Consider the following 952,500-nt stretch of genomic DNA (forward strand, 5'->3'; position numbering starts at 1 on the left):
CTTATAGGGACTTTAAAGAGGAAATAAATAAACCCCTTAGAGAAATACAGAAAAATACAAACAGGTGGTTGATATGGATAAACTATCCAAGACTCCGAAAATGGAAATAAAAACCAATAAAGAAAATACAACCAAGGCAGTCCTAGAGATGGAAACTTAGGAAAGAGAACAAGAGCTATAGACATAAGCATCACCAACAGAATACAAGAAATGAAGAGAAAATCTCAGGAATACAAGATATGATAGAAGAAAATGCTACATAAGTCAAAGTAAATGCAAATCTCAAAAATATAAAATTGTGTCCAGGAAATTTGGGACACTACTAAAATGACCAAACTAAAAAAATAGGATGAGGGAGAAGATTCAGCTCAAAGGCCTGAAAAAGATCCCCAACAAAAAAAACATGGAAGAAAAAATTTCCAACCTAAAAGAGATGCTATAAGGTACAAGAAGCTTACAGAACAAATGTAAAAGATTAGACAGAAAGAAAAATCCCACTACCTCATAATAATCAAAACACTAAATGAACACAACAAAAAGATTATTAAAAGCTGAAGAGAAAAAAAGGTCAAGAAATATATAAAGAAAAGCCTATCAGGATTACACACCGGGTCTTCTCAACAGAGACTTCTAAAAGCTAGAAGTGTCTGAGCAGATGTCTTGCAATTTCCAAGAGACCAGATGTCACTCCAGCTACTCTACCAAAAACTTTCAATTACCAATAGATGGAGAAACCAAAATATTCCAAAAACAAAACCCAACTTTAAACAATAAGCTTTCACTAACTCCAGCCCTAGAGAATACTAGAAAAAATAAAAACTCCAACCCAATGAGGCTAAATTATACTCAAGAAAAACCTAAGAAATAAATAATTTCACAGGATTAAAACCAATAGAATAGAAACATAGAGAGACACAAATATAATACAAATACCAGCAACCTCAAAATAAAAGAATTAATGATCATTGGTCATTAATATCTCTTAATATCAAATGGACTCATTACCCAGTAAAAAAGACACAGGAAGGAAAGAGATTATGGTCAAATGGACCTAATAGGTATCTATAGGACAATTCAACCCAAAACATAAAAGAATATATATATTCTTATCAGCCGCACCTTAAAGACCCCTTTCTTCAAAATTGACAATATAATCACAAAGCAAGCCTCAACAGATTCAAGAAGACTGAAATAACCCTTGCATCTTATCAGACCCTAATGGATTAAAAAGCTGGACTTCAACAACAACAGAAACAATAGAAAGTAGACATATTCATGGAAACCAAACAACTCCTATTCAATGACCACTGGGTCAGGGAAGAAATAAAGAAATTAAAGGCTTTCTAGAACTCAATGAAAATGAGGGCACAACATATCCGAACTTATGAAAGCAGTGCTAACAGGAAGATTCATGGCACTAAGTTCCCTCATGAAGAAACTGGAGAGTTCTCATACTAATCTCATTCTTTTAGAGAGAGAGATTTCTTCTGTTCATGGGCAAGAGTTTGTTTGCATGCATTCATGTACAGCACATCTATGCAGTGCTCACAGCGGCCAGAAGAGGGCATTGGATCACCCAGAACTAAAGGCAGTTTTGAGCTACCATGTGGGTGCAGGAAAACAGAGTAGGGGCAGCCAGTGGTTGGGAACAGCTCCATATCTGCAGGAAACACCCAGTGCTCTAACAGCAGATCTCACACGTGCCTTTTTTTTTTTTTTTTTTTTTTTAATGTAGGTAAAATTTATTTTCACAAATCTCTTTGCCCATTCTTCTCCCTTCACATTATTTCTTGCAAACAATTTTGGTTGGTTTCTCTAGACACATAAACTTATTGAGACTTCACAAGACATTTTGTGAGCAAGACTCTTAGCTATGATGCATAAAGCCAAAGGTACCGGTATCGAAGCACAGCATGGCAAAGGACGTGAAGTTGCTCATGAAAGAGCCCCTGCCACATGAAGAAGCCTGAAGCAATGTTTACAGAAACCAACTTTGTGCAGAAGCATCTGAAGAGAAGCTGGGAACAGCTAAGGGACTACGCCCCCATTTGCTCCTTATTAAAAACAAATACTGTTTTTCTATCCAGAAATTCTTTTGAAGACAAAAGAACCTATAAATGGGATAACAAGTGTGTAAGCTATGTGTAATTATGTACTGATAGGAGCCTTTCCTATAAGGTTGCTGACGATTGAGGGTCTGATATGTGGTTTGTTTCTAACGACAGTTAACGTTTCCTTCTTGAAGACATTCTAGTAACATGTCTATGCTGCTATTTTAGATCCTTGACAAATCATATATTCTGTGCTAATTCAGAAATGTTTTTCATTAAATAGCTCTTATCAAATAAATGTTGCTCAAGGAAGATACAAATCATCCTGAGATCCCAGGGATTGGCCCTTCAAACAGAAAGGATTGAGTCCATTTGAATAGTTAACCCCTATAGTGAGAAACACAGGAAATGCTGATCTTAAGGACTAATCAGAAGGAACATATAACATTTGAGATAGACCCACACCCCCCAAAATGGCTCCCTAATTCATTTATCTAGTCTTGAATTTCCTTAAACAAAAAGATGGTTTTGCAGATGTGTTCGTTCCTGCCTGTAATCCAGTACCGATGTGTAAGAGGCTGAGGTAAGAGAATGGGGAGTTGAGGCCAACTGGAGCTACATTCTTAAGAACAAATAATAAACTCAAATACAACCTTATTCTAAACTACTATTGAAATATAAATAGCCCTGGACATGCCCACATGCTTCCATGTTCACCAGAGTAAAAATAAGATCAGCTGTTTCCTGAGGTAAGTTATGTTATACATGAGCCTGGAGGAGTACATCAGAAAGAGGAAGGAGGAAAAATGGAAAACAATATTCTTCTATACCTGATGTTAGGACAAAAATGGATGCTGGGCTTAGGTTTGGCAGAGTTTTTCCCTAGTTTCCCATTCTATGTCAATTACCTACATTTTGGTAAGAAAGAATTTAATTCTATTACATACACAGAAGAGAGAACATATATGTTCAGATCTTCATGGAAACCATGGTTTGCTTTAAGGGGTGAGCGTTTAAAGAAGATACAGTGAAGTTTAAAGTCCAATTAATGACACAAACTAATTATCCTTTTGCCACATGGGAAAAAGAAAACCAGGCCCTCTCAGATGGGCTATTAATTCCACCCACACAGGCTGGTCTGCCAAGCTGTTAAGTAACTAAAATACTAGATGAATGAATGGGTAGGTGAAAGAAAGCAGAAGACAGGAAGCCTGGGGTGAGCCCCTGATGCTAATGACATCATTCTCCACAGATCACTCCCACTATACATGACCCGCAGCTCTGCCTTTGTATGGGAGCCCTTGCCATGGTGTAAGGGGTGAACAGTGACAAACAGGTTTTCATGTTTGATTCTGTGTCATCTAGTGGGCCTGGGAGTTCATGCAACTTCAGGAGGGGAATCTGCCCCCTGGATTCTCTGCTTCTCCCCTCTCTGCTTTCTAAATGTCCAGGAATGAATTGTTTGTTCAGCCCCTCACTCCTCCCACCATAATGGACCTATTCCCCCAAACTGTAAACTGAAATAACTTTTGATCAGGTTGTTTCTGTCAGATATTTAGTTTTACAGAGACCCAAAAGCCTGAAGGGTACACCCTTTGTCATATCATGAAATCAGAATACTAGGTCAGATAGTAACAGCTATGGTGAGTGATGTGTTACCCCCAGCCTGCCTGCATGGTGCCCACAGTGTCACACCCCCATTCTGCCTACACAATTCGAACAGTGTCATGCCCCAGCCTACACTGCAAGGAACTTACATGTTACCCCTGGCCTACCTGCAGGCTTACTACAGTGTCCTGTCACTGCCCTGAGGCTTCTCAGCCTTGCTACTGACACTGTGCTATATCAAACAGAAAAAAAACACACACACGCACACATCAATGGAAGATACAGATTACAGCACCAAGCAAAATAGAATTTTAAGGGTGCTAATTTACTTGAAGAACCTTTTTATGCTGTTCCTCTGAAGACTTTCATGTGGTTGAAAATCAATCCCTCACACTCTTTCATACAATTTTGTTGATTTTTTTTTTACATCCCACATATGCAAAAAAAAAATCATTTACCAAAGTGCTTGAGAGGTGGAAAATTAGAGTTTCATGCTCTGTGGACTGAAATTTATATAGATTTTACAGCTTTGCTTTCAAAGAAAAAGACTAGATTGCTTTTCCAGTTAAGAAATCACTCCAACAGATGAGTCTATCTCTTCCACTGCTTGTTTCAAGGTGGCTTATGGGTAAATTACCCTGGGCATGGTTATAAATTTGAGATTTTAGGAACTGCTGAGGGAAGCTTTTTTCTTTTTCCTCCCTCTTTTGGCTGTAAATACAATGAGGACACAGCTGTAGTAGCTAGAAATTGAGGGGATTCTAAAACCGTAAAAATAGTAGCCTTTTTCCTTTTCTGAGATGTGCTAGAAACAACAAATCAAGTTTATCTAGTCTCCTATTATTTATAATGATTAATCTGAGGCCACGTTCCCAGGAGGGTAATTAGCTACAATTACTGGTCCGTAATCCAGCATTCTGATTAAGTATAGCTTTTGGAGTTATAAGTACCCAAACATCCAATAAAGCATAGAATGGGGGCTTTAAAAAACTGGGTTTCATTGATCGGGAAGAAATATGGCAAGAACAGTAGGCCCATCCAGCTCCAATGAAATTTAGAGACAAGAGGAATCTTAGGTAACAGGAGCCAACAGTGAAATTCCATCTCTGTTGTGGCAAGTTTCTGTAAGTTCTTGCTTGCTACACAATCAACCTATAGCCATCCTCCCTGCACATAGCAAGTTTTAAATGACGAACTCATTCCTGTCTGACAGCTAAGGTGTGTGAGGACTATTTACCAGTCCCCCATCCCCCTATTGTCTCAAATACATTGCTACAAAGAGCAGAAATTCTGAATAGCCAACGCAACTAAAATTCCTCAAGAATTAACTCCTCTGGAAACACAGGGTCAAGCCAAATCTCCCAGTGTTGCCTAAGAGGCTGTTCTTGTAAGTACTGGCACCAATGGTTATTCTTGTCATTATTGTTTGTTTGTTTATGCTGCTGTTGTTGCTAGATCTCTCACTGGCCAGGTGATCTCCAATAAACCTAAGCTGGCTGGCTAGGGAGCCCCGGAAATCTTCCTGTCTACCTCCCCAGCACTAGGATTACCACCAAGCCCAGCTTTTTCTGGGAGTTCTCAGCATGGAACCTGGGCCCTCATGCTTGCAAGGCAAGCAAGTGCTTTACTGGGTAGGTTATCTCCTCAGCTGAAAAGTATATATCATAAATGTTTAAAAGGCTTTGTTGTTTACAACATACACAAAGGAAAATGTCCACTTTCTTTTTAAACCTGATACCCACTGTTTGTTTTAATTTATTCTACAATATAAAAGTACCTTACTGTCAAATTTAATATAGCATGCTCATTTTGAAAGGTAAATGAAATGTTTAAATACAAAATTGGCATAGTTAAAGCGTAAAATGATTTTTTTTAAAGTAAGCAAGCAAGAGAGGAAGAAAGTTAGAAGAAGGAAGGAAAGATTTGAAGGAAGAAATCACCAGAACCTGATCGCCTTTACTTGTCCACACTTCCACCATACTCTTTCAGAAAGCCACCAATAGGCAGACTTTTACACACATTATGTTCTCTTTCTAAACATAGTAGGAGAGTGACTGTGTCCTGAGTTCAACCATCAGAATATTCTTGTCTCATCATCTCTGTGTATCTTACCATCTGTCCTTAGAGTTAGCATAGCCCTTCAAATCCAGAGCCATGCATACTGGTGAAAGTGTTCTCCCCAATCCCTACAGCCTGCTTTGAACAGAGCCCTGGTGCCTCAACATACCCCTTGGCTCAAGTCTCCAATGATGCCCCTCAAGAAGTTGTTGCAAGGCTGTGTCATGAGGTACCACTCAACTCATGATCTTTGACACCAGTTTACAGGTGGCCTCTTCTTACCAGCCTTCTTTACTTTGTCCACTGGGTAATTTTCTCAGCAACCTTAATCATGGCCTTCATGGGTCTACATGTTGTCTAACGGTTCATAACTCCTTCAAAAAGACGGGAGTCTCCCCGCCAACCTTTACCTTGGGTAACCACGGTGTCCTTCACTGTGAGTGTGATAAGCTAAGGACTGCTGCATAATCTTCAGTATCCCAATCAAAGGTAAGTATCTGTGGCTACTCACCTCTAACACCTGAATTTTAGGGGACAAGTTCTAACCATAGCAGACACAAAATTGTAGCTATGTTCTTATATACTTCATCACTGCAGGCTGATGTGGGAGATACTGGAGGTAGAAAGATGGTTTACTTAAGAATGTTTTCAGAATTGGCAAGGGGGGGCTAGAGGGAAAAAATCATTTGCTGCTAAGCCTGATGACCTGACCTGAAGTCATGGATCTACAGAATTCACAGTGAAAGCCAAGAGGCATCTCAGTAACAACCCACAATAACAATAAAAGAAAAAAGAAAATGTTTTTAGCAACGGTGCTGATTTTTTCATTTTATTGCTGTCAGTGCCAGCTTTTGACTATAGTCTCTTCTACTCTAGCAGATAAAGAAGGGTGTGTACATAAAGCATCGTGTCAGCTGCTGGGGCACTTGAGCACTTGTTCGTGTTGCAATTTTACTGGACCATTTTTCTCAGGAAACACCTTTTTTTTATATACTTAAAATAATATCTGATAGACAAGCTATCATTGTTCATGTTGTGTCTCTGGGAGATACATTGTTGAAAAAAAAAGAACAGAACTATCTTGTCACTTCAAAGAAAGGAAGCCATAGAAATTTTACTAATATTAAAATTCAAGATTTCAAGGGAAAATGAGAAGATTCGTATCTGCCATTGTGGGATTTGACAGCTTTTTAATACTTAAAAACTTTTTGATAAGGTTGGTGATATCAGTGAACACAGTTTTTATCTTGTACAATAAAATGTGTCAACATTTAGAAAATCTGCAAAAGTCAGCATACCGATATATTCTGAATGACAACTTCATGATCTTACGAAACTAGTCATCGATAAAATGCGTTCACAGTACAATACAGACAAATTTAACATTGTACAAGAAGTTAGCTGACATAGTTTCAGACTCTGTCTCTCTGAATCATTGTAACAGCTAATTGGTTCCCCATATTCTTAGCATTGTTTCTGAACAATCTTTCTAAGCCTGATTTCATGGTGACTCTTTTTCACATAAACCAGTTATGTTGTCAAACCCTAATAAAAAGATTTCAAAGGTCTCTTTCAACGTCATTTAGAGAAAATGTGTATATTTAAGTGGCCCACTAACATAAGCTCTGGTCTTCAGCCATCTTTCCCTCCTCTGTTCTGGAGTCAGAGCCTTATGCTCTTCTCTCACTGCTCTTCATTCCTAGTGGAATTACTTCCCACAGGTTTGTATGTGTGTCTGTGCACTGGTCTCTACAGCAGGTATAGAAATTGTCGTGTATCTATGCTGAAATTTGCATTTTTACTACTGAGGTCTTTGGTGGCCACTGAAGTTTTTACATCTGCTTAAAACCATTCCTCATGCTCTTCTCCTGTTTGGGATTTTTTTCCTATAACATTTATTACAAACTCATATAATATATGATATATCATCTATCTCTAGATATGTTTGTTAAATGAATGGAGAAATGAGAATATGAATGAAAGAAAGGAAAATATCCTCAGAAGTTCTGAGGAAGTCTGGGTTTATTAAGAGATTCTTTACTCCTCTCTGTAAGATCAGCAAGGAGAAGCGTCAGGAAAGGGGAGGAATAACCCAACACCAGCACAGGTTTTATGGGAGAGGACCTGTAAGAGCCATCTAGTGTAAGAACCAGAGTCTGTTTTCCATTTACAGGCCAGGCAATGAAAGAAGGATGAAAGTGAGTGTGAAGTAACCTCTTTTTGGGTCTGCATTCAGTCTTTGGCATAGCTTAGAAGATGGGGTGTATGGTGAGCTAAAAACTGTCAGACGAACCATAAACAAGTCTGTGGTCAGCCATTACTTGAAACAACAGGGCAAGAGGCAAAGATCCAAAGAAAACAAAAAACAAACAAACAAACAAACAGAAAACCAAGTTGAAACCAAGTTACTTTCATTTTGAAGACTGTTGCATTTTAACCAAAATTAGAGAATTTTTTTTTCAGAAACGTGTAACCATGACTAAGAGTCATGAAGAAGAATGTAATTGTTTCCAGTTCTGTCTTGAATCAGGTCTAGATAAAACAACATAGGCAGCACTATAGGCATGTGTCATCTCAAACTTTGGGTCTGAAGAGCAATCCATATTCCAGGTACTTCTGGATAACTACTCTATGACTTTCGGTCAAGGTGAAGGCCCACTTATACCACACTATTGCTCTCCTAAGCTACCTCTGCTTGATGGTACAGGCCTTGGATCAATTTAATTGGCCAACAATCCTTAGCTCTCACCTTTCCTCTCATTATGGAATGTCCCCTGGTTTATAATCCTCTAATATTTTGGTCTCCTTAGGTCAATTCCAAACACAACAGTGCTGTCCAAAAGAACATTTTACAAATATCTACAATGACAACAGTGGTCTGTCTCCATACTGTCCTTTATAATAGCTACTGGCCAAAGGTGTCTACTAAATATTAGAACCATTCCTAGTATAACTGAGTTGATATTTTTTGTTTTTGTTGTTGTTGCTATTATTGTTGTGTTTTGTTTTGTTTTGTTGTTGCTGTTGTTGTTGCTGCTGCTGTTGTTGTAGTCATTTGAATTTGAATAGACACATGTAGCTAGTGGTCACTATATAAGGCAGTATAACATTACAATTAGAGATTAGCCCAATCCTTCAGATCCTTCAGACCACAGAAGACTTTTTCTCCTGAAGCATTAACTCAAAGGGCCTTCTGTTTTTTAATCTGAGCTATTGCACAACATCACTGATTCATGGTCTTAGAAATATAGACCAAATGAACATGGCCTGTTTCCAAACACACCGGTACAAGAATTGTCCATATGAACTTCATCAGATATTGAACTAAATCCAGGGACAAATATTAGCCAAAAATTTCAGTCATAGCAAAAAAAAAAAAAAAAAAAAAAAGAAAAAAAATGATAAAGAAGAAAAAACATGAGCATAAGCCATTGTTGTTCTGTTCAGGAAATTCTCCTCTGTACCTATGTGTTAGAGGCTCTTTCCCACTTTATCTTCTATTAGTTTGAGTGTATCTGGTTTGATGTGAAGGTCCTAGATCCACTTGGACTTAAGCTTTGTACAGGATGATAAGAATGGATCGATTTGCATTCTTCTACATGCTGACTGCCAGTTGAACCAGCACCATTTCTTGAAATTGCTATCTTTTTTCCATTTGATGGTTTTAGCTCCTTTGTCAAAGATCAAGTGACCAAAGGTGTGTGGGTTCCTTTCTAGGTTTTCAATTCTATTCCACTGATCTACCTGCCTGCCTCTGTACCAATACCATGCAGTTTTTTATCATTATTGTTCTGTAATACTGCTTGAGGTCAGAGATGGTGATTTTTTTATTTTTGGTTTTTTTTGGAGAGTTTTAATGAATGTTTATATTCCTTTAGGAGTTATGGGACTGTTTAGATGGTTTATCTGATCCTGATTTAAGTTTGGTACCTGGTATCTGTCTAGAAAATTGTCCCTTTCATCCAGATTTTCCAGTTGTGTTGAATATAGACTTTTGTAGTAGGATCTGATGATGTCTTGAATTTCCTCAGATTCTGTTCTTATGTCTCCCTTTTCATTTCTGGTTTTGTTAATTTGGATACTCTCTCTGTGCTCTCTGGTTAGTCTGGCTAAGGGTTTATCTATCTTGTTGATTTTCTCAAAGAACCACCTTCTGGTTTGGTTGATTCTTTGTATTTTGGTTGTCCTTTTTGTTTCTACTTAATTGATGTCAGCCCTGAGTTTGATTATTTCCTCCCATCTACTTTTCTTGGGTGTATTTGCTTCCTTTTGTTCTAGTGCTTTCAGATGTGCTGTCAAGTTACTAGTGTATGCTTTCTTGTTTTGGAGATACTCAGAGCTATGAATTTTTCTCTTAGCATGTTTTCATTGTGTCCCATAAGTTTGGGTATGTTGTGCCTTCATTTTCATTAAATTCTAAAAATTCTTTAATTTCTTTCTTTATTATGCTTTAAGATCAAGAATTGACAATGGACCTCATCAAATTGCACAGCTTCTGTAAGGCAAAGAACACTGTCAATAGGACAAAACAGCAATCAACAGATAAGGGAAAAGAGCTTTACCAATCCTACATTCAATACAGGGATAATAATCCAATATATATAAAGAACTCAAGAAGTTAGACTCCAGAGAATCAAATAATCCTATCAAAATGGGGTACAGGGCTAAACAAAGTATTTTTAACTGAGAAAAACAGAATGTCTGAGAAGCACCAAAAGAAATGCTCAACATTCTTAGTCATCAGGAAAATGCAAATCAAAACAACCCTGCGATTCCACCTCACACCAGTCAGAATGGCTAAGATAAAAACTCAGGTGACAGCAGATGCTGATGAGGATGTGGAGAAAGAGGAACACTCCTCCATTGTTAGTGGGATTGCAAGCTCGTAAAACCACTCTGGAAATCAATCTGGTTGTTCCTCAGAAAATTGGACATAGTACTACCTGAGGAACCTGCTATACCACTAGGCGTATACCCAAAATTTGCTCCAACATTTAACAATGACCCATGCTCCACTATTCTCATAGCAGCCTTATTTATAATATCCAGGAGCTGGAAAGAACCCAGGTTCCATCAGTGGAGGAATGGATATAGAAAACGTGGTGCATTTACACAATAGAGTACTACACAGCTATTAAATGCAATTGCTTCATGAAATTCATAGGCAAATGGATGGAACCAGAAAATATCATCCTGAGTGAGGTAACCCAATCACAAAAGAATACACATGTTGTATACTCACTGATAAGTGCATATTAGTCCAAAAGATTGGAATACCCAAGATACAATTCACAGACCACATGAAGCTCAAGAAGAAGGAAAACCAACAAAATACTCAAGGAAGGAAATTTGGAGACAAAGTATGGAGCGAAGACTTGAGGAAAGGCCATCCAGAGACTGCCCCACCTGGGGATCCATCCCACATACAGACAGCAAACCCAGACACTATTGCAGATGCCAAGAAGTGCTTGCGGACAGGAGCCTGATATAGTTGTTTCCTGAAAGACTCTACCAGAACCTGACAAATAGAGAGGCAGATGCTCATGGCCAACCATTGGACTGAGAATGGGGTCTCCAATTTGGAAGTTAGAGAAAAGACTTGAGGAGCTGAAGGGGTTTGCAATCCATAGGAAGAACAATAATATCACCCAATCAGACACCTCCCCTCACCCACAGAGCTCCCAGGGACTGAACCACCAACCAAAGAGTACACTCGGAGGGACCCATGGCTCCACCTGCATATGTAGCAGATGATGCCTTTTTTGAGTTAACGAGATGAGAGACCCTTGGTCCTGGGAATGCTTGATGCTTCAGTGTAGGGAAATGCCATGGTGGGGAGGCTGGAGTGGGTGCGTGGATGGGTGCAAGAGTACCCTAGTAGAAGCAGGAGAGGGAGGATAGAATAGGGGTTTCCTGAGGGTAAATCAGGAAAGGGGATAATATTTGAAATGTCAATAAATAAAATATCCAATAAAAAAAGAAACATTGGACCAAAGGATCTCTTTTAATTGAGCTAAGGCTCCCTAAAGCTTTGCTGTCAAGCAAGAGCTATCCCCAAAGACTTATATCAAAGATGTATGAAGAAAGAATTCTCTTGAGGATGGCAACCAGGTACATCGTATTCCCTTCTACTGACGTATTAGCTTCATTACTATTAATAAACACATAAGGAAAGAGCTTCTTCTATATAATCTTTCATTATGTCAACAACTATCCAGTAGGTAAAAATAGCTATTCCTTTTCTCAGAATTGTCTGGACTATAAGAAGCATGTCTAAAGTTTTCAAGTTGGTAAAGGTTGGGGCCATTTCACAGAATGACCTAGGTGACCTGGAAATTTTTTTCTTTTCTCTGGATCATATCATCACACAGGTGAGAGGCATGAAGGTCACCAAGCTTCACGTGAATATTAGACTTCATTGCCTCCTGTTTCATAGCTACCCTGAGTGTGGAGAAGCAACATCTGTGTTAATTCCGAGGCAGCAACACCCAGGAGAGCTTTGAACAAAAGTTTAATTTTGCAGACAAATACTACAAGATCCCTTACAATAAAGATAGCCCTAAAAGGAATCTCTCTTAAAGTGAACACGGCAGCAAATTATATTCATATTTAAGGAAAGGGGTCTTGTAAAGACACCCTAAAATACGCCACTGCATTTCTTTGGAATGTGTTCAGGAGGTGAAAATAACTGAAGAAATTGGCTGCCTCTTCTTATCACACAGTATTCCCAGCCATCTGCTGTGTGTGCTTATGAAGATGCTGTGCAGTGCTTAAAAATTCTCATCCAAGAAAATGTGAATAACCAATTTACAACCTGTGAGGGGAAAGGAAGGGATTCATCCTCCCCATCCCCACAGTTCAGATTTATAGTGAGCATGTGTAGTTGTGGGTGGTTATGCTAGTTGCTTTAAAGATTAAATTGTACATAATGCCAAATAACAAAACAAGAGGGGGAAATGTGTGTGGGAGATGGGAGTGAGATGCTGGAATAATTTAAGTACTGTCAGGTGGTTTTCAAGCTGTACTGGGGTGAGGGGAGCCTTGAATAGAATCGATTACCCAAAAACCAAATTAGCCTATATCTCTGTACTCATTTTTATTGCATGATACCAAATGGTTTTTGAAAACATAAAAAAAATAAAGGTTGTGATGCTACATGAAATAAAGAGAGTGGAGACCTCAGGGCAAGACCCTACCCTGCTAAGCTTCCAACCTGTGAAGAAGAATTAAAGAAGAGCTTAAGCAGTGAAGAAAACCAGCAATGACAGAAAGTTGATCTAAATTTGATAGAAGGAGGGGGCCAAGTTCCAGCCCCAGCAAGCAGCAGAACTTGGCAACTTCAGCCAAATGGTTCTGGCTTTATAGTCAAGAATAGAAGAAAGAGGTTGTGGAATCTTCCTGGATGACTAAGGAAAGTTGCTGAGGCCAGGCATATGACAGGAGTGTCCCTGCATGGAGAGCCAGAGACAACATCTTGTGAAGCTATGGGGTGAAGTCTGCATAGTGCTGGTGACCCCAAATGTTTGAGATGCCAGAGTATTGGGTTACCTGCTAGGGAAAACTGCAGACTAAGTGTGGAACCAGTCCAAGAGAGAAAATTATGTTGTAGTCAACAAAGCCAAAAGGAATTGAAGTTCTGAAAAGTGCTTTGACATCAGACATGGAGATAAAGAATTTGGAATTTGCCCTGCTGGATTTTAGTCTTTCTTTGGTCCAGTATTTCCTCATTCTGTTCCCTTTCATCCCTTGGAATAATGACATGTTCTGTGCCATCATGTGTTAGAAGTTGTCTTAGTCATGTTTTTCCAGAGTCACAGAACTTATGGAATGAATACACACATACACACACACACACACACACACACACACACACACACACAGAGAGACACACACACATACACACACACACATACGCATGCACACACATATCTACTAGGAACCCCCAAGGGAATAGTTTGCACTCTGTAATGTAACTACTAGCTGTGTTTTTCACAGTGCTGACCATGGAAACACCATCTTGTCTCTACAACATCAAATCCCAGGGTTTAGATAGACACTAGAAACTTATCACCTACCTGTGTGGGACCCCAAGATTTTGAAAGAGGGTACACACTTTGCTGCAGATCTATGTTTTAGAGCTAAAATTTCACCCAAAGACCATGTAGTAAAAGCTTGATTGTCAACTTGTGGAATGCTGCAACTTTCAAGGTTCTGTCTAGTGGGAGGAAGTTAGATCTCTCATGGGGAAGGGGGCATGAAGTCTGTCTGTCTGTCTCTGTCTCTCTACCCCTTTCACTCCCCTTCTCCCTCTTTCTGTTTCCTGGCTATCATGGGGTGAACAGAATTTTCTGCCCCACACTCCCAACTGTGATGACCCCAAGCAAGACCATTTACTAAACCATGAACATAAATAAACCATTCCTAAGTTTTTGAATGATTGCCTCATTTGTTTTATCACAGTATCTGAAACCTTAGTAACATAAGGGGTGATAAGAAATGTATAAACAGGCTTATCAATAAACATCTCACTACAAACTCAGACCAATGGGCTGTAGCCTACTTTACTGACATAAACGTTTGATGATGGTGCTAAAATATACCATGGAGATAACAATGTATCAGGCTTAATCTATGTCTTCCCCTGAAGAGACACAGCAGGTGACATAGTAACCAAACAGGATACCTCATGAGGACTAGCATCTGTAAGATCTCTGAAGTCAGAAGAACAGGAGAGGTGCTGTGTGTATGTGAGAAAGGCACACGTGGCCTTGAGTTCCCTCATGACCATATGCACATTCTCATGAGGGGTTGAGGCTGGGATCAGTGTGAACATGTCAAGTCTGTGGCAATGGCACACACTACAGCAGCAGAGTGCTCAGTACTCTCATCTTAGAACAGTAAGAACCTGTTGCAGGGAAATTAAGTGCCATATTAGTAACTTGGGCCATTCATCAGCCTTAGCAAAAGGTAAGCGGCATATTTTCTGGGATGACAGTATTATAGAATAGCCACTCTAAATCTCGATATGCTGACAAGATGGACCACCCTGACCTTCTCATATCCCTTCCCATAAATCCACTCTCCAGGTTAGCCTGTACACTGGGAAGCAGCTAAAAAAAATTAGGCAAATAAATAAATAAATAAATAAATCTTCTTGAGATGCAATCAATATATATTTTGACTTTGGCTACCAACATGGTCACAAATGTTGGAAATAGCCATTAGAATATTGAAATGGCATCATATAACTAGTTAAAAGCAATATCAAAGCTCGTACATATTTGAACAAGTTAAAGATTACAACTGTCATCTAAACAGGACTAAGTTAATTATACACTAATGGATGTCTCTATAGAACACCATGGCTGCTAAAACCCAAATGGGATTGCTTGTGAACCACTAGACTCCAGCTCAGAGGTCAAAGTTCTTCTTTTATCTCTTGTCTTGGACACAAACAGGAAAGTGCTTGCTACTATAGCATGCCTAGTGCTGGTCAGGGAGGGGAGCTTGGGTTGAGCTAGTGCCTTGGTTACAAATACATCCTCAGCTACACCGTGAAACAAAATTAGTAATAATTGCCACTGCCCTTCATGCTGAGAATGATGTAACATATTTGACAGAGCCAACCAGTGATGGAGGATGGGCCAGCAGGGTGGGTTAGGTCTCTTCCAAACCCCTTCACTGGTTCATGTGGCTTTAGTCAACCAGGTTTTGTGACTTCCCAGGTCTTAGCTCCTCTCTTTCATCTTCTCAAACATAGATAACAACATTAGGAACTCTTCACCAATGCTTGGTGCTGTAGTCCTTGAGTTACACTTTGCTAAACTGTTCCTCTTCAGGAAAATAATGATAATTGAGACCTCTTACTAGGTGTTTGAAGTCTTTTTGGCTGTCCAGGGTCAATGTGAGGCAGACAGTTGAGGATGACCAGGCTGTGGGCATTCCAGCTCATGAACTCATGCCTCCTGCCTAACTGGCCCATTTCAGTAACAAGCTGTCTTGCCAGCACAAAGAGAAAAGCAGTCTTGGAGGAGTCTTAGAAGTCTAAGAAACATTAGTTATTTCTGGTTCCTGGCTTTTGAAAGGTTACTTTAGCTTCACCAGAAAAATGGTCCTAAAAGAAATGGAACCACTAGGCGTTTGGGTTTTGTAGGGTGGGAATTCCCTTTATCCTGGTAGAAAACAAACACCACAGACAATGGTACAGAGAAAGTGCTGTTCCGAGAGAGCCTGCTTCTGCCCTCTGTTGATCTGTAAAATTACATTTTCTGGATTCCAAGGAAAGAAAACCAGGGCTGGAGAGATGGCTCAGTGGTTAAGAGCACACCCTGTCCTTTCAGAGGACCTGGGTTCCGATCATGACTCTCAACCAGCTTTAATTTTAGTTCCAGGAGATCCAACACCCTTTTCTGACCTCAGTCACTGAATTCTTGTGTGATATATATATATATATATATATATATATATATATATATATATTCAGAAAATAAAAACAAATATTTTTTCCAAATAAAGAATATCTATCTTAATATTAGAAAACTCTTAATAACCATGTTGAAAGAAATAAGCCCTAGAATAAGAAATCAGGTCTGGGACCCTCACTACCTGAGTAACTTAGGCACCTTATTTAATTTCCCTGAGCCTCACCAAGCATAACTATTCCCATCTCCCAGCCTTTCTGTAAGATCCATACAAAGACAGGATCTGCAAAGCGCATATTCTGCAAGCCAGTTGAAAAAGTGTCTCAGAGAGCCACTGTGACACATCAGTCACAAATTCCCAATAGTATGATACCTAGAGTAATCAGTGCACATCAAAAGGCAATCATACCAACTGTTGAGGACAATTCTGGTGCCACCAATATTAAAACAACTTATAATGCCCAGAAGTTATGGGGATTGGCATTTCCACACCTGACACACTTGGCTTGTATGGTCCTGGTTTCGCTCAGAGATTCACAAGTCTGACAATTAATACATTTTTAACGAATAAAAGGCCTTATTAAAAACTAATTAGGACCATAGGTACTGGTCAGGACCATACTTGAGACACACACTCAAAAAATGGGGCTGAATTATATCAGTCAGGGACTAATAAATGCAAATTTTAAAAGGCTTCATACTTCCTACCTTCATCCAATCAGAGGCAAACATACATCCTGATGTACTTCCTGCCTACCTGTGATCAAGCACACTTCCTGCCTACCTGCGATCCTGTATACCTGCGGTAACCAAGCTTGTTTACAGAAGGGAAAACATGTGGGCTTGTTATCTTATAGGAACAACAGCCCCCGGCATTCTTGAGCAAGTGGAGCTTACAGGTTAGAAACATTTCTGTTTTATAGACCTCTTAAAGCACAGATTTTACACTTACAACATAAAGTTAGCCATTACAGGTTAATTTTTCTTCTTTACACATTAAAACTACTATCACATAAGTAGGATGAGTTTTTTAATTCAGACCTAAAAGTGTAATGATAAAGTTTCACGGTAATGTTAACATGAAAATATTTCCACTAAATGAAAACGGCAGAGATGTGGAGAGCTTGAAAGTCTGCCTTTTCTGCATATCCGTGGGTCTTTTCAGTAAAATAAGCATTTGCATGCATCACCTGGCTCCTCTCCTCATTAACAAACAACATCTGTGCATGTTTTGATGCCTTTCTGTTTAGAATAACTGTGCATTATAAGGAGGAAGAGGCGCCTGATCTCCACACATTTCTTGGATTTCTAGTTAACCTGTCACCTTAACAGTTGGACAGCTGGTGGAGGTTTTCAAGAATGACAATTTTCTTCTAGCTGTCCTTGAGTCTCTCTTTGGCATTTGTGTCCTCCCAGCAAACAGGCTGCTCTCCTAACCTCACAGGAAACAAAAGGTGTTCTTTTCAGTTTTCTGCCTGGCTGCGTTCAGGACCACAGGGAGTGAGGATTTCAGGTGGGCAACAATTTTTTTGCTTTACTAGAGAGAAGGTAAGTTCTCCACCTCTCTGCTATATGATCAAAAACAGACTGAACCCAGGAAGTTGGGGGTTGGGGTGAGGTTTGAGTCCAGATGGCTTTACCCTCTGAGCTGTCTGTCTCCATGGAGACAGAAGTATGCACTACAGAAGACACCCAGCAGGTAGAGACAATGCAGCAGGGAGGTAGTGGAAAACAGTGGAGAATCTGGGTTGTAGCTGGAGAGAATTTCTTTTCTAGCTTTCTGAGAGAAATGAGGGGGCTCGGGGGAGGAAGGGAAAAAGGGAAGAGGAGGTGAGTAAAAACCTCAAGCTTTAGCTGTTAATTTAATTACAGTTTCCTCTGGGTCAGAGTGTCCTGTATTCACGTGAGTGCTTATAATTGTGGATCTGCTTGGTTTCATCCTGGAGAAGTGGCAAAAATAGTTGATCATGAAAACTACTGCCCTCACTCAATAAATAAATCACTTGACCTGGTTTAAAGCCCCCATGAAGACCTGCAGATGATACAATCTGTTTGACTCCATTTTCCAGCATCTCATTAATTTCAGAGGCGATTTCTAATGATTGAATCTCAGAAATTGTCAGGAATGGGTTTTTTTCTCCTTTCATGGCTTGTTGGCAAGCAAGAACAATCTTGTAATGACACCACTCACTTCAACATGTCTTTTCATAATGAGTCTTTAGGGGGATATGCAACTTATGAAAATTAAGAAAACAGCCTGCTACTTCCCATAACATCAAAACCATAGAAACACAGTTCTGCATGCATAATATACCATATGGTAATATCGTCTGCAAAACATCGGGCTGTACCCTGCATGGACTGTGAGCTGTTCACCGATTCAAGCAAGTACAGTATTGCATTTGCAAATATGCACATTTTAAAATAATTAATATCATTTGTTAGCATTTCTAAGAACTGGAGAATAGAAGATAAATGAAAATCATCAAAGCACACAGGATCAGCCTAGACTCTGAACAATTCTACTAATTCTGCACACATCACAAAAGCAAATGTCGTAAAAAGCAGGAACAGATATATTTTGTTACATTTCACCACCATGGGGATTAAATCTAGTCATTGGCATTGTTTTCTAAATAAAATAGAGAATAATAATCAAGAGAGAAACTAGGCTTTTCAATGGCAAGTGCTTAGCCAAAGCTCTCTGTCTTCAGAGACTATGAATGGCTTTCAACCTGGGACTGGCAGAGCAGAGCTGACAGTCACTGTCACAGTAACCAGAGGAGAAAGGCACAGATGGTCTTGAAATCCTGGGAGATACCTTTTGAAGAAGTAGCCTTTGAATTTATTCTGGGGAAACACCTTTTTTACGATATTGCAATGTGAATCTGTCACATTGTTAAAAGATGTTGAATGCAGCTTAAACCTAGAATGCTTCAAAATATTTTAGAAGGCCTAGTAATTCATCTTGTTAAGCACTCCAAAAACCAAAACTTGAGAATACTCTAATTTTCCCTGCTCAGTATCATGGTTTAGTTTAATTCATGTGATCAAAGTTGCCCCTGCCTGTTTGAGCCAACAGAAAATATCTGTATACCCAAAATAAACCCTTAGCTCTATCCGAAGTCATATTCTTTGAGTTCACAAAAATCTAACTGTTGGAGGATATCTTGGTTGCCAGCAATTTGACAAACTCAACAAAGCCACTGGAAAGATTTTTGTTCAGGTTTTGAGATGGACATGAATTGAAGATTCATTTGAGTAAATACCAAAAAGAATGATTGATGAATCCTATGTAAGAGTGTTTTCAGTTTTGTAATAAACCTCCACAATTGTTTTATTATGATGTAAAATCTAAGACTGGCCAGTTCTCAATGAAAACCAGGACAAGCCTGCTCAGTAGTTGGGGCTCCTCTTATCACTTCTCAGGAGGCTCTTACCCTAAACCTCTCCAGCCCAGGGGCTGGCCTTCACTTCCCTTTCGTTAGGCTTCTCCCTTTCCTATAATATACCCCAGCCATTTTGGCCACACACAAGCCCTGGCTGGCTTGCTCTTGGCCTTTTTGTGTACCCCCTCCCCACCATCTCTCTCTCTCTCTCTCTCTCTCTCTCTCTCTCTCTCTCTCTCTCTCTCTCCTTCCCTCCCTTGCTCTTCTCTGCCTCTCTCTTCTTATGGCCTGGTTCAGTCTGGACCTTTCTAGTTGCCTCTGACGAGCTCTCCCTCATATCTATGATAAAACCCTTTTCCACAACCATATCTAGGAGTAGTTATGTCCTTATTTTCATTCAAAATCAGACAGAAACAAAACTTGTATAGTTGCAGTATGAGTCATCTCCTCAGCTGATTTTGAGGGATTGTGAGAGCTTTGGAAGGTAGAACCTGCTTGGAGGGAGCAGGTCACAGGGTAAGTAAGGGAGTGGGGAGCAGGGTGAGCACAGAAGTACATTGCCCAGGCTACTTCTTCTCACCCCTTTTATTCTCTGTCCATCTACAAGTACAAAAGAATCAACCTGCAATGATACTCTTCTAGCTCATTGGATCAAAAAATCATACATCGTTTTTTAAAACATGAGCCAAAATACATCCTCTCTCTTTTAACTTCTTTCTGATAGGCACTTTGATCACAGCAATGAAAAGCTATCTGATATAACAAGGTCCCCTAGAAAAGGAACTATTAGGAACCCTTAATATTTCAACTTTAGATCACATAGCCAAAAATAAAGAAAGCAAACTGGAAAGAATTTTAAGCATGCAGAATTGTAATGTGGAATTTCCCTTCAGTAGAGATATTGGTCACTGAGGAACAAATGTTCTTAAAGAGGTAAGAGCTTAGACAGTTTGTTCCCCACGTCATTTTCTTGTGGAAATTACTTTAAATGAACTCAGTGTGCCTATAGCATAAAGCAGTGATTCTCAACCTTCCTAATACTGCAACCCTTTAGATAGATAGATAGATAGATAGATAGATAGATAGATAGATAGAGATAGAGATATAGACATAGTACCTTATACTGTGTCAATCCCCAACCATAAAATTATTTTGTTGCTACTTCATAATTGTAACTTTGCTACTGTTATGAATCCAATGTAAATATCTGATATGTAGGATATCTAATGTTGGATCCATGTCAAAGGGGTCACAACCTACAGGTTGAGAAGCACTGGTATTGAGTGAACTAAGGATAAAAACATGGAGAAATTCCTGTACAAGGAGATTGGTGCCTGGCATCAATGTAGGTCTAAGTTCCTTATGAATTGATGCAAGCAGACAAAGGAGGCAGCTGCTTGATCTCTGACTACATTTTGTGACATGAGTCACTTTGCAAATTCTGCAAAGGCAAAGCCTACTTCACATCCCTTTCCACATCCTTCAAGTCTCCAGACAGAACACAGTTACTAAATGCTGCGTCATTGGAATCAATCCTATGCCTCTCCTTGAGCCGCTGCCAGACTATGACACATGCTCTTTTGCATTGCCATGCCTCTGTATATGCAGCTTGAGCTCATGAATCTTTTCCTACTTTCTCTTCTCTGAGAACCTAGGCTTCTAGGACCCACTACTGTCTTTTTTATAGGCATTTAGGCGGGATTTGCAACCGGTCTTCTTGCAAACAAATTATTTTCTTTGTAGGCTGTGCTTTTGACTTTCTCAATTTTTAGTGACATGCTATTCCACTCATAGTAAACATTTGTTAAATAGTTGTTAAACAAGTAAAGTCTCTAAAAAATATATTAGTGGACATTTTGAGACAGATATAAGGACAGGTAAGCAGTTGTTTACCTACTTAGGTAAACACAGGCCAACTAATAGCTGATTTGAATGCAGCAAACAGAAATTAAATGTCATGTACCAACACAGGGACTTCTGATGACGGCCAGCTGTTCTCAAGTTTACATCGGGCTTAAGGTGGTCTCAATGTGGGAAACCATTTTTCCCCTCTGTGTCTCTAAGTTACCTGGATTTTAGTTTATTCTAAGAAGTATAGCTCAAGATTTAACTACACCATACTGAATTTTTTTTTGTCTTTTTGCTGTAGCCATGACAATTTGCTGCTGTTAAACTCTTTCTTCAAGATTAGAAGATGAAAGGAGAAATTTTTCCAGCATCTTTTAAACTTCATCTAATTACTAGTCACATCAAGAAAGTGTTTCTCATCAAAATCTCCTTTGGTCTATTGTACTAGATTCATTTTCTCTGTCATGTGAAAGTGCCATAAATTTTGATAGAGGACCCAATTACAGTTTTCATGAGAAAATTTAGTCAATCTTTAAAGATATCTTTTAAGAAAAAGAGCTGGTATTTTTTTAGTCATAGACAGTTGTGAGGTGTGTTTGTCTTGTAAATGGTTCATCTTGAATTTATTCTTGTTGATTTCTTTTCCCCCTTGAAAAGAAAATCTTGTTGATTTTCTTTCTCTTGAAAGTCTGAGACAATCTGAGCTCACCTAACTACTGCAGAGGATTCTCATGTACGTCCCTGATGAGGAACTGTTCATACACAAAGAGGACTGGAACACATACCTTTTGTCTAAAAAGAATACACAGAATTTGAGTTAAACAAAAGTATGAGAATTAACATGACCCAGCAGACTAAAAATAATTCAGGGTTAATGTCAGAAATTAATCTTGGAGGTATTATAAAGTGATGACGAGTCTGGAGCTTTTGAAAAAGAATCTGATGGAGACGAGAAAAGCCAAGGAGATCATCACTCTTTGTGCCCTAACCAAAATGAGGGTGCCCTAGAAAGCAGACTCCAAATTCTATTTTTGACAATGTCAAATCCATTTTGTGAAATTGAAAGTTCTACAAGCAGCTGAACATTAGAACATAAAGGGATCGCTCAGGATATCATTTCTTAAGGTGACATGTGCTGGTTCCCAAGTACAAACAAAAGAAACAGAAGTCCTGCGATTACCTTAATCATAATGATTTTTGCATAATTATTGCAAGTCTTATTACTCTTGGCACATACTGATCTGATCTTAGCAAACTGAACATTTGAGAACAAGACCAGGAGTCTGGGAGAAAAGCTTCACTCCTGATGTTTTCTTCCTGTGATCCTGTGGATAACTCATTTCTTTATTTGAGGTTCAAATTTATCTGTTCATAAAATGAAGAACCTGTGTAAAATCATCCCAATGCATGTCTTGTGACTAAAGGGTAAATTAATTATCTTTAAAACTTGGACATACTGTATGACCTGGGAACTTGAACAAACTACAGATCTGACAAAACTGAAGAAACAAGAATTAACTTAGAAGACAAAAAGAAATGCTGGAGATAAGCTCTGCAGTTAAAAGTGTGCATTGCCCTTACAGAGAGCCTGAGTATGGGTCTCCACACCCATATCAGGTGGCTCACAACTACCTTTAACTCCAGCATCAAAGAATATAGATAGATAGATAGATAGATAGATAGATAGATAGATAGATAGATAGATAGATAGAATGTTTCGTCATGTGGACTTCTGTAAATATGATCAAAGTACAAAAGAGAAAAAAGAAGATTAAGTCTAAAAAATCCAATGCTAACTCCTCTTAGGTTGGTAGAGGCTACATCTAGAACACAGCTTTTTAAGCTGTGGGTCTTGACTTCAAATGGTGTCTCATTATTGAATGTGGGGGACACAAAAAGTTGGCAGGTTTCAGTAACAGGTTTCTTCATGATCAGAAGTAAAAATAATAATAATAATAATAATTTAAAATCCAACACATAATGAATCTAGGATATTTCTGTCAGGGTTGGCCAGCGTGGCATCATACTGGACTGCAGCCTTGGTTCTGAGCACACAACACAGGTGCTTTACACTGAGCATGCTCTCTGGCCGTAGAATACAAATATGCAGTGCCTGAACCATCATGAATCAAATTCATACTATAGTGTGAATTACAGAGACGTGCGGGCCGTATCAAAACCTCTGCTCTTCTGGAAACACAATGGTTCAGTTGCACTGATGTTGACTGTTGTGCTGACCTCCCGCCATCCCTCACATACAGTCAACGGTGTTTTCTTTAGTTGTAGCATGTTAGGTTATGTGGTTCTTAACACTGCTGCTGAGCTCCTGATGAGTTCCATTGAATGAATTTTGACTTCAGGTTAGAACACAACTTCTAACAATTTCTGAACACACTTCTACTATTTTGTCCTACATATTTATGCGAAGTGGTATTCTCAGCACTGGCAATTGATCAACTGAAAAACATGGTGATTACCTACATCCTACAGTATTAAATATTCAACCATGATTTAATCCAATTTTCTGTACCTGAGTATGTATATATGAATATATGATATGCTTATATGAGCCCATGATAGAGGTCAGAGAGTGACTTTGTGAGGTCCTCTCTTACCTATTCCTTTATGTAAATTTCAGAGAGAATTCTAGTCCTTGGTCTTATACAGCAAAGCCCTTATCCACTTTGCTGAACACAAGATCTAATTCTTTATTTAAAAAACCAACAAGAGTAAACATTTTATTCATATATAAATCAGCTTTCAACTTTAATAAATGATAGATCTGTATACAAAAGAATGTTCCAAAGTAAATTTATTTATTATTTATTATCAGAAAATATTTTCTTTGAATACTTATTTATGTACCCATATAACCAGGTCATATACAAATTTTTCAAGCAAAAATGGTTCCCAAGTAGCTAAAATTTAAGAAGTCAGTATATAGAGGAATCAAAAGCCCAGACTCCGCTTGATGGGAAATAATTCTGCATTGTGTTAATAATCTTTTCAGTAGATTCAGGGGAGGGGGAAAACATGAGAAATAATTGCCACTTAAAGTCTCAAAAGTATCCTAAGTATATTTAGTACACATTTGTCATTCTTTTCTAACATATCTAAAGTCCTTAGCTCCATCCCCAAACAGCACAGCATATAATTTGTTACATAAATTATAATGAAACAGAACTCTATAACCTGTTTAAACTCTTCTCAACACTCATTGCTCCATAAATACAAGATGAAGGCTGAAAACTAGTTGAAGAAGAGATCTCCCAATTCACCTTTTCTACAACAGTAGAAGCCCCAAGTTCATTTAGGCATGCCCAACTGGAGTAAATACTCATACCACACAATATTTTGGTCAATAATGGGCACGTACGACAGTGGTCTCATAAGACAACAGTTTAACTTGGGGAATAGGCTCTCCCATGCAGATTTGCATGGGTGTGCTCTGTGATATTCGTGCAACAATAAAATCACCCATTTCTCAGAAAGCAGAATACCAAGCATATTCCAGAATGTCAGCTATATATGACTGTGCTATATCTGAGTTTCTTTTGCCAATAGATGGGGCTATGTGACTAAGTGCTGACCAATGAGGTGTGTGCAAAAATGATATGAGATGCTTCTACATTACCGCAGAAAAGGAAGAGCTAGTTCTTCTTAGTTCTGAGGTAGATTGGCCAGTGGTGAGCCATGAAGGATGTGAAGACGAGGCAACACCTTGGAGTCCCCTAAACTGCTTACACAAGAAGTCACTGCTAACAGATGTCACCTTCTGATATCCTGAGCCATTATTAATTTGGGGTTCTGTGAGACCCTGCCATTTCTAATAAAATGTACCTTGGAGTAATGGAAATAGGCATAAACTCTCAATACCTTCTTTAGAAAATGTGATGTGACTGATGGATCAGTCTCTAATGAATACACATTTTCCAGAAGTAACAGCAGGTGAAGGAAGTAGAAAGCCATTGAACCAACCTTTGTATCAGGGTCGGAAACTTCTTTCCAGGGCCAACAGCATATATTTATGAACAGAAAACGCCACTACACTCGCTCACGCATTTATTGTTTGTATCGCCTTATCAAGTCCCAGTAGCAAAGTTAAGTTGCTTTGACAGAGACTATGTCCCACTTTGATGGTTACTCTTGACTGTCAACTTGACTGAGTTGAGAAATGCCTAAGAGAGTGGTAAAGCACACCTCTGTATGTGTCACTGAGGGTGCCTCTAGAAATGATTAGATCACAGGGACTCTGAGCTAATGAATGGTTTAATATATTAGTGGCTTCAAATCTTGAATAGGCTGTTGGAAGGTGATAGCACCACGGAAGTAGGAGCCTGGTGAAGGAAGGAGGTCATGGGGGCATGAGGGAGATATTAGGGTGTGGCTAGTTCTATGTTATGCTAGTCACTTCATATCACTGTTCTTTCTGTGCACTATGGACCGGGTAGCCTCTGTTACATACTCCATCTTGCTCTAAACCGACAATCAATACAGCCAAGGACTAAGGGTGGAAATCTATGAGATCATGAATCAAAACCTTTCCTCCTTTAAGATACTTTTATCAGATATGTTGTCTCAAGGACAGAAAAGTAACAAATACAAATCCTAAAAGGTTTAGACTAGTTAGCTATTTTAGTTAGGGTTTCTATTGCTGTGAAAAGACACCATGATTATGACAACTCCTCTAAAGGAAAATATTTAATTAGGGCTGGCTTACAGTTCAGATGTTTAGTTCATTAACGTCATGGTGGGAAACATGGCAGCGTGCAGGCAGACATAGTGTTAGAGGAGCTGAGAGATCTACATTTTGATACGAAGTCAGTGAACTGACTTGACTTCTGAGACCTGAAGGTCCAAGCACCTAGTCACATACCTCCTCCGACAAAGTCACATCTACTCCAAGACCACACACACCTCCTAATAGTACCACCACACTAGCACTTTGCAGGGAAAGACATTCTTGGCCTTAGTCTTAAAAGATAGAAGCCACTCAACTGTGTGGACTCTGGTCACTAAAGTGATTCCAGAGATCAACTTTTCTCTGAGTCTGCCTTGCAGCTTGTTCAGATCCATTATTAACACAGCCAGCATCCTTTCAGATTTTACACTTTCTTTTACCTTCCCTCCTCACTTCTCGCTGTGCAGGGATTTCACTGTTCCCCAGAGACATCATTTTTTAATGAAAAGTTGTCACATTCCCACAAGAATCAGTGAATTTCAAAGGAAATCAAATGTAGAAATCAGTGGTCTGAGGTTCCATGTTTGATTACTGACACTGACGCTTCTCATTCACCATTTAATGACTAAGTCCCAAGTTCTCTCTCAAGTGTGGAAATCGTATTTCACTTCCCAACCTTCCAGTGACGTTGTGCCATTGTTATGGAAAATGAGATCTAGGCCAATATGATCTACATACCAAGTTCCAGGTCAGCCAGGGCTATGTTGTAAGACCCAGTTTTTAAAAAGGAAAGAAAGAAAGAAAATGAAAGAAAGAAAAAAATGTAAATAGAATTTTAGCTGACAACTCTGAGCAAGAAGCTGTAAAGAATGTGCTACCTGTATCAGAATACTCATAATCAAAGGTGGAAGGATAACAGATGGTCATGCTCTGAGGAATAAGTTCTAAATCACAGCTATCAGAAAAGCGCACATCTTTCTACAGAGAAAAGAACAATACTGGGCTTAAATGTGTCAAGCTCTGAGATTCCTTCAGTATATGAAGAAAATTCAGGAAACCACTTGGGTCCTTAAGAAGTAATGGACACTTTACATAAACAAAATCTTTGGTTAAGGAGGAGGAGGAGGAGGAGGAGGAAGAGGAGGAAGAGGAGGAAGAGGAGGAAGAGGAGAATGTAAGTTGATTTATGAAAAACAGTCAACACACGAGAAGTACATTGTCCCTATATTTTAATGGATTTTAAACTTAGATTCATTTTAAATACCCATAACCTATAACATGATTTTGTTACTACTTGTAAGAATCCAAAATCTATCTATATAATTATATATGTGTGTGTATAGAAAATTTAACTTTGTCAGAATTATGCTATATGCATTAAAGACATTATAATCATATTGTTCATGTTATCTCATAAAACCAGACTTCCTATTAACACTGAAAATGTGACCCATGCTCATCTGACAAACACTGTGAATATTAACGATTTAGATGAAAACAAAATATTACAAATGTTTTATAGTTTGATTACATGTTGAAATGTATTGGACTAGATGATATAGCATTGAAGTCAGTGGTTTAGCTTTCTAGCTATGACTACTGGAAGAGCTTAAATTATACACAAGGCCTGTATTGAATTTCTACTGGGCAGTGCAGCTCTGAAGGATAAAAGATTCTTCCTCAGAGGCAACTGCCAGCTTTCAGAATGTGAGAAACAAGCCATGACAACAACACTAGCAGTTAGAAAACTGGAATTGTATTTCATTACTTCACTGAGATAAAAAGCTATCTTGTATAATCCCTAAGAACCTAACCAGGCATGTAAGAATATAATGCCTAAAGTCTATTATTCTCTTTATTTTTCCCCCCATTTTAATATTATTGATTCCAAAGAGGAAATTTTAGATATACTTAGTACAGGATAAGGTATTTCTTATAAGCAGTGTTTCTCAACCTTCCCAATGCTACAACCCTTTAATATAGTACCTCATATTGTGGTGACCCCCCCCAACCAGTATGAACTGTAGTGTAAATATTTTTGGACATAGAAGTTTGCCAAAAGGGTTGCAATCTACAGGTTGATAACCACTGGCTATAAGAGAAACACTAGATAGCTGTCTTAGTTAGGGTTTTACTGCTGTAAACAGACACCATGACCAAGGCAACTCTGATAAGGACAACATTTAATTGGGGCTGGCTTACAGGTTCAGAAGTTCAATCCATTATCATCAAGGTGGGAGCATGGCAGCATCTAGGCAGCCAGGGTGCAAGAGGAGTTGAGAGTTCTACATCTTCATCTCAAGGTTGCTAGTAGAATACTGACTTCCAGGCAACTAGGATGAGGGTCCTACAGCCCACACTCGCAGTGACACACCTACTTCAACAAGGCCACACACCTACTCCAACAAGGCCACACCTACTCCAACAAGGCCATACTTTGTAATAGGGCCAACTCCCTCCCACCAACCATATACAAACCATAACAATGGCCAAATGCAGCTGAATCACAGGAACAAGGCGTCCAAGCAAGTCAAGATAGTGATACCCAGACCCAACTTGACCAAAAGAATCAGTTTAAGAACAAGGCTTCAGTGTCTTACCCATCTCTGTAAAGGAAAACTGTTTTCACTGTTGCCCTTTCTTAATCAGAGAAAAGTGCTAACTTAGCAGGTCAGAGGAGGACAAATCTTCAACAGAAAAACTACGTCTACCTCTCAAAATTTTCCCATGCTTGGATTGACCCTCTACAGATGATTGATCCAATCTCACTCAGCTATGAAGCTTAAAACAGCAACTTGAGAGTGCCTTTCCTTGCTGAAGGAGTTCAAAAATTCTAACAAGCTTTCTAAACTACTAGGTTTGCCTTTCTTGTAGTGTGTCACAAAATAGAGTGGCAAGTGACAGCTCCCAGCCTACCCTGATAATTGTAACTGAGCTGTTTCTATTGTTTTCAGAGGCTCATACAGGACATAGACACATGACCCAAAGAAAGGCCACCCTTTGAACTTCCACATAAGACCCTAACACTGGTCTTTTAAGTGTCAAGTACTACCAAGAATGGAAGTTCTATGCTATTCCACTGGTTTTTTACCTTTCTCCCCAAGCCAATGAAAAATCCTTGGTCTCTTTTCTCACCGACAGCTCACAGTTCAATTCCTAGGAATAGGAATGCCTAAGAGACCATTTGTACTTTCTTTTTTTTTTAATTTATTTATTTAATGTATGTGAGTACACTGTAGCTGTCTTCAGACATACCAGAAGAGAGCATCAGATCTCATTACAGATGGTTGTGAGCCACCATGTGGTTGCTGGGATTTGAACTCAGGACCTCTGGAAGAGCGGTCAGTGCTCTTAACCGCTGAGCCATCTCTCCAGCCCTGTACTTTCTTTTTTTAATTGATCATATATTTTATACACATTTTTATACATTGTATAGTTTTGTTAGACATTTAAAGGTATCTTCACTTTGATACAGTTGGGAACATATCATGAAGCTAGGAATGCCACTTCTAAGTTTTGGGAGCCCTAAGCCAAAAAAATAAGCAATGTCCTTCCAAACTTAAAACTTAAAGACATTAAGGAACATGAAATGCCACTTCTTTCGCTTCTGTGGAAATGTTATAGCTGGTGAGTGTACACTAGTAACAGAGTGAGAAAGACGCCATTGCTCCCCTGTTGTTGTAAAAGGAGGATAGGTGGCCCAATCTGGATTTACTTTCTACATGGGAGTGCTTAATATGGGGGGTTGCTTTATTTATAATAAAATAAATTGTAATAATATAAACCAAAAATTAACACATTAGAATTGGACAAAATAAACAAACAGAAGGAAAAGAGCCAAGAGAGGGCAAAAGAGTCAGAGACCCACTCATTCACACACTCAGAAATCCCATAAAAACACTAAACCGGAAACCATAACATGTATGTAGAGGACCTGGTTCATGTCTGTGCATGCTGCCTCAGTCTCTTAGTTCATATGATCTTTGATTATGTTGATTCAGAGGACCTTCTTCTCTTGGTGTCCTCCATAGATTCTGGCTCTTATATTTTTTTTCTGCCTCCTCTTCCTTGGGGTTCCTTGAGCCCTGAGAAGATGAATTTAATTGAGATCCTCTGTTTAGGGCAGAGTGTTATAAGGTCTTTTACTCTCTACATAATGTCTGACTGCGTGTCTTTACATTTGTTCCCATGTGCTGTAGGTAGACACATTTCTGATGATGGCTGAGCAAGGTGCTGATCTATGAGTATAGCAGAATGTCATTAGGAGTCATTGTTGCTGTGGCTTATTGTTTTGTTTTGGTTGGTTGGTTTTGTTTTATTTTTCAGAACAGTAGCATTTGCTTTTCCCTTAGGCCCCTGGGATCTTGTCTCATGTTCTTAGTCACCCAACCTGTATTGGATGTGAGTTCCATCTTGTGGAATGGGCTTTAAGTCAAATCAGACATTGGTTGGTCACTTCCACAAGCTTTGTGACACCATTGCACTAGCATAGCTTGCAGGCAGGACACAATCATAGTTCAAAGGATTTTTGGCTAGGTTGGTGTTTTATGTTATGCAGCATGCAGAGTACCTTCCTAGAACACAGAAGTGAAGGCTCTGTGTAGTCGCTAGCTGGACTTGTCCATGACCAATGATTTGTCTAGGTGTTGTCTTAAGCAATAAGTCCTTGTTGTCAGTTTGAGGAGAGCAACCCATATTCTGAGCAACCATCTGGGTTGTTTGAGGATGCCCATGGGACCCTTTTGGCCAAAACCTCAATTAAATGGTTTCATTTAAATTGCTGTCATATGTGTATGTGTTGTGTGTTTGTTGTAGGAAACTTCTACTGTATTAGGTTCCCATATTTTGTAGTTTGAATAGGTTTGGCCCTCATAGACTCATGTGTTTGAATGCTTGGCCCATAGGGATAGGCACTGTTAGGAGGTGTAGTCTTGTTGGAAGAAGTATGCTTCTGTCAGGGTGGAGTTTGGAGGTTTCCTCTTATGCTTACGCTCCACCCAGTGGGGAAGGGAGTCTCAGCTCCTCCACCACCATGTTTGTCTGTAGGCTACCGTGCTTCCCACTGTGACGATAATGGACTGAACCTCTGAAACTATAAGCCATCCCCAATTAACTGTTATCCTTTATAAGATGTGCATTGGTCATGGTGTTATTTTCTTTGCATATGAGGAGTCAAATAAAGTACTTCTTCACTTGTGAGTTAGATATGGAATTGAGGTCTTGTCTTCCTGTTGGTCTTTCCTTATTTAAAAAAAAAGAAAGAAAGAAAAGAAAAGAAAAGCTCAATCAAGACAAGACAGAGAAGTGTAGTGGGTTGATCTGTTGTTGCTATATATTCAACTGCTAAATTCTGTATCCTAAGGTCTGACTGTTCTGAGACATGGCTCATGAATACTAGTTTTTGTTGTGTAAGTCTTGCCCCTAAGTTATCCCTGATTGATGAATAAAGATGCCTACAGTCTGGGCTGGGTAGAAAATATGGAGAGAAGCAAAGTTCTCAGACTTGGGGTCTCAGGCATAGACCACAAAGGAAGAAGATAAAGTCACTATGGTGTAGGTGGATCACAACCATATGCCCATGAGGGCCAGCCTGTTGGAGTAGCCTGGGGTCCAGGTGGAACATAGCAAGTGATGTTTTGGGTATATTGACAGGAAAGTAGACAAAATAGCATAGAGAGCTGATATCTGCCTGGCTCTAATGCTTTAAGGCTTATTATAAATATAAACACTTTTGTGTATCTTATTAGGGAACTAAATGAGCTAAGCTGGGTTGAAACCTCCCAAATATTTATCACAACAAGAGACAAAAGGCAAAAGTGATACTGCTAATAAATAAGGGTTCTGGGCATAGGAATAACAGCCTCACTTCCAGCTTTTCCAACCTGCAACAAGATCACCCAGGTCTCATATGCTCAACCTAGAACTGCTAATGAGATCCACATGCAGACTTCTAGGATTAGATTTACAGAAGCAAGAATAACATGTGCAAGGGCAATGTGAGAGAAGAAATGAGAGGAGAGAGAGAGAGAGAGAGAGAGAGGGAGAGAGAGAGAGAGAGAGAGAGAGAGAGAGAATGATAACAGACAAGATGGAAGCTATTACCAAATAATTTCTAAGACTTTCCCTAGTCTAGTGTTTCCCAGAATCAGATGACAAAATCTTCATTATGCTGAGATACGATCCTTTTTTTCTAGTTTTTTTCCAGGATGTCTATCAAAAAGGTATCACAAAGGTCTGGAGACATGGCTCAATGATTAAGAGCCTCGGCTGCTTTTCAAGAGAACCCAGTTGTTTAAAATAAACGAAAAGAAAGACATCATGAAATTTGCAACCAACTAGCTGTAACTAGAAATAAATTAACCTTCATAAGAAATTCCAGACCTAGAAAGATAAATACTGTATATATTTGCTTATATGTGACTATTATATTTGGATATTAGCTCTTAAGTCAATGATAACCAAGTTAAAATGCATAGAACCATAGAGGGTAGGTAAAGTGTAGGTGGCTAGAGGGAACAGATAGTTCTCCTTAGGGATCAGAGAGAGAATAGATATAGACGGGAGGGAAGGTTGGCATGGGAGGATCAAGTGGAGAGGAGGAGGAGGAGAGAAAGGGTTGTAGGATATATTATGAGGAGGAGCAGTTATAATTAAGGACATTTGTGGGATAATATGGAAGCCTAATAAAGTAGAAACTTCCTAAAATATGTATGTATATGAAAGCAATCTTAATGGAAAATAATGGAGGAGTCAGTTTCCCAACTCTCTATCTCTTAATGACAAATAAATCTTCCAGTCTCAAGATTGGGCTATATCTAATTGAATTCTTGGCCAAAGGGGCCCCATGTGGACCCCTATAGAACCCAGGCTGTTGCCAGGTCTAGAGTTGTTCTCCACAAACTAAAACAGGATCTGATTGGTGAAGACAACACCTAGAGTGAACATGGAGATGTCAGTTGGTGCCTATATAAAGACTTTATCCCTACATTCTGGGGTCTTTGGTACAGGAAAGTACTCTGTATTGAAAGAGTAACATAAACACCAAGCCAGCCACAAATGCTTGGATCAAACATTGTATCTTGCCTGCAAGCTATGTTAGGGCAATTATGGCACAAAGCTTGTGGGAGTGACCAACCAATGTCTGATTTGACTGTCACCCTCTCCTGAGATGGAACCCATACCTAACACTGCTTGGGTGGCCAAGGACCTGAGACTAGATAGCCAAGGACAGGAAAACCAAATAATACTGGTCCAAAAATGAGAGGAAAAAGGTAGTGATAAAGTGACTCCTAATGATATTCTGCTATATTCATAGATCCATGCTTTGTTTCGCTACCAGCAGAGAAGCTTCCTCCTGCAAAAGATGGGAATAAATCTAGAGACCCATGGTCAGACATTACAGAGAGAGTAAGAGACCTTGGGACATTTGGTCCTCAAAGGAATGTTTCTATCAAAACCCTCCTCTCAGAGGTTAGCAAGCCCTAGGGAAGAATATGCAGAAAGAGTGTAATAGCCAGAAAAGACGGAACACACTAAGAAAACAAGGCTTCTAAATCAACATGAGCAAAGCTCAGATGAATTCATACAGCTCAATTAGCATGCACAGAGCCTGTACGGATCTGCACCAGGTCTTTTGCATAAATATTATGGCTTCCAGTTTAGTGGTTTTGTAGGATTCCTGAGTGAATGAACAACAGAGTCTCTGATTCTTGAGTTTTTCCTTCTGTTGATTTGTTTTGGTCAACTCCAAAAAAAAAAAAATGAATGAATGGAAAAATGAATAAATTGGTGGATGAATAAATGAATGAATGATAAACCTAGCCGGTAGGGTAAAGATTAACAACTGGCCTGTCACTTTTACTTGTTAGGAGCAAGAGAATCAATAGAGTGGCACTGGGTACATCAACCACTCCAGGCCATGCTTCATGTTCAGAAGCAGTTTACCAACATATAATGGACTCCACAGACTCCATGGTGTGTGTGTGTGTGTGTGTGTGTGTGTGTGTGTGTGTGTGTGTGTGTGTGTGTCTGTGTGTGTGTGTCGTGTGTGTGTGTCTGTGTGTCTGTGTGTGTGTGTGTGGCACCTGGTGTTTTTTTTTTTGGGGGGGTCATGGGTTTATTTTCTTGGTTTTGTGTGGGGTTCTAGTTTTGTATTGTGTTTTTTAGAAAGAACTTAAAAGTTAGAGATGCAGCGATGCATCTTAAAAGTTGCAGAGATGAAGGGCGTCGTTTCCCTAATTTCTTTCTCGGCTTGTTTCTCTTTTGTGTAGAGGAAGGGGGGGGTTCAGAGCTAAACAAAGAATTCACAGCTGAGGAATGTCGAATGGCTGAGAAACACCTAAAGAAATGTTCAACATCTTTAGTTATCAGGGAAATGCAAATCAAAACAACCCTGAGATTTCACCTCACACCAGTGAGAATGGCTAAGATCAAAAACTCAGGTGACAGCAAATGCTGGCGAGGATGCAGAGAAAGAGGAACACTCCTCCATTGTTGGTGGGGTTGCAGACTGGTACAACCATTCTGGAAATCAGTCTGGAGGTTCCTCAGAAAATTGGACATTGAACTGCCTGAGGATCCAGCTATACCTCTTTTGGGCATATACCCAAAAAATGCCCCAACATATAAAAAAGACACGTGCTCCACTATGTTCATAGTAGCCTTATTTATAATAGCCAGAAGCTGGAAAGAACCCAGATGCCCTTCAACAGAGGAATGGATACAGAAAATGTGGTACATCTACACAATGGAATATTACTCAGCTATCAAAAACAATGACTTTATGAAATTCATAGGCAAATGGAGGGAACTGGAAAATATCCTGAGTGAGGTAACCCAATCACAGAAAAAGACACATGGTATGCACTCATTGATAAGTGGCTATTAGCCCAAATGCTTGAATTACACAGAACACATGAAACTCAAGAAGGATGACCAAAATGCAAATGCTTCACTCCTTCTTTAAAAGGGGAACAAGAATACCCTTGGCAGGGAATAGGGGAGGCAAAGTTTAGAACAGAGGCAGAAGGAACACCCATTCAGAGCCTGCCCCACATGTGGCCCATACATATACAGCCACCAAACCAGATAAGATGGATGAAGCAAAGAAGTGCAGGCTAACAGGAACCAGATGTAGATCTCTCCTGAGAGACACAGCCAGAATACAGCAAATACATAGGCAAATGCCAGCAGCAATCCACTGAACTGAGAACGGGACCCCCGTTGAAGGAATCAGAGAAAGGACTGGAAGAGCTTGAACTGGCTTGAAACCCCATATGAACAACAATGCCAACCAACCAGAGCTTCCAGGGACTAAGCCACTACCCAAAGACTATACATGGACTGACCCTGGGCTCCAACCTCATAGGTAGCAATGAATAACCTAGTAAGAGCACCAGCGGAAGGGGAAGCCCTTGGTCCTGCCAAGACTGAACCCCCAGTGAACGGTGATTGTTGGGAGGAGGGGTGGTAATGGGAGAGGATAGGGAGGGGAAGGGGAGGGGGAGGGGTTAGGGGGATGTTGCCGGGAACCCGGGAAAGGGAATAACAATCGAAATTTAAATAAGAAATACTCAAGTTAATAAAGATAAAAAAAAAGTTGCAGAGATGATCAAACAGGAAGGGGTCTGGGCCAACAGTGTATGTTTAAGAAACCTGGGAGACTCTGAGGACAGAAAGAACCCAGCAGATCCTAGTTCATTCTCAGAGCCTGGGGAGGCCAAATGACTCAGGTCATGGGAAATATTTCTATCAGAAAATAAAGGTCACAATTAATCTCAGGTATGACATTAATGCAAAATATTTAGAAAAATATTCACAGAAAATAAGAAGTCTTTACATTTTAGATTAGAATGTTTCAGCTCAGTGGATATTTCAATATTATTACTTGCTAGATGTGAGATGTGGTATTCATGAATGTAATAGTGATTGGGGGAGGCAGGGGATGAATCATTTTAAATTTCTCTAGGAAAGGTCATGTTGAAAGGAAAGTGTAAAGAAAGAAAGGAAAGGAAAAGAAAAAAAAACAAAAAGAAAAAAATCCCTGATTAAAACATTCCCAATTAAATACACCTATAATAATGCTGGATTTCCTCACATGGAATAGAATTTATATTAAAATAACTATATTGCTGCTGAGATTTAATAGTGATGTGTTTCTGATTTGTACCAGTGGTTCAACAAGAACAGGATGTCATGATGTGTACTTCCCACAATACTTGAGAATAATCGTTTCTGCTATAGAAGATGAGAGAAGTAACAGGAGGATCTGAGCTCATAAAAAAGAACTTCACAAAAGACAAAAGAAATAAGCAGTACTTAGAAATCATGTCAAGTATAAATAAGAGTAAACAAGTAACTTGTAAGACACAGGAAGAATTCATGTGCTGTGCTAAATATAGGCAGTAATGATACCAACAGTCAGTTCGTGGGATAAATTTAAAACATGCTGGAGCAAAGAGTCTTTTTTGAAGATAGAAAATGATGGAAAAACAAAATCATGTCTTTTCTAGAATAACAGCTTAGGTCAATCCAAACTTAGCACCTGTTGATAATACCAAGCACAATTTCAAACAGATTCATGTCAGCCCAGATAGAGGGATTATGTACAATTAGCACAGGATTTTTGGATCTTAATTCTGGTCATCATAAGTACAGCATCCTCAAGGACATATGGCATTATTTATCTTCTCTCATTTCCTCAGAAGCAAACTATTTGAAGATTAGGATGGACAAATCTCAGATACTGTGTTAAATCCCGTTACTTGTACTCTAAACTTACCAATATCCTTACTCTGGCTTCTCCCTGGGTGCTGATTCCATAAACCATGAGACTCTAGTGTTTCTGTTTAATTTGCAGCTTTTGTGTACCTTGACCTCAAACCTAGTGATCTCATCATATGCTTAGACACTTTCCTTGGTCTAAAGGAATTCCCTGTGTGATGGGTCTGTGAAGGAATTCTGATCATTTAGTTGAGAATCATATAATCCAACTAGCCTCCAGTCACCTTGGTTTAACAGTAAATTCAATTCATTTGGTTTCAATAAATATGAACTCAAGCCTTCACCTTTGAAGAAATGTCTCACATCTGTTTCTGGAATTTTTCTAAGAGCCATCAAAGGCAAAATTTGTATTTATCTATTGTGGTGAATTGAATAAGAATGAACCCTTGGGCTCATATATTTGAATGCTTAGTCACCAGGGAATGTAACTCTTGAAAGAATAAGAATTAGGAGGTTTATCTTTGTTGAAGGAAGTATGTCATTAAAGGTAGGATTTAAGATTTTTGAAGGCCCATGCCAAGCTTAGTATCCTTCTCTCTGACTGCAGGTCAGAATATAGCTCTCAACTTCTCTATGCCTACCATGCCTGCTGCCATGTGTGATAATGGACCAAGACTCTGAAACTGTAAGCAAGCTCCCAATTAAATGCTTTCTCTTAAAGTGTTGCCATGGACATCTATATATCTACACACTAACCATCATCAGTAACAGCATGAATACTCATTGTGCTCCTATTGAATTAAACAGTGTTGGTAAAATTTCATAATGTGGTCATTTCCATACTGATATTGTTGACTGTGACAAAGCTCATTAGGAAGTGCCTTTGTTGAAAATTATAGCTATTAAGTCATTCATCCAGGCAATGACTATGACGGGAACTGCTGAGGTCTGCTTGGAGTAGCTGGACAGATGACTTCAGAGGATCAGTAAACCTAAAGTCAGTTTTCAGCAGATTATAAAGAATACCCCAAATCCACCATTCATTGTCCAAGTGTGTTGACAAATAAATGACAGATGTGGAATGACAAGCCAATGCTATCAGGCTCTGTTTGGCCAGGCACAATAGAGCAGAGTTAATGTGAACACTGAAACAAAGTCCAGCTTTGGCCCACGAAACAAAGTGAGGCATGAACAAGAAGCAAAATGGAAGTCTTCTGGGTTGCAGATTTTCTCAGATATCTGTTCATTAAGGACACATAGATGGATCATAGTTTGGTCATACGAGAGAATATCTAATATCTAAAGCAGTTTAAGAAGGTGGTAAATGGCTTGTGAAATTAAGCAATGTACTAGGTCCACTACAAATAGAAGCTCCGGGTGAGGAGAGCTTGTGTGTGGTGTGTCCTATGTTTACAAATACACAAATGTTTACAAATGTACACAAATGCCTGCACATGGCCACAGCGCTGGAGAGGACACGTAGTTCTCTGGTTATGTTGTTTATACTGGGAACAAGAACCAAGTACCATAAGGTATATATTGCAAAGATAGCCAATGTTTCAGTTTTGTATAGTTTTAAATTTTTTATACTTTTTATTTATTATGCTTTGATTCAAAAAGTAGAAGAATAAAATAATTTGTTAAAATTCAAAGTTGATTTTTTTTTCTAAAATGTTCCTTAGCACAGTGAAGTTCAACCTAGGAAGCAAATGTATTCCTCACTATACATATGTACAGCACCCTGGGAAGCACAGCGGGGGAGTTTTTATTTCTTATCTGATAAAGCTCCCAGAGTCAGGCCAAGTGTGGTGGCTCATGACTGTAACCTTTGTACTAGGCAAGCAGAGGTAGGAGGGTCTATCTGAGGCCACCCTGAGCTATAGAACAAGACCTTGTCTCAAGAAATAAAAGAGAATATCTCCTCCAATTATGTTAACTGACTTTGACTGTTTAAGTATTTGGAGCATTTTACTTATATTTTAATGACTTTGTCACAAAGAACATTGGTGTACCATCTCTACTCAGCTTAGAGTTTTAAATTTGACAAAATTTAAAAATTATAGAAAATATTTCTGAAAAATAAGACTAAGTGTGCTCTTTAAAGTCTTCATAAAGTCCCAGTCTGGACTTGATTCTTCACAAACACTGGAGAAAAAAATGAAAGATACAAAAATTTGTTTTCTCATCCATATAATGAGACTAATGAGAGCGCCTAGCTTGGTAAAACAGTAAAATCCCAAATAAATGGTTGCTGTAAATAATACAGCTTAGCTGTCAAGGAAAGATAGGCTCCTTCTGAATAAATATTTATGCTCGGAAAATATAAGCTTATTGTCTTATTTAAATACAACTGGACATGCTTGGTAATGCTTGGCCGTGGCCATTGCCTGCCCACAATAGATTGTTAAATATCTCTCCCAAATATTTTTGATTACTGGTTTCAATCAGAAAGGCTCATCTCCCAGTGTATTAACAATTATCTGCTTTAGATGCTGTTGCAAAGCCAAATAACCAAGTCATTGTTCAAATTTCTGCATTCAAATTTCTTGTGAAAATCCTCTAACATGGTTTCTAACAACACAGGAGGTGAAAAGAAGCACATCACATCTTGGCTGGTGAGTGAGGAAAAGCTCGATTTACAATCACAAAAATCACAAGTACTCACGTTTAAAAAGCGATAATTAAATTTATCTTTTTAAAGACTGATACAAAGATGAGTTTGGAAACGGTTCATTCTGATTTGGTTAAATTGGTCAGGTAATGGAACCACAGTCTATTTTCATTGCCTTGATAAACACTAACACAGCATCATTCATTTGAAACTTCAGCTTAAAAAAGTCATGTTGGTGTCTAAAACCATCTAAAGAGGCCTCTGTGTAAATGATTAGTCCCTGAGAACAGAGATAAACCAGACTCAATAACCTGTGGGTATACAGGCTGCCAACCAGCGATTATCAGATCAATCTTTTGATTATGCCTGAAACACAAACTAATTACTTTAAAAATGATCCACCATGGCTGTTTTATGAACATCCTAATCTATTATCTTACAAGGGAAAAAGAAACAACATACAGACCCAAGAAAGGATTGAAGACACGTAATTAGGGACGAAGATATTGAGCAGTTCCAGCCAAGGCCGCGGAAGTGTCCAAGACTAAGGATTCAGGACTCTGAGCTCTGACCTCTCCCAGACTCCACTGATAGTGCCCTCAGCCAGGTTCACTGCCCAGAAAAGAGAAGCCCAGAAGCTGCTTCTAAGGACAACTCATTACCTGTCGGTGACACTAATAGTGAGCAGCAGTCCCTCCTCAGCTGGCCTCAAGTTCTCTTGTAGTCAGCCATGAGTCATCATCCAAAAAAAAAAACTAATTAGATGGCAAATTTCAGAAGTGAAAAGCTTCGATCGATGTAGGTTGATGTCATTATGCAAGTGAAGGCAGGTACAGGATAGAACGAGGCCTGCCATTGGACGAGAAGGAAGGATGGGCAGGAAAAAAAGTTTTAGAAAGGGAGAAGGAGCCAGAGGGAAGGAGGAGAGAGAACATGGAGGCCGATGATTCTTCTCTGTACAGATACAGGTGGCTATGACTATTTTTTTTCTTTTTCTTTTTTATTGGACTTTAAGGGATAGATGTGTACAGGATTTTGTGCTGTCTAGATAGGCAAATTATATCTTATTAATTGGATCAGAGGTTATTGTGTGATGTGTTCTTTCATTGAGTGACATATTTGAGTCCACAGTAAGAGAGCCTCGAAATAGGCCGTCTCTGTATGAAACTGGCGTTATAGTGACCCGCCTGGGTCAGAAAGTACTTGGAAGCAGCGTGGAGCCACTGAGATAAATTAATGCTAGTCCCAATGGCCCCCTGGAGACAGAACTAGCAAGAGAGCACCTCCCAGGGAACACACGGGAACTATTCCACCCTTTTTTTTAATCTTTACTGCAACACTGCTATACTTGTTCTATTATTGATGAGCCCTGTTAATCTCTTAATGAGTCTGATTTATAAATTATACTTTATCATAGGTATGTATAGGAAATCAGAGTATGTATAGGATTGAATGCACCCATAGCTCCAGACATTCTTTTGTCATTTTAGAATTTAACCTTGGTGGATAAGAGAGACCACATGAATGTGTGAGACGGAAGCAGAGATAGACAACTGAGAAAGAGGCAAAGAGACCGAGATAGAGGTAAGGTGAGAATCCTTATAGATGTCTTGATGGGAGGGTCTGTGCATAACCAGGGAATCGCAAGGAAAAGAGGGAGGATGAGAAGACCTTTATTAAATAATTTAAGTAGGGTGAAGCAGGATGATTTTCAGAAATAATTTTTTTCTGCAACCTAGTTCTTTCCATTCTACAGAAATGGGGTATCACAAACACATAGATAGGAAGGAAGGAAGGAAGGAAGGAAGGAAGGAGGGAGGGAGGGAAGGAGGGAAGGAGGGGAGAGAGGGGGGGAGGGAGGGAGGGAGGAGGACAGAAGAGGAAACAAGAGGAAGCAAGCCTAGCAACCTCACCCAGTGCTACAGAGCCTGAGAAGCAGAGAGGCCATGTTCACCTGGAAGGAGAGAATCCACAGGCATGCCCATGACTACCCTACCTGCAGTAGACACTGTGTAGAGCACCTCATAGTCTACCTGTGCTGAGATACTCTCCCCTTACCATGTGAGGAGTTGGAAACTATGATATTAAGGACATGGGGGGGATGTCTCTGAAAACCAGTCATTCTGATGTCCATTGACTTTGAATTTGCCCAGACCCTAACCACCTGAAGCCCCAAAGGCTGCATATTGGAGCTATTTCCAGCAAAGAGGAAAATATTTCATTTTTTAAGCCTCTGGAAAGTGGTCTTAGGACAGCAAAGGTCATCTGACATTAACAAAAACACCCCTTGAACCATAACATTTGTGGTGAAAACCATTCCAATCACCATTACAATTGAATTATGAAATGAAAATGAGAAGATATTTAACCTCTTGACCTCAGCTCAGACACACTGAAAGCCATAGGTTATCAGAAAATCGATAGAATAAGCCAAGTTTTCTCCCAGGCAGAAAGAGCCTGACATTTCCTCTGATGTTTTCATCTAATCTCCCAGATATGACTGTAATGCGAGGCCTTTCTGTATAACTCATAATCAGGAGAAGAGGGGGTGCTTAGAAGGGGAAAGAACAGTCTAACCCTGTTATTGGTATACAGAGCTGCAAGCATAGGTAGGTATAAATCTTTCAAGGGCTGTCGAGTCTGGAAAGGGGAGAGTTGGTTATATAATAGAATTCGCAAGAGGAGGGCTGAGGTCCTCATGCAGATGCAAGCTGATTAAAATTAGCACTTCATGAAATTGCTTTTTTTTAAAAATGAAAAGTGATTGTAAGTGGGACATAGCTATAAAAGTAAAAAGCCCTCATTTCTCAGTCTTTGCCAAAGGTTCTTTCCATGTGTGACCTTATTTGGTATTTCAGTGGAAGGCTGCAAGAACTTTTAAGACAAACACACACACACACACACACACACACACACACACACACACCCTTTTTTTTCATTTTTCTTGTATTGTTTGTCATGAAAAAAAATCATGATTCTGTGGAGGCAGAGTTAAGGATGCTTCTTGAAAGAGAGCTGACAGTGGACAACTGCCTGATTTTCTAGTGGGAGATGCTCCTTCTGTGTCCTTCCTAGGTGTTGTTGAGAGAAGGTAGGCGAACACATAAAGAACACCTTTCCAAGGGCCTGACACAGCCCATGTGGCACTGAAGACAGCACTGCATCACCAGTGAATGAAGATGGCATAAGGGGTAGTGGCATTTCTGTTGCTGTCTAGGGAAGAAAATTGCTCTTCCCCTGACCTCTCACATTGACCTCTGTCTATCAGATTAGTGATGTTGTACTGGACTATCCTCCCAGTCAAACAGCCCCCATCCTCATGAGTTCAGCTGTGTTTGCTCACAAAAGATTACCACAGATTTTTTTTTATTGATGCAATCTCCCAAAGGGATGGGATGAGGAGGGTCCCTGGACCCTCACCCAAGTATCAACCACTCTTCTAAACCATTTGTGTGCATTCTACTCTGATTGCAAGCGGCCTCAGAGACTCAGGGAACGGCTAGAGTATACAGGCTAGGAAGGACAAAAGGAGGGTTCATCTATGATCCCTTGGGAAAGTCATCACATTATGCATGCAGAACCTTCCTGTACAGTAACCCTTCCTGTACAGCACCTGTGAGATCATTCAGGACCTTGTCTACTAACTCTCATCCACACCATGTAAATAAGATCAATAAACTCATAGTTTCACCAGGGTGAATTTTGGGTTGTCATTGGGGTTATGGAAGGAGGGAAGGCATTGCCTAGTCCCTCTGGAGCAAAATTCTCATGATGCATGGATTAAAAAGGCAAGTTAACCAGAGAAGAACAAAGAGAAGTTTATTAGCATAAGTATCCCATATACTCATGGGGGCACTCGGTGATATCTACTTCAAAGTGTGGCTAGAATTGGGGCCCCTAGAGCCTCTCTTTGTGGTGAATGGCAGTGAAAGCAGAGACTCTGGGATCTTCAGGGTCTTAGAATCAGTGACAATTGAGCAATCAGCCCTAAAAGGACATTTTAACCATCCCCGGTAAGGCTCAGAGGACATCCCGGAAGATATAGTAGATAGAGCATTAAAGCCAAATGACAGGGAGAACATCTGTGAAAGACCATATTCAGTGTATGACTCAGCCATTGCAAGCAACATCTTACTACAGCTGTGGCTGTCTACACTGAGTCTGCAGAAGAATGGGCCTGAATCACGGATCAGGAAGAGGCTAATGAGGCCATACCCTGTTCTCCCTGCAGAATTCTTGGCTACTAATGGATTCTGTGTGAGAGACAATAACTGTCTTCAATTGTGTGTCTGATGTGAGCCCATTAGGGTCCAGTAGATAGTTTCCAACCCATTGGCATACACATGAAGGCCCAGTTTAAAGTCCGTAGGTGACAAAACAAAGAGGTCATAAGGGGAAGGAGGGGGATAAAAGGAGTGTGATTGAGAAACGGTATACTACATACATGCATGAGATTATCAAAGAACAAATTTAATAAAAACAACAACAAAACAAAAACAGCCATGGAAATTAAATCTTAGATATAAATCATTGAAACAAACGGAAGGTGAGAGCAGATTTGATTTGTAGATCCCTCTGGCCTTGTTTCTGGGCACATAGGTTCATAACCCCATGCCTTTGTATTCCTAGTTAAAAAAATAAGAAGAAACAGAAATTGATGAAAAGCAATAAATTGATTTACAGTTTGACCAAACTGGAGGAAAAAAAATACTCTATTTCCTCCACTTGTCCTGTAGCCATGTTAAAACTTTATAGAAAATAAGAAACACCAATTTGCCAGAACTGTGTGAAGTCTCTCCCTACTTGGCAAGATTGAGCAGCTGCCCTGCCTCTGGGATTTTTAGACTCTCTGTGTCCAGCAAGGGATTATTAGGGACACTTTAACTCTTTCGGGTCTATCATTTTGAGTTCTTGCTGTTGTTGGGTTCTGATTGCTGAAGGGCAGGGCACAAGTATTCCTAGAATGTTTCCTCTATACAAAGGCTTCTATGTAAGACACAGGTGGCTTTGTCTATGGGCTGGTGAATTTGTGCCTCTGGTGACTAATTTCTGCCTACTTGGGACAGAGGCAAAGTCTGTGTGAATGTATGCCCCACTCCAAGGCATACCGAGGAGAAACAGTCTTTGCTTTCCCTTCACTTTCACCTCTAAATTATCCTGTGGCCCATTGTGGAATGATTACTTTGTCACTCTGAGTAACTCAAACTCTGCAAACTTGACTGCCCACCTCTGCTGTATCAGGTACCACCCAGTTCCCTGCAAGAAACTCCTAATCTCACAAGTACACAAACTTGAGTCCATTTGATCTGAAAAGAGAGAAGAAGTTAAGAGCAAGCAGAAATTTTAATTAAAATTGAAATTCCCCCAGACTGCTGACTCAAGCTGATGGCTGCCTACAATAGTGACACCCACCGCAGTCTACAATCCAGGGCTTCTAACACTTCACAGAGAGAGACTGAAAGGTTTGCCTTAAGCCTGCCTTGCTCCATTAGCATTTCTGAAACAGAATTTCCTTCTCAGCTGGCCTCCTCATGTGGTCAAGCTAATTGGTGCACACCCTATGAACCTCAATTACTTCCAAGGGTCTTCTATCACATACTTGGGCCCTGTCTGTTCCAGCCTGCTCAGTTCTGCTGACTCGTCACCATCAAAGATGTGCATTCCAACCCTGGCACTTCTCAGAGACATATCAATTGGACCGAAGTGCTGACAATTAATATTTCCACTCTTCCTGGCATGACACATGAAATATTATAAGTGAAACTTCACTTGTGTGGAAATGAAAGGAAATTGCAGAAAGATGGACTTAAGAAAGACCAAAATCAGTGACAGGTGCGATTTACTTCCATTTGTGCTTATAGAGAATAAAGACAGTTGTCATAAGGGTACCATGTCAGAAAAGAGAGACATAGTTACATCTTTATACAGTATAAGAATGCATTGTTACTAAACATCCTTGCCTTCAATTTGCCAAGTAGTCTCCATTCCCCTTCCTATCAACTGGGAAAAGACAGGTCCTTCCAGTCTGGTCTTAACTACTAGTATTAACTCTCAGATTACACACTATATACCACAGACTACAGCTTCCTCTATGCATATATGTGTCAGTTATAGGATGGCTACAAATTGGTCAAAGAAGCCCTGGCAGAGTGTTAGAGTAAGAGGCCTTATAGAAAGAACAGGTTGAAAGTTAATAGTGATTAGGGAGGGGCTCTGGGAAGGTTAGACAAGAAACCCTGTTGGAGAGAGCCTAAAAACCAAGCCATTTGGTTATAGGTTGGATCCATGCCCCTGGTTTAAAAGGAACTGGAGAAGTAAAGTTCAGGATTATGGAGGAAAAAGACAACATTCAAGAAAACACACCAACAGAAACTTAGAGTCTAAAACCACAGCACGACTCTGCAATTATTGTGCACAATAGACAGCACCACGTGCTTGCAGTGATAAAAACATATTCCTAGACAAAGCCAAATGCCGCTTACAACATCGAGTCTCCCAGGGCAAGGTACAGCCTGGAAAACCACTGTTTTCCATAAGATGGGGTAAGTTACATCAGGACACAACCTGTCTTCAGCATATTGTAGACAGAGGCACATTGTTTTTTATCACTTGTTTTCAAAAACAACTTAAGCAAGACACAAAATTGCATCTCTGCGGGGGATGGGATGGGGGTTGTGGAGGGGATAACATCTGAAATACAAGTAATAAAGAAATTGCATCCCTGTCATTGCATCAGTTTATAATCCCTTAAAGAATCTGACAGGTTGTTTCTCATTTAAATGCTTGAATTATAAAGCATGTGGCATAGATGTGAACCCCCTCCCCCCTCACCTCCTACGGATTACAGCCGCACCCAAACCACACCCAAACCAAACCTTATCAGACTTCTTTAGAGTCACTAATGATGGTGTTAACAAGCCCCAAGTTCTGCCTCTAGTAGCACTCAGGCTCCTGGCTGGCTGTGAGATACTTTTCCTCCACATCCCTCCCTGGGAGGGTTCTGGAAGACAATTATGACTCCTTCCTCACCTTCTCCAGATCCTTACTAAAATGTCACTGTTGTGAACAGTTTCTAGGTCACCTATCTTAAAAAGCTAACACCCCACAGTTCCCTCCCCTGCTTGGTTCTTTTTACTGCTTCCCAACTTTAACATACTTGACATATTTATAGACCTTACCTTTAATATCAAATCATGCTGCTTTTGTCCCCCTCCCTTCATGAACTATATGGCCCATTAGAGATTTTTGCCTTTCTTTTTGGTCATTGCTACATCTCCAGGGCTCCATGATACATAAGAGTAAATAATGTTTGTTGAATGCATGAAAAGAGACCTTTGCCTTCCGCACTTTGGAGTCTACAGTTCCCTGAAAGCTTTTTAAAATCTGCCTTCTGAAGTATTTTATGTTGATAAACTAAAAAAACCTTGAGATTAGGTCTGCCTACCTACCTACACTCTTGGATCTGTGATTAAGCTGATGACTGAATATTACCTAGTGTGGACAAAATTACATCAGCTAACCCACTGTAGGAACAGTACCGACTGTCCTTGTGACTGAACGTCATGCAGCGTCCTGTTGTGCCAGGAACAGCTAAGCAGAAGGAACACCAAGCCCCCGTGCCAGTGCTCACTCAGAACAGGTGAGTGAGAAACTGAAGGCAGGAACCCACTTCCAGAGGCACATGCAGATATCAAACCAGAGCAGGATCTAAGGACGAGACCTACAGCAAAAACAACACTTACATCCAGAGCTAGAGCTAAAGTCAGAGCCAGACACAGACCCCTGTGTTTCAGAATCACAGGACATAGGGCTGGCAAGAGAGTGAGTTTCTCTCATTAAATGCACACAACCATTTTTCCCCAGAACCATTTATCAAAGAATGTCTTTTTTTTTCCACTAGGAGAAAAAAAATGTAAATTATTAGTGATTTCTGGATAATAGCTGGTCTGTTTTTATTTTATATTGATTTTTATATTATATCATGCATATATCTGTCTTTCATTCTTGCAAACTCCCCCCAAAATAACACACACACACAAACACACACACACACACACACACACACACACACAAAGAAAGAAACAAACCATAGAAAAACATTTCATTATGAATATACAGTGTGTCCCACGTCCCTCTGTCCACACATCTTTACTTGCAAATGTTCATAGTAATAAGTCATTGGTCTGGTTCAAGGTTTCTGTGACACCATCAATATTGGATCTTCAGTGGGACTCCTTCCAGTTGTCCTTTAGTTGCCCTGTGTCATGGAGATCCTACAGCAAGACTGATCCCAACTGTTTGTAGATAACATAGACTTCAGGCCACTCCGAGCCCTTGATCTGGACCTGGGGTGGTAGCTGAGTTGGTCAGTGCCGGCTCCCCCTTATCTGCATTCCTGGAGTGAGCTCTCCAGCACTACTCAAGTCAGGCTGCCATCAAGCAGGAGGCAGGGTCAATTCCTGTTTTCATACACTTAGGGCCGGTTCACCTACACGTATACACTCAGAGCCAGCTCCACTGTGCTGCCCACTCGAAGTGTAGGGGCTGGACCAGCTCTCCCTACTCTTATACCCTCAGTGCTGTCTCACCATGCCTCTGCCATCAGGGTCAGCTCCACTGTGTTGCCCTGGTGAAATGCAGTGGCCACTTTCCTGAATGCTACAACCACTGAGGGGCACAACCAGCTCACCCTCACTTATGATCCTAGAGTCAGCTCTCCCACTCTCATGTCCTTGGGGCCAGCTCACCTACACCACTGCCACCAGGACCTGGGTGAGGCAGGACCTGTTCAAAGCTTTTTTTTTTTTTTTAATGAGTATCTTTTGGCATTTTGGTGGTTATCTAGATCTTCCATTGCATTCACTGACCAACATCCACACCCACTAGGGAATTGCAAATAATCAATCTCACCCACATCAGAATGGCTATCATCAAGACAACAAATGATAACAAAGCTGTCAAGGGTGTGGAGAAAGAAAAAAAGTGTTATTCACTATTGTTGAGATTATAAACTGGTGCCACTACTAAGAAAATTATATGATCATCTCTCTCTCTCTCTCTCTCTCTCTCTCTATATATATATATATATATATATATATATATATATATTCACATCCATATTTATTGCTGCTCTGTTCACAATATACACAATGGAATTTTATTCAACCATAAATAAAATCAAACTATGATATTTTCAGGAAAATTGATGGATCTAGAAATTATGAAGTAGAGTAACCCTGATTGAAAAAGACAAATACTGTATGGTTTCTCATTTGCTGTCATGGTTAGGCTTCTGTTGCTGTAATAAAACTGACCAAAACTAACTGGGGGAAGAAAGTGTTTATCTGGTTTATATTTCATCATCATGGGAAACCAGAGCAGGAACTCAAGACAGGGACCTGGAGGCAGGAAGTAAAGCAAAGACCATGGAGAGTTCCACTTACAATGCTTGTTGTCCATAGCTTGCTCAGGAACTTCTTTACACAGCCCAGGATCACCTCCCCAGAACTAGCACCAGCCACCATGTGCTAGGGTGCTAGACACTCCTCCAGCAATTAGCAATCCAAAATATTGCCTCTAGACATACCCACAGGCCAACTTGATGATGTAACTTCTCAATCAAGATCCCCCTTTCCTGGACATACCAAATTGACAACCAAAAATAGATTTCATAAGTCTACCCCCTTGTCAACTTGACACACAAACACATTACTTTAAGCCTTATCTTTTTCTTTCCTTTTGTCCCCATAATCTCACATTACATTAATATTATAATATATTTATAATATATATATAGTGATGGTTTGTATGTGCTTGGGCCAAGGAGTGGCACTTCAATTAGGAGGTGTGGCCTTGTTGGAGTATGTATGTTACTGTGGGTGTGAGCTTTAATACCCTAGCCCTCCTGGCCTGGAAGGGATTATTTTGCTAGCAAATGTAGAACTCTCAACTCCTCCTGCACCATGTCTACCTAGATGCTGCCCTGTTCCCGCCTTGATGATAATTACTGAACCTCTGAACCTGTAAGCTAGCAGCCAGCCCAAATTAAATGTTGTCAAATGTTGTCCTTATCAGAGTTGCCTTGGTTGTGGTGTCTGTTCACAGCAGTAAAACCCTAAAATATATAATGTGTGTCTGTATTCATATAAATGTATATTTATATTCATATATATTTATATCTTATTATATAAATATCATATAAAATATAATAGTACCAGTCTTTAAATTTTCTACTGATTTAGAAGTTCAGTATCTACTTTAAATATCAAAAGTCTGTTAACTATGGGCAATAATAAAAAGACATAAAGTAAAATAAAATAAAATAACAAGTTAAATACTTTCTTATTCTAAGAAGCAAGAATCAGGAGCTTGAAAAATGGTTCACTGGTTAAGACCACTTGCTGTTCTGGAAGAGGACCCAGGTTTGGTTCCCAGTATTCTCATGGTGGCTCAAAACTGTATTAACTCCAGGTCTGGAGGACATAACGCCCTCTTAAGGCTTCTGGGGTACTGCACACATGTTGTGTACAAACATACATGAGGGCAAATATCAATACACATAAAAATAAAAACAAATAAATTTTTTTTTAAAAAAAAGAGGCAAAAAGCAGAGGAACAAAACCATCCAAGTTAAATAAAAGCAAAAGACCAGCCACGTGGCTCAATGTCTATAATCCGGGATGCAACGATTGTTTGGGTTGTATAGGCATTAGCCAGTCCTGCATCTTCAGTTTCACCATTGCACCACACTAAGTCTATTTGGTAGGGTCAGGATGGCTCCACCCTATATGGACTACTGTTCCTACTAGACATCCCATAACCCTGGACTCTCTGAGATCTTGGAGTCTTCACTGCATCTTTACCATTGGCCTTTCCTGACATCACACTGTGCCAAACTTCAGTAGTTCTCCATGACCCATTCAATCTTACACTTTTCATGCCACCAAACCCAATGCCACAGGGGATAATTTCAGGCATTATCAGGCTCAGCTCTCAGCTTGAGATGCAGTCTTGGCAACCTCTGGACCATAGCTCCTTTGTTCTGGCACTGAGAAAATGTTTTCTAGACATTATCACCACAGTGATGCTGTTCTCTTCTTAATAGCAGCTGATTCCTCAGCCCCAGATTATCACTATCAATTATCTCAGTAACCCTTCCACAGATGTCATACGAATAATCCTGATAGGGTCATTGCTGTCCTCTGAAATTCACAAGCCAGGCTTCCCTCTTCTACATCTCTCAAAATTATCTCTTATGCCCAGATCACTCAATAGCGTTTCCAGCTCCGACTTCCAAAATCCCCCAGTCCTCCCAAATGGACAGGTCCATCACAGCAATTTCCTGCTTTCTAGGACTAGTTTCTGTTCTAGTTTGCTTTTATGTTGCTGTGATAGAATAATGACCAAAGGTATCTGGAGGAGGCAAGGGGCTATTTGGCTTACAGGTTACAATCCATCCTCAAGGGAAGTCAACTCAGTTACTATTCTCTGACTGTGAAGAGACAGCACGACCAAGGCAACTCTTATAAGAAAAAACATTTAACTTGTGGCTTGCTTACAGTTTTAGAAGTTTAGTTCATGATCATCAAGGCAGGGAGCAGACAGGCTTGGCACTGGGAGAGTAGCTGAGAGCTTTACATCCTGATCTAAATCAGTGGGCAGGGGCAAGTGGGTCTGGGCCTGAAGTGGACTTTCGTAGACTTTTAAGCCCATTCCCAGTGACACACCTCCTCTAAGGTCACAAACTTCCCGTAACAAGGCTGTAACACCCAATCTTGCCTATATAGTTCAACTAACTAGTGACTAATCATTCAGATATATAAAAGCCAAGGCAGGAACTGAAGCAGACACTGTGCATGAATGCTGTCTATGGGATTACTTCTTGCTCCTGCTTACTCAGGACCACCAGCCTAAAGGTGACACTACCTACACAGGCGAGGCCCTGTTCCATCTGTCTATTGGTCATCTAGAAAATGCACCATAGACATACAACAGGCCAGACTAATGGAGGCATTTCTTTTCCAACTAATGTTTCCTTTCCCATATGTATCAAGTTGACAGTCAAAACAAGCCATCACATACATAGATCCGTGTGTGTGTGTGTGTGTGTGTGTGTCTGTGTGTCTGTGTGTGTGTGTGTCTGTGTCTGTGTGTCTGTCTGTGTGTCTGTGTGTGTCTGTGTGTGTCTGTGTGTGTCTGTACATGTGGGGCTGAGGGAGACCAGGATTCCATTTCTCTACAGAGACATAAGCCACCCTTTGGTGGTGGAGAGATGGTTCAGCAGTTAAGAGTACATATTTTTCTTCCACTGGACCAATGTTTATTAAGGTTCACAACTACCTAAAACTCCAGCTCCAGGAGACTTCGATGCTGTCTTTCTACAGGCACCATCATTTACGTGCACATATGCATATAATTTTGAAAATAAAAAAGATTTTATAAAGAAATCTTTTTTAAAAATAAAGACCTTAAATAATTCTTAAGATATAATTTCTGATCATCCTTGAAAACTCTACTGCCTGTCAAAGGGGTTAAGTTAAATTCTTAGTTTTTGTACAAGCACAAAGTAGAAACATAGCAAAGACTTCTTTATGTGTCAATCAATGAAAGAGCCAACAATATATCCTAGGAGTGTGGTAATAAACTCTGAAGAGCAGTGCATATGTAGATTAGCAGAATGCTGAAGAGAACTTACAAGCAGATGCACTTTGGCATCTGTGGGGGCAAGAGGGAAAAATCAATAATTTCTCTACTAGACAGGCAGATCTTCTGTGTATGTTCATGAATAAAGCTGTACTTGTAGCTGGCTAGCTATAACTAATGGGGTTAGAGCAAACTCAATGAATGTAGAGACAGCTTGAAGCATACAGAATATTTGGTCTTACACTGTTTCTAAGTCTTTCTCATTCTCCCCATACTCACATACCCAATTCTAGCCCCTCTCCTTTTCCTACCCAGTGAAATTTGGACTGACAGCCCCTTTACCATAAAAACACTTCTTAGTCGACAGTAGCACTAAGAAATCAGAATAGGGGCACTCCTTTTCTGTTAGTTTCTTTACAACTCTGTATGATTCCCTAAGGATTGTGCATGTAGCCTTTTACACTCTCTAGCTTAGAGACTCCCCAAGACCCTGAACTTGAAAAGAAAATATGGATGTTAAGTAACCAGTCTAGTCATTAATCAGATATAAAAAAAAAAAGAGCCAAAGTCAATAATACTTTATTAGGTCTAGCCAAGGCTTTATTCAATTAGACAAGATGCTGGGTGTTGAGCAGTTGGTACCTTGTTTCAAACATGGATGGATGGTGTTCCAGGTTTCCAGGACTCTGGGCTCCTCTCCAGGATCTGACCAGTAGGAAAATCCTTAATCTTGTGTACCCTTTTCACTCTCTATATGTTACTTTATACACTACATTCTGCTTCCATGTTGATGAGCCCTGAAGACAAGATCTGCAATTAGCTGGAGTCATTCATTAAGTATTTCATAGAGACATATGCAAATGAGGCAACCACAGAGTATTTAAAATAAAATCTAATAGCCTTAAATAGACACCTAGAAGAGGTAATTAAGTCTATTGTTTACAACCACTTCTTTTGCTAGCTGACTTTTTTTCTCAAGAGACTAGTCTTTCTTAGCGCCACTGACAAAAAGACAAAAACAAAATGCATTTGCTATTTGCTTCATTGTTATCTATAACAACATAGCAAAGAAATTTTATTAAGAGAAAAAATAATTCAGTAATAAGACAACAGTTATAAGGCCATTCACAATCTAGCTGTTGTCTCCCTTCCTCCATAATCCCTTCCCACAATCCTTAGCAACTTCTACACTGCCTTTGTTCAGATCACATAATCCTGTCTTCTTAGCCTATTGCCCTGCTCAAGATGTCATTGTTGTAGAGATAAGGGGACACATTAAGATGATACTGTGGTGGTAACTGAAAGGAGACAGAGATTAAAAAGCTGAAGCAGGGTAGAAAGATTGGGGAAAGTTATGGGGACACAGAAAGAGAAAGGAGCCCTTCACTGTGGGGTGTGGTTGAAGTCTCTCACCACCTGAGGAGCTAGAATGCTAGCTAGTACATGATGCCTGCTGTGAAGTCTACTAACAGGGTTACTATTCCTGTCATGTGTAATATCTGGATATATATGATCTTGATGGACCTCATTCTTAACCCCATCCCCACTCCCTACTCCAATCCTCCACATTTTCTGGAAATATCAAACAAGACTATTAGCTTTGTTTACAATGAAGCTATCTTAACTCCCTTCCCCCCTCATTCTTGTGATCTAGAGCTTAACCTGCCAATTGAAATCCCACGAGATAACTTCCTGTAACCTCAGTAAGGTTTCTTAACCATCCTTTATGGAAGTCCACTCCCAGCCCATGATCTGTCTGAGACATTCTTTGTTCTCATGCTTAAAATCTATAAATAAATAAATAAATATATATATATATATAAATTATATATATAATGTACACACTGATTATGTGGAATGCATTCGTGCATACAATTATGTTTATCCATGTGTATTTATGGAAGTCAATATCAGATGTCAACATCTCTTTTCACCTTATTTTTTGACACAGGGTCTCTCAGAGATCTCCAAGCTCACAATTTCAGCTAGATGTGGCCAAGCTAGATTTGGCTGGTCAGCAAGGCCTAGATTCCAATTCTTTCCTCGCTGGTCTTAGGGTTTCTATTGCTGCAACAAAACACCATAACCCAAAAATAAGGCGGGGAAGAAAGGGTACATTCTGCTTATACTACTTCCATATTGCTGTTCATCACCAAGGGAAGTCAGGACAGGAACTCAAACGGGGCAGGAACTTAAAAGCTAGAGCTGATGCAGAGGCCATGGAGGAGTGCTACTTACTGGCTTGCTTCTCCTGGCTTTCTCAACCTGCTCACTTGCTTTCTTCCTTTCGTCCGTCCGTCCTTCCTTCCTTCCTTCATTCCTTCCTTCCTTTCTTTTATTTAATTTTTTTTCTTATTCACTTTACATCCTGCTCACTGTTCCCCTCCTGGTCACCCTCTCCCACAATCTTTCCCCCACTCTCACTTCTCCTCTGAGCTGGCAGATGCACCCCTGGAATCCCCCACCCTGGTATTTCAAGTCTGTTCGAGTCGAGGCGCTTCTTCTCCCACTGAGGCCAGACAAGACAATCCAGCTAGAAAAACATACTCCATGTGCAGGCAACAGCTTTTGGCACAGCCTCTGTTCCAGTTGTTTGGAACCCACATGAAGACCAAGCTGCACATCTGTTACATATGTGCGGGGAGGCCTGGATTCCAGCCTGATTCTTTATTGAACCCAAGGCCACAGGCCAGAGATGGCAGCATCCACAATTGCCTGGGCCCTCCCTCATCAATCACTAATTAAGAAAATTTATGACATGCTTTTTTTTTTTTACAGCCCCATCTTATATGAGCATTTTCTTAATTGAGGTTCCTTCTCTCATATGACCTTATCCTGTATCAAGTGATATAAAGATATCCAGCATACTGCCATATTTGGCTTTTATGTGAATGCCAGGGAGTCTCCAACAAGCCATTTCCCCATCCTAAATATTTTAATAAAACGGTAATCTGGTTCAAACTGGCTGGTCCCAAAATTCTTTTCTGTGTTAAAGCCGGGAATTCTGGGTAGATGTCTCTAAAGGGTTAAGGGAACTCCTCCCATTGATGAGTGTGACAATGCTCTTCTGCTATGCCTGCCACCTTGGCAAAGCAGCCTATGGAGGACGCGCTTTGGAAGTGAGCTGTTTTATTTTTTATATTCTCTACTGTGTGTGACTCACATGCCTGGGACTGTATCAAGTGCTTTTGGAGATTGCAGATTCCTAAGCTAGGAACTTTTGGTTGAGGAAGATGTTGGCTTGTGTTGTTTTTCTACTGTGATATTTAAAGCCTTCTCAAATTCTAGCAAGAATTATGTCATAGGCCCACTCATTTTGTAATAATAATGGAGTGATTGACTAGCAAAGATTCTTTGCTTCATAAAATGGTAGTCATGCTCCTAAGCCTCTTCTAAATTCATCTGTACATTTCCTTGCAATGTGCAATTTATCAGGTTGGCAAGAAGTACACCCCCCCGGTATACTCTCTGATATCACCTTCCTTGTACAATCAGATTGATGTCTAATCACCTTGCCCTCCTTCATGGCCATTTTATTAAGTCATTTGTGCTAGAATCTTCTTTTTCATGCTACTTCCTCTTAATAATTGTCTACCTATGCCCTGACCCTACCCCTTGGCTATTATTCCCCTTGCCCATGCTCTATTGGCAATTAAACCCAGCTCTATGCTAATGCCTTTTCCTATTCTTGCAATAATATTGATTGTTTTTTCCCTCTCCAACTTAACTTCTGTGATGTCCTAGCACTTCTTTGATTTTACCCAAGTCCCATGGCTATTTGGTGGCAGAGCTGGAACATGATTTCTAATTCCAGTTCTATTGCTGCATACTTTCCATGATAGCATTCTGCCTATCGGTCTCTCAGCCTTGCATTTGCTCGTAAATATTTAAATAGCTCTCTGCTGAGCTACAGAACAACAGAGAAGGCACGCTTTAAACAACCTAGTCTTATCCCCAAAGGTACATTAGAGTCCAAACCATAAAATTAATAGTTACTTACTTACCCGGGATCAATACATTCCTTGACTGACATTGTTTTTCAACACAGCATATAATAGATGGAGAAGAGTGAACAAGCTGTGCAATGCTAACAGATAGAAAGGAAAGAAAGTAGGGGGACCTACAAAAGCAAGAGGCAGACCCCAGCTTCATTCATGCCAACCCTTCAAACCTGTGCTTCCATATGTCCCATGGCCCAGGGATGGATAGAGATGGGCAATGAGGAACTGAGTCCCTGAGACTTGTTACTCTGGGATCAGAAAATTTTAGGAAACCTAATCTTAGGTCTAGGCCCCCATATTTCATTCTGATATTGGAGTCAGCATCTTCATCAAGGAATTTTAATTGATCAGTCTCTGTGAATGTTCCCAAGCATGTAGTGGAAAACTACCAGAGATCTAATATTCTAAAACCTACCAGCAAAAGAAAAGAGAGTTGGGTATTGTGAACTATAAGCTCAACACTTGGGAAGCCATGGCAGAGAACCTCAAGTTCAAATTTAACATGGACTACATAGTTTAATCCTGTCTCAAATACACACACATGTGCATATGTACATGAAATTGTCTACACATACATTGTAGTTTATGGAAAAACACACATATAGGCTGTAAAAAGTCCTAAAATAGGGCCAGGTGGTGGTAGCACTTGGGGGCCAGAAGCAGCTGGATTCATATGAGTTCTAGGCCAGCCTGCTCTACAAAGTGAATTCCAGGAGAGCCAAGCTATTTACAGATAAATGCTATCTCAGGGAAAAAGATGAGAGAGAGAGAGAGAGAGAGAGAGAGAGAGAGAGAGAGAGAGAGAGAGAGAGAGAGAAAGTTCTAAAATAGGACAGCCACAAATTATTTTTCACAAAGTGAGGAACATCTTAAAAATCACCATATGATGATTCTAATGAACAATGCCCTACTCTTCTTGAGCCAGTTTCTCATTTGACTATTTCAAGAATAAACATCAACTGAATACATCTTTTTAGAAGCTGAAATAGTATGTAAGTACACCATTTCCATGGTAACTATTTTCTTACTAAATGGAAGTAGCATAATCAACATTTCAGAGTGTCTATTGTCTGAGATTTGCATCTTTTATAAGCATTTATTATGTGCAGTACATGAGTTACCCATAGCAGTGTCTTCTTTTTTCTTCTTTTAATTAAAAAATTAAACTTGATGAATGTACAATAAAAATGATGTTCTATTTTTGCTGCTTTATTGCTTATGAAATGTATTCCTTGAATATTTTAATATTTTAACTATTGTTGAGTAACCATTGTTTTTCATAGGGTTGAGAATCCAGGACTTTCCAAAAGATGATTTAGTTGTCCTAGATATGTTTGGTAAACTCTGCAAGTAAATGTTTTCTCTGTATTTATTCTGTTTGGTTCAGAGAATCATCTCCAACGACCATACTTTTGGTTTTAAGTGAATGACTTAAGTAAGCCAGAGTAAAAGAAAACATAGCAAGAGGTAAATTATAGATAGATGGATGATGAAGATGATGAAAATGAATAGATGATGATGATGTAGACAGAGATAGATAGATAGATGGATAGATAGATAGATAGATAGATAGATAGATAGATAGATAGATAGATAGATAGATAGTAGCAAACTATCATCAAATTGGGTACTCAGATTATAGCAGAAAAATACTCAGGAAGCAGCAGAGGTTTCCAGTCTGACTGTCCTCATGGGTCAGGTTTCCAAGTGAACCACACATAGCAACATATAGAGATTACATTATCAAATGAGGTATTCTTAACACTTTGCCAAAAGCAGGTGGGGAAGCTGAGGCATCAGATGGAGTCCAGGCTGAGCTTCCTCTCCATAGCTGAGATCTCTATAGCTCCTTCCGGCTCCTCTTTCTCAGTGCGTGCATTTCTACATCATCAGCTAACGTGGGAAACGGTTTGCTTTCTATCTGTTTTTAAGGACATGATGTTTTCATTTGGGGTGTTTTTCTGTCCACTTTCCACATTGTTCCATAGTTGGGGGTAACCCATGTTTCAGGACAAGAAGTCTTGAGACAAACGCAGCTCTGAAATGAAGGCAGCAAGGGTGTGGGGGCAACCTTGCTTCTACAGACAGCTTTCAGTGAGCTCGAACTGTAAGAAAATTTGCCAATATGATTTAATTACAAGTTTTTTAAAAGATATTTTCAGAAAAAAGTAAAGTCCTATTTCTCAAACAAATGTGAAAATTATTGTACATGGATTTTTTTTTAAACATTATTTTTTTATTGGCAGGCTAAGTAACAAAGACTTCCTCCTTGACCAAATTGAGACTCCTCTGAACTCTTTTGTAGACTAGGCCTCTTCTGCAATTTAATCCCATGGCCAAAGGCAATTTAAGGAAGAATTTATTTCAGTTTACAGTTCCAGAGGGCTGTTGTCCATTCCGGTGGGGAAGGGATGAAGGCAGAAACAGGAAGTTAAGAGATCATATCTCAACCACACACAGGAAGCAGAGAGAAAACTGGAAGCCTGGCAAGGCTATACACTTTCAAAGCCAGGCCACAGTGACATACATCCTCTATAAAGGCTTCCATCTCAAAAGTCCCATAGCTTTCCCAAACAGCACCACTGACAGAGACCTAAGACTGAAATACATCAGCCTATGGGGAACAATTCTCATTTAAATCACCACAGTGTTCTACAAAGGTTGAGTCACCCTGTAAACATCAGTGTGGCAGCCACAATTTCTTAAGAACCCAAATGTTTTCTCATGACTTGACTATCTGTGATCCAGTAGGAAATTAAAGGTTGATATTTGAGCCTTGTGGGTCCTCAAAGAAGCATATTCTATACAATTTGACAAGAACTGTCTAGTCCACAGATGATCTTTACTTAGAAGGACAAGTTAGTAAAAGCTATGAAGATCACCTAATAAGAATAATATATAAACTGGAGTATTTGGGGGGAGGGAAGACATTTTGGGGGAGCCAAATTGAAGAAAGAAAATCCTGGAAAGGTTAACTGAAGCAATTCTTAATACCACTTCACTCAAACAGTTGTATCTCTCTCTCTTTTTTTTTTTTTTTTGGTTCTTTTTTTCGGAGCTGGGGACCGAATCCAGGGCCTTGCGCTTCCTAGGCAAGCGCTCTACCACTGAGCTAAATCCCCAACCAACAGTTGTATCTCTTAATGCACTGATTTTATACTCATTTCTATATGCTTTATACGATATTTTTTTCCTCTCAGTTCAGAGCAGCATCTCTTCAAACATCACCAATTCCATTGAACCTATTACCTCTCATATAATCCACATGGACTGAGTGGTTGAAGATTAATGTAAGAAGAAAGGCATTGGCTGAGGTTTTGTATCTGTTCCCCACAGATGCATATCGGAATGCAGTGCCACTGTAGCAGTGTTAGGAGCTGGGAAGTTTTTATGGTGGTCAGCATCCAGGGCTCTGTAGGATTGTTCCTGGTATAAAAGGGCCAGATAGTTTCTCCTTTTTGTCTTCCTACCCATCTGCCATATTATGCTTTTGGGGTGTTACAATGGAACAGGGAGATCCTTGCAGATATGAGCATCTTGATAATGGCTTCTGGAGCACCAAGCCAGTAAATTTCTGTTCATTATAAATTACTCAGTTTAGCTAGCCATAATGGCACCTGCCTGTGATCCCAGTACCCAAGAGGCTGAGGAAGAAGAGTGCATGCTTAAGGACAGCCAGAGCTACATTGCAAGACCTCATCTCTAAATAAATAAATAAATAAATAAATAAATAAATAAATAAATATCATATAATCAAATTTCTATTGTGCTACTCGACCTCAGGTATTCTGTAGCATACAATGAACTAAGACAGTTTTCCCATAGTGTAAGTGAAGTGCCAATTTCCACATAGCTTTCTCTTTACCAAGAAATTTAATTTAAAAATCATTTATAGATAACATTACCAACTAATGTTTATTGAGTGGGCTCTGTGCTGGGCATTTCATTAACTTTCTCTTTTAATCTCTGCACCAATCCCTTGAGGCTCTCCACATTTTATCAGAGATGGAATGGGAGAAAGTTTCACTTTGGTTCAACCCTACCTAGATACTGTATGTGTATTTTGTGTCTGTCCCATGGCCTTCCTTCTGGGATTAAGCCCTATCACCCTCCAGCAGTTTTAATCCCACTATCTTGAGCCACTGTAGAAAGGAGTGCCCACATGGGGAAGTTTAAGTTAGGATCTACAAGTATCTAAAGTCTCAGTCAGCCTATCCCAGTCACCTCAAGAAAGATAGACTCAGTGAACAGAGAGTGCGTGCCACCAAAGCCCTCCCCTCAGACATCCTACAGGATTCAGCCCAGTTGCAGATGGTTTGCTTGTTTTCATGAGACAAGGTTGTGCTATGTGTATGCCCTCAGACCTCTTTCAAGCACAAATGGCCCACCCTGTCCTAACACAATCTTGCATTCTAATTTCCCTAGGAGTGAAGTTGAGTCAGTCTTCTTTTCTACTAGAAAGCCATTGTGGGACACATTCTCTCTTGAATGTTAAGAAGCTTTCCCCTTTCCTCTCTAAGCTCTTACAAATGAAAAGTCTTAATGTTCTAAACTGGGGTGTTTTTCATGTGGGATTCAGGGCTTATTCTAGCTTTCAAAAACTGAAAACCCTTCCTGATGGTGATTTTGTAAAATAAGAATCCAAATTCTCCAGAGACCATCTGAAGGATTCAGAGTAACACAGGCAAGCAATACTTTGGGTAAAAGGCCAAATTGTAGTTTAGGATTCATGGACTATAGACAGTTTGATTAGGAGCCTTTTTAAAGTCGTAGGAAGCATTCTTAGCTCCAGCATGTTCTATGGTCAGAGGATTCATTTTGCTGACTCATGAGTTAAAGGAAGAGAAAAGTACAGGGTATTCCTATGCCTATTTGTCTATACTGAGCTCAAATTGATCCAGAAGTGTACACCCAATGGAAAGTAGGCCTCAGAATGATAAATGTCTGTATTAGGTCTGATTTATGACAAAAATTTGTAAAATTCAGGCTACAAAGGCTCTTTTCCAAACATCTAAATACACGTCTATGTCTTCTCTGTATGCCTGTATGTATATATGTACTATGTATGTATGTGTTTCAGAAAGGTCCTAAAATATTGTGCAAATACTATCTTATCTAATAAATTAGCTTATAAAATATCTTGAATTAAAAGACCTCTATTATGATTGACTTCCAGAGACAAGTGTTTATAAAATTATATATTCTTCAAACTCCCAAGTATGAAGGAAGTTGGACTTCCTCTAATATCAATGTACTAAAAAGGAATTCTTAATGCAACTAATTTATATTTTAGGAATTTAAGCTTACAATAACTCAGCAAGTCCTTTGCAAATGAGACTAATTTATTATTGTTGGTTTAATAAAAACAAATTCTGTCTTCTCTGAGTTATCAGCATTAATTAACATAGAAGACTACATTTTTATTCTATGTCAGTGCACACTTCATAAGCTTCTGCAGGTTTATTGATAGAATAAGCTAACGTTACGTCTACTAAATATTTAAGATTATAAAAAATGCAAATATGTGTTTAACTAAATTAAATCATCATTCCAACAAAATTTGCTCCAATTGCATTTGCATTTTGTAACATGCTGGATGGGTGATTTTCAAGACCTTTAACTCAGGAACTGGGCTGATAGTTACTAACCTGAGTGAACTAACTGATGGATATTCCCAGACTACTTGGATCATTTCTAAGTAAGATGGAAAGGAGAAGCAGTAATTACTAGACATCACTTAGTGTTTTGTTTTTCAACTTCTTATTTGTGTACAGTAAAGAGATGTTACATTTAACTACAGAAATACAGGTGTTCATTTTGCCACTTTAAAAACTTGTATTAATGCATTCAGAAATTTATAGAGATCAGACTTAGCTATTGTTTGATGGATTTGTGTATATGATTTTCAAAAGAAATCCCTAATATCAAATATTATATTGGGGAAAAATTTTAGATTTATCTTTTAAAATGACAAAGTTTTCTTGGATTACTATTTGCATCATATGGGCAGTTCTAACATATAATCTTCCAAGGTGACAAACTTCTACACCTTATGTTTTTATTATTTAATTGTATTTATTGGGAACAAACTAAGATTCTTTGCAATAACAGTAGCTCCTATATTCCTTGGAACTTTCCAGAAAACAGAGGTAGAAAATACATAAAAAACTTATCATGTAGGATCAGCTCTCAAGATTATGGACAATGTCTCAGAAACAGGAAGAAGAATAAGCTTAGTTCCTGTTTGAGCTAGACCTTCCATCTATCCATTTACCTTATCCAGAGACACCATGGCTTGTCATTTTCTGCTCTAGAGATTCAAGTAGAATAGGACTTACTTCACAGGCTCGCCTGGCTCTGGGATCTTTGAGTCAAGACTATAATCACACCACCAGCCTTACTGGACCATCTCCCTGGGAAAATGCCAAAACCTTCTGCAAAGATTCTCACAAATATATTTAGAAATAATGTTTTACCAGCTATCTGAGTATCTAGTCATGATGCTTAAAATTATTCATCATATTCCTTGGGTACATAGGTATATAATGATCCTAAATGATCAAATACAGTCTAGATACCATCGGTAGTATCCTTTGACATAATTCTAATCAAACATTCACATGTCCCAATAGATTTTGACACTTGTCTTTCCAAACTCAAAACCTAGATCGTATACCTTGCACCTTGAAAGCATATCTGAGATACCACTAAAGTTTTTCCTAGGGAATCACAAGGAATTTGTTCGTTTGTAAGTGAAAACATAAAGAAGCACTACAGATAATTATGCTTATTTGATTATTACTTTAAGTTTCATAGGATGATATGTCAAATTAGAAAAGAAATTCTGACTTTCCAATTGTAAACATGTGAGTCAATGCTTATGCATGGAAATAGTTCAGTCACTATATGCTGTTATAAGAGCTTCCTAAAGAATTTCCTATATCCTGAACACTGATAACATCTATCTATTGATTAGTATCTTTGTGATGGTTTCTTTATTGACAGCTTATCAATAATAATTTTATCTAATTTAAAATGTTAAGTGGGTAACAAAGTCTTCAATTTGAATGAAGCATCTTTGAGTCCAGTGATTTTCTTTGAAGTTTTACATCGCTTATATAGGATGTTTTATTAACACAGAGAGGCTAAAGAGCCTAACCAGACTCACGAAACACTTTACTTGATGCTTTGTGTGTCCTTTTATATTCCTGGAGTATATTTTAATGATTTATTATGATTTTATATGTTTGAGTGTTTTTCATATATATGTCTTCACTGGTTCTGATCGCTCCCACTGACTCATGCCAATTTGTAGGAGGCCTGGCTGTTTCTGCTGGATCATGTTGCTGCTACATATACATGAAGACATATATATATATATATATATATATATATATATATATATATATGTCTAACGCATGTGTGCAGAGCCTGTGGAGGTCTTAAAAAGGCCCAGGCTGTCCTGGAACTAGAGTTACAGATAGTCCTGAGTGGGATTAGGAATTGAACCCAAGTCCTCTGCATGGGCTAAACCATCTAGCAAACCCCTGAAAGAAAGTTTGATTGTTATAGATATTTTATCAGAAACTAGTTTAAATGGAACATATTATTGTGTTTTACCAGCTATAAAAGCAACAAAATCTTCTCCTCAGTCCCATTATTCCTGGAATGAAGTCACATCAGAAGTTATACTTTTGAAATGTCTCACTCAGTAAACTGAGTGTAGCAATTTAAGCCTTGTCTCAGTTTCAACTTTATGCTAAAGTTCTACTGAAAGCGTAAACAGATGCAGACCAATTCTGCTCTTGGAAATAGAAGTATCATCTCAGCTTTTACCCAGCAGTGCAGGCTTAGATATTTTAAAACCTACTTTTAATAAGGGTTCTCAAACATTTCAACCCCCCTTCTAGCCCACTATCCAAAGGTAGGAGAGAAAAGATAGCAAATAGGACAAGGGGATGTGGACCTGTTTAGAAGTCGTTCCTTGGGGGCAATTCCAATCTCTGTTTGTCAGGATACCGGAAGTCTAGTTCACTAGTGTCAGGATACCAAACACGAATCGGCAGCAGTGACACAATCCAGCAGAAACAGGCAGGCCTCCTACAGATTGGCATGAGTCAGCAGGAGTGACCAGAACAAGCAAAGACTCAAGACCAGAGAAGCTGTGAAAGGATAGTGCGCAAGCAGCCTATCACTGTCCGCTGACTCCTATTTATACTCTCTCCAAACATCACGTGTCCTCTCATGGGTCTGTCACAGCAAAACACCATGAGAGATCTCAGCAAGACACCACTTTATGTCACATGATGCAACCAGAAACTTCCACTTCATAGCAGGGCGGCTTCAACCTCATAACAGCCCTGCGTCAGCCTTTTGAGCCATGTGGGTGAACGCATCAGGCACCGCACTGGTTCTGTGAACTTCCTAACTGCCAAATGTTAAATAGCATCTCTAGTCAGCAGATCCCCCTTATTGTCTTTTAGGTTCATTCTCTTTCTATTATCCCACTGTCATTTAGTAGATATTCAAGAAAACAAAAAAAAAATCTATATTCAATCACTACGCTGGTATAAATCTCATTGATTAATTGATGCTCGAATCTTTTGAAAGCCTTGGTCTATTTTTCTACCTTCTTTCTACCTCTCCTTTCCTATTCCAAAGAAAACGTCAAACTACTGTTACATATAAAAGTTACAATGATGTTCTGGTTTTCTTATGATGGATATATTTTTAACATCAAAAGTTGTCAACTTTAGATACACATCAAGAAAAGATGTCTGTAACTCCAAAAGCCCTCTCAGTGCAGAGATCACAGCTCCCAGATCTACAATCCTCTGCAAGACATTACCAGTTAGAAGGCAAGGTAGAGTTGCCAGAAGCCCAGTGCTTTCCTCCTTCACGTGGTTCGGAAGGCATGTCATGTGTATGATTAAACCTTATTGTGTTGAAGACAGCTTCTCCATACATAATGAGCTCGGATTAAGCACAAACTATTGGAAAAGGCACAATGTAAATATACACGAGAGACCCCTGCAAATAAGCACAGTGGAGATGGCCATTTCCTCACAGATGAATGAAACAAGCCCCTGAAATCTTTTCTAAAGTTTTCTAAAAACACGAGTGAAATGTGGGAACAGGAGTAATCTTTCACTGTTTCTCATTTTTAATGGTCAGCTTGGTTGTGATCATTAATGATGATCATTGGCAAGGAGCAAACTTCATGGAATTTGAAATGCCCTAGAGTTATGTATGTGCTGTGGAAATCTGATGCGAGTAAAACAAAGGGAAGATTAGAATGGTTTTCCAAGAAAACCCGAAAAGCTTTGTTGACTCTGGGAACCCACCTACAGAAGAAAGAAGCAGTAAGAGGACTGTCGGGAAGATGGGGAGCAGGCCCACATTCTAGGGTCATGATTGTGAAAGTTCCCAATGTACTTCCTGCACTGAGATCTAGCTAACAAGTAATAGAATTCTGAGTAGGAAGACCAAGGGATTGACATGCAAATAAGCTCTCCAGGCAACCTACATGCCTTAAATTCTGCTCAGGGAGGAATATTTGGGGTGCTCATTTGCATTGCATTGGTTGGTTAGCAAATAGTACATTGGGTTCACAGCCACTTTAAAACACTCCTTGTCAGATCCTGAGAACAAATGGAAATGTCTGCACAAAGGAGACTGAGCAGTGAACTCTCCACCATAAGTCAGAGAAAGACAATGCTCCTGCTGGGAAGATAAATATTCTCTTTACATGGGCATCACATAAACTGAGGCCACAGACGACTGTGACCACCTCTTGTTAAAACAAAGCTCTTGGACCCATTAGCTCCTTTTCAGGTTTAATCTCTGGTCCCCCACTCCATGGTGCTTCCAAATGAATTCCTCTTGGAGTCATAGCGCATACTAATGTTACTGCATCTGCTTCCAATTTATAAAAGTGCACTTTAGGAAATGCTTTTTTTCTTTAATCCATAACAGTATTTATTGCTGCAGGAGAATCCTAGGCCTGTCCTTTGGCAAGCTCTCAGCTCTCAATTTAACCAGGCAAAGCAGTGCACTTCTTTCCTTCCTTAAATGGGGACTTTATCTCTGCAGAGTTTGGCTACTTTATTGTCAATTAAAAGAGGAGGAGGAGGAGGAGGAGGAGGAGGAGGAGGAGGAGGAGGAGGAGGAGGAGGAGGAGGAGGAGGAGGAGGACATTAAATGAACATCTTAAAGTCAGGATAATTCCAAGAGGTTCTTGTATAGGGCATTGTATAGAAAAATGTATGGAACATTTTTGAGATGGGGTTTCACAATATAGTTCAAGCTTGTCTTAGAATCACAGTCTCCTGCCTCAATCTCCCACATGTTAGAGATACAGGTCTGAACCACAGTACACAGCTCCTATTCTCTTCTCAGCAGCTATGGTGCCTGAACTGTCCCAGCTGCTGTTCAGAGCACCTACCTTTCTGCTGTCTCACTTCTAACACTTCCTGGAAAAATAAAATAAAGTAGGCCCATTCAGTAATATACATGAAACGCTTTCTCAATACCCTAAGTGGACACAGTCTTCTCTATAAGATTGTCAGAAAGGTGTATGTAAAGGAATACAATTATTTCAAACATGTTGTGTAACCGACTATATCAGTTCCATGAACAAAGCTCCTGTCCCTGTGGCTCTATTATCAACTATCTTTTGAGAATCTCCTGGAGTTAAGTCCTACCTGTTTCAACTAGCAACACTCAAGAGGTAGCGATGATCTAGTTCTCCAACATTGCAAGGTCAAGGCAGATAAAACACACAAGAGTAGCCCAATAGATCACTTGATCACTCATGCACAATAAGTGCAATAGCCACCCTTTAAAGGATGTTTACCTGTGTTCCTGTTTCCTGTTATATCATCTCATCCTTTTGGGCTAAGTGTTCCACTCCATGTGGCACAGTGCAAACATTTTTTATAACAAGCAAATAACAGCATATCATATCTTCTAACTTTATAGCCCCGTGCAAATATTTAACTTTTATCCTGGTTTCTTATTTTCTATGTTAGAGAAGTAGTGTTTAGTTTTGCTCAGCATACTAAAGAATAGATGAAAGATTCAAAAATGAAAATAGCATTAAATACAAATAAGATCTAGGGCATAGCTGAAATCTTGAATAAGGCAAGTACAGTGATAATAGCTCTTAACCAGCAAAAGCCACAGAGGGAGTGCTGCCAGTGGGAAATGTGTAGCCGGCAATGTTTTATTGGTTAGAAATTGAAAACATTTTCCCCCTAAAATCACTTGTTCCCATATCCTTACCAAATGGTATGGAATTAATACAATTAATGTCATAATTATCCTCAGTTTTTACATTTTGAAAAGAACCAGGTGACCAGATTTAAAATTCTGTCCTGTTTATGAGTGTCATTGAATGTTTGTGGAGTCTTAGTCTGTCGTGTCCCCTTTAACAGGATTTTTAGAAGTGAGTTATTTAGAAAGAATAGAAATGTGTTTCTCACCATCTGGAGGTTGGGAAACTCAAGCCAGAGTGTCATCATCTATCTGGTGGCAGTCTTCTTGGTGAGATGTCACATGGCATGACAGAAGAGCAGTGGAGAACCACTCCAACAAACCCACATCCATTCCTGCAGGCGCAAACACACAACACTGATGAACTCACAGAGAGATGCATCCAATGCCTGAGCCTCAGGTTCCAGCCGTGTAGACTCCACGGGACATACTTAGACCACAACAGCGTCTAAGCATCATTGTCTTAAATGCTAAAGCAAAAGAGCCAGACTTTTAAGCCAGAACAACAAAACTACTAAAATATTTAAATGCTTTTCAACCTTGATAGTCAAAAGAGAGAAAAAAAATTGATCAAGAGAGAAAAAAATTCATAAAGCTAATATTTATAACAGCATTAATAACGATCAACATACCATGTTTTTTTGAAATCATACTTCTTAGGCTCTAAGTATTTGCTCGACAGAAAGTCCTTTTCTACTGACCATTTAATCTGGATACGAACTTTTAGAGAAGTTAATTCCTTCTCTAAAAGCAAGTTTTATTCACAAGAACCATGGTTTCATAAGCCAGAGAAATAGTAATTCCTATAGAAAGCTGAACTGCTTAACAATCATATTTTTCAGGGAAATCTTTAGTTTTATTTATTGGCCAGAAAATAATAAATTTCCAAAGGTTCTGACATGGTTAACTAGAAGCAAAAAGAGACAAAAAGATGTATCTGACTGTAATACACACACACACATAATATATATATATATATATATATATATATATATATACTTTTATCTTTCCTAATCAAACACCTGTGAACACATTTTAGTTCAGCTTTGATTAAAACAAAATCATTTGCCCGGTTTTCATCTTGGTTCTCCATCATGGCTGCTATCTCCAGCTGTGATACAAAGCAGAACTTCAGGGGTGAATTACAGAAAAGGAAGAGAAATAAAACATCTTCATGTCCCAGAGAAATGAATCAAGGCTTGAATGCCACAAAGAGATCAGTTTTGGGAGAAATAGAGAAGTAATCTCCGCCCAGGCACTTTTACAGAATCCACAGCAATGTGGCTACCCATAATGGCTCTCACAGGCTCCAAGGAGTGAGAACAGAAGAACAGGCCCACAGAGGTCAGTCCTAGAAAGGAAGGCTGATTTCATGCCCCTTATCAATCATGTAACTTCACTCTTTCAGCTTCTCTGCTATGGCTCTAGATTATCTAGTTTTCTTTTCTAAAAGTTCTAGAGTTGCTCATGGTGGCATGCTGAAGCAGGAGAATCAAGAGTTTGAGGTGGGCTACATAGCAAACCTTGTCTCAAAAAACAAAACAAGAAAAGAATTCTTTATTTCTTCCCTGAATCCTTAATAAGTAGCCTCTCACTCCAGATCTGCATGAGGAAGGTTTTTCAAAGGCCAATGCCAGCTCATCCTGACTGGCCCAGCCTGGGTTATGCATGCAGCCTACTGTGGCTTGGATACAAGTATACCAAAGATCCTGTGTTAAAGGCTTAATCCGCCCATGGCGGGACCGAGAGGTGCTGTGATTCTTGAGGAGAACATGTAGAATCAACTGGAAAGTTCTCAAGTCATGTGACTTCAAAGGGAATTATGTACCAACCTTTATTCCCTTTTCTCTTGTTTTGCTTCTCTGACACAAGGTGACAAGTTTTCCTTTGCCACATACTCCCCTAATTATACACTGCCTCACCAGACCCAGAGCAAGTGGAACTAACTAATCATACACTCCAAAGTTATAAACTACATCAACCCTCTCTCTCAGTATAAGATGATTGTCTTGGGCATTTTGTTACAGTGGTTGAAAGCTAGCTGCTAATCCACCCCTTGCTGGCTGATACACAGTTCTTTGAAATTAGCTCCACTAAAATTACAAATCGTACATTAATGATGTAATTCCCTCTGAACCCTTGGTGAGCCAGGACGTATGGGACAGTACTAAAAGAGCCAGCTTCTATTTGCTTCATGGTTGCATAAACCCCTGGGGAATTCCATAGAAATCCCTATTTGTTTATCAAATTTAATAATTATATTGAAAGTTTAAACTTAAGACCAACGGTGAAGGATGAAAAGGATGAGGCCAATGCTAAAAGGTCACAATTTAAATGAATTATGATAAATACAAATAGAAGCTTTTAGAGAGCAGGCTCAGTCACACACATACCAAACCTCGTGTGTCATTTTTGCTTAGGAGAGAATTTTAGCCATTACTGTTACTTATGGGAGAAGAATGGAAAGTTGTGTTTAGAAAATCATCTCAGAAAAAAAGAAAATCATCTCAGTGTATTGAATGAAAGAGATTAATGTTTATAAAATCCTCTAAATAAAAGAATAATGCCACTTATAACATTAACTATTAAGTATGAGACGAATGTATTATAGCATACATTCAAGGATCACAAGGCAAAGTGGTCAAGGACAAAACCAGAACTGCACAGGAAATCTGCAACCTCCTCTGGGTTACTGAGTTAGTGAAGTTAGTGAGTTTAGTGAGTTAATGAAAATAAATCAACCTTTAATATGTGCTTCTGCAGAATTCCTAAACATCAAAAGAAATAAGCTTTTGCTAAATAGTGAAGTCAGAAAGCATTCATGGTTTAAGATACCTTTCTTTAATGAATCAACTACAGATTTATCTCTTGTTTTTCTTAGAATTATACATAAAATGTGCTTAATAATTATGTGCCAAACATTTTTAATAGTTTTTAATGTGGTAAACCGTAATAAGGAATTAAGTTAAGATTGGCATATTAATGAAAGATATTACTGAAAGGGTTTTTTTGTTAGAACTTTTCCTAAGTCTATGCCTTTAAGACTTCTTTAACCTTTGACATTTGACCTTCAGTCAAAGAACACTCCATGCAGTAACACAGTTGTCACTTCTGGACTATATGTGACTCACGATGACTAAAACAGGCTCATGAGAACCATTGGTAAAAATAAGTCTGTATATAAACCTCTGTGATGCATATTCTATTCATAGGATATATATAACATTGCATTCATGCATATGTGTATATAATATATACCCATTAATATAGTAACAAGTTTATAAAAGCTATTCTCTATCTAATATCCTCATATGTTTTCACTTCTTTTCCTATTCTAGTCCTTCTTTAAAAAAAATAAACACTCATCTCAACCCTGTAAATTGATTCCACAGCCACTAATGACTTGCAATCTATAGTTTGAGAAGCACTGCTCCAGACCAATTAAATATCGTACTTTGCTCTGAGAGCCTTCAATTAATTGGGCACACCTGGAGGCAGATGCTGCCATTTCGAAATGATCGCCAAGGCCAAATTATGGCCATAAATGTTCTTCCTAGCAACCCATGAAGCCTTTCTCTGCAAATTAGTAAGGCTGGCGTCACTGTAAATCTTGAAAGCGTTTCCTTTATCTGAAGAAAGTATCTGCTTTCAAATGGTGAAGAGAATCCCCACTGAAAAACAAGCCAGACCACATAGTAAATCCAACAGAAAGTGATTAATGGGATGGGTTGTCAGAAGAGCCCAGCTTTCTCCCCTTAAGAAGTGTAAATAGGACCTCAAATTCATCTTCTTTACTGATTCCACTTAGGATAGTGGTCCAGAAATACATTTAGTAGTTAATTATTAATCAGATAACCACCAGTGGCCTAGAAGAGAGAATGAAGGGTAGGACTTTCCCTACATAGAGACAACTTTTCAGCAACAGCACCATAGCAGGATGTCTTAAAGATACAGAAATCTGGGTAATGTCGCAGATTTTAAAGATATGAACAAGTGTTCCCACTAACCCAGCAATGCTCACTAATACACGGCACCAGCCTTCCTAGTCACGTACTTGCTAAACCTTTTCTATGCACAGAGCTCAGACAGAGTTTGTCCATCAGAGTGTTTTTTGACTCAGCAATGAATCATTCTTTCATGGATTCTTCGGGATCTTCTATTCAGCTTAAGGAAGCTTATTTAATCCACTCTAGAGAGGACCCCATCCAGTGCCCTGAACAAAAGTAATGCTTGGTCCATATTTGTTAGTCTGGAGAGATGCTCCTAGGTACAAAGCACTTCATAAGCCTCATCAGCAAACTTTGATAACCAGATACCGTGGTAAGACAGAAAGACTGTTGGGGGAAGAGGACAGGAAACTGCAGTTACAAGCAGTGTTGCATTTCTAGAGGATCTATGTTCAATTCCTAGCATCCACATGGTGGCTTGCAACCCTCTCCCCTTTTCTGGCCTCTTGAGGCACCAGGTGTGAACATGGTACATAAAATAAAATAATATTTTAAAGTTATTCTCTAGCTTCTAACACATACTGTGACACACACATATACACATATGCATGCACATACAAACACCGATAATAAATAATGCTTTAAATATTAAAAATAAATATTTGTTGAATGTTTGAGTGAGTTGGTGGGTGAAAATGAATATACTGACAACTAGATTACCAAATGCTTTGTGCTCACAAACAGAAGAAAGAACAAGCACCTTGGCACATGGTCCATCCACTGACTTTCCTTTTATTTAGTGAGCCAAGCACACTCTGGTTATGATCAAACACACACACACACACACACACACATACACACACACACACACACACACACACACACACACACACATACACACACACCCACACACACACACACACACACACACACACACACACACACACACACACACACACACACACACACGGTTCTTTCTATATCCCATTCAACTAGTCTTTATTGTGTTCCCACTACCGGCCAGCAACTGAAGTCCTGTTTCATCCTTTCCTCTTCATCTCTTAATCCACATCTTCATTACTTCTCTTAGGTAATTTTAGTGGCCTCTGAAATCTTCTCTGCATTCTGCTTTGAGTGGTACCCAAGCGGCTGCCCAAGTAATCTTTCAGAATATATATATTCTGCTAAAAAATGTCTCAAATCTAAACACCCAGGTATACAGTACAAGGTTCCCCTGTTTCCTTGGTTCATCCCCCTTATACCAGTTCTACACCTCACTTAAATAGCAAAACCTTTGCACTTTGATGAAGGATCAATGTTATTTTATCATGCTATAATCTGAGCACTCTACTTTTTTCTAATTTTATATTCCTCCCACTTTCTGCACTTGAAATATCTTTATTCTGTTTTAACAATCCAGGGCTGGGTATGGTGGAACATGCCTCTAATCCTAGCATTTAAGAGGCAGAGACAGGTGGACCTGTGTGAGTTTGAGGCAAGCCGGGGCAGTGAGACCTTGTCTCTAATGAAGAAGAGCCCAAGGAATTCCACTATTCCTATTGGGGTTCTGCTTCATGAAGCCCTATTTGACTATTGAAATACACTGTTCTTCATTTCCATGGCTGTTATTGCCCTGCTCTATATGGATGCAGTTATTCAGGATTAAATCATAGCCAGCAAGAATCAAACATGAAACAAATCCAGTTTTCTGTGCAGAGTACCAACCATAGTTATTGGCCATAATAATTATGGCCGCCGTTTCTAACAATACCCAATGTGGCTATTTAAGAAGGAAATTATTTAAAGGTTCTGATGGCTACAAAATTCAGGGGGAGCCATGCTATATACGTTAGATGCTCCTCGACTAACCGGTGGTTGCAGTGGATAGAACACTCAGTTGTTTTAATGGACAGTTGTAGCTGAAATCTCAATTCCATTGCCTCAGTTGGCGATGTTATCACCTGCAGTTTCTTCATCAGTTACCCATGAAAAGTCAAACACTTTACCATCAAATTGGCCAAATAATTCTGAATCATCCATATTTCTTCCTTCCAAATGTTACCCCCAAATTCAGTCCATGCGTTAGCACCACCTGTAAGGCTGTTACATGCTCCCACGTAGATTTCTCATTACAATGTGTTCTGGGAAATGTATTTTGTATAGCTCCCCTATGGGAGCTATGCTAGAAGCAAACTAAACTGGATAAATTAGAAAGACACTTTGAAATTCCTCTCATATAAATGTTTATTAAATGATGAGCTAGAAAGATGAAGTAGGGGCTGGGGAGATGGTTCATCACCTACCAGCACTGGCTACTCTTGGAGAAGACAAAGACTTGGTTCCCAGCACCCACACGATGGCTCATTATCTCCTGTGCTTCCAGTTCCCGGGGATCTGATGCTTCTTCTGACCTCTGTAGGGCATACACATTGCACATACAGAGATGTGAATGAACACACATACACATTAAATATAGTTTTAAAAAATAGATGAACTATAGAGGTCATAGTTACCATTTTAACTCAGTATGTTGTGTTATTTAAAATAATTTTAATAAGTAATTTGAATTTAACCTTAAATTTAAAAGATAGGCCATTTCCTTTTTCAAAGTATTGCTTGGCAATATATCAAAACAATTCTATTCCCCTGGCCTTTAATGTATCCACTGCTTCTAATGTTTTCTAATTCTCTTCTTATGTGTTTCTTCTATTTCAACTTACAAGTTAAAACATACTGCATTGTTTGTTTATATAAAGACACGAGCCCTTCAATTATAACACATATTGATTCTGATAATAAAAGACTGCTTCAAATACAAGGTCATAGCACTTATTTCTGTAAGAACAGATGAAATAACATTTTAAATTTCTCCCTTTGCACTTGGGACCTATATGCAGTACATTAATAACAATTAATTTACCTATTTTAGACATTCCAAGTATAATATTAATCTATTTTAGATTTAGGAAGTATAGAACTCTTTTGTAAAATCCCCAAAAGCCCAAATAATTTCCTTTCCACTCACATTTTCATAACTTCATTTTCCTCATGGCTTAAGCCTCCCAAGCCACAATCTTCTTTCACAGTTAAAACATATGTCAATTTGAAGACCCACATCAAGTTTCCAAAGATAGGACAATCCACAGTACTAGGACTCAATTCCAATGAAGACACTGTGCTAGTCACTTCATGTTGATAATGCCACTATCTGCTGCCAGCTGGAGCAATAGCAGGCCCTGTGGATGCTCAGCCACAGTGGCCTCTGCATGCCTAGGCCACTGCACACTAAAGTGGATCCTAGTGAACAGATTTCCTGTGAGCCTATATAAGCAGGTGCTTTGCAGGCACTCACTTCCCAAGGGAGTCTCTCAGATGGATTTATTATTTTATATCCTGTGACTAAGGTGGGTAATCTCCATCCAGTTTTGAGATATCTTGTTGCTATTACATGGAGTTTTGATAACTCTGATCTTTTCAGAAAACATACCTTTTTTTGGCTCCAACTCTATATTGGCTATTTTTGGCCAAACCACAAGATTTTCAGATTTTCTCTGATTTTAACTCTCAAGTCTTTTTTTATTTAAATTTTATATGTATGAAATTTGTTGTCTGTATCTATGTCTGTGTACCATGTGCATGCCTGGTGCTGTGGAGGCTAGAAGAGGGCATCAGCTCCCCTGGAACCTGAGTTAAAGATGATTGTGAGTCACCATGTGGGTGCTGGAAATTGAACCAGCATCTTCTGGAAAAGCTGTCAGTGCTCATAACCACTGAGCCATCTCTCCAGCCCCTTGCCCTCTGTTCTGATATGAATCAGGCTGAAAGCAACCAGCAAAAACCCAGACACAGTATGAATTCTGTTCTACCTTGAATTTTCTGCACCCAGTTCATTAGTCCTTCATTTTCAAACTCAGACTCTCGCTAAGTCTTGGGTTAGGGACAAGTTCTTGGCTGGAATGTAACACTATGACCTCTTGTCCTGTTCCTCCAGGAGTCCTTGTTCCTTCTGAGATCTCCTGAGTCTTTACTGTTTGTATTTAGATTGACATTCTAGCCTGCTGCACCCCAGCAGACACACTAAGCTTTGTTCACAGCAACCTTTGGCTCCTCAACTCCACATCTCTAAAGTCTTCTGAATCCTACCAGATGCCAAAGGCTTAAGAACTACATGATTAGGTTTAGTCACAGAAACAACCCACTTCTGTTAGGTCAATATTCCTATTCCGTGTGGTTTGGTTTGGTTTTGTCACTGTAACAAACATATCTGACACAAACAATTTAAGTGAGGAAGGATTTATTTGGATTCTGGAGGGTGTGAATAAAGCCCTGAGTGAGTGAAGTCCTAAGAGGATGTGAGCTGTTGATACAGACATTGCCTTTTCAAAGACCCCAGATTCTCAGACCCACGGAGAAATGACAAAGCCTTCCCTACCCCCACATATGACTCATGGGGAAATGACAAGGAATTCTTCTAGTCCACGTGTGGACTTTGTGTATGCAGAAAATGTCCACCATTGCATTCCAAGATGTTTGTAGCATGAATACAGCTCCCACCAAGATTAACAAAGCCTGCATCCTTTTTCAGCAGTACTCTACAGAGGGCCATGTGAAAGAGATCCTCAGGGATTCATTCACTCACCTATGTCTTTATGATAAAATACACACAATGTAAAATAATACTATTTTGACCATCTTTTAAATTTTTTTTATTATTTATTTACTTATACTCCAGATTTTATTCCCCTTCCAGTCCACACCCCCACCCCCTACTGTTCCACATCCCATACCTCCTCCCTGACCCCTTGTGTCCCTGAGGATGTCCCCATCTCCTGCCCCTCCCCACCAGACCTCTAAACTCCTGGGGCCTTCCAGACTCTTGAGGGTTAGGATTTTCTCTTACTAAACACAGACCTGGGAATTCTCTGCTGTATATGTTTTAGGGGCCTCATATCAGATGGTGTACGCTGCCTGGTTGATGATCCAGTGTCTAAGAGATCTCCAAGGTCCAGGTTACTTGAGACTGCTGATCCTCCTACAGGTCACCCTCCTCCTCAGCTTCCCCCAGCTTTTCCCTAATTCAACTAGAGGGGTCAGCAGTTTCTGTTCATTGATTGGGTAAAAATATCTGCATCTGACTCTTTCAGCTGCTTGGGTCTTTTGGAGGGCAGTCATGGTAGGTGCCTTTTTGTGAGTGCTCCATAGCCTCTGTAATAGTGTCAGGCCTTGGGGCCTCTCCTTGAGCTGGACCCCACTTTGGGCCTGTCGCTGGACCTTCTTTTCCTCAGTTTTTTTTCCATTTCCATCCCTGAAATTCTTTCAGACAGGAACAATTATGGGTCAGAGTTTTGACTGTGCGATACCAACCCCATCCTACAGTTGATGCCCTGTCTTTCTGTTGGAGATGGACTCTACAAGTTCCCTCTCCCCAACTATAGGGCATTTCATCTAGGGTCTCTTTACAGCTTCCCACACAGGACAACAGTTTGACTGTTCCTCTGAAGATCCAACAGTCTAAAGGCCTCCCAAAAGATCTACTACAGCCAGGGCAACAGATAAGAAGTTTCTCTGCCCTTCTGAAGACCCTCCAGTTGGAAAACCCCACAGGAGGTCTGCTACAGCAAGGGCCACAGGCCTACCAGGAGACCTGAAGCAACCCAGGGTCAAAAGAGGCAGATTCCAGACAGTCACCCAGACCAGCAAACACCAGGGATAACCAGATGGTGAGAGGCAAGTACAAGACCATGAGCAACAGAAGCCAATATATGGGGCATCATCAAAATCCAGTTCTCCCACCACAGCAAACCCTGAATACAGCAACACACCTGAAAATCAGGAAGCTAACCTAAAATCCTATCTTGTGAAGATAATAGAGTCCTTTAATAAATAACTCACTGAAAGAAATACAGGAAAACACAAGTAAACAGGTAGAAGCCCTTAAAGAAGAAACAAATAAATCCCACACAATCAAACAGGTGAAAGAATTTCATAAAGCAGTTCAAGACCTAAAACTGGAAGTAGAAACAATAAAGAAAGCACAAATGGAAGCAAACTGATTAATGGAACACCTAGGAAAGTGATCAGAAATTACAGATGTAAGTATCACCAACAGAATACAAGAGCTAGAAGATAGAATCTCAGGTGTAGAAGATACTGTAGAAGAGATTGACACAACTGTCAAAGAAAATTCAAAACACAAAAAACTCCTAACCAAAACATCCAGGAAATTCAGGACACAATGAAAAGACCAAATCTAAAAATAATTGGAATAGAGGAGAATGAAGATTCCCAGCTCAAAGGACCTGAAAATGTCTTCAACAAAATCATAGAAGAAAACTTCCCCAACCTAAACAAAGAGATACAAGAAGTCTGTAGAACACCAAACAAATAGGGCCAGAAAAGAAAATCCTCTTGTCAAATAACAGTCAAAACACTAAACACACATAACAAAGAAAGACTATTAAAATCTGCAAGGGAAAAGGGCCAAGTAACATACAAAGGTAGACCTATCAGAATTACACCAGACTTCTCAACAGAGACTATGAAAGCCAGAAGAGCCTGGTTAGAGGTCATGCAGACTCTAAAAGAACACGAACACCAGTCCAGGCTACTAGACCCAGCAAAACTTTCAATCAACATAGATGGAGAAACTGAAATATTTCAAGACAAAACCAAATTCAAACAGTATCTATCTACCAATACAGTCCTACAGAGGACTCTAGAAGGAAAACTCCAACACAAGGAAGGTACCTACACCAATGAAAAGACAAGATATTAAGCATCAACACAAACCAAAGCTTACACAAAGCCAAAAGGAGAGAAACACAAGCACATAAAGCCACCTACAAAAACATACATAACAGGAACCAACAGTCATCTATCTCAATTAATATATCTCAATATAACAGACTGGATACACAAACAAGATCCAGCATTTTGCTGTGTGCAAGAAACACACCTCATTAACAAAGACAGCACACAATCTTAGAGTAAAAGGATGGAAAAATGTCTTCCAAGCAAATAGTCTCAAGAAACAAGCTGGAGTTGCCATCCTAATATCCAATAAAATAGACTTTCAACCAAAAGTTATCAAGCATTTTGACCATCTCTAAGTGTTTAGATTTGTAGCATTAATATATTCAAATCTGTCACAATCATCTGTCTACAAACCTTCCATCTTCCCACTAAATTCTGTACCCAATAAACACTAACTTCCAAGTCTACCCTCTCAGAATATGGCAGACACCATCCAACTTTCTGTTTCTTTGAACTGGACTTCTCTGAGAACCTCATACAGTGTGATGATTTAATCATTGTCTTTTTGTGTCTGATTTATTTTATGTAGAAAATGGTTTAAAATTTCATATATATATTACATATATGACAAATACTTCTTTTAAGGCTAAAAATAATTAAATTCTAACATGCTTTTATCCACTGCTCATCCATTAGCAGACAATGCATGTTTACTACTTGGAATAAGACTGTTCTGACCATGTATATGATGGAATCCCAGATTCCAGTATTTTGAAGAACATACCCAGAAACCATTTCCTGGCATTATGCCATTGCATCATACATGGTAGATGATACCCATGATGATTCAACAAATTCTATAGAACAGACTAGAAACTTGCATCACTGTTATTTGTAGATAGTCTTCATTGAATTAAAATGTTGCACTCAGATACATGTTTTTGGATAGAGTAATGTATGCCCAACCTTTTAGACATCGGACTTCTTCCAGAATCGTCTGTATGAATGGCAAGAGGATTCTTTAAGCTTCAACTAACCACACCTCTTTTATATCCAGCTTAATGACAGTGTTTTTGTTTGCTTGTTTAAAGAGATTTTTCTGCAGGCTCAAGATAAAATGGTGTCTATGTTTAAAAAAAAATTACCTACCTCATGATAGCCTAGCTTTAAGATAGAAAAGTTCTACCCTGATCAAAACAAAACAGGAATCTTATATAACTTGAGTATACAGTATCTGACAGAACATGTTCTGTCAAACAATAAGAACACTGTTGCCTCTGACCTAAGACCATGTGACGCTTAGGTAAATAGTGTTTGAAAACTATTGGCAATGATACATTTCCACTGCTAAATTCTTCCTGTTCAAATAGCACAAGCTCTGATTTTTTTTAAACAAGAAGATGCCCTTTTCCCACTAGGTGAGTGGACACATCCTCCCATGTAGGACTAAGAGTTTGACACTATTCATGTGTAAAGATCTATCAAAGGTTTTCAATGAAAGAATGTGTGTGCGACAAGATCTGTCATGATTCAGCTTAAAATGCAAACTTATTGGTTGCATGAGCAACATAAATGATGTCATAAAGTTTATATTAGAAGGAATAATAAGATTCTTTTCTGTTTTGTTAAATTTTCATTTGATCTTTTATGATACTGTAAGTGACTATTGAAGTAAATAGTGGATCAATATTCTTAACCTTTAAAGTATTTATTAAAAAGTGACCAGTTTTCCTTAGTGCATTTACTCCATCAACAAACAGTGGTTGAACACCTACCTACATGAAAAGCACACTAGAAACTATTAAAACTGTAATGTAACAATGTTAAAATGTTAAGCATTTGCCTATGTACATTAGCGAGTTGCTTTAGAATAAGTTTTAAAATACCATGTGTGGAAATATTTAGCATGTTTTAGGAAAGCATTAACTTCTTAAAGATCACATAGCTGTAACCAGAGCAGCTCTTACATTTATCATCCAGCACTGACCCCCTCCCCAAACAAAACTTCACAACTATAGTCTTAATAAAAGATTATAGAAAGAAAAAAATGTACTCTGACTGCTTTGCACCTCAAAGAGGACACTTCTGCCTCTCTTGTAACTCCCCTGCCCTCTTTGTAGTTAGTCAACAGTCAGCACATTATTACTGATTGCTAAACACTATTCTTGACATTGAGGATACAAAGAAGAAGGATGAAGTTGATTCTCTGTCATATTTACAATCTGTTTGGAGAGATATATTTTTAAAAAGCAAAAGGCATGAATTTCTCAGACACCCAGCAAGAAGGTGGAGATTATCCATGAGCCCTGTAATGGGAGAATCAAATTCTAGTGTCCAGCATGATGTAATAGTTGGGAAAGACGCATTCAGCTCCTCCCTCAAAATTTTTAAAGTCTCATCATGAGGAGGGGAAGAGTCAGATTTTGTGCCTAGGGTTTGTACATAATTCTATATAACTTTATAAAGCATACTGCTGAACACCACACAGGCTGCTACTTTCAACTGGTTCACTCCTGGTCTTGATTCTCCAAGTCTGTTGCTTGAGGAATTTGAGACAGGTGAAGGCAGGTGGCAAGAAGGCTGTAAGGTTGTTTTCTAACTCTCCATATTTTCTTTGCTTGACTTTAGCAGTGAATTCCAACTTTTATTGAGAACGGTACAGTCTTCTTTTTATTAGTTAATTATTTTATTTACATCCCAAATGCTGCTCCCTCTCCCAGTCCCTCCCTCACCAAGCAGGCCTCCTAGGAGGCATGTAGAGCTGTGGGGTGGAAATATGGGTATTGAGGAAAGGAGGGATCGGTGTCTCACTGTGTTTTGGATTTCTTGGAAGGCAGGTACAGCTTTGGATTGGGATACTCAATAAGCTGCTTTGTGACTGCTACTGATGCAGGCTAGACTGGAAGTAGGACAGTCTTCTTATACCAATCTGTTTATCCAGTTCCCTGATCCACTACCTGGATCTGGCAAAATTGTTGGATTCTCTCTATTCTTTCCAAACAGCTAAGGCAGTGGTGATTCTCCACTTTCCTAATGTTGCAACCCTTTAAATACATTTCTTCATGCTGTGGTGACTCCCAGCCATAAAATTACTTAGACGTTACTTTATAAGTGTAATTTTGTTACTGCTATTAATTGTACTGTATCCAATGATTTGTGTATATCTGATATGCTAGATATCTGATATGTGACCCCCAATGACGTCAGGATCCATAGGTTGAGAACCACTGATCTGAGGCTCTCTGTTCCTGATAGTCTTTGCTGGGAGATAGATGACAGATAAACTCAGCCTTCATCCTTAGACTTAATGCACACTCAAACTGAATCCATAGAAAACAAAACACCATTTTATGGGGAAGCTAGTCAAATCACTTTATCACATCTATTGGTGATTCAGCAGATAATTGGACATTGACCTTCCTATAGGGTCATGTGCATTCCTTATGGTCACAAAGTTGCAAAACAAACAAATCATTTGAGCTTCTTTAAGGAAAGGAAAAGACACATGCACATTGAAAAGAAATGACCTCCTGACCAAAAAATCTGCCTGAAAAGAGCTGGTCTCCCAGGAGCCCTCTCACTCCAAAGCCCACAGGTGAACCCCCACTTTCACTCCACTGATTATCCAAAGAGGGACCCACCAAGAGCTCACAGGGCACAGGAGCAGCCTGGGACAGGATTCTTCCAGTCTTCATCTGGGCCCAATACTAAGGCTGTGTCTTACAGCCCTCCAGAACCAAAGTTTGCCCAGAGAGAGCTAGTCTCCCAGGAGTGGTCTCACTCCAAGGATGAAAGACTCACAGGCCCACAAGAGGGACAAGCTCCAAACAGAAAACAAGATAAACTATAATCAGACTTAACCTGATGGCTAGAGGCAAGCATAAAAACCTAAGCAACAAAAACCAAGACTACGTAACATCATCAGAGCCCAGTTCTCCCACAAAAGCAGATACTGAATATCCCAACATACCTGAAAAGCAAGATTTGGATTTAAAATCACAACTCATGCTAGTGACAGAGGAGTTTAAGAAGGACATAAAGAACTCCCTTAAAGAAATACAGGAGAACACAGGTAAACAAGTAGAAACACTTAAAGAGTTACAGAAAAACACCAACAAACTGGTGAAAGAATTAAGGGAAACCCACCAGTATCTAAAAATGGAAATAGACACAATAAAGAAATCACAAAGAGTGGCAACCCTGGAGATAGAAAACCTAGGAAAGGGATCAGTAGTCACAGGCAAGCATCACCAATAGAAAAAAGGGGATTGAAGAGAATCTCAGGGGAAGAACATAGCATAGAAAATGTTGATACAATGTGAAAAGCAAAAAGCTCTTAACCGAAAACATCCAAAAAATCGAGGATATAAAGAGAAGATCAAACCTAAAAATAATAGGTAAAGAAGAGAGCAAAGATTCCGAACTTAAAGGGCCAGTAAATATCTTCAACAAAATTATAGAAAACTTCCCTAACCTAAAGAAAGAGATAGAATAAACATACAAGAAACCTAGAGAACTCCAAACAGATTGGACCAGAAAAAAAATTCCTCCCATCACGTAATAGTCAAAACACCAAATGTACAAAACAAAGAAAGAATATTGAAAGCAGTAAGGGAAAAAAGTCAAGTAACATATAAAGGCAACCTATCATAATTAAACCAAATTTCTCAACAGAGACTATGAAAGCCAGAAGATCCTGGGCAGATGTCATACAGACCATAAGAGAACACAAATGCCAGCCCAGGCTACTATATCCAGCAAAACTCTCAATTACCATAGAGGGAGAAACCATATCTTGGAGAAATCATATATTTCATGACAAAACCAAATTTACACAATATCTTTCCACAAATCCAGCCCTACAAAGAATAATAGATGGAAAAACTCCAACACAAGGAGGGAAACTACACCCTAGAAAAAGCAAGAAAGTAATCTTCTTGCAGCAAACCAAAAGAAGATAGCCCCACAAAAATAATTCTACCCTAACAACAAAAATAACAGGAAACAACAATCACTATTCACTAATCACTTTTCTCTTAACATCAATGGACTCAATTCCCCAATTTAAAAAAAAAAAAAAACATAGACTATCAGACTGGATATATAAACAGGACACAGCATTTTGCTGCATACAGGACGCACCTCAGTGGCAGGACAGACACTACCTCAGAGTAAAAGGCTGGAAAAATTTTTCCAAGCAAATGGTCTCAAAAAACAAGCTGAAGTAGCCATTTTAATATCAAATAAAATCAACTTTCAACCAAAAGTTATCAAAAAAGATAAAGGACACTTCATACTCATCAAAGGAAAAATTCTACCAAGATGAACTCTCATTCTGAATATCTATGCTCCAAATGCAAGATGCAAGGGCACCCACATTTATAAAAGAAACTTTGCTGAAGCTCAAAAAAAAAGCATACATTACACCACACACAATAATAGTGGGAGACTTCCACAATCAACTTTCATCAACAGAAACTAAACACACAGTGAAACTAACAGAAGTTATGAACCAAATGGATTTAACAGATATCTATAGAATATTTTATCCTAAAACAAAAGAATATACCATTTTCTCAGAACCTCATGGTACATTCTCCAAAATTGACCATACACTCAGTCACAAAACAGGCCTCAACAGATACAAGAAGATTGAAATAATCCAATGCATCCAATCAGATCACTATGGACCAAGGCTGGTCTTCAATAACAACAAAAACAACAGAAAGCCCACATATAAATGGAAGCTGAACAACACTCTACTCAATGACAACTTGGTCAAGGAAGAAAGAAAGAAAGAAATTAAAGACATTTTAGAATTATTGAAAATGAAGGCACAACATACCAAAACTTATGGGATACAATGAAAGAACTACTAAGAGGAAAATTCATAACTCTAAGTGCCTCCAAAAGAAACTAGAGAGAGCATACACTAACAGCCTGACAGCATATCTGAACACTCTAGAACAAAAAGAAGCAGATATCCCCAGAAGTAGTACTCAGCAGGAAATGATCAAACTCAGAGCTGAAATCAACCAAGTAGAAACAAAAAGAAATATACAAAGAATCAACCAAATGAGAAGCTGGTTATTTGAGAAAATCAACAAGATGGATAACCAGATTAGTAACCCAGACTAAACAGAGGACTCAGAGACAGAATTCAAATTAACAAAATCAGCAATGAAAAGGAAAATCTAAGAACAGAAACTGAGGAAACTAAAAAAATTACCAGATCCTACTACAAAAGCCTATACTCAACAAAACTGGAAAATCTGGATGAAATGGATAATTTTCTAGACAGATACCAGGGTACCAAAGTTAAATCAGGATCAATAAACTATCTAAACAGTCCCATAACCCCTAAAGAAACAGAAGTAGTCATTAAACGTTTTCCAACCAAAAAGGGCTCAGGACCAGATGGGCTTAGTGCAGAATTCTATCAGACCTTCAAAGAAGACATAATACCAACACTCTTCAAACTATTCAACAAAATAGAAACACAAGGAACACTACCCAATTCATTCTTTGATTCCTCAATTATGCTTATACCTAAATCATACAAGGACCCTACAAAGAAAGAGAAATTCACAACAATTTCCCTCATGAATATTAATGCAAAATACTCAATAAAAGTCTTAAAAACAGAATCCAAGAACTTATCAAAACAATCATTCACCATAATCAAGAAGGCTTCATCCCAGGGATGCAGGGATGGTTCAATATACAGAAATCCATCAATGTAATCCACTACATAAACAAACTCAAAGAAAAAAGCCACATGATCATCTCATTAGATGCTGAAAAGTATTTGACAAAATTCAACACCCTTTCATGATAAAAGTCTTGGAAAGACCAGGAATTCAAGGTCCATACCTAAACACAGTAAAAGCCATATACAGCAAACAAGTAGCTAGTATCAAACTAAATGGAGAGAAACTGGAAGCAATCCCACTACAATCAGGGACTAGGCAAGGCTGCCCACTCTTTCCCTACCTATTCAATATAGTATTTGCAGTCCTAGCCAGAGAACTTAGACAACAAAAGGAGGGCAAAGGGATACAAATTGTAAAGGAAGAAGTCAAAATATCACTATTTGCAGATAATATGATAGTATACTTAAGTGACCCCAAAAATTCCACCAGAGAACTCCCACAGCTGATAAACAGCTTCAGCAAAGTGGCTGAAAAAAAATGAACTCAAACAAATCAGTAGCCTTCCTCTACTCAAAAATAAACAGGCTGAGAAATAAATTAGAGAAATGACACCCTTCACATTAGTCACAAATAGTAAAAAATGCCTTGGTGTGACTCAAACCAAGGAAGTGAAAGATCTGCACAAGAACTTTAAGTCTCTGAAGAAGGAAATCAAAGATCTCAGAAGATGGAAAGATGCTCATAGATTGGCAGGATTAATATACAAAAAATGACCACCTCATCAAAAGCAATCTACAGATTCAATGAAATCCCCATCAAAATTTCAACTCAATTCTTCATGTAAATAGAAGAGCAATGGCAAATTCATTTAGAATAGTTCATAGAACTAAAAGAAAACCTAAGGCAACTGCAAAGGTTTGGTTTGCATGTTCGTTTTTTAAAATCTAGACACAAAAGGTGTTTTAGGAATGAAGGCAGAGGAAGAATGGGACAGTTGTTTTAAAAGGACATACGTACGATGAACCACTGTGAACACAGTCCCCAGGTTTGCACATCATTTCCAGCAAGAAGGATGTCAGATGGATTCCTGCTCATTAGTGAGAGGAGTACTGTGGAAAACTGTCAGTGGAAGGGAGAATACACCCACTGCTGCAAAGGCTAAATGCCCACCATTACAACCAGTCTTACTTCTGAATCTCCTCTGAGTTCTGGTTCACAAGTCTCCTTGCTCCTCTGTGTATTTACCTAAATCATGGAGTTTGGCCATACCTTCAAAAGAGGTCTATCAGTGTTTCAAAGTCACCAAGGTCTAAATACTGATTCTCCAGTAAAAAATACAAAGTGCAAAATTTGGAAGGAAGACTATTTTAGGAAAAACTTTAGGACTAGCCACACATAATCTCATTGATAAATATTCTTGTTATGAAATTTTTCTATGTTCTTTTTATCTGGAACAAATCAATAAAGGGGAAGTTCATGGCAAGTGTTCATCCCAATCTTCAACAGCGAGTCAGACTGTTCACTGATAATCCTTCTTTTTTCAAAACAGAAATCTTTTAAAACTATTTCCTGTTTGCATTTTTAGGAGCTTTCTGAATAAATTGTCACTGGGTCATAACATTTCCTCTGGACTCTATTAATTTCCATGTACTTACATAGACATACCATGTGTGGTATCTATTCATTTTTTATTTCCTGCTTCCTGAACCAATTTTTTGAATGGGTAGAGAATACTAGAATCTGTTTTGGTTTTTTTTTTATTTTACATTAATTCCTGAATGTTGCTCTTATGGACAAGTTACAGTGTGCTTTTGTTGTTGCTGTTGTTTTTGCTTTGTTGTTTCTGTTATTGTTCTTGATGGTGTCATTGGTTAATACCTGAATATACAAAACCTTATACTGACACTGTGGCAAAGCTCAGTACAGAAAATCCTAATGAAGAAGATGATGCCTATGATGTCAATAGTCAAGAGCTATAAAACCTACTACAAAAGTACTGACCAAAGCATTTTGTGTGCATTATGTTTCTAAGCCAGTGGAAGTGACCTAGTAACAGAGATATGGGGAATAGAAACAGGAGAAGGGACCACCACTGGAATTAAATCTAAGCAGATGCAAATGATGAGACTATTGAATCCAGAGTTTTCTTATTTAATAGTTCAACACTTTGCATATTATCTGTTAAGAAATGAACAGGTGGAATGCAGAAGTATCTCAGTGGTTAAGATCACTGGCTGCTCTTGTAAAGGGTCTTAATTTGGTTCCCACCACCTATAATGCAACCACCTGTAACTACAGTCTCAGGAGATCTGATGCTCTTCTTCTGGCCTCTGAGGCTACCTATATGCGTGAACAGATACACATAAAATAATGAAAATATTTTCTTTTCAAAAGAAATGAACAAATGATACACTTATGAATAAATATTCATTCTCTTAATAAAGTAACACAGCTGACTTCATTGGATTCCAAACCCTGCTCTGTGCTACTGGTGAGTAGGAAATCTCAATGTTTGTCCTGCTTTTGTAATGTAGTAGTAAGTATTCTTCCCAAAGAAGAAGTGAGATATTACAACTGTTCTATTCCAATTTATTCCCAGTAAACAAAAGAAAACAAAAATCAAAAACCAACTCAAGCTCATGGGGGAATCTCAGTGTCTAGTATCGACTAATTCTTTCCAGCACAGAGAAGAGAAAATATATCCACTGCTCCTCCAAAGCCTCAATTTTCCTACATCTAGTTCCTCCCTGATAGCTTTAAAGGATTTCCTTCTGCATATGAGTATGTGTATTTGTGAGTGTGTGTGTGTGTGTGTGTGTGTGTGTGTGTGTGTGTGTGTGTTTACATTAAGTCTGAAATGCTTTTAACTAAGTCCCTGGGAAAGCGGGTGGGGCAAAGGTGTACAAGCCCTGGAAACTGTGTCTCACACTGCATTTCAGTGACCCTTACAGAGAATCTTCTTTGTTAAATGCCAGAATTGCACTAAGCATTGTTTAGTCTTAATCTGTGAGATAATCAAAATGATCCATTTCCCTATTTAGTTCAGATATGAATCAAATTTAATATTCTTCCCAGAGAAGGAAAACAGAAGAAGGATAGATTATATATTAGTGAATAAAGGTCTGCTGCTCCATACAACTGGATCCCCAGGGCAGGCAGCAAAGTAACTTATCACAGCTCCCTGCTATGATGCCTCTGGAGGTTCTGGTCACAAAGCACAGGTAAATCATAACATCATTGTCAGATTATTTGACCAAGAAGGCTACTTGTCTTTTCTTATGCTTCCTTCCAATGTTTTGTTTGACAGTGCCTAGCAGAAGGAAAATCTTTCAACTGTACACACCAGGAGAAAAGGAGGAAGCCTCTTAAATAATTCATAGAGAGGAATTAATAATAGTAAACATTTTAACTGCCATAATCAAAACAATCCATGCTGTTATGTCAGTGGTTCTCAACTTTCCTAATGCTGCAATCCTTTAATAAATTTCTTCATGTAATGGTGATACCCAACCATAAAATTACATTTGTTCATTATTCATAACTATAATTTTGCTACTGTTATGAATAGTAATGCAAATATCTGATATGCAGATGGTCTTAGATGACCCCTGTGAAAGGGTTGCTTGACCCCCCCCTCAAAGGAGTCGCAACCCACAGCTTGAGAACTAGTGCTTTATGTGTCGATGAAATGTTCTGTTCCTTTCCAAAGGAACATGGAGGTAACAGGCTTGTCCTGAGCCATTCTGTAGGATCCAGACTTTTTCCTAGGCCCTTCCACTGTATTCATCAGAATTTTCACATAGCACTTGCATAGTTTTATTTTCTTTTCTTTAAAAGAGGCTGAATAGTGAAAACATCTAGCCCCATATTGCATTAAAATATCAACAAATGCCTCTTTGAATTTTTACCATTGCTGCTAGTGTATGTGAGTCATATATTCATGTGTCATGGTAAACGAGAGATCATGTAAAGAGAGAATGGAAGATCTCAGGTAAAGGAACCGTAAGTACAGGGGCATAACTTTGCTATGTTTGAAGGACACTAACAAGCCAGGGTTATCTGAAGCAATGCAATGGTAGAGATCAAAGGGAAAATGTCCCCAAGTAACAGATTAGGTGAAACCTTGTTTGTAGAGGCAAGATGCTGGGTTATGTTCCAAAGATGAGGCCAATTTCTCAGAAAGTTTTGAACAAACAGATGACCTAGTTATTTTCTTCTTGTTAAAAAGTATCAGTAAAGAGTTGGAGACACAGCTTGGTGGTTAAGAGTATACTGGTGGAGGAGGACCTGAGTTCAGTTCCAGTACCTGTACCAGGCAGCTCACAATTACCTTTAATTCCAGCTCAAGGGTATCTAATGTCCTCTTCTGGTCTCCACAGTTACCTTCACCCGCATACCTATACACAGACAGATACACATAAATAAAAAATAAATCTCTTAAAAGTGTCCAATTGCTATGTAGAAAATAGATTGTAATAATACAATCTATTAGCAAGGAAATTAGCAGCAGGAAGGCCATTGGATAACTGCCATTCAGAAGAAGGTTGGGGCAAGAGAGGGGTGATGTGTGTAACGCACTGCTGAGACCAAGCCACCATAGCTTGAAAGTAAAGTGATGTTGGACATTGGAGAACAAGCCTTAGTGATCCCAGGATTTACCAGAGCCACAGATACACAATAGTATGAGTCTCCAAAACAGAAAACACCCAGGAAAGGTCTGGTCATGAGAATACAAGGAAAAGCCTGTGGTTTGTTTTGTTCAAGATGACCAATAGACATCCAAGGGAAGATGTTAACTCTTAGAGAAAAGAAAATAGAACTTTTCAGGTGTGATACCACACATTATCAATCCCAGCACTTGTGAGGCAGAAGCAGGTGGATTTCTGGGAGTTTCGGTCCAGCCTGATTTATATCATGACTTTGACTACATGAAAGCTTTTAACTTTATGATAAGCAAAGTAAAAAGACACATCACATCCTGAACAACATGCTTACAATGAGCATAACTGACAGGGTGCTCTCCAGAATATGTAAGAAAAGCAACCTCATAGGCAGATGGGTGAAAGGTTGAAATAATCTTGTAATGAAAGGAACGATGGAACCAAGACAGAATTAGAATGTAAGAAATTTGTCAGTCAAAGTCTCAGCATAAAGGAGGGAAAGAGGTCACAAATCCCACCTCTAGCTAAGAAGCTGCACATAATTGGTAACTGCTAGGAGAGAGAAAATCAGTTTTCTTCAATGGACTGACACTGGATATTATCAACCACACTCCAGAGTAGACCCCATGCTCAAGAGTAGCTGGCCACTCAGGAAGAGCTGTCCAACACTACCTGGACTTCATGCTTTTTTGGTTTTTGTTCTGGTTTTGGGTGTTGGTGTTTTGATTTCTTTTAAGAGAAAGAAAGAACATGAAGTAGAATAGTCAGAATGTGGAAGAAGATATGGGTGGAGTTGGGGGAGGGGAAAAGCTATGATCAAAATATATTGTATGTAACTCTTAAGGAATAAATAACATTAAGAAGAAATTGTCAGCAACAATGTCTGTGAAGGACAGAGAAAAGAAGGAGCGGGGAACTGGCAGAGTGATTTACCATAAAGCTAAAAGGGGTTTTTTGTTTGTAGTCAAAGTCACTATGTAAATCAGATGGGCCTGGAATTCACAGAAATCTACCAGCTTGTGCCTCCCAAGAAAGGGAAGAAACAAGAATGAGTGGCAGGCGCTGACTGTGGCAACCTGTGAGGAAGTTGTGGTTGAGCCAGTGAGGAGCTCTTCAGTCAGCCACAGCTGTGGTTTCACTGTATCCCCCAAATTTACATACAGAGATCCGAACTGGTACTGAGTAGACCTGTTATGAGGCAGAGTCAGGTGCATTAGAATCTCAGGGACAGAGCCTTCAAGAAAGAATAAAAGTCTCCCAGGAAGAAATGTGCGAACCGTTTCAGGAATCCAGACCCTCCTCTTACTTCTGTATCCGTTCACTCGCATCTACCTCAAGCTGAAACACCACAAGACCCACCAGAAGCCAAGCAGGATCCAGATTCATCCTCTTATGTATCCCAACTTCTAGAGTCATGGAATAACCTCTTATCTTAATACACTGCCCAGGCATCCTGTTATAGCCACAGCAAAGTTTAAGGGCATCAGGATATGGAAGTGATACAGGAGAAAGAAAATTAACTTCTAAATCAATTTGTGGTATTTTTTTTTTATTTTCTTCTGAAGCTGGATAGGGGAGACAAAATATTACCATATTCTCTAATTGGTTGGTTGGCTGGTTGATTGATTCATTAAATTACAATAGGAGTTTAAGAATTCAAAACAAGGCTTTTATAGAACCCAGAAAGAGGACAAAGGGTGAAGAGCTACCTACCAACTATGACCTTCAGTTGCCGGTCTACTTTCTTGAGCAATATTGACATATAGGAAAGAAAGTCTCAATACTAAAGCTTTCAGTGTACTTAGAGGATGCATCCCAGTACTCAAAGGGGAGGGGAAATAAGAGCAGACAAGATTATCCTCAAGAGGAAAGAGAGAAAAGAGCGGACTCACAGTGAAAGACAAGCAAGTCTTCTAATGATGGTGATTTTCTCAGTAAATTGAGAGGCAAACTGTTTGGCTAAGAGCAATGAGGGAAGTGGTTTTGGAGGTTGGAAGAGAGTAGACTTGTTAGGCACTCCCCAGGGCTCACTTGAGGTTTGCGGTTACAGATTTAAAATACCAGTTGGCAGGGATGGCTGCTCCCTCAGCCACAGTGAGCCAGGGACGAGATTTGTATAATTCAGGTGAGGCTTTTCCAAGCAAGTAATACAAAGGGAAGAAGACTTGAGTGACGGGAAAGGCAGTGTCCGGAGAATTGAGAATACATGAATAGCAACTGTGGGAAGAGGAAAGTCAACCAGGGACTGGGCATCTCTGGCACTGGGTCGAGGAAGAGGAGAAAGTGACACAACTACAATATAGTGGTCAAGTATGTGCTGCTGAAAACTGTAAAACTAGAGGTGGTGGCACTCAAAGGAAGCTGGCATTTGGGTGGACAGAGAGAACCGATTGTTACAAGTCAAAGAAGCCCAGAAGCCAGTGCCCTGGTCATTTGTTTGATTGGCTATCACAGTCACTTCATCTCATGACAGTTGCAAGGATGAGGAGAATGCTGAGTCACGCTCTAACATATTCAGTAAATGGGTTAGGGATTTAGCTCAGTGATAAAGCGCTTGCCTAGCAAGCACAAGGCACTGGGTTCGGTCCAAAAAAAAAAAAAAAAATCGGGATACATATTCAGTAAATGAGTGAAAGTGATTAAAAGAGCTAGAAACGAGAACCGGAAACCTTGAATCGAAAGGTGCAGGTACAGAACACATGAAACTCAAGACGGATGGTCAAAATGCGAATGCTTCACTCCTTCTTTAAAAGGGGAACAAGAATACCCTTGGCAGGGAATAGGGAGGCAAAAATTAAAAGAGAGGCAGAAGGAACACCCATTCAGAGCCTGCCCCACATGTGTTCCATACATATACAGCCACCCAATTAGATAAGATGGATGAAGCAAAGAAGTGCAGGCCGACAGGAACCGGATGTAGATCTCTCCTGAGAGACACAGCCAGAATACAGCAAATACATAGGCAAATGCCAGCAGCAAACCACTGAACTGAGAACGGGACTCCCGTTGAAGGAATCAGAGAAAGGACTGGAAGAGCTTGAAGGGGCTTGAGACCCCATATGAACAACAATGCCAAGCAACCAGAGCTTCCAGCGACTAAGCCACTACCCAAAGACTATACATGGACTGACCCTGGGCTCCAAGAGCACCAGTGGAATGGGAAGCCCTTGGTCCTGCCAAGACTGAACCCCCAGTGAACGTGATTGTTGGGGGGAGGGCAGTAATGGGGGGAGGATGGGGATGGGAACACCCATATGCAATGGTGTTAGGGGTTAGAGAGCAGGGTTAGGGGGATGTTGGTCAGGAAGCCGGGAAAGTTAATAACGATTGAAATGTAAGTAAGAAATATTCAATTTAATAAAGAAAAAAAAAGAAAGGTGCAGGTATAGGATTTATTGGCAAGGATAAAATGTTTTTCTTTGAGAATATGCTTGTTGCTTTTGTGTTTTGTTTTCTTTACTATCTTGTGTTAGAATGCCTGTGAAGTATTCCTTGAATATCTTTAAATTTTGTGCTACTTTAAATTGTGGTATGTCATGAGCTCAGCACCTGCTAAGACCAGTGTTAGCTCCCCCGGAACTGGAGTCACAGGTGGTTATGTGCTGCTCAGCTCCTAAAAGTTTACTTCTGCCCTCAACTTGTGCACACACACACACACACACACACACACACACACCTCTTCATAGATGTGAACATACATACCCAGTAACTAAAACAAACCATAACACATTTTTAAGACCCAGGAAGTAAATAACTATGTCTCAGGAAGGTCTGAAACTCAGAACATTCACCAGGCCTCTCTCCAAGTTTACATGAGCCATAACTTCTGGTAAGGAAGACTCTATGACTGAGAGAGCTGCCTACAGGAAGCTCTAGGGATGCATCTTGTATGAGGTGGTACCCATGCTGGGCTGGGCTCCTTAGTAATACATCTCCCAAGCTCCTCTGAGTTATCCCTTCACTACTGTGCCTATACATAAGCCCAAGAAATTCACTGGTTCACTGAGCTAGACTAGGGGTGACTTGGATTGCCGTGGGTGCCCTGTCGGGTATGAGTAGACATCTGATCTCATTTCCTTAGAGATTCTGTTTTAATATTCAAATCTCTCTAATCATTCCAAAGTATCTTGAACAACGTATTTGTTCTACATGAGTTGGGATTGAGAATTATAATAGCATTCATCTGCTCTGTCCCTTAAGCATCTTCATAAAGAATGATAATTTCTCCTCTCAATACATGAAGACCTTTTTATGACATTGAATTGTTACATGTAAATTTTCCTTGTGTATCTTATTGTTCTTCACGGTAGCATTTAAGTCTTTTTTCCCCTCCCGTGATATTTTCTGACAGCCAGAAGTCAGAAGTAAAAGCTGGATTTGTTTAGTTAAGCATTTCTGACCGGAATAACTGGTAGGGGTGCTGTGGGTCTGTTACTGCCGCACATCAGGACCACAGAAGCTCGTCTCCCTGATCTTGACTCTAAGGTTTATGCTAATGAACTCAATAAGCAAGCAGGGTAACACACTGCAAAGGTCCTGCTCTGAAAATGTGAGCCTCTAATTTTGTTCAAAGCACAAGGAAATAAGTTCTAGGAAGCAAAAGGATGGAACAAACACCAAAGACTCAAGAAAAAGGTACAGTAGATTTTTGACATTGAAGAATCCACTTGCCAGAGGCAAATTTATAGTCATGGTTAGTTCAACAGTGAGCCCTCCACAGGAGAAAATTATGAGGACCAAGAGAATATCATCTGTTATTCTAGGCCCCTCCATTATTACTCTAAGCCTGTAGCTAAGTGCCAGCGGAAATACAGATCCTTCATGAGAAAGAGAAAAAAATTTCAAATCCATGAGTCAGGCTAAGTATGATACTAAAACACTATACACTGCCTCAATAACTAGTCCTTGAGTTGTGTCTTTATAAATAAGATCAAGAATTTATAGATTCCTTCTGTGATTTTGGTTTATGTGTTTGTAAGAAGTCTGGGAGAGCAAAGACCAAAAAGAAAGCAACTAAAATACATTTTCCATGGCTTGTGATTGGCTCCGGGAATGCAGAAAACTATTTCAACCTTCACCTGGCTAGCACAGACTGCAAAATTAACGTGCAACATGCATTTCCAATTCTTCAATTACTTTATTAAGGAGAACTCAAATGTGAACTTAGATCATAGAGGCTGTCAACCTGCCAACAGCAATTACCTTCTGGATGGTGGCTGCCTGTTTTAGAGACAGAGGAAACCTTTCTAACCTCAGGTGTGGTAGGAGAGCAATGATCCGGACAGCCTTGGTACCATCCTTAACTGAAAAGATGGAGACATGCTTGGGATCCCACCTGAAACAGGGCTCCAGGGACATCACTGTGTATCTTCTGCTGAAAGGTGAGTTGTAAGATAGTCAGGATTCTGGTGTGATGCAGACAGCTTCGTTCTGGTCTATCCTCCCTGTATCTATTCAGATACACTCACACAATGCAGCTGAGCTGAGAGGAATTGCTTCTCAGGTCAGCCTCGGCTGTAAGTTACCAGGGAGAAGATGAAAATGACAACTTCTCAGCCTTTATCCTGCTGTGATGGTCTGTGGAGAAGGCTGAGATTTCTCCAAGTGGAATCCTCTACCAAAGCAGCACCCTTGCCAGAACAGGCTGCCCTAACTTTCCATTGTTTACCCACCTGAAACACCCATAGCAACCTTCTCTGGTTATACTAACTTCTAAGGACTGCTCCATACTGAGATACCTTCTCTCCAAGTACAAATCGTATAGATAAAACTTTAGTGGGAATACTGTAATACACAAATGGACAATCCATGTGGAGCTAAAGGGGCAAGAAAAAAATCACACCCTACAAGACAATGAGTTTATATATGATGCTCATTGTTGTGACTTTGGATTTGATTAATTCTTTTTAAAAAAATAAGAAACAGATTTATCTTGCCATCCAAGTGTTGATCTATACAATTTAGTGGGTAAATCTCCAGCATTATCTTGATAAATGACATCCTTCTCATGTTCATCACCTGTGACTTCTTTGTTTTTTTCATCTACTCTTGGTTGTGGTTGTCAAAGTCAGTTTTTGTTATTTCTTCTCTTCTTCCTACAGACATTAATTTAGAATTTTCTCTCTGCTTTCAAATACACTGGTGGCTATAACCTTAATAATGACTTCTTCAATCAGGTGCTCTCACTGCCAACCTTCCCTCACTGCTTGGTGTAGAAGTTGAGCATGTGCTTATTCCTAATTCAATCTCCTCATTTCACTACTACCCTTAACTTCTGTCTGTATTTTGCAAAGATAGTTTGGAACTTCAGTTTAAATAGCTCATTGGGTTTAAATTACATAGATCAAAATGTTCTTGCTACTTGTATTAGTATTTTCCATTGATTGCTAATATACATTGAGGTATACAACATACAGTAGATTAAATAGATAAATGACAGATGATAGATAGATAGATAGATAGATAGATAGATAGATAGATAGACAGACAGATAGATAGATTATAGGTAGCTATATGAGAGATACTGATAGGTAGATAATAAATGCTGGATAAATGATAGACAAATGTTAGGAAGAAAAAGGATAGGCAGACAGACAGACAGATGAACAAAGAAATGATAGCTTTTTTTCTTCCTGAGTAGAAAACTATTTACCTTCATCAAATCACAAATATTTTTAAGTTAATGACTTCATTTTTATTTTCAGTGATTTTCTTTCTCAAAAAGAAAATTAAAGTTTTCTTCAACTAAGTAGAGTATATCTGCAAGCCCAGTGGCATAGCACTTAAGAAGAATCAAGTTCGGGGTTGGGGATTTAGCTCAGTGGTAGAGAGCTTGCCTAGCAAGCGCAAGGCCCTGCGTTCAGTCCCCAGCTCCGAAAAATAGAAAAGAAAAAAAAAAAAGAAGAATCAAGTTCAGGGTTCAAAACCAATCTAAAACGCCTAAAAACATTTTTTCTTCAGAAAATGTGTATAAGTGTATATAAAATAAATATATGTCTTCTATAGGTATGCATCTGTGGAAAAATATGTAATTATAGATAAAGATCTATTTTAACTTTTCTGGGAGAGTGGTACATGTGCCATGGGCACAGGTATGGCAGTCAAAGGACAACTTGCTGACGTAAGTTCCTTCCTTCCATCTTGTGGGTCCTGGGGATCAAGTTCAGGTCATCAGCTTGGAAGCAAACATTTTTACATACTAAGCCATGCAATCTGTCCTGAAAAACATCTCGACCAACCAGATAAGTTTCTCATTAATCACAGTCCATTTCAGATTAATTCCAGTTGACCAAATGGGAATCTGATGCAGTTTCTTCCCCTCCTTAGGGATTTGTCATTGTTTATTGGTGGCTTATTTTTCTTTATAATAATTACTTTATTCCAACTTTTTCTTTGAATCTTAAATTCTGAAAGATATTTAAAAATGGTTCCTGAAGTTTAGAAATGTCACTAGCATATGCCCAGGCACATGACTTTCGGAGTTATTATCAATATCAACCTGCATCTGGGCTTTATACATGTTTTCATTATGACATCTCAAGTTTTTTTTTTTACCTTTTTTTAAATGGATTTTTATTTACATTTCAAATGTTATTCCCTTTCCGAGTTTCCTGTTCATAACCCCCCTATTCTATCCCCCCTCCCGCTTCATCTATGAGGATGTTCCCCTTCCCCAACAACTCACCCCTTCCCACCTCCCCACCCTGACATTCCCCTACACTGGGGAGTCCAGCCTTGGCAGGACCAATGGCTTCTACTCCCACTGGTGCCCAACAAGGCCATCCTCTGCTACATATGCAGCTCAAGCCATGGGTCTGCCCATGTGTAGTCTTTGGGTAGTGGTTTAGTCCCTGGGAGCAATGGTTGGTTGTTACTCTTGTTCTTATGGGGTTGTAAACCCCTTCAGCTCCTTCAAACCTTTCTCTAACTCCTTCAATGGGAACCCCATTCTCAGTTCAGTGGTTTGCTGCTAGCATTCACCTCTGTATTTGTCATGATCCGGCAGAAACTCTGAGGAGACAGCTCCTCTCAGCATGCACTTCTTGGCATCAGCAATATTGTCTGGGTTTGGTGGCTGTATGTATATGGGCTGGATGCCCAGGTGGGGCAGGCTATGAAGGGCTATTCCTTCAGTCTCTGTTCCAAAAATTGTCTCTATATCCCCTCCTATGAATATTTTTGTTCCCCCTTTTAAGAAGGAGTGAAGAATCAACACTTTGACCATCCTTCTTCTTGAGCTTCATGTGGTCTATGGATTGTATCTCAGGTAATTTGAGCTTTTGGGCTACTATCCACTTACCAGTGAGTGTACACCATGTGTGTTTTTCTGTGATTGGGTTACCTCCCCCCAGGATGATATTTTCTATTTCCATCCATTTGCCTAGGAATTTCATAAAGTCATTGTTTTTGATAGCTGAGTAGTACTCCATTGTGTAGATGTACCACATTTTCTGTATCCATTCCTGTGTTGAAGGGCATCTGGTTTATTTCCGGCTTCTGGCTATTATTAAATAAGGCTGCTATGAATATAGTGGAACATGTGTCCTTATTATATGTTGGAGCATCTTTTGGGTATATGCCCAAGAGAGGTATAGCTGGGGCCTCAATTTTCTGAGGAACCTCCAGACTGATTTCCAGAGTGGTTGTAGCACCTTACAATCCCAACAATTGGAGGAGTGTTCCTCTTTCTCCACATCTTCACAAGCATCTCTTGTAACCTGAGTTTTTGATCTTAGCCATTCTGACTGGTGTGAGGTGGAATCTCAGGGTTGTTTTGATTTGCGTTTCCCTGTTGACTAAGGATATTGACTAGAGGAAGATTACTTATTTGTTTGAGTTAATTTTATACACAGCTACTTTGCTGAAGCTGTTTATCAGTCTTAGTAGTTCTCTGGTGGAACTTTTGGGGTCACTTAAGTATACTATCATATCTTTGGCAAATAGTGATATTTTGACTTCTTTCTTTCCAATTTGTATCCATTTGACCTCCTTTTGTTGTCCGATTGCTCTAAGGAGGACTTCAAGTACTATACTGAATAAGTAGGGAGAGAGTGGGCAGCCTCATCTAGTCTCTGATTTTAGTGGGATTGCTTCAAGCTTCTCTCCATTTAGTTTGATGTTGGCTACTGGTTTGCTGTATATTGCTTTTGCTATATTTAGATATGGACCTTGAATTCCTGATCTTTCCAAGACTTTAAGCATGAAGGGATGTTGAATTTTGTCAAATGCTTTCTCAGCATCTAATGAGATGATCATGTTTTTTTTCCTTTAAGTTTGTTTATATAGTGGATTGTGTTGATGGATTTGTGTATATTTTTTTTTTTGGTTCTTTTTTTTCGGAGCTGAGGACCGAACCCAGGGCCTTGTGCTTCCTAGGTAAGCGCTCTACCGCTGAGCTAAATCCCCAGCCCCGGATTTGTGTATATTAAACCATTCCTGCATCCCTGGGATGAAACCTACTTGAGTATGATAAATGATCATTTTGATATGTTTTTGGATTCCATTTGCCAGAATTTTATTGAATATTTTTGTGTCAATATTCATAAGGGAAATTAGTCTGAAGTTCTCTTATTTGTTGGGTCTTTGTGTGGTTTATGTATAAACATAGTTGTAGCGTCATAGAATGAACTGTGTAGTGTTCCTTCTGTTTCTGTTTTGTGCAATAGTTTGGAGAGTATTGCTATTACATTTTCTATGAAGGTCTGATAGAATGATAGAATTCTGCACTAAACTCATCTGGCCCTGGGTTTTTTTTTTTTTTTTTTTTTGGATGGGAGACTTTTAATAATTGCTTCTATTTCTTTAGAAGTTATGGGGTTGTTTTAATGGTTTATCTGTTCCTGATTTAACTGTGGTACTTGGTATCTGTCTAGAAAATTGTCCATTTCCTCCAGATTTTCCAGCTTTGTTGAATATAGGCTTTTGTAATATTATCTGATGATTTTTTAAATTTCCTCAGATTCTCTTGTTATGTCTCCCTTTTCATTTCTGATTTTGTTAATTTGGATACACTTTCTGTGTCCTCTAGTTAGTCTGGCTAAGGGTTATCTATCTTGTTGATTTTCTCAAACAACCAGCTCCTGGTTATGTTGATTCTTTATATAGTTCTTTATGTTTCTACTTGGTTGATTTCAGCTCTGAGTTTGATTATTTCCTGCCTTCTAGTCCTCTTGGATGTATTTGATTCTTTTTGATCTAGAGCTTTCAGATTAGCTGTTAAGCTGTTAGAGTATGCTCTCCCCAGTTTCTTTATGGAAGCACTGAGAGCTATGAATTTTCCTCTTAGCACAGCTTTCGTGGTTTCCCATCAGTTTGCTCATGTTGTGTCTTCACTTTTATTAAATTCTAAAAAGTCTTTAATTTCTTTATTTCTTCCTTGACCAAGTTATCATTGAGTAAAGCATTGTTCATTTTCCATGTGTATGTGGGCTTATTGTCATTTTTGTTGTTATTAAAGACCAGCCTTAGTTTGTGGTGATCTGATAGGATGCATAGCATTATTTCAATCTGCTTGTATCTGTTGAGGCCTGTTTTGTGATTAATTAGAATGTCAATTTTGGAGAAGGTACCATGAGTTCCTGAGAAAAAGGTATATTCTTTTGTTTTAGGATAAAATGTTCTATAAATATCTGTTAAATCCATTTGATACATAACTTCTGTTAATTTTTCTATGTCTCTGTTTAGTTTCTGTTTCCATGACCCTTGATGAGAGTGGGATATTGAAGTCTTACACTATTATTGTGTGAAGTGCAATTTGTGATTTGAGCTTTATTAAGGTTTCTTTTATGAGTGAAGGTGCCCTTGTATTTGGAACATAGATATTCAGGATTGAGAGTTCATCTTGGTGGATTTTTTCTTTAATGAGTAAGTGTCCTTCCTTGTCTTTTTGATAACTTTTAGTTGAATGTCAATTTTATTCAATATTAGAATGACTACTCCAGTTTATTTCTTGGGACAATTTGCTTGGAAAATTGTTTTCCAGCCTTTTACTCTGAGGTAGTGTCTGTTTTTGTCACTGAAGTATGTTTCTTGCATGCAACAAAATGCTGGGTTCTCTTTCTGTATCCAGTCTGTTAGTCTTTGTCTTTTTGTTAGGGAATTGTGTCCATTGATGTTAAGAGCTATTAAGGAATAGTGATTGTTGTTTCCTGTTATTTTTGTTGTTAAAAGTGGAATTATGTTTGTGTGGATCTCTTCTTTTGGGTTTGTTGCAAGAAAATTATATTCTTGCTTTTTCTAGGGTGTACTTTCCCTTATATTGGAGTTTTTCCTCTTTTATCCCTTGTAGGAATGGATTTGTGGAAAGATAGTGTGTAAATTTGGTTTTGTCATGGAATATCTGTTTCTCCATCTTGTTATTTGAGAGTTTTGCTGGCTATAGTATTCTGGTCTGGCATTTGTGTTCTCCTAGGGTCTGTATGACATCTGCCCAGGATATTCGGGTTTTCGTAGTCTCTGATGAGAAGTCTGGTGTAATTCTGATAGGTCTGCCTTTATATGTTACTTGACCTTTTTTCCCTTATTGCTTTTAATATTCTTTCATTGTTTTGTGCATTTGGTGTTTTGACTATTATGTGACAGGAAGAATTTCTTTTCTGGTCCAATCTATTTGGAGTTCTGTAGGCTTCTCTCTGTTTATGGGCTTCTCTTTCTTTTTTCAATTTAACAATTAGATTTTTATGTTAAATTCTCAATCCATAACACCTCCACACAATAAATTCACTGGCAATTAATAAAGATATAAACCACCCACCTAGACAAGAGTAAATTGACCGAGTCCACCCGAGTCTGGTTCATACTGCTCTGTTGTCGCCATCTTGATTTTCTCCCTTCTCTCCCTCCTCCCTCCTTCCTAGACTTTTCCTCGCCTACCCTTCCTTCTCATCCAATGGTAGACTATGCCTTACCTTAGACCCACCTTGCTGCATAATGACATCACACTACACATTATCCTTTCTGTTTAATTTTTAAAAAGAAAAAAACCTTTTTGATCAACTATAAGCTGTGCACAACTATTACCATTAGAAAATCATCTAGACAACTATGCTTTCTCAAAGTTAATTAGCTTGGGTAGGCTATGAGACTAATTGGTCTTCAACTCTGTCAGAAATCTGAGAATGAACAAATATCTATAAACATAGGAGGCCCATTATGGTTTCCAGAACTGAGACAGGTTGTAGAGACAAATTTCCCCTAGCATAGTCCCATTAGCAACATGTGAAAGCAAGTCTTCAGCCTTCTGGCCAAGGATCCTCTGACAGACCTTTGAAATACAGAATTATTTCAAAATAATAATTTTGAAAATTATCAGTCAACTTATTCTGTAATGTATCCTTTTCTGTTCCATATTTAATCTATAGATGAATAGAGGCAATTCTTGCCTAGTGGCTGTCTTGCCACAAAGTATTACCTCACCTGGAGGTAGGGATGTTCAATTTCTTCATTAAGTCCACCAAAGGGGAAGTGTTAGGAACAGATAAGTCTCAACAAAAGATATGACTTTAAATGTCATATTTTGTGGGTTTCTGTTTTTGAAAACCATCTATCTATATAAGGTAATCTGGACTGTTGTCTCTTACCTATCTTAATATATTATCTTGAAAGCACTCTAACAATAAACTTAGAGCCATGAATTTGCTATTCTTCCCTTAACTCACATGTTTAATCACCTCAGAAGTTTGTAATGGCATCAATAGAAGGACTGGGTCTAAACCTACTTTTAAAATTTTTATAATAAGTTCTATACCAATGTAAAGATAAGACTTTAGCTTAGTTACCAAATGAGATTATGGCTGTACAAATCAGTCTAGCTAATTCCTCCCTGTTAAATTATGACCATTTCTAAATTTCTCATAAAAGCAACCTTAGGATGACCACCTTCAGCCCCCCAAAGTCCAGGGAATCGGGGCGACAACTCTTCCATGGCTTCTTCGAGCTCTATGTGGACATTGAGATATCCTTGTGGGGTAGGGAGTAGGGAAAATAAAACAAATGTTGTAGACTGATGAGTCTATCTTGAGTGGACCCACCTGAAAGTCCTTGAGAGCAGGAATTCAAGCAGGTACATTCTGCAATATACAATTCTCAAGACAAAAGTTTAGAATCAAGATAACTTTTTGTGTGATTCTCTTGAATTTAGTTCTTCAGGAACTCTCCCTTTATCAAATCTAATCAGTATAAGTCTGAAAGATGTCCAAAGCCTAATCATCCTTTTTAAAAACATTAAGACAAAGCCATTCTCTGAAAAATACCATAACCAGAAAAGCTTGTATCTTGCACTCTCTCCCAGAGGAATAATATAACCACAAGACTCAAGATCACACCCATTATAAAAATTAAAACAATTTTTAAAAAGGAAGTAAACTAAACAATAATGTATGAGCCTGTTTGGGCCTTTCTTTTTTTTTTTTTTTTAATTAACTTGAGTATTTCTTATATACATTTCGAGTGTTTTTCCCTTTCCCGGTTTCCGGGCAAACATCCCCCTCTCCCCTCCCCTTCCTTATGGGGTGTTCCCTCCCCACCCCCCCCATTGCCGCCCTCCCCCAACAGTCTAGTTCACTGGGGTTCAGTCTTAGCAGGACCCAGGGCTTCCCCTTCCACTGGTGCTCTTACTAGGATATTCATTGCTACCTATGGGGTCAGAGTCCAGGGTCAGTCCATGTATAGTCTTTAGGTAGTGGCTTAGTCCCTGGAAGCTCTCGTTGCTTGGCATTGTTGTTCATATGGGGTCTCGAGCCCCTTCAAGCAGTTCTTTCTCTGATTTGTTTAGGCCTTTCTAATCTGTCATATCAGGAAATTAACCCAAAATTCCTGTGCAACCCACATTAAAAGAACATGAGCTTCCTGTTGTCATAAACATCAAAAATAACCACAAACCCTCACTAGCCAGCATCGTTGAGGCATATGGCCTTAATGGGGTAGTTCATAAAACAATTTCATCACCTTTTTATTAATATCAATAATAATAAGTAAGCAACTTGTCAGACTAAGATTTTAGCCTAAAGTAACATCTGATAAGTTCTCCACCTAGAGCATCACCACTCTGCTTACAGTCAGTGACTAGTTTTCCCTATCTAAGTTCCAAATGATGGGTGAACATCTCCACGTGATATGGATAAACAGTGTTCTCTCTTTTAACTATAAAATCAAATTTAATCACTTTTCTATAAATACCTGGTACTAAGAAGCAGATAACTTGTCAAACCAGGATTTTAACCCAAAATTCTCTTGGTGCCCACGTTAGAAAGAATATGAGTATCCTATAAGACTTATTAGAGCATTATATCTTTATATCATCTACCTGAAGAATCAGACTTTATTTATTAATTCTATAAGATATATCTGTATTTACTCTGCCTGGTGTTAGAATTTTTAATAACCGTATTAACTTGTAAATATCATCACTCTCTACTTGGAGTCAATGACTAATTTTCCCTTAGTTCTAAGCCATGGGTGAAAATCCCCATGTAATTCAGGTAAACTCTGTACTCTCTTCTTCTAACTATAAAAACAAACGTAATCACAACTCGATTAATACCTGTCAGTAAGAAGCAGGCAGCTTGTCTAACTAGGATTTTAACCCAAAATTCCCATGGAGCCCACGTACAAAGAATATGGCTATCCTGAAAGACTTACTAGAGCATTAATTCTTTCTACTATCTTTAAACAATTAAACCAAACTTAAATTAAATCATTTTCCAAACAACTTTTGTTTAAGAAGCAAGCAGCTTCTAATCTAACTCTCTGAGCTGCCAGTACTTATCACAGCAGGGAACCTACAGCCTGCAAGCCTAGGCTGCTTCTGTGTTTCTTCTGCTTAAGGTTTCGGTGCTTGAGACATCACATGACTCAACATGGCACTGGCCTCCTCTTACTTAGAAAATAAAATTTTCTAACTCTTAGGCTGATCATCTTAACTTTCTAATGGATTCTTGCCTAACATGTTGTTTCGACACCTGTTGCAGTAAAAATTAGGAAAGGTACATTTTCTATCAGTTCCCAGGCCAGATTCACTCACTCTGGCTGCTACTCTACCTCGAGGTTTGGAAGCTGCCCTTTCCTGGCTGTCTCCTTTTTAGCTACCTTTTCCACATGGTCCTCTAGGTGGTAGTTACCACGCATCTCACACACACACACACACACACACACACACACACACACACACACACACACACACACACACACACACACACATCTCATTCTGCGGGCCCTTGTACGTTTTCACTCCTCATTGGCAGCAGAACCAGATGTGCACACTCCAACTGCCTCTCAACCATTTCTTTCACACACTGTCCTCTTTAGCCCGGTAATCAAAGTTCCAGAAACTTATAATTTAGAAATTAGATTTACATGTTAAATTCTCAATCCACAATACATCCACACAACCAATTCACTGCCAATTAGTAAGATTTAAACCACCCACCTAGACAAGACAAGGTCGACCCAGTCCACCCGGATCTAGATCATCCCACTCTGTTGTCTCCGTCTTGATTTCCTTCCAGGCATTTCTTTCTTTAGGTTAGAGAAGTTTTCTTCTATAATTTTGTTGAAGATATTTACTGGCCCTTTAAGTTGAGAATCTTCGCTCTCTTCTATACCTATTATTATTAGGTTTGATCTTCTCCTTGTGTCCTGGATTTCCTGGTTGTTTTGGGGTTAGGAGCTTTTTGCATTTTACATTTTCTTTGACTGTTGTGTCAATGTTTTCTATGGTATCTTCTGCCCTGAGAGTCTCTCTTCTATTCTGTTGGTGATGCATCTATGACACCTGATCTCTTTCCTAGGTTTTCTATCTCCAGGGTTGTCTCTCTTTGTGCTTTCTTTATTGTTTCTATTTCCATTTTTAGATCCTGAATGGATTTGTTCCATTCCTTCACCTGTTTGGTTGTGTTTTCCTGTAATTCTTTAAGGGATTTTCGTGTTTCCTCTTTAAGGGCTTCTACTTGTTTACCTGTGTATTTCTTTAAGGGAGTTCTTTACGTCCTTCTTAAAGTCCTCTATCATCATCATGAGATGTCATTTTAAATCCAAATCTTGCTTTTCCAGTGTGTTGGAATACTCAGTATTTGCTTTGGTGGGAGAACTGGGTTCTGATGATGCCAAGTAGTCTGGGTTTCTGTTGCTTAGGTTCCTGCATTTGCTTCTCACCATCAGGTAGTCTCTGGTGTTAGCAGTGGCTTGACCCTCCTGTAAGCCTATGTGTCAATACTCCTGTAAACTTGTTTTCTCCCAGTGGGATTTGAGTACAGTGAACTGTGGGACTGGGTCAACTCTGGGCACAGGCAGAAACTGGAAGGGTCCTGTCCCAGACTCCTCCTGGGTTTGTGTGTTCTGAGGGCTCCAGGTGGGTTTCTAGGAGCAGAAGAGTTGGTCTTACCTCTGCTCTCAGGTGTGTCAGCGCTCCCGGCACCTGGCTTTCAGCTCTGGGCATAGGCAGAAACTAGAAGGATTCTTTTCCTGCCTGCTCCTAGGTCCCTGTGTCCAGAGGGCTCTAAGCGGGTTCCTTTTGAGCCGGGAGTATGAGCAGAAGTCTAACTTTTGCTTCTCCCTTCTAACTTTTTCTTTAAGCTTGAGGAAATTTCCATCTTATTTCATTCTCACTTCTCTGTCAGCCTCTATCTTAATATTTTTCTCTCCATTTCTGCCTCAGTCTCTGTTGCCATTTCCCTCTCCCCTCCCCTCCCCCCCTCTGTCTCTCTCTGTCTCTGTCTCTCTCCCTCTCTCTCCTGCTCTCACTCTTGTTCTTGCTTTCATTCTCCCTCTGCCTCCCAGGTTTGGAAACACGAGTTAATCTCTCTAAACATACCTTTCTGGTCAAAATTAGTCTAGTAAGATGTCTTTCCTTTACATAAGATGTCTTTACATAGAGTGTTAACTCTAAGGCATTTTCTCCATTAATCTTGCAGAATTCTCAGCAGTGGGTAGTCTCTATTCAAGTTCACCTGTAGAGTTTCAGTTTGGAAAACTGCAAGTGTCTTTCTTTATATCCAGAAAGCCATCCACAGATCTTGTATATCCTTGAGGGTCATTATATTCTTTCTGGTTCTGACCTTCCATTAACTGCTCATCCCTGGAGTCACCTGCTCCAGTTACTCAACCCTGACCTCCTCCCTCATGTCCCCATGACTTCTTTCATCTTTACCACACTACCTAAAGAGCAGGCTTTATGCTTATTATATGTGCATTATCTGATTCTCTGCCTGAAATATAAGTTAATGAGATAGGGGGCTTTTTTTTCTGATGCTCCAAGTGATAGAATATATTGATTGTTTACCACACATTTTTATTTATTTATTTTTTTATTAACTTGAGTATTTCTTATTTACATTTCGAATGTTATTCCCTTTCCTGGTTTCAGGGCCAACATCCCCCTCCCCTTCTCTATGGGTGTTCCCCTCCCCATCCTTCCCCCATTGCCGCCCTCCTCCCAACAATCATGTTCACTGAGGTTCAGTCTTGGCAGGACCAAGGGCGTCCCCTTCCACTGGTGCTCTTACTAGGCTGTTCATTGCTACCTATGAGGTTGGAGCCCAGGGTCTTTACCACACATTTTAAAGATGAATACTGAACAAGTGACTTGTCGTCAGATGTTGGGGCTCACACCTTAATTCCAGCACTCAGAGGCTAGGTAAAATGGCCAATAAGAGTTATAGACCAGTCTTTTCTACACAGTTAGTTTGAAGCCGTCCTAGGTATATACACCAAGAAACTGCCTCACACAAAGATTTTTTTAAAAAAGATTATTCTTTATGCTGTATATGCCAATTCTGTGGTAACCATTTATATTTGTGAACGAAGGCAGCTGGGGTAGATTTTCTCTGTAAGTACAGATTGTCTGTTCCCTTTTGAGGGTGGGCAAGCTTTTATCTGTGCACTCAGAGATGGGACAACATAGACAATGGGCAGCATCCAAATGACACGACAGCCTGTATAGTCCAGCTCCTTAGACCAACGTGGTAAGGACCAGATCCTGATATGACTGCATTAATGCCCCATCTCCAGAGAGCAAATCATTTCTCAGAATGCAGTTCTGAGTTTTGTATGAAAGTTGAACACACGAGGTCAGGGACTCTTTGTTTTGTTAACAGAAGGATAAACAACAGTAAGATGGACGAAAAAAGACCAGGACATCTCTTTCTAGAATTTTCCTTTAAATGATAGATTCTGGTAAGTACCTCCTTGCAACTCTTCTTGTTTCTATAGGCGATCTTGTCCTCTGAGTGAAAAGCATTCTCAAAAAGAGACAGTTCTCCACTTCAGATGTCTGTACATGTTGGAGATAAAGTGCCTACCACTCTAGTGTATTCCTCTGTATTCTCTTGCTTTCACTCTTCCAGAACTTGTCTGACAAATGCCTGGTTGCTGCCGCTGCTGCTTTCCACATTCTGTCTTCTGCTTATGATGAGTTGCCCCCCATTCTGTGGTTTAACAAGTACACCATGAAATGCAACAAGCAGAATGAATAAAGAATGCTTGTTCTCATCTTGTCTCCAGAAGATTCTCTGAGGACATAGTGGCACTATTATTTACAAAGACAATACTTTACCTGAAGTAATAAAACTGTGAAAACTGAAGTGATATTCTTTATAATACAATGAATTTAACTTAATAGGTTTGGCGTGGTTTGAGGCAACTTTTCACATAGTCAGGACTGGCCTCAAACTCATGATGTAGCTAGGAATGACCTTGAATTCCTGTTCATCCTGCTTTCACCCTCAAATGCTAGGATTACAAGTGAGAGCCAGTACTAATTTTACAGTGCTAAACATCCAAGAAGACAGTGCTATGTAAACACCTAAAGACATAGTCACAGTGATCCCTAAGCCACTCTTGCTCCATAGATCATAGTCACCATCCCGATCACCCTGAGAACAGTGTAGAAGAATGGGTGAGATATGATTCAGCAACAGAATGACTCTGCCATCCACTTACAAAGCTCTGTAGATACACACTTGACATGCATGTCATACAAAAAAAATCACCTATCTGGCTTACTGTAGAATTCTTTATAAAGATTACATAAATCCTCTAGTTTTATACTATCTTTGTATTCACAATACCCAAAAGTCAATAGCAAAATTGATTTTATAACAAACTCCCATCGTTTTAAAATATGATGTATTTTATCCCCAGCAATAACCACAAAACGTTAAGCTGGCAGTTTTTAAATGTATGTCAAATTCCCTTTGTGATCACAGAATTGGAAAATATTTCTAAATGCACTCCCCAGTGATAACTGACAGTGCCTCTGGTATTCTAAAGTCTTTGATTCAAATATGTCAGAATACTAAAGAAATGCACTGCAGAATAAACTTCTGGAAAATGAAAATTTCCTTATAGATTTAATTCATTCCAGTACTGTGACTGCTCCTTATTTTCCCCAAGTTAATTGTAAAATAGAGTAACTATGAGCTGGATTGCATTACAGTAAAAGTGTTATGGGGGAGCTTATGGTTTTCCACATGAACACTTTATAGCAGGTATCGTCTCCCTAAGACACATGTAGGTTTCTCCAATGAGCTAGAGTCTGCTCTTGATAGAACTATAAAGCTCTCTGCATGGTGACATACAAAATGTTGCTTCAGGCACTGATTTAAAGTCTTACCTCAAAACCAAGGAAACAGTAATGTCCATTAACAAAGCAGGTGACTGTCTGCATGGCTTGATTTGAAGGTGCCTCCAAGCCCTTCCTGTGCATGCAGCGTTATTACTTAGAATCCACAAGTTGGGAGCCATCTTCTGGGGCCTTCAGGAGGTCCCTATACTGAAAATGTCTTATCAAAAAAGTAGAACTCAGTACAGGAAGAAGCTTAACAATCAAGCATGCCTGAGTTTACCCCCAGCTGTGAGAGAGACAATGCCATCAAAACATGCATACCTTTTCTATTTCATTCAAAGCTACTGTAAAATAATTTAAAACCTTAACTGTTTTAGAGAAAGAATTTGTTTTCAATTCAGTATATTATTATTGGAAACAAAGGAAGAAAAATCTGGGTCAAAGGATGGAAAGAGTCAAGACAAACATGAGGGAGAGTTACCTTCTCTCCATCTCTCTACATGTTCATGCTTCTGGGCACATTGGTCAATCAGCTTCTCTGCTTACCCATCTTAAGTACAATTGTCCATGGCAATCTTCTTATTGGGCCCTCAAATTTTTAATTAAAGCTATCTCTTACTGCTGTATTTTCACCCCTGCAATTTACATAGTTCACAAATAAAGATCGCCAAAGTATAGCATGCGATGATTTGACCTACATAAGTATTTTGTAATGATGACCTCAATCAAATTAATTAGCACACAGATCGCTACCCCAGGCTATATGTTGGGGCCTTAGAACTTGTGCTTTTTTGACTAACATCTTCCTATATTTTTCTCCCCCAGGCCGGTGTAATCATTATTCTGTTCTGTTCCTCTGATTATGACTTTTGAAGGTTCCAAAAAAAGTGAGATCATACAGGATTTTCTGGGCCTGGCTTATTTCATGAAGCATAATATCCTTTGGGCTCATTTATATTGTCACAAATTACAAGATTTTGCTATTTTTTGTGGCTGAATAATATCTAAACTGTATAGATGGAGATAGGAATCAACATGTAGACACATATCCAGTCATCTGCCAGCCAACATGTAGGGTTATTTACTGTCTTATGTGTTGTGAATGACATAACAATGAAGGAAGGGGTAGACATTACACGATTCTCTGTATCAGGTCCAGAAGGTGAAAAATAAGATTGTGTTTGCTTGTATTTTGAGATTACAGCATTCACTCAAGTCTTGGATTGATCACTAGCAAGCAGTACATGTACCAGTCCTGAGCCCATTGGTCTACATTGGCCATGGCCTAACACCTACAGCCCTAGGGAGCACTATGGCCACACAGAAAGTATGTCCTGCTGAAGGAATCAAACAGTGAGCAGGAGTAAAGTGGAAACTTAAGGGTTCTTTGGAGAGTCAGTTGAATGCTGTTTTGCTGGGACAAACACATGAAGGAGTGTTTTCCTGTAGTGGACACAAGTGAAAGGGCTAGGCAAGACTAAACTAAGGATGTTTCACTGGGAACACTAGACACAGGAAAAAATGGATGTTCTTCCACAGCCATTCTCTCACTGGTGAAAGTAGACACAGGAGAAAAGATTTTTAATAGGACTCCCTAGAGAAACAGCAAACAAAGACTTGTGGTGTGCCCCCAATCTTTTTTTTTTTTTTTTTTTTTTTTTTTTTTTTTTATTTAGAGCATAAGCCATTTTTTACATTCAGGACATCCCCCTTTGATGTAGGTCCTTTCCTTGGATGAAGGATAGTTCTTTCAGTCTTAACCAGGGACTGGTGCTCTGTACATTGCAATACGCAGGTCAGAGTCCAAGTCCATGTATTAGTCCTCCTTACATTGTGTAGTTGAGCTGCATTTGTTAGGACTCTCTATAGAGAAACAGCAAACAAAGACTTGTGGTGTGCCTCAGCTTCTTGCCGCTCCCATGGACTTGGACTGATTGACAGAGTGATGTCAGCTGAGACAGCCACACGTGCTGAGTCAAGACAACGTGGAGGACATATGATGTTTGGAGAGAGTATAAATAGAATTCTACAGACAGTGAAGGAGGCTGAGCTAGGCTTACTTATAGAGCTAGTGTGCAAGTCTTGTTGGTCTCATGTCTTCCCTGAGAGAGGCACAGCCAAGAACTTCTGTAGCATTCCTGTTGGCCCTAGTCCCTCCTGCTGATTTGTACCTCCGATGAGGCCTGCCTGTCTCTGCTAGGTAGTGCCACCACTGCTTATTTGTGTTTGCTCTCCTGACTCTACCAAACCGGATTTAACCCGACCTAGGGTCTGCCTCCTAGCTGTCTAATTGTTGGTGTCATATTTTGGATTAGGCTTATCTGTTGTGGAAGTGTTTCCCAATCTGTTGGATCAAGCTGCAGTGCTGACCTGTGAACTTTTTCTATGGTCCCATTTGTCGAACTGGGTGTTTTGTTCAGGAAATTTTTCCAGGCAACACAGGTATCTGGAGTTGCTCAAAAGGACCTTTCCAAACAGGTCAACTCCACAACCACCCAAACCTCCACCACCCTCTTATCCTTTCTTTTCCACTACCTCTGGTGGGTGGTGGGCTACAAGGGAGGTTAAATCATTTAAGAACCATCATTAAAATAGGATTTCAAAAAAACTAAAGTTATACAGGAGGACCCGAGTCTCTAATATACTTTCTTAGTATCACTCTCTCATCTCTAAAATATAAACAAATAATCTTTTCCACATATTTTCTTTAGGATCAAGGTATTTTGTTGATTTTCTATTTTAACTTAGAATGGAATATTATTCTTCAGTGCTTTTTCAGTGAATGCTACTGACTTAATTCATTTAATATAATGGATATCACAATGTTGATTGCCTTCACATTTATTAGACATTTTCAATATTAGCATGTGTAGACATGGATCCGAAGCACAGAGATCTCATCTGACTTCCTGAGCCTTATTGAGATCAGTTACTTTAATAACTCTTTTTATAAAGCATTATAGCACTTCTTTCTTTGTTTGTTTTGGTTTTGGTATAAAGAGTTCTTCATGTCTTTCTTGATCCAGAAGGAAAATAGGAATAGTTTGGATTGACATCACCATTTCTTTGGGCTCTTTTTGCCTTATAATGACTTCTTCTATTTCCTTTCCAGGAGTTATGGGGTTGTTTCTGGTTTATTGTTTTCTTTTAACATCATCCATTGTCCTGCAGACAATCTTGATGGCATGGTAAGCTCCATTTTGATTTTTGAATTTCCTCTGAATCTTAGTTATGTCTCCCTTTTCAAGGCCTCTGTGTTTTTTTATTTCTGCTGAACCAACTTTTGGTTCTGTTGATTCAGTTTTTGTTTCCTGAGGCCAGAGCTCTCTGTTCAGCTGGGCCCTGGGTGTGCTGGTGAGTTGTCTTCAAGACAGGAAGCTGCCGGATGTGTGACTCATGATTTCATTTTTAAAATGATAAAAATAACACCACAGACAATTGCAAATATTGGCTCTCCAATAAGAAAAAAAATTATCCCATGGTGCGACTTCGTAAGGCAGACTCCAATCAGGATCATCATGGCATGACTGGTCTAGGGATGGGATTCTAGAACATAGAGAATGGATCAAAGCTGACCCCCGATTGAGAAAGTGGAATTTACAAGAATCAGGAACAGTGGTTAGAAGACATAGGGTAAAAGAGTATGAGAGAATACCCGAGGAGGAAATCAGGCTCCTCAGGTGTTGTTGGATGGTGGAAGATGGGTCACATGTCAAGGGTGACTGTTGGTCACTGATAGGTCATTCCTGTCAGACTGATTCTGCAGGACTCTGGCCAAAATCAGATCTTAAAAGCAAGTACACAGATGGGAGTAGGGAGAGGTTCTAGACAAGCAAAGACTCTGCCATCACTAAAGAAAAACGCAGAAGACAGAGATGCTCACTAAGTCAGGGGTACATAGATGCAGTGACCTAGTGCTGCATGTAAATCATGGAAATGGGAGATTGTAGAGATGGCTCAGAAGGCGAGAACACACAGTGCTCTGACATGACTAGAATTCTGTTCCCAGCACACACCAACCCAACTACACAACTGCCTGTAGCTCAGTTCCAGAGTGCCTGATGCCCTCTCTGGCCTTCTCAGAGACTGTATTCATGTGCACATATACACATACATATATGCATAAGTAAACATAAATCTTTCTGGAAGAGGAAACTAAAAGAATCAGCATAGTTCAGAAAATGCTCTTACTTTTGTTTGCGTTTCATAGTCTGTTTTGTTTTTTTTAAATGGGGTGGGACTATTCTCGTTTACTCCAAACCTCTTAATATTTCTGGCTTTGGTTTGAATAAAATGGTTAATAATTTTTTTATTTATATCACCTCAGAGGCTTAATAAACAGCCTTTAGGGTTAAGAATAAGGTGCCTGCTGTCCAGATGTAGCAGCATACACCTTTAATTTCAGCAGAGAATCTTTGAGTTCAAGGCCAGCCGGATGTTTATAGCAGTTTCAGGCCAGCCAAGGTTACTTAGTGAGATCCAAAATGAAATACCAGTGCTCTGCTGAAGAAATAGGAATGTAGCAATAAAATGCCTCCTAATGACATTCTGCCAGACTCAGTTCAGTGCTTTGCTCAGCCATTGTCAGAGATGCCTCTTCCTGCAGTAGACAGGAACACACAGCTGAACAGTGTGTAGCGAGCAAGAGACCTTGGAACACACAGCCCTCACCCGGATGTGTCCATCAAATCCTCCCCTTGGGGTTCAGGGTAAGAGATGGATTGAGGACAACAAGGACACACAGCATGGCTAATGCATATATGAACCCTCAGAGCCTGTGGTAGCATGCAGAGAAACTGAATGGGTCTGCAACAGACAGGTTCCTAGAGCTGAGAGAAGTGGGCACACACCTTCACCCATAACCCAGAAGCTATCTCTAACTGATACCTACTGGAAAATAAAAATTTAGTTTTCTCCAGGGTAATCTCACTGGGGAAACAAATCACACTTAAGGTAGGCCCTGGCCCAGCAGTAGATGAGCAACACAAAATGAACAGCATCTTTGGAGGCTCTTTGCCTCATCAAGCTGTGTCAGGTCATTCTTTTTTTACCTTAAAGATCATATACATATGGTGTGTGTGTGTGTGTGTGTGTGTGTGTGTGTGTGTATTATGGCTTCCAGTTTTTTGTTTCTGTGGGAATCCTGTGTTTGCAAGCATGTGTGACTCTGAATCTGAATGTGTTTCTCGTGCTTTTCTTTGGCTCTTTTCCTTCTGTCTGTATGTTTCATTCTATTCTCTTCTGTTTGTTTTTGTTTTATCTTATTCTTAGAAGCCTGTTTGTTTTCTAAGGAGAGACTGGAAGGAGGTGGATCTTGAAGGAAGAGTAGGTAGAGAGAAACTGGGAGGAATAGAGGGAGGGAAAACTAAAATCAGGATGCATCATATAAAGAATCTATTTTCAATAAAAGAAAAAATAATTAAAAAACAAACAAACAAAAAGAATCAGGTGCCTGCAAAATTTAGCACTTTAAAGACTCTCTCTCTCTCTCTCTCTCTCTCTCTCTCTTCCCTCTATGGGATTCAGCATGACATGAATTTTAGGGATCGAGTATAAAATAATCTAATGGCAATTTGAACTGGAAGTGTTTCTTACCGGCTGAAAACTCTCCAAACTCATCAATTATTAACAGATTTTGAAGCAAAAGCTAGGTCTCCAGTGTTGGAAACATTTATTTCAAACTACAGTAAGAACAGAGACAGGACAGAAAAGACAAAACAAGTCAACACAACCATGGTGTTCTGGGAGGAATGTATGTTCTGGGGCAGATACAGAAAGGTAATCAGAATCTTGCCTAGCCGTGTCCTTTATTCTTCAGACCCCCAGACGATTCCTGTCCCTGTGAGAATCAAGTTACTGCTTATGCCTACTGATCTGTTGGGAATGATGGGGATGTGCACTGTCTTGACTCTTTGTACGACTAGTGCTGGCTCTTCATGTCCCTTCCTTCCTTCCTTCCTTCCTTCCTTCCTTCCTTCCTTCCTTCCTTCCTTCCTTCCTTCTTTCCTTTCCTTTCTCTGCTCCCTCCCTCTCCCTCCCTCCCTCCCTCCCTCTCTTCTTCATATCTTTATAATAGTGTGAAGCAAAGAGAGAAAATGAGAGGGGGGAGGGGGGATTTATTCAGTATGTCCACACTGGGAAAAGGGACGAAGAGATCACCCAAACCCAGCAACTCTCAATTCAGGATCCTGATATGAGATGGAAATTTAACCAAACAGCCAAGGATATGCACATCTAAAAAGACCCAGCACAGGAGTGGTCCCACCCACTACTGACCCATCCTTGTCTGGGCTTCACACTCAGCCTACAAGGTGGCCTGACAAGTTGTTAGAACTGTCTGGACTTTTTCCAGCAGACAAATCCTGCCTCTGGTGGGAGGCTTTTACTTCTCTTCACATGAGATCTCTGGGAAAAAAAAAAACATTTATTTGGGACCATTGTTTCAATAGTCTGATAATTACATTGAGGGATACAAATGTCTCTAGAATATCTTCATTTGTGCCAAGCTAGTCATATTTCCTTACTTACTCTTTAAAAACCTCCACCATGAGGCAGAATATGTCCATGTCTGAAACAAATATAATAAACAGAATTCAAATGAGATCAAGGTCAGAACACATTTAGCCATTTAAGTACCATTTTTCATACCTCTTAGCTTTTAGTTACTTTTGGGATGGATGGAAAAATGTCTCCTCTTATTGCTTTTAACAGGGTATCTTCATGAAGCCTAGACTAGCTTCAAATTTTCGATCCTCCTGTTTTAGTTTCCAAGGTACTAGGATTACAGGCAAGCCCTATGGTGTCCACTGTGTTATTTAATCTCTGTGTGAACACTTAAGTGACCTCTGATAATACCTGATCAATACATTATTGAAGATATTGAGTAAGATCATGCATGAGAAACTACACTAGAAAACTAAGAACTACACCGCAAAAGCTGAAAATAAATGTGGATTTCTCTCAGAGGCCAACAAATTAAGCTTTGGGTTAGTTTTGTTTGTGAGTTTGCCTCTTTATCATTTGGGTTCTGGAGGGTCTGATATGATTTTCTTTTTATTTATTACATTGTTTTCTCCTAGTCTACATGCTAAGTAATTTTCATTTCTCATCTACAGGCAGCAAGGCCAAGCATACTTACTGTGGTTTAGTCTCTCCTCTACCCTTCCACCCTTCCATTGCTTCTGTTACACTTTTTCTTAATGCACTCCAGGATTTTCTCAAGGTCTTTTCAACTTCTGGCTGTGGCCCAGTTCTACAGGGAAGGCCATCCTTCGATTTTATTATGAAAATGCTCACTTCTTTTGTAATCATCTATATCTGCTTTATTGAACCAAGTTTCGGTGGCTTCAAAAAACAACAAACACTAAGTCTGTCCACAAATGAGTAAGTCAGTGATTGGTGTTTCCTAGTTTTTTGTTTGTTTGGTTTTTTAATATCTGTAGAATTAATGAAACATATGTCAAGTGTTTAGTAACTGTGCATTGAAGTCTTCTCTGACCCATTTCCTGGGTAAACAGGGCATCTGTGACTTTTGAAGTTTTGAAATACCACTCCCCTTTCTCTGTTGCATGCCTTGGTTGGCCAGGATTAGGAAACTACAAGTGGACAGTCTCAGTTCTTAATGTTTGTGTAGTAGAGTAGCAAGGAACAGAATTCAAAATTGAAATGTGCCGGCCAGTGTCAGAGTTTATCTATGACCAACTTAACCTGATGAGCTTCCAAAGTATTCTTAATCATGCTAGCCATCTGGGGGAAAAACATTACAATTCTTTTTTAAAAAAATACTTTTTTCAATATAAATATGATGAACAAAAGGCAGATCACCAAATTCTAATCTAATTGTAAGCCTTGATCCTTGACGTAGACTGGTAAATTCAGCATTACTACAGCTAATGTTGCACCACAGAATGTTTTTAAATGCTCAATACAATTCCAAATGAGCAAACTAACAAACTAAATGCCAGGAACTGAGAGACTAGGAATATAGTTGTCATGTATTGGAAATAAGTACTAACATAAAATGCCAGCAGAAGGAAGCATTCTTCCCTGTATTGTCATTCAAAGAACACAGACAGTAAAGCATTGGTAAGGACACCAGACTTGCACAGAATGATTGAGAACAACGCCATCCAAATCCAAATTGTCTACTTACCAGTTTTCTGATGTTACAAATTTCACCTAAAGTTTTCGAACACCTTTTTTTAAACCAACCAGATCCCCCAGAGCTCCTACGGACTAAACCACCAACCAAAGAGTACACATGGAGGGACCCATGGCTCCAGTCAAATTTGTCACAGAGGATGGCCTTGTCTGGCATCAATGGGAGAAGAGGCCCTTGTTCCTGTGAAGGCTAGATGCCCCAGTGTAGGGGAATGCCAGACAGGGAGGTAGGAGTGGGGGGTTGGATAGGTAAGGTGCACCCTCATAGAAGCAAGGGAGAGGGGATGGGATAGGAGGTTTGTGGAGGGGAAACCAGGAAGAGTGATAACATTTGAAATGTAAATAAATAAAATAACCAATAAATTTTTTAAAGTATATGAAAGAATATAGTCTAAACACATAGAAGAAATGTTGGACCCTTATAAACTAATTTTGAGTGAAATAAAGCATCTGTAAGAAAAAATAAAAAGAAAATTTCAAACACCAATTTGTGTATAAGAGTAGGAATAATAGTACCATATAGCATAATTTGCTGGGCTAATGTGAGCATAAAATCAAATGAGATAATTCATCAAATAGAGCCATCCAAACCTAAAACACCACAAACAGTATCACCAACATACTACTATGACTTTACCCTCCACACACTGAACAGATTTTTTTTTTTGGAAAAAAACAAAACAAAACAAAATACCCAAAGGCATTCATCTGTAATGCTGTCGCTAAGAGTCCTTCTCAAGGAGAGACATAATCAGTGTTGACCCTGTCTTGTAAGGTTCCAATGGCAAACTCACACTCCATTCAACCAGAGTTCACTCCAGAGAACCAGTAAGTTTACTGTGCTTCCTCACAGAGTACATGTAAGGGGTTATCTACAAGGTTGTGGGTACTCTCCCCAAAAACTTGCTGTACCTGGGTGGTCTTTACGGAGCAGAGATAAAGACTTCTCAGAGCTGCATAAATGGAAACCTATACACACTTCCCCAGTGTTCCCCAAGCTCTATATTCTAGTGCTCCCAAGGCCACATGTAGTTAAGGCAGAGTTGCATACAAAGGGTGGTAGTGAGCAATAGGATACTCAGCTGAGGGTCTCTTGACCCTCCCACCATCTCTGTAAGGAGCATACATAGACAATAGATTCAACTAGTACGATCCTTTTGTAAGGGTGCACAGATGAATTCCCCAAGATGGTGTTACTTGACTTACAAGACAGTCATACACAACATATGTTATAGGAAATTTCAGACATCGTATGAATATTAGCACATCCCAATGGTGCCCTATTTTATAAGAAGAATAATTCACCACAAGTCAGTTATAACAGATAATTTTGCACTTAATGCAGTGAATGATTAGGAATTGTGTAGGTTTGCTTCAGAAATATTCATCCAGGACTCATAAACAACTAATGTGACAGTAGCAAGAGAAAAGTGGTAAGACTGTGACCTTAGAAGCAGTGAGGGGACCCACTGGAAAAATTCCTAGGTTATAGAATGAATTCATAAACATGTTTAAAGTAACAGATAAAGTGTCTAAAATGTAAAGCAGCTTTGGGAGGACCAACCTAAATCATTTTGAAAAGAAATTAAATATGTCACCACATTCATTACAAAACATTTACAACAGCATAAAGCCTAAGCCACACATGTAGGCAATAATTGGCTATTTAAGTTTTCACAGTATAATGCTAAGCTATGATGCGCTGTTCCCTAGTAACAGCAGTAATGCTCGGTACATAAAATAGAGTTTAGCCTCTAGCATCAGCGCCCATTCAGATCCCTGAATTTGAAGTTATGTGAATGGTTGCTTTTGTTTTTGTTTTGTGTGTATGTGTGTGTGTTTCTTAATTTTTATTACAAAATGCAAAATAAAGTTAAGTTGACTTTCTAAATATTAAATTATTCTTTTAAAATTTAGAGAAGACATTGATATATGGCCTCATTGATATATGATGACCCTTCTCTTTTATTATTTTATTTTATGTGAATGGTGTTTTGCCTACATGTGTATCTGTGTACCATGTTTGTGCCCGGTGCCTATGGAAGCCAGAAGAGGACATTGGCCCCTCTAGAACTGGAGTTACAGATGGCTGTGAGCACCCATGTGGGTGGTACTGGTAACTGAACCTTGGTCCTCTGAAAGAGTAGTCATTGCTCTTAACCTAGAAGTTAGAAGTCCAGGGGGAACCTTCTTACCAGCATGAAATAATCCTCACCATTTTTACCTGAAGAATGAACAAGAAGGACCCCACATGGTATGAATTGTGAAGGAACAAAGGTCAGTGTTACTTCAGTACATTGATTCTGAAAGTTTACACTTGCCAAGGGTCTTTGTGGATGGTTGTCTAGAGTTGTGATGGTTTTAATGTCCACTTGACAGGAACTGGAATGACTAGGAGGCAACCCCCCAGGCATACCTGTGAGTGAGTCCTTCAGATGAATTGTTGCAGGCAGACCCATCTTAACTGTGGGGGCCACTATTCCTGGGTGGGATTCCTAAACTGCACAAAATAGAGAAGGGGAGCTGAGCTCTGGATCTCATTGCTCGTTTCTTGCTGATTGTGGACATGGCGTGACCAGCAGCTCCTTGCTCCTAATGCCTTGACTTTTGTGACATGGTGGGCTATGCTCCTGATCTACAGAGCAAATAAGGTCTTGCTCCATTGCCTTGTGTTGTTTGGTGTATTTTATTTCAGCAATAGAAAAAGAAACTCAGACAAAAGGTTTGGTTGGTTCTTAATGTTTAACAAAAAACTTTTAACACAAATATTCTATTTTACAATCTGCTACCCTAAGAATAAATCCTTCAATCCCATTGAATTCTGGCCAGCTATAAGAATTACACTATAAAAATCAAAACCCAAGAAACTGTTAAAAGATAATCAAGTAACAGAAGTAACATCTACTACAGTAGAGCCAGCCATGACTAGTCTATGCCAGTCATGGTGATTCCTTGCTAGTTATCTATTTACAGATGGGTGTGAGGTACAGTGCAGATCAGTGAGCCAAAAGATGGCATCCTCTGGAGAACCTTATTCACTGACTTAAAACAAAAAGAGACACAGAAACAAACAAACCACTCTTCTAGTAGACAGTATTTTCTGATGCCTGGAATATTTACAGCAGCTATCTTGTGGCCATGAGCACAGCTGCCCTAAGGATGAACCGGTGTATCAATTATGACAAAGGATAAAATGAAAAGAATTCAGATCATTGCTGTTAGTTAACTAATTTCATCCTAATGCAACCCTACCCATGGACCTCTTATTATATAAGACAATAATCATGTTACAGCATGGCCCATCTAAGTTGGAATGTCTCAATAATTTGAAGCAGAACTCTATTCAGACCATATTGATCAGAGGAATGTACTTGAAAGTATCTCACATTCCTTCAGATTTGATGGAGAAATGTGGATTGACAGATAATTTAACTTGAATGGGCCATAGAGGATTCCATACTTGAGACAAGTCTTTATAAAGTTTGTCTCTGAAGTAGCTTTGTCCTTAGCTTTTCATAGACCATGTTGTCATCAATAGCTAATAGAGATATATGGACAACACAGAGCTTGTAAATAAAGGACTGGAGAGATGGCACGGGCTGCTTTTCCAAAACTCCTGAGTTTGGTTCCCAGTGCCCATATGGAGGCTCACAATCAGCTGTAACTTAAGTTACAGTAAATCTGACTCCCTTTCCTGGACTCTGGGACATGGTACTCACATGGTTTCCATACAGATCTCTCTCTCTCTCTCTCTCTCTCTCTCTCTCTCTCTCTCTCTCTCTCTCAATCGAAATCTATAAAAAACACAAAAATAACTTAGCAAGGAGGGATAAATAATGTACTATGTAGTGAAAGAACTGAGTTAGCCAGAGTCTGGCTGACTCCTGACAGGCTGCAAACTGGCAGTTTGGGAGACTAGGCCTAAGTTTCTGTTTCTCAGAACTGGAGTAGTCTAAAACACGTCAATTCCAGGAAAAACTACCCCTCACTGGCACTGTCTGGAATTGCCCCACCACCTAGCCTGAGTCAAGTATAGTTAATCAACAAAAGTCCCCAAATCCCCCAGAGCCTTGACCAATTACAGAGGCACCCATACCCCATGGAAATAGAGCCAATGTCTATCTACACAGGCTTTAAATTGACCCTGCAAAGCACACAAAATACACTGCACAAATTTCTCAAAGAATTAATAGAATTATTATTTAAAATAAAAATTGCAAAAAAAGTAGAAAAGTAAAGACCAGGAAAACTGTGAGTTCATATCCAATAAATAGAAGATTAAAAGTATCTCAGCTATTAATCTTCTGATTCAATGTGTGTTGAGTAACCTGTGATATGCTTTAAGTACCATTATTATGCATGTCTCTTCTATGAAATCACCTGGTATCCTGGACAGAGTAACTTGGGCCTTCAGAGTTTCGCAAAGACCTGTTCCATGTGGTAGCTCTGTAGAATACCTGGTAATGAAATATAACCCCTGTGTCCACTTCTCTTATTTCAGGAAACAGTTTAAAATAGTTCACTTCCCAATATCTTTTACTGCTCCTTGACGGGACCATGTGAAAAACTTCAAATGGAGGGGGGCGCTTGGGTAGGCTATGTTAACCCTGTATAATCAAATTCAACTGTATGTTTCTGAAAATTTAAACATTATAATAATATTTTATGTATTAAGAATTAAAGAACTCAAACAAGCTAATTTCAGAGGAAGATACAGAAGTATTGTTTTCTGAGAATGGAATCACAGAAATGAGTGCTTTGTTTCAACTCAAAGACTCATTCATTAGAGATCAAGGCAGACTACTAAGTCTGTTTGCTGAATAACAAAAGCCCTAACATTTTATTTCATTATGAGCATGATATTCTAGGCTAACTTCTATACATGGGATGAGCTTTTGGGTCATGATCATATTTAGAACTAGCTCATGTAGAGCATGTTAAATATTAAGCCAAGAACTAGTATGAGTTTAACTGGCTGAACATTCATCATTCATACATATACCCAAGAAAAGACAAATTTACTTAGAACCAGAAAAGGTGACTATAAATCATTTTCTATCCAAATTAAACTGATCCAGCCATGAAGTCACCAGTCTCTATTCTTCCACACTGCAGTAGTCACTGAGTGGGAATTATTTCCAAGAAATGTAGTATTTAGAGGTATCTGAGACAATAGGTTTTCTATGCTGCAGTTTCTGTGACTCACAGGAGTCTTGTGATTTGGGAAAGTGTGCTCAATGCAGTAGAGGGAAGAATTAACATTGCAAAAACACTACACACAGCTATGTAATGGGCTATAATGGAAGTCTCAAATATTAAATTTTAAAACTTTATTTAATAAGGACTCGCTGAGATAACGCTGTATTCTTACATATTATATAACACATATTGATTTTTTTAAAAGCTGTATTTGTCAAGCATGCACACAATAATCTGATAAGATCCTCTTAAGAGAAGCATAATTGAATAGTTAAGAGAAATAGTTCTCAACTTATTTTCTACCACAAAATGCTCAATATCACATCACATTCCTGTGAACCATGGGCCTGAGCTGTAGCCAAATGCTGTGCTGAGATTTTTGGGGATCCTGGAAGTGGAGTCTGCAGATGAGAGTCTGGTCCCAGCTTCAAAAAATAGCTCTAACTTATTTGACATGGCCCCTGTGCAGTGTAGCCCTTATTGTCCGTTCTCTGAATGTGGGTGGCTTTGGACAGCTTAAGTCCATTAGGTGACATCACAGCAATGGTAGGGGATGTGATTCCATGTCAAACACAGCCATATATTTCTTCCCACAATCTGGTTCTCTGAATGCCTCTTTTGAAGAAACTCCCTCTGGAACTCCAGTGCATGTAAGAAGCCAATGGCACACTGTCCTGGTTGGTTTTGTTTGTTTGCCAACTTAACACAAGCTACAGCTATCTGAGAAGAGGGTACCTCCATTGAGAAAATGCCTTTACCAGATTGGCCTGTGGGGGAATTTTAATGATCAATGTTGATGTCATAGGGCCTACCCCATAGTGGATGGTACCATCCTTGCTTGGGTTTCTGTCTTGACTTTCTTCAATGATGGACTAGACTATTACCTGTATATGTAAGGTGAAGCAAGCCCATTCCTCCCCAAGTTACTTTTGACCATGGTGTTTTATCACAGCAGTAGAAACCCTAATGAAAGCACACATGAAGAAGGCCTATATAGATGGTATGGTTGGCACTGTCTTCTTCTTCCTGGCCATTGCACCTGTGTGGTTTGAATATGCTTGGCCCAGGGAGTGGCACTATTAGGAAGTGTGACCTCTTGGAATAGGTGTGGTCATTTTGGAGAAAGTGCATCACTGTCAGGGTAAGCTTTGAGATCCTCCTCCTCCTCCTAGACTCGTGGGAGCCAGTAAGCCCCTGGCTTCCTTTGGATGAAAATGTAGAACTCGCAGCTCCTCCAATGCCATGCCTGCCTATACACTGCCGTACTCCAGCCTTGATAGTAATGGTCTGACCCTCTGAACCTCTAAGCCAGACCCCAGCTAAATGTCGTCCTATAATTGTAATAATTGCCTTGGTCGTGGTGTCTCTTCACAGCAGTAAAACCCTAACTAAGACAATCTGGAACATATAGACATGAGAGAAGTGTTTGGATCAGTGACTCTCAAATTTTAACACACGGGTTGGAGAGATGGCTCAGCAGTTAAAAGAGCAATATCTGCGCTCTTCCGGAGGTCCTGAGTTCAATTCCCAGCAACCACATGGTGGCTAACAACCATCTATAATGGGATCTGATTCCCTATTCTGGTGTGTCTGAAGACAGCTACAGTGTACTCATATAATTAAATAAAGAATATTTTAAAGCAATTTAATACACATCAAAGTTCAATGCAGGATTTGTGACAAAGTAGATAACTGAGCCACAACGCTAAAGTTTCTGACTCAGCTTTGCTGAGATGGACCCAGATAATTAGCATTTGTAATTTTCCAAGGAGTCTAGGGGCCACACTTGGAGAAACAATGTTCTATAGGAATTAAGCAGTGAGATTCCAGCATCTTAATACAGAGCTGAAACCTCTCTGCTCTGTCTGCACTGGTCCACAATACTCATCTTCTATTCAGCAAGGGTCATTACTATGAAAATGAGTGAGAGGCATCATAGTAAGTATCAAATTCATTGTATTGATTCTAAAAGTATAAGAATCACAAACTTTTCTGCTTTCATGATGGGACTCAGAACATACTGCAGGGACCACCAGATGCTGATTCATTAAACCCCAGAGGGCATGCCCACTGCAGTTTCAGAACAGGGGCTCTAAGATCAGAGCTGGGTTTGAATTTTACCTGTACCATCAAAAGTCAACAGACCAATCAGTGAGGTTACAGATGGGTCTTAGAATTTATGTTATAGGGGTTAAAACTCCAGTTCTACCACCTTCTAGCTGGGTCAAACCTAAAGCATGATACTTAAACTTTTTAAGCCTCAATTTCTCCCTACAGTATCCTGAGAAAACTTGTTGTGTGGTAAACAATGCCTTCAAGACAGCATCTGCCAGTGGGAGTTCAGTGAACATCACGAAACTGTGTGTGTCCTTATTTAGTTGTGATCTATTTTGTTTTGATGTTGTTGTTGTTTTCTGTTTTGTTGTTGTTTTTGTTTTCTTTTTGAGCTTTAAAACATACCTGAAAAAGCAAGAAAACAAATGTACTTTGTGGTTCAACAGTAAGAATTAAATAAAAGATATTCCACAAATGGTGGTTGTCATAATTGTTGCTATGAAATAGGAACATTTCTTGATACAAGAATGTCAACAACTTTTGCTCTAGTAAAATAGAGCTGTACTTGGAAGTTGGGAGCAGGATTATAGCAGGACTTTCAGGGACTTGCCAATGCTTAAATAATGACACAGAGACTTATTAATATTTATAAAAGCTTAGACCTTTAACTTGGGCTCCCTGCTGGCTATTCTAAACCAACTAATTCTGGCTCTATGTCTTGCCACATGGACAGCTCTACTTCTTTGCTGGTGTTCATAGCCTACGGCATCCAGTTCCCACTGGCGAATCCCCTCACTCTGATTCTTCTCCCAGAGACCCTCTCTCAGCCCAGAAGTTCTACCTTCCCTTTCCTGCCTCTCTATTGGCCATCATATTTTTATTAAGCCAATCAACAGGTGAGGGTGGAAGTGTTATGAAATACCAAGGCAGACGATGCATAAGAAAAACAATACCCAAATCGAGCCAGCATTCAGCTGTCTGCTTAGCAATCAACAATATACAGAGACAAACTTCACACAGTACACCCAACACAAGATGACCCAGCACACAGAGTACTTAGCCAAACAATGAGGGCTTAGGTAATAAAACAAAACAAAACAACAACAACAACAAAAACCAGCAAACAGTTTCATGGAAGGATCTAAAGAATGCCTGCAATTCTGCTCACACTTAGGATGGAAACAGATGTGAGTTTTCACAGGTCACATAACAGTCCTGGCAGTGTCAGGTAGAAGTAGCCGCCAGTGAAACAGCACATACAGTTGCTGCTTACTGCTCTCAGAATCTGCTGCTCTTTCTTCTCTTTTCTCTCAAGGTACAGGTTCCAAGTGGCATTCCTACAAGACAACGTGATGAATGATTGGCAGGTGCATATCAAACCTCTTGTGCTATTATTAATGATTACTGTATTATTTACTTCTATTGCTTGGTTACAGAATTCCAGACAAACACAATGTAAGGGAAGGATGGTTTATTTGGATTGACATTTGGGAACACGGTTCATCATGACCCAAAAGACATGGAGGCAGGAGCATGAAATAGCTTTTCACATTACAGTCACAATCTCAAAGGAGAGAGAGTTGAATTTTGGTTGTCCACTATTTCTCCTTTTTATTCAATCCTAGATCTCAGCCCAAGAAATAACTGTAACAAGTGGGTTAGCTAATGACAAGGTTCTGTAGTGAACAGGACTTTCACAAGGTAAAGAACCTGGAGGGATTCCTCTGTGGTTAGAGCACTGGCTACTCCGGCAGAGGACTCCAAATCCATTCTCAGCACCCATGTGGTGGCCTGAAACCATCTGTAACTGCAGTTCCCAGGAATACGATGCCTTCTTCTGGTCTCAGAGGGCACTAGGTATCCACATGTTACACATAGATGTATGCAAGCAAACCACTCAGACATATAAAATATAAATAAACAAATCTAAATGGAAAGAAAAGAACCTCCAGGGCTCTAAGAAAATGGATCTGCAGTGACATAATGGTGGGTGAAGAGACTGGCAATCTGAAAGCAAAGTATTTTTCACCACTGTGTAGCTGTGTCTAACCTAAAGCAACCTTTCTATGCCTCCATCTCTTCATTTCTAAAATGGCCTATGAGAAATGCTTGTGGAGAGTCTAGGAAATAATGCCCTTAAGACAGCATCTAGCAGTGAGATGTCAGTAAATGTTATACACTCTTTTTGCCCTTTTTCTGTTTTTATTTATTTTTTATCTGTTTGAGCATTAGAACATATCTACTCTCTTCTTTCTCTGATCAGTTAGAAGTTATTCCAGACACACACACTTTAACATTTTTTCTCATGATGTTTTATTCTTCTTGTAGTTGAAGAATGTTAAAGTAAAAGTTTTATACATACACAAACACACACACACACACACACACACGTGTCTGAATGGGCAAAACTCTCTAAATACAAAATATAAGAGAAACTACAAAGTAAAAGACAAACATATTTCATTTTACAAAAATGAAACCTTCCCTGTGTTAGGAAGAACCAAATTAGTTAAATTAAAAGTGAGAAATAACATAATCTACAAAACCCTTCTAGCCATTATGTAAATAATTCATACAAATCATTAATGAAACTCTAGCTTTCTGATAGAAGTAGGGACTAAAATATAAACAGATAATTTACCGTATTAATCTAGTCAGAGAAATCATTGCAAATTTAAATTACATACTTTTTATGTCCTAGCAAATTAGCAAACAGCTACTTTATATTGGTAAAATTTCATTAAGACCCAGATTTATCTTCCTTCATGAAATTGGTCTAATTTCCCAGAAAGTAAGATGGTTGCATAAATTAGTGGTTATAAAAATATTTTCAATCCTCATCCATAAACCTTCATCTAAGGAAACTTAGTTACATAAATAACCACATTCCTAACAATCAAGGTAAATTGTCACTTGTATGTGTATGTATGTGAGTATTCCATAGTTTTATTATTTCAAATTTTTAAAATGAGCTGAGAAAACAAACCTGCAAAAAACAAACAAAACCAACAGGGGTGGGGGTGGGGACTGTGTCAAGACACAAACAAGGATAACTTCTGAGTGTGTCAGTAGTCAGGATGTGGAGGGCTGCACGGAATGTTTTCTGCAGCACTGTTTTGGATCAGGAAGAAAGGCTGTGGTCACTAAGTGCCTGAGACATGAAGAGGGAAATCGCAGCACACATTCACTTTCTGTGGGTTCCTACGGTAATTTGCATACATGTATAAGCAAATTCACTACACTGTAATCCTAGATTGTGGGATTAGGTTAATTTAGTTTCCTTTTTCTCTAGCTTTTAAATTTTCCTCAGTGCTTCTGGGATGAAATTTGGGGCATAGTAACCTGTAACATGGTTCCTTGGCAACTGTCTTATTTAAGATGAAGGAATTAGAGAAAGCATGTATCTGGACAAGACTCTTGGTCTGGTCCTCTGATGCAGGTCCATGAGACACACAAGTGAGAGGTGCCTCTCTTTGGGGAATGAGGTAGTTCCCTGACTGAGCTCTGAGCTAAGAGACACAGAGACTCCTGAACCGGCCTGATCCCATTTACCTCACTCAGCTCAAACACCACTGAGGCCTGTTCTAGTCCTGTGGAATTACTGCTCTTCACCAAACTCACAATGAAAGCTCGGGTTTCACTTCTGCTCTTACAGTGTTTCCTGTATCACAGAAACCTTAGGATTTTTGAAAGTTCAGTGTCTTGAGACTGTGAGAGACTGTGGAGCCCCAGGAGGGTTCAGGGACCTAGAGCTCTGCAAAATCAAAAGTAACCAAAGCCAGCACAGACCAGTGACCTCCAGGTTCTTGCCTGTTGAATTCAAAGAATGAAATTCATCACACAGAAAGATGGGTTTCAGATGGCAATTTTAGGATTGTGAATGGGAATTTAAATGAGAGAAGGCAGGAACAGGTCCCCAGAAATGCTATACCACTGAGCTATTAGTCCGGAGAATATTTATAAGCCTTATGGCAGAAATTGGGATGAAGCAAGGGGAGGAATAACCTGGTTTGTCTAATTGCTCCATCGACAATGTCTAGGTGCCTCTTAGTTTTGATCTCATCTTCAAGTGTTTCTCAATCTGTAGGTGGTGACCCCTTTCACAGAGGTCACCTAAGATCGTCGGAAAACAGATATTTACATTATAATTCATAACAGTACCAAAATTACAGCGATAAAGCATCATGAATAATTTTGTGGTTTGGGGTCACCATAACGTGAGGAACCAAATTAAATGGTCTTAGCATCAGGAAGGTTGAGAACCACTGATACAGTCTCCAGTCAAGGACACACACTTAAGGCAAAAGTTAATAACAATGACACCTCCCCTAGCATTGCTGGCCTTTGGCAAGGACAGAATGGCAGAATTGCTGACAGGACTGTGCTAGTTAGATTTGTTGTTGTTGTTGTTGTCGTCCTTGTCTTCCTCCTCGTCAGTCTGACAGAAGACACAGCCATCTGAGAGAAGGGAATCCTAACTGAAGGGTTGCTTCCATCAGATTGCCCCAGGGCGTCTGTTGGGTGTTTGCCGTGACTGATGTAGTAGGGCCCAGCCCACTATGGGAAGTACAACCCCAGGGCAGGTAGTCTTAGGTATTATAAGAAAGCAGGCTGAAGCTGGGCATTGGTGGTGCTCGCCTTTAATTCCAGCACTTGGGGTGGGGGCGCAGAAGCAAGAGGATATCTGAGTTCAAGGCCAGCCTAGCCTACCGAGTGAGTTCCAGGACAGCCAGGGGTACTTAGAGAAACCCTGTCTCAAAAAGACAGGGAGGGAGGGAGGAAGCAGTGTCCCTCCATGATTCCAGCCTCTGTTTTTGCCCTTACTTCTCTCAGTGGCCATCTGTGAGGGGATATGTAAGCCAAGTAAACCCTGTTCTCCACAAGGCACTTGTGGTGATGGTGTTTATCACAGCAATAGAAAGAAAACTAGGATAAGGGCCAAGGATGAGGTCAGCTTCCAGCCAGTGACAAACTGCTGGTTCTTGGAGTCCTTCTCCTCAGATCACCAGTTTCTACTTCCTGTGCCCATCACTTATGTTTACTACACGTATGCTTCTCTCTTATTGATCTGACTTTTGTTACAAAGGTTTCGGCCAAATAAACGCAGTTAAAATGGGAAAAAGAAGAAAACACAGCCCCCTCTCTGCTGCTTCCTCAGTTTTGATTTTAATCTCCAAATTGTCCAAGTGATGTTTTAACCAGGATGTCGCACTCGGCAAGCTGCAAAGCTCGGGGAAGAAGAGGCGACTGCAAGTGAACTTCAGAGACATTCTGTGCATGCTTTTCTTTCTTCTCCCAGAATAAATTATTATTAGCATTAGAAATGTCTTTCCCTGCACAGGTTAGCTCTAAATCTCTTCAAATTTGGTTATGAATATGAATGTGACCTTTTGTCTCCTATAGTTATCCAAGCACTTAAAAGAAGATTTCTGTGAATGAGCTAAAAAGGGATTGCCTTTTTTTTTTTTTTTTTCGTCAGCATAAATAGCCAAAGAGCCTTAAACGAATGAAGTCTACATTGGAAAGCACTGGTCTTATTATGAGAAGTAAAAGTTTAAAGTGATGAATGACATTTTCAGGTTCTCTTACCGATTTGTAAACTGCTGTGTCATCCCCTCCCTGGAAGCTAATTTTGATATTTTCTGAGTTGAGATTTCTGTGCAGAGAGCAACAACCAGAAGAAGCAGCAGGCAAGCCTGCCTTCTGCTTGTGAGACAGCCTCAGACTGGAAGCCACCAGCTTTGGGGAATGAGGGTCATTAAAGCTCGAGTGTAGCTTCTCCTTAATTAGCTCTGTGACCTGAGACAAGCCAACTTCTCTGGCTTTGTGCAGATTTTCCATATCTGTAATATGAGAATGTACTGCTACTTGCCTCCAGAGCGCTCTGTATGAGCATGGACTAAGGAAGAGATATGACAGGCAGAAGCCAGCAGGCAGTCAACTTCCCTGTGGGCCTGATTCCCAGACTACACACAAATCCCTTCTAAGGTGCTAGCTGATAATTAGGATGTTAACCATCACCCAAGCAGTTTGGGAGAGATTTGTGCTTCTAAAGTAGAATTAAGTGCCATTACCCAAAATATCAGAATCGGGCAGTATAACCAAGGTGTCCACTGTGAACCCTGGGAGCTCAGTGGGGGAGGTTAGCTACAGCTTCTCAGTCTTGTGAAAGGAAAAAGTCCAAGGGGGTGATTATGCACGGCCCTATGAATTCATATTGGCCAGAGCTGAGTCTTACTTTGGTCTCCCTGGGTATGTGTCTTCTGCTGTTCCTGTAGCCTGGTCCTAGAAACACCCCAGTAAGTGTTAAGACTAACCACAGTTTAAAATCTAGGTACTGAATAAGACCTGCACCTCTCCCTCCCCCTCTCCTCTCCCTCCCTCTCCCTCTCCCCCCCTCTCCCTCTCCCTCTCCCTCCCCCTCTCCCTCCCCCTCTCCCTCCCCCTCTCCCTGTCCTTCTTCTCCCTCTCCCTCTCCCTCCCTCTCCCTCTCCCTCTCCCTCTCCCTCATATCTCATCCTTCTCCCCCTCTCTCCCCCTCTCTCTTTGCTTCTTTTTTTCTTTTTTTTATAAAAACAAAATTTGACAAAATGTCCAAAAATCATGTGGAAAAAACTGACAAACGTGGACTATGGAAACTAAAGATGTCCTCCACCCACCCCTATACACAACCTTACTATAAACAAAGGCAGAACAAGAACTCAATTGAAAGCAGTTAACAACTAACAATGAGTTTCTTTTAGCACATCCTAAACTAATCATTTAATGTGTTGGGTGTGTTTCCTGAGAAGCCATGTTGCATAGCCCTTTGTCCTGCTTACCTCAGGCACCTAGGCTCCTATCAGACTTTACAGCTGCTCCATCTTCTCTATATGTGCCATGGTTGGTCTAGGCTTTACGCCATAGTTATCTGGCAACAGTCTGGTATGCCTGACTCATTATAAAAGAGGCTACTTTCCCTCCTGTTCTTGCTCCCCTTCCTTACCCTCTCTCCCCACCCCACCCTCTACATGATCATGGCGGCCTCTCCTCTCTCTGTGTCTGTGTCTGTGTCTGTGTCTGTGTGTGTCTGTGTCTGTGTCTGTGTCTGTGTCTGTCTCTCTCTCTCTCTCTCTCTCTCTCTCTCTCTCTCTCTCTCTCTCTCTCTGCATAGGCCTGCAGAAGCACCCCTTTCCCCCACACCATACCTTAGCTCTACCAAACATATTTCTGGTCTCTTTTTATAAAACTCAACAGCCACAAGATAAGTTACAGACACATGTGGAGACAAAGGGCAACACTTTATGTTTATTTTTGGATATTTTTTATTTATTTACATTTCAAATGTTATCCCCTTTCCTGGTTTCCTGTCTATAACCCCCCTATCCTATCCCCCTCCGCCTTCTTCTATGAAAGTGTTCCCCCACCCATCCACGCATTCCTTCTCGCCTCCCTGACCTGACATTTCCCTACACTGGGGGGGCGGTGGGGGGACAGCAGGATTAAGGGCTTCTCTTCCCATTGGTGCCCAACAAGGCCATCCTCTGCTACATATGCATCTGGAGCCATGGGTCTGTCCATGTGTACTCTTTGGATGGTGGTTTAGTCACTGGGAGCTCTGGTTGGTTGGTATTGTTGTTCATATGGGGTCATGAACCTCTTCATCTCCTTCAATCCTTTCTCTGACTACCATCTTTCTTATAGACTGTCTTACTTTTCTCTTGACATAGCTTTTATTTCTACATTGCAGACTTTGATTTTTTTTAGTTATCTAAATCCAAACCACCCAAAGCATGAAGGGTCTTGCTTTTGACTTAAGGAAATTTTAATAAAATTTGCTAGGTGATTTTAGCTTTTCCATTAAAAAATTTAATTATATGAAAACTGTGTTCCAAGCCAGGTATAGTGACAAAGGCCTATAGTCTCAGCACTTGGAAGGCTGAGGCAAGAAACTACAGAATACAAGCTCAAGATTAAAACACTAAATACAAAGTCAAAGAAGTTTCTACTTCTCCTTCTTAGATAGAAAGGCAGTACAATCTTTGGAATATAAAGACCAACCAAAAAGGCCAGAGAGTTAGTTTAGAGGTAAAGACCACTAGCATTGACTGTTCTCCTAGAAGATCCAGGTTCAGTTCCTAGCAACCACATAGTAACTCACAAACATCTGTAACATCTATAACTCCAGTTCCAGGGACTCTAACAACCACTTCTGATCTCAATAGGAGCCAGGCATGCATGTAATACACACATGTAGATTCAGGCAAACCTCTGAAATACAAATAAAATAAAATAAGAATCTAAAGTTTTAAGTTAAAAGACATCAGAATGAATACGTGGTAATAGAGCATGTGATAATGTTAATGGAAAACTAAGAGGGGGCTGGAAAGATGGGATATTGAATAAGAACATTGCTATAAAAGCATAACTCTCTGAGTTCAAAACTCAAGCACCCACATGAATAGTCGAGGCCTAGTGATATAAACCTATAGCCCAGCACTGGGAGACACAAACAGACTGGGAGGTCATTGGCCAGACAGCCTTGCCAGAAAGATGAGTTCTTGCATTAGTGAGAGACACCGTGTCAGGCAGGAAGGCAGAGTGATACACACATGCACAGTCACAATGTGTACCACTCTCACACATGCAAATTAAAGACACTGTTGAAACTTCATTCTGTTCCATAGGCAACTACCTATTTACAATTCAAGTTTAATATTAGCATGAAATGTCAAAAGAACAAAAACTCATCCCAAGTAAAAAGCTTCTCAGAGATTTTAAGTTATCTTCTGTGTGAATACCTTTTTTAAACAATATTTTTTATTTTTTGAGACAGTCTCATCATGTATCATTTTCTGGTCTAGAACTCACTACGTAGACCAGGCCGACCTCAAACTCAAAGAGCTCTGCTTGCCTCTGCTTCCCTGAGTGCTGGGATTAAAGTCATGCACCACCCCTCCTGGCTGTGTATATGTCTTTTAAAGAGTGGTTATTTCCCATAAAAGTGACTAGAGAAAAGGTATTTGTCCTATGCTTAACAGAACCGATACTTTCACAACCATTCGGTCTTGTACCCATTTTCTAAGAAATAGTAAAGCCTGAATTTCTCCAGTTCTTGCTGTCTCTCTTCCTTGTTAATATCGTACTCTTGTACTAGGGAAAAACAAGAATAGCAAGCATAACAACAACAACAACAACAACAACAACAACAATCCAAATCTGGAAGAGACCAAGTAACTTGGGAATTGTTTTGCGTGTTCTGCCACACTGTATTTATTCCTGGGATGTGACCGTACACTTACAAGTTCCATGATCCTGAATCAGGTCAGCCAAGCCATGAGGTAAACCCCACCCCAGGCTGCCATAAAATTGCTGCCAAGGAGGAGCCAGTTAGACTCCTGCAACAGCAGGGGCTCCTTTAAGCCAGGTGAATAACTGTAATTGGCCATTCTAAAGAACAAACTAATAGCAGGGACGTAAATGGAGTGTGTCACAAGAGGAAAGTTCAAACATGGGCAAGCTGCCTTTGGGCTTTGCTGTGTATGTATGTGTCCTATTTAAGAACGGTTTGGTGTGGTGTGAAAATTCAGCTCACCTTGAACAGTTTCTCAGGTCAAATGCAACACCCTGATATTGGGTGTAAAGCTATTCAGAAGACTTTCTTTTTGTCCTTGGGCAATGTCCACTCTTTATGAAAGGCTTCCTTTGTAGTAGACTTGAGACACCAGAAAGACAGGTTTAAGGTAATTTCCTGGACAACTCAAAGGCAAATGCTCTCACTTGTTGGTATGTTCCCTTTCCTCTCTATTCTGTTTCTACACTCATCAGAGTGAATACAAAGACTGCTTGCATTAAGCATTATTGGAAATACCATTCTAAATTTAAGGCTAACAAATTTGACAGATGTATTCATGACTTTTTGTTTGCTGTGCTAAAACCCCAGAAGCAACTTAAGAAACAGTTTATTTTAGACTTATGACTCCAGAGGGTAAATCCCTCAGATAGCTGAAGCAAATAGGAAACAGAGAAACAGAAGTAGGGTGAGGCTATATAGAAGTAGGGTGAGCTATGAACTCTCAAAGTTGCCCCAATGATGTCCTTTGTCCAACAAGACTGTGCCTACTCCACAAACAGCACAAACTACCAGGGACCAAGTGTTCAACTATCTGGACCTATGGAGGACATTTTTTTATCCAAATCACCAGGACTAATCGAACCTTGTAGAATGCTACAGGGATCTGTCATACATTAATCTCCCATTTATCATCACAATGTAAAAACAAAGAACAAGGGAGCATTGAAAAGTATTCCATGGGAATGGGGAGATGGATCAGTAGATAACACACTTGTCACACTTTATCTACATCCTTGGAACCAAGGTAAATTATAAGAGGGCATAGTGGTCTACCTGTAATTTGAACACTAGGAAGATTAAGACAGAGAAATCCATAGAGAAAGAGAATCCCTAGAGCTCTGCATTCAACCGAGCGATCTGCCATCAATGAAAAATGTAGAGAACAATAAAGACTCCCACAGGGTTAATATTCAATATATACAAAGAACTCAAGAAGTTAGACACCAGAGAACCAAATAACCCGATTAAAAGTGGGGTACAGAACTAAACAAAGAATTGTCGACTGAGGAATACCAAATGGCTAAGAAGCACCTAAAGAAATGTTCAACATCCTTAGTCATCAGGGAAATGCAAATCAAAACAACCCTGAGATTCCACCTCACACTAGTCAGAATGGCTAAGATCAAAAACTCAGGTGACAGCAGATTCTGGCAATGATGTGGAGAAAGAGGAACACTCCTCCATTGTTGGTGGGATTGCAAACTCGTAAAACCGCTTTGGAAATCAGCCTGGAAGCTCCTCAGAGAATTTGACGTAGTACTACTTGAGGACCCAGCTATACTACTCTTGGGCATATACCCAAAAGATACCCAACATATAAAAAAGACACATCCTCCACTATGTTCATCGCAGCCTTATTTATAATAGCCAGAAACTGGAAAGAACCCAGATGTTCTTCAACAGAGGAATGGATACAGAAAATGTGGCACATTTATACAATGGAGTACTACTCAGCTATTAAAACAATGACTTCATGAAGTTCTTAGGCAAATTGAATGAACTAGGAAATATCCTGAGTGAGATAACCCAATCACAAAAGAACACACACAGTATGCACTCACTGATAAGTGGATATTAGTCAAAAACCTCAGATTAACCAAGATACAATTTACAGACTACATGAAGCTCAAGAAGGAAGATCAAAGTGTGGATGCTTCAGTCCTTCTTAGAAGGGAAAACAAAATATCCACAGGAGGAAATACAGAGACAACATGTGGAGAAGAAACTGAAGGAGAGGTCATCCAGAGACTGCTCCACCTGGGGATCCATCCCATATACAGTCACCAAAGCCAGACACTATTGCAGATGCCAAGAAGTACATGCTGACAGGAGCCTGATGTGGCTGTCTCCTGAGAGGCTCTGTGGTCATGGTGTATACAAAAACTGTATACACATACATATGCAAAAAGAAAGAAAAACATATCATATACATTCCCTTCTAAACAAGCATTTATTCCTCATCAATAGTACAGTGAGTCCTAGCAAAACATGAAAGTGATTTGGTTGAGAAGAAAAAGTAAACATGACAGCAAAACTTCAATCTCAAAGTGAGGAAGGCCTTGGAGATGATAGCAAGACAGCACCAAGCACACCAGAATATCAACAGTCAGAATTAGCCCAGAGCTTTGAGGAGGTTTCTTGTGCCTTTCTTTGACATGAGTCCTTTGGTTGAGTAAGATGCTCCTCTGCAGACGAGAGTAGAGAGAACACTGGGCATCAAAGTGTCCAATTCAAAAGAGCAGACAGATCAACAAAGCAAGTATTGCATTTATCCTCCTCATAGCTCAAGATGGATTCCACATGCAGTGTGATGAAAGAGGAAATGGAAGACCATGTCGGCCACTCAAACCTTCAGACTTCTCCTGGTTCCCAGGATAAGGGTGAAATGATTTCAATAAGGATCCAATTAACAGGTAAAAATTAATGTTGTGGAGGCAAAGAGGTGGGTTGGAAGGGTTACACTGAGGATAGAGGCTTGGTTAAGTTGGTGATTGTTTAAACTGCTTCAGGAGATGTTGGAATCCTTAGATGATTTTAGACTATTTTCAAAGACCGGTTTTGATGGGAAAATTATTGGAACACTAAGGGAATGTATATGATATATTTTTCTTTCTTTTTGCATATGTATGTGTATATAGTTTTTGTATATACCATGACTACATAACCAAACCTGAGAGCTATATGCTGTTCAGAAAGAGAGAGACATGAAATAGAGGCTTGGAATACTTTTGTCATAGAGAGATGAGAGCAGATGGTGGATACAGAAAGATATTTACTGCACTGAACCTGACTGGAAATAATGTCCTTTACTTGGAACTTGGTTCCAGCCTGTTCCCATGAATATACTATGTAGTATTACACACAAGTGTTAAAGAGAAGGAGAGAGATAATAAAAACCTCTTTATATAAACTAACCCATAACTGGAGCCCAGATTCTGCTGCCCAGGTCTCCTTAAGCTACCTCAGAAGCAAGAAAGACTCTAGGAATCAGAACAAAAACTTGATCCACTTTAGAAACACTAATGAGTTCTAATCTATCCTTCCCTTCAATAATCTACTTATAACTCCCAGCAATGATCTTTGCTTTGGTCTCCATATTCTATTCTTTCCACTTGACCCAAGCCTTCATGTCCAGAATGGAAAGAAAGCAAGCAATGGTGTAAATTCTCTGCTTAGACCCAGAAGAACCAGCCCAACTCTCTCCCCCCTGTTTGCTAGCCCTCTCTCCAATCTGTAGGTCAGGAAGTTCATTCTGGATGCTAAACAGGAAATGAACTGGAAAGAAACAAAAGCAATAATCGAGCAGTCTTCACTAAATTAGATAATGGCTACAGTGATGGAGACAAATGAGATGTGTGCATAGAATTTGAGCTCAGGAAGACAAAGCATCAAGGAAAACTTTGAGACTTTCAACTCAAGCAACTGGTCCCAAGTTGATTCCATTCAGAGTCAGGAGACTTAGCACACACAAAGTTTCCATCTAGACTTTTTGAAGTTACATTACCTATGTGACCTATAAGGAGAGAAACTCTGAAGGTTGTATAAGTGTCTAGAAGTCAGTGAGTAATCTGGATTGGAAAAACTGACCCCTTATTATTTTTCATGGACCAGCAGCAGAGTGGATAGAATATGAATAACCAAACTCTGGAGAAATGCTGTCTTAGCCAGTGTTCTATAACTGTGAGGAGACACCATGACCACAGTAACTCTTATAAAGGAAAGCATTTAATTGGGGCATGATTACAGTTTCAGAGGTTTAGCCCTCTATCGTCACAGCGGGAAGCATGTACATAGACATGTGTGATGTTTTGTATATGATTGGCCCAGGGAGTGGCACTATTAGAAGGTGTGGCCTTGTTAGAGTAGGTGTGTCACTATCGGCATGGACTTTAGGAAACCTTGTCCTAGCTGACTGGAAGTCAGTCTTTTCCTAGTAGCCTTCAGATGAAGATGTAGAAATTTCAGCTCCTCCTGTACCATGCCTGCTTGGATGCTCCCATGCTCCTACCTTGATGATACTGAACTGAACCTCTGAACCTATAAGCCAGCCCTAATTAAATGTTGTCCTTGTAAGAATTGCCTTCATCATTGTGTCTCTTCACAGCAGAAAAACCCTAACTAAGAGAATGTGGCACTGTTAATTGAGAGTTATGCGTCTAGAACCACAGGCAGCAGAAAGAGAGGGACAGAGCTTGGATTGAGCCTTTGAAACCCCACCAGTGACACACTTCCTCCATCAAAGCCTTATCAATCTAACAAGGCCACATCTCTAAACCTTCTCAAGTAGTGCCAATCCCTAATGACCAAGCATTCAAATATCTGAGCCTATGGGTGCCACTCCTATTAAAACACACACACACACACACACACACACAGAGAGAGAGAGAGAGAGAGAGAGAGAGATGCCAATAACACAAAAAAAAATTGAAAAAGAAACGAAATCCTTGCAGAAGTCTAGAAAACTCTGCTGGGTATTAGGAGACAAAGCAAGAAAGCGAAGTTCACAGAAATGTACAAGAACATTGTTAACACTGTAAAATGCTGCTGAGGAATCAAGATAATTATGGAGATTGTTCATTAGCTTTAGGGACACAGAGGCCACTGGTGGCTTTGCAAAGATCGGTTTTAATTAAGTAATAAGAACAGAAAACAAATTAGAGTGCCTTGTGGAGAAAGAACTTGAAATACAGACACCAAGTATGCACAATTGATTCGCTAAGTATGTTTTTGGAGGAGAGGAGGAAAAGAGAGTAGACGAACAATACACATAATGGGCATGGCATGTGACCAAGGGGACAGAACATCAATAGTAAAACAGCAGTGCTGAGCTAACAAGCACACGGATGTGAACCAGACCAATCACAACGGGTAAAGAGGGAGCGTCGGAGCATTTGACTGTCTATAGTCAGATACAAAGAAGTTGGCATAGTTGAGTTCAAAGTCTTTACCGTTTTTCATTTATGCACAGGAGTGTTTTGCCTGCAGGTATGCCTGTGTACCATGTGCATGGCTGGTGCTGGGGAGGCTAGAATACAGCATCAGATCCCCTAGAACTAGAGTTACAGATGGTTCTGAGCTGCCATGTAGGTGATAGGTGAGCTGCCAGATAAGATAAGCAGCCAGTGTTCTTATCTGCTGAGATATCTTTGCAGTTCCAAGTTCAAATTCTTATTCTGGCATTTATTAGTTTCCTTCGACTTTGAAATAGGGAAAATCTTTTAATTCTATCCAGATATCCATTTTTAAAAATACACCTTTTTAATCCAATTAAACATGTATAACACATACCCAAAAAATATAATATATAAGCATACGTTTTCTTTCTGTATGCCAAAACAAGTAATCAAGAAGAATTTAATACAATAACATAGATATGTAAAATGCATCTTCATATATGAATTCTAACATTGTCAGAGTTGGTTGGTTTGGGTATTTTTGGTTTGTTGTTTTCTTTTCTTAGATAGGTCTCACTATATTGCCCTGGCTGTCCTGGAACTGTTCTATGCACAATGATCCTGACCAATGCTGAAAGAGATCCTGACCTGCATATTATAAAATGCAAAGGGTCCTTTTGCTATATAGAACATGGTGGCCTCAAATTCACAGAGATCTGCCTCTGCCTCTGCCTCTGCCTCTGCCTCTGCCTCTGCCTCTGCCTCTGCCTCTGCCTCTGCCTCTGCCTCTGCCTCTGCCTCTGCCTCTGCCTCTGCCTCTGCCTCTGCCTCTGCCTCTGCCTCTGCCTCTGCCTCTGCCTCTGCCTCTGCCTCTGCCTCTGCCTCTGCCTCTGCCTCTGCCTCTGGTGTTCCCACCACATGTGCCACCTTGTTCTGTTGAAATGTGCTTTGTGGTGTGATATTGTTATGCTATGATGTTTATTTTATACCACTTTAAAACTCAGTCTTTTACTGCAATTTTATCTCTACAGAGCTCTGAGAAGCAAGTAGGGCAGGTGTTATTGTTCCTTGTTACAGATAAAGAAACTGGGGCGAGCTGAGGTGATGGAGTCAAGCCTCAAGAGTCCAGCCTCAGCTGCTCAGTGATGGCTGGCCAGGTCCAGCCTCTGGAGCCAGTGCTCTCTTTGCATTTTGTAATACTCAGGTCAGGACCCCTTTCAGCATTGGCACTGCACAAAACAGTGGTGTGTGGGAAATGCATTACTTCTTGAACTTGAATTTTTCAGAAGGAAATACAGCACATCAATTCAAGTTTCTTTCAACCACAGTTTACCCAATTATTCCCCAGAGTGACTACTTCTCTGGCATTGCATCCTTCTTACCCTGAGTACTTGCCTTTCCACTGTAAAGTTTGACACTAAGGAAACCCAGGGAAAAAAGATTGACTCCTGAGTCCCAGTGAGTAGACAAGGAAACCATGAATCTACCTAAAAGTGTCCAGGAGAGAGTGTATTTAAGCATCTCAAGGACATTGGTGACATCACTTTATAGATGACTTGCTCCACTCCTAAAGAGTGTTCTGGAATCTACCAGATCTTATTTATTGAATGAATTTATACACAGATAACAGTAAGTATTATAATCATGATACAATAGTTGACATAAATAAGATTTAAGGGGTTGGGGATTTAGCTCAGTGGTAGAGTGCTTGCCTAGGAAGCGCAAGGCCCTGGGTTCGGTTCCCAGCTCCGGAAAAAAAGAACCAAAAAAAAAAAAATAAGATTTAAGAAGCAGGGTGGTAGAAGGCATTTAAGAGGAAGGGAGCAATGAATGATGCCTTTAGGGATTAAGACATATCTTACTGGTCTAAGTCTGGCTTGAGGCAGAATTACTGTCAGTTTTCCTTTGTCAACAATTTGACTATTATGGAATAGATATACACATAGAAGTCTTACTAAATGAGTAGTTTCTGCAGGCCTACATACCTTGTAGTGATGTGCCTACTACCTCATCTGCAGTTACTTATGTAAACTATGGGCACATGGCCCAAAATCTCTACCTTTTTCCTCTCTATCAAAATGGAAAACTGAGAGGCTCTAAGGTTATATAATATACAAGGCTGGGACCAGATCTACACAAACCAAGGTAGCATCACCGAGGAGAGGAAAGGCACTTATGCATAGCAATGAGAAGCAGATAAATGGAAATGCCAGCAGGGAAGACTGATTACCAGTGCCAAGAGTCATGAGGAGAGCAACCTCACTTATCTGCCCATCCATTTGTCCATTCATATATTCAGTGCATTTTCCAGCAACCCTACTATACTACTACCAGTTCTGAGGATTTATGAATGAATAGAATAATCCAAGTCCATGCTATCACAGGCTTGAAGCACTATGAAAGCTACTATGACAGAGTCATAAGTATTAGGACAAAAGTTCAAGATTCTAGGGGAGCATAAAACATGAACACTAAACTTCGTGTAGCTTCTGGGCAGGCTTCTCAGTTTCTACACCGTATAGCTTTATTGTGTTATATTTTCTGTCTTTTAGCACCTGTGACATTCCACATTGCTTCCAACACAAGTTTTTTTTCTTCCTGTGAATTAGTGTAACAGATATCTGATTTCATCTGATCAGCATCTTTTTCATGCCGTCATATCAGGAACTGGTTGTCTCTGCATGGTGGGGTTGTTGATCACAAGAGACCATTTCTCTTGCCCTTTCAACTAGCTAATCAAACTCTCCGTATTCTGACTGAAGTGGCTGGCTCAGACTACTGTGGATGACTCAGCACTTTTTGTGAGGACTCATGGGAAAAATGAGAGACCTGTCTGCCCTTCTGAAATTGCAAGCGTAAGGTCTTTCTGAGTTCAGAGCTATTGAGACCCTTATTGCTTCCATTAAAGAGCACTCTCCTGTGTATGAGGACAACAGAGCTGAGAGATAGTGACAACTCTTTAGACATCTCTTAAACGTTTTAGTTCTTTGAGCCAATCAGTTCCCTTTCCCACAACATATTTGAATTGCTTTTGCTTATAACTGTAAGTATTCTCAGTAATATACCTGTCTTAAATATATTTCTATTCTGTGCCCAAATAATGTGTAACCAGGATGGTGTAATGGGGCTGAACGCAGCAAGAGCAAAATTGACTTACTCTCTCTTTCTTTTACTCTTTCTCAGATTGTAAAAGCTCACTGTATAACACTTAACAGTTCTTCAAACAATTTTCCATGTCAACATTGATGAGATGGTGCCATGGCTATCCCTACCCACCCTGTAGTACTTTTTTAAAGTTAATTAGCTACAAAGTGGCTGGTTGGGTATCTTCAATTGTTCTGGCACCAAAGTCTGCCACATTCCTAGTTACTGCTCTGCCTGAGTCTTACCCCTCTATGCCAAGTCTAGTGTATTTAGTCTTCTGCTTCAGCTCTGCTCCCTTGGTGTGCAAACTAAAACATGCCAACTAGAACATTATGAATCTATTTAATTATCCTTCTGAAAAATTAAAATCATAACATAAATTTTATTACCCAGCTAGAGTCTAATTTTTATATGCAAATTTTAATACATTAATAGTATAATCAGATTTCCAAGGCACTTAAATCCTGCCAGTTTATATTTTAATGCAAGGGACAAATGCATTTTTCAAAGCTTGGTAAAAATAATATGGAAATAGTTACAGCAAGAATCAGACACAGGTATCCATCACATGAAAGAAAAATCACATTTGTCCAGATTCCTTCCTCTCTTTAATAAACAGCAGTTCTAGGCTAAAAATAGAGAAAACTGCAATTTGTTTTCTTTCTTTCTTTCTTTCTTTCTTTCTTCCTTTCTTTCTTCTTTCCTTCCTTCTTTCCTTTCTTTCTTTCTTCTTTTCTTTCTTTCTCTTTATCTTTCTTTTAATTTCCCTGTACTGCTATGAGATCTATCCTTAAAACAGCAAGAATAGGGAAACATGAAAAGGATCTAATCTAGGACTTAGACATATTCCAAAGAAATGTTGTCTGTGTTGGAACATTCTAAAATTTTATCGATAAATGAAGTACCACACTTTCAAGTCTAGACAAAATAACAAAACTAAAATCTGCTGTAATTTTAGGAGTTTAGAATTCCATTCGGATATTATGTCTGTCCTAGTTTTTGCCAACTCAACACAACCTACACACCCTGGGAAGAGGGACTCACAGTTGAGGAACTGCCTCCATCAGAGTGGCCTGTGGGCATGTCTGTGAGGAGGATTGTTGATTGCTGACTGGTATGTGAATGAATGTCCATGCTACTGCAGCCAGTGCCATTCCTGGGCAGTCAGTTCTGAGTTGTATAAGATAGGTAACTGAGTAAGCCAGTAAGCAGTGTCCCTCCATGGTCTCTGCTTCAATTCCTGGCTTGAGGTTCCTGCCTCGTTCCTGCTTTGGCTTCCCTCAATGGTAGACAGTGGCCTGTAAGCCAAACAAACCCTTTCCTCTCCAAGTTGCTTTTGGTCAATGTGTTCTTTCACAGCAACTGAGAGGCAGACTAGGACAATATTGTTATTTTTTGCTAGTACTTGAAGAATGACATAGACAGATACACTCTAGCAATCATACCAATGCATTGGAGGCAAACCCTATTCTCTCTCTCTCTCTCTCTCTCTCTCTCTCTCTCTCTCTCTCTCTGTGTGTGTGTGTGTGTGTGTGTGTGTGTGTGTGTGTGTAAAACAAGGGAAGGAAAGGGAGAGAGTGCATTTGAACATCTCAGAGCACTTGTATGGAGGTCAGAGGACAACTTGTAGGTGTCTACTCTCTCCTTTCACTATGGTGGTTGCAAAGATCAAATGCAGGTAAGGCTAATTAGCAAGTACATTTACTTACTAAATCATCTTGCTGGTCCCTAAAGCCTTGTTTTAAAATATAAACATTGCTATATTTATACACAAACATGGAGAACATTCATATTTGTGTTTGTAAGTTATAGTTTCTTTGTTAAAATGTGTCTTATTTTGTGTTTTATTGCTGTGAAGAGACCCTATGAACACAGCAATTCTTATAAAAGAAACATTTAATTGGGACTAGCTTACCTTTTCAGTGTTTTGTCATTATGGGAAGCACGGCAATGTGTAGGCAGAAATAGTGCTGGCGATTCTGGGAGTTCTATATCTTGATTCTCAGACAACAGAATTATACACTTGGCATAGCCTGAAGATAGAAGACCTCAAAGGTCACCCCTACAGCGACACACTTGCTCCAATAAGGTCACACCTCCTAATAATGCCACTCCCTACAAGACAAGCATTCATACACATGAATGTATGTACTCTGTCTCTTCACTGCAAGAAAACCCAAACTAAGACAAAACATTATTTTATATATGAAATAAAAGGGAACGATGAATCATTTTTCCCCAAGCCCATTAAGCAGCCCTCTCCTGAAATAGGAGACAGATCAGTTATTAAAGGTTAGGCTCACAACCAAAACATTCTCTTAGCCTTTTAAAGATCAATATATTTAAGAATTTATCTGAATTTATCTCCATTTTATCTACATGAAGATTACAGATGAGACAGCACACAAACCAAGCAGACACAATGCTGTGGGTAAATTACATAGGCACTATGTTTCTGGGTAATCTCCATCTCTCAACACTGATAACACTTAATGCTGTCAGGGATAGAGACCTTGGTACCTCCTTGCATTATTGTGGTCAACCACAAACATCTGACCACAGCTGAACAATTCATCATTCCTTTAAGTGTGATATGTTAAAGGACCAGAGCAGAACGTGGAGGAGATATAGACTAGTAGAGTAGAAGGGAAACAGGAAAGAAAGCTTCAGAATGATTTGGAAAATCTCTGAAAAGCCAGGGAGCATCAGAGAGGTCCTGGACCATCAGGCTCCAGAAAAATAGATAAGGTGCCCAATGAAAGGGAAAGAATTTTAAGGGACTAACACCATCATTTTTACATTTTAGATAAAATGAATTTACTATATTTTATAACATTTTCTAATGTTCTATTGGGGTCATAGCATTGACAGCAGACTTTGAAATTAAGAGACATTTTTCTCACGAGTTAATTAATTAATTAATTTCTCCTTAATTAATTATCAAAGATAGTTGGCTGACTCTGGCAGTGAAATTTCTTTTTTTTTCCTCCATTTTCCCCTATGCACGCTCTGCTACAGCTTACTGAACAAGCTGAGACTCCAATAAATAAATGCATTCCTTAATGATTTAGTGGAATGCAAAAGGAAAGACAAGTTGCCACAGCCACACCGCAGGTCCCCCACTTTGCCAAAAATGATTACAGTGGTGTCAGGGCTGATTATGTGAAACGAGGAGGCCAGGATGCTGGGGAAGCTGCTGCTTTTGCAGATGCTGCTCTCAGAGACCTGCTGAAGGAGCGGTTGCATCTGCACACATGTGATGACAAAGCCGAGGTTTGACCATGTCCATATCATGGTTTCTTCCTTCGTCCCCTTCATACTCAGTGAAGATGTTCCACTGAAATCCAAGACATCAGCTTAGAATATGTTAATGTTCATAAATTAAATTGCTCACAGAAGGTGATCAATTTTTAATGTTTACACTCAAGATGTTCTTTTTAATTAACACTTAGCTACATTTGTTCTCTGTTTGATGCAGAAAATGTCTGAACTTGCAGAGAACTGCAATAAGTTGTTAGACATTAAACTGCAGTAATTTTCAGACCTGTGCCTTTCCACTAAAGAAAGAGGGCATAGCTTCAAATAGCTGACAGCAAAAAGACATCTGAGTTACTCTCAGAAGTAGCAGGAAGTTACTCAGTATGCAGATATTTTTGGAAAGTTACTTGAATTCCCTCTAAGAAGGCTGATGTGCTCAAATACAGGGGTGTGAAAATTGGAAAAGATTTCTCTATTCATCCAAAGTTGATTAATTTAGAATCCATAAACACTACTAGTTAACTGTAGAGAACTAGATTTTAAAAAGATGGATTGTTCACTAGCATGATCATGAGAAATGGACCGAACTCCTTAAAGAAAACATGGTCTGGCTGAAAACATGTTCATGGGTCAAAGTGAGCAGAGTGTCTTCCCTGGTACTTTTGTCAAATGCCTTAGCTTGGGTTCTATTGCAGTAATAAACAACCAAAAACAACTTAGAGAAGAGTTTATTTGGCTCACTTAGGAACTCAGACAGGAACTCAAGGCAAGAATCTGGAGGCAGGAATCAAAGTACAGGCCATAGAGTACTGCTTCACTCATCATGGTTTTCCCAGTTTACTTTCTTATAAAACCCAAGGGTGACACCACTCATAGTGGGCTAGTCCCTTTTACGTCCCCCATTAATCAGTAGAATCCTCCCACAGCAGTTCTCAATTAAAATCCCTTCTTCCTAAATGCCCTTGGTTTATGTCAGTTCAACAAAACAAAATAAAAGCAACAACAACAAAACCATAAGGTCAGAATAATCATTTGTGGGCCAATGAGATGGCTCAGTGAGTAAAGACACCATTGCCAAGGCTAATGCCTGGAGTTCCTTCCCCAGGCCCTGCATGGTGAAAGAAGAGAACTGACTTTTATAAGTTGTCTTCCTATTCCACATGCACACCACAGCATACCACACCCCTCCACACACAAAAGAAATAATATGTAATGTCAAGGCTTAGTTGCTAATACAGAACACTTGAGGCATATACTATGGTGGTAATTGGCACTAGCGTAAGTGTCGGAATCAAGACAGACTTCTAATGACTCACACAAGCCTTGCTTACAGTTATCTATGCAAAATGTTAGTATGTGACCTGTTAAAATTATTATTTGAATCCATAAAAAGGCAGGCTATATGAGAAAGACAAAGTGAGCATATTCTTTTGTGATCCTGAAAAATCAGTATTGGGAACTTCCTGGCCCATGTTTCTGAGATATTCATCATAATTATCATACATGGAACTAGAAAATTAAAATAACTAATTTTAGCTTATCCAAATTACTTCTATTTTCCAAATATTTTATCAGTATTAGGATATGAACAAGTTTTTTTGTCATTGTTATTTGTTGTTTGGTTTTGTTTGTTTGTTTTCTGAGAGAAGGTTTCCCTGTATAGCCTTGGCTGTCTTAAAACTCACTCTGTAGACCATGCTGACCCCAAACTCAGAGATCCACCTGCCACTACCTCCCAAGTTCTGGAATTAAAGACATGCCACCATGCCCAACTGTGTGAACAAGTTTTTTTAATAGCAAAGTACAGTTTCAGGGAGTTTCCTATTTTCTGAAGTGGAACTCTCAATAGACTGAGGAATTTGAACACATTGTCTCTAGTTGTTTGCATGTATAGCACTGCCAGAGAAAGTATATCACTAAAGATGAGCTTTGAGAGTCAAAGTCTCAACACATTTCCAATTCGCTTCCTCTGCTTCCTGATTTATGTTTGAGTTTTGAGTATTTCCCTTCTTCCTTCTTCTGCCATGCCTGCCTGGGCTGTCTCTGCCATGATGGGTCTCACTCTCTGGAATGAGAGAAAATAAAGCCTTCCATAGTTGTCTGAGATCGTGGTGTTATACCACAGAAACAGGAAAGAAACAGACAGAGAGTCGGAGACAGACAGACAGAGAGTCGGAGACAGACAGAGACTGAGAGAGAGAGATAGCAAGAGACAGAGCCATCAACTGGCAAAAAAAGAACTTTATTATTAACTGGACAGTTTGTTTTAAATCTAGATATTTGATGAAGAATATATTTTATAAATAAAACTGTTTAATTCCTGTCAGTGATAACTCTATTGGCTTAAGACTTTAACCCATTTGAGTGAACACACCATCATTCCTTGGAGCATGTTGCTTGGTTAAGCTTCGCATATTGATCTGATGTGTGATAGTTGAGTCACTGTGCAGTTCTGCCACCAAACATCTAGAAGAGCACACAAATCAAGTACAAAATAATGATCTCGCTCAATGCTTGCCAAGCCTCATACACACTAGATTTGGGTTTTAGTTTTCAAAACCATACAGTATACGTAGGTGTACACATGCAAACATGCACGCACACACACACACACACACACACACACACACACACACACGCACGCACACACACGCACATCACACATCACACATTCATACATTCTATTAGTTTTGTTACTTTAGAGAACACTGAGTAATATAGACCATATCAAACACAGCTCTCTGACTATGGTAAATAAACAAAATGTTGGATTGTTAATCATTTAAATATGTCAAAGTCTAGCAGAGTTTTGAGTCTATAACACATCATAAAATGGATATAGCACACATCGCAGGCCTTTGGTCTTCATTGCTAGTATTCCACTCTGCTCTGGTCTGCTGGTCTTTGGTACAAATACTCGTTCACATCATTATGGAAAAGGAGGAGGAGGAGGAAGAAGAAAAGAAAAAGAAGCAGCAGCTACAAAGAGTAGAAGTCTAAAATACCTGGCTGCATTCTAACAATACACTGACTTACACAAACAGGCAGCCTGTTGACAGCCCCTGTAGAGCACCGCCTCTCAGCTGGCCCCAACCCCCACAACCTTTCGCTGTTGCAGTTTTACCATGATAGCTTTGTTTTTAGAGCTTCAAATATTACTTATTTCAGAAAAACACTGCAATATATTAACCAAGAAGCTGTGGTACATGATTATTAAAGAAATTACATAAATAACAATGACCAAAATATTAACCTCTGTGCTCTTGATGAGATTATCATTTCTAAAGGTTGGTAATTAGTGAATTTCATTACATTATATGTAAGCTAGCTAATATAACTTTATAAATTATACCTAGCAAGTACAAAGTGATTAAATAAAAATTCCCTAATGCTCAATGCTAGAATACAGAACTGTTTAATTGTTTTGTAGAAAATGCCACCGTTATCAATAGGGTATGCTGGACATACAGGGAACCTTCATCAGTATTCTGTTGCTGTGAAGAGACATCGTGACTATGGCAACTCATATAGAGGGAACATTTGATTTAGGCTTGCTGACAGTGTTAGAGATTTAGTCCATTGTAATGGCGGCAGGGAGCACAGCAGCATGCAGACAGACACGATGCTGGAGAAGGAGCTGAGAGTTCTACATCTAGATCCACAGACAGCAGGAAGAGAGGGACACTGGGCCTGGACTGAGTTGTAGAAACCCCAAAGCCCACACCCTCAGTGACACACTTCCTTCACAAAGCCACACCTAGTCTAAAAACAAACAAACAAACAAACATCAAACAAACAAAAAACCTTTTAATCCCTCTCAAGTAGTACTACTTCCTAACGATCAAGCATTTAAATATGTGAGCCTGTGTGTGTGAGGGGGCATTCTTATTCAAATCACTACGCTGGATATATTAAGGTCCTCTACTGTGTGTGTGTGTGTATACATATATATATATATATATATATGTGTGTGTGTGTGTGTGTGTGTGTGTGTTTACATATATATGTAGAGGGGGCAGTTACAGGCCCTGGGCCAGCAATGCAACAATGGCTGCCTGTAAGCAGAAGGGCCAAGAATCCAGTAGTTGTTCTGTCCACAAGACTGGATGTCTCAGATGGTCTTCAGTATATGCTGGAATACTGAAGACGTAGATCCTCTAATCAATAGATATCTATTGATATATATAGATATCAATAGATATCTAATCAATAGATAGCAACTTTCTAGCTAAAAACTGTGCTTTGAACTTATCCAAAAAAAATACTCAGAATTTTTCTACACTATCTAAAATAAACCCTGAAGCAGAGATTTTAAGGTGGCTACTCAGGGACTAAGCTCTGAAGAGTTGCTAGTGGGGACTAAAATACTGGCTCAAATGCCAGTAAAGAAACTGACTCGTTAACTAAGGTAAGAGCAAGCAGACAAAAAGTAAGACTTCCTCCTTGCAGGTCTTTTATATGGGCTTCCAGCAGAAGGTGTGGCCCATATTTAAGGTGTGACTTCCCATCTGAGAGATCCAGATTGGAAGTGGATCATCCCATTTCAAATGATTTAATTAAGCAAAAATTTCTCACAGGGATGCAAAAATTTCTCACAGGAGTAGTCAATAACCAAAATACAAAGTATCTACCTCACTGGGTGATATATACGGAGCCTCTTTTCTCTGTAGAAAATGCACTACTAATAACTTTGCTCAAATATATCTCACAACATTTCTTAATATGGCTCCAGGTAGCAGACACACACACACACACACACACACACACACACACACACACAGAGAGAGAGACAGAGAGAGAGACAGACAGACAGACACAGAGAGAAAGAGAGACAGAGAGACAGAGAGAGACAGAGACAGACAGACAGACTCACACGCACACGCACACACACACACACACACAGCAGAAAGAGTGAAACCTAGGTACTCTGGTATAATAAAGAACACATTTTCAGCTCAAAAGCATGCAGGGAGTCGCTCCACTCTCCATGGGTCTGGGTGTGGCTGCATCACCACACTGAAGGGTCTGCTGGTCTCCTGCAGAGGTAACAGGAGCTGCATCCTCACATTAGAGGTTCAGAGGATGGAGGCTAAGCCACGTCTTTTCCAAAACAGGCAGGCAGGATTTTGTACAGTGCCTCTGGAAGAAAGATTCTCCAGTAAACTTTCTAGCTAAAAACTGTGCTTTGAGCTTATTCGAAAAGAAATACTCAGAAATTTTCTATAATATCTAAAATAAACCCTGAATCAGAGATTTTAAGGGCCTAATACATGAAGCACACAAAATATATTAATCTAAATTGCACCAATTCTGTGGTGGTTTAAATGAAATGCTCCCTCATAGTCTTGGACATTTGAACGCTTGGACCCCAGTTGATGTTGCTGTGTGGGGAGATGTAAGAGGTGTGACTCAATGAGAGAAATACGTCTCTGGAAGCAGCCGTTGACAATTTAAAGACTTATGCTATTTCCCGTTGCCTCTTTCTGCCTCACATTTATGGTTCAAGATGTGAACTCTCAGCTTTCTGCCTCTGATGCTGTGCCTGCCACTTGTCCTGGATCCCTCCCATGATGGATTCTTACCCCTGTGAAACCATACAGCCAAATAAACTCTTCTGTAAGTCACCTTGCCTGTGGTATTTTATCTCAGAAACATAAAAGTAACTAATTCAAGAGCTTTCTCTTGGGCCAAACTCTCTTGACTGATAGCTGATACTGGCAACCTCTGTCTCCATCACTTGATGTCTCAACCTGTTATGTACTAGACAATCTTCCTTGGTAAGGTGGTCTGGGTACATTCTGAGACACTAAAGCTCAAGCCAAAGCTTTGGATTCTAGAAGTTACACATCACACAAAACATTTCAGGTACATTCTGTGGGTGAAAGCAAGACTTGGGAAGTAAAAAAAAAAAAAAAAAAGAGAGAGAGAGAGAGACTCCACCTCTTGGAGGCAGATTCTACAATGTGATGGTATTGTGTTTTACAGTGGGAGGCTTTAGTCTTCACTAACATATTCCCACTTTTGAGTTGTTAAATCCCAAATTAAGATCTTCCAAATTGTAGATGCTTGTTAGCAGGACTAGGTGAAGCTTCTCCAAAACCATCTTAAGAGCCTGCTTTTCTGAGTGGGGTGTGCATGAGTGGGTGGTCTAATAAGAGTTTTTAAGAATGAAGTGTTCTTCTCTCTTCGACTGTTCCTGTTTTATTTCATAGACTTTAAAGAAAGGACCTTATATAGCATCCAAGTCAGTGATAAGACTGTCAGTTCAGTGGTGTGTATAATTTCTACTTCTTTAAAATAATAGATAGAATTCCATGGGGGAGGGTTCTAACCTTCTACAAACAGACAAGCTTTGTTAATAAAGAATGCATATGTATGTTTTCCAGGCATCATAGGTCTAACATCTGGCTATAATTAATTTAGACAGACAAGCAACAAGATGAAAGTTTTCTTCTACTGTATGAGAAACAGAGATAGGAAGTTAAGGGTTTGGTTCAAGGACATAGACCTACCTAATAGGAAAACTGATGTGTTGATAGAAAACCCCACATCACCAGTATTTATGCCATTTCAGGCTTACTGTCTGAGTGAGGGTTAGCAGATCTTTTCCTGTAAAGAGCAATATAATGCTTCAGACTTTGCAGGTCACATGGGCTCTTGCAGGTCTATGCAATGAAGCTTTGCCACTGTCACAAAAAAAGCAGACATGGACAAATTCCAGAGAGAAAGAACATCTGGAACCTCATCTGTACTTTTCTGATTTCTTCCCAGTGAGCCTTTTGTCCTTGGTGATTTTAATAAGAGCACTTTTGTTGGAATGAGCTACAATTGTCAGCGTAAGAGTTTTTCTGAATTTTGTGACAAGTCATTGAAACTGAAGTTATGAGGACCATAAAACAGGATTTTTATCAAACATACATTAATGGAAAAGTTAACAGTGTAATTAATGACTTCACTCTTGAATACACGCGTGATGATTGTACCCTGCTCCAGTGTCAATCTGTTGTTAGTATAGGAACAGCACCCATGTGAATACCTCCCCAGCTCATGTGTAGTGTGCAAACACTGGGACAGGTGAGAGCCAGAGATGGTTTAACTGGGAAATTGGGTCCTTTAAACAAAATTTCCAGGAAACCCTTCGATGGCAGGAAAAATGGGTTGAGCTCCAGTTGCTCTGGTGCCTCAGAAGCTTCCCCAAGAAGAAACTGCCTCCTGGGAAACACTATCTCATAACTCTGATGCCTTGTCACACTATTGAAGCTGTGGACACCTAGGTTTCGGCTTTTATTTTGGGTTTTTTACAAACTGTAACATAGGATACAGGAAAAGCAGAGGACCTTCCCTGTTCTGAACCAAATTGTAAATATACCTATTTCCTCTACCAGTTCCTGCCTCCCCAGCAGAAGGAAGTAGTGAGAAACAAGCTGAGATTCTAGTAACTTTAGGTCCCTGTGCTATGGTAAGAGGATCATCAAAACTGTGGTTGTTTCATCTGACCTTCAGAGGACAACGATTTCTCCTTGACCTATTATGTAGAGAACTTATCTTCTAGGTCCTTCCTAAAGTAGGATTCACATTTTCAACTGAGCCATTTATCCTCTATGAATCATTGAACAAAATTCACAAACTCTTTGGATTCATTTCCTTTCTTGCAGATAGGAAAAACAGCAACTGCTAAAAAAAATTAGTATGAAAGTTAGCAGAGATTGTGTGTTTGTGTGTGTGTGTGTGTGTGTGTGTGCGTGTGCCCGCGCGCACGTGAATGAGTAAAAATGGACGACAGATGGAGTTCATATAACCATTCACCTCCTTTCCAAAAGGATATCATCTTTCTGGCTCATCTTCCTCTGCTCTCCACTTTCTGGGGAGATCCTGTTTTCCATGCTTCTTGTAAAAATCCAACTTAAAAAATCTACTGATTCAAATAAATACAGCTTTTTTGTTTTAGAATTTAAAATTTCTTTGTGTAAGAACTTAATTCAAAATTAGGTTGTTTTCAATTTAAAAGCACTAAGTAACTGAACTTTGCCCACCCTCCGCCCAAGAAGAAACTGAATATGGTTAAGGATTTAGCATACAGGTTTTGCCAGTGGGCCGTGAAATGATTTACAACCGAACAACCTAGACCAGTGGTTCTCAACCTTCCTAATGCTGCAACTGCCAACCATAAAATGATTTTCAATGTTACTTTGTAACTGTAATTTTGTTACTGTTATGAATCATAATGTAAATATTTTTAGTGATAAAGGTTTGCCAAAGGGGTCATGACCCACAGGCTGAGAACCACTGATCTAGATGGTTATATAAAGTACTATGGCATGCAGACTACCCAGAGCTTATCAGTGATTCTAGATTAACCAAAGACCTTAATTTAAAGAGGAAAAAAAGTCACTTGAACTTAAAGATGCAGAACCCATTTGCGATGGTTTGTATATGCTTGGCCCAGGGAGTGACACTATTAGGAGGTGTGGTCTTGTTGAAATAGGTATGACTGTAGGCATGGGATTAAGACTTTCACTCTAGGAAACTCCACCTGGAACAGACCTGAGTTGCTGGCTCCACACCCACTCCTACAACACCTAGAGGGAGTCCAAAACCAGGTGATCTGAAACACGTAGGATCACAGGTGCTCTGACATGGCCAGGATCACAGGATCACAGAGGAAGTTCAACTCCCAGGAGATCAGACACACCCAGGATCACTAAAGCTCTGACACACCCACGATCACAGTTGAGGCCACAACATCTTTTCCAACACCAGCATAACTGGGACCCCCACAGAAACCAAAGAAACATGAATCCCCAACCAACCAGAGGCACAGGTTTCTTCTAGCTTGTATTTGTCTCCGGTGCAGACTCACCCAGGACTCTGGCTCCCCAACCCCTCCTGCAATACTCAGAAGCAGCATGACTCCCAGGAGCTCTGACACATCCAACATCTAAGGATCACAGGATCCCAGAATCAAAGAATCACAGGGTCAGATGGACACCAAGGAGTTCTGACTCAGTGAGGATCACAGGAAGGACAGGCTCCATTCAGAGACAGCAAGGGCAGTTAGCACTAGAGATAGCCAGATGGTGAGAGACAAGCAAAGAACATAAGCAACAGAAACCATTGCTGCTTAACAACATCAGAACCCAGTTCTCCCACCACACCAAACCTTGAATAACCTAACACACCGAAAAAGCAAGATTCAGACCTAAAATCCCATCTCATGAATACGAGACAGGAATTTAAGAAGTATATAAATAACTCACTTAAAGAAATACTGGAGAACACAGGCAAATAGGCAAAGGAATTGAGAAAAAAATGTCCAGGATCTAAAAATGAAAATAGAAACATTAAAGAAAACACAAAGAGAGACAACTCTAGAAATTGAAAACCTAGGAAAGAGATCAGTCACAAATGCAAGCATCGCCAAAGAATACTAGAGAAAATCTCACACATAGAAGATACCCTAGAAGACACTGACACAATGGTCAAAGGAAATACAAAAAGCAAAAAGCTCTTAACTCAAAATATTCAAGAAATCCAGGACACAATTAAAAGACTGTACCTAAGAATAATAGATATAGAAGAGATTGAAGATTCCTAACTCAAAGGGTCAGCTAGCATCTTCAACAAAATTATAGAAGAAACTTCCCTAACCTAAAGAAAGATATGCCCATACACATACAAAAAGCCTACAAAACACCAAACAGATATTTATACAGACTCCAAGTGAACAAAAAATACCAGCCTAGGCTACTATATCCAGCAAAACTCTCAATTACCATAGAGGGAGAAACCAAGATATTCCATAATAAAACCAAGTTTAAACAATATCTTTCCACCCATCACCTACAAAGGATATAGAAGGAAAACTCCAACACAAGAAGGGAAACAACATCCAAGAAAAAGCAAGAATAATCTTCTCAAAACAAACCCAAAAGAAGAGAACCACACAAGCATAACTCCACATCTAACAACAAAATAACAGGAAGCAGCAATCATTGGTCCTTAATATCTCTCAACATCAATAGACTCAATTTCCCCCAAAAAAAAGATATAGACTAGCAAGCTGGATAAGACAGCAGGACCCAGAATTTTGCTGCATACGGGAAACACATCTCCATGACAGAGACAAACATTACCTCAAAGTAAAAGGCTGGAAAAAATTTTCCAGGCAAATGGTCCCAAGAAACAAGCTGGAGTAACAATTCTAGTATCGAATAAAATAGACTTCCAATCAAAAGTTATCAAAAAAGATGGGAAGGGCACTACATACTCATCAAAGGCAAAATCCACCAAGAGAAATTCTCAATTCTGAACATCTATGCCCCAAATGCAAGGGTACTCACATATGTAAAAGAAACATTACTGAAGTTCTGGCACACATTGAATCTCACACAATAATAGTAGGAGACTTTAACACCCCACTCTCACCAATGGACAGATCATGGAAACAGAAACTAAATAGAGACACAGCAAAACTAACAGAAGTTATGAACCAAATGGATTTAACAGATATCTATAGAATATATCATCCTAAAACAAAATAACATACCTTCTTCTCAGCACTTCATAATACCTTCTCCAAAATTGATCATCTAATCAGACACAAAATAATTCTCAAGAGATACGAGAAAATTGAAATAATCCCATGCATCCTATCAGATCACCATGGGCTAAAACTGGTCTACAACAACAATAAAAACAACAGGAAGCCCACATACACATGGAAGCTAAAAAAAATTGCTCTGCTCAATGATAATTTGGTCAGAAAAGAAATTAAAGACTTTTTAGAATTTATTGACAACAAAGACACAACATACCCAAACTTATGGGACACAATGAAAGCAGTCCTAAAAGGAAAACTCAGAGCTCTGAGTGCTTGCATAAAAAAATTGGAAACAGCATACTCTAGCAGCTTAAGAGCACATCTGAAAGCTCTAGAACAAAAAGAAACAAATACACCCAAGAGGAGTAGATGGCAGGAAATAATCAAACTCAGGACTGAAATCAACCAAGTAGAAACAAAAAGAACTAAACAAAGAATCAATAAAACCAGGAGCTGGTTATTTGAGAAAATCAACAAGATGGATAAACCCTTAGCCAGACTAACCAGAGGGCACCGAGGTGTATCCAAATTAACCAAATCAGAAATGAAAGGAAGACATAACAATACAATCTGAGGAAATTAAAAAAATCATCGGATCCTACTATAAAAGCCTATATTCAACAAAACTGGAAAATCTAGATGAAATGGGTGATTTTCCTCAATGCATCCCAAGTACCAAAGTTAAATCAGAATCAGATTAACTATCTAAATAGTCCCATAACCCCTAAGGAAATAGAAGCAGTCATTAAAAGTCTCCCAACCAAAAAGTCCCCAGGATTAGATGGTTTTAGCGCAAAATTCAATCAGACCTTCAAAGAAGACCTAATAACAATTCTTTTCAAACTATTCCACAAACAGAAGGTAGAAACAGAAGGAACACTGCCTAATACATTCTATTAAGCCACAAATAACACTAATACCTAAGCTACACAAAGACCCAACAAAGAAAGAGAACTTCAGACCAATTTCCCTCGTGAATATGGATGCAAAAATTCTCAATAAAATTTCTCGAAACAGAATCTAAGAACACATCAGAATAGTCATTTACCATGATCAAGTAAGTCCCATCCCAGGGACGCAGAGATGGTTTAATATATGGAAATCCATCAATGTAATCCACTATATACATAAACCCAAAAAGAAAAAAATCCCACATGATCATCTCATTAGATGCTGAAAAAGCCTTTGACAAAATAGAACACCCTTTCATGCTAAAAGTATTGGAGAGAATAAGAATAGGGATTCAAGGTCCATACCTAAATATAATAAAAGCAATATACATCAAGCCAATAGCCAACATTAAACTAAATGAAGAGAAACTTGAAGCAATCCCACTAAAATCAGGGACAAGACAAGGCTGCCCATTCTCCCCCTATCTATTCAATATAGTACTTGAAGTTCTAGCCAGAGCAATTAGGCAAACAAAACGGGATCAAAGGGATAAAAATTGGAAAAGAGGAAATCAAGATATCACTATTTGCAGATGATATGATAGTATACGTTAATGACAAAAAAAGAAAAAAAAAAAACTACCAGAGTGCTCCTACATCTGATAAACAAGTTTAGCAAAGTGGCTAGATAAAAATTTAACTCAAACAAATCAGTAGCCTTCCTCTATTCAAAGGATGGACAGCCTGAGAAAGAAATTATGGAAATGATACCCTTCACAATAGCCACAAATAATATAAAATACCTTGGTGTGACTCTAACCAAACAAGTGAAAGATCTTTATGACAAGAACTTCAAGTCTCTGAAAAAAGAAATTGAAGAAGACCTCAGAAGATGGAAAGATCTCCAATACTCATGAATTGGCAGGATTAATATAGTAAAAATGGCCATTTTACCTAAAGCAATCTACAGATTCAATGCAATCGCCATCAAAACTTCAACTCAATTCTTCAGAGATAGAAAGAGCAATTCTCAAATTTATCTGGAATACCAAAAAACCCAGGATACCAAAAACCATTCTCAGTAATAAAAGAACTTCTAGGGGAATCACCATCCCTGACCTTGAGCTGTACTATAGAGCAATAGTGATAAAACCCACAGGGTATTGGTACAGAGACAGACAGGTAGATCAATGGAATAGAATTGAAACCCAGAAATGAACCCATACACCTATGGTCACTTGATATTTGACAAAGGAGTCAAAACTATCCAGTGGGGAAAAGTCAGTATTTTCTCTTTTTTTCTTTCTTTCTCTTTTTTCTTTTTCTTTCTTTCTTTCTTTCTTCCTTTCTTTCTTTCTTTTGACATTTTTTTCTTTTACTGAACATTTTTTATTTACATTTCAAATGTTATCCTCTTTCCTGGTTTCCCCCAGAGAAACTGGCTATCACTCCCTGCTTCTATGAGGGTGCTCCCCCACCCACCTACACACTCCTTCCCACCTCCCCTCCCTGGCATCCCCCTACACTGGGGCATCAAGACTTCACAGGACCAAGGGCCTCTCCTCCCATTGATTCTCGACAAAGCCATCCTCTGCTGTCCATGTGACTGGACCCATAGGTCCATCACTCTGTACTCTTGGGATGGTGGTTTAGTCCCTGGGAGCTGGGGTGGGGGTGCATTGGTTGTTTGATATTGTTGTTATTCTTAGAGGGTTGCATACCCCTTCAGCTCCTTCAGTCTTTTCTCTAACTGCCCCACCTGGGGATCCATCCCACATTCAGTCACAAAAACCAGACATTATTGCTGATGCCAAGAAGTGCATGTTGACAGGAGCCTGATATGGATGTCTCCTGAGAGCCTCTGCTAAAGCCTGACAAATACAGAGGCAGGTAATCACAGCCAACCATCGAACTGAGAATGGAGTCCCCAATGGAGAAGTTAGAGAAGGGAATGAAGAAGCTGAAGGGGTTTGCAGCCCCATAGGAAGAACAATATCAATTAACCACACACCCAAGAGCTCCCAGGGACTAAACTAAAGGGTATACATGGAGTAACCCATGACTCCAGTCCCAAAGCAGAGGATGGCTTTGTCGACATCAATGGGAGGAGAAGTCCTTTGTCCTGTGAAGACTTGATGCCCAATGTAGGGGAATGCCAGGGCTGGGAGGTGGGTGGGTGGGGGAGCACCCTGATAGAAGCAGGGGCAGGGGAGATGTGATAGGGGGCTTCCGGAGGGGAAACTGACTAAGGATAACATTTGAAATATAATTAAAGAAAATATCCAATAAAAGAAAAAAGAACAGTGGGCCTAACACAAATATCAAAATAAGTAAATAAACAAATAAATAAATAAAAATTTTAGAAAAGAGTACACCGAGAGTACCCATGACTTTGGTTGGATATGTAGCATAGGATTGCCTTATCTGTCATCACTGGGAGAGGAGCCCCTTGGTCCTGTGGAGGCTTGATTACCCAGGATAGGGGAATGCTAAACTGCTGAGGTGGGAGTAGATGGGGTGGGGGAGCACCTTCACAGAGGCAGGGGGTGGGAGGAGGGGAAAGGGGACTTGTGGAGAAAAAACTTGGAAGGGGATAATATTTGGAATGTAAATAAATAAAATAACCAATAACAACAACAACAACAACAACAACAAAGACTTTCATCCTAGATGCCTGAAAGTCAATCTTCCATTAGTCACCTTCAGATGAAGATGTTGAGCTCTCAGCTCTGCCTGCACCATGCCTGCATGGATGCTACCCTGCTTTCACCTTGATGATAATGGACTTAACCTCTGAACCTGCAAGCTATCCCCAAATATATGTTGTCCTTTTTAAGAATTGCCTTGGTCATGGTGTCTGTTCACAGCAGTAAATCCTAAGACACCATTACAATAAACACCCCCTCTCTCTTAGAGGGAGGGGATAGCCTGGGGATAAAATTGGCTTCGTTAACAAAAACCCTGCATGTCTATCCACTTCAGTTTCTCTGAGCTGAGGCTTTCCAGGCCCCCTATTCAGTCAGAAAAGCAAGGCATATGCTGCTTCAAAGGATATGAAGCTTTCTTCTATAAAAACAAAGACCCAACAGACAACTCTTCATGCTCTCCCTGTGACAGTTAGTTTTGTTGTCGACTTGGCACAATGTAAAATCACTTGAGAAAAGAATCTCAGTGAGGCATTTACCTAGTTAAATTGGCCTGACTGTTGGGGGATTATCTTGACTGCGCTAATTGAACTGAAATAACAGATCTGTCCATTGTGGGGGAGAACATTCCCTAGGCAAGGAATTCTGGGTTGTACAGAGTGGAGAAAGCAGGCTGAATACTAGTAAGCATGACTATGTTAATTCATTACCCTCTGCTCCTGACTTTAAATGAAACTTGACTAACTGCTTCAAGTTCCTGCCATTTAGTAGTCCTCAGAGCATGGACTGTTTGGGAAACAAACAGACCCTTTCTCCCTTCAGTTGCATTTTCCAGGATATTTAATCATAGCCACAGGAAAGATTAAGACAACTTCACAATTCACATTTCCATTTTCCCCTCCTGTCTAAATTATTCAACTTGAATGTTTTCTAGTTTTGAAATTCCTTCATAGCTTGAATATTCTATAAAATTCCCAAAGCAACTTTATTGAGTATGTGTTAACAGTAAAGACAAAATGTCATTTTAAGACATGCAACTACATGTTTTTATAAATTTCCTTGGTGTTTTTTTTTAATATGTCTCAAGATTTTCTTTGAAAACTCTTTGCACCAGTATTTTTACATTTTCCAGAAAAAAATCTAGTTATTTCTTTTAGATTCAAAAATGGATTTTACAATTATACATCTCTTCCTCAACATGGCAAGTAGACTCTGCTGTTCTTTGTCAGCCTGCTTCCCCATGTCAGCATCTCCCATCCCAGACTGTCTTCTGCAAGTCTTCTTCTGTGTCCTTGTTTTCACTCCATGCACCATTTACCTAACAACCTCAGCCAAGCATAAGGAAAGTTGCAGAGCAGGACCAAGGGCATATAAGAGTATTGCAGCTACAATTTAAGAACCATGACTAGAGGAATAGGTGACACATACCTGTCATGTCAGCACTTGGAAGATAGAAACTGTAGGATCAGGAGTTCAAAGCCAGCTTCAGCTACATAACAAGTTCAGCCTGAGCTTAAGATAGTAATAAATAAGTAAGAATCATTATTAATCAGCACTTTGTTTAATTAGACATGTGTACTATTTGCTCATCTGTGTGTCCTGAAACAGTGCCTAATGTATCAGAGGCTGCATCTAACCCACTGTACAGCAGAGAAAGACTTTTGATTGGTCCTCCTCTCTCATGATATTAATTTTTGCTATTTGTCCTTGGTTTTGCTCTGTTTAAAAAAATAACGGAATTAATATAACCAAAGATAATAAATATTTCTTGCCATGAAGGGTTAATAGAAATAGTTCATTTTGTCAATAAATTTGTGGAAGACATTTTGCAGGGATTAAGCCCTCAAACTACTCAAATTGTCAGTGAGCTAAGATCTGTAAACTTCCAGCAGATTCAATCGGAGCTGTGAGGAGTAGCAACACAAAATAGCTTTCACTCCTCCCATTTCTTAAGTCCTTATTATAAGATTTAATATGAAAAGCTATTTGATTCTATTTTGTTTTTCAATTCTCCTCTCCTCAGATTTGTCACCATTTAGTTTTCAATAGAATCTGCAATTTAGATTATCACTTTCAACTTTAAGAGCTTTTTAATCTGTTATTATTTCTAGTGTCCCTTTGTCCTTAGGGTTGGTTTCAAGGGTGGGTATTTTCAACTCTCTCAGAAATTCTTCCCAGAGCATCCTGGGACATGTGCCTCAAGAGGGCAGTTCTGAAGTCCAGCCTGCAGTGCACAGCCCAAACAACCCCGGGCTATGTCAGAGCTCTTGATATTCTCTTCCTTTGTCATTGGCCACCTGGTCTACAGCATCTGTCAGTATTAAAATCATCCTCATTTATTCACTCCATGAACACATGAATTAAAGGACTCTGTGTTACTTTAGTTTTGTGTTACATTATACTTATTATTATAGTTCTGTACATACACCTTTAAAATTATAAATCCTATTTATTCTTAGCATGTTGATTATGCCTTAAAACAATCTGCATAATAATGTAAGTAATAATATTGCACGGTAATAAGTATATACTTTTGATAACCACTGCCTACTTTTGTTTATGTTAAAACCAGATTCCCTTCATCCCTCTTTCTTTCTTTCTTTCTTTCTTTCTTTCTTTCTTTCTTTCCTTCCTTTCTTTCTTATTTATACCACATATCCTCTCCTCACTCCTTCTCTTCCTTTCTTTTCCCTGACCCTCCCTTGTTTCCCTCCTTCCTAACTTCCTTTCTTCCTCTTAATTTCATATCACTAAACAACCCAATATGGAGCCAATGAGATTGATAGACAGCTAAAGGCTCCTATTACCAACCTTAATGACCTCAAACCCCACATGGTAGTAGGACATGTGTGCCAGCCCCAGCCCCTGTCACACACAACAGATAAACATTTTTAAAAATTAATGAAGAACCTAATTCTTTAAAGGTTTTTGTCATTGCATACAAATTTTCAAACTGGGGGGAAATTGTTTCCTATTTTTCTTTTTTTTCCTTCCATTTTACCTTTCTGCTTATGTTATACAAGAAATAAAACTAGAGTCAGTAAATAACATCAAATTGTGAAATTGAACACCCTACCAGTAAAATGAGACAGTTGTTACAAATACAAAGGCCGTTTAGGGATGTGTTCAGTTTTGTCTCTTGGCACCCTTTCTGCTTAAAACAAACAAACAAACCACCTTGAAGAATTCCTTTTGTTTTGTTTGTGTGTTCTACCAAGGTAATTTTTTCCCTTATGTAGGTTTTTGGCCGTTTCTCGTTTGGAATCTGGGTATTCACAACATCACGAACAATTAGCAAATAGTTATTTCTAAATAAATAAGCTCAGTCAACTATCATAAAACATAGTTTGTCATGAGGCACAGTCTCAGATGCTGGTGCCCCTCTGCTGTTTATTCTATCTCAGCAAACACCAGCAGACACATCTCCATCGTCTTTGACATCATTTTTAATAAATTGAGATTCACTTGATGAGAAGTCCTTCCATTCTTCAAATGAGACTTTCTACAAAACTGAAATATTAAAATCTTACCTTTTATGCTTGGTGTTGAATAAATCTCTCCCAAAACTGCCTTAGCTATCGAGTGCTAAGGGAGTTAACTGTGTTAATGGTTTTCACATGACCAAGTACTGTGGTCAGCTCAACTGTGTTTCAGATGCCAAGTTGCTCTTCCTCACCTTGTCTTCACTCATCTGCAGTATTAACAGGTTAGAGCTCCCACCACCCCATCTATCCGAATACCTGTTTTCCTCTTTCTTGTTGCAATATCCTTCCGCCAAACCCAGTGAGAGTGCTTAACTTAGTGGGTTTGGTTGCTGTCGTTTTGTCACCTTTTACAGGATGTAGAAATGTGGACAGCCTAATGCGATTGTGTTCCTTCCTCTGTCATGTCTCTCCAGAGTAAGACGAGTGCCACCAGAGCAGTCATTACTCTGTACAGTCATGCTTGGTTTTATTCTTGATAACTTATGTGATGATCACTGCACAGTGCATTAAAATAGATGAGCGTATCATTTTTAACTTATTTTTTTTCAGCCCTCTACAGAATTTGTCTGCTGCTTAAGGCTTAAAATCTAAGTGGTAATGACCTATACAATAAAATAATTCATGTTCATGGTTCTCTCCAAGTGAAATTTCTTAGTACATTAGAGACCCTTTTTTTCCCTTTTAGAGTTCAAGAGAGTGAATGTACCTCACCTGAAGGCTGGAGGTTGCAGAAAAGAAAACACATTCCCAAACAAGTTAGGGGTCAGCTCTTAACCTTAATAGTGGAGCCACTATAACTCTCACCTGCCCATCTTGTAAGGCAGAAAACAAGAAACCTCATTTCATTACTGGCTCCCCTCCGTTCAATGACTACAGACAATAGTTGGTGTAGCAACATGTCGAGCCCGTTCACAAGGTTACAGCGGGCCATTCCCATGTTCTAGTTTATTTGTAAAATGAAACAGGAGGTCATTTTTACTTTTTCAAGGTTTATTTTTTATAAAGGACAATGAAATGTTACAAATAAGTTAGAACATAGGACCTCCTGTTTCATTTTTCTTCAAGTATCAAAGAGTGGCCCCTGCGCCTGGGACCACTGTGCCCTTTCACGGTATCCTCTCTAGAACTGACCTGAAGCTCTGTTTTCAAGTGACTCTTCATTGTTTTGTATAACTTACATGCGTTCATCTGCATGATGAAGAAAGCATTTTCCAGAAGGTAGACTGGGGTTTCTACTTTCCATTGACAACCGTTTTCTGCAGTTATTAATTGGTGAAGATGGAGAGAGGGACTTTCTCTGCCCTCCCTACTTCAGGGGTTTCCCCTTGGTGAGGTGGGTTCTGTGAAAGACCTGGTCTCAGGTATTGACTGTATTCAAGGAGTTTCAACACAAGTCCCATCTGGGACTCAAAGAAGCAGAGGGAAATTTCCTTCTCCAGCTATTAGAAAGGTCCCTCGAGATGAACACTCGGTGAGGTTAAATGTGCACGAGATAGCTATCAGAGCCATTAAGAAAAAGAAGAATCAAAAAATCATTCTGAAATGACCGAGCTATTCTCCAAAGGGAGGGTCACAGGTATGACACACCTTCTAAAGAAGGTGCCTCAATAGAAGTATTGGCTTTGTCAGATCAGCTTGTGGGCATGTGCAGGGAGAGCCTTCTTGACTGCTGAATGGTTTAAGGAGGTCCATTCCGCTCTAGATGGTGCTACTACTAAACAGGTGGCTGGACCTGGGCTGTCTAAGAAAGATGCCTGACTCAGATGGAGCAGCCCAGTAAGCAGCCCTCCCCTGTGCTTTCTGCTTCAGTTCCTGCCTTGAGTTTTGCCCTGGATCCCCTGGAAGACGGACTATGATCTGAAAGCTAAAATAAACCCTTGCCTTGCTCATGGAAAGGTAACTAGAACAACAGACAAATGTGAACAGCAGGTACAGGTTGCAGCTAGAGTGTGCCCAAATCTTAGAAGGAGGCCAAGGTCAGAAACTGAAACTATGGCACATAGGTCTTTTGTGACTGGCAGGTCCTTGAAATCCATGAGGAAACAAGATCTAAGGCTGAATAAAAGATTATTCATTTTCTTCAAGCTTTCTTGACCCTTCCTGTACTTGAACTGTCTCTGAACTGTCCAGGGGACGGTTTAGCACGCACCTGGCATTGGACCCTTTCTCCACAATCCCTAAAGCTTGAGGCAGTTGATTCTAACAGCAGCTACTACATATCTGTCTCTTCTAAGTGTGCTGCCCCTGACGAAACACGGTGGGCATCTATTTTGGTTTTCCTTACTCCTGGCTGTGTTCTTAATTGCTTAACGGCGGCATCTCATTGACAGCTGCAAGCTGCTGAGATCACACCAGTCTCACTAAAATGAAACATGCTGGCATCTGAGGGGATCATTCCTGCCCTTCTGGACTCTTCGTTTCCCAGTCTATGCTCATCTGTGCCCTACTTTCATGACCTAACTCCACGGGAAGACACTGAATTACAGGAATTGCTATCGGATATTTCTCATCCGATGATGCCTTAGGACCACAAAGTGGGGATACAAATTCAGCCCCCAAGGCAGGGCCTCACAAGAAGGTAGAGAAGTGGAGGTGATGGTGTGCCAGTGCCTGCATAGGCTTTGTCCATCAACTAAAGCAAGGAAGAAAGTGGGAGCCATAGTAAATTCCAGAAGTTTTAGGGGAGTCCATTCTCAGATCTATTACTGCAATGTGTGAATGTGTGTGGGGGTGGGGATGGGGGTGAGGGATTATTATTTTCCACTTTTATTTTGGAAGAAGACAAAAGTGGTCCAGTAAGAGTGATGAGATGTAAAGGGAAGGGATGTTTATACTACATTGGTGGGAATATAAATTAATATAGCTGTATAGAAAGCAATATAAATGAAGATTCCTTGAAATATTAAAAGTAGAAATACCAGTGATCCAGTGATATCACTTCTGGATACATATCTAAAAGAAAAAAATCACTGTGTCAAAGAGATATGGACCCCCCCCCAACAACTGGAGCAGGGGCTGTCCCTGCCCTATTGTCTGCCTGTGGATCTACTAACTGGGCTGCTTCATTTAGCTTCAGTGGAGAGGATGTGTCTAGTCCTGCAGTGACCTGGGCAGGTCAGTACTCATGGGAGGCCTCCCCTTCTCAGGAGAGAAGGGGAGGGGAGAGTGGGGGAGGGACTATATGAGAACAGTACTGGCAGGTTGTGTGTGATTTGAATATAAAGTGAATGAATGAATGGATGAGGAGGCATCGGCAACATTATCTGGGTTTGGTGGCCTATGTGGGATTTTAAAAGGTAAATTATTACCAGAGGCTGAAGAGCACGTCTGAGGGGAAGGATGGGGGAGTGATCATTTAATGATAGATGATGATGCGAGTGCAGAGTCAGAGGACAACTTGCAGGAGTCATGTGAGTCCCATGCCTTCAAGTCCCCAGGATATTATTGCTACAAACCACAGCTCTGTTGCTAAATCCAACCGTTATAGACCCCTGTGCGATGTTCTCCTCCTCTGAGTTACTCATGTTGTCACTAATTCTGTCCAGTGCCGAAGGTTATATTCCTGGACATCTTCAAAACTCAAAAGAAGGAATTACTTCTTCATCAAATACCTGGCCACCACAGTAGAACTGGTACTGCAATTTCAGTGACCCGGCTGGTGTATAGGGGGCGGAAGGAGGTAGGTTTCTTTATTCCATTTGGCTGCTGTCTGGAATCCTAACCTAGTTTGACCCTACCTCTGGGTTTAATCCCTGCCAGCTCTTCAGAGTGTTGCATTCAATAGCCCAGGAAGGCCTTGCAAAGCCTCTTGGATTGAGTAATCACATGATGAGCAGTGTAAAATCTACGCAGGCTTAGTGTTCCTCTTGGAAGGTCACTTATTTGAGATAGTTGACAAGTCAGCCAGAACCTCAGTTATCTCTCCCTCTAATGCAGTGGTTCTCAACCTGTGTGTCACAACTGTTTTGGAGTGTGTGTGAGTGTGTGTGTGTGTGTGTGTGTGTGTGTGTGTGTGTGTGTGTGTGTAATAATCCTTTTGCAGGGTCACCTGGGAACATCAGAAATCACAGATATTTACATTGCCATTCATAACAGTAGCAAAACTACAGTCATGAAGTAGCAACAAAAGTAATTTTATGGTTGGAGGTCTATTAGGTACACATTAGAGGTTCACAGCCATAGGAAGGTTGAGGCCCACTGCCCTAGTGGGCTCTGCATCTGTAGGGAACCTCCCAATTTCCCAGGCTCAGCTTGACTGAAGGTGGGAGTGATCTTGGTCCTCTGCTCACTTTACCCGCTCATCAAGGTCTTTCATGTCCCAAAGGCAGTCAAGGACTTTGCAGATTCTGTTGCTCAGCAAACTAGAAATGGTATGTTAGATCCTTACTCAATTGCCTACAGCTGCAGAACTAAAATGATGGTTTACAATGTTTCTCCCTTGTGGACCTGCGGTCAGAGTAAATCTACTCATGCAGATGGCCTCTTTTCCCTCTGTGTGCCCTCTCTTGAAGTCCTCCTTTGGCAGCAAAGCAGAGCATTGCTCAGTTCTGGCTCCTTTGTCTCCCCCAATATATGTGTGCCTTTCTCTCTTAGTCTCTAACAGTCTAAATAACAGATTTGGTTCTCTTCTTCTCTTGCATAGCAACCTTTGTGGTTTAGATGCCTATTTGGCTGTTCTCTCAGCCTCTACTGGAATGACATTTGTAAAAGGGTCAGGCATTTTCTTGTTGATAATCTTTAAGGTCTCTTTCCCTTTCAGGAAGAAAATTCTTCTACTTAGCTCACAGGGCCCATCAAAGTCCACTATCTAATTACAGAACTAGAGACAAGCTGCTAAGCCATCCTGTGCCTTAGTTCCCATCTCTTGTAATAGATATACAAATAGCACATCGCTATATGACTGTTGTAACCATTGGATAACATTAGGAATAGAAAAGACGTAAGCAGTGCCTAGCATGGGAAGTGAGCTGTTTCTGTTATACTGTCTGGGACATAAGTAACACTAAGCTACCATAACCATAACCAACATCCTTTTCATCTCACGGCCCTTCCTGCCTCCTGTCTTTGGCCATACTGTCTTCTTGATATTCCAGAATACAGCCTCTGATGTAATTTTTCGGGGCTTACTTGTGGTATTTTAGTGCCTTGTCTCTTTCCTTCTACTGACTAACACTTTGTTCAAAGACTCTCTCCATACAGCATCTTCTAGGAAACCCACCTGAAGCTTTCTGCTCCAACCTCCTTTACTTGCCCAGTGCCTTCATAGCTTCTATTGATAGCTCACTTGCCCTGAATGAAGGTTTTGCCATAAGTCTGCTTCCTGTACAAGGATGGGTGCTTTACTGACAGGAGACAGCCACAGACCCTTCTTTCCCTCAGAAAGAGCTGATGTTGTTGAAGTAGGGGTCTAATAAATAAACCCTGAATGAAGGTTTTGCCATAAGTCTGCTTCCTGTACAAGGATGGGTGCTTTACTGACAGGAGACAGCCACAGACCCTTCTTTCCCTCAGAAAGAGCTGATGTTGTTGAAGTAGGGGTCTAATAAATGATTGTTGGAGACATGGCTCAGCAGTCTCAAGCTCTTCCCGCCACCAAGAAAACCAAGATTCGGTTCCCACCAACTACATCTGGCAGCTCACAATGGCCTTAACTCCAAGGTGTTTCATTATTGGTTTATTATCAGTGTTAATCTAACCTGGCCAATTGAAAATTAATTATAGATGAATATTGCTTTTAAAGGATTTCATGATTTTTTAAATCAAAGCACTTATTTCAACAGTATGAAGTTTACTGATGGTTGCTTTTATGTGGCTGTGTTAAAACACCATGAGAAAGAGAACGTGAAAGAGTTTATTTGGGTTTACAGTTCTAGAGGGATACGAGCCCACAGTGGCAGAGGAGAGGCCTGGTAGCTGGAGCAGGAAGTGGAGAGCTCAGATCTTCAACTGTAAGTGGTACAAACAGAAGCATGGTCAGGCCTATCACAGCAACACTCCAGTCCCTGGTACCAACTTCTGTCTTAGGGTTTTACGGCTGTGAACAGACACCATGACCAGTCCAAGTTTTATAAAGGACAACATTTAATTGGGGCTGGCTTACAAGTTCAGAGGTTTAGTCCATCATCATCAAGGTGGGAACATGGGAGCGTCCTAGCAGGCATGGTGCAGGCATAGCTGAGAGTTCTACACCTTCATCTGAAGGCTGCTAGCAGAATACTGACTCCCAGGCAGCAAGGACAAGGGTATTTAAGACCACACCCATAAGGCCACATCTACCCCAACAAGGCCACACCTTCTAAAAGTGACATTCCCTGGGCCAAGCATATACAAACACAATTATGTACACTCATTTATTAAATCAGCTAACATGGAAATAGTAACAACATCTGTCTCATACGAGGCTGAAAATATGGGAGTTGTCCGGTCCTTGAGCCTGGGTTCCTCAGCAGTCCCAATCTGTCATCAAAAGACTGGGAAGTGTCCTGGAGAACTATGGGTCCTTAGTCAACTATAGAGGCCTGGAAACACTGTTTCTGATATTAGTGAAGAAATCATCATCACCATGATCATTATCATTACCACCACAATCATCATCATCGCCACCAGCAGCAAGAGAAATCAACTCAGCATCAGAAGGGAAGACAAACCAATCAAAGGTGATTCATCTTCTTCCTGATACGCACTTCCTTATCTGAGCAACTTGTAGAATTCCCCCACACACACTTGAGGTTCATCTTCCAGCATCAATTAACAATTCTGCAGTTGAGAATCTCTACCCAGATGACTCTAATTTGTGTCAATTTGACATTAAAACCAAGCATCACAGCAGATGTCAAGTTTCATACCTCTGGACCTATTTTTATTGCATGAGGTATTTCAACTGAGAAAGCATCTAGAATCGTTTCATAATTAAGCTGGAACATTGGAGTAAAATCAATAACAAAAAGGCAGCATAGCTATAAAAAGAAATAAAATGTTGATGCATGCTTCATGTCAAATGATAGATGACAGACAAAAAGCCATATATTATATTAATTCACTTTTATGGAATTTCTACTATAGACAAATACATCCAGACAGAATGTATACTGGGGCTATGGAAATGGAGAGGGATTTCCGATGAGTTTCTTTGGAGGCTGATAAAAATGTGCTAGAACTAGAGGGTGTTGCGGGTGTACAACCTTGTGAATATATTAACATCACTGCCCTGTACATCTTATATGGGTCATATTTATTGGATAGTGAATTATGTCACAATAAAAATATGTAAAAAAAGTGATACACCAAAATTAATTATCAAGAATAGGGGAAAACCCAACACATGTCATTTATCATTGCTACTAAAGGACCCACAAATACAATTACATTTTCAAAGTATGAAGGATTATATCGCCAGCCCCTTAATGGCATCTATAAAGCATTTTTGTATTCCTTTTCCTCCAGTTTCCCAGAAGTCATCCGCTACACTGTTTCTCTCATTCACGGGCTCCAATGACTACAACTGTCAGTTGATGTTTTGCTTTTGTTTTAAGCTCCCAGATTTTTAAAAATAATTTCTTTTGGTTTTATTATGGTCCAATTTAGTTCATTCAATAAGACATTAAAACCTATGTTAGTTTTAGCTAAATTTAAATGTTCCTTTGACCATTAATTTTGCTTTTAAGATAGGCATTTATAACTATTTATGCTGATGCTACAAATATGATATAGTTAACAACATTTTATGTTTATTTGTATTTGCCATTCTCATATAACTTCCAAGTACTGATCATTATAAATGTCAGCTGGAAAGAGGGATAAACTGAGACATCCTGTAGATAAGAGAAAAATATAGTGGTGTTTTCCTTTCAATCTCTTTCTCAAAGATAACCAAAGCTCAGAGGTCATGTGTAGGCTACGCTCTCAACTTTCTGTGCTTCAGAGTGTGTTTTGAAATGCAGCTAATCTAAGCCACAGAGTCAAAGAGCTTTAATACATAGGGCAGCAATAATTATACTTTAGTCCAACAATCTAACGTCTCACAGTGTTGGTACAAGTTTCCATTGTCCAGTCGGTTGCACTCTTGCACAGAAGCCTTGGAAAAGGGACTCAGGATTTCTTTGGCTGTTCTCTTTTGCATATTTAAAGACAAGGGCTATACTGTGCTAGAGTAAACTCATAATCCAGATGTCTCCTAAACTTTCTAAAGTGTTTCTTTCATGTTTCTGTTAGTGTCCATCACAGTTCTTCTGCAACCCCGAGATGACATCACCAACCTCCTCCATTGCTACTTCTTTAATTTCCAGGAGGTACATATTCTCCTCATTGCTTCAGACAATAGACTTGACTCATTATATATGGTTTCTCTACTTGTTTTCAAAAACCAGAAACCAACTCAGGACTGTGTTTCAGCCAACCTGAACTGCCATACCAGAATAGCACAGATTGCATGACTTAAACAAGAGACCTTCACTTTCTGACAGTTTTGGGGTCCAGCCAGACTCAAAGTGGCAAAAACTTCCTGGCTTTTACTATAGTGCTTTTGTCTATGACCTCCCATAGCAGAAAAAGCTCTGTGTCTCTACTTTTTTTTTATAAGGCCATCAACCCTATTAAATCAAGGCCTTACCTTTGTGACATTATTTAACCTTCATCACCTCGTCATGCAGGTACCCCAAGAGTAAGGCTTCCAACATTTTGAAATCTGAGCAGAAGGCACAGTTTAATCTATAGCATTTTATTCTTGGACCTCCAAATTCATTTCCTACTCACTTGCATAGTATGTTGATTTCAGCCCCAAAGCTCCAAAGAACTTAACTCATACCAGCATCATCTCATAAGTTTATAGCCCATAGTATGTAAGTCAGACATGAGTGAGACTAGAGGTACAGTTTAGCCTAAAGCAAAATTCCTTTCTAGGTTTGAGCCCATGAAACCAAACAAGGCAGCATCTACAAAAATACAACTGTGGACAAAGTAAGATCGGCACTCACATTCTCAATGGCAGAAACTGTACGAAAGGAGAGGATGCCAGATTGCAAGTGCATTAGTCATTTTTCTCATGATTGTGACAAAAGACACAAACAGCTGAAAGGAAAGGTCTATTTGGGCTCATGGTTTTCACGGGTAAGGTCTATCATGGCAAGGGAAGCAAGATTGTCAGGAGGCTCCAACTCTAACAGCTATTTATTGCATTCAAAAGACTGTCCCTAATGACTCGCCTCTCTTAGCCAGGCCCAACCTCTTTGAGGCTCCACAATCTCCAAAAACAGTAATACCAGCTGAAGATCAGGTAGAGGCTCGAGGGTGGAGGGAACACAGTGGATTCTGAGCATAAATCAAGTCCTAAAGCTAGCAAGGAAAGTGAAATTAGACCTTAAGGCTTGAGAATAGTTCTCCTTGATTAAATATTCTATCTATCAGGCCTGTGAAGATGGCTCATTCCTGAGGCACTAGATGGAGGCACACTTACCCAAGGCAACAAAATTAAAAAAAAAAAAAAAAAAAGAGGGTTCAGTCTTGTCTTACAGGGTTGTAGTGGGAACGACCTTTGGTTGACCTTCAGGATTCTTTCTCCAGAAGAATAAAGTAGGTTCACAAGCAAATGGGTTTTCTCATCTGACCCATAAGATACTAAATGTATGACAGTCCTCTTTAATATTTCCTCAGTGCCTGTCTTGGCTAAGAGTTTTATTGCTATGATGAGACACCATAACCAAGGTAATTCTTATAAAGGAAAACATTTCATTTGTTATTGGCTTATAGTCCATTAGTCCATTATCATCATGGTGGGAAACATGGCATTGTGCAGACAGACTTGGTGCTGGAGGAGCCAAGAGTTCTATATCCTGATCCAACGCAACAGGAGGAGACTGTCTTCCACAGACAGACAGACAGTCAGGAGGAGGCTCTGGATCTCGCTGGCTAGACTTGAGCATATATATAAGACCTCAAAGCCCCACCTCCACAGCGACACACTTCCTCCCACAAGGCTACACCTCCTCCAATAAGGCCGCACCTCTATTAGGTGCCACTTTTCATGGGCCAACCATATTCAAACCATCGTAGTACCCAACTGATAGCCCTGACTCTCCCTTGTCATTCTCTTTTAAATAGTCTTTCACTTCATGCAGAATGGACATGATGAGAATTTCTTGTGGCTTTAAGGTCTGGTTCATCACAACCTCATCTTCGTCCTACATTTCTCTACAGTTAACAGGAGTCAGGCTATGTCTTCAGCATTTTGATGAGGAAACGCCTCAGGTAAACAAGTATCCAATTTCAGGACTTTCCACTTCTACCCCCAGCAGTGGATTAGAATACAATACAGCCCAGTTCTTTGTCCCATTATATTAGGGATCACCATTATTCCAATTTCCTCAGGCAGGCCTTTTGTTCTCCTCTGGCCCCTATTCAGGTAAGTTCTTGTTCTCACCTGCCCTTTGATAGCTACATTTTACCAACATGCTGCTCAGAGGGAAGCAGGTTCCTTAAGGTTTACCCACTGTCCAAACAGCTTCCGTTGATAGCAGTACCCCACTTTTTGGTAGCAAATCTGTAATAATGAACATTTTCCAAAAATAATAGAACCTACTTCATTTTTTATTTACATATACGTTCATGTATATATTGCAAGTTTTACATTTGCATGTATTTGTATAATTACATGAAGAAATTTATAACAAATCGGTTCACATGGTTACAAGAAATCTCAGCTCTGTAGTCAGTGACTCCAGAGATCCACGAGGTCTGACAGTGGGGTTACATTTATAGAAGAACCTATGGTGAAAGTTCTCATCTGAAAGCTGGTTCAAGACCCAAGAAGTACTGATACTCAGCTCAGATAGAAAGCTGGCATTCCGGCTGACAGGAAGGAAAAATTCTCACTGTTCTTTAGTCTCCTTGTTCTGTTCGGGCTTTCAGCTGGTTGGATGAGGGCCATTAACATCAGAGAAGGCTGCTGCTGTATTCAGGCTACAAGTTCAAACATTTATGCTACCAAAACACATTCTTACACTCACATAGTGACACCTAACTAAATATGTGTGCATCGTGTGACCTAGTCATGTTGACACATAAAATTTACCATCATAGTCTCAGGGAACGTAATATAACAGGTGGGTCGCAAAATGCTGACAGGCCTGATAGAAGACAAAGGGGACAGATATACAAAGGAGACATGGATTTAGACACCTATGACCTTGGTCCTGAGGCTTCTAGTAACCAGAAGCACTTGTGACAGTGCTATCTCCCTAGGCTAACATTCTTTTCAAAGTCAAACACCACCATGCCACATGTGAATCTTGCCATTGTGGTAAATGATAGATATAACTGTGGTCTTAAATTGTCGGGTTTTGTTTTGTTTTGTTTTGTTTTTTTCTCACAGGTGTTCTTAAGATCCTTCTTTGATGCAACTTTTTGAGATTGTCAAGTAGAAAATGACGACTTGCTCTATACTGCATAGGACCATGCATGCAATTTTGTTTCAGCTGCAGACATCGTAGTGGCAAGGTGAATCCTTCACTGTGTGACAGGATACAGCTATGTATCATTGGAACATGGAACATGGAACTCACTGAGAACCCTGAGAAGCAGATCGTTGTAAGGATGGTAATAAGTACAGTGAAGAAGGTATCGGCACTTCATTTCAAGGAATTCATGTCCGGAGAATGAGTCTTACATGTAAAAACCACAAAGTCAAATGAAGTCCTTCAAGATCCACAAGAGTGGACACCACACATATTGGGAAGGGGTTTTGTAGGAGCTGACCTCTAGAGGATGGTTTGGAACAGGCAATGAGAGGTACAAAAAGAGAGGCATGGGGGTGGAGCATAAGAGGTGGTGACAGAGAAGATTATGGCTGCAAGTTGAGTAGTTATATCAGAAAGGGTTGAGATGTTTTAAAAAAAAACTGAATGGCTTTTTTATTCCTGCCTTTATATAATTTTAATAGAATCCACAATGTGGCCTCAGTGATAAAAATGAATCAGAACTAGAGATGCCTGGCTTTGTTCTTGCCCACAAGCTTCAGATATATGGGATGGAGTACAAAACCACAAGCTTAGAGGGGGTGGAGTTTACACCTGCAAAATGTCTGCGGAAGCCCTGTGGGAGGAGTGGGGTGCCAAAGCAGACAGGGTAACTAGAAACAGCCTAGAGGTGTTTCAGACGCTTCGCTATGTCTGTCTGTTGGCTAGTTTTGTTTTGTTTTGTTTCCCCTTGAGACAGGTCTCACTGTGTAACTTTAGCTGTCCTGGAACTCACTTCGTTGATAAGGCTGACCTCAAATTCACAGAGATTTGGCTCCTCTGCTTTCTGAGTGCTAGGATTAAAGTCTTTTCCAGTTCCCATCACTGACTTCTGGTCCTCCTAAAATTGGTTAACTGGACTCTGCTTCCTTTTTTGTATTTGATAATTTGGTTTCTTTCATATCTTAATATCCATGTTTCCAAAGTAGCTAAAAAGCCTCAAGTAGGTTATGAATTCCACCTTCTTTCAGCAGATCTCAGTCACAAGACAGTCCCAATGTACAAGGCGTTAGCACACAGGAAGGGGGTGCTTGCTTTGGTTACCATAGTGATCAAATGATGCAACCAGTGTTTAGTCTTGCTGGGAGGACATAAATGCTGGAAGTCCTACAATTCTTGGGATATTCTGGCAAAAGACTGTCACATCAAAAATAATAGCAATATTCTCTTTTGATATCTTTATGGCTTAATAAACAAACTCAAACATTTCAGTAGAATGAACCAAAAATCATTTCTTTCCACAGTATCACATGGTGTTTTGCACTTATAGTTTTGGATTAGGATCCAAGAGGATTTTGCTGATAAAACAACCAATTTGTGGTCTAATGTTTTAGGCTGCTTTCTGCTACTATGAAGAATAATTGTGTCTAAGTAATCTTTGAAGAACACAGATTTATTTCTCAGAGTTCTAGATGCCAAGGGAAGGGGGCATCACAAAGCAAGACAGAGCAAGGATGCTAGCTCAGGATTCTTTCATTTTTTTGTTTTTTTGTTTTTTTTTTCTTATAAAGTTATCGATGTGCCTTCCTGGAGACACCATCCTTCTGACCTCACTCAGCCCTAATTACCCCTTCCAAATACCACCAACATATGAACTTGGATTTAGTTTACAAAACAGAAGCTTCCAGGGGACACACCAAATCATGACCTAGATCCCCAGGTTAATCAACAGCCTACTCTGCATACTCACAAGGGCTTCACAAGCATTCTGCAAACCACTGTTCTCTGTCATCAGCCTCTGACCCTGTTTCCCTTCCCATAAGGTTGCAAAAAAAAGAGTTCTACACAGAAAAAATTATAGCAAAATGAGAGCAAAAATATCACTCCGTGAATGGCTGGAAAGATGCCTGATAAAGCAAGGACAGCCTTTTTAAGAAGTCTGGATTGGAGACAGGTTTATATTAGGCAGCCTAGTCTGAGTGTCCCATCTGACTCAGTCTACACCCTTACCTCCTATATATGTCTTCATCCCTCATGAATATGGCTTCCTGAGTGTCTAGAATGGGGAGAGGGGATAGAGACAGAGACAGGCAGAGAAAGAGAGGGACAGGGAGGGGGAGGCAGACAGACAGACAGACAGAGACAGAGACAGAGGCAGAGAGAGACAGACACAGAGTAAACATTAAGTAGTCAGTGTGGTACAGAGACACACACCAGAGAGACAGAGAGAGGCAGAAAAGAATAAGTAGAAGATGTGGTAGTTATTATCAAAGTGATCCTGCTATCTTATCAAGGTGAGCCTGCTATCAGCCAGTATACAATTCTAGAAGGAAACAGAGTAGAGAAAGAGAAAAACCTGACTGAGATTACAGAAAATACAGATCCTAAACCATCAACATTCTGTGACGGTAGGCTTGAGTGCTTCATAAGGTTGTATGTGCCTGTTGAATGTCTGTTTTCACGTCTTTCAATCCCTGTCGAAAGATATTACTAACATGGAAATGTAATGTAGTCATAATGTTTAGATGTGTGATTTGGGGGATGATTAGGTCTTTATGGTGGAGCCCCAACACTGAATCCTGGAAGCTCTTCAAGAACAAGAGAACAAACAGCTATGTGCACCCCTTTGACACATTATGCCAGGTGTCACCTTGTGAGTCTGTAAGGAAAAAACACCATCTTTATAACGTTAACCTGCCTCAGGTATTTCATTGAAGTGATGAAAAAAATAATACAAACTTGATGACAAGGAAGAGAGCATTACCATAATCTACAAGTGTGGAGGAGGATTGGGAACTGGGTATACTGGCAGAGGTTGGGTGATTTTAGAGGATCAGTTAGAAAAGGCCTAAAATGTTGAAATGGGAACACTGTAAATCATTCCAGTGAAGGCTCAGAGGATGAGGAATCTATGCCAGAGCTGGGACACGCTCTTCCCCAGCTCTTGAAAATGTCATGCTAACACATTCTCAGATGCAGCTGTTAGAAACTGGAGTAAAAACCACCCTTGTCACAATATCACAATAAAATGCTCTGCCTGAACCCTACCCATGCCCTAGAACTTTAAGTAAGGCTGACTCTGTTATGATGCCGTAGTAGGTCTGACGGAGCAAACAGGTAAATAAAAGCATCCAGGCAGCTGCTTGGCTCTAGGGAACAATGTCAGGACTAAGGGGGAGAATGTATAATTAAAACAAAGTGGAATGGAAAGATTTGGAAAAGTCACAGCCTGGCCCAGGAAGGATGAAGGAAAAGCGAGGGACGCCACAGAGAAGCGGCTTGCTAAAGAGATTAGCAAAAGAGCCAATGCTTTGCATCACAACAAGGAAAAAGGCCTTGAGGACATCTCCACACTCGCTAAGGCTACACCTCCCTTCACCAGCACAAAGCACAACGCATCTGGAGAATTTTCCTGTGAAATCGCAAGCACTCAGAAGGGATTTTAAAATAGTTAATTCGTAGTTATGTGTCTCTGTGTGTAAGTACCACAGAAGCTAGACTAGATGTCAGATGCCCTAGGGCTAGGGTTACAGGGGGTTGTGGGTGCTAAGAACCAAACCGGGCAAGAACAGCAAGGGCTCTTAACTACTAAGTCTTCTTTCCAGCCCCAAGAAAGGTCTCCAGCAGGAGACCTACCTTACCAAGGATTCTGACAAAGCACCACGAGACTTCTGTAGGCTTGGCTTATGTGGGCCCAGACGTGGTTTCACTTTGTGGTAAACTTTTATGGAATTCACATAAGAAACAATGTAAGTTCTGGCATTGCAGATGTCATAGGAATCTGGCAGAAGCTGCTACAGTTGGAGCCTCTGCAGGAGAAACTTGATGGAGCTTTGCCTGTAAATACAGACTCTAGGAAGGTAGCCATATTAACGAAATGAAAAGCCAGCCCTGGAAACCCAGAAAATAGCAGTGTGCAGCTCCATAGAACAGCCATGGGTACTGGGATCAGACCCATGCCAGGAGTAGGTAACGCCAAGCTCTGGAGCCCAGCCTGTGCTGCACTGTACACAAGATGCTGTCTTAGAGCTTTGGGATTTAACATCTGTCTTGCTGGATGTTAGTCTTGTTTTAGAGCTACTATTCCTTTCCATCTGCCTATTTCTCAATAATTCACCGAGTCGTCACTGGCTTTGCTTACTTGTTTGTTATGAGTTTGGTCCCTGTCTCCTACCCTGTGGGGTCTCTAGTATTTAGAACAAGTGCAGGTCATCCCCAAGGAGAAGAGAAGGTGTTGCTCTGAACATCTGTAAGGAAATCTCAGCACTTATTCTAAATGGCAGAAACATAGACTAATATGATGACTTGGCTCGTGCTCCTGATCTTTCTCTCCAGTGAGTCCTGGGGCAAACATCACAGACACTGCTGCCTTTTATTTTTACAGATGAGTTGTTGTGATTCTAACTTTAGGAATGAATCCTTCTAACACCTATCTATACTCTCTCTCTCTCTCTCTCTCTCTCTATATATATATATATATATATATATATATATATATATATTCTCTGTATATATATTCACCTTCCTTTTCCTTTTCCTGGGATCTCTTTGTTGGACATTTTATTAGGTGCTGCCCCTGAGAATTTAGAACAAAAGACAAGTACCTTATCATTTTAGATTTAAGAATCCCTTAAACAATTGTAGGAAATGTTTACAACATCTGAAGAACCCATATGTGGCACAATTGTTGCTGCCTCAAGAAAGATGTGGCCCGGACTCCCAAACACCCTGGCTGCACAGTTTGTAAACTGCCTGGTTAAGCCTAGTCTCAAAGTGTGCTACCCACTTGTAACCTGTGGTAGATTTCTTAGTACTTTCTGGAGTGGATAGGCTGAGCCCATTAACTGTGACTAAAGGATTACCTTTAAATTGATGCTTTATTATAAGTAATTATTTTCCTTTAATGAATCTAAGAAAAGAGGTCTATAGTTTATTACCTGTGGGTAAGATTAAATAAGACTCTGAAGTGTGTGGAACTCCATGACCACAAATAAAAATCAACTTTTAGTATCTGTTGGGGATTCACTGTAGGTTTTTCAAAAATAAAATACATGGATATATGAGTCCTTCTATAGGACAGAACAGAATTGAATATAAATTATATACATCTTACTGTACTCCTTAAACCATCCCGCCATTGTTCAGACCTAAAGCAATGGAAATGGTATGTAGATAGCATCTATACTGCACCAGTCAGGAAGAGAAAGATGCTAGGCCTATTCCTTTCAGATATCAGTACAGAATGTTTGATCCAAAGTTGGTTAAATCCACAGGTATAGACCCTGTGGACACAGAGGACCAGCTACAGCAGTATATTTTGGCACATGGTAGGCATTGGAAATTGTGTAAATTAAATTTGCACTATCCTGGAAAAATCAACCTAGGATTATTGGTATATATTCAAAAACAGATTATATGACCTTATGTTGAAAAAATTGAAAATATTTTCTCCTGATAGACCTAATTGTAACTAGTTAATTTCTTTAATAATAATACATTTGAAATTAGTGTTCATCAAAATTTTGACAAGCATAGCAATAGTTCTTAAAGAATGATGTTTTAAAAATTATTAGATCAGAGAAAGAACTGGAAGAGCTTGAAGGGGCTCGAGACCCCATATGAACAACAATGCCAAGCAACCAGAGCTTCCAGGGACTAAGCCACTACCCAAAGACTATACATGGACTGACCCTGGACTCTAACCTCATAGGTAGCAATGAATAGCCTAATAAGATCACCAGTGGAAGGGGAAGACCTTGGTCCTGCTAAGACTGAATCCCCAGTGAACGTGATTGTTGGGGGGGAGGGTGGTAATGGGGGAGAATGGGGAGGGGAACACCTATATAGAAGGGGAGGAGTTAGGGGGACGTTGGCCCGGAAACCGGGAAAGGGAATAACATTCGAAATGTAAATAAGAAATACTCAAGTTAATAAAAAAATTATTAGTAAAGGTGCTGATCCATGGTGGCACATGCCCTTAATCCCAGCATTATGGACGCAGAGGCAGGCAGATCTTATCTCCAACTTCAAGGCCAGCCTTGTCTACAGAGGGGTTCCAGAACAGCCAGGACTACACAGAGAAACCATGTCTCAAAAATCCATTATTAAATATTTTATATATAATAAAAATTTTTAAATAATTTAAAAATTAATAGTAAAGGAAAAGACTTCTTCAAATTGTATTCATTAATTCATTTGAGAGTTATGTCCTTAAATATTTTTCAGTTTTTCAGGACAGTGCTAATTTCCTTTATATAATATTCCAGTTCTATATTCCTCTGGAAGTTGAGATCCATGCCAAAATTCTCTAAGTTGGTCTCCATCTTTTATGTTGTATTCTTCAAAGATCTCTTGGGATTTGGGTCATCTACGTGCCATTTAATTTTGCTGTAGTCTTTTAGAAGTGGTCTAAACCCCTAGAGGCCCATCTCACTTCACATGTCTGTCTCCAGAAATTGGCATTGGATTTCTCATTGGTTTTAGAGCTCCCTTGACAGGTGTGCTTCTTGAAGGCAGCACTTGATTCTAATGGGAAAAGGCACAGCTAAGTGGTATGGGAAAGGTGTTTCTGAACTGTGGGGCTAACTCAAAAAACTGACAATAAGTTCTCTTTGATTTTACTAACAAAGAGAATTTAGTTTCTTCCTTAGGATAACATCAAAGGCAGTTTACCTATTATTTATATCCAAGCTTCTACATTCTACCAAATACATTTCAGAAAATGGGAATACTAACAGTGAACTTACCATATACTCTGGAGGGAAAAAAAAGAAAAAACTAGAATTTTCGTGGAGTTGGGTCTAATACTTCTTTGGAGGACCTTTAGTTACATCCCCTTAAGGTCAATGAGATAAACCATGCACAACTCACTCCAAAGTAATTTTATTTTGTTTGCATGAGACTCATGAGGGTCATTTATCCTATCTATACTCCTCTGGGCTTTGTTAACCAGATTTCTTTCCCTCAGAAATATTTACCACTGAAACTTCTGGAAACTTCATTTTAGGACATATGTTCCCTTCATTTGCTTTAATCAATCCTTTTCTATGGCATTTGGCTTCCCTTAAAAAGCATTCAGTTGGTCCTTTCCCAAAACTGGAATGTCATATGATGTAGACGTGTGTTAGTCTATCTTTAGCTCAGTCTTACCTATTTCTATCCAGTGCTCTTCTTCTGTAGAAGCTCCCTCTCTCTGTAAGGATCTGGCTACAGTCATGCCAGAATATCCTCTCTAGCCAAGGCCTAGCATTCTTATTTGGTTCCTCTGAAGCCTCAACTTCATGGGGTTCTTGATTTATTCATCTGTGAGAGGTGCACTTTTTCTTAGATTTGATCTTTTTGTTTATATTTTATGGCCTCAGTGCTCCATATCATAAATCATAAGCTCATACCCACTATGCTTGGGTTGATCCTCAAGTTGTATCATTCCTTATCTCCACTCTACTTGTTCTCTGATCTCAGAGTGCTCTATTCCTCATATCAATTTCTCAACTCACCTACTCCTGCCTTAAACTTATTTCTTTAGATTAAATCACGTGCTATTTTGTATGATATATAACAATTACTACATGCAAGTCATGTCTTTAACACCTTTTATCATGATGATGCGAATTCTCAGAAAATTCCTAACAACGGGTCAACTGTTGTCAGGTTCTCTGTTTTCACGGATGTTGCAGGAAAACGCGGTGAGCAAGCAAATGTGGTTCTGCGGCTTTACAATCTCTCTTCAGACGACTCCACCTTTCATGTGGTTTATGATGCAAGATTTGCTCTCCTAGTCTCTGTCACTGGTTCACATTTGACAGCACTAACCCCTACTCTACCACAAGTTTCTTTATTCTTATCAGACTGAATTCTCTGCCATGAGATTAATGTTGAAAATCTTGCATGGGGTGGGGGTGGGGTCGGGGGAGATGGCACAGACTGAGTAAATCATTTTTAGCTTCTTGTTTCCATCGATTATTTTGTTTCCATTATTTCTGACCATTGTTTAGAAACTAGTAATTTTTACTTAAAACTACGTGTGGGAGTGTGGTAGGGGTACATATGTTTGCATCTTGGGTGAATGTGCATGCACACGATTGTGGATGCCTTGGGCGTTGATATTTAAGGGTCATTTACTTTGTTTTTAAGACAAGGTCTTTCACTAGATGTTAGTTTGCATGAAAATGGCCCCCATAAGCTCATATATTCCGATCCCGGTCCCCAGTTGAAAGAGGTTTGTCACTGTGGGTGATGTCTGATCAGATACAAGCTCTCAGCTGTTTCTCCTGTGTCTTGCGCACCTGCCTGCTGCTGCGGTCCCGGCCCTGATTGACATGGACCCTAACTTTCTAGAAGCCTAAGCATAAAATGAAATGCTTTCTTTTATAAGTTGTACTGATTGTGGTGTTTTGTCATGGCAACAGAAAAGTAAGATACTTGGACTCACTGACTTGGGTTTGGCTGGCCAATGAGCCCTAGGGACCTTTCTATTTCTGCTTTTCCTGGGTTGGGGTTACAATGTGCAGCGCCATGCTCAGCTTTTCACGTGGGTTCTGGGGCCACGTGGTATTCAGTTCCATATGTTTGTGTGTCAAGTATTTTATCAAATTATCCTCGTGTCTGAGAAAGTAATATATTACACGAGAACTTTAAATAGAATTACGGTAAGAAATTAAGAAAAGCCTGAAATCTTTTGAAGCATTCTGATCTTTCTCATATTAAACAAGCCTATTTTCTACAAACCCTGGGGCCATTCTTAGGAAAACAGTACAGAAATAGAGGGCAGAAAAACTACAGGTTGTTTCTGTATATTGGGCTCTTCATTGTTCGACTTATGTGAGGTTAGGACTGAAATGTTATCAAGTTCAGTAAATTTCCTTGTGGGAAGCCATGTACAATATTATAACCACATACATACTCCTTTGAAAGCAGTTGTAAGTTTAAATGGAAGTGAATGATGGTGTTTTCAGTTTCCTAGGTTTTATCCTCACTGCAACAAAAGGGAGACAGTCTGACAATAGGCCTTTTCACAGTAGTCTTTCCAGCGATTTCTCCCACTTCTAATAGAATGTTTAACTGAGCCAGTTAAACATGTTAAGATGTAGCTTTGGCTGATATGTTAACTGTCTAAACTAACAGAAAGTTCCTAAGGTGGAAATCTGCTTCTTTCTCACTTTGCTGCCATGCTAGATGGCATTTGTGGTTCTGTCCAGCAGTCACCCAACAGCTAGGCTTCCTGTATTTGCTTTGACTAGGGTGGTGCTGTAACTTGGGTGGCATCAAGTGGCGTGCTAGCACTGTCACTGAACAATGGGAAGGGGAGTAGGCTGCTGTGACTCCTCAGGTGATGGAGGCCTTGCTTTACTGGTTGTACTCTGGCCACAGTCATTTTGAGAAGGGTAGCTAGTGTAACTGATATTCTAAATAGTTACATGGCCACCTGTTGGTTACTATACCCACCTCAACAAAAAAGAGCAGAAAGGGACTGAGAGACTCTTTGTTTCCTTTCTCATTGCCTTTTCAAAAGCCCCAACACTTACACCTATCCTTTTTTCCATGCATGGGATATATTTGTGCCTTTCAGAGTAAGCCTATGAAGTCCAGAAATGGCACTTTAAAAATTAAAGGCCAAGTTATTAACTTTCTCTGTATTATATCATAAAATAAGAACAGGATATCTGCCATAAAGATTCTGTTTGGAAGAAGAAAAACTAAGAAGCACACAGATTCCTTTAGCTTTTATTAGTTATAAAATCCTCCCTATTATCAAATCCTCAGACCTCCTGTCCTGGAAATGAAATCCCTTGATTGGTCTCATGAAAAAGAAATTATATATGAAACTGGCATAATGCTAGCACATAAACACTTAGAAGTGAGATTTGCATTTTCGTTCCAGTAGACAATGTGCACTTCCTTCAGTTTAATGACTCCTTGTGTTCTTCGAGAGTCTCTTGAGTGCACATTTTCCTGTCTTCAGTTTTTGTCAGTTACGTCTGAGAAAGGAGACTAGGACTCTGCTATCAAGAGACGCAGACACTATCAGGTTCAACACTGCATAATCTGCCTTGGCCCCAGATGTCAGAGAAGTGAAGCTGGGCCTCTCTTATCATTGCGGCTTCCATGACTAGAGAGCCACAGGGAATATGCAATAAGGAGAGCCACAAGACCTAGGCACAGGGGCGCATGCCTATCAGCCCAGCATTTGGGAAGTAGGAGCAGAAGGAGCAGCAGTTGAAGGCCAGCATCAGGTACACAGCAAGTCTGAGGTCAGCTGGATTTTATCTTTCTTTTTTTTTTTTTTTCCCTAAAACTAAAAGGAAAACAACCAAGAGGGAAGAGGGGAGAAAACCAAGGCTGACTTTTAAACATTATAACAGGAAAATAACATATATTTCAAGACTCTTGTTGCAGAAATCCTGGCAGTGTTTTTCTGTTTCAGAATCCATATTGTTTATTATATATTAATATGTATAGTTATTCTATGAATCCGCTACTCATTTTTAAAATAACTCACCTATTAATGTGCTTAATTTATATAACATAATTTTGGGAGTGGTAGCATCTGAGCTTGACATATGACTGTGTGTGGATGTGTAGTTTTTAATCCTTGTGAAAAAACAATCACAATCAAGTTGTTTTGACCCTGACTGTCACCTCCAATTTTGTGGATCTCTAGCTTGACCCATTTAGAATGACCTCTGCTATCTTTCTAACTATGGTCCCTTCTAGTGCTAGGTGAGTGGGTTTTCCGTTTCCGTTGATAGTGGATAGTGATGTTTGAAGTGTAAAGCAGAGGTGAAAAGAGCAAGGTCTGAGTTTACACAAGAAGCAATAACACACAATACATTCAAATACCTCACCTAACTGGCCTCCTCTTCCTAGTCTCATACCTCATAGAATTCAATATCCTGGTCGGGCACGGGTGGCACACGATTTTAACCTCAGCTCTTTAGAGGCAGAGGCATCACTGAGGGTTTGAGACCAACCTGGTATACAAAGTGAGTTCTGGGACAGCCCTCGCTACACAGAAAAACCTTGTTTCAAAAAGCCAACCAACCAACCAGCCAAACAAACAAACAAACAAACAAACAAAAAACAAAAACAAAGTAAGCCCCCCCAGAAAAAAAATCAATCAAACAAACAAACCAAAATATCCTGGAGAGCTAGCTGTCTCTAGTGTGTTTTTTCAAGCTTTATGTACCCAGAACCAGCACAAAAAGTCAAAGGTCAAACAATATTTTGAAAAAAAAAAGAACATCAGAACAGCCTCTAAAAATTTGCTTAGCATATTAGATATATTTGTATGTAGATAGATACTACAAGAACATAAATCAATATTTAAAAAAATACATCATTTTTAATGTACGCCACTCTGTAGTTACCTGCTTTTTACCTAACTTTGAGATGTTCAAATAGATAATTTAGATATAATGTTCATATCATAGATAAAAGTTTTAGGCATTATGTAAAAATATTAAAATATCAGAGTTTCTTTCTTCTTTTTTGGCCAAAGTTGTTTCTTGGTGTGTGTGTGTGTGTGTGTGTGTGTGTGTGTGTGTGTGTGTGTGTGTGTGTGTGTGTACGCGTTCAGAAGAGAGGGACATATTCCCTAGAGCCAGGGTTATGGGTGATCATGAGTCGAACAGCATGGGTGCTGGGAATTGAACTTTGATCCTTTGGGACAGCAGCAAGTGCTTTTAACCATTGAGCTAACCCTCTGGCCTCCAACTGATATTTTTTATTTTTTGTGAATATAAAACAGACAGAAAGATAGTTTCAGCTGTGCCCTTAGGTGTTAAGCATTCAGTGACTCACTCACTCACTTCACAGGTGAGTGAGTTGGCACTGCCAGGGCCAACATGAGCATTGAGAGTAGGCGTCTCAAGTATCCAGGGCTGCAATGGAAGCAGGTGGGGAGAGGGGTCACAATTTCTTGTTATGTCCTAGATAACCAGGCAGATGAAATGAACTCATTCCATTGTGATAACAACTCATTGAAAGAGGTGCTACTATTAATCTCAGGAGAAACCAACATTGAGAGCGATTGATTTTCTTCAAATCACAAACCGATATGCAATAGAGCCAGGAAGACAGAGCAGGCTTGGCCTGCACTATAGTCACTGTCTCTGGACTTTACCAAGAACCCCGAGCTTTGTGTTCCTCAGACACTAGGCTAACCTGACCAGGGTTCTCAAAAAGCCTTCACAAAGAAGGGGCGAATGAAATCAGTCCCTCAGAAATGAGTAAGAATTCCAGAGGTAGAGGTGGTGGTGAAAAGGCTTGAGAGAGCAGCTAAAAGACATTATGAGAAATACCATGTATGTGTGCTTTACATAGTTAATTTTATTCATTTAAAAATATCTTTCTGATGTCAGCGTGAAGAACAGATGAGAGGTGAGACCTGAGTGAAGAGACAGGTTGTCTGACTATGGCAACGGTCCAGAGAAGGTCCCGCAAGGATCTGAAGTAACTGACAGAGTTGCCGTGGAGGTCTGACAATGCCTCTAGACTTAGGAAGTAGTATCTGCGGGACTTCATGGATGACCGAGAGCACGTACAGGCCAAGGAACTGTTGGTGCCAATTCTTGAGCAAGCAGATATGGGAAGAGAAGCAGGTTCTGAAAACATTGTTTAGATAGCAAAATCAGGTCCTGTTACAAAAGTACATGAAATAAATAGATTCCGTCACAAAACATAGGTTCAATTCTACTTGAAAGAGCTCCCACAGGATCTGGAAACTCTACGTTTAAAGTTAAATATAAATTTCTTAACAAGTAATTTTTTTTTACAGAAGAAAACAGCTAATGTTTTCTTGGATAAAACTAGTAATAGTTTATATACAATAGAGGTAGCTTTAAAAATATTATTGCTAATTTGTTGCTAGAAACAGGACCCGGGGCCTTACATATGAGAGCAAGTACTGTAGCATTAAGTACACTCTAGCCCTACAGGAAGCTTCTTTATAATATGCACTTTCAGGTAAGTCGCAAGCCTATGAAAGGAGAGAGCACACGCGCAAAGGTTAGACTAGATTTCTGAATCTATTAGTCAAGAATACAACTCAAGCTAGAATAAATGCTGCACATCTTAGCGCAAAATCCTTGGATTTTAAAGTCCCCAGATGGGAAGAGGAATAGAGACACTGTAGGAATACGGTAGGGTCTTACCCGGTCTAGGATGTTCTGTTATGGTTATGAATATGTACAAGGATGGCATCTGGCATATAGCACCAGTGGCCACTGTTTACTGTATTCATCTACCCCAGGAGAACCTGTAGCAACTACTTCACACCCTTCTGTTTACGGGGACAGAGAAAAGCATAGCCGTTCCCTGGCTATGACCCCAATTCTGGACCAACAAAACCATCCGCCGGGAAGAACAATTTCATCATATTCTAAGTCATTATAACTACTTGTAATCAAGAGTGCTTCAATGCAACTAAAATAAGATTGCAGGTATTTACATTTAAAACAAATCCCTTAATTCTCACTCCTACATAAATACTGATGAACATGAACAGAGTCAACTATTTGGCTGGTGGTAATATGTTTTCAGACATCTTGAACATTTAAACATCTCTTGGTATCCAGTATACTAATTTGTTTTAAACTGCTATGTCTTATAAAAAATTTCCAACAAAAATGTTATAATAATAAAAACAAGCACAATATTTAATTGTGGCCTTACATTAATATACTAACATATGTAATTTATTACTTTATTTTAAAACATTTTTTCTATTTTTTCTTAAATTTTGTTACATTTAAAAATTTATATTTGTGTGTGTGTGTGTGTGTGTGTATGTGTGTGTGTGTGTGTGTGTACTGGTGTATGTGTGTGTGTGTGGGTGCATTAACCACATGCCTGGTGAACTGATAGGACAATTCGTGAGAGATATTTCTCTCTTCCTATAATTTAGGTCCTGGGGACTGAACTCAGGCTGCTAGGCTTAGCAGCAGGCACTTTTGGCTGTTGAGCCATCTTGCCAGCTCTTAATACTTTACTTGAGGTATGAACATTTATCCAATGAGTAGTTTCAATGGCAGGTTACATCTTACAGAAACTGATTCATTTTTTCAATTTCCATTTTCAGCACCAGGGAAAGTAATATTGCTGGCTAACAACGAATATCACAATATACACGAGTAAGTGGTAAGTGTCTAACTTTAAATTAATTGCTAGGTTCATATGAATGAGTACAACATTATTAAGAAGGGCACAGTCACACGAGAAATATTATGCTCTTCCTGTTATATGGAAAGATGATGTAATAAAAAGATATGTAAATTCACCACAGATACCCAATATATGTGGAATATTAATAATCAGCTAAATATATCTAGGCTTTACATACTAAGCTTAAATATAACATAAGATTGGACCAGCATTTTTCAATATTAGAAGAGTGCAAAACATATAAAAAAAAATCTTAAGGAGTCTGGGAATGTGGCATGTGTGAAGCCCTATGTTCAGTCCTTGCGATGAAGAAAAGTATGCTTTGAAGTTCTTCAAAATTCAGAAGTACTTACAAACATAAAAATAGCACTTTAAAGAATAATGACTTGTCTTCCTGAACATAGCTGTAGGATTCCTGTGAATTAAAACTCTTCACGTGATTTTTTTCAGTTAGACTTTTTATATGCCTTAAAGAATAAAACCGTGGGGCTGGAGAGATGGCTCAGCCGTTAAAGGCTAGGCTCAGAACTAAAAATTTAAGACTAAAACAGTGGTCTGTTAACTAATTATATTACACGTTATACATGTTTCTAAATGGGGCAGAGACTAAGACCTTTGGAGAGTTAAGCTTGTAGGATTATTAGCACAAAGAAATTGCCAAATGGGATTACTTGGTTAGTTGTCTAACCTAAGAACGACTGAAAATCTATGCAGTGGAATTTCCTCATCTTAACCTTTCAAGTGTAATTATTTTGATACAGTTGGCCATGTGAAAAAAAAACCCTAACATTTAAATAAACATGTATTAATTAATACCTATTCTTCATCAGTAACAAATCTTGATACAGCACAATTAATAGTGAATTTGTTCATTTACTTATTAGTATGCCAATAACAAATCCAAAACATTTTGAAGCACCCAATCCCTGTGACATTTTTAATGGCAGTATCTTTATATCAACACGACTTAGTTATTATGCCAATTTAAATTTAACAGATGTCTAAATGCAATGAAAACTTGGAAAGCTAACATTTGTAAACCCAATTACCAGAAATGCTCTGTCAAATGGCCAAAATTTCGGAAATATGCAGGCACATATTCCCAATGGTCCATTAGCATAATGGCCTGTAACGCTTCTCATGAACGGAGGGCAGCAAAGTTCTTTGGAAAAGAAGTACAAAATGCAGGAAACCAAAACCAAAACCCCAGACCAATGTGATACCGAGCTTACCAGCATGCCACTTCTCCATCAAGGCGGCTTAGACTGAGATTCACTGGTGATCCCTCAAACAACTGGCCTGCACATCTGGTAGTCAGTCTCAAATTTAGAAATAGAAATCAAACAGCTACCTAATGGGAGTAATTTGTTCCCATCCAAAGGAGTGTTTTGCCAAGCAAAAAAACATTTACACATACATTTCTTCAGTTTATCTGTCAACTAACTTGAGGGGGTAAGTTAGTAAATTTAGGTCATAAGACACAAGAGCAGAGAAAATGTTTTCATTCCCATCTGAAATCATACATATGGAGTATCTAATGAGTGCATAAACACCTGATTTAGGCTCTTTACTTTCAAAACAGTTTGCTGAAGCATGAAAACACAGCATTAAACCTAAGGGACATTTGTCTACAGATCAGACAACACTTTGTCTTGCTGTCCAGTATTGCCAGGACTTTCCTAGGAGAACCTGGTTGACTATACAGATTTTCTTTCTGCAAACGCATGCTCCAGGGTGTCTTTCCTTCCGAGATTCAGGCTTGGATTCCCAAAGAGCAATATGAGAACACTGGAAGCGAGGTGCAAAATTCCCAGATAGCCTTCAGAAGCTGTCGAACTTGACCTCTTGTTTATCTTTCGTTTTGTTTAGTATGTTCCCAGATGTTTGCCCAGCCTGGGTCTGCCTTTCTGCTCTGCTCTGGGGATTCCTGTTTGCCTCAACTATTTCTTTTTGGCCGAGGAAGGGGGGATGGGGTGGGGGTGAAGGGAGGAGGGCTCTTAAACTTTTCCTCTCAGTTTCGATTGTTGTCCTTTGCTTTCCAACCACTGGGTCTGAGCACTGAACTTGCCGTTTTCCCTTTTCTTAGCCCTGACGTCATGTAGCCATGTTTCATCAAAACGGATTTCTGTTTGGAGTTCAAAGTCGTGCATTTTTCACCCCGCCTTCAGTTCTAGGCGATTGGGGTCACCGCTTCACTTTGGGAGTGCCAGAGTTAGTCACTGCTCTCCGTGACACTTTGTACTTTACACAGTGTGATCGCATCTAAGTTTATTATACTCCATTCTTACCTCATGAATAAAAAAACTGAGATCCAAAGATACCACACAATGAGGATTACTCTGCCAACTTTGAGGATTTCAATCCTTCTTAATATGCACATGTAAAGGAACGGAATGTTTTTATTCTTGTACTAGAACTGTTTTTTTTTTTAATAGTTAATCTCACCTGTAGTGCAAGGAATTTATACCAAATTGTTGAGATTTTTGAGTTGTTAACATTTCTATTGTTTAACTTCTTTCTCCTTTTTTTTCTCAATATGGCTGTTTTTCTCTTTCGAAGATTCGGGCTTGTATGTTAGAGTCACTGAGCTCAAGATATTGTTAAAAACATTACTTGTCAGAAAGGTGTAGCCAACCAAGTGTAAAATGTCTAACAAGTGACTACACCACCACTGTCAGTTTATATCCGCGAGTGCACACAAAGTTATCATCCTCTGAAATAGTATTCATATAGATTTTATCAGTTCACTGTCTGCATGGTGCTGAACTGCACATACTCCTGACTCCCAGGAAGGATGGGGACTCGGTGCATTCGCCATTTTATCTCCTTTACTTTAGAACTGTCCGTGGTTGGCAGAATACCCGGGAAGATTTGAATGTGTAATGTCCCCACAGGGTTAAGCATTTGATTACTTGGTCCTTAGATGCTGGTGTTCTTTGGAGAGGTTATGGGGATCACAGGAGGTGGAGCCTTGGAGGAGGAAGTGCATTGCTGAGGTTGGGCCTTCGGGCTTCCTAGCCTTGCCACACTTCCAGTTCTGTCTCCGTGTCCTGTGTATGGGTAAAGATGTAGGCCAGCATGGCTTCCCTGCCGTCATGTGTGTTTGCTCTGGAACAAAGCAAACTCTTTTGTTCATGGTATTTTACCACAACATCAGAGGAGTAACTAACAATACGCAATAGATCTGCGCGGCACTGAATGACTTGTTTTTATATTTTAGTCATTTGTAGTTCTTTTTACAATAAATATATTTCACCAGTAATTTTGGTTCTTTTTAAATGAACATTTAAAAAGCTTTTTCCCTCAGCCTTATCAAGTAGGTCATATGGTTTATATTATTCAAATAGTATATGATGTTTTAAATACTGTATATGTAGTTAGGTACATATATTTATTTTGTTTTGCTTTGGAGGCAGGGTCTCTGTCCACCCTGTCTATCATAAAGCTTGCTATGTAGACTAGGGGTCTGCCCTAGAACTCACAGAGATGTCTGGCTCTGTCCCCGGAAGTACTGGGATTAAAAGTGTGTGTCACCAGGCCTGGCTAGACAATGCTTCTTTGAAGTTCTTCTATTCACAGGTAACAATTTTTAGGAAGTTCTCAAATGAACCTGTATTGGATGGTGTATAGTTGATACTATGTAAAATGTTAATATCAGTACTTTAATTTCAGGTGAATGCTTGTTGAGTGGCTTGCTAGTTCAACTGTAGTGACTGTCTTATGTTTACACAGTTGCTGCATTCTAAGCTCCACGCAGCCTATCATATAGCTCCGTTCTCTGTGTTTTTGTTGTTGTATATCCTCTGGCATTTTTCTTACTTAAGGCTGATAAATTATATTGTACAATTCCACAGATGTGATCACGTCTGCACAGCTATCTTTTAAAGTACTTAACACTATCACTTATGAGTATAAGTTCATATATAGCTCATGGTGATTTAATACAAGCTATTTTAAGTTTAGGAATTAGTAGAGGGGCTGAGACAACCAAAGACCCTGGTAGTAAAACTACAGAGGGTTTTAATAGAATAAGAAAGCACGGATATAGAAATATTGTAAACTCACATTTTAAAAACTGGAAACTATGGCTAGGAAGGATATGGAATACCACTTAATAGTAATTCCACAAAATCCACACTTACCTTTAGAAAGGAAACCAAGGACGGTCCTCTATTCAGGCATGAGCTTCAAATGCTGAGTCTGTTTACACAGAAGGCGGAAACTAGAGATTTTAATGAAAGTGAATAGTAGATAAACAATTTACAGAATAATAGATTGGTTTAAACTACTGCAGACAAGTTTGGCAAATGGTACCTCACAAAGAAATATTTTGTTATTATTATTTGACTTTTGTTTTACTATAGAAAAGCACTTAATTCATAATGCCCTTTCCCCTACCTAGCAGAACCCAAAGTTACCTTGTTAATTTGGTTTAATACACTTAATAGAGATGAAACATTTATACATACATACATACATATTTTATGTATATATATAATTTGCTTATTTTTAGTAATCTTAATTATTTCCATTTCATATATATATATGTATGTATATATACAAAAGTATGCTAAGATGCATATATGTGCATATATATACATTAAAAAATGAAGATGTATGTTCTATTTGGGTTTTAAAACAGGAAGTCAATGAATAAAGAGAAAGTAATTGGAAATTATAAGACTTGAAAGCTCAACGCACTCTTAAGTATTTCTGTCAATTTATGATCACAGTTTTTACCATCTATGGAAAACTTAATGAACTTTTATATGCTTTATCCCTTTAAATTTGTCAAGTAATATGCATAAGGTAGTTGCATAGGATTGGATCAGAGGTATAGGGTCAAGGATAATTTAGCAGAAAATTGACTCAGTCTATATTTCCTCATTTTGAACCCCTTTTTTCAGTCATTATGCAATCCTTTACAGATCTTTTTAAGGTCAGGAAAAGTATGGTAAAAAGAAAAAATATACCTAGGGAAAATGTTGGACTTTATGACATAACCATGTGATTTGTTTGTGATGTTTATGAATGAAAAGTTCTAAAGATAAACCATTTCTTTACTAGACTTTGATAATGGCAAGTATCTGGAAACATGCTAGTTTTGTGTTGTTCCTGCAAATAGAATTTGGTGAAGCTTGTTTGAATGTAAACAGAGAAGTTGGTGATATAACTGTGGCCAACATATGATATTCCATTTATCTCCTATGAGATTAGATCAAACAAAATAAAGGCTTTTATATACACCACTTTGTATACATAACAGAAAACTAATCAGCACATATAATTAAGCACTTTGTTCCTGGAGAACTCCTTTAGTTGTATGATGGTGGGGGCTGGGATTGGGGCTCTGGGTGTCTGGTTGACATCAAGTCCAGAGCAGCTCTGTGTAACAGAAGTCTCACATCTCTTAACTGGTCAGGTGGAAAGGACAGCCCAGAGCCTTTCCTTTATCCTCTACTCTAAACGCTTTCAAGTGTGTCACAATACACTGCTTGTATGTCAGTTGGTAAGTTGTCTCATGTCATTAATCCAGTATTTGGCTATGATTGATTCTGTGCACTGCCCATCCACTGTGCTGGAGTTCTAGAAGTTTCAAATAGTATGACCACCATTTCAAAAGATTCCTGGCTATCTCCTCGGAGCATTTCTTTTCTTCCCTCTACTCAGGGTACACATTTGTTTTTCTCTTGTTTTGTTTTGTTCTTGAGAGTAAGTCTGGGTGTATGGTCTTAGCTGGCCTGACTCTCACTATGTCAGTCAGGCTCATTACAAACTTGTAGAGATTTGCTTGCCTTTGCCTCCTGAATACTAGAATTAAAGGTGGGTGTCCCTATGAGCCCATGGGTGGGCATATAGATCATAATTATAGAGAAATATATCAGTAATACTTTTCAACAAGGACTAGGAACTCAAAATGGTAAGTCAAATTTTAACAGAATCTTTGCACATATAAGGAGTGGTATACTGATGTGGCTATAAAAGAAAATTGATTAATCTTAATATAATTAAAAGCAATTTATTTATCCCATATGGCTTTTGTCAAACTAAAATGACTCCAAGTTCTGGAGATGGAACCCAGGATCTTTTGCATATTGAGCAAGCACTCTGTCATTGTTTATACATCTAGCCTTTTATTGTGAACTTTTATCACAGAGACCAAACACACAAACACATAAAAAAGCATGTTTTTCTTTTATAAGGAATCTTTCCCTTCTCTCACTAGTCTGTTATGTGGTAAAACTAGTAGAAATTAAATAGTGGCTTTCGTGTTAGTTATGCTGTGAGATGTGTAGGAGACTGAGCTCTCAGCCTAGCCATAACAAGATTATATCCTAAACTGATAACTTCCTCAAGTATGACTCACACAACTGACTGGACCTTATTTTATATTAGCTTTGTCATTTGAAATATGGGAGAATACTATTTTACTCAAAGTGCTGTAATGAGTTAGAAACAACACTTCTAAAAGTACATGGCAGGTAAGAGAGGACTGGTGTCTGACAGGTGTAATTGTTAACAGTGATCAGTCAGTAACATCTTTATATGTGTACTTTCCTTATATACTTTTCTTTCTCTAGTACATGTATACCAAACCCAATGGGAGAGTATATCTGGTATCACTGTGAAGTATAAGTCTATTCAACATTTGTTAGTGTAAAGTTATTATATATAATAGAGATACACACTTAAACAATACATATGGTAGGGATTTTTTTTTTTTTGCATTTCAGTGAAGGGATTATATATGTGACTACATGTGATTTTCTTACTCCTAGCAAATAAGACAGAGAAAATAGAAGAGTTTGTTTTATTTAAGTGAGATTTTGTCAACCTAGGTTACTGGGAAAGCCAGAAACATTTCTCTTAAAGCTGAAAATGGGTATAGAATTCCCCATTTACCCAGATGGGATCATGAAGATGGCATCGTAGTCACACAGTTTGGTGGGATTAATGAGGATAATGGGCAGAAAGAAGATTGAATAAGGGGTTGGGGATTTAGCTCAGTGGTAGAGCACTTGCCTAGCAAGCGTAAGGCCCTGGGTTCGGTCCCCAACTCAAAAAAAAAAAAAAAAAAAAAAAAAAAGACTGAATAAAGTGCCCAGGTAAGAGAACATAATGCAGTCATAGGGCAGAAAGGAATTCGGGTTGGTAAAGGTTTTCTTTTTTAATCTTGGGACCTCAGAGCTATTCAAAGTGATTTATAGATTCTTATCTACATTAGTCATTATTTACAGAGGTAACAAAATCACATTTGTGTGTGTGTGTGTGTGTGTGTGTGTGTGTGTGTGTGTTGGTTTTTCAGAGCTGCTGTGACAAAGTATAAGCTAGTGTTAGAATGAGAGTAGGAGTGGCTTTAAAGAGCAAAGATTCTTTTGCAGGTCTGGAGACCAGAAGTCCAATAAAGGTGCTCCTCTGGCCATCTCTCTTTGAAGGTTTTACAGGAGAGTTTTTCCTTGCTTCTGGTGGCTGTCAGCAGCCCTGTCTTCCTTGGCCTCCTATGGCAAAACTCCAAGGTCTATCTGGGTATTCACACAGTGTCCTCTGTTTCTGCCTCACTTCCTCTTCTCTGTGCTTATTTGTCTCTTTCCTTCTTAGATGGATTCTAATCCTATTAAGTCCTACTTCATCCGGTGTACTTGTATCTGAACTTACATTGACAGCCATCTTTTCCTAAATAAGATACACACAGCAAGTACTTGCAATTAGGACTCGGACATTCTTTTTTACCTGAGGATATAATAATACAACTCACAACATGCACGTGCTCACTTTTACGTGGGTAAAAGTGCTAGCCCAGGAAGACTGACCACCTGAGTTTACTCACTAGACGCCACAATGGAAGGAAAGAAAAGTTGTCCTCTAACCCTCACACTTGTGTGCTGTGAGCGAAGCATGTACACAAACACAAATGCACACACATACACACATGCACACAATAAAAATGAAAAGAAAGAGTAAAGGTTATTTAATTAAAAATTTTATTAGATTAAAACCTGAAAGCAGCTCACTATTTTTTTTCAATCTACGGAAATTAAAAGCATAAATCTCCAGGTTAAGAATCTAGGAGTTGGCTAAACATTTTTAAGTAATGAGAAAAGTGGTGCATACTTCAAAACATTGGGAGTCATAGATAAAAAGTTTCCTGTCAGAAATAGAATGAGGTAAAGCTTGAGAAAAAGCCAAAGCACGGACGGCCTCTGGCTCTCAGATGAACATTCTAATCATGCTGTTCTAAACAGATGATTGGATGTATGCAGAATTTAGAGTGATTAATACAGTATGCATTCTAGACCACTATCTGCCCATCAAAAGCAGATTTAAGATTGTTATGGGATACTGGGTTAGAAATGAGTAAGGGTAGAGTCCAGGAACCTAGGTACAAAGTTTCTAGTGAGATGACAGCAGAGATAATGGCGTATCAGCTAGACTGTACCTCTGGAAAGGATGGGCAGGCTACTACTGCTGGCTCAATGGTTCAAAGGTGTGTGTGTGTGTGTGCATTTGGTGTGTTTTCTGTGTGCATTAAGGCACCTGTAATATTCTTCAATTTTATGCATTCCAGAATGCATGTTTTTATACCATTGACTTATTTTGTATATACATTGGCTTTTAGATTTTAACGTTTAAAATAATATTTCTTTAAATAGAAAATATGAGAGCCATCTATTTCAGCTAGTAATTTGCAAATTTATAATCGACATGCAAATGTCTTTGGCTGGTAATGATTAGCCTGTGTCAAATGAGGTCCAAATGCTGAATTTCTGTGTTGTGTTTGTGTTCTGTGCTTAAGAGTAAAATTAGTGGTTAAAAAAAATGGGGTGGAAGGGTCCAATGCTGGAGAAAACTAAAGTTTAAATTTGATGAATGCATATAAACAGGTTGTAATTGGTCTTTCATGTGTGTGTATACAGGTCACTCTACACACATAGTTCCTGTATGAGGGATACAGAGATGTATTTTACTATATACTAGTTGCTGCTGAACTAACATCATTTCATTGGTTTCTTTCCTGCAGGATAGGTCTGATCATGTCTGTTTAAGGAATGAGGATACTGAAGTTCACATAGCCTGAGTGGTTTGCACGGATAGTTAAAGGATGATTCAGAACCCTGCCCATTTCTTTTTTATAGAGGGCAAGAAGCTGACAATCTACAGGATACCTTAATTAACAAGCTTAAAAATATTTTTACAATAAAGTATGCAAAGTGAGCTTTTCCTACTTTGAGCAGTGATTATATTTTCTTTACCTATTCATCTCCAGTAAATGAAAATGAACAAGGAAAACAAAACTGAAATGAACACACCTATTGCATGAGACACAAACCAGAAAATTAAGAGCAGGGTGTTAAGCTTCTCACTAGGAAAGGAAAAAGGGAAGATCAGGTTGTCAATGTCTCTCAAAGCTCCCATTCAGGATGTTTAGAATAGAGCTAGAAGTACAACTTACCGTTCGTTCTATCTATCTATCTATCCATCCATCATATATATATATATATATATATATATATATATATATATATATATGCAGATTGAGATAATCTTTCAGCTTGGATTTTATAATTTAAAAGAGATATGGCATTTTAAATTTGCAATTGAAGTAGTTCTTATAGAACTAGATGATGCTTACCTGAGCCAGGCACAGACACTGTAGGTAGTTATAAAAGTCACAGTTGTTTTATTGTTTTTGTTTTACAATACAGGGTTCCTCTGTGTAGCCCTAGATTTCCTGGAACTAACTCTGTGGCCAGGGCTGTCCTGTCCCCAGTGCTGGAGTTAAAGGCTTGTTCCACAACCATCCAGTATCACTATAATTCATAATTGCCAAACTATGTCTTAAGGCTTTGTAAATTCCTCAAGCAATCCTAATGATGTAAGCATTTTATAATTCCATTACTATTTCATTTAATTAGACAAACCAATTTACCACATTTCCAGTTATTTTTGTGCAACTACTTTAATAAATTCAACAATTCAATGGGAGTTTGGACTAATAATAAACATATAACCAAGAACTAATTGTAAGCACAGGTATTAAGAAAGTTTGCCCTATGTTACTTTAGAAATGTTTACAAGATCCTGTTTAGTCAAAAAAGATTAATGAAAATAAATTATGCATTTGAAGCATTCACATACTGAACTTTTTGTTTGAGATGACAATTTAAATGATTTGAATACACCTTAGGATTTCTAATGTTTCTGGTGACTGGCAATATGTCTTTATTGAAAAGGGCAGAACACTTGAAATATTAAAGAAACTATATCCTTGATGCCAGGGAAGAAACCACCAGCCATACTTATGTGGTTTTAACTCACTGCCATCCGAGATATTACCATGTGCGTGTTATAATGTTTTCAATTAAAATTTTCTCACGGACTAAGGCTGGTCGTGACTGCCTCCAATGTTATTTTGTTAATTAAAACAAACCTTGTGAGCCGCATATGCCTAAGGAAAAGAGAGATAACGTCAACTGGCATCATACCTGAGGATCTTTGGGAATTTCTAGCATGGGATTTGCTGCTCCTACCTAACCACCTCATGGAGTAGTCTGGGAGGCGAGTTCAAGAACTAGCTTGGCTGTGAGGCTCCCAGTTTGACAGCATCTATTTTAAGCCGCGCCCGTACGTGCAGGTGTCAGCCTCTCCCGGGGCAGTGGAAAGAGCCTGGCGACATTGCGCCTTTCTCCAGACCCCCGCAGCGAGGTGGGGCCGCGGGTCCAAGGAGAGTGAGGTGGGGAAAGGCGGCCCGGAGCAGGTGGCCCTCCACTCCCCGCACGTGGCCCGCTCGGCGAGGCCGAGGAGGATGCGGAGAGGACCCGCAAGCTGTGTCCTTCCTCTCACGACTCCTCCCCGCGCACCTGCTCACCTGTCGGTCCGATCCCAGGGCGTGGGGGAGGGACGAGGGGTGAGGGATGCGGAGGAGGAGCGCCGGGAGAAAGAGGGGGTGCAGCGAGGACTCCGCCCCCCCCCGATGCTGCGCGCAGGCGCAGTGGCCGCTACCGCAGGCAGGGGGCGGCAACATGGCGGAGTGAGCGGCGGCGTCGGGGCTTCACAACAACAGCGGCGCCGGTGGCAGCGGCCCGAGCTTTGGCCCCCGGCGAAGGGCGGAGGGCTGTGCGAGACGAGGCAGCATCCTCGCGGGGGCCGGGCCGGTGGTAGCGAGCCGCGGAGAACCGTGCGAAGAGCTCCGAAGCGATCTGCGAGGAGATCCGTGAGGCAAGCGCTGAGGCGGACCGTGAGAGCGGTGGGGAGACAGCTGCGGCAGTCTGTGAGGAGACCAGTGAGGAGACCTCTGAAGCGACCCTTGAGGCTATCCCCGGAGGCGATCGGCGAGTCGCCCCGCACGGCCGCCGGGCCCGGCTGAGGCGCGGACCGGAGCGGGCCCCCAGCGCCGCGGCGCTGGTGGATGCTGGGGCTGCGAGGCGCCGGCCGGGGGGCGGGGGCCGCGGCGGGGATAACGGAACCGGCGGAGGCGGCGCGGCGGCGCTGCACAGCTCCTCAGCAGCGGGGCGGATGGCGAGCGACAAGCCGGGCCCGGGGCTCGAGCCTCAGCCCGTCGCGCTCCTGGCCGTCGGGGCCAGCGGCAGTGGAAGCGGCGGAGGCGCCATGGGGGAGCCTCGGGGGGCGGCCGGCTCTGGCTCCGGCTCCGTGGTGCTGCCCGCGGGGATGATCAACCCTTCGGTGCCGATCCGCAACATCCGTATGAAATTCGCCGTTCTGATCGGACTCATACAGGTCGGCGAGGTCAGCAACAGGGACATCGTGGAGACCGTGCTCAACCTGGTAAGGGCCCCCCGGGTATCCGCGCCCTGCCTCCCTGTGTCCCTCAGCCTACAGCCCACCCCGCCCGCCTGCCGGCCCGCCCGCGCGCAGCCACGGCCGCGCCACCTCCCTTCTGTCACCCGCGCGGTGCCCAACTCAACCCGGCACTTCCGACGCCGAGTGATCGGTCATTAGGGCCTGGGCCGTGAGTGGAGGGGTGAGGCGGCCCTCAGGTCCTCTGGGAGCTTTTCCTCCCTATCTCTTAGTTGTCCATGCTGTGGCTTTGAGAGGGTGACAGCCCGGCCCCTAGAGCCCGAGCCTCCCCAGCCCCCCAGCCCCCACCCCCGTGCTCCTGAAATGTGAGAAGCGCACCGGTTCCAACTTGAGCAGCTGGGGTGCTGGGTTTTCCAGGGAGGAGGACCGATGATGCAGATTTTGCATCTATCTTTAAATACATTCCGCGGCAGTGATGGAGAGTGTTGTGCCTGTACTCACCCCTACCCCCATCTCTAGGCAACCCTCACCTCTTTGTAGTATCGCTCCAGTTATGCTGGTCTCTTACCTTTGGGGGTGTGGGGCGCAGAAGGTGTTAAAATGTAAGGGACACCGGATCATACAGGTTGGTTTCTATGGTTGCGTGGCTTGTGGATAAAGACCAGAAGAAAGATTTCAAAGGCAGCCTAAGGTTTTGGCTCCTTTGGTGGTAAGAGAGTTACTGCAGAAGTGTGTATGACTTCATGTTTTGCGCTATCTACAGAAAGCCTAAGCAGTGTTGAGGATGACTTGGTCCAACATAAAGAGAGGAAGAGCCGAAATAGAGCAGAATTGAGACCAGGTCATGGCTTTTGCGCTTTGTAAATGCATTTCTTTTGTTTTTGTTTTTGCTTTTCTACAGCAAAGCTTTTATAAACGGTTTCCTCTGCAATATCTAGCCTTTGACATTCAGTAAGGTTGGGTTTTGGAAGGTGTGAGTCAGGAGCAGTCAGTTGACCATTGTATTCGGTGTGAAGTCGCAGGGATAGAAAGAAAAATGCTTGCTGGGGATTTCTGTAACACCCGTGAAGTCTGAATTTTCAGTGAAGCAATTATTTTTGTTTGCTACATAGGAAAATTGAAAGGAAAGTGCTGCTATGGCAGTGGGACCCTGAGATGTGGATTGGATAATGTCTGTTGTTCTGAACCTTTGAAATTCAGGGAAAAGTTGAAGTACTTTTTGTTTTCTTTTTGCTAGTGTGTCAACTCAAAGACAGGTCATCTGTCTTCTCTCTATGTATTGCTGCTTGAATGCAAAACACCTTGTTTTACTTTTGTGTACCCTTCAAATAAATCTCCACAAAAGTCAGTGTAAGTTTATGAGATTGTCATCCCATAGGTGTAACCAGTTCTTTTTAAAACACTAATAGGTTTTTTTGAGGGGTGGGGGTGGGGGCTGCTGGGTAGTTTTACCTTGCTTCTAAAAGGTAATTACTTTTATTGCTCCTTTTTCTTCTTAGAAGAAAAGCTAGATAATCTCAAGAAACAATATTAATATATTAGCTGCTACTCAATTTATGTATATTTAAAGAACACAGACATTTTAAGTTTTTCCATTTTTCTGAGGCCAATAGGATTTGTTAGTTTAGATGATATGATAATGGTATTTGTATGCTTACTTGTATGCGTCGTGTAGCCTGATAAGAGGCAGTAGGACTCTCACAAGCTGGAGACTGATTTGAATGTGGAACTAGTGTAGACTCTGCAAGCAACAGCCATGCCTGCTGGATCAGTGCTTAACAGATGGGGTTCTTTAGATACACAGTAGACTAAAAAAGGAAGTGAAGCAGTTTTTCTTGTGCTAAAAAGAAATTTAACTCTTCAGTGCAATGAAATATGCCATGAAAGATGCAAAGATTTTTCTTTTTCTTTTTAGGTATTTACTCTTAGCTTATAGACATTAGAAATAGTGTGATACCAAATCTCACACACCTTAACTCCCCAGATTGATTTTTGGAATAGAAATATTAGGTGTAAATTCTCCTTGCATGGATTTAAGGGCTACAATTTATTTTAAGATGGGAACTTTTGGGATAAAGAGTAGATGGCAAAATGTGTTGCTGGCTGTATTGTAGTTCCTGATTTAGCCCTATGAGGAGTAGGTTTTGAATTATAGGTTTAAACTTTATTGCTCAAAGATAGTCAAAATTGAAATTATGGAATTTCAAGTTGATTCTGAAACGTATATTTGGCATTACAATAATTATCAAGGTTTCACTTTTATTTAAGAAGTACACATAGCCAGTATAATTCATTTAGAGTACTGAGTGACTTGTTAGAGGTTGGAAGCCATTAATATTTCCAAAATGAATCTCTTCTATTTTCAGTTTTAATTTAAAACGTGAAAGAATAATTAGGTGGAAACACTGAAGTATCTCTTACATTGCCCTGTGACAGAAAAAAGGAGGGGCACTAAGGAAACTTTAAGTTTTGACAATACTTTTGGCATAGTCACCTTTGACAAAATATTTGTTTTTCCTGTTCATTCTTTCTGTATAATGAGAAAATATGAAAATACTAATATTTGGTTCTCAGATGCTGTCTCATATTTGCCTTATATGAGAAAAATTGCCCAGTTAAAGTTTAAGTGTGTAATAAGATGTAGAAGCTCATCATAGCTCTGCTTAGAGTTTTTCTGCTCTTTATTAAGGCAGAGGGCCGCTCTCCTGGTCAGGTGAGTTGTTGTGAAGAATCACAATGGACTAGATAAAGTGAATGATGTCGTTGTAGGTGCTTACATTGTTTCTCGTGGCATGGAGGTGACGGAAAACATTCAAAGATGAGGCTGAGCTATCAGCAGACGATCCAGTTAGTTTGAAAATAAGGTTACAAGGAGAGTATGTGGTCTAGATTTTTCCTGTGGATCTACCAGTGATAGGAACCAGTTGTCAAAGAGCTTTGGCTTCAGGAGGAGTATGTAAATGTGGCTTCCTAAGAGAGTTTATGTTGAAGAGTTTTATGGTTAGTTTTCTCTTGTAAAGCAGGCCTACTTGGTCTATTGTTTCCTTTGTAGACATACATGACACTTATTTATAGAAAGTCTCTACTTCCTTCAGATGAATGCTGTGTACACATTATGTCTTATCTTTGTTTAGAACACGGAAGTTTGTTTTTAACAAATGGTTTTAGAAAAGATAAATGGAGAATTAATATTTTATGAAATAATTTCAGTAGTGCTTTTACATTTGCTTTAGGTAGTATAATTTTTAATTATAATTATAGAATTCAACCATAGTCTTGTAGATTTGTTTCATGCATTATTTAATTCAATTTTTGTCATGAGTTTATAAATTATTTTAATTAATTACTATGAGATGTATCATTTTTGTCTTTAGTTGTAAGAGTAATATTTCTACTTTATAAAAAATATAAGTGATAAAACTGTTTAGTATATTAAAAGATGCAACTAAATGTATGAGGGCATTTACACTATTAAATTTCTTTTGGTTTGGAGATCATGGTAGTTTTGTGAGAAGGGGAAATTTTGTTATTTTTTGTTCTAAACAGTGATTATAATTTTTCTTCCTTAAGACTGTATTCATTTGCAAGTTGATAATCAGAATAATTTATATTTTACTGATATAGTTTTATAAACCAAATATATATAAATTGAATTTATTAACAATATACAATTGTTACTGGAAAAAAGTCATGAATTTGAACGGGAGCAGGCAGGAATATATGGGATGGCTTGGAAGGAGAAAAGGGGAGGGAGAAACATTGAAGTTAAATTACTATCGCAAAAATAAATGACAAAAATAAATCACAATACTGTCTTAGATAAATTCATGAAAATATTTAATTGTAATGAAATCATATTTATTTATATTAAAAGGATCTCTTGCATGTTACTATATTGACATATGAGCTTATCTAAAGTAGCTTATGTATTTATTACTGCTATTTAGTATGGAAAGCTAAATATATGAATAGTATAAGTTTTGTTATCTTAAGGAGCTTGAGGATATATGTATCATATAATAATACTAAAAATAGTCATTTAATGACACTAAAGCAACAAATATCATGTAGTTTTGTAATTTTAAGTGAATACTTAGTTTATACATGTTTTTGGTACATGTTTAGGCCATTGATTGAAAATGTCACAAGGCTCTTTCTTGACTCTTGCTAACATAGTAGATTTCACAGTCCAGCTCCATTTTGTTTCTCAGGGTATTGGTATCACATTGATTAGTATGAACATTTTTGTTTATTTAGAATGTTGTGAATCCAGTGCAACTTTTCCCCATATTACGCCTATACTATGCTTCATATAGTCTGTACAGTTGACCCACTCTTGTGTACCACATACCAATCACTCTTGGTATCACAATTATTTATTTGTGTTGCACCTTCTAGCTCTGAATTTCATAAGAACAGGATATAATCTTTTGCATATTTATTTTTGTGTTCCGTGCCCTTTAGTAGTTAAATGCATTTTGAATATGCAGGATACTATTAGAGGGCAGTAGTAATTAGGACTAGCTCTGAAAGAACATACTGAGTTAGTGTCCCATGTAGTCTAAATGTAACCTTGTAAAATGCAAAACAAAAAAAATCTAGTGTAATCTAGATAATCCAAAAGATATATGAATCGGATATTTTCCTATACAAGTATGTTGAATATGTATATGTTAGCTGTTAGGCATTATTGCATGCATAAATGTTATTTTTAAATCTAAGGATTTCTTTTAGAGGGTCTCACAGTGTATACCTGGTGTGCTTAGACCAGGGTAGCCTATAGTTCAGAGGGATTGACTAAATGTGAGTTCAAGAGAACTAAATGTCTTCTTGATTTGATATCCATGCTTCTGTACCTGTCATGATGATTTCCTTAGTTAGCTTTACTTGTCAGCTTGACACAGCCTGGAGTTCTCTTGAAAGGAAAGCCTTGAGAGAGGAATTACCTAGATCAGCTTGGCTTGTGGGCATAATTCTGCGGGAGTGTAAAGTGATGGAAGGGGGCATCCACTGATGGCGGCACCATTCCTTGGATAGAATGTCCTGGGCTAGCTATCCATAGGCTTTGAAAGCAAGCCAGTAAGTAACATCCCATCACCGTTGATGCATGGTGGCGGTGTATTCCTTTAATCCCAGCACTCAGTAGGCAGAGACTTATGGTCTCTGTGAGTTCAAGGCCAGCCTGGTCTACAAAGTAAATTCCAGGACAGCCAGAGTCACACAGTGAAATCTTATCTGGAAATGGCATGCATGCACACACTCAAAACCTATCAAACAAACAAACAAACAAACAAACAAACAAACAAACAATTCCCTCATGGTCTTTGCTTCAAGATTCTGCTTCAGTTCCTGCTCTGACTTCCCTCAAGGATGAACTGTGATCTGTAAAATGAAATAAACCTTTCCTCCCCTAAGTTGTTTTGGTCTTGGTGTTTAGCAGCAACAGAATGTAACTAGAACACTGTTAAGGCTCTGTTAACATCTATTAGCATTGTTACTAGTTTGAATCCATTGGAGTCCCGGTTGGAGTGCAGTTTTGTCAGTTGGGAATGGAAAGACTTCCTCTGCTAGCACAGAATTATTATTTGAATTTAGACCTTGTAAGATACAGAGTTTACAAAATGAACTGGAGTGTGAGGCAACGAAGGCACTGCCTTCCTTTGCAAATTCTTTTATTGATTGTAAAGTAGTTGTCACTTTGTCACCCAGTTACCTTGACAATGCAGCTATTTAGGCTGGAACTGAGGGATAGTGGAGTCTTTTTGGATACCTTGGGACACCTTACAGTGTTTTTTTTTTAAATAGAACAACTTGCTGTGGTCTAAACTTGATGCTTGAGAGCAAAGAAGAAAAGAAAATATAGTCTCTTCTGCAGTAGCTGCCTCCTAAGATAGAAGAACATCAAAATATCAAGAGCTTTGTAGGTTAAAAAGCCATTAATTTTACATTATGCTAAGTTGAAAAGAAGAAAGGCAGACATTTAAATGAAAAACTTTCCATTTTAAGTTTCATCCAAGTACTTCATGCAGTGTACTCTAGCTTCCAGATACAGGTCACAGTGAATCCAGTTTAAGGGACGTTTAGTGAGGATGCGCCAAAGTGGCAGAGCAACTGTGCTCCTCAGCCTTAGCACTTGGTTACCGTGGGGCAGGGGAGGTACTGAGATGAGGGCTAAGGCAAGGCCTCATTCTGTAAAACTGAAACTGAAAAGCTGAACTTCAATTAGTATTGTCTATCTCAGTAAGACCTATTGTTTTGGATACTAATTCAGGGTCTCAACTGAAGTGCACAACTGAAAATTCAGTAAGATTTTAGGGAAGCTGTACTTCCAGAAAATTCTCAGCCTGATCAAAAAGCCCATGTTCTTCTTCTTTCTTTTTTTTCTTCTTTCTTTTTTCTTTTTGCCAGTCAGCTCTTTATTATTCATGTTTCTGTTAGAACACATCTGCACATAAAAGCACACTTTAATGTCATAGTAGTAGTAGCTGAAATTTTATCTGATGAAACAGTGGAAATCAGTCTGGGATGACTGATGGAGCAGAGATAATTGGCCATTCATACAGGAAAGAGCAATTGAAGAAAATATTCTCTCTTCAATTCTTTTAATTTAGATACAATATCCAGAAGCTGAATGGGTTATATTCTAATGATTACACTTTTATTGAAAACAGACTGTTTGCTCACATAATATATCCTGATTATGCTTTCCCTCCCTTTATTCCTCTCAGTTCCTTCCCTTATCCCCTCCCATCTGGATCCACTCCCTTTCTATCTCTCATTAGAAAACAGACTTCTAAGGGATAATAATAAAATAAAATATAGGATAAAACAAAACTAACACTTTGGAATTGGATGAAACAAACAAAAGGAGATGATCCCAAGAGACGGCATAAGAAACAGTCCCACTCATTCCTACAGTCAAGAATCCTACACAACAAAAAAAGAAAAGAAAACAAAACAAAACACCACTAAAGTGGAAGCCATAAAACATACTCAAAGAACCTGCTGTAGATCTATACAGGCCTTATGCATGCTGCCTCAGTCTGTGAGAGTTCATATGTTCCTTAGTCATGTTGATTTGGAGGGCCTGGCTTTCTAGGTGTCCTCCATCCCTTCTGATTCTCACACCCTTTCTCTTCTTCAGGGTTCCTTGAACCCCAAGAGGAAGAATTTAATTGAGATATTCCTTTTAGGGCTGAGTGTTCCAAGGTCTCTTAGTTTCTGCATTATGTCTATCTGTGGGTCTTGGTATTTGTTCTCATCTACTTCAGGAGGAAACCTCTTTGATGATGGCTCAGCCTGGCACTGATCTATGAGTGTAGCAGAATGTCATTAGGAGCCCTTCCTCCCCTCCCTTCCCTCCCCTCCCTCCCTCCCTCCCTCCTTCCCTCCTTCCCTCCCTCCCTCCCTCCCTCCCTCCTTTCCTTCTTTCCAGAACATTAGTATTTAGTTTTCTCCTAGGTCCCTGGATTAGCTAGTCTTAGGTTCTTGGTCACCCAAGCAGTGTTGAATATAAGTTCCATCTCATGGAGTGGCCCTTAGTCAAATCAGATATTGGTTGGTGACTCTCACAAGCTTTGGCCCCAGCATATCTTGAAGGTTTTGTCAATCTTCAGGTTTGTGGCTGGGTTGGTGTTTATGTTTCTCTTTTGGTAGCATGCAGAGTACCTTCCTGTAGCAAAGATACTAGCACGTAAGGTGAGAATGGAAACAACTCTATGAAGCCCTATGTAGGCTCTTGCACCATTTCTCCATGTTCAGTGACTGTATAGGTGTGGTCTTCAGCAATGGGGCCTTGGTGTCTGTTTGTGAAGAACAACCTTTAGTCTTGCTGACAGCATTTTTTAGGGATTTTCATTGGACCCCTTTGACCAACAGCTCAATTAGATACAACCCAATTTTTATACTGGAAGATTCATTTGGTGACATGAGATGGCCAGTTGGGACTCTGTCACAGTTCTATCAGTTCTATTGCATATAATGTAAATTAGAAGCTTCTACTGTATTTGGTTTCTGTTTTACTCTTCAAATGGCCTTTATTTTTAGCTGTTTCTTCCCAAATTCCCTCTCTTCTCTTTCTCCCTTCCCCTCCCCACTTCATCCTCTTATTCTAGACCCCCATCTAGATGAAAATATCTTTATTTTCATCTCCTATTGAGGTTTCTTTATTCACCCTAGTTCCTTATTTTCTATATTACATAATACATTGTGTAAATGTATTATTTTTTATTCATTCTTCTGTTGAGGGATATTTAGGTTGTTTCCAATTTCTGGTGAATTAGATCAGCAGTGAACATGATTGAACAAGTGTCTTTGGTGGGATGAAGTGTTCTTTGGCTATATGCACAAGAATGGTATAGCTGAATCTTGAGGTAGATTGATTCCCATTTTCCCAAGAAACCATTACACTGATTTCCATAGTGGCCTTATGAGTTTGCATTCCTACAAGCAGTGGATAAATGTTCCTCTTATTCCTTGACAGTATGAACTCTCACTTGTTTTATTGATCTTAGCCATTCTGACAGGTATAAGATGAAATCTCAAAGTAGTTTTGATTTGCATTTCTCTGATGGCTAAAGATGTTGAACATAGTGTTTCTCAGTCATTGGAGTTTCTGTATTGAGAATTCTCTGTTTAGATCTGTATCCATTTTAAAATTGGGTTATTTGTTTTCTTGATATCTAGTTTTCGAGTTCTTTCTATATTTTGGATATTAGCCCTCTACTGCATGTGGAGTTGGTAAAAATCTCCCATTCTGTAGACTGCAGCTTTGTCTGAATGATGATGTCCTTTTGCAGTGCAGAAGCTTTTCAGTTTATTGAGGTCCCATTTATTAATTGTTAATGAAGAGAAAGTATTTTTCTGTGCCAAATAGTTTAAGGCTATTCCCCACTTTCTCTTCTGTCAGGCTCAGTATATCTGGCTTTATGATGAGGTCTTTGATTCATTTGAAGTTGTTTTGTGAAGCGTGTTAAGTATGGATCTATTTGGATTCTTCTATGTACAACTGTACAGTTTGATGTGAATCATTTGTTGAAGATGTTCTCTTTTTTCCCAGTGTATATGTCTGGTCTCTTTATAAAAATCAGGTGTCCTTCGGTGTGTGGATTTATGTCTGGGTCTTCAGTTCTGTTCCATTGATCAGTGTGCCTAGTTTGTACCAATATCATGCATTTTTATTACTGTAACTCCATAGTACATCCTGAAGTTGAATGTGGTGATACCTTTTTCTGATCTTTCATCATTCAGGATTATTTAACTATCCAGAAGTTTCTTTAGGCAGTTCTCATTCTAGGCCTTGAGACATCTCAGAAGAAATAGGCTGCTTAAGTAGTAGACCTCCTAGATGGAAAATCTTTGAGGGAAGAAAATGGAAAAGTGAAGTTTTCTGAGGGAGTGAGTAGAAGCTGCCAAAATTAGTTGGCTAAAGAATCCCATTTGCCCAAGATGTGGGATTATGGCTCTTATGATCATGGATATGCCTAGAATTAGGGACTGATTTACAGTCTCTTTGGTTAAGTGACAATAGTCACATTTTTTGTCTGTTTGTGTACCAGGTCATTATGTATATGTTTGTGTATTTTTAAACTATGGCATATTAATTATATGGGGGAATGTTTGAATTTTAAATTTCTTATGTAATAATATTGTTAGCTTATGAAGTTATGACCAAGAAGGATATATGTTTTGAGGGGGCCAAGAATAATGCTTGTAATTTTAAAATTAGACTGTAGTAACTTGGCATTATCCTTTTTAAAAATTAATTTCCACTTTATGGTGAAAAGGTGGTGAGCACATTGTCTGTTTCAGATAAAGACAGTAAAAATATTGCTATCAAAAAAGTTCTGTCTGGGGGTTGGGGATTTAGCTCAGTGGTAGAGCGCTTAGCGCAAGGCCCTGGGTTCGGTCCCCAGCTCCGAAAAAAGAAAAAAGGAAAAAAAAGTTATGTCTGTCTGTCTGCCTGTATGTCTGTCTGTATGTATGTGAATAATGTGATCTAAGTGTTTCCAATTGTTTCAGGCTTTGGCTGTGCAGCATCTGGTCTCTTTTGTGGTTTACAGTTTAAGATTTCCTGATACACATTTTAGGAACCATTTTCTCATTTTTGTACTTTGGGGTTTCCTTGGACCATATACAAAAACGGGCAAATGATTCTTCAGCAACAGAAACTGTTTACAAAATGCAGCTGTACTTTTTAAACAGTTTGATAACTTATTTTTATTCAGATGCAGAAATTTTCAGTGGTGCTGTTAAAAATGTTAAAATGTAAATGTGGAGTTGACCCAGTCGGCCATGTAAAAGGTGACATTTGCTTGATAATGGAGGTGGCACAAAGACACTTGAACCAAGAGGGTGATTGCAGTGGGCATCTTTGGAACACGGAGTCAGTGGGTTATATGTTCAGATAGATGTTTCACTGAATTAAACTAATCCATTTCCTATTTTGCCTGTGCTTTTTTGAGTCCTGTTTCCAATGATTTCATGTCAAAAGAGTCTTAATACTTAAAATTATAAATTGAAAATAATCCTTTAGGGCATTAAGTATTACAGGACAAACAATAGAAGTATGGATTTGTCACAAAGGTCTTGGTGTATTTCAAAAAGGACAAATAAACATTGTTTATTGCTATCAGCATTCACTTTAACTAAACAAGAACATGAGGTAGCAGCAAGAACAAAATGATTATTGTTTGTTAGGGAATGAAACAAAACAATCTCGAGTATTGTTGAACCTGAAAATGTTATAATTCCTTTTAGTAATATTTATCAATAATTTGAGATTCCTGTGTTTAATTCTTAGTTTTTATTTTTTTTTTTTGACATAAGCTGACCTAGAGTTTACTATTTAGAAGGATGACCTTGGATTTCTAACCTGCCTGCTTACACCTTCTTTTGTGTTGGGATTACAGGGGTACTTCACACCCTGAGTATATGGTGCTGAGAACTGAAACAAGGGTTTTATCCATTCTAAGCAAACATTGTACCAATTGAAATCCTTAGCTTAGGAAATTTACCCTTGGACAAGTTAGAGAGTAAATGCAGTTCCATGCTATAAAATAATTAACAGCAATCTAATGATTCAGTAGTAGGAAAAACCTTAATTTTATAGCTATGTTTTAATTATTATACAGTTTACAGTCATAAATTTTCTGCTCTTCTTTTTTATGTTATGCTTCTTTAAAATGGTTATCTGCTTGATTTATGTGCACATAAAATTACATTATTACATGCAAAAAGCGCAGGGCATAGATAATTGTATTTACTTACTTACTGTTGTCCATATTCTTAGTCTGAAAAAAGAGTAACAATTAAAACAGATTAAAAGTATCTGAGTCTGTGAACCTATCAGAAAGGTCTCAGGTACCCACTTCTTATGGCCTTCTGAATCCTGTAATCATTTCAAGTGCAGCCCATGGCACTCTCCCCTCTGCCTCTTCCTCCTTCCTTTACCTCCTTTCCTCTTTCCCTTTCTTTTCTAATATTCTACCTTGAGGAGAGTAGAAACATGGGAACGGGATAAGCATGAAGCGGCACAGTGTTTTGCTATGGACCCTGCTGCATCTGTTCTTGCCTTACTGGTGTACTTACTTGGAGACACAATAGGCATGGCTGATAATCCCAGGCAAATAATACCTCCTTCTGGGAGTTAGAAGATTACTTGAGTAACAAGCCTAAAGGGCAAGTTACAGGATTAAATGCCATTTTATGATCACTTAGTTTTAGAAAATAATTTCAGTGAATATCTTGACTGACATTTACAGTGCAGTTGTTAAAGCAAACTGCATAGTCTAACCCATAGAACACTGTTTCTTTTGTAGATACTGTCCTTTACAGGCAGGTTCAGAGGGTAAGACATCGAAAATGGGAAGCAGTTAGACAAGATTATTTAGAAACTAAATAGCTTTTCTAGACCTAAATCCTTAGATTCTAAAATAAAGGTTCTTCCTCATTATTAAATAAAATATGCTACCTAGAGATTATCCCCCAAACACCATTGTGTAAGGAGATGATATTGAATAGGACTGCTTCCCATTGGTGATTCAAGACAAGTGGAAAAGAAATAAAAATGCATGCAGGATTATTGGATGGATTTACATATAGAATTTACTTAGCAAAATCTATATTGTAAGATATTTTTGAGTTTGAAAATTAATGTTTTATACAGTATATAAGTGTCTTTAATTTTTTTTTTATCTTTTTACTAGGCAAACTGGATCATTTGGATAGTATTGGAACCAGAATTAATGGTACAGATTAATGCAGAGAAATACAGAGAAAAAGTCGCTTGGTGTCTTTCTCGTTGAATATTAGAGGTAGTTTAAGAACTATCAGATGTGCTTGAATATGCATTGAACCACCATACTTACTTGAATGAAAGAAACAATGTAACTTCTCCCCCCCCCCCCGGAGCTGGGGATCGAACCCAGGGCCTTGCGCTTCCTAGGCAAGCGCTCTACCACTGAGCTAAATCCCCAACCCCACAATGTAACTTCTAATTATTATTGTTTCTCTCAGTTTGCTATATATAGGACAATCATTGACACAAAATTTTAATGGGACTATAAATGTTCAGATGTGTCTCCTTTTAACAAGGTCTTTCCTTTGTTTAGGGAATAACTTGTACTTAGAGTTGATGTATAAGCATTTCTACTCTATTGCTTAGCTTTTCAAATTTAGGAGAGGAACTGGCATTTATAAGTTGGGCTTGCTTTCACACTGTTGTTCTTAATGGCCTTTTCCAGCTCTTGGAGTAAGTGGGGATTTATTGTCACACACAGTCTGGCTGAGGTTAAGAGGTTGTCTAAGGTCACAGAACTGCTTAGCTTCAGGGATGATCTTCAAAACTAGATCTTCCATTTCTTAGTCTGCTGTTGCTTAAAATATATAATTTCTTGGATAGTGGTGATGGTATTGCTGTGTGCTAGAAGCATTTATTAAATCTTTGTATATCTATTGAATCATCTTCTTTTGAGATATATAGGCATCAAAAAATATCTTTGTCTTTCCAAGTAAAACTAATTTTTCTGTGTTTATAGAGAATGAATTCTGTTACTGCGAAATAGTTTTTTCATAGTTCAAGAATTTGTTAGTTATTTCTTAAGCAACATGAATTAATGTATGAATAACTATTTATAAGAGTTTACTGTGTTGCATATGACCTGTGACATTATCACTATTGTTCAGCTCTCATATTCCTTCTTTTATGTTTGCCTAAAAAATTTCCGCTTGTGTTTTTAAGACTCAGCTAAAAATTATTAGCTGTTTAAGCAAAATCTTCCCTGGTATCCCCCTAAAACCTTTCCCTCCCATTCAGCCTTCTCCTTTGTTTTGTTTATACTTCAGATTCTTTTTTAAAAATTTTTTTATTTATTTTTACACTTCAGATTTTATTGTCTGCCCCCTTCCCTCCAACTGTGCCACATTCCATACCCTACCCCTCTTCACGAGGATGTTCCCACACTCACCCTACCAGGCCTCTAAACTCCCTGTGGCCTCCAGTCTCTTGAGGCTTAGGTGCATCTTCTCTGACTGAACCCAGACCCAGGAGTCCTCCGCTGTATATGTGTTGGAGGCCTCATTTCAGCTGGTGTATGCTGCCTGGTTAGTGACCCAGTATCTGAGAGATCTCAGGGGATCAAGTTAATTGATACTGCTGGTCCTCCTACAGGTTGCCCTCCTCCTCAGCTTCCTCCAGCTTTTCCCTAACTCAATCACAGGGGTCAGCAGCTTCTGTCCATTGGTTGAGTGTAAATATCTGCATCTGACTCTTTCAGCTGCTTGTAGGGTCTTTCTGAGGACAGTCATGATAGGTCCCTTTTTTATGAGCACTCCTTAGCCTCTGTAATAGTGTCAGGTCTTGGGGCCTCCCCTTGAGCTGGATCCCATTTTGGGCCTGTCACTGGACCTTCTTTTCTCAGACTCTTCTCCTTTTCCATCCCTTCATTTCTTCCAAACAGGAAGAATTATGGGTCAGAGCTTTGGCTATGAGATAGCAACACCCACTCCTCACTTGATGCCCTGTCTTTCTGCTGGAGGTGGACTTAACAAGTTCCCTCTCCCCACTTTAGGGCACTTCATCTAAGACCCCCCCCACTCCTTTGAGTCCTTATAGTCTCTCATTTCCCAGGTCTCACTTGCACATTCTAATTGTTTGTTTACTAGTTGAACTACCTAGAGAATTAGAATTCCTCTCAGGAGGATCAAAGTATTATCTTTCTCACCTTGCTATTTTGAGCACTTAATGCAGAACCTGACATTTTGTGTCTGATGACCCCTCCCCTTTTTGTTCCTGAGTATTTTGTCACCTTTGTTGTAATGCAATAGGTTGGCCTGTTTTGGTCATGTTCTACTTGGGAATGAATATTTTCTTTGTTGTACTTGCTGATTCTTTTGATATCTTTATTGGCCATTTGCTTTAGCATTTCTTTCCTGATTTTTACAAGTAGAAGGATGCTAGTGAATTTAGGTTTATATAAGTGTGGTTCTTGTTTAAAAGAAAGTATTCTGAAAATTTAAGATCCGTAAGGAGCCATGATGTCTCCAGATGTGGTGAATAGTCTGACTACTCTGTTACTTGATTAGATGACAATGTTGGTCAATACACTGACTTTCACAGACTAAGAATTAACCAGTTTTTTTTTACTTTACCCAGTCCAGCATTCTTTTTCTTTGTCTTAATGATTATGGTTCCCTGTGCTTTAGTTTATTTGTGGCTCTGGTTTATAACTTTCAGGTAAAAGCAAATTTGATCAAATACTATAAAATGATTGTTAATTAACTTACTCAGTAATCAAGCTAGTATTGTAGTGGCAGAGTTAAGACATTCATTGGCCATATAAGAACAGTTTTGTGATCTCTGCCTTCAAATAACTCAAAGCTCAGCAGAGGTAATAGAGGGACAAAAAGAAAAAATGGAACAATAAAAAGTAAAATTGCAGAAGTGTAAGTGAGACGCTGTGGGGATTTGTTTTATTTGGAGAGCTCTTCACTCGGTGGGCGATTTGTCAGTTTTTGTCTTGAGCCAGTAACTGTTCCTCAGAAATAAAGTCAAGACTAGAACAGCTAGCTCTCCAAACTTGGAAGTTTGTACAGGGGGCCCTAATCCTAAGTACAGTGTGTTTTTTCTTGAAGAAATAATATTTCTTTATCCTAGTATTAGGTTTTTGGTCTTGCCAAGCTTGCTCACAGGAGGTGGCACTATTTCTTAGGGCCCAGTTTACTACATTATTCAGGAGCTCTGTTTTTGTAGACTGTCTCTGACATGCAGACTCAAGCCAGTAGGAGATTTTATGTATGTTAACTAAGAGATTTTCTGCAAAAAAATCAGTTCATATAGTTACAGAGATGAAGTCCTAGTACATATTTGGTGAAGTTGATATCAGAACAGCTGATGATGTACTTGTTTAAATCTAAAGACTTGAGAACCAGCTAAACTGACAGTGTTAGTTCTATACAGTGACCAAAGAAGACTCGTAGGACCCCATAACCTAGCTCAGATACTTGGGAGTCAACTAGTGAATGGGCCAGGCTTTTTGTTATATTTAGTCTTTTAACTCAGCCATTAGTTAACTATGTTGGGGAGAATAAGTTGCTTTGCTCATTCTTTTGATTCTTATGTTAATCTCGTCTGGAAGCATAGTAGCAGACATGTATCTGAGCATCCCAGGGTTCAGTCTAGTTGACAGATAGATGCGTCCTCACAGGGGATGCATCCTTTCCCTAGCCACCCTTTCCTCCTCCACCTCCTCTTTTGTCAAAAGATATATTTTGTTATAATCATTCAGAGTAATTACATATTCTTGTACTTAATAAGCATTCAATAAATACTGGATAAATGATGTATACAATAAAGGTATGATGCTATTGAAAATAATAACTATAATTTTGAGTATGTCATAATCCTGAGATTAAAATGAATAGATAAAAATTGACACATTTTATGCCCTCCAATTTCCTGGCAACTGCATTCTACTTTCTCTCAAAGTGAATTTGACTATTTTATATTAAGAGGAAAGACTTAATGGTTGTTATTTTGTGTCTGCCTTATTTCCTTTATCATAATGTCTCCAATGAGTCAGACAGAGGTTGTGATCCCAACAGTGTCTATTAGCAGTACAGATGAGATACTGTGTCTATATTTGTGTGTGTTGTGTCTGAGAGGCATGATCTACTCAGTGTTCTAAAAGAGACAGAAATGGGCTGTCAGAGAAAGTAATTTCTATAGATTCTTTGTTTTGTAAATATTATGTGTAATAGGTATATGGACCATAGTCATCTTTCTTTAAAATTATTTTTCTTCATTTTTCTCCCACATATAGATGTTTTTGATTGTATTATTTTGGAACTTCTCCATATAACCCAAACCAGCCCTAACCTTTGTATTCATAGTATTTCTTTGTCTTTCTATCTTACAAAGCTTAAAATAATTACAGTGACAAGGTAGTCCCAAAGGGATGGGGGAAGTGAAAACTGAACAAGAAAGCCATGATTCTCCTGAGTAGGCACAGAGGGGAGAAAGACCAGCAACTTTTTCATATTAATTACTTTTATCTTGTTACCTAAAACACTAAGGGTTACAGCAGTCAGTTTCTCATAGGTTGTTACACATAGTAATTTCAGTTCCTTATTGAATATTCAACTCATCATTCTTCTGAACTAAACGCCCTGCAATCCACTGTGTGAGTTAGAAACTGATAGTGTACTTATATTCAATAGTCTACTTTAAAACTAAACAATAAGAAAAATTATTTAAAAAAAATTAAGTTTATTTTACAAGCTACTAGAAAGCACGGTCTATACACATTTGAACTTATTTTTATATAACACAATTTTTGAAGATGGATCATTCTTTTAAAAAGTACATTTTAAAATTTGTCTGTGTGTGTGTGGAGGAGGCGGAGTTATATGTATGCGAGTCTTGACAGATTTCAGAAGCCTGTGTTTTCTCTCCTTCCCCTGTTGGTCTGCAGCCAATTCCATTGGTAGGCTTTATATCTGGAAGCTTGGAAAGACAAATCTATCTTACGTGTCATAGATCACAACTGTCACAGAGTCACCCTTTACCTTTGGAGTAGAAAAGTTTTCCTATCAAAATCAATTAAAGGCTGCTCATCAGTGGCAGACTGAGTATCTCACGTTCTGATTGGAGGAAGTAATACGATCTTGCTGAGCCTTGTACTGATTATAGGCATGGTACATGGTAAGCACTTGCTAACCGTTAGCCAGCTTATAGAATAGTAGATCAGGTTTGAAGAGATAGCTTCATAGCCATGATGAAGCTATATTTACTCATGAGTACAGTTTTGGTTGAAATACATAGGATTGGAGTTAAGGTTTTGGTTTTGTTAGTACTGCTCCTTCACTGATTGTGAAAGTAGGAGCTAGAACCTTGAACATTTGTGAACAAAGAAAAGAGGGAATGAACTGAGAACTTAAAAGATATTTTGATTTCTGAAAAACAGTAATATAAGTTTAATTTTTTTCTTAGCTGGTTTGGTGAGATTACTATTTTGTCAACTACTTTTTTTTCTATAAGAAAACCTTATCCCCTCATCCTCTCTTCAAGGACAGATTTTTTTCTTCAAATTGCAATCACTCAGTTATTTGTCTGTCATCACTGTTGTTGTTTTCTGTTACCAGACTGGCTTTGTACTCACAGAGTTCTTCCTGCCATGGCATCTTGAGCGCTGAGATTAAAGCTGTGCCCCACCATACCTGCCTCTGTTTGTTCTTGTTTGTGAGTGTTGGTGTTTCTCAGGATGAGTACAGATTCTTTTCTTGATGAGAGAACTGATAAATACAAGCATAGAGGGTGTGTTGAACAAATTTTAGTCAGGTTTGCTGAGTTTTTTCATTAAAAGAGAACATGTATGTATGCTGGAAATTATGCCTACCCTGATTACTGATGTTCACTCTGAGAGATAAATTAATGTGTTTAAGTTACTGCATGACAGATTTTCATTCAGAATGACAACTGAGCACAATACATTGAAAATTATGCTACTGAACTCTGAAATAAATTGAAAATGATTTACTTAGGAAATATGGAATATAGACATCTACAGTAGAGGTTTTGACTTTAGAGTAAAAATTAATGGGGCCTGAATCTATACAATAATGAATTACATACTTCACAGTGTTAACCTAATATCTATATAAGTAGAAGGATAAAAGTTTATGGGAATAAAGTGTATTAAGGCTTGTGAGATGGTATTAGTTGTTAAAGAGAGACTCCATAAGTATATCCTGTTTTGAAAAAAGGCCAGAATTCTTATAAAAGCTCTTCTTTATTATAAGTACACAGGTGGATATTATACTAGTAAGTTATTATTCAGTTACATAATTTTCCTGTTGGGTTTAGTTATTTGGGATGGATTACTGTATAGATTATCTAGTTCTTATGTTCCTACTTACTTTGCTGTAGCCCTCATCTCTCCTTCAGTTTAATAGCAGTCTGTTGGGTGTGAGTATGTGTATTCATTTTCAGTAAGACCTTGGGTTTATATATATTCACATAAATGTACAAACATGTGCACAGTTATATGCAATGAATGTGCACATATTTACAAAATGTATACATTATTATTATCATTATTATTACACAGATACTTATTGAGTACTTACTGTGTGGATTGGTAGAAATTGTAAATATGTGATTACATTAGAATTTCTGCCTTGGAGTCTAAATGCTGTAGGATTGACAGATATAGGCAATGAAATATGTAAATTATTTGACAAAGATTAACCCAGATAGGCATGTCCAACCTTTTTACGTTGTGATATGACATTGTCATCTACAAAGTTCATGCTCAAGAATTCTGCAATCAAAGTTAAAAAAATTACCCCCCAAATCTCATATAATGTTTTAAGAAAGCTTCTGATTTTGTGTTGGGCCACATTAATAGCTGTCCTGGGTACATATGACCCCTGGGCTGCAGGTGTAGATGAGAGAGCACCTCATAATGAAGAAACCTTTGATTGTGAGGAATTTAAAGACTAGATACAAAAAATGAGATTATTTCAGTAATTTCACGTTGAAATGATATTTTGGGAATTTAGATTTTTAAAATAAATGTTTAACTTTACTTGTTTTCTTTTATTTATTTTCTTTCAACAAGCTTGATAGACAATTTAAATAGCTATGAGTTGCATTTGGGACATGTTATATTTTTATTGGATACCATTTGGTTGGGGAGGAAATTACTGAAAATTTTAAGATTTTAAAAATAAATGAAATATTATAAATAGAAACATATTCTAGAGTGTTGTATTTCTATATATGCCTACAGACATGACTGTACATGTGTATGCAATGTTTTCATGTTGTTCAAGCCATTTATATTTTGGGTTTTCCTGTTATGGGTCTGTAAACCTCATCCTAACTAATGGCATTGACTTAATAGCACAATTTGAAACCCACATGTCACAAGGGAAAAGCTTGTTCTCCTTGCTCTGGTAAAAATTGCCTAAATAATTCATGGAAATCAATATGGCAACAAATTAAAATGCATTTTATTGTCAGCAGATACTGTGGTGGGCAAACTGTAAATGTTGATGAAAAGCAATTGATAGAATTAAGTGTAGGAAGGCTTTTGTTCAGTGAGATGACAGTTCTTTTCCAACATATATTCTTTCTGCTGTCAGAATGAAATAGTGAAAAAAAAAAACTCTCTGCTTTTTTTCAGCTACTGTAAAAAGCTTTATATGACTTTTCATAGATGTCTGTATATTTGCTGTTATCAAAACCCAGAAGACAAGAAAAAAAATTCTAAGTTTACCTGGGAAACAGAATATTTTTCTGAAATAAATCTGGAAGATTTATTTTGCTGTCAAAAAATAACCTACTTTGCATTAGATTATCTTATATCTATATTGCTATAGTAACTGTCATTTAAAAATGTCTCAGCCTGAATTCTCCATCCTTTTCTATTCTTCTGTTCAGTCCTCTTTTCTTCCTCACATCTTTGTTCTTGTGTGCATTTATCTATGCACTCAAAGGCGTCATCCACTGGTGGTAACCTTGAGTATAGTTTTCAATGTTTTAGTGCTTCAGCGTCATTCTGTCTTCTTAAATAACTGCGTAATATCCCAGAAATGGAGACTTCTTTTCTTTTGTGATAGCAATACTCTTGTTACTACTATGACTAGGACTACTATGACTATTGCAACTGCTACTAAATCTCTGTTAAGCTCAGATTAAGAGCCACTGTGCTAAATTGTCTACAGGTTAGCCTTGAAGTTTGATAGTGTTTTATAGGTAAGAAAACTAAGGATAAAAGAACTAATCCCCTCTGCCTTTTTAGATTTTATACAGAGGGCGACATTCAGTATGTTTGCTGCTTGATATATGTATATATTATATATACTATATATAATATAGTTCATATAGTAAGTATATGTTATAGAGTTAGAGATAGGATGGATATATATATATATATATATATATATATATATATATGATGTGTAATACCAATTCCCTTCAGAGTAGAGTTACAGAAGATTGTGATCTTCTTTGTGGGTACTGGGAGTTGAATGTGGGTCCGCTACAAGCATGACAAGCACTCTTAACTCTAATCCAACTCTCCAGTTCCATACTGCTTTTAAATTAAAAAAAGAACTTTAGAATTTGATTTGTTGATATTTCAAATTCTAGGTGTGGTACTAAAGCAATGATCAATATACTTAGCTATGGAATTTTGATTTTTTGATTTTTTTTCTTAAGCCCTTAAGAATTGTATACTCTGGTGCAAAATCATTCAATGTCTACTTTTAGTGTACAAGCACCAAGGTCAATAACATGATATATATGACATGTATGATATGCCTCCTCTGTCTCTAGTGACAATTGTTTCTCTTAGGTTCTGCATAAATTCTTACTTCCTAGGGTTGAGTATGTTTGTATCTCCTAGGGTACACATGTTCTTTGGTTCTGTTCACACCCCCCCACATGCTCCCCCCACTTTGGTCCTAGCAAAGGTGGTGTCTACTTTGTTTCTGCACATTTGAGAGTGCTTTTCATCCCCTAAAGAAAATCACAAGTACAAAATTGGAGTTATTTCTAGGCAGGTGTGGGTTGCTTTGACGAGAATTTGCAAATCCTTATTTGTATTGAGCCAACTCTATTTTGGATGAGGTGAAGCAGAACGAAGCAAGGTTGTGAAGGAAGAAATTGAGAGCATTTAGATTACTGGGCTTATTTATAGGCAAATTCTTGATTCCAGAATGATCAAGCTGGAACTAAAGAGGAGTTAAGCCCAGGCTAAACACTGTGATGTGCAGCATCACAGTGCTTCCTAGCAATGCTAAGCAGGGCTGGTTGTCCTTACCCATCTGACGTAGGATACTATCAGTGTAATTTGGGTCACTGTCTCCTCCTGCCCCCTTGAACTGGTTATTCATGCTTTAGTCTTCCATTAACATTGTAGAGTATGCCAGCAATTTCTTAGGTGTCCCTGTCCCCCTATTCCTCTCCAAATCATTCTCTGCATAGGCTTGGCTGTCCTGAATCTTACTCTGTAGACCAGACTGGCCTTGAATTCTAGTGAAACTAACATATACATTAAAAAACAAAAAAACAAAAAACAAACAAAAAAAACTAAATCATGTTAGTGCTTTTTGATAACTAATCCAAAGTCAGAATTCAGCTCCTGGTTCTGCCTTTTCTCTTTGCTTGTGACCTTGATTGGAGGTATGCATTAGGTGCTGCAACATCATCATAGAGCGCTATATTTGGAGGAGTGAGGACAGATTTGAAGATGGAGGAGCTCCTTGAAGTTGGCTTGGGAGGAATAATTGAGCTTTGCTGAGTAGACTAAGTGGAGTAAAGGCATTCTAAAGAAGGAAATTTGCATTCACATGGTGCTTTCAACTACAGGTTGAACATCTTTAATCTGAAAATTTGAAAGAAATGTGTCACTATTTAAAATGCCTTAAGAGCATACATAGTTCTTCAATTAAGGATGTTCAACTCCTAAGTCTTTGTAAATATTACAAAATAACAATAACAAACAACAAAACAAACAAACAAACAAACTAAAAACTATTCAATGAAAAATTTTCCAAAACCCGACTCATTTCTGGGTTCAGGTTTTTCACATAAAGATTACTTGTACCATCTTTTTGTAAGTGTTTTGTCTCTCAGCAAATCCCAATCTATCCTTTAGATCTGACTTTAAACTTTTCACTCTGCTATAGATTTTTTCCTACAGGAGATATTTTTGTGTTGACTTCTCTGTAATTAAACAGATGCCTTTTATGGCTTGATCTTGCATTTGCTGCTATTAGCTCCTTTAAAACCAGCAACTGATGTACCTGGCTCTCTGTATTTACATTTATAAATCACTATGTAAATATGTTTTGAGTCAAAGTATTTTTGTATCCTGGTTTTCTATAAATAGTTTGGCCTTCCTGGTTTGACTAATTTGAATTCAAATCCTGGCTCTGTCTTTACTTTGCATTATGCCCTTGAGCCAAATAATACACCTCTCTAAGCCTTTATTTCTCTCACTCTTTGTAGATCTACTATGTAAATATAAATGTGTGTCTATCCATTCAGTCTTCCATATGTGCATATTTTTCATTCATTTGAAAACAGTAAAAGAAGGATCTTTCCTTCTTTCCTCTCTCAACTGTGTATGAGAGATACAGATTACCTCTAACAGTCTCGGTAGAGAATGCACATATAGTGCAGTGCTATTCAAAATGTGGTCCTCCTACGGTTTAAATATTCATGAGGTGTTTGTTTCCCTAAGGGAGATAGGAAGATTGGGTCAGAATTCAAGTCATCAGTGTGATTAAGCATGCTGTGTTTCAATGGGGTACCCAACTCCACCTCTCAAGACTTTTGTGATATAGGAGGTAGTATGGTGACTTTATAGCAGCCTTCTCATTGCATGACACTCAAAGGAGCATACATTTAGAGTATTCTTTGGATGGCATTTAAAAAGATCCTTAGTTTTATTTGTATTTCCTTTTGATTAGTAGTATTTGAAAAGTTTGCTGTTCTCAGTAATATGATAGATTTGGATCTGTATTCTAATCTGTTGCTAGTTCATTGGGTTATCATTGCATTCTAGACTTTATTTTATTTTGCCTGACTGGAAATGAAGTTGGGTTAGGTGACAGTTGTGGTCTTTGCAGACTTTAATACGCTAATTGTTCTGTTTTGACTTTTCATTGGTTTTATGTACCCCACATCATGTATCGCAGTTCCACTTCTCTTCTCCTCTACTTGTATCTGCCCTCCACCCTTGCAACCTCCCTCCACCAACAGTGAAACATTGTTGTGGAAACTGCAGTATGTCACAGTGTGTCCCATTTTTGTTCACACTTCTTTGCTTGCAAATATTCATTGCAGTGAGTCATTGGTCTGGTACAGGACTCTGGATTCTGGTACTGTGTCAATACTGGGACTTCACTGAGACTCCTCTGAATATCCTGTTGTAGTCTTGTGTCATGGAGATCCTGTAGTTTTGGATCTGTGGAATTGGCCCCTTTATACACACTAGCAATTCATTGATGGGGTAGATGTTGGGGTGGGCCAATTCAAAGCCCTGGAGCTGAGCCTGAGAGGCATCTGAGCAGTTCAACTCACTGGCTCTCCCTCTTTCATACCCTCTGGGTTGGCTCAACAGCAGCCCCTGCAACCAGGGCCAGCTCTACTCTGCTGCCCAGGTGAGGTACAGAGCCCACTTTCTCGAGTGCTGTAGCAGGTGAAGGGCAGGCCCTGGGCCAGCTTTCCCACCTGCCATAGGTAGCAAGGTGTGTGGATGGAGAGGGCTTCTCTTCCTCAAGCAGTCTGCTGCATGATAGACAAGTTGTTGGGCCAGCTCTCCCATGCTCACATCCTCAGGACTTCCTCTCTCCACCAGGGGCAGCTCTACTGTACTGCCCAAACTAGGTGCAGGGCTTGCTCTCCTATGTGCTGCAGTTGGAGAAGTAAGAGCCGACTCCCCTGCTCTTATGACCCTGTTAGAGCCTGCTCTCCTGCTTGCTGCAGGTGGTGAGGGCAAACAGAAGGGAAGGGGATTTATCCCTTACTGATGCCACTGCACAGCAGACAAATAGCAGGGTGTGCTCTCCACAGTCAGGTTCTCAGGGTTAGCTTACTGGCAAGCCTCAAACCAATGGCTGGCTCTACTGTGCTGCCCGGATGAGGGGCAGGAACATCTCTCCCTTGCTGATGGATGACCAGCTCTCATGCCTGCCATAAGTGGAAAGGGGTGAGGGAGTGGTGCAGACAAAGGTAGGACCAGCTTTCCCACACTCATGCCCTTAGAGTTGCTCATCTGCAAGCCCCACATCTATGGCTAGCTCTACTATTCTGCCCAAGCAAGGTGTACAGAGCATGTTCTTTGGAGTATTATAGTTGATGAGGGACAGGTACCTTTTCTCCTCCTCTCATGACCCTGGGACCATGTCTCCTGCCTGCTGCATGTGGTGTGGAGTGATTGGGGAGGAGGCTATCTCTTCCTCATCTACACCACCACATGTTATATGAATGGTAGAGCCAACTCTCCCATGCCCGTATCCTCAGGACTGACTCGCCTGCACCTCCTGCAGTGTGTGGCGCCTGATCTCCAGGGTCCTGCAGTGGGCTAGACGTGGGGTCAGCTCTTCTGATCTCATTCCCCCAGAGCCAGCTCTCCCAGATGCTCAGATGTGGGGTGGGGCTGCTTCTGCACAATTTTCAGTCATCCACATGTCTCCAAGTGGCAGCCCAGACCAGGGACATCTGCCTGATTTTTGTAGTAAGAGACCCTTGCTATTGCAAGGTCAGGGACCCAGACATGACCCATGGTGGCAGCACAGGCCAGGCCACCACCTTGGTTCCAGGTGGCATCACTGGCTACTCACATCAGGCTGTTCCTCACTACCCTTGAGTCTCCAGTTCTGCCTCTCTTTATTGTGCCCACGTACTTCTGCTTCTCTTTCTCTTCCAGTTCTCCACCACTTACTTGCTTCTCTTAGTGGTGCCTGAGGTCTCTGAGTGTCTGCAGTCTTTTTAGCACTCTTAAGAGTGCTGTGCTCTCCTTATGCCTTAGGGTGCCATCAGGGGTCATCTTAGGCATAGTCTGTGTTAGAGTCCAGAAGTCACTCCGCAAACCACATGAACACTGATCTCAGCCAGACAGGGATGGTTTATTGAACACACACCTAAAGACTAATTGACCAGGGCAACAGCTCAGGCCCAGAGCTCAAAGCTGTGTGCTGGACATTTCTCAGGGCCAGCTTATAAAGGCCAAAACAAAAAAAAAAAAAAAAAAAAAAAAAAAAAGGAGGAGGAGGAGGAAGAAGAGGAGGAAAGAAGAGGAGGAGGAGCTCATATGCAGGTACTGGAATTGTGGCCCAGTGTTCGGCCCTAACTCAAGCCATGTGAGACATAACAGTTCATATTGACCTTTATTTTGAAGGGCCCTACGTGAAGAATATAGTTGTGGGATTTCTGAAGATTAAGAAACCTCATAACATAGTCAGCATGACCCTGTTCTGAGTTTTGTGTCAATGACTTGCAGGCATATTACAGTAACAATATGAAACAGCTGATAGAAATTTAAGGCTGTTTTGTTAGACTATTGTTTGACTATATTGTACATAAGCCATTTGTTGAAAATTATTTCTATTGTGCATAGAGTGTTAATGTTAGAGAAAAGGACAATTCTTAAACAGAAAGAGAGATATGAAGTGGAAACTTAAGGGTTCTTTGGAAAGTCGGCTGGATGGTGTTTTGCAGGCAGACACGTGAAGAAATGTTTCATTAAAGTGGACACAGGTGTGAAAGGCTAAGGCCAACTTGTGAAGTAATGAAGGATTTGCCGAAGCAGACACAGGAGAGAGGATGTTCTGCTAAAGCAAGCACGTCAAAGAATATGTGATCTAAGATTCTTTGCTAACAACACTCTTATATTGGTCTGCCTTACATTCTGTAGTTAAGCTGCATTTGGGATGCCATAGAGAGAAATGCACCAAAAATCTTCTGGTGGTGTGCTGCAGTTTGTAGCCGCTTCCTAGGACATGGGCTGATTGGATGCACGTGCTGAGGCAAGAGCCAAGCTGAGGCAGGGCACGTGGATGGCACGTGGTGTTTGGAGGATATAAATAGGGCTCTGTGGCGTGCCAGAGATACAGCTAGCTGTAATGCTTGTGCGTCTCTCATTTTCACTGATCTTCATTTCCTTGATCTTTGCTCCCCTGAGAGAGGCACAACTAAAAACTCCCAATGTTCCTGTTGTTTTCTCTGCTGACTCAAGCCGAGGCTGAGGCTGGCTGTCTCTGCTAGGTTATGACACCACTGCTGTTAACCTTACTTTACTGAACTGGACTGCTGGTGTATCCATGAAGTGTTTGCAAGTGGATCTAGCTGCCACTGCCTGATAACCTGTGATCTGAACTTCCAATTTCCAGACAACACAGAGTTGCTACAAAGAACCTTTCTAAACAGGTCCCTAAACTTTTCCTCTCCCCATCTTTTCTTTCCCACTACTTCTGGTGAGTGGTGGGTTACAAGGAAGGTTAAATCATCATTAAAAATGGGATTTGAAAAAATTAAAGTTACACCAAACAGAACAATTCAGTCAGAGGTTGAGAGAGAAGCCAGATTGAATCAGTTTGGAGAGGAGTTTGAATTAGAAGAGCTGACTTGAACCATCCAGCCAAGCTCAGAAACCATCCGGGATTAAGTCTCAGAGGCTGAAAACATTCCAAGCATAGGTAAGATTGTTCAGAGGCTAGAAGCTTCTAAGTCTAGACCTAGGTTGGCAGGCAGAAGCAGTAAGCCTCCAGATGACAATTACTACTAAAGAATAAAAGTTACTTTATACATGGTGCCAGTTTGGTGGTTGTCTTGGGCTCATTCCTCGATCTGCCTGTCTGGCCCCTTATGAGGGTCATCTGTCTCAGTTTCATTTCTGCCCTGGGGCCCGCAGTCCCAGGTGGGGTTCTTCAACTGTCTAGATTGCTCCCTGTCCTGGGAGCCCATGCAGGCCTGCTTGGTGCTGGACTGGTGGTTTTCTCAGGCTCGCTTTCTTTTGGGAATGCTAGGCTACTAATCATTCAGTTATTCACAGTCAGAATATTGAGCTTAGCTATTGCCTCTCTGCTCTGCCACCTGTTGACTCACAAATGACTTAGCACCCATCCCTGTGATGCCACCGAGAGCAGGGTTGAGTAGCATTTTTTAAACCATAGCCTAGGTCTTGTAAAATAGTCAGTGAAAAGGTAAAAAGCACTGGAATAGAAACGTGGTTTAAGAAACACCTTGTTTGGATTATTAAACTTCTGTCAGCTCTGTGTTGGTAAGTTGGTGTTAAACATATAATTTATTATATAGCTTGTGATCTTAAGTAGTGACTTGAGTCTAGTTTTGATGTTGTTGCTATAACAAAATAGTTGAGGTTGGGTGGTTATTTTACAAATTAGAAGTGTATTTTGGTTTATAGTTAGTTGTAGGGGCTGGAAACTTCAAGATTGGGTGACTTCTGGTGAGGGTCTCATGCTTTTTCTACTTGTGCAAAGTAGAGAAGCAGGAGGGTGTATGTAAAAGATAATAAAAAAAAAAAACTGCTTACAACAATGATCATAGATGCATTCCATGAGAGATAAATTCACTTGAACAGAGAAAGGCACTGTTTAACACATTCCAGAGGGCTCCATTTTTGTGAATCAAAACCTTCCCAAGGGGCCTCACCTCTCTAGCACTGCTGCATGGAGGAGTTAAGATTGAGCTGTGGGCAGGAGGAAGTCTGTGCACTGAAATCTAGTAGACAACGTATACTAGGGGAAGTAGGCAAATGCTTCTGTATCAAATGCAAATATGTAAATATACTAGGCAGCTGGCTAGACATGTAGGACAAAAGTATACAGAATAGGAGAAAGACTTTAGATCTGTAAGCAGCAAACTCTCTGTAAAGAAACAGACTTTATAGACCTGTGCGCTACTTGGCATTTGTTGCAACTACTCAGCACTGTGATGATAATACACAGGCAGTCTTACAAACGAGACCTTATTTAAAGTGCTAATTGTTTGACATCAAGTAGGTATCCTAGAATTCATTGTGGGACTGATACTCAAGTTAGTGTAGAACATTGAAAGGTAAGGGTAAAATCTTCCAATTTGAGCTTAATTACTTAGAATCAGTATAAATAGTATAAGTTAAAGGACTCACACTTAAAGACTGTACTTCTGACCTGATGACTATATGTTCAGAGGTACTTTTGAACTTAATAATTGATAGATTTTCCAAATACCATACTTAGAATTACATTGGAAAAAAAGAAAAAAAGAAAACCTTTTTCTGTACCCCCAAGCATCTACCAAAAGATTAGCTGGGAGTGGTCAGACTCTCTGAACCCTCTCCCTGTTCCAGAATTGGGTATTGGCAGGATTAGTCTTGTTTATGAAAATCACGGTGTCTGTGAGCCTTGGGGTGGGGGGTGATGGGTGATGTAGATGTCCCATTGATGGCTGAAGCTCCAACATTCATTTATTTTAGTTCTTTGAAACCAGTTATGAGTCTAGTTATCACGGACAATTAGAAAATAAGGCTTCTTTGATGAAAATTGACAGCTGCACTAATCTGTGGGCACAAACATAGCCATTTCAAAAGCAATTTGATGTTCTATCATGTCCCTTTAGCAAAACAATAGCAGTGGCTGCCGTAGGACCTTCAACCGCTGTGGGCATTTGACTAGGTTTACAGTATTACACGGGAATTGCCTTCTGTAGGTGTCAAATCCAATCAGAAAATGATTGGCTACTTCCCTAACACTTGCCACTCTTGCATGAGTAGGCTTCATTTTACCTGGCTGTTCCATGCCGTTGTACACAGAGTCCACAGCTGAATGTTAAAAACGATATCTCAACCTTGATGATATATTTTAGAGAAAATTGTTTTGGTTCATTCGCATTGCCTTAGACATTTCCTTTAAAGATGCTTAGTGAGTGGTTACAGAAAATTACCAACACCTATGCCCCAGCTAGTAATGTGTTTTAGCATCAGCTGAGACAAACTTTGTTCTTTTTCATTAACTCTTCTTTGTTTCTCTAATTCATAAACCTTGAAGATTTCATTCTAAAGTATAACTGATAAGTTCTGTTATTTGAGTAGTGATCCAGATTTCCATCACTTTCTTTTATTTGTGATTTTGGCTAAAATATTGTTGTTAGAATGCTGTTTGTCTTTGTTGAGTCTACTCCTGTTTTCAGAGAGAATTAGAACTTTGGATCAGGGGTTGATTCCTGTGACTTAAACGGGCTTGTGATTAGTGAAGTTTTAAATGCAGATAACTGGTAGGGAACAGAAATTTGATAAAGTAGGTTACCCTTCCCCATTAATGGAAGTTAAAGCATTTGAAGTTTTTTGGGGCTGTCTTTCTTCTCTTCCTCCTTTGTGTTCTTTTTGGATAAAGTAATACTGATTGTCTATTCTTGCCTAGAGTTTTCACAATGGAATGAATAATCCTGATTTACCAATTTCTCTTTTTAATGTTTCTATCTTTGTATTCAAGAGATTTTCAATAGTTACAGAGACAACCATCTAGATGGCCCCTAATCAAGTGAAACATTGGAGTGGGCCAGAATGAATTATTTTAACTGGGATAGGGCAGGGTTAGGTTTAACTGCTATTCACTTTCCCACAACCAAAGAATAAGATGTAAAGAGAATTTCTTAGGAGGATACGCAGAAATGAATGTGAAATTAAAATATTGAGAAACTTAATATTTTTAGTGTTGGAACAAAGGAAAACAAAATTTTGTTTATTCTTTCTGCTAGTGGCCACAGTGAGTTAATAGTATTATTTTTAATCATAAAAGAAATGTATTTCAGCATAAACTGCAAGTATTGAAATAGCTCTTTACTTTTATCAGTGGAAGTATATTTGTAAAATATTGGATACAGGTCAACTGGTTTTGGTACTGTTTGGTTCATTAGGGAAAAAAGAACATAGTCCCATCAGGGTTTTACCTCTAGTTTATTCATCAAGCCAAGCCCTACCCTTATGATAAACTCTTGAAGTCAAATCCTGTAATTCCAGTTCACTCGTAGTTTACAAGTGAAGAAGCAGCAAGTCACTTACTTGCCTAGGCTAAACTTCTACTAGGAGTTGCTTCTGACTTAGGCCTATTAGTGATTTTCTATGTGTTGTTAAGAGAAATAGAAACAACTAGGGCCTTTTTGAGGAGAGATGGATTCATCTTGTTTGAGGAGTAGATTTTCAGGGAAAGCAGAAGGAATGTGGGGATGAAGCAGGCTTCTAAGGAGAATGAATTAGCTCCATTATAGTATTATTAAAGTCATAAATGTGCTGATTTTCCATTGTGGTCTGAAGCAAACCATTTCAGGCTCGTGCTTGCCCACACTCCTGTTCTTTGATGTCAGAACAAATGGGCACGGACTGTGTGTGCATAAATGTCTTAAATACAGTGCATGCTGACCCTAACAGTACACAGAAGCTACTTCTCTAAAATGTGGTGTCCTATACTCCTTTCTGGACTAAGTGTTCTGTGTTAAGGGTTTGTCTCTTGTTTCTTATGCATACACACTATACACTCACTGATAGAAGGTGGGAAAAGATGAATGCAACTTTAAAAGTTAGATTTATTCATGTCACTTTACGTGTATATGTTTGCGTATATTCAATGCCCAAGAGAACATCAGATACCCTGGAACTGGAGATGACTGAGCTGCTTTGTGAGCACTGGCATCCAGATTCTGGGTATTTTGAAAAGGAAGCCAGTACTTTTAACTGCTGCATCGCGTCTTCATCTCCTAAAAATTGCTTAATTTTTTTTAACTCTTTAAATAGGCGTGTGGTTTGAATGTAAAAGTGTCTCTCATAGGCTTATGTGCTTGAACACTTTGTTCCTTGCTGGTAGCACTATTTGTGAAGGTTGTTGGAGTTTGAGGAAGTAGAACTTTACAAGAAGTTGGCTACTCAGAGCAGGCCTTGAGGTTTCGTAGCCTAACTGCATTTCATGTCCACAGTCTTACTTCCTGACTGTGTATGCAGTAGGGCTGGATCCACCTATTTGTCCTTAAATTGCAACTTTTTAGGTATTTTGTATTAGAAACATGGCAAGTAACCAATACAGTGGACATATTCTAAGCAAAGCTGATTTCTGAAAGACTTAAGTTGGCCACATTTGTTAGTGGCACAATTTAGTACTGACTTCTAAGCCTTTAATAATATTTATTGAGAGAACATAGAAATTTTATTTTATTCTTTAATCTTTTTTTTTTTAACAGTCCGGTGCTATTCCCCTCCTGGTCTACCTCATCTCATTCCTCCTCTCCCATCTCTAAGAGGATGTCCCTGCCCCACACCCACCCCATCAGACCTCCTCCCTATTCCCTGGGGCCTCAAGTCTCTCCAGGATTAGGTACATGTTATCTCATGGAGGCCAGATCTGACAGTATGTGTTGGGGGCCTCATATCAGCTGGTGTATGCTGCCTGGTTGGTGGCTCAGTGTCTGAGAGATCTTGGGGGGGGGGTCCAGATTAGTTGAGACTGCCAGTCTTCTTATAGGGTCACCCTCCTCTTCAGCTTCTTCTAGCCTTTCCCTAATTCAACCACAGGGGTCCCCGGCTTCTGTCCATTGGTTGGGTATCTGCATCTGACTCTTTCAGCTGCTTGTTGGGCCTCTCAGAGGACAGCCATGCTGGGCTCCTGTCTATAAGCACACCACAGCATCAGTAGTAGTGTCAGGCCTTGGAGCCCCACCTTGAGATGGATCCCGATTTGGGCCTGTCAGTGGACCTCCTTTTACTTAGTCTCTTCTCCAGTTTTGCTCCTACAGTAGACAGGGACAGTTATGGGTCAGATTTTTTGACTGTGGGATGGCAACACCATCCCTCCACTTAATGTCCTGTCTTTCTACTACTGGAGGTGGACTCTACAAGTTCCCTCTCCCTGTTGTTGGGCTTTCCATCTAAGGTGCCTCACTTCGAGTCCTGAGAGTCTCTCACCTCTCAGGTCTCTGGTACATTCTAGAGGGTTCCCTCAACATCCCAAGGTTGCCAATTTCCATTCTTTCTGCTGCCCCTCAAGGCTTCACTCCTGTTTCTTTGCCCCAATACCTGATCCTGTTCCCCTTTCCCCCCTCCCTGTACCCTCTCCCACCCAGATTCCTCCCTCCATCTGCCCCCCTGTGAATTATATTTTAATTGTATATCCATAAGTACTGGTGATTGAACACAGAGGCTTGTGTATACTAGATAAACATTCTATCACTGAGATATATCATAAACTTTCTAATTGTAAAAAGATAAGTCATGAGTATAAAATCTACTGTCTTCACAAATGCATATGTATGTGTCAGTTAAACCCCTGATAAAATTGGGTAGTGTTCCTTTTGTTGCTATTTTGTGGAATAGTTTGAAGAATATTGGTAATATGTCTTCTTTGAAGATCTGATAGAATTCTGCATTAAACCCAGCTAGCCCTGGGCCTGTTTTGGTTGGGAAACTTTTAGTGACTGGTTCTATTTCTTTAGGGGTTATGAAACTGTTTAGATGGTTTATCTAATCCTGATTTAACTTTGGTACCTGGTATGTGTCTAGAAAATTGTCCATTTCCTCTAGATTTCCCAGTTCTTTTGTAGTAGGATCTGATAATTGTTTGAATTTCTTCAGTTTCTATTGTTATGTATCCCTTTCCATTTCTGATTTTGTTAATTTTTTTATACAGAACATTTAAATATTTATAGTTTTTTTTTATTAACTTGAGTATTTCTTATATACATTTCTAGTGTTATTCCCTTTCCCGGTTTCCGGGCAAACATCCCCCCCCCCCCCCCCCCCCCCCCCTTCTTTTTATGGGTGTTCCTCCCATCCTCCCCCCATTGCCACCTCCCCCAACAATCTAGTTCACTGGGGTTCAGTCTTAGCAGGACCCAGGGCTTCCCCTTCCACTGGTGCTCTTACTAGGATATTCATTGCTACCTATGAGGTCAGAGTCCAGGGTCAGTCCATGTATAGTCTTTTAGGTAGTGGCTTAGTCCCTGGAAGCTCTGGTTGCTTGGCATTGTTGTACATATGGGGTCTCGAGCCCTTCAAGCTCTTTCCAGTTCTTTCTCTGATTCCTTCAACGGGGGTCCTGTTCTCAATTCAGTGGTTTGCTGCTGGCATACGCCTCTGTGTTTGCTGTATTCTGGCTGTGTCTCTCGGGATCGATCTACATCCGGCTCCTGTCGGCCTGCACTTCTTTGCTTCATCCATCTTGTCTAATTGGATGGCTGTATATGCATGGGCCACATGTGGGGCAGGCTCTGAATGGGTGTTCCTTCTGTGTCTGTTTTAATCTTTGCCTCTCTATTCCCTGCCAAGGGTATTCTTGTTCCCCTGTTAAAGAAGGAGTGAAGCATTCCCATTTTGATCATCCGTCTTGAGTTTCATTTGTTCTAGGCATCTGGGGTAATTCAAGCATTTGGGCTAATAGCCACTTATCAATGAGTGCATACCATGTGTTTTTTCTGTGATTGGGTTAGCTCACCAGGATGATATTTTCCAGTTCCAACCATTTGCCTCAAATTTCATAAAGTCATTGTTTTTGATAGCTGAGTAATATTCCATTGTGTAGATGTACCACATTTTCTGTATCCATTCCTCTGTTGAAGGGCATCTGGGTTCTTTCCAGCGTCTGGCTATTATAAATAAGGCTGCGATGAACATAGTGGAGCACGTGTCTTTTTTATATGTTGGGGCATCTTTTGGGTATATGCCCAAGAGAGGTATAGCTGGATCCTCAGGCAGTTCAATGTCCAATTTTCTGAGGATCCTCCAGACTGATTTCCAGAATGGTTGTACCAGTCTGCAATCCCACCAACAATGGAGGAGTGTTCCTCTTTCTCCGCATCCTCGCCAGCATCTGCTGTCACCTGAGTTTTTGATCTTAGCCATTCTCACTGGTGTGAGGTGAAATCTCAGGGTTGTTTTGATTTGCATTTCCTTATGACTAAAGATGTTGAACATTTCTTTAGGTGTTTCTCAGCCATTCGGCATTCCTCAGCTGTGAATTCTTTGTTTAGCTCTGAACCCCATTTTTTAATAGGGTTATTTGTCTCCCCTCGGTCTAACTTCTTGAGTTCTTTCTATATTTTGGATATAAGGCCTCTATCTGTTGTAGGATTGGTAAAGATCTTTTCCCAATCTGTTGGTTGCCATTTTGTCCTAACCACTGTGTCCTTTGCCTTACAGAAGCTTTGCAGTTTTATGAGATCCCATTTGTCGATTCTTGATCTTAGAGCATAAGCCATTGGTGTTTTGTTCAGGAAATTTTCTCCAGTGCCCATGTGTTCAAGATGCTGCCCTAGTTTTTCTTCTATTAGTTTGAGTGTATCTGGTTTGATGTGGAGGTCCTTGATCCACTTGGACTTAAGCTTTCTACAGGGTGATAAGCATGGATCGATCTGCATTCTTCTACATGTTGACCTCCAGTTGAACCAGCACCATTTGCTGAAAATGCTATCTTTTTTCCATTGGATAGTTTTGGCTCCTTTGTCGAAAATCAAGTGACCATAGGTGTGTGGGTTCATTTCTGGGTCTTCAATTCTATTCCATTGGTCTATCTGTCTGTCTCTGTACCAATACCATGCAGTTTTTATCACTATTGCTCTGTAATACTGCTTGAGTTCAGGGATAGCGATTCCCCCTGAAGTCCTTTTATTGTTGAGGATAGTTTTAGCTATCCTGGGTTTTTTGTTATTCCAGATGAATTTGCAAATTGTTCTGTCTAACTCTTTGAAGAATTGGATTGGTATTTTGATGGGGATTGCATTGAATCTGTAGATCGCTTTTGGTAAAATGGACATTTTTACTATATTAATCCTGCCAATCCATGAGCATGAGAGATCTTTCCATCTTCTGATGTCTTCTTCAATTTCTTTCTTCAGTGTCTTGAAGTTCTTATTGTACAGATCTTTTACTTGCTTTGTTAAAGTCAGACCGAGGTACTTTATATTATTTGGGACTATTATGAAGGGTGTCGATTCCCTAATTTCTTTCTCGGCTTGTTTTCTCTTTTGTGTAGAGGAAGGCTACTGATTTATTTGAGTTAATTTTATACCCAGCCACTTTGCTGAAGTTGTTTATCAGCTTTAGTAGTTCTCTGGTGGAACTTTTGGGATCACATAATATACTATCATATCATCTTCAAATAGTGATATTTTGACTTCTTCTTTTCCGATCTGTATCCCTTGACCTCCTTTTTTTTGTTGTCTGATTGCTCTGGCTAGAACTTCAAGAACTATATTGAATAAGTAGGGAGAGAGTGGGCAGCCTTGTCTAGTCCCTGATTTTAGTGGGATTGCTTCAAGTTTCTCTCCATTTAGTTTAATGTTAGCAACTGGTTTGCTGTATATGGCTTTTACTATGTTTAGGTATGGGCCTTGGATTCCTATTCTTTCCAGGACTTTTATCATGAAGGGGTGTTGAATTTTGTCAAATGCTTTCTCAGCATCTAATGAAATGATCATGGGGTTTTGTTCTTTCAGTTTGTTTATTTAATGGATCACGTTGATGGTTTTCCGTATATTAAACCATCCCTGCATGCCTGGGATGAAGCCTACTTGATCATGGTGGATGATTGTTTTGATGTGCTCTTGGATTCGGTTTGCCAGAATTTTATTGAGTATTTTGGCGTCGATATTCATAAGGGAAATTGGTCTGAAGTTCTCTTTCTTTGTTGGGTCTTTGTGTGGTTTAGGTATAAGAGTAATTGTGGCTTCATAGAAGGAATTCGGTAGTGCTCCATCTGTTTCAATTTTGTGGAATAGTTTGGATAATATTGGTACGAGGTCTTCTATGAAGGTCTGATATAATTCTGCACTAAACCTGTCTGGACCTGGGCTCTTTTTGGTTGGGAGACCTTTAATGACTGCTTCTATTTCCTTAGGAGTTATGGGGTTGTTTAACTGGTTTATCTGTTCCTGATTTAACTTCAGTACCTGGTATCTGTCTAGGAAATTGTCCATTTCCTGTAGATTTTCAAGTTTTGTTGAATATAGGCTTTTATAGTAAGATCTGATGAGTTTTTGAATTTCCTCTGAATCTGTAGTTATGTCTCCCTTTTCATTTCTGATTTTGTTAATTTGGACACACTCTCTGTGTCCTCTCGTTAGATTTTGTTAATTTTGGTACTGTCTTTCTGCCCTCTGATTTGTCTGGCTAAGGGTTTATCTATCTTGTTGATTTTCTCAAAGAACCAGCTCCTGGTTTTGTTTTGTTTGGTTATTTTTTCTTTGTATAGTTCTTTTTTTTTCTACCTGGTTGATTTCAGCCCTGAGTTTTATTATTTTCTGCCTTCTGCTCCTATTTGCTTCTTTTTGTTCTAGAGCTTTTAGGTGTGCTGTCAAGCTGCTAATGTATGGTCTCTCCAGTTTCTTTTTGGAGGCACTCAGAGCTATGGGTTTTCCTCTTAGTACTGCCTTCATTGTGTCCCATAAGTTTGGGTATGTTGTGCCTTCATTTTCATTAAATTCCAAAACGTCTTTAATTTCTTTCTTATTTCTTCCTTGACTAAGTTATTATTGAGTAGAGCGTTGTTCAGCCTCCATGTGTAAGTAGGCTTTCTGTTGTTTTTGTTGGTATTGAAGACCAGCCTTAATCCATGGTGATCTGATAGAATGAGTGGGATTATTTCAATCTTCTTATATCTGTTGAGGACTGTTTTGTGACCGATTATGTGACCTTGCATTTGGAGCATAGATACTCAGAATTGAGAGTTTATCTTGGTGGATTTTTTTTTTTTGATGAGTCTGAAGTGTCCTTCCTTATCTTTTTTGATAACTTTTGGTTGAAAGTCAATTTTATTTGATATTAGAATGACTACTCCAGCTTGTTTCTTGGGACCATTTGCTTTGACATTTTCCCCCCAGCCTTTTAGTCTTAGATATTGTCTGTGTTTGTCACTGAGATGTGTTTCCTGTATGCAGCAAAATGCTGGGTCCTCTAAGTATCCAGTCTGTTATTAGTCTATGTCTTTTTATTGGGGAATTGAGTTCATTGACATTAAGAGATATTAAGGAATAGTCATTGTTTCCTCTTATTTTTGTTGTTAGAGGTTGAATTATGTTTGTGTGGCTATCTTCTTTTGGTTTTGTTGCAGGAAGATTACTTTCTTGCTTTTTCTGGGGTATATTTTCCCTCCTTGTGGGAGTTTTCCATCTATTACCCTTTGTAGGGCTGGATTTGTATAGAGATATTGTGTAAATTTGACCTTGTCATGGAATATCTTGGTTTCTCCATCTATGTTAATTGAGAGTTTGGCTGGATATAGTAGCCTGGGCTGGCATTTATGTTCTCTTAGGGTCTGTATGACATCTGTCCAGGATCTTCTCACTTTCATAGTCTCTGGTGAGAAGTCTGGTGTAATTCTGATAGGTCTGTCTTTATTTGTTACTTGACCTTTTTCCCTTACTGCTTTTAATATTCTTTCTTTGTTTTGTGCATTTGGTGTTTTGACTATTATTTGACAGGAGGAATTTCTTTTCTGGTTCAATCTATTTGGAGTTCTGTGGGCTTCTTGATGTGTATGGGCATCTCTTTCTTTAGGTTAGGGAAGTTTTTTTCTATTATTCATTGAAGCTATTTACTTGTCCTTTAAGTTGGGATTCTTTACTCTCTTCTATACATATTATCCTTAGGTTTGATCTTCTCATTTTGTCCTGAATTTCCAGGATGTTTTGGGTTAGGAGCTTTTTGCATTTTATGTTATCTTTGATGGTTGTGTCGATGTTTTCTGTGGTATCTTCTTCCCCTGAGATTCTCTCTTCTATCTCTTGTATTCTGTTGGTGATGCTTAAGTATATTGCTCCTGTTCTGTTTCCTAGGTTTTTCTATCTCCAGGGTTGTGTCTCTTTGTGATTTCTTTATTGTTTCTATTTCCACTTTTAGATCCTGGATAGTTTTATCAATTCTGTCACGTTGTTCCGTGTTTTCCTGTAATTCTTTAAGAGATTTTTGTGTTTCTTCTGTAGGGGCTTCTACTTGTATACCTGTGTTGTCCTGTGTTTTTTTTAAGGGATTTATTTACGTTCTTCTTAGAGTCCTCCATCATCAGCATATGATGTGTTGGGATATCCAGTATTTGCTGTGGTGGGAGAACTGGGTTAGTTTGTGTTGCTTAGGTTCTTGCCCTTGCCTCTACCCATCTAGTTATCTTTGATGCTACTTGGTCTTACTTTCTGTGACTGGAGCTTGTCATCCTGTGGGCCTGTGACCCTGTGGCCAGTGATTTTTGGAGCGAATGCACTTTTGGCATACCAGCTCTTTGCAGGCAGGTTTTGTGTCAGAGGGCTCTGGGACAGCCCCAGCTCTGGGAGCTGATGGAACCAGAAGGGTCCTGTTCCAGGCTGCCCTGTGGCTTGCAAGCCCTGTGCAATCCAGGTGGTTCTCTCTTTGGACAGTCAATTGAGAGGATGTGGGGTCCTCTCTGTGGGCTGTGGGCCTAGGAGGGAGAGTGCTCCTGGCAGACCAGCTCCCTACATTCAGGTTTTTGTCAGAGGGCTGTGGAACAGACCCAGCTCTGGGCTCACATAGAGCCATAATTTGCCTCTTAAGTAAGGTTTCTTTCACTTAATGAGTAATTTTCCTCATTTTTTATCAGTTCTGCTTGAATATGATTGTGTGCTATGCTTGTATGTATGAAAGTTTGCATGTATGTGACCACACATGTGTGTATATACATGCACAGAGGTCTGATACTGATCCTGGATGTCCTTTTGAGTGATCTTACCTTATGTACTGAGGTACTGCTTCCAGTTGAACACGGATTTATGTTTTTGGGGTCTGGCTAGCCAGCATGCTTAGGGAATTCCTATACCTGTCCTGCTCACATCAGGTTTCCTGGAGGGGTCCTGTTCTCACTTGGCTTTTTTGTATGTTCTAGGGGTCCTGGCTATGCTCCTTGTGCGTGACTTTACCTTGTGAACCAACTCCTGAGTTGTTCAACATTTTCCCTCTTTCTCTTAAGGTTTTCATTTTTATTTATGTGTTATATGTATATGAGTATACATGTATGCATACATGTATGCAGCAAGTGAATTCAAAAGTTAGAAAGTCAAAAGGTCAGAAGAGGGCATCATATCTCTGGAGCTGGAGTTGTAGGTGGTTGTGAGCAGCTCAGTGTGGGTGCTTGTTAGTAAACCATGGTCTTTTGGAAAAACAACAACAACAACAACAACAACAACAACAACAACAACAACAGCAACAACAAAGAACCCTTCAAGCAGCCTTAACCTCTACACCATTTCTGCAGCCCCAGAAGGTGCTGCTGCTTGTTTTGCTCACTCCCTTCTTCCTTTCTCTCTTCTCTTCTCTTCTCTTCTCTTCTCTTCTCTTCTCTTCTCTTCTCTTCTCTTCTCTTCTCTCCTCTCTCTCTCCCTCTCCTCTCCTCTCCTCTCCTCCCCACTCTCTCTCTCTCTCTCTCTCTCTCTCTCTTGATAAGCTTCAGACTGCAGAATGAATAACAACACAGTTAACTTACTCTTTCTCCTGTTGATGGAACTCTGGGGGTGGTTCCAGGATTTGGCTACGATGAATGAAAATTCTTTGTATGTTTATATATAAATCATTTTAGGATTTAAAAAAATATTTCAAGTAGTACCAACAAAGGTAATTATTTGGTCATAGAAATTGTCATACTTTCTTCCAAAGTGATTTAGACATTTTGTGCTTCTAATAGTGTGTGAGAGACTCCAGTTTGTTCAGAATTTCATATGCTTCCCCATTCTGATGTATGTATAGTTGTGTTTTATTACGCAGTTTGAAGATATAAAATCTACTTATAAAAGCAAGTAGTTTTTTAATATACCAATAACAAACTTGCTGTAAAAAGGGAAACAATGTCCCTTAATTAATTCCCTTAATTAATTTCACAGCCTTAAAAACAAACACCACAAACCGAACCAAATCAAAGTAAAAAGCCTATCCATGAACTTTAAGCTATTAAAGCCCTTCATAGTGAATACTATAGTGTAGAAAAGAAAGAACTTATGGAAGACATTACAGGAAAAGACTAATGTTCATGGATTAGCAACATTAATACTGTTGACATGACATTACAGAAGTGGTCTATAGATTGAATACAGTCTCAGTATAATCCCAGTGACATTCTTCATAGTAATATGGAAAAAACAGTCTTGATAATCATATGGAAACATAAAAAAAAAAGCCCAAAGAGCCAAGTACGATTGAGCTTCTGATATTTCGGTTCAGTGCTGGAAGTGTTACAAAACTTGACTTCACAATATACTTTGGACCTTAGTAATCAAAGCACTTTGGTAGCAGCCCCAAAACACTGAAGAACTGTGATATAATCCTCATGCAGCTACAGTCATCAGATTCTTGATAGAGATACCAGAAACTGAAGCCTGCCTCTATCTTAGGCTTAGACATCATATAGTAAAGTATAGTATGTTCAGTCCTGTTTATGATTAAATCTGTTTCTCAAATATTGGGTATGCAACTCCCCTGTGACCTTAACTACAAATGGTTCCGTACAGCCTGTTCCAGAAATGGCAGTCATGTCTTTTGTTTCAAAAGTTGCTTATAACTATCTTGAAACCCTCGCTTTGTTTCAAAAGGTTATATGACTGACCATTTATGACTACTTTGTTATGATTCCCTTTTGGTGTGGCTACCTGTTGTAGTCTCCATTGTGCAACCATGTCTTTGTTCTAGGAGGCATTATGACTAAAGTTCGTCATGCTTGTGTGCCACTTCTATAACCCTGCCTGTTTAGCCAGCTAAACCCCCATTTGGAAACTCCCCACTCCTGATCTGTAAAAGTCTTGTTTTCCTCACATCCAAGGCTGACCTCTTGAATCCATCTTAGGGGGAGGCAGCCCATGTACATGAATGAAAAAAGCTTGCTTTAATTAATTGCTTGCTTTAATTAATTTGGTCATGATAATTTGGGTTGGTGGTCTCTTTTCTCCCAACTATAAGATTAACCAAACATATACTGAGAAAAAACATTTTCTTTTAACAGGTAGTATCAGGACAACTGGATATTCACATGTAGGAGACTGAAACCTGATCCCTGTTGCCCATCTTGCACAGAAACTAGCTCAAAATAGATGAAAGATCTTAATGTAACACACCTGAAAGTTTTCTAGACATATACAGTGACTTTTTAAATGGTACTCTAGTAATCCAGGAAATAATAGCAAAACCTAAAAAATGAGATTGCATTAAATAAAAATGCATATGTATGGAAAAGCAACTATATAACAAATGTGGAAACATAAAACAGAAGGACTGAAAATGTTTATCAGCTATTCATCTAACAGGTGATTAATATACACAATATATAAAGAACTAAAAAAAAATCATAAGAATTTTGACCAAAGGTTTTTTTTCAAGAACAAATTATCCAGTAAAAAATGGTGTAAAAAAGATGGATGAAGCAAAGAAGGGCAGGCAGACAGGGCCGGATGTAGATCGCTCCCAGAGACACAGCCAAGTACAGCAAATACAGAGGCGAATGCCAGCAGCAAACCACTGAACTGAGAATAGGACCCCCGTTGAAGGAATCAGAGAAAGAACTGGAAGAGCTTGAAGGGGGCTCGAGACCCCATATGTACAACAATGCCAAGCAAACCAGAGCTTCCAGGGACTAAGCCACTACCCAAAGACTATACATGGACTGACCCTGGACTCTGACCTCATAGGTAGCAATGAATATCCTAGTAAGAGCACCATTGGAAGGGGAAGCCCTGGGTCCTGCTAAGACTGAACCCCCAGTGAACTAGATTGTTGGGGGGAGAGCGGCAAGGGGGGAGGATGGGGAGGGAACACCCATAAAAGAAGGGGAGGGGAGGATTAGGGGATGTTTGCCCGGGAAACCGGGAAAGGGAATAACACTAAATGTAAATAAGAAATATTCAAGTTAATAAAAAAAAATGGTGTAAAAACCCAAATACTTTTCTATTGAAATATAAATGTCCAAAAATACTAGAAGAAAATAAGACTGTGTTTAGCCAAATGAGTAAGTGTAAATAGCCAATAAATTTTTGAAAAGCCTTCTTAATCATAAGAAAACTGCAAATAAGAATCACTGAAATTGATCTAGCCCCAGGTACAATAGCTTCTATTAAGGAAATAAAACATAACAAGTATCAGAAATGTGGATGAAAAAAGAACCTTTATTTTCTGTTAGTAGAAAATGTAAATTAACTTACCAACTGTGGAATGCGTATGAAGATTCCTCAGTAAGCTAACAATAGAAATACCCATATACTATTTCTGGGTATATATATCCTGAACATTAAAGCCCTCTCACTTATAGATATGCCTGTTCATCACTATACTATGCACAGCAGTTACAGAATCATCTAGATGCTCATCAGTGGATGAGTGGATGATTAGACAGTGCATGATATATGTGCAGTACTGTTTTATTCAGCCATAAAGAAGAATGAAAAAAAAAAGTCCTGGAGGCCATCCTGTTAAATGAAATATGCCAGTCTCATAAAGACAGGTATTGCATATTTTTCTCATGTGTGAACTGCAGTTGGAACATGGAAGTAGAAAAGAGGCTAATAGTGGTCGCAGTGGGGGTGACTGTGTCTGGGAATGTCATAATAAAACCAATTACTTTGTACAATTTAGTGTATGCTAAGGAAGAATGAATCGAGAAAATTTAGGGTCTATGTGGAAAAAGTGAAAAATAAGGTTGTTGACTTATGTGATGTAATTCAAAAAGGAGTGCGCACATTAAATTCTAGTCATAGGAAGAGATTTACAGTAACTAGTAATCACTTGAGCAAAGGACTGAGCAAAGACAAGTGCACCATCCAGTTGGAGATGCTTACTTGAGATGCTTTTCATAAGCATTGGTTGTAGGGTGTGGAGTAGATGCTTGCAGAGACTGTGAATGCTGACAGGGTTGGCTCCTTCCAAGTGTTCTGTACATTTCATAAACAAAAGACCTATACAGATACTTTGCAGACCACTTTTGTTTTAACATTGCCTTTGAATAGTGTTTTTTGTTTTCATTTATTTATTTATTTATTTATTTATTTATTTATTTAATATCATGTGGTGGTTTGAATATGCTTGGCCCTTGGGAAGTGGCGCTCTTAGGAAGTGTGGCCTTGATAGAGGAAGTGTGGCACTGTGGAGGTGGCTTTGAGGCTCCTATGCTTGGGTTCCACCTAGTTTGGAAAGAGAGTCCCCTTCTGCTGCCTGTGCATCAAGATGTAGAGCTCTCTGCTCCTCTAGTACCATGTTTGCCTGCATGCTGCTATGCTTCCCCACCATTATGATTTTGGATTGAGCCTTTGAAACTGTAAGCTAGCCTCAATTAAGTGTTTTCCTTTATAAGAGTTACCTTGGTCATGGTGCCTCTTGACAGCAATGAAAACCCTAACTAAGACAGAAGTTGGTACAAGGGACTGGGGTATTGTTTTGATAGACTTGACAATGTTTTTGTTTGGAGGAATGTGGATTTTGGGACTTTGGATTTGGAGAACAGTGTAAAGCTTTGAGTGGAGTTTAATGGGCCATCCTCGTAGTAGTGTGGAAGAATATTGAGTGCTATTTGAACTCTGGGGGCCTGGCTCAAGACATTTCAGAAGAGAAGAATGTTAGTGTTTGGTCTAGACACTGTTTTTCTAATATTTTAGTGGAGAATATGGCTGCTTTTTGCCTTTGTTTGAAGAGTCTGCCTAAGGCTAAAGTTAAATTTAGATCAATTGCATTAGCAAAAGAAATCTCAAAAGATCCTAGCATAAATTCTGTTGTGTGGTCACCGATGTTCATTCTTATGAAGTGCAATTTGGTAAAAAGGGTCAAACTGAACAAGGAAAATTACAAAAGATTAAAATACAAAGATTAAAGGGGCACCAGGAAGTGGAATGGAGCCAAATCCTGTGTTTCAGGCTATTAAATGGAATTAAGGAAGTGGTTGCTCATGGGGCACAATCCCACCCAGCTAAACTTATTGTTTATGCATTTGCAGTTGAAGAAGGCATAGTTCTATCATGTTAGTTGTTGTCATGATGTGGGTAGTGTTTTCATTTGTTTATAAGGAGATATAATTGTATGTAAAATTGATAAGGGATGGATTGTGATGACTATTCCTGATTGTCAACTTCACTATATCTGGAATGAACTACAATCCAGAAATGGAGGGCACACTGGTGATCTATATCTTGAAGCGTGGTGACCATGCTTATAATGATCTTTGGAAAGGAATTAAAGAAAACCTTAGGTCCAGGCATGGTGGAATGCACCTTTAAGAGACAGATGCAGGCATATCTTTGAGTTAAAGGCCAGCATGGTACAGAACAAGTTCCAGGCAAAGAAAAGGTTAGGTCTAGTGTTGGTAGTACATGCCTGTAAACTCAGCACTCAGGAGAAAGAGGGATGAAGATTTCTGAGTTCAAAGAAATTTTACAGAGCAAATTTCAGAACATCCCAGATAAGGAAGCAGTTGGAAAACAGAAGCTAGTGAAGATGCAATAGAACAAGAGGACCATGTTTCAGCCACAGCAAGCAGCAGAACTCGGCAGCTTTGGCCATGTGGCTCTGGCTTTAGAGTCAAGAATCGAAGGGGTTACTGAGACAATTGATGGTGGTTGCCTGGAACTAAGAAATTAGTGGTGATTAAGAAGAGATTGTCACTGAGGTGAAATCTTCTGAGAAGTATTTTCTGAGAGCACAAAGAAATCGTTTTCCAGAGATACCCAAGGTCATATCCCCTGCTGCGGGTGGACTTGATAATGTATAAAATCACACAGGTGGTATTGGTTTTGAAGGCATGAGGAGGTCATAGAGAACAGCTGAGGCTTGGCACTGTGAGAAGCCAGGAAAGGTCATTTGTGAAGGTGCAGCAGCCTCAGTAGCAGTTGAAGTTGAGGCTTAGCACCATGAGGAAAGCCAATGAGAGGCTATTGGTGAAAGTGCAGCCTAGTTGCAGTGGAAGAGCCCAGCTTGTTGGTGATACCAGTACCATGGGATGGCCACCAAGAACAAAAGCAGCAATGGAGTAGAGTCAGCCAGAGCCTACATCACTTCAGAGGGCAGATCTGGAGAAGTGACTCAAGCCCTTTGGAGGAGCCCAGAAGATCATGTATGGATCCCAATAATTGGAACAAGCCCTTTGAAGTTGAAGTTGCCTTTGATATCCCCTAAGCTGTTAGAGATGCCAGAACGGTGGGGTACCTGCTGAGGAAAGCTGATAAGCTGAGTGGAAATAGCTCCAAAGAAAGACATTGCTGCAGTCAACAGAGATGAAAGGAGGTGGAGATCTGAAGTGCATTTTGACACTAGACATGGAGATGTAAAGTTTGGAGTTTGCCTAGCTGGTTCTTGGTCTTGCTTTGGTCCAGTATTTTCTAACTGTGCTCCCTTCCCTATGATTTGGAATGGGAATGAATGTCCTGTGACTGGATATGTTGGAAGTATGTGGTCTGCTTTTTTTAATTTTAATTTTATAGGAAATTACAATTAAGCGATTGCATGAATTTCAGAATAGTGTTTGAACTTTGGACTTTTAAACATTGTTGAACCTGTGATAGACTATAGGGACTTTTGAAGTTGGACTGAATGTATTTTGCATTATGTTATGGCATGTATGGATTCATATGTTTGAACAATCCTCATCTATCCAGTGAGGATATCCCTCCATTCGCCTCTGATGTCGATTTTATTTCCTCTTCTGAGTGAGATTTGAGCATTCTCCCATGGGCCCTCCTTATTACTTAGTGTCTTTGAGTATGCATTGTAGCATGGTTATCCTATACTTTATGGCTACTGTCTACTTACAAGTGAGTACATATCACACATGTCTTTCTGGGTGTGGCTTACCTCACATCTTCTAGTTCCATGTATTTGCCTGCAAGTTTCACGATATCTTTGTTTTTAATAGCTGAATAGTATCCCATTGTACAGATGCACCATATATTTTTATCCATTCATCAGTTGAGGGACATTCAGGTTCCACTTTCTGGCTACTACAAATAAAGCTGCTATGATCATATTTGAGCAAGTGTCCTTGTGGTATAGTGGGCATCTTTTGGGTATATGCCCAGGAGTGGTATAGCTGGATCTTGAGGTAGAATTATTCTCAAATTTCTGAGAAAACACCAAGTTGACTTCCAGAGTGGTTGTACACGTTTGCACTCCCACCAGCAATTGGGGGGTTTTCACCTTGCTCTACATCTTTGCCAGCATGTGCTTTCCCTTGAGTTTTTGACCTAAGCTATTCTTATAGGTGTAAGGTGGGACCTCAGAGTGGTTTTAATCTGCATTTCCTTGATGACTAAGGGTGTTGATCATTATTTAAATGCTTCTTGACTGTTAAGAGTTTCTACTATTGAGAATTCTCTTTTTAGCTCTGGACCCATTTTTTTAACTGAGTTTTTTGGTTTGTTGTGGTTTAATTTCTTGAGTTCTTTATATATTTTGGATATTAGTTCTGTGAGATGAGAAATTGGTGAAGATCTTCTCACATTCTGTATGCTGCCATTTTGTCTGATTGATGGTGTTCTTTGCCTTACAAGAGCTTTTCAGTACCATGAAGTCCCATTTATTAATTGTTGGGTTTAAGGCCTTAACTATTGGTTTTCTGTTCAGGAATTTGTCTCCTCTGCCAATGTGTTCAAGGGAGTTCCCCACTTTCTATTAAATTTAGTGTGTACAGTTCTGTGTTGAGGTCTTTGATCCACTTGGACTTGAGTTTTGTGCAGGATGATAGATATGGGTGTGTTTGCATTCCTTTACATGCAGGCATCCAGTTAGACAAGCACCATTTGTTGAAGATGCTTTCTTTTTTCCACTGTGTGGTTTTGGCTCCTTTGTTAAAATTCGTGTCCACAGGTGTGTGGATTTATTTCTGGGTCTTCAATTCTATTTATTGATCCACCTGTCTTTTCTATGCCAATACCATGCAGTTTTTTTTATTACTATTGCTCTGTAGTACAGCTTGGAATCACCGATGGTGATGCCTCCAGAGTTCTTTTATTGTACTTGATTGCTTTAGCTATTCTGGGTTTTTCCATATGAAGCTCAGAATTGCTCTTTCAAGGTCTGTAAATAAATGTGTTGGAACTTTGATCAGAATTGAATCTGAATCTGTAGATTGCTTTTGATTTATGACCATTTTTACTATGTTAATCCTGCTGGTATATGAGCTTGGGAGTGCTTTCTATCTCATATATACCTCAGTCTCTATAGGTCTTTCATTTGCTTGGTTAGAGTTACACTAAGATTTTTTTATATTATTTTTGGCTGTTGTAAAGGGTGGTTTTCCCCTAATTTCTTGCTCAGCCTGTTTGTTTGTATCAAGGAGGGCTACTGATGTTTTTTTGAGTTAATTTTGTATCTAGCCACCTTCTTGAAGATGTTTACCAGCTGTAGGTGTTCTCAGGTCAAATTTTTGGGATCACTTATATATGCTATCATATCATCTGCAAATAGCAATATTTTGATATCTTCCTTTCCAATTTTATACTCTTGATATCCTTTAGCTGCTTTATTGCTCTAGCTAGAACTTTACATACTATGTTGAATAGATATGGAGAGTAGACAGCCTTGCCTTGTCCCTAATTTGAATGGAATTGCTTTGTTTCTCTTCATTTAATTTAATGTTTAGTTCGATTTCTTTAAGAAGGCACTTAATACTCTCCTCTTAGCATTGCTTTCATTGTGTCCCATTAGTTTCGATATGTTGTGCCTTCTTTTTCATTAAATTGTAGAAAGCCTTTAATTTTTTCCCTTTATTCAGTGGCCAGTGAGTAGAGAGGTCTTTGGTTTCCATTAGTTTGTTTCTGTTGTTGAAGTCCAGCTTTAATACATGATGGTGTGATAGGATACAAGGAGTTATTTTAATTTTGTAGTTGTTCAGGCTAATTTGTGACAGATTATATGGTCAATTTGGAGAAGGTTCTATGAAGGGCTGAGAAGGGATATTCTTTTGTGTTTGCGTGTAATGCTCTGTAGATATGTTACTTCCATTTGAGTCCAGAGCAGGTGACAGTCCTCTGCTGTATACGTGTTGGGGGCCTCATCTCAGCTGGTGTATGCTGCCCAGTTGGTGGTCCAGTGTCTGAGAGATCTCGGGGTCCAAGTTTGTTGAGACTGCTGGTCCTCCTACAGATGACCAATGATTACTAATTCATATTATTTTGATGGTGGTGGTGGTGGTGGTGGTGGTGGTGGTGGTGGTGGTGGTGGTGGTGTGTGTGTGTGTGTGTGTGTGTGTGTGTGTTTCCTTTGGTGTAGTATTATTTCCTGTGTTTTCTTGAGTGTAGTTAACTTACTGAGTTGGGAGTTTTTCTTCTAGAATCTTCTGTAAGGTTTGAGTTTTTTGGATAAATATTAAGTTTGGTTTTGTAATGGAATATCTTGTTTTCTCCATCTATAGTGATTTAAAGTTTTTCTGGGTGTAGAAGTCTATGCTGACATCTATGGTCTTTTAGAGAGTGCAAGATAACTAACTGCCCAGGCCCTGCTGGCTTTTAGTCTTTGTTGAGAAGTAGGGTGTAATTTTATAGATCTATCTTTATATATTATTTAGCCTTTGCCCCTTGCAGCTTTTAATATTCTCCTTTGTTCTTTACATTTAGTGCTTTAGTTATTATGTAGTGGGAGGATTCTCTTTTTCTGGTCCCATCTACTTGGTATTCTGTAAGCCTCTCCTATCTATAGCGGCCTATCTTTCTTTAGGTTGAAAAGTATTTCTTCTATGATTTTGTTGAAAATACTTTGTGATCCTTGGAGCTGGGACTTTTTACCTTCTTATTCCCATTATTCTTAGGTTTGGTCTTTTTACAATATCCCAAATTTCCTGGATGTTTTGTGTTAGGAAAGTTTTAGATCTGACATTTTCTTTGACAGACATATCAATTTCTTCTATTGCATCTTCTATGCCTGAGAGTCTTCCATCTCTTGGATTCTGTTGGTGATGCCTGTTCTGTTGTTCCTGTTCTTTTCTTAGGTCTTCCATCTCTAGGTTTCTCTCAGTGTTTTCTTTATTGCTTCTATTTCCATTGTCAAGTCTTAAGCAGCTTTATTCATTTCCTTCATCTGTTAAATTGTATTTATATTTGTAATGGGTTCATTAGCTTCCTTTTTAAAGGCCTCTGCCTACTTTTTTTTGTTGTTGTTGTTTGTTTTTTAGTTTTTAGTTTTTTAAATTTTCCTGTATTTTTTGAGGGATTGTCCACTTTATCTTTAAAGGTGTCTGTCATCTTTATAAGGTTGGCTTTAAGGTCATGTTCTTGTGCTTCGGCTGTTAGGATATCCAGGGCTTGCTGTTGTGGGGTTTTCCTCTGTAGTTACCATGTTGCACAGGCTCTTGCTCTTAAGTTGTCCTCTAGTCATCTGGTTATCCCTGGATGTTCCTGATGTAGCAGGTCTCCCAGAAGGTGATGCAATCCTGGATGCTTTCGATTCAGCAGACTTTTCTGGTGGGCAGTTTTGGGTTGAACAATGACACTTAGCAGGTAGTGCATGTCTCAGTGCAGCTGGGAGTACCCTGGGGGACTTGGCATGCAGGGAATGGAGGCGGGGTGTCTAACATGGATGTTCCTGGTGCAGTAGGCTGGTGGAGGCAAGTGGAGCAGTGGTGGTTGGACTTTGGAGCTCAGGGATGAGGGGTGTGAAGTTGTTGCAACAGCATCTCAGGGTAGCTGGGTATAGCCAAGGGGATTCAGCTGGCAGGGAACTGGGAATGAGAAAGGTCTATCCGATGTTCTGGTGCAGCAGGCTGGTGGAGTGGTGGTCTGACAGTGGAGCTGGGGGTGGGGGCAGCGAGCAGTTAAGATGAACAGTGGTTTTTGTTTTTGTTTGTTGTTGTTGCTGTTTTTTTTTCACTTCCAGATTTGTTGTGTATGTAATTTGTTGTGCTTGCCAGCTGCTGTTCTATTGCTTTTGTCCTTTATCCTTTGGGATCCCTTTTATAGCTTTTGAGGGTTGGTGTACAGTTTTCTTTCTTATGAGCATTTTGGATAAACTTATCTTGGAGATAAATATTCTCTCCTGTACAAGGTTTATCGGGTTTTCTTTAGCCCAACAATTTGTATTTTCATGCCATTATAGCACTCAGAATATACATTGTATTATAAATTCACCAGATTATTTTTATCATGTATGATATAATTACCTGGATCTCATATAATTATGATTGATCTTGATTGATTTATTATCTCCAATATTATATAGATTATTAGTTTCAATAACTTGCAGTGTTTTTTAAAATTTATATAAATAGCAGTTTAATGTGGACCAATGGGAAAATTAAAAGCAGACATAATTGAAAGTACATTTATAATTCTTTCAAAATTGCTTCTCACAGTATGTATTTTTTTGTTTGGGTTTAATAAAATATTTTAAAATACATTTTAAGCAAAAAAGTTAAGGGTAGGAAAGAGGTCTTAGTGAAGAAGCAAGAAAGACATCTGAGAACATGAATTTGGGTTTTGTGAGAATCTTATTACTTCATTGTTTTTATAATAGTCACATGTCATATTTTTATTAAAAAAGAAGTATAATTAAGTATGCGTATGTGTGAAAAATACTGGAGCTAATAGACATTATAAACCTAGCAGTCCTGACATATCTACAGACCATCTTACCCAAACACAAAATAATAGATCTTCATGTATTAGTTCTCATGGAACTGTCTCGAAAGTTGACCACATATATCACAACATAAATCTCAACAGATTAAAAAAAACCTGAAATCATCTCTTGCATCCTATTAGACCACCGCAGATTAAAATTGTGTTTCAACAACAACAGAACAGTGGAAGCCTACACAAACTGAACAACTCTTGAAGGACTGCTGGGTCAAGGCAGAAATGAAGAAGAAATTAAAGATTTCCTAGAATTCAGTGACAATGAATGCACAACATACCCAAACTTATGGGATCCTGTGAAAGGAGCACTCAGAGGAAAGTTCACAGCACTGAGTGCCCTCATACTTAGTGTAGAAATCTCATACTAGCAAATTAACAGCGCACCTAAAAGCTTTAGAACAAAAGGAAGCACCTAAACGCGTTTGCACATGTACTTTTATCTGATTCTGTGTATTCATATGCATGGGTGGAGATCAGCAGACTTCTCTCAGGAATTGTGGCTCTCTTCTTCTGTTATGTTGGTTCTGGAGATCAAAGTCAGGTTGTCAGCCTTGCAACAAGTACACTTTACCCTCTGAGCCTTCTTGCCAATATGATTTTGAATGTGTTATCTTCTAACCATTGTTAAAAAACGTAAATGAAATTCCAAGGCTCTTGTTGGGTACTTGACAGGTTCATAATAGATAAGGTCATTGGAATTCAGAAAGGTAAGGTATTTTTACTGTAAACAAAGTTAATGATCTTGAGATTCCTAGAAAATATCTGAGGAAAGGCATGATGCCTTAACTTATGGTATTACATAATATATCCAGGTCTTAAGCCTGCTTTATTTGTATTTTAAAATAAAAATCTCTCTATGGAAGGAATACTATGTATATATTGTCAGCATTCACAGAAAATGTTAATTGTGTTGGAATGTTATGTTTTAAGCTGGTATGAAGCTCCTTCTCTTTTCAAGTCTCAACACTTTCCCTTGTCTTTTTTTTTTTTTTCCGGAGCTGGGGACCGAACCCAGGGCCTTGCGCTCACTAGGCAAGCGCTCTACCGCTGAGCTAAATCCCCAACCCTCCCTTGTCTTTTTAACCTGCCTCGATTTCTTCCTCTGAGAGTTTGATTCTTTAATCTTAAGAATGACTGAGGTCCTAAGTTCTGTTTTCCACTTTTTTTCTACCTTGAATAGGGATATAGGACCTACCTAAACAGGAATCTCGGTCAGCTTTGCCTAATATGGCTGGCATGGGAAAGTTGGAGTTTGAGTATTAGAAGTTCATTCTTTGAAGAAAAGCTGGAAGAGAGGATATTACTTAAGACATCAAAGCATGTAGAAGCAATAAAGCATATTGTAGATTATTATGGGTAATATTAGTACCAAAAGTACTTATTAGCAGGGTCTTTTAATCATGAGATGCCTGATAACTATGTTAGTAGATAAGTGAAACTAAAGGCAGAGGCTAACAGATTTAATTTGGCTATATGTAAATCTTAGAGCATACTGCTCCAGTTGTCAGAAAGACACAAAGAACTCTAGTACTGGTAGAGGCTTACTTTATGGTATTAATAGAAGTCTTTAAAATACCCTTCCTCTATTAGATAATATTTTAACCTAGGCAATCTGTCTCAATGCCCAAATTCTTAACTCTTACAGAATCCACTTTTATAGTAATTAAGGTAATGTAAACCAAACTGGTGCCACATGTGACTCTGTATGTACTTACCTTTCTATCTATATCTATACCTATGTCTACATCTATTTCTATATCTACATGTACATCTATATCTATATCTACATGTACATCTATATCTATATCTACATGTACATGTACATCTATATCTATATCTACATGTACATGTACATGTACATCTATATCTATATCTACATGTACATGTACATGTACATCTATATCTATATCTACATGTACATGTACATGTACATCTATATCTATATCTACATGTACATCTATATCTTTAGCTATATTTATATCTACATGTACATCTATATCTATATCTACATGTACATGTACATCTATATCTATATCTACATGTACATGTACATGTACATCTATATCTATATCTACATGTACATCTATATCTTTAGCTATATTTATATCTACATGTACATCTATATCTACATCTATATATCTACATCTACATCTACATCTATATCTACATGTACATCTATGTCTATATATCTCTATCTCTATCTCTATATCTATCTATGTTAGGAAATAAATCTGAATCTAGTATATACTTTGAAACAAATTAATGTTTTAGAGCACAATATAAATCTTGGCCATTTGAGGCACACAGGAACTCAGAAAGTATCCTGGCCAGAGATCACTGTTGAATAAATTACTAACAAATATACTCTAGCAGGAAGGGCAGTGAACCAAGGTAAAATAGTGGGCTACACCTTGTAATAATGTACAAAGAAAGGAATAAAACGTGCTGTTAAGTTTAAGTAAAATTGATAATTTCTTTTTAAACTTGGGGAGAAAGGAGAACAAAAGTAAGCTTAGGCTATATTCTTGGTTGGAGGAAATTACAGCTGCTAGGGAAAATGAACAAGTATAACCTGCTAAAGCACTACTCACAACCTAGTGTTTATTGCATGCTAGAACGTTGTAAGACAAAGTTAAAGAAATATGTAGTTGATGCATTTTTTAGGGAATGCAAGAGGAAGGATTGAAATGAGGAAGTGTGAAAATCAAGGGGGAATTTGAGCTTTATCTTTATAGATGCTTTTGAATAATCATAATTTCCTATATTACTTAAGTGCATTTTTGGCTATAAGAAATTTCACAGAAAATATATCTGTGTTATTTTGTTATGGCAAAATACCTGAAATGAAAACATTAAGTCAAGAAAGGTTTATTTTGGCTCATGATATCAGAGGGTCCAGTTCCAATTTGTTCTTTGTATGGTGACGTGGCAGAAAGTCATATCAGAGGAAAGGTATGATTTCATTCGTAGCAGCCATAAAGGGGAGAGAGGAGTTAAGAGAAAGGGAGAGGAACACTAAGAAAGAGGAGAAAGGCTCTAATAAGAAACAGTCCCAGCAATTTACCTTTAGCTAGGAACACCATTCCGAGTTTGCCCCATCTCTCAATGGTGCATTGAATTGAGCTCTCATGATGCAGTCACTTCCCAAAAGGCTTGCCTTTGAAAATTGATTCAGCATTTAATTGGGATCTAAGACTTCAGTCTTGAACCTTTTGGAGGATACTTCATATCCAAACTATACCAGAACATCAATAATAATGAAATCATCGAATAGTATATAATGATTAAATTTTGGAAACACATGGTACAGGGATGGGGGTAATCAGAAAAACATATAGCCCTTGATTTTTGTTGTTGCTGTTGTTAAGGAATCTTTTACATGTTTCCAATAAAATAAAAACAAAAACCAAAGACTTGGTAAACTACACCTTAGAAACTAATGGCTAACATTGAACATACTAAACTGAAATCTAAGATTAGCTTTGAGATAACAATATATGTTTTAACAAATGGAAAGTATAGAGAAGATGTATAAACTCAATTATTATATTAAAGTGATATTTGAGACTGAATGATGTCTTAACAGTGTTTTGGGAAGGTAGAGGACAGGAATTGGAGCTACAACCTAATGGAACAATGTCCACAGTTACATCTTTAAGGAATATTGAGGTAGAGGACAGTACTGGAATAAAGGGGTTTGCCTCAACAAAAATATACATCGTTTTGCGTTCCACAAGAACAAAACAAAAAAAAAATACAGGTAATAAATGAACTGAAGATTGGTATTCTTGTGGAAGTGACTTTTAACAGAGAGGGAATATCAGAGGAAAGGTATGATTACTCATACCAGTGAAAACAAACTAATTTTATCCGTTAAAACTTTCAAGTTGGTAAATAGGATAGATTGCAAATCTTCATACTGTGTGGCAAATGTGTATACTGGATATGCAATGACTTAGGCTCAAAATACAAACATAGTCACAGGAAATGTGAATAAAGTGACAGGTAAAGTGACAAGAGGAACAGGATTTGTTATCGAACAAGATAGGCTTTACATTATAAACATTACAAGAAAATAAGGTATGATGGTTTGTATGTGCTCTGCTGAGGGAGTGACACTATTCAAAGGTGTGTCCCTGTTGGAGTAGGTGTGTCACTGTGAGGGTGGCCTTTGAGACCCTCATCCCAGCTGCCTGGAAGCCATTATTGTGCTAGCAGACTTCAGATGAAGATGTAGAGCTCTCATCTTAGCCCCTTCTGCACCATGCCTGACTGGATGCTGCCATGCTCTGCTCCCAGGTTGATGATAATGGACTGAACCTCTGAACCTGTATGTCAGCCCTGATTAAATGTTGCCTTGATCATGGTATCTATTCAGAGCAATAAAACCCTAACTAAGACAGTTGGCAATAATCCACTCCAAAAATATGAGAATTATTCTTGTACCTTGTATATTAAATCAGCTCTCAAAAAGGAGAAACTGCAAAATATGAAAGAATAAGTCAACATTGGTAATTTGGAGCCTTAAACGTTCTTTATTCCGGACTTTTCAGAATCATAAAACATGTAGAAATGTTGACTTTACTTACATTAAACTATAAACTCTTACTTTGGGGGCAACAATGTTATTTTAATGTGCTTTTTGACATTAATGAACATTGAATGTACCATAGGTTAACAACATTCTTGTATATTCTGAAGACTAAGAATACAAATATTTTGCCACTTATCATGAACCATCATACATTGAAAATGTCTTAAGTTAAAAGCTCATTTAATTCACCTGCCACACATATTAGTATGATAGCATGCTGTAGAGTGCTACTCATTTGTTTTTATACTTGTGATCACATGGCTGACTGGAAGCTTTGACTGCCCAGCATTAGGAGAATATCTTATCACATATGTCTTGGGGACAAGAGCAGAATTCCAAATTATGTATATGATTTATACTGAAGACCTATTTTTTTCATATCACTAAAAGGTGAAAAAATCATAAATGAATTTATAAGTCAGGGAACAGATGCAATGAAAACAGCCTTCTTTGATATGGTTAAGTAGGAATGAACAAACTCAATCCAAAACCAACAATTGAGGAGAAAAACTAGGCATAGAGAAACAAATAAATAAAAACAACAAAGGTGCTAAAAGTTTTTAACTTACATTAGTTAAAAAAATAAATGCTGTTGGCATGTATTTAACTATCTAACATTAAATGACTGAGATTGTATTGTGGGAATGAAAAAGCTAAGGTGTATGTAGTATGCAGTATGTATGTAGTAAATAAACAAAAAATAAAATAAGAGCTAGGAAACAGCAATCCAGTCCTTCCCCTATAAACAGCTAAGAACTTTATTTGAAAAAATTACAGAAAGTTTTCTCAATGCTTAAAGAATAAAGAGATCAGTAAATTAAAGTTACATTGAAGGTCATCCATATGGTGATAATTTAAGTGGATTGAATTTTTGTTAGCTTTGTAATTGTCTTTACTTCCTTGTAAGGGTTTGTTACATACTGACATTTTCAGCTACTCATTTTCTTTCATATATTGAATTTGGGTCTGGCTTAGAATTTTAAGATGCTTGATTTTTTTTAATATAGATCATGTAGGTTACATTCAAGTCTTTTCACATTGCAAAATGTTTGACATAGGTTTCTGTAGGCTTCAATTTTTCAAAACCTACTTTTAATATGGGTTCTTAAATGCTTTAACCTCCTCCCTTCTATCCGACCACCCACCAGAGTGAGTGGAAAAGCAAGGTTAAGAGGAATTGGACCTGTTTCGGAATTGTTCTTTGGAGCAAATCCAATTTGTGTTGTTAGGAAATCAGTTCAGTTCACAAGAATCAGCAGCAGTCGCTCAACCCAGTAGTAAACGCTTCATGAATATACCAGCAGTCCAGTTCCTTAGTGTGAGGATAGCAAACACAAATTAGCATTGATGGCAGGACCTAGCAGAAACAGCCAGACCTCAGCTGAAATAGCATGAGTCAGCAGGATTAAGACCTGGAGTGATTAAGACCAGCAGGGACTCCTGGAGTTCTTCACTACAGCCTTTCTCAGTGAAGTGTAGATCAGCACAGAGGAAGACAAGAGACCAAGAAGCTTTGTAACTCTGGCTATGCAAGCCCTCCTTCACTGTCCACTGAGTCCGGTTTATACACCTGTAAACATCACCTGTCCTCTCACTGGTCTTGCCTCATATGAGAGTCTGTTTTAGCAAAACTTCATGTGAGTCTGTATCAGTTGACATCACTCTGTCAATCAGCCCAAGTCCCAGGAAGTGGCAAGAAGCCACCAGAAGGTTTTTGGTGTTCTACTTTGTAGTCACAACAAACAGAGCTCAGCAACTCAATGTAAGGTGAATCAATATATGCATGTTGTTAGTGAGGAATCCTTCCCATGGTCCTTTCTCATGCTTGCTTTATTAAATCATCCTTTCACCTTGTCTGCCTCAACAAAGTGTTCCTCACTTATGTGCTTTAGCAAACTATACCTTCATCTGTGTCTGCTTCAGTGAAACATTCTTTGATATAACTGACTTTCCAAAGAAACCAGAAGTTTCCACTTTAGGTTTCTGTAATTAAAAGGAAATTAAAGGGAAAATAGCTCTGGGCAACTGGATTGGTATACCATTTACCCCTAACAAGCATTATTGTTTCTTGATGAATTTGATTTGTGCTTGATGAATTTGAATTTAGTGCTATCAGAGGCTCTATGATATTTGGGAAGCAAGTCTTATAGGTGTTAAGAAATGGTATGTTACATGCTGTTCCATCATGTTCAAGATATGTCTTCTTCATTGCTTATATGTATAAGATTTATTACTTGATAACATATTACTATATATTGCATATAGAATTTTTAAATTTCTATACTGTGGTGGTTTGAATAGGAATGGCCTCCAAAGACTCATGTGTGCTAATGTTTGGCCCATAGGGAGTGGTACCGTTAGGAGGTGTGGCCTTGTTGATGAGTGTCATTGTGAAGGTGGGTTTTGAGATCTTACATGCTTAAGCTCTGCCCACTTGACACTGTCTCCTTCTGCTGCCTTCAGGTCAAAACTAGAACTCTCAGCTCCTTCTTCACTACCATGACTACCTGAGTGCTACAATGCTTCCCACTATGAAGATAATGAATCTTTGAAGTTGTAAGCCAGTGTCAAGTAAATGTTTTTCTGTATAAGAATTGCTGTGGTCATGGTGTCTCTTCACAGCAATAGAATTATAACTAAGACATACATAGTTAATGTGCACATACACATAGACATACAAACACTCCCTACACATTTGTGTGTGTGTGTATGTGTGTGTGTGTGTGTGTGTGTATGTATATATATACACACACACACACATACATACACACACTTTGTGTATATGCAGGACTAGAATTATACCCATTGTCTCATTTATACCTGGAATTGAGCTGCTTCATCAGCCCTAAATATGCCATATTGTCATTAGTATTCTGTGTGAAAAATTTTTTTGCAAATTATTCTTATTTTTGGATAGATATTACAGAGTCAGGTGCTACTATCTTTATTCACCATGAAAAGAAGGTAACTGCTGTTTTTTCAGTTCTAAAACAATGCTACTTTTTTAGTAGATAATGTACTTCCAAAGACCAGCCTCAGCTTGAAGAGGGGTTTTGAGTAAAGGCGTTTGAAGAATGGTGGAACAAATAAATGAAGTTAAATCACAGGTCCAAGCTGATGGCCTGTGTTCTGCTTGAGGCAGCTTTCTGAGGCAGTTTTTCAGACTGTTCTATGTTCTGCTTTCTCTAGAGATTTCCAGACAGCTCTCTGCTTGAGATAGCTTTTTGCAATTCTAAAAACTCTCTAGATCATCTCTTGCAGTCCAGTCTTTTATTTACATATCAATTCCATCATTACCCCAGGTTCTCTTTTGATTGCCTTATGAGTTAGCATTCCATGACCCTAGCCCCTCATTCTTAGAAAGAGACAGAAAGTATAAGCACAGACAATAAGATTGCTGAGAGGGACCTGCCCTGAAATTACCTTTACTACTCTGCCTGGGCCAGGACCTAAACTCCCTCTGTCCCAGGATGACTTTGAACTCAGGAATCTGCTTCCCATTGCAAACATAAACAAAAACCTTAGCTGGGTGGGATCTTGCCCTGTGATCACCACTTCCTTAGTATTTCCTTAGTATTATAAAAAATAATCTTTTTATTTCCTTCCTTAGTATCCTTCTGATAAGCTGTCTCATAGTGCAGCTGCTTCTGTTCTGTTAGATCTGTGAAGCTCCTTATATATACTGTTCATATTTCGTCCTTGTATTTTACATAGCTGAGAAATTATATTTTTGAACTCATGTTTTCACAGCCTCAAGGGCTGTTCTGAAGATGAAGGCATTGTTTCTACCTTTCTGCTGAGACATTAGACATCCTCATCTCTGGACTCCTGCTGTCTCTGATCACCATGGAGTCATTAACTTTGGCCGAGGGGACATTTCTCGAATGAGGAATGTGAAAATATATATTATTATACAAACAAGCATTATACCCACAGTAACCATCAGCAGTCGCAGAGGCCCACACCCTGCTTACTCTGTCCTAAGGGCGGGAACCATGTCATTCCATCCATTGCATGGCCAAGCAGGACTCAGCAATCTATTTTTAATATGAAAGGTATCCCCACCAAATGATTTCTCCCTGTAGCAATGGCTGTCCTAGAGCTTACTCTGTAATAAGTCTGGCCTTGAACCCACAGAGATAGGCTTGCCTCTGCCTTCCAAGTGCTGGGATTAAAGGAATTGATCCCCATAACCTGTGAAATTGAATCTAGTCATTTTTCCACCCTAGGGATAGTTTTTATCTGTTGTCTGGACAGGGTTTGTACTTGATAGCCTCCTGTTTCAGCCCCTCAAATGCTCAGATTGAAGTGATGTGTTGCCATGCCTGGCTTTTATTCTCTTTTAACCATATGTGTAGTTGTGATTTTCTTTGTATTTATGAAATGAATGATAAGAAGCTATCTATAGCTGTCTTAGTTAAGGTTCTATTGCTGTAAAGAGACACCATTATCATGGAAACTCTTATAAAAGAAAACATTTAATTGAGGCTGGCTTACAGTTTCAGAGGTTTAGTCCATTATCATCATGACAGGACGCATGTTGACACATAGGCAGACACGGTTAGAGAAGGGTGTGAAAGTTCTATCTCTTGATCTGCAGGGAGCAGAAGGAGACTGTGTCAAATAGTGGGTGTAGCTTGAGCATATCCCATCAAGCCCATAGCCACAGTGGCACACTTTCTCCAATAAGGCCAGAACTACTCTAACTCTTAATATTACCTATAATCCTAGTCTCTGGTCCCCCATAGGCTTATAGCTACATCAATAATATAAAATGTATTTAGTCCAACATTAAAAGTCTCCATAGTCTATGATAGTCTTAAACTTGTTTTAAAAATCCAAAGTTCAAAATATCTTTTGGATTCATGTGTTCTCTTAACTGTTCTCCTTTGTAAGATCAAATTCAAAAGGCAGATCATACACTTTTAACATACAATGGCACAGGATATACATTAACATTCCAAAATACAGGGGAGGAACATAGTAAAGAAATTCTGAACCAAAGAAAGACCAAAAAACATCTAGGCAAACTTCAAACTCTTCAATTCCATGTCTGATGTCAAAATGCTCTTTCTCCTGTGCTGGTTTCATTCCCTATTAGCAGTTCTCTTGGTAGATATCCCATGGCTTTGTAATCTCAACAATCTTGGGCTTCCAAGTCAATCTAGGCTTCACCTTCAGTTTCACTCAGTGACCTCTCTAGGCTTTCATGCAGGGGCACCTTTGGCACACAACTACCCTCAGTGACTTAGTTGTGGAGGAGATTCCACACCCTCTTTCTTCTATTCTTGACTCTACAGCAGCAGAACCACATTGCCAAAGCTGCCAAGTTCTCCTGCTTGGTGAGGCTGGAACATGACCTCCTCCTTCAGTTTCATCTTCACCAGCTTTCAGTTTTCAGTGGTTTCCTTCACTGCCTAAGCTTTGCTCTCCTGATCTGTAGATCAGGCTGACTTTAAAACTAGATCTGGGGGTTGGGGATTTAGCTCAGTGGTAGAGCACTTGCCTAGCAAGCTCAACGCCCTGGCTTCAGTCCAGCTCCGAAAAAAAAAGGGGAGGAGGAGGAGGAGGAGGGGGAGGAGGAGGAGGAGGAGGGGGAGGAAGGGGGGGGGGAAGAGGAGGGGAAGGAGGAGGAAGAGGAGGAGGAGGAGGAGGGGGAGGAAGAAGAAGAAGAAGAAGAAGAAGAAGAAGAAGAAGAAGAAGAAGAAGAAGAAGAAGAAGAAGAAGAAGAAGAAGAAGAAGAAGAAGAAGAAGAAGAAGAAGAAAAAAACAACTAGATCTGCCTGCCTCTGCCTTTGGAATGCTCAGATTATACACATGTGCCACTACACCTGGCTCTAAGCTTTGCTTTAAATTTCTTTTCAGAGGTTGGATGTTTAACCATGTGGAGTCTTGCCCTGAGGTCACCATCTCCCTTATTCCCTTTAATATTAGGCATTTCTTTAATCTGTTTATTTTCTTGAATAAAGGATTTGGTTGTATTCCATTTCCTGGTTCTCTGTTTCTTTACAAATTTTATATTTTCTATTTTTCCTTGTTTAGTTTGAGCCTTTTCATTATAGATCTGCCTAAGAGTGAATACTAATAACTATACAATAGAGTCAATTGTAGGCTATTTCGAGATTTCTTCTGCCAACAGAATTAATTCAAAACTCTTCATTTTAGCTTCAGGCAAATTTTTTTGACTAAAGGGCAAAACCCACCCACATTCTTTGCCAAAAAGAAAGGAAGAAAGAAAGAAAGAAAGAAAGAAAGAAAGAAAGAGGGAAAAAAATGAAAAAAAAAAGCAAAAAAAAAAAAATTCCTAAGGACAATGTCTAGTCCACATACTAAAATTCTTCTCTGAAACCTCTTGAGGTAGGTTGGCACAAGTTCAAATCACCATCAACACCACTGTCTTCCATGTTCATACTAGTATCATCTATTAATTCTTGCCTAAAGCATTCCACTGCTTTCCAAATAAAGTCCCAAAATACACATTCCTCCAAACAAAAGCATGGTCAGGCCTATCACAGCAATAATTCAGTCCCTGGTACCAACTTCTGTCTTAGTTAAGGTTTTGTTTCTGTGAAAAGACACCGTCACCATGGCGATGCTTAAAAAAGAAAATATTCAATTGGGGCTGGCTTACAGTAAGTTACATTCCTATATTGGGTTATATCCTGAGTCAATTCTTTGAGTCTGTGATGGGTGCTTTTTATATCAGAATCTAATAACCATCAAACTAATTGTACCCAGATAGGAATTATGATCTAGTTAAGGAGTCAGTGATAAAAAAGCCAAGAGTAATTAACAGAGTCAAAGGGCGCTGTGCTGGCTGACATCAGAGGACCCACTGGTAATGGATGGAGTATCAAGTCTTTAATTTCTTCTCAGGTCATACTTCTGTAATCTTTCTTTGAGTATATCTAGATGGTAATCCTAAATGGTTTGAATTGACATAATAATTTTCTTTTCAAGTCATTTAATTATTCTTTGTTCAGCATAAAAGAGGCCCAGTATCCTGTCATATTGTGGAACAATTTCAGTTAATGAATCTACCTGTTGATATATCTGGGTCCACTTTCCTATTATACCAATTGGCATTATAGGTAACTATTTTGTCCCCTATACTAGGGAGTTTTTCTTTTGACTTAGCATTTATGCCTGATGGGAGTTAAGTGACAGTGTGTTGTCTTCTTTAACTATTTCTAGCTGAAATTGGGGTGTCATAGTCAGGGCTTTAGGAAGGCTCAAAGGTTGGAAAATAGGATATTTATCAGAAACACCTGGTTAGCTGACCCAGCTGAAGGGACAAGAAGCAATCATATTGACTGGACTAATTTATAACAGCTTTCAGCAAGTTCAGAGATCATCAGTTTGCAGTCCACAGCTGATTCCTGCGTGGCGTCTGTTGGACAAGTGAAAATCTGCTGAGACAAATATAGGGACAGAACTTAAAGTCTAGGAGCTTGAAGGTAAAATCTAATCTTTGGAACTTGTATGCCCATAGTATTAGTAATAGTGGGATCAGAGGAGTCCCAAGACTAGGAGAGAGATCCCCTCCTCAGGAATACGTAGCTGTGGAAACTTAGGCTGTTCTTATCTGGAGTCCATTTGACCCGTGACAAGTCAAGATCCATGTCTTATTTCTTTGACACCTTGAAGCTTTCATGAATTTTTAGTTTACAGAAGGAGATAAAAGTTGTAGATATATTAGCTTTAACCTCTATGGAAATGACCATTGCAAAATAACTGGAGTAGACTTAAGCTTTTGAATCCTAGCAGAAACTGTAGCTTTGGGTTAAAAGCATGCACACCTTTTCTCTGTTTAGAGAACGGGCGTCTTAGGGTTTCATTGTTGTAGAAGGACAACATGAACAAAGCAACACTTATAAAGGAAAACATTTAACTGGGGCTCGCTTACTGTTTGAGAGCTTCAGTCTATTACTATTGTGACAGGAAGCATTGGCAGCATGTAGGCAGATATGGTGCCAGAGGAGCTGAGAGTTCTAGATCCTGATCCAAGGGCAGCCAGGAGGAGACTGGAATTTTCAGTGGGAAGAGCTTGAGCGTAGGAAACCTCAAAGCCCGCCTCTGCAATGACCCACTTCCCCAACAGAGGCACACCTACTTCTATAAAGTCACATCTAATAGTGCCACTCCTTATGGCCAAGCATAGATAGAATCACATTAAACTTTGAGGGCCAAACCTATTGAAATGACCACACTCCACTCGTTGGCCTCCATAAGCTTGTTAGCCACAACATAATGCAAAATTTAATTCAACCTTAAATTTCCCCATGGTCTATCATAGTACAAATAATGTTTAAAAGTCCAACGTTCGACGTCTCTTCTGAGATTCATGCAGTCTATGAACTGTAATCACCTATAAAATAAAAATGTAAAAGCATGCTGATCACATACTTTCAACATCACAGGATATATATTACCTTTTTAAAACATTATAGTGAGGAAATGCTGGAATAAAGCCAGACCAAAACCATGTGGGCAAACTTCAAACTTCATTGACACGTCTGATGTCCAACTCCTTTGAGCTTTGTTTACTGCAACACAGTTAATGTCTCCTGGGCTGGTTCTACTTCCTGTTAGCAGCTTTCCTTGGCAGATATCCTGTGACTCTGGCATCTCTAACATTAAGGCCTCCAAGGCAACTTCAGTTTCATAGCTTCCTGCTCCAATGTCTGGGATCCACATATGATCTTCTGGGCTCCTCCAAAAGGCTTGGGTCACTTCTCCAGCTCTTACCTCTGTAGCACTCAATACTCTGACCCCACTTCACTGCTGCTGCTGTTTTTGGGTGGTCATCCCATATCATCTCCGATATGTTGGGGTTTTCTGCTGTAAGTAGACTGCACTTTCACCAATAGTCAGTCATAGGTACTCTTCATAGTGCCAAGTCTCAATTTCTTTACATTTTTTTCTTCAGTCCTGGGCTTTCAACTCCACTGAGGCTTCACCAATAGCCTTTCCTGGATTCTTAAAGTGCCATGTCTCAGCTGCTCTATATGACACCTCCATGCCTTCAAAACCAGTAATTCTTACATATTACCAGTCCAGCTGAAACACAAGGTACAACCTTGGCTATCTCTGAACACAGCTTCTTTGTACTCTTAGAAAACATTTCCCAGAAGATTTAACCTCAGGGATGCTGGTCTCTTTTTAATCACAACTAATTTCTTAGCCCCAGGTAACTAGCATCAATTGTCCCAGTAACTGCTTCTATTCTTGACTCTAAAACCAGAGCCACATGGCTGAAGCTGCTGAGTTCTGCTGCTTGCTGGGGCTGGAACATCGCCCCCCCTTGTTCCATTACATCTTCACCACCTTTGTGTTTTCAGTGGTTTCATTAACTGCCTTAGTTTGGCTGTCCTGGAACTTGTTCTATAGACTGACCTTGAACTCAGGGATCTGCATACCTCTGTCTTCTCCTGAGTGCTACGATTACAGATGTGTACCATTATGCTTGGACCTAAGCTTTTCTTTAATTCCTTTTCACAAGATCTTTATAAGGTCTGACTGGTAGTTCTTTCCAGATAAAGTCAAGCTGACAACTTAAAATTGCTATTACAATCCATCCTTTGTCAATTTGATATCCAATTTATACTCCTTATATCCAAATGAAAACGATACCCAGGTCACAATAATACCTAACATGATATAACTATTCCTTGTACAACTGAAAACACATCAACAATATGCTTAGTAGGCTGGGATCTTGCCCCAACTTTACCACTTCCTTAATTCTGTTTAATATCCATTCCACTTCCTGATGCCCCTTTCAGTTTTTGAGCCATATATTTTGTATTTTTCTTATTAATTTTGTTATGCTTGATCAAAATACTCTTCATAAGAGCAGACCACACAATACAGTCTAGGCTTTTTTTGAGATTTCCTTTGTCAATGAAATTAATCTAAATCTATTCAGTTTTGCTTCAGGCAGACTCTTCGGAGAAAGGTTAAAAAAAAAAAGTTACATTCTTTAGCAAAATATCTCAACAACAGTCCAGGCTACATACTAAAATAATTCTCTGAAATCTCTTGAGCTAAGCCCTCACTGTTCAGATCACCCTCAGTACTTCAGTCTAACATACTTCTCCTCATGGCACATTAAGCCCCACTTAAAGCATTCCACTGCTATCCAAAGTCCTATAATCCACATTCCTTCAAACAAAAGCATGGTTGCAGCAATATCCTAGGCCCTAGTGCCAGCTTCTGCCATAGTTTCATTGCTTGACAAAACAAATGACCATGGCAACTCTTACCACAAAAGACATTTAATTGGGCCTCATTTACCTTTTCAGAGGTTTACTCCATTATCATTGTGGGAAATATGGCCGTCGGCAGGCAGGCAGACATGGTGCTGGAGTCTGCCTGAAGCAAAACTGAAGAGATTTAGATTAATTTCATTGACAAAGGAAATCTCAAAAAAAGCCTAGACTGTACTGTGTGGTCTGCTCTTATAAAGAGTATTTTGATCAAGCATAACAAAATTAATAAGAGAAATACAAAATATATGGCTCAAAAACTGAAAGGGGCATCTTAATCCCCAAGCAGCAGAGGGGAGAAAATTCTGATTTCACTCTGGGAAGTTGAGTATGGGATTCCTCAAATCCCCCCTACCCAGTGAGGCCTCATCTTCTAATAGTGCTATTCTATCCCTATGGGCAAACATTAAAACACATGAATCGACAGGGGTGAAACCTATTTAAGCCACTACAACTGGATACATGTTTTTATGCTAGTGAGGAGTGTCTGTAAGTCTATATTTAGAAGATAAAGAAATCTTGAGCTTATGACGGAATAGAGCAATAGTCATTGTTCCACTGGTTTATCAGAATTCCATCAATGTTAAAACTCTGAACCTTTGACATCTTAGTATAATAAGAGCAAAGAAGGGGAAGAAGAATTCTTAAACATATCCCATTTTTATATATCTTAAATCATTCTATACCATCAGAACTTACTTAATTTTTCATATCTTCAGACCTTATATATCTTAGAACATTTTCTTTCCATCTGATCATTTATTAGAGACATGAATAGTTATTTTTGAAAACAGTCATTGTAAGCTATTTCCTTTAGTGAAAAGTTACAGCTAAAACTTATTTATCCTTTAACAAGAAGCCTGTTAGCAAGGTAATCCTGTCTGCCTTTTCTTAACCACAGACCTAATAACTCTAGATAGACTAACAAGGTGGCCGCAGCCTTGAGGGAAGGAGCTGGTTTCTTGCTGCTACCAAGTTGACAGAGCTGCAGTTATCCTGGCTGTGAATACTTTTAGAGGTCTGAGACGAATAAATTATAGCAGGAAGTATAATTCTAGGACTCTGTCTATGTATTAATTAAAATAAAAGACCAGTTCATTATCTAGATGGTTATCTTAGGTTCCTCTAGTCTGCATAGCTTTGTTCTAGGGGACAAAGGTACCAGGGTAGCTTTTAGCTGCTAGGCCCAGAAGATGTGAAGCTTTTCTGTCTAGAGTGAATATAGGTGATTGTCCTTACTTTGTCTAGGCTTGTCAGTAATTTGGTTCCAGAGGCAGGGCAGACATTGGAGAAATCTTGCTAAGTGGTTAGTGTTATCACAGTCCAGGTAGAGTTTTCATTGTGACCCATTATCATCTTGGAGACTTTGGGAGTCATCACTGATAGGAGCTGATATCTTTCTCTGTCATAATAAGATTTTCCATTAAACATAACACCTTAAATGCTCCGTGCAGCAGAAGTCTGATAAGTTGGAGGACCATTATCTATTAAGTATGTCTAGCTAAATAACTCTTACTTTCCTTTTGGTTACTTGCTTTAGGCTATACCTTAAAAACACATACAAGATCATAAATAAAGTTTTTCCTATAATTCATTACACAATTATAGTCTGAGTATATTAAACCTTAATCATCTTTAACAGTTTATAATGAAAGTAACAGTTTCTGAATTGAAGCTCTTTTCATGAATATAGTTCAACCTCCTTTTCTTGGTCCTTACATGGTTCACTATTATAGAATATAACAGCTTATTGCATTACTTAGTTTATCAAAATAGCCACAGCTTAAAAATGTTAGCAGAATGTTATCCTGAATAAACCTTAGGTAAGGAGAGACCCTTTGCCAGAGTACTTAGGTCATTGTCTTGCTGTATCATAAAATAGGAATACCTCAATCTCAGACATTTAATATGAAATATTTTATAAGTATTAAATGTCACATAGCATATAAATTCAAATATTTTTAAATGCTATTTTTAAAAATATTCAGTTTTTATTTAAATTTTCTATAAACCTGCATAATTTTCTTTTTAAGAAATTTAAAATCTGTCAATTGTGTATTACTTCAATATCAAAATAAAGCTTTTTTTTTAAAATTTAAGAGTGAAGACACAGGGTATAACCACAGTACAAGGCAAAAATCAAACTTCAACAATGCAGACAGTTTAATGTCTTTAAAACCATTACTACTTGGGTGACTCTTTTGTTGCAGAGTTTGGCTGCCAGCAAGGTGACTTCTTGTGTATGAACATATGGAGGTTGGAGTTTTATTAACTCATTAAATAAGCATTGTTTGAAAATCCTGCCTTTTATAAACCTTGTTTTTAATATGGGACAGAAATTATCATAGAAAAAAACAATCTTAATTCAAAAGTATCTTTGGACACCTGTTGTCTTGTCTCATTGGTTGACCCATACCTTATGGTTGCCTTTCATCAAAATGGCCATGAAGCCAGGTGATATTTTTCAAAGCCAGCAGACATCTTAGCAAAGATGGCTGCTATCCATGTAACTGATTAAGGATGGCAATAAGCCACATGTTGCTTAGATCCCAAAATGGAATCCTGCCACATGATTCCTTTATGATTATGTATGTATAGATCTTTAACTATTAACTCCATGCTGTAAGTTTTCTTAACTTTTTGTTACAACAATATAGATTTTTTTAACCATAGAAAGTTCATATAATAGATTTAGGCAATTAAATGCAATCAATTATGCCTTTACTTGCTCTGATTTGCTCTTTTCTCCCTGTGTCAGCTTTTGACCGTGGACAGAGAGACTTTTAAAGCATGCTTGAATCTGAGAAAGGGAGAGCCTTAACTGCATTCGTGAGCCAAGTTTTAATAAAGTAGAACAGTATAAAACAACTTTAAAATTCTCCATACCCAAATGACATTTGAATTCCTATTACTTTTGATCCAGTGGCCAAAAAGCTTAGAGATAAATTCTGAGCCTGGGTGGCTGGCAACAGGAGACACAGCACGGTGAGCTCACACTGTTAAGGCCAGTCAGAACGTGGAGGCTCCCATACATTCATACTTTACAAAACAGTCAGACAAAACTTCCCCTACTTCTTTCAGTGTTGCAAGCAAGGGAAGTACCTTGGTAGCTGCTGCTGCTAAATCCAATTCCTTGCAGTTGCAGTGGTGCTGTAGCAGGGCTGGATACCCTTCTCTGTTTGGGGACCTCAAGCTTTTTGAAGATGCCCATGAGCCCAAGTTGGAACATATAATAAAAGGTACAGACATAAGAGAAGACACAGCCAAAATGACAACAGAAAACACTGTGCCCAAAAGACACTTAACAGTTGGAGTCCTCTGCTTTAGAGGTATATCATTCTGATCGAAAGAAATTTTCTTATAGCCTTCTTGTATAACCCAGGTGCTATGAACTCATCAGAGGCCAGGCCTCTCCATGCCCTCTTCAGTGGTGGCTACACATTGGGCACTCCCAGACCCTCAGCTTGGGATGTAATGTAGAATTTTCCCATATGGTTAGCCTGGGCATTGAAACCTCAGGGCTCCAAGGCAGGTCAGGAGGGAGAATGATGGCTCTGAATGAACTCCTCTATTAACCAAATTGGGATTCCTGGTACCAACTTCTGTCTTAGTTAGGGCTTTACTGCTGTGAGCAGACACCATGACCAATGCAAGTCTTTAAAGGACTTTTAATTTAGTTGAGGCTGGCTTACAGGTTTAGAGGTTCAGTCCATTATCATCAAGGTGGGAGCATGGCGCAGGCAGAGCTGAGAGTTCTGTGTCTTCATCTGAAGGCTGCTAGCAGAATACTGGCTTCCAGGCAGCTAGAAGTAGAGTCTTAAAACCCATACTCACAGTGACACACCTACTTCAACAAGGCCACACCTCCTAATAGTGCCACTCCCTGGGCTGAGCATATATAAACCATCACACTCTCCATTCTCAGATTTTAAAAATAGCAACTTGTGGGATTGGAGAAATGTCTCAGCAGTTATTAGCATTTGCTGCTCAAACAGAAGACCCTGGTTTCAGTTCCCAGCACTCACATGATGTCTTACAACCACTGTAGCTTCTGTTCCAGGATATTCAATGCATTATTCTGGAATTTGCTTGCACCAGGCACATGGTTGGTGCTTATACATACATGCAGGGAAACACTAATATAATAAAAAGAAATCTTAAAAGAATTCCATATTGTTTAACTCTGGTTAAGAACCTACCTGGGAGGACTTTCCTAGGCTGTGTAGGGTGAAATATTGAATCAACATTTGAACTCCTCTCTCTCTCTCTCTCTCTCTCTCTCTCTCTCTCTCTCTCTCTCTCTCTCTCTCTCCCTCCTCCCTCCTCCCTCCCTCCCCCCCTCTCCCTCCTTCTCCTCTCTTCCCTTCTTTTCTGTCTCTGTCTTCTCTCCTCCCCCTCCTCTCTCTCTCTGCATGGCATTTGAAATATGAATCAGGTACAAATATATAAACTGGAATATCTATTGGAAAGCAATTAACACCCTGACCTTTCAGAACTTAGGGTCTTCTTATGGGAAACAATATGTGTCTAAATTAAGTACAGATTATATGTATTATGACAAATGAATTAATACTTCTATGCTGTAGTATTAGGTAAGTGCTGCCCTCTGAACTATGTTACCAACCCTGAAATAATATCTTTTGATATACAGAAAACCTATTGTGTAGGCTGACCTAGGAGCATGTGAACAAATATTTGTTCTGCCCAGATAGTGTACTCACAACAAACTAAAGAAACAGGTTTATTGAAGTGTTAACTCATTGAAACACTAGTTTATTAAAGTTAATTACTGGAACATGAGTAACTTTGAACATCTGCTTGCCCAAGAATGGATGACAGCTCATGTACTCTGAATCCTTGTTACTTGCTGCCCAATATTTGCAGGCAGCTTCACTGAAAAGTCATTAGTGCTTTCTAAGCTCCAGAGGAATCCTGCTGATTCATAGCTTTGTGAGCTTCCTGACTTTTGCAAGTTGCTGAGCTTCTTTAACCTTTTGAGTCACATCAGCTTCTTGGGGCCTCCAGCCTTCCTCCTTCTGCCAAGAAGTATGTTAATTTGAGGAAAATAATTGCACAACATCAACAAATCCATTATTGAATAGACAACAGTAATAACAGAATAAGGCACTCAGTCATACCAAAAACCAAGTGAAAAACATGGCAGGCACACAGAAAAGTGCATGGACCTGGAGGCAGAACAGAGGTTTAGTGAACTTTTTTGAAAGTGACCTATTTTGGAAATGACCCAAATATGTGTAAAGGGAACGTACTGAGCAAAGAGGAGAGAAACACGAGCTTGTAAATTGGTAAGAATATAAATAGCACCAATTAGGTATAAATTACTCCGATTTAGTAGACTGTGAGGATAAGTTTGTTTTCAGCAACAAGGACTTTGGAAAACCATTGGAGTGTTTAGGCTAGAAGAAGGACATGGTTCCTTACAATCTGAAAAGGTCTTGTTGTGAGACCTAGGTTCCTTGCCTAGATGTGTGTGTGCACGGAGATTTAAAGGACTAGTAGAGTTAGGTGTATGTGTTCTGAGGTGTGGTTTCTCTGGTACTAATCTTTCAATGTAGTTGGAACCATCTCTAACCTCCGGTCTTTCCACTCACACCTGAAGATTCACAAAATAAAGACTCTGAGACTTCTTATATATGAACAAATACCTAGGCTAATAGCCTTGACTCATTTCTACTAGCTTATAACTTACTTGTCCCATTTAAAGTAGGTTGCTGGTTACCTAGTCCTCAGTTTCATGTGACCTTCTTTCTCTATGTCTGGGTAAATCTCCCTGCACCCCACTCAATCCCAGAATTCATTTCTATCAGATGTTCCATCTCCTAATCCTGCCTCAACTCATTGGCCAGTCAGCTTTATATTGACAGGTGAATGCTTTTGCACAGTGCACAAGAGATTGCAGAGAATGTATGCTTTAAATTCTGATTTGATGCCAGCATCAGATCGTGAACAGGTTATTTCACTTATGCTAGCATTATCGAGGTTCACTTCACTCAGACATTTTAGAGTTAGAAGATACTGCATTCATAACACTTAACGTACAGTCAGTTCAGAAAATGATACTTTTAAATTATCTTGCTTCTGTTGTATTTTTATATCTCTCTGAAATTTATGTAGTTATGCTTCCCAAATATCCTTTATCAGAAGTTAATAATGGAAGAGTTTTGTATTTTGTATTGTCCATGCTTCTCAGGGTGACTTGAATTGGCTTGCAGTATAAGATATCTAAAGAGTAAAAGGGTAGAAAATCATTAAGAAAAACTGCAGTTACCTAATTTTGTTCAGTAAATTATTCTTTTACTTCCTGGTATTTAAGGGGAAACAAGATAACCCTAGAAAGATAAAATGATGGTTTGCAATATTCTGACTGCTTAATATGAGAAAAAGTCTAATTTCTGCATGTTCTTCACATTCTCTCCAAATTCTGTAAGTCCTGATTTCTATAGACGTTTTTTCAGTGTAATAGTGAAAGCCACCCAAAATTTAGATGTTGAAGGATGCGCATTATTTTTTGATCTTTTACCTAGAATCAAGCATAAAATATAGAAAGTATACTACTTTTTTATACCTCATTATTAAGTTGCTTGTATTTTAAAGTTTTATATATTTTTCTTTTTATATCTCAAATCATTAAATCCCACATATAGTAGAGTTATTAGAGGTTTTGTCAAAGTGCCAGAGGATCAGAGAATGCAATACTTTTGATTTTGAAAAGAAATATTCCAGAAAACCTTTTTAGAAAGTGAGACTTAGGTTGTTTCTTCAAAGATGACTTAAAATAGGAAAAAGTATGTGGGTTTTATTCCATGCATTATGTTCACAGGTTTTATGCCTTTCTGTGGTTTAGTTGAATTTTACTATTGGCTTTTAAATGTGCTGTACAAAGTGTAGATATGTCTTCTTTGCTAAATATGTACTTTGCAAATCTTTTCCCTTAGTATGTAGGTTTATTACATTTGTGTATCTGGATAAGGCACATAGTAGTATTCCTGCCTTGGAATCCTCTTCTGTATTCTCTTTACATCTGACTCCTCTCTGTCTGTATACTCCATAATCATCCTTTTAGTTTTGTATCCCTTTTCTCCCTGTCCGTTACCTGAAAGTCCACATTCCAGAACACTTATTTTATGAGAAAACCTTGTTTCACTTAACATAATAATCTTTCAGTTCCATTCAAATCCTGAAAATAACTTAATCCTACTTTTTTAGACAAATGAGTGAGTGTGTAGGCGTGTGTGTGTGTGTGTGTGTGTGTGTGTGTGTGTGTGTGTGTGTTCATGCATGCACATTTGATTGCAGGTATACTTGTGCTTTTGGAGAACATGAGTTGTTATTGAGGAAGACTTTACTGCTCTCTATTTTAATTACTGAGGCAGGATTTCTTGCTGAACCCAGAGCTCATTGATTTCTCCTAGTTTAAGTACACAGCTTGCCTAAGGGTCTGTGTCTACTTCTTAAGTGCTGCGTAGGTGGACCCTTGCTTGCCTGGGTTTTTTTTATGGGATACTATGGCTTTATCTACTGAGCCATCACCACGTTCCATCGTATTCTTTCTCAGTGCCTGGATATAATTTCATCATGTGCAGACCTCACATTTTCATTCTCCTAAACCATTCCTGGCTACCTTGACTGCTTCAGTGAGTTTTGCTATTGTGAACAGCTAGGATGAACATAGATGATAGCTACATGATCGCTTTATAGTAATCTCACTTTGATACTTTTGGAGATACATATGTGAATGAATGATCATATAGTTGTTTTGGTTTTAAATTTTTTGTAGCAACCATATTCCTAGGTGGGTAGTCTAATTTACATTGCTATGAACAGTGTTTAAATATTCCCTTTCCCTGACATCCTTGCCAACAGTTGAACCTGTAGTTGATGATAGGCAAATGAATTTTTATTTATATAATATCTAAAGATCTTGACCATCATTTCTTGTAATTATTGGCTATTTGTACTCCTTTATTTGCAAAAAGACAGTTAAACAAAGATCGTTAAATAAAAAGAAACTTGTGCACTCCTGGTATGGATGCAAACCAGATAGATACTGGTCAGTAGGGAAGTTCCTAAAAAATCTGAAAATAGAATTCTCTTCATACACCCAAGAAATTTAAGTGAATGTACAGCTTTTATGTTTTTATTGCTGGACGATTCACAATAATCAAAATTTGGAGCGATCTTAGATACCCTAAGGGAATGAAGTCATGACTAGAAGTATAATTATTTCAGTGGAATACACTAAACCTAGAGAGACAAATAACACGTTTTATTGTATGTTGAAAAGAAGAAGCTGGCTTCTGTACACATTCCCTTAAACTCTGCCTATGTGTATAAAGAGTTCTTGAGAAACCACTGAGAAAGCTTGTTTTGTGACATTGTATGTTGAAAGTCTGTAAGTTATGTTTGATATACTATTAGCAGTCTAGAGATTGCTCTGAGTTTCAGATGAAATGTGGAATTTGAAGTTTTAAACTCTTAGAAATGTTCCAATGTGAAGACTTTTGATGTTGGATTGTGGTTTTCATTATGAGGTGAACATGAGACATTGGGAACAGGAGGGGAAATTTTATTATTTAAAGTGACATGCTAGGTGTCATGTTGACAAGAGAGAATGTCTTAGCACATGCCTTGGGGAGATTTCCTTGAGTGCTTCAGTTTAAGTGAGAGAAGATATACCCAGTCACTGTAAGGGACACATTCCCTGGACTGAGTTTGTAGGCTGTATACAAAGGAGAGCTGTTTGAGCCAAAACATTAATGCTCACTATTTCTTGATTATGGATGCAATGTGAACAGCTGGTCTAAGTTCCTGTTACTTGTCTTTCTTGCCATAATGGGCAATGCCCTTTAACTGTGAACCAAAATAAATCCCTTTCCCTTAAGTTGCTTTTGCCAGGGTGGCTTATTTTAGCTATTGAGATAAATCTCAATTAAAAACCTTAGTACCACTGTTTCTAAACCTAGGTTGCAGGGCACAAATAATGTATACAAGTGTCTTCTGCAGGTTAACATTGGGACTTCTGTCTAGTCATTTTGTTACTTGAGTTAGCTTTCCCCTATGGTAGGCAGGATCATAAACCAAGTGAAGGCAACTTACCAGGAAGACTCACATACAATGAAACAAATAAAGAAAATGGTGAGAAAAGACAAAAACGAAAATTGATCCTTAATGGATCAGATGTATAAAGCACTAAAACAAAAGTACAAAAAGTAAGTGAGGAAGCCACTATGATATAACCTGCTGAGAGCTGAAACAAACTGCAATTCTGTTATGTTATCTGATAGACTTCAAAGCACAAATAGTCAGGAAAGAGAGAAGAATGCTATAGTTCATTATGAAGAAAAAAATGCTATAAAGATGTATACTTTGGACATTGGGATACCCAAGTCTCCCAGACACCAAAAAAGCATAAAATGTCATGTAGTTTTTTATATATGATAATATCAGACCCCAGCAGTACCTGATTCTCAGTGTTCTGTATGTCTTCCAAATTAATCATGAAGTCAGGCATTTCTATGCTAGGATATAAAATCCTTTGAGGAGTATAGCTGGATCCTATTGTAAGTGTTTCTGTTTTCAGTGAGTTTTAGAAGCCATGCAGATTTCCATAGTTAATGTACCAGTTTACATTCCCATCATCAATAAATAGAGCTAATATCATTATACCCTATTACCAAAATCAGATAAATCAGCTCAAAATCATAGCTTGAGCAATAAGAAAAGAAAAGTAAATGGGATCAAATAGGAAAGGAAAATGTGTATTTATAGCTACTATGAGCCTTACTTAAAAAGACACTAAAGACTCTAACCAGAAAATGCTTAAAACTGAAACTTCCCACAGAGTAACAGGCTACAAAGTCAATTTTTAAAAATCAGCCTTTTTCTGAATAGTATTGAACTTGTTCAGAATTAGCAAAAACATATTTCACAGTAGCTTACAAACAAACAACAAAACCAGGATTCTACCTAACCAGAGAGGTAATATTCCTATACATTAAAATCTCTAAGATACTAAATAATTTGAATAAGTCACTAAAGATGGAATGACTTTTTGGGCTTATGGATTGGCAAAGTTAATGTTGTGAAAATGGTCATATTATTAAAAGGTGTCTTCAGATTTTATACAATCTCCTTCAAGATTCCTTTGATGTTTTTCAAAGAATTAGAAAAACAATGCTAAAATTCACATGGAAGTACTAAGACCCACTCCAAACAGACAGACAGACAGACAAACAAACAAATCACCACGTGGTTAGGCAGAAAGAACAATGAAGATTATCACAGTACCTGGAATCATATTATAGAACTCTAAGTGATAACTCTAAGTGATCAAACAGCATGGTATTGACAGAAAAGGATGTATAGACCAATGGAATATAATAGAGGACTCAGAAATAAAACTATTCAACTGTAGTCATTTAATTATTTTACAAAGGTATAACATGCATAATACATCTAGAAAAGAACAGCCTCTTTAACAAATGGTTAACTGATAAACTGGATATCCACACAGAAGATTGATTTCTCCTGTTTCTCCTCCAACATTGCAATCAGTTCAAAGTGGTTAAAAGACTTGGATATAACTGATAGGGAAATGTGCAGATATAGGTATTTCTAGCTGTTATGTAAAGGACTGGAGTATCACAGATAATAACACTAAGACTTTGTAAATGGGATTGCAAGTAAGATTGTAGGAAATGAGCAAAAGAAATAGTTCCCAGAATTAAGAGGCAGCTGGCAGAGAGAATCTTCACCAACTACACATAAAGAAGGTGTTAATTTTTAAACTTCATCAAGTAACTGCAAAACTTAACAAAAAACAAAACAAAAAAAAAGTACCACAAAACAAACTATCCAAATCTTCCAATCAGTAGTAAATGGGCAAATTGACTGAAAAATTTTCCAAAAGAAGAAAATTGAATGGCTAGTCCATATTTTAAAAAAGAGTTCACGATCCTTATTAACAGTAGGGAAATAAATATAAATTATAACCACACTGAGAATCCATCTCCACTCCAGTAGCAATGGCTAATATCAAGAAAACAAAGGACAACAAATGTGGAGAAAATGGATTCTTATTTATTGATGATAGTAATGTAAACTGGTACAGTAACTATGGAAATCAGTATAGCCTCTAAAAATAACTGAAAATAGAACTGCTTACTCTAGGATCCAGCTGTATTCCCCAAAGAATTTTGTATCCTACCATAGAAATGTTTGCATATTCACATTTATAGCTGTACTATGCAGAATATCTAAGAAATGGAATCAACCTAGATATCCATAAATAGATTAAAGGAAAGAAAAGAAAGAAATCATTGTTCTTGCAATGAAATTTTATTGAGCCATAGACAAAAATATATTCATAACACTTGTAAAAAAAAAATGGAACTAGAGACCATGATGCTGAACTGGAGATCCTGATGTTAAGTAATGTAAGTCATTAAAACCGATACCATGTTTTATCTCATGTAGATTTAGGATTTTAATTTTAGGTGTGTGTGTGTGTGTGTGTGTGTGTGTGTGTGTGTGTGTGTGTGTGTGTGTTGTGTGTTGTAGTATGCACACATGTGTATATGCTGTTATGGAACTAGATATGGTCAATCAGAGGGGAAGGGAGACCTTTTACATAGTACTAAAAGATTGCAGTAGAGCAGTAGACAAGAGACTCCTTGTAGGAAGAGAATTATCTTTAGTGGGGGAGTCTGATGGGACAGGCAAGTGAAAAGGAGGTTTTATCGTATGCTTTATCACACAAGGTTCAGGGATATGATGAAAGATGGCTGGAAATTTTGTAAGAGACAAGAGGACAATTTGGAGTATTGTCTTTTGGACATGACAGCACAGTTATGCTCATGAACTCGAAGCAGTGGTGTTTTCCTGCATAAAATCAGTGCAGTCAATACTCCAAGCACAGAGTATTTGGAAATTGATAGCTGCTGAGGTAGGGAGATAGTTTACTTCAGTGACCTGTCCTGTGGTAGATTGCTAAGCTCCCAGTGATGCTCCTACATCGATGATTATGCGTTGTCACTGATTGTTCTCAGTGAGATATTAAAAAAATAAGACACCAAGTTGATGTAGGATGTAGTTGTGGGAGTTCTGGGAGGAGCTGAAGGCAGGCAAAGGAGTGAGTATGATCTAAATATACTATATTTATGTATGAAATTAAAATCTAAAAGTATGTACTTTTAAGAGATCCCCACAAAAGGACAAGGTATATATGAAAATAACACAATTAAACTTACTACTCTTAGGGTTTTATGCTGTGAAGAAACACCACAACCATGGCAACTCTTATAAAGAAAAACATTTCTCTGGGGCTGACTTACAGTTTCAGAGGTTCAGTCCATTATCATCATCGCAGGAAGCACGGCAGTGTGCAGGTAGACATGGTGCTGAAGAGCTGAGAGTTCTACATCATGATCTGCAGGTGGCAGAAGACTATATGCCACACTGGGCATAGCTTGACCATATATGACCTCAAAAGCCTACCTCCACAATGTCATTTCTTACCACAAGGTCACACCTACTCCCATAAGGTCAGATCTCCTAATAGTGCCATACAAACACCTGACTCTGACCCATTCTTATTTAAGCCATCACACTCAGCTAATTTTCAAGAAAAAAGAATGATGTGAATTTTTAACAAATCAAGTAGCATAATACAGACCTTTAAAAATATACTTGAGGGGAGCACACTCAGAAAACACCTGTGTACCTTATGTTTTAAAAGCACATATTTATAGTTTCACTTTGAGAAAATTAATTGAAAGTAAAAGGACGCTATCTGTGTTACTTTGGGTTTTATTGCTGTGAAGAGACCGTGACCAAGGCAACTCTCCCTAAGTGCCAAGCATTTAAAAACAATCGTTTATGGGGACCAAACCTATTCAGATCACCACATTATCAAAATGTAAGTTCTTGTTGTCTGTCTGTTTAGACCTACTGGTTAATTTGCATTTCAATGCTGTTCAGTACCTAAACTTCTAATTTTGTCCTTTTAAATAGTATATCTTCATTGATCTCTATTTGTGAAAAAGTGTTTATCAGACTAGAAAAAAGTTCCATAGGTTTTTCATGGGCTCTAAATGATGTGCAGCCAATAAATCCACACAGTTTTAAAAGAAGCTGGGAAGTTTTGCAGTTTAGTTGCTACTGTAATGGGTCTGGATAAAGACCTATTTTCTGGCTTATACTTGGCAAATTAAGGAGAATTTCTCCTCCTCACTGTTATCTGTCTCTCATAAGTCATTATCAAAGAGGTACAAAAATGGGGTTTTTCTGGTGTCTCTTCTTTCTACATAAACATGCTAATATCACATTCCATTGCCTCTCGTCCATCTGCCTCTCAGCCCTGCTCAGTTATTTTAATCTCCTCTCCAACTTGCTTTTTTGGTTGGGTTTTACAGTAGAAATCTCAAGTCAGGAATTCCCTTCAATTTTTTATAAGACCTTAGTCACCCTAGAGTTATTAAGACCTGTATCGTTCAGTGGATGTTGAAAGAACGAACAAACCTTAGGAGGCTTGAGAGCTGACCAGCACAGTCCTTTTCTAATCTTCCATTCTTCCCAATTCTTAAATAACTTATATGTGCTTGGCTGTGTGGTTGTGGTATAATATATAGTTGATAATAAAATAGAAAAGGTCCTTATTCTTTAAAAAAAAGTTTTGAATGAGATGTAAAACAATTCCGAAATATAATCAATCAGACTAGAAAAAAAGTTCTGGGAAAAAATGATTTTCCCACACAGGGATTCTAGCTACTGTATTGGTATTGATAAATATTTGGGTATTTTTGTTGGATACTTAGAGACATAATGAAATTTAGAATATTGACAAGAGAACCATTCCATTTATGGGAAGTAAATGTAAACAGAGTTTTAGATGAAAAGTGACTCTATACTTTTTTAAATGTCTTCATCTAGAATAGGAAGGTGACTGAATGTAAGTAGTAAATTGAGACTTAATGAATGATGTTATAATTTTAGAATTTGTTATAGTTAATTAATTGCAAAACCTCTAACTGGCTTATCCTTTTGACCCAAGTAATACTGATTTATTTTGTATTTTGATTCTAAAAAATCAATAGTTTGTGATTCTAAAAATCTTATAAGATGCTTAAAGTATTAGTAATTACAATTGATTCTTACATAAGACTGTATTTTCTTGTCATTTTTATATTCTAGATGCTTTATCAATAAATTTCCTTATGTAAATAAGGTTTTGTCATTAAGAAAGCTCAGCTCTGATGTTTATTTTTGAGGGGGGTAAGGCCTGTAGAGAAAGAACAGAGTTTCCTGTGACAACAGAGTGCTAAAGCAGTACATTGAGAATCCAAAGTCTCAGGTACCTGTCAGTTTCATTATATGGTACAGGCATTGCTGTACTTTTTTGTTTTTGTTTATTTACCAATGCTGGGGACATGAAAAGAGCTTAGACTTTTTTGTGTCACATCTTTTGCCTTTCAGAATATTTATTTTATTTTATTGTTTTAAGAGCTGTGGATTCTCCTGTAATTGAATGTTTGAAATCTACTTTCGAGGTGGGTGTGGTGGCTCATGCCTGTAATTCCAGCACTGTTAGCCTGGACTAGGAGGGATTGAATTCTGGGCCACTCTAGACTACTAAGTCTAAACAAACTGCCAGAAACTACCAAATAATTTCTACTTAACCAGTGATTTTATTTTTGTGGTTTGCTTTTCTAGAAATATCATTTCTCACAGCAATTTAACTTTCCTCATAGTGACTGTAATCGTTCCATTTCTGTTGTTGTTGTTGTTTTGTAAATCTACTGTTAATCCTACCAGATGAGAATGAGACAGCTACCACAATTTTCACTTTTTTGAGCCAAATATAAAGCAGGCTTTATTAAATACTGGCCAGGAGGATGGACACTGGCCATCCCAGGGATGGTGTTAGTTATTTTAGTCTGTGCTTATAACAACCAGACCCCAAAGACTACTTCCTTCCCATCTTTGACCAATCAGGAACAAGCATGCATTCTGACTCATTTCCTGCCTATGTACCTCCCAGTGATGAAGCACATTCTGTGCAGTTGGCAACCACTCTTGTTTATAGACATTAAAACACAATGTGTGGCTTGTTACCTTATACGAACCACAGCCCCCAGCACTCCAGGAAGCTATCTGCCCTTTGGCACGTGGGGCCTGCGGGTTAGAGGCATTGTTGTTCTATAGACCTCTTAAACAAAGTAATTTAAACTTCAAATATAAGTTTTATATTTTAAAACTTAAGCCCTTGTATCTACCCCTCTGACTTTATAGTGAAGGACACTTTCTATCTAAATAAGAAACCTGAACCTGCCACTTCTGTCTGACCTAAGTTATATTTAATTCATTTGTCCTCACTTTTCGTCCATAAAGACATTTACACTTTTTCTTTACAGAATTGATAAATTATTTTTGAGTAGAGTTTTATTTAAGAAAAAGTCATTGCTTTTGTTTATATGGTTTAACTATTAGCCCATTTGTTAAGTAGAGGCATTTTGCTAGTTTGGGAAGATAGTTTCCTGCAACATAACTTTGTCTCTTTAACATAACTGTGTTAAAAACCACCATACAAGTTAGAAAGCTAGCCTTCTCTAGACGAAACAGACACAATCTGCATTATCTTTGAGGCTGGTTTTTGGTATTTGGATCACAAAATTATGGAACCTTGACTGTAGTTTTTGTAATTAAATGATGCATAGAGGGATGCTATGTTATCTACTATGAAAGATGGAAAGTTAGACTTCATGTAGCAGAGCCTAATTGCTAGAATTGTGGGCATCTGTTCTGTATAAAGCACACCCTTCTTTTATCTGAGACCTTCTCATATTTAATTACTTCATGTACTTTCATACTTGGAAATTATACCTGGCTCTGCTGTCATATCTGAAACTTGTTTAACAGATTAGTCTAAAAACGTTAAGTGATGTCCTTTTCACTTTTTGTTCTTATAACTGGATACTTCTACAGATTTAGACACAGGGTCACAGGGACAGCTTCATACCTGTTCATAGTAAGTCTTTATGGTGGTGAGATCGAAAACCTCTTCTGGGTTGCTAAGGTCTCAAGAATAGCTTAATAAAGTTATGACTCGGGTTAATTAGACAATAATGAATAGATATTTGTTCTTTACTAGTATGGAATGATGAAATAATAGTTGAGTTTGATAGATTCTCAAGAAAATAGAGAGTATCATGGCACAGGACACTGTTTTGGTTGGAAACGTAAGAAGATAATGTCATGCCATAGTATACATTGCATTGTCTGAAATCTAGCTGGCTCAGTTTTGTGGGTCTTTAGCTATATTGAGTCAGAATAGTCCATGTTTTATATGGAAAATTAGGATTATTCCTGCTTTCCTAATAATGCTGACTGTGCCTGCCATTGTGCTACTGTACTTCTTTATGTGGATGAGTGTGTGAATGTGAACATAATCATGTTTGTACACTTGTGAGTAGATGCTGAGGCCAGATGTTAATGCTGGCTATCTGTATCTATACTTCTTTGTTTTTAAATGGGCCTTGTTTTGTACCCCCTTCTGGCCTTGAACTCATCGTGTATTTCTGTGTCTAAAAGGTTGCCCCAAGACTCACAAAAATCTACTATTACATCAGAGTCAATGTGATTTCATATGCAAAAGCAAAACTGGAGAATAGTTCAATCACAGGTCAAGTTTTAGGCTAGTTACTTGAAATTAAACTTTGCATTATAAGTTAAAAATGTTCTTTGAACATAAAATTTTAAAATTTGAAAAGTGTTTAATTTTATATTACTTAGATATTCCCGAAATGATATTTTATTTTTTATATAAACTCTCATATACGTGGTCTTCTTGGATCTTGGAGCCCCAATCCCATGACAGTCTTCAAGTTTTTAACTTTGTACCTCAGATTCTTTTTCACTGAAGTAAATATGATGATAGACTTTTAGAAGACATAAAGCAGTTAAGTAGTACTGATGCCATGCTAGGTGAGGCAGTGGTGCTAAGATCATTTGCCTTGTTAATACTGTGTGTTTAGATTGGGAATGCTCCAGTTGTAGGAAGTGTGTTTCTCTAGTGTTACTTCCTATCTGTTCCCAATTTGATTCCCTTGGCTTTCACTTTACAGTTACCCTTATTTTAAACCAGCCTTTATGCTTTATATATTTTTATGCATATATATATATATATATTAGTGTTTAGTGTTTTATGGGCTTACTGGTTTGAATAAGATATACTGTATACATGTACACACCTCTTCCTGGAATTTACCCTTGTTAGTTTGTGAACTTTTTCTTGTCCACCAATATAATAGTTCTAAAAATAGGTATCACAAAAAGTGCTTATTGAATGAACAAATGAATGAATATTTTCAAATATACCAAGTATATATCAAATATATCACTAACCGAAGTAGTTATTTTTTATAAATCTTTCATTCTGTAAACTAAAAGGATATTTATTTTTTTACTGTACAGTAAGAATAATGTTTCTAGCTGAATGTAATTGTCTTAGTGTTTTATTGCTGTGAAAAGACATCATGACCACAGTAATTCTTATAATGTAAATCTTTAGTTGGGGCTGGCTTACAGTTTGAGAAGTTTAGTCCATTGTTGTCATGGCAAGGAGTGTGACAGCATGGAGGCAGACATGGAGCTAGAGAAGGAACTTGAAAGTTCTACATCCGGACCACAGGCAGCAGGAGGACAGAACCACTGGTCCTGGCTTGGGCTTTTTTTTTTTTTTCTCCAATTAATTGATTAATTAATTAATTAATTAATTCACTTTCCATCCCAATCACAGCCCCCTTCCTCTTCTTCCAGTCACACCCTCCAGCCCCCTTCCCCTACTTCTCAAGAGGAGACTTCCCCTGGGTACCAATCCACCTTGGCTTATCAAGTCTCATCAGGACTAAGTATATTCTTTCCAACTGAGACCAGACAAGGCCACGTCTCCTAATCCTTTCAAATAGTACTACTGCCCAAGCACGCAAATATATGAGCCTATGGGGGCTATTCTTAATCAAACATCATGCTAATTATTCATGTGATTTGATCAACAGAGAATAAGTACGCCATAATATTTTATTCTCTTTGTGGTCATCTGTTGCTATGCATTTAGTGGGGCTGGTAATGGTTTTCATAGTAGCTTGTTGATTGAAACAGTAGTAAATTTTGAATTATTTCCCGCAAGTCATAATGTTGACAGTAAATCTACTTCTCCCCTTTTTAATTTTATGGTTTAGAAGATTATAAGGCCTTACATATTTCTCTGTACAAATCATTCTTTTAATGTTTTAACACTTATTGTAAGTTGTTCTTGCATCAGTTTCATATTTCTTCATTTTCCATGTGGAAATTGAACCAAACTGTCTCTTTTTCCTCTACAAGTTCAGTAAGATAAAAATGAAAGTGGATTTTGTCCTAATATTTATCCTTAGACTACTGTATCTCTTCTGAGATTTTTAAAATGCAATTTGTCCTGATTGCCCTCCCCACCCCCATTATTATCTCCTATAGTGTGTTTCTCTAGACTGTTTTCCTTCCACCTTTGTAAAAACTAGACCTCTTTCATTTCTTTTATCTGTAACACTTAAATTTGACCAAAATTTGCTTTATGAAAATGACTTAGAAAATGATTAGAGTCCATGCTTTCTTGATACTCGACTGTATGATATTCTGTGTTGGTGTTGGAAATGGCCTCCCATGTCAATTCTGCTTACTTTTTTTTTCCTGTTTACTTTCAGCTGGTTGGTGGGGAATTTGATTTGGAGATGAACTTTATTATCCAGGATGCTGAGAGCATAACATGCATGACAGAGCTTTTGGAGCACTGTGATGTAACATGCCAAGCAGAAATATGGAGCATGTTCACAGCCATCCTACGGAAGAGTGTGCGGAATTTACAGACCAGCACGGAAGTGGGGCTGATTGAGCAGGTGTTGCTGAAAATGAGTGCGGTAGATGACATGATAGCAGGTACGCATGGCCTGGTGAACGAGGGCGTTAGACGGCTAGGGAGGTTTGCGCACGTCTTCATACTCTACATGAAAACACATTTGTGGAAATTGCCTTGATTTAAATAAATCAATAGGAATATATGACAAATATTCTTTTATGTTAATGTAAATGTGTAGATGAGAAGAGAAAAAAATTGTGTTGTACAAACACAATTACTGGATTACCACCCACCCACTCCCAGTTTTAGAAAATCCTTAGTACTATGGAGTAAGTACAGTAGAACATTATCAGAAGCAAACGTTATCTTTTATGTTACCTATAACTGAACTACAGCACATTTGAAATATTACAATATGTAGTTCAGAGCCATTTGCCACGTCCGTCTAGCTCCAAGCCTCCCCACGCTGCACTTGAGTCCTAAAGAATCAGCAGGGCATACCTTTTCAAAGTACCTATTTTTACCTTCATAATTTTTGGCCTTCATATTCTCAGAGCTTGTATTGTTGTGATAAGACACTGCAACTGAGGCCGATTATGCAAAAAAAAAGTGTTTAATTGGACTTACAGTTACAGAAGGTTAGAGTCCATGCTGGGAGAGCACAAGGATACAGCAGGAACAATGGGAGCTGTCATCTTTATTTTCAAGTAAGAGGCAGAGAGAGGCACACTCCTGGCCCCTTCCCTTTGAAATCTCAAAGTTCTCCCCAACTGACACACCTTCTCCTGCAAGGCCATGCCTCCTAATCCATTTCACCAACTAAAGACCAAATGTTCAAATATGTGAGCCTAAGAGGGCCAGTCTCATTCAAACCAATATAACATACATTGTGGAATAGAATGTAAAATGTATATAAAGTGTTAGTTTTTGGCTCATTGAGAATTCTTTGAAATAATAATCTTGAAATCTTGGATTTGTTAGTACCAACTTTTATCTACTGGCAGGGTTAGAGAGGTGGTTAGAGATGTTTCAGTAGAAGTGTTTTGGCTAATGCTCCCAGAATAGCAGTTATTTCTAGAAAATAAGTGCAGTTTAAAAATTGTCTTTTCTTCTTGACAAATAGATGTGTAGTCTAAATTTATTCTGTCATAAAAATATTTCCATAATTATCGAAGTGCTAATTTGACTGTACAATATTATATCTACTGTTTATAAATAGTCAGAACTTAGAGAATTCTTTAATGATTTTATGCAAAGACTTTAATTTTAAAAATTTCAGAGTAAAATATCAACAAAGAAGGAAATGAACAGTGGGGTTAACAAGAATAGATTTTAAATTTACATTAAATTTTTAAAATTTTATTTCTTTACTACTTTGTGATCATGTCTGGTTGCTTCCAAAGTGGCTTGTCTTTGTAGTGAGCATGGTTTTGGATGAATGATAATTAACATGATTACAAATGAGATTAAACTTGCATTAATTTCAATGTTTAGAGTTATTTTATAGGAGCTTATATAAGTGTATGAATATTTGTATGTGTGTACCATTAGTATGGGAGTACATATTGTATAGGATATCATATGATCTTTGAATCCTTTTTGTTGGAAAAGACATGCTTTTTGTTTGTTGCTTGTTTTTCTTAAATAAACTACCTACTGCTTTACAAAATAGTTTTAGAGGAGTGCCCAGAATATGCATAGTGGTTTATAGTAAGTAGTTCCTGAGAGAAGGCAGCAGTGATGGCGGGCTAAGTTTTTCTGTCATTTGTGAAGTTCTTTAATTTTCTCATCTTTTCTTCTCAGTAGCACTTCTTTCCCAAAGGACTTTGTAGCTGAGGGTATGAGAAAAGGGAATGAATGTTCTGAAAAGAAAGGCTGCTTAGCTACTTATAATAGAGAGGTTGCATACTTAACTGAAAGTGTGAATGAGTACCAGCATACTGTGAAATTCCATCTTTGAGTGCTCTAATATGTTAAATACATAGAGGTATTCTAAAGGTAATAATTTTATCACTAAAATGTGGTTAAATATTTATAATAAATTGCTAACATTTTTATGACATTGGTAATTTTTTTCTCTTTAAAAATTCTGTTGGAAGAATTATCTGCAATAATAAAATTAAATTGAACTGCTTATGGGTCATCTGCAAATTATAATTCAGTCTTTATATACTTGAAAATTTAAGAGTAACTTGATACAAATTTTGTACCAATTACCAAGATCATTGTAAATACAAAGTTGATTCTTTTTACAAAATATTATTATGTAACTATTTAAGAAACCTTCAGTGATAGCTATTTGAACTATAAGATTCTGGCTTTTAATCAACATTTTTGATTTTTATATAGAGTTGTCTCTTAAGAAGCAGCTTAACTTTAGGTATTAAGAGTTTTATTTTAATAATGAAACATTTTGTTTCATTTAAAGATCTCTCAAAAATGTATTACACACTTGTCAAAATCTTTACCATTGAGGTTGCTTACTCATTGGGCTAATAAGTAAAATATAATGAATTAGTTATTGTTTGTGGTAACCATACTGAATTTTAGAATACATAAACATTTTAATTTTTCACATTCTAGTCAATAATCTCTGGTTAACAGTATCAATCTGACAACAAAAATTAACCATTTCTGTCCTCCCATTCTACACTCATATTAATTGGTGGTCAGGTGATAGTTAATCATTTCTGTCTACTCTAACCTATCCTCTTACACTAAGTGGTGATTAGTTTTAATATATAGATGTGTATAAATATATATATTTGTAAGAATGTGTAGGTATTTATATTAACTTGCATATGATATAAGTACTTTAGAATCTGAAAAGATATATAAATATTTAGTTGTTTAATTTGTTACAAAGAATATTGAGAGGAATATTAATCATGTGTAGAAAAGTTATTAGACAAGGTTATTTTTTCTTCTTGGTGAATTATATGCAGTACACATTCATAAACACATTCACATTAGCATAATGAATATCAGTAGCTATGTTTAATACTTAAATGTTTAAATGTTTAAATGTTTAAATTTGACCCATTTTTAGATTAGTTATTGGCAGTGAGAGTTCTGGAACCATTCATGCTGCACGGGTTTGAATACTGACTCTACTCTTTGCTGTGGTTGTATTTTTGGGAAGTGACTAAGTTATTTGGTCCACAGTTTATCCTACTTTAAAAGGAGATGATGATAGTATTTAAAAACTCAGGCTGATTTTGAGGTTTTCTGATAGTAGTACATACATAGCACTTGGAATAGTATCCCATTGTGGATGCAATAAATGTACAAAATCGTAAATCACCCAAGAACTAAATGTTTCACTGTCAAATTTCATTGGTCAACTGCGGGGTTTCATTTGAAATTAACCAGTGTGCAATGCTGTCTTGGTACCTGAATATTTTTTCCCTTTTTCTACATGTAATGAACTCTGTTTGCATTATGAATCAGTATAGGCATTAAGGAAGACACTGAGTATATTATATTTGTAAGTAGAAGTAGCATGTAGTGACTTCACACACCTTTAAAAATATAATGCTTGACAGGCGAGTTCATGCCTAGAGTAGAGCGTGACTGTCCTCTCCTCTGTAGATCTTCTAGTGGATATGCTGGGAGTCCTCGCAAGCTACAGCATCACTGTCAAGGAGCTGAAGCTTTTATTCAGCATGCTTCGAGGAGAAAGTGGAATCTGGGTAAGCTGGGTTAGAGGGAATAGTCCTCAATACCAGCCCATTAATACTTAATGTTCAACACATTGTCACTGGATAACCATATATTTGAATTGCTAATGATAACTATTTCCTTCTTAAGCCATTTAGTAAATCATTTAAATGTAATTTTTTTTACTAGTTATCAAACAGTACATTGATTAAAAGTGGCATATTTGCTATTATTGCTAACTTTGTATAATAACTATCTTTTTTTCAGCCAAGGCATGCAGTAAAATTATTGTCAGTTCTTAATCAGATGCCACAAAGACATGGTCCTGATACATTTTTCAATTTCCCTGGGTGTAGTGCTGCGGTAAGCTTTAACTATATGTATTTATATTTACTTATCTCTCTTTTATCTGAGTTTACTTGGTATTCCAGTAGGTTGTCTTCTCTAGATTGCCTTAGGAATCAAACACTAAAACCATATGCTATGATCTTTGATTCTTTTGCTGCTGCTGTTGGTGGAGAGGGGTTTGGAGACAATCGTGCTATGTAGCCCTGGCTGACCTGTACCTCACCGTTCTCCTACCTCAGCTTTCCTGATGCTGGCTGTGCATCACTATGTCCTGTTTATTCATTATGTTTGGCCTCGCAGTGATGTATACCTTTTTGTCTGACTCCAGTAATACTTTCCAGGACAGGTTTTCTTAGCTATAACTATTCAAGCTCTATCAAGAAAATGAAGTCTTACTAAAAACTCGCGTAAGACATTAGAATGGGACAGTTCTGCGGCATGTTTATCATTCCCGTGTGTCTGTGTTGTGGGAATTAGAAGGGAGGGCTGGTGAACAATCTGGAGCGTGATGAGCAAGGTAGACATGGTGCTTGGCCCATTATATGTTTCAAAAACAGCCTGTAGAAATTCTTGAAATGCAGTAAGAGTTTCTTTCTGTAGTTGGTTTTTAGGGGGAGGGAAATTTGACCATAGTGATTTTGTATTTCATGTAACTGGTAATTTACCGTTTGTATTGTCTTGTAGGCAATTGCGTTGCCTCCTATTGCAAAGTGGCCTTATCAGAATGGTTTCACCCTCAACACTTGGTTTCGTATGGATCCATTAAATAACATTAATGTTGATAAGGACAAACCTTATCTGTATTGGTAAGTAATATGCTAAAGTATAGTTCTTTGGTGTTTATGTATTTGAAGTTTAAAAGTATACACTGTACTCTAAAGTTCATATAGCTAATATTTATTTATTTAATGATTCGAGGGTAGTATATTCATGTTTTTATTTTTACTTCTACTTATAACATAAGAAGGAAAGATAAGTCTGTTAGAGGGAAAATAAGGTTGCTCATTCTAATGTAGGAGATAAGACAGCAATTTCCTCTAGAGTTTGTCTACTTTGCTTTTATTTTTATAAGTATAATTCACACAGGGGTAAAATAACAATAGCCATGTAAGAAATTGTAACCATATAAGGCTGTTTAATAGTCATGTTCATATACATATATATATATACATGTATATATACATATATACACATATAACATATATATGATAGATAAATAGATGGATATGATCAATCGCACTATTATAAAAATCAGCTCTTTTTGGTAAGATCTTTTTGATAAGTATGGTAAACTTGGAAACCAAGTTGTTATTGATAACATGAACTATGTTGAAATGAATTTTGAATGGGCAAAGTGGAGATGGTCCTTCATATGCAGTCTGACCAGGAGACATTTTGATCATTAATTTGTTTAATGTCTGTTGTATTTTACATTTAAATATAAAGAGTTTTCATAGCCTACTATGTCTTACTTAAGTTTAATTCCTTACTTTTTTTATTGTAAACATTATGTTTTAGCTTGTATTTGGCCAATGTGTTACCTATGACTATACAGAGAATTAAGCTTATATAAGGTTTTAGTAGGTGTTAATATATTTCTTTTAACCAGAGTTTTTATATTCTTTTATTAATACAGTTTTCGTACTAGCAAAGGAGTTGGCTACTCTGCTCATTTTGTTGGCAACTGTTTGATAGTCACATCTCTGAAGTCCAAAGGAAAAGGTTTCCAGCACTGTGTAAAGTATGATTTCCAGCCTCGCAAGGTAGGGCAGAGTAGCTGCTTCCCTTGGAAATCATGTTAGTCACCATTCACCATTTCCCAGCACTGTGCAGCATGACTTCTGCAATATTCTTTCACCTTCTCCTGACTTTCAGTGCCTTTCTCTAAATTCTTATCTTCACGTCTGACTTCTGTGCCATGACTTTTGACCGCTTGTGTTGTTTTGTCACACTTGTTGATTCTCTCAGTCTGACATAATTTGTGCCATTCTTCCTGGAAGTACATGGAGGAGGCCTGTAGGAACTAGGAATGTGACAGATGAGGGACAGAACGGGAAACTTCTCACTTTTTTGCCACTTAATCTTACTGGGGATTTTTATTCAGTTTCATAATTTCTTCTACTCTTACTTGTCAGTGTTCTGTTCCTTGGCTTTTCCCCAACTGTGAGATGTTCACACTCCCAAGTCTCAGAATCTGAAATCCTGAGCTTTGTCTCTCCAGGTCCACATCCACACGTGTGCTGAAGACCTCTGGTTTAGAGACCTGCCATCTCTTAATCATTTGGGCATGCTCTCCAGCTGCTTCTGCTTAATTTTCTAGTCCTAAGAATTAGATCTGTGAAATACATCAGTTTTCTTCTAACATTTCATTATTTGCCGTTCAACTTCATATTGTTTTCTCTTCATCTTGAATGTTTTGTTTCTTTTCTAAACTATTTTATACACTAATGCTAGACTTATCTTTTTGAATATATACATTTGCTTAAGCTAATAGTTTGCTTTTTAGTAACTACAAAATAAATTGAAAATATATCTATGTGCCTTCTGATCTGAATGGATTACTTCATCTAAGTCTTCAGAGCACATCCTGTCAGACTGTTTCTGCAACATCTCTGTGTTGTTCCCTCCCTATCCTCCCCCATTCCCAACTTTGCTTTCTTCCTCCGTCACGGGAGTCCAACCAAAGAGACCCATGTGTGGTGGGCAAGTAGTGCATCAAGGAGTTGTGCTACCCATCCTCCCGGATGCATGGTGTTTTCAGATGTAATTAATGCCTCTTTGTAATTACTTTATTCACATCATTATTATTCATGGATATGCCCGTTTAGTGATTTTTTTGAGGCTAAAATCTGTGATGGATTTAATTTTTTATTTTCTCAGATGCCTGACACAGTATTGAATTCAGTAGACTGCCAATATTTTGAGTAGCTATATAAAAATATTACTTAAACAGGCTGGGGAGAGATGGCTCAGAGATTAAGAATACTGGATATTCTTCCAGAGGACCTGGGCTTAGTTCCCAGTACTTATGTGGCTACTCAAAACTGTCTTTAACTCCAGTTCCAGGGGATCTGACACCTTCACACTGACACATATGCAGGCAAAACAACCACAACAAAAAATATAACTTTAATGGATAAAGTCTTTTGCTTTCTTAAGGTACAAGTTTCATCAATCTAGATCAGTGGTTCTTAACCTATGGTCACATAAAGCTAAGTTTAATGTGTTTGTTCTCATTTTATTTACTTTTTCCTATTTGCTTACAAAAAATGCATTCCTGTGTTTTTAACACTTTAAATATGGTAATTACAGAGAGTCTTGTAAGAGTAGGGCCCAGGGAATGAAACAGGTTAAAAACATTTTTCTGAAAAGATTTTAATAAACCTTGAAAATGAAAATTATGATTATTTGTCTTTACTGCTCTTTATTGTTATAGAAAAATATAATTTTAAATCCTTTCTTTCTTTAATTTTCCAGGACATGTGGTAGTTAACTTGCTATTATGCTTCAATTAGGGGAAAGTTTACCTCGGTAAATAGGTTACTGGTCTTTCCTAAAAAGATATGCAGCACTAAAGCCTTTGTTTGTCTAGCTGAACTGCTTACTTAAGAGGTGCACCACTGACCTCGTCAGAGTGAGTGTAACCATTCGCATTTTACCTCACTTATAGCACCTGGTGACATTTGTGTAAATATTACCTTGTGTTTTCTTATTTCTCGTTGATTCTCTTTAATACCTCAGGAATATTTAGTATCAGTATATGTATTTTTCTTATTTTTGTTGTACAGTTTTATTATACATAAATTTCTTCGATCTCAAACTGAATGTAGGGCACAGTATATATATCAGTGTCTTTATGCATGTGCACCCTCCAGATCCGTTACTGCCTTTAACTGAAAGTATCAGGTCCCCATTGGAGTCCTGTGAAGTGGTGGAAGCTCACTTACATCTATTACATTTTGATGGTTCCATGAGACAGAGAAATAAATTTAGCTAATCCTGTAACTTATCCAGTAAATCTAAAAAGTATATATGAATACCTGAGTATAAAAAATTGCATTGAAACATTCTTTCTTGTTCACTCAGTATTTCCTATTAGTTCTGAATGTTTGATATGCAGTTTATTCACTCATAGTGATTTTTCTGTGATTGTCTTCAAATGTTGTGTTCATAAGCAGGCACTGTTACTTCTCTATACCAGTGTTGGGGTGTGGGTACTCCGTGGGCTGTTTTTCCACCAGGGACATAAGAAATGGGAGGAAGGGACATGATGTGTAAAGTGCCGAGACATCTCGTAGGAAGTGCAAGGGCTTGCACTGCATTCTAGACAGTAGTGACTGCGCATGACCCTTGACATCTCAGTTGTTGTATTGCAGTGGTACATGATCAGCATTGTCCACATCTACAATCGATGGAGGAACAGTGAGATCCGTTGCTATGTTAATGGTCAGCTGGTTTCCTATGGTGACATGGCTTGGCATGTTAACACAAATGATGTAAGTTTAAATTTTTAAATACATTTTATAATATGGTTTCTCACTGTAATATAAATAATGGCTATTTGGTAGAAACATCCAAAATTTTGTTTGAGTTTTTATTAGTTTGCATTATAATTCTTAAGTTAACTTATATTTATATAACTTATATTTAATTATTATAGTATACAGACTGTTTCAGACATATGATTTGATATGTGTAAAGTTAAAATAGAATGTGGTTATGTGATATACTGGGGTCAAGTCATGTAAGTGCCTCATATGCAAACATAGATCTGGACTTGCCGTGTGACCCAGGACAAAAAGTCTCCCAAGATTATTGTAAAAATCTCAATCTGTCTGTGTGTGGTGGTGCACACTTTTAATCTTAGCAATCAGGGAGGCAGAAGCAGGTGGATATCTGAGTTCAATACCTGCCTGGTCTACAAAGTGAGATTCAGGACAGTCAGAGCTACACAAAGAAACCATGTCTCAAAAATCAAAACAAAAACAAAAAGCTGTCAATTTGGCTGCAGTGCTGAAAATTCCATAACATCAGAGGGTTCTGAAAGCAGAAGGCAGATCACATACAGGATGCTCTGTCATTGTAAACGAGATACTCTTTTCACTTTGTGTGTCTGTGTTAGAGCGGGTGACACTGGATTCGAGATAGAGAAGATATATAGTTGAAATTTAAAGAATGGTTGCTTGCATTTTTATAGTTTGGCTTTTCCCTTTCCTTCCTCCTGGCATTTTAGGGCCAAAGCAAAATGTAGTTTATAGTGCCTAAAGTATCTCTAAGGCCAGTGATATAGTATCCTTCCAGCATACCTGCTTATAATAATGATGACCACCTTAAGAAAAGCAAACAACTAAGTCTACTTATACTTATCTGCATCTTCTTTAATTTTAATTTCTTTCATGGCAGAGATTATAACATAGTCTCTTTTTCTGTTTTCTTTGAAACGAATAGGACTTTTTACACTGTCTCCACTCTGTTTGTAGAACTGTAGGTGACAAGCTCTCCTGTCCCAGCCAAGGCGACAGTATGTTGTTTGTAGAACTGTAGGTGACAAGCTCTCCTGTCCCAGCCAAGGTGGCAGTATGTTGTTTTTATATGATCTGGAAGCTAAGAGTCTTGGATTTTTATTATGAATATTTTTTTCAAAAGACAGAACAACAACAGACAAATCAAATACAAATGTGCACAGAAGCTGCATGGGGCACCCAGAACTCTAGAAAGTTCCTGTCTGTGCCTTCGTGGACAAGCTTGCTTTACAGCCCAGCAGATTCATAGGCAATGAGAGCACAGAAATGAAATTATGCTTCTTGTCTCTTCTCTGATATTGCGGGAGGATGCAGTCTACTACTAATGTAAAAAGGAAGACCCCATAGTTTTGTTGACTGACATTAGCTGAAAAGACAGTATTTAAAAAGATAAAAGAGGAAAAATTTAAAATTCTCTGTGATGGTATTTAATGTCTCTAGCTTCGATGGCTGGTGTTGAAAGGATGTGGGAGATCTTGTAGGTGAATGATATTCTCGGGATATTGAATCATTCTTGCTTCTTTATAATTCCTACTCAGAACAAAACGGCTTTCTTCATCATTGCTCATTTAGTTCAGAAACAGAGGGTGGCATATTCATCCATGTTGAGAAATGAAGTCGAGTTTAAAAATTTACTCCTGAGGATTTATAGTTAAGATTTGGCAAAGTCATTCTTTTGAGTTACTTTAACCTCATGAAATTTGATCAATTGTGAATTATTAGCAATTTAAAATTAGCTTTGCTTTAGTAAACAAATTATAATTTGTTTCCGAATTACAAAATTCAAGTATAAACAGTTAAAAAATCCTTGTCCTTAGTACTACAAGGACTAAGTGGTCAAGTCTGAGGGAATGATGGATGGTCGTGTACTTCACTTCTATTTTAACTGATTTTGTTTCTCTAAAACTTGTTTATTTACTTTTATTATTGACACATTTGAAAAATACCTTAAATAGCATTTTTCACTATTGTTTGTGTCTTAAATATTTCTGTTAATGAAGCAATACATTTTTAAATATGTCATTACAAATAATAACTTATTTTTTGTGACTTTTAAAAATAGAGCTATGACAAGTGCTTTCTTGGATCTTCAGAAACTGCTGATGCCAATAGGGTATTCTGTGGCCAGCTTGGGGCTGTGTATGTGTTCAGTGAAGCTCTTAACCCAGCACAGATATTTGCAGTTCATCAATTAGGACCTGGTTATAAGGTAGGAATGACCACATTATTGTAAGTTCTCTGCAAAGATCTTGTATAATCTGCTTACACACTATGGTATTTAGTGAGAATCTTTGTTCAGTGTGGGTAATTGTCATCCCAACTTTTTGAAACTTACTATGATGCTCCTTTTCATCTGCTCTTCCGTTTTTAATTATTATTTTCCAATGAACTTCTTATTTTTTGGATGGTGTTCTAATATTTAAGACACCCCTTTAGTTACCAATTCTGAAAAAAATTTTCTGAGTACATTGCTTATTAAAGTGGCATTTGGAATCTCAGATTTTGAAATATGTACATTGTATTATGATCATTTAAAATGACTTGTCCAGGGTTCAGCTGTTAAGAGCACTGACTGTTCTTCCAAAGGTCCTGTGCTCAATTCTCAGCAGATAGTGTCTTGCAGTCATCTCTACTCGTATCTGATGCCCTCTTCTGGTATGCAGGTGTACATGCAGGAGAGTACTCATACACAAATGCACAGATAGATAAATCTTCCATAAAATGACGTATAGGAAGGAATGCTATGTTTTAGAGATTTAGAAAAAGAAGCAGTGTTAAAAGCTGTCTCCAACTGAGGTAACTCCTTTTATGCATTTGCATTTAATTGTCCCTTGCAGTGGGTAAAGAATGGGGCAATAAGGGTGCTCATGTCACAAAACCACTGATGCTGACTTACATTACTCTGATTTCTATTTTGCTTTGAAATAGATACATTTTAGGCAAGATACAGCATTGCCTCCTGTGAATTAGTTTTTAATGAGCACACTTGGTAAGTATGGGTAGATTATTTAAATCGCTTTTGGAGTTGTACAATTCCAGAGTATTTGGAGGTGAGACGATATTGTACAGTATAAATCAAAGTTGAGCCGGGCATTGTTGGCCCACACCTTTTTCCCCAGAGCTTGGGATGCAGGTGGATCTCGGAGGTCTAGGCAAGAATGGTCTACAGAGTGAGCTCTAGTACAGCCTGGGCTACACAGAGAAACCGCCGTGTCTCCAAAGACAACAAAGGAACAATCAAACAAATCAAAGTTAATAATGCTTGAGAAGCACATGCTGCAATTTAAAGTATTGCTGCCCTCTTTTTAAGTTTAATGTTTAAATTAATAGAAGTTTGTTATGGAATAATAACACCAAATATTAAAATAATCTTTAAAAACCTTTTGGTATTCATATTTCTGTTTTATTATTTTTAATTTAGATATGGAAATAACAAAATTGCTCTTTTAAAAGATCTTTGTGTTCCCAGTGATTTTAATAACCAATATATTTACAGCACTCTTTCTGTTTTGTGTCATAGTGTCATTACATGTTGCTGTCTTATATCCATTTAGTTTTATTTGTTTCACTAGGTCTAGATATGAACTGGTTTTAGTATAACCACTTTCCCTCTTACACCAAATCCTCCTTCACCTCACTTTTATTGAAAATAAATTCCTTTTTCACGTAATGTATCCTGAATACTGTTTCCTGTTCTTCTATTCTTCTCAGTTCCTCCCCACCTCCCCTCCCTTCCAGATCCACTCCCTTTCTCACATTAGAAAACAAACAGGCTTCTAAGAGATACAAAGAAAATAATATTAGACAAAGCAAAAGTTAACATCAGATTTGGAGAAGACAAACAAACAAGGAAAAGAGCCCAAGAGAAGGCATAAGTTCCAGAAAACTACTTGCTTCCACACTCAGGAATCCCAGAAAACCACTAAATTGGAAGCCATAAAAAAGCACAAAGAATCTGGTGGTTAGGCACTATTCATGCTGCCTCAGTTTTTTTGAGTTCATAGGAGATTTGATTGTGTTGATTGAGAGGCTCTTGTTTTCTTGGTGTCCTAATCCCCTCTGGGTCTTGTAATCTTTCCCCTTCCTCTTCTGCAGGGTTCCCTGAGCTCTGAGAGGAGGGATTTGGTGGAGATGTTCTATTCAGGACTAAGTGTTCTAAGGTTTCTCACACTGTGCATAATGTCTGGCTATCTCTACAGTTCTTTACATCCTCTGTAGAAGGAAATTTCTCTGATGGTGGCTGAGCAAGGCCCTCCTCTATGAGTATAGCAGAATGTCATTGCTACTTTTTTTGAACAAGATTAGTATTTGGTTTTCCCCTAGGACTCTGTTCTATTTAGTGTCAGGTTCTCAGTCCCCAAGCAGTGTTAGGCATGATTGATTATGTAGGAGAGAGCAGGCTTTAAGTCAAATCAGACATTGGTTGGTTACACCCACAGGCTTTGTGCCACCATTATGCCCCAGCATAGCTTTCAGGCAGGACACCACTGTTGATCTGTGGTTTTGTAGTTGTGCTGGCATTTACCTTTATCTTTTGGTAGTATACCAAGTGCCTTCTTTCACCAGTGGTGGTAGAACACAGAGCTGAAAGCTCTATGTCGGCAGCAGTTCCCCTTCACATTCAATGAGTTGTGTGGTAAGCATTGGCTTCAGTAATGGGCCTTGATATTAGTTTGTAGAAGAGCAACCTAAAGTTTTGGCAACAGCCTGTGTTGTTTGGGAATAAATAAAGGCGTTCCATTGTGTGTCTGTGTCACATTTTCTTATCCATTATCCTTTTGTAGGATTCCTGCTTAGGTATTGTGGCGAGATCCACAGTGAACACTGATAATCTTAATATGTCTCTGCTCTGCTGACTTGGAGTTCTCTGGGAAAATACCCAGGAGTGGTATAGCTGGGTCATAGGATAAATCTATTTTTCATTGGCTAAGTAGCATTCACATGGCTTTCCATAGTAGTTGGACTATCAGATTTTGGACAGAATCATGTTACTTTTCTTACTGTGACTCTGTGTTAAAACTTACTATAGGTATGAACATTATTCTTTTTCTCTAAGTTTGCTTTGGTTATCCAGGATCTACTGTGTGTTGGAATACCTAACATGTTAACCATAAGTGAAATGGACAGAAAGGTATATCTGAAGTAGTTTTGTAAAAATATTTTGAGTGTTATAGATCGAAGACCTCAGTAACTCCTCTTAAAATAAATTTAAAGAGGGTTGAGCCCTTGGACCAGTTTCAGGAGGAGATCGGACAGCTGCCTAGGGGCACTGCACATCCACGGCTCCCAAGTGCCAACTCCAACTGACGGAGTGTGAGGAGTGCGATGGATGAGCAGGGAAGAGGTGCACGCAGAGTTCATCCCCTTGGCGCTGTGCATATGCTTCTAGTGCTCTTGTGCTTAAGAACATGGTAAGAAGGGCTTCCGTAGTTTGTGTGAAGTGGGCTGTGGCAAGCCTGAGAAGGAAGAAGGGAACAGAAGCACAAGACCTTTGTGGAGAAGTGGGAAAGACAGGTTTGTCGTTTCCTCATACTTCACCATGGGACATCAACCAGAGGTACTTGGACAGTGTCCACCAGGTGTATGAGGAAATGGACAACTTGTTCTTCGTCCTGGAAGCGGAGTAGAAATACTCCTTCATCAAGTGGCCTACCAGCACATATTGATGAGTTCATCTGGGAGTTGGCCAAGAGCCTGGAGTCACGCCAAACTGCTTATCCATGAGAACAAGAGGGGGGAAAGGAGGAGCACAAGAAGTAGCTGGGGTGCTGTGGAAGTGTACCAGTCCCTCCCAGAACTCCAGAAGAACTTCGAGGGAGGATCTATGAATGCTGCAGGAGCCATCATTAGGATTTACCCTATTAGCACCAAATACCACGTCCAGTGCTGCATCCACTCTGGCTTCTGAATACTCTTCTGCTAAATTATTGTGTTGCATTAAGTCTGATCATCAGGAATGTAATTTTCCCATAATGTTCCTTACAAGAAAACAATCCCGTTTGTTACATTTATATTATACAGTAGTATCCTTAGCCTGCTGATTGAACAGTTTCTTGGATTTTCATACAATACCTATATGAATATTCTCAAAACACATGCTGGCATACTCTTTTAAGCCTTTTTCTATTCCTCACAAATACTTCTTAACTTCTTTCGCCCACTCTACATTGGTCCAGCCTCTTAGGCAGATATCTTCTCTTATTCATCTGACCCCAAGGTTGCCTAGATTTGCTGGACAGTCTTGTTACCCGATTTTTTTGGTTATCTGACATGTACTCTAGCTGTCCCCTTAGGCAAATATGGTCCCTATCTTGGTCATCCTTTGCTTGGCTATGCCTCTATCTTTTTCACCGTCCTCCGGCTCTAGTCATCCATGTCTGGCAGCTCTCCTGCCAACAAGTAGCAGTCAATTTTGATGTGTGTTTGAGAGAGACAGACAGAGACAGATAGACAGAGACAGAGACAAACAGAGAGAGAGAGAGAGAGAGAGAGAGAGAGAGAGAGAGAGAGAGAGAGAGAGAGAGAGTGAGTGTGTATGCATATTTTGCCAAGTTACATGTGTCCATACAAGAGGACAACTTGCAGGAGTTAGTCTCTTCATTTTACTGTGTGGGTTCTGGGGATTGAACTTAGATCTTCAGAGTTGGTGGCGATAACCTTTACCCACTGAACCATCTTACTTGCTGTGCAAGTTGTACTCTGAATTCATGTTTTCCAAGCCGTAGTCTAGATCAGTTCCCTCCTTCCTGTTCAGAGTAGCTGCTCTTCTGATCCTCACCATTCTCTGCCTACTGACATGGGAAAGTCAGCCTGTATGGGCAGCCTTTATACCATTCGTATACTTGGCTAGTTCACCAGACTCCCACATACTTTCTCATGCTTGACCTTGTGAATTGATGCTTATCATTTATAATGCTGATAGCCAGAACTGAGAGGATTCTGTAGGGATATCAGGTGCCTTCCCTCCTTGCTTTCATACTGTGGTGCATTGCCTTTTCTCTGTCTTTCTGTCTGTGTTGGTGTGGGTCTAGTCAGCATCCTAGTTGAACTTGGTTACTAGTCTAGGACCTCTCATTTCTGGATAACTGTGTCTTAACTCAGTCCTCAGATCATCAGGATGCTGCTGCCTCTCCTGCAGAGTGCTGCACTTATTTATTTACCTGTAGTGCGATTGCTGCTCCATAGGATAATCTTGTTTTAATCCTTTGATCTTTTTTTGTTATTGGGGTGAGGTGGTACTGTCTTGTGGTTTTAATGTGCATTTCCTTTGAGATTAGCAATCTCAATGCACATGCCTTCTTGGGAGAAATGCTTATTTGGGTCTATTGCATAATTTGAATTAGGCTATTTTAATTGTATTTTGTTGTTAACTTTGGTGTTTTTTATATATTATGTATGTAACTCTCAATCAGCGTTGTAGTTTCCAGTATGTTCTCTCATTCTGTAGGATGGTTCTTAATTCTGTTTCTATGCAGAGGAAAGCCATTTAGTTATTTTTTTGGATTTAAAATGTGACTCCTACTGAGAGTGTTTTATAGGGTCTTGGTTTATTTTCCTCTTGACAACTTCTGAATGCTGATTTATTTACTCCATTTACCTTGAATGTTATTATTGATACATCATACTGCCCCTCATCTATGTTTTTGACTTTTCTGGCTTCAGTTACCTGCAGTCAGGGCCTGGTCTGAAGATATTAATGGAAATTATGTAGATGAAGTTAACTAAAATCACTGAGTACAGACCTTTGTCATACATCTTGATTGTGTATTATGTATGAAATGAAACTTACGTATAATTATATAGCATAGAATCAGTTTATTATACATATGTCATAAAGATTCTGAAAGTCCAGTATATTTAGTAAAGTTCAAGGGTTGGAATACCTGACCTTCTAGGGTGGACAGAATTCAAGACAACCAACCAACACAGCTGGGACTTGTCAAACAGGGAGCTGTGGGAGAGCTGCCTGCTGAGCCAGGAGTGGCTCTTTTGATGATCTTTTGTGGAGATAAGCAGGTCTAACTCCATGTGTCCTAAGAAGAAGCAGTGTTATCACTGGTAGACTAGAGATACCAGGAGATGTGCTGTTTGTTGGGGCTTTTGGAGTTTTGATCCAGCGAGAGTAGATTTATGTTCACAACCTCTGACATTCTCTGTTTACTGCAAAAAATGAATGAGAGTACTTGGGAAAGAAATTGTAGAGCTTTCATCTGGATGTGTGTACATTGAAAAAATACGCACACATACATGTATGTATATAATGTACACATTCTGAATTTATATGTGTGTATGTGTGTATATATATACATATATATACATATATACATACACACATATATATATATATTATATATATATATATCTCATTTACACATATAAACCTACATTTCTTTCTGTTCCAGGCATTTCTGTAAGTTATGTCTCTTACCTTCTTATAATACTGAATGATTCTTCAGTCTGATTTTTTAAAGTTCCAGTCTACTGAAATACCCATCTTCCTAGGGCACTATAAGCAGATAATAAAAGAATCCGTCTCAGAAATTTCTTGATATTTATTGGCAAATGAAATATTTGAAAAGTTGTTTTGTAGTGACAGTGTCTCTGTGTTAAATGCCATGTCTACTGGACATTATATCAGTGATGGCCTCTTTTTTAATAATCAATAATTTTTAATAATTAATAAATAATTAATAATTTTAATAATTAATAAAATGTTATAGTGGTTATCTGACCAGCACTTGGCATAATAGGTAAATTGATATATGTCATTATCTTTGCATTTTACTGGTTTAGTCATTTTCTGCTATGTTAAAGTAGTGACTTCATTATATGCATGGAAACTGTTTTACCAATTTTGACATGTTTGTCAAGTTTGTGACTACAGTCCTTACTCTTTCCAATAATTTTGTATGATTCAGGGTGATAATGCTCATTGTAGGGCATTCAATTGAAAAGTTAATATATTGAAAATTTTAAGGAAGTATTCTAAGCTTTGAGAATTTAAATGATTAAGTTTATACTTTTATTAGACTATAATTAGATCTCTAATCATTTATAATTAAAGGTTGTTATGTATATTAGAAAGGCAAATAATACAAATACGATCTAGGATGACTAATTTCAGCCTAGAGAATTTAGAAAATCTTGCAAAGGAGGAAGAGTTTAAGTCAGTTTCAGAAGCATTTGAGTCAGAGGGCATGGATTTGCAAGATGGAGACAAAGGTGTGCAGGATATATATGGATAGACTCATAATTAGGCATGATTTCATGGTAGAACACTTAGGTATAAGGTCTGTTTCATAATGAACCTTTGGGATGCTTTCAGTAAGCTTAAATTTGGATCATATTTTTTGCTAAAGTAGAACTATCAAAACTTATAGCAAGGAAATGAACTGATCATCTTATATATTTCAAAATAGGGTTAGAGATGTAGCTTCTAAGTTCTAAAAAAATAACAATTTTTTTAATATCTCAGGATAGATTATATATTATGCTGTAGGTGGGAAAATTTAAAATACAGAGCTAACCTCAGGACATACTTATTGAGTATTGCACAATCATTTATCTAAATGCGGCAGCCCAGGCCTGGTGGCTGCATGGTGGCTCACAACTCCAGACACAGTGCTCAGGTGAATTGCTGCATGCTTGAGGCCAGTATGTCTCCAAAGCAGGCAAACTATCTAAATGTCTATATTCTTGACATTCATTAATGCCACTAATGCTTTCTGGAGGTTAGTATCACAAAATGCCATGCCTCTCCTTTTGTTCCAGTTAGGCTTAGCATTTCCAGTGAAGAGCTTTTTTAGTAGATTTTCTTATATTTGTATTATGTAAGTGATCTGATTTAGGTGTTTATGGTTCTACTAAATAAGCTACTACCTAATGCACAGCTATCTTACAGATAATCTGAATATATGTGATACTTGTATGTTTTATTGTTATGTCCCCTTGTATATACATTGTATATACATCTGTCCTCAAAATTGTGTGTCTCAGTCTGTTTAAGTACTTGGATTTTAGGCAATTACCCCAACAACTCAACTACTTAATGTAGTATCATTTTATATTTGCAAGGTTTTAGATATTAGTTCTTAATACTTCTCTTTAGTAAAAAGATCCATTGTATATATAAATTGATATTAAAAATTCTGTGTGATCTCAAGGTTTTATAAGTAAAAAAAATTGTGGATTGGTTCATTTGTAGTTATTAGTTCCTAACTGATGAATGAATGTATTACCAACAATTATTAAACATAAAGGCTAGTTTAAAAAAATAATTATTTTCTTTCAAAGATTTGTTTCTGTGTCAAGAATTTATGCTAGTATATAAGGAGAAGCCATGAGTAAAATTGTCATCCTGAGTTACTGATCTGTACTGGTGGGTTAGAGTACACTGGGTAGTTGTAAGCTGCTCTCAGAACTCTACTGGTTTTGCCCATAGTGTGCCGTGGGCAGCTCAAAAGAATGCACTCGCTTTGATCATTCATGTTTCAAAGTCCATTAAAAGTCAGATAGATACTTTCGATATTTCATATTAAAACAATGCTTTCTGGGTTTGTTATGGGATTCGATACTGACATGATTTTAAAGTCATGTGTTATTTGATCATTGATAACTAAAGCTGAAGATTCTGTGGGTCATTCAGAGGGTATAACTGGCTAGATGTCTTCTATGCTTTCCCAGAAAGTCATTTACTGAGGAACTATTTTCAACATGTCACAGTCAATCAATCAGGTAAGGGTAGCTGCCCATATTATTTATGGAAAGGTTATATAATTTAAAGTTAAGATGGATGATGTATGTTCCACGATGAATAATGTGTTTATATAATGCACATATCTTTTATGCATGAACATATGAAAAAATATAAAATGTTTTTGTAGAGAAATCTTTGTGTTTACTCATCCTTTCTGTAGGATGTGATTTATTTTCTCAGATATTGTTTCTGCAAGTTTTACATTATGTAATGTGCTGTGTCAGAGTGTGTCTGCAGGGCCTTCCTTTTGAAGAATTATTTACCAGAACATAGCAGCAGTGTACCTAGTTTAGCATGTAAAGTGAATATGCAAACATTTAAAGTGCTCCCACAGTTTGGCCTTTATGAACTGGACCAAGAAAGCTGCTGAACTGAAGGCACCAATCAAATCTAGTTTCCCCTGACGTGAGTTCAGGTTCTCAGAGAAATCTTAGATGCATCTAAGTTGTTGAAAAAGAAATCAAATTTGAATTTAGAATGTTAGGAATATATGTGATCTTACACTGTTTACCTATTTCTTTTGGTTTGTTTGTACCCTCTATTAACTTCTTATAGTCTCCAGTCATGTTTCTGTTATTTTGCATAAAACCAGTATACATGACATTATTGGAATGGGAAGCCACTGATGTATTTCAGGTCTTCTCATTGTGGCATGTTAATAGACAATGTGAAGTTTCGTGGGAATGACAATGCATAGCAGCAACACATATTGTATGTTGTCTGTGCAGAAATTTTCTGTAATACATTTACTTATATTTTGATATATATTTGTATTTTTCCAGGAAATTTGAGACTAAAATTAAGGTCTAACTTTATAAAATTCCTACCCATTGATTATTTAGAAAAATTCTTAAAATACAAACCTATTATGTTAATTCTGCCAATCCATGAGCTTGGGAAATCTCTCATTTTCTGAGATCTTTGATTTCTTTTTTGAGATACTTGAAGTTATTGTCCTACAGATCTTTCACTTGTTTGGTGAGAGTTACCTCAAGATATTTTATATTACTTCTGGCTATTGTGAAGGGAGTTGTTTTCCTAACTTCTTTTTCAGTCTGTTTATAATTTGTACAAAGAAAGACTACTGATGTGAGTTAATTTTCTATTTAGCTACTTTGCTGAAGCTGTTTATCAGCTGTAGAAGTTCTCTGGTAGAATTTTTGGAGTCGCTTATATATACTAACATATCATCTGCAAATAGTGATACCTTTACCACTTCTTTGCCAATTTTTATCCTCTTGATCTCTTTTTGTTGTCTTATTGTTGTAGCTAGAACTTCTAGTACTGTATTGCATATATAGGAGGAAAGTGGGCATCCTTGTCTTGTCCCTGATTTTAGTGGGATTGCTTCAAGTATCTCTCCATTTAATTTGATATTGGCTGTTTGTTTGCAATAAATTGCTTTTATTATGTTTATGTATGGACCTTGAATTCCTGATCTCTCCAATACTTTTAACATGAAGGAGTGTTGTATTTTGACAAATGCTTTTTCTGCATTTAAGGAGATGATCATGTGATTTTTTTCTTTGAGTTTGTTTATATTGTGGATTATGTAAATGAATTTTCATATATTGAGCCAACCTTGCATCCCTGGGATGAAACTTACTTGATCATGGTGAATGATGATTTTGATGTGTTCTTGAATTCGGTTTGTAAGAATTTTATTGAGTATTTTTGTATCGATATTCATTCTCTTTTTTTTGTTGTGCTTTTATGTAGTTTAGGTATCAGAGTAACAGTGGCTTCATAGGCTTCATAGTGAAATAGGTAGTGTTCCTTCTGTTTCTGTTTTGTGTAATAATTTCAGGAATATTAGTATTAGGTCTTCTTTGAAGGTCTCAAGCTATACCAAAGAGCAATAATGATAAAAATTGCATGGTATCAGTACAGAGACAGACTCTTAGAGGAAGAGCCCTATAGTGGGGATTAGGGATCTTGTAGATTCCACCTCCAATAGAAAGATAGAGCATCACATGAGGGACACGGTTGCCATCCCATAGTCAAAAACTCTGACTCATAATTGTTCCTGTCTGAAAGAACTGCAGGAACAAAAGTGGAGAAGAGCCTAAGGAAAAGAAGGTCCAGTGACAAGTCCAAAGTGGCATTCAGTTCAAGGGGAGGCCCCAAGGCTTGACACTATTACAGGGGCTATGGAGTGCTCACACAAAGGGACCTATCATGATTGTCCTCAGAAAGACCCAGCCAACAGCTGAAAGAGTCAGATGCAGATATTTACACCCAACCAATGGACAGGAGCTGCTGACCGTTTTGGTTGAACTAGGGAAAAGCTGGTAGAAGCTGAGGAGGAGGGCGACTCCGAGGGAAGACCAGCAGTCTTAAATAACCTGGACCTTGGAGATCTCTCAGACACTGCACCACCAACCAGGCAGCATACACTAGCTAGATGAGGGCCCCAACACACACACACACACACACACACAGAGAGAGAGAGAGAGAGAGAGAGAGAATGCTGCTGGGTCTGGGTTCAGTCAGAAAAAATGCACTTAACCCTCAAGAGACTGGAGGCACCAGGGAGTGGGTAGGTCTGGGGCTGGGCAGGTAGAGGTTAAAGAGAGAAATTAAAAAATGGTTAACATTTTGAATAGGAACACATTTATACCAAACAAAACTCCATTATAATAGAATCAGAGATGTGTTTATTTAAATACTATTTATGATATTCTAACTATAAATTATAAATTACAAGAATTACAGAGAAAAATTATCTATAAAACAAGAAAAAGCCAAAAATAGGTGTCATAGAAGAGGACATGAAAGTTAGACTGCTTAGGAAACCAAAAATTGGTGAAAAACGTAAGCGAAAGGAAATGAGCTGCACAAACCCTAAGGATACAAGCCAATGCCCCAGTCTCAGGCTTCCCCAACACACATGCAGACATGCACATGCATGTACACACACACATGCATGTACACACACATGCACACACACGCATGTATACACACATGCACACACACATATACATGCACACACATGCATGTACACACATACACACACATGCACATGTACACATGCACACAAGCACACAGGACAAATCAAGGCAACTGTTGCCCCTGGAGTGGACAGGGAGCATGGGTAGGTAGAAGTACATGTAGGAGGATGGGATAACAGATAATTCATATTGTTTTTAATTTTAACTTTTTAAAAGATTTGTTTTATTGTATGAAGTTTTGGCCTGCATGTCTGTCTGTGCAGCACTGTGTGTGTCTGATGTCCATTGAATCAGAAGAGGGCATCAGATTCCCGTAGACTGGAGTGACAGGCAGTTGTAAGCTGCCATGTTGGTGCAGGGATTCAAACTCTCTGCTCCACCTACTTTCCTGTCTCCCCACTCATTTTCAGCCACTGTGCCTGTAACCATCAAAGGCTGGTAGTATGAAAGGTCGTGTGTCATTTTTTATTAAATAAAACAGCTCAAGAACAGTTACTATCATTCAATTCCTGTTTTCCCACTTAAAAGTAACCATAAAATCATTCCTTGACTGCTGTCATTTTCAAAAAAATAAACAAAAAGCAAAAAACAAAAAAACAAATCTATTTTGAAAGTTCTTGAGAAAGAAATTTTAATTTTTCCTTTTATTTTTATTAAAAACATTCTTTTCTTATGCAATATATCCTGTTTTATCTTATAAGTTAGATAAAACAGAAACCATTACATAGAATTTGGACACGGCATACCAACAGAAGGCAAAGGGACCTAAGAATAAGGGACTCACTCATTTACACACTCAGGAGTTCCATACAAATACTAAACTAAAAGCTATATGCGCAGAGGGCCTGGTGCACACCCAAGACTGTGCTTACTTGATGCTTTAGTCCTTGTGTGACTTGCTCAGTTAATTGAGAGAGTCTTGTTCTCCACGTGTTCTCCATCCCCTTTGGCTCCTAAATTCTTTTCTGCCTCTTCTTCTGTGGGGTTTTCTGAGCTCTGAGAGACATCTCATTTAGAGTTATGTGCTCTAAGGGCTGTCATTTTCTGCATAATATCTGGTTGTGGGTCTTTGGGTTTGTTCCCATCTGCTACAGGAGGATGCTTCTCTGATGGCAGCTGAGCAAAGCACTGAGGTATTAGTTTAATATCTCTGCTTCTTGGTCACCCAAACAGTGTTGGGTATCAGTTCCGTCTTGTGGAGTGGGCCTTCAGCTCAAGTCAGATATTAGTTCCTCCTACAAACTTTGTGCTGCCATTGCCCTAGCATATTTTGAAGTCAGTGTAGATTGCAGATCACAAGATTTGTGGTTGGGTTCGTGTTTCTGTTTCTATTTTGTTAGCCTGTGGGGTACATTCCCATACCAAAGACAGTAAGTGGAGGAGCAGAGGTTCTGTGTAGGCACCAGCTTGACCTCTCCATGTTCAGTGAGTTGTGTAGATGTTTTCTTTAACAATGGGAATTTATTCTCAGTTTGTGTAGTGCAACCTATTTATCTTGGCAACAGCCATAGGTGATAACAATTAGATATAACCCAGTTCAGTACTGGAAGCTTTGTTTGTTGATAAGTGAAGGCCAGTTGGGACTCTGTCTCCCTCATTATTTGGATTGTCTTCATATATTTTAAGAAATTTCCAATCGTCTAGGTTTTTATACCACCCCCAAAGCTCCTGAGTTCTACCTTTCTCTCTATTCCCTTCCTCAACCCCATTTCCTCTTCTTCTTCTTCTTACCTTATTTTAACTCTATGAACTATAAACTCTTTAAATACATAAACTTCCCCCTTCTAGGAAGTCCATGCTCCCCTAGTGTACCTGTCCTCCCTGGGTCTACCCTTGTTATCATTTATTTAACTGCTGTATCCACACATGAGTGAATACAGTCAATTCCCACGATATTTATCTTTCTGAGTGTGGCTTATCTCATTCAGTATGATTGTTTTTTCTCAATTCTTCAATTTGTATGCAAGGTTCTTTGTCTTTTTTTTCTAAATAGCTAAGTAACCCTGTTGTATCATTGTTCTGTTGAAAGACTTCTAGGTTGTTTCCAGTTTCTGGATATTATGAATAGACTAATGGTGAACATGGTTGAGCAGCTGCCCTTGTGGCAGAATAAAGCATCTTTTGGCTGTATACCCAAGAGAAGTATAGCTAGATGTTAAGATAGCTTCATTCCCGTCTTCCTGAGGAACCACCACATTGATTTCCATAGTCACTCTATTTATTTTCCCACCCACCAACAATGGATAAGTGTTACTTGTATTTCACATCCTACTCAGCATAAGGCTGTCACTTGCTTATTTTGTCTTACCCATTCTGGTGGTTGTGATAGAGTCTCAGAGTAGTTTTGATTTGCATTTCCCTGATGGCTAAAGATGTTGAACAATTTGTAAAGTGTTTCTCAGCCATTTGAGTTTCCTCTATTGAGAATTCTCTTTAGGTTGGTATTCTATTTTTTTAATCGAATTATTTTGATTAAATATCTAGTTGAGATGTTATTCTTCTATCAGATGTGGAGTTAGAATTTTTTCCCATTCTGTAGACTGCTGCTTTGATTTGGTAGTATCACTAATTGCCTAAATTATAATATTGCTATTTTTCATTAATTCTGGTTGCAAGTTTATTTTGTAGTATATCATAGGGATGAAAATAAAATTTTAATTTTAAAATGGCATATTTTGAAACTGTTACTTTTATCTTGAGAAGTGAGAAGCAGTGAGCTTTAAAAAAGTAATTAAAATTGGAAACCTTGAGGTGAGAAGTAATGTTCTTTATTCACTTAAGTAGAGTGAAATATCTGATCCAAAATAGGGCAGCATTGGTTATTTTTAATATTGAGATAACTAAACGTTTTAATGTAAAAGTACCATCCCTAACTTTGGATACATGTGGTTAATTACTCATTTTACTTTTGTTTTGATTTACTTCTGGTAATTAAAGGATTGAATCCAGATTGGAGTTAAAAAGACTACAGAGAGTTGTCAGGCCAGACGTAGGAAACTGTTTGAATCTGGCCAGTTAGTTATACTTGGTCTGCAGTGTTTTTAAGTATTTGAGTTAATCTAAAAATTAAGTTAGTTTAAAAAATATTTCCTGCTCATAGATCAAACAGCTCTCAGATCTGAAGTGAGAGTAGCAAGATAAGCAACAGTGTACACAGGGCCAGGTACTTGGAGGGACATAGTAAATCATTCCTGTGCTTGTTTCTCTGCTTTGAAGAGGTAGAGGTTAAACGGAGTATTAATGGCACTTTGTTTTCACAGAGTACCTTCAAGTTCAAGTCTGAGAGTGACATTCACTTGGCAGAGCATCACAAGCAGGTTCTGTATGACGGGAAGCTTGCGAGTAGCATTGCCTTTTCCTACAATGCCAAGGCCACCGATGCTCAGCTTTGCCTGGAGTCCTCACCGAAGGAAAATGCATCCATATTTGTGCATTCGCCTCACGCATTGATGCTCCAGGTGGGTGGGTATGGCTCTGTACCCATGCTGCCAGCACCTACACTGTGCTCCTTTTCCAAAGCAAGCAGTGCTCCCCGCAAATAATACCACTGCTTTTGCTTCTGAGTTTGCAAACCAAGTTTCTGTCTTCAACTTTTAGACCTACTCGGAAACCTTTCCCATCTCTTATCATTTGTTTCTTTGTCCTTTGAAATAAAATCTGTTGACTTCCTGAACATGAAGTTGCTAGGTATAAAAAATATTCTGATTTGAGAAGGTCTTATTTGCCAACTTGAAAATTACTTGAATGTCTTTAAACTCAATAATACTTTCTTCTAGAATAACTTAACTTTGGCTTCATAGATTGGGAAAATGGCTAAGCTTATTGGAGATTTAAAAGTGACCAGTGAAAGATACTTCATTTTTACCGTACACATGTATGTCTATCAATAATTACATGCTTGAGAACTCTTACAATAACAGAATGCACTACCATATAATGATATCTAGAATAAGAAACAGTGATGAAAATCTTGTCACGGAGGTTTAACAGATAGTTTTGCTTTTGTCGTAGGATGTGAAAGCTATAGTAACACATTCAATTCATAGTGCAATCCATTCAATTGGAGGGATTCAAGTACTTTTCCCACTTTTTGCCCAGCTGGACAATCGGCAGCTTAATGACAGTCAAGTAGAAACAACTGTCTGGTAAGTTTGCTTTGCTGTACCATAGTCTACTGTTTGCACTCTTCAGTTCTTCATGGCATATTCCGTGCCATGTAAGATATTACAGTTATTGGTCTTTTCTGAAGTGCTAAAAAGAATGTTTTTAGAACTGAGACAGACATGTCTATATATGCGCGTAATATAAAAACAAGTATAAAAATATTTTCTATAAAGTGAGAGAAATATAGTTAATGTAATGAAGTATGATATACAGCTAAGGAAAAGACTCACCTTCAAACTTAGCCATAGAAAATGTTCATACTCTTATCGGATTATATTAAACAACTAAGGTGAGGTATATTCGGTAAGTTATCTAGCGTGTAGCTTAAAGAGTTACTCATTTTATAATGCAACACCATGATCTCAGATTAGAACAGTGTTAAGTAACATAAGCTTTTCTTTAAATATACTTCATTTTTAAATGAAATGTTTTCAATGAGGTTGAATTCATATTTACTTCTCATTACTTCCCTTTTTAATGAAAAAATACATTATATATCAAGCTCTGTTTTATTTACTCTCTAAGGTATTGAGTATAAATTTTAGCATTGTATCGCCTCTTTGCTTTGGATTTTAAGCTTGAGTTAGATAGACAAACATTATTTTTCAGTCCAAAATGATAAAGAAAGGTTTCATGAATATATACATATACGTTATTAGCTTTTTAATGGGTTGTTGCATTTTAAATTAATGGAAAAATAGTGAATGAGGTCGTGGGAAAAGTTTAACACCTAATAAAATGTAAGGCATGATTTTTTTTCCTTTTTTCTTTTTTTTTCAGAGCTGGGGACCGAACCCAGGGCCTTGCGCTTGCTAGGCAAGCGCTCTACCACTGAGCTAAATCCCCAACCCCGAGGGCATGATTTTCTTAAATTAGTTGAGTTGAATTTGAAGACTTCTGTGTTAGTATTGGTAGTGTTATTGTTTCTATATTGGAACTCATTTCATAACATATATAAATATAAATCTAATGCTTATTTATGACATTTCGTGCCCATCTATAGGTTATCTTTCATTTTATTTCAATTTAATATAAAGGTTGGAGATTTGAAAGTCTAGAGCTTTGGGTGAAATGACACCTGAGGTTGTGTCCTTTGGGCTGTTACTTTGCACTGAAAGCTGCTGATTTTAATCCAGTAAATCAAAATAGTTCAGTTTAGCGAAGACAGACAAACAAAAATGAAGTACGCTTTATGGTCCTGAATTTAAATAGAAATTTTTTGTTATTTATCACCTAAGGGGGGTATACTACATTATGACCTATAGTTTAAGGTTAATGCTCTGAAGAAAAACCAGAGAAAATGCCTTGCTATTTAAACAGTCCTTAAGAATTAGTTGTAATTTATAATTTTATTACCTAGAAGAGATTGTATTTTTCAATGGAGGTTTAAAAAGATGATAGTTTGAAGTGTTATAAATAAAATTATTACAATAATATATTGCTTTATGAATGGCTCTTATAAAATCTTAGTGCTGATACCACATATAATGGCCGGGCATTTTAAACAATATTTATAGAATCTTTTTCTTCTTGAGATCAGAACTCATTGTGTATATTTATTTTAGTTCTTTTTTTTTTTTTTTTTTTCGAGCTGGGGATCGAACCCAGGGCCTTTGCGCTTCCTAGGCAAGCGCTCTACCACTGAGCTAAATCCAGCCCGTGTGTATATTTATTTTAATATTTAAGTTTTATCTCATCAAGGAGATGAAAGTAGAAAGTTCAGTATTCTGGTTTTAGATTTTATACTTTTTTTTATCATCCTTCTCAGTTTTCTCCAACTTATAAAGATGGAGAAACATTTTGTTCTTTGTTTATAACTGATAGAAAAAAGTCAAAGAAAAAATATTGTAGTCCTTTTAATAACAATGCAATCCGTGTCTAAGTCACTGTGGAATTCCATTGTGTGCTCCCTTGGATTCTTACCCGTTTTTATTTTGTTAAGTATTTTGAAGTCCTTGATATCTGAGGCATGCTGTTTATAAACATCTGCTGTCAGCTTTCCAGGCTCTTAAAGTTCACTCTTCCCAGGGACCAGGATGTGCCCAGTGTGTCAGCATGAGAGCCGTTTATTCATGAGGTGGTGAAAGCAGCTCACTATGCAGGGTTTCCTCCTCACTCGAGGATACAGATATTTAGCTATTTAAGGGAGTATAAATTACACATTTTATAGCTATTGTCCATAAAGGTGACTGGGATCTTAAGGTAGGGGGTATTATCTTATTTTAGCCAGCATTAACTTGTTTCAAATAAGAATCACCCCAAACTAAAACTTTTTAATTTTCTAATGAAAATTCAGTATACTTTTGAAAAAGTTTGTTTAGCAAATATATGGCAAAGTTAGAATAATTTGTTATTTTCAGTGGCTTTTAAGAGAAACTGAGCTAAGCTGTAGTAAAGTTTTGCTTTAGTTTCTATGTTTTCATTCTGAAGTATTTTATTTTCCATGTACAAAACAGTGCCTTGTAATAAAACTTTTTACTGTTCTGTAACCTGAGTTTGTGTTCAGTGTAGGCAGAGGGAAAGTTAAACTCACTCACTGAGGATAAAGTTGATTTCTGGTGTGTAGGCGGGTAACTTATTTGTACAGGATGAATTTTTTGTTCTTATTTTACCCTGAATGTTACATTATTATGTCATTACTCACTTCCTGGAATATCATGTCACTCAGTCTAGAATTCAGATCCTGAGTTCGAAAGTGTTGATTGGTGCAGTTTACAGTATGTTATTAGCACTTTCACACCAGAATTTGTACCACTGCAACCTGGAATAAAAGGGGCTTAGAGTTACTCAAGATAAGTACAAAACATATGTACCTAGCTCACTTGTGCCCTCAGGGTTTGTTATTAGGGTGAATGAACTAAGTGATTCTACAAGGTTCTTTTCACATACTTTGATTTTGTGTATCAAAGTATATATCATCCTTCTTTTTAAGATAAAGTACCAAAGGCTCAAGGTCTTACATGTGATCTTTATTTCTACAAATGATGTTATTTGTTACATAACTACTCAATTATTGAAATAGGACTTGAACTTTGAGTTTCTGCTGTTATTATGATAGTGTGAACCAGATTCAGAAACCTAACCATTTTAAGATTAGTTTTCTTATTGGCCATCGGTCTTGCCTTTTACTGAATTACTTAAGTCTCCAGAAATACTTGTCTTGAATGCCTTTAAAGAAAACATAATAGGTGGAACCTTCATGAGCTTGCATAGCTGTTCAGTAATAGATTAGTGTATGAATAATACTGAGCAGAGTCAAATAGCTTGTTACAGCAGCTGTGGTAAATGTTCAGAAACCTGTTTTCAGTAAATTAGATCACTGTATTATATTGCTAGGACTTTCTATCTTTTACAGTTATTAATTGCCTTGAGTAGTAATTATTCCCATGAAAAACAAATCACACAAATATTTTTGAACCCATCTTGGTTCAGATAAAATCAGACAGTTTGAAATAGTAATGAGCAGTTTAAAATGTTAGGTAACACAATTAAAACATTCTTGATTTACTGTGACTTAGTTTAAACATTTTTTAAACCAATGTTTTAAGCTGATTTTTTTTTCTTATGAAGCAAAAGTACATTGGAAGTTCTCATCAGAAATCATATAGTGCAAAGGTAAATGTTCTTTTGGTTTCAACTCTCTTCTATACTCTTTGATTGCAGATCAAAGGGTTGGTCATGAGTTGATAATGCGTTGTATGTGACATTCATTGAGTACTTATTCTTGTGTCTTGTCTAGTCCACCTGAAAGACACTTCCATTGTCACTTCACTGAAGACTTTTCAAGGGCAAATAACCAAATATGCCAGCAATATACTCTTTCTGTACAACATAAAGAAAATAAACTACTATCCTTGTAAACTATAACCTAATTAAATATTTTCAGTATTATACACGTGTTATGTGACCTAACAGTAATCTGATGATGAGGAAGAGTGAGAGTGAGCATTCATAGGGCCATCTGAGTTTAGTGAGCAGACGTAACGTTCTCATTACAAAGCTGAGTTCAGAGCCATATGGAGAATCCTATGAATGCTTCAAGAATCCCATTTTAGCTGTATCTGAAACTACAATATTTTATAAGTTAAAAATTAATTTCAGGTAACAATTTAGTATGGGTTCATTTTTCCTAGATAAGGTGATCTTTTAGCTTTAATTTTAACTGTAGGTTGTTTCATAAAATGATGAAATGTAAGATATCATCACACATAGAGAATTTCGCAGAGCATTGCATCAGTAAGCATGTTTCGAAAGGCTTATTACAAGGGGAAAATTGGGACTTGCTAGTTTGTTTAGTAAAGTTAAATAATTCTCTTCTTTCTGTCCTAAACCATTCTGTCTTGACTTAACAATGTTATTACTGTAATTAAGTTGGTTTTAGCAATAATTTGTCTCAGTTAGCTCTTTTGTCATATATAAAGCAACAAAGTTAACTTTAAACTTAGATGTTTCATTGTGTAACTACCTTAATCTTACTTTACTTTATTCTTAAATGTAACAAATTTTTGATGTATTTTAATTCTGGAAAATATACTACAATACATAAATTGTTAGAATCATATCATGGGCTTTTAATCCAACTAGCAAAAATGTAGCTTTGAATGTGTGTGCTAGGGCAAAGAAGTACAAGTATCTATATAAGATGGTTTCTTCTCGTGGAGGTTGTTGTTGTAAATATACAATATAATTTGCCATTTTATTTTGAATTTTATTTAAATATTTTGTTAAATATTGAAAAAATAATTTATTCAATTTTATTTCCTTGATTTTTTATATATTTATGGAAGAACATATTGCTACAGTTAATAGTCACATTTGCTTGTTTGCCTTTATTTTAAAAAATTACTGAATTGGTGAGGAAACCTTATCTTTGAAATGAAACTACTTAGGCACAGTACATGGAAATAATAGGAGGCCGGTAATCTATTTTATTCTATTTATTTAGCCTGTGTCATTATTTACCTGCTTCAAAATGTTCCCTAAAATCCTTCATAGATTTGAGGGCTCCATAAATTATTTCATTTCTCATTTAATACTTGATTGCTTCTCTGTTTTTCTTCAGGCGGATTAAGAACCTGAATGTCACTGGAGTCTTAGTTTGTGGTCATCAAGGGCACATACCCTTTCCTAACCTTAGGTTCTCAGTATGTGCAGGCAAACTCATCATCTGGTGATAGGCCCTTCTTTTTGTATGGTGTAGTTTTCAGAGCAACAACATGCTTTTCTATTGATTCCCTAATCTAGAGAAGCCAATTTCAACTAATGTTTTTGAGAGTCTACCTAAGGTTAAAAATATATGGGTTATTTTCAAATTCAAACGTGTTGTTTCTTTTCCTTTGTGGTTCATCTGTCATACGTGTAATTTCAGGAAACATCATTGAGAATCACTCCCTTGATGACCTAACATTTAGAAACATGGAAGGCCTTTGAAGGATTGTTTTGCTACTACTTTTTTGGTTATCATTTAGGGGCTTGTATGGTGTGTGTGTGTGTGTGTGTGTGTGTGTGTGTGTGTGTGTGTGTGTGTGTGTGTGTCATACTTACCTGCTGGCAGAGACACTAATTTCTTTCTGGACAAGTAATTAGCAGCATCTCTGCCTTTCTGTCTTATCTCTTACTGTGTATGCTAACTCAGCCTGAGGTTGAAAGGTAACTAAGGTGAAGGCGGCAGAGAGTCTTGCTGGAGTGGTTTGGAGGTGCTGTCTTCTTTGAGGTTACAGTTTGCTCAAAGCAGTTGCAGATGTGACATGGGCCTTTTCTAATGCTGAAGGCCAGGTTTACCACTTAGTTACTAGTGCAGGCAAGGTTCAATTAAATGTGAGGAATTTTAGGGGACTAGGTAGTGATCAGGAACCCAAGGATAAAAAGTCTGCACTGAGTAGATCCTGTGAAAGGAATGTTGTGCACAAGGGTCAAGTGCAGATATTTATGGTGCTGGTATTGTCTGATTATTCTACCTGCCTTCTTGTGTGATTGTGAATAGGACACATATGACCCTCAAGTCACAGTAGACCTTTGATGAGGATCCACTGCCAGAGTGTTTATCCTGCCACACTGGTAATCTGAATTTATAAAGGAATCCTTGTAAAAGGACCATTGTGACACCATTAATCTATGGCTTAAAGCAAATGAGACAAACCAAAACAAAAACCAGGCTTGCAGATGGATTACTGCCAAGGACACAGAAAAAAGTATCTGCTTATCCCTCAATAGTTCATTGACTAATAACTGAAGTTTATTTTTGTCACAATTTTCTGTCCCACAGATGTTTAGGTTATCTGTCCATTTAGTTTCTGAAGAAATCCCTGACATTTTACATACTATGTTTGTCTCACTTTAGATGCTTCCTCTGCAATTCACCTTCATTAATGGACAAGACTCCTGTGAGTCTGAGCCTTGATGGTTTTTATCTGCAGCTTTTGTGGATGGAGAGACTCAAAGCATCCTTTAAAAAGCTGTGTTTTTGAGCAGTTCTTCATGGAGAGAAATTGTGAATGTTCATTAATTTCCAAGGAAATAAATGGCATGATTTTTTTGTTTGTTTGTTTTTAACATGCTTCAGTTGCGTATCTGGTAAATACAACAGGAATGACAGACATGCCTGAGGGATTCAAGAGAAGTTCTGGAGTATACCAATGTTCTCTGTGTGTCAACCCATGTATAAAATAAAGGGAGTCTGAAAACTGTTAGTAGCAGTTGGTGGAGTGCTAGAGGTAAACCTTGTTTATAGGAGCATCCAAACATAAATATTGGTTAAAAATATTTCTACTAAAATTGGTACCTGGTTTCACATAAGGAAAGTTTAGAACTTAAAACTAGGAAAGAGTAGTGAAAACAGAATCAGTAGGTACTGAGTTAAACTCGTGGGAGTGAGAGACTCTGATGTGCTATTGGATGGTATTATGACTGTAGACAGGACAGTTAAGAGAGTAGGTTGTGAATGTCCTCACCATAAGTGTAAGTGATACGTGAGGATGTAGATAACTTAAACTAATTTAAACATTACTCAGTTATATGCAACAGAAAGATAACATGTTACAACATTAATATGTTCAGTTACACTTTTTTAGAAAGCAATTTGGAACCAAGGAGCTATTAATACCTGGAAGAAAATATTTTGCAGCGAATGTCTTTGTGGCTATTACTCTACAGTAAATACCCTTAACAATTGGAGGAGGGAGAAGTGGCTAGTTATGTAGAATAATTAATCAGAGTAACATGCAGTGAGATTTTTATTTCAGTAAAAGTGAAAATTCTTGTTAATTTCGTAAAATTGTGAATGACATTGGAGCCCCCAAAGGAGTCATGACATCCATTAGTACTAGAGCCAAAAATCTAGAAATTTATGTGAAGTAAAGAAATATGAATGTGTTGACAGCCTCAACTCCACAACTTGGACAGATTTCTCAAAATTAAACGTTTGATTGTTTCATGCAAGAACATATGACCCATGTAAGAACCACTGGCTTTTGTTTATTCCTCAACATTTGTATGTTTTTCTGTCAGTGTTCACATAGATATCGTCCACATTATAAGCAACAGGCTTAATGTCAAGTTTCTATAATTTTACATATCGAATGTTTAATATGTATAGAATGTGATAGTTTTCTTTCGTGGAGATTGTGTGAATTATAAACTATGCACCACAGGCAGTATACTTGCACATAAAGGACAAAAACCAATGATCTTTTTATTGTGGTCCCTTTTCAATTGACAGAAATCCAATAGCTTATGGAAATAACATTTTTGTGTTTTTCCTTGTTTTTTGTTGATATTTAGTGCTTTAATTTCACACAAGTTTTCTACTGTCAAAAAAGTGTGTACCTTTGATTTTTATTTAGATTATTACCTCTAAGTCACCATGAGAACATTTCTGATGGATGTGCTACTTACCCTTTACTCCTTTACAAAATATTCTGGTTTAAGTTTGGTAACACATAGTCTGTTGATGACAGTGTTCACATTAGTACAGAAAACCAAGAACGTAAAGACTAAAAAGAAAAAAAAAATAGAACTACTTGTCCAGTGAGTCTTACAGACTTTAATATTTACATAAAGATGCATGAAAGGTTTAAAAATGGGATGATTGTGTTGCCTTTTCTGTTTTGATCAAGTGGTCAGATTTTGATTTTTTTTTTTTAATTTGATTTTTGTCAATAGCTGGAGTAACTTGAGTAAGGATGATGTACTCCACAGAAGAAAATCAGTTCATATTGGCTGGGCATTAGAAGGAGTTTTAGGATTTGTATTTAAGTTGCACTTCCTAATTTTTATCTACCTACTGAGAGAAGTTATAGAAGGGAATAAAAAGCTGTTTTGAAGTTGTGTGCGAAAACAATTAGGATTGAACATTGTTCTCATGAGTCAGCATTAATAGTGTACACCTTAATACAATCTAGTTTTCTGTCCTCCACAAATCAGTGTGTATGTTTGTTAAGTGGTATCAAGTATTATGAGTAACTTCTACAAAGTGTTGTAAGAACTAAGACAAGTTTGGTGTTGCTGTGGTTTTCTGAGCCAAGTATACTGGAACATATAATATGCAGATAAAGAAGAACTAGAATTAAGGAGAGACTAGTGGGACAAAAATTTTGAAGTATATATTGATATTTAGTGTTTGATTTTTCTAAGGCTTGATTATGTTAGGATAGGAAATGCAGTGTCTAATTACACATGAAATTCGGTGGCTTTCTTTAAGAAAGGTATATTGTTAATATGGAAAAATAGAGTTCACTGAGGGATTTAGAGTTTTAGGTCTCACTCTTAAATTTTAGAGGAGCCAGTATTCACTTTACTAGGAGAGGAAAGTGATTGGAGGATTATACAGAGACTGTTTACCTTTATATCCCACTAGAGACTTCTGCTTTGACTTTGTTGATGACACGTGTAAGAACGTGGAAATACAGTGTGCATAGATAAGATGAAGGAAGTTAGCATTAGAATTGGTAATAACTAGTGTTGTAATGTATCACAGTTTCATTGCCCATTCACTAGTTGGTGGAAAGACTCTAGGTGACTATCAACCGGCCTTCAGAAGAACACTAAAACACTTTTCTTTCTGCATCTGGTTTTCTTCACTCAATATCTTGTTTTCCAGATCCATCTACTTATCTGAAAATGACATACTATTATTTTTTGTAACTGGCTGAATAATATCCCAGTATAAATGCACAACACTTTCATTATCCACTCCTTAGTTGATAGACTCCTAGAGTATTTCCATTTCCTAGCTATGGTGATTGAGCAACAAAAAATGTAGATAAACTAGTATCTCTGTGGTTGTATATGTGCCTTTTGGGTATATGCCCAAGGTGTCTTAGAGATGTATTGCTGTGAAGAAATGCCATGACAATAAAAGAAAGCATTTAATTAAGGCTGGCTTAAAGTTTCAGAAAGTTAGTTCATTCTCTTCGTGACAGGGAGCATGGCAGGACACAGGTAGACATGGTGCTGAAGAAGTAGCTGAGGGTTCTACATCCTCATCCACAGGCAGCAGGAAGAGAGGGACACTGTGCTTGGCTCCAGCATTTGGAAACCTACCCTCAGTGATACAGGTTATCCAACAAAGCCATGCTTTCAAACACTGCCACTCCCTCATGTCTAGGCATTCAACTTATGAACCGATGGGGCCAGTCTTTGGTGATAGATGGATAATGTGCTGGGTCTACCACTAGTTTTTGAGGAGTCGCCTTGTTTATTTCCATAGTGACTGTCCCATAGTAGGGATCAAGGCCTCTTTTAGACATGGTAACTATCCAGTAAAACCCTAATGCAAGGAAAGAGCTACTGGTTTTGGAGTTGTTGGTCAGTGGGTTCTCATAACCCTGCAAACAATGTAGGCCATTGGCGTTGCCCTTGGTTACCTTCTAAAACTTGTTGCTAAGACGGTTGCTGAAGATGCCATATGTTTGGGACGTAGTACATGAACAAATTAAGCTAGTACTTGTTCAGAAGTTTTATCCTACTTGCTATTTCTTATAAAGCTAAAATGTGTTTTCTATTGGAGGAGAAGAGTAATAATCAGTTTTACCCAGCTGTAAACCCTGCAACCTCCCAGATTTGCCTGACCAGGCAAGATATGTCATTGCTTCAGGAGTGGCACAGTTGTGAATAACCAACCACTTCCTGATTTGATCTACTCCAAAAGATTGAGCTCATGCTTGGCAGGGTTTATGGGGACAAGAACTGTAGCTAAGTAGGTCATCACCTGCAGAGATTGAAAAAAGATAATAGCCAGTTTCTTTTTTTTCCATCTTTATTAAATTGGGTATTTCTTATTTACATTTCAAATGTTATTCCCTTTCCCGGTTTCCAGGCCAACATCCCCCTAACCCCTCCTACTCCCCTTCTTTATGGGTGTTCCCCTCCCCATCCTTCCTCCATTACTGCCCTCCCCTCAAGAATCCCATTCATTGGGGTTCCAGCCTTGGCAAGACCAAGGGCTTCCCCTTCCACTGGTGCTCTTACTAGGCTATTCATTGCTACCTATGCAGTTGGAGCCCAGGGTCAGTCCATGTATAGTCTTTGGCTAGTGGCTTAGTCCCTAGAAGCTCTGGTTGGTTGGCATTGTTGTTGATATGGGGTCTCAAGGCCCATTCAGGCTCTTTCAGTCCTTTCTAAGATTCCTTCAACAGGGGTCCCGTTCTCCGTTTAGTGGATTAATAATGGCATTCACCTATGTATTTCCTGTATTCTCGCTGTATCTTTCAGGAGAGATCTACATCTGGTTCCTGTCGGCCTGCACTTCTTTGCTTCATCCATCTTATCTAATTTGGTGTCTGTATGTGTATGGGCCACATGTGGGGCAGGCTCTGAATGGGCATTCTTCAACTTCTGTTCTTAACTTTCCCCCACTATTCCCTCCAAAGGGTATTCCTGTTCTGCTTTAAAAGAAGGAGTGAAACATCTGCATTTTGGTCATCCTTCTTGAGTTTCATGTGTTCTGTGCATCTAGGATAATTTGAGCATTTGGGCTAATATCCACTTATCAATGAGTGCATACCATGTGTATTTTTCTCTGATTGGGTTACCTCACTCAGGATGATATTTTCCGGTTCTATCCGTTTGCCTGTGAATTACATAAAGGCATTGTTTTTGATAGCTGAATAGTATTCCATTGTGTAGATGTACCATATTTTCTGTATCCATTCCTCTGTTGAAGGGCATCTGGGTTCTTTCCAACTTCTGGTTATTATAAATAAGGCTGCTATGAACATAGTGGAGCATGTGTTTTTGTTATATGTTGGAGCATCATTTGGGTATATAACCAAGAGAGGTATAGGTGGGTCCTCAGGTAGATCAATGTCCAATTTTCTGAGGAACCTCCAGACTGATTTCCAGAATGGTTTTACCAGTCTGCAATCCCATCAACAATGGAGGAGTGTTCCTCTTTCTCCACATCCTCACCAGCATTTGCTGTCACCTGAGTTTCTGATCTTAGCCATTCTCACTGGTGTGAGGTGAAATCTCAGGGTTGTTTTGATTTGCATTTCCGTTATGACTAAAGATGTTGAACATTCCTTCAGCTGCTTCTCAGCCATTCAGCATTTCTCAGCTGTGAATTCGTTGTTTAGCTCTTAATCCCATTTTTTAATAGGGTTATTTGTCTCCCTGGAGTATAACTTTGTGAGTTCTTTGTATATTTTGGATATAAGCCCTCTATCAGTTGTAGGATTGGTAAAGATCTTTTCCTAATCTGTTGGTTGTTGTTTTGTTCTAATGACAGTGTCCTTTGCCTTACAGAAGCTCTGTAGTTTTATGAGATCCCATTTGTCGATTCTTGATCTTGGAGCATAAGCCATTGGTGTTTTGTTCAGGAAATTTTCTCCAGTGCCCATGCGTTCCAGATTCTTCCCCACTTTTTCTTTTATTAGTTTGAGTGTATCTGGTATGATGTGGAGGTCCTTGATCCACTTGGACTTAAGCTTTGTACGGGGTTTATTAGAATGGATTGATCTGCATTCTTATACATGCTGACCTCCAGTTAAACCATCACAATTTGCTGAAAATGCTATCTTTTTTCCATTGGACAGTTTTGGCTCCTTTGTCAAAAATCAAGTGACCATAGGTGTGTAAGTTCATTTCTGGGTCTTCAATTCTATTCCACTGGTCTATCTGCCTGTCCTTGTACCAATACCATGCAGTTTTTATCACTATTGCTCTGTAATACTGCTTGAGTTCAGGGATATTGATTTCCCCGGAAGTCTTTTTATTGTTGAGGATAGTTTTAGCTATCCTGGGTTTTTTGTTATTCCAGATGAATTTGCAAATTGTTCTGTCCAACTCCATGAAGAATTGAATTGGAATTTTGATCGGGAATACATTGATTCTATAGGTTGCTTTTGGTAAAATGGCCATTTTTACGATATTAATCCTGCTTATCCATGAACATGGGAGATCTTTCCATCTTCTGAGATCTTCTTCAGTTTCTATCTTCAGAGGTTTGAAGTTCTTATCATACAGATCTTTTACTTGCTTGGTTAAAGTCACACCGAGGTATTTTATATTATCTGTTACTATTATGAAGGGTGTTGTTTCCCTAATTTCTTTCTCGACTTGTTTCTCTTTTGTGTAGAGGAAGGTTACTGGTTTATTTGAGTTAATTTTATACCCAGCCACTTTGCTGAAGGTGTTTATCAGGTTTAGTAGTTCTGTGGTGGAACTTTTAGGATCACTTAAGTATACTATCATACCATCTGCAAATAGTGATATTTTGACTTCTTCCGTTTCCATCTGTATCCCTTTGATCTCCTTTTGTTGTCTGATTGCTCTGGCTAGGACTTCGAGAACTATATTGAATAAGTAGGGAGAGGGTGGGCAGCCTTGTCTAGTCCCTAATTTTAGTGGGATTGCTTCAAGTTTCTCTCCATTTAGTTTAATGTTAGGTACTGGTTTGCTGTATATGGCTTTTACTATGTTTAGGTATGGGCCTTGAATTCCTGTTCTTTCCAGGACTTTTATCATTAAAGGGTGTTGAATTTTGTCAAATGCTTTCTCAGCATCTAATGAAATGGTCATGTGGTTTTTATCTTTCAGTTTGTTTATATAGTGGATTACATTAATGGTTTTCCATATATTAAACCATCCCTGCATACCTGGGATGAAGCCTACTTGATCATGATGGATGATTGTTTTGATGTGTTCTTGGATTCAGTTTGCAAGATTTTTATTGAGTATTTTTGTGTCGATATTCATACGGGTCTAATGGTCTCTTTCTTTGTTGGGTCTTTGTGTTGTTTAGGTATAAGAATAATTGTGGCTTCATAGAAGGAATTGGGTAGTGCTCTGTCTGTTAATTTTTTGGAATAGTTTGGACAGTATTGGTATGAGGTCTTCTATGAAGGTCTGATAGAATTCTGCACTGAACCCATCTGGACTTGGGCTCTTTTTGGTTGGGAGACCTTTAGTGACTGCTTCTATTTCTTTAGGAGTTATGGGGTTGTTTAAATGGTTTATCTGTTCCTGATTTAACTTTGGTACCTGGTATCTGTCTAGGATATTGTCCATTTCCTCCAGATTTTCAAGTTTTTTGAATATAGGCTTTTGTAGTAGGATCTGATGATATTTTTGAATTTCCTCTGATTCTGTAGTTATGTCTCCCTTTTCATTTCTGATTTTGTTAATTTGTATACACTGTGTCCTCTGGTTAGTTTGGCTAAGGGTTTATCTATCTTGTTGATTTTTCTCAAAGAACCAGCTTTTGGTTCTGTTGATTCTTTGTATAGTCCTTTTTGTTTCTCCTTGGTTGATTTCAGCTGTGAGTTTGATTATTTCCTGCCTTCTTCTCCTCCTGGGTGTATTTAAGGGCACCTACATACGTAAAAGAAACCTTACTAAAGCTCGAAGAACACATTGCACTTCACACAATAATAGTAGGAGATTTCAACACCCCACTCTCATCAATGGAGAGATCATGGAAACAGAAATTAAACAGAGACATAGACAGACTAAGAGAAGTGATGAACCAAATGGACTTAGCAGATATTAATAGAACATACTATCCTAAAACAAAAGGACCTTCTTCTCACCAGCTCATGGTACTTTCTCCAAAATTGACCATATAATCAGGTACAAAACAGGCTTCAACAGATTTAGAAAGATAGAAATAATCCCATGCGTCCTATCAGACCACCACGGGCTAAAGCTGGTCTTCAACAACAATTAGGAAAGAACGTACACATATACATGGAAGTTGAACAATGCTCTACTCAATGATAATCTGGTCAAGGAAGAAATAAAGAAAGAAATTAAATACTTCTTAGAATTTAATGAAAATGAAGGTACAACATACCCAAATTCATGGGACACAATGAAAGCTGTGCTAAGAGGAAACTCATAGCTCTGAGTGGCTGCAGAACGAAACAGGAGACAGCATATATCAGCAGCTTGACAGCACACTTAAAAGCTCTAGAACAAAAAGAAGCAAATAGCCAATTTTTTATTTGAAGAAGGGTTTATTTCAACTGTAAACCAAGCATCCCCAAACCTCAAATATAAAAACATTGCAATAAAGATGTGTTCTTAGACACATTAGTAACATTCATGTCAGAGTAGTTCAACATTTTCGATATGACTAATTGGTAGTGGCTATCATTATTAGATAGCATTTTGCACTTGGTAGAATGATAGAGTTTTGTTTTTGTTTTGTTGTTTGTAAATGCTTATGCTGCTGATGATGGTAAAGATGTGCCATGTAATTGCAACCCTGCATTAGTGCGATTACCAAATGTATTTTAATATATAGTTTTACAGTTCTGTATAAAGTCAGCCATATACTTGTATAATTGAGCTTCTTAGTACTTGGTTTCATTTATGAGAAAAGAGTGCAAACTGCTCATGAACAAACATTACTGTATAGTCGTTTTATTGACAGGGCCATACTAGAAACTTAGTACTCCCTTGAGATGAGTGGATGTCCAAAGTTAGTCTTCAGTTTCTACCGTGAAATATTTATCAATTGAAAATAATCAGAATATATGTATTTACTGGGATGAATCTCAAATTTGAGTAATATATGGAAGTCTGGAAGAGAACCTTGGAAGATCTCATACATTCTTCATTTACATGACTTTCTTAAAAAGTCAGAGCTGTAGTGACAGAGAAGCATTCTTGCTACATTACAGATGTTGAGGTGCTGTGAGTCCAAAGCAGAAGGGTGAGCACAAGAGCATTTTAATTTGTGGGTGCCCATGGAGGCCAGAAGAGAGTGCCAGATCCCCTGGACTGGAGATACAAATAAGCCACCATATCGGTGCTGGGAACCAATCCCTGGTCTTCTGACAGAGCAGCCAGTGCTCTTCACTGATGAGCCATCTCTCCAGGCAATGTATACGTTTAACATTTTTGTCTATTTCATTGATACATCTAAATAGTAAAATTTTAGACTTTGAAGCTTTTTTTTGCATTTCAAATATAGGATGTTAAATATAAAGTCAGTCTATAACAAAGTAAGATATAATTGCTTAGTGACTTGACTGTTAGAAAGCCTCTGCAAAATCTCTTAAGTATGTGTAACAGTGGTAGCAGTTGCATGTTTAAATCATGTGAAAACATTGAAATACTGCAGAGACTGGCAAAAGATACCCTGTGGTTTCACCCACATCTGTCTATCCTTCCTTTTGCCAGTGTTTCATTTGCTTGTTCCTTTAAGTAGTTTCCTTTGGTGTGAAGCTTTTGTGCACACTGAGTAAGGTAGCATCGTGTGCACTAAAGAAATTGTCCCTGTTCCTCACATACCAAGTAGCCTTTGAAATGATGTCTTTTGAAACATCATGTTCAAAAACTGCTAACTGTTCTTGCCCTTAGAAACTTTTGGTGTAGACCTTTTTCATTTTGAACTATGTAAGGGGTTTAATTCTTCTGATACATTGTTTCTTTTACTAAAAGTCATTTTTTAGGTGCTGGGAACTAGAACCATGGCCTCATGTATGCTAGGCATGCATTTCTCCATTTACTTATATCCCTGGAACCCAACCTCCTTTTACAACTGTGACAGTGTCTCACAAAGTTAATTGGGTCATCACTGAACTTTGTTTACCCCCCCATTCTCCCTCCCCCATCCCACACACAATGATCCATTTGGCCTGGCTTCCCAAGTAGTGGATGGAGTACAATTCTATATATACTAAGTGACAGGCATAACATGGGATCTATGTTGTAGTAGGTATTTTATGTAATTTTAATAGTTTTAGAAAGATTTTAGTATATTTTCATATTAGGCTGGTTAAAGAGATCAAAACAGAATTTCAAAAGATTTTATACCTAAGGATAAATCTAAAATCTTACTTAGGACTCAACCTACTTCTGACTTTATTTTGACACTTATTTTGCCTGTAGGGGTTTAAAATAAAAGTATCTTAAAGGGGAAAGAAGAGGTGTTGCATCTGAGCAAAAAATCTTTAAACTTTGCATAGGTTAGTTACATTCTTAATAAAAAGATGTTTATTTTGAAAGCTAGGCAAGATATGATATCTTTTTGTTTTAATGTAAAAATTAAATATTTAGGATTTATTTTATATGAGATTGCTTTAGAAATTTTCATAGATTATTCATTCCTCCTAACTTCATTTATAAGGAGTCAGATCTTTGCAATTTCTCTTGTATTTGAATACTAAACCTACCCAAAGATAATAAAACTTTCTTAGTTCTACCAAGTAATAGTATATATGACTTATTTTCTAACATTAATTGGAAAAGACAGTGAAATTAAGTCAATCTGTATTCATATACATCTTAGTGGAATGAAAATGTAGTTTATTTTCATTCAAGTTTATCATTTATAGTAACTAAATATTCTCCTCGATCAGGATGGTCGATTGTTCCTACTGAGATGGGGAGCAGGCCCTGAGCTGCTATTGGTGTCATTCTCCCTCTCCTGCCCCTTGACTGTAGCCCTTATAATAATGATAAGTGAATATTATTTACTATCCCAATTAAAAAGCTTACTAAAATTGAAAGGTGCTAATTAAATTTTCAAGGGAAAGTTTCTCAAAATAGTTTATCAATGTCATGTTTCTTCAAAGGAGACAGGATTTAAAATCGTCTATACTTCCTAAAGTAGAATTTTTACTTACAAAAACTTTATTACTTTTAATTGGAAGGGTTAAGAATTTTATATCATTTCATAATAATTAATACCGTCTCGTCTGCCAAAGACCCCTGTGGCATTCTGTCTCTGGCTGAGGCTGCACTTTACACAGGTGTGTTCTATGTTGTTTCAGTTTTGGCTGATAGAGCTGCTCCTTTTGGCTTAGCCTGTATGTTTAGACCCTCTACACATGAACTGATATGTTCTAGACAGGAAGTGGAATGCAGGAGATATAGGAATGGGCTGAAGTATCCTTTATATTTGCCTTTGTATCTAGGGGAGTTGGAAATAGGCAAGAATGGAGAGAAATTTTGTATGGCAGTACAAAGAATTTTGCAAGTTTATTGTGAGCCCTGCAGAAATCCGATGCATTTTAGTTACTGGTAAGTTTGTTAAATTATGTTTGAAATTTGTACCTCTTCGAAGATGGCCATCTATTTACTATTAAGTCCACCATGTCAAAAATACCTTATTTTTAAGATTTTTTGAAAAGATTTGGAATTGTTTTTGCATTTGGTCATAGGTATAAATTAAAAACACTTTGGTGAGTAAATGCATTTGAGTTTTCTGTTGTCACCGGTAATACCAGAGTGGATTAATGTTTCATGGACAGCATGGTGTTGCATTCAGATTTTGGAATTATACCAAATGTATCCTGCTTTTGCACTGGAGTGCCACTGTATTTAGAGGTCTCAGTTCATACATGACATGCCTGCAAATGGATAGTCTTGTGATATAATGATTTATAAAGTCCACGGTATCCTTGTAATTTTATGTGGTTCTGCCTATGTGCATTATTTTTCTCCGAGAATACTTCCTGCTTTTTCTTAATGCATCATAGGGACAGTTGTGAGGCAAACTTGATTCTTCCCTTTTGACAGTTCTGATGCTTACAAACCCACTCCCCTAATTCATGTGTAGGTGAAATCCCATGGTTAGGTTTGGAAATTGTGGAATATCTATGCAGCAGCTCACTTTATTTTCAAACATTTAAACATAGTGCCATATGTAGTAGAGGATATAAGCAGATATTTGTGAAGTGGACTTGACTGTTGACTCATTTCATTTAAAATATACTAGATTGCTTAATAGCTTCTTCTCAGAATCCCAAGGGATTCCTTGCTAGTTGTGTTTTCCTTAAAAATACCTAAGTTTGATCAAGGACAAAATAAAGAGTATTGCTGATTGCTAAGGTTAATTTTTATTTTACTGTGTGTGGTTTACTTATGTAGGCACTAGCTAATGTGATCGAGTTTTAATTTTCCTGTGATGAAGTAACTTATTTCTGAGTAGAATGTTTTTTAGAATATCTTGTTCAGCCATCATTTTTTATAATAATGGTAATGATCATTTAGCTGTTGGTTCTTGTCATAAGAAAATGTTTGATTTTTAGTAAAATAAATAAATACACAAACAAGTAAATATTCCAAATTATTGGTGAAGTCTGTTATAAATCATCTTGAAACCAGGAGAGCTAAAGTAAGTCAAAATTCAGTTAGCTAGGTTCCTTTAAGAATTTTTGAGCTTTCCTCATCAAATTTCTAAAATACTTTCAATTATGATTACTGCTCTGTCTATTATAAATAAGTGATTTAAGGTCCATTATAAAGCATTGTAGATAGATATTTTGTCAGTTCATGATAAAGTCTAGTATGAGGCAGTTTATTGTAGTTGCATTCAGTACACACAACGAAGGGTGTATTATTTTCATTCTGTGTCACTGTGCTGGTTGAAAATATATGACTTGTGAAGAAATACATTATCAAAGACTGACTCATTGCAGACAGTTTCCTTCTGTTTCCTCATTTATTCATTAGTGTACATACCAAGTGCTTAACTTTGTCTGGTACCTACTGTTATCTGATTTTATGTGTTGTATACACTATGTAATTAATTTTAACAACTTCTCATTTCTATAATACATGAGTCATTTCTTTACTTTGCTCTCATAAACTTTCCTAAGGGTATGTGTGGACATATGTGGTATGTGACATTTCTTTAGTTGATTTTTATAAACCATATGAATAGCTAAAACCCAGCTATTTTCTTCACAAACAATGTCCTGTATATATTTAAAAATGTTTGATAGCGTGTTTTAAATACAATGTTATGACACTCTATATATTATAGAATAGTGGTATGTTTCTTATGTCAGGTTGATTAATGAGGGATATATTTTTATATATGTATAGATACATTTTATGTTTAACTGAAATATAAATTATACAGTTATTTCAACTTGAAAGATAAAACTAATTGTATCTTCCTTTGGTTGTGGGAAGATTCATGCTTGTATAATAAAAGCCAGGTAGCATTTTTAAATAAAATAGAGATTAATTTGTTTATAGTTATTGTTTAGCAAATTACTGATATGGAATACTATGTTTATAATAAATACTTAATGACTACAAAATGAAATTATCTGTACTTTACACACAGTGCTACTCTTTTGGCATTCCTCGTTGAACTACTTAAAAGTTCAGTAGCCATGCAAGAACAGATGCTGGGTGGAAAAGGCTTTTTAGTCATTGGCTACTTACTTGAAAAGGTAAGTGATACATATTGGTTGCTTGTGTGCAGCTTTTGTCACTGGATAGTTAGCAGTCACTAATCTTCTTTCTTAAGTTATCTTTAGTTCCTAATAAACTGATGATGGTTCACTGGTAATATTGTTTGATAATTAAAGAACATTTTATATTATGCTGTGAATGTAAGCATTGGCATAGCATGAAGAAATTGTGAAGTAGAAATTTTAGAAGAATTCTCTTGCAAGCCTAGGGAAGATGAGGCAGGAGAGGTACAAGTTTGAGAGTATTCTGGGCTACACTCTATAAGATTCTGTCTCAAGAAAACTCAATTTAAAATGCCATTCCCTGTGCTGGTGCTGTATTGACATGACATGAGCTACAACCTGCAGTGAGCAGGACTTATTAGGGAAAAGGGGGATGTGGCCTGTCCTAAGCTAAGGTTCCAGTATATTGGGTACCCAACCTCTTTGTCTACAGTAGAGTTACTGGAATATAATCCTGTTGTTGAGTGCATTCCTTTGTGTGTAGCTAATCCATGTGATTGAAAAGATGGTTTCTGCTGTACTGGAATCTCATCTTTGTTGCTAAACTTGGACCTTATATCAGTAAGATTTTGTTTTCTGTTTTCAGGGACTACAAGACTTTTGTATTGTGCCTTGGTACAACTTGATAGTGGATAATGCAATCATCTGTCATACATAAGATTACCCTCTTCTCTTCACTTTATTCCAATGCATTCACTCATCAGTTTTCACCACAAAACAGTTTCACTTTGTTACACTGACATTCTCATTATGTCCTTCAGTTTAGATGTTTCGCCTTTTTAATTATTTAGGATGTCTTCTTTTTTTTCTTTCTTTTTTTAATGGATTTATTTATTTTTTTATCAAACATGTTATTTCATGTTTTAAGAGTTTTGGGGGATTTTTGTTTTTAGGTTTTGGCTCATCAGTTACATAGAAATAGAATTATTGATGATTGGTGTAAACTTTTTTATTCTTGTTGCTACTCATTTATTTTTTATTAGATATATGTCTTTATTTACATTTCAAATGGTATTCCCTTTCCGTTTCCTGTCCATAGCCCCATCCTCCCTCCCCCATGCCGGTATTCCCCATCGACTCACCTTACCCCCCCACCCCCAGCCCCAACAATCCCCTGCACTGGTGGTCTTACCCTGGCAGGATCAAGGGCTTCCTCTTCCACTGGTGCCCCAACAAGGCTCTTCTGTGCTACATGTGCAGTTGGAGCCTGGGTCAGTCCGTGTATAGTTTCAGTAGTGGTTTAGTCCCTGGAGGCTCTGGTTGTTGGCACTGTTGTTCTTATGGGGTTGCCTTCACCTCTTTTGATCCTTCCTCTCATTCCCCCAAGGGGGTCCTGTTCTCAGTTCTTGCTCTACTCAGATATCTGGTGCAGTGTAGAGGAACAGTTGAATAATAGATACCTCTTATTACTAATCTCATGACAATGCATTTAATAATTGCAATCTAAAATACAATCTATTCAAATAGATTGTTTTACAGCATTTTCCAAAACAATTTATTTCAAAAATTTTTCTTAAAAATTTTCTCATTTTTAAAATTTTCTTTGTCATAATCATCGATTTTTACATTTTTGTTTATTTGATCATGAGAAGTTCTAATTTTCTTCTCTTTGTGAGCCATATTCATTAATTTTCAAATTTAAAACATCTGTTTACTCATAAATATGCTCTTGGTACAGTAAGGCTTTCTGACAATCACCATACTTGCATGCATATTGCTGCAACCTTTGCTCCTCTGACCTTGCTTGCTGCTTTCCTATTTGGATTTTCTTCCCTCTGACAGCAGGCGTGGCATTGAATTTCAGTGGTTTCCTTCTACACCACCCCCAAGTCAGTTTCTTTAGTTCCTATTCTTGCCTTCTTTTATTTCTTCCTGTATTTCTGAAGACTGCCTTCTACCGGCTGGTCTTGAAAATTTTCTTCTCCTATAATTCATTTAATGAGATTTTGGTTCCTTTCATTATCCTATAAATACTAATTATCTTCATAAACCCTTCATTTCAGTTCTACTAGGATGTCCAGTGACTTTTATTAATCAAATTATTGTTTCCGAGTCTTCTCTCAGATATTTTATTTCCCTTTTTATCTTAGTCATTGTCATTACCATTTAGCTAAACTTAAGACATTAATCTCTGTATTTTTTCACACTGACTCTAAATACTTGATAATTGTGTGTTAGCCATCAGCTTATATCCAAAATCAGGGATTGGAGAGATGGGTTAATGTTTAAGAAATCTTTTTGCTCTTGCAGAAAACCCAAGTTCAGTTTCTAGCACCCACATTGTAGTCTGACCATTCATAGTTGCCGTTCTAGGGGACCTAAAAGCTCTCTCTGATTTTATTGAACACTGTGCATGCTCATGGTTTGTGTGTGTATGTGTGTGTGTGTGTGTGTGTGTGTGTGTGTTAGCAATACACTCAGACACAGAAATACACTAAATATTTAAAATTAAGAATATGTGTAGAACCAATTGCTAGTCTTACTCTTTATTTTCCTCACCGCATCCATGGATACCATCATAGTTCCAATATCATTCTTTTTCCAAAATAATTACTTTTCTAATTTGATATCTATCTGTTGCTGTGATAAAATCATGACAAAAAGCAAGTTGGGAAAAGAAGGGGTTATTTTAACATATGGGTTGATGACTATGAACCTAGCTAACGAATCAGGGCGGGAACTCAGACTTTAAGCAGAACCCCAGGAGGAATACATGTCAGGTGGCTAGATGGGTAGCTCAGACTCCACATGCTAAGCTAGCTTTCTTTTATAGCCCTGGACTACTAGCCCAGGGAATGATGCTACACATATTAGGCTGGGCTCTCTCATGTCAGTTAAGAATCAACATATCCCCCCATGGTCATGTCGACAGCAAAGGCTAACATGGGCAGTCCATCAATCGACACTCCTTTCTCAGTCACTCTATGCTGTTTCAGGTGATGGCTATTTACATGTTCCATCCTTTAAAAGGGTCTTACTCTTTATTTGACTATATTTTTAATATCATACCCCGACATTATATTCTACCACTCTCCTTGTTTTCACTGAATTACCCCTCTTTCCCTTTCTTTTAGCAACAGGGATGCACATACATATGTTGGCCTCTTGCACTACCTTGCTCAACTTGTCTATTGTTTTTTTTTTTCTGTATGAACCTGAATCCTTTGCATTTTCCTAGGGCATGTCTGTAATGATCACTTCTTCTAGTTTGATTCTGCTTCTTGAACTTTCTATCACCTTTTATAATAGTGTTCCCAGCTAGGGACAAAGCTTTCAGTATACCAGTCTGGACAATACTTCACATCCAAACGATAACAATAGCTTATCAGTCTTCACCTTGTCAGGAAGCTGACAGCATACTCAACTTGAGTTATTAACAGTAATTTAAGTTGTTGCTATTTAAAAAGTAAGTTGCAAGCATTATTAAGGGAATTTGACTAGACCTAGAGAGTGATGAGAATGGTTATTTAGTGTAAGTCAAAGAGAAGAATGTCGTACTTGAATGGATTCATGTCTTCCATAAAGTAATAGTGTATTGATTTGTACAACAATGTCCACACCTCATTTTCTTTTGTCCATTAACTACCTGCTGATGGATCAAACTAGTCAAACTTTTAATTGAAAACCAACAGGCAAGACAATTTCGCCAACAGAATGATAGTTAGTTACACAGCAATGTAAGCAGTATTTCCAGAGTTAGAATTGTGTTTCTCTTGTTCTGCCTGTGGGGTCAGTTTATTCTACACTCTTCTAATGTGTGTACAAGCCTTTTGCTCTATCCTCTCACATGTGCACCCTCACATCCAGCTACAGAGACTAATCTTTTTTGTATTTATACACAGTTCTCTCTTATTTGGTCAGTTGGCCTAGGTCTTGCCTTTCTGTTCATATATATTTGTTGGAATGTTATAGTTTGATGCTGGCTCCCTGAAATTAATCTTGTCACTGTTCCTCCAACATTCAGATAGTTAATATAATTTAATTAGGTTGATGGATCTTATTTTTGGTATCTGGGGATGAAGAGTGAAGTTGATACTAAGGTTCAGTCATTTCATGATACATATTTACCAATTTAAATATTTTCCACAGTTATATACTATATAATTATGCTTGTTTTTATGTATTGAATGGTTTTTGCAATAAAGTAAACATTTCTGCTAAGCCATTACATTTGTAATTATTGGGCACATATTTCTTAATTCAATGTTAGATTTTCATTATAGCATCCAGTGCTACTATTTGCTGTTTAGTTACTTTAAGTGGACACTGTAATTATTCTTCTAATATTTCATATTCTGTTTTCAGTTAACTTTATACAATTAATGTGTCACACAGTGTTCCACTCTCCTTCCTTTCTCTTTCCTTACTCCTTTCTTTTTAAAAGACTCATTCATTTGTTCATTCCTTCATTATGTATATGAATCTTTCTGTGCGTGCGTGCGTGCATGTACATACCAGTTGTGTTCCTGGTGCCTGCAGAGGCAAGAAGAGATTCCCTGGAATCTCAGCTGAGATTATATATGTGCATAGTAGTTGACTTCAAATAATTCTTCATAAGTATGTATTCATGAGTAGATAGGCCATATCTTATCCAGAAGACAGTTTCACAACCGTCTTACATGATCTTATATAAGATGGAGAGGAATGAGACATGGTGATAGGGGTGACAAGGACTAAAACTCATTGTAAAACATGAAATTGTCAAAAATAAAATTAGTAAATCAAGACATTTTACTGTCATGTGGCTCAGATCCCAGAGTTTACATTTCTGTGATGTGACATTCTAAAGATTGTGTCTAAGATTTATTATGATTGTGTCTAAGATTTTTTCCGTTTAATTGTCCAAGTATGTCCCTTTTGTGTGTTTTCCTGAAAGTTCTCCACATGCAGTGGGAGCACTCTATCACTGAGCTGTATCTCTATCTCTGAATCTCATTTAAAGGATGATTTCACCTGTTAAAGTGAAAGCAAATTGCAAAATAGAACAAATTTAATGCAGTTAATCGTAGGAAACACTTTAAGAACAATCGGAATTTTTTTTATCCTTTCTAATCTCCCAGTTTATCTTTACTGTTCTTGTTCCCCTTGTAAATTCAATGTGAGTGTAGTTAAACATTTACCAAGGAATTAAAGAGGGACTGAAAAAGATCAACAACATAGTGTGCCTTCTTTCCCAAGGAAAGAAAAGTACATGGGTTATACAGATGATCTGATAAGTGCTAAGTACCATTCACAGGTAAAACTGAATGCTGTTGTAGAGAAAGTTTATTATACATATAGTAAAACTTGAAGTAGACAACAAAATGCAGTTTATTTTTAAAAAGTGTTTCTAAAGATCAATTATAGATCTAAAACTGTCTAGTAGGATAAAAGATGAGTCTGTCTCCCTCTCTCTGTCTCTCTCTGTGTTTCTGTCCGCCTGTCTGTCTCTGCCTGTCTGTCTCTGTCTCTGTCTCTGTCTCCCCCCCCCCCACCTCTCTGTACTATAGAGGTCCCACGAGATGCATTTGAGGATGTCTTTCCTGGCATTCAGCAATTTGAAAGTGCATTTGTAAACTATGAACTACTTTCCGATTAATGTAACTGGAATGCGAGCTGCCATTGGCAAGCTTTCAGCATTTGAGTTTAGATTATCAGCTTTTCTGAAGAACCATATTTTTATCTGAAATTATAAAGTAGCTTTGCCCAAATTAAAATACAACTTAAGAATCAAATGCAAATTAAAATGTTTAGTGAAAAGCTACTGGTGATATTAATGAATTTTATTTAACCTGGCATATCCAAAACATCATTATAGTATTTGATTACTTATCTTTTTAAAAGACCACTTTTTAGAGCATCATCTCTTACATCTCACTTTGCACAGGTTATATTTTGAATGCTTAACAGTTACAAATAGGATAATGTTTACTTTACAAACAATGTTGAAGAATTTTAGAAGGTGATAAGTCACCTGTTGTTGTTAATAGTTGAGCATTTGTGATGAGAATACGGTATATCAAAACAATGTTATGTGAAGTTCAGAGTGTTAACATTTATAGTGAAAAGGGGGCAAAGAAAGTCCTATCTGAGCAGAAGTCTCTGGAGTAGTTTGAGGATTGGGAAAGCCAGATGAGAACATTGTGACCAGAAGAGTCAGGTCTGTTTACCATGGCCCAGCCAGGCCAGGCAGGTTGAACTGAGGCAAGGGAGCTGCATTTGCTGGTGTTGAAGTGGCCTAAGGGAATGAACCCGAAGGCTCTGCTGTGCTTGCTGTGGGACAGTTTGGAATAAAAGCGCTTCTTGTTATCTTTAATTTTTGAATTATAATTATTTAACTCTAAGTTCTGTAATTTATTTTAAGATTCTTACTCATAAATTGTTTTACTTCTTCATATTGAAAATAGTTTCTTACTCTAATTAGACTGGACTTTAACAACCTTCCACTCAAAGGAATATAAAATTTCATATACCTACATTTTTTACTAACAGATAATATATGCTTTTAATAAAAACTTTTAGGGACAATTTGAGTTATTCCTATTAACATTGTATAATTTGATATCACAGGCATTTCTAGATAGAATTTCTGTTTCTGTTTTTAGTCATCAAGAGTTCACATAACTAGAGCTGTCTTGGAGCAGTTTTTATCATTTGCAAAATACCTCGATGGCTTATCTCATGGAGCACCGTTGCTGAAGCAGCTTTGTGACCACATTTTATTCAATCCTGCCATCTGGATACACACACCTGCAAAGGTCTGTATTTCAGGTTCATTCATTTAACTTTAGGTTAATGTTATAAAATAAAGTTATTGATATAGTGTATAGTTACTGAATTTAATGTATCCAGTAGAAAACATTCAGTATTTTTTTGCTTCTAGTCAATATAAGGCAGAAATAACATTTGAATAAATAAATAAAACTATAATTAAACATTAAACCTGGTGAAGAGTTAAGTTTTAATGTTATTAGGTATGGTTCATACCTTGTCAACAAAGAGAATCTGGTATATTATTGAAAGACTGAAAAGACAACAGAACACTGTCATCATTTAGACTGGGAAGTTATTATCGTTTGAACTTAGATGTTTTATCATGACAAATATTTTTTAATAAACCAATACTTAAGCCACAATATTTTTCTAGAAATTTATATAATGCCATACATCAGATGATTGTTTTATTCCTAACTTATTCTAACATAAATCTATATAGGGTTATATTGATTTGGGGTTGTCTTTTACAGCTTTTAAATCTTTTATACAACTGAGTGAGTAGTGTTTCTGATTTTTATGTAGCTCATCTCACTATCTATGGCACTAAATCCATGGCTACTGAATGTGCTTGTCATACTCACATGGTCAGAATCTAAATGGTAACTCTGTGTGGTGGCAATATGTGAAGAAAGTGAAGGGACACATTGCCGTGTGTTGTGCAGATTGTCTCTGATAGCTGCAGCTATTCCTCTGGAGAAGCGTGTGCTCAAGGAACTACTGTCAGATCCTTTCTAGAGAAACGTTCCCAGACACCAGCCACTGCCACATCATTTTATTTCACATAAGATTAGCCTCAATTAACTTAAAAAGAACTTTTTATAATTGACAATGGCTTTTATTCTTAGATATAGAACCTTCTTTCCTAATTGGGTCATGCGTGTTACCTTTATTGAAATCAGTTTTATTGGGATGTTTGTGTTTCGATTGTTACTTTTCAAAATATAAATGATTATTTTATTAAGAATTGTTATTTTAAACCACACAATAAATTATAATAAATAGTTTGTCCTTTGAGGATTTGCATTTGAATTGAAATACAATTTATATTTAATATGCACTTTAAATTTGCTTTATTTATGTATTAGGTTCAACTTTCCCTATATACTTACTTGTCTGCTGAGTTTATTGGAACTGCTACCATCTATACCACCATACGCAGAGTTGGGACAGTATTGCAGCTAATGCACACATTAAAATATTACTACTGGGTTATTAACCCTGCTGACAGCAGTGGCATTACACCTAAAGGATTAGGTAAGCACCTCTGTGACCTCATTTCCATTTTTTCTGTGTTTAGATCCTGGGTTCCTAGATATATAGTTCTAGATCCTGGATACTGGATCTGTAGTTCTAGATCCTGGTACTAGTACAGTGCACACATGTGCATGACTACATGCACATTTTGGCTCTTTGAAGAGTTAAAATATTATTTTAGAAGTTGCATATGTTTTTTTTTAATGCTGTGGTCAGTGAGACAGCTCAGTGGCCACAGGTAGTTGCCTTAAAACCCGATGGAATGAATTAGATCTTCAGGCGCTATGATGATGGGAGGAAAGAACTGACTCCTCCATGTTGGCCACTGACCTATCTTTATACAAGTAATTTACAAGTAAATTAACTGTATTAAGAATGTTATTTTTTTAACCTTTTCCCCCCTCCCAGTCCACCCCTGACAGTTTCACACACACCCCATGTCTCAACAAGGATAAAAGTATGTCCCCACCTCACCCACCCCACCAGACCTCTAAACTCCCTGTGGCCTCCAGTCTCTTGAGGCTTAGGTGCATCTTCTCTGACTGAACCCAGACCCAGGAGTCCTCTGTTGTATATGTGTTGGAGGCCTCATCTCAGCTGCTGTATGCTGCCCGGTTGGTGATCCAGGGTCTGAGAGATCTCAGGGGTTGAGGTTAATTGAGACTTCTGGTCCTCCTACAGGGTCACCCTCCTCCTCAGCTTCCTCCAGCTTTTCCCTAATCTGACCAGAGGGGTCAGCAGCTTCTGTTCATGGTTGAGTGCACATATCTGCATCTGACTCTTTCAGCTGCTTGTTGGGTCTTTTAGAGGGCAATTGTGATAGGTCCCTTTTTGTGAGCACACCATAGCCTCAGTAATGGTGTCAGGTCTTGGAGCCTCCCCTTGAGCTGGATCCCACTTTGGGCCTGTCACTGGACCTTCTTTTTCTCAGGCTTTTCTCCATTTTTATTTCCCTGCATTTCTTCCAGACAGGGAGGAAGAATTATGGGTCAGGGTTTTGACTGTGGGATAGCAACTCCATTCCTCACTTGATACTCTGCCTTTCTGTTGGAGGTGGGTTCAATAAGTTCCCTCTCTCCACTGTAGGGCATTTCATCCAGGGTCCCTCCTTTTGAGTCCTGAGAGTCTCTCACTTTCCAGATCTCTAGTACATTCTAGAAGGTCTTCCCAACTTCCTTCCTCCTGAGGTTGCCTGTTTCCATTCTTTCTAAGAATGTTATAGTGTTAAAATACTTTGGAATAAAAACTTTTTGATGCATTGATTTTCATTGAGATGCTTTTTTATGGGGAACTATGGAAGATACATTTGTATATTAAAATGGGGAAATACGATTGGTTCCCACCAGTGTCTTCTAGTACTTTGAACCTCAGAATGCTTTGAACTTTCACATATGTATTGGAGTGAGGTAGTTTAATTTTCATATTCTTGCATTTGTGTTTTAAGATTATAGCTATGCTTTCTAATTATACAAAAGTACACTACTACAAGCACTCTAAATGCAAAGTAATCTCATAAGAAAACCATTCCTGGTCCACTGCACAGGAAGGAGCACCGTGGAAGCTGCAGTTTTAGCTTTTGTTGGTAAATTGCTACCTGAACTTGGTTAAGCTTTCTAGAGTCCAACTTCCCCACTTTTCAACATCCTTCCTGTAACATGTTTTAAATTTTATTCCTTAAAAAGCAGTTCCTTTGTTATATAACTGGTTGTCTCTGATTTATTTAGAATTGACAAGAAAGGTCTAATTAAAGATATTTTAGGGACTACAAAAGTGGCTCAGCAGTTAAGATACTGACTGCTCTTCCAGAGGTCCTGAGTTCAATTCCCAGCAACCACATAGTGGCTGACAACCATCTGTAATGGGATCTGATGCCTTCTTCTCGTATATCTGAAGACAGCTACAGTGTACTCATATACATAAAATAAACAAATAAATAATACTTTAAATTTTTTTCCAGAATTGTCCTATCAGTATAGTTTCACCAGCAGTGTGTGATGGGGATTTTCTCAGAATTTTCACAGTACTATTCACTAGTATAGCTATATTTAGGTAGTCATACTGTTTGTTTTATGTTGGGAGTCAATAATTGTCACTGACTGTCATATCTGATCTGTCTTCTTAGAGATTATCTCATGTCTTTTGAATTGATTTTGCTCAGAGTCGGTTCCTGTTGAGTACTCTTTGCTAATGTATTTAACGATGTACAGTATAATTAGAATATATAACATGTATATAACATGTGCAGATACATAACATGGTAGATCTTGTTAATACCATCCATCTTTTGTCTGGTAAAGCATCGAAAGTGCACATCAACAGCTCTGACGTTTAAATCACAGCTGTGTGACGCAGAGCCCGAAAGAACGTGGAGCTCTGTGAATTGAAGAACCTCTGCTTTACAATGTTCCTTTATATCACATAAAGACTTACTAAGAGTCATATGAGAACGCCGAAGTCTACTTACATATTTAATATGTTTACATATCTTTTTATTCTGCCTTATTAAACGAGTCTGCCCCTCAGTAGGCAGCCTCATGCCTGATTGCTGACTCAGAAACTTTGTCGTTCTCCTTATCTCTTCATGTGACACACTCAAGTTATGAATATTATTCTTTATATCAGTTGAAAATAAAGTGTAGAAAACATGTTTTCTTTCCCCAAGTGCTTCTCTGTATATTTCCCCAAAGGTAAAACTTAACTGTTAAATCACAGTGGAAAACAGGCTGATTTTGGAGACCCCTCAGTGAGGATTTGTATGCACGTGGGTGTTTTGTTTGCTTTGTTTTGTTTTAGACAGGAATAGCCCAGTAATCGTGTTTCTGTCTCAGTCTATCCAAATACACAGTGCTCAGCCTCCTGTGTCTGATGGTGTGATTGTGAGTGATTGTCTAGGCTCTCATCTCCTTGATCACATGTGTCCACGTCCCATTCTGTAGCATAGCTTCACCTGCTTACTTCAAGGTGAATCTGGATGGGATTTCCTTCCTATGTCAGGTGCCAAGAATGATACTTCCTTAACATGATAGTTTGCACCCTGCTCTCAGAGAGAATGTGGGCCTTTTCTGTGTGTATTTATTCTTCAGTATTTAAAAAAATTTTATTAGATATATTTCTTTATGTACATTTCAAATGTTATTCCCCTTCCCAGTTTCCTGTGCATAGCCTCTATCCCTTCCTTTCCCCCTCCCCAATATGGATATTCCCCTCATATATCCCCCATTACCGCCCTCCCTCCAACAATCACGTTCACTGGGGGTTCAGTCTTGGCAGGACCAAGGGCTTCCCCTCCCACTGGTGCCCTTACTTGGCTATTCATTGCTATGTATGCAGATGGAGCCCAGGGTCAGTCCATGTACAGTCTTTGGGTAGTGGTTTAGTCCTGGAAGCTCTGGTTGGTTGGCACTGTTGTTCAGATGGGGTCTCGAGTCCCTTCAAGCTCTTCCAGTCCTTTCTCTGATTCCTTCAACGAGGGTCCCATTCTCAGTTCAGTGGTTTGCTGCTGGCATTCACATATGTATTTGCCATATTCTGGCTGTGTCTCTCAGGCGAGATCTACATCCGGTTCCTGTCAGCCTGCAAGTCTTTGTTTCATCCATCTTATCTAGTTTGGTGTCTGTATATGTATGGGCCACATGTGGGGCAGGCTCTGAATGGGTGTTCCTTCTGCCTCTGTTCTAAACTTTGCCTCCCTATACCCTCCCAAGGGTATTCTTGTTGCCCTTTTAAAGAAGCAGTGAAGCATTCTCATTTTGGTCATCCTTCTTGAGTTTCATGTGTTCTGTGCATCTAGGGTAATTCGAACATTTGGGCTAATATCCACTTATCAATGAGTGCATACCATGTGTATTTTTCTGTGATTGGGAACCCAGATGCCCTTCAACAGAGGAATGGATACAGAAAATGTGGTACGTGTACACAATGGAATATTACTCAGCTATGAAAAACAATGACTTTATGAAATTCATAGGCAAATGGATGGATCTGGAAAATATCATCCTGAGTGAGGTAACCCAATCACAGAAGAACACACATGGTATGCACTCATTGATAAGTGGCTATTAGCCCAAATGCTTGAATTGCCCTAGATGCACAGAACACATGAAACTCAAGACGAATGATCAAAATGCGAATGCTTCACTCCTTTTTTAGAAGGGGAACAAGAATACCCTTGGCAGGGAATAGGGAGGCAAAGATTAAAACAGAGGCAGAAGGAACACCCATTCAGGACCTGTCCCACATGTGGCCCATACATATACAGCCACCCAATTAGACAAGATGGATGAAACAAAGAAGTGCAGGCAGACAGGAACCAGATGTAGATCTCTCCTGAGAGACACAGCAAGAATACAGCAAATACATAGGTGAATGCCAGCAGCAAACCACTGAACTGAGAACAGGACCCCCGTTGAAGGAATCAGAGAAAGGACTGGAAGAGCTTGAAGGGGCTCGAGACCCCATATGAACAACAATGCCAAGCAACCAGAGCTTCCAGGAACTAAGCCACTACCCAAAGACTTTACATGGACTGACCCTGGGCTCCAACCTCATAGGTAGCAAAGAATGGCCTAGTAAGAGCACCAGTGGAAGGGGTAGCCCTTGGTCCTGCCAAGACTGAACCCCGAGTGAACGTAATTGTTGGGGGGAGGGCGGTAATGGGGGAGGATAGGGAGGGGAACACCTATATAGAAGGGGAGGGGGGAGGGGTTAGGTGGGATGTTGGCCCGGAAACCGGGAAAGGGAATAACATTCAAAATGTAAATAAAAAATACTCAAGTTAATAAAAAAAAAAAAAACTTCCTGAAATTTAATTTTATTCTTACATGTTTGAAAGTGTAAAATATCAGCAGCAATGAATGTATTATGATTTTAAAAACACTTAATTTGTAGAGTTTAAATATAATTGCATTAAACTTACCTGATGATGTGGCTTATTTTCTTTGTAGATGGTCCCCGGCCATCCCAAAAAGAGATCATATCACTTCGGGCTTTTATGCTGCTTTTTCTGAAACAGCTTATATTAAAGGTAAAATAGCTTTATTTTACAGTTGGAATATATTGGGTGAAAAAGGTCCTGTTGCCAGAGTTTAAAAAGCATTGTCATTTCATCACTAAGAATGGCTTTTCATAGATAGAAATAATCCTATAAGTGCTATCAGACCACCACGGCCTAAAGCTGGTCTTCAATAACAATAAGGGAAGAATGCCCACATATACTTGAAAATTGAACAATGCTCTACTCAATGATAACCTGGTCAAGGAAGAAATAAAGAAAGAAATTAAAAACTTTTTAGAATTTAATGAAAATGAAGGTACAACATACCCAAACTTATGGGACACAATGAAAGCTGTGCTAAGAGGAAAACTCATAGCGCTGTGTGCCTGCAGAAAGAAACAGGAAAGAGCATATGTCAGCAGCTTGACAGCACACCTAAAAGCTCTAGAACAAAAAGAAGCAAATACACCCAGGAGGAGTAGAAGGCAGGAAATAATCAAACTCAGAGCTGAAATCAACCAAGTAGAAACAAAAGGACCATAGAAAGAATCAACAGAACCAGAAGTTGGTTCTTTGAGAAAATCAACAAGATAGATAAACCTTTAGCCAGACTAACGAGAGGACACAGAAAGTGTGTCCAAATTAACAAAATCAGAAATGAAAAGGGAGACATAACTACAGATTCAGAGGAAATTCAAAAATCATCAGATCTTACTATAAAGCCTATACTCAACAAAAACTTGAAAATCTGCAGGAAATGGACAATTTCCTGACAGATACCAGGTACCGAAGTTAAATCAGGAACAGATAAACCAGTTAAACAACCCCATAACTCCTAAGGAAATAGAAGCAGTCATTAAAGGCCTCCCCAACCCAAAAGAGCCCAGGTCCAGACGGGTTTAGTGCAGAATTCTATCAGACCTTCATAGAAGACCTCATACCAATATTATCCAAACTATTCCACAAAATTGAAACAGATGGAGCACTACGAATTCCTTCTATGAAGCCACAATTACTCTTATACCTAAACCACACAAAGACCCAACAAAGAAAGAGAACTTCAGACCAATTTCCTTATGAATATCGACGCAAAAAATACTCAACAAAATTCTGGCAAACCGAATCCAAGAGCACATCAAAACAATCATCCACCATGATCAAGTAGGCTTCATCCCAGGCATGCAGGGATGGTTTAATATACGGAAAACCATCAACGTGATCCATTATATAAACAAACTGAAAGAACAAAACCACATGATCATTTCATTAGATGCTGAGAAAGCATTTGACAAAATTCAACACCCCTTCATGATAAAAGTCCTGGAAAGAATAGGAATTCAAGGCCCATACCTAAACATAGTAAAAGCCATATACAGCAAACCAGTGGCTAACATTAAACTAAATGGAGAGAAACTTGAAGCAATCCCACTAAAATCAGGGACTAGACAAGGCTGCCCACTCTCTCCCTACTTATTCAATATAGTTCTTGAAGTTCTAGCCAGAGCAATCAGACAACAAAAGGAGGTCAAGGGGATACAGATCGGAAAAGAAGAAATCAAAATATCACTATTTGCAGATGATATGATAGTATATTTAAGTGATCCCAAAAGTTCCACCAGAGAACTACTAAAGCTGATAAACAACTTCAGCAAAGTGGCTGGGTATAAAATTAACTCAAATAAATCAGTAGCCTTCCTCTACACAAAAGAGAAACAAGCCGAGAAAGAAATTAGGGAAATGACACCCTTCATAATAGACCCAAATAATATAAAGTACCTCGGTGTGACTTTAACCAAGCAAGTAAAAGATCTGTACAATAAGAACTTCAAGACACTGAAGAAAGAAATTGAAGAAGACCTCAGAAGATGGAAAGATCTCCCATGCTCATGGATTGGCAGGATTAATATAGTAAAAAATGGCCATTCTACCAAAAAGCATCTACAGATTCAATGCAATCCCCATCAAAATACCAATCCAATTCTTCAAAGAGTTAGACAGAACAATTTGCAAATTCATCTGGAATAACAAAAACCCAGGATAGCTAAAACTATCCTCAACAATAAAAGGACTTCAGGGGAATCACTATCCCTGAACTCAAGCAGTATTACAGAGCAATAGTGATAAAAAACTGCATGGTATTGGTACAGAGACAGACAGATAGACCAATGGAACAGAATTGAAGACCCAGAAATGAACCCATACACCTATGGTCACTTGATTTTTGACAAAGGAGCCAAATCTATCCAATGGAAAAAAGATAGCATTTTCAGCAAATTGTGCTGGTTCAACTGGAGGTCAGCATGTAGAAGAATGCAGATCGACCCATGCTTATCACCCTGTACAAAGCTTAAGTCCAAGTGGATCAAGGACCTCCACATCAAACCAGACACACTCAAACTAATAGAAGAAAAACTAGGGAAGCATCTGGAACACATGGGCACTGGAAAAAAATTTCCTGAACAAAACACCAATGGCTTATGCTCTAAGATCAAGAATCACAAATGGGATCTCATAAAACTACAAAGCTTCTGTAAGGCAAAGGACAAAAGCGGCAACCAACAGATTGGGAAAAGATCTTTACCAATCCTACAACAGATAGAGGCCTTATATCCAAAATATACAAAGAACTCAAGAAGTTAGACGCAGGGGAAACAAATAACCCTATTAAAAAATGGGGTTCAGAGCTAAACAAAGAATTCACAGCTGAGGAATGCCGAATGGCTGAGAAACACCTAAAGAAATGTTCAACATCTTTAGTCATAAGGGAAATGCAAATCAAAAGAACCCTGAGATTTCACCTCACACCAGTGAGAATGGCTAAGATCAAAAACTCAGGTGACAGCAGATGCTGGCGAGGATGTGGAGAAAGAGGAACACTCCTCCATTGTTGGTGGGATTGCAGACTGGTACAACCATTCTGGAAATCAGTCTGGAGGTTCCTCAGAAAATTGGACATTGAACTGCCTGAGGATCCAGCTATACCTCTCTTGGGCATATACCCAAAAGATGCCCCAACATATAAAAAAGACACGTGCTCCACTATGTTCTTCGCAGCCTTATTTATAATAGCCAGAAGCTGGAAAGAACCCAGATGCCCTTCAACAGAGGAATGGATACAGAAAATGTGGTACATCTACACAATGGAATATTACTCAGCTATCAAAAACAACGACTTCATGAAATTCATAGGCAAATGGTTGGACCTGGAAAATATCATCCTGAGTGAGCTAACCCAATCACAGAAAGACATGCATGGTATGCACTCATTGATAAGTGGCTATTAGCCCAAATGCCTGAATTACCCTAGATGCCTAGAACAAATGAAACTCAAGACGGATGATCAAAATGTGAATGCTTCACTCCTTCTTTAAAAGGGGAACAAGAATACCCTTGGCAGGGAAGAGAGAGGCAAAGATTAAAACAGAGACTGAAGGGACACCCATTCAGAGCCTGCCCCACATGTGGCCCATATATATACAGCCACCCAATTAGACAAGATGGATGAAGCAAAGAAGTGCAGAAGTGTAGATCGCTCCTGAGAGACACAGCCAGAATACAGCAAATACAGGGGCGAATGCCAGCAGCAAACCACTGAACTGAGAACAGGACCCCCGTTGAAGGAATCAGAGAATGAACTGGAAGAGCTTGAAGGGCTTGAGACCCCATATGTACAACAATGCCAAGCAACCAGAGCTTCCAGGGACTAAGCCACTACCTAAAGACTATACATGGACTGACCCTGGACTCTGACCTCATAGGTAGCAATGAATATCCTAGTAAGAGCACCATTTCGAGGGGAAGCCCTGGGTCCTGCTAAGACTGAACCCCTAGTGAACTAGACTGTTGGGGGGAGGCGGCAATAGGGGAGGGTGGGGAGGCAACACCATAAGGAAGGGGAGGGGAGGGATGTTTGCCCGAAACCGGAAAGGGAATAACAGTTGAAATGTATATAAGAAATATTAAAGTTAATAAAAAAAAATAAATAAAAATAAAAATTAAAAAAAAAGAAATATTCAAGTTAATAATAAAAAAAAAGAATGGCTTTTCATGTTTCTCTACAAACTATAAAAGTACTACTTTTTGCACTTAGCTTTTTGGTAAAATTAAGATGGCCCATGTTAAGAGGTACGAATGTGCTAGAAGAGATGTGCCAGCTGAGACAGGGTGTGTGGGAAATAGCTTGGCAGAAAGACCATGTGGACTGGCATGTGTTCCATTTAGCTAGGATTGCTGTGCTCTGTCATGGAGGGCTTTTAAAAAGTAAAGTAGTTTAAAGGGAATACACAAGTAAAGCACAATACTACACAAAAGTGATCCACAACTCCTTGAGTTCCCAATATTTTAGGAAAGCAATAGATAACAAAAACATAGTAACATGAAATCGTCATAAAATACTAACTTCTTTTGTTGGGACAAAGTCTTATGTTATTCTAGCTGGCCTTGAACGAGCAGAGGTCTACCTACCTTTGCTTCCTGAGATCTGAATCTAAAGGCTGTGCTAGCACTCTTAACCTTAAGTTTTATCAGTTAGAATGTCTAAATAGTTACTTGTTAAACACAAAATAACATAGTATTTAAATTATGTACCATTGGGGGAATTTATTGCATTTCTATATCTGTTTACTTTTATGTCATTTATTTTGATGCCTTTCTTCAATGTCTCAATTTCTGACTTTAATTAACTAATGAAATATTTTTCATAGGATCGAGGCGTGAAAGAAGATGAACTTCAGAGTATATTAAATTATTTACTTACAATGCATGAGGTATAACATATTTTGTTCTTTCATTTTAATTATTTTATTCAAAGATTTTTGCAAATTTTTAACTAAATAGTTGTATTTCTTTTTTAAGTAAAATATGTTAAAATTCTATTTAATTTTTTTTATATTGAGGTTGTATCATTTCTCCATTTCATTTCTTTCCTTCAAAGCCTCTAATAGTTGTATTTCTTATTATGCAGGATGAAAACATTCATGATGTCTTACAATTGTTAGTGGCCCTAATGTCAGAACACCCAGCCTCCATGATACCAGCATTTGATCAAAGAAATGGAATAAGGTATGACCATAAGTGCAATGGTGTTAGTTATAAATTCTAGACCATTCCATATATGTGAAAATGGAGACAAGGGCAAAGCTGCCAGTTCTCCTGATCTTGAGGAGCTAGAGAACTGTGTTGACATGCTCTGAAGTATGAAACTAAATGATTTTAATTACTATAGTGCAGGCCTTGCATAGAAGGAAAAGCAGATTTATTTATTTTCTTCTTGGATATTTATGTTTTTACATTTCAAATGCTACCCCCTTTCCTAATTCCCCCTCTCCCATACTCCTTTCCCCTGCTTCTGTGAGGGTGCTCTCTCTCCCACCCACCAACTTCCACCTCAACACTCTGGCGTTCCTCTACACTGGAGAAACAAGTTTTCCCAGGACCAAGGGCTTCTCCTCCTATTGATGCCAGACAAGGCCGTCCTATGTTATATACGCAGCTGGAGCCATGGGTCCCCCCATTGTTTTTTTTTATGCAAGAGGACAATAAAGAACTTGGTGCATTTCACAAAATGAAGGTGTCAGAGAATTATGAAGAGAGAGAGCAACAGAGAAACAGAGAGACGGAGACACTCATAGACCAACCAGATTCAGTGATGCATATCTTGGTTATTATATAAAAGGAAAAAAACGAAGGTAGTAAGATCATCAGAAATGATCTTATTAGCTGCTGTTAGATATGATGCACTGAGGCAGGGGTGGTGCTGTTGCTATGAGAATTACATTTTTGAAAGGTAGTTTAGAACCAAAGACCAACATTAAAATAATTTGAAAAGTGACACTAGTTGTGGCAATTGTGAATTAATTATCAGTAGAGGAAGCATAGTTTCTTGATTAGAATGCTTATGAACTTAGAGCTATAATTTAGCTCTTAGAGATTTCTTTCAATTTTTTTTTGCACTCTCAGCAGAATGAACAAAACATAAAAAGAATAAATTCATTTAATTCTTGTTATTTTGTTTTACTTGTGGCACTGGGGCTCAAACCCACGGCATTACATGTGGGAGACAAAGCTTACCACTGAGGTCCATCTCCACACCCAATTTTATTGTTCTATTAACTGCACAGAAGAAGCCCTGGTATAATGCACCCCTGAACTGTGCATCTAATAATACGACATATTTGTATCTGTAAGGCCCGAAACTGTATTGTGATTAATACAGTGAACTTGAAGAGGTAAGTTAGGATCGTTAATACTTACATCCCATAGTAGCTTCCATCAATGGGTTTATATGTGATTTTTTCTCCTGCTGTAGTATTTCTGTGTTGTGACCCTGTCTTTCTCTAATATTAGCAATAATCTGACAGAGAAATAACAAGGTAGGTGTCTGCCTGTGCTTCACTTAGCAGTCAGAAATGGGATAAAGTCAACATGTTCATGTGTTAAAGGTCCTAAGAGAAGTGGAACTATGGTCTAAGTATGTATCCAGGAATTTCGTTCAATGCACTGGAAAGTAAGACTTGTATTTTGTAAAGTACTTTTTCATTTGTAATATTAGTTAGGTGCTTATAAGTTCATTTGTTTTTTAGGGTGATCTACAAATTATTGGCTTCTAAAAGTGAAAGTATCTGGGTCCAAGCGCTGAAAGTTCTGGGATATTTTTTGAAGCATTTAGGTCATAAGTAAGTTGATGTTTTCATAATGAATTACAGACATGACTATTGAAATTTTATAAGACTTATATTTCATTTTTAGCATATGAAAATTTAATAGTGTGCTATGGAAAATATAGAAATGATAAATGTCTTTCTAAAGTAATAGTTTACTAATAATAGATTATAGAACAAGACCACAATTCAATTAATATAGTTAATTTCTTGATTCTAGTGTAGATCCTTTTTGTATTTTAAGAATAAAATGAAATAGATTTATTAAAATGAAGTACACATCTGTATGAGTTAAATGAAAGAGGGAACAGTGAGTTAGTTCTCAGTAAATGTCGCCTGCACACTGACATGATAGTTTAAAGTGTTTCTTATCTAAAAGTGATCCCCATTGATAGTTTGTGATTGTATATCTTACAATAACACATTCCCCCAAATAAGTAGCATGGCTGACCATGTTGTCCAGAACATACTTATTCTTTTGTAAGCCTGCGTCTCAAGTGTTGCTGCCTGGTCCTTCCCCAAACCTTAGTAGAGAAGTGACCCTGGCCATATGTTGTCTAAAATGCACCTGTAGACTAAAAGCAAAAAGGATGCTGCCACAACATTTGTGAGCCTGCACGAAATTGTTTATGTGAACCATTCTTGGGAAAATTAATGAGAACAGAGTTCAGCCAAATCAGAATAAGTGGAAAATGCTAATTACTACTGGAAAACACTTAACAGAAAGAAATAAGAGGAAAAGTATAAGATAGTAGAAAGACCAAATTTTTCATCTTTTTATTGACCTAATAATGCAGAAATGATATAAGTAGGTAACTTGAGGAAGACTGAGACAAACAGGAGCAAGTCCAGAAATTAAAAGGATTTTCATAGAAGCCAGAATATGAAGTATTAGAAATATGCCCCAAAAATTGGATATTGAAAGAGAGAAGTCAAACTTAAGACTGTGAAATGCTGATTAAAAACGGAGTCTTATTTGCCATTTAGAAAGGTAAATAGTTTTACAAAAGTACAAAGTTTTCAAAATATTGAGTATTTGCATGGATAAAACCAAGAAGAATATATGTATAGTAGAACTCTTAAAAGTGAAATGTAACTTAAAACGAGGTCTGTATAACAATAGATATCACCTGTAAAAATAAATATTAAACATTTTAAATTCACCATTCTAAGATAAAAGTTACTGTTAATTGCAGAAGTAAAACTTGGTTCTGTTTATAAGTATAATTCTCAGATGACTGAGACAAATAGAGATTCAAAGAATGCACATAAATGCAAGGCAAAAAATAGTAAGAATTGTGACCTTTATATTTGACCTACTAGTATGCAAGCCAACCCCCCCCCAAAAAAAAACAACCCAAAAAACCAATAGTTGTGGATGAAGTATATTTTATAATGTTGAAGATTATGGAATCAATAATAAAATAAAATTTAGAACCACTCTTAATTTAAAGCTCTAAGACAGACTGATCATGTGTTTCAGTCTGCAAAAGTCAAAAGGAAATGTGTCTGAATAAGATGAGCATGACATACCTTCACAGACACAGGAAACATTGTTAGTGGTTTAGTAGATATCAATGAAAAGTTCTAAAATATTGAAACAAACTGACATTTTTCTTATGGGCTTGAAGTAACTTGAAGCTAGAACACAATCTACAAATTAATAGTAATGATCTCTAAATATTTAAAAGCAATGGCTCAGCAGTTAAGGTCCCAGCCTCTCTCCTGAGGACCCAGTTCCTTTCTAGCACTCACACATTGGTTTACCACCATATGTAACTGCAGTTCCAGAGGTTCCAGTGCTCGCCTTGAGCACTATTTGCGCATGACTCTCAAACATGCATGCAGCTAAAACACCTATGCACATAAAATAAATGCTTAGAGTCTATCTATCTATCTATCTATCTATCTATCTATCTATCTATCTATCTATCTATCTATCTATCATCTGTCTATCTATCTATCCATCTATCCATCCATCTATCCATCCATCCATCCATCTAATCTATCTATCTACCTAGAAAAGGAAGTAAGGAAAGAATGGTGATACAGAATATTTTAGAACAAAACAGTCTCACAAATGAACTGCATGAATGCAGAGAAAGGGAAGTAGTAATTAATGATCCCAAAACATCAGAGATTTTGAATGCTGATTTTTAAGTAAAAAAATTACAAATTATAATCTAAATTTCTAGAAAATAAAATAATGTAAATATATTATATGTGAAAATAATTTCCTTCCAATATCTAATACTTCCGGGAAACACCATTTTGTTCTTTATGCCTGGAATCCTATAGGCTGGTATCCTGGTATCTGTAACACTGTTGAACACAGCAGAATGATTTATAGCACTGTGCATCATGCTTTAGGGTATGTCGTGTATTGGACTGTAGAACTGTAAAGGTGTTAAGAAACTCTTGGACTAAACAAACCATGCCTCAGACAAAAACAGACTTAAATTAGATTAATGAGCAACAGAAACTGAGCTTGAGAAACTTGCAAGAAACTTGAAGGATGAATCTTATAAATAGCCTCTGGCCTAAAAGCATATCACAAAGCATATCTGAAGATAATCGAACCACATGAAAATAAAACCAGAACATAAGATGGCAGTTGAATTCTTACAGATTCCTATTGGAAGGGAGAGTCTCCAACCATGTTCTAAGTTTTTGTAGTTCTTAAGAAGAAGAAAAGTAACCTAGCCTTTAGCCTGGTATTCTCATACTTCGATGTGGACTTCGGCAGAGGAGGACCATGTTTCTACTTGGCACTGTGTTGGGGCTTCCTAATAACATTAATTACGGTTAAGTAACGGAAGCAATCCAAAGTCCATCAGCTGGAGGTTCAATGAATGTGAGCTCTCTCTCTCTCTCTCTGTCTCACACGCACATGCACACGCGCACACACACACACGCGCGCGTGCACACACACACACACACACACACACACACACACAAGCTACTCCGTGGTGTGATAGAATGGGCCTTCTAAATACAATCCTCAGAAGAATCCATGTGCACACAGCTGTGCATTGTAGGGTTCATCTTTGGGGATGTCTGCAGTGAAGCTTTATGGTTACTTGGGACTAGTATTGAGTATCAACGGAACCAGAGGAACTCTGAGAACAATGAACATGAAAGCATAAGACACCGTGGAGCTGCTTAGAGCACTCACTCCATTATATATGTGCAAAGCAGATTGGATAGTGTATGTATTGTGACAGCAGAGGTAGTAAAAATATTCGAAAAGAAAGTTTTAAAACTCTTAGAAATTGTTCTTAATTTTCAAATCTAAAGCACACAGCCAAGTAAATAAAATTGGTGATTGAGATAAAGGTGCTTTATAAGATACCGTTTTTAAAAAAGAAGACTCAGAATGAAAGATAAAATTTTGATTTTAAACATATATTTTATAAATGTAAGTTATAAGTTTATAAATGTAAATTTATGATTGTGCAATTGTGAAGACAAGTATATAAGGAAAAGTCATTGCAGAGGTTATCAGACTTGTTAATAAACTGGAGGAATGTAAAATTTCCTTTAATTCTCATTAATCTGACCATCTTAAAAACTTTTGATTTAATAGATGTTGGCAAGAATGTACATCATTGGAAATTTTACAATTATTGAGGAAATAATATATCGGTATACTGATGTTGGGAAACAGTTTTTTAAAAAGTCTTATGCTGTATGACTCTGTTCTTTTTAATGAAGGAGACTATTACTTAGGTATACAGATGTCCATACAGCGTTACTGCTAATAGATACCAGAGCCAACCTGAAAGAATATAAGCAGGAGAAAAGATAATATAAATAAATATATTCATACACTGACATGAAATTCAACCACTCATTTTTAGGAATATAATTTAATGACTTTAAATTACCTTTGAAATCTTAATACAATCCATAAAGTTGTGAAAGGAGACAGTGTACAGAATCATTTACTTAAATTTCAGAAAAATTCAGAAATAGAGTTACAAATTTAGAAATGTATGCCCCTCTAATAGAATTGTGAACACAGCCATGGAAATCAGAAACAAAGGTTATGTCATCAGTTACTCCTGAACACAAGGAAACTGGATCACTGATAGACACACCATTTTGTGACTTCCTTCTGTTACACAATTTCTTCTTTTTAAAAAATAGTTCTTACACTGGGGAGGCGGCTCAGTCAGTAACGCGCCTGTCCCACAAACGTGAGGATGTGTGTGACTGCAGTGTTGTAGGGCTGGGACAGAGGTAGCTCTGTCGCCTTGTAGACCAGTGACGTCAGGCAAGGACCAAGTGCTTGCATAGAAGAGCCTACAGGGGCCATGTTCCATTCACACCAGAACATGAGGGAAACACTGAGGTTCGTGGAAGAAAATAGAGCAGAGCTGCCCTGACCTGAGGGCACTTGCAGACCTAGCACTGCTGGGATGGAGGACTCTTCTCTATGACTCCAGTATTGAGTGCACATGGGCACTTTACCATCTTTTTGATTGTTTTTAAGTTAAGATTTGTTACAGACCATATTACAGACTTGGAATTATGTGTTCCATGTGTTAGGGTTGTAAATCTAAAAACCTTTTAGGTAATTATTAGAATCTAGAAGTAATAACTCCCAATTATCACATATGGTTATATAACTTGAATATGTCTCATATTTTAATTGTATGGAGAAATTTCTTGAGAACTTTTTAAACAAAGTTGGATATTAGCAGATAGCTGTGTTATAAACTTTTGCTTCTTTTTGTAAAGATTGATAAAACAATTAATTGTATGATTCTGTATCTGTGTGGTTTTTTTTTTTTTTTAGTGCAATCATGTGATCATAGACTCCACTGTATGTTATAGTGTTTATCTCCATTCTCTCCAGGCGAAAAGTTGAAATTATGCATACGCATAGTCTCTTTACTCTTCTTGGAGAAAGGCTGATGCTGCATACAAACACTGTGACTGTCACTACATACAACACACTTTATGAGGTAAAGTAGAAAAAAAACCAACCTGATGAAAATTCTTAGTGTATATGTAAAACTCCTTTTCTATGTGATGGGCATCACTTCTTACACCAGTTAACATCCTAGCCACTACAGATAAGGATGGACAGGGTGCTGGTTGGCTTTTGTCAACTTGTCACAAACCTACACATATCTGGAGAAATGGAATCTTTTTGAGCAAAGGCCTAAGATTGTGCTGTGGGAACACTCTTGATTAATGATTGGTATGTAAGTTCCTAGGAAGTTTCTAGGCCACTGTGATCAGTGTCACCCCTGGGCAGGTAGTTCTGTGTACTGACAATTTGGGAATTTTAGTTTCTTTAAAAATACACATAAATATTATAAGACTATGTTCTCGTTTTAATCTCGGGTGTAGGAATGGGGCTATTTCAGATTGTTCACAGCAGTTTGCCTGTTGCAGAAGCAAGATATTGGCAAGAGCAGATAGTTTATGTGACTGTGGAATGTTTGGAATTCTGGAGAGTTTTCCGAGGGTATGTAAATGCTAGGTTCCTGAGAGGCATGGTAGGCTATTGGTTGGTCAGTTGTTGATTGGTTGCTGCTGGTTGTTACTGGTCAAGGTTTGTTAAGTGGTAATGCACAAAGAAGACAAAAGAAGAAATTAGATATCCTGACAGCAAAGCTGAAACTTAACCCAAGGAATTTGACACCCTAATCAGCAGTAAGTAGTCTAACAATAGCATTGCTCTCTTTCCTTTCTATCCTTTTTTCTTTCTATTTAGAGCTAAAAGGTTCAAAGGGTGGAAGAAAAGGGGTGGGAAAGGGTGGAAGAAAGAAGAACCCACAAAGTAGCCAAAGTCTGGCTACAGCCCTGGGCTGTGTAAAACGTAAGCAGGCTGAGCATACAGTGGAGCACCCAGTAAGCAGCCTTCCTCCATGTCCCTCCCTTCAGTCCCTGCCTTGAATTCCTCCTGGCTTCCCTCAGAGATGGAGAGTCACCTAACAATTATAAGATGAAATATACCCTTTCTTCCCCAAGTTGCTTTTGGTCATGATTTTTGTTACAACAAAAGAAACCCTAAGACAAACACATAGCTTATATTTTCCTTCTTTTGAAAACACTGCCACATGTAATTGTTTTGTAGTGTCCTGTGCTGGTTTAAGGACTTTTCTTTGAGTCTAGGCTTTCTTGTTTGTTTCATAGTCTTTCCACATAGACACATTCACACATACTGTGAATATTAGCTTTACCCCCACATCCTGTTCTCTTTCTCCCTTCTACTGTACGATAGTTATCTACCTTAAGATAGAGTTGACACTGAAAGTGTAAACAAGAACCATTCGTAAAACTGATGTCTTGAATTGTGTTAAAATCTCATCATTTAAATAGAAGCCATTCTCAGCCCTTCTAAGAAAGTGTCTTAATCAGTATTCTATTGGGAAGAGACACCATGACCAAGGCAACTCTTTTTAAAGAAAGGATTTAATGGGAGACTTGCCTAGAGTTTCAGAGAGCTTCTCCATTGTCATCATGGTAAGGAGCACGACTGCATGCCAAAGCAGTAGCTGAGAGTATTGCAGGCAGAGAGGGTTGACACCGCCTGGTGGCTTTTGAACTTTCAGTGTCCTACCCTTGTGACACACCTTATCTGACAAGGACACACGTATCCCAACAAGGCCATACCTCCCAACCTTCCCAAACAATTTACCAGCTGGGCAAAGCAAATATATTAGCTTATGGGAACCATTCTCATTCAGATTGCCACGCAAAGTACTCTGCATGTATACGCCTTACAAAAGCAATAATAAAAGCATTTTTAAAAAATATTTAAAGTAGTATTTTATTTGTACAAATTTAGTTTGATTCATGCTTACAGAAAACAAAATTGTTCAGATGTTTTCTTCTTAGCCTTTTTTTATTGGATTTTTTAAATTTACATTTCAAATGTTATTCCTTTTCCCAGACATAAGCCCTTTATCTCATCCCCCTTTCCTTTTTCTATAAAGATGTTCCCCTCCCTATCCACTCCCCCTTCCAACCCTCCCCCAACATTCCCCTACACGGGGGAAGGGAGGCAACCTTGGTAGGACCAAGGCTTCTCCTCCTACTGATGTCCAACAAGGCCATCCTCTGCTACATATGCAGCTAGAGCCATGGGTCAGTCCATGTATAGTATTTGGATAGTGGTTTTGTCCCTGGGAGCTCTGGTTGTTTGGCATTGTTGTTCTTACGGGGTTGCAAGCCCCTTCAGATCTTTCAATCCTTTCTCTAATCCCTCCAACGGGGGTCCCATTCTCAATTCAGTGGTTTGCTGCTAGCATTCACCTCTGTATTTGACATGCTTTGGCTATGTCTCTCAGGAGAGATCTATATCTGGTTCCTGTCAGCATGCCCTTCTTAGCTTCATCAATCTTATCTAGTCTTGGTGGCTGTATATATATATGGGGCACATGTGGGGCAGGCTCTGAATGGCCGTTCCTTCAGTCTATCATCCAAACTCTGCCTCCATATCCCCTCCTATGATTATTTTTGTTCCCCCTTTTAAGAAGGAGTGGGAGCATCCATATTTTGGTCATCCTTCTTCTTGAGCTTCATGTGGTCTGTGTATTGTATCTTGGGTGATTCGAGTTTTGGGGCTAATGTCCACTTATCAGTGAGTGCATACCATGTATGTCTTTCTGTGACTGGATTATCTCACTCAGGATGATATTCTATAGTTAATCCATTTGCCTATGAATTTCATAAAGTCATTGTTTTTGATTCCTGAGTAGTATTCCATTGTGTAGATGAAAAACATTTTCTGTATCGATTCCTCTGTTGAAGGACTTCTGGGTTCTTTCCAGCTTCTGGCTATTATAAATAAGGCTGCTATGAACATAGTGAAGCATGTGTCCTTGTAGTATGTTGTATGTATCTTTTGGGTATATGCCCAGGAGAGGTATAGCTGTGTTCTCAGGCAGTTCAATGCCCAATTTCCTGAGCAACCTCCAGACTGATTTCCAGAGTGGTTGTACCAGTCTGCAATCCCACCAACAATGGAGGAATGTTCCTCTTTTTCTACATCCTCACCAGCATCTATTGTCACATGAGTTTTTGATCTTAGCTATTCTGACTAGTGTGAGGTGAAATCTCAGGGTTGTTTTGATTTGCATTTTCCTTATGACTAAGGATGTATGTATTGAAGATAGTCAAAAGCAAACTAATATATGAAATGTAAAATTTAGATGAGATGTAAATTTCAGCGTTCATGTGTAGTTTTCCTGGCTGGATGCTGATAGGTTTTGACACTCCCTGCAGCAGACTTTGCACTATTGCCTGGTATACCATACTGCAGTAACTTAATAGTGATTCACATGACACTTGACTAATAAGTCTTACTTTAATTTTATTTTTTTTAAATAATAGTGTGTTTCTGTCATTTCCAAATAGAAAAACATTATTTTTAAACTCACAATTTTAAGAGACAATGGATTGTGGATTCTTCGTTATTGATTTAACCAGGAAGACTTTGTGTCTCTTACATGCAGGCTGTCTGTAGGTATGCCAAAATGTTCATCAAATTATTAAGCTGAGAAAAGCATCTTTTGAGAAATAGAAAAGACATATATTGTCACTGCAGATATTTTTGTAGATTTCAAAATAATAGCAGGCAAGTTATAATTCTCTTTTTCATGTAAACTATGGGCCATATTTCGTTCCATTTCAGATTTTTGACAGTTCTCAAATGGAATAGTTTGAATGTGTTCAGTGTCCTTAAGTAGAATTGCCTGGGAATCTAAATGTATGCAAATATAGTCTTGAATGACTTTGCAGTCTTATGACCCTAGCCAGTAGGTATTATGAGAACATCGCCCATATCATTCTAGTTTTGCTGACCTTGCACTACTGTAAGAGAAAAATGTAACTCCTCTCTGCTGTTATCAAACAGCATTGGTTTACTCATTGTGATTTATGAAGAAAGCTCACATGCATTCATTATAAACACATGAAATAAAATATACCCCTATGCCGCTATTACTACTCAAAAGTATAAGATTCTCTTTCACAAGGCAACTTTTATAGAGTGTCATATACACAGCCCTCAGGCCTTTTAATGTTTAATAATATATATTGCTGATATATCTTTTCATTACAATATATTGATTTATAGGTAGCAAAGGTATTCATTTCTGGTAATGAGACAGTGAAAGTATGTAGGGTGCATGGGTTATATGATTTTCAGAAGCAACAGTGGGTAGCTATCTCAAATGGACTGTATCCTAGTAACACTGCACACAGTGACATCCTGATTGCTGCTTTATGCCATCTTTTCCCACCTGACCTCATGGGCAGATGGAGAAGTGGGTAAGATCTTGATCTGTCTGTTTTACTGTTTCTGAATTTAACATGTTACCTTTTGTCAGTTATACCACAAATTGCTTGATTGCCAGGCTCTATCAACTACCAGTTTCCATGTATGGAGGTTTCTGTTTCTAAGATGTACATACAGAGGTGAATAAAAACCCATTGAGTGAAATGCACTGTGCAGTGTGCTGCAGTACCTTTGTATTCTCATTTGTGTTTTCAGATACTATCTGATGCTGCATTTCATCAGAATAGTACCTTTCATTGGGTACTTCTTAGAATATGATCCCTCGCAAATGCTGTGTTTGTTACGTCAGGTCTTAAAACCAGCATATGGTTACTGATACTTTTATTGCCTCTTAAAACAGACATACTGAGACTCACAGATTAAAAAATTTGCTCCAGGAAATAGCACTAACGTATGCTCGTGAAATAGGTAGATAACAAGCACCTAAGAGGAAAAAATTAGCAAATTTGCCTTCCATCTGTAACATGAAAGTTCTCCTTTGAATCAGATCCTTGCTCAGTGTCGAATCTGATGTCTGATATTGATGGATTTTGTTTGTGTCTTCATCTTCTCACCTATTTATTGCTTTGACTTATGATGCTTCTCTGGGTTTTTTTTTATTTAACCTTTCGTGTATTTATTTAGCACTTACCTGTGTTCTGTTGTTCATTGTCCAAATGGGTCTCATTTTTTTTTTTTATGAATAGCCTATGCTACCTCACTTTTTTCTTTCATTTTTTTCTTTTTATATTTTTTATTAGATATATTTCTTTACTTACATTTCAAACTTTATTCCCCTTCCCGGTTTCCTGTCCATAAGCCCTATTCCCTCCCTTACTCCTCCCCCATATGGGTACACTCCCTATACACCCCCCTTATTGCTCCCCCCACATTCCCCTGCACTGGGGGTCCAACCTTGGCAGGACCAAGGGCGTCCCCTTCCCCTGGTGCCCCAACAAGGCTATTCTCTGCTACATATGCAGTTGGAGCCCTCAGTCAGTCCATGTATAGTCTTTGAGTAGTGGTTTAGTCTCTGGAAGCTCTGGTTGGTTGGCATTGTTGTTCTTAGAGGGTTGCAAGCCCCTTCAGCTCTTTCAATCCTTCCTCTAATTTCCCCTAAGGGGGTCCTATTCTCAGTTCAGTGGTTTGATGCTAGCATTGACCTCTGTATTGGACATGCTCTGGATGTGTCTCTCAGTAGAGATCTATATCTGGTCCCTTTCAGCATGCATTTTTTAGCTTCATCAATCTTATCTAGTTTTGGTGGCTGTATATATATGGGCCACATGTGGGGCAGGCTCTGAATGGCTGTTCCTTGAGTTGCTTCTCTAAACTTTGCTTCCATATCCTCGCCTACGGATATTTTTTCCCCTTTTAGGAAGGAGTGGGTGCCAAGCAACCAGAGCTTCCAGGGACTAAGCCACTACCTAAAGACTATACATGGACTGACCCTGGACTCTGACCTCATAGGCAGCAATGAATATCCTAGTAAGAGCACCAGTGGAAGGGGAAGCCACGGTCCTGCTAAGACTGAACCCCAGTGAACTAGACTGTTGGGGAGGGGGCAATGGGGGAGGGGGTGGTGAGGGAACACCCATAAGGAAGGGAGGGGGGGGGATGTTTGCCGAAACCGGGAAAGGGAATAACACTCGAAATGTATATAAGAAATACTCAAGTTAATAAAAAAAAAAAAAAAAAAAAAAGAAGAAGAAGGAGTGGGAGTATCCGCATTTTGGTTATCCTTCTTCTTGAGCTTCCTGTGGTCTATGGATTGGATCTTGGGTAATTCAAGCTTTTTGGCTAATATCCACTTATCAGTGAGTGCATACCAAGTGTGTTTTTCTGTGATTATGTAACCTCACTCAGGATGATATTTTCTACTTCATTCCATTTGCCTATGAATTTCATGAAGTCATCGTTTTTAATAGCTGAGTAATACTCCATTGTGTAGATGTACCACATATTCTGTATGCATTCCTCTGTTGAAGGGCATCTGGGTTCTTTCCAGCTTCTGGCTATTATAAATAAGGCTGCTATGAACATAGTGGAGCATGTGTCTTTGCTGTATGGTGGAGCATCTTTTGGGTATATGCCAAAGAGAGGTATAGCTGGGTCCTCAGGTAGTTAAATGTCCAATTTACTGAGGAACCTCCAGACTGATTTCCAGAGTGGTTGTACCAGTCTGCAATCCCACCAACAATGGAGGAGTGTTTCTCTTTCTCTACATCCTCACCAACATCTGCTGTCACCTGAGCTTTTTACCTTAGCCATTCTTACTAATGTGAGGTGGAATCTCAGGGTTGTTTTAATTTGCATTTCCCTTATGACTAAGGATATTGAACATTTCTTTTGGTGCTTTTTGGCCATTCGATAATCCTCAGCTGAAAATGTTTTGTTTAGCTCTGTACCCCATTTCTTAATAGGGTTATTTGGCTCTCTGGAGTCTAACTTCTTGAGTTCTTTGTATATTTTGGATATTAGCCCTCTATCAGTTGTAGGATTGGTAAAGATCTTTTCCCAATCTTTTGGTTGCTGTTTTGTCCTAATGACAGTGTGTTTTGCTTTACAAAAGCTTTGCAATTTTATGAGGTCCCGTTTGTCGATTCTCGATTTTAGAGCATGAGCCGTTGGTGTTTTGTTCAAGAAATTTTCCCCAGTGTCCTTGTGTTCGAGACTATTCCCCACTTTTTCTTCTATTAATTTGAGTGTATCTGGTTTGATGTGGAGGTCCTTGATCCACTTGGACTTAAACTTTGTACATGGTGATAAGCATGGATTGATCTGCATTCTTCTACATGCTGACCTCCAGTTGAACCAGCACCATTTGTTGAAAATGCTCTCTTTCTTCCATTGGATGGTTTTAGCTCCTTTGTCAAAGATCAAGTGTCTACAGGTGTGTGGGTTCATTTCTGAGTCTTCAATTCTTTCCACTGATCTATCTGTCTGTCTCTGTACCAATACCGTACAGTTTTTATGACTATTGTTCTATAATACTGCTTGAAGTCAGGGATGGTGATTCCCCCGGGAGTTCTTTTATTGTTGAGAACAGTTTTTGCTATCCTGTTTTTTTTGTTATTCCAAATGCATTTGCAAATTGCTCTTTCTATCTCTATAAAGAATTGAGTAGGAATTTCGATGGGGATTGCATTGAATTTGTAGATTGCTTTTGGCAAAATGATTATCTTTACTATATTAATCCTGCCAATCCATGAGCATGGAAGATCTTTCCATCTTCTGAGATCATCCTCAATTTCTTTCGTCAGAGACTTTAAGTTCTTGCCATAGAGATCTTTCACTTGCTTGGTTAAAGTCACACCGAGGTATTTTATATTATTTGGGACTATTGTGAAGGGTGTCATTTCCTTAATTTCTTTCTGAGCCTGTTTATCCTTTGAGTAGAGGAAAGCTACTGATTTTTTTTTTGAGTTAATTTTATACCCTGACACTTCTCTGAAGTTGTTTATCAGGTTAAGCAGTTCTCTGGTAGAACTTTTGAGGTCGCTTAAGTACAGCATCATATCATCTGCAAATAGTGATATTTTGATTTTTTTTCCCTTCCAATTTGTATCTCTTTGACCTCCTTTCACTGTCTGATTGCTCCCTTGAGTAAGTAGGGAAAGAGTGGGCAGCCTTGTCTAGTCCCCGATTTTCGTGAGATTGCTTCAAGTTTCTCTCCAGTTAGTTTGATGTTAGCTACTGGTTTGCTGTATATGGCTTTTACTATGTTTAGATATGGACCTTGAATTCCTGATCTTTCCAGGACTTTTATCATGAAGGGGTATTGAATATTTTCAAATGCTTTCTCAGCATCTATGTGGTTCTTATCTTTGAGTTTGTTTATATAGTGGATTACATTGATGGATTTTTCATATATTAAACCATCCCTGCATCCCTGGGATGAAGCCTACTTGATCATGATGGATGATCGTTTTGATGTATTCTTGGATTTGGTTTGCATGAATTTTATTGAGTATTTTTGCATCAATATTCATAAGGGAAATTGGTCTGAAGTTCTCTTTCTTTGTTGGGTCTTTGTGTGGTTTTGGTATAAGAGTAATTGTGGCTTCATAGAAGGAATTTGGTAGTGCTCTGTCCGTTTAAATTTTGTGGAATAGTTTGGACTGTATTGGTATGAAGTCTTCTTTGAAGTTCTGATAGAATTCTGCGCTGAACCCATCTGGTCCTGGGCACTTTTTGGTTGGGAGACTTTTAATAACTGCTTCTATTTCTTTAGGAGTTATGGGGTTATTTAAATGATTTATTTGTTCCCGAATTAACATTGGTACCTGGTATCTGTCTAGAAAATTGTCCATTTCCTCTAGATTTTCCAATTTTGTTGAATATAGGCTTTGGTAGGATCTGATGATTTTTTGAATTTCCTCCGATTCTGTTATGTCTTCCTTTTCATTTCTGATTTTGTTAATTTGGACATACTTTCTGTGGCCTCTGGTTAGTCTGGCTAACGGTTAATCTATCTTGTTGATTTTCTCAACGAACCAGCTCCTGGTTTTGTTGATTCTTTGTATAGTCCTTTGCGTTTCTACTTGGTTGATTTCAGCTCTGAGTTTGATTATTTCCTGCCTTCTACTCCTCTTGGCTTCATTTATTTCTTTTTGTTCTAAAGCTTTTAGGTGTGCTGTCACGCTGCTGACATATGCTCTCTCCTGTTTCTTTTTGCAGGCACCCAGAGCTATGACCTTTCCTCTTAGTACCACTTTCATTGTGTCCTATCAGTTTGGGAATATATTTTCATTTTCATTAAATTCTAAAAAGTCTTTAATTTCTTTCTTTATTTCTTCCTTGACCAAGTTGTCACTGAGTAGAACATTGTTCAACTTCCATGTATATGTGGGCTTTCTGTCATTATTGTTGTTATTGAAGACCAGTCTTAGTGTATGGTCATCTGATAGGATGCTTGGGATTATTTCTATCTTCCTATATCTGTTGAGGTCTGTTTTCTGACCGATTATATGGTGAATTTTGGACAAGGTTCCATGAGGTGCTGAGAAGAAGTTATATCCTTTTGTTTTAGGATGAAATGTTCTATAAATATCTGTTAAATCCATTTGGGTCATAACTTCTGTTAGTTTCTCTATGTCTCTGTTTAATTTCTGTTTCCATGATCTGTCCAGTGATGAGAGTGGGGTGTTGAAATCTCCTACTGTTATCGTGTGTGGTACAATATGTGCTTTGAGCTTTAGTAACGTTTCTTTTATGTACGTAGGTGCCCTTGCATTTGGAGCATAAATATTTAGGATTGATAGTTCATCTTTGTGGATTTTTCCTTTGAAGAATATGATGTGTCCTTCCTTGTCTTTTTTAATGACTTTTAGTTGAAAATTGATTTTATTTGATATTAGAATGGCTACTCAAGCTTGCTTCTTCCGACCATTTGCTTGGAAAGTTGTTTTCCAGCCTTTCTCTCTGAGGTAGTGTCTGTCTTTGTCTCTGAGGTGTGTTTCCTTTATGCAGCAAAATGCTGGTTCCTCTTTACATATCCAGTCTGTTAATACATGTCTTTTTATTGGGTAATCGAGTCCGTTGATGTCAATAGATATTAAGGAATAGTGATTGTCCCTTCCTGTGATTTTCGTTGTTAAAGGTAGAATTATGTATGGTTTTCTCTCTTGTGGTTTCATTGCAAGGAAATTATATTCTTGCTTTCTGTAAGGTGTAGTTTCTCTCCTTGTGTGGGAGGTTTCCATTTATTATCCTTTGTACGGCTGTATTTGTAGAAAGATATTGTGTAAATTTGGTTTTGTCATGGAATATCTTGGTGTGCTCTCTTCTCCATGGCATTGGGTCTTATCTGTGCTTTTCAACATTTACTTTATGTGTCTTTCTGTCCCTCTTCTTGTTTTCAGTTATTATTGACAATAGAATCAAAGATCAGTATATTTAGTGAATTCTTACAAGGAAATAATGGTGCAATGTAACATAATATTTAAATTTGGAAATGGATGGCTCTGGTCCTAAAACTAGAACATACCATGTTCATGTGCACACTTGCATTTCTTTCAGACTTCCATAGAGTGGCCCACTGGTAAATACAGCAACCAAACATCTGTCTAGGTTTTTCTCCTTGAATTCAGGTTTGAGTCTGTATTTAAGTTCTTACTAAACAAATTCAAGCTGTTCCTGACTATTAGAATCTGAAGTGGGAATGAAAACATCTGCTCTCTCTAATCAGTTAGTCACTATGTATGGTTTCCAGTATACTGAATGAATAGAATAACTTTTGAAGGACTCCGAGTTATTAATAAGTCATTTATAAAGGTGGAGTTAATGTGAGTGCACTGAAAGTGAGTAAGAATGTCTGCTGGTTTGCCCTCCTGATCCTACTCTGCAGTACAAGTCTGTTCGCCTAGGATTTACTCAGCACTGCCCACAGGCAAGTTGAAGTGTGCAGCTGTGTTTGAATGAGCTGCTGTTTCTAGGTCATCACAGTTTAAAGATTGCATCATTTGGGGCTTCTGTCATGTGTTTCAAACAAGCTAAACTCATGATGGAATTTTATCAGTTATACTAATCATGATATTTAAGTCAATATTCTAAAAGTTCTATTGGAATAAAAATTATTTCATGTGACTTTAAAACTTTTATATTTGAGATGATTTGTATATGAAACAGTGACTATTGAACTATAAAATCAGGCTTTTTTACCAAGTTTCTTTTCATTACTTTAGCTCTTTCAATTTTCATACATGTTTATAATGCATTCTGGTTTACCCCTTCCCCCTATTTCTTCTCACCCTTCCTTTTCAATGTCTTTACTTACCTGTTCTTTTCCCAGGATAGTGATCTTTGCTTTTATTTTGTGGCCCATTTAGCTTTATGAGGGCCATCTTTGTTACCTCAGTATTAGGATTTGCTTTTGGAGCCTGATGGAGTCACAGTCGTAGGGCATAACTGATGGCAGTGACACACACACACACACACACACACACACACACACACACACACACACACACCCTCTGAATCTGTCAGTAGGTATCTTAGTTAATTTTGTTTCTGTTTTCTGCTTCTGTTCCATGACTGAGGCAACTTATAGAAGAAAGTTTATTGAGGGCTTACAGTTTCAGATAGTGAGTCCATGGTCATCATGGTGTCCCATGACATCAGGCAGGAAGGTGGGCATAGCGCTGGACCAGTAGCCAAGAACTAGCATACTTATCCACATGTAGAAGGTAAACAGCTAACTGGGAATGGCATGAGTTTTTGAAACTTCAAAGCCCACTTCCAGTAACACACCAACTTTAACAGAACCACACCTAATTCTTCCCACACTGTTTCACCAACTACTGACCAAGTGTTCAAACATATGAGCTTGTGGGAGCCACTCTTATTTAAACCATCACAGAAGGAAATAGTTCCTTAGGGAGCGTCCCCTTGAGTACTTGCCTGGCTGTTGATGCATCTGTTTGCAGCCCAAGTACAGCCATTCATAGTTGTTGGAAGCTCATGATTTCTCTAAGGGTAGAGTTTCTCACCCTTTCCCCCATCTTCAGGCTTGGGAGGAGGCTGTCGGTGTCTTGTTTAGGTTTGACCACTTGTCTCTCTCCTATTCTTAGCACTTGAGTATATGGGAGTCTCTGCATTTACCATCACTCTTCGGAAAGAACTTCTCTACTTAAAGCTGAGAGTGTTAATTGCCTATGGATACAAACATAATTTAATGGGCAATTGGATGCAGTGTCAATTTAGTTAATCAGCAAAATTAAATAACCTCCTCAGGCCCATGAACTCCTTTGCCATGGGGTTTTGAACAGGTTCACAAAACCACCTATAGATTTTCTCTTATGGCCAGTGTGCTTAATTGTCCTCATGACAATCCTGACACTGCTGTACAAGTGCTCTAGTCAACATCAGATAAGTTATGAGGCAATGAAAATGTCTTATATCTGTTAAAATCAAACAACAAGAACAAAAATGACAAAGATGTTCTATCTCCAGTGAGCAATGGGAGTCAATAAATCACAAAGGAACATTAGACTAAAATCTTTCAATAAAACAAGAAATACAAAATAATTATGAAATAAAATAAAGTTTAATGTTTAACACTGCACTTTTATGTATATCTTTTCAACACTAGATTTATAAAATTACCTCTGTGCATAGAGTTCAGTCTTTACCTACTCTTTCCAACACAACTGCCACCTGTTACATGTGGCTTCACTGAAAATGTTGAACGCATATAGAATTCATGGGGCTCCTCCATCCACTTCTGTACATGCCTCATATAAAGTCAGTAAGCAGATTCAGGGACCCCTGAATCCTAACTGCCATGAAAAGGTTTATACCTATATCCATTTCTCCCTCTTTATGCACACTATTTCCTTCCCTCTTAAAATCTCACATAGGTTCTTAATGACAGTTTACTATGTTTTATTGCTTCATAGAGGCATGCATTTATGCCTGTCTGCAGAACATTAATTAAGTAAATTGATGCTAGAAATGTAGCTGCACTTAACAACTGTTCCCACCTCCAAACATGAAGCAGTGTGTGGGCACACAACTGCTTCTTAACAAATGCTGAAGTCACTTCCTAAATATATTGTATAAACCTTTCATCTGTGAGTACATTACAGTCGTGAAAGTGCTTCCCACAGGAACCCTGCAGTCTTCATAGCAGGTTTATGGATATGCCCCACCATTACAATACAGTGTCACATGAACAGAGCAGAGCTTTTAGATAGGACAGAAAAATCAGCAAATTCTGTTTCCTGTAAAATGCAACTTGTTCTCTGTGCTTGAGAAAGGTTTGAAAACTCTCATCATAGGGGAACATGGCCTGGTGTTTTCCTCGCAAGTATCATCATATTTATAACAACGATGATCTAGAATCTTATATTTTGGGCTTTTGGGGAAAATTGGTATAGAAACCCTTTTTAGGAATGAACCAGTCACTGTTTTTTGGTATATGTTATCCTAAGAGATTTTTTTATTTCACATGGCAGCTCATGTAGCCATTTGTGTTTAGAATCCACTGTTAGGAAAGCATTCTGACACTGTTTATGTTACCACTGTTCATTGTTAAGGAATGGGTGCAGGTGGTTCTACCCAGTATTTATCACTGAAGTAATAATAGACCAGTGTCCGATTTCAATTCTATAATTTTTGGTATCTATATCTCATCTATGTAAATTTTCTGCCCTCTGTTGAGTCCAAGAAAAAAGCAAAAGAAGTCTCTTTTCCTCAGAAGTCATCATCCCTGTATCTGCACTTAATTCTCTCCAGTGTGCTTTACCTTACTGCTCTGCATAGCCAGTCTCAAAACTAACACTGATTCTTTTTTGCCTCTCTTACGGTATTGATTTTGTGTTGAACTGTTTTTTAAAAGAGTATTGAGAGTTTAATGTTAGCTGTAAGTGGAGTTCATCTCGTTTTGTGCATATAGAGAGACAGGTAGCTAGATGTAACAATGAGACAAGTATGGTTAAACCTAGACTACGTGAGCAGCCACACACATTCACTATCTGTACGTGACTGAGTTATCCATTCTGTCACACAATGACTCCTGATGCGTGTTAGCTCCTGGTGCTAAGCATGGACAATAACCAAAATGTCTGGTTTTTCTTGAGGGTTTTAAGCCTATATTTTAGTCAAAATTAGAAACATAAATTTTAGATTTCTTTTCTGTATGAGGCGTAAGTTTGTTAACAGTTACTGATTTTTTTAAGTTAACATAAAACATCAAATATTTATAATTCATAACAAGGGTGTCTTAAAAGTGCATAGTGAAAGCATATTTCAAACCGAGCAAATTTAATATTAGCTAATTATTCTTTCCTTCTATAGATAAGGTATCTGGCCTTTGTCTTTATAAGTAAATTTTGAGGTAAATAGACTTTAGAGTTTAAGTACATAAGTAACTTTAGAAAGTTCTTTTGTGAGAGTATTTCCTTTGATTTAAAGTTATTGAAAATCTTTGACAGATTCTTTACTAAAGCTATATTGTGTGGATGATTTTTTTTCTCTAAACAAAGTTCAAATTCTTCATCTTTCAGATCCTGACGGAGCAAGTCTGTACTCAAGTTGTGCATAAACCACACCCAGAGCCAGACTCTACAGTGAAAATTCAGAACCCAAGTAAGCAGATGCCACTCTTCACTGCTATGTGGTAGTTATTTGGTGCCGTGTGGGACTAAATCAGACCTTTCCTTAACTGTATTCCTTCTGGGGTCCCCATCTTAGGACAGTTACAACTCTACTGTCAGAGCTAAGCATTGAGTTGAAAATTAGTGAATGTGGTGTGTCTTAGTTATATTTTTAAGTTTTAATTCAGATTTTGTTTGTGTATAGTGATTCTTAAGGTGGTGGCAACCTTGTTAAAGAACTCAACACCAAGTGCAGAACTGATGGAAGTCCGTCGGTTGTTCTTATCTGACATGATTAAACTTTTCAGTAATAGCCGTGAAAATAGAAGGTAAGCAGCCTGGTTTTTATCCTAGCTGAATATTTTTTATGTTCTTTATTTTTCATTCACTTTTGAATATAAAATTCAAATATGTAGTTATGGTCTCTTAAATCATTTTAAGAAGGAATGTGATTCTTAGATTTAATTTATTTCATCATATTTTTATCAGTTGTGTATGCTTTTATTTAGTTGTCCTAATATGTGTGTATGTATATATATATGTATATATATATGAATATACAGATAAACACTTTTGTACTTAGCATGTAGTCACTATCCCTCATACCTATCTGTCAGCAACAGTGTCATTAATCCTCAGTGTGTTGGGTTTGTTCACATTCAGCGGTGTTTTCCTGCCGTGCATTTAAGTTTCCTCAGCTCAGACATGATGTATAGTCTGAGTCCATGGATTTGTGTCTGTGGTCATTTCCTAAGTTTCTAACAAATTTTATGTATTGTGTGTGAAGCACTGTGGTGCCTATAGAGCAAATTGAGTGCATTTTGAAGATTAGTAGTGCATTAGTGCTGAGAAAATTCAGAAACAAAAACTGTATCTGGCCAGGAGAGTTGGAAGTGATTTTGATTTATAATTCAATTTTTCTAATAAAGCAAGAAATTGATAGAGGTTATAGAATATAGAATGCAGAGAATAATAGTGTAGTCAGGTTATATTTTCATAATTTTATTTAAGTTTTAAAGTAGTAAATTATAATTATGGTATTTTTAATGAGCTCTCTTTTCTTCTTAGATGTTTATTGCAGTGTTCAGTGTGGCAGGATTGGATGTTTTCTCTTGGGTATATCAATCCAAAAAGTTCTGAGGAACAGAAGATTACTGAGATGGTCTACAACATTTTCCGGATTCTTTTGTATCATGCAATAAAATATGAGTGGGGAGGCTGGAGAGTCTGGGTGGATACACTCTCAATAGCCCATTCTAAGGTAACAGGGACCTATCATGTTCTGTCATTGAAGTTTCAGCAAGGGAGTAAATGGCTATAAACTGTCATCTGGTGCCACCTGGTGGACATTCTCAGTCATGGCTCATTCCTCTATCCTGATTTTGACTTGGTACTTTTTCTGCCCTTTGGTGAAACTATAGAGCCTGAAGGTGGTTTAAGATCAGTTAACTAATGAAGTTTGTAAATTAGGAATTTTGTTTTAATAACAAAAATTAAAGTGTCTGTGTGAGGGGTGGGATGGGGGTGGTGTGTGTGTGTGTGTGTGTGTGTGTGTGTGTGTGTGTGTGTGTGTGTGTGTACACATATGTATATGCTGAGTCTGTGGAAGCCAGAAGATGATTTCTGGGAGTTGGTTCTCTCCTTACACTTATAGGTTACAGGGATTGAACTCAGGTCTTTAGACTTGGTGGCAAACACCTTCCCTAATGAGCCATCTCATGTTCTCTTAATTTGGAATTTTACTATATATGTTTATAGCAGGCATGAGGGCCAGTTGTTTTTTTTAACTAAACCATACTTAATTCTTAGAAGTATGTTTTATGAAATAGTAGCTGAATTGTACTTTTTTTTTTTTCGGAGCCGAGCACCGAACCCAGGGCCTTGAGCTTGCTAGACAAGCTCTCTACCACTGAGCTAAATCCCCAACCCTTGAGTTGTACTTTTAAAGATGTTTTTGAAGTAACCTTATTCCTTTTTTTCTAAAATGAATAATAAATTCATTCAAAAGGGGCGTGGCTGAGCAGATAAAGTGCTTTTCATAAAAACATAAGGACTTGAATTTGGAGCCCCGTCATGGCTACACACACTTCACCCTCTGTGCTGGAGAGCAGGATGGGTAGATCTCAAGAGCTCTCAGGCCAGCCAGTCACTCTAGCCAGAACCACGTATCCCAAGTCAGTAAGAAATGCTGTCTCAAAAAATGAGGCGCCCAAGGTAACTGAGGAAGGCATCTTAGTGTCAGTGACAGTGACAGATAGATAATTTGTTTTAATTCAGTGTCTATTTGGCTCTGGGTGGCCTGGAACTTGCTATGTACACTAACATTTGAGACTGGTCTCAATTCACACAGGCCACTCTGCTTCTGTCTTCCTAGTATTGGGATTAAAGGTGTGCACCTTTAATAATATTTTTAACTGTGTTGTGGTAGTTAGTGTTCTGTTGCTATGAAGATACATCATGACCAAGGTAACACTTACAAAAGAAAGCATTTAATTTGAGGCTTGCTTACAGTTTCAGAGTTGAGTTCATTATCATTGAGGGGAGCATGGTGGCAAGCAGGCAGGCAGGCAAGGTGCTGGAGAAGGAGCTGAGGGAGAGCTACATCCTGATCCATAGGCAGTAAGCAATGGACCAGCCGGCTGTGGGCTTTTAAAACCTCAAAGCCTTCTCACAGTGACACACTTCCTTCAATAAGGCCACATCTACACCATCAAGGTCACACCTCTTGATCCTTTCTATCTTACTCAAGTACTCCTGGGCGACTGACCATTCAAATATATGTGTTTACAGGGACCATTCTTATTCAATCCACTGCATATAGCATGTTTTAACATTTAATTCTAAGTTCTCTCTCTCCATGTTAAATAGAATTTATCTTTGGCAAGGAAAGTAGTGCATGTATGTGCATGCTATGTTCTGTAATTCAAAGCTGTGATTCTTCAACCTGTAGCATCACAGAAGAAACATGAACATACAAAATTGGGTTGTTTGGTTATGTTGCAGTTAGGTTTTGTGGTTTAGAAAGTTCATTGTTTTAGTTAGGGTTTTACTGCTACAAACAGACACCATGACCAAGACAACTCTTAAAAGGACAGCATTTAATTAGGGCTGGCTTACAGGTTCACAGGTTCAGTCCATTATCATCAAGGCGGGATCATGGCAACGTCCAGGCAGGCATGGTGCAGGCGGAGCTGAGAATTCTTCATCTTCATCTGAAGGCTGCTAGCAGAAGACTGACTTCCAGGCAGCTAGAGTGAGGGTCTTAGAGCCCAGGCCACAGTGCCACACCTCCTGATAGTGCCACTCCCTGGGCCAAGCATATACAAACCATCACACCCATGAAGTTATTTTTTAACAGGAATTAGAAAAATGATTTTAAAGACCAAATAATACATGTTTTAGGTTTTCTGGTCTGCCTCTGATAAAGCTACTCAACTCATTTGTGTAGTGTGAAAGCAGAGAGGGAAAGTATTTCAGTTAACAGAGTTGTATTACAAAAAATGTTTACTTATCAAAATAGATGGCAAGCAGATTATGACCCATGGGCAAGAGGTTGCCAACCCCCATGATTGGAGAGACTTTTCTGTAGGAAACAGATTTCATATAATGTCACTCTTTTTTTTTTTTTTGGTTCTTTTTTTTTTTTTTGAGTTGGGGGCCGAACCCAGGGCCTTGCGCTTCCTAGGCAAGCGCTCTACCCCTGAGCTAAATCCCCAACCCTAATGTCACTCTTTAAAGAAAGGTCAACCAAAACACCTTGTTAATAGTCAGGTCAATACAAATTAATTTTTTGTGTCTATAAGGGAAGATTTTTTTTAATACTAAAAATATTTACAAGAATTTATGCTTGTTGTAGTCTTACATTTTGCATCATACACACCTTGCATTTTCATTGCTTTAATAAGTTTTAATATAACAAAAAGACATTGCAAATTTTTGCACAGAACACATTCTGATGTTTCTAATTCAGACATCTGTCTATGTTTAAAACTGATACAGTGCCTTATAAATGTCTTATGTTTGCAAGTCCATCTGAGGGACTTTCAGCAGTGGTTGGAATGGGTCAAAATACTGCAGTAGCTGTCACAGTAATAGTAGTTTTAATGTTGAATATTATCATCTGACTAGTCCTAAGCCTAAACAGTGTTTACAGATCATAGAAAGTTGGTTAAGGCTGGATACTTAACCTATACAAAGGGGCCCTTGTATTACAGTTACCCATGTGGTTAGAGACAAGTCAAGGAGCAAGGTATTACTGTATTTCATTATTGTTTCCAATTACATAACAAAACTGTCTTTTATTAAATTATTTAATAAAACTGCATCTTAAAATTCCTCATACCATTTTTGCTTATATTATTGTAATTTTATTGCTTTTATTTTTTGCCTTTCTCTTTGCTTATACATGATACTTCAATGTTCTCTTATTTCGTAGGTTACTTATGAAGCACACAAAGAATACCTAGCCAAAATGTATGAGGAGTATCAACGACAAGAGGAGGAGAACATTAAAAAGGGAAAGAAGGGGAATGTGAGCACCATCTCTGGTCTTTCATCACAGACAGCAGGAGCGAAAGGAGGGATGGAAATCCGGGAGATAGAAGACCTTTCCCAAAGCCAGAGCCCAGAGAGTGAGACAGACTACCCAGTCAGTACAGATACACGAGACTTGCTCATGTCCACCAAAGTATCGGATGATATTCTTGGAGGTTCTGATAGGCCTGGCAGTGGAGTGCATGTCGAAGTGCATGATCTTCTAGTTGACATAAAAGCAGAGAAAGTGGAGGCCACTGAAGTAAAGCTTGATGATATGGATTTGTCACCAGAGACACTGGTGGGCGGGGAGAATGGAGCCCTTGTGGAGGTAGAGTCCTTGTTGGATAATGTTTATAGTGCTGCTGTTGAGAAACTCCAGAACAATGTGCATGGAAGTGTGGGTATCATTAAAAAAAATGAAGAGAAAGACAACGGCCCATTGATCACACTAGCAGATGAAAAGGAGGAACTTCCAAACAGTAGCACATCCTTTCTCTTCGATAAACTACCCAAACAAGAAGAGAAATTACTTCCAGAACTTTCTAGCAATCACATCATCCCAAATATTCAAGACACCCAAGTGCATCTTGGTGTCACTGATGATCTTGGGTTGCTTGCTCACATGACTGCGAGTGTAGAGTTAACTTGCACATCAAGCATAATGGAAGAGAAAGACTTCAGAATTCATACGACGTCAGATGGAGTGAGCAGTGTCTCTGAACGAGAGTTAGCATCATCAACTAAAGGGTTAGACTATGCTGAAATGACTGCCACAACTTTGGAAACAGAGTCTTCCAATAGCAAAACTGTACCAAATATCGATGCAGGAAGTATAATTTCAGACACCGAGCGATCTGATGATGGCAAAGAATCAGGGAAAGAAATCCGAAAAATCCAGACAACTGCTACAACACAAGTAAGCTATCCTCTGGGAGTTCTAGAAGTAAACTAAGAAACATGAGATAGGCATTGAGCTGTTAGCTGCAAAACAGACCTTCGAGTGACTAAACCTAAGTCCGTGTGATGTAGAAATATATATATATTACATTCAAGTGTCTGAATTATATTCCCAATTCTGCCACTTTCTCTAATTTTACTCTACCTCTGGCCTCAGACCCTCCTGTCATACTAGACATGGTAGTAAATTAAAATATGACCGCTGAGGTCTTGCCCATGCCTACAGTGTATAACTGACTACATTTACACCTCTGTACTTGAGATATTTATTCTAACCTTGTGCTCTAGGCCAGTGTTGTTCCTGGGATAACAGAAGAGATCCAGCCCGAACAGATGAGTGAATGATAGGAAAGAGATTGTTGTCAATCAACGACCACTGTGCTCTCAGCACTGTGGTAGATTTTCAGATTCACAATACACAATACACTCTGAGGCAGGTAACGTAGCTGAGAAAATTTGGAATTACTACCAGTGAGCTTTCTTACAAACAAATACAGGGATAGAATTAATTTTTAAAAAGGAAGCTGCTTAGGCCTGTTAACATTTGCCTGTCGCTTAGACAAATGTTATTGCTGTGGTTTTGGCTGCTGTAGCAAAGCTGTAAACACTGTCTTCTAGGACAGTTTGAGTTATGACTACTTAATTTTAGACTGAAGTGATACTTTGTGATTATGAGTTAATGTGATGTTGACAGTTGAGGATTTGAGTTTTGTTAGCCCTATGGACTCTGTCCCTGCCTTTTTAATCCTATTGAAGGTAAGTTTATGTTCCCATTCCTCCTACACTGGAAAGACTAAGCCAGGAAGAACTCACTATTGTCTTTGTACTCCAGGAAGAATACTGGGTGATGTATTCTGTCTGTGGGAATGGTGCATTTATTTTGTTTGTTAACTGTCAGTTTCCATTTTGGTGGCTGTTACACTACAGTGATAATTGGCATGGAGAAGGAGTATTGAATAAGGTACAGATTTCAAATAAAGGAAAACAGATCATCACTTACTGGACACAGTAATCACTAGGCTTGCCTGTTTTTCGTTGAGGATGTGCAGGCATTTTCCCAGCTCCTTTTCTTACGTTGTACAGTGTATTTATTTTGTATTGAAATACTGTGAATGAAATGCTCTTTGGAGTTAATTTGACTCCCCTTCAGTAATCTTTCTTCCCACCATGTGTTTTGAGTTATAGTTCACTGATGACATGTATCTATTGTCTTATTGCATCCGTACTTTCTTGCACAGAGGGCATCTTTTGCTAGCATGAAGATCCGGTGATTAGGAACAGAAGATCTGGTTTTTAGTAAGAACTTTAGTGTTATCCTTTGATGTCCTTGCCTAGATTGTGCAGTGTCAAACCAGAAGTCCAACTTGTGATGAGCCTTCAGATGGGCAGGGTTTCTGTGCAGGGCTTTGAAAGGCCTCACATGTACGCTCCTTCTCACTCTGTCATGCACACTGTTGTTTGACTCTAACAGTTCTTTGGTGCTCCACTTCCCTTTATTTAGGCTGTACAGGGCCGGTCTTCCACCCAGCAAGACCGAGATCTCAGAGTTGATTTAGGATTTCGAGGAATGCCAATGACTGAGGAGCAGCGGCGCCAGTTCAGTCCCGGCCCCCGGACTACCATGTTTCGGATTCCTGAGTTTAAGTGGTCTCCAATGCACCAGCGGCTTCTCACTGACCTGCTGTTTGCGTTAGAGACAGATGTGCATGTGTGGAGAAGGTACAACTCGTGTTTTGTTTTTTGTTGTGTTTTTTTTTTTGTTTTGTTTTTCTACATTTCGATGACCTTTAGTTAAGAAAATGAATATATGTTAATGTTTATTTTACATGTGTGGGTGTTTTGCTTTGTAAGTCTGTGTACCATGTGCATGGCCTGGTACCTGCTGGGGTCAGAGGAGAGAGTTGGATCTCTTGGAACTGGGACTTACAGATAGTTGTGAGCCACCATATGTGTGTTGGGAATTAAAATTGAATCCAGATCTTTTGAAAGAACAAAAAGTGCTCTTTACCACTGAACCAATTCTATTCTAAGAAAATGAATGTTTTTATTTACTGTATCAACTAACTAATTTATGTCATCAAATAAAATTTACAAATTAAATTTGTTTACAAAATTAAATATTTAAATTTTGATAGACAAATATTTATATAAAATATACTTTTATGAGTCTGATTAATTCCACTTAAGAGAATTAAGGCAGAATTTTAAAATCTGGCATTGTTTACACTACACAAAAAAAGAAAGATCAGTAGTGGTTTATACTTCTGTAATTGCATCTTTCGTTAAAGTCAATACTATGAGCTATATTATTGTTCGGTAACAATATGATAACAGTACCAAGATAAAATGTTAAAGTAGCCTATAACATGTCTGTCCTTGGGACCTATATGTATAAATAAGTAGTGGATGTTGATTTATATCAGCCCTCAGACTGGAGCTGTCTTCCCTGCTTCTCCTACTTCTCCTTATTTTCCTTGAGGATTGAAGGTTGTTACTTGAGGTTGTCCATATTAAACGGCAGACCGACTCCTGTTCTCCCTCCATCCTCTCCCTCTTTCTCTTCTCCCTGCCTTATTTTTTCTTTTCACCAACATCTTTTTCTCTTGAATGAAGGCCCTTAAGAAATTTTTCCCATACTGTTCATCAGTTTGTACTTTCATATGTAAAACACCCTCCAAAGAGAAATTTCTAATGACTAGGCTATGTGGACCACTTCTGATTAATAACTCAGTAACTGGTGAGGCCCACTCGTGCATGAGACAGAACCCGGGGAGTGGCTGCGGGAGATGGCATGCTGCTGTGGAAGCCGCTAGCATGTCTGTCAAGGTGGTTCTGCGTTTGCCTTGAGCACTTCGTTCGTAAGCTAGCACAGACTCACTGCTGGTGTTTGCTGCTCATGCTCTGTACCTGAGATGGCTAAGGAACGTCAACAGCATGAAAGGCACCGTGGCTGCTGATGGGAATGTTGATGTGGGGGATACAAAGGGGGTTTGCCCAATTTTCTTTGTGTCTCTGCTCTCTTTATTGATGTTCATGAGGGTTTCCAAACATAAGCACATACAAATTTTTTAAAAAAAGATTAGTTTGAGTATAGAGTAAAACATCTGTCCACAATAAAGCAGCGTATGTCTTTGGCACTTTCGGTGTGTGTTTTATATGAAAAATCCTGCCCCTGACCCACCCTGTGGTCTTCCCTTTCATTCTCAGTAATTCTTGAGCTTCTGCCAGAAATACTTCACACCTCATATTTCCTCCTGGTGGTAAAAGGTGTGCTTAGAACCACAACTGGAACCTCCTCTTCCCAGGCTCCCAGCTAGCTGGTCTGCCTCCTAACGCAGAAGAAACAAAATGCAGCCAAACTAGTTTTACTTAAATGCACAGAGCCACGATTAATAATCAGAAATGTGAAATGGAGGAGTACTATCCTGGGCTACATGCATACTGAGTTCTAGGCCAACCTTGGCGTATAGTGATTATTCTAAAAACCAAGAAAGAACACGAATATTGTATTTGTTTAATATACATGGACACACACACACACACACACACACACACACACACACACCTTGCAGACATATTTTTTGATAAAATGAGTGAATTTTGAGTTGTATTTTTCTAATAATTGCATTTTAAATTTGTCTAGCACTTCTATATTTTGTAATTGTCTTCACTTTACAATTTTTATGTTGAATAAGATATGTAAGCTTCTTACAGTTACACAAAGGAAATAAACGTGTTTTTCTGTTTCAGCCATTCTACAAAGTCTGTAATGGATTTTGTCAACAGCAATGAGAACATTATTTTTGTACATAACACAATTCACCTCATTTCCCAAATGGTAGACAACATCATCATTGCCTGTGGAGGAATTTTACCTTTGCTCTCAGCAGCTACATCACCAACTGTAAGTTCTTTACCTCCACCTAGTGGTTATATTTTGTAATGACAAGAGTTGAGCATTCCAGCCCTTTCAGATACAAGGAACAGACAGATTTTCAAGTTTCTCCTACAGGTACTTTAAAGCCATTTGTTAGATTTATATTCCAGTCTCTTTTATTTACCAGTATTTGGATCTTCCTATGTATTTTTATTAGAGTATTTCTCAGGTATTTCTGGTGAAATCTTTTAAGAAGAACTACAACTATTTTTTTTTTTTTACTTTTTATATGCTGTTCATATCTTTAAATCTTATATAATAGTAAGCTGTTAAATTTATCCGTAATAGTATGATATTATTTACCAATTTGCCATTAAAATATCTATTTCTCTTTCTCTATAAAACATTGAAAAAAATACTAATATTGTCAATTTGGAAAGCATTTAATATTGAAATTGGATGTCCTTTAAAAATGCAATAGACCAGTGTTAAGCTGTATGCAGTTTGTATCTAATAGCTATCTTTAGTTCAGGGTTTGGGGTGTCAATAGCTGAGGAGCAGTACTCCTGACTAGCACTTGTGGATCTGTCTTAGGTAAAAGCAAGTCTATTTGGGTGTAACTTGAATGATGGGAAGGAATGGAGGTCTCTGTTTGTCAGAAGAGCTTACGTTGCTCCTTCTCATAAGAAACTGTTTGGAAGCCCCGGAGCACACCTTTGCCATATGTCTGTGCTTTGTTAACACTTCTATTAGTAAAGGCATGCTCTGAACTGGTTCAAGACTTTACCTCATCAGTAGCATGAGTTTCCTATGTGGATCTTCTTCTCACTCCATCCATTGGAACAGCATTGAAGTTTAAAATATTAGCTACAACACACTGTCACTATTCACTTCCCCCAGGCATAACTACCCGTGTTCTTGATGAATTCATGCAGCAAGTTACAGGCAAGCAGGCTCATTTGGGAACAGTGCAAAAGGACAGCTCAGCATTGGGGTCTTGTAGCACTACTTAGTAACCAAACCAAGGACAGAGCCTGGGAATAGCAACCCAAAGAGTCCATGATCTGTGAAGAAGGCCTAGTACTTGTCTGCCAGTCTCCTGTAGCAATGTACACTAAACTCTAGTAAACTGCAGTCTTATTTTAAGACAGGGAGGGAGGGTGCTTCTGTACATGAAAGACTAAGTACAATGCTTTCTGTGTAGCATAATATAAATTGTCATTTGTTGTCAGGAAATGTAGGAAACTATATTTACTTTAATATAATGATTGAATTCTTTACATTTTTGTATAGAACAAAAATGATCATTCTGCACAGTAGCATAGCAATAAATTATTAAAATTCGCAGAGGTTTGAAATATCCACATTACTAAATATTTTTCAAATTTTAGTGTCAAATATTTCTATTAATAAAATGTTAAATAAATTTAGTAACTCACAAACGTGTTATGTATGTACTATTATAACTCTCAATTTAGCTTATTTTAAATTAATTTCACGCCGTGAAAATACTGACGTTTTAAAGTATGACTGCCAAGAATATTTACATACACTGTTTTGAGCACGATAGTTGGGGATTTTAAATTGCCTATTAGTGTTCTTAACAGAGTTGGAAGTTAATTTTGTTGTAGAAATTTTGTTGGTTTTGTTTCTCTATTTCTGTTAATTGGTCCATTAAATGATAGTACATATATTTTCTTTTGCAACACACTTGATTTTTCTATTTATTTATTTATTTATGCTACACTGTTTCTTTCAAAAGACTTGTTCCCATGCTTTACATGTAATAGGGAAGTGTGAAGGTTGTTACGTGCTGTTTGGAGCTGGTGGATTGTTTCCGTGTTCTATTCAGGCTTAGTGGGGAAGAGGAGAGGGGAGCCTGAATAAGGAACAACACCCGTGTTGGAAGTAGGAGCTTTTCAGGTGAAAACTTTCAAGTATAAACTGTAAGAACTCTGGAGCAGGCGAGGGTGAGGAGACACTAGGGATGCTCGGGTTCGCCAGTGGGGCGTGCTACTTTGTAAGAACATCAGATGCATGAAGCAGAAGCACTTGACACCCAATTTGAGTGTCCTAGGGATTTTAATGATAGGTTTTTTTTTTCAGATTTTCATGTCTTGAAGCCTGCCTTTTTAAAAAATATCTGGTATAATTTTCAATATTTGGTTATATTTCATTCAGTTCTACTCTTCTAATATTTACTATGCTATACTTCTGAATGTAAATATTTTACCACAAATATTTCAACATAAGAAAAATAATCTTCCCCAGAGCTCACTAATTTTGTAAAACGTTTTCAAATACAAATTCCATTGTGCCACCTAGTAGAACCTCCAGGTGAGGTTAATACCGCGATACCACACAGCTGTATTCTGTGTATTTAGTCAGTGTTGCGATACATCTGAAAGTAACATACACACATTACGATTGTGCCACATGAGAGGAATTTCTGAAGCAACAGCTCCAGAGATGACCATTTGGTGAAGGACAGTTAAAACTTACCGAGTTTGACATAGACAGAAAATAAAATTATGACAAAAATCATGGTCTTATTATAAAATGGAAGAATTATGGACAGCTCCTTATTAGATTGGAGCCTCATTAAGAACTGATGAGCTTGGGAGAATTGGAGATGTGTTGCAACAGAACGCAGCTGTGTGGTATTGGGATATTTAACCTCACTTGGCGGTTCTGTTAGGTGGCACAATGGAATTGTGAACTTAAAGAAACCATTGGTAACTGGGACGATTTCACACACCTTTACTTCTAGCACTGGAGAAGGAGGCTGAGGCAGAGGCAGGAGGGACTTCTCCATACAGGCAAATTCTTCACAGGGCCATCCTGCAAATCCCTACATTATGTTTAGCTGTTATCCCACTTTAGGTTATCTTATTTTAGAAGGTTCTGTCAACTTAAGCCAACAGTTTATTGTAGTTAAATTTATCATTATATAAGCCATCATTGTATATTGTACATGTAATTCCTATTTGCTATAAATTTCCTTTAAGAAACTTTTAACGTATTTTTAAATGCATTTATGTTTGTAACATTATTATGACACAGGATCATTGTGGGAGTGTACAAGAAAAACTATGAAAATTAAAACTTAATTAAGATCATAATGAAGATATTATATTTCAACATTCTTAGAATCACAGTTTTATTCCAAAAATTAACATTTCTTTAATATAATTTAAAATTACATTGTAGAGTGCTTATAACATCATGCTAAATGAAACATCTAGGGAATTCTTAGCTTCTTCAAATAAAGACAATTATCAGTTCTGTAAAGATCACAGTTTACATGTCTGGAAATGCCTGTGAAGCCAGTTGCTACATATTTTACATCCCATGTATATCATGGGTCACCTTTTATTAAATGTGTGAGAGGTGCTTGTGCCGCTTGTTGTGTTGTTTTGTTATTTAACAGAAGAGCCAAAATGAAAAGTAATGGTTGACATCAATTCTCTGGAAAAAGACCTTTTCTAACAGATGTGTACTAGTTTACTTACCTTTATATAACTCATGGTCTTGCTCTAATAGGCTTTTTTTTTTCAAGACCAAATTCAGCACAGAATTTTCTGACCTTCATTTCGGGTCATGCATTCCTGGGAGTGACGAAGACTTTGTCAGTCGTAGTGAGCAGCCTTTTTCTGTGTGGAGCTAGATAGTAAAGCCTTTAGGCCGTGCCGCTGTCTGCGGTTTGTCTCCGCTGCTTGGCTGCACTGCTGTGAGAATGGGCGTGGAGAAGGTGGTAAGAGCTGTATGGTACCAGGTGTGACGTTAGGTGTGTTGTGTATAAAGTGAGAATGGCACAAAGAAGTCTTACTACTATAGAACAGTCATAGGTAAAGTCACTCTTTTTCATGATATAACTTGAAATTGACTCATTGACTACTACATATCACAATTTTTCGCACAGTTATCACTTAGATACATATCTTTTTTTTTTTTTACTATTTTTGTCATTAAACATTTTAATGTACGACTATATTAAACTTTAAAAAGATAAGTAAAATGTGAGGTTTTTTGTTTGTTTCTTGTGGGGCTTTTTTTTTTGTCTCCTATTTTAAAAATAAGAACCTACAGCTTAACCCAGACGTAAGGCTTTGTCATTTCTCAAGGCAAGTGCTGCTGACTAGCTCTGGTGATTAGCTGCTGCTCAAACTGATTTCTTAGTGAGACTCGGGTCCAATGCACTGTGAAGTTTGGATTCAGTGGAGATGGTGGGAACCTCAGTGTGAGATGGATCTGTATTTTAGTCTGGGCTCTTCCTTTGCTGGGCGTGGCCTCTGTATTTGTTCCGTTGGCTAAGAGATAGTCATGATGCTGACCCATCAGAAAGGGCATGAGAAAGGTCAAGTGTGGTAATAGATGTCCCGTGTACTAGATAGGCAAACCATTTGTTCTCATTGAACTTCGGTAACTCTGTCCTTAAAAAATCTTTTGTTTATAACACTCTATAGACTATTCTAGGCAATTTAGTTATTATAGATAATCCATTTTGATAGCAAGGTATGTGTTTGCTATTTCTAGGGAATTGACTATTTGAAGTGGTCTGTTTTCTTCCTGAAACCATAAATGAACACAGAAGTCTGTGTGTTACAGGAATAACATTTCTGAATGTGCTCTTGTAGCAACTTTGGTCTGGAAGAAAGTTTTGAGTTCCTTAGGTTACTCTTACCTATAAGGAAGTGGTGTAAGGTGGGCTTTCCAAAGACTGGAGATGTATATTGCATAGATTACAGTGAGCATCTAAAAGAGCTGTATTGTATTGTGCTCACTTTTGGATACCTGTATTATTTATTTGAAATTGTATGTCATGTTAAATGAATCACAAAACTTTTAAGTAAAAATAAATGAATAGTTTTAACTTTACTATTCAGGATAAAATTAAAACACCTGGCCTGGCGTAGTGATGGCCGCTTCAGTCCCAGCACTGGGGAGGTAAATGTAGATGTCATTAGAATTCTTTGTGAGTTTGAGGCCACCCTGATCTACAGGGTGAATTCAGACTACCAGGGCTACATGGTGATACTCTATCCATCTGAATACATGGCTACATGGAGATACTCAAGGACTATGAATGAATGAATGAGTGAGTGAGTGAGTGAGTGAGTGAGTGAGTGAATGAGTGAATGAGTTTGGGTCACTTCCTAGGCAGTTTGATCAATGTCTGCTTTATGAAAGGAATATTATTTTGTTGAATTTTTGAGGTAAGTTTTCCAGAACTTCTTAGTTGAATTATTTCATCTATTTACTGCCCCACTCCTGTTTGAGTAAAGGCAGAGAATTGGAAGGGAACACTGAGAAGAACAGAGAATACTGAATCATACATTCCTTAAATCATACACTCAAGATTTTAAGTTGACCATTTTTGTGAACCATCTAGAACACTGTGTCAAATGTGGTTTAATTTTTTCTGTCCCAGGGGGAAAAAAAAAACAGAGACTGGCATTTCTGGTTCTTCAAATAGTTGTTGCATCATCAGAAAGCAGGAAAGGAACTTTTTCTTTTGTGCTGAGCATAATGGCAGTGTTGTTTGTTAACAGGATGTAGGGTTGGAACATAGGAGACCTGTGATTTACGTTGTTTCTCTCACAACAGTGATCTTAATGGTAGTCTCAGGATATTTTTATATATTATCCCAGTGAATAGCCATAAAATAACATATTTTGAAATTTATATTCACATTTATTTATTGTAAGAACTCAGATATTGGAATTTTGTAATTATTGTGAAAGGTATCTATGTTTTTATTATAAGTACATGATTCTTAATGCTCTGAACTCTTAGCTGGTATGCAGTTACTTGTCCTTATATTGTAGGTCACATATAGTTGTATCAGTGAGTTATTTTCTGATACAGAAAGTGAATTTTAAGTTGTGATAACAAATATTTTACACTTGTATAACAAGGGTTCTGAATATGTGAGGAAACAAATAATAATATTATTTCCTGATAGAAAAGGTCTAGATAGTATGTAAGTAATAACTTCCCTCAGTTGCTCAAGTCAGTACTAAGTTAGTGATTGAACAGGGGCAGTCTGTGTTCACTTTTTAAAATGTCTCACTAATCATCCAGTAGGAAAGACACTTGTTTCATAAAATAGAGTTTGCGTTCTTTCTTCTATATTTGTAGTACTTACATATATATTTGGGAGTAGTTACTCAAACAAAATAAATTTAAATGTTTCATATTTAATCTTAATCATAATTATGTACTTTATAAAATGAATATTCTGAGAATTTTGTTTTTAATAAAATAAATATAATTTCAAATATTATTTTGTGTTTCAATTTTACATGTATTTTCATTTAATTTTAATAATTTCCTTTTTCTTGTACTTTTTTGGTCTGTTGTCTGTTTTGTCTAATGCATGTCCAGGGTTCTAAGGTTAGTATTACTTTTGCAGTAATTTTTAGGCTTTTATTTTTAAATTTTATTTTTACTTACAAAAGTTTTCACTTGGTTATATTTTGAGTTTTCATATCATCTTTTAATCAGGTATATTTTTTGTGTATTTTAAAAATTCATTCAGAATAATATTTACCCAATATATTGATGAATTTGTTTTATCATAGCAATAAATATCCTAGTACAATGAAAAAATAGAGTACTGTGTACAATCAGATTTGACTTCAAATTACAGGAATTGAATGAGATATATTAAGATTTAGTGAGGATCATATTAAGTAAACTTTATGATCAGATGCTTACATATTTGTAAAATATATTAATAGAGTGGAGTAAGAATTCTTTTGTAGGTTATTGTTCATGTTAAGAATTCCTTTTCCTTTCAATTTTGATATTTTAACAGAAAAACTTTGTCAAATTATACATACAATTTAATAATTCTGTATTTAATATTTGTTTCTAATTCATTATTGTAAAATTAGAGCATGTTTCACTGGTTGGATTTGTAGTTTAACTACAAAATAAAGCAATGACTGATAGTGCTCTCATAATTTCAACAATTTGAATGAAGAATTTAAGAACATGATTGCAGATGTACTAAATAAATAAATTCTAATTTATTAAGAGTCATTAAGAATGTTTGATTGAGCTAAGCAATGACCAGTGTTTCATCTTAAAACAATTGAAAATAGAATTATAATTCATTTTTTCTTATAACTGTTAAGCCATGGTCACAGCTGTTTAAGTCTGATGCTGTGTCAGAAACAAAGCCCCAGTATTTAAGCAGCCTGCATTTCCAAGGGCAGTGGAAGTCAGTGGGGACAGGAATCGGTTTCCTGCACCCACCATGTGGGTGAAGGTAAGATCAGAAAGTTTGGATAGTGTGCCCATTTTTAGACTCTTTGAACAGCATTTTTATTTACACAGCCTCTCTTTTCTTTGCTCTTTCTGGCACTAAGAAAGTTAATTCTAGTTAGAAATTATTGGAATCGTCATGGTGTTAGTACAGGGTGGAAAATGAAGAAATGTTGCGTTGTCCGTACCTTACAGACTTACACATTCTACGAGACAGACCGTACCTTACAGACTTACACATCCTAAGAGACAGAGGACATTTTAATGTTCCCTCTGAAGTAGGAAGTGATGTTTTATCACAGGATATTTTAGAGAACATTTAACTTTGAGCCTACCAATGCTGCTTTCTCCAACAGCTATTGACTCATAGCTTACTGGTTATGGATCTGAAGGAGTGATCCTTCTGATCCTTTTGACCTTATGACCTTCGTATTTAGTTTATTATTCTAAAATAGATAAGTCACGAGTATGCATTCTAGCTTGACAGTTATCTCATTTGATAGAAAAAATGGCTGTGTATCATTCCCATTATTGATTATATTTGTAAGAAAGAAAAAATGTTTGTTAATGGAAATGAAATTTTAGAAGAGAAAGGTCAATTTTATAACTTTTTTTAGTGACACTAGAATAAGAAGTTATGTATTTTTGTCTCTAAGTGTCTTTCTAAAATTATAGGAAATCTTTAATTCAACTGGTAGAGTATTTTAAACATACTAATTTTAAAATAGGCATTTTAGTTAAGACTAGTATGTAGGGAAACAAAATTTTGCAAGGTCCTTTGATATGTAGTAATAACTTATTCTTTATATTCTTACCTATGCTTTCTAAATGTTTGTTGTCCTGTAGTATGTGTTATGCACCATATTTTCCAGTTTTAAACAAGACTAATTCTCCTTTTTTGAAGACGGAATTGGAAAACATTGAAGTGACACAAGGCATGTCAGCAGAGACGGCAGTGACGTTCCTCAGCCGACTCATGGCAATGGTGGATGTCCTTGTGTTCGCCAGCTCTCTAAACTTTAGTGAGATTGAAGCTGAAAAGAACATGTCCTCTGGAGGGCTAATGAGACAGTGCCTACGGCTAGGTAAGTGCACCAAGGCAGCGATACTCGCTGTAATTATGACGACTTGTGAGCCCTGGTGTAGAAAGCATGATTCAGACTGGCGCTGTGCAGCTTAATGACTGGCTTGTAATCCTTGGGATTGCTCAGTTTTAAAAACTTGTGTCTTCACATTGGAGATTATATGGAATTATTTAAAATATCGTCAAACATATTTAGAATTATTTAAAAATCAGTGAGACCGATACATGTCATTGAAATGATTTCAGTGCAGATCCCTTTGTGAACCTTGTTTGTATGCTTGGTAGGCAAACAACTAAGGATATGGCAGAGCCTTACCTAGAAGAGAAGAGGCCCAAGTTTAATGGCCAGCATTACCAGGGAAGTGAGAGAAACACTGTCCCAAAATCTGTATGGTTCTAAAATAATGATTAAATGCTAGTGGCAAGGAGTGTAAACTGCTTTGCTGTGAAGATAGCTATTGTAACCCTTAGAATGAAGGATGCCTGAAAGGGGAAGGCGTGCTCTGTAGGGTCAGTGAGAAAGGTGAAGCAAGGGCACAGCCTTGTTATTGACCTTGTAAGTCTAGGAGGAATTTGTGTGTGTTTGTACAATTGCATATATGTATAGCTTTTGTGTGTGTGTGTGTGTGTGTGTGTGTGTGTGTGTGTGTGTGTGTGTTTGTATATATGTGTGGGTATGCCTGCCAATGCATGCACATGTGGAAGTCAGAAGATGATGTCTAATATCCTTTCTATCATCCTCTACTTTCTTCCTTTGAAAGAGTCTCACTAAACCTGGAGCTAGGCTGTCCTCTCTTATTATAGATGAGTATGGATGCAGGAGACTTGACTTTAGGTTCCCATGCCTAGACAGAAAAGTCTTTTTCCTACTGAACCATCTCCTTCTCCCATAGACATTTTATGCTGTGCTAAAGGTTTTATTGGTACAAGACATTTATGTAATAGTGACTGTTGGATTGTAGAATAAGGAAGACTTATTTTGGGAGTTTAATGTCCCTGATCTGTTTCTTCCGACTCAGAGTACATGAGTATTTTATTTAATATATATTATATATATATATATATATATACATATATATGTATATATATGTTGAACCTTCATTGTTGAATTTCAAAATATAAAATGTATCTAATAAATAGTAAAAATAATAATAATCTATGACAGAAGGGGAAACACAAAGAAAAAGAAATAAATTTAAAACATTTTCCTTTTAGAGCCATGCCAACAATTTATGTTAATATCTTTCTGATTTCTTAGTTTGTTGTGTAGCTGTGAGAAATTGTTTAGAATGCCGACAGCGACAGAGAGACAGGGGAAACAAATCTTCCCATGGAAGCAGTAAACCTCAGGAAGCTCCCCAAAGTGTGACTGCCACAGCAGCATCCAAGGTAATCACCCATTTCCTCTGTAACATGCAGTCCGCTCCTATAGTGAGAACAGTGTTTGTGGCCTGTAAAATGACAGACAGAGGCCTGGCGCTCTAGTGCTGGCTTCTCTGCTCCTTAGTTGTCTCTGAAAGGTTAGCTAACCTCTTAAATTTTCACTTGTATGTTAATGAAGAAGATACTAGTAATTTCTTCTGATAGGGTTTTTAAAAATTACATTGGCACATAGGCCTGGATATTTCTGGAATTTCTACTTTATACAGTTACATCTATTTTTAAAGGTCAGCCTGTAAACAAAGCACATTTTAAAATGGATGAACTTTGTGAAAAAGACTAGTTATTGGCTACCCATCAAATGAATTTTATATAATAGTTTGGAATATGCTTGCAGTTTTCATTGCAGATGAGTTGTCCTCTTGTGTTTGACTGACACAAGAGGACAACTGGATATTACGTGCAGCGTCATGACTGAAGATTTGCATGACTGCTCTGCGCTTAGCCTCTGCAGCTGTCCCTTGTGTATATACCTTTTCTTGATTGTGACCTTTCACATACACAGTAGACCTCTTTTAGCTCAAAAAAAGGTTTTAACTTTTTAAACTTTGATATAAAATTTTCCTATCTTGAAGTACTTTCCCTTATATTTTATCTGTCTTCAATACATTCAATGTCAGTCATCTCAGGTGCTGCTTCCCCAGACTGTAACTTGACACCGTTACCATTCCCTAGTGTAGGGTCAGATCTTGTGATGGTTTCATGTCTCTTTACCCCTCACTGCATTCGTAATTAAATGTTCAGCATTGGCACAGTAATTTTTACTCAACAACTGAACATAGACTTAGTTCCCTTGCTCTGCATTGCTGGTATGTGCAGAAAGTCTGTTGGCTTTTCAGTGCTGCAGCCTCCTTTCTTGTTCACTGCCGTCAGGGACACAGTCTTGAGATGATATGACCCACACAGTTTACTGCTGACCAGACTCCAGAGCGACCTGCATTGCTTGGGCAGTGAAGTATTGATGTGTCAGCCGTCAGGCCCGCACTCACTCCTAGACACATTAGAGGGTTGGTCACTGCAGGGTTTTGACAACAAATTGTACATGTCTGGGCCTTCAGAGCACTTGGGATACTTAAGTTGTAAAGAAATGTTTCTGAGTTATATTCTGGCCTCTGCCAATTAGCATAGAGAATCCTGAGACAGATTTCTTGGTCTCCCACATCTCAGATCTCCAGTATTTAAAAGTGAATGAGACTCTTAAATGATGTTGTTTAATTTAAATGCAAACTAATGCATTGAAGCATAGTGGTTCCTGGCGTGAGGCGCCTCTCCCTTCTCTTATTTATTACTCAGTAGCAGTGTGGCTATGCCACTGCTTGGGGGGCTTATGTCTTGACTATGCCTGTAAGTTTTACTAGAGAAGCATCAGTGGGTGACAGGAAGTCTTTCAGAACCCCTAAAGCAAGCGTGCTTCTCCTCGTAGAATACTGCAGCATACCCAGTGAGGCAGTCAGTGCTATGTTGAGTTAGTGTGTCTCTGCTAAAAGGGTTCGCAGTGAGAAGCAGGTCAGTGGGGACACTCGGGTATTTGGAAAAGATTTCACTTGTTAGTAAAGCACATCCAATGTGGAGAATAAAGGTGAGTGGTAGAATTTTGTTCATGCATTTCAAAGGTGGCGCTTTAGGCAGTAAGCCATAGCTGGTTTCTAATCCAGCAGAAGAGCTTTCTGTGTGAATATGGACATGAGCGGTGAGTCTTCCTGGAGCCTCATTTTCATACTGCAGCAGTAACTTAAACATGTCTTTACACAATCTCTACAAGGTCAAATGGGGTAAGAGAAGCTTTGTAAACTATAAGCTGGTATACATATTAAAATATGTCAAGCTTTTCCATATGCACTGTAGATTTATCTATTCTATAAATTATACACAACTTACCATAGTTATCCTTGGCTAAAAGTATTAGGCTATTGTTAAATGATCTAGTTAAACTTTGGAGCAGTTACAGTTTCACATAAGCTTAGTAAACTTTTAATGGAAACCATTTGCAAAAATAATGTATTAACGTACATAGTGGAACTGGCGCGAGATGATCTTTTTTCTACCCCGTGTCCCACAGGAGCTTCCCAACCTCCTTTGGGAGTAAAACACCACAATGTATCTGTAGGGAAGTAGGAGTCAGACAACAAGCACACCTGTGATATGCAAAACTTACATTTCATATGCATACATTGTGAGAATTAATCCAAAGCCTTGATAGCACATCAAGTAACTGAAAAAGTGCTAGATTGAGCCAAAGTAACTTGGTGCACTTGGTAATTTATGGTATGAATATATGTTATGAATCTATTATCCAAAATCCTTAGATTTTTTGTTTTTTCAACTATAGAAAATCATTTCAATAGTATATTCTGTAATGTCTGCCAACTATAGTGACTATGACTAAATTTTAGAGCTTATCTTTTAAAAATGGATCATGAAGTAACTACATATATAATTGAATGATGTTAGCTAGTAATATTTTAATCTCATATATATGATAGATTAATTAAGAGAATTAAATATCTTTACGAACTGGAAATGTTAGAAGCAAACATTAATCCAGATAAGAGAGATGTGCACTCAGTTCTTCTAAAAGGCAAGATCATTTTTTTTTTGTCTTATACAGCCTAGCTGCCTTCATGAGACCACAGAGGCTCCTATAGAGATAGCAAATCAACATAGAGACGAGAAAGCAACACAAGCAAGGGAACCAAAAATAAGCCGTGTGCAGTTTTGCTGTCAGTAATTTCTAGTTGAGTGAGGAAGCAGGAAATGGTTTGGGAAGCTCAGCTTGAGGTAGAAATACTGTAAGTGATGCTCCTAAATACTTCTCTAGACTATACTATTTCTTAATCATTCTCCTTTGTTTTCAAGACTCCTTTAGAGAATGTTCCAGGTAACCTTTCTCCTATCAAGGATCCCGATCGTCTTCTTCAGGACGTTGACATCAATCGCCTTCGAGCCGTTGTCTTTCGAGATGTGGTAAGTTACATATCAGCTTGACTTCCTTGAAGAAGCAAATGAAAGTCAAACAGCAGCAGCAACAATGATAAAACTGTCACCACCATTTGTGTTAAACTTTAAAGTATGTAAAGAATTGCTATCATTACCAAATGTCCTGTTACTTGTATATATTGCATACCAGAATACAGTTGATGGCAAAATGGTTGAGCCAAAGGCTTATTGATAGTTTACTTTTGAAAAATAATATGTATGTGTACACGGCTGGGGAAAGGCTCAGTGGGTAAAGTGCCTGCTGTAAGAGCATGAGGACCTGAATTCAGATCCCTAGCGCCTACGCAGAAGTCCGGCATAGTGCTGCACGTGTGTAATTCCAAAGCTGGTGGTACAGAGGAAGCTTCTCAGTCTCAGTGAGAACGCTGGCTAAACACTACAGAGTGGATAAACACATGCACACTCTCAGGTAAGCAGACACATGTGCACACACATTGCTCACACAATGATAAGACATTCTGAAATTAATTCAGTTTGTGTTCCAAGATTAGACATAGCCTTAAATAATGAGTTGGCTTTATCTTAGGGTAACTGGTCCTGCCTTTCACATTCTTTACTATGTTCCACATCATGAATTTCTTTTATTCTCAAAGTTTCTTATTAGGCATAAAAAGTTACCTGATCAGGTAGTAATGGAAGTTACCTTTGGGTTTGGGAAAATCTTTCTTTTAAAAATATTAATTATTTATTGTATATATGTGTGCTCGTGATGCATGTGTGGGGAGTACTTGACACCATAGAATACATGGAGAGGTCAGAGAATAACTTTTTGTAACCTGTTCTCACTTTCCACCTTAATGAGGGTTCCAGGGATTGGACTTGGATCCAGGCTCAAGCAGGAAAAACCTTTACCCACTGAACCATCTCACCGGCCCCTACTTTCACAAATTATGGTTTCTGCAGGAATCTGAATTAGAAAGGTAGCTTAATAACAGTCAAAGAAAAGGATCATTAAGGAGGATTTAATGGAACTTTTCAATCCCTGAATGCTTACTAAGGCAATTAAAACTAAGACTGATCTTCTTTATGAATTCTGTAGGAGTAGTGTTTCATAGCAGATTAAGCAATACTAGCAGTTGTTAATACTGGCATTATAAACCATCCAGATTATATTGTGTTCTTTTAATTATAGCAGATTCAAGTACTATTTAAAGAAGTGTATGTTTCAAATGTATATATAACCATCAGTTAATGGAGTGCTTTGTAGTTGCAATAAGAGTAAGAATGTGGTATGACGATTCATGCTGTGAATATATGACTGAAAAATTATTAAGTCTTATAAATAACTTGGAAAAGTAACATCCAAAGAGTGAAATAGGAAAACATAACATATTTAAGCAATAAATATAAAATATGTAATATTAAAAGTACCAGTAAATAACAATGAAAATTAAAAGGAAGTATCTTCAGTATTAAATGAACTAAAAACTTAAATGATAATGCTTAGCTTTGCAGAAATGGAGGAATTAGGCTCTTTGATGTAATCATTGTTCCATAAGATAAATTTAACAACCTGTTTTATAGTTCTTCACTAATATTTTAGAAAAAAACCTCTTTCTAATACCAAATCCCAGCAAATGTGCTTGAAGTGTCCTAACAGTGTGCTTGAGTGATGAGCCCCAGGCAGAGCTCTCACTGTGCTTGTAGATTCCGAGTGCACATGTCATATTGAATAATCTGGGGCCTTCGAAGTGTTTTACAGTTTTTAGTACATTAGTTAGTTGTATTTATCAATGGTAAGAACTGTACTTTTTTTTCAAAATTTTTATAAAACAACAGTCACATTTATTTAATTTTAGAAATCTATCAGGCCTCAGATTAGGGTTTAGGAAATATACATATATATATATTATCTTTGTGTGGTTGTGCGTGCATGGGTGCATGCATGCTTGTCCTCAGAGAACAGATAATGGAATATTTGGCAGCAGTTTTAGGCAGGGAACTTGAGTGCTTCCTCCTTGAAAGTTCCTCAGTTGTTTTCTTTTTCAGGCACACAAAATTAATTTTAAGGATATAACAAACATTAATTTTGTTCACCTAAATGTTTATATGGAAGTCATATGTAAAAATAGTAAGAGAAGGGGTGATATTTTATAGTACATTCAACAAAATCTTACTATGGTACCTTTTAAAATTATTTAAACGTATAGCTCAGATGAAACATTTTAGGCATTTTTTGTAGTAACAATTTAGTTACAGCCATTAATTTTCTTAGAAATTGAATTTATTTAGTGTGTGTGTGTGTCTGTGTGTGTGTGTGTCTGTGTGTGAGTATCTGTGTGTGTGTGTGTGTGTGTGTGTGTCTGTGTGTAGTATGCCTTTACATATGCTCACGTGCTAGAGTGCATGGGTAAGGTCAGATGACATGTATGGATGCCTTCTGCCATGCGTGGTGATGCCTAGGATCAAACACAGTAGGCTTTACTCCCTAAACCATCTGGGCTGGGTCCTAAGGTTTATTTTATTTTGATTTATGGTATAAATGTGTATGTATTGTGCCCAAAGAGGTCAGAGGAGGATGTCACATCACCGGTGGATGTGGTTTTAGATTATTATGAATTACCTAAAGTAGGTCCTAGGACCCAAACTCTGATTGTCTGTAAGAGCAGCAGGTATTCTAAATACTGGGCTATCTCCCTACCCCTCTTCCCAGCAACTTTTAAATCAAAGTTTGATGTCTAATAAAACAAGAATAGTTTCTTATACCTTGTGAATCTATATCATAAACACTCTGACTCTCCACGTACCTTTTCATTTGCCACAGGATGATAGCAAGCAGGCACAGTTTTTAGCTCTGGCTGTGGTTTACTTCATCTCTGTTCTGATGGTATCTAAGTATCGGGACATATTAGAACCCCAGAGAGAGACTGCGAGAACTGGGAGCCAACCAGGTAGAAATATCAGACAAGAAATAAATTCACCAACCAGTACAGGTATTTAATGTTTGCTTTCCGTTATTTGGTATTTCACCAGTATCTATCTTTTTTCCTGCCAACACTTTTGCAGACAGGTTTGAACTGTACTTACTCATAGATTTGACAGAGATAATGACTCAGTACACTGTAGTTCCACACAAATTTACGGGGTATGTTTGTATACATTTACTATATTACTCTCATGTGTCAGTGAAGTTTTGGGGTTACTGTCTCCCATTTCTGAATGCAAATCATTTGGCTATGCTATGATTTAATATGTAAGGAATTCATGTCTTTCAACAAATTTCTCATGAAAGTTTTATGAGCATGAAAAATAGGATGATCTTGTATAGTTGTTCAAAATAAGAATAAGGTAAAATACCAATCTTTACTGCCTAACTTTAAACTTACCTCCTTCCCTTCTTTGCTCTCTCCTTGCCTACTTGCTATTAAGTGAACACTTAATTTAACATCTAAATATTATGTAAATTATATAACATGTGAGCAGACATTTAAAATTTTGTGCATGTTGTGAAGGGTTTATACGAAGCAGTTTTCCCTAAGAGTTAGGAAGAAGTCAGCTCAGACAGTAGTGCGCCACCCTGAGCTCCTTTGGCCTCATCTGCAACACTCTAATGTTGCACAAGCCTTTGCATTGTTGACTGTCACCCATCCAGAGACAGTGAGGCCTGGGAGAATGAGGCCAGTAAATGAGACGGACTCAGCCTCATGCAGTAGCCTACTTTATCCATAGCTTCAGACAATTTATCTTCTAAGGGTTAAGGAAAGGTCACAGGAGTAGAATTCTACATGTGTTCAAGCTGTATACAATCACAAGGAAAACCACACAGGTCAAAACATGCTTTTCCATAGAGGTGTTTAAAGAATAGTTCAAACATGTAACTGAATATGAGTAGCCAGCAATAATGAACGACCAGAGTAAAAGCACGCCTACCCACCATAACCGAGAGCGTCACAAAAGCACGCCTACCCACCATAACCGAGAGTGTCACAACAGCACATTCCAAGAAGGAAAATGAGGTCACAAGACTCTTGTCTTGTGTTTTTGGAGTGTTCTTTCAGGCACTCTGAATTCTCCTCCCACAAATCCATTTTGGACTATGTTCTGACAATTGGTCTTTCCTGTGTGCCTGAACATGATTTGGGGCAACTAATCATTTGCATTTCCTACCAACTGTTTGTATGAAGATGATTTTCCAGTTGTTTACACTGTAACTTTGATAACTCAATGACTATTTCTTGTACTATTAGATTAATTATAGGTGAAATTCTTTACTAAGTAAACACATAGCTGTATAGATGGATGTTTTAAAGTCCATAGAGATTTGTACTCAAACCACTGCATCCCATTACGTGTAACACCTCATTCTCTTTGTACTGCTGTTGTGAAGCAGAAGATCACATTTTAGCCTTACGACTTTATCATTGCTGGACATACTATTTCATTATAACATTATTATTTTAATTTTATCTTGACATTTAAACATCAGCTTGATATCCATGTTGATGTCCTTTTAAAGCTTATGTATGTCATATATGTATAAAATGAGCACTATTATGGTAAACCTATTAGATCTAGTTTTCTAGTTTGCTTGTGTGTTTTCATGTATGTTGCTACAAGTACTCTACTTGGTGAATGAATATACTGCCTATTTCCTTTCCCTTAAATCTCATTCCCTCCCTAGATATGTATTCTTTAGTATTGTTTGCCTGATGGCAGTAGGATAGAAATAGCATGAGTCTTTCATGTGAACTACATTCAGACTCACTTTTTTTTTTCTCAATTTTGGCTCTGATTCTCTACAGTCGTGGTCATTCCATCTATCCCACATCCAAGTCTGAACCATGGACTCCTTGCCAAGCTGATGCCTGAGCAGAGCTTTGCCCACTCATTTTACAAAGGTAATGCTGACATTATCAAAGTGACCTGCTTGGTATTCTTGTTTCAATAATCATTTTAACATAAATAATCACTTATAAAGAGGGTAAGTTGTATTTCTACACTGTGACTACCAAGAACCAGGTATAGCTTTTGTCCTTGCATTCCATTTCTTAGGTTAACATCTTCAAATTATGGGGACCTGAGGTATTGTATTACTATTCACTATGCTGTCATATACTAGTTCTTTAACACTCATGCTACAATAGTGCAATCAAATTAGTCTAAAATGCAGCATACTATAGATTAATTAGGAAAAACGATTGAACATAATTGGGGACAAACTGACCTATTTGTTATTTGATGTCTAGTCAGAACATACTAATACTATTAAAAGAAACTCAAAATAAGTCTTTCATGAAAAAAGATACAAAATTAAATGTTAGGAAACTAAACATACTTGGAAGTCATGAGCATGGGGAGAAAAAGTCATTGAAAAGAAATAGATTCATAAACAACAATAAATGGTACAAATAAAGACATTGTAACAACTGTCATTAAAAGTATAGTCGAGAAGTATTTCAAGTGATGGAAAACTGAACACAGTGAGGAGAGCATGAGCGGACATAAAGAAAAATCACTGTACTGTTAGAAATGAAAAACACAGCAGCTGAAGTGAGGTATCTTTGCTTCCTATTAAAAAATAGGTTGGTGGTGTACAACTCATGGGATGTTGAACATAAACTGTCTGGGTTTACTCCTGTGATTGGGTACACCATTTATATATAACAGTCACATTTATATATAACAGTGGATGTGTGGGTTGCAAAAGAGAGATTAAGAGGCACATTGTGAATTGTGAGCAAGCACCTGACAGCACCTTATGTGATCTCTAAAAGCATTGCTCAGCCAAACACCAGCAAGACACTGGCAAATTGAGGCCTCAATAGAGAAGGAAGTGATTTCTGAGAATGATTGGAATGAGTATTGAAGAGGACCCTGGACCCCAGATGAAACCGTAGTTTGATACATTCCATAATAATTAATGTCCAAGGACAACCTTATAACAACTAATGTTAGCAAAGTATTTTTTATTACATCTGATCAGCTTTTCTATTTTAGGGTTTGGCAGTGGGGAGGGAAGTAACAGGCTTTTGAAAAGTGGTAAAAGGAAAATTTCTTTGTGTAAATTAGTAACATAACTTATGTTACTAATTTGGTTATATATGGTGTTTGTTTTTTGATACAAATTAAAACATACTATTAAAGCCATGAAGTCGACATTTAACTTCTAGAGGATGAGTGTAATTCATTTATTACCAACCATCAATATACTTCATTTGTAATTATTTTTAGATTGTATATCAAAGAAATTAAATATCTATTTTATGGCTATGTCTCTTGCACTGAGAATATATTTCTAGTTTGGATATAAGTTTAATATATGCATCCCCAACTCAGAGTTGTCATTCCAGCGATATACTTCTGTGATACTTTTATATAAATAGAACATACTAATACGTTACATTCTAAGGAGTTGAATCATTGTTAGTGTAACTTGGATTAGCTTATTAAACGTTTAAAAACGCCATTGTCATGTCATAAGCTTTAAATGCTGATATTTCTAATATTTGCATAAAGTATTTAGATTAGTGGAGTTGGAGAGAAAGGTCAGCAATTAAAAGTACTTTCTGTTCTGTCAAAGGGCCTGAGTTGTGTTTTCAGGCCTAGTTTGGTTTCTAGCACCCACATGAGGCAGGTCACTACCTGTAACTTCAGCTCTAGGGAGTCTGATACTTTCTCTGCTCTGTAAGTACCTACGTGGCAAAATGTGGTGCACCATTTTGCTCAGTAACACACACTAATGAAACAGTGAATATGTAAATCTTTTTTAAAATAACCATATCTGCATGTCTTTTACTGAATTGTTCATTTCAACCATTTGCTTTGGCGTTGATGTAATAAAGGGAAGTACAGATATAATTGCAGCAATCTGTGCCCACTACCATCCCTTCTTGAGTGTAGCATGTGCTGACTTCCTTTCTTCTGCCTCTGCTGTATTAGGATATGTACTTGCAGAGGGTGGTAATGAATGTGTAGTTTATTTGATTTCTAACTAGATGATGGAAAGTGTGATGTTTTAAGACTTAAATGTGATGTGGAATGATTGCCTCAGTCATATTAACATGCCACTCACTTGATTTGTGTGTCATATTTTTATGATAGACATTAAAACTAGTGGATATTTTAAATTTTTTCATGACAGTAGTATCTCACTATTAACTATAGTTACCATATGCAGGAAATAGTTCTCCAATAAATTAATAAGCTAGTGAAAAATGAATATTTTGTAGAGGTGAATATTGGTATTTGTTGTGAATAGGTTTATGCTACCACCTTTTGCTTCAAGACCAGCGTTGATACCAGCCCCTACTCAGTTTCCCTTGAATCCACAGACAAAACACACATGGTTTGTTCCTTTATAACTTGCCTCTTTTTTCTAGTCATAAAATCTTTTTATTGAATAGTTTATGTATTTACATTTCAAATGTTATCCCCATTCCTGGTTTCCCGCTCCCATCACCCTCATCCTGCTTTTATGAGGCTATTCCCCATCCCACCCACCTAATCCTACCTCAACACCCTGGGCATTCACCTACACTAGGGAAATGAGCCTTCACAGGACCAAAGCTTTCTCCTCCTATTGATGCCAGACAATACCATCCCCTGCTACATATGCAGCTGGAGCCATTGGCTTTTCCATGTGTTCTCTTTGGTTGGTGGATTAGTCCCCAGGAACTCTGTGGGGGGCCGGGGTCTGTCTGGTTGGTTGATATTGTTGTTCTTTCCATGGTGCTGCAAACCCCTTAGGCTGCTTCAGTCTTTTCTCTAACTCCTCCATTGGGGTCCCTGTGCTCAGTACAATGGTTAGCTGCAAGGATCCTCATCTGTATCAGTAAAGCTCTGGCAGAGCCTCTCAGGAGACATCCATGTCAGGCTCCTATCAGCAAGCACTTCTTGATATCAGCAATAGTGACTGGGTTTGGTGGCTGCATATGGGATAGATCCCCAGTTGGGACAGTCTCTCGATGACCTTTCCTTCTGTCCCTCCTCCACTCTATGTCCCTGTATTTTCTCCTGTATTTTGTTCCCCCTTCTGAGAACAACTAAAGCATCCATATTTTGATCTTTTTTCTTCTTGAGCTACATATGGTCTGTGAATTGTTTCTGTGTATTTAAAGCTTTTGGGCTAATAGCCACTTAACAGTGAGTGCATACAATATGTGTTTTTTTGTGACTAGGTTACCTCAGTCAGGATGATATTTTTTAGTTCCATCATTTGCCTAAGAATTTCATGTAGTCATTGTTTTTAATAGCTGAGTACTAACTCCATTGTGTAAATATACCATATTTTCTGTATCTATTCCTTTGTTGAAGGGTATCTGTGTTTTTTCCAGCTTCTGGCTGTTATAAAAAAGACTGCTGTGAACATAATGAAGCACTTGTCCTTGTTATATGTGGGAGCATCTTTTGGGTATATGCTCAGGAGTGTATGGCTAGGTCCTAATCAGTACTATGTCCAATTTTCTGAGGAACCTCCAGATTGATTTCCAGAGTGGTTGTCCCAGCTTGCGATCCCACCAACAATGGAGGAGTGTTCCTTTTTATCCATATCCTCCCCAGCATCTGTTGTCACCCAAGTTTTGATCTTAACTATTCTGACTGGTATGAGGTGAAATCTTAGGGTTGTTTTGATTTGAATTTCCCTGATGACTACGGATGATGAACATTTCATTTTTTATTGGATATTTTCTTTACTTATATTTAAAATGTTATCCTCTTTCCTGATTTCCCCTCTCAAGTCTCCCTATCCCTTACCCCATCCCCCTGCCTCTACAAGAGTGTTCCCCTGCCCACCTAGCCACTCCCTCCCATATTCCCTCTCTGGCTTTCCTCTACAACTGGTCATTGAGCCTTCACAGGGCCAAGGGCCTCTCTTCTCAGTGATGCCCAATAAGGCCATCCTCTATTACATATGTGTCTGGAGCCATAGGTCCCTCCATGTGTACTCTTGGCTGGTTTAGTCTCTGGGAACCTCTGGTTGGTTGATATTGTTGTTCTTCCTATAGGGTTGCAAATCCCTTCAGCTCCTTCAGTTTTTTCTGTAACTCCGCCAGTGGGGACCCCATTCTCAGGTCAATGGTTGGCTGCAAGCAGCTGCCTCTGTATTTGTCAGGCTCTGGCAGAGCCTTTCAGGAGACAGCTAAATCAGGCTCCTATCAGCATGCACTTTTTGGCATCTAAAATATTGTTTGGGTTGTTGATAGTACATGGGATGGATCTCCTGGTGGGGCCATCTCCGTTTCTCCTTTCCCTCAGTCTCTGACTGGAGCTGAACTAGTACTATAGCTCTCTGTACCCAAATCCCATAGGGGAGAGATCTAGACTCACAGAAGTGCAGATAATCCCAAGATCTCAGGGGAATGTTCACTTCTGCTCACATTCCTGGCCCAAGAGAAACCTGCCTATTGCCTTGTGGGCACAGGAAGCTAGGAGCAGTCAGGGGCAGGACCGTTCTGCCTGCACCCAGAGCTGAAAACCAGTTGTCAGAAGTGCTGACACACCTGAGATCAGAGGTAAGGCCAACTCTTCTGCTCCTAGCAACCTGCCTGGACACCTCAGGGCACAGAAACCCAGAAGCAGATGGGACAGGACCCATCCAGTTACTGCCTATACCTGGAGCTGAAGTGCTCTTCCAGCTCTCTGTACCCAGACCTGGCTGCAGGAAAACAGGGACTACAGGAGTGCTGACACACAGGCTTATAGGAGGGTCAAGCCACTGTCAGAGACAGCAAGACAAGCAAACACTAGAGACAAACTGATGGCAAGAGGCAAGATCAGGAACCTAAGGAACAGAAACCAAGACTACTTGGCATCATGAAAATACTGAATATCCCAACACAAGGGAAAGGCAAGATTTGGATTTAAAGTCACATCTCATAATGATGATAGAGGACTTTAAGAAGGAAATAAATAACTCTCTTAAATAAATACAGGACAACACAGGTAAACAAGTAAAAACCCTTAAAGTAGAAACACAAAAATCCCTTAAAGAGTTAGAGGAAAACACAACCAACCAGGTGAAGGAATTGAACAAAACCATACAGGATTTAAAAATGGAAATAGAAACAATAAAGAAATCACAAAGGGAGACAACCCTGCAGATAGAAAACCTAGAAAAGAGATCAGGAGTCATAGATCCAAGCATCACCAACAAAGTACAAGAGATTGAAGAGAGAATCTCAGAGGCAGAAGATAACATAGAAAACATTGACACAACAGTCAAAGAAAATGCAAAACGCAAAAAGCTCCTATCCCAAAGCATCCAGGAAATCCAGGACACAATGAGAAGATCAAACCTAAGGATAATAGGTATAGAAGAGAGTGAAATCTTCCAACCTTAAAGGGCCAGTAAATATGTTCAACAAAATTATAGAAGAAAACTTCCCTAACCTAAAGAAAGAGATGTCCATAAACATAAAGGACTCCAGAAAGGCCTACAGAACTCCAAATACAGAAAAGAAATTACTCCTGTCACATAATAGTCAAAACACCAAATGCACAAAACAAAGAAAGAATATTAAAAGCCGTAAGTAAAAAAAGTTCAAGTAACATATAAAGGCATTCTTATCAGAATTACGCCAGACTTCTCAACAGAGACTATGAAAGTCAGAAGATCCTGGGCAGATGTCAGACAGACCCTAAGAAAACACAAATGCCAGTCCAGGCTACTATATCCAGTAAAACTCTCAATTAACATAGATGTAGAAACGAAGATGTTCCATGACAAAACCAAATTTACACAGTATCTTTCCATAAATCCAGCCCTACAAAGGATAATAGATGGAAAACTCCAACACAAGGGGCAAAACTACACCCTAGAAAAAGCAAAAAACTAATCTTGCTATGAACCCAAAAGAAGAGAGACACACAAACATAATTCTACCTCAAACAACAAAAATAACAGGAACCAACAATCACTATTCCTTAACACCTCTTAACATAAATGGACTCCATTCCCCAAGAAAAAGACATAGACTAACAGACTGAATACGTAAAGAGGACCCAGCATTTTACTGAATACAGGAAACACACTCAGTAGACACTACCTCAGAGTAAAAGGCTGGAAAACAATTTTCCAAGCAAATGGTCAGAAGAAACAAGTTGGAGTAGCCATTCTAATATTGAATAAATAGACTTTCATCCAAAATTCATCAAAAAAGATAAGGAAGGATACTTCATATTCCTCAAAGGAAAAATCTACCAAGATGAATTCTCAATTCTGAACTACTATGCTCTAAATGCAAGGGCAATCACATTCATAAAAGAAACCTTATGAAAGCTCAAAGCATACACTGCACGTCACACGATAATAGTGACATTTCAAGACCCCACTCTAATCAATGGACAAATCATGGTAACAAAACTGAAGAGAGACATAGATAAACTAACAGAAGTTATGAATCAAATGGATTTAATAGATACTTACAGGACATTTCATCCTAAAACAAAAGAATATACCTTCTTCTCAGCACCTCATGGTACCATCTCCAAAAATGAACATATAATGGATACAAAACAGGCCTCAACAAATGCAAGAAGATGGAAATAATCCCATTTATCCTATCAGATCACCACAGACTAAGGCTGGTCTTCAGTAACAACAAAAAGACAAAAATCCCACATACACATGGAAATTGAACAGTGCTCTACTCAGTGATAACTTGGTCAAGGAAGAAATAAAGAAATTATTTTTGAAGACTTTTTAGAATTTAATGAAAATGAAGGTACAATATACCCAAACTTAGGAGTCACAATGTAGACAATGTTAAGAGGAAAACTCATAGGTCTGAGTGCCTGCAAAAAGAAACTGGAGAGCGCATATATTAGCAGCTTGAGAGCACACCTAAAAGCTCTAGAAAAAAAGTAGATAGCAGGAAATAATCAGACTCTAGCCAGACTAACCGGAGGGTGTATCCAAATTAACAAAATCAGAAATGAAATGGGAGACAGAACAACAGAATCAGAGGATTCAAAAAATAATCAGATCCTACTACAAAAGCCTATATTCTACAAAACTGGAAAATCTGGATGAAATGGACAATTGTCTAGACTAATACCAGGTACCAAAGTTAAATCAGGATCAGATAAACCATCTAAACATTCCCATAATTCCTAGAAAAATAACATCAATTACTAAAAGTCTCCCAACAACAACAACAACAACAAAAAAAAAAGCCCAGGACCAGATGGGTTTAATGCAGAATTCTATCAGACCTTCATAGAAGATCTAATGCCAATACTGTCCAAACTTTTCCAAAAAGTAGAAACAGAAGGAATACTACCCAGTTCCTTCTATGAAGGCACAATTATGCTTATACCTAAACCACACAAAGACCCTACAACTAAAGAGAACTTCACACCAATTTCCCCTATGAATATTGATGCAAAAATACTCAATAAAATTCTCACAAACCTAATTGAGAACACATCAAAATGATCATCCCAATCATGATGAAGTAACCTTCACATTCCAGTGATGCAGGGATGGTTCCATATACAGAAATCCATCAACATAATCCACTATGTAAGCAAACTCAAAGGAAAAAAGAAACCACATGATCATTTCATTAATTGCTGAGACAGCATTTGACAAAATTCAACACCCTTTCAAGATGTAACTCCTGAAAAGATTAGGAATTCAAGACCCCTACCTAAACACAGTAAAAGCAATATACAGTGAACCAGTAAGCAACATCAAACTAAATGGAACAAAACTTTAAGCAATCCCACTAAAATCAGGGACTAGACAAGGCTGCCCACTCTCTCTCTATTCAATATAGTACTCAAAGTCCTAAGCAGAGCAATCAGACAACCAAAGGAGGTCACAGGGATACAAATTGGAAAGGAAGATGTCAAAATATCACCATTTGCAGATGATCATATACTTAAGCGACCCCAAAAGTTCAACCAGAGAACTTCTAAGCATGATAAACAACTTTAGCAAAGTGGCTCGATGTAAAATTAACTCAAACAAATTAGTAGCCTTCCTCTACTCAAAGGATAAACAGGCTGAGAAAGAAATTAGGGAAATGACACCCTTTACAATAGTCACAAATAATGTAAAATACCTTGGTGTGACTCTAACCAAGCAAGTGAAAAATTTGTAAGATAAGAACTTCAAGTCTCTGAAGAAAGAAATTGAAGAAGACCTCAGAAGATGGAAAGATCTTCCATGCTCATGGACTGGCAGGATTAATAAAAATGGCCATTTTTCCAGAAGCAATCTACAGATTCAATGCAATTCACATCAATATTCCAACTCACTTCTTCATAGAGTTAGAAGGAGCAATTTGCAATTTCATCTAGAATAATTAAAAGAAAAAAACCCAGGATAGTGAAACCTATCCTCAAAGATAAAAGAACTTCTGGGGAAATCACCATCCCTGACCTCAAGCTGTATTACAGAGCAATATTGTTAACATCTGGGATTGGTATAGAGACAAGAAGGTAGATCAATGGAATGGAATTGAAGATCCGGAAATGAACCCACACACCTGTGGTCACTTGTTTTTTGACAGAGTAGCTAAAACATCCAATGGAAAAACGACAGAATTTTCAACAAATGGTGCTGGTTCAACTGGCTGTCAGAAAGTAGAAAATGGAAATTGATCCATTTTTATCACCTTGTATGAAACTCAAGTCCAAGTGTATCAAGGACCTCCACATCAAACCATATACACTCAAGTTAATTGAAGAAAATGTGGGGAAGATTCTGGAACACATGGGCACTGGGGAAAATTTCCTGAAGAGAACACTATTGGTTTATGTTCTAATTTCAAGAATCGACAAATGGGACTTAATAAAATTGCAAAGCTTTTGTAAGGCAAAAGACATTGTCAAAATGACAAAACACCAACCAACTGATTGCGAAAAGATCTTTACCAATCCTACATCTGATAGAGAACTAATATCCAATATGTATAAGGAACTCAAGAAGTTAGAATCCAGAGAATCAAATAACCCTATTAAAAAAATTGGGGGTAGAGCTAAACAAAGAATTCTCTACTGAAGAATATTGAATGACTGAGAAGCACCTAAACCAATGTTAACAGTTTTAGTGATCAGGGAAATGCAAATCAAGACAACCCTGAGATTCCACCTCACAGGATCAAAAACTCAGGTGTCAACATATACTGACAAGTATGTGGAGGAAGAGGAACACTCCTTCATTGTTGATGGGATTGAAAGCTGTTACAACCACTCTGGAAAGCAGTCTTGCAGTTCATCAGAAAATTGGATATGGTACTACCTCAGGACTGAGCTATACTACTCCTCGGCATATAAAAAGATTCTCCATAATATAGCAAGAACACAGGCTCCACTGTTTATAGCAGCCTTTTTAATAATAATCAGAAGCTGGAAAGAGGCCAGATGTCCTTCAGCAGAGGAATGGATACAGAAAATATACATTTACACAATGGAGTACTATTCAGGTATTAAAAACAATGACTTCATTAATTTTGTTGGCAAATGAATGTAAGTAGAAAATATCATCATCCTTAATCACAATAATCTAATCACAATAGAACACACATGGTATGCACTCACTGTTAAGTGGATACTATCCCAAAAGCTCAGAATACTCAATATTACAGTCCACAGACCACATGAAGTTCAAGGTGTAGGACCTAAGAGTGGGTGCATCAGTTTCTTCTTAGAAAGGACAACAAAATATTTACAGAAGTAACTACAGAGACAACTTGACTTCTTGGTACAATTGCTGGGCGGTGATATCTCCCGCTTGGAAAAGTGTGCCCTTACCAATTTTATCATCTCCATCTCCCCAGCTGCCCTAAACTTCAGTGGCTAGTCCCACCTACCCCCTGTCAAACATCCCTGGCCACTGCCTGTAGTAATGGCCACAGGCCCCAGATCCCTCCCAACTCCCAAGACCACACATGATTGCTGTGTTCTTCTCTCACTAAAGCGTGGGAGAAGCTTGCAATCCCATCAACAATGGAGGAATGTTCCTCTCTCTCCTCTTCCTTGCGTATCCTTTTCCTCATGGGACCCAGAAGTCCCACCTGTATCTTTTGCCCAGACACTGCCACCCATCTTTGGCTTTCTTTATTGACAAATTGGGGAACAGGACCTTAGCATCAGAACCACCCCCTTTAGATGTTAGCCTGGAAACATAATAAGCCTTTCAAAACAAGAATCTTACTGATAAGTTATCCTGTAATAAAGCTATATGTTACCATTATGAACAAGGCAAATAGCTCGCTGATCCCAGCCCACAGCTCCCTGCTCCCAAACCCCATGGGAAAGAAAGCAGATCGCCCAGAAGTGTGGGCATTCCTGAGACTGCAGGGCAGGAGACACCGCAACTTCTGCCCACCTTTGCCCACATCCTTGGCCTAAGAAGAAAGTGTATAATGCCTCTGGGCACGGGAAGATTGCAGCAGTCAAGCTGCAGGAACCCTATGGTCCAGACTGGGCCTGGATCTAAAAGGACCCGGTCAAACAGCTCCCTACACCGAAAACCCGTGGGAGGGAGGCAGACACGCCTGGGAAACCAGAGGAGACTACTCTCTGCCCTCATTTCTGACTCTAGAGGAAAAGACCTAGCACCATCTGGGCCCCCTGCACACAGGGACCTAGGAAAAGTAGGGCAGGCCCTTCTGGTTCCCACACACAGGGACAGCTGAAAGCCAGTGGAAGGAATGACTACATTTCTGAAAGCAGAACACTCTGTTCCCATAACTGGCTGAAAGAAAACAGGAAAATAGGACTACAGCACTCCTGACACACAGGACTATAGGAAGGTCAAGCCACTGTCAGAAATAGCAAAACAAGTAAAACCAGAGACAGCCCGATGGTGAGAGGCAAGCTCAGGGACCCAAGCAACAAAAACCAAGACTACATGGCATCATCAGAGCCCAATTCTCCAACCAAAGCAAACACTGAATATCCAAATACACAAGAAAATCAAAATCTAGATTCAAACCACATTTGATCATGATGATGGAGGACTTTAAGAAAGACATAAAGAACTCCCTTAGAGAAATGCAGGAAAAGACAAGTAAACAAGTAGAAGCCCTTAGAGAGGAAACACAAAAATCCCTGAAGGAATTCCAGGAAAACACAATCAAACAGGTGAAGGAATTGAAAATGGAAATAGAAGCAATAAAGAAAGCACAAACAGAGACAACCCTGGATATAGAAAACCAAAGGAAGAGACAAGGAGTCATAGATACAAACATCACCAACAGAATACAAGAGACAGAAGAGAGAGAATCTCAGGAGCAGAAGATTCCATAGAAATCATCGACACAACTGTTAAAGATAATATAAAATGGAAAAGGTTACTGGCCCAAAACATACAGGAAATCCAGGACACAATGAGATCAAACCTAAGGATAATAAGTATAGAAGAGCGTGAAGATTCCCAACTCAAAGGACCAGTAAATACCTTCAACAAAATCTTAGAAGAGAACTTCTCTAACCTAAAGAAAGAGATGCCCATTAACATACCAGAAGCCTACAGAACTCCAAATAGATTCGACCAGAAAAGAAATTCCTCCCATCACATAATAGTCAAAACACCAAATGCACAAAACAAAGAAAGAACATTAAAAGCAGTAAAGGGAAAAGGTCAAGTAACATATAAATGCAGACCTATCAGAATCATACCAGAGACTATGAATGCCAGAAGATCCTAGACAGATGTCATACAGACCCTAAGAGAACACAAATGCCAGCCCAGGTTACTGTATCCAGCAAAACTCTCAATTAACATAGATGGAGAAACCAAAATATTCCATGACAAAACCAAATTTACACAATATCTTTCTACAAATCGAGCCCTACAAAGGATAATAAGTGGTAAAGCCCAACACAAGGAGACAAGCTACACCCTAGGAAAAGGAAGAAACTAATCGTTTTGCAACAAAACAAAGAGAAGACAAGAACACAAACATAATCTCACATCCAAATACGAAGATAACAGGAAACAACAATCACTATTCCTTAATATCTCCCAACAACAATGGAATCGATTCCCCAATAAAAACACAAAGATTACCAAACAGGACACGTAATGAGGACCCAGCATTTTGCTGCCTACAGGAAACACACCTCGGAGACAAAGACAGACACTACCTCAGAGTAAAAGGCTGGAAAACAACTTTCCAAGCAAATTGTTTGGAGAAGCCAGCTGGAGTAGCCATTCTAATATCGAATAAAATCGATTTTCAATCAAAAGTCATCAAAAAAGAGAAGGAAGGACACTTCACATTCATCAAAGGAAAAATCCACCAAGATGAACTCTCAATCCTAAATATCTATGCTTCAAATACAAGGGCACCTACATACATAAAAGAAACCTTATTAAACTCAAAGCACACATTGTACCTCACACAATAATAGTAGGAGATTTCCCCACCCCACTCTCATCAATGGACAGATCATGGAAACAAAAATTAAACTGAGACATAGACAGACTAAAAGAAGTCATGAATGAAATGAACATAACAGATATTTATAGAACATTCCTAAAACAAAATGATATACCTTCTTCTCACCACCTCATGGTACTTTCTCCAAAATTGACCATATAATCGGGCACAAAACAGGCCTCAACAGACACAGAAAGATAGACATAATCCCATGCGTCCTATCAGACCACCACGGGCTAAAGCTGGTCTTCTATAACAATAAGGAAAGAGTGCTCACATATACATGGAAGTTGAACAGTGCTCTACTCAATGATAACTTGGTCAAGGATGAAAGAAAGAAATTAAAGACTTCTTAGAATTTAATGAAAATAAAGGTACAACATTCCCAAACTTATGGGACACAATGAAAGCTGTGCTAAGAGGAAAACTCATAGCTCTGAGTGCCTGCAGAAAGAAACAGGAGGGAGCATATATCAGCTTGACAGCACACCTAAAAGCTCTAGAACAAAAAGAAGCAAATACACTCAGGAGGAGTAGAAGGTAGGAAATAATCAAACTCAGAGCTGAAATCAACCAAGTAGAAACAAAAAGGACTATACAAAGAATCAACAGAACCAAAAGCTGTTTCTTTGAGAAAATCAACAAGATAGATAAACCCCTAGCCAGACTAACGAGAGGACACAGAGAGTGTGTCCAAATTAACAAAATCAGAAATGAAAAGGGAGACATAACTACAGATTCAGAGGAAATTCAAAAAATCATGAGATCCTACTACAAAGTCCTATATTCATCAAAACTTGAAAATCTGGAAGAAATGGACAGTATCCTAGACAGATACCAGGTACCGAAGTTAAATCAGGAACAGATAAACCATTTAAACAACCCCATAACTCCTAAAGAAATAGAAGACATTAAAAGTATCCCAACCAAAAAGAGCCCAGGTCCAGATGGGTTCTGTTCAGAATTCTATCAGACCTTCATAGAAGACCTCATACCAATACTATCCAAGCTATTCCACAAAATTGAAACAGATGGAGCGCTACCAAATTCCTTCTATGTAGCCTCAATTACTCGTATACCTAAACCACACAAAGACCCAACAAAGAAAGAGAAGTTCAGACCAATTTCCCTTATGAATATCGACGCAAAAATACTCAATATTTTCTGGCAAAGTGAATCCAAGTGCACATCAAAACAATCATCCACCATGATCAAGTAGGCTTCATCCCAAGCATGCAGGGATGGTTTAATATACGGAAAACCATCAACGTAATCCATTATATAAACAAACTGAAAGATAAAAAACCACATGATCATTTCATTAGATGCTGAGAAAGCATTTGACAAAATTTAACACCCCTTCATGATAAAAGTCCTGGAAAGAATAGGAATTCAAGGCCCATACCTAAACATAGTAAAAGCCATATACAGCGAACCAGTTGCTAACATTAAACTAAATGGAGAAAAACTTGAAGCAATCCCACTAAAATCAGGGACTAAACAAGGTTGCCCACTCTCTACCTACTTATTCAATATAGTTCTTGTAGTTCCCGCCAGGGCAATCAGACAACAAAAGTAGATCAAAGGTATACAGATTGGAAAAGAAGAAGTCAAAATATCACTATTTGCAGATGATATGATGGTATATTTATGTGATCCCTAAAGTTCCAGCAGAAAATTACTAAACCTGATAAACATCTTCCGCAAAGTGGCTGGGTATAAAATTAACTCAAATAAATCAGTAGCCTTCCTCTGCACAAAAGAGAAACAAGCCGAGAAAGAAATTAGGGAAACAACACCCTTCATAATAGTCCCAAATAATACAAAATACCTCAGTGTTACTTAACCAAGCAAGTAAAAGATTTGTACAATAAGAACTTCAAGACTCTGAAGAAAGAAATTGAAGAAGACCTCAGAAGATGGAAAGATCTCCCATGCTCATGGATTGGCAGGATTAATATAGTAAAAATGGCCATTTACATTTTTACCAAAAGCGATCTATAGATTCAATGCAATCCCCATCAAAATAGCAATCCAATTCTTCAAAGAGTTCGGTAGAACAATTTGCAAATTCATCTAGAATAACAAAAAACCCAGGATAGCTAAAACTATCCTCAACAATAAAAGGACTTCTGGGGGAATCACTATCCCTTAACTCAAGCAGTATTACAGAGCAATAACGATAAAAACTGCATGGTATTGGTACAGAGACAGACAGATAGACCAGTGGAATAGAATTGAAGACCCAGAAATGAACCCACACACCTATGGTCACTTGATTTTTGACAAAGGAGCCAAAACCATCTACTGGAAAAAAGATAGCATTTTCAGCAAATGGTTCTGGTTCAACTGGAGGTCAACATGTAGAAGAATGCAGATCGATCCATGTATAAAATCTTCAGTGCACTCTAAATAGAAAAAAAATTATTATAACACATACCTAGGCAGGGCAGTGTGGTCACAGCACTGACAGGTTTCTTAATTTGTGATTGCATCATCTCATGTTGTCTCTTATGGCTCTATTGCTCATTAATAAATTGGATTCCCAAAGCTGTATTCTTTTGATGTCTTTACTATAGGAAACAATTGTGGGTATTTATTTCACAGTCGCACTGTATTGAGACTGAAAGTAGAGAGTTTGGAAACTCTCCTCATGTAGGGAGTTTGGAAAATAGCAAGTTCAGTTCTTTAATGCCACACATATTGCAACCATTTTGAAATGGTAATTTTGAGCGAAGGCTGTAATGAATAACGTAAGCTTGTAAATCCCATGTCGTTTGATGAAAAAAAAAATATATATATATTCAGTATACTTTAGGTGAATTCATTTCATTCAATGAAAAATTATTAAGAGGCATCTGGCATCCAACTGTCTGTTTCAGACAAGCTCACTCAGTCTAGTAACATTTCTGCTTTGTGTGTTGGTTGCCCTATTGACTATAAAATCTAATGAGAGCTATTGAAAACTCGCATATGCCCCTAACTTTCTATTAAAGTCATTGTGTTACATCCTTAGAGTGTATAAAAAACTGGAAGCTGCACTATGGTGCCAACTGAAAACCTGTTATTTAAGGGGTTTTAAGGTACAATGAGAGATTAATTTGTGTGGCAATCTTGTTCTCCATTAATCATTACTCTTATAGTGTTTCTATAAAGCATTTGTTTTCCTTCTATGTAACATGGTCAAGTATGCTCTAAAATACTTCTGTAGAATTTCTATTAAAATTTAAAAGTCACTACACTTTTAAAAATCATTCAGACTTGTAAATAAAGCTATAATTTTTTATTGATATGTAAGCATTTTATGAGCTTTTAAAAATATTTTAGTATTGAAGGTTGATGGGGTTTTAATGGAAAATTCATAAAATTTCACCTTAACTTGGAACTCATCACTTATATTGAGTTCTAAGTATCTTATAAGTTATAGACTTTTAATGCTTATTGAATGTCAGCTAGCAGAGCAGATGAGAGAGAAACAGTTGATGTAAACAACATGTAGCTGTGGAACCAGAGTGATGGACAGCTCAGGAAGTACTTTCTGCAGTCTGTGAGGAACAGATTTCAAACTCCAGCACCCACAAGCAAGACCATCCAGAAAGGTCTGTAACCCCAGCTATGAGGAATCTGACTTCCTCTCTGGCCACCTTAGCATATACAGGCCACATCAAATAAACCCTTTCCCTCTAAGTTGCTTTTGGCTGAATTGTTTGACCACAGTAATGTTAAACTTGATTAAAACATAATATCCCTTTTCTAATAGGTCTAAATCAAAATTTTATATGCACCACAAACATGAGTAAATTAATTAGTAAATAAATCTTTGAAAACTTTTGCGGGTGGTAATTTAGGAACCACAAAGTGAAGATGTGGTTTTGTGGGTATTTTTACTGGAGAAATACTTATCTGTTGGTCTGATATAAATTATTAGTTTAAAATTTATATGTAGTTTTTAAAGCAAAACATACCATAATATGGTTGACTATAATATTAGTGTAAGGCCAAAACTCTGAACCACATCTGTAAGTCTGTAAATTCAGGCCAAAAACCAGAGTATACTCTCTTAATTTTTAATAATTTTTTGATGGTTAAACTGTGAGGTAAAATTGGCCATGTAAGTAACTTTCCCTGGCATTGTAGTGTTGTTGTGGTTGATTTTGGAAGTTCCTTCATTCACTTTTAATGTCTGTTCTTTGTATGGAAATGACATAACTGCTTTTCAGTGCTCTCTTGGTATTTTGCTGCAGTTGAATGGCTTCAGCCACCTTCTCTCCTAACTCTATATCCCTAAGTTACATATCCACTTCCAAAATCTACTATCAAGATGGTGTGGATGTTACCAGAATCTATGGCTTTTTTCATGGTTTCTAGACATAAGTATTCAGAAATTCTGTAGACTCAAATGATCAAAAATAAAATTGTATCTTCTGAACCATAGTCCTATTCTCAGGGTTTTCTCAGAGGTTTGTTATCATGCTTTATTCTTCTTATAATCTATATTCCAAAAATATCTTGATTTATATCTTCCTTACTTCTAATGCTGCAATTTTTAATTTTAGTCTTTTTCTTACAGGGTTTTATTTTTGTTAAAGGTTTAGCTATGGTTTTCCCTGGTGTTTCTCCTGATACTGTTGCATTCTCAACACTAATACAATTCTTTTAATTTTTAATCTTTGAATAATATGAGTATATTTTATTTTGCTTCTTTTGTGTTTGAATGAATATTCTTTCCCTAATTTTCAGATTAATATTTTTTAATTCTTTAAAACTTGGCAAATAAATAGGCAAAACTAAACCTACTTAATAAATATAATGACCATATTGTAACTTTACATTATATCTATAAATAGAGAGAGAGCCTATTTAAATGTTAAATGAATAAAAATGTTAAGTTTTTCTGATTTAGAACATAGCCTTCAGTATAAGTCAAATCAAAATAAAAGAGGATAATAGTTTCTTAACCTCTTGAAGTATGGCAAAATGACTCTGAAATTAATGTGGAAAAGTTAATAAAATCACGTTTGTGCCTTAGTGCTCTTCTGCATTCACAAGATTAGCAACTATTTAACCACATATCCAAGAGCTGAGCCTGTCACTACAAACCTTTGCATGATTGTTCACCTTCATGTGTGGAAAAGCTCGCTACAGTTGAAGAAGCATTCCTCTGTGTTTGTTTGCTGGTCTCATGGGAGGTGTCCTGAGCTGGGTGCTCATATCTGGGTTGTAGTTCTCTGTTTAATTTCTTACCAACATAACCCTTTAAAATACATAAACAAACAATAATACCTACCTTTACTGTAAATAATCATGTATATCCTCATAACACCTTATTTTTCATCTTCAAAATGATTGTAAGTTGTGCCAGGATGTGGTGGTACACATGTTTAATTGCAGCACCCAGGAGGCAGAGGCAGGTGGATTTCTGCATTCAAGGTTATCCTGATCTACAGAGTGAGTTCCAGGACAGCCAGGAGTACCAAAAAACAAAAACAACAACAACAACAACAACAGAAAAGACTAAAGACTGTTATGTGTCTGCTGTGTGTGTGTGTGTGTGTGTGTGTGTGTGTGTGTGTAACTAAGATCAAGTACATTTTCCAATACTGTTTAGAATTTGATAACATATTCTAAGGAAGACTTTATTTTAACTTTTGTGTAATTGGAATTGAACCTTTAAACAGTATTCATTTATATCCCACTCACTGAGTGTGTGTGATTTCTGCTTCTGCACCTGTAGTACACTCTCATGCTTGACATACTGTAGGTGTAGAGGTAAGAGGACAGCTTCCAGGAGTTGCTTATCTCTGTCTATTATATGAGTTTCAGGGATCAAACTTAGGTTATCAGACTTGTTGTCAAACACTTTTATTTATTGAATCATCATTCGGGACCAGATTTGACAGTTTAAAGATATTTTTCTTTTCATCCATTTTGATTAGAAGTATATACACAGTTCCTGTACAAAAATAAACATTTAGTTCTTACAAGTGGAAATTAATATTTAATGCATAAAAAATTAGCAAGAATTTCTAAAATAATTTAAAATAAAGGTAAAGGTAGGCTAATTTCTTATGGCACACTATGGTATAATTAAGGAATATATCCTTTTGAAATAAACACTTCACAAATTTTGCATTTAAAAATTCACAATTTTATGTGTGATTTGAGAAATATGTCTTGAGGTAATTTAAGTATTTTGGAAATTTCTTTATTAAAATACCAAAAAAGGTATTTAAAATTACTTTGTTTTTTTTTAAAGTACAATGATAATTTTTAAGGAAAGAACAGGATTCTTTTTCTTGCGTGTTGCTTGAGAGCAGCAAATGGGCAGTGGTAAAGGTGATGAGATGTTGTTGATTGCTTTTATGTTCTTAAAGACATGGTTTAGGATAACCTCAGAGCGTTTTGTAAAGAGAGGGGATTGTGTTGTGTCCTGAACAAAATGGTTGGGCTGTACATGTTCAGTTATAACCATGCAAGTTTCATTTGCTTCTTCTGTGCACACAAAACCTTTTAATCAGATCAATATCTTTCATTACAGAAACACCCGCTACATTTCCTGACACTGTAAAGGAGAAGGAAACACCAACCCCTGGTGAAGATATTCAGCTAGAAAGTTCAGTTCCCCACACAGATTCCGGAATGGGAGAGGAGCAAGTGGCTAGCATCCTGGATGGGGCAGAGCTAGAAACTGCTGCAGGTCCTGATGCAATGAGTGAACTTTTATCCACTCTGTCATCTGAAGTAAAGAAATCACAGGAAAGCTTAACTGAACATCCCAGTGAAATGCTGAAACCTGCACCATCCATATCTAGCATTAGTCAAACCAAAGGCATTAATGTCAAGGAGATACTAAAGAGTCTTGTGGCTGCCCCAGTTGAGATTGCTGAATGTGGTCCAGAGCCTATTCCATACCCAGACCCAGCACTGAAGAGAGAAGCACATGCTATTCTTCCTATGCAGTTCCATTCCTTTGACAGGTATGTACTGACCTTCTAATCCTCAGGGTCATATGCATAGTAAGCTCTGTAAATTTACAAGACAGTAGGAGGGAGGGTCTCAAGAACACTGCATTTATGAATGTTGATGCTTACAAGGTGTCAAAGCGCTAGTCTGCAGGATCAAGTCTGGGATGAGGCATGATGTGGGAAGTAGCACATCACACTGGACATAGTGACACAGATTAGAATCATAGAGCATCAGATTAGAATCTACCACTGCAAAGTGATCACACACTGAAGAATCTCTTCTTCTCTTCTGCTTTACTTTTCTCCACATGAAATGGATAGGATAACTCTCTTCAAAATGAATTCTGATCTTCAAATTCTATTATACTATTATAAGATATTGTAATAATTATTAAACATTAAGTCACTTCCTTTAAGTAGCCACAATTAATTTTAATTCTAAAGTGATCGTTATTGAAAAATACAAAAAAAGGTTTGTATTTTTGGTTGTTAAAAAAAAGATTGAAATTCTGTCATCAGTATAAAAGGTTTAGATATTTGAAAATAAGTTTTCCTGAAAGTCATTTCTGACTTAACTTAGAACCTGGCCAATGTATCTATATTTATATGTAAAATCATTCAAAAAATTTGAAAGCAGCTGATTTCTTTTTTAATCCATTTTATATGCAATTAAAGTAGCTCAAAGAATCAAAATAAAATGATAGACATATAAAGAATTAATTGCATTTTAATATATCTTACAATTTAAATCAAGTGTAGCCTCAGAAAAATACTACAGGCATTCACTAATTACCAACAAGATTGCTCGAGTATTGGTTTTGCTAAATAGTTTAAATTATGTTTGTATGTTGATATGTAAACCTAAGAAGGTATAGGTTTACATATGGACTATTTGTTATTGATATTTAAAACATACCTTCGGGGCTGGGGATTTAGCTTAGTGGTAGAGCGCTTGCCTGGCAAGCACAAGATCCTGGGTTCAGTCCTCACCTCTGAGGAAAAAACAAAAACCAAAAAAAAACAAAACAAAACAAAACAAAACAAAACAAAAACATATCTTCATATCAAAAATTTGTGTGTGAGAGATATTATTGATAAGCAAGTACTGTCAACTTTAGTGATATTTAATTTAACTTAGTGTTCTTAAGCTAAAATATTAAGATTGATATATTGGCAAAGAAAAAGTATTATTAAGGTATTACTGAATAGTTAAGTAATGTAATTTTCACAAATAGTCATATAAAATGAGTATTAAAAGTTTCTAAGAAGAAATTAGGCACATTATAAGACTATGAAATGTAGAAAATGCTTTTATGTTCTGAGAAGTCTTGATTAAATAGTTTTTAATTGTGTTTTCTCATTTTTATTCAAATGGTGATTGTTCCTTCTGGATTTCATCTTATATCTCTATTTCACATGTCCAATTTATGTCTACAGGATATGAGTGTGTTTATGCCTGTGACTTTGTATCAACCTATGCCTTTCTCTGTGTGCACATAAGATTATTAGTGTCTATATATAAAATAACACAAATTAATAAGCTAATTGAAGTTGTCTAATTTAATTTTAAATTATATCTTTACACTTTTGTCAAAATACAAACGAATGAATTCAAGTAATTATGGAGATTTGCAGAAGAGGTTTCAGGATAATTAAGCAAAAATATTTTTATGTTGATTTGGATTTTTATTCAGATTTTTTTATTAAAACTTACAGATGTCACCTTAATGACCAGTATTCTTAGCTACATGGCATTTATACTTTTCAGAATGTTATTTTGAAACACTAGGACTTTTCCTGTGTTCTGGTAGCATTTGTGCAAAGTGCAGTAGGAGCGAAATCATTATTCTAGATTGTTAACTAGTTAGAACGCAATGGAAAAGCACAAAGCATGTTTTTCATGTTTTTATTCTTTTGAGGAAGAGTCTCGGTGTAGTTAATATATGCAGTAGATCAAGTCCTAGCAAATGTAAATGATGAGGTGATATTGATGAAAGGAGGGGATTGAGGTCTCAGGGGCACTGATGACGGATTGAACAGAAGCGGCCTTGCGCTGCGCGTAACTCAAGTCTGTCGTCTTCACTACTCAAAGCCATAATGGGAGGTGGCAGTCTGAAATGAGTTGCCACGGCGAGGAGTATTATTTTTGAAATGCTTTCACACAAATCACTAGGCCCTGCATACAACTTAGTTTCATGCTTTAATGTCATCAGGAGGCACAAATTGGTGTGTCTAATTGTTTGCCACCTGCCAGCAAAATGAGCTGCCAGCCAGCCAGACGGGTTTGATTGTCTGTCAGCCACTCAATAGATTGAGAGTGACAACATCAAAAATTTAACTTCAAACTCTGAAGCTTTGAGCAGCTTTGCAGAGACATCATCCCCACAAGAACTCCTGGACTGCTACATTTTCAGTTCTATTTCCAGGATAGTGCTAACATTTACCTTGTCTGTCCTAAGGTAGCTAGCTATAATTGCATAATGAGGTATATAAACATATTTCTGAAACACTAAAGTCTGAAGTACAAGTTATGACAAATCTTTTAACAATAGATTGTATTCCTTGAAAAATGGGATCCAAGATGACAGCCGAAAGTTCAGAAAGCTCCCAGTGGCAAACAGAATTACCCAAGGCTTCTTCTATACATAAACTATTTGGGTTTACTTTTAGTCAATGTAACTGTAAACTGGGTTGCTCAGCTCTTTAACCACTACTATGTAATTGTACTGGAAATCACAACCAAGTGCTTAGAGGTCTGTTGCAGTCGGTGCAGCAATGCATTTCTTATGCTTACTTTAGACTGTAAGTTTGAAAATGACTTGCATAAACAGTTGTAGAGACTGACGTTTTCTTCGCTCATCTACACTTGTCTCTTCCCACTTAGGATGGAATGGTGGAGAATTTTGTTCTTTTAAAGTTTATAATTTTTAATATGTAAATAGCAACATCAAATTTTAGAAATGTGTAGGTCTAATAAAACAAACTTATTTTTGGAATTTGATATTTCCTTAAATTGTTTATGGTATTCCTTATATGGATGTTTTCATATACTTGTACAGTAAGTGCTGGTTCCTTTTATTTTCTCGTTGTATCAGTGAAGATTTAAAAACTTGTCTTTGATTGCACTCAATTACCAAAAGGTATATTTCCCAAACCACCTTTCACTAGGCACAGTGTGTATAGAGATTGCACAAGATTTTTACTATTGAATGAAAATGTTATGATGATTTTGTTTCTAACAGCCATCTGGAAATCAGAATAGCAAGTTACTAAATTCTCAAGCAAACAACACTGCATCTTTGGTAGAGTTACTGGTAGGCCATGGTTTGTTAATAGTTCTCAGTACTGCTCCACTGTCAGCTGTTATCCAAATCCGCAGTAAGGCTTTGGCCCCACCTACCTTCTTTAGTAGCTGAAATTAAACTCTGCATTATACACATTTAGCTTGGGAGGATAATAAATGAAAAAACTTTGGTTGTTGATACATTTTTATTGCTACTCTTCTTTTAGAAATTGTTATAAATTTAGGCTATTATAGAAAGCTTGCAATTGTATGGCTTCCTTGACTAACAGAAGCCAATTCAGTTGATAATATATATATATCTTGTTTTACAAAAATGTTTAGTGTTCAAATCAATGTAGTCAAGCAAACCAATAATATATTTTTCCTCACTTTTTAATATTTTTGCCTCCAACTTGTTTTCTTTTCTAAAGACATAAACATCCCTGAAATAAATCTGTGGCTAAAATAAGTAAGGCCAAATAAACACTTTATTTAAAATTTTCTATTTTGAACAGAGTATAAGCTTAGTGATGCACTGTATTCTCACTTCGTTAGGTTTGTAACATTGGCTTTAATGCTCAAAAGAAAAATACAAACCATATATCTAATAAAGAAATGTTCACAAGTAGATCTTCCTTCTTTAAGCACAGAACTAAGATTGTTTTTAAAAAGTATAATTATTGTGCTGGTGTTGTGTTTCTGCTTCTTTGTTTGTTGCAGGGTCTATTTTGATTACATCATTTTAAAGACAAAAATAAATATTTTGAAAACGAATTCTAAACCTGCCAGCTTTTACTAGTCAAATATTCCATTGTAATTTCTCATTTGATCCTGCCTGGAGTGGACTGGGTGTGATGGATTTGACTGTGTGGACTCTGTGTTCCCTTTGTCTTTCCTGGTGTCTACAGAGAGTTTAAGTGAATTAAATGATGAATCTCTTTTCAATGGTGCATTGACAAACTACAACATGTACATTTTACTGGTATTCTCCAGTACTTTATCAAGTATATAAGCATAGTAGATAAAGTATTCCATCAATAGCATAGTGCTATCTTATGAAATTCAGTAAAGAGTTACAATTCCTGAACCATTTAGCACATTTTTTTACATGTAGTTTCTGTTTTTCACACAAACCTTTTTGGACAAAGTGTGATTGTCTGGGAATGAATAATCCTGGCTACTACATGACCTCCATACAATCTGTTCTTCCTGTTCCTTCCCACTGTCCTCTCCATGTCCTGGGTCTCCACTATAGTCAAATCTCTGCATATTTATGCCAGAGACGTTTTCCCATTTTATTAATTTTCTTTGACAGTTTCATAGATTTGTTGAATCCATTCTGATTATTCTCACAGCCTGCCCTCCTTCCCCTCCCATCCCTGTCAACCACTCTCTCTTTACCAGTCCCTCTTCCAGATCCATGACTTTGGATTTTGTTTTATGACCTATTTAATTCAAGCAGACCATCTGTGAGGGCCCTGGAACTATCTGCTGGAGCCTGGTAGGCTCCCAGTGTATAGACACCCAAAGGCTGTGATTCCCCTGCTCCTTGAGTCTGACCATGACACATAATCACGCAGTGCAGAGTAGCCCTCTGGCCCCAGCCTCCGCCGGTGCACTGTTCATGATCCCATTTCATGCACTCATTATTCTTGCTGAGAATTTGTGATTGCAATGGCTTTATCACAGCCTTTCCACCCATCTCCTGCATCTGTGTTTGTCTCTACCCCATCGTCTCCATTTCCCCTGAACCTTGAAGTGGGAGGTGTCCATGTATTGTTTAGAGCTCAGTGCTCCTCTGTCATTTATTCTTAGCACCCTGTACATCCATGAATCTCTGTTTCTTCTCAGTCACTGGAAAGTCTTCTCTGCTTAAAGCTGAGAGGAGTATTTGGTTGCATACAAACCTAAATATTTAAATGGCACTTGGACATTGTTCCAACTTAGCTAAACGGCTGCATTCCATTCTCTTCTAGGGCCTGTTACTTCCTATGGTCTTTAATAGGTTTTATAGTACCAGGAATAGATCCCCTTGTGTGGAGAGGACATCAGATTTACTTAGATAGAAATTATTTATCCTTATAGCAGCAATGCTATTATTTCACTAGTGAGCACATCTTGCCTGGCTGGCTCACCTCATGGTTTGTAGAGTTAACAAGCAGGCGAGACCATGAATATGTTTTCTCACCCAGCAATTTGGATAGCACTTAACCAGTACTGTAAAAGGTAGCCAGCAAAGAGGAAACTTCTAGTTCAGTTCCAGCTTGATTTTTCTCCACCATGCAGCCAGTGTAGGTGATATATTATGTGATGAGGGTCTTATAACCCAGTTCTTATAAGCACCTGTGAGGAATGGCAAGAGCCTATATGGGTTTCTAAATCTTATCTTACAGAGCAGCCCACTGAGTTCTCAACACTCACCGGCTTTTCTACTTAAAGGTCTAGTATGTACCACAATCTTTCCCAAAACACTGTCAGGTCTATGCCAGTAATACCCCACAATCCTGGTACCAGCTTTTATCTTTATGTTCTATTGCTGTGAAGAGACATAATCACTACAGCAACTCTTATCTCCCAACAAACAGCATGGTCAGGACTGTCCTATCAAACTCCTGGTATCACCTTGTCTTAGGGTTTCTATTGCTACCATGACAAAAAAAAAATGCATTTTAGAGAGGAAAGTGTTTAATGGGGTTTCACTTCCATATCACAGTTCATCATCGAAGAAAGTCAAGACAGGATAGTCAAGCAGAGTAGGAACCTGGGTGCAAGAGCTGATGCAGAGGCCATGGACGGGTTCTGCTTACTACTCATGGATTAATCATCCTGCTTTCTTATAGAACCCAGCTCCATCTGCCCAACGGTTGGCCCTCCTACAGTGGACCAACCCACCCACATCAATCACTAATTAAGAAAATGCCCCACAGGCTTGCCCATTGATAGCCATATCTTAGGGAGGCATCTTCTCAATTGAGGCTTCCTCTCTGATGATTTCTGCTTGTGTCAAGTTGGCACAAAACTAGCTAGGACGCTCCCATTCAGTCAGATGCCTTTTCATTTGATTGACTGTTTCATTCGTTGTACAGTAGGTTTTTAGTTTCATTGGGTTTCATTTATTGAGTCATTTTTACACCAATAGTTCTACCAATCCATAAACAGAAGGGATCTTTCTTCTAGTGTCTTCCTCAATTTCTTTCTTCAGAGATTTAAAGTTATTATTGGAGAAAACCTTCAAGTCCTTACATAGTCTTACTCTTAGGTGGTGGTGTTGGCTATTGTGAAATGGAATTGTTTCCCCTGATTTTTTTCTCAGCATCTTTACTATTGGTATACAGAATGAACATTGATTTCTGTGTGTTAATTTTGTTTCCTCATACTTGTTGAAAATGTTATTTAGTTCTAAGAGTGGTCTGGATAAACTATATGGTCTCATATATAGAATTATATCAACAGCAAGCAAGATTTCTCTTAATCCTTCTCCTATTTGTATCTCTTCTCTTGTTTTCTCCTGTTTTACTGCTCTAACCAAGACTTTGTTATTTTGAAGCTGAGTCAGGTCTTTGCATAAGCTGGTCACTTTCTGCAGAGCGAGATATAACTGAGATTGTTAAGAGGTTCTGGTAAAGGCAGGGGGTGGGTCTTGGGTTTCCGATGGGGAAAATAAAGGAAGAAGGCCCTAACTAGAAGTTAAGTTCATCATGGTGTACAATATTAAAAAACAAGAACAAAAAGCAAAACAGAGACCTACTGTGGCCTAGAGAGGAGAAATGATATATGTTCCTAGAGAAAGAAAGCAGGTGGGTATTAGGCAGTCTCCAAAGAAGTGAGAAAGGTATTGCTGAGGGCAAGGTTGACAGCATCCTAGGAAAAGTGGGAATGATATTAGGAAAGCTCCCTATCCAGCTTTGGGGTTGGAACAGGACTATGGTGATCTTAGTCATAAGAATTTTCAGCTTTGTGATCCTAGGCAAACAATTTGATCATATTATCTAAAACAATTGTCTTCAAATATTTGTAAAGTTATTGATGAATTCAAATATCTGTAAAATCAGTCAAACTTGCCTTTTTGTTTAAAAAAGTTGAACCCTTGCCACATTGTCATCCAAGCCATTTGAGCATACCTCCCATTGCAAGCTAGTTGCTAAGTACTGCATAGCTTTCTTGGGGCTGCTCGTCCTAACGTGATGTTTTCACATACATGGACACTATATTATTACACATCTTTAGATGTTTTAAAAGTTACTGCATCTTCTATATATATCTTTGTCTTTTCAAGTTTCATAAGACCGTTTTCTTTTTCTTCTATTGTAAGTGTTCCTTTAACGTATATTCTTTTTGTTACTGCTGAAATGCAAAGCCTCAAACTCCTTGTAGGTTTTTCACTTGTGTGGACAAGGGCAGAATGTCACAGGATAATAGCTTCCTTTAGGTTACATCAGACCCGGACTGCATCAGCACTTTCAAAGGCTGCACAGTTGTATCAGTAGCCTAAAGTGCAGTGATGATCTGTAATATGCAGTGTTGTCCCAGGCACTTTGACAGGAGTTTTATGCAGTGCAAACGTCTGGAAATGTCATTGTAGTGGTGAAAAGAAATGAGTTGATAGAGACATGCCCTATCCCACACAGCTAGCAGTTGTCAGGTGTAGACCTCTAATCCAGGTTGGGATACTAGAGGATGTGCTCTCAGCTCTGTGTTTACCTAACCCAGTGGGATACTGGCTGGCTTCAAAATGCTGCAGTTGTTTGAGATTTTTGCATGTTGTTCATAAACTTTTATCACAGAATTGTCATACTTAATTTTTATAATATTTCTTGTAGGTTCTGCACAGAATAAGATATTATGGATAAATGCTCCTAGATGCTATATAGAGTTTTTTACATGAAAGTTTGCCCATAATTAATAATGACAGAGTGTTAGTCAAAAATCTGTGATGCTATTTCTCCTGCCATTTACAGCATTGCCAACCAACTCTCTCTGTGTGTGTGTGTGTGTGTGTGTGTGTGTGTGTGTGTGTGTGTGTGTGTGTGTGTGTTTTAGATGTTGATGTCAGTTATCTTCCTCAGTTGTTCTAGACTGGAATTTCTAAGACAAGGTTTGTCACTGGTCTTGAGCTCACTGATTTGCTTAAACTGGCTGTCTAGCAAACCCCAGGAATCCTCCTACCTCTACCTCCCCAGTGCCCAGTGTTGGGTTTACTGCCTTGTTGAGTCAGGCATTGTACACAGCTGCAGTGGACCCCAGCTCACATCTTCCTGCTAGCACAGCAAATGCTTAATCAACTAAACCCAAGTTTCTTTATCATCAAAAAAAGTTTAAAGAAGCAGAAGAACATGAAATAATTTTACTAATTATTTTCAATTTAAGAATTGATAGGGGGCTGGAGAGATTGCTCAATGTTAGGACCCCCGACTGCTCTTCCAGAGGTCCTGAGTTCAATTCCCAGCAACTACATGGTGGCTCACAACCATCTGTAAAGAGATCTGATGCCCTCTTCTGTTGTATCTGAAGACCGCTACAGTGTACTTATATATAATAAATGAATAAATCTTAAAAAAAAAGAAAGAATTGATAGAATGCCAATAAAATAGCATGCTTTATATTATTCTTAGTTCTAGAGAAAATTTTTGATGTAAACCAAATGTATTAGTATTTTCTCTCTTTTTCTTACCTTTATATTTTGAGAACTAGATATTTTAGATCTACTAGGTAGGAAGTTTCTTGTTAGAGAGTGATAATAGTTATTGATGAAGGAACTAAGAATACAAGCTCTTCATTCCCTTGGTGTATCTTGCTATCTCACTTCATTTTTCAGCATCATATTTTTTACTTTGGCTGTTAATATTTATTTGTGGATAGATAGATAGATAGATAGATAGATAGATAGATAGATAGATAGATGGATAGATAGATAGATAGATAATAATTTTATGACAAATTTTAGCTTGCACCCACTTCCTGGAGATCTGAGGACTTTGGGGAGTCAGTTCTTTCCTTTCACCTCCTGGAGAGAGGGTCTTGTTTATGTTGCATAGCACATGACCTTCTGGGTGATTCTTCTGTCTTGACCTGCCATCTTGTCTCACAAGAGCTCAAAGTATAGATGCTTGCCACCACCATCTGGCTTCTTTACTTGGGTTCCAGGGCTCATGTTCTCCAGCATATGAGGCAGACACGTTAGCCTAATAAACCATTGGTAGTCCAATTTTATGGCCTTTCTACATTATGACAGCCTTTGTTTCTCTGATATGTGCTTATTTTTCATTTGCCATCTTAAAAGATTTACAAATCCCAGATTCTACACTAGTGTTTACCAAATAAATTTTCACATCAGACACTTCCTAGTCTTTGTTGAAATTCTGCATGTCTTTGATCAGTGAAGTTGGGTTTGCAAGTTAACAGTGTGGAGGGTCAGAGAAGGAAAGCAAAGACTGAGGGAGCTGAGCTGAGCTCCATGTTGCCTTTGCGTATCTGGTGTTCCACCATGGGGACAGGCTGAACCTCAAGTTTTCGTATTGTTTTCTCCCTTTCTTGGCAGGAGTGTGGTGGTGCCTGTAAAGAAGCCACCTCCAGGTAGTCTAGCTGTCACCACTGTGGGAGCCACTGCTGCGGGAAGTGGGCTGCCAACAGGCAGTACCTCAAGTATATTTGCTGCCCCTGGAGCTACACCAAAAAGTATGATTAACACGACAGGTATCGTCCTTATAGACTTTTGTGAAGCTTCATCCTTTTTTCTCTGTTTGCTGTATCTTCATTTTCCCATTTGATTTTAACAACCAAAAAGCCCAGATCATTTATGGTTAGTTTAGTCTTTCGTGTGCTGTACCCTGTATGACAAGTTCTAAGAATTTGTCGCTGGCTCTAGGAAACAGCCATAGTGGTTGTCTCAAGAGCAGTACTGGTTTTTGTTTTGAGCTGTCTCAAAACACCATACTCCACTTTCAGGGTAAATCAAATGATTGGAATACATTTGGGGAGCAAAAGGTGATATAGATACTGGAGAGTGACAGTGAACATGTGCTAGAATACTGATTTTTCTGACTGAACCCTAAGACGTAGCCATTGCTAAGTCCTTCAAGGAAAAGCAAAATTCCCTAAGCACCTTGATGATTGCAAGAACCTCAAGTTTATTAAAAGAGCATATAAATGACTATTACCTCACACTGAATTAATTTGATAATTATAACCTAAGAATATAAATTAATTCATTGTCCAGCTATTTTCTGATTCTAGAAGCCACAAATTTCAAATCACTATAAAAATTTAAAGCCTGACTAAAATCTATCTGTCTTGTCTGTCTCTGTCGCTCTGTCTCCTCGTTCTCTCTTTCTCTCACTGTCTCTGTCTCTATCTCCTCTGTCTCCTCTCTCTGTCTCTCTCTCTGTCTCTGTCTCTCTGTCTCCGTCTTCTCTGCCTGTCTCTGTCTCTCTTTGTCCCTCTCATTTACAGAAATGTTCCTGTTGATTATTAGCTAAATAAATCCTTACCCAGATCTTTGTGATTCCATTTTAGGTCTTTATACAACGCAAGATGACCCTGACTTTTCTTCCCTGACTATAGTAGTCTTCTGTTCTCCAAACTGTATAGCCTTGAACGTCTCCACTTACTGTCATTATTAGACTCTTCCCATTTCTATTGATTTTTATAGCTCGTTTTTGTGCTTTCTGTATCTATCTTGTTTATCATGCCACCTGAGTCTGACATATGAACCACACATTTATGGGGTGTAGTAAGTAGAACACTCTCTTAAGCATGTGTACTTGTCTCAGTCAATGGGCAGCATTATGGCATTGTAAACTTTGTACAGTTTTTTTCAGTTTTAAAAACAATAAAGTATAGTAGAATCTATACTTAGTGATATCTAGTAAATAAAGTCCTCATTTTTCTTATGACTGCAGTGAAATGAAAAGATTAAATTACTTTTTGTCTTTGTATAAGGCATTATACTTAAGCTTCTATTTTTAAAATTAGCATTTGGTGTGTAATGGTATAAGCTTTTTGATAGTACAGACTATATACTACTTAAAAATAAAACTTTCTCTTTGATACTTGATCATATATAAATAGACGTGTGAGCTGTGGTTACTGTTTAGATGTTGGCACATGGCTCTGTATAGCTGTCACAATAGACATCTAATGAGCAGCTCGCTCACTTTGTTGGAGATAGCACAAGGTCTAATACTTAGGAACACTGGCTGTCCCTCAGCTCCACAGCTCTCCGATGTACTCACATGTTACAGAGAAATCATTTTCACATCATTGGGGAGAACTCATTGTTTTAAAATCAAGTATGGTTGAACTCATGATAAGCCTTCTGAAGCAATCATTTCATCAAAGTCAGAATTTAATGCTGCAAAATGATAAAATTATGCTCCCAGTGCTCTGTAAATTATGCCTTAGATCATGAGGTCTAAGAATATTACAGCAAAGCAATAAAGGGGGTAAATTTTTCACATTTAAATTTACATTGTTTTATCAGCCTCACTAATGTAGAATTTTTTCATGTGTTGATTTCTTTTATTTATATCCATTTGCACTATGTATTTTTGATAGATTAATATAAGTAAGTCAACTGGATTTTAATGTAATATACATGGAATTTATTAGTATGCTAATGATCAAATAATTTTAATTGTCAAGTTCTTGTTAGAAATTTTGATATGTTTTTTAAAAATCAAATAGAAATGAAATAATTATATCGCTAAATAAATTTATATTTAAAACTAAAATTATTATCTTGGGTACAGGTGCTGTGGATTCAGGGTCCTCCTCCTCTTCCTCCTCTTCTAGTTTTGTTAATGGTGCTACCAGCAAAAATCTTCCAGCTGTACAAACCGTAGCCCCAATGCCAGAAGACTCAGCTGAGAACATGAGGTATGAATAGTTATTTGTTTTCTTTCCCAATTTTATTGTCTCTCTTTAAAACATGGTGAAATATTCGGTGGTAGGGTCACATGAGATAAATATTCTTGGAAATATCAGTTAGCTACATGATCTTAATATATTCATAACTCTGCCTAACAATGGCTCTTGGGGAAGTTACTAAAAGCCAATGTTCTATCTACAAATGCAAATTGGGGGGTCTCAATTAATACTGCTTACAGAGCTTTGAATTCTTTGTTGTCCAGTACATACTAACACTCCAGCTATTGTTCAGATGTGCAAAGACAGCATGGTAGGAATCAATCATCTCTGATTAAAACTGTTTAAACTAGGAACTTTGAAAATAAACCTGTGTAATTTTATGTGATCTGTACTATTGGACCTTGAATACTGAAGACTACTTTGTTTATTGTTGTGAGTGGTGACTGGCGGAATGGACTGCCTGCCCCTCATTAGAAAGTTTATAGATTAGAATTTTCCAGTTTTTATCCATTCCGAATAATGCTGTTGTGTAAGTGATATCATGGGCATCTATTATTGTCTGGGTGCATAATGTGTACTGTGCATATCTGTAAACGATTGCTGCCCAGCCTTTGCTTCTACTGTGAAAATACACTATGCCAAGTTATATGAGTTTACTGACTTGGCGGCTGAAAATAGAATTCCATTTCATTCTAACTTGGGCCATTTTTGCAACTTTTTGTAACAGTATTATTATCAATATGGCCTGTCTTCACCAATAGACGATATGTATTTGGAAATTTTCACTTTATCAGTTTTTTCTTTCTTTTTCTTTTTTCTTTTTCTATTTTTTTTGGGGGGGTGTTGTTTTGTTTTATTTTGGGCTTGATTGCCTTTTGTGTTGTAAAAGTCCTTTTTCCAGATCTTTCTTTCTTCTCTTAAAAACGTTTTTTTAAAGTTTTTAAAGTTAATATGTTATTATTGGCTCTGTCATTAAGCATGAACCTTTTGATTGAATGTTGTATATTTTTTAAATACTTTATATACTGATGCAGAACCATGGGTCTGTCCATGTCTATTGAGGTGCATAATTGACTAGAATGGCTTTTGTGACAAGTGTATAAGAAGAACAGGGGTAGGAAGACAGCCAGCCCTCATTTGAAAACCTCTTTACACCATAATCTTCCACATCTGTCATAATCCACATCCCTATACTCTTGACTTGAGGTTCACAATCAGTTCTGCTCTGTCCGTACACCTACTAACATGACAACATGAGCTTCAGGTCTAATAATGACTGTAAGGGCTTGAGGAAGTTCTTTGCCCGTTTCTCATGAGAGAGGTAGAATTGTTCTCAGTGTATCATTCTTTTAGAACTTTTGAATCATGGGTCAGAAATCCCTGTTAAAAGCAAATTTTGTATTACACAGAAAAGAGTCTTCGTCAGAAACTGTTTCTGCAGCAGCTTGGGCCTGTGCTTCTCTTTCTCTGTTTTTATTTCCAAACCGTGAACATCATACAATCCTCTTAGAATTTAGTGTTTCTTAACTAATAGTTCTTAGCAGTGAGACTCATTTGTATAATATATAATTCTTAATATGTTTCTGATTGTATTCATTTTTTTCTTAGATTTTTTATCTGTCCAGTAATTGCCCTCCTCCTGGTCCGCCCTTCCACAGTTCCTCATCTCACTCCTCCTCCCCCTGTCTCCAAGAGGATGTCCTCTCCCCTCCCTTCTGCCAGGCTTCCCACTCCCTGGGGCCTCAAGACTCTAGAGGGTTAAGCACTTCTCCCACTGAGGCCAGACCTGGCAGTCCTCTGCTGTATTGTGTTGGGGACCTCATACCAGCTAGTGTATGCTGCCTGGTTGGTGGCTCATTATCTGAGAGGTCTCAGAGACTGCTGGTCTTCCAATGGGGTTGCCCTCCTCCTCAGCTTCTTCCAGCCTTTCCTTAATTCAACCACTGGAGTCCCTGATTTCAGTCCATTGGTTGGATGTAAGTATGTGCCTCTGTCTCAGTCAGCTGCTTGTTGGGCCTCAGAGGGTAGTCATGCTAGGCTTCTGTCTGTAAGCACAACACAGCATCAGTAATAGTGGCAGGCCTTGGAGCCCCCCCCCCCGAGATGGATCCTAAGTTAATCACTGGACCTCCTTTCCCTCAGTCTTTTCTCCATTTTTGTCCCTACAATTCTTTCTCAAGTTAGCTTTCATTTCAACTTTATTGAGATTACTCGTTTATATTGCTGAAACTCAATATAAGTGACTAGAATGTACATTTTAATGAGTTTTTCTAGTATATATTTTGGTAAAACCACATTGCAATTTAAGAAGATAGAACATGTATTTGTTACTTCAGAAATTTTCAAATTTCTGTGCATAATTTACCCATCACTGCCAGCAGCATGTGCTTTTCAGCTTTTTCTTTGAGATTTTACATTCAAGTGTAAAAGGATGGGATCATACAATGTGTACTGATTTTTGTTCTGCCTTCTTTTTTCACTTGGCTTATTGATTTGTTGATTATCTCTTTCTTTATTACTGTTCTATTCTTACTTATCATCAAGTATTATTCCATTTTGTGACTCACAAGTGTTATCTGTTTGCTCCTTTAAAGACATTGGAGTTATTCCAATTGGTATATTATAAATAAAGATTTAGGAATGACTAAGTCTTAGGCTTCCCAACACATTCTTTTCTGTTCAATAAACAACTAAGAATAAAATTGCTGGATGGATATTAAGTGTTTAAGGTCATGAGAAAATTCTAAGCCACTTTGCAAAGTGGCTGTCATTGCACTCTGGGGCAATGCATAGAGCGGCCTATGCTTGGCGTTTGTCAGTGCTTGCTGTTGTCACACGAGTATTTATAATAGTGGGATAACGCTGTTGTCACACGAGTATTTATAACTATATCTCATTTGTTTCCAGTGCTCCTTAGTGGCTTTGTCTGTGTTTATGGGTCATGGAACTCCTGTCTTAAAGAGGTTTTCTTATACTGTGTAGGTGTTTTCAGTCCACTCTGGTACTTGTCTTTGGTTAGCTACATTCTTACCGTGGTCTCACTCTCTAGACTGATAAGAGCAAGAACTTCCTCATATCCATGATTTCATTGTCTCACATAATCATCTCTCACGGTTTATGATTTCTATAATAGCTAAATTATCTTTATTAATCACTAAAATCTCGTATTCTTCATTTTTTTCCTGTAATTTCCCAGTTGGTGGCTAGGTCCCGATCTGTTCCAGGCAGTTTTAGGTAAACAGCTGGGTAGATATTGAGGATTGCTCTTAAGTATATTAGTTCAATTTTTTTGTTTCTGTAAACAAACAAAATTGGTGATATATTTCATTGTGGCTATATTGATCCTTTAGGTTTGTGGACCACTAGTATTTACTACTGACTATTTCTGTTCATCATCAGTGCTGTTTGTCAGATGCTCCGATCTTACAGCTTTTATTAACATCTTGTACTTTTATGCGCCTTTAAAATATCTTCCATGTCTTTGGTGGTGTTCTGAGGTAGGATTTGTCTTTGATACTCCTTTCAGAATTTGTGAATTACAAGGCAAACAGACAGTGCCCAGCTAGGCTGAACCGCTTGACGGAATTCCATTATATAGAGTTACAGCAAATGAAAGTAAATTATACAAGTAGAGGGCAAAGCAGCGACTCCTTTGCCAGTCATGGTAGGTGCAACTAAAATAGAAAGGACATTTGCTTTTGCATTTGTCACATGTACATAAGCAATTGAGTTTTGTCTATTGATTGTATAATAATTTATTTAAAATAATTTAATTTTTATTAATTATAATAAATTATTTAGAATTTTAAAATATTACCTAGTTGATCTATACTTTCTCTAGATTTCTTGTTGTTTTTCAGGATTACACCATTGGCAGTTTTAGTGCTAGTAAAATGTGAAGGAGCCATAGTAAATGGCTAACGGTATAGGGTAATATCAAAGGACCAAATGATATTTATCTTTCCAGAAAAGCAATTCAGGTTTGTTTTTTGTTTGTTTGTTTGTTTTGTTTTGTTTTGTTTTTGACAACCAATGGAGATACACCTAATAGTGAGTGACCTTGGTCAGTAAAGATTGCAGCTCTCTTTATGGCCCAGTGCTACTGTACAGTTAATTACTCTCTTCAAACCTCTGAACATTAGTAAAAAACTTTTGCTCAATGTCTCAGTCACTCAGATAACTCTTCAGAACATGTCTTTGAAAGAGGAGTGGTAGAGTGCACATCCACTTTCTTAGGATTTTTTTGTCATTCAGAGTCAGGGTCCAGTGCTTGCTTTTTACTTTAGATTTTACATTCATGGATTTTAAAAGGATGGGATCAAACAATGTGTACTAGTTTTTGTTAGCCTTTTTTCACTTGAATTATTTATATATTGATTCACCCAGCTCTTTCCTTATGACTGTTCTATTTTTGTTTAGTGCCAAATCATATTTCATTTGTGCCATTACCAAGCATGATTTGGTTAGGTTTTGTCCAGTTCTTTTACTTTTTTTCTCAAAACTGTCGTTTCACAAAGGACAAGGATCTAAGTTAGTTTTTTCTAACTAGTTGGTCATCCCACATTTGAAAGAGAGTTGTCAAAAATCACTTAGTTTTGAAAAACCAAACAACAACCAAAACCTACTGATTTCAGTTGAATTCTATCCATTCATTCGATCTTTTACCATGAAAGATATATGAATATAATTCTCCAGGTATAACAAATTAGCATAGTTTGAACTCTACTAGCTCACCATTTGAAGCCAGTGCAGCTCCTCCCTTGGTTTTGTTTTTCTTTTTTAAAACTTTTATTATTTTTTAATTTTAATTTTATTTTTATTTTAAATTAATCATCCCATTTGTTTGTTTCTCAAATGATCTCCCATTTCCCAGTTGCCCCTCCACAAACCCCCATCCCACATCCACTCTTTCTTCCCTTCCCCTTTGCCTCTGTGAAGGTATTACCCAACCCAGCAACCCTCTCTGGCCCCACTGCTCTAGCATCCCCCTGTGGTGAGGCATCAAACCTCCACAGGACCAAGGGCCTCCCCTCCCATTGATGACAAAGTCATCCTCTGCAGCATAGGTATCGGGAGCCTTGGATCCCTCCCTGTACACATCTTGGTTGGTGGTCTAGTCCCTGGGAACACTGGGTGGTCTGACCAGCTGACATTGTTCTTCCTATTGGGTTGCAACCCCTCTCAGCTCCTCTAGTCCTTCTGCCAGCTCCACAGCCATGGTCCCTGAGCTCAATCTGATGGGCAGCGCCAAGCATCCCTGTATGCATTGGTTGGTTGTTGGCTGAACCTCCGAGGGACCAGCCACAGCAGGTTCCTGTCAGCAAGCACCTCTTGGCAGTAGAAATAGTGTTGAGGTTTGGTGTCTGCAGAGAGGATGGATCCCCAGGTGTGGGGGGTCCCCAGATGGCCCTTCCTTCAGTCTCTGGTCCATTTTTTGTCACTGTCTTTCCTTTGGACAGGAACATTTCTAGGTTAAAAACTTTGAGATGGGTGGGTGGTCCCATCCCTGGACTGGGGACCTTCCCTTTCTACTGGAAGTAGTCTCTACAGGTTCTTCTCCCCTTTTTTGGGCATTTCAGCTAAAATCATCCCCATTGGGTCTTGGGAACCTCTTGCTTCCCTGACTTCTGGGACCCTCAAGTGGCTCCCCCCAATTCCTCATCCCCCACTGCTACATATTTTTATTCAATTTCCTGATCCTATGTACTTCTCTCCCATCCTCTCCAGTACCTGATACCCCCACCCTTATTTCCTCCTGCTCCTCTCTGCATCCCAGAGAGGATCCACTCCCTTCCATGATAATCCTCCTCCCCCGTTAATGCAGGACTGAAACATCCACACCTTGGTCTACCTTCCTCCTAAGCTCCATATGGTCTAAGTAGGTGGTAACTTATACATTGTGAGCTTTGGGACTAATATCCATTTATCAATGAGTACATACTATGTGTGTTCTTTTGTCATTGGCTTACCTCACTCAGGATGATACCTTCTAGTTCCATCCATTTGCCTGTCAATTTCATGAAATCATTGTTTTTAATCATTGCATAGTACTCCATTGTGTATATGTACCACATTTTCTGTATCCAGCTTCTAGCTATTATAAATAAGTCTCCTATGAACATAGTGGAGTGTGCTTTTTTGTTATATGTTGGACCATCTTTGGGTGTATGCCCAGTAGTGGTGTATCTTGGTCTTCAGATAGAAATATTTCCAATTTTCTCAGTAATGGCCAGATTGATTTCCAAAGTGGCTTTGCCAGCTTACATTCCCACTAGCAATGGAGGAGTGTTCCTCTTTCTCCACATCTTGGCCAGCATCTGCTGTCACCTGAGTTTTTTATCTTAGCCATTCTGACTGGTGTGAGGTGGAATCTCAGGGTTGTTTTGATTTCCATTTCCCTGATGTCTAAGGATGTTGAACATTTCTCTAACTGCTTCTCAGCCATTCAAGTTTCCTCAGTTGAGAATTCTGTTTAGCTCTGTACCCCATTTTTATAGTTATTTGGTTCTCTGCAGTCTTAACTTCTTGAGTTCTTTGTATATTTTGGATATCGACCCTCTATCAGATATAGGGTTGTGAAAGATCTTTTTCCAATCTGTAGGTCACCATTTTGTCGTATTGATAGTGTCCTATGCCTTACATAAACTTTGCAATTTTATAAGGTCCCATTTGTTGATTGTTTATCTCAGAGAATAAGCCATTGGTGTTCTATTCAGGAAAATTTCCCCTGTGCCCATGTATTTGAGGAGGCTCTTCCCTACATTCTTTTCTGTTAGACTGACCATATCTGGTTTTATGTGGAGGTCCTTGATACACTTGGACTTGAGCTTTGAACAATTTGCAATCTTCTACATGCTGACCACCAGTTGAACCAGCATTCAAATCCCCCCCACCCAAGCCTCTCACCGGATGGTTTTAGCTTCTTCATCAGGTTCAAGTGACCACAGGTGTGTGGGGTCCTTTCTGGGTCATTGATCTACTTCCCTGTCTCTGTACCAATACCATGCAGTATTTTTTGCTGTTTTATTTTGTGTTTTTAATCACTATTGCTCTAAAGTACCTCTTGAGGTCAGCGATGCTGATTTCCTCAGAGGTTCTTTTATTGTTGAGAATAGTATTCCCTATCCTGCTTTTGTTTGTTTGTTTTTTGTTTGTTTTTTTTTTTTGTTATTCGAAATGAGTTTGAGAATTGTTCTTTATAACTCTATAGAGAACTTAGTTGAAATTTGATGGATTGTATTGAATCTGCAGATTGTTTTCAGTAAGATGGACATTTTTTATTATATTAATCCTGCCAATCCATGAGCATGGGAGAACTTTCCATGAAGTTTTTGTCATACAGATCGTTCACTTGCTTGGTTAGAATCACACCAAGATATTTTATAGTATTTATGACTATTGTGAATGGTGTTGTTTCCCTAATTTCAATCTCAGCCCATTCACCCTTTGAGTAGGGGAAAGCTACTGATTTGATAGAGTTAATTTTATTTAACTTTGCTGAAATTGTGTATCAGCTGTATGAGCTGTTCTGTAGAATTTTGGGGGTCTTTTATGTATGTATACTCTCATGTCATCTGCAAATAGTGACATCTTGACTTCTTCCTTCCCAATTTGTATCTCTTTGATCTCCTTTTGTTGTCTACTTGCTCTGGCTAGAACTTCAAGTACTATATTGATTAGATAGGGGGGAAAGTGGGCAGCCTTGTCTTGTCCCTGATTTTAATGGGATGTTTTGAGTTTCTCTACATTTCCTTTGATGCTGGCTTTGGTTTGCTGTATATTGCTTGTATTATGTTTAGGTATGGACCTTGACTTCCTAATCTAATACTTTGAGAATGGGTGTCGTATTTTGTCAAAGGCCTTTTCAGCATCTAATGAGATGATCATGTGGCTTTTTTTTTCTTTCTAGATTGTTTATATAGTGGATTACATTGATGGATTTCTGTGTATTGAACCATCCCTGCATTACTGGGATGAAGCCTACTTGATCATGGTGAATGATGGTTTTCATGTGTTCTTAGATTTGGTTTGAAAAAAATTTATTATTTTTTTCATCTATATTTATGACGGAAGTTAGTCTGAAGTTCTCTTTCTTTGGATTTTTCCTTTCATGAGTATGTAGGGTCCTTCCCAAACTTTTTTGGATAATTTTGGTTGAAAGTCTATTCTTTTTGGATATTAGAATGACTACTTCAGCTTGTTTGTTAGAAGCATTTGCTTAGAAAATTTTTTTCCAGCCTTTTCCATTGAGATAATGTTTGTCTTTGACACTGAAGTGTGTTTCCTATATGCAACGCAATGCTCCATCCTGTTTATCTGTCCAGTCTATCTGTTATTTTGGAATTGAGTCCATTGATGTTGAGAGATATTAGGGACCAATGATTGCTACTTTCTATTATCTTTGTTGTTAGATGTGGAATTAGTTTGCATCTCTTTTTTTCTTCTTTTTTTTTTAAAAAAAAATTGGATATAGTTCTTTATTTACATTTCAAAATGTCATTCCCTTTCCTGGTTTCCTGTCCATAAACCCCTTATCCCCTCCCCCTACCCAATAAGGGTGTCCCCCCATCCACCCCTGCTACAACCCTCTGATATTCCCCTGGACTGGGGGTCCAACCTTGGCAAGACCAAGGGCTTCCCCTTCCACTGGTGCTCTTACTAGGCTATTCTCTGCTACATATGCAGTTGGAGCCCTGGGTCAGTCCATGTATAGTTTCAGTAGTGGTTTAGTACCTGGAAGCTCTGGTTGGTTGGCATTGTTGGTCTTATGGGGTTGCAAGCCCATTCAGCTCTTTCAATCCTTCCTCTAATTCCTCCAATGGGAGTCCCGTTCTCAGTTCAGTGGTTTGCTGCTAGCATTCGCCTCTGTATTTGTATATCTGGTTCCTGTCAGCATGCACTTCTTAGCCTCATCAATCTTTTCCAGTTTTGGGAGATATATATATCACATGTGGCAGGCTCTGAATGGCCATTCCTTCAGTCTCTGTTCTAAACCTTGCCTCCATATCCCTTCCTATGGGTATTTTTGTTCCCCCTTTTAAGAAGGAGTGGGAGCATCCGCATTTTGGTCGTCAAATGCGGATGCTCCCACTCCTTCTTGAGCTTCCTGTGGTCTGTGGATTGCAGCTTGAGTAATTCGAGCTTTTGGGCTAATATTCACTTATCAGTGAGTGCATACCAAGTACCAAGTGTGTTTTTCTGTGATTTAGTTACCTCACTCAGGATGATATTTGCTAGTTCATTCCATTTGCCTATGAATTTCATGAAGTCATTGTTTTTGATAGCTGAATAGTACTTCATTGTAGATGTTCCACAATTCTTGAATCCATTCCTCTGTTGAAGGGCATCTGGGTTCTTTCCAGTTTCTGGCTATTATAAATAAGGCTGCTATGAACACAGTGGAGTTTGTTTGTTTGTTGTATGCTGGAGCATCTTTTGGGTATATGCCCAGGAGAGGAATAGCTGGGTCCTCAGGCAGTGGAATGTCCAATTTTCTGAGGTACCTCCAGACTGATTTCCTGTGATTGTACCAGTTTGTAATCCACCAGCAATGGAGAAGTGTTCCTCTTTCTCCACATCCTCGCCAGCATCTGCTGTTGCCTGAGTTTTTGATCTTAGCAATTCTGGAATCTCAGGGTTGTTTTGATTTGCATTTCCCTGATGACTAAGGATGTTGAACATTTCCTTAGGTGCTTCTTGGCCATTTGATATTTCTCAGCTGAGAATTCTTTGTTTAGCTCTGTACCCCATTTTAAAATAGGGTTGTTTGGCTCTCTGGAGTCTGACTTCTTGAGTTCTTTGTATATTGTGTATAGTAGCCTTCTATCAGATGAAGGATCGATCTGTAAAGATCTCTTCCAAATCTGTTGGTTGCCATTTTGTCCTAATGACATTGTCCTTTGCCTTACAGAAGCTTTGCAGTTTTATGAGATCCCATTTGTCGATTCTTGATCTTAGAGCATAAGCCATTGGTGTTTTGTTCAGGAAATTTTCCCCAGTGCCCATGTGTTCGAGACTCTTCCCCACTTTTTCTTCTATTAGTTTGAGTGTTATATGGAGGTTTGATGTGGAGGTCCTTGATCCACTTGGACTTAAGCTTTGTACAGGGCGATAAGAATGGATGGATTTGCATTCTTCTACATACTGACCTCCAGTTGAACCAGCATCATTTGTTGAAAATGCTGTCTTTTTGCCATTGGATAGTTTTAGCTCCTTTGTCAAAGATCAAGTGACCATAGGTGTGTGGGTTCATTTCTGAGTCTTCAATTCTATTCCACTGGTCTATCTGCCTGTCTCTGTACCAATACCATGCAGTTTTTATGACTATTACTCTGTAATACTGCTTGAGGTCAGGGATGGTGATTCCCCCAGAAGTTCTTTTGTTGTTGAGAATAGTTTTCACTATCCTGGGGTTTTTTTTGTTATTCCAAATGAATTTGCAAATTGCTCTTACTATCTCTATGAAGATTTGAGTTGGAATTTTGATGGAAATTGCATTGAATATGTAGATTGCTTTTGGCAAAATGGCCATTTTTTTCTATATTAATCCTGCCAATCCATGAGCCTGGGAGATCTTTCCATCTTTTGAGATCTTCTTCAATTTCTTTCTTCAGAGACTTCAAGTTCTTGTCATACAGATCTTTCACTTGCTTGGTTAAAGTCCCACCAAGATATTTTATATTATTTGTGACTATTGTGAAGGGTGTCATTTCCCTAATTTCTTTCTCAGCCTGTTTATCTTTTGAGTAGAGGAAGGCTACTGATTTATTTGAGTTAATTTTATACCCAGCCACTTTGCTGAAGTTGTTTATCAGGTTTAGTAGTTCTCTGGTGGAACTTTTGGCATCACTTAAATATACTATCATATCATCTGCAAATAGTGATATTTTGACTTCTTCCCTTCCAGTATGTATCCCGTTGAACTGCTTTCGTTATCTGATTGCTGTGGCTAGGACTTCTAGTACTATATTGAATAAATAACTAGGAGAGAGTGGGCAGCCTTGTCTAGTCCTTGATTTTAGTGGGATTGTTTGTTTCTCTTCTTATGGGTTTGTTCTGAGAAGATTTCTTGCTTTTTCTTTGGTGTAGTTTCACTCCTTGTGTTTGAGTTTTCCTTCTATTGTCCTCTATAGGGCTAGATTAGTGGAAAGGTATTGTTCAAATTTAGTTTTGTCTTGGAATATCTTTGTTTCTCCATCCTTGGTAATTGAGAGTTTCGGTGGATATAGTAGTCTGGGCTGGCATTTTTGTTCTCTTACAGTCTGTATGACATTTGCCCAGGATATTCTGGTCTTTAGAGTCTCTGTTGAGATGTCTGGTGTAATTCTGATAGGTCTGCCTTCATATATTACTTGACCTTTTTTTCCTTGCCACTTTCAATATTATTTATGCTCTGCATTTGGTGTTTTAATTATTATGTGATGGGAGGAATTTCTTTTCTGGTGCCATCTGTTTGGTGTTCTGCTATGTTAATGGGCATCTCTTTCTTTAGGTTAGGGAAGATTTCTTCTATAATTTTGTTGAAGATTTTTCCTGGACCTTTGAGTTGGGAATCTTCACTCTCTTGTACACTTATTATTCTTAGGTTTCATCTTTTTATTGTGTCCTGTATTTCTTGAGTTATTTGAGTTAGGAGCTTTTTTGCTCTTTGTGTTTTCTTTGACTGATGTATCAATGTCTTCTCAGGTGTCTTCTACGCCTGAGACTCTTCTGTCTCTTGTATTCTGTTGTGCTGTCTTGTTTCTGTGACTCTGATCTCGTCCCTAGGTTTTCCATCACCAGGGTTGTTTTGTTTAATGTTTCTATTTCCATTTTTAGATCCTGGATAATTTTGTTCAGTTCCTTCACCTGTTTGATTCTATTTTCCTGTATTTCTTTAAAGGGATTTATGTGTTTCCTCTTAAAAGCTTCTACTTATTTACCTGTTTTGTCCTGTATTTCTTTTTTTTTTTTTTGGTTCTTTTTTTCGGAGCTGGGGACCGAACCCAGGGCCTTGTGCTTCCTAGGCAAGCGCTCTACCACTGAGCTAAATCCCCAACCCCCTGTATTTCTTTTAATGGTATTATTTATGTCCGTCTTAAGTCCTCTATCATCATCATGTGATGTGAATTTAGATCTCAATCTTGATTTTTCTGGTGTGTTGTAGTATTTGGAAGCTTAAAAACTGCGTTCTGGTGATGCCAGTAGTGTTGGCTTCTGTTGCTTATGCTCTCCTGCTTACTTCTCCCTATCTGGTTATCTCTGGTGGTACCTGGCCACACTGTCTTTGTCTGGATCCTGGTCCTCCTATTATCCTATGATCCTGTGATCCTGTGACCCTGGATGTGTTATAACTCCTGGGGCTTGAGCTTCCTCTGGGGGTGCACGGGGATGCTGAGTTGTTAGGGATCCAGAGCAGAGAGGGGCATTACTCTGGGCACAGATGCAAACTAGAAGGAGAGTGCGTCTCTGGCTTTGTGGGCTACCTGCATCCCTGGGTCCTGGGGGGGGTCCTTGTTACACCAGGAATTAGGGCAGGATTTTAGTCCCACCTGTGATCCTGGATGTGTCTGTACACCTGGGGGGTAGGGGGTCAACTGTACCTGGGATGCGGGCTGAATGGATGCGGATCCAGAGTAGAGGCTCTGCTTCAGGCACAGGTACAAACTGGAAGGAGCTCGGGTCTCTGGCCGGGTGGGTTACTTGCTTTTCTTTTTCTTATAAAGCATTATCACAAATGGCAATCCCTTTCCTTCCTTTTTAAAAATTTGTCCATTATTTTCTTATTTAAACTGGGATTTCTTATACATGGTATCAGTAGATCTTATATAAAACCTGAGAGTCATTGTATTTTAATAGCTAAATCTGGATAGTTTCTTTTTAATGTAAGGAATGATTTGGTAACTATCACTTTTGTGGTTTTAACTTTCTGTTCTTAATTTTTTTTGCCCTCTAGTACTTGTACTGGGTTCATGGAGTTTTCATTTCCTTTCTCCCAGCTTCTCTCTATTGTTGATTTACTTATTGTTTCTTTCACCTTAAATATTGAAAGTTTTTAACATTGTTTTTAAAATAGCACAATTGTGTAGTATTGTTTTCTTATAATGGTTACTCTTATGACCCTTGATGCTAATTCATCATGCATCTTCCTTCTAATATTTGGATGGTTATGACAAGAGATAAGCCCTTACCAATCTTCCATTGTGCTGTATGGTTTCATCCTTAGCATGCTAATCAAACCAAACCAAAATAGGTACATAAATCCAAAGGAATGGTTTTCCCCTTGATTGTATTTACTTATCCAGCACTCTTAATTTATGTAAATGTAGGGTTCTTTGTCAGGAATCATTCTCTATACTGGAAGAACTTCTTCACACCACTCAAGGTAACGATAGATATTTCCCCAATATTTCTTGTTTTTTAAAAGCCCCCAGTTTTGCTTTCATTTCATAATGACTTTCTGAACAGGTAGAAAGTTGTTGGCCTCTGTTTTTTTGGAAATAGATTTGAAATATACTTCATTTCTTGTGTTCAGGCTAATGTTTTTCTGAAGAGGATTGCAAAATTTTTCTTTGTTCTTCATATAGTATTGCAATAGTTTATTATGACAAGTTTAGGTTATTTACTATTAAAATTCCACTTGGTGTTTTATGGCTTTTGAGTATGTGCTTTTGGTTACATTTAGTCTTTGTGGAAAGTTTTTTTTTTTTTTTTTTTACTGATAACCATGCATTTCTTTTGTTGTATCTTTCATTTTCTTAGTTTTGTGTTGTGACCATATTAAATTCATAGAAATCAAGAATTTCATAACAACATCTTTTGATTAAATTCCTCAATTCTCCAGGCTGCAAGTCTAACACTTTCAGACTGGCCTCATAGCTAGACCAGTTTCTTATGAAGACTGGTATCTACTTTCAGACTATTAAGGCTGTGAACATATTCCACTTCTCATCATACAGGACTCATGGATCTGTTGCTTTCCTTGTTGTCCATCAGGGACGATCTTGGCATTTAGCACTCTGTCCTCTTTTCCTGCATTTAACTTGCTATACTCTGAACCCGTAATGTCTTAGGTACTTTTCATACTGAGGAGGTTACAGTCCCTGTTCCGACTCCTCTCTCCTCTCTTCTTCCTTCTCAGTGCTTCCTGGAACCACAGAAGTGTTCACCTTTTATAGCAAATGTGTTTAAACAGAGCTGCCTACATGTTAATCTACCTGTCTCAATGTACATACAATTAATTTGGCTTGAAAAGATAGATTTGACATGAAACATGGTCTGTGTGTTTCAGAGACTCTCAGTACTCTGTTGTGCCTTCTGCAGTCATAGACTGCTATTCTTTTACTGAGTACTTGTATCCAGTGTTCAGGGAACTGGGATCCTTATTCTGCTTCAGACACATTCTCAGTTATGGGCTGCCCTGCCTGGTAGATAGAGCGCCTCACATGGATTCTAACTCCTTCAATGATGAAATCTTGAAATACTGTCTCAGGATGTTTCATACTGTTTTTCTGTTCCTACACTAGCAATGTATAGGCTTTCCTTTCTGTCCTGAATTGACAGGATTGATGGCCTTGCCCCAGCCTTCATGAGGCTGTTAACCCTGTTCTCTGGAGGAGATAGAAGAAGGGTCTAGACTGTGCTTTATGCTTTCTTGCTGTAGTTATTGTAACATCTCAGCTTGCAGAAGAAGCGGAGGAAGTTTTCTTCATCTCATGTCTGTCCAGTCTTCTCACCAAATGGTGAGTGACCTCGAGTGAGGCAGCCTCCCTTCTGGGACACGCACTTCACAGTCCCGCTCTTCTCTGCAGGCAGGGGCATCACTGAAACAGCTACTGTGGCATTGTTCTCTATGAATAACTAGAATTTTAGGATGTTATTTCTATATCAGAGATCTAAAACAAATTCTCTTGGCCCTTTATGTCACTGGACTTGAGCTCCATTAATGCTTTGGTCTCACTATAGAGAAGTTTGGTGACATTTTGACAACTAGTTGACTTGAAAAGGCAGCTGTGTTTGCATGTTCACATGTTTCCTTTCCATCCACCAAACATCCAAGTCACAATTAACAAAAGTGCACTCCAAAAGCTTTCATAATTACTTAAAAACATTCTAAAGTATCAAGTTTCTTAAAACACGAAGAAGTATTTATTTGAAATTTAGTTTACATCATAAAGTAATGAACTTCTTATATAGAAAAATTCTGTCCAGCCCCAGATTTTTAATCTTGAATAATGCTATTTTCTTAATATGTACAATGTGCTCTTAAGGTATATATTATTCTAATTAGAAGAAATTGGGAGAAATGTTAGATTTATATTTTACAATATCATGGAAAAATCAAATAAGCACACTTTATCCCCAGCACGATGTTTTGCTTAGTGGTGGCAACCCTAGAAACTTACAGCTTAGAAACTGTTTAACTGTATGTTACTGACTCCACAGTTTCTGATCTGTTTGCCCATCAGCTCCAGTAAGCTTACTCATGTTTCATAGCCATAATTGAACGAAAGCCTGATAAAATGTTTAGAGCCAGTGCTTGTCAGTTCCTAGTCATAACATGTAGTGGATTAAACAGCGTTAGATGACTTTTCTTCCATAATGCCCCCTTTCTACGCATTTTTTTAAAAACAAACCATTTCATTTTCCTATGCCTACATTCCCTAGTTCATATAGGAACATTAATTGGTAAAATGTGTGTACCACAGAATTTCCAAATTGAATTACTTCCTATCTGCTGTATATCTTGAGTACATTTCTTTACGATTATAATAATGAAGTTTAGTAAAAGAAAATTAATAATGTGTATAAAGTCTAAAATGAGTTGTAATCTCAAGTTTTCTAGGAAAACTGCATAGAGGAAGTATGCTTTTTGTCTGGTTATACATCTCCTACTCTGCTAGTATTCTTCATTCAACATGACCTTGGCTATAGCTTGAGGTCAAATCTTGTTTAGAAACACTTCTGTTGTATTGTAGTCATGGTTTTTAGATACTGTTTTCTCCCATGGCCTAATTGTGTTTTATTTGTATAAAATTTTTAGAAGACACTGCATTATTTTAAACGGATAAAAAATAAAGTAGCACCTGGGTATAGTGGCACACACCTTTGATCACAACACTTGGGACAAGTGATTTCACAAGGGACAGGCAGATCTCTCTTTGTTCAAGGCCAGCCTGGTCTATATACTGAGTTCCAGGACAGCCAGAGGTACATGGTGAGACTGTGTCTCAAGACAAACAAACAAACAAACAGGAAAGTAAATAAGCAAGAATCTAATTTGGGGTTAAAAAAAAAACAGTATTAAGCACTTGTGCTTCAGGTCCCCATGTTTTGTTAGATATTATATCTATAAACTCTCCTCTGAAGCACCATTGCCTCATACCTCATTCAAGGGTTTTATTTTCCTCTCTTTAGTAATTTTGTTAAAATAGTTGATAAATCGCTTCAGTTCTGAGCATTATTTTTATATGGAAATCAGTGGTGGTCATTGCTAAGGGTTTATGCTGACTATCCATAGAAATAGCCACGTTCGAAGTAGCCACTGATCTGGCCTGGCTCTCATCACATTATCACTAGTGATGCGTGTATCATTAGTGTCAGTCAGGGACAGAAGGGGAAAGGAGAGTGAAGGCAGAGACTCAAACAGTTCTTGTTCTAGTCCACAGATAACTTCTGCATTTCGGCCAAAACTTCTCTAAAGTGTAAATGAAAGGCTGTGGGGACTGTTCTGTAGTCACTGCCCTTTTATAGTCTGTGCAGCCACTGAATTTTTTTTTTATAAAGGAAGTAACCTCTTCAGAAAACTGAAAAATTGTGACTCCCCCTAAAGTAAATAAAAGTATTCTGTATTGTGCTCAAAGGTATTTTCTGTTTGGTAGATGGTGTTTGTTTGTTTGTTTGTGGTCTTATGCTATAGCTCAGGTTGATCTAGAAATTGCCATCTCCTGCCCCATGCCCAGCAATTCCATTTATTTTGTCTTTGAGAAAAACTATTTCCAGGATTGAAAGCCATAGAGTTCCCCTAAGTTACCATTTCTTTGTTTCCTGTCAATAGTTTTCTTCCGTGTACCATGAAATCTGAACAGGTCATGCTATGCTGTTCTCCAGGAAGAAGAGAATGTCAGAAGAGAAGTGCAGGCCCAGCACCTGCCAGTCTTTATCTGCCGCACAGTGACCCGGCTCTAAAGAGGAACTTTATGTCTGTTCTACTTATTTTAATAATTACATATGGATAAGCACATATTTTACCCTCTTTGAAAGACACACTGGGGGTAATCTGTAAATATCAATAGTAACCTGTCAGTTTCCTCAGTGTACAAAGGGATAGTAAAAGTTTTTCACTTGTGATGTGTGATAAGAAAATCTAGTAGTATGGTTTGATGATAGATAGAAACCTCCAGAATCTTGAATTTCCCATTTCTGTGTGCTCATTAATGTTAATCTGAAATACAACTCAATATTAGTGCTTCTTTTCGATATTGGCTTTAGAAGATATTAATTATCTAGATAAATCTCATTTCTCTGATTGTAATTCCTACTTATGATTCCATAGTAGATAGAATTACCTTAGTTGAGGAGTTATAGGAAATGACTCTTCTGAAGAAAAAGAATAAGAGCTGCAAAAAACGGCTGTATTGCCGGATAGAAAATATGAAAGAAAATTTACAGTGATGGTGAGAATTCAGAGGCTTGAGGTCCTACTCTTCACCTTTTGGGTTAATCCTTCCTTAGCATCCATTTCTCTTTAGAAGTGTCAGAGTGGTCCCTCGTCAGCATCACCATCATCCAAAACTTACACGCACACTCTAATGCTACAACTGTATGGTCATTCAGAAATGAGTGACAATGACGAGCAGTCTGTGTCAGCAGGCTCTGCAGTGAGTCTGCCTCATCCCATAGCTGGAGGGCCTGTCTAAGATAGACACACACACACACACACACACACACACACACACACACACACACACCACTGTTAACACCTCACGCTATCTGCACATCTCACAGTGCACTCATCCAGTGTTATTCTGAACTTTATTTTGTTTAATGTATCAGAGCCATATTTTACAAGAATACATATGAGTGGGTTTCATGCAAAATATCTCTTACAAAACGAGCATTATGTACCTCTCACTGTGTGCTGGGTGCTTTTTTGCTCAGGTTTTATGGCTTAGCTGGTTAATCCTCAGTGGGCAGATAATAGGATGATCATTCTTCAGAAAAGCAGAGCTGATGTACATAACGTCGAGTGGCATAGTCTATGGCCCAGCCAGGATTCCCGGTTGACCAATCTTTCTCACCACTTACTTCTATGAAAAATAGATCTATAGCCAAAATATTAACCTGCCTAATGAAAAAATAGTTTCCTCTTCCATTTTTTTTCTTTTACTTACAACGTGTACCTGCAAAGCAACTGCTTAAACTGCAATACTGAGCAACATAAACACTATTTCAGCAATTAAGAAAGTAAATGGGCTTAGGAAATGAAAAATGTTACTTTAATACAAGTCACATGACTTCCAGTAACTTCTTTTGTTATCCAACTTTTACAGGAAATGTTTCTTGAAAACAGGAGTTTAAATTCTTTGTAAGTGGTCTAGTGATGAAAGCTATTTTCATTGAGGATGCACAGAGATAGAAGAGTTCATTTCTCCTAACATTCTTAGATCTGTGGCAATGTCTTTGGCCCCTTTCCTTAGTGGAGTTGCTCTCATTCAGCTTCAGCCTGCAGAGTAGACACCTCTCTGTGCAAAACTGTGTCCCTTCCATATGAAACTTCCTGTTTTCCATGGGCTAGCACTGGACTTCGACTGTGACTTATTATAAATATTTTAATTTAGAACTAAAGTTTATTTGGCATTTATATTGAATTATATTTACTAGTCTTTGTGTCTTAATTTCAACAGCATCACTGCAAAACTTGAAAGAGCTTTAGAAAAAGTTGCTCCTCTTCTTCGTGAAATTTTTGTAGACTTTGCCCCATTCCTATCTCGTACACTTCTGGGCAGTCATGGACAAGAGCTATTGATAGAAGGTATGATCTCTCTATATTCTACATATTTTACTTTCATGCAATGTACCTATTAATCATGGCCTAGCCTGTGCATTTGAAAAGATATGTATTGCCAATAGACGTTAAAGATACCATGGCTGAGACTCTGATGGACTTTGTGTGTGTGCTTCCTTCTCTTCACTTCTTTTAAAACCAGTATCAATGACAGCCCCATGAGGGACTTTGAAAGGCCTTAGAATGGGCAGCAGTGGCTCTTCAGTCTCAGTCTTACTAGCAGCACTGTCTATCCTTTCACCGGACAGCACTTATTAAGCATAGGTTTTGTAACATTCCCTGCTGTTCTGAGAGCCAAGAGTTTTTCAAATGACTTTTCTTACCTATATGATGCTTTTATTGTGAGAAGCTGTAACCAGGAAGTCAGTAACAGTGTTGAGAATACTGAATGGGCACTTGATGAAGCTGTCATCTCGTCAATAGCAGCGTAAGTAATGAATGGAGATTTAATTTGTATCCCTGTGGTAGGAGAGGAGCTTTGAAAACTATAGCTAAATGAAGCTTTACTTCATTTAATAGTTTCAGTTTATGACTGTTTCTGAGCTTCATAAAGGAGAGATCAGCATCGAGATAGCCCTGTAAGTAAAAGGTTCTTTCATGCCATTTTAGTGGCCCTTGGACTTCGTATTTGTGGCTTCCATTTCCAGAAGCAAGGCCATTTTCCTGTTTGTTCTGGCTTGTTCTCTGCTTCTGCAGTGTTTCTATGAGGCAAACGGTGATGGTCAATGTCCTGTTATTTCTATTGTTTACTCTGTGGCCTTTGGGAATTGCTGAGTTACTGTAAGATGGGTTATTTGGATGCAAATAAAACTGCATACTGCATATAAAATTTCCAAACAAGGTGGCATCGTAGGAGAACAGGAGAATATCCATGTCTTTTGACTGAAGCAGCATGGATTAGAAAGTACCCAGAGAGAGGTGATCAATCTTTGCTTCACCTTGAGTAATTGGTGGCTGTCACAGTGAGAGAAGTGGAAAGTCACTGTTGCTGTCGTTACTTCCAGCCACAAAGTGAAGTAGGAAGTGTCGCAGGGATCACGACTGAGCATCTGAATAAGCTGTGCCTTAAACTCATTCCCATACAAACTTGAGAACCTCCCCTTGCCCGCAGACTGTGCTTCCTCTAAGTGCACTGTTTGATATGTGTGTAATCCATCGAACAGTGAATGTGTGTCTCCTGGATGCACTGACGCACCTGTCCTGAGTACCATGATGGAAGGACCAGTGCACCCCTCAGGGAGCTAACAGTCAGGTGGGCAAAACCTATCTGGAAGATATGCGTGGCAGAGCACTGTGAGGTCAAGTGCTGGATGGCCATGGGCCTTTCTGCTGGAATTAGAAGCAAGTGCATTGCTCGGCTTAGTGCTGCCTGCTCTAGGAGACTCTCATCTTCACAGAATTTTGAAATGTTCCTTGCTTCTGTTTACTTCCCGTGACAACCCAATACTGTCCTATGATTTCTGGACAGGGTTCGAGCCAGATAAACCATTAGATATTAGATATCTCTAACCCCAAGGTACCCCAAACTCACTTTGAAAACTTTAGTAACCTTCTCCCTTAGATTTTCTTATAACATTACTCGATTGTTTTGTTACTAATATCACTATTAATGTGTAAACATTTGAAAAATATCTAATTGCTTTTTAAGTTGTTTCTCTTCTACTTAATACAGAAATTTGGTAAGAAGTAATACTTTTTGAAAATACTAATTTGAAACCTAGTTCTTCAAACAATACTTCAAATACTATATCAATACTATATAATACAGCTTGAGCTGTAAGAAAACTTATTAAAACGTGGTATGAATGTTATCTTAAGTAAAATGTAGATTTTTAATGGGGCTACTGCTTGATGGTGGATTCTTTTCAGTTCCTTAATTCTTTTGAGTATATTCTCCTAAGGAGCAAAAAAGCTGGTATTTATACTTTCATATTTTTGTAACAAAGTCTTATTTTAAAATTTCAATAAATATTAATTGAAGATGAATGTAAATATTTTCTCACATCCTGTACAACAATGAGAGTATTTTTCTCTGGTTATAGGTACCTTTTTCTAAAGTTTACACAAATTAGAAATGTCGATTGAAGATATAGTAAAGGGAGAAAAGTTATTAATATAATAATGCTTTGTAATGGGTCTATGTTGTTTATATCCAATCACAAATTTTACATGACATATTAAGGAGCCAGTGTATCAGCAACACTAGAATATTAAAAATTATAAGGCTCATGTATGAGGTTCCATCTTGTGGAGTGGACCGTAATTCAAATAAGATATTGGTTGGCTATTCCCACAAGCTTCAGTCCACCGTTGTCTTTGTGTATCTTGCAGACAAGACCCATTTTAGATCAAAAGGTTTATGTGTGTATTCGTGCTAACTTCCTAAAGAACAGATGCGGAAGTATATCTTCAGAGATAACTGTTGTGTAGGAGGCCAGAAAAGAACTATTGCCAATCATCAAAGTAGGGTATATGTTTGATCAGTTGAAAGAATAACTTCAGACTAAAAATACACAATAAGCACGTATGTGAGGACTTGAACTTCTTCCTGATCACACACGTATATGTACAGCTGCCCAGCTGCCTGACATTTTTGCCCAGTTTATCTTCTGAGAACTTAAACTCTGATCTGTAGTATGCTTTTGGTGATCTTTTCCTTCTGTGATCATCATTAAAATGAATCTGGATTTTTTTTTAAGTTCAAGTTACTGAGTCTATAATGAAAAATTAATAAGATAAGATAAAGTTCTCTTCATTTCACATGAAGTCCTCTTCCTTTCCTTCCATTCCTCAGTTATCCTCATCCTTTGACCCCTAAGACAGAGACTTTAAGTCACTTTCTTCAGTGTGTCTGTGGGACTTTATATTTCTACTAATAGAAATATTTTCATTCAAGAATAAAAAGTTTGCATTGCCATTGTCTCACATAAATTTTATTACATAATTAATATCCAGTATTTACCCTTTTTACTAGAATGAACACTGTGTTTTAACAACTTACATTTTTGGGAGAGGTAAAATTGGGAAATAAGAGGAGCTAGGTAAAATGGTGTGTTCTTTTTAAGAATTCTTGCTGTTGATCTGCTGCTGTACTTACCTACCCGTGAGTTCTCTACTTTCTTCTTGACTGCTCTCTGCCCTACCAGATAGATGTGCATGTCTCCTGTTCTCCCTTGTTTTTCATTGGCGGATCAAACCCAGGATCCGAGGTGTGCCCAGGGAGTGCAGTAGCACTGAGCTCATCTCTGACCGCCACACTCTCATTCACACCCTCATCCTTCCATTGCCCTCCATCTTAATATGACATCCATCTATCTTAGAAAATTGTCAGACGGTTGTGAAGAAGCCAGGGAAATTACAAAATCAACTCTTCATCTTCTTAGCCATTGATTATTTCTGTTTGAAAGATTGCTTACCATGAATAAATCTTGTGGCTTTTGACTTCATGATATATGTATGTCTTACAGAAGCAAACCTGAATTTTTGTAACTGAAGTTTTAAGAGAAGAAAATGATTGTTTATATAATAAAATATATTTGACTTGTATTGGTTGGATGTTGTGTGTTTGGTTTTCTTCCTACACATGTAGTTGCTCAGATTTTCTCTACAACAGCTAATCATGGATACTTTCAGCTGTGTTTGTTATTTCCATGCAAGCTAAAACAAGATTCATTTTCATATCTATCACTGTTATTCACAGGCTTTATTACTCTTACTATGTGACTCCAGAGCAAACACTAATGCTGATTGTATTTTGCCTTTGGTGGACAAGACGTAGTTATTCAAACTTTACATGGCTTCCTTTAAAATGTTCAAATTCTATAGGAACTACTGTGTAAAAGTCAGAGTAGGTATGGATCCAAGTTCAAAATCCACACCAAAGATGACAAAAATTGAGGGAGCAGAATTGTTAGGTCTGTGTGGCTTGCCACAGCAATGAAACCAGAAAGCTAGGGAGATGGCTCATTGTGTCCATAAAGCATGAGGAATAGAATGTGCATTCCCAGACCCTGTATCAGTGCCAGGTGGGTGTGGCATCCTGCTTGTGAATATAGTGCTAGGAAGTAGAGGCAGGGAATTCTAGGAGGAAACTAGCTATCTAGACTAGCCATGTGAGAGAGCTCTGAGCTCAGCTCTGCCTCAGTGAATAAGGGCTCTCACTTACTGTTCATCCTCTGTTATCTGCCTTTACCTCCCACAAGTCTATAGAGTTGTTACAGTTCCAGTGACAGCTTGTGGTCCACTCCTTGGGGACACTTTTAATCGTTTATATTGCTTCACTCTGAAAACACTCTCAAACCTTGTCTCTCCCCATCACTTGTTATACCCAGGACCACTTAGAAAATCCAATCCTTATTCAACCCACCTGAACCTGAACAGGTACAGGTCAGTGACCTTTAGGATCTTGTTTTAAAATGAAAACATAAATTACCATATGGTTTTAATTGTAATAATATCTGCATCATTGTTGATTGCTAGCTTATCAGTGACTGTTATTTTTAAAAAGTAAAATGTTTCCAATGAATAAACTGGAGAATAACCCAGGAAGACTCTCTAACCTCAGACTTACATACACATACAATCTGCTTCTCAGCACCTTATATGTATGTGTGCTTTTTACAGATGTCAGCATGCATACATATGCACACCCACACCATGAACACATTTTTATTTTTGACACTTTATAAATAATACAGAACCAGGATATCACCCAAAGGTTAGGTTGGGAAGGGAGAGAAACAGGGAACATGGGGAGATAGAGAAGAAGGGAGAGAGAAGAAAAGAGAGGAGGGAAGTTTAAAGTGTGTGTGTTTGTGTGTGTGTGTGTGTGTGTGTGTGTATGTGTGTGTGTGTCGTCTGTCTGTCTGTCTGTCTTTGAAATACTCATTTCAATGCCTTGTCCTACTGGGGTACAAAATAAGCCTGAGAAACCACTGTTCATTATTAGCATTATTTAAATTCACTTCAGAACTTAAAACGAAGTCGTCAGGGTAACATAATTGCTATAAGACAAAACTCTCTTTAGTTTCCTAGGATAGGAGGGGATGTAGTCTGACTTTAGGTAGCCTAGAAATAATTCAGGAAATTCAATAATGAAGGCCACCACCCCTTTTTACTCAAAACAACTTCATAGTCTCTGGTTTCTGCAATTCTCTGTCTTCTCACCAAACTAGCTTCTGTGGCATAGTCATCAAAACGGGGCCCATCACAGCCCCGACTATGTTTTCTTCTAATGGGAATGTCTTTCATCATTTGCCTGGAGGCATAACATAGAGGCTGAATGGCTCAGATGCTTTTGTTCTTTTGGGCTTAGTTTTTTGTTTCCACTAAAATCAATTTAATTCTGGATAGGAGTACGATAACTAAGGACGTAGGGCATATAAAGCTGATTTTTTTTTCTTTTTTTCAGGAACTGGGGATCGAACCCAGGGCCTTGGGCTTGCTAGGCAAGCGCTCTACCGCTGAGCTAAATCCCCAACCCCAAAGCTGATATTTTTAAAGAGCTCACATAAATGGAAACATTTGGAAAGAAATACAGTAATGTAGAAAGTCTAATTTGAATGACATCAATAATTGTTTATTAAAATTCATTGCGTAAATCCTTAGAGTTCCCAGGAGTGCCATTCTTAGAAAAGTGATGATATGCCATGAAGTGTCCACCTCCTCCAGAGGAGGTGTCGGTGGACTGTTAGAGGAATGGGCCCTGTCTCGAAGGTATGTGGGATCTGTGGCCACAGGATGAAATCACTGTATCTAGTTGTATTTTTATTTTATAGAAAAATTCTGTGCTAAAATGTGATTTCTTCCTTTTCCCCTTGGGTGTGAGATGCATGTGTGTGCATATTTAGCCTTTGCTTGTGTGAGGACATGCACGTGGAGGACTAGAGAACATCACCCTACCACCTCATTCACTGAGGCAGGCCTTTTGGGTTGATTCAGAGTCACCATCTGTCTACTCTACCTAGCCAGTTTGCTCTGAGCAACCTCCTGTCTCTGTCTCTTCAGCACCGAGATCTGGCTGACATGCCCACCCAGCATTCTGTGGGTTCTGGGGATCAGAACTCTGGTCCCTGTGTTTTCAGGGCAAGTATTTTAACCATTGAGCCATCTCCTAATGCTAATTTTTTTGTTTTGATTCGCGTTTTAAAATGCCATACTGAAAATAACTAATTCAACTACATTGCAGTTGGGAACATATTATGTTATTAACATCAGTAATAAAAAAGACCTGTAGGAGATAAATGTTCCTATTGGCCCCATATTGGGTTCTGTGATTCACCCAGTTAGCTGCAGAACATGATGTTATTCGTATCTGGAGCAGACCATAGGAAGCAAATGAGCCTTAGTGGAAAACTCTGAAGGTGAACTTGAAAATGTGAGTTAAAAGAAGAGATCACTGCACTGTAAGAGCTGATTGCAGGGCTGCTGTGGTTATGTCAGCATGGCTAGAGGTATCCAGACCCTCGTAAGAAATGAACCACAGCCCTCTGGCAGAATGGGGTCCACACTGCAGAGCAACACCAGTGCATAGAATCAACATTGAGCAATAGAAGGGCAAAAGGAATAGAGAAAAATCCAAATAAAAACCAGCCAGTTACGAAATTATCACATTTGTAAAAGCAAAGAACAGGTTTTATTTTATTTTTGTTTTGTTTTAATTTTTACTGTTTTGTTTCATTGATTATGGTTTTAAATATTTTATTCTATAGTCATTTGGTCCAATTCCATTTGGGAATTAGATGCTGAGAAGATTCATACCTCATGGGAAGAAGAGGAAGCTAAGCTGAAGCTAGTGGTAGCATAACCTACTAAAGACCGTCCCCAGTGTCCTAAGGTCCTTACACTAGATACCGAATGCTGAGGACTGCATCACTTCCTGTGTGCCACAGAACAGTGACAGCGCTTGGGAGACACAGAAGAGCCACACTCTAGTAGGAAGAAAGCACCACGGCGACACCTTAGAAGCTGAAGAGAGAGGTCAAACGTTATGTAAAAAAATCACCTGAAATTTAAGAAAGCACATATTACATAAAGATAAAGGATATTAATTTTATGTATTCTAGTAAAAATAGTGAGACTGAGAAAAAAATCACCATGTCAGAATCATGTTTAAATGAGCTAAAAGGAATCATAAGAGGTTGAAGGAGATGAAACAGCTATTTAAAACAGAATTAAGCAATTTTAAATTTAGAGAAAGAAATTACAAAGTAATTGTAAATAAAGAGAAAAATAATTGTTGACATGGACTTAGAAGAAATGAACATAAATAAGGCAAATCACGGAAGGAACAATACACAGACCAAAGTGTCAGAAAGACAAGAAGGGAAGAGAACGAACAGGACATGTTTAGAATATCTAAATCGTTAAAAATATATACTTTCCAACAAGGAAAACAAAATTAGGAGTAGTAATTCAGATTGTATTAGAATCTTTTAATGAAGAGATTGGAAAATATATCTTCAAAGAAAATATTGCATCTCTGTGTAAATTAACCCAAAGTAAACAGTATTTATATCTATTTTTAGATTTTTTATGAAGTTAAAGGAGAAATACTATGAATATTCATAAAATATATAGTAATTGATAAGTAAGGGAGAATCCAATTATCATGATTTTTTTTTAACATTTTTTTCCCTCCAGGAAAAAAGAATAAGAGATAAACTGGTTTTGTCTTCAACAACTACAAATAGTTAACATGCAAGAAATGAGGAAATACTCTTTCCATCTCTCTCCCTGATGAATTTACAATAGTATTCAGAAAACACTGATTTGGGAAATGTTAATCCAAAGGCTCAAATATAGGTGTGTAGAGAAGACTTTAATCTTCAGAAACTGGTAAAGAGAAACATCAAGTTCTTACTTTCTCTGTCTCCATCCTTTGTAACCAGAGATTGCGGCAGGTAGGGTTATCTTTTTCTTTATGAAATATATCATCTCATAAATGATGCAATGTTAGGACATTGGGATAGTATTTGACATTCTTAAAAAATTACTAAATGTAAACAAGGCTTTCAACTTCACAAATAAGGGGAAACAAGGTGACAGTGAGAATGGGCAAAATATCTCGAACCAGAATTGAGTGAATAAATAATATGAATGCAGACATAAACAAATGTCAGATTACACCATGGGAGTTCAGTCATCAGAATTTCTGTGGTCCAAATGCCTCAGTTTTCTCAAATAAAGCATATGTCGGGGGAAAATGGATGTGTAGTTTAAGATTTAAAATAATTAGTAGAACTAAGTTATTTATACATGAAACTATATAATTTAGGTTGTGAAGTTAAAAAGAGAAGGAAGGTGATTATCATAAAAGGATAATAGTTTAGTATAAATGTGGAGAAGGTTTTAAGACCAACAACACACATGGAGATCTTTAGGGTAGTTGGAAAAAGTCTGTTTCTTTAGCTTTGTTGTGATTATGAGATCATTTGCTTCATATGTGCAATTTAACCTATTTTTGATAAAGATGTATTCAATTTTACAATTAGGAAATACCTCTCTGGTGCTAGGAATTGTTCGAGCCATAGAATATGCCATATGCCATATGCCCATTCTGCCATTGATCTGTACTCTCATGTCACAGGGAAGCTAGGTAATCTTTCTGGAAAGGAAACTTACCGTGAAGTTATTTCAGTGAGTGTTAAACTATCCATTTTAGGAAGTTTTCATTTAAACATCTAAAATTATTGTTGTAGAATTTAACAAGCCCTATTTTAAATTTTGTACTTGAACAAGAAATTAAAAATAACCAAGATAATTATAAAACTGAAACTCATGTTGGATTTAAAACACAGATTTCTGCATGACAGTAAATATTATAGTAGCACCCCACCAGCATGTGATCACAGTATGTGACAGTGACAGATAATGCAGTAGAAGCCTCTGCTGCATTCAGAAGGGTAATTAGATCCTTCCCTCATTGAATACATAAAGACACTAGCAGGACATCTGAGAAACACAGCCTTAGATGCTTTAGATGATGGAACTATGAAAAATAGTTCCTAAATTAGACATAAAAGATCAAGAGAGAGGGTTATATTCTGCATGCAAAAATTGATCACTTTAGTCCTATGTACCTTTCTCAATTGACACAGAAAAGTCTTGATCATTTGATACCTTCATTATAAAAAAAAAGTACTCAGAAGAAAGATAAAAAAGGAACCTATCTTAACATAATTGAGGCCTCACAAAATGCCCAGCATCGCATTCCTAAGCAATGGCACAGTGCTGAAAGCTTTTTCTATTTTTTTTTTCTAGTGCATTAGAGTGATCTAACTTCCGTTTGGAATAGTACCAAGAGTTCATCTAGGTGTCTGTGCAAGATAAAGATTTACACATACAGAAAAAATTAAAAAACTGTCTGCGTTCTCTAGGATCCCTGAGTAGACTACAACTTAGCAGTAATGAATGGATTTGATCAACGTGCAGGACACGAAACTAACACCCTCCACATAGCATCAGTCTTTTAATGCAGTGACACTGAGTAGACTGCCAAGGAAACTAAAAACAGTTGCAGTTATAGTAGCATTAGAAGAGTGGATTGCTAGGCCTAAATAAGTTCTGGACTATGCAGATTTCAAAACACTGCTGAAATTAAAGACATTCTAAATGTTCATGTATTTGTAGAGTTCAAATTGGGATGTTAGTACCACAATTCTTGCTAAAATAATTACAATGACAGCTTTTATAAAAATGAAAACATAGTCTATTATAAAATTTATATGCAACCTCAGAATAGTAAAAAGTAAAAAGGTGGGAAAGTTGATTGAAGCAGCTTACTGTTTTAAAAAGTACAATGCTGTAGTAATCAAATAAATGTTGACTGGAAATGGCAATCAGACAGTAACATTATGAGCTTTTATGTTTCTTTGGTGTTTTAGATTCTGAAGAACTTTCAGTCTCAGACACTTGACTGCTAGGATGGCAGGGGTGAACCATTATTGCTTTTAAGAAAAACACTAAATGATTTGCACTGGGCTTCCTTTTTCTCATGAACAGAATAACAGGGCATGAACTTGCCTTCCTCTTAGTACCACTAGAATACTTAACACAAGATATGACTCTACAAGTTTTATGCATTGAACAGCAGCCCTTAAATACCTGTAAGCCCTGGGGGTACATAGGAATAATTGAATGTACTCTGGTTCCTGCCATGTCTTTTCTGGAGGCATATTCTGCATTGGGGCACAGAAAAGATGTTCTCAGGTGATTCATAGTAACCTTGCTGAGCTGAGAGAGTGATTAGAATTGAGGAAGCTGTGGCACGTTTTATAGATAAGGGAGCTACCCTTTCAACTGACTCTTGAAGTTATGTATGGCATCATGAACCATTGAAGCAATTAATACAATATCTACAAAGCTGGGTAAAATTCAGTTTAATTCCTTCAATACAAAAGCTTACTCTATATCCATCCTAAGATATATTTACTCCAAAGCCAACAAAACCAACTTTTATTAATGGACTCCACAGGATTTTTTTTTTTTTTGGTTCTTTTTTTCGGAGCTGGGGACCGAACCCAGGGCCTTGCGCTTCCTAGGTAAGCGCTCTACCGCTGAGCTAAATCCCCAGCCCCGACTCCACAGGATTAAATTGTATCATGCACAAGTTAATTGTGAAAACACAACAGCCCAGCACATATTAGAGAATATAGCAGAGTGCAAGCACTCCCGGGTGTGGTTCCACAGTGCCTTTATCCAGATGGAAGTTTTAGATGAGAGGAAGCAGCAGTGAAACTTAGCACGTTCTATTCAGGGTTTTGTTAGAAAATACAGAAAGGGCTTTTTAATAGAAAAGGGAGAAAAACCATGAGACAGTAGAAAGAGACAGTAAAAATCTGAGAATTTGGAAAGAACATCTGAAATGTGAATTAATACGATGTGTTCCAGCCTTTTACTCTAAATAAGAACATATGAGTGTTCTTAAAGATAACAAATAGACTTTCCCAGATGAAGCAGAAGAAAAAGAAGTTAAAAGAGCAGAACATAGAAACGGGTGAGCTGAATCAGTCTAGTGTGCATGAGCCTGCATGAAGGAGAAAGAACACCAGGCTTGGGATGGTAGAAGAACAGAAATCAGGAAATGAGTATCATCAGCAGCTACACAGTAAGTTCCAAGCTTGCCTGACTGCCTGTCCCAAAAAAGAAAGAATCTTCTGTATTTTATACTGTGCTTGTCTGGTCCAGGGATGGGAGGTAAAGGGAAGAGATAGAATAATAGTCCAATGCCATTAAAGCTATAAATCCTAAGATTTATGAATATCAACCAACCACCAGCTAGATCAAGACTAAGTAACACACCACAGAACATGTTAAAGAGGAAATTTCTTTTTTTATTATTATTAACTTGAGTATTTCTTATTTACATTTCGAGTGTTATTCCCTTTCCCGGTTTACGGGCCAACATCCCCTAACCCCTCCCCCTCCCCTTCTTGATGGGTGTTCCCCTCCCCATCCTCCCCCATTGCCACCTCCCCCCCCAACAATCTAGTTCACTGGGGGTTCAGTCTTAGCAGGACTCAGGGCTTCCCCTTCCACTGGTGCTCTTACTAGGATATTCATTGCTACCTATGAGGTCAGAGTCCAGGGTCAGTCCATGTATAGTCTTTAGGTAGTGGCTTAGTCCCTGGAAGCTCTGGTTGCTAGGCATTGTTGTACATATGGGGTCTCGAGCCTCTTCAAGCTCTTCCAGTTCTTTCTCTGATTCCTTCAACGGGGGTCCTGTTCTCAGTTCAGTGGTTTGCTGCTGGCATTCACCTCTGTATTTGCTGTATTCTGGCTGTGTCTCTCAGGAGAGATCTACATCCGGCTCCTGTCTGCCTGCACTTCTTTGCTTCATCCATCTTGTCTAATTGGATGGCTGTATATGTATGGGCCACATGTGGGGCAGGCTCTGAATGGGTGTTCCTTCTGTCTCTGTTTTAATCTTTGCCTCTCTATTCCCTGTCAAGGGTATTCTTGTTCCCCCTTTTAAAGAAGGAGTGAAGCATTCACATTTTGACCATCCATCTTGAGTTTCATGTGTTCTAGGCATCTAGGGTAATTCAAGCATTTGGGCTAATAGCCACTTATCAGTGAGTGCATACCATGTGTGTTTTTCTGTGATTGAGTTACCTCACTCAGGATGATATTTTCCAGGAAATTTCAAAATAACTGGCTGATGAAAGGGAGGCACCAATCCATTTAATACTGACTTGGATATAATGCTTAGCTGATGATGTCCAAGGCCCAAAGGCACTGGAAAAGGTCAGCAACATTAGAATGTAGGTGCATGTAACAGTCAGCCACCATTACAAACACATGGAAGTTGTTAAGACGTGGACCACAGCCTGAAAAAGTAAAATGCCATCAACAGACCCACCCAAGGCTCTCACTATGATTTTGAGGATGCAAAATAATCCCAAAGGAAAACAATTAAGGTGATTTTCTGAGTTAAAAATTTGCTGTATAATCCGGTAATTTCATTCTTAGGTATTTTCCCAAGGGAATAGTATAAAGTCATGCAAGTGCATGTTCATGGCAGTTGTAATTGTGATAATAGCTAGAAAAAATAAGAATGTCCTTTAACCCTCTTTAGATGAATTTGAAGAGACCTAATCACAAAGAGAATTCTATTTATTTACATATTTTATATTCTTACAAACCCAAAGCAATAAAGTAACAACAGCAACAAAAACCTCTATGATAGAAAGCAGGTAAGTGTTTTCCAGGGGCTATCACTCTGTGAAAACTCTTGGGTGGGAAAAATTATTCTCTGCCCTGATAATGATGACATCATTATCATAATGTTTAATGTAAGTTAGTATACATGCTAAGTTTTTCACAGTATAAAATTTGAGACTTGTATAATGAAGACCAAGAGTCATTCCTGGAAGAAATTAAAGGCCAAGACTTAAACTTTGCTGCTCTTATATCATCAATAATACCCAAAGTAACCCACAATTTATTGCTATCCTCCAGAAAATCTCAGTGTTTTATGTAAAATTAGAAAAAAATCAGTTGTAATATTCTATTGAACTCTCCACCAGTCCTGGTGGCACATGCCTTGACCCCAGCACTCAGGAGACTGAGGGAGGGGAACTCTGAGTTGGAGACCAGCCTGGTCTCAGCGAGTTCCTGGACAGCTCTGGCTATACAATGAAACCTGTCTCAAAAAAATGAATTGATTTCTCAAGAATAGACAAAATAGGATTCCTACATAATGATATATGCAAAATGGTATGCTATAGGACGGTAATAGAAGAGAACTGTGACACAGCACTTTACCTACACTGTATATTCAGATACAGAATGCATTTTCAGATAGACATTTGTGTATATGCTCCTTAGTGCATGAAATGGGCATCTGCACACACGCACACACACACACACACACACACACACACACACGCATGTATACATATGCATAGGAGGCAGAGGGGAAAGCAAAAGCATATTCATGTAGTGGGTGCGAAATATAAATAGGTCTCCACAGCCCAGGGAAAATAGTCCACGCTAGATCACATTAAGCCAGAAAACAAGTAACAAATATGAAAAGGCTCAGAATATGTTCACTCGGGCCTGCAGTGTACAAAAACAAACTAAAAGGAATTTTAAAAATGTTGAAACTCATCTATAACTTTAATTTTTTCAAACCTTATTTTTAATGATGGTTCTTAAATGCCTTAACTTCCCTTTTAGCCAACAACCCACCAGAAGTAATGTAAAAGAAAGGATGTGGGGAAATGGACCTATTTGGAAAGGGTTCTTTGGAGTAAATCCTATCTGTGTTGTCAGAAAATCAGTAATTTAGTTTATAGGAGTCAGCAGCAGCAGCTTGATCCATTCTCAAACATTTTATGGATAAACCAATAGTCCAGTTCAGTGAAGTTGGGTTAACAGCAGCAGTGGTGACATGACCTAGCAGAAATAGCCAGGCCTCAGCCTCTGCACAAATCACCAGGAGGGATCAGGGCCACAGGAACACCAGGAAAAGTTCTTGGCTATGCTTCTCTTAGTGAAATGGAGATCAGTGAAGATGTGAGATCAACAAAAGCATTGCCCAGCTAGCTCTCTAAGCAAGCCACATTCACCCTCTGTCACTGTATTTTGAGTCCTTTTTATACTACCTCCAAACATCATGTGTTCTCAATGGATTTGCCTCAGTATGAGTCTTTCTCAGCTGACATCACTGCCAATCAGCCTAACTCCACAGAAGCTTCAAGAAACTGCAGCATACCACCAGAAGATTTTTGGTGTGTTTCTTTCTATGGAGTCCTAACAAATGCAACTTAACTACACAATGTAAGGTGGATCAGTACATGGGTGTTGTTACTGAAGACTCTTCACGTTAGTCACAGCTTAGACTTTCACTTGTGTCCACTTCACGAAAACACTCCTTCATGTGTTTGCCCTAGCAAAGCAGCAGCCAACATAACTGACTCTACAAAGAACACTTAAGTTGCCTCTTCACTCATCAACATGCTTCTGACAACCAGGGCATCAGTTAAAGACATCACAGAGGATGTTTTCAATTTGCTTGAGAGGAAAAGAAATAGAGATTGTGGGCACTGCAAAGAGCAGGTTTAAAAGGGATTTGTGAAACTAAGTAACTACATTCAAAAGGTAAAGGAGCTTAGGCAACCTGCATTATGAAACAAAATTTTAAAAGGCTCAAGTTCATAAAATAAAACAGCAATATTATTAAAAGTAAATGGAATTTAGATTTAAAAACAGTAGAAAATATGGACAGAAGTATTAATCTTTTAAGAGGCAGAACTTTCATGAGATTGAAAAGTATAAGCATGTAAAATCCATTTGTGAAGTAATGGGAATTTTATTTTATATAGCTATAAAAAAAATCTCTTAACATGGAGGCCCCACAGGAAGATCAAAGTCTCAACTAACCTGGACCCTCAAGATCTTAGAGACCGAGCAACCAACCAGACAGCATATGTCTTCTGTAGGAGGCCTCCAACACATATACACAAGAGGACTGCCTGGTCAGGGCCCAAAGAATAGATGCAACTAACATTAGGGAGACTTGAGGCCCCAGGGACTGGGGAGGTCTGGTGGTTGGGAGTTCTGGGGGGAACAGCTCCTTGGAGAGGGCACGGTGGGAGATGCTATGGGATTAGGAACAGTCAGAAGGTAGAATGTCAGTGGGATAATGACTGGACTGTAAATGTAAGATTAAAGTATAATAAAAGGAGAAATGGAAAAAAAATCTCTCATTAAAGTGAGATGATTGGCTGAAGACTCAGAGGCATGGAGACCTGAGGGACCAGAGACAAGTGGTACATACATGGATGTGGATCTGAGATTGAGGTAGCCGTCTTATAGCTGACTACCTACAAGTAGGACTTCACTGTGTCAAGCCGGCCTAGTCGGAAAAGTAGCAGACTCAGCCTTGGACAGCAATGAGACTCCATTTCAGAATGACTCTAGGAGAGCTTGCTGATTTTGCATATAGCAAACTCAGCAGAGACCTGGAGACTGCACCTGGATCCAGCTTCAGCAGACTTCTGCCAGACTCAAGGAAAGGTTTTTTGATTCTGTATCATGGAGAGAGACATGGATCCAGCTGAGAATCTGCACGGGAACTTGAACTCTCATTGCAAGCAGCTAATCAACAAAAGAAGGGTACACAGCAGAGAGGCCATCAATAGCAGTCCAAAGCCTGAAGGACTTTCTAGAGGCATGGCTAGCATCTGACACTCCACCTGTGAAGCAAACCTCTTGACCAGACCACATCTGTAACCAGATTTCCAAAAGTAAGGCCCAGAGTCAGGGCATACATCTGAAAACCATATGACAAGCAGGTTATAATTTTTCTGTACCCTATACTTCCTCTGTTTTTTCTTTGTCTCTTCTTCTTTGTCTCATTTTCCCATTCTTTCTGTTTTAATTTTCCTCTCCCAAAGAACAAGGTAGGCTGCTCAGATTTCTGATTACAGATGTCTGTACCTCAGTCTCCCATAACCTGGGAATGGCATGTGAGTCACGTACGTGTGTGGTTTATATCTTTTCCCTTTTCAGTCACTCTTCTCTGAAGACTTCATTACCCTAATGTACTTTGTTCCAACGACTCCCACTTCTCTGTTTCTATCTCCCCAGTTTTCCAAATTGTCAATACAGTACTAACCACTAGTCTTACCATAAGTGTTCTTCTCCTTTTCATTCAGACTCAAAATAATTAATATATTAGTATACACAGTACTGTCAGTTAGCCTTCCCTTGATAAAATTGTTAGCATGTATAATATTAAATTTTAAATGATTGACTGTTCTCTTATTGAGCCATTACCCTTTGATAGTGATTGCTGTTGCAAATAATATCATGATCACTGAGGAGAGCTGGTGATCAAGCCTCATTGCATAACCATCAGTGAGTGCATCAGAGAAAAACAACACCAGACCCCTATAAGAACCAGCCCTCTTGAAGAGGGCAAACATGCCTTCCATAAGAGGAATGATTTAATATGCCTAAAATAAATATAAATGCAATCAGGTTTCTCACTCCAGAAAAGCAAGCCATAGCACAAAACACAATAAAGAATGAAGTCAAACAATTCCTTAAAAGTAATAATGTTGATTCCACAGTAAAAAGCCCCCAGTGAGATTGAATTACATGACATCCCAGAAAAAGAATTCAAAAAGAATAACAGAAACTGTATTCAAATGACTTAAGACAATGAAGTAATCTAAAAACACACAAAATGCTCAATAAAATAAGAGTGTAATATATGAAGTCACTTTCTAGTGACTTCTTCAGTAAAGACAGTTCTGTGGATAGCTATACCAACAGACTGGATCAAGAGCAGGATACATTATCTGGCTTTGAAGACAAAGTGGAGGAATTGAAACATTTAAACAAAGACAATGATTAATTAATAGAGCAATTTTAACAATACCCTCAAGCTATACAAGATGCAATGTAAAGAAAAGCCAAATTTAAGAATTATGGGAGAATTTCTTAAGGCATAGAATATATTTTCTCCAAAATCATAATAGGAAATTTTCCACAATTAGGGAAAGATATGCAAATCCAGATGTGACACTTAGAACATTAGACAATAGGAACACGCCATCATATCATAATAAAAATCCAAATACACAGAACAAAGAAACACCAAGTCACAAATAACAGCAGATTTCTCAAGAAACTTAAAAGCCATGAAGGCTTGGGATAATGTATTTCGAGTTCCAAAAGACAGAATCTGGCAGCTCAGGCTCTTGTACTGGCAAAGCTACCCATCACAACCAAAAGAAAATGAAAAACTCTGTACTTTAAAAACAAGCTAAAGAAAGTCATTGCTTCTAAATCACCTCTGTAAAATAAAATGATAGAAAGCCTTCAGACTGATAAGAAAGACAAATATATCCGTGAGACTATAGGGAGCATGAACGGCATCAGGACATCTAGCAGAAGAGAGTGTCCTATATGTATAAGGGCAGCTGAGCCCATGAAAACTCCAGAAATTCCATCACCCAAACAGGACCTTGCATAATAAGAACATCAGTGTGCTGACATGCCAGTGCAGATATGGGAAATCTCACAGGATTTCACTCTTAGTGAAGACTGACAGACAACTAATTGCTGCTGAAAAAAAAATGGAAGCTAGGTCTTCTGCAGGAATTAGCATCCTGATAGGCTATCCAATCTCAATGGTCAACTCTAAACACATATACATATGAGCAACACTAAAGGGACTGACTCCACAGGTGGTATTGGGGGAGGAAGGAAGGAAGGAGAGAGAGAGAGAGAGAGAGGAGAGAGAGAGAGAGAGAGAGAAGAAAGTAATTGAAAGATAGGCCAATAACTTAAAAGAAATTGAAGGTGACAGAGATTTGGAAGTAGAAGAGGGCATGCATAGTGGAAATAATACAACAGCAATATATAAGTTTCTCAAAAATTAATTAATAAAAAGATAAGACTCTAAGTCTTTTCTCAAAACAAAGTTCTTTGAAGAAAAAAAAGCTACAATATCAGCAAATCTTTATGTAAAACAACCAAAATAAACAAAGAGCAGTCTCTAATTAAATCAGAGTGAACAAGGATCCATCATGATAGATACTAATGAAATTCAGACAATTATTAATAAGAACTTCCTTGAAATTTTATATTCTATTAAATCGCAGAGTATAAGGTAAATGAATTTTAGATGCATATCAACTTAACAAAATTAAATTAATAAGATCATTAAACAGATCCATCCAAAACAAGCAAGGAGACTGATGCAGTTGTAGAAAATATTTCTCCAGTGGAAGAACATTACCATGGGTCCAGATTTCAAAGCAGAAGTAACACAAATTTTAATTAACCCAAACAGCTTAGTAGTGACACAAAACATACATGTAAATCAGTGGAATGGAATAGAAGATCCAAAAAGAAATCTATAGTTACAGCCATATAACTTTTGAGAAACACACCAAAGCACACCATATATACATAGAAAGACACCCTCTTTTACAAATAATGCTAGGAAAACTTGTTATCTGTGTGTATAAGTATGAAACTAGATCCCTTTTCCGTGCACAAATTTCAAAATCAATACCTTAATGTAGGAGCTGAAACTTAAAGGATAAAAGTAGGTATAGGAAAGGATTTTGTCAATGTTGTCCCTGTTTCAGCCAACAATGAATGAATGTGACCTAGTGAAACAGTTAGTCAAATGAAGGAAAACCTCTCCAGACACTTAACCAAGAAGTCAAGAAATTAAACAGCAAGAAAGCAAAGAACCCAATCAGTTAATAGCATAATTGCCAATAAACATGAACTTTGGAATTAATTAAAAACTAGATACAAATATAAAATTTTGATAATGTCCATAAAATTGCCCAGTTCTGAGAGCTCAGGGAACGTAATCGTAAAAGATCTCAAAGAGAATTTAAGAACTGTCTACTATTTACCAGTAGCATTCGGAATGTCAATGATATCTACCCAAATTGAATTTTAAATACCAGTACAATTTTTACAGGCATCTATGTGTAGACATTTTCCTGGGCTGTCAGACATATCTCCCTTTTTTCTCTAGTTTCAGGCTTTGAGGTGAGGCCCAGGGCAAATCAGTTCTGACCATTCGTCTCCCATCAGTCCTACTCGGGTGTCAAGATACAATTCTCCACATATAGATACTTCTTAATTAAGTGGGATTGCCACAGCTTACGGAAATTCTGGATAACAAGAAAAAAGTCATTAAGGACTAATTCTCACTAAAGCCTGAGAAAAAAATTAGACAGGAAATAAACATTTGCTAGGACTTCTATCCCTGACCATTTAATTTTATATTGTTCATAATGTGCATGGACAGTTGACAGTCTTAATATATAAAAGCATTTTCCAAATGTGTTACAACACATCTTTGATGGAATATAGTTTTTATATATTTATATTAATATATAAGTCCTACATATAATTATATATTTTATTTTTTATATTTTGTATGATAAATTATATAACCAGTATGTAAATGTGTGTGTGTGTGTGTGTGTGTGTGTGTGTGTGTGTTGTGTGTGTGTGATTTGTTTATCAGAAAAGATTGACTAGTTAACCTTGACAGAATCGGGTGCAACTAAATTCAAATGACCATAGATCATAGGCGCTTATATTTCAGTAGTTTTTGTAATAGCTTTCAAAAGTTCTACATTATGAACTAAGTTGAGAACTCTAGATGTAATAAAATTTTGAAACACCATATAAATACAGTATGTGCTACAATTTTTATTTGAATTTTTCCCATAATTCATCAGATATTTTGCATTTATATATACATATCTGGTGTTCAAAACTCAGTGCGTTGAGGTTTTTGTTTTTTTTTTTCACATATCATCCTCTGCATTAATACCTTTCCTTCGTTCCTCTGTCTCCAAATTCCTAATGGGGAATTTGTTATTAGACTAATCCTAGATTGAAAGAAGAATCCTCGTGTAGATAAAGCACATTGGTCAGAATGGCAGGAACTACGGTTCCCAAGAATGAAGTTAAGTTCTAAAACAGTATGGTCAATAGTTCCAATGTGCCAGGGCACAAATGAGACAGGTAAGTCCTACTTCCTAGTAAAGGCTCAATTCTAGCAGAAAACCCCAGCGAAACACTGACGAGTTTTCAGTGAGGGTAGCAAGTCCTGTCTCAGCAGGATTTGAGGACAGTGATCTAGACAATGTTTTAATTAATTTTTTAACAAAAATAGAAAGCAGCAGCACTAACAGGAATCAACAGGAAATACTAAACTTGCATGGGCGGTCTCCTTTGTACAGAGAGTGACATGGGGATTATTCTAAGGTCAGCAATCAAAAATGTTTGTTTCTGCTAAATAGTGTGTTCAAGTAATAAAAGCATCTTCTTCAGAGAGTGCACCTAGTCTTAATCACTCTTTGCACAGCAAAATGTATGCAAATGGACAAAACATCATTGTTAGAAATAACTTTCCAATTAGACGCTTTGCTGTTATGCTATTTAAATACCTCTGAAAGCTTTTTAAATAGTTTTAAAGTTAAAATAATCACATGAATAGTGAGAAAAATACCTTGAATTAGACACAGTAGAACTATAACAACCACATGAAATAGAGAAAAGAATTTATTAGGGCTGAAGATGACACACGAGAGCACTACAAAGCACAGGTCCTATTTCCACATGGAGAAGGGCAAGAAAAATCGAAACGCTAAAGCCCACAGCATATATCGTCTGTAGTTTTTAAGAGTCTGCTCTCTAAACCTCCTGAGCAATTCATTTCATATATAATAGTGAATTCCGTTAGCTGGATGAGCAAGCAAAGCTAGATTAAGAGAAACAACTATAGAGGAAGAGATGATATGCACACAACAAACACAGGAAAAAGGAGGAGAACCTAGAGCAGTATTGGGAGCGTCCGCAGTAGCCAGAGCTTCACATAGCAACTAACCTGAAATAGCAGTAGAACACGACAGAAAGATGCCTGTTAATCAAGTCCTTATTGTGCACACAAACAAACCCAGCGAATCATAGTTTACGTTATCTTATTAGTAAATGAACAGAAAGACAAAGATGCAATCATGACCTTATCATTGCCAGTACAAATAGGAAGCTTATAAAGAACAGCAATGTTCGAGGCACAAGTGAAACAGTTCACCTATGGGAAGGATCAGAAAAGCATCTGTACCAAAGACTCTATAAAGTGAACATTTCTAGACTGTGGATTTCTGCAGAGGAGGAAGCACAAAGCTAGAGTGGGAATGGGGAAAATCATGTTTCAAAGGACAAACATCTCTTCTCCTAAGATGAATTTGAAAGTACTATTTACTTTTAGTTGATAAGTTCTGATATTTTATGCTATATCTTTGTGTCTGCATAGACACTTGCATACAAACTTCTATTCATCATTATTGGAGCACTGGTATATAATATAATTTGTCTCTAAAATTTACTCTGAATTATAACTAGACTTAAATTAGATTTGGGATATTGGGTTACACGATAATTTTTCCATTTTTACTATGGTTGTGTGTGCTGGTGCATGGGCGGGTATGTGCATTGTGTGCTGGTGCGTGGGTGGGTATGTGCCTTGTGTGCTGGTGCATGGGTGGGGATGTGCCTTGTGTGCTGGTTCGTGGGTGGGGATGTGCATTGTGTGCTGGTGGGTGGGTGGGGATGTGCATTGTGTGCTGGTGCGTGGGTGGGGATGTGCCTTGCGTTGATTATTTCCTTACACATTTATTTGGGTTCCAAGGATGAAGCTCTAGTCATCAAGTTTGTGCTTTTCCCTGCTCACTTGTTTCACAAGCCCTCAATTACACAAAATAATTTTAGTTCATAATTAATAACAGAACAATCTATATTTTCTTTACACAGTTTGTGAAACATCATAGTAGTAAATTGTTCCTTTGAGTAGAATATGAGCTTATAAATTTTGCAATTTTAAGCATATTTATTATGTTATATGACTTAATCTGCAAGGCCACATTTTGTTGCTAATATTAAATAAAAACAGACAACTCATTGCTCACCTTTAGTGCTTTGCTTTCACTGTTTCAGTTATGACGGAAGCTCAGTCTGGGTGGAGTCTTAGAACTTAGAATTTTGAGCACACAGCTGTTGAAGGTCTTACTTTCTCAGATTGCTTCCACAGCTCAAGTCTGTGATTGTGGTTAAGGCGGAGACTCTGGAGAATACCCCTGACCAGCCTCCCTTGAGCTGCCTCCACCTGAAAGCATTTCCCTTTGTGCTTTCAGCACAATAATTATCAAGTAGTTTCCTTTTAGTGACTGTCAGCCTTTCATCTGTAAGTTTATGAAAGCTTTCTGATGAAAAGAAAGTGATACGTGGATTTGCATTTGTCATGGTTTATTAATGTTAAATATTTGAAAGAAAAAGAACTTGCATTTGTAATACAACTAAGGGTTCATATGACTGTTAGAGCAACTTTAAACTTACTTAAATTTCAGAACTCACATATATTTATTTGATTTTTAAAATTAATTAGAGCTAGAATATAAGTAGTTTAGAAATGCAACTATAAGTTGTTCATTTTTATATGTTACTGCTAAATAGTTCCATCATTTAAAAATACATAATGTCATTTTAAAGTAAAGACATTTCTGTATCCTTTCATTTAAACTCTTTATTTAGGTTGCTATTTATGTCATGTCAAATGATTTTGGTCTATTTCTCCTCTTTGATTACTGCTATTTCGCTTAATGACTTGCATAGATAAACTATGTGGATGATTATTTGGCCCAGTTGTTTTTGTACAGTACTGAACTTGAAGTAAATATATCTATCAGTGTTTGCATGGAAGTGAGGATTTTAGATTCTGAAGTTTCTCAGGGAGAAGAGGAGCAGGTTTGGCCGAGCCTGGCATAGGGCTAACAATCGGTTGTAATCAAGTTTAACCCAGAGAGCACTAGAAAGGCCAGATGATTTGTGAACATGTCTCTTATTTCCCTTATTTCATCCTCCTTCTTTGCAGTTTAACGAGATCAAGAGGTCAAGAAAAGGGCAAGAAGTTCTGGTCATTCACCATTGTTGTAAAAAAAAAAAACTTAATGACTCTAATCTTATAGATAATAATATCTCAGAGAAACATCAAAAACATAACATAATTTTTTGCTTTTTTTTAAAAGAAAATGGCATTTAGCTGTAATTGTATTTTAGTGCAGTGTAGACTGTCTCACTTCTTTAAGGCATCTACAGTTGATGTCATCAAACTGAGAAAAAAGATATAAGAAGAACTTGAAATGTTTATTGAAGTGTTATACTTTTCTACACATGCTCATTATTCTAGCATTATTCACAGTTATAATGCAACTCTAATCCATCATTGTTATTTCCAGTAGTTCTGTAATACTGTTCTTGGAGTCTGTTTTCATAGTTTTATATTTGGGAATCCACATCAGTTACTTACTCTGGTGATTTTTGAAACTATCTGGTAATTTTCTAAAGTAACTTTTATGGGGAGGACCTCGCCAGTGTTAGAAGAAGCAATAAACGACATCTTTCAAATACAAAAGTAAAAATGTGTAGAAGAATGCAGGCAATGGTTATTGTGCCAGAGAGATGTAGAGACTGTGGCATCCTGAAGACAGTCTGTAATGCTGCTCCTGTCTTCCAGCATGAGAAACTAAGGCACAAGAAGCACCATGGGCACTTTCTTTTATCCTTCATAATCTACAACAGCGGTTCTCTATGGATCACAACCCCATGGGGCTGCACACCAGATATCCTGCATAGCAGATGTCTCCATTACTACTCATAATGATAGCAAAATCACAGCTATGCGGTAGCAACGAATGAATTTTATGGTTTGGAGTCACCACAACAGGAGAAACTGTATTAAAGGATCACTTCATTAGGAAGGTTGAGAACCACTGCTCAGTATTACATCCCAGTTTTGTTGTTCTGGTTTGGTTGTCATTGGTGGGGGTTTATGTGCTTGTTTGTTTTTGTCTGTCTGTTTGTTTGTTTATCATATCTCAGACATTTGTTTTCCTCCTCTTTGGGTAACATAGTATCACCACCAACCGGACAGCCACCCTTGCACACATTCCCACACAAGGCTGCTAACTTTACTGTTCTGTAAACCCTCCACAGTCCTCTGCATCACATTTCAGTTACCTGCTGACAGCCCCTCCACTGCACTCCTTGCTTTTATTAACCCTCCAGGACGTTGCACACAATGCTCGGTATATGTTTTCTACATGAATTAGTCTCTTAATCCTTCACTCTTCTTACCCCTCCCCATCTTACTAAGTTGTTTGCTTGTTTCCTGTCAACTAATGATAGTTTCTAAATACTTGTTGAGATTCTTTGTCATAGACATCTGTCAAAGTTTCAGAATAAGCCTTTCATGAAAGAGAATGTAGTGTTGCTTCCAAGATGAGTCCCTTTGCTTGTGGTATATTGATATTACCCATCACTTCCTACGAAGAGGAACAGCCTTAGAGACTGATCTGTTATGCTGTATTTGAAAGCTAATGGGTTCTTTCGGCTTGATCTTCAAGTTCCTACTACTTCCATCTAGCTCTTTGCTTTATGCTAAAGAACAAGTGGCTTGTCGTGTTGGGTTAGTATTTATGTGCAGGATATGTATTCTGGTGAATAAATACCATCTGGTAAGAACATTCTTTTGAGTGGCCTATACTTCGGTCCCTACTTTCTAAAAAGACTCACTATGTGGCATCGTCTGGCCTACAACCTCTGCATTACATGTACAGCAAAAGTGAAGGCTCCTTTTTGATTGATAAAGTGTGGATTGTCATCCTACAGTCGGAATGCCATTATCAGTCCTTAGAACCATTACCCCTACTTCATAACATGCTCATAACTCTCCATCTTAACTTCCCAAACTATTTATACTTTTCCTTCTCCAGCCTTTCTCTGAACTTTAATTTAAGACTCCCAATTCCGCTTTCCTGCACCCTGCATACTTCAGTTATCCATCGCAAGTTACAAAGGTCTATCGAGACATTTCTCTTTGTTTCTTGATCATGTTATCCTTGTTGCATAATATATTGCTTCTTCATGCCACATCTAATCCACATCTGACCAAAGCATGGTGACCAAGTCACCCTAGTCACACTGAGCCATCACAGCCTTCCTTGGGGTTGCTATCAGATGCATTGATTAAGTTACAGGTGAATTCAGTGTGCTAAGACCTGTGTGAGTACATGCCATTGTCTGAACAATTTAGAGTAGTCCATAGCATTGCCAGATAAATTGTACTTTCTCAAGCCTCTGATTAAAGTTCCACAGCATGAATTATAATGCTTCTTAAATTTGCAGAGATGGTGATTTTATTAGGGTAAAGTATTACCTGTGTGTGTGTTCATTATCACGTGCACCACTGCATTGGACCTATTATCTGGTTGGTAATCCTTCTAGCCCTGAGGAATAAAGTACAACAAACCGTAATTCTGGGAACTTTCCAGAATTTCCATAGCTTATATTCTCATCATCAGTGTTGGGTCCTTTTACTTCCTGGCTTGTCCTTTGAGAACAGGTGCCTCTGACGAGAACTAATTAGAGAAAAATCTCTGGTAAAGAGTGAGGCCCTGCAGACCTGTGTTGGTCTTCTTGTACACACATGAGAAGGCATTGTTTACAAAACACCATCTTGCTATCCTGTCAGCTTATGCACAGTGCTTTGGAAAAACTACATTGCTGGTGTGATACTTTTATAATTTTCTTATAATGTAGTCATAATATTGCTAGGAGTTATAAAGTACTACATTAGAGTTTGTTTTAAAATAGTAAATAGTTTATTTTTCTAAGATTTTACTATAAAGTATTATGTATTCAAAATCAACACAGAATAAAGACAGACAATTCTTACTGCAGAGTACTATTGTCTTTGATAATATACACACATCTTAATTATGATCCTGGGGACTTTTCCTTAAGGTTCTTTGTTAGAATCCAAGTACTTGATCAGCCAACAAGCGATAAATGGTCCATCAATCTTTCTCACTCTGTAGCTCCTGAGTGTGAGGGTTTCTGACCAGTTATACCACACATGTTTTAAACCAGCTTTTCACATCAGTCTCTTATTTCATTAGCTGTCTGCCTAGGATCTGATAAGATGGAGTACCGGTGGCTTTTTAAAACTTGTTCTGTCTGTCTCTATGACATGGATAGACTCTTTAGCAAAAAGGGCACGAAAAGGTGTTTATCCATCCCTGTGATGATCACACATGTTTTTCCCTACAATGTACCTGAGACTGCTAGTTGAAATCAGCTTAAGAAAACAAGAAAATCAAACTCTTGTTTTGGTGTTGCATTTGCTAACATTTTAATGTAAGGCCAAAGAATCTCTTTGTATAAGATAATTACTGGGCCAGCAGGTGGGCTCAGCAGTAGCACCTTTGCCCCACAGGCCAAGAGACCTGAGTTCCATCACCAGAACCCACACTGCTGTCCTTATGACCCCCATAGTCATTTCACATGTGCCCCCCAACACACTTCATGGACATACTCAGAATGAAACTCATTTAAAAGATACTTTTTGATTGTGTTTGTACTTAGGAGTAAAAATAATTTTTAAACTAAAGTAATAGCCATGATAACCTATGTGCTCATTAGGGACTATATTTTAAGATAGCAACTACTATAATTAATGTTCTCATACTGAGATTATTATTTATTAAATCTAATTTACATCTCCTTATTTTGGTACTTTTAGAACTAGCTATTAAGATATGTTTTTATATATAATACTTTGCAAAGTATCCTTTGTTTTGAAGAATTGAATAATTAATGTCCAAGTGTTTATAGATTTTTTTTTCTTTTTCCTTTTTTGGTTTTTCTATGTAGCCCTGGCCAGCCTGGTACTAGCATTATAGACAAGTCTGGCCTCAAACTCAGATATTCGCCTGCCTCTGCCTCCCAAGTACAGGGATTGGAGGCATGTACCACCACTGCCCACTTCCAGAATGTTTTTCCCGTAGAGTAGGCATGGCATTAAAACTGATGAGACCTGCATGACATAATGATGTAGGGACCCTAATGCAGTCCCTACAAATGCCGCATTGGTGATCTGTGTGACCACATGCCTATTGTGTGCATTGTTTTCAGTCCTGCTGTACCTGCTCTGTGAGTTTGGACCATTTTATAAGCTGAGGGAAATGAGTTAGGGGTACATTGTTTAATTTTGATCCTCCAAGTAGAAAGTGCCAGCAGGTCTTTCTTCCTTGTTCTTTACTCCAGGAAACAATCAAAGAGCAATACCTTAAGATTAGTGAAACTCTGACTAGCCCACTTTCAGTAAAATTACATATATAATTACATACATAAAAATTTTTAAATTTTCATTTTAAAACCTAATAACTGAAACAGAAAATCGGTATTTTAGAAATTTTCATATAATTTGAAACACCCGAAATTTTTAAATAATGTAGAAGAGTATATGGGTGAATTTAATTTCTGAAGTCTCACCTCAAAGAAGTCTTTAGAATTTAAAATCCAGTAATTCTGTGCGTGTCCTGTGGTAACTCTCTGCTTTGGCCTTTCTCTGCACAGGCCTTGTTTGTATGAAGTCCAGCACATCCGTGGTAGAGCTCGTCATGCTACTCTGCTCTCAGGTAAGAGCTTCATTGTCTTGGTCAAGTTCAGCTTCCTGAGATTTCTCACATGCGCATATTAGTAATTATAATTAGATGTTATCTCTCGCTTTGGAGGGGGAGAAGCTGGTTTGATGCATTTACCGTGCACTGGTGCCTAGATGCTCATCCCTTGTACACACTACTTTATTGTGCTCTCGTCTCTGCGTTCTCTGGACTCTCCTCCATGACCTCCCATCGCTTTGTTCTGTCGGTGCCTGGCTTTGTTCTGTGTTCTTAAGGTCTTTTGATATTGTTTGTACCATCTTTTAAAATTCTGTAGCACACATTGCAATTTTAGAACATAACAAGTAGTTATTGTTGTTTTCTCCTCTTCTGATTAGAAGTGGTAGAAGGTCAAGCCCGCTTTTGTTAGTACTAAACACATGCAGTCCAGCCCTCGGTGCATCATCTTTGACAGGTTGCTTTCCCATTTTTATGTAGAATTGTCATATATTTATAAATCTAAAAGTCTATGGGTGGTAATTATTTTTATTAACAAGAATTAAAATAAATTGTTGGATATTCTTTCTTTTTTAAAAGTAAATAAAAAAATTTGATCTATCCAAAGCTTGAAGGAGAAGAACCATGTATTAGTCTTTTAGATAACTAAAATAGACATTTAATGGTCTTTCCTTTCTCCAGGAACTCATGTCTCCCTGTTATCATATGAATATGAAATATTCCATAATATCAAAATGAAAAGGGGAGTAAATACGTTTATAACAAGTAGCCATTATATTCATCGCTGGTCTTCTCATTGGAAGGGGGAACACACCCATTGTCCATAACTTTACTTACGTCCACCTAAGACCACAGCCAGCCCACATAAGACAATGGATTCTACCAGAGCAAGCAGCCAAAGCTTACCCATTAGCTTATCCCTGGTCTCCTCAGTAGAAGGGCGATAATAACTAAGTCATACCGTCCTGAGGTTCGCCTAAACCGCCACAGCCAACCCAGATAAGCCAAGAGTGACTTCAGGGGTCTTTAAATATCCCAGAGCAAACAGCAAAAGCTTACCTTCAGATTTCCAGTTTACTTCCTTCAGAAGTATGTTCATGGGCAACCAGGAATACAGTTAAGAGGAAAGCACAGAGAGCACCAGCCCTGGGTGAAACTCATCTGCAGAGCTTGTAGAAATCGTACCCAGTGCTGAGGTCCTGAGTTCAAGGGAAATGGAAGTTCTGTGGATATTTTAGGAGGAGAATCTGGATATTTAGCAGCTTCTGTGGCAAGGCATAGTTTCAGATGCCTTTTTCCTTAGCTCCTGCTATCACTGCAGTTCAGAGAAATAAAGAGCAATGTTGCATTAGGATCTGGTGTCTTTGATGGCCTCTTTTCTAATTGTAGGTTTAACATTACCCATTTGCTGGCTCCAGAAATTCCTGCCATTAGGGGCCCTAGAGATGAAACTTTGCCTCAGATATTGATTGGAAGGAAGAGTGGGAAATGTAAGCTGTCTCTGTAGTACACTTTCCTGTGTGTCAGCAGGACAGCTGGGTAAACAGGCCTCTTAGATTGATTTTCAAATTGAATTTTAAAAAATAATTCAGTGCTTGAACACTGAAAATTTTAAATGTTTCAAGTGGTTTATTGGTTGAAGAACCTCATATAAGTAACTTGAAAGGTTTACACATTAAAAATAACTGTTTGTCTTATTATTTTCTGTTAATCTGTGACGTTACTTTCTACAAAGCCCTTTTAAGAAAGTCAGTGGTGCTTTTCGTTTTGTCAAATGCAGTTGGGTAAGTTAATGATTTAAGTGTAGAGTTAAGCTTATCCGTCCATCATTGCAGATCATTGTTGATCCACAGATGTTTGAAAACTTTGGTTTTTAGGGCACTAAGAAAGATGGACACACTTCAAAAGGTTCCTAAAATAATGTGACACTTTCACTACTGTTAAAATTGATGATTTTCATCATGTAGCAGGGTGACCACAGACGTGGCAGACCTCTGGGGATGAAAGTTAGCGGTGCTTAGAGCTAGCTGGGCCGAGCTCTCTATAAAGCATGTTCTTTTCTGCAGGCCTAATGCATTTCTTCCATTGGAGCTGATCCCCATAGAATTAGCACCAGTCTGCGGGCGGGAGGGCTGTCTTCCTGCCAAGGCAGGCAATCATGATGAATCTTTAAAACCATGGCCCTCAGAGCTCAGTTTGCTTTGTTTTACTGTCAGCCACCACAGATGATGAGCAGCAGTGAGACTAACAGAAGTAGTTCAAAGTATGCATTCTTACTGCCTATATATATATCATATGCCCTTGTACCCCACAGTGAGATATATCATTAAAATATTATCTATGCTGGGATTTAATTCCTGCCAAAATAAGTTTTCAATGCAAGTGTCATTTTGTACTTTGTTTGCATAAAATTTATTTATCTTTAAACTTAGACAAGATGTTGAACACTCAGATTGGAATAAGCAACATGGATTGAAAGAAAAAGGAAGTGAACTTTATTTAGGGTGCCTTATATTCCTCTTTGCTACAGCTCATTAAATTCTTTTACTTTTACACTTTCCATTTTCTTGTTGGGAGTGCCATGTTAACTTTTACATATTATTAAGAATATTTGATTTTTTTCCCTCCTTATCTGAGCTCCTGGAGGAAAAAACCCCTCGCCAATAGTTTGTGCCCAAAATGTGTTCTAAATTCACATGAGATCACATTACAAATGTCTGAAGGTACTTGTCAAGGGTAATTCAGTTCATATGGCACCCGCTAAACTCTAAGGGGCATGGCGGCCAGTCTACCCCAGTGGAATTTCGCATTTTTTCAAAAACATATTTTCAGTTTCAAGAAGATGTTACCATTTTCCACTGTAACGTGTTTATTGTTCCAAAACACAAAACATTTTTTATTGTATTTGGATACTTTTTTCCCATGTACACCTTAAACTTTAAGGATTAGTTCTTTACTCCTCACTTCTGGTTTGTATTAATTTAGTTACTAGCATCTTTTTAACAAAATGTATTCTTGTCATTCTGCAGTGTAAGGAACTGTATAAGGTGGTTAGCCTTTGAGCCCACGGTCACTGTCCTGCACGGGTCCTCGGTTACAGGAAGCGTGGCATCAGCATGCTTTTGCTGTGCTATGACCGAGGTGTTGCCTGCCCTTCTCACAGCACTTACATCCTCTTACGTTATCCTTGGTCTACTGCATTATGTGATGAATAGCAGATTGAGTTTTTCCAAGCAAACTTTTTTTAGGTACTATAATAGTTTCTAATTATTTCCAGATTTCTCATTAGGAAGTCTCCATGAGACTTCTCTAAGAAAAGAGAAGAACTCTAAGAAAAAAGTGAATGGTATTGCCCACAGGATTTCTTTACGTTTCTATCAGTAAAGCTTAGCAGATACACGTACACTTCTCTTTGCTTTGTGTGTCAAGAGATAAATTGAGGGACCTCATGAAAAAATCGTATTATCAGTATTTAAGTGCTTTCTGAGTTAAAGCACTGATTAAGTAAATGCCAGCTTAATAAATCATTCCTGATCTCATTAAACATTGAAAATACATAAATTAAAATAATGACTCCTTGGGTCTATGTATGATGTGCTCAGCATGAATTATTTTGTGGTTTGTATGACTTTGTTCTTTTCTAAATACTTCATATATTTAACTTAAAGGAATTGGTGACTGGTGTGGTCAGGGCTTTAAAAAACAGCACTCACAAAGGACCCACAACTGAGGAAACCCCTTTTCCTTTCAAGTGATTTAGCCTTTGAACATTTAATTTTTAGAAAACTTTTTCTCCAGTTCACTGTAATTTAGTCAGATGGTACAAAAAGAAAAGATTTTTCTAGATGTAATAAAGCCAAGATGAGGTTCTGAGGCAAGGCCGAGGTAGCATGCAGGAGCCTAACAAATGTCTCCGTTTCTATGTATGCAGTGTTGTAAGGACCTTAGACTGTGTAATACGATGGCAGATATCAGAATCCGGGCATGGATCGGTGGGTTTCTCTGGGCCTTTAGAAATGTCATGAAATCCCGATTGTTACTCACTTCTGTCACATGTGATTCAGCGCTCAGGCAGGTTGCAACTATCTTTTGTTAGTACTTCGGGGTTAGTAAAAGCTTAGTGCCATGGTTCTAGTCCCCAGGAGATTAGTTACCTACAGCATTGCAGATGTCACTTCTGAGTTTGAAGGATGAGGCAGAATAGAAAGACACATGGCCTGAGATGTTTAATTGATATAATCAAGCACATGTATGTGTGGCTCTGAAGACTGAATGATTGTGGAATGCTCTTTGGAAATGGACCCTGAAGCTGGTAAGCTTCTGCTGCAGTATTCGCAGGGAAGGAGACAGTCCTTGGAGGCAGTCCAAACAGGTCTGCAGGTCTATTTGTCTGTCCTCTCCTCTCTCTCTCCTCAGACTGGGGGCCAGCCTTTTTTACAGTACATCAAAAGTTAAATAACTAGGGTTAGTAAGGTGGTTCCCTGGGTAACAGTGCTTGACCACAAGCATGATAGACAGCGCTTATTCCCATAAGCCATGGTGAAATGAGAGAACCAACGCTGTAAATCTGCTATCTTACTTCTGAATGAAAGAAAAAGAAAAGAAAGGAAAAAAGGAGGGACATAAATGTGGCTAAGTATGGTGGAAGAGAAGGTTTATTGTAGATAAAAGGGAGATCACTATAAGATATGAGGTCGAGCATAGCCAGAGACATTCGGAAGGATCCAGAGTGAACTTGTCCAAGCTGGGCCATGTGAGCGGGTGGGGAGTAGGGATCTCCAGAAGCATCAGCCAAGAGGGCAAGAGTCCCACAAGGCCAAGATAGAGGCGTAGCTTAAATGGCTGGATTACATAAGGAAGAACATATTGGGGAATGGCAATCCAGCCTCTGGGCTAGTGAGTTCAGGTAAGAGTGCAACGTATACCAATGAGGAGGACCCTGGAACTGGCAGGATTGAGGGACACTGGGAGAAACCGGTGGCCAGAATCTGCTTTGATAAATCAATAAGCACCTCAGTCCTTTGTTCCAATCTGACACTTAACAACTTCCACAAGTACCCCATGGCACAAGCATACCCATGAGCACCTCCATATTACACATACATGATGATGATGATGACGATGATGATGATGATGACGATGATGATGATGACGATGATGATGATGATGACGACGACGACCACCACCATGATGATTTGTTTTAAAAAATCAGACAGTATACTTTTGGGTTATGTAGAGTATTCACATCTTCCTAGATGTTTTTCAAGTGAAGTATACACAATCTTTTAATTTTTAACAATACATCCTTTTGCTTGGTACTTTCTGTAAGAACCTCTCTTCACATTCAGGTGCATTGGTTTAATCTAAAACTATGTGGATGTTCACCCTAAAATGAGAAACCTCCAGTGGGACAGTCAATGAAAGGAAAAGAGGCCATTCTGCACGAATAGGTCAATTCAGCAAGGAGTTCTGTCCCTTTTCTCATGTTATTTCTTGTGTTAAGAAAAGGGTCTTTAATGAAACTCAAGAAGGATGACCAAAATGCAAATGCTTCACTCCTTCTTTAAAAGGGGAACAAGAATACCCTTGGCAGGGAATAGGGAGGCAAAGATTAAAACAGAGACAGAAGGAACCCCCATTCAGAGCCTGCCCCACATGTGTTCCATACATATACAGCCACCCAATTAGATAAGATGGATGAAGCAAAGAAGTGCAGGCCAACAGGAACCTGATGTAGATCTCTCCTGAGAGACACAGCCAGAATACAGCAAATACATAGGCGAATGCCAGCAGCAAACCACTGAACTGAGAACAGGACCCCCGTTGAAGGAATCAGAGAAAGGGCTGGAAGAGCTTGAAGGGGCTCAAGACCCCATATGAACAACAATGCCAACCAACCAGAGCTTCCAGGGACTAAGCCACTACCCAAAGACTATACATGGACTGACCCTGGACTCTGACCTCATAGGTAGCAATAAATAGCCTAGTAAGAGCACCAGTGGAAGGGGAAGCCCTTGGTCGTGCTATGACTGAACCCCCCAGTGAACGTGATTGTTGGGGGGAGGGCGGTAATGGGCGGAGGATGGGGAGGGGAACAACCGTATAGAAGGGGAGGGGGGGTTAGGGGGATGTTGGCCCTGAAACAGGGAAGGGGAATAACAATCGAAATGTAAATAAGAAATACTCAAGTTAATAAAGATTAAAAAAAAAAAGAAAGAAAAGGGACTTTAGGGCTGGAGAGATGGCTCAGCCTTTAAAGGCTAGACTCACAACCAAAAATATAAGAAAGGGATCTTCAAAGTCCCATGCTAAATCAAATTTGGAAGATTTGTAAAGTTATACTTTACATGTTTTTCGTTTGAATTTTAGAATTTCTTGTTGTATCAAATGTTAATTTTAAGACTTGAAGGAATTCAAAACTAAATCTGTAAATAAGTCTTAAGTTGTATATTTAAATGTGACAAATATTTTTTTTTAAATATTACATGTTTTTCTCTTAGAATTGCTTTGTGTTCCATATATTTTGATGTGTTCTGTTTTTAAAAGGCTTTAAGTTCGTTTTTTATTTCTGCCTTGACACAATTTTCATGCAGTAGTGCATTGTTCAGAGTCAAGTTTTGTGTGCTTTCTGCTGTTTGTTCTGTTTCTGCTCTTGTGGATATCAAGCTTTAATCCATGGTAGTCAAATAGGATATAGGATGTTAGTTCAATTTTCCTGTTTTTGTTGAAACTTGCTTTGTATCCTACTATGGGGTCAATTTTGGAGAAAGTTCCATAGTCTTCTGAGAAAAAGAAACAAGCAAAAATGATAACAAAAAACCATTCTTCAGTGTTTGGTAGAATGTTATATAAATATCTTTCGAATCCATCTGATTTATCTTATTTAACTCCAGAGTTTATTTCATTTTTGTCTGGATGCCCTGTCAATTGGGAGAGTTGAGTATTGAAGTTCCCTGTTATCACTCTGTTAGGATCAAGGATATTAGATGTCTTTTTGGTTTGTGGGTAAATGTGTAGAATTGTAATATCCTCTCGATATATTTTCCTTTAATAAGCATGTTCCCTTATGTTAAACATGTTCAAATTTTGTGTTGTCATTCTGTAAGAAATACAGTATGACAATATCTATATAGCACTTATCACCATATACTAAATACTATAAATCTACTGGTATTTACCATGGACCATGGATGTGTGCATGTTATATGCAGACACAACATTTTATACGAGGGACTTGAGCACCCCTGAATATTAGTATTCCTGTGGGATTCTAGGACATTCTGCCATAGATGCAAAGTGATGACAGCATGTATACTATATATATTATAGTTGGGAAGATCGTTGCTTTAAGAATCTAGTCTTTTTAGTGTAAGTACAAACGCAATTACCTATATATCAGTGAAAATTTTTATAATTATATGCTTTAACAGTGAATATCTAAAATTCTAGGCAACTTCCTCTTTATCTTCAGGTGATTTTTATGTTGCCTATTTGTTTTCCATAGTTTATATTAGTGATCTTTCTAAGTTAATTATTGATTTAAGGAGGGATTCTTACATTATTTTTCCTATAAGATTTTAGTACAATGTTCATAAAAGTAAGCCATGAAAAACCAAAAATGAAAAAATGCTCAAGATACTGTGTACATATATGCAGATATCCATTAGTTTGCACTAAAAGCAGCTTGATGTGAAAAGGATTAATTTCCTCTCACATCTCTGGACCACAGTTCATTATTAGGGAAGCCAGGACAGAACTCAAAGGAGGAAGGTGGATGCAAGAACCATGGGAGAAAACTATTTATTGGCTTGCTCCCTCTGACTTGTGATTAGCCTTGTGAGAACTGGGCTCTCCTGTATCTACCAGCATTCAAGACAGTGCACACAGACATGCTCATAGCACAGTCTGAATTAGTGAATATCTCAGTTGAGGCACTCTCTTACCATGTCACTTCCATTTGTATCAAGATGTCACAGCAAAAGGTCACCAGCATACACAGAAAATGGGTGGGGCTCTACTTTTTAAAATTTTACATAGTATACTTTGCTTCAGTTCTTGTTATTAGCATTAGTAACTTATTACTCAGATTTTCAGTGTGCCATCATCTTATCAGTTACAGTAAACTTTTATCTTAAAGATTTTAAGGACTACCACCACTTTTGGTGATAGTTAATGTTAAATAACCCTTAAGGATACATGCAGAAAATATAAAATTCACTTTTCAGAAGACTTTAAAGCTTCTCTTACTCTTCTAGTTTTCCTTCTACTATTTATGGTGATTTTTAAAAGTTTAAGATAGTTTAAATATCTAAGGATTAAGCTGTCATGTTTAATTTTACACAAAGCAGTAGGACTGAGTGTGTTTGTTGAGCTGACGTAGATGAGAAACTGATAGAAAGAATGATGTTCTCTGCCTGAGTTGTCTAGCAGTCATCTCATGGCCAGCAGAGAACATAGGGATCTCATCGCCATCCTTCTGCAACTTATTTGTCTTCAAAGTGTTCCATTTCAAACGGTGAAGGTTTGAAGATCACCTAAGACCCAGTACCCTGAGAAAGTCGCTCATCTTAAGGAAAGCTCATGCATTCACAAGGAAGAGTTTAAAATGGTGATGAAGTTATTTTAAAGACTTGCTGTTCCTCTGCAAGCATTTCAACTTGAAATTAAATGTTTCCCACAAAGATAGATATGTACCTAGCAGGATGCATTCATACTGCTCCTCTCTACTCATGAGTTGATGTTGTACAGGAGTCCCTCGAGGCAAAATATAACCTGAGAAAGCATCCATTTCACATAATGCACAGTAGTGCAGAGCAGGCCACATCCCGATCTTAACTTTCTGTTAGAGAGTGTGTAAGTGTGTGTGTGTGTGTGTGTGTGTGTGTGTGTGTGTGTGTGCGTGTGTGTGTATGTGTGTGTGTGTAAAACACTTGTAAAGTCTTATGCTTCTAGTAGTCCATTAGCTTGCTTATATTTAAACAGCATCATACATTAGCTCTGACTTTTTAATATTATGTATTATAAAATTATCATCCGGCCTAAAGGAAGATTACAGACACTGTTAATTTGATCTATATAGTTTTCTAAAGATTTACTCTGCTCATCTTGTGGACAGAACACTTTTTTTTTTTATATCTGTGAACCTGAATTCATGGTCAGAGTAACTGAATACCTCTGGGTAGCCAGAAAAGCATGGGTTTCTAGATGATGAGCTAAATAAAGTTTTCTTTTAGTTCTGTAGTTAATTAATAATAATGACATTATTAATAATAACTATCATAATCATTCAGAAAAGACATGCATTGAGTTTACTTATAAGGTTAATATCAGCTTGATTCAAAACCTAAATGTACATCTTTATATCACCATACCATTTATGCTGTCAAAAATATTATGTAAAATAAATAATATTCCATGTGCAAAAAAATAAATACAAGTCATGTGTAGAATTTGTAGACAAGTGACATGAGTAATTAATAGAGATTATATATGTATATATATTAATGGGACTAGTGGAAATATTTGCAAAACTACTGAAAGAAATATAATTTCAATTATCCTGAGTGAGGTAACCCAATCACAAAAGAATACACATGATATGCACTCACTGATAGGTGAATATTAGCACAAAAGCTCAGAATACCCAAGATAAAATTTACAGATTACATGATGCTCAAGAAGAAAGACCAAAGTGTGGATGCTTCAGTACTTCTTAGAAGGGGGAACAAATTACTCACAGGATGAAATACAGAGACAAAGTGTGGAGCAAAGACTAAAGGAAAGGCCATCCAGAGACTGTCACACCTGGGGATCCATCCCACATGCAGTGACTAAACCTAGTCACTATTGGGGATGCCAACAGGAACATGCTGACAGGAGCCTGATATAGCTGTCTCCTAAGAGGCTCTGCCAGAGCCTGACAAATACAGAGGTGGATGCTCACAGACAACCATTGGACTGAGAACAGGGTCCCCAATGGAGGAGTTAGACAAAGGACTGAAGTAACTAAGGGGGATTGTAACCTCATAGGAAGAATAACAGTATCAACCAACTAGACACCCCAGAGTTCCCAGGGACTAAACCACCAACCAAAGAGGACACATGGAGTGATCCTTGTCTCCAGCTGCATATGTAGCAGAGGATGGCCTTATCTGGCATCAGTAGGAGTAGAGGCCCTTGGTCCTATGAAGGCTGGACCACCCCCCTCAGTGTAGGGGAATATCAGGGCGAAGAGGAGGGAGGAAGTGGATGGATGGGTGGGAAAGCACCCTCATGGAGGCAGGGATGGGGGGATGGGATGGGGGGGCTTCTAGAGGGGAAACCAGGAAAGGGGATAACATCTGAAATGTAAATGTTTTTAAAAATCCAATAAAATAACAACAAAAGTAAAGAAAGAAAGAAGGAAAGGAAGAAAGAAAGAAAGAAAGAAAGAAAGAAAGAAAGAAAGAAAGAAAGAAAAGAAAAGAAAAGAAAAGAAAGGTAGGTCAGGATTTCCAAAATATTTTTTAGAAAGTGACTTGAATAAACCCAAAGTCAAAACTGGCTTTTTAAATTATATTCCAAATTTTTCATGGGAAGAATACAAAACAAACCGCTTCTTTCCTAATCTAAAATACTATGTGAGAGTCGTTGATGCTCATAGTTGTGCCCTTTTCTCTGTGGAGCTGCCAGATTCAGGTATTTAGCAAATTTAGCTAATCTCCAATTAGCAAAGAGAGAATTCATGAGAGTAATACTTTTACTATTAGGTTTATGTTACACATTGGAAAAGAATGTATTTGTAGCTTCATGCTGTTTCAGTCTTTTAGAATATGAATCTGACTAGAGCAATCTATTCCCAAGGCAGTGTAAAGATAGAGATTGTGTAAAGGCATAGATGCATAAATGTATAACATAAATGTATCAATGCTTAAAGGCACAGTTATGTAAAGTATATGTGTGTAAGTAAATAGATACATAAAGGTATAGATATAAAAACACATAGGTGCACAAAAGCACAGATGCATTTAGGTATCTCTGATTTTGCTTCCAGTTCTAATGAAAATTGTATCGTTGATTAAAGACTTAAGTAGTGTAAAACACCTCCTCCTTGTGCATAGCTTCAGGCCTCCATTGGTCATTTGTTCTTTCCTAGAAGGAAGCTGGGTGCTGAGTGGACACTTTACTCACTATCTTACTTTCCAGCAAACTTGAGCTTTCTGGCAACCAAAAGCCACCTCCTAAACTGTGAGTCAGGGTCATCTAATTTAACACCTTCTTGGAAAGAAGGTAGTAACAGTGTCTTCGTGGTCTAAGGTCTAGTTGCTATTTCATCTGTGTGTTCACTTTTCTTACCTTGCTTTGGTTTATTCCTTTAGGAGTGGCAGAATTCTATCCAGAAGAATGCAGGCCTTGCTTTTATTGAACTCATCAATGAAGGAAGGTAATTAATTTTACACTTTCTGGGCAACTAGACAGTCTGCATTTAATTCCACCAAGCAATTGTGCTCTCCTACCATCTGTTCTAAACTGTGCAAGGAAAAGGCTTTGAATTCAATAATTTTAACATGTAGGCACTTGGATTTTAAATTAACCAATTTTAGATATGAAGTATTTGGTTTTGGAGACAAAGCATATATGAAATAATGATACAGATTTACTTTTGTGAGATTTGAGCCACCTCTTGCTGAATAGTGAGGTTGTGTTAGACAGACCAAGTGAACCCTGTCTGCAGTCCCAGCTGCTGCTCCATCTGTTTTCAGGCTAAGCTCGGTGTTTACACTTGACCCCTCATCAGTTCACATGAAGCGACTTCATCTGATCCTATCATGTAATTGGTCCTGGCTGGAAGTAGAAGGGATGTTCAATACAGAAGGTGTAACAGCCTTAGCTGGGGTGGTTGTTACCATGGTTAATGATGTTATGAGAGATGTCATTTGAAACCATTGTTGTACTTATCATTTGTGAGTGGTTGTTTACTGTGATTTTGCAGTGCCCTCTGGGTGGTGTGCACTAAGGTTGCTAGATATGTCATCCTTTGATGTGTAGTTTCTATCAACCTGAGACACGCAACCTTGATAAGCTGAATTTTCTATATTATGTAGTACATTCTATGGAAAATAATTATTACATATTTGTTATGATGCTTGATTTTATGGAACAAGCTTTATATAAATTAATGCAGCAGTAATGGTTATAGTATTTGAACTTCTTTTTTCATTAGGAAACAATAATCCTTCAAAAATGGTTTATATGTAGCATCAAAACTTATTTTTTATCATCGCTGTGGCTTCTTCCATCATTGCTCTGTATCCTGAGAAACTGCCTTTCTCTATGTAGTATCTCCTTCTACATTCCTTCCCTTGATCTCTGTGAACAATGTTTTCATCATAACACAGTTCCGAAATTTAAAATAAGTGTTATATTTACTGAAGGGTAAAGATTGAAGGAAGTTATGAGAATTGGTAATAGGGAAAGAGAGCTGGTTCAGGGGTTAAGAGCACTGGTGCATCTTCCAGAGGACCCAGATTAAACTCTCAGCACCCAGATGATGGCTCACAAACATCTGTAACTCCAGTTACTGGAGATGATGACCTCTTCTGGACTCTGCCGGGCATCCGAAATGAAAAGATGATTTTCTGTCAGTAACATTTGTAAGAGCTAAGAGAAATAAAATTCTTGTGTTTTTATTTAGATTATATTTATTGACAGAAAAAGAATGATACTAGAAACTTTGCTAATATCAAATATGGAAAGTTTCGAGAAGTTTCATTTTCCAGAAGTATAGGGATTGCTTTGTGCTGAGAAGAATCGAAAATAAAGACTATGCTGATGATTTAAATGAGAACCAGAAACTCCCATCAAGAACTCACTGCTCCATACAAGCTTTGCAGGGTAGAGAAGGAGTATTATGACTGTAGTTGACGGGGTTCTCAGTGTTGACAACTATAAAGATACTTTGCAGAATGAGAACTGAACATTTAGAAGCACATACAGAACATGAATGAGAAAAGGATCTGCTTTCATAAGTTAAGCTACAGTGCTTTATGATGTCCTTGATTCTAAAATGGCTTTTTAAAATGACAGTATGTTTAAGGTTGAAGGAACCATGCCAGTGGGAAGGGACACTTCCCATCTTAAATTTGATCTGGGACACAGTTAAACGACATCCACACTTGGGGACAATAAAGCTAGGGATCAGGACTGGAGCTGGAGATCAGTAGCCCCTTCTTGCCTCGCATTTGAGAAATCTAGTGTTTAAACTCTAGCAGCACATAAATTGGGTGTGGTGGAACATGCTTCTAATACCACATCTTGAGGGGTGGAGACAGGAGGATTAGAAGTTCAAGGTTATGCTCAGCCATACAGTAAGCCTAGTCAGACTTTGTCTTAAAAAATCAAACAAGAACTTGTAGACAATGGATATGATATAGAGCAAAAACCCAGAGACAAGGTATGCTGCTAAGGAGGTCTTTCCAGTCATCCCACAGCTTTGGATCTAGTGCAACAGATTCTAGCAGCACAGGGTCCTCTCATGAGAGAACTTGTACCAGGTTCCTGGAAGTCATCACTGAGGCGTACGCTGGTATGCAATGTGCTGCACAGTTGCAAGGACTCATGGAACCAGACTGCTCTTGAGGAGGCCTCAGTCATCTTTGTAAGGCTGATGTCGCTATGAAATACCATTTGGAAATCAAAGCAGCAGGCTGGGATGAAAGAGACAACAAAAACAAGTGCAGCCTATTTTTTGTCTTTGATAAATGGGTGCCATGTATTAGAGATGCAGCTCACCCAGGGAGAGCAGTGAAGGAGGAACATGGGTTTGATGAGAGGTGTTTTCTCCTTTGGGTTACAGTAGAGCTGTGTATTCCCAATTACAAATTCAGAAGGTATCAAAGTACTTGGTCTTGGGAGTGTTAGGTGAGTGGAAACTCAAAAGCAAGCTTGCAGTGCGTGAGGCTCTCTCTTCGCCCACATGTCCACAGGTTTGCCTCTCTATTTCTTCTGAAGTTGATTTAGATCCGACCCTATCCCAAACATTTCTATGAACAACCCCACTGCATGACGATATCTCTAGTCATCTTTGTCAATTCTTTCCTTAAAACTTAGATTTTATTTACTGTCTTATAGACCACCACATCTCCAGAACCTGGAATAGTGCCCTAGTGTGTATTAAAAATCAGACGGATTTAAGGAGAGGAATGAGTAGATTCTTAAAATGGCCAGTGTTGAAAAGACAGTAGAGAAATGACTAAAGAAACCACAGAGCTTGTAGGACGGTTTGGGTGAGTGAGCCTGTATACTTAGTGGCTGTATAGTTAGTGTTTTACCCTACAGTTCAAGGTGGGTGGGAAGAAGGCTTGAGTACACTCACTTGTCCTTTCACTAAGCCTGTAAAATAGACACTTTCTCTGCTACCCAGCCTCTCCCCTTCCCCTTGGGTCATACTCACCATGGCTTCATGCAAGGACTTGCTCACTGGCTGTGTGGTTTGTTTGTTTTGTTTATTTATGAGTGTTTTCACAGTGCCTAGTCAGATGTGGCACACATGTGTTTATGCCAAGTTCAAATATCAGCTCTTCCACTGGAAAATGCTTAAACTCTAAGCATATAGCATAACCATATATACCCAGACGTTACTTTAGAGAATGGTCCAAAATTTGATGGCACATATTTCTCTAAAGGTTGAGAATAAATGAGAATAATGCATGTGTCACTTCTAAGAGCTGCTGATATTACCACACTTAAGATGAGAAGCTCCATTTGTGTTGCTACATATTACACATACTCAGAATTCTCTGGTTCCTATCTGTAGTTTGGGTCATTCTTCAATTTAGATGTTTTTTGGGTTTTTTTTTTTGTTTTTTGTTTTTTGTTTTTTGTTTTTTTTTTTTTTTGCAAATTCAAAATGTTAATACTGGTTTTCGGAGGCCAGTATGTAGATCACCATTCACTTCTTAGAATAAAAGCACATCCTCCTGTTTTATCTTCTACTGTGAGCACCTACTATGTGCTACATACAAACTTAGTACTTTACTATGTGTTTTCCCATTTGTATGAGAACATTGTTCCTAGATCTCACTTAGGTTGGCTCTTGGCTGTTTGGTTTTTTTTCCTTGTAGGAATGAAAATGAAAACCTCCAAGTAGCAATTGTTATAAATGTTTATCCTCCTTAACAGCCACGCCCATGAATACAGTCTATCAGTCAGAGCCAGAGAAAAGATGTATGAGTCATCTACAATTAACAGGAAAAATGCACTGATGAGTGTACAACTGAACTAAAGCACGCCCAGGACAGCCCAGAATTACACACTAGATCATTTCAAGGAATCTAACAAAGAACCATTATTACTATAACAAAGCAGGGTTAATGTGGTGTGAAATTGCCTATAATATCTTGGCAATAATAACTGGAATGTAAGATAGTAGAATATGAATTGAAGAGGAGGCATATAAGACAGACATTCTTAAAATGTGGGATGTGTGTAATCCTTTTAAATGAATTAATCTTCTTCCTAAGTAAACTATCTCTGTTTTGAAAGAAATACCAAATATAATTAATGAATTCACTGTAAAAAATGCAGGATGTTTATTGTTAGTGCTAATATAACCTGGGCTCACAAGGATGTTTCATTCCATTTCATTATAAAGGATAAAAGATAAACTTTTAATTCTTTAGGATTTTCAGAAGAGGAACTTGATCCAAGTATAATTCATTAATAATTGCGTGGGCACTTTTGAATGCCAGTTAACATTTAAACTGTTAATGGTTTGTTTGCAGACACATGCAAGCACACACACACACACGCACGCCCCAACAGTTTCCAAAGCTGGGAGCACTGAAACCATTTCCAGGGAGCATATGTTTTGGTTTAGTTTTTAACCGTAAATCTCTGAAAACTTGAAAATAGAAGTATTTTTCCCCTTATTGTTTCATCTGTAGCCCCAATAAAACCTTTTTCTTACAATTCTTTGTTTATTTTGTGCAATAAATTGTTAAGTGATGATTTTTGCAAATAAATGAGTAAAAATTATCTTGACCTTTCTAAAATTACTGTGTACTTAACAATATTTTTGACTTGTAACACATTAGACACTGATGACAAAGTGTGTTTAATAATGATTAAGTTTCACATGCTAGGGAAATACATTTCCATTTATTTGTTTTAATTGACTTTATGTTGTTAGAACAGAGCACTGGGAGCTACCTAGCATATAATCAACAATTTTTTGTTCCGTGCTTCTCAGTGATGGCAAGCCCAACCTCCAGGTGCCAGCATCTGGCAAGGGTCTTTTACCACATGTTTCCAAGGGTAAACATAATGACAGGGTGAGAGAGAGCAAGATGAGTGTGGACTTGCTTTTGTTTAAAACCTTTTTTACTTTTTTATTTTTTTCTATTTTTATTGGATTTTTTTAAGTTTACATTTCAAATGTTGTCCCCTTTCCCTCCTGTTTCCCATCCATAAACTCCCTATCCCATCCCCCTTCTTCTATGGTGGTGTCCCCCGCCCAACCACCCATCCCTCTTCACCTCCCTGCCCTGACATTCCTCTACACTGGGGAACACCTGGGCAGGACCAAGGGCTTCTCCTCCCATTGGGCCCAACAAGGCCATCCTCTGCTACGTATGCAGCTGGAGACATGGGTCGCTCCATGTGTACTTTTTAGATGGTAGTTAGTTCCTTGGTACTCTGATTGATTGGTATTTTTATTCTTATCAGATTATAAACCCTTTCAGCTCCTTCAATCCTTTCTCTAACTCCTCCAATTGGGACCCCATTTCCTATTCAATGGTTGGCTGTGAGCATTCACCTCTGTATTTGGCAGTCTTTGACAGAGCCTCTCAGAAGACAGCTATATCAGGCTCCTGTCAGCATGCACTTCTTGGCATCAGTAATATTGTCTGTCTGTATATGGGCTGGATCCCCAGATGGGGCAGGTGCAGAATGGCCTTTCCTTCAGTCTCTGCTCCAAACTTTGTCTCCATATCTCCTCCTATGAATATTTTTGTGCCCCCTTTTAAGAAGAACTGAAGCATCTGCACTTTGGTCTTCCTTCTTGTGCTTCATGTCGTCTGTGGATTGTATCTTGGGTAATTTGAGCTTTTGGGCTAATATCCACTTATCAGTGAGTGCATACCATGTGTGTTTTTATGATTGGGTTACCACACTCAGGATGCTATTTTCTAGTTTCATCCATTTTCCTATGAATTTCTTGAAGTCATTGTTTTTGAGAGCTGAGTAGTACTCCATTGTGTAGATGTACCACATATTTTCTATCCATTCCTCTGTTGAAGGACGTATGGGTTCTTTTCAGCTTCTGTCTATTATAAATAAGGCTGCTATAACATAGTGGAGCATGTGTCTTTGTTGTATGTTGGAGCATCATTTGGGTATATGTCCAGGAGTGGTATAGCTGCGTCCTCAGATAGTACTATGTCTAGTTTTCTGAGGAAACTCCAGACTAATTTCCAGAGTGGTTGTCCCAGCTTGTAGTCCCACCAACAGTGGAGGAGTGTTCCTCTTTCTCCACATCCTCACCAGCATCTTCTGAAATCAACCCATTCTTACTGTCCTGTACAAAGCTTAAGTCCAAGTTTATCAAGGACCTCCACATAAAACCAGATACACTAAAACTAATGTTGAACCAGCATCATTTGCTGAAAGTGCTATCTTTTTTCCATTGGGTGGTTTTAGCTGCTTTGTCAAAGATCAAGTGGCCGTAGGTGTGTGGGTTCATTTCTGTGTCTTTAATTCTATTCCATTGGTCTATCTGCCTGTCTCTGTATCGATACCATACAATTTTTATCACTTTTGCTCTGTAATAGTGCTTGAGGTCAGGGATGGTGATTTCCCCCAGTTCTTTTATTATTAAGGATAGTTTTCACTATCCTGGGTTTTTTGTTATTCCAAGTGAATTTGCAAATTGCTCTTTCTAACTCTATGAAGAATAGAGTTGGAATTTTGAATTTGTAGATTGCTTTTGGCAAAATCGCCATTTTTACTATATTAGTCCTGCCAATCCATGGAAGATGGATTGAAGATACATGGAAGATCTTTCCATCTTCTGAGATCTTCAATTTCTTTCTTCAGAGACTTGAAGTTCTTATCATACAGATCTTTCACTTGCTTGGTTAGTTTCTTGCGGTAACATTAATCCACTCAGGAGGCCACAGTCCTGATGACCTGTGTTAACTCGTAAAGGTCCTACTTTTAACACGACTGATTTGAGTTAAGATTCAAGCTCATAAATTTAAATATTCATACCACACTGATCTTTAATCTTGTTTGAATTATATTTTAACTATATTTAAAATATTTCTCCAGATGCACGTGTACTTCCTTTTAATTTTTGAGAGAAACGTTTACAATGTAAGTCTTAACCAGCCTTAGTCTAGGTCTAGGTTCTGGGCTTTCCTCCAGACACCAGGGAAGTGACTAAATACATTCTAAGTGGAGAAGTTCATACATTGGTATGTAGAGAGGACAAACATGTTTTCCTCGGGTGTATACGCTATTTTAAAAGCCAGCATTACTACTTTGTGACACGTCCCAACCTCATCTAGGAAAAGACCAAGAAAAGGGTTTTATTGATTTTTAACCATTAATACAACATAACACACATACAGGTAACCCTGAAGGTCTCAAGAGCACCTGTTAGCTACACAACATTGAAAGAATACAGCCTCAAGGAAGACTTACAACACACACCTCACTTCTTTAGTTAAAGCATGGAGAGAAATGCTTGTCCACATAGGTTTTTTTTCTGTTCAATAATTGAGGGATTTGGATTTAACTTGAAGAAAAATTAACACACTCAAAGATAGCCTACACAGTATATTGCTAAGTACAAGATAATCTCATAAAAACTCCATCTCTACTGCTGTCCGGAGTTGTGACTACAGACCACTTCTTTCTTGAGAGGGACTCTGACCCATGTGGGCACAAGTTAAGACTGTCGTAAGCTGAGCGGCACTGGTGCTTACTGTGAGGACAGCTAGCACCCCACCTTCCACACCATAAGCAGCAAATGTAGGAAGGATGAAGGTTGTATCGTGAACTCTTGAGTACTTGATATTAGTTACCATGCATATTTTCGTTATTTGAGTTCTGACCATTAATTTATTTACTGCTTGGTGCTGATGTTGGTTTATAACATTCATGTGTATATCTTTCGGCATGTGCGACTTTTACAATTTTTCCATCCTTAAGCACATTATTTATGAAAAAGACAGCAAAACAATAAATTTTACCTTCATCTATACATCTTGTATTCGTAGCATAATGTAAGAAAAGCAATGAAATTCACTGAAAAAGAAAAAAGTGAATGATAACAAATGATTAAATAATTAAGGAATAAAAACACCAATTTTATACTCAAACCTTCCAGAAATATATGCTTCTCAGTTCATTTTATGAGATTCCTACCCTTTACATTAGTGCCAAAAACATCTCAAGGAAAGAAGCTCCCTATTAGTAGCCAACATAAACCTGTACATAATTTAGATACAGACTCATGTTTCATATGCAACAAGCTATGGAAGAAATTCTACAAGAAAGTTTTATTCAAAAGTGTAGACCTGGAGTGACAGGCATAAGTGTTGCTTATGTGAAGCTCCACGTGCACAGACTAAAAGCCAACACCTTCGTGTAAGCACTCGCAAGATGCAGGACAGTGTGCAGCCATGATCTTACTTGTTGAGCTAGATTCAAAGTGAACAAACTGAATGTACTGATGGCTGCAGAAGCACAACCAGCACCTCACTTAGTAGGGACAAACTAAATCCTGCTGCTGAGATCCACAGCAAGGCAAGATGCTCATAGCACTTGGCGCATATATTGGGCATTTGACCAGAGGTCTCAGCTAGTTCATTTAGAGAGGCAATCCCAAGGAGGCACAACGAGGTATTAGAACTACTAAATGAATCAAGAAAAAAGATAGGATACAAGATCAGTGTTCAATTACAGTTATGACAACATGCTTATCAAAGAGTGAAATCAAAACTAAAGCCAAAATACTAAGGAGTACCCTCCAAATATATGCAAAGGAGTTATAAAATAAAAACTGCAATGCATTTTATAAAAACATAAAAATCAATAAATACACAACTTTATTCTGCCCATGGATCTTTCTAAACTGATAACTCATGCCTAAAGTCCTTGGAGGATTTTATAGTCTGTAACGATGATGTTGCTTTATATTTGATTTTGTAGAGGTTAACAAGCAGACTTAAGATAATATGAAATTATAAGGTGACTATGATAGAATATAACTAGGTTGGATGACTTGTTTACACTACTTGATTTTAAGACTTCTTGCAGGCCAAGCCTGACAAGATTGTAGCTCAAGAAATAACCATAAATGTGTTTCAAATATTCTAAGTTGTTGTTCCCTATAGTTGTTGTTCCCTAACTGAATCAAGGATTCCTCAAGTGGGAAGTTTGTAGATGGCAGTGGTAAAGGCTAAATGCCAAGCTGGTGCAGTATTAATGTAAAGGTAGGAAGATTAGTGAGAAAAGGGGGAGAATCTGTATCTTACAAGTCAGTAGGGAAGTCAGGCCCTGAGTCTTCAGGGTACACCCCCACCTTCCTGTGCAGGCCCCTTGCCACTTCGTTCCTTGGATTTGGCAAGTTGATGGGAGATTGTTCACTGATGCATGACTGAATCATAAAGAGCCTGACCTGAGTATTCCTTGGGCTTGTAAAATTTATATCCAATGCCTTTGGAAGTCCATGACTTCAGTTCTCTGTGCCAGTTACACAAATACAACCTATAAGAACTGCAGTGTTCCCTCAGTTAGCCAATCTCAGACTGGCCAAGTCAGAGGGAAATATTCCAACCATTAAGCCTGCATGATTTGTGCTTCTCTGACTTTTTGCAATATGTAACCTTCAGTGTGCTGAGGTATTTCCGTGATGAGGGTTACAGCATCTTATCAGCAAAAGTGGCAGTGGCAGGCAGAAATAAGGCGTGCAGAGGTTGTGTATAGGTGCCACGTATTACACTCTGCCCAGACCTGTGCAGAGCCGCTCACATTCTTTTTTCTCGTTAATTATCACACATGGAATTTTCCACATTTTACTGATGGCTACATAAACTAAAAGAGCAACTAATTTGATGTGAGTGCCTTTTATTTAAAAACTGTCAGGGCGCACCACAAAAAGCAAAACTGTGGACGATGAGATATGTGCATGCATGGGTATATCTATGTATACATGTACATACATGAATATATATATATACACATTCATACATACATGCATGCATACATACATACATATATATGTGTGCGATAAATAGTACTGAACAGAAAGGAAATGACCATAAGGTATCACATTTTATAAAATTTAGATATATACAAATTAATGAATATTAGATAGTTGATAATTCATTAAAGACATTTTAAGTTATGTAGAAAAAATAACACTATGTACACATCCTTTAGTTGAGTCTTTTGTTCATCCTAGCATCGTAATAATATCAAAAGAAGGAAAGAGCGAGAATTTCAGACTTAGGGACGAAAGTAGAACTCCTTGAGTTGCAGGATATTGAACTTTGTGTACTATAAGCTGTACAGCCACATGTAGCATACGATGCCTTGTTGGGCACCAGGGGAAGAGAAGCCCTTGGTCCTGCCAAGGCTGGATCTCCCAATGTGGGGGGAAAGTCAGGGTGGGGAAGGGGAAAGGAGTGGGTGGATGGGTGAGTGGGGGGGGAACACCTTCATAGAAGAAGGGAGAGGGCAGATGGGATAGGGGGGTTATGGACAGGAAAGGGGATAACATTTGAAATGTAAATAAATTTAAAAATCCAATAAAAAAAGGAAAAAAAACTATGCAGGCAAACCCTTGAGCTGAAACTAGAGTGATTATTAAAAAATAATAAAACGGCATTTGGATTGAACAAAAAGTTCAGACATCACTGAAATCAGTGTAAAAAAGGTCAACTACTATGTGACAAGATGTACAAAATCCTTTTTATTTGAGAAATTTAGTTTTGAAAAATAATGAAACTGTTGTGTGTATACCTGCCAGTGTGGTAGCATTAAAACTCCAGATGTCATGCATGCGGAATATCCATCGTCCTGGAAAACTGTCATTCAGCATCTCAGCAGAGCAAACATATTCTTCCTTTATGACCCCATTATTCCACGCCTGAGTTAGGTCCAAAAACTGAAAAAATCCATGTTAAAATGTGTTGGTGAGTGTTCACAGCCATTTTACTCATTGTACTCAACATTGCAAATAACCAGCTATTGATGGAAAGGTGAGTAGAGAACCAAATAGTAATGTAGTGTCATAGTGCAGTACACCACCAGCCTGACAGAGAAAATATTTCCCAATTATGCCACCATCAACAAAAGGCAAAATTATAGAAATAGAAAATGGGTCACTGTGCTACATGTGACACATATGAAAAAGTTTATTATCAAACAGTGTGTTTAAAGTAAGTTATTTTCAGTATATGCAAGCTATATCTCAATGAAGAAGGTTTGTGGGAGATGGCTTAGGAGGTAAAAGCACTGACTGTGCAAGTCTAACAACTTGAGCTCAGTGCCCAGGAGACACTGGAAGGAGACAAGCAGCTCCCCAGAGTTATCCTGTGACATTCAAATGCATGCATCTACAGCCCCAGCATGTGCGCATGTGCACGCGTGCACGCGCGCGCACTCACTCACACACACACACACACACACACACACACAAAGCACATAAAACAATAGGCACAATTTAGCCTACACTTTATTTCTTATAATGTCATATGCAAACTGTGCCACGAAAGCCTGTCATTATTAGTCTTCCTTCCTTCCTGACACGGAACCAGGCACATATGAAACGCCAGTGTCCTGTTCATATTCTATTTACCACTACAGAACACACTCACAGTCACTTAGTGTTGGGGAAGGGAAGGCCTGTCTGTGTATCTTTACCTTTCTTCGTTCTAGAAGATGTTGAAAACTCACACTGATGATCTCTTGGAAAGTCGAACATAACACTTGTTTCTTAGGTAAATGGAGCTGATGTGCTCCTGCATGAAGGTAACAAATGAGGCATGGATCAAATAAGAATTTATGGACGGCATTCAGTCTGGTGTGTAGTCGGTTCTCCAGTTCTGACAAGTAGTAAAAACTCAGGAAATTCTACTAGACTTTATCATTAGTATTTATATATGTGATATTCGATGTGATTTGAAAGACTGGAAGAACTGGAGAAAAATGATACCATGCAAAGCTCACCCAGGGCACATATCTTCTGTGATATAAATCTCTGTGGCATATTTTGTGCCAAACACCTACACATGTGTACACATGTGCATTGTAGACTCTTGTGCTACTTAGTCGTCAGTCAAGGGGCAAAACAAGGGTACTGTCTCCCATCTTTGCAAAGGAAAAGTATTTTAGGTAGAGTTAAATCATCACATAAAGAGGATGTCTCTAGTGCTTAGAACTGGTACTGATAGATTGAGCAATAAGAAATTAGATCCACTGAGATCCATTCACACTGTCTACAACACACAGTGGCAGCTATCCTCCTGGAACAAGCCACATGGTCACAGGACTTAGAGCAGCCTGGAGACTTCACCAAGAAACAAGTACATGCTTTTCTGGTATCCTTGTATTATGTTGTGGCCAGTTGTACTGCTACAACTATTGGCTTTTGTGTTTTCTTCAACTTTGCTTTTTACAGCATTCATTGTTTCTCCATCCTTACTAATATTAAAAGTTACGTGGATAGAATGATAGCCAAGCTTCCTCCTTAGCCCTGCCCTGTCTCTCATCTGCAGCTTCTTGTTACAGTCCACAACCACTGTTCCATTTCATCTCAGACTTCCTGATGCCTAACATTGGCTCCTTCTCCTAGATGTTTGCCTTCTGATCCATTGGCTCAGAATCATAGAAATTAGGCCAATGTTTTTGGCTGAGAATTAAAGCAGAACCAGGGACATTATAATGAATTTTTTTAAATTGATTGAACATAGAATCTTGAGCACATTCCAATTTTTTAAAAATTAAGGTTTACAGAATGCAAAAGGTTACATGACCTGCTTTTAGCAGAACATTGTTTGCTAAAGCATTGGTTGTGTAAAGAGAATTTGGATGGATGGTATGATTTTAATGTACCTAAAGTATATTTGGTAGCATGTGTCTTGAGAACAACTGTCCTAAACCAATATCCCAAGGTGATAGCTAACATGTCCTAAAAGAACACTGAATTATTCTGCTGTTCTTAGAACAGTTTTATAAATCAGTATTAAGAATAACTCAAAACACACTAACACACTAATACACACATATAAAAAATTAAAGAAATGGGGCCAGAGAGGTGGCTCTATGGTTTACACCTCCACTCCCTCTCCTCTCCCTCTCCCCTCCCTCTCCCTCCCTCTCCCTCTCCCTCTCCCTCTCCCTCTTCCTCCCTCTCCCTCCCTCCCTCCCTCTCCCTCTCCCTCCCTCCCACTCCCTCTCCCTCCCTCTCCCTCTTGCTCCCCCTCTCCTCCCCTCTCCCTCTCCCCCCTTGCTCCCTCTCCCTCTCTCCCTCCCCTCTTCCCTCTCCTATTCCCTCTTCTCCACTCTCTCTCCCACTCCCTCTCCCTCTCCTTTTCCCTCTCTCTCTCCCTTTTTCTACCTGTCTGTCTGCAAACTGCGAGCCAATAGTTTCATCAAGTCAGTGTTTGAAGTTTATAGCTCTCCCCATTCCCCTGCATATGTGTGTTTATGTCTTTGTGTGCACATGGAGAGAGAGCATGTGTGTGCTCAAAGGATAGAGGTCATCTTCTCTCATGACCATCTTATTCTTTGAGATAGAGTCCATCACTAATCCTGGAGCTCATCTATTGGCTAGACTGTCTTGCTAGTAAACCTAGGGGTTTCCTTTTTCTGCCTCCCCATGCTGAGATTATAAATACTTTGCCACCTCACCCAGATTTTCTGAGTCCTGTAGAGCCAAACTCAGGTCCTCCTGATTACGCAGCAGTGACTTTCCCCAGAATCCTTCCCTTGGGTCCTCTTCTGATGGTTTGTGCTGTGCCAGAACAGCATCACAATCTGTCCCTCTGCAGTGATGGGAAGGTTACTGCTCCATGTTACAGGAATTCTTATTACATTCCTGTAAGTCCTCCATGATCACTGCCTGGTTATCCAGGCTAGATGAGAAATTGTGATTATTTCAAATCACAGACAAACACAGGTGTAGCAAAATTTTCCTAACATGGTTGAACTTGAATTCAGAGCAACTGAGAATTCATATCACAACTCTAAAATAAAGAATCCGTTCAGTTAGCTTCCTTTGTGGAAGATGCTGTGTAGATACTACAAGTGATTTGTTGGGAAAATATTGAAACATGCCAATGCAGTTCAGCTTTGACAGAATAGAAAAATATTGACTATTCAGGCTTCTTAAAATATATACACACTTGGCTTTAAAATTACATTTCATCAACATTTTACAAATGTCAGAATATGTAATAGCTTCTTCTTTGGCCCTTCTGCGGTTGTCAGTGAAGAGGGCATGTCTGTTATTAGTACATCAAATGTAGTGGTGAAGACAGGATGGTCCTATGGATTGGTATTTCATAAATATAGTCTAGTTTTTCTCTTTTCTTATGTGTTGTGTGGCACACCTGTGTGTAGTCATGATACGTGCTTGTAGAAGAGGGAGAAGTAGAAGTGCAGGGCTCTCTCTACTGCTCTCTCTCAGGTCACATTCTCAGCTAGACCAGCTGGCCAGTGGGCATTGAGGGCTACCTGTGCCCGCTCTCAGCGCTGCTTCCCAGGAACACACAGGCAGTCCTGGTCGTCAAGACTTTTCATAACAGATGACCTCAAAGAGAATCCCAAGGATGTCCAAAGCTGCTGTCCATCCTATGCCATTAACACAGGAGTCGCGTTCATCACTTCTTTATTCTACTCAGCACTGGAAGCCAGAGAGCAGGCCACTAAGAAAGGGAAAGTGGGAGTGGTCAAAGCAATGCTGCAAAGGAGTGCTGGTATTCCTGGGAAGAACCTCCTCAGAAAGAACAAGGTAGCTAGAGGCTGAGGGAGGGCCTGCCTGTCAGCATCACAAGATCTCTAAACAGGTCACTGTGAGGAAGGAAGTCAGAAAGCTGGCTGCTGAGTGCACTGGCTCCACTTGAGGCTGATAAGCTGTGAGTAGGTAGTCCATGTCCAAGGCACAAACTGGAAACAAATAGCAGTAGCTGCCAGTTAGGATCAGAAGCTGGGAAACAGGAGTGCAGGAAGTAGCATTTGACTGTCCATTAGGTTTGAGAAGCTTGAATTTTTAATAAGTTGCTTAATAAAGCACCCCTACTGTTTCATTTGTTTAAAGCTTTGTTTTATTTTAGTTATAAGAATTTAGAATCTCATCACTTGGGAACTTTAGAACTCAGGCCTGTCTATCATCTGCCTTGCTAAATGTGCTACAGTTAAAATTAAGATATATGCTCTACTTTATCATCTAGCTTTACATACTCTCTATGTATAAATTTTGAAATTGTAAAATTATATTATTGTAAAATAATTGGTCACCTCCCGAAACTGTCAGGAACAGTAATTCCCATGGTATTTCTGTTGCAGGTTGCTGTGCCATGCTATGAAGGACCACATAGTTCGTGTTGCAAACGAAGCTGAGTTCATTTTGAACAGACAGAGAGCGGAGGATGTACATAAACATGCAGAGTTTGAGGTAAGTTTGTACAATCAAGCATCATTATTTGTTGCCTGACCTAAAACATGCGTAAGAAGAAAATGCCATTAAAGGCATCTCAGGCCTTGCTTTAAAGGATTTTCCCAGTATCAGACTGAGTCATTTATGCCTGGTCACTCTGTCATGCTCTTCGCCATGCGGAGAGGGTAGGCTGACATTGTTTTCAGTTAATGTAAAGACAGAACCAGAGATGCTATTGTTTTTAAGCTGTTAGTGTTTTACATAAGAACTAGGTGAGTGTAGATGCTGTGTGTGGTGTTATGGCCTCATGAAGTGTTTTATGGGTCTCCTAATTTCACTATTTAAATACAACAGTTGTTCAGTATTTCAGGTCACTCAATTTATAAATAGTGTATTTCAGAAATACATAGATACTCCCATATTTGACTTGCACAAACTCCTAGTGGGCTAAAAGGTATTAACCACAACATTTCATTTTCCTGGTGCATCATGCCAGTCAGTGCAGCTAGAGAAGAAGAGTCTGCCATTGGAGCTTCAGTGGGGAATTTATCTCAGCAAAGTAGCTCTCTGAATCATGAATATTGATGGACTAAGTGTGATGATCTCTGAGCTCAACAGCTGAGCAGCATGGGATAGAAAAATAACAACTGTCACTTGCATACACACAGCCACCTCTTGATTGGTCAAGTGGATAGCAGATACTTGATGGTAGATACTATGTTTTTTAAAACTGCTTAAAATATCAATAAAAGTTGTTGATAAAGTTGGATGGATGGATAGATAGATAAATGGATGGGTGGGTATGGGTGGCTAGATGGCTAGGTAGGTAGGTAGACAGACAGACAAACAAGTAGATTTACCATAGCTAAATTTCAAATCACATCAATAATAATAATATTGGATATTTATCAAGGTATTATACAGTACTTTTGATGGCTAGAAAAACTGAATTATCTCTGTTTGAAGAATATATTTATATATAAGATATCAGAACTCAAAATCTTTATTCACATATTAACTATGGTAGTAAACAAGATATTAGAATTTTAACTGAATTCTCTATAGGATCAATTTTGAGGCAATCTTATTTCTACTAAAAAAAAAGAAGAAGATGTTTTGAGGGAATATAAGCTGACCAGTATTTGTCTTATGAAATATCTCAAATATATTTTCAGGCATGCAGATGTTAGCTATAACCTTTAGCACATATTTAAATAGAGAGGCATTACATTACGATAGGGCAGTGTTTCTTTCTCACCTGTTCATTACTGCCCACATAGGCCGTTTTATAATTGCTCTCCTGGCCATTCTGTCTTCATCCCGTGTGCATCTCTGACTTCCCTAGTAGAAAAGAAAGTTTTTCTCAGACTCACCTCAAGCCTTGCTTTTTCCTGAGGTAGCAATGAGTTTAGACCCATGTGGGTGTGCAGCAAGGGTGCCGAAAGCTTCTGCGGGTGTTGAACGTGAAGCCTGGATGTGTTTAAGACTTGGTGTCCACTGTATACTGCCAGCAGAAGTAGTTTTGAGATAATAACCACTTTTACTTAATAGATACCCCACTGGTTTTTAAACTGAAATGCTTATATTTTATGCTAGAATAATGTTAATAAACTCATTGGTGTGTGTATATCTATGTATATATGTACATGGGTGTGTATCTGTTCGTATGTGTCTATACATACATATAAATATATATATACATATATATACATATATATATATATTGTGTGTGTGTGTTTGTACTAAATACACCAATTTTAAACTAAAAAAATATTTGCAGGAGGTTTGGTGTTTGACTAGACTAGACAATTCTCTGTAACCCTCATAGAAGCCTGCAATTAGGGGAAACATATTTAATTTGAGTGTGTACTTCCACAGTAAAGATTTTTTTTCTTAGTTAATACTGTAATTGTTAAGGAAGAAAAATGAAAATTTAATTTTACCCTTCAATAAGCTAATGAAATATTAACCTCATTGTTACAGCAGATCTTTGTACTAATTGGTGATTCCCTGTGCAAAAAGATAATTGGAAGATGAATTAATCCTTCTTAGATTATTATGGGTTCTTTCTCCAGAAGGGATGGAAGGCTTGCATAAAGTGCTAGCAGACAGGGCTGTGTCCCGGTTTCTTCTGTGTAGCATGGTTTGTCCAGTGATGGCAGTGGAGCTGGTTACAAGTGTTTTCTTAGATGTGGGATGTGTAACATGACAATCACAGACTGAGTCAGTCTACACAGTACCTGACCTCACGTCTCCTTTCAGCGCTGTATCAGAGATATTTATAACAGGGTCTGTTGGTCATCTGTGATGCTGATGTCAGGAAGCAAGATAGGACAGCTGATGGCTGTGGGATCAGGAAGATGAGAATGAGACAGTGATTCTTGTGAGACCTTTTGAAGCATTAAATATTAGTTAGAGAGGAGCAGTGGGAAAGCCTTGTCTTAGCTTCTCATTGTACAGATAGGAAGGTGAGTGGGAAAAGAAAACAGAGTCTACTTACAATGTCAAATAAAATAGCAGTGTGCTATATTTCTAAGTGATTTTTCTTTTATACTGTATTGTCTTTCAGGAAGCAAAAATTATATGACAATAACAAAATTTTTGTTTTCAAATAATTTTTGAAATTATGTATCTTTCTTTCAAGCTAGGCATGCTAAATTGTTTTTGTAAGTAGACTTACATTTTTAGTTAACTATTTCTACTTAATGATTAATTTTGATAATGAAATTAGATTTGAAGAAGTTAACCAAAGTATAAAAGCCATTGAAACGTTAAAACTTTTCAAAAATTTTAATGCAGTTTTCAAAAGAGCACATTTTCGTATGTGTGTCATTTGAAAGGCGAGTCTGCCTTCCTCACAGCAGCTCTAGGTGTGTCAAATGAGGGTTCTCCTTTGCTTGTTCTAGCCCTTTATCTTATGGGTGGGGATCGTTTTCTCTTTCTACTGTGCTCTTACTGGCTGCTTCCTTCGTAGTCGCAGTGTGCACAGTACGCTGCTGACAGGAGAGAGGAGGAGAAGATGTGCGACCACCTCATCAGTGCTGCCAAGCACCGGGACCATGTGACCGCCAACCAGCTAAAGCAGAAGATTCTCAACATCCTCACCAACAAGCATGGCGCCTGGGGGGCTGTTTCACACAGGTGGGTGAAGACTGTGTGGAGGAAGAGGGTAGCACGTGGATGCAAGTGAAAATCACCCATCTCACGGTGACCACATAGTTATTATGTAAACACCACTCAGAATATGAGAATGTGCCTTAACTCACTAGTTTATTCTTCACTTTATTAATTTTGATAAAAGCTTTTCTTTAACGCTGCCAATTTCTACTTTATGCAGGAAGAGTTAGGTGTAAGGTGTGCCTCTCTTTTTAAAGGACTGCCTTAAGTTTATACCAATTCTACTTTTATTTTTATATGGTAATGAATACAAGCACTTAACCTAGAGTATAATACGCTACTTTAGAGTTTAGTAGAGAAGTGATTTGCTACTTTAGAATTGTTTCTTTCACTCTCCATTCAAATTTAGGGATTTTTACATCTCAAATTATATGTTGCCTTAGCACAATCTAGCCAAAGTTACTCATTTGTGAAATATAAATTCTCTATTTTCTGAAGTATATGGACATATAAGGTGTTTTGGGTTGGTTTGGTTTTGTCTGTACACAATGATCTCAAAAGAAGTAATGAAAAAGTCACTGTGTTTAGATTGATGGTGTCATTTTTATATAACTCTATTTTCTTGAGCCCATCACATGTTCTCATTAGCTTTCCAGCAGTATGGTGATTTGTGGGATGTAGATAGGACACCACTATGAAACACTCTGGGAGAAGTGATTCTATAGGAGGAGGCTTGATAGTTCGTCCTGGCATACGATTACAAGAAAGAGATGAGAAAACAGTGGTAGTTTTGTATTTAAGTTAATACTGTAGGGTAACATCTTTAAAATGAGCACCAAGTACCTGACATTTATAATAACCACATAGCAGCCACACTATGGCCCTGCCATACTAAAGACTCTGCATTTGCAAGGCAGTCTCCATTAATCAATGAGATCTACCACACTGGTGTTACCCCTAAGGATGCTCCATTCTTAGTTGGCTCATACTTGGCTCCATGTCTTATCACCTTTCAAGAGAAGAATATGCCACTGCTACTATGTCAGCAAGCTGCACAAACTCATGCCACATAGGACATGAAGCCGTTTTAGAGTTGCCCAGTGTTCAGATCAGTCTCAGTTACATGCCAAGCAATCACTTCTCTCTAGAACTCATCTTTGGTCCTGTGTATCCCTATGCATGTGCCATTTCTGTGCCTTCTATAGTACCGTGAACATATGCCTATTCACTGCAGATAGGGCAACAACAGCAGACCAGAGAAACAGTTGTACCCAAATCCAGCTTAATGACTGACTGTGAGTTAGCTGGGGGTGTTAACAGAAGCATAGGTGAGGCCCATGCAGTGGCAATGACTCATGCAAGCTCTGTTCTTACAGCTCCCTGTGCAACTGGAGACAGTGCAGACCTGAGGCTCTCTCTTGCCAGTGACTGTCACTGTATATAGAACTGTTGAGGGGCTTGTGAGTCCTTTGTAAAGGTTCAGGAGCTTCCTGACCATGGCATGTCTTGTCTACTTCCTGAGTTCCATAGGAACTCCTACCAGAAGGGAAAGTACTAATTCAGAGGAAACTCCATCCAACAAACACCAAAAATCCTTGTTCCTGCATGAAACTACAGTCATCAATGTTTTCATTAAACAGTTTTGTGCAAGCCCAGTGGCTCTTAACCTATATTCCATTGGGAATTGCAAATTCATCATTATGTAAAGTATTGTAAAGTAAAATTTGCTTTTGAATGCTATCCTGTGTTTTACAGATGTAGCTTTTTTTGAGATGGCTCGGTGGGAAAAGCTCCTACTTGAACTTGACCTCTGGAACCCATGTGGTGCAAAGAAACAACTGACACACAACTTGTCCTCTAACCTCCATGCTTGCTACAGCATGTGAACATGCATACACATCTACACACACACCTATACACACAAATAAATGAACAAAGAAATTAATGTTTTATAAAGATCTGACTTCTCATATAAATGTCAGCTTTCACATTTTGTACATTGGATATGAACATTACACCTATTATAATTTAGAGATACTTTATAAATAAAAGAAAAATGATTCTCACATTTCTCATTTTAATTCATCAAGAAATACAATTCATTGCACATTGTAATCTGTGTGTCATCATTGGACACACTGAAAAGCATGTTTCCATGGAGTGGCTGTTTTATTAGGTCATTTTTGCAGACTGCTTAGACAACTCTGTGCTCCCGTCATTAGTTCCCTGCTGTCACAATGTCTAACTTCTTAGTTCACAACTCAGTCCTAGTGCAGCACGCTGCCTGCACTGGGAGCAGGCTCATCTTGTTTTGTGTGTTATCTCCTCTTCTAGTCTCTTCAGACTCAAGTGTCTCCCTAGGCCACCATTCTCTGATCATTTTTATCAAATTTATACTTTTTGTCCTTTCATCAGTCTCTGAATTGGTCACCTTTGATCTTCGTGACCCTTACGTCATTCACTTTCTTTGACCTGCACTATGGACTTTATTTGCAACTCTGTGCCCAGTGCGTAGTACTCTATATAGAACAGATGGTCAGTGTATGTTCTTACATTTACTTATTTACAGACTTTAATCAAAATAGAATTACAGCCCTGTCCCTCCTTCTGTCCCTCCCTCAAGCCCTTCCATTCCCCTACTCTCCTCCCTCCAGCTCCCTCCGTGTCTCCCTCAAATTGATAGTCCCTTACTTTTTGATTACACAAATGTGCATGAGTATACAAATGCAACCTACTGAGTCCATTTTGTTGTTAGTGTATATATGGCTTCAGGAATGGCCACACTGCATTGGATAACAGTTAAAGGACTCAAACCTATGAGAGGCAAATATCCCCCCCCCTCAGCAGTCATTAGTAAGATTCCCCCTCCCCATTAGCATGTACTGACACTGCCGTCTTTCCTGTCTTGTTTGTACAGCCATTTCTAGCCTACTTCCTGGTATTCCAGCTCGTAGAGTTTTTCTGTCCCTTCTTACGTGATGTCCTCTACACCATAGACTCAGGAGCTGCAGCATATCCATTTCATCTGGAATCCTCACAGTCCACTGATGTGCATTGTGTCCAGATGTGGTTTTCTGTGACAGGTCTCCCTTTTACGTAAGAGAAGCTTTTTGAAGGAGGAGTGGTAGCTACTTACCTGTAGGTATAAAGATAACTCTCAGACTACAGCTAGGGATTATCCTGGTCTAGCAGAGTGGCAGCAGTGGGTTCTGTTCTAAGATCTTCGACCTGATTGATTAGCCCCAGGACGCTGACTAGGTTTCTAACACCAGTCATGATTTCTTCCTGTTGATTGGGCATTGTGTCTAATAGACAGCAGTTGGTTACCTCAGACATGTGAGTGGCACTCATTGCACCTTTACAGATATCTTGCCATGCTGGTCATTGTTGTGGTTAGAGTCATTAATTGCTTCCCTCAGCTTACATAGTATTTCCTGGTACTATGGAAGCTAGGCCACAGACAGGAGCTTTTTACATGAGACCTAGCTTTAATAAATAGAGTTCTGTGCTCTAAGTGTATGGCGTGTAATAGCCATAGTGTACAGCGTTTAGGACAACCTATGGGTCATGGTTCTCAACCTGTGGGTCGTGACCCCTTAGGGGGTCATATATCTGATATCTTGCATGTCAGATATTTACATTACTATCCATAGCAGTAGCAAAATTACAGTTATGACATAGCAATGAAATAATATTATGGTCAGCGCTCACCACAGCATAAGAAAGTGTATTAAAGGTTGAGAAGGTTGAGAACTCCTAGTTTAGGAAATCATGACGAACCATTTAAAAGGAAATCTTTAGTGCCTAATACTGGCACTTTTATTAGTCTGTGGTTCTTGTCAGGAGTCTTATCAGCCCAAGTACCATAACTTGTGTGTGTGTGTGTGTGTGTGTGTGTGTGTGTGTGTATGTGTATGTGTCTACATTCAAACATCAAGACATATTCTAGAGCTATAGTAACAAAAACAATATGATATTGGCACAAAAAATAATGATGTAGACCAACGGAATAAAACAAAAGAGCTAAATATGTATACGTCTAACTACGGCCATGGAAATTTGGCAAAGAGCCAAAAAAAAAAAAAAAAAGGGAAAAGAAAGCATGTTTGACAAAGGTCCTGAAGAAACTGGATGTCCACATGTAGAATAATGAAATTATACCTGTATCTATCACCCTGTACCAAAATTATCTCCAAGTGGATCAAAGATATCAATTTGAAACCTGAAATGCTAAAGCTGCCAGAGTGGACGTTAGGCAGTGTCCTGTCTGCTCCATAGTTGTAAGCAAACTTGTCATCTAGGCTGGTTTATTAGCTACGACATAAAACTTATTAAGTAAATGGTAGCAGACATATAAGTGTGGGAAGTGCCAGGAGAGGAAAGTACAAAGCCCTACAGGACTAATTCTGGTTTTGGGAGGAGTTCTTTGAAGAAGCTTTATTCAAGCCAAGATCTCGTGACTAGATGAGTGTCGACAAATAGTAGGATTTCAATCATTCCAGAGAGAAACATCATCAAATCTCTGTCACGGAAATTAACAAAATGAGCAGACAAAAAGAGCAAGTGGTTAATGAACAGTGGGGATGGTAGCCTGAAGAGGAAATCATATTGGAAATGTTTGCATTTGTCCTGAAAGGCATAAAAGCAGGAAGGACTTTGAGCTTCAGGGCACTGAGATCTGACTTGTATTGATAAAGGTAAGCCCAACAGTGCGATGATGCTGTTTACAGAACAGATGGAAAAGTGAGCTCACCCTGCTCAGACCTGCACTCTGTCAACCCAGTGTTGCCTCTGCACAGAGGGCTCGCTGGCTGGCTCTGACCTCTCCAGCCCCGCCTTCCCACGCTTGCGCTCTTCACTCTGCAGGACCTCTGGCTCTGGCTCTGGCTCTGTTTGAAAGGCTTGCACTGTGCTTTCCTTTCCCAGTAACTCGCTTCCTCCCTTGGTGTGGGAACCAAACACTGATCACGTACAAAATTTGCTTATCAACCAAGCATTGAGTATGAAGGACTATCATCCCCATACTCCACTTTCATTTAAAATGTTTACTTTTAACACATATGTGCCAGTTCTGGTTTTTGTCTATGCCATGCTACTGGACCTACCATACTTTCACCATTTCAACTTATTTTGTTGCTCTTTCAGCTTTAACTAAAGTCTAAAATTTTTAAAAATCCTTTAAAAGTCTCTATCTCAAGAATCACTACTTTATTAATGTAAGTATGTATATATTTAAGTCTGTGTTAGCTTTGAGGATATATTTCCTATTCTTACATGCCATACCGCCTTATAACAATCCAAAGATTCTAATAGACTCCAATAGTTTAATAGGCCTGTGTCTTCATTTGGGTGGGTGGGTTTTTCATCAAAATACTAATACTGAGAATCAGTTTTTCTGATAAGATGTTGTTGGTCAATATCTTACAGTATGCAGCTGTTTATGAGCACCAAGTATACTGGCACATCATATTTAGTGCCTTATTTTGTCCTAAGGTAGACAATGCTTCTCCATTTTACACATAAGAAGTATGAGACTGATAGAAGGTTAAGGTCCCTACCCACTGTCACATAATTAAATAGTAGTAGAGACAAATTGTGCTCTAGATCTGTCTTACCCTAAAGTCTAAAGTCATTCCAGTATTGAAATTAATTACTAATTTTTCATATTAAGTATTTAAATTATTGATTGTAATGATGAAATAGTGCTAACTAAATGAAAAGAGGGCTTGGGAAGGTTGTGTTTTTGAAGTTATTTTTACCATCCTGTGTATGCAAAGCCTGAGCTACACTGATAGCAACAGTGCTACCTAATTAATCAAGGCAAGGCAGACAGGTATAACTGAAAAAGCTAAAGTGAAGAGAAACTCTTCAAAAGAAGTTAATGGTACCCAGTATCCAATAGCATCTTCCCATGCCTTCCAAAATTGTTTAGTGAAGCCCAAAAGCTCAGATTGACCAAGATACAATCCACAGACCATATGAGTCTCAAGAACTACCAAAGTGCATATGCTTCAGTCCTTCTTAGAAGGGGGAACAAAAATATTCATAGGAGGAGATACAGAGACAAAGTTTGGAGCAGAAACTGAAGTGAAGGTCATCCAGAGCCTGCCCGACCTGGGGACCCAGCCCATATACATAAGGCCACCAAACCCAGACAATATTGCTGATACCAAGAAGTACATGTTGACAGGAGGCTGATATAGCTGTCTCCTGAGAGGCTCAGCCAAAGAATGACAAATACAGAAGCGAATGCTCACAGCCAATCACTGAACTGAGAATGGGGTCCCCATTGGAGGAGTTAGAGAAAAAACTGAAGGAGCTGAAGAGGATTGCAACCCCATAAGAACAATACCAACCAACCAGAGCTCCCAGGGACTAAACTGCCATCCAAAGTACACATGGAAGACCCACGGCTCCAGCTGCATATGTAGCAGAGGATGGCCTTGTTGGGCACCAATGGGAGGAGAAGACCTTGGTCCTACCAAGGCTGGAACCCCCCTCTCCCATGTAGGGAAATGCCAGGGTGGGGAGGCAGGAAGGGGTGAGTGGATGGGTTGGGGAACATAGAAGAAGGAGGAGGGGGAATAGGATAGGGGGTTTCTGGACAGGAAACTGGGAAAGGGGAAAACATTTGAAATATAAATTTTTAAAAATCCATTAAAAATGGTCATTATCAAAACTAAACATCTATTTTCAGTGGAGAAAAAACTCTTAAAGGAATCTAAAACTATGAAAGAATGCATACTAGACTGGAAAAGGATATTTACAAACTCATAGGTTACAGGAGTTTGTTATTTTGTTTGTTTGTTTGTTTGTTTGTTTGTTTGTGTTTTCCAGACAGGGTTCCTTTTTGTAGCCCTTACTGTTCTGGAACTCAGTCTGTAGACCTGGCTGGCTTGGAGCTCAGAGATCACCTCGCCTCTGCTCCAAGGGCTATGATTAAAAGCATGCAGCACCACAGCCCATCTTACAGGATATTTATACCTAGAATATAGAATGTATTTTCAGTTTATAATGATATGAAATAGGTGTTGCAGATAAAGCAATCATAAGACAGTGGAGGAATCACATCATGTGAACAAGATGACAGCTAAACAAGAAGCATATAAAGATACTCAATATCAGCTCCTACATAAAGTCAAAACAAGATTCAATTATGAATGTGTTGGAATTTCCAAATTAAAGCAACAGAGAGGCTGGCAAGGTGGTTCAGCAAGTTACAGCACTTGGCACCATGCTAGAACTGGAAGATTATGAAGCATGTATAACCCACACACCCTTACAGAAATGCAAAAATCCAGCTTCTTTGGGAATACTTTAAATAAATTAATTTTCACTAGATATATATTATAAAATATGTATCTCATAATACTATATGTGTAAAATAGTAAATTATTCAGGGGTAAAAAAGACATACTTTACCAGATTCTTCAGGAAGTTTAAAATGCGAGGCTTTCATCTGGAATGGACAGTATATACTGTTTCGTTGTAGGCTGTGTTGCTGAGATATTGATAGCTCATGGGTTAGTTAACGCAGTACACACATTACCACATCCTTGACAGTGTGAGGGGTGAGACTGCTCATGGGTTAGTTAACACAGTACACACATCACCACATCTTTGACAGTGTGAGGGGTGAGACTGCTCAGCAAGTGAGGGTCACCCAGCAGAATGCAGCTCCTCGGAGAAGGCAATGGAAGTGAGAAGAGAATTGACAGCCAGGGAGATACTGAGGGCAGAAGCCCTAGCAAGTTGTAGATGGTGAAGATAAGAAACAGCAATCCAGGACTGACACCTCCAGAATTCAGTGATGAGGATGGTCAGATGTGTGTGAAGATGTCCAAGACTCACTGATTCAAAAATGAAAAGAGGAGATGCTCTATTGTATTGACTTTGACTTATTCAGGGTAATCCCAGTATTTGGAGTGGAAAGGAAGAGGTTTGCATATTCTCAATCTTCCATTCTTGAGAGGAATGACCTGGAGAAAGTAAGGACTACTAATGAAAGGAAAAATTAAAAGGTTATTGCTCTATTTAGCCAAAATTTAAGAGTCTCTAAGTTCATCTGCCTTAAAACAAAACATAATACACATGCAAATGAAAAGAAACAAAAAGTACACTGCAACATAACAGGACTTAAAAGGGTGTCACAATGCACCCTCAACAGAACTCTAATATGGGGCAGGAGGGCTTAGAAATGGAGATGTAGCACAAATCACAAATGACTGCTTGGGTGTGAGGGACAGGACTGGAGACTGCCTGAGCCAGTTGAGTGACCTAAAATATATAGAAAGGTTTTAAAATTAGAATAATTATTTTGATCCATTTTTCAGAAGATTCTTTTAAAATGTTGAAAGTCTATTTTATTAGATATGAGAATGACTATTCCAGCTTGCTTCTTGGGTCTATTTGCTTGGAAAACCTTGTTGCAGCCCTTTACTGTGCCATAGTCTATCTTTGTTACTGAGATGTGTTTCTTGTATACAGCAGAATGGTGGATTCTGTTTATGTGCCTTTTCTGTTAGCCTGTATCTTTTTATTGGGGAATTGGATCCATTGATGTTGAGAGATATTAATGACCAGTGATTACTTCCTGTTATTTTGATGGTGGTGGTGGTGGTAGTAGTAGTAATAGTAGGGGTGTGTGTGTGTGTGTGTGTGTGTGTGTGTGTGTGTGTGTGTGTGTGTGTGTGTGTGTGTGTGTTTTGCTTCTATTGCCCTTTTAGGTCTTGGACACTTTTATTCATATCTTTCACTTGTTTGATTCAATTTTCCTGTATTCATTTTTATTTGCCTCTTCTTTTAATCCCTCTGCCTGTTTGCATATATTTTCATGTATTTCTTTATTCATTTCCTCTTTAAAAGCCTCTATCATCTTTATAAGATTGGATTTAAGATCATCTTCTTGTATTTCATTTTCATTACGATATCCAGGATTTGCTATAGCAAGATAGCTGGGCTCCACTGGTGCCACATCACCCTGGGACTTGTCTGTTTTCTTGTGCTGTCCTTTAGACTTCTGATTTTCCCTGGTGTTGGCTGGATTATCCTGTGGCAGCAGGACTTTTCAGGAAGGTAGGGGGAGCCATGGGCCAGACAATGGAGCTCAGGGTATAGGAGTCTGCTTGACTTGCCTCAGGCAGGCCCCACTGGCAAAGGATTGGTGGGATAATGTTTCAAGCTGATAGTTCTTGGGGACTCTGCAGGTCTCCAGAGGGAATCAGAACACTCTTGAGATGTTGCAAGGATCCTCAGGACTAAAGAGTGAGCCCAGGGTACAGCATGCAAGTCACCTCTTTGGTTGGGTGACCCGAAGGAAAGTTTTTAACCATGATATATGAGTAAATGTTTACAGTTTATATTATATCCTATTGTATTACCTTTGTTAATTTATTTGTAGTCACTCTTTAATACATGTGATGATGTAATTTTTTAGATGTTAGTTTTTTAATTCAGTAAGTCCCCTGTCCCTTCGTTCAGAGAAAAAATTGGAGACAGAATCATTGGAGAAAGTAATGAAAGACCAGAAGAACTTTACATTTAATTGCCAATGTCTTGTACTTCAGAGCTATGCTTACAAACCACTGAAGTATGGATTTGCCACAATACCATCTGATAAGCAAAAGCTATGAGGATGTTCTCTGCTTTGATAGATCTGCAAGATCAGTGATCATAACACAGTATGTTTGCCTCCCCCAGTTCTCCTATATTAACAATAATGTGTGGTTTGGGTAGTATAATTTGATGTGACAAATCTCTCTTTTGTCAGTGTCTCTCTTGTATTTAGCATTATAGTTATAACTCCAAGTGTGCTATAAAAGATGACATCTGTGAAAACCACAGAATGCCTTATAGAAAGATCATCATGGAATATACATGACATAAATACAAAGACCTTTGTGATCATTGTTAGTAACTACCCATTTGGAATGGAAATCAAAGAGAAGTGAAAGCTGTCAGTATGTAAGCCTTCAAAAGCCCCTGGTGGATGAGTTATCTTTTCTCGTTTAATTGTAGCCCACTGACATCGTGGCTTTCACAAATTCTCTATGAACAACGCACTAGCAGTGTGTCACTAAGTAGATGGTAGCTTTTTAACTTTAGGGTTAGACAGTTGTGCCCCATGAATATCATCCCCTTATAACAACGTTAAAGCTGATGATATAAGCCCCAGAATTCTAATTTACATTATTTATCTGGGAACTATAACTTGTAGAATCTACTTGGGGACAGTGTAAGAAATGCGAGGAACTAGTTTTCTCCAACTAGTGCTATCTCATAATAAATATCATTATTCAATGAATAGTTAACAATCTGTAGTCAAATACTATGGACAAAGCCACTGTTCAGAATTAGAGCAAGGCTTTACAGAAAGCATTCTATGTCTTTGGTCTCTTAGCATAAATTTTGAAGCTTAAATGTATCATGCTTCCAGAGAGGCAATAAAATATGTCAAATGTAAACGACCTCATAGGCCACTTTCAGGCTTGTAAAAAGGACTTAAGCAGTAAATACACATAGGAAGTAAGCAATGAGCAAAATAATCTTAACTTCTCTAGCATTAGTCATTAGCTATCTGTGTAAGTGATGGAACTTTTCACTCGTCAGGGTTAGATTGCTGGCTCATTAGTTAAGAGCACTTGATGCTCTTGCAGAGAACCTGCATTCCATTCACAACTATCTATGACTCAAATTCCAGGGCATATGACCCCATTTTCTAACCTCATGAGGAGCACATATGGGGCAAATACATAATCACAAGCGAGACACTAATACTCATAAATAAAATAAATCATTCATTTAAATTTTCATCTTTTAGTAAGTAAATTCTGTGGTGGTGCTGTGTCAAAGTTACATGAATACTTATTCGTATGTCCAAATCAAGGGTCAGTGAGTGATAGGACCTCACCAGTGTTCCTGTGATGGGGATCACACCTCTTGATAATTATATTCAAAAACACTCTTAACATTATTCTATATCCTATATAGATCCTTGTATATATCAAAAGTAATAGTGTTTACCATGAACTTAAAAATTTTCAGCTCTTCATAAAATAAATGGCCTTTATAAAATGATAATAAATTTTAAAGGAAATTCACATGTCAGCATTTTTACTATTTTAATTTTTCAATGTAAATATGTTTTTTTTGATCATCAAAAAATAATTCTCCACCAACAAGAATGGTGACACCTTTAATTTCAGCACACTGAATATAGAAGCAGGCGTAAGGCTATGCCGGTCTATAAAACAAGTCCTAAGCCAACCAGGGCTACCGTGAATGAGACCCTATCACCAAAACAAAACAATAACACACACACACACACACACACACACACACACACACACACACAATTCTTCACCATGTATCTAGCCCCATAATTTTACACAAGCTGTAATGATATTTGTACTGTTCTCTGAGTTCTAATTACTTGCTTTATGGTGTACATACTTATTACTGTCATCAAAATAATTACATATATTAACTTGTTTTTTTATAAGTATTTATGGATGCATGGTTAGAGTATCTAGTAGCAATAACTTTCCTAAGTTTTTTTCCATTTAGAAGTTTTCCAGGGGCTAATGAGATGGCTTACTGGTTAAGAGCACTGGCTGCTCTTCCAGGAGACCCAGGTTCAATTCCCAGCACACACATGGCTGCTCACAACTGTCTGTAACTCCAGTTCTAGAATAGCTAACATCTTCACACATATAGTCATGCAAGCAAAACATTCATGCACATAAAATAGAAATAAATAAATCTTTTTTTTTAAGTTTTCCAAGTACTGTTATTAGCCTTGGGGCCAGAAAAGAATAAATTCAACTTCAGCTTTTAAAACTTCTCTGAAAGATCTCTTGATATCAATACTACTGCAGTTATTAAAAGTAAAATAACTTTAGGGTTTTTATTTCAGTATTTAGGTGTTCATCTGTCAGTATTCATCATAGGAGCATATTTTTGTTTGTTTGTTTTAAGAAATTGGTACAAAATTTTAAATCTACTGAATAGTGTGCCCACTGACCTAATTAATATCTGCTTTAACAATCATAGTGGTTGTCCAGTTCTTCTGAGGTCTGAGTCAGAGCCTACAGAACAGTCAGAGCATGTGTCCACGTCTTCTGAGGTCAGGTTAGAGCCTACAGAACAGTCAGAGCATGTGTCCACGTCTTCTGAGGTCAGGTTAGAGCCTACAGAACAATCAGAGCATGTGTCCATGTCTTCTGAGGTCTGAGTCAGAGCCTACAGAACAATCAGAGCATGTGTCCACGTCTTCTGAGGTCTGGTTAGAACAGTCAGAGCATGTGTCCACGTCTTCTGAGGTCTGGTTAGAGCCTACAGAACAATTAGAGCATGTGTCCACGTCTTCTGAGATCAGGTTAGAGTCTACAGAACAATCAGAGCATGTGTCCACGTCTTCTGAGATCAGGTTAGAGTCTACAGAACAGTCAGAGCATGTGTCCACGTCTTCTGAGGTCTGAGTTAGAGCCTGCAGAGGCAGCTTAGACTCAAGAATCTTTGGGATTCCATCTCACATTTCATCTTAGCTCTAGGCTTTCTCAGCTGCAAACCCCTCACTCTGTCTTCTCTGACTGCGGCATCTCAACTGCAGGCATCTCGTGTACAACACTCAGATCTTATTAACTTGCTCAGCTCGTTTTTGAGAAATCTGTCCAAGTTTTGAAGGCTTCTATTTCTGTGCAGTTGTTTTATAAAAGCCAGTCTTGAAAAATCTGTGAGAATCAGCCGTCATGCTTAGTCTTTTGACTTTGACTTTATTTTCCTCCCTGGACTTGAGCTGCTCATGGTTAAACGTACATTTACATGTTTGACTCTTTACTCTCTGCTAGTACACATGTAGCTATCTTTGTAGCAATAAGGTCCATGCATCATCGTCTCACCATCTGCAGATGTGACCAAAGTAGCAGACAAATGTCTGCGTTCAGGTGCTGCATCCATAAAACCTGTTTGTAAGCTTAGAGCTTGTCAGCAGACACAGAAGTGATGTGCAAAACAAGTTGTCTTGAATGTGTTGTTAGAGAAATTAGCAAATCTTCCATCCATTTCAGTTCCTCACTTACCTTTCTTGATTTATAGTTACCCAAATTAATCTGATTCTGTCATTTACACTTGTTCAATAGAAGTTGTTCCTTGAGAGGTTGAAATATTAGATTTCTTTTTCTTCTTGGGTACATTTATAAGACACAGGATTTGGTATGTCTGAGATTTATTGGATATTATAAATCACAAACTTTTATTTTTATCTCATCCATTATTACATTAGCCTTTGGTTAAATGTGCCACAGGGAAAGAAGAGTTCTCTATTAGTCTGCTATCTGATGATTCTTAGCAGCAGCTGAGCAGTCACTTTTTACTTAATGCTACATTATCCTTCCATTGTGGACTCTGGTAAAGCACAGAGTCCTTAAGCATCATCAAGTTACTGTCTGATGTTTGCCTGTTAGTGTAACAGCCCCTGAATATCTCAGTCTTTCTGGAATGAAAGCCTTTTAGAGAAAGTTCCTTCTTTAGAGAAAGTGCAGACTTTTTGGAATTTAACTGCACTGTCAGGAATTATAGGTCTGTAAACATTTTTGTGAGCCTAATTCTTGCTTATTTAGAGCTTTTGACACTTCGAGTAAAAAGTAACTATGGTGTAACTGTTATGCACAAAATCCAAATAACGTGATTTGGTCGGGGGAAAAAGGACATTTCTTAGGGCTGTGAGTATGTTTTAATTAGTTTTTCTTCTTTTAATTCTTTTATAAATTACTCTCATTGTTTGAAATTGCTTAAGAATTGAATATTCTCCAGGAATCTAGTATCTTACCCTTAGGCTCCTTTTGAACAGAACAAAGGTTTCTATCTTCTGGATTGGTAGTGTATTGAGAGGGAGATTCTGAGTTCTGTAGAGTAGTAGGAAAAGAGACTGAGGTTGTGAGAAGATACTCTAGAAGGAATCTGCTGCAGATTCCTGGATCAGGCTGCAAGGTTAACTGTGTGCTACTACCCTCTCAAGCCCAGTGTTCCCAACATGTTTGCAGGAGACCTTGAGAAAATATCGCTTGGATTGTGACAAAGAGATGCCCTTTGTTTTCAAAGGCAGAAAGAAAAGAATTGCCAAGCCTCTACTAGGATAACAAATTGTGGCTTCTTTGCATTCTGACCGAGGAGAATTGAAGAAACAGAATTGAGAGGCAGCTCACTGACGATCCACAGCATGAGTCTAGTGAGCAGCAAGGCCCAGCAGCAGCCATGGGGAATGAAAACTAGCAGAAAAAGAAGCCAGGGAGGATGACAGGGTCCACTTAAACCGCTAATGCTGGAAGTGGGAAGAACTTAGCCTTGAAACTTGGGGCCCAACAGCAATTCCTGTTCTTATATATCAGTAATCTCTAAATACTTATATATCAGTAATCTCTAAATACTACAGCAGTAAATTTTATTTTTGTTAATTAACTTTTTTTTTACAAATGCAAAACCCCATTTTTTCTTTTATTGGCTATTTTCTTTACTTACATTTCAAATGTTATCTCCTTTTCTGGTTTCCACTCCTGCAACCACCTAGCCCATCACCCCTCCCCCTTCTTCTATGAGGGTACTCCCTCCCTCCTCCCCACCCTGGCATTCCACTGATGCCCAACAAGGCCATCCTCTGCTACATTTTCAGCTGGACCCATGGGTCTGTCTATGTGTATTTTGGATAGTGGTTTACTCCCTGGGAGCTCTGGTTGGTTGGTATCTTATGGTGTTGCAAACCCCTTCAGCTCCTTCAGTCCTTTCACTAACTCCTCCATTGGGGACCCTGTTCTCAGTTCAGTGGTTGGCTGTGAGCACCTCTATATTTGTCAGGCTCTGGCAGAGCCTCTCAGAAGACACCTATATCAGGCTTCTGTCAGCATGCACTTCTTGGCATCCGCAATAGTGTCGGTTTGGTGATTGTATATGGGATGGAGCAGTCTCTATTTCCTTCAGCCTCTGCTCCACTCTTTGTCTCTGTATTTCCTCCTATGAGTATTTTGTTACTCCTTCTAAGAAGGACTGAAGCATCCACACTTTGGTCTTCTTTCTTCTTAAGCTTCATGTGCTCTGTAAACTGTGCTCTATATAGTACTGAGGACCCAGCTATACCACTCCTGGGCATATACCCAAAAGATTCTCCAACATAAAATAAAGACACATGCTCCACTATGTTCATAGCAACCTTATTTAAAATAGACAGAAGCTGGAAAGAACCCAGATGCCCTTCAACAGAGGAATGAAGGCAGAAAATGTGGTACATCTACACAATGACTTCATGAAATTCTTAGGCAAATGGATGGAACTAGGAAATATCATCCTAAGTGAGGTAACCCAGTCTCACACACACACACACAAAGATATGAACTCACTGATAAGTGGATATTAGCTCAAAGGCTTGGAGTACAGCTTAGAAATTTTACCTCTAAAACATCTCAAACTCTTCAGTCCTTGTGACCTGAATTACCGGAAAGTAGTAAAGCATGTTGTCTTAGTCCTCTAATATGCTGTACCCAGATTCTAGTGTCCCATGCCTGTTCATTCTAGCTATTCAGTCCTCCAGTTGCATTAGGGTAATTTTACATTTTTCTTGACGCAGTGCTTTTCTTTGCCCTGCTATGTTGGAGTAAATGTTTATTCCTGCCTGCACAGAAATGTCCCCTTAAGTTCTGATGCTTTCCACTAGTCCAGTTCTCTCCAGGACTTTTGATGCCCATCTTTGACCTCTCTTCACAAGGGGAGGCACTCTGGGTATGAAAACTCACCATCTTTTAACACAACCACTAACTTGGAACTCCATCAGCTTATGTGTCCCGTCTGCTATTCCAAACCACTTTATAACTGACTAACCATGTGGAGAGAAGCAACCCCAAAAGACAGTCCTGCCACAGCATCTTTCAAAGAAACTAAGTCATTTCCATTACAGGATAGCTTTAGAATGGGGAGAAACATGGCTGTCAGATGTTTTTGTTTGGGGAGACAGGGAATTTGAATACACATTATTGGAATGAGCATGAAGACACACGTGCTGCTGTGTCTGGGAAAGGCCTGTGTGAACTCAGTATACTTTCACTTCATCCTACAGCTGACCGTGCTGCTCAGGGAGTCCCTGCTTTCACACACATAAGACTTCTGCTAGGGAAATAAGAAGATAAAAATTCTTGATGCATAAGACATGGTCTTGGCTGAGGAGATGGCTCAGGGTTAAAGACTAGGCTCACAATGTGGTCCAGTTTGTTTTTGATTTTTTGTTGTTTTGTTTTGTTTTTGTTTTGTTGTTTTTTCTGAGACGTAGTTTACAGATTTGTTACATAAGTTTTGGTATTTTATGGCCTCAGCCTTCAACTTTTTTATAGTTCATGTACTGATAAAGAATACAATCCAGAGAGCTGGTGACAAGGTTCCATGGGTAAAGTGCCTTCTATGCAAACATCAGGGCCTGAGTTCAGATCCTCAGCAGCAATGTTAAATGTCACATGTGGTGTCAAGTAACCCTGGGGTCTTTCTGGCCAGCTAGCTTAGCCACAGAGAATGCCAGATTTAGTGAGAAACTTTCTTAAAGGAAAGTGGAGCAGCCATCAAGGAAGACATCCTAACATCTGGCTTATATACTCCCAGCACAAAGGAATGCACCATCAGCACACACATGTATATGTACAAAAAGTGCATACTCTTAGACATATATGCACACACAGAATAGGAGTAAAATTAAGAGTTCGGGAGGCTTATGTTAAATTTTAACTCTATAAGATGTGTGATTTTAAATTTCACCATAGTGAAAGAAGGCTTCACATGGACTTCACCCTGTATATGGAAGTGTGGTCTAGAGCAGAAGAAATACACATTATAAATATAGCACTTCAGTGAGATTGAAAAATGGGCATTCCCTGTGTGAAGACTCAGGGCGACCAAAACTCTAGGCTCATGCCCCCATCATCCTCTTGTCCCATTAAAAAGAGCCAAATGCAAGCATTTGTTTGTACTTGAGGGAACCTAAGCACTGAAATCGATTTCCTAAATTTAAAGAGTACATACTTATTACCTACATTTGTATTCATGTGTAAAATCTTCTAACATGAACTAGTTTCTCTGGTTTTCTTTGTCCAATGTTTGTGACATTAGCCCACATAGCACAAGGGTTTTTTTTTAGAATATTTAATATTTATTGATATTTAGAAATCCATTAAGTGACTGTATCTGAATTTACCTCTGGCCCAGATGTTTTACTATTATGAGTAAGGTTTCGCCATGTGTAGCTTTTCTACTTAAGTATATCCCTGCACTTCTTTCTCCACATTACCATTTAGCAGTCAGTACAATACATCGAATTATACTATCAATTACAACTTGCTTATAACTTAAACACCTCAAGTGCTGCTTATAATGACCAGTGGTGTCATTTGTCTCATGTTTATTTATACCTTTTGTTCAACATTTGTAAAAAGATTGTTTTGTTATTTTTTAATTGTGTGTATGACCATGGTGCTGTATGTGTATATGAGTGTAAATGCCCATGTAGAGACTTAGTAGATTGGATAACCCCTGGAGCAGAAATAAAGATGATGGGGAGCCATCTGATATGGGTTTTGGGAGTTTGGGTCCTCTGCAAACAATATACATTCCTAACCACTGAGCTGTCTTCTCTAGCCCTTATCTGTGGAAGCTTGCATTCATAAGTCTCCTCCCCATCACTCACCTTCACTTTTGTTTTGAGCCAGTTTTCCAGTCCAGATCACCTTTTCTTTTACCATAGTGATTTGTTTCTGGAAATGTCTTCTTCTTGTGAACTATGAAGATGTTCTAAGTGTTCTCAGACCTTTTGCACCTGAGACCTACGTGGAACTATGCATAGGAGGCAAAGTCAGCGTTGATATTTCTGCCGGCTATTAAGACCCAACCTTATATATTAAAAAGGCCACCTTTGTTATATTGCATAATAGCCTGTGTTTTGATCAGTCTTTACTTTCTGGACCTACTTTTTGGTACCCTGAGCCAGTTGTCTACTTTATGTCTTTGTGGGAACATGATTAAGTGTGGGTGTCCACAGAGGCCAGAAGAGAGCGAGGGCATCAGATGCCCTGTAGATGAAATTATGGGTGTTATGAAACACCATATGTGGATACTGGGAACCCTGCTCCACTCAGCAAGTGCAACAAGTGTTTGCAACTGATGAGTCATCACTCCAGTCCCCATTGTCTGTTTTTGAACCTAGCACTCTTGATTGCTATAACTTCTTTTTTACTGAAAGTGAGAGGGACTCTCTCCCTCCTTTTCTTATATTTTAAATATTTATTGTATCTAAATGAGTACACTTTCATTCTCTTCAGAGATACCAGAAGAGGGCATGAGATCCCATTACAGATGATTGTGAGCCACCATGTGGTTGCTGGGAATTGAACTCAGGACCTTTGGAAGAGCAGTCAATGCTCTTAACCACTGAGTCATCTCTCCTATAGCCATCTCTGCTATAACTTTTTTAATATGCCTGGCAACTGGCTTATTTTCAGGGATATAGCTCTCATGTGCTTACATTACTGGTCTTGACTTTTGCCCTTCTGGGGAACAGTATTGACATTTCACTGACTCTATAAAATATATTGAAGAGCGTTGGCAGCTTCATCACATGCAAATGTATGTGTATGAAATGCCTCTCTTTATGTAAGCTGTCTCTCAGTAGTCTTGGGGATGGTAGGTAGATTTACATGAAGATACGGTACCTCTTTTCATAAGATTTGCTTGTAGGAATTTGATGTATTTTTGAAGCTGTAGTAATTGTGTATGTATTTTTAATTTAAGAGTGAGTTTGGGACTGATAAATAGAATATAGTTGTTTTCACATGTAGATCTTCATCCAGTAATCCTGCCAAACACTCTACAGAAATAGTACAGTGCATTCTCTTGGCTGCTCAGGTGAGTCCAGTGTCACCTGAGACACTGGCAGCATTGCTCCTTCTAGCTCACTGGCACTCTGAATTTGCTGTGCTAAGAAGGATCTCGGTGTATTCTTTCATGGAATGTGACAGTGAGGTTTTTTTTTCTGTGTCCTGATAGCAAGGAAAGTTTCAATATTTTACCATAGTTTACCTATTTTTAATAAGGTTTTTGTTACATTTGGTTTTTAATATATTTTTGTTTTCAGACTGAGGATGGGTCCTACCTTGTTTTATGTAGTTTGTAAAATGTTTTTACACTGAGTAGGCATAGAATTTTGTCGTGTCTTATTAAAAGCAGCACATGGTTTTTCTTTACCCCTTTTCTGGTGGTGCAGTAATCGACTGGAGAGGAGTTATAACATTAATTCTCAAAGACTAATGATTGAAGTACATTGGCTTTTCAGACTAACCACATTTCTCAAAGGCTTGCTTGCTGACCCTCTCTGAGTCCTGCTAGCTAACTGTAGTTTAGTCAACACTCACTGACCCCAATAGGATGCAGCAGGCCACTGTTTTATGGAAGGTAACTTCTAGCTCAAGGGGAGCTTTCTGTCCTCTAATCTGTGAAAGTATGCCAGTCCTTAGTTACGGAACATTACTATAAAGCAGTTCTTATTACTGGAGTGGGTTATTAACTAGCCTGCAGGGTTAGTAAGAAACAGTTAAGTTTCTAGTTCCAAGGAATGGCATAGGATTAAAACATCAGGGATATTTGAGATATGTTAAATTACTTGGGATAGAGAATGAGAATGGTTATAATAAAAGATAAGAGTGAAAGTAGAGTTCACAGTCAATCAAGGAGGATCTTGATTACCCAGCCAACCATTAGGCCTGGCTCTGTACTGTAGCAACTCAATTTAACAGATAAGGAAATGCATCTTGAGAGGTCATGACCTGCCTCTGGTACTACCAAACCAGAATTGCAAGTTCATAATAAAAAGAATTTAAACGTACTAGTCCTTTATAAATAGCCTGCCCTGTACTAACTAGTTTGTATGCTAATTATTTTAGTTGTATTACCTTATATTTATAAAAATGGTTTTTTGGCTTGTCTTTGTATTACTATTCTTAAGTTATAAAATTAAATATTTCTACAGCCATGATATTCTTCTCCTATGATACTGGATGTTTAAGCAAGGTCGTCATGGGGTGCTAGAGAAAGAGAAACAAGCCACATAGTACCTATGGGTGATTAATGTGAGGGGCTGTCTTAGTTAGCTAATATTCATATTGGTTTTAAAATCCATGGCACATTGCCTGTGTCCAGTGAATTCTTTTCCTCAGGATTTCCTATTTGCTTTGTGGTTCCTTAAGCTAGAGGCTAATAGCACTATGCCTCATTGGAAGTGATGAAGTGTCTTTGCCTTTTCCTTGTCACTGTGCTGTACTCATTACTGTAATATTCAGAACACATTTGTATGTGCGTGTGGGGGTGGGGGTATCAAGATCCAGTGTGTAATTTAAACAATCTTTAAACTCAGGGATCCTTTATATTTGTGTATGAGGAAGCTAAAAGGATGAACACATGCTAAGTGAATCAAAGACTGATAAATAGTGCTCTTACTCTTTTATGTAGCATAATACCTCTGGGATAGGAAATAATGTCTTTCAGATAGCATTGATCACACATAGAAATGTGAATAAATGATTGTAAAATGAATGAATTCTTGACATTTATTTTTCTTGTCATTTCTACAACATCCTAGAAGTAGATAATGAGAAGCGGAGTTTGTTCTAACTGACTGATTTAAAGAGACAGGTTATAGCAAGTTAATTTTAATAATATTTCTGTTATCTGTTTAATAATAACGTCTATGTTTATAACAAGAAAAACGTATAAGGTTCTACCTGCACTAAAAATGAATATGGTCAATTTAAGTAGCAAAGGGAGTTTAGTTTCTTTTGTAAACAGTACTTCAAACTTTAAATTTTACCCACAAAAATGCACATTTAACTCTGCTGTGATCAATACCCAGAGCACAGACTTCCTTATGCCTTTAGCTTTTCATTGCCTTTTAGGCCAGTGGGTTCTGGTTCATAGCACAATGCTTTCTGCTTACCTGTTAAATTGATTAATATTTATAGGACATATGTCTTAGTCTATACTAATATGAATATTGGTGACTTAATCATTTAGAGGAACTCAGAAATGGGCTTTGTAAAAAAAAAAAAAAAAGTAATCAAAATTGCCCAATTAGGAAGACTCCTCAATCAGTTAGCTAGGAGGTCATAAAGCAAGGCATTATGTGACCTGACAGATGTTTCAAAACAATTGAGAATGGAAAGAAGTGTAATGCCTCAGATCCGAAAGTGAAATGATGAGTGAAGTGAGAGTTGCCAAAGAGCAAGTTACTCAGGTCAGTGCGTGGATGGAAAGTGGCACTGAGGGGAGGAGCAGATGGTCTAGCTGTCATCTAGCCGCCATTGCTCCCGTGTCCTTCTCCATCTGCTCCAATGACCACTATCCAGCAATGCTCCCAAAAAATGTCTACAGACATTTACAATGACGACAGTAAAGGACAGAAGCACCCCCCCAGGTGTGGGGGAAGGGCTAAGCTCAAAGACAGTGGTCAGCAAATGGTTAAGAGTTTCCAAATCTATGGCACAGAAGGATAAAATAAATACATAAAAGCTGACAAATAAAAATGACTGAAGTTATTCATAAAAATTTATTTGAATGATAAAAGTAATGTTGAAATTTGTCCATATTTTAAGGCAGATGGGGTTAGCAACGTGCTGTAGAAGGCTCATTTGTATACATGTTTTAACATATTCTTAAATATTTGAAGTACATGTATAATTTATGTTCTTTGGAATAGTAATGAAAAACCCAGACAGATAGGCGTTGCCTCATGTTGGCTGGCCATGAGAATACAGTGTAGAAGGTAAATCTAATGAGTCTTAGTTGAGGTCTAGAACTAACCGAGGAATGCTGGAAAGAATTTTCAAATTAGAAAATAGGTCCACCTCACACTCTAAGAGTCCACTGGCTAAGAAATCAAAGAGAATGCCAGAATTTAGAAAGAAAAGTAAGCAAGATTACAGTGTACTGACAGAAACGAGTGCCTCACTAACGAACTCTTGGCGGGGCTGCACACTTGCAGTAAGCGACACATTGCTCCCACAGCAGTGTGGAGGACAGCGCCGTTCAGAGGGGCCTCAGACATAGCTGGCCGGGCTAGTTCACATCCCAGACACTCTAAACCCGTGAACAGGGTCTTACCCACTATCCTCGTCAATACCATTGCTTCTCAGAAGTGTCCCATGACACTGTTGGCACCCGACCCCGTCTGGAACCCTAAACTGTGTCACTTTCTCCTAGTGATGTTACTTTGGTTCTCTGGGTAGGTAGACCTTTTTTCAGTCTTTGCCATAGTAAGACCTTCAGTAAGTTTTCCAGTCAGTCAGGGCTATAAATTTAGACTTTGGAAATTAGAGTCACTTTGAGTTCACATATCTGTTATCCTTTTTTTAAAGATGTATTTATTTATATGAGTACAATATACCTGTCAGGCACACCAGAGGAGGACATCGGATCCCAGATGGTTGTGAGCCACTGTGTAGTTGCTGGGAATTGAACTCAGGACCTCTGGAAGAGCAGTCAGTGCTCTTAACCTCTGAGCCATCTCTCCAGCCCACGTATCTCCTATCGTAAAGATATTTTTTCATTATTCTGAAAGATAAATATTAAAATTTTTGTTGTAAATTTATGATTAGTTTTTAACATTGTGTTTGTTTCTCTTATGTAAGCATTTAACTTCTACCTAGATAAAAATTATAAATGATAAATTTCTGGGTTAAACATTAAAAATTAGTGTTTCTTTAAAAATAAGTTTAGGTGCAAGAAGTTTCAGTGCTACAGAGAATGGACAGATGGCATCATTTAGAGTTTATCATATATGTCTTAAAGTTCCAGGAGCTTGTCCACATAAGGAAATGAAAGTGCTCTAGGAGATGGCAGTGCTCATTCTGATTGATCACCGCCATTATCCACATGCATCAAGGTGTGCCCCAAGGAACAGGTACCACCTATCCATTGAAAGGTTCGAAGGATAGTTATATTTTCTCTACCTAACACGTGTAAAGGAAATGTTTGATGTTGATTGTGCCCACTGAACTATCTTTGCACAAGGCTCACTAGTGCCATGTACATGTGTCAAGGGAGACTACGGGAGTAGCCTCATTCTTTCTCACTCATAGCCCCCCCCCCCGAACTTTCCAGTCTCATTTTCTATTGTTTGATCTGACATTTTGTACAAATCCCTAGTAAATGTAATAGCATCACACAATATTGACCTGCTGGATTTTAATGAGAATGCTTTAGGTAATATAAAATAAACTTATAGACATTGCTGGTTATAAAATTGAATGCTATAAATTGGGACAGTTTTCAAGGCAAGCTTATTCCATATTAGAACTGTCTTCATTTCCTTTGGCTCCTTCATAACATTTCGAGTACAGCGTTTGTCATGCACTGATACTTTCAGGATAAAGCATTCTGATTTTTACCTTTATTTTAGAGAACATTGTGAATAACTTGAGAAAAACACTTTTTATATTAACCATTTAATCCTTATATTATGAATTTAATATATATATTTAAAAAAATCTTCCTTCAGAAAAAAAAAGGCAAAAAGGTTGTCAGTGGTGATACAGTCTTTCAGTTGCAGCACTCAGGAGATAGAGGCAGAGAGGGAGGCAGAAGTAAGCTGATCTCTGTGAGTCCAAGGCCAGCGTGGGCTACAAAGAGGGTTCCAGGAAAGCCAGAACTATAAAACCCTGGCTGGATGTCCCCCTGCAAAAAGACTTCTTTGACCCTCAGATATCTTCACTGCATGGTCTGAGATTTTTTTCAATGCTCTGCTTTTACTTTTAACAACTGAAGACGTTTTCAGTATTGAAAAATGAACAAACAGTGAAAACATGCATTAATTTCCTGGCACATGAAAATATTAACTCAGTTTCTTAGATAACTAGATTAAACTGTTATTTTGTAGCAGTGATGAACCATCAGGACAAATAAACCTGAATTTCATTTTATCATTTTATTTCTGTGCCATTATTTAAAAATATATTGAGTATTTTATGATTGTTGATAGATGTGGCTGAACTAAGCCTACAGCAGAAGATCAATGTCTTAAAAATTGAAACAGTATAGGTTTGTATTGATTAATGTGGCTAAATCAAAATGGGAGGCTTTGTAACAGCTTCCTTAGACGGCTGCTCCCCAGTAATGGCACCCCATCCATTTTAGCTTTCCACTGATAAATCAGCTTGAAAATTGGATGTCAAAATTTTTTTCACTGAAGTAGTGATTTTTTTCTTGCCCTTTAACCTTTTCTGATATATTAGATTGGTTTATAAGATAAACTCTATCTCAGAGAAAGCAGTTGTCAAATTGACAATTTGATGGATTTTTAGATGATTTTTAACATCTGTTTTCACCCATATGTGTGTATGTGTATGTGCATGTATATACATAATGCCTTCATATGATTATACATTTTAATGCCCTGACTAAGGATAGATTTTTATATTGAAAAATTAAAATGTATATTTGAAAACATTCAGCATGCTAGTTGTAGATCTTAGATGTTAGAGAAGGAGGACTGGACGATTGCTACTGCTCCTGCAGTGCTCTCACTTGTGTTCTGTGTGGTCAGAGAGAGAGAGAGAGAGAGAGAGAGAGAGAGAGAGAGAGAGACCACTCACTCACCTTACTGTATAGTCAGGAGAAACCTGGCATGCTTTATTACCATAAAAAACAATAAACATAAGCCAATGTTACTTACCAGGAACCAATATTGAGGATTTAAAATAACACTGGAAAAATGTGCCTAACATCACAGAAAAACAAGCTTAATTTGTATTTAACAGATGGACTTGGGTGATGGCTGACATACCCTCATGTCTCTATAGTAGAATCTACGTTAGCCTGGAAAGGTATTGATTGGGAAGTTTCTGTTGTATAATTACTTTTTTTGTCAGGAAAAAAAAATTCATGGTGTATTGATCTAGATGGGAGGCTCTGAGCAGCAGCTTCCCTTGGCTAACAGTGAGTGTCATCTTTCAGCCATGATAAATGGTAACACACTGGCCCCACATAATTACCTTGTGGTGAAATGAACCTCCTATCCTCTTCCCCTTTCCAGCACAGAGATGTAACAGTCGTCTTCATCTGAAAGCTGTAATTTACTGGACTAATCATCCTCTTAATAGGGGAAAATCCATGTCCCCTAGAGCATGACCTGTGTTGGCTAACTGAAACAGAAACATCTTTTAAAATAGTGAATGAATTAAAAGACTCCACAGTATGCTGCATTTTTACCACTTCTCAGTTATTCTGATCCATGCTTTTCCTGCCTGTTCACTCCTGGTCACTCGGAGATTTTGTACGAGATATAAATTAAAAGAGGAAATGTAGATATGGTCAAATGCATGGTTTGCAGTGGGGGAGAAGTGATTTATGAAAATTAACCTATTAAGTTTGCAAAGTGACTACATTTTGTAAATACAAACCATTTTAGTTCAGTAACATTTGTTTTGGGAAAATGGCTGCTTATAACTCTTGCATATAGAATTTAAGACTTAAACATCATTTCTATTGTGTAAATTCTTTCTCTTTGACAGTTACTTCCATCAGGCAGCAAATACGCCCCTGTGGATGTAAAAATCACACTGTCCCTAGCCATTCCAAAAGACCAAGATGGTTTGTATGGCTTGTCACTCTATGACAAAGATGCTGAGTGTGTTACCAACTCTCCTTAAGTCTGCGTTCTGGTTTGATGAGCAAAGATCTGCCCTTCATGCTCCTGCTTTAATACTGCCCCCTGGGTAATGACTATTATTTAAGTAATGCTATTTAAAGGGTGTCTGGCCGTCATTTTAGATCATTGTAAGACCATGGTGAAGGGTTGGATAGAGGTCATTTTCAGAGGTTGTACTTAGTTAAATAAATGTACAAGTTTTCACAAAGGATCCTGCTTTTCAGCGTGCTGTTGCAAGCTCCCGCCAAGCCTCTGGGAACACCACATAAAGCATAGCTGCCTCTGCCAGGAAGGCATTGTATTTTATATTTCCCTTCTCATTGTTAATTTTCTCTTCATAATTCTGTTTATTCCCACAACTGAACACAACAGTTTTATTTAATTTTAAATCAGATCCATCACTTTTGACAATTGGTAGACACCCTGTATAGAGATATAAATGAACATTTAAGATCATTTTTCCTAAGTCTTATTAAAAAATCTCTACATTAAAAAAGAAGACTGAAACAGTTCTCCCTTTAATGTAGCCCAGGTTGACAGTTTCTTCCTACCATCATCACAGCTGGCCTCTTGCTGTTCGCAGCTAACAAGTGAGATCCATGCAGATGAAAGCCACCCTGATCCTGTGTAGCCATTTCCTGTCACGTTACCACCTTAAATTACTTCCATGACCTAGCACTGCTTATCTAGAAAGCCCAGACCCAACTTCTGCGTCGAGCTGTGCTGTGCTCGAGGAAAATGATACTTCCTTAAAGCCACTTCTCTGTGTGTAGCTCATCACCACACTGTCATTTTCTAAAGTAACTATTATGTTTGCTCCCTGAGGAAATGCTGTCTCTGATCAAGTCATTTATCACTTAAATAGAAATGTGTGCACTAAAGCAAACATGTCTCTTTATTTTGATTGTTAACATATTTTTAAATGAAACAAAAAGTTATGCTTCAAGTCAAAGTCTCACTGAACTGGGGTTTTCTTAAATATTTATTTGAGCAAAATGGAAAGCTGCACAGTAGCTGAATGCTTCCGAGCTCGTAGAACTCTCTTGAGGTTGACAGAAAACAGCTTTTCTCCTTCCTTTTCTAAATGGTCCCTACTTTGATTACAAGCATTTATTATAATTATCAAGAGATTAAGCTGATGTTATAGAATCCTAGTAATGGAACCATGTAGACAGACTGTAATGGCAGTTTATTGGATTCTGCGAAGGGAAAAAGCACACAGACAGAGTGATCTGTTCTGTGCGCGGCCCCACTCCTTGCTGAGGATACTCACTTGATTACTCCATCTCTGTTCCAACTCTGTGGGAGAGTTGATGGCTGAGGGGTGTCATGTTCTCTCTGTCACCTGACCTCTGGCTTTTCTATGCTTTTTACCGCTTGTAAGCCACACATATATGTGTGTGTTGACTTTTCACTGTTAATATCTTTGCTATAAAAATCGGTGCAGTTGATGATCAGTTAGTCACATAAATGAAAACTATGAACCTAGCAAGGTTGTTTTTTTTTTTAATATTTCAATTCATTTAGAGACACCCACATGGAAGGTATAGATGGGGGACTGAACTCAGTGGATTAGAGTTCTCTGAACTTGTAACTAGCAGAACTGCAGTATGTGCAGAAATACAAGAGAACAATTAGAGAATTGATGTGTGTACGGAGAAGGGACCTTGCTGTCTATCAGAAATGCCTGTGGTAGGAAGAGGCTCAAGTTCAGAAAAGTCCTCTTGTTAGTATCTCTTGCTGTGAGATATTAGGGAGGCTATGCCTGTGATTTTGGATGTCCTGAAAATAAACACTCACTGGCAAGCTTCCTTGCCTAATAACAGCCTGTGAATATAAGCCTTCAGAAGGTTTCGGTTGGTTAGTCAGTTTTGTTTTTGCTGTTATTGTTTTGATTGTTTGTTTGTTTGTTTGTTTGTTTGTTTGCTTGAAAATTACTTTGTTTTATCAAAGTGATAAAGAAGATATTACTTTTATTTAAATGTTTATATTTTCTGCTGGGTATTTTGTGGGGTAGCATGTCTCTCCCTCTTACCCTCTCTCCCTCCCTCCTCCCCTCCCTCTCTACAGTGTTATACTCTGTAGTACAAGCTTTGAACTTTAAATCTTCCTGCCTGGATTCATAGGCCTGCCCCACTAGACCTAGCCGAAATAGTATTTCTTTGAAGCATTTCAGAATTGCTGCTATTGCTGAACAAGTGTGTGAGGTTAGCAGGAGTAGTGATTCCTTAGACTTTGCTGAAAGTTCTTAAACCACTAGATACGTACTAGAGGCTTTAGCTGCCATTCCAGCTTCCTAGAGTCTCTGCAAAAGACTTCTGGTCTTCCTTGTTGTTCACTTCCTTCTCGTACACTGAAAAAGACCGGAGATATAGTTATGGGCCCAGCTTCATTAACACAGGGCAGGAAAGGAGTGATTCAGAATGGTAACGACTCAAAGGTGGAGAGAACTCTCCATGTGTTAGTCACTGCCTTCTGACACAATGATCAGCCTTGTCTTTAATATAGTGTGTGAGGTTTGTATTCTCTACTGCATATATAATGTGTATAGACTATATAATGTGTATTTATACCCTGTTATACTATATCATACAGAGTATATTTAATACAGACTTTATGAAGTATATGTAAATTAAAAAATAACAAAGCTCCATGCTGTGGTGGTGTATGCTTTTAATCCCAGCACTTGTAAGGCAGAGGCAGGCAAATCCAGGTGAGTTTGAGGCTAGCCTGGTCTACAGAGTGAGTTCTAAAACAAAGAAACCCTGTCTCAAAAAACAAACAAACAAATAAATAAATAATAAATATACAAAACATCTCAGTCCCAACACAGCTATAATCCCAACACTTGGGAAGCTAAGAAAGAAAGATCACCAGGATATCAGGACTAGCCTCAGCCACATAGTGATTCACAGGCTAGTCTGGACTACAAAATGAGTCCTGTCTCAGATGGGTGGAGTCATGGAATACTGAAATATTTTAAGATGGTAACTTCCAGCTTCCCCATTATTATAATACTCAAGAACCATGGAAAAGTGAAATTAGTCTGTTTATATTAGGTGAAGAATTCATCTTTGTCATCGAATGCCAGAGGTCATTAAGAATCTGTTGTTTTTTACTTCACACTATATATATTTATGTATGTGAACTTGTCAAAGTGCTTATCCATATAACTTAATTGCATTTTCGTGTATAATTGTGTGTGATGCTTTCATTAGTGGGAATTGGGTGTGAGTGGACTAGAGTGTGTACAAGAAGGTCAAGAGGACACTAGCAAGGTTTGTTAGTAACAGTCACAAGCAGCCCTTTGCTTTGGTTTTTGATTTGCAAGTCGACAGTTATAAACTTACCTAAAATTGATAGTATTTGTTCTCTGTATGATATCACTGACTTACTCTAGTAATGCAAGGAGACTAATACATTGAGGTTTTACATAGGGATCTAAAGGTTTAAGGTTACTTGGTAGGCATACACCAATGTACTGAATCTGAGTTGGAAAAGAACCAACTCAGGCAAATTAGGAGAAGCAAGATGAGGAAGAGAAAAGTTTCACCTCTAGGAATTGTCTTAGAGGCCCAATCCTTTTCTAAGTTCTAAAAACATTATTCTTTCATTTTCTTATACGGGAAGTATATGACTTATAGACAAAATTAGATGTATGCTAGCTAGTGTCTTCCACTTCTTTGTTGCCTGTGTGATGCATGGCATCTTGATGTGCACATTGCTTGGTAGAAATGCCAGTTTGTGTGATTACTGAGCACTAACTGAAATGGGCCTGGTGCAAACGTGAATCCAGAGTATTGCAAACATAAACTCAACTGTGCAAATAGCAGCCCAGAGCTGGTGTGAAATACAGAAAGATAGGCGATATGAAAGGGTGTCATGGATGAATGGGACTTTCAGCCCCCCTGTCGTGTGACTGGCATCTCGAGGGACTCCTTCCTTAGACCACCTTATAATAGGCCAGCCTAGTCTACAAATTGAGTTCCAAGACATCCAGATATACACAGAGAAACCCTGTCTCAAAAAAGCACAAAAAAGAACAAAAACCAAAAAACACAAACAAATAATAGCACCTGACTTCTCTGAGAAAAACAAAGGGAATTAAAAGCAAATTAAAAAATTAAACATATCAACACCCAGACTCTACAAAAGGCCTTTTGGAGGAGCACAGTTCCAAAATAGGTGCTTGAGGTCTTTGAAATAATTATTTTAAGGGAACTATAAAGATTTTATTCATAAGTGATTTTTCCTTCTTATATCAAATAGACATGCCTCCCCTTCACATTAATAGTAGAAATAAGATCTGTCTAATGGAATGAGTCTGAATAACATATGCTAATAAGAGTTTTAAAAGAAAAATTGATATATTTCTCCTAAAAATTGCTAGATGACATTAACATGAATTTTCAAAGTTCACTGTGTTTCTCCCATAATTAACATTGTCCATCTACAGTGCTGTCTAGCTTGGAAGGAGGCAGGAAACAGCTGCCTTCAGTGTCATATCCTCAGGAGAATTCATTTTCTCAGTTGCCTTTGCAGCGAGTGTAGCTAGGAAATCCGACTACCAGAGCACACACACTTGCTCTGCCATTAAGTGGTTGCTTGATCTGGAGAACATCAACCCCTTCTGGTCTCTATTTTCTTCCTTATAGGGGTGGGCAATGGTGGTGCTTTTCTCATTTAGAATTGATGAGGACTAAATAAGCGAGCATATGTAGCGATTAGAGTCCCACTCATTGGCCTGATGCAATTATTATTCTAACAACTATTGAATTATACTGAAGTGACAAACAACCTAAGCACCTCAGGGACTCGTACCCATGTCCAGCAAAGACCCTCGGGAAGGCTCTGCTCACAGAAGCCATTCTAACATCTTAAATACACAATGGCATGTGAAGGGAAAGGGTCATGGCACTCCATCCATTGTCTCTGGGACTCTTGTCTGCAAGTTACTTGCTGTTGCTCATAAGTAACTAGCCAAGAAGTTGTCACATCAGCATGCTTTTCTATGTGCATATAGAGTTAGGCGTGTTGACCAACTCTGTCTCCCAGCATTGGACACGCTGAGGTGGGGATTGCTACAAGGTCAAGCAAACTTGAGCTACACAGCATGAGTATGTCAGAGTCAGAGAGAGAGAGAGAGAGAGAGAGAGAGAGAGAGAGATTCATTGAATATGTTTATTTACCTACAAGTGACTCATTTAATTTATATGTTCAGGTACTCAAGTTTTCAGCATACAATATTGAAGTGTGTAGTTTAGGGCTTGGGATAAAGCTCAGTAATAGAACATTTGCTAACATATACTAAGCCCTGGCCCTCCTTGGTACTACCAAAAAAGAGAAAGAGAGAGAGAGAGAGAGAGAGAGAGAGAGAGAGAAAGAAGTTTGGAAGAAAAGTGGAATACACCAGTTTTTTAGTTTTGGTGGTGGTGGTGGTTGTTGTTGTTGTTGTTATTTGGGTTTTTTTGTTTCTGTCTCAATTGAGCTGGTCACTTATTTTTTACTTATTCACTTTACGTTCTGCTCACTGCCCTGCTTCCAGTCACTCCCCCTCCCCTTATACTCTCCCCTTCTCCTCTGAGAAGAGGTCTGCCTGGGTAACGCCCAACCTTGGCACATAATTCTCTGTGGGACTGGGCACATCCTCTCCAGCTGAGGCCAAACAGGGCAACTCAGCTAGAAGAACATATCCCACATACAGACCACAGTTTTTGGGATAGCCTCTACTTCAGTTGTTTGGGAGCTACATGAAGACCACATCTGCTACATATGTACAGGGAGGCCTAGGTCCAGCCTGTGAATGTTCTTTGGTTGGTGGTTCAGTCTCTAAGAGCCCCGAAGGGACCAGGTTAGTTGACACTTTTGATCTTCCTGTGGAATTTTTAACCCCTTCAGCACCCTCAATTCTTCCCCCTGTTTTTCTATAAGAATCAGATTCCAAGCTCCAAGCCACTGTTTGGCGGTGGGTGTCTGCATCTGTGTTAGTCAGCTGCTGGGTGGAGCCTCTCATAGGACAGCCATGCTAGACTCCTATCTGCAAGCATAACAGAGTATCATTAACAGTGTCAGGGACTGGTGCTTGCCCATGGGATGGGTCTCAAGTTGGGACAGTTTTTGGTTGACCATTCCCTCAGTCTCTGCTCCAACCCCTATTCCTGCATTCCTTATAGACTGGTTAAGTTTTGGGTTGAAAGTTTTGTAGATAGATTGATGTCCCTATCAATTGATTCACAAGGGTTCCTGTCTGGCTACAGGAAGTGGCCTCTTCCCCATTTCTGCAAGTTGAAACTAACAATACCCCATTGATCTTGGGTGACTCCCTTATCCCAGGTTCTCATGTCCTGAAGATTCCCCCACCTTCCCACCCCCCATCGGCTATAGATTTCCACGCATTATCATGTCCCTCTGGCCATCTCTCCTGTTGCTCCCCATACCTAATCCTGAACTCCTCCACTCCATTTCCCTCCCCATCGTCTCTCCCATCCAGTTCCCTGCCTCCATCTGCCACTTGGAAGTATTTTATTCCTCCTTCTAAGTGAAAATCAAGCATTCTTGCCTGTGCTGTCATTCTTGTTTGGCTTCTTTGGCTCTGTAAGAGTATAGCATGGTACTTTTATTTTATGGCTAATATTCACTTATAAGTGAGTACACACCATGCATGTCCTTTGGGGACTGTTACCTCACTCAGGATATTATTCTCAAGTTCCATCCATTCACCATGCACATTCCATTTTTAATATGCAATCTTTTATTGGCATATATTTACCATATGAAGACCAGGATTTCATAAAAGTGCATTATATAATTTGTGCCTCTTCAAGTGAAAATAATTTTAATTAGCAACCTGTCAGATTCATGTTTTTGTTTGATCTGGGCAGGATCAGATGGCTTACACAGAATTCTTGATAATCATGATTACCATGATACTTAATAATCTTGATTACCATATTTTTCACACAGGTGGAAGGCTGAGTGCTTCAGTATCTCTTTGTTTTGACTAACTTTGCTAAATATCCAACAGTTTACTTTATCTTGTAAATTCAGTCTTTTGTCCAAAAACTAAACAAAATTGAAACTGTAAGCAAGCTTCCAATTAAATTTTCTCTTTTATACGATTTGTCTTGGTCATGGTGTCTCTTCACAGCAGTAGAAGAGTGACTAAGACAGAAGTTGGTACCAAGAGTGGAATATCTCTGTAGCAGCCATGACCATGCTATTATATGGAAGGATATGGAAGACTTTGGGACTTTGGACTAGAAAAGCAATTGGTACACATTAGGCAGAGCTTACTTAATAGGCCATCCTAGTACGACATGGAAAATAGTGCTAAAAGCCCCACTCAGGGAGTTTCAGAGAGGAATAGTATTAATTAGTAAGTGACCTAGAAACCATTCTTGAGATATTGGCAATGTATGTGAATGCTTTTTGTCCTTGCCCTAAAAATATTCCTGAGGTTAAATTGAAGAGTTTGGGATTAATGGTGTTGGCAGAAGAGGTTTCAAGACAGCCTAATATTGTCTATATTACATCATTATAAGGAGCAAGCTGAGCAAGGAAAAATACACAGTGAAGTTTGAACACTAGGAAATAATACAGTGGAGCTAATTCCAATGCTCTAGGAGTTTTAAAAAAGTATAAAGGAAAACCTGTTGTTATGGAATAAAGGGAGTGGTGACCTCAGGGCAAGACTTCATTCAGCTAAGCGTCCAATTTATGGAAAGGAATTAAAGAAAAGTTTAAGCCGTGAAGGAAACCACCACCAACAGAAAGCTGATGCAGATGTATTTGAACAAGAGACCAAATTCCAGCCCCATCAAGCAGCAGAACTTGGGGGCTTCTGCCACATGGTTTCAACTTAAGGGTCAATGATATAAGAAAACAGTTATGGAATCTCCTTCTGTGACTAAGGAAAGCTGCTAAGGCTAGGCATGTGATATCCTTGCATGGAGGCTCTGAGAGACCATTGTGTAATGCTGTGAAAGTAAAGCCTGGATTGCCTTGGAGACCCCCAAGATGTTGGAGATGTTTAAGTCACAGGATACCTGTTAAAGAAAGCTTGCTAACAGGGAATGAGCCAGCCCAAAAGAAAGAAGTGTATTTCAGTCAACAAAACTGGAAGGAGTTGGAGGTCTGAAGATTCCGTGTTTGACATCAGACATGGAAATACAGACTATGACCAGCTAGTTTTTGGTCTTGCTTTGGTCCAGTATTTCCTTACTATCTTTCCTTTCCTCCCTTTTGCAATGATAAAATATGTTCTCTGCCATTGTATGTTGGAGCATGTGATCTGCCTTTTGATTTTGATATTACGGGAGCTTATAGTTACTAGAAAATGGCATGAGTCTCAGAAGAAGCTTTGGACTTTTAAACACTATTGAAATCATGAAAGGCAATGGGTACTTTTTAAATTGGAAGTGTGTGGTGGGATTTAAGGTTTCAAAAAAAATGTTCAACATCCTAAGTCATCAAGGAAATGTAAGTCAAAACAACCCTGAGAGCCCACCTCACACCAATCAGAGTGGCTCAGATCAAAAATTCAGGTGACAACAGATGCTGGTGAGGATGTGGAGAAAGAGGAACCCTCCTCCATTGTTGGTGGGATTGTAAGCCGGTACAACCACTCTGGAAATCAGTCTGGAGGTTCCTCAGAAAATTGGACATCACACTACCTGAGGACCCAGCTATACTCCTGGGCGTATACCCAAATGATGTTCCAACACACAACAAAGACACATGTTCCATTTTGTTCATAGCATCCTTATTTATAATAGCCAGAAGCTGAAAAGAACCCAGATACCCTTCAACAGAGGAAGGGATATAAAAATGTGGTACATCTACACAATGGAATATTACTCAGCTATCAAAAACAATGACTTCATGAAATTCATAGGTAAATGAATTGAACTAGAAAGTGTCATCCTAAGTGAGGTGACTCAATCACAGAAAAACACACTTGGTATGCACTCAATAATAAGTGGATATTAACCCAAAAGCTCGAATTACCCAAGATATAATCCATAAGAAGAAGGATGACCAAAGTGCAGATGCTTCACTCTTTAAAAGGGGGAACAAAAATATTCATAGGAGGGGAAATGGAGGCAACGTTTGGAGCAGAGACTGAAGAAACGGCCATTCAGAGCCTGCACCACATGTCACTCATATATATACAGCCACCAAAACTAGATAAGATTGATGAAGCTAAGAAGTGCAAAAAGTGGTTGCTTCATTCCCTCTTAGAAGGAGGAACAAAAATATTTGTAGGAGAAAATATGGACACAAGAGCAGTGACTGAAGGAAAGGACATTCAGAGACTGTCCCACCTGGGGATCCAGCCCACATACATACAGCCACCAAACCCAGTCACTATTGGGGATGCCAAGAAGTGCATGCTGACAGGATCCTGATATAGCTGTCTCCTGAGAGGCTGTGCCAGAGCCTGACAAATACAGAGGCAGATGCTTGCAGCCAACCATTGTTTTGAGAATTGGGTCCCCAATGAACGATTTAGAGATAGGACTGAAGGAGCTGAGGGGTTTGCAACCCCATAGGAAGAACAGCAATATCAACCAACCAACCCGCCCCTGAACTCCCAGGGACTAAACCACCAACCAAAGAGTACACATGCAGCAAACGATGGCTCCACCTGCTTATGTAGCACAGGATGGCCTTGTAGGTCATCAGTGGGAGGAGAGACCCTTGGTCCTGCGAAGGCTCTATGCCCCAGAGTAGGAGAATGCCAGGGCAGGAGTCGGGGAGCACCCTCATAGAAGCAGGGGTAAAGGGTACGGGGTAGGGAGTTTCTAGAGGGGAAACCGGGAAGGGGGAATAACATTTGAAATGTAAATAAAGTATCCAATAAAAGAAAGAAAAAAATTAAAATTTAAAGAAGCTAATAAACTATGCCCCCAAAACTGTATGCAAGCTCCCAATTAACTGCTTTCTTTTTTAAGAGTTGTTTTAATCATGGTTTCTTCATGTTGATAGGACAGTAACTAATCTAATTTCTGGAACTATAGACATCAAGTACTCTAAACCCCTAAGCTATCTCTCTATTCCCAAGGTATAGACTTTCTGAAGTTAAGAAATTAATCCATTGACTCCTTGTTGAAAGTATACTTATGGCAAACCTAGTGTTAGAGATGCAAGTAATAAGCAAAACAAAAGTAGCCCCTGCTGTGTTCTCCTGCAGTGAGCCATGAGAGGTGTATAATCTACTATGAAAGCTCTCTGCATACTTACGAATAGTGCTGCTCACAAAAGTTACAGTATCCTTCTTTTTACTATATCAGGCTGAACTGTGTAGACAGAAAACCTAACTTTTTAAGCTGAGATAGTATTCCCAGGGTTTGTTGGGTTAAACTGAAAGCCAAGTTCCATCACAGAATGCTGCATTGGACATGTAGCAAGCATGTTTCCGTGGTTTCTGAAATGCACTGTGGGTTTTAATAATGGTTCAGCATGTAGAAGACAATGTTATCCGGTGATAACCATAGTTGTTAATGGTTTATATTAGATGAAAGCTGTAAAATCATTTGAGGACTGTTAACATTAGAATAATAATTTACAAAGACAATTACCACATACTGGAAATTTTTGCAACTAATTTGGTATTATTAATAATGGATAAAATTGCACTTTTCTCAGGTTGCTGTGGGCAGCAGGGAGTTACTTCAATGAATATTTCAGCACATTATTTTAATCATTTCTCCACCAAATCCACATGGGCAATATTTTATTCTTCTTAATTCAGTCTACTAAGCCATAGTCATTAAATTGCAGACTATTTGTAGTAAGGTCTGCTCTGTGATTTACAACCTTGTAATAGACTGTATAAGAAAGAAAACTGCCATTAACGCTTGCAATTTGATATTTTGTTTGTTACTAATCTCCCCGTGATCAATCTTTTATTAGAGAAAAAAAGAACACTGAAGAAAAGAAAAGAGCCAAGCATTTACAATTTAAGAGAATGATGCAGCTATTGTAATTTCTGTCTGGTTTTAATAGAAATACTCATACAAACACAGTGCTCCTAATTTTCCAGAGATACTAGTGAAATAACATTTTACATTTTGGGAACAAATAAATTTCTAGTTTTCACTTTATGTTTCTAACATTAATATTATTTATTTCCCATTCTAGTCAATTGCATGATTTCTGGCGCCTGGATTACTGGGAGGATGATCTTCGTCGAAGGAGGAGATTTGTTCGAAATGCCTTTGGCTCTACACATGCTGAAGCACTGCTCAAATCTGCTGTAGAGTATGGTAAGTGCCACCGCCTTAGTAGCAGAATCTATCCTGGGTGAGGGTCCTTTGTGAGAAGAATTTGTTTTTGCAGTGATCTATAATGTTCACTGTGTTAAGAGTCAGAATTACTATATTCTGCCTCGCCCTTCAGTACTATCTAAATATTGACCTCTTTCTTCTTTTCTTCCTTCCTTTCTTCCTTTCTTTTATCTATCTATCTATCTATCTATCTATCTATCTATCTATCTATCTATTATCTATCTATCTATTATCTTTCTATCTATTATCTATCTATCTATCTATCTATCTATCTATCTATCTATCTATCTATCTATCTTTACACTCCAGATTTCATCCCCCTCCTGGTCTACGAGAGTTCCACATCCCTTACCTCCTCCCTGCACCCCTACATCCCACCCTGTCTCCACAAGGATGTCCCCAACCCATCTGCCCACCAGACCTCTAAACTTCTGGGGCCTCCAGTCTCTTGAGGGTTAGGTGCATCTTCTCTGACTGAACCCAGACCCAGGAGTCCACTGCTGTATGATTTAAGAGGTTGTAGCTTACTGTAAGAGATTTAAATCCCTACATCTTATAGAAACCTAACACTCTTAGAATAACCTAAAACTGTATTAAAATGAATTTCTTTTTACTGTCTTTCAATTTTTAATGATCACAAGCCATGGGGGGTGTGCATGTGTGTGCATTTTGTGGGGGATTTTGTGTATTTTATGTATTTTTTCTATTGGGAACACTACACAGGCTCTGCTGCAAGATATGTATAGTTATGCATAACTGTGCATGTCTATGTGTATATGCCTGTATATATATACATAGACATAGATGATGTATCTATTTACATATATGTGAATGATGAATATATAACTTGAATTATCTGTTAGCAACCTACCCTATTTTTTATGCTCCCTAAATTATCAGGCTGTGGAGATAGCTTAGTCAGTGAAAGTCATGCTGAGTTCAGATTTCCAGCACCCATTTAAAAGTTAAGCCTGTAACCCAGCATTGCAGAAGCAAAGACAGGCAGAGTCCTGAAGCTCCCTGGCCAGCCAGTCAAAGAGAAACCTTATTTTACAAAATAAAGTGGAAAATAATCAAGGAAGGCATCCATGACATCCCCCAAGTACATGCACACATGCACACACAATCAAAAGTGGTCAAAGAGACATCCATGGCATCCACATGTGTGTACACTCATGACCACATACACACATGCATGTTTGCAAACAAATGCATATCTACACCACACACATGACACATAAATAGACAAACAGACAAAACAAGCAGACAGTCTTGTTTGGTTCAGTCGATTTAGGTCCCAGGTTTCCGGTGCATGCCAATGAAGTTTGGGCATGACAGTCATACATCCACAGTGTCATCAACCACCACACAGCAAGAGAGCTGTACCCAAATTCTCCTTTAAAAATGTTTAATAAAAATATTATCATAGTTTAATAAAGTGCTTAATTATTGTCTGAGAAGTTTCCTTAATTACATTTTCATTTATACATTAAAATTTTTATGACATTTATTTAGTGTGTGTGTGTGTGTGTGTGTGTGTGTGTGTGTGTGTGTGCTCCTGTATACATAAGTAGAGGCACATGTTTACATGCTATATAGCTCATATGTAGAGGTCAAAGAGAGTCAGTTCTCTCCTTTCACTGTGTGAATCCAGGGATTAATTTCAGGTTCATCGGGGTTAATAGCAAGCACCTTTACCCACTGAGCCATCTCACTGGCCCTATTTACCCATTTTTAAATGCTCTACGGGTTTAAGTCTGGCTGGTTATGTCCGTGTTTCTTGTGCCATATATCCCACAGTAATGATAATGCTCACTGTCCGTGTAGTTTGCATTGTCCACTTTTAATCCTAGAGTTATTTCTGTGTTCATTTTCACTAATCTGAGAGGACTTAAGTGAGGTATCTATTTTAAAGTTGATCGCATTTGGTAAATAGTTTTGCAGCATTGTATAGTTTATGTTATGTCATGCCATTCTTGTTCTCGAGGAGGTGAGTATAAAGTTGTACAAGTCATTAGCAAACCAACACTGTATCTGAGGGTTCAGTGCAGCACTTACCCTACGAAAAATTACATATTAATTGTACAGTGGAAGGAAATATAAATAAAGAAAGTTTCAGTAAATCACAGGAGTATTTACTGTACGGAATTCTTGAATGAACTCTAAAGAGAACCTGAGGATTTTAGCACCCTAAGGATTTAACACCAACTTAAAGTGAGTTGTTACAGTCATGATTTGTAGAAACCCTGTGCACTGCCTGCTTAGGCAGGGTGTTTATTCTTTCTAGTACCTTGAACTGGACTGCAGCTCACTATGTGGATGACCCTGACCTGTAACTCACAGGAGTTCCACCTGCCTCTGTTTCTGCAGTGTTGGGATTAACAGCGTGTTCTCTATTTTCTCTCAGTTTATCTCATTTGAAGGTAGAATTGTCTACAGACACTTTTTAAGAGAGATTAGGCTAGGTGACAGTACTTGTGATAAAAGCTTTAATTCTGAAGAGGCTGCCTTCTGTACTCTACAGGTTACTTCAAAAGAACTTGGTATGAAAATATTCTTTCTGTTTAAAAAATGGTTCTCTTTGTATTTGATTTGTATCTTTTTGCCTTAAAAATCCCTTTGAGATGGAAGTTCAAATTTTAGTCCCAGAAATTATTGTTAACAAGCCTGAACTAAAATAAATGGTACTCTTGTATTGCTTGAAATGGGTGAGCTGTGTTAGCAAACAAAAGTGTACTACATGGGAATTTAAAATATGTTCTTTTCATTCATGGTAATTGCTACATGATAAACAGTATTCAGGACCTGTTGTCCCTCTTGTGTTAGGGTCCTTAATGAAAAGAAAGAAGGGTGTTTTTCATTGACAAGTATTAGGAACAGACATCATATCTAGGCCACAAATATTCAAAACATCTGTACAATTTTTATGGTAGAGTCACATGATGGTTCCTCTCCAGGGTTCAGGTCTTGGTGTGAAAAACCAAAGATAATGTCTATAGCTCTCCCTCCCTGAACACTCCCAGGGTACACAGTTTCAAGCCTTCATCAGGCCTTGCTAAAGGAGCCCAGGGCAGGAAAATTGGAAATCCTCCAAGGAGGGATGTCTACAGACAAGTAAAAGGAAGGTTGCAAACAGCCAGGATCCCCACCTCCTCCGGCCCTGCTTGCCCTCTAATTGCACACGAAGCCCTTGTTCAGAATAAGGAAGTGACTGCCAGCAATGATTACAGAGCACTTCCTTCAATAAACGCTGGGAAGCCTGACTGAAAAGTCTTATATTCAGAAGATCAATATAAAACCAAAATGAAAACCAAAAATATATAAAACTCAACCTATTGTCTAAATACCCTTCATTTAAACCCTGAAATACATTTCTGTACGCTGAAGTCTAGCAGGGTGCAGACCAACAGCCACCTTGTGGACCTGTGATGTTGGGTCAGCAGGCTAGGCTCCCCTCATAGAACAAAGCTGCAAATTTCCAGAGACCATCTAGGACAAATTGAATTGAATGGACTCCTTCTTCCTTTGTCCAATAATGGCGACATTTCTACCCCCCCTGTGATGAAGTGTTTTAAATCCTGTCCTGCCATTAGACAGTGAGTGAACAACCTCTGCTGTGGATTTTGGTGGAAACTACTTTTCATTTATCCATGTTGTAGAAACAGATGTTTCTGGAACCAAATAAACTGAAAAATCTTCTTTCAGTTTCTTAAATAGGCAGTGTTTTCTCAGTGGTAAGACATACCTGGACTCTGAAGACCAGTTTGAGCCATGTGTTAGTGTAGGCGATGACTTTGGAGACTAGGAACCTCCTGGGAGAACAGAAGTGAAGGAGGGGCAATGCACTTCGTGTCTAGTGGGCATATCTAGTGTTGCTTGATCGTTCCTTATATCCTAAATCCAGACACGCGGTTTCAATTATAATGGAGCTGCAATTCCATGATGGGAAGGAACATTTGACTGTAGTTCAGATTTCTTGGTATTATTTTCAGTTTATTTGGAACCTCAAACAAAAATTTGAATTCTTTAAATAAGTAAACAATCAGCTGGATATAATTTTAAGGAAACAAAAGACAATAATTTTATTTAATAATGATTTTGAAAGTTTGCTCTCTGATTTTATTATTAAAACTTCTAGTTGACCTTTTCAGTTGGAAAATAGACTTTGCAGCGATGGAGTTTTTCCTGCTTTTTAGTATCACTAATGAATTGAATAATTTATGAGGTTGTCGTGTGTAAAAGATTCAGTATGATTTGACACAGTCTCAGTCTCTGGTGTTGGAATGTGATTAATAAAAACCTAGAGGCATTTCTTTCTCTTTTTTGGTGTTTAATGTGCTAATTTTGCATGAACTGAATGTGTGATTTGGGTGGTTTTTAATGGCAAAATCTCTTTCAAGTGAAAATTCGATTATCATGAATTTTACAAATTATAGCAGTGGAAATACATAAGAAAAATCTTTTAAAACTCATCTTCCCATCTGCATTGTTTATTCTTTGGGCAAAATTAGCTAATGGGTAAAAAATTGAAATAGTAGGCTTTAAATGTGACATACCAAAGTGAAACCTAGACTCGTCAAGTCCTGGTATATTCTAGTGTGTGACGATAGTGTCGGCAAAGAATAGGGCAAACTGAGTACATTTGGTCCTCTTTGTTGACTGTCAGTCATCAGTGGGCTTCTGTTTTCCTTCCATACAATTACAGCGGAGCTACATTTCATCAAAGCCTAAAATCGCAAGTGCTTCATGTCTTGTGATCAAAGACATCATCTTAAATAGGTCTGATCTGGCACTGCAGATGAGGGCAGGCTGCCTCAGCCTGAGGGAGGGAGAAAAAAAAAACACAGAGCAAAGATGACAAAGTTAATCAGTCATTTCTTTGGCAATAAATAATAAGATATGCTGAGAATTGCAAATGAGAACATTCTTAGGTTCCTCAGAGATGTGTCTGCTTAACACCTGATTTATCTAAGCTTGTGAAGCCATCAAGTTATGACCTTGATACACTAAAAGCAGCTCTGTAATGAGCTGGAATTAAATTAGCCTGCTGCTGCATGCATGGCCACTGTAATGTGTTACATGCAGTATCAGGAAATACGAAGGCACTGAGAGCGGAAACAACATTGTGTGGCAATGTAACCAAAAACTATGAAATCAACTGTCTTATTCTTCCAAGAGTGTGCAGTCCTTAGAGCATTTTAGAGCCCACTTCTTTACCATGTAGAAACATGAACGACCTTCTGCTTTGATCGGTGTGTTATCAATTGGATCTCCATGTTTAGACTAAAACTTAGTGGTTTGAATTAGGTTCCAGCAACTTCACCCGATGGTTTTTATGGGCTAATGAAATGACTTAATAAATTTCCTAAAGTGGGTTCATAAAAGCTACAAATAGTACCCATTCAGACATACATGTTATTTCTCATATCAAAAACTGTTCCAACAAGCTACCTGTTCTTGTATTGAAGATTCAAACACACTGTACACTATTGAAGTTTCTGTGTGCCACAAATGTTCTAGACACTGGATTTTGGAGCTGAGCATTTTTACACTGCAGTAGCACAGGAGACTGGATGTCCAAGGGAACCATATAGTAGCTATGACTTATGAACTGCCTCAAGAGAAGATTCTGAATTTATCAGGTGACCAGGGAAGTAAGGGTGGAAAGATTAGAAATCACCAAGATGGAGAGGGATTAGAGATGCCAACATGGGGGGAGGGGAGGGGAGGAGAGGGAGTGGTAGAATAGAATAGAATAGAATAGAATAGAATAGAATAGAATAGAATAGAATAGAATAGAATAGAATAGAATAGAATAGAATTCACCAAGATGGGAAGGCTTAAGGACCTAATGTAATGGACTCAGTGATTATGTTAATGACAGAAATTCAGAAAGTATTTGTATGTAAGACTGGAGATGACTCAGTAGGGGAAAAAACTGATGGTCCTGAGCAAGTCTTTGGGGTCAGTCTCTAGCTCTGGATACAAAATTGTTTTTATTTTAGATATTTAATGTTCTCGGATAAAATAAAAGCCACTTATAAACCAAACTCAGATTTTTTTCTATACATCCCATTGGAGTCCCCAGTCTTTTGTAGAACTAGATGCTTAATGAAAAGCAATGTTTATAAATATATACATATACATACATACTTGATAAAGTCTTTGCACGACGTTTAACCACATCATTGATCAGTTTTTGAAACCCAATTGAAGAATGATTTTTCTAAAGACATACTACAAATGTGACATTCTAAGATCTGAAATGAGTTGATTGTGTTTATACTTTGTTCTACTCAGAGCACCTTGAAATGCTAGACAGAAAGTGAGTATAAAATTTGGCTAGTGGACTTGCTGCCAGTTGGAAGGGGAAACATGTCTCTTCATAAGTTTGCTTATTTTATTCCAATTTCTGGTTATATCCTCATATGTAAATCATATGCACAGTACAGTAGGTATTTGTCTTGCAGTGTATTAATAGTTCTGTGAGCTCCATGAAGGTAATGTGTCTGAGTGGCAATTGAAAACATGAACTGAGTTCCTCTAAGTCAGTGGACAGATAGAATGGGCATGTGAGGAGAAGGCCAGAAGTACACAGAGTAATGACCCCGAAGTGGAGACCCCATGAAGGAACAGAGGTTCGTGCTATGGGGAGACGCCATGGAAATGAGGCTGTGAACAGACAGAGCTGTGGAAAGATGTGTGTTTGGGAAAGATCGAACCAAGGAAACAAAGTGACTGATATGGTGGGTGAAGCAAAAGCTCACCCTAAGCACCACTACAGCATGCTCTGTGTGCACTGGGCACTGTACAATGCTTCCTTAATAGAGTCCACCTAGTAGTAATCTGGTAACGCTCACTGCATGTCACCTATAAAGATGTTCTGGTACAGGGCACCTTAGTGTCGTTTGTGGGTGGTCACTTACGAAAACATAATGTTTTGTGAATGTTTTTTAAATTCGTTTAACTTATACTAACTTTGATTTTATTTTTGTATTCATTTATTTACTTATTTTTTGAGGTACTTGGGTTGGTCCCTGGGCCCACGCATGCTAGGAAGCATTCTGCTACTGAGGTTCCCCTCCAGAGCTTCTTACATTTTATAAAGTACTGTTAAAATAGCCTGCATATCAGCAGCACCCTAGCTGGACTTACTTTTATTAGTAAAGAGGAGGGAGAAGCTGGTTACCATGTCTTCCCTCTTTCTGAACCAGTTGCCTACCCACTCAAAGCATCACCTATCCTTTCACCCGCACCATCTTTACTTCTGTTCTTTAGTCTGAGATCCTCAGAGCACATTTCCAGTGCTGATCTAGGAATTGCCTCACCCTTTCAGAGTGCCTTCTTGTCATCTACTACTTGTTCATTCCTTTACAAGATTCGCTAGGATTCCAGGCTTACATTCTGCTCCTGTCTACCTCTCTGCGCACAAGAATTAGCAGGCTTTCTTTCCTTTACAAACTCCTTCCCCAACTCATCCCTCTCCTTTATTCTAGGGGGAAAAGTGCTTAAAGGAAGAGGAAATGGCTGCTGTTCTTCCGTCTCAGTACACTCATTTCCCATCACTGTTCTTCTCTGCACTGTGCCATAGTGGCCAGACTCCCACAGTGAATTCAGACACATAGTTAAGGACACACTGCCCTGACCTGTATGATACTGATTCCAGACTCCCCCAAGAGCATTGTTCTTACTCAAGTAAAATGTACCATGTGTCTTTCAATACAATAAAATCCTGTTTTAAATAATTATATATCACCCTAGCTTCAAGGCTAGTCACAATTCTAATGAAAGCTATCTATCCTAAAATGCATAGAGAGCTGATATATATTATCAATTTTTCTTTTAAAAGCATAGTCTACAGTTTTCTGCATGAAATCTTAAATTATTACATTAACACTTCCTTGTTGTATTGTGCTTAAATTCACTTAAATACATAACATTTTCTTGAACCTTTTTAATTGCATTTTTCTGCTTAAAATTTCATTTATGAGTATCCCCTTTGTTGGTCTTCTCTAAGAAATATTGCTTACATATGAATATTTTGAATTAGGAATAAATGAAATTCTGTTTTTGCTGTCAGAACCAAATTGTGAAAATGTATTACATGTCTTTGAAAATCAGTATACTCTATTAGCAGGCCTGTCAATATAAAAAGTGCCTCCCATTTCCACCTCCTGCTCTAATAACCTGTGTTACTCTCAGGCAGTTCACATAATCAGAGTATATTGTCAGCTTACTGGAGTTGGGGAAGCATGAAATGAAAATCGCGTTAATATTGATCCAATTCTTTTACTTGCAAGTGTCCTTGGTGTCCTTTTCCACTGAGCAATAACCGTGGGCATTAGGTAGCCATTTTCTTCTCTCTTCCTTAAATTCCAGTCAGTCATTACAAACATAACTAGTCTGAATAAGGATTTAACACTCAGAATAATCTGTGAGCACTGAATCTTAATTAACACCCAGATTGCTGATAACGAATGTGTAGGACACATCAGCAACATTTTCAGATCTCAGACTGTGGAATGGAGGGCTAAGAGATGTCTGCAGCATTCTTCCTGGGTAGAAACACAAAAGGTGCACTGCCCCCATGCACGGTAAAGATGTGCCTTCCAGTCCAAGTGCCATTTCCAAGTCTTATAGTATCTACTTGTGACCACTCACTAAACTCCATGTCAGTGGTCAGGAATTGTAGATGAAGTGGTGCTTAGATACTCTTCATCTGGTCCGAAATACCATAACTAAAAGCCTGACTGGCCTTTGCATCTGACTTATTAAACTTGCCCAGTGCCCAGTCTGCCTTTGCATGAAGGCGTGTCTTTAACACACAGGAATTGTCTGTCTGGGTATGAGCAGCTTGTTTCACGTGTGACGATGTTTTCCTTTTCAGTGATGTTTATGCAGGTGGGGTGAAGCTTCTTGGGGGATCGATCACATATTAAAAGGAGAGTACTATGTTTCAGGGTTCCATTCTCTTTAATGTGGTGTTGGGAGTTCACCATTGGGATTTCCCTGGGGTCTTCTTGTTCTGTTCTTCCTTTTTCTTCCTTATTTCCTTTCTTCCTTCCTTCGTTCTCCTCCCCCCGAACCCCATCTCTGTATTCTATTCAGACAATGGTTCAGGTAAAAAAGACTCTTTCCTTTTATATCCCCATCTGAAGAAAGAGAAAATATGTGTTCTGTGTTTAAAATAAAACTCTTAAGATTAATTCTAAATTTGTAATTACTTAGAAGGGAAATATTTGCTAAGACTGTCAGGGCAAGTTTCCACATACATGCCTTTCATCTCACAGGAGCAAAGTTGGGAGCACTAAATTTTTCTATGATAGAAACATTCTTTCATGCTTCACTGTCTAGTGTTCAGAACTGTATGATGCTCAGTAATGGTCTGACACATGTGTGTCACTGCGTGAGATCATGTGGCTGCAGCTAGTGTGATAGGTGAAAGGTATATGAGGTACATTTATCTTGAACTCTTTCTTTTGGAGGCATTTAAATAATAATGTGTAGAGCTAAGACAAAACAAAAAACACATTCTATAAGGCACCATTCTGTAAAGGTATTCGTTTCTCTGACTTGAATTTTATTGAGAAAAGAAAAATTCTCTTAACATTTCCCAAAGTATCCCTATCATTGGTGCTTTTCTTTTTAAAAGGTATTTAAGTTTGAAGATTAATTGCAGAATTTTATACATATTGACACATTGAACAAGAAATAATGCATATTTCAAAGACCTCTCTTGAAAAGAATGTCCTCTTGTGAAGCTAATTTTCGGATGTCTACAAACATTCAAATTTTACAAACATACGTTTAGGGCAAATTAGAATAAGGTAAAATTTTCACTCTGCCAACCTCCCTACAAAGACCTTCTTCCAAAGATGGGGAAATGCTATGTTAAACTTGTTTTTACTGAGAAATCATAAGGTATTCTCCTTCAGCTAACCAAGATTTCAAACATTCATATTGTTAACATAGCCAAATAAAAAATTTCAAAAGCCATCAGAAATGTTGATGCTGTACGACCTGGCCTGGTGGCATACACAGGTCTGTGATTCCAGCAAGGCCAGAGGCAGTGCTTGGAGTATAACTATAATTTCAAGGCTGGCCAGGCCTTCCCTGTAACCTCAAGGCTAGCGTGGGCAACTTTCTGAGATCCTGTACCAAAATTTTTCAAAAAGCAAGGAAAGGGCCTAGAAACACAATTCAATTTTATAGTGTTTCCATAGAATACATGAGGTCCTAGGTAAAAGCCGTAGACCTCAAAGATGAAACTATGAAGACAATGACAATAAATTTAAAAATAAAGTGGATTCTCATGTAACTTGTTTAATACTAACTCAGTGAATGAAATGAATGAAACAGTCTCAGGGAAGGTGTTTAAATGCCAGCTGTCTGCACTATGTCTGTTTCACAAGAGCTAGCAGCACATGAGCTGCCTGTTCTTCTTTGCTCAGAAAACATCTATTTTAGTCAAGCTGGGGTGCATTGTGCTTTGTAATGATTATGAGCATGGTGGACGGAAATCTCCACAAAGCGCAGAGCACTGTCAGTGGCTGTGACCAGGCAGCACACTTAGGACTTGAGGATGAGGCTGGTTTTACTTTAGGCTTATGAACCTCAGTTTTGCTCACTTCTTCTCTTTGTATAAATCTTGTCCAGCAATATCATGAGTGATAAAGCCTTAATTTAAGTTTAATGAAATTCAAAATTAATAGGCGTCCACAATTTGAATTTTACAGTAATCCCTTGAGACTTAGGTTGAGAAAATGCTTGTTCTTTCTCTTTTACAGATTGGAAACTAAACTTAAGAAATCGGTAGGGATTTGTTTTAATGTTTATAATGGGAATAAATTGAAAGAATAAAACATGATAAGTCAAAGTAAAAATTTTCATATTATGGGAAGACTGAAGGACATGCAAGGAAGGTTACTTATTCAACAGTGTATACATAATTAGCTGGTGAGATAAAACAGTATTATGTGTCTTCCCAAATTCCTCTAAGCAAGTGAGAATGTAGATCAGCTGTAGGGCAGTCACTGGCCTTGAACATTCACGGACCTGGGTTCCATCCCAAGGTCCAAGCAAAAAGGAGACAAAGGCCACTAAGAAAATCTCCAAGTAAAACATTTCAAAATAATGATGTCTTCAGCCCAGTGATTCCTATCCCTTTTTTAGTATCCACAGTTAACTGTAGAATAATCCCTTAAATCAAAATAAATCATGTTATATTTCCTTTATGGTATTTGTTAATATATATATATATGTGTGTGTGTGTGTATGTATATATATATTAATATATATATTAATGATAACAAACTAATTGCTAGATCCTGAAATTGTTTTAAAGAAATTTTTAGTATAAGCAGAAACTGGCGTGTATTTTAATTTTTGTGAGTTTAAGACAATGAAAACTAAAGCAGCCATAACAAAGCTCTGTGGTGCTGGCATACAATAGCAATGTGGAAGACATCCTAGCTCTCCTTTCTCTTCACTTCTGAAACACACCTTGTCAGAGCAGAGGTGTCAGCTCAGGGGATGGAGGACGTGCTGCCATGCATGGCCCTGCACTCAATCCCCAGCATGGCAACAGAGTAAATTAGATAATTAATTACCTTAATTAAAATATACTTGGATTCACTAGTTTCCTGGTTATTAAGAGAAACTTATGAAGGAAAAATGTCTTCAGGGCTACACTGTGTCTCTGTAACTCTATGAATAAATCTACAGAAAATGCATTCCTAAATTTAAAACATGAGAGGAAATGAAACCATAATTTTACATTGCACTTTGTTCATCCACAAATTCATGGTACTTATTCTTCAAAAACTTTGCATTTCCTTGCCATTTTCATATTTTTTAGGAAATAATCATCCCTGTCTCCTTTGTCTAGTTTTACTTGTTTTTCATGATTCCCATTTCAAGTCTAAGGCATTCTTGGCGGTTTGCGACGTTCGCTTGTTAATTTCTTGATGAATGGCTAAAGAGGCCAAGAAGTGCATTTGGTTCAGCATGTCTTCTAAGACAGATGATCTCAAATAAATTCTCCTCTCAATCAGATTTTGATTTGTTAGGTGATAAACCAATTCTTTCTAAGGACAGTGTTTACAAGCCTTGTAATGAGACAGCCCTTTGAGACCTTTCCTCCTTTGGCTGTAATGTTGATGGATGAAACTCTAATTCATAAAGGATATTGTGATTGAAAAGCACCTTTAAATCTCATATACTCTAATCTAGACAAATGTTTGTTTCAGTTCCACAAAGCTGGTAAGTTCAGTGGGTTGCGAGCTGGTATCACTCAGCAAGGATGACCCACTCTGTGTGTAGGCACCAATATCTATAGCAAATCTCTAAAAGATTCAAAGACTCAAATGTTGGCTGCTTCAGAGCTGGAAGAGAACAGATGCAAAACAAAGCTTGATGCATTTCCAAGCTCTCCTTCCTTCTATCGCATGTTCTTTATGGGTAGATTTTTATTGTGATAACATAAAGTCACATAAATCTTTTTTTTTTAACATGGTAGTAATATAAAGAAAAACTTGCTTATTAGGCTGACTGAAACTTAAAGTACGTTGTTACTTTAATGCAAAGAACTGAGCTCCATTTTGCACAAATTAACACAAATCAATGAGATTATGGAACATTTGGGGAAATTTTGATTTCAAGCTATCCAGAGATGAGTCCTGTGACTCAGTTCACTCATTCAGGGTTTATCAGTGTTTGCTTCTTACCAGGCACTGTGTTACAGAGATGACATTCCAGTCATCAAAAGTGCCTCTGGGCACCTGCGGAGATAAACATGCAAGCAGCTGCAGTACCTGAGGTGCCTTCCTGAGGTGTGGGGAGAGCATATGGGAAAGAATTGACAAGTCAGAGAGTCAAGAGAAGGGACTTAGTTGACACCTACACTTCAGCCAGTCCTGTGCCCTTACCAACTGCTAGACCTCTATGCTGCAGAGATGTCACAGAAGCACAGTGTAGAGGACAGGCACATGAGATCCCACCTCCAATGTGTAGCCAAAGCTATCAGCTGTGACATCACACGGTTACTTAGAACAGATGTCTGGGGGAAGAGAATTGTGAATGGCAATTAGAACAAAGCAGAGAAATGGGAAGAGGTCATATAAGGATAGCAGCGAGAGGCTAACAGGACTTGGTCAGCTTGCCAGGGAGTCTTTTACTCTACAGTGTAATTCTTACTGTGAGTGTTCATTACAGGGGGTTAACAAATAAAACGAAACAGGAATACGAAACATGCTTGTATTGTATGATAGCCATTCTGAAAAAATGTTGAGGGTCATGTGAGCCATGAAGCTGTGAAATACCTTACCAGGTAATGACTGACAGTAGTGCAGTGGTCAGCCTCTGACCTGAACTGTATTGGAGGAGGAAGAAGCTCCTTAGCTCAGCTGGGGAAAGCATGGATAGTATTATGCTGGTTGCATTCGAACCTTTTTGTTAAAGCAGGCAAGCTCAAAGTTCCTCCGATTTACTACCCAACAAGAAAAGGGGTTGTGACTATAACAACCCCCCTAGACATTCCTAGTGTGCAGGGTCTGTAATTGGGGTGAATGAAACATTCCAGGCTCTGTCCTTCATCTGGTATTGCAGAAATAAGAATCACCCATGAGCAGTGAGAGAAGAACCTCATGTAACCCGTGTAGACTCCACTGAGGCATTGGTTTGCAATAGCAGTATTTGTCTCAAGTTTTGAAAAACAATCAAATAAAGAAGTATTTTAAAGTGCTCTGTAAGTGTAAAGAAACGCAAACACGACATATAATGAAGAAAATGTTGTCTGCAACACCCACTGAGTGCAGTACGTCCACAGTAACCTACACTGCTTCTGCTTGAACACAGGCACTGAAGAAGACGTGGTGAAGTCCAAGAAAGCTTTCAGAAGCCAAGCAATTGTGAACCAGAACTCAGAGACTGAGCTTATGTTGGAAGGAGATGATGATGCGGTCAGCCTGCTCCAGGAGAAAGAAATTGACAACCTTGCAGGTACTTGTTAATATGTTTCTGCTTGTTGTGAGGAACACATAAAGCCACAGGACTCACTCTGTCATCTGGTGAAGAAATGTGTGTCAATGTTTGCCGTCACGCTCAGTCCTGTGAGTGCTGATACTTTGGTGTGCTTCAGTCTCCAGCACTGATCTAGGACCTGAAGCAAACGTGCGTCCCGACTGTAAGTAGCAGCAGCACACTATGTACTGAGAAACAGTGCTTTGGACAGGAAAATAATTCTGAGTACAGTTCCTCACATAAAAGTGCCGCTGCCCTTGGGAGGTGGGTAGATTGATGAATCCCTTGACTTCTGGGTCTCTAACCTGCCATCAGCCTTGGAAAATGGCCACTTCCGCAAGGTGAGCATGGGATTTGTCAGCCCCTCCAGGCTGAATTTTTGGAATGTCTTGTTCCTGTTTTGCTCTGCCCTCACAGTTCTAAACCCGTTACAAACAGCTAACCTCCCCTGCTCCACCCTCAGCTTCTCGTTGTCCTGGTGCTGGTCTGAGGCCACTGAGAACAGGATCTGCCATGGCATGATTGGCTGTGGATACTTTAGAAGGTCAGCCAGTAACCTTTGAGGTCTGATAAAAGCAGGCCAGAAAGAAAACTATAGAAATGGGATACAGGCTTGGAGCATGCCCGGAGCCCAACAACCAGATTGGGAGGTTATATCCTACCTAGAGCCAGGGTAAAGCTCCTATGTTAGCTGGATATGGTGATAGACTGCCATCTCAGCACTGGGCAAGAGGACCTTGAGTTAAAGAGCAGCTTGACCTATGTACTGAAATTGGATTTCAAACAAAGGACAGCAGAACCACCCTACCTCATAGTCTCAGACTCCATTTGAGCTGTAACCTCAAGTCGTTTTCAGCCCATATAACATTGGAGGAGAAGGTGGCAGTGGAGCGTGTGCTTGTGTTTATCTCTCTATCTATAATATGACACTCTGTTTCCAGGAGATTACTTACTGAAAATAATCTCCTGTAGCTATATAACATCCTGCAGTGATTCATTCCTACAGTGGAGATCTTAGTATTCGTAGCACACAGGAGATGGACTCTTGTTCTTCCACTTCTGAATGAAGAATATACTAAGCAAGAAGACCATCCTAGTGCCAGGTCCTAGAAATGCCTGTCACTACATCTCTGTATCATGGAAACTGTTTCCTATTTCTAAAGTCTTTCCTGTTTCCTGAATCTAGTGCCAAATGTTTGTCTCAAGTTCTGAAGTAAACACTCAGATCTTGCTTTTGGAAATGAAAGCAGATGAAGGCTGTCGTTTCCTCTGTCAGCACGTGTGCCTCTTCCTGAACTGATGTCTGGTTCACCTTCTTTATTTACCTGTACTCACATCCATGCTTCACCACTACGTGCTTTAGTTTACCTGGCGCTTTGAGCCTCTGAAAATAACTAATTCAAGTTTCCTTGGTCTCTTGAAGCTTATATCAAATCTGCTCGGTACTGATATTAATTTACCAGTATCACCACCTACCAAATAATAGTAACTCTTCTGTGCTTCTGCCCTTAAATGGAAGCTAACTTCATTTCTGTTCGTAAGCAAAACAGTGAAAACATGAAGATCGGACACCTTAGAAAAATAAAAGTACCCTTGGAATAAATTACTATTATATATTATAAATAATGGTGACATTTCATGAGAGATTGATAACTCCAGCCGTCTGTCACCTGGGCCTTCGGCTCCATCCCTTCAGCAGATTTTCTTTGAGCGAGTCTGTACTTGTCCATATCCGCTGGGCCCTAATTCACCTTCTTCCAGTAGGACCTTTATCTTCTGCAAAGCTTAGATTATTTTCCTAAAGTATTGATGATCCCTTGCATAGTCAGCACAGTGTGTCGCTTGGAGCCTTGAGTAAAGGAGAGAGTGGGAGGTGAGTGTGCCAGAAAGAGAAAGAAAGAGACAGAGAAGAGAGAGTGTGTGTGTGGAGTGTGAGAGAGGAGAGGAGAGAGAGGGAGGGAGAGGGAGGAGAGAGAATTTTGTAAATGCTAAGTCCATTATTGATCTCCCCTGTCATGACACACATAGTGCCACACAAAATTCACTTCCAAAAGTTAACTTCAGACCCGGATTCCAAAGTTCAATAAAAATCAACTATTAATAAGGATATAAATGGGTAACATTTTTCTAAGAAATAATTGTCATTATCATGGCTATTGCTGTCTCAGACAGTAAAATTTTAAAATAATAATGTATTCCTTATTCATAACTTATCCTAAATTTTCCTGATAGTGCTGTATACTGCCTAAAAAGAACTTCACCATTACAGGAGATAGCTCTAAATTAAATTGTAGAAGATCCCAAAACCTGTGTATTGTATTGATATAATGTCATGTTCATTTGGTGTCTCAGAAAGCATTCTGTGAAGTCACCATCATCTACTAACATCTCAGAAGTCAAAACTACAGATTTATTTCTTAATGTAAGAGTCATGTCCACAGCACTAGGGCTGGAGTGAGAACTCAGCAGTAAACCAGAGGACCCAGGTTCAATGCGTTGCACTCTCCTGACAGCTCACAAATGTCTCTAACTAGTTCCTGGAAAAATCTAACACCTCACATAGACATACATGCAGACAAAATATCAGTATACATGAAATTAAAATCAATAAATGATTTTAAAAAATAGAAGAAATAAAGCATCATAAATACACACACACACACACACACACACACAAGTAACTAGTTAAGCTTAGTCTGCTTCTGGGCACAGTCCATTGTCCTTTCCTCATAAACCCTGCTTTGCTGACAGAGACGCAGCACAGCTGAGGACTCAATGCCTCCCACAGACGCTCGTGGACTGCACAGACTCAGTGTTCTCTCCTGTGACCCCACCTCACATTAGCACTGAGAGGCCGGGCCGACGCACAGCAACTGAGAGCAGTCAGGTTAGCTTCAGAAATATGCCCAAGTCCATTTGGTTACAGGTTTCTAATCTTTTTTCTTTTTAAGAATGCTTTTAAACAGCAAAACTTTATTTGGATGTTGGCTGATGGTCATACATTCTTTATTGTTTGGTACTTTCAGCTTTTAATAGAAATAAAATGTTCATAAAGTTCTGTAGTTTCAATGTCACGTAATTTTCTTTTTCATTTTTAGTTTCCTTTCTTCCCAAGATATTCCTCTGGAGAGGCAAGTTAAATGTGTATGGCTACTGATCACGCAGCTCACTGTGTTTGCAGCGAGCAGCTAGCAGAATTTTAGTATACAAGCATGCCAATCAACTAAGTAATCATTATATTATTAACACCTTACCTAATTTGCTTTAATTGCTATTTTAGTTCATAGTGATCCACCAAAGTGAATTAGCCCTAAGATTCCATATATGCCTAAATATTTCATCTTACTCATTATATTTGTACTTGAAATACATAAATAGTATATTAGTATAAATAAATTAGTATAATAAATAAAATATTATAAATATTAAGTAAATTAGTATAAGCTAACTGAATTTAATCTACAATGCCAGTTATTTTATTTGAGACTTATCAAGCTGTTTCTTGAATATTTTCAATTAATGAAATTGAAGAATAACTCGAATTTATGTGAGTAAATGGGGATGATGCACTCACCTTATAAAAGGCCAACCGACTGGTACAGTGCACTTCTTTTTAAATTATCACTGGGGCTGGGGATACGTGTGAAAGCACTTTCTGCTTTTAGGACCTAGGTTTGATTTTCAGCACCCACACTGGGTGGCTCATAGCCATCTCTAACTCCTGTTTCATGAAATCTAAAACTGTCTTCTGGTTCAGTTACCTGCATAACATGAGGTTTATAAACTTACCTGTAGGCACACATTGTCTTACACATTGTCTTAGTTAATGTCCTGTTGCGAAGATACACCATGACCACAGCAACTTTTTAAAAGAAAAACATTTAATTGGGCCAGCTTCTAGTTCAGAGGTGTCCAAGTCCATTATCATTGTGGCAGGAAACATGCAGGCATGAGTGCAGACATGGAGCTGGAGAAAGAGTTCTACATCCATATCAGCAGGCAGCAGGAAGAGAGAGAGCACTGGGCCTGACTGGAGCATCTGAAACCTCAGAGCCCACCCCCAGCAACACAGTACCCCTAACACATCTCCTAATAGTGCCATTCCCTCTCAGTTGTGGGTCCCATTTCACTCAAAGCACCACATAAAATAAACATGAAATAAAATAATGAGCCTTTTAGAAAGGAGGGGTGCGGGGAGGACGCCGGAGATGCATTCAGCAGCTAAGAGCACTGGCTGCTTTGGAACAGAGCCTGAATTCAGCATGGCACCCACATAGCAGCTCACAACCATCTGTAACTCAGGTTCCAGTGGCTCTCTTATGGCATCCAAAGGCACTATATGCATGATGTTCATACTATATGTAGGCACTAACATACACACATAAGATAAAATAAATCTCAGAGACGAACATACTGACAGTGAAAATATTTTACTTAGCCAAATTCCATTACTGTTATTTTCAGAATTTAGTATTACAAATTTAGGGAATATTACTGAGTTAATGACAGGAATGATGTTTTATAATCAGTTTTATAAGTTGCAGTAGTTTTACTTATTGCTTTTTGCATAATAAACTTTTTTACCATCCATTTAATATCCAATATCTAAAAATATTTTTCCATAAGTCTAATGTTCAAACATTTTTCACCAGAAATAGTCCTTTTTTTCTCTCCAGTCTATATCCTCTCTACGAGAAACCAAGGTTCTCACTTCACAGTAAGAGAACTAAAAATTCACAGTAGCAAGAGTGAGGCAGTTTATTTTCTGAACTTGCAAAGTTAGGCCTCAGTCTACCATGGCAGGCATACTGACTGACTGCAGAGAACAGTTTATAAACCGAGCCTAGCGCAGGCCCCTTCCCACCTCATTTGTAGAGTCAGGAAGGATATTCTTGTCATCTAGGTCTTTATCCTTCCCTTCATTACTTACACTTTTTCTTTTATTCAACAAAAATCACATCCGGGTTCATCTCTGCATTTCACATTCTGTTTATTACAAAGCTTATCAGATATGTGATCTTGCAAGCAAACTAGGCTGTTAGAATTTTCTACTCTAAACTTTGAGTTCAGGTAAGGGGATAGATATGTTGGCAGAGTTGGGAGCGTAGCAAATAGCTGGACTAGTGTGCATTCACAAGTCAACTGTTCTCTGTGCATTTATTTATAAAGGCTGGCTTGATCCACCTTTGAAAATGAACCATCAAAGTCTATTTCATACACTTCTATTTCCTCTTAGATAAAACCTATCTCAATTTTAGGTTCATTTAAAGTACTATTCACTGGCTAAGCATGTAAGTCCTTGGAAAATTTTGGACAGCTCTTGGGAAATGTTATTTAAATACATTACATGTTGGGGGGGGGCAATGGGGGGAAGGATGGGGAGGAACAGCCATCAAAGAAGGGGAGGGAAGGGATTAGGGGAAGTTTGCCCGGGAGGAAAGGAATAACACTTTAAAAAAAAAAAAAAAAAATTGGGGTTAGGATTTAGCTCGAAATGTAGATAAGAAATGCTCAAGTTAATAAAAAAAAAAAATACAGATGAAATAGAAAAATCATGATTTTTAGTATATTCACAATTACACAACCATACCCACAAGCAGAATATTCCATTTCCTCTACATAAAGTTTGTGCCCCTTGGCCATCCTCTCTGGTTGTCTGTTCTCCCCTGCCTTTCTAGGCAAACGCCTGACTCTTCTGCCTCCATGTGTTGTGTGTCTGTGAGTTCCACCTTGGGGCTTTTGTGTCTGTCTTCTTTCACTTTCAACTGGAAGTTGTTGGGGATGGCCCAGGGTGGAGTGTGTCTGTTCTGTCTGGTACATGGACTGCATTATTTTGTCTGTTCACTGGTTAGTGGACACTTGTGTCCTTTCTCCTTTGGGCTATTTGTAATGATAATGTTCTGAATCGTTGTGCATATGATTTCATGTACATGACATCTATTTCTGGGGATTTCTGCCCAAGACAGTAACTTAATGATCAGCCTGCCAGATGCTCACTAAGGAGGCTGTGCACTGATTGCTTTTGAGGGTTTCAGTTGGGCCTTTTCACAATTTGTTATCTGGAGGCTGCATAAGACCCCAAAATGAACTTTTCTTTCCTCTCACACCACAGTCCTTAAAGACTGTGCAATGTCTTTCATTGAGCCATGAGGAAAATGGGTAACGCTTACAACTCTTACTTACTGAACCTTTGGTAAAGTTTAGTAAATAAGAGAGCCAAGACTTTACACAAATTAATTGGATTTGGAGGAGAGGAGGGAGTGGTGAAGGTTTTAGTTACCTCACCTGTTTCCATGGCCTGCTCAGCTAATGTGTTCTCAGGGAATGCCTGCTGGTGTTCAAGGCAGGAATAATGAGATGAGTTGGAGGAAGGAAGCTTGGAGGAGATCTTTGTGATCAGTTGGGGATGGGGTCAGGGACAAAGGGTATTCTGCTACAGAGCTGAGGATGAGACTGAATGAATTGGATCTGGAGGAGCAGAAGAGGTGAAGATCTGCAGTCAGCCTACCTGGTTCCCTGGCAAGAACCTGTGATCGAGAAACTTAGAGCTGATCTATTCTCCATCTGATTTCTGCTAATTATGCCCTTATTAACTGAATGACTCTGAAGGTTTTCATGATTATAAGGCCAAGACAGCAGTGCTGCTCTCAATTAAGAAAGGTCGCTTTATCGCATAGAAAGTTTGTTCTATGACCAACAGATCAGAATGGTACCTTGAATACTTTTTAAAAAGAGTAGTAAAGATTTTTAAATAGCAGTGCTGGGAAAAGGATTTTACAATGTAAACCAGGCTTTTTACATAGGTTTTGTTTTTCAAGGTAAGAGACTTATAATCCTTTATACAAGTACTTTTACACACACTCTCTTATGATAACTCAAATTCAGAGGGAAGTACAATAAGAATGCACCTAGTAAGACACATGCTGGACCCCAGGACCTTTCTCCTGCTCCCTAGAAACAAGCTCTGTGGTTCTTACTCAGTGTTCCTGATTACCACGGAACTAGAGAGATGGATTCGGGGTGGGTATGCAATGCACAGAGAACGTGCAAACTAAAACTCTAGAAAAATAAAACAAAAGGAGACAGCATAGTGCTACAAGCTGAGAGTTCATAAACTGTTTCATGGAACAGGGAGAAGAAGACACCTCTGTTCCACACTTAGTGCACGCGCCCTGCCCAGGTCCACCCTTCCCATGCTGTGCAGCTCTAGCATAAGGAGCAGAAGGCATTTGCCAATCTTAACAGCACACACGTATTTATTTAAGATTCTTTCACTTGTATTTTAATGTAACTTAGTTATAGATTTTTAACTAGAATTAATCTACTGATATTTGTATTCAGAGAAAGATGTCTCTTAAACATTCTGAATTCTCTAAAATGCATTTGACTAAGGATTCCACCAAACACACCCCCCCCTTTTTAAACGCATGTGTGTTTCAAGGGAAATTTAATCCATATGTTCCTGACTCACTCACACTTAACTCATCAAAACGTTGTTTAGTAAAAGCTATTTGATGTTGGGAAAGCCTTAAGAGACTTCGTAAGTCTTTTTTTCTCTCTCTTTGAATTTAGAAGTTGCTTTGCCAGTCATAAATGGCATACCCAAAGAAAGGGTTCACATTTAGCCTCAAACAGAATTCACTTGTTGCTTTGAAATGACATTCACATGCCCATTTCTTACAAAAGCTAAATTACTTAACTTTATAACTGTGTAAAATAAAGGCCCCATAGTTAATACCTAGTGTTCTTTGATTATCATTATTCTCACAGCCACCAAGCCAGTATATACCTATGAGCATTTTATTGTGCTATAGTCCTGTTTCCAAAAATATATGTCCTCTTCAACCATGAGTTCTGTAGCCTATAAAATATATTGAAGTACTCTTTATAGCAATAACAGTCCTGCTAACCCGACTGTAAATTTTAAACTATAATAACAACACAATTCAACTGTGTCCATTAGACATTAGCCATGTCTCAAATCATATATAACATTTCCACATCTTTTTTATTTTAAGAATAAGCCATCCTTTGTTATGGTCGAGTGGTTTATAAACACCAATATTAAGATCTTTTCTAATACATTGTTTTGGTTGAACATAATTTTGTCTTCACATCTTTCTCTGGATACAAAATTTTAAGAATTTATTGTTATACCTCTAATCTGAAAAATTGGACAGTAATCACCTAATTATTATTATAATTATTATTATTGGTAGACTGTGGCTCTCTGTATATGGGACACCAAGCTTTCACACGTTACTGGTTTGGGACAGAACATGAATGGAGATATTCATTGCCTAATAGAGGTACATGAATTGTGTTGCTTGATACACTTGAAGGAAAATATGAGATAAAAGAACTGCTTTGCAGTGAACACAATGCTCACACTAGCATTTTGGAGCAAAGGAAGAGGATTGGTCTGCATTGCCACACCCACAAGTGCCCTGGTCCTTTCTTTGAGAGGCATTAGCAATGTTGCCAAGCTTAGGTGAAAGACGGCTTCCCCCTGCACTGTACAAAGGATGAGCAAGTCTTTGTGCATGCTGATGGTGTTTTGAACCATTTTATTCCTGTAACTTAATACTTCCTACAGAAACCAGAGCCTTGAGTACAAGAATGTGTATGGCAAACAGATTACAAACATTTATTGCAGCAGAATATCCTCTGTTGGTTCAGATAGACAAGACATGGGGACTAAGAGCATGCTCAAAGGTTAAGAGTCTTGTGCCCCTCCAGAGAGCCTGAGTTTGATTCCCAGCAGCCATATTAGGTAGCTCACCATTACCGGTTAACTTCAGCCCAAGGAGACCCAATACTTTCTTTTGCCCTTCCTAGACACCCACAAGAATATTGCATATACTCACAGAAACACACATGTATGCATATTTTTTTAGATTTATTTATTTGTTTTATGTATATGTGCTCTATCTGTATGCACACCTGCCTGCCAGAAGAGGGCATCAGATCTTGTTATAGATGGTTGTGAGCCATCATGTGGTTGCTGGGAATTGAACTCAGGAATTTGAAAAAGCAGCCAGTACTCTTAACCACTGAACCATCTCTCTAACCCCATATGCATAATTTTTAAATGAATAAATATTTAATTGATTTATAAATAAAGATAAAACACATATACCTTTTAATCTTTAAAAGAGAATGAATTTACTGCCTAAATATTGGTATTTTTTATCAGACAAAATATTCAGGCAGTTTTATAGTGACTAGAGTATCCTTTGTTCTCTTTTATTCAAAAGTTAAGTTTTTCTCTCAATTTACACAACTAGCTCATCTGCCAGCTAAGAACAGCCAAAGTGCTTCTCTCATTCAACTTGTTTGCGAGTCAGGAATTCAAAGAGAAACTAAAAAGCAAAACATAAATTCTATACCTAAATATTGGATTTAGGAAGGTCTTCACTTACCAAAAAATAGTTTCTGAGGAGCAAGAGTGGCTTAGACAGTGGGAAGTGCAGGTGGGAGACAGGATTAACATTGACTGAGAGGAGACTGCAGTAGAGGCTGAGAAGGGACAGTCTGTGGCTTAGAATGGAGACCAAACTTTAGAAGTTATGTTGCAGCAGTGGAAACACTAACCCTCCAGCTCAGTCTAGAGACTTGGAGCCAAAACTTAACCTACTTTTCTTCTCTTTCAGACACTGTTATCCATTTCCTCATATCACTGGGAGTGCTGGTGGTGGTTTTTGAAACTTTGAATTGGTTAACAAATTAGTTAAGTGGATTGTTGCCATCTATATTGTTAAATAGATTTAATGAACAATGGAATAAGGGACCAGCAAGATGACTTAGTGAATTAAGACACTTGCCACCAATTCTGACAGCCTGAGTTCAGTCTCTAAACCTGGCATCAAGAAAGACAAGAACTAATTCTGATAAGCTGTCCTCTGACCTCCACAAATGTACCACGGAGTGAGCGAGTGTGTGTGTGTGTGTGTGTGTGTGTGTGTGTGTGTGTGTGTGTGTGTCAGAGAGACAGACAGAGAACACACACACACTCACACACGATTATGTAATTACTTTTTAAAAATTAGTTTACAATAAGAGTTGCCAGGAAAAAAATAGAAAGGCAAGAGCTGAAAGGATGTGCAGGCCGCTAGCCACCATTTTCCAAGTCCTGATTCATACTTCATTCCAGTTGGATGTGGTTATCCAACCAAATCAAATATAATAAATACTGAAGATGTATTATTTGTAAGCCATGGCGATACATGGAATAAAAAGATACATGATAGTACCCCTGCTCTAGAGGACCTGTCTGTTGAACCATGGGTAAAGGCCACATTTTTTGGATTTAAAACATGTTCAAAGGGATATATTAATTTCCTAAAGTTAGAGAGCAGAGTGAGGTTTGGAGTTTAAACCACTGAGGTCACCAAGGAAATGGGTAATACAGAGAGCAGAGAGCCTCAGACCAGCTGCAGAGCTCCAAGAAACAGCAGGCTTCCGGCCAGTGAAGAGAGCTGTCAGCAACACTGCAGAGGCCAGGGCAGAAGACAGCAGGACAGTCCTGTGTCGTGGACTCGAAAGCACTGGTTCAGCAACTTGAACCTGGTGTTCCTTGGAACACAGGTATTTTTAAAGCCACTGCACAAGCAATCCTCTAGGAAAGTGTGTCTGAAAGATTCTGGTAGAAAAAAGATTACAGGTTTTTGTTTTGTAACTTGCTCTTATTAATCATGTACATTTCCCAAACACCCTGGCAGCAGGCCAGACGGGAATGTAGCCAAAGAACTGAACAGGAGAGAAAAAACTGATGTTTAACCTTGGCAGGCCTGGCGAGGGCACAGATGAGAGAGAAGCTGAGGTGGCAGGGAAAGTGACACCAAACGCTCAGGCAGAGAGCAGCTGGCTTGCACAGGAAGGAAGAAATCAGTTCCAGAAAGTGGACAAAAGGAGATGAGGGTAAGTCTGGTGCAGAAAGCCTTCAGATAGGGGAAGACATCAGGACAAGGGTAACATTTAATTTTTCTTCAAAATATGAAATTCTAAACCAGGAGAGATACTTGCAGAGCAGTGTTTCTCAACCAGTGGATCACAACCCCTTTGTGGGCATGTCAGACATTAACATTACGGTTCATAATGATAACAAAATTACAGTTATGAAGTAGCAATGAAATAATTTTACAGTCAGAATCACCACAGAATGAGAAACTGTATTACAAGGCTGAAGCACCAGGAAGGCTGAGAACCGCTGGTACAGAGAATGACCTTTCCAAAGAGGCCATGTGTTTACCAGTTTTCTCAATAGAGTTTGTGCATCCTCCCCACAAAAAACGATCCACACCAATGTTGTATAATGCACTGTCTGATCTCCACTGCCGTCCTCTAACAGATCTGATGACTGAAGCTGAGTATGCTTTCTCAGTGCCATTTCCCCTGCTCTCTGCCCTTCGTCCTGCTCCCCAGGCTCATACCATTTGCAGCTGTGAGTTCAAGCCCTCCATTCTCCCCCACATTGGCTGCCTGTTATACCCGTTCATCACAGCTCAGGGCATTGCTCTTCTACAATCCCATGCCAGCTACCTCAACCCTGAGTGAAAACTGTTACACTTCAAAGTGTCTGCAGGGTTCTTTACCTCTTCTTTGATAAGAGGTAGTACACATAAGGGTATATAATTTAAATTTGGACTGCTATGTACTAGTTGAAGGACTTTTCTAAACTACCTTGTTTGTTATTTTCTTATCTGTAAAATGGGGACAACAGCAGTAGCTGACAGACTGCGTTGCTGAAAGGAATAAGCAAGATTAATTCATACACTGTGCTTTATATGGTGCTCAGATGAGCTCTTCTCTCTATGGCATAATTATTCATATACAACTCAATTCTTTTTTTTACCCCATACTGTAAGATCCTTCTTTATGAAATTCATGCCTTATACATTACTCTATTCCCTCTAGCTCCCACAAGAGTACAACACACAGCCATTACTTTTTGTTGATTGCACTAGTGAAGGGATGCTAGTTAAATGCCTCTATACCTAATTTCTAAAGAAAGAACAAATTGCATGCTGAGAAGATTGTGGCAGTTATAAAATTATGCCATTTGATGAATAATATATATTGGGCATAATAGAATAATCAAGTATAATTCCCAAGTGGATTTTAGTATAGTATTAAATTTTTATTTTCTCCAGGAGTCAGTCTCTCTTGTGCTTTTAAAGGACAATTTAAAATAAAACATAGAAAATCGTATCTGATATTTTAAGTAACTTTTACTGTGGCTTACAAAGGAAACAGTGGTATAGATCATTTTCTGTGTAAGTACACAGTGCCTTCTAGGAGAGTTCTGAGTTCAGTGGAGAAAGCGTGCCCACCTTCAGGTTGCTTATGTGAACAGGAAGAACAGAGCAATAATCTGTCCGTGACCTACAAGGGCTGCAGTGGAAATGTGCCAGAACCCCTGGGAGCAGGAAGGCTAGCACCAGCCCAAGCTCCAGTCCAGAGACCCTTAAGCCTCCGGCTCCTACAGATCCCAATCACATCCTCGGGTTTATTCACGGATCTAGTCTAGTGGAATTACTCTTCCCGGATACAACATGGCATCCTGGTGCCATAAACGAGTCCTAATTTCAGAAGATGAAAGATGTCTCCCTTATGTTGAACTAATTGTAACATAACTGGAAACACAAATCTCCTCCGGATCACCTGGGAAAGCAGATCAGCACACAAGCTCCAGCGCAGTCACTGCTTCCCAGTAAAGTTGTGTTCTGGACACTGCAGGACTGCGCTACCTAGACTGTGTGCTTCAAAGGTTTCCTGCAAAATCTGTGGTACTCGCTGCAGAATATACTCTTCTTTTGAGCACGAGTATTAAGCTGATGGATCGGGGGATATAATTGAAAGAATAAGGGTCGAGTCTACCAGGCTGCCTCTTAGTACCTGAGACTATCAGCATAGGTGCGTTAAGCAAGTTGGAGCTTTAGTCAGTTCTCTGCAAGGCTGGAAAACCTTCTGCCAAAGTGCAGCCTTGAATTACTTATTATGAGAGAGGCCTCTCGTTTTCCCATACCTGTTTCAGACTGTGCAGGAAGTTATCTCTTTCTAGAGACAGATTTACTCAGGATTCCAGGGATGACTCTGTACTCCTAAGCATCAGATAGTCATCTCAGGAAACTAGGGGATGGGGATGATATGTTATTGATAATCCCAATCTTTACGACAGCACTCAAGAAGTCACCAAGGAGCATCAGAGCTCACTGTCTGGGTGCAGGCTGGTGTAGCCATCGTGGGACAGTTTGAGGGCACTGTGTAATGAGCGTGCTGGAGGAAATGTTACTAAGACTAAAGTGCACAACCATTAAAACGTACTCTGTGGGTTGTTGAAGTCAGCATTTTCTAATTCAAGCAGAAATGTCCTGTGGAGTTTTGAAAATGTTCAAAATGGCCATTTATTTTGGACAGGTATCAGTGTACACTATAAAAACCTTCAGCATCTCCCCTTGAGACACTGAAAATACCTGGAGCACAAGGAGCTGTCCTAGATAATAGAAAGCTAAGATTCTCTCAGTATTGTTCTGAACCCTCTCCCCTCTCCCAGTCACATAGCAAACATTTCTTCTTTACCCTTTATTTTATAAATTATGTGTCTGTGCTTGGTATGTGCACCTGAGTTCAAGTGCACTTGGAGGCCAGAAGACAGGGTTGGACCTCCTGATGCTGGGCTACAGGTGACTGTGATCACCTGATGGGAACACTGGAGACCAAAGCCAGGGCGCACTCTTAGCCAGGAGCCACCTCTCCAGATCACTCCTACTCATGGCTGTTGGTGGCCATGGTGGACTTTTGAGACAGGGTTTCTCTGTGTAGCCATGGCTGTCCTAGAACTCACTCTGTAGAGCAGGCTAGCCTCAAACTCAGACACCGGGGTGCCTCCGCTTGAAGTTCTAGGCTCACCTCTGCTTTTTAATGCTTAAAAATGTCCTAGCACTTCAAAATAAATGTGCTTCTGAAATTTAATTTATTTTGAAATTAAAACATTTTGATCTTTTTTCTTAGATTTTCCCCTAGTTTTCCTAGCAACATACTTATAAAAATAAAAATTTCATAAAGTAGTCATTGTGGTCAGTGGATTGGCAACATTCTGTTGCCCACACTTTCATTTCCTCAGAAATTTTGTTACATTACAGGATCAACTGTGAAGATTTATTCTGTGTTAATATTTGAGTCCTGATTTTTTTTTAATCATCCTAAATTCAAGACTTTTAGATTAGCCAATGTAAGACATATCAGGTGGCAATGGCGGTACATGCCTTTAATCTCAGCACTCAGGACATAGCACCAGGCAGATCTTTGAGGCCAGCCTTGTCTACAAGAGCAAGTTCCAGGACAACCAGGGATACACAGAGCAGAAACCCTGTTTCAGAAAAGGAGGAGGAAGAGGAGAAATATCAGTTGATTCCAACATACATTGCAACTGCACATACCCTAAGTAAGGTATTTGCTAGCCATATATCTGATCAAGTAATTCTAATTGAACTCCAGTGGCTCCTGGCTAAGAGTGCGCCCTGGTACCAATTTTAATTGAACTTCAACATGTTTGACTCTGTATTGTTTGTGCTGTTAGAAATGGTAAATGAAGTTTAGTACTGTCTGCAAATGTAGTTGTCACAATTGCCTTTTGATAAGGACTCTATTGACCCTGACAAAACATGATTAAGTTCTGCATCAGAGCAAAGAAGAACCAGTTTTGACTTGTTTCTAGGAACTGGTCTGGAGCTCGAAAGGAAGCCAGGGTGCTCTTAAGCTGAACATAATCATCACAGAAGGCCATCACCCATGATGTCACAATAGACAACTTAACAACTGGATCTAAGCTCAGACAAAAGCAAGGTCATGAAACACTAAAACACCCCCTCTTCTGGCTGAAGTGGAGAAAAGCTGCTTTCCAAATACAGCCTTAGCATGCTTCTAAAACAGTTATTAAAATAACCACTCTCCAAATATTCCCCATTTCCAACAGATTCCACTGCATAGCAGCCTGCCTTCTTGAGTCAGGGGAGCTTTTAAATTCCTTTATCAGGGCCCTGATCCTACAATTTGTTCTTTGCCACCCAGGCCCCCAGAGTTGCCCCTCTTCTCCCCTTTCAGTGAGCAGTCAGCCAAGGGTTCTGTTGCAGGTGCACACCATTATGACGTCTAAAACCCAGTTTCTTCTAATAGTTGGGCTGTAGCTAAATGGAGGTAGAAAAAGACCTTTGTAAAGTGTAAGGTTGTATTAAGATGCTAATGTGGTTTTATTAAGATGTCTAGGCTTGGAGTTTTGATTTTTTTTCAGTAACACAATCCAAACCCATGGGTATTTAGCATTCTTTTAAAATATATTCCAGGGCTGGGCATGATGTTGCACCTTTATTCCAAGCACATAGGAAACAGAAGCAGGAAGCCAGGACAGCCAGGGCTGTTATACAGAGAAACTCTGTCTTAAAATAACATGAAATATATTGCATGGGTATATCTGTACTTCCCATACATCTACATCAGTACACAGGTTTACCGTCTCCTGTGAAGAACCATGCCTCCAAAGAGAAACTCCTTCCTGGCTCCTTCCTGATTCCCAGTGGCATTGGTTCTAGAATAATGGCAAGAAACACCCCTAACCTTTCTTTAAAAGTGATCATGGGTCCATAGCCAATGTAAGAAGTAACATTTGTTTCTTTTCCTTTTGTCACTATTTATGGTAGAGTTTTAAATGAGTATAGCGCCAATACACAGGAATAGGCCTTTTACATCCTGGAATATAGCTCTGGGTGTGCTGAGGACATTATTGTAGTTTATTTTTATTATTAGGGTAGCTATTGGAATGGATATATCTACAGTCAGATCCCAGTTCATTGTACCAAGCAAAGTTCAGGAGGTTAAATTCCTCGCGCTGGGATGGGGCTGGATGCGGAGGGGGAAGCTAGAAATGAACCCACTGGATGAGCATCTCCTCACTCCAGGGATGCTGCCCTTTAAAACGCTTGGTTTGGAAAAGGATCCCAGGTTTCTAAATCACTCCGTTCCATATGGAAAACATGCTAGCTTGTGATTGTGCTTTATGTAAACATTTTAATAAAGGATCCCTAAAATCCAGAGGGTCCCCTAAGGGGATTAAAGCTAATCCCCTTTCTCTATTGCTGCAGTGGATTAACTGTGTGCCCTCAGTGGCTGCTCTGCTCCTCGGAGGCTACACCACCACCACCACCAAAAACAAAAAAAGAAAAAAAAACAACAACAACAACAAAAAAAAACCCACCTCTGCTCCTCCAACAATCTACAGAATTGGGTGTTGTAATTGGAGATTTGTGAGGGGTGAGGGTGGGAGGAACGTACTAATAATGTTGAATATTTTGTGATGTGTCTTTCTTAAAGAAATTATTTTATAAACTCCCAGAAAATCTCAAATTAATCGAAAAAATTGGAATTGAATCAAAGAGAAGTGCTGTCTTCTTTTAGAAATGTGTTCCCAGCTAAAAGCTCCCGGGCTGTGTATATATAATTCATGCTGTATTTGAGTAAATCAGAGAGCATAGTTTGGATAACTAGACTCGAAATCTCTTGTTTTTGTTTTGTTTTGTTTTGTTTTGTTTTTAACTTCCCCAATTTAATGTTTGAATATGTTAAATTACTTTTTAAGAGAAGAAAGCGGCTGGCCATTTTTTTTTTTAATGTTTTTGACCATTGTTCTCCAGATGTCAGAGTCTAAGAACCTAAAGCGTGGTCGTTGGTGTTTAGAATGTACTTTACTAGAGATTTTTTCCAAGCCCAAATTGTTCAAGACAGTTTGTTTCAGATGCGAATACATTGACCTTTTCGAAAGGGGAACCTGGAAACGGTAGCCTCACAACAGCGCCTCGGTGGCGCAAGGGTTAAGGGAGCGGTTCGAACCCGCTGGCGGGCTGGCGGGCGGGCAGGCAGGCGCAGGAGATCCAAGGAGGCCCAGGGAGGCTGGAGGCGCCGGCTGCGCGGACCCTCCAATAAACACAAAGGAGGGCCTGGGGAATAGAAACCCAAATCCACTTGTAATCGTACAAGAGATTCAGGCATAATTACTTGAGCAACCTAGATTAAGATTGATGAGCCTTTAAAGTGGCGCTCCAGACCGACCGCCTCGTCCCTTGGAAGGGAAAAAAAAAAGAAAAAGAAAAAGAAACCCTCCCGAAAGCTGTGCAGGAGCCAACTCCTCTGTCCCAGCCAGGGCCAGGGGCCGGGCCAGGGCCGGGCCGGGGGGCCAGGGCCAGGGGCGGGGCTGGGGCCAGGTCTGGTCGCGCCGCGTCTCTCCTCTGCATGGCGGTCGGAGCCCTGAAGGCGACCCAAGTAACAGAGTCTGCCAGACTCCGTTAGCTCTACCGAAGCCGGCCTAGGCCTTACCGGTCTCCCCTTAAAAACCGCGGGCTCCTCTGGCTTTCCCCGCTCAGGTCGGGCCTGCACGGGCAAGACTCCCCTGGTCGCCTGCCTCCTGCTGTGTGCAGCGGAGGATGGTTTTAATGGCTGGGGTTGTTTTGCTCGCTAAAACCTAAAAAACATCAACAAAGTCGGTGTTATTTCTGAATTCCTTGTTTGTGTGTTTAAACCAATATCAAGAAGAGGAATTTCAAGTAATGGCCCCACGAATCAGTATTGTAATTGAGGAAATTCGAAGTATGAACATTTTCTAAAAATCTATTGAGTCCTAAAAAAAAGCTGTAAAATTGCACCTTTCGCCCCCATTTCCAAGAATAGTTTTGTTTCAATGTTTTAATTACATTTTCATCTTTAGTGTACAGTAGTGGAAAATGACGCACAGGACTTTAATTATTTTCTTCACAAGAACCACAGAGACTGTACTGTGGCCAGTGAGTGTATCCCACCTGAGAACGCCAAGATTAAAACAGTCCGTATATAACACGGGATTTGTATATTTAGCTGCTTTCCCCTTTTGCCTGCGAAGAGCAGCTTCCAAAAGGAATGACTTAGGGGATGGTTGGTTTTGGGGATCCACTTCCAAGGGTCTCTTGGAGAGTGGGTGATGTTCAATGGAATAGCTAGGCACCTAGGCATCCATTCTGATCTGTGTTGCTTAAATCTGATAATGGCAGTGCCTCACCACCCGTGTAGATTTCTAGGCAGAGGTTGCAAATTGGATGTTATGGGTCTCTTATGCCAAACCCTGACCTCTTGAGTTTTTATAAAATCACTCTAGTCTCGTTTTAAGGTACAGTATAAATGCTAAACAGACTTTACCTAACATGAAAAAAACTTGCATAACTCCATAACGTAGGCACCATTTTTCCTAGCGTGGTTTTTCAAAATAAAATCATAACCTCTGGGAGGGAGTTTGGAAGTGTCAGAAAGGCCCAGCCTGACCCACTGCCTCTCTCTTGCAGGCCCTGTGGTTCTCAGCACCCCTGCCCAGCTCATTGCTCCTGTGGTGGTGGCCAAAGGAACCCTCTCCATCACTACAACAGAAATCTACTTCGAGGTAGATGAGGATGACGCTGCCTTCAAGAAGATCGACACAAAAGTGAGTTAGAGTGAATCTGCACAGCACTGGTAGCTTTGATGGCAGGATGTGGTTTTCAGTTTTGCTTGGTTTTAAATGACTGGAGAGGTACACACATTCCCATCTTTCTTGCAGAAAATAAAATGAATGAAGTAGCACATGATTTCCTTCAGAATTGAAGGCTATGTTAATGAGCTTAAATCCTGTATTAACAGAGCATGTGCAATTGAGTAGTCTTATGTGCCTTTGTGTACACTTGGGCAGATTTGGTGGTTAAGCCAGTTGTTTCCAGATCCCTGGGGCACAGTGCCTCAGTACCTGGGAAGACTAGGACTTGTGAAATTTTGTGTTAACATCACTTTTAATTTCCAAAAGTATATACTGCAATATGGATTATTATTTATTGAAAGATTGTAAGGAAACTGGGCTGGGAGCCATTTACATATAATTTCATTTCCATTATTACATCCATTTTTCATCTCCTGAATTAAATTGATTTTACATATGGATTTAAGAGGAAGAGAAGCAGTTCTTTATAAGCTCTGACTTAAATGTACAGGGACAGCACACACTAGGATTCATATGCTCTTCTAGAAGGTGCACATTTGGAGCGTTGCAATGGCATACATGTTGACTAAATCTTCTCCTGTGGACTTTAACCCTGACATCAGAGAAGCCCCACAGCCTAGCACCCATGGGAGATGTACTCCATTGTTCTCTTATGTCACTGTAGTATCAATCGCTTTCAAAGATCTTCCTTTAAATCATTTCAAAAGCAATTCTAAAATAGTCAGACTTGAACTTTATTATTTATATTTAAGCTATGTGCAGAAATGACACATTAGATAGAACATTATTTGTAAAGGGGCCCAGGAAATTCGAAACTGTATTGCTATCTGAACTAACTAATGTAAAGCCTTAGCCTGGGCCCTCTCAGCACTTGTTGATCAGTAGGTACTACCAAAGCTTCTGTGATGAGAGAATGAATGTGCTGTGTTTAAATAAGTAAGAGCGCGTCTGTAGGTTTTGCCATTAGCTTTCCTTGTGTAGTAAGAATGTAGTATGGTTTTCTGGTTAAATTATTCTAATAACACTTACTGTGTTAAAATATATTTGATAAAATATATTTCTTAAACTATATCTCCATTTTATTGCTTATATTTCATATGCAAACTTCAAAGTTTTGTATATGATTTAAGTTAATTTTCTCAGGTTTTGCTGCTTTTACACTCAGTCATCTCTTGCTGTTGTAATTTTTTTCCCTCATATTGTCAAAAGACTACAAAAATACTATCCAGAATCAAGATCTCAGAAACAGGCTATAAATATATTCGTTGAAGAAAAGAAGCATTGAATAACTTAGAAACTGGGGAAATGAATATTTTCTATAGCTGTTTTTAAAAGAGCCCTTTTAATATTTATTTTTAGTGATTTTATTAACCTGTTTGTCAAAATGTTTAAAATTCTCAGGTTGATTTTTAAAAGGAATCATTACCTCATTTAACCAAAAAAAAAAATTTAAAATAAAACACAGCAATTTGGTATTTTACTCCATTTATTATCTTCTAATTAAATAAAAAATCAGCAACAGAAATTAAATTCTAAATCACAAAAGTAATTATCCAGTGTATTTTCAAGTGCATTTTCAAATATATATATAATTCAGATATTCAAGCGTTATTATATAAGCTGAATTCAAATTTTGAATATATTTAAATAACATTTCAAGTATACTTACGGAATGTTAGAACAAGCAATATATTTGAAACAAAATGTAAACTTTGTTTTTTAAGTTCAGACACTTCACAGACAGATAAAGTACCAGGAGAAAAATCTATCTTTAAATGCATCTCTGTTCTGTGGAAAATGTCTGGAAGTCTCCAAAATGGCAATTTCAGTTCTGTTCACCAAATCACAAAACACCAATATCCACACTTTCAAAGACAACATGAGATCACAACTTTTGTTACAGATCAAAATATACATTATACTTTCCTTCCGATGGTACATCCGGGTCCTGTTTACTGGAAGGCAGCCGCACCTAAGTCTCAAGATTACTATAATCCTTTGCTGGAATTGGCCATAGTCTTGCATGCAGCCCGCCGCTGTTTTCGGGTGTTGTGCACTTTTCAGGGGAACTGGAGGTGCCTCCGTAAAGATGCTTGTGGTGTATAGGTTTTCCCCTGTGTTTCTCTACCTCTTTCCCGTCTTTTGTAGGGGTGTGTGAGATGATGGTTTAATGATGTGTTGTTACTCCTTTTAAAGGAAGAGATTGTTTGCACTGTTTCTGGAAATAGTACCTAGGAATCGACTAATCGACTAGGAAGTTCTTTTTTTTCCGTCGGGACTTTGAGAAGAATGCTCTTTCTTGTCGGCCCTGGATTAGATCATCCTCTAAAGTTTTTCCAAACTTTTTGGGTTGGTCAGGATCTCTCTTGCCAGTCGCCACGTTTGTTTAGCAGCGTTTTCCAAGGCCGAGTGGGGTTTGCCTTGAAACAGATCTAAGTTCGGTAAGAAGTAATGGGGACATCGCCGGCACTGCAGGCATGAGATGAGCTGCAGCAGAATTCCGTTCAGCCGATCGCCCAGGCAAGATTCGTCCCAGTCCGACTCTCGGGGATGCTTCTCACATTCGTAGGACACCAGAGTCTTCATGTGATAGTTGTTGAGGGGCTGGCCTGGCAACTCCAGGTGGCGGTCGCGCAGGGTTTTCAGAATAGAGAGGCATTTCTTCCTGCAGCCCCCCATCTGCAGTCTGTTCTCAGCCTCTGCGAACTGCAGCACCCAAGCATCGCTTTCAGCTGAGCTCTGTTTGCCCGCCAGGGAGTGGCACTCCTTGGACAACAAATTGAAACCTTCGGCCTTGACCTCTGCCACCCGGTTGGGTCCTGGCCAGGGGATATGGGGAAGAGGCCAGTGGGCAGCACTCCGCGGCCAAATCCCGGTGCATTTAAAGGCCGGGGTGATCTGCACCACATACCTATCTCGGATTCTCAGTTTCACTTCGCTCGTGTCAGCCACCATCTTTACTACATCTCTGTAGCTACACTTGTCCACCGCCTGAGCCACCAGCGTCTGAAACCTGGAACGGATTTTGCGCGCCGAGAGGTAGCCAGAGGCGGTGATGAATTCCACCCAGAGGGACATGCTCCTCTTGCGCCCATCGCTCAGTTTCAGCACCGCACAGCCAGGCAGGGAGCCGTCATCCACGAAGTTAAACACCCCCATCTGGTTCAGATAGAGTACCACCTCGAACTCGGTGGGAGAGATGACCTCCAGGCCCTCGTAGCGGTTGTCCATCTCGTTGAGGGAGCTGATGAAGCGCGGTTCCTGCACTTCAACCTCCTTCAGGACATCGGAGACCACTTTGCAGACTTCACGGATGGTTTTGGCGATGGCAGCTTTCCTGGCCTGGCATTTCTCGTTGTAGTACTTATTCAGGTGATAGACCAGCTTGGCCTGGGCCGCGATCATGTTGGGGCAGAGATCCGGATTGTACACCGGAGTCTCGCAATAGGCTGTGGGATCCAATGCGGCTGCTAGCGCTGGAGCCAACTTCGGTGGAGAAAGGGGGCCACGCGCAAAAGGCACCGAGCCTCTCTCTCGACTAGCTGCAGCAGGGGGCCGCCCTGCCCTGCCGGCCTTTTCTCCGCTGGAGCCTAGCGGGTCTTAAAGTGAAAGGCTGCGCTCTCCCCTTCTCTCCCCTCCGCTAAAGAATCCGTGTCCGAGAGAGACGCGTGGAGAGAGCACCTTCTCGGTAATAAAAACAAAAGTTCTGCTGAGACCCAGCAAGGCTCTTCCAGTAGTCAAAATAATCACCCCTTGCCGTATTTATTTACGTTTTCCCGTAATCATGGTGTGCGGGACTGTTAATCAGATGGAGGAAAAGTGTGCTGAGTGTGCGTCGGGGTGAGTGTGTGTCTGTCAGAAGAAGCTGCTGTTGGTTTGTGTAAGAGCCCAGATGCACTCGTGTGGAAATTATAAAGGCAGGGCCAGGCAGGCGGGCGGCCAATCGCCACTGGGCTCGTCACGACAGCCTCCTCCAGCTTCAGCCCGGCTAATTAATCCCCCCTCGTGGATAAAGGCACAGAAACCAAAGGTAGGAAGCTGCTGCCGGCAGAAAACCACCCAGGCCACCTAGACATGTTGGAAAGCAAGAGGAAATCTCCTAGCTTTGGTATAACTTGAAGCATATTGACTTTTGGAAAAGACTTGGTGAAGACAAGCTGAAAAGCCTGCTTGTCTGTTCACCTCTGATGAGCTATCCAGTAGTACTAATGGTCATCCACCAATTAGTGAAGTCAAAGGGGCTTTCTAGAACAAAGTCACCAACTTGCATTTAGAGTAAGGTAATTAATACCCGTTAATCCCTGGGGTCTTTTTAATGCAAGTGAGAAGTTTGCTTCTTAACTGACTGCTGGCTTCCGATGGAGGAGACCTCCAGTCTTCACTTGGGTGTTTCCAGTCAGAATACCGTTCCAAACCTTAGGCAGAATCTGTTCTCTTTTTACCTAGGTTTTCCTCATTTGCATTTGCTGAGAGGAATTTTAAAAGTATTGCTCAATAGGGTAGATGATATCTACCCAATTAAAAATGGAGTGTTTAAACAAGTTCACCTGTTTGCAGTTTTCCTTGTCTGTTGCTAGATTGGCTAGTGCTAAAATACCAGACAGCAGGTAGGGCTGTATGCTGTCGTGGGAATACTTCCCAAAGGTGTACTCTGAGATTTAGAGAACACCAGTGTCATCTCATAGTGAGCTGTCTTGTACAGAAGGATCTATAGGATTCACGGAGATGAGCTTAACACTGGGCACTGGAAGGTGTGGCCATTCCAGCTTATCTGTCCCTGCAGGCTGAAAGATGGAGCTTTCATCTCAGATACCCTCAAGTGGTGACCAACAGTAGGTTCCTAATCTTATGGGCTTTCATAATTTGACTGTAAAGAAGATGGCTAAAGGCATCAAAAGAAAAAACCAAACAAACAAATTGTAACCATTCAGGTTGGGGGGTGTTATTTACTCAAGTTTCATCTTGGAAATTTTCAAAGAAATGAGCTTTTCTTTTTGGAACCTAAGGAGGTTTTATAGGTAGCTCTTCCTTCCAGTACCATGACCAGTTGAGTCCTCAGTGTACATGAACTAAAGACGGGTAGTTCGGGCTTATGCAGTAGTTTTCAGTTGCCTGCCTTTAGTACAAAGGTCTGTTCATTTCAAATTAAGGGAATTTCCAGTGCGAGGGTATGGTAGCACCTGTGTACGAAAGTTTAATAGCCTCCTGCTGAAGACTCCCACCTTTTAAGCATCACAGGGCCACCTCTAATTTCGTTTCTCGTTACCCAAGAGTGATAGATTCTAAATTAGATTAAAATAGTACATCGCATTTGGGGCTTACAATGGCCTTCTACTCCATTCTCCAATACCTGTTCCCTTGGGAGAGGGGACTAGGGACCCGCAAAGCCCCTCCCCAGTTTGCAGGCGCGGGGGTGGGGGGGTGAATGCGCTGCTACCTTTTGGCAACTGAAGAGGGGTTTGAAGAGGCTACTGAGAGTACCAGAGCTGTTAGGCAGGGGCAGGGAGCGACCGCTTGGGACGCAGATGTCGCCAGGGTTGGGTTCGGCGGGCAAACTCTCCCCACGACCCTTGCGCATACCCTACCCCACACAGCTCTTTTTCTTGGCTCATCAGCTCCCAAGATAATTGTAAAGTTTTCCGGGTGTCTGGGACGTCCTCACTCTCCTCCACGGCTGCAAAACACTCCCGGTGCCCTCATACTTCAGCTCTGGTAGCCTCCCCGCCCTCGAGTGGCCCCAGCCATGCGTGCGCTGTACTCAGAGCACCCAGGAATACTTGGCCCTGACCTTCCCGGGTGAGCGTGCGCCCCGTGCCTCACCCGGGACTGTGGGACTCGAGGTAGCTTCGACGCCGAGGCCTTGGTTCCCTGTGTCCTACAGAAGGACTCGGGATCCCGCGGCCGCCGACTGCAGCCAGGCGCAGGTGGCGCATCTTTCTGGGCTCGCTGTGCGGCTTAATTGGGTTAAGGCGAAGCTAAACACCAAAGCATTCTGTGCAAACTAATTGATGCAACTGAGGCCTTTCCCGAACGATTTTCGCTTGGAGCAAGAGGACTGCGAAACTAGGGTGTTGAGGGCGAGTGAGGCCGCAGGTTCTGGAAGGCCAGGCCAGCCTACTTCTTCAAGCACCCGCCACACCCGGAGCTGACTGTGATTTACATAAAACCAGGCACCGGGCGATTGCTGTCCCTGTGGGTTGAGCCTCAGAATAGCGCTAGATTGTCTTTCTAGCTGCTGCTACCCAGATCATCCGCTACTCTTAGTCCGGGAAATGAACTGCGCCTATAGCTGAATCCTTTCCGTAATCTCAACACCTCTCTTGTGGAAGAAAAACTAAACCTTGCTTTAATTGAGTTGCCCATAAAGAGGAATTAAAATTAATGATGTATTTTTGTGTAATGCTCCTGATTTTAATTGAGGTTTTGGCGTTAGATGTATTTTGTACCGGTGAATTATTTAACTACTTAATAGTAATTTTAATTTAAAAAATCATTTGACCCATTGGATTGTTTGAACTGCTGATGTGATAGACAAGTAATATAAAGTCTGTTTTATTATATTAAAAGTCTGTGTAAGAACTGAATTGATGCCAGGCAATTTCTAAAATACAATCTTACCGAGTACCAGAAGAAACGCTTCTGTACGCCTCGTATTTTTAAGACATAAATGGTTAATTGTTTTCAGTGGTATGAATGTAGACATCCTTGACATAAGCTAATAATAGACCGATAATTGAAGAAAAGTGACCTAATTAGAGGGAAAAGAAATACCCAAGAATCTCATGATGTAAGCACTGAGATGCTAGCATTGGAATCGTGTTCAGGATTTAACTAAAGCAGCTTGGATTTAAAATGTTCCCGTTAGGGAAAACAAAGCCAGCTAAGACAGAAGCCTGTTATCATAACATCTAGCTATATTTATGAACATAAAACAAATGTGAACTTTAACACTTGGAACATCCCAAATAATAAGGACAAGACAACCATTTCTGAAGTGGAGCTGCCTGAGTGACTGTCCCAGTGGGGGTGCCCTTTCGTAGCTTGTGCAAAGCCATGCACACCCAATCTACAAGGGGATAAAGAAAAACTGCATGTGCTCAGAAGTGTAGGACCTAAGGTTTGTGTGTTGTTCGTTTTTTTCAGTGACTGTTTAAAACTGAATTGCAAGTTCACTGACTTCAACAGTGGCAACCTTCTGGAAGATCATAAGGGATCCCAGCTCTTACAGTGCTCACATACGCACTGTTTTCCGTGTCCTCATTATCTGCCAGCAGCTAGTTTATTCACAACTGTACATGAATGTAAAGTTTTATTTCTTAATGCGTACTTATTACACTAGGGACTAAAAGAATATGAAGTCGATTTTATTAAATTATTTATCTCTACTGCTGGAGTGGCTTTGAAGGCTCATTGTGTGCATCTGATTTCTTCCCCTTCCCTCTTTTCTAAAAATGTACCCAGGCTACTTCAACCGTTTAACTGTTTCTTTCTGCCAGATATAATATATTCCCTTTTTTACACTAGAGAAATTAAAGACAGATATTTGTGCAGGGTTTTCGTTATGTGTCTTATTAAATAAAGTAAAATAGAGGGAGTTTTCTTGGTTATTTGATAGCAACTATTTATACCTTTCTGTTGTGACTTATGTTTAAAAACACTTTAAGATTAGCTTGAAAGTTTCGGGGATTTCTTAAAGTAATTATTCCTTGTTTGAATGCCAGGTTCATTACAAAGTCAGGCAGAGAATTAAGATCAGTGTTTATGACATAGTCCTGTTCTCTTCCTGGTTCATTTTTAAAATTGCTTCTTCTTAACTTGAATGATGGAGTCCAGTGCCTCAGTGGTTTTTGTCACCCTAGTGGACAATCACATGGCCACATTTGTACTGTCAAATGCCTTTTTTTTTCTACATTATCGCTTAGTGTTGCCATTAATAAGTGTTGAAAAGAAAAGTAACTTAGAGATTAAAGATGGCAGAGGAAAGTAGAGCTTCTAAGAATCACCACTCCTCTTTGATGGTAGCCAAATGTTTCTTTTTATAGATAAGGGAGTTAAAACCCCAGCTTCTACATGTAATTGTCTCAGGTTACTCTCCTTCACGTGAATGTGTGCAGAAAGGTGCAGGGTAGTTCACATTGCTTCTGTAACTTGGAGAAAAAAAAGGGAGGAGAGTCTATGAGAAGGAGGAGGAGGAGGAAGAAGAAGAGAGGTTAAGGGAAAAGCCACCAATGAAAAGAATTGGTAATATCCTCATCCCCAGTATCTTTCTGACAAACTAAAATTGTTTTTGTTAAATCTCAGTCTGATTCTTCATTCAGATTTTACAGAAATAAGCAGACAGGATAAGTGGGTTCTTCACTTTATTTTTAATTTTGTTTTTGTTTTTGTTTTTTCTGTATGAAAACAAGGACACCCCTCCCCCAACTAATAAACATGAATTTCAAGCTTTTGTGTATGTGACTGAAGCCCAGTGCCCTGAGTAGGCTGCATTTTTATTGTACTTAGAGAAAGCAGTGGAAGCAGGTGTCATTAGCTTGTTAATCTAGGACCGCACCACCGTTATCACCACTCCATACTGTGCAAGAGTAAGACACTGAAAACATTCAGAATGACCTTGAGACTAGACTATGGGTTCTAACTAATCAACTTCCAGTGAGTGCGTATCTAAAATAATCTCTCTCTTTTTCTATTTAGTATTTGGAGTTTATTTTCTATGAAATAAAGGGCATTCCTATAAATTGGACTTTATTGTAAATTTCCAAGAATAATTACAGTGCTAGTTGAAAATAACTATACTACATAAAATGATCACCTCTTACCATTTATGCAATGACAAATATGGAAAAGAAATTAGTATATAAATAGGATTTGCCTCTTTTATATAGGTATAGATTGTAAGTGTTTGCTAACGAACCTCCTGTATAATGTTTTGTTTTCCCTTCCAGTATACTCAGTATACAAAGTGTGTACCTTTTGGTTTATCAGTGTGTACTATTCCCTAAAAGCACAATTTTTATATAGTGATGTGTCAAAAATATCAAGTGGAAACCAGAATTGATAAATAGTACTTTTCAATCTATATAACCTTTTTATCTGAATAAAAATTAAAATCAAACTTAAGAGCATAATTTAAATATAGTGCTTTTCAAATGAAAATTGAGAACCCTGTTAAATAAAAACACTGGATTTACTTTTATGTGTTTTATAAAGTTGGGTTTAGGGGTGGAGAGATGACCCTGCTCTTTTCCAGGACCTAGGTTCAATTCCCAGCACCCACGTGGTGAGTCAAAACCTTTTGTAACTCCAGCTCCAGGGGATTGGCCTTTACTGGCCTCCTCAGCACCAGGCATGCACTCGATGCAGATCTATACATGCATGCAACCCACCCATACACCTCAAGATAAGATAAAAGCAACTGTAAAAGTACAGTTGAGGGAGTATATTGATCTATGATTTGTAAGCAGTACTATTCCAGTTTCCGTATAAATGTACTAATCTGTGAACTCTCAAATAAGTTAGCAATGTTCGAGGCATATTTGTTATTTTCTATCTTTATAGCAAGAAAAAGAAACCTCACAAACTGTCAGTCTTCGTATTTTACTTTGAAGTTGCTCGCTTCTTTTACATGATATAACATGAGTCTGTGGAGTATTATGGCTAATACTAAATAATGGGTTCACAGTCCTGGAACATATGCTTCTAATCTACGTCTCATGTAAATAGACATCGCCATTTAAATTTAGATGGTCAGGAATACAAAACGAAGAATTAGTAAAGTGTCCAAGTAGGGACAGTTTTTGTTGGCTGCTGCTGCGCTCCCAGGTAGCTCAGGTGCTCCTGGGAAGGGTAAGCTGGCTTTAATCCCTCCATATGCAAATTATTTAAATGTTTTCTGGTTTATATTTTTATTTGCAATTAAAATAGAAAGTTTAATGTTATTCTAGCTTATAGGCCTATTAAGAAAGAAGTTATTGCTTTCTTAATAACTGTAAACCCTTTTTAGGAACCACTCATTTTCATGTTGATAAAATAGCCTGCACACGCACACACGCATCCATAGGATTTCACATAATAAAGATGGATTTACTTTCTGTGCTTTTACATTAACCTGTCAAAAGGAAACATTCTAGAATGACCCGGTTGTTTGTTTTGCTCTTTAAGATTTATTTTTATTCATGTGACTGTGTGGGGGTGTGGATGTGAATGTATGCCACATGTGTGTGGTGCCTGTGCAGTCTGAAGAGGATCACGGATGCCTTGGACTGGAATCCAGGCCGTTATGAGATGCCTGTGTGGGTGCTGGGAACAGAACTCAGGGTTTGCACAGGAACAGTGAGCATTCATTGGGGAGCCTCTGCAGCCCAGTTCTTAGTAATACTAGTTTTCAGTGACACTTTCACAGATTGCTGGCAAATGGATTAAAAACTGATGACTAGAAATTGAACTGTTTCTACTCGTCACAACCATTTTAGTGTTCTACACTTTTTGTTGTAAGACCAAGAAGTTTAAATGTCACTAGCTATTCTATTCATAGAAATGGCCATGTATTTCTCAGATATCTACCTACATTGATTATTACCCATGCACACAAAAAATGTCTTTACTAATTTTAAAGCATTTTATACTTTTTGCAACAGACCAAGGTTAATGTTTTGTAACCTTCACCTGTATTTGATAAGCAGAATGCATAATTCATTGTGGGAGGGTGGGTGTGGGTTGGTTTCTGGTTTGGGTTTCCAAGTAGGCAGAGCAGTTCTTCATTTGTTTTTCTCTCCACGCTGCATTAGCGCGTTTTCCCTTGTGTGCATCTGCCGGCACACAATTTAGCCACGGGCATCTGTAGACCTTGTGGTGATCAGTATTGCAGGCAAAAGCCATATGTGTTTAAATAAAAAAATAATCTCTTTATTTCATTTGCTGTTTTAACTGGATGGATAACTTTTGTGCCTCAAGACAGAAGAAGAAAAAATACAGAAATAATTAATTGCCTCTATTCTTGAGGCAGTTTCATTTCCCTCTCCAATATGGAATGCTTGTCAGCTCTCCTGATAAATGACTGCATGTATTTGCATAGATTTTACATTAACACAAAAATTAGTTTTATTTGTGAAAAACTAGTTTACATAATAATATAAAGCCAGTGTTATTGATTACATTTTTAAGCACTGATGACTATAGAGAGACTGTATGTAATATTCTAAGTTTTCAAAGGTTGGTCAACCTGTTCCTTAATTTAAACTTTCTTTTTAATTATTTATATTGCTTTGTGTTAACTAGATAAAAGATTTTCAGATTTAACACCTATCTTTAAAACATATTAACCACAGTTATTTCAGACACATAGTAGCAATCATTTGAAGAAAAGATTCTTACTTTAAACTTTGCCAAGGAATTTTTTGAAAATACTCATTACGAACTACATAGACGTCAAACAATTGGAGGACATATTGTGGAAGTGGTCTGATTTTGATAGTAATGTTATCCCAAGAAAGCATGCCATATTGTGTGTATGTATTTGAACTCTTCCCTGGAAAGTTATTTCTAATATTTCTGAGAAACGTCCTCTCGACCTGTGTTCTGTTTCCTCAAATGTATTTAGTTGATCACCCTAACCCAGTCTTAACATAGAATTAAAAACAACAGCTGCAATAATAAAGTAGAAATGAAAAGGCGCTGTGCTGGGGCTGGGTGGGTTCTGAACAGGACCCCGTAAGAAGCAGGCAGGGTGAAACGGCATCTTCGCATCCTGTTGTCTAGAGGCAGCTTGCTAATTACATGCCATAGTTGTGTTAGCCATGTTGTGGAAAGTTCAAGTATGTTCAGTGCTGTTAGTCACATCACAAAGCCTTCATACAGGACACTTGACTGAACTGAATGGCAACCAAGACCCTGAGCATCTCTGCCACTTCTTGATTCCAGGCCACCCTGGGTGCCAGCTGTCACAGCTCAGCTAATGATGACAAATGCCCCTCTCTATGCAGATTGCCGAGCTTGCTGCTGCTGTGAAGGCAACCAGATTACCTTTCTCAGGCAGTAACTTAACCTTTGGAGCTCATGTCAAAATCATACGATTGGCTTTGATAGTTTCAATATCTGTATCTTTAAAAAACCACAAAAAAACAAAATCAAAATAACGTCATCTGATGCCATGAAATTTATTTTACTGTACGATCGGCAGCTTATGCCTTGGATGCTGTGATGTTCTTAATGAGACCTACGTGGGATATATGGCTCAAGAGGGGAGCTGAAATAGAGTGGAGATCAATACTTAATGAGCGTATGATCTCATTTAGTCTGCAAAAGAAATGTTGGGCCTCAAAAATGGTGAGTCCAGGATTAGGAAGGCTAAGTCTCTTACTCAAGGTCGCACAAATAGTTTCATAGCCAGGTTAGTCTGACAGTGGCTGGTGTCAGTGCACAGTTTGTGGACTGCATTACAGAGGCCAGTGTGTGTGGGTGCTTGAGCTTCCTGGTAGTCTTTGTAGCAGCAGCTGCTGTGGGTAAGTTTTCTGAAAGGAAACCTAGGCTTGCTTTAAGGATACATTATGTTAAGGATGTGATCAGTGACTTTAAAACTTCTCATTATAGACACCTTAGTGCTATGTTATAAATTGTAAGTTTCTAACTTATTGATCTATACACAGGGAAGATGTTTAAGAAGGATATATACTATCTGATGAATGTAAACTTGTACTAATTCACCAAATAGCTATTTCCATCTAAAGCCAATTGATTTTCATAGGTAGGGTTAGTGTGCTGGCTCAGCTGCTGAAGGGCTTGGGTCCCAGGTTGGATGACAGCCTGTGACAGTGGAGAAAGCTGACTGCTGCAACTGTGCTTTGTACTCCACAGGTGCTCTGTGAAGCCATGTCCTGCCCCAGACACACAGAGTAAATAAAAACAAAGTTAGTGGGCTATATCACTATAAAACAAAAAGCTTAGACATAATTATTTCTATAATTATTTGGAGAAATATCTAGGAACTTCTATAATGTTATTTCACCCATATTTTGTCACTCTGTGATATCAATGAGCTATAAAAGCCAAAATAATATGTTGCTTTTTTTCAAGCCTTGCTGAGACTCCATCATTAATTAAAGTGCAACCCTCTCCCAGAACGCTTGATGGACAGGCATACTGGCACAGGGCTGCCTATCATCCTATCACCTAGGAGGCTGAAGCAGGAAGAATTAAGTGTGAGTTCAGCTTGGACTACATAGCAAATCCCAGGCCAGCCTGGGCTACATAAGCTCCTGTCTCAAAACCAGAGTCAAATCAGAACTGAGAAATCTTTGGGATCCCTGGGTGCTTTTTTTTTCCCATCAAATATGAGGAGTTTTTTTTTCCCCAATGATAAACGTCTGTCTAGTATGTTGTAAATTTTTCACACACATTTTAATTATGACATAATTTTCAGTAGTATTAATGCTTAGCATATGTAACTGTGTGTAAAGCTTCAAGTGACCATTTTGCTATGTCATACCATACAGTTAGCATGAGGAAGATTAAATAAACTTTTGCCTCATGACTCCAACAGTTTCTATCAGGGCAGAAGAGATTTAGGGATTCTATGGCTCCTCCTTTGGCTGTGTTATCCAGTATGGCTCTTCAGCCCCTTTACTGTGGAAGACCAACAACAAAAGGGAGTCCACCAACAAAAAGGAATTGTTAGAAAGCTCTTCCTGACGCAAGGCCAAAGTCCCTCCTTGAAATGCTTACCTTTCAGATGTAATTTCCCCTCTACAGTTTTAGTCTTCTAACAGAAAAAGGCCCTTTAAAGTAAATATGGTCAGTCACCTAATTACAGTGTGTTTACTCTATAATAGTCTCTGGTAGGAGCTGCTCTTGGCACTGATGACTTCCTGGGGCAGTGATGTGTCATGCAGACGCTCAAGATGCTGGGCAGTGGCAGCAGAGCCGCAGAGCCACGGAGCATCCGTGGTGGACACAGGCCCATCCTCTGCAGTTCACTGTGCCACTAAGCTGTGAGGTCTGGCAACTTAGTTGTAGTAAGTGTATTCTCTCCTGGTGATGTTTTTAGTGTATGTTGGTATATTGGGATGCAGTTCCGTTGTCTGCCAATAATAACTATAAATCAACAGGTATGAGACTGAATATACCTATGCCCTTCTGTCCTTGTATTGATACCATATTTCATGATACTCACTACCCTGTTCAGGACCCATACTGCTTTGGCAAATATGATGACTGAAATATATTAGTCCCCAGTTGAACTGACTAAACACTGTAGAGCAGCTTTCAATAAGAGGAGGTTACATCACCATTGGGTACTACCAAAACACATGTGTGTGTTCATTGATACGGGACACCTGTTCCATGGCACTCATGTGGAAGTCAGAGGATACCCTCCCCACCCATGTCAGTTCTCAAACTCCCACCATGTTAGAGACATTCTGGCCTGGGGAAATAGCTCCTTCGATAAAGGACCTTCTAGACAAGCATGAAGACCTGAGACCAAGCTTAAGAACACTCATAATAAAGCCAGGCAAGTGGAGTAAGCCTATAGTACTAGCACTGGGGTTGCTGAGACTGGCAGAGCCCTGCGCTTAATGGGTAGTCTGCCACATGAGTCGGTTAGTCTCAAAAACCACAGGGGACAGATCGTGAGGAATGGTACCTGAGGTTGACCTCTCTGGTCTCCTCATCCATGGTATACATATATATGCACCCACACATATGAACACACACACACACACACACACACACACACACACACACACGCATGCATGCTTAAAATTGTAACCTAGTTTTCCACAATTTCATCAGAACTCATGTCCCATTGGAGTGAAGCATATATTTTCCTATGAATCACCTTTTCTGCCAATAGCTTTTGTGTCTGTTAAACAGAATCAGCAGTTTTTACACTAATGCACAGAGAAGCAAATCAACTTTAAATGCAAACAAAGAGCACCCAAGGCACACAAACTCCTTTAAAAACCCTGTATGTGTTGGTCAGGTCCTGGTTTCATTTTGAAACAGTAACAACAGTTTTGAAAACATTTAACACGAGTGGAGTAAATGCTTGTAAAAAGTGATATATTTAATGAATTAAAGACAACATGAAATCTTTTAAACTATGGAACACTTCACTGTCATCCTTGTATGGTGGCCCTTTAATTTTCTCTGTGTATCTACTGTCAAAATGAGTCCTGGGAAACTTTAATTTTATTAACTTTTATTTATTTATTTATCTGTTGGGATGGGCTTACATGTACACTGTGTCACACATGTGTAGGTCAGATGACAAAGTAAGAGAGTCATAGTGGGTTTACCTTCTACCCTGGGATCTGTGTTCAGTCGTCAGGTTCGGGGTGAGCAAGACTACCAGTTTAGTCTTACCAGTTTAGTCTTACCAGTTTAGTCTTACCAGTTTAGTCTTACCAGTTTAGTCTTACCAGTCACTTTAACCGAATTCTTTCCTTGGAAGTAGAAAGCTTGAGTTGACTACCCACCAGGCCAGAGTAGATGGTAAATAGAAAAGAGACAGAGGGCTTCCAGTGGGCTGAGCTGTTTGAAAGGTACATCGGCAATTAAATAGTAAGAAACAAGTAAGCATTTTAATAAAATGCAAAATAAAATCATGTCTCTAGATTTTGGTTTGTTTTAAAAAGGCAAAAATCCCACTTATATTCACCTTCTATGAATATTACTTTTAAATACTAATTTTCTGTTAAGTGTAAGTTTGTGTTTTTATTTGCCAGCTCCCCCTAATTAAAATGAAATTACTATTATTTCTTTTTATTTATCTTTGAAACAGTCTCTCTGTATAGTCCTGGCTGTCTTGCAACTCATGTAGACTAGGTTTGCTTTGGACTCACAAAAGATCTGCCTGCCTCTGCCTCACTGGTGCTGAGATTGCTGTCTGTGCCATCAGACTTGAGTCAAATGAAATTAGTGTCTTTGGTCTCCGGGGGGAAACGAGAGGGGTTGCCATTGCTGTGGTGTTTAGGTAACAACATAAAGACAGTCTGTCTGAGCTTTGGTCTTGCTGTGTGTCTTGGAGCTAGCCCGTCTGTCTCATCTGGTGGCTTCTGCAGTAAGGGCTATCTCAGTTGCTTTATGAACTCTCTCTGTGTTCATAGGAGTTTATGTGGTGCCCACTCTATTGTACATCAGTCCCAGCAGACCCACACACTTCTGCTAAGCATATTTGGGAGATGATTAGGACTAATGAAGCCCGGAACAGAGCTAATTCTCCAAGTGATTTATTCCCATGCTCTTGTCTGATACCCAAGAATTCTGCAGATCATGGTCTAGCCACTTACTGTTTTCCCTAGCTTTGTGTTGACACAGTTTGTGTGTGTGTGTGTGTGTGTGTGTGTGTTAACAGACATAAAACATACATCAGATCCCTAAAAAATGAGAGAGAGAGAGAGAGAGAGAGAGAGAGAGAGAGAGAAATATGTTTCTAAGTAAATTTGATATCTCTTCTTCATCCTCAGTGCTGGGGCACTGCCAGACCTTTACTGCCTTTTGTTTGTGCTTAAACTTCAAGATATTCATAGCACCTACGAGTAGATTAACAAGGCAGGGAGCCTGGAGTGCTGAGTCTCTTTCAAGACAGCTATTGGGAAGTGAAACCTGCAAGGGAAATAAGTAGAAATCATTAATGAAGCATTCCTATTTCTGATACAGGTTTCCTGCAGAAGGCTGGAGGGTGTTAGAAACTGTTGGGGTGGCCTTCATGTCCCAGAGGTCTGTTTTATTAGCAGGACTCCTCTGTGCTGGCAAGACTTAAGTGATATTTCTCCACATGCCCTTGCCACATAGCCAGTGATTCCGTGGCCTGTAGCACTTTAAATCCCATTGGCTGGCTTTCCTTTCCTGTTATAACTGCATCAGTGAGTGGCACTTGTGTTATGAAGGTTATGATCTTGGTGGCTTACTGAGGGCATACTAGAATGAGGACAGACATGGTTACCAACAGGAAAGGGTGGCTATAAATGTATTAAGGCTGTGCTGTAATAGTAAGATGCCCAGGTCTCTGCAGGTAGCTTCTGTAAGCTGTGTCCTGCTTGGACACTTCTCTTGCCAAAGAACCAGAACAGAGTTGGCACTTTTGTGTATTGATCCCAGTACTTGATATTCTCCATTCTCTGAACTTAAAATAATAAACAGTGTAAGGGAATAGACCAGTTTACTGTATGCACTGAAACACCTGCATCAGTAAAGATCACCAAGCAGGATGATTAAAGAGGAATTACCATTAATGATTCTGGTCTGTATTGTAGGAATCCTACAAGCTTTTTGGACTTTTGTCCTCTCAAAAGCATTGTAGAGTAGACACTTCTTGGTAAGACCCTGAGACACAGGCAATCCAATAACTGACGCCTATTTGCTTTCAAAGCTAGGTATCTGGGAAATGGTGATTTTTGTTGGTGTCTGCTGGTTCCACAGCCAGGCCCATATACTAAACCTCTCTAAGTTTGTTTTCTCATAAGCAAGATAAGAATGTTTACCTTGTGGGATTGTTGTACAGATTAAATTAATACATATTAGACAGATAAACTATTTTAAAAATTGTTTTCCCAAATCTACACAGTACCTAACAGATAGATCTTAGCATCTCTGACTCTAGATCCCTGGACTTACCTAAATGGCTATTGGATGAATAGTTGCTAAATGGTTATTTAAGATAAGAGTATCTATCTTATTCTGAGTTGAAGACTTTGTTAATTGTGCTACTTGACCATGTACTGCTGTGCTTCTGAAATGAGTGAATTCAATCTTTCTCTCCAAAAAACATAACTGCATTAATCATTCTCAAATTTGCATGTCCAGCCAAAAACCTTTACCCACACTTCAAGCTCATCTGCCCTATAGTTTCTACATCCTCTCCCATGTATAAGATACGTTTCAGACTAACATTCAAGCACACTGCCTATTACTCCATAAGTGGCAACTTCTTTGTTCCCACCAGCATGCTGACTTTCCTCTTGCTTTCATACCACATATACACAACACCAATAAACCCACTCAGACCATCGTTATAGACACTATTATCTCTAAAGTGTCCTTGGCATCCTCTCCCTCTCCCTCCCTCTCTCTGTGTGTTACATGAACGTGAGTGTATAGGCACTCACACTCTTATACACATGCAAACACTAGAGCACGATGTTGGTGTCTTCCTCTTGTTCACTACATCATTTCCTTGAGACAGCATCTCTCACTGAACCATTGTGGATCTTTTCAGCTATGTTGGATGGCCTACAAGTGCTCACGATTATCTGTTGGCATCCTTCACCTCTGTGCCAGTTGCCATGCCAACATCTGTCATCTTATCCCCTGCCTACAATATTTTTTACTCCCATCACTCAGCATATCTAGAATGGAGGCACGGCAGCATGGCAGCAGAACAGCTGAGAGGTTATTTCTTCCTCCAGAGGCACAAGGCAGTGGGAGCTCACTGGGAATGTTGTGAGTTTTGAAACCTCAAAGATCAGTCTCAATGGCATACCTGTTCCAACAAGGCCACACCTCCTAATGCTTCCCCAACAGTTCCATGAACTGAGCACCAAGTATTCAAATACACGAGCCTGTGGGGGTAGTTTCATCCAAGCCACCACACCAATAAATCCACTCAGACCATCATTATAGCCACTATTATCCATTATTATTTGCCATTTTACCTCTAATTTTCACCAAAAAGAACTGCATTTCCTCCTCATAGGAATGTTTTTTAGGTCTCACTTGATTCCCCTCTGGTTAGTTTGGTGGACTTGAACACTGTTGAAAACTAAGTTCTTAAACTGCAGATGACTTCCTTTCCCAGGTGACCTTTTATTTGTCCTTTACCCCCAACTGGCACAGGACCATACACATAAGTGGGTCTGTGTGCAAACCTCAGGTGAGAAATTGAGGGACAGATTAGGGCATGGAAGTAGTTCACAGAATGGCCACTAGGTGAGGATTAGTAGCCATTTATATTTCAAATTCAACTTTCATTATTTCACCTTAACTGAACTAGTAATTACATGCTGTAACTCATTCTACGTGATGGGTATCCGTTTTCTCTCCTGATACTTGTTAAAATTCAAGTTTTGTTAAGTAGATTGAGATTCTGCTCAGGCATTCTGAGCTATTACTGTGATCACGCTTGATGTTGCTAAACTAGATCATGAAGCAAGTTTGGAGTTTGTACTGGGTATTTTTTGTGTCAGCTTGATACAAGCTAGAGTCATCAAAAAGCAAGGAAACTCAGATGAAGAGATGCCTCCTCCATGAGATCCAGCTGTAAGGCATTCCCCTCACCCCACCCCTCAATGAATGACCAATGAGGGGAGGCCCAGACCATTGTGGGTGCTGCCATCCTTGGGCTAAAGGTCCTTGGTTCTATAAGAAAGCTGAGCAGGCCATGTCAAGCAAACCAGTAAGCAGCAACCTCCATGGCCTCTGCATCAGCTCCTACTTCCAGGTTCCTGCCCTGTGTGAATTCCTGTCCTGACTTCCTTTGATGATGAACAATGGTGTGGAAGTATAATCTGAATAAACACTCAACTTGCTTTTTGCTCATGGTGTTTTCATCACAGCAATAAAACAGTAAGACAGAATTTCCTTCCTGACAAGTGATCCTTTTGAGAAAGTCCTTTGTCATCAGTCTTCTCTTAAGCTACTCTGCACCAAAGTTCAGATAAGTCCTTCATTTACATGAATTTAATGGCTTGAAAATACATATTTTCATTTTCATGATTCATGAATAATGAACTTTCTGACATTAAATCTGTGCGTAAGCATTGTTTAAAATGTATAGTCTTTAGGCTGCTCATGGGGAATGGATATGTTAAATTGTTGTAGCTACAGCCATACAAGCTTATGTTATCTGTAGCGCTTTGTTAACACAAGCTTGAGAACATGGAAAAGCAGCCCTGAAATTCTTTATCTGGACTTAAGCAGGGGGCATAAGTCATTCAGTTATCAGACATTTATCGAGGTTCTCTTAAAGCTTCCCACTGTTCCCTGTGAGACCATCCTTGCCTCACCCAATTCACCTGTCAGTTGTACTACGAACCACAGACTACACAGTTGCAAGCCAAGAACCCAGTGAGTGCAGGAGATACTGCAGAGCTGTGAAGGGACATCAGAACCCAGCCCAGGAGCAGAAGTCTGAAGAATGGTGTGTCAGTCCTAACAGCAAACGTTTTAGAGTGTACTTTTCTCTTTCCATCCTCCTGGTCTCAAGACTCAGGACAACTAATTGAACTATAGGTCACATAGCTCATAGCTATGTTAAGGACAACCCTGTGAGAAAATTCACACACGCAGGCAGAATATTTGGCTGCACCTGAGTCAATTTTCATATGTGGGTACAGAAACTCTACCAGTTAGTATACAAATATATCCATATTATTTTTTACTACATAAAGTTAGGTTTTAACCACTGATGAAGGGATTATCCAGGTGGAAAGGTAGTAAAGCAGGCAGCTAACTCTGAGGCTTAGGAGAAAGATGGAGAAGTCACCTTTACATGCATGTCCAAGAATGAGAACATTTGCAGGTCTGCAGGAGACAGTGTGTTGTGGGACCAGTACCATGAGAGTCTATGACTGAGGAGTTCCAGCAGGAGGAGTGAATGGGAAGTAGTGTTCACAGAGGGAAAAACTAACAGGATTGTTGTAAACCAGACACAAGAGAATGTAAGGAAGAACTTGGATCAACTTTAGCCATCACGCAGAGTTCAGGGGACATGAGGAATCTCTTGCCTCTCCACATCTGTGTTAGATTGTAAAGACAGAACTAGAGACAGCCAAGCTGAAGTGGAAATAGGAGATAGAAAGTAAATTATAGGATAATCTTTCAATAAAATTGGGTATAATAGAAATGAGATTTTTGTCAAATATGGATGCAGGACAGATTTTAATAGCTGATTGAGTATGCCTGTGTCATAGAAAAAAAAGTTATGTGTGTGAAAACTGACAGGAAGGAGCTGGTTGTTTTCATACTAACAGAAAGAAATGTCACAGTTTTCTTCCGACCACAAACAATTGACACATGGAGTGTTTTCTGTGAGGTAATCTATACAGCTATTTCCATAGCATTTATCCTTGTCATATGCATTAATAAGTGAAGGATGAAATACTGGTTTTGGACACTCAGCCAGAGGTCTCAAAGGGTAGCAAGAAAGGATATTGCATTGTGGGAAGTAATTAAGGTTAAAGAAGAGATACTATAGCTGGTCATTGAAGAGTTCCCTTTCACCAAAGCCTTGAAACCCATGTGAGGGCTGCGGAAGGACTGGGCTGTTTCCAAAAAACACCAACCAATAAGAGCAGAAGGCTGACTTTTTTAAAAAGTGAGTGACCGAGGAGTAGAGATTACATATGCAAACTGTGAATCTGTAACTCCATCAGTTTACTTAAAGTCAGAATTACTCCTATCACATTGTGTAAGAAGGGAGAAACAAAATGACGGATACCCAGGGATGAGGACTCATGGAGAGCTTTTGGCAAGCATGGGGTTGTACCTCTGTGAGTCACAACTGTTAGACTGCTGGGTCCAAACTGATGGGAATCAGTGGTAGTCACAGTAATAAGCTGGAAGAAAATGGAACGGTGACAAACACTACAGGTCTTGTTAAGAGCAGGTTATCTGTCAGATGTACTAAACCCTTAGGCTGTCTAGTTTAACCTGAATTTCAGACAGTCATTTCATTGGTAAACCCAAATCTAAGTAGGAATCCAGTTGGGCAGCTCACCTGGCAATCATGGATGGGGGTAAGATATCAATATGAGTCCTTGAGCTGGTGGGCATGTAAGATGTCTGGGAGGCAGGAACCAGAATGAGTTAGAACATGGCTGTAAGTGAACACAGTCAGCTAGAAGCCAGTTCATGGTTTTGATATTAAAGCAATACATTATCTATTTGGAAACTGAACCCTGTAAGAATGGTAATAACCACTGAAATGAAAGAAGAAAGGAAGACAGAAAAAATAAAGCTAGTTATGCTTTGTGACTGCAGAAGGCACAGGCTGAGTCAGCAGAGTCCACAGGAAAGAATGCCAGCACAGTGGCATCTGGGATAGTGGGAGCCAAGGAAGCTTCACAGATCCCTGTAATTTAGTACTCGGAATACCTTTAAGATACTTAAGGAGTTCTATCCCAATATCTCAGAAGAGTAGAATTGATACAAATCTCCCTGCAGCCTGGATGACCATAAAACTGCCCCATGGACAGTCAGGACCCTGCTTTCCTGTGGAGAGGGCTGTGGAAGCTATACCCTGTCCCACTTTCTCCTGAAGGTGACATTACAAGTGAAGCACCTTGGGAGATCTGGCTTGAATGGAGCCTTTCAGAGGAGGAAGGAGCCCACTGTGCTGGCTGCTACATCTGAGACATGCAATACTGACAAATGTTTTCCCTTTGTCTCTGCTCCTGAGGTAACTTCTTTCAGAGAAAGATGCCCTTGCCTTGGTTCAGAGAGCTTGGGCCAGGGACTTGGGCTTTTGAATGAATTGTATGATCTTCTTAACTGACTGTTTCTTAACCCAGCTGAGCTTTAAGGGAGAGGATTACTCAGGTTCTCTCCTTTCATTGTTAATTTTTTATTTAACTTTGAGGTCTGTGTACAACAGGCCTTTGACTTTTATATAGATGAGTTTCTTCCTTCCTCGTATACAATAGTAAACCTCACTACAATTTAAAATATATTAATATCTAATAGAATTTTATAATTATGTTTTCTTTTATAGCATATCATTTATTATGGAAATCTTTGGTTTTTTAGTATTTGTAAGACAAACTAAGTTGTATGTCATTTGCCATGATCAGAACTCATACTAAGGAGTCTCTGTTTCACACAGTGTTGGTGTTGGATAGGTCTGGTTCAGCTTTCCTGTCTTCAAGTGTTTTCACCTCCTCTTGCTTCCTCCGGTGAACTAAAGCCCCCACAGGAAGCTGAGAAGCAGTAGCCTGTCTAGTCTTGAGCTTCTAGTCTTCAACACTGTGAACTCAGTACACTTTCCGGCACCTATGTTGGGCAGCTTACGACCACCTGCAACTCCTCCTCCAGGGGGGTCTCTGCCAAGTACTTGAAAACACACACACACACACACACACACACACACACACACACACACACACACACACACCTATACCTATACACATAGTTTTAAAATATTTTAAAACGGAGGCTTACGTGTTGATTTTTTTTTTCTATAACTTTAGAAAATACATAGTGGGCATTATAAACTGGAAAACAGAGTTGTAATTACAAGAAAGTAAGAAAAAAATAATTAATCATGCAAAACAAATGCATGGCTTCAGGGTGCTAAAAGAACATATAAGTTTAATAAAGAACCAATCATTGAAGAATAATGGAGAACATGAAATATGTTTGAAGACATGTTTGAGGCAAATAATAGAACATCGCGGTTTTGACATTCTCTTTCCCTCTTTCCAGCGTTGCTCAGCAAGGTGTGGAAAGGACTCGGGGAAAGAGACACAGTGCAGCCTCATTTCCTTGGAGAAGAAAATAGGAAACTTTTAAAAACAAAACCCCATATTCTGGTAAATTAAGAATCCCATAAGATCTAGCTCAATCTCAGAAAGAAAAGCACATGTGGGCATGGCTACTCCCATTGGGAAAGGGCTCCATGACTTCCTGCAGCTGCCAGCACACAGATAGATGACCAAGGCCCATATACAGAAAGGCATAGGATTTGCACAAAACTACATCTGTTGTCCTCTTAGTCATCTCTAAATTACTCATGATCTCCAATACGATATCAGCACTGTATGCATAGTGGTTCTACAGTACTTTCAAGGTATAATTCCAAGAAGTATGCACAAGTTTAGTACAGATGATTTTTTTCCGAAATGTTTTGATTGATGATTGGTTGAATTCATGAATGTGAATCCTGCAGGTGCAGATACAACAGAGTAGTATAAAAAATAATGGCTGGGTGGTGGTGGTGGCTTACACCTTTAATCCCTGCATAGGCAGGTGGATCTCTGTAAGTTCAAGGGCAGCCTGATCTAAGAGTTGGTTCCAAGACAGCCAAGGCACACAGAATAACCTTGTCTCAAAAAATAGATAATGAAGGAGCCAGGGTTGGTGTGACAAGCCTTTAGTCATAGCACTCAGGAGACGGAGACAGGAGGATCTCTGAATTGAAGGGGTGTATATTGTATATAGCACTTTTCTAGGATGCACAGTGTCTTGAGCCCAACCTTCACTACCTCAAACAAAAGTGATCAAAACAAAACTCACAGAGATCCAGGTGAGTTAGAAATTAAATGATACAGAGATAAGGCATATAAATAACAACCACAAAGCATTAAAATAGCTACACTCATAACAGACAAAACAACTTCCAAAAAAGTAGTTGGTCCCAGCACTTCAGAAAGAGACAGATGGATCTATAGTGTATAAACTACCTAGATAAAGATTGACAAGTCAAAGAAGACTCAGTCAGGTATGTTCCTGTTGCAACCAAGAAGAGTTTTGGATGTAGCACAGAATCGTACGCTTGTAACACTGTGAAATGATGTGCCTGTGACTTGATTGCACTGTGAGATGCTCTGTGTGTGTGTGTGTGTGTGTGTGTGTGTGTGTGTGTGTGTGTGTGTGTGTGTGTGTGATCGTTCTATTGTTCTGTGAAGAGACTATGACCAAAAGAAAATCATTCAAATGATTCAGGGCTCAGAAACTTAGTCCATTATCATCCTGGCAGGGAGCATGGGGGTGAACAGGGAGCTGACAGCTACATTCTGATCTGTAGGCCACAGGAAGGAGAGACTCTGGGCCTAGCATGGGCTTTTGAGACCCCAAACCTCACCCTCAATGACACACTTTCTCCAATAAGGGCACATATAATGCTTTCAAATTTACGGCCTTGGACTAAGCCTTCAAATATAAGAGCCTATGGGGGCTATTGTTATTCAAACCACTGCAGTGTGGGACTTGATTGCACTGTGATACTACTGTCTCTCTCTGTGTGTGTGTGTGTGTGTGTGTGTGTGTGTGTGTGTGAGAGAGAGAGAGAGAGAAAGAGAGAGAGACAGACAGACAGACAGACAGACTTGATCACATTGTTTTGGAGCATGGACTTCTGAGTATAGATCACAAACTCACTGACTTGTGCAATGTAGAAAATTTGTATATACCTGAAACTTACCAGACCTAACACACACCTAGAGAACACTGAACAATAGTAGACTTCTTCTGTAATGTCTGGAACATACATTCTCCAGAATGACCATCCATCAGGCCATTAACAACTTTTAGCAAACTGAAGGAAGAATAAAATGTTATAAAGAATTTCAAGATCTACAGATTACACAAACCAAACTAGTGTGGTAGTGAAGTTTGGAAAATGAGTACGATTCTTAAACATTGTAGGAGTCCCTTCAGCAGTCCTGAAAAAACTGAGGTAGTTTGTCCAACTGAGGCTATTGTAGGTGGGTGTGGTGATTAGGCTAGGTGTGTATATTACTTTCCCACAGTATACACTTCTGACCAACAGGTAGAAGTTAATATAAACAGAGTATCCCAAGAGTTATTTCCTGTGAGACAGAGTCAACATTGTTCTTTCATGTATAATGTCCCTTAAAACTTGTAATTAGTTATCTCCCTGTACAAAGCTTAAGTCCAAGTGGATCAAGGACCTCCACATCAAACCAGATAAACTCAAACGAATAGAAGAAAAAATGGGGAAGAGTCTTGATCACATGGGCACTGGGGAGAATTTCCCGAACAAAACACCAATGACTTATGCTCTAAGATCAATACTCCACAAATGGGACCTCATAAAACTGCAAAGCTTCTGTAAGTCAAAAGACATTGTCATTAGGACAAAACCAACAGATCCGGAAAAGATCTTTACCAATCCTACATCTGATAGTGGGCTATTATCCAAAATATACAAAGAACTCAAAAAGTTAGACTCCAGAGAGCCAAATAACCCTATTAAAAAATGGGGTACAGAGCTAAACAAAGAATTCCCAATTAAAGAATATTGAATGACTGAGAAATGCCTAAAGAAATGTTCAACATCTTTAGTCATAAGGGAAATGCACATCAAAACAACTCTGAGATTCCACCTCACGCCAGTCAGAATGTATAAGATCAAAAACTCAGGTGACAGCAAATGCTGGCGAGGATGAGGAGAAAGAGGAACCCTCCTCCATTGTTGGTGCGATTGCAAACTGGTACAACCACTCTGGAAATCAGTCTGGAGGTTCCTCAGAACCTGAGGACCCAGCTATACCTCTCCTGGGCATATAACCAAAAGATGCTCCAACATGTAACAAGGACACATGTCCCACTATGTTCATAGCAGCCTTATTTATAATAGCCAGGAGCTGTAAAGAACCCAGATGCCCTTCAACAGAGGAATGTATACAGAAAATGTGGTATATCTTCAAAGGAGTACTACTCAGCTATCAAAAACAATGACTTCATGAAATTCATAGGCAAATGAAATGAACTTGAATATATTATCCTGAATGAGGTAACCCAATCACAAAAAAAAAAAACCACACATGGTATGCATTCACTGATAAGTGGATATCAGCCCAAGAGTTTGGAGCAGAGACTGAAGGAAAGGCCATTCAGAGCCTGCCCCACCTGAGTATACAGCCCATATATATACAGCCACCAAAACTAGGTAAGATTGATGAAGCTAAGAAGTGCTGGATATAGCTGTCTCCTGAGAGGCACAGTCAAAACATGTCAAATACAGAGGTGAATGCTAGCAGCAAACCATTGAACTGGGAACAAGATCCAGGTTAGAGGAATTAGAGAAAGGATTGAAAGAGCTGAAGGGGCTTGCAACCCCTTAAGAACAATAATGTCAACCAACCAGAGTTCCCAGGGACTAAACCACTACCCAAAGACTATACATGGACTGACGCATGGCTCCAACTGCATATGTAGCAGAGGATGGCCTTGTAGAGCCCAATGGAAGGAGAAGTCCTTTGTCCTGCTAAGGCTGACCCCAATGTAGGGAATGGGAGGGTAGTAAGGGGGCTGATTGATGGGAACAATTTTATAGAAGAAGGAGGGGGATGGATAGGGAGCTTATGTCCAGGAAACCGAAAGGGAATAACATTTGAAATGTAAATAAAAAAATACCTAAAAAAAGAAAAATTGTAATTAAAGGTCTATGAAGGTACGGCAAAGAGCAATGTATAAGAGTTGTTTTAAAGATAGGTTTCGTTATCAGGAAACTAAAAATATGTTAAATATGTGATACCTGCAAAATATAATGGAGAAGCCTTAGATACCAGCATGACCTGCAGGACTTAGATTTCATGTCAGACCATCCCAAACTGAACAAACTTCTAAATCAAGTGGATATCGTTACACATAGGGCCTTCTTCAGGTATTTGGTAGAAAGTCATTGGAAATGCTCAGCTATGTTTTGTCAGGTAAAACAATAAGAATTTTAAGTCTCTTTTCGTACCACTAAGATCTTAGATTTCTCCATTTTGCCAGTCATTAAAAGAGATGATGTGAGCTGGAGAGAAGCGCTACTCTTGCAGAGATCCAGTTCCCAGCACCCATGTGGTAGTTCAAACCATCTATAACTCCAGTTCTAGGGAACTGGTTATATTTGACCTTTGAAGTCACCAGGCATATCTGTTGTGCATGTATATACATGAAGATAAAACATTCATACATATAAAGCAAACTGACTCTATTCCTCTTGTGCATGTGCGTGTGCATGTATGTGTATGTGACTTGCTACCTCCTTTGAGACATTGTTCACTGCTTTACTGGCCAGGCCAGCTGGCTTGCACCCTTCTAAGGTTTCACTGTTTCCACCTCCCTTCTCGCAGCAGAATCTCTCTGGCTGTATATGGGTCCTAGAGATTCAAACTCAGGTGCTCAAGTATGAGGCAAGGATTTTACTCACTGGGCCTTTGTCTCACCTTCCTCATTTTTATAGCTCAGAATGGTGTTTTGAAGTGAGACAGTTGAATAGTCACAGAAACAGAAAGATGAGCGAAAGGTGTTGTGCCTAGGACTATATACAGCTTTCTGATATGCAAATTAACCTCATGGGTAAATCAAAGAATCTTCTTTTTAAAGATTTGTCTATTTTACTTGTATGGGTGTTTTGCCTGTGTGCGTATACATGTGTACCTCATGCCAGCCTGGTGCCATGGATCCCCTGGAACTGGAGTTACAGACAGTTGTGAGCTGCCACGTGGGTGCTAGGAATTGAACTCAACCAGGTCCCCTAGAGGAACATCCAGTGCTTCTAACTGCTGAGCCACTTCTCCAGACCCAAATCAAAGAATCTTAATGTTATCTTCCTTAATGTATGAAGACATCACAGTTTGTTGAAAGAACAGTATTAGAAGTGAACTTCCAGAGTACAGAGTTGAAATTAAATTGGCAGTACTGCTGGAGAAATATGCAAACAAAATAGTTTTATATTCTAAAATACTTTTTTTGAAATGTCATTTTTTGTAATAAAAATTGTGTCTTGATGCTAAGAAAAAAGATTCAGAATGTGTATTACTTACAGTTTCTATTGTGATAAAAGGCCATGACCAAAAACAGCTTGTGGGAGGAAAGGGTTTATGTCAGCTCAGCATTTCCACATCGAAAGAAGCCCATCATTAAAAAAAAAGTCAAAGCAGAAATTCAAACCCGGAACCTGGAGGCAGAAGCCGATGAAGGAAGGCCATGGAGGGATGCTGCTCACTGGCTGGCTAGCCCATGGCTGGCTCAGCCTCCTTTTTAACACCCATAGAAAGCTGGAACCTCTTACATCAATCACCAGCCAAGAAAATGCCCTACAGACTTTCATAAAGGCCAGTCCTATGGCATCATTTTCTGGATTAAGACTCCTTCTTCCCATATGACCCTAGCTTGTGTCAAACTGACATGAAAAGTACCAGCACAGCACGTCTGGCACAGCCTCATGTCTTTCACTGCAGTCGTCTGTGTGCACACAGTGGAGGCAGCTATTCAGTGTCCTATGTAGCCTTTACCCCTCTGCCTCTTAAAGAAGTCTTCCTCCCTGTAGAAACTCCTACTGCTGTCAGAGTTACATACAGATCTTTATGGTCACTATCTTCCTCCACAAGCAGACTGACTCCTAGCACAGAGCAAGGGAGCCAGGATTCCTGACACCTAGTTGGGGAGGCCAAGGTGATGCATCATTTCCAAAATGTAGGCAACACCAAGTCAAAGTCAGGTAGTATAGTGCCCCTGAAGGTCCAGGAATATAAGTTACACTGGCGTTTGATAAAATCCTCCCAAGGAAAAGATGAAGAAAGACGCAGTTCAGGGGTCCACACTCCCTATCAGGCTGTTCTTGCCCCTGGCCTATTTTACTTCTCAAATACACCCAGCATTATTTTTGCTCAAATTTGAATATCAATAAAATTGATATTAAAATATGAGATTATATTTTCAACCCTACATATTACATGCTCGGTTCTCATTCTAGTTTAAGGAAATGATGACTGTCCTTGCCAGTGCAGATGTGGGGTATTAAATTCTCCATTAGATTTCAACTCTAATAGTACAGGTGGCCATGCCTTAACACACATCAGGTTTTATGTTTTGTTTTGTTTTTTGCCTTATTTTGTTTTCTCTTGTTGTTTTTTAAGATCGGGTTTCTCTATGTAGCCCTGGCTGTCCTGGAACTCACACTGTAGACCAGGCCGACCTTGAACTCAGAGATCTACCTACCTCTCTCTTCTGAATGCTGGGATTAAAGGCATGTGCCACCATGCTCAGCTGAGTTTTATATTGTTAATGGATTGCTCATGACCTGTTGGTTGGGATTTGTGTTTGTGTGATTTAAAGAAAGTTATTTAGTGACCGTGTATAACCACAGCAGGCAGTTGATAAATAGGTGTTATTCTGGGTCTTGAGTATTAACCCAATAATTACTTGTACAAGAAAGTAGTCTTGCCATAGCAAGCAGCAGTTCGGGCTTTTTCCCCTTTGCTAATGAGAGAAGAGGCTCTTGACACTGCGTTTACAGAAAAGCACCAGATCTGTTTACCCTGTTGAAATTCAGGTTGCTGTATTTCGGTATTGGTTCTTTGGTTTTGGCAGCACTTCTGAAGTGTCTGTTCACTCCCTCAGTGGATGAATGCTGGTGTTGACACCACCTAACAAGCAGGGATTATGTGTTTACAGAAGAAGTAATATGATAGGTCAGGTCTTGGAGGCACTTCTCAAGAGCTTGCATGTAATGAGTAGCTGGCAGGGAGGGCGGAGCTGACACTCTGGAGGCCTTGTTGACACCTGCCTCTCTTCTCCAAAGCTGCTCTGTCCTCATGTGGGGAATAATAGTAGAATAAAGCTGCTTTTCTGTCTCATTTTTCTTGCTAATTTACACATTCAAGCCATTTTTTGTTTGCTGCCTTGATTTGCTATTCCCTTTTGTCAAGGCACTGCTCTCTTTCTTGCCTCGGGCCTATGAACTAATTTGAGCTTCTATAATTACTTCATGTTTTACACCTGTCTGCATATCATGCACCCCCTTCCTCTGCACTTAAACTACATATTTCTTTGCAGAAAAGCTGGATTTTATATACAAGAACTCCTCGGGTTCTCCCCTCAGAGGCGTAGGGAAGAAACACAATGAAACTGTTGCCATGCCTTCATGTGCAGCGTGGCTGACCTGCACAGTTCATGAAGGACAAATGGACGCTGTCTATTCAGACAGCTTGTGTTAAGATGTTGTGGAGCAGAGAGGCTGAGCTTTGTCCTCATGAATGAAGCCATGGTTGTAGTCATTTTAGAATCATTAAGGCTCTGAATGCAGCGTCTTGCCCTGCAGTGTGTGCTCTGTGGCCACCCTCCGCTTTAATAACAGCTGATTAAATTTGGGTCAAGAGCACTCTGAAGAGCATTACAATGAAGAAACTGTTGTAAAAGTTACCTGTTTTAAAAAGGCAATTGATTAGATGTTTAACTTAAGTGACAGCTGCAATTCATTTCCCGTTCTTGGTGCCGTCCTGCAGCCCGGCCACCTTTTATAATTTGGACTTCATTCTTAAGAACACTTGAATAACCGAGGGTTGCTTTCCACTTGAGCCTGCTCCAATCCAATTAGGAGTTTAACAAGGGTCAAATTAAGGAGACTTTACACTCCATATTTGCATCATTAGCCATAAGACTGGTAGGTGAGCATGTGACTGTGTGTCAGGGACCAGGGGAAAGGCTGTAGTATCGGACAGACCAAGGCTGTCATCCAGTGTGTGCTCTGCCCCTGGGCTGATGGAACTCAGCAGGCTAGCAATAGTGTTCCTTGTCAGGGGCTGGTGTGCAGTTGTTGGGAGAACAGGCCTCACGGACTGATGAAGATTGTGTTTTATGCGGCTCTCTCCCCCTCTGGCAGACTGTTGTGATTGGGCAGGCTGCTGGGAAGGCAGGAAGTTGAAACCTCTTGAGCACTCATTATTTTTGATGAGCTGACAACTATCTAGGCCCCTTTTCTCTCTACCTGCTCCTTCCTGCCTTTTTTTTTTCTTTTTTTGAAACATAATTTTTAGTTCTGTAAAACATTATCATAGGACATGAAAATGCAAGATTTTAGAGTTAGTGTTGTAGCGGTCTTGTAAAAATCATTTCTTTGCCATTTGAAAGCAGAGTTCATAAGGGTATTTTCAAACTTTGCCTTACTGAGGATAGCATTTCTGGCCCCCATTTTCTGACTATTTCATCAAATTATGTTTGTAGTTGTTAATGTGCATCAGCCACATTATGTCACTATGCAGAGAAAATGACCTGTTTCAAAAAATGAAAGAAAGAAAGAAAGAAAGAAAGAAAGAAAGAAAGAAAGAAAGAAAGAAAGAAAGAAAGAAGATAAATGGGATTCTGCTCACCAGTGCCTGCATGCATGGGGTATTGCTGGGACTGCTGGCATGCCCATGAGCAATGCTTTGTGCCAGAATACAAAGTAAAGACTTATCTAAAAATAACACTTCCATTGTTCCTTTCTTACCTCCTCAACCCATTAACAGGTGCTTTAGTATCATGAGAGTTTTCATAGGCTAATCCCCTTTCAGAAGCTTTTCAGAATAAAAGCCCTAAATGGTCCTCAGTATTAATTTGATGTGACTTCTGTACAATGTGATTTCAAGCTCTCAGAAGCACGTTTTTCACCGCTTACCCTTTTTCAGTGTAGCGGAGTGTGGAAAACGCAGGCTACCGCATAGTGGAGTCTTGAATGTGAGTCATTTTGTTGTTTGCTTACATTGTTTCCCAGCTTACAAAGAAGGATCGTCCCTGTAATATGACTGTTACTCCTAAAATGCTACTTTGGTAGTACACTTTAAAATGTGTTCTTAATGTTGATATTTTTCAAAGTCATCACACGAGTCTTGCATTTGCCAAGAATTAAGAGGCCTGATGAAGTCCGTGTGGCACAAAGCCATCGGGGTGGTGATGTGATGCCCTTACTTCTCTGTACCGCGGCAGTTTCACACCCTAGAGCTTCCAGTGCTGGTGTCTCACCTGTGTCAGGGACCCTCCACCTCACGGCCAACGGACGAGGATCTGAGTGAGGGGAAGAGTGAAACTCGAGTCACTGCTGTCTTCACAGGCACCGGTCTGACCTCATGATTCAGTCTTCTTACACATTTCAGCAAGTAAAAGATTGGGGAAAGGTTTCCACGTGACAGTCCTCACAACAAAGCTTTAGGCTTCGCTACATAGAAACTCCGCAAACTAGCACAGTACCTGTGACCTTTACAAAAAGAATGAGTTCCACTGGCTGATAAGCAGAGCTCAGAGCAAGGGCCTAGAGAGGAATAGTTTGTATAAGCTTATGGATAGAATCTATTCGTAGAGGGTGCAAAGGACACAGTACCTCTTTCATAAGGGTGGGTTCTGTTTGCTGAGAGACAAAGCTCAGTATTAGGGCCTAAACAATGTTTAGGATATTGGGTGTGGGGCGGGGGCGGTTGGAGTCTGGCTTTTAACAGAATAGCAAAGGATCACCTTGTTGTTTGATCACTTTCACTGAGGCATTCCAGGTGACCTGTGTCAGTCATTTCCTTCTGTTGACTAAAATGGGCCCCATGATTGCAGTCCTGGTTTCTCCACTGCTTACTCTTAGTTATGCTTCCTACAACCTTTCCCTGCGTTTTGTTGCTTTATGTACACATCTGCCTTCTGATGCACTAATATCAGGCAAACATAAACCTTATTGTCTACAATGACTCTACGCATCCTGTGCCAAATTCTACTTCCTAGCTGTGTTATCCATCAACCTTGCTTCCAGAATGCAAACAAAACCCTGATCTTTGGATTCTGTACTCCATCACTAATTGTCAGTATTTGTGTTCTCCATAGAATGGACAGCTTTGTGGGTGGGTGTGCATGTGTGTACATGCATGTAAGCATCTTTCTATGGGCAGAAAGTAGTCTGTTTTTAACAAATACCTTGAACATTTCAGTTATGAAGCCAGGGACCAAGCCAGTAATGAGGAAAACTTGTATCCTGCCCTCTGGAACAGTGGAGTTTAGAGTCAGACCAAAATCAAGTAAGCACACAATTTAGTGTTCATGTGCAACTTTGAGGGAGAGCACAGTTGCTCCGAGCAACTAGCCCAGGGATGCCCTTCCTGAAGAACCTATTTTAAGGTCACCTGACAAAGGAACCTCACTATTAACATGCCTGATTTCTTTCTAAATAACTGCACAGGGCTTTGACACTGACAGCCCTGACAGTACATTAACAGAGGAGGGTAACAGAAGGAATCTACAAAGAGTCACCAGCGATGACTATACATAGTTCCAGTGGGAAATTCATGGCGGATGCAAGTGGTCTTCATGGACAGGCCAAAAGAATCATGAATTCCAAAACTTTGCCCCCTTTTCTTACAATTTTTCTGGGTTTTATTCCATAATTGATCTGTGTACCATGTTGGAAGTAGATAAGAATCTTTTAGTCTTGAATCAACGTCATGCTGGAGTCAGTTCCCTAGATTGGTGAGAGTTACACATTAACTGCTGTCTACTGCAGAGGGAAACTTAGGATCAGAAAGCTATCAGTGCTTCATAGAAGTGCCATCTGCCCCACCCAGGGACATTTCATATCTTGCTATACCCAGAGACTGTGCAGAAGACTTGTGCTTAAAAATAAGAATTGGAGGACATTTATGAATTCTCATAGGTTCTCTTCATTCCTCTGAGTGATCTAAGAACGAAGGCTGGAGAACGTGAAGTAGAACTTTTGTAATTAAGTGTTATGGGCATCTGATACCATTGAAGCTTGGTTTCTGGGTGTAAACCTTAGCTGATTATATCAGCTACCTTTGAGCTAGCAATAACAACTTAACACAACTTAAGTGATGCCCTGCCCTATTTTTTCACTTTGCTTTTATTTTGAGATGGTTTAGTAGTGGCTGGGGAGAGGGGGGCATCGTTTCTCAATGTAGCCCTGGCTGTGCTGCACCTCACTCTGTAAACCAGGCTGGACATGAATTCAGAGATCCACCGTCTCTGCCTCCCAAGTGCCGCCACCACCCGACCTGTTGTTTCCCTTGTGTAAATGATTGTTTTCTGCATAGAAACTTGGGCTACCTGGTAGATATTTTAATGTGATTCTAGACAGTATACATTGAGGATATATTTTTGACTACACATTGATCCTATGTAAGTCTTTTTCACTTCATAATTAATAAAATTTTGTATTACTTTCAAAAACCAATACTTTATTACTTATGATCTCTCTGTGTAGTTCTATTCTGGCTGTCCTGGAGCTTGCTATGAGGACCAGGCTGGCCTAGAACTCACTGAGATCTTTCTGCCTCCGCCTCCGCCTCCGCCTCCGCCTCCGCCTCCGCCTCCGCCTCCGCCTCCCTCCGCCTCCGCCTCTGCCTTATGAGTGCTGGGATTAAAGACATCTGCCAGAACTCTTGGCAATATTTGTATTTGATTTTGAAAATGTAGACAATAGTGCCAGGTGTGGTGGTACATACCTTTAATCCCTGATTCAGGAGTCAGGGTCAGTCTGATCCATATACTGAGTTCCAGGTCAGCCAAGGCTGCATAACGAGACTGTTCTCAAAAACAACAAGGAAACAGCAACAACAACAACAGCAAAAACAAAATGTAGCTATCCACAATAGTATAGAATGAAAATCAATCAGTTAAACTAATTAAAAGTTAGTGGCATATTCTCTAGGAGTCTGTATCCATAGGAAGGCAGATACGTTTGTGTAGGTGACAGCGATTATCTTATAACCCATCCACTCAGTGTTTTCACAGTGTGCATAGAGGGTAGCTTATTAGCTGTATTGTTATCAGGAATACAAACAGGGCCACAGGGAGGAGGAAACCATATTCTGATGTTGTGGCTGTATTATACCAGTCAGTTAAATCTTTGATTAGACTTTTCTGCTAGGTGTTTAAAACCATGGGGATGGTTTTAAAATTCCATTTTCTTTAAAAAGAAATTCACCTTTTCTTTTTATCAGTTTTGAAGGTAAGATTCTCAGAAGTCACTTAGGTGTGTGTGTGTGTGTGTGTGTGTGTGTGTGTGTGTGTGTGTGTGTGTGTGTCAGTTGTTCTATCTGTGGAGAATGAGTCAAAGGCCTTGCATGACTATGGCTTCACTTGGAAGCATTGACAACACTGATTTTGTTGTTGATTCTCCTTTTACTTGAATAGACATGGGTTAGAATCTACCTGGAAGGTATCCATAACCTCCTTACGGGGGACATGAGGCTGGCAAGAAGAACAGGACATTTTGAGAGTTTCCCCAAAGTTGACTTTGGAGGTCAAGGAGCAAAATATTGTCCCTTTTAATCTCTGACGTTTCAACTTACACATCTAATGGATAAACCAAACTTATCCACTTCTAGGCTCCTAGTTTCCTTCTCTCTTGTTGCTCACTTGTTTGTTTGGTTTTTTAAAATAAAGTTCTCTAAATTTCTGTGGATCCAATTTTTAAATAGAAACCTAATAATTTTGGCTACTCCTTTCTTACTACATAATATTCAAACAACAATGAAATCACCTACATGTATTTCTCAGAACTTGTACCCTGTGAAGCAACACATGGCTGCAGTGTGGCTCACAGGGCTGTAAATTAGAACTGGCTGCAGAGTTCAGGTTTGCCTATTTCTCACTTCTATGACCACTGCGTAAGAAGGTCTGGAGACCAGAGATGTGACACATTCAAGAATTTTAAAGGTTTTGTAGTATATTAAGTTAGTGTATGGGTCAGGATACTAACAGGAATCAGAGTGGAGAAGGCAATACTCAGTTTTGAAGGAGATTATAATCTATATGCAGGACTTGGCAGTTTACTATCAGGCAGGGAAACTGATACTTACTCTCAGGCTGGAGATGTGGCTCAGTGGGTGAGATGTTTACTCATGAAAGCCACCAGTGGTGGCGCACACCAGTAGGATTTGCTGAAGGAGACAGAGGCAGGAGGATCATGAGTTCGAGGCCAGCCTGGGCTACACATTATGGGGGCTGGAGAGATGGCTCAGCAGTTAAGAGCATTGACTGCTCTTCCATTGAATTTCGAGTTCAAGTCCCAGCAACCACACGGTGACTCACAACCATCTGATGCCCTCTTCGGGTGTGTCTGACAGCTACAGTGTAGTGTACTCATATAAAATAAATAAACCTTAAAAAAAAGACCATTAAAACCTAAGTTCAGAACAGCAGCACCCACAAAAAAAGGCACACATGCATGTGTAAGCCTAGCTCTTAGGGTTGGTTCAGGAAGATCTCAGGGACTCATCTGAGATCCGGTTAGAGCAATGAGTTCCATGCAGTGGGAAACACCATCTGTAAAATAAGATGAAAACACTAGAGGATGCACGAGCACAGGCCCTGTCATGTGTAAACATGTGTCTACACGGTAAATACACATAGACGAGGTATTAAAAGGTAATGCAGACAACTACAAGTGTCCAATTTGAAATGTCCCCTACATGGACACCCTTACTAAAGTTTTCCTTGTGGCTAGGATGATGACAGAGATTAAATTTGGGATTGCTTCCATCTAAGAACACAGTCTACCAGGAAGTTGTAGCCCCAACCCTAATCATTTTTTTTTCTGTTTTTGTTTTTACTTTCCATGCAAACACCTGATATTAAAATAGCCTTTGTTTCTTTGTATAAAATCTTTGTAACTGTTATTAGTGGAATAAAAATACTAAGGTAGAGAGGATTCACTCAGACTTACTCTCCCAAAAATATCTTAGCCCTGTTTATGCATGATAGAAATGAAATAGTCCTAGATGTAGGCAGACATTAAAAAACAAACATCAATTTCCCATACAATGCTTGTCAGCCTCACTCTGGTTTTGAATTGTCAGTGAGAGCATATAATTTTGCTCTTATTTTCCAGCATGCTAGTTTCATGCCAAATACCTTATAACATGAGAAAATTTGAACACACACAGTTGCCCAGTAGCAATTAAAGTCTTGGCTAGGTTGAATGTTATTTACAGAAGACTGCCTAAAGGTTAAGGAGAACGTTCATTTCTAAATACTCTGGACTCTCAAAAGCAGGCACTGTGGCCTCTGAGATGGTCTCTCTTTCAGGTTACACGCAGTAGACCACACAGACATGAAGCACAGCCCCATAATCCCAGCCCTTGAGCTTCTAAAGGAAGTGAGAGGACGGGGAAGAAAGAGGAGGATAGGGAAGGAGGAGCAGGGAGATTTTATACATATACATATACATATACGTATACGTATACATATACATATACATATGAGGTTTACAGGCTTGAGTCAGCTCTAGAGGTCACCTGCTCTCCACAGTTGGTTTATAAATCAAAACCTCTCATTTTGGGGCTGCTATTCCATCTCTCCCAGTAAGTGATTGCTTTGTTTATTAGTAGCCTGGTCTCTGGGAGTGCCTAGCAGGCCAGCCCCTGTCTTGGCTCTCCTGGGCTCTCACTTCTGTGGTGACATCTCGGCTTTACTTCTGCTCCCATCACACCCCAACCCTTGGCATTTTTAATTCCAGTTCCTTATAGAGCTCATGGTCAAGCTAGAGCAGGGCTCTTGATCAGCCATTGTCTCGGCCTAGCCTGTCCTGCAGTAGCTCTGGAGAACAGAGTCTATGAGAAGGCAGCTATAAGCTTCCTACTGCTATCTCCTTGCCGGACTGATGTTTGGAAATTGTGCTTTCAGTAAGTCAGCCTTGGAACTCAGAGTCAGGATGCCATGGAAGACATCAGTCCTTACCTAGAACAGTGAGTGCTCTCTTTGGGAAATCCCTGGCCTGCATTTATTTCTAGCTTTTGTCTTGGGAATAATTATCCTGAACTGCCTTGTTTTTATCTTGTTCACTTTGTGCTGAAGTTATTAGTTCTTTTCCTACCTGCCCATTGGGGGTTTGCACATCGGTGCTACACAAAGGGACTTTCAGTAACTCTACAGTGTTCTGTTGTTTCTTTGTTAATTATCAGCCTCATATCTTTATCCATTTTGAGCTTTCTGTTAGTATTTGTAACAGAATTCTACATAATCAAAAAGTAGATATAAATCATATAAAACTTCTAACATTCAGGGACACATTAAAGTTTTCAGCTTGTTTTCAGTTAAATAGGAGCCTTTTTAAAACATTGAACAGTAATTTTAAAGTATTAACCCATTACATTGTTCTGTATTTATGTAATATGTCATCCAGCTATTTTTAAAAATATTTAAGATTCCTACGGGGCTTATAAATACCTTTCAAATAAGTTTTGACATTTGGACAAATTTCATTATACAGAAATCATTTGTACATAACTTTGTAACAGATTCTTGTTCTGAGAAAGGTTTACATAATGAAGTTAATGCTTGTTTTAAATGGTTTGGCCTTACTCTCTTCCTAAACAGCAGCCTGCACCCCTAACTGCTCAGGAAGTATTTTTCTTTCCTGAGGCTTGGCTTATTACCTCTCCGTTAAAAGAGAAAGAAACTGACATGAGCTTTATATAAAAGCACCCTTAGGGGTAGACAGTGAGAGAAGGCTGCAGGATTTTATAGCAGACAAAATGTCGCTTGCATTTTGCTGGTCAGTAGTTTGATATGCTTGTTTGCTGATGTGAAATGACGAGGGCTTACAAAACAAGGTTTTGTTTTTTAGCTGCCTGTGGACCTACTGGGGCCTAACAGAACCTAGTCAGCAGGTCATTAACTCTGGAGAAAACAGCTTGCATTAATATGCTCTAATCCGGTATAATTAGTCAAATTACTGCACGCCGACCAGCTTGTCATGTGTTGTCAGACTTGGCTTGCACACTAGATTGCCTGGGTCCCTCTGGAATGCCACCCTCAATCAAGGAAAACTGCTCATTTGTAGTGGTCTTGAACTCTGGAGAGAAAAGCCCCTCTGCAGTGGTCAGAGAGAAACTTAGCTAACTCTTAAAGTTCAATTACTGTTTCAGCAAAATAATGTATATTTTGGTGGTTGAAATAGAAGCCTGTTATATCTATCTACAGGCGTGTTTCCGAAGCACATCTATGTAAGCTAACAGTAATTCACATCTGCACCCAAAGAAATCTTAAATAAATCATTGCCATTCAACCAGCTACATTCCTGTGTTGGAGTGTGTTTGTGTATGTTTGTGTATGTGTGGGTTATTTTCCAGGAGGGTGAGAGGTTATTAAACTCTAAAAGGGCCACATTAGCATAAATTTACAAGCGCTCTTGTTCTGGAGGCATGATAAAAACCAGTGTTACCTTTGCATTAACATTGACTCGCTTGTTGTGCTTTTGGCAATGACAGATAAGTCAGCGTAATTCCCCATTGCAACACAAATGATGCTCTAGATTCCAAACGCATCCTGAAGATGTCACTGACAATAATCTTCAAAGAGCGGCCAGTGAGAGTGGGCTGTGTGTTTGTAGGATGATATACTGCAAATGACAGGAAGAATTATGTGAGTGGAGACGAATCTGTAACATATTATTAAGCAATTTCACGAGAATAACAGGGATAAAAGGATAATGGATGAGGGTGTCATTATTACCTTCATGTAGTGGGAAAGCAAAGGCAAAGGTAGAGAGACAAGATTAATTGAGGAAGGCCGAAGCGCTCATTGCTCATCAGATCCTTTGTGCTCCCTGCTTCTGAAATTCCGGACCAGAGAAAAGGTGCCCAGGCTGCACTGATGTGCCTGGCAATGAGGACTGCAGGCTGACAAGGCGCTTTTTAGTCACCTCTCTTGCTGTCTAAAAAAGCACATTTAAACGTTCTGAGCACCACAGCAATCTGCCGAGCAGTGTGTCTCTGTGTGCCACCTTTCACTGTTAGTCATGCTTCTAAACTCAGAAATTATACAATTTCCATGCTTTGTCAAGCATGCTCTTTTAAATTTTGAAATTCAAATTTGTTTATAAAGTATTTGAAAATCTGCAACTACATTTTACTATTTTGAGAGCATAAAAGATAAAACAAAATTTGTCATCGGTTTTGTCGATATTCTAAGTTGTATCCCATTTATGTGGCATTGTAAATAACAAATAGGCCCTCTAGGAATAGTCTTTAGTTTGGGTTTTTTGTTGTGGTTGTGTTTTGGTTTCACTGCTGTGGATTGAACCTAGGGCCTCTCATGCATGCCAAGCACTCGACCACTGAGCAACATAGCAGCCTCTAGACTGTCTAAGTATGTACTCGTGAGCACATCAGCACCCTGTAACTTACCACATTTAATCCTTAGCAGTCATCTCACTGGGCAGAGAGGATTCCTATTTCAGTCGTAGAAACAGTAAAACTATGGAACAGAAGATGATATGGGTTTTCCAAGAGTTTTCACAGTGAGTGGTGCTTCTAAGAATAAATCCATCTCCAGACATGTCGTCCTACATACATTTAATTTACATTTTTAAATATGTGTTATGATTATTTGCAGATGTGTTTTAGCTATCTTGAAACTCCTCAATAAAGAAGCATCCTTGGGTTTGGTATGGTGTGAGTAAAAAGATACTAGCATTTGTAGGTGGTTAAGACTACGTGTTCGGCACTTGGAATATCCGAATTTTGACGTCACAAAGGAGGGATCTAAAATGCAGAGCCAGGTGTCATTGTCTGCGCTCACAGCTGGAAGTGGAGAAAATTTAAACCTAAATGTTCTTGGCTCCAAAGCTCATAGGATTTTATTGATTCAGTTTTGGGTTTTGTTTGTTTGTTTTGGTTTGGTTATTTGATTTCATTTTATTTATTTATTTATTTTTTTGGTTTTCATAATGTTATTTTGGTTTTACTTATATGTTTGTTTATATAGTATCCTTGCTGTATAGCCCAGATTGGCCTTAAACTCACCTCCTTTCTGTCTGCATGCCTAAGTATTAGGATTGCAAACAAACAGTACCAGCCTGCCCTCTTCATACTCTAACACTGGCCAGCACTGCATTTCTGTCTACATTCTGTCTTACATGTGCAGTCAGATTATACTGTGTTTTTACATCTGTCTTCTACCAATCTGTCTATCCTTTGGCTCAGGAAACTCTGCTGCTTCATTGGAGAGATCTGTCTTTTTGTAGGATATTTAACTCAAATTAATTAAACCGATCAACAACCCCTTTTGGTTTATGAGATTTGGGGATAATGGAAAAAAAATAGGATATGTTACTATATACTTAGAGGTATTAATTATCTTAAAGTTTTTCATTGTTTTTTGAACTTGTTTAGATGGAGGTCGGAGAACAACTTATGGGACTCAGTTCCTTCCTTCAACTCAGGATCAAACTCAGATTGTCACCCTTGGCAACAAGCCCCCTTACCCACCAGTCCTCTTTGTTTTAATCCTTATAGCAACCATGTAATGTATGCAACTTAAAATGTCCATTTTAGAAATGTAGAAACAGAGTCAAAGGAACTTGCTCCAAATCCCAGATGTGTGGACTGAGAGATGCAGGGGTGGGGCAGAAGCTCACTCGATGCCAGTCTTTGCCTTCACAGCAGCACATGGCTCCACCCATCTCTGTCCAGACTTGGTTACCCTGCAGTCATTCTCATCACTGGTGCCTGTGCTTTCCCTAGTGCTAAAGGTCAGAGATTGTGGAGGCTTTAGCAGTACTCAAATGGAGAGCAGGGTGAGCACAGGCAGCTGCTTCTCCTGAGTACAGTCACATGATCCCTGTTCTACATATCAAGCAGGAGTATGAGGAGAGGGCTTTGGGAGACCTCTCGCAGTGGGGACACCTTTACGTTTAGTTTCTACATTTACTTATTTAGGCAGAAAGGTGGAAATGGAAGTGACTGCATGCATCCAGGAAGCTTACAGACTAGGAAAGGGCTAAGCTGACTCTTCATGATGTATGCTGTGAATTAATAAATTCCTGTGAGGCATAGCACTGAGAGTCCAGTCTCTTCAGGACACACCTCATGACCCAGTAACCTCACCACCTTTGACTAGGCCACATCCCTTAAATCCCACCACCTCAGTACTGGGCGCTGAGCCTCAGCACGACCTCTGCTGGAGAGAGCCACATCTGCTGACAGCACACTAAGGGAATATGCACTGTCACAGGAAAAGGAACTGGAAGGAGTCATCGGCTTGAAATTGCGTCGGTGGCAGTTAAGCCTCCAGTGCCAACTATGCCATCAGCACAGTCAGTGGGCATCATACTTAAATATGCTGGGACATTTGAGGAAGCTCCTAGTGGTCCTCTCCTTTCTCCTCTTCCCCCTCTCCTCCCTCTCCTCCTTCTCCCTTCCCCTCTCCTTCTTCCTCCTCCTCTTCCTATTCCTCTCCCTCTGCCCTTGCCCTCTACTCTGGGTGAGGTTTCTTTTTTCTAATGACCATGTTTGTTTCCTCTGCCTGTTTGCCCATGTTAACTTGTCCGTTGTAGGATGTCTAAACATCTTTTCTGAGATACTGAGTTGAGGGGAAGGCCTGTTGTTCGCTCCTCACCGTCTATACTTTGTCCTTAGAGAAGAAATGATCACACAAGCTTCTGTTGCTGTCCTTGTGGGACAATTCAATTTGGGTTCCTGCAACAATCATAATTGCATTATCCAAAAACCCAAATTCTACGATAGGTATCGCATTGTGGAAGAATACATATCTCAGCTGTCCTGCAGTGGGTGGCAGAGCTTCCGATGTTTCTTGTGCGATGGCAATGGACTCAAAGCAGTGCAGTTGTTTGAGCAAGCAGCTCCTCTCGGTGGAGTGCAGGCTGTAGATGAAGTCGTGGGCCCTGCTCCATGTTCAGCGCCTCCATGGGCTCCTTCTTGGGATGAGTGCCCAGAAGCAGGAGAGTAGGAATGCACAGGCTCCTTTAACAATTTTATGGTAAATGTAATCCCTGTGTTGGCACCTGATTGAAACATTCTAAGAAATCAAGTATATCCACGTGTCCAATCCATGGAGGTAAATTTAATATTTAGGGGGATGCACCATCCCCTTGTTTTAGAATTAGAACCTTCACAACGGGAATCTGGGATCTGCATATTAGTAGGACGGGAGGTATTATAAGTCCAGTTCTTAAGAACAGGGGAAAGGGCCAGGCAAGAAATAATTAACTGAGAAAACTTGCCCATATCATGGAGAAAATATTCTCTGTATAAAGTCAAAGGTAGGATAACTTTTGTCACAGTCAGTCTGGATTTCTCTAACAAACTCTTAAACTAAGGTCACTGCTTAGTTGTCCAGTGTAGGAAACCCAAGTCAAAGCACCAGCAGATCGGTGCCTCGTAAAGGCTGTCTCTACACCCTAACTGTGTCTCCTTCTGTGAGCCTGCCCACATATTTGGAGGAAAAGGCGAGTTCTCAAGTCTCTTTTCTATGGAGTAGAATTTTGTTCTTGACTGTGCAGCCTCCATGACTGATCGGTCACCACATCTTAATGCTATCAGGTTTCAATGTGTGTACTTGGGGAGAACTCGAGCGTTTGGACTGGGCCTCTTCTCTTCTGGGGCCAGCCCTGTCAGCTTCAGAGTGTCCGTGACTTTGAGAGGCAGATGAGCACCTACCTGTCCTCCTTCTCCTGTAACATAGGGTGAAAAGTCCTGTCCCACTTGTCAGATGGTGACTGTATGGGAATAGAAAAAAGCTGGGCAAAAGTAACCAGTGTCATGTCCTCTACCTGAGCATACCCCAAAACATTTTCACATTCACTTTTGACCGTTTTCAAAGAATGAAATCTTATGAATACAAATAGTATCTCACCATGGCTCTACTCTTATCTCTTTCAAGAAAGTCCTTAGTGGGGATGCATTATGTAATTTTATCATGTTCTATTTAGGATTTATATCCAATTTTCCACTTCTCATAAATTCAAAAATAAGCACATTCATTATGGTGATTTTATCCATGTGCATATATATCTGTTATATGTGTTTATGTCCATACACATGCATGTTAGGGTACACATGTACATGTTTGGAGGATGGGGTGGATTTGGTATCTTCCTCTATTGCTCTCCACCTTGTATTTCGAGACGACCCATAGCTGTTTGGCTGGCTAGATTGACTCCCCAGCAAGCCTCAGAAATCCACCTATCCACGTCCCCTCAGCACTGGGGCTTCAGGCCGGTGCAGCTATACTTGGCTTTTATGTGGTTATTGGGAATCCAGACTCCCCCTGCAAGTTTTTGCAGCATACTCACTGTACCCACTGAGCCGTCTGCTCAGCTCCCGTTATGACCCCCAGCATCAGAGCAGGCATTTCCATAGTCTTACAAAAATCTCGAGTCTTGTCACTAAGTGAAGGCACAACCAGCCTGCTTGCCTTTTGTTTTCTGTCTAAGAGTTAGTGATGACAAACAAAACCAAAGTACATCCTGCATCCCCAGTGTGAGCTCATTCACTCAGCATGTTTATTTTAATCATCTCTCAAAATGGATAAAGACCAGAAGCAATTTCATAACTTGATTACAGCTTCTATGTGAGCAGATCTCAGTGACAAACATGGATATTGGAAATAAGGTTAATGCTTCAAAACAAGGTTGACAAGAGAAAAATTGTCTTACTTTGCAAAAAGGATATTTGTTTCTTTAAGTGAAAATTGGGGTCAGTAGGTCAGAGCTCTCCATGCTCCTACATGACTGAAATGAATTAAATAATGCTGCAAAAAAGCCACACTGAGCAAGCTAATGACAAAATTATACATTGATGCTCGAATAAAATCATCATACATTGGAAACACTTGGTATAAGGAAATATGAACTGTTCACCTTCATCACCTCAGCACAGCAGTCAAGGTCCAGTCCTGTGTTCATGGTCAAGCCCACTGTAGCTCATGCCCAGGAAGCAGCTGCTCACCTCTATCCCCTTCTCTCTATAGACTGATTTCCATGTGATAAGTAAAGATTATTGTCTCATTTAAGAATACCTCATACCACTTACTGTCTGCCGTGGATATTCTTCTGTAATCCCAATTTTGAGTTGGGATTCACCTGTAGATCAGCCATCTAAACTACAGCAGCCCTTTGAGGCTGACTTGGTTACCACCACTTAAAAAAATACCACCTGACTGAGGTGACAGTGCTTTGAGTGACAGTCACTACATGACAACTCCGTGTCTGTACTGGTGACATGTCAAGAGTGTACTGCAAATAAACAATGCTTGATATAGTGTGGGATTTGAAATGCAGTCGAAGTGTGGTTTGGAATCTATTTTTCATAATCAGAATAAAGAGGTCTTCATTCCTGAGACTTTATAATACAACACAGATACACTTGGACCATTGTATTTGACTCTTAGGGATTTGATGTCAGTACCAGAAGTTATCCTATGGAAATAGTTTTTTTTGCAAAAATGCTAAATTGAATATGACACACCTTATTTTATTTGCTTGTATGTGAGCACACACAAAGTTATGAACAGCTTTGGATAGTTGCATGTGACCATAGTAGAACTATGCAATGGCTACAGGATACTGAGACAGCAAGTTGTCTCCTTGAAATGAGATCTTCATCACCACTTCTCTCCAGTCCCTGGTAAAGGTGGTCCAGTGTGTCGTGTCCTTGGTGGATACATCTGTTCCCCAACAGCACCAAAGCAAAGCGTTCACCACAGTTACATGTAAATACTAGTTTTCTCTCCTTACTCTCTTCATGCAGGAGGATGAAATCAGCCTTGCTGCTGGTCATCCTTGCAGGCTTTGTTTTACAGACAAGCAATTGAGTATCAATAAACTGAACTGAAAACAGTTGAATTTCCAAGGTGATATGGCTTGTGCATTAAAGGACACCAGGATGGTTTGACCTTCCTTTTTCTATGCCCACGTTCTCCACGTGATCATTTTATTCCTTTTTCTATGATATGACTTCTTCTTTTGCATTACTATAAAGTACATTCATTGGGCCTGTTACTGGGCACTCATTACTGTGCAAAACTGAGAGTAATCGAAACAAAAGCATTGTTTTCAATCCTAGGTTTTTTTCCTCAAGTCCATCCTGTCAAGCTGAAAGCATGAAAGTTATTTTCTGGTGATGTGATTAGATCGGGCTGAACTCTCCAGCTGGCAGGCCTGTCTATGACTGGCGGCAGCCTGTCCCCAGTGCTTGTCATTTCCTGACGTGCCTGACAGGATGGGGACAGCCGCCCCAGATAGGTTCATTAGATGGCATTTTCTACAGCTGGGCAAATAAATAAATAAATAAATAAATAAATAAATAAATAAATAAATACCCTGTGCTTTGTCAGGACCCAAGCTATAGGGCCCTTCTTGTTGGTTTAAACCAGAGCTTGTTTTGACAAATTTAGATTTTCTGACACATCCTTGTTTCCTTCCCCCTTGGCCTGCACTTGTGCTCTCTGCCTTGTTGCAGCTTCACAGACCTAACACATCTTCCCAAGAGAAAAAGAACTATAGTTATGGAGGCCCTAACACAGGAAAAATAGTGTACTACTCCATAGAATGGCAGTAGCTGGCCAATTGCCATGGTGACCTCCACAGGGGGAAGAGAACGGTCCTAGTAGTGCAATAAGTCAATTACAGGAAAGGTTAGAGTTTCCACAAAGCCAGAAGCATTCTACATACATGAGAACATGATCATTTCTAGCCAGATACACTGCCAAGCACACCATTCTTTAGAACTGCCAGACACTTAAGCTGTGTTCATCTCTAGGCTTTGAGGAAGCTGACAGTGTTCTTCTTAGGCTGATGGGCTTTTGTGTCAGAGAGAAATTAGCAAGGATTATAGAACACCTGGTCATTAAAAACAGAAATAAATTCCAAGTCCAAATTTAGAAATTTATTTCTTTGTCAGTGTTGGGTCCCATCACTGCTCATTATATTTGACAAAATCCAGTGTGTGTTTAAAACATAGCAGTATGGCAGTCATAGTTTACTATCTTCACCACCTCACGTTTAACCATTTTAAATGGTGGATTTGGAAGAGAAAGAGATATTTACCCTAAAGATTATTCTCTATAGGTATTAGTCATAGCTGTAACTAGAAAGTAGATATCAGCACTTCCTAGCCCTTGCCAGCCACACTCTGTCCTCTGGCCTGCAGAGACAAGGAGGGTAATTCTCAGTAAGCTGAAAACACTTGACCACAGCTCCCTAATCCCAGTGCCAGCATTGACTGTCTTTGTTCTCACGTCATGCACAAACACAGAGTGTAATAATGTCGTGTCTCGGATGCTGTCACTGGTGTAATAAACGGGGTCCAGGAAACGCAGGAACCCCAGCCCTTACCTTTCCTTTGTGCTGCTTCTCCACTGCTCTCCCCGTCTCTATGACAACTGTGTAAATTGGGATGGGCAACTGTCATCTGGAGTATTACTGAGAGAAAAGTGTTAGTGAGCACACAGCTCCCATAGATGGAGCATTTCAATATAATCCAATTTTAATTGAGCTCCAGAGACTTTGATGTGTTGCAGAAGGTTGGGCAAGAGCTATTCCAGGGAGAAATTAAAGCAGCCTGGTCGGGCTCCCCGCTCCAGACTGTCACCATCTTAAGCCGGCATTAGCATCAGACCTAACCTGCCCCTACGGAATGGAACGTCTCACTTCCCTTTTCAGAGTCTCCCTGATGTGTTTTGCCATATGTAAAGCAGAGCGCTTTCATCTTTTTATATATGTTTTTACACCCATTCGATTAGGCTTGAATGGCTTGTAGCAGACCCCAGACTCATCTCCCGCTGTCTATTGGACTTCAGTTCAGGAAAAAAGGAGGGAGAAGGGGTGCAGAGTAGAGCAGAGCAGGGATTAGTGTGAAATTGTCAGCTATCCCATATTAAACTTTCTTTTTAATATTGCGTAAGAGCCAATCTTGAAGTGAAAAAGTTGAAGGAAGTATAATTTTCCTTTAGCATTGATTTACTGTTGCGGAACCCTTCAGTGCCTAGATACTTGGGCATTTGTCAGAGGCAAGAGTTCTTATTTCACAGTGCATTAAAGTATCTTTTCCTTATCGGGTGAAGGGGCCCACAGAGAGAGCCAGCTATAAATTCTCACATAGGCTTATCAGTCCTTAATCAAGAGACTAGGAGTTCTTTATTTTTTTTAATCGGGAGGAAAATTAGTTCATTTCATGTATATTCAGTGAATTCTAAAATGTTTTAAATATGTTTTGCTCAGAATTCCTAAAAATGGCATAAGAGCACACTATGAACTAAATTTAAAAAGCATGAAGCAGAATTAGGTAAAATTATGATGATGTTCAGGGCTCATTTAAGCTGGGCAGCCCAGCTCAGGCCACACTCACCAGGGCCTGGTGAGAACTGAGGGATGCCAAGGATTGTAGGCTGGTGTGAGCTTGCAAACTCACCCTAAGTGGGCCCAGGAGAAGACTCTGTCTCTGCATCCTCTGTGACTTTCCTTCTGATAAATAAAGTTCGGGTGTTTTATAACTTTGTATTCCTTTTCTCTTTAAAAAAAAATGCCTTCAACTTCACTGTATAAGATAATTCAAAGCATTCTCTCTCTCCCAGGGGTGATTGCTAGCCCACGAGATGCTGTTATGAACAAAACCACACTGCTACTTAGTCCGGGGAAGATACAAACCCATATAACACACCAAGTTTGGAAACTTGTGGGTCACAGCACTTGCCTGTGTATCCTAGATTTCGATAGATCACACCAGTGTTTCTTGTGTATAGTACCATTCCCACAACCCAGCCATGCAAGACACAGGGTTGTTTTTGCACAGCAGGCTAAGTGTGTGTAGCCTGTGGGGCGTTGTGGTTCAGTAAAGGAGTTGTAAATCAGTGGTGTGAAGATGGAGTAGTGCGTGCTTTACTCAGGTAAGAGAGGGTCTGTCCTGTAGTTCCTTCTTGTGGGTGCTCCTTTCAGGCCACCTTTTACTGGCCGAATGACAATAAGTAATTTATAAATAGTGTAATAATCATGCACATACATCCTTCTGGCCATTAGAAGTCCCTATTTTGTAATATAGTGTAATACAGTAAAATAGACACTTTTATATATATACATGCACCATCATTTTCACACCAACTTTGCCATTTCTCTATGGAATGCCCACCTAAATTATAGTAGCATCATTTCAAAGCTTGAGTACCAATTAAAATACCCATCTACTCAGTGAGAATCATTCAGCTCTGACGTAAAGAAATGTCAATGATTTTTTTTTAGTACAAAATTCTGGCACAACCTTACTGGAAATATGATTAGTTAAATGTATTAACACATGTTCTTACACCACAGAATTGCCAAATTGGCCTAATTTTTCATAAATGAATTCATGATGTAGGTGTTGCTGGTGTACATTTTGATTTATCTTCTAAAGAATTTATGATTCTGGAGAAACATCTGTGGGGTGAGTGTACTGTGGAGCTGCACACGCAGAGCCCTTGCTGTGCTGTGTGCTACACACCAGACCATTCAGAAGGAAGCTAGTCTACACAAGCATGGCGTCTGAGTAAGACACCGAAATAGCTTTGTGTGGGAAGAAAGCAGTGCTATAGAGGAGGCTTGTTCATATCAATGGAGATTTGTTTAAATTTATTTACTGGCAGTCTTTCCATGTGTGGATGGGATAATTGGTTTTGTTACCACATTTCCTTTGCAGAAACTCCTGCCTCTAAGAGTAGTAGCAGAGTGATATGGTCCCATCCAATGTCTATGTGAGTGAACACTTACCTTTCTCACATTTGTCTATCTAGAGATAGCCCATGGCATCACTTCCTCAGGATGCCTGCAGCACCTCTAGGTCACCTAGGACTTTACCAAGACTTTCTCACTTTGTCTGAAAGCACAGTCAGTCCACATCTCCTCTCCTCTCCTTCTGCACCCGTCTGAAGTGAAGCTTTCCATTGCTTGCTTCTGTCTTAATTAAGATCTCAGGTTTATCCTCATAAAGTCACTGTGTAGACAGCTCCCACAGCATTCTTCCCAGAATATAGATAGAATCCTGGGCTTTGTTATTTTTCTGCCTCAGCAGGATCCCAGAACTCCCCAGAGCTCACACTCACTGGGAACTGAGTTTGAAGTCAGAGTTTCTCTGTGTGTTTTCTGCAGTGAGTGCTCTCGAAGGCCTTGTGTCTCAGGAAGCACTGCCTTACAGCAAACAAACCTGTGATAAGAACACTGCTCATTTCATTCCTTCAGCAAGCCAGTAAGGTGCATCTCTCCTGTCTTGCAGATACAGGCACAGGCGGAGTCAAAGGAGGGATCTCTCTGCCGTGTTTACCACCATGCCCAGTATCAAATTAATTCCTGGCACTTGGTAGATGCTGACCCTAGTAGATTGTGTTTGATGCACAACTCATGTGTGATGCTGGAAGGCATTGCCTAAGGACAGAGGACTTATTCCTGGCTAAGGGTTGCACAGTAAGCTGTGTAAGCACAGTCAGGCCTGGACTCTTCACCTCCAAGTTACAATTCTGTTTTCTCATCCTACAAGTATCCTGAGTGACATTCATGCACAGCAAAGATCAATAGGTTTTTTCTTTTTTTTAAAGATTTATTTATTTTGTATATGTGGCTGTACTGTCACTGTCTTTAAGACACACAGAAGAGAGCATCGGATCCCATTACAGATGGCTGAGCCACGGTGTGGTTGCTGGGAACGGAGCTCAGAACCTCTGGAAGAGCAGTCAGTACTCTTAACTGCTAAGCCATCTCTCCAGCCCCAAAGGGTGTTTCTTAAACAGTCTGTCACCTTCACATCTGGAGAACTGGGAGCAAAAGTACAAAACCCATAGGAAATTCAGGAGCCAAATTAACTGTCTCTAGTTGAAGCAGAATATGCTTTTAAAGATTAATCTTCACATATGACAGACATACTTCTGAATATCATCTATCGAGTAATATATGGGAAAATACTCCAAGAGATAACAGAGCTAGTTACACTGTAAGAAGTCCAAAAGAAGCTTTAGATTGGAGCATGGCAGCCTGGGAAAGGACAAACTGCTCCTCCCCCTCCCAGGTTGTTGACTGTCTTTGAGGTTCTGATGGGGAAGACCTTTGAGTTCCTTCCTCAGTACAGCATGGAGCACCTCACTGTGCCACCCTGCCAGCTGGGGACAGCTGTGTTACTAGTTTAGTACCCATAGCATTCTCATGCTGAATGAGGAGAAACTGTTGGTAGAAAATTGTTACAAGTACTGGATAAAGCCCAAGTTCTTACCTACAGCTCCTGTCTCAGGAAAAGAACTACATTAGCCCACCAACATGAGAAAGTAAGACTCTATGTATAGGATATGAGTTCTCTTACTTCCAGGCTGTTTCTCACAGTAGCCGCTCTTGCCAGGAGAGTAGAGCCAGCATACCACCAATGGTAAGAGAAGAATTCATCTGGGAACCTCTTACATATACTGTCAAGGCCTAAGAGTGAGGTGGTTATGAGCAAATACACTTCACAAACTCTGAACTCAATTTTTATTAAAGCACCTTCATCTGCTAATTACCTCTACACAAAAGAAAAGTCTTTCCATCTTGTCCTGTTTCCTGGTGAGCCAGGTGCCTACTTTGTAGGCACTTGGTAGATGGTAGATTGGGTAAATGCTGCTTTCAGCAGCAGATGTTACTAGTAGGAATTTCCCAAGCAAGCAAATATAATAATAGAACACGATGCATGAAAACATTTAATACCTGCTTATTTTAAAGTTTGGGTAGATTTCATTGTCCAGGGCATTTTTATGTTTATGGAGAATTAAACTGATACACAGAGACTCTTTTCTTTCTGTAAAGAGCAAAGCATGAAGCTTAAGTCAAAAAACAGACTTGGTGGGTTGGGGATTTAGCTCAGTGGTAGAGCACTTGCCTAGCAAGCGCAAGGCCCTGGGTTTGGTCCCCAGCTCCGAAAAAAAGAAAAAAGAAAAAAAATAACTTAAAAAAAAAACAGACTTGGTGTCCTCTTTGTGTACAGATTTCTTAATTCAGAAGTCTATATTAGAGAAAGATAATTGGATGTGGGACATATAAACATGTACGGTGACATTAGTAGATGACAGCAAGCTGAGTGAACAAGTCCTAGAACTCAGAGATCTCCCAGGCCGGCTGAGCTTCCTGCTTTTCTCAGCCTCAGACTTTCTCCACTCTGTCATGCTGGGCTATGGTGGGCTTTCTTGTTTCTCATACTGAGGGCATCAGCACTTCTGAACTTAGTATCACCTCAGGGATATCCTGAGAAGGAGGGAGTGAACTGTACATTAGTTCCTTCTCCACAGGGACATTTTCCTCATCTCCTCTGTCTCTGGGATGAATGCCCTAACGCAGGTGTGGGAGGAAGAGAGGACACATCTGACATGATCGGTTTTAAGAGTAGTTTAATAGCAATGGTGGAAGTGGGTTCTGGTGTTACAGCAGTTTCCTCTGAGGAGACGCAGTAAGATTCAGGTAGGAAATTCCTTTTTGTAAATTACACATGTTTATTCGATGTGTGTGTGTGCGTGTGTGTGTGTTGAAGTTTGAGAACAACTTGCAGGGGTTGATCTTCTATGTCTCCCATGTGACACCTGGATCAAACTCAGTCAAAGGACTTGGCTGCAAGCACCTTTACCCACCGAGTCATCTCACTAGCCTACAAGTAGACATTTCTATGGGACATTAATAAAACTGAAATGTCACTAAAGCTCCAATATAAACTACTTTATTTTCATAAAAATATGACAAAGTAGAATAAAACAAAAATTAATAGCTGCTAACTAAATTGTAAAATGTTTTGTTTGTACAACCATAGGAGGCAAGTGACATTAAAATGATACGTGCACTCTGTTGTTTTCTAACCACATACTGACTCCATATATACTTAATAATCCAACAAAAACATTTTTACTGAGTTTCAGCACTGTGTGGGGCATTGGAATAGCAATGCAATAATAAGGAGAAATACATGGTCTTAAGTTTGAAAGAGATGCCATTGATAAAATATGTAATCGGTTCACATTTTCTTTGGGTACATGCTGTGGAAAGAACTCATGCATGCTGCTTTGATATCATACAGTTGAGAAATTACAAGTCGTCAGACAAGTCAGCTGAAAAAACTACAACAGGCAAATGAGAAATGAACCAGGCAAAGAAGAGAGGGAAGATGCTTCTAGGAGAGGAGGGAGGCATGTTTTTTGGTCATCAGAGACAGCCTGGCATGTCAGAGAGGCAGAAAACAAGCCCATGTGGCTAGAGCGAGGAGGGCTAAGTGTCATCAGATGCACCTAGAGCGGTAGACAGAATACATGTACCAAGACCCATCTCATCTGTCTTGGCTCCTGCTCCTCTGAATACTCACTGCTCTGTGGCTGCTGCTAACTGTCTTCTTGCTGCTTTTGGCTCCTTACCATTCTCGTGTGTGTGTGTGTGTGTGTGTGTGTGTGTGTGTGTGTGTGTGTGTGTGTCTTTGAATACCTCACAATCAGATTGTCGAGAGATTATCTGATTGGGCCAGACAACTAATACTCATGATAGTGTAACTCTGGACAGGGTTTTCACAGACATGAATCCTAAGTTTCCTATTAAGACAACTGCCTTAATATGAATTGTCCATCCTAGTTCCTTTTACTGTAGCCATGATTGTGGGTTTGCTGCTATGTAAACCCACATATAAAGGAACATCTATATTAGTCAGGCATCTCTAAAGGAACAAAACACAGACTCAGGCTGTGGTCCAGATAGTCCAACAATGACTGTCTGCCAACGGAAAGTTCAAGAACCCAGTAGTTCATTCCATGAGGCAGGATGTCTCAACTGGTCTTCAGTATACATTAGCGTCCCAAAGAAGTAGGCTCTAATGTCAGTGAAGGAATGGACTTGGCCAATGAGAACAGTCAGGCAAAGATCAAATGCTTTCTTCTTTCATGTTCTTTATATAGGTTGCCATTAGAAGTTGTGGCCCGGATTAAAAGTGATCTTCCCAACCCAAAAGATCCAGATTAAAAGCAGGTGTTCCCAGTTAAAATGACTTAAGAAAAAAAAATCATTCACAAATGTGCCCAGATACTTGGGTTTTAGTTAATTGCAAATATAGTCAAGTAGAAAACCAAGAATAGCCACCACAACCTTAGAAAGGAGAAACATCATGTCCTGCCCAGTACAGTCTAAAATAAACTTGGAGTCAGTCTAGGACCTTTGGATGTTGCTTGTGTGTTTGCTTCTTTTCACAGTTCTAGGGATTATACTCAGGGCCTTGAGGGTGTTAATAAAGTCCTCTATTACTGCCCTAAATCCCCAAACTAATTCTTGTATGTCGGTTCATGGAAGAATCTCCCTGTGTCGCTCAAGCTAGCTTAGGAGTTAGAAACCTGTGAGTTGCTACCATTGTCTTCCAAGCATTGAAATTAAAAGCCACCATATGTAGCTCAACATGGGACCCCCTAGTGAGTGGTTTAAATTGTTATAGGCCATATTTATTAAGAACTTTGTTAGGGACAGAAGAGATGGTTTTCAATTAAGAGCATTTGTTGCTCTTGCAACTGGTCCACATTTATTTCCCACCACTCACATAGTAGTTTACAAACATCCCTAACTCCAGTTTCAAGGGATCCAGTGTCCTCTTCTGACTCACACAGAGACCCAGCAAACACATGGTGCACAAACATGCATGTAGACAGAACACATATAACACAAAGTGAGTAAGTCTAATAAAATTTGTTAAAAGTTACGTTTCTGAACATATGTTTTATTAAATACAGATCAGCTAAAGTATTCATGATTTATTAGTAATGTTAATAACTTATGTCTTGGGTAGCTTCTGCTTTAACATGACCATCAAGTACCAGAAAATAATGAGATCCATTGAAAATTTCTGTCTTCAGTGAGTTGTAGCGTCACAGGTGGTAAAGACACACCAAGTAAGCCAACAGTTATGGCGGTTGGCTTTGTTATGAAGAGGTGGCGTGTGGCTCTCAGTAGGAGCAGTAGATCCTTTGAGTTTAATCGTTAATGGCAGTTGATGAACAGAACACAACAGTGAGGGATTGGCAGGCAGAAGAAACATTATGTGCAGGGGCACTGAAGTGTGACAGAACACGGCACATTGGGGACCTGAAAAGTATTCAGAACGGTTGGCTTCAGAGCCAGGCAGAAGGCGCAGGGTGGATAAATGTGGGATTTCACAGCACTGTTAGTATCCACAGAAGCCATGCTATATGTTGGCAAAGTGTTTGTTGCAGGGTGTTTAATGTTTGAAGCTTTGTGGGCCAGATCTGTGAAGACACTGGTGCTTCTGTTTTGTGCAGTTTCTTGCAAGTTCCCTTGAACATATTCTAACTCTGGGAGATGCGTGAGTCTAATTATGAAAACATTAAGATTTCTCACAGCATTAGACACTTTTTACTTTTTTATGTATTTAAATACGTCATAGCAAAAAGTTGTAATATTGTGAAAAAGTTCTATCATAGCATAAGTAGATGGGAAAGCCAGCAAAAAATCAATTCTCTTTTTTTGTCTGCTTGATAAACATTGACCAATTTGGCTGTTACAATAATTATATTAGGATCTCACCTGATACATTTTCAAAAGGCCAAACAACTTTCCTGTCAATTGATAATGTCTAAATAGCAGTCTGACCACATTTGTTCAAAAAAAGCATGCGAACTCAGATCTGAAATTGAAGAAAAATGTCAAACGTCTAAAGATAAAGAATTTATAAAGGTGTCACAATGCAGAATGTTGCAAAAAAAGTTAATATTCTAGTTTCTACAAATTAGTTTCTTTACAACTTTTGCCCAACCCACATTCAAAAAAACCAGCAGAAAGAAAAATGTAAGATTTTTAGAGTTTACCACTCTTGAGAAAAATTAGTAAACAGAGCCAAAAGATACAGTGTTTACACCTGGGGACATTCATGACTCAGACAAAAACAAAACAGTTTTCCCAGCATCCCTTTCTTATGCCACACTTTAGATGGTGCTTTTGCAGAAGATTCCTGCAGCTCTGATCATTTTTGTAAATGAAACAGCTAAGTGTTTCATTCAACAACGTGATCGAGGTGCCCTGTGTAGACTCTGTAAGGAGTAACAGGATAAACAGAATCCCAGCAGGCCTCCACCCCACACTCTCTACCAGTGTTGAAGGATGCCGAAAAGTGCTTGCCACAGTGTAAGATAATGCAGAGCTCATAAACACATTCTCTTGAATGAGTTTATAATTTTTAAATTAACAATGACTACTGTTTATGTATATTATTGGAACAAACTCCCTGTTTTCCTATTAAAATCCTTTCTTCACTGTAGTCACAGCAACGATTTCTGAAGTGCTAACTTAATGATCTGGCATCTTTGTATAAAATCCTCAAATGGCATGCCATTGTTCTCAGACCAGGGCCCAAACTCCTTATAATTTGCCTGACCTAGCCCTTGATCTGGCTTCCACCCCTCTTTTACTGTTCCCTCCTCACAACACTTGTGCTGGCACCCTGGACCCATAGCCCACTGTGCCTCATTAATCTCCATGTCCTTCCTTTCTCCTGGGCCTCTGCTGTTCACCAGTCACTTATGTTGGTCAGTTCATAGTATCTGTTCAGTGAAAGTAGCCAAATGACCATGAAGTACGCAGAGCACTAAAAGAAGATGGACAGAACAAAGGAGGCCTAACTATACTCTAGTTAGACAGGGAAAGTGTCCTTACAGTCTTCACTGCAGATGAACCAGCAACAGTGGCTGTTGCTCTAGACCTAGGCCTTGAGGTGAGAGGTATGAATTTGGCTAATATCTATAATACAAGTCACAGCTAAGAAAACAGGCAGTGGCTTTTAGTTCAGTGAGGGATTGTATGATGTTCTTTATGCATTTGTTGATGACGTCATTGCTGTGATTAGGACCAGAGATCGTGTATGTGTGTGTACACCCATGCACATGAATACAGGAAGGTAGAGATAATTATGGTAGTGTGAAAACCTTTGTTTAATACTCCCAGTGTGCTTTTCTAAAAAGAGTGATCTTATCTGACCTCACAAGAGATTAGCTTGTATATTTCTTATCTTAAGCAAACTGCAGAATCAAAAAAAATGTAATTATCTGAGGTTCACCACTAGAAACAGGGCAGACCCTTGGGAAGACATAAATCTATGGTAAGCATGTTCAAAATTGGTAAAATACAGGTAAAGATCAATATATAAAAAGCCATCTGTGGGTTGGCTACAGAAACTCTGCAAGTATAGTTAGTGTTTTGACCTAACTGCCCTATAGCGTGTATCAGTAATGGGCATGACAGCAGTTGTGCAGTAATCAGAGGTATAACAGCATTGTTTACCTTTTGTTAGGATGTATTTTTAATTACTAAACAAGATATGAAATAATATTAGAAATCCATATCAATAATATGACTAGCTCCGTTGCCTGCCAACTTATTACTGGCATTGAGAATATTACTGATGGCAAAAATTACAGAAATAATTATGAGAATTATAACTGACTCTCTCTTAAAGATGTGCTAAAAACTTACAAGGGGAGAGAGGAGTTGGGGAAGATCTGGGAGGAGTCGGGGGAGGGGAAACTGTGTGAGATAATTTGTATGAGAGAAAATTTTATTTTTATTGTAAAAAAGAGATGTAATCACACATAAATGATTTTTGTTGGGTTCTTAGTAGAAAATATATTTCAATAATTTATATTTCAAGATGATTTCATTATGTATAATATATGACCAAAGTATTTGGGCAACAATTAAAGCAGCATTGAACAAAATGTAATGAACATCATGTTCACGTGCTTAGAGGAATTGTCAGATTTCACTCTTAAGTGTTACTCAGTGTTCTTACGAATATGCTAAAATCACCTACTAGCCTACCATCAAAGATTAACTGTAAGTATCTTTAAGTTGACAAATGGATCCAGTTTGTCTTGAAAATACACAATTGAGAAGACCTTTGTCTTGGAAAGGGATTTTTAAATCCACCATCAACGTGTCCCCTCCTCATCTCTCAGTCACTGTCTCGCGTGCCCTGTGTTTGAGAGTCCCTCAGCAGCAGCCCTTATTCTCCTTTGTATTCTTAGTAAGAGACCGATGCTAGGAAGATGAAATGGGACAGAACTGGCATCTCTCATTTCTCCTTGCATCTGCTGGGGAGAAGCATCACCAGAGCAGCATGACAAGCTGGAGAGGATGTCACGCCAGCCAGCACTTTAGGGCAGCTCCTTCCATCCCCACTTGTGCTTTTCTTCCAGGCGGGAGTCTCCCCGTTCTGCTGGCAGATGGAGGGAGAGCATATGTACTCATGTGGGGACAAAAACCTGAGATTTCTTTGGAACTGTTGTCTTGAATATATTTGCTACAGTCTGGAACCATTCGTAATTTATGTGGAATTATAAAAGTAATGGCAACCTGAAACTTAATGTTGAATTACAAGCCCTGTAATTAAACTGTTGAAACTGGAAATGTCATAAGCACTGAGAAGGACACATCCAACCCTTGTGGCATTTCAGTTGTTCATAACAGCAGCTACTACCCAACTCGGTGACCTGTGTTTTCCCTATCCCCAGAGGAAGTACATGTGCTGCACATCCTAATGTATGTGTTAGGTGACCTAAGGCCGGCGAGGCCGTCACTAAACAAGAACTTTTAGCTTGCACAGTATTAGCTGCCTCTGAAGGAAAGGAAAAGACAAAACTTATTTGACAGCTCTGTTCGTGTTTCTGACAATGTTGTCCATGTCTGATACACATGAGTGCACATCAGCCCTACGATCAACATGATCACCAGATAATGTGTGTTAAGCATACATTTGAGTGGGTGGTTTACAAGTCAGTGTTCATCCTGCTTCCTGTGTGCTTCAGCGTTCAGGTGAATGAGGATGACCTTAGGGCACAGGTCACAATAGTCTTTTTCTCTTTTCTTTTGTATATCAAACAGTTAAAACAGTTAGAGGCCATTTTAAAAAATGACGAGATTCCATAAGATTTGGGATCAAGATGCTTTACTGCTCATTTTTCTGACCTATAGAATGTAAAGAACTTTATATTTATTTTGTTTTGAGGAAACGAAAGCAAATGAACTAGTTATCAGTGATTAGGTTCTGTAATATACCAGCTACTTTGCAGAAGCAGGACGACACAGTCACAGCATATGGGAAAGTCGACTTGAAGAAAACAAAACCAGAAACCTCAAGTGCTCATAAAAGTACTTGAATGACGCAGGAGAATACCTCAGACTAGAAGGAGAGCCGGTCAAAGCACTACAATAGAAGGTCCTAAAAGTTAGATAGCATTATGTAACAAGTGTAGGTATACATGGACAACTTTATTGTATCAGTTCAGATTTCAGACCTGGGCTCAGCGCCCAGATTTTTATAGAAACATGCCATAAACTCAGCATTTACTTGACTATAAATGATATTCCTTTATATTTCTGAAATGCACACCAATAGATTTAAACTCCTCATCACATGCCTAGTAGTGTCCCATCTGACCACTCTGCCTCCATGTGCACAGAGCCTTCTATTCCTCGTCACGCAGTCCCCCCCACCCCACCCCTGTGTCTAAAATCTCACCGAATAACCTCCCTGCAGCCTTTTAGGAACCCTTTGAATCCAGACAGTGGAGAGAAACCACTTAACAATGAATATGGCTGAAGAGCAATGTAAATAATTGTAATCAAAACAAGAAATGAAAGCCACCAGGGAATGGCTATTAAGAAATAAAGAAAATTCTAAGAAGAATGGGAATTCTGCATATAGAAAGGAAGAATATCTTGGCCTGCTTTAGAAGTCTAAGATGAGGCCTTTCTGCCACGAGGTAGCTTCCTGAATGCCACAGACACTACCTGCATCATCATCATCCTCCTCCTCCTCCTCCTCTTCCTCCTCCTCCTCCTCCTCCCCCTCCTCCCCCTCCTCCTCCTCCTCTCCCTCCCCCTCCTCCTCCCTCTTCTTCCCTCCAAAGTGTTGGTAAAGCTGTTCCTAGTGTGTCCTCACCAGAGAAGCTGCTCTAGAACTGCTAGGGTTGGAAGTCCTTGGAAACTGCTGACCAGTGGGCTCAGATGATTGTTGTGTACCTCAGTAGCTGGCACAGAGACCAGGCAGTACTGACGGAGTGCAGCACAGGAAGCAAGCCCTTTCTTCATATAGCTGCTTGGTGCCTTCTGATTAGCCTTATATCATGCAACCTAGTAGAGGGAACATATTTAAAGGGCATAAATTCATCTTAACAGAGCAAGTAGTGAAGGATTAAGGTGGACCCAAAAGACTATAAATTCAATCTAGTTTGTTTTTCCAGTTACCTTTTTGAGTAAACGTTCTTCATATCACAGTTCCTATGAACAGACAGGAGTGAAAACATAGCTATGTCTGGTTGTACAAGATGTATACCCAAGCACAGTAATGAAACTGTCTCCATAGCATACCAGGATTAATATGAGGGGCCAGCAGAGAATTCACAAGAAATTACCATTCATTTGACTGTTTGAATTGCAGTGCTCTTAATTATTTTTTCATAATGAAATAATTGTATGCAGGTATTAAATAATCATATGCAGTTTTCAACTTTCTTAAGATATTTGTTACTTAACACACACAAATGATGTTGGCAATCTTGTATTCTTCCTTTTCTCTATTCTGTTAAAAATCTATCCTGGTGTATAAAATTCAGAAGTGCAGCTGGTTATGTTACCTGAGTAAACACGCAGTGAATCCCCTTCGTTACCATTTTGTAAATACATGAAAAGAATGAAAAGAAGTTTTGCATTTAGAAACTTAGAGAAGTTGTCATGTGAGGAAAATCTTCATAGAGCTGGCCCTCCATGTTCACTGGTTCTTAAAGTAACCAGTGACAGCTATTATTGTCACCACCTTTTCAGAGACAAAAGTCAAATGGAGTCATGTAATTTCCCTAAGATCTAAAGTTAGCAAATGGCAGAGCCGAGATTTAGCAAGAATGATTCAGAATGTCTCAGGACTCAAACACACGCAACAACCTCTGAAGACCTGGCCTTAGGATGACTCAGACCAAGTTAAAAACTGGAAACAGGGCCCAGAGGGTGCTCGATCATAACATTCTTACCACACAAGCATGAGAACCTAACTTTAGCTCCTTGTAGCAGCTACATGGGGGATCTGGTGGGGAACTGTACATGGTGGTATATTGCAACAGTCACAGTGCTAGGGCATTAGAGAAAAGAGGTTGTTTGCTGTGCATGCAGAATAGATGAATTGACAAGCCTGAACTTCAATGAGAAACCCCTCCTCAATATGTTAGGTGAAGGAGCTGAGAGATAGCTTAGTAGTTAAAGCATTGGCCACTTTTTCAGAGGACCCAGGACATTTATGGTGGTTCACAAGAGTCCAAATAACTCCATCTTCAGATAATCTGACTGCCTTTTCTGACTTCTATAAATACCAGGAATGCTCATGGTGGTGCACAGACATTCATAAATACAAATACTTCCAAAAACAAGTAGAAAGCAATTGAAGAACATACCTAACATCAACCTCAAACGTATGCACATATATGTTCATATATGTAGATATATTCACATATTAATATATATCCTGTATACCCAATATATATATATGTACACTCACACACCTAAACAAAATTAGAAACATATATTCAATTTGTTTCTTAAAAGAACCATTAAAGAATTTCATAGCTTATTTTCAAAGCAACAGAAACTTAATGTATGTGAAACTTAAAAAGTACTTTCTGTTTTCACCAAACTTTAAGTTGAGATACAGATCCAAGGAAAACATGTTCATGTGTTGTTAGCAGTGTTGGTGTATCAAGCAGAATGTGCTTTATATACTCTGAAAATGTAGCTTCATCAGCTGTGAATTGATCTGGGAAGAGGAACAGGCAGTCTAGGTCTGTGGAATGTTCTGCATGTTTTAGCCACCCAATGATTCTCCAGTGTGGCTATGATGAAATCTATTACATCTCCATTCAGATAAGAAGGGCAGGAGAGAGTCAGCCTCCTGTGATGTGTTTTATTACCGTTTCAATTGCCTATAGATCTATCCTCATCAAATGTCCTACCAAAGTTGCAAGGCAATTGGGAAAAATAGACTAATGCTATGGTTGACCTAGACCATAGGTCAAGCCAAATTCCATTCTTATTTCAAACGCAGCCACTTTGGGGTAAAGAAAGTTTTACTGGGACCCAGCCCTTAACTTTTGCATTGTCTATGTCTGTTGACAGGTTATCAGGGAGAAGTTGAACAGTAACAGCATGTAACATGTAACCTACAAACCTAGGAACATCTGCTATCTCACCTTTTACCAGAAAAAAAAAACTTGCTCAGACCAGTTAGGAAAAACTGAACACAGTGCTAACTGGTTTCCATGAAGTGAAGGAGAAAGAGAAAGAAGTATGAAGATTTGGTAGTACCAACAGGATAATTTCTGTTTAAGTCACAGGGTCATTTTGAATATATACTTTTTTTAGTCCTTTGCTTCTTCTTGAGTCAAGAGAATTTAGAAAGCTGGGAATTATGCAGATGTGCAGTATCAGGTGATTTCAGCACCGTGATATATCATGAAAGCAGAAGATAACTCCTTTAGGATTTGATACAGCACTCTACATAAAGTATTCTCCAGATCTTACATTCCTACTTTATTGTTACTCTTTTACCTCTTTCTCGTAGGTTCTTGCATACACTGAGGGACTTCACGGGAAATGGATGTTCAGTGAGATCCGAGCTGTGTTTTCCAGGCGCTACCTTCTGCAGAACACTGCACTGGAGGTGTTTATGGCAAACCGAAGTACGTCTCTGAAGGAGCCTGAAAGATGTGCTTACCCTTGACCCTCGTTTGCATGTCAGATACTGACTGATTCTTGTCTGTATTCTTGTTTGTGTGCTATCACCACAGCCAAGTATGTTTGAAGATGTTGGTTTCGGGTTCAATTGGTCAAAACTGTAGAGCAGGCTAAACTTCCATGAAGCCTCCTTGCCATTACAGATCAGCCACTGCAGGCCTTCAATACTGTGTCCTGAGGGGTAATCTCTCCTGTCGTTTGCTAAAGCCCTTTCTTTTCTTCTGCTGCAGCCTCTGTGATGTTTAATTTTCCTGACCAAGCAACAGTTAAAAAAGTTGTCTACAGCTTGCCTCGGGTTGGAGTGGGGACCAGCTATGGCTTGCCACAAGCCAGGTAATTATATCAAGCTATACATTATCGGTGGTTTGTTTGCATATATTAATTTCTAATATCAAGGACCTCTCTTGCTCTGTGGGTTATTTATGGGGAAGGACATTATGGATCCTACTGCACTGAATTTAGAGAATAGCTAGGGCAGACTTACTAAACATGTCTCCGATGATCGCAATGATTACAGTCAAAGTTAACATGTAAAGAGGACATCTTTAGCCAGGCAGTGGCGGCATACACCTTTAATCTACTCAAATCCACTGCACTCAGAAGGCAGAGACAGGCGGATCTCTGTGAGTTCCAGGCCAGCCTGGTCTATACCATGAGTTCCAGGAAAAACAGGGCTAAACCTGGAAACCCTGTCTCAGAAAACCAAAAAGAAGCGGGTGGGGGGGGGAGGAAAAGGGGGAGAGAGAGAGAGAGAGAGAGAGAGAGAGAGAGAGAGAGAGACATCTTTCTAGTTAAAGTTATATAGTACTAGCATACCAAAAGCCTCTCAAGGTATTTAAGTACTAGGCAGTAGCATATAGATTATGGTTTCATAAATGCTAGATATAAATAACTGATTATTAAGTTAACAAGAGATCTTTGGATTTATTGAGGATAACAATTACTCATTACAGTATACTTTTAACTTTTACTTAAAATTTTCATTTGGAATATTTAAAGAATCATTGAAAACCTCATGTTATTAAAAGGTACTAATCTAAGCAGAAAACATACTTACTAATTATGTATATTATTTGTGCTTAATTCCATGAAATTAAGTACCTCCTGAATAAAGTTCGTTCTGTTCTCTCTCTCTCTCTCTCTCTCTCTCTCTCTCTCTCTCTCTCTCTCTCTCTCTCTCTCTGTGTGTGTGTGTGTGTGTGTGTGTGTGTGTGTGTGTGTGTGTGTGTATGTGTATGAGTTAAGACACTACTGATTCTGGTTCAGATATTTGGTGATGTCAGCTGTCTGGATTAGCTTCCTGATCAGACAATCAAGTGTTGCTGTCCCTGGCACCCCATCTTCACCCAACCAATAGAGAGAAGACATAACTGATTTTTCTTTAAATGTTTGTATTTTAAGAAGGAACATATTTCTCACAAGCTTCTTAGAATCTTTATCTCAAATGACTTTAACTCAAAGAGATGACCTTACACCTCTAAAACAGCAGGAGTGTTTGCTCAGGGAGTTCCTGCATTCTAGAGCCTTTGGAAAATACACCTCTGTTTCCTTGCCACATACCCCCTGAAGAAAAAGAGGATTATAGTAACAGTCTCTGAATAGAAAGCCAATCAGCATTGTGCACCACAAACTGTTAAACCCTAAAGATTAGCCCAGACCACTCCTGTGTGGAAGGCCAGTCTTTTTCCGTCTTCCCTGGGTAGATACCAGGCATTCTAAAGACAGTGATTGTGTTTTATTTATGCTTCTTCACCTTGTAGCTCACAGCTCAGTGCACGATAGCAAAAAGCTTTCCTAAGTGCTCTCCAGCGAGAGTTCCCATGCATTATGCTCTCTTTCAGCTTCCAGTATACCAGCAATTTGTGGGCATGTGTGGACATGCTCAGGATATTCATGAGGAGAATGACAAGATTAAACCAAGACATTAGTAGATAATGAAGCATGTATAAAAAATACAAGACAAAGAAAAATGCATTTAATCTATCAAAAACAATGAGAGCGGTTTGTAAGACTTGTTCTCATTGATTGAATCTAAGCTGACTCATGGTTGTCACTACTTCCTTCCCAAGTGCTCACAGATTAGACATTTAATCATCAACAGTTTCTTCCAGGAATGAATGTTAAGAATGCACAAATAGGTCTGTCTCTCTCCTGGTTAAAAGTGAGCCCCCATCCCCCCACCACACTCTCTTAGCATTTTACTCAATGACCATGATTCCTGAGAGACCACCTAAGGGCTTCCTTGGGGCATGGGTGAGTTCCTGTAATGCTTTTGAACCTAACCGAATATGATTTATTTGAAATAAACATCTTTCCTACTATATACATTACCTCTTATAGATAATCAATTCTCTTTGACTTCTGAAAGACTACTTTTTTGGGTAGAAACATACTCAGTGGGTTTACCTTTTTTGTCACTTATTAAAGCCATGGTCTTGGAACACCAGGTTGGTGTCTTGGCTTGTTTTCTCCTTAAAGTCTCAACTTATTCTTGCTTTCCTAACAATATTCTTGCAAGCTCAGTTTTCATATTTCTAACACATGTGATCCTAGAAGTAACAAAAAAGGCTAGGAGAACTATGTGTGATAAATTATATTCTCCACTGATGAAACGAGCCAGTTCAAGCCACCTTAAAATATATATGCAAAAAATATAAATGCAGGTTTGTCAGGAAGTGAGCCAGGCAGGAGAATTCACTGGCTGCAAAGGAGAAGGCCAGGGAAGTAGTCCGGGGGGCGGAGGAGGGGGGCATGAGAAAGAGAGAAAGCGTGAGCACACAGTGTGAAGGAAAAGGGAGAAGAAGGAGGAAGGGACCAAAATGTCTAGATTATATAGCAAAGAGCTTCTTGAGAAGGGTAGCCAAGTCCCTTCCCAAGTTCGAGGTTGGGGTCCGGATATACCAGGTAGGGACTGAGGGAGTGGGTGGTGGGAGGACCTGGAGGTCAGGTCTGCTTTGGAATGTGAAATAATACCTTGTCCTGAGGTCTGAACCAAGCATTAGGCCCAGACCTGCCGCCCATAAGCAGGGTAATAATAAGACTGCCTACCCTCTAGAAAGAACTCAGTATGCAGTGGCTAAAAGAATGGAAGAGAGCAGGCAGGAGTAATGACATTCTCATCTACCATAAAAAAGGGAAATTATCTGTGTGGAGGTGTTGAAAATTGAAATATCTTTTCAAACACAAAGTAAAGGTGCTTAATAACTGTAAGTGTGTGCATGCAATATATACGTGTACATGAGTGCGCACTCCCACAGGTGAAGGTGCACAGGTGAGCATACAGACCTCTTCCCAGTCCCATAGGTTCCATGTGCCTGATGTGGAAGGGTAGAAAGTAGAATAATGCCATGCTCCTCCAAGCAGAAGCGCTTTGGTGTGTCCCAGTAGAATAACAAAGACTCTAGGAATCCATGCTGTGCTTTCTTGACACCTGCTCTGTCCGTATATACAAAATTAAGTCAGCTCTCAGGAATTTTCAGCTAAAGCCTTCAGACACTTAATTTTAAACAACAAAGCATTATTAAATTCAAAGGCAGCTGCTTTCCCCAAACAACTGACTTCAGCATCCCCTAGCCTAGACCAAGGCAAGCTCACCAAGGAGGTCACATTGCAAATCAGATTGTTGCTTAATAAGCAAGTTCAGGACAAAGGGGTGATTTCCATTAGAGTAGTATAGCCTCATGAATGCCTCTCTGACTGATTAATATTCACAGTGCGGTCCACTGAGCACTTCCTATTGTAAGGGTCAGTTTGTGTCTTAATTATGACATGACTATTTCTCTTAAACCTTAAAGGATTCATATTTTATAAAAAAAATTATATACATTCTATAAAAAAAAACTAAAAGAAGGAAAACTTAGATTTAGAGAACTGCGTCATTGCCCCCTTCCTTTCTTCATTCTCATTTTTCTCGTCTTCTGTCAAGGTGACTCATGTTGGTCTAAAAAACAGTCTTTTCACACTGGACACAAAAGTTACTGGCAAACAAAAGCTCACACCCCACATGTGATATGACTAATCTTCTATGCTTCCTTCGGATCGCAAGATCTCAAGGAAACTGGTTGTACTTAGAGTTGGTAGCCTTGCTATGTCACTTAACCCTTTTTATCTCTCAACTTCGACATTAGGTAGCCCTTATTTTCCATATTTCTTTGAGAAGACTAGGGTGTATATTTGGTATTTACCAGGCTCAAAAAAATTAAGAACTCTGTGAAGTATTAGTTTGGGTCCAGAAAAGTGAAGGTGGTAGGGTCGGTTTTAGTTTCAGTGCCTGAGAAACTGTACCTACCATGAGAGGTGTATGCCCTTTCAAAAACAGAAGCTACTTGGAGTAAACCACACAAAGGACTTCTGTGTCTCTTCATCAGAATTACAGTCCAAGTGGCTACTTTTAAGATGTTACCTAAGTCATCTTGCTTTAGTTATGAGTACCTGATGCTGAGTAATATAGACAAAGCAGATTTTATTTAATTCAGTTTCAGAGGCTAATCATGCAAGATCAGGCCTCGTATATTCAGCCTGTGATGAGGGTTCCTTGGGGCAAGAAAGGAAAATGGCCAAAGATAGCCTGATTATAGCAGCCTGTTGTCTTGAGAACTTACTCACTCCCTAAGACCAGCATTAATTCCTCCTGAAGACAGTGCCCCTATGGCCTAGGACTTTCATGAGGCCCCTATTCTTGAAGATCCCACAACCTCAACAACAATACCCCCAGTGCATGAATCAGCAGTGGGCAGAACTGCTGGGTGTTTCTCCTGGTAAAGGAGCATTGGGGTGGGGGTGGAGAACCACTGCAACGTTGACAGCAACATGAATGTTAATAGCTTCAGGAACCAAGTTGCTTTAGCCTATGTTTCTAAATATACTAGGTTTCCCCTAACTCTCAAATAAAGATTTTGAGCCTGGACTACACAATGAGGGTAACCTATTCTGCAAAGCTATGTTTATGTTCCTGGGCCCGTGTACTTTTTCAGAGTTCTCATTGTTTTGTTTTGTTTTACATTACAGGTGGGTATTTCTCATGTGTACTTTGTGCTTCCTTTGTCCAGTGGCAGGCATGCTGCCACTGAGAAGTAAGGCTGATGCTTGAAGGCAGGCACCCGTGTAACTGTGAATTTGCTGTCATACAGTAGATTTCCTGTGTGGTTTAGTCCACCTTGATTTATTTTAGGCACAGTCATCACCATAGTTGTTCCTCTGTATTGTAGTTACCCATTTGCAACTATATTTTCACAGATAGAGCTGCTTCCAGACTTATCTTTCTCTATAATAATAATCCTCGAATAGAGCTGATTTCTACAGCTATTTTATAATCCACCCAAGAAGGCCAAGCCACAAATTATTGACTGATGTCAAACAATTATGTTAATTGCTACTGGACTTTTGACGGCTGTGACTCAGAGTGTTTTTCTGACCTGCTTACTTACCAGGAGGATATCACTGGCCACTCCGCGACAGCTGTATAAGTCTTCCAATATGACTCAGCGCTGGCAAAGAAGGGAGATCTCCAACTTCGAGTATTTGATGTTTCTCAACACAATAGCAGGTAGGTCTTGAGCTTTTCAGACCGTCTGAGTTGTGGGTGATATGACCTCATGGGATGTCTTGTTTTCACAGGCGCTCAGATGCAGTAGTAGGGTGAACATGGATGTATTTTTAATTGACTGTATCAGGAGCTGTGCAGCTGAGACCAAGATTTTAGATGCTTCCCCTTGTCCATAAGGTTTATTAGAGTCAGAAAACTATTGCTAGAGTCTCTAAAAATAACTATGGGAAAGTATGACTTCATTACTTGGTCATTCTCAGCAGAAGCAGCGACACAGGAGAATAACAGACTCCTGCCCCTAGGGTGGATGTCAGCTGGGTTAGGCCATGATTGCCTTACAGCATCTTTTTTCTTAAAAGACTCAAGTAAGAATCAACCCAGATGGCCTTTCCTAACTGATGAGCACAGTCACTGTGCTTGACAAGGAAGAGCACACAGCAGCTTGTTTTCTTCTTCCTGACCTGGTGGGGGATGGGTCAGTGGATGTCTGTGAGAACTGCTCCCTCTGCTTTTGCCGAAGTTGAGCTCCAAGGACACTGAGTCATTCTGATTCGCAGTCTGCTTCTCTGAGCTAGGCTATACCGAGCCCTGTGTTGATGGTGAGGAGTCTCAGCACTGGCATAGATGCCTGCGCCATTCATTGCCTGTGGTTGTCAGTTCATTGGTTGTCAGTGCTCACAGAGAATGCAGCCCTGCTCCTCCCTGAATCACAGTTTGTGAAGTGACCACATCGCTATTCTTTTAAATCTAGACATGTACATGTACATGTGGACACTACAGGCACTGGACTTTTGCTGGTCAACAAAAAGAATAAAGTTACATGTAGGTTTTTTCATTTTATTCATACATGCATATGTTAATATGTATATTCACATATAGCAAACTTGTATCTTAAAGAAGCTCGTTTCCTCCCTGAAAAGTAAATGACCTGTGTAATACTACTAAATTAGCGTGTCATTTGCACCTACAGATGAAATGACTAAAATGGCCATAAATGACTGGAAGGGAGATAACTTAGTTTCCTTGGCAGAAATCCCTGAGCACTGACAGTTAGTTCTCAGACCCGACATATAGCAAAACCTGAGGCCGCATAGGTCCCATGAGCCCTGCCACATCCATGAGCCTCTCACATGATGTGAATGCCATGTAAGCACATGCCACCCTTATCACCATACAAGAACATGCCAAGGGCAATGTGGCCTCAGGGCGGGACAAACAGCAGTACAGCTTCTGGACAGGCACATCTGTTAATGCACTTGTGGTCCTGTTTGAACTATGGACATTGGACTCACAGTTTCAGAGAGCCAGTGCTTCTTAGATAAACACATGACTTCACAGCATAAACTCCCACCAAAGAGAACAGAGCTAGAGCTTCTACACCAGTCATCTGAGTGTCCCAGAAAGAAGAGGACCAGAACCCCACACAGGCTACCTGTGTGTCCCAAAAAGAAGCTAGGCTTGGAGGCTCCCCACCTTCACAGGTTTAATCTTTCAGAAGAAATGTGTAACATGGTAACAGTTTGTGGCACTTGGCATGTTTGGTTCTATGTCATATGCTATGCTGCTGCTGCATTTAACGTTTGTTGCTTTTAATATTCTATTGCATGCTCTTGACCACAAAGATAGCCTCCCGTGTGTTTAGTGATCTAGAATGTAGATGTCTTTTTGGTAGTTCTCCTAGAGATATTAGTTAAATTTTCAGCAGGCTCCTAAGCTGTATCTCTCTGTTATGTTATGTTATTTTATGTTATGTTATTGTTATGTTATGTGTGCATGTCTGATGTCTGTGCAGGTGTATGCACATGGTGTCCAGCTGTATCACTCTCCACAGTACTAATTTGAGACAGGTTCTTATTTAAACCAAAACCAGGCTAGGCTGGCAGCCAGTAAGCCCTTCCTTCCCCCACTTCTCGGGCAGATACCAGTGACCTCCTTAGCTTTCACATGGAGTCTATGGATGAATGTAAGCTCAGTCCCTTGTGCTTAAGCAACAAAAGCTCTTAACCACTAAGCCACCTCCTCAGCCCTGTTTCACTCATTTTTAAACTCAAAAATGAATCAATTTTAATCACTCTTACATGATATAAACATGTTTACTCAGTTTTACATTCATTTTTTATTTTTGTAAACATAATTTGCTATATTCCAGATTATTAATTCTTTACTTATTAAATTCATGTCTTTATTATATTAAGAGGTATTTCAAATTATTAAAATTTATGTTTACACACACACATATATAAAATTATTTGCCTGATGGTTGAAGGATAATCTTGCCTTTTTGTTGTTTGTAGTATTTTTCTGTATTCTGTGTTAATTTCTTCCTTATTGAGGGATGTTTTGAGTAAGAGCAGTATGTACTAGGGATGCAGCTAATGCCAAGCACACACAGGCGCAGTGTCTGTTGGGGATATAGCCAATGGTAGAGTGCTTGCCCAGAACATGCAAGGCCTGGAGTATAGTTACCCTTGGAGCAAGGTGGGAGAAGTCACAGATTCATTATCTCCCAGCAGATGGACTTGATTTTTAACTCGACTAAGCTAGCTGTTTGGAGCTAAAGAGCAGGGTTCAATACTTCACCTCTAGTTCAGTTTCTAGTCCAGCAGTTCTTCATGTGGTGGTTATTCTGTTCTAAGTTAGAATGGGCTATACCCTAGGCATAGAACAGTCTCTGGTTTACTGTTTTACAGAGGTAGTTTCTGTCCTTGCTGATGCCCATGATAAATGAGTATCAGTATATTCCAATGCTGTGATACAGGACACCCCCCCAAAACCACACATGCCTGTTGCTTTCAGGGAGTCGCTTTGTTAGACTAAGTCTGGATGTTTCATCTATATCTGGATAGAGATAACTTTATAGTCCCTTCTACAAGTTATACTTGAAGCCAAGTGAGGCACATGCCTGGATCCCAGAACTTGGATAGCTTCAGCAGGAGGATGGCAAGTTTAAGTGCAGACCAAATTACCTTTATGTAAATACACACACACACACACACACACACACGCCTATATGTATACTATAGTATTTTTAAGGGCAATGTGGAATACATATTGAGATTCTCTTAGAAAAGTGAGCAAAGGGAAATTTAAGTGAATGTGACAAGTTACACATGAGCAGCACAGAGACCAGTGTGCCTGCTTTTGTTTCAGGTCTTAGAAACTTTGTGTTTCTAAGCCAGAGTTTGCAGACAGGAAGAGGAAGAGGAAGTGTGATTTGGATGGGAGTAATAGCAGTGGGGTGGCCAGTAGAGAGGAAAGTAAGAGACTGAGTGTGTGTCATGAAAAAGTACAAGACGTCTTAGCTTCCTGTGCTCACTCTTCTCAGAGTGAGGCCCCAGCCAACAGCATCTGCACCACCCGTGACCTGTGACAGATGCTCCTGTTCCTCTGCAGATGAACAGGGTTAGAATGTGCACCGGACACAACAGCCTCAAGGCGGTCTCCGGCAGCACATTTGCTCTAGCTATCTCAAAACCAGTCTCCATAGTAAGCTTTCATGTAAGACATTTAGAATGCCAGGCATGGTTCTGTACATCTCTTTGTGTGTGCACATAGACAAGTGCAGGTGTGTGCACGTGTTCATGTGAAGAGTACACACATGTGGGATCTAGAGGTCAACCTTACAGTGTCATTCTTGGTCAGGGCGCTCTATGAATCTGCATTCGCCATCTCTCTGGCAATGTGATTACAAGTGCACAGCGCACACCCAGCTTTTTCTTAAATGGCTGCTAAGTATAAAACTGATGATGTCATGCTTAAGTGTTTTGTGCTTTACCAAATGAGGTATCTTTCCAGCTCCAGAAGCATTTGGGGTGCTGTGGCAAGAATATTTCAAGTTCTAGGATAATCTGGGCTGCAGTACAAAACCCATCTTTAAAAAAAAAAAAAAAAAAAAAAGGATAGAGCTCACAGAAAAAAGCAAGCCATTTCCAGCTGTTGACTGTTGAGTGTAATTAAAGACTAGAGGGAGATACAAACTACTCAAAGAAGGTTTAAAGGAACCTTCAAGGATTATGGTAGATGGAAAAAATGCTTAAAAGTAGAATAATAGTGGGAGAGGTTTATGAATCCACTGGGATTATGGACATGGGGTTCCTGCAACTAAGCTAAGGAACAGAATCAGAGTCTAATGTGAAATGACCTTTCAAGTTTGATACGTTTGATAAAAGTAGGTCAGTGTGGCTTTATAAATTACAGACTTTTTCATTTTGTTTGTAATGTTCACTCAGGTTTATCTTCTATGCTAAAATAGCTTGCCTGAATTATGCAATCCATTGCATGGCCCATTGTGTGGTGGCCGCTTCTTAATGTCCTTCTGACCTTACAATTTTCCTTTTTCATTTCTAGGAGCTTGAAAACACTGAGATTAGAACTCTGTAACAGCTGCTTCATAGAGCAGTGCATGGCATTGGGCATAGTGGACTTCCCCTAACATGATAAACGTCCTGTATGCACACACAGATACTCACAGGTGCATATTTACTAGAGAAGTTGCCAAATATTCTGAAAGCATGGCTTTCAAAGAAATTATGTAAAGCCCAATAATGTGTTCAGTCTTTGTCCTATCTGAATTTAGCAAATATTCACTAAGATTGGAAACGTTAATTAAGAATCAAGTTGTGCCTAAGCCTAGCTGTGTCTTAGCTGCAAATCTTGGTAGTTTAGTCTCCTCTCTCCCTGCACATTGTGTCACTGCCTGCAGCACTCACAGGTTCTGCAGTGCCTTTCCTGCCGCACTAGGTTACTGGGAAACTGTATCTGCCCTAACCCTCCCACCACACTCTTCAAGTGCAGGATTGCAAACACAGGTCTCCATGCCAACTCTATTTAGTGTTCTTTGAAGGTTTAGCTTTTAAAATGAATGGGAATCCAGCTTAGAATTGTGGAATAATATATTTATTTTTAATATTTAAGATAGTTTTAAAAAATATTATAGTAGGTTGTGTGACATAATCTTAATGCTTCTTGGAGTTCAACTAAGTTTTGGCTTCTGGCTCTCAGAGTTGGCCTGATTTCTGCTCATCATATTCTGAGAAATAGAGCCTCATCCTCACTTTACACACTTTGAGATAACATTAGGAAAAAGATGTTAGAGCTGGCTTTCTTGCATTAAAACAAACAAACAACAACAACAAACCTGCGAGTGATTGCTAACATGAGTCCGTGTAAATGATCCCGTTAGATTTGAGGGTTTTTTTTAAGGCATTTGAACTGTTTTTCATATGATCAGCTAATGAATTCAGCACAACTTTTCCAACCCCAGCCCTGTTCTCCTGGTTAGCACTTTCCAGGTTCTTACTTTGTGATGAACAAGCTCTCCCTGGTTAATTATGTATATATTTAGCTACTGCATGTGTTGGGCTTATTATTGTCATCTAATTAGATGTAACTTGAACTGCTTGCTTCTAGAAAAATCATTAAAAATTCTTTCCTAATGACCTAGAGATGACAAAATGTCTGTAAAGTGTGAAGACGCCAACAACACAGGAACAGCATTCTTACAGCATGCTAATCCAGGTGCCGCTGCCATCTCATTAAACGATATTTTGCTGTCATTAACATTTTCACCAAGGAATTGCAGTTATAATTTCCTTGTCAGCTGTCTCTAGATCACTTTACCTTCAAAACTAAAGTGCCATATAAAAACATTAAATTGGATGGTTTAATTAAAATGGTTTTGTGTGTGTGTGTGTGTGTGTGTGTGTGTTTAATGAAGAAACATATCCAGTGTTCTGAGATCTCATTTACTGTGCTTCACTTTTATTGTTTGAGTAGATTAGTGCCATGGGCTTCCAATATTAATATGCATCTTCTGAGATACATCCTCAGAAGCACAGTTAGCAGAACGTGTAGCATGGGCTCTTACCACCACCAGAGAAGGAAGGAGCCTACCAGCACAGGTGCATTGGCTACATGTGGGCTGTGCTCAAGAGAAAAGCAGAAACAGCCAATGTATAAACGCCAGGTGACCAGAGTGAACAGATATTATTTTGAAATATCTCATTTTGGGGGATTTAGAATTCTTATTTTTTTCTCATGTCATAAACATGTTCACTAAAATAAAGAATGCTAATTCAGTGAAACTTTTGGTTATGGCCCTCCAAAGTACTGCTTCATCATTCTTATTATTCTTTGTGACTTTTGGTACACTGTGAATTTTTAGTTCAAGTAAAAATATAGTCTGATACAAGACAGAAGTAGAGAATATTACCAAAAGTGGGTTAATGCCTTTTTATTTTTTAAAAGTTTATTGTATTTGTTCAATCAAAACATGTTGTATGTAGTAGCTATAGTAATATAAAAATACTAAATTTTTCTTAGCATTTATTTTTATAGATACTTTCAGGGATTATTAAAAATGGCTTACAAGAAATTATCTGGAGCATCATTCACTTTGTCTGTGTGTCTGTGTTTTTAAAATAATGCTTCTTTGCTTTGGAGTGTTTCCAAGAGGAGTTTAATATCATCTTTTTTATTATAAATACCTGTATATTAAAATAATAATTTCCCAGTAATAATTTCTCAGAATAATCCTCTTTCTTATACTATCTTCATATATAGGAACATTTAAATCCTGAGTTAACATATATTGGCTTTTTATATATTTTGACAAACTTTCCTTTGCTATAAGTAATAAATAGCATCAAAACATTAAGGGCAGGTACTGAAGAAGTATCTCAGTGGTTAAGGATACGGCTGCTCTTCCTGAGGACCTAGGTTGGAGTCCCAGCACCCACATAGCAGCGCACAATAATGTATAATTCCAGTTCCAGAGGAACAGGTGTCCTCTCTGGCCTCTATGGGTACCAAGTATACTCATGGTACACAGCAGCCAAAATACCTAGACACATAAAACACAATTGTACAATCTGTTTCCACTCATAACCTGTTTTTATTTGTGTAATAGACAGGGGGTATTATTCTAGAAAAATGACACACAGATGGGAAGCCCTGCTTTTTCTTAACTCTACAGAGGTTTAAGCAAAACAGTTCCCCAGGAAATGAAAGAGTTAAATTTTCATGGGTCCATTGAGAAAATGGGAAACCATCCTGCCTGGCCAGTCCGTGCCCTCCAGCCTCGTGCCTGTGAGTGCTGCTGAGAGCAGCAGGCGCCCACGTCACCACGTACAGCCAAGATCATTGGCGCATTCTGAACTCTACAAGTTGGCAGCCCTTATTTATTAGAGCCTTCCCAGAGCATTTTCACGTGCAGAAGGCTTAAGTCCACTCAAAATCTGTATTATCCACTGCGGGTCCTCCTGCCTGCCACTGTCCCCCGCCCCATGCTCCTAAGTGCTGCTCTTCTGTCTCTGTTCCTGTGCCTTTGCTCAGTCCTGCACCCAGAGCCATCTACAACTCTCACTTGGCTTGTGTTTGTTCATCTTTTAGGGTGTGGCTCATTTCATTCTGTTTCTATGGCTCCCTGCCTAACCCGGGGACTGTTGGCTGTAGTTTGTCTTCCTTACTTCCTTTCTATCTGTCCCAGCCTGGCCTCAGTTTGAGATGGGAGATGGGATCTCACTATGTAGAGCTCTGGGCTGCCTGAAAGTCGAGATTCTTCTGCATCCGTCTCTTAAGTGACAGGAACTATAGGAATGTTTTGCCACAGTCCTTCTGATAGGACACTGCTACTCACCCAGAGAATTAGGGAGCAGCCTTCCAGGAGGTTTCCGTATTCCAAGCATGCTTTGATTCCCTCAAGATAGCGAACTGTTCTTCTCACAGGAAGCAGAGGAGCCAACACTTCCACAGAATAGCCCAAAAAGCAGGACATGGGCTGGAAGGGGAAAAGAGTGTGTTCCCTCCAGTGCTTCCCTGCCTAGGCAGATTCTTGCCATGGATTGTCAGAACTCAGAGCCTAACTCATTCCAGGCAAGCTCTGGACAAAAGCCTCATTCCCAACCTCTCCAATGCATCTTGATGCATGTTTAATATAGCATCTGTTTCCTGCTGGTGTACTTTCTACATCTGTCTTCCTCACAGAATACCATCAGATAATAAGCTACAGACATGTAGTTCCATAGCCTGGCACCCTCCACAACACTTCAAAGTCTTTGGCTGAGATCTGCTTCTAAGGTCGGATGTTATCTGTGTCAACGTAAAAAGAAGTACTATAGATGCACCTGTGGGGGGCGGGGGTCTCACAAATCACCTCTGTTCACATGCTGTTGATAGAACTAGGTCCCATGACCAGAACTACTTATAAGGTGGCTAATACAAGGGAAGGATCATGTGTGGAGACCAGCCACCATGTGTGGGAGGCTCTTGTTGAAATTATCAGGGAAGACACTTGGATACTTGTATATCAGAAACTCTCAATGAGAGAGGTACTTTTCTTTTGAAATACAGTGGCTGCCTTACCTATACTAAGCACAAAGAGTACTTTCTGAGCAGTTAGGGTATACACGTCTTCACGCCTTCTTTTCTCTTCACTTCACTAGGACGGACGTATAATGATCTGAACCAATATCCTGTGTTTCCATGGGTGTTAACAAACTACGAATCAGAGGAATTGGACCTGACTCTCCCAGGAAACTTCAGGGATCTGTCAAAGGTAACAGTTAACTGTACAGTCTCTACTGCACAGGGGCTACAACAGAAAGGGCTTCTGTTCGTGTACGTGCTCAGTGGAAGTCTGTGAGAAAGCCGTCCCCTCTTCTGCAGTCAGTCTGTAAGTCTTGTCAACGCACTCTGCAGAAGCTGCACAGCCTCAGTGATATTCTCAGCACCGTCAGAGGAAATGTGGATGTGAGAAAGCAGCTTCAGGAGGAAGTTATTAGGGTTAATCACAGGAAAAATCCAAAGTTGGTACAAAGCGTGGCATCTGTTGAATCCCGTGCTATGGTCCTAGGATGAGAAAGGCACGCTGTCCTGACCACAGTAACAGGGACCTGGTGTGATGGGCTTTAGCACTGAGGATGTAGGAAGGGGAACTAGCAGGGATCTGTTCAGATGGAGAAGATGGAACCCCTCCAAAGGACTCATGAGGATGAGGGACACAAAGAAGACTCTGGGTAGGTTAACCTCATGTTCAAGAGAGACGTTAAATGGATGACACACCGTAGTGCAGCTAAGATGTAGAAGTGTCTTTAGAGCAGCTCGGCAGCCTAAGCCTCCATGAGTACTATGAGTCATTACCCTGTTATTAAACTGGGCGTGCTCGGCTATGCCAGCCTGTCACTCAAATCCCATTCCACACTTACAGAGCAGGGCGTTAGGAAAAGCTATTCACTTCCTCTTTACCTCACTTTCTGAAATGGTGATAAGCAGGTCACAGTGAGTTCTGATGAGTTGGTGTGGATATGTGGTCTGACACAATTATCGCTATCTACATTGCTTAGAATTTTCAGTCACTGCCATAAGCCATATGCTCTGAAGTATCTTCCAGGTGCAGTGATGCTAATAAGAGCCTCCTGTTTTTAAAGGTACAGACAGACAGTTTACAGGCTTGCCAGTGTAGAGGGGTACTCGCTGGGCACTAACACAAAACCTACTTGATGCAAAGGTAAAAACTTTTAAGTCTTGTCTCTGTGGGCCAGAGAGACATGCCTTAGTCTCTGTGATAACTGTCTTGCTGTCAAGCTGACCTGCATGCATTCCTCAGAGAGAGCAGTCTCTGGCTACACACACCACACACACACACACACACACACACACACACACACACACAAATGTGACTTAGTTTTAAAACAAATTTAAATCATGTTTCTTTAACATTGAGTAGATACTGTTAATTAGATGCTACATGTATGAGTGTGTATGAAAATGAGAATTTATAGTATAGCTTTTTTAAGGACCATGGTACATTGCATGCAAATGTCATATACTAGTTACTTTTTATCTACTTGATATAAACACTAATCTTGTAGGAAGAGGGAACCTCAACTGTGGAATCCCCTCTGTGAGATTGGCCTGTAAGAATGTCTGTGGTACATTTTCTTAATTGCTAGTTGACATAGGAGGGTCCAGCCCACTGTGAGCCACCTCTAGGCAGATGGGCCCTACCTGGGCTTTGTAAGAAAGTGGGCTGAGCAAGTCGGTAAGCAACGCTCCTCCACGGCCTCTGCTTCAGTTCCTGCTGCCTGGTCCCTGCCTTGACTTCCCAGGATGGTGGGCTGTGTATGACCTGTGATTGAAATCAAACCTCTCAAACTCCAAGTTGGTTTTTGTTTGTTTTTGTTTGTCATAATGTTTTATCATAGCAAAAAAAAGCAAATTAGGACACTTCATATGCTAACTACTACTATATTACTATAGTTATCTAAGATTAGTTTTTTAAAGGCAGAACTAAAATCCAACTATAATATTATAATCAAAGGAAACTCGTGCACCAAGATTTTTCCCTTTTCTCCAGTCACTCTTTCAACAAATACTGTGTACTCATGGGTGTGCAGAAAAAAAAGGGCTCTACACAGGGTGGGTGAGCCCAGTGGGGGTGAGTCAAATTAGCCTCTTGCAGTGAGATCAGTCCCAAAGAGAGATGGTGGCTGATTCATAAGAGTACAAGACTGGCAGTGGTGTGCGTGCGTGAAGGAGAGCAAGGAACTACGGGAGAGCGTGCGCAGATACTCCCAGGTGGTTGAAATAGTATACAGCCAAAGAAAGTAGTGCTGGTTCTGAGGATTACAGGAGATATGAGCTAGAGTTTTGCTAGTGGTAACAACTTTAATTTACCCATGTCAGAAGTGAAACCATTGGTTCAGAGGTGTGTGGTGCTGATGACTAAACTGAAGGCCCTGGGCCTGCTGGGCTGCTGTTCTACATCTAGGCACACCCAAGCCTTCATTTTGCATTTTAAGACAGGGATTTCAGTAAGTTACCCATGTGACCTGCACTCACTCTGAATCCAAACAGAACTGGAACTGGGATTCTTTTGCCTCAGCCTCCCAACTGGCTGGGGTGACAGCCTGTGCTAGTCAAGTAACCAGAAAAGCTGACCAGTGTGTGCCTCCTTCGGCAGGGCTTTGCCTTTATGACACTCATACACTTCCCCAGTTTTATGAAGTGTGAAATAAAAGGCAGCAGCAAACCTGAGTCTATCAAGGAACAGGAACTGCCTCCTTTTGCAAGCATGGCATTGCCCCTTGGTGCTGCTGGGCTGGACCAAGGACTATCCAGTGGGAAAGAGGTAGCTTTGATTTCAACTATTCCATTGCCCATACCCATGCATTAACAGTCTGTCACACTGACAGGGTGGGAAGTGTTAGGAAATTAAAGCCTCTGGATATGTTAATAAGTTACCCTTGCAGTGTTGCCATGCCTCACTGAAGTTCTCAATCGGAACTTCTGTACAGATGGCCTAGGACTATCCTTTATAAAGCCCACTAATATGCAAGACTTTAATGAATGAAAACATGAGAAAGTGCTTTTAGAGTGTAATATTCCTGGGAGCAGAGACTACCATGGGTAACAGCAGTCCTTCATGAAGAGGCGCCACCAAGAAGCACATGGACTTCTTGCAGTTGGGATACATAGACCATGTGGCAAATCTGTTTCCCAAAAACTTACGAAAGAACTGAGATTATTACATGTTAATAACTGGGAATATTTTAATAAGAGAAGTAATTTTTAAAGCAAAGATTAGGATTCTCGATGCAATTAGTACTTCTAGAATTCATGCTAACATTTGAAGTCCAAAATAACTTCATATTCCTTACTGCTTATAATATTAAAGAAACTATGAAGTATACAAACACAAAAATTGTTTTTCTTTATACTACCAATTAACACTGTCTCTGTGGCTTCTAATTATGCCAGGCACCTTTTGAGTTAAAAAACTTTTTGGAGAGCTCAGCTCACATTGGCTCAGGCAACAACACATCAACATCATTGGCTCTTATTACTGCTTCAAAAGAATCCCAGCGCAGCCAGCCTCATTGGAAGAAATGGAAACTTGTTCCTCGGCAGCTGTCACTGATGCTGCTTGTGAGGGGGAGGACAGCTATTTGCAGATGGAGCTGGAGGTCAGACCAGGATGAGCTAGGGCCCCTGTCTCCCTTGGGTGATGGGGAAGGACCTGAGCAGAGACTTTACATTCTTGTTCCTGAAGAATAGAAAGGAAGTCACGCTCTATTACAAAGAGTGGACTGAAATACACCTGAGACTTGGCTCTTTATGGTTACGTGAACAGCAGATTGGACTTGGCAGTTGCATAGAGAAGTTTTGTGTTTTTGATGTCAGAAAGACCTTCAGGTATAACCTTGACCTCTGGACATAGCCATTGTTTAGGCAGCCACACACTTCTCACAGATCAGTATAAGATAAGGTAGCTACCAGGAAACAAATGAAGCTTAAGCTTAAAGACACCTCACTTCTCTTCCTTTACTTTTCCCTCAATTTTAGGAACCTAGTGTTAAGTTCAGAGCATGTGTAAGTCACATTTCTTTCACTGAGACAAAATAACGAAGATCAACATACTGAAGGAAAAGGCTTATTCTTGTTTTTGTCTTCAATATTCAGTCACTGGACCCTCTTGGGGGCCCTGTGGTAGTATAACAGGATATACCAGAGGGGCCTGGAGTTAGAGGAACCTGTGCACTTCATGGAGGCCAGAAACATAGAGAAGGGGTTCTGTAAAGGCATGCTTCCAGTACTCTTCCTTCCTTCCTCTGGGCTCTGCCAGAGCAGTACCTCCCAGCTTTGTGAGGGGGCCTTTGAATTCAAAGTATGACAGAAAAATTGTTTAAATCTCAAATCCTATGAAACCTGGAGCCACTGCCAGTACAAGGGAAAAGCTGTCTCCACGGTAACAATGGGTGCCTCCCACAAGAGGCAGGGCAGAGGTCACAGGGCTTATAGACACCGAGACCCACCTCATCTCCCACATGAAATCCAGACCTATAATTCAGTAGCTGTCGTTTGGGGTACATTAGGTTTATTTATTTTGTGTGAGTGTGGGCACATGCACATATCATGGTGCATGTATAAATGTCAGGACAATTTGGGGAGTTGGTTTTCTCATTCTACCAAGTGGGGCTTAGGCTGTCAGACTTGGCAGCAGGTGTGTTTACCCACCAAGACATCTTACTCACCCAGCCCTCTGTTTTTTCCACATCTTCTTCAAATAGTCTAACGGTATTATTGAAATAAAGGGATTTTGTGCTCTTTCTCTCCCTCTCTCTCCCCAAGTCTTACTTCACACTCATGAATGTGTGTGTGACCTGTGTACATACCACTGCATGTGTGTGGACACCTTTGAGAGCTGGTTTTTCATCCACTACGTGGGGCCCCAGGTCTGAACTCAGTCTTCAAGCTTAGCAGCAAGCCCTTTAATCTGCTAAACTCTCTCTCTCTCGCTCTGTTTTCCAAATAAATATTTTATATCATATATAGTGTTGCTTTATATATTTGTAAATATATATTACTACTGTATATTAATGTAGTGTTTTTTAATTTATTTTTGAGAATTTCATACATATATTCAGTATATTTTTATCCACCCTTCCCTCCCCCAGTACTCCATGAACTCTCCACCACACATCTCAGTGTCTTCTTTTCTTTTTAACTTTATCATAAGCTACTGAGTCCAATCAGCGCTGCATGAGCCTGGGCAACCTACCAGGTGTCACATGCTCAAAGGGAAGCTGCTGTCTCTACAACAGCCATCCCCTGCTAACAGCTCCTCAGCCAGGAGTGGGCCCTCAGGCATCCCTCCTCATCCACGCTGTTGCATGCATGGTTTGATCTTGTAAATGTAAACATAGCCACTATACTTAGCTGAGTGCCGTGGCCGTGTCATTTCCAGAAGACGGCTTTTTACAGCACTGGTCCTCATTCTCTGGTTCTTACATTCTTCCTGTCCTTTCTCCTGTAACATTCCTGACGCTTGGTAGGCGATGGTTGACGTAACTGTGCCGCAGAGGGCTGAACACTCACTTTCCCAGTGCTCTGACCAGTTAAATGTCTCGGAATCAACCTCGAAAAAGAAGCCTCACTGACCAGTGCTGAAAGCGGCGCTAACTCTGCGTGAGGCTTCCAGTCTGCCATATCTCCCAGAGGTCTAAACAACAAAATACAAGTTTTCTATCGGATATTGTAAAGCAGCATCTAATATCTAACAAAAGCATGCGGACAAACATTTAACTTACTGTTTTTGCAGGATTATGCAGACAGCACCACAAATAAGAAGTGCAGTAAGTAACCATGATGTGAGCTGGAGCCCGTGGCTTGCTCTCACAAAGTCCATTCCATAGTCAGGAACATAGCACTGGGTGCTAAGTTCACAGGAAACTAAGTCTTTGGGGTGTGTTCTTTTTACTGGATTCTTAGAAAAGTAGCCCTAGGATTATGAAGCTGTTTTCTTCTATTAGTCTTAAAACTGAGAATAACAGACCTGAACATCAGAATGTCTCTGCCCAAGCTCTTACAGAGTCGGCTTGCTTCCAAGCTCTCCCACCTTGCTTCCTCCTCTTTAAAATGACCATAGCATGCATATTGATAGCACTGTTGAAGGGCCTCTGTACTAGTTTTGGGTTTGTCGATGATTTGTTTGTCTACTTGACACAAACTGGGTCATTCGGCAATAGGGAACCCGAACTGAGAAAATGCCTCCGTTGGACTGACTTGTAGGAAAGTTTGTGGGTTATTTTCATGATTAATGACTGATGTAGGAAGGCCCAGCCCATGGTAGATCCTAGAAGGTATAGGAAAGATAGCTGACAGCAAGCCTAGAGAGCCATCCAGTAAGTGTGACTCCTGCCTGGTCTCTATTTCATTCCTGTCTCTAGGTTCCTATGTTACATTTCTGCCCTAACTTCCCTCAGTGATAGACTAGCAACTGGAAGATGAAGTAAACCCTTTCCTCCACAAGTGGCTTTTGTCATAAACGTTATCACAGTAGGAGAAACACTAACTAGGACAGCCTCTCCTGTCACACCTTGTGGGCAATGGGCATTCAAAGTGATGGATACAAAGTAGATTTCTAGTCACCCCTGAGTATCTCTATCTGAGGCATGATTGATTAAAAATTCTGGTGAAAGAGCACTTGATTCAACTAAATCATTTTTAATTCAAGTAAGATAAAAACAAATCATTGAATAATACATTTTCATGCCGCAAACTGTTTATCTTCTTAAATGCCAAAACCCTGACCCTGAGTGCTTATTAAAACTGGAGTTATACATTTACTCAGAATGAAATGGGTCTTCTAATTTATAATCTTATTTTTTTCTCTGGCCATTTTTATGAAACCAATGAAGACCATGGAAAAGAGTTTTTATTTAGATTTTTAACTATACAGCACATGGTCAAATCTCACTTGTTATAGATTGTATTTATTGTTTGACAAATAAAATTGTCTGTCATTGACCAATCTTTTCAGTAGCAGCCACCAGCAGGTGGAGATATTTTTTCCTTCAATTTATATAAATATTCCTTATGGAAATGTGAGCTTTTCATAAAATTTGTCTTGAAACAGGATACATATTAGTGCCTCCGTTATTTCTATACACTCATATGAATTTGACTTCCAGGTCCTAGTGGTTACATGATTTTGACATGAATCACAGACTCTGCTCATTAAAGTATAAATGGGATTTTTTATTTTCCAGCCGTGTCTTCTGATAGATGAAATAATTTTATCGCAAAGCCAAACACTGACATGAACAGAAGACATTACACATGTCTTCTGTACACACGTCCATGTACATATATACGTACAAAAAACACACTTAATCACTGAGTGGGAAAAAAAATCTATTTTGTTAACACAGGAGTTGTTTGACTCCCAGATGAGGATGGGCTTAACCGATTCCCACATTATTATGCCACTTAACAGAGGAAGTGATAATGCCTGAGGCTTTGAAATGTGGCAGTGCAAATGCATGTGCTGAGGTGTGAACGTTGCTGAATGCCAGTGCACATGGAGTACGGGTGATTAAGCTGGAGAGTGAGCAGCCCAGAAATCAGTAACAACTTCCTAGTTCTTATCTTTCTTTCCCTCCATAAATAAACATATCCAAAGTGAACATTTTATTAGGTTAGTGTATAACCTGCCTGATGATGAAGTTTCAAATGGAAAAGTATTAAATGTATCAATCTTTTTAAATGAGAGTCATGAAATTTGATAATTTTTGACAGTCTAGTAAATAAAAATAATTTAACTGTATTAACATAACTATAGTAATTAAGTGCTATACTAATTTTAATTATTAATTATAAAATAGCTGTATTGACATTAATATAGTAACTAATATAGTAATGATTTGGACAAGTTTGTCAAATTAAACAGGCTTCGATTCAAAAGATACAGTTTTACAGACCTGTTGTTTCTGAGGAATCCAGACTGGGTCAGTGTTGTGAGAACCTGCTATGGGGACATGGCTGTTGCACCCTGCTCTGGTGTTGATCTGACCAGCTCTCAGTAGTATAGCAAGGAGGCTTTTGTAGCCTATCAGAGAGGACTTTCTTCCCATATACTAGCAGCCAAGTTTTTTCAGTCAAATTTTATCATGGGCCAATCAGAGTGGCCACATAGGATAGACTGATAGACAGTTTGGTTCTCAGGGCTCAGCCTACCTGCAGCAGCTATTCTAAAAATGAAAAGGAGCAGTTCATTTAGGAAGGAGGACTGAGCAGAGGGACTGTTGCTCGTGTTGGAGAGGTGGTCCTAGATAGACCCACACACACTGGGAGTGACTGCCCACTCCCACTGAGTGTGCTTTTTACAGATGCTCAGTCACTGCACTGCACTCCCTTTTCTCTGATTCCTCAGAGCTCTTAGTCCCTTGATCATGTACCCTAAATGTATCCACCTCATTGTCTGCCTTGCTTAATGACTAAACGTTTTGTCTAAAATGCCCACATGGAAGTTTGACATAGAACTCTATTCTAGTAGGTCTTTATTCACACAGTGTCTATCACTCGGCAAAAAAGAGCCAGGCACTGTACTGGGTGTTGATAATTCAGACATGAATAGATTAGCTGTTTCATTTAAGGCACTGTCCACTGGGCAAAATGAGTCACCTCACTAGTACTAGGCACTGGCTGTGAAGCCTGCACAAGGAAGTCTGAACCCCTTCCAAAGCATGAGTCAGATAAGGGAGATAGATGTAAAGAGTGGGCGAGGGGCCTGTAGGAGTGAGTCCTGCATTGTCATGAGATGGTTTTCAAGATGACGTTAGATGGCTCATGACCAGAAAACTGGAAGAGATGAGAATCTGGGAGGCCTCTTGTATAGATCTCTAGCCCTGTTCTTTCAGTGAAAGAGGAGATAACTTAGATACATCACAAGTCCTGATGTGAAAGGAGGTGCAAATACCCAGAAGACATAGAGAACAAACACGCTGAGTCAGCTCCAAGCTGTTTCTAGCACAGCACAGCAACTGGATCTCCGAACTGGAGAGCTGCTCGCTAAGTTTGAGATCTGTAACACAAGGGCATAGGCCAGGGCAAGGTCTGACCCTTCCCTCCTTTTCTCTTTTCCTTTCTGCTCCCTTCCTCCTTCCTCCCCTCTTCATCCTCCCACCCTTCTTACGTCTTTCCTCCATTCCTTTCTCCCTCCCCATATTTCCTCTCTCCCTTCCTCCCTCTTTCCCTCTCTTCCTCCTTCTGTCCTCCCTTCTTTGGGCCTGATCGTAAAAGGTCTCCATGCCTAGCTGGTTCCATCAGTTTCTGAGGTTCTTTGGAGGATAGGAAGCAAAGAGGCAGTTGTGAAGGGGGAAAAAACAAAAACAAAAATGGCAGAGATCCTAATTTTAGATAAGCCATGAAGCTGTAGCCCAGTGGAGTGGACAGAGGGGTCATCAGGTCCCTGTTTCCTTCTGGTGAAGTGAGGCAAAAGGATGTAGTGTAGACCCCAGACACTTGTGTAAATCACATTAAGAAGTGGATGAGAAAACAACGGCATGCAAATATACGGTGCCCTTGGCAGTTATAGTGGCAGGTAGTGGCCCACAGCAACATTTAAGTGATACATAGAATGTCAGTACTTTGAGCTTGACATGCACGCTTCCAGGTTTTAGTGATGTACCAGAAAAAAGTGCTGACATTATTGTAATGGACATGTTTTTCCCTGAAAGCCTCTTTAATTATTAAAAATTATAACGTGCTATGATGAAACTGATCATTCTTTGAGTTGACATTTACTACTTACTCAGACTAGATCAGCTTTGTATCCAGAGCTTCCTTTCAGTGCTCTAGTTTATCATAACTATTTCCTTAATGATGATTTTGTTAGTCAGTTTTTCTTACCATATAGATGCTTATTCCAAACAAAAAAAATGACTTGATATAACTTAGATTTTAAGTAGAGAATATTGATAGATCAAGGCTAAAGGAACAGAAAGAGAAGATAGGAAAAAATAAAATGGGAAAAACACTCAATTATATATCAAAAGAATTCTCACCCAAATATACAGGCAAAGTACAGCCTGTTCTATTGTGTGTTTGCAGCAGTTATATGTATGTGAGTATATATATATACACATATATATATATTTATATATATTTAGATAGATAGACAGACAGATGATAGTAGATAAATGAAAGATGAATAGATAAATACCTTAAATGATGTAAATCTCTATGCAAGCATCTATTAGGATATTTTTCCATACCGTAAAGTCGCAGACTTGTTTAATAAAAGAAACTTTTTTGTGACACTCTGGTTTGAGGCAGATTTTTCTCCTGGATCTTTGGGGAGTGGATATAAGAGATGTAAGTAGAGGGTGGGACATCATCTATTCAGTAGATACAGCAGTGCTTCGCTGCAACATAAACAATCGTTGCCCAATTTTACCAGGAGTATGAATGTCTGGACACATAGCAGTTAATTCTCTTGAGATATCAGTAGCTCTAGAGAAAGCCATGTAAGTTTACTGACCTTTCTAAAACCAGCAGGGCTTTATAGGTAGAGAAGTCACAATTTTAGTCTCTACCTGCATGGTTTTATGTGACATGTCAGTGTCCTTTTACAGCACCAAACAGCAACAGATCTAATAGCAAGTTTTAAGCTCTCGAAGTGGAAAGTACAGCAATGGCTGTGTCTAAATGCCACCGGGGATGAGAAAGGAGACTAAACAACATATCAGCCTCAGTAAATAGAGCTGTGTGTTTTCATCAAAATTTTTAACCGCAGTCATCTGCCAGACTCATATGGGATTCACATGTATACTCACTTAAGTTTTAAACAGATGCCAGACTTTGAACCACATCAGTAGAGAGGCAGACAGGTATTAACAGGGGCAGGAGAGAATCTGATGCCTCTCTGGATTGAAAAAGAAAGAGGGCCATCTTCTCAAAAACAACTAGAAGCTTCTTTTTCTTTAAAAAGTTTGTTTCTTAAAAAAAAAGTTTGTTTCTTGACTGCTAGAAACAAAATAATTTTTAAAGTAGTAAGTATAAATGAAATTGTTTACACTTTATTTCAGAAAACTTCACTAGGCAAAATTTATAGCTTCTCTAGGCTAAATGTCAAATCAGTAATATATTTTAAGTAGTGAAGAGAGGTTTGCAGACTTTAATACAGCGCAGCTGTTTCATAATGACTCCAACATCAGCGAAATGAGCAAAATAGAAAATTTAAATATTTATTTTATCCTTTGGGGGGTAGTTGAGAGGAAAGGCTGGAAGAGATTAGAGGACTGGCTATTTCCTTCTTCCATGATGTTTTGTAGAGTCCTAGGGAACAAGCAGTATCAGTATAAGGTTGGTCCTCCTCTATGGGCAGATGGTCTACAGCTGAAAGACCCACCAGCACTTTGAAGACAGAAGGCTCCACTCTTTTCAGACAGCTCACTAAGTTAGGAAGACATCTACACATAGTGCACATCTAGGAGAGGCTAGTCCAGGTCACTACATAACTTTTATCTGTTCTGCTTGGTAGTAATTGTCCTTTCATCAAACATAAAAGTTACATTTCTTTTAAATATTGAGAATTTTACATAATGTTTGACAAAATGTCTACATTTTTTACACCTGTGTAAAAAGATTTTATAGGTAACTTGAAATTCAGCACAAAATTGGGCTGAAGTGTTTAAGCAGAAATTTTATACTTTAATTCTAAGATTCACAAAAATGAAGATCAATGGTTTTAGAACTTTAAAATATTAATACTCTTGTAACCAAGAAACATACTTTTTTAAAAATAAATAAGTGGTTTAATCTTGGTCATCATATAATAAAGGCTAACATAAAGGGAACATGCTTTACAAATAATTTCAATATTTAGGCTAAGCATCCTTACAAATAAAAGCTTATTATGGAAATTCTAGCAGCTCTAACTGCTGACATCATTGTGTGGTTTAAATTAGTCTTCTGGGACCAAAAGAAAAGGCTCACAGCAATTTATAAACGAGTTTTTCTCTCTTGTGTAACATTATATGTCCCATTGAAACACTAATTTTCTATGATTTCTGTTAAGATTAAGCCTTTGGGGGACTTCATATTTAAGCAGTAGTATTAAATTTCGGGGTAAAGCCTGATATACTTAGCATTTTCACTCTCCGTGTAAACACTTATTTGTACAGTATGCAACTGAAAACAATAACTTGTGCCTAAATGGTAAGTGTGGACTTCCCAATATGAAGAAACCAAAACCAGACAGAAAATGGAACTAAGGCCATTTGTTATTTGCACTCAGGAGTGTCAAGTCCTAAAGAAACTGGGACAAAGGATTATCTATGTGCTTATTAGCATACCAAAGCTCAGGCTGGCATCAGGCTCACTCAGGCCCAGCGGCTCTTCTCTCCCAGCCCTAGCCCTACCCAGAACTTCTCTAGCTCAAGGGTTTTCTTTACCCCAACTTCTTAAAAGATCTCTCTCTCTCCCTTCCTCCCTCCCTCTCTCTCTCTCCCTCTCTCCCTCTCTCTCCCTCTCTCCTTCTCCCTCTCCCTCTCTCCCCTCCTCTCATCCTCTCTTTTCTTCCACCACCACCCCAGCACCCCCTCCCTCCTACGTGGCCCCCTCTCCTCTCAAGGCCCTGTTCATGCTGCTGGCCATGTTTTAGTCTACACCTTTCATGCCCTGCTCTGGACTCTTCCAGATGCCTATGGCTGTACTCTCCCTCATACCTACAATGGTTTTCTCCCCTTCAACCATACCTTGGAGCAGTCATATCCTCATGTCATACAGTGAGGATGTTCTAGAAATCATTTAGATGTGTGAAGAAGTTTGGAGGCATGTGCTTTTCAAGGGAAGAAAGTATCCCATGTCATCCTCCACAGTTCAGATAGCACAGGTCATAGTGACTTCACAAAGCACCTACTGAGTCCTCTGGATCAGCCTGTCTTTACTTGGCTGGCTGTTTAAATTCATAAAAATTATATTGGCGCTCCAGTTGGACCAGGACCAGTGTTCTACTGTGCTTCCTCTGAAGGACTTGACTCCTTAGTATACATAATAGAGACTGAGCTTGGCAAACAGGAAAGCCAATGCAAAGGTGAGAAGTTCCACAACTTAGGGAAGATAACAATACGGAAAGCCTTAATAATGGTTGCCAAGTTCGGTCTCCAGTATGCATGCTAGGAGCCAAGGAAATGGAAAGGAGCCATGAGAACATTGATTTGACCTGAACAGTTAAAGTATAATCACTTTCATCTTGTTTTGATTTTTATTTTTTGTTTTGTTTTGGTTTGGTTTGGTTTTTATTTATTTTGAGAGAGAAAACAAGAAGGAACATAAAATTGGCCAGGTACGGAGATGGGAAGGCTCTGGGAGAGGCTAGAAAAGGTACAAGAACATGATAAAAATGTAAGAAAATTTTAAATAAAAACCCCCAAATCACCCTGGGAATCTAATTTTCTAAAGTGACAGCCAAGTCTGGGGACTTTGCATATGTGCAAAGTTCCTGTATATCTTTAGCAAGTACACTGATTAGTAATTAATATCGAATCCATCCCTTGAAAAAGCCATCCATCCCTTGAAAAAGCCATACATTAGTGCCAGATTATTTTCAGGATAAAGTCTAGACATCTAGAATGTTTGCTGTTACTGCATGGAACAGAACATTTCTTTTATCTTTTTACAGCCAATTGGTGCTTTGAACCCAAAGAGGGCAGTGTTTTATGCAGAGCGTTATGAGACATGGGAAGATGATCAAAGCCCACCCTACCACTATAACACACATTACTCAACTGCAACTTCTGCCCTGTCCTGGCTTGTTCGAATTGTAAGTATCGTCTTAACTCAGCTGCCTCTAACTCCAGTGTAAGCAAATTAAATGAAAATCAAGTACCTTTGTTGTTCATTATAATGACCAGAGAGACCAATGAACAGAAAATGAACAGGTAGCCCAGAAAGCATGAAGCCTGTGATTTTCCTGCTCAGCCTCCCCACTGCTGGGATTACAGATATGCACAGCCACACTTGGCTTTGTTTTGTTGTTGTTTTGTTTTGTTAATGTATGATCTTTTTTATAGAATTTGGTTAGGAAGCAGGTTACTTAAACCTATGTACTTACTTTTAAGCTATGGAAGCACAAACTGAGCAGTACTCTGTTACAAACCCTGCCAGTCCTCCCAAGTCAGTCACCAAGGACCCTCTGGTGTACATTTTTAATTTTAGATCAGCTAATATATTGATGATACAAACCCAACCCTTACTTAAGATGAACCAACTCCATACAGAAGTAAAGATAAAAAGGTATGATCTCCTTTTCAGGCCGAGGTTCCTAAGTTAGTCTCATCTGTCCAAGATTCAGCTTAAATGTATGAAGTTTGAAGTTAAGAAACATCTTAACTGTATTTTAGACCCTAAATAATTAGTGGCCAAGCCCAGCTAGTCAGATTCTGCACTCCTGCAGAGTGCCCTTCACATTCAGGTGAGAGAAGATGCCCTCTGAGTTCCCCCACGGAATTCATGAATTCTGAGAACTGAGCAGACTACAGAACTAACCATTCAAGATTTAGGGTAGCTGATTTCTGATTGCCACAGCCATAAAGGTGGTCTTAATTGATTTATATTCAGAAATGGGAAAACAAAATGACTGATAAGTTCATTTCTCAGGTCACCAGTGATTAGACCATAAAACTAAAATTCCAGTCATTATTGACATTATTGACATCATAAATGAGCTGCAAGCAAACAGAAATCAGTACAGGAAGCATAGGCCTAAAATCGAGGGGGATAGGGCATCTGTAAATTCCCACTTGCTGATTGCTTTATTCTTGCTGAGCCAAAAATAAAACGTGGCTGTATCTAAGTAGGCCAAGAACTGCCCTGCACAAGACATTAAGGTAGTCCACCTACAGGGCACAAGAAGCCCCCAGAATCATAACATAAACACACTTTCAAAAACACTGAAACCAGAAGTGTTGACTCTTGAGAGACCTTTTCATACCTCATCAGCGTCTGTGATGCCACCCCCTTGTCTAGCCACTCCTTAGGAGCTGGGGGTGGGGCTCACACAGGTCTCTTAGAAACGGAAGAAAGTCCAGAACTGTGTGTGAAAACAATAATAATAAACATATCAATTGTGTTGTCTTAAATAAGAGTAATATTTGATTGCATCTTGAAATAGTTAAAATGATTTTATGTGTTTTCTGTGAATGTCACTTAGTCAAATCTGGAGGCTGACTGGCAAAACTTATTAAAAGAAAAACACTTCTCCTCAACCTCCTGATTTTTTTAAAATATTTTTCTCTTCCAAGTAAGATAAATCTTTCCTCCAATCACAAAGCACAAGCAGTCCTCTGGCTGACACGCTGTTCAGTGGATGGAACACAGGACAATGTAAGGGCCTACAGTGATCGTCCCTGTCCACTGTACACAAAGCAGTGTGGCCTCACAGCAAACCCCTTGGCTGACTGTTTCATGGCTTCTAGTACCCTTGTGAAAAAGGGAAAGAAACAAGTGGAATTAGTCTCATAAATTTAAACCTGGCATACCAAAAATGTTACTTTTTGATCATGTAACCAATAAAAAATTACTTATGCAATGTTTAATATTTTAACTTGTTTGGAATTCAAGTAATATGCTATATTTTTAGGACAATATAGCATCTGTTGGCTGCTGTGTTAGACAACATGGATAGCGTGGCTTTTATGAAGAGTCACTTAGCTCAGATGCCTCACGGCATGCTGTCAGAGGCGAGGTACTGGAGTTCTGTGGTTGAACAGCTTAGGGAGCATGCAACTGATGGCCGAGGGAGACCTGCTTTCTTCACTCTTATCCTGAGGATTTTATGAAGTAGAAAATGCATTATAATTTGTGTCACTAAGAATCTATTCATAAAATATAACACATATTAAAATAAGTATCTGTCCTCTACCTTTCAAGACTTTTAGACCTGAAGTCATTAAATTCATTATCAGTCAATATGTATACTATGTCAATGATGATAATTGCATAAAAATGATAATTAGCTACATACTTCATTACTTTAAATTAAGAACATTCTTTTATGCAAGCTACCAGTGAAGTCACTTGTCTGACTTGCCAGGCTCTAGGAAGACTGTTTCATTAATGGCTGCTAGACAAATGAGGAAGGAGCCTCATTCCACAATGGGATTCTTATGACAACTAATATATGAGGCACCATGTGCTCGGACTTTTGTCCTTTCTGGACTGGAGACATCATCCCAGAGTCATCATATAATTAGTACTCACTGACCAGTACATCCCTCAGTAACCAGTTTCCCTGGTCTACACCATGTTTTGTCATTGATCCTCCCCATCATCAGTTTCAGAGTAAAGGGTTAAATATGCCCCAGAAATACACATCTGCCATTGTTCTACTTGTAGGTACCTAAGGAATTCTTAGTGAGAATGAATGTTATTTATCTGTTTTGGAGGCAAATTTAATGATGTCAAAAGCAATGTCTCCTGTTCAACCTTAAAACTGCAGAACAGCTGTCGTGGTGCTTTATACCAAGGGCTCCTGCTATAGGAGACGTCCTGATTGATAGACACGCTAATCAAAAGCACCAGTCACAGAGTACTGGAATTGTCCGGTCTTGTGTTCACTTTAGTCCATCCCTTATTCAACGGATTAGGGCACGAAGAATCTTTATGCACTAGGAGTTAAAGTTGAGTATTGGAGGTGAAATAGGTGATGAAAGAGACAATTTCATAGTGGGGAATGCAGTCCATGTAGCAGCAGGCATTGATGCAGAAGGCATTGATGAGAAGGGGGGAGGTCTGAGCTAGGAGATTGGTAAGTCCTGATTTGGACAAGTTAGCCAGTATACCCAAATAATGAATTTTGATTGCTGGAACTTGGTGTTTTAAGAGTTGTATCTTGGAGTTTTATTTGGGCATAAGGAGGTGGCCAAATAAGGGAATAGACCTTTATGGCTAGCATTAGGAATTTGATCTAACGGTTTAGAAAGGGGGAAGGAAGAGGGGTGGACAGGACCTGGCAGTGCAGTGCTGCCCTTGCAATGCTTGTGCCTATTAGAGAAAGGAAGGAAGGAAGAAGAAAGAAAGAAAACCTCCCTTTTAAATGCTATGAGAACCATTTACAGAGAGATAGTAAGGTACTTCATCACTTTGCAGAGTAAAAACCTGCCAGTGAGGCCAGAGGACATGCCAGGCAGTGGAACAATGGTCTGCCATGGCACAGTCAGCCCAGACCTACATCTGACATCTTGGTCTAGGCCTTTACCCAGGGCTCTGGATTTTTTCTTCCTATAGATGGCCTCAGAGATGCTGGAGGTTTTGTTTGTTTTTATTTTGTTTTGTTTTAACAAAGAAATGACTGTAGCTGTGTTTCAAATGATCCAGTGACTGACTCTTTTCTTTTTTAGGAGCCATTCACCACCTTCTTCCTCAATGCAAATGATGGGAAATTTGACCATCCAGACCGAACCTTCTCATCCATTGCAAGGTCATGGAGGACCAGTCAGAGGGATACATCTGATGTCAAGGTATAGACTTTACCATTCATAGTCACAGAACTCTAAAATTTGTTGAAAATTTTATTTTTAAAGTAATATATATCAGTACAGCTTTGCTCCAGCATACTAAAATTGTATACTACATCTAATCTTAAAGAAAATCTGTCATTTTTGTTGTTGTTGTATGACTGTTTAGTTTAACCAGGGCCATCTGTGTGACTGGTATATTGGGAATATCCATTGAAGCCTGGTAGGGTGATCAACAGTGGATACATAACAGAAAGAAATTATTTTCCCTCTTTTCTTGAACCCATAGGAAATGATTCAGCAGTGAGGGTAAGGCTCACTGAGACCCTCCTCTATCCTGGCTGTTGATGGCCCATTCATATGCAAACATGGTGTTGCCATTGGTTATCTCTGCAAGTTCATGACTACAATTACCTAGAAGTTGATATTTCACAGTCTTTCCCCCTTTCTTCTGGTTCTTCCTGTCTTTCTATGTCCCTTCCACAGTGTTCCCTGAGCCTTAGAGGGATGGTAGAAATGCCTTATTTAAGGCAAGCACAACTCTCACTTTTCCTCAGCACCTTGTACAGCCATGAGTCTTTGCCTCCTGGAAGCTTACCGGAAAGAGAGGTTTCTCTGATTAAGGCTGGAGTGATAATCTTTGAATATAAACATGCATTTAGAAGGTAGTTTGACACACTAGCTAAACAACAGAGTTTCGTTCCTCACTGTGGGCTTTTGGGAAGATTTATAGTACCAGATATGGACTACTTCTTGTAGTGAGTGTTGGGGTTGGCCTTGTATGCTCTGTATTCAGATGCTGAGCTCCGTGACTCAAAATAAGTTTGCAGTCTTGACATGGGCATTTTATTGACAAATGTGCTGTTTAAAAAAAAATGCTCCCTAGTAATCCCTGATTGGTTAATAAAAAACTAGACTGTGACTGGGCAGGATAGAGAGGAAGGCAGGACTTGAGATCGAGTAGCGGGTCTCAGGCAGGGACCATGAGGAAAAGGAATGAGGTAGGAGAAGGAGGTCTCCATGACGCAGGATGGACCATGAGCATGTGGCCAAGAAAAAATCGCCCAGAGGACACACATGAAGCAGAGCAACAGAGCAAGACTCAGTTGGCAAGGAACAAGGTGGATCGGCTCAGAACCTGCCTAGCAGAGTGCCTACAGCTTATTAATAAAAATTACCAGGGTTCTGTGGGTTTTGGGGGGAGCCCAGGCTAGAGTGGGACAGAGACCGCACATAAAATCACATGAATAAGTGAGGGCCTTAAATACAGAGTAGTGTTGTAACTACCATTGCCCAAATGAGCCGGGCCTTACAATGGATGAGGTTGGCATTGTAACTTGTAGGGTTCCCAGCCAGATTTCTTTCCCATCAGCCCACATAGCATCTTCTGGCACTTTGAAAGTCATCCAAAGGAGGCTTCCAGCCCAGTTGCAGCTTGATTTCTCTATAGCAAACAATCGAGGTACATGGTGCCTTTAGCAATTGGATCTTATCATCTAGTTCTCGTGCACCACTAAGAAGAACGGCAAAAGCATTGTTTCAGGAGCATCTGGGCTTTCCGTAACCAATAACTAGTACGAAGGTACTCCATACCTGGCACTGCAGTTTTTGTTAATAACCAGTAACTCCAATTAATAACCATCAAAAAAGTAACTCAGGACTTTCAGTGTCGGTCCATTAAGGTGTTTTCATTATTTCAACACCCCACCCGTTCCCCATGGCATAAGCAGGAGGGAAGAATGCTTGCTGTAGCTCGCCCTTCCTGCCGTTCACTCAGTATCTGGCCCACTGCATAAAACACAGTAGGAATTGGGTCTGACCCTCCTGTGTCACAGTGTTATATCTGGCCCAGCTTTGGGTTTGTGTAGCCTGGGGCAATTAATAAAGCATTAATGACCAGACCATTTAAAATGCAGACTTTTCTGTACAGCCTTACCCTTTACTTGACTGCCTGGGGATACTGTGCAACAATACATATTAGATTAAACCAGTACACACAGTGCTCAAAAAGAGAGCAGAGCAATTGTCCAGTTGGTACACCTTAACTACTATTAAATACAAGCATGTGTTAATCGTTTGTGTTCTGTTTTTAAGAAAAAGAAAAGGACTACATGGTCTTGATTGATGCATGAGGAAAATGTGCTCTCTTTTCTCTCCCTTTCTGATAGTAAGATCACATGATCAATTACGTAGGTAAAGTTTCTCATTTTAATTTTAATTTTCTTTATAGAGCTTTTCCCTTCCACTGCCACTCAGTGCAAAATTGTCCGGTATCACTGAGTTTAGGGCTTAGTCCTTCAGAAAGGAGCCGGTTAAACTCAGCTGCTTGATTTGCATATCTGTGGCTGCAATGCAGTGTCCACAGACAGAGAAGATGTTTGAGTGCATGTAAGCTCTGCATTCACTTCTCTTACAGCAAATCACTAAGGAAGTGGGAGCAGAATGTAGCACATCCACATTTTATTTGTTGCTGTTTTTTTTTTTGTGTGTGTGTGTGTGTGTGTGTGTGTGTGTGTGTGTGTGTGTGTGAGAGCCAGCCTTAATTTATGCATAGAGCATTCATATTTAGAAGAATCAAGGGTTTTACCTAAAGCCCTGCTGAATTACATGTTGTAGCCCATCTAACAGCCTTAATTTACTTCTCTAAAAAATTAATCTAAAATATCCATAGACCATCATTCACACTGATGCTGAGGAAATCAGGGAGGCCTACTCGTGTTTAAGACACCTGAAGAACAACATAAAAACTAGCAGCTAGAAGGCACTTCATGGGCGCAGTACCTCAACCTCATGTTTTCAGAATCACCTGAAGGGCAGTTTGTATGGAAGTTTAATATTCTTCTATATAAGTGAAGCCTGCCATCTTAAGCCAGAGCTGTATCCTTATTTTATCAAACTATTTCAAGTGAAAACGCACCCTCTCCGTTCCCAGCATCATAACAACAAAGAATTAGCATTTTACTTAACTCAGAAGTCCCTCCTCACATGCCCACATACGTTTTTGTAATTTATTGCTGTAAACACACTTCTCAACGTTCCTTTCTATCCTAGGAACTGGGTCAGTGCTTTAAGTACAGACACCTCAGCAAGTTGCATTTCAGTCACTAAACGCTCCACCCCCATCCCCACCCCATGCTGGGCAGCCATACTGAACCCCAGCCCCAATACTCTACCACACACTTAATTGGTTTAGAAGCAGTGCATTTCACTGCCTTGACATATGTAGACTGCTTTGTCAGTTCTCCCTGACCAGCACCTTTCCTTTGCATACTGTGGGTGTATATTCCCGGGTCTCCTTCAGGAAACCTGCATGTTCACACACAGAGAGAAATGTACTTCTGCACCCTGAAGTGTCTCCAGTTCACATCGTGAAGGTCAGAGCTGAAGAGAGCATCCCGGGATGGAGCTCTGTGTACCTTGTATGTATTCGCAAAGGCTGACTCTTAATAATGTGCCAGTGGCTCGAGGCCATCTGTGTTTTAAGTTTTAAACATATTATCAAACCATCATTGGCAGTGATGATAGTTCCCTCCCTAAAGCCATATGTTACACTGTTCCTTCCCCACCAGCAAGTCATCCTGTCCTAAGAAGTAGTGTGACTGCTGCTGCTCGAGAAAGTGCACCTGGTGGGCAGCACCACCTCTGAGTGCCCCTGCCTTTCCACAGCTACACAGCACTACCTGTACTCATTCACCAAAAGGTGACACATGTTGCTTGCCTATTTGGGTTTTGGTCTTGTGCCCTCTGAATGGTTGAAAACAATCTTTGAAATTGCAGACAGAAGCCAGGCAGGACTTCAGCACTCAGGAGACAGACACAAGCAGATCTCTCGAGTTTGATGCCAGCCTGGTCTACAGAGTAAATTCCAAGATAGCCACAGCTACAGATAGAAACCCTGTCTCAAAAAATCAAAAAGAAAAAGAAATAGCAGGCAATGTGGATTCCATTCCGTGTGTGTTCACACCTGTGAGTTTGTATAGTATGTATTTGTGTGCATATGTGTGCATATAAGAATGTATTAGGTTCCTGTCCTATGTATATTTATGTGCATGTGTGTTACCAATCACATATATGCATATGTGTCCTGATGTTTTCTGTTATAGCACCAGAATGTGGGTCTTATGACAAAATGTTAAAATATACAGAGTCTTTAAAAATAACTAGTGGTGAGTTGAAACTTTTTTAAGTTGATTTCATACATTGATTAAGGCATTTTTCACTCTAAAATAATGACTTACTTAGCAGGGAAGAGTGAGTTACTAAGAATAATAATCTTACTAACTGGTGGAGCACCGATTTTTATTTCTTGTCTCTACTCTGTATGTAGCAGCTGATTTGTTTTTAAGGAAATGTGCTTTTGTTTCCAAAGAAGAAAATTATCTCTGCACTATCTACTAACTTAGACAACCTTGCAGGAAAGACTGAGAATGTGGTAGATGGTTTTATTCTGTCTCTCTCCATCAATGTCAGTCTCTTCCTGTGCTAATGAACCCAAGCTGGGTAGGAAGGGGAGCTGCCCAAGTGACTTCTGAGGAGAGGCCCCAGGAGTGGAGTCAAATTGTATTTTGATTTTAAATTTCTTTCCTTCAGCCATGCCCTGCTAGCAGAGATATTCCACTTAGAGATGTTCTTACACTAATTTTCCTTAATACCTTCCCAAGTTGTTCCCTTACTTTCTGAATGGCTATATAGATGTTAGAAAAGGTGGCTGTGACACAGTGTCATTAAGGTGACATAGTGTAAATTAATGCAGTTAATGGAGGTGCTCACACTGCCTCAGTGACCCATTACGAGCTCTCGTGGAATTAGCAGATGCCCAGGCATCAATCTTTTGGGAAAAGGATAGAAAAGCGCTGGCAGCTTTAAAACCTCACAGTGAATTATATTAGGAAAGTGAAAACGTCTGGGTTAGATTTGATTTCACCAGGAAGCCATAAAATGGTACGGCTCTCAGCAAAATATATTAAACTGAAATGTCAGGTTTGATGCACTAGGTACACAATTATGATAGTGTTAATAGTGGTCTTCTATCATCCTAAGACATACTTTCCAGTTCAATTTCTCAGCAGCTTGAACTTGTCATAAGCTTATAAATTAGAAATTGTGTTTGAAGATACTTTCCTATTTTTGACAGAACGCATATACTACTATTAACTGTACCATGCGGTTTTAGTATAGCTGTTAAAATAAACTAGAAATCACATTTGCAGACAAAAAATGCCTATTATAATATCTACTTTGCCATTTCTTTAATAATACTCTGTGTCTTTCTGTACTGTTTTTCATTTAGCAAGATTTAAACTCCTTGGATTTTTCCTTAAATAGACACTGTTTAACAGCAGTGAGGGTGTGTGCAGTGAGCAGGCCAGTTACCCTCGTTGGTGAGCTTTGTCTAACATGTCTGTATAGAAGCCAGGCAGCTGTGCCCTGCTTTTGGTTGGCTCCCTAAGTGCTCAAAGCAGCTTGCTTTGGAAAAGAGTTCCCCAGACACCAGGAGATTTTCAAAAGCCCTCACACAGGCAGGTAGAAAGAAGGCCAAAGCCAGTAGGTCTGCTCAGCTGCTGTCTGTCTGAGGCTCACTGCTCCCTGTGCCCCCGTGACTCTCTCAATCCTCTGGGGCCTTGGCTTTGCCCTGTGAGTCAGTCTTTTTCAAAACTCATTGCCTCTCTTCGCAGTCGAATGCTTTTTGGCCTGCTTGCTTGTAGGAAGTGGGGCCAAGGTCCCTTTGCCTATTGGTCCAGCAGCTACAAAATCATGCAGCTACTCTGTATGTTTAATCGTAGTTCAGTATTAGGAAAAAAATTACTCAAATCTTTTGAGACAGGAGGCTGTGCCAGAAGATGCACAGACTTTACTGTGTAGCTATGCAGATTTGGGGCTTCCACCTTCAGTATTCTTCACACAGCTCCTAGGAGACCCGCTACATCCTTGATTCGAGCTTCACCCTGCAGCTACGTTTTATTGGTTACTCTAGAGTTGACCCTGAACTTGAGCCTGCATCTTATTTTGAGAATGTTTTGCCACCTTAATATAGACCTTTGTGTTTCTAAAAGCCCTGTCTCAAGCCAGAACTAGTTCATCCTTATCCTTCATAGTACCTTGTCCATACACCCCTGGTCACTTGAAGGATTCTGCTTAGACAGTTCCTTGGGTTCATTTGGGTACTTTGAAAGGACTTCAGGATGTAGGCTCCTTAACCTTCCCTCCACTGCATCACTCAGGGAGCTAGCCTTCTGCTTTCTCAGTAATCTTTTTTTAAAGCAGTGAACAGACATAAAACTTCAAACTTTATCTGCTGTATCAGCTACTTCTCCCTAGACTTCTGTAGTTTTATTCCTCCTTCTCTATCAGGACTACTAAAATGCCCCCAATTTCTTGTCCAGATGACTATTACAATTACTCTAGTGTTTTAAATCCTCTGTGACCTTGCCAGTAAGCTGTTCAAAGTCAAACATTTCATGATCCCTACTTAAAACCACCTATGTCTAGTGACCATCGCCACTGTTGGAAATGTAAGCAGTTCCTTCAAGTTTCAAACTCTCACTGCTCCTTCCAGCAATGTAGGTAACAGTTTGCTTTAGGAGCACATCCAGTTACAAGCACATCCTGCTAGGCTGAATGAGGAAGAGAAGGGAAGGTCCTTGCCACAGGGTTATCCTCCAGACCCTGGTATCAGGACTTCCTGTGTCGCCCTCCCACCCCAGCTCTCAGGACTGTTGGACCACAGCCCTTGCCTCTGTGCTGTGCTTTGTTGTGGGGAGTGGCCCGCTTGTGGCCCCACCCGTTCTACTGTACCTACACTACAGCACTACCATGGCTCACTCCATGGCTCATGTCTGTTCACCTATCAGCTTCTCATTTAGCCCCTTCTCTTTCTCCTTCTTATTTAGGTCCTTCTTTGAAATTTTATCTCACATATAACTTAACTGGAATTCTCCGTTTCTCAGCCTCTCAGTGTGGCCTTGCTCCGCACTCTTCCTGGTCTGCACCTTGCTGTTGCCCTCCTGCTGTTCCTCCTGCTTGGTGCTTAGGCATACTGCACCCCTGCTCTTCCCTTCCAAGACGCCCTTTGGCCTTGTTACCCAGGTCTTTCTGTATTCTGTCGTGGCCATTGTTCTTGAAAATTAGTTGTCAAACAACCTAGCCAGGCGCCCCACAGGGCACCTCGCCTCTCTGATCATATATATATATATATATATATATATATATATATATATATATATATCTCCACTATCCTCTACCCTTCCTCCTCACTCAAGTTTCTCCATTAGGAGATGGTCTCCTGCCCTCTCCCTGTAATTACCAATGTAGTGTTTCTGGACCCACCCAGAGTTCCCTGCTCTCTTTTCTGCCCTCTCCTTTCAGAGGATGATGGTCTTACATTATAGCCACTGTTTATAACTCAGCCCTTAGACCTGACTGAATTGCTAGATACTTGGGCCATGACTCATTTTCCCAGGACTCATCATACACCTGATACCCAAACCTTTGCTCCATGAAAAAGTAAATGTCTGAGAAATATATACTGGGTTTTAGAAAGAGTTCTACCTAAATGGTTTAATGTAAGAAAACTGATTCTTAATAAAGTTACCTCCTTCTATCTAGAAAGTTCATTTATGTAAACCTATTATATTTCTGTAATTCCAGAGAAAATGAATATAGTTATTCCCTCCTTGTCATTTACAAGTCAGAAGACTCAGTCTCAGTCCGATTCATACAGGGTCTTGCTAAGATAGACACTGGATGGAAGAGTTGCGTCACCTTTAATGGAAGATGCAAACAGGAAAAGCCCCTGGGTATATGTGTTTAGAAAACTTAGGCCCTGTCTATTGGAAGACTTCTTATCTGGTGGTTTTACATTTCCCTATGCATCTCTGGAGGTGACCACATTAAGATTCCTGTTTCAGGCAGTATTCTGTAAGCATGAATCCTACAACTTGAATTACCATCTTGCTTGACGTGTAAACCTAACACTGATACTCAGGGTCATCTTGAATCCAAGTATTTATGCTATGCACATATAGTAAAGTGACTCATCCTTATATCTAGCTTATCCACAGTTACACTGAAACTTGATTTTTAAGCACGAGTCCTGCTGTACTCCGTGGTGTGTGTTAAATAACTTGATTGGAGCTGGGGTGTCACTGGTGAGTGCTGGCCTGGCAGGTGCCAAGCTCAAGGTTCTAACCTCAGCACTGGATACAAATATTTAAAAATTTAAAAGTAAAATGATGAATTCTATAAATATGTATTATAGTTGGCACAATAATAAAAATCAAAAGTAGCAAGTACTGTGATTTATTTTTAACAAGGCCTGGCAGAGACTTTTTCGCTGGGGTGACTTGTTAAGATGCACAGAAGGTCCCTAAGCAGCGTGTACTTGTTATAGCTCATACATTCGTCCGATAGCACTGCTGTGTAAACTGCTGTTACTTTGCACTCATTTCTCACTGTGTTTGTTTGTTTACTTGCTTTACTAACGATTGAACCCAGGGCCTGTTCAGTGTTCTAAGAGCTCTCTCTACTACTGAGGCACGCCGACCCTCAGCCTGTGTACCTTTCTCAGGATTCACAGTAAAGAAAAGATAATAAAGTGAACTGTGTAAAAGAAATGTTTCATCTTCTTGGACACCTAATTGATTTTAAATGGATCATATAAGGGCTAAAATTAGGTCAAAGATTTGTCTCCTTTTATAGTTGGAAAAAGTTAATCATCTCCTTCAACTGATTTTACTAATCAACTAGCTAATGAGCTACATCTTTTTTCTGCCCAGGAACTTATTCCAGAGTTCTATTACCTACCAGAGATGTTTGTCAACAGTAATGGGTACCATCTGGGCGTGCGGGAGGATGAAGTGCTGGTTAATGATGTGGACCTACCCCCCTGGGCCAAGAAGCCAGAAGACTTTGTGCGGATCAACAGGATGGTAAGGAAATTGGTTTCCACTAGAACAAGAATGAAGAAGTTCACATGTTTTATGTGTGTGTAGGGGTTGTTTTGTTCTGTTTGTTTGTTTATCTATTGCCAAGTGTCTTTAACATCTGTAAATACAAGGTTAAAACCTAAGAAGCGGTGACAGAATTCTGCTGTACTCTTCTGATGGAATCCTTTGTTATAAAGCAGACTTCTTTGAGGAGGGTTGATGGGGTGATATTCCAGTTTTGTGTGTTCCCACAGGAGGAGACAGTTGGACAAGTGTGTGCTGACTAATGTCGCTCATTTTGAACAGTTTGAAATAAATGTCCTTCCCTTATTCTTGCCTATTTCAACAAGTGTGCCTACATACTCTTCTCACTGATGGAGATATTCAAGAGAGGAGAAAGCTTGGAGTGTTTTATATATGGAAAGTTTGTGCTGGAAAACACAAGTCTCAGGTTGTAATGTACCTACCTTGGAAGAAAGTGCCCATCTTACAGCATTTTAAAATACACATGACAGAGGTCCCGGTGTTCAAATACCTATCTAAAATATGTCCGCATGTGGGGATTTTATGTATATTCTCCCCAGCTAATGAGATTTTCATTTTGGTGTGGTTATCATGGGAGAGGTGGCATGCTGTAGTGTGCTAACACTCTCGAGTCATGACAGTGAAGACTGAGGCTTTACAAGCACATCTTCAGCCCTGTCTGCTCTCTCTTGAGTCTCTTCGTCTGTCGCATACATCTGGTTTCCTCATTTGGCAGTTGATTTTGAGTCAGAAGCCACACAATTTCCACACAGCACAATAGGAGTCGTGTATCATGGCGTCCCCATTTTGGGAAGAGTATTACTGATACATAATTGGCACACTGGTGAATGATCCCCACATTGACTAGTTTAACATCAGTGGGGTTTGGCCTGTTCAGACCTGTACAACTCTTACCACAGTCAGTTTGGTAGCATTTTGTCATTCCATAAAGAAGCCCCCTAACTTGTTAGTATTTTACCCTGTTTTCCCAGCTTCCCACCCCACCCAGCAACACTAACCTACCTACAGCCTCCACTGTGTTTCTGACCTTCTGCCTTCCAGCCTCTCTGCCTGCTGTAGGCATTGTACACGCACAGTCCTAAGGTGCAGCTCGCTCTGCCCTTCCCACACTGTGCTTCCTATCTCTCTCTTAGCAACAGCTGTATTTTCGGTAAGAAATATCCTGTCTTTTGATATACTTCACTTTTAGGAATCATTGCTGTTATAATCATCCTATCCCTAAAACACCACATTAGGGCTGGGCATGGTGACACATGCCTTTCAATCCCAGCAGGCAGAGGCAGGCCAATTTCTGTGAGTTCTGGGCTAGCAAACCCTGCTTCACCACGGTTGGTGCTTTCGTTTATTTTATTACCTGATTTTTGAACAGAAGTTTTACATTCTCCGTGTTTTTTGTGTATATTCCTCACTTCTCCTTGAACAGTAGTTGAGAACTTAGGTTTGTACTTAAGCAGCATGTATTTCTCGGCATGTACCTGTAAACAGCACTCCACGATGTCATCCCATGCTTGGGTGTAGACCATACCTACCGACAGTTAAATGGTAAACACTTACCCCGAGAATGAATGTAGTTTAATTTCTGTAAACACGTGCAGGCTGGTTTAGTCTAAGTATCCCAAAGTCAATGAATCCAGAAAAGGAGCCAGAAGCCGTTGGGCCCGAGTCCTTGCTGTACCTGCTGGAGAACAGCAGTCCTTGTGTGGTATGGACACTGAGTGCTCTTTCTGAGTCACCAGTGCACCTGCCTTGATTTTTCCTTTGAACATTTATAAAGTGTCCCCATTGCAGACAGGAAACATGAAGGCCAGCAGTGTTTACTAACTTATTTAGGGCAATGGGACTGGTAAATGGCAGAACCAAGATTCAAGACCAGAAAAAAGAAGTAACTCATTGGTCTCACTATAGCCAAAATGCCTCCACCTCTGTGTCACCTCTCCCACCACCTCTGTGTCACCTCTCCCAACACCTCTGTGTCACCTCTCCCAACACCTCTGTGCCACCCCACCCCCTTCTGAAGTGCTAAGATTATTACAACCCTGCTTCCAGGTTAGCGATTTTACTCATTTCCCTTTTCATCATTAGGATTTTCTTTCTTTTTTTTCTTTTTCTTTTTCTTGTGATGCAAGCCATTCACTGATAAGGACAGCAAGCAGACTGGCTTAACATAGGCTGTATATCTGCTGAATTTCACATTCCCTAATGCAGCAGTTTACACAAAAGCAAACTAACTCTGTACTAGGAAATGCTTATGGTACCCGTGACATGTGGCATTGTAGACAGAGCTCGATAGAGGCCATTGCTGTTTCCAAGTTCCAGACAAGGCCACTACTCCTACTGGTAATGTGTCTTTCTCTGTGCCACATAGTTCACGAGCTGAGAAGGCACTTCAGAAAAGGGATTTGTATTCTTAGTTAAAATGCGAAACATTTTTTAAAAGTAAAACTTTGAGTAGACAGGTTAGTAAAAGTGAGCATGCTCCTGCAGGAAGAAAAAGGCCCAAACGTTAGACAGGAAAGTGGCCTCTATTATATCATCCAACCTATTGACCTGATGTCTCCTTACGAGCATTTATTGACTGTGGTAGGTTGTGAAAAAGAATAGGCACATCTAGATTTAGCATTCAGAAAAGCAATCATCTATACAAGAATGCCTTTTCATTACAGTGATTTGGCCAAACATCATAAAAAGAAGTCAGAGAGAAAGCCAATGTATGGGCACCTCCTTCAGTTTTCACGAGGCTTTTGTCTTGGATCATCAGCAGATACCAGAGAGAAACAGAGCAATGAACTACTCTGGCGTAGTAAATTTATTGTTGCATAATGTAGAGAAAGCCTGTGCATGAAGTTCTCCAGAAATTTGAGCACACACACTCAGGGTACTTGGTAGCAAGGTGCTGTCTGTGCTGTGAGAACCAAAATGATAGCTACAGGCAGAAGGGCAGCTGCTCGTGAGGGTGTCTGCACCAAAGCTTTCAAACCCAGGAGCAGGAAACAGTGGCCTGGCTGATCAGTCAGATTGCCCCAGGGCAGCTGATCCACAGTAAACCTGCTCCCCACTGCCTTGCCTGTCCTGTGGCCCTCTCTACCCACGGCTCATTCTGGTGGGTTTACTGATGTATTTGCCTGCGGAGATGCTGTGAAACAGAGCTTGTAGGAAAAAACTGGCCTTTTAAAAAACAGAGCTGGAAAAGTGGGTGCTAGGAATGTTAGGCTGCTGTCTGCAAACGCAGCCTCACCTCACTCAATAGAGAATATTAGCTCAAATGGAGCATCGACCTGGATATAAAGCCTGCTACTGCAAACTGCCTAGGAAACATGTAAGAAGCAGCCCTGCGGGTGTGTGGGTTAGGCAAAGGTACCCACATATGATAAAGTCCACCCCTTTAATCCCAGCAATCGAGAGGCAGAGGCGGTCAGATCTGTGTGTTCTAGGCCAGCCAGCACTACCCAGTGTTACCTTGTCTCAAAAAACCAAATCCCAAAATAATAACAAAAACCAGAATACAAACACTGATGGTCACAATATAACTGAAGCTTCTTTGTTTTGAACAGTGTTAAGAAAATTGCAGGTAGTTCAGGGTGGAAAGAGTTTTTGTAATGAACCCAGGGCTCAGTCGGCAAAAGGCTGTGCATGCCAGACAGCCTGAGTTTGCTCTCCATACACATGTATAGATAAATAAATGGAAAACAACAATCTAATGAAATACTGGGGCCTGAAATTTGAAGAAAATAGTCAAAAAATCCACAATAACTTAAAAATATTCTTAAAAAGTAAAGACAAAATAATCTCCTGACCCCCCCCCCAAATACATACAGATAGCATCTTCCCCCTGAACAATGTAGCCTGCTGGGTATTGTGCCTCACTCCAGAACCTCTCTTACTCAACTGCATAGGCGGCCATGATCAGCTTTTATCTCCTTACGATTGCCTTCTTAGCATATGGCTTTCTTATCACAGCCTGTGAGAGCCATCGTGTGCTCTGTGTGTGCAGTGACATCACGTTATACGTGATACCAGTCAATATTATTAGTCCATGTAGCAGTCAATGAACACTGCAGTTGTGTCCAGGTCTTGACTGTATTTGTAAGGCTGCTATGGACATTGACATAATATCTTTTTTCTATCATACAAGTTTCCAGTAGATGACAGGCTTTTATTTCTTTACAGGAGATACCTCGGAATGGGCTTGCACACAGAGTAAATTCTACTTAACATTTTAGCAAACTACTGAAATGTCTTCCATAGTGACTATGTCATCTTCTGTCCCCACTCATAGAGTGCTGCAGCTCTTGTCCCTTGTGCCTTCACCCACACATGACCTCCTGGGTTTTTTTTTTTTTTTTTTTTTTTTGGAGTTTGTCTTTTTTGTTTGTTTGTTTGTTTTTTGTTGTTGTTGTTGTTGTTGTCGTTTTGTTTTGTTTTTTGGTTTTTTTTATTTTTTTGTCTTTTTTTTTTTTAACTTGAGTATTTCTTATATACATTTCGAGTGTTATTCCCTTTCCCGGTTTCCGGGCAAACATCCCCCTATTCCCTCCCCCTCCCCTTCTTTATGGGTGTTCCCCTCCCCATCCTCCCCCCATTGCTGCCCTCCCCCCAACAATCACATTCACTGGGGGTTCAATCTTGGCAGGACCAAGGGCTTCCCCTTCCACTGGTGCTCTTACTAGGATATTCATTGCTACCTATGAGGTCAGAGTCCAGGGTCAGTCCATGTATAGTCTTTGGGTAGTGGCTTAGTCCTGGAAGCTCTGGTTGGTTGGCATTGTTGTCCATATGGGGTCTCGAGCCCCTTCAAGCTCTTCCAGTCCTTTCTCTGATTCCTTCAACGGGGGTCCCGTTCTCAGTTCAGTGGTTTGCTGCTGGCATTCGCCTATGTATTTGCTGTATTCTGGCTGTGTCTCTCAGGAGAGGTGGTTCCTGTCTGCCTGCACTTCTTTGCTTCATCCATCTTATCTAATTGGGTGGCTGTATAAGTATGGGCCACATGTGGGGCAGGCTCTGAATGGGTGTTCCTTCTGTGTCTGTTTTAATCTTTGCCTCCCTATTCCCTGCCAAGGGTATTCATGTTCCCCTTTTAAAGAAGGAGTGAAGCATTCGCATTTCGGTCATCCCTCTTGAGTTTCATGTGTTCTGTGCATCTAGGGCAATTCAAGCATTTGGACTAATAGCCACTTATCAATGAGTGCATACCATGTGTGTTTTTCTGTGATTGGGTTACCTCACTCAGGATGATATTTTCCAGTTCCATCCATTTGCCTATGAATTTCATAAAGTCATTGTTTTTGATAGCTGAGTAATATTCCATTGTGTAGATGTACCACATTTTTTGTATCCATTCCTCTGTTGAAGGGCATCTGGGTTCTTTCCAGCTTCTGGCTATTATAAATAAGGCTGCTATGAACATAGTGGAGCACGTGTCTTTTTTATATGTTGGGGCATCTTTTGGGTATATGCCCAAGAGAGGTATAGCTGGGTCCTCAGGTAGTTCAATGTCCAATTTTCTGAGGAACCTCCAGACTGATTTCCTGAATGGTTGTACCAGTCTGCAATCCCACCAACAATGGAGGAGTGTCCCTCTTTCTCCACATCCTCGCCAGCATTTTACAGTCATTTTACTGGACATTAAATAAGATATTTTTATAATTTTAACTAATAGTTCTCCAATATTATAATGGCATTGAATATCTCTTTGTATGTTTATTAGCTGCTAAAGCATTTTATATATATTTTAAAGATGAGTAGTGACATTATAGATATAACCTTGGCTATTCTTCATTTGAGTAGTTTATATGCTCCCCAAATTAGTAGTCTTATTTCAAAGATGCCTAATGAATAGAAAGAAGGGCCTGCTTTTGAAGATGAATTCCCAAGGCAAGCAATATCCTGCCTATGGATTTGGGGCCTAGTAAAAACTAATAATTATCTGGGCAAGAAACCACCAGGTAATCACAATTTGTAGAAACTAATCAAACAAGATGATAGAGTCTTAATTGAATCTATAGAAAAATACGCAGTGAGTCATTTAGTGTGTTAGGTAGCAATGCATCCACCCAGTGAATTTGCCACACTGGGACATTTCTAGGTTTCCTGTAAATGGGATTACTTGAGAGATTGTAATGGTTATTTTCTAAGATGTATTGCCACTTAGATTCCTTCCCTCCCTCCCCCTGAGAATAGTCTTTAAACCTCCCACACTTAAAAGTCATGAGCTTTATTGATAAGAACCAACCCAAATTAGAATAATGTGTCCACTCATGCTCATCTCACCCAGGTCAGTGACATAAGCCCTGTGCCCTTTGAATCTGCAACTATTTGTGTCTGCTGAACCACCCAACTGTGGCAATGGCCGTTTTCATTTGGGGTCCTAAGGATCTAACTCAAGCAAACACTTTACCAACTGAGACATTCCTGCCTAGGTTTCCTTCTCAATTCTAAACCGAATTCCTGTCATCTTACTAATTGGTCTAGGAAGACTTGTAAACTAATCTTTTGCTATATGTTGGATATTTGGGGACCTTCTATTGCCCCAGTCTCTGCTGTGTGCTGCTCAGAAGCCATGCCAGGATAAATAGATGGTTTGCATAAAGATCCAGCGTGCAGTGGATAGCGTCAGAAGTCTCCCCCTCTGGTCTTCCTTGAAGCAACGTTGGGAGGTTTAAAGAAAGAGCTCTCTTGTGCCTCACCTGGGTGATGAGTCTGTGGCGTGTCTGAGGCAGCCAGTATTGCTTCTGTGGTTGCGCTGCACTGGGAATTCCTAAGAAGCAAAGATGTGAAGGGATATGTCACCAAGTGTGGCTTCACCCACAGCTGCCACTCTCAGGGTCACTCCCCTGTGTTTCTCCATCCTGCAGCCTCCCTGCACAGCACAGATTCTCTGCTCTGGCCAGGTGATCCATGTGCTGATACAGTGTGATCATGCTGATCTGTAGAAACCTGGCAAAGAAGGAGTTAGCACTGAATATCACTAACTTGCTACACGGTTCTAAGTTAGGTACATTTATTTGGTATGTGTTTCTATAATATAAAGAACCTATACAGTGAGATATGGAAGAATTTACATCTTCTCTAAATTCTATGATGACAACTACGATTCATTCAGTGTTCTGTTAAATTTTCTGTGTACTTATTGGATAGTTTCTGAAGGCTTTAGTTCCTCTGGATAGGTGTATCAGTGTGTGTATGTCTGTGTGTGTGTGTGTGTGTGTGTGTGTGTGTATGTATGTGTGTGTGTGTACGCGCACGCGTGCGCACAAGCTCTCTGCTCTCTTTATAATGCACACTGGGATTATCTCCAGTTATTCACATGAGTTCTTTTTAATAAGCCTCATGTACAAAGTGAGAAAATGAGAATGGCATATATCTCAGAGAAATGGCATTCACTGTGTTTGTAAAAGTCCCTCCTCTCTCTGTGGATTAGGAGTCTATATCCATGAACATTCCCTCCTCCTCCTTCTTTTAAGTTGTCATTACAAAATTCAAGGTAATGAAGAGAAAAATAATTAATAAATTATTAAATGTGGTTATTAAATGTGGGCTTCACCCCAGCATGTGGATATCATTTGTCTGTGGTGATTACACAATCTTATATAGTCCATACAATCATTGTGCTCTTCAGTCATAGTCGCCCCTGCCCCAACGCTTTGGCCTGTCCTGATGCGCTCCTAATCTACTATTGCACTTAAGTGATGTCACTGGTGTTGTGGGCACTGGCACATACAGCTGCTTATATGCTATGACACAGTGCTCAAGAAACAAACAGTGACAAAAATCTCTCACTGATGACTTGTAGAATTTGAAATTTGGTCTCATTGGAGAAAAACCTGGAATATAATGTCATCACTTTTTGTAGACATCTCAGTAAATTCTAAATTCTTTGTTTGCATAGTAAGCAAGCACTGGCTGAATTTATCTACATACACCATAAGATAATCTCAACCAACTTCCTCATAAAGCATTGATAAAGCCTTGTGTTTGGTTCTTACATGGTTAAGATCTGACCTCTTGACAAAGGACAGACGTAGAAAGTCTTTCTGATAGTATTACTCTAATGCTGGCATCATCAATCATAACCTACCCATTTATAATTTGTTGTTCTAAAAGGCCTTTCATGGATGGGAGTGACAGTCTCACCCAGCCCTCAGTCCTGCTGATTCCTAGTGCTGTTGGGCCAAATGCAGATCACAGGTCACATATATCCAGCCAGGCAAGGAGCTCAGAGGCCCTATGCTTTTTCTCATATTGTTTCATGTCTGTTGCAAATTTTTCATATTTTGAAGAAAAGGTCTCTCATAGTAGGTTGTAGCTTAAATTTGAAATAATTTTACCAACATGTGAAGCAACACTGTGTTAATAAAAGAACATTGGTGTTGTCCACTTCACTTAATAAATAGCTAGTGAGTACTCCAGACAGTTCTTCTAATTTGTAGGACATTGCTTACCAGGCAAGAGTATCTGCCCTTACTTAGCTTCCTTTCAATTAAGACAGACCAACTTCCTTATGGAGGGAGGAGGGAGGATTAGCTTGGTGTGAGATGGCCAGTTCTGAGTTAAAGAAAAGTAGGAGAGGAACATCTGGACAAAGCACAGTGCCAGTCATGCTTGGTGAGGAGGCCAGTGGGCAGAGGTGGGACAGTGAACAGTGAACAGTAGTGTATAGCAAAGGAGAACTGAGCAGCAAGAGAACTTATCACACTGGGCTTGTGGGCTCCATAAGCACTGACCAGTGGACTGAGCAAAGAGTGGCATGACTTTACATTTTAAACCGTGTCCAATGTCTGCACTAAGTGTGCTAGGGCTACCAGAGTAGAGCCTGTAACCTATCAGGAAGCATTTCTAGAGGTGCTAGGGACATGGAAGGGAGAGTGAAGGTATTGAGAAGTTGTTTATCTGTTCTCTGTGGTCTGATGCTTCGCCCTAATGTGACCTCTGTGACTTCTACGAGTGGTATTTTCCCTCAGTTTCTTCAATCTGCAGAAGCAGGTACAAGTTCAGACTAAGTTGCTTACACATATCAGAGACTTGCAATATTTCAGTTTGTTCAGCTAAAATGGGGCGGGGGGTGGATAGTGCTTGTTATTTCCATGGCATGGGGGCAGAGAGTCTAGACTACAGGACAGGCTAAAGTCAGCATGCTTATCCCAATAGGCTCGGGTCTGTTCAGAACATAGAAAGCCTCTTATCCATCAGCCCTCCAAGGACAGTGTTTGGTGTGGTAGGTGGGCAGTCATTTAGGGCAGGAGAGAAATCAGACTGTACTCACCTTGTTCTTTTGCTTGGGAAATCAGGTTTTTGCCTTTTGTGTCGCCCTGTTCATAGAGTCTAGAGCACTGTCTGTCTCAAGGCATACTCTCTAATTGAGGATATGCATTATACTTGTGAAACAATGAAGTGCTAGCTGTTAATTTTGAATTGCACTTTCCAATATGAATGTAAATTGATTAAAGGAACTGTGTGTGCCAAAGCCACTACTTGATGACAAGACGGCATTTGTAAAGAGCATGCACACCCTTTACTCAAGAAGAAAGACCAGTGAGAGAATTAACTCTAGATGAAGGATGGCTTCAACTCAGAAACACCATGGCGGGCAGGGGGTGGGTGTCACACCCAAGCTTTATCACTAAGAATATTGATCTATATCTGAAAACCATGAAGAGTTATCCAGAAGCAAAGATGGGATAGAGTTTTTGAAAGCCTGGTGTATGCAGGGCTGTGCTAACAAGTTATGCAAGGAGGAGCTAATGGTGTCAGTTGTAAAAGAAGGCACAGGGCATGCTGACTTCAGAAATCTGCTCTGTGACAGGCTACCATGCACTGGGTTAAAGAAAGAGGCTAAGAGGATTGTAGTAGGCCATTTGAAGAGCAGGATATCATCTTGGGTCATGGTACATCTAGCCATCAATCAAGTAATAGAAAAATTTAACACACATCCTCCACCACAGTCATGTAAAACAGCTTTATTGAGCTAGGTATATAATCCCAGCATTCAGGTCACTGTGAGTTCAAGTCTAGACTGGGACACATGGCAAGTTCAAAGCTGTCCTGAGCTATGTAGCCTGGCCACATATAATTATGTTTATTTAAAACATTAATTGAGTAATTAAAGTTTCAATGACTAAAATTTTAATGCAGTCATGGGAGTGAAGAGCTAACCTAGACATTTACAAAAACTCAAGTGCTTTTCGAATTATGTTTGAATATACACATCATTATTCGAGAGTGTTTATTACTGAAGGGAGATCATAGATACCATAGAAGGATAGAAGTATTTTTATTTAGTATAAAAGAGATAGAACTTGCATTCCCGTATATAAAAGAATTCTCACAGCACATTTCAGTTTCCTTTGTTTCTTTCTCATGAATTTTAGAGAGGCTTTATCCCAAGTGCATTAGTGAAAGAATTCTCTCCCATCTAATACCCATGGGCAAAGATGGGATGAGATATAGGTGGGTGCAATCCATCTGAAAGATACCATTCTACTTCATATCTCTCTTCACTTCCTTCCTCCCACATCCCCAGGGTAGAGTTATGGATTAGAAATTGGGTTATCTAGGCTTAAAGCAATTGCCTCTGCCTGGAGATGTGAAGGAGATGTTCAAGAAGCTATTAGGGCCATTATAACACTAATAGCTTAGTAATCGAGTATTTTTTCATATTTTCCAGTGTAAGCACTGTACTAAGATCTTATTTCAAAGTGCAGAGTGGGCCTGTGCATACAAACACAGCTCCAAGAAAACCAAATAAGCACAGCCATGTGTTCAGTAGCAGGGTAAATACCATTTGTGCAGTAAGCAGCCCTGCAGTAAGGACCTCTGCTCTTGGTATGGTTATAGCTAATATTCAGTTCCTACATATGCATTTGACTTTGAACTAGATTTAACATTAAAGTGTTGTAAACTTGGGATTTTTTCTTCTTTCATAGTGATAAGCAAGGCAAATTATAATAGGGTTTTGTTCTCTCCACACATACCTCATTTAATTTTAATTTTATGAAGGAAAAGGCATAGTTATCTGGAACACTTAATTGCCACTGTCACCCGATTCACCATGTTGCCTCTCTGTTGTGTAGACTAAAATGGAGCAAATAACAACAGATACCACAAAGATTTTTAGTTCAATTAAATATTATTATGAAAATCATGAACTAATAATAAGGTTTAGAGCTGAGAAGAAATGGTTAATAACAAGTAAGATATTAAAATGCATAAATGGATACCTAGAAGCCTTATAGAAATTTAATGAAATTTCTCTGCATCCTCAGAAAAATCCAAGGCCTCTAATTTTAGCTGAATTCTACCAAATTTTCAAGAAACAATGAACTCAGTTCTTATGCAAGGTGTCCTAGAAACCACGGAAAGCCATTTTAGGAGGATAACAGGATTAGGGTTCCAACAGTAATTAAGGGAAGAATTTAAAAAAGAAAAGAACAAGTGCCAATTTCAAAAATATCTACAGTGCAAAAATCGTAAGAAAATTAGCATGGGAGGCGAAAGATGTATACATATGTATGCCTCTCTCTCTCTCTCTCTCTCTCTCTCTCTCTCTCTCGCTCTCGCTCTCGCTCTCTCTCTCTAAATCAAAACAAACAAAATCCAAAAGGACAAAACAAACAAAACAAAAAACACACAAAACATGGAATCTGTTATATTGGCCCCAGCTACTCCTTTTTAAGGGTGCCTACCCTGGAGGATGGTTGGTAATATCCAGTGTCATTCCATTAGTGAAACTCATTTCCCCTCTCCTGTAGGCATCAATTGCTGATAACTTCTTGGTTAGGGTTGGGACTTTGTGCTCACTTCCCTTCCCAGTAATGGGATTTTGATCTGAATTTGTGAAGATCTCATAAAGACACCAAAATAAATAAATAAAACTTGACCAGAATACCAAAAACAGTTCTTATGGAGAAAATTTTAATTTTTATCTGTTAACATAAGTCATAGGAACTGATTTGTATAGATGAGGTGTCTTGGAAATGTCAATGGATGAAACTAATGTTAGTGTTTACAACTTAATATAAACAAGGATAGCTATGTAAATTTCTGGATACACACACATAGCTGGCTAGACATAGACATACATACATGAAAGTAAAAGAAAGGAAGGGGCAGGGCCAAGAGCAGGGGTGTGTGTAGCAGCCTGGAGATAAATCAGATCCTGCCTCCAGACTCTCACCAGCAATAGGATAACAATAGGATAACAAGATGAGTCTCAGAGATAGTCCAGTTTTATTGGGCTTCAGCAATCTTGGACCATATAAATGTGTCATTGTAATAAATATTTGCATGTAAAACCTAAATAGCTTTAAAAAACTTAAAGCATGTTTGCAATACCACTTCAAAAATTGAATGTGTGATAAAGAGATGGGAATGATGGCAGAGTGGAGTGGTGCATGAGTAGCAGACAGACACAGAACTAAAGACAAGGTGGTTTTAGAAACCTTGTAGATGTTTGTGGTCTGTGCTGCTGCCAGAAACCATGTGGAAAACTATGATCCATGCAAGGAATGGGCAAGGATTTATCTTTTGCAGTAGTATAAATGACTGCAGGCTCACAACAGAGAATGAGAGGCATTTAAAGCTTCTGTGACAACACTTATCCCCCATACACATACACATCACCAATAAACAGTCCAGACAGGAAGCCATTGCAGAGAGCCCTTTAAAAATGTGACAAAGATGCTGAAATGTAGCTCTTCACAGTTAATGGCTTCTGGCAGGAGGGGTATGGGTAGAGAAAGACTCAGTTATCTTTAGAGGGATGGCCACTGGGAATTTGACCATGCTCCAGTGAGTACAGGGGCAATGCAAATTGTACTTGGTATATATTTTGGGAGTGGTGGAGGGCACAAGGGCGAGAGGGTAGACTTGGGAGGAACAGGAAAGGAGTGTGATCTATGTGTGTTATATGAAATCCCCAAATAATTAATAAAAATATTTTGTTGGGAAAAAAGAAAGAGAGGAGAGAGAAGAATGGGAGGGATGGGAAGGAAGGACAGATGGACAGGGCTGATCTTTTTCTAGATAGAAGATCATATTAAATGATAACAGAGGTCTGAATATCAACACAAATACATATTTGCACACAAAACTCACAAAACACATTTCAGAAGAAAGGACCACTAATTGCTATATAAAATAAGAGTGGATTCTAGTCTACTGTGAAAGGAAAGTAGACTCTAGATAAACCAAAACCTTATATGTGAGGAGTCAGCCATCATAAGAGTCTGATTGGCAGAGATAATGAAAGCTACCTCTAAAGGCAGAACTCCTCCCCCCAGGCACTGTTAAATGAGTTGGTGGTCTCAAAATGTAAAATGGATGCAGACACACCTAACAGACAGCATCTGTAAGAGGATGTATCTGCAGGGATTAAACCAGCAAGGAATCACTTCTGAAATTGTCAAAGTCTGCTAATCAGCAACATAAAGACAGAAACTGCCGTGCAAAAGTGAGCAGGAGCTGGGGAGATGGCAAAGGTGCTAAGAGCAGTTGGGAACCCAGATTCAGTTTGCAGCATCCATATGAGGCTGCACACAACCACTTTTAATTCCAGTTCCAGGAAGTGAGATATGGTCTTCTGGCATCAGAGGGCACTTGCACAAACATAAGGACAGAGAAACACACATATAGAATTCAAAAATAAAGTAAGCAGAGGAAATTTTGGGAACCCAAAAGACAAATAAACATGTCTTTAAAATATCTAATTTGTTAGTAATCAGAGAACAACAAACTAAAACAACTAGTTATCATTTTGTATCTGTCTTAGTAGCCAGAATAACCCCTGTAACTCAAGTAATTATGGCAGGAGCATATAGAGGCACAACAGCAAGAACTGGGGACAGGACAGACATTCTGAAGAACAGCAGGCAGTAATTTAGGAGAAGGAAACAGACAACATCAGTGTGCGGTGAGGCATAGATACTACTCCAGAGGAAATGTAACGAACATCCAAGAGCCATGGGGGAAATGTGCACAGCCTGTGCCCCAAGGGATGTTCATGTCCCAGAGGATGCCTCTACACCAGGGGATGCCCATGCCCCAGAGGATGCCTGTGCAGTGTGAGGAGGAGCATAGGCTGCCAAAGGCAGATCTTACAATCATACAAGGGACAAAATGAGTTCCTAGGCAGCTTCATCAGAACAGAAGGAACATCAACTGTTTCACAGTTGTTGCATGTGGTGAAAGAAGTGTACAGAGATGAATAAATACACTTTAAACTCAAAGTCCTGGAAAACCATCATTCTCTGTCCCCTGTGATTGCATTAGCCATATTATTCAATAATAACTTTATACTAGCAGAATAATAGTAAATTTGTAAATCTTTCAGTGACATTGCTAAGATTTATTTCACATGGTTAAAAAAAGATTTCCACAGCTATTTTCAATTCCTGGAGGGAGATTGGAATGTGGCCACTCAATAGTCTCCCTGCATAATGGTCAACTCTTTTATCCTTCCATCCATTGGACTAGCATTGAAATGATCACGAACTAACAATTAGATGACTTTTAAAATTTACTAAACCACACAAACAATAACAAATAAAACCTGCAAAGATTTAACCAATCATTTTACTTGTTGTCTCATTTCTCATATTCTGGTTTGAATAGTAATTTTAATATCAGTAAAATGGAGCATAAAATTTCTGTTTCATCTTAGTAAGTAAATGCTGTGTTTTCACAGAATCTTAGTATTTGTGTTTCTGGATGAGACAGAGTAATTGTTATAAATGGCATACTACAAAAAAGAAAAAGAAAAAAACGTAAAGGCCCGAATCAGGAAAGCGACAGCAAGAGATGAAGTATGAAGTGTGAGAACATTGGGAAGGCAGGCAGTGCTGAGAGTACAGTTTTAAGAGGAGTCCTTTGAAAGTTATTGTTTGTTAATTGAAGAATTCCAAAATGGGTTAACACCTTAGTTACTGGGATAAGCAACCAGAGAGTGAGCAGGTTCACACACTAACTGACAGCTGTGGTTTATGACATATAGCTGTACACAGAGAATTCCTGAAGCTGGGTCTAGAACCTTCTTTGCATATGGTTGGCATCCTGCCTGCTTTGACTCTATCAGAAGTGAAGGGTGTGAATAGGTTACTCCCAAGCAGGATAGTGCACACCATGGTTTCATCCAAGGATGAAGTGAACTCCAGCCCATCTGTCTGGGTGTCTCCAGAAAGCTTCTCCTGGATGATCCTCTTTCTCTTCCTTCTCCTCCTCCAACGCCAATGCCACTTTCTTCTCCTCCTTCTTCTTTCTCTTGTGAAAAACATCACGTTGTTCTAACTCACAAATAAAAACATTACATAGCTGGTTTAGGAAAGTCACTCACACATTTGCCCAACTTGCCCATTTCCAAACTCAGTACATCTCAGTGAACTAAATACAAAGCCTTCATCTGCCCCAACTCTCCACAGAAGCCTCTTTGACCCTTAGATTTACTTTCCCACCATATACCACTGAAGAACAAATCTCCTCATTTCCCCATTACTTCCCAAAGTCTTTATTGGCTGAGCTGATTCCAGGCATGAAGAAGGCATTTCTTCCTAGTCGTCTTAGAAGCAAGCTGGAGGACTTCATTCAGGAAGACAAACCCATATCAAAGTTTCCTATAAAATTTTAAACTAATGTTTAACAATTAGAAATGAAATTATCATAAAATAGTATTAATTAAAACAGTAGTTGCAAGTTATTTTTCTTGTGAGCATGTGTGTGTCTTTTGTAAGAAATGTATTTAATACGAACATTTTTGTGTATAAAATGGAGCCAAGAGAATGAAAAGCATTTTTGTGAGGAGCCTTTTACTTAGCCTAGTGTCTTACTAAAGGTAGTCTTTTGTCACTTCTGGGAATTGAAGATCTTAGACATAAAATCAAATATAATATAAAGGTATAATGTCTTCATTTATACTGAATGTTTCACAGTGAGAAAGTAATTTGGAACCTTGCTAAATGTGTAGTCTTATTATCCCTTCATTCATTTCAGGCCCTGGAGAGTGAATTTGTTTCTTGCCAACTTCATCAATGGATTGACCTTATATTTGGCTACAAACAGCGAGGGCCAGAGGCAGTCCGTGCTCTCAATGTTTTCCACTACTTGACCTACGAAGGCTCTGTGAACCTGGACAGCATCTCAGATCCTGTGCTCCGGGAGGTAGGTGTCCCGAACTGCTCCCAGAGTGCCTAACATCTCTCAAACACACATCTGACTCCCCATCTTTTTCTGTGTAAGTCTCCTTCAGCCTGACTCTTTACTACACATAGATTTCATGTTTTGACAAATATAAAAAAATGGAGATATATCAAAAGCAAACAATGAGATCAATATGTTAAGATTTGTTTGAAATACAGACATTTTAATACAGAACTGTAATTTTACTTCAGCTCTTCATTAAAATGCATTACATGTTGTTAATGGGTGAGGCTTAGGCGAATATTTAACTATGAGGAATTCACTAAAATAATCAGAAGCATAAGTTTTTAAAAACAAAAGCAGCTTTGCAAGTTTCTATAAGGAACATTCAAAGAGATGTACCAATGTAATGGATGCTGTAATAGTGCATAATTCCCCTGTGTTCTCGGCCTGAGCTGTCTGTAGCTAACAGTTGGGAATTACAAGTATTTTAAGTGAAAAAGTCATTTTAAATAGCATTTAAATAGCTTCCCGGGCATACAATGACTTTGGCTAGGTAGACAGGATATAAATGCAGCAGCTGCTAGGTTAAGTGTTGCTCCAAGGAAACTATATCTATGCCCTCCATCCTACCCACAATCTGCCATCTGCTGTATGCAAAACAAAACATCATGGCTACATCTCCAGGCACTGGAAGACTTTTTCAGTTTTCATTTCAGAGGTAGGAAATGAGCAGATTCAGGAAATGAAGCTCTCTTTAAAACTCTTGTATCCATTTCTTACCTGTCCTATAAAATAAAGACTCCGTTTGCATGGCTCCAAGCAGAGAAGAAAGGATGAGAAAGCACATGATTGATGATCATTGTTCGCTTAGGGTAGAACACTTGGAGAACACGTCTCAACATGCTGTTAAAGGCAGTGATGCACAGTAGCATATGCACAAGGGAATGGGAGCACACAGGTGGCTAGTGGTCTGGGGAGAACCCAGGTATTATGAAATCATTTGGTGAAGTGAGAAATACTCTCCAGAGATCACTACACTTGCCTAATTTAGTGCCCTCAGTTGTATATAAATTTTAATCAAATTATTTGATGTGAGGAAATTCTTATACCTATAAGAATTCTTATACCCTTTGCTTAACACGAGCCCATCTTATAAATTTTTTATAATAAAATTCATCCTTTTCAGCCAACATTTTTTGTGAGATAAAGTCTCACTTTGTAATCCTGAACAACCCAGAACTTTCTATGTAGATCATTCTGGCCTGGAACTTAATAGACATCCATCTGCCTCTTCCTCCTGATGCTGGGATCAAGGGTTTTCACTGTCTTGCCCAGCCACAGTGAATACTTTTATAATCATAAAAGGGAAAAGTGGAATAGCTCATTCTTATATTCCAAGTCCAGTTGGACTTAATTCACAAATTTCATGGACATCTTGGTCCTGGGTATCTTGTTGTGCTTTTTTCCTCTACAACAAAGTTCTGTATGTAAAAGGGAGATTACAGGCTGATTGTTTTGGACAGAATACAAATTTGAGTGTATTGAATATGAGGAAAACCACAGCGTAGCATTTAGATTGATAGGGAAATAGCAGATTTTTCTTACTTAAATGTGAGTTAGAAAAGAGACAAATGAGCCAGATGAAAAGACACCAGAATTAGAACTGAGATGTTCCTTCTGTGATTAGAGTGTGCATTTGAACCTCACTAATGGTCCTGCTTCCTTAGCTGTCACACCATTATTCTGGACAATGGCAAAACCAATTAATTTTTTGTAAGCTTTACTCATTGCAGTGTAGGAACCAACTGTAGCCAGAGCGTGGGCTTTTCACTGATTTGCTGGATGGGAGTGGGCCCAGCTTCATGCTCACTTATGTAGATGTTCTGAACAGAATCTATTGCAATGTGGATCTTTATATAACCCCAAGTGATGAATACTGTCTAGTGTTAGGTGGGATGTGTTTGCTCAGGACTCTGCTCCTTTGAGCATATCATCCAGAATAAACACACCAGATGCTGAAGCTCTGCCATCTTCAAAATCAAGCTAGGATACGCATCTTCTCATCCCCAACTCTTGCTCAGGTGTTTGACCTGTCACCTCTTAGAGTGTGAGGAGCACACTCTGGCAATGCACCCCTCTCTCCAGCTAGCACAGGCCCTGACACAAGTCAGCAGAGCTGTTGGCACTGGCTTTGAAGGTCTCTACTTCATCTTCCTGAGGGCAGCAAGAGACCATTAGTGTAGTTAAGATTGAAGGCGTTTTAGGAAATTAGTTAATTTTTCTCTCCTATTCCTCACCATCATTCCCTCTCATACATTCCCATTAATTTCCGGGAATAAGTTGGAACAAAACATATTCCCACGAAGTCTTTTGCCCCTTGAAGAGCAGTGCTCTCCAAAGGCTAAAAACCACTTAAAAGCCACAAGCTAGCTCAAGACAGCCAGAGTGCTGAACCTCACTCTTTCAGTTGCTCTGGGAAGGAAGAAATAGCACATTACCCCACACAGGAGCAAGCAGTCTCTATGGCCACAAGGCAGAGCTCTGTAGATAGTGCAACTAAGGTTTGATGGTTTAAGGTTCATACCCCTCCCTGCACATTGTCAGCGTGAAAAACCCCTGGGGAGATACAATACCTAGTTTCAAAGCATTCCTCTTGGAACCCTGAAGAGAGTTGCTCTCAGCCTGAAAGACTGAACAGACTCCTACATAAAAAAAGAAAAAGAAGAAAAGCTTGAAAATTGGCCTGTTCATGATGTCTACCCTCATTTTACTTATGATGATTATCTCGGTATTTTTTAATGTAAAGACCATTAATAGCTAAAACCATAGGAAAGCTAGGTTTTGTTGTTTCATAATGCCATTTTGCCTGATTAAGATGATTTTATTAAAAAATGCTAAGCACATCCTTAAAAGACTAGCATGTCCCCTTTGTTTAAAAATTCTATGATCCGCCTAGAATTTTGAGCTTTGAAGTTAGTGCTAGAATTTGTGGAATAGCTTAAGGTTATTGACTCATTCTTCCCTGACAGGTGAAGTCATGAACCAGCACTAACCACAGCAATTATGGCATTAAAATGTCAAGAAATTAGAGGTCAGAATAACAGATAATTTTCTTCTCTATGTCAGATTAAAAATTGGCATTCTTTGACAGTTTAGGATCTCTGGCTGAGAAAATGATGACAGCTTAACTCATTTTATACTTGTAAAGCAGTAATTGATAGTAAACTTTATCTTGACAGCTTCTGGGCAGAAACATGACAGCGCAGTTCTGGTACAAAGCTCCTTAATATGTAAACACTAGGTCTGCTGGAGAGTAGAGATTTATTTAAACTGTCTTAAGTCTTGTCTTACATCATTATCTTCTGGGCTCTTTCTCATGATGGCTCAACTATTTGGGTAGTGGTTTTGAAGCATGACAATGAATAGGCTTTCTTCTCCTTTTTCCATATTAAAAAAAATGATCATTTTCCTCATATTTGTATCTACCAAGTGACCTGCCTAGGAAGAGGGTTCAGGTTAGAAGCCACCGGGTGCTGTGACTTTCTTCCTCCCTCCTCCTCAAGTGTGATAGGAGCCCAGCAGAGTCTCAGCACCTGGGAGCCTTTGGAGATCTTAGTGTTTAGTGTGTGCATGTGTATATGTATGCGTGTGTGTGTGTGTGTGTGTGTGAAGTATGTATATGTATATGTTTGTGCATAAGTACCACACTGTGGCTGCAGAGGTCAGAGGACAGCTTATGGTAGTCAGTTTTCTCCTTCTACCATATGAGTTTCAGGATTGGAATCAGATTATCAGGCTTAGAGGCAGATGTCTTTACCAACTGAGCCATCTCACCAGCCCCAAAAGATAAAGTTGGAAAAGGTTTGTTCTACATTAGATATGCTAAAGCTACTTGAGAAGAAGTTCTGCTTTTCTAGTATAATGGGGTAGCTATCACTATACCACCATTTTATATAGTCACATCTGGGCCTCCTGCTCTGGATCCTCCACTGTTTCAAACCTACATTCCATTCCCATACAGCCATCTCAGCAGCAGCCACTGTTTTCCTTCCTATGGATATTAGGAATATCAGGAATAACACTGTATGCTGAGTTCTAAGTTAATATTTGTCCTAAACTATTATTTGTAGTTAATATTTTTCTTCAATGTCAATAATTTAGTTTTGTTAAAATACTATTTGAATTTATGTTTCTGCGTTCTCCGTAAGTGCACTGCATGTCTGCAGTGCTGATGGAGGCCAGCAGAGGGCATAAGATTCCCCTGAAACTGAAGTTATAGGCAGATGTGAGCCTCCCTGTAGGTGCTGGAAAACAAACCCAGGTCCTCTGCTAGACCAGCCAGTGCTCTTAACTGGCGAGCATCTCTCTGGCCGCGCTCACTGTCATTACACTTCAAGAAGTAAGTTAGCCTTGGTACTGCACTGGTATGGAGGCTGCCCCTGTGCAACAAGAGGACGTTCAGTCAGTGCTTCCTAGCAGAAGCTCTAAACTCATGCCAGACAAATGACGAAGAATGCTAAGTTCTGGGCTGACATAACACTTCTCATCATACCTATGCCCAACATCACCAAAATGAAAAATGACTTTAACAATCACCCTGTGACAAAGAGAGATAGTGCTGTGTTTCTGACACCTAGAACATATGGACCGTGCAGTGTTTATATATTTACAGATATGCTCATCAATTCTGCATTTTAAAATATTCAGTACATTTTAATATTTACCAGCAATCACAAAAGTTCGCCATTTTCCATCTAGCTGTCTTGACTTAGGCAAGCTCTGCTTTGATCTCTCCTTTGATCTGCCACGGGTAACAGAGCTGTTCTCTGTGTGTGCTGTGAGGGAGAGCATGCCCACAGGAGGTAGGCTACATCACTTCAGTATCACTTCATTTTCTTGCTGAAATGTTCCTTGCTACTACAGAGCACGAACATGATAGGGCTGTCAAGAACCAGCAAGACAGATGTGTCTGTATCCAAAACAGCTGCTGCTGACTTTCCCAGAGAGATGAGCCTGTAAAGTTCATAAGGGAAAAAAATCAACTTAGTTTCCATTTCCTGCTGATATAAATGAAAGACAGTGGCAGCATGGATGGCCCTAACTGCTCTGCTCACCTACCTGTGTCCCATCCGCCCTTTTCTCCCTTCACCTTGATATCTTCCTTTGATACAATCAGAGGTATCAACAAGCGATGTTGCTTTGATTCTCTAGGGTAAGTGTTGGTTCAGTCTCCTGTTTGTGATCCAGGAGCGAGCTACCTCAGTGGGCTGAAGAATATAGCATTGCTCACAGAGCCATGATGCCTCACTGTCTTCATACTGGCTGATGAGGGTTGCTCCCCTAAGCTCCCTTTCAGGGAAATGGTCGTACTAAATAAGCAGGCAGCTTACTAGCCGGTGACCGTCTCCTAAGCCACCTTAACATTTCCTTACTGTGAAGAAATACTTAACAAGTTCAGAGTCCAAATAAACACAAGGAACATGCCTCCATTCTGATTAGTGAAGTGCAAGCAGACATAAGGTGTTCTTCAGAGTCAGGATGACCCCCCAAACCCTGCATTCCATATCTACAGCACTGAGATTTACATGGCAGGTCTGACTTGTGCTTAGCTAACATGTAGTTCAGGTTTCTCTTGTTGGATCTTTACGGTGTGCTTAGCTAGTCTTATGTTTCTTGATCTTCCCCCACAGAAACAGTGGTACAGCCAGTAAGCCTCAGATGTTAGATCTATCTGTCCTCTTTTTTGTATTACTTTCATTCTGTGCTATTGGAAAATGCTAATTAATGATTTTCAGAAATTATCAGCAAATGCTTTCATAATATCCACATTTGGAACAGGGAAGATGACACCCTGCTGTTTGTCAAGGAACTGTCTGGAAGGTGCTTGCCTCCCCATCTCCCATCAGCACAGAGCAGTTGTGCTACGCTGTCATCTGCTTCCCTCTGTGAAAATGGGGTTCATTCAGTTGTTTTGGTTGTATGTTCAGGGCTCATTTACAGCCTCAGACACATTGATAATGGCCAGATTTAAAGTTGTTTGAAGTCTCAGAATAGTCTTTCTAAATTACTATTTTCCATTTATGTAAAAATTCTGTTGAATTAATGCTGTGATGTTTTGAATATGTCCTTGACTTGATAAAGAGACAATATTCACTTTGGAATATTGACATCATAACCTGGTGAATTTATGTCACAACTCTGCACACCAAGACAAATCTGGAGGTTGTTATCCTTTTTGTAGTATCTTTCTTCCATTGTTAGACACTCTAATTTACAAGGCTACCACCTACATAACTGTCCCCTCTCACTGCTTCTTTCTCACCTTCCCCTGTCTCCTGGAAGGCATTTCACAGAAAGCAATTCAGCCAGGGCAGGTGTGACAGGATCTTGCCCTGGCTGCACTGGGCTATGCCCTGGTCGGTTTGGTCCTGTTTGAGAAATAAATACTAAAGTGAGAAGAGAGCCCCAACCATGATCACCTTCTTAAGAGATCACCTCTTCCTGGGATCAGTGGGTACAGGCTACAAGAGACCCTGCATTCCCAGAGCTCACACCACCCCCACCCCCTGTTGCCCCCATAAGGTTTTCCAAACCCTCAATAAAATGGATCTTGGTTGAATATACTTTTAGTCCAGTCTTTTCCATCCTGGCATGTAGCAAACAGTGGGCAGCATCCTCTCAGCTGTTACACTTTCACATTAATCCCTCTTGCATCTCTGTCTCAGGTACCTCCCTCTCAGCACATGGCCCATCAAAGGGGCACTGAAAACCTCCTTCAAAAGAAACTGCTGTCACCTTCAGCCACATGGGTGAACCTTGAAGACACTGTGCTAAGTAAAATAATTTGGTCACAAAGCAAAGCAAAATAGAGCAAACAAAAAACAACAGATGCCCCACCTCTACCCTCACCCCACATACAAAAACTCTACTTAGAAAAGAGGTCTGGAGCAGTCACTGTCACAGAGGAGAAAGCAAACCAATGCTTGCTGGGGATTAATAGAGGGGAGGGGTGGGCTCTTGTCAGTGAACACAGACCGAAGGAGCTGTGGGCATTAGTTGTCCAGTGATATACTCTAAGTAGTGAAGACTGCACAACTCCATGTAAAATGGCTGAAATAATAAGCCAAGTTTTATGTGCATCTAAAATTGCCTTAAGAAATAAGGCAGAATACAGAGATCAGGAAGTGAAAGGAAAACAATTAGAGGGAGGCTACCTACACAGGCCCAGGGTAAGAGGAGGAAATGTTAGTGAAAAGATAGCAAGAGATGTGTTGTCCAGCATGAGCTGTGCTCTGAAACAGAATCACCTAGCCTAGCCACTGCTAAACCAACACGCACATAGGAAATACCTCAGCCTCCTATCTCTTGAACTAAGCTAGGCTCCCCACTGTAGCCAAGGAGGAGGAGAAGCCAAGAGTAAGGACTGTAGTGATGAGATCTGCGGAGGTCCGTGGATCAGAGCCAAAGAAGAAATTTGTCTAATTCAGCACCATCCCCACTGAAATGTTACTTCCAGCTAAAATGTCTAAAATGTATTTTAGACATCCTTGGCAGGTCAGCCACTAACCCACTTCATTAAAACCCTTGCTTTGTTCCTGGGACTCACAAACATTTACACTTCAAGTACAAAGTCTGAGAGAATTTTCAGCAGTAGAACTGAACTAATTATAAAAAAGGAAATATTCTGGATGAAAGATTTTCTGTCAGAATGGATGTCTACTAAGTTGCTTATATAACATCATTACAATTGACCACTGCAAGGAGCAGGTGGCGCTCTAGAGTTCTCTCCCACTCTCACTTGAACTAAACACAGGTGACCATAGGCCTGAGCTGCTCCCGCAAGCCTGGGATGACCTGGCCTTCCAAGCCAATGGAAATATGGTTGTTTGTTTTTTAAAATAGAGCTAGAAGATGGGTTCTTTATATATTCAATAATTTTGCTAGAATAGAGTTTTTTAGTCTTAATGTAGGTGATTATTAGATCAGTAATAAAAAGCGTTTGTATATCTGCTTGTGGTTTCTCTAAAGAATACAAACAGTTGACAATAAAACTGTTTTAATTTTTTATATGGTGTAATGTTTAAAAGCAAGAAATGATAGAGTGCATATATTATTTTCGTGATTTACTTCGTTCTTATTTTCTAGCATTAAAAAATAATACTTTATATGATCTTGTTTTATCACAACGATAAAGCAAAAGCAAAACCTATCACTTAAAATGCACTCCACCATTACATCACCTTTCTTTTTACCACTCCTCAAAGTTGCATTGTTTTCTAATGTTTTATGTGATGTAGGCAGAATTACAGATAGAATGGAAAAATGGTACAAGTATTATATACACACATAGCCCTATATATATATATATAGATATATAGATATGGTTATGGAAACAACAGCAGCTCTTAAGTGTTAAAACCACTATAACAATGACATTAGCACAATAGTAGGTAAAATGGTCAGTTTTTTTTTTTCTGTGTTCTCAACAACCACATTTACCCTTTTTAAACAATCTTTTCGAAAACTGAACAGAGTTGGTGCCCCTAAAGCAGTCACATTGGAATGTCTGTGTCCAACATAGATGGTAGATCCCCAGGGCCACATAGAAGGGACCTCTCTCAATTAACCTCCTCTAGGACTATACACTCTTGTACCCCAATATGACACACACCTCCAGCAGGCTACATGCAGTTGGGTAGAATTACATATAAATGGCTGGGAGAGGGGAGTGGCTGGCTACTCTGGTGTTGATCCAATCCTCTCCTTCCTAGAATGTCAGAGATCCTGGTGGATGCTTGCTAGCAGGAACAGCTGATTTGATGAAGATAGCAGCTTGCTTGATGGGAGAACCAGATGGACAACAGAGGGCTAGGAAAAGGAGGAAGAAAGGAAGGAAGGAAGGAAGGAGGAAAGGAGGGAGGGAGGGAGGGAGGGAGGAAGGAAGGAAGGAAGGAAGGACTAGTTTTAAAGATTCTATGGAAGAATATCCATGTTAAATTTACCTGTATTATGAGTAGAACAAAGTTTACCTATTTCACCTAATGCACAGCAAGGGTCTGCTACAAGCCTCCTGAGTCTGGACTTTCATCTTGTCTGTGAAGTCTTTCCTCTGGACAAGCACAGGTATAACACACAGGTGTAACACACACAGGTAACACACAAGCATATGCAACCTATGTGTCTTCTGATGAGTTACTACCAGGTTGTCCACAGAGGGGAAACTCTGTTAGAGGGAGGGGAGGAGAGAAGAAAGAAAGCAGTTAAGTAAGGTAAAGGCTGTGAGAGGACAGAGTGCTGTACTGAGGCTGCCATACCTAGGGCCTCTACGCATGCGTGCAGGACATCTCCTTAACTCATGAATTCTAAAATGTGCTGCTTCTTGGGAAGTGAGGCAGATTCTCTCTCACTTGCCTCTAAATGGGCAACAGCCTTGACTAAAGAGGACACATTTAGAGAGAGCCTTGAAACCAGTAAGAAGAAAGGAGGCCAGATTGAAGACATACTAACTGTAATTTGATTGGTAGGTGCCAGAGTGTTTTACAGAAAAGAGCCTAGCAAGACAAAAGACAACAGAAAGTGGCCCTTCTTTGTCCTCTCTATATATTATAGCTAAGCAGAAAAGACCAGAGTTCATCTGTGTGTGAAATTCAAGTCACCTGTGGCCATCGTACTTGTTTCTTCAACCTTGCACAGCACACAGCCCATTTCTGTGTCCTTGCCTGCCTATCTCTGCAGAATCCTAAGTACTCAAATCTCCTTGAGGTGTTGAACACACCTGCTTCCTGACAGACTCTCAAGGAGAGAGACAGATGCTAAGCATTTAATGAATGACCAGGGAATATTCTGCAGGGTAAAGATACAAAAATAGTTCAGAATCACTATAGGAAAATTGTAGGTTGTTGGAAACCATCTTGAACTTGTATTTCTATCTAAAAAGTTCACAGTAGAAAACCAAAGTGGTCTTCCTACTTGTAATCACTGGTGAGAGAATGAGCTCTAGCGTGTAGTAGCTACTGTCCATGAATGCCTTACAGACCACTGAAATCCAAATGGCTTCTTCATTTATAGCACTGACCATTACATTCTAGGTTCATAAACATAAATACACAAGTCAACACCACAGTCTGGAGCACATGTGGGCATTCTGTTTATGGCAGCTGCCCCCTATCTGGGTGCACATCCACTGGTAATAGTTGCTTACCATCATATAGGGGTGCATATCCAATGACCACCACATCAACTTGTTCATCCAGTCGTACCTAGTTCTAAAGCCTGAAACTACTAACAGAAATGTCTGAGTTGTGCTAAACTGCTAATGGGACACTGCCCAGCATAAAAATAAATAGTGATGCTCTAAGAAGGGATGTCACAGACACTGTTGATCCACATGGGACATACAAGTAACATGTTCTCCTTATCATCCAGTGTCTAGAAATGTCAGAGTAGAAGACATTGGTACTGATAAGCCTGGAAATGGTGGTTAGCTTGCTGGATGAGGTGTGGCTTGGGACAGTTAGCTAAGGAGAGATAGGAAGTTGGTCATATACATGCTTACACTACTGCAACCAAAATCAAGATAAGAAGACTTCAAGTTCCATCCCAAAGTCTTCTGCCTTGATAAGGAGGAAAAACTGTGTTTACTCTGTCTTTGTCTTGCTTGAGCCTTAAATAAAATTGTGCCGAAATCTCCATGCTCTGGGCCCACAAGATGGCTTAGCAGGTATAGGAACTAGCCACAAAGCCCGATGAACTGAGCTTAATCTCCAGGTCCCACATGATAGAAAGAGAGAACTATCTTAAGTCATCCTCTGATCTCAACATGTTCATCATTGCAAATGTGGCCTACTCGCATTATCTGCACATATACAATAACTAATATAATTTAAAAGTCCATGGTTCCAATTTAGAGATCACAAACCTAATTAAGCAGTGCTGCTTTCTAAGATCAAGCCAACCATGTTTTCATGTTACCAACCAAAACGTTGTCCCCAAGGAGCCTGTGTAAATGTTATAGCTTTGACAATAAAGGTTTCCCCAGTGCAAGTGCTGCATCTCTGAGGGGAAAGGAATGAATCCTGGCAGTCAGGAGCCAAGGAACATCACAGTCACAACTCAGCAAACTTCACAGAGGGTGGCTGCCTTTGCTTGGTCAAGAAGCAGCAAAGACCTGGGAGGGAGTTTATGTAGGATTTCTTAGAGGTGGAGTTCTCCAGGGTGGAGATTTTTAGGGTGGGGAATAGTGGGATTACAGATCCTGAGTTTGGGATGAGCCCAGGGATTGGTGTGATTTCAAGATCAGGGATGGTTGGGTTTTCAAGTCCTGAGCTTGGGTTTTTTACTGTGTAGGGCAGAGCTTGGTCACCTGTATCTGGAGAAGAGGGTGAGTTTGGGTTTTTAGACTATTAGAGTGTTCTGTGGGTGGAGCCTGGCAGTTGGAGGTCCTTAGCAGGGCCTGGGGCCTGGCCACTCAGATACCTGGAGAGGCTCACACCCTGTGTTCTTCGAAATTTGTAGAACACGAAGGCTTGGTAAGCACCTTTGTTTTTTTTGTTTTGTTTTGTTTTGTTTTTTTTAAGAATCAGGTGTTGCACCTGTTCCCTGTATGGACCATGCTTGTCACAGGGATGCTTCCTTGACTCTGAGGTGTACAAGCTTCTAATAATGAATAACTTCTCAGTGAAGGAAACTGAGTTGACAGACTCCTTTCCTAACATCTTCTAATTCTGGATAGCTTCTTAGTAAAGGATGTAGGGTTGACAGGCTTGTTTCCAAAGGTTGGTTATGCCAGCTACCCGACTCATCCTCCTGAATGTTCAGACTGCCTTCAATGGAGGCATTCACAAATCACAAATCTAGAATAACTAGTCAGGGATGAAGCAAGTGAAACGTGCAGTCTGGGTGTGTCTCCACCACAGTCTTCCCTGCTGTGTGCACTCATGTGCATTTCTGATTTCCTTCCTGGGCTGCAGACTACCTGAGGGCAGTGTGACTGTTGACTAAGCATTTAGATATTTGTCAGCTGTAGTGGCACTGAACCCTTGTAGTAATGGGCTCTTGTGTTTTCTCTATCCATGTCCATATTCTTTACCTTTTCTGGATCAACTTTCAGCTTGGCCCAGATTCCCCCACTAGTGCTCCACTTTTATAGTCAGTGAATGTTGGGATGGCTGAGCCACAGTCCTGACCTGCAGAGAGAGTCAGTCTGAGCAACACTCACATAGTCATGGATTCACTTCCCTGCAGAGGGAGGAACTCTACTTTGAGAGTATGGGGAAAGCTGGGGATGATGTGTCAACTCCCAGCCCAAGGACATCAGTGGACTTCCCCCTTCCTGGAGTGGATCTCTCAGGACAGCAACTCAATCACAGATTCCTAGGCTGCGTGATGAACCCTCCCTCACAGCAGGCTGCTCTCCTAGTCCAGGAGACAGCAATGACTCCCTTAAAAGGGCTTGGGAAGAGGGGCAGAGGAGTAAAGAGGGTAGCAGGCTCACTGGCCATTGTCTGGCAACAACCAGAGCTGGAACCTAGAGGAGTCAGCCTGCCTTTCTGACATCAGTAAGAGTTGAAAGCTTTTAATTCAGAAGGGAAGGAATACTTGGAAGGCACAGGCACAGGTCTGTTGTAGATAAATTCTAGAACACAGAATCCTTTGATGCACAACACCATCTGACACAATTCACAAAGAATACACCATAGTCCCCAAATGTGGAGCTTGAATGCTCTGTGTCAGTCCAAAGTCATCACCAAAGAAATTTCTGGAAATTGTGCCAGTATCCTAACATTTGCTACTATAATTTTAATATTTCTCTTTGAGAAACAAGGTTAGAGCAAATGGAAGATGCTTGCTGGCTCTTAGTTCAGTGAGTGTTGGGTTCTGTAAGTACAGGATAGTAACTGAAGGTCAGATGTGTTTGATATTAGCCCCAGCCTCTCGCCCCCATGAGGTCCTTTTTCCTGGAGAAGTAGAAATGCAGGCAACCATGTCTATGGCTAGAAAGACTTTAGTTGATACTGGGCATTTGCTGGCCAAGGCAGCCTTAATAGCAAAATTACTGCTCTTCTCCACAAATAATTCTCAAGAGTTATTGTAATAATGTGAAGCCAACTAGAAATGGTCTCTTCTCCGCTTTTATAACCGTAAATCTTGCATGGGAAGACACAGTGTGATGGTACCTACATGAATACAATTTAGCTAGATAGTCACACTTTGCATTTGAATGGACATCATGAAAATAAATGTTACATTAAAACTGGACAGCACTTAAAGAGATTTAATAATTCATCTTATTGTTGCTGCAAATAAATGAACCAAAGCCCCTTTTATGTACTTGTTAAAATATGGCGAATAATGATCCATTCATGTTTAATATTGCTAATAAATTTGAAAGTTCCCATTTTTTACTGGTAAACATTTTCTTGAAATGCAGTACAGGAGACAGATGGTTAATTTAAGTACTTTATAAGTGAGAGTTGTGGATGGTGACGCGATTAGTAGCAGTGCTGTGTCAGGAGCCATCTACAAGCTTACCTGCGCTCCTCCCAGCACTCGGTAGTGGGTTTCATATTTCACTTTTATATGCACCAAATTGCACATGATTGTAGGGGGAAAACTAACATGGAAATAGGGTAATGATAGTAGTAAATATTGTGCTTTTCCTTGTTGACTTAAATTATACATTTACAATATCTCAGGAAAAATCTTATTAATCTAATTTAATATGTTGAAATATTTTACCTATAAAATTTATGAAGAGAAAAAATACTTAGGTCTCTAAACACACAGATGCACAAATACAAGTATACAGATATGCACATGTATGCAGTGTTATATTGTGTAATCCAGGCAGTTTGAGATGGAAATTAGTTTTATTCAGTGGGAGCCATACCATTTTAGTGTTCATATCCACACAAGCTTTAATAAAATACTGTATATATATCTCAGAATATTTAAAGAATTCTTCCATTTTTAGTGAGTATTCTCAAAACTTTACATGGGGGAAACCAAGAGAAATTAATTCATATCTTATAAATAATATCCCTGTATCCCTCTTAAAGCATCATAACAAGCTGAACTGTGTTTTTGAATCAAAAGTGTTGCTCTATTTTATTGCAACACCAAAGCCTTGGTGTTCAGGCCTCGGGTTGCCCTCTGTGTTGACTAAAATGTATGATTTTCACTTTTATGTCAGTGATATAATTCTCTTTCCCATGAAGATTCCAGAAGCTTATTTTATTAGAGACCCCCATACGTTCCTCCTTACAAAGGACTTTATTAAGGTACCTGTGTTGTCTTTAGTGCTGATGGTGTTTTTGGTCTTTTAACTGCATGCATGGATGCACAGACTATGGTTTCTGCATTTAACCCCAACTTCAGTGATGACAGCAGTGCTGTGCTTAACTGAAGCATGATTAGAAGATGTGAAGCTTGTCCACAGAGTACTAACACTTGGAGAAAAGAACAGTCCTGGAACTTTCTGGAGTCTTTTTATGGCTAGCTTGAGCTTCACTTGCATTGTCAGAAGTGTGCTGACCTCTCTTTTGACACACATTGATTATGACAGTCACCCTCCTTGCCCTACAGGCCATGGAAGCACAGATACAGAACTTTGGACAGACGCCATCTCAGTTGCTCATCGAGCCACATCCGCCTAGGAGCTCAGCCATGCACCTGGTAAGGCAGCAGCCATGGAGGTCTTTTTCTTTCCTTTGTACCCAGGTAGAAAGCAAATAAAATGCTACTTCAGTACTATTTTCCAAGGCTTCCCAGTTTATCTGTTGACTCATAAGCTCAAGGGCATGCTAGAAGGAAGTGTGATTTCTACTCTTAAGTCCTGCTTAAGTGAGCCCAATCTTGGGCTTACAAAAGCAGCATCTACTTCTCTGTAAGCCTTTAGGGTATACACACAGGCACACACACACACACACACACACACACACACACACACACACACACACACACAGTGGCCCCAATTAAATTAGATCTGTAAATTAGCACACAGTATAAGCACAAGCCAGCAGAAGTGTAGTTCATTTTCAGAGAAACAGTGATCCAAAGGCAGTTTGTGGCTCCTGCAGAAAAGCTGTGGGACAAAACAGGCCGATTACAAGTAAAGGCTCCAAAGCCAGATGTGGGCCCAACTCCATTCCTGCCACTAGTTAGTAAGTGACTGGGGATGAGCACTGAGCAGCTGTGAGTTGACATGTCAGCATCTGGAGCATGAGGTCTACTCATGCCTGCACTGAGATCCCAAGGCCTGCTTCCGAACCTCGCTTAGACCAGCCTGTGATGTGTGTCCCCAGTAGATGCTAGCTGGTCTCATCAAGAGCTAGGTCTTCGGTCCCACTTTTTAAGGAAAGAATTGCATGCTTTATTCTAAAATTGAAAGGTCCATCCTCATAACAAAGCAGTCCCTTTTAAGTTTATCAGCAAGTAGCAAACATTCCCTCTTTTTATTTAATTCTGTGAAAGCTAATAGACTTTTAATGTACATACTTGCTGATAGACTTTTAATGTATTTTTTAATGCTCTCTCGATAAATTTTTATAATACTTCAACAAATGCTTCAAGACAGAAACAGTTGTAAATGAATTCTCAGATGATCTATATGTATCCACCATCTTGAAGACATTCCTGCCCCCTCAGTGGGGTGGAGAGCTCTGTGATAGGTTGGCAGTGGGTGTGTCAGCAGGCCTGTAAGCTAGTGTTCCTCTGATGGGAGAATATGCTCCTCATTTACTTGATGCATTTTCGAGCCCTTCCTTGTGTCATCAGATGACTGAGAGTGAGGCATAGTGTCAGGTGCCTCTGAAGCAGGCCGTCCACACCTGGGGAAACACAGCTACACACTTGCTTTAAACCTTTCTGCAGCAGCCATCCACATAGTTTCAGCCCTGTAGGCACAGTGGATGTCTTTTGATTGCACTTGGACATTCTGTGTAGCAAAATAGATTTTCAAGGATCACAGGTTGTTCCAAGATGTCTCCCAACCATAGGACAGACAGGGATGTGGTCTTAGAGGGCCAAGCTCTACACCACCCAAAAGTTTCTTATCCTTTCTTGTATGAAATGGCTTGGTGGGAGAGTTCTGTTCCACTTTACTTACTTTTCTCTCTTGATGATGATGATGATGATGATGATGATGATGATGATGATGATGATGATGATGACGACGACGACTATCTTGGGGGAATGCACAGTTAGAACTCATTATCTTCTTACAAAGAATTATCAGATACCAAATGATATCTCCATGGTAGCATGGAGTTGATAAAAGAAAATGAGTTCTAAGTTCATGATCCATAGGAAAAATGCTCAAATATGTATGAAAGGCAATTAGTAATTATTTCCAGCATGCTTACTTTATGTTTTGTATAATTGAGATTATAGTGCTCGCTACTGCTTGCAGTATCTGTTATCACTTCATGTACTAGATGTCAAAGAAGAAAAGCTCAAAAAAGCATTGGCCTACAATAAACGGAATCTATAAGAGAGAGAAGGCATAAGCTCTAATAGTAAGTCAGTACCTGAGCCCAGATACATGACGACACTAGCCAGAGTACCAGGCTACACTGCAGGTGGTTGTGTTTTAATGGTTTATACTGGGGCCCCAGATCACAATATAGATGACAGTTAACAGCCAAATGACTTTATATTTCATGCTAACAACATCAGTCACTGATTAACTAATTTTCCATCAAACTGATTTTTTAACTTCCTTGAACAATTCTGATTCATCTTGTGTCTATTTCTGTGAGCTAACTGTCCACATGGCAATCTGACCACATAAACAAATTGAGGCTGGGGTGCCTTGGCCATCAAGACAGTTCAAATGGCGTGGAGCCCCTGCCTGTTATCACGCTAGCCTTGTCTGTCTGCGCCTTCCAGCCCCAGACCTTCCACTAACCGAGTTATCCTTTCTGTTTCCTTCTGTCTCTTCCCTTTCTACTCAACAGTGTTTCCTTCCACAGAGCCCACTCATGTTCAAAGATCAGATGCAACAGGATGTGATCATGGTGCTGAAGTTTCCATCCAATTCTCCTGTGACCCACGTGGCTGCCAACACGCTGCCCCACCTGACCATCCCTGCAGTGGTGACAGTGACCTGCAGCCGACTGTTTGCAGTGAACAGGTGGCACAACACAGTCGGTACGTGGGTCTCAGCATTAGCTGGGCAAAGGCGAAGACGGTGCTGGGGAGCTCACGTGTCATTACCCAGAGAGCCGCAGCCCGAGATTGTGACGGCCAAGCAGCAGCACAGCCTGCCCTTCTACAAGTGCAGTTCTATTGTGAACAAGAACATCAAGCCATCCCCTCTGTTGCCATTAGTTTTTTTAGCAAATATTTTATGAATGCCCATCATGTGTCAAATAGTCCTAGGCTTTGGGAATTCAGCAGGAAAGAGACAAATAGCAGCCCTAGCTTTGTGGGGCCTGGTCTGAAAAAAGGCAAACACTAAATTGTCCAGTGATTTCACATGTGTTTGTTCCACACGCATCCCTGAGAGCTCCAGCCAGCACATCTTGAAGTGATATAATGTCATCGCCATCGTTTAGATAGACTGATCCTCATTTAACCAGGGCAGACGTGGATGTGCCCAGGTGATTTAGTTGGCCCAGTTCACTTAGGCTTCCTGCAAAGCCCCGGGACTTCCACTGTCTCCAGGACTGAAAAGATGAGCCCTGCTGATTTAACCTGGATCTTTTATTCCACCAATATCTACCTCACTCTGAAAGGGAAGTGATTTATACTCACTTTCCCCCCATGAGTTTATGTGCGACTGGCCCTGGTTTATGGTTATTGGTGATATTATCAACAGGGGGTGGTGCAGCTTCTGCTGGCCAAGAGTGTACAGCAGACATCTTATGGGAAATAAGACTTCATTGTTTATTGAGCTGTGGCCTCTGGGAATGTTTTCATTAAGGAAAAGGGCTCAATTATTAAATTGTTAAAAATATTACATACACTTATAACCACATCAGAAAATATGACAGATGAACTCAGTCAGGCGCCAGATGTCAGTCCTGAAAGTAGCTTTTGTGGGATGAAAGTTTTAGGCACGCTTCAACGTGTAACTTGAATTGACTAGTCGTGCTGTTGGGAAGCCCATCCCTGTCTGCACTCCAGGTCCACTGGTTGCTTTGTAAGAAATGCCGGGATGCTCTGCTTACCCGATCCACCACTCTTCTTGGCTTGCTACATCTCAAGGAAGAAACCTAAAGTCCCTGCTATTATGACTTTTTAGGACTCTATTAAAACTTCATTGAAAGTCATTAAAAGACTTCATTAAAAGTCACATGATGGAATTGAGGCAGCCCAAATTTTAAACACATGCACATTTTGTGTAAGCATCGTAGAGCACCCCTTGTTAGGAAATGCTTTTCAGATAATCTCATGCAGTTTTCTATGCTTACTTCCTCAGGACTCAGAGGAGCCCCAGGGTACTCCTTGGATCAAGCACACCATCTTCCCATTGAGATGGATCCATTAATCGGTATGCTAACATATCCATCACTTTCTGTGATAAAACACCATGACCAAGGGAAGAAAGGGTTCGTTTTGGCTTCTGCTACTAGACGGAGAGCCCCTCATGACTTGGAAATGTAGTGGCAGGCAGCCAGACAGGAAGCTGAGGGGTCTCACCTTCAACCACACACAAAGCAGAGAGAGCAAACAGGAGGTGAAGTAAGACTATTAATCCTCAAAGCCAGTGCCCACACGTCCTTCCTCCCCCAAGGTTCCTAGAGATTTCATAATCTTCACTAACAGCGCCACCAGTTGGGGACCAGGTATTTGATTGCCCGAGTCTAGGGCAGTCGTTGCTCATTGAAACCACAGTGGCTAACAAAGATGCGTTTTAAAACCTCAGCTGTCTATGCATTCTCACCTGGACGTTTGTCTCAGAATACAGCTGGGTGATACATTATAACAGCAACAGAAAAATGACATCGGATTGCCACAGAGGGCTTAGGCAACGTCCACGGTGTCCAGAATGCTTCACTATCAAACCAGTTATTCATAGCATTTTCTGGATGTTTTAGGAGGTCATGTAAGTTGAATTTTAGGCACATATTTACACAGTGTCCTTTGTTTGAGCCTAAGATATTCTTAACAATTTCATATTATTTAAGGTAAAAAGATTCACAGAAATTGTTGAGGGAATTAACACTGAAAGTACCTTCTCTAATATTTACTATTCAATGGGCGGAACTTGTTTTTTTTTTTAAAGTAAAAACACGTGAATTGCAAACTCCTGAGCTGCAGCCACTTACATCCATGAGGTCCATGGCTTTCTATGCCCCTTGCTTCTGTATCTGTGAGATGTTTTATGATGGTGTTTATTCTCCTAGCTTAAGAAATCATTTAGGAAACTAAACTAAAAGAAACTGAAACATTATAAAAAGTGACTCAGTTATGTATAGGCAGTGGTAATTCTGTTCTTCACTTGCTCTAGCTTTTATTCTGATCTAACAGGCTGCCCTTGGCTTCTCACTCCCAACAAGACAGTCTGTACATACCTTGCAAAGATACAAGGTTCAGGACTAAGAATATTTCTGAGTCTGTGCTTGTTGTTCCTCTGTCCACCAGACACTGACAATGAAGCAGTAGCCAGTGTGTGACTGGGGGGCAGCCAGCTCTGCTCTGCCCTTAACAATATTCCAACTATCAGTTCTCGCTTACTGCTCACCTTGGTACATAATTATTCCCAGGCTTTAGTAGATATCTACAAAGAGTAGTGCTGTGATTCAGCGGCTTTAGAGCTGGTGGCAGCGACCTTCCACATCTGCACTTCATGTTTAAGAATTCAGGAAGGGATGCTGCCTGAAAGCATGGTGCAGAGTAAGGGACAGGCTGGCATCCAGACAGGCACTGGGGAAATCATAGATGTCTCTGAGTGCCTGGCTATATTCAGATTTGCTCCCAGGGCTGCACACTGATCCTTTGCCTGTCTACCCCTCCCCCACTGCCCCCAATTGCTTTCCCATCTCTTTTATTGGTCTCCTCCCCTGCCAGCCATGCTGCAGAGACCTTGTGTTTGTTGACAACCCAGGTCTTTAAAGCTACTGACCTGAAGCTCCCTGTGGGCTTCCCACACCACAGCAGCAGCTCTCTGTCAGAATTCCACATGGATTGAAATGTGCATGGAAAGTGACAGACGGAGCAAACATTGAGACACTGTTGTATTGTGTGTAAGATTTACCTCCACCTGCTCCTTCTGGACACTAATGAGCTGGAGTGTAGCACACATATATAGAACCAAGTGCATCTAAATACTTCTGATGTTTTAAATTCATCATCTCGGGTTCCCTATCTGTTCTTATTGATGATGGAAGAACTGAAGCTGCTGACATAGTTTTTACATATATGATATAGCTTGTGGATAATCATTGCTACTAAGGAAATGTACATTCCTTGAGGGAAAAGTGTCTAAATCTTAGCCATTGTGCATCAGCAGAAGCCCATGGCCGCATCAGTGAAGCGCAACCTATTTTCCTTCCATGAGAGCATAACAAAACTGTTCTGTCTGTTTTTTTAGCCAATAACTCTGGTGTGAACAAGCGGCAGATCACAGACCTTGTGGACCAGAGCATCCAGATCAATGCCCACTGCTTTGTGGTCACAGCCGATAATCGCTACATTCTTATCTGTGGGTTTTGGGATAAGAGTTTCAGAGTTTACTCGACAGAAACAGGTAAACTTCACCAGGCTTTCAGTGTTCAAGAGGACCCAAAGTGCAACCCAGCAACCACATAAAAGCCTATATACAGCTAGGATCCTCTCACTGAGGTCAGACACAGACAGATCCCTAGTGCTCCCTAACCATCTAGTCTAGCTGAAGCGGCAGGCTCTAGCTTCCTAGAAAGGGCCTGCTCTAAAACAAGACAGATAACGACTAAGGAAAACAGCTGAGACCAGCCTCTGGCCTCCACTCCACTCATATGTGTACCTGCCCACACAGACACATTTATGTAACACATACATGCACTCACAGAGAGCACATCTCCCTAATGTGAAGCCATGGTAGTACAGAGATCCCATGCTGTGCCAATTCTAAGTGGTCAAGGCCTGGTGACCACATTACATTGTTCAACTAGTTCTGCCTCAGAAATTAACTACTGCTTTAACTCAGTTCTGACTTGAGTTTATAACTCAGTGAAACTGTCAGCCTCTCCTCGTACTCATATCCAGGATAAAAAGTAAAACTCTCTACTGTCAGGCCCAAATTCTGAAGAGAAAAATCATGGTCATCTCATAAGACTTTTCCTTAAAAATACCTGTGAATGGATTTGAATTATCTCCAAACTGAGGATCTGTGAATTCTCTTCACAAATTAGTAAAATGAAATTCATTCTATTTTTGTAAAGACCATGAGTCTTAAGTGACATGACTGTCGTCTGTGCTGCAGGGAAACTGACGCAGATTGTATTTGGCCACTGGGACGTAGTCACATGCCTGGCCAGGTCTGAGTCCTATATCGGTGGGGACTGCTACATCGTGTCTGGATCTCGGGACGCCACCTTACTTCTCTGGTACTGGAGTGGGCGGCACCACATCATAGGAGACAACCCCAATAGCAGTAAGTATTTCCCAAAAGGATCCTTTCAGACAATATATAACTTAAATGTGGTTTTTTTTTTTTTACTATTTTATTTCCTTCATTTTTACAGAATCTGTAAAGAACGTAAAATGTGAAAGGTTAAGTGGGGAAAAAAAGTAAAAATGAATCATCACTTTCATGCTGACCTCTGACTGACCCCCTCAGCTGCTGTCCCCAACACCCAGATGTCCCTATGCTCTAGCAATGATGCCTAGGCTATTAAATCTCAGGCTTTCTCTCTGCTAAGTATAACCTCTGCCTTCTTGAAAATTCCATAGTAAGCTTTTATTTGTGCCTCAATCTAGTGGCTCACTGTTTCCTTCTATGTTGGTGGCCATGCCTGGGATGATCTCTCAAATCTGTGAAGGAGCTCTGTGTGAGGATAAAAGACAGTACGTTCTAGAAGGGGCTGCCCTGCCTGGAAGAGTCTGGGAATCACAAGACACATAGACCAGCACTTCTACCAGCACTTGTCAGAGTTATATTTCCAAGGCCTCATCTTAATCAGGTGATGCCACCTTTGGGAGATCATGAGTAACTCTGGGTCCTGGCACTGTAGTATACATATAAGGTTCCCAGCAAAAATTGGTAAGTAACTGAAATGTTAGATAGAATCTGACCAAGAAATAATGACCACGTTTAATTACCAAGCATCAGCCCTCTGAGTGTCTGTGTTTCCTGTGTAATATGACATAATTTCTGTGAAGTACTCAAAGTGGCCACTTCCTAGGCCCGGCTCATCACCCAGGCTGCAGCTCATTCATCAGTCACCTCCAGTGCACCCACAGCACGGGTTGGGGATAGTAACAACGGCATCGCCTGTCCCCTAGCACATGCACAGGGAACCAGCTTGGCCAGAGATGGGGACTGAGGTGACAAAGGGTACAAGTGGCTAGGATGGCATCAGTTAGGGATGACGACAGTTAAAAATGGAAGTGGCTTGGGAGATTAAGGATGGAGGAGGTGGCATGGGGATGGCTAGGATTGGAGAGAGTTAAAGAAGGATGGAGATGGCCGAGGGTAGAGGTCCCTAGGGATGGAGATGGTTAAGGATATAAATAACTGTGTACAGCAGGACTGGTCTTTACATTTCAGGCTCTTTCCAGCTTGTGTGTATTTTATGTGGAATGCTACAAAACAGGAGATGGTTGTTAATAGACAGGAATCAAGTCTTTATCATATAGTACAGAGACTGCAGAAATGCATACATTGGAGAAATTGTTCAATGGACTAGATTGCTAAATGCTGTATGAAGTTTATTGTCAATGTTTCATAGCTAGAGTTTAAAGTATAGCATATGAACGATGAAGGTCTCTAGCCTACACTGGAGTAGGGCATAACAGTAACTCAAGGGCTTTGTAATAACTCAGATAATTGTTTGCCACTTCTACATCATCAATGAACATTTCCTCATAAATTCAATCAAGGTAATATCCTTATGTTCACTTCTAAAACCACCCAGTCAAATCTGTAGCAGAGTTTGGGGTGGGGGTGGGGGAGCTGGTGGCTTTCCACGGAGAACTCAGGCAGGGAGGGGGGAACAGCTTTCACTGCCTCTGCTGCTGGTGCTGCTTTCTGCTGCTGTCACTTCGGTTGCTCTGGGGCTGAGCCAGCAGGAGACTGACTAGCCAGGGTGCAGGGGAGCTTCTGGAGGTGATTTCAGGAGAGCAGATCTCTTCCCCAAGCCGAGGTGTTACAGCTCTTATGGCAGAAGCTCTCAGACAATGGAATAATTTCTGCACAACTTTAATCCTTCTGAACAGGATTCTTAAAACCAGTTTTTGAATGGGTCAGTGTCTGACAGCAGGTATTTCCTATTGGTTTGACCTGAGAGCTTGGGAATGCCTTATCTACATATTCGGGGGCCTGGTCCTGCTTCGTAGTGACTAATCTGTCTTGAGCCTACATGACCTGTGGTCACCTGTGGAGGAGGGGCTTAGGGTGTTGCCCTATGTGCCTGATCTGTCTCAAACTTCTCTACAGGGGATTGTGGGTAGGCTGTAGATATGTGAGAAGGGTCTGATCTCCTCGGAGACTAGGGATGATCCTGCCATCCCTTTTAGGGTCCCTGGGGTTTTGACCTATCTCAACCAAGAATTAGGGTACCTTTCACAGCCTGTCACCCTACATGTGTGTATGTGTTTGTATGTGCACACACGTGTGCAAGGTGGTGATAATGGTGGTGGCTGTCATTCCACACATAGAGCGTTAATACGTGTGTTTTAACTCAGCATTCCAGTTTACATTTCTAAATGTTCTTTATTTCTGTAATACTTCAGCATTTCTTAAAATGTCTAAGCAGCAGGGCTTCCTGTCATCCTACATATACATTGAAAAAAAAGGCATCATAAGATAAAAGAATTTTTTGAAGCAACGTAAAAGCACTTTATAGCTAATTAACTAACATCTTCAAAATGAAACTCAGAAGGAACAATTCAAAAAGAGAATCCATGGATAGGAGGGTAACAGTGTGCACTGCTCTTACAGAAGACCCAAGTTTGATTCCCAGCATCCATCCATCAGGAGGCTCATAATCGCCTGTAACCCTAGTTCCTGGATAATCTCATGCCTCTCACTTCTGTGGCATATGAGTGACTTCTGCACTCACATGTATGTGCCCGACACATATACACATACATACATGCACGCACACACACTTTTTAAAAAAATAACTGTTCTAAGTGGGAATTTATATTTTAAAGCTTCTATATGCTAGCAAAGATGAGATCTTTTATGTTCCATGTCATTAGATTAAGAATTTGAACGAAAACATTAAATTATTATAACTCTGTGTTGGCTAAGCTATTATCTTAGGTGACTTTAACCCTAAGGATGGAAAGTCCTGATCCATCTGCAAAGTTAAACCTGACGATATGTAGAACAGTTCAAGTTCCTGGGCACAGAGACTACGCGAATGCTTACGTTTGTGTGAATCAATAAGAATGAAGTTGTCAGTATAATACTTATTTTTGAAAGCAATATATTTTAAAGGAATGGTTTCACTATGTATCCTGGCTAGCCTGAACTCCCTATGTAGACCAGGTTGGCCTCACACAGACATCCACCTGCCTTTGCTTCCCTAGTGCTCAGATTAAAGGCATGCATACCCTGGATCTGACATGATTGTGGGCATGGGTGTGTGTCTGCCTTTGTTCTCAGTAGAGGAAGGGTTGTTCTTCTAGAAAAAGTGGAGGAGCAGATACAGTGTGGATTGAATAGGCAATATGTGCTGATGCCTGCTTTGCCTGAGACTCTTAAGTAGATTTGAGTACTAAACAGCAGAAACCCCAACCTTCATGAGCTAAGTCCTGCCTCATGAGTGACTAAGCACACTGAGTACTTCATGACTCAGTAGCTCTGTCAAGTAATATTAATACTGTAAGTACATGAGCACATACACAAAACGTCACATCCTGGGTATGCATTCATGAGTTATATTTAAAAAAAACAAACAAAACAACTTTCTGCTTTGTGCCAAATGGATAATCAAAAGAGTGAAATCTTTGAATAGGCTATAGTATTTAATATTTCTTGATTTTGATAGTTTTATGTCCTTCTTTAAACAGTCCACCCCACAAGACACATATGCCTACTTGAGCAGCTGAGTCAGTATGTGTTTTAAATGCAGCTACCACACTCAATACCTAGACTGCCATACCTGTGAGCTATGGTACTGCCATAGGCATGTAGTCATTGTTGTCAGAAACTGATAATGTTAAAGAAGTGGTTTTTTTTTCTGTCCAGGTAATCTAATTTAACTACCAAGTCACAGAGGCTATGTGTATTTTCTGCCTCAAAATGCATTGCTGTTAATACCAAACAGGTAGTTATACTCACAATGGTAGTAGTGTGTGGCATAATGCCCGTGGATGTATTGGGAATATATGCTAACCTAAACTTGAAGGGGAACCCTATACTGGGACAGCATTATATATATATGTGTGTGTGTGTGTGTGTGTGTGTGTGTGTGTGTGTGTGTGTGTGTGTGTGTGTATGTGTGTGTATGTGTATATGTATGTATATGTATATGTATGTATATTTATACATACACATACATTTATATATATATACATTTATATATGTGTATATATGCATACATATATATATATATACTCATATATAATGTATGCCTTATTCTACCAAAAAAATAAGTAATGTTTGTAGATTTTTAGGCAAGTGTATAGAAAGGTTAGTTTCATTATGTCAAGTATATTGTTGTGACTCATTTAGACATCTCAGAAAATCTCATACTGTCTTCTAGGTTTTTTTGTTTTTACCATTTCTATGACTGCGTCACTAACACAATAGAAGTTTGTGAAAAATAGATTATGACCCAGAATTCCAGACTCTGAAGGAAGAGGCTGCCTGCTCATGCTGCAGGTCAAATGGTTCTGTTCATTAGCACGTCTTATATTGATGATACTATTGTTATTCTTTCATGGGGCACTGAACGTAGGAATCATCCTGGAGCTTTACAATAGGCCCTGGCTAGATAACAGTCTCGCAGATACGTGAGGGACAGGTGCTTTCATCTGAAACAGCCTTACACAAATTCTGAAACTAATTTGGAAGTGATAAAAATTAATTTGCGCACTTTAATTGGAAGCAGCCTCCTGCATGAAAGAACGCAGAGCAGAGCAGGCAATTTGTGCTCGAGCTGATTGAATTTTTTGTCAGGTAGGTGTCTTGGACTTGGCCGCTTATCCTCTAGAGCCCTTCTTTGCAATATATTACAGCCCATCTCTGACTGGTGAGCTTTAACCAGATCAATGCTATTCCTGTGGAATCCCCAGGACACAAGTTTCATTGATCTTGGGACTTGACAGCTCTCATTACGTGCTGTAGCTTCCAACAAGATAGTCACCAGAGGAGCGAGTTAACATCGTTGTGCCTTCAGGAGACCCCGAAAATGCACTAGGAACTCAGCTCAAGACCAAATCTGTTTTAAAGAATGTGATTTAAATGTTTATTTTGAGTGATACATACATATTAAAATTTAAAAACCATAGCAATATAAAGTCCTGAAAGGGAATTTAGTGCTCATCTTTCAAATCGAATCTACCAGTATCCACTGAGATGGTTATATGGTGTTCTCCTTCAGTGTTGAGGCCAGGTCTCTATGCTCATGTGCAGACACTGTACAGACTGGGGAAGGAGCAGGCTGAAAAGACATCGCAGCTGTGCACACGCACCTTCTCTGGGCACCTATCATGTTAGACTCAGCCTTCAGCCCAACATCTACCACACTGACCGGCCTCTCATCGAAAGACAAACCTCAGCCTCCACTGACCAACACAGTGTGATAAGAGCTAGGGTATGGACAGAGACGACCAGAGGCAAGCTTTAATTAAACATAAGCATAATTCATATGTATGTGTGTATATACTTATATGACTATATATACATACATATACATATATATGAAGCTAGTTGGCTCCTTTCTCAACCCCAGGGATCTGATGCAGTAACATTAAAGTATTTTAATTAGGTGCTATCAGTCTTAGCTATTCCAGGAAATTTCTGGTAAATATTTGAAATCACAGAGTCGATGAAATTCCTGTAACATTTGATGCTTTATTTTAGAACTTTAAATTAAAACACCATCATATTTTTTAAGTGTCAGCAGTGAATGAAAATGGTTTGTATCTTGATTCTGTAGTGTCAGTCCTCAGGCCAGAAATAAACCCCAGTATGTCACTGGGGTTCACCCTCTGGTACTCACAGACCTGAACTGAGGACTGTGGGGCCCAGAGCCTTAGGCTTTGTGCTGACCATCTCACAAGGCTGCAGACCATCCTAAGGAGAGCTCTCCTGCCACATCTGTGGGCAGCCGGGACAGCCTTTCAAGGATACTGAACTGACTTGATAAAGGTGAGATGGACTCTATTTATTGCAAGCCTTTTCTGTTTAGAGTGTTTAGAGTTTCCAGTGCTGACCTGTGAGGGCCAGAGGATTTGTTCCTTATCGTGCACTGGAGTGAGGCAAGATCCCTCATCCTTGAGGAAATGGTAGAGAAGGGCTAAAGTGCGTGGTCCTCTGAGGGGAGGTCTCACCTGCCCCTCCCTCCGTGCCAGGCCCTTTAACCCTGAGCTCCATCCATCAGCTGGGACGTGACAGTGACAGGGTATTACCAAGATCTCGGGTGACTGTTGGGTAGTGTGACATCTGTCTCTGGTAATGAAATATAGGAAAAGCTCTTGTCCTCGCTACAGATTTCCCAACTCAAAAAGCTTTGAAGAATATTTTCTCTACTTTCTCAGCTGAAGCTGGAGCGGTTTAAAAACAGCAGTGCCCCTAAATAGTACCACTTACCATCCAGGCCCCACCCCTCCATGCTTCGAGGAGATCATAGTGTAATGGGTCTTTGAGGATGGGTCATCAAAGAGCTTACTTCCTTGTGGAAAATATATTGCATAAGAAATCAAAAAAATGTTTTTTGTTCTTTTTTACCAATTCTTTACCATTGAATTTTTTTCATATAAGGGAAATAACTTCATTTCTAACAGTTTATTAAAGATTTATATTCAGGATTTTTCAATGTATGAATATCTCCAGAATAATGAGAGAGACTAAAAATAGGTCTGGAAGAGAAGGCTCAATGTGTAAGTGCAGTGACCAAATAGGAGGGGTCTGTGTTTGGATTCCTCAGCACACATTGGAGTGGCCAGGAGTGACCCTGCACATCTATGCTCCAGCACTGGGTGGTCACTGGCCAGGAAGCCTAGCCAAAATATCAGCTCCAGATTACTGAAACACCCTGTCCCAAAACTGAGGTTAAACATAATAGAAAACACTGGGTGTCAAGCTTTGGCATTACAAGTGCATATACACATCATCCTATTAATATACAATTCTTACTTTAACAGGAAACTTGGACTATCTTAGAAACATAGTTATTAAGTTGTGTGAATATGTTTCAGATAAACTCAAGACTGTGAGAGATACTTTCCATTATCCAAAGCCCATTACAATAGTTCATAGATTTAGAGCTGAAAATACACTGTGTGGACTGCCATGCCTATCCTCCCAGTCTGCATTTTAGAAATGCATCAGCAGGAGAATGCTTTCTGATAAATCTGAGAAACTCACCCAACACGGATAATCTCTAGAGATGCATAAAATAGCAACCCCCCTCCCACTGTCACATCAGTGCCAAAGGGGCGTCTAGGCAGCAGTGCGCACACCAGCCCTTGAGCCTTCTTGTCTCTGCACCTGCCCCTGTACAGTGAGTGCCAGGGTGTCGGGCCAGGACAGTTCTTAGAAGGAGGAATGCCAGGATCTAAGGCCAACACACAAGGCAGTTCTCTGAAAGACAAGAGCGGGTTGGGGGTACCCATGCAGACAAGATGGGTCTGTGGGGGTACTACCCATGTAGAATAAGTTCACAGAGAAATTGCAGGCAAGGAATGCAACAAGTTCCCAAGCTAAGCAATCTACTCCATAAAAACAAGCAATAAACAAGCAACAGAAGACAGGGAACGTTAAAATTATGTGATGCTCTAGATATGAGAAGGGCGAATTCACAGTTCTACATTTCTTATGCAGGGCTGAGAACAAAGGAATTCATTTTATTTCTTTAATCTTAAACATATAAATACTTAATGTGTAATAAATATTTTAAAAATTTCCTAATTCTAGAAACAAAGGCAAATCTGGCTGTTATGTGGAAGAATCAACTTGGTTCTTTTTAAAGAGAGCAAAAATTGTCATCAACATCCCAAAGGAAGGAACAGAGAGAGAAAGTTACTCTCAAACCTTGTGAATGTGTTCTTAGGCCTCTGCACCCTCGTTAGAGGAAAAACAATCCTACAATCTCAAAGCAAAATTCCACAGGAAAAAATTACAGCACAGTTATAACCACAAAGGGATTTCAACTGTGCAACTACCTGAAGGAAGTTAGTCTCATTGGAATAAGTGAGATTTAGTACAGAATATCATCCAATGCCCTGTCCTCCGGAAAATATACCCTGGCGTATTGTAACATAAGTTTTCTAGAATTCTGAAAGGGTTGGTTGCAGTTATAAGATCCAGGTTACAGTGTGGCTCTTCAGGGTGCAAAAACAGTGACTTGCAAAGCTAGAGACATAAAATGAAGTCATTGTGTTCAGATATATGCCAAAAGATGGCTTCCTATATATTTTGTGCTCTTTGCTAATACTGCAGACATCTAAGATCAACCAATGGCATATGCAATATGAGTTTAGTATAACCATTTTAAAAATAAGAAGCATGGGTAGAAAAGCCACATAGGAACAAGTGTATTATTCTTGGAAACCTTGTATTACGAGCCACCACTGATATTGCTGCCAAGTGCTGCATGTTCTTGCTTTTGACAATTCTGGCTCAGCTCCTCCACAGTAGAAGGCAGACAGGCAGTTGGGGAGCATATTCAGAGCTGAGGAGATCAATGGAAGATAGGTCAGCCTCACTTCCTACCTAGTTTTATCCTAAGAAGTAGAAATTTGAGGCACTTGTCTTTCCTTCACAACTTTGCCCGTATCTTTCTCCTGCTTCCCTCTTGGGCAGTAGGAATAAAAGCATGAGATTCAAAAATGGAAGCCCCCTCTCAAATCCAGCTCTTGTCACAGTAGGCACTGGGGAAGGGGCTGAGTGACCCTATAGTGCCAGATTGTGGACCAGGGCAGTTCCTTAAACCTTGTCCACTCTCCATCCCTTTTCACCCATGACATTTCTACACAGCCATCATTATACAGGTGTAGAACGAGGTATACAAATCAACATTTACCTGTGATAAAACATAGACATGTGTAAACACTTCTTTGGTCTACTTGCAATTTATTAAAAGAGGAAGCAAGTCTTCATACTGATGAGATGGAGGTGTTTGTTTCAACATGGAGAATTAACTCTTGGTTGACACAGTATGCTGGTGGATGTAGAACATTGTAGACATTTTCAGAGTCAGTAGACATTCTGCTTTTATTGTTCTCAATGCTGAGATTGCCACTTCATACAAGTGCACATTACAAAATGGCAGGAGTATGTGTGGTCACTTTCATAAATGGTTGGAAATTATGTCTTAATCCCAACTCAGAGTAAGGGATCCTTATCAAAATCCTGTTAGCAACTTCAGATCACACAGTCTGATACAATCAAACCAAACATTTACTAAGCAGATCATGCTGAGGATGACAGTAGGAATAGGTAACAGAACCATCATGTGCCTACAGTAGCAGAAAACGTATCTGTGCTGGCAGAATCCAAGTCAGGTGTTTCCATAATTATTCATTAATGTTGTGTGCCCTGAAGGCGCACACACTAGAAGAACACGCGTTTTCAGAGCCATACCCACAGTGAGTGAGCTACCAGCTACCAGAAACAACGCATGCACATTATCATTGGATTCCGACTTAATTTTAAGTCATGGTACATTCAGAAACCATTTACTGTTGCCCAGTGCTCTGTGTCCCTTGTGTTCATATGTAAGTGAAACTAGAGGTAGGAAGATGGCCTGGCCTCACACAATGTTGCAGTAACTACACAATTCCACACATAACTGCCTAGTTGAGCGGATAACCTCTGGCACTTCTGAGCACTCACATGGATTAACTTCCCTGCTGCCCTAGCCACTCTGGAGCAGGGACAGGGTTAGACCTCATTACACAGGAAGGCAAAGTGTGTGGCCTGGCCATGGCCTTCCTCATCATCACCTGAGTATGTCATCAGGCCTGTACTGGTCTCCAGTGACACCTTGCTACCGTTTCCTTGTAGGTGACTATCCTGCGCCCAGGGCTGTCCTCACAGGTCATGACCATGAAGTTGTCTGTGTCTCCGTCTGTGCAGAACTCGGACTTGTCATCAGTGGTGCTAAAGGTCAGAAGCCGTATCTTTCATATTCTGTCTCTAGACAATTAAGCATTTTCTAGCTGTTACTCTTGTTGATTTCTTCCAGAGATTCTACATAGATAAACGTAATCTCTGGGTTCTCTGCTAGTTTTATCAAGTATTAGTAATATTTTCCAGTGCTGATACAAAATATGGCTAAAAGTTTATGATGTAGTCACCAGCATTCTAACCCAAACATTGTAAATTAAACCGTCAATGAATCCATATGATCCAGCCACGAAGGGGGCATGCAGCCTCTGCCGTGTGAATGTGGATTAGTTATTCACCAGTGTGGCCTTAGGACAGGTCCTGTCCATGCAGAGCTAACTGCGCAGGGATGGAGAGAAAGGGACAGACCCTGTTTCCTTGCCTCTGTGGAAGATTTGTCATCTGGAGAGGTAATTTAGGTGGCTCTTCTGACAGGGATTACAGAATTCTGTGGGAACTCTCTAGGCAGAAAGACCAGGAGTGCTGCAGTGTAGGGGGCTAGCCAGCCAGAGCTGAGCAGAAGCCTAGAGCCCAAGAGGTGAAAGAAAGGGCTTAGCGTTATTTTCAGTTGGAATGCTTTAAAGTTGCTTGGGGGGGGGGAATTGTTTATTTTTATCTTTATCAAAGTCTAAGACTCCAGGTAGTTAGATTTTGTTGTCAAGAATTGTTCCGCAGCTTTATGAGGAATGAGGATTCTGACGACAAGACACCATATACTTTGTGTTTTGGAACAAGAAAGTGAGCCTTGCCCTCCTAGTAGTGCAGGTGCTACTTTCCTGCATGTGCTGACAGCCAAGCGGTTGTGCCCTTCCCGCCAGGCTCCATAGCCCACCCTCCCTGTATTAATCAGAGGAGAGACCAAGTGCAGTTCCATACTGATGCCTTTCTGTAAAAATGTAGTCATTGAAATCAATGGAGTCAACAGGTAAAAAGGTCTCCTCCACACTTCATGCAGGCTTTAGCTGAGTGAGCAAGGAGGGGAGCACACAGTGGGGAGTCACAGCGCTTGTCTCCATTAGGCTAGCAGGACGTTCATCTTTTCAATGTATGTTTCACAGCCATAAATTGCCCTGAATAAGATAATCTTTCTGTACCCCTTTACACTTTTGCCCCACTGTTAATTTTAAAAGGCAAAAAACAATCTGTAGTCAGAATTACTTGGTGTACTTCTTAATTGCACACTTACATCGGACACATACACTACAGGCAAGGGCAAAGCTTGCTTGACCATGACATATCTAGCCTATGACGCTGAAATCTGATCCACGTGGGGAAATTCACCTACTGTCCTCAGCACTCTCTTAATAAGAACCTTCCAAAACCACAGTAGATCAGACTTCTTGGGCACGGTCTGTACTCACCTGACCTTGGAACTAAAGCCTGCTGTGATGACTGCTGTCTGACGTGGGGGAGTCACTAAAACTTCGGAGCACTTGGGTGCTGCACCACTGTGGGGTGCCTGGGAAGTGTGCGCGTGTGTGTGTGTGTGTGTGTGTCAGTATAGGTAGGTGTAGTGAGTGTGTGTACATGCATGTATGTGTGCCTGAGTGCTGTAGCCACAGCACACTTCTGTTGTCTTCATCTCCTTTAACACATCTGAGTAGGCACTGGTGTTCTCTCTAACTGCCTGCATCTCTGTTCCTCACTGCAGAGGGCCCTTGCCTTGTTCATACCATCACTGGAGACCTGCTGAGGGCCCTGGAAGGACCGGAAAACTGCTTATTTCCACGCCTAATTTCTGTTTCCAGTGAAGGCCATTGCATCATATACTATGAGCGAGGACGGTTTAGCAACTTCAGCATCAATGGGAAACTTTTGGCTCAAATGGAGATCAACGATTCCACTAGGGTGAGTACATCAGGGTCAAGCAACAAGAAGCCATGGGAGTCAAACTTGCTTGACATAAAATGGCTTGGTGTAGAGCTTCCCCAACCTCCACTTAAACATGTGCTGGTACAAACCCAAGATTTCTCGGTCCTGAATATGTTCAGCAAGTTAGACTCTAGAGACCACAGCTATTTGCCTAGAAGAACGCATTCCAAGTTCCTCCACAAGCAGTGATCTCATGACTATGCTCCCAGAGCATTCTAGTTAGGGTAAAAACAACCTGACTAGAAGCAACTTGGAGAGGAAAGGTTTATTTTAGCTTGATCACAGTACATCATGAAGAGAGGTCAGAACTCAAGACAGGAACTGAAACAGCCCAAAGAGGAACACTGCTTATTGGCATGTGCCCCTGTCCGGACCAGCTGCCCAAGGATGCCACCACCCACAATGGGCTGGACCCTCCCCTCAGTCTCTAATTAAGAAAATGTCCTACAAGGTTTGCCTACAGCCCAATCTCATGGAGCCACTTTTTCACTTAAGATCCCTTCTTCCTAGATATTCTAGGATTCTGCCAAGTTAACAGAAAAATGGCCAGGATACATAGCACTACACAATGAAGATGCCTGTCCTGAGAACCCTGACTACTCCTTCAAGTTCCTATTGCCCTCATTCACTGATGCCCCTGCATCAGCACAATGGCTGGTGCCCGGGATCTAGGAACTATTGGAAAATATGCTTCTGTTCTTTATGCTAAGTCTCTATTAACACCTTCAGTTTCACAAAATGCAATGTTCTCACAAGTTCTTCCTAGGTTAGATGGTGATATTCCCATTGTGGCTTTAATAATTTTATAACTAAATCAATTTTAAAGATTTTATTTAATTTTTAACTATGCTATTTTTGTGGGAACAAGGAGTGTACACACTTGAATTCAGGGACCAGAAAAGGGCATCAGATCCCCTAGATCTGGAGTTATGGAGCTTGTGAGCCATGGGTGTTGGGAACCAAACCTAAAACTCTGATAGATTCCATATTGAAAAAAGCTCAAGAAACTTGGACAGTTGGCCAGATAAGAGGCTAATGTTAGGTTGACTCTGGGTTGTTGGTTGTTGGCTGGTGAGCTGACTCCTGGTTGTTTGATGGTTAGTTGGTTGAATATTGTTGGTTGATCGATAGTTGGCTGACAGTCGTTTAGTTGGTTGGCATTTGCTTGGTTAGTTGATAGATAGGAGGAGGTTGGCCAGAAGTTGGTTGAGCATTGGTGGTTGTCTGGTTGGCTGATTAAGCTTGCATACATTAGAGCAAATGCTTGACTGATTAGTCATGACCATTGACATGAAACAAATGAAGAGAGTTCATATCTGCCTTTTTTTCCTGTAGGCTATTCTCCTGAGCAGTGATGGACAGAACCTGGTGACTGGAGGGGACAATGGTGTGGTGGAGGTCTGGCAGGCCTGTGACTTTAAGCAGCTGTACATTTACCCTGGATGTGATGCTGGTATTAGAGCGATGGATTTATCCCATGACCAAAGGTAAGCCATGTCAAGGGCAATGTGATCACGGAAACAGGTCAGGAGCTTGGCATTTTCCTCATCTCACCCAGAGGGAAGAAAGAGCACCCACAGGCCAAGCAGGAGCCGAGTAAGAACCCTAAGGAAGGCCCAGTTTTTCAACTATCAGAAATGTTTCTTGGAAGGATTTTGGCTTTGATATATTTTAAACATTAGCACATATTATAAATATAACAAAGCATTTTTACAATATAGTAGGATGATATAGAGAACATCAATTAAACACAACATGCAGGTCCAGTCAGTAAAGTGCTTACTGTGTTAAGTATGAAGTATAAGTTCAGCCCTCAGAATCCCATAGAGATGCCAGTCAGTGTGCACAGTCGTAACCTCTGCCCCGTAGAGATAAGACATGCCGATCCCTAGGGCGTGTGGACCAGCCAGCCTTTCCCAGTGCTCCAGGACAGAAAGAGACCTCATCTCATGCACACACGTGCACACGCACACACACACATGCACACGTACAAAGAAGGAAAGAGAAAGACAATATGATTTGATGCACTCTGGAAAATAAACATTTCTAAGGAAAGTTCGTGCTTACTATTGGAATCGACCAGTAAGTAGGTGTGGCTCACTTCCTAATTATTTGTATGTGCATGAGTGTTTTTTAAATGTGTTTAAAATGTCGATCTTCAAGTAGATTAAACATTTTTTCCTTCAATTCATTCACTTGCTTTTTGCAAATCTGTTACCAATATTAGAACTGAAGTAATCCTACAAAGCATTAAGGATACATAATGAAGTGACCCAGCATATGACCCTAACCTAATTGCATGCCAGCGGAACAAGACCAAACCCTTGGAGGAGATGATTGGCCGTGTGGGAGTCTAAGGAGGAAACATGTGTCAGGCTGGGTCAGAGCCGGCATCAGGGAACATAGCCATAGTAGTGTAGGAAAGGTGTTAACTATCTTCCTATTTCCATTTAATGTTATTATTAATTTTGATTATGTGTGCTGTGTAGAGCAGTGCTGTATGGGACAGTTTATGCACAGGAAGTATAACTTATACATAATGGGAAGTATGTACAGGACACATTTGTCTGATGACAGGCTGGATTAATGGCTAAGCACACTTAAGAATGTCATGAGACTTGAACTCAGTCATTGGTATTGAGCCACCCCAGAAAAAGGAGCCTCTGATTGGTTTAGGAGGCACAAGCAAGAGAGGATAGTGATGATCTCACCTGCATGGTGACAATGACTCAGGATGGATGTACTAAGTCAGCAGGTTTTATGATACTACCTGCTGCTGCTGTACAGTAGCTAAGCTATCCAACAGACAAAAGGAAATTGGTACCTGAGGCTTCAGGAAGACTTGTGGTAGGGGTGCTAACATTTCCCTCTCTTTGGTTCATATAAGCACAGCCAGGTTATATAGTGCACAGGTAAGGGGTGGAGTGGTTAAAGGACACGAGGCATAAAAGGTCAGATTTCCACAGAAAGTCCAGGCTTGTCCCAGAAGAGGATGTGATAGGCCATGAATATGATAGCTGAGAGGCAATGGACCCCAAGTCACACTAGAATGTGTGGTTTGATGGACTGGACTTGCGCTCTCCAGCAGGACTCTCCAGTAGCTCAGCAGCTCTTAGTGGAAGTGAGAGGAAATGCTCCACCTCTCTCGGTGAACACAGTGAAGACTTGGGAATGGCTGAGATCAGGCCAGTGTCAGCACACAGTGGCCAAGTGCATATTATTTTCCTGTTTCTCTTCACCATCTCTATTCTTGCAGGACTCTGATCACTGGCATGGCTTCCGGCAGCATTGTAGCTTTTAATATAGATTTTAATCGATGGCATTATGAGCATCAGAACAGGTACTGAAGAGAAGCAGCAGAAGCCACGTTCAAGTGGGAGCACAAGTGCTCTGTGGAAGGGCAGTATCTCTGGTGGGGACATTGGTCCACATCGGCCTCTGTTTGTACATCCATCGCACCCAGCAGTCGCCGAACATCATAGTCGGGAGCCATTTCACCCAGTTTTTCCAAGACTGAACACCAGCTGCTGTCAAGCAAGCTTATATCATGTAAATTATCTGAATTAGGAGACGTTTTGGTAATTATTTCATATATCGCCGTAAAAGGTTGTAGGAAGCCTCACAAGAGACTTTTGACAATTCTGAGGAACCTTGTGCCCAGTTGTTACAAAGTTGAAGCTTTGAACCTAACCTGCATCCCATTTCCAGCCTCTTTTCAAGCTGAGAAAAAAACCCACGTTTGATACTTTGTACATCATATGCATCTTATTTAAAGGGATACTTTTGTAAAAGTGAAACCTTGTATAAAGAAAGAGCAGCCTTTGTTAATTTACTGTGGAGTTACAACCTGCATGCTCCCTACTCCCCCACGTCTTGATGGAACAGGTGTATTCAAGCTAGGAAACGGAGAGAACACAGCTTGTTCAAAAGGGTTGAATTTGGGCTCGATCCATAATTTTTTGACATTTTCACTAAAATATGGTTTGCACTTTTTAATCTAAATTCATCCCTTCTCAGTGAGGTTTGCTCATATAGCATTTGGATACTAAGCCATTATTTGCCACTGTTGGTACTTTATACAAAGAAAATTCAGCCCTCCTGCCCTTTAGGACCTGAAAATGCAACAGGAAGGGAGCGTGGGTATGAGGGCCTGGTTTCTACTGTGTGTAAATGGGAGTCTATCATTAGTCCCATTGCATCAACTTCCCAGCACCTGGACATCTCCCCTGGGTCAGCCCTGGCTCCATGTCTACATGTTGGGAGGATCAGGATGCTAACATTTCCCCTTCTTTGGTCCTCAAATAGCATAGTTTAATAATGAGTCAGACCGTATTAAACAAGAACCAACATCCCTTTCATTTTGTGTGAGATTCTCCCCTAAAGCCACACTCCTAGCCTAAGGCACTTCATCTTTACAGTATAAAATGATGGCTCTCAAATGATTTTTCCATCCATTGTCCCAATCCAGCTATCACCCAGGGGTCTATACATTTTCTTCATGTTTCTTCTTTGTATATTTGGTGACTGTATTGTCATAGATGTACATATCGTGTCGGTAGGGCTATGAGGCATGTTACAGGAATGTAATTTTCTCAGAATTTACACTCATTTGCAGTCATTTATTTCAAAAGATAAACAGAATAATGGGTTCTTTGTCTTGGCACTTTGCACCAGACGCATATCATTATTTATTGCTGTGATTACTTATCTGTCATCCACCTTGTACTAGAAAGTTTTAGCACTGAATTATTCCTTCTTCATTGTTGTTTGTATTTATGAAATTCTGAAATTATGGGGAATCAGTGTACTGATCACGTTATTCATCACCAGGCTGTGAGCAATATCTTGAGTTTGTAGCTTAGAATTGGGAAGGCACTGAACATCTGGAAGACAAGGTCATTTCATCTTGAGATCATGGTGAAATATTTTGGATATATAAATTCCTTAAGCTATTGTAACCATGTTTTATTGCAAAGATGTAAAATATGCCAGATGTGTGTGAGTTGGAAATCAAAAAAAGAAAAATAAAATATGCAAAGAATTCACTGATTGCCTCACAAGTCACTGGATGCCTCAGTGACACACATTCCTTATGCTGCTGCCCCTTGAGTTTGAAAACTCAACATTGCCTCATTCGAGGGCCTCACATGCAAAACCTTGAACAGACCTGTAATAGAGCCAGCAGTCTCCTTGTCCACTGCCAGGAATGTGGGCAACAGAGGCCACAGGGGACAGGAAGCAAGTGATAAAGGAAATATCTTAAGTGAGGATTATCAGATAATGCCATTTTTATCTAAAAACCACACTTTGCAGTGTTTGTCATCATGCAGCAGTGACTTAGGCAAGGACTGAGGCCTAGAGGAGCTGAGCAGCTGCTGGCTACAGGTGACAGGCAGGTGAGGCTGCCATCTGTATTCCTGTAATGGAAATGACAGGATCAGTGGAACCCCAAGAAAGACTGGCCCTCTCCCCATCCTACCCCAAACACTTGTCAGGTTTCCCAGGCTCCCATAGCTCTTTCAGCCCACCATATTCATGTTCGATCTGTCAATTACTGCAAAAAGTCAGTCACTGCCTAAAATGTTTGGAAACTGCACCCTCCTTTCCAGCACTGTCACCTACACTGTCCCCAAACCCACTAATTAGAAGGAGTCTCTAATCTGACCCCTCTCCATGCTGTACCTTGCTCAGCATCCTGCAGAAGCGATTGATAGCTTGGGAACTTAAGAACACCTTATGGGGGCTTTAAAGAGCACAACCTAGGGTCCCAGCGCTTGCCCCATCAGAAGTATTGTCCCTTTTCAACAACCCTGATTTGAGAACTAATGTCCCAACCCTGAGCACACAAGTCCCTCAGGGGGACACAGTTGGCTCAGAGCTGGGAAGGTAGCAGAGTGCCTTGTGTTCATGCACAAAATGCTGGCTTCAATCCCCAGTATGGAATAGACCAGGTGCAACTAATTCTAGGTCAGCTATAATTCCTGATCTCAGCTACACAGCAAGTTCAAGAGCAGGCTGTGCTGTTGCCAGAGGCTTAGTCTTAGAACAAAAACAACCATCGAATTGCAATTCCTGAGAATCGCTGCACTCCTCTCTCCAGGGTTCTTCCTCCCCGGGAGTACACAGGCTATTCACATCACTGCATTTAACACCTCCTCAAAATCGATTTCAACTCCCTGGGTCCTGCACAGTCTTGTTTGGTAGACAGAAGTACTTCCATCCCCACTCCAAAACAACATTATAATAAAGACAACTTGTAAATTAAACACACTTTAACAAACGGATGCAGCTCTTCTTTGAGGTCAGTGAAGTCAGGGTGCTGTTTTGGGTGATGTGACAACCATTTGCACTGAAGTGACAGCAATGCCCACATGTTCTAGAACCTGGATTCTGTAAGCCTTATAACTCATTTGTTCAGGTACCTCCCCTGTTGTAAGAGCCAGCTAAAGGCCTCAGAAGAGTCTCATGGTTACGAAGAGGGACAGGACAAGACTCTGCATTCATGAATTGATTTATAATCAACTCTCTGAATGCCACTCAGTGAATGACCATTTCTATTGTCTTTTATGCTAATTCACAAACCAATCATTACCCCACCCCCAAAAGGCCATTCTCGGGATATTGTATCCTTACCATGGTGTATCTGCACTTCCTGGAGTTGAGCTTGGGATGACAGCTCTCTGACTCACAAGTGACCTGGAGGGTATAGACTGTCCCTAGGATGCATTATGAACAATCACCCTGCGTGATGACACTTGGGTGAAGTGGCCACTGTCATGCTGAGCTTACCAACACTTGGTGTGTCCCTGTCATAGCACTGCACACACTGACATCTTTCCTCTTTCTGGGACCATAAGCCTCTGGGGCACTGGAACTCTAGTCTTTCAGCCTCGGGATAGTATTTGGATTCAGACAAGAGTCTCAGCAGTACACTTAGAGACTTGTGACTGCTGGGACAGGTGATTTCAGATCTTCAGGCAAAAGTGACAAGGTTCCCTGGGATGGTCAGGGCCCCAGAAACTTGCTCTAGCTCAGCACACCAGTCTCTCACTGCCTTCTCCCAGTCTACACCACAGAACTCAAGAATGTCCAGGATATAGGTCCTGGACTCATGCCCATCTTAGCGAAAAACCAAGTCCTGGCCAGCTGCAAGAGGGACTGTTGAAGTATTCTTGATTACTGCTTTTAACCCAAGTTCGTAGAGTTGTTGAAAGAAGACAGATGATAGATGATTTGGGGTGACAGCTTCTTTGATTGGGATATAAAGACAGAATCCAAAACTGGGGACCATCCTTTGTGAGTAGTTCATTCTGTCCCTCTTCAGTTAAGATGGGGCTATATTGATAATTCTGACAGGGATTACTTTAAGCACCACAACTGTTTGTTCCTGGTATAACCCCTGGCTCTCAGGAGCTCCACACCGCCTCTACTGGCCACACTCTAGTGAGAATGTATTTTCACTACCCAGCATCCCTTCTCTATTTTAACTGCTCTGCATCTTCATTGGGCAAATCAACCTATCTTCCTATCATGACATTTATGGAGACTGCCAGTCATAGCATTTAATCCCTTGAATGGACCTCTTGCACTCAGGCCTTGCCAACCAGGACACTTCCATAGATGCTACTTTGGTGATGCCATCTCTAGGTAGAGATAGCATGTGGCTGAAAGGGACTTGTTAGAACTCGTTGAAGTGAGGAGACAAACGTATCTTCCTCTTCTATGGCCTCTAGCTGTCACTGAATGGTCAGTTTGTTAGCAACCTTGTCAGTGCTACACAGAGAAGGCCACATAAGCAGGTGAGTGTGACACCACAGAAAATGCTAGCCAGGAGGCCAGGGGGCACAAGTTGCCCCCAAACATACAGACTTCACAGTTCTAGATGTTCCCTTTTCTACTTAGCTTCAGCTGTCTAGTTGACATAACTCAGTTATCGGAAGGAGTTTCAATTGGAGGGTCGCCTAAGTCAGCCTGCCCTATGGGTATTTATTTCTATGGGACCCCTATCCACTGCAAGTGGTGCCATCTCTCGATAGGTGCGTCTAAGCAGGATAAGGAAGCATGGCTACTTGGGAGTACAGGATTGGGCCCTTAAGGGACCATTAGAGCACAGGAATTCTGTTCTGCGTGTGCCATCAAGGAGAGTTTATCTGAGACTGCCACTGACAGCCTCGTAGTGACTTACTTATCTCTCTGTGTTACATTACATTGCAATAAAAATGCACACTTTGAAAAGTTAAAAAATATACCCCATCTCACCAGCACATGACCACTGAATACACAGGTTCCACCCATGGGTTTCATGGTCCTCTCTCATTCCTGTCCTCTGCAGGGTCAGCATATTGACTGCCTGGCTTCAATGCTTCCTCTTCTGGGAAGCCAACCCTCTACCACCTGGGCAGGTACTGTTAGTGTTTAAATCTTGGCCCGTGCCCAGACAGAACACACCAAGCCAACATGGTTCCACGTGGAGAGGTTTAATGAGAGAAGAGTAGAAGAGAGGAAAGGAGGCTGGCCATGGGCAGGTGGTGGGAAGCGGGAAGGGGGACAAGAACAGAGAAGAACAAAGAACAAGAGGAAGAAATAAGAGGGAGAGGAGGGGCAAGCAGCCCCTTATATAGTCAGGCACAGCTGGCTGTTGCTAGGTAACCGTGGGGTGGAGCATACCTGACTCCTGCCAGGTAGCTGTGAGGTGGAGCTTAGACAGAATACCAACAGGTACTTTGCTCACTGGATTTATGAACATGGTATTTGTGTGCACTGCTTGATTAACACCTGTTTTTCACATGAGCAGCTATAATCAAATACCGAAGACTGGGTAAATCATGAGCAGTAGAAGTCTACTGCTTACAGCCTTTAAGGTTAGGAAGTCCAAGCTTGAGTGCCAGCAGATCTGGTGAACTATGAACTGTTTGTAAATAATACCTTCCATTTTCCCCCATACTAGAAAGAGCAGGCAAACTCAGTCCTTTCATACAAGGGTACCAACTCCATTCACAAGGGTTGTCTTCACAACCTCACTATCTCCCCCAAAGCCTCACCTCAGTATCATCCAAATACTATTGAAGGTTAATTGCAAACATGAATTTGGCAGGAGAGGAACACAGAAGTCTTACCAGCACCCCTCTATAAATCCTCACTGCTTATCAACAGGTATGTCCTTTTCTGTCTGGTAAGTTAGCTGCAGAAGGAAGAAGTACACAAAAGAAAGGCTTACATAACCCAAGCTTGTCAATCAAAACACAACTACCCACCCTACATTCCTCGTCCTGGACGCCATAGAAGGAAACCCTAGATGGGCTTAACCGGAACACTCCCGAGCCTGTCACTCTCTAGTCTGCACTCCTGCTTTCCCAATGATACTAGCGTTGTTCGATGATGAATGGCAAGAACATAACATTACTAGATGCTAAACTGAAGTGAAATCCAAATTTCTGCTGGCAGGTGGTAGACACAGACATTGACTCGACCACACTGAAATAGAACACAGACCCCATTAATGCCATGCAAGCATTGGAGCCTGATCTGGGATTCCCAAGTTAATGCCAACAAAGGGGTTTGAGGTCACCCATCTGTTATCCTAGTGCTGGGGGAGGTGAAGAGCCCCTGGGTTCACTGCCATGTTGGGCTAGCCACTTAATATTATCTAGGTTCTCTGAGAAAGCCTGTTTAGAACAATATCTACACACACACACACACACACACACACACACACACACACACACACACTCCTGAATACCACTAAAATAATTTTTAAAGCTCCAGTGACATTTGAACTCCCCAGAGCCCTTGAACCAGCCCTTGAGAACTCGATGTTCATATGATAACCTAGAGTTATGTAGCCCTTTGTGTTTGCAAACCCTGTGCCTTCCTCCGGAGGTCTGTCAACTGTACACCAAAGATACCTCAGGAAGAAGGGAGAAGTTGATCCAAACCTCAGAGCCAATAGGAAGGGAGACAGTATTCAAGCCCAGACTCCAGGTCCCAGATTGACCAAGCATTTACCTACTCATTTGTCAGGACTCAAAAATAACGTTACCAAAACGTAGAACTTTGGCCTGCTGAGTGCTTAAAGGTTGGAGAAGCAACATGTCTCTGATCTTCTAACCTCCTGCCTCACCTCTGAAGCTTGTCATAGATATCAGGATTTTCTGTCCCATGGCAGGTCCCAGAACCTGGAGCCCTTTCACAGAGCAAGCTACTCATCCTGAAACTTACCTTCACATGTAAAAGCTAGCTGTCTTAGTCACTGTCCTCTTGCTGTGAAGAGACACCATGACCGACCGAGCAACTCTAAACAACATGAAAACATTTAATGGGGCCTGTGTACAGTTTCAGAAGTTTAGTTCATTATCATCATGGCAGGGAGCATGGCAGTGGGCAATCACCATGGCAGAGAGCAGGGCAGCGAGCAAGCTCCCTGCTGGGATAACTAAGAGCTGCGTCCCAATGCAGAGGCCAAGAGAGAGATTCTGAGTTTGGCATGGGCTTTTGAATATCAGAGCCCATCCCTCAGTAACACACTTCCTCCAGTGAGGCCGCACCTCTTAATCCTTTTAAAATGGTGATGCTCCCGGAGGACTAAGCACTTCCATACATGAGCCAATGGAGCCATTCTTATTCAAACCACGAGACTGGCCATAAGGAAATACTCTGGCTATTTTCTCTGATCATTAAGACTCTAATTCCAGAAGGGGTTCTGTGCCAGGGCCTAAAGAAAGAAGAGGCACAGAAAAGCCACAGATAATCCTACTTGCCTTTCCTCAATGTCTATGACATTAGATCAAAAGTTAGTACCATCAAATATACTCGCACAGTTAATTCAAGACAAGCATTTACAAAAACAAAACAAAACAAAACAAAACCTGTGTCTCTGGCAGGCAGGAAAGAAGGTTAGATGGTTTACCAAGTATGTTCATCTTTTTGTCCTGTTTTGTTTAGAGAATGGGACAGCATTAGTTCACTCCTGTAGAGATGAGATCTAATCAGGATATAAGGCTTGTGGGTGAGCATGTAGACTTTACAATGTAAAGCCCAACCAACTCTAATTTTAGGAAGAAAACCACAAAGTCTACTTGAGCAAATATCCTATGCCAACCCCCACCCCCACCCTTAGCAGCATCCAGTCAGGCTACAACAGTGGGGTCAAGGTATATATACACCTAAGACGTCCTGCAGAAAGTAGATAACAGCCATCTTGCTCGTCAGGTGGTTTTGACACGTGTTTGGTTCCTGCAGATTGTGCCAGAAATGCAGTTTTTAAATACTAACTTGCTGACCCATATGGAAATTCCCCGAGCTTGCTGTAACTACAATAAATGCTCTGCACCCCTAGACTTGAGGCTCTCACTTCACTGCAATGGTGAGAGTACTTGCTTGAGAGCTCATAAGTAATAAAGACCCTTATGTGTTTACATCAGAATTGGCTGCTGGGTGGTCTTTGGGGTCCTTGCAACTTGGGCTTAACACACCCCCATGCAGGGATTTTCAGAGAGCAGGAGGAGCAGAGGAAAACAGCTACACCAAAAGAAAGACACAATATGGTGTCACTGCTGCCTACGAACATCAGATGAACATTGAGCATAACCATGGTGGTATGGAGAGGCTATTAAAAGCCACCTGGATACCTCACATCTTGTATGACTATCATCCTATCTTCCCAGCAGTGCCCAGAACTGACATTATTGTTCCAATCATCCTTACAAAAGATGTGAGATTCAGAGAGGTCGCGTGTCTCCTCCAATGACACATCAGAAATAATCACTATATATGAAGCACTCAAGAGGTCAATGAGAAATACCCAGTACAGACAGATATTTTTAGGCATTTGTTGTTGTTTGGTTGTGACACAGGTTATCATATGCCCAGATAGCCTAGCATGAGCTACATCCAAGCTACCTTCAAACTAAGATCCCTCTGCTTCTGCTTCCTGATTGCTGGGATTACAGGCATAAACCACAAAACCCAACCTTAGTTTTATGTGACCTTTTCCATAAAAGTATTAGGTAAAATTCAAAGATATATATGAGTACAGCTAAATAAAGTTAAACCTGGGGCATATTGATCAAAAGGGACCAGGTATAGCTTTCAGGAAACTTAGCTTTGTGTGTTGTTGTCTCTTGACACAGTTCATTGCAAGGTATTTAAAAAGAGACAACCTCCCCTGCTGTTAAAATTTCATCCTTAAGGGAGTTGTGAACAACATCTACCCTTCCTCCTAAGGTCCCAAAGACAAACCGAGGCATGATTCCACTAGGTTCACTCTGGGGAACCAATGAGTTTATTGGGCTTCCTTGCAAGCAGAGGTGAGGGGTTATGAGCAGGAATGTAGATGACCTTAATGCCACCATTCTGGAAGGTCTGTATGCAGAATGGATAGTGACTTACGCAAGACTACATACATAAACCCCCCACTCTCATCTTTCCCTGCCCTATATCTTCTACCATCTCCCCCCAGGCCATGTGCATCAAGGCAAATTTGTTCACAAATGGTTGGGAGGGATGGTTGGATACTCAGGTGAGGATCCCATGAGAAGGATCAACTGTCAACAAGCAGGCCCAGCTGAACTGAAGATGGCAAAGGACAGAGTGGCTTGAAGGAGACTATTGTGTAACCTTCCCCAATAAGTACCCGAAGCAGCCTGTCTACCACACTGGTGTTGGAAGCAAACCAGGTTGTGACTAAAATTCTAACTGCGAAAATCAGAGACAGTGCTCTCTCTCAGGAGTGTTGGGTGTGGATGCTCTGTCCTCTAATTCAGTCTTCCCAGTTGCCTGAATGGTGGGGATTGGGGAGCAGTGCTATGTTAGTTAGGGTTGTGTGGCTGTGACAAGAGAAGCTTAAAAGAGGAAAAGTATTGTAGATCCCAGTTTCAGAGGAAGAGAGGTATGGCAGAATTAATGGCAATGGGAGAATGTGGGGTCAGCTCCTCAAGAAATACTGGACCTGGAAGCAGGGACAGAGCCAGTTGTAAGGAGAAAATTGGTGCACATAGAGGAAAAGCCATTGACATAAGTGAATGGGCATGTGAGATCCTGGCCTGGGGATATTGAGGTGACTCTTTGAGAGAATTAGATAGCTTTGCATTTTGTTTATAAAGAAAGACAACCAACACAATCAAGAATCAGAAAGAAGGGGCTGGAGAGATGGCTCGGTGGTTAAGAGCACTGACTGTTCTTCCAGAGGTCCTGAGTTCAATTCCAGGCAACCACATGGTGGTTCACAACCATCTATAATAGGATGTTCTCTTCTGAAGTGTCTGAAGACCAACTACAGTGTACTCACATACAGATAAAATAAGTAAATATTTTTTAAAAATCAGAAAAAGAATAGATGCAATTTTAGCAATATGGAGGGAGACTTAGATTGCTAAAAAGCTATCCCTCTGCAAAATACCTAAAATACTGGAGATGGAGGGAAGGGTAGGCAGATGAGAGGCCAAAACCAAGACTGATTTATTGAGGAATATTCTAAAAAGCCTGCAATTTCCCAAACATGCTTTGCCAATTGTAATCCCCAGAATACTGAGGTGAACAAAAGTTTAAGATGCATCTATCAAAACAAAGTCCTCGGAGCAATGGCCTCCACTAACCCGTGGGTGCCAAAAGACAAGAGTAAACAGCACCGAAGAGAAGAAAATTCCTTCACACTGGCTTTGAATGCAGAAGGAGAAAAAATTATCATCACAGCCTTGCACCCACTTGTGTGATATCAAAAACCCTATCTATGCCAGAGCTTCAGCTGAAAGTGTTCCAAGTTTGGTTCTTTCCTGGACACTTACAGAAAATAAAATAAATGCAAATTTGTGTTTGGGAGAAATAGACTCCAAGTCTTCAACAATTTCTCATGGTCAAATTTGAATAAATCCTCCCCCTCCCTCTTCTTTTCCTTCAAGGAAAGGAGCTGGAATCAACAGTCATTGAAGATACCAGAAACACCAAAAGCAAGATGTGTTTCATCTGTTTGAAATTTGAATATATTTGCAGAATCTGAAATATTATTTGTTATTTCTAAGCAACCTAAAAGGAAAAAGGAGCATGAATCTATCAGAACAGTGCTTTACTTTAAAAAGACAAAGCAGCCCCCTGGAGAGGAGTTCTCGCCGCCTGGTCGGGCGGGCACTCCTGAGGCAGCAGAGCGGAGGAGACCACCAACGCCGCCCACCTCTGCCCACATCCCTGGCCCAGGAGGGTACTGTATACGGCCTCTGGGTACCCGTAGAGGAGGGCCCAGGAGCAGCAGATTCACTGCGTCTGAGACACCGCACCTGAAGGGACCGACCGGATAAACAGCTCTCTGCACCCAAATCCCGTGGGAGGGAGAGCTAAACCTTCAGAGAGGCGGACACGCCTGGGAAACCAGAAAAGACTGCACGCTGCACACAGTACTGACCCCAGAGGAAAACAAAAGCTATCTGGAACCCTGGTGCACGGATCCTCCCGGAAGGGGCGGCGCAGATCTTCCTGGCTGCTGAGGCCGTGGAGAGCTCATAGGCAACACCCCGCGAGCAAACCTGAGCCTGAGGACCACAGGCCCCCTGGAGAGGAGTTCTCGCCGCCTGGTCGGGCGGGCACTCCTGAGGCAGCAGAGCGGAGGAGACCACCAACGCCGCCCACCTCTGCCCACATCCCTGGCCCAGGAGGGTACTGTATCACGGCCTCTGGGTACCCGTGAGGGAGGGCCCAGGAGCAGCAGATTCACTGCGTCTGAGACACCACACCTGAAGAGACCAACCGGGTAAACAGCTCTCTGCACCCAAATCCCGTGGGAGGGAGAGCTAAACCTTCAGAGAGGCGGACACGCCTGGGAAACCAGAAGAGACTGCACGCTGCACACAGTACTGACCCCAGAAGAAAACAAAAGCTATCTGGAACCCTGGTGCACGGAACCTCCCGGAAGGGGCGGCGCAGATCTTCCTGGCTGCTGAGGCCGTGGAGAGCTCATAGGCAACACCCCGCGAACAAACCTGAGCCTGAGGACCACAGGTAAGACAAACTTTTCTGCTACAAACGACTTGCCTGGTGATCTCGGGTACACAGAGGCGGAGTTCCTCTGGGGCCGGACACTTCCGGTGTTTGGCCAGAGTCCCGGACCAGCGGAGAATCCCGGCCTGCAGCAGCTCCCTGCTCCCAGGCCCCCTGGAGAGGAGTTCTCGCCGCCTGGTCGGGCGGGCACTCCTGAGGCAGCAGAGCGGAGGAGACCACCAACGCCGCCCACCTCTGCCCACATCCCTGGCCCAGGAGGGTACTGTATACGGCGTCGGGGTACGCGTAGAGGAGGGTGCCGTAGCTGGAGTTTCGCTGCGTCTGAGACACCGCACCTGAAGGGACCGACCGGATAAACAGCTCTCTGCACCCAAATCCCGTGGGAGGGAGAGCTAAACCTTCAGAGAGGCGGACACGCCTGGGAAACCAGAAGAGACTGCACGCTGCACACAGTACTGACCCCAGAGGAAAACAAAAGCTATCTGGAACCCTGGTGCACGGAACCTCCCGGAAGGGGCGGCGCAGATCTTCCTGGCTGCTGAGGCCGTGGAGAGCTCATAGGCAACACCCCGCGAGCAAACTTGAGCCTGGGGACCACAGGTAAGACAAACTTTTCTGCTACAAACAACTTGCCTAGTGAACTCAAGACACAGGCTCACAGGAACAGCTGAAGACCTGTAGAGAAGAAAAACTACGCGCCCGAAAGCAGAACACTCTGTCCCCATAACTGGCTGAAAGACAACAGGAAAACAGATCTACAGCACTCCTGAGACACAGGCTTATAAGACAGTCTAGCCACTGTCAGAAATAGCAGAACAAAGTAACACTAGAGATAATCTGATGGCGAGAGGCAAGCGCAGGAACCCAAGCAACAGAAACCAAGACTACATGGCATCATCGGAGCCCAATTCTCCCACCAAAGCAAACACGGAATATCCAAACACACCAGAAAAGCAAGATCTAGATTCAAAATCATATTTAACCATGATGCTGGAGAACTTCAAGAAAGACATGATGAACTTCCTTAGAGAACAAGTAGAAGCCTACAGAGAGGAATCACAAAAATGCCTGAAAGAATTCCAGGAAAACATAAATAAACAAGTAGAAGCCCAAAGAGAGGAGACACAAAAATCCCTGAAAGAATTACAGGAAAACACAATCAAACAGTGGAAGGAATTAAAAATGGAAATAGAAGCAATCAAGAAAGAACACATGGAAACAACCCTGGATATAGAAAACCAAAAGAAGAGACAAGGAGCTGTAGATACAAGCTTCACCAACAGAATACAAGAGATGGAAGAGAGAATCTCAGGAGCAGAAGATTCCATAGAAATCATTGACTCAACTGTCAAAGATAATGTAAAGCGGAAAAAGCTACTGGTCCAAAACATACAGGAAATCCAGGACTCAATGAGAAGATCAAACCTAAGGATAATAGGTATAGAAGAGAGTGAAGACTCCCAGCTCAAAGGACCAGTACATATCTTCAACAAAATCATAGAAGAAAACTTCCCTAACCTAAAAAAAGAGATACCCATAGGCATACAAGAAGCCAACAGAACTCCAAATAGATTGGACCAGAAAAGAAACACCTCCCGTCACATAATAGTCAAAACACCAAACGCACAAAATAAAGAAAGAATATTAAAAGCAGTAAGGGAAAAAGGTCAAGTAACATATAAAGGCAGACCTATCAGAATCACACCAGACTTTTCGCCTGAAACTATGAAGGCCAGAAGATCCTGGACTGATGTCATACAGACCCTAAGAGAACACAAATGCCAGCCCAGGTTACTGTATCCTGCAAAACTCTCAATCAGCATAGATGGAGAAACCAAGATATTCCATGACAAAACCAAATTTACACAATATCTTTCTACAAATCCAGCACTACAAAGGATAATAAATGGTAAAGCCCAACATAAGGAGGCCAGCTATACCCTAGAAGAAGCAAGAAACTAATCGTCTTGGCAACAAAACAAAGAGAAGAAAAGCACAAAAACATAACCTCACTTCCAAATATGAATACAACCGGAAGCAATAATCACTATTCCTTAATATCTCTCAACATCAATGGTCTCAACTCCCCAATAAAAAGACATAGATTAACAAACTGGATACGCAACGAGGACCCTGCATTCTGCTGCCTACAGGAAACTCACCTCAGAGACAAAGACAGACACTACCTCAGAGTGAAAGGCTGGAAAACAACTTTCCAAGCAAATGGTCAGAAGAAGCAAGCTGGAGTAGCCATTCTAATATCAGATAAAATCAATTTTCAACTAAAAGTCATCAAAAAAGATAAGGAAGGACACTTCATATTCATCAAAGGAAAAATCCACCAAGATGAACTCTCAATCCTAAATATCTATGCCCCAAATACAAGGGCACCTACATACGTAAAAGAAACCTTACTAAAGCTCAAAACACACATTGCACCCCACACAATAATAGTAGGAGATTTCAACACCCCACTCTCATCAATGGACAGATCATGGAAACAGAAATTAAACAGAGACGTAGACAGACTAAGAGAAGTCATGAGCCAAATGGACTTAACGGATATTTATAGAACGTTCTACCCTAAAGCAAAAGGATATACCTTCTTCTCAGCTCCTCATGGTACTTTCTCCAAAATTGACCATATAATTGGTCAAAAAACGGGCCTCAACAGGTACAGAAAGATAGAAATAATCCCATGCGTGCTATCGGACCACCACGGCCTAAAGCTGGTCTTCAATAACCATAAGGGAAGAATGCCCACATATACGTGGAAATTGAACAATGCTCTACTCAATGATAACCTGGTCAAGGAAGAAATAAAGAAAGAAATTAAAGACTTTTTAGAATTTAATGAAAATGAAGATACAACATACCCAAACTTATGGGACACAATGAAAGCTGCGCTAAGAGGAAAACTCATAGCGCTGAGTGCCTGCAGAAAGAAACAGGAAAGAGCATATGTCAGCAGCTTGACAGCACACCTAAAAGCTCTAGAACAAAAAGAAGCAAATACACCCAGGAGGAGTAGAAGGCAGGAAATAATCAAACTCAGAGCCGAAATCAACCAAGTAGAAACAAAAAGGACCATAGAAAGAATCAACAGAACCAAAAGTTGGTTCTTTGAGAAAATCAACAAGATAGATAAACCCTTGGCCAGACTAACGAGAGGACACAGAGAGTGTGTCCAAATTAACAAAATCAGAAATGAAAAGGGAGACATAACTACAGATTCAGAGGAAATTCAAAAATCATCAGATCTTACTATAAAAGCCTATATTCAACAAAACTTGAAAATCTGCAGGAAATGGACAATTTCCTAGACAGATACCAGGTACCGAAGTTAAATCAGGAACAGATAAACCAGTTAAACAACCCCATAACTCCTAAGGAAATAGAAGCAGTCATTAAAGGTCTCCCAACCAAAAAAAAGAGCCCAGGTCCAGACGGGTTTAGTGCAGAATTCTATCAGACCTTCATAGAAGACCTCGTACCAATATTATCCAAACTATTCCACAAAATTGAAACAGATGGAGCACTACCAAATTCCTTCTATGAAGCCACAATTACTCTTATACCTAAACCACACAAAGACCCAACAAAGAAAGAGAACTTCAGACCAATTTCCCTTATGAATATCGATGCAAAAATACTCAATAAAATTCTGGCAAACCGAATCCAAGAGCACATCAAAACAATCATTCACCATGATCAAGTAGGCTTCATCCCAGGCATGCAGGGATGGTTCAATATCTGGAAAACCATCAACGTGATCCATTATATAAACAAACTGAAAGAACAAAACCACATGATCATTTCATTAGATGCTGAGAAAGCATTTGACAAAATTCAACACCCCTTCATGATAAAAGTCCTGGAAAGAATAGGAATTCAAGGCCCATACCTAAACATAGTAAAAGCCATATACAGCAAACCAGTTGCTAACATTAAACTAAATGGAGAGAAACTGGAAGCAATCCCACTAAAATCAGGGACTAGACAAGGCTGCCCACTCTCTCCCTACTTATTCAATATAGTTCTTGAAGTTCTAGCCAGAGCAATCAGACAACAAAAGGAGGTCAAGGGGATACAGATCGAAAAGAAGAAGTCAAAATATCACTATTTGCAGATGATATGATAGTATATTTAAGTGATCCCAAAAGTTCCACCAGAGAACTACTAAAGCTGATAAACAACTTCAGCAAAGTGGCTGGGTATAAAATTAACTCAAATAAATCAGTAGCCTTCCTCTACACAAAAGAGAAACAGGCCGAGAAAGAAATTAGGGAAATGACACCCTTCATAATAGATCCAAATAATATAAAGTACCTCGGGGTGACTTTAACCAAGCAAGGGAAAGATCTGTACAATAAGAACTTCAAGACTCTGAAGAAAGAAATTGAAGAAGATCTCAGAAAATGGAAAGATCTCCCATGCTCATGGATTGGCAGGATTAATATAATAAAAATGGCCATTCTACCAAAAAGCGATCTACAGATTCAATGCAATCCCCATCAAAATACCAATCCAATTCTTCAAAGAGTTAGACAGAACAATTTGCAAATTCATCTGAATAACAAAAACCCAGGATAGCTAAAACTATCCTCAACAATAAAAAAAGGACTTCAGGGGAATCACTGTCCCAGATCTCAAGCAGTATTACAGAGCAATAGTGATAAAAACTGCATGGTATTGGTACAGAGACAGACAGATAGACCAATGGAACAGAATTGAAGACCCAGAAATGAACCCACACACCTATGGGCACTTGATTTTTGACAAAGGAGCCAAAACCATCCAATGGAAAAAAAGATAGCATTTTCAGCAAATGGTGCTGGTTCAACTGGAGGTCAACATGTAGAAGAATGCAGATCGATCCATGCTTATCACCCTGTACAAAGCTTAAGTCCAAGTGGATCAAGGACCTCCACATCAAACCAGATACACTCAAACTAATAGAAGAAAAACTAGGGAAGCATTTGGAACACATGGGCACTGGAAAAAATTTCCTGAACAAAACACCCATGGCTTATGCTCTAAGATCAAGAATCGACAAATGGGATCTCATAAAACTGCAAAGCTTCTGTAAGGCAAAGGACACTGTGGTTAGGACAAAACGGCAACCAACAGATTGGGAAAAGATCTTTACCAATCCTACAACAGATAGAGGGCTTATATCCAAAATATACAAAGAACTGAAGAAGTTAGACAGCAGGGGAGGCAAATAACCCTATTAAAAATGGGGTTCAGAGCTAAACAGAGAATTCACAGCTGAGGAATGCCGAATGGCTGAGAAACACCTAAAGAAATGTTCAACATCGTTAGTCATAAGGGAAATGCAAATCAAAACAACCCTGAGATTTCACCTCACACCAGTGAGAATGGCTAAGATCAAAAACTCAGGTGACAGCAGATGCTGGCGAGGATGTGGAGAAAGAGGAACACTCCTCCATTGTTGGTGGGGTTGCAGACTGCTACAACCATTCTGGAAATCAGTCTGGAGGTTCCTCAGAAAATTGGACATTGAACTGCCTGAGGATCCAGCTATACCTCTCCTGGGCATATACCCAAAAGATGCCCCAACCTATAAAAAAAGACACGTGCTCCACTATGTTCATCGCAGCCTTATTTATAATAGCCAGAAGCTGGAAAGAACCCAGATGCCCTTCAACAGAGGAATGGATACAGAAAATGTGGTACATCTACACAATGGAATATTACTCAGCTATCAAAAACAATGGCTTTGTGAAATTCAGTAGGCAAATGGTTGAACTGGAAACTATCATCCTGAGTGAGCTAACCCAATCACAGAAAGACATACATGGTATGTACTCATTGATAAGTGGCTATTAGCCCAAATGCTTGAATTACCCTAGATGCCTAGAACAAATGAAACTCAAGACGGATGATCAAAATGTGAATGCAGATCGCTCATGAGAGACACAGCCAGAATACAGCAAATACAGAGGCGTATGCCAGCAGGAAACCACTGAACTGAGAACAGGACCCCTGTTGAAGGAATCAGAGAAAGAACTGGAAGAGCTTGAAGGAGCTCGAGACCCCATATATACAGCAATGCCAACCAACCAGAGCTTCCAGGGACTAAGCCACTACCCAAAGACTATACATGGACTGACCCTGGACTCTGACCTCAGGGTTGCAATGAATATCCTAGTAAGAGCACCAGTGGAAGGGGGAAGCCATGGGTCCTGCTAAGACTGAACCCCTAGTGAACTAGACTGTTGGGGAGAGGGCAGCAATGGGGGAGGGGTGGGAGGGGAACACCCATAAGGAAGGGGAGGGGGAGGGATGTTTGCCGAAACCGGAAAGGGAATAACATTTGAAATGTATATAAGAAATACTCAAGTTAATAAAAAAAAAAAAAAAAAAAAAGACAAAGCAAATTTAAAAAGTAGCTAAATTAAATTCCACGAAGTGAAGAGAGCTATTAGTAAGACCTGAAGTATAATAGGTTACACCGCAAGTTAGACTCAGCTGGAGAAAGAATTAGCAAAAGGAAATTTAGTCTTAGGAAATTGTCTAGAATGTAAGGTAGAAAGCAAAGGCATAAGAACAGGAAGACAGAGAAGAAGGACTATTCTATAATATGTTCAGTTTGAGTTCAAAATTAGATAAAAAGTGGCAACCCAGCATTCAGAGATGATGCACGAAATGTTCAAATCCTCAGAGCAGGAAGTTAGATTTCTAAGCAGAATTAATACATACTTTCATGTATAACAATATGCACCACCAAAACCAAAGAGGGAATCTCAATCCTGAGAGAGGACCTTCCTAGCTGAGAAGCTATGGTAAGTGAGTGGCCACTGGGAGAGGTTTTCCTCAGAGATGGCATCCCTGAGGTATTCTCTGGTAGATGGCCCTACACACATGTTTGTTCTAACACCACTAAGCAGACTTTGTTTGGGGAAAATAAAGCAAGAGAATGCATGAAGTTAGGAGAGAATAGTTGGGAATGAGAAGAGGGGAAGGACTTTAAGGGAAGGGATGGGATGGCATTGATTAAAGCACATTATATGTATATATGAAAGCTTCAATAAAAATCATGTCAATAAAACCATCTCATACTCAAAAGAAAGAAAAAAAGGATCCTTAGAGAGAATACATCATCCATCATCCTCCAACCCCCATCAGACAGCTGGCTGATTTTCAATAAGAAGAATATAAAAACCACAAGATGAAGGGGCAGCATTTTTCAGGACCCTTGAAAGGAAAATAACAACCAACATTTTGTGCTCTGCATTAACACAGCAAAAGCGTTTCAAGGATAAAAATGCACTACCGACAGTTGTAGGTAATCCAAAAATCTAAGTAGCCCTTCACAAAGGGACTTTGCCTCTCCAGGCAGAAAACAGTTGGACATGAGGTCGGAAGCTGAAACTGAGCAGGAACCAGGCACAGAGGGAATCCACTGGCCAGCTGAACAGTCACAACATGCTTCTCTACTACAGGAAGAAAAGGAGAATGCAGAAGTCATTCTGGGCAATGGTATCCACCACAGGAAGGAAAAGTGTCCCCTGACAAAGCTGCTGGAAGGTGGTTACGGGAGACTGCTGGTCAGCTCTCTGACATTTTTGTTACAAACTACCTGAAATAACTTATAAGGAGGAAAATTTATTTTGGATCATGGCTGCACAATCTACTCCACAATGCTTCTGGCGGCACACAGTCGATTTTGAGAGAAGCCTTTGGTAGAGGAAGCCTGTGTACCACCTCATGGCAGGGTGTGAAAGAAGAGACCAGGGTACTGTAATCCCCTTCATGGATGCTGTGAATGACCTAAGACCTCCAATTAAGGCCCACTTCCTAAAGATTCCATACACTCTCAGGAGCACCATTGTCTGTCATTCTAGTCTTTAACACATGTAACTTTGGAGAGCAGTTCACATCCACTCTCCAGCAGGATATTGGTCTTTTCAGTGATGCAGCTGCCTCTGAGGTGTCTGTGCACCTGTAAGTAACCTTTCCCCCATATTCCTGTAAGCAACCCCAATAAACTCATTGGTTCATCTGGTTGAGCTTTGGCAGAAGAGTTATTTTGATCTTCCAACGTCTCCCTCTCTGGGGAATCAGGAAAAATCCCATGACAGAGAGCCCAAAACAACAGAGCTGAATATCCATGGACTAAGACTTCTACAGCCAGAGACAAAATACATATTCCCTCCTATAAGTGGTGACCTTGGCCACTATCTTAGTCAATTGTCATCAATGTGACAAAATATCTAAAAAGTAATGTTAAACATGAAAGGAGCTTTGTGATGCATGACTTTGTAAGACCCGAGAAGCTCCAAGCCCTACATTCGGGATGTCCCATTCACAGAGACACAGAGACAGAGACTGATGCAATAAGCAAGAGGTTTATTGATCCAGTACACTGGGGTCGTTCTGCAATTGGGGCAGAGGCGACCCCGAAGAACAAAGGCCCACACCCTTTATACTTTTCCAGGGTATGGGCTTTAGGTTACAGCATGAGTTGGTTATTTGTCATTGGCAGGGCTTATTACCTTTTGAATTCATTGGAGGCCCTTGGTAGGGAAACATCTCTGGTACTGAGGAGGTGGGGATGGAGGATCCCACCCTTACTGTGGTTGGGACACTTCCTGAATAGGGTGTTTACTCAGCAAATTTTTGTGAAACTCCCTGGCCTCAAGCTTATTGGGAAGTCCCAGTTACCTGATGCTTTCTGAGATAGTTTTGTCCGCTTGGTTCCCACATTCCACAACTTCATTTTGTGCTTATGTGGGCCATGGTGATGCACAACATCACTGAAGGAGGGAGTGTTGGAGAAAAATTGCTTATTTTGTGGCAGCCAGGAAGCAGAGGGAGAAACTGAGGGGGAGGCACTCAGGAGGAGATACAGTTCCTCACCCTAGACACTTCCCCACCTCCATTATGTGCTCTCTCTATCCTGCCTTCACCTAGTTGGGACTCCATCAATGGATGAAGGCATTGGTTAGATCAGAGCCCTTCTGATCCTGTCAGCTGTCCATTACTGAATCCATGAACTGGCGACCAAACTGTGACAATCAGCCTTTTAGGGAATCCTTCATATGCAATAGATTTTCTAAACTGACTGTGCAAAATAATAAATGAAAATGGCTAATTCTGGACCAACATGTAGCGGGCAACACACAGTTCTAAATGATTCTTCTTGATCATTTCACAAACCCAGGAAGATACAATCAGAATGATGTGATGGAGTGGCGCAGAAAAGGTTGAAGTACTTGGAGTCTAGTTGGTTTTAGATAGCAGAGCCTTACTTTACTCTGAGGTTCTCAGATTGGTTTGTTTTCTCATCCTGCTTACCCTGAATGGCTGGAATGACAGAAATTCATCTTTTGTCCTATCTTTTTGCTCCTAAAAGAACAAAATGGATTAAGATTGCGAAATGAATGTACCTCTTTCGTGGAAGGAGAGCAGGATCTCCTTACCCAGCCTGTCTCTAGACACACCAGCCTTATCCTTTTCCAGCTGAGACTCCATCAAGCGGTGTCCAGAATGTCAACTGACACTTTGCTGGAAAGCTTCCAGTGTTGAAACTTTGACCCTGTTCAACTTGATTATCCTGGTTCACAATTAGAAATCAAGAAACTTCCAGAAAGAGAATGGAGAATGTGCCTGTGAGTGTACACACATCATATATCACACACACACACACACACACACACACACACACACACACACACACACACATTCTCACTCACTCTCTCTCTCTCTCACACACACACACACACACACACACACACACACACACACACACACACACACACACACACACACATCTCTCTCTCTCTTTCTCTCTCTCTCTCTCGCTCTCTCTCTCGCTCCCTCTCTCTCTCTCTCTCTCTCTCTCTCCTGGCTTTTTTGTTCTAGGAGGGTCATTTGGGAGAGGAAGGACTAGAGATGAAATTAGACCTGTGTTTACACAGCTCTCCTCATTGGCCAGGACTTAGTTTTTGAAAGTTTGTAAACTAGCCTTCCAATTTAAATTGAATAAGTAGGTGCAGCTGAATAAACGGAGAGACCTGGCTCTACAGCCATGTGCTTTCACTTTAAAATTACATTGATGAGGAACAGAGGGGGACTAGAAATGAGAAAGAAGAGAGATAGAAGACAGGAGGCTCTTTAAAGGGGAAATGTGAGAAAATCAAGAATCAAAACAGAAGTCTTCAATGCTGGGGGTTGAGGGGAGACTGCAGGGTGGGGTGTTCAGACTAGCACAGCCAGGGAAGGCTTCCTCCTCAGACCTGCCTGCCCTCTGAACATGAATGGAAGGGCTGCCCCTGGGGAAGACTCTGAATCCAGAGGCCAGACGCTGAACAGGACCTTAAGGTGCATGGGGTTTCCTCCATAAGACAAGCACCAACAGAGAGTCTTTTCACAGCCCCACCTTAAAGGCAGAACAGACTGCTACCTGCTGAGAATAGGTGGCCATTTGTCAATCAGTTGTCCCCACCCCACCCTACCCTACCCTAGAATCTTTATCCAAGGCCCACCCTCCAGTGCTCCAGAGCACAACTGTGTTTGGAGATCACGCCCCTCAAAGACTCACTGGGCTCAACTCAAGGCAACTAAAGTATGAAAGGAAGCTGGAGGGACGCAGGTGGACAAGGAAAGCAAAAACGGCTCCCTGTTTCCAGAAGACATTGCAATGAGACACTTCAGGAAGGTACGGAGGCAGGCATCTAAACAGGACCAATATGGGTAAGGGGAACTCCAGCGGCCCCAGCCTCAGGCCCATCCTGGTTGGATTAAGATGGGACTTTTTCTCTGGGGCTTGGCTTCTTGACTGTCCTCAGCCTCCAAGGTGAGAGAGGTATCGGTGCTTCCATCTTTTATGGTCAGAGGGAGAATTCTCTCGGAGAGACCAGGGTTGGGTCTTAGGCCAGCACTCATAAGCCAAGTAACCGGACAAATACAGACCCGGAAGAACTGCTCACCATCCCTAGAGGAGCAGGGCTGGAAGATGGCAGATAGCTCACTCTACACACCCGGAGAAGCGCCAAAGATATAGCCAAGACTCTGCTCTACAACTGCATCATCTGAAAACCCTGGCTTCTGGGAGCTGTGAATAGCTAAGAGGAGTTAGCATTCCTCTAGGCTCCGCCCCACAGTTACCTGGCAATAGCCAGGTACGCAAGACTCATTTTTAAAAAGGCTGCTGGACCCCTCCTCTCTCTCTTCCTCTCTTCCCCCTCTGTCCCTTTTCTCCCCATCCCCATCCCCCATTCAAGGCTGGCCTCTCCTCCCCTCCCCTCCCTCCTCCTCCTTCCTCTCTCTCTCTCCCATGCCCCTAAATTAAACTCTGTTCTATACTATACCTGTGGCTGGTACCTCAGAGGGAAGGGATGCCTAGGCTTGGGCCCGCAGAGGCACCCCCAAGCCCTGGCACCACACCGCACCTCTACCAAACATATTCCTGATTCTTCTTTATAAAACACAACAGTAGTCACCTGGGATCTGGATAGGCTGTCTGAGGGAAGGGAAGACAACCACACTGCACCCCATCCCTGCCTTGTTTCATCCTCTGTTTCTTAAACACCTAGCATGCAGCCAAAACTCTGCGGAGGATGTGGTGCCCGGAAGAGCTTTCCTGTTTGTCTACAGCCCACACCGCAAGGCGAATGCTTCCTTCACACATACCTTCCCTAGCCCAGGCTTTCATACTTTGGGCTTTGCAGGCCCTCAGGATGATGGGGAGCAGGGTGTGAGCTTGCTGGCTGAGAGGCTGGGGGTAGCCTTGGATTCCACCCCCAGCACTGCAAGGTCAGTCCACAGAGAGGCCAGGTTTTTGCCTCAGTAGCAGCTAGAGGCAAAGAAGGACCAATTGCCTGTGAGGGAGGCTGAGAGAAGGACTCCACTGGGTCTTAACGTCTACTCTTTCTGCTGCCACGTCTAAATCTTTTCTTCTAGAGTTCCCTCCTTGTCACCTTCTTTTGTTTCTGCCTCTTGGTGCCCTGGGGACGACACCTGCCCCCTCCCAAGAGGATGCGGGCACCAACACCTGTGTTAGCAAAATCTCCAGAGGCTCTGTAGAGAGGGAGATGGAGACCTGGAAGGCTTTGTCATCAGCAAAGGCTCCCTCAGGGCTGTGCCCCGCCCACTGGGAGGGCTGATCCACGGGCATTAAGAAAGGTGCTTTATTTTTCTCCACACTGACCTGGTCTGCATATAAACGGCAGGATAAAAAGCAGCCTTCAGTGGGAAAGACCATGTGGAAAGTCTTCACAGTTGTGAGCGGATCCTGGCACAGGTTAAGAAATTAGATGTGCCAATTTCCCACTGGGTGAAGCTCGATAGGCTGTCGCTCACACTTTCTGTCAAGCGTTGTCAATGAAGGAAGCATTCACAGGGTGGCTTCCAGAAGCAACAGAGGCATGGGCAGAGCAGAGGCCATTGGCTGATGCTTGCTCAGTGGGTTTCTGAAGTCACACTGACTGCTGTGACCACCTGGGGCCATTTCTCATTTTGGGATCTTTGTTAAGATGGAGTGGTGGCATCTCCCTCCCCTGCTTCCCTGTTACTCACCCCAGATACCACCTTCTTGGTCGTCCCTGACCGCATCCCCACAGCCGGGGGACTCTGGAGATTGTGGGATACTGTTACTGTAGCAGCCAATACTGTCCTTGTAGATGCCCGCCCTTCCCCCATAGACCCTTCTGTGTCGGCTAGTTTCCTGTCAACGTGACACAAACTAAAATCATTGAGAAGAGGGAACCTCAGTTGAGGAAACACCCCCACCGGATTGGTCTGTGAGGGCCATGACATCCCTGGATGAGCCCCTTCCCAGGCAGGGCACCGATTACTTTCCTTGTGACCACCTCCTCTTCTCTGCTCTCCGATTTCCCCATCTGCCTTCCTCTCTCTCACCCTGTTTATTATTATCAGGAAAAAACAACGGGGCCACATGTAACTTCAAAGAGCAGCAAGAGGCTCCTGTTTCAAAACTGCAGAGGCCTCTGTGCTAGGCTAGTTTTGTCCCTCTGGCTCCCCTGAGCTCCTCTGCGCTCCCCTGTGTGTGGAAATCTGGAATGACTCTGGTCTGGTGGGGTTGCATGAGTGTTCCCGCTCTGTAGATGAACCAGAGTCAAGGTTCGATAAGGGATGCGGGACTGAGAACTGGCACAAATGCACCGCCCTCCACCATAAAGGGGTAGGATTGGGAGGGCGCTTGTGAGGCCAAAGTGACTCGGGGCTTTCTGCCATCGGTGTGTTCTGAAGCTGTTGTCTCTTTCACCTACAGCCAAACCTACACGAGCAGCCCCCCCCGCCCCCCCACTCACTCACCAGCAGACAGCGAGTACATGAGCAAGCCCTCCATCTGCTGAGGCGAACTGGGAGTCCCTCGGTTTGGGTCACTCTACCTCACCTTACAACGACTGGAAGGCACAGTTCTAGCTCCTAAATGAACCGCAGTGTGTTCCTTTGACTCCTGCCATTTAAGTACGTTCTCCCTCCCTGTTTAACATCGAAGCCCTCTTTGCCTTCACTGCTCGTGCGCCTCCGAGCCCCTCGGGAAGGCAAACCTTGACGGTGATTGTACCTCTTGCCCCCTCGGCTGGAGCCGTGAGTCTTGAGCAAGAGCCTCAGGGTATTTAGAGCACTTCGCTAGTGTCTAGAATTAAGCTGGACAGCCACTTTGCAGATTCCCTCTCAGTGGGCGCCTGTGACAATGAAATATCTGGTCTGCAATCAGAAAATCTGTTGAACGCTTTTTTCTCTCGTCCTCAGATTAACACAGGTGGCTGTTCTGGGACCTTGGTCAGGGAGGGCACCAGAGGAATGACAGCCAAAGACATCTGTGCAAATTCGTGTCTTCTCTGATGCTTCCAAAGTCCACAGCTACACCCTGCACCCGGGGAAGCTGAGGGACACCCTAGCATGGGCGTTGCTGAAACATGAATTTCCCCTGACTGGTTCCCCCAGGTTACACAGGATCACCACATCATGAAATGATTTTCCTTCCCTCTTTATTTCCTTCTGTCCCACTTTGCTTCTGAGACAAATGGAAAAATAATTTGATCTCCTTGATTCTGCCCACCCTTGATAGTCTCCCACTTCACACTGAGTACCACCCCTTGATAAATGAGAACACATGTGTTGGAATCCAGCCTTCACCCACCGGACTTCCTCCACCTCCTCTTCCTCCTCCCCCTCCTCCTTCTCCTCCTCCACCTTCTCATCTATTGGGTGGGGATGGAGTGGGTTCCATTCAAAATTCTGAATTAAATTTATCACGAGTGGAAGAGCATTGCTTTTCTTTAAAACGTTGGCTGGGAGAGTCCCCAACTACTCTAATTTAGAGATACAGCACTGTCCTTTAATCTAGAAGTTTCCTTTTTCCAGCTCCAAATTCTCTGATGGGGTGGGGGAATGGGGTATGCAGCAGACTCAACATAGCTGCTTTTGCCAAGTCAGTGCTGACTCATCGGGGTGGAAGCCAAAGGGTGACGCATGCATATTTGGAACATTACCCTGTATGAAGATTTCATCCAGGCCTGACCTCGGCCCTTCTGTCTCCTGATCGATTCAGAGGTGGTCACTTTTCCTTTAAAAATGGGTCCTGTCTAAATCCTTCATGTGAAGGCTGCGTTTCCCAAAAATGAACTTTCTAATGTTTGAATGCGAGTTCATTATTGTTCTTTACTGTCTTGGTCTCTGGGCAAACAAACTTATCTCTTTAAAAAAAAAAAAGAAAAGAAAAGAAAAGAAAAGCAACCCACACTGACAAACTCTGCAGAAACTCAGTCTTTGAGCATCCCCCGTAGCTGGCATCTGAAGCAGGACGTCTCCTTGAACCGAAAGGCATGCCCCAGGATCCCTATAAACATCCTTACACTTCAACTTAAGGAAACCCGCCTGATGAGAGGGGAACACTCAGCCTGTGCTGCCAGGAGACTCTGTTTATGTGGCCTTTGTTTATGTATGCCCCGGCTGATAAAAATCTCTACTTAACAGATGCACTCAAGCACCTCAGAAACTAATTTTCTTTCTATCGCAAGAGCTTTCCGGGAAGAAATGAAAGGAGAGGAGAGTGGGGTTGGCAGCCGTCCATCGTGTGGTCGTTTATTGTCATGGAATGTAGCAGAAGACGGCTCCTGCTAGTTCGTTTTGATTTCCGTGTGTAAATCTGCTCTCACCTAAAGCTTGACCACATGACGGTGCAGACACACATTAAACTGATTATTTCAGTCTGAGCCGTGTGCAGACAGCGCACTCTAAATTGCACATAAAAATGTTCTCCTAAACCATACCACCTGCCTGCACAAAGATCATTTTCTTTCATAAAGGCAGACTCTAATATGTCTCTGAGATGCTGGCCTCCGGGCTCATGAGGACTGTCTCTCTGCAGGAACTGGCTTGGGCTATGGCTTCTCTCGGCCTCCTGGTCTCCTTTCCAAAAAGGCAGGAATGTTGTTTGGCCCGGCGGTGCCTGGGCTTCTTGCTCAGATTATCCATCTCATCCCCTCCCATCACAATGCTGTCACACAGGAGGATGGGTGAGTAACTGAAAGGCCTGGAAGAGTGCGACATGGAAAAGGAAGATGCATGGGGACAACACAAGCCATCGAGGCCAGCGAAAGATGAAAGGTCCCATAATGAAAATGGCTGTGGAGAAGTAAGCCTAGGGCAAAGAAAAACATTGGACCAAAAGTAACTGAAAAAAGGAAAGAAAAGGAAGGGAGGAAGGAAGGAAAAGAGAAGGAAGGAAGGAAGGAAGGAAGGAAGGAAGGAAGGAAGGAAGGAAGGAAGGAAGCTAATTCTGGAAGGGACAGGCAAACTAATGTGACTTCACCTTGTTAAGCGGTTGGACAGTTGACTTTCATTATCCACTCGGTCCTCACCAGTGAAGAGAAGACTTGGGGTGCTGTGCCCACACAGGGGCAAAGTGTGCAATTTTGCTCTTGGAGTGAATATTCCTCCCAGAACTGCACTTCCAGGATAAAGTTCCCAACCCCATCCACTTAGGCTTTCTTTGCCCAGCAGAGAGAGGAGGGGGGGGAGGGGGAGAGAGAGAGAGAGAGAGAGAGAGAGAGAGAGAGAGAGAGAGAGAGAGGCTGCTTTCCCATTAGACTGTCCTGTGTCCTGTACTGTAAGACTTGACCCTTCTCACTTGAAGACCCCTGGTTTCTGAGTTTCCCAACACCACTCTTTTTCTCATAATTCTTCATCTCCCTTGCAAATTCCTGCTCTCTGGCCCCATGACAATCGATTTTCATGTGGCAACTGTACTGGGCTACAGAAAGCCTAGATATTTGGTCATAAATCATTCTGATGTGTGTCCCAGGTCTTTATGAGATGAACACTACAATGGACACACTGAGGCCAGGAGCAGGCCCTGCCCCTGTTAGTGGGTGTCATCCCATCCTTTGGAAAGCCTAAAGGCCACACAAAAGCAGAAGTCTGTTCTGTCTGCCCCGTGGTATGGTCTTCAGTCTTCTCTGTTTCTGTGTTTGGCCTGAAACATCAAAGTTCCACCTTGGTCCTCAGAGTCCAGGACTTTGGGTTTTTTTTACTTCCATTAACCCAAGATAATCTTTTTGTTCTTTCTCTCCTGTTTAGGACAGAACCCAGGGGCACATACAAGCAAAGCATATTTTATTAGATAGTTATCAAATAGTATACAAGCTAGCCAAGATATAATATAGATTTTTAAGCCTTTCTTAAGCTGGAATGAATACCTAAATGTTCTGTCTAACTAATATAGTGATGGACTGGGTGTTGAGTACATCATATGCTTTATAAATTATAGAATGGTAATAATTGTACTCAACTTATATATAAGTGAAAAGGCTTTTTAACTGGACAAAAAGGGGGAAATGTTGTGGTTTGCCCTGAAGTTATCTGTATTTTGATGCTAATTCCACTGCCCAAGGACAGCTGCCTAGTCACTACTCAGAACTCAGGTGACTTCACCAGAACCTTCTCCCCATTGAGTTTGTAAAATACAGGTGAGGGGCAGGTACAGGATAGAAGGAGGCCTGTCATTGGAGGAGAAGGAAGGATGGGCGGGAGAGAAGTTTGAAGGAAGAGGAGGAGACTAGAGGAAAAAGGAGAGACAGGAAGAGGAGAGAGTGAGAAGCTATGGCAGGTGATATTAAGATTCTGCTCTGAGTATTTACAGGTTGTTGTTAATGTTCCTAGGGATGGATGGTACCAGGCTTTGTATGTTTAAGTGGGCAATTATATCTTATCAATTGGGTCAAAGATTATTGTGTTGTGTGTTCTTTTTTTGTGAGGGTTTGAGTCTAGGAAAGTGTGTGGTGACAAGAGACACTGGGCCGCCGAGGAGTGGGATGTGTTTCCACCAACAGATATCCTGGGACACCGTGGTGCGGACCTAGCGGGGTAAAAGACAAATATACAACAACACAACCAGAGCAAATTCTTTTTTGTAACGTGTACTTACATCATGTGTGAGTCTCTGTGTGTGAGTGTATGTACACGCAGCATTTGGCATGCTGTGAAGGTCAGAGGACAACTTGAGGGAGTTGGTTCTCTCCTTCCAACATGTGAGACTAGGAATCGAACTCATGTTATCAAGCTTGGTTCTAAGCACCTTGGTTTCAAGCCATCTCATCAGCCCAGAGCCAGTTCTTTATTGTTAATCTATGTTTCTAAGTCCCTTTCTTTGGCTGGTTCCGCTTCAAGAGAATTCTAATGTGAGCCCGTTCTTATGTGTTGGCTTCTACGCCTACTTCTCTCTCACAGTCTTAGCTTGCTTCATACTGCTGCAATGAAGACTATGACCAAAACAACATGAGAAGGAAGGGTTTATTGGCTCACACAGTCCAATCACACTCTGTCTCTGAGGTAAGTGAGAGGAGGAACTCAAGGCAGGAACTGAAGCAGAGGCGATGGAGAGACACTGCTCACTGGTTTGCTCTCCATGGGTTGCTCAGTCTGCTTTCTACCCAGCCCAGGACAATGTGTCTAGGCCTACAGTGGGCTGGGCCCATCTACATCAATCATCAATGAAGAACGTGCCCACAGAGTTGCCCACCAGTCTATACGAGGGAGGCATTTTCATTTGAGGTTCCTCTTTTCAGATAACTTTTTCCTATGCCAAGTTGACAAAAATAACAACAACAACAACAACAACAAAGAAAAACAAAATAAAAACCAAACAAAACTGTAAAAATATAAAAAATTAAAAAAGTATGGTTGTCTTTTATCCCCCATTAGATCCGACACCGCGGTGCCCCAAGATACCTGCTGGATATCTTAATTCTTAGTCAGCAAAGCGTCTCACCCGCTCTGCTCCATCCCATATCACACTGCCAAAGGCCTCTCTCCGAGCCTGGCAGTAATCTCTCTACCTATCTAGTTCCCAAGGCAGGTTTCCATGCCAGAAACACACATCCCAACTCCATGGCGACCCAGACCAGCCACCCACACTCCATTACACTTAAATCTACACATGAAAGAACTCACAACACAATAACCTTTGGCCCAGTTGATAAGATATAATTGCCCACCTAAACATACAAAGCCCAATACACATCCATCTCTTAAAAACATTTGTAACAACCTGTAAAGGTACAGCGTGGAATCTTAACGTCACCCGCCATATTCTCCTGCCATGGCTCCTCTGCCTCTCCCTCCTGTCTCTTCCTCCTTTCCGTTCCAGTCTCCTCCTCTTCCTTCAAACTTCTCTCCCGCCCATCCTTCCTTCTCCTCCAATGACAGCCTCCTTCTATCCTGTACCTGCCCCTCACCTGTATTTTACAGATTCAGTGGGGAGAAGGTTCTGGTGAAGTCACCTGAGTCCTGAGTACGTGACTAAACAGCTGTCCTTGGGACAGTGGAATTAGCATCAAAATACAGATAACTCCAGAGTAAATCACAACACAAACCCCTAGCCGGGGCAGTTTCAAATGAGTCATCCAATTCTGATCCCTGCTGTGGCTCCCAGTGTATCAGCAAGCCAACCCTTGGAACTTATGAACATTTATTTTAATGGCAAGGTGTCTGAATCCTAAATACTAATGAGAAGGCCAGGAGACTTGACACGAACTGGGCTAGCCTCCCATTGCTGGGACTGAACACTTGAGGCAAACAACGTAAAAGGAGAAAAGAGATTAGCTAATGGTTTCAGGTGTCAAGGTTAGTTGACTCTGGGGCTTGTGGGGAGGCACACATCAGGCAGGAAGTGTGTGCGGCAGAGAATAGCTGCTTACCTCATTGGTCCCAGGAAAAGGGGAGATTAGAGGAGAGAAGGGGAGAAGATCCCAATATCTCCTTCAAGGATACAAAAATGATGACCTAACTTCTGAACTCTGAGTATTTCTACCATCTCCCAGTAGCTGCTTCAGACTGAGGACCAAACGTTACCACATGCTAGAGTGGTAGCCCAGTGGAAAATCATTTGCAAGTATGTACAAAGTCCCTGGTTCAATCTGCAGTCACACACACATATACACAAACATACACTGACACACAAACACAGGCAGACACACAGACATACGTACATAAACATACTCAGAGACACATACACACACAGACACATATACACACAGATACATACACACAGACACAGACATATAGACACAAACACACGCAACATGCATAAACACAGGCATACACACAAATACACATAGATACATACTCACAGATACACATACACATAGAGATACACAAACAAATACAGACACACACAGACAAACCCAGATACATACATAGATACACACATACACACACACAGACATACAGACACAAACAGATACAAACACAGACAAACCCAGATACATACACACACACACACAACAAAAACACAGACATACACATACATAAATACACACATATACACTTATACACACAGACACACACTGCACACAGACACATACTCTTAGGCACAATAACAGACACACAACATACCATACAAACAGACACACACACACACACAGATGCAGACACATCTTATAGACACACAGGCTCACAGACACATATGCAAACAGATACACACAGATACATACATTCACACAGAGATACACAAAGAGACACACACACATATCATACTACACAGACAAACACACGCACACATATACACCTATACCACAGACACAACCAAACGCACAGTCACAGAAACAGACACAGACATACACACACACACACACACACACACACACACACACACACACACCAGGTGACACTAAGGCTCTAGGAAATTATATCACGACAGAGGAAAAGCAACGTGCTCTGAGCCGGGAATGCTGGAAGCCTGGAGACAAGGGGACAGATTGTCCCACAAGGGCTCCAGAAGGAACCAGGCCTGCTAACACCTTGCTTTACCTAAGTGCGACTGACTTTGGATCTCTGGCTTCCAGATATGCAAGGAAACAAATGTATTTTGTTTCCAAGCCCAAGTTTGTTATAGCAGCAACAGGAGGCTAATACACTCTGTAAGAGCTCCTCCTTGAAAGCAGGGAAGCAAAGGCACTCTCCACACCTCTCGGCAAGGGGGTTTGCCTCTGCACTAAGGACTTCCAAAGTTGCCTCTTTCTTTGGATCCCGATTCAAAAAGACGTTCCCATCCTTCTGTTTCTCCAATCTCATCCCAGAGTGCTCCTTGACTCAATTCTCATGACTCCAGGGTCCTGCCTCACCAAGCAGGCCCCAAGTTCAGCCTCCCACTGTCTCTCACCAGCATTTCTTGTCTCTTAGACCTTGAGTTACTCAGCACCTTCCTGGTGCCAAGGCACCTCACCAAGCATAATCTGACCACACCTCTTCCTGATTAAATCCGTCTGTGTCTGTCTTTTCCTTTCCTCTTATCACAGTACTCCTCCCCACTAACCCTCCCTTTTTAGCTCTGCCCGAATCTATCTAGTCAGTCACGAGGGACAAGCCCAGACCAATACATGCTTAGTGAATATGATGTCAACCCACTGATAATTAAGAGGGGGAAATGCCTTAAATTATGATGTTTAAACCGCACACAGACACATACTCCTAGGCACAATAACAGACACACAGATTTCAATGGATTCAGTGAGACAACTATACAACCACAGTCAACTTTGCAGTATTTTCATCAGCTCCAGGGCCCCCCTCAGCTCCATGTGCTCTGAGCATGTGTGCTTGCCTGGTCTAGATGTTTCAGGTGAGTGGAATGAAGCCCGTGTGTGTCACCATTCTCTGGGAGCCCCTGAGAATGTAATTGTTCTCTTGGTCCATGCTTGGGAGCAGGTAGATGTCTGGGCTCATGTGGGAACTCAGCTCGACCATCTGGGAGAACTCTGACCCATTTTCTGTGAGGGTCACACATACCCCTCCAGCTTCACTTATTTCTCATTGTAAATGTGCTTTGAGCTTAGACTCATGGGAGTAAGTGGTGTCTTTTGTGGCTTAAGACTTTGTTCTTTGTCATTCTCTACATAATAGTGTTAAGTGTGGCAAAAATAGGCGACATTTACTACTGTCCAATTTGTTCAGGCTGCCACAACAAGTGTCTTGTGAGCACTAGAAACACATCCCTCACACATCTTTGGTGGATGCAGTCTGAGAAGTAATGCTGGTGTGGTCGGGTTCGGTGTGACCTCTCATTTGACTTGCAGGCTGCAGGCTTCTCATGTTCACTCTTGAAGAAGGCACTGGAGAATGTTTCCCAAGGACCAAGGGAATGGCTCCTGTTCATATAGCCTCTGACCTCACGGCCTGGCCATCTCCCAGTGGCACCACCATGGAGATGAGGGCACAAAAACATTGACGCCCTGGAACCTTAACCAACCTTGTGTTGGGCAGTGCTCAGGCTCTCTACACTGTTGTGCAAGCTCACACTCACGTCAGAACCCACTTACTTCTCTCCTTCCTTCTTCCTTCCTTCCTTCCTTCCTTCCTTCCTGCCTTCCTTCTGTGTGTGTGTGTGTGTGTGTGTGTGTGTGTGTGTGTGTGTGTGTGTGTACAGGTGAAGGCCTGAAGCTGACACTGGGTGTCTTCCTGAGTTGATCTCTCTGCTTTATTGAGTTAGGGTCTCTTGATAAACCCAGAGCTCACCCCTTCTAGGGAGACCCTGTCTCTGCCCTCTCAGACTCCATTTACACCAAAACCCTTTTCATCTTGTAAGACTGAAATCGCTACCCATTGAACACTAACTTCTCGTCTTGCCCTCCCTTCAGACCCCGGTAAACAGCCTTTTACTTTCTTCCCCATAAGTGTGATACTGAAGGCAATTGGCATCAGTGAGTTATGTGGTATTTTCCCTTTTATGACTCTTTTGTGTCACTTGACATAATATCCTCCAACTCCATCCATGGTATACTAATCAGGATCTCCTTCCTCTTTGGGGCCAAGCCATATTTTATTGTATATGTGTGCTAGATTTTCTTTATCCATTCAATGGTTAATTCATTTTAAAATGTGATCAGCCATAGAAAGGTTAACTCACGTGCCATGATTTCATATGGACTGGATTCATAGCCTGGCTCTCCCTCTTTTGCTCATGGTCTTGGGCGGCTCACTTGTGAAGTGAGTGGGCTAATGTCATTGTGGGGCTCCATTAGCATGGCTCTCACCATTCTGTCAGCACATGATGATGTCCAGAGAGGAGACACTAAATGAGTGTGGTAGAACCTCCACACCAAGATTCCTCAGGATGGCGAGGAGACACAGTTCTAGTGGTAGGTGGCAGGCATACTTCCAGTGGCACCATTTACAGTGTTACCTTGCTGCCAGTGTCACCTTAGAATTATGTAGCACCTTAGACATACATACACTTTCGCATTTGTCAAAAAAATCCTCCTTAGAAGACACAAGGACAAAGTGGGTCTCTCTGTTATGTGCAGGGCAAGGGCAAACACCAGTCTTCACATGGTGACTTAAAGGCAGAAGACCTGCTCGCCAAGCTTTACACAGGCTGCAGTCACTGTGTCACTTGGTCCTCAGAAATGGACGCTGTTACATCTGAACTTTAGGTGTTCTGGTGCCCTTTAGAGAGATTAAATAATGTGCCTGAGGCCTGTGAAGCAATAGGAGGGAGCCTAGGGCTGACAGCTGAGCTGAAGGAGTTCTCCTGTGAGGCCACACCCTGAAGAGCACCCCCTTGCATGCACTGTATTTCTTGGAGGTTTGGTGTAGGTTGATGACATCGTGCAGGTGAAGGCAGACAAGATAAAATGAGGCCTGTCATTGGACAAGAAGGAAGGGAGGCAAGAACAGAGGTTTTAGAAGGGAAGGAGAAGAGGAGAGAGAGGCTGGAGTAAGGAGGAGGAGCTTCGAGAACACGGTGGCAGATGTTAAGATTCTTCGCTGAGCATAGATCCAGGTTGTCATGACTGTCTTAAGGGGTGGGTGTGTCCAGGATTTTGTGTTGTCTAGATGGACAAACCATATCTTATCAGTTGGATCAGAGGATACTGGGTGGTGTGTTCTTTCATGCGGTGACGTAATTGAGTTCAAGAGAGTGTGTGGTGGTGGGATGCGCTGGACCAGCCACAGAATGGGGATGTGTATGCCTGTCGTGGTGGCAACCAGCCGAGAGAGCTGTGAGCGAGGGTGGGGCGGCCTGACCGGGTGCTGCCCCAGGTCAGAGAGAACTTGGGGGCACCATGGAGCCACTGAGATAGATTAGCGCTAGTTTCAATGGTCTTTTGGAGCCAGAGCTATCGAGAGCTCAACCACCAGGATACGCTTAGGAAACATTCTGCCCCATTTTATTTTTACTGCAAAATTATTTTGGGTAATTCATTTATGGTGGGGCTGTAGGGAACTCCCTCCTGGAAGCCTACATCTAAAATGGAATCAAGAAGGAATTGTGGGTGAGGGTTGATGCTATTTGTACCAATCGAATTAGGAAGAGCCTCAATTCTAGATTAAAAAAAAAAAAATCTTACATTAAGCATATGACCTTGGCAGTCTTTTTTTTTTTTTTTCCCCGGAGCTGGGGACGGAACCCAGGGCCTTGGGCTTGCTAGGCAAGCACTCTACCGCTAAGCTAAATCCCCAACCCGACCTTGGCAGTCTTATATGTCTTGCGTGCATGCCACATGCTGGCGAAACAATCCTTGTGTGTAAATATTTCACAAGGGGCAGAGTGTGCAAGCTCACATGGGCATTTTTTGTTGTTGTTTATTGTTTGTTTGTTTGGTTGGGTTTTTTTGTTGTTGTTGTTTTTCTGTTTTTCTTTTTGCTTGTGTGAAGGAGATTCAAATGAAGTAACCCCAGTCTATGGGACTCTAAGGGACTAGTCTGGAAGGACATCACTAACTTGGTCCTTGCCATCACCCATTTCTCTTCATCTCTGTTGTTCTCTATTAGCTACTTGGTTCCTATTTTCCTCACAATTCTCACTACACACTCCATCTAACTCCACTCTCCATAGACACAGTTTTCTGTCAGTCTCTCCTGAAGGGTCACAATGACAATCCTACCTCCCCAGTCTTAAAAAGTGGACTTCCCCAGGCTTGTTCATCAGACCTCCTGAGTGTAAAGTAGCTCCCAGCAGTCGGATAGAACCTTGCAAAGCCAGGGAGAGTCTGAGATTGTATAAGGACCAAAGCTCCCCGAAACTATTAACTCGCTCAACTTGCTTCCAGGATCAGCTGACAGTTGTGTTCTGCTGTGTCTCCCATTCAGCAGATGGGATCAGGAGACTCTGCCAGTGGGAGGATACTGTCAGGATGTGGTGAGAGAGGAAGATGCAGGATAAAAATACAGAAGCAGAAAGTATATAAAGCCCAGAGGGGAGGTAGAGCCCTAGAGAAAGGGTTCCCTGAGACTGGAGGGAGGGGCTGAGAGAGTCAGCAGATGGGCAGTAAGTTGAGATGGTATCTTGTGGGTGGCAGAGTGGGATGGGGGCACCATGTCTTCTGTGAGGCCGAAGGCATGGTCTGGCTGGAGTGGGTAGAGATTTGGGATAAGAGACATGAGTGGCTTCTTGCTGGATGGTTTTCAGAAGAGTGGAAGAAAACCTGACTGTGAGATAATGGCGTCCTGGACTTTTCTCCAGTGGCCCCAAGCTGTTCATGAGAAAGAGTAGAGAAGGCAGAGGAGTAGATGTTCTGGGTGGGTGGAACGAGAAGGGAAGAGGCCGAGGTGAGGGAGGAGCTAAGAGGCTGAGTTGTAGGCCTCGGAGAGGATCTTGGGCAGGACATCATGGAGTGGACAAAGAAGAAGGCTTGTGTGCAGCACGTGTGGGGACAGTGAGGAACCTGCAGAGATCATCTGTGCGACAATGAAGTCTAGGCACAGGTGGGAATGATGGGGTTTCTCTTGAAACCTCCACTGGCACGGCAAGAAGGGGAAGCAACAGCCTAGGACAAACAGCGAGGCCCTACCATAGAGACCTTGTTTGGTGCAGGCTGAGTGATGCTACAGGATGTTCAGGGTCACAAAACAGATTCTATCCCAGGAGAGGAGAGTAGTGGATCAAGTGGGGCAGGCACAGAAAGAGGAAAGAGAGCTAAAGGCTACCTGGGGACAACATCCTGCAGGAAGCTGTGCTGCTTCCGGTGAAGAACACCGGAAGAAGCGCTGTGCTCCCTGTGTTCCTGTAGCTCCGAGCTTGGCTTCCCTGCATGCTGCTAAGAGCACTGCATATCTTCTAGAGGACCTAGGTTCAGTTCCCAGCACCCACGTGGCAGCCTGCAACTCTGCAGTTCCCAGGCCCGGTGTTCTCTCTCGACCTCTGTGGGCACCAGATGTGCGGGACATACACATACATATGGTTAAACCACTCATGTGCATGAAAAGGATCTTTAAAAGAAGATTAGAGTTCTTTCTTACTTTTTGAAATTCAAACTTAGCTAGGCACCCTACTCTTTAATGTGGTGGCCCCACATTACAGGAGTCCATGAAAGAAAGAAAAGGGACTCCACTTTGTGGGAAAGGAGGGTGGCTACTGGGGGGTGTGAATGGTTTCACATTTCTGCCCACCAGGCTCTGCTCCCAGGAGACTTAACCACACTAAGAGGTATCTTATAGCTTGGCCCCTCCTCATCACTGGAGCTGCAGTACCATGGTGTACTATTGACCTTTTTATTCCCTGCTTACTGTGGGGGCTCCCTTTTGCTACAGAAAGGTCGTTGGATGTATCTGAGAACCTTGCCTCAGCCCTTCCTCTTTGTTACCTGAGTTCTGATAGTGTGAGAGCCCAGCCCAGCTCTCTTGGCGGGACAGTCGTGTCCTAGTTACTCTGTGCCTTTGTATACAGGTGTGAGTCTTCCTAGAACTTTTGGCATCTGAAATACATGCCCACATACTTCTAGAGACATATGTCTTTGGCAGAATAAAGGAATATTCCTTTTCCCCAATACTTTTCTATTACGAGCATCCCTTCCTCCTCAATCTTAGAAAAGATGATCTTTTACCAGGATTCTGTTCTCTGTTCTCACCTTCCTTATGTCAGTATGTGGGGAGTGTGCGTGCGCACGTGTGTGTGTGTGTGTGTGTGTGTGTGTGTGTGTGTGTGTGTGTCTGAGAGAGAGAGAGAATTAGAGCATTTTTAAAAATCAAATACAATCTTAAATGAACTTTTAACATCCATAACCAAAGCTTACCCAGAGGCTGAGATAGAAGCATCATGAAATTGAAGCTAGCCTGAGCTACATAAGGAAACTCTACCTGAAAAAAGTAATAAATATAACTGTCTACTTTCATGATGTTTTCATTATCTTCCAAAGAAACTGTGCATTAATCGGCATAGTCTGTCACTGTGACAAGTGCCCAGGTATGGTGTTGCACACCTTCAATGTCAGCACTTGGGAGGCAGAGGCAGATGGATCCCTGCTTTTAAGGCTAGCCTGCACTACAGAAAGAGTTCCAGGACAGCCAGAGATACACAGAGAAACCCTATCGAGAGAAAGAGAGAGAGAGAGAGAGAGAGAGAGAGAGAGCCCAAAACAAACAAACATACAAACGAAAACCCTATTTTGCTTACAGGTTTAGAGCACAGTTTCCTGGCTCTCTTGTGTCTAGGGAAGTAACCGTAACCATGCTGCCCACCATGTAGCAGTCAAGGAGCAGAAAGTAGAAGGCTGGAAGGGACAGAGTGAGTGTGGCCCTGAGGACATGCCCTTCCTCCAGCTGCTTCCAGACAACCAAAGTCCAGGAGCTCTCTGGACAACACCACCATCTCAGCTTTAAGGCTTCCAGGCAAACCACAGCACTATGTGTTGATGGTCACTGTCCCCTCCTGCCACCCAGACCCAGGAAACCACTGACGTACTGTTGGACTCCATGGATATGTCTGTTTGTCATTTCTATAAAATGTCCTCCAACAACAGATGAACTTTATGTCTGATGTCTCAGTATAATGCTCTCAAAGTCCTTGCTGTGTAGCATACCTCAATACTCCAGTCCTTTTGTAGAATAATGGCCCATCAGTAGATATACGGGCAAATGCACAGCTGATTCTGTTTATGCATTTATCACTTGGTGAGCATTTGGGGGCCCCTTCTAGTTTTACGCTTCTATGAATAAACGCTGCCTTAGACATGAAATGCCAGTTTTTTGTGTAGATGTAAACTTTTGTTTCTCTTGGACACACAGCCCTAAGGAATGGAAACATGTGACTCCATATTTATGGTCTGATGGAGCTACCAGACTGCTTTCTTAAGTAGCTGTACCATTTGGCATCCACACTAACAGTGTATAAATGTCCCAGTGTCTTCACACCCTTTCCCACACTTGCTTTGTCTGTTGCTAGATTGCTTCAGTGATGGAGTCTCCCATTTTTGTTCTGATTTTATATTGAGTGGTGTTTTTTTAGGTGCTTGTGGTAATTTGAATGTAATTGGACTCCAGATGCCCATAGGGAATGGCACTATTAGGAGGTGTGGCCTTGTTAAGTAGGTGTGGTCTTGTTAAAGAAAATGTGTCACTGTGGAGACAGGACTTGAGGTCTCATATATACTCAAGCCATGAACAGTAGGAAAGTCCCCTTTTTCATCCTGCAGATCAAGATGTAGAGTTCTAGGCCTCTCCAGCACCATGTCTGTCATGTAGACTGCCATGCTTCCTGCCATGATAATGGACAAACCTCTGAAACTGTAAGCCAGCCCCAATTCAATGTTTTCCTTGATAAGAGTTGCCATGGTCATGGTGTCTCTTTATAGGAATAAACTAAGACAAACTAAGACAGGGCTCATTGGTCATTTGTATGTCTTCTTTAGAGAAACGTCTATCCAGATTCATTGCCCAGAAGTTTTGTTAGTTCACATATCTTTACCTTGAGTTGTTAGACTTCAATAATTAATAGATCAGCTATGCATACCCATGCACAAATCTTTTTGTGGATGGATGCATTGTTTCCTTTTGAAACTCTGGGCTGGTAATGAGCGTGGTTGGAGTTTTGAAGTTGTAGTATAACATGAGAAAGAAATAGACTGTCATGATATCCCAGAGCTAAAACCATGTCTATTATAATGAGTCATGATTCAGCCAGAAAACAGGACACACACACACACACACACACACACACACACACACACACACACACACACACACACACACACACACACACACACACACACACACTCCTGAGAATTTATCATGAGGAACTGCCTGACTGAGCAAGTCAGATATGTAGGCAGATGGGTCTTCTGCAGGGGAGACGTTCCAGACAATTCCTAAGAGCTTTTGTTTAAATGAGCCCACTTTAAGCCCTTCCAGCTAACAAAGTTAGGCTCAGTCATGCTAGACTCTGACGTAAAGTCAACCAAGTATTTGTTAAAGAGTGCTCCATCCTCCCTTCTGCCCTCCAGGCCTTCTGAGAGGAAAGATCACTTCTGAAAACAGCACCAGAAAGCATGTTTGACATTGAGAAGTTCAACCCAGTATCATAGTCCCCAACAATGCCACCACCCCTAGCATACCTAATTTAAAATCTAAGTAAGTCTGTTGCTGATTCAACCCAGGTCACATGACTATTTCAAGTCCATTCTCCACAGAAGGGAAGTGGTTGAATAGTTGTATCAGACAAGACATCTCTTGACCTTACAAAAAAGGGAAAAACTGGAGTCCCCAAAGGAATAGAGCGGTGTGGCCAGCATTTAGGAGTTGTACAAGAACAACTGAAATTGAAATAAGACCCAAGGTGGAACCTCCAACCATGCTCCCTTTGCCCATTCCCTCTCCCTAACCAAGACTCCTAAGAAGTCCAAGATGTCAGTCTTGTGCTCCTGGCATGGACCCTGGATCCAGCACATCAGTGTTGGCTTTTGAATTTTCAGGAGCATTTGCTATTTTCTAAGACCTGTTACATGTCTCCCAGAATGCTCTGCTTGTCCACACAGCTTCCTCTGCAAATCTCTGTCAGGAACCATGTGGCTTCAGGGAGGGACCGACAATGGCCTTTTGGCTGCTCTTATACCCTCTCCTACAGGGGTCTTTAACAATGCATCCGGCTTGTGTGGCATGAGCCTTCCCTGACATCATTACAGTGGTGAATATAGGTCAGCAGAAATGGTGCCTAGCTACTTCATGATCTTCTCTTGGAATGTTCTGGCGGGAAGCAGAGCTGTCACTGTGTTCATTGCAATCTCACTCCGGTGGCACTTGGGAACAGTGGCAACACCTTGCTCCAACTGACCTGCGAATATCGTCAGTACCTAAGATGGCAGTGTGATTTTTAAATGGTATCAGGCTAATGTTTGCAGTTGGAAGGAAAATACAGGACAGAATGATTTTCTGCCACTGAAAGAGGTCGGGAGGGGCTGGCCTTCACTTCCCGGTAATCAGAATCAATAACTGGGCTAAAGTTAGACACTGAAGGGCAGTCCTAATACACTGGTGTGCACTGGAGGTTTGGAGCGCTAGTTGCAGGACGCCCAGAAGGACACTTTCTGAGCCATTTCTCTGATTCCCTTGTGTTCCACCTCGTACCTTTCCTACCGGGAGCTCTGTGGGGGTAGAAATGGCCCTTCCTGCAGCAGGCACACAACACACAAGTGACCACTGACAATAGACAAGCTTCTGAGGGAGACAATGAAGTCAGCATGCGTTCTTTTCCCAGGTCTGGCTTTGAACCGGGACACACATAGGCTATGCTTGCTGGGTGCTGCCTCTGTGCTGGGCTGGGCTCTACACTCTGGTGTACTTTTTAAACCCCACACCAGGAGACTGGAAAGATCTCAGAGAAGACTCAGGCTCTGTTCTCAGCACCCATATGGTGTCTCACAAGCCTCTATGCCCCAATTCTGAGGAGTTAGATGTTAGCCGTCCTCTTCTGGCCTCTGAGGAAGTGTAGGCATGTGGCACACACACGCATGCAGATAAAACATTAATACACGTAAAATAAATCCAAAAGGAAAATCCCCCACAGCATTTCTATTTACAGCAAGGAAACACAGGCCTGCTGAGCAACCACAGAGCTACTTGGTAACCTAGTGGACGCCTTGCCCTATCCCTTGTGTCTGGAGCAACTGAGACTTTAACATGCATCGCTAGCTTGCAAAACCCGGTTAGAGATGGTAAGCCGTGAGGGAGCCCAGAGCTGAGCAGTTTCTTCCTTAATTAAACTCAGTACCCTAATATTCAACTTCCTGTTTAAACTACCCAGCGACCTTCCTGAATGTTTCTCCTCAAAACCCTTCGCCTCATATACCTGTCAAGTGAGCCAGCCATCCCATTTCAGAACATTCACACAAAGAAATAAAAACGTGTGCCCTCACGAAAGCTCATACCAACTGCATTCTTGACAGCTAAGCCCTGGGAACAATCTAAAAATCACCTCCTGATGAAAGGCTACGAAAGCTACAGCCCCATCCCATATGGCAAAACTGAAGAGGGGCAGGCAACAGCACAGGCAGGGGTGGATCTCGAGGCTGAAACACGCAGCTGACAAAGCGCACTCTTGTGATGGTCCACAGAAGGCCACGCAGCAGACAGCTTAGAGGTTCCTAGGGGCCAGGGGTGGGAAGGGAAGTTCACAGCAAGGGGACACAGGGAACTTTTAGGGGAAGGAGCTTGAAACTCATTTGAGGGCATCTGCTTCTGTGTCGCACACTGAAAAAGGTGAAAAGTTATATGTGAGTTGTATCTCAGCAAATGTCTCCCTTCCCCAAACCTCCTTTCCTCATTCTGAGGGAGGGAACCCATGGTCTCCTAGGTGCTGGGCAAACATCCAATCAGTAGACACATCTCCAGACCAGCACACCTTTTTAAAAAATAACATTTCTCTTTTACCCTGATGTCATCTTTCCATTCGTTTATTTATTTAGTCAGTTCGATTTCTGTTTATTTTTAGACAGAGTCTCACTCTGTGACTGAGGCTAGCCTCACACTCGCTAGGTAGGTCTGGAATTCTCCATCTTCCTGTCTGCATCTCCTGTGTGCTGTCATATCTGGCTTTCTTGCCTTTAAATTCAAGCTTAGCCATTCATAATTAAGATGACCTCTTCTGGACACCAGGCTCACATGGGTGCACACACATACATGCAGGACATATATATATATATATATACATATATATATATATATATATATGTATATATATATATATATATATATAGTGCACGGTTTATACATATTCGTAGGTGAGCAGACTGGCGAGCCAGGTGGGAGCTGTGCCTCTGGGGACAGAGGAAGCCTTGTCACACCTGCTATTACAGCTGCTGCAGTCTGAGGGCCAGAGTGGGGGGGAAGCCTCAACCCAGGGTGTGTCCAATGGTGCTGTATTAATCAGATCCCATAACACCGACCGCCTACCCTTTGTTTCTCTTCTGGTAGGATTCAGAGTCTTAAGGGGGACAAACTGTTTATTATCTCCCTTTTCTTCCCAACTCCCACCCACCCTCTTGCTGTAGGAGTCCGACTGGTCTAAAACAACTGAGAACATGTCCTGGGCTGGTGCAGGCCAGGGTCAGTATTCAGGCTCGGTGATTGGCAAGAGAGCATGTGGTCTATAAGAGTCCCCTCCCCCACCCCTCAGCCTCCCCTCCTGGGGACCCGTGCCTTGGCCCCAGGCAACAGGGGCTGCAACACAAATAAATAGAGAGCTGTTTCATTAAAATCTCTCTAAGACACGGTGGACTCAGGGCTCAGTCTCCTGTGACCTCTGGAGGAGAAGAGGCGGGGGTGTTAAAGACAGGATTGCCCCTGAGGCTACTCTCTAGAACAGACGTGGACAGGGCAGCTGAGGGTCAGCCAGGGCAGCTTCCAGCTGGAGGGGGACTTCAGGCCCCAGCAGCAGCAGCAGCTCACTCAGCTGGGAGGGTGATGGCTGCAGCAGCTGGGGCAGGCAGGGACTTGGTGCAAACCGTGAGCTGGCAAACCTGCCTGGCCCCTGAACGGTAGGGCGGGCGGGCGGGCGGGCGGGCGGGAGTGAAGGGAAAGCATTGGGATTTTGCGAAGTGAGGAGGTTTCGGGTTTTTGACATGACAGTGACTCTCCATGCCCCTCCCGCATCATCCGGCTGCGTGTGGCTGGGGATAGTACTGGTTATAAAAATCACTTATAAGTACCTGGATTCCAGGCCTTGTCACAGAGATAGACAGTGCACTCCATCCCCCATTCTGGGTTTTTCTGGCGACATTACACATGAATCGAATGCGCTTCCTGGCCCTCATAACAACATAGCATCCAGGGGCGCTTAATTAATAAAACAAGCCTATGTACATCTGTATTTAGTCTCTCCAAGTTATGACTAACCTCTCCCTATTCTACATGGAATTCTGCCTGTTAGCACACAAAAACCAGTTCACCGAACTGTTTCTGCTCCTCCACCACCACCACCCCCCCTTTAAAAGATGAATTCTTTTGGCTAAGAGCTTCAGGTCTTCCTTTCTGTGAGTCCTGCATGCACCGAAGTCACCAAGTGCTCAGTCCCAGGTGAAGCCTAATATCGTGGCTTCTAATCTATTGCTCAGTCCCTTCTTGGGTCCTTTTTTTTTTTTTTTTTTTCTACCTTTAAATGAAGATAATAAAACACTCTTGCAGGATCCAGGTGACGATTAGACACATAAAACATACAGTACCTTGTAACCCCAGGAAGAAATGGAGCCTTGAATCCCAGATCTGACAGTACATCGGTTGAATATTAGAAAAATCTTTATTCTTTTAACTTAAAAAAATGAAATACTCTTTGTAGCCTTGTAATTTTTGGGAACATTAATGAAATGATATAGACTAAGGCAGGTTGGCAGTAGGGATTGTTACTCCATTTTATTTTATTTTATTTTATTATTTTATTTTATTTTATTTTATTTTATTTTATTTTATTTTATTTTATTTGCAGTTCCGGGGTCATAGTGTACTTCTAATAGTTAAGCGTTTCCTGCTTTGGGGAAAGACTGTGCCTAACTATGGAATGGGCAGGCATTTCTCTAAGAGCTCACAGATAGCTTGACCCATCTATGCCTTCATCTCAGCTTGAAGGTCAGCAAGAACATTCCTGGGTCCCTGGGGGGTCTCACAGCTCCGCAGAAAAAATGTAAACACTCTGAGTCCACATGAAGCCCCGTAGTCCACCCGTGGTCCTTCCGCCTCCCCTGGGGTCTAACACGCAGCCTCTCTTTCTGAACCTTCACTCTGTAGGAGAGCACTGCCACATGTATTGATGGAACGGTTGATTACGCGTTTGTCCTTCGTTCATCTTCTGATCTTCGCTGATCTTTGCAGACACTTCTTAAGCATGAACTTGGAGAAAGGATGAATGAATGCCCCTGGGCAGCTCCTGGGTTACTGCAGCAAAGCACGTGGTCAGTGCAGACTTGGCAATCTAGTGTGGCTTTGATGAGCTCAGGGCCAAGTCCTGGATGGACCTTCAGGTCTTCAGAGAACACTGCACAGGGAAGGTTCATGTTGGGGTGGGTTGGGGTGAGAAATGCCACTTGGAACTTTAGGGACCAGGTAGGAGTTGGTCCTTATTAGGAAGCTCAGTACTTGGCCTTTTTTACCTGTGTTGTCTGAATTGCCCAAATCTCATTCTAATGAGTCCTTGTGGTGGCTTTGAAAGTCACCTAAATCCAAGACTGTTCTCCAAGTTCTTTGAGAGCAGGTACCTACCATCTGGGCTCCACAGACTGGCCTGAGACCTCTGTTTCCGCAGTGCTGGGGTTTGCGACACACGCTGCTGGTACCTCCTGGAGAGGAATATGGCTAAATTGTTTTCTTCTGAAGCCTTTAGTGTGGCTCAGGGGTGCTTATATCCATGACCTGATAGCTCTCGGCTCTGTCTGTCTATGTGACACAGAGAAACAGAGAGGGAGAGAAAGAACACAACACACACACATACACACACACACACACACACACACACACACACACACACACACACACACACACACACACGCACAGGCTACTTTCTCCACGTGAGATTCTTAATGATTTCTAAGCTATGGCACCGAAAGTGGCATTATTTGGAGTCTGTGTTAGTCCATTTTCCATTGCTGAGGTAAAACAACTTACGAGAAGGAAAAACTTGGGTTTGGGCTCAGCCTGCGGTTGGCTGGTTCTGTTGTGCTTGAGCCTGAGCAGAGGCAGAACATCACTGTAGGAGCACGTGAAGGAAAAGCTGAGTGGCCCATGGGCATGGTGACTGGGTCACACAGAGCTAGAGAGGGTAGTGCTGGGGACAAGGTACATTCCTCCAGGACTCCTGAGCGACACACCTCTTCTAACACTAGGCCCTTCTAACACTTTCTGTCACCTTCCACAATCCCATGAGGCCAGGAAGTCAGTGGATTAAGTCACTGGAAAGGAGGGAACTCCCAGGGGTCCTCACTGAGGAATTCTGCACTGAGAAACAATGCTCAAGAGGTGAGCTCAGAGGTGCAGGTGTGGGTCTTTCTTTTCTCCTTTCTCGTCTAAAGATAAATGATATTTGTCATTTTCCTTCGATGCCTAGACACCGAGATGTTAGATTCCTGTTTGGGTTTCAGTGCACAGACTACAGAGCCTGAACATATTTACATCAACTGCCTAACCCTCAGCCACACACAGGACTTTCATCAGCCTTGGGTGTTTTGTTTGCATGGGTTGCTTCCTTCCTAAAACTCAGCTGACCATGTGTTTTAATGAATGTGATGACGTAAGACAAATACCCAGGCTATGTTCAACTGCTGTATTCATGATTTCCTTTGATTTTAACAGAAAATAGAACCATTTGCAGGGCCCCTCAAGGACCTGTTGGGTCCTGTACTGTGCCTGGTCCATCCAATGGCTGTCACTGCCATGTCTCTAGCCTGTTGCAGGCTGAGCTGCTATTGAACTTGTATATCACCTTCATGGCCTCTGCACTGCAGCTGGAAGCTACTCTGTTGTTTCTCCAGCCCCCTTTCCTTTTCCCTGGGAAAGCACTTGACAACCCAGGTGGAGCCTTGGATGATGATCACAGAATGGTTTCATCAAATCCAATTTGGAAAACCAACCAGTTTACTAGGGTAAGTCTCAGAACCCCAGGTGAGTGGTTAGTTACAGGAGCATAAGCAACTTCTCTGATAGCTGTGGCACCAAAGAGGTCATTGTTGATAGCTCACAAGGATGCATAACTGTAGCTCCCTGTGTGGCCTCTGGGTATCGTATCTCACTGAAGAGTCCCCTCTCACCCAGCAACTGTTTGCTGCTTATATAGCCTGAGGGAGGGGCTTCCTATGTCTTGTTAGATTTCTTGTGAATTTCATTGGCCTTCCTGGCAGGAGATTTTGCATCAGTGAACCATTCCTACCAAGAATGCTCCCCTGCAGAAAAAGTCAGAAGACTAGCAAAAGGTTTCACTGTCCTGGTTTTATCTCTGTTGCAGTAGCAAATACCAGGAACAAAAGCAATTTAGGGGAAGAAAGGGCTCATTTAAGCTTATAGATCACAGTTCATTGTACAGGAAGTCGAATGGGAGCTCAAGCAGACCCCTGAAGGCAGGCCTGTCTGTCTGTTATTCTATGTGGTACATGTAAGTGAGGTGCTTTGACCTCACTTCCGCCAAGGCCATGGAAGTGCAAACAGAGGACAGCACAGAGGACTTTGCTTGTGAGCTCACAGGGCCTTGTTTATTCTTGCTAGCTTTCTCCTGCAGTGCAAAACTCCCTGCTAAGGAAATGATGCCTCCCACGGTGGGCTGGGCCCTCCTAAGCTCATTAATAATCAAGATGCTCCTTTCTGGGGACTCTAGGCTTTATCAAGTTGACAGTTAAAGCTAACCAGGACAATCCTTCTGCATCTAAGTGGATAAAATACTCCTCAGGGGGTGAAAGGAAGATCCCGGGTGACCGCCTGAAAGGAGGCTTTATAGTTTTGCTAGACAGTGTCTTACAAAGTGAAGACCCTAGAGAGGGCTCACAGACGTGCAGAGCCCAAGAACTCATTTCATCCATCTGAGGGGTTTTGTGACCTTCATGCACACAGGACTCTGGGGTGGCAGTCCCTTCAGCTTCCCTGTAACCACAGTCAAGTTTAGCACTATCCTGGGAAAATCAGAGAGAGAGAAAAGGTACGTTTCTAATGATCAGGGAAAACATGTTTCTGGCAGTTAGGTGATCAATTTCATTTTCCTTCGATGAAAGGAAATTGAATTTAGAAGTTGAATTTAGAAAAAAAAATTCATGGTTAAAGATATGGTCCAGGGCTTTCAAACGTACACTGCTCTTGCAGAAGACTTTAGTTTGAATCCTGGGACCCACATTGGGCAGCTCAAAACTGCCGATAACTCCAACTCTAATATGAGAATCCATGTCCTTGGTATTGAAATTGTACACTGGGTTATCACACCAACCCCTTAGCAGTTTGTAATAACCCAGTTTGAACAGGTGCTCAAAGTGTGCTTAGTCTGTAATGGCCAAGACTAGATAGAGCTCATTCCATCGTTAGGCTCAAGGCTTTCATGCCCAATGTAGCAGGTGAATGCTGCCACAACCTGGATGATTTTAGATGTGTTTCTTTGTCTTGTGCATAGTAGGCACTCGATAAACAGAGCCTGCAGGTCTCCAAAAGCTCTATTTGTTCTTGGGAGTTGGGTAGAATTGTCCTTTGGTATCGAGGCTCTCAGACATTCAGACTATACTTCACAGTTCTGACCCACCTCCACTGAGACGCTTACCTTTCAAGGCCTTGTCTGAGGTCTGGTCTTAGTTTGGAAGCCTCCTGAACCATGCACAAACTTCCTGCTGCACACTGTCCTGCCTACTCAGTTCTTTCTTCATAGTGAGTGTGTCTCCACTTCGACATGACAGACACAGCGGTGCTTTATGACTCGAGAAGCTGCCATTGAAGATGATCCTGGCTCATCAAGGTTGGGCAACAGCTATGCAAAGCACACTCCACATCACTGAGAGGTGGTAGGGTTGGCAATTTCTGGCAGGAGTATTTTTCATAAGGTGCTTATGTGTTTACAAACTCAAAGCCTCTGGCACTAGAAGTTTCCAATTTTCTCTTTCCAACAGAAGGAGCTAGTAGGTCTAGCCTAGGACTGTGGAGTCCATGGCTCTACTGTTCACTTGGGAGAGATGGAAAAGAGAGGAGTCTCCAGTTATCTCATGAGCTTAGGGGGAATCTTGAAGCTTAGCAAGCAATGTATAGCCAAGAAGATTGATTGTACAGGATGGGTTAGCTGTCTCCTTGGGGTTGGAAGACCTTTTCTGGGCCATTCCCTAGGGATTGGGATAGTGCACAAGTGCCCCCTGCTGGGCTTCCTGCTAAACTGCAAAACCTTGAGAATGGTGTGGGTGCGGAGTGGCTTGTTCACAAGAAGAATGGCAACATCTGTTAGGGAAAGTAAAGAATCAATGGGAGCTGGCAAGGGGTGGGGATGGGGGAGAACCTTAATTAAGTGCCTGACCTTGTGAGATGTCTTATTAGTGAGTCTGCATTGGATGGATTTTGGGATTACATCTTGAAGTCCAACAGCCAAGAGCCTCCATATAATCTTCACATGTATGTGAAGCTTAGAAACCAGGCAGGCACCTCAGAGAGCTTGCCAGAAGCTCCAGCAAATGAAAGACTCCATGAGGAAGAGCTGAGCTTTCACGGTCGACTGGAATCGTCAGCTTCAGCAGCCAAAGGGTTGAGCGTTGACAATAGAGGGGGTCACAGGTCTTCTCCATGGAGATGTTCCACAGGCCAGGAACTGTGGAAGACCATGGACATGCAGACCATGGCCACTTGGTACTGAAGGTCATCAGGACTCTCCCAATTAGACAGATTAGGACTTAACCACTGGAGAAAACTGCTTCTCACTCCATCTACAAATGAATCAAATCAAAGTAAATGTTTTAAAGATGTCTCCAGGTATGGATGTGCTAATTTAATAAGCCATACGCCATCTTAAATTGCAGGGTGCATGGCTCATAGGTGAATAAGGCTTGCAGGTACATTTTTAATACCATAAAACACATTGCTTAAAATAATTTCAAAGTGGCTCTGGATCTTTGCATCTGCTAAGTTTTGTTGTGTTCCCTTATATCAAGTCTCCTCTGAGGTGCTCTATCTGCTGTCCCTCCTGTGCCCTTAAACCTCTAACAATAGTTAGGATGGCCTGTGAGAGAGGTTCTGAGGGTTACAAACTAGAGAGCTTCCCTGATAAGGCAGATAAGGCGAGAGGCCAAAATGGTGAACTTCAAAAAGAAAAAAAGATTTCACTGAGAGGTGTGGTTTGCTGGGAGAACATGTACTTAACATGTTCGGGGTCCAAAGTTCATCACTATAAAAATGCAGTGATAACCAGGCGGTGGTGGTACACACCTTTAATCTCAGCACTCAGGAGGCGGAGGCGGAGGCGGAGGCGGAGGCGGAGGCGGAGGCGGAGGCGGAGGCGGAGGCGGAGGCGGAGGCGGAGGCGGAGGCGGAGGCGGAGGCGGAGGCGGAGGCGGAGATCTCTATGATTTCAAGGCCAGCCTGCTCTACAGACTGAGTTCCAGGACAGCCAGGGCTATACAGAGAAATCCTGTCTCAAAAACAAAAACAAAAAACAAAAAACAAAAACAAAAACAAAAACCAAACCAACCTAACCAAACAAAAAAAGCACAGTGGTGGTGATGATGATGATGGGGAGAGGAGGAGTGGGAGGAGAAGGAGGAGGGGGAGGAGGAGGGGGGAGGGGGAGGAGGAGAACCCACATAGTGGAAGGGGAGAACTGGTTCATAAAACATTGTCCTCTGACCTCCACACATGTCTGTACACTTATGCTGCACACAAACAAATAATCGCCCCAACCTTTGACCGTGTATTACAGTTCTCATTTTTTTCAGAAGCACACGCTGGTTAGCTAAGTTGAACTATCAACTATGCTGTAGATGTGGTACTCTGGGTTCAATGGCCAGTACCAATGAAAGAATGAATGAATGAATGGTGAATAAACAAACACTAATCTGTTTGTTTTACTAAGCACATACCCACTTCATGGCTTGGGCTTTATACTTTGGAACTGTTTTACAACTGAAATGGAGAAGGAACAAAAGGAGGCTGGCTTCTATCCAGGCCTCCTCCCACCCCGGCGGTGCACATCCTCTGACCATGTGTGTGCTTCCATGGTGACCCTAGAATTCAATTTCACCCATTCCACTTTCTCCTGGCCTCTTGGAAAAGGGCCCTGAGACATGATTCTGGAAAACAAGGATACCGACCATGAAAAGCAGGTCGTAAGACATAAGAGAAGGGCTCCCATCTTCTCCCCTGAGTAGCTGTTCTCTACTAGACCCCATCTTCCGAAGACTTCATGGGGCAAAAGAGCCGGATTTGAAACATTTGCTGAACCAAAGCAAAATTGAGCTTTGCCAGGATCCTTACGACCTTATAAATATTTATATGCAATAACATCTGGGCCCGGGCTTTAGTATCTGAGCTCATGTTTGTCGAATGATCTGGTTCGGCTTTGTTTTTTGAATGAGAAAGAATCCTGCAGAGGGTACCTCCAGTTTTGCGCCTCAGCGTTCACACTCATTTTCCTGATTGTATCTCATAAGCGCCGAGCCAAAGTCAGGCTGATTTATTCTTCTTATTAATCAGAAGGCACAGAATGAAGCAGAGTGGGGGGAGGGGAGGGGAGGTGGGGGCTCCTTTAGAACTGGCTCACACAGCTGAGGGTTGCACAATTATCTGCAAATGTCAGGTCCCCAAGTCCAGTTTTGCCTGAGCAATATGATTGACTGTCCCCAAGGTCCTGAGTTTCCTCTAAATAATTGCATAATGTTCTCACTTTGTTTTAGCTGAGGACACTTAGTCATGAGAATCGAACAAATGCAGCTTTCTTCAAGTTTTTTTTCAAAAGCTTTTCAAGGGCTGAATTATTATTTTTGGATAGGTCGAAATGAGCCACGTTTGCATAGTTGGAAAGCAATTATGTCTTTTGAATTCCAAGGACAAAAAAAAAATGTGTGAAGTCACTCCTCAATTTTCTGTTCTGGAGGAAGAGAAAGCTGCTAAAACGTCAGTCGTTTTTCATTTTGGAAAATGGATTTATGCTTTTAATCTCTTCCACGATGCTTAGAGTCTGTGAATATTCACCTTTGCTAAAGGAGGGTCTCTCGCCTCAAAGACTTTGAAAGAACATCAAGATTTCCTATCTCAGTACCTGTTCGCCCTTCAATAAGGCTGGGGTGGTGGTGGAGGGACAAGACTTCCTCATGCACTCTCCAAAGTTAAGGGAGGAAATCTCTTCCAATTTCTCTAGAGAATAGCTGACACTATAGCATGTTGTGAGGGGGTTTCCCAGCTCCCCAGCTCCTCAGCTCCCCACAACGGATGTTACAGAAAAGCAAGCGAAGAGGCTGGGAAGAATGTCAGACGTTAAAGTGTTTGTCATAGAGGCCTGGGATCTGGGTTCTGATCCCCAGGACCCACACAAAAGCCATGGGATGGATGTGTGATTCTCCAACCCCAACACTGGTGGAGCAGAGGCAGAAAGATCAGCCTGCTGAGCTCACAGGCCAGCCTGGCAAATCGGTGAGCTTCACTGCCTGTAGGAGAACCTGCATCAAACCGTAAGCTACAGGATGATTTCCAAAGCCACCCAGACTTTGACCTCTGGCCTCCACACAGGCATGCATACCTACACACATGTAAGCACACAAACACACACAGGACAGAATAGTGTATGTTAATAAGGGCAGGATTTAAAATGTGTTTGCTGCAGAAGGAGGGAACTGTCAACTCAAAGCAAATGCTAAGTGCTGTCCACTGACTGGAAAGATTTGCCTTAGGCACAGATAACTGCTGCTTCTCTCTCTCTCTCTCTCTCTCTCTCTCTCTCTGTGTCACACACACACACACACACACACACACACACACACACACACACCACACACACATGCACACACACACACACACACACACCACCACACACACACACTATACCACACAAACAACACAAATTCTCTCTCTTTCTCTCTCTCTCACACACACACAAAACACACACACAACACACACACACACACACACACACATACACACACACACACACACACACGCACACACACGCACACACACCACAGGTCAATGAGAGAAAGGTATTTTGACACAGAGAAACAAAGAGAACGTTCAACGTTGTTACTTAGGGACTATGTCTCCGGTGTCTCTTTGCTGTGTGTAACTTGCAGAACATTTTTTTCTTGTTTTCTGCTCATCCACAGAAGCATGCAACTTTAATCATTTTTAAAGTGGACTTGGAATAGGGAGCTCTTGGAAACAAACCTGTTAACCCTTAAACAAAAGCAAAGCAAACGCCATAGCGTTGAGGTACACCCCCAGATCTATAGCTCATTCTTGAGTGCAGTGGTTCCGAAGTCCAGGCCCCTCCGGGTGACTGCACTGCCTCTCTTGAAAGCCAAGCTGAGTTTACACTAAGAAGCACAGGGCTTGAGGAAGTGACTCTCCGTCTACCCAGCACCTTGCGGCAACTCATCACCCCAAACACGACAGAGAATGGAACACAAATGTCCTCACTCTGAATGTGGAAGCTGCCTTTGTGCAAATGTAGAAACAGCCTTTTAAGTGAGATAGAAAGTAGGATTATAGCTCCTTCCTAATGATTCAGATATTAGACTAACTTTGGAAAAGAAGTCTTCAATATGAACCCCACAGGAATGCATTTAATATGTAATTTGAAGTCATAAAATATTCCTGCTGCAAGGAAGCACGGGGAACCATGAGGAGATTAGATTTATTTTCCCGTGTTTTTTTTTTTTCCTAAGTGAGGTCCAGAGGCAGGAAGAGGGCCATCGCCTATTTAATACTAATACTCTGACATCGTGTGACTATGTTCTTAGGCCCTGATCCAAACAGTCCTCGGGCCTAAAGAAACCCACGCTGAAAGCTGAGAAGTTTCCGCCCCAAAGCTGAGCACTCTCAAATGCTTTTTGAAAACTGAGTACACGCACAATGTCCAGAGCCGCCCATGGTTTCTAAAGGCCGGGGACTCTGGGAATGTTCCGATGAAAAGAAATCTCAGGGGCAGTTGACAAAACGTAGCCTTTGAAACACAGACTCGGATTTCAGGGACAAAACAAACGATTTTGTTTAGCCTAGTGAGAAGAAAGTGAGTACTACTTAAAGTTCTGAGTTTGCAGACCTGCTGATGCCTGACAGGTTTCCAGCATTTTTAATATAACAAAAATAATGCTTGTAAGATATGAGCTCAGTGAAGCAAGAAATGCATGAGTACTTGCCACTAAGTGGGAGAGAATCCTTTAAGTCCTGATGGTTCTGATGGAGTCACTCTCAGAATGATGGCTGTTGGGGCACTGTGCACTTTCTACTGTTAGATACTATAGAAAGCACCTTATAAGGGTGGTTTTTATTAATTCTTAGGGCAAGCACACAAAGTGGAGGTATTCTTGTTTACCAAAGAGGGAAACTGAGGGTAAAAGAAGTAATGAACTGGCCCCTAGTTCATTCATCTGGTATCGAGCATAGCTACGATTCAAGCCTAGACTGTGATCTCAGTAGCCTCCTGGAAGACCTCCCTCTGACAGCTCAAGGCCCCAGGAAAGAGAGAGAGCGCTAATAGAAACAACACCTAATTCAGGTGCCGGTGCCAGGGAAAAGCTGGGGTCCATGAGAAACCCAAGCCGACCAGGCATCTGACGGCCCCATTCCAGTAATATAGAGGAAAGGAAGGACAAATTCTATATGTTGAACAAAATGGGTGTTTTCAAGGATCTATCAGAATGTAATGAGAACCCCTGACAAAGATTCTGGTCAATCTGAATAGTAGCTAGATACCATCCGGAGAAGGCAAGGGAGAAGGTCCCATACCACATAGCACTTGGGTGGAGGAAGCTGGGAAAGAGAAGTGTGTAACGGGGCAGCAAGTTCACTGGGGGAAAGCAAAGGGGATCGTTTCTGACAAGCCTCGGTGCCAAGATCAATATTATCTTTTATTAGAAAAAATTGAAATGGATATGAGGCTTTTGCAGAGGCAAATTCACCATGACCAGGAGATGAACGGGGGGTGGGGCCAGTAGCTGAGGATAGCAACCGATTCTCAGTAGCTGGGGGAAGGAGAGGAGAAGAAGTGAAATTCAATATTCCAGGAGTTAGGGCCCTGTGCTCGTAGAGAACAAAAGAGCATATGGCCGATGGAGGAGAATGACGCAGGGAACACTCCCCATTCAGAGGGCATTGGCTCCTTCAGTGATCCCTGCAAATGGTCCAGGGGAATCTATGGCTGTACACCTGTGGGGCATTGTTACTTATAGGTCGCTCTGGGTGGTGAATCTGGCCCCTGACAATGGTAGGATGGTATAAAACCTTGATGCTTGCATTCTTGGCCTTGAAGGGATTAGCATTCAAAGCTACCACCTGGGAAGATGGTAGTATAGCCATGTCCAGGGCTCCTCTACCTATGTGGGGTTTTTTCTTTTTTCCTATTTGCCGGGGCATTTTTGAGGTGGTTTCTTGAAATCTAAGTTTACCATTCTTGAATTGCACACTCATACTGCTAATCAAACACAGGATGAGGGCAACAGTCTGACGGTTGCCATGGCAAATGGAGTGTTGGTATCTTTTTATAGATGGCCAGTTTTCAAAGAATAAGATTAAAGTGACAATTTTGCTTAGATGCTCTCTAAAATTGTTTTTAAAAAGTTTATACCAGTAATTTTCAGTTGAGCTCTGTAGTGGTTTAAGTGATACATGTTCCTCCCAGGCTCAGGTAACACTTGCTACCTAGGAGGTGGCCCTGTTTGGGGAAGTTACGGAACTTTTAGGAAGTGGAACCTTGCTGGAGGAATATGTCGCTGAGAGTGGGCTCTGTAGCATTGCCCTACTTCCAGATGTTCTCCCAGCTTCCTATGTGTGGCTGGGGTGTGGGCTTTTGTTTTGTTTTCTGTTCGTGTTGTTGTTTTGTTTGTTTTCTCGATTGTGTTTTTAAAAAGTGAGTGAGAAGCCAAGGGAGAAAAACAAAAACCCAGGAAGAGTCTCTTATGCCCTTTGTTTAGGGGAGAGAGCTCTTAGGCATTGAGGGGTTGATCTATTCCCTTTATCCACATACAGGTCCCAATGTGTGGGAAAGACTTGGTTGGAGGTTTTGAGGGAGATGTGGGTTGGTCTGGAGCTGCAGTGCAGCTCAGAGCTTCTCCTCCTCAGAGCCACAGAAACCATGCACGGCCCTACAGCCAGTCATCGTTGTCCATGTGACTGACAGCTATGAGCCCTGATGGATGCTCTGCTTAAAGGGAGGTACCAGGTCCTGCTAGGGCTGCTGACGGTGCTGAGGGGTTGATGGATATCAGTAGGGATGTGGAAAGTGGATGCTCCCTGCTTACTCCTTTTCTTTGCTGCTAAGGATAAATTTATTATATTCTTCTCAGTTCTCAGGGCAAACACCTGAAAAAGGTGCTCTCCTGTTTTCTGTTGGTAGTGATATGTGTCTTGGTTCCCTCCTCTCTCTTCGTTGGATGTTGCCGAGGAGCCAGTCCTGTCCTCAGCTTCTCCCTTCTCTGCTTGGGACAAATCCCACTCGGGGCAATAGAGGGAGGAGGAGCTGCATGCACGGATGACGTGACATCATGTTTGACAAACCTTCTACTTTCATGGCAAGACAACTACTAGTTCGATAACTATATAAAAATACATGTATAAATTATTTATATACAAATGATTTGGATCTGCAATTATCTAGAAAGGAATATGGAACCTTACACGCTGTCCACATATGAAGGGGCAGAGGGATCTGCTAACTAAGATCCTTCTCAACTACAGTAGGACAAAGATTCTTTCAAATGGGGGCTGTGAAACCAGACAAAGATTCAGGTCAAAGTGTGGCCACGTTGTAACTGGGAAACCTCCATGGGTCATTTAACCTCTTTAAGGCCAAATTAACAATCACAAAACCTGGCCAACGTCACTGCTTGCTTGCGTGGCTGCTGGGAAGAGCTAAGGAGACAAGGCAAAGGGAAATCACTACAGTGCCTGAAGAGAGTAAATACACAGGAAAGGCTGGGACTTCTAGTCAGGAAATTAGCAAACAAAACTTATAGACAAAGCCAACCCTAGTAACAAAGGAGGAGTAAAACCATTAACATTTGTAGGTAACGTGATTACCTTAGAACGTCCTCAGAATTTACGGAGGCTAACCTGACCTTTGGTGATAATTCTGGAGTGCGATTGTCAGAAGTATACTTACTCATTAACCACGCAATTTGGGACTTTTAAAACCTTGTGTGTCCATTTTATATGTATCAAGTTATCTGTGGTAGGGAAGCCTGCTGGAGCAGATAAATGGAAATCAGAGGGCAACTTGCAGGAGTCAGTCCTCTCCTTCTACCACATGCCCTTAAGAGGGTGAACTTAGGTCGTCAGGCTTGGCCGCAAGCACCCTAACATGCTGTGAATTTCAGAAAATGGTCCAAGTTTTGAAGCTGGTGCCAGAACTTGAACTCAACCAGTTCTGTGTGGTGCCTAACCCCATGAGTAACCTGTGTTTAGCTTTTGTTCCTTTTTGTGGTCTGTGAATTCCTATTAACTGAGCCACATAGAAGCTCTTGGTGGGAATATCTCCCTATCTCCTGTTTAGTATGCCCCGTGGCTGAGTCTGTGGCTTCCTGACACAGTGTATTTTCAAGATGTAAGCAGGATGACTTATCTGTGCATCTTTGTCAAGAGATAAGAAAGGAGTTCCTTCATAATAAGCTTTTTTCTTTTATTATACCATGTCCTGTAAGGTCATGAATACATAAGTTACTTTGGGCATATACCTCACACCTTCCACCTCCTGTGTCACCCCCACCCCTGCTTTTCTCCCCAAGCTGTTCTGTATCTACTCTGATACTATATGTACGTAGAGTCTACACTCCACAAATGAAAGAAAACATATATTTGCCTTTCTGAGAGTGATTTAATTTTGCTTACTATGATGCTGTTCAGTTACATTCCTTTTCCTTCAGGTGGTACCACCTCTCTCTTTATAGTTAAAAGAAGCTCCATTGTCGGGGTGTTTTGAACAAGAATGGCTTCCATAGACTCATATGTTTCAATGTTTGGGTCCTAGTTGGTAGAACTGTTTGGGGAGAATTGGGAGGTGTGGTCTTGTTGGAGGAGGCATGTCACTGGGAGTTGGCTTTGAGGTTTTAAGAGCCCATTGCATTACCAGTTGTCTCTCTCTGCCTCATGTCTGTGTATCAGGATGTAGGCTCTCGGCTACTGTCTGCCTACCTGACACTGTGCTTCCCACCATGATGGTCATGGACGCACCCTCTGAAACTGTAAGCGAGCACACTCTGTCTTCTATGAATTGCTTTGGTCATGGTGTTTTACCAGAGCAATTAAAAGGTAACTAAGACAACTGTGTAATTGTATGTGGGTGCATACACACACACACACACACACACACACACACACACACACACAGAGGCACATACACACGTGGGCGCACATGTGCATATACACTTTTGTTGACAGATACATAGATTTTTTTTTTCTGTGGCTTAGCTATTGTGTATAGGGCTGCAATGAACATTGATGTGCGGGCGTCTCTGGGATAGGTAGAGGCCCACTGAAAAGAGGAGATCATGGAAGAAGAAACTGGGCTCAGTAAAGCATGAGAATCGTTTTTCAAAAACCAGCATCGAACCTTGAAGCAAAACCAGACTATGTATCCAGCAGAGAAGACCTTTACTTGGAAGTTGGGGTCTTGTAAACAGTGTTATGAGGTCAACTCAGTATTCTGAGGGAGGGACCCAGGATTAGTATTCTACTGGAGGAAACATTTGTTATATAAAGGAGTAAACTTTCCAACCAGAGAGTTCATTTTGGGATTTAATGGACAGAAACAAGCATGACAACTTGAAGCAGATTCTGGGCAGTTGCGCTTAGGAAGTTGGTTGTAAGTAGGATTCTACTGTGGTTCTTTCTCTGAATGAAGGTGGGAGGGAGTAAAGCCGTCATTACAAACTGCCACCATCTCTTACTAGGGTTTAACTGAAGCAACATGACAAGCCAAGCTGTTCCCAGGGGTGCAGGGACCCCACCACTATGATGAAGAGAGATAGCAATCTCAGGTCAGCTCAGGAACATTACTTGGCAACCTGTAAGCCTGTCACCAGCCTTCTGCCAAATGGTCTTGACTGAGGGCAACATGCCCATTGCTTCTGGTCCTTTTGGTGCTTTACTTATGGAGCCCAAGTTTCCCTGACCTCAAGGCACAGTTCCCAGCTGTGCAGACATTTCCTTGCTAAAACCCAGCAGCAGTGTTTTGCATAAGAAGACTTTTCCTGACATTTTCACGTTTGGGCTGAGCATCTGGGCATTTGGTTTTAATTTGGTGCACAGAGGCCTTGTTGAGATATGGATTCTCATTGATTCGGCAGCCACAGCAGGACTTTGAGTCCACCTGACCCACTACTGGCTTGCTACTGGTAAATAACAAAGGCAGACGTAAAACTCAAAGCTACACGGATGCAGCCTGTTGGATTCCTGTGTGAATAAACTAACACCACAGGACAGGCTGCACTGAGAAAAACTCACTTTGTGGTGTAAACTGTGGGTTCCTGTTTGCTTTTGAAAGCACCTTTGCGTGTCCTACCAGTTTTTCAGGCTCTCTCTTATGAACTGAAGTACTGTATTTGCTTTTGTCTACAAGTACATGAGTCTTTGTTGTTGGTTTTGTTTAGTTTTATTGTTTGTTTGTTTGCTTGTTTGTTTGTCTTTCCAGGTTTCCTTGAGACAGGGTTCCAATGTGTAGGCCAGGATGTCCTGGAACTTGTGATCTTCCTGCCTCAGCCTCCCCAGTTCTGGAATTGCAGGGCCGTTTTGCCACACTCTGTTCATGGTGAAGGTGTGATTCTCAGTTTGGCTGGATGTGAAGATGGGGCTGTTAGGGAGTCAAAAAAGCTCACGTTTAAGTAAAGACATAAAGCAGAACCCTGATCAGAGAGGATTTGTTTCCCGCTCTTAATTTCCAGAACACAGAAACTGAGAAAAGGCTTGTGACTATGGCAAAATATGGTTGTCTATTACCTTAAGGATGTGTGTGTGTGTGTGTGTGTGTGTGTGTGTGTGTGTGTGTGTGTGTGTGTTATGACACCAGAGGAAATCTTGGGTGTCATTCCTTGGACACCATCCACCTTTTCTTTGAGATGGGTCTGCTTTCTGTCTAGAGCTTACCAAGTAGGACAGGATGGCTGGCCAGTAAGCATTAGAAATCCACCTACTTCTGCCTCCCCAGTGCTGAGATTGTAAGGGTGCATCACCATGACTAGTTTTTGATGTGGGCTCTGGGAATTGAACTCTGACACTTGTGCTTTCAAGGGACATTCTTAACTGAGCCATCTTTCCAACCACCATCATAGTAAGCTTTTAAAAAGTGAAATACAAAAGTAGTTTGTTTTTTAATCTTTCCTGAGAAATGATAGAAAGGAAAATACCTAGTATGTTTCCCCAGTACACGGGGAAGAACCTGGCTCACTTTTCTGCTCCACAGTGCAACCCATGGCAGGGGGGAATCACTGCCCCAGGAGATCATGGCCCTGGGGGAAACTGAGTACTACCGTTCAGCTAAATAAAGCATCAAGCTACTTTCTAAACAGTTGGTCCACAGATAAATGGTATTCCTGCCCTTAATCAGAGAAGCCTCTTTCCAGCAAATGACGTAAATACAGAGACTCATGCTCACAGGTGCTGGGAATACATGACAGATGAACATTCAGTCCTAAACAAGATACTGATGTCATCCCCTCTAAGGCTTAGAGACCATCAAGAAGAGGAGGTAGGAAGAACGTAAGAGCTGACTGGCAGGGAGAAGGGCTGCAAGATGTCATCTATGCATGATGCAGCTGATGTAATTAGGAAATCGCAGACTGCAGAGGCCACGCCTACACTGCATCTGCAAAACATGGCTCCCTTAACCGTCAGGCATGGCTGGAAGAGGGGCTTAGGATTCCCCACCCTTCACTGCTGAACTATTTGCTGCTGACAGATTCAGGGAGAAAGGAATCACAACCTTCAGTTTTGTACCCACTGGTGACCACACCAGGCTACAGTAAATACTTTCAGTCCAATGGTTGCATAGATGGCCTTTAGTCACAAAAATCAACCCCAAAGTATGAACCCCTTGTAGGGGGGTGTGCTAGCAAAGATGTCAGAAAGTAGATAGGGATGTGGGAGAGATAAGAGGGGACAGTTATTGAAGAGTAACCAAAATATATTAATGAAATTGTCAATATCCAAATCAATAAAAAAAATTCCCCCCAAAACAAAACAAACAAAAAACAATAGAACCAACAAAACTGTAGCATGAACCAACACAAATCCTTCTTGTATACTGATGACCTCAGATACTTTGTTACAGTAACGGGAAACTGACTAATGCACACAATTTCCCTCTATTTAACTTTTGCCATAGACTAGCTTACTTAACTGTGACCTCACCGCAGCTCTTAGCTACTCTGTAGTGCTTAAATGCCTGTCAGTATGCAGTTGAATATTACTCTGATCATGTCTGCTGTTGCCAGTTGCCCTTGGAAAGACCCCAGGAGAGCCTTACTTTGAGGTGTAATGGGTGATTTCCACAGAGGCATGAATGAACACCTCCACCCCTCCCCCAGTCCTCTCAGCTTGGGGATTAAGCACCAATAATGACTCTCCCAGTAGCACTGGCTAGGTGTTCACAGCCATATTACTCCATTACTTCTCTTCCCCTGTAAAGCTCACGATCTCATTTCTTATCTCTGTACAATTGAGGAAAGAGGACAGAGCCTCTGATCTCTCTCAAGCTTTCTCCATTCTTGTTGAACAAAACCCCTCAGAGGCTCCTAAAGTAACAAGGGCTCTTGTTGCCTGTCCCTTCCAGGTCATTATTTAACCTGGAATGCCCTGCAGGTTCTGTTTCATCCCCCAGGGGAGCAGGGCTGCTGTTAGATATTTGTGAGGTTGTATTTTGTTTGTTTGTTTTAAATCTTTGCTCTTGGCCACTCCTGACCCCCAGGAGTGTGTTCTGTGACTCTCTGTGAATACAAATATATTTAGGTATGTGTGTCTGTCCTAGGTATCCAAACTATTGGGTCCAGGATTTATGCCTTGTTGCTGCTAGCCTTTTGATCCTGGGATCATTTTTTAGCACCTATCTGGACTGGTTTTGAGAATGTAATCAGATCCCCTAAGAAGGCAAACAATGGTAGAGGGAATAGTAGCATTCTTTCAATTTCTGCTGTTTGGAGACTAAAATTATTTTCAGCCCAAGAAATATTTGCCCTAATCTCAGTCTCTGACTGAGCATGACCCTAACCAAGGGTGCAAGAAAATAGATGTTCATGGAGATGAAAACATCAAATGAAGGATATCTTTGGAGCAACATTTTTACCACATCTATCCGTCATAATAAAAATACACAGGCTGCACTGGGAAAGGGGGAAGCTCAGCCTGGCAGGGGGTTTCTAAAAAGCCACAGGACTTGAGTCAATCCCTAAAATCCACGTCAAAACCCAGGCACATCAGTGCGCACATTTAGGCCCCGTTCTCAGGAGGCAGACAGGGAGATCCCTGGGGCCCTCTACCCAGCCTACCTGCTGAGCTCCCAGTTCAGTGAGTGACCCATTCAGAACAGTCAGGCTAGGAACAGCCTGAGGAACAGCATGAGGTTGACTTCCAATCTCCACATGTGCACATACATATGTGTGCAAGTGCATGCACATAAACATATACACATACGAACTGTCTTAAAAGTTTTAATCCATGCGTTTATACTAAGGTAACATGTGATAGTCATCAAGATCTTTGCTATGAGGACATAAAGGGTGTGAAAAAAACCAAGCTGTTTTTGTTCCTTTCACTCTTAGCACAGGATACTTCTGTGACGATATTGTGCGTAAATCACCCTTGCTGCCCTATCAAGTAACTGTCTAGGGAACACAAGGGGCTGCCCCAAATTCTAGTGAATTCTGAGGCATCCTACCTGGAGATGGCGTTAGATTCTGCAGCTTAGGGGCCTAGTCCTGTAGGCCCACCCCACCACCACTTCGGATGCCAGTCACAAGTTCTAGGCAGTGACTTGTGGCTCAGGTCAACTATAAAACACAGGTCCTATGATCCTTTCTCAGGCTTAGTTAGCGCCCAGAGGACACTTGACTTGGGTTAGCCCACTTGCTGTACAGGGTATTAAACAGGACACAGATGAGACAGATGAAGAGATGAACAGGTGGGGTCTCAATCAGGCACTTTGACCCTTTGACTTAGGGACGAAGGCTTCTAAGAACATAGACACTGCTATGGTTTGAATGAGAAATGCCCCTCCCCCAGGCTTATGTGTGAACCCTTGGTCCCTACACAGTGGTCCCATTCTAGAAGGTTGTAGAAACGTTGGGAAATGGGGCTTGTCTAGAGAGAAGTCACTGGAAGCTTGTCTCTGTCCTGGCCCATACCCTCACGACTTTGGGAGTCACCTGAGAGTTAGGAACCTTTCACACGCCTCTGCTGCTGTGAGCCTCTCAGCGACTTCCTCACTGTGGTCAGCAGATTCTCCGAAACTGTGGGCCCAAATACCCCACTCCCATCCCTAGCACTCCTTTCTAGACTCAGGCATTTTTCTTGCAGAGATAACAGAAGTAACTAACCCTGTGTTTGCCTCCCTAAAAGTCATCGGAAGCCCTTCATTCTGATCTGCTCTTCTCTGGGAGTTCACCAAGAGTTGTCTTGATAGAAAAAAGAAAATTCCTATTGCCACGGAATTGGAACTCTGGGCAGAAATGGGAGGTAGAGGTCAAAAATATTACAGAGACTCTTCACTGAAGCCACACCGAGAGTCCCCAAAACTCCCTCCCAAATTTACGTCCTCCTTCTTCTGTTATTGTTGCTATTGTCCTATAGCCTCCTGAGTCTAATTGGTGTTGCCTGTATGCACATGGGTGCAGGGCCAACCACTGCGGCACGGAAAACCTACACAAAACTCTCCCTCCTTCGGTGGCTGTGACTGCCTGTAGCTCAGCTAAGGGTGGGTTCTGTGAATCTCCCCCCTCCACCCTGGAAGTTGACTGGTATGGTCTTGTGCAGGCAGCCATACTGCTGAGAGTTTCTGGGTATAGCAACCCTGCCCCATCCAGAAGATCCTCCTTCCATCAGACTTCCTCTCTGCCACAGCTCTTACAAACTTTCTGCCCCTCTTCTGCAATGTTTTTTTAGCCTTGGGTGTGGGGACTGTGCTGTAGATCTGCTGTGTGGTGATGGACGGTCCTCGGTCACTTGCTCTCCACACCTTGACCAGCTGCTGTTCTCTGAGATAATCTGCCTCTGCTATAAAAAGAAGCTTCTTTGATAAAGAGGGGAGCAGCACAAATCCGTGGATGCGTGTTCCTTTGAGGAAGGGATGTAAAACAAACATACTTAAGTATTTAATAGACAAAAATTAAACTTTCCATTTAGGAAATGTAAGACCCGATCTCATGCTCTGGATGAGTGGTCGCACCTCAGTGAGTGCCTGCTATTCTCTTCTTTGGAGTCATCCTGCTTTGTCACAGCTCACATCCACCCAAAGGAAATCTTTGACCTCTACTTTCAATGCAAATCCATAATCGCAGGCTCACTATAACTGTCACGCAAGGTAAACTACCATTCCATCTATGGACCAATGCACGGTCTCCCACTGGCTTCTCAGAGGCAGGGTGATCACATCATAGCCTTGAAGCTTTGGGTGGAGTTTCCTTTGCTAACACCTTCCCATCTCAAAGTCTTCATAATCTCTCTCCACATCACTTCTGTGAGAAGAAAAAAAAGGCAAAATTTTAAAAAACATTTATTTATTTTATGTGAGTACACTATTGCTGTCTTCAGACACACCAGAAGAGGGCATTGGATTCCCATTACAGATGGTTGTGAGCCACCATTTGGTTTCTGGGAATTAGACTCAGGACCTCTGGGAGAGAAGTTAGTTCTCTTAACCACTTAGCTATCTCTGTAGTTTTGAAAGAAGTAATTTTGAAAGCAAACAGCACTGAAAGTCTTTCGCAGTGGTGTCTGGAGGCCAGTAAGGGCAAGGGACTCCCACAGCACTAAGACAGTAGCTGCTGCCTCAGTAGGTGGTCCTCTAACTGTGGGCAATTTGAAGGAATAATCACACTATGCCCAGAGATCTCGAAGTATCTACCAAGGAGTTACTGGGGTCTTGTTTAATAGACACACTTACTGAGTCTAGATAGCCTTCCTTTTGTCTTGTCTTGATCACAAGACTCCTGAGATATAAGTCTTGCCCTTCTTCATTAGCAACCTTCTTCTTGGTCTCCTCTCTAAGGCCCCACTTTCTCTGCAGCCCACAGTCTCTGCAGGGACACTGAATCAGAGCTGTTTGAATCCAAGTCTCTAAAACGACAATGTTGGAGATCTCAAGTAAATGCTTTTGGCATTTACAGCTGGTTCTGGGTTTTATCCGATGCACAGGTCAGGGATTTCATCTCTTACTGCTCTCTCTTCCTCAGTACAAATTCCATTCTGTGAACAGACAGGCAGATTCTTCCTTCTGGATTTTACTATTGGGTATTCCAAGCCCTCTGCAAACCTCTATCTGGTGTTCATAGCCTTGACGTCACTCTTCTCAGTGAAGTCTGCCCTGGGCACTGCACTGACCTCAGCTCCTATTCCCAGCACATCTGATCACCTCACCTGGCTATATATTTTTTCATCTAGAAGTTATGATTTTCTAACTGGTGTATTCCACTGATTTATGATGTATATATTCTCTACCCTTAAGTATCTCTAGTATTGAAATGTATCTGACAATCACTGGTGTCTCTTGTCCATGGACAGCTTTTTCCCCTCTTTCAGTCATACAGATCATATAACAATGGTAGGTCTTAAAACTGATGACGTGGTAGATTGTTTGCAATTATTCTCTTCCTTGTAGCCACATCTGTTTTCAATGTAGTTCTGTAGGTCTTCTCTTTCTCTACCCCTTAAATCTTGCCTGGCATTACAGCTTGCTTTGATCAGCCTATGATGGCAGGAATGACGATCGGGTTCTGAGCCTGGTCCTCAGGAGACTGGTGCACTTCCTTTCCCGCCTTGGAAATCTGCCATGTGAGGCAGCCTGGTAAGCGAGGAGGGACAACCAGCCCTGCTAGCTCCGTTGTAAGAGGTACAGATGCCTCACTGACAGGCAGATGGCCACATGCACCTCTCAGATGAACCCTAGAGAATGGTGGGACCACGGAACAGTGACCTACAAAGTATAGCACATAACAACTATTGTTGGTATCCCGAGAACAATGGATACTTGTGTTTACAGTATATTCACTTTAAGACAGATACAGGGGATAGAAGAGAACCACCCATTTATGGTGATACCCTATAAACAAAAGTCAGGTTAACTAAAGAGAAACATAAATATGTATTGAATAAAAACATTTATGCTTCATGGAAGACTTCAGAAGCTGAGACCCAAAGATTCAGGGAGAGTGACCTTCATGGGGTGCTGTGCAGGCGTGTGACTGGCAGGCGAGAGGGGTTGATATAACGGTGCTGACTAGAGCGTGTTGGTTTCCACTCTCACTGACTTCCAGGCAGAAGGAGGCGCCCTCTCTGTGATCTTATGACCTATTTTATGAACTGCTTCAGGGGAGAAAGGCAGATCAGAGAGTGAACTTTCTGCTCCTCTGACTTTCTCCATTTCCTTAAGCTTAAAATATTCAGTATGTCAAGCTTCTGTATTTGGGGGCGTCGTGTCTTGAGCCCGAACATAACTTATAAACCTTAGGAGGGGCAGGATTTTTGCCCTTTCTGTCATTTTTTAGTATAGTTTTTATTTTGTTGGTAACTTTGTACTCCTGTTAGGAAAATTATAGCTGACTTGCCCCTTCCCTTTGTGTGTCATGAGGGACCAATTTTCCACAATATCCTTTTCTTAGCATTCTTTCCTGTCATAAAAAAAAAAAAAAAACAACAAAAAACCATAAGCGGGATTAATATCTTAATGCATAAAAACAAACAAAAATGTTCCTCTAAAAGCAAACAAAAACAAATAAACAAACCAAAAAAGCCATTTGTAAGCCCAGCACTATGTTGAGATGGGAAGAAAGCCTCCATCTGCTTATTTCCTCTATAAAGATTGAGCTCAGTTCTCATCCATTGAGAATGAAGTACGCAACACCACATGCTTGCTCACTCCTGGACAGGACACCTCGCGCTTCCGCACTGCTGGGTGTTTCCGGAACTGCCCCTTCTTTACCCACACCTTCCTTCAATGGAGGAGAAAATAGGATTTGAACCTGAACTCCAAGACACTCTGAAACTCACCCATTTTCTGTTGGCCATCACTTATGTGGACATGAGGCACATGCAGTACTAAATCTCTGTTTTCGTGTGACCAACTGCCTCACACGGGTGCTGCTGTGACCCCATCCACCATAATAAGCCTGTTTTTGAACTCTGAGCTAAAGTAAACCCTTCCCTCCCTAAGTTTCCAGGTAGTTTGCACACCAACAGGACAATTAATACCACCACATCTACATTTGAAACTCTTCTGGCCTGCTGATTAATATCCTACTGCATATTTGAGTCTCTTGGGTATTTCAATGTCACATAAAAAATAATGTAATTAAAGTTAAGGTCAGTATGTCCTTCCATTGCCCCAACCACCCAGTCTTGGAGATGGGGCACACCCACTTCTGTAGACAGGAGAAACTGATCACTATTGATCAAAACCCACCATATCTACAGGGTGTGGTGGTGGCTCATGCCTTAAATCCCAGCATCACAGAGGCAGGGGGAGGGGGTTCTCTGAGTCCAAGGCCAGCCTAGTCTACAGATTGAGTTCCAGGACAGCCAAGGAGAGAAATCCTGTCTTCAAAAACAAACAAACAAAACCAAAAACCCTCATGTTCAAGTCTTTGTTGCTGTTTTTGTTTTTCCACATAGGGTTTCTCTGGCCATCCTGGAACTTGCTTTGTAGACCAGACTCAAAGATTCAGACGGTCTCCTGCCTCTGCCTCCTGGGTGCTAGGATGAAAGGCATGTATCAGCATGCCCAGCTTGTTCAAGTCATTTTTAACAATAGCTTCTAAACATGTTTCCTCATTTTCCACAGGTGCTACCTGGGGTAGTGCTTTTCCTCTTGAGACAGAACGGGAAGATTGGAAATTAAGGGGACATTGGAAGAGAAATGCTCATCTCACAAACCGGGAAAAAGACTGCAAAACACTATATGATCTCTTTTTGATAAAAAAAAAAGTACAAATCGGATTACAAATCACATTTACAATAAAAACACACTCTGTGTGTCCTAGTATAATAAGAATTCCTTTGACCCTTTGGACCAGTCTTTTGTTTTTAATCTTATCAGCCTGTAAACCTGTATAGTTCATTCCATAAGCCACCTTATAATCCCAACTATTAAACTTTTTTAGATAAAAATAAACACACCAAAATGCTTTCACTTAATCTTTTAAAATCCTTTGAAGAACGTGGCTTGAAAAGACCTAGGTAGCCATTGTTCAGACAGGCGCTGCTCCTCTGGTGTGCTGCGTTGTGATTAACTTCCTCCATTCTTCCTGATCTCACTTCTGAACTTTCGCTTGATGAAGATAAGAATGTGGAAACTCTGGGCAGAGGTCTCAGGTTGTTCTCTGTCTCTGTGTCTCAGTTTCTCTGATTCTCTGTCTCTGACTCTGTCTTTGACTCTGTTTCTGTCTCTGCCTCAGCCTCTGTCTCTGTCTGTTTCTCTGTCTCTGACTCTATATCTGCTTATATCTCTCTGTCTTTCTGTTGGTCTCTCATTCTCTCTCTTTCTCTCTGTCTTTTTGTCTTTCTGTTCCTCTGCCTCTGACTCTCTGTCTCTTTATGTCTCTGTCTTTCTCTGTCTCTCTGTTTCTGTCATTCTCTGTATTTCTGTCTTCTTTCTCTGTCTCTCTTCCTCTCTGACTTCCTCAGACTTCACCCACCAGTGACACTGCTATGTTGGCGTCACTGTCCTCCCTGCTTTCCAACATCATCTCCCTACCTTTCTAGAATGCAGTCAGAGTGTTCTTTGGGAAAAGGGAATGTTGCCACATCAGCCCTACCTCCTGCTTAAAGCCCATCAGTGACTTTCCCTCACCCCAGGGATAAAGATAAATAACTTCTTAGCTCACCAGACACACCCGGTGTGCCCATTCCTTCTCCCCCTGAAGCTCCACACTCAACACTTCAAGACTTGGCTCCTCTGGGAAGGCTTCCACAGCTCCATTAGACACCCTCGGACTCCCTCAGAACATCTCACCTTCTTACTTTTACTCACTGTGATCACTACTCTATTTGTGAAGTTGCCTTGCATTTAACATATCTTTCAACTGTAAAATTCAGGAGGCAGGGAGAGGTCCTTCATTATTGCTTATTTTTCCTCCCCAAATCAGCCATAAAGCCAGCAGACATCACTACAGCTTTATCCCACCTTTCTGTGTAAGAGAGGCTTCCATAAGTACTCTATTTGACTGTAGATCATAACACACACACACACACACACACACACACACATTCCAGAAGAAAGTCTGAACACCTAGAAAGAAGAACTATTGCATAAAGAGGCCAGGAGGAACCTGAGCATGCAGGCCCTGCTGATGCCCCGCCCCCCGCCATGCCCTAGCAACTGCTCCTCCCTCAGAGCTTCACTACTGCCCAGACCTCACTGACAGAAACTCCTACAGGTTCCGATCTTCAGCCTGAAGGCCCCCATGTCACATGAAACCATGGTCAAATGAAATGTCATTGTTGCACTTTCTCTTATTAACCTACCTTTTGCTGCGGGATTGCTGTTTCCTTTTCTGCCCCAACAGCATGTTTGCAACTTTTACCAAGTCCCCAGGAGACTAATCTAGTGAATCCTGAAAGATTAAATGGATAATGGCCAGAACATATTGAAAACCAAGACTCTGACACATGACCCATAGTTTCATGTCAAGGAAACTGCATTAATACATAACTATAATAAACTTCCCAGGAAGCCTGCGTGCAATAAAGCCAGTCTATAGGAAGCCAGGTTGCTTTCTCTGCTCATAATCCTGGAAGCTTAAGAGTAACTTCTAGAACATTCAACCAAATGTCCATGACGTGGCAACTAATTTGAGTAATACTGGAAGCTTTTTAATTTTCATTTCTATTTCTAACTTGGGAACCAAGCCAACTGTGCCTCTTAATGAGTCCCACAGGATGACCTACTTCCAGCTAGCCCATCTCCAGTTCCCTCAGCATCTCCCATACTGTAGGCAGCCTGCAGTGGAATACCCCTTTATAGTGGACTCAAAAACCACTGCAAAGCTCACCACTCCTGCCTGCCTTTGAATCTCTGTTCTAACACAGTGCTGTTGGCTCATTCCCTCACATAGCAAGCTCAGTAAATAGCCCTGACATTTCCCTCTTGACTGGTATTTACTTCTGCAACCTCATTTTCTACCTTCCAAAATAACTTAGCTGACGTTTGCCCTAACGATCAGGCTCCTCTGAAATGCCCTCTGCTGGGCCCCCGCATTTTGTTAGGACTTGTGGTTCTTGATGTGCATGATGTCTTTTCTGCCTTCAGGGTCTCCTCCTGCCAGGGAACCCCAGAAGGGTTGAATCTTTTCTCCACTGGGGATGATGCCCAGTCTTTAAGGTTTCCACGACCACTGTTGGGTTCCATTCTTAAATCACCATGTCCAGTTTAAACTTGTTGCTACTTTCTCCTCCCAGATGCTCCAAAAGCACCTAGATCAGTATGTTCAAAAGCCACGGCCCCATCATAGCTATCGTCAGCTGCCTTGAAGACTTGCCTCCATCCGATTGGTCAATAGGCATTTTCCTGACTAATTGACATAAGAGTGCCCAGGTTACTGTGGGCAGCCCCTCTTAGGCAGATGGGTCTGGGCTGTGAAGAAAAGGAGCTGAATGTGAGCTGGGACTGAGCCAGGGAGCAGCGTTCTTCCATGGTCTCGGCTTCAGTTCCTACCTCAGCTTCCCTTGATATCAGATTATCCCATACACCACATAAACTCTTTCCTCTCTTAACTCATAGGCTTGAATCCTACACATGTGCAGAGATGCACACACACACACGCACACACACACACATACACACGCACACACACACACACACACACACACACACACACACACACACACCACACCACACCACACACCACACTTTTAGTCATAGCACAGTTGCCAAACTCCTCAGGTAATGTTGCCAACTGCTGGTAAGCCCTTTAACCTCCTTCGTTGTTCCTGACGGCATTCCCTACCCTCTTCCCTGATCACGGCTGCCTCCTTTAGGACCTCTGTTTGGTCTGACTCGTCCCCCCATAAACTCATATTTTGAACAGATGGTCCCCATCTGGTGGCATTGTTTGGGAGCCTGTGGAAACCTGTAGGAGGTGGGGTCTAGCTGCTGGAAGTAGGCCTTTAAGACTGGCTCTTTGAAGATAAGCCTGCCTTGGTTTTAGCATCTCCCCGTTTCCTGGTCCTCTGTCACGTGAGATACCTCACCATAACCTTCTGTTGTCATGGACTTTGCTGTGCCCTCCTCTACAAAAGGGATGAGTCCTTTTGGAATCATGATCCCAAATAACCCTTGCCTCCTTTGAGTTGCTTTGTTGCTTGTTTCTGTCAGACAGTTTTGAGAGTTACTTTTTGTTGCTCTGAGAAAACACCATGACGGAAAGCAACTCACGGAGGCAAGAGTTTATTTCTGGGTGAGAGTCCACCATGGTCTGCGGGCAGGGCAGCAGGCCAGAGCAGGACTCTGGGAAGTAGGGTGGGGCTATAAATCCTCAAAGCCTGCCCCGAGTGATGGACCTCCTCCAGCAAGGCTGTACCTCCTAACCTCTCCAAACACCGATGCCAATTAGGGCATCTTCAAGTCTGTCTGGGACATTTCCTTCAAACTACCACAACAATAATGACCACAACCTCACTCTCTCTAGAATATCACACGGTCTCTAACGGTTTTCTGCTTGTCTGGCTTGTCTGATGGCCATGTGAGATCTCTGCTCAGGTGTCTAGTCAGCAGGGTGACCATGGGGGACCAAATTCACTGTGATTTATGAACCTGAGAAGCATACTGGAAGGCTTGAAAAATAACTGGAAAGTCGTGTCTGCCTTGCAAATGCTTGCCTTGGGTTTGCATCTGTGGCACAAAATGAGTCCTCGTTTACACTTCCGCGTGTGGCCTTTCCCTTCCTCCGCCCCACTGATGCTCTCTGCCTCACAGATACAGGACAGGGTAAGCTCCCCCCCCCTCCAGAGATGGGGTGAGGGATGCTCTTCCCAGCAGAGACTCTCCTGTCAGTCATATCAACAGGAAGAAAGAAAGTCAATACGAGGGTAACTGGCTGTCTGCTCAAAGGGGCCCCATGTGGAAGGGAGATAATGGTCTGGGGATTCCACATATAAACATTTTGAAGATGCCAATGGCCAGCAGGCAGCCATTCACAGGAGACATCTGTGAAGAGTATGGGCGTGGGGAAGAAGGCCGGGAGACACAGACCTGCCCCCACCTGAAAACCCCATGGCTTGATCGGAAGAAACAAGAAGAAAGGAGCCAGGTTTTCCTTCCCAGCCACAGACCCTAGCCTCCTGATTTACAGCAAGCTTTGTGAGGCTGAGTGCTCAGATCTGAAGTTACTGCAGCTGCCTGTGTGCCGGTGTGAATGACGAAGCAGGGGGGTAAACAGAACAGGAGGGGCCAGCTCTGGCCAGCAGCTCCTTCCCAAGTTCCCACAGTCTGTTAAGAGTCACCACAGGATAGGGTAGTAATGTCCTCGGCGATGCTGACTGACTGACAGCGGCAGACTGGCAACGCTGTGGGATGCTGGCTCGTGCAGTTGTTCATCACAGCACATAACACACATGTGCATATGTGCAGACTTAGACGCCTACACAACTATACCCATCTACACGAATATTTATAAGCCAAGTAATTTTTAGTCAGTAGATGCCCCTTTGGGGAGAGGAAACCCAGATGAGAGGAAGTGGGGCCAGGGAGGGGACACAAACTGACAGTAGAATTCCTGACTTGGTTCCATGATACTCTGGACCCTGTCTCACCTGGAAGGTTCCATCCTGTACAGAAAATCCTGCTGACAGATTGAGGACAGAGCCAAGACTCATTGCTTGAGCCCCAGGGTACTCATTGCCTATTGGACTTTGGTTCAGGGTGTGGGGCGGGGGTCAGGTTGGGTGGCCACAAAAGCTGCAGGCATCTGCTACTGAGCTTACCTAAAACCTGCCGGTGGACAGATACAGTCCTGGCACTTGTTTGCTGAGGTCCGGAGGCTTGCTTAGAGCTTCCCAGCTCCCGTGAACGTATGTCTGGGCATTTAGGGATCTGGAATACAGGTGATAGCTGCTTCCCTATCCTTGGGTTTTCATCGGATGTTTTCTGTGCCAATATTATCGAGAAGGAGGCTCTATTGTCAGATGGCTCTGTGTGGCAGTATGGTGAAGCCACACCTATCTGTCAGCCACGTTAGTGAGGGGAAGTGTGCCAAGGTGTGGGCATTCCTGGAGAACCCACAGAAAACCGCCTGGCAAGGGGGAGACTTTGAATCAGTGGGTAGGTGCCTGTGGTAGCGTGAGGCCGCTCTCTCGTGTGGGGAGTCTTCGGGTTTTTATTTCCAGGCACTGATGCAAACCGTTACCGTCCTCCACAGAGTAAGTAGGAGGAAGGGGGGGGGCGGTTATGAAGCAAAATCAGCTTGCTCAGGGAGACAGGAGCTGACTTCAGAATGTTATTAAAAGATGTGGGAACATCCACATGGTGAGAGAGGAAATTGAAAATGTCTGGGTTGGTTGGGGCCTCGATTTAGTTGTTGAAAATGAAAGGATGTGCAGAATGAGGAGCCCACGCCAACTGACACCCACTCCGACAGGCTCGCCGCTTAATCAGAAGAACCCAGCAAATTAATAGGTGATTCTGATGGAAAAACGAAACCTCTCTTGGGGAGAACATTAATTATCGCCCTGCTATCAAGGAAAGGTGACAATGTGGATTTATCTAGGAAGAAGGTAGGAGAGAGCAATTTTCAGGGTCAGTGGGTCTTCCCTCCGTCCCTCTGTCCCTCCCTCCCTTCCTCCCTCCTTCCCTCCCTCTTTTCCCTCCTCTCCCTCTTTCTCCCTTTTTTCCAAAGCAAAGAGAAACAACCTAGGAGAGAAGATGGTTTTCCCCTTGGGAAGAGAGCCAGGAGCTTTGCAAGCAGGGCATTCTGCTTGGAAAGGGGTTGCAGTGGCTGGGTCTCTTGTTTGCCCGGGAGGCGGCCCTCTGCTGTCTGTACTGAGACCAGGCTGTGCACTGCTCTGCGTTACTCAGTGTTGTGTAAAGCCATGCCTTTTCAGGCTGTGCTTCGCCTTGGGAAACTGCATTTCACAAGCATTTGTTTAAATTCCATTTCGAAGGCAGAGGAAGACTGCAGCCTCTGGGTGGACCCAGAAACTGCAGCATCTGCCAGGCGCCACCCGTGCAGCCCTCATGGATAAATGTCTCATTCTCGGGAATAGAAAGGGAACCACCCTGTAAATTCATTGGCAGTGAATTGAGGTTATAGAGGCACACGGTGCATTAAGATTCTAGAAGGAAAGCCAGCCCTTGAACTTAACTGGCATGCCGGACTGAAGAAAGTGTACCTCCCCCATCCGGCCTCCATAAGAGATGAGCACCAAACGCTGTGACTGCATACCAACCTACCATCTGATATCTGTGAGCCTCAGGTACCCAGACTCACCCGCTTGCATTAATTAGCCTCCCTCCCCCATGCCATCCCCTTGCAGGTTACAGCAGCCTACTGTGCCTGCCCAACCATCTGTCTGTACCTAGAGCTGACCTAGTTCCTGTTCCAGACCCAGGCAGCCTTTCTTGGTCTAGTTCATTAGCTTATCTATGCAGATTTTTTTCTCGAAGCTTCTTGAACCCAGTTGCAGTTGCTTTAGTTTGTAGCCCTCCATCTGTCCATCTGTCTGTCCATCCATCCATTCATCCGTCCATCCTCCCCCTCTCTTTCTCACAGCTACATGTCTGCACGAAAACAGGACAACTCCCATCTCAGGACTGGCCCAGGAGGCAGTGGAGTGAGATGCCTCTTGAGGAAGCCAGCTCAGGTGTCCCGAAGATTCTATGCGAGAGACAAAGATGCGGTGTCATGCTACCATGCCATAACTTATTGCATAACAATAAATTCATGAGGCTTAATATGTTTAATGACAGCAGTCTGTCATAAAACACATCTGACTAGGCTGCCTAGCCAAGGCAAATATTGGTTCTTTTATTCCCATCTCAAATACTAATATTGACTCTCATAACACACACACACACACACACACACACAGAGACACACACACAGAGACACACACACACACACACACACACACACACACATACACGACAGAGAAAAGATAAGAATATATGACTCACATTGTGTGGGAATGTAGAGTCCTGAGATGAACTTCTGCTGGGGGTGTGGGGGTGTTTGGTAATAAGATCCTTCAAAGGGATCTGGAAAGTCCAAGAAGAATGGACAAAGACGTGTGGCTCGGGATGGGGGTGCCCTGATAGAGCTATTTATGGCATCTTATTTGTGTTCACTCTGTCAGAAGGGCACAGTAGTCTTGGATGAAGAATGTGTATGGGGCCAAGAACTTTATTAAGTCCACACACTCACCCAGAGCATCTCTTGAGCTTGCTTTAAAAGGAGTGCATCAAGTGATCAATGCTTCCTCTCCCTTTCAACTACCTACAAGACACCCCAGAAGATAAGGGTGTGTCTCTTCTGCCTTTAGTTTCATCAGCTATCTCTTCCCTCACTATCTCCCTTTCTTCTTTCTAACGGAGTGGGTGGACCACAGGTCTAGTTACGTGTGACTGATGACTAGACTGCAGGCAGCCTACACTGTCTACACATGCTGGGAGCCAGTCACAAGCTGGTAAAGAGTGCCCTGACAGACTGGTGTTTGGCCATCTGTGAGCGATAAATCAGTAGCTCCATAGGATGACCAAAGAGTAGAAGATTATTTCTTGCTAGAATGAGGGTCTTTTGTACAGAAATAATATGGTTTCTTTTAGCCAAAATTATGCACCTCTCCTTAATAGTAGATCTTGGTGAAGCTTGTTGAGCTGATAGACATATTGCAGTATTAATGTAGGATAAAAAGTTTAAAATACTATGCTAATTCCAGATGGCAGAGAGAACTCTGGGATGCCTTCTACCTCAGAGCCCAGGACCTAAGCCAAGAGCACCACGGGGTATTCGTACCATCCTAAGAGCAGATGGCAGACACACCTTTTCAAGAATCAAAGTTTCGGGACAAACACAAGGCGAGGTATAGACACGAGTCGCCTGAATGTTGAACCAAGAATCCTAAGCGATCGCATCTCTGTCAGCTCAAGTATATTTTCCTGTTCTGTGAGTCTTCTGGACCACGGCAATAAAATAAAATAAAAAAGGGCAATATTTTTTTATAAGCCCCAATGAAGCGCCATCCATGATTCTGGCTCTTATTCAAAAAACACTTGAATGAATGATCTGAAGTGCAGGCAAGCTGGCTTGGACATCTGTCACAGTGCTGATGGCCAACATGGATCTGGCTGTCCCAGCTGGCTGGGTGTGTCTTGTCTTAGTGCCCCTCTTTGAGGAGACAGGACCTGGCTACCTCTTAAGGCAGAGGAAAGGCTTTCTTATTTTGCTCAGGAGATGTGTTCTGAAAAATTCCACGATGCTTCTGTGCCTGTTTTCCTAGCCCATTTACCTCTGTCTTCATAACTGCCCGACCGCTCTGCGAGCATCACATACCCTCTTTCCAGCTCCTCGTCTGCGGTCAGGTCAGGAAGGCTGCTCCTTCCCGGCTCCCGCGTGTGGCGCTATCATCTTCACAACCAGAGTTGTGACCGAGACTTTCCCCCCTGAAGTTTGGAACGGCAGATTTTTGGCAAGCTCACCAGTTTCATAAAACAAGATAACGGTCCTCAGGCAGCAATTGCTTTTTTTCATTGTTTCAGGGAGATTGCCAGAAGAATCTAGAAGAGCCCCGATGACTTTTCTACGGAGAGCGAAGGGGAAAACGGGGACTTCAACAGCCCAGGGGTGGCCGGCAAGGTGAAAGTTGATTTTACACGGGCTTGGGAGATGTTCTGGCACCTTCATAAAGGTGACACCAGGGAGCCTAAGATCACTCTTGCCGGCTGACTTTTCAATCTCCTGGCACTGAGACCTCAACAGGGAAGAACTTTCTTCCATCACGCAGCGCTGCAGTTTTTCTCTAAGGTCAAAACTGCGCGCGCCGAAGGCCTAATGGGGAAGGGCAACAAAATGGCAACTAATTACGGGTTAGCAGCTAAAATAGCAGTCTCCTCCGGAGAGCCTGTGCATGGAGGTCGAAGGATAAAATAAGGCTGAACGGCATTCGATTTCTCTGTGTTTGTCCAAGTTGCTGGCCGAGTACGGGAGGTAATATATGAAAAGGGACATTTTTGGAATAGTTGTTTTTGAATTATGCTCATGAAATATATGCTGTGCTGTGGAGGACATGTGGGAAAGCTACATTCTGACCGCATGACTAATTTTTAAAGCCTCGTAGAGAGAATACCCCACCCCCCAACCCGGAACACAGCTGGGTTATCCCTCTCTGGACCGAACGTGTCAATGCTGAGTTGAACTGGTACGAGATTTTTTTTTTTATTCCGTCATGGCTTGTGACCAAAGAGCTAGCCCAGCAGCGAAGGGCGTTGTGAATAGTTTGTACACCAAGAGATATTACTTTATTAGTTTAAGAACATGTTTTACATAAAAACAGGCAACATCAAAAAGAGCTCATTTGGTAAATGAACATAATATATCACAGATGATTTCATTCCACATTCACCTACAATTTATGAGCTTAAACTGAAGGATTGGGGGGAAATTGGATACCATTCCACCTTTAATTATGGGGATAAATTGTTTGAACGTTATCTCATTGGGATTCCAAAATCAGACACTAACCTACGTCATCCGATCCATGCAGCAAGTGACAAGGGCAGACTCTCCAAAGGAAACGTTGAATTGTTTTCTCCAACTCAAAACCTTGAGGGAAACTTGTTTAATGTGTCAAGTCCCCAGCCCACCTCTTTAGTATGCAGGGGTAAAGGACTATTCAATTTCACACTCAACTAATCCTTTAATAATTTTCTTTCAGCCAGAATGAAAAAGGCTAATATTAATTTCCTAATAAAAAAATTAAAAAAAAACGTTGTCAAGGATATGACTCTAACCTTGAACCAGCTTCAGTTTCTCTTTATTTATTCTTCGAACACACCAAGGATTTAATGTCAGGGGCAAGTGAGAACTATTCCCAGTCTGTCCCTGACTACAGCCGAGCATGATGGAATGAATTAGCATTAAGTTGTTTAGTACCACTTTAACATCCTACTCTTAATACCAATAGTTCTGAAGGCTTAAGCACTAATTACTTAAAATTAGTAAAGTATGTCACAGTCAAAAATATACAATTTTACATTAAGGTAACATTAAGGGTTTCAGTTTAGTTGACCAAAAAATAAATAAATAAAAAAGTGTGGAGGAGGTTTACAGGTGCGGCTGAGAGACTGCCTTTTCTTGACGGAAAGCAATAAATCCACACCCCTTGTTTGTTTCCACGGGCAAACTGCATGATCACAACACCTGCCAGTTAGATGCTCACTTTACCGAAAAATGACCACAGAGGCCTCCATGTTAGAGCCAGCCACAGAAACAAACAAAAATGCCCAAGCTGAGTGAGGCATTCTAAACCTCTACCTTGGATTTCCTGTTTCCCATCAGTTTATGATCCTTAGTGCTACTGGCTGGCTGGCTGCATATTTGAGATGATTAAAAAACAAAAGAGCGGCTTAAAGCACCTCCCCCATCTGTATGTAATTACAAACTAAAGATTCCATCTGACATCCCAGGGTCCCAGTTCCTAACTGCTCCCTGTGTAAGCACCGGAGAGCCCAAGTGTAAAGAGCTTTTGCGGTCATCAAATGTTTCAAATGTCCTCAAGTTTCTCTGATTTATCTGCCTTTAAACGGGAGAGTAGGAAGTGTATTACTTTACGCTGGCTTCGAATCTGAGTTGAAAAAAGTGTTAATTGTGGGGGCTCCTTGGACTGCTATTCTCCCAACAGACTAGAGTGCCTTCATGAAATCTGATGATTAAACTCCGGAAACCCAGATTTCTAAAGAAGCATGTATCTGATCCTCCACACAGCATGCAAACCAGTGCTCCCCTGGGGCAGAGAGTTATTGTTGCAAATTCCCAATGGAAGTAGCAGGCATCTCATGGGAAAAGTGGACCTTTGGGCTGATCAAGTTCAAGTTCGTAAAAATATTTGGACAGAGGGGGAAGGGGGGTGGGGTGGGCAAAGAAAGACAGAGAGAGGGACAAAGAGAGAGACAGAGAAAGGGACAAAGAGAGAGACAGAGAGAGGGACAAGGAGAGACAGAGAAAGGGACAAAGAGAGACAGAGAAAGGGACAAAGAGAAACAGAGAGAGGGACAAAGAGAGACAGAGAGGGAGAGAGAGGGAGAATCACATAGTAATTAAAAAGTTAAAAATAATAAAAAAAATCTTATATGTTAGTTGAGCCATTTGGAGAGAACATATCCGAATGGATAGTTATGTTAAAATTACCATCTTGGATCTTGGCGCATTCCAAGACTCTGGAATCACAATGAAGGTAATGCAATCAGACATCTCGGGGTGGGCCCTTTCTCAGGAGCGGAGGAGAAGTTGAGAAGGGTGAGATGTGCCCCTTCCCTCTTCTGAACAGGCCTCGAATGGCAAGCCTCAGCCTGAGGCACATTTTTATGGTCAAATTAAAAACCTTCCAGAATAGGAGTTTATCATGGAAATGCTGACACCCAGAGAAGGGCTAGAGGCAGCACAATAATGTGGAGACAGTTTCCCCTCAGCACAACTGCACTTCAGCACAGGGGATAGAGTTGTCTAGGCAATGCCTGTGGTCGGCAAACAACCATGATTTAACGTGCTTGAGTCCTGGAGATTCGGTAGCTCCGTGGCCCTCTGAGACAATTTTTCTTTCCTGTTTTTTTTTTCCCAACTTAAATATGCCTGGAAGGGGAAAAGATTGCAATTTTGGCCTTTTTTCACAGATATACTGCTCTCTCTCAACACTATGTGACAGGCCTGTTAACCACCACTCATAAAAGGGCTAAGCAGACTGCAGGGAAGTCTCAGGAACGCAGAGCATCAAGTGTTTTCCGTCGTTTATTCATATTTCCCCTGGACTCATATTAATACACACCACCACCACGTGTGGGTTAGCGGGGGGGCTACAGCCAGAGCATTCCCAGGGACTGAAGACCTTAACGTTTTCTTCTAACGGTTTGGAACAATTCACATATTTATTGATCATGACAAATAAAGTGGTTCCTTCTACAATGTTGAGGGGGAAATGTACTCATTAGTATAATGGTTCTCATCTACAGAATTGATTTACAGGAAGCAAGTAATGAAGGAGTGTTCAACTACTCTACTCTCAAACCGAAAGAACCCTTCCAACACCAAAAGACTGGTCTTGCTGGTAAAGGAAGGGCAAGTCCCATCACCAGACTACCACCATAAGAGTTATATTCAATACTCAAAGATAGGCAAACAGTCATGATAGTTCAGTGGAGAATTACGGCGACACACAGCCATAGTGGCACATAGTTGTTCTATGATACACAAAATAAAAAATAAGATTGATTTGGTTATAGAAATTCAAAGAACACCACCACTTAATTATTTCAAACTGGAGCTATTCTGAGAATGCTGAGGGGGAGGATATCCGTGTTGACTGAAAGCAAAGCTATCTGGATGCACCCAGTCTTCAGTGTGTGCTGTCCCTTCGCCCTCTGAGTTACAACTCTGACGTCTAAGATCTTGGTGGCTCCACACTGGCAAGATTCTTGAATTACTGCATTCCATGTGATTGCTCAATATTTCTACTTGACAGGTTACATTCCGCTACTTATTCAGCGTAGATCACTGAAATTCTATAGGGATGTGCTGCGATCGTCCTTCTGAATGGGCTCTGAATTCTTCTGAGCTGCCCTTCTTCAGCATGATGAGAGAATGTCGATGGAAAAATTCCAGAGCCTTGCACTGTGGTCCTGTAACCCCTGGACGCTGTGGCTACGTTAATGACCGGGGAAAGCAGTAATTCAGAGAGAGGAAAGTGGCAATCTGCTATTGGCCGTAGGGTGTTTTATAGTCACACACGGGGAGCTGAGGCTCAGCGACGCCATTGCTCGCTGATCTTAGAATAGCGCTTTGCTTTTCCGTTCCAGAGAAAGTAGCAATTTCAGAGCAGTTCTTGTCCTTTACCTATATGGACTCTATCTACAAATCGACACCCTTCCTGGTGGTCTGTGCCCTGTCTCTAGTCCCATCACCCAATTCAAATAATATATGGATTTATAGCATTTTGTGAATTTATGTGTATCATTTCTGGACTCCCAAAAAAGGAAAAAAAAAAAAAACTAAATAAATGTTATGTTTAAATGAGCAGGAAATATGGGATCCTGTTATTTAAAAATCTACATGTGTGAGGAACATAGTTTAATGACTATGTATAAACACAGCAGCTGCAGATCGGCGTGGAGTTCGGAAATATCTCCACCTGACTATGGGAAGGTTGTTCATAACTTGCAGGACATTGAAATACATTCAAAGCAGTAATGAGCAAATAAGGAACTTGTAGCCACCCTGGAGTTTAAAATTGTTCTCTCTTGAGTCAAAGCTGAGAAAACATTAGGGCAACGTTTGAGTTGGGCCTTGCCTCCCACACCCTCCCACACCCTCCTGCATCCCTCTGGAGCAGGGAAGTAATGAAAAGGAAGCACAAGCCTACATTCTGAAACAATGGGCTCCCAAGGAAACCCAGGCCTCCGAGACAGATTGCGTAACAGGAGTGAAAACCCAATCCCAGCCAGGCTTGGCCCCAAACCAGAAAAGCAACGCATCCCTCCTGGAGGACTAGAGACCATGCTAAATAAAGTAAAGAAAATCGTGAGTGGGAGTGGTGGCTTCAGCCTCTGAGGTATCTTCTGGGAGACCTCCTGGAACTGACTTCCTGGTACCTAGAGTTACTCATGGAATCTGTTTGGTTCTATGAATCCCGTTTTAGAACATTTTGGATTGTGTTTTCTCTGTATTTTCCTTTCAGCCTCTTTGCAAAGCACTTGCCTCTTGCTCTCACGTGCCCCGGGTCTTTTCCATTCTGTGTTGGTTTCGCACTGGTGGCTATGGTCCTGTGTAAAAGCAGCTGAGAAAAGAAAACGACAACAACAACAACGCAGAGCCTTGCTTTTCCTTGCCGGTGGACTCCCGGCCCTGCAGAGCACCTGATAATTTATTGCTCTTCTCACCAGTTGTTTCTAGAGCTCTTCTGACCCTGAGCAGACAGATCCCAACTCACCGAGCACAAGCCAAGGCTAGGTGGTTCCCCGAGGGTCTGCCTGGCACTAGCAGCAGCTAATGGGGAAGCAGCATTTCAGGGGCGCCTTCAGCACGGCAGTGAATGGAGACAGGGGAGAGACACTGTCGATCACTTGGGAGAGGCAGCCACAAACCTAACTCCCTCCAATCCGAGCAGAGAAGGCTCTGCAGCTTACTACGTAGGGAAAGGGACTTCCCTTCTTCATAAGATGGCTAAGAAGGAGGGTGCATCTGCTGATGCTGTAGAACCCGCCATTGTCTAAGCCCACCGAGAAGAACTGGCAATGTGTCATTCCCCCATACTCTTCTTGGGTGGACATTTTGGGTCTCAATGACGCCCCTTGGTCTGCAGTAAAATCAAGAAATATGTGTGAATACACTCAAGGGTCTGAAAAATTCCCCAGCAAGGATTCTCAAGCAAATTCTATGCACTCAGAGGGCTAACATGTGCTATGTTACATACTGCAGATCCTAGTCTGACTGATGAAAACATTCGTTACTTCTATGTTAAAAGAAAAAAAAAATCGCAAATTAGCCTCAACCCTTTAAGGACCCCTATTAGCAGCAAATTACCGTTGTCACAAACACCACATGCCTTCTCATTCAGTAAAGGGAACTTGCTACAAAGGTACCCGAAATATACTTTCTGTTCTGCCGTTCAGCACTGAGTGCTAGGTAGATCAGATGAACCTGTTTTACAGAAGTTTGGGGGGAGGGGGAATCTCAGAGTCTTAAAGGGTTAAGCTAGGGCTTCGAGTAAAGGGGTCTTATTAAAAGGGCGAATTGGGGGAGCGGACAGTCTCAGAGGAGCTGGGGGAGTAGTCTTCTGATTCCGAGTTGAGTTCTGGTGGAGCTGGCTGTGCCTTGTACCGGCTCCTCACATCCTGGTTGCGTCTTCGTCGGAAAACCTGCCTCTCCTTATCAAGAGCGGTGGTCTAGCAGGGGCATAAAATGAGAAAGAGGACAATTAGGCCAGGGGACATGGCAGAGAGACTCTAGATGGTTTGCAGTTGGAAACTACGCTGGCCAAGTTAACTTGCCCATCATGGCTTGCTTAGGTCAGCAGTCACCATCCTCGCTCAGGAAGCCAGCAGGCACAGGAGAGGTCACAGGCTGCAACCTACCTAGTGCCACCAGCTTCCTATCTACCACCCCGCGGCTTTCAGAATCACCCCCCCCCCCACATTAAACTGAGCTTCAGTCCTTTGTGTGTGACAGGTAAGAAAGCCCCTTGGGTCATGCTGGCCAACAAGCAGCTTAGGGCAGGGGAATAATAAACGGAAGGGTGATAAAGTTGTCAGATGTGGAGCATGGTCCCAAGCTCTGCCTGCTGTTAGCAATTTTCACTCTAAATGATCTTATTGTCTCTTGATGAGGGGACATGGCAGAACCTTAGGAGGGGCTGGGTGAATTTTAATGAAGCCAGAGTCTGAAAGGGAGCTTAGCTTGGAATGAAATTAAGCCTATGACCACATCCTATGGGTTTCACTTTACAAAGGCAATTTTCATAGAACGGAGGGCTTCTTTTTTCCCTTCTTTTTCTCTGAGAATTCCAACCGTTTGTCTCTATGCCTAAGTTTCCCAAGGAAGCCCCAGATGATCTCTGAGAGGTCTACCTGGCTATAGCCCCAGCAGTTATTACAACATCAGCACAGGGACAGCATGACTTATTTCAGATTTTATGGGTGAGGGGAAGGACTGGCCCATTATAGCAAAACTTTAACAGAAGGCAGGAAAGCAGGTACAAAACTCAAAGGAAAAAGAAATACTGAACATGGGTCAACGTGGAAGGGCAAGGTCTCCTTGCCTGCAAGTCCCCTTTAAAGGGACGTAGCCTGGAGGCTATTCTGCTTTTAGGAGATTATTTTTCCTCTCTGTGGATATTTGCCGCCATTTTCTCCTCTTGAAATTTTACTGTTGGCTTCTTCAAAGAACTGAGATAAATTTATAGCAGCCTGGTTCTGAGAACAAAGTGAAAACTAAGCTGCTCATACGATTGCAGAATAGCATTAGAACCGTCTTAGATCTAAAAGAAGGCAATCAAAGTTCCAAAATGAAGTAATAAAGAGCGAAATAGCGACAGCGTGTAGAACCGGGCAGTAAATGGCTTACTTAGGCTGAGCCGTTTCCACTTTAAAAAAACGATGCACACGCCGAGTAACAGTGTTAGAAGCCAATGAGGGCGATAAACTTTAATAATTCACTTCTCGCTTCACGGGACGGCTAAAACAACGATCCAATGGCTGCTCTGGTGAAATGTCTGCCTTGATTCTGCCCCTCATTGAATTTTAAAGGACCTCCTATGTGTAGTTTTTGGGCTCAGACCCACCGATTTCATGAAAGCCTCTGCCTCACAAACCTAAATTCCTAACTTTATTTAAAACATTGTAAAGTCCCAACACATGGTATTTTGCTTTTCAAAGCAAACTGAGAATGTTCTGTTTGTGTGGAGTTGGATGTTTGTAGAAAACAGATGTCTATTTAGTCTGTCTAACATAAAAAGCATTCTGTAGTTAATCCAAGGGTAATATAAACTCGTCTCCTGGTCATAAAAAAATACAGTTGTGTTTCTACCTTTCCGAGGATGAAAAACTCCCTGGCTTTGGATGCTGATGGAGGAGCACAGGCGGTCAGACACAGAGGGGCTCACGGGGAGTGTGCCCTGCTTTGCCGGTGGCTGACTTGGCCATTCATTCAGCTCCATCAGTGTTAAATACAAGGAGCAGGCATGGCCCGCTCTCACACTTACAGCATTGCCGAAGATAAAATTGGATGTTCTGAAAAGTTTTAAACAACCAAGGCTTACAGAGGTCTGAGGCACTCTTCTTTCCTTTGTAACTCGATGCAAGATAGTGTTCTAAAATTAAGCCACGGAAGCAGAAGGCTCCTACGACAAGCGAACTCCTCTCCCTTCCTCTGTGCTCTCGAATCTCTCCAGCCAACAATTCAGTGGCACGCTTGTTGAAATAGACTCTTAACAATGATTCCCCTTGTGGGATTCTCAAGGACCTTCAAATACTTAGCCCTGGGTCTCCCTTCGATGCCTATGATTACCTGTCTATTCGGTTGCTCTAAGTCATGTGCCACTGGAATGAGACACTTCTCCACAAACACAGAGTGTAGTTGATTCGGAGGCCAGTGGCATTCATATTGAGCCTGTGCACAGACGGCCCCTCGATTTCGCCTTCTCTTCGTCACTGTCTTCCTTCCTCGCCCCTCTGCCTGCAGAAGCTCTGTTGCTAAGGCTCAGTTCCACCTGCCATTCTCCCTAGTTGGTAGCTTTCTAAATGTTCACCTTCCTCGACGAGCTTTTGTGTGCTTACAGGCCCCTGGATTTCACAACACTTCTTAGGAAGGTGTGTTCTGATCATATGTCCTAGACTAAGGGTTTCTATTGAATTCACAGATGCTTGAGAGTGGAAAAGGCCATCCAGTGCATCCTGACCAGTGTTCTGTCTTTATAGGACTGATATTGAGGCTCGATAAATGGAGGGATTTGCCCACATACCACACTAAGGATAGAATGCATGTCTCTTGCACAAGGCCCAAGCAAAGTGTTTACTCTGTAATCTACTGTGACAGGATAAAGCAGAGCCTCCATGTTTGCACAGCTCACTTCAACTCTGTTCTCATCCCAAGTTGCAGGAAGAAGACCCAGAGCCATAGACAGTATCCAAGACTGTATGCTACCCATCTGAGAAAATCACAGGGAACAGTAAATCAGGATTGAGCCAGTCCAATCCATTGTGAATCTGAGGAATTGTGACCTTCTAGGTCTAGTGCTCACCACAGAAATAAGGGTTTCCTGCCCATCTGGATCACTGCAGTAGTTATCAGTAAGGGTAACTAAAGACCACCAAGAGGGTATCTGCCTCCATAAGCCTCTGCTCCCTGAGCCCTGGCACATTCTATTTCGAGCTCTGTGAGCTGTGGTTCATTTTAGGATGTTTGTCCATACCCATTTCCCGTGTGGTATGTAACATGCTCACTGTGTGTCCAACATAAATCATGACTGTTCTCCTCCCCATCTGATAGAGTCTGTGAAGGGCCACGGTAAAGTCTCAGATGCCGTCTCTGAATTCTCCACAGTTCACAGCACACAATAGATACATTATGAACTCTGTGGCTATTGGAATATGAAGAGTTCCAACAGAGGTCACCTACTTCCCTCTGGGATACCCAGTCTCCAGTACATCCTGCAAACAGCTGACAGGTCAATTTCCACCAAGTCCAGCTTATATACAATCCCTCATAAAGTCTCAATCCTTGTCTCAGCCTTGGCAATGGACTGACAGTAAAAATTTTCCAGTGTCTAGTTCCTGTTATTACTCAAAACTGATTTGTAACATCAGTAGATCCATTGAGAATCTTTATCAGACAGTGGCTCGTCTAGAATAACACCCGTTGGCCCACTTACTTCAGTCAATTCTGCATTAGTTTCCCTTTGGACAGCTTCCCCATCCCACACTGACTCCAGGGAAGGGGATCCTGCACTACCTATGAGAGGCAAAGCAGTGGGCTTGCCACCAGAAGCAAACCTAAGCTGACAGGTTTAAGACAGACACCTACCTTGTCAACGGGACCCCCGACACTGTCTCTGGAAATTTACCTTCCCAATGAATTCCAGTTTTCGGGATGACAGCTTCTCTAATTCTATATACCATAGGATTTTTGAAGTCAGAGACAGCTCGGTGAGACAAGTGTGGAGGCCAGCAGGGAACTGGGCTTTGAGTGAGTGCTCAATCTACCTAACACTAAAGCCAGAACCCGCCGACCATAACATGTCTGGTTATGGGTGATAGTGAGTGTTGTTTGTGGCTAGACCAATCTAGTCTTGGCTTTGTTCCCACAACATCCAAACAGTCATTGACATGTCTTAGATTTCTGCAGGTCTGCATCCTGGATCAAGTTGCTCATCACCTGACATGACCTCTTCTCTGCCCAGCCCAACATATGTATCCAAGGCCTAATCACAATTCATCTACTACAGCACGTCACCCACTAAACTCCTGCTGGCAAGAACCAAAGCTTTTGCTTTTAATTGCATACTGTTGGTCGCTTACCACCTTTTCTGTGCAGATTTCTCAAAGTTTATGTAAATTCCTTCATGCTACAACCAGAACCTTCCAGAATACTTACGCATATTGACCTGTATGTATCACGTACTTCTCATCTAATCCAAAATTATTTTAGGTGATTATGCACTTTCTGAATGATATTATATAAAATAGCAAGAAATGAATAGAGTCACTGCCTCAGAATCTGTTTCAAATATGAACAAAATTATTCCTATATCTTATAAAATAATTTCTTGGCTATTCACGAATTTGCCCATTGCAGTGTCTGATCACAGTTACTACTGCCTTTTGTGATCTCTTTAAACTGAAATTGGCACACCTCTCAGACATGCACAGTTCCCTCTTTCCAATTGGATTCTGTAGCCCCCTTGTGCATTCCAGAACTGAGGGGTTCAGCAAAGAAACAGAACTACTCGTCGTGATGTATTCATAGCAGATTGTCATGCAAATGTGAACAAGCTAGAACCCCTCCCAGAAGCACTGGAAGGATGATTTGTCCTCTGAAGCGCTGGGTCACACATTAAGTTCCAGGCCATTTCTGGATGGCTGAGAGGTGACTTTACTTATTCATTTACTTTGTATCACTCATACAAGATTCTCAGGTATCAAAGATATTCTCCGTGTCTCCTCCTCCCTGCCTACCTTTGCAAAGTGAATGTGTCTTAAGGTATGGGCTGAACGTCCCATCAACACATAAGACTCCCTGACAGATTTATTTTGTAATGTATTCTGCTCAGTGTTCGTGGTTTTGTTGGAGCCAGCATGTATAGACTTGCTACTGAAATCCTGAATGTCTCCTCAGCGAGTCTCCATTCCATTAAGAGCCCCTAAGAGAACCTCAAGGCTGCAGTACTACATTTTGATGTTAATTACCACAGGTTAGAGGTAAGCAAGGAGCCCTTAGTATCCCAAGGCTGATCAGTGCTAACCAAGTATGACTTACTTCAAATGTGTGCCTCTCTCTGTCCCCACTCTCTGTATGGGAAGCTTGATTGAAAGAACATTATCATTGGAAAATAAAATGAGGTAGAGAAACAGACTAATATAAGCCCGTCCTCTATAGAAGAACCACCACAAATACCCACCACAAACTGTTAAATTGTGACTCTGACGAAGCCCCTGGCTGCTACTGTGGCAGGTGACAGATGGTTGTAATATGCCAGTTATCACAGCAACTCAGGGACCCGCACACAGCAAATATAACTGGGGATCTAAAAGGAATTAACATGTATCCTGTCTCTGAGCCTACCACAATACCGGGCACGCTGAAATGTCAGGAGACCCTAACCAGAAGAATTATTTGGCCAATGACCCCTTCTTCTGTTGACCTTAGCCTATGTTTTACGTTCGGCTCAGCTGCTTTAAATCCTTGCTTCTGACGTTAAATTTGAAAGGATGCACACATGAACTTGAACTGTATCTGGTCCTGTACAGTGTTTAAGAGGGAGAAACCACAGTAGCTGGGGAAGCCCTGGCAGGAGGCGGGAGTATGAATTATAGAGTCAGCTTTGTCCTGCTCTTTGTAGGCACCACGGAGCTCTCTCTGTAAAGCCTATCTTGTCTGCCAGCTTTAGCTTAATCCTCTCGGAAACAGCAGTGGGTAGAAGTTGGGAGAATTAGCTTTGTCCTTAACCCAGCTAATGATGTGGCCTTAGACGTGCTTTCAACCACACCGCCTTCGAGATTCCATGAGCTTGCACTAAAGAGGGTCTTCTGATGCCTGAGCCCCAGAAAAATGTGTACACCTATGGAATTCCACCATAATGCTTAATATCACCATCAATCTACGGTAATGGGCTGTGTGTTCTCTTAGCAAATAATAGACCTTACAGTCTATGGATCAAAAGTATTTCTCCTCTGCAATACAGGCAGGATTCGCAAGGGATGTACTTCATTTCTGTTGCGCGGCGATGTTTTCTGTCATGGCAGTAATTATTGGATTTAAGAAACTACATTTTTCAAAGGCGCAAGTGTTGATGACTTTCCCTCCTTGGCTTTTCCTAATTTATTGCCAGCCATCACAACGAGTCTTCATTTCATTAATAAAAGAACATTATTGTGCGTTTTGCCTTTTAGTCCATCCATTATTCATGCTACCTAGGAGGCTGGGGCATTAATCTCAGGAACCCGCTCCTTGCTAACCCTCACTCTGTAGGGACTAAGTTATAATTTGCTTGCCATTAAAATTAAACTAACAAATCGATCCGGGTATCCCTCCTCATTTCATTGTGTTTATTGTCATGGTTAGTGCGGTTCTATTTTGTTTGGCTGTTGTATCCTTTGGGGGCCTTGTGCTTGTCCCAGCATAGATTTTCGCTAGAGTAAAAGTCACCATTGAAATGGCAAAAAAGAGGCTTGCACAGGATAGATCCTGTTGGTCTTCCATGTGACTTCCTCAAGGTGACTCTCTGAGACATTGCTGCCCGTTTTCCTGTGTGATGGCTGACTGTGTGCTTCTCTGCCAGCTATTTTAATCAAACACAAGATTCTGCCACATCCTAGCCTCCATCAAAAGTTACAGAGTGGCCCTGCAGGGTGTTGGTCTCTGACTTCCAGAGGGCTGGGTTTGTCTTCTTCATGTGCTTTGCAGCCCCTGGTTTCCTCATGAAAGAGAAGCTGCCCTGCCCTGCCGTTGTTCCTCAGCGTACTGGTGAGCTAATCAGTCATCACAGGCAAGGTCTATCCTAAGCAAATCCATAAACATTTAAAAACACAAACTAAATCTTACAGGTGTGCCAGGGGCTAGGTGGCTTTATTGCAAGTACAATTTTAGCCGAGCTAAAAGGCTTGCCTATTTCTGGGTTGTTAAAAATGAAAACCCCCTAGAATATCTTAGATGCTGCCTGGCTACCCCGACTCTTCCTCTTCAAAAACACATCATTCAACCTCAAAATTGCTTCTTTCGAGTTCAACTATTCATTATTTTAATTTGGCAAAGATACCATTTTAAGTAAGTCTCATCCTTATTCTCAAGAAATTTGCATTTCTAATAAAAGGTACTCTTAATCTAGAACTAGCCTTCGCCCTTAAACACAGGGATCAGGAGACTTTGCAACAGGCCAAATAGGCAAGCTTGGGTTTCAGGCCATTGCTCTCTGATGCAGCTTTTCAAATCTGTCACAGTAGGACCCGAAAGCAGCCATAGACAACGTGTCAATGAGCGGATGTAGCTGGACTCTAATAAAACTTTAAAAAGGAAAGTTAAACAGGAAGAAGATTAGGCTCTACTCATTGGTTGCAGCCTGCAAATCCTGCAGCATTTTAAGCTTCACTGAGACTCTCTTTTACTAAGTTCAAAAGAGGGACGGGGAAGTAAGAACAGATACCAAAGAGTGCTTAGTAGATATTGAATTGTCCGGGACCCCAGGGAAAGGAAGAGACTCTTTCTTTAATTCAGACCCACTGGGGAGAGGACTTAAGCTCTGTGGTTTTCTCTCATTTCTAGATACAAAATGAAGTTACCGAAAGACATATATGTCGTTGAAATCCCCTCAAAAGAGGCTTCTGAAAACAAACCAAAATGAAACAAAATCAAAACTAAACAGCCATCTGCGTGGCTTGGTGAGCATGGCCCAGGTGGCTTTCTAGTCCTGCATTTATTTACTTTTTAACTTGATTTTTTTTTCTTGAGGCAAGGTTTACTATATAGTTCTAGCTGGTCTGGATTTTGCTACATAGACCAGGCTGGCCCCTACAAGTGCTGTGGTCAAAGGCATATACTCTCACACCCAGCTATTCCTGCTCTTGTCACAGCAATAGCTATCAAGTGCTCTAGAGTTTCTGAACCTAGGCTGGGCCACCATCCGGGGTTATTAAGAAACAGCTGCTGGGTCCAATGCACAGTTCTCTGGAAGCTTCGCTGTCACCAAAGTTCCATTGTTTTTTAAATTTGTCTACAACTTGTTGGATGCTTTAAACTCACCCCTCTGTTACAGAAGAAGCCTGGGGTTGGGGTGGGAGCTAGAAGGAGTGGTCAATCCCATGCCGTCCCAGGGGCATCTGCTTGCCTCCGGCATGCTCACTCACTCAGCACAAGGCCAAGGCAACTGGCCACCAAGCAGGCCTCCTTGGGCAGAGGTCTGCTGTGCTCACAGTATATAGAGAATGCTATCTGGCATCAATAGGGACACCGTTTTCAAACCTGCACCCAGCAAGATACATTTAATAGACCCCGTTCCTTTTAACAGCCAAGCATGACGGCGTTTAATGGCCTCCTGAAGCCAGCGCCTGGCTGCTGGGGCTTTGCCTCATTACTCACTGTTTCAGGAGGAGGGGGCTGAAACCAATATGCACATTTTAGTCATGTCATGCCCGGGAACCCACCCATGGCTTTGTCCTATTTTCTCCTCACTTCATCCTATTCAGCATTTTCACAAAGCTGGTATCCTGTTTTGGTTGGTTGGTCTGTTTGTTTTGTTGTTTTTATTTAACCAAGTTCCTTCATTTTGGCCACGGTCCTGGCTGTCTGCATATACTTCGAGTGCAGAAGTCTCTTCTGCGTGTTTTCAACCACGATACCGGCCACGGGACATCTGCCCTCGAGAGAGGTAGAAATGATGCAACTAGGCCCACTATGGCAGCGGGGAGGGAGGTCTAAAGCAGGATGTGAATGCTTTCTTGTGACTTGCAGCAGGGAGAAGCAGTGTTTCAGGCCTCAGGAGGTGTGGAATAGCCCCGTGAGCTTGAGAGACTGGGCTTTGGGTGGCAAGGCCTCCAGGATAATTGGGCCAGCCAGAAAATGCAACCCTGGCTGTAGGTAGAAAGCAGAGCTCCTGAGAAAGAGTCAGGGGCATCAACGAGAGAAAGAGGAAAATGGACCCCCATCATGTCTCCACGATCCCTAGATCCCTAAAATGTCAATTAAGAGGTTTCTCACTGATTTGGGGCACCCGCAAGGAGCCAGTTTTAGCAGCGGACACCCTCGTGTGAGCTACTTTGTAAGTGCAAGTGGGACTCTGCAAGTGCTCGCGCCCCTCCCGGGAGCAGCCACAGAGCTTACAGACACAGGACTGGGATTGGGGTCCTTTGCTGGCAATGACTGTTTATATTGAAGAGCGGGCCTGCCGCTGTGGGTAGATGAATGCTCCCACTTCCATGGAGATAAAAGGGCGGCATTTGTGATCAGCAAGGAGAGCGTGTTCATTCTGGGGCTAAATGGCCTTATAAAACTTCCTAATTAAGCAGAGACGGCAATGAGATTTTAGTGTCGTGTCTCCAGTTTAGCTTTACATACTGTGTACACTGTTTACTGCGGCAGTAACTATAAACATTGTTGTTACTGCCCCCAGCTGGAAAGCAGGGCAGTTTATGTGTGGAAGAAGAAAGAGATTATCTCCCATCTGCTCCTGCCCGTTACTCGGGGATATGTCGTTTTGTTTGCTGATGGGAACTGTCACTAGGCTTGTAGTTAGTCTTTTTAATACTGGGTCACGTGTATTAATTATTGTGTTTACTTGACACTTTGCTTCTACCCTTAATTCTACGAGTTTCGTAATTCCTCAGAATGTTCCTTTTTCTGAAATTAGATAAATTTCCTGGTGCTTTAAAAAAACACACACACACACACACAAATAAGTACAGATGTAATTAGACACACTTGAGGCCTGTTTTTCACCATCTATCAATTCTACATGCAGATGTCTGGCTGATCTGCCCCAGGACAGGACACATAGGATAAGAAAGGCTGCATCATGCTAGGGCTCAATTTGCATAAAGTATGAAAGGGAGCATGACTAATTACCACAGGTAGACTTCTGCTTAGCTCCTGCCCCTGGGACAAAGCCATGCTCTGGGAAGGGCCGGAAGGGTGCTGGGAATGTTCTGTTTCAGGACTGTGCTCAGCATGTGAATCTGCTGGGGACATTAGCATTTGTGGGGTGTGTACTCTCCTGCATTCGCTTCAGTGTTGGAAAGTCAAAAGCGGGGTCTGTGTGCAGGCAAATCATAATTAACTCCCCCTCCCCCAGAGCTAATTTGCTTAGGTAAATGAAACACTAGATGGGAGATCCTCTCCCTTGGACCAACCCTGAAGGCACAAAGAACCTTTTCTGGGAAATCCTCTTACTGAGCTTAGGTGTTTTCCTATTACAAGCCGACTTAGAAACGATCGTGACCTTACTACATTTTGATTATTTGTCTGGGTGTCCCTGATTTTCTCGGCCCTTTGTTTTGAGACTCTAATTATAAAAAGTAATTAAGAGCAATGATCAAAGGGGAGATGTATATGTATTATATATAAATGTATATGTATCTATACAGTCATGAACATATGGTCTTTTTTGGTAAAACTTGGCGGTCTGACCCATGAGACGGTGTCAGGCAGACACTATGATTTGAACACGATGCCAAAGCTGGGGGGCTTTTCTTGGCGAGTGCTACTTCAAGGAGCTTTTACCTGGAGATCATTTTGGAGACATTTAGGTGAAGAGAAGTTCCCTAGAACTTCTCAGAGTTCATTTCTCAAACCATCGCAAGCCATCTTACTTGTGGGTAACTCTAGAGAGATACGCACACAATGCCCCTGGCAGCAGATGCCAGCGCCATTGACTGGAATCGGAAACGAGGGGGACAGAATTCATAAGCTGGTTAAACAAGTCACACTTCCCATAGGCCCCCTTGCTCAAGCAGATAAGCCAACTAAAGAATCTGACAATTACGAAATTCAGAAAGTAAACTCATGCAGGAGCTAGTACATAGAGGGAGCCGGGGGTGGGGGTGGGAGTGGGGGAGGGAAGGAAACGGTAAAGCGAAAACAAAACGGAAAGGCGGAGAACTTGGAAACACAAGCTTGCCAACACACACAATGCATTCTGTAGCCCGCTGTCCTGGGAGGCATCTCTACTGCTAAGGTGTAAATGCATTGTCTCATCATCCGAGAAGGTTAAGGCTGGGCTGGGTGACTTTAAAATGACAGTATATACTTCTAAAGCAGACACACTAAAGTGCCGCTGTAGTTCCGTTTATTACCGGGCAGAAGAGCACTGGAAACATCATCGCTGCGAGCAGCAACCACAACAGGCAAAGGCTTTGGCGGCAGCACGGAATATACTGTCCTTTTAACCGGAAGGGGGAGTCGGTACTGAGCATGTGCGATGGAAAGAAAGCTGGCAAATGTCAGTGTGAAGAATGGGTGAAAAAAAGGAATGAGGGGGGTGTGGCATCTCAATCAAGATTAAAATGAAACCGATAAAGCAGCATATGGACTGGGTAACAAATCAAAAACATGTTTATCCACTGAAGGAACTGGTAGATGGAGACTGCCAGCACGTTGCCATGGAAACACTGACTGTTGCGCTGCACCATCTCATACCTTATCCAATACATTCCTGGTTGTTGGTAGTAGTCCAAAGACCCTGATCTCTTGATGGTAAACCCGTGGTCCAGCTGAGCAGAGAGAAATGGGGCAACTCAGTGGATCAACATTGTGCTCAAGAATTAAGACTCCAGTCCCAGCTCTTCATTAACTACGTACGTACACATGGCGGTGAGACCTTGTCTGCAGAGCAGCTAGCTAATAACACAATCTGCACATTGAAAATAAAATAAAAAAATAAAGGAACACAAATCCCTTACGAGTATCCTGGATGCCAATTTGTTAGGGTAGATTTGTCTGTCAAACAGCTTTTTGAATATGCTTTTAACCATGCCCTCAGTGTCAAGAGATATATAAACACCCCTTCTTCTGTTTACAGTAGTAAATGTAGTTAAACTGAAGCCACTGTGAGTCACCATGAATACACAGGTGGGACACCCTCCCCAATAATATTCAGTAGGCTTAAACTAGGCTTTATAATTATGAAATAAAAGCGGAAAGGAATGAGGTTTGAAAGGGGCAAAATCGTAAGCATTTAGAGTTAAGAGAATATATATGTATATATATATACACACATATATATATTCATATATATATATTCATATTCCTGAACTAAAGAGATGAGATAGTATAGTTTATTTGGGAAAATAAAATTAAATGGGAAGAAGAAAAGCTTTCTGTGTACGTTAAAAGCTCGTATGTACAGTTAAGTACTTAGCACTAACAAAAGACACAGAAAATACAACATGTGGTAAGCTCCCACTACTGTCCATTCTGGAATAAGATGTTAGCTTTTGGCTACCTGGGAATAAAAGCCTCAATCCTCATGTCCCACTGCTGGCCTGAGCCCTCTGCCCACCCAGGATGCACCTTGCTTTGGAAGAGAGATTCTGGAGTTCTTTCAAGTGTCTCAAGGATTTGACACTCCTGACAGATTCTACTTCTAATGCACAAAAGGCATTTCAAAAGCATGCCGGGGCACTAGGCATTTAAACGAGAAACCACTCTGAGATTTGGTGCTCTGATTGGAAACTAGGCTATACTAGTGTTCGGAGAAAGCAACATGAGGCTTTAATCTTCAAAAATGTATTATTTCTTTTCTTTTCTTTTCTATCAAGAAAAAGAAAATCCGAGCACGCTTGCTCTCTGGAAGGTGGTTGTTGGGCCACAAAGAGGATGCCAGGTTACTAGTTCTCTAGTGCCATCTAGAGGTGGACTGCCTTAGAGCAGGGCGTGGGCGGCTATTGAAGCAAAGCTTTCCAGTACCACAATTATTAGCTGATTAGTATGGATTTGTTCAATTAGACTGAAATGCTCCATTTGCATGAGCAAAATACAAAAGGACAATGTTAAAGCATTAGGAAAATTATCAACTAAAACAATAAACAGCATTAAATGGAGGAAAAATTGGAAGTGGCATCTCAGTCGTGGGTTTTTCATCAAGCTGTGCAAATCTAATCATGCCTCCCTCCCCCTCTCAGCTCTCAGAGAGTCCACCGTTAAAATGTCATCTCTAATTCCTCTTCATGTCTATAAACTGCATTTTAATAACCTTTTGTTTCCTTTTCTCCGTTCTGATCCTCTCTCTCTCTCTCTCTCTCTCTCTCTCTCTCTCTCTCTCTCTCTCTCTCCTTGCCCAACTGCTATGAAAGCCGGCAGGACAACGGAATCCTTATCAGAGGCAGAATATCTCAGTTTCCTGGACAGCCTTGGATGCTCCCCTGACCACACTGCCTGACCAACAATGCTCCATCGTCCTGCCTTCATTCAGAATGGCCCCATGACCCCCAAGAGCCCCAGCTGATAATTATTCTCCCAGCCAACTCAGGACTCTCATGGAGCCTTCGTGTGAAGTCATCCTTTGAGAAAGAGGGCAGAAAAGGGGGCAACCTGAACAAGGGCGTGTGTTTCAGATCATGCGTTCTCGTGTGTTTCAGAAATGGCACCTGTGAACAGAGGGGACTGGCGGAGCCCATATTGCCCCTTTGTTCTTCTGTCTCTCAAGAAAGAGAGCATGCCATAAACTCCTTTATAACCAGTGTTGCTCTGTGCCAGGTAGATTTCTGACTATAGGAAGACAAATCCCATGCAGAGATCAATGGCATGACTATTTGTTTCCAGAAAAAGAAAAGGAAAAAAAAATCTAAGAACTGATACTCCAATCTAATTTTTAAAAATTCCAGGAGTGCACATAATTAAAAGGAAAAAGACTATAGATAAAGACAATTTAAAGACAATTTCACAGCCACCCAGGAACATATATTTGCTCGGGGGGGGGATCTGCTGGAAGGAAACTTATTTTTTTTACTTTATCAAAAATAAATAATCAACATGTTATATGTGTTGAAGACATTCTTATCATGGGGGAATAAAACCAGAAGTATTAAATTGTCAAGTGCCCTTTATAGACTATACCAGTCATAATAGGTGTTTATTTCACCTTCCCCTAAAGTGTTGTCTCACAAGATCACTGCTTTGTAGCCATACTCTAGAGTTTGGAATGGAACAGTATTTAATGCTAGGGTTGTTTTCTTGTGATGAAAATGCTGCTAATGCTTAGTCTTTGTACTTGGGACCAGAAACAAGCTTATGGAATTTGCCCGTGTTATTCTGAAAGCTAAAAGCAAGGCAGTCCATATGACCAGCTTCTAATTCCCTGCTCCGCCCCATGCCCTGAAGCTTCCCAGAATCCTCGGAGAAAGCTGGCGTGGGAAAAGCATCCTGGAAAAGGCACACGCGTGCGGTCCCTTTCTTTTGACACTCAAGTTTTCATACTTGAGATTTGAATGACAGGGGCTAGCATAGAGACTATGCCAAAGGGCTGTGTAAAGCACCGTAAAGACTCAACTCATGTGTAATTCAGAGTTACGGGTGTGGGTGTAGGGGAGTGGGCTGTAAATCACTGTGGTTTGATGGCCATGGAGAACAAGTCAGTGATAAACTGAAACCTCTGTACTCAAAATAGCATTCATGCTGGGCACAGTGGCCCACACTCAAGAGACTGAGACAGGAAGGTGGCTTCAAGTTTGAATGAAGCCAGTGGGGGCCGCATAGTGAATTCTAGGTCAGCATAGTGTACAGGACTAGCAGCATAACAAACAAAAACAAAAGAAAACTTACATTCAAAATGGTATAGTCCTGATACTTAGAAAAGATATCAGTGGCCATTGATATTCTGTTGAGATGTTTTGATGATGTTTATAATAAATCCACAAATACTTGGTTTCAGAATTTATCAGTGTCTAATTAAAATAAGATTTGCCCTCAAAGATGTATCATTTGCTAACTGGAAAATCATATAGAAGTTTCTGTCCACAGTCATTACAGGACTCCCAGAACACTTTAAACAAACCATTACTCAACACCTAAGGCTAATTTAACCAAACACCAATTAAAATGAAATTATGGGGAAAAAATGGGCCAGGTGGGAAAGACACTCTCTGTAAAAGCCATGAGCTCCAAGAGGGAGCAGGGAAACATTCCTTTTTGTGGACAATGGTATTGCCCACCCATTCCAAAATGGTGGCCCAGTGGAGCCAAATCTATGAAAATAGAACTTTAGTTAGGTCTGTTTCCCCAAGAGATAGAGGCTTGCAAACATTCCTGCCGGACGTTAGCTGATGACAAAGAATGCGGACATTCTGGAAAATATGGAGGACAGTTGATATTTTTTTCCTCCACTGAGTTTTGGAAAGAGATAAAGAGAGGCAAAAAGAACAACGTGAAGCTGAGGAACATCCCAAAGAGTCTACATTCTATTGATAACCGTCAGTCTACTCACTTGTCATCACCCACAATGTACTGAAAAACGGTCCCAGGGGGACTGTGAAATTCGAACGGCAAAAGCCTCTTGCAAAATGAGGAGGTCTCTATCAGACAGTTACTGATGGAGACCTGCCTCCTAGCTGTCAAAGTGGCCCCTTACATGAGTCTTAGATTTGGCACTCTAGCAAGATAAAAACCAGGAAGAAAAGCAAAACCCCGAAACACCCATACAAAGATTGACCACTGCGCACTGCGCACTGCGCATGAGCTGAGCAGCAGGGCTGTCCGCAGCGCAGCGCGAATACTCTCCTATGATCCTCAGTCGTCCTGTCTCAAGGTCTTTGCTGAGAAAAGGGAAACAGCCCGAGTGGGTCTCACACTGAGTGTGTTGCTAAAGCATACATACTCTGGCCAAAGAGGAAATTGTTAAAAACTCAAGTTACTTGAGACGTTGGTCTATGTGCACTCTAGAATTTGACACCAGGAAGTTTGAGGTTTTAGTATTTCTCGGACCAATTTAATCTCTGTTAGAGAAGCTATCAAGTTGCACCTAGTGTATGTCTGCGTGTGTAGAACAGGGGAAAATAAAGCCAGAGCATCCTCATCAAATAAAATGGGAATTACAAAAGTTGTCCACTTAACAAATTTCTAAGGAGCAAAATCATGTGACTTCACTGGGCATTCCCGCAATTTGCTCTCTCTGAAAATCAGTGTTTGCTTTCTGCTCTGGTTTGACTTTCATCTGGATTTGGTGTACATGGATGGCTACATTGCTCCAGACTCTCTGCTGTGTCACCTCCCTCTCAGCTTCCCTTTCCTTCCAGGTTCTAGCAAAAGGACACTGGATGCTTTACCTGAGTCAACAAGTTACACTGCCATAGAGTCCAGTTTGGGGAGAGAGGTTTTTTTTCCCCCTTCTTTTTCTTAAAAGAATAAATCATGAAGTTAATGTATGCTGCCAGATAGCCTGGAGGTAATGGATAATGAGGCACCCAGGGAAACAGTCTGCACACACGCTCTCTCTCCCACTGCTGTCTAAAGAAGTGACCCCCTACGCTGCCTCCGGAAGGAATCTCCAGGGAACGCCTGTCTCTTGGGAGGCTGCTTTTAAAAGTTCGAGGTGGATATTTCAGATGCTTACTGCTATTACAGAAACTCCAGCTGCCGTGCTGCTCGGCTTGGGGCCCGTGTTGAAATGCTTCTTGATCTTGCCAGCTACTGACAGCTGATGTTCATTTTCTGGGAGGCCATCATCCTGGAGGATAAAAAGAGTGAGAAACAAAGAAAAAAAGGCGAAAGTTAGATACTCGGAAGTGAGGTCAGAAATCTCTGAATCAGGTCAGGATCTTAGAATTGGAAGAGGTCGGAGACCAATCAACCAAGATTTTCCCCTCGAAGCTGTCATTAAAGGCCATCATCCCCTTCCTCATCCCCTTCCTATCTTCCTTTTCTGTCTGCATTTTAATTGCTGGCCCTGTACCATCAGACCCTTGGAGGTTTGTCTCTCAACCCAAAATCTTCTGACTTTGGTTTCTAATAAAATCTATTTTCAATCTTGGCTCCCTGGACATATGTTCAAGGAAAAGATGATATGGCCACCCCCCCACCCCCCCCACACTCAGCGTGTCTTCCCCTCACTGCTAGCCCATGATTTAGATCCAAAGCTGAGGAGACCAGCAGACCTGGACTCATGCACGGCCATAAATAAACTTTTTTTTTCCTATAGATGTTTAATTGGCCTTTCTAAAATCCCAGACAGTCCTCTGGGCAAAAAGTTCTTCCCTAAGTTTTAAATCCTCTTCACTGCCTTCAAATCATCTGCCATTACGACACCCTCCATGTCAAAGCTCTTTTTAGCTAAAACTTCTGCTCTCTGCAGAACAAAGCAATCCTCTGGATTACCAGGGATGTGAGTGTGCCTCGCCACTTCCTCGTTCATGGCCAACGAAAGTCTGCGCGATCCTTGAAAGCAGAGGCTGTGCTTTACTCCCCGTTGGATCCTCAGGTCTTAGCCTCGTGCCTGGGCACAGGCCACAGGTTAAATAAATAGTTACGGTATCAATAGATGAATGGATGGACAACAGGGTATGTCTCATTATCCGGTAGAACCCAAACCTGGGAGAGACGTCTGTCTTCATCCCCTGATTTTTTTCTTCCCCCTCCTTCACTTTACACATCACTTCTTGTCTCTGTCCAGAAAAAGAAACCCGCTGTCCCCCAAGCACAACACGAATGCTTTCTCTCCACACGGGCTCCGCTCCTCCTTTCGACATCGACCATTCATTTATCCAGTGGACATTCACTACAAGTCTAGGTAGGACCAGGGCTTTACTGGTTAGTGTAGGAAATGTTAGGAAGTAGAAATATGTATGTGTGGGTCCAGTTCTTGAGATTCTGGTCCTTCCTTTCCTTGAAGACCTAAGTCTAAATGACCTCTTCTAAGACATTTTCCCGTTTAAGCGTAACCCATTCTAATCACTTTTTGTTAGGTCTCCAGCGTCTTTTACCTTTCATCTTTTATCATAGTTGGCATCGAGCTACCTTATTAGTCTACCATATTAGACCTATCATGGTCTATCTACTGTCTGTGTATCCTCCCACTCATTATGACTGTGTTGTACCACCTTCCCCAAGTTTTCTGCAACCATAAATGCAAGCACTGGGTTCTTTGTCCTATGCACAGTAGGCATTCATATTACAATGAACATTAATGGCCAGAAGAAGGAATTAACTAATATGTTGGTTTTTAATTGGAACCAAATCTGGAGGAAGAGTTTCCAACAGTACAGAGGGAAGGATGATCCCATTTTATGGAACAAGCCAGAAATAAATGCTGAAATGGAAGAATTCTTGGGGAAGTGACAGAAAGAGGGATGGGTGAAATACCTACTCTGCTGAGAGCTATGTTGGGGATGCCAAGCAGTGGGAGAAAGGAATGACCTCTGCCTGTTTGAAGCCTGCGTGCTAAGGGAAGAGAAAAATACATGCTGTGACCAAATATGAAGCAAGCCAACAAGATAAGGAGGTGTGGTCACAAGGCAACTGACTCCAAGGCTCGATGGGAAATCCCAATGTGGTCGAGAGGAATGAGAACATATTGTCCCACTGTGAACAGGCTTAGAAAATTGCTCATGGGGAATGGATTTGACCTGGCCTTTAAGACAGTAACGAGGTTGACAGGGAGGAGGGGTGGTGATGTTTTGGTGCACAGTGTGTCCAAGTGGTAAGCCATTGCCTGCCAAGCAATGTGTCACTCGGGTTATCTCTAGATAAGAATTTGTTCAGAAGGATAACAAAAGGAAAAACAGGAGAACATTGTTCAAAATAAGTAAAAGCATAGTTTCAAAATACAAAAGAGCTGTGCTTCTCCTTCGTTAAGGGTTTATTTTTAGTGTGTGTGTGTGTGTGTGTGTGTGTGTGTGTGTGTGTGTGTGTGTGTTTTGTCTGTGTATGTGTATGTTTGTATGTGTATGTGTATCACATGTGTGCAGAGGCTGTGAAGGCCAGAAGAGGGCATCAGAGTTCCCTGGAACTAGAGTTACAGATGGTTGTCAGGGGCCACGTGGATGATAGGAATTGAACCCAGGTCCTCTGCAAGAGGAGAAAGTACTCTGAACTACTGAGCCTAATCTCTAGCCGCCCAGCCATCATGCGTGATGCATGGGTTGTAGTCTTAGACTGATGTAGTGTAGACATGTGAGCGTTGAGTTGCCTCCTACTCAGACATCTTGTAGCTCACTATCTAGATTTTGACTCTGTGATGTGGTTGAATGATGATAACAAATACGTGGTAGGGATTCTTAAACAAAGTTTAATTTAAACAGATTCAGTGGTGTAGATAAATGCCACTTCCAAAGTAGTATTATAAAAATGGCACTGAAATTTAAGTCAGCGAACCATCTTGGAATGTGTTAGGATTTTTTGAGAAATTATTTACACATCTCCCAGGCCTCGGAACGCAGTGGAAAGTCTTACCAATAATAAGCATCATCTGGCCCCAGGGGGGCTTCTTCTTGAATTAAAGGGGCTGCTCTCATACACAATGCATTGTGAGGTACTGCTACATTTCATTGTAATAGTGTAGACGTATGCTACCCATGTCCTGCTACAGTTCCAGGCCACCTCAGGCAAAGCATTTAATGATGACCTTTTCCACTATGAAATAGGTTGAGGAAGCAAATTGAGGTCAAAGAAACTTGCAGTCTTAGTTGTAGTCTTAGTACATGCTAGAGGAGAAAGGGGAGGTGGCAGACAGCAGGAAGGAGGAATCAAAGAGGGACTTCCAAATAAGGACAGTGTTCTTCTGTCAGGGGAGCTGAGACAAGGGCAGAATGCACAAGGTTGAGATGGAGGGGAAGGTTGGTTGAGGGCAGGGAAGGAAGGGTTAATTATCGGTGGCTTATGCTAACAATGCAGACGTGATTCCCTCTATGCTCAGACTGGTGCCCACTAGAGGCCTTACCAGTCCCGTCTGAAGATGGACACGCTGAGGCTCAGAGTGCCCACATCATTTGCTCAAGGTTCAGGCAAAACTGAACTATGTCTGGACTGTTCTTCCTACCAAACCACACTATATCAGTAGAGGACAATCATTTTCATGGGGTCCTTTAGGCCCCAAGTTAGTTTAGTGCAAATATTCAATTGGTTGCTCATTCCATGATGAAAGTCACATAGCAGTGAGGTAACCATTCACTTAGGGGCAGAAGAAACCAGAGGATACTTGGGCAGGCCTAAATCAAGCCTGAGGAGGATTTGGAGGGGTGGCAGGCACGTCAGGGCAACGCTCCTTTGGGGCATCTTAGAAACGTCTATGTTAAGTGGAGACTGGGCATCCGTTCATCTATGGCATGGGATGTTCACCTTGTAGGGCCAAGGCTCCAGGGTCACAGGGCACACTGAATAGTGTCAGAAGGCCTGGCTGACCCTGCATGAAATGGAAACTGGGCTTTGCAGACAGTGGGGATCTCGTTGGCGTGGGCTGTACTTAGTAGCTTAAGTGTAAGAGAGAAAGATCAAAGCGGTTCAATGGTTCAATAGATGCTACCATCATCTGACTCTAGACGGATCCAGCCCATGTCCTGGGCCACCAGCAGCTTTGCCAGTTTCCCTTCACCAGGCTCCCCAAGGCAGGTGCCTGAGGAGAGGGTTTGCTTCCCGCCATTGTACAAGGCACTGCTTTCTCATTCCCCAGCCTGACTCTGGCTCTCATCTCCCAGTGACTCTTTTTCTGATGCTGGAGATTCAGGCTTCTAGCCTTAAATTTCAGTGAAGGTTTGAGCCACGCTGGGACTATCGTATCAGTTCACATGGAGGCAGCGAAAGGCACCAGATTCTCACAGGTTGTCAGAGATAATCTGGGCTTCATAAATCTTAGCAATTTCCTCAATGAAATAAGGTTTCTCAGCTACAGGAGGCAACACACACACACACACACACACACCACATACACACACACATACCACCCTCACATACTTACACACAGTCATATAGCACACACTCACTCCCACACACTCACATATTCATATATCATATACTCATGCACACAGACACAGAGTCACATACATAGTCACATAGCACACATTCACATCTCACACATTCACACCTCACACATTCACACCTCACACATTCAGACACCACACACACTCCCACACCACACTCCCACACCAGACTTCCACAGATTCCCTCTCCCTCTCTCCCTCTTTCCCCTCTCTCTCTCTCTCTCTCTCTCTCTCTCTCTCTCTCTCTCTCTCTCTCTCTCTCACACACACACACACACACTGCAGACAACAGGTTTGCCTCATTTCTTGATACAATTTTCTGCAGGCCTTGGGTATGAGAGGTACAGGACATGAAGACGCAGATCTCCAGGGCTCCGATGTGTACCTGATTGACGGTGGGCGTTAGCTAACTTACTGCTTTGCATCAGTGCAATAAATAGAACTCACTAAAACCATGCATTTTTATATATACGTCTTTATCACTATTACTTAGAATAGATTATGTGCCAAAAAATGTGCTATGAATTTTCTGGATGTGACAAACCTGGCAGTATTTTACAAATAGCTGTAGTATTATTACCATACGCTCTGGTTTGGGAATCATTTCTGAAGTTTGACTCAGGCTGGTTGTGGTTTAAGGCTAGTGGATTTTGATTTAGAAACTCCCGTCCACCACTTGGCAGAACATTGCAACTGACAAGAACAGAATTAGTTTGCAAAATGGAAAATGAACTCTCCCAGCTGTCTGCAGGAGAGCTAACCTCCTGGTCTGCATTCTCTCAGGGTTGCCGAGGAAGAGCTGTGGGGAGGGGAGGGGGGGGGCGCTCGAATGTGAAGTCACTCTTTCCTTGGGGAAGCATGTCAGGGTCATGCTTTAGAAAGCTGCCTTCCCCATGGCTTTTGGGTTTGAATCAGGGATCTGGTTTCCAGTCCATTTATTGCCAGACTCTATTATTAAAAATATCTGTAGATTTATGAGAAGCAGTGAAGCCTTGCATAGTTTACTAGGAGGACATTCTGATTTAACGTAAAACAATCCCAGGTTCATTAGCATGCTTTTGAATAACCCCTGCATTTACCTCCCAGAGCACTGCCCACTGTTCTTGTTAACGTCCCCAGCCCCACATGACCCCAGGACTCCCAGCATTCATCCTCCTCGGAGTCTGAGATTCTCGCTGCACTTGGCAGCGAAGGGGAGGAAAGCGACCAAGTGGAAGTGACTTTTCGTGTTGTCATTTGTGATTCGTGAATATAGATAAGTAATTTCCATTTAATTACAATGTCACTGGAACTTGTTTCTCATCGCCTGTTCTACCCACACAATAGGGGAGCACATCTGTATTCTCACGTGCCTATGGCTGAATTCTCTTAGTCTTCACAGACTATCCTGAGATATCATCTAGACTTCTCTCTTCTTTCTCTTGGTCTTTTTCCTCTGAGTACCTTGTCTCAACACTGTCATTCCAAAGGAATAATTAGGGAAGATAAAGGAAGCAATACTAAATACAATGGCTAAGGAAGAAATAAGAAGTCTCCACTTGGTACTAGTGCTAGCTTTTCTCATGTAAACCAGTCCTTTCATTAGAATCGAGTCTAGAAGCCGTTCTGGAGTCATCACCAGGGAGCTTTGAGAAGCCTCCACAGTGACCTTGACAAGAGCAATGGGCGTCTGACGGCACAGCCTCTCATCAGACCCTGAGTGAGGCTCCACGGGGCTTCATGCTTTGACATCTCTCTGCCTTTGTTTCTTCATCACTGAACTCAAGAAAAAAACGAAGAAAAAAGTAAATTAAGAAAATGACAGGGTTGGGGATTTAACTCAGTGGTAGAGCACTTGCCTAGCAAGCGCAAGGCCCTGGGTTGGTCCCCTAGCTCTGAAAAAAAAAAAAAAAAAAAAAGAAGAAGAAGAAGAAAAAAAAAAAAAGAAAATGACAGCACCTGAGAGTGTTTGGAAAATGACACAGGCTAAGGTGGCTTAGCAAATTAGACAACCACAGCAAGACAAAGAAAGCCATGCAAAATGTAAAGTACAACTCATTAGATCCTAATTACAAGTAAGAGATGTTTTGATTCGGAAGTATCTGGTCATCTGAACTTTCCCCCCAAGATGCATTACTTGTCAATAAAGCCTCGTTTCAGGGAAAGCGACTGCTCCTTCTTCCTAAAACGATCAAGACGTGGTGTTGGCTATTCCTGTTGTCACATAGCAAGCCTGTCTACAACAGAGGGTCCAAGGAGGTAAATGAACTTGGCTGTGACAGCTCCTGTGGGTGTTGTGCAACTGTGTTAAAGCCAGTGTCCACAGGGCTGCTAACGCACACACCACTGAGAAGGAGCTTGTGGCATAAAAACGGAATCCTTCAGGGGCTACCCGCAGACCAACACATACCGTAACTCGCATTTTGTCACTGCGTGACAACAGATGACCCGGTTATTGGCTTTACCTATCCATATCCAGTAAAAATGACTAAGTACCTAAGGGCTGGTCTTCACATTGTTGGCTCCTAACCTTTATGCATGGGCTTCTCTTCCTGTCCTCCAAAAGGGGAGACAGGTTGATTTTATTTTCCCCCAATCTGTTTTCTCTGGCAGGAAAGAGGTTTGGGGGAGAGAAACAAATTGGCCTGAAGTCACCAGGATGGATGAGCCCCCTCCATTCCTCTCTCACAAGAGTTTCATAGCAAGGACGCCTTTGTCCTTGTGTCTCAGTGCACCTCGTGATGAGCCATGACACTTCCCAGGCCCAAGAAACTGAGGAGCAAGGTAGAGCTGGCACCCAGAATGTACTAAAAAAAAAAACCATGAACTTGCTTAAAGGACACTCCAGGATGAAGGGTAAAATAGGTGACTTTGCTGACTCCGTATATATATATATATATATTTAAAATTCTACTGCCCTTCTTCTCTAGTTTCTGTTTCATTAGAAATCACCGTTTCGATTCCAAGCGGGCCGGGTGGAAGGTCATCGTATAAGCAATGCAGAAAATCAGGACTAATGAGAGCGCAGGAAATGTTTTCTGCAGACATCCAAAGGGTTTACAGAACTATTATTACTTTTAGGCCCCTCGGGGAGAGACTTTCCGTGGTGGCCAGATATAATCTGATTGCCAAATCCAAAATGTCTTGTTAAATTTATATCCCTTGAAATCCTTAATTCATTTATTTTGGTGGCATGGTCTTTTTTTTGCGTGCTGACCTTAACAGGGCTAAGTGAGCACTGGCTACCAAAGCTCACTGTTAAAATGTGTTATTTGGAAGCAGAGCAAGCCGTTTCTGACCCAGTCTCCATAAAGATAGTTTCAACGCGACGACGACGACTCTTTTTTACATCAAATATCAAAAGGGTTTCTCCAATGTGCATTTTGCCTCCATGAGGATGGCATAGAGGAATATTGTGCCTTATTTTAGATCTAGATGTCACATTTGCCTTTTAAAAAGTTTTATGTGTTCTGAGAATCCCAGAGAAAAGTTGAAATGAAGCAGAAACCCAGATGTACAGAGGTTCAGAGCTGAGGAAGGGACTGGTCAGACGCAGGGCTTGTGTGAAACAGCGCACAAGGCCGCTGAGGGGACAGACACTTGTGCTGAGGGGTGCCACTGTTTCATGCAGAGGATAAAGCTGGAGGTGTCCTGCTTTTGTGCTTTTACCCCGGAAGGGTTGGGATGTTATTGGTGTGTGCTTTGGAATCAGAATATAAGGACTCTTGTTTTCAGCAGTGTCTAGAGTCTCTCATAGATACAGACCTGTTCACAGGGAAGGTTATTTTGTGGCACACAGCCATGGTCTGCCATAGCTGACCCATCTGAGGGACTGAGCTCTCCAAGTTATTGCATCAAGTGCTCTCCATACTTCTCCACAGAGGCATCTGGCCTGACCCTGCTCACTGTCTAAAGCTGTTCGGTTGGGTTAAACAAAGTTCTTGGAGGGCAGGTCGGAGAGACAGTGAAAACGAGTTTAGGTATCTAAAAGGACTCTTGTCACCTAAAACCTCTTTTCTTTAGAAGTCAATGCTTTGAATTTTGCCATTGAATCTCTGTGGTCACCTAGCTCAGTTTTTCTAGGTCTCATGTGTAATTTGGTAAGTTGTGGACCATGGGTGTTAAAGATCATTCTTAATCAATTATTGCCATCAAGACATCCTGCAGTTGGCGTGTAGCCCTTCCCTCTCGTACGCCTAAGAGAAGGTGTGACCACTGTGTTGAACCAGCTAGTCTGAATATGGTACTACTGACTTGAGGTAACATTACCACAAGGTCAGTGCCCATATGGCCCTCCTCTGCTATATTCCCTGCATTTTCCATTATTACAAGACAAGGGCAGACATAGTGTGGTATACTGGACTCTCCAGACTTTGAGCTTGAAGTGTGAGATGCTTGGCTACAAGTTTTGTCTCAACTCCAAGTGAGAAAATCCTATCCCACGGACTCAGTCTTCTCATCTGTGAATTGGGTCAAATAACAACAACACTGACTATCTCGAAGGCTTGTTACCAGGCTGTCGCAACCTTCCTGCTTTGTAGAAAGAGATAAGTTTGGCTCAGCATCCTGATGCAAACACAAAGTTTAGTGGGGTTCAGGATTTGTGAGTGACAGTATTTGTGAGTGGGAGCTGCCCTGCCCCACTGTCTTGGAGAGAGGAGATGAGTACCTTCACATCTGCACAACATTTTGGAGACTCTGCTACATGAAAGGGCCTAAAAGAACCCTTGGCTCACATCCCTTCATGATTCTATTCACTAACATTCTCCTGTCGTATAAAGACAGCCTTACCATGGTGTGTAGACAATTACATCCAGACATGGGAAGCACTGGACTGTTGGCCCATGACCATTAACTGATCCAGCATTAGTGAGATCTCAAGCATGTACGAGCATGCACGCTGCCTCACCTGTTGAGTGTATTTCCCATCAAGCCTTGTTCTCTGTAACTGTTTTAGAAGGAATTGGCGTGTTGCCTAGGTGACACATCAGAGAAGGCAATGGGAAAGCTTTGCTGCCTTCAACCTAGAGCTGCATCTAGCAGTAGGGAGGTTGACAGAATCTGTGTTTGTGAACTAATGTGTCTGTTAATGTCATGCCTGTTTCTACGAACAAATTTGTATCTGTTTTCAGTGCTAGAGCTAAGAGCCATTCAGCCTAATTATGTAGCGTCCCTCTCCATCACTGGGGACACATGGTAACTGGTTTAAAAGTCACCAAGTGGTGGTGATGGGCATGATGGATTAATACATATAGGGTGCTTAAACCGTGTTACAGAGCCTTGGACTTGTGCCCTTTATGAATACTAACCATTATTACTTACCAGAGTGGTCTTACTAGTCATTAGTAGAGAGGTACAGGACGGTTCCATTGCTAATGAAGTATCACTAGACCCTTAAATGGCGGCTAGACACACTATTCAAGAGCCTGGGAATGCAGAGCTTCAAAGCCGTCACTCTGAAATGTCACTTTCAGAGGGCCTCCAGGTGCAGTGAGCACACTCGGGATTGAGTGGTACTGTGCTGAGCTCTCACATGTGAGCAGAGGACCTTGGTTACTGGAATTCTGGTATCGAGACACCTAGAAGATCTGCACCACCTTATTGGCAGTTATCCAGCCCCAATCTCAACACACAAATCCACTTTGAGGCAGAAGGATCAGGACCACAGCTGTGTCTACCTCCCAGTTGGAAGTCAGCTCTTCAGGAAGCAGGTAACATGGACAAATCAGAAGCCTTCATGGGAACACATGGGTGAATTTGTGACTGGCCTGGCACACTTAGAGAGGGCACCAAGCCAAACACAACACTTCAGGGAAGAGGCAGTCCCATCAGGAAATCCGCAGATAAAATTTTAAATGAATGCTGGCAGTGAATATAGAGAAAGAAGTTCACTTACGTTAACCCAGGGGTGCTCAAGGACTTGCACGGCCGAAAATCTCTGGTCCACGTTAACCAACAGCATCATGTTGATGAGCTCCTGTGAGGGGAACATTAGACTCTGTTTGTCCAACCTCGGAGGGGGAGGCTTGAAGTTTGCTCATTCAGGCTCGAAATCTCAGTTTGTGAAAGCATTTGGGAAAGTTCCCAACCTAAATCACATCACCCTGTTTACCCATGACCACCTGGGTCACACCTTCGAATTTGGGACACAAATATACCTCTTCTTTACGTTGATATTTACTTGATGTATTTTTGTGCAGGTTAGAAAAATTACTTGATATATTTATATTGATAAATATTTAAGTAAATTTCATGAAATACTTTCAGATGCAAAGAAATTGCTCATGTTAAATAGTAAGCGATCCAGTCTTTCATTAGGATGCTTTAGCTTAAAGCCAGATTCCTTAGTTGCTTAGAAGTCACATTAAAAACAAACAACACATTTGGAGCTGGAGAGGTGGCTCAGTGGGTAAGAGCACTGGCTGTGCATCCAGAGGACCTGGGTTCAGTTCCCACCACCCACATGAAGGCTCACAACCACCTGTAACTCCAGTCCCAGGGGCTCCAGCGCCCTCTTCCGACCTCTGTAGGCACTGCACACATGAGTCGTTTACGCACACAGACAAAACATAGGTATGAAATAAAAACAAATAAAACTTTTCAAAAGATACTTTAAAGTTCTGGTTTGACAGACTGAAGGGAAAATGGATCCTTACCCAAATTTTCAGGCAGCATATTCAGGACTAAAGGAAAGGTATGTAAGAGCATCAGTGGCAGGGGAAGCCCTTGGTCCTGCCAAGACTGAACCCCCAGTGAATGTGATTGTTGGGGGGAGAGCAGTAATGGGGGGAGGATGGGGAGGGGAACACACATAGAGAAAGGGAGGGGGAGGGGCTGGGGGATGTTGGCCCTGAAACAGGGAAGGGGAATAACAATCGAAATATAAATAAGAAATACCAAAGTTAATAAAGATGAAAAGAAAAAAAGAAAAAAGAAAGAAAAGGTATGGAGGAGAAATTTCCAAAGCTAGTTGGTGAAGTAGGAAAAACATTTTCTGGAGATATGGGTTTGAGTGGAGCAATGACTTTGCCGTGCATCCCGTCCACTTTGGATTACAAATGGGGATATGTGGTATCTGGTTCCCTATGTTCCACATGGGATGCCTGTTGATATAGGTCTGCCTTCACTTTCTTTAGCATTTCCTAACCTCGGGGAATGTGTGTGTGTGTGTGTGTGTGTATGTGTGTGTGTGTGTGTGAGAGAGAGAGAGAGAGAGAGAGAGAGAGAGAGAGAGAGAGAGAGAGAGAGGGAGAGGGAGAGGGAGAGAGAGAGAGAGAGAACGGTTTTTTTTTTGGGATTTATGCAGTTGGTCAAGCTCTCAGGCTATAGAGTGCTGACTGGAGGAACTGAGGTATTCCTGAAGGGCTATGTTGGGGTGTCGCTACATATCTGCATTCAGAAGTCTAAGCTAGGAGTAGTCTAGCTGGAGCCAGCTTGAGCTACATCGTGAGAGTATATTTATACATGAGAAACCTTTGCTTGTCCTGCAGATCTGTCACTGTGGGGCCTGCCTTTTACACTTCTCTCAAGGACTGATATTTCCCTAAGTCCAAGGGTGGGCACAGTAGAACAAGATGAGAGGCCCATGTCCAGCAAGCATCACTTAATGTCCACAGAGCTCAGGGAGAAGAGTTTTAAATGAAACTTCAAGTAAAGAAAGAGAAAGAGAGAGAGACAGAGACAGACACAGAGACACAGAGACACACAGAGAGAAAGGCATATGCACTGAATGACCAGATAATAATCAAGTTTTGAACATTGAATTTTCAAGCATTTTAAGTCAGCACTGTTGGGTTTGGATTTTTGTTTCAGTTTTTCAGTATTTGCAGGCACGTGACGGTATCTTGAGGATAGAACACAAATCAAAACACAAGACTGAGCTATTTCATATGCATCTTATGTAAATACCTGTCCATGGTATTTTTGGCATGCCTGCCTTCGACTCCAATCTGTCACAGGTGCAGAACTGTCTATTTGGGATGACATGTGTTGACACTCAAGTTTCAGATTTTGTTGCATTTGGATTCGGAAATTTTAAAATTAGGACTGTTCAATCTACCGACATCAGAAAGTGATGAAAATGTCCGCCCCACCACGGGTCTCTAATATCCCAGCTATAAATATCCATTTTTAGAATACCAGCAATAGGTATCCATTTTTAGATGCAGAGATACTGTTTAAAAATATGATATACGTGCGCAAAGTTACCACTTTGCTCAATTTTCACATGCAGGTCCAGGCTATTCCGTAGCTTGTCTGCCGTGCAGCACTCCCCACCATCCCTACAGAAGCCCCATCTGAAGTCTAGCCTTCCTATATGGATGGACGTGAATGATGGCATCTCCATGAAGTCCTTTTGATCATCTCAACAAAGATTGAGGCTGGGCTCTCTTCCCTCAGATTAATCAGTCACTTAATTCACTTATTTTATTTATTTTATGTATATGAGTATACTGTAGCTGTCTTCAGACACACCAGAAGAGGGCATCAGATCCCATTACAGATGGTTGTGAGCCACCATGTGATTGCTGGGATCTGAACTCAGGACCTCTGGAAGAGCGGTCAGTGCTCTTAACCGCCGAGTCATCTCTCCAGCCACTTAATTCGCTTATTTATACAAGGCTCATTTACCTAATGCGTTGGACCACTGGATGTGTACTGATGTGCACAGGACATCCCATGATGTAGTAATTGATGATATGGCAACTAAATGGGCAAAAGTCAGGGGCTGGAGAGGTGGCTCAGGAGTTAAGAGCATTGGCCGCTCTTACAGAGGACCCGGGTTCAGTTCCCAGCATCCACAAATCCAATTCCAGGCAAACACACACATGCATAAAATAGATTTGTAAAAATGGACAAAACTTCTAGCCTTCAGAGAATTGTCATTCCAGTGGGAGAGTTTGGAAATTAATTGCATAAATGAGATTTGATTTCCTACCTACATATGTTTATTTAGGTAGAGGATATAGGTGAACAGTTATATGATAACGAAGGAGAGACATGAGGGCTCATCTTCTGGTTTTTCATTTGTTTGTTTTGTTTTTTTTGCGACCAAGAACACCTGTGGTAGAAAAGTAGAGGAGGAGGACAAGGCCAGGGGGACAAGGTGAGGAGGATTAGGTGAGTCAGGTAAAAGTTAAGGGCGACAGTTGAAAACAGTGGCCAGTAGTGGCTTCACTGAGAGGGTGACATTAAATCAAAATCAACGCAGGGCAAACAATAATTCTGTGTAGAAATCTGAAATGCTAAGGAGTGGCAATAGGATGATGGCTCCAGGACAAGCAGTTTTTGGAACGATTGAGCCCTGAGGCCTGTAAAATCTTGGGACACCCAGTAATTCTACCTACATGTGCCCTGACGTCACACTTGTGTCTAGTCTCTTTGTATACGCTGATTTAATGAGAGTCAACACTTTGATTACAGCACCAGGATCCAAGGAACAGGGAAGCAACAGACCCCTACCTTAGCAGAATCTGACACATTGTCCCAATACGGAGATGGAAAGTCCACTTGGCCCATCAAGATCTGGTCAAAAAGCACCTCCTGGTCATCCCCACTTCTGTGCAGACAAACAACAAGAGAAGCGTAGCTGAATGCCTGCTCATCACACCTCCTGCCATTTTGTGCATCAGAGCCACCCTGTACCCTTAAAGGTGCGTAGTGTACTTTTTAAAAGCCTCTGAAAATGAGACCATTTTGGCAAATTAACAAAGAATAAGGTTGAAGAATATGTGAGGAAGATTTATGGAAAGCATGCAAATTAGCCCACATTATGGAAAATAAGAATGGGAATCCCAAGCGGGGCTCTTGAGGTCCCTGCTGCTGCAGGCTGTGCTGTGTGAGAAGGGCAGATAGATCACTCAGAGAATAGGGATGTGATTTGTTGGTGCTGAATAAAAGATTGCTGCTCGTACCCACGGAATGGGGGGAAACCACACAACAGGATATAAGTGATCACGCCAGCTGCCCAGATGTCCACCTTGAGGCCATATCTGAAAAAAAAAAGTGATGTTATAGTTAGCAAAGTAAGCCAGGACAAATTATGCAGCTAAAATGCACGACTCTTCTACTACAAGCCCAATGAGACCAAACAAACCTTTATAAAATCTGACAACTAGACTCAGACTACCAGAGAGTGCTGTCCTCACAGCAGGACATGCTATACAAGCTGCCAAAGGAGGTAGGTGACCAACAGCTCCACCCGGCTGCGATGCCCATGAACCACAGCCATGATCAGCTTGTCCGGTGCAGCGGTGGCACTCCTACCTTAGTGGTGACCAGCAGCTCTTTAATTGGATTTAAGTCCTGATCAACAGGATAGAAATCATGCCAGCTACCTAGGGCTAGTGAAGCCATGGAGAGAACCCATTACTGCCACTTAACTAAGTCAGAACAATTCCTAACTGCGTTCTAATTACTTGTCCTTATGTCTACCTCTCATCGCAGACATTTCTCCTTGCAACGGAGACAGAGACCAGTGCAGAAAATCACAACTGGCCAACGTGAATGGAACAGCAGGTCATGGGATGACCAGATCTAATGGATTCTTAGACAAATCATGCACCCAAAGCTCAGGTAACGTCGTGAAAGAAGGAGAAAAATTGTAAGAGCCAGAGGTCCAGGAAATCTGCTATGTGAGTCTCCTAGATTTTGACCAGGAGGCTTCACCCATGATCCCTCAACAATAGGGCCACCTAAATGAGACCTGGACAATGGGAAACAGATGTTTCGTATGGGAGACAAATTGTATGTTGGTTCCAGCTGTAGACAAAGAACCATAGGTAACTGAGAATACGGAAATCTGAGAGGAGAATGAGTCTTCCCGAGGGATGGGTGTGTGTGTGTGTGTGTGTGTGTGTGTGTGTGTGTGTGTGTGTGTGTGTGATAATAACAACAAAATAGAGCCATTAATTGCAGAGGGGATGGGAGAATGAGAGGGGCTGGAAAGAAGAAGGGGAAGGGGGAACATAATATATTTTAACTTTTTAAAAGTTATGTAAATTGCTTCTTCACCTTTTGGCTAAGATCACGCGTAAAAGTTAAATAAAAATGACATCACCTAAAAATTATCTCTGCAAAAGGGAAACAAAGCAACCTAGCACTGAAAGGTTGGGGCCCAGCGGTTGAAAGCTATGGCTTCTTTGCAGAGGTTTCCACGTTCGGTTCCCAGTAGCTACACAACAGCCCTTCCCATCTGAGGCAGAGACTGACATTCATTTCACTCTGCACAAACACCAGCAAAAACCCAGTGGCCAGTCCTCAGAGGCTCAGATGTTTGTTTCCCCTAGAGGAGTAATAGTGCTCACTCTCTCTAAGGTGACTAAAATAGGGTCAGGACATAGAGCTAGCTGGGAAAAATGACCAAGGCGACTTTATTACAGGATAAGGCAGTGTCCTACTGCATTAACTGGTTTAATTACTACTGCCGTGTGTTTGTCCACTTATCTGGACATTTATTAGAAATTTTATGGTTAATAGCTGTTTTACCTTTAACAAACATGAGCTTTAATCAAAATGACAGTCATTGGCATTGAAAGACAGAGGAAATTGGCTGAACAGGTAAGAGTAAAGGAGGGAGGAGGGGAAGAGAGGGGGCGGATTCTGCTCAAGTGGGACAGCTCTTTAATGATTCATATTCTTTTGCGAGCCCTAAAGTCCAGGGGAGCACTCACCCAGTCTCTGCAATGATTTCTGGAGCCACATAAGTTGGGGTGCCACAGACTGTGTACAGGGGGCCGTCGACAATTGTGGCCAGACCAAAGTCACCCAACTTGAGTGACTTACTGCCGTCCTGGTGCTCATACACCTGAAAGAAACGTTAAAAGGCTTAAGGGTCATAAAGCCAAGAGCACTGCAGTTTACGTTTAATGTAAATGAAGCAACGGAAGCCCAGGCAATTGTGCAAGGGCAGCATCCAGGAGCACATCCTGGGTTCATTTCAACATTAGAAGCAATGAAGGAATGGCAAGTGGAAATGTGCTGGTCAAACAACGGGGGTGTTCATGCAGTAGGATGTAGATGCTCACGAAAATGGCGATGTCGGGGCTGGGGAGATGACTCGGTGGGCAAAGGTGCTTGCCACCAAGCCTGATGACATAAGCGTCATCCCAGGACCTGTATGGTGCGCGCACACACACACACACACACACACACACACACACACAAACACACACTTTCACACACACAAATACACACACACTCACTCACACACACACACACACTCTTTCACATGCAAACATACACTCACACACACAAACATAAACTTTCACACAGACAAATACATACACATACTCGTTCACAGGCACACATACACTCACACAAACATACACTTTCACACACACAAATACTCACCCACACACACTCACACACACACACACTTATACACACACTCACACACACACACAAAGTAAGTAAATGTAGAACAAATCGAAATGGGAATGTAGGGTCATATTTATTGGATTATACTTGGGAAGTGAAGGGCTGCAGGGTGGTTTGTAGAGCATGTCCATTAAAAATACACATGAGGACCAAACTCTGAAATAGCACAGTGCTGTCATTTCTCCCTTTGCTTATCTGCATTTGATGGTTTCCACAAAAAGCAGCTCAGAAAGCCTCTAGCTTCAAATCTACCAGTCATGAAAATAGTTACTTCATTTCCACATGAGAGACTATTTAATCATGCCACCCTTCAGTAATAGAACAAAACATTCACATGGATATTAAAATTCTTTATTTTTAGTGCCCCGGACTTCCAACAAGATCTATTTATATTTCTATTAATAATTGAAAAGCATGTTAATATTTCATGTCACCTGTGGCAATTCGGAAAGATTTATTGAGTGTGGAATTAGCACTCGGTCAGCTTTCTTTATTAAGGCAGCGGGTCTCCAATCTTCTACCCAACAAGGCAAACAAGCAGTCTTATGACTCTCAGGCAAATACGAAAGCTCCATTAATGCTAGCCTGAGACCAACCCGAAAGCCTATGCTTTTAAAAGCAGCCCGGACAACTTCATTGATTTCAAAGGACAAAAGGGCATGCAGAATTCTGCAGGTGCCCTATCCTGAAATCCATAAGATGAAGACTGTCACAATACAACCCTGTTTCCAGATTGCAAGAGATCCTCCAAAGAAATGGTTAAGTTTTCCACATTTATCAAAATAATTTCCCCAGCAAGTCGAGGTTTGCATGCCCCCCCATTATCAGCTTATGATCTCTGCTACTTGCTGAAGCTGGACGGGCCCCTTGCACAGGAAGACGCATCTCCAAGTATCAGGAGCACCGCTACTGTGCGTGCTGCATCATTCTGCTTTTGCATACCATTGAAGCATTCGGGCAGATGCTTGGCCAGCTCGGCTGCAGCATCGGCAATGACCAATTGGAGATGACTGTTTTGGCAAAGGCCGATCTACTTCTCTGTAGAGACTGGGTTTTTTTTCTGCATGGAAATGATTTGTCTCCATCTGTGCGCACTCATAATGTGGACTCATTGTCTCTAGGGTTCTGATCCTCATCAAGTTTGGGTTGCCCTTGGGTAGGTATCCAAAGTCTTAGACTTGCGGTTGGACTGCTAGGGCAAAAGCAGCCACGTGTCCAGTTGTCCTCTGGGGTGGAGGACTCTCTTGTCTACTTAATGGAGCAACTGTGCAAGTTTTAGTATTTTTGAGGCACCAGCGCTGTGAAAGGCTGTACTGTCCTCAGCCTAAATGTTCTCTAGCCAGCTTAAACTTTATCGTGCCTGCCATTCTGTTCATGCAAACAATAAGCAAATGTTTTTCATGAAAGGAAATCTGAGATGGGAATGTGGAGATTGGCTGTCTAGTTCATTTCCCATGTAGACCAGAGCTGTTTACCTCCTGAATTCCATTTTGGTATCAATAACTTTTCTAAATTGCAAAACGCCCTCTTGCTTTGATGTTCCGTGGGGTCTGAGCATTCAGGACGTGTACTTTGTGAGGCAGAGCAGAGTTTGATATATTCAGCCCCATTTATACAGGAAGCTTCCCACCCCTAAACACAGTATCTGTATCACCGAACGTTATTCAAAAGTTTGACAAAACCAGATGTTGGAGGACCCAGTCACCAGAGGCCTGTTGTGGTTCTAAATATGACCCTGTAACTTCCTCACGGGAAGGGAGTTACTAATGATTGCCATTTTAATAGGAATTCTGTCTAACCACATATAAATTATATTTAATATGGATGAACGATATAGTCCAAGGCAAGGAAAATGTAAGGACCAGGGTTCAACCCTCAGCATGGCAAAAGGCCAACAGGCAAAAGAAAAAGAAACTACAAAAGGCTGCATAAAATAATCGAGTTATCCTTTAAAATATCAATACTTCCCTAAATGGCATTTAAAGATATTGAAACTATAACTGTGCATTCCTTTCTTACTTCTTCAGTCACATACATGTGCAACACCCTCCCCAACTTTTTCCAATATTTGGAAATTGTGTGATAGAATTTTCATGGGTGTAAAGAAACTCGAGTTATGTGAAGGCCGTTACATACAAAGAGCTTAGAGACAAAGGCCACGCCCATGTAACCGAAAACCTTTCAAGACACGAGCCCTCTGCAAATGCTTCAACAAAACGTTTTTGCAGGTGAGTGAATATATGCCTGGGTCTCTAGTTTGGAATTCTGTTTAACTTATTGCTGGGCAGGGCAGGAAAAAGGCTGCTTCAGGGCTTTTCCCTGTCAACACTGTGGTTGAAGGAGGAGGATATGCCAGTTTGTTCTCTTCCATGGGAGCTCTCCTTTCTTACACAGAGTACGGTGCCCTCTAACAAATGGGGCTCATCAGGGGTGTGGGTGTTAACCATAGGACCCTCATCCTTACCTCTCACTGCAGACACTGTGGGCAGGCCCGTGAGCCAGTGAGGCAACTCGTGCATGTAAATAATACTTGCTTTTTGTTTGTTTGTGGTGCATGTGTGCTTATGTGCACCGTACACATTCCTAAAACTATCTTTGCACAATATTTCCAGGGCAGCTTTAAAGTCACGTGGAACCAAGATTTTAATTAAAAGTTAGAAAGCATGAAAGTTGATCACAAATTCTCATTTAAGATGCAAGTCCCAGGGTTGGAGAAATGGCTCAGTCATTAAAAGCACTTTCTGTTTTCCCAGAGGACCCAAGTTCAGTTCCTAGCACACATATCTTGTGGTTAAAACTTGTAACTCCAGCTCCCAGGGATGTGACACCCTCTTCTGGCCCCCATGGCTCGTCTGAACACACATGCTTAGAAATACAATTTTAAAGTTGCTCATGAGCGTCACAAAATAAAATACAAACTTATTTAAAAACAACAACAACAACAACAACAACGACAGCTCTCAGCCTGGATTCTGAGGTTTTGTTTGTGCAGCTCTTCAAATCTCCGCCATTTTTCCCAACTGTTATTAGGCTGTAAGTATAGGCCCCGACACCCAAACTCACTGAGCTGGGTTCTGGCGGAGGGAGAGCGTTTTGCCACTACTGTATGTTAAAGCCTCTATAAAACATGACCCACACGTTTAGTGGGAGCACATTAATTGTCAGTCAAGGAGTTCGCAACATGAGGTATAATTTAATGTTCATCCCAGGCCCCTTAAATACCATAGCTGTTCCCCCACATTTTAAACACCGAGGGGCTATTAAAAAGATGGGGATTAGTGCAAATTACCCAGCATGTAGTGCTCTCACTGTTTTAACTAAGCAATAAAACTGTGTAATTGTACAACACTAATTGAATGCAGCTACACATAATTGTGGGCTGCCATATGTATCCTATTACCATAAAGACTGTCAGTGTTTTGTAAGCTAGCCTTGTGATCATTGCAGATGGCTACAGTCAGAGAAGTTGTTCTCTTGGGTTTATTATATGGCCATAAAGACATCTCACGACTTGACAGACTAAATGTGTCAAATGACAACGATTATGAGAAAGGTTTCAATTAGAAGTTGAGGACATGCCCTATTGGGGATCAATATACTGCAAGTTCAGCATATAGATTTGGAGGGTGCTGGTGTTTGTTTTTAAAAGTGGTTTGTGTGTGTGTATGTGTGTGTATGTGTGTGTGTGTGTATGTGTGTGTGTATGTGTGTGTATGCATGTGTGTGTGTATGTGTGTGTGTATGTGTGTGTATGCATGTGTGTGTGTATGTGTGTGTGTATGCATGTGTGTGTGTGTCCTTTTGTGTAATCTGGAGTCTTGCGCTGCCTGTGCCTTGCTGAACAGGCGAGAGCTGTGCATGTGCTGGCTCCCCTTGGATGGGAAGCTGAGACCATTTGGAAAAGTTTTTTGAAAAAAAAAATTAATATATACTCATAAAACTGCAGCAGTGACCATAAAATATGAAAATTCTCAGATAACCTGAGCCTGGTCAAGTGGTTTCTGAGATTTTCTTACAGGGGGAGGAAAAGCTGACTAGTAAAACAGATGTGTCAGACTCCGCACAGTTCTCAGACTTACTGCAAACCCAAGGCTGGCCCTGCTGAAAGAGTGGCCCAGGGACTGCTCGTCACCACGGAAATAGTTTTCACAGAGGGGCTCAGTAGGAGCTAACAATGATCTCGCCAAATAGACTTGACAAAGTGGCGTGAAATGGACAAAGCTGTGAGAAGGGGTCAGTTTACCTTTTATTATATATGGAGTCACTTTAAAAAGAGGATAATCCCCCAAAAAGCCATGGCAATTGGGGGGGGGGTAAAGCCCTCACAATGCTTCTTAAGAAGTGGGTTGAATTTAAATCTTTAATCCTTAAGAAAGAAAGGAGAATAACACTTAAGTGGGGAATTATTTTGCAAAATGCAGTTTATAGCTGCAATCTTACTATGTTAAACTTCTTGGGGCTAATGCAAGTTAAAAAAATATTTCCTCATGCCAAATATTTCAGAAACCACAAGTTAAGCAAAATAATGAAGTTGATAACAGCTTGATATAGGCCAGGCAGCAGTAAGCAACGGGATAGATTTCAATATTAAGAGAAATAAAATCTGTTGTTTAAGCATGTCACGGGTGGTACCCGGGAAGAGAAAGATGTGAACGGAAACCCCAGGAAACCCGACTCTCACTCCCAATTTAAAATCATCATGAAGTTATCTAACACAGGGTCCATGCAGCTGCAGGGGCACATTCCAGATCCTAGGAACAGCATATTTGCCCAAACCAAGGGAAGTTAATATTACAGCAATTCTAAAAAAAATTCATTATGTTTTGGTCACACAATTAATAGCTCATATATCATTGTGGAAAAAAAATATTAGGAAAGTCAGATGACTATAAACGAAAGTCATTTTGTCCATGGCCTCGAGGGTGTCTCTCACTGTACTCCCTGTCTCTTAACAGTGCCAAGAATCTGGTAAGAATCTCACATCTAAATGGATTTATCTGGGGACTTACCTCTTGAGTCTAGTGTTGTCTTGAATGGAACCTAAGGTCACAAAGTACAATGGACCCTGACCAAGGATGAGTGATCTATTGAGTACAGTGAGACGGGGATTGTGGGGCTGGGCATTCAGGCAGGGGCGTCTGAGAGAGAGAGAGTTCCCTACCAAGAGAGGCAGATTCTCAGGAAAACTATGGAGTTAGGAAGAAAAAAATGGTTTTAAGCTTGTACATTAAAAAAATAATCTGTTTACTTTACAGCCTAATAAAAACATTGATTTAGTTATATTTTTGCCAATAAAGACTAAATTTTATGAGATGACTTCTCTATGTAGTTTTTTAAAGACCCGTCACTTCTGGAAGAGACAGAAGGTAGGTGTGAGTGATGTGTTCTGTTGCCAAGGCTTTTTGCCATCTGCTGGACACTCCTAAGAACTTCATGCTTTAGGTTCTTTTCCATTAAAAAATTTTTTTTTATTGTTTGACAATTTCATACACGTACATAATGTGTTTTGACCAAACCCACCTCCTATCACCTCTTCTTTAAATTTTTCCCCTACCTAACCCCTACTTTCCCCCGCCAACTTCATGTGTTCTTTTCTGAAAACCTATGGAGTCCACTTACTGATACCTGCAGTGCATGGGTGTGGGGTAAAGTCTACCGGTGCATTTGACTTCCCAGGACCTACATCACCAAAGAAAACTGGTTGTTTACGCAAGCAGTCACCGACTGCCCAAAGCTCCTAAGGTAGGGATGGATCTCACGAGCCCATTGCATGCTGGGATTTTGGCTGGCTTGGTCCGGTGCAGATCTTGTGCATGGAGTCCCAGCCACTGTGTGCGCAGTGATGCAATGGCCCTATCATGTCCAAGAAATAGATTTCATAGCTTTTGAATTTAAAATAGTCCCTTTACTCATAATCTGTCTTGTAGCGTATATGCATACTACTCTCGATGCAGGAGTGAGGCTGGGGAATTACTGTATCTGCTCTGCCCTCAGACAGGTTTGTACTGGAGCAAAGGTGATATTTCTACATGACTGAGGGTTGAGAAATGGTCTGAGCCCCTCTGCCCTTCATTCTTTAATGAAGCACTGCACATTCTCACGCTTGTCTCGCCCACTCTGTCACTGTCTGTCACCCATCCATTTGATTATTATGTACCAGGTCTGATAACCCATGAAGGACTTGGAGGAAAATGTTAAAGTTGATGAAAAAAAATAAATCTGTAAGTTGTGTTCTTCCTGGGCAGTTCTCACCTACAGTGTGACAGGACACACTGCAATAGGGGGACCATGCTTTCTCACTGAAATACCTCGACCTTAGCAACACTTAAATCGGTCATTTGCATAATCAGTGCAGAGCTTTAAAACTATGCTACATTTTAATATTTGTGCTGTGAGACTTAAAAGTAAAATAGGCCCAGAATTCTGTATACCCAATTATACTACATAAAATGATATATATATATGTGTATATATATTACAGATATCATATATATCCCTGTGCTAACTAAAAACTCTTAATCATACATCTAACCAGTGAAGGACTTGTTACCAATGTAACAATCCAGGAGGATTTGGAGGTCTCTCAAGGAAAGAGTAAAGCAGAGTGTGGAGTGAGGCATTTGTATTTGCTAAGCTTTCTTGTAGGGAGTAAATAGATTCAAGTTTTTATACTAACTTTACTGCGACACTTTTCCCAAAATAATCTCATAGATCTATGTTTTGTTGCAAAACAGAAAAAGAAAGTATCTGGGTGAATAGTAGAAATTTGAAAGCACCGTCAATAAAAGATTAAAAATATGACTTTTTCCCATGTAGGATGGTACTGTGAGGTGGTTTTAATTTTTTGGCTACATCTAAAAGGGAAATAAAAAGCAAAGAACCTGATTGTTCTGTATCTCTTTGTCTCAATAAAATCCCTGAGAAGGAGGCTTGGAGAAATTAAAGAGCTTGTTCAAGTTTCCGAAATGAGACAGCATCAGAGCAGACCCTGCAGACTAAACTCCGAGTGGGTGAGCATTATGTGCTCCTATTCCCATGGAAAGTTGAATAGCATTTCAAATCAAGAAGGATCTCATGGGTAATTAGAAACGTCATCTTCATCCTGCCAAATGTACTCTGGTTTTATATTTATTCTGTGATAGACTTATCCCTCAAAAATATACCAACTCACAAACATACAATAGCAAGTGAATCTATTAGTTTCTTGTTTACATATTAAAAAACTATTATGACTGGCTGCAGATTTTTTTATATACTTCTTTAAATCCAGGGGAGAAAAAGAGAAGAGCATATATATATGCTCTATGTTTCATTTAAGTTAAAGTATGTTCCGATGAGCAGGGTGTTTAAAAATACCCTGCAAATTTATAATTTCAAAATAAAAGCACACTGATGTCTAATCATAGGAGGTATTTACAGAGCTAGATAACGGTCTGGTAAGGAACAGATAAACAATGGATGCCTCAAGACTGTGCAGTGGAGGGAAATGAAGCCTTATTGTCTAATCACTGGGGCTGGGAGCATAGAGAAGTTACTAACAAAGCCCCACTTGTGAGCCCGTTCCCAGGAGGCTCCGCTACATGAAGCAGGATACAGCAGTAATGGAGTAATGACTGCGGATGACAGAAAATTGTTGCAGTTCATGGAGGCAGCTATGCAGAAGAGAGTGTTTAGGCTGTTTGCAGAGATTTGGAATTTGAGGTGCAATTAAGTCAGACCTCTGCCATTTGACCTCAGCGGCTTACATGAGCCAGCGGCTACAAGATTACCAATGTAATTGCAATGAGCTAATTGTGTGCATATTTATTTCTTGAATGCCCGTCTTTGATGATTGAATGTCAACTCCATGAAGGAATGTGTCTAGTTCCATGGCATGGGACCTGGCCCATAGTGGCTCTTGATTAGTCTCCCCCTAACTCAGAGTGCAGTGAAGTCTGGGGGCTTTGTGAGTCAGAATTCATTTGAGAGCTTGAGTTTTCTACATGTATATTATTTTATAACCTTGGGCAAGTCATTTAAATTCTAGGTACCCAGTTTCTTGACCTATGGATTGGAGGAGTTACTCCTTATGGTGACTGGGTTTTAAACAAGGTACTGGGTATTTTAAAAGGCCCCTCAAGCAAGGCTGAACCTGTGATTCTCTACAGTGGCCTCATCACCTTTCATTTCTGAAGTAGGAGCTAAGATATTTTATTTATTTTATTTTATTTTATTTACTTTATTTTATTTTTGAGACAGAGTCTCACTATATTTCTCTGGCTGTTCTAGAACTCACAAAGTAGACCAGGCTGGCCTTCAACCCCCAGAGATCCCCCTGCCTCTGCCTCCCTGATGCTGGCATTAAAGGTGTGTGCTCTGCTTAGCACACATGCATTCTGACTGCTCAGTCAGCTGCCTGTAGTGGGCATTTCTGCACCCTGCCACCAGACAGCAATTTCTGATTCAGTAGAGCTACATTAATGACCAGAAATCTGTGTTTTAAATATGCCCAGAAAAGGGAAAAAAGGAGAGAAAGAAAAAAAAAGAAAAAAATCATTTTGGGGTGAATGGGTGAAAAATCACTTTTATTTATAATTAAGTTTCTAGCCCGAAGAATCAGTAAAATTTATGCTACCCCATGTTTCCCAGTAGCTTCTCCTGCCTGATTTCTGCTTCCATCCAGACTACCTGTGCAGCAAGTAGGCCTGGGAAGGGCCCTCATTTGTTGGCATGGAGAACTCAGACAAGGAAATTATAAACAGCAAAGCAAAGGAGTATAAAGAGAAGAAAGACACCAGGGCTTTAGGGCTTTCCTTGGCTTTGTTTTGTTTAGACAAGGTCAAATAGCCCAGGCTGGCCTTGAACTCCCTATGTAGTCAAAGATGACTTTCAACACACGGTCATCTTGTTTTTCTACCAACCAAGTGCTGTCGTTACTGGCTTGTACCAAGAACCCCCAGTTTTATTCAGGACTGGACCAGAACTCTTGACTTCATGAATGCTAGGTCAACACTTTACCAACTGAGCCACGTGCCAGCCACTAGCTATGTCCTAAGTTCTGTTTTCTTCATGATTGCTTTTGCACTGAGGTGATAATATCTACTTCTTCCAGTTCAGTTTGCTTTGGTTTTAGACTGTATCACCTAGATGCAAAACTAGGATAGTAAAGGAAATTCTGGTGGGTGGGGACATGGCTCGGTAAGTAAAGGGCTTGGATCCTCAGCACCTACATAAAAGCTAGGTTTGGTCACACATGCCTGCAATCCCAGAACAGGGTAGGCAAAGACAGGCAGAAACTGGGGATTTGCTCCTGGTAGCTCAGCTGGACTTGCTGAATTGGTAAGGGTGAGTCCTGGTTTCAGTGAGAAACTCTGTCATAGAAAGTAAGGTGGAATCCAGAAAGGAAGGCACTGTATGTACCACTAGAGAAGGACCTCAAGTCATTGTCAAACATGCCCATGTCTGTTCATACATGCAGACGTATGCATGAGCGCCCTCCCCTCCAAACACAAGGGTCTCTTTCTCTTATGGTAGAAGAATACACGTGCAGCTGTGGAAATGACCCCAGTCACTATTGTATCCTAGCCAGCCTGTGTTTTTCAGAACTTTGTTCCCATGCTTGAGCCTGAAATGTATTCACTAAGAAGTCTGGTGCTCTTGAGGGTATGTGAGCTATCACAGATCACCTTAAAGAGAGACTGAGCACAGTGGAAATGAGCCCAAGGGGCAAACAGTTAAAAAGAAAGAAAAGGCAGACATGCTCATTCATTAGGGAGGGCTTGGGAGTCAAGATGCCTGCGGATGGCTTTCCTCTTACCAGCAGGTTCTCTGGCTTGATGTCACGATGGACGATGTTCAGGCTGTGCAGGTATTTAATGGCACTGGCCAGGTTGTACAGCATCCCACTGGCATCCCGCTCTGTGTATTTGCTAGTGGAAGTGATGGCATCGAAAAGGTCTCCACCCTGGAAGAGAGCAGCTGGCTGAGTGGGATATTGACAGATGGACGGATAGGCTGTCCATGGAGGGGACCCACAAGTCCAAAAGGATATAAAGAATAGACCAGAACTTGGGCCTCCTAAGGGCTTTCTCTGCTTCTGTCTTTCAAAAGACCAAAGACCCGTTGGGGATGTCTCTCCTCAGTGTGAAAGATATTGACATTTTCCCCTGAGCTTAAAAAAGTGCAGAGCGGTGGGATCTGGCAGCAGACATGTGGTTCTTTCCAGGCAAGAGGAGGTGGATCTGGGCTCCCAGCTGAGAAGCCTCATGTGGGGGACTCTAGTGACACGTGCTACCTGTCACACACCAACTGATAGCTGAGGTGCAAACTCATAGTCCTAAAACTCCCCCAGGTAATTCTGCATTCCCACTTTTAACAGAATGTTCTTGTGCCTTTGAAATCATTAAGACACGTGTGAAACACGCACTCTCTCTCGTTCTCTCTCTCTTTGATCTGCTACATTTAGCTCTCTTGAAGTGGGTGTTGAGCTTTCTTCTTCAATAATATGTTTCTCTGGAAGAAATGGAAAATGGGAACCACAACTTGTTCTAAAGACAAGAAAGACAAGGGGAGAGGAAGGGGAAGATGGCAGAGAATGCCAAAGACAGTCTTCTGGGTCTATTATTCCTCTGATCTTTTGTTTCCCTGATTTCTTTATAATTTATTACTCCTTGATCAAACAACATACAAGCTGCATGTATTTGAAGTCCTTTCAGAGCTTGGGTGTGCTTTACTAAAAATATCTTTCTTGAATATTGACCAAGCAGCAGCGCAGCTCACTGAATAAGTTCCTAGGTCACTATATAGTGACCAATTTGATCTCCCCTTTCAAAACAGCAAAACCCAAACATAGTCCTGTAGGCTGTCAGGTTTCAGGTTTCCCAAACCATGCTAGCCTCTCTGTCCCCTCTGCAATTTCCTCCCTGAAAACCTCTCTCACTATTGGGCAAGCAGTGGTTCCTCCATGAACAAATGTTTTCTCCTCTCATTCCTGTTTTTCTCCAAGACAGAGTGTCACACAGGTATGAAATTTGTTTCTGAGCCACAGGAGGAGGTGGAATATTATCTATGGTCTACTGCCCCGCTCCCCCTCCCTAGTTATACAGCAGGATATATATGTCTGTGTGTGAGAACATGGAAAGACCTGAGTGCTGTCCTGGTCGTGTAGGCTCAGGCCTCAAGACAGTTCTTTCTGGCTAAGGCATGACGCTCACTCTCTCCCCCAGCTGAGGCAACTTAGTTATACAGAGAGAATTCACGAAGGCTGCTCAGTGCAATGACGACCCTGCTATAGCCATCTGATCAACATCCAGTCCACAGTCAGACTGGGATCCGTCACCAAATACCCCTATTTCCCATCCCTAAATTAACCTATTCTCACCTCCCCACAAAATCAGCCTACAGGGAGCTGACCAATAAAAATACAAAAATACGGGGATAATCATTCTTTTAACAGTGCACAGCAGGGCAGCAGAAATGCACTGAAGCTGTTGGTTTACAGAGCAATGCCACAGTGGTTAAATTCTATTTGGTCAGCCAGAGACAATATAGTTTACAAGGTGATTAAAATAATGATTTTATAATAAAATGTGTACATAAAAATTGGAACAAATGAAACGATTTCTCTTTGATCGAATGATAGTTTAACAGTTTGACCACAACAACATTGACATGCTTGGTCATCCCCAGCCTCAAATATGACAACAGTAGGTTTTTGTTTCTTTGAAAAGAAAGAAAAACGAAAGCCACACCTTTACTAACTCCATTACAAGATACAGTTCAGTCGGCACATCCATCTCTTCAATCAGGAGAACAATGTTCGGATGCTTCACCCTCCTTAAGATGGAGACCTCGTTCTGGATCATGTGTTCCTGTACAGGGGAGAAATCATTTTAACAGACACAAAATGTCTGAGGGACTAACTCGAGGTAATACAACAACCTGAGAATAGGGGAGCTGTATCTTGGTGAAATGTAACAGTATTCTGAAGACCCTAAGATAATTAAACTTGAGACCCACTATGACAACTAAAATTTCCTATAAACTGACAGAATAAATCTCAGATAACAAAAATAAGAGAAGACAATAAAGCAAGCAAAAATAAGGGGGAAAATCGAATCAAACCATTCCTGCTACATTTATTCCAGGAATAGTTACAAAATCATATATTCTTCTAAACTTATGACATTCTGTTCCATCAAAATGTGCCTCTTTGGCCGAACTGTGTTAAGAAGCTGCTTTCTGTTTTTCTACCCTTGGAACACGAGCACCACAGGAGTTAACTTGGTACGCACTTTGCCTCGGCATTTACTTTTCTTGATAATTTTCAGGGCATACTCCCGAGCAGTCGACCTGCAAAAGGAAAAATTTAAAAGTAAAACTTAATTTTTAATCAATTGACTTCTTTGGTTGGGGGTTATTGAGTTATTTTCTTGCCCGTAGGCTTCAGTGTTTCTGCTCTTGGAAGGGCTCCTTTCTTTCTGTACAGAGATGCATGTAGACGTCTACGGGCTCACCCCATCTGAGGGCAATGGATGTGCTAGCACAGACAGATCTAGAGCCATGTTGTACAGAAAGCACAGCCACTGTGGCTGCTCAAGCCGTGCTGAGCTGCTGCGCTGGATTCAAAGCACACGCCTGTAATCAGCCTCCTCGACACTCATTTACTTATTCCCCTCACCCCTGCCTCACACAGGGTCTTCCTACACAGCCCAGGCTGGCCTCAACCTGATGCTTCTCTTCCATGAGCTACCCAAGTGTTGGGAATATAAGTGTGATCTACTGAGTCCAGCACCTCAGTTTTCCTCGGAGTTCTCTCTCCACTAAGGTGGCTACGAAAGCTGTCTTAATAGCTCTTAAGGCCACCTTGAAGACTCCTGGGGAGTTGTAGATGTCCATTCAGTGTCATAGGCTGAGAGTGATTTGGATGCTCTATGTCCCCTGGAAACCCCAGACCATCAGTAATGAGGCGTGGTTGAGACAGAGAAGACACACCTTGGAAAGAGGTGAGGCAGGCTATTGGCATTAGGCAGAGAAGAGGCGGCACCAAACATGAATGAGAATAGAGCATTCTTTAGAAGCTTCGGTTGAGTGAGATCACAAGGCCCTTTCAAAGGACTCCTCAAGAAACTGCGGAAGACTTTGTAAGTTTGAAAATAGATCATCAAGAGGAAAACTAAAGGCTGGAGGCCTTCTGGATAAAGCATGTCTCTGACCAGACTCTCTGAGCAAATTTCCACTCTGTGCTTAGAAGATTTAGTCTTGGGCTGTGGGTTCTATGCTGCAGCAGCACTGCCTAGGCCTAGAAGGCAAGGACGGAGCTGTGCAGTGCTCCAAGACCACCTCACTTCCCACAAAACAGTGAGGAGGCAGCCATGTTGGTGAGAAGTGAGTTCCTCAGCTGTAGGATTCTCCTGAGTGATGCTAAGGTCTTCTATAGCCATGGCTGGCGTGGAGTCTGAGAAGGTGGAATTTATCTCTACGGGCAGGAAGCTGCCCTTGAACCGGTGATAGGGTTGTCTACCAAGAGGCCAGGATCTTAGATTCTGTCCCAAGCCTACCACTGAGGGGGAGAGAAAAGCAAGTGTGGGTGGTGGCCTCAGGACTCACTAAGAAGTATGTCACCTTTCTAGCTAGAACACTTTATAACACAGTCAAATATTCTACCAAATTTACTCATATCTTATATCAGAAAACACACCCCATAGAGGGTCACTAAGTTTAATACCACAATAATTTTTTCTTGAGTTTTTAGGAGCAGAACCATAGTTACTTAATAATAACCATTAATTAATTCAAGTATGTGTTTCTAGGAGTAGTTGGTATTTAAAATTGGGCCTCAAAGCCTATTGTAAACCACAATGGTAGCCATGCCAAGGAATACTTTACCCAAAACAACCAACTTGATTTAAGGCATATAAATCGAAGAAAACAATTCTGGATGTCTGGCTTGCTGATAGCAACACAGGCCATTTGTTTGTCTGTTCCTGGCATTGCATTCTCAACCTTTCATGGAACTCTCTAGGCCACAGTGAGAGCATCAGTACCAGAGAATTCTGTCTTTGTCTTCATCTAGGGCAAATAAATTGGCAAGGTCACCTTCCCATTAAATACACCCTCAGGTTGGACCCAAGTATAAGTTTTCTGATTGGACTAAAAGCCTCTTCACAAGATGGAGCCTATGCCTGACAGTCATCAGGGTCAAGAATGTGTGATAGGGAAGAACCCGCCACTATTACTCTGCTAATGAGTATTAAATAATATTAATTTACTCCTAATGGTTTTGAGCATACTTGTAGGTTACTGCACATTTGAACCATCATCTGAGAAGATCCTTACTGTTGTTGGTTACTGACACTGAGACTCGCAATTGGTCAAGGTGTCCAGAGTGACATCAGATGCTTAGCCCTAAATGGGCTATCACATCACACCCTCCTCCCAAGGGTCAGGGATCACTGTGGAAGAGGTGGTGGGAAGACCAGAAGAACCAGAGGTGGTGAATGACCGAAGGGAAGCATGAATTTACAGTAGCTATGGCATTGTTCACAAGATCTGCATAAGCTCAAGCCAGATGAAATGCCAGCATGGAGAAGAGGTGAGCGTAGGATGTTCACTCCTGGATGAGGAGCTGTTGTAATTGACAGCTTCTGAGAAAAGGAGGAGTTAGTTTTCTTTAAGGGTGTGGCTCTGGCAGCTTTAACACTCTCCAGGAAATAGCCACAGGCCTAAGAGTTACGAGATGGCATTAATGGGACTCAATGGACTTAAAAACAAATTGAGAACACCACATTGGATGTCGGAGGGATCCGGGAGGACAAAGGAGAGAAGGAATATGACCAAAGACAATGTGTGAAAGTGTCAAGAATTTATAACAATATTTTTGAAAATCTCAACTGCTCAAACAGCGCTGTGCTAGCAAAGAATATGCTAGAAGGCACACAGAAAAGACCCGTGTCACTCAGCGACTGTGCCCGTTGCCTGTGGTGGCGTATTATGGCAGAGAAGGAGCATCTTTACCCTTGTTGATACACACTCATCCCCCAAAACAAAGCAGAGTGTACCCACAAGCAGCATGTGCCATTCATGGCATTCTTAGCTGGCGTTTATTTTCTTGGATCTCTGTAAAATATTAAAAGAATGTTTCATAATATCTCTGGGGAGAGAGGGCATCAGCCATATGTCCTTGCTCAGCAGGAGCTGGATGCTGACACTTTCAGAGCAATCTGGTATTTAGACTCTGAAGTTTCACACCGTGAGCCCAGGATGAACGTATGTAAAGTGAGCACAGCTAAGGAGAAGGAAAAGGGGGGAAGGGAAAGGGGGAGGGGGGAGGGGAGGGGAGGGAGAGGGAGAGAGAGAGAGAGAGAGAGAGAGAGAGAGAGAGAGAGAGAGAGAGAATGAATGAATGAATGAATGAATTCTCAGTGGAGAAGTAGCAACTGTGAGAAGGCCAGGATCCTAGGACTGAGATACCATCCTGGTCCAGAACCAGCTAGAACAAACAGTACCTGGTCTGTTGAGGTTTGGTCTTTTGCTATGTAGTGTATTGAAATGCTAAGTACTGGCCCTCAGAGCCTGGTTGTTCCCAGAGAGTCCACACATACAGTGTGACCTTGCTTCTTAATTTAAAACATTTGGTTAAATAAAGATGCTAACAGCTAGTAGTTGGGCAGAAGAGACAAGGTAGGGTTGTGAGGTTCCTGGGCTTGGGTGGAGGGAGAACCACAAGGAAGGAGAGAGAAGGTAGGGAGAGGAGGAAGCTGCCATGGGGTAGGTGAATCATAAGAACATAGCCGTGAGGGCTAGCCAATTGGAGTAAAGAGCTACCCAGATGGAACATGTCAAGTTATGACTTTATAGCTTGAGGTCACTGATGGGAAAGTAGACTCCAACTGCATGGAGAGTGTAGATATGTGTCCAGCTCTAGTGCTGACTGAGGCTTTATAAGTGTAAAGGTTGTGTGTCTTTTATCTGGGAACAGAATAATCAACAGTGGGGTAGAAGCCCTTGATTGAGATTAAAAATTAATGATAATGGTGATGAGGCTAGCAAATGAAGGCCATGCCAGTCTGCCAGAATGAGAGACATTCTGCTTAGGGGAAAGATGTGTGTGTGTGTGTGTGTGTGTGTGTGTGTGTGTGTGTGTGTGTGTGTGGTGTGTCTGTGTGTTTGTGTGTTTGTGTATGGATGTAATTGCATATATATGTAATATAAGCATGTGGAAGTAATTGTATACACACACATAATATAATATACATATATTATCTATAATATATTAGATACAATAGATTATATTATCTTACAGTATATGCCTTTCCTGATTTAATTTCTGTCTTATTTTACACTGAAAAGAGTGACTTTGGTATAGGTGAGTTCCTTATTAGAATCTTGTAGGGAGCCCTTTATTAGAAGGAGTGGGGTAGACAGACTTAGGTGTGTTTTGGGAAGCAAAGCTCTGATCTAAGTGTTTAGTAGATTTAGGGAACCTCAATATTTAATTTCTTCAGTCTATCTCTTTTTATAAAATGGGGATAGCAATGTTGACACATTGAATCAATGTAATTCAATGGGATACTATCATTTAAGGACCACGAATGGATAGATACTCAGTGAATATTGCTTAGTCCTGTTTCAGCAGGGGTGGAGCCGGAGATGATAAAGGAAGGCTTTCTGTGTCTGGCAGTCAGTCAGTTGAGGGTGCTGTTCCGTGGGCAGGGGCTGCAGACTAAGGGAGAGGAGGGGAGGTTTTCATGCTACCGTTACTCATTACTCTACCTACCTCATGCAGAGTAACATAGCAACAGTAGGTTGCTATGCTGTTGTGAGCATCCTAGTCCAGCTGGAATAATGAGTGAAATCTGAGAGCTGCTGTATGAGGGCCACTTAGTGGGGGTTTTGCTGTATGGAATGAACTGTGCTGGGGTGCAGGGAGCACCTACTGGGTGCTGTTTCAACTAAGAATCCGGGTGTTGCATAATACCCTAGGCAGGCTTCCAGCTCTAAGTGGCTCAGAGCCATTCTTCTTTAGAAGACCCAGGCCTGACTCTACTGTGCTACCCTGTCCTCATCTGTCTCCTGGCCCGAGGTACCCTCCCTGGGTAGTGGTATGAGATAGGACAGGGATAAAGGCTCCGGAATTTGAGGAGGGTCCAGCTCACTGGGAGTAGTGAAGAGGAGTAGGGAATCAAACATGCTTCATTCAGGCCAGCCTCCAGAGAACCAGAGGGATCCCCTCAAAAGAGCTAGCACAAGTGTGAGAAGACGACGGCTGTCCAGTTCTGAACATAAGTAACTGCCTAGAAAAGAACTCAGGGTCTGACGCTGAGAGGAAGTTTGAGGTCACTTCCGTTTGGGCTGATGCCGTATTTGCTGTCATTTCTTTACATGGTAGCCACCAGCTACCCTTGAGTAGTCATCATGAACCTGCGGATAAACCGGGCATAGAGCATGCCTGAAATCCTAACACCTAGAAGGCAGAGGGAGGAGGATGGTGAGTTTGAGGACAGCTTGAAATGACCTTGACTCTAAACCCACAGGGTCTGTAGTCTATCCACGTGAAGACCATTTTCACAGATCATATTCCATTTCTGTAGGCTCAGCACGCATGCATTTCAAAACCTGTCAAGGTTATTGTGCTGTACCTTTTATGACAGTAGATAACAGAGATCCAATCCTATACATGAACATTCCTAAGAGATGTACACGAGGAGGTCTTCAAGACGACTTCTCCAGAAAATAATATAAGAACTTTACCCTGACAGAACTGGAAAGTTTTCCTAAACACACTAAGTAAAATTCAAAGGCTTTCTATGGAGTCCTTTAGACTCCATCCCATTTTTACAGTCTGTTTTAGGTGGCTTCTCTTTATTAACTTAAGCCATATGTGCCTCTGTCTGAAAGCATGGAAGACAAGTGTTTCCTTTAGCTTACCACTCGAACCGGCCCCCCACTCACCTCTCTATACATTCCTTGACAACAGCGAAATTTCCGTCTCCTATTGTTCTCCCGACTTTGTATCTCTCTGTTATTGTGGCAGGAATCTGGAAACCTTCGTCGGACTCTTCTGAAAGAATCATTAGTGTGTCTTTATTGATGGAGAAGGGGCTGCAGAGGCCGTGTTTAAGATACATTTTTAACCGCTTTCTCACAGACTGGAACTGATTCCGAAGTACGGCAGGCAGTCCTCCCCCACGGCTCCCCCTGGCAGGCTCATACTGACTCAACGGTTTTTACCAAGGCAAACGATAAATTAAAAGAAAACCTGTCGACTCCACCTGGACCCATATCACTGCAACAACTGTTTCTGCTTCAGTGGGACTCAGAGGAGGAAATCCTGCACTTGAACTTCATGATAGCTTGATCAATAGCCCCCACTGAATACCCATTGTGTTCTGAGAAATGACATTTTTTGTGTACAGGGCAGAGGAAAAGACGTTTCTGGAAGGACTCTGGGCAGTTTTACATTGTAAAAGTGTGAAAAGGTCCTGTCGTTTAGACACCGAGCTTGCCTCTATCCTGAAATGGAAATCTATATGAAATTCTTTATACACTAAGTGTTGCTGGCCACCCCTCCCTCGTATCCGCGAGCAGATTTTAGACAAATGTTCTCACCAAGCAACCTGCATGACAGATGTCGAGTTTAAATCCTGATATCTATTATGTCTGTGGCAGAACAGTTTTTGTAATAACATGTTATTCCTCTGAAAATGTACTCTGAAGTATTTTACAAATGGCTAATAATGCCTTAAATATCCAAGGCTATAAAATTAAATAAGCCATGCTTGGGTCACAGAAATATGATGCATCACCTTTAACATGTCAAGGGTGTAAAAAGCCCTTTAAAGCCAGGCTGTAAAATGTATGAGCTTTAAAGTTATAAATCCCAGATCTCCCCTCAGGCAACCTGTGTTTAAAATGGTATAGGACCCTAGTAAGTTTCCTAACTGTGTGCTTCTCATAGCATGCCCTCATAAACTGAGTTTTTTCCCCCTCAGAATAAATTTGGATGTTATGGGGGGTGTGGTTCTGTTAAGTTTTATAGTTCATATTTCACGTGTGGGACTAGAGAGGCATGAATGGAAATTCATCTGCAGTTTCTTGCTATCTTCGCAGTGCTCAGACTACATGACTGGGGTGGCTTCTATACTTCTAGAAGGTATAGTCAAAACGCAGGGCAGCTGTCTCTACTATGCCCACAGGAATCTTCACAGCCTTCACACCGTGGATGGCATCTCCCTTCTGGATCACGGGAAGCCTCCTTGGTAGTGCCCACAATCAAGTGAGGGATATAATCAAAGCCTCCTCCCTTAGCCAAGCAGGAAAGAGTCTGGATTCTCCCTGTGTTTGAAAGACTAGGGATTTTCACTTCTCCGTGAAGAGGGGAGGGCATGGCTATAGGTTATCTGAATTTACACACCATCTCCCAGATAACAAGGTCTTAGACTATATACATGGATAATAAAGTAGTTGTCTGTGGCTTTTCAGATATTTGTGATCTCACAGATGGGGAATAGAGAGAGGTCCCGCCCAGGGCACAGTACCGGGATTTCTCTACTGACTATTGATAAAGGCACTGGCCCCTCTGGACTCGGTCTAGTCAAGGACCATCACAGGTCACTAGGTGAATGTGGCACCCCAGAGTGAAAGAGGCTTCTAGATGGGTGAGCTACAGACGTGGACAGATGCAAACAAGTCACGTGTGAGTCACATGTGTTGCTTAATATAAGAGTATCCCTCTCAGGATGTATCTTTGGGAAAATGTCAAGTCATACCATTTGAGGCAAGAGGAGCTTATTCTTTTTTTTTTTTTTTTTCGGAGCTGGGGCCCGAACCCAGGGCCTTGCGCTTGTTAGGCAAGAGCTCTACCACTGAGCTAAATCCCCAACCCTGAGGAGCTTATTCTTAACAGCGGCTTAATCCTCATACACTTCTGCTTCTCCAATGGTTTCCCCTAATTGATTTGAGCCCAGTTCCATCCCCAGGGATGGAAATGGTGACATTTAATATTCTGCATTTCTATTAAAAAGGAACTAAGATATGGAGAACTAAAGAGGCCTATGTCAAACCATACAGCAAGCTAGCAAAGAGTCAACTCAAGTGATCCAGGCCATTTTCTTATGTCATGGGGAAATTCTAATGCTCATTAGTTTAAGGGACAAGTAGCATTTCTTTGGAGTTACCAGCAATGGAAAGCAGTTATGCAGTTTGATGGACTGAACTCCCTTAGGTTGGAGCCCACCTATGGGTCCTCATGTACAATCCACAGTCGTCCTTTCATTTATGGAAAGGGTGCAGAGCAGGGAAGCACAAAGGCAGACCATTGCTGGTGTTCTTAGGCGTCACACACCCACATAGGACGTGAAAGCGTTCAGTGGGCCACATCTTCCTTCCCATTCTCAGACAGTGGATGCTAAGGCCAGTAGGAATCACGCACTCCAGCCCCACAGGAGCTGCGAGGAGGTTTGTCTACCCACTGTGTTTCAGATGTTATAGTTTGCAAAGTAAATTCAGCTAACCCCTCCTCCATCCCCTCTGCAAGCTGTGCCTTCTCCCAAGCTCATCACCTTCCCCAGGGCCATCGTTCTCATCCATTGAGCTGCAGACTTTTGTGGATGAAAGTGAAGTAGAGGAGCCGCCATGCTGAGAGATCTGGAAGGGAACAGAAGCAGAATAAAAAAACCTGGGTCAGAATGATGGAGCCTCCACACACCATACCCAGCCCGGAATCTCAGGAGCTAGTGTTGCCCCATCCCAGGGAGAAATCGGTCTTTAAAGTTGGAGAAGGAGGTCTTAAGGATATCTAATGAGTGCCACAATTCCCACCCTCACGAGTAGCCAATAATCTGAGTGACTAGGAGAGGCTAGTCGTTGGGGAACTGGACACCCATGACTTCTTTTCTCAAAATCAGCATCCTTGAGCTCCAGTTCGCCATATTTGAGGCATCTCACTCTGTCTTCTATGCTGAGAGTCTCAAATGTGGTGCCATTCTGGCTTTATCTACTATTTTTCTATTTTTACAAGAACAAAAATATCTAAGTTAGTTATGAATGTTCTACAAAAAAAGCAAATAACTCAGCTTTAAGAGAACGCAGAAGAGTGGTTTGCTACTCTTCACTTTGAGATAAAGATACACAGGAAACACGAGGCCAGCTTGGCACGATCCCTAGTAAGTCTGAGAGAAAGGCAGAATTAAAGCCTAGGCCGGAAGAGTCTCCTGTACTTCAGGTAGATTTGACTGAAGTCCCATGAGAGCGAACAAGGTTTTGACTGTAGTGGGAGGGAAAATATTTAATATTAGAACTGGCTGGGAACGGTATTTAACAATGGATGCTTCCGTCCCCACCCCTCCTTCTTGAGAAGACAATTTGCACACAGTGATGCTATTTCTAAATAGTGAATACAGCTCATCCTAAAAGATCTTCCTTCTGTCCCCTGGGTTTATCCACTTGGTTGGCCTGACGGGAGCAGGAGGCGGTGAGGGGGCGGCCTTGGCTCATGGTGCTGTCTGTCTGTGGAGCAGAGAGAAGGGAGAGCGGCTGTAGTCGCATTGATCACGAAGCGGGGGATGAGAAGCAAACTTGACCTACATTTCCTCTGCTTTCCCATCTCCCATTCAACCTCCACCCCGCTCCATCCAGCTATAACTGAGCACAAAAAAGGCAGAGAAGTTGTGTGTGTGTCATACCTAACAGCCTCCTGCACGGAAAGCCCGAATACCTTTTTCTTCCTAAAACAGATTTATGTGGTTGGGGATAGACCATGTAACCACTCCAGGGCCATGTGAGGCAAGCACCACAGAGCATTTCCTGAGTGACGAGGGACAAAGATGGATATATCCCATTGATGATACTAATAACAGTACCTCTTCTTCCTTATAAGATGTCCTTGATATTACTGCTGTATACCCCGTGAATGTCATACAGTTTGCCTATGTATGTGTCCTGAACTTACACATATCACAAGAATCTTCCCTCGATGCGCTTGGTGGCCTGAACATATCTGTTCTTGCCCAGCCTCCGTCTGACTAGGATGTCACATCCCACAGCAAAGATCCCAATTTCCAAACATAGGGCTTTCTTTTCCTTTTCAAAAGCACAGAATCACAACCCACCATGTCGGAGCACTGTCAACGTATCAGCGTCAAAGTCACACTCGCCTGACTCTCAAGAACCTGTTTGTGAAAATGTTACACTTATCGTGTCTGTACAGGAGGCTGAGCCACGCCAGCTGTGCTACATCGCAGCCTGGAGAAAACAAACATTAACATGGTCGCACTGGAGGGGAAGTTGTGTGCTTTCCAGAACAGCGAGATTCTCGGTCTCCTGCATCATTCCAACTGCAGCGGCAATCGGACAGAAGAGCTCTAAATAAGATGGGTAAGCCGGAGCCTGTCTCTTCCGGGCTTTCTGGCCCTGGGTTGGTTTTTTGTTTTTTGTTTTTTTTTTTTAATTTTTTGTTTTTTGTTTTTTCCTCTCTTGACATTGCAAATGGCGTTGCATAATGTAGACATATCATGGGTCAGAGGTGACAGATGCTGCCTTATGCTATGTTCCATAGTTTACAATCCAAAGACACTCTTTCATCAAGCACCAAGTTAATAGACAATAATGTGTTTGCAAAGATGCTCACAGATTATATATTCAGAAAGAAAGAAAGAAAGAAAGAAAGAAAGAAAGGAAGGAAGGAAGGAAGGAAGAAGGAAAAGAAAAGGAAAGGAAAGGAAAGGAAGGAAGGAAGGAAGGAAGGAAGGAAGGAAGGAAGGAAGGAAGAAGGAAGACAGACCTGCATCTGTTAGTAAGAACACCAGGTGCTCTGCCCCGAACCTTGACCAGAGCTCATGGTGACATGAGCTCTTAAAATGCAGCATTCCAGAAACTTACTGTATGCAATTCAGTAAACTTCCTTATTGATTAATAATTGCTTTGGCTTTCTTTCAACTCTTAAGTTTGTGTGTTTTGAAAATGTAACCCATGCCATTTCAGATTCCCTGTTGGTTAAGACCTGTAGATGACCCAGGATTTTAAAAGAAAAGCTTACTTATGTATAATAGGGTACTCTAAAAAGTGGAAAGTCATAGCTCTCTTTATTATGCCCAAGAACAGTAAAATGAACCTATTGTCCTTCTAAGGGCATCATCTCTCCTTTTTTCCAAAGAAGTCAGATGTAGAACATTGCACACCGTTCAAAGGCCATGGTCCCCCACAGTCTCAAAGAACCTCGGGAGCAGAACTGGACCTTAAGTGCTACCACCTCTTCCATCCCATTTCCACCCAGAGATCAGACTCCCTACTGTAGAGAGGTGGTCAAGTGACCGATGTCCAAACGCAACCAGTAACCAGCACATTCCTTCCTTAGGCAGCAGCTTAATTGTTAACGAGATGAAGCAGTAAAGGGCTTTCCTTGTGTTGAAATCCTATTTCTGGACATTTTCTATTCACTATGCCCACCTGCAGGCAGCCAGTGGAATCCATTTCCACAAGACAGAAAGAACTTCAGGTTTTTGGAGACAAACAGGACTCCTGAGTCTGCTTTCTCAATTTGTTCATTCCCATATTCTCTTGTTCATCATGTGACAAAGATCTGGGATTCTCCCCCTGCCTGGAGATATGGCAGAGCTCTCAATCCCTCTCTTTAAACCTGGTACTCAAAACGAAAGCAACTAGCTGAGTGCGTTCTGATCAGCACTGAACCTTCTTTGGCCCCAATAAAGAATTGGTTCACTTCAAGATCACAGTGGCTTCTCTGTGGTGCCAAGTTTTAACATTTTACCAGACTAACAGGTTAACCCATTTTCCTGTTTGATAGGTTGATTTTTATCGATCAAACACTGACAGACACTTTGTGTTAAATGCCAACCTTGATGGTATTTGTTCATTTTATATTCATTTTTCTCCTAGACCATTACTTTTTGGATTCTGGTTTTATAGTCCTCTCCTTTTCTCTCCCTTCCCCTGCTCCAGTATCTATTGAGGTTTGGTCTCTTGCTGTGTACTGTAATGCTAAATTCTTTACCAGAAGATCTAGGCCTACAAGTGAATTCTCACCTTTATTAAGTTTTTGTTGTGCAAACCTTGTTCCTTAATGTAATACTATTGATTAAATAAAGTTGACTATAGCCAATTACTAGAGGGATTGGAGGTAGGTGTGTTTTGAGTTACCTGGTAGGGGTGTGGAGAAGAAAGAGGGGTGGGGGAGACAGAGAGACAAAGAAAAAGATGGGGGGAGAAGAGAAAAGAGGGAAGAGAAGGAGAAAGAAGAAGAAGAAGAAGAAGAAGAAGAAGAAGAGGAGGAAGAGGAAGAGGAGGAAGAAGAGGAGGAGTAGGAGGAGGAGGAGGAGGAGGAGGAAACCACCTCTTGAGGGGAGATGGACCATGGGTATGTGTCACGGAGAAACAGCAAGTGTCTGGGGTACACCACTGAGGACTTAGATAGGCCAGCAGTTAAAGAGTAGGTTAGGGAATACACCCCAGTAATTGTCAAAGCCAAATAAGGTAACTATAGCCCGAGTCTCATTCATTGGTGAGCTAGTCATGGCAGGTAAGTTTAAGTTGGCCGTTCTATGGTAATTAGCATGACTCCCTGTGGCAGTTGTTACTAAACTGCCTAGGTGTACTTACACACTTAGTCTCCCCTGAGAGATTTTGGCTCTGATTTGCATGTCTGGCTTGAAAACGGTAACAAGCACTTTAGAACTGACCTAATGAGACCAGCCAGTCCTTCCTACTGACTGACAGGCACCCCTGCAACCGACTGCTTCTAAATGAAGCTGCTCCACCTACTTTCACTGTAGGCAGACAGACCGCTGTAGAAGGTCCATGCTGGTGAGATTTTATGGGGACTTCAGTGGGTTTGCTAACTCGAAGGCATCTGAGCCTATAAGAGCCGAACACGTGGTTACTTTAGAATTTAACACAATTAACTGCCCGGAGAGGTGCCGTGACATTTGAGATGTCGTCACCTCCCCGCAGATTTAATGGGAACCATTCGGGCAGGTTGCTGACACCTGGAGGCCTTTACGGAACACCTTCATAAAAGCGCTGCCCTGCAAAGTATGAACACACCGCGAGCACCGTGATTTAGCCCGGGATCACATAACAGATGGGGACAGACGGTGCGTACTTTTTGAAGTAAGAGAGAAAGCTGAGCTAACAGCTCTAACCACATTTTACCAAGATGTGTCTGACGACCACGCCGTCAAAGCAACAGTCCGTTTTTAAATGTTATGAGTTACTCATGTCATTTGTGTGAATGTTGTCACTCAGCTGGAGTCCACACTGCATCGAGATTTGGAAAATAGCCAATCAATACAATTGACTCAAGCAGTGTAGACAAATCTGCCACGTAACCACGCCCTGGCTGGGTAATGGTGCTGTCTCCGAAATCTGTCTTGACGGACAGTTACCGTTCTACGATGTGAAAGGGGTTAAACAGAACCAAGAAACCCAGTGTGCTCACCCTTGTCTGATTTCTGAATTATCTTTGTAAAGGAAATGTAGGAAATAAATGCCTCACAGACTAACCACTGTCTGGAGAATCTTGACGTCAGGTCTACAGGAATTTGAAGACAGCCCAATATAGCAACGTTAAAAACATTACTGTTCGTGTGGGACATTGGAGACGAGTATGAGTTCATGAGATACAGAAAAGACATGCGATCATTGACTCCCTAAGTGGTTAAAAGACAGAAGGCTGAAGCGCCAATCGGGAAAGACTAACAGAGGCCCATTCTTGAAAATAAGACAGGCTCTGTCTGCATTCTTGACAGTGGGGGTTCAGCCTAAATAAACTGTGAAATACACAATCAAATAACTAAAAATAAATATTTGAATATTTAAAATTTCATAACGACTAGTCAAGTTGTTTAAAAGGCTGGGAAACTATTACTCAGGAAATTGGTTTGTTGATAGGAGGAGCACATGAAAATGAAGATCTTAGTATATCTATTTGCTAGAAAGACCATGGGAGCAAAGATTTCAAAAGTGAAAGAATGAGTTTGCAATTCAATCTTGGACACTCCAAGTCATCTCCTCTGCCTCTGCGTCAAAGCCAGCTTGCCGAGGCGAAGAGCTCACCCCTGCCCTGGGAGCCACTTGTCCAGAGCCCATTGCACTGTATAGCTAAAGCCTCTGCCCAGCTACTCCTCAGAAATTCACGGCTTGGAGGGGGTAAGGGAGCCATCTTTGTGCCCCATGGATTAGAGTCATTCTCTTAAAAATTACTCCTTAAAATGGAGATTTTAGTCTTTAAGGAGGAGAGCTCGCTACTGTCCCAAGCACCTACCTCACTTAAATTTAATTTCTGTTCCACGAAGAAAGTATGAATGCACTTTGGAATCATAAATTTTGGAAATTCCCTCTAGGTGCACCATTGCAGCTATGATTACTGATTGAATTTATCATAGAAACAGGAAAGAGAGCAAATTACAGCCAATTAATATTAAGGTCAACAGCAATGCAGTAAAAATGTTAGACTTAAAACCAAATGATGATCTTTTATACATTTAATGTAAAGTATTTCTTCTAACTTGAATGGCAGAGTTTTCTATTCTCTATGCAGTACTATGATTGGAATAGATTATTTTTCCTAAGATAAAGTTGAGTTACAAAAGGTATTATCATTATTTAATTGTAATCTTTTGAATATATTTTTCCAGTATTTTTAAAAAGACAAGTAGCCTGTACACATATCCGCATATACCCATATACATCTTCTCACTGAAAATTTCCCAAGCTTAGGAAAAAATGTCATTAATCCCACAAGACAGTTAGCATGATTTTTTAAAATGCGTTTTAATTTTTTCCCCAGTCAATTGTTTATTTGTCTGGCAAATTCACTCTTAAGGCAACCCTGAGAGGGAGGTGGACTGCCAAGTCAGAAAGTCTTACTGTGTTTCTCCTGTCAGCCTTTTATACCCGATGTCTGCTATTTTGTAGCCTGTTTAGTATACATTCAGCACATGAGGGCTGTATCCAAGGCAATCAAGGCGACCCTTGTCCCATGATTATTTCAATTCCAGCATCTAATCAAAGAAACTCACTGAACAACGTTGACAGTTCTTCCTGTTTATTACATGGTTTGGCTAAGCTGCTAAGTGTCACAAAGGTAAGTTCGGGAGAGAGTAACATGGTTGCATGTGAAACACAAGGTACAGCATTTTCGAGGAGACTACAGCAGAGAGGCATGGAAGCTATCCAAACTGGGTAGTTCAGTAACACATTTCATTAGTTCTCATCTCTACAGATGTCTGCAGATGGCCTCAGACGACTTATTTCCCAATGTATTAGTGCTTAAACCATTTTAATACCAAAGTGGTTTTTTTTTTCCCCAAAGAGGAGACTATACATCCAAGCAACTCCAACTGCAAATGGTATGCGACCTTTATAAAGAAAATCCAACTTTGTAACATTCATAGTGTTTCAAAGAGTCCACAGGGGGAAAACAGGAACTAAGTTCCTTGTCTGGCAATGTGTAAAAACACCTCAAAAACACATCACAGTAAAATTAACTTCCATATTCTTTGCCTATTAACCTTCAAATATTTGCTACCCTGCCTTCAAAAATATTGTGTGGCCATATATAATACAAACACCTAGCGTTTCATGCTTCACTTACGCTACCTCAGAATTTACCCATCACCTTTTATTACAATAAGATACATCTTTAAAGACACCACATGTCATGCACCCTTAAAATTATAGTGAGGGCCTCAGATTTTCCAGTTTTCCCTACACATGTTACAGGCACAACATTACAAACGTTTTTCAGCTGACAATTTAATATGCTATATCAGGCAATTGTTATAATGAGTTTGACGCATCTCTGATTCCCACACTATTTTTCTGTGGGTTCGTCCGTCCAATCAAACAGGGCTGTCACTACCATGCACAGTTAGAGGTGCTGGCAAGACCAATGCAGATAGGCACAGATGTATACAGACAGTGAACTTGAGTCAATAAGCATTTTCAAGTGTGTATACACTCATGTAGACACACATGCACACACACAGCAAGTGTCTCTAAAACAGTTTATAAGAAGAACACACAGCATGGCCTTACATGTTGTCTGGCTTCATAACAAGGCTTCAAACCGAATTTACTTTGACCTTTTCTACTTTTATTTCAGCACAACACTCAACTGTCCACAAGTCTAGAAATCAGTTTGTTTGGTGAATTTTCCATTGATAATCGCTGTAGTCATCAGTACGCACACAACAGGAAAATGTCACTGCATTCCATCAGATTACTGGCTGAGCATCAAGAATTTACAGTAAAAACATCAATGAGTATTTACATTTATCAATCACTGTAAGATTGGATTTGCTTGGACTTCAATTTTTTTGTTTGTCTGGATTCCAATCGGTCTTGGATAAATTCGTACCCGTGAACAGTTGGTACTGCTTCATGATAATTTAGCCAACTGGTTTTGAGCTTAAACATGTGCCAACTAATACATACGTCACAACTTTATCACATAAAGCTTCACAGTTAATTCTACAGGAGCCAGTAACTTATAAGACCATATCACAAACATCATCCTTTATTCTTCATGTTCTATATACAAACACAGATATTTATGTAGGCACACCCACATATACACTGAGTCCTGCAAATGCACATAAACACCTACACACCTGTATAGATATATGGCCACCAGGAAAAGAAAAAAAAACCTAGTAGTTCAACAGGTTAAATATATGAATTTTTCTTTTAGGATTATTCTTATGTATTTTCATTCCCAATTGCTTTTTTAAAACGAGGCTTTTGGAATTCAGTTCTTTTAAATGGAAACAAAAGTACAGCTCGGTGCGGCTGCAAGGAAGGGGAGGGCGAGCGCCCTCGCTGCTTGGCAGGGGAGCACAGGTGTCAGAGCTGCTCTGGGGTGGGCAGACAACGGGATCAGATCTTGACATGTTAAGGTGACCTCATGTGTGCATTGCAGGCATGTGTACATATGGGTGGAGCACAAACTTCTGGTTTAGAAACCTACAAGAGTACAGACCTTCTGCTGAAATGACAATGACTTTCCCACATGGCTTTGGAGTTCACGCAGAGCACCACATGTTGTGCATCACTAGGGTTTTAGCCCATAAAATGCTGAAAGCAGGGGACTCTTTATAGCATCTTTCTTTCTAGGTATGTCTAAAAAAATGTAACCACACATGCAAAGGCCTGAAAGGTCGACACAGCAGAGGCTAGGGGTTTATCAGTGAGAGAAAAGTGTGTGGCTTTTGTTGGCTGGAGCTCTCTCCTCAGAAGGTCATTTTTAGAGTTCAGCGACTAATGATGTTAGAAGGATTCTAAAAGCAGCCACGTCTTGAGTGACTGCTAATTGCCCATTGGGTCTTTACTAATGACCTGGTGGGCTGCTTGGATGTTCAAAAACTCTGCTTTTGGATAATAGAATTATTCCGTGCATAGAAAGAGATCTCAGGGTGTGTTGTTTCAATCTCAGAGGGACTTTAGTTTCAAAAGTAAATGAGATATATGGCCCTTGAACAATCCTTTAATAAAAATCGTATGTTCCAGGATGAAATGCCATGGAATTGCATCTCTCTGGAACTGCTTGAATGGAAAGTTGGCCACAATACCTACTGGCAATTAGTCCAAGTCTACTCTATGCTGTGTCTAAACAAAGCCACGATTTTTATAGCAGATAGCATTTATTAGGTTTCTCCTAGCAGTAGTCGTCCATAAGATTGACTTCATAGGGGAGTTGAAATTACTGGAATTTATGTTTTGTTCTGGACCATCTGACCCACTGCTTTCATTGCATTTTTTGACAGGTTAGTCAAATCCGTACTAATCTTTTATGGGCTGGACTATATTAAGCAATGCATCGTACAAAGACGTAACACTCCAACGGGCAGCACAGCATCCTCCCAGATGTTTACTGTTTCAGCTAAAGACAAAGCGGCCCTTTGATCTCAGCAGGAGTCTCTGTTCGTGTCTATTGGAAACAGTTTTAAAATCCGAAGTCTGGAACAGGTATGATCATTCTCTGTGCTTTCAAGATGGAGGGATCAGTCTGCAGTTCTCAAATAACACGCCAAAGAAGTGCCCTCTCCTCTCTAACAGGCAGGGTAATGAGGCACTAATTATCACTCGGCTAACTTTTCAAATGCTGGTAGGTTGCCTGGAGGTCTTATTTTTCTTTTTTCAGTTGGAATATTTTATTCACTTGTCAAGTGAGATGCTAGCACAGGTAACGATAAACCAGATGGGAAAAATTGCTAGTCGAACAGTCTACTGAGAGAAATAAATCAATAACATTTGAGACCGTATGACAAGGCGACTCCTCTCCATCTTGAATCAGGCATTTTCAAAATGTTTTCAAGTGAAATTTGAAAGAAATCTCAAGTAAAAGGCTCCAAATGGCACCATACATTTTAAATCTGTCACCCTACTGAGATATGTCAAGCCTGGAGAATATAAAACCCATGCTTTGTAAGTCTTAAATTGTTAGTGTTTGAGCTAGTAAAAAGAAACGGTCACGGGTATGGTCTAAATACAATACACCGTACACATTGATTTCTAACATCTAGATTTAAAAAATAACTGTTTTACATTTAAGCAAAGCCGACTCACGCTTTTGAAAGTAGAGGACTAAAGGAGAAGAATTAGTAGGTTAATCGTTTAACAGTGGGTTATAATCATAGACGCACTCGGTTTGACACAAAAGGAGTTTTGCATATGAAGATATCCCAAACAACGGGATGCAGGATGATCAGAATGGAGTTTAGCTACCTGGAGTAAAGCTCTGTTTAGAAGAATTCCAATTCTCAAACTGAGTTTAGTTTTTGAAAAACAGTACAAGTTCCATTTGTTTTAGGTCAAAAAACTTTACACACTTGAAAAAGATATATATATATATACTGTTGTTGCTGTAGGGAACCATTATAAAATTAATAATAATGCCAAGTTATTCATGTTTCCATGTAGTTGAAACTATTTTTATAAAAATCTGGGAAAAGAAAATCCATGTGACAACAACAACAAAAAAACCCAGAAACGTTCTCGTTGCCTAATGTTGGTCTCTGGGAGACGTCTCTTACGGAGTTCCTCCACTCCCCTTCAGACGTATTCACTCAAATAAAAAATCCTGAAGAGATTCTTTTACGTTATTTTGCAATGAAATAACTAATTAGCTGTCTGGTTTTTTAAAAAATTTAAACTAAAAAGGTAAAAGATACTAAGTACAGAAAAATTGTATTTATATATCTACTTACTGATTAAAAAGCAGGCTCATTTATAGAAATGGTGACTCCATAATGCTGGATCGTTAGGGTGATTCTTGTACTTAATATTGGAGTCATATATGAAATTTATCTGGAACCAGACCTTAGTCATAAAATCCTCAGTGATGAACAAATATTGTATTCAAACTCTCCTCGGTTACATCAAATGGAGGAGATGCTTTAAAAAAGTTTTTTTTTTTCTTTCAAAGAATACCGCGAGTAGAAAATGTCTGCACTCTTGCTTTTGTATAATTTAATTGCTTATGCAAAACTCTTTTGTGTATTTTGCTGTTAGATGCTTGCTTAGGAAATGGGAAACCTTGATCCCATCACAAACCATACACATCGCTCCACTGTGTCTTTTACACTGAGTCTCCTACTGAGTCCAAATCATCCGACGAGAGGGGGCGGTACAGGTCCTGTAAGACGAAGGGCAGGACAGATTCGTTTACTTTCCTTTCTTGGGTTCCCTGCTCCTCTCTGTGGAGCCACTTGGAAAGGGATGAGTCCTTGACTCTTAACATCGTTACAACTACTCAAATCACCAACTTTGCGTAAGAGAGAGGATAACATAGGCAAAGTGATGATTTCATTTTATCGTCAAGGAAACGCTTCTTGAGCTATCACCGGCTCCTGCCTTCCTTCGAGTCCAGTTGAGTTATGGCCCCTGCTGCCTGCCAAGACCACCCCTGCTATTCAGTGTCTAGGCAACTCTTCCATGGACATTTTCTTCCCATTCTGGGGAGAAGAATGTGCTTACCTCACAAAATATTTTGTCAGATGCAGCAGCTGGCATTCACGATATTCGGGACAGAAACCCCAGTGTGCAGCTGCACACAGCGTAAACCCAGCACCCACTGCCCTTTCACAGTATTGGGTGACTGGAAGAATCGCTGTCCCGCATGTCCACAACCTACCCAAATCTTCGTCTAGTTCCCAACCCCTTACCCATATCTCTTCTCTTCTTCCTGCCACCCTGTCTGCTACTATATCTCAGCGTTGGTAGCCAAGCAACCCGCTCAGTTCCGCCCAGTGTCTACAGTCGGCTTATTTTCAGTTTTGTGCCACCCACTCCTACGTCATCTGAGGGCTCAGTTAGTCTACAAAAGTCAGTGGCGTGGGAGCGTAATGGGAAGCCTCATTCAACCTACTCAAGACGACACATTTTTTTCTTGATTTTTTTTTAAGAAAAGGGACCCAAAAAAAGGTTTATGGATAGGAAAGGGACCTCAAAAATGGACTTCTGGGGCCAGGAAGATGCTTTTTGAAGCTACTTAAGTAATTGTCCTTTCTATAAATAGGGAAACTACTTGATTCACTGTCTCCAGTATCTTTATGAAGAAAGAGATCTGACATGCAGACTGGTCTTTCCTATAACTATTCTAAAATGTCAAAGGAAGTAATTTAGAAACTTGATCTTAAGGGAAGAAAAACAGCCTATTAAATAGTATAAGTAAAATACAGATTTTTTTTTGACTTGGAAAGAAATCAGCTATATACCTTAATATTCATTTAAAAAATTAACCTTTCCTCCTGTATTTTAAGGGGAGTGTGCGTGTGTTTGCCAACTCATTTTCTGGGTACGTTACTAGGCAACAGAGCAAGAAAAAAATAGAAGTGGCTACTGTTTTCTAATTTGCAGTGAAAGGAATTAATTTTTTCTTTGAAGTGTCTTCTTTTAGCACCCAGCATCTTCCCCTTATTTCAGTGTTTCCTGCATAGACGTATAGCCAACCATTTGAAAAGGATATTAACCAAATTTGAAACAGGAGCAAAGTTTAGGGTATTCTGGTCCTGTTTTACAGGGAGGGGTTATTCGATGCAGTTGTCTACACTAAAGGATAAAAGCTCCTCTCAGTGGAGCAGCTGGAGGTGCCTCCGTGGTACATAGATGGAGGGTGTTCATAAATTCAAAGGCCCGAGAACAGAACCATCTTTGAATACATGTAGCCAAACTCAAAAGCCTAGAAACTAAACCGTCTTTGAAAGCGTTCAGTATCCTGCTTACAACATGTGTTTAATAAATGTTTTCAGATGGCGCTACATTCTTTGTCCCTCTAAAAGTAAAGGAGAAAAGTCTTGGCTCCCTCAATGACAGTGCTGAACTGGTGGGCCTCAACGGTAGGATGAAAAATCTGTCGGCAAAGCCATACCCGCTGATCACTTCCGGAGGGCTAGGAAGTGTTAATTGTGTAAGTCAGTGACTACAAAGCTGGACGAAAGTTTTCTGCCTCAGAAAATCCCATTGAAACTGAGAAGAAAGGAATGCAAACTCCAGCCTCATTCTGCTAATAAAGGACAATTGAGAAAAACTGCACGCTCCCAAGATGCAGGGGTCCCCCCAGAAACGCCCAGGGAGAGAACCTGACATGTATTCTCAGTCCTTCTAAATTCAGTCTCAACAGCTAAACCTGAGTACAGTGAAGCCTGAGACTGAGTTCAGAGGGTCAAAGGGTGTTTTTGCTTCTGTGCTAACTGTGGAGGCTTCAAGAGAAAGGGTGTTCCTGAGACATTCTCTGTGCAAGATCTCTGTGTTCTCAAGAGGGGAGCCTTGCTGCCTAGTGTCTGTGAGTGCAGGATGGCCACACCAGCTCTCCCCTCACCTGACGAGAAAGCCTTTAAAATAGTGAATGAATGTGGCCCATTCTGTAGTTCATTAATGATTCCTAAAATCACTGAAGACCGACGACAGACTTCTCTAATAAAAATGATTGCCACCAACGAACAGAGAAACAGGTAGAAAATCGCTGGCTTTAAAAGACTGAACAAGTTCAGCTCAATGCTAGGCGGATCAGCAGAGAAAGATATTTGGGGCGAGAGGTTCATAGTGACTGCAGACTGACTGATTTCTTTTTGGCCCCCACTTAAAAATGGATGATGGTTTTGGCAGTCTGAAGATCCAGCCTATAAGAGGACGCTCGGCCAAGAGAGACTTCCATATTTGATGAGCTTAAATTCATCAATTTTTAGAAGTGTCATTTAAATGCATAAAAAAATCAAGCTTAGACATTCTGATATTTACATGCAATAGCCTCTGAGGAGTCCCTGTTTATTAAATTATTTGGTGGGCACCATCATATACATCACTTAAGCAAACAGAATCCTCTCTGAGATCAGGACCACGAGGGGGAGTCTACCTTTTCCAGCATGTCCTTTCCTTTTTCCCATCCCCAGTTCTCCCCATCTGGCCTTGCTGTGGCAGGAATGGATGAGCAGTGTAGGGAGTGAGGAGATTTAATCTAGTTTTTTTCATTCCAGACCGAGAGCTAACAGTCTGCCCCCTTGCTAAGCTCTGGAGAAGTTGGCACTGTTTCCAGTAACTTTTTACACATCTGTCTCCAAGCTCAAGCGAATTTCTCTGCTATTATACAAGAGGCTCAGAATAAATGTAAGAGAATGAGTTCAGTGTGGGTCCATTGACAAAACTGGTATCCTATGTTCCCATGGGCCTGCTGCATGGGTGCTCTGTTCCATCTGCCCTGGACCACCCTGCGTACCACGGAGCAGTTTCCACCAGGATGCTACCTCCATTGACTTTTTCTTAAGAGACTGCTGGTTCACGGATCTATCTAATAAAACCAATTACGACCAAGGACACTTGCATACATAATAAAGTATATGTATTATGAACAAACAAAAGGGCATTTAAAACTGAAGCGGCAGTTGCATATTCTCTTCAGAGTTAAGACTGGGCAATTCTGTGGACATGGAAAGACCTGGGTTCTCGCTGAGCCATAGCCTTGGTGAGTGAACTAAAGCTGCCTACCCTTGCCCCGAGAAAAGCAGCACTTTTCGCTGATGCCCATACCACTTCACAACAAAACCCAGACAGACTTTAAATAGATGGCTTGCTTGTGTCCTTACCCTCTGCTTCCGCAGGCTTCCTGGGCTGGTGGGTGATGGACTTGGTGACTTGCCCGAGCGCGGAGTGGAGAGCTGACTACCAGGGGTTCCATTAACTAGAAATAAAAGGGATCACACACAGAGAAAAACAGCACATTAAAGAATTTTCATAGCACTTCATCTTCTCAAGGGAATAGACAGTCAGGGAAGGGACATCAGCTAAAAATTAGACCTATTATGTGACTCACGAAGAAAAGCCTTAGGGAATAGCCATCTTCAGACACTCACTCTTCTGTTAGTCTTACGTTTAATACAACAGCAGGTTATATAATTTTTAAAAATGTACGTTGCACAAGTTTCTTTTGATGGCTTTATTTAAGCCAAGAGAGATTTTCGTGAGTATGTTCAAGCTTTGAGGTGTGTGTGTGTGTGTGTGTGTGTGTGTGTGTGTGTGTGTGTGTGTATGTGTGTGTGTCTTTAGTTTAGTTACCCAGCGGAGAAAATGTTGAAATCACTCACAGGTGGCATTCCCAGAGACTTGAAAAAAAATGGACCATTGTGTTTCTATAATTTAATAACTCACTTTTAGACATTTCTACATTCATTTATGTCCTGTCTATCCCCCCAGCCCGATTCTGATGTGTCTGTCTCAAACAGGACAAAATAATTGCCCGCAGATGCTGAGAAACCCCACACAGTTTGTCTTTGTTGCTATTGAACTGATAAAAAGCTGCCAACAGGTCTCAACTCTGGAATTCTACCCAGGACTCAAGTTGTGGAAAACATTGTCAGCAAGCTTAGATGAAACCACGGAGCCGGGCTATCCTTTTCTCTAGCTAGCGCCACCTCTGAGAACACATGCCCCCCAAAGACATGACTGTATAAAGATATCAAAGGCTGCCACTCTTAACTTGGCAACCTCGCAGATGCACAGGGAGGAAAGAATCAGACAGGAGACGCATACATTCTGGAAGGTGCCCTGGGGGAGAGACGGCAGTGCATTCCACTTACCTTCTATGAGTTCTAACATGGACACAGTCTTAGTGTTTGACCTGACAATAGCCAAGAGCCAGAACCTCTTCTCAGCACCGAGCCCAGCACCCGCAGACTGGGAAGCAGTTGGATTAGCTAGGGACGGCTAAGGCTGCTCTGGGAGCGGGCTGAATGAGATGCAGGATTCATCAGCAGATGCCTTTTCCTGCGTAAGGCTGACGTCTTCCCAGCAGCAGTGGGAGGTGCGGGTTCTGTCTTAGGCTACATCAAAGGTGTCAATTAAGCCTCATGCCAACGCGTTGCCACCGCAACCCCCACCAGACACACACTCACTCCTCACTCCGGAAGCCCCAGCCGGCTCAGTCCTTTGCACTGAATCATAATGAAGCGCCTCTGGGGGCGGGCAACTCGGTGACTCACACAAGAATCAAAATGACAATAACTCTTCCAAAGCCTGGCAAGTTTCAGGTGATAGGGACACACAAAAGTCTGTGTGTTTGTTGATTTTTTTTTTTTCATACAACGAGCTCTCATAAAAACTTAAGGAGTCAGGGGGAGGGGAAGGTTTCGGCACCCCTTGGCTAAAAGCTTGGCATCTTTTGTCTCTACACCAAAGATCTTTAAAACGACACATACTATACTAATTGGCAGTTTCCCCTTTGAAATATATTGGTAACTATTTCTTTAAAACCTTTGGGGGTTGGTTTACTGATGTTTTTGCACTGCACGCTGTGAGTGTTTTAATTTGCTTGAGTGCTACTGGGCTGCCTTTATTCTATGGGTCTCATGTTCATGGCTTTACTGGACCAGACTTCCCAGCCAGTGGTCTCTAAGGGAAGGGCTAGACTAGGAAACACAAGATGTCAGTACTGTGGTAGCTGCAGAATCCATGCCTACCAAGGGAAGAGTTGCTGCCCCTAGTGGTTGGCTGGAGGGTACCTTTCATTAAATTAACATCAAAGTGCCACTTTGACTCTACAGCTAACTGGGGATGAAACTCAGACGTGGTGGTGGGGGAGGGTGGGGACACACATTAGTGGGCACTATCTAAGCACACTCAGAAGCTTCTGCTCAGCAAGTGTGTATTACATTCTGTGCACCAGTAAATGCATTTGGATCTTTAAAAAGTATCATCTCATTTAACTCACGATGATTTTGTGACATGGGCTGCATTCCTCCCATTTTACAGTTGAGGGAAGATTATGAGCAACTTGAGAAGTAAAGTGTGAGATCTAAACTACACAATCCACAACTTGCACGCACACTCCTCCTCTCACTGTCCCTCACTGCAGCAGACTTGAAGGCTATAGGGAAATCAGAGAACCAATCTTTACAGGGAAGTGCTCTGAGAGGGCAAGTTATTGGAATTCCTAACTAATGGGGTTAAGGTTAGCCTGTAGCCCATGGAGAAGGCAGTGGGAAAGGGGTTAACTGCATAAGATGAGGAAGACACAGCAGGGAAATGTGTGCTGAGTTCGTAGGACCCCTCCTGTCAGAGATAGGCATGGCGAGGGACCTAAAGAAGCCGAGTTGGAGCAGGGGAGGGAACCGCATGATGAACACAGGTGAAGGGCTCAGCAGGGACCACACACTGTGCAGGGTGTTGGAATCTGTGGTAGAGGGTTCAGTTTATATTCAAAGGGCAATGAGAAGCTATTGAATGATTTTAAGGGGAGCCAAGGGTCCAGGCTGTATTTTAGAAAGCTCTTGAGAGCTCTCACATGGTCAAGAGTGGATTCCAGGGGAACAATGCTGGGCATGAGGCCTTACGTCACATTAATGTCAAACAGGGCCAGCAAGACAGCTCAGCGGGTACAGGCGTTTGCCACCAAGTCTGAGGATCTGAATTCAATCCACCTGGTCCTTCAGCATTTCAGACAGAAGATTCTATATTTTCTTATTGATTGGAACCACAAATTCAGGGTTTCATATCAACCAATCAGCACACATGGTACATGATAAAATCTCTTTCCCAAAGGAAGCAGATTATTGAATATGAAAGTTCCTAAAACATCCTATATTTGGGGAGATATATATATCTCCCCAAATCTCCGAAAGGAGAAGAAACCATATATATACATATATACATACATATATACATATATACATATACATATATGGTTTCTTCTCCTTTCGGTTAGATTCCTAGGGCTCTTAGATACCAAGTACCATGTAAATATTTTCCCTTGTGAAATGGCATTAGACAGATTTCAAAGCAAGACTCACTGAGAGATAAAGTGCTTCTCATTTTCACTGAGTAAACATTTCACTATGTCCCTGACATGACCTGATACCATGTTTAAAGGAAGAAAAAAGGGAGTAGACCGTGAAAGGAGGGTGGGGAGTGGATCCTAGAGGGAGAAAGTTTAAAGTGAGGAAATATTCAAGAGAGCTTGCAGGGAGGGATAAACATTGCTAAGGAAGTGTGAAAAAAATCACATGGAGACCTATTTTTATTAGTTAATTAAAATATAATTTTTAAAACGCTAAGATTAAAAAGGTCATTGCAGGGGATAATGTTCCTTCCAGAAGCTGCAAACATACTCGTGCTGATATAGGGTCTCCCCGGGAGCTGTGGGTCAAGGAAGTGCCACTCATGCCTGAAAGAATTCAGCTTATTGTTGTTGACCTGGTTGTCCACCAGAACCTGATGGTAAATTCTGTTGCTGATGCCACATACTGTGGGCACTGACTGTCACTAAATCAAGCTGGAGGAGATCTGGAAGCTTCCTTCCTGGTAGCAGGTGTGATGGTTTGAATGTGAGTGGCTCCCACAGGCTTACATAGTTGGATTTTTGGTTCCAGGTTGATAAACTATTAAGGAAGGATTAGGAGGTGTGGCCTTGTGAAAAGAGGTTGGTCACTGGGTTTGGGCTTTGAAGTTTCAGAAGCATACCCCAGACCCAGTCTCCCCACCTCTGCTCTATTTTTCTAATAACCTGTATTCTTTCAATTACTGCTCCAGTGCCATGCCTGCCTGTCTCCCACCACACTTCTTGCTATGATGATCATGGAACTATAACTAGAAGCAACTCTGAAACTATTAGCAGGCCCCAATTAAATGCTTTCTGTCTAAGTTGCACTGGCCATAGTGTCTGTTCACAGCAATAGAAAAGTAACTATGACTCTGGCTCTCATAGTGCTACTCAGGCTGCTGGGGGAGAAAAGTCATCACCCAGCTGTGCACTTTTGAACTACAGTAAGATGTGCCTACTGTGTAATAGTGGCAGGAGTGCATGGTTGTCACCAACTACTATTTGAATGGGATTAGAGGCCTTCCCTCAGGAAGGAACTCATGCCTGGCACCATTAACCTGGTTAAGAGCTGATGGCCAAGAAGCTATAGACCCCACCACTATAATTTTGCTACATGGACACATGACCAAACTGTATTCTAAGTAGAGATGTCTATATCCATAGACTGTCAATACTATGGCTCTTACTCAGAGAAACTTCTTATTTGAGCTGGTGGCTGTTAGTGCAGGGACTCCTAACTGGTTAAAATGCCAAGCCTCAGGAACATTCTGGAAGACAAGATACATGGAGAGTGGGAAGGAGAGCCAAGAAGGACATCTTTTGGACATGACATGGCCATTGTTCCCATGGACTCACTGAAGCTGTTGTTATCCAGACAAAACCTGCACAAGATTATACCCATCAATATTTCATCGTGCAAGAGGTCCCAGCCTTCCTGACAGCTAATGGTTGCTAGGGAAAGGGGCATAGCTTTCTTCACTCACATAGCCATGGGTATGTTTTCCATGCTCCAGTAAACAGCCTCCCACCCACACTCACTCAAGCACCCTAGTTAATGTAATGGGTCATGCATACAAAGAAAGATATGAAAGTAGGTGGCAGGTACTGGGAGAGTAAGGGTTTGAGCAGAGAGGGAGGGGGGACCACAGAGAGTAATGGGTGAAAAATGACTAAAGTTCATCATATATACACTTGAAACTGTTAAAGACTAAAATAAGTAAACAAAAATTTTGGACAGTCAGGTATGGTGGTAGGAGCCTATTAACTTTTGCAATCGTGAAATGGGTGCAAGGGAATAGTATTTGATTCAGGCCAGGACACACATTCAAATCAAGGGACCCTGGGTCATATAAGAAGAGACAGGGGAGGCAGAAGGGCACACGGGTAATCAACTAGAATCACTATATGCTAGAGTTTGCACATCAGGCATTAACATGAGAACTGGGGAGGGAAAAAACTCCCACAACTTCTCCTGAAGTAGGGGCTCTCCCAGGTGGAAAATAAATGGCTGAGAAACGCCTTCAGGAAATGACTAAGGTTATCTGTGTCTCTCTGGGAGCCGCAGGGCACAGAGGGCTGGACAGACTTGCCTGGGATAGTTTTAAAACACAGAGGTCTCGAAGCAAGCAACATCAATGGGTAGATGTTCCCCACCTTAGCCCAGACAGTTCTTTGTAACAGAAGCAGAGTACACATAAACTTTTGATCCGTCTCTTCCTTTTCTGGATACACAGACCTAACTTCTGCTGTAAAGGGTAGACACAGAGAGAGGAAGGAAGGAGAACTAACGGGCGCTCTGTGATGTAAGAGACGTTAAAAGAAGCAGACCCACTTCACGCTGACTGCCACCTCAGCTGGAGTGCCCAGCCCTTGCTAGAATAACTAAGCTGGCTCAGAAGCAAATGGTTGCCGTGGTTTCTCAGGGCCTTCTGCACATTTGACGATGTTTATGGCAAAAGGCAAAGCACCTGGAGCTCCACTTGGCCCTCAGGATTTTTGTGGGGGGAAAGAAAGATTTAACAAAGCACTTGCATTTGTAAATTTTGTCTTACTTTTAAACAAAAAGTCAATTCGAATGTTTTATCAACATCTTACCAGAGTACAAGAAGAAATACGTTACAAAAAAATCCTAGGAAAATATTTAGGAATGAGAATGTATTTCTAACAATTTCATAAATTATAATAAAAAAAGTTAAATTATTACTATTACTTTGGTTTTTGGGGGCAAGGTCTTGCTAAGTATCTCAGGATGACTGGGATGTCGTCTTCGTGTTTTCAGCCTGTTGAAGGCTAGTAAAGGTAAATGTCCGACTGACATCTTCAGTGGTCATTGTTTCCTTTACCATTTGGACTGCACGTATAAGTTCCAAGCTGTTTGCCATGATGGGAAATTCTGATTTGTCCTTTACCTTTTTTGTATTTTTTAATTAAATTAATTTTTAACTATTTTTACTTAAGTGCTGCATGATCACTGCTTGGAATGAAATCCATTTACCGTTTCCTTGTCATCGTCTATCGTGCAAGGCTTGTTTATCTTTGGCATTGACATATCCAGGGCCAGCAAAGAGAGTGGAGGCAAGTGCGCGCCTGTCTGTGGGCCCCAGGGTGGCTGTCCAGGTGAAGCTCCAGACCTCACCTTCGACTGCGTCTGATTTTCTGGACACACAGGAGACTGTTAATGGCCCAGACTTTCTTTGTGAGCCCTGGGTCCACGGCTTGCCACATTATCAGGATGACGTAGGTAGAAGAATGAGAAAGCACATAGACTCAGCAAAAACAAACCAACACAAACTGACAAACAAACAAATAAAAACAAACAGAAAGCACCCAAAAGAACACAAAAATGATAGCATAATAGGGGGAGGGAACAGTTCTTGTCTCCTGGTATTTCCCAGTGTTGGTATTCTGTCTAAGCTCCACCCCCCACAGCTACCTGGCAGCAGCCAGGTATGCTCTGCCCCACAGTCGCCTAGCAACAGTCAGCTGTGCCTGACTATAAAAGGAGCTGCTTGCCCTCTCTTCCTCCCCTCTTATTCCCTCTTACTCTTTGTTCTTCGCTGCTCTTTCCCCCTTCCCCATCCCCACTCCACGTGCCCATGGCCCACCGCCTTTCTGCTCTTCTACTCTTCTCTCATTAAATCTCTTTACATGGAACTATGGTGGCTGGGTGTGTTCTGTCCAGGCATGGGCCGAGATCCAAAACCCTAACACCCAGTTCATTCATGCAGTCAGCAGCCACCCAGAAGGTACCATGAACCAAATACGTTAAATGACATAAGTTTTGAGTTTCTAACAGTTGATCCAAGGCTGTGGATATCATGAGGGGCTAAGCACAAGCATCATGGGTCAGCAGGGCTAAGGGCAAGAAGTCCTTTTGAGCCTCTACCCACCATTTGAGGCAGCATATTCTCCTCTCACCTCAGCCTGAGAGCCAGGCCAGGGCAACCTAATCAAGAAAACATGGAGAGCATTCCCAGGCAAGACCCCAGAGCCATGTGGCCTTGCCTGCTTGAACTCCCTCGTTGTGTCCTCACTTTGGTGGCCCTAGGAACTCCTTGCATTGTAGTTTCCAGAGGCATCTCTAGCTCTCCTCCACCTTCGTCTTCTTGCCTTTGGGGCTATTATTTCTCGCTCATGGTTTTCTAGATTCCTCTAATCTGCTCTCAGAAAGGCAGACGTCCCTCAGGGTTCTATTTTCAACTCTGCAAATCTCTGGAGGGGGCAGAGGATTCATACATTTCTGTTGTTTTAAAAAAGTTGCTCTATGCTAGGGTCTATGCTGTCAGCCCAAATCTCCTTACTAAAACAATCACTTACTTTTCCTTATATTTCTACAGCACCACACAGTTCTCATGCCTAAAGGAGAAATTGCCCGCACCCCTACCCTGGACAGACAGAATCTATTTCTGTTGATGTCATCCTCACATCTGGTTAAATTCATAGGTTTACATTTCTTGGAAGTTTTCCTCCATTTCCAACAAAGTTTCGGTTCTGTCCTGCTATTTTCTTTCCAGGGGCTCTACAGGAGCCCCCAGGCCTCCCTCCCCTGACATAGAGTTGCTCTGTCTAGGTACTGCTGTTGAGACCCGGCTGTAGCCCTTGACAACCCTTCTGAAGTCCTCTTTCCCCTCTAACACCTACAACAGGAAACATGCCTTCTGGCCCTGTGCAATATGACATGTAACTCAGCTAGGTCATGTTTTCCAGACCTTTGCAGAATTCCATTCCAAAGACTCGTTGTGTAGCCCAGGATCACTGCACACTCATACTCCTCCAGCCTCCTTAGTGTTGGGATTATAGGCATGTGCCACCAAGCTCAGTTCCTTACTGGACGGATAACTGCTCCTTATACTTTCATGCTTTAAGCCTCCATTTAAGTTGGAGAAAGTATCCTCCAGGCCCTTGCTACTATGCTAGCAAGATTCTCCCAGGCCCAATTTATAAATCCTAGTCTCTTGGAAGCTTACTCTGACTGGGTTAATGATGCTTGCTTGCTTGCTCTCCATCCTCTAGGCCATCATGACACTTAGCACAGCGTACTAGAAGCTCCCCCCACCCCAACTAGAATACAAATGAGTTTCTCAGCAAGGACGGTGGTTTAATTGTTGTTGTCTTCTTGGGGCCTAAGGCATGCTGGGATGAGGCAGATGCTCAGGAAGTGTCTAATTAACCTGGCATTAACAATGAGGAGCTATACAAGGCAGTTGGTACAAGATGCTATCCCCAAATAATATTAAGTCATGATAAGGGTTCAGTACGAACCCCATTCGGAGCAAATGCTGAACAGGTGAGAAGAGAATGCTTGTGGGATAGGTTTTAGGTACTTGAAAATTTGGAAACACAAGAAATGAACCACCAGGCTCTTGGTGAATTTTGTCTTCAATAATTCTGTTGGAGCCCCAAAGCAAAAATGCTCCTTCCTACGGTATAGACAGTTGAGGCTCTGCACTGAAAGAAAGGATGGAGCTAAGATTAATAGCTAGCAGTTTGCTTTTGAAGGCATCTGATAGAGATCAGTAGAACTTGCCAAATTAGTCTAGTGAGCTCATTAAAATTCTCTACATTTCTCCAGCTTTGGTTCTGCTCTTCTCTGCATATGTTGCATAAAATTTTTTATATATCTGTAAAAAAAATGTAAAATTTAAACAGCATAAATAAGAAGACCAAGATTTCTGGAGTCAGATATAAGTAAGTTTTATGCCTGGGCTATAGAGGAACAGTGTTTCAGTCATAGGAGAGGTTCATGGGCTGAGGCTTTTCTTTCTTGAATGTTCTCCCTCACATCTCTAGCTCTCAGCACTGACCTCCACAGAAAGTGGAGTGAACACTTGTTGCCATGAGTGTTTCTAGACATCACAGGCAACACAGTTGTCTCTCCACAGTCCTGTGGGGTTGGTTGTTTCCTCCTGTGAATATTGCAATTTATAGATATTCAAGTCTTGTACAAACTAGCATAGTACCTGCGTATGACCTCTGCCTAGATGCTTATATAGTAATCTCTATATTACCTACAATAACTGCAAAGGCATAAACATAACATGAACAGTGGTTAAATCTCATTACTTAGGCAATAACAACCCCTAGAGTAAGCTACATATTCTGTACAGTTGCAATTTTTTTCCTGAGCATTTTTGACCCATCGTTGAGTGAACTGGCAACAGAGAATCCACAGATACAGAGAGAACTGCCCTTAAGGATGTGTGCTTCTGAAGGTGGGGGTGGTGCATCCCCTCATTGTTGACTTGGGTTGTATGTTTGCCACGACAATCTATGAAGACAGAGATTCAAAGTAGAAGATGTAACTTGACAAAAAGTTGTCTATGTATCTTCCATGGAATAGAAGCTCTAAAACAAATCTCCTGCCCTAATGTCAATGTGTTCTTGTAAGAGATTCAAGGTGAGGTCTACATTTTGAAATCTCTAAGTTTTAGGAAGATGACAGCAATGCAGTTTTAAGTTAGGCCAATCTCATTTCTTCATACCTTCCAGATTATGAAACAGGATGAAGGTAAACTAAAATCTCTCAATCTGTATTTAAATCAAATCAGTTCATATTATAGTCTCTCTCTCCCTCCCTCCCTGCCCCTCTCCCTCTCCCTCTCCTTCTCCCTCCTCCTCTCGATTTCTCTCTCTCCTTCCCTCTATCCATTTTCCCTCCCTCTCTTCCCCCCTCTCTCTCTCTCCCTCTCCCTCCCCCCCCTTCCTCCCTCCCCCCTCCACCTCCCTCCCTCTCTCCCTCTTTCTCTCCACCCCTTCTTTCTCTGTGTGTGTGTGTGTGTGGTGTGCATGCATATGAGCATATATGTGTTGGAGACGAGTTCTAATGCTTTGATTTAATCAGGAGTCTGTATGTCCAAACACTAAAGGTCCTTGTCCCCAATTGGTTTTTGATTGATCAATACAGATGCCAGCAGCCAATGACTGGGCAAAGGGAGACAGGTCAGGACCCTTAGAGTTGTGTGGGCCAGGATGTGGGGGGTGGAGAGGAAAGGCAGAAATCAACATGAAGCAGTGGGATACGGATGGACACAGGCACTGCAGGAGAAAAAGCCAACCAGCCAGGTGAGATTTCAGGGAAGTGGACACTGGCCTAGGGTAGTAGGCAGAGGATTAGAAGTGCCCAGCCATTGAGCTATATGGCATATTAAAAATAAGATAATGCGTGCATGTCTTTCATTCACAGATCCAAAGATTCTCTGGGTGGGTTGCTGGAAGCACAACCCTCTGGAAGCACAAAGCAGAATAGCCCAAATTACCAGTACATATGCCTATGCAGTGTGCATGCATACGTAATGTGTGTGTGTGTGTGTGTGTGTGTGTGTGTGTGTGTGGTGTACATGTATATGAGCATGCATGTGTGTGGGCATGCATGCCTACATATTTTATGTGTGTGTGTGTTCTATATGTGTATGAGTATGCATGTATGCAAGCATGCATGCCTACATACTATGTGTGTGTGTCCTACATGTTTATGAGCATGCATGCCGGCATGCATACCTACCTTTTGTGTCTCTATCATGTACACGTGTTTGAGCATGCATGTGTGCAGACATATATGCCTACATATTGTGTGTGTGCCCTACATGTGTATGAGCATGCATGTACGCATGCATGCATGCTTACATGTTCAGAACAGAAGACTGTTAGGTGTCCTACTCTCACTGAACCTAACGCTTAGTCTGTTTCAACAATCCTGGTTGGCCACCAGGCTTGGGAATTCTGCTCATATTTGTCTCCTATGTTGGGGTCACAGACATTTGTGGGTATCCTGGTTGTTATATGGGTACTAGGTATTCAAACTTAGGCCCTTATTCTTGAAATGGTGCTCAAGGCTTTATACGCCTGGCATGTTCTCAGGTGGTGGTAATAAGGTGGAGAACCACTTCCTCACTGTTGCTTGATGATGACAAGCGACTCTTTGATTGAACTCCCCCAAAAGACAGCTAAAGCAGAGATTCATGTCCTTAGCACCTGAGAGAATGGGGATCGTCATGTCAAACTTTATCTGTTCCCAAGCAACTCTCATGAGCTGTAATCTTCAAGTCTCGTGCTTCAGGAAAGTCATGTTCTAGGGCCTATCCTATCTAGATGAATGGTGCCGAGCAAAAGGCTCTCTGCTTACGCTTAAACTCAGCAGTAATGAACTATGAACTTGCCTCAAGTGCCAGCCATGTTCTTGCCCGCCCACAGTTCTGACTGGCTATGATGTGGGGGAAAGGACAGCTTCTTCTCTCACCATTAGAGAAAGAGTCCAGCCTCTGAGAATTGACTACAGAGAAGTGGGAAGATAAAGAGTCTCACAAGGGGATGTGAATCTCAGAGACCCAGACCATTAATGTTACCTTGGAGGCAGCCAGGCCCTGTCCTTTCTGTAACTCCCTCTGGGCCAGTGTGAAGCCAGACAAGGCCTCCCTTAGGTCCAAAGATCTGAGCTATTTTACAGAGCTCCTCATCATGAAGTCAGGTTGGTGTGTTTACCGTGAATAATTTCTATCTCAACATTTATATCCTTTAATCATAACGAAGCAGATTTTATATTTGAGACCAAAAGCCAACACCTCGTAACTGACTTGTGTTTATCTTCAGAGAAAGTGGGGAGTGGAACGAATCCAATTCATATATAGGTGAACAGTGCTGTAAACAGTAATAAAGTTATGATAACTGCAAACGAGCATATATGAATACACAAAATAACATAAATGCATAGACAAGTTAATTAATTAAAGAGATCAAAGGAGATGCTAACGAGGCTGAGATGTTCTTTATCCCAAGACACAGCCACTTCCAACAGCAACATCTGAGCCCATTCAGAAACTGATCCCGCCCCGGTCATTGCTGCGGCAGACCTCCCCAGGTCCTTACGAAATGTCATTGCTTTTAGCCCCACAGCCATATGAGGTAACCCAGGCCAGCATCACAAGCATGAGAAAACAGGTTCAGCCAAGACAAACTGGAAACCCTCCATAAGCCAGCCCCAAGTAGAATCAGTTCCCCAGTGGAAATTTCTAGACCCCGAAGAGAGATGAGCCAGGTGGAAGGTGCAGCAGCTGGTGAAGCGCTTCATTTGGAGCAACTCTGTATTTCCTGAGTCTCAGTAAGCGTGTTTTTTTAAGTTTCATTATTTTTCCCTTACAGCCAACATGCTAGACTTGGGCAAATCTGTTCATCCGCTTGAACACATTCTAAAATTATAAACCAGAACCGAGCCTGCTTGAGATCCTCCGCTCTAGCTCCACACGGCCTCTGCTGCGGCTGCGTCAGAGACCGGGCAGTTGCTTGATAGGTTTCTTAGTGGCTTTACCTGAGCTGGTGGAGGCTGGGGACTTGCTTCGCCGGGAAGGTCCTGGGCTCTTGGTTGTGCCCCTGCGGGATGCCGATGCTATTTTGGTGTAGGAAGTTGATTTCACCACTCGACATTCTGGGGAAAGAATAAGAAGACACACGAGGGTTGAGGGACAAGCAAGTCTGAGACACGCCAAGCCTCCAAATTTACATTACTTTACAATAGTATTGTGAATAATTTGGGATAAGTTGATAGAGAGATGCTTTCATTAGCTTTCTATCCACGGCCCCTTCAATGATCTGTGCTTTCGTGATTTACCCATGAGTTCTTTTTTCCAAGTAAAATGTTAGAAAGTTCAACTTTACAAAGCAAGAAATGTGAGGGAAGCTCCCACCCACTTTGACAGGCCCCAGTGTATTGTCCTGAGTCCTTACTGGGATAACTGTGCATCTGTATGATATGTGGGAACTATAGGGGGTAACACTGGAAGGCAGGTGTTATGATCCTGCTTACAAGGATATGGTGACCTTCAACATTTCACCTTTGCATTATAGATGCAAAAAAGCTTGCTTTGTATCTATATAATTGCATTTCTGTGAAGATGAAAAATAATGTCTTCTAAACTTAAATTCTCAGTTTTCATGCTCATTAAATTCAGTGCTGAGTACTGTAAATAATAGAAAAAAAAATCCTATTTTCCTCTCCGTGAAAGGCCTGGATTAATTATAACATGCAAATGCACAATATCTTGCTCCCAAGAATCCACTGTTAACAATTAAAACCTATTTTTGAAATGATAATCAATTAGGCCTGAAAAAATATTAAGCACCTGATAATCCATGATCAAATTATGCCTTATTTTTGAAAGTTCTAGAATATTTTTCTAATCATTTGCATTTTTAAGTAACAAGGGAGTTAATTGACCTGTTGGTCTGTAGCTAACCCTCACTTCAGTAGCTCTTGGGGGCGCTGGTTAATTTTTTTTTCTGAACTTGACATAAGCTAGAATCATTTGGGAAGAGAGAACTTCAATTGAGAAATGCCTGTATCGAATTAGCACATCTGTGGTACATGTCCTTGACTGATGATTGACGTGATGTAGTCCCGCCCACTATGGTCAGTGCCACCTCTGGGCAAGGTGGTCTTGGGTGGAATAGAAAAGCCAGCTGAGCACACCCCAAGGAGCAAATCAATGAGTATCATTCCTCCACAGTCTCAGCTTCAGTTCCTGCCTCCAGGCTCCTACCCTAGCTGAATTCTGCCCCTAGCTTCCCTCAATGAATATTGGAGTACTGGAGAATGAATACTCCAAATAAACCTTTTATTGCCAAGTTGCATTTGATCGTGGTCTTTGTCACAGCAACAGAAAAACAAACTAATTCATGGGCCTTTACACACTGACATTTGGTAGCTGTCAAGCAATTTACCACATGGAATATTCTAGTTCACATAAGCACTAAACTTTAAATGAAACTGCTTTTAGCATTTTGTTATGGTAATAACTCAGTAGCATCCTCATAAATGACCATTTAGTCACCTGATCAGTTCCTTCATATACATTTAGTCCTTGAAACTTGAAATTCAGTCTTTAGTAACTAGAAGAATACATTGTAAGTGCTCAAAATATTTGCTGAATGAGTGGGTTGGAAGATAAGTAATTTTCCCCTTAAATTATCTTTAAAAATTTTTTCTTTTATGTATTTGTGTATGTGTACCTGCTTGCCTGTATGCCCATCATAGGCATGCAGTGCCCATGGAGGCCAGAAGAGGGCACTGGATCTCCTAGATTTGGAGTTACCAATGATTGTGATCTGCAGTGTGCCCTTCTGGGAACTCAACCCTTAACTATAGAGCCATCCCTCCAGCTCCCATAAGTTGTTACAGGCCCTTGTCTCACTTAAAACATACTTCCATTAACATATGATCGTTTTTCCTGATCTCTTGTGATTTTTTTTTTAAACACACATTGTCATTATGTGTATTTCTTCTTTTTCGATGACCTATTAATGGCCTTTGCTTGCTTGAGGTTGAGAAAACCCTTCTTTCATTGGCTTGTAAGAACACATGTTCTACATTAAACTTTTATTCTTTAGTCTATCATGCATAAAACGATGCTTGTAACATATTTCTCTTTGTTGGCAGTTGTTAACTTTTTGAATCTTTTTTTCAGTGTAGTATTAAAAATTAAAAGGTCTGGGGGATGCCTCATATTCTCAAGGTCCTGGGTTTAATCCTCAGAAGCACACACACACAGGCATGCACACACGCACACACACACACCTCTAATCTATTTTTTTTTCATTATAGCTTTTAAATTAAGAGTTCCCAATTCCAGATCTAACACTGATACCCGGCTTCATGTTGATAACATACTTCCCTACCCACGCAACTTGCCATTTTCTAAGTTCAAAATAAGCTTCTTTCCCTTATCTGCATTGAATAGGGTGGTCAGCACTGCCTAATAAAGGAGAAACAAGATGTGCAAAAGAAACATCAACACTACAAGGCTAGAAACAAGAGAGGAGATGAAAAGCAAACAAACAAAACAAAAACCCAAACCCAACCGGCTTCCGTAGCCTTATCAACACGAAGTCAAAGGAACGATCAAGGAAGCCCCGCAGCACAACCAGAAGCCGTGCCATACAACCAGAACGGAGAGTTCATTCACACGCTATGGGACTGCAGCGGCTTAGTGTGTGTCCCGGGAGGAATTAATTCACAAAGTAAAGCCTTGGGCCCAGAGAAGAAAACCTCAAATTAGCTGTCCTCACAACTGACAGTATATTCTGGAGTTTGTCCTAGATTTTGGACATCCGCCCTGTCTTCTGGCAGCACATTAGCAGCTGAACTGAATCAGCGCCGTGTGGCTGGTCTGTGGGCAAGCCTCCAGTTACATTTTTATCAAGTGCCCACTATGTGCCAGGCACCGAGGGCTGCAGGCAGGGTGCTGAACAACACAAAACTGGAGCTTGCAACACCAACTGGCACCACAGCACCCCGCCCCCTCTCTTTTCTTCTAGTTTTTATTTTTATAAACCACAGCATTTGAAACCTCTTAGCTATTCCAACAAATTATTGCTAAAAAAAAAAAAAAAAATGGACTCTTCTGATTTAAAATCAAAACCAAGGCTGTAATGGGGGCAGGGTGGCTGGGCTCTTCACTAAGGCCACGGGCTTCTAGAGGCCACATACATTTAAAATAATTATTTTGGAAGTTCGGTTAGCAGGAGTTGAGTGTTCAAAACAGAAAGTTACCAGATGGCACACATTGTTAATAACACCCATCTTAGAGGGTTAGCCATGAATTCAAATGTTGGTTTTAGGGTTTTCCTTTTGCTGTTTGTTAAGGGGACCAGAATTTCTTGCTGGGACTCCTGCTACCAGCACAACAGCACCCGTCTTGTCAAAGTTGGGGTTCTTCCAGCTACAAGATAGTTTATTCAGACAGTTTGTAGTCTACTTGAGAGTTTACTTGGACAGCTTGGTCTGAGCAGAGCAAAAGAAGGCATGTCGTTAAGTGTTTAAATTTAGTCCACGCCAAATTATTAACCAGTCAAATCTACCCATGCATTGCCCTGCTTCATTCTGTTACTCTGCTGAGTGTTCTGTGGATTATTAAAGAACGTGGAGTAGCTGCTCGACAAATAAGACCTGATTTGGTATTTGTCCCGTGAGAACTTGGGTAAACTCCAAGCACTCGCCTAACGGATCCACCGGCTACCTTTATAAATGAGGGAAAAACCAAGTCTCTGAGAACTGCATGACTCCCATCAGAACACTGGTGACTTTATCCCCATTTCCATATGCGACATTGGGTTTTAATTCTCCTCCATTTGTGAAAAAAATCCTGGGAAATTTGTGTTAGTGACGGGGCGGTGGGGGGAAGGTGGTGACTGAGTAAATAAGTGTGGATCACAGGGACGGTGGCAAGAAGCTAGTTAAAAACTCAAGACAATAAGCTCAACTTTCTACCCACATGTCTGGAGAATGAGCTCACTCTGAGGTGTAGAGCTGTGGGGAAGTAGCCATGTGAGGACTGTGGAGTCTGAGAGAGGCCACAGGCATGTCGCCTGTCCCCCAGGGAACAGTGAGGCTCCCTGAGTCATGCTGAGGACCAGTCTAATTCTAAAGGCTTGGGTTGAGCAACAGACAGAGACACAGTACGAAATTACAGGAGCTGCTTTCTTGTTCTCTCTCCAGTGTCAAAATAAACCCAGTGAAAGGGTTTTGTGAGCCTGGGGAGGTAGGGGTTGGGGGTGGTGGCAGGGAGTGAGGAACAGAGTCCTCCAACAGCTTTCCAGATAAATCTTTAAATTTTAAGTTAGTTTTAAAATTGGAATTACATGTTATAATGGTAAAAAAAGTCAGGAAAGAAAAGTTAATGAATTTCCTTAGAGAGAATGTCAGAATCCTTGTTGGTTTAAAAACCACAATTTGAAATATGGGGAACAAGCTGACCTAAGTGGCCAGTAAATATAATGCCATTTTGTTCATATACAGGACATTGGTACTGTCTCCTGCAAGAATGAAATTAGTGCCTCACATATGGGGGCGTCCACCCTTCAGCAATCAGTGCTGCATCTTTTATTATGATTGGATCACACCCTTGGACATTGCCAGTCAGTTCTGTAAGAGGTTGCCCTTTGTGGAGGTGCTGGACAATTCAGATGCCCCTCGAACACGTATTGAAAGACATTGTAAACTACCCAAGAAATGGCCAGCCTTGCAGTCAAAGATCACGGACTACTGAACACACAGCTGTCCTTTGGGGTTTGGTTTCTGCCCCATATACCAAAGCCCATGGACACTGAAGTCTCTTATGAAATGGTATCATATTTAATGAGGCCAATTTGTAGTCCATGTACAGTTTAAATCACCTCTAGGTTAATAAACTACAGTGCAAACTGTGGCTATGTGCCATTATTTAAATAATAAGGAAGAAGAGGCTGGGCCTGTACATTTGAATGAAAATGTTCCCCCATGGGGTCAGGTATTTTAAGAGTCCGGCTTTCCCTTGGTGGTGCTGTTTGAGGTTTAGGAGGTAGAGCATTGCTAGAAGGAATATATCACTGGGACAAGCTTTGAGAGCATGGAGCCTTGCCTCTCTCTGCTTCCTACTTGTGGTTGGAGATGTGAGCTCTCGGCTCCCCACTCCTGCCTCCACACCTGGCGCTCGCTGCCACACTTCCACGCCATGATGGATTCCTTTCCTTCCTGAATCATAAGCCTCAAAACCTCTTTCTTCTGTAAGTTGCCTTGGCCATGATATTTTGTCAGAGCAATATAAAAGTAGTTAATAGAGCACATGCTTAGCTCACAGTATGGCTTGCATCTGCAGTGTTTCCAATGGTTCCTATGTTGAAGGACCTGTGTCCTGTTGGCGGTGCTTTTCAGAGGGCATTGGGTCTAAAGGGCACTGACTTAGTAAGTGTATCCGTTAACAATGGATGGACTATCAGGATGTAGGGCCTGGTCAGAAGAAAGAAGTCACTGTGGACATGACTTTACTGGGCTTATCTTGTTTTGGGATCCTCTCTTTTCTTCCTAGACACCACCCAGTGAAGAGTCAGCCTCGTGTTTCCCACATGGAGGCTCTGCTTTACCTCGGGCCTCAGAGCAATGATGTCAAGTAAAACAATGATGCAAAATAAATGAGTCCCCTTTCAACCATTCCACTGAAGCAAGGCTAATACAATACAGGTGGATTTTAAGCTTCTGGTCCTGGGGATTTAACCAAGGGATGCAAACACACTACACAAGTGTCCCGCCGTAGTGTGAATATTGGTTTCTTTTTTTAAAAGCCCAGTTATGTTATGTGAATGTATTTTTGTTTTAATCCCAGGTATAGGACATGGGGCTGTTCAGATTGTCCACAGCAGATGACTATGATTTGTCTCACACCCTGGCAGGGGCGTGGTGATCCCACCAGATGAAGGTAGTTTACATTTGGAATTCTGGGGGCTCGAGAGAGGCTGTGGCTGCTCCCCCTGCTGTGGCAGTTTGTCAAGTGGTCACGAGCAAGCAAAGAGATGTAAAGAAGAAACTGGATATCCTAACAGTGAACGTCAACATTACCCCAAGAAAGTTGACACCCCTAAGCAGCAGGAAGAAGCCTAAACAGATCTATACCCCCTTTCCCCTCCAACCTTCTTTCTTACCTATCTAGTGTTGGGAAGTTGGAGGGACTGGAGTGGAGAAGGATGGTAGGAAAAAAACCACTGACATTGCCAAAAGTTGGGTTACATCCTGCCCACTGCACTGCACTCCTCATTGCGGATGAAACTCCAAAAAAATTACAGCCCATGGTTTTCTTGGAGGAGCATGTGATGTGGGAGGCCAACTGTAGAGCTGTGAATGGGCACAACCAAAGGCCAGAGTGCTGAGATACGGTTCTGAGTAGGATGTTACTGGGAGATGGTGGTATCATTGAGAGGTGGGACCTGGAGAAACTCCTTAGATCACTGGCGACAGACAGACCAGTAAAGGGGATTGTGGGACACTACTTTGCTTTTGCCTTGAGACATCAGCAGTTTGTTGGGCCATATGATGCTTCTGTGAGGGGCCCAGAGCATGAGCCCTGCCCAGTTTTCCCTTGGAATCCAAAGCAGCAGAAGCCCAACCAACCTTTTCTAAGTTAATTGTCTCTAACACTTCTGTACAGAAGCACAAAGCTGACTGAATGTGTGGACTGTAGTGACCATACGTCCACAGGTGAGGCATGATGCCTTCTCTGCTTTGGAAATGTTTCTATGTCAGTCTTTGGGGTCAAAGTCACCATTCACCCGGTGGTCTACATGCTTCGTACTGATACTCACTTCACCGACGTCCTGAGGATTTGGATAGGTAGAAGTTAAAGGTCTCTCACTTCAGTCAAGAGCAACCTCTCAAGAAATGGGCAGGTTTAGAGAGTCAACACAGATGGCGAGGTATGGGAAGGGGTGGGACATAGTCTTTGACAGTGTTCCTGGTGGCAAGGGAGTCTCCACCTAGGCAGATTCTCCCTGTACTCAGAAACAGTTGGAAGGTAGGCTGAGGTGCTATGGAAGGTGCCGAGGGATAGAACTGGGTCAAGAATTGCACAGCAGTGTCACGGCTCACCTGTGAGTACACAGGGTCAACATCGAGAGGTCACATGCACCTGCTGCAGCATCTTGACCAAGATGCACAGTTGACCATCCCTGGTTGTCTAGGCAACCCTGATGATGGGCTATATGCTGGGGAGCAAACACTCTTTAAATAAAGATTTTTATTACAAATTTGTCTCATTTTAAAACCAGTCAAAATAAAATCATTGCTGGGCAGAGGCCTCTCCGTGTATCTCATCTGCATCACGTCGTTCTGAGCTGTTGAGAAGATTCGATTTTACCGTATCCATTACGAGCAGTGGATGCTTTGTGTCCTATCCTGATGGCAAAAAGCAAGATCCCTCTTCATTTGGCAAAGGGACAGAGCCTCCATCTGGAATAATACCCATCTCTGTTCCTATATGCAAAAGAATCAGGAAGCACATTCGGTTCTAGCAATTCTTATTTTAAAAAGTGAAGACGAGGAGAGAGAGAGAAAGTGAGCTGGCAACGCTACCTGCTAACTCTTCAAAAAGTTGCCCTGAGATGGTCATGCTCTCTGAGTTGGAGGAAGCCTCTGTGAATGTCAAGGTCATCAGGGGTTACTTGGTTGACCTTTGGTTTCAGGAACATTCTCCATAAATAGTTGGACATGGCGGTTCAGTTCTCTCAAGCTCTTCTGATGCCTAAAGGATTCACCAACTTCTGTCTCATGGGTATTGAAGTCTGCCCACCCTCAGTCTGCCGCTTGCCTGTGTGGGTTAGCCAAACAGAGTGTTACCTGCATCACTGACAACTAGAGTTCACTTCTTACGGTAATAGAATGACTTTCATGCTTCACGGCAGCTTTGAAGGCAAATGAATGCTTCTTGCAAGAAGGGGCTGGCTATGTGTGTCCTCCCAGCTGCTTGCTCCAGAATGGACTGAGTCCCCGCCCATGTTTCTGCCCACCTGGCTTCTGAGTCCACACTTCAGAGAGACTCCATCACTGCTGCCTACGATGGAACAAACACTAACTCCCCAAGCTCCTTATGTAGCATGTTTAAGATAAGTGCATCAAGATTGAGACAATTAAAAATAATAAATTTATTATTTAAAAGGTAGCGTCTGGAGCAAACTGGCCTGGAGGCAAAGGCATCAGTTTGGTGCTTTCACGGGAGAGTAAAAGAGCCAGGCAACTGAGATTTTTAAAAAAGTGTCTTCTAAAAATATAGACACGTGTGGCTGAAGCATCTAATGGAGCTGTACGGTTTTCAGAACAGCAGCCAAGCACTTCAGTTGGTGCCCACGTGCTGGCACTCCCCGAGACTTCCAGAGGCCCTGGTGACACATTATGTAACATCTGTGAGAGGCTGGATGGCACTGGCATTTTCGACATTAACTTTGCGAGTCGCTACTCAGATCTAGTGTTTGGTAGCAGCAGTGACGCTCTTTCTCCAAATACTCTTCCCTCACAGTCAACGGGGAGAAGCGAGTTTGTCTTGTGTAACAGTCCGTGGTTGTGCTGTCTTGATGGGGGAGACAATGTGGCTCCAGGAGACTGCTTGGTAACTCGGGTTCCTACTCTTTTTTTCTGTCTCTTCAAGTATTCTCATCTGCACAGTCCCTGTGGCTGGCTCATCTCCCGTGTCACGATTTCAGACCCACGGGAAAGGAGAGAAGAGAGGAAGGCCTCAAAACACCAAGAGAAGCTGTAACTCCTCCTACCACAGCTTCATATGGGATGCTGCCTTTTCTTCCTCCCATGTGACAATCACAGTGGAGACCTGCCAGTTGGTAATTGTATCCTTGGCCTCTAACTCCTAGCTGTGATGACTGTTAGCATTCTGTCTAAGCTCCACCCCACAGTTGCCTGGCAACAGCCAGGTATGCCTGACCTATAAAAGGGGCTGCTTGACCCCTCCTCACTCTCTTGCTCTTTCCTGCTTCCTCTTGCTCTCTTGCCCCTTTGTCCCTTCTCTCCCTATTCCCCTCCCCACTTCTTTCCATGTGTGTGCTCATGGCTGGCCTCTACTCCTCTACTCCTCTACTCCTCTCCTTCTCTACTCTCTCTGTCTCTCTCTGTCTCTGTCTCTGTCTCTCTCTGTCTCTCTCTCTCTCTCTCTCTCTCTCTCTCTCTCTCTCTCTCTCTCTCCCTCCCCTACTACCCTCTTAACTCCCCTCCCCATGCCCTGAATAAACTTTATTCTATACTATACCTTTGTGTGGCTGGTCCCTTAGAGAGAAGGGATGTCTCTGCACGGGTCCACTGAGGCACCCCTTTCCCCAGACCTCCATAGAACATATCCCCCCTCTCTTTATCCTTTTAACACAACAATGAGCACAACTATCTCCACACACTGCCAAATAGCCCATGGTAAAGGATCTGTCCCCTCTGGTTGGGACCCATTACACCTTGTGTCCATTAGGCAGCACTTTCTGGTGCAGCCCTAGGTTAGTTCTTCTTCAAAGGATTAATGAAAGCATTGACCATCACTTGCCTGGACCCGTCAGCAATGCCTTTCGTATTCCTTAGGCGTTTGTAGCAAGACAAGTTCATTCTAAGGCAAATTCTTTCAGTGCTCTGTTACTACCAGGTGGACTGCATTGCCCATTGAGAGTCTGGAGGTGAGGGAGGTCCTAGAGGCACAGGGTAGAGAAACCTAATCTCTACCTTGCAGAGTGCAAGCCTGAGTTTTTGCAGAAGTGACGGGAGGACAGCCCAGGACCAGCCACACGCTCAGGGAGGCAGTTAGATAGCATGTGTTATCTGCAATCATCCTTTTGAGAATGAAGTTCCAAGCAGAGGTTCTGAGCCTCTGTCGCTGATTCCACTCAGGGGAAGTCTTCTCCTTACCCGCATGAAGTGGTCGTCTGTAAACTTAATCATTAAGCCTGACATAGGGCACCCATTGGCTGCAAATGAAGTCAGGATCTCGTCTTCCTGAGTGCACAACTGTCATGCACCTGCTATCTCTGTGTTCTCCATGGGAACCCCATGTCCACCAACAGTGAATATGACCCAAAAAGAAAACTTAAAAACAATCTGACTATCCTCTGCTATTCACAAAGAGTCTGTCACCTAGTCACTGACCCATGGAGCGTCATCAGGTGTCATCTTTGTCTTCCCTACACGCCCTGCAGCTGCAGTTACTGAAACTGAAAAGTCCCCTGGGATGGCTGCGAGTTTATTTTTATAAAACATCCCGAGACTCTTCAGTGAGTGGTCAGGGTAACCCACAATGCCTCCCCTGACCCCAGCCCCCAAGTGGCACAGCTTGGACATCATTTGGCCCAAGTGTTATACCCTCTTAGTGTTTCAGAAGGCTGACCATGTTGACATCGATTAGACATAGAGACAATAGCTGGATTATATAAAAACTTGCAGCTACCTGCCCAGGAGTGCTATCCTTCCCATGCTGACCAGCCAGGAAGGCAGCACACTAGAACCCAGAATGGTAAAACGACAGACCACTGTCTCTAATCCAGCCCAGGGATTCAGCCAATGGCTTCCAAATCAACCAGCCCAAAGTGGCCAGGGTTTAAGGAGTAACTGACAGCTTCCTTTTCTTACTACCTCCAATTTAGGACTGACTGTGGAATGTGCCCCTGATCACTTCCAGAGGACGCCCCACTTCTAGACAACCTGACTGCAGCTTCCCGACACAGACACCTTCCGTGTCTCATACCTGAGCCTTTCCTTTCTCCCACTACAGAGCTTCCTGTGCCCCTGCCTGACTCTGAGTCTCTGCCAAGGCGCAGATGGTGGAGGCTTACGCTCTGCTGGAGTGCGCTCAGAATAAATCGCTTCTCTTTCTCTCCCTTAGTTGGTCCTCTCCTATTTCTACCACACACATGGCTGTCGCACAGCCGTGACCAGAGCACTGGGTACCTGGGCCCAGGGATCTCCTGTTCTCACTCCTATCTCAAGTTCTTTTGGCCATGTTCACGTACCGTGTGCAGATCTGAATAGCATCCCTCTCCCTGTCAAGATTCTTAATTCACTTTTTGAAGCAATAACCCCTTTTCCAAATAAGGTAACATTTACAAATTGGGATCTTCCAGTGGCTTTTATTTTATCTGTCATCATATCCATGAAGTCACCTTGGTAAGTGTCATTTAAAGAATATTTGTTGGGACCCTTCGACGACCTCATTCTCCTGTAGAATGACCTTCAAATAACCTCCAAGGAAACCACCTATCTCAGTGCACTGCCATTTCTGTTGGGTGTGTGATTTTAGTTTTTTAAGTGTGTTAAAAAAAAAGTGTTTCTAGGTGTCCCTATGCAAATAATATTCCCTCACTACTGTGAACCACTCCTGTGTACTACTAAACTTAAATTTATTCTACAAATATGTCTGCTATTTTAACTGCTGGGATGTGATTGGTGATTAGTTGACAAGGTACCTGCTTGCTTGGAACCAAGCGGGAAAAATGACCTGCAAGCTGACAAAGGCGAAAACACATGCTGGCTTTTAAAGGGTTTTGCCAAGAGTTAAATGGATAGCAAATGGGTGGTCCTCTCCATTGGTGGTCAGAGAAGGTGTTTGGACAGACAGGAGTTGAAACTTTGGACATAGGAAGAAGCCACCCATGAACAAGTGGGATGGAAAGGGAAAAGGTGGGAGGCAGTGTTGCCACAATAGGGAAGGAGTCATTTTAATAAGCGGAAGGCAACGTTATAGAGAAGAGGTTCAAATAAGGGAATGGATAGGAGCCACTCCATACACTTAAAGGAATAATCTGGATGCTGTGAGACACCAAACATGGGTGACTGAGTAGGAAAGATGGAGGCCTGACCATGGGTAGAAGTAGTGGACGAGTGTAAGAGGTGAGTATGGGCTATTAAAGGGAGGATGGAGCCCACGGAGGATAAGAAGGGACTGAGGGCACACAGGGCACCCTGGAGCACAACTCTCTTAGCTCACGTGACTATGCTGGCGTGCCCTGCTGAAGGGCATGTGCAGCACAGTGGCTTCCTGTGCCCACATGCAAGAAAGACTCAGCATCTACCACAGCCATAGGCCTCTTGCAGGAGAAAGAAAAGCAGAGTATATTCCTTGAAAAAGCACAACTGTGCCTCTCTCTGAACCTCTTGCTTTAGAACCGTGGGAAGTGAGGCTTGAAATATTACAATTTAAACCACAAATGATCCCAGTGATGTCTAGCCATGGGGCAGGAAGCCTTTTTTTCCTCTAGTACAAGGGTAAGAGGAGCGCAGAGGAAAACCCCAAGGCTCAGTATGAGACATAATTACGTAAGGTAGCTTTATAGACAAAACGAGCAAAGTCAAAGGAAATGAGTTAGCAGGATGAATCGGTCTTTAAAAACTGATATCTGTCCTACTTCAGGCCCTATCCCAACCCAAGTCAATCGTCTCTCTTCTTGACTGGGTTTGAGTTCAGACTTCTGAACAACTACCTGTCTTACTCATTGGCTGTCACCGGCTCTGAAGTGGGAAAGATCTGACAGTAGTAAGAAGCAGACAGATACATTACTTAAGAGCCAAGAGCTGGAAAGTGAAGGACCTCCCTCCTCGAGAAAGGGAAGTGAAGGAAGCTAGCACCAAAAAGATCATAAAAAAAGAGTGAATGGAAATCAAATTTAATACCTCTCTCCTTGTATGAAGCTCTCTGACACCTTGCTTTGTACCACCCGTTCAGATAGGTCTACATTCTGGGTGTAGTGACCTTGAACTCAGGCCAAGGTGGGTCAGGGATCTGGAGATCTGGAAGAGCTTTCTGGGAAGCATAGAGACATAATTGGATTCCCAAGCAGCACACGGTGACAGCACGTATAATCCCGAAGTGCTGGGCCATTCAGAAAGGGTAAGGCACTATTGCTGTTACCTTGTGCCTTCAGTGTGTTTGTGGTGTGTCATATGTGGGTAGTGGTAGGACCTATTCTTTTATTTACACGTTCTGTGCTGTCCATTAGCCAAAGCATTTGGGATTGGGATGCTGTCTGCTTCCTTGCTGCAGATGTGGTCCATGGATTCACAGCTCCAGGATTCTCCTGGGATCTTGCTAAATCTTAGGTCCTATCCCAGACAGTTATAATATGTTTTTAAAAACCCACTATGGGGTTGGGGATTTAGCCCAGTGGTAGAGCGCTTGCCTAGGAAGCGCAAGGCCCTGGGTTCGGTCTCCAGATCCGAAAAAAGAACAAAAAAAAAAAAAAAAAAAAAAAAACCAAAAAAAAACAAAACAAAAAAAAAACCCCAAAAAACCCCACTATTGCTAGCCCTTCACATTCACAATGAAGCTTGGTAAGAAATTATCTACACCTACACAGAGAGGTCCTTGGAACGGTAGACCCCAAATATCAGTGCGAATGATATGAAGGTGCTTGTGAAAAACCAAGATACCAGCCAAACTGAGCATGAGTCTGGTACTCTAGCACCATTTGAGAAGCTGCATCATCGATGGCAATAAATAAAAACTCACAGCTCTAGAAAAGACCGCATCTTATTTAAAGAGCAGGGTTTTACAACCTCACTTTACTCTTCTGATGACATACTCACTCCTGAACACTAAGTCTCTGAGCCCCTTCCCCAGGTATTGTCCTGATATTGTGGGTGTGGAAATTTATCTTTCATGTAATTCTATGGGGAGTTCAGATTATCAGGGAGGTTTAGGGGAAATGCCTTTTTAGGAGGTCCACATGCAGAGAGAATTCCACAGTTAGTCAGGTAGGGTGCCACAAAAGGTCTGGCTCAGTTTCAAGAGAAGAAACAGGCTCTTGGTATTAGACAGAGCTTGTGGCTAAAGAAGTTTCTAGAAAGGACCTTACCCTCATCTCAAGGCCCTGGGAAGTGGACACCAAACATGATTAAAAACAAAGATATTCACCATGAAGGGTTCTATATTTGAAAAGAAGTCAGCCCGGCCTTCCTGGGGGAAAGGACTTCCAATGGGGAGTATGGGGGTTAAGGGTCATAGTTTTCTTGCCTTGAGGTAAAACCAAGGTTTGGGAAGAAAATTCTTTAGGTAAAATCATCCTTGAGCCTACACCAACATCAAAAATACAGTTGAGAGGCCAAGATGAAAATCCCAGCTACAAAGCCAGGAGTAAACATTCGGATGATTGAGAAGAAGAAAGCATCGGGATTGGCAAGAGATGACAAGGCTGTTACATCAATCGAAAATGACCATGTGATGTGAAAATTGATGAAAATCTACTTAGCAAAATTTAATTTAACAGGCCAGTTAACCTACCTTTCTTTGCAAAGAAACTGGGGATATAAATGTGCATATTTGGCAGAAGACTAAAAATAAAAGAGGACTTAATTGGGAATCTCTTTAAACTATAGATTTTTAAAGATTTATATTTTAGTAATTTTTTGCATGAGTCTGTGTCTGTGCATATGTATGTCACGTGTGTGTGTGTGTGTGTGTGTGTGTGTGTGTGTGTGTGTGTGTTGTGTGTCCATGAAAGCCAGAAGAGGGTGTGAGATCCTCCAGTGCTGGAATTAGAGGTAGATGTGGGTGGTGGGAAATGAACTAAGGTGATGCAATGGGTTAGGTATTGCTCTAAGTAGGAGCAAGCTATAGAATTAATAATAATCTCTTAGGATGTTATTCTTAATAACATCCCCACCAACAATAAAATCCAGAAAGGATTATTAGTGAAAGAGCCTCATGGCTAACAAACAAACGAAGCCTCATTTCTGAAGGTATTCTGAGAGCAGACCCAGGGTGATCCACCAGAGAAACAAATGCTGCAAATAAATGGGGCTCTGTGAGTCAGGCAGTATCATGGGCGTGGCTACTGTGTGAAGAAAGCAGCATGGAAGAACTCAGGGAGCAGGGAGGAAAGAGAGTCTCCCTTTTTTCTGTAACTCAGTCTAGGAAGCAACAAGGTTTGTAGAGTCTCTAGATAGTTATGCAAATACTTCAGTTCCAGAGAGAGTGGCAAGCTAAGTTATTTCACCTAAAGCTTAAGTTGGATAAAAAGCACTGAAAAATCTCAGCAACCCAAAGCAGAAACAAGGGTCTGGAGAGATGGCACAAGAGTACACACACACACACACACACACACACACACACACACACACACACACACACACATACACACACACTGAGAGAGAGAGTGAGAGAGACATAGAGGCAGTAAGAGACAGAGACATAGAGAGAAAGACAGAGCAATCGTTAGCATGACATACTGACTAGTGGTTTGCACGTGGACATTTCAGGGGTTCAAGTGCCACACAGGGAATGTGTTGAGGGGAGCAGATTTAAGCTAGCTGCTGAAATGACTGAAGCGAGTGGACATACACATTTGAAGTGACTGTCTCCCTGCTTGGCTGGACTTGCTCATTGAAGTCCCTCAGAGGGTACTTTGGGTACACAGTAAGCTCCTTAAACCAGTTTGCAACCAGGCAACATGGTCACCTCATCTTTGATGCTGACCATCTGGTTTGCTGGGTTTCTGGCAAACCTGCCTCTCAGCTCTGCCCTTGAGTCTAAGTCCCTTTCAAGGAGGCACTGACGTTACAAAGAGAAATGGTGAGAGAAAGAGGAATGCTAGAATTCTGCCTTGGGAGAAGCACATTCACTTTACAAAAGTGAGAGCATAGGCCAGCAAGATGGCTCAGTAGGTGCCTTCCACTAAGACTGATGACACCAGTCTGATCCTGGGGACTTACATGACGGAAAGAGAGAAGCAGTCTCCACAAGTTTTCATCTGTTCTCTACATGCCATGCATGTACATACATTCACACACACACACACACACACACACACACACACACACACACACACACACAAGGGGGTGGGGAGGAGAGAGAGAATAAATGTAAAAAGAATGTTTTAAACATTATAATTGCTAATTTTCATTTTGTGAAAATGATGAAAACCAAGGACGGCAGTTACCGATGATCTCATGTATGTGGAGCTTGAGATATGATATATTTTTCTTTGTTTGTTTGATTGATACTTTGTTTGTTTGTTTGATTGATACTTTGTTGGTTTGTTATTGAAACAGGATCTTATCATCAAGCCTCAGCTGGCCTTAAACTTGCCAGTCTCCCTCCCAGCATTCAACCTGAGACAAGGTTATTTTTGAAAGTACAAAGCTATGTCTATAAAAACATGTTCAGAGGAAACTATGTCAGCACATTTGTGGAACTTAAATGTATACATGACAAAGTTCTGAAATAAAATAGACTTATAAATAATTTTCTTTTCTTACATTATATATTTAAGGGAGACACATTAAGAGCAGGCTAATTCTTGGGAATAATTCTATGTGCATTTCTCAGAAAACAAGCATTTCCCACACAAACATTGCCTACCATGTACTGTATATTTTCCTGTTCCTCGTGCTCAGCCCTCAGCCCATCTAAGGAGTCATATCCTCCACTGCTGGCTGCTTAAAAAGATGGTTCGTTGTACTGTTTAATTTTAAAGAAGTCCCTCATAAGCCATTGATCTCTTTTCCCTCCTATTCTAGACGGCAGACATGAAATTACATCTCTGGGTACGTGTGATTAATCTTCAATCCAGAAGTGAAGAAAAGAAGAAAAGGTTAGAAACATCTAAAGCTTCTTTTTTATTAGGAGAAAGCAGGCTTTAGGTTGAAAACGTGATTTATCAGCTTTAAATCCACTTGAAGATCACCTTTACACTAGGGTCAAATGTGGCTTGGAATGAACTCCCTGTGCAGTACTTAGGCAGGTCCTGGGTTATAGCTTTTCAGGGCTAATAAATACTGTAGCCGTGTGACGGCGGCAGCCATCTAAATGGCCGTACATAGGATTTGGGAGGGATTGTGGTCTTTCAGTGAAACAGTCTGGCTAGAGGGGAGACATTCGAGTTGACTTGTGGCCAGGCTGCTTGAAATCAAATGATATTCAATTTACGTTTGGCCTTCAGCCACCAAATAAATGAGTCATTACTGCAGTCTGCAAGGCTGTTGTCTCTGGCAAAATGATTCAGAGAATGGGTTCAGTAGATAACCTGTTTTGGGAGAAGACTTAACATCTTCAAATATTTGCTGAGTTAATTGCAGTCGTATGCAAATCCCAAGGTCAGACTGTATTCTTATAAGCAAATTTGGTCTCCTACTTCCAAAACAGAGAGTTCATGTTCTCAGTTTCAAAGGGAAATGTTGACTTTTCTTTCCAAAAACTATTGGGAGTGTATTGAAATATTTTTGTTTCCCTTTAAGAAATAAGAAGCAATCCTGGCACACTGTGTTTCTGACATCATTTAGATCAAGAGAGATGTGGGATACTTGATGATAGCTTAGTTCAGCTAAGAACCCATCTTAGGAAACTTTCATCTACACAGATTGAAAACATTTTAGGAGGATCTCCTGCTTTGGAGGGGATAGGACCTGTGACGAGAGCTCCACGGTGGATTTGTTACTTTTGTGAAGAGCATCCATGATATTATAGGAGTTCAGATATGCAAAAAGTTAAGGGGATAAAATTATAGATAGCTAAGATAAAGATCGGGACCCAGGCCGTGCTGTGTTCCACAGTATCTCCTGTGTCTTTCCTGGGGTCTAAACCTTAGATGCAATTCCTTAATTTTTTTTTTTAACAAACCTCTCCAACTACTTTGATTTCTGCTTTCTCCCAAATCTCCTTCGATTCACAGAGGGAAATAAAATGAAAATGTACCAGTAGACTGCTATAGATTACGAAGCGATATTTAATGCCATGCAATCTTTGATAATGACAAAGGAAAGCTATAAAGCAGACAGTATGCACGCGCAGAGCATACAGGGGGGCACATGCGCAGAGCCGACACTGCACATGCGCACAGCACAGCTGAAGGGTGTTGGGCATAGGCTTTTCCTCCACCCCATGGATAAATGTGATTTTAGGTTTATACTTTATTCATTTCCAACACTCTATAATGTACAATGGTTGCTTTTTAAAATGTGAAAATGGTGTTAAATTTTTAAGTGATTTTTTTAAAGTCTCAACTAAGTATCTTACAAGAAAAGAGTAAAACCTGCATCTCCCTAACTTCTCCAACTCTCAGCTCAGCAACCTCTGGGAAGCAAGGGATTGCAGTTTCTCAGGTAGCTTGTCATAAGTGGCAACGTGCAAAGTATTCATTCAGGTTCCCCACTTGTCAGTACATTCTGGACCACTTACCACACTGGCTCGTTTAAATTGACCTAATGTGTATTGGTGACAATATATTTTCTTAAATATTTATTTCATAATCTGTTTAGCCAAACTGAAGTTTTTACATGTTTTCTCTACATGTTCTGAGATTATAAAGAAGCCCCATAGTGTATTTCAGTACACTTGCGCACACAATTTCTACAGACAAAATTGCTGAATAAGTGACGTGGGGCTTGTGTGCCTTTAATGTGTTTAGGGACTGACGGGTCTGGCACTGTTAATCTCACCAGGTTTGCACCAGGATGAGGATCCCCATGGTTTCGAAACACTTCCTCTTGCCTTTCAAGAAGAGGTGGGAGCTTACTGTTGTGTCTGTTCCTATTTCTTTCCTACAAGGTGAGTTTAAAACTCCCCTCCCCCGCATATTCCACAAGCCATCTGCATTTTCTCTTCTGTACCCTGTCCCTTAATATCGCACAGCCATGTCCTAGTATTGCTCTTTTCTCTTTTCACTAGTTAATTGTTTGTATATTAGAATATTCAACCTTTTATAGGACGGATTCCTTAATGTTTATTCCGGGGCCCTCAAGTTTTAACGTTTTGTAGTGTTTTCCTGTAGACATAATGGTTTTGGCTAACCTTTCCTTTCAAAGGCCCCGGAAACTAATTGTTGTAAGGATACCGTCTCGCGTGGCATTTGAACAAAGGACACGGAGCATTTTCAGGGCTTGTTCCCAGTATGTGAGTGCCATTCCAAATGGTCCCAGAAACGGCCAGTAATGTGCGCTACTCCAGAGGTCGCTGCTGTAGAGTGGCCTCAAGGAAGTAACACATGACTCTAACTTTTATATACATCTATAGAAAGAACAGAAATGTTGACACAGAGTCAGGCTGGATTATTATAGTGAAGACATTTACTTTTTCAAGGTGTCTTCTTGTGAGAATAAGTCAGAGGGTTTTGTTTTCTTTTTAATCTCCAATTCTAGCTACTTGTATTGCAAATGACTCTAGTATAAATTTGTGCTTTAAAATAAAAGGTTTGCCTCATTTGTTTGTTTGTTTGAATCAAAATGACCGCCAGCAGGTGTGGGGTTTATTTCTTGGCTGAGGAAGAGGCTGTGAGGTGATCACAGTAATGGATGCGCTGTCCCCTGACTGAATCAATAACCACCAAGGTCTTCACTGTCTGTGAAATATGTACAGCATGGATCATCTCCCGGGAAAGCCACTGTACATAAATTGTGGTGCCTAAAAAATAAAGGTCTGTGCACTTTGCTCTGTGTCTGTGCTGTCCCAGGGGCCTTCAGCCCCAGGCAGGAAACAGCTCTCTTGAGAAACAGCTCTGCAGAGGACTCACCCTGGAGACAGCCTTTATCTGTTCTCTGCTGCCATTCCCCCTCTTAAAATTCATCCATTCTCTTGGCTGGGTATAGGACAAGACTGATGGAGGCATATTTTCCAATCTCCCCTTTTATATGATTGCTGCTCTTGAGCCTGGAGATCTTAAGATTTTACTCTATGGTCTCTAACAGCTACACTGTGGGATTCGACCCAAGGTCTTGAAGGAGTCAGGGACTACATGGTGACTGGCATCAGCTGTGTGTCATGGTGAGAGATTCTTGCCTTCTTCTCAGTCTGCCCTCGCATCCCCGAAGAATATGTGACAGGCTGTGTTATGTAACCACCATTTCTAAGAACAGTTTCTCTTCTCTCCTAATTGCCTGGACCAATTATTCATTGGTAGTGTTTTCTTTATCCTTTGAGATCTTCCATTAACATGTAAGGCTATAGGTATTCCTGAATTGTTTCTATATTAGTCACTACGTCTCCAACTCCCAGAGTATGTGTCAAAGTCAAGGTAACCCACCATTTTCTCGCTGCAGATCTGAAATGAGTCACTAATGAACAAACGTCTTTGCAGTTAATTTAATTTAGTTGAACTATCCTTACACACACACACACACACAATTGGGGAAACACTGTTCAAGGTTTTTGATCCATTAACTCATCCTGAGTTGTTTCTGTGTTTCAGACTCTGGGCTATGTGAGTCAGATACAAGTTTAAATTCAAAGATCAGACAATTAGACAAATGTTCTAGACTATTCTGCAGGACCCTGCGAGGGATCCTGGATATATTAGCTTTAGAGAGTTTACCTTCACAGGATTTTCATGTACTCATGGGATTTTCCATGGTCACTGGGCAGCTAACTTGCATGCAACCACTGGCAGTGCCTGCTTCAATCCTGCCTTACTGCCCTGCTCCATGCAGGAGACTGGCTGCAACCCCTCTCACAGGACAGCCTCAGCCACTCCACCTGATTGTCTCCAGGTGTGAGCAAGACTATAAACAGACTTGCATAATTCAAGGACATTTTCTAGGCTGGAAAGAAGAATCACACGGTTTGGAGTTTCCCGGAAAGGAAAGAGGTATAGAAATAGAAAAGAATTATGTTAAACCATGGAATAAAACAGATCTCCCTGTATGGTAAAGTGTCAACACCCAGTCTATTTCCAGCAGTGTAATGGCAGACATGCCCTTCACACAGGAAACTGTACCTGAATGTGGAAGGAAGAACCCAGGACTATTTACCCCGTGTGGTGGTTTAAATATGCTTGACCCAGGGAGTGGCCTTATTAGGAGGTGTGGCCTTGTTGGACTTAGTGTGGCCTTGTTGGAAGAAGTGTGTCACATTTGGGGTGGGCTTTGAGATCCTCGTCCTAGCTGTCTAGAAGCCAGTCTGCTCCTGGCTGCCTTCCAGTCAAGACGTAGAGCTCTCAGTTCCTCCAGGACCATGCCTGCCTAGACACTGCCATGCTTCCTACTATAATGATAGTGGACTGAACCTCAGAACCAGCCTCAATTAAATGTTGTCCTTTATAAGAGTTGCCTTGGTCATGGTGTCTGTTCATAGTAATAGAAACCCCAATTAAGATACTCCATGAGTGTGGATGAAGAAATGAGAAATGGCAGTAGTTTCTGGACTTAAGGAGGCACAGGTGAAGAAAAAGGAGGAAGTGTGTGTGTTGGGGGGGTGGTATGGGGGTGGAAACAGATCTCTCAGAATGATGTGAAGTTTCCCTGCTGTTTGCCCACAAACCCTATACTCGTTCCATATACTCGACAAACATTTCCTGAGTAGCTATTATTTTCCAGACACTACATATTTACAAAACACAGCACTACCTGCTCTCTAGCTTTAAAAACGAAAGCCAGATGGAAAATGATTTCGGCAAGATCATCAATATCTAGCATTCCTACATGTCTGTGTCAGGCCCTGTGCCAGTTCTATTACATGTAGAATTTTATTTTGTGTTCTCAGTAGACCCCAATGTGACTCCATTTTAAAGATGAAGAAGTCAAAGCGATGTCTGACCTGGGACCACAGAGCTTCCTGGAGCCTGAGATAGACTAGAAGTGTATTCTGCTGCCAGAGCTTGAGTAGAAATGGGTGGGCTGCCCTGGGGAGGGGCTTTGCAACAGAAAGGAGGAGTTACTCCAGCCTGGCTGTGGAAGAAATGCTAGAATGTTCTAAGCATATGATGCTACAACACTTTCCCCTACTGGAGCTACATCCAGGAGTAGGCACAGGGCCGCAGAACTACTCAGTGTTCCCAGAAGACTCAGAGGGAGGGCAGAAGGAAGGCCTGCAAAGCCCTGAGCATACACATCCTAAGTTTTGTCCCTCTCTTCTTCCCTCCCTCCCTCACCTTCCTTCTTCCCTGGCCTGCACGGAGATGGCTGAACTCCAGGAGAAGATAGGACCAAGAAGGTGAGCAAGGACTTAGATTTCACCAAGTTTTGTCTCAAAACTCTTACAATGGCCATCATTTTCAAACACATGGGTGTAACGAGGATTAGTAGAAAGAGTGACTCCTAACTGGAGCACATTTGCAGTCCATACTTAAGCGGTCTTAAATGCCTATCTTTTCTTAAAGGAACGAAACGAAACCTCAGATGAAAATTCCTCAGATTGATTTTTTAAAGTACATTTTGATCATTCAGCAGCATCCTTAATACCCATTTATAAAAGCAAACAAGGAGAAGCCAATCGTGGTTAGGAGTTTACACTGTTCTCTTGGCCAACACTTAGTGTGAGATTGGTTCCGTTTAAGAAACGGTGTTTTCTTTTTTATTAAAATAATCGTCCTTGTATCGTATGTGCTTGGGGGCTTTGCTTGCAACTGTGTCTGTGCATCAATGCGTGCAGTGCCCACAGAAGCAAAAAGCGGCCATCAGACCCCTTAGGGCTGGAGTTATAGCTGGTTGTGAGCCATCATGTGGGTGCTGGGAATTGAGCCTGGGTCCTCTCCAAAAACAGCCAGAGTTCTTATCCTCTGAGTCACCTGGCTAACCCCAGGAACCACATTTCCTAAGTTGAATCTATTTCAAAGTACAACAGACCTTCCATGGAGCCTACACATACAGGATTCTTAAGGCTCTTCATCTGAATAATTTGTATTCTTTAATTGATAATGAGCTGCTTAGTCAGGTCCCTGTTCTTCTGAGCTATGGGAAGCCATGAGTTATTTTGTGATAAGATCTTAAAGAGGAACAAAGGATCAATTCATGTGAAAGTCTAAGTTCCAGTGATCTTTATAGTTCAGTATATATCCTGAATTTAAAACCCAAAGCAAGCAAACAAAAACACACCAGGAATTGCCCATAGTAAATAAACTTGAAGATAGGATGCCCTTTCATAATTATCATTAATTAGCAAAAGTAAAATACATCTATTTTAATGGGAAAAAAACAAAAAGGATTGTGTCTGCTCTCACAAATGCAAAGTTTAAAAAAAAAAATCTACAAGTACCACAGTGATGTTCCCATGAATTCTTTTTTCTAATTGGTATAAACGGAAAATTCTCATCAACAAAATTTGCTCTGTGCTTCCCCAAACTTTCTTAGAAGACTTTAAGGTGAATGATTTACCTTGACTTCAAATAAAATGTCAAGTTCACAAACACACCCACACCAACCAGGGGAAAGCATATTTAAAATATTTATTTCAAAACAAAGTAGATAAAATGTGCACCCAGAACACACAGATTTCGGGAATTTTGATTAGACTGCACACAGTAGTAACAGAGCAGGCAAAACCTTTAAAAGGTGCCATTACAACTTGGTAAGTAGAACAAAGCCAACTGCAGATGACCTATTTTCATTGAAAGTAAAAAAGAGGGATGGGTGTTGTTGAGAAACCTGGCAAGGCTCGGCAGTGCTTCTCTCTCCCATCTCCCATGTTCTCAGCACCAGCACGTTAAGATGGAGAACATATGGTCCTTACTTTAGTTGAACCTTTAGATGTGTGGGAAGGATGAATGCATCCTTGGATCGTTTCAGCACTGTGGTTGGTGTGCTGGGATAAAAGACAAGAGGTATATGTAGGCCCCTCTGGAAGCTGAAGCCAGAAACACCTCACTCATCTATCTGAGTGTAGATGAGTCAGGGGAGGCCAATGGAGCAAGTTACAGTAACAGGCCAAACTCAAACTCCATGTTTTGATATGGATCTGAAATGCCTTACAAATGCTGAATGGTGAAGGCTTGGTGCCCATTGTGGACGAATACTGAAATGGTGCCTCCGGGAGGTGACTGAATGATGGAGGCACCGATGACATCACAAACTAGTTAGTTACTGACAGATGGGGTCTTGATGGCTTATGGGGAGGTGATGGAAACTTGAGGAAGAGGGCATATGCTTTTAGGTGTATGTTCCTCTTATTTGCTCTCTCTCTCTCTCTCTCTCTCTCTCTCTCTCTCTCTCTCTCTCTCTCTCTCTCTCTCTTCTCTCCTCTCTTTTCTGGTCACTTTGAGATGAACAGCATTACTCCATTACATGCCCACAATGATCGTCATCACTACAACTCAGAAATGACAAAGTCAAATGACCATGGACTGAAATGTGACCTAAATAAACCTTCATCCTTGAGTTGACTTTTCTCAGGCATAGCAGTGGAAATCTGAGCAACACAGACTACGTCCTGATAAACTGAGAAAAGGAAAAGATGCTAGGATGTAGAGCAGCATCGTCAAGGGAGGGACGGGGAGAAGGCAGCCCAGTATAGAGCCTTGTCCTGTCAGGTGGAGACGGAGAGCCAGTAGGCACAGGATCCTTGAAACTCTTTAGAGTGGACAAGGGAATCTACCGAAAGGTTTTGAAGAATGAGAAGAATGACAACAGAGCTACATGCTAGAGAAAACACTTGGCAGCACTTTGAAGGGTAGACTGAGGTGTAAGACCAGGCAGGAGTACAGCCAGGGGTTGATCATCATGTGATAAGAAATGAAAAGTGCTTTGATCCAATAAATCTAGTAAGCGAGGAGGATGCGGCTCCAGATAGGACGTGCTAGCTAAAGATGGCGTTTCACTGGCTCCGTGAAGACTGAAGGATGTACCCACCAGTATGCAGAATGACAGTTAAACCGCACTGCTTTGGCTGTGACAAGCAGTCACAGTGAGTCACACCCCATAGCTCTTTCCTTATCAAAGGTCATTGAATCGACCACGGACAGAATAAGAAATAGGCGCTCTGACAATGCAGCACATCGTCAATCAACTTCTGTCGTCAGCTGAACAGATTTCATTGGTGGTGGTGGTGGTAAGGAAACGTCGGAGTCTCCAGAAACCTAAGCCGTCCACTCACAAAAACAAAAATAGAGAAGAGTCGTGAGCGTTACTCAGTGAATGCCATAGGAAGTTCCACAGCGAGTCCTGGAAGGTATAGCTAGATGCATTGTGGGTAGCCGGCATGTTCTTAAAGGATCAGATCAGTGTTTCTTACATACTCTCATTTCCGTCTTAGTTTTGTGTTTATAACAAGAAACTTTCGCTCGGAATCAAGGGCCATACACTCATAACAGTCACAGGAAATATCAGCGTGGAAGAGACCTTCACGTCTGTGTGAAACCAATAAACACCTAGACGAGGGCACAGGATGTGTGTGAGTGCGGGCATGTGCTATTGATTACGCGTCTCTTTAGACCTTTCCTGGTTTCCTTCAGCGCTGTTCACAAAGGTCTACTTTGAACTCACACTTAAAGTCTATGCAAGCTTAAGCACCTCCCTATTACACCTACCAGAGGAGCTTGTGGGACTATGAAATACCTATAAATCTCCTATCCTGGAAGATTGGGTTGCAATGGGAATTCTTGTCAAGGTCCACTAAACTGGTTGTGGCCTAGTCTTCCAGGAAAGCCTGTGGGAGACAAATGAGGTATGTTTCTCATTGTTACATATCCTTGGGAGGAAATTTACTTACATCTTTCTGGTAAGTTTATAAAGAAACATCTGGCAGCCTTGCTCTTTAGACTAAGAGCAAACATGAGCAGAAGACTATAAAGACTGTGTCTACAAATAATTAGAATTGAACCAGAAGAGAGGAATCTGAAGGCTCCAAGGGAAGAAAAGGCAAGGGCTTGGAATTCTAATCACTCCGATTTGACTACAACACACTCTACACAAATTATGATACTGTACCCAATGAAGAGGCACAGTATGTGTTAATTTTAAAAAGTTAAAAGAAATTAGGCTATGGCCAGCCATACTATCCCTTTTAAAGCTTCGTCTGTGTTATTTTTAATTCTGTATATGAATATGGTCATACGTCTGTTGAGTGTGGGTGTCCATGGAGGCCAGGGGCACTGGGTAACCCTGGAATTACAGATGGCTGTGGGCCACCTGATGTGGAAAGTGAGACTAGCCTTTGAGTACTTGGTTTTGTGAAAAATAATCACACACACACACACACACACACACACACACACAGAGAGAGAGAGAGAGAGAGAGAGACAGAAAGAGAGAGAGAGAGAGACAGAGAGAGAGAGAGAGAGAGAGAGAGAGAGAGAGAGAGAGAGAGAGAGAGAGACCACGTGTGTGTACTGGCAGAGACCAGAGGAGAATATCGTTTCTACTTCTCTCCAATGAGACAAGGCCTTTCACCAGACATGGCGGCCCTGGTGTTTTGGCCAGGCTCCCAGTCCAGTGAACTTCTGGGGACCACTCACTACTGTCCCTCAGTGCTGGCATCACAGCGCATGCATCCTTGCCTGACTTTTACACGGGTATTAGAGCTTAAGCTCGGTCCTTAGGCTACTTCAACCAATGCTCCTACCCTTCAAGCCATCTCCCCAGGTCCAGCGTCGTTTTCTCAAGCTTATGTTATTTTAATTCCTTAAATTACAGGTGGAAAATGATGTTCTGCTTACAGGGGAGTGGGACACCCTGACAGGGACTGCATCTCTGGACGCTAGCATGTGCCCTCCCTTTCCTAAAACAACAGTGAGACTTTTAACTCTGAATATCCAAATGATGATGAAAACGGAAGGTACTGGATTATCTGATTTCTTTTGTTTTACTGTTGTTCCTCTAAGACCCAGGATCCCAAGAGAGGAAGCTGAATGAAGGGTGTTTTAGTATAAGTGCGTGTGAACAGGGAAGTTGAGAGAAAAGGGGGAAATAAGGAAAGCAGGAGAGAGGAAACAGAGAAGGGTATACAGTACTCTCCAAGGGACACTGTCAAACTGATGCTGACTGCGGGCGCTGGAAAACTCCCAGAACAAGCAGGGAGGTGGGGGTTGGGGAGTGGGGCGCTGAGAAAAGTTTAATTCCACGGTGCAGAAGGAACACTAACTCAATTTCTCAGCACTGCTTAGCATATGCCTGCTTAACATGCGGTGCAGTGATGAATATGCAAATCATCCAGAGAGTGTCAGATGAACCTGAGCACATTGTTCTTTAAATTTTTATATTATGTGTGTGGGTGTTTTTACCTGCAAATGTCTGCAGTGTGTCTGGTGCCCCCCAGAGGCCAGAGAGGGCATTGCAAAATGAGCGAAAGCCATGGGGGTGCTGGGAATCAAGGTGCTGTGGAAAAGCAGTTGGTGGTTTTTAACTTTTGATCTTTCTCTCTGGCCTCCCTAAGTACATCCACTCCACTAATAACACTGCACTCCACTCACTACAGCAGGTCCTCCCAACTTAGCATCCCTCTACTCCACTGTCCATTGTGACAAAGGAAGGAAGATAGAATGACTATTTAAAGGAAAAAAAATTGAAAAAATGGAATACATACATACGTGCTTGTTGGTCTGTATTATAAGCTGTTGGCAAATTAAATTTACCTTAGATGCACTGACAGCTTGGGGAACTGGGCATACTAGCAAACTTCATTATCAAATTCTCAAAGAACAGACAGCTAGAAAATTGTATAATTATATTTCTGAAGAATGTGTGGCAGGTGTTGATTAGGAATATAAGTAAAATATTTTAAAAAATGATTTCAGCTTTCTCTAAAATCACACCTATTTGGTAATGAGTAGAGTCAAATGCATTCCTGGTTTTCTTTTTTATTATCATGTAATACCTTGGGGAAAATATGTCACCGGAATTAAAATGTAGTGAAGGAACAGATGTAAGAAAGAAAGGACCACTGACTACACAGGGCAGAAATATCCGAGCCACGGAGATGAGCTCTGAGGCCAAAACTACTCCTGTAGCTTAAAGAAGGGTTGGTCTTACAGAAATACACATGGAAACTCTTTCTCAGGTTCTGTGACTTAGCCACATGCAGGTTTACCCTGCGTTTTGACAAGGTTCTCAGCTTTAGGCTGCTGATATTTGGAACTGGATTACTCTTTGTTGTGTGTGTTGGGGGATATTCACCAAAGGGTATTCCCCAGTTTCTCACCCTCTGTCCTCAATGCCAGTGCCAGCAGCATCAAATAAAACTTTGCCTGGGTGTGCAAACCCTCAGATTCCCCTGTTGGAAACAACTGCATTGTAGAGCACGGGAATAAAAATCCATGTATTGTCCTTGGAATACAAGCCCAGGTGACTATTTTAGATACATGAAACATTTTCTTTGACAGGAACTACTAGGCCCCAGAAAGTTATATTCAGCAAAATAAAGGCTGACTTATAAAAGAAAAGTGGGTATTGAAATTGTGAGAAACAAGGAGGGCATGTTTTCTTATTGTTTGCAGAATTAAGAACGTGGGATATAATTTTGCAAATAGCTGGGTATAAAAGTACACTTCTATCTATGATATGGTCAAAACAGAGAGATAAAAACTGATAGAACTGAGGAGATCCAAGCAGGGAAAGACTGAGGAGGCTAAACAGCACAGAGGAGAACCTGAGTCACAGGGAGCAGGAGTACAGAAGCCTGAGGGAGAAGAGAGGTGTCCAGACTCCTCTGTGCTTGTGCCACAGACTCTGGACACAGCCTCCTCGACTCTGGCACCCACACACCTAGACCAGATGCCCACCTCGTCTCTCCAGGGAGACCTGGAGATAAAGACTGGAAACAGGCAGGGGAGGCTGAGGTGACTGCCACATTGGGTTTTGCCATGCGGTAAAGCACAGGAAAGAAGCTACGCTTTGCCGTGAGGGACCCTACCCTGCGTGAGGATGGAGGATACGGTGGCAGCTAACTTCCTGAGATGAAGTGGCCCCCTTGAAGACCTCCTCTCTCACTTGCTTTCCACTCTCTGTGAGGAATGTGGGGATGCACTCCAGCTGCCTCAGACCCCAACCAGGGAGGCTAGCACACCAGGAGGGAAACCTCTGAAACAGTGACTCTCATCCTAGTGCTGTGACCCTTTAATACAGTTCTTCATGTTGTGATGACCCCTAGCCATACATTTATTTCATTGCTATTTCATAGCTGTTAATTTTGCTGCTGTTATGAACTGAAATGTTCATGTGATATGCCAGATATCTGGTATGTGACCACTGTGAAAGGGTCATTCGACCTCCAGCAACCCCAGGTTAAGAACCAGTGCTCTAAAGTCACGAGCAATAGGCTGAAGCAATGGCTCAGTGGAGAAGGGCACTGGCTGCTCCTCCAGAGGACCCGGGTTCAGTTCTCAGCTGACCCAAATGGTAACCTCCTGTTCCAGGGGCTTCTTCTGGCCTGCATAGGTGCTGCATGCACACGATGCACATACGTACATGCAAGCAAGCACCAGACCATATAACATACATAAATCTAAAAAAAAATGTCAAAAGTCATGTCAGAGTAAACTTTTGTCTTTATGAGCTGAATGTCTTCGGTATTTGTTACAGCAACAGAAAGCTAACTGACATTGCTAGTTGACGCAAGGCTCCAAGGGGCCACTCGGAGTCATCGTCCTTCTTCTCTGGCAGCGCCTCTGCCTCCTCGCAGATGGTCAGGAGGAAGAAAGCAATGGCATGCAGATAGCAGCAGTGACATTCTGGTCTGTGGGGTAGGTTAGAAGCAAGGGAAGGGTGTACCCCTGAGCGTGCAGGGATCTGTGGCTCAGCCAAACCCTAGACATGGGTCGGGGTTTCTGCACCACACCTGCAGGGGTTGCTCAGAGAGAGGCCAGGGAAGGGACTCCTGACACTTTTAGCTCCATGAATAGTTACAACCGTGACTCTAAAGGTGTGTGCGTGTCCAAAAGTCGCTGTCCAAACACTTGCAGGAGAGAGGAGCAGGGCCAGTCTAAAGCCCTGATCTGAAATGTGTGACTGAGCATCGCCTTGCACTGCGACACAATACCTTGTGATTAAAATGAGAGCCGCATACTGACCGTCGCAGTCCCCACATTCCTGGTTTCATCTCAATGTGCACAGGGCAGTGGGGGGAGGGGGCCCTACTCGGTGATCCCTCTGTGAGACCCACAGCAATTTCTTCATCATTTCACAAAATATTAACCCTTTAATGTCTAATCAACAAAAGATGTTTTGAGCTGCCTTTACTGTGAGATCAACAATGTGGCCTCTTACCACATCTAAGATCTCCCTTTAATCCCGTCAAGTCAGGCACATGTGGTAAATTTAACAGAACACCACTGGCTATGTCACTAAAGACTGGGAGGCGGGGTTGCTGAATACAGGAACTGCGAAGGAAACTTGCCCAGGAATATTCTAGTCTCAAAACCATTGCCGTCTCTATTATTTGGCATTTAATATGTTTCTTCTTGGCCATTAAAAAACCCTCGACTTCATTTCCTCCTATTTCATCCATCCACCTCATGAATGTCTAAGTTAATCGTAAGAAGCCATTTTGTTGCCATATGGCTCATGCCAGTCAGTCTTTAATGTTTCCTAAGTGACAGGATATTGTATTGAATGCAGTCAGACTGATTTCAACCTAAAATGCTGAAGGTGTACACAGACCAAATCCAACACACACACACACACACACACACACACACACACACACACACACACTCCCCACACACAACACGTATGCCATATACATAACCACATATTACCCTACACACAAAATACACATACACACACCACATATCACAAACATATACAACTCATACAAATATTTTATACATACACACAATACATACACACCCTAAAAGATACATACTACACATGCATGTATACTACATACATATAACACACACAAAGCATACACAACTCACACATACATAATATGCATACATACACATGCAACATAACTCAATACAGATCTCATATATCTATATGCAAATCTAACACGTATCAAACACACATTTTTAAATATGCACTTATATGCATACAACATGTATATATACATTTACTCATACAAACAATACACACTGCACATGTGCGTGCATGCACACACACACACACACACACATACACACACACACACACACACACACACACACACGCTTCAGAATGGAAACTTTCTACTCCTCCCAAAGCAGTTTTGGTATAAGATCTAAGGAGAAAAAAAAATAAATGTGTTATACAACAAACTACTGTACACCACAGAACACATAATTTCTATTAAAAAATGTAAGTCCACTACTGATCCATTCACTCAAAACCAAAGAGCTCACAAATTCACAGGCAGTGTCCACAGTATCAGTTCTGTGAAAGTTAGTGAATTATGTCTGAAAGAATATTTGATCTTAGAACTTATTCATGTGGCTGGTTTCTTTCCAGTAGTCTGGACATCAAACGGGGCCTTAAAATATTCCTTAGTATGTTCCCTGGTAAGAATAAATCCATAGAAAAGCCCTGAGTTTCATTTGTTTCTCAGGAGCTTAAAGCTGCATGCACACAGGCCACAGAGAACCAGAACGTTTCATCGCTAAGGATACTCCAAACTAAATATACATCAAACAGCGTTTCAAGTGGCTCAAAATACCACAGGACATTTTTAGTAGCAGCAAGGCTTCACTAAGTAGTGGTTTAGTAGGGAAACCTTCTAAGCCTCAAAAAAAGGGGGGCTTCTGTTAGTGATTAGCCTTTGCTGCTCTGGTAAGAGAAAGAGCTGGGTTGGCAAAGGGTTAAATGCTGGCTAGGCAGAGACCAGTGCTTATAGCTCTTCTGTTTCCATTCCTCCTGCCTCTCAGAACAAAAGAGCCAGACAAAGAAGGGGGACTTGAAGCACCAGAAAGTGTACTCTGGGAAATAAGAGTATGAACACCAAGGTTTTGTTCCTTTCTGAAAATCTCATACATGTACACAATGAAATACAATCTTGCCTACCCTGATTTTCCCACTCCATCTCCTCCCACATTCCCCCATAATTCCCTGCTCCCAACATCAGGTCCTTTAGCCTAGCTACACACAAGTGGGTGGTGTGAGGCCATCCACTGGAGCACGGTGAAGCTACCAGTGTCCATGTCCTCGGTAAAGAATGATTCTCCCTACCCCTAGCCACTGTCCGATGGGAACAGCATCTCAGCATAGGGAGGGGCCTGGAGATCATCAACACGTCTACCCCTGGCTTTGGCTGACTCGGTCTTAGCTAATGTAGCGGCTGTGAAATCATGATGGTGATAGACCCACCATGCCCCCGAAGACAGTGCTCCTCCCCAGCCTCCAGCATTGACCTTCTTTCTGTACTTGTTCCCTGAGTCTTATCTGTGTAGGGCGGTGGATTAAATATAGACGTCCCATTTAGGGCTGAGACCTCGGTGTCTTCTTGCACTTTGATCAGCCATGAATCTCTCCTACTGACAGCTGTCCACTGTGAACATGAATCTTCTCTGCTCAAGGTCGAGAACAACCTAGGTCGACTAGTGACATTTCGCTTCAAATTGGTCTTGACACCACTTTATGGGAACCGATAACCTCCAGTAGTCAGCAAGTCAGCTAAGGCCCCTGGCAAAGCTGCCACACTGTGGAATTTTGCCCGTATACAGTGCTTTCTAAAGTCTACTTACATTTTCTTAATTTTAATTTTTTATTAGTGTTTCGATGATTTTGGATACGATTTTTTTATCATAACCACTACTCCCAACTTTGTCCAGATCCATAACCACTTCTTTACTGTCTTATCTAAATGTATCTTTTTCTTTAAAAGAAAAAAAGTATCGAGACCAATGTGTGCTGCCCAAATGCTCCTGGATGTGTAGCTCCCACTACAGCATGGTTGACCTATGGTGGGCTACACTTTCAGAGAACGCTGAACCTTTCTCCTAGCAGCTATCATTGATCACAGCCCTTCTGCTACTGACGTCATGCCCAAAACCACTCTCAGGCTGGGATTTGGTTTGTCCTGGGTTTGCACGGGTCTGGTATACGCTGTCTCAACTGCTGTGGGTTCTTGTGTGCAACAGGAGATATTGTCCCCTTGTAGCTGTCCTCCTTCTCTTTCTGTCATACGCTGTTTCTGTCCCCTGTGCTGGAACATTCCCGAGCCTTGGGAGAGGGGGTACAGTGTATATGTCCGCCTTTCTGATGGGTCTTCTGCCCATCCCTGCAAGCTATCAATCCCTTCCTAGAGCTCGTCACACTCAGAAATCGCTGCGTGCATTTGCTCTCTACCTTCCCTTCTCTAGAAGGCGGTATCTCCCATGAAACCAGGGATATGGACCGTGTGGCTCAGCTCGACACCCTTCTCCAGCACCCAGACACCTACACTGAGAACGCCTGGTACACAAAGGACTCAAAAGTGGGTTGTTTAGAGATAAATAGCTCTCACGAGTGCTGCTGCTTCCTTTTGCCTTTGCAACCTTCTTGCTCCCTGGTTAGTCTCCTGTCTTTCGTACCCAGGCCAGGCTGGAAGTGAAATGTCTGACAAAAAGCTCAGGCCACTTGATATGAATGAGGGCTGCAACGCCAGCCTCAGCTCCAGAGCTGTGCCTCCTGGTTCTCTTCTGGAACAGAGATGGCATTTTTTGGATCTGGTCCAATCAGAAAGAGTTTTATCAGTGTTTGAGAGAAAAAGATTTCACCCATTCTCCAGGAGCCAGTGAGCATTTATCCCCAGAACCCCTTAGTTCATAAGGTTAAGGTCAAAGTCCCTGTGTTCAAAAGCCAAAGCCCATGAAGTCAAAGGTCAAAGCTCATGTGATCAAAGGTCATGTGTAGAAGATAACAAAAAAGTCAAGGGCATTTCAAAGATATAAGTCTTCTGCCCCCAAACCTCAACATTTTCTGATTCTTATAGCCCTGAGATCCCCCGCCTGGCCACTTCTCAGCTGACCAAATCCATTCTCTATTTTTCAGGCTGTCGTAACTGGTGCCTATCCCACCAGAAGATCCACTGTCCATTCTAACGCCTACCGTGTAATTAACTGAACAAAGTAAAACTCTGGGAATTCAACTCTTTTTCCACACCTTCCTGTTGAATTTCTGAAAAGGGGGTGGACTCCTTTTGTTCTTGCCTCCATGGCACTTCCTTGGATGTCACTCCAGCCCATCCCCAGTTGATGAGGAACCATACGAAGAGGGACACGGAGCCAGCACCACAACCCCTCTGCGTGCTCCTGACTCTCAATCTCAGTTGTACTCAGAGCAAACAGCAAAAGCTTTGCAAAGTCATGCTGCTTCTTTGCCTTAAACAAAAGCCCCCATCTTCGACATGAACCAGGGTATGCTGATGAGGGGCGTTATCAGTAGAGAATGGCTTGAGAACCCATGGGGAAGGAGGCCGCCATCCTGCCCTTGCTCAGCTGTCTCTGAGAAATAAGGAAGGTTCCTTATCCAGAGAGGGGCATAACCATGACTGTAAGGCAGGCAGGTTTGCAATGGTTCCCTGATGGCAGAGGGGAGTCCTTAGGGCCTAAAGCAGCACAGGGAGGGCTGGTGATCAGAGGCCGGGACAGTTGGAAGAGAGCTACTCCCTATCACTAAAGTTCCAATGTCTCCGTTGGTCATCAACACACCTCCTCTTACCAGCCAGAGTTCAAAGGACACAGCTCAGGGAGCCAGGCTCAGTGCGAGTTAAACAGTTAAGACCTGAGTCAGCCTAGGACCCTTCCCAGCACCCTCAGTGCCATTACCACAATGAAAACAGTGTTTTATTTATTAAAGATCACACATAAAACAAGAGAATAGAGGACACCTGCATGTAAGTAGGGGACATCAGAACAAGTAGTAAGATTTTATACATTACCATTATGCTTAAAAGTAATGTGTAAGTTTTAGAAACGTTTTTCCCTCTAGATTCTACTACTGTTATGTGATTTTAGTCTAGACTATATGTCTTATCTTGAAATTATTGTGATGCCATTATATAACTTGGGAAGGAGTAATGGTTTGGGCAGCCTTAGTTTTTCCTTTCTCCTGAGGAGTTGGGTAACAAAGAACAGTTAAATCATGGAAGAAAGTGGAAATGGGTTGTTGATATTCATTTAAAAAATCCAAAACATATGACTGGGCATTGGAAATGCAGCAGCTCTCAGCCAACACTGCCTCCCACTTCTCAACAGCAAATGAAAACTACCCTCCAAATATAAAGGCCATTTTACCTGACATTTTATTGCATAGGCGTTCTGACTCTCTGTATATCTATGCCTATGTGACCCTACAAGTCAGAAGGTGGCATGAGATTCCCTGGAACTGAGTTACAGATAACTGGGAGCTGCCATGTGATTGTTGGGAACCAAACCTCGGTCAGTCCTCTAGGACAGCAGCAAGTGATCTTAAACACTGAGCCCTCTCTCCACTGAGCCATCTCTCCAGCTCCCTCCTCATAAAACCATTTCGCTAATCAAATCAAGTGGTGGAGAATGTTGGAGTAATGACAATGAACAAAGGATGTAGATTTTGCTAATTCTGAACTAATTTAGACTATAGATGCTCTCTATGCTTGTCCCCCCCCTTTTTTTTAAGGCACTGTCATTTGTAGGGACAAGAGTTAGATAATCAACTCCCATTGTGTTTTAATTTTATCATAATTTGGTGCCAAAGAGACAGTGTACAGATGCACAAACTGTCTTGACCAAAAACCATAAAGATTTTTTTTCTTTCTTGGTGATATAAAAATACATGTCTCTAAAAAAGTAGCTAGAAATAGAAAAGTTTCTGTGTCTCTGTCTCAAACCAGAGACTCCTGAGCGGCTTTGAGTGTTGATTGCATAAGTAGGCCCATTACTTCCAATACCATGGGTAGCAGCTGTTTTATGATGCAGAAGAAGAAGTAGGGCTGAAAGATTGAAAGATGAGAAGAGGACTCCAGAGGCTGACCAAGGTTGTTCTTGTGCCATGACTAGGCTCATGGGAGGGACTTCCAGGGTATATTCCATAGCTAAAGTAGTAGCCCCTTCATAGAAGATACATGTCAAGACCGCAGGAGATGCCCAGGACCACAGATAGTGCAAAACTTGTATATATAACCATGTATGCCATATTTCTTTCTCCTTTACACACCTACATACAATGACGTTTAGTTTATCAGTTAGGTTTGCTAGGAGATTAATAATAACTAATAATAAAATATAATAATTATAAAACATGCCATACTTAAATTGTTAGCACAACTGTTTTGGGAGTCACTTTTACATAAAATAAATATATGTGCAATGCTACAGCTGCTGGGATGAAAGCTTGGGCAGCTACTAAATGAGGAGTGAGCCAGCATTGTGTATGGTGTGGTTGTACTGAGGACGTTACTTTTGACATAGGCCAACACACGATTTCATCGGAAAGTACAGGGACAACGTGTTCACTACTGATAAAATTTTTCATTTATTGTTGGACATAACTGACTCTGGATACTTGATGTTACAATAAGAAAAGAGAAAAAGAAAGGAAAGGAGGATAAACTGATCTATTAATGCTCCCAAACAAATACACATTCAAATACAATTTCATTGTTTCTCTCTCTGTCTCTCTGTCTCTGTCTCTCTGTCTTTTTCTGTCTCTCTGTCTCTGTCTCTTTGTCTTTTTCTGTCTCTCTGTCTCTCTTTCTCTGTCTCTGTCTCTCTCTGTCTCCCTCCTCCCTCTCTCTCTCTCTCTCTCTCTCTCTCTCTCTCTCTCTCTCTCTCTCTCTCTCTCTCTGTCTCTGTCTCTGTCTCTCTCTCCCTCCCCCACCCCTTCTAATTTTAAAGGTATGGTCCTGAAGGGAGGCAGTTTTGGGGAACACCAGCTCCTGACTACATACTTTTTGCTCACTTAGTCTTTCAAGTCTCTGCATTTCTGAAGCAGGATGGTCCTCCCTGGGGGTGCATAGGATGGGCTTGCTGAGAATCGACGTAATCATGTGATTCAGTATGTGGCAAGCCATTGCATTGCTGTTACTCTATTTTTAATACCAAGGCAAAAGATACCAGTGACTTCACAGAGATTCATCCATGAGGGTTTTAAATGCCAAGTGTGGGGAAGGAAGGAAATTTAGGCAGATTTAGAGGACAGGTGAGCACCAGGGGTGAGAAATGTCCTTTTACATTTCTAGGCAGGGTCAAAAAAATCATCTCAGACAAGAGTTTATTACACCTTAAAAGAAACAGTATCTCCCCTGTGTGGGCGACGGCCATTTCCACAAGACACAAGCTTACTTACCCCTATCGCACCCTAGTCAGAAGCTTCTAGCATCCAGCACCACGCCCCCTGCTCTCTTCCCACAGCCCCTGCCACAGCTGCCATTGTGTTTCCTCTCTCGCTCAGTACAGGCGCCTGCACCCACGTGCTTCTCCTTTGTCTCCTCTGGGTGCTATTTCCTGAACGTCGGGACCAGCACCGGCTGCTAGAATTATAAACCCAAGCACACATTCTCCAGTCCCTCTGACAGAGCTTTATTAACTACGGAAACAACACAGGGCTGACACCCTGCAGCTCTCTTAGCTATAACCTACTTCCAAATAAAATCCATCCGCAGTTGATGGCAGCAGCGAAGCACTAAGAGTCCACACATCAGTCGAATATTACTCCCAGAGCCTGCGAGGACACGGCTGCGCTTCTAAGAGTCGGTCTCAGGCTGGCCTCATTGTAGAAGAAGATGGATGAACAGTAAAGGCAAAACGAATTTGAGAAAAACAGGGACGAAGCTTACACTCAGTCCTGTACTGAGTCAGAAACTCAGTTGTGCCGAAAAGAGAAGAAAGAAAGAAAAATATTTCTTTCTGTGCTGGAAACAGGGGAGGATGTCGCACATTTTCTACTCCTAAAACAAAGAAGTCCATAAAACAAGACTTTTTTTCTGAAAAGCCAACTGCCTTCCAAACCCCTCAGGCCCGATTCAGGTGTAAGGAAACTAGCATCATAGCTGCTTCTGGGCCACCGTAGCAGGACTCCGCTGGTGCAGAGTGGAACAAACACATTAATGTGACAACCAGCCTATGCCCAGGGGACAGCTCAGAAACTGTGGAGATGTGGAGCAAGGGAGTTCGCCCATAGGGCGGTGTGTCTGTGCCACACACACTTGCTTGTGCAATGTATCTATCCCTCTTACCTGCATGAGAAAATGTGAGTCATAACCGGCTGATGTGAGGATACATGGGATTTTTTAAAACTCTTACTGAAAAATGATCAGGGGTTTCGAGTCTGTAGAGACCGCTGGGTTTTGCACTAGTTGCCTTTTCTGAAATGGACGCTCACAGACAGAAGAAGGACACATAGTCCCTGAAGTGGTCCTGCCTCTTTGGGGATGTCGGTTCACCACTGCAGGGCACACGAGTGACACACAGCAGACCTGCCCTTGGAGACAAGATGGTAGAACTCTGAGACTCTCTTTCCTCTGGTGTCACAGCTACTCCTAGGTGTGGGCTAACCAAGAAGGGTCACACGATCCTCGTCAATACCTCATGTGACAGCCTTTATGCGTTACGATGGTGTTGAACATGGCAACTAAAAGCGATAGAGTCTCTGAACCCAGAACGTTCTCTGCTTCTGCTGCCCTGTGTGTTTGAAGTAAAGCTGTTGTGGAGAATGGCCCCCAAAGGCTCCTATATGCTTGGTCCCTAACTGGTGAACTGTTTGAGAACGATGAGAAGACTTAGGAGGCCTGACCCTGTTGGAGAAAGCATGTGACAGGAAGTGGGTTTTGAGGTGTCAAAACCTATTCAGGCCCAGGCTGCCCCCTCTCTTAATGAGTGATTCACGGGGGAGGGTAGAGAGAGGGGGAGGGAAGGAGAGAAGAAAATAAATGCTTGGAGAGAAAAGAATTTTGTCTCACAATTTACAGTTTACACTCCATTACTGAGGCAAGTCAGTAACCTGGCAGATTTCTACTCAAGGCAGAAATCTGGAGGCAGGAACTGAAGAAATACTCCTTCCTGGCTTGTGCCCCACGGCTTTCCCAGCCGGCTTTCATACACAGCCAAGGACTACTTACCGAGGGATGCATGTCCTGCCCTCCGCCATGGGGTGTTTTCTCACACATCAATCATTAATCAAGAAAATACACTATTGATTTGCCTGTGGGACATCTAATAGGATTTTTTTTTTATTGAGATTCCTCTCCCCAGATAACTCCAGCTCATGTCAGAAGCAAAAGCAAAAAGCAAAACCAACCAAACAAGCCAGTAGAGAAGTATAACCATTTCTTTGGATCTTCATTTCTTTTTGAAAACTCCCAAGCTGCCCAGACCTTCCATGAAGCCATGTATGTGTGCTTCTCTCCTTAGCTACAGAGGCCTCTTTTGTGGATTGAGGGTGGGGGCTGGTAGCTACTCTCCCTCCTTTGCAATTGCATATATTAAAAAAAAAAAGGTTGCATGGGTTGGAAATGGGGCTGGATTGCTTTGTCATCTTTGCTGTGGCTCTTAGAGCCCTGTTCAAGTTGTTTCCCAGATTTGCCCTGCACAGCCCTCCTGAGGGGGAAGCTTTCAGATGACCCTGGGAGGGATTTACTTACAAGGTGGAAAACACAGCTTTGAGGGGGAAAACAATGCAAAACAGAAAGCAACTCAGTCTGGGGCAGACCCAGTGTTTTTCTTGTCATGAATTTTTTGCTTTAACTGGAAAAAAAAATCTCGAAGACAAAAAAGAAAATGAACACTTATAGCTGGATATTGACTTAATTTGAATCCCAGCTGCAAGACCCCCTACCTACGTGAATGTGGCACTGTGGCAACATGGCATTCCTTAAACCACTAGTTATCCTGAGGAAGTGTTTGCTGAGATCAGTGCTCACTGCAGGCCATCACCAGCTGCTGAAGATCTCGCTGTTGGCCTAAGGCTCATGCTGGATTCAGACCTCGGCGAAACTGTTAAGAGGGTGAACCAAGCATTGGGGGAGGAAGGAGCCAAATGTAAACAGAATGGCAGAGACCACAGTCAACCTCTGCTAGCCAACAATGCTCTCTTCTCTTAATGGCTACTGTCAAGTGATATGCTTAACCTATCAGAAGCTTACCAACATGTAGAGAGAATAAAAACTACTCTGTGTATTCTTCTTTTGCAACTGCATTAAATTATAAGCTTGAAATAAATACATTCTTTAAAAAACAAGCTATAATTTATCATTCGTATCAAGGGCCCTATAGGGAGGCTCATACCTTTTAACCTTTTAACCTTGTGGCACGAAAGAGGCTGAACCAGGTAGGTCAAGAATTTGTGGCCTCTAAGAGATTCACACCAAGATATTATCTCGGGAAAACAAAATGGTTGAAGTTAAGTAAAAGTATTTGCATCATGGTTTGCAGTAAAATGAATCTGTGGGTGTTACAGGCAGTAGCTGATAGATACTCTAAGATGTTAAGTAGATTCAAACCTGAAATGTGGAGAGCTACAGAGTGATGTGATGATGAGCGTTTTCAAATATATATATATTGTCAAACTATAACTGGACAATGCTACAGTCCATCCAGCTCCCCTATCATTAAGGTTTCGTTCTTTAACTAAGCTGCACAACATTCCTCCAGGGTCATAATTCAGCTCTTGGGTCTGTTCTGAGGCCCTGATGGACCAGAATCAGCTTGATTACAATACATTTTTGTCATCTGTATGACATGGTATTTGAGTTATGTTGGATTTATGTTGGATTTAAGCAGACCCCACAACATATTGACTGTATAAGAGGATGAGTTTTATAATGAGATTTTATGATGTTTATAAAGTACTTTTTAATAATTATTAATTAATTGTCAGACCTAGCTTGCTATATAGGAATAATGGTTTTTGTGTTTCAGGGGAGGTGGTACAGGCTGGCAGAGGGCAGGCAACTTATTAAGAACCCCAAAGCCACTTTTGAGCAGGCTTTAGAACCATCCCCACGGTGTGTGTGTGTGTGTGTGTGTGTGTGTGTGTGTGTGTGTGTGTGTGTGTGTGTGTGTGTGTATATATATATATATATATATATATATATATATATCAGCATTCCAAACATGAAGTGAGATCAAATACAAAACCATCAAAAATTTCAAATGGCCTTGCTCTAATGGCTTATAATAAACTCATTCTTTTGCCATTAAAAAAAAGGCAGAGTGGGTTGCAATCCATTCCTAGTGTTAAAGGACTAAGCTCCCAATGCTTTCACTTCCTGAGTTCAATCTTTCAATTTAATCAGCACATATTTGTTTGGTGACTGTTGTGGTTTGAATATGCTTGGCCCTCGTGAAGAGGTATAGTGGTATTAGTAGGTGTGGTCTTTATTAAAATGGGTGTAGCCTTGTTGGAGGAAGTGTGTCCCTGCGTAGGTGGGCTTTGAGGGCTCCTATGATCAAGTTCTGCTCAGTGCAAAACAATGTCCCCTCCTGGCTGCCTGCAGAAGAAGTCTCCTTTTGGCTACCTTCAATGATGTAGGACTCTCAGCCTCTTCCCTAGAACTATGTCTACCTGCATCCTTAGTGTTAAGAGCACGAACTGTGGTCAGTGGCACTAAGCATGTGAGAATACACATCTAATGGAGTCTAGCTAGGGTCTCAGGCTTTGTGTAGGGCAAGGTATCTGGAAAGCCATTGCTCTGGCCACTTACGTTCCTTTCCTCTGGCTTTCTGTTTACTTGCAATCTGTGGCTGGAGGTGCCATGTCTATACCCTGACATGCACATTGCCTGTGCAAAAGTGCATTTCCCAGATGATACCATTTCCAAAATCATTACACAAAAAGTGGAAGATGGCCCCACCTACCACACCATAGAGATGGCATAGCTAGAGAGTAAAGAATAGAATGTTGGCCAACCTAAATTCCAGAGTAGTATTATGACTCCAAATAATTCATTTGGTTACAAACCTCCAGTAATGATGGAGGATAAAAACCAGAATCTAGAGCGATTGAGCTATGAAGTTAGGAGTACTGGGCACATGCAAAAAGAAACAATAGACAGCCAAACAGTGGGACCCAACCTTGGTAGGATAAGTTCTGGGAAGGGCAAAGCCATGGTTCCAGGAGGGTGAGAAGAGGCAAGATCCTGAGGGGAGGACTTCCACAACTCAGAAACCAACTATGAACTCCCAAAGACCTGGAGTCCAAGTTGCACACCCAGCCGTAAGTACTTATCTGATGATGGAAGAAATTAAAAGGCTTCTAGTTGCCCCAAAGAGAACTAAGTTGTCTTACAGCTTCCAAGCTAGCTTGACAGGACCGAGTGAACGCCAGACTAGCTGGGATGACCTATCTCATGTTTACTACCAGATGGCTAACCATCGGATGCTTCAAAGCGCTGTTGGAAAGAGAAAAAATCTTAACGCTAGCTTTGATACGTTGGCCGTAGCCAACCATCCGTTTCGGAGGGGCCATAGTGAGTGCTCATACTCAAGAGACATGGTGGCTGAGGACCGTAGACGTTCCTTCCCATTGGCCCCACATGCAACTAGCATAGCTAAGTATTGTCAGTCACAGATGTTAATGGAGTTCAACAAGGCGGAAGTGGAGGCAACTCGGAAGCTGTGTAAAAATATGAAAGAGACTCAGGTAGCCCTGGAGCAGCTGGAGGACACTAGGCAGCCTCAGGAGCCAAAGTTACTGGTGCAGGCTGAAAAATCCTTCCTAGGATGCCTAATGGGAAAACATAACCAACATAAGAAGAATCAACAGAAGCTGAGGAGAGGCCACGTCCAAGAATGTGGCGAGATAGGAAGAAGAATGCAAATGGTAGGCCTTAAGTACCAGCACAATAAGAACCAGATTGACGTTGAGGATTCACTGCAGACGCTGATTGGTCAAATGGTGTCAAGTGAACAGAAAGTTATGCCGAGGGTGCTGATGGGAGAGACAAAGCCAAAATCAGCCCTGGGGAAGATCCAGTCCTGGGAGTTGTCATCAGGAAAGGGGAGTGAGTCTAAGATCAGCCCTGCCATCAACAGAGAGAACCAGAAGTTATGGAAGGAATTAGAACACCTTGCTCAAGATTATTACAGAGTGGAAAACACGAGGAAACAGATGCTGAAACAAAAGGAAGAGCTGAGGAACCAACGCTGGGACTCAGTGATCCACGGGACATCAATAAGGCTGGCGTGGCGGGATCATAAGCAACGATGCCCCAGAGACCCTGAAATGCTCAAGAGCTCCGTAAGCAGTCCCCTGGACCCTACGATGAGAATAAATCTGAATTAACCCCCACAATATTAGATGCAGCAAGAGTAACAGAGGAAATCCATTTAGACCTGAGGGAGCAAAACACCATACAGCTGCCTTGTGGGAACTGTGCAGCAACCGACACTGGGCTGGAAAACCTTGACTCTAGAAGTGGGAGCTCATTTCATTGAAGACAGACCTGAAAACGATTCAGCTCTGTTTGTGTCCACCTCAAGGGATTAGAGCAGTGGCTCTCTGAGGTTGCTTGCCTGTGAAAAAGTGAGGAATTGCTGGGGCAGAGAAGACCTGATGTTCAGCACGAGCTGAGGCAGACACAACTGTTTCAAGAAAACACCTGAGCATGGCACTCAAGGTCTCAGGACACCTGAGAGTGTTTACGTGGCCTGCTGAGGTCACGCTCTGGTCCGGCTCAGAAGGAATTGGATACCCAGTGGACTCTGGAACCGTCTCAGATATAACCAGTCTCGCTTTTGTGCCGCTGTCCCTGAACTGTGCAAAGGGTATCTGAGTCACCAGGAAGAAGCCAGGGCTTTGGTGGGCTTCCCTAGGCTGGAGGGACAGCCGGAGGCAGGAGACCTTGGGTCCTGTGGGTGTTGAAATGCTCATCAGTGAGGGGTAATGATGCTCCAGGGCAAATGACACAGCTGGTGGTACAAACATAAAGGACACATGCTGGCTCACTCCCTGATTCAGCAGTGACTCAGTATCTGTGAGCAGGACGCACAGCCCTGGACTGTAATTTGGAAAAGGGCAGTGAGATAAATTTCCAGAAAGTCTCTGTGTTCTCCTCTGCCATCAACAACAAAAAGAGCAATCACCAGCAATAACAATTACACAGAGGCCAAACTTTCATATGAATTAAAAGCTGTGTAATGTACATCTTGGCCAATTTTTCAATCACCGGGAGCTAGAATTGGCCCCAGTGAGAGACGGCTTCAAGCCAAAGACAATGAGGAGCTTGACTTGAAGATCAAAGTTCCCACTCTGGTTCCACCATGCTATGGGAGGTCGCATTACCTTTTAATACACCTTGAGAAAGCTAGTTCTATCCCCAAAGCAGGAAGACATGCTGGTTATCATGCGACAGGCCACATTCAGTGTTTAATAAAGGACAATAGCAGCAGTAGTAAGAGTAACAAAATGTTCATGCTGTATATTTCTTTCTACTCTGATTGTTGAAATCAAGGGGTTAGATGTAAGCCTCCTTCCTGTTCTGGAAAGTAACTACTTCCGTGAGGAATGCCCAGGAAGGACGAAGAGATGCTCCAGGGATGTTACAACAAATCCGTGGTATTTTGATGCTAACACCCTGAGACAATGAGAGACAAAGGCAGGACAAATGCTTGGCCGACCTCTGCCTGTTCCAGCAAAGGAGAGGAATCTGTGGAGAAAGTCTGAGAGGAAGGAAGTGAGGATGGCGGCCAGGGTCCTCCACTATTTATCTCTGTGTCACAACTGAACTGCCTTTGACCTCAATTTCTTCTCCAAGTGGTGTCCTTCAGGTTTCCAACATAGTCTTAAAGGTCCCTGATAAGTGTGGCTGCTTTATCGTAAGACCTCCACATACCCATCTAAATGGCAGCTCTGAAGTCCAGAGTCTTATCTAGGTAGGAGAAAAATGTTATAACTCTTTTATCTCTTCCTTTTCTCATCCTTTCCTTTAGTCTCTCCTTCCTTTCTTATTATTTCTAAATAATCATCTCAGACAATCCAGGAGGGAAGTGTAAAAGCTTTGCAAAAAAAAGAGGAGGAGGGAGAAGGCTGGGGAGATGAATCAGTTGGGGACATGCTTGCTTTACCAGCATGAGAACCTGAATCTACTCCCCAGCACCTATGTTAAACACCCCAGGTATAGAAGCCTTAAGTGATAGTTTCTTTATGTTTGGTCCAGGGAATGGCACTGTTAAGAGGTGTGGCCTTGCTGGAGTAGGTGTGTCACTGTGGGCGTGGGCCTAAGACCCTCACTCTAACTGCCTAGAAACCAGTCTTCTAGGTTCCTCCTGCACCATGCCTGCCTGAACACTGCCGTGTTCCCACCTTGCTGATAATTGACTGAACCTCTGAACCTGCAAGCCTTTGTAAGAGTTGTCCTTTATAAGAGTTGCCTTGGTTATGGTGTCTGTTCCCAGTAGTAAAACTCTAACTAAGACACCATATCTTTGCAATGTTAGCCCTGGAGATTCAGAGACTGGAAAACCTTTGCGGCTTGCATCAACAAGTATAGTTGATTTGTTGAGTTCTAGGTTCAGTGAGAGAATACGTCAAAAAACAGATTGGAGACTGTGTGGTGACTAGTTCTGTCAAATTCACACAATCTAGGGAGACTCAATGGGGAATTATCTGGATTAGGTTGGCATGTCTTTAGAAATTATTTGATTATCTTAATTGAAGTAGGAAGACCTCCTCACTGTGGGCATTATCATCCTCTAGGCAGAGGATCCTGAACTGTATAGGAGTGAAAAGCAAACTACGCCTGACTGTGAGTGTGGCTAGCTGCTTCACGTTCTTGGTGTCTTGGCTTGCCTGCTATAATGGATCTGAATCTGGAATTGTGAGCTAAAATAAACTCTTTTTCTCCTGAGTTGTTTTTGCCAGGGTATCCCAGCAACGGAAACAAAATGACAGGGATCATGGTGATTATAGAAGGCACCTAAGGTAATTGCCCTCCATTGCACATGCATTCACCTGCATGCTCACACACAATTAAAAAAAAAATTAGCAAAAGAGGAGGGTAGCTCTTGCCGCACCAGTTTTCTAATATCCAACACCCACTTGGAAGCCTAAAAGTGTGACTCCAATTCTGACTCCCTCTTCTGACTTCCACAGGTATCAGGTATGAATGCACGTGATATAAGTACACACGTGCGGGCTAAACATTCATACATATGAAATAAAAATAAATGAACCTTGAAAAGCAAACCACCTGGCATGCACTTGGTGGGGGCAGAATGACAAAGTTTCTGCCTCTGGGACACAGCCAGCAGGTATGGGCCTCCATGAGTGTGCATGCCTACTGTGGGTGTAAGGCTTGTTTGTATAATAATGTACATATTTTATGTTCCTCCTTCCAGGACATTCTCCCTGTTAACATTAACGACTCCATGGTGATCAGAGACAGCACAAGTCCAGGGGGCGAAGGTGTGGCTAAAGTCTCAGCAAAATGGCAAATCTAACCTTTAGCACAGCCCTTAAGGCTGTGGAAAAGAACTGTAAAAACATGGGTTCAAAAATACATACTTTCTCAACCATGCAAAATATGAGAATGGGATAGGAATTACGAGGAGCTTCGTGAGTCTATAGGAACAAAAGCAGCTGCTCTGTGAGCCTACTCGTCAGAAAGATACCAAGGAAGAGATTCAGGGAGTGATTGCAGGAGATCCCACCTAGCTAAATTTTTGTGTTTATGCTTACAAAGGCAGACAGATTCCTGAGTTCTGGGTTGGTTTGGGACAGAGCAAGGCTAGGTCCAGGTGTGGTAGAAATGGTGATCTCAGAATGAGGTTCCATCCAGCTAGCTTAGTGTCTGTGCTTAACAGGGGCAGGCGGATCTCTGAGTTCTTTTGCAATGTTATGTGCTTGCCGTCTCCTAAGAATTAAAGGCCTGGGGTCACTGGATACTGATTCATGGGATAATCAAAAGGAAACTTGGCATAAATGACTAGATTGATATGTAAAATAAGAGATTGCCAGAGATGCTCATCTCTTGCTATCCAGAGAAATTTTTTAGAATAGAAAGAGAGAACTGCTTGGAGAAGAGTCTCGAACAAAACAGGAGATCTGTCTGGAGATCTCCAGAGAGAACAGAACTTAGACAAAGCAATCCAGAAAGCTGTCTCCAGCAGAGCATAGACCGACAGCGTGGGCCCACGATTTGACTTCAAGTCATTTGTTTTCACTGTTCCCAGACACCCCTTCTTCAGAATCCTTCTCCAAAAAGAGGCTGGTCCTTGGCAGTTAACAATTTGGCTTCATGGATAAGTTTGGGGTAGATTAGTATACAGAGGACAGAAAGGCATAAGATGGAGATAGGTAGATAGATAGATAGATAGATAGATACATACATACATACATACATACATACATAAATACATACATACATACATCGCTGGATGGATGGATGGATTGATAGATAATGATAGATAGATTGATAGACAGGTGATGGATTGGCATATGGCAATATTTAGAAACTTAGTAATATTTGTGTTGTGTGTATACATGTGTCCACTTGCCTGTAGGCATGTATTTTTTCAATTCTGCAACTGAATTGTATTTTATTAAGCCATTGTGAAGAAGAATATTATCCAGAGACTGAAATAAAACCAATGATTCCGACTAGTACTCACCAGACTACAGCCAGCAAGTCAGACCAAGCCTATTGCTCTTGTAGTAAATAGAGGTGGATTTACCTGTTGTTGAGGCTGACTCACACGGCAGTATAGCTGAGTAGCCATGGAGACCATAAAGCCTAGATCTGACTGAAAAGTAGTGGTAACCTCAAACTGAGTTGCTATTTTTAGAACCATCCAGCACAGCTGAGCAGTTGCTGGACAATAATTTACCAAATCTCTAAAAGTGGCCAAAGGATTTTAGAATACAGTTTTTCCAGCTCTGATTGGGGAACTCATTGATCAATTAAGCTGCTGTAGCTTGACTCTCACCCAACCCTTCATGAATAAGAAGTGGTGGAGAAAGAGGGAGAGAGACGACCGGTGAGGATTGTGCAGAGGCTCCCTGGACCAAACTTTCCTCTCAAACTGCCTGGTAGAGATTTTTTGGGCAATAGAATTGTTATCACTTTAAATAATTCAAACAGATTTTGTAGCTGCTGGCTCCAAGCCAAGTATGAGCATTTATAATTAACAGCAGTGTACTTAAAAGACAGAAATATGCTAATGCTCTCAGCATGTTAAAGCAAAGTGGCGGACCCAATGTGACACCCTCTCTTCTCGACACATAATATTGTCCAAACAGAGAAACAACCCATGAGCATTTGAAAACAATACTATCGATCAGACTGGTGGAAGGCTGGTTTTTTTTTTTTTTGTTTTGTACACCGCAGTGCATTCTTTTCCTTGAGTTACAACCTAGGTTAACAAAATGACTTGGCTCCATTTTAATACGTCTCACATTGCCTGCTTACATTTTCAAAGTGTGTTTTCACAGACATACACTAATTTAACAATAGTTTTGGGTGTTTTGTTATTTTGAATTACTCCCTTTGGCTTATTTATTGGAAGATCATGTGTACGGACTGTAGCTGCATGTCCGCACCTCACATCCACCATGCAGAGCACATGTGGACTTTGGGGTGCATTCAGTATACACATATGCCTGAAGCTGCTGCGTGTTTCATCCTGTTCAGGTTACCCATGCTTGAAATGTAAGAACCGCCTGCTTTAACTGACCTTGCAGTTAATAGTGGAAGCTACCTTGCCGCAGTGTGGAGTAAGATTTGCCTATAATAACTGTCTCTTGGGTAGAGGGGAGGAACGCAGCTGAAGGACCTTAGTTCTACTGAAGTATAGAGCTATTAAGAGGCTTGGCCTGGTAGAAAACAGGTAGGTTATGGAGTTCCTGTGAAGGACCCTGAGGGCTTTCACCAGCTTTATACCCACCACCTCAGGTCAAGATTAGGCCAAGTACCAGCTCCCCACCTCGGGTGAAGGCTAGGCCAACTTCCATTCTCCACCCACCCACAGTTCTCAGGAGGAACAGGTACATTCTTGAAAATCTGCAGAAAGTACTGGCTGATAGTCACCTGACCCGATGGTCCCAGATAGAGCTCGAATGCATGCCATATGCTTGCTAGCCAATAGATTCAAAGGTCAATATGCTTAGCCAATAAGTTTAAACTGTAACCTTGCTGATGTAACCTGTATCCCTAAAAAGTATAAAAACTGCTTGTTATAGCCATCCAGGGTCTCCTTCTAGTCACTTGCCACGAGGGGCTGACTGAAAGTCGATCCTGACATGCTGGAAAATAAAACTATTGCATTTGCATCGAACTCCATTCTCATGTCTCACTTGGGGGGGTCTTCCCGTAGTTAAGACTCACTTTGAGCCTTACACAGTCACCTCCCAGGGTCCATGGAAGACTGGTACCAAGACCCTATGCATATTAAAAGCCATACATGTTTAAATCCCTTAAGAAAGACAAAGCCTACAATACCCTTTTATATACTTCATCTCCAGGTTGCTTATAATATAAAGCAAAGGCACAGCCAGTAGTTATGAAGTATTGATCAACAAACCATAACAAGAAAATTGATTGTGTTTGTCAGAGACTCAGCCTACCCCTCCTCCATTGTTGGCTGAATCTACAGATACAGATGCTGTGAGCATGGGCGGGGTGTGGAACAGCTACATTTACAATTCTAATCTTAGCATCAGGGAGACCATGATGAGTCATATTCTACTCAACAGGGTGTCATGTGCTAAAATTTCTGGGCCCTCCTCTTTGGGTTGCCACAAAACTCTTACTTCACTTTCCAGTCTGGGTTTGCTAAGTGGGGTTGCCAAACATGCATGGCCTTTTGCTGAGAGCTGTTTATGAAAACATTTTTCATCCTGCATCAGTGTTACCCCCACTTAGCATGTTCAGATAAATGTTTCTTAAGTATCTCAAAGTAAGGACCTAAAATCTGCTTCAGTGTAGCTACGATATCTCTAGGAAATGAGCTAATGTCAAGCATTAAATATGCCCATCACTTTACAGCCTTGTAGGATGGGTTTTGTCCCACGTCTTTGGTAGAATCCTCATGACAAGACTTGGAGATTGGTTCTGGATTCTCTTCATTTTACCAGCTCAGAGAGGTCAGGCCATCATACCATGACAGTCTCCCTACCCATCCCTAGTACTTTCTGAGATCATGTTTTCATCAGGTAATGATGTGTTGGTTGTCCGAATGATGAAGGCAAGGCTGGACTAGAAGTCAGAACCTTGGACCTCAGCTTTCACACTAACCTCCCTGTTGACTGTGACAGGCATCAAACTCCTCTGGGATCTGGCTGCCTTACAGATGAAGCTAAATCAGCTTTAAGATTCCCCCACAATAAATGATGCTGTTGAGCAAATGTAGCCAGTTCACAGCTAAAGGGTGGGGATGTGCACAGCTTGGCTTAGAGTGTAAAGCTCTACAACAACCCCAGAGGGCACCGTAGTACTCCCGTCTTCAGATAGTTCAATCATAAATCTATTTGCACAGGGAGCTAAAAGCTAATGGTATACACAGGCCCTTACAGAGAAATCAAATTTTTGAGACCAGCATGTCAAAGAGTGGTTATCCCACTTTGCCTTAGTTAGATGCTGGTCTCAGATGCTGGTCTCAGATGTCCTTGAATGCATAGAAATTTGCCTGCCTCTGTCTCCTGAATGCTATGATTTAAGGTATATGCCACCACACTCAGCAAGATTCTGCAATTTTGATACATTCATTGCCTTTGCGACATTGATTTGTACTCTGAGTATTTGTTATCATTCCATGACCAAAATTTTAGGATTGTTTCCCTCAGATCTTGACAGAGCCTATGGTATATAGTTGGAGAAAGAAAAACAATTTCTGACATTTCAAAGAAGCTTCTATGCTATTTGAATTTTCCTATGAACAATCTTTCTTCCCCCTGAAACACATCCAAGTTTGGGCTGATGAAGTGACTCAGGATGGGCTGCTCACAGATGAACCATAGGATTGGAAGGTTGGGTCTTTGAGTCACATGGTGTCTTAGTTAGGGTCTTATTGCTGTGAAAGAACACCTAGGCAATTCTTATAAAGGACAACATTTAATTGGGACTGGCTTACAGTTCCAGAGGTTTAGTCCATTAACATCATGGCGGGAAGCAAGTCAGTGTGTAGGCAGACACGGTGCTGGAGGAGCCAAGAGTTCTAAATCTCAATCCAAAAGTGGCCACATGGACACTGTCTTCTGTAGGTAGCCAGGAGAAGGGTGTGGATCACACTGACCAAACTTGAGCATATATATAAGACCTCAAAGTCCTGCCTCCACAGTGACACACTTCCTCTAACAAAGCTACACCTCCTCATGAGGCCACACCTCCTAATAGTACCACTTTCCATGGGCCAGACATATTCAAACGACCACACATGGTTAGCAGCCTGATAATCTCTAGGGATGAAGGGAAGCTAGAAGGTGAGTTTAACCACATGGCCTCAAGCTAATCATACTATATAATGAAACCCAACATAAACTCTGGACTTCAAAGTTTGTGATCTTCCTAGATGATAAGCACTAAAGTGTACAGGGAAGATAATATATCCTGATTTGTGGAGGAGGCATGAGGCCTTGCATGTGGAACACTTTCATATAACTTAAATTGTCCTCTTCCATGTATCTTGGCATTTGGCTAGCCCTGATTTCATAGCCTTTAGAATAAAACTATAGCAGTTTCCTGAGTTTTGTGAGTATATAGCATATTATTAAGTCCACAGGATCTATGGGAACTACTGAATTTATAGCCAGTGAGTCAGAAATTGGAACCACTTAGTGAGAGAAGTCTTGTTGGAAGTCACTGACCTTGGGAAGCCTGTGTGGACTCTGGACATTTAGCTTCAGAGTCATAATGCAACACTTCAGCCTGTCTGCCACATCAGGGTTCTGCATGGGGACATGACAGGCACTCCCACTGTTTCTTCTAGAACATTCTTCTTCAGAGACCTTCATGACTAGATCCATTAACCTCTCAAGGGAACTCAAATAACTGTCTAAAGTACCCCATCCTTCCTATATTCTTTTTCTCTGTCCCTACTTTTTCCTTCTTTGGGGCACTTGATTTGTGATTCAACATGTAATTTGTTTAGGATTTTGCCCAGTAAGCAAATCTCTGATTAGATGTTTGCTTTCTGTGGGTAAGACTCTTCCTGTAGGCACTGTGATTTGCCCAGTCCTCATCACACTGGCCTGATGCCCACATGCATTCACTTAATGTTAGGTAAATCAGGATGTTACATAGTTATATGCACAGAGATGTCCATGATCCTTAGTCTCATATTTGGGAGCCTCAATGCATGTGATTAACATTTTTTATGTCACTTGTAAAAATATGAAAGTGCTTATTTTTCCATATTTTTGTTCTTTTTCAAAATTTATTCTTTTACTTTTTTTCTTCTTAATAAACAAATCTGCCTTTGATTGCATTCTCAGAATAATTCTATTGACAGGTGGTCAAGTGTTAAACAAATAAACATACATTTGACTCAGCTGGAAGTTTTCTCCACAGAAGATCGATTCAGAAGCTATCAGTGAGATCGTCTAGCTATCCTTTCAAGGCCGTCTTCAAAGGTAAATATGAAGTGATCATTGTCTTGGTTGTTACCTTTAAGTTACCACTTACCTTACCACTGAGATGACCTTGGCCTTTACTCCTTTTCTTCCCCTGTGATAACCCCTACAGAATCTGGTGAAGAATATTTTTATATTGTGTATGTGTGTGCCTACATGTGTGTGTGCGCCCCATTTGAGTGTAGTGCCCACAGAGGACATCAGATCCCCTGGGACTAAAGTTACAGGTAGTTATGAACCACTGGTGGTTGCTAGGAACTGAACCCATACCCTCTGCAGGAGCAGCCAGTGGTCTTAGCTGAGTCGTCTCTTCATCCCCCACATGCAGTTCCTCACGAGGACTTAGGCGAACTCAGAAGACCATTCTTTGTATCTTTTTTATGTCTCCAAGAAAAGACAGGTTTGCAATTTCACCATTACTCTGCTCTGCCTGCGAAAACATGTGCTTGTCACCCACATATGTTTTATCTAAAAGATAAGCCACTTGTTTCAAGATTTGTTGAGAGAGAAAATCTGGCCCGAGGCAGTGAATAGTCACAGAAAATTGGTATTTATTATGTGTGATTCGGACACTTAAAGCAATGAAAGCATACCACGCTTACACAGGCCGAACCATCACCTAGTTTTGAAAGTAAATTTTAAAAACCATTTCTACAATCAAGGTGCTGTTCACGTTGATTTTTACTTTCCTGTAAGTTTAGATATTTCACTTCAAAAACATCATTTTTAAGTCCCCAAGTTGCTCAATTGATAGTGGGCTCTTAAAGTGTGCTTGAACCGAACTGACATTTCAAAGAAACCAAGAATAAGAATATATGTGTATGTATGTATACACACACACACACACACACACACACACACACACACACACACACACCCTTAGACTGATACTGTGAATAACGTCTTGAGAGACCTCAACCCTGTATTCAGCAGTGTAGGGGGTCAGGTCAAGGTACAATAAGGCTTTGGTTTTTCTTCCTCTACAGATACTCAAAAAAGCAATTGCATACAATGTACAGTTGGCAAAGATTCTTTCCCACCCTGTGAGCTTCTTCTTTACCTGCCTGATCGCTCCTCTGCTGCACGGGAACTGTTTAATTGCCTGAGCTCCCACTTGTCAATTATTGAGATGAATTCCTGAGCAAATGGGGTCTTATTCTCGTCGTCTGTTTTGTGCGGGGCACTACCTATTTTTCCTTTCTCTGCTTCGGTTTCAGGCTTCACACCGGGAGGTCTTGGTCTATAGCAGTTGGTTTCTTTTTAATAAGGTTTATTTAGTTTTATTTTTTCACGTATGCGCATTTGCCTGCATGCATGTACATGCACCAGCCTGTGGAGGCCCAAAGAGGACATTGGATGCCCCGAAGCTGGAGATTGACGTGGCTGTGAACTACCATGTGGGGTCTGGGAGCTGAAGCAGCTGTTGCTCTTGGGCTCCGAGCCATCTCTCCAACTGCAAACTGGAGTTGGTTTTCGTAAGTGTGCTGGGTATGGGTCTTATTTCATTCTTTTCTGTGTCTGCATATTTTGTATCTTGAATTTAAGAAGGAGCATTTGGGAGGATAGGCAGACCTGGGAGGAATTGGAGGGTGGAGGTGATGGGGAGACAGAGGCACCCCTATTCAAGTGGCAACTGCCTTGCACGTTGAAATCCAGTACATCCTACAACTCAAACCTAATCACAGATGGCTGCCCGCTAACCCAAGACGTTCTAACAGAGTGACACAGATAAAGTGAGTCCTCCACACACATCAAATCTTTCCTTGCCTTGCTTCCAGGAATGCCTTATGAAACCTTACCTCAGCTCGGTGTCCCTCTGTGGGCGCCCACACCACTTCTGGCTTGCTACAGTCTGGCTCATGAATTGCTCCCAGGTCAAAAATATTTCTTAAAAAATTCCCCACAACCAAGTTTATCTTATAACTGTTTGTTGCCTAGCTGTAGTCAGAAACTGGTCCTATCAAAGATATGTACTAGGCCTGGTGTTACCTGCCATTGCTGCCTACAAGGAAGCCCGTGAGGATTACCATAGTTTTTACTCTTTTTGTTTTCGTATGGAAACTTTTGAGCAACCTTGTTTCCATGTTTAGCCAGACAGGCTCCAGGAAACATAATTTAGTTGGTACAGCAAAGAGTCTGTCTTCCTTCATTTTTCTGCTGTTAGAAATTCCCAGGCATGATCTGAATGCCCAAGAACCTTGAATGAACAGAAAGAAGACAAAATGCCCTCTGGTAAAAATACAGTGGAAGCATTGGATGGAAGTTAAAATCTGCAATGAAGCAAGTGGACTTGGTATAGATCACATCAGACAACCCCAGAGAACACAGCTCCCCTCATAGACCTCAATTATTTGCCTGCAGATAAAAGGAAATATAATCTGTCTTCCCTGCATCACTGTAAGTTTGGTGCCCCAGCAATGTGTGTAAAGCTCCCACAGTGGGCTGCACGCTGTGTGGAATATCCTTTCCAGAAGGTAAACAGTTTGGAGTATCATTTCTGACTGTGGAAAGATGGCCGTCAGAGAAGGAACTATGGGAATTTTGCCCAAAGCTGGAAAATCCCAGCTTCATGGAGGCAGGCATGGTGGTAGCTGTCTCCACTCCAGTACTCAGGAGGCAGAGGCAGGGTGGATCTCTGTGAGCTTGAGGCCAGCCTGATCTATATAGTTACATCTTATCTCAAAAAATAAAACAAGCTCACCCTTGGGGAAGTGTTGAACTACGATCCTCAGACATCTGAACGAATGACAAAGAAACAAGCTTCTATATCCATCAATCTAAATAGCGCATCTCGGGCCCTCATTCCATTCATTGTACTCTATAGGCGAGGTGGGATATGGAGATTAAAGATGCCTCTGTCTAACATGCAGGTGCTTATAATTAAGTGAAATAAAATGCAAACTATGATCTTCAGTTTTCTTACCAATTCTGTTAGCCACTAGCTATGTGAAAATAATGCTATTTTTTTTCTCTGCCAACTCACCTGGGTCATGGAGTATCCGGGTTAAACATTATGGGGTTATCTGTGAAGGGGTTTTTGAGACCGCTATTGACTTAGATGGACTCAGTCAATGTAGCCATCCATCTACCTCCATGTGAACTAAGATTCTAAATAGGAGGACAGAGCGCCCATGCATCCTTTACCCTCTCAAGCTTCATGGGTTGGGCTTTATACAACTGTGAGGTTCTCATGTGTTCACACTTGGGCTGAATCATGCCGCTGGAATTCTTCCTGAGTCTCCATATGTATTCCCCCCCCCCCTCACTCTCCCCCCCCCTCTCTCTCTCTCTCTCTCTCTCTCTCTCTCTCTCTCTCTCTCTCTCTCTCTCTCTCACACACACACACACACACACACACAATCTGAGGAAGGTATTGACAGCTAGGTATCCGGACCTGGAGCACACAAATGCAATGGCCTTGAGAATTACATAAGTCCACCTGATTTTGTTTAGAAAACACTAGAGTTTTTTTTTTTCCTATGAAGTGAATTTGATAAAGTTAAATGGTGTCCACCATTTTTAGTGAGGCGGGGTCATCAAAATGTTACAATAGGGAAATGGAACCCGGAAGCTGGACCAAGAATAAGAGCTCAGGGGCTGAGACAAACCAAAGGGACACGGTAAGGCTTTACAAAGAACGTGATTTTTGTCAGAGGACAAGAGGGATTTGGGCAGGGTGAGAAGGAATGGCCCAGGTTTGTGGGATATGGTGGAGGTGTTGAGGAGTGGCTGTACGAGGAAACCATCAGGTATTCCTTGGCTGGAGAGCAGAGGGGTCTAAGGTGATAGCAACAGCTGGGCAGGGGAGAACAGATGAACCAGAGAAACCTTCCCCAGAGCTCTAAGTAGTCTAGATGTCCAGCGATCTTTAAAAAAATACTCAGGAGAGTCATTCTGCCTAAATAAGGTCTGGCATCTTTAAAGACTGGACCTAAAAAAGCAAGTTCATACATCTTTGCAGCAGCCCTGGCAGGAGACTGACGCTGTAAGACACTGACAGGCATTGCTGATTGGGCAAGGACCTGGCCTTGGGGAGTAGGGGTCAGAGGTAATGACAGATGGCTCCGTGTTCCAGGTCCTGGTTCTCCAACCTTGGTTACAGAGAATTCTGATGTCGGGGACTTGCCCAGGGAGCCAGGAGAGTGACACCAGCTGACAGGCCTTACCCCGGGTGATTGGGTCTCACGAGGGGTGTACTGGTGTCTGTGTCTGTGGAGTAATACAGGTGAGTCCAGCTAGGAAGTTGGATATATGGCTGTTTAGCTGCTGTGAGGATCAAGGTTAGTGATGTAGACTGGGGGGATGGTCAGTGAATGGAGAGGTTAAGAATTCATTGTCAAACACGGATAGACTTGAGTTTGAACTCTGCCTTCTATGCTAGCTAGCTGTGTGGCCTCAGACAAATTATCGTCTCTAAGCCTTAATTTCCTTAATTGTCAAATGGGGGGAAATTACCCACACTTCAAAGGCTTCTGCTCATTGCCTCCCATCTGTCTGCCATTCGTCACCATCATTGTGGGCCATCACCATCACTGCTGAAGCCATTAAAGTAGATGAACTTGGCCAGGAGCAGAGTAATTAAGCAGAAAAAAAGGGATGCAGAATGAGTCTCAGGGAACAGTCACAAGGATATATGGCAAAAACCAAAGCTGGATGAAACCCAGGAGCAGGCAAGAGAGCAGACCACAAAGTTCGTTCAAGGGGACAGAATTTCAAGGAGGAGGCCATCAGAAACGTCACATGCTACAAAGAAGTGAACGATAAAGGAGGAAAAAGAATATTCAATTCAGCACAGTGGTCGAGGCTCGGCATTACTTACTGGATTATTATGTATGTGGCAGCTGAGGAAGCCAGTCACAGTGTGGTGAGATTCAACATGGAAGCTGCCGGGATGGAGAGATGGCCCAGGGCTTCAGAGCCATTGCTGCATTTGCAGAGGGCCTGAGTTCAGTCTCCAGCACCCACATCAGGGGCCCACAGCTGCCTCTAAGCCCAGCTCCAAAGGATGTGACACCCTCTTCTGGCCTCTATGGGGACCCGTACGCATGTGCTCTCTCTCTCTCTCTCTCTCTCTCTCTCTCTCTCTCTCTCTCTCTCTCTCTCTCTCTCTCTCTCTCTCTCTCCCTCCCCCTCCCCCCTCTCCTCACCTCCCCTCCCCCCCCCCTCCTCTCTCCCCTCTCCTCCCGCCCTCTTCTCTCTCTCTCTCTCCCCTCCCTCCCCTCTCCTCTCCCCTCTCTCTCTCTCCCTCTCTCTCCCTCTCTCACTCTCTCTCCCTCCCTCTCCTCTCTCTCTCCCTCTCTCCCCTCCCCTCTCCCCCTCTCCTCATCCCCCCTTCCCTTCCCCCCTCCTTCTCCCTCCCCCTCTCTCCCTCCCTCCCCTCCCCTCTCTCTCTCCCTCTCTCTCTCCCTCCTCTCTCTCCCTCCTCTCTCCCTCTCTCTCTCCTCTTTTCTCTCTCCCTCCCCTCTCCTCCCTCTCTCTCTCCCTCTCTCTCTCTCTCTCACACACACACACATCTCTCTCTCACTCTCTCACACACACACACACACACACACACACACACACACACACACACACACACACACACATTTTGAGAAAAATAGTTAAGTGGAAGTTTCGCTCAGGCTCCAAGGAAGTAAAAAACAGATCACAAAGTGAACTCCGACCTGGGTCACCTTCCAGAAATTTCAAAGTACCATGCAACACATGCAGGCTTTGGTTTATTATCCACTTTACAAGCGCCGAAGGCATAAGCTCTTGGGGAGAACAGTATCTTCAAGGACTTTACTTTCAAATGTAGGTTTTTGGTGATGCGGGCAGTGACGTCTTCCTGCACGTGCTAGGAAAGTGCTCTAGCACCCAGTCCTATGTGGGAAAGTTCTCAGACAACTGTGACATGAGCTCCAACATTGCAAACCAGAGGCAGCACTCTCCTGCATCTACATAAGGCCTCACAGAGGACAGAAAGCACTCGATGGGAATGGTCCAGGAAGAGCGAGTAATGGGACAGTGGATGGGTATTTTCTACAGTTTACTTTCCCTGGAGCATTTTGTAACAAAGGACACCCAGCTGCACTGCTTGGCCTGTTGGTTGGGGCATGAGCTGGATAACTTGATAGATCTGAGTCTGCACAGAGCTCACTTAGATGTTTCCCGTGTAACATCTGAAGCCATGGGGAAAGGAGTGCTTTAGAAAATACAAACTGAAGCTGTGACAGC

The 952,500-nt window shown here is 40.4% G+C and overlaps 3 protein-coding genes, 1 long non-coding RNA gene and 1 other non-coding gene across 18 annotated transcripts in view; 1 reads left to right on the top strand and 4 right to left on the bottom strand.

The window, feature by feature from the left end:
- Positions 1 to 199,840: 199,840 nt before the first annotated feature.
- On the top strand, positions 199,841 to 731,957 carry Nbea (neurobeachin). 3 transcript variants are annotated; one of them, XM_032898369.1, is made up of 58 exons: positions 199,841 to 200,213; positions 284,388 to 284,619; positions 288,131 to 288,231; positions 288,467 to 288,562; positions 289,232 to 289,353; positions 290,184 to 290,310; positions 292,924 to 293,043; positions 295,133 to 295,279; positions 310,038 to 310,235; positions 310,789 to 310,922; positions 330,467 to 330,575; positions 337,184 to 337,336; positions 338,441 to 338,609; positions 343,553 to 343,632; positions 348,306 to 348,368; positions 348,566 to 348,663; positions 350,184 to 350,276; positions 355,123 to 355,231; positions 369,567 to 369,648; positions 369,862 to 369,985; positions 370,725 to 370,917; positions 374,092 to 375,108; positions 376,651 to 376,868; positions 378,900 to 379,053; positions 385,414 to 385,422; positions 387,203 to 387,383; positions 388,641 to 388,771; positions 391,679 to 391,786; positions 394,584 to 394,752; positions 396,562 to 396,657; positions 415,694 to 416,132; positions 425,942 to 426,096; positions 428,151 to 428,277; positions 447,153 to 447,280; positions 474,785 to 474,846; positions 486,186 to 486,250; positions 501,388 to 501,496; positions 504,453 to 504,619; positions 541,455 to 541,579; positions 555,455 to 555,598; positions 573,982 to 574,118; positions 637,001 to 637,118; positions 637,404 to 637,506; positions 642,603 to 642,718; positions 651,160 to 651,272; positions 664,683 to 664,823; positions 668,401 to 668,520; positions 677,292 to 677,444; positions 693,462 to 693,629; positions 708,195 to 708,284; positions 710,567 to 710,759; positions 712,033 to 712,104; positions 714,148 to 714,303; positions 715,018 to 715,188; positions 724,939 to 725,040; positions 726,692 to 726,888; positions 728,248 to 728,399; positions 730,169 to 731,957. In XM_032898369.1, the coding sequence occupies exons 1-58, from the start codon at positions 199,944 to 199,946 to the stop codon at positions 730,257 to 730,259; spliced, it is 8,817 nt and encodes a 2,938-aa protein (XP_032754260.1). In that variant the 5' UTR covers positions 199,841 to 199,943; the 3' UTR covers positions 730,260 to 731,957. The 3 variants fall into 3 exon arrangements, with proteins under 3 accessions (XP_032754260.1, XP_032754258.1, XP_032754257.1); XM_032898367.1 differs by lacking the exons at positions 199,841 to 200,213; positions 284,388 to 284,619; positions 288,131 to 288,231; ... (15 more) ...; positions 369,567 to 369,648; positions 369,862 to 369,985 and having other exon boundaries at positions 370,221 to 370,917; positions 425,942 to 426,078; XM_032898366.1 differs by lacking the exons at positions 199,841 to 200,213; positions 284,388 to 284,619; positions 288,131 to 288,231; ... (16 more) ...; positions 369,862 to 369,985; positions 385,414 to 385,422 and having other exon boundaries at positions 370,222 to 370,917.
- Positions 227,218 to 227,346, bottom strand: LOC116897583. The gene has a single exon (XR_004387589.1). It is a non-coding gene; the product is annotated as a small nucleolar RNA SNORA17 (small nucleolar RNA).
- LOC116896860 lies at positions 256,169 to 259,949 on the bottom strand. The gene is made up of 3 exons (XR_004387374.1): positions 259,859 to 259,949; positions 259,151 to 259,240; positions 256,169 to 256,673 (listed from the first exon to the last, which is right to left on the bottom strand). It is a non-coding gene; the product is annotated as an uncharacterized LOC116896860 (long non-coding RNA).
- On the bottom strand, positions 575,635 to 578,029 carry Mab21l1 (mab-21 like 1). The gene has a single exon (XM_032898370.1). It carries the CDS (start codon positions 577,569 to 577,571, stop codon positions 576,492 to 576,494), a length of 1,080 nt encoding a protein of 359 aa, XP_032754261.1. The 5' UTR covers positions 577,572 to 578,029; the 3' UTR covers positions 575,635 to 576,491.
- A 75,963-nt stretch (positions 731,958 to 807,920) lies between the features above and the next one.
- Dclk1 (doublecortin like kinase 1) overlaps positions 807,921 to 952,500 on the bottom strand; it is a 288,806-nt gene continuing 144,226 nt past the window's right edge. Inside the window, exons 1-14 of one of the 12 annotated variants that reach the window (XM_032898382.1) lie at positions 882,721 to 883,621; positions 881,731 to 881,825; positions 867,196 to 867,280; positions 864,587 to 864,692; positions 858,928 to 858,985; positions 858,385 to 858,504; positions 856,452 to 856,598; positions 845,950 to 846,083; positions 844,192 to 844,269; positions 843,740 to 843,836; positions 840,174 to 840,254; positions 829,942 to 830,055; positions 825,033 to 825,106; positions 807,921 to 813,580 (exon numbers count right to left, since the gene is read on the bottom strand). In XM_032898382.1, coding sequence (XP_032754273.1) covers positions 813,523 to 813,580; positions 825,033 to 825,106; positions 829,942 to 830,055; positions 840,174 to 840,254; positions 843,740 to 843,836; positions 844,192 to 844,269; positions 845,950 to 846,083; positions 856,452 to 856,598; positions 858,385 to 858,504; positions 858,928 to 858,985; positions 864,587 to 864,692; positions 867,196 to 867,280; positions 881,731 to 881,825; positions 882,721 to 882,739 — 1,266 coding nt within the window. In that variant the 5' untranslated portion in view covers positions 882,740 to 883,621 and the 3' untranslated portion in view covers positions 807,921 to 813,522. Of the gene's footprint in view, positions 813,592 to 825,032; positions 825,107 to 829,941; positions 830,056 to 840,173; positions 840,255 to 843,739; positions 843,837 to 844,191; positions 844,270 to 845,949; positions 846,084 to 856,451; positions 856,599 to 858,384; positions 858,505 to 858,927; positions 858,986 to 864,586; positions 864,696 to 867,147; positions 867,281 to 875,833; positions 878,286 to 881,730; positions 881,826 to 882,720; positions 883,622 to 894,258; positions 894,376 to 952,500 lie in introns of those variants that run through there. The other 11 variants (XM_032898372.1, XM_032898376.1, XM_032898375.1 and 8 more) reach the window with 11 other exon arrangements.

The sequence above is a fragment of the Rattus rattus genome, chromosome 3 (genome assembly GCF_011064425.1).
Source record: "Rattus rattus isolate New Zealand chromosome 3, Rrattus_CSIRO_v1, whole genome shotgun sequence".
NCBI classification, from domain to species: Eukaryota; Metazoa; Chordata; class Mammalia; order Rodentia; family Muridae; genus Rattus; species Rattus rattus.

Coding starts and splice junctions, on each gene's coding strand:
- Nbea (XM_032898369.1), top strand. CDS start 199,944: ATGGCGAGCGACAAGCCGGGCCCGGGGCTCGAGCCTCAGCCCGTCGCG. Junction 337,337..338,440: donor GGATACACACACCTGCAAAG/GTCTGTATTTCA, acceptor TTTATGTATTAG/GTTCAACTTTCCCTATATAC. Junction 555,599..573,981: donor AGAAATTGACAACCTTGCAG/GTACTTGTTAAT, acceptor TCTCTCTTGCAG/GCCCTGTGGTTCTCAGCACC.
- Mab21l1 (XM_032898370.1), bottom strand. CDS start 577,571: ATGATCGCGGCCCAGGCCAAGCTGGTCTATCACCTGAATAAGTACTAC.